Below are 896,134 nucleotides of genomic sequence, written 5' to 3'. Positions count from 1 at the left end.
AATCAACTGGTGCTTTAAAAACTCCAACCTGTCCCAAAATATCTGATAACTGAATTTAACTGGAAATCTATACTGAATGTGACTGGAAATTAACTGGAGTTTAGATTTTTCCGTCTTCCTGGCCTTATCACTGGACTCTTCTTTGGAGACTTGCATTATGATATTGTATATAAGAACTTTACTCTTCTTCTAGTTATATATTCGTTTAATAGGATTTTCTTTTTTTACTTATTTTACTAATTTTCATGCCTAACCTTGTTTTTCCATTTCTTGTAACTTTCTCTTTGACATCGTGTGAAGCAATTTGAGCTACATTGTTTGCATGAACATTTGCTATAGAAATAATGTTGTTGTTGAATATGAATATCTGGGCCGCTTCTAAACATATGCCTATAGCATAAAAATTTGCAATTGCAGCATCAACCAACATGTGCAGAAGTAGCTTTATGAACGCATGCTGTCATAACTCTTTTCATAAGCCCTCAAAAAGGACACAGGCTTTATGGGTAATGCAATTCACAGATGGTTGCGCAGCCAATTACCAACCAAAAATAATCATACAGATGTATCCAACATTGGCTACGTTACAGCAATAAGAAAACTGCCAGAATATAGAACCATACTTCCACATCCGATTAACGGTTATCATCCAGCTTCCTCAGATAAGTTGTCAGATCAAAAGGTCACCAGATGAGGTGCTGCTAAAAGCAAACTTAAAAAAGTAAAGGAAGAGGAGTTTTAATGCTGCAAGCAACCGATTAGAAAGACGTATTTTCCACTCAACTCATTTCCCCCACTTTTAAGTTATCCACAAGAAGCAATGAGCGTACGTTTAACTATCTACTATGTGTCATGATTATTTGTGAAATTATGTTACAAGTGCCCATATACTGTAGCTCTGGATACCCACTCAAGCAAATTGTGTCCATGGGTGCCACACCATATCATGTATTTAATCAGCATTATAAAGTGATGCAAAACCAATCATGCCTTCTGGAAAAACAGACAGAGCAATAATCAAATCATAGTTAAAATATTAAGTCATCTCCCAGATAGCAACACTCTCTTGTAACAACCTTCTTTCTTTCTCCTAGTGACGTACACTCTAAAATAAATTGTAATGCCCAGGGATGAATTCAAATGTAAATATATAAGCTGCTTCAGAGGTTAAGAGTATGGCAAATGATGACCTGCACTGGCATAAACCCTTTGTTAAGAACATCAAAAGTGGTAGCTATTTTGATTCATGTACAACACGTACAAATGTGTTTCATTTATGGGATATTCACAGCAACAGAATTGCTGCAAGCACTGTTGTCACTGGATTAAAGAGGTGCCATAGATAAATTGAGAATGCAGTTTGTTTAAATAAAAGGCGTAACAGTTCTACTCAAATTTGCGACTGCTTTCCAACTGATGGTGAGGCTTGCCAGAGAAAAGTAAGATAAAGTTAACTATTATTTTTTTGTTGAATTGTTCCTTCCCTAGGTGCAATGACTGCGCCTCGGCTTGCTGGATCCCAAAAGCTGTTAGGATTCGGTTCAAATGCTTGTCTAGAGAAAAAAACCTGCCCCCTCCACACCTCACTACTTTGTCTCATGTCTTTATACACGTTTCCATAAAACCTTTGACTGGTCTTATCTTCATACAGCACTAAAAATTCTCACCAATTCTTATTTCTTAAACCAAGCCATGAAATGAGCTCTCCCTATTACAGGAGCAGTTTTTTCAGTTTGGTATTGGAGCCTCTTAATGACTCGCCACTTCGCACAAATCCTGAGGACTGATAAAACTTGTCCTTGGTTTATTGTGTTCATTGTTAGGTTGCTCCGTTAACTTCTCGGCCTTGTGTTAACTACAGACCGTCCTGGATTTACACATACAAATTTTACTGACGTCAGAAAATGTATGTATCCTGCTCTGGCATGTGACCTTAAGCAAAGGTAATCCAGCAATAAAAGAATAGAGAAAAAGGATGGATAATTTTCTTAAATCTTGCATTTTCTTAAATGCAGTTACCACTTTTATCATGATGTGTTTTTGTATTTAAAATTATTTTTTCTAAAACAGATTACAATATGTAAGCTTTTAAGGCCTCAAAAGCTTGCATATTGTAATCTTTTTAATTAGCCAATAAAACGTGTCATTTTGCTTGACTTCTCAGTACATTCATAATGGCTAACACAGTACAACAGGGGTGTCCAACTCCGGTCCTGGAGGGCCAGAGGTTTTCATTCTAACCCTTTTCCTAATCATCGAGCACCTTTCACTCTTAATTAATTCCATTTTCCTTCATTTTAATAGCCCTGTTTTTAAGGATTCAGTCCTCTGAATCGATTTGTTTCTTCATGGCAGCCAAAATGAGATGTGAAATGAACCAACAGATGACCAGTTAAATTGGAATGTCAAACTCCAGCCAATTTCACTCCAATTAATTAAAGCTGCTATTGGATATCATGACTTGTTGCCGCTCTCATTCTGCCACAGCAGACTGTTGACCATAGCCTAAATGTTTTGGTGACCTGAGCAGACCAACATGACCAATTTCTTTATTTTCAGGTTAGCTGGTCATGTGGCGGCTTGTTTTGTGTCTCATTATAGTTTGGCTGCTCATTAAGGAAAAACAAACAACTGAGGGGTCTGAGTCGCGTTAATTAAAACGGCCCACTAATTAAGAAAATTGTTAGAATGAAAACTTGCAGCCACTGCGGCCAAACAGGACCGGAGTTGGACACCCCTGCCGTACAACAACCTTTATTCTGAAACATGAAAGCAAAGAGTGCACAGTGCTACTAGGAGTATTTAAAATTAAAGTTAGAAAGAATGTATAAAACATTTCATTAGAGAAAATGAGAAAAGTGAAGAACGTAATTGAATTCTTTGTTTATTCAGTAAAGAAGCTACACTCACAAGTCAAGTAGAACACTTACTTGTGCTTAGAACTTTTCTCACGACTGCGGTCCCGGGAGGAGCGCCTGTGACCCTTGCTTCGTGACCGGCTATGGTGCCGACGTCTTCTGTCTCTGGAGCGTGAGCGGCTTCGTCTCCTCTCACGTGATGAAGAGCGGGATCTGCGCCTTCTACGCTCACGTGAACGTGACCTGCCGGGGTAAGGTGGAAAAGAAAAAAAAAAACCTTGACTTAAGCAGGTAGGCTATGTTACATATGTCCAAACTTACAAGTATCAGCAAAACTTACGCAAGATATACAGGTACTTTAAAAAGCCTATTTGTCAGAAGTCAACTGCTGGAATGTAAATCTAGTAATCTCTCTCCAACGAATCCCTCACTAGATGGTGCACAAAGACAAACAAGACTAATACGTAAATACAAACTATCATAAAACCAAAAAAAAAACCTATATATATATATATATATACACCCCGTTCAAATAAATAATTAATAAAAATATAATCAAAGGTGACTTCAGTAAAAGGATTACCTCCTACGTTCTCTGCTTCGTGACCTGGTCCTAAAATTGAGAAAACAAAATAAACAGTTAAGGCCCTAGAAAGATTCATCTTTAGAAAAGGATGATGCCTACACATGTAAACACCTGCTAGTACAGCATGCACAGGTACCTTGACCACACCAGGTGAGGCTACCTTGGCCCTGTTTTGAGTCGAGATATTCCGCTCTCTGACTGAGTATCAATGGCCAACAGGTCTAAGCTAAACAGCCAAACAGACTTGTGGACTTTCACATCAGTATATAGTTATATAAAACAAACAAACAAAAGGTGTAGCAGCTGTAACTTAATGTTCTCAATAATGACATACTGTCAAGCAAACCATGGAATCTTTGAGCGTGATAAATTCAACCTCCGTATATGCATTTTCAGTAAATATCTGCATTGTCAACGTGATTTGAATTACGAATTCTGATAACCACCATACAGATACAAACAAGACACTAAGAATTACATTAATATCTAAACAGAGGTTGTAGACCATTTTCACAAACATACTCTACTATTAACTCAAATTGACGGGTTTCATCTGAAAGTTACAACACATTTTAATCTGTATTTCTTTGTTTGCTAATAAAATATGATTCAAATTTTGACGGGTTCTAATCACTTGCTACAAGGTAAAAGAAATTCAAAACTCAACAATAGAGCTTTGAGAAGTATTTGCACCTTTAACATTCCCTGTCCTCGCAATCTTATCACTACCAGACTGAAGCAGACGGACATCATGTAATTCTAAGGCACATTCTCATTAAAGGAAAAAAAAGAAAAGAAAAAAAAAAAATCATGTTTGCCAGTTGCACCACCCTTAACAGCAGCTACTCTCCAGCACATAAATCAATGGATTTGCTACTAAAAATTCTGCTCTCTTTCAATACAGAACCAAAATAAATTAGACTCCTGCTCATATCTTCTTTAAAACGATGCAAGTTACAGGCTACTAGCTATTAGCAAGCATGTGCGTCTGTTTGCTGTTAAGAACACTGCTGAGGTGCACCTACCTTCTCTTCATTCGCTCTTCTCTTTCTCTCTCTTCTCTTCGCTTCAGACGTTCTTGGTTTCTTTTTTCCTGTTTATCTGAAACAGTTTTCTAAAAAAAAAAAAAAGGTATTACAAATAAGATTTATATAACATAGCTGAAAGCCCAAAGTTGAGTACAGAGAGGTCCAGATCTAATTACGCACATCCAGATCGTCTGGATGACTTTGACTTAGGCGGGGACGATTCCAGTTTGGCACGAAGGCAATTTTTCATGCCGTCAGTTCGCACTCTTCTCGATGGTCCGGGATTTTTCAGGTGATTTTCTATGTAATAAACTTAAGTTATAGCGTAATGAAAATTGAATAATTAGATCTGGACCACCCTATAGATGACTAGGCCAAGGAATAATGTTACTAGCTACATGAAACTAATTTCTGTTACACCCTGTGGTAGATAAGTTATTCTGTGACAAAATATGATCTCGCATGATAAACTACAGAAAAACAGCCAAATTGCTAGTGTGTGTAGCTAAAATTAAGACATCTCAGAGGCACATAACCTTTAAAAAGAAAGCATAAATCACGTATATTTTTCTAATAAATAACAATCAATGTAAAGAGATTACACAAAAGGAACAATGTACCCGACTCTTCATATGACAGGGTCATAAACCAGAGCCCACCCCAACAATGGTACATCAACAATTGTTTTAGATCTCCAAATGACTCCAAACCAGGTACAAAAAATGAGAACCTACTTTCAGTTGCTCCAGTTTCTCCCGAATTTGAATGAATCCCAAGTGCAGCTTTCCTCCAAAGTGATCAGCCAGGCGGCGGTCATTATCATGGAGGCCTAGGTATGCAGAACAGACCTCGCAAACACGTAACTTCTGTTGTTGAAAGCTAGATGCAGGCATGGAGTTCCTATACTCTTCCTAAAATTAAAGGAAAATAAATACTTTAAAGACCACGCATGTCAGTACAATTGACATTTTTGTAAAGAAGCTTACTCAATCTCCAGTACTATCCCTCATTTTAAACTGTGCTTTTCGGTGACGGAGCCAACAACCCCACATAAAGGGACACATTATGCAGTGGAGAAGTAGAATACACTGAAGACATGGCAGAAAGACTACAGTTATACAGGCAAACCTTTTTATGGGGTGCCAGGATGGAATCCTATTGGAACAACAATAAAAACTGTTGTGTTTAATATTTTTCATTTACACAAATGGCTGAAATGTATTTTTATACAGTGTGTTCATTTTTATTTAAACAGTGCAGATCACAGAAACAGTGATTTTATTTATTTAAACAAATATTTCACTGCAAACAGTACCTTATAATAAATAACAAAAGGCTTAAAGTTGTACTGCTTATAAAAATGAATTGCATCAAAGTACTATGTGACTTCTGAAAACCAATGGCACATGCACGTGGACCGTCAGACCAACAAAGAAATGGAGGGCATCAACCGAGTAAGGCATCAATGTGGTTTGTGTTAAGAGACTCCATATACTGCTCATCATTGACCAATGAAGGAGTATTTTTGAAGCAATGGTGGCAGATCATTTTTAGCTTATGAATCTCTCATTTCATTTTAAACTGAAATGACTCCAAAGTCAAAAATAAACTTAACTATATCAACCATCACTATATACAGACCCTTGAACAAGATACAAGTGCAATTTTTGAATGAAGTATTCTTTTAACTGTTTACAATCGTAAGTGACAAAGTAAATCTTTTCAAGAACCAGAAGGGACAATTGTACAGCATCATTTCGTCTCCAATTTGAATTGTTTGTGCACATAAACGGATAAAAAAGCAATTTTTGCCTTCAATATTCTCATATTTGACCCACACATACTAGAATCGGCTACCAATATTCATGACGGACTCTTTACTCTCAAGTTTAATGGTGGATAAACTGAAAATATTAGAAATATCACAAATCTTGGCCTGAGAAAATTAATCAGGATTCACAAACACAATTTCTACTGATGACTGATCAGCTAATTTCACTGATTGCATTCATGTATAAAAAATGAATAAAAGTAGTGGTTTTCCAGACACATCAATGTTCCCAGTTTAAAGCTGTGCTTTAATTTTCACATTATAACAAAAAACAGCCATGCTTCCAGCTTAAGCAGAAGCAAAATAGCAACACCGAGGACACAGGTATTGATAACCTCTGAACACAAGAGGCAGTGTACAAAATCTCATGAAAACCCTTTTCTAAATGTAGGTGTTGGCAGATCTCTGCTAGCTTTAAAGCCAAACACATTTAATACAACTTGATCCTGGAATGACTTCCGTTAAAGACAGGCTGTATTTTGTAATAAATAAAATAAAACACACTAATCAGATCATACAATACCTCTGCTTCTCTCTTCCTGCTTCGCACTTTCTCTACTTCTTGAAGAACCTTCTGTGCCTCACTCACATTTCCTTCTGCACCAAGCTGCTCAGCTTTTGCAAGGAGCTTTCCAATTTCTTCATTCAGCTCGTGAACCTTTTCAGCCTGAAAAAAGAAGTAATTTTATTTACTGTGCAAGCCCATTCCATCTGAAACTAAGCAAATCTCTTTTCAGATTCGATTAGATAAACTTCTATTAATCCCATGGGGAAATTCTGAAAAAAAAAAAAGCAAAAAAGATGTAATCAATCTGGTCAGGAAATATAGCTATATATTCAACACATGTGCACAAGCATTTAATGGTGACCAAAATGTTTTGAAAAGTCTGAACCTGAAAGGGTTATTGCCCAGTTGTGTAAATGGACAATGATTAGCTTTAGTATACTAAAACATGTGAATGCAAGCCACACATTATATAAACTTGATATTGTAGGATTCTTATTTCAGAACCAAGTCAGCATGGATGCCAAATCCAATAGAAAACAAGTATTGAGCCCTCATTGAATTTTTTGACACGAGGGAACAATATGGCGTCAAAGGTTCATCCTCCTATCAAACTTGTACCATGACCAGTCCCCTTTATGTGCCAGTCAAGAGATGGCCTGCAGAATTGTACAATGGCAGGATGCGTCTCAAAGATAACCAAAGGTCGAGCCATCCTTCAACAGCGATAACAGAAGAAAACTATGGAGTGAATCATACCATACTGTGCATGAGATAGCAAACACCAAGAGTAATGTTATGGGTCAGCTGCGTCTTCATGAACAATTAAACATGAGCAAGGTCTGCGCTTGTTGGATTTCCAACATGGGTACAGGAGGCAAAGGCTGCTGTGCAAACTTGTGCATTTAAAGAGATGCCACACTAATCCTATTTTCCAGAAGTACTTTTCCCCCATAGGACTCAATATGTTAACAATAAAGATGCCAAGTTGGCCACAGATGTACGGTTGCACAGACAGGACAACACATTATGAGCAACACAGAAATGCTTTGTGAATGCTACAAGTGTATTACAGTGTTGAAACAAAAAATCTCTTCGGCTTTACTGCCATTTCAATTAACAGGTTAGAGTTAAACTTTCATCAGTTTTGCTTGATTTTAAAGGAAACAGAGCATTTCAAATTCTTAAACACTTACCTTTGCGGCAACTTCTGCACTTATTTCTTCCTGTGTTTCAGCAAGGCGTTTTTTAGCCAATTCCGTTCTTCTATCACAATCGGCAATGAAGGACTCTAAATGATCAACAGCCTGAAAAATAAAAAAAAATTAAAAATTAAACAATTTCAGCACGAACATTTCAACATTCAATAAATAGCAAACAATAAAACAACTGACTTACATCTAGTTCAAAAAACAGGTCCCGTTCTTTTGACGCAATTTCATAATCTGCTCTCAGAGCCAGATCATGAATCTTCGAGCATTCGCCAAGATCCATTCTCTAGAAAAGAACACACAAATGTTATTCTCCAATTAGTACTAGAATACAAAATGCAACATATGTGCAGGTCACTTGTACTTTTTTCAGATATCGTTTAACTGTATAAATGTGCATAGAAAATGGATGGATAGGAGGTTGGATATACGATTAGAGCAGAGAGATGTAAACATTTTTTACGCTTTATTTTGGTGGAGTAGTAGCTCTGAGACTATGGATCTGCAAGGTTGCTGGTTCGCACCCCGCAAATGCCAGAAGCGATTCCACTTGAGCAAGGCCTTTAACATGCAATCGCTCTGCCCTGGGTATGACGTTATCCTGCACTTGGCCCTGCAAGCCGGTCCTCCAACTTGCATGGAAAACTCGGGGGCTGATGGCAGGAATGGCACTCCATCCAAAAACTTCACACTGTCCCATTCCATTTGAGCTAGTGTGGTGCTGAGGTGTGGCCCATTGCATGCGGCGCCTAATTTGGGATCCTGAGGTGGTTCATCAGATGGTGGGTGGGGCAATGGGCCATATTAGTGCATGCTCAAAACCTCCTCCTCTACTTCACGACGGAGTTGGTAGCAAATGTTTTAAAGTAGGATTTTTGAGCTCTTTAAAAATCTTGAATGAATGCCTTATGAAATAAATTGACTAGATTTGTCTGGACAGCAAACAGTCAAGATGTCTCTATATTTATGCATCTTTTGAAGTTACTCCAATTATTGTTTTCAATCAAGTGATTTGTTGCTTATTATTTTAACAATCGGAGAAATACAATAAACAAAAAGAACACCACGCTGACACAGTGCAAACGGTGTCACACCTCAGCACTGCATACAAGAATGGACAATGGTCAGAAAATCCCTCTACTTTATGACTGTTCCTGTGGTTGCAGCACCATCTCCAAGTCTTATAGAGACAAGAATGACTGGCATGCACCGACGTCACAATTATTTAATTTTACTGTAATACTGGTCTTATCTTTGCAGTCCTTAAGGCAAAGATGATAGTTTTCTTTAGTTCACAACTCTGCAACATGCCCATAATCAAGGGGTGTACCTCCCTGAGCCGCTGCAAATACAAACACTATCCTAAGTAGAGGCTTTATACAGAATCTTCCCGATTGATTTTATAGTCTAAGCTTCTACAGTCTACAAAAAAGTTAAATAAATCCCTAATTCCTTTCCCTGGCTTGTTTATTTTGTTATCAATCTGTTGTCCATTTACATCCCTCTTACCTGTGTGACATCATTTTGCACTTGCTGCATTTTTCAAACAGGCGCCCCGTTTTGAAGTTTCTTCACATCTTTCTAAAATTAACCTTTGCTGCCTTTACAGCATTTGCTTTCACTCCAATTACATCGCCTGCAAATTTCACAAGTTTACTAATTGCATTTTATAAATGCTATTAATAGAAATAAAAGTAAAGAGCTCCATCACAGGTTCCTGGTTTTCCAGATGTCAAGACCACCCAGTTGGTAATACTGATTTGACCAATAAATAAGAAGCCTGCACATAAGTACTTGGACAGAAAAGACTAATGTGCATTACTGCACTCCATGTATAGCAACAAGAACCAAAAATAAAAGTCAGATACGTTTTGCATAAAGACACGAGTGCAAATCATGATCAAGTTCAACATATAACAATAAATAATGGTTTGAAGTAAAGGGAAGGTTCTTTAAATTTCATAATTTAATGTGTTATTTGTTAAGTAGTTTGGCACTGACCAGAAAGCAGAAGACAGAGCTGGAGGTGGCAGAGTTAAAGATGCTATGATTTGCATTGGGTGTGACGAGGATGGACAGGATTAGAAATGAGGACATTAGAGGGTCAGCTCAAGTTGGAAGACAAAGTCAGAGAGGCAAGATTGTGTTGGTTTGGACATGTGTAGAGGATATTGGGAGAAGAAGTATGCTAAGGATAGAGCTGACAGGGAAGAGGAGAAGAGGAAGGCCTAAGAGAAGGTTTATGGATGTGGCGAGAGAGGACATGCAGGTGATGAGTGTAACAGAACAAGATGCAGAGGACAGAAAGATATGGAAGAAGATGAGCCACTGTGGCAACCCCTAACGGGAGAAACCGAAAGACGACAAAGAATTTGTTAAGTAGTTTAATGCAGCCTAAATTATCTAATTAGCAAACACTTAATTTAAAAAAATAACAAAAGCAGTGTATTTCTTAAAATATCAATATTAGCAGGGTGTACATTGCAATTTTATTTGTCACAATACCATAAAACGAAGTTTCTAAACCTTCCTAAAGAAAGCCCTTGCCATCTCATGACAGAAATTACAGAAAAGGTGCCAATGATGACAGAATGTCATGGCTCCAACTTCGATACTGATTAATATCACCATGGAGTCATTTTGAGGCAGAGTCACATTTCATAATTTTCCCAGCAATTTTCCGCTGCTGACTTCATTTACATAATCTTTGCGAGACAGAAGCAGCCCCAGCATGCTCCCATGATTGCCTGTCATCTAGCCTCACATACCCAACGACTCAGTCCAACCAGCATGCAACCTGTCAACAAAATCAGTTGATTTTGTGTTAAGTCATGGGGCTTGTACGTGAGTGCTGACAGTCAATGGCTGCTGACCCAGAAGTACAATACGTCTATTGCGGCTAGGAATTAAAAAAAAAAAAAATTAAAAAATGGGTGGTTTGAACCTGATAGAAGAAAGGATTGTCTGTCCGATGTTGCATGCTTTATGCACCGCAACAGAATTGGAAACGGGAAGGTGGGGGGAGAATTCCAACATGATGGTCAATAGGCTTTGTGTCCCTAGGAACCAAGTTACAAGAACTATTCTATAACATTTCGGTAATTATTTAACGCTCTGATGCTGATCTTTCTGATCATAAAATAGGTCATTACGATAGCAAGTGACAAGAAGAATTCATAAAGAATTACAGTATTTGAGGGTTCCTCTAACGTGCCTCTTTCTCTTGGCTCAAAAGCTAATCAGCACATCGTCATCTGATAACAGGCTTGAATTTCAAGTTTAGTATTTTCCCCATTTAGCCCTTTTAGGTCTAGACCAGGGGTGGGCAAAGTCATTCCTGGAGGGCCGCAGTGGCTGCGGGTTTTTGTTCCAACCCAGTTGCTTACTTAGAAAACAATCCTTGCCAATAATTACATTTCATGGCTTGTTAGTGCTTTAACTCTGCTATGTCAAGTCATTCTCATATCCTAGATTTTTTTTTTCCATTCTAAGGATATCATCCAAATACTTTGAAATGTAAAATGGATAGATAATTCTCAATCCTTCACTTTTTTCTCTTCTCTTACCTTCCAAGTATTTAATTAAACCAAATAGTGCATGATAAATACACACAGGTTTAAAGGGTAACAAGCAAAATGGATAACTGCTAGTTTCTTTTGTCATTTGCATCTTCTTGTTAATACGGAGCAATTAAACTGAGAATGCAGCTGTTTAAGATTTAAATAAGCAATAAGGGTTCAGAATCATAATGAGGGAGATAACTAAAATGAAGCAGAAGTGTTTCTAGAGCAGTAAGTGCTTCTTATTAAGCAAATGGGTTGGAACAAAAACCTGCAGCCACTGCGGCCCTCCAGGAATGACTTTGCCCACCCCTGGTCTAGACCATCCTCATGAACAAACCCACTCATCAAGATATCAATGTTTTCATTATCAGGGGACCCTAAAATATCGAGATCTGTTGAAAACTGAAAATCGAAATTTTTGACGAATCCAAGGGCCAAGACTGTGGAGGAACTTCCTGTAGCTGTAATGCCTTCACACATGCAGATCTCCATACACAGGCACCCGCTCCATTAAGCGACACCCTGGCTGCCAGAGAAAGAGGCAGGCTTGCAATACTTTGGAAATGTGAAAATATGCTGGAAATTCATTATGCAATGGTCTAATTTTAAACATACTCTGCAATTTCTTGTCTTGTAATCTAACACACTAAGGCAACGAGATCAGCACCTACAGACGTCAAGTTTGACATTCCCACAGACAGGAAGTCAATTAATGTGAAATCAACTTCAGGAAATATTACGTTGACATTTTTGTGTGCAGACTGAAATAAAACGCAATGTTAGAGGTGATCATGATGTTACAGTACCAAGAATCTTTAAGAAAACTAAATACAAAATCTGATACAAAGTGATCAAAGTTCAGTTTTGGTTTAGGGAAAAGATTAAAATGTAACCAACTGCCTTGGTTGGTGGGCTCAGCAGAACAAACAGGTAAGAAACCAAGGCTCCCTACTCTGTTGTATAAATGACAGCATTACAGAGACAAATAAAAAACATGTATTTAGACATCTATAAATACGAATTTCCATTGCTTTCTAAAATGTAATTGTAAAGGGAGCCCCAAAAAGTAATGACAATGGCTTTCCAATCTGCAATTCTTGTTGCTGCTTTATTTGATAAGCTATACATGAAGCACTACCCAGCAAAAAATAAAAACATGAAAAATGACAAAAAAAAAAAAAAAAAAAGGCTAAATACAGATAAATGTGATTATTAATTTAGGACACTTTTTTGATCAACACAAATGCAGCAAGTTACTTTATTCAATACAGTGAATCAAGACAAGGCAGAAAATGAACTTTTCTCAGCTCAAATTCTCATTAATTTTTGAGACAAATGGTAGCATTTTTTTATCTGGATTAAAAAGTAAATCAATTGTTTCTGATGAAATCTGGTACTGGTGCGAAATACCCGATATTTCTTAATGTTTTGTATTTTTGGTTTGGTGTATATTTAGCTTTCCATTATACACTGAAGTAGGTCTTTTTGAAAGCATGAGATTCTAATATTGAAAATTAAACACAATGTGTTTCTATTCAGTGGATATTTACAAATTTTAAAACTCAAACACACGAACAAAACAGCAATGATCTACATACTAAACTCATGAGGGGAGAAAATGAACTAATCCAGGCTATGGTGAAGTACGAAATCTCCTAACTGTCAAGAATCTGGGTCAGAATCACACTAGACAGTGAATAAACATGGATAGGCCGTTACCCATCCAATATTTCACAATGAAGTGACAAGTAGCAGTAACTTAGCCGGAGCCATGCAAAACACACTGAATGTTTCTGAGAAAAGTATAAAAGGCAACATACTTAAAAACAAACTACGTACTTTAAGAATCCATTGCTTGGTTTAAAAATAATTCAAGCCCAGGTTTATTCACAACTGCTATGACATGGCAGTGGAGTTAACTCTATCAAAAGTAACAGAAAACAAGTTTGGAAAATAAATTTTCTCCTTCTGCAACAAGCTTGAAAAATTCAATTGCCTTAAAACCTTCAGAGATAAATTATGCCTCTACACGTATATGTGAAAATCTGCAGCAGTTTCAGCTACAAATTTTTACAGCGCGAGCGAGGAATTTTACAACAATAATTACTTCCCACCCTCGTCCCCCACTCATACTTGTGGGAAACTACAGCCTGGCCGCAAAAGAGGCTATTAATTATGTGAGTGCTAACCTGTCACTGTATGTATGTATATACACTCACACACACACACACACACTCTCACCCTCCTGACAGGATTAGCCAATCAACCCAACAGTATGCCTTTGGAGATTCAGGAACAGGACTAGAGAAGAAACGAAGTGGGAATCGATGCATGCACTGCTTAGGATAAGATCCAGAGCATGGAGTCAGACATGTCATCTGCCGAAACTACTTCAGTAACCAGATTTGGCACCATATGAACAAATTTTGGTTATATATTAAAAACAAAATCTGAAGATGTGCATGTTTCTTGCCAGGGGACCATTAACAGGTTTAACTGCACATTTGAGCTTAATGATTTGCATTGAACTGAACTGTTTGCAAGACAAAAAAGCAAAACGTCTGTGGGTGCGGATTTCATCGCAGTTTTCGACTTCATTGCACCTACAAAAATCGAAAACTCTGTTAGCCAGCTTGCTCGTCTCTTCATCAAAATCTTTAACCAGTCTCTTGCAAAGTAAGTTGTCCCAGAATGCTTTAAAGCTTCTGTTATTGTTTTACTTTTCAAAATAAGGTGCCTCAATGATTGCAGGCCCATTAGTCATATGAAAATATTTGATTGTCTAGTTCTAATCAATGTGAAGTCTGTTTCTGCTCCTCATCCCAGCAAAAATCATTATGTTTGCCAATGATCCCACCATTATTGGAGTACAGTAATTACTAATAGAAACAAAACTAACAGAAAGGAGGTGACTCGTCTTTTGTCTTGGTGTGCAGCAAATTATCTGGTATTCAATAGTACCAAGATATTGGAAATGGTAATTAACTTTCACAGATAACTGCTACAGTTTCTCCCTCAAGAAATGAATGATTCTACAGTCAATATGGTGGAATGCTTTAAATTTCTGGGCACCACTATCACACATACTGGGACATTAACACAACTTCCATCACTAAGGCGGCTAAGCACTAAAAGCATTATCTATGCAAACTAAAGAAAGGAAATAACTGACAGCCCATCCTAGTGCAGTTATACAAAACCATAATTGAAAGTAGGATCACGTACTCCACTGTTGTCTGGTTTGGTTCAGCAATGGCCCACTCAAAAAAATAAAAATCCGGCATGTTGTGAGATCTACTGAGAAAATAACTGCCGCTTGTGTTTCATCTGCTGCAAAACTGTATGCATCTTATGTCTTAAACCATGTCAAAAGGAGCCCCACTGACTCATTTCATCACTTGTTCCAAAAACTCCCCTCTGATAAGCGGTTTAGGTAAATTTAGACTAAAACTGATAGATATTTAAACTCATTCCCAGAGCCATCACCATCACAAACCAGTAATTTAGCCCCTCTAAACATTCAGAGTATTCTTTCATATGTGACGAAGGTGTGAGTGTGCGCATATGTACATACATGTGTGTGCATGTGTATTGTGGAATTTAACGAGTCCCAACACACACGTTTGTTTTCCCTTTTTCAGCCTTTACACAACATAGTGCACAAATTACCCCAATTAGGCTCAGTCCCATCTTTCTTTCTCTCTCTCTCTTCTTCTGCCTCCTTCACTCCTCCACTTGCAAGCTCTATTCTCCACCTCCCGACTCAGGCTCCTCGAATGGAGTAAGGCAGCCCTTTTTATATTGTACCCGTTTGTGCTCCAGGTGCTCGTTGATGACCTTCTGGCAGCACTTCCTGGTGTGGCGGAAGTGCTTCCTAGGCACCCAGAAGCACTCCAGGTGTGCCTGGTTCCTGTTCTGGCAGCACTTCCTGGTGTGGCGAAAGTGCTGCAGTCCAGGGCTTAGCAAATGTCCACGGGGCCCCGACAGGGTTGAACCTCCAAGCTCTGGTTCTGTGGCCCCGACACCCACCACGGTGGCTGCCCTCTCGTGTCTCGGGGGAGATACTGCTCATCTCCCGATCCTTCCACTCTCCAGGCGTGCCGGCTAGGCAAGGGTCCCAGCCGACCATTACAGTATACAAACTATACCCACACAATTTAATTTGGACATTTCCTTTATAACAACACTATTCTGCAACTGTTTATAATGTATGTTGTGTAACTTGTGTTATTTGTATGTGATGTTTTCGGTTATAAGCACCTTCAAAGCTACCACGTTAAATTTCCGTGCATTGCGCACTATCAATTAAAATTAGTCCAAATCCAGACCATTACAGAATTGAAAAATCCTATCCAGTTGCTAATAAATCAATCAGTAGGAACCACCATCACCTTCCCAAAATAATCAGACACAGACTTTACAGTTACTTCCATCCATTATTAAACATACAGTGATGTGAAAAACTATTTGCCCCCTTCCTGATTTCTTATTCTTTTGCATGTTTGTCACACAAAATGTTTCTGATCATCAAACACATTTAACCATTAGTCAAATATAACACAAGTAAACACAAAATGCAGTTTTTAAATGGTTTTTATTATTTAGGGAGAAAAAAATCCAAACCTACATGGCCCTGTGTGAAAAAGTAATTGCCCCCTTGTTCAAAAATAACCTAACTGTGGTGTATCACACCTGAGTTCAATTTCCGTAGCCACCCCCAGGCCTGATTACTGCCACACCAGGGCAATGACCCAAAACACACCAGCAAATCCACCTCTGAATGGCTGAAGAAAAACAAAATGAAGACTTTGGAGTGGCCTAGTCAAAGTCCTGACCTGAATCCAATTGAGATGCTATGGCATGACCTTAAAAAGGCGGTTCATGCTAGAAAACCCTCAAATAAAGCTGAATTACAACAATTCTTCAAAGATGAGTGGGCCGAAATTCCTCCAGAGCGCTGTAAAAGACTCATTGCAAGTTATCGTAAACGCTTGATTGCAGTTATTGCTGCTAAGGGTGGCCCAACCAGTTATTAGGTTCAGGGGGCAATTACTTTTTCACACAGGGCCATGTAGGTTTGGATTTTTTTCTCCTTAAATAATAAAACCATCATTTAAAAACTGCATTTTGTGTTTACTTGTGTTATATTTGACTAATGGTTAAATGTGTTTGATGATCAGAAACATTTTGTGTGACAAACACGCAAAAGAATAAGAAATCAGGAAGGGGGCAAATAGTTTTTCACACCACTGTATTTTAAATTACTAAATACAATGCAAATGCTTTTTTCATAAAGGTAATGTGCAAAAAAATAAAAAAAGTGATAAGTGATAATTTCTACATACCGTTCCTGCCAGAATGTCATGAGGACAGCAATCCAAAAGATGGCTTTTGCAAACACGGTCATCTGTAAACTTCACCCTCTGCCGAGTTTCATCACCTATAACAAGTTTCAGTAAACATAAAAATTAGAAAAGGTTTAAAATTAAGAATGTAAAAGAAAAATGACTGGAGCCAATGGAACGTTAAAAAAAAAAGCTTTAAAGTGAAATATATACAATGATAAGGTGCTGGAATCAAAACTATGAAAAGAATTGGGAACAAATTTACTTTTTAAATATGAATCAAATCCTTTCAGCAGTAAGTTTAACATTTTGCTCCTTTTCGGAAATCTAATTCAACAATAACATGTCAAGTAAATATTTACTTCCCAAATGGCTATACAGTGGCATTAAATATATATATATATATATTTTTTTTACTTTAACCACAGCCGTTTTATATCACTGCCACTGCACAGTGAAAAGAGTGGGGGAAATAAACAAAAAAACCTTGGAAGGTTCTGCTATTTACTTTCAATGGATTTAAAAAAAACGTGTCGTCAGGGCAGAAAGCTGCAGGTCAGTTAGAAAACCATTACTGACAACACATGGGTGCGAAAAACAAAAGGTGCAAATCTACTAAAATATACATTGTACAAGTGATAACGGAGAAGAATTTTCTGCCAGCACCAACAGAGTATATCTAGTGTTACTATTACTGGCAAAATGGTGTGCACCCATGAAATGAGGATCCAGCACTGAGCAGTCAAGCACCACTGCAGGACAAGGTTCAGCTTCTACTTTTAGACTGGTATGATGGAGACACAATGGAAATAACATCTCCACCTCGTCTAATTATACCAGGTGGGCTCAGTACAGAAATACTAATGGAAAGGCCTGCAGGGATTGTGCCAATGGCTCTGCTTATTCATTTCGAGCCATTCCAAAACCAAGGAGCACAGGTAGACTGCCACAGCTTCTAGTATTAATCACCCAAGAGAACTTGGACTTGATGCAAGTTATTCTTGGAGCCAAACAGAGACAACTTTGTAAGGGTGTACTTTTAAAATTAAAAAAAAAAAATATGTTAGTTAATACACACTGCGAACTTCCTCATATACTGTACCCATACTGCATCTTCCAAGACCTCAGCTGCAGAATTTTATACCCGCTGTTGAAAAGTATAAAATGCGAAAAGTTTTCTTGCTCAAACCTGTAGTAAGGAAGTCAGGGGAATGATACAAAGTCAAAGTGTCAAATGGTATGTGGCAATTAATTTAAGGCTTCCCTGTGCCTATGACAAATGTTGTGCTCTATTAAATATATAATGTATATATAGATATATACTGATTCATGATTTGCAAGCAACCAGACACACTCTAGTTAATCTGTAATTAATATTCCTAAATGTTTGCATTTAATGTCTTCCTGATTTTTACGTTTTGGGTTTTTTTTTTTATATTTTAATTCTTTTACTTTTTCTTTCTCCAAAAAAAAAATAAAAAATAAAAAAATAAAAATAAAATTAAACTTCTGTAAAGAAAACAGGTTTGTCTGATATTCATAACAGCTTTAAAAATTATATTTGTGACTCACGGCTCGATGAACATGAGGCTTTTCTGCAACTCCCTTGCAGATTGATGTAGGCTGGCAAAGATACACTGAACCTTTATAAATAAAATAAAGGGGCCACAATTGTTCAGTTTGTATGAAACACAGGTATGGGAAGCAATTAAAATACAACTTAACACGCAAATTAACACATACACAAAGGCATTCACACTAGCATTACTCATAAGCCTTTTAGGTATGTTTTAATAATTTAAAAAAAAAAAAAAAACAAACACCCCCCACAGCAGGATATGTAACTACTACATAACACACCCATCAGCTAATAAAATGGTTTATTTCATGCCAAAGGCAAACCAAATACAATGTACTTTCTTAAAATTCAATTTAAAGCAATTTTTACATTGACCAACAAGTTTTATAAATGATAAAAACCCCAAATCCCTAACAGAATTGAATACCGGATTGGCCTCCTTGTCCGATGTCAACTTTCAAGAAAAATTTAATTCTGCAAACTGCAGTAAAACACACACCTAAACCAAGTGAAGTAAATAAAAATTCAAGCACAAATTACAGTTTAAAATGTCCTTTAAGTGATCATTGCATCTGCTTAACAACACTAATTTTCTTCAAGCCTACATTATTAATCCCTAGGGGAAATTCACAAAGTGTCTATCTATCTTTCACTACTATGTGGCATGCAGTTCTGCAGTGGTTGAGTTTTAGTTCTGCTTTTCAAAGTAATGAACTAAGCTGTTAAAGTTCTACTCTAGCGCACCAACTAAAAACTGCCTTTTCTACCATCTGACTAGCTAAACTTTATTTGTGCACTATGTATTGGCCTTTCAAGTAAAACTCTCAATTTGTGAAAAACCTTTCTATTAAAATTTGATCAAGTTTTAAATTTTTGAATGTAAACCACATTATTTAATGTATACAGAAAAAAAATTTCATAATGTTGAAATGCAACAATAGACCCTTTATACTGGGGGGATATGGAAATGCACTGGGAGGCAGGAGTGCATCAGGAAAAAAAGAAGAAAAAAAAAAAAAAATGCTTGCACTCAAATGTCAAAGGAATGGGCCTGCTTGATTATTCCGAGATGAACATTCTGCAGAAGAGGAAAAAAAAAAAATCACCACCAACTTCACTGAGTCACCAATGTAAATTGACCCCACAAATCGAGGCTATGGAGCATCTACACTTGTTCAGAGAGAGAAATGTGGAGAAAATATTAAACATATACCAAACTATATAAAATTCTGATAAAATTACTACAACCTTAAATCTGTATATCTATATTACAACACAGACACTTTACGGATATCTTATATATAAATGTCTCCGCGTGGAAGTGTGTGTGTCCGTCTGTCCGGCTCAGAAGTGCAAGCACGAAGCTCAAAGAGCCGGCAAGAAAGTGACTCCGTCGCTGAAGTCAAACAGCCGAGGAAAGACAAACTCACCTAGCCGCTAATACACAAATGGGCGAGCACATTGGCAAAACGAAGCCTTAGAGGAGAGAGAAACTCACCTAGCTGCTGATAGACAAGGAGGGCCGAGCACGTCCACACAACGAAACCACCGACTCCGCATTTCAATCTTTTTTCCTGACAATTTCAACAGTTTCTAGGAGCCTGGGCTTTTTACAGCACTGGCTTACACAGCTGGTTACGGTATAATTACCTTCATATCCTTCAAGTAGCAGGAGAGATATGAAACGCTAATATGATAAATATGTTCAAAACTGTAGCTGCAGTCATAGCACAAATTGATTAGGGATATGTGATACATACAATATACACGGAAACTTTTTCTGTTTGAAATGTTGCAAATCCTGTACGTTGACACGCAAGCATACACTTCAAATTAGCTGAAGACGACTTAGGAAAAAAAGAAAAAATATGACACTTACACACAAGTCTTTGGGCATACAAGGTGAAATACAGCTGTGCACATAACTAACCTAACATCCCCTTGGCATGGGAGGCTTTGGAAAAAGGACCTACAAAGTATACACTGAAAAAATTGCCTTTCAAACAATTTGTGGAACCTTTATAACCACTGTCCACTACACAAGAACACATTTGGTTATCTACTCATTTATTCATTATATATTATATATTATATATATATATATATATATATATATATATATATATATATATATATATATATATATATATATATTATTATATATATATATATATAAATAAATTCTAGGCCTAAAAATGCAATGGTGATGTTTTTATGTCATGCTTTAAATCGGGCTTATTTTAAAACCTACATAAAATGTTTGGTATCATTCTTTTCAGAATTTATCGAACTTTAATGTGATGCTGTTACATTTTCAGATTCTTATTTTTAGAATTTTTTTATTTTTAAATTATAAACTAAAAAATATCAAGAACTCACGTCCTGCGAGATGGGTCTTTTTGTCAAAAGATTTAACTACGCCCAGGGCCAGGAAATAAAACACAAAGAGTAGGACAGCTGCTGTACAGGCTTTTAAATGTTCGACGTGCCGTGCGAGATGCTGATCATGTGGCACAGTAACAGCAGCAAGCCAGCAGTTGATCGAGCATAGAGGAGGTAAAAAAAAAAATATCCAAAAAAAAAAACTTGTTTGTTTCATTGTATCACCGTTTAAGAGGGGGTTTTGGAGGAGCGACCGTGTCTCCTTGGGGTGCGTTCAGCCCCCCTCTTCACAACACAAGGGGCAGACACCACAAAGTGGCTAGTTAGCAAAGCAATCAGAGGGGAACCCCCTAGTTTTTAAGTTAAAATAATTGACTGTGCACTTCCATCTGATACAAACCTGTATGCACCCAGTGTCAAACTATATCACAAGTATCACCTTTGACTCGAGCAGGTCATCACTTATTCCAAAAACTCCCCTCTGGTAAGCGCCTTAGGTCAATTAAAACTAATTGATATTTAAAAGTTTCTTTCTCAGAGCCACAGCTTTCGCAAAGCAGTAGTGTAGCCGGTCATCCTTACTTAGGTTTGTTTTTTTATATATGAAGGTGTTGGTGTGTATCTACTGTATATCCACAAGTATGTGCGCACATGTACATACACTCTACACACACATATTCATTTATTCTTCAACTGATCATAATGTATGTACTTTTGTATGTCATGTTGTTTTCTGTTATAAGCAGTTCCAAATCCACCAGCTTGAAGTCTGGTACATTAAAAGTGACTCTGGTACTGATATGACATTTGCATTCAGACCAAAGCACTTGCTACTTAAAATCAAATCAATGATAATATACAGAATCCATACAAAAGAAACAAATGTGACTATAAATAGTAAAGGATTAAAAGATTTCAAGTATTAAACTTAATGTGTCTCTAATAAATACCAAATGTATGACATGGTACATCTGTTTGCCTTAACACATTCTCAAAATTGTAGTTTAAACGCTGCATTTCTTAGTACTGGCCCTTTTGTATGCTTTCACAAAGCGGTTTACATTTCACCTAAAAAGACAGAATTATCTATTTGAACCATTAGCCTTGCTTTCACCTGCACAAATCTTGCAATTACTGTGTGGATTATGTTGTCCGATTTCTCCAGTGCTTTCAACACCATCCACCCAGCCATCCCTGTTAAAAGGTACGCTCAGAGACATACAGCTGGATGAGCCTATGGTGTCCTGGATAACGGACTACCTGTCGTGCAGACCACAGTTTGAGAGACTTGAGGATTGAGCGAGCGACACTGGAGCGCCACATGGAACAATCCTGTCTCCTTTTCTCTTCACTCTGTACACCTCGGACAATAAATATAACACCAGGTCACGTCACTTGCAGAAAGAGTGTGTGGATTAGGGGAATGAGGCAGAGGAAAGGAGTCCGATGGAGAACTTTGTTTCTTGGTCTACAACTTGCATCATAAAAACCAAGGAAGTGGTTATTGGCTTTCATTGCACTAAACAGCCTGCACGTCAGGTTACTATAAAGGGAGACGTTACAGAGGTGTGCGTTACGACAAGTAAATGAGGTCCACATTAGTGACAGGCTGGACTGGTCGAGTAAACGGAGGAGCAAACTCCTTTTTCTTTAGAGACTCCGTTCCTTTAATGTGGGCAGTGATGTCCTTCACAAATGGGGCGTTTGTGTGTAAACAGACCGTTTAGAGCTCAGCGTTTGTGATGTTTTACCTTCCATTTTATCTCAGTCATGGTGGTTTCCGGTGTGATAATTCAGGAAAAAATGCGAGATTGTTGTTGAGTTGATGCTTGGTTTGCCAAAAAAAAAAAAAAAAGAAAGAAAACATTTAATAATAAACTATAAGAGCAAAAATAAATTAAATTTGCATCACTTTGCTCTTAATGCAATTCAACAAAAACAAAAAAAAAAAAGCATCTTAGGGTCGCTTAAGTTTTCTTTTATATAATTGACTTAAGTTGAAAGGTCAGAGTTTCTTCGCAACGCAGGCAATTCTGGTAGTTTTGGCTTCTCCAAGTTGTTTGACTTGTAGCTCTAAATTTGTAGTTATGTTCACGTAAAATTTCTGATTCAGGAAGTATGATTTACCGCCTGTCCGAGAGCACATGAACACAGCATTATGCAGCAAATCTGTGATGGGAAGTGCGATTTTCTATGCTGTTGTGTTCTGTGACTGTAATATATCACTTCATGCGAGGATCACCGAATCAACAACCTAATACAAAGTGTAGGCTCAGTTATGGGACACACATCCCGACCCCCTGTTGTAGTAGTGAAGGAGACAATGGAAACACTGAAGGCCACTATGAACAATGCTGCACATCCTCTCTCTAACACGCTGGCATGGAGGACATTCTATGGAAGGATATTTGTGCCAAAGTGAATGCAATCCAACATGTAAACTATATTGAAATGCAATACATATGTACACTGTGCATTTAATTTTGGCATGGCTTTTATTGCACCCTAAGTAAAGATGGATCTACCACATCATCAGTTGCACTCCACTACAGATGTTTTCGTGTCAGTATGAAAAGCATATTGCACTTTAATTCACGTCCGTGGATCACGTCTTAACTAAAAGCCAATGTATTGCATTTCACTTTCCATCTTCTCTGATTATATTGCATTTTGATTCAAGTGCACACGTTAGTCATGCCAAAATTGAATGTTGTCAAGTGATCAACCAGCGTCTAAAAGCAGCACTGGGGTGTCAACAGTTGGGGTAAGAGGAGTTCCACTTCTAAACATTTATGTGCTGTTAGCAAGCATACGTTTCGTCAATGGGGTATGATAAACCAAGATGATGAGTGGTATATTTTAGGTCTTGCTAAAAATGTTTACTCTTATGTTATCTAAATATTATGTTAAGCTTGCCTTATATTCTTCCATTCTTCTTGCGTTTAGTCCTAACCAATACGCCAATAACTGTAGCAACAGCCAGTACTGCCCTGTTCATAGACAGGTTGTTACAAACCACATTTTGGGGAATATTCGTGGACAGACCCGCCGGTTAAAGATCTACATAATTGTATGCTACGCCTCTTCAGGATATTAGTTCTTGAATGGGTTCGAAGGATGTTACAGCTGCAAGTGCAAATTCTCCTGTCACTGCTACTCTTACATCAACCATTTGACACAGAAGAGAATCAAATTGCCATTTACATTACCAGCTTCCATCTGTTCAATAAGATCGCTGATGCAATGCCTCATCAACTTCCCCAATTCCCCATCTTTAGCGCTGGTTGAACTCCCAACATCACTGGAGCACCTCTTACCTCAACTGTTGACACCCCTTGCCCCACCTTTTGACACTCCGTTGTCATTTAATTACGTTCAGTTTTGGTACGGCTAAAGTGTGGTCTTGAATAAGGACACGGAATTCCATGCTTGGCACCTGATCTATGGACATAAATTTAAATGCCACACGATTTTCTACTGCCTTTAAAAATGACATGAAACAAGCAATCGATCATTTGGTTATGTTTTTAACTATGACACGACAAAAGTGTACCAAAATGAAATGCACCACGCACGTGCATATCCATTGCAATGTATTGAACACGTTGGATTGCATTTAATTTTGGCTCAAATAATCTTCTATAACTTTCAGTCCATTAATTATTCAACTGAAGTGTGTCAAGTAATACAACTGGGCTCCTGTATATGAAGGGTAATACGTCTTTACAGTGCCTGACTGACTACCAATCAGACGTTTTTCTTTTTCTTTTTAGCCATTCTGATGTACATATATTTATTTATTGATTGAGCTTCAGTAAAAAGCCAAACTTCCCCCGGAGGACAAATAAAGTTCCTTCCATCTAACTAAACTGTTCACAAAACCTGCACTAACCTAATCGAAAATTAAACAAAACTTAGCAAATTAAGAAAATGATAGTGATTTAGAGTGTTGGTTTAGTGATCTATGTCATATCGGTGATTTCACCGCTAATCTCTCGCAAAGGCACTGGACAAAAATCAAACACTCACAAAGTAGTAAAAACAGAAAATCACTTGTCTGATAATGCATCACTATGAAACAAATGTGTGTTAAGAAACTGAGTTATTTCTATCATGACATTAACTTGTACATTTAAAAAAAAAAAAACATTTATCTAAAAGTCCGTTTTGACAAGCTGTCGTAGTTGCCGATCTCCATCCACAGGACCAGCCCTTCGATCTTCAGGCTACGCTTTCCTTCACACGTGCACGTTCATACAAACGCGGAACTTCCTAACGCTATAACGTGTCTTAATATGGAAACACAAACGGCATACATTAAAAAATAACGTGGTTTACATTCATTCCTATGCTAGCGTAAACTCGTTACGTCGCCGAAACACTCCTAACCACAGCCGCGCCGACTTACAGCGTTAAGGCTGCAAGCGAGTAGGTAGGCCCCTGTGTTGAAACGCTCCTCGCCTAATCTGAGCACACGCGACTGATTCTGAAGCAGATGTAACACTACACAGTAAACAAACACAAGTTACAACTGTCTTCACTGATTCACATTTACATACAATCAAACTGTCTGTCTGGAATCAAAGTATACGCCTGCGTTTGTCCATTAATAATGAACATAACACCCGACTCCATACTTACCATCCCTGGCAGTTCCCATCAATTGGTCGAGCAAAGCTCGCATCTGAGCCTGGGCCGACATGGCAAATCTTCCTTTCTTGAGATGTTACTTCTAAAGATATTAATTACACATGGAAACCGCACCAATTTTATCTATCAATTAAAACAAAAACAATATAAACGTTTCGCTATGGCCTTTTTTCACTTTCGACCGTCTCTTTCTCTTCCCTCCTCCTCCTCCTTGGCCATACGGTTGCATAGAATTCTGGGAGGAAGTACGTCACGCAAGCAACCTGTTCGGGATTTGTAGTTTTTTTTTTTAAGTAGAACCGAAAAGCTGAAATGAAGTGATAGCTAGATAGAAATGAAAGGCACTATAAGATAGATAGATAGATAGATAGATAGATAGATAGATAGATAGATAGATAGATAGATAGATAGATAGAAAACTGGCTTTTATCAAAGCTCATTAAATAAATAAATAAGTCTAACCCTCTCTATTTATTTGGGCTTGGGACAGCCATCAACTTGGGCTGGTTTGCCCGCCTGTATGATTGAGTGTCAGGGGAACAGATAAGGTCCCAGTTACAGTAGGTCTGCACCAGGAATCTTCTTAAAATCCTTATCCTTTGGTCTGCACCAGGAATCTTCTTAAAATCCTTATCCTTTACTATGGTTATGGATGAGTTGATTCATGGGATAAAAGACCAATCCCCTGGTGCAGGATTTTTTTCTGATGATTTTGTATTGTGTAGTACCAGATAAAAGGAACTAGAGAGGAAGTTGGAAGATTAAAGAAGGGCTTTGGAAGACAGAGGGTTGAAGATAAATAGAAAGGAGACAGAATATTTGAGGCTTAATGATGATCAGTATTCAGAAGTTAGTCTGCAGGGAGTGCAATTGAAAAGAGTGAATACATTTAAATATTTACGATCAGTGGTAGCCTAAGACGGGAACTAAATGCAGAGATAACCTATAGAGAGCAGAATGGATGGAACAATTGGAAAAAGGTATCAGGAGAGTTAAGTGATTGAAGAATTACGTTGACGGTTAAAGGTAAGGATTTCAAGACAGCAGTAAGACCAGCAATGATGTAAGAAGCTAAGATATGGGCAGTAAAGGGAGTGCAGCAGGAGAATAAAATTAGGTGTGGCAAAAATGAGAATGTTGAGATGGATGTGTGAAGGTACAAAGAAGGACAAAATAAGGAATGAGATCAGAGGTACAACAAAAGTGGGAGCAATACCTAAGAAAGTACAGAGACGTAGATTGAAGTGGTATGGACATGTGATGGAAAGGGACATGGAATTTGTGGGCAAAAGAGTGATGAGAGTGGAAGTACGGAGAAAGAGAAAGTGAGGGAGGCCAAAGTGGAGGTGGATGGATAAAGAAAAAGAAGATCTGAAAGAAAATGGTCTGACTGAGAAGGAGGTGCAGGACCGAGCTGTTTGGAGAAGGTTGATTGAGCAGATTGACCCCACACAGAAAAGTGGGAAAACATGAAATGAAGAAGAATATATACTGTATTTTTGTATATTAATGCACTCACACACATCAGATTGCCTAAAAAAGAAGAACATTGAAAAGAAGAAAATGTCTGACTTGGCAGTCCCAGTCCCAGTGAGGTGTTATACAGGCATATTGTTGTTGGTCTAAAGGAGCCCAAGTCATTTCCCTCAACACTTCTGCTGAATAATTTGTTGTCTGAAAGTCCTCAGTGTTTGTATGTTAGAGTTGACTGTGCAGCTTTGTTCATAATGGTACTGAGTTTTGTTTGATGTATGAATGAACTTCTAAATTTAAGAATAGAATTTTCAATACTATGATGTTATCATCTCTGTTTTTAGGGTTTCTTAGTAAAATTAAAGTATTTGTTTGATATAAAGTTAATAATAATGTGTTTAATTTATATAGCACCTTTACCATGCTCAAAGTGCTTCAAAGTAATTCAAAATGAATGACAGGGCGCATATAAAATTAGTACAAATAATCAACTATATAATTATACAGTAAGGTCTGTGTATGAATCCTGGCCCTCAGAGCAATCTGATTGGTCAGTTTGGCTTTGGTTTGATTGGTCAGTTTAGCTTTGTGACGCAATGAAGGAGGAAGTGCGAGTGTGAGACACGTGAGGAGGAGGAGTGAAGGCACAGGAGGCACACTGAGAGTTGTCTTCAAAGATAAGAAGCATAAAACCAGATAGAAAGTGAGCAAGGTGCCACAAAAATAATGACAAGGACTAAGAAGCAGATATTACAGGAAGGAGTGCCAGTCAAGAGAAGTCCAGGCACAAACAAATGCAGAGGAAAGGCATTGAAGGTACATGTAGGGCAAAAGATAGCAAATATTTTTAAATTATTCTGTTATCTGCTTTTGGAATGCACTGTACACCATTTAGATTGGTTGTGGCCAAAACAGCATATGTCTTCATTAATCAGCTTACAATGCACTCTCTGGGACAGGCACTAATACTGCAGATGAATGTCTTGTCTCTGTCACATTGAATAGTTTTTGCTTCCATGCACATTCAAGAGAATGAATTTAAACAATGAACCCAACAGATCTTTGAGTTTGTGCAGAGTCAAAATGTGAACATCTATTTATAAAACATAGACATTAAATTTAAATAAAGAACAATATATTGGGATCCTGCTCAGGACCCTAGGATTCCTGGACCCATGGAATCTTACCGCCCCTCTCCATCCTTCTTGTTGGGCCTGTTTGCCCATCAATTTGACTCATATATTTGAGTTCAGCCAGGAAAAAACGTGTTATTCTCAGTACTATGAAAGTGAAGTTGGCCAAACATGAAGTAACTCATTTGTGCCTCTGTTCAGGTCCAAAATGTGAAAGGCACTATATAAATAAAATGTATTATTATTATGTTACACTTTGACACAGCTTGAACATACAATGGCTCAAGCTAATTAGAAAGCATTATACCGCAATTTAAATCGTATTTTATTTATGCTGCTCAATGCTATACAAACAGCCCTTAATTTTCATATACTGTATTTTGCTGCTTCAAGTCCTATGTATACTCCTTTCAGCGTTTTTATGTTTTTTTAGTATTGATATGTTGAATATTATCTCTGCAATCTCCATTGTAAATTTAAATCTAACTTACACATAACTGTTTATTTTCAGAATCAGATACATACTTTTTTCAGAAAGTTAAATTCTCTCCTAAATTTTTAGTTAAATGATTACAAAAGCTCAGTTATATCGACGGATTAAGTATGTGCCTAATTGTCTCAGAAACATGCCACTGTATTCGTGCAGTCCCCGTGACGTTGCACAGGATTAGCACAATCGAAAATGCATGGATGGATGGATAAAGTACTTATACAAATTGATTTTAATTTAATTAGATAACAACCGGTCATGAGTAGCATTAGTGACTGTAGCAGGCTACCTGGAAAGCGAGACAATCTGAAATCACCACAGAACAGATCGATCGCAGTTTATATGAGATGATTTGAGCACCAAAACAAGGTGACCCGCTTTGGGTTATAGGAGTTGTGATCCGAGAACTAACCAGAAACTGTCTTTGGAGAGGGCTAAATATCCGCAGGTTGTCTCATCAGGACACGTCGGCACAGCGATAAAATGCTACCGGAGTCTCTTTGTCAGAGTGGAAACTACATTACCCAGAAGATTATGCGCGGAGCTAGGCTTTTACTAGGGGGCGTGGTCTTAAGCATAGGCTGTTGACGTGACGACATCACACAGTCGGACTCGGGAAGGAAGCTGGAAGTTGATGCTGTCGGAGGTGGGGCAGAGTCTTCAGAGTTTCGTGAGTTTCCAAAATGTCCTTCACTTGTTGTCGTTGTGTGCGTTTTGCTGTGGCGCCTTTTTTAACAAAGTTTTATTTCCGTGGCAGTCGAGAATTTCGTGTTAAGACAAAATGCTTGAAGAAAGACCGGGGATCGATGTAGATTTCTAGACAACATTGCTAGTGCATTTACTGAATCGCATCTATACTTTGAAAAACAATGGATCTGTGGTGTGTCTGTGTTACTGGTATTATGACATTTTGTGTTTGTTTTTGTTAAAACTCAGACCCAGTTAACGCTCGGTTAAAACCCGACTGGATCAAATAGACGACTTACACGAGGACAGCTTGTTTACAAAGGACGCCAAAACACACTGGAACTTCTCTCGCTCGAGATAAAGAAGTACATTCCAGTTACGGTTTTTCTTCATTAACAACTACCTTAAATGCTATTCACACATCGCTACTGAATGGAAATTCGACATTTTAAAGGATTGTATTTGTTTGCGGCATTAATTTTACAATCTATTTCACATGAGACACGCACTGAGTGCGTTATTCTGGGTGCAGCAGTCAAATCTGTTTTCGGATTTTATAGCTCCGATAACGGCATGACCACCACAAGGGTTAACAAGACGAACATATAGAATACCAATTAAAACGGGCAATCGTAATACAATGGTTTCTTTTTATTGGTGTGTTTATTACTGTATATTGGTGTGTTATTACTATATCTCCCCCACATTAACCGTGTAATGCATCTTGCCTCTCATATTTTTGACATTGTTTAGCCTACTACAGGGTTTCAGGGTCTTAAAATATATTAGCTGATACAAACATGCTTTAATAATGGAGATTATTTGTTTATCAAATTTGAGGGCATTATCAAAAATCACACCCAAGATTTTTTGCAAAGTTACAGCAGGTTGTGAATGGGGCAAAGATTAATTTCTGTAGCACAAGTATGATTAGAAGGTCCAAAACACACAATTATTTAGACTAAGAAGGCGGCGCAGTGGGTAGTGCTGCTGCCTCGCAGTTAGGAGACCTGGGTTCGCTTCCTGGGTCCTCTCTGAGTGGAGTTTGCATGTTCTCCCTGTGTCTGCGTGGAAAGACATTTAGGTTAGGTGCATTGGCGATCATGAATTGTCCCTAGTGTGTGTATGTGTGTGCCCTGCGGCGGGCTGGCACCCTGCCCGGGGTTTGTTTCCTGCCTTGTGCCCTGTGTTGGATATAGTGGGTTGGATAATGAATGAATGGATGGATTTAGACTAAAAAAATTAAACAACCTCCTCAACATCTATTAGTATAGTTGTTAATGAAGCAATGGTCATTGTTCTGTCCCAGGTCACTTAGGTACAGTCTAAATAGCAGGCAGACAACAGCCATTTTTTTTTTTTGCTCTTTATTACACCTTATACAATTTCTTGTATTAGGAATTTGTTAGTTTTCGCATTCCCCTTGGGGTCAGAGCGCAGGGTCAGCCATTGTACAGCGCTCCTGGAGCAATTTAAGGTTAATAGCCTTGCTCAAGGGCCCAGCAGAGTAGCATCTCTTTTAGCAGTGACGGGGATTTGAACCTTTGGCAACCTTTGGCATACCAACGCAGATCCTTAGCCTCAGAGCCACCACTCCGCCCTCTTCTCCATCACTATGTGCCTGCCCGCCCATTAAGGTCCTCTGATTCTGGCAATCTTGTGTCTCACACTGATCTACACTCCATGGGTGACAGGGCCTTCAGCTGTATAGCTCCCAGACTCTGGAATGACCTTCCGAAATTAATGAGATCAGCTGACTCCATGAATTCTTTTAAAAAAACAACTCCAAACTCATCTGTTCAGGAAGGCTTTTAGCTCTACTTGACTTTACTACCCTTCTCTCAGTTTACTTCTCTGTCAAGATGCTCTTGTAACCTGTGTGCGGGACCATCAATTATGTTGTCTGTTAGGCTTTTTTTCCTCTGAATTCACTGTCGTAATCTTCTTTATTTATTTATCTGGTTTATACAATGCTATATACCAGCATTGCTGTTCTTTCTTATATTCTGTAAGTGCCTTGAGCATGGGAAAGGTGCTATGTAAATAAAATGTATTATTATTATTATTATTTTGGAACATACGTATTTGATAGAATAACTTCTGAAATGTGTCACAAACGTTTACTGTCTGTTGAATTGAACCACATTTCTCAGTTGAAAGGCAAGTAGGCTGTTATGCCACCAAACCACCACAACTTGCATGGTACTGCTTATCTGTAAATCCCATTGCAGTATTTCTTTGCACTTGCTCTGACCCTAAGCCACTACAGGCGGAAAGTTATAGTTCAGGAAATCTGACTAATGCTAAGAAGAACCATATGTGCCATATTTCATTTATGTTGCCTGAAAAACATATGTTTGCATACAGACCATGCCACGTTAGACTACTTTTCCAACGATTTTCTGTCGTGGCCATCATTTACATAATCTTAGGGAGCTGTAGGTAGTCGGCGGCTGTAGCACGTTCCCGTGACAAGCATTCATTTAGTATGTACAGTACTCGCACTAGGCCTGTTTGTTCTGTACCGTTCCCAAGCAAGATTGCAGCCCCCCTACTCCCCTGCTGGCCTACTCTCACACTGCGCTTAACGTTCTGGGCCTGGGCATGCAACTTCATGTAAATCCAAAAAATGATCCGAACATGGAGTGACAGCATGCATGTCAAAATGATTTTACTTATTTTGTGGTTGTTTTGAAGTTGTGTAGGGCAGGATCATGCTCTACCCTCTTACAGATTTATTGAGTGTGCAGCTCAGCGTTTTACTGTTAACGTTAGCGTTCATAGTCTTGTCACTTCTCGACTGGACTACTGCAATTCACTCCTCTTTGGTCTCCCTAATAAATCTCTTCACAAGCTTCAGTTAGTCCAGAATTCTGCAGCACGTATCATCACTGGAATCCCATCTTTTCACCATATTACTCCGGTCTTGCAGCAGCTTCATTGGCTCCCCATCAAGTTTCGTATTGATTTTAAGATTCTGCTACTAACTTTTATGGCCATCCATAACCTCGCACCTCCATATCTGTCTGACCTTCTACATGTTGCCATTCCATCCCGTAACCTTAGATCCTCTTCCTCCGCCCATCTGACCGTTCCTCCCTCCCGTCTAACCACCATGGGGAGCAGAGCTTTCAGCCGTTCTGCTCCCAAGCACTGGAACTCATTACCTGCGGATCTCCGAAATATCAAATCATATTCATCTTTCAAATGTAAACTTAAAACACATTTGTTTAAAATGGCTTTTTCTTCTTCCTCCTAATTATAGTGGTTTTGTTTGGTTTTAATTTTTAGATTTTTTGATGTTTTAAGTTGTTTATAATTGTGTTTTGTATTTATTTATTTATTTATTGTTTGTTCGGTGTCCTTGAGTTCTCTGAAAGGCGCCTTGTATAAATAAAATGTATTATTATTATTATTATTATTAACTGTGCTGCACGTACAAGAAGATTTTTACGGGGACAAATGATGTTAAAGGAGGTATTGTCAGCTTTTCTTGTCAACTGCAATTCACGTTCATGCGTAAGGTGAGAACAAAAACCTCTTTTTAACTCAAATGGTCTTGAATGAAATGAGAATTGTACTATCTGACTGGTCACATCATGGATGTCATGCCTGTTTTCCGTGCTTGGGTACATTTAGTGATCACACTGTTCCTGAATGCTACTGAACCATAGTCGGGACCACCTCTTCCAAGTGGGCCAGAGCCCGGAACGGAGCGATCACACTAGTCAAATGAACTGGACTTTGTGGGGGGTTACTTGTGGACAAACATGCTTGGGCACGGAAGAAATTGCTAGTGTGAGTACACCCTTAGTCTAACATACCCAGCGACTCAATCCCAACTAGTCTGTGACTCATCCTGACAAAAATCAAGCAGGTTTGATTTTGTCTTTAGTTATGGGGCCGAGCTCTTTGTGCATGACAGCTGGCAGCTAGTGAATGCTCAGCCACAAGTACAATGCATATAATGGAGTAAAGATAGATACTTTATTAATCCCAAGGGGAAATTCACATAATCAGCAGTATAATGATACAAAAAAACAATATTAAATTAAATAGTAATAAAAATGAAAAATGAAAAAAAATAAAAATTGAACGCGGGTATTTCGGATTTCACAAACCGAAGAGAAGCTCGTCTGTCTGATGTCTCATGTTTCACATAGCATGACAGAAAGGAAAAAGGAAAAAAAGCAGAGATGGTGGCTGAACTTTCTGTACTTGGCTTACCAGAAAAAGGGGCGAGTATGAATGTTCCAGAAAGTCACCTGGCAGCCCCGTAATTTAACATGGCCAGCGTTTTTCAGTTGTTGAAACTGCCATGGTTTGCCGATAAGATCAGCAACTGCAGTCAGCAAGCTTGACATCAGTTTAAAGAATAAACAAACAAAGAAAATGAGATTGTACTTTATAGATGAAGTGCTGCTGGAGAGTGTTGTATACAGCAAATTGAGAAAACATATTATTAAAACAATACAGCGCAACGGATTATAATAAACACTGGCTATACACTGCTTGGAGGTATTGAGATTCATTATAGGGACTATCAGTTTTTTGCATCAGATCAGAATAAACAAAAACGAGTAACTTTTACAAAGAAAGCAACCCTAAATTCAACCCATTGACAATGAACAAATGGAGACTCAAAACAAATGACTCCCAATAGGCGCGTTTTGAAATGTTTCTTTAGAGATTCTTCAAATGAAATGAGATGGGTGTTTAAGTGATTCTCAGCCACAGCAGGAGAAGTATTTAATTTGAAAGTATATGTTTTCATGCTGTTTTTCCATTACACTATATTCCAGAAGCTTTTATGCATCTTGGAGAATGAATTAATGCTATGGTAATTAAAAGCAAAAGTGGTGTATAATATTACCTTTCATCGCGATTTGAAGGTAGAACTCATTTTCAAATGTGCAATTTGAATGAAATGTTGTTTTTTCACTCATTTCAGTTGTTCCTGTTTTGTATTTTGTTTTGTCCCTTTTTTTGGGAAATTCCTTTTTGTTTTTCCAGTTTGCTCTGAACATTTAGGTTTAGGAGGTGGAAGTCATTTTGATCCACCCCCTTCCCTCATTATTCAGTTTTCTTTTGCTTCATTTAAGTGCACGCCATGGTGGGTAGCTAGGCACAATTTGTAAACTGTGGAAAAAAACTACAGGAGAGAATTTTCAAGGCAAAACAGACAAGTGGGTATTAAATTCCTTAGCAGTTTAATACTTTGAAAGGACTGAAGCTACAAGATGAGGAAAGTGTTAAATTGGATTTGATGTCTTTGGTTCATATGATGCCTTACAAATTAAATTGAATAAGGAGGGTCTGGTGGTCTATGGTAAATAAAGTCAAAGTGACATAAGTAAGTAAGTCTGTGTTTCACTCATAATTACAAATATTCTATCACTCTTATCAGTCTTTCTGTCACTTGGTAGCATCAGCCACAAAGCAACCTGGATGGGGTGCCAGTCCATTGCAGGTCCGCAAATACTCTCACTGAGCAAATTATTAGGGACACTGCATAATTGCTGTACAGGGCCTTCTTTTGCTCGCAAAACCACCATAGTTTTTTGCAGCATGGATTCGACAAAATATGGGAAGCATTCCTTTCAAATTCAGGTGCATTGACATGATTGCATCTTGCATGTAAGAGTCATTTCCTAGTTATGTAAGATTCATAAATATTTTACTAAATGACAAAGCATAATCAATGGGAGGTTCCATAATACCCCCACAAGTAGAATTATTTTGGTATATTCTTGCCATTTCTAACAACTTTGAGTAAATCTTTATTCTTCAGTTAGTGACAGCCTTGCCATGTGTAAGATGTAGAGGCATACGGTTTTCAAATCTGTGACCCTGTCTGAGGGCCTACAGGCTCTCTGAGTGTGTGAAATAACTCTTTAAGAAAACGGTGCTTATTTAAGCACGAAGCCATACGCTTAATAGCGTACAGAAGAAGAACTTTTTAAGTATAGAAATAACTAAAGTTCCTCAAGAAAAGCTAAGTTTAGACAAGATACATTTTTCTTTTTTTGCCTTTTATTCTATGTGTGTAACTATTTTTTCTTTTATTCTTGTGTGGATTATTTGCTTTTAACTTTCACTAAATAATTTTAAAACAAACTTTTGGACTGAGAGATTTCTTTCAGCATGCGTTTTATCCGTGCTTGATCTTGCCTTGTGCTTCGCCGGCTATAGTGCAATTTCTGCATATTTGTTAGCCGTACATTCATGCTACGAATCTCCCATTTTATCGCCTCCCAAAAGTGCTCCGTTAAACTCATATCCCGTGAATGGAGAGAACACTGAACTCATTGTCATTTTCATAAAACCAGTTTGAGACAACTGTTGCTTTCGGAGACATGTACTGGAAGTATCCATTAGAAGACTTGTACATTGTGGCCATGAAGGGATGTACAGGTGCTGGTCATAAAATTAGAATATCATGACCAAGTTGATTTATTTCAGTAACTCCATTCAAAAAGTGAAACTTGTATATTAGATTCATTCATTACACACAGACTAATGTATTTCAAATGTTTATTTCTTTTAATTTTGATGATTATAACTGACAACTAATGAAAGTCCCAAATTCAGAATCTTGGAAAATTAGAATATTAATTAAGACCAATGCAAAAAAAAAAAAAGGATATTTAGAAATGTTGGCCAACTGAAAGGTATGAACATGAAAAGTATGAGCAGGTACAGCACTCGATATTTTAATTGGGGGCTTCTTTGGCCTGGATTACTGCAGCAATGCGGCGTGTCATGGAGTCGATCAATCTGTGGCACTGCTCAGGTGTTATGAGAGCCCATGTTGCTCTGATAGTGGCCTTCAGCTCTTCTGAATTGTTGGGTCTGGCGTATCTCATCTTCCTCTTCATAATACCCCATAGATTTAAAGTTTGTCAGCAGCAGGAAGCATGAAGTGCTCTAAAACGTCCGGGTAGATGGCTGCGTTGACCTTGGACCTCAGAAAACACAATCGACCAACACCAGCAGATGACATGGACCTCAAGCAACGTGGATTCTATGCCTCTCCTCTCTTCCTCCAGACTCTGGGACCTTGATTTCCAAAGGAAATGCAAAATTGACTTTCATCAGAGAACAAAACTTTGGACCACACAGCAGCAGTCCAGTCGAGACGCTTCTGACGCTGTCTGTTGTTCAAGAGTGGCTTGACACAAAGAATGCGACAGCTGAAGCCCATGTCTTGCATACGTCTGTGCGTGGAGGTTCTTGAAGCACTGACTCCAGCTGCAGTCCACTCTTTGTGAATCTCCCCCACAGTTTTGTTTCACAATCCTCTCCAGGGTACAAGCGGTTATCCCTATTGCTTGTACACTTTTTTCTACCACATCTTGTCCTTCCCTTCGCCTCTCTCTCTATTAATGTGCTTGGACACAGAGCTCTGTGAACAGCCAGCCTCTTTAGCAATGACCTTTTGTGTCTTGCCCTCCTTGTGCAAGGTGTCAATGGTCGTCTTTTGGACAACTGTCAAGTCAGCAGTCTTCCTCATGATTGTGTAGCCTACAGAACTCGACTGAGAGACCATTTAAAGGCTTTTGAGTTAATTAGCTGATTAGAGTGCGGCACCAGGTGTCTTCAATATTCAACCTGTTCACAATATTCAAATTTTCCGAGATACTGAATTTGGGACTTTCATTAGTTGTCAGTTATAATCATCAAAATTAAAAGAAATAAACATTTGAAATACATCAGTCTGTGTGTAATGAATGAATCTAATATACAAGTTTCACTTTTTGAATGGAATTACTGAAATAAATCAACTTTGTCATGATATTCTAATTTTATGACCAGCACCTGTATGTGATCAGCAACAACACTTGTATAGGCCGTGGCATTCAAGCAGTGATCGATTGGTAATAATATAACCAAACTGTGCCATGCAAACATTCACCATCACCACCACCATGACCCTGGTCTCTTGACACAAGGCAGGTTTGGTGCTGGATTCATACTGTTCTGACCCTGCCATCAGTGTGCCTCAGGAGAAACTGAGATTCATTAGAACAGGCTACATTTTTCCAGTCTTCAGTTGTCTAGTTTTGGTGAGCCTGTGCCCACTGCAGCCTCAGCTTTCTGTTTTTGGCTGTCAGGATTGGAACCCGAGGTGGTCTTCTGATATCGAAGCCCATCTGCTTCAAGGTTTGGGGTGTTGTGTATTCTGAAAAGCTTTTCTACTGACCACATTTGTACAGAGTGGTTTTGTGAGTTTCCATAGCTGTTGTGTTGGCTTGAACCAGACTGGCCATTCTCTTTTGTCCTTTTTCATCAGCAAGGCATTTCCGCCTGCGACAGTGACTGGATGTTTTTTGTTTATTGCAACAGTTTTTTTTTACCCCCAAGCTGTTAGACTGCTTAACAATATGCTACCCCCTGGGATCTTCCACACGGCCTCAACCACCTCTAAAAACAGAACTTTTATACATGCAGGCCACTGTCCTGCAAAGACGAGTGAGCAGGTAGAGGAGAACTGAAAATCCCATACTGACATTTAAGTAATGTGACACTCTTGATATCCTTCTGCTGTGAAACATTCTGACCTGTCATTGTTTACACGTCTTCAACAACTATTATCATACACTGATCATTTCTGTATTATCTATATTATTTATTATATTACATATTTATTGACTATATGTGTCTAGATTGCATAATACCATACATTGCATCAATGTTCATATTGCTAACAACACGTCAATATTGCTGCTACTTCTTTGTCTTGTCTTTGCACAATGTCTTGCCTTGTTTGTGTTTTAGTTTTAAATTTTTATTCTATTTTTAATTTATTATTTGCACGTCATGTTGTTACACTGTGGACCCTGAACTTCACAATTTCATCTATCTGTATACCAGTATATGGTTGAGATGACAATAAAGTTCACTTTGACTTTGAACATTCTGTAGAAACTGTTGTGCGTTTGAAAAGTTACAGAAATACTCAAACCAGCAACAATAATGCCATAAGGCTGGGATCATATTTTTTCCTCATTGTGGACCTGTTTTGCATGATAGATATTTACACATTTAATCCGGTGTACTGGTCTTCATAATAATTTGCACAGTGATTGAATGGATTCCCACACAGCTTCATTCTGAGTCGATTTTAAGTGGTTGATTAACCTAATGCTCCCATTTTTGGGACGTGGAAAGAATAGTACCTGCAGAAATACCCAGCCATACATAAGGAAGACATGCAAAGTCCTCCTTACACTCTTACCAGGCTAGGATTTAAACCCAGTGTCTTGACCTTTGAGGGAGAACACCAGGGGCAAAGCAGGAACCATCACACTATGCTTTAATATTTATGGATTTTGCATGTGTGAGTGAAATGTTAGTCCATCAAAGGTCACACTCTCTCTCTCTCACACATACACACACACACACAGAGTCATCATTATAAGTCATTGTAATATGTTTGCCTTTGCTTTACGAGAGGCAACCAAAATGAGCACAGGAAAGATGTTATCTGGACTCAAGACGGTGTTAAGGCTGGGAATCAAATTTGCTTTCTTTCAGTTGTGACACAGTCTGGGCCTCCATGCAACATGCTAATAAGGTATCTAGCTATCCATTTTATGGACTTATTTTTTGTACAGTACAGGCCAAAAGTTTGGACACACCTCATTCAATGTGTTTTCTTTATTTTCATGACCATTTACATTGGTAGATTCTCACTGAAGGCATCAAAACTATGAATGAACACATGTGGAGTTATGTACTTAACAAGAAAAGGTGAAATCACTGAAAACATGTTTTATATTCTAGTTTCTTCAAAACAGCCACCCTTTGCTCTGATTACTGCTTTGCACACTCTTGGCATTCTCTCGAGGAGCTTCAACAGGTAGCCACCTGAAATGGTTTTCACTTCACAGGTGTGCCTTATCAGGGTTATTTAGTGGAATTTCTTGCTTTATCAATGGGGTTGGGACCAGCAGTTGTGTTGTGCAGAAGTCAGGTTAGTTGGACAATCATTTATTTTTCAACGGGACAATGACCCGGCTGTGTAAGGGCTATTTGACCAAGAAGGAGAGTGATGGAGTCCTGTAAATGGTCATGAAAATAAAGAAAACACATTGAATGATGAGGTGTGTCCAAACATTTGGCCTGTACTGTATTTTAGAGCAGCAGCATCAACACATTAAGCAATTTTTGGTGTGATATCAATTCCATTATGTTCATAGAGAGTTAATTTAAAATTGTCACTCAATTTAACATGTCTGCTTTGGGAATGGCATGTGCGATGAATACCATGCAGACATGAAGAAACATGCAAACTTTGCAAGGACAGTTACCAGGCTGGGAATTAAACCAGGACTTGAGAGATTGTGAGGCAGCGATGCCCAACCATCCATCCATCCATCCAATATTCAACCCGCTATATCCTAACTACAGGGTCACAGGGGTCTGCTGGAGCCAATCCCAGCCAACACAGGGCGTGAGGCAGGAAACAAACCCTGGGCAGGGTGCCAGCCACTGCAGGCCCACCCACCCTGTCATTCTTTTTTTTTTTTATATATAGATGTGGCTATTTATTTTTGTAAACACAAGATAAAATTTAGTCTGCTGTTTTAGTCATAGATAGATAAATAGATACTTTATTAATCCCAAGGGGAAATTCACATAATCCAGCAGCAGTATACTGATACAAAAAAACAATATTAAATTAAATAGTAATAAAAATGAAAAATGGAAAAAAAAATAAAAATAAAAAACAGACAATAACTTTGAATAATGTTAGCATTTACTCCCCCGGGTGGAATTGAAGAGTCGCATAGTGTGGGGGAGGAACAATCTCCTCAGTCTGTCACTGAAGCTACTCCTCTGCCTGGAGATGATCCTGTTCAGTGGATGCAGTAGATTCTCCATGATTGACAGGAGTTTGCTTAGTGCCCGTCGCTCTGCCACAGATGTTAAAGTGTCCAACTTTACTCCTACAATAGAGCCTGCCTTCTTAACAAGTTTGTCCAGGCATGAGGCGTCTTTCATCTTTATGCTGCCTCCCCAGCACACCACCACGTAGAAGAGGACACTCGCCACAACCGTCTGGTAGAACATCTGCAGCATCTTATTGCAGATGTTGAAGGACGCCAACCTTCTCAGAAAGTATAGTCGGCTCTGACCTTTCTTACATAGAGCATCAGTATTGGCAGTCCAGTCCAATTTATCATCCAGCTGCACTCCCAGGTATTTATAGGTCTGCACCTTCTGCACAGTCACCTCTGATGATCACAGGGTCCATGAGGAGCCTGGGCCTCCTAAACTCCACCACCAGCTCCTTGGTTTTGCTGGTGTTCATATATAAGTGGTTTGAGTCGCACCATTTAACAAAGTCTTTGATTAGCTTCCTGTACTCCTCCTCCTGCCCATTCCTGATGCAGCCCACAATAGCAGTGTCCTCAGCGAACTTTTGCACGTGACATAGCATACTTATGAAGAAATCCACATTAATGAAGGATACGTTTCTGTGTGTCTGTCATTCCCAGAGATGGCATATCACAAACAATTTTATAAAATTCATTGCATTTGTCATTCAAACAGATGGCACATCACAAACATTTTTCTAAAATGCATTGCATTTGTCACTCCAACAGATGGCACATCATAAACATGAACACAAATTCCATGCCAAAAGGCACATAACAAAGACGTGTGCGTTGCATGGTGCACTGCAAACCTTAACACTGAGTTCGACCTTGATTACTTAAATACCAACCCGTCTTGAGCAGGGTACTACAGCTACTTAAATTATATTTTCTGCAGCCTCATTATGTTGTAAATTCTACTATTTCAAAATCTAAAGCTTTCTTTCAGTTGTTGAAAACATTTTTACAGTGCGAGTACTGCCAAGGTATCACACAGAGTGTCCAACATGGACGTTTAAGCAGTCACTTTGTCCTTTCAAGTCCAATGTCTCAGACTCTAGTCCCCATTGATGTGACTAGGATGTTATTAATATTTCTTGCTTTACCTTTGTGATCGTGTCGGTTGTAGGCTCAGTGAGTGTTAGTGCTCTTAATGGCAGTGTTTGGACCCCGGTTTGTTCCCAGACTTTTGTAGATTTTGCTTTGTTTTTTCCATGTTCACATGTCTTTTTTTTATTCTCTTCCATGAATTAGAGCCTCTGATCTGTCCTGGTGTAGTGTTTCTTGCAGTAGATTGGCGTTTCTTTCAAGTTTAGTTCTTGCCAGCTTTCTAAGGTATCTGATACCTCCTTTCAAACCATTACTGCAAAAATGGGTTCAAAAAATAAAATGATGAAATGCAGTCCAACTGTAATTACATCTTTCCAGAACATGGGTGCTTCATTATTTTGAAAAGAGATCAGTAAATGCTATTTTATGTCTGTCTGTTAACCATTTGTAAGATAGGTTAACAGACAGTTAACCTATTTATAATGAATTGGCACGGACCTTCTTGCCGCTTACTATAATGGAAAACGATTTTCATCTAATTTTAAAACGTTTTTTTTGTGTTTTTCCAAAACAGAATAGAGCTTCCTGCCAGTGTAGCTGCTACTGAGTGGGTTTAATTATGTGAGGAGTCTGTAAATGAGCTGACCTCATGACATATCATTATTTGTGTTGTTGAGCTCAGGGAAAATGAGTGTGGCAGGAAGCCAGCTACATCAGGTGGTCCCTAAGCATTTGTGTATGTTAAAGGGGGGAAAAATAAAAGCTGATGCCTAATGTAAGCAGCTGTTGCAAGAGTTTGCAGGTCTAGGAATGCTGTACACGGGTGAGTCTCTGTTTTTTGGGGAAAAATGTTGCCAGGTTGTAGATTGGACAGTAAAGAACTGAATGTTCCATGTAGGTACAGATCTGCTGGCAGCTCATTTGGTGCCTGTTAATATTATGTGTGTTGGTCCTGGCATACACACGTGCCCTGTGATGTTCACACATTTTACCTAGGAGTTCGCTCCAGCTTTCTGCCATTCATCCGTCCATCGCAATGCTGATTTCAGTAAAATTGGTTGGGATGGATTGAGTTAGTACAGGGGTCCTCGAGTGTGTACAAGTGTACACACAGTAAGTCAGTTTAACCCATAACATATATTTTATATAGTAACAAGTCAATTAATTTGGTTTATTTAAGTCAAAGAGGTCATTTGTTTGTAATTAATAATAACATAAAATGGCTGATGTTTTACTAAAGGAGCGTTTGACTTTGGTTTAACCTAATTTTCCTTTTATAAATAAATGCAAACCCAATTTTCACTTTGATGCTGTGATCATTGGATTCTTCTTTTAATTTGCACTTTTCTTAGTGATTGTGGTCTTCTGGGTATCTTTTCTGAGGTATTCAGGCCCAAGGAATCCATTTCCGCATTTTTATTTTTTACTTGAAGTCTATGTTTATTTTTTTTAGTTGTACCTCTTTATTCTTTGAAGCCATTTTGTTTGAAGAACATGCTCGGCTATTTTGTGGATTTTACATTGTTTGTTACCTAGGTAACATTTACCATAATAAACCTGTGTGCCATTGTGAACAACGCTTTACATCCTCTCACTGACACGCTATTACTGAGGACTTTCAGTCAACAGATTATTAGGCAGAAGTGTGTCAAGAAACTTCACTGGTGCCTGCCTATGTAGTGCCTCCGTGAGACTGTAATTGCCAGTCAGAAGTTTTCTGTCTATTTTTCTTTCTTTTTAGTTATTCTGGTGTATGTTTGAGGGCAGTTTGTTGTTTGTCATAATATTTTTTTTTTGGCTTTTGTTAAAAATAAAGAATTTATTAGCGAAACAGTAAATTGAATAATTTTCAAAGTCAAAACAATCCACAATTCCAAAATACTTAAAAATCCTTTCCAGGCTATTTATATCTTAAGAGCATGTGATTCCAATAATCAAAATGGTCAAAGATGCATCCAATATTAACAAAAGGGAACACATTAAGAAACCAAAAATTACAGCTGCAACAACAACAACATTTATTTCTATAGCACATTTTCATACAAGCAGTAGCTCAAAGTGCTTTACATAATAAAGAATAGAAAAATAAAAGACACAATAAGAAAACAAAATAAATCAACACTAATTAACATAGAATAAGAGTAAGGTCCGATGGCCAGGGGGGACAGAAAAAAACAAAAAAAACGGCTGGAGAAAAAAATAAAATCTGCAGGGATTCCAGACCATGAGACCGCCCAGTCACCTCTGGGCATTCTACCTAACATAAATGAAAGTCCTCTTTGGATTTAGGGTTCTCACGGAAGGACTTGATGATGATGATGGTCACGTAGACTTCTCCCTTTTAATCCATCCATCATTGTTGGAGCATCATGAAGCTTTGAGTAGGTGGAGGTGGCGCAGGCAGAAAAAGAAACAGAAAAGAGAGTTGGGGTCAGTACAGCTGCAACAACAACATTTATTTCTATAGCACATTTTCATACAAACAGTAGCTCAAAGTGCTTTACATAATGAAGAACAGAAAAATAAAAGACATAGTAAGAAATTAAAATAAGTCAGCATTAACATAGAATAAGAGTAAGGTCCGATGGCCAGGGGGGGGACAGAAAAAACAAAAAAAAACTTCAGACGGCTGGAAAAAAAAAAAATCGGCAGGGATTTCAGACCATGAGACCACCCAGTCCCCTCTGGGCATTCTACCTCGCATAAATGAAACTGTCCTCTTTGTAGTAAGGGTTCTCACCGAAGCACTTGATGATGATGGTCATGCGGACTTCTGGTTTTTAGTCCATCAATGTTGGAGCATCATGGTGCTTTGAGTAGGTGGTGATGGCGCAGGCCGCCACCAGAAAGAAACCGGAAAAAGAAACAGAAGAGAGAGTAGGGGTCAGTATGGATTTTAGAGTCACCATGAATAGTTATTATAATGAACTAGCCAACCCGCGGCGTAGCATACGCCGCATAATGATGTATTGATGGGTGAACACCTCCTGAAAGACACAGTTGTCCAAATGGGGTTGGTTTTGAGGATACGACTGTAGGTGAATGAAAAGATGTAACTCTGGAGAGGGCAACATACAATACAGCGTTTTACACGCCGCATACAGCGATTCACATCTGCGACAAATATGATTTTTCTTAGATGGTGCTGTCTCATCCACCCACGCTCTCGAAGCATACACACTGCCTGGTCATGTGCCCGCTTGCAAGAGCAACCAACAGAGACCCGCCCACCAACTGTAAGACCATGGGACACCTCTCGCAAACTGTTCTACACGCTGCATACAGCGATTCACATCTGCGACATTATTTTTCTTAGATGGTCCTGTCGCGTCCACCCTCGCACTCGAGGCATACACACTGCCTGGTCATGTGCCCTCTCGCAAGAGAAACTCACGGAGAGCCGCCCACCAGCTGCCTGTGTGTGTGCCTCTGTCTGTCTCTGGCACTGCCTATGTGTGTGCACAGCTTTCTCTTGCACTGCCTCTGTGTGAACCGGTCAGGCACAGAGAAGGTCAGCTGCTGAGAGAGCGTCTCGACTGTTGCAGGTCCTGCATTGGTGAAGCAGGTGAGACGGTAATGAAACAGAAGCACAGGGCTTATTGGTCTTTAAAGACTGCTTCCTTCATTGTGTTTAAACCTAAGTTTTGAAGGATTGTTTTAAGGATCCCATGGGATACCCCTCGCAAACTGTTTTACACGCTGCATATAGCGATTCGCTTCTGCGAGAAACATGCCTCCATGAACAGTCAAAGTGGCTCAGAGCTGCATGTAGACTCTACGACAGACGAACATACATGACGCCGTTTTTCCTGTGTCGTTGCGTCCGAGTTGGTGGGCGTGGTTCTGCGAGTTGTCGTTGTATCCATTGGTCTTAGAGTTGGTGGGCATGGCTCCTTCCAGCGTGCGCCATGGGCATCTTACTTGTCGGCGGCTTAGTGAATCCCATGGGTGTCTTGCCTTTCCATGGCTGTCTTGCCTTAGTGAATTATATATATAGATTGAACATACAGAGTATCAGGATTAAATTAAAGTGAAGTTATGAGAAGGCCATGTTACAGTAATGTGTATTCAGCAGTTTTTTTTAAAGTGCTCCACTGTATTAGCCGGGCGAATTCCTATTGGCAGGCTATTCCAGATTTTAGGTGCATAACAGCAGAAGGCCACCCGCCTCACCACTTCTTTTAAGTTTTGCTCTTGGAATTCTAAGCAGACACTCATTTGAGGATCTAAGGTTACGATTTGGAATATAAGGTGTCAGACATTCCGATATATAAGATGGAGCGAGATTATTTAAGGCTTTATACACTAACAAATGCCACAGTGATTTGCTGCAACATACAGGAGTCTTATATAGTGCCCTCAGGTAACTGCTGATTTTAACTAACATTGCAGTCACATTCCTGATTGAATAAGACAAAGGAAGGGGAGTTGGAATAAATGAAAAATGCAGAATAAATATACAGTAAACCACGTGCAATGGAACAAGGAAAAATTACAAAGAGTAATGTGAAAAAAGGGGAAAGTGCTAAGCTAAACGTCTATCAACTTGCTCAAAATATCTCTTTCCTCTCTTTCACCATATAGACCGATGATCTGTGATGTGAAGGCAACATGACCGATGCTAAGGATCATGAAACGGAGGTTCACCCCTTGAAGAATGAGGAGGGGGTTCCACCCAACACCCCTTCAAAGAAAGGCATCTTCTCGACCAGCTCAAAGTTGTCTCGCTGGCGCACAGCTGCCTTTTTCGTCTCTCTTTTCCTCTGTCTCATTGTTGTGTTTGCCTTTTCCTTCATCATCCCATGCCCTGTGCGGCCGGTCTCGCAGCGAACCTGGAAAAGGAGTTATGAGGATGCATGTGAGTTTTATTTTTTTTCCTCTCCTAAAAGTCAACTCCACTTTAGTGAAGGTACATATGGTTTAAACTCCATTTTCAGTTTTTCGATATGTGTAAGTTGAACTTATTTCTTTGCAGTTATGGTATATAATAATTTCTCACATGAAATTGCATTCTAATGTGAAGCATATATCACACATTTAAAAAAAAATAATAATAATGGAGCTAAAGGGTACTGGGGATCCCAAATTGAAAAAAAGCACCCGTTTTTTTTCAAGTCAAGCCAAAAATGTTATAGGGTATTGATAGATGTCTTGCGATTACACACATCTTGCAAAACAGTGTTTCTATATTGTTTTAAGAAGGAAAAAAAAAATAGTAAACACATTTGTGAGATTCAGCTATTTTAAAAGGAGACTGGCTGTGTGCTTCACCTTGCCGCTTGTCTTCCTCCATGCCAACTTTCAGGGCCAGGGCTGTGGATTCACCTTGGAAAGTCTGTGCCAAGCATAGCTGTTGATGTTATTGAATGTTGATATGCCAATGTGAAAAAGTCACACTTAGATTATTGACATTCTTTCATTATACAGAGGGTTATTTAGCTATTTCATAAGGACATTCCCTGCTGCCACTAGTTTGATAATGCGTGCATATGCATCAGTGGTCCGGTAATCTAGTGAGATAAACATTGAGTATCTTATCTATCATGATTGTGAAGAAATACCTTCACTAATAAGTAACTTTAGCTAGTTTAGCACAGTGGTGCAGTGCTTAGCACTGTTGCCTCACACATTTATTGCCCTGGGTTTGAATTCTATAATCAGTTGGTTTTCTTCCCACATCCTAAAGTTGGGTTAACTGGTGATTCTACATTGACCCATTGAGTGTGCAACTGTGTGTGATGGAGCCCTCAAGGGTTGGTTCTGCCATGCACCTGTGTTTTGTTGGATAGGCTTCAGCCACATATTACGCTGAACTGGGTTAAGTGGGTTTAAGGATGTCATTTCTGTAAGATAATTTAAAGAATCCCGGAGGCTTTTGTCTTGTAAAATTTAGTTAAAACATCGCAATATCTCTTCATATGAATTTTTCTTTCATTTCAAATCCCAGGTTCTTATTTATACAGCAAAAATAACTTTTGTCTTTGTTGGCTCAATATATAGGGTAGGCACCATGTTTACATTTTATTACTTATTGTCTTCAAATCCATTAGTATAAAAAATGACACATGAGTTGCACTCCACTTCGAGGTGCTAGTCTGCTGACCAATTCCTGCAAGCGAGAATTCCTGACACAGAATGCTTAACAAGCAGGTGCTGGCACACCCATGAAAGTGTGCATTAATAGCCTGGGCACCTGACGCATTGTGTTTTATGAATGTAGATATCCAAATGTGTGATGAGAATGGTTTACTGCCATTGAACACACACAACCCTACCGACTTGTTCACCAACTCCTACTAGAAAATTGCCAGAGAGAGTGGATTCATAATAGGCAGCACCATACACCTGGTAGAATGCCACAGCAACATAGATAAGTGCAGTTTTCAGTCACAATAGTTGCAGTGATGCTTTCCTAACTACCATTTGGCTGTGTGTGCTAATAATGTAAGGGTATTAGTGAAGTCATTGTTTTAAGCTGAATTTGTTGTCATGTTCAGAGAATGGTTTTATGATTTTTCTAGCTTTGTTTCTTGGAACATTATCCTGCTGATAAAGCTCACTGAGCTACTGTGAATTGAAGCACCTGAGCAGCAGTGATCTTCAGGTAGCTTCTGGCATTTAAATCCTTTGCTTAGCTTTTATCAAAGGCTCTAATGTGTGCCACAATAACACATCCTACCCCATTACATCCAGAACACCAACCTGGATTGTCAACAGGATAGATCTTTTGAATTCTCCGTTTCCCTATCAGTCCATCGGCATGAATAAGAAGGAACAGGAACTCCTCAGGTTAGCGAATATTTTTCCTAATCCTCCACTTTCTATGTTTGTGTTCTTCATCTCCATGCAGCCACACTATACTTTTTCACTGGCAAGAGTGAAATTGGGTTGGCTCATTTGCTGCTCTATCCCCATTTGTGATGAGGTGTGACATATTTTGCCACCCTTAGCATTTCAAGTTGTACTGACCGAGTTGACACTCTGTTACTTTGCATAAGCTGTCAACATATATTGGCTTTTTCTATCTGTGTCTGATCACTGGACTTTCATTTACTGGATGTATTTTAGGTGGTAGCCACATTACATCATTGTGCATGTAAACCATAGCCGAGTTATTGTTCTGGTTCATTTATGTTGGCTTGTCCTGCTCCCACTACCATCTGCATTCAAAGTCACACTTTTGCAGTTATTGTTCATGTGCATGGTTGAACGTTAACATTATGTTACATTATATGTGTTTTGCAAGAGTAATTGTTTGATGATTACAGTTGTTAAAACTGTACCTGCTTGATCATTTTGAAAATGTTGGCTCACTAGTCAGTTGTCTTAACCTACTATTTATTTTATATGCATTAACAATGAGTGAGCATATTATAGGGTAACTATGACTTTAAACAAGCACCATGCACAAATACAGTGGCTTCAGAAAGTATTCAGACCCCTTCACATTTTCTTAAAATCAGTTCAAATTAATTTTTTCCCTCATCAAACAATACTCCATACCCCAGAATGACAAAACAAAAACAGGGTTTTCAAATGTTTTACAAATTTATAAAAAATAAAAAAAACTGAGCTTATCACATTGACACAAGTATTCAGACCCTTTGCTGTGACACTTGAAGTGTGGCTCAGGGACATCCCATTGTATTGATCAACGTTGAGATTTTTGGAGTTCACCAGTGGCCAGTTCATTTGACTGGACTGATTAGGGAAATCACACACTTAAGTTTACAGAAGGTCCCGCAGGTGGGCAAAAACCTAAGCTGTGACGTCGAAGGAATTCTCAGCAGAGCTTAGCGATAGGATTATGCCAAGGCACAGATCTGGGGAAGGCTATGAAAACAATTCTGCAGCATTAAAGGTTTGCAAGAGCACTATGGCCTCCGTAATTCTCAAAAGGAAGAAGTTTGGAACAACCATGACTTTTCCTTGAGCTAGCCATTCGGGCAAACTAAGCAGTTGGGGAAGAGGGGCCTTGGAAAGAGAGGTGATTAAGAACACGATGGTCGTTCTGGCAGAGCGCCACAGAAGTAGAGTGGAGAATGAAGAAAAGTCCAGAAGAAGGAGAAGCATCACTGGAACATTCCACTAACCTGGAGTTTATAGCAGAGTGGTCAGATGACACATGAAAGCCTTTTTTGACTTTGCAAAAATTCACCTGAACAACCCTCCGACTATTAGGAACAAGATTTTCTGGTCTAATGAAACAAAGATTGAACTGTCAGTTAGCTATTTTTTGGCTTTGCAAAAATTCACCAGAAGGACTCTCTAACTATTAGAAACAATGTTCTCTGGTCTAGTGAAGCCAAAATTGAACTGTCAGCCATTTTCTAAACTGCTTTGTCCTGAACAGGTTGCAGGGGTAAGGTTGCTGGAGCTTATCAAAGCTAGCATAGGGTGCAAGGCATGAACAAACCCTGGACTGGGCGCCAGTCCATTGCAATGTAAGATTGAACTGTGTGGCTTCAATTCTAAGTATCACATCTGGAGGAAACCATACACTGCTAATCACGTGTGCATCAATATTCCAAAAGTTAAGCCTTTTAATGTCAGAATCATGCTGTGGGTTGTTCTTCAGAAGCAGGGACTGGGAGACTAATAAGGGTTGAGGGAAAGCTGCATGAGGTAAAGTAAAGAGACATGCTTAATGGAAATCTGCTCCTAAGAGTTCAGACTGGGCTGAAGGTTCCCTTCCAACAGGACAAAGCAAGACAACACAGTTGCCCAGTCCGAGGATGACCTTAAACCCAACTGAACTTCTCTGGATAGACCTGAAAATAGCTGTCTACTGACAGTCTCCAGCCAACCTGACAAAGCTTGAGAGGATCTGCAGAGAAGAATTTCAGAAAATCCACAAATCCAGGTGTATGAAGCTTATCAAAACATATCCAAGAATGCTGCAGGCTCTAATCTCTGCCAAAGGTGCTTTAATTAAGTACTGAGTAAAAGGTCTGGATACTTTATTTTAATGAATTTGAAAAAAGAATTCTAAAATGCTTTTTTTATTTTGTAGTTCTGGAGCATTGAGTGTTACTTGATTTACATGATTTTAGCATAAGACTGAAATATAACAGTGTGTAAAAAGTGAAGGAAAAAAAAAGTGTGTACAAATCCTCACAGGTGGCGCAGTGGTAGTGCTGCTGCTTTGCAGTAAGGAGATTGTGGGTTCGCTTCCCAGGTCCTCCCTGTGTGGCGAGAGCTTTGAGTAGTGAGAAAAGCGCTATATAAATTTAAAAAATTATTATTATTAAGGAGTCTGAATACTTTCTGAAGGCACTATATGTAATGAAGTCATCAGAGGGGCTCACGGGAGGGTTTGGTTTGTCAGATTTAAACAGCAATAGCTGTATCAGCTTATGTGGAATTCCAGTTAGGCTGTTGTGATTAATTAGCTGAACAAATGGATTTTGCCATACGGCTTCTGTCGTTTCCTGTTGATTAACTGTAACAACAGGACACCATTTGGCCACAGTATAACAGCATGCATCTGTACATAATCATCTGTGTTGCTAGGCATGGGGCTTCTGCTCCATATTAATGACCCTCTGTGCAATATAATCCCATTCTAGACTAATCAGCTGGCCCTTTTGCATTGTCCTTAGAGTTCTACCTTCCTTATGGGTCACCTATTCTCTGGGCTCCATTCTGTAAATATTTGGAGCACTTCTTTGGGATGCAATATGTTTATTGCTGAAAAAATAAAAAGGTTACAGACTATACAGCCGAAGCAGGGTGCTTTCAGTCCGTTTTTCTATTTTTTCAGCCTGAAATATCCTTTTCTCTATTTTTTCATGTAATCAAATTTTAGAAAACATGACCAATGGCAATTAACCACAGCAGCATCTGTGATCAAATACTGTATTTGTGTTTTGTATTTTTTGACCGATACATGCACTGATAAAAGGACTACCAGAAGCAGTGGTTCAGTTTCTATAGAACTGAATTTATGTTTCAGGCAAAACCAAATATTTTTTTAGCTTTAGTTTTGTTTCCTCATGTTTCTTCATCATTCATGGCTAATTGTGGGCATAGTCTGCTGGTAAGCTTTCTTCATTATTTTTTTTTTTCTTCCATCACAGCAACTTTCAACATTTTGGGTATATTGGATGCAAATAATGACAAAGTCAATGATGTGATTTTCGCTTTTAAAGCTTCTGACAACTTACTAAATGTCTCTTGTTCTGATGAAGGTAAGAAAAAAGTTATTTCTATTTTACTATATTTATGTTCTGTTTTAGCTTAATGACTATTAATGTGTTTATAAATAAAAATAAAGCAGTGGTTCCCACAATTTATTACTCCATGGCTCCTGAAGTGTTGTACCATCTGGTCGGGGTCCCCCACTTATATAAAAACAGTGCTGCGAAGCTGAGCATGACCTTAATCTTGGTTACTGCACACAGACGTCGTACAGCTTCATTTTTATATTATGTAGACAAATACTTAACTACAGGTTACTATTGATGCGTGTGTGATTCAGTGTTGTGTAATATCTCTAGGGCCAGGGGTTCTCAACCTTTTTTTTGGTGTACCCTCTCCAGGAATTATAATGTTTTGAAGTACATTACAGTATAACCATTTCTCTTTTATCTGCACTACTAAAGGTGATATTTCTTAATTCTCCTGATTCCCTCCATTATTTTTTTCTGGGTTTTAACAAGGAATCACAGATGTCTTTTTGAATGGATCTGTGTGTGTTTTTTAATTTTTCTTATGCACACCAAAATCTTTTTTTTTAATGATTTGTTTATGTAAGAATAGTGGTGTGGTTTGGAATAAAACACAGAAAACCTAAATGTCCGTCCTTCCATCCATCAATTATCCAACCCGCTATATCCTAACTACAGGGTCATGGGGGTCTGCTGGAGCCAATCCCAGCCAACACAGGGTGCAAGGCAGGAAACAAACCCCGGGCAGGTCGCCAGCCCACCGCAGGGTGCACACACACACACCAAGCACACACTAGGAACAATTTAGGATCGCCAGTGCACCTAACCTGCATGTCTTTGGACTGTGGGAGGAAACCAGAATACCCGGAGGAAACCCATGCAGACACGGGGAGAACATGCAAACTCCACACAGGTAAGACCCTGGAAGCAAACCCAGGTCTCCTAAATGCGAGGCAGCAGCGCTACCCACTGCACCACCGTGCCACCCCTAAATGTCCTTAATTTTTAATTAATAGAAATTATAGAGTTATAAATTCACACCTAAAGAAGTAGAATGATGGCTCTTAAGTTGTACTGTATGTGACTTAAGGTCAAAAAGAAAAGTAAAGAAAATTACTCAAAGTCAGAGTGAAGGCTAGGTCTGCTTGATGGCTGTGCAGTTCTGGTTCTCTGTTCACCCTGTTCCTGTACTTATTTTTAAGAAATGACAAAGGTTACTGAACATTATTGATTAATAATAATGAACAATTAACTGAAATGTGATATGTTTTTTATTATTAATAATTGTGTCTTTGTTCCTCAATGTTTGTTTCTTTGCATTAGTCTGACAATTTCTAAAGTTGATGGTGCACACAAAAAAATAAACAAAGCCCAAAATTATAGTACCATTGGTAAATTGCACTGGTGGGACTAAAAGAGGCACATGCTGCAATGAGGGGGTTCAGAAAGATAGTACACACCTGGTAAGACACTCCCGTTGTCAAAGGTCCCTTGAATCTTGGCGCATGGTTCTCGACCAGCCTTGATCCTGGCATGGGATCGGCTCATAGACTTGAGGAGTTGGGTGTGTTATCTGTGACTCAGTGAGGGCAGAAGGGCTTTGAATTGGTGAACCAAATTTGCAATACACTAACCCCATGTTCTTTCTGCCTTTTTTCTTTTTCCCATTGTGTAAAACACAAGACATCAGACAGATTAGCCTGTTTCCATTTGTGAGGTCCAAGGTACCCGTGTTCCTTATTCCCCATAGCTGCATCATATGCATTGTACTTCCAGGTGACAGTCGCTGGTTGTCAGCTGACATATTCACCGAGCCCTCCTCTGTGACCAAACTGTTTGGTTTTGTATGGACTAGTTGAACTAAGTAAATAGGCATGTCAGATTATGTGACTAGCAATCATGACAATATACCGCGATTGCTTACAACTCGCTAAGATTATGTAAATGAAGTTTGCAACTGAACATCCTCTCAGAGACCTGTAATGTGACGGGGTCTTTATGGGCAATGCTGCACATCATCTCTCTGACACACTAGCAGTGAGAAATTTCAACCAACAAACTGATGCTCTCTGAAACTGCTGGAAATAGTGATGGACTGGAGAATGATAAAAACAAAACTTAGTGCCATTATGAACACAGTTGTACATCCTCTCGGTGACATGCCAGTATTGAGTTGTTGTAGCCAATGAATGATTCAGCAGCAGCGTGTGTCAAGAAATGCTAGTGGTGCTCCTTCATACCTATAGCAATATGCCTTTATAATGCCTCACTGGGACTGCTCAGTTATGTTTAGCCAAGCCACTAGATTTTAGGGTGGAAGTTTGGCAATTAATGTCTTGTCCATCTCTCTGTACAAAAATTATTTCTTGTGTCTCTGTGACCATTATTTGTTTCTATTTTGTATAATATCCATATTTATATAATCAGTAAGCCAATGAAACCTGGATTTTAACAGTATGGGGATTTGCTTTCTCTGTAGAAATTCTGTCTCCTTGTGTCTTCCTTACTGCCATCTGTGGCAGAAATGGCAGCGTTCTGTCTCTGAGGCCAGTGAGTCAGGACCAGATCTGGGCACGTTGTGAAGTTTCAAAACTTGGAGGGGTAGAACATCCTAGCTGCCTGCTCTACAATTCACAAGACTTACTAGTTATAGATTCCAAAACTGGTATGTATTGTATAACTCCTCTCAAGTATCCCAAATCCAAAAGGTCTACATTTTTTTTCTAAAATGTTGTTTTAATTAATGTGTTGAAATGTTATGTACTATTAAAACTATTGTCAAAACTGCCCAGGTGTGTAGGTTAAGTATTAACAAAGTGAATGGTTATAATGTACAGGGTATGTGCAATTTTTGCTTAACACTTTGGTTGTGGTGCCTTATTTTGTGTGTGTGTCTGCTCAGGAATTTGCTTCACATGTATGATCATATGACTTGTTTACAGATTCCATTCTGTGGCGGAAAAATAATTCTCAGAACTTCAAGACACCAGTTTTGATGGTGCCTGATGTTGATCAGGATGGTGTGGAAGATCTGGCAGTCATTACTTCAACTGGAGATTCGGTATGTTTTACTTAAAACCAATAGTAAGTTTCAGATGCTCCACTTGTTCAGAAGACTTGGAGAAATTTTTCCCACCTGTCATTTTCATATTTACCTCCAGCAATACGAGTTCTTGCGAGAAAATCGATTTCTCTAAATAATGTATTATCTTCTATAACCCTATTCAGAGTGGAAAGGAAAAGTAATCTTTTTATATACAGTATTACTAAGAGTAAAATGACTACAATTTCACTAATCTTACTGTGAAAAATGGACAGATGTTGTTAGGATGATTGGTTTTATTAATTTGGAAGGGTAAAAGATGAGAAGTGTGCAAAGATCCATTTGCCTCTTTGCAGATTGGAATGTATTATTTGTGATGATGCCTTACTTTCTCCCTGTCTTGTCCATGCCCTTTTAAATTTCATTTAGTCTTACACATATCCATAAGCCACCGAATTGTTTAATTTGGGATGTAATCTTATTTAAGTGAGTGTGAAATTGCTTAGAATGAAAATTGGTTACAGTGCCTTCAGAAAGTATTCAGACAGCTTCTATTTTTACACATTTCATTATGTTGCAGCCTTAATGTTACATTTTTTTAAATTAAAATTTTTTCTCATAAGAACACTCAATGTCCCAGAATGACAAAGCAAAAACAGGATGTTTGGAGTTTTTTGCAAATTTAATAAACATAAAAAATTTGAGGCAGTGATTATTGTATTTTAGAATTAGTTCAGAAGAAAAGCTGTACCTGCTGTCTTAGATGAGATTCTGCTTTGGTTCTTATGAAACCTTATACATGCTGAGAAAGGTATCCACCCATCAACACCAGCAGACTCCCCCTCTCCGTCTGCTGAATGGGAATTGTATTCCCCAGGTCTGCACCAGTTTTTGGGTTGCGATTCCTATAGGATCCCCTCTTTTCAATATGCTATGTAGCTAGTGGTTGTCAAAAACCAGTTGTATCTATTTGTTAATTCAGGGTCCTGCTTGGTGAGATCAGCGCAATTTGAAATGGAATATACAGTAATCCCTCCTCAATCGCGGGGGTTGCGTTCCAGAACCTTCCGCGATAGTTTAAAATCCGCATAGTAGAAACCATATGTTTGTATGGTTATTTTTATATATTTTAAGCTCTTATAACCTCTCCCACACTATTAACATTATTAGAGCCCTCTAGACATGAAATAACACCCTTTAGTCAAAAGTTTAAACTGTGCTCCATGACAAGACAGAGATGACAGTTCTTTCTCACAATTAAAAGAATGCAAACATATCTTCCTCTTCAAAGAATGCATGACAGGATCAGAGAATGTCAGAGAGAGAGAGTGAGAGAGAGCGCGAGAGTAAAGCAAACAATAAAAAAATCAATACGTGCTTTTGTGCTTTTAAGTATGCCGAAGCACCGCGATAAAGCGAGGAGCGTCCGTATCCTCTAGGCAAACAGCCTCTGTGCAAACAGCCCCTCTGCTCACAACCCCTCCGTCAGGCAGAGAGAGTGAGAGAGACAGAAAAAAGCAAACAATCAAGCACCGCGCAGGAAGTTTATCGTATATCATTGAGGAGTTTTATTTAATATGTAATACATGCTGTGATTGGGTAGCTTCTAAGCCATCCGTCAATAGCGTCCCTTGTATGAAATCAACTGGGCAAACAAACTGAGGAAGCATGTACCATAAATTAAAAGACACATTGTCCGCAGAAATCCGCAAACCAGCGATAAATCTGTGATACTGTATATATTTAGATATGCTTACATTTAAAATCCGCGATGGAGTGAAGCCGCGAAAGTGGAAGCGCGATATAGCGAGGGATCACTGTACTATTGATGAGTAGTTGGGTGGGAAAGATGGTGAGAACCCCTTTATGAAAGGAGCATGGTTATGAGTATAATATTGAGGAGTGTGATTGGAGATGAGATATGTTTTTACATGTAGTATTGTATAAGCAGCAAGTAGAGGCAGCAGGGAAGTGTGAACTAGTTAGCAGACAAAATTGAGATTGTGAACCATTGTTAACCAATGGTGACACTCATGCAAGATTTTGTGAAAATCAGTTCAGCTGTTTTTGGTGAATATACAAACCAACAAACTGATTACAGTTTTATTTATATACAGGGTGAGCCAAAATAAAGTACCACGTTTCTCAAGGTCATTGAGCGAGGTAGAGGCGGCCAAGTGGGTTGGGGTGGAAGGGGGGTCCTTTCATAGGCGATCCCTTGTAGTTTTTAGTCTGCAACATGCCTTGGTCTGGTGCGCACTGTGCTTTTGCTGTTGAAGCATTCTTCAAAGACAACAAATCCTTCATCACTATGCAACGCGCCTTCCGAACGCACTTCAGCATTCCTCCTTATGGTGACATCCCAGATCAGAAAACAATTTTTCAGTGGGTGGCTATATTTAGACAGACAGGTGTAACGCTGAAGAGGAAATCTCCAGGCCATCCTCGGACTGTACGAACGACTGAAAACATCCAAGCTGTAAGGGCATTGATTTTGCAGTCTCCTAGACGTTCAGCGCACAAACATGCTTCTGCCTTAGGCATTTCCAACAAGTCTTTGAGGCAGATTTTTGCATGAGGACCTTAATTTCCATCCGTGATGGTAGTGCAGGAACTCGCTGAGAGAGACTGGGAGAGCCATAGAGAGTTGTGCCAGAACATTCTGCAAACTGTTCATGGAGTTGCCATCGTCATGTGCAGCGATGAGGCACATTTCCATTTGAATGGCTATGTAATAAGCAAAACTTTCACTACTGGGCTGAAACTAACCCTTGTGAACTTCGTCAGAGATCCCTGCACAGTAAGCGTGTTACAGTTTGGTGCGCCGTTGCGGAATTTGGCATTGTAGGCCCTTATGTTTTGAGGAGGGGGAGTAATGGTCACCGTCACTTTAGAACATTATATGGAAACTCTAGAGAACTTTTTGTGGCCCCAACCAGAAGAAATGGGTGTGGTTAATGTCTGGTTTCAACAGGATGGAGCAACAGCTCATATGGCGCAGAGATCCATGCAAGTTTTGCGGGAGATGTTTCCAGGGTGGCTTTCACATTCTCCGGATCTTGCTCTGTGTGATTTCTTCTTGTGTGGTTATCTCAAGTTGAAGGTTTACACACACCGACCTCAAAAACTTGAAGCCCTCAAGTACTCTATTTGCCACAAAATCGCCACTATTCCCCTTGAAATGTCTGAACGAGTCATGCGAGCGTTCAGAAATCGTGTTGAAGAGTGTATCGCTAATGATGGCCACCACCTTGAAGAGATCATTTTTAAAACACAGTGAAAAAAATCTATTTTGCATACCCTTTCTTGTGTCGTAATGAAATTTATTTTATCTTGTAGCATTTTTATAGAATAAACATTTGAAATGTGGTGGTACTTTTTGGTTCACCCTATAGATATCCAGTACGCTGCTAAGTTATAATATATTTTCCTATTTGTCAAATAAACCCAAGTCTTGAAATTGCATCCCCACACTTCATTAATAACTAAATATATCATCTACATACTGTATATTCTTATCCATCGCAAATATTTAAAGCTAGACTTTTTAACAACCTTAAAATAAGGACTTTTAAATGACATTAGTCATTCCATTGCGGTTAATTTTATTTTGTGTTTTTATTCCCAACTCGTAGACAACAATATTGTTTGTTTCTGGAAAAAGCGGAATTCAGATTGGTTCACAGGTGGACCTTAATCTGCAACAGACTTCAGGTCATTTGATTCACCTTGCCAGCAGGGATTCTTATTATATTCTATTCAAAAAAGGTAACTTGTAATTTTTATTACTATTATTTGTTTTGTTCTATTGCCCATTATATGTAAATAGTTGAAGAAGAAACCATTTTACCATTACAAGGTGCACTTTTTCAAGATGCAGTTTAAGCTGTACCCCTTTTGTTCTAGGTTCTGCCATACATGGATATGCCTTGAAAAATATTCTTGCTCTAGCAATGGAGGGGCTCAAAATAAGTGCAGGATTACAGGAAGATTCCAACTGGAGGCTATTAACTGTCAACTCTACTGTCAACAGCGTGATCATTCACTAGTAAGCTGATTAATACTTTGCACAGAGTCTGTTCATGAACACTTGCATTGTGATTTCTCCCCTATAGTTATTCGTCTTTGTTTTTAATTTAGTTCTGCAACAGTTCATTTGATCTCTGCCTTAAAAAGGTAGCCATTCTTTTTGCTATTCTGATCACATTGATTGCTCATCAAGGTTTTGGACAGTAAATGAGGTGACCAATTTTTGGAACTCTCTGTGTGCTGACTGGCTTGAACATACGATATTGTCCAGAAACTCAAAATCATGTCCAAAAGTGTCTCATATTTATAGCTGACTGTTATAGGAAATGTAATGCATTTCAATGTCTTGTGACTTTTCTTCCCTTTTGATGTTTGACTGGGGGGCAGACTTGCATTTGGCTTAGGTTTGTTATAGAAATTGTCATTTATTAATTTGATCAGGTAAGTGTCTATACACACACCATCTCTGCCTAAACTGCATGTTTATCTACACAACAGCACTCACAAGTCAGTCTCTGTTTAGAGCTTTTTTAGGCTCAAATGTTTCAGCTATTTTTGATATGTCAGTTTTATTTAACCTCCTTTGCATCTTTTTATTCGAATATCAAGTCAAAAGTGGTCACTCTAATTTCTTGTAACAGGTAAATGTAAATATCAAAACATCATATAAATACAGTGGGAAAGTCATGTCTGGCGTCCACTTCTGTACTGATGCAGATTTAGTACACATCCTGCATGTCATCAACGCACAGCCTGATGTTGCAATCGAGACAGCAGAAGCGTATTTCTAAGCATGTTTTTTTATAATATTTTTCTGTTGCTAAAGCATGAGGGGGTAGAATGTAGGTGGCTGGTCCAGATGATTGACGTGCCCCTTGTGATATTGTAGGCTACCACAGCACAAAGCTTACTGACTTCCACATTTCTGCTGTCACGAACGACAGTTGCTGCATTGTTAGTAGGGCTTACAGGGCTAATGTCATTCTTGTATTTCTGCTGGATCATAATTATTTTGCCTTTTTGCCACACACCCACTTCCACCATTGTGAACCTTCAGGCAACTGAATTTATCCAACATATTATGGTGGTTCAGTCATACCGTGCCGCATGCATCAGTTTCACTATCATTCACATTGGCCTCCATATTGTCCACTCATGAATATTGACGAGTTTCTTTAGATTGGCAAAAGCATTTTAATAGTCATTTTTTGCTGCATAATATTATTTTATCCACTAGATGGCAGCAGAATACTGTCTCAAGAGTCATTCTGGCTTAATGCTGTAAAGCGGATCATTACACCTCAGCCCAAGTCTGATTTGGGCTTAACTGTAGACAGAATTCCGAGCCTGAACCACAATTAGGGTTAATGCCAAGGAGGTTAAAGGAATGACTCATTTTGATAAGAGTGATAGTCAGATTATCCACAGTAGAGGTGAACACTTCATAAATCTAGGCAAAAGGTACTATGAATAAAAATATCCTTACTGTTAATCTTCTTGTTCTTTCATTCAAAATATTAACATACATTTAACTTTCAATAGAAGTCAAAGAATTGAAAGGAAAAAAGAATTATTATCCTATCATAAATTTTGTCTCAAAATAAATATGCTTGTGCCACTATTAGCACCCCTTTGTTAAGATTAACAATTCAGCATTACAGTTGGAGCACAACCTGGCAAGGGATCTGAGCCCTTTCTTCCATACAGAATCTTTTTAGACCCTTTAGATTTCAAGGTCCATGCTTGTGGACTATCCTCTTCAGCACATCCCACAGGTTTTCAATGGCGTTTACGTAAGGGAACTGGGATGGCCATGGCAAAACCTTGATTTTGTGGTCGCTGAACCACATTTGTGTTCATTTGGAGGTGTGTTTTTCATCATTGTCCTGATGAAAGGTCCAACTACAGCCCAATTTAAGCTTCCTGATAGAGGCAGTCAGGTATTGATTTACTATCTGATGATAGTTGATGGAGATCATGAGACCATACGTCCAAACATGTTATCCAGGGTGCATGGCAGAAAAAACAACCACCAGCATACTTCACGGTGGGGATGAGGTAGTTTTCTACATGGTTATCACATATCAAACCCACCTCTGGTGTTTGTTGCTGAAAAGCTCTGTTTTTGTTACTTCTAACCATAAAACCCAGTCCCATTGAAATTTCCAGAACCTGTAGACACTCAAGGTGGTTGTTTGTTGGCAGTAGAGACATTTTACTGGCAACTCCCTCAAACAACTTGTGGTTATGTAGGAGGTGTCTGATTTCCTGCATTCTGGAGACTTTTTGCCCCCAAGACCCAACTAACGTCCGCAATTCTCAAGCTGTGAACATTGGAGATTCTTTGGCCACTTGAACCATCTTTCTCACTGTATGTGGGTCAATATGGACACAGGTACTCTTCCAGGCTGATTCTTAACATGACCAGTTACTTTAAATTTTATAAATATTTCCCTGATAGTGGAAATGGGCATTTTTAATGATTTACCTTTTTTTCTTTTAGCCATTTCCTAATTTATGAAGCTCAGCAACCGTTTGTCGCATATCATTACTGTGTTCTTGGGTCTTTTTCACTCTGATGGATGACTAAGGAAATTTGGCCCATGTGTCATCTCATATTTACACTCCAGTGAAAAAGAAAGTCATGGCTGACTACTTAAGTGTTTCTGAACTTACAAATGTAATATATTAATAGGAATATACTTGTTAGATTTTACTCATAAGACTTTTTGGGGTGCCAATAATTTGTGAAAAATATTTGTTTTGTGATAAAATTTTCTTTTTCCATTTAATTATTTTACATCATTTAAAGGTTAAGTTTTTGTTAATATTTTGAATGAACGATCAAAGGGGTAAACATTGAAGACATTTTTTCACAATCCTTTTTGCATTTATTTTCCGGTGGAGCTGGTATTTGTGGGGGGCCTTGTTATTTTGCGGCAGCAGTTCCACCTTCAACATTTTATGTCTTTCAAAGTACATTGCTGAAATATGAATATTTCTTAACCACAGGATGTGCAGTTTTCACTGAAAGTTTAGTTAGTCAAATCAAAACTGGAATGTGTTTATACACATTTTATGATCTTCACACACAGTTTATAAAACATAAGTTGTGCTACTAGTTTATAAACCCAGACTATTTCTATTACAAAAATAAAGATATGTTGCAGTTTTCCAAACTGATTGCAAAAATAAATATGAGCAGTCATGTTATATATCATTAAAGAGTTGAGAATGAAATAATTGATGTGTTTTGTCAGATATCTTTATGAAAATGATTTCTAATTCACAATCCTTACCAGAAAGAAATTACTAATCTTACACTAGGATTAATATCACTTTAAAGGAATATTTAAGTGAAAATAAAGCATTCCTTATTTTTCTTAAAGCTCTGATTTAATTCAGCATGTATTTGAAGTTCCAAATAAAGACAAAACCTCAAGGAACCTGCTGGTTATCACAGATCATCAGCTGGAAATTATTAATGGGAAGACACTAAATCCGCTTTGGAAGAAATTTAATGCTCCTGCTATGATCAGGTGAGAAGACTTGGCCAAAAACTGTGTAATTTGTATTTCAAAGTTTCAAGGCCATCAATGCATGAATATCAGTCATAATGTCATTTTGTGGGTTACTTTTTTGTATGATTTGAATAAATAAAACATTTTTGAATGCATTTTTTGTTTTTATTTTCATATTAGAGAGACAGCTTTTGGATATTTCAATAATGATGAGATTGTTGATGTAATTGCTGAAGAAGAATATGGCAACAACACAAAAAAAGTAAGAATTTCTACGTATGTTGCATCCTAGTCATGTGAGGCAAGAATATTTTTTTATGTTCTGGATGTGTGTAAGTTGATTATTATTGATTAATATAATTTTTGCAAATCGATTACATATTGATTAAACCAAATGTACTTAGTTGCTTTCTTGTTTTGTGTCAACAGAGGTATTCTTCCCATCCTGTACTGGTTTCGTGATTCAACTGACAGGTGCTTTTGGTTAGGACCTTAATTGGGCTAGAAAATGAAATCTGGCCCACTGAAAACATATGTAATTCTGACTGGAACTCGTATCCATTCATAGCATGGAGTTTATTGTGATGAGCAATGTCTTTATTCTGCAGGTGAATTCTGCTGCTGTCATGAATGCAAAAAATAACGCAGGCTGAAATTCAAGCTTATGGCAAAAGAAAAAAAAAAAAGATTAAATAGATACTGATAATATTACTATCCATTTGTACACCTTGGTTTTTATTCAAGGCGTTTTTCAAGATCAGGATAAGTTATAGTTTTTCATATATAGTTTTTTTTTTATATTTGGAACACAGGTAACCTTGGGCAACTTGACTGAAATTTAACATAGTGAGTAAGAGACCCCAGGTTTTTATAGTACCATATTTACGCGTGTACCACGCGCACATTTTTTCAGAAAAATTAGCATTAGAAAATCCTACACGAGGAAATGTAGTTCTGTAATGTTTACTTCTGCTGCTTGGGCTCGCTTGCTCGCGCACTCACACTCTCGCTCGACAGCTCTCTCTCTCTCTCTCTCTCTCTCTCTCTCTCTCTCTCTCTCTCTCTCTCTCTCTACGCTTCCTATACAATCACAACGCACGTCGTACACGGAACAACTTTTTTCGCGATTTTCTTTGTAAAAATTAGGGTGGGCGTCTTTCCCGAGGGCGCATGGTACACGAGTAAATACACAAGCTTTATAGTTTAGACTCTTAACTTCCCAGACAGGAAGTTCATATCACTTGCCCATTAAACATGCTTGCAAATGCACAGAAATCCTGCCCTATTTGGAAACTTGACCATTAGATAGATGGATAGATAGATAGATAGATACTTTATTAATCCCAAGGGGAAATTCACATAATCCAGCAGCAGTATACTGATACAAAGAAACAATATTAAATTAAATAGTTATGTAACATCGTGCTAAACATGAGAATATAAAGGACTCTACTCTTTTGAGTATATTACTGTTGTGTTAGATCCTGTCTCCCCATAACTCTGTGCTAGAAAAGAAAATGGTTGGCGATGAGCAAGTTTCAGCTGAGCCAAAACTGACTTTGAGGAATCAGTGCTGATTTTAAAAGTTGGATGTCACATCTTAATCACAGAATATTTGCTCTTCTTATGGTTACTTTCTTATTACAGAGTTCATTGCTGTCTCTGAAGTTATCTGGGGCTTGAATCAATGACTTTTCCAGAAGGAAGTGGTACATGTTGATTGTGTAGTGTATGTGAAATGCCAATAACCATACTGTAGTCCGAGCTACGTTTGTGTGCTGCTGATGAACATTTTCCAGTTTTGAATGATTCACCACATTTTCCCATCTGTTCTACTGGTGGCATTTAACTTGTTTCTGTTTCTGCACTGCTTTCTTGTTTTTGCACTTATTTATTTGCAGATCGCAGCATCATTCAGGGTTATACAAAGAGTGTTTTCATTTTTGTGCTACACATTACACATTGTTGTCATGTTGTGCCTCCATATTTTGTGTTGGGGTTTTTTTTTTTTTTCCATGGATTGACGTCGCCATTTTGGATATTTGGATCAGTAGGGTACTACATGTTGCTATGTATGTAGTAAGTTATAACCATCATATTATAAAAAGATGGCCGTGCAATGTAAAACGTGTCCAAACTTGATTGGAAAATAAAGTGAATTGATATTAAACAATCGTCTACTGTAGAAATTTCCAGTGTTCAGTTTATTTTTGTTTTTTGATTATCTGTTTAGTGAGCTTCTTTGTAATTTATCAAGTTTTTGACTTTGGTAATGTCTGACCTTCAATTTATTTTTGTATTGTGCTCTTACCGAGTACAGGCTCAGAGTGTGATAGCAAGTTTACAGCTTAAACACAAATTTAAAAACTTACAGAAAACATTCTGCAATGTCCCCAATGTCTCAACTTCTTGATTGCATACATTGGTCTGTTAGGACTTTTATGAGAAAATTCTGACCAGCACAGCAGCTTCTAAATATACAGTACAGCTGTCATTTCATAATGGAAACTTTCCATAGTGAACATTTTCTGAAGGCACTTTACAAATGCAGAGCAATAATAGCATTGTTCACAAATATTGGTACAGTTGGGGTGCCCACTGGAAAGGCATTGAACTCTGCATCCTTGTGATTTGAAATACAGTACATTGTTTTAGCCACTTTCATAATCATTGGTCATTGCAGGTGCTTCTGTTATGTTCCCCGCTATACCCTAAATCATCATCTTTTTGTGCGTTTGGCAGGTAGCCATTTATGATGGCTCTACAGGATCCTCCTTGTGGGAGATTGTGCTGAAGTCAAATCTGAAAAACCCCAAGCCCTCCACTGTAAAAGCTGCAGACCACAGATCTGTCTTCCTATTTTGGGGAAGATTTCTTGATGCTGTTTCGGTGAGTATTCCAGGCATTATGTTGAAAGGCATTTTATTTACAGGCTGGGGCAGCTTCCATAGCCTCAAGTGTGCTGCTGATTTATATTATTTTTTTATTTAGGTCTTTCATTTCATAGAACAGTTATTTTTTTTTCCCACCCATCCCAACTTCACACCTGTCCTGATGCTCTGTGTAGATTTTTAGCACTTTCAATGGCATGGGCTGTTGTTGCTTATTTTGGAAGTTTGGGGTCAGAATTACAGAAACACCTTTTACATTTGGTTAGATTGGTCTTTTGGTCAGCATTCATTTTTTTGTTCTTCTGTTCAGCTATCTGTCTTCTTACTTGCTTAATCTACTGTATTTTAAGATTGTGGTATGCTCAAGTCTATCTCTGCAGCAGAAGGCACAAAGCAAGAACCCTGCTCTGTCCATTGCAATATTTATTTGATTTTAATTTTTAAAGGCAGCAACATATGTTTATTTTAATGCTTTCAAAAGTAGCCACATAAAGCCAGAGTATTCTTTAGTGCAAGCCCATCTAAGACAAAGGGTGAAATAGAAGACAGCTGTGTTTTGCTGAAGCATTAACATCTCTTGGGATGTCGTCAGTTTGTTTTAAAACAGATTGGAGACAGTGACCTAATAACACTTGGACTTTGGCAAGCTTATGTAGAGCTGTCACATTTGGCTCATCAGCATCAACATTCTCTCTCTTCTGAACATCCATATTTTTATTCTACTATAATTACTTTGAATTCTGTTGTTTGTATCCTGGGCAGTCCTCCAAGTTCAAAAAGTGTTACGAGTATATGTGAATTAATTCTCATTCTGGTAAATTTTTTATTCCATTAGAGTTCACTGGATGAGCAGCAGTTTTTATATTGGCTTCACCCATCCCATCCAAAAGTTATTTTGGAACTCCGAAACACAACTGAGGAGGTTGTGGTTTTCCAAGGTAAGTGCTACCCAAGTGATTTATATTCCAGTTAAAATTTTATTTCATCTATAAATGGTACAATAAAATGTCTTACTTGTGTGTTTCCCACTGAACAGTGACAGTAGTAAAATTCAAACCATAGACAATGAATGTAGCATCAGATGATACCTAAGTATGTCAAGTTACGTGAGTAGAAATTCCAGAGTATGTGAAATTATGCAAATAGGTTACGACTTTCCAGCACAATTTTACATTTTCAAAGTATCCCTAGCTCACCCGTTTTTCAAGCATGTATGGTAAGTTAAGCTGCAGTCTGTGCCTTTTTTTCTTTCTATTGTGGTACATATAACATGAAACATCAGACAGGCGAACCTCTTGTCTGTTTGCGAGGTCCAAAATGTTTCCGTCCCGTAGTCATTGTTGCTGCATCCTGTGCATTATAACGTCTGCATGAGCACTCATTGGGCGTGCAGAGCCCATCCTCATGACTTAACAACCTTGTTTGATTTTGTTGGATGGAGTCACAGAACAATTGGACTGAGTCTTGGGGATGTCACATAACAAGACTGTCATAGGAGAATTGTGCAGCTGCTCCTTTCTTGCTACGACTGTGGAAATGGAGTCTGCAACTGAAAATCACAGCAAAAAGTTCCGTGAGCCTTGCTGAAAATAGCTGTTGCATTGTGCTAAGCCCACTTCGGAGCGTCGCCAGTGGCGACACCAAGAAAGTTGAATCCACTAATCCAAGATGTGTTTTTAAGGTTGGCACTGGTCTGTAAAGGTGATGTGATATGATTTAATACTTGTTTTCTATTTTACAAAACATAACAAAGCTGAATTTTCACAGTTGTGAAGACTGAGTCTAGGATGCCTTTTAAATACGTTTTGATAACATCAGTCATTCTCAACAGTTCAGTTTGGTTAACTTGTCAAATGTGTGGCTGCATCTGTTTACTAGTGATTTCGTCTTACATTATCCTGAGCATCACGGCTCTCAAAGTGAGAAATTTGGAAAAACCCAAGAAAGTTCCAAAGTCTATTCATTGGCATGTGAAACTTCACATTAATTAAGCATTTTGATGCAAGTAAGTGTAACAAAGATGTGATGCAGGCTTTGTACTTGTGAGCATCTGCTTTTGACTGCTGTTGCCCTTCTTCTGTGTAAGATGTCCCATTGTTTTCATTAAATAATTGCATTTTATAAATTTGTTCTGTATGTTAATCAGTGGTTCTGTTAAGAACTGGTGGACATGATATTAGCTGTCGTCACTAGAAAGTGCTCCGTTTGTCGTGTTCAGGAGCTCACACCACGAAATATCTCATTTTGAAGACGTGCACTATAGTAACTGCTAGTGCCATCTGCAAACCCACAACATCTGTCTCGGAAGCGATCTCATTGCTGCGCAAACTAAACGGTGAACTCCTTTATTCAGCCACACAGAGACCATCTCTGAACACCGTGAGCACAGCACTTCATGGTGACATCGGCTGGTCTCTCTCTGTGTCCGCCCCCATCGTTTGTGTGCAGCATTGCTACTACACTCCACTCATCCTCATCACCAAGTGATTTGCTGTGGACTCGCGCCATGAAGCATCTCAGTTCGAAGATTTAGGCTGTGGTAACTGCTGGCAGCCAGCTGTGAACCCGCAACATCTGGCTCAGAAGCAGTCTTCTTGTAGAATAAGCTGTAGCCGAACTCCATTAGACAGATGCACAGAGTGTCTCTGAACACTGCGAGCGGAGCACTTCCCGTTGATGTCATCTGATTTGTCTCTGTGTCAGCCCACACCTTTTTATGTGCACCATTGCTACAACATAGACCATCACAGCCCATCTGAGCACAAAATTATAAATGAAGCAGATTAGATAGATATTTATTAATCCCAAGGGGAAATTCCCATACTCCAGCAGCAGCATACTGATAAAAAACAATATCAAATTAAAGAGTGATAACAATGCAGGTAAAACAGAGAATAACTTTGTATAATAATGTTTACCCGCCCGGGTGGAATTGAAGAGTCACATAGTGTGGGGTAGTGACGATCCCCTCAGTCTGTCAGTGGAGCAGGATGGTGACAGCAGTCTGTGAAGCACTGAAGTTGCTCCTCTGTCTGGAGATGATCCTGTTCAGTGGATGCAGTGGATTCTCCATGATTGACAGGAGTCTGCTCAGCGCCCGTTGCTCTACCACAGATGTCAGACTGTCCAGCTCCGTGCCAACAATAGAGCCTGCCTTCCTCACCAGTTTTTCAAGTCGTGAGGCGTCCCTCTTCTTTATGCTGCCTCCCCAGCACACCACCGCATAGAAGAGGGTGCTCGCCACAACTGTCTGATAGAACATCTGCAGCATCTTATTGCAGATGTTGAAGGACGCCAGCCTTCTAAGGAAGTATAGTCGGCTCTGTCGTCTCTTGCACAGAGCATCAGTATTGGCAGTCCAGTCCAATTTATCATCCAGCTGCACTCCCAGGTATTACATTTTACTCTTAATACAGCACCTGCAATCCCAAAGTGAAAAATGTCCACTCCACAGTGCAGTATATAGGTGGAAGCTTCTGTACGTGCTAAACAAAATAAAGTTAAAAACGCAGTCGCCATGTGATGGTGATCAAGGATTCAAGAATTGATTTGTGTTTTGTGTCCCAAGTCTCTGAATTTTAGTCTAATTGTGTTGTTTGTACTTTTACAGCTTTGTTGTTTGAGAAGAGCAGGCATGCCGGCTATATTCTGCTCTCAGGATCGACAAATCCAATGAAGACTGGTAACGTGACACTTTTCAAAGGGAGATTTAAAGAAGATATCTCACACAGCCGCGTGATTAACCTGGGAGAAGAGACTTTCACTGACGAGGAGATCAGGAACATATTCCTCAGAATGCGATACAGCAGTGAATAGTGCTGTTTTCTTGCCTCTCTGGAATGCCTATCCTTTATATATATATATATATATATATAAATTTTTATTTTCTGGCTGCTAACCTAGACTGGACTAGCCAATGTTTTTTATTGTTTGCTTGCTGTATACAAGTGTACAGAGATTCCAAAGACAAATAGGGAGTCTGGAAATCTCGTATTTATTTCAGGGTTTTTAATTTTACTGAACATAGAGCTAATATTGCAAAGAAGTTCACTTGTGCCTTAAATTCATTTAAATCCATTCTGCTACTCAGTCTGCATATTTGTTGAGCACTTTAATAAGCAGTGAAACAGCCTAATTCATTATCGTTTCCTCTAGAATGCCTAATACATCCTAAACAGTCAGGGGCTGACAATAATTGTCAAACCTTTTGTTGCTATTACATGATAAATGGATAACAGCCAAGTAATACGTAATTAAGGGATACACACTTTTAAAGAGATTTGCTGCATTTTGAATGTTATTTTAAAATTGCAGTCCACTGTAATGATGGCAACACACACTGAACTAACGAGTGTCTAAATGTGGTAATTTTATGATTCCAGCAGGTACACCGTTCAGTTGAACTATTTTGTGTTGGTTGCAAGGTGTTAGCTTGTTCATGGAGTGTGAAGTGCTTGCCATGATCTCTTAGATTTGCTTTTCTTTATTAAGAAAACAAGACAACAAACTACATAGCATTTGCTTTATATTGCTGTCACATAAAATGGGAGACTTCTGTGATCCTCTCCTAGCATTCAAGCACATTCTTTATTGTAATTTTAAGGGTAGGTCACATTTAATGACATTTCTGTTGATTTTCAGTCATAGCCTTCGTTTACATAATTTTAGTGAGTCTGAGACAGTCTCCAGCTTGCTCCCATGAAGCCAGTCACCTAGTGTGACATGCCAAGCAAACATTTGATTTTGTCTTTTGTCATAGGGGTGCCCTCGGTGTGCATGTGAGCTGACAACCAACAAAGGGCATTATACTGATTTACAATGTGTATAATACAGCCACAAGGAGAAAGCGACATGAGTGTTTAGGACCTCACAAACAGAATAGAGGTTCGACTGTCTTATGTCTCGTGTTTTATATTCTGTGAAATAGAAAAAGGCAAAGGCTGCATCTGAACTCACTGCAGGTTTTAAAATTTTATTCAGCACCACTTCTGTCAGGCAGCACATTATCTGCTGTTACAAAAAGTGCTAAGCACAGCTGTGCTGTGCTAGAATGTTGACAACCAGTCACTAAACGTGGTACGCCCTTCGTAATGTTACATCGGCTTTAATTGCATTAATACAAATGTATGGTTTCTTGAAATTAGCCAACTATGGACTAGTGCCCCCTACGGTTTCAGATACAAGTATGTTGTTTTCATTTGTGTTTTTAAATCACTTGTCGTGGCACACTTTTTTTTTTTTTTTTTTTTGGGCATAGTAGGTTCCCAGACCCTTGTTAACCTGGATAAGAGCGGTCATAAGTAAGGAAAGTATATTAATATAAGGTAAAATTGAAAGATTGCTAAAACACAAATTGCTCTATATTGATGTCATACCCTACGTGTTACATAACAAGTATATATTGTATGGGCCATTTGATTTTGCTATTTTTCTGTAATTTTACTCCTTTTGCTGAATTTTGTGACAAGGCAAAATTTACACAAAGGTATTGCTGAGCACAGCACATTAGTGTGTTCCTGTTGCTTTTAGTCTGTTTATTTTTTTATATGAAATGCTGACCCATTATTTAGATTTCAGCATTGAAATGAAAAAAAGTGTCTGCTCATAAATACGATCATATTATGGGCTCTGTTCCTTTTATCCAATTCATTTGAGGATGCTATTTTTAGACTGAATGGGGATGAGAGGCTTCACTCCTTAAGGGCCTTGGCTGATGTTTATAAATCCTCTCATTACTATTAGTACACGCTGCTCGTGGCTTATTTCAACGTGCTGCACTAATGACTGCTGGATCCTCTCATTAGGCAGCTGCCACCTCACAATTCGATCAACCATGACCAGTAATGAAGTGGTAGTTAATAATAATTAATATAATCCAATATCTGTTGTTTTGGGAGCACAGCGGTTTATCATGCTGACTCCCTATCACAGAAACCAGAGCTCAGTGTCTGGATACGTCAGTGTCACTGTGCTATCTTCATATTCTCTCCTACTATCGGAGATGGTGATGTTAGCTTAGTTACAGTGTGAGTGTGAATGTGCTCAATGGTGGAATGGCATTAATCACAAGTACAACCTCTGGCACTTTTCAAAGATATCCAGCATTTCTTGTTGGGCCCGGTTGCATCACACAGCTATTCCAGCAGACTTAAATAATCTTATGAAGTCTGAGGTGGTCATGGCGTACTCTTGTGACTGCCAGTAATGTACTCTGACATCCCCAGTGACGCAGACCAAGAAATTTGCTATTCAACCCGACTTATATGAAGAGATTTGAAAACTGATGACTGTCAATGAAATTACAATGCATAAAATGTAGCTACAAGGAGTAAGGAAAGCAAGTGTTTTGAACTTTTCAAACCGAACATGGAGTTCTCTATCTGATGCCTCATTTTATGTATTAACAACTGCAGTTGCTGAACTTGCCTGAGGGTGTCACATTACATGACTAGAAAATCCACTCTGTAATGACTTCCTGGCACAATTTCACATTTCCAAACTATCGCCAGCTTGCTCCTTTCTCTGATAGCCAATAACATGCTGCCTGTGGTGTATAGAGGCTATTCAGCTATGGCAAATTCAGCTGCAATCGCTGCCCTTTTTTTTGTTCATTTTTTTCTATTCTGTGATTGTATGTAAAAACATAGCACCTCTTCTGTTTGCGAGGGCCAAAATGCATGCTTTCCCTGCGGCTGCATTTCTGGCTGCGCGCTCCTTGGTTGTCTGCTCTTGCATACAATTTAGGACCGTTTGATTTTATCAGGGCAAATTGCAGAGCAGTATGCCAGAGTTAATGGGGATGTCAAACTACATGACTGGTGATCATAGAAATGCACCGCATCTGGCTCAGATTAGCTAACGATACATAAATCAAGTCTGAGACTGAAAATCGGTGGAAAAATATTGTAGTGTGACATTTTTTTATATTGCTACATTACTTACTTACTATGCAGCCTTCTGACACTTTTTAAAAGATGTCCAGCGTTTCGCCATTCACCACACTTTGGTGTCTGCGTGTCAGCAGCCCCTTAGGCAATACATCACAAATGTTAAGTGGATGTGTTTAGCAATCCAGGCATAGAGGAAGTGAGGCGAGGGTTACATTAAACAATTACTTTTTATATCACAGATGTTGTAAACCTTGAATGGCCTTCAGTAAGCAGCAGGCCCACATCATGAACAAGTGGTCAGCTGTGTTGTCTCTTTTATCCACTTAGGGCTAAACAAACTTCCTGAGGCATACAGAGACTCAAAGAATATCCTGATTACAGTCTTCTACAGGTCATCCATGCCTGTTTATTTTGAGAACTACGTAATATAAACACAAAAAGACAAATTATACAAATAAAATCTTTATGTTGTATAGCACTGTCAATAATGAATATCATCCCAAAATGCTTTCCCCATTACAACTATTTCCAGATTTCTGCAATGGGTTAAATGGTTGATTAAGTTAACTCTTATCATTGTAACAGAGTGAATCAAAAATGGGGATTGAACGAATAAAGTTTATTTTATGTAACAAAGGCAATCCAAAACACTTGACAGGTACACGTATAGCTATGTCCAGAATTCTACAACATGAGCATAAATCGCTATAGTGATTTAATAAAGTCTTAATACCGTATGTAGGCAGTGGCTGAATTTGAATAGACACATTTTATTTTATATAGCGGCTTTTAATAGGAAACACTATCCCAAGATGCATTGTTGGCATGCCATATTTTCCCAATGATGAATCTGTAGCTAATGTAGCATCTGTCTGTATTGTTATATAGTGCCTTGCTATAGCAGACAACATCCTAAGATGCTTTGTAGATGCATCACTTTAAATATTTGTACAGTGTTAGCCCAAACATGTTAAGAAACTCTACTCAACATTACACAGGGAGTTAATGTCCTTTTGAACATGCTAACCTTGTTTTATATAGCAGCACCTTCTTATTAAAAACACTATCCCAAGATGCTTTGCTGTAATTTCACTTTCCATATTTTCACAATGTAATCATGAGTTGTTTACATGCTGAGTTAGTATTGACGTTAAGTAACCAACCCTTTATATTATTTATTTAAACACACACATATATTTATATAGAGAGAGATATAGATATCTATATATATAAAGTTAGTGCTTTGCTATATTGAGCTCCAACTTAAGATGTTTTGTAGTATTAATGTTTACACATATTTCTAAGTGTAAGTGCAAGCAGGTTAAGTAATTTGTTAAGGTTACACGGTGAATCCCTGCTAGGGTTAAGCAAACAGATCCGTCGCTGATGTAGCAGCTTCTTGTATTGTTATATAGTGTCCTTCTATATCAGACACCATCCTAAGACACTTTGCAGGCACATCATTTTAAGTATTTTTTTTAGTGTTACCCCAAACACCTTAAGAAACTTCTTCAGCATTAAACAGTCCGCTAATGTTGTGCTTGAGTGTGCAACTTTTATTTTATTTGGCACCTTCTCATTTGTTACACCATCCCAAGAAGCTTTGCAGGTAAATCAGTTTCCCTGTTGTTAAGAATGTCATCCCAAGCACATTAAGATGTTTGGATTGAATATGCAGCCTGCATTGTATATGGCAGGAACTGTTCCTAAAATGCTTTTGGGGTCCACAAACTTCTTTAGAAGGTTAAGTGACTTGCGTGGGGTTACACTTCGATAAAATGGTGGTACAAAAAACCTTGACTTTATATAGCACCTTTCTATGGAGTTTGCCATCCCAAGATGCTTTACAAATACAGATGGATTCTATAATTGTACAATGTGAGCACAAGCGGCTAACACAGAGATGATGACAGGAAATAAAATGACATAAAGTGCCTTTCAATAATGAATGTTATCCAAAGACATTTTGCAGAGGTAGTGTGATTGTGCTACTTATTACAAATCGGAGCAGGGACACTGTTAGCTAGCAATGCCTGTATTGAGGGAATTGGCAGATTTGTCAACAAAACACCCAGTGCCTTAGCCGCTGTGCCACAATGTCTTTATGCGAGCTTTAATTTGGGTAGGCGCGCCATCCTGGATTGAATCCGAGGCTTGAGTGTTGTGTGCTGACAACGCGGCCCTTTTGAGACATTCAGTTTTTTAAAGGTATTGTAATTTAAGAATATATGCAGTGCATGCAGCTCTTTCATGGGCTGCTAATCTGAGTTCTTTCCTGCGTGGCCTTTTGGATGTTTTGTTCATCCAGTTGTATCTGTCATAGCATTTTTGAGTGGATAAGGCCGCCTTTTTGTGTTTACAATTTAAATAAATGCCTTATAGGTGGCATACATATGAGTACTCGGCATAGCAATGGTTTGGTGTGTCAAGCCTGTCATCGTTGCACCCATAAAACCTGCCCCAATGCTATAATTTTCTGTTTTTGTCCCTTCCCACACAGTTTGTCACCTTTATGTACATTTGCACAGCTCTCCAGGTGGAATCTGCACAGGTGTGGATGAAGGCCGAGTCACACAACACTTGTTATAAGAAGTCCAAGGCCACCCTAGCGACGTGGCAGGAGCACAAGGAGGTTGGTGTAAACTAAAAGTAAGCCTTTGGTGGCCGTGGCCGGGATTCTGCTCTTCTGCTGTAGCTTTTTGTTTTTTTTCTTCTTTTAATTATTACTCTTTTGTTTTCTTTTGCTAGATTAAAACATAAATATGAAAATAGTTTATAGAGGACAGCAAATAAATTGCATTTTGTGTGCTCAGGTATCAATTAACACCATGTTTCTCAGCCTTTCTGGTGCTGTGAGCCACTTTTTCTTATGCAAGTGTCTTCATGACCCACCAAGGGAAAGGAGGGCGGTGGTCGCCCTTGCTGAGTTGTGTGTGAACGTCAGAGCGTTTACTTCAGGTTCCACTTGGTGAATTGAGCTCGATTGTCAGAGTGGATGGGAGGGGTTAAGGTAAGGGGGCTACCTCGGGTTGAATTGAGCACAAACATCGGGAGGGGTGAGCCCCCTTCTCTGAGTTGACCGCGATCATCGGAGCAGTGACCCACCACAACCCACTACCATTATAAACCAGGGTTTCTTAAACTTGAATTTGTTGCAACTTAATCTCGCCCATGAAGAGTCTGAGACCCCCCTTCCCTAGTGAATGCCCAGACAAGTCTTCAGTGTGACTATTATTTGCCCACCTTGGAGAATGGCGAATGATTTGGGAGGGATTGGCGCGATGGTTGGGCAGTGTTCCCCTTGGAGAAGTGTAGACGATTGTCAGTGTGGGGGCAGTGTCCCACATGGAGAATTGAGGGGATATATTAGCAGGGTGGTTAGGTGATGTGACTTAGAGACTTGCGGACGCTGTTCAGGGAAAATCGAAGACCATCATCGGTTTCAATGTCGATTGTTTAATCAACAGGCGGTGGCCCACCGCAACCAACTTTACAAAGCAACTTGTGACCCAACGGTGACAACCAACCTGTCACCCTAAAGTGGGTCACAACCCAGTGGCTGAGAAAAACTGAACTAACACGGCCTTAGGGTTTTGGAGGTGAATGTTCTCCTAATATTCTTGTAGTTTGTTCTTGACTAAATTAATTTTAAATTAAACTGAATTAATTTTTTGTTTTTTCTGTGTGAGGCAGTTTTATTAATTTATTAATGTCTGTTAACATCTCAGGCAGACACTACAATGATTTTTCTTTTTTGTTTTTATTATTATTTGTCATTATGTAGCATTTAATTGTTTTCTGGAAAATTAACTACTGGCTGCTTTACGGTGAATGTTGTAATTTATTTTCAAATATATTTTGCTTTCAAGCAACCTGTGTTGTAATTGTTTTTTATTTTCCCAGAACAATATACAGTAATCCCTCGCTATATCGCGCTTCGACTTTCGCAGCTTCACTCTATCGCGGATTTTATATGAAAGCATAATTAAATATATAACGCGGATTTTTCACTGCTTCGCGGGTTCTGCGGACAATGTGTCTTTTTACTTCCTGTACATGCTTCCTCAGTTGGTTTGCCCAGTTGATTTCATACAAGGGACGCTATTGGCGGATGACTGAGAAGCTAACCAATCAGAGCACGCAGTTAAGTTCTCCTGACTGAGAAGCTAACCAATCAGAGCACGCAGTTAAGTTCCTGCGTGCTGAATGCAGTGTTAACCAGCAAGTCTCGTCTCGCTCATTCAGCATCAACGTGTTTTGCTGTGTAAAGAGTTGTGCTCTTTTGTGTTTATCTTTGTGCATAGTCAAGCCCTTCATTATGGCTCCAAAACGATCTGCTACTGCTTCAGGGGCCGTGCCCAAGCAAAGCGGAAGGTGTTAACGATTGCGAAAGGTAAACGTTTTGGATTTATTGAAGGCTACGATTCTTTTTATTTAAAAAGTAGGAAAGGAATATAAGATCTACGGCCGCAGTGTCCTTTTAACCAGGGTGGAAAACGAGTTGTAATTGGATGTAATAAGGCGGTAGTCTGGATGGAATCTGCTTTAGGGATTTGGATTGAAGACTGCCAGAAGAAGAACAATGGCAGTGCTACACAATCGCCTGAAGTGGCTCCTTTGGAAGGGCTGTAACACTCTCCTTTGTTGTGCAGTAAAATTAAACTCATTGTTATCGGACAAGTCATCATGTCATTGTTGGTGAGTAACCATAATTAATTTTCTACTTACAGTACTTAGTACATGTACGTACGTTTAGTGTCACTGTACACACACATTTACTGTATACTATTTTTCTTGCATTGAACGTATTTATTGCTGGTGGCTTGTCTATCGTAATGGCTGTAACATGTGATATCGGAGACACTCAATATTTGGTCTCGTCCGATCGAGATGGACGTCTGAAGTGGAGCTCCGCTAGCAGTGGTGCTATTTTTCATATTATTTGCTTATTATTCTGAGATATCCTGTATTTATTCAACCCGAGAGGGACCGCTACAGTATATGTAAACACATATAAACATGGCCAACAAGAAGGGGGGTCCGAAAGAATCGAAGACTAAAGCTACATCCAAGCTGCGATCAGCAAGCCCTAGTTCGAGATACGGCCTCTCAGAGACAGACCTGGATCAGATGGGCGAAAGTACAGACTCCTCGGGACCACGGTCCGCTACATCGCCCTGCTGAGAGCGAAAAGGGGAGCGAAGGTGCGATCGTGAGTGCAGATGTGGATAGCTCGCCGATTGGAGAGGATTACCTGAAACTGGAAAAGGCGGGAGGTCCGCGGCTTCAGTTACGCAATCACGCGGGACTGGAGCAGCGGGACACCGGCTTCAGCAGAGTCTGCTGCTTCATCTACGGTACAAGAAGGCACATTTGAGCTATCTGAACTGAAAGTGTTGCTCGCTGACCTCAGGCAAGATATAAAGAAAAGCGAGAAGGCTAATGAGAAAGCAACGGCAAAGGCACATGAGAGACTGAAACAGGAGATGAAACAGGCCAATGAATGTCTGCGACAGGAAATCCAACAGGCAAATGAAAGGCTGCGTCAAGAGGTACAGCTTGAACTTCGACAGGTGCTGGGTAAAATTGAAGAGCGCATTGAGAAAAACTCGCTAAACTGAGCACGCTTGCTGATCGATTGGAGCATCTTAGTGAGACATTCACGAATCGGATCGAAATAGCGAACATCTAGCTGCCAGTGCCGAGGAAAGAGCAGTAAATGTCAGTTGAATGTAAAAACTCGGAGAAAAACTTGGAGACAGACTGGCTGCTTTAGAAGATGGGAATAGAAGGTATAATGTCAGAATTGAAGGCTTGCCGGAGAATCGAGAAAGTTTAAACCCGGTGAAATTCGCAACTGAACTTTTTTCTAAAATAATCGGGCGACTTTAAAGCAGAATCTGAGATAGCAGCGGCTTACAGCGTCGCGATCAAACACCGTCAGACCCCGACCAAGATCTTTTATAGTCCGTTTTGAACGATTATCATTTAAGTTAGAGGTGATGGAACTCCTCAGGAAAAAAAGGAAGATATTATATATGAAGATTGCCACATTCGCGTCTTCCCTGACTTCTCTCCAGCAACAGCTATCAAACGCCGCCTTCTATAATATTAAACAGCGCTACGGCAAGCCAATGTCAAATCGGCCTCCTGTATCCGCAAAACTGAAAGTGGAATGGCAGGGTCATTTCTATGTTTTCGCTAGCAAGGAGGAGGCAGAAAATGAGTTAAGAAAGCTGATCCGGACTATTCTGATACATAATTGTGAGTCATGGCGGTAAATGATAAAGCTAGGATTAATAATCTACTGTCTGATCTATTTGTTTTAAAATACGGGTTTTTATCAGCATATATTCTCATATTCTTATATTATTATTACTTACTTATTACTTATCATTACTTAGTATTACTAGGGCTAAATGTTTGTGTTTTATTGTGCTTAATTACGTTTTCCTCCTCTTTTTTTTTCTTTTCTAATTATTTCATGTGTACCCTAAATGAGACTGTTCAATATCATACCCTTGGTTTGCTGTTATTGCTATTACTGCATTAAGACTTGTTATGCTTGTTTTGGACACATCTTTAACACCATCACCTGGGTTTATTATCTGGGGATATCATCTTAATGCACTAAAATTGATGAAGATTATATGTATGTATGTATGTATATATATATATATATATATATATATATGTATATATATATATATATATATATATATATATATAAGTGCAAAATTCTTTTCTTTCTTTTTCCTCTTTTAAAGACTATATTGGTAACAGATATCTCTATCTTTTAACCTTAAAGCGCCACTGCATGGGGGCTTGATGTGCTTTGGACGTGCTCTGTCTCTGGGTATGTCAGAGGACTGGGACTGCATGAAGTGGGTTTTAGCCTCACCTGGGGAGGCAAAAAGGGAGGGTGGGGGTTAAGGGGAAGAGAAAGAGAGCAGGCTTGATCTATATCTAATCTATCATCTCAATCTTTATAATTATAACTATCAACGTAATAATAAGCTGCATGGCAACAACTCTTGGGGGAATAGGAAATTAAGACCTAAACTATTTCACTTCCAGTTAAGACTATAATATGACACCAAAAACTCAGAATCAGTGTCTCCATGATGGGACAGTTAACTTCGTAAGCTGGAATGTTAAAGGCCTGAATCACGAATTAAAGAGAAAGAAAGTACTTTCTCACCTAACAGGTCTAAATGCTAAAATAGTATTTTTACAGGAAACCCACTTACTAAGTAAGGATCAGTTCCGGCTGCAAAAGACTGGTCTGGCCAAATGTTCCATTCTAGTTTTACAAAGAAAACTAGAGGGGTGGGAATTCTCATACATAGAACAGTACCATTTGTAGCATCAGATGTAGTATTGGATCCTGAAGGGAGATATGTGATGGTCATGGGAGACTTATCTAACTGTAAAATGATTTTGATAAATGTTTATGCACCTAATGTTGATGATAAGGAATTTATACAAAATTTATTTGCATCCATTCCCAATCTGAACACTCATAAACTTATAATGGCTGGGGACTTTAATTGTGTTCTAAATCCACTTTTAGATAAGACTTCCTCCACAGGGGGAACGGCAACTAACACCGCAAAGATAATTACAAAGTTTATAACTGATCACAACTTATCAGATCCCTGGAGGTTTTTAAACCCAAATTCAAGAACATATTCTTTCTACTCACCAGTACATCATTGCTACTCAAGGATTGATTACTTCTTTATAGATAATAACTTCTTGCCTAAGATTAAATCTTGTAAATACGATGCTATTGTTATTTCAGACCATGCTCCGATGATCTTGGAGCTGAAATTACTAAGCCCCATACACTCACCCCAGATGGCGTCTCAATCCGCTTCTATTAGCTGACGAGAATTGTACTGAATTTATATCCAAACAAATTGAATTCTTTCTAGAGACAAATACATCCCCTGAGATCTCTGCAGGAACACTCTGGGAAACTCTTAAGGCCTTCTTAAGAGGACAGATTATCTCATATCTTTCCCACAGAAATAAATCCGAGCGAAGAAAGTAGCAGAGATAAAAGCGAAATTACTAAAATAGATGAAGAACATGCCAGACTACCAAGCGAGACTCTACATAAGAGGAGGCAGGCTCTACATTCAGAATTAAACCTCTTGACAACTAAAGAAACCGAACAACTAATTTACAAATCCAGACATCATTATTATGAACATGGAGAGAAAGCTAATAAGCTTTTAGCGCAACAAATTCACAAGCAAGAAGTGCGAGCGCAATCTCGTAATTACTAACACGAATGGAGATAAAATCATCGAACACAAAAATATAATGTGCACTTTTAGAGACTACTATAAATCCCTATATACTACTGAGTTTAAAGAAGACAATATACAATCTAATGCATTTCTGGATAAATTACAGATACCACAAATTGACGCTATTAGTGTGGAGGAGCTCGATAAACCTCTGTCATTATCAGAATTACTGGATGCTATAAAGTCACTCCAAGGTGGAAAAGCAGCAGGCCCTGATGGCTACCCTGCAGAGTTTTACAAGAAATTCTCCGCTCAGCTAGCTCCCTCCTATTAGCAACATTTACAGAAGCCAGAGATAACCAATCTCTTCCACAAACCTTTCGCCAAGCACTAATCACTGTCTTTCCAAAACAAAATAAGGACTTATTACAATGTGCATCATACAGACCAATTTCACTTCTGAATAACGACGTTAAAATACTCTCTAAAATCATAGCTAGAAGGATGGAGAAAGTGCTCCCTCAATAATATCACAAGACCAAACTGGATTTATTAGGGGCCGACACTTATCTTCAAATCTTCGACGCCTGTTTAATGTAATATACTCACCAACTAAATCAAACACCCCAGAAATATTATTATCATTGGATGCAGAAAAAGCATTCGACATGATTGAATGGAAATACCTTTTTACTATTTTGGAGAAGTTTGGGTTTGGCCCGAACATTTGTGCATGGATTAAATTACTGTATACTAACCCAGAAGCTTCAGTTTGCATCAATAACATTTGCTCAGACTACTTTAAACTAGAACGTGGCACAAGACAAGGATGCCCTTTGTCACCACTGCTGTTTGCAATTGCCATTGAACCACTGGCAATACATTGTCGAAATACTGATCAGATAAAGGGGATTAGCAGAGAAGGACTGGAACAGAAAATCTCATTATATGCAGATGACATGGTACTGTATATATCGGACCCAGAAAATTCTGTGCCTGCAGTCTTAGCAGCACTCACAGAATTTCAAAAGCTCTCTGGTCTCAGAATTAATCTGAATAAAAGTGTACTCTTTCCGTGAATTCGCAAGCATATAATATTAGATTAGACACCCTTCCTTTTATCATTGCAGAACAGTTTAAATACCTCGGGTAAACATCACAAGTAAACATAAAGCTCTTTATCAACAAAATTTCGTGTCTGTATGGAAAAAATTAAACAAGACTTGCATAGATGGTCAACCCTTCATCTCACACTAGCTGGAAGAATTAACACTGTTAAGATGAATATTCTTCCTAAGCTCCTTTTTATTTCAAAACATACCAATATACATTAATAAATCGTTCTTTAAGCAATTAGATTCAACAATAACCTCATTTATTTGGAATTCTAAACATCCACGCATCAAAAGAGCGACCCTACAAAGACAAAAGGCAGAAGGCGGCATGGCTCTACCTAACTTCCAGTTTTATTACTGGGCAAATATACAGTCGATAAGAACCTGGACACAAATAGAAGAACATACACAGGCATGGACCGCAATAGAAGTAAAATCCTGCAGTACTTCTTTGTATTCCTTGCTTTGTGCTCCAATAAACACACGTTATCGGCAATACACTAATAACCCAATTGTGCTCCACTCACTTAGAATCTGGAACCAATGTAGAAAGCATTTTAAGACGGAGAAGCTTCTTTCTGTGGCACCCTGCAAAAGAACCACCTCTTTCAACCCTCACAAACATATGCAGTTTTAATATCTGGAAAAATTTGGAATTAACTTGCTTAGAGACCTTTATATAGACAACGTCTTTGCATCCTATGAACAATTACGTTCCAAATTTAACATTCCAGCTACAAATTTCTTTCACTATCTTCAAATCAGGAACTTTGTTAAACAGAACCTTCCAGATTTTCCTCATCTTGCACCCTCATCCACGCTGGAAAAATTATTGCTCAATTTCAAGGAGTTAGACTCCATCTCTACAATATATAAAATCCTTTTACAATCCCTTCCTTTCAAAGATCCAAGAGGACACTGGGAAAATGACCTCTCAATTAATATATCAGAAAAGGAGTGGAAAGTAGCAATGCAGAGAATTCACTCAAGCTCCATATGCAAAGCATACAATTATACAACTCAAAATTATATATCGAGCACATCTGTCTCGACTAAAACTCTCAAAATGTTTCCAGGGCATGATCCAACCTGCGAACGTTGCAACCAAGCCCCAGCCTCACTAGGTCACATGTTCTGGGCCTGCTCCAAATTAACATTATTCTGGACAAAAATTTTTAATTACCTCTCAGACAGTCTTGGACTCACAATCCCTCCTAACCCATTAACAGCTGTGTTTGGGGTTCTTCCAGAGGGTCTTAAAGTGGAGAAAGACAAACAAACTGTGATTGCATTCACTACACTGTTGGCACGCAGACTTATTCTGATAAACTGGAAGAACCCAAACTCTCCTCTTTAAGTCAGTGGGAAACTGATGTGTTATATTATTTAAAATTGGAAAAAATCAAATACTCAGTTAGAGGATCTGTGCAGACTTTTTTCAAAACATGGCAGGATCTAATCAGTAATATTTTGAAATGATTTTATAAAGCACAGAGAATTTGTTGATTTAGGTATTTTTAAAAGCCTTAAATTTTACACCGTTTGGCTTGCTCTCTCTCTCAAGGGTGGGGATCGATCTGTTCTTAGCATAATTCTTTTTTTTTGTAAAACTTGATTGCTATGTATTGATTGTAATAAAATTAATAAATAAATAAAAAAAAAAAATTAAACAGAATTGATAGCTGTAATTGAACACTAAAATTAAAATTTGTTCAGCGATAAATGAACAGATAAGCCGTTTCCGTCTGTGCAAAAGGTAAGTGCCCCTTTGGCTCTAACAGCTGGGTCAGCACCCTCAAGTTGCTGTTTCCCGAAGTGCCTGGCCATCTCTTACATTGGGTAAAGGTTTCTTCTCATTTCTCCTCCATTCATAATGTTGTCAGCTGTGTAATGTTTGAGGGGTGTCTCCTACAGCTCATTTCAACCCCTACTCCCCCCAAGCATCTCAAATTGAAGCTTTGATTTGGCCATCCCAGAACCCCCCACTTTGTTCTTTTCAGCCATGCCTTGGTGGATTTACTGGAATGTTTAGGGTCGTCATCATGTTACATGGTCCTCTTTCACCTGATCTTCAGTCTTCTGACAAATGGACTCTAATTAACCTCAACCACCCTCTGGTACAATGAAGAAGTCCTAGTGGATTTGATAATGGTGACCTGCCCGAGCCCGGATGCAGCAAAGGAACCCCAAAGTAGAAGATTTCCACTATCAGTGCAGGCAGGGTGGAGTGGGTGGAGATGAGTGTCAGGAGTGATTTGTAACAGAAGGTTATCAGCAAGAGTGAAAGGGAAAGTCTACAGGATGGTAGTGAGACCAGCTATGTTATATGGGTTAGAGACGGTGGCACAGGAGACAGAGCTGGAGGTGGCAGAGTTAAAGATGCTAAGGTTTGCATTGGGTGTGATGAGGATGGACAGAATTAGAAATGAGGACATTAGAGGGTCAACTCAGGTTGGATGGTTGGGAGACAAAGTCAGAGACGCGAGATTGTGTTGGTTTGGACATGTGCAGAGGTGAGATTCTGGGTGTATTGGGAGAAGGATGCTAAGGATAGAGTTGCCAGGTAAGAGGAAGGCCTAAGAGAAGGTTTATGGATGTGGTGAGAGAGAACATGGAGGTGATGGGTGTGACAGAGCAAGATGATAAGGACAGGCAGATATGGAAACAGGTGATCCGCTGTGGTGACCCCTAATGGCAGCAACCGAAAGACTTGTAGCACATTCTTCTGGTCAAATACCATGTTCGCTCTTCTGCTACTGTGGCTAAATAACTCTTACCTTTACCTTGTCTGGTCACAGCACATTGTTCCAGAAAGTCTGGTTATTGCCAATGTGTTTATGGGCAAACTTTAGTCTTGCCCTGATGTTCCTTCTGGTTTCCTCTTGAAGTCCTCTCATGCTGATCCCATTTGTGCAGCCACTTTTTGATGGCAGGCTCTTGCACTTTGACATCAACAGTACCAAGAGCTACCTGCAGGTCCTGTGATGAAAGTCTGCCCATCTCTCAGCATCTTGGGTTCGACAATGGAGGTGAACTTGCTGGGGTGGCCTGACCTGGACAAGTTGGCAGTTGTTTAAAATCTTTACTGCTTGTAGATGATCTTCTGGACAGTGGAATGGTTGGTTCCCAATTGTTTGCAGATCTTTTTAGATCGACTCCCTGGCTCTTAGACGTTAGTATGACTGGACTTTTATTTATTTTTTTTACTAGCCATCCCCTGCCGCTCCACCTACGTAGTAGTGAAATAGCACAGTGAGGAGGGGCCCATCTTGCCCGGCTCCCTACTCCTGACATCGCTCTTCTCCCTCCCCTCGGCCCGCAGCCTCTGTCTCGGATTAACACGAATATATCGCTCCTGCAAACTATGATTCTTAGCGCGATGAGTGAAGTCCCAAAACCAACCGGAGTGTTCAAGCAAATTATAGAAGAAAACCTGATCCAGATCTGTTAAGTAGTTTTGTTGTCCGCTAGCTAAGGGGATGTAAGACACGCCCCGAGGCTGTTGCGTGAGTGAGGACGGCTCCGCCCCCTCCCCTCGGCCCTCCCCGTCTCTCTCGGATTCATGCAAATAAATCAGTACCGCAAGCGAACTAGGATACATAGCGCAATGAGAGAATTCACAAAATCAACCGGAATGTTCAAGTTAATTATAAAAAAAAACGGATCTAAATCCGTTAAGTAGTTCTCTCGTGAAAAGTAGGCAGACCAACCCTGACTCCCTCATTCGCTACTTAATCGGAGGCAAGGAACGCCCCGAAGCTGGTGAGTGAGTGAGGAGGTCCCCGCCCCTCCCCTCGACCCGCTGCGTGTCTCTCTGATATGCGCAAAAAAAATCTGTGCCGCAACCGAACTATATGACAGAAGTTACAAAATCAACCGGAATGTTCAAGCAAATAGAATAAAATACAACCTAAATCCGTTAAGTAGTTCTTTCGTGAAAAGCGGACAGACAGACAGATGTTGGATTTTATATATCTTTTTAATGAATGTATAATTAACAGGAATAAAAAAAATAAAAGACCCACCCGTGACAGATTTAGGACCACCCTTTTATGAAAGCCTGACACTGCTACTATTCTGGGGTATTGAGTGCTGCTTGATGGGGGTGGGGGGGTTGAGTTTAAACAATTTTAGCACAAGGCTGCAGCGCCACATAATGCGTAAGAAAAGTGAGTGAGTGTCTGTGCTGTTAACCTCGCTCGTTTTCATGGCTGCTCGTTTAAACTAAGCACAGACTTGACACGTGACTTGATTCAGTGAGTTACTTGACCTCGCTTTGAATTGGTGGGAAGTAAGCACTCGTGTGGCACCACTTTGTTGGATGCCCTGCCCCGTCTTTTTTTTAATGATACCCAGCGAGCTTTTCCTTTACGCGTCACTTTTCAGGTAGAGGTGCTCATCTCTACATTCATAATGGCTAACACGGTACAGCACCCTAGTACAACAAAAGCTAAGAGAGTTTTTTTAAGCTGGAAGGCTGCGCAGGCTGGCGTCGGCGTGCGCGCTCCCTGAGAACCGAGCGTTCGGCCAACACAAATAGATTTAGCGTCCCCTGGAGAGTCCGTCCCAGGCTGGCCCTTGACCTGTAAACGGCTCGGTCACACCAGCTACTTGGCTGTACAGAAGGGGACATGCGAGCGAGAATCGGGCTTTTCCCAAGTGTCTGCCGGGAACGAGGGCCAAAGCGCAGATCTGCTACAAATGACTCTGTGTTCCAGGCCTCCATCCGTCCTTCTGTTTTATGATTCTTGGTATGTGGGGTAACAGAGACAACTGTTAAAACGCAATCCCAGAGTACACTCCTCAGCTTTGTGAAGTTGTGAAACAAATTTAGATTTTTTTTTTACTTGGAAAAGAAATCAAACAATAATGCAAGGAACTTTTTATTGAGCAAAAACAAACGGACATAACATACAAAGTAACCCAAAGTCTGAGCCAATGTATTATTTAAAAAAAAAAAAAAAATCAAGAAGTTGCAAGGTGAAATTATAGAGACGCACATTCTTAAAGTTGGTGATCTGCACATATTCAAAAAGAATCATGAGCATATATGAAAATAAGCATTATACACTCACCTAAAGGATAATTAGGACCACCATACTAATACGGTGTTTGACCCCCTTTCGCCTTCAGAACTGCCTTAATTCTACGTGCCATTGATTCAACAAGGTGCTGAAAGCATTCTTTAGAAATGTTGGCCCATATTGATAGGATAGCATCTTGCAGTTGATGGAGATTTGTGGGATGCACATCCAGGGCACGAAGCTCCCGTTCCACCACATCCCAAAGATGATCTACTGGGTTGAGATCTGGTGACTGTGGGGGCCATTTTAGTACAGTGAACTCATTGTCGTGTTCAAGAAACCAATTTGAAATGATTCGAGCTTTGTGACATGGTGTGACATGGACATATCCTGCTGGAAGTAGCCATCAGAGGATGGGTACATGGTGGTCATGAAGGGATGGACATGGTCAGAAACAATGCTCAGGTAGCCCGCGGCATTTAAACGATGCCCAATTGGCACTAAGGGGCCTAAAGTGTGCCAAGAAAACATCCCCCACACCATTACACCACCACCACCAGCCTGCACAGTGGTAACAAGGCATGATGGATCCATGTTCTCATTCTGTTTACGCCAAATTCTGACTCTACCATTTGAATGTCTCAACAGAAATCGAGACTCATCAGACCAGGCAACATTTTTCCAGTCTTCAACTGTCCAATTTGGTGAGCTCGTGCAAATTGTAGCCTCTTTTTCCTATTTGTAGTGGAGATGAGTGGTACCCGGTGGGGTCTTCTGCTGTTGTAGCCCATCCGCTTCAAGGTTGTGCGTGTTGTGGCTTCACAAATGCTTTGCTGCATACCTCGATTGTAACGAGTGGTTATTTCAGTCAAAGTTGCTCTTCTATCAGCTTGAATCAGTCGGCCCATTCATTCTCCTCTGACCTCTAGCATCAACAAGGCATTTTCGCCCACAGGACTGCCGCATACTGGATGTTTTTCCCTTTTCACACCATTCTTTGTAAACCCTAGAAATGGTTGTGCGTGAAAATCCCAGTAACTGAGATTGTGAAATACTCAGACCGGCCCGTCTGGCACCAACAACCATGCCACGCTCCAAATTGCTTAAATCACCTTTCTTTGCCATTCTGACATTCAGTTTGGAGTTCAGGAGATTGTCTTGACCAGGACCACACCCCTAAATGCATTGAAGCAACTGCCATGTGATTGGTTGATTAGATAATTATATTCATGAGAAATTGAACAGGTGTTCTTAATAATCCTTTAGGTGAGTGTATCCTGGCGCACGTTAAAATGGTAAGGGTTACAGTTAGTCTTGGAGCATGAAGGACTTCATTAAGAAAGGCCACAATTGATTTTAGCGTAAAAGAGCGGCCTGCCTGCCCTTTTACTTGCTTTGTTTTGAATTTCCGTGAATCAAGGACGCTGTGTTCATTGAAGGAGGTGAGCTAACAAGCAGCTCGATTTTGTTTTAGCAACACAGGCGCTGGGTCTTCAGCCTGATATTAGAGATTAATCAAGATTCTTTAAGCATTCAAGGCTTAATTATGGGAACACTATAGGCAAGCTTTCATATTAGCGTGTATGCATATAGTTGTGGCCAAAAGTTTAGAGAAGGACCCAAGTGTTGGTTTTCACAAAGTGTGCTGCTTCAGTGTTCTTAGATTTTTAGTGTCAGATGTTTCTTTCGGATACTGAAGTTGAATTACAAGCAGTTCAGAAGTTTCAAAGGCTTTTATTGACAATAACATGAAGTTTAGGCAAAGAGTCCATATTTGCAGTGTTGGCCCTTCTTTCTTTTTCAAGACCTCTGCAATTCGCCCTGGCAGGCTGTCCATGAACTTCTGGGCCAAATCCTGACTGATGGCAGCCCATTCTTGCAGAATCAGATTTGGTGGGTTTGTGTTTGTCCACCCGCCTCTTGAGGATTGACCACAAGTTCTCAATGGAGAGTTTCCTGGCCATGGACCCCAAATTTCGACGTTTTGTTGGTCACCAGACTGTTCTTGAATGGTTGGGAGAAGTTGCTCTCGTGGATGTTTTGCTCCCTTTCTTTAGGTGACACTCACCCCCAGGTCCTTTGAGCCAAAGGGATTTTAATGAAGAAACAGACAGTGAAGGGTAAATTGTTATAAGAAAGTTTATGATGGCGTTATATCGTTGAGAGAAAGTCTACAACACCCGGTGATTGTTATGAGGAAAGGGGCCGAAGTGAAGTCGATATTAGCAACCCTGTGAAGCAGATGATGGGAAACTGTGTGATATTTTGTGATAAGAATTGTAATTTGTTTTTTTTTTTTTTAAAACATTTTATTGATTTTATTAGCAAGTCAAATTTAACAAAACTGGGTTTGAAAAAAATCAACCTCCACCCTTGAGAAAGAGAGCTAGGCCAGCAGAGTAAAACTTTAATAATACAGTACACTCCCAAAATTCATGGCGGTTACGTTCCTAGAGCACCCACGAATTGTGAAAAGCCGTGACTTTTGGATGTGGTTAAAAAATGCCTTTTAAATGCCTATTTTTATAGTTTAAACCCTAAATACAGTATGCCCCCAAAGCACTTTAATTTCGTCGCAAACTCAAAATTGAATTTTGATTCTGTGTTTGGACTTACAGTACATCGTGACAACGCAATGTGAGTGAATATCGTTTCTTTCTCTCTAATAAGTAAAACGACTTTCTCAAATGTTTCTCCCTGCTCTCTCTTCTTCGCTTTATCGTTGACATGTCATCTAGAAAGTATACATTTATTGTCCTGATAAAATTTATAAGAGCTGAGAGCGCAGGAAGAGTGTCTGCCAAAAGCATTCACACGACTGAGGTTAGATGACCGTGGTCTTGTTTGAAAATAGTTGTAAGTGGGGCGTGACTTGAAAGAATCTCATGTTAAAGAAAGTCTCCGTCTCACTGGACTTCATACCGCGCCAACGTTTTTGGAATCTTTTAATTCTCATTAGCAACATGAATTCGACGATCTACAAGTCTCTGACTTTTAAGTTTAAATCCAAACAATATCTACATACTTCTGTCATATCACCTATGTCCATATATTCAATCTCTTTTCTCTATTCTGTTATTTCACTGAGTAATAATTTCCGTTTGTTTGCGCTAATGCGATCTTTACTATCCTTTTTTTTTTTTTTTCCCCGAGATATTTGAACTTTCGTACTTCAATTATCTCTAACCTGCTCTGCATGTGTACCACACCAACATCTTTGAATTATTTACAACGTTCAACTTTGTCATCTACTCTTTGTCCTTTATTTCCGGCCCCGGGCGTGGACTCGTCTCATGAGAGGTATAAGTGTCTCTCCGAGAAAATCACGTCTTGTCTCCTTGTATGATTTTTTTTTTATATAATAGAGATATACAGTGGGTATGGAAAGTATTCAGACCCCCTTCAATTTTTCACTCTTTGTTATATTGCAGCCATTTGCTAAAATCATTTAAATTAATTTTTTTCCTCATTAAATGTACACACAGCACCCCATATTGACAGACAAAAAAGAATTTTTGAAATTGTTGCAGATTTATTAAAAAAGAAAAACTGAAATATCACATGGTCCTAAGTATTCAGACCCTTTGAACCCTCAGTATTTAGTAGAAGCCCCCTTTTGAGCTCATACAGCTATGAGCCTTCTTGGGAAAGATGCAACAAGTTTTTCACACCTGGATTTGGGGATCCTCTGCCATTCCTCCTTGCAGATCCTCTCCAGTTCTGTCAGGTTGGATGGTAAACGTTGGTGGACAGCCATTTTTAGGTCTCTCCAGAGATGCTCAATTGGGTTAAGTCAGGGCTCTGGCTGGGCCATTCAAGAATAGTCACAGAGTTGTTGTGAAGCCACTCCTTCGTTATTTTAGCTGTGTGCTTAGGGTCATTGTCTTGTTGGAAGGTAAACCTTTGGCCCAGTCTGAGGTCCTTAGCACTCTGGAGAAGGTTTTGTCCAGGATATCCCTGTACTTGGCCGCATTCATCTTTCCCTCGATTGCAACCAGTCGTCCTGTCCCTGCAGCTGAAAAACACCCCCACAGCATGATGCTGCCACCGCCATGCTTCACTGTGGGGATTGTATTGGACAAGTGATGAGCAGTGCCTGGTTGTCTGCACACATACCGCTTAGATTTAAGGCCAAAAAGTTCTATCTTGGTCTCATCAGACCAGAGAATCTTATTTCTCACCATCTCAGAGTCCTTCAGGTGTCTTTTAGCAAACTCCATGCGGGCTGTCATGTGTCTTGCACTGAGGAGAGGCTTCCGACAGGCCACTCTGCCATAAAGCCCTAACTGGTGGAGGGCTGCAGTGATGGTTGACTTTCTACAACTTTCTCCCATCTCCTGACTGCATCTCTGGAGCTTAGCCAGTGATCTTTGGGTTCTTCTTTACCTCTCTCACCAAGGCTCTTCTCCCCCGGTAGCTCAGCTTGGCCGGACAGCCAGCTCTAGGAAGGGTTCTGGTCGTCCCAAACATCTTCCATTTAAGGATTATGGAGACCGCTGTGCTCTTGGGAACCTTAAGTGCAGCAGACATTTTTGTGTAACCTTGGCCAGATCTGTGCCTTGCCACAATTCTGTCTCTGAGCTCTTCAGGCAGTTCCTTTGACCTCATGATTCTCATTTGCTCTGACGTGCATCGTGAGCTGTAAGGTCTTATATAGACAGACAGGTGTGTGGCTTTCCTAATCAAGTCCAATCAGTATCATCAAACACAGCTGGACTCAAATGAAGGTGACCTCAAGGATGATCAGAAGAAATGGAAAGCACCTGAGTTGAATATATGAGTGTCACAGCAAAGGGTCTGAATACTTAGGACCATGTGATATTTCAGTTTTTCTGTTTTAATAAATCTGCAACAATTTCAAAAATTATTTTTTTTGTCTGTCAATATGGGGTACAGTGTGTACATTATTGAGGGAAAAAATGTATTTAAATGATTTTAGCAAATGGCTGCAATATAACAAAGAGTGAAAAATCGAAGGGGGTCTGAATACTTTCCGTACCCACTGTATTTAAATAAATAAATAGAATAAAAAAGAGGGGAGGGAATGCACTTCCTCAGTTTAAATGTTTCTCTCTATTACAAAAAGAAATCCTGGAAAGCAAAAGCAAGGCGACGATACGTGATCTACTCGGAAGTTCTCGGTAGACATTTAAAAGACCCGTGAAACAACAGAGACTTGCCACGGAGTGTCTTGCGGGGACCGTAAACATGAGACTTGGTGCCAAGAGATTGTCCCAGAGCCGCCTCGTGGGGACGTGGAACATGAGATTCTTGAAAGACACGCCCAACTTACAAATGATATCATATAAGAGCACACCCATCAAAAAACATTCAGTCGCAGTAAAAGCATGTACTGCACACAGATCATGTGCTCTCAGCACATATAAAGCGTATAAGGACAATACGGAGAATAGAGACCCAAAGGCGTTGGAGAGAAAAAAGGCAGATAAGAGATTATGAAAGCAGTGGAATTCAAAAGGCTCACACAAACGATGGCACGATACGCACGCAGAGAAAGGTAACGAATATGAAAGCAGGAAAATTCGAAAGTATTGTAGCCTCCCAACCAGGTTGAGGCCTTTTTGGTTTTAAGTGGCTGTTCGGTCTGATTGAGGGAGGGTGGAGTGCAGCACGGAAGACTGATAATGGGGTATTGATTGATGCGGTAAGGGGGCGTAGACGCTGGGGACGAGGGATTGGAGAAGGTGCTAGAAAGTTGTGTTTGTGGTTACGAAGTCAGCGATTGTTCAAGTAAAACTTTTGTGACACTTTATCATGTCAGTCAGTACAGTATCAAAGAAAAGATCGCAGTACCGCAAAACAAAAGGTGATTAATCATCAGAATCAGGAGTAATTGAAAAAAGAGCAGGCCAAATCGAGGTCAGAAATAAAGGGCAAAAGAGTAGACAACAAAGTCGCATCATTCAATGCACAAAACGTGGATTTACACAATAATGGACCGCACGCTATGAGAATCTGTGGTCCCGCAACAGTTAAAGCAACGACAAGTTGAATTTCAAAGAATGCACAATTCGGCCAGGTGTATATTGATGATCACGGAGAAGCGATGCAAATTTTAACAGGCAAAAAGAAAGGTAATGTATATATTCCACGAATAACATTACACATCAAAGGAGATTGTGATATGCCATTCATATTAAAATGTTTGCAGTTTAGTGTGAGAATAGCTTTTGCTATGACAATCAATAAATCACAGGGACAAACATTAGAAAAAGTCGGATTATTTATTAGAGAAACAGAAACAATATTCACTCACGGGCAGTTATACGTTGCGTTGTCACAATGTGTCTCCAAAAAATATTGTTTGTAATGAAGCATTAAAGTAAAAGTGCAAATAATGAAATTGAAACAATTCCAAAGAAAAAAAAAATTAAATTGTATATCCGATTAACCAAACACAGGGGTTGGCGAGCGAAGCGAGCAGGGGGCAAAGCCCCCTAGTATTCTAAAATGTTATTAATTAGATCCCGTCAAGTTTTGAAAACGTTTTGTACAGATCCTCTAAGAAAGAATTAGATTTTTTCCAATTTCAAATTGTAACAAATCTGAAGCTCCTGGAGTGCTTGGGACTCGGGACCTCTGAATTGAGTCTGTATGTGCGCCGTACAGTGAAGCCTGACTCTGAGTGCCTTCTTTAGGGCTGAGGGTACCCGCGCTGCCTACTCTGCTTCAACAAGATTTAAACCATTGAGCCGCAGCACACCAGGATTCAATTGCTTTGCTGGAAGTGCCATTCACCCACACTGCTGACAACTCCAAATGTATTTAAAATGTCGAAGGCCAGTTTTTTTTGTTCTATTCTTTATTTCGCCTTATACAATTTCTTGTATTTGGGATTTGTTAGTTTTCGCATACCCTTGGGGTCGAAGCGCAGGGTCATCCATTGTACTTTGTAGGGTGATACCTCGCTAGCACCACGCTAGTTCAGATGGAGTGGAACAGTGGGAGGTTTTTTATGGTTTTTTTATTTAACCCCCAAGTTTTTTTTTCCTGCAGGTTGGAGGGTATAACACGCAGGGATGCATGCAGAGTAACGTCATACCCAGGATAGAGCAGTTACAGGTTAAGGGTCTTGCTCAAGGGCCCAACAGAGTAGGATCTCTCTTTTGGCAGTGACGGGGATTTGAACCGGCAACCTTCTGGATACCAGCACAGATCCTTAGCCTCAGAGCTAATTTGACAACAATGCATTCAGGGGTTAGTTTGGCCGCCAAGGGGCTCCCAGACAGAATAAATTATGTCAGAGCGGAAGCCTGGAAAGGTCGAAAAGAAGAAAGATTTGAGGTCACAGAGGGACACAGCAGGAAAGAATGACAGGAAGACGGTAGGTGAAATGTGTGTGTCCAGAAAGAAAAGACAAAGGGACAGCGGCAGAACACGTGGAGGAAAGTGACAAGTAAACCGAGGGAACATAAACGACAGAGAGGGGATCAGCAGTGAGGCCCATCATAAACCGTTTGCAGGGAGTCGTCGTAGAATTTTGAACTGCATGGGGTGCTGGTAGTTTGGGTTTCCAGACCAACACCTTACAATGGACAGGACTGCGTCCCAAGCAAAGCATTCTTAATATCATTACTGGCATTGTGCAACACGGACCTAATCACGGCTGTTTGAAACCCACGTTGTTCTCCCTCGTGTCTGGAGTGCGCACCCCTTTTAAGTTACCAAAATGGTGCCCTAGGCGGCCGTCTGCACTCTTTTAAAAAATGAAGGAGCCAGAGCAATTCTTCAGATTGATGCCATAGAAGAACCCATTGTGGGATACACTTTTGAAGGCTCTAGAAAGATCCTTAATTTCAATTTGTAGCAGGCTCCATAAATGACCACGAAGAGAGGGTCAGGGATTTGAAAAATAAGGAGACCAGGGTGTGCATCCCAGACCCTCCCTGTGTACAGTTTTCATGACCTTCTTGTGTCTGTGTGGGTGTCCTCTGGGTGCTCTGGCTTCTTGTCACAGTCCAAACTCAGGCCAGCTAGGTGAACAGGCATTGCTGAATTGACCTCTTGAGATGTGTGTGTGTGTGTGTGGTTGGCACCCTATCCAGGGTTAGTTCCTGTCTTGTGCCCTATGATTGCTGGGATAGGCTCTCTGCCATAAAAGTCCAGAGGGTCTCCCATAGTATTCTTCATTTCCAGCGCCGCAGCGAGTGGCAGCCATTCCAGCAGCTCCGTGTATGACTTTTATCTTTTTACCTCTTTTTCTCTATTTCACTGATCACTTCTACCACTTTCTTTTATGTAGAATCGCTTCCTGGACACTTTTTACTATTTTTACTACTTTTATCAAAAAAAAAAAAAAAGTGAATTTCCCCTTGGGATTAATAAAGTATCTTTTTATCTATCTAGCTATCATATAGTGCCTTTCACTATATCCATCTATCCATCTATCTATCTATCTAGTTCCTGGGCTGCCCTTCAACCTATACATACTGGGGGTCTTTCTTATTTTCTGGACTCTTTACCGCCATAAGAACCCAGAAGGTTTCCCATATTTCCTGGGCTGTCCTCTGCCCTATACATATGGGGGGGTCGGGTGGGTCTTTCATATTTCCTGAACTATCCTCCACCATATTAATCCGGAGGGTCTCTCATATTTTCTAGGCTGCCTTCAGCCCTATAATTCCAGAGGGTCTCTCATATTCCCTGGACTGTCCTCCGCCCTATGCATCCGGAAGGTCTTTCTTATTTCCTGAACTATCCTCTACCATATCAATCCTGTGACCCGACATGTGTCCGATAGACATATGTGCACTGACAAAATAGCGCCAATTAAAACGCGCCGACACAATCATGAAAGTTTCATTAAATATGAATTACTAGTTTAAAGCATATAAACTCAGCAAAAAAAGAAACGTCCCTTTATCAGGACTGTGTATTTCAACAATAATGTCTTAAAAATCCAAATAACTTTACAGATCTTCATTGTCAAGGATTTAAACAATGTTTTCCATGCATGTTCAATTAACCCTAATCAATTAATTAACATGTGTGGACTGGTCGTTAAGACCTTAACAGCTTACAGAAAGTAGGCATTTAAGGTCACAGTTCTAAAAACGCAGGACACTAAAGAGACTTGTCTACCGACTGTGAAAGATGCCCAGGGTCCCTGCTCATCTGCGTGAACGTGCATTAGGCATGCTGCAGGGAGGCATGAGGACTGCTGAATAAATTGCCATGTCCGCACTGTGAGACGCCTAAGACAGCGCTACAGGGAGACAGGAAGGACAGCTGATCATCCTCGCAGTGGAAGACCACGTGTAACAACACCTGCACAGGATCGGTACATCCGAATATAAACAAATTAAATGCTTTCACCAGGATAGATTTACCTGAATTACATAGTATAATCTCTCAACTGAAATACTCCACCTGCGTCCTTGACCCAATACCAACCAGGTTTTTCAAAGAAATATCAGGCGTTCTAATTGACAATATTCTGGACATAGTAAATTCGTCATTAGATACGGGGTCTTTCCAGACTGTCTTAAGACTGCTGTAGTTAAACCCCTTCTTAAGAAACATAATCTTGACCCTCTGCCTTTGAAAATTTTAGACCCATTTCTAACCTGCCCTTCTTAAGTAAAATTTTAGAGAAGGCAGTCATTATGCAGTTAAATGACCACCTCAATAAACCTGCTATTCTTGATACTTTTCAGTCAGGCTTCAGAACAAATCACAGCACAGAAACTGCACTTGTTAAAGTAGTAAATGACTTGCGGGTGAATGCAGACAGAGGCCATTTATCTGTTCTCATCCTCTTAGATCTGAGTGCTGCATTTGACACCATTGATCATAATATTCTTAGAAATCGCCTTAGTCAATGGGTGGGCCTCTCTGGCAGTGTCTTAAATTGGTTTGAATCCTACCTGGCAGGGAGAAAATTCTTTGTGAGTTGTGGTAATCAAATCTCAAAGACACATGATATCCGATATAGTGTTCCACAAGGCTCTATCCTGGGTCCGCTGTTATTCTCAATCTATATGCTTCCGTTAGGTCAGATTATCTCAGGGCACAACGTGAGCTACCACAGCTATGCTGAGGACACACAGCTGTACTTATCAATAGCTCCTGATGACTCCGACTCTTTCGATACACTAACACAATGTCTTACTGGTATTTCTGAATGGATGAATAGTAATTTTCTCAAACTAAATAAAGAGAAAACTGAAATTTTGGTAATTGGCAATAATGGATTCAGCGAGGTTATCAGAAATAAACTTAATGCACTAGGATTAAAAGTTAAGACGGAAGTAAAAAATTTAGGGGTAACCGTTGACTGTAATCTGAATTTTAAATCGCATATTCATCAGACCACTAGGACAGCATTTTTTTCATTTAAGAAACATAGCTAAAGTTAGACCTCTTATATCATTGAAAGATGCTGAGAAATTAATTCACGCTTTTGTTTTCAGTAGACTAGATTACTGCAACGCACTCCTCTCAGGACTACCCAAAAAAGACATAAATCATTTGCAACGAGTGCAGAATGCAGCTGTTAGAATCCTAACTGGGAAAAGAAAATCCGAACACATTTCTCCAGTTTTGATGTCACTACACTGGTTGCCTGTGTCATTCAGGATTGACTTTAAAATACTGCTTATGGTTTATAAAGCCTTAAATAATCTCGCTCCATCTTATATATCGGAATGCCTGACACGTTATATTCCAAATCGTAACCTTAGATCTTCAAATGAGTGTCTCCTTATAATTCCAAAAGCTAAACTTAAAAGAAGTGGTGAGGCGGCCTTCTGCTGCTATGCACCTAAAATCTGGAATAGCCTGCCGATAGGAATTCGCCAGGCAAATACAGTGGAGCAATTTAAAACACTGCTGAAAACACATTACTTTAACATGGCCTTTTATAACTTCACTTTAACATAATCCTGATACTCTGTATGTTCAGTTCTTCATAATAACTATTCATGGTGGCTCTAAAATCCGTACTGACCCCTACTCTCTCTTCTGTTTCTTTTTCCGGTTTCTTTGTGGTGGCGGCCTGCGCCACCACCACCTACTCAAAGCATCATGATGCTCCAACAATGATGGACTGAAAGCCAGAAGTCTACGTGACCATCATCATCAGGTCCTTCCATGAAAATATGATGATTTATGTTAGGTAGAATGCCCAGAGGGGACTGGGCGGTCTCTTGGTCTGGAACCCCTACAGATTTTATTTTTTTCTCCAGCTTTTGGAGTTTTTTTTGTTTTTTCTGTCCACCCTGGCCATCGGACCTTACTCTTATTCTATGTTAATTAATGTTGGCTTATGTTTATTTATTTTTATTGTGTCTTCTATTTTTCTATTCATTTTGTAAAGCACTTTGAGCTACATTTTTTTGTATGAATATGTGCTATATAAATAAATGTTGATTGATTGATTGAATATCACACCTGCGTGACAGGTACAGGATGGCCACAACAACTGCCCGAGTCACACCAGGAACACACAATCCCTCCATCAGTGCTCAGACTGTCCACAATAGGCTGAGAGAGGCTGGACTGAGGGCTTGTAGGCCTGTTGTAAGGCAGGTCCTTACCAGACATCACCAGCAACAACGCCGCCTATGGGCACAAACCCACCTTCGCTGGACCAGACAGGAGTGGCAAAAAGTGCTATTCACTGATGAGTTACGGTTTTGTCTCACCAGGGGTGATGGACGGATTCGTGTTTATCGTCGAAGGAATGAGCGTTACACCGAGGCCTGTACCCTGGAGCGGGATCGATTTGGATCGATGGCTAGGGCCATTCCCCCCAGAAATGTCCAGGAACTTGCAGGTGCCTTGGTGGAAGAGTGGGGTAACATCTCACAGCAAGAACTGACAAATCTGGTCCAGTCCATGAGGAGGAGATGCACTGCAGTACTTCAAGCAGCTGGTGGCCACACCAGATACTGCTGGTACTTTTGATTTTGAGCCTCCCTTCATTTAGGGACACATTGTGAAACATTTTTAGTTTATGTCTTATGGTGTTGACTCTTTTAGTGTTCATACAAATATTTACACGTTAAGTTTACTGAAAGTAAAAACAGTTGAAAGTCAGAGGACGTTTCTTTTTTTGCTGAGTATATAATAATGTTTATTTTAGAAGTCAATATTATAAGACGCGGCATGCCTTCAGCGCGGCACGCAGATAGTCCTTAAGATCACGCCCTGCATATGTAAGAAGAATTACAGCAAGGGCGTCTGACTCTCTTGGCCTCTCTTGCGATTTTGTCGTGGCAATTTTGTCGGCGCGCATTTGTCGAAAACCAGTTAGCGGTTTTGCCAGGGCACATATGTCCATCGCGCTTTTGTCGATGAACCATAAATCCAGAGGGTCTCTCATGTTTCTTGGGCTGTCCAGAGCGTCTTCCGTAGTTCCTGCACTGCCCTGTACCCTATACATTGGGATGGTCTCTCTTATTTCCTGGATGGCCCTCTGCCACAAGAATCTTGAGGGTCTCCCATAGTTGGTTAAGAAAATGGAAGGATGGATGGAGCAATACTTTCCTGATTGTAACGCACACCGAGTTCAGGTTTTCTTGATCTTTCAGTATTCTGCCTAGCCAGCTATACACCACAGCCATCCCACCAGCACTTCAGAACAGGTCATCCACCTGACACTAAGCATGTTTGGGTTCAGCCAATACTTGGATGGGAGACCATCTTGGAAAAACTTGGGGTGCTGATGGAAGAGGTGTTGGTGAGACCAGCATGGGGCGCTCACCCCGTGGTCTGTATGTGGATCCCAATGCCCCAGTGCAGTGATGTACTGTAAAAATGGCACATTAACTGTTAGGTGGTGAAGTGATTAGAGAAACAACCAATTAGAGACAGGGGGTGATTAAGGGGCCAGAATGACAGGGCCATGGTGGGCAATTTAGCCTGAACATCAGGATACATCCTAGTCATTACAAAGAATGTCCAGGGATCTTTTATGACCACAGAGAGTCAGGATCTTGATTATATGTCTCATCTGAGAGACGGTGTCATTTTTACAACACAGCATCCCCGTCACTGCACTGGGGCATTGGGGTACACATACAGACCACAGGGTAAGCACCCCCTGCTGGCCTCACCAGCATCTCTTCCAGCAGTAACCCAAGCTTTTCCTAGATGGTCTCTCATCCAAATGCTGGCCGGGCCTGAACCTGCTTGCTGACATTTTATCGCTTTATATACAGTGAGAAGACACAGCTTACACTCACTGACCAAATTCTTAGGACCACTACCCTAACACTGGGCAGTGCCTCCTCATTTTGCTCTGAAAGCAGCCTCAGTTCTTTATGGCATGGATTCCACAAGATGTTGGAATCATTCCTATGAGATTCTGGTCCTTGTTGACCATGACTGCATGACGCAGTTTCTGGGAATGGCACTGAAGAACACTGAGCCCCTTTTCATGTTCATCAGACCTGTTGCCCTTGTGCCCCGCTACATTATCATGCTGGAAGTAGCCATTTGAAGAAGGGTCAGTTGTGGGGATGAAAGGATGCATGTGGTCAGCAAGAATCCTCAAAAAAAGGCAGTGGAATTCAAGTGGGAATTGATTGCTATTAACTAACAGACCCAAAGTGTGGCATGAAAACATTCCTCACACCATTACACCACCATCATCCTTAGCCTGGACTGTTGGCACAAGGCAGTGGGGTGTGTGGACTCCTACTGTTGGTGCCAACCATCAGCACAGAAATCAAGATTCATCAGACCGGGCCACGTTTTTACATTCTTCAACTTTCCAGTTTTGGTGAGCCTGTGCCCACTGCAGCTTCAGCTTTCCATTCTTGGAGCCAGACGTGGTCTTCTATTGTTGTAGCCCATCCGCCTCAAGGTTTGGACGTGTTGGGCATTCTGAGATGCCTTTCTGCTCACCACAGTGGTTATCTGAGTTACGTCAGTAACTGGCCAGTCTGGCCATTCTCCTCTATGTCTCTCATCAACAAGATGTGACAGTCCACGGAACTGCTGCTCACAGAATATTTAAAATTGAACTCTGGAGACATTTGCACATGTGTGTGTAAAAATCTTAGGAGACCAGCAGATACAAAAATACTCAAACCAGCCTGTCTGGCACTATTGGGGCAGATCCCTGAGATCCCATTTTTGTTTTACCCATAATTCTTGGGGGTTGGGGGCAGGATTGGCACTCCAACCACCTTAAAAAACACCTCACACTCTTCAATTCTATCTGAACCAGTGTGGTGCTGAGGTGTCACCCATTGCATAGCTGCACTCGTGTCCCAACCTGGAATCCTGAGGTAGTTTGTCGTGTAGTGGGTGTGGCAACGTGCTGTATCAGTGTATGCTCCTAACCCCCCCACCCCCCACCTCTCTCTCTCTCTTCCCCTCTGGTATTTCATGTGAACATGAACTGAAGCTCCCGACCCATATCTGCAGGATTTTATGAATTGCACTGCTGCCATATGATTGGCTGATTGCACAGATAAGCAGGTGTTCCTAAAAATGTGCTCACATAGTGTTTACACCACTGCCTCAGTGCTACAGTGACCGGGACTCGACTTGTGTCTGGCTCACACTCTGTGTAGAGTTTGCATGTTCTCCTTTTGTTCATATTATGTTCTTCCATGCATTTTACTTTAACAGGTGACTCCAAATTGGATCTACATATGGGCTGTGATGGACTGGTCGCCCAGCCATATTTGTTTCCTGTTTTTTTATGTGATGTTGCCTGGTTAGGCCCTTCCTCACAATTCTCATGGAAAAACAATTTCAGAACATGGTGGATGAATATAGTGTCCTTTACTGTTGGCGTTATATTTCAGCCAGGGTTCCTCCCCTGGCTGGGGCTCATACTTTTGTTTTATGTAATTTTCAGTCACTTTTGGGTGTTTATTTTATGTGCTTTGTGTGTCTAGGTGCCCCCCCCAAGAGGCAGGGTCACTTGCCAATCAGTGCCCTCCACCTTAAAAATCGGGGGAGACTCCCATAGTTCCCCGACAGACTTCCACCTTGTAAATCCAGAAAGTCTCTCATATTTCCTGCAGTGCCCTCTATCATAAAAGTCCAGAGAGTCTCTCATATTTCCTTGGCTGCCCTCTGCCCTATACATTCTGTCACATTTCCTGGACAAGAATCTTGAGGGTTTCCCATAGTTCCTGTACTGCTCTTCACCCTATAAATACTGAGGGTCTTTCATATTTTTCGGACTGTTCACCGCCATAAGAATCCAGGAAGGTCTCCCATATTTCCTGGGCTGTCCTTTGCCCTATACATCCGGAAAATGGCTTCAGAAGGATAGCACAGCTAGTCCTATCAACATCTTATAAATCATTAATTTATATAGTGGCGTTTACATCAAATATCTTCGATGTGGATATAACAAATCAAAGAAAAATAAATTGTTATGAAAGGCGGACTAGCTGATAAAAGGTTTATGAGCGCATCACTACCACCAGGATGACAAATATTAGGAGAAAAAACGCTGAAAATATTAAAAGACAAAGCCTGTAATACAAACGACCTTAAACCCTAACGTCGCTTCTGATTGGACGACGTAAGTAATGGAAGGTGATTGAAAGGTTTGACCTCAGAGGCGTCCGCCATGCGCGTCTGACGCTTTCGCACGCACAGCTCGCCCCTCCCTCCCGTCAAACAGTCACGCGTGCGCGTTCTCGAGTGGCTCTACTGAGCTGGTAAAGTGACATTGAAAGAGTTAAGGAGCACCTGCCCCAAAGAAAGGTAACTATCATTAAAAAATGTAAAGTCTGACTTGTATTTTTAAATTGCTAATGCATTTTAAATTAAACGATTCGGTCTTTCGTTCTCCTTCCCTTTCTGCTATGGCAGTAACCTCGATAGTATATCGCAAGGGCACGGGAAAGGGGAACGCCGCTCAGTTAACGTATTCCCGGAGTGAGTTTGTGGGGTATGTCGGGCCCACTTTCTTCGGACGTTCTTATCCTAACGCCGGTGCTCTCCTCTTGAGCGGGCGGCTGGGAATGTGTGACGAAACCTTTCGACGCCGGTACACCGGAGAGCGCGTCTCGTGTCCTTCAGCTGCTCAAAGCGTACAGCTCGGGAGGCCGTCGAGCTGGGGAAAACGTATCCAAAATACAAATTGTAAAGATTAATGTGAAGGGTTCTCCGAGTTCAAGGGTTCACTGAGGCGCGTTTGTTTTTATTTCTTTTTTTTTCACCGAAATGTTTGGAATTGCGGTGTTTGACGTGCGGACGCCGGCGTTTCGGAATGGCGCGAGTGACCTCCAGAGCGCTGCCGTGCGCGCCGCCGTGTTTGTCGGCTCGAGAGCGAATGCCGATGTGGTGTCTCCGCACATGGCCTCAAACCTGATTGAATTAGGCACAGCAGTTGTGTCTGGCGACCATTGATCATTGAGAGAGATTTTAATTAGGAAGGGACTCGTCGACAGGCCGCGAGCGTTAACTGTAGTTCTGCGTGACTGAAGGGCAGGCGCTCCGTGGGTTAGCAGTGGGCCCAGCAGCCTCCGTAACATGGGGCAACCTTCTGGCCTTTGCCGAAAGGACGCGAGGCCTAAAGAGGCGTCGGTGACGGCCGCGGTCGATTGCCAGTTTACCTTTTTGGTAGGAGGTGCGATGAGGAGGAAGGTGACGTAGGGGCTTGGTTGGATTTCATTACCGCTAACTTCCTAATTCCTGGTCTTTAATGAAGACATCCGTACTGTTTTCTGCCGTTCCCCTCTTTTGTCTTTCCTGGTTTGAGAAGTTGGGGTGGCAGGCAGTGGGTTTGGAGGCATGGGCAGATTTCTCTGGCCGGAGAGTTGGGGAGGCGCTTTGGTTCAAGATTCAAGGCTTTTTGGGACGGTCACGGTGGCAGTGAGCTCGAGTATTGACAATAACAATTACGCTTACATTGATCAGACTTTCATCCAAAGCAATTCACAAAAGAGCTCGTCATATTCGAATAAATATCAGTTTGGGGCACTTTTTGGGAGCAAGTATGACAAGAGAATGTTACAGAATTGATCACGAATTCAGTATAAGCTAGTTATGATTTCTATAGAAATTCACCAAATAAGAGAGTCTTCAAACACACCTTAAACGCACAGAGTCCATTTACATTTATTTGCTTGGCAGATGCTTTTATCCAAAATGACTTGCGAAAAGAGGGAAACCTGATCAAGTAACGTTCGTTTAGGGCCTGTTTGTTCAGCAAGTGTAGTAGGGCAGGTAACAAAATCTGATGACTACAAGTGAATGAATGTAATATTTATTTGCTTTTAAGATTTGATAAAGCAATTAAACTTTAACATCAACCAGCAAAATGAAAGATCGTAGTTTTTTCCTATTATAAGTTAGACATTTACAGAACAGGTGGGTTTTCATTTGCTCCTTAAATGCATTCAGAGAGTCAGCAGTTCGGATGGAGGTGGGCAGCTTCTTCCACCAACCAGGAACTACACAGGAAAAGAGTCTGAATTGAGGCTTGATGCCATATGAGGGTGGAATCGCCAGACGCTGTTCCCCTGGCATACCTGAATGAAGGAGCAGAGGACCTCACCAGTGTCTCCATATACTTGGGTTCTGACCCATTAACTACGTTGTGGGCAAACATCAGAATTTTGCACTTCATGTGTGCCAGTGTAGCGACCTGTGCCCAAATCAGCTGGTTAAAAACAAGACGGGCTACTGCATTCTGGATCATCTGCAGCGGCTTGATAGCATGTGCGGGTACTCCTGCCATAAGAGAGTTGCTGCACTCCAGACGGAGCAAGACCAAAGCCTGGACCAGAAGTTGTGCACACGCATAACCATGTTAAGGTGACTGACCCAGTTAAGAGAGAACCCCACTTTCTTAAAAATCCTTGTGTACATGTGCAAGCATTCTGGAGTTCTCCTCTGTCAAAATGCTCTGACATCATTAAAATATGCAAAAAAGTCTTACATTTCGTTGCTGGCCACCGTGAACCTGAAAATAGGCATGACGTCTGTAACAATTTTCCTGTGTTTTCTAAACGTTTGGTCAAATTGATGCTTTATCGGTTTCTTTTACTGAATTGCACACGGCACTCCCTTTTCTGCTGGGTCGGGAGTTTTAGCCCTGTAAAGGATTGGCATACCGGTACTTGTACATCTTGCCTTGCACCCAGTGCTGCGGAAATAATTACAAACGCAGGTATTTTCACTTCAATAGGATCAGCATTGTGTGATGTTGTTCATTACTTTAAAAAGTAATTGGACTACGTGATCCTCGTTACTTTTAACATGTACACTCACCTAAAGGATTATTAGGACCACCATACTAATACGGTGTTTGACCCCCTTTCGCCTTCAGAACTGCCTTCATTCTACGTGGCATTGATTCAACAAGGTGCTGAAAGCATTCTTTAGAAATGTTGGCCCATATTGATAGGATAGCATCTTGCAGTTGATGGAGATTTGTGGGATGCACATCCAGGGCACGAAGCTCCCGTTCCACCACATCCCAAAGATGCTCTATTGGGTTGAGATCTGGTGACTGTGGGGGCCATTTTAGTACAGTGAACTCATTGTCATGTTCAAGAAACCAGTTTGAAATGATTCGAGCTTTGTGACATGGTGCATTATCCTGCTGGAAGTAGCCATCAGAGGATGGGCACATGGTGGTCATGAAGGGATGGACATGGTCAGAAACAATGCTCAGGTAGCCCGTGGCATTTAAACGATGCCCAATTGGCACTAAGGGGCCTAAAGTGTGCCAAGAAAACATCCCCCACACCATTACACCACCACCACCAGCCTGCACAGTGGTAACAAGGCATGATGGATCCATGTTCTCATTCTGTTTATGCCAAATTCTGACTCTACCATTTGAATGTCTCAACAGAAATCGAGACTCGTCAGACCAGGCAACATTTTTCCAGTCTTCAACTGTCCAATTTTGTTGAGCTCGTACAAATTGTAGCCTCTTTTTCCTATTTGTAGTGGAGATGAGTGGTACCGGTGGGGTCTTCTGCTGTTGTAGCCCATCCGCCTCAAGGTTGTGCGTGTTGTGGCTTCACAAATGCTTTGCTGCATACCTCGGTTGTAACGCAGTGGTTATTTCAGTCAAAGTTGCTCTTCTATCATCTTGAATCAGTCGGCCCATTCATTCTCCTCTGACCTCTAGCATCAACAAGGCATTTTAGCCCACAGGACTGCCGCATACTGGATGTTTTTCCCTTTTCACACCATTCTCTGTAAACCCTAGAAATGGTTGTGCGTGAAAATCCCAGTAACTGAGCAGATTGTGAAATACTCAGACCGGCCCGTCTGGCACCAACAACCATGCCACGCTCAAAATTGCTTAAATCACCTTTCTTTGCCATTCTGACATTCAGTTTGGAGTTCAGGAGATTGTCTTGACCAGGACCACACCCTAAATGCATTGAAGCAACTGCCATGTGATTGGTTGATTAGATAATTGCATTAATGAGAAATTGAACAGGTGTTCCTAATAATCCTTTAGGTGAGTGTATATGTGTATGTGTGTGTGTATATGTATGTATGTGTGTGTATATATATATATATATATATATATATATATATATATATATATATATATATATATATATATATATATATATATATATAAAATAAAAATAACACAGTAGAGTTTTGCTTATCCAACGTTCCGTATTATCCGACATCTCACAAAAAAAAAAAAAAAACGCATCAATCCGCAACAAGAACTGCAAGTTGCGATTGTGAGCGCAGTCTGTTTTTTGTTGCTCCCGACTCTACCACAGATAATTACAGTGGAACCTCGGTTTGTGAGCATAATTCGTTCTGGAAATGTGCTTGCAGTCCAGAGCACTCGTATACCAAAACTATTCACATACGATTAATACAAAATATAAAGTAAAAATACATAAAGCATATTTACCTGCACTTTACCTTTGAAAAGAATCATGGCTGGTGTGCGTGAGCTTCTAAACTCTTGTGGGATTCCACCCAACGAGACGACACGCGGAAGAGCGTCCCAAAGCAATCGCAGTCTCCCAGTGCTGTAGCAGTTCGCCATAAAATCCAATCCGAAAAGATCGCAGACATGCTATAAGCGCCTGCTGTCGATGGGTGATACAAGGAACGTTATAAATGTGCAGGGCACAGTATTGGCCACGACCCTGCCTGCCTGCTGTGTCTGTGTATAGGAGAGTGACAATTCCTTCTACAATAAATAACTGCGCTGTTTCAAGCATAATAAAGCTGGTGTTGCTAAAGTACTGAGACTCAGTTTTGTGTTTTCGGGTGCAAGACGGGGACTCGCACATCACAGCACAAACGCACACGCAGTCACAATGCTGTAGTAAACAGTATACGCTCGTACGGATGTTGACTATATGAGTGATGGAGTTAAGGCTCTAGAAACTGCAATTAATTACATTGAGCAACAAGAAGCTACAGGAATCGACATAATGATGCTGCAAAGATGGCGAGACTTCATAGCGAAAAAACGGCACTCGTCAGGAAAGCAGACTACGATCAAAAATGTCTTTAAATCATCCCAGGACTTAACTTTTTAAGTACAGTACATATTGTATTTAACTTCAGACAGTTTTATAACTGTAAGTTCATTTTTTCAGTTAATTTATTCTGTTTTGTTGTAAAACATGATTATTAGGTTTGTAATGTGCAAAAATATAACCTAGTTTGACGTTTAATAGGCTTTTTCTTAACACCTGCCATTATCCAACATTTTCGCTTATCCAATGTTCCGCCGGTCCGTTTTTGTCGGATAAGCAAGACTCTACTGTACTGTGTGTGTATATATGTATGTGTGTGTGTATATATATATATATATATATATATATATATATATATATATATATATATATATATATATATATATATATATATATATATATATATATATATATATATAAAATAAATTTTTTTTTTTTTTGCTGACCCTATGCTCTGTAGGCCAGCATCAAGGATTTGAACTCGCTCTGCTTCTATAGAGTCTATTGAAATGGCAAATAAATTAAAAGGTTACGTCATAAAATCTATTGAATATAAATTGAGGAATGTAGTGCTCCAGTTTAGGGCTGGCTGATATGGCAATAAAAAATAAAATAAAACCTTACTTTCAATTTTAAGGGTGATTCATGATCTTTTTCAAATATTTGAACATAGATGGTTCTTCTCTAGATATCCTTGAGAAAGAGAGCACAAAATGAGAACTTTGTCCACATTTTGCAAACTGAAAATGTGACCGCATCTTTGCTAGAAATTACAAAAATTTCTTTGTCAGTAAGAGACAATTCAAAGTAAATGCATTCTGTGTAGACATTTCTGTACTCTATTATTTTTATTTTATTTATTTATTTATTTTTTTTACATTTGCAGCCCTCGTTCTTGCCACGGGACTTTTCCTTAAACTCTGCAGTTTTCTTTACAACTTTTTCTTTTATTTTAGCCCTTACTGCTCATCCTTGGTACCCTTACATGTCATTTTTCTTCTCAAAAAAAGAAAAAGCAGTTTAGCTTACAGACCAGCCAGCTTCTTTCCCCCCCTACTAAAACTATGGACAGGGCTGGCCCTAGGCAAGGTTTTACTGTGGGGTCCCAACTAGCGAAATGCAAACCTGTTTTGAGATATTTTGATGGTTCATCAAGATAGTCCATCTTTGAGGTTCAGCTGAAAATAAGCTAGAAAGCTTTTGCTGATGTCCACTAAAGGAAATGGCATCTCTTGAGCTTCTGACTGCGTCTACAGCCGCTAAATGTAGGGTGTGGGGAACACATGGCTCAGGGTTTTATCTATTTATTTTTTTGCATCAGTCTAGCCTGCACTCCTTTTGTGTTTCTCCTTCATGTTGTGGCACTATTGTCGTACTGTAATATTTGCCCACCATTACTAAAATAAATATTTAGTAACCTCCAGTCTGTCCTGGATAGGAGAAGACAACATTTATCCTGTTGTCTCTGTATCTGGAAGGAACCCAATAAATTGTGTTCTTTAATCCTGGGTTCTTCCTCCATTACGACAGTTCTTATAATTGGCGTCATTTGCTTTAATGGCTAGCATAATGTGTGCAATCCAACATAAATGAGTAATATTTGGACTGCTTGATGTCACTCTCTGTATGCTTACAGAATTAATGACCTCATTTTGAATTGTTTTGCCAAGGTGGCTTGTGTGGGCGCTGATGCCATGCTCGGTGTTCTATGTGATGTTTCTTAAATGGCCTCCTCTTGAAGCACACACAATGGTAGACTCTTTGACCAGGTCTAGGGACACTGCAGCCGACTTGATGAACTGTATATGACAGTCGGGGAGTGACCATTGTTTTTAAATTTTATTTATTTATTTTTTTCTCCCAACAAGAAACCAGTTGTTAGCAGGCATAGCTCCTGTTTTGCGATGAGTTGTCCCTTGTGGAGATTTCCAGTTGTTTAGCTAAATAATTTGCAGATCGGTTCTCTTTCACGTGAAATGAGATGCTGATGTTCTTGTGGGGTAGAGAAATCCCTTGTTTGGATTACCTAGCAAAATTTAATAGCAACTAACGTGGCAGAGCCAGATTAATATCATTAAAGTGTGTGTGCTTCACATTTTATCACACTTCTCTCAGATCAGTATGTGTCTTTACCGGTCAATCGGGTGTCACTCGGGCCACTTTGTAGTTCTTGGTAGGATGTTCGTAGTACTTTTTCATTCAACCAGGAAATATTGTGGGTGGGGCTCAGGCAGTGAATTTTTCTGATTGGCTGACTCCAAGCACTGGTGCCATTTTAAAAATCTGTTAGGATTTTGGGGAGTTATTGGTGACGATGGAGCACTGCATCACTCGTCATAGCTGCTTCCATAGTATGTTGAAGAAATCTGACCCGGTGAAATTCCCGAATGTGTTTCACTTTGTACCGCATCACTCCGTTGTAGTAATGTTGTATGGTATGAATGGCAATACAGTTCACTTACTTACTTACTCATTTTTGACATGTCACATTTTACATAAAGGTTACAGTTCTTGTTGTGTGTTGGGAATGGAATACGTGAAAGTGACCAGGGACCACAAATGGCTCCGGGCCTGCATTGTACAGGAACTCCTTAGTTCTTAAAACCAATTTCATGTGGTAGGCCTATAGATTTTCCATTACAGTTTCTAGTTGTAATTAAGCATTAATTAAGAGCACTAATTTTATATACTGTGAAACAGAATTGTACCAAATGTGGATCATTATGGGTACAGTAGAACAACATTTGTACAAGAGCTTGCAGTCAAGTCAGTCATTTTGTGACACGCTTAGTCCTGAACAGGGTTGCTGGGGTATACTGGAGCCTATCCCAGCTAGTGTAGGGTGCAAGGCAGGAACAAACCCTGGACAGGGTGCCAATCCTTCGCAGGGCAAACGCACACATTGGCCGATTTAGGATCCCCAGTTCACCTAACCTGCATAGTGCATATCAGTTTTCATTTCATTTATTAGTTATGCACTTTGCTCCCATTTGTGCTGCAGTCTCGGCTTGTCTACTAAAATGGCTTTATAGGGATAAAGTGATCTGAGCAACAATTGAAAACATTTCTTCTTTGTTTAAAAAGTTTTTGCCGTAGTTCAATATTCATTTTTTTTAAAAATGGTGCCAGTGGTTGAAGTCAGATTAATCATCTTTTACATTGATAACCTGTAGTTTTCCAGGGCTTCTGTCTTGAGAGCCATGCCTGCAATCTGAAACAAGTGGCTTATTTAAAAAGAGAGGAATAAAAAAAAAAAACTTCCATTTGTGGAGTACACAAAGACCCACACAGTACCATTATTGGTATACACAGCAGCCGCTGGTATAAACAGACGTTCAAAACTCTCAAGCTGTTGGTGGGCCCTTTTTAGCTTTGTGAGGCGCGGCACAGGAAAACCACAATAAAAATGCTGGACCTGAGCCTGCAAGGAGTCCCCGCCATGTTGCCAATGCAATTCTCTTGTATAGTTTTGTAAATGTTACCTCCGTTGGCCAGGGTCTGCTGCATCTTGTCTTTACTTGGAAAACATTAGACTGTGTGTTGGAAAATGCAAATTAACAATTTCATGTTTTTATTTACTGTATATGCAAAAAGTTTGTTTCACTAGGCTGTGCTGCAAAACTTCCTGTTCTTACTCGGTTTACTTCCTGTCTGACAGCATAGCTAGATGCTGCAGCCCGCTGTTTACAGTAGAAAGTATGGATGAATTCAGTTGATTTGCCATTGGGTAACTAATTTAAGAGCAATTAGTTGTTCCTGACAGTATTTGTATATGCCGTTGTTGGCTTCCTATCACAAGGCCGTGTATGCGTCACAAGGGGCATACAAATTTCGGTGGGGTGGGTGTTGTGTTAAGTATATAATTTTGTTTATGACCAATCAGTTAAAACTGTCATAAAATGAGCAGCAGGTCCTACTGGGAAAATTCCAATTCTCCATTTCAAAAGAAACACCTGCATTAGTGAAGTATCATATGGTAGTGAACAATGGGGCTGTAGAAAGTCCATTAATTAAACAAATAACCATGAACCTTGTATATTGACAATAATGTTCAATAACCAAGTAACTCCTCTATCAATACGATTCTTGCCAACAGTTCACTTCACGCCACAACCGGCAGCCATTAGCCTTTAATAACCTCTAACTTGGACGTTTGGGGTTTTTGTGCAGAGCACTGATTGATCCTCCTCCTCAAATTACTGATGCTAATCCTCAAATAGTAACTTGGAAGTCTATTTGATTGTGCTTGTGTGATGTTGCAATCAAAGAGGGAGGCTGTGAACATCTTGTCCTGTTTGTGAATTTCTTGAGAGGAATGCTTTAATAGAGAGATCTTGTTTTTTTGCAGAGGAATATGGCAGAGAACATTCAGGAAAAGCTGACTAATTATCGCACAGCTCCTTTTGATGCAAGGTTCCCCAATCAGAACCAGACCAGGAACTGCTGGCAGAATTATTTAGGTAAGACTGCAGTCAGACAGACGGTAAGGGTGAGCAGTTGGTAAGTATAAGCCGATGTGCTTGTGTGGTGTTGAGGCAGTCTAGTGATTGATTGCATTCTGCAGCTCTCTTTGTCACAGACGCAAACGCAAGCTCTTAGTGCTCTTGGGATTGTGCTTTGATGAACTGCAGAATTTTCCTTTAGCTCGCCTCAGTTGTTTGTTTCTGAAATGTGCCCGAGACTCGAGGTGGTCATTACATGTGTCCTTGCGGGTTCATTTGGCAGGATTTGTAGAATAAGTGACCATTCTTGTTACTCGCTGGGGTGCTGCTCAGCTTTTCGCTGTCAGTGTTGAATGTTTCAGTCGTCTGACGCTTCGACCTTTCTAAAGGAACTGAAACAAAATTTGCTGTCTACTTTGCACGTGCTCCACTCATGAAATGTGATTTGAAACACTCCACTGTGAATAACTACACTATATTGTCTTGCAACATGATATGATGCACTTGGCCACATCAATGAAACTGATGTCATTTTTCTTTTGATGTTGAATGAATCATTTAATGGTTTAATATGGCAAATTTTGAGAAAACTTGCAATTTTGTTTTTATATATGAATTCCATGATTTCCTTTATCCTGTTAATGGAATTCATGGGTCTCTACAAGCCTGCCTTCAAACTACTGGGTACAGAAAAAGGATACATTTGTCATATAATTGTCCTGCCATGTCATGTCATTTTTCTAACCTGCTTAATCCTTACCAGGGTCCTGGCCTGTGCTGGAGCCTATCCCAGAAGCCCAGAGCAAACCCTGGATAGACAGACACACACACACACACACAGTTTAGCATTGCCAATTGACCTAAAATGCTTGTCTTTGTTTCAATGAACATTTACCACATGCACACACTTTTACCAGGCCTTTGCCGATGATATCTTAAGTGGTTAAGAGGAATGGTCAGGTAAGCCGCCACCACCACCACCACCTTGTCCATGTGGAGTGTATTTTCTTTTCCATAAGATGAATGTCTCACAAAAAAAGGTCTAGTACAGTAAAGCATATTATGGAATCCTTTGGGAAATGCTGTTTAACTGTCATTTAGTGGTCTTCACAGCAGACATTTACACTTGTGTTTGAGTAGCAAAATGCTTTATAATATTGAAGATGTTTTCTCACATGGTTTTTTTTTTCTCTATTTGTAGACTACCACCGATGCCAGAAGGCCTTAACTGCTAAAGGAGCTGATGTAACCCCCTGTGATTGGTACCAACGAGTATACAAGTCTTTGTGCCCTATATCATGGGTAATTATTTAGATTCATTCGAAAAATTGTTCTGTGGATTTCCAAGCGGGTGTACTGCAATGATGCGAGCCCCCAATGAAATGAAAATTTATGAAGTGTTTGACTCTGATTGGCTTAAGTATCAAAGCAGTCGTCTAACTCGGTGCTCAAACTTGGCCCACTGTAGCTGCAAGTTTTTGTTCCAACCAGATTTAGAGTTGGTGTTGATATTTGATGATATTCGATCTCGTTTAATTAGCCCCCTGTTCTGCATTCAGAAAAGCACTGCAGTATGCCTTTACATTTTTCAGACATTTACAAACATTTCTATTTTTGCTGTAGCTTTAAATACTTGCATTTTTGTTTTATTTTGCCCTTTTTCTGTGTAGCTTACTCCTTTCATTGTACCCTAATAATGAGAATTAAAAACAAGCGGAGCAGCCATCTGGGCAAGCAAGAGTGAATGACAGAAGGCTGCAACGAGTTCAGCGTCAGACCCGCTAATTAGTAAATTATACATTAAATAACCAGAACACCAGGAAAAGAAGGAAATCAGAATGAAAATATTGAAAAAAAAAAAAACGACTGCATTGTTTCCATTGTCATCCGTCAAGGGTGTGACAGGAGTCGAGTGAAAAAGAAATGCTAGGGTGCCAACCGGGCCACCTTGTTTACTTGAATAATAAAGAAACTGAAAATAAGTGCATGATCGCATGGCAGAATAACTAAAACAAAGTTTAGTTGTCATCTGAGATTCTAAGGGCTATGAAGAGTGGTCTGGTTTTAGGGTAGAAGCTTTGTTGTGCGGGTAACTTGTCTCCTGGAAGATGGCATCTCTCCTTGGGAGTGCCTTGCTTTTAAAGCTCTTTCACCTAACACTGAGCTACGGGTGACAAGAGACTGGAGAGTTGGTGATTGTGACCCCTTGTGTCTTGGGGTGGTAGTGCTTACATCTAACAAGCCTGGAAAGTGACCCTCTGACGCACATGTGATACTATATAACTTAGTATATTTTAATAAACCTTCACTAAACTTAGTTTTGTAATTTGTACATTGATGGCAAAACACAGAAACTGGGCATTAATGGCTCACTTAATCAGCCACAGGGAGTCCTGATGAGCGACTCTGGGGTGGTCTAACTTGTTCTTGTTTTGTCATACCATGGAGGGTCTGTCTGCCTCAAGTGTTGAATTAATATTTAAAGCTATGTCTTGCTCCTTTTAAAGTAATCGCTTTGAAAATTAGGAGATTTGTAACTTACGCCCCTATGAGTTATGAAAACAAGCAAACAAGCATTTATGCCTGTAAAGTCTCCACTGGAAAGACCCTCGATGTGCACATGAGTTGCATACTTCAGCTTGGATTCCTTATGAGAATTGTGCCAATGGAGATGCCTTGAATTTTAACTTTTCTCTTCCTGTGTACCACAGACAGCCAAGTGGGATGATCAAAGGGACGATGGAACATTCCCTGGAAAAATATGAATTTTATGGCACTTGATTTCCTACACCATAAAAGGACACCCCCAAGATGACGGATGGCCTTCCGAATCACCCATCTGTTTGCTTTAAACTGTCTCTCGAGTGACAGATGCGCTTTATGGTAACTGTGGTCTTTATGTGTACTGTTCAGTCAGTAAATCCTCCTAAATTAAGCTTATTGTGTTTTTCTTCTTATTGCTCTTTTTTCTTTCTTGGGTGTGTTCATGTTGTGTTATTTTGGACACCGTGATGTATACAACTGAAAAACAATAGTGGTGCAGATTAATGTCCAAATTTGACACAGTAACTGCGAAAGATTGAAGCTGTAACATGTTCGCAATGGCTTATGGGTAGTTTGAACATGGCCAGCGGAGGGCTCTGCCTTTTAGTGTAACACTTTTAGTGAAGCCAAAGGTCAAATGTGAGAATGCACCATTGTGGAATTCCGTGTTATAGTTCGAGGGAGTGAAACCTGCTGAAATTTACTGAAGGGGATGGTAGACCGCCATGAAAAAAAGAACCCACAGTTCTCTCTGAAATAACTGGAAAGTGATAAGTGATTGGCAACCTGTCTATTTAACCAAAAAACAGACTTTGCTTTATAGTGTCAATTCAGAGTATTTTAGGTAGCAACACAAATGACAATGGCATAGACTAAAAATGATGGCCCCCTCATGATTTGTCGCATGACCTTTAGAATTTGCAGTCACTGCAAATGAGTGATTCCTGGAGCTCTCCATGAGACTTTGGCCCACTGGTCCTGAGCAAACGGCTCCAGCTGTGTCAGGTTTGAAGGGGTCTGTAGGCTTCATGTTCCAGTTCTTTCCATAGGATTCAAATCAGGGTTCCCAGAAGGCCACTTCAGAGTAGTCCCATGGTTTGTTCTCGGCCATTCTTGGCTCCTTATCCTGTTGGGAGGATCCATGACCTGCGACTGAGATGAAGGGACTTCTGCTTGCAAAACTCGTCTGCTGCCCCTCTCTTTGTAAAGGATGACAACTCCTTTTTTTTTTTTTTTTTTTTCATGGTGTGACTGAAATGTATGCAATGTGAAAGTCTGCAATGTGCACTTGAAACCTCCTTAGTGTTACATTTTTTTGGCTTGAAAAATGACATTTAATGTCTCCACTGTAAAATGTGCAAAACAATCTAAAAGTACAAAGTCATAAATGTAGAAAGTAAAATGATACAAATAATGAGTAATAATAAAAAATAATTCTAATACTGTGTATATACTGTGAAAAATGTTCCATTGAAGCGCAGGAAAAAATGTTTTGTCTCTTTGGAGGGTACGCGTAATATGACCAATTAATGGGTGAAGCCAGAAAGAATGACAGAAACAAAGTGCGGCTATTTGGAAATGTTTTATTAAAAAGGCTTGATAAAATATAAATGTCCAAAGTTAGCAGTATACACTTTTATACATGCGAGTTATGTACAACATCGGAATGAATGCAGGAAACGCGTTTAGTGCCAAATGTTCCTTTCTCTGAACATAAACTTGAAATTGACAGTTTTGAATGATTGGTGTGGCTCATGCAGCCAAGTATATTTTGTTACGTAGACCCCCAACCCCACCACCATCACCACCACGCAGTCCTACAATGCAAACATAATTGTGGGTTTGAAACCTAAAAGCAGGAGGCTGCTGGGATGTCACATCCCCACCTCCATTCTGTGAAGGACTTGCTCTACACGGGTATAACATGGTTGTGTTGCTCCTGTCCTGGCAGATGAGGGGCTCTGCAGGACCACTGGAACAAATTCAGTTTTACTTGGAATGGAAGGCGTGAACTGTTTTAAGAATAATTCCAGCTTGCAGAGGGTTTGGTGGGGTTTGTTTGATTTTGTTCATTTCTATAGTTTAGACAAAACTGTGTAAATCCCAACCTGCTATGCTGCCTAAACACAAACTACGTTGTAATGTTGAACTCCAAACGTTGAGTCAGTCCTTAATGTGACAAGTTAGCATTTGGAGTTCCTCCATTATGAGGATGTTTAAACCGCCCTGCCTGCAGCCGCTGCCGGGGTAGTGAATGTTCATGATGTCGCTGCCATCAAAGTGATCAACTAAAGGAAAAAATAACAATTACCTCTCCATGATAAGGTGCTGCCCTTCATGAACATGGTTAGGATGCCCCTGTCTCTCCCTGAACGTCTAGAGTGGGGCACATGCTAGTCCAGCTTGCTTTATATACCCATTTTGCCCACCCATCTGCGAAGGGGCCAGAGACTCGGAAGTAAAGGCGTCTCCTCTGTAGGGTCCAGAGTTTCTTGCGCAATACGAGACACCACAGCATTCAAGCCGCTTGGGCAGACTCTCCTCTTGTTACCGTCTTTTGCTTGGTTGCCCTCTTTCTGTCATGCAGGTCTTTGGCCTTAAAGCTAATGAAATGAAGAAAAAAAAAAATACATATTTAAATACATAAGAAATAAAGTGTTCAAATGCACACTTCTGAATAACCCATGAAGCCCCTATGGTTTGGGGAGTTCTTGATCATGTGACTTTAAACAGGGGACTGCGCCACTGCTCAGAAACTTTGACCTGAAGTGGGCTCACGTGTGGCGTCAACGTTAAAAAGAGTTGGTGGAGTGCAGTGCCGCTATAAACGGGGTCCTCCTTTCCCGAGGTTTCTTCCATTTTTTTTTTTTTTTCCCTACAAGGGTTTTTTCAGGGAGTTTTTATTATAGCTCCGCTTATAAGAAGGAAAGAGTGGTCATGGTGGACTTGTCTACCAGAATGTTAAGTTATGTAGCGCCCTGAGCTGTAGAGTCACAGTGGGTACATGTGTTCTTGGTGCTGATGTCAAACTGAAGGGGTTAACTTTAATATACAAATTCAATGCATTTTGTTTAGGAGCAAAACTCGGAATTAATTTTCTCCAAAATAAACTTTAGTTACCACATAGGAGACAAAATTGTTTGTGCACAGGAGTGCACTTCGGTCTAACAAGTCCACAGTTTGTCACAGTCGAATGTCGTGGTCTCCACTTGACAATTGGCATCTCGCCACCACTGCACGGTCGAGATATTCGGATGTGGTTCCTCACGTGTAAAAATACATGTTTACCCAAAATAGTTTCTTCTTCTTAGCCTGAACTGAAAGTGCAATATTCTGTTACGTGACCCCACTCTGATTGTTCTTTCTTCTACCGAATCAGCCCAGTCTCCTCTGTTTACATGTGTTACCCATGAATATGTGCGTATTTGGCACTACCACCCCAAAGGCTGCCTACGAGAGAACTCAAAGGTGGTGCCTCTGCACACTCAACACCTACGAGTGCCCACAGACCGACTTCGGGGCTGCAGCGCCAAAGATGAGCCAATTCATGTTTACCAGTCAGCATTTTAAACTTTACAACGCACTGGTGAGGCCTCAGCTGGAGTCCGGGGTGCAGTTTTGGTCTTCAGGTTACAAAAAAAAGGACCTAACAGCACTGGAAAGAGTCGAGAGCAGAGCAACTACAGGGGACGAGTTACAAGGAAAGATTAAAAGAGCTAAGCCTTTACAGTTTAAGAGGAGACCTGACTGACATGTGCAAAAGGGGATTAGTGCAGTGGGCCGAGGCGGTGACTTTAAAACGAGTTCATCAGGAACGCGGGGACACCGTTGGAAACTTTTAAGAGTACATTTTACACAAACATTAGGAAGTTTCCCTTTACACAGAGAGCCACAGACACCTGGAGTGAGTGACCAGTAGCATGGTGGACAGTCGGACTTTAGGGACCTTCAGAACTCGACCCGAGGAATTAAGAGAATAGGACTGGCCAGCTTTCTTGGGCAGAGTGGCCCGGCCTTGTCCAGAACATTCTACATGTTTAAAACGTGAGGATGTGCAAGTCACAATTTTGCACTGTTACTGAGATAGCCGCATAAAGAAGCCGTGCCCGTCAAGCTTGCTGGCGTGGGCCGTTTTTGAAAGGTACTAAGAGTTAATGGTGTTAAGGCTAGAAACCCAGAGGGCGGAGTGGTGGCTCATAGGGTGAGGATCTGTGTTGGTATCTAGAAGGTTGTTGGTTCAAATCCCGTTACTGTTGGAAGGGTTCCTGCTCTGTTGGGCCCACAAACAAAGCCCTTAACCTGAAAACTGCTCTGGGGTGCCGTAAAATGGCTGGCCCTGTGCTCAGACCCCCCGCAAAAGGTCACAAAAAAGACAATTAACCTTCAGGGATTAACAAAATATATCAGGAAAAAAAACACTGCAACATGTCTTGGTCAATGTCCGCACTACGGTATTCTTAAATCTCCATTCAACAGCACGTTCACGTAGTTTACAAACGCGTCTCTGCTAACGCAAAAATGATTCAAGGTTGAGCGATTTGCCTACAGCGGGTGTGCGCTGCTTTGCCAGAAACAGGGAAGGGGAAGCGTCCTCCTTTAAGGGCCAAAATGTAGTGAGCGGTAAATGATTTGCCTTCCACGCATGTGTGCAGCATTCAGAATGTACAAAACGCAATTTAGATGACGCATACAGTTGAGCAACGCAACTCCTTTAATGATTCTCTTTCCTGTGAAGGGTAACCAGTCAGAGAATCAGATGATGTAACTAGCAGGGTCCAATCAGGGAAAGGGCCACGTAGTGTATAGTAGGCAAGAACCAAACAGAGCGCCACGAAGACTCTGCATTCACAGCATGAAGTTTTGGGAAAGAGTAGTGGAAGCTCAGTTAAGAAGTGAGGTGATGATTAGTGAGCAGCAGTGTGGTTTCATGCCAAGAAAGAGCACCAGAGATGAGATGTTTCCTCTGAGGATGTTGATGGAGAAGTTTAGAGAAGAACAGAAGGAGTTGCATTGAGGAGCTGTGGTATTATATGAGGAAGTACGTAAGAGTGGTACACGATATGTACGAGGGAAGTGTGACCGTGGTGAGGTCTGCAGTAGGAGGGACGGAGGTGGGATTACATCACGGATGGGCTCTGAGCCCCTTTCTTATTTGCAATGGTGATGGACAGGCTGACAGACGAGATTAGACAGGAGTCCCCGTGGACTGTGATGTTTGCTGATGACATTGTGATCTGTAGGGAGGACATGGAGAGGTGGAGATCTGAGAGGAGAGGAATGAAGGTCAGTAGGACCACCAAGACAGAATATGTGTGTGTGGATGAGAGGGAGGTCAGTGGAATGGTGAGGATGAGGGGAGTAGAGTTGGTGAAGGTGGAGGAGTTTATAAATACTTGGGATCAACAGTACAGAGTAATGGGGAGTGTGGAAGAGAAGGTGAAAAAGAAAGTGCAGAGCAGGGTGGAGTGGGTGGAGAAGAGTGTCAGGAGTGATTTGTGACAGACGGGTATCAGCAAGAGTGAAAGGGAAGGTCTACAGGACGGTAGTGAGACCAGCTGTGTTACATGGGCTGGAGACGGTGGTACAGGAGACAGAGCTGGAGGTGGCAGAGTTAAAGATGTGAAGAAGGGCATTGGGAGTGACGAGGATTACAAATGAGGACATTAGAGGGTCAGCTCAGGTTGGACGGTTGGGAGACAAAGTCAGAGAGGCGAGATTGAGTTGGTCTGGACGTGTGCAGAGGAGACATGCTGGGTATACTGAGAGGAGGGTGCTAAGGATAAAGCTACCAGGAAAGAGGAGTAGAGGAAGGCCTAAGAGAAGATTTATAGATGTGGTGAGAGAGAACTTGCAGGTGGTGGGTGTAACAGAGCGAGAAGAAGAAGACAGGAAGAGATGGAAGAAGATGATCCGCTGTGGCCCCTAATGGGAGCAGCTAAAGAGTGTTGTTAAAAGTTTCCTGGTTCTGGGGGTTAAAAATGGTGGAGTTGTGTGGCATGAAGACTGATGTCCGCTATAAATGAGCTGTGGACGTGGGCGGCATTAGCATCAACAAGCAGGCAGCCAAGTGGAGAGGAAACGGACCTACCTGGATCAGCACCCTGTCGCTTTTTGCCGTTATTAACGATTTGGTTTTCGTTGGTCATCTTTATGTCCTGATCCTCGACGTAGTTACTGGAGGGGAAGGAAAGAAAAGTTCAGTTAAGGAGCAGAGAGATAGGCTTTGTGAGCCACGTTAGACATCACTGACACAATTGTGAAAGCAAACGTTTATATCAAAGCGGGGTGAGGCGAGGTGCGGGGGCAGCGCCGGGTGTGCGAGTGTGTGTTTCTAGCAGCTATGCCAAGAGGGTGCGGCACTTTTTTTTGCTTTTCTACTTACTCCTCTGGGTTCCTCTGTGGTTGTGGGCTTAGGCAGGCAAACAGGCAAAGAAATAGACATGAAAGGCGCTATATTAGGGAGAGTTGGTATGAGAGAGAGAGAGAGAGAGATAAATGACATCAAAACCAAAAGAACTGCGTGAGTAACAGGGGGACACATCAGAAACAAGACATGAAGAGAGTAAAAGGAAATCGAGACCAGTGGGTGCATTCTGGGTAACGGGACCCCCGTCGGTAACCGCAGGTTTAGTTTAGTTTGCTGCCAGTGCATCAGCCGGGTTGAGAGATGATACCTTATCACCGTGCTCTTCTCTCGGAGGAGGATCTTCTCGTTATCCGTAAACAAGATGGTGTGGTACGGAACGACGGGATCGCAGGTGGGCAGAATGCCCCGTACCATGTGATTCACTGCATCCAAAATCCCGTTGTACACCAGCAGGTCATCGACTAGCAGCTGCAGTGGAAACAGCAGACACATTAACATTTAATAAGGAGGGGCCCCGTTCACCCCTCGACCGCCGTTACTCACCCCAAACTCTTTGACGCCCCTCTGCGGAGTTTTCGAGTAGTTCCACAGCTTAATCATGGAGACGGTGACTGGCTGGTCAAAAATGATGTAAACTCGGTTGACCTGCACGGAAGGGAAAATGACATCAAACATTAATATTTTTATAGAGTTTGTCATGTGTGGGCATGTCGGAGGTCCTCCCCCTGGGCTCGAGCCAGGTATGTGATAACCCACCGGGGGGCACCATCACTGATGTTCTCCTCTCCCTGCAGCTCAGAGAGGCCGCCCAGTGAGGGCACTTAGCCCCACCCATTCCAGGACAAGCCTGGCTGCCCGACTGGAGTGGGCACTAACCTGAGAATGAGCTGGCAGACTGAGCCCCCGAGCGACTGACCCCTCAGTTACACAAGTTGTTGTTTAAGCCCAAATGCCGATTTGTTTTCTTGATTTCCAAGACTTTTTGTTTCTGTTTGACCAACAACTAAACGGGACGAGCCAGTTGGTGTCCCAAATTACCCCTGCTGTTCATCCTGTCATCCTGCACCCACACGATCTTCACCTACCCTACTTATCATACAGCTGCCCCCCATGCTGACGGCTATTTGACTATAGAGGGGAACATCCAAATAAAGCTGCCATGTCCTTCTCCCCTCAGCCACCACCACGTCCACTTTAGAGGAAACCCACCAAAAAAACAAAAAAAAGGGAACACAAATCTGCTGCCATACCAGGCCGGGCAGCAGGGGGGCCAGCCACATGTGCCTCCCGTCATGAGTGTTGTTCACGCCATCGATCAGCTTATCTGGGGTCCTTACGTCTCCCGTCACGCTCTCCAAAACGTTCACGCTGTCTGGAAAGGCAGCAATGTCTTAAAAGTCGGTGTGAAGGATCATAAAATAAAATACGTTACAATAAACAATAATAAAAAAAAAAAATCAATCACGAAGGGGCACTCGGGCTATCACAGCACATTCAGAAAACGTGAGAAGTGATTTGTCGACTTCACTGCCATTTTTCTGTGTCAACAGCATGCAGCTCAACTTGGGCCAACTGTTTAAGGTGTTGGGTCCCCCCCTTGACAGGACCCTCCTTGTTGAATACATAAGGAAAAATAGAAATGTCACAAACGAGAAGAGCCCACCCTTCAGTCCATCGGGTCTGTTTGTGTAACTAATAGCTAAGCTGTCCCCCAAATCTCGTCCGGATACTTCTGAAAGGCTGGTCAAGTAGTCTGCATATCTAGTGGACCCTGGGACCTGCAGGACTTGCTTGGGGATCCACAGGTGCCCCTGGGGACAACTGGGAGTGCTGGACTCATGCCATGCCATGTTTACCACTTCTGCTTTCATGTAAAGTGGGCAGGTTAGGGTCCTGCTGTCATCACAGAACGGCTGGCACATCAACATCAGTCCATCACCAGCCTCATAGTGTTTTGTGAGCACTGAAGGCTCTCGTCTCACTTCAGAAGACGACTCTCTCCCTCTCTCTCTCTGTCTTTTATTTTACGATGATCTTCCTTTTTGTTTTTTTATTATTTTACAATTCCTTTCTCATTAACAGTTTATTCCTCCTGTTAAACAACAGCCATCAGTAAAAAACTGTAAGGAGGCCCACTGCAGACAGTAACTGAGAGGGGGCACTGAAGAGTCGTCACGCTGTGCATGTTGACTAGCGCAGGCAGGAGAGAATGGCACCGGACTGTGTACATGTGACAAAAAAAAAACAGTGTTTAGACACAAGGGGGCAACACAGGGAGGAGTGACAGTGACACTAGCGGGCGATGTAGTCAGGGCCACCATCAGTGACAGTGACACTAGCGGGCGATGCAGTCAGAATGTGATCAGTGACACTAGCGGGCGATGTAGTCAGGGCCACCATCAGTGACAGTGACACTAGCGGGCGATGTAGTCAGGGCCACCATCAGTGACAGTGACACTAGCGGGCGATGTAGTCAGGGCCACCATCAGTGACACTAGAGGGCACTGCAGTCAGAATGTGATCAGTGACACTAGCGGGCGATGTAGTCAGGGCCACCATCAGTGACTCTAAAAACAAAATAAAGGCAAACACATTGGAATAAAAGCACACAATAAAGAATGAAAGGTATGGCAACAAAAAAAAAAGGTCCGAGCAGGTGTAATGAAAGGCGCTATATAAAATGACACTTGAGGTGAACAGAGTAAGGCAGAGCAAATATGAACCTTGAGCTATAAATAATCAAAATGAAGCCGCTGACAAGCCATAAAAGGCGTAAAGAAGACAACGGAAGGCACCCTATAGGTGGGCACACTGCGGCCCCTTTCTTAAGGATACTGTTTTCAGTGAGGGTGATCTTCTGGTCGTGTTCGTCGTAGAACTCCAGCCCGTTGAGTCCGATGTAGTAAGGGTCACCCCAGCTTGTGAGAAGCTGCAGCTGAAAGATGACTGAGATAAAAGAATTAAGGAGGCCAAAGCAGGAGACTTTTGAGAGACCACCAATGTCCACTCAGCACCCTCTGGTAGGTGGCAAATGACCTAAATGGGCCAGTGGCCTGGGGGTCTACTGTCGCCGAGTCCCAGCTTCAGAGTCCCAGGATCTAATGTGTGGACACGAGCTTTGTGGAGCTTGCAGGCTCTCCTCGTGCCTCCTTGTTTTTTTTCTTCAGGTAATGCAGATCTCCCACCATAGCTCAGATATGCCAGTGACTGGGGGGCAGCCGCAAACTTACCAGGCTCTCCCACTTCAGATTCCAGCTTGGCCATAGACTTGATAAGATTGTCAGCAACTGAGGGACTGAAATTAAACCAGCAGGCATACAAAATCGAAGGATTGAAGACACTGGGGGGAAACTGGGAATCGACTGTGGGGACCCTAATTTGTGAGCAGGCTGTGGGGCTTGGTGGGCAAAACCTTTAAAAACGCAAAATTAAGTCGGATGAAAAGAAGTAAAAAAAAAAAAAACAAAAAACAAACCTGCCCACTTGACCACCTATAATATCAACCACCAGGAGGCAGCACAGTGCTAGGCAGGTGGTATCAGCCACTAGGTGGCAGCATGGGGCTGAGCATGTAGTAAGTGCCATTAGGAGGCAACTTGGAGCTATGCTGGTCATATAAAAATCAGACATTAGGTGGCAGCATAGTACTGGCATTGTGATATTGACCAGTAGGAGGCAGCATAGTGCTGGCCATGTAAAATCAGACATTAGGTGGCAGCACAGAGCTGGCTTCATAATGTCTGACTAGTGGGCAGTATGGTTCTACCCAAGTGATGTCAGACAGGATGTTGGTATTGGAACATCGCCCACTAGGTGGCAGCATGGTGCCGGGCATGTAATATAAGCCATTAGGAGGCAAAATGGCACTATGCTGGTCATATAAAAATCAGACATCATGTGGCAGCATAGTACTGGCATTGTGATATCGACCAATAGGAAGTAGCATAGTGCTAGCCATTTTGAAAATCAGACATTAGGTGCTAAATGATATCGGCCACTAGATGGCAGCATAGTATTGGGCACATATCATCAGCCAATAGATGGCAGCCATACGACTCCAGCCACCAGGCGGCCTAGTACTGTACACATGATATCAGTCACTGGGGAGCAAGCTGGGGCTGGTATTGTGACATCGGCCAGTAGGAGGCAGCATGTTGCCATCCATCTGAGGTGCTCTAACCAAACAACCATAAAGGATACATCCACAAGGCATTAGGGGGGCTTCATAGTCCATGCTGCTTCGCTCAATGTCCTTGGAGAAGCGGTTGCTAAAAGCCAAAACAGAAGACCATTTACAGCACAAGTCCATCAGACGGTCTTAGGCAGCGGGCCTGCAGTCGTCGTTCTTCATCTCTCGGTCACCCCTCACCAGCCCCTGTTCCACGGGCCGCGCCTTGCCACTTCTCTCCTGTGCCTAATCCGATTTCTCGCCCCGCTTCCTGTCATCGCTTTGGCTTCTGCTTTTTTTCCTCCTCAATTTCCCTAACTGGCTTTGCGCCGGCCTGCCGCGGAGCTCACACACACATGGCACCTAATTACGTTTGCTTGATTCTTTCTGGAAGCCGTCATGCCCAGGAGTTCATTTATTTCCTGTAGCCTCTGCACACACATTCTGGCACTTGAGATGGCAGGTCATTTTAACGTCATGGCCCCCATTTCTGTTTGGTGCCTTCCAGCACGGCCTCACCAGTAATGGCCGCTGACATCTCGTAATTTCCAGTTCCCTTTTGAATGTACCCTGGGCACCAAAGACAAAGTGTGGCCTGCTACCTTCTAGACAGTAAAGACCTGCAACTTCTGGCACATGCCAAGATACGTCCTCCACCCAATTCAGGGTTGGCGTTTGGGATGGACAAGGCTTTAACAACAACTAAGGACACGGAGCTGGACAAAGCAGGTGGGAAAGGACGAGACGCAAGAGGCGAGTGTGAAACTGGGCATTCTGAATGGTGTGGCACACAGAATGTAAACCGCCAATTTTTTAATGACGTAAAGTTTTTGTCAGCCCTGCCACTCAAAAGTGACAACTGGTCAATCCACAGGAGTGGCATGAGGCCTGCTGTCATTTGTGAATGCTGGAAAAACTACCAGGCATCACAGTCTGGGTTTGACCAAGATGAGGTGTGTGCCCATATTTTAAATGTGGCGCTTTTAGCAGGATTGTCACCCCTCCAGCCTCACTCTTACGTCATACATCACCCACAAGGTGCCCACAACTTTGCGCTGATGGCTTCATCTCACCTGAGTTTCTGCTTTTTGGGCCGATTGCCCGCAGACTGCAGAAAATCGATGAAGAGGATTTCCTGGGCAAAGTCAAAGTGGCAGTTGCCAGGTCCTTTCCGGATAAGAAATCCTTCTGGGGGTGAGATGCCAACTCCATCGAGAGACACGTGGACGATCTTCACCTAAATATAAAGAGCAGACAGGAACTTCAGACATCAAATTGGGTGAAAGAAAGACATTCTGACCAAATGGGGAGCCATGGCTGGGAACGCACAGGACATGCAGAAATGCCTGGCACCCTGGTGAACCCACGGCACCCTCTCAAGGATCTGGCACAGGGGACCAGTTGGAAGCTAGGACTGGATCTAAATTGGGAGGACCCACCCAACAGTCACAAAAAGGATCTGCCAAGTATGGTGGTGGGTGCAATGGTCAAGTTGGCATGTTTTACCAGCTAAAGGAGTTGGCACTGAAGCACAGCTGGGAGCTGGGAGCGCCTGTCACTGCAGTGGACACACAGATGTGCTGGGCACAGAGGCTGCGGTTGAGCTGGCATCTGAAATAAAGCTGCCTGGTGGGTGCAAAGCTATTCTCTAGCAGTGCCCTCCAACAGAGGTGGTGGGGGCATCATCAGTAATGGAGACTGAGCCCCCTCAAATGATCGTCTATATCCCAGTGGGCAAACTGAAACCACAAAATGCTTGGCACAGAGTCTGGGATCTAAAATGGGAGAGTCCGACAGGTTCAAAGCACCTACTCAGTGGATTTTCAGCACTGTGTAATAGTTGGCATAGGGGCACTGTCAGCAGCTGAGCTTCAACCCAAGCTAAAAGCCTTTGCCACTGTGCCAAGCACTATGTGGAGTCTGAGGCTGGTCACCTATCGTCCAACTAAGTAACTGACACAGGGTCTACAGCTGAGTGAACGGGAAAGTCTAACCGGTTCAAAGTCCTCACACTGCGGACCCCCAGACCAAAAGGTGCCAACTCTGTCAAATGGGTTTGAGCTGGGAGAGTTGTCATCTATCACCAGCACAGTACCCACAAACGTGCCTGGCACAAAGTCTGTAGCTGGGCTGGAAAGCACAGATTCAAACTTGTTGCCAAGTGAGCCAACAGTGCCCTCTAAAGGACCCTGGCAGAGGCAGCCTGTCACCCAGTGGGCACACTTCTTTGTGCTAAGCCTGTCTGTCTGTGTGTGCTGCTGTGGTTGAGTTGGTCGATCTCTGAAATTTAAAGCCCTTGTTTAACAAACCATGCCCTCTGAAAGAGTTGGCACAGGGGCACATTTTGTACTGGAGACCAGAATGGCCCATCACCCAGTGGACACACAAATGTTATGCCAAGCCCTGCCAGTCTGTGCTGAACTGGCAGGGCCAAAGCTGACATCTTAGTGGACCCACAGCACCCTCTAGGGGAACTCAGTAGCCAATATAGGATCTAAGCTGGGAGGGCCTGCTGCCAAGTGAACTCATGGCACCCACCGATGCAGTTGGCACAGTGGCGGGGGTTCTGATATAGGAGAGCCGGTCATGTGTAGCAGGGCAGGCTGGGATTTGGGCTGCCATGTGGACTGGGGAGTTGGCACTTTAACTTACTGCAGCTGATTTTTCCAGCAACTTTGGGGAAAAAGAGGGTACTGGGTGGGCAAAGAAATTGTATGCCACGTCTGTTTTTCTAGTTCCTTACGCCTCTGTAAGTGTCCTCCGGAGACTTGTTGTAGTTCCAGAAGCGGAGCCCTGCTATCGTCTCAGGACGCTGGAAGTTGATGGACAGGATGTGACTCTGGCCTTCTGTGAAGGGGATCAGCCACATGTGTTCGTCGTCCGTCGTGACGTTGGTGCCGTCGATGAGCCTAAAAAAGAAAAAGGGCAGGCAGGCTGGTGAGGGCAAAGACCACCAAGCTTTACAAAACAACTGCCCCAATTTTAATGGAATTCCAGGTTCACCCCTCCTACCTTGAAATAGTTCATTTAGTTCCAAATGTTTTACAATTGTGAGGGAGGAGTCCCTAAAATTCAGATTTATATTTTTTTTTTTTTTGCCATTGCCTTGACACGGACGTGACATGCCACGCACCAATGAACACAGAGGGGCCAAAATGCTGTGAATACCCTGGCCACTCAAACAAACTCACATTACGAAGATCACGGGACACCGAGACAGGATGATACGCTGCGCACCTCATGATAAAGACAGGGGAACACAAGATATCCAGACTGCCTGATATGGCCACCCAATTACAGCTGTGTAGTTCTGACAGAGAAACAAAACTCTAACTGTGCCATCTGTCACAAACCTGAGTGTCACAGCTGAATATACAAAGACTCAAGTGGGCCACAGCTCTGGCATAACAAAATCTCACTACACAAATTCATCTGATGTCCCCTAAATTAACCTTTGTAAACCCTGAGAATCAACATTATGTGTTTGTGTCTCTGGGAGTCGGGACCCTGAACGTAAATTTCAAAACATAAAATCTCTCAAAGCTCACTACTGGGTTTGTGAGAAAATAAGGTGGCAGAGAACAGAAAGCTCTTCACTGGATGGGTGGGGCCTGCCTACTGCCACCTGGCTCCTCCCAGCCTGCCTACTGCCACTCAGCCACCTGGCTCCTCCCAGCCTGCCGCCACTCAACCACCTGGCTTCCACCCAGCCACCTGGCCCCACCCAGCCTGCCGCCACTCAGCCACCTGGCCCCACCCAGCCTGCCGCCACTCAGCCACCTGGCCCCACCCAGCCTGCCGCCACTCAGCCACCTGGCCCCACCCAGCCTGTGGAGGGCTAGATGACTGAATGGCAGCACGCAGGGTGGAAACCAGATGCTTGTTTGGCAGCAGGCAGGGCAGGGCTAGTTGACAGACTGGGAGCAGGCAGGCTTGGCAGGGGCATAGTGCCAAGTGGCATTAGGCTGGGCGTGGGATAGATGCTCAGGTGGCAGCAGGCTGGGTGGGGTTAGACACTTAAGTGACGGCAGTCTGCCCAGCAGGGACAAGCCTTACTGCTTTGCTTGGTGTCAGTAATCCTGAAGGGTGTGACGCCAATTGCTAACCCTGTGATGCTGATGGTGTTTAGGTTTCCATATCTGCCTTCTGTTCCCAGATACCGTTTGTTGTTTTGTGTGGCTGATAACATCCGGAAAATGAAGTCATCGCTCTCTAGGGCCGCAGACTGTGATGTTGCTATTAATTATTATTATTCAGTAAGCGAGGTTTGTTAATGTGTGCATCCTTCCTTCGGTCTCACAGCTCGCCACACTACTGTATGTTCAAAGCAGAAATCGTTCGCCGTTTTTTTAAATTGTAGCCTGCTTGATCCCTGAAACAACCCGTGCCTGCCCTCTGTGCTCTTAACCAACTAGTGCTCCTCTTTGGCGTTGTAGTAAATTGGTTCACAGTTCGCCATACCCTTGAATCGCACGACAAGCTGGCCGTTTGCGTTGCGTATCGAAGCGTGCGAGTGTCATAAGAAAGCGGCCTGGTGTCGGTCAAAAGTACACGATGCTTGCAGAGTGTGTACCCAGGTGTGATGCATCATTCAACATTCTCAAGCTAAATTCAAGCCCCAGCTGCACAGATAGGACCCTCCTGATCACCATGGGGCATTTCACATATAGATTACCCCCAAATGAGAAAGCCCACCAGCCCATCCCTCTGCGTCTCTTTTGCAGGACCCATACATGGAAGAGGTGAGGAAGCTTACTTGTCTAAGGTCCTTGAGTCCTGGCCATATTCTGGGAGCTCATTGAGGTCCTTTGGGGAGGCTTCGATCATGTCTATGGTGAGAGGGAAGGCTTGTCCATGTCGGTCAACAACCTCCAAGCTGGTGAGGCCCATGTAATGAGCGTCGCCCCAGGTCAGCGTCATGCCTAGTGTGAGGCCTTGGTGAACAAGAGAAGAAGACAAGTGTCAAACATACACAAGCATAGAGAGAGGCTGCTTCAGGCTGAGGGTCCTGAGGTGAGGCTGTCATCTGAAGTGGCAGGACCCCTGAATGTTATACAGGGTGCGCTAACTGCATATAACGGCGTTTTAGAATGGCATATCACTTTATCAGTGTCATAAATCGGCTGGAGACGATTCTTGCCTGGTTGCTCCTTGACCTTTTACATTTATTTCCCCCCAAACTTTGTATCCCGGGTTTTGAAGACCACAGAATCCATTGGTTTCTTTCATTTTTGACTTTCTTGTATGGAATCATTCAGAAATTTGACCTTGAGATTTTGATGAATCTCAACTTTGAGACCTCCGTGTGTCTGATTTGCTTTCTTGTAGGGAAAGTATTGGAATCGTCCATAAATTCGATTTCGAGATTTTGATGAATCTCGACCTTTGAGACCCCCGAGTCCGATTTGCTTTCTCGTAGGGAAAGTATTGGAATCGTCCATAAATTCGATTTCGAGATTTTGATGAATCTCAACCTTTGAGACCTCCGCAAATCCGATTTGCTTTCTTGTATTGTAAATCGTCCATAAATTCGATTTCGAGATTTTAATGAATCTCAACTTTGAGACCTCCCCGAGTCTGATTTGCTTTCTTGTAGGGAAAGTATTGGAATCGTCCATAAATTCGATTTCGAGATTTTAATGAATCTCAACTTTGAGACCTCCGCAAATCCGATTTGCTTTCTTGTATTGTAAATCGTCCATAAATTCGATTTCAAGATTTTGATGAATCTCAACTTTGAGACCTCCGCGAATCCGATTTGCTTTCTTGTTGGGAAAGTATTGGAATCGTCCATAAATTTGATTTCGAGATTTTGATGAATCTCAACTTTGAGACCCCCCGAGTCCGATTTTCTTTCTCGTAGGGAAAGTATTGGAATCGTCCATAAATTTGATTTCGAGATTTTGATGAATCTCGACCTTTGAGACCTCCGCGAATCCGATTTGCTTTCTTGTATTGTAAATCGTCCAAAAATTAGATTTCGAGATTATGATGGATCGACGTTTTAGACCTTCCTGAGTCTGAAAATAACATTTTTGGAATTATGTCACTGCGTGTGTATTGTGAAAGAAAGTAGCTTGCAAGCAGTTAAATTAAAGATTAAAAGCTGTTTTATTATAACGGCAGGTTATTCATACAGGTGTCTGTCATAAGACAGGCTGCAGTAAGCTGACCGAGGACAACTTCCTTCTTTAGGAACGCGTCTGTTAGACACATGAAAGATGACTTTTCCTTCTTTGGGGCCCCTCTTGATACGTACACAAAAAAGAAACGGTTGGCCGATTTGCGCAATATAAGATGAAATGCTTAGATGCCATTTCATAAATAAGGGGGAGGGAGGAAAATGAATATTAAAAGCCGACTGAAACTTTGCTCTTCTGCCTTGTAACGTAGAGTCCATGTACTCATCTGCGACTGAATAAATACGGATTGATTGAACTAGTCCTGTCTTCCTCGGAGATCTCCTTCCACAGTGTGTGTGTAAACACGATAACTTGAGTGCGCTCTCACTTAGGTCAACCAAATTTTGCATACAAGTATTCGGTACAAAACGCAGATTTCTATCAACTTTTGGGTTATTTCCACTAACCGGAAGTGGTACTTTTTTAATTCATGCAGCTGCAGAGTCCAGTTTATTCAACTTTATTTTTAGAATAATTGTTCAACATGTTATTAATTTGATTTGTTGCTGATGGTTCTTTAATGTACATAATATAAAAATACAATCTTTGTCTTGTGGATCACTCCTCAAATATCCATCCCCGTATCGGAGTATACGAGAAAGTTGAGGGGAGACCAACTCCTGATTTCTATTCAAACGTATTTGTAACGATGTTTAAAAAGAATTACGTTCTTCCGCAGTGCCGTCTTATTTTTCTACGGGAGCCGCCACTTCTGTTAACAGTTGCTATGCTGTCACCAGGCAAGTGATGCGTGACATCATAAACACAACTGTATAAAGGTAACACATCGTGCATTTCCTGATCGCCCGAGACGGGTTCAGATTCTTCCAAAAAAAGAAAACCCTTTAGTCATCATTCTTGGTAATGTTTTCCGGTTAGAAAAAAAGAAAAAACCTCGGCCTGTTCCTTGACCCCGTTGACATGTCTCTCCTCTTGACTATGGAATCCCGCACGGATTCCCACCTTCAATTTCTGCTTTACGTCCTGAGCTTTGCTTGTTTATATCACGGTTGCGACCTTTGGCGAGTTATTCTGCCATTGCGACTTCTTTCGACTCCCTTTCTGTTTAAAACTGCCGCAGTCCAGTGCAGTCGGTACAATCAGCCACCTTCCCATTGATATCCAGCGCCAACTACTTCTCGGGTTAGACGCCACCTGCTTATGGGGACAAGCCAGACTGCATCACTGAACAACTGACTACCATCCCTCAATCCCACCAAAGACCTACTTGGGGATGCTGCGAAAGTGATGCCAGAGTCGGGCCACGCAGGTACAAAAGCCGGGGGACCCATTTGTAGCAGTCACGGGGACGCCAAACAAAATGATTTATTTTTATTGCGGGGATCCCGGAAACACACCCAAGCGTTGACCCCGGCATGCACACACTCACACATAGAGACACTGCTAGTGGCACAATTAATCATTAAGTAATAATGAAATATATTAATCAGTTAATGGAAAAAGAACACGCACACTAAGGCCCTCTGCTCAATGGCGATAATAAATTTCAACACAATAAACGGTAAAAACAATGGCCAAAGCAGTTCAGTACGGCAGGGAAAGATGATGATGGATGTGTGATTGAAACACCCTGTGCACAGCTTCTGGAAAGAAATGAAAAGTTTTGTCCTACCAGGTCCCTGATGGGATGCGAGGATCGGAGGCAATTGGGAGCGCTCCAATCCGATGAAGACGTATCCAATCAGTGCAAACTCGCACAGACAGGCTGGCAGGCACAAGACGGCACGTACATCCCAACAGAAAGACGAATCCCAGGTGGTCAAATCATAATCGAGTTGTTTGGTGAGGCACATCGACAAAAGGACGATCGTGATCGCGTCAGCGTCTTTTAGGTTCCTTTTTAAAAGGGTCCGTCTGCTCAATCTTCTTCCCAGCAGCCCCCTGCACCCTCCAATGCTGGGAAGTGTAGGACATTTTAAGTAGCGCTGCTACACTCTGACCCCTAAAGATTTTTTTCTCTGTTCTGCTCCCCTTCCCCTACCCTACAGATACGAAGGGCAAAGGAGGGCAGCATGCATCAGACAGACGTTAAACCACAGACGGGAGAAATCGAACTGCAAGAGACGAGGGAAAGGCAGCTCACAAATACGACTGCTTCGCTGGTTTCCATCTCTCCGACAGAACAAAACAGGACCAGAAGATGGAAACGTAAACACTTGCGCGGATTCGCTCCCAGAACCTCCGACAACGACAGACATGTAATCGAGAATCTAAAGCAATCAACGCGATAAAGCATTTGTGAAAGATTTTGGAACCGTATACACAATTTTGGACCAGGGATTCCTCGCGATGTCCGCCATTTTATTGTCACCCTGATGAGGTCATGCGAGTGACTGACACCCGTGATGGACAACTGTGTCTTGATGATGGGAGCACAAAATGGTGGTACATACTAAAGACGAGATGGTGCTGCGACCGACAAAAAGCACGAAATGTAAATCAAAAATGAAATGAAATGAATTCAGCAAAGTTCAAATCCTAAAATGAAGTAAACGGCGGGTTACAAAATATTTTATGGAATGAAATAAAAACGAACAAATCCGCCAGTGCCATAACGACGTCCTTCTCAACTCACACTGTCCGGTGTAAAGTCCAGATGCTTGCTCGGAAGAGTCCGGAATATTCACTGGGACAGCTGGTGACTCCTTCTACAAGGGAAATTGAACAAACGTGTGAAGTTGAACTGTGTAAACTGAGGGGGCGCCACACAAAACACACACAAAGCCCACCTGTGGGTGCTGCTCGGCCCTAAAGCCGGCCTGAGTGAACGGCCTCTCCTCTCCTTCGCCATCAGCTGTCCTGGGCCGCTTCAGCTCTTCCTCGGTCACCAGCCCCTGGGTGCCCTCGGTATCTCCGTCAAAAGTATCGTCATGGCGGGACATGGCTTCCAGGATGTCATCGTCGGTGGTGAAGAGAATGGTGTCCCCAAACTGCTCTAGTGCTGCCAGACAAAAGCAGGCGGATGTGAGTTACAAACATGCAGATTTACCTCTCGGTCAGTTGCACCCTTGTCTGCTTGGATTTTCTAGATACGTGCAGGCTGGACTGGTTGATGAAAGCGAGTGGTGGTCTGCACTGCCAAGGGATGGCACCCCAACCGGGATTGCAGGTGCTGGTCATAAAATGAGAATATCATGACCAAGTTGATTTAGTTCAGTAATTCCATTCAAAAAGTGAAACTTGTATATTAGATTCATTCATTACACACAGACTGATGTATTTCAAATGTTTATTTCTTTTAATTGTGATGATTATAACTGACAACTAATGAAAGTCCCAAATTCAGGATCTCGAAAATTAGAATATCAATTAAGACCAATGCAAAAAAAAAAGGATTTTTAGAAATGTTGGCCAACTGAAAGGTATGAACATGAACAGTATGAGCTGTACAGCACTCGATATTTAGTTGGCCTGGATTACTGCAGCAATGCGGCGTGGCATGGAGTCGATCAGTCTGTGGCACTGCTCAGGTGTTATGAGAGCCCATGTTGCTCTGATAGTGGCCTTCAGCTCTTCTGAATTGTTGGGTCTGGCGTGTTGCATCTTCCTCTTCACAATACCCCATAGATTTTCTATGGGGTTAAGGTCAGGTGAGTTTGCTGGCCAATCAAGAACAGGGATACCATGGTCCTTAAACCAGGTACTGGTAGCTTTGGCACTTTGTGCAGGTGCCAGGTCCTGTTGGAAAATGAAATCTGCATCTCCATAAAGTTTGTCAGCAGCAGGAAGCATGAAGTGCTCTAAAACTTCCTGGTAGACGGCTGCGTTGACCTTGGACCTCAGAAAACACAATGGACCAACACCAGCAGATGACATGGCACCCCAAACCATCACTGACTGTGGAAACTTTACACTGGACCTCAAGCAACGTGGATTCTGTGCCTCTCCTCTCTTCCTCCAGACCTTGATTTCCAAAGGAAATGCAAAATTGACTTTCATCAGAGAACATAACTTTGGACCACACAGCAGCAGTCCAGCCGAGACGCTTCTGACGCTGTCTCTTGTTCAAGAGTGGCTTGACACAAGGAATGTGACAGCTGAAGCCCATGTCTTGCATACGTCTGTGCGTGGTGGTTCTTGAAGCACTGACTCCAGCTGCAGTCCACTCTTTGTGAATCTCCCCCACAGTTTTGTGTCACAATCCTCTCCAGGGTACAAGCGGTTATCCCTATTGCTTGTACACTTTTTTCTACCACATCTTGTCCTTCCCTTCGCCTCTCTATTAATGTGCTTGGACACAGAGCTCTGTGAACAGCCAGCCTCTTTAGCAATGACCTTTTGTGTCTTGCCCTCCTTGTGCCAGGTGTCAATGGTCGTCTTTTGGACAACTGTCAAGTCAGCAGTCTTCCCCATGATTGTGTAGCCTACAGAACTAGACTGAGAGACCATTTAAAGGCTTTTGAGTTAATTAGCTGATTAGAGTGTGGCACCAGGTGTCTTCAATATTGAACCTTTCACAATATTCTAATTTTCCGAGATACTGAATTTGGGACTTTCATTAGTTGTCAGTTATAATCATCAAAATTAAAAGAAATAAACATTTGAAATACATCAGTCTGTGTGTAATGAATGAATCTAATATACAAGTTTCACTTTTTGAATGGAATTACTGAAATAAATCAACTTTGTCACGATATTCTCATTTTATGGCCGGCACCTGTACTTCAGGGCTGCAGTGAAACACACTGAAAATGGATGGACCCAAAACAACGCAAACGGTGCAGACACTCAGCCCGGAGTCACATAAGATGGACTCTCTAGAGCAGGGGTGTCGATCTCCGGTCCTGGTGGGCCGCAGTGGCTGCAGGTTTTCATTCTAACCATCTTCATAATTAATGACCAGTTTTTGCTGCTAATTAACTTCTTTTGCCTTAGTTTTAATTAACTCTTTCAGGGCGGATATCGACTTTTGTCGAAATTCAGGGGTAGAGTACGTTCATCAGCTGTAAAACTTGCCGTTACGTTTTAGTTTGACCCTCTTTGCTAGAAGGAAAGTTAGCTTTGTTGATCTGACCTCCCGATTTCCTGCGCGTCCACGAGTAGCGAAGAGCAAACAGCCTCTAAAATGGCATCGACATCTGGCGAGAGACCAAAGCAAATGTGCAAAGTAAAATTCTCCGTGGATGACGTTTTTGCGTATTATCGCTGAATCGCACTCCGACTTGTCTGACTCCGATTTTGATGCAAGTGACCCGGAGATGGAAACTGAAAATGAAAGGAGGTACCAGCATCAGTTGACCGTAGTGCTCAACGTGTTTGTGTAGCTGATGCGCCTACGCCACTGTTTGCCTGGGAGAACTGCCACTTACGATGCCAAGAGGTACAAAGCAGATCGCGTCATACTGTCACTGCTACCAACGTGCATTCCTGCTGGCCATCGAGCCAACCCCGAGACGGCGAACAGACACCGACAGCAGCCACAACAAGCAGCAACAGACATTTTATGATCCATCCATTATCCAACCCGCTATATCCTAACTACAGGGTCACGGGGGTCTGCTGGAGCCAATCCCAGCCAACACAGGGCACAAGGCAGGAAACAAACCCTGGGCAGGGCGGGCACACACCAAGCACACAATTTAGAATCGCCAATCCACCTAACCTGCATGTCTTTGGACTGCAGGAGGAAACCCACGCAGACAACATGCAAACTCCACGCAGGGAGGACCCGGGAAGCAAACCCAGCTAAGTGCGAGGCAGCAGCGCTACCCACTGCGCCACCCATTTTATGTTGATTTATGTGTGAAACTGTTTCTTTGTGTGCTTTTCAGAGTTGTTTGGAAAAAAAATACTCTGCCCTCGGAGAGTTGACTTGACTCGGGCCCCTTAGTTGTTTTTTTTTTTTTTCCTGAATTAGCAGCCAAACAATTGAGAGACACAAAGCGAGCCGCCACCTGACCCGCTCACCTGTGCCCATCACACAACATCTGAAAATAAATAAAGAAAGGTGGGGGTCTCGGTAAGGCGGATCTGCTCAGGTCCCCAAAACATCTTGGCAGTGTTCTTGGAAAAAAAACACAAACATCCACAGTTTTGGAAATGTCTGCTGTGGCAGAACGAGAGCAGCAACAAGCCGTGGAATTAAATAACGAGTTTAATTAACAGCGAGAATCGGCTTCTCATTAAGGAACTGGTTGGAGTGCAAATGGCTGAAATCCGAAGACCCGATTTAGCTGGTCACCACCTGTCAGCTCATTTCTGTTTGGCTGTCATTTAACGGAGAAAGGAATCAATTCAGAGGACTGAATCCTTAAAAAACCAGGCCTATTAAAAGGAAGGGAAAAAGAAGTGAATTAGCAGTGAAAACTGGTCACTGATTAGTTAGAATGAAGACATGCAGCGGGCCTGGAGTTCGACACCCCCTGCTCTAAAACGTCAAAGGGGGGTCACCGACCACTTGAGAAGAGAGGGGGAGAAGTGAGCGGCCACATAAAACCGCCTATTACCTCCAGAGAGGGTCCCCGAGGCCTTGGCGATCTCTCCCTTGAAGATACATTTGCCATCTAACAACATCTGGATGTCTTTGACGCCTCGGAAGGAGTGGATGCGGGACTTGTTGTAGTTCCAGATCCGAATCATGGCCACCTGGCAGGGGCTCTCAAAGTCAATGGAGATGGCGTGCAGTCTTCCTGGTGTGAAGGGGGCCAGCCAGAGGTGCATATCGTCCTGCGTGCGATTGACCCCGTCAATCAGATTGTTGATCACCCTGGGATCTTTGCCATAGGCGGGAAGGATATTAATATCGGGAGGGTCGGCTTTGATTCTGGCCACCCTGACGGGCTCTCCTGTGGAGCTGAAAATCTCGATCCCGTTGAGTCCTACGTAATGGCGATCGCCCCAGGTGGATGTGATGCTAATGGTCAAGTGCTGGCCCTGAGGAAGGATGGGGATCTCAAAGTCATCATCCCGGTCTGCCTCACCATGGATGTCTTCCTCCTGCTCTTCTGGCACCACGTCCTGCCGTGGGGGTTTGGGCACATGGGTCAGCCCACTATGTTTAGTCTTCCCGATGCGCTGTTGCTGCAAGAACTCATCAAAGATGTCCCCCTCAAAATCCATGTTGGAGATGCGGCCTCGCTGGGAACGGTTGAACTTGAGCAGTGAATTCCAGGATTCAAGCAGTGAATCCTCCTGCTCACTTCGCCATCGGGCTCGGGGTGGTCTCTGTGGTTTGCTGCCACTGGGGTTCTGGTCATCTGGAGGAGGAGGAGGAGAAAAAAAATATATTTATATATAGTGGTCAGGAAATCTAAGGATGGGGTCCCCAAATCAACTGCCCCAGACAACACCCCCCCTAATCTAGTGAAACTGTCTTCATTTGAGGCCATACCACCATTTGTACTTCTAACTCTCCTGGTACACATTTGTCAAAATGTCCCAACAGCCCCTAGCGTGGGGCTCATGTGCTTACGCGAGACTCGAGGATTCAGAGAAATTCTGGTCATACAATTTCACCACTTTGTGATATCACCTGGATCTGTCACACTGCACAGGTTAGCAAGGCCAGAAAGGACACGGTGGCATGATGGGACAAATCAAATCAATGAAGAGAAACTTTTAGCTCCAATGCCCTTCCGCCTTGCATTAGGGAGTGGCCGATATACAAGTAATCATGAATACTGGAGGAAATTCAAGAAAACCATTTTACAGGTAGGCTGAAAATGAGTAGAAAAAAAAAAAAAACTAAATGTGCAAATCCTTGAATTGCGAGGATGGATGGATAGTAATGAAAGGCACTATATAATAGATAGAGATAGATAGATAGGAAAGGCACTATATGATAGATAGATAGATAGATAGATAGATAGATAGATAGACAGATAGATAGATAGTAATGAAAGGCACTATATAATAGATAGACAGATAGATATTTTGGCACTATATGATAGATAGTAATGAAAGGCACTATATAATAGATAGATAGATAGAGAGATAGTAATGAAAGGCACTATATGATAGATAGACAGTGTCACACACGTGTGCATGGGAGGCAGCTGAAGGGCTTAGAGAGGACTGATGATACATCTGCCCGGGGGGGGACGGGGTACGCTGACACTCTTTCTGAGTTCTCTACAGGTCTTCCCCGGGAAATCCCACCAGGAGCCGACACCTCGAAAAGGGACACATCCCTTCTGGTTCCGGCACAGAGGACAACATCACTTCCGCCCTCCGTCCTATAAAGCCTCCTGCCTTTGCTCTGGCAGGCAGTTCTGTTTTGGACTGTGTTGAGTAAACTTGTCTCTGCTGAATCGATTACTTTTGCAGCCAGGAAACCGGATTAAACGGGTGGCTGCCCCAAACCTTGCCATGCCTCATGTCTCTTCTTCTTACAACAGATAGATAGATAATGAAAGGCACTATATAATAGATAGAGATAGATGGATAGATAATGAAAGGCACTATATAATAGATAGATAGGAAAGGCACTATATATAGATAGATAGATAGATAGATACTTTATTAATCCCAAGGTAAAATTCACACACTCCAGCAGCAGCATACTGATAAAGAACAATATTAAATTAAAGGGTGATAACAATGCAGGTATAACAGACAATAACTTTGTATAATGTTAACGTTTACCCCAAAGGGTGGAATTAAAGAGTCGCATATTGTGGGGTCTCCTCAGTCTGTCAGTGGAGCAGGACGGTGACAGCAGTCTGTCCCTGAAGCTGCTCCTCTGTCTGGAGATGATCCTGTTCAGTGGATTCTCCATGATTGACAGGAGTCTGCTCAGCGCCCGTCGCTCTGCCACGGATGTCAAACTGTCCAGCTCCGTACCTACAATGCCAGTTTACTAGCGTCTTGAAGGAAAAAACTTTAGTGTATCAACCTGCATGTGAAGTGTGTGTAATAAGTGAGCATACCCCCTTTAAGAATATTACCCAGAGTGCTGTGCCGTGTGGTTCATCCTGATTGGTGAATTTATTCAAACGGGAAGGGAGAGAGAGAAGAAGCCACGTCTTGTGCTGGGTTGGCTTGGTGGCGGTAGGTGTAAGTGAACGAGTCAGAAAGACGCTCCACACTTTTCATTTTAATACCTGCAATCTGTAATGACTACACTTCACTATTCATAACTTCTTTTCTTTGTCTGCATCATTAAGGACCATATTGGTTGGGTTATTTCCTTGCTTTATTTTAGAAGAAGTCAATTTTACTGAACATCTTGTTTTCTTACGTTGTCCGCAATTTTGGGTTACCGTTGTCGAGACGTGACATGTGTTTTCTTTTTACTTTATTATAATTTATTAGTCCCCGAGGAGAAGTTGTCTTTTCACTTGACATATGGAGTACCTTTGAAGACCCCGCAGCATGATGTCACTTATGTGACTGACACTTCTATTCATTGGTGTTCTGATGCTACAGAGGTAGGCAGGAAGGAAGAGATGGGCTGGGAGAAAAGACTTAAATTAGAAACAAGTATCGGGGTCAGAACCACAAGAGCAAAAAATGTCTTTTGTCAAAACAAAGTCGAGCATTTAAAGTCAAAAAATGAAGTCAAAATACAGAGGTAATCAGCAAAGGTGTCTTTGGGGGGGAAGAAAAGGGGTTTGTTATCTGAAATCTCGGACTGGGTAACGCATCAAGTGATTGACCTTTAAACTCGTTGCATCACGGTGTTGTGGACACGCCCTTTGAGGAAACGCCACTAACAATACCGATAAGTGACGAGAAACGGTGGCGATCGTAACCCGCAAACTGGTCCAAAACAATTCACACAAGTTCATCCATACATAATTTCGAAAAAGTGAAAGTTTGATTGGAATTCCTTGACCCCACAAACCCTTCGCAGTAAGCTGAACACGTATAATAATAAATGTGTGAAAATATTTTAAAAATACTAAATATTAAATGTGCAAAATGATGAGGAAACATGCCAATTACAGCAGGTGAGTGCCTACTTTTCACATTCGTCCTTCAGTTAAAGAACTGCGTCGATTTTTCTTTACTGTTTTCGATATCACGGATTTGTGGGTACCGAACTTCGGTGTAGTTTTTGAAAAACGTCTTCTGATGGTCAACTCCATTAAAAATCTGCCATCATTGTTTGATTGGCATCTCAATCTGTTGCGTATTTTGTCATCTCCAGAGCCCAGTATCATTTTCCTTTATTCCCTTAAATCCATTCGAGCAGCACAGCGTTAGCAAGCTTTTTGACAGGTAAGTCTGTGTGCTCAATTAATCAGGAACACATTTTTATTTGTTAAAAATGTATACAAGTTTATACAAATACATTATACTGGTATTTACCCAATTTTTAATGATGCCCACTGTGGAGATTTGTGCCCATGCCACCCACTTCTACCTCCAATATCCCCCGAAAGCCATGAAATGATGTCGCACTCACCGATTTTAGGTAGGCCTGCCACGCCATTGCTTCCCACAGCTTCCAGCAGCGGTACATTCCTCATTGCACTTCTCCTGCCACTGAGGGGAAAATCGGGCTTTGGCCCGAGATCCTCCAACAAAGATGGCGTGTAGCGGCCCTTGTCAAGGTCCCCGCCAAACAAGCCCAAGTCCAACGAATCAGGCTCGCACTCGATAGTCGAAAGGCTGGCATCTCCACTTGAAGACTTCTTTACTTTGGAAGGAACGCTTTTCCGGTTTCTTGCCGAAGTGCTGGCCAGTTCTGGCAGGTGAAAACTGGACGTCGGCTTTAGGCTTCCTTGTTGGTCGTCGGACAGCCAGGGAGGCTTTTGCCTGTTGGTGTCGGGCCCTTCCTGGCTTGCCCTGTTCAGAGGCTGTAACCACGAGGGTGTCCTGGATGGCGGCTCCTCGATCTTCCTGCCGGTCAGCTTCTCCAGCTGCTGCTGCATGGCGAGGTCCTCTTCAGAGTCTGTGGCTTCCCCGGAGTCCTTCTGCACGGGGTGGTCCGACTTAGCAGGAGGCACAGCAGGGAGAGGCAGGTCTTCGGGAGACTGGGCATGGTCATGGAGTGGACTCCGCATCTCTTCCTCTGTGGCTCCTTCAACCGTATCACAGCTGAACTTCTCACCTTCCTGGACGGAGTCTTGCAGATTTGGGCCCTCTTTGATGCCACTGTCGGGACACACTCTGTGACTGACGCGGTCAAAGGGTGGATTTGGAGTGGACGTGTCCGGGGCCCTCAGCTTTATGGTGGTGCTATAGTCAAACACTTGGTTGCCACAGCCTTTCTCTAGCTGACCCTGATACACCAAGGTGCTGTCAAGGTAGATTTTCACGTCACTGACTCCGATATCCAGGTCCTAAGGGAGTGAACACATCGTTTTAATGGATTATTTTCAATTGTTATACTACAATGGAACAGAATATCCTCATACTGCACTGTGCATAATCGGAAAAGATCAGCCTGCTCCACCCTGTAGCATTTTCACAGGCTTCTTATATTACCGTCGGTAGCCACGTCCAAACACTCCTATTAAATGGCGCCATGTTTAAAAACATTCCAATGCCATGCTGGGCTGGAGAGTTGCAGAGACACCCGTGTGGATCACTCAAATCCCTGTGTGGAGTACGGAGGTTTGATTGGCTATGCAGGCATCACTCATAATCGGTGCTTAAGTGAATAAGGTGTGTATTAAAACTTAGGCCAGGTTTACACCTCACACGACGCGACACATGCTCCTGCAAGTGTCGTAGCGTTTATACTCGCGAGCGTACTTTATTACTTAAATCTGGAAGAATCCACCGGGCGGCAGTGCGAGATATCATCACGGTGACAACAGGTTCGGCTTCGCTGTGTTGTGAATTGCCTGGAACATCCATTAAATTCCGATGACACCTTACCGCAAGATCTCTGAAAAGGATGTTTAATGATTAAATCCAGGGCTGTGTCCATTCCAGCGAACATTGGGCACGAGGCAGAAACAATCCCTAGAGGGGGCGTCAGCTCATCGCAAAGGTGAATTGGTGGGACTACAACAGGAGCGGGTTATGCACACACAGTTAATGTGCAGTTGTCCTGCGTACAAATCTTGATGATATTAATGGCGTTTACTCCGTTTTCTACAGATTTATGCAGACTCCAGTAAGTATGCTTGCCATACGAGCCTGAGCGGGCTCATGTAGCCCAGGCGTGACATTGGAAGAGGTTTCACTTTTTCTCCTCTGCCTCCCGTTACATTTTAACTGGTCAGCATTGCCATGCGTACCCATACCACTTGGGTATGACTAGAACTCTACCATTTAACAAACCCTGATGTATTGAGCAGGTCGGGACTGCAAGGAGGCTCACCGGCATCTGAAAGAAAGCGGCTGCTGCTACCAGTCTTATGGTCTCTGCAAGGGGTTAAAATTGCATTTGCTACAAGGCCACTGGCATTATGGTTGAGGGGCAGGCACTGGTACGGCACGTGCTCCTGGCCCTTGTATTAGACCATACCAAGTTTTAGCATGCATTAGAACCTTGTAATTCAAATGATTGTCAGGGTCTTTGGGACCCTGAGGTACAGCACACCTTAGGCCAGGTTGATACTTCATGCCACGCAGGCTGCAGTGGACACTCCTGCTACGTAAGCATTGCATTGTTTATACCTGCACGCATACTTTACGTACAGTACAGGCCGAAAGTTTGGACACACCTCCTCATTCAATGTGTTTTCTTTATTTTCATGGCCATTTCCAGCACTCCATCACTCTCCTTCGTGGTCAAATAGCCCTTACACAGCCGGGTCATTGTCCAGTTGAAAAATAAATGATCGTCCAACTAACCTGACTTCTGCACAACACAACTGCTGGTCCTCAACCCCATTGATAAAGCAAGAAATTCCACTAAATGACCCTGATAAGGCAAGTGAAGTGAAGTGAAGACCATTTCAGGTGACTACCTGTTGAAGCTCATCGAGAGAATGCCAAGAGTGTGCAAAGCAGTAATCAGAGCAAAGGGTGGCTAATTTGAAGAAACTACAGTGTGGGCCATTTATATGGATACACCTTAATAAAATGGGAATGGTTGGTGATATTAACTTCCTGTTTGTGGCACATTATTATATGTGAGGGGGGAAACTTTTCAAGATGGGTGGTGACCATGGTGGCCATTTTGAAGTCGGCCATTTTGTTTTTTCAATAGGAAGAGGGTCATGTGACACATCAGACTTATTGGGAATTTCACAAGAAAAACAATGGTGTGCTTGGTTTTAACGTAACTTTATTCTTTCATGAGTTATTTACAAGTTTCTCTTTGTTTACAGCCATTGACATGTCGCAGAGGTTAACACGTGAGGAGCGGATAGAAATTGTGTTGATGTCTGGTGAACGCAGTAACCGGGTCATTGCAGCAGATTTCAATGCAAGACACCCTACGAGACCACCCATCTCCCATGCTACAGTTAGCAAACTGCTTGCTAAGTTTCGTGAAACTGGTTCAGTGTTGGATTTGCCAAAATGTGGGCGCATGAAAACTGTCACTAATGAAGAAACATCAGTGGCTGTCCTAGCTTCATTCAGCAAGAGCCCACAGCGTAGCACTCGCCGCATGTCACTGGAGAGTGGCATTAGTCGAACATCCCTTCGGCGGATATTAGCTACTCACAAATGGCACCCTTACAAACTCCAGCTACTGCAGCATCTCAACGAGGATGACCCAGATCGGCGCACTGAATTTGCAGAATGGGCAAAACAAAATTGGAACAGGACCCTCAGTTTACGCAGAAGATTTTGTTCAGTGATGAGGCAAACTTTTATGTGAATGGTGAAGTTAACAAACAAAACCACCGCTATTGGTCTGACACTAACCCACATTGGATAGATCCCTCCAAGACTGTTGGAACAAAAAATTGATGGTATGGTGTGGTATATGGGGTACAAAGATAGTGGGGCCATTCTTCATCAATGGAAACCTCAAGGCCACTGGATATGCGAAATTGCTACATGATGATGTGTTTCCCTCTTTATGCACTGAAGCTGGCACGTTCCCTGAGTTTTTCCAGCAAGATGGTGCACCACCACATTATGGGTGTCAGGTCCGAGCATTCCTAGATGAACAGTTTCCTGGTTGTCGTGGGCCAGTTTAATGCCCCCCAAGGTCTCCCCATCTGACCCCCTTAGACTTTTATCTTTGGGGTCATCTGAAGGCAACTGTCTATGCTGTGAAGATACGAGATGTGCAGCACCTGAAACTACGGATACTGGAAGCCTGTGCTAGCATTTCTCCTGCGGTGTTGCTATCAGTGTGTGAAGAGTGGGAGAAGAGGGTTGCATTGACAATCCAACACAATGGGCAGCACATTGAACACATTTTATAAGTGGTCAGAAACTTGTAAATAACTCATGAAAGAATAAAGTTACGTTAAAACCAAGCACACCATTGTTTTTCTTGTGAAATTCCCAATAAGCTTGATGTGTCACATGACCCTCTTCCTATTGAAAAATCAAAAGTTGGATCCAAAATGGCCGACTTCAAAATGGCCACCATACTTCTTGAAAAGTTTTCCCCCTCACATATACTAATGTGCCACAAACAGGAAGTTAATATCACCAACCATTCCCATTTTATTAAGGTGTATCCATATAAATGGCCCACCCTGTAGAATATAAAACATGTTTTCAGTTATTTCACCTTTTTTTTGTTAAGTACATAACTCCACATGTGTTCATTCATAGTTTTGATGCCTTCAGTGAGAATCTACCAATGTAAACGGTCATGAAAATCAAGAAAACACATTGAATGAGGCGGTGTGTCCAAACTTTGGGCCTGTACTGTAAATCTGGAAGAATTCACCAGGTGGCAGTGCGAGATTATCACGGTGAGAACCGTGTTGTGCTGTGAATTGCCTGGAACATCCATTTAATTCCAGTGACGCCTTACCGCAATATCTCTGAAAAGGATGTTTAATGATTAAATCCATCAATCCAGGGATGCGTCCATTCCAGCAACCCCTGGGCACGAGGCAGAAACAATCCCTAGAGGGGGCATCAGGTTCGGCATGGCTGTGTTGTGAATTGCCTGGAACATCCATTAAATTCCGATGACACTCACACACACACTGGCGTCATTTTAGTGTCACCAAATCTGCACGTCTTTGGAAGGAAACCGGAGCCCAATGTGGAAACCCAGCAGAGAAACATGTAAAGTCCGGGCAGAGAATACCAGCGACGTGACTCCCTGTGAGACAGCAGCGCTACCGCTCCGCCACCGTGTCACCCCCATGTGTGTAATTATTAACAGCATTCAATATTTAAACGAAATTAATGATTTATCTGTAAGATGCAACATACATACTTTAATGCATTTCATCATGAAAGTGATTTCAGGTATAAATGTAAGGATTCTAAATGTGCAGAGTTGGAATATCAGACATGTGATGTGTTCGGTGTGGTGATCTGTTGCTGTTTGCCGCTGCAGTCAGTTTAGGAGGAAGCCCCAGAAAAAAAAAGACGGCACACAAGACGTTTAAAACGTATCGTGTCATTACGATCGGGAATATGCGATGACTGAATATAAAAGCACCACCAATGCATCTGTATGTCAGCATTTTGCTTCACCACATCAAACATTGAAGCAGGCACATCGATCCTGTAGGATCCGCATAGCGGCTTTCTGTCACATGTAGATAGCAAACAGAGACCCTGACGTCACATTCCAGCTTTTATCACACTGCATCCCCGACTTTTTGCTGTTACTGCAACTCGCGCACGCGTCACGTTAATTTCGGAGGACCTGCTCAGAGGACGCGTCAAATGAACGCTGGGAGCGCGTGGCGGCCATGATGAGGGCGCGTTCTGAGCGTGAAGTATAAACGAGGCCCTTAGGGTGTGAGAGCCGGTCAAAACCGTAACAAACCAGGCTCCCCCCCCATAATCGATGAGGTAGTCAATCTGAAAGAAGCCTGGCACACAGTTATTGGCACTGGAACTCAAAACCTTTTGTCGCGAACCTCAAGTTTTTGCGATGCGCTGTTGACTTCAAGCACAGAAAACCGGAATGTAAAGCAAGATGGGTTTCTTGTTTTGACAGTTCTCTTATTGACCCCTTTCTGGTATTTTGACCTCCATTCATTTTCCTTCTGCTCAACTTTCTGACAGTACACACTGTACCTGTGACAATACAAGGGTGTGTGGTATTCAAATAAAAACCCACCAATTCGGATTATAGAAGAATGGGCTGCCATCAGTCAGGATTTGGCCCACAAGTGGAGGACAGCATGCCAGGGTGAATTGCGGAGGTTTTGAAAAAGGAAGAAGGGCCAACACTGCAAATATGGACTCTGTGCATAAACTTCATGTCATTGTCAGTAATCTTTAATCTTTGAAACTTCTGAACTGCTTGTAATTCTACTTCAGTATCCCACAGAAACATCTGACACAAAGATCTAAAAACACTGAAGCAGCAGACTTTGTGAAAACCAACACTGGGGTCCTTCTCAAAACCTTTGGCCAGGACTGTACTGACCATACAAACTTATAAAATGACCCAAAGAAAATAGGAGATCAGGTTGCTGCTATCAGTAACAAATAACGTGTGAATTACCTAAGCACTAAATCAAGTCGCAAATACATTTTAAGAGGTGCTAATCATGAAGGGGGTCAAAATAGCATTGAAATAGGATTTTGAAGCCTTGTGCGACTCTGTAGTTCAGGGTGAGCTGCAAGACATCCCAGCACTGGAGCCCACAACTGGAGAAGCCTGCTTCCTGCCTTATGCCGAGTGCTGCTGGGATAGGCACTGGCTCTCATGACCCTGAAGTTAGAAAACTGGTTCAGAAAAGGTGCGGATAGATGGCTGTGGCTTCAAAATACAAGGAGAAGAAGATCTGCCTCCTCTACCTGCCCTACCTGAAATGACACAGCGGCATGGCCGTCTTCAGCCCCTGCCACACCTGCAACACTCCAGTCTCTACACATTAATATCCACCAATCCCACAATGGCTACCACATACCTCCTTTAAAGAAGTGAGGACTCACAACTGCAGATCTCCAGCTTATGCCCAACGTTGTCGATGGCACACTAAACCACGCTGCAGTGAGTAATCAATGACAGGACAAAGCCGGGGAGGACAGCTGGCGCTAATCCTGTGTGTTAATCTCACGCTGTTCTATAAATGGCTTGCTTGGTCGGAGAAATCTTACGCTAAGACTCAGAGCCTGACATTCACCTCCCAGTAGACACCTCAGACTGCAGGTTGCTGGTTGGGTTAGATGGCAAACGTGTGTGTGTGGAATGGAAGTTAAAATCTATTGCTAGCTTCTGTATGAAAATCTGCATGTTCTCTGTATGGCTAGGTATTATTATAACAGATAAATAAGTGTGCTTACATAGAGTAGGGCTGCCAGTGTGGAATGCAGTTTTCGGCTACTTCCCAGCTCGCCTCAGCAGTGTCTAGGTTATTGTCCAATTAAGATGCCAAACGTATGACAAGTTTTCTGAAAAGCTTAATTAAAGGTATAAGAAAAGACTAAAATTTCTGCTTTCCGTTGTAATGAACAAATTGTGTAAGAATGTTCTGTGACCATTGGATGAAACTGAGCTTATTTTTTCTAACCGCTTCTTTTGAAGATCTGCCCACTATGAGGGGGCTTTTTTGCACTTAAGTCTCTGTAAGGCAAAGACCCTCTACTCACTAAGAATAAAGAAATGAAAGAAGTCTGCTTATTTGAACAGGTGTCTGCCTGTTGTTGTCTCGACTTCGTCCACATGTGTCAGAGTGTTTAAGAGTGCATCCCGATACCTGAGCGTTAATGAACTGCAACCTCATGTAACTCATGGGACGGACCTTAAACTCTCCAAGAAAGAAAAATTGGGAGTTGGTCTCTCCTTGACTTTCTCGTATGCTCAGATATGGAGATGGATATTTGAGGAGTAAACCAAAAGTCAATTATATTATGTACATTAAAGAACCATCAACAACAAATCAAATCAAATAAATAATATATCCAACAATTATTACAAAAGTAAAGCTGAATAAAATCAGAATTGAATACAAAAGGACCACTTCCAGTTAGGGGAAATAGGCCAAAAATTGATAGAAATCTACGTTTTGTACCTAATACTTGGATACAAAATTTGGTTTCTCTAAATGAAATTGTGTCTACAGACACACAGACATAATTAAAAAAAAAATGGTATTTTCGGACTCAGGGAGGTCTAAAACGTCGAGATTAATCAAAATCTTGACATCAAATTTTTGGACGATTACGATACTTTCCCTATACTCCTTGTACGAGAAAGTAAAAATGATTTTTACGCAGAATTTGGTTCACTTAAGTGAAAGTGTACTCGTTATCGCGTTTATATACACACACACACACACACACAGACACAGACATAATTCCAAAAATGGTATTTTCAGACTCGAGGAGGTCTAAAACGTCGAGATTAATCAAAATCTTGACATCAAATTTTTGGACGATTACGATACTTTCCCTATACTCCTTGTACGAGAAAGTAAAAATGATTTTTACGCAAAATTTGGTTCACTTAAGTGAAAGTGTACTCGTTATCGCGTTTATATACACACACACACACACACAGACATAATTCCAAAAATGGTATTTTCGGACTCGAGGAGGTCTAAAACGTTGAGATTCATCAAAATCTGGACATCAAATTTTTGGATGATTACGATACTTTCCCTATACTTCGTATACGAGAAAGTAAAAATGATTTTTACGCAAAATTTGGTTGACTTAAGTGAAAGTGTACTCGTCGCGTTTACACACACACACAGACACAGACATAATTCCAAAAATGGTATTTTCGGACTCAGGGAGTGCCTAAAACCATAATATCTATTCATGGTGGCTCTAAAATCCGTACTGACCCCTACTCTCTTTTCTGTTTCTTTTTCCGGTTTCCTTGTGGTGGTGGCCTGCGCCACCACCACCTACTCAAAGCTTCATGATGCTCCAACAATGATGGACGGATTAAAAGGCAGAATTCTACGTGACCATCATCATCATCAAGCCCTTCCGTGAGAACCCTAAATCCAAAGAGGACTGTTTCATTTATGTTAGGTAGAATGCCCAGAGGGCACTGGGCGGTCTCATGGTCTGGAATCCCTACAGATTTTATTTTTTCTCCAGCCGTCTGGAGTTTTTTTGTTTTTCTGTCCCCCCGGCCATTGAACCTTACTCTTATTCGATGTTAATTAATGTTGATTTATTTTGTTTTATAATTATGTCTTTCATTTTTCTATTCTTTAATATGTAAAGCACTTTGAGCTGCTGTTTGTATGAAAATGTGCTATAGAAATAAATGTTGTTGTTGTTGTTGTTAAAACATTGAGATTCATCAGAATTTTTGGACGATTCCAATACTTTCACTATACAAGAAAGTCAGGGAAGTCTAAAATGTCAAGATTCATCAAAATTTTAACATCAGATTTTTGGACGATTACAATAGTTTCCTTATACTTCGTATTCGAGAAATTAAAAAAGGGCAAATGCCAGCCACAGGCTCAGAGCTTCATTTGGCTGATACTGTGGCACGTACAGATTACGGTGAAAGTCTTACTTGCTTGTGCTAATCAAATTAAAACACACTGCTACTGCCTGGCAACATGATGAGGGAGTATCACTACCTTACCTCAAAAAGAGGGAGGGGAAGCCAGGAATTAAGAAAAAGGTGGATTATGAGAGTTGGGAACACAAAACCTCATGAATAATTTCAAATTTCCCATTGAATACAAACCTCCAATCACAGGGCAAGAGAAGAAAACAAAGACCAGCCAATCAGACAGCGAGATTGGCATGCAGTGCTGTGATAGAGAAACAAGTCATAATTTTGGAACTACTGACATTGTATTAAAAAAAAAACAAAAAAGTTAAATTCTGCCTTCATTACAAGTTTCGGTTCAATCAGACTGCAATTAATTTGGCTCTATTCAATAAGGGCGCGCACAAAAAGCCGAGCTTCAAAATGGCAACCTCAATTGGGCGCGGCGAATAAAGGCGTTCGTAGATAATTTAGTTCAAATAAATTATATTCTTGCTTCTGCCTTTTTTATACGTTCAATCATTGCCTTTATCTAATAAATTTTCTGTAATAATTTTGTTGCGTTTGCCTTTATTCGCTGCGCCCAATTGAGGTCGCCCTTTTGAAGCTCGCCTTTATTTACACGCCCTTATTGAAGGATTTTAGGGCTGATGTCGACTTTAGTCAACATCCATGGGTAGAGGGTGATAATCAGCTGTAAATGTCGACAAAGCTAGTAGACCCTCCTTGCCAGGAGGTACGTTAGACTTGCCATGATGACGCGTAATCCCTGCGTGTGCATGACTAGTGTAAACAACGTCTGGGATGGCATCAACGTCTGGCGAGACAGCAAAGTGAATGTGCAAAGCAAAATACTCGGAGGACGACGTTTTGCATAAATTTCATTATTTTAAATCGGACTCTGACATGTCGGACTCTGATTTTGGTGCAAGTGGTCTGGAGATCGAGATCTCAAACAAAAAAGTGGGGTACTGGTATCAGCTGATTGTTCCCCAGCTGGTCCGCCATTGCCAAGGCAGCCATAGACAGCTAACACGCTGGAACAGATGTTTTATGTTGATTTATGTGAGAAACTAGCGTTTTGTGTGCTTTTCAGAAAAGTGAGCTTTTTGGGAAAATACTGAGCCCTGGGAGAAAAGGAATAAAATAAAAAAAAAAATAATCAGCCCTAAAAGAGTTTACCCAACTACACCTCCATCCTTTCTTGTGACCAACAAATGTTGCGATGTCGATCAGTGATAAATTGTTACATTGTAATTATATAACCTGTGGAATAACAATGACAACTGAGTAATTAACTATATTATTAACAAAATATTACACAGTAAGTATGGAGTAATAACTCATAGTTACACTGTACTTATACAGGTAATTACATAGTAATTACCATGTAATTATGGACACTTAATGTAAAGTGTTACCCATGTTACCCATCACTTTTCTCCATAGTCGCCTTCCTTCCAAAACCAGCGTTTTAATGCCCAATCACTACTCCTCCCGCCTTGACAGTTTCCAATAAAAATACAAAAAGTGCGGAAACGTTTTGAACGTCCCTTGTAGATACACAGACATGTTTTTTTTTTAACATTAGTGACCAAACCTTGTCATACATCCATTTGAAGGAACTGACTTATGACAGCTGGCCCAACGGGAAAACTTACAGACAGGTTCTTGTTGTAGTTCCATATTTTTATTTTCGAGATGCCAAAGTTTTGGGAACGCTCAGGATTACGGATGATGAAGTAGAGTTGGACAGGAGGGTTGAAGGGACACGTCCACATGTGGCGTTCCTTGGTAGTCTGTCACAAAAGAGAGAAAATATCATCAGTAAATAAAGACAACGATATTCAGAGGTGTCACCAAGAGATGGAAACCAGTCCAAAACACAGCTACAAAACCACACACAGTATACAACATTTCCTTCTCGCACCTATCAAACTCACCTTAGTCTTCCCGTTCACCAGTACTCCGAGCTCCCCTGGGTGATCAGTGTTTCTGACATCAATGTCATGAGGAGAAACAAAGAGCTTCTGTTGGTTCAAGCCGAAGAACTGGACTTCTGTCAGCCCTACGGTGGTGGGGCTCCCCCAGTTGGACAGGATTTCCATGGTCACGTACAGGGCGCCTGTCACCTCGGTGGCTGCTACATCTTGAGCTCTCTGAAAGAACAGAAGGCAGAGTTTCATTTTACATTCTGTTCTTGCTCGGGCAACAGTCTTTTTGTTTAACTGTGCCACAAATTATGGTCAAGGAGCTGGATTGGTTTTTGGGAGTGTTGTAAAGGGCGGCACGGTGGCGTAGTGGTAGCGCTGCTGCCTCGCTGTAAGGAGACCTGGGTTCGCTTCCCGGGTCCTCCCTGCGTGTAGTCTGCATGTTCTCCCCGTGTCTGCGTGGGTTTCCTCCCACAGTCCAAAGACATGCAGGTTAGGTGGATTGACAATTCTAAATTGGCCCTAGTGTGTGCTTGGTGTGTGGGTGTGTGTCCTGAGCTGGGCTGGCGCCCTGCCCAGGATTGTTTCCTGCCTTGCGCCCTGTGTTGGCTGGGATTGGCTCCAGCAGACCCCCGTGACCCTGTGTTTGGATTCAGCGGGTTAGAAAATGGATGGATGATTGAGCTCAAATCTGGACCCTGTCACGGTCAATGAGGAGCTTGTCAGGTTAGGTGGTTAATTGGTGTGACTGGCCCTGGGATGGACTGGCACCCCCCTCAGAGATGGTTCCTGCCTTGCACCAGACGCTGCTGGGATAGATTCCATCGTCTACAAACGTGAACTGGATTAACCAGAGTTAGAAATGTTACGCTTAAGCAAATAATAGCAGAAACCCGACGTGCCCATTTTCTATTAATGTGGCAGGGCATCAACAATCAGCTACGAATCTAAATTTTAGTAGAACACTAGAAGAAACTGTGATGTGAAACGACCATTCAGCCCAGCAAACTTATTCTGCAAAATGAAGTTGAGATTTGAAGGGCCCGGAAGTGCTACTTGTCCACCACACTACTTTGTTGTTTGTTCCATGTGTGTCTGTAGTTCTTTGGGTGAAGCATTTGTGTGAAATTCGCCCTTACGCAGTTTCCCACCACGTTCCCATGTTCTCGGTGAACTCACTTGCCAGGATCCATTGTGTGAATTCCCTTTATAATTTTAAACACATTTATCGTGATCTGTAACTTTATTCATTTTTTTATGGGATTTCTTGGATGGATTTGCACAATTGATACATTGATCTAGAACGAGAGTTCTCAAACTTTTTTCGGCCACAGACCTCTTTACCAAAATCTTTTGAAAACCGTCAACCCCCTAGTCATTTACTTTAACTTACTCAAATGAATACATTTGTACAGTACTCGATATTAAATATTTCACTAGATATCAAACTTTTCATTTTAATCACTTGTAATTAATGACTGAAAGAGATAAAAGGCTACGGAATATGGCATTGTCTTGTGCAACATTTAATATCGAAACCTGCACTAACGAAAATTAAAGAAAAAAAAAAATACGAGCAGAGTTTTTTATATTTTTGACAATTATGAAAGAAATATGTAAGTTCAAAACAAGTACAAATAGTCCAAGCTGTACTGTCTGCATTTCTTTTTTGGTTCAGTCATATTACCTGAAGAAATAAAAACTTTTAACGAAAAACAAAAACCCAATAAAGTATGTACTTACTTGAAACAGAAGATTTTTATTCAAACTCGAATAAATAAACTGTGTCCTCCGATTTTCTTTTTCGTAGTACTGCTCCTCAATAAATAATTATATTCAAAGTTCAAATCACAAATAAGTACATGTCACATCAAACGAACCAATTTATAGTGTTTTATGAAAGCATCACCGTACAAGACTGATCGATTCTGCTAATATCGAAAATCCGTCGTCTCGTCCCACCGAGAGCAAGTGGGGACATGCAACGGTTTTTCATGTCCGCACTTGCTTTTGATACGTTCGATAAGACGATGTACAGACACGCTTGTGCTATGTATATTTTCATGAATTCTTACGTGTGACTCTTTTAACGACACATTTTACCTTTTCGTTCGCAAGTTTGGTATGTAATGTGTTTTATTATCAAAAAAGTGTTTTTTTGAATTATTTTACTTTTTAATTAGGTACCTATTGGAATCATAGATATTTTAAATAAACAAATAGTAGTAGGAAGGGGGTCTATTTTTGCTGTCGTAGACCCGACCCCCCAAATTTCTTTTACTGAATCTATCGACCCCTAGAAAGTTCAAATCGACCCCACTTTGGGAACTCTTGATCTAGAAGTTTCAGAACCAAAGGATGACAAATTTCTCATTAAGTTTTTCTGTTTAGTGTAAACCGAGAGAGTTCAAGATTTTTCTCGTTATGCCAGGACACCATCTTTGTTCCTTGGTTCTTGGCCTCTTCCTGTTCCTACAGCAATTCTGATGTAGGGATGTGCACCACTTGTGACTCACTGGAGCGACAGTTTAAAGTTCACCCCAAACATTTCTACAGTTTCAGAGTTTTACAGACAGATGTTACTTCTCCAATCTTTCGAGACCTAGTGATTCTTTTGATTTCCGGGTTTCCTGATCTCTTGGCTCTTGATTCTGACTACTGATTTTTGATTGCATTTCCAGCTTGTCTGTATGATAGGATTGCCTTGTGGTTCCGACCTTAGCTTGCCTTTTGATTGTGTGTTTATCCCGGTCCTCTGTATTAAAAATATTATTGTTTGACATGGAGTCAGTAGAACTTGAGTCGTGTCACTTCTTAAACTCTGTTTGCTTAGACTGAAAAGGTTTGACTCCTTTAATCTCTCCTCATGAGATGTGTCGGCCATCTTTTCAGAACCGAGACCTTGTCCAGGATAAACAAACGCTAATATGAAAATGGCTCACCTCCACGTCCACATCACTTGTTTTTTGCTGCAGGCCATCCAGCATGGAGTTAACTTCTATTTTTTCCAGGACTTTCAAAAGTTTCTTCTGTTGACTGTAAAACACACAAAAAAAAGAAACTATGAAAAGGTACCCTAAGGTATTCACAAAGAAGAGTTGTGGTAGTCTGTGTGACACACTTGACGTCATGATAGCTCCTAGACCGAGTGCCGTACATTTACCTTGGTTCCAGAAGGCTTATCCTCTCCATGGCTTTGGTGACTTCACTTCCTCCCAAGGCATCAGGGGGGCAGGTCTTTGCAAAGTTGATCATTGGGGCAGACGCGGAGGCAAGCTGAACAAAGTAGAAATGGAAAGTCTTGAGGGCTGTTACCTTCTAACCACCACACCACGGCTTAACATTAAGACCGAAAAGTTGACATTACCAGTTTTCGCTGGCTGGTCTTCTCTCGCAGCAACAGCTCATTCTCTTTCTGCATGGCTTCAATGACAGCCAAAGCAGAGTCTTCTGCATCCTGCTCAAAAATCATTCTCTTGGTAGCAGACAGGGGTCTTTCCCTGCGACCTGAAGCACCTGGAAGACAGCCACAATGCTCATCCACCAGCTCTGACACATTTAAGACGTATGACTTGATTTAACATTTGAGAAATGAATGATATGAGTGATCCGTTGTAGACTGGCTAGGAGGCAGAGCGTTTAGGGGAAAGTTCAGGCTGCCTAGCCTTGGAGATCAGGGGTCCAGAAATAGGCAGCGTGAACTTTTAGGAAAGGACGTTTACGGGCACAATTTTCCAGCTTTGTCTGTGAATACACAATGGGAGGTTTGAAACTTGAAGGTAACCCTGATGGAAAAAAGATCTAGCAGTCGCAGGGGACGTGTCAATCAAGAAAGTTTATCAGATGTTACGTTATTGTAACCCGAGTTAAAAAATAAAAAGCAGTAATCTACCTATCTGTGAAGAAGGCAAATAGGATGTTAGTTTATCATATATAGCGCCTTGATGTGTGAAGTTCAAGACCAGGGAGTTTGTGCCTAAGTTATATAATTCACTAGTGAGGCCTCAACTGAAGTACTGTGCACAGCAATGTTGGTTAAACCTTTTTCAGTTTAAGCAAATGGTGATTAAGAGGTGACACGGTGGAAATGTTTGATCCAATATGTCAATTCCTTTCATAATTTGAATTTCTTTTACTTTAAACAAGAAGACAGGGACACAGTAATAAAAAATTGTTCTTCACGGAAAGAACCCACAGACATGTGGAATAAATGACCAAGTAGCGTCATGGAGAAGACGACTTTAGGGACCTTAAAAACTCTACTAGATGTTACTTAGATTGTCCAAAGTGAACAGGATGGACAAAGTTATTGAGCTGAATGGCCTGTTCTTGACATAAATTGTAGTAATATTGTGATGGTGTGCGGTTCGCTCCACACTCCCTCTTTGTTCTTGGGAGCCTCTTGAACCCGACACCATCGGTAGCGTAACCGAGATGAGCATGGCAGGTGACGACAAACACTCACTAAGCAAGAGGAAGGTGCAAAGTGCTCAGTGGTTTTCATTAATTAAAAAAAAAAAAAAACTAAACAAAACAATGTCCCAAAGTGCACTGCAACATTCCAAATAAATAATCCATAAAAGAAATGAAACTGGAGACTGAAACAGTCCCAATAAATACCCATTAAAATCACAGGTTAAAGCAAAGGCAGGAAACTTCATTAAAACCACTAGCCTTGGTGCCCCTCTAAAACAGACTCCTCTTGTCTTATGCCTTCCCAGACCTTGCAGACCGAGGAGAAATCTATCAGCAGACGCGACAACCTTTTTTGTCCTGGCCTCTGCATTCCAAGGGGAGACACCGAGTCCTGCTCCACTCGTACCACTGCCAGTCTGTCGGCTCCTCCTGGCATGAGCGCCCAGTCCTCCCACCGCTGCCAGTCTGTCGGCTCCTCCCAGCGAGAGCACATTCCCCCCCTCCTGAGCGCTGGTCACACCTGCTCCTTCCTGGGGGCTCCATACCCGTCTGCTTCCTTTCCTCACACAGGCTCTCTCTCTCACACTCCTGCCTCTCTTCTCCTCATGCGAACCTCCATCCTTAGTTCTCCTTTTTTTTTTGTTCGTTCCCCTCCCAACCCCTTTTCTCTTGCACCAGCTCGTTCTTAGAAGGCTCCGTGGGCACAGCATCTCAATCGAGCACCGCAGGGAGCCGATGAAACAATCGAGAAGGACCGCTGTGTCTCGCCCCAATTACTCCACCAACTCCTCGCAGCTGCGCCCGTGCACCCACGGAGAATGAGCCGGCCAATGAATGATTTATTACAACAGCCGTCCTCTCAGAGCCGCTGACCCACTATACCACAAAATGTTCAACAGGCGCCAGAAAGGGGGTACAAAGGCTCATCCCTTTGAAATTGAGAAGCAGGAGCAAGCTGGTAAGTGAATTGTGGGACGCAATAAAGTAAGAGACAGAGAATATAACTCCGTGGAAGGGCGAGTGAGTGGGAAAAACAGACCTGCTGCCCCTGCTTTTAAAAAGGGTAGCTCTGACAAAGGACGGACATAATAATAAAATCATGTGATTATATTACCTTCACCTATTATTATGAAAATACACTCACGGGAAGTGTCCCCAGAAGAGGAAGATGAAGACAGAGGCCTATCCAGTGGCTTGATCTTCGCCATCAGGGGTTTAGTGGGAATGTAGGCCTCTGAATTATCTTTTCGCTTTGCAGAAAGAACTCTCTCCTGTTTTGCACCTAAAGGAAAAATAAAAAGCATTACTGAGAAAATGAAGACTCTGAAACAGCGTGTGCCCGAGTTGTGGATGCTGAAACAATAGCCGAGGGTTAACAAGAACACAGCCACCTGGGGGCTGCAATCAGATGGTTCTTAGTGATGTTGGTAGCTGTGGGGGCGCAACTCTTACAACTTGACAGTAAAGAGTGATGGGAAATAACTGCACACACAACTCTCGACATACGAGAAATTTCTGGAAAAGACCCTTTACACCATGTTTCTTGAGATGTGGACACAAGGCTGAATTTCTTTTATTGATCAGGGTGACTGGCAGAGCTGGATCTCCAAAGTATAGGACCTGGGATCCATAGACTTGTACTTCAGTGAGTGCCTTGGACCACCAAAGGCATATTTTCTGGGATGAAGGAAGACTCCCCCAGAGATGTGATTTCACCTATTTAGCACCGGATGTCTTCTTTGCCTGCGGTGGGTTGGCACCCTGTCTGGGATTGGTCCCTGCCTTGTGCCCAGTGTTGGCTGGGATTGGCTCCAGCAGACCCCCGTGACCCTGTGTTCGGATTCAGCGGGTTAGAAAATGTGATGGATGGATGTCTTCTTTGCTATCTGCTTTGTGTTTCATTTGCCTCCCTGCTAAGATTACTAAGAGTTTAGGTCAGGTACAAGGCAACACCTAATCTCCTTCTGTATATTTATTACTCCGTGGTCCACTAGTTGTTCACCAATCATATTTAATTGTGTACAGATGAGACCCACAGCCTTAAAGAAATTATGGAAAGAAACCAAAAATGATTGTGTATGTCAGCCTACGCAACAGAAACTGCATGGCTGGTTTCATAAAAGCAGTCAAACTGTCCTAATGGTTATGGAAGGCACCAAGTGACCAAAAGCCTTACTTTTATGGGAGGCTGCAAAGTCCAGAACGATGATGTCCCCCGGCTCCAGAGCAAACTGCTGGTTGCGTGCTTTCCAAGGGCTGGCCCGATTGGCTGGTGGGCTCCTCCTTCGTAGCTCCTCCACTTTTTTGTCTACTTCTTCATCCCCTTCAAGCTCCTCCTCCACAGAGTCTTCATCTGCACTGTCCGAATCTTCACCTGCAGAATCTCTGCCACTCCGACACAAGTTGACACTGACCTCCAGACTCCTTCTGAGCACCTGGCAGTGATCAAAGGGAACGAGTGAGGAGTATCACTGGGGACAGCATGTGGCGAAATACGGCCAGATGTAATCAAAGCCCACGGTCAACAAGTACCCTTTGGGTGACATGTCTGCGCCAGGTGTAAAGTCGAACCGAGAATGAGGCTCACCTTCACGTCATTAATATTCAGCAGCACTTTCTCATTGCGCTCAGTGTCACTCTTTGACCTTTTTTCTGCCTTGGCTGTGGAAGCCCTTGGCGCCTCCTGATTCTCTCTACTGGTGACATCCAGACTTGATTTCTGTAAACACAGAGACATGAAGATTTATTAAGACCCTCTTGCATCGGATGAGACCGATACATCAAGTGAAAATGTGATTGGCATAAGGAGAGGATAGCTGGTCAGTCTCCTAGAATTTTCTTACAGTGGATTCAGAAAGAATTCACTTTTAATAACAAATAAGGGCACAGAGAAAACATACTTTCAGGAAGGTTTGCAAATTGATTAATCAAAACCGGAAATCTCTCATCCCTAGAAGTATTCTGCCCCATTGCTATGGCTCCCCAGATTGCACTCAGGTGCCTCCTGTTTCTTTAATTCTCCTTGTGATGTGTCTAGATCTTGATTGGAGGACGTAAGTGGCAATTGACTGGGCATCATTTAGAAAGGCACACGTGTACCGGTGTATGTTGTCTTTAATTAGTTGTTTTAGTGAATTAAAGAAATGGATGGATGAGAACTACTTGTCTTTAAACACAGATGTTAATTGTTGGAGGGAGTGATGCTGATCACAATATTCTGTCATCATTTAACTCAGTTGGAACCGCCATTAATTTTACTGAATCAGCCTGCAATCTAGGAGTTCTCTTTTGACTCAAGCATGTCATTTAAAACTCATATTACAAAGTTGTCCAAATCAGGTTTCTTCCATCTTAAAAATGTTGGGAAATTAAGGTGCTTTCTAAATAAACAGGATTCTGAGAAATTAATTCATGTATTTATTTCTAATAGGATTGACTACTGCAATGCGGTGTTCACTGCATGATAAAACTGTTCTTTATTCAGCCTCCAGTTAATCCAAAATGCTGCTGCAAGAATTATTACAAGAACAAGAAAATATGAACACATAACTCCAGTTCTTAAATCCTTACACTGGCTCCCAGTTAAGTTTAGGGCAGAGTTCAAAATCCTCCTTTTAACATATAAAGCATTAAATGGCTGAGGTCCGGCTTACTTGTCTGAACTTATCACGACTTACAAACCTGAGCGCACATTAAGATCTCAAGATGCCGGTCTGCTTAGGATTCCAAGGATTAATAAAATAACAGTGGGAGGTTGAGCTTTTAGTTACAGGACTCCTAAACTGTGGAGTGGTCTGCCTGCTACTATAAGAGATGCCCCTTCGGTCTCAGCTTTCAAATCCCGGCTGAAGACTCACTACTTCAGTTTAGCACACCCTGACTAGAGCTGCTGATGAACTGTACAGACTGCATCTCTGTTGTTTGTCATTAGCACTAAAACATAAGTAACATGATCGTTATAATTTGTTACTGACCCTCACCTATTCCGTTTCTCTTCTCGGTACTCAAATGTGGCACTTGGTGCCACGGCCCACCTGCCAAGTTGTTTTGCCTGCCTAAGGTAAAGTCATCCCTGATGGAGGATCGCAGGAATCATGGGAAAGAGAGTTCCTTTCATCTGATTAGCGCTATTTCAGGTGTGGAATGGCCAAATGGGGGAGGCAGCTTGATGGCCGAGGTCTCCAGGACTCTAAACAAATCCAAATCATATTACCGTAGATCCCGGAATACAGGCCGGCCCGGTATATTAGCCGAACCCCTTCTCTACCTACTAAATTACATGTATTTGCCGATGACTGGTATTTAAGCCGACCCCCTTCTCCAAGCAAAATTTTCTAAATTCCCTTAAAAGTGTCTCTTCGGGTATATTTATAATGTTTATCAGCGAGAATTTGAGACTGCCGGCATTTTTGATATATAATATAATGTGCATAATTTACCAAAACACCAATCATTTTTTTAATGTACTAATCAAAAAGTTATAAAAAGTGCCAAGCCTACTTCGATTAAGCTAGGAGCATGGCGGCACGCATTGTCGGGGCGGCTCAGGGCTCTTCTTTTCAGTGCACTTTTTTGTTGTTTTTGTACTTTTTTGTCCTTGTTTGTGCACGATCGGTTTGGCGAACATCCGCTACACCATTCAGAACCTTATAGACATCGGTGTCCAGAGCCAGACATCTGTTTCGAGTGTTTTTCATCACACGCACAACATCCCAGACAACATAACGAGACCAGCGGGCTCTCCGTGGATTGTTGTCGGGTCTAGGAGACGACACAGACGGAGGAGGGAAAGAAAGCGGAAGCGGGGCCGCAGATCCGGGGTTATGCTAAGGCTAAAAAAACAACCATACAAGCCCTATACAGAACTTTTTTCTGCACTGAAGGAGCTGCTTTTAATCTCATTGTAGATGCGTATAGTGACAATAAAAGGCATTCTATTCTAGAAAAAATTTCATACTGTACTCACCATTTAATTTGACATCTTTGGGCTGCAGTAAGGGAGGAGATATTTCCACACAATGTCCATCTTCGTTTCGATTGCGATCGCTTACTTTTACCTTCTCTTCCTTCCTTAGAAATTATGCGTCTTGCTTGCATGGTCTTAATGAATTATATATATATATAGGTAAATCACTGCAATGACGGAAACTACATCCACAAACACATGTATCTGGGCTCCGACTGACGCTACTAACGCTCTCGATTGTTTGTTTACAATCGCGCAAGCGGATACACGTGACCACATCCGTTTTGTAACGCAAGATGTTGATCGTAAATCAAAACAAAAAATTTCATTTTAAACTTCCCGATAATTTATTATAAATTTTATTAATAAAATCAACAACTAAAACACTTTTTTGAATAAATTATTTATTTAATTTAAAGTACCGGCATGCAAAGTTACTTCTTCATCTGAAAGATGGCTCTGTGGTTTCGTCATTATTTACTTCCGTATTCATCGGCAAAACCGGCATTGCGCTGGAAATCTTGAATCTGAAACGATACTCGTCGTATAAACCGACCCCCAAACTCCAAGCCAAAAATCTAGGACGAAATTCTCGGCTTATATAACGGGATCTACGGTATGTGATTTCATCTATTGTTAAATTCTGCTCCTACTTTTAAAATTTTTATTTGTATACTGTATTGAGGATTTGTTCTGTTCTGTGTATTGTACTGTGTTGTATTGACCCCCTTCTTTTTGACACCCACTGCATGCCCAACCTACCTGGTAAGGGGTCTCTCTTTGAACTGCCTTTCCCGAGGTTTCTTCCATTTTTTCCCTACATGGGTTTTTTTTTTTGGGGAGTTTTTTCTTGTCTTCTTAGAGAGTCAAGGCTGGGGGCTGTCAAGAGGCAGGGCCTGTTAAATCCCATTGCGGCACTTCTTGTGTGATTTTGGGCTATAGAAAAATAAACTGTATTGTATCGTATAGAAGATCCCACAATTCACACTGCAGGTCAGGACAAAAACCAAGCCATGAAGTATAAGGAACTCTCTGCAGACCTCTGTGATCAAATTGTGGGGAGGGCAAAGACTCTAAAGCTTTGAGTGTTCTTAGCAGCACATTTTTCCTCAATAACTGTAAAAGGGAAAAAGTTTGGACTCTTCTTAGAACTGGTCATCCACCCAAACTGAGTAGCTGGGCAAGAACGAACTTGGTCAGGCAGGTGATCAAGATCCCATTGGTCACTCTAACAGAGGTTCAAATGTCCTCTGCCGAGATGGGAGAACCTGTAAGAAGAATGACCATCTCAGCAGCACTCCATCACTCAGGTGTTTATGGTCGAGTGGCTGGACCGGAGCCACACTTGACTAAAGGGAATACGACAGCCCACTTGGACTCTGAATGCATGAGGAAAAAAGTCACTCTAGTCTGACATGACAAAAATTGAATTCTTTCAGCAGAACTCCAAGTGCTACCTTTGGTGAAGAGCAGGCGCTGCTCATCATCTGCCTAACTCCAATCCTATGGTGAAGCCTGGTGGTGGCACCATCATGCTATGGGGGTGCTGCTCAGTGACAGGGACAGAGAGACTGCTCAGAATTGAGGGAAGGATGAATGCAGCCAAATACAAAGAGGTCCTTGAAGAAATGCTGCACTAGAGTACACGCAACCTCAGATTGTGGTGACAGTTCAACTTTTAGCATGACAATAACCTGCAGCATACAGCAAAGACAACACTGGAGAGGCTTCAAGACAAGTCGCTGAGTGTCCTTGAGTGGCCCAGTCAAAGCCTGGTGTGGAGAGACATGAAGATGGCAGTTCACAGATGCTTACTAACTAATCTAACGGAGATTGGCAGGATCTGCCAGTAATAAAGGGATCAACTGCCCAAATCCAGTGGTGCAGAGCTTTTAGAGACTTACCAAGAAAAGAAACCTTTGGAACTGCTGCCAAAGGGGCTTCTACAAAAGTACTGAATTAAGGATATGAATACTAATACGGGTAGCGCTGCTGCCTCTCAGTTCGGAGACCCGGGTTCGCTTCCCGGGTCCTCCCTGTGTGGAGTTTGCATGTTCTCCCCTTGTCTGTGTGAGTCTCCTCCGGGTGCTCTGCTTTCCTCCCACAGTTCAAAGACATGCAGGTTAGGTGGATTGGCAATTCTAAATTGTCCCTTGTGTGTGTTTGTGTGTGTGTGTGTGTGTGTGTGTGTGTGCCCTGCGGTTTAGATGGATGGTTGGTTAGATAGATAGATAGATGCTATATTAGAGAGATAGAGATAGATATAGATAGATAGATACTTTATTAATTCCCATACTCCAGCAGCAGCATACTGATAAAAAACAATATTAAAGAGTGATAACAATGCAGGTAGAACAGACAATAACTTTGTATAATGTTAACGTTTACCCCCCCCCCCGGGTGGAATTGAAGAGTCGCATAGTGAGGGGGAGGAACGATCTCCTCAGCCTATCAGTGGAGCAGGATGGTGTTGGTTCTAGCCTTGCGCCCTGTGTTGGCTGGGTTTGGCACCAGCAGACTCCTGTGACCCTGTGTTCGGATTCAGCGGGTTGGAAAATGGATGGATGGAATACTGATACGGATTAGGGATTTCAGTTTTTGATCTTTAATACAAATTTTTTTTTTTTTTGAAAACATGTTTTCGTATTGTCATTATGGGTTATCAAGGGTAGATTCATTGGCAAAATGGCACAATTATTAATTTAAAATTGAATCTATAAAGCAAAATGTGTAGAAAGTGGACGGGTTTGAGTACTTTCGGAATCCACTGTATATGCTACAATGCTATCTTGTCGTTACTTTTTTGTAGTATTTCCGTATAAAGCTCATCATTGTTAAAGATGCTGTATAAAGTTAAGACTGATCCGGAGAGGTTATTTTTGAATATCAGATAAAGGATAAAAGACAGGATGGGTTTGGAAAAATTGAAGCATATGAAACAGAGAAACCCAGTTGAACAGTAGGTGGCATCATCACCTTCCACTTTGAGGGTCAGGTGCCATTTGAGTACTGTTTGATGTTTCATCTCATAGCCTAAAGACATGCTTTTGGGCTGACTGGGGGCTTGGAAATGGCATTGCTGCTTATTTTCAGGAACCTGGACATAAAGGGCCCTGCCAGTACAATATTTCCGACCTGTGGGACTTTTCAATAGGTTATGTCAAGTAGAAGTATTTGCTTCGTTAAGTTCGCCTATAAAAAAGTGAATAGTCTAAGACAGATTCTTATAAACCCACAAGCTGAACTGAACTGGTATATTCTAACTGTCTCTTGTCCGTCTGAACATAGATTAGTCTCAATTAGTGACCTGCCTTGGCGTAAAGTAAGGCATGGAGGGCACACGGTTTCAAACCGTGCCTTAACGTGTTCAACTGTATGTGCAGCAGCGTACGTATAGAACGTACTGAAGGTGAAGTTAAGTATCTTATCTTATAGTATAAAAAACAAAGTTTAACAAGAAACAACGAAGACATTTTTTTCCCTCTTTTTTATTGTTTTTATTCTACGTGTGTGTCAACCTTTTTTTCTTTATTCTTGTGTGGATTGTTTGAATTTGAATTTTCACTAAACCTTTTAAAACAAACTTTTGGGCAGAGACATTTCTTTTGGCACGTGTTCCCAAGTGTCCCCTCCTGTGCTGGTGCCTACCTTGAACTCATTGCTGAAAGGTCAGACTAAAGTGGCGCGGACACGACTGCGTTTTCACTTTAAACTAAAAACGGTCTCCGTCCACACCAGTGTTTTCACATCATTTCCAAAAGTATCTCTTGTCAAACACGTGCGATTGGGAGGCAGCTAGAGGGCCTAAATACTAAATAGTAGTACCACACCAGACCAGGGGGTGGCGAGCTGCACTAACTTTTTCTCTCCGTCCTCTGCAGACTAAATCCGGGAAATCCCACTATTGATGCCACTTGCAGTTCCGGCGCCATGGATGACATCATGTCCGGTCCCCGAAGAAGTCACTTCCGGGTCAGGTGCCATGGATGACGTTACTTCCGGTTGCAGCAGTGCTACATGATTAATGTCTTCGTAAATGCATTTTGTGCCGAGTCCCGTCTTTCATAGCAATATCTAGTTTACTTGGTCTGTGTGTATGTAAATATGCTCCCCTGGAAACAATGGGGACGAGAGGATAACACTATGGAACCGTGGCCCCTCACGATAATTGGTCCTGTCAATTCCATCACCTGCATCTGATCATTTGCTATTTAAACAAAAGGAAAGAAAGAAAAAAAAAAAAAAAGACCATCCCGTTCTACTAGACCGGAATTCCGCTACAGAGACAGGAGAAAGCACCGCTTCAAATCATTCACACCTTTGTCTACCTGCCACTTTCAACGCCCGACAACAACAGCTTTGCACCGCAAAAAACCCCGGGGTTCTGGATCACGCCACGTACCAAGGATAAACACGGTGAGACTGTGTCTTGTTGTTTGGCGAGAGGAGCAAGCCATCATCTTCATCTACGTCCTTTCTGTTGGACAATTTTTCCAGCTGAATCAGGTTTGCAAACATTATCCATTTTCTGTTAAATCTTCTGGACTTTTATGTACGTTTCGTACTTTCTGTGCGTCTTATATAGTTTGTGTCCAGTGTGGGGTCAAGGGAGGGATTGTATTATATATTAACTTTGTGCTGCACTTTTTCTTTTTATTATTACTTTCCGCCGGACAATTTTGGGATTGTATGTGTTATGTCGGGGTTGGTTAGGGTATAATATATATGTTACAGCCAAAACCCGAAATTGGCCAAAGCGGGAAATGGCCAATGTCGCTGTAAATTTACTGGCCAATGTCTGATCTTTTCCTCGATTTCAAGATTTGGCCAGCCAGTTTGCGAAATGGCTTGGGGTGATTGGCCAAAGTCGGAAGAAAAAAGGCTTGAGCAGCGATTTGTTGCGCACTTAATAGTGCAAATGCATCGAGTGTAGCCTTGGTGGCTCTTGTTCAGAAAGCGGACGCCATTTGGTTGTTTCACAATAATTAAGATTAGGTATATAAGAAGGTTTCACATTTCTGTTATCATTTTAGCCCTAAAATAGTGACTTAACATCTATTTTATTGATCTTAAAGTTAGTGTTTGGGCGAGGGGAAGGCCATCCGCGTTCTGAACAAGACCCGCCTTGAGCAGTTTTTCTTGTGCAGAATGGAAAACTCACTTCTGAATTTGCATCTGAAATTTTTAAGCATCTTCGCACCTTGAGCGGACAGTCTTACGTCAGTGCATCGAATTTTGGTCAGGGAGTTATCGCCACTTTGCAAAATGGCTGGCCAAAGTAGCACATATGCTAGTCATTTCTAGTAATTCGGATTTTGGCCACACCTCTTGGGCAAAATGCGAAACGGCAGGCCAATTTGGGAGCCGGTCGAACTTTGGGTTTTGGCCGTAACATATACAGGTGCCGGTCATAAAATTAGAATATCATGACAAAGTTGATTTATTTCAGTAATTCCATTCAAAAAGTGAAACTTGTATATTAGATTCATTCATTACACACAGACTGACGTATTTCAAATGTTTATTTCTTTTAATTTTGATGATTATAACTGACAACTAATGAAAGTCCCAAATTCAGTATCTCGGAAAATTTGAATATTGTGAACAGGTTCAATATTGAAGACACCTGGTGCCGCACTCTAATCAGCTAATTAACTCAAAAGCCTTTAAATGGTCTCTCAGTCAAGTTCTGTAGGCTACACAATCATGAGGAAGACTGCTGACTTGACAGTTGTCCAAAAGACGACCATTGACACCTTGCACAAGGAGGGCAAGACACAAAAGGTCATTGCTAAAGAGGCTGGCTGTTCACAGAGCTCTGTGTCCAAGCACATTAATAGAGAGGCGAAGGGAAGGACAAGATGTGGTAGAAAAAGTGTACAAGCAATAGGGATAACCGCTTGTACCCTGGAGAGGATTGTGAAACAAAACTGTGGGGGAGATTCACAAAGAGTGGACTGCAGCTGGAGTCAGTGCTTCAAGAACCTCCACGCACAGACGTATGCAAGACATGGGCTTCAGCTGTCACATTTCTTGTGTTAAGCCACTCTTGAACAAGAGACAGCGTCAGAAGCGTCTCGGCTGGACTGCTGCTGTGTGGTCCAAAGTTATGATCTCTGATGAAAGTCAATTTTGCATTTCCTTTGGAAATCAAGGTCTGGAGGAAGAGAGGAGAGGCACAGAATCCACGTTGCTTGAGGTCCAGTGTAAAGTTTCCACAGTCAGTGATGGTTTGGGGTGCCATGTCATCTGCTGGTGTTGGTCCATTGTGTTTTCTGAGGTCCAAGGTCAACGCAGCCGTCTACCAGGAAGTTTTAGAGCACTTCATGCTTCCTGCTGCTGACGAACTTTATGGAGATGCAGATTTCATTTTCCAACAGGACCTGGCACCTGCACAAAGTGCCAAAGCTACCAGTACCTGGTTTAAGGACCATGGTATCCCTTTTCTTGATTGGCCAGCAAACTCTCCTGACCTTAACCCCATAGAAAATCTATGGAGTATCGTGAAGAGGAAGATGCGATACGCCAGACCCAACAATTCAGAAGAGTTGAAGGCCACTATCAGAGCAACATGGGCTCTCATAACACCTGAGCAGTGCCACAGACTGATCGACTCCATGCCACGCCGCATTGCTGCAGTAATCCAGGCCAACTAAATATTGAGTGCTGTACCTGCTCATACTGTTCATGTTCATACCTTTCAGTTGGCCAACATTTCTAAAAATCCTTTTTTTTGCATTGGTCTTAATTGATATTCTAATTTTCTGAGATACTGAATTTGGGACTTTCATTAGTTGTCAGTTATAATCATCAAAATTAAAAGAAATAAACATTTGAAATACATCGGTCTGTGTGTAATGAATGAGTCTAATATACAAGTTTCACTTTTTGAATGGAATTACTGAAATAAATCAACTTGGTCACGATATTCTCATTTTATGACCGGCACCTGTATATTGTTTGGAGTTTTTTCATTTCTTTCTTTCTCAATTTATACTCAATTTATTATTTTACACACGGTTTGTTTTCTGGCATATTTTTAGAAGTAGTATGGCTTGTCGGGTCTAACATTCCTCAACTTGCCAGGCCACGTGTCTTGGTGGTGTAGCTGCCGGTTTGGGAGAGTGAGTTGGCCGTTACACGGTCTCAATGGCATCACTTCCGGCTCCGGTCCAGATGACGTCACTTCCTGTCATGGTTTTTTAAAGCTGCCATCTTATCAAACCAAAACCAGTTCTGTTTTGGACTCATCAAAAATTTATCTTTTGCAGCCAGGGCACAATATATGGGTGGCTGCCCCAAACCGTGTCTTTCTTATCACACTCTGCTCAAACAAAAACAACCAATAATGAAGATGGTGTAGTCATTTGTCTACACTGGGAATACATGCATTAGCAGAAACTGGAAGAAGCGATGTCCTCCACCCTAGACATTCATTTAATAGCTTGCGTTTACAGATGAAGGAAAGCAATTATTAATACAAAAACAAAAACAAAAAAAAAAAAAGAGATTGTGTTGAGGGTCTGACAATAAACTGGACTTGTTACTGAGAGTAACGCATGAGTATAGGGTGAGCGAAGTGGCTGAGAACAGACTGGGAGTCAAGTTGGTGCAAGTATGGTGACAATTTACAGTGCTAATAAAAGCTCTATCCATTACCTTCCAATCGGTGAAGGGGCACATAATAAGTAAAAACCAATCAGAGCGAGACTAGAGTCTGCGTTTTCAAAACTCTCCATTTTTGGCCATCCACACTGCATCTTGGGAGTCAGCGTTTTCAGAAATATACGGCTCTGCAGAGGGTTTTCAAAAGTCTCCATTTTCAGGGATTAAAGAAAGCCGGGGTAATGTGGATAAAAGGCGAAAACTGAGACAAATGTAGTGATGTCAACATAGCTTAAGACTCAATGGACTTGCTGTACTGGATGACATGGGCTCATTAAAAGAAGGCATGTAATCAAACACAGACTCACCTCCATTATAATACTGTCACAGGTCTCAAAATCCTCTGAATAGTCTCCCGGAGGACCAATTCGGATCCGAGTGCCCTCCTCCGTCTTAATGTGAAACGAATTCTATCAAACGAAAAAAACAAAAAGCAAAATCATTTCATGTAAAAAATAAAGATAAGAAGGAGGGCAAGCGACACAGAATGCTGAACTATCTTCTGTTTTGTCAGAGGATAAATACACTGCCAAATGTATACTTTTAATGTCAAGTGGCACATTATTTGGTGCCATTGATTCACACCTCTGGGGTTATGGCTTTGAAACCCAGCTTGGGAACAGTCTGTGGTGAGTTTGCATGTTCCCCTTGTGCTGCCTGGGCTTCCCCTCACCCCTGGTACTTCAGTTTGCTACTGACATCAAGTCTAATCTGAACATGGACGTGATGGCCTGATATCTCCTCCAGGGTTGGCTTCCATCATGCATCCAACCATACTGGGATAGGAAACAACTTCCTACAACCCTGCACTGTATAACCAACACAGAAACTGAATGGATGAACTTTAGTATCGGCTTTAAGCCAGCTGTAGTGTACGTGCCTGGAGTACTCATGGAAATCAGCTTTGATGCTCCTTATATTGGTCAGTCCTGACCTCCAACAGGTATGAAAATGCAGCAGAAATGACATTTTTCAAGCTGGGTTTAGGACCTTCAATGTAATAAACATGTCCTGAATTGGGCCAACGAGAATATATTAAGATTCAATAATGTAACAAAACTTTGCCAGAAATTCTTAACGAAGTTTTGGGCTCAGGAGGGACTGGGGACCCACCAAAGCAGTATGAAGTACAAGGCAGGGATTAGGCTTGCATGAGGTGCCAGTCCATCTATTGCTCACCTATTGCTCTGTATTTTTTTTTTATATTCGTAAATCGTAACCTCAGATCCTCAAATGAGTGTCTCCTTAGAATTCCAAGAACAAAACTTAAAAGAAGTGGTGAGGCGGCCTTCTGCTGTTATGCACCTAAAATCTGGAATAGCCTGCCAATAGGAATTCGCCAGGCTGATACAGTAGAGCACTTTAAAACACTGCTGAAAACACATTACTTTAACATGGCCTTTTTATAACTTCATTTTAATTGTAATTTAACTTAATCCTGATACTCTGTATGTTCAATTCATCATAATAACTATTCATGGTGGCTCTAAAATCCGTACTGACCCCAACTCTCTTTTCTGTTTCTTTTTCTGCCTGCGCCACCTCCACCTACTCAAAGCTTCATGATGCTCCAACAATGATGGACGGATTAAAAGGAAGAAGTCTACGTGACCATCATCATCATCAAGCCCTTCCGTGAGAATCCTAAATCCAAAGAGGACTGTTTCATTTATGTTAGGTAGAATGCCCAGAGGGGACTGAGCGGTCTCATGGTCTGGAATCCCTACAGATTTTATTTTTTCTCCAGCCGTCTGGAGTTTTTTCTGTCCCCCCTGGCCACTGAACCTTACTCTTATTCGATGTTAATGTTGATTTATTTTGTTTTATAATTATGTCTTTCATTTTTCTATTCTTTAATATGTAAAGCACATTGAGCTACTGTTTGTATGAAAATGTGCTATATAAATAAATGTTGTTGTATATTGCAACAACTTATAATCGAGAAGTAATCCAACAAGTGTCTTTGTAGGATGTAGGAGAAAAGTACAGACACAGGGAGAACATGCGATCCCAAAGGACAGCCACGGAATGATGGATCCACAGGGATGACGACCCTACTACAATGCCAAAAGGTGGCTACCATGGGACAGTAAAGTCTTGAAATTAAAAAGCATGGCCAGGAGGAAGGGAATCCTTTTGAAGATTCTGTCCAGACGCTAAGTTGCCAAAGATCAGTAAGACTGCCAAGAGAGACAAGTGAAGAGCAAGTTCAGAAAAGCAGAGAAGCATGTAGGGCCCACCATGCTTGTGGGGGCAGGCTTGGTAGGACATTAGAGGCATTGATTTTCTTCTTTTATGCAGCACTTTCTATATTTATCTGTTAATCCATCCTTATTTACATTAATAAAGTGAGCACACTGGCTGCGAGTGTTAACTAGAGGCACCATTTATCCACACACACACACATACCTTACATACATCCATCTACTACAGTGAATGGTGGGCACTCACTCCTGATTGAGTTTAGGAGGGGGATGATCCTTTATTCATCTCAGTATGTCTTGTTTTTTATTTTTTTAAATTCTTCTGAACTGTAGTTGTGATATATTTCACTTGGATGTTAGAGATTGCATTGAGTAAGCAAAGCTGGGAAGAAATATTGGTTTGTGTGTTTTCAAAAAAAATGGGAATATTTTTCGAAGGCGGAGTTCTTTTCTATACCCACTGTATATAATAAAATACTACGGTTATTGTCCGTGTCCAGTCCCTCAGCAATCTGATTGGTCAGTTTGGCTGTGGTCACACAATCAAGAGAGGAAGTGCGAATATGAGACAAACGAGGAAGAGTCAGGGATAGGAGGCACACCAAGAGTCACTTTCAAAGACAGGAAGTAAAAAAAAAAAGTGGACATGGGTGAGCAAGCCACCTCACAATGACCGAGTCTGAGAAGCAGGCTTTACTTGAATGAGCTCAAAAGACACAAAAGGTAGGTGTGATAGTGAAGGAAGGGTGCTGAAGGTCCACAAGAGATATCAAATATTTTAAAACGTATTCTATTACCTGCCTTTGAAAGAGCAACATGGCTACTATTATAAAAGAAGTTATTGAAAGATTGCACACATTATCACTAAAGAACATTTATGAATGACAAACTTGGCTAAGGAAGCAAATGATCAGCTGTGAATGTGTGTTATGCTAATAAACACCACTAGATGGCAATAAAAGAAAAGAGCAAATAGTTTAAACCATTTAGATAAACGCAACTTTAGGAAGTTTGTTCTGCAACAGCTCATCAAATGCAACAAGGGTTTGTGTCTTAAATGTATTAGCAAATAAATGAGAATGTTTGGTGCAAATTGCTGACTGGATGGCCTGTCATTGCTCCAGATTCTGATTCATATCTGCCATTTGGTTTCTCTTTGTGTAAACAGAAACTTCAAATGAACGTCTAGTATGGAGGACAATTCTTCTTCTTCTTCGTGTTTCACCTCATGCTCAGTATAGGTGAACGGCTACCTCATATTAATGTTTAGTCATTTTAGTGGCGGCAGAGATTCTTTTCTAATACTTTCATATGCCCAGTGTAGGCAAATGGCTACGTCGTACGCATTTTAAGTCATTTTAGTGTGGATGGAGAACTTTTTCTTTTAACACTCCATGAGGCGCAACTAATCTGATGGGCACACAAATGATGTCATTTCGGATATCTCATGTTCGGATTGGCGGAGCTGGACCAACCTCGCACATCACGCGTCTGTGAACAACATGATGAGTAATCGCAGATTCAACATCGTGGAAGGCAGATATGGTGTCAGAGATCCTGCAGGCACATTGCGCCCAAATATGTCATTAGTGACAGAATAAGATTTTTTTTTATTTTTTACTTGTCTGAGATTCTGTATTAACCATATGTTGCAATAATACATTGTCATATACAGTATTACTTTATACAGTCATATGAAAAAGTTTGTAAACCCCTCTTAATTCTTTGGATTTTTCTTTATCATTGGCTGAACTTTCAAAGTAGCAACTTCCTTTTAATATCGGACGTGCCTTATGGAAACAGTAGTATTTCAGCAGTGACATTACATTTATTGGATTAACAGAAAATATGCATCATCACAAAATTAGACAGGTGCATAAATGTGGGCACCCAACAGAGATATGACATCAATACTTAGTTGAGCCTCTAGATGCTGTCCTCCTATAGCCTGTGATGAGTGTCTGGATTCTGGATGGAGGTATTTCTGTCCATTCTTCAATACAAAATCTCTCCAGTTCAGTTCAGTTTGATGGCCGCCGAGCATGGACAGCCTGCTTCAAATCATCCCCTAGATTTTCAATGATATTCAAGTCGGGGGACTGTGACGGCCATTCCAGAACATTGTACTTCTCCCTCTTCATGAATGCCTTTGTAGATTTCAAACTGCGTTTTGGCTCCTTGTCTTGTTGGAATATCCAACCCCTGCGTAACTTCAACTTTGTGACTGATGCTTGAACACTATCCTGAAGAATTTGTTGATATTGCTGCTATTGTGGGCTGCATCAGGAGTGGGCAGGAGGAGGAGTACAGGAACCTAATCAAGGACTTTGTTAAATGGTGCGACTCAAACCACCTACACCTGAACACCAGCAAAACCAAGGAGCTGGTGGTGGATTTAAGGAGGCCCAGGCCCCTCATGGACCCCGTGATCATCAGAGGTGACTGTGCAGAGGGTGCAGACCTATAAATACCTGGGAGTGCAGCTGGATGACAAATTGGACTGGACTGCCAATACTGATGCTCTGTGCAAGAGAGGACAAAGCCGACTACACTTCATTAGAAGGCTGGCGTCCTTTAACATCTGCAATAAGATGCTGCAGATGTTCTACCAGATGGTTGTGGCGAGTGCCCTCTTCTACGCAGTGGTGTGCTGGGGAGGCAGCATAAAGATGAATGACGCCTCACGCCTGGACAAACTTGTTAAAAAGGCAGGCTCTATTGTAGGAGTAAAGTTGGACAGTTTAACATCCGGGGCAGAGCGACGGGCACTAAGCAAACTCCTGTCAATCATGGAGAATCTACTGCATCCACTGAACAGTGTCATCTCCAGGCAGAGGAGCAGCTTCAGTGACAGACTTTTGTCACCGTCCTGCTCCACTGACAGACTGAGGAGATCGTTCCTCACCCACACTATGCGACTCTTCAATTCCACCCGGGGGAGTAAATACTAACATTATTCAAAGTTATTGTCTGTTTTTACATGCATTTTTATTACCTTTTAATATTTTTTTTTGTATCAGTATGATGCTGCTGGATTATATGAATTACCCCTTGGGATTAATAAAGTATCCATCTATCTATATTGGGTTGAATTAATCCGACCCTCGACTTTAACAAGGACCCCAGTCCCTGAACTGGCCACACAGCCCCACAGCATGATGGAACCTCCACCAAATTCAACAGGAGGTAGCAGGTGTTTTTCTTGGAATGAGGTGTTGTTCTTCTGCCATGCAAAGCGCAGGTGGTGCAGTGGTAGTGCTGCTGCTTTGCAGTAAGGAGACTGGAAGGAAGATTGTGGGTTCGCTTCCCGGTTCCTCCCTGTGTGGATAGCGCTTTGAGTACTGAGAAAAGCGCTATATAAATGTAATGAATTATTATTATTCTTTTTGTTCTGACCAAATAACTCAATTTTTGTCTCATCAGTCCAAAGCACTGATGAGGATTTGGATACAACAAGCGACTCTGTTTATGACGTGAGTGCAGAAAGGGCTTCTTTCTCATCACCCTGCCATACTGATGTTCTTTGTGCAAATTGTGCTGAATTGTAGAACGATGTACAGATACACCATCTGCAGCGAGATGTTCTTGCAGGTCTTTGGAGGTGATCTGTGGTTGTCTGTAACTATTCTCACAATCCTGCGCATATGCCGCTCCTGTAATTTTCTTGTCCTGCCACACCTGCTGGGTTTAAGAGCAATTGTGCCTGTGGCCTTCCATTTCCTGATTCCATTTCTTTACAGTTGAAACTGACAGTTTAAACCTCTGAGATGGTTTTTGTAGCCTTCCCCTAAACCATGAGACTCAACAATCTTTGTTTTCAGATCTTTTGAGAGTTGCTTTGAGGATCCCATGCTGTCTGTCACTCTTCAGAGGAGAGTCAAAGAGAAGGAAGCACAACTTGCAGTCGACCACCTTAAATACCTTTTACCACTCATGATTGGCACCCTGCCCAGGATTGGTTCCTGCCTTGTGCCCTGTGTTGGCTGGGATTGGCTCCAGCAGACCCCCGTGACCCTGTATTCGGATTCAGCGGGTTAGAAAATGGATGGATGGATGGATTGGAGACTCCTGTGTATGAAGTTCAAATCTTGACAAGCTCATCCGACCAAGTAATCAGCATTGAGCCGTGACAGGCATTCAAATCAGCACAATGACAAGGGGACCCACACTTTTGCACAGCCAGTTTTTCACATTTGATTTAATTTCATACGACTAAATACTGCTTCACTAAAAATCTTTGTTCGGAAAACACCCCAGAATGAAAGACATACCACCGTTATCTTTTTTGTGGAAAGGAGAGTCAATTATGATGCAGGCTGAGAGGGGCTCCCAAACCTTTTCATATGGCTGTATTTTGTCACCGTTCCTATTAGGCACATTGCGCCTGATAGTTCAATTTCACTCCATATATATGTACGTCTAATTCTTTGTTTCCTGCATTTCTTTCTTTCTCTTTCTTTCTATACATATGCAGGCTTTTGAAGACGACGAGTTCAGTTACATGAAGATAACGTACTTCTTACATTAACATTTGTTTCAAAAAACATCCTGTGTCATGTATATAATTTTTTGCACAATGTATTCAGATAATTTGTCTTTTGTTAAAAGTGGAATAAACGGATAAAATGATTGCAAATGAAATCATGTGTAGTATGTACAGGTTGTACTTTTAACACCAAACCGTTGATATATGTAAGCACAGGCCTCTTCTACACAGCCTCTGACTGGGGAAAGCAGCGGATGTTCTCGCAGCAAATCGTGACATCATCACTCTGGCCAGACATGATCATTGCCTCTGAGGCCTCAAAATAGCTGATCATGCTGGAACCGACAGTGCCCTGGGTAGAGTGTATCGAGGAAGCTAACGAGAGGAAACGCGCCAAGTACCAGGAGCTGGTGGAGGAGTGCAGGGACAGAGGCTGGTGGGCACTCTATGAGCCCACAGAGGGTTTGCAGGAAGCTCAATCTGAAGAGTCCTCACAAGGCTGGACATAACAGGAGCAGCCAAAAAGAGGGCCATTAAATCCGCAAGTGAAGCCACAGAGAAAGCCTCAAGGTGGCTTTGGGTAAAGAAGGCTGATCCGTGGATCGCTACTGGGATGCAAGTTGTGGATTGACCAACCCCGGCTGGGTCGCCTGTGCGAGGGTGTATGATGTCGCGAGACCCGAAACGCCCGATGACCTCAGGACACATCACCGATGATGCGTCCCAGTGCATCCAGGTGATGTTTCTTATATAACATTTTGAACTCCTATTTTTCAATAGTATTTCTGACATGTGACTGACAGACACATTGGGCCTGTACGTGTGACAAATTGCACCGCGCCTGACGGAGGGTTAAAGATGTGGTTATTTTTATTTATTTATTTATTTATTTTTTTTAAATTAAAGTGTAGTGGTGTGGATATGGCCTCACTCACGTCACCTGTTCTACATGCTTTCAGGTCAACTGAATGACTGCTTCGGGGCATGACTCTTTGGTCCAATGGTTTATTTTACATTCCTCTTTTCTCCAACTAAAAATGAAACTGCAAATTCAATGTTTCCAGTGGAGTCAACCAATTTATTGCACATATGCTTTTCATCTGGATCAAAGGTGGCTTTATGAAATGTGCTTTTTAGATTAGCAGTAATGCATGTAAACCAGGCCTCTCAGCTATTTTTAACATCCATGGAACATAATTTTTTGTTTGGCTGAAAGCATGATTATACTTCTCAAATCCTCTTTCTTTTTTGCCATGTGATTAGTGTAGATAGCAGATATCCACCCTTTTTAAACAATAATATACCTGGGGGGCAGCCAATTCCACCACTGCCCCACCTCCTGGCAGTAAGCCACTCGTTCTCCTGTTTCAGTTCTGTGTGCCGTTATTAAGGAGCTTACTGTACACAGTAATTTACTCAAATTGGTGACTGTCAGAGGGCCTAATCAGCAGAACAGCACTGGTACGAAGTGGGACTACAACAGGAGCGGGTTATGCATACACAGTTAATGTACAGTAAAGGCGACAGTTTGTCCTGCGTACAAATCTTGATGATATTAATGGCGTTTACTCCGTTTTCTACAGATTTATGCAGACTCCAGTAAGTATGCTTGCCATACGAGCCTGAGCGGGCTCATGTAGCCCAGGCGTGACATTGGAAGAGGTTTCACTTTTTCTCCCCTGCCTCCCGTTACATTTTAACTGGTCAGCATTGCCATGCGTACCCATACCACTTGGGTATGACTAGAACTCTACCATTTAACAAACCCTGATGTATTGAGCAGGTCGGGACTGCAAGGAGGCTCATCGGCATCTGAAAGAAAGCGGCTGCTGCTACCAGTCTTATGGTCTCTGCAAGGGGTTAAAATTGCATTTGCTACAAGACCACTGGCATTATGGTTGGGGAGCAGGCACTGGTACGGCACGTTGCTGCAGCCCTGCACCTGGCCCTTTTATTAGACCATACCAAGTTTTAGCATGCATTAGAACCTTATAATTCACAGAGGTCAGGGTCTCTGGGACCCTGAGGTACAGTACACCTTAGGCCAGGTTGATACTTCATGCCACGCAAGCTGCAGTGGACACTCCTGCTACGTAAGCATTGCATTGTTTATACCTGCACGCATACTTTACGTAGATCTGGAAGAATTCACCAGGTGGCAGTGCGAGATTATCACGGTGACAACAGGTTCGGCTTTGGTGTGTTGTGAATTGCCTGGAACATCCATTAAATTCCGATGACACCATACCGCAAGATCTCTGAAAAGGATGTTTAATCCATCAATCCAGGGATGCATCCATTCCAGCAACCACTGGGCACGAGGCAGAAACAATCCCTAGAGGGGGCATCAGGTTCGGCTTCACTATGTTGTGAATTGCCTGGAACATCCATTAAATTCCGATGACACTCACACACACACTGGCGTCATTTTAGTGTCACCAAATCTGCACGTCTTTGGAAGGAAACCGGAGCCCAATGTGGAAACCCAGCAGAAAAACATGTAAAGTCCGGGCAGAGAATACCAGCGACGTGACTCCCTGCGAGATAGCAGCGCTACCGCTCCGCCACCGTGTCACCCCCATGTGTGTAATTATTAACAGCATTCAATATTTAAACGAAATTAACGATTTATCTGTAAGATGCAACATACACACTTTAATGCAATTCATCATGAAAGTGATATCAAGTATAAATGTAAGGATTCTAAATGTGCAGAGTTGGAATATCAAGACATGTGATGTGTTTGGTGTGGTGATCTGTTGCTGTTTGCCGCTGCTGTCAGCTTAGGAGGAAGCCCCAGGAATAAAATCTACTTTATGATATGCATTGTCACAGATTCCAAGAGAGGTTGCACCCCAAATACCTATACACAAAAGTGTGTGTGTGTATAATCTATATATCTATATATCTATATATATATATATATATATATATATATATATCTATATATATATATATATATATATATATATATATATATATATATATATATATATATATATATATATATATATATATATATATATATATATATATATATATATATATATATATACACAGTGGTGTGAAAACTATTTGCCCCTTCCTGATTTCTTATTCTTTTGCATGTTTGTCACACAAAATGTTTCTGATCATCAAACACATTTAACCATTAGTCAAATATAACACAAGTAAACACAAAATGCAGTTTTTAAATGATGGTTTTTATTATTTAGGGTGAAAATAAATCCAAACCTACATGGCCCTGTGTGAAAAAGTAATTGCCCCCCTTGTTAAAAAATAACCTAACTGTGGTGTATCACACTTGAGTTCAATTTCCGTAGCCACCTCCAGGCCTAATTACTGCCACACCTGTTTCAATCAAGAAATCACTTAAATAGGAGCTGCCTGACACAGAGAAGTAGACCAAAAGCACCTCAAAAGCTAGACATCATGCCAAGATCCAAAGAAATTCAGGAACAAATGAGAACAGAAGTAATTGAGATCTATCAGTCTGGTAAAGGTTATAAAGCCATTTCTAAAGCTTTGGGACTCCAGCGAACCACAGTGAGAGCCATTATCCACAAATGGCAAAACATGGAACAGTGGTGAACCTTCCCAGGAGTGGCGGCCGACCAAAATTACCCCAAGAGCGCAGAGACGACTCATCCGAGAGGTCACAAAAGACCCCAGGACAACGTCTAAAGAACTGCAGGCCTCACTTGCCTCAATTAAGGTCAGTGTTCACGACTCCATAATAAGAAAGATACTGGGCAAAAATGGCCTGCATGGCAAATTTCCAAGACGCAAACCACTGTTAAGTAAATAGAACATTAGGGCTCGTCTCAATTTTACTAAGAAACATCTCAATGATTGCCAAGACTTTTGGGAAAATACCTTGTGGACTGATGAGACAAAAGCTGAACTTTTGGAAGGCAAATGTCCCGTTACATCTGGCATAAAAGGAACACAGCATTTCAGAAAAAGAACATCATACCAACAGTAAAATATGGTGGTGGTAGTGTGATGGTCTGGGGTTGTTTTGCTGCTTCAGGACCTGGAAGGCTTGCTGTGATAGATGGAACCATGAATTCTACTGTCTACCAAAAATCCTGAAGGAGAATGTCCGGCCATCTGTTCGTCAACTCAAGCTGAAGCGATCTTGGGTGCTGCAACAGGACAATGACCCAAAACACACCAGCAAATCCACCTCTGAATGGCTGAAGAAAAACAAAATGAAGACTTTGGAGTGGCCTAGTCAAAGTCCTGACCTGAATCCAATTGAGATGCTATGGCATGAACTTAAAAAGGCGCTTCATGCTAGAAAACCCTCAAATAAAGCTGAATTACAACAATTCTGCAAAGATGAGTGGGCCAAAATTCCTCCAGAGTGCTGTAAAAGACTCATTGCAAGTTATCGCAAACGCTTGATTGCAGTTATTGCTGCTAAGGGTGGCCCAACCAGTTATTAGGTTCAGGGGCAATTACTTTTTCACACAGGGCCATGTAGGTTTGGATTTTTTCTCCCTAAATAATAAAAACATCATTTAAAACTGCATTTTGTGTTTACTTGTGTTATATTTGACTAATGGTTAAATGTGTTTGATGATCAGAAACATTTTGTGTGACAAACATGCAGAAGAATAAGAAATCAGGAAGGGGGCAAATAGTTTTTCACACCACTGTATCTATATATATATATATATATATATATATATATATATATATATATATATATATATATATATATATATATATATATATATAGATTATACACACACACACTTTTGTGTATAGGTATTTGGGGTGCAACCTCTCTTGGAATCTGTGACAATGCACTATACTGTGAACTGTTAAAAAATGAATACATTTTGTTTCCTACAAATACACATCTAGAGAAAATAAAAAATAGGCTTCCATATCTATAGCCATGAAGCCATAAGCAGGCCTCATTATAACCACCATGTTCATACCTGGACCCATCCTCTGCGCTGGACCTTCCCTGGAGCCGTTTGAGTCCTCCGGTTCTCAGAGTCCTCCAAACTCTGCGTCTCCCATGTGTAGAAAGTGCATTTCTTTGAAGGATCTTTTAAGGGAATGGAGGAAACATACAATTCCATTAACCAGTAACCATAAAGACGTTTTCCCTGCGATTTTAACTCTACAGAGAGCGAGAGAGGTTAGGAGCATGCGCTGATACCACATGACAAACCATCTCAGGATCCAGATTAGGACCCGAGTGCAGCCATGCAACGGGTGATACCTCAGCACCACACCAGATTCTGCCAACAACCCCCAAGCTGTTCCCTGCAGATTGGAGAGCCAAACATGCAATGGGTTAATGTCATACCCAGGACGGAGCAATTGCAGGTTATAGGCCTTGCTCAGGGCGGCACGGTGGCGCAGTGGCAGCGCTGCTGCCTCGCAGTTAGGCGACCCGGGTTCGCTTCCCTGTGTGGAGTTTGCATGTTCTCCCAGTGTCTGCGTGGGTTTCCTCCCACAGTCCAAAGACATGCAGGTTAGGTGGATTGGCGATTCTAAATTGGCCCTAGTGTGTGTGTCCTGCGGTGGGTTGGCACCCTGCCCGGGAATGGTTCCTGCCGTGTGCCCTGTGTTGGCTGGGATTGGCTCCAGCAGACCCTCGTGACCCTGTGTTCGGATTCAGCGGGTTGGATAATGGATGGATGGATGGATGGATGGATGGGCCTTGCTCAAGGGCCCAACAGAGTAGAATCCCTTTTGGCATTTAGGGGATTCGACCGGCAACCTTCCGTTTGCCAGTGCAGAGCCCTAGCCTCAGAGCCACCACTCCGCCCTACAGGGTAGAGATAAAATTGGATGGATCCCCTAAACCTCTCGGGCATTGTCTTCTGCCTGAACGTGGTGGTGAAGCAGAAGATTACAGATACATGTAGCTCAATCTGATCACCATCTCAGCTTTACGCTAGTGTGTAAGTCTTTGTAAGACAAAATGTCGGGAGAGGTAAATTACTGAAGCAGATCATCAACAAGCCAAGTGCTTACATCTTCAACAGTCAACAACATAGCCTGTCCATCGTGTTCTTACCACAAGAGCTTGCCTTGTTCAGCCAGCTTTCTAATGAGCTTTCCCCTCTTGGTTGTGAATTGTCACCCCTCAGGCCATTGATAATATTTTAGAACAAAGAAAAAAAATAAAAGAAGAAGTCTGTTTCAAGTCTACCTGCAGTCAGCACACTCCGAAGCGGGGTCCGGTCGGTGAGCAGGGTGTTGAGTTTTGGCAGCTGCCTCTTAACATCGGAATTAGCACCGTTGACATACACGGAAAAACCCTGCTCCAGGCGCTCAAGCTCAATTTGTTTCGGGTTCTTGGTTTTCAACTTTTTCAAAATCCTAAAAAAAAATCAGAAATAAACGTCAAGTTACTTTGTAGGCTTCTACAGGAGAAACCCAACGGTGTCACGCTGCTTCTGTTTTATAAAACACAATTACAATTGCATAAATTCATCTTATAGTCAAACTAGTTTTGGCATAATTGTACAAAACAATTGAAATCTTTTATAAACAACTTTGTTTTAGCAGGGATTGTAGAACTTTCTGGAATTGGGATAGTTCTCCCTAGGCTGGTGATCGAGTTTGAACAAATCTGTGAACAAATCGATATGCCACCGGCTGAACCCAAGCCCCCGGTCTTGGGACACGATGTACTCTACCTGTTCCGGTGCTGGAGTTCTATTAAATATTCGTCATATTTTTCTTCGATCTGAGCAGCCACCTCCTTTCCAGTTCGGTTTCCGGAACAGCCCTTCCAGATAAAGAAGAAACGTACATCAATATGTCAGTAAACCTGCAGTGCACACAGCTTCATTTCTACCAGTTTATCTTAGAATACTTTCACTATTATTTATTTATTTGTATTTATTCTTAGAATATTCAGTAGGAACAAGACCAAATGCATGTGTGTGAATGAGAGGGAGCTCAGTGGAGTGGTGAGGATGAGGGGAGCAGAGTTGTCGAAGGTGGCCGAGTTTAAATACTTGGGATCAACAGCACAGAGTAATGGGGATTGTGGAAGAGAGGTGAAGAAGAGAGTGCAGGCAGGGTGGAGTGGGAGGAGAAGAGTGTCAGGAATGACTTGTGACAGACGGGTATCAGCAAGTCTACAGGACAGTAGTGAGACCAGCTGTGTTATATGGGCTGGAGACGGTGGCACAAGAGACAGAGCTGGAGGTGGCAGAGTTAAAGATGTTAAGATTTGCATTGGGTGTGACGAGGATGGACAGGATTAGAAATGAGGACATTAGAGGGTCAGCTCAAGTTGGACGGTGGGTCAGAGAGGCAAGATTGTGTTGGTTTGGACATGTGTAGAGGATATTGGGGCAAGAAGGATGCTAAGGAAAGAGGAGGGCCTAAGAATAATAATAATAATAATAATAGATTTTATTTATAACGCACTTTTCATTGATAAGATCTCAAAGTGCTACAACAAAAGCAATAACCACAAAATTTAAAAGTTTAAAAGACTAGATTAAATCAACAATCACAGCAATTATATGCTTTCCTAAATAAAAAAGTCTTCAAATTTGCTTTAAAAGAGTCCAGGTTTTGTGTATTTCTCAGTTCAACAGGGAGCTGATTCCAGAGCTGTGGGGCAGCAGAGCAAAAAGCTCGACCCCCTATAGTACGGAGCTTAGTAAGGGGAGTATGAAGCTGCATGCTGCCAGATGATCTGAGGATCCGATTGGAAGTTTTTAAGTGAATCAAATCCTGAAGGTAAGAAGGTGCCTGGCCGTAGATACATCTGTGGGTCAGTAGAAGAATCTTGTACTCAATCCGGAAGGAAACAGGGAGCCAATGAAGTGATTTGAGGATGGGAGTAATATGTTCGAATTTCCTTACTCTTAGTAGGATTCTTGCAGCACTATTTTGGATATATTGAAGCTTTTGTATGTCCTTGGTATGAATTCCCGCAAAAAGTCCATTGCAGTAGTCCAGCCTTGAGGAGATAAAGGCATGGACAAGTTTCTCTGCATCTGGGATGGTTAATAGGGGGCGAAGTTTGGAAATTTTTCGTAGATGGTAAAACGATGCCTTACACACATGTTTTATGTGGTCACTGAAGGTCAACTGTGGATCAAACCGAACCGAAGAGAAGGTTTATGGATGTGGCGAGAGAGAACATACAGGTGATGGGTGTGACAGAACAAGATACAGAGGACAGGAAGATATGGGAGAAGATGAGCCACTGTGGCGACCCCTAACACAGCAACCGAAAGAAGAAGAAGATCTTAGAATATTCACTCCATCCATCCATTATCCAACCCACTATACCCTAACTGCAGGGTCACGGGGGTCTGCTGGAGCCAATCCCAGCCAACACAAGGCGCAAGGCAGGAAACAAACCCCGGGCAGGGTGCAAGCCCACTTCAGGAATATTCACTCAGACGACAAATTTCTGAGCCCAGCCCATTGTTAGCGTTTGCTACGGGCCCGATGCTACCGAGATCCACTCTTGAATTGTATTGAAGGAATAGAATATACCGCCCAAAAATCATTTTTACTTTCTCATATACAGAGTATTGGAAAAGTATTGTAATTGTCCAAAACTTTATTCATCAAAATCTCGACATTTTAGACCTCCCTTACCTTCTCGTATACGAAGTATAGGGAAAGTATTGGAATCCTCCAAAAATTACATTTTGCGATTTTAATGAATCTTGACGTTTTAGACTCCATGAGTCGAAAAATACCATTTTTGGAATTCTGTCTGTGTGTCTTTAAAAACTATTTCACTCAGGTCAATCAAATTTTGCATACAAGTATTAGGTACAAAACATAGATTTCTATCAAGGTTTGGGCTATTTCCGTTAACCGGAAGTGGTACTTTTACCTTTTATTCATAGAAATTCAGAGTCGGATTTATTCAAGTTTACTTTTATAATAATCGTTCAATAAATTATTAACTAGCTGTCCCCTGTGGCTCTACCAGCGTAGTAGTGAAACAGGACAAATTTTAAAAATCAATAAACAAACAGGTATCGATCGCTAGCCAAGTGGAGGCAAAGGTCCGTGGCCGGAGGTAGACCAATTCGAACGGAGGCCTCACCTGACTCTCCCCTTCCCTCGGCCTGCAGCCTTTCTCTCGGAGTCACGCAAATAAATCGGAACCGCAAGTGAACTCTGATACATAGCACGATGAGAGAAGTCGCAAAATCAACCAGAATGTTCAAGCAAATTATAGAAAAAAACCCGATCTAAATCCGTGAAGTAGATCTCTCGTGAAAAGCGGACAGACAGTTATTACACAATGTACGGACTTCTTTGTTTTGATTTCTTTATATGTGTGGATAGCTTGGGTTGTTACCGACATCTGGTGAAAATGTCACATCAATAGCCCCATTAGAAATATATTTCCCGAGGAAAATGTTGACGTGGTCAATACTTATTTTCCCAATTGCAGATCAAATCAAAAATATAGACTAGAACACATAATCAACATAAATTAAAGAATGAAAAATGAACAAAACTGGCACTGATCATGAATTTGAATGCCAAACAGGGGTGGAGCCCTGCCTGAGACATGACAACCAGGCCTGAAGAGCAAAAATACTGACATAAATAAATGAGAATAACGTGTTTAATAGGTAAATGCTATCCGATTGTGGAGCTTTGGAATAAAATGAGACGTGCTTGAATGGTTACCCTTTAAATGAGATTGGCTCTCAAGCTGTTCTGCTCAGCAACATGGTGCAGTTCAGCCTCTAGTAGTCATCTCTAGACCAAGAGAGCCATCACATTGGATTACCCAAACGCAGAATAAGGTGGTGTTTTAGAATCGGACTTTGCAGGTCCTCCCGATGCGGCTCACTTCTTTTAACCTTTTGATTTCTTCCAAAGGGACGTAGTTTACCTCACAGAGGCTGTTAGTATGCGTCCTCCAGGCTAGTGCCGATATCAATGCCAGGCGGTGACCGGACTACAAATCTCCTGCGCTGCTCCCACACACCCAGCAAGAGTGTGTGGGGAGTTAAACTCTTTTGTGTGCCAACACAGATAACCTGCAGCTGGTGCTGTTAAATCCTTGGGTTCAAAATGTCAAATACGGTCTTTAAAGTGCTGGGGTTTCAGTTTTATTGCTGTTTCTGAGGAGGCAGGTGGAATTCTTACTTGCACTTGGCCTCTTTGGTAATACAAGAAAACATACTGGCACAAGCAGAGGGAGCCATGGGTAATGGCAAGGGGAACATTTGCAGAATCAGATGATGTCAAAAAGTGGTGTCGACCAGGGGTTAATGCTGGAGCCGTTGCCCTTTTTAATACACATAAAGACCTGGACAAGAATGACAAGCAGGGCAGGTAATGGAGAATCAGCTAATCTGACAGAAAGGGACTTGGATGACATACAGGCTTGGCTGGACTTGTGGAAGATGAAATTCATTGTATGTAAATGCTTACATGAAGGAAGTAAAAATGTTAAGACTTGGATACACAATGAGAGGTTTGAAATTTGAAAGTACCTCTTAATGAGAAAAAAACTGGGAGTGACAGTATAATAGTGAAATATACAGTGGGTAGAGAAAAGAATCCCCCCTTCAAAATAGTCCCTTTTTTTTTTTGCTTTACAGCCTTAAATGAAAACACAAACCAATATTTTTTCCAGCTTTACTTACTCAATGCAATCTAAAACATCCAAGTGAAAGATATCACAGCTACAGTTTAGAAGAATTTTAAAAAATAAAACACTAGAAATCCTGAGATTAATAAAGGATCACCCCGCTCCTAAACTCACTCAGGTGTCAGTGCCCCCCATTTCCATTGCGGTTACTGGCGTCCTGCCACCTGTGATCAGTTGTAATGAGTGTGATTAGTGAAGCTGTTCCTGGTCCATTCATTCCCTTGCTTGGCAGTGCAACGGACAGCACACACCTGACTATGGGTGGCAGGCCACTTTGAAAAGATCTCAGGGATAGAATTGTGGACAGACAGAAGGCAGGAGATGGAGACAAAAACATCTCAAAGGCTTTATCAAGGAGCCCAGTAAAGTCCATCATAAAGAAGTGTTTGGTACGACTAGGACCCTCCCTGGATCCTCCAAACTGGATGGAAGAGCAAGGAGGAAACTGATAAGAGAGGCTACCGATAGGCCAATGGCCACTGTGAAGGAGTTACAAGATTTGATGGCACAGAGTGGTCATTAATGGTGTGCAGGTAACAACAATTTCAGAAGCGCCCCACAATTGTGGCTTGTTCAAGAGGGTCGCACTTCTCAAGAAAGGCCACATTAAGGCTCGTTTGAGCTTTCCCAGAATGCATGTTAAAGATTCTGATGCCAAATGGAAAAAGGTCTTCTGGTCAGATGAGACCAAAATCAAACAATTTGGCCTCAATACCAAACAGTCCACCAATGCAGCTCACCATCCACAACACACCATACCTACAGTAAAGCATGGAGGGGGCAGCATCCTGTTGTGGGGGGCCTGGGGCTCTCATTAGGGTAGAAGGAAAAATGGATGGGGCAAAATACCATCAAATTCTGGAGGAAAACCTGCTACCCTCTGCCAGAAAGTTGAAGACGGGCAGAATGTTCACCTTTCAACACGACAAACGACCCGCAGCACACAGCAACATTGAGCACACAGCTGGTTGAAGGTGAAAAAAGTGAATGTCCTGGTGTGGCCAGTCAGAGCTCAGACTGAAATCACACTGAAAATCTGTGGAAAGTTCTGAAGACAGCAGACCACCAGCGCTCACCATCCAATGTGAGTGAACTTGAACAGTTCTGTAAAGAAGAGTGGGGGGCAAATATTGAGTGGGCTCAATCAAGGTGTGCAAAGCTGATAGAGAAGAATCACCACAGGCTCAAGGGTGACATTAAAGCAAAGGGGGGGTCAACAAAATGACATTGACATCGGGGGGTGAGCCTTTATTAATCTCCAGATTTCTTGTTTTTGATTTTTTATCATTCTTCTGAACTGTAGCTGTGATGTCTTTCACTTGGATGTTATCAGTGGCATTGAGTAAGTAAAGCTGGGAAGAAATATTAGTTTGTGTGTTTTCATTTAACGCTGTAAAGCAAAAAAAAATGTGAATATTTCAAATTTTCTTTTCTATATCCACTGCAACTCCAAGTCATTGATGGACATTCCAATGCTATCAATCTGGCCACATTCTGAGAGCTTTAACTTACGACTTGGCAAGCTCTGGGAACTCCTCTATCTGGCCAGCACACCCTGAGGATGAATCCATCAAAAATGCATTTTGTAAGACCGCAGGAGGGAAGTGCTCTTGCGCAAATTGTGGCAAAAAGACTTGCCGTCTATCAGAGGTCAGCGGCCAAGCTGCAATCATTAGGACGGGCATTTTGTGACGATACTGAAGCATTTCTGCGCATTTGGTATTTAGAAATGAATCCTTTTAAAACAACAAAAACAAGGAATGAAGCGTGTTGCTATGTTAATCTCTTTTGGACTCTGTTTAGTATTGAAAAGGAAACACGATAAACGGTAACCTCACATTCGAGATTTCAGTCAAATCCTAACCACTAGCTGTTCAGTTCTGTCATAACGTCCATCCATCCATTTATTATCCAACCCACTATATCTTAACTACAGGGTCTGCTGAGGCCAATCCCAGCCAACAAAGGGCGCGAGGCAGGAAACAAACCCTGGGCAGGGCGCCAGCTCTGTCGTAACGTTCATCCTTAACGGTTATGACTTTCTTGGCTTACATACAACGGGCATCTACTTAGTGTTCTGGAAGAATTACATATTGAGAGTGACATTTTTAAACGGCACATGTGTGTTGAATTCGACAACTTCTTCAAATTATTTTCCAAATCTTTATAAGAGTGCACCCTAGCCTGCCAATTAAAACGTCCAAAGAAATCACAGATGATTAGACAGAGCGACAGACCGATGTGAAAGGTGCCACCGTAGATTCAAAGTGGATTGAGAGAGCTTCAGTTTCTGCACACTTTACTGTATCGTACATCTTTCTCCATTAATCTACACTTTGACATCCCATAAATACAAAGTGAAAAGAAAAAAAAAAAGAAGTGAAAAAAGGTTTGTGAATTTATAATTTTATGTTCAATTTCCTCATAATAATTACTCATGGTGACCCCTACTCTCTTTTTTTGTTTCTTTGTGGTGGTGGTCTGCGCCACCTCCACCTACTCAAAGCTTCATGATGCTCCAACACTGATGGATGGATTAAAAGGCAGAAGTCTACGTGACCATCATCATCATCATCATCAAGTCCTTCTGTGAGAACTCTAAATCCAAAGAGGACTTTCATTTATGTTAGGTAGAATGCCCAGAGGGGACTGGGTGGTCTCGTGGTCTGGACCCCCTGCAGATTTTATTTTTTTCTCCAGCCGTCTGGAGTTTTTTTTGTTTTTTCTGCCCCTGGCCATTGGGCCTTACTCTTATTCAATGTTAATTAATGTGTGGTGTTATGGGTCCACAGCTCGTTGAGTAAAGGCCATTTTTAAATAAATAATCATTGCGCTCGCGGCTTAGCGAGGGCGTTGAGCCATAGTGAGCGCGGGCGATCCATAGGGTGTGGGCGTTTCTCACCTAGTGCACAGGTGAGGAACTGCCCACATTCATGATTGTCCCGCGGCTAATGCTGCAGCTGCTGTGGCCCTCGTCATTTTAAAAAGAAGCGCGAGTCGGTTTTAGGGGGAGGAAAGAAACGTTCGGTGAAGAAAGAAACGATCGGAGAGTGAAAGGAAAGGAGAGGACGGAGGTTATCGGGAGCAGTAGAGGAAGCAGGTCGGTGAGAGAGAGCCGCGAAGAGCGAGCGGACGGGCGAGCGAATGAACGCTCGTGGGCAGCTGCGTAGAAGCTGGGTGTTAGGCCGACACCCAGGTGTTTGTGATGATGTCGCTCCCGCTGAGCGATCAGGTAGCGGGAGTGACCAGGGAAGGCGACTGGCCGCGGAGAGGCCATTGAAAGGCAGCGGAAGTCGGGAGACTTGGTGGTGGGAATCCCCAACGTGAGCGACCTGGCCGTTGTGGGAAACCAAGTTCTCCGGGACTGGGATGAGTGCCATACCGGAGCCAGGGATCGGGAGGTCTCCAGTCTCGTGCGTGTGTTTCAGGAGGGCAGCTGCAGAGAGCGTCTTGCCTGCAGCGATGCCCAAACGGGATTAGCAGGTGAGACGCTAACAGAAGAGCACCGGATTTGTTTGATGGTTTTTAAGACTGCTTCCTAAAAGAAGATTTTAACCTCTCGTTTTTAAGGATGTGTTTTTTTTTCTATTTATTGATTTTTAACCTCCACATGTTCATTTAATGGATTATTTATTTATTTATTGGAGTACTGCACTATTTATGAACACTGTCTTTGATTTGTTGACTGTTTTTAATAAAAGCACTTTTGCACTTTTTACCTTCCCCTTGCTCAGATGCTTAATTTGCCTCCATTGACTAGCTCACTCGGCAACATTATCGACGGTGTTGGGTTCGAGTGCTTCCAATAGCAAAGGGAGTGTGGAGCCAGAACCCACATCGTCACATAATGTTGATTTATTTTGTTTTTCTTATTGTGTCTTTTATTTTTCTATTCTTTTATTATGTAAAGCACTTTGAGCTACTGTTTGTATGAAAATGTGCTATAGAAATAAATGTTGCTGTTGTTGTATCAAAAATCCAAAACTGCAATCTCTTGTTCATGAGAGTATTCAGGCGCTTTGTTGTGGCACTCCAGATTTTCTCTCTGGTGCATCCCCTTTGATTTTAATAAATTCAATAAAATGTTAAAAACAAACAACATTCCACACATGGTTTCAACCCTCCTTGAGGCGCGTCCAGAACGTCCGGAGTCCGCATGCAGCAAAACCAAATCGTCGGGACGCTTTTTTCAAAGGCGCACGTGCACCTGTGTATTGAAGGTCCCATACTTCGTATCGTATGTCAGGACAAAAAAACACATTTTTGAAGCGGAGGCCTTGACAACTTTTAAGAAGAATCTGGACGAGGGACTGGGACAGCTTAGCCGTTAGCTAAAAAAAAAAAACAAAACAAAAAAAAAACGGGTGACATGGACTCTCATTTTATTAAACTTCTTACGTTCTATATAAGCCATGAAATGAAGCCCACGGGACTCCCAGTGGACCACCACGATGCAATTTTTGGTGAGGCATAGAACAGAATTTATCAGTTATGGGTGGCGTAGTGGCTCTGAGGCTAGGGATCTGCACGGAAGGTTGCCGGTTCGAATCCCGTAAAAATGCCAAAAGGGTCTCTGCTCTGTTGGGCCCTTTAGCAAGGCCCTTAACCTGCAATTGCTCCATCCTGGGTATGACGTTACTCTGCATGCATCCCTGCATGTTATGCCCTCCAACCTGCAGGAAAAAAACTTGGGGGTTGGTGGCAGAATTGGCACTCCAGCCACCATAAAAAAACCTCCCACTGTTCCACTCCATCTGAACTAGTGTGGTGCGGAGGCTGTACTCGGGTCCCAATCTGGATCCTGAGTTGGTTTGTCATGTCGTGGGTGCAGCAATGCACAGTATCAGTGTGTGCTCCTAACCTCATAGATCAGGGCATTGGGATAAAACCATTTTTAAAGTTTTGAGTGCTTCCAGGAGTGCAGTAGCCTCAATAAGTGTTAGATGGAACAAACCACTGGGACTCCTAGACCTTCATGCCAACCTGGTCAAGAAAAGCCCTGGTCAGGATGTTGACTAAGAACCCACTAGTTACTCTAATAGAACTTCAGAATCCTCTGCTGTGATTGGAAAAAACCAGTCACATGTACCACCGTCTCAGAAGCACTCCATCAATCGGTAGTCCATGGTACGAGTAGCGAGACATACGGGACCCAAAAATAACCGGAAATACTTTTAAAACGTCTTTAATTTAATTTTCTGTACAAACTACAATTAGTCTCCTTCAAAGTACTCTCCATTGGCGGAAATACACTTCCATTGTTCGAAACATTTTTTAAATTCGTCTGAAGTAATGCCCATTAATGCTCTGGCCGTTTCTTGTTTTACCTCTTCGACGTCAGCAAAACGCCTTCCTTTCAAGTCTTTTTTCATCCGGGGGAACAAAAAGAAATCACACGGAGCTAAATCCGCGGAGTAGGGCGGGTGGTTCAGGGTTGTCATACCGTTTCAAGAACAATAGTTTCTGCAACACTTTTTTCCCCCCAAGAAGAAAACAAAATTTCACGGCCGCGTGTTGCTCACGATAATCGGCCATCGTAAAAAAAAAAAAACGACGCTTGCACAAACCTACTTTTACAAAATTCACTGAACACAAGCACAACCTTCCAGACTGATGGCACTTGGCAGACTGACCTGTGAGGAGTGTAACTAGATTGCCCTGGCGGCCCAACCACGCACTAAAATTCCGGTTATTTTTGGGTCCCCCCCTCGTAAGCCACTGTTGAATAAAGGTATTTGACAGCATTGGAAGGATTCCCAAGACAGAAAATGACCTCTTTGGGCAGAACTCCGAGTAGCAGGCCTTAGGCCTTGCTATTACCATCCCTACCGTGAAGCATGGCATGCTATTGGGATGTTTCTCAGCGGCAGGGAGAGGGACACTGGTCAGAATTGAGGCAAGGATGAAGGCGGCCAAATACAGAGCGGTCCTTGAAGAGAATCTGCCGCAGAGTGCATGTGACCTCTGACTGGGGTCACCTATCAGCACAACAATCATCCAAAGCACACTCGAGTGACGTCAGGACAAGTCTGCGAATGTCCTAGAGAGAGGCCCGGGAGGTTTTGATGTGAAGACTGGACTCTTGACCAATGAATGTTTAGGAGAGGCAGATGTTCAAGTCAGAAGTGGGATCCCACTTGAGCGTATGTCCCCGTTTGTGTGCGACTCTGATGTTTCTGGAAATATTGAACCAAATTATTTAGTAAAAAAAAAAAAAAAGACATCCACTTTGCACACGCTTGGACGACTTCATGCGCGGATTAGCTGACTTTTTTTTCCATGGACTTTTTGATACCGTTTGATTGTTCATCGTGGTAACCTGACACAAACAGGCAAGAGACGCTGGTGTGTGCAACAAAAGCCCCTTTAATTAGGGAAAGGAATTCAAGGACGGATACCCATAGTCACAAGTACTATAATAACACCGTCCCTTTCTTCCAGAGCCTTGTAGCTCCATTTCCTTCTCCACACCTCATCGCCTCCTCTGGCCGATTCAGGCTCCCTGCTGTGAGGCAGCTGGCCCAGATTGCCCTGCGAGTCTCCATTACACCCCCACGGGAACTGCCAAATAGCGGTTTGGTGGAAAGAGCACCCTTCATAAGGCATCGCCGCCCTGTCCTTCCATTACGGAGGCATCCTGGTCAGGTAATGGCACCGGCCTCCATCCATCACACCATTAAAAAGTTTTCTCAGCCACCAGTACAAACCACTTGGGGTGGGTAGCACAAAAAAAATGTATACTTTTTAGGGTGGAGTGTTCCTTTAAAGAGACTAACGGAGAAATTTTAGCATCAAATAGAACAGGATGATCCCATCACAAGCAATGAGCATATTGGAATTATCAAGAAATAGTTGACAATCAACTCCTAGTCCCAACTATCATCTCAATTGCCTCAGAGGGAAAAAAAAACGACACAATCTGCCCCGATTCATGAAGTCGTTGCTCAATGTGAGTAAATGGTAGGTAAGGGCAGGCGGCTGATTGAACATCTTTTGTGAAGGAGAAAATCCAAAACTGCAAATTGAGACGCCTACACAGGCACTAGCTGTGTCAAATAAAAATTAAAAGGATAAAATAGGCATTGCCAATCAGCGTCATAGTGGTCACCTACAATCCGTCTCGAAAAGAAAAGGATTGGATCAGCTCATCAGAGAGAATCGCGGTGTGATTTCTAGAGAAATGGCAGGGAAGACTGGACAAGAAATTCAATCACCACAAGCTGCCAAAATGACACGTCTTTGTCAGACGCTTTTTTTGTTCCCCACACTAACCTAAAAACGTGTCACTGAGGCAGGTGAAAGTACGAGTGTTCGCCGATCTGTTTACAGCAAAAGTAAAGGGAATTATAAGGAATGGTACAAAAATATCTCTCTATATAATTCTTAGTGATTGGCAAAAATGGATATATTGAGGGTATTAGAAATAAACTAAAGTCAAGCCAGAGGTAAAGAATTTAGGGGGTAACTATTGGCTCTGGCCTAAATTTTAAATCACATATTAATCAGACTACCAGGACAGCATTTTTTCCATTTAAGAAATACAACAGAAGACAGATCCCTTATAACTTTGCAAGATGCTGAAAAACAAGTTCACGCTTTTGTTTTCAGTCGGCTCGATTACAGTAACGCACTCCTCTCGGGACCACCCAAAAAAAAAAAGACATCAATCAATTACGACGAGTGCAGGATGCAGCTGCCAGAATCTTAACTAGGAAAAGAAAATCCGAGCACATCACCCCAGTCTTAGCGTCACTACACTGGGTACCCGTGCCAATTAGAATTGACTTTAAGATCCTGCTTATGGTTTATAAGAATATAATCATCTGCTCCATCCCATATTTCAGAATGCCTGTCACCTTACACTCCAAATCGTAACCTCAGATCTTCAAATGAGGGTCTGCTTATTATTCCAAGAGCTAAACTTAAAAGAAGCGGTGAGGCAGGCGGCCTTCTGCGGTTATGCACCTCAAATCTGGAACAGCTGACCGATAGAAATTCGCCACGCTAACACGGTGGAGCACTTTAAAAAAACTGCTAAAATCTTATTACTTTAACATGGCTTCATTTTAGAGTAACCCTGATATTCTGTAAATGCATTTAATTGTTTTTACTTTTTTTCATGGCTCCACAATCCGTACTAACGCCTACTTTCTTTGCTGTTCTTTTTCCCCATTTTCTGTGGTGGCGAACTATGCCACCTGATCAAAGCACTGTGATGTCCCTGCACTGATGGTTGGAAGGCCAGATGTCCACATGACCATCATTGTCTAATTCTTCCACATGAAGCCTGAAAACCATGAGGACTGACTGAAGTCATTGATGTGAGTTAGAATGCCCAGTGTGGGCTGGGTGGTCTCATGCCCTCAGAAGATTTTTTTTTTTATCCCCTGTGTTCCTGGCCATCACACCTTACTTTATTCTTTGTTGCTTAGCATTGCCTAATCTTACTGTTATATTTTTCTTTCCTCATCATGTAAATCACTTTGAGCTCCATCATCTGTATGAAAATGTGCTCTAGAAATAAATGTTGTAAAAGGAGTTTGTCTTGTAATGCAGGGACATTAAACTGCAACTCAACTTCAGCAAGACAAAGGAGCTGGTGGTGGAACTTATGGCATGCCAAGGAGCCTCTGAGAGCAGTCACCATTTTTAGAAACATGGCAGTGGTGCCACGCGATCTACGCCATCACCACCTGATTAAAGCACAGTGCAGTCCGTACATTGATGGATTGAAGGCCAGAGGTCCACATGACCAGCATTGCCTAATTCTTCCACATGAAGCCTGAAAATCAGAAGGACTGATTGAGATCATTTATGTTAGCCATGGTCTCGTGAACCTTGGAACCCCTGCAGATTTTGTCTTGTTTTTTTTTTTTCTCCAGCCCTCTGGAGTTTTTTTTTTTATTATTTGTTTTTTGTTACTTAGTATTGCCTAATCTTATTTTTATATTTTTCTTTCTTCATCTTGTAAAGAACTTTGAGCTACGTCATTTCTGAAAACGTGTTATAGAAATAAATGAATGTTGAATGTTTGCCGATCTGTCTACAGAAACTTTTAAAAATAAAGGGAATTTTGTAGCGGCCCAGTGGCGCTACGATTCACACAGTCAAGATGACGGTCATTTATTTATTATTTTATAGAGGATCCCAGGGACGCTCCGAACCTTGGCCCGCCCGCACACACTTGCAAACAGAGACAAAGTAAAGCACACTGGGGAATAACAACAATTAAAGAATATAATCAAATTAAATAACATAAATGAAAACAATACCACCCCTGTACCCCTACGGCGATATTACATTAAACACAACACAGCAAAGTCCATGGAATACCACACCAGATGTAATGAGAGATGACGAGAGTAAGTCCAGAGATCTGTATGCTGAAAGGGAATGAAAAAACAGCCCTACCAGTAGACACTGTAAGGGTGAAGACAGATGGATGGTTCAGGAGCGCTCCTACACTTGTGGGAAAGCCGTGAATCCACAATCAGTCTTCAGCACACAGGTAGACAGAAGACGATTGAGACCCCAACAATGAATACAATCCAGGACAGAGCGACTGAATATGACTTACTTAACAGAAGGCAGTCCGACAGGTAAACGACACACAAAATACAACAAAAAACACTTTTTTTTTTCCCCTTGGCCACTTGCCTTCCTTTTAAACTCCTCTGACCACCTTTGACCCCAACAGCCCCTGCAGGGTCTGCTGGGAGATGCAGTTCTAACTAATAGTCGCACTGCTACAATTTTAAGGGAAGGAATGGTACAACTGTCTCTCTGTACGATTCTCTTCATCACTACTAACCCAAATGCATCATGGCCTGTTGTGATGTGAGATTTTGCATATAACTTGATAAATGTTTTGTATGTCTTTATTTGTAATTTAGGCAAAGCAATGTAATTTAGTGTTACTTTGGTGAGAGGCATTCATGTCTGTCCTCCCATTTACAACTAATTTTACGACAGGATTTGGGGGATGTGTCTTAAACTAGTTTGATGAGTATTTCTCTGCTAAAGTCTTTCAACACCTGCAAGGAAGCCAGGTTAGCGTAACATATGGTCTGTTGGTAGGTGGTAAGATGTACTATTTTCCCCCATTGGTCTGAGGTATGGCTGTTTGGAATTGGCTTGTCTCAGAGGCCTTTAAGTACCATGATGTTCTATTGGCTGTAGGGGTTGGACAGAAAACCTATAAATTTGCTTGCTCAACCACATTCTCTCTCTCTCTCTCTCTCTAACCAACATATGAAAAGAAGCATTTCTTGCTAACCTGTGATGATGTAGAAGTATCTTTCTCTTGTTAACAACTGATGAAGGCCATCACACCATGAACTGACAAGAACAGCATAATGAAGAGCACAGCTTCAGCCATATTGAGACAGGCTTGAGGCCTGTTCTGAAGAAAGCTGAGCACCAATGATGCCTTAACTAGAGAGACATTTTAAGTAACTACAAGTCTGTGTACCACCTGAGTTACACATCACCATTTTATCAGGTTGTATGATTCCCAATATTCAAATATACTTTGCATTTTGTTATTATTTATGAATATTATCAGTAATACATTATTTTCTGTGTAACTTCACTCCTGCTTGTCTTTTTACTACATCTAATTGCCTGAGGTTATAGATATAGAAGGGAAGGGTGGGATAAGTTATATAGAATAATATCTTATAAATTGGTTAGTGGTAAGTCTGTGAGATTAGGCATTCTAAGGCTACATATTAATAATACAATAGGGGAAAGTAGAGCAATATATATTACTCTACCATGATAAAACAGGCCATTTGTAACAAAATGTTTTAAATTACTTTTATAATATCTTTGGGTTTAAAATTAATCTGGAAGAAAAGCATGCTTTCTCCAGTAAAGTTGTTTGCACATAATAATACATTACAAGGCTGTGCACTGACAGTTTCAGAACAGTTTGTGTATCTGGGCCATCAATAGATGGTCAACGCTTCACCCTTCTCTCTCTCTCTCTCCTCAGCAGGCACAGCTAAAAAAGTTAAAATGAATATCCTCCCCAAATTTTATATTTCTGTTATTTCAGAATATTCCTACAATTATTAATAAATCCCTTTTTTAAAATCATCAGCCCGTTTACGCGCTAGCCACCTCACGGCTCTACCACTCGCATGTGGGGAAGCGGATGTCCGATTTAAACAGATTGTTATTTTCATGGCAATTTTGGCATATGTATAACAGACCTAACTATTTTACATTACAGTGAGTAATGACCATACTAAAAAAATAGTAAAACGTAATAAATGGAAAGAAAATTATGTTTCATGTTGTGTTAGAGCTATTCGTTGCGTTATATGTTTTCAATCTGTTTGGTTTTGAAATTAACACTCAAATACTTTTTAAAAACTTACACTTTTACTGTAAAACTTCAGTAAAGAAATTTTTTAAATTAACTTTTTGTCAATATCGCATTGAATTTTGATTCTGTGCTCGGAGTTACATCGTGACAACACAGCGTATAGCTGCCCATGAGTGAATTTTGTTTCTTTCTCTCTAATAAATCAACTTTTTCTAACGTTTGTCCCTGTGATTTGTTAATTGTCATAGCAAAATTTATTCTCATGGGAAACTGTAGACGTTTTAATACGAATGGCGTATCAAGATCTCCTTTGGTGTCTAATGTTATCCCCTGAAGATGTACTGCATTACCCTTTCTTGTTGCCTGTTAATTTTACATGTCAGAATTGTTTGACCAATTTTGAATACAACTTATCTTGTCCCATTGCATAACCCCATCATTCAGACATAAATTACGCAATAACATTACGATGCGTCCTTCTTTCTACAGTAATTTGTGCGTTATAAGACTGGACGGTGTTAACACTTGTAGATATTCTTCGTGATATTGTTACGTTGATGTTTTCATCTTTCGCACCATCACCACCAGCCGTTTCAGCAGAGTCTACTGATACGCATTTAACCAATTTGCTGTGTAACCGATCGACAATTTTTGCCTTAATTTGTTTGACTTCATCGTTTCTCGGTGCTAGGATTGCTCGTGTACTCATTTCTTCTGTTGATAACCCTTTGGGATGAAATTCTTCAAAAAGATTTGGACATAATAACGTCTTCTTTTATTGGGAACTTAAAGTGAGGAAAATTTAAAAATTGATGAGAGCCGAGAGTGCAGGAACTGTGTCTGACAAAAGCATTCACACGAATGAGAGGACCGTGGGGCATGGGCCGTCAACCGGAAATGGTTGAGAGGAGGGCGGGACTTTTAAAAATCTCTTGGCAATAGTCTCATCTCAAGATTTTCTTTTATAATAGAGAGAAATAAGTGGATAGGACTGGTAAGCTTTGTTGGGCTGAATGGCCTGTTCCTTTCTAGATTGTTCTAATGTTCTAATTCCGGAGTATAAAGATTAATAGATAGAAGTGACCCAAGCGAACATCAGTATTATTATTATTATTATTATCTTAACCCAACTAAAAATGTGTTAAGCCCTAAACCACTGGTCAATAATAGGCGGACCGCAGTCCGGGTCTGGTCCCAGACTCTGTTCTGTGCGGACCCAGACATATTGAGTTTTATTTAGTTTTGGTGGAGATTACATTTCTACTGGCGACTCTTGTTTCTACACCGCTACTCAGTGAAGGGGACCTCCTGCGTGTCTCTGATTGGCCAATACTTGTTGCCTTCTTGGGTTCGAGTTGGTTGGGTTTAAGCATGACGACTGATATTGGTCAAAGTGAAGGCAAGAATGTCAGCCAATCACAGGCAGAGTAGGGCGGGCCTTCACTGAATAGAGGAGCGAAAAACCTGCATTCTGAGTGAAAACAGCTGGCACTCTTGTGGCAGCGGCATTGACATGGAGAAAAAAAAATATACAGGAGTGAGAAGACAAGAGAGAGAAAAGCGACTAAATAGTCAATGTGCCATGGCGGAAGCTTTTAATCCGGACTGAACCGAGGCGTTTATGTCCATATTTCCCGTATGAAGCTTGAAACTGCTGTGTTTCATCTGCTCCGAGATGGTGGTTAAAAGCGGGAATCTGAAACACCACCACGAAACTAAGCACAAAATTACATTTGAGAAAAGTTACCCACTAAATTCACCAGTTAAGCTTCAGAAAACAAGCAATCTTAAAGCCAACTAGTGATCAGTCAACGAGGATTTTAACACATTCATTTACTGGCCAATAACTCGCTAATGAGTCTTCCATCAGAGATGCGTGGATTTTGGGACGTCACAAAAAAACATTCAGTGATGACAATCTTCACACATGCATGAGGATGGCACTGACACCATTCCAGCCCAGATTTAAAATCCTGGCAGACCAAGCAAGAGCTCATGTCTCTCACCGAACAAGAGAGAGTAGGCAGTGGGATACGAGGGAAAGAAAGAAGGAGCGGAAGATACGTTCAGTTATTCAAAGATGATCAGATTTACTGTGAAACTGGTTATGACTGTTCAGTTGTGCACATATTTAAAACTCTTCTAGATTTTATTTTTATATGAGACCAAGTCTCTTTTTTTTTTTGTTAAAACGTATTATTATTATGAAAGTACTTATTATTTATAATTCTCAGTTGAATGTCAAAGTTACCTTGCTTTTACTGTTATTTATTTTTTCTTATTTTATTGTATGTAGCCCTCAACAAATATTGTTGAAATGGCATTGAACTTTCTTCGTTTGATTTGAGTCATTGACTTCACACAGTGGCGGCACGGTGGCGCAGTGGTAGCGCTGCTGCCTCGCAGTTAGGAGACCCGGGTTCGCTTCCCGGGTCCTCCCTGCGTGGAGTTTGCATGTTCTTCCCGTGTCTGCGTGGGTTTCCTCCGGGCGCTCCGGTTTCCTCCCACAATCCAAAGACATGCAGGTTAGGTGGATTGGCGATTCTAAATTGGCCCTGGTGTGTGCTTGTGTGTGTCGTGCGGTGGGTTGGCACCCTGCCCAGGATTGGTTCCTGCCTTGTGCCCTGTGTTGGCTGGGATTGGCTCCAGCAGACCCCCGTGACCCTGTATTTGGATTCAGCGGGTTAGAAAATGGATGTATGGACTTCACACAGTGCAGATGTTGATACAATGGCAATGCTACTTCAAATTAAATAAATTGTAATGTAAAAATTATAATGCAACTTAAACATGATGATGCTGTGGACCTGTACATGAGGAAATGTTCTCTATCCGGACCTCCTTAAATCATAATTGACTAACCCTGTCCTAAACATTGCAGCTCACAAGTAATCATCATCCGGCATGAAGAAACCCGAGCCACTGTGTACAGCTGGACAGATAAGACGGCGGTACAGAAATGTGAAAAGAGAAGGCATGAGCGCCAATTCCTCTAGAATCTGTTCTATTATTTATGTACGGTTTTAGATTTTTAAGATGGGGGTCACATTGCATCATTCGTCAAGAGTTCAAATCCTGCCACTCTCTATAGATGCCATGTAGGCATGGGTGTAACGAGCGAGTACAGTGAAACTGACACCTGCTTCAAGGAATTAAAGAGACACCATGATACCTCACACCTCAATAAATTGTCTGCAAAAGTAGGTCAAAGAAATATTCAGCGACAGCAGGCAGCAAGCCAGCCCTCATATCAAATACCAGCGTATAAAAGGCGGCCGTCGGGTCATGCGTGTCTTGGCCTCCATGTGTTCCTCTTGTTCGCACGAGAAGCCAGACAGATATGATGCAGAATGAATCCTTTGAAAATAAAAGAGTGAAGGCCGGTGGTCACCCCAGATAAAAGGGTGAAGGCCGGTGGTCACCCCAAACCTGCCAAACTTGAAATAAACCTTTAAAATATGTGCACGTGGCAACTGATATGACAGAGGGTAACAAACATCACCGATTGATATTCTTCTGTTTACGAGCTTGCTATTAAAAACAGATCTCCAGTTTTTAAAAAAAAAAAAAATGCCAAAATTGGGTTTTACAAATACGAAAACCTGTAAAAGTAGGTGTAAGAACTGGATAGATGGATGGAAAGACATTTTGTAACTTTAATACCGACCCAGTATATGGGTTGGGCAGACATCTTGACCAGAAGAGGGGATGGTTCCTTACCCAGATGGGAGGCTCCTAGCAGGCAACTAATCATCCTGGCCAGAGGAGTGAAAAGTTCCAGACCCGGAAGTAATGGCCAGAAGGGCCAGACCAGGGGTCCACATTCACGGTCCTAGAGGGCCGCTACGGGTTTTCATTCCAGCCAGTGTCCTACTAAGAACTCGGTCCTTGCTGATAATGAAAGCTGCTGTTTAGCTCTTGTTTGTACCTTTATTCATCAAAGACAAATTGTACGTACTTTGTAGATCAGAGGTCCTCAATTACAGTCCTGGAGGTCTGCTATGGCTGCAGGTCTTCACTTTAACCAAATTCTGAATTAGAACCCTTTAATTTACTACTAAAGTAATACTTTCTTTAGCTTAATTTGAGTCCTCTTGCCTGTTACCGTTCAGAACCCTTAACCTATTTTACAGTTTGGCAGGGGCATTGAAGTTTTAATTGTTGCCCATTTTCTTCATCAGACATTAGTTAATAATGAGATGCAGAGAACCAATAAACCAGCAGCTCTCCAGCTTGCATGCTTACCATGAAGTATCTGTGATAAAAAAAAAAAATGTTTAGAAATGAATGAGAGGGGAATTGGAAGGACCATTAAAGTTTAAATCTGTTCTGGTCCACCGAACACATGGATAGTGTTCTCACAGAAGGAAACTCTACAGTGCAATTCAAATTGCTTTTGGATGAATGTAAGCATTAACAAGATAAACAGTTCAATGCTTCATCGATCCCTCTCCCACCTGGACAGAGGCAGTGGTGCCGTTAGAATTATGTTTTTGGACTTCTCTAGCGCCTTCAACACCATCCAACCTCTGCTCCTTAGGGATAAGCTGACTGAGATGGGAGTAGATTCACACCTTGTGGCATGGATTGTGGACTATCTTACAGACAGACCTCAATATGTGCGTCTTGGGAACTGCAGGTCTGACATTGTGTGCAGCAATACAGGGCGCCGCAGGGGACTGGACTTTCTCCGGTCCTGTTCAGTCTATATACATCAGACTTCCAATATGACTCGGAGTCCTGCCACGTGCAAAAGTTCGCTGACGACACTGCTATGGTGGGCTGCATCAGGAGTGGGCAGGAGGAGGAGTATAGGAAACTAATCAAGGACTTGTTAAATGGTGCGACTCAAACCACTTACACCTGAACACCAGCAAAACCAAGGAGCTGGTGGTGGAGTTTAGGAGGCCCAGACCCCTCATGGACCCCGTGATCATCAGAGGTGATTGTGTAGAGGGTGCAGACCTATAAATATCTGGGAGTGCAGCTGGATGATAAACTGGACTGGACTGCCAATAATGATGATCTGTGTAAGAAAGGTCAAAGCAGACTATACTTTCTGAGAAGGTTGGCATCCTTCAACATCTGCAGTAAGATGCTGCAGATGTTCTACCAGACGGTTGTGGCGCCCTCTTCCACGCGGTGGTGTGCTGGGGTGGCAGCATAAAGATGAAAGACGCCTCACGCCTGGACAAACTTGTTAAGAAGGCAGGCTCCATTGTAGGATTAAAGTTGGACAGTTTAACATCTGTGGCAGAGCGACGGGCACTAAGCAAACTCCTGTCAATCATGAAGAATCCACTGCATCCACTGAACAGTGTCATCTCCAGGCAGAGGAGTAGCTTCAGTGACAGACTTTTGTCACTGTCCTGCTCCACTGACAGACTGAGGAGATCGTTCCTCCCCCACACTATGCGACTCTTCAATTCCACCCGGGGGAGTAAATGCGAACATTAATTTTATTTTAATTCTTTTCATTTTTATTACTATTTAATTTAATATTGTTTCTTTGTATCTGTATACTGCTGCTGGATTATGTGAATTTCCCCTTGGGATTAATAAAGTATCTATCTATCAATACCATGTTTCATCATCAGCATGGACTGCTTTCTAATTAGGAAACTAGTTGTAACAAAAACTTGCAGCCACTTCGGCCCTCCAGGACCCTGGGATAGACGGAGAGCCCACCGAAGGAAGATGATGTCACTGAGGACTCTTCCTCCAGGACGCTAGTTGGCAGTACGGAACCAATAGGGCATGCGGGAAGATGTAATCCAGGGGTCATCAATCACAGTCCTGGAGGGCCGCAGTGGCTGCAGGTTTTTGTTCTAACCCGGTTGCTTAATTAGAAAGCAATTCTTGCCAATAATTGATTTCATGTCTTGTCAGTGCTTTAACTCTGCCATGTCAAGTCATTCTCATATTCTAGATTTTCTTCCCCTTTCTAAGGATATCAACCAAATGATTCGAAGGCTAAAATGGATGAGCAATTCTCAGTCCTTCACTTTCCTTCCAAGTATTTAATTAAACCCAATAATGCATGATAAATACACACTGGTGTAAATGGTAACAAGCTAAATGGAGAAATGCTGGTCTCTTTTGTCATTTGCATGCTATTGCAAATTAGAAGCAATTAAAAACCAAGAATGCAGCTGTTTAAAAACAAAATACGCAATAAAAGGTTCAAAATCTTAACGAGCGAGACAACTGAAGTGTTACTTGAGCAATAAGTGCTTCTTATTAAGTAACTGGGTTGGAGCAAAAACCTGCAGCCGCTGAGACCCTCCAGGACTGTGATTGAGGACCCCTGATGTAATCCGTCAATAGCACGGGTGCCGCAAGGGGGCGGCTGTAGGGAGACGAGTTCCATAATTCATGGCAACTTCCGTATGACCCGGAATTACTTCTATCGGACAGTGGACCCTGGCATCGGAAGTACTCCCGGGTACTCAATAAAAAGGGCACCGCACTCCCTTATCCAGGAAAGTCTGAGCTGCGAGGACGGAGTGCAACACTTAACTGGAGGGCAGTGCGGTGGTGAGAGGAGAGGTATTGTGGAAGAGAGAGAGAAACGTTGGGCTTGGTCACTTTTGGAGGTTTTCTGGTCAATGAACCATCCTTTATTTGAACCCGGGACTGCCTTTGTGTGATTGTGTTGGGGTATGGGGCTCGGTTCCATCACAATGTTTTTATATCAACTTTCTCACTTTAATTCTTTTAAATCTTTTTCTTCATCAGCCACAGAAGAAAACGGATGTCTTTACATTAGAGATGGAAAAATGATACCGAAGCGTCGAAGCTTGTGTCAGTCAATCTCAAGTGTAGCGAGTCTAGTCACCGAGTCGGAGTGTGTGTCAAAACACCGCTGGCACGTGACCTGTGATGTTTGAAGCTCTGAACGTCGTCAGTGCGTCACAAAGCACTTTATCGCTCTGACTTTGTTTTGTCGGTTTGACGCTAAATTAACAGATCGCCTACATAATGTGAATTTCCCCTTGGGATTAATAAAGTCTATTATTATTATTATATTATCTATTATTCTGATTCAACAAAGTTGGGCTGCGAGGACAGATTTGGGGAGTTTTGGTGACAGACGGCGACTAGCAGCAGAAAACGGCGTTCAAAAGTTAAATGGTATAAATGGACAAGGACCTTAGAATAAAATGAACACAGACTTTTCTGACCTTTTATTGGTGACATGAGACTGAAACAGTGAGTGCTGCTTCACGTGCCCTCGAGAGAGCTTTCCTTGACCACACTAAACCACCAGATGTCGCTGAGGCTTCAAAGCTTTCTCGGCACAAATACAAAGAAAGCCTCAAAGCGTCACTAGGCTTCAATCCACCCCCCCACCCCATCCCCCCAATCAATAATTAACATGTTCTAGAACTCTGTGATAGCCATGTGATGTGCTTGGTCTGTAAACAGGACCCCAAGAGAGGCACACCGAATCAACAAACTGATTAAGTAGGCCGGCTTGGTTATGGGACGCCATCTGGACCTGTCGGAGGTGGCAGTGGAGGAGAGAATGAAGACCAAATGGATGGCCAGTATGAACAACGCTACACATCCGCTCTCTGATACACCAGCATGGAGGACTTTGAGCCAACAATTTACTCATAAGAAGTGGGTAAAGAAATGCCACCAGGGTTTCTTCATACCTACATCAATACACCATGATGATGCCTCACTGCGACTGCACTATGGTATTTAGCCAAGTCTGAGCTTTGTAATTCTTGAAGGGGTAGTTGGTTACATTAATTGAGCTTCTGTCAAAAGCTACATTTCCCCTTTAGAACAAATAAAGTGTCATTTATCAATCAATTGATCGATCTGTGAAATTTCAGAGAAGTAGAAAATGTGACTTGTCATTCCATTGCTCATTATTTCATCATGCACAGTCTACGAGTGCCAGGTTTATTAAGTGTAAATGCAGGATAGGCGCATTGGCGATTCTAAATTGTCCCTAGTGTGTGTGTGTGTGTGTGTGTGTGCCTTGCGTTAGGCTGGCGCCCTGCCCGGGGTTTGTTTCCTGCCTTGCACCCTGTGTTGGCTGGTTTTGGTTCCAGCAGACCCCTGTGACCCTGTAGTTAGGATATAGCAGGTTGGATAATGGATGGATGGATGGATGAAACTTTCAACTCTGCAAAGTCACAAAGAAATGCTTAGAAACAAGGCAACTTAGAGGAGAACATGTGAAGACCTAAAAAATGATGCAATGCAGGCCTCCATTGCCAACCAAAACCGATCTCTCGATTATATAAAAAAAAAAATCTTGCCGGGAGGGAGACCAGGGAGATGAGACGTGATCATCTTGGAAGACACTTTAAAGACCCGCGAGATGAATGAGTCAGGCCACGTAGCGTCTCGCGGAGACCTTAGACATGAGACTTGGTGCCAAGAGATTGCAATTTGACGTCCCGCCAGAGACACTTTTAACGTCATGCGAGACAAGGCAGTGAGACAACATTTAAAACAAGTTCACAGACATCTAAACAAGCAGTTGTTGGAATGCTTTTGGCAGACAGACATCATGTGCTCCGAGCTCTTAAAACAACGACAAGCGACAATCGGAACATGCAGCATGCAAGCAGACGATCTGACCGCTTCTCCTTAGCATGCGTTCAACCCAATTCACAATGCAAGCAGCAGAGACACAAAGTGTCAAAATGACAGCTGCTGTATAGGCTTTGAAATGACCGATGCAAAGCACAACAAGCAGAAAACGCAGCTCGCCAGCAGATGATCCGACTGCAACTCCTTAGCGTGCGTTCAGCCCCCCTTCACAACGCGAGCAGCGTTATACGTACAGACAGACAGACAGACACTTTATTAATCCCAAGGGGAAATTCACAAATGTATGTGAATATGTATGTTCATAGATGTAACCACACCCGGGACTGGAAGTAAAGGACAAGCATTGTTTTTGAAAAAGTTTTAAAGTAAAATTGAAAATAATGCATATGTAACAATTCCCATGAAAATAACAATCTCTTTAAATTGTTTATCTGGTAAACCAAACATGGGGGTGGGCGAGCCCCCTAGTTATCAATAAAGAAGCGAAGTTGCACAACAGGCAGCGCGGTGGCGCAGTGGGTAGCACTGCTGCCTCGCAGTAAGGAGACCCGTGAGTTCACTTCCCGGGTCCTTCCTGCATGGAGTTTGCATGTTCTCCCCGTGTCTGCGTGAGTTTCCTCCCACAGTCCAAAGCCATGCAGGTCAGGTGCATTGGCAATCCTAAAATTGTGCTTGGTGTGTGTGTGCCCTGCGCTGGGCTGGCGCCCTACCCAGGGTTTGTTCCTGCCTTGCGCCTAACTGGGCTGAGAGCTCAGACAAGTCGAGTGGTGAGGTGGCTGCACTAGCAATATGTCGTCGAACCCCTTCTGTGCTTATATGAGCTGGTAACTCTCTGTATCTGTGAAGCTCTGTCCTCGTTTGTTTGTTCTTTATGCACAGATTTGCGTTTCAAGACACAGGCTTGGAATTTGGCAGGCGGGTACTTCTCGCCATTAGTCAGGTTTTTTTTGACATAACGACTTTTAGTCATCAGTTCCCCAGGGTTTAGGGTTACCATGAAGGGTGTGATGTTTAGCACACTTGCATCTCAATCAAGAAACCTGAATTTGATTCAGGACCATTACATTTAGGGCGGCACGGTGGCGCAGTGGGTAGCGCTGCTGCCTCGCAGTAAGGAGACCCGTGAGTTCACTTCCCGGGTCCTTCCTGCATGGAGTTTGCATGTTCTCCCCATGTCTGCGTGGGTTTCCTCCCACAGACATGCAGGTTAGGTGGACTGGCAATCCTAAATTGTCCCTAGTGTTTGCTTGGTGTGCACTTCCTGCGGTGGGTTGGCACCCTAACCCAGGGTGTTTGTTTCCTTGCCTTGCGCCCTGTGTTGACTGGGATTGGCTCCAGCAGTAGTTAGGATATAGCGGGTTAGTTAATGGATGGATGGAAGTTGCACAACAATATACAAATTATACAAACGTTGCAAATCTATTCAAGAGAGCGCATAGAATTCCTCCTTTCCGAAGCTGACAAGTTGGCCTTTATTCCACCTCCTCCTATGCCGGCAGTCAGGCCACTCGCTATCTTAGGCCCTCCATGTTCATCCCAGTGTCTGATAAGGAGCGAGAGTGACTTGCGTGGTGTGCAGGCGTGTGATTAATGAGCACAAAAATGAGCAGGGCAGTGAAAGTCACATATGTCTTTAGATGAAGCGGGTCAACAAATTGGTAGAGTTAAAAAATAAAAATACAAAGACGCATAACAAAAGGATGACTGGCCCTTCATGAGAGCAGATTATTTTTGGCTGCCAGCTGTTTAATATGAAAGTTTTTATAAACTACAGCAATAATTTTTAGAGCCTTATTTACACTTGTGTGCATATATGTAGAGATGTATACTTTAGTTATCAATTTGTTTTTTTTTTAATTCTGCCAAGAAATTCAAACAGCTGAGAACCTTATTTACACGTGTGTGCACATACTGTAAGTAGAAATACACACTTTCGTTATCAATTTTTTTTTTTTTAAATGCTGCCAAGAAAATAATAAAATTCAAACAGCTGACAATCAAACATACATAATCTTGCAGTGGCCATCTTCCTGAACTTTATTCAGATTTGAGAATAAATGATAAGGGTTACACTGTAAGTCAGTAGGTGTTGTTGAAAGTGGCGATGGCGGCCTTTATTAGAACAATCTAGACGAGAACAGGCCATTCAGCCCAACAAAGCTCGCCAGTCCTATCCACTTGTTTCCTCCAAGAAAACATCAAGTCGAGTTTTGAAAGTCCCTAACGTCTTACTGTCCACCACACTACTTGGTCGCTTATTCCAAGTGTCTATCGTTCTTTGTGTAAAGAAAAACTTCTAATGTTTGTGCGAAATGTACCCTTAACAAGTTTCCAACTGTGTCCCCGTGTTCTTGATGAGCTCATTTTAAAATACAAGTCTCGATCCACTGGACTAATTCCCTTCATAATTTTAAACACTTCAATCATGTCACCTCTTAATCTTCTTTTACTTAAACTGTAAAGGCTCAGCTCCTTTAATCTTTCCTCATAATTCAACCCCTGTAGACCTGGAATCAGCCTAGTCGCTCTTCTCTGGACCTTCTCTTGTGCTGCTATGTCTTTTTTGTAGCCTGGAGACCAAAACTGCACACAGTACTCAAGATGAGGCCTCACCAGTGCATTATAAAGGTTGAGCAGAACCTCCTGTGACTTGTACTCCACACATCAAGGCGCTATATAACCTGACATTCTGTTAGCCTTCTTAATGGCTTCTGAACACTGTCGGAAGTTGATAGCTTGGAGTCCACTGTGACTCCTAAATCCTTCTCATAAGGTGGACTCTCGATTTTCCGACCGCCCATTGTGTATTCAAACCTAATATTTTTACTTTCTATGTGTAATTCTTTACATTTACTGACATTAAATTTCATCTGCCACAAATCTGCCCAAGCCTGTATGCTATCCAAGTCCTTCTGTGATGATATAACTGATTCCAAATTATCTGCTAATCCACCTATCTTGGTATCATCTGCAAACTTAACCAGCTTGTTACTTATATTCCTATCTAAATCATTTATATATATTAAAAATAGCAGCGCCCTGCACTGCCCCTGCTGGTCACCACTCTTAACATCGGCCAGTTCTGATGAGGTTCCTCTCACCATCACCCTCTGCTTCCTGTGTCTCAGCCAATTCTGCAGCCATCTAAAAACATCACCCTGAACTCCCACTTCTTTTAACTTGATGCCCACCCTCTCATGTGGCACCTTATCAAATGCTTTCTGAAAGTCCAGAAAAATAATCTCATCTGCTCCACTTTGATCGTATCCTTTTGTTGCCTCCTCATAGAATTCCAACATGTTTGTAAAACACGACCTCCCTCTTCTGAACCCACACTGACTGTTCCTAATAACTCCTGTCCTTGCCATGTGTTGCTCAATCTTATCCTTAATAATTCCTTCCATTAATTTTCCTGTGATGCTTGTTAAGCTTACTGGCCTATAGTTGCTTGGATCTGCCCTGTCACCCTTTTTATATAATGGGATGATATTTACCATTTTCCAGTCCTTTGGAATCTCTCCAGTGCACAGTGACTTCCTAAAAATGTGTCATGGGTTTATATATGTACTCACCAGCCTCCTTAAGAACACGAGGATAAATATTATCTGGTCCTGGTGATTTTAGGTGTATCAGTGCTGGGGTTCCCCCATTTTTTAATTTCCATAAGTAATATGGTAAAAAATCAATTAACTATCAAGCTGGGTAACTTTGAAAATGAGACTATGAAGACCAAATGGATGGAACTCCACACATTCTCACTCTGACACACCAGCATGGAGGACTTTAAGCCAACACATCATTCATCAGAAGTGAGTCAAGAAATGCTACCAGGGTTTCTTTATACCGATATCAATACGCCATGATGATGCCTCACTGCGACTGCTCTATAATATTTAGCTAAGTCTGAGCTTTGTAATTCTTGAAGGGGTAGTTGGTGTTGTTGGTTACATTAATTGAGCTTCTGTTAAAGGCTACATTTCCACTTTAGAATAAACAAAGTGTCATCTATCGATCAATCAATCGATCTGTGAAATTTCAGAGAAATAGAAAATGTGACACGACATTCCATTGCTCATTATTTCATCATGCACCGCCGACGAGTGCCAGGTTTATTAAGTGTAAATGACATTTTTTCACTCTGCAAATTCGCAAAGAAATGCTTAGAAACAAGGCAACTCCGAGGAGAACATGTGGAAAATGACACTAAAGTCAGTGAAATATCAGGTACAACGGAGTGAGCAGGGCCAGCATTACTGAAGGACCCGGACAGAACGATGCAGGCACATGTGGCAGATGAAATTTAAAGGAAATACAGTGCTGTAATCTTACACATTTCACACATAGGAAGCAAAAATCTTAAATTGAGATTAAACAATGGAGCCCCCCAAGACTTGAAATTACAAAACGTAAGTAGGATGTTGCAGTTATATCGGGCTATCATTTCATTAGATACAGAACAGACGCCTGAAGACGGATAGGATGTTGGGTTATACAGCAACCACAAAGTATTAAGTGTCGTCATAGTAGGGTCACGTATTTAAGTCAGGGGAAGTTGTTCATGGCATTGCCCACCCAGAAAATTCTTTGCACTGCTAAACAAAAACACAATAGAACAACCTAAGGAGTCTGTATAGACAAAGGTTAGGTTAACCTATGAAGGAAATCTGAACCCTGGATGAACAGAAAGACGTTTGAGAGGGGAAATCTTGTTAAAAAAAAACTATCATACAGTTATATAGAGTACAAGTCAAAGGAGGATTTTTTTTTTTTTTTCTCGTTCTTTATTTTGCCTTATACAATTTCTTATATTAGGAATTTGTTAGTTTTCACATACCCCTTGGGGTCAGCCATTGTGCAGCGCCCCTGGAGCAATTAGAGGTTATGGGTCTTGCTCAAGGGCCCGGCTGAGTAGGATCTCTTTTGGCAGTTGCAGGGATTCAAACCAGCAACCTTCTGGAAACCAGCACAGATCCTTAGCCTCAGAGCCACCACTCTGCCCCAGTATATGTTTAAACATTAAAAACGCACTGGCGAGGACTCCATTGGAGTACTGTATGCAGTTTTGGTCCCCAGACCGAAACAAAAAAAAATATATATTTAAGCACTCCAGAAATTGAGTGACTAGGCCAATCTCTGGACTGGATTGTATAGTTGAACCTTTTCAGTTTAAGCAAATGGAGATTAAGGGGTGTTTAAAAGTATCAAAAAGGAATTTGTACATTCCATTTAGACTGTTACTTTAAAATGAGTTCAACAAGAACACGGGTGCACAGTTAGAAACCTAAGGATAAGTTTCGCACAATTGTTTGGAATAAGGGATCACGTAGTGTGGTAGACAGTAAGGACATTCGAATCTCAAAGTGATGTTACTGTGTGCCAGCTGGTGAAGATGGTTTAATACGTGCCAAGATGTCTCTCAACTGCCAACACAATGGCAACTGACAAGTTCTGCTGCGAGCCGGCGTAGCGCTGCCAGGTATATTAAACAAGTCAAGTAACTCAATGACGGTCTTAAAACTAGCAAAATGTCTCCGACAAACCCTGGAAGAGCACAAAAATATTTCAGAGCCATCAATGACGATCTTCAACAGAAAATCCAAAATAACAGCAAATAAGACTCTCGGGAGGTTAGTAGCCCACTTCTCTGAACCCAAGTCAAGACCCCCAATATTAATAAATGTCACCTCGTCTTTCTCCTGGGGGCTGCGCCTTCCTCTTGGGGTGATGCCTGCAAGAAAAAAGTAAGACAATTTGAGAAAAGGGGGTCTGCTACCCGGTGTTTCGTTAGCCCCGCTTTCAGGTTATTTCCATGTGCCTTTCTTTCCACACGCGAACTGCGCGTTCGGTTTAACGAATTAAACACGCCTCTCACGACGGTGTTCAGTCAAGTCCGCGAACTGACAGTTTGTGAGCGGCTATTACTTAACAGAGCCCGAGGCTGTGTGCGCAGCCGAGGCCGAGGAGCTTCACATAGAAATTAGAGCCGTGATGAGGGCTTCTAGAGTCAGAGGCCACATCTAACAAGCCCGACAGGTTAGAAATAAACAGCCGGTTCAGCGTACATAAGTCGTTAAAATTGTTCACTTACAGTCCATGTCATTGCGGAACCTCGTCGTGACTGGCTTATTTCATAGGAAACCCCGTTGTCACCGAGTACCCGTTACAAAAAGCTCCACTGGCTGCATAAAACTGCTGTCACTCAACGTAACTCAGCGGCACAAGTAGCCAGTGCGTCAAGAACCTAGCAACAATCAGCAACACACAATACCCCGCCCACTTCCGCCGAGCATTTTCCGGTGAGCTACGCGCGGTTTACAGGGCGCCGAAGAGTTACTTCCTGTCTTGTGCGTGTCAAAATAAAAGCTGCAAAGAGACAGGCGGGTGCGATAGAATACGACAGTCATCTGTTCCGATTATTGCTTTCAGTCCACGGTCGATGGGCACTAGTCCGTCGCAGGTCATGTGTTAATACCAGTATGTACCAGAAACATGTTACCCAACAATTTTACATAACTTCGAGTAAGAGGCGGGCGCCCAAGTGTAACGCAGAGGCGCCGAAGTTTTGCCCCGGAGGGTCGCAGTAGCGAGAAGTATCCAGCTGCAGTCAGGACACTTTTAGGTCCCCGACAGATCCGAGCACTTCAGGCACCACGAGGCCCGGAACCGACTTGTATTCTTGTGAAAAACACGGCGACATTTATTTTACCTCTTGTAATTATTATTTTTAATTTTTACCTCATCATTTAAATCATTTACTAATTGGATTCAATAGTCATTTTAATGTGATGTGTTGTTTTACCTAGAAAATTGATTCATCGACTTTTTTCACACACACAAAAAAGTTACGTTGACTTATGGGAAAATTTTTTTATATAAAATAAATTACAAAAGACATATCCATTCTGTGGTTTTGCTTCGGATGCAGAACTGAGAGAACTCAGTAGTTTAGAAGTTTAATAAATGTTGAATACACAAACTACTTATTCCACAGGTTTGAGAGGAACTAAAAGGAATTGAAATTGATATGACCGTCATATCAATTTCAATTCCTTTTAGTTCATCTTATGACGGGCATGCAATAGACAGACGTCAGTACACCGGCGAAACATGGGGAGTGGCTCGCGGAAAGTGGGCGGAGTCAAACAGATGCCGAGGCCAGGGGCTTCAGCAGGTTTCACGTCGCTGAATCGGTCTGAGGCTTCAGACTGTTTCGCCTGCTGCTGGACTCTCTTGGCAGTGGCTGCGTTTTTTCGTTCTTATTTAAAAAAAAAAAAAAATTTAAAGAAACATTTTAGTTAACTCACTCGTTAAGACAGCCACGTGTGTTTTTTTTAAGTCTCATAACTTTTTTCATTTTCTTAATTAACTACAAATCAACAATGACATGCATAGAAGAAATGAGCCAGCAGCAGCCAACGCAGACCAAGGAGAGTCGCAGCGGGTGTGCCCTTACCTAATCAGTGACTTTCAACCTGCTATATCCTAATTACAGGGTCACGGGGGTCTGCTGAAGCCAATCCCAGCCAACACAGGAAACAAACCCCGGGCAGGGTGCCAGCCCACCGCTGGGTGCACACACATACACACACCAAGCAATGCACCAAACTAGCGTGTCTTTGGACTGTGGGAGGAAACTGGAGTACTCGGAGGGGGAAAACATGCAAACTCCATTCGGGGAGGACCCGGGAAGTGAACCCAGGTCTCTTTACTGCGAGGCAGCAGCGCTACCCACTGCACCACCGTGCTGCCCCTAATCAGTGACTTCTTTCCGCTTTATTTTAATCCGATGGTTTCTTAAGGCTCAGCCCTCTGATTTGTTTCTTTTTTTTTTTTTTTTCCTAAAACGACAGTCAAATAAAAATGAGGCGTGAAGAGAGCCAACAGCTAACTGGCTGATTCAGGGCTTCAAGTACTTTTAATAACATCCAGCCGTCCCTGTCGAGGGTAAGATGAGAGATACACAGGAGGACGAGCCTGTGCTGTTCCAGATAAGGAATGGGCCATCTGTCGGGCAGACTCGAGGACTGCGTTTCTGATGTGAGCAACACACTCTGGAGTGTCAGAACACTGATATTTCAATTCTGATATTAATTGTGGTTTTTGTTTTATAAAATGACTTCTTTTTTATTACACCTTCTAATTTTATATAGAATTGATTATCTCTCTGGAGTTTTACGGAATAGAATGATGTGCTTATGTACGATTTTCCAATGTTCTTTAGGTTCATCTGGTTCTTTATGGTTCATCGGGGCGCCTGCCTTTATACACACATGAACTTTAATGACATCCCATTCTTAATATGGACTCGGCCCACCCTTTGCAGTTCTAACAGCCTCAACTCTTCTGGGAAGGCTTTCCACGAGGTGTAGCAGTGTGCTGATGGGGATTTGTGAGGTCAGGCACTGACGTTGGACGAGAAGGCCTGGCTCGCTCGCGGTCTCCCAAAGGCGTTCGGTCGGTCGGGTTGAGGTCAGGGCTCTGCTGGCCAGTCAAGTTCCTCCATTTCTTTACAGACCTCGCTTTGTGCACTGGTGTGGGCGCAGTCATGTTGCCATCCCCAAACTGGTCCCACAAATTGTCCAAAATGGCTTTGTATGCTGAAGCCTTAAGAGTTCCTTTCACTGGAACTAAGGGGCCCTGGCCAACCCCACACCATAATAGACCCCCTCCACCAAACGTTCCACGTGGCACAATGCAGTCAGGTGAGTTCCGTTCTCCTCGCCGGACTCGTCCATCGGATTGCGTGATTCGCCACTCCAGAGGACACGTCTGCACTGCTCTCGAGTCCAGTGGTGGGTGGTGGGCTTTACACCGCTGCATTGCACTTGGTGATGTCAGGCTTGGCTGCAGCTGCTCGGTTTCCATGAAGCTCTCCCACTACGCCACACTGTTCTTGAGCTTTTGGGGGTCTGTAGCTATTGACACTGCAGAAAGTTGGCGACTTCTGCACACCTCAGCATGCGCTGACCCCGCTCTGTGATTTGACGCGGCCTACCACTTCGTGGCTGAGTTGCTGTTGTTCCCAGTTGCTTCCACTTTGTTATAATACCACTGACAGCTCACGGTGGACTATTTAGTAGCGAGGACATTTCACACATGGACTTCTTGCACATCTGCGGTGGGTTGGCGCCCTGCCCTGGATTGGTTCCTGCCTTGCGCCCTGTGTTGGCTGGGATTGGCTCCAGCAGACCCCCGTGACCCTGTAGTTAGGATATAGCGGCTTGGATAATGGATGGATGGATGGACTTCTTGCACATGTTGTATCCTATCAGGGTACCAGGCTTGAGTTCACCGAGCTCCTGAGAGCGACCCGTTCTGTCACAAATGTTTATAGAAGCCGTCTGCATGCCGAGGGGCTCGATGTTATACACCCGAGGCCGTGGACGTGACTGGACCTCCTGAATTCAATGATTTGGAGGGGCATCCCGATGCTTTTGGCAATACAGTGTAAAAACGCCTACTGCACTGTATGTACATCTCAAAGTACGCTGTGCTTGTTTCAGTCCAGAGAATTCTGTCCCTGCACGCCATAAGGATGCTGGCTTGTCCTAAGTTAGTCGTGTCACATAGCAGAACTCCCTCATGAATTTAGAAAGAGTTGTAGAGCACATTTTCCTCCGGGTGTCCCCAGTCTTCTAACAAACACTTCCTGGTGTGGCGGAAGTGCTGAGGTCCAGGGTTCTTCAGGCACCGGGGCGCCCACTGGCACGGGCCCCTACAGAGTTGGGCTTCCAAGCCCTCTACCCATGGCCCCCAACACAACCAGGGCGGTCGTCCCCCTCGTGGTCTGGAGGAGGCACAAGCCCTCCTCCGGTCCTCCTGGGTGTCCTGGCTGGGTACCACCCCAGTCGCCACACAATATATATATATATATATATATATATATATAAAAATAAGGTGTCCTCCAAGATCTGGACCAGGGCATCACTGAACTCCTGAACAGTCTGAGGCGTCGGATGGAACAAAACGTAATGTCCCACCTAGAGGTGTTCTACTGGATTGAGGTTGGGTGAGTAAGCGTGTCTTTAGTCAGTGGTATCAAGTCTTTCATCCTCTCGCCACATGAGGCCGGGCATTGTTGGGCACCAGGAGGAACCAGCATAGGGTCTGACAATGGGTCTAAGGATTTCATCCCGATGCCTAATGGCAGTCAAGGTGCCGTTGTCTAGCCTGTAGAGGTCTGTCCCTCCATGGCTATGCCCCCCCAGATATACCATCACTGAACCCCCCAAACCGGTCAAGCTGAACGATGTCACAGGCAGCATCACGTTCTCCACGGCTTCTCCAGACCCTTTGATGTCTGTCACATGTGCTCAGGGTGAAGCTGCTCTCATCTCGTGTTATTGAGCCCATTTTCATAACAAATGACGTGGCTCAAAGTGCTTTAAAAGATGAAGAAAGAAGAGTTTGTGTATATATATATATATATATATATATATATATATATATATATTTATATATATATAAAATAAGATTAAAAAAAATAAAAGTAAGATTAGGCAATACTAAGTAACAAAGAATAAGGTAAAGTCCGATGGGCAGGAGGACAGAAAAAAATCAAAAATAAAAAAACTCCAAAGTGGCTGGAGAAGAAGAAGAAGATAAAAAAAAAAAATCCAAAATCTGCAGGGGTTCTGAGGCCACGAGACCACCCAGCCCCCAATGTACAGCATCTTGTGGTGGTGTTCACCAGGGAAACATGCAAGATGAAGGATCAGGCCTCTCCACAGACGCCTGGCTGTGGTATCAACTAATGAAGGTGGTCTATGAAGTGATGGCTGCCAGTCATCACCACTGACTCTCTGTTTTGACTAAGAGGGCTTTTCTTTCTTTTTCAGTCATTCTGGTGTATTTTGAGACCGTTGTGTCTGTGTGCTTATCACAGGGAACACTTAATCATCTCAGCCTATAACACCAAGTGAGTGACGCTGCAAGGATATCAATCTGTCCTGTTAGGAAGCACAAGCGATTGTGAGTCACCGTCACCTGCAAATAAAAGTGACAACAGAAAGACAACCACTGGAAATAAAGGGAATGGTGGCCACAGACAACAGCTCTCTCCTTACCCTTCCTGGCTGATTCCCCTCCACTTCTGTGTTTTGCTAGTGTCCTTAGCACTACTGGTGGCATGAGGTGGTACGTGTAGCCCATTTCAGGTTGCACACAAAGTCCAGCTCCTCCAGGATGGCACAACCATGCGTGTTGTCACAAGAGGGTCTCAATGGCATGCAGGAGGTGAGCTGTTACACGAGGAGAGCTGGACAGAAGGGCTGTAGATGGGCAGGAGGGACAGGAGGAGCACAACCAGGGCCCCCCCCAAAGTGACCTCCAGATGGCTACTGGGGTGCAGGTGTCTGACCAAACTGTCAGAGCAGTATTTATTTATTTATTTATTGAAAGAGCTTCTGTAAAAGGCCAAATTACACCCTGGAGACAAATAAAGTTCTGTGTACCTATTTTAAAGAAATACTCTACACATTTTTTTATTTTTGAAATTTAAGTTATGCTGTTTGTCACGCTTTTTATTATTTTTATTACCACACTTCTTTTAACTTCACCTGTTTGTTGTCTGGTACAAATCTTGTAATCGATATTTAACCGACTTCCTATTGTCCAAATGACTTGAGACTTTGCACACTTACACACTTCCGATGACAATACACGAATCAATATTCTGTTTCACTAACTGATCAATTAATCCGTGTTAATTAAGAAATGAAATTTTCATATTAAGAATAGTTCAAGATTTCATCAATAGATGGCGCTAGTAACAGATCGCAATATTAAAGGAAGTGTTAAAATATTCCATCCATCCATTTTCTAAAGACAGGGTCACGGGGGTCTGCTGGAGCCAATCCCAGCCAACACAGGGCACAAGGCAGGAACCAATCCTGGGCAGGGTGCAGGACACACACAAACACACCCACACGCCAAGCACACACTAGGGCCAATTTAGAATCGCCAATCCAACTAACCTGCATGTCTTTGGGAAGAAACCCACACAGACACGGGGAGAACATGCAAACTCCACGCAGGGAGGACCCGGGAAGCGAACCCGGGTCTCCTAACTGCGAGGCAGCAGCGCTACCCACTGCGCCACCGTGTTAAAATATTGATTACAAAATTATATAAAAAATACTTTTTAAAAACCACGCTTATATTAAGTTAAAAAGTCAAAAATAAGTCTCTCATACATAAAATAAAAGCGTTGGCGCTTTTCATCAATCAACATTCAAAAAACACCACGCTTTTATTTTATGAATGATGTATGTGAGACTTATTTTTGACTTTTTAGTACACTTTGTAACTTAATATAAGCGTGGTTTTTAAAAAGTAGTTTTTATCTATATATTTTAAATGGAAACAGCACTCTTGACAGGTGAATGAGGGGCAGAGGTGGGTCTTCAATTCAAAAGCGCAGTGCTGTGCGAAGGGGCTTCCTCTTTGTGACTACTTCCATTTTTCAGAATTTGTTTTATTTAATAATAGTTTAGAATAAAATACATGCATTTTGCACGTTATGAAAATATGAAGAGAGGATCTGAGAGACAAAGTCAACGTGGCATTCATTTAAGAAAGTCTTTGAAATTGTTTGTCACTGAAAAGCGTTGGTCACCATTGGGTGCTGTTTTATCAGAAACTGCTAACGTAAAAACATGAGGTTACATTTTTTTTTCTTGGCCACCACTACAAACTACATGGGGTGAGTAATATCTCCTTCTCATATTATATATCTATATATATATATATATATATATATCCAATGTCGGTCTGTCTGCTTTTCACAAGAGAACAACTACTTAACAGATTTAGATTTTTTTTTTCCTTCTATAATTTGCTTGAACATTCCAGTTGATTTTACGACTTCTCTCATCATGTATCAGAGTTCACTTGCGGCACTGATTTATTTGTGCAAATCCAAGAAAGACGTAGCGGACCGAGGGAAGGGGGGCGGGACTCACGCCACTCACGCGTCAGTCTGGGGGCGTGTACCTTACTGCCGCTTAGCTAGCGCACGAGAGAACTACTTAAGGGATTTAGATTGAGTTTTTTCTTTTTGTTTAGAATTTGCTTGAACATTCCGGTTGATTTTGCGATTTCTCTCATCGCACTAAGAATCACAGTTCGCTTGCGGCAGTGATATATTCGCACAAATTCAAGTGAGAGGCTGTGGGCGAAGGGGAGGGGGAAGCGTGACGTCAGGAGTGGGGAGTTGGTCCACCCATAGACATATATAGACAGACGGCGCATTCACTGTGTTGCCCAGTCGACACGAGACGTCAGCGTGTCCGCCCTTTTGTGAGTGGCAAAAGTGCCATTTAAACTAATACAGGTAGACGTGGAAATCGGGATTTCTGATGAAATAACAATAACGTTTGAAACAGTATCATTTCCATACAACAGATTTTGGCAAATAGTTTACATGCAATTATTTATACCAATTTATACACTAATAACGGCAATTATTAAATAATAATAATAATAATTATTTAAATAATTCCTCCCATATAAGTAACATTTCCCGGGCTGCCTTCTTCCATCTCCGAAACATTTCTAGACTTCGTCCTGTTCTTACGCAGCACAGCACTGAAGTATCGGTTAATGCCCGAGTCACCTCACGTATGGATTACTGATATGCTATTCTATCTGTCATCCCACAAAAACGTATCCATCGCTTACAATTTATTCAAAGTTTTGCTGCCAGGATAATAACCTGCTGTTCTAAAGCCACTGAACATCTCACACCGATTCTCTCTCAACTTCACTGGCTCCCTGTTCATTACTGAATACGATACACAATCCCGCTCTGAACATTTAAAGCTCTCCACACCTCACTGATCTCCTCCAGACTGACACTCCTCTCGCTCACTCAGAAGCTCATCTGCAGCTCGACTTTCTGTCCCACTGTTACTGCCAGTTATCTTTGTTTGCTAATTATTGCTTTTTGCTTTGTCAATCTCTTGTTTTAATTTTACTAATGCTGTTTAATTTTATTGTAAGGTGACCTCGAGTGCTAAGATTATAAAACGGGATTTTCTAATGGCCAAATATAACCAAAACAATTGTTCAGCCTTACCTATGAAATGTAATCCCCCGGGATCTGGTTTGGAGCGTACAGCGATTTGTACAATTCCAAGCAGCACATCCATTACTTCACTCCACAGCGGTGCCACTCGCAATATGGCGGCGACGTTGACGTACGATGCTGCTGGTCATGCGCCGTCTAGTAATTCTATGTTTATGGGTCTACCTCTGTGTCTTGGAGCGTTACTTGCTTCCGCTTAGCAGCGATACCTTTTTTGTTTTATTTTTAAAGTTTGCCCAGTTTCACTACTACACAGGCAAAGTCTAATAAATGTAATATATTTTGTCTGTCTGTCTGTCTGTCTGTCCGTGTTTGACAAGAGAACTACTTAACGCAGGGATCCTCAATCACAGTCGAGGGCTGCAGGTTTTCATTCTAACCCTCTTCTTCATTAGTGACCAGTTTTTGCTGCTTATTAACTTCTTTTGAATTCATCTTATTTGACTTGCTCTTGAAAACTCAGACCCCCTTAATGGTTTCTTTTACCTTAATTCGCAGCAAAAAAAATAATGAGATACAAAATGAGCCAAAACAGGACCATCATACAAAATCTGAAAATAAAGAAAGGTGAAGGTCAAAGGAATACTGAGCTGCTCTTAGCAAAGAGAAAATCCACAATCTCAGCAAATTCTGCTATTGCACAATGAGACCAGCAACAAGCCGTGGAATTAAAGAACGAGTTTAATTAACAAGAAGACTCAGCGCCTTATTAAACAACTGTTTGGAGTGAAATTGGTTGGAGTTCGAGGCACTGACTTAGTTGGTCTTTTGTTGGCTCCCTCACTTCACATTTCATTTTTCTTTAAGGAAAGAAATGAAGCAATTCAGAGCAACGATGAAGAAATTCAGGGGGACAAATCTTAAAAAAACACATCAATTAAAATGAAAGGAAAAGGAATTAATTAGCAACAAAAACTGGTCACCAATTAAGAAAAGGGTTAGAATGAAAACCTGCAGCCACTGCAGGACTGGAGTTGGGGACCCCTGAGCTATAGATCCTATGATGGTGGACTGAGACACAAAACAATTTGCCACATGATCAGCTCACCTGTGCCCAGCACACCATATCTGAAAATAAAGAAAGGCGAAGGTCTCTTGGTAAGGCTGATCTCTCAGGTCACCAAAACATCTTGACAGAATATCAATAGTTCTTCTGTGGTAGAATGAGAGCAGCAACAAACCATGGAATTCAACAGTAGGCTTAATTAACGGCAAGAATCGGCTTCTCAGTAAGAGATTGGCTGGCATTTTAATTTAATTCAGAGCACTGAATCTTTAAAAACAAGGACTATTAACATGAAGGGAAATGCAGTGAATTAGCAGTGAAAACTGGTCAACTGATTAGGAAAAGGGTTAGAATGAAAACCTGCAGCCACTACAGCCCTATTATGTAGCATTGCCACATAAAAATGTATATACAGTACAGTGCATCTGTAAAGTATTCCCAGCGCATCACTTTTTCCACATATTCTTATGTTACAGCCTTATTCCAAAATTGATTCAATTCATTTTTTTCCTCAGAATTCTACACACAACACCCCATAATGACAACGTAAAAAAGTTTTACTTGTGGTTTTTGCAAATTTATTAAAAATAAGAAAACTGAGAAATCCCATGTACATAAGTATTCACAGCCTTTGCTCAATACTTTGTCGATGCACCTTTGGCAGCAATTCCAGCCTCAAGTCTTTTTGAATATGATGCCACAAGCTTGGCACACCTATCCTTGGCCAGTGTCGCCCATTCCTCTTTGCAGCACCTCTCAAGCTCCATCAGGTTGGATGAGAAGTGTCGGTGCACAGCCATTTTAAGATCTCTCCAGAGATGTTCAATCAGATTCAAGTCTGGGCCCCTCAAGGACATTCACAGAGTTGTCCTGAAGCCACTCCTTTGATATCTTGGCTGTGTGCTTAGGGTCGTTGTCCTGCTGAAAGATGAACCGTCGCCCTGGTCTGAGGTCAAGAGCGCTCTGGAGCAGGTTTTCATCCAGGATGTCTCTGTACATTGCTGCAGTCATCTTTCCCTTTATCCTGACTGGTCTCCCAGTTCATGATGCTGCCACCACCATGATTCACTGTAGGGATGATATTGGCCTGGTGATGAGTGGTGCCTGGTTTCCCTCAAACGTGACGCCTGGCATTCACACCAAAGAGTTCAATCTTTGTCTCATCAGACCAGAGAATTTTGTTTCTCATGGTCTGAGAGTCCTTCAGGTGTCTTTTGACAAACTCTAGGCGGGCTGCCATGTGCCTTTTACTAAGGAGTGGCTTCCATCTGGCTACTCTACCATACAGGCCTGATTGTTGGATTGCTGCAAAGATGGTGGTCCTTCTGGAAGGTTCTCCTCTCTCCACAGAGGACCTCTAGAGCTCTGACAGAGTGACCATTGGGTTCTTGGTCACCTCCCTGACTAAGGCCCTTCTCCCCCGATCACTCAGTTTAGATGGCCGGCCAGCTCTAGGAAGAGTCCTGGTGGTTTCGAACTTCTTCCACTTACGGATGATGGAGGCCACTGTGCTCATTGGGACCTTCAAAGCAGCAGAAATGTTTCTGTAACCTTCCCCAGATTTGTGCCTCGAGACAATCCTGTCTCGGAGGTCTACAGACAATTCCTTTGACTTCATGCTTGGTTTGTGCTCTGACGTGAACTGTCAACTGTGGGACCTTCTATAGACAGGTGTGTGCCTTTCCAAATCAGGTCCAGTCAACTGAATTGACCACAGGTGGACTCCAATTAAACATCTCAAGGATGATCAGGGGAAACAGGAGGCACCTGAGCTCAATTTGGAGCTTCATGGCAAAGGCTGTGAATACTTATGGACACGTGCTTTCTAACTTTTTTTATTTTTAAAAATGAATTTAATCAATTTTGGAATAAGGCTGTAACAAAAGAAAATGTGGAAAAAGTGATGAAGCGCTGTGAATACTTTCCAGATGCACTGTATATATGTTTTCTTCTCTCTACGTAAAATCCAGTTGTCATTTGAAAATACAGAAGATAAGACAGGCGGGTTGGATAGACAGGACCTTTTGGGAGGTACAGGGCGGACGCACTATTTAAATAGGGGCGTGAAAAGGCAGGAAGAGAAGGAAGAAAAGACAGCCCGAGTTTTTATGGCGAAGGAAGAAAGGACATGACCCATCTGAGTCCATGAGAAAGATTGTATTCGGGGAGCACCACAAATCCACTGAAGTCTGGGGTGGCCACCTCGAAGATTCCAGATACACTGAGGTGACCGTGAAAGGGATCGAAAGCAGTGTGCGCCGTAAATCTTTTATTCTGGGATTGGCATGTCTAAGGAACTGAACCCTGGGGAAACAGGAAAACGGGAAAAAAGACTAAATCGAAAGGACAGAGGGGAAAATTCTTGGATATATAATTTTATGCTTTGTGTTCATTGTATATATTGGAAGTGGGGTGTTGTAAAAATGTATTAATTATAGTTTGTTGTTGTTGCATTTTTTTTCTCTGTGTGGTTTAGTTAATATTGCTTTTATTATTATAAATCATCTTTCGGCGCTGTTGGAAGGGGCTGAAGGCAGTTTGAGGTTGACCTGCAATCATCAGTATAATTTTGTATTATAATACAGTAATAGTGAAGTCGTTACAGCCTTAAATGAAAGTCAGCAATGTGTGCTTTAATCACGATGTCGGAATTGTTTGATTTGTGATTTTAAAAGGGGAAATCATGAAGAAAAAAAAAAAAAAAACATTACGGTGGGCTCTGTATATGTTTGTGTATTTGGTTGCCTCCGTAGGGGTGGGAGATGTTTGGGGGTTATGGGCGCCATCACCTTATTGAGTCAGACTGCTCCGCGTCAGATGTCCATTCTGAGGGCCGCCACCTGCCTTCTCAGTCTCTTGCCAGTAGCCACAGAATTCCTCTTGACCGTTGCATTCAAGGGAAAAGAAAGGGAAAAAAAAAAAGCGACAACTGATTAACACTGTTTATTTTAATATAAACCACTGCATTTTTAGAATTAAAAATAAAAAAAAAAAAAAAAAGAGAAAAAACATTTCATTGCGGCTGTAAACGACTGAGGCTGTTACTCGTACAGGGACTGTCTGGTTAGAAGGTGTGAGCCCTGGCACTATTGCAATTTGTAAAAACATTTAAGAAACATACAGAAATTACGTCAGGGGGTGGGAATAACAAAAAAAAGACAAATCCGAGCGACAAACACCGGGGTGTAGTAAACATGATTGGTTCATTTGCTAGATAAGAAAAGGGGGACTTTTTTTTGGGGTGGGGGGGATAAATGCGGAGAATAAAAATCTAGCAACTTCAATCTTTGTTTTTCGCTTTTCTTAAAAGGAGTTCAATCTATCAAATACAAAAGAAAGGAAAAAGTGCTTTTAAAACATGATACAGTATTGTGGAGCCCTTTTTTTTTTTTTTCCCATTTCAAAGACAAGGCAAACAAGGGTGTTGGAAAGACTATAACCCCCCCCCCATTTTTGTTTAAAAATAATTATAATAATAATAACAATAATAATAACAATAACAATAATAATATTAATCTTCAAAGTGTGAAGCGAGAGACGGAGGGAAACCCGAGTTTGTTTGCTCCAAGCCCACAGTCCAAAGTACGCCCGCTGTGCCAAGCCGTGCCGCCGGCGCTCAGGTCTCCTGGCTCTCCTCCACGTTTTCTGTGGTTGGAAAGTCGCTGTGTTTATCGTTGTCTTCTTGCTGCCTCTTTCTCCGCCGCTCCGTCTCCCACTCCACGAAGGTGTCAAAGAGGCTGGGCCAGGCCTCGTCCTCACTGTAGTTGCTAAGGTCGGGCCCAATCACCTGAGTAAAATTGAGAAACATGTTCCACGTGTCCCGAGAGATGCCCTTCACCCCGGAAGGGTTCTCTGTCAGAAAGTCCAACCACTGCTCCAGGATGCTCGGGGTGTTCTGGGTGAAGACCAGTCTCCAGAGTGCAATGGCGATGTCCCGGTGCAGCGACCGCTGGCCCTCCTCGGAGTCCAGGCCGAACTGGAAGGTGAAGCGGTACAGGTCCTTGAACCGGTCCTCCAGCTTCGCCTCAGCCAGGAGGCTCGGGAACCGCGCGTGGATCATTTCCAGGCTGTCTGCTTTGATGGCTTTGCAGCCTTCTACAAATTCCTTTCTGCCGGGGACAGGGAAAGAGGGAGAAAATTTGTATTAAAAAAACAAAAACAAAAAACAAAATACAATTCAGAAGCCATAAACCTGCCTAAGGAATATTTGAAAAAATGAATCTTTAAACTGACAGCAGTTTAGTGTAATGGCACCTCATGAGGAGACAGTGACATTTTACTATTTAGCCAGCCTTTTCATTGTATGAGCCCACTTAATCCAATTCTACACTTGGAGTTTTGGGGGAACAGGGTGGCAAAGCGTCAATCAACAGGGAGACCACGCCAGTCCGTCTTAGGGCACACTCGGTCATGTCAGGCCAATGTGAGTCTGATGTGTGAGGTGGAAAGCCGCAGTGACTGAAGGAGGATGCATGCAGACATTTGGGGGGCAGCACTGTGGCTGTACTGTACAGAGAGTACAAATGCAGGATTTATAAATGTAAAAGAGAATGCTGAGGTATACAGGAAAAAAAGAACAAAATGCAAGACAAAGTTTGGTTTGAAGTGTCATTAAAACTTTATTACGCTACAGAATACTGTAGTATATTCTAAGGCACCTGCATACATTGGCCACAAGGGGGCACCCTGCCTGAATTAAGAGATAGGAAATGAACGGCAGGATTATAATACATAGCTGTGAAAGTTTGATATTATAGACAGGATGGGTTTGAAAGGCACTATATATATATATATATATATATATATATATATATATATATATATATATATATATATATATATATATAGAGATACCCCGGTGTGAAGGGCACTAAACTAGAGAGAGACACCCAGGTACATGAATGGATGTGAAAGGCAGTATATAAGAAAGACAGAACTGTATAATACATAGTTGTGAATGGCACTATATGACTGGCAAAGCACTATGTCATGATAATGCATAAATAGGTGTGAAAGGCACTATATATATGAGAGAGAGAGAGAGAGAGATATCAAAGGCACTGTATAATTGCCTGAGCATTATATAATTATAAAACATAGTAGGGAAAGATTTAAAATACTGACAGAAATACAGATGTGAAAGGCACTCTATAATACATAAATTGGTCTGAAGAGCACTACATACAAGAAAGACAGATGAGTAAGGCACTATATAACAAATTGAGATAGATGTAAAAGGTGCAACAGTTAGATGTGCACTATATAATAGATAGACAGATATACGGCGCCTTTCACAGCTATGAGTGGTAATTATATACTGTAGTGCGTTTCCTATCATAAAGTATAGCATCTCATCTTTTATATCTATCATATGTTGCCTTTCAAATCTATCTGTATGAAATATTGATAGATTTGAATGGCAACATACATGAAAGATGCTATACTGTACTGAAAGTTCGATAGTATAGGCAGACAAAAAGACAGATGTGAAAGGCGCTATATAAGAGAGGCTGATGGAGAGAGCTGTGATGGGCACTATAAAACACCGATAGACAGAACTTTATTTGAATCCAAGAGAGAACTTTTACTTTTTGAAAGAAGCTCAATAAATACAAAATTAATAACAAAGAAGCAACCCACCTGACACACACACACACCACGAATTAAAACAAAAGAAAACCTGTCTAAAGATCAGACAGCAGTCTTAGTGAGGCGCTATAAAAGGTGCAGGCGGTGTTTCTTGACACACTCTTTTTACTCATTTGTTGATGAATCAAGTCCTCAAAAGGTAACCAATGGCTATTTCTGTCTATACACACAGCACCACCCCGACATCTCCTTGGTACTCCTGTGCGCCATCTGCTGTGCCTTAATGGGAAGTGCTTTAGCGAGACAAACTGCAAATGCGGAGGCCAGCTAGCATGTTGGGTTTTGCCTTCACACAGTTGATTTGGGTTTATGTATTCCTATTCTGGCCACTTTATCGATGATAAAGGAAGACTGACCAATAACACTGGGATTGGCTGATCCGGGAGGCATTCCTCATCACACACACACCATATGACGAGATGTTATACCTGCTTAGACACTCCTAGTAATGTCTACTCAAATCAGCGTGCAGATATGTAACAGCTTTGTAGCTCAGAAAAAGAAAAGCTCATCTGTCCGTGTCCTCTGAACTGCTCTCCGAGTGCACGTCACTGACACCCAGCCCGGCCCCAAATATCCACCTGCGCTCGGGATCAGTGGCACGCGTTTGAAAATGCAAAGTGGCTTGAAGCCATCAAGGTGTGTGCTTACTTCGACAATGCAGAAGCTTTACCTGTTGATCAGTGTCAAAACGGCCCAGTTAAACTGACCATTGCTCAATGCTGCCCTGATCATCCCCACTGAGGCTGTCTATCCATCGCAGGACACACACACACACACACACACAAAGAACATCCCCCACATTGGGCCATTTTACATATCTGGGGGATGCAAGAGGAAAACCAGAACACCTAAAGAAAAAGGCATGTAAACACAGGGGGGGGGAGACTAGAGAGTGGGCTCAAACTCACATCTTTCAACAGGACAATGGCATAAGGTGACACTGGAATGGCTCACAGACAGAAAGGTTGATGTTGTGGAATGGCCAAGTCAAAGCCCTCAAATCTTAACCCTTTTGAGAATCGGTGGCAAGAAAACTACTGTGCAGAGGCGCCATCCCACCAACCTCGAGGGTCTCAATAAAAGAAGAATGGGGAAGAATCACAGTGTGCAAAAGTGGTCCATATTGGCCCATCCAAAAGAATGAAGGTTGTCATTGTAGCAAAAGGGTTCTCAATAAACTATGAACGTGTAGGTCTTGAATACTTAGGCAAACACTAACTTTGGAGTTTCTCTTCTTCAGATTAAATATCTAAAGAAAATGGTTTATTTGGACTTTGGAAATGTATTGTTACAGCCGAGGATTTCACATTAAAAATACAGAAAGGATACATATGTGGTCAAATCTTTTATCATGCAGAAAATGCAGAATAACAGCATGAAGGAAGTGTGGGATGGGATGAAGATCATCACTGGCTGCAGCTCAAAGCGGGGTGCCACCATCGAGGGAGGCGTGGAGAGAGCAAACCAAATGAACAACTTCTTTAACAGGTTTGACCACCCTAACCCACTCTCACCTCGGAGTACTGCACCCTCCGCCCATCCTTCTGCTGATACCAGCATAGGAGAGACATCACCACCCACAATTACAGCAGCACAGGTGAGCAGAGACCGGAGGAGACTTCATGCCAGCAAAGCAGTGGGTCCAGATGGAGTATCGCCACGACTGCTGAAGGCCTGTGTGTTGGAGCTGGGGAGTCCTCTACAGCGCATCTTCAACCTGAGCCTGGAACAGGGGAGAGTCTCGAGATTTTGGAAAACATCTAGTATCACTCCTGTCCCAAAGGTATCACATCCTAATGAGCTGAATGACTTTCCGGCCTGTCACTCAGACGTCACAAGTGATGAAGACCATGGAGTGGCTGCTGCTTCACCACCTGAGACCACAGGTCTGCCAGGCCCTCGACCCTCTGCAGTTCGCATGCCAGAAGAAGGTGGGAGCGGAGGATGCCATCATCTATACGCTACACCGATCCCTCTCCCACTTGGACAGAGGCAGTGGTGCTGTAAGAATTATGTTTCTGGACTTCTCTAGCGCCTTCAACACCATCCAACCTCTGCTCCTTAGGGACAACCTGACAGAGATGAGAGTAGATTTACACCTGGTGGCATGGACCGTGGACTATCTTACAGACAGACCTCAATATGTGCGTCTTGGGAACTGCAGGTCTGACATTGTGGTCAGCAACACAGGAGCACCGCAGGGGACTGGACTTTCTCTGGTCCTGTTCAGCCAACATACATCAGACTTCCAATACAACTCGGAGTCCTGCCACGTGCAAAAGTCAGCCGACGACACTGCTATGGTGGGCTGCATCAGGAGTGGGCAGGAGGAGCAGTTTAGGAACCTAATTAAAGACTTTGTTAAATGGTGCGACTCAAACCACCTACAACTCAACACCAGCAAAACCAAGGAGCTGGTGGTGGATTTTAGGAGGACCAGGCCCCTCCTGGACCCTGTGATTATCAGAGGCGACTGCGACACACACACAAACTATAGTCTAAACACACACCAGAACGACTACAAATGAAGAAAGTTAAAATGAAAGAAAAAAAAGTCTGACTTGTCAGTCCCAGGCTATGAGGCGCTATACAGGCATATTGCTATTGGTATAAAGGAGCCCTCTTAGTGTTTTGTGACACACTTCTGTTAATAACCTGTTGGCTGAAAGTCCTCCATGTTAGTGTGTCATGGAGAGGATGTGCAGCATTGTTCATAATGGCACTCAGTTTTGCTTTAATTCTCCCCTTTGCTCCCTCCAGGGTGGTCCAGAGTGCATCCCCCCTAACTGAGGCAGCCCTTTTAATTAGCTTGTTAATGAGCGGTCCTCCCTTGAAGTGATGTTACCAGACCAGCACACCACACTGGCCATCACGGAGCTGTAGAAGGTGTGAAGCTTGTCACTACTTGCACTAGAGGAGCGCCATCTCTTAATGAAAGAGGAGTCTGCTCTGCCCTTTCTTCTACGGCCCCTCTGTGTTACGAGACAATGCATGGACTGTGTTTTGGACCTCACAAACAGAATAGAAGCTCGTCTGTCTGATGTTTCGTGTTTTACATATAACATCAGAATGAAAAAAAAAAGAGAGGGTCCAAGATTTTTTTTTTGTTTTTAATATTTTGATTTTGATATACTTTGTTAATTTCCTGGGGGGGGGGCAACTGCGTTTTCACATAACCTTTGGGGGTCAAAGTGCAGGGTCTTGCAGCAAAACTTGCTGTACCTGTTCACTCTTCGTACAGCACCAGTCCAGTCATGCAGCACACCGTTGCCTGACAGAAAAGAGGCAAGCAGGACTGTGCTTTAAAGTTAGCATGTGGTCACTAAATTTGACAGGCCCAGTGATTTTCAGTTGTGTAAACCGACATGGTCAGATGGCTGCGCTTGGCAAGTCTGACATACCCTTGGACTAAAAGTTGTGTATTGTGACGTTGGCTTTAGGAATACTTTGGGCTGATTAAAAACACAATCAGTTCAAGCTTTGGGATAGGTCCATTCTTTACCACTAGGAAGACTGTAGGCAGGCCGCTCTCCTAAGCTGGGACCCCCTGGCACATACAGGCCATGAAACGCTACGTCTTCAGCTGGGAATGGTTGCTTCCTTTCAAACATCTGCCCAAGACAGCCCCACAAAAGCACCCAATTCCAAGAGAGGCTCCTTAAAAAAGGCCCATCTAAACTTTTTCTTTTTGATTTTGAATGGCCACGGTTTGATGTTTACATTAATGTCTCAATGGCGCATCAGTAAAACTGAGATATTAGCAAAATCATGTATTTTAATAAGCCCATGTGGGACAAGGAGGGCTGGAGAGGCACTCGTTATGAGCAAAGCACTCCTCTTTGCATAATGGCTCTCCAAGGTATTCAGTAGCAGAAAGCAGGGCGTCAAGTCATATACTCGGCTGGAAGCCTTGTCAGCTCTCGCTCACACGGGGCCTTTTCTGTTTGCATCTTGACAGGCCTGGCGGGTAGGGTGGGGAATGGTGGACGTTGGGGGCCGCTTGGCGAGAGGTGCTCCAAAATGACATGCGAGGGGGTTGCCACACAGGGCCGTACGCTTGAACAGCACAGTGCAGGGTACAGAGAACAAAGCTGGCAAGACCCGAGAGGATGGTGCCACCTCATGCAGGGCACATCACCCGAACAAGTGCAGCTGAAACGAAAACAGATGGACCATCTGCTGAGGACTCAAGCTGATGTCATAAAACTGACCTTTACGCTGGACAACTTGGGAGTTTTTAATCTAGACGCAGCTTCCAAAGATGTCTTCCTCTGGTTTTCCGTGTGGTGCTTCTGTTTTAGCAGAGACTTGCTGTACATTAGGGGTGGAGATGGTGTGTTGAATAATCAACAGCAAGTGGTGACCCACCCAGGTGAAGAAAACCCAAGAAAATGAAACACTTTACAAAACTTTAGCCCGTGTTAATGAAAACAAAGAGAATGATGCGGTGGAGCAGCGGCAGCACCGCTGCTTTGCAGTAAGGTACAGTACAGGTGCATCTCAATACAGTGGGTACGGAAAGTATTCAGACCCCCTTCAATTTTTCACTCTGTTATACTGCAGCCATTTGCTAAAATCATTTAAATTAATTTTTTCCCTCATTAATGTACACACAGCACCCCATATTGACAGACAAAAAAAAGAATTTTTGAAATTGTTGCAGATTTATTAAAAAAGAAAAACTGAAATATCACATGGTCCTAAATATTCAGACCCTTTGAACCCTCAGTATTTAGTAGAAGCCCCCTTTTGAGCTCATACAGCCAGGAGTCTTCTTGGGAAAGATGCAACAAGTTTTTCACACCTGGATTTGGGGATCCTCTGCCATTCCTCCTTGCAGATCCTCTCCACTTCTGTCAGGTTGGATGGTAAACGTTGGTGGACAGCCATTTTTAGGTCTCTCCAGAGGTGCTCCATTGGGTTTAAGTCAGGGCTCTGGCTGGGCTATTCAAGAACAGTCACAGAGTTGTTGTGAAGCCACTCCTTCGTTATTTTAGCTGTGTGCTTAGGGTCATTGTCTTGTTGGAAGGTAAACCTTCAGCCCAGCAGTGCCTGGTTGTCTCCAAACATACCACTTAGAATTAAGGCCAAAACGTTCTATCTTGGTCTCATCAGACCAGAGAATCTTATTTCTCACCATCTCAGAGTCCTTCAGGTGCCTTTTAGCAAACTCCAAGACAGAACTTTTTGGCCTTAATTCTAAGCGGTATGTGTGCAGACAACCAGGCACTGCTCATCACTTGTCCAGTACAGTCCCCACAGTGAAGCATGGCGGTGGCAGCATCATGCTATGGGGGTGTTTTTCAACTGCAGGGACAGGACGACTGGTTGCAATCGAGGGAAAGATGAATGCGGCCAAGTACAGAGATATCCTGGACAAAAACCTTCTCCAGAGTGCTAAGGACCTCAGACTGGGCCGAAGGTTTACCTTCCAACAAGACAATGACCCTAAGCACACAGCTAAAATAACGAAGGAGTGGCTTCACAACAACTCTGTGACTGTTCTTGAATGGCCCAGCCAGAGCCCTGACTTAAACCCAATTGAGCATCTCTGGAGAGACCTAAAAATGGCTGTCCACCAACGTTTACCATCCAACCTGACAGAAGTGGAGAGGATCTGCAAGGAGGAATGGCAGAGGATCCCCAAATCCAGGTGTGAAAAACTTGTTGCATCTTTCCCAAGAAGACTCCTGGCTGTATGAGCTCAAAAGGGGGCTTCTACTAAATACTGAGGGTTCAAAGGGTCTGAATATTTAGGACCATGTGATATTTCAGTTTTTCTTTTTTAATAAATCTGCAACAATTTCAAAAATTCTTTTTTTTGTCTGTCAATATGGGGTGCTGTGTGTACATTAATGAGGGAAAAAATTAATTTAAATGATCTTAGGAAATGGCTGCAATATAAAAGAGTGAAAAATTGAAGGGGGTCTGGATACTTTCCGTACCCACTGTAAATTAGAATACAGTATCATCAAAAAGTGAATTTATTTTAGTAATTCAATTCAAAAAGTGAAACTCATATTATATAGATTCCTTACACACAAGAGCGATATATTTCAAGCGTTTATTTCTTTTCATTTTGCTGATTATGGCGTATAGCTAATGAAAACTCTAAATTCAGTATCTCAGAAAATTAGAATATTGTGAAAGTTCAATATTGCAGACCCCTGCTGTCCCACTCCACTCAGCTAATTAACCTAAAACACCTGCAAAGGGGGTCCTGAGCCTTGAAATGGTCTCTCAGTCTGCTTCAGTAAGGCCACACACTCATGGGGAAAGCTGCTGACTTGACCGTTGTCCAGAAGACAGTCACTGACAGGAGGGGAAGCCACCAAAGGTCACTGCTAAAGAAGCTGGCTGTTCACAGAGTGCTGTATCAAAGCAAAGGAATACATGTGACAGCAGAAAAAGGTGCACAAGCAACAGGGATAACCACAGCCTTGAGGGGATTGGGAAGCACAACCCATTCAAGAATTTGGGGGACTGCGGCTGGAGTCGGTGCTTCAAGAGCCACCACACACAGACATGTGTATCCGGGACGTGGGCTACAACTGTCACAGCATTCCTTGTGTCGAGCCACTCCTGAACCAGAGACAACGCTAAGGAGAAAACAGACTGGACTGTTAACAGCTCAGTGGTCCTCTTTTCTGATGAGAGTCACTTTTGCATTTCATTTGGAAGTCAAGGTCCCAGAGTCTGGAGGAAGAGTGAAGAGGCACAGAATCCAAGTTGCTTGCGGGTCCAGTGTGAAGTTTCTACAGTCAGTGATGATTTGGGGAGCCACGTCACCTGCTGGTGTTGTTCCTCTGTGTTTTCTCAAGTCAGCGCAGCTGTCTACCAGGAAATTTCAGAGCACTTCACGCTTCCCTCTGCTGACAAGCTTTATGGAGATGCTAATTTCATTTTCCAGCAGGACTTGGCACCTGCCCACAGTGCCAAAAGTACCAATACCTGGTTTAATGACCAAGGTGTTTATCACTGTGCTTGGTTGGTCAGCAATCTCGCCTGACCTAAATCTATCAAGAGGAAGATGAGAGACATCAGAGTCCACAATGCAGACGAGCTGAAGGCCGCAATCAAAGTATCCTGGGCTTCCATAACACCTCAGCAGTGCCACCGACTGATTGCCTCCATGCCACACCGCATTGATGCAGTCATTCATACAAAAGGAGACCCAACCAAGTATTGAGTGCGTACATGGACAGACTTTTCAGTCTGCCTAAATTTCTGTATTAAAAATATTTTGTTTTAATTGTGTCTTGTGTAATATTCCAATTTCATGAGATACTGAATTTTGAGTTTTCACTACCTGTAAGCCCATAATCAGCAAAATGAAAAGAAACAAACGCTTGAAATATATCACTCAGTGTTCAATGAATCTATAGAATATGTGAGGTTCACTTTTTGAATTGAATTACTGCAATAAATTCACTTTTTGATGATCTACTAATTTATTGAGATGCACCTGTAAGTGTGACATGCCCTTCGAGATGTAAATCTGGAACTGCCTTTAGGCAACAATGTGATTTTCCAGATCTCGCCTGTAGAGAAAAGTCAAGCAAAATGACCGCTTTTATTGGCTAACTAAAAAGATTACAATATCTAAGCTTTCGAGGCAACTCAGGCCCCTTCTTCAGGCGAGATGTAATCTTGCCACAAAGCAACTGAATTCCTACAATTCTCACCCCCTTTAAATACTTTACTATAACACAAAGCAGAGTATTGACCTCCTGTTTACTTAGAAGATGTCAGAACATGTGATGAATTTAAAATCTGTGTGCCCTTTATGGGGGGGACAGGCCCTTCATAAATATGACGATTTACATTTACATTTATTTGCTGAGCAGACACTTTTATCCAAAGTGACTTGCAGACCAGGTCAATATAAATCGAGTCTACAGCAGACCGTAACAAGTGTGACATGACGAGGGTCCACAATGGAAGATCACAAGCGATGAGCTCTGAGCAGAATACAAGCGAGTCACAACTCTAACAGCTAATCTCAGTTAGGCAGAAATTCACCCAACATGCAAATCTACACCACACTTCTTAAACACTTCGGGCTAAAGAATACGGAATGGAGGTGGGCAGCTTGTTGCACCAGTAGCTGGGGGGCTACATGCGAGGCATCTGAACGGAGATTTGATGCCATACAGGCGCATCGAAATTGGCTTAAACTTTCTACATATGGCCTCTTTATTGGGTAGGCCTTTTATTGTAATTCAGTTTAAAACTTGGGTGCTTTTGTTTTGTAAAAAGCCCTACTTTGACTTATTTAATTATTTATTGCTGCTTGTTGTGATGTGAGATTTTGCATAGAACTTGATAAATGTTTTGTATGTCTTTATTTGTAATTTAGGCAAAGCAATGTAATTTAGTGTTACTTTGGTGAGAGGCATTCGTGCTTGACCCCCCCCCCTTTACGACTAATTTTACGACAGGATTTGGGGGATGTGTCTTAAACTAGTTTGATGAGTATTTCTCTGCTAAAGTCTTTCAACACCTGCAAGGAAGCCAGGTTAGCGTAACATATGGTCTGTTGGTAGGTGTTAAGTTGTACTATTTCCTCCATTGGTCTGAGGTATGGCTGTTTGGAATTGGCTTGTCTCAGAGGCCTTTAAGTACCATGATGTCCTATTGGCTGTAGGGGTTGGACAGAAAAACCTATAAATTTGCTTGCTCAACCAAATTCTCTCTCTCTCTCTCTAACCAACATATGAAAAGAAGCATTTCTTGCTAACCTGTGATGATGTAGAAGTATCTTTCTCTTGTTAACAACTGATGAAGACCATCACACCATGAACTGTCAAGAACAGCACAATGAAGAGCACAGCTTCAGCCATATTGAGACAGGCTTGAGGCCTGTTCTGAAGAAAGCTGTGCACCAACGATGCCTTAACTAGAGAGACATTTTAAGTAACTACAAGTCTGTGTGCCACCTGAGTTACACATCACCGTTTTATCAGGTTGTATGGTTGCCAATATTCAAATGTACTTTGCATTTTGTTATTATTTATGAATATTATCAGTAATACATTATTTTATGTGTAACTTAACTCCTGCTTGTCTTTTTACTGCATTTAATTGCCTGAGGTTATAGATATAGAAGGGAAAGTGGGGATGCGCTATATACAGTGGTAAGTCGGTGAGATTAGGCATCCTAAGGCTACATAATAACACAATAGGATATAAATATATATATATATATATTATATATATATATAATTATATATATATATATATATATATATATATATATATATTACTCTACCAAGCTAAAACACTGCTATTATTTAAAAATTTATCAGTGCCATCTCCCTAAGAAAGGAAAGCAACCTCTACGCTCCCCGGTCAGCAATCAATGCCACTCACTAATAAACATTTTGTGTTCTAGACAGACAGAAACACACACACACACACACACACACATACATACTTGAGTACACCGGGGCTCAGTATACCACTTCTATGTACAGTATGCACATATAAACATTATGATTTCCTTTTTCTTTATACGCAGAAGGCTGCACACCATCACATTCAGGCGCTTCCCCCCAGAGTTTTAGAGCGAAACTTGACACCTCTTATTGTGGAACACGAGCCTTTTAGTCACCCTGCACAGCTGCCACCGCTGCCATCACCCTTCCTAATTCTCTTTTTAGTCAATTTTCTAATCATCTGACAATCACTCTCATAATGAAAGGGACGCCAGGGTCAGACACTTGGAAATCTCATCAAAGAGCATGCGAAGCCCGCACTGTGAAGACGATACTTGTTTTTGGTTCTCCTTAAGCGGTTAAGCTTGTCTGAGTGCACAGATCACTGAAGACTCTGGCATGGCCTCTGGATCAGTGACGGTGAGCTGTGGAGGTTTTCACTCAAGAGACTGGGGCAGTCTGTTCAACCAAGTGGACAGTGCAGCCTTAAATTATATAAATCAGAGACCAGGGTTTTTAAAGAGTACTGTTTTTTTATTTTAAAGTTTATTATTAGAGAGATATGATACAGATGGGTTATTGGGGGAAGCCAACCCCTCTTCCATTGGCAAGGGAGCGGACTTTTCCACACAAAAGAGAGAAATCCCAAGCACTCCTTATATTAGAAGCACTCAGTCTCGTGGCTCCATTCACGTGACGTGTACCTTTGGTGCGCTGCTATTTGCCATTTTTAAAAGATTCATGCCTGATAAAATCCCCTCTGAGAATATCGTTCTGACTCCTGCTGTCAGCTAGTCTTCTGTGCGAATAATTTATTTAAAGAGGAAGGCAAAAAAATTATGGAAGGGGAGATCAAAATGACTTTCCGGCTCTTTTGGGATGGGGTTTGTGACGCTGCTGTTCTCAAAGGATAAGTGTGTGTGTGTGTTTTCAGGTGGCTGAAGATCCAGTGCATATAGAAACAAATCACACCAAAATAGTTAAAATCCCTACCTCTTGTCACATTAAACCCTTCAAATTATAAATGAAACTACTTCCAGCTCTATGTACACTTTATAAACCTCTGTGCATCAACATGAAAATAACATTTAAAAATTCTAAAAATTTTGAAATAACCGGTTTGGCTATGTGATCAGCCCCTTAGAGCAGATGTTCTTAAACTTTTTAATCGTGAGGACCCAAATAAGAAAACTGGTCCCATACTGGAACCTGAGAAGAGGATTATCATCGTAATGGCATCGAAGCCACAAAAATAACAACAGCCATCATATAATAACATACACTGCCGATTAAAAGTTTTACAACACCTCAGTTTTTCTTCAAATGTCACCAGTTGAAATGCAGTGCATGGCCTAAAATGGTGAAAAGGTAAGCCGTAGACTGCCAGAGGTTTAAATTTAAAGTTTACTTTAGCAGAAACTGGAAAAAAAGGAAACTTCAGAATATTACAAATGGGCCTTCTTCAAGGAACAACTAATAGGTAACAACCCTACAGATGTTCTGCAGCAATTCAAATAAATGAAGCCTTGCAAGTCGAAGCAAACAATTTCCACAGGTGTCCTAACTTCTGATGATTACTTAATAGCCCTCCATGTGTCTTAAAGCAGAGTTGGGACAGACGGTGCCACTACACCCTCTGAAGTCCTACTTGAGACAATATACGGCAAGAATGTACGGCAATTAACAAATGAAATGAGACATGAGCATTATTACCCTTAGACGTGTAGGCCTTTCATTTAGAGAAATTACAAAACAAATCAAGTGTGTCAGTGAGTAGAGTGGTGTCCTACACAATCCAAGGGCAATTGGAAACTCTGATAGGAAGAGATCTGGCAGTGCCAAAGTCACCAGCCAATCAGAAGACAAGTTTCCTGGGGTCACCTGCTTGTGGGATCACAGCACATCAGCTTCAAGCATAGCTTAACAGTGCAGGTTGACAAAAGTGAGTGTCGATTTGGACTGTGAAGAGAAGACGCTGAGCTGCAGGTCTGACCGGGCGAGTGGCGGGAAGAAAGCCATTCCTTAAAGGACACAACAGGGCCTTGAAATAGCAACTGTGGACTACAGCAGACTGGCAGAAAGTCTTATGGACTGATGAATCCAAATTTGAAATCTTTGGTTCATCATGCAGGGTGTTTGTATGTCGTTGAGTTGGTGACAGGATTGTTCCTCAGTGTGTGCCACCAAATGTCACACATGGAGGAGGAGGTGTGATGGTCTGGGGTTTCTTTTGCTGGAGGCAGCAGAGCTGGTGACTGGCATTCTGAATCAAACAAACAGTTTGGCTGTTAGATCAACAGAAGGGGGCTACTTTGATGAATCAAAAATTTGAATACAAGTTTGTACACTTAATGACTCCTTGACTTCCCGTATATATTTGTGTATTGTCAGGTCAGGTCTTGAAACCCAAAAAATCGATCATATATTCAGACCCTAACTTATATGCCATCTCAAAAATACGACACTAAATGTTTTTTTTTTCCCTCCCATCTTCTTGCTTCCTCTAATCACCCGCCAGTTTGTCAGACGCAGCAAATTCTGTTGCAGCAGCGCAGTTATCAATTTCTTTCGCCACTTCAACGACTTTTAATTTAAAACTAGCTTCAGATTTTCTTCTGATCACAGATACGAGATTCTCTTACGATAAAGGTGTATGAGGGTGCGAGATACCAAAAACACTAAACGGTGCAAACGTCGCTTCGGAATAGTTTGGGCATTACCGTGTGGTCACGTAGGCACAACAGAGAGAGAGGGAGATTAGGAGCACACGCTGATACAGCGCATTGCTGCACCCACATAGGAAAAAAAGGCCGTGTGCTCCGTGGTGACTGTCTCAGGTGGGCGTTAGCATATCGTGATCTCTTGGACTAATAGCGTGAGTTTTCCGCATTCGACTTATACGACCGACATTATAAAATACCGGAAATTATACGGTAAAACCAAGTCTCGACTGATCCGCGGGAGAACTTAAACATGAGTATATACAGTATTTTTTTCCTTTTTATTTGTTCTATGTTTTGATTTCATGACATTAAACTGCGTGCATTTCCATTTAAACTTTAAGGTATTCTAAAAGTTTTAACCGGTAGTTTAGTTTACGCTTCAGTCAAGGTGGGGTGCGGCATCAGGAAATGACAATTTTTTGAAAGGATAGTATGAGTGATCACTTAGCTTAGTCACTTGACTCTTGATAAGGAATAAAGTACTCCAAAATAATGAATTAATGCAGCGTATTTGCCTTGTTGTATTAGCATCATTTTTTATATAGCGGTTTTCAAATGAGCTTCACCTTTTTCTAAATGAGTTCACAAATGCTTTAGTTCAACGTATCCTGGTGTTTTCATTTAACAATCCAATAAAACTGAGTAAACAGTAGCAGCATTATTCCTACTTGTATTTTATTTAGTGACTAGCCATGTGCGCCCAACTACGTTGTGCGTGCTAAAGTTGTCTGTGAAGGGCTCCCTGTTTAAACGCGGCTGCAAGTCGTGAACTGGGCCTTTTGTCGCACGGCATTATGATTTTTTTTTATAAGGGAAACAAAATTACAAAAGAAAACCCTTGGACATTGATTCGATAGGAACAGCCTACTTGGAATCGCTGTCCGAATCGTAATTATGTGGTGGTATAGAAGCATTTCTGTTTCTGTCCGTTCACAGTCCGTCTCGTTTTCAGGACACTGTCGTTTCCTCTCACGATGTCTTCTCAACCTTTCTCCAGTCTCGCAGGTTGCTTTGTGGCAATCCAAAGAGTAAGGCAATATACACGGAGCAATGGTTATAAAAGGGGGACACATAGGTATCCAGGCTCTTTACAGCATAAATAGGGATCACTTCACTGACATGTAAGCAAGCCACGGTACAACTGTGAGACGCGCAGCACTCGCCGGCTACAACGTAACAATAATAATTTCCGGAACGTGCTGTTACGTTGTCATTCATTTTACCCACTGTCTTTCTTTCATTCATATGTTACGTAGGCACGTACCTTTTATCTTCGGCAATCTCCTTCTCTAATCAGCGTAACACTGTCCACCACCCCTTTCGTTATTCCGGCACATCGTTGACATCCGTGAGTAACAACAACGTACTAAACTGGAAGGTGGTCTGTCTACGCATGCGTGGAATTCGCGGACAAACAAAGATCAAGATCCAAATGAAGATCTCTTCAGTTAATTTAAAGCACAACAATTTGTTTAGTTTGAATGTCTGTGTTTTGAGGTGTGACTGGCGTACCACAGTCTCCAGTAGTAGAAGTCTGGAGGAGATTCTTAATGCAATGCCTATGTTTTAGCTGTCTCTCTACTGCCATCTAGTGCTTCTTCTTCTAATTCATTCGCGGACAAACAAAGATCAAGATCCAAATGAAGATTATACATAGAGAAAAGATTAAATTCTGATGTCTAATTTGGTGAACTGTGTTATTTGCAATGTGAAGTCCTATTCAGAGACGCGGTGCTGAATGTCTAGAGTTTGTGCTGATATTTCCTGTTGTTTTTTCAGTCCTCGGTGGTCCAAACAAACACATCCTTCACACTAGCACTTTAAGATTCATTTAATGGCGTATCGGTGAATTTGCAATGAAGCACCGACAGCTTGTCCACAGCCACCGAGACTGCTTTCAGTACAGAACATATAAATCCTGCCGGTACTCACTCGCCTTTCATTAAATTCTTGTGCCGTTTCCATTATTTTCACTTTGACATTTCCAACTAGCGGTGCGGCCTCTTCGATCTCGACATGTTCTAAGCCCAACCACAAAACCAGGCAACCCCTCCCCTTCCTTACCTTGTAAACTTGCACATGGTGGCTGCCTGAAACTTCCAGGCCAGCACTAACACTCTGAACTCAGCGGGATCGACGCAGAGGTCATTGCAGAAGCGTTCCATGCCCTCCTCCAAGATGGCATCGTCCTGCTCATCCTTGTAGCACTTGAATAGCTCTTCGATCCGCTGCAAAGAAAACTCCTCGCCGTTGGAAATCGCCTTGTCCCCTGGCGAGGCCAGAGGCTGGGCCAAATCCTGGCTCATGTCTGGCTTCTTGGTGCCGTTGGCCAATTCTCCGGGGCTCTTGGGTGCGGGGCTCAGGTCCTCCTTGTGGCTGGTCCCTTTTTTACCCTGCGACTTGCTGCTCGGCTCCTTGTCACCACTTTTGCTTCCCAGGGAGGATGATGGGTTTTTGCACTTGGTGACACACTGGCCCATTTTGCTCAAAGGCAACGGCTCAGAAGCGGTCTTCCCACCTTCAGGCTGAACTCCCTCTCAACCGGTGTCGAGCTGCGAGCCTCAACATGCCATCAGCAGCTGTTTTGGGGACAGAAAACAAACAAGGAATCAGTGACGCATGAAGACATTAGATCACATGTCATGGTGAGCAATACCATTCCATGCAAAAAAGGAGGCCAACTTCCTCTCAGTCCAAAAGGGACTGGCACAGATGACGCCTGACCCCCACTTCCACCACACTCCGAAAGCCCCTCCCCTTCCCACATATATTGGGGAACCCAGCGGAAGTGGCCGTCACTTGAGGGACCGGAACTCCAGATTTGCTGCTACTGATTTTGAGAGGGCAATTGCTGAACGTTTTGTAATGTATTCTTTGCTTTGGAGTTCAAAATGGGCAGGCACACTGAGGGTAGACATAACCCTTGACCCCATGTTTGAGTTTTCTTTCCCTATTGTAGATTATAACAAAGCCAAGGTCGTCTTGAACGTTCAGTGCTGAACGTTTAACGGTCTTCTGACCAATTACACACGTGGCTCCTTATGGGTGTGTGTCTGTCCTTCAGTGGTCCTTAAAGCTCATTTGGCACAGCCTGCCTGCTGTCACGTTAGACCCACTCACAGTAATCCCTCCACGATCGCGGGGGTTGCGTTCCAGAACCCCCCGGTGATAGGTGAAAATCCGCGAAAGTAGAAACCATATGTTTGTGTGGTTATTTTTATATATTTTAAGCTCTTAGAAACTCTCCCACGCTGTTTATAAATATTCTCCGCACAGTTATACAGTAAACCCTTGTTTATCGCGGTTAATCCGCTCCAGACAGATAAATGAATTTCCACAAAGTAGGATTCTTTATTTATAAATCTAATATTTTCGCAGTCAGAGCATTGAAAACCTGTTTACGACCTTATAAATACGTTTTTTTAACATTATTAGAGCCCTCTAGAAATGAAATAACACCCTTTACTCAAAAAAGTTTAAACTGTGCTCCATGACAGAACTGTCATCTCTGTCTTTTCTCACAATTAAATATCTTCCTCTTCAAAGTGCGCGTCAGGAGCAGAGAATGTCAGAGAGAGAGAGAGAGAGAGAAATAAACAATCAAAAATCAATAGGGCTGTTGGGCTTTTATGTATGCGAAGCACCGCGATAAAGCGGCCGCAATGAAGGGATCAATGTGAAGGTAGTCTTTCAGCACTTTTTAGAGGAGCGTCCGTATCTTCTAAGCAAACAGCCTCTGTGCAGACAGCCCATCTGCTCACACCCTCTCCATTAGGAGCAGAGAATGTCAGAGAGAGTGAGAGAGACAGAGAAAAGCAAACAACCAAAAATCAATACGGGCTGTTAGAGCTTTTAAGTGTGCGAAGCAGCAAGCGGGAAGCATATCGTATATCATTGAGGAGTTTTATTTAATACGTAATACGTGCTCTGATTGGGTAGCTTCTCAGCCATCGGCCAATAGCGTTCCTTGAATGAAATCAACTGGGCAAACAAACTGAGGAAGCATGTACCATAAATTAAAAGACCCATTGTCCGCAGAAATCCGCGAACCAGCGAAAAACCCGTGATATACATTTAGATATGCTTACATTTAAAATCCGCGATGGAGTGAAGCCGCGAAAGTCGAAGCCGATATAGCGAGGGATCACTGTATAGTGTCTTTAAAGGCAATCACCTTCTAAAAGTGACGTCATTCAGCTTACATGTAGATAAACTAGAGCAGAAGGAGCATGACTTGTTGGGTGGGAACTGGAGGTGGGTTGAGTGCACCAAAAACATTTCTCTGAAGTGTGTATGAATTAAAAGAAATAATACAGCAGCAGAGCGGCAGAGTTCAAATTACAAAAACAGACTAATCATGTGCATAACTGCATGAGACAAAAGGGATGGCAAACAAAAACAACATGTTCTGAAGCAAAAAGTTACACAAGGCAAGCCATACAGCAGGGGCGGAAATGAGAATGCGTGCAGCTTTAGTGCGTGGCGCTATAAATGTGAAGCACACAGGAGGAGGAGGAGGAGGAGGAGAAAGAACATCTGGGCTTTACGGAAAGAGAAAACCGTGGTGATGACAGCATGCAGGCCTGCTGTCCTGGGATGCACAACAGGAGGGCAGCATCACCATCTTTATTTGGTGTGCTTGTTGGGGATGCTGCCATAAGGAAAAAGGCTGGCAAAAAAAAAAAAAACATTTACCCAAATCCCTGAAATTCAGTCTAAGTGTTTTAAACAACACCAAGCGGTGCCCCCGACAATAAGGCCAGTCCCCACTACAGGGGCTACATGGGCACTGCTCAAGCATTTACATTTATTCATTTGGCTGATGCCTTTTATCCAAGGTGACTTACTTTTATGATATATGTCTTTGGTTTTCCAAATGAAGCGCAGACAGGTGAAGTGACCTACTCAGGGTCACACTGGTGTCAGCATCCGGATTTGAACCCACAACCTCATAGTTTGAAGTCCTAAGCCTCAACCACTGCACCACACCGCCCACATGAAGACAGCGGAAGCTGCACCGGCGCCCAGGTGACCTGCTTGAACTCACAGACACAGTCATATAAATAACACATGCTAACCACTCGTGCCACTGGCGCCCTCAAGCAGTGTGCCCATCAGGTTATGCTGTATACAGTACAGCTGGGCCCCAACATGCGGCCCTCTGGTGGGACAAGTTTAAAAAAAAAAAAAAAAAAAAAAACCTCATCAGCTCTTAGTGACACCCCAGGTCTGTGACCGAATAGAGGAAATGGGGGAGATTAATATTGAATGGGAAAATAAGCCCATTAATAAGAGTTTCATTGTATTTAAATGTCTTTAAAAGCCAAAAAATTCCTTGCAAAATGAAACTTCTCATTGTAAATGCAGTAAACAGGCAGGACACCCTTCAGAGAAGCCAGACATGGTGCGTCACAGTCACTGCCTACACATTAGACAGACATGACAATATTAAATATGGACAGACAAGAATATGATAGACACAACCTGTCTACTACACAAAAAAGAGAAATGAACGGCACTGTATACAAAAACAGCATATTCTGCAATGCCACCTTCTAAGCCTGCTTAACTCAGAGCACAGGGCACAAGGAAGAAAAACTCTGGACAGGTCGGCAGTCCATCACAGGATGAACACACACACACACACACACAGGACCAGTTTAGTGTTACCAGTCCAGCTAACCTGCATGCCTCTGGATTGTGGAAGGCCCCGGAACGTGAACCCTCATCTCCTTACTGCAAAGCAGTAGCACAACCACTGCGCCAACTTGCTGCCTAGCATCTTTCATATTTAACTGACACATATACAGTCGACATGAAAGGCACTATTTAATTCAGGGAGGAACGAAAGGCAGTATATAACATAAATAAATGACCTTAAAATTAAATGTCCCATTTGTATCATAGTGTGCCTTTCATACCTCCCTGCATTAATTATACAGTGCCCTTTACTGTATAATTGCATCTTTCTCTGGCCCGGAAGCAAGAGGTGGAGTCGGGTTAAGGGCTCCACCTCCGAGGATACACAAGCGAGGCGAGCATGTCGGCAAAACGAAACTTACGAAGAAAGAGTCGCTCGCTTAGCCGCAAATACAGAAGCGAGGCGAGCACATCGGTAAAATGGTATCCCTTTTACGTTTCCACCCACCACTAATGCACAACCAATGTGACCACGTCAGCAAGACGTAACCTCCTAGGAGAGAGATGCCCAGAGAAGTTCATTTTACTTACCTGACATCTCTATATTTCAGTTTCTTTTCTGATGATTTCAATAGTTTCTAGGATCCCGGGCTTTTTACAGTATGGGCTTACACAGCTATATATAAAATTATACAATCCAACATCTGTCGGTGTGTCTGTCTGCTTTTCACGAGAGAACTACTAAACGGATTTAGATCTGTTTTTTTTCTATAATTTGCTTGAACATTCCGGTTGATTTTGCGACTTCTCTCATCACGCTAAGTTCGCTTGTGGTACCGATTTATTTGAGCAAATCTGAGAGAGATGCAGTGGGCTGGGGTGCAGGGCCTTCCTCATTCACTCGCCAGCCTCTGTTCGAGTTGGTCTACGTCTCGCCACGTGTTGGAGCGCACCTCGCCTCCACTTAGCTAGCGATACCCGTTTGTTCAACAGACATTATCATCTACAGATTGTTAAGGAGTAATGTTTGACGTTTTTGAGAGAGAGAGATCAGAGCTACATGTGTTGTAGACGGTAGCTGCTGATTGCCAGAGATATCACGGTCATGTGCTTTTCTCCCCATGCTGGGAACGCTGTCCTGTCAGAGCTGAACATGATCAGATACAGTGCCAACGTCTATTGATTTTTAAAGTTTATCCTGTTTCATTACTATGTGGGCGCAGCCACAGGGTACAGCTAGTTAATAATAACAATCCAAGTACAGTGGGTATGGAAAGTATTCCGACCCCATTCAATTTTTCACTCTGTGTTATATTGCAGCCATTTGCTAAAATCATTTAAATAAATTTTTTTCCTCATTAATGTACACACAGCACCCCATATTGACAGACATAAAAAAAGAATTTTTGAAATTGTTGCAGATTTATTAAAAAAGAAAAACTGAAATATCACATGGTCCTAAGTATTCAGACCCTTTGCTCAGTATTTAGTAGAAGCACCCTTTTGAGCTAATACAGCCATGAGTCTTCTTGGGAAAGATGCAACAAGTTTTTCACACCTGGATTTGGGGATCCTCTGCCATTCCTCCTTGCAGATCCTCTCCAGTTCTGTCAGGTTGGATGGTAAACGTTGGTGGACAGCCATTTTTAGGTCTCTCCAGAGATGCTCAATTGGGTTTAAGTCAGGGCTCTGGCTGGGCCATTCAAGAACAGTCACAGAGTTGTTGTGAAGCCACTCCTTCGTTATTTTAGCTGTGTGCTTAGGGTCATTGTCTTGTTGGAAGGTAAACCTTCGGCCCAGTCTGAGGTCCTTAGCACTCTGGAGAAGGTTTTTGTCCAGGATATCCCTGTACTTGGCCGCATTCATCTTTCCCTCGATTGCAACCAGTCGTCCTGTCCCTGCAGCTGAAAAACACCCCCACAGCATGATGCTGCCACCGCCATGCTTCACTGTGGGGACTGTATTGGACAAGTGATGAGCAGTGCCTGGTTGTCTCCACACATACCACTTAGAATTAAGGCCAAAAGTTCTATCTTGGTCTCATCAGACCAGAGAATCTTATTTCTCACCATCTCAGAGTCCTTCAGGTGTCTTTTAGCAAACTCCATGCGGGCTGTCATGTGTCTTGCACTGAGGAGAGGCTTCCGACAGGCCACTCTGCCATAAAGCCCTGACTGGTGGAGGGCTGCAGTGATGGTTGACTTTCTACAACTTTCTCCCATCTCCTGACTGCATCTCTGGAGCTCAGCCAAAGTGATCTTTGGGTTCTTCTTTACCTCTCTCACCAAGGCTCTTCTCCCCCGGTAGCTCAGCTTGGCTGGACGGCCAGCTCTAGGAAGGGTTCTGGTCGTCCCAAACGTCTTCCATTTAAGGATTATGGAGGCCACTGTGCTCTTGGGAACCTTAAGTGCAGCAGAAATTTTTTTGTAACCTTGGCCAGATCTGTGCCTTGCCACAATTCTGTCTCTGAGCTCTTCAGGCAGTTCCTTTGACCTCATGATTCTCATTTGCTCTGACATGCATTGTGAGCTGTAAGGTCTTATATAGACAGGTGTGTGGCTTTCCTAATCAAGTCCAATCAGTATAATCAAACACAGCTGGACTCAAATGAAGGTGACCTCAAGGATGATCAGAAGAACTGGAAAGCACCGGAGTTAAATATGAGTGTCACAGCAAAGGGTCTGAATACTTAGGACCAGGTGATATTTCAGTTTTTCTTTTTTAATAAATCTGCAACAATTTCAAAAATTCTTTTTTGTCTGTCAATATGGGGTGCTGTGTGTACATTAATGAGGGAAAAAATTTATTTAAATGATTTTAGCAAATGGCTGCAATATAACAAAGAGTGAAAAATTGAAGGGGGTCTGAATACTTTCCGTACTCACTGTATATGAGGTATATCTTTGGTTTTGTTGATTAATCTGTGGAAAGCACCTTGAGTTGCACATAAATGTATGATAAGATGCTATATACAGTAAATAAAAGTTATTATTACTATTGGCAGGGCTTGGTGTGTAATTACTCGCCCTGGAGTGGCTAATGGGGTAACCGTGTATGTTTGCACATGAATGTATGAACTGCTGGTTGTCTCATTAATACCCCAGAGCTGCTCCGCCATGATGTGCTACCACACACCCGCGCATCCTGAGCGAGACCAAACCATATAACTGAGAATAAAAACTTGTGCCACCACGGACACGCCATGACACGGGAATCACACCAATATCAGTTGTGCCACAGCCCAAAAACGTATGCACTCCACACAGAAGACATGCAGTGCTCATATACAGTAAAGGCACTATTTACAGTGGGGGAAATAATTATTTGATCCCCTGATGAATTTGTAAGTTTGCTCTCAGTCTCTTAATTTGTATGGTAGTTTCATTTTAATGGAGAGAGACAGAATTATTATCATCATCTTCTTCTTCTGCTGCTCCCGTTAGTGGATCATCTTCTTCCATATCTTTCTGTCCATTGTTACACCCATCACCTGCATGTCCTCTCTCACCACATCCATAAACCTTCTCTTAAGCCTTCCTCTTTTCCTCTTACCTTTCAGCTCTATCCTTAGCATCCTTCTCCCAGTATACCCAGCATCTCTCCTCTGCACACGTCCAGACCAATGCAAACTCGACTCTCTGACTTTGTCTCCCAACCGTCCAACTTGAGCTAACCCTCTAATGTACTAATTTCTCATCCTGTCCATCCTTGTCACACCTAGAATATCAACCAAAAATCCAGAAAACAAAATTACATAAAAGTTATAAATTGATTTGCATGTCATTGAGAGAAATAAGTATTTGATACCAGGTATGAAATACTTATTTTTCTCAATGACATGCAAATGAATTTATAACTTTTATGTAATTTTGTTTTCTGGATTTTTGGTTGATATTCTGTCTCTCACCATTAAAATGAAACGACCATCAAAATTAGAGACTGAGAACAAACTTAAAAACTCAGCAGGGGATCAAATACTTCTTTCCCCCACAGTATACAGTGTTGAGAGGTTTACTTACCTTGGCAGTGACATTCGTGTCTCTGTTGACTCTTCCTATGGAGGTCAGTTGACGGATTTGAAAAGCATGGGGGAGACATGAGGTCGCTGGAAAGGGGTGTGTGGTGCCCCTGATATCTCTGCAAAACGGCAAAGGTCTACGTCTTTAGAGTCCTGGTGCTGCCAGTTTGTAAGACATGGACGCTATCCAGTGACTCAAGATAAAGACTGGACTCCTTCAGGTGTGTCTCTTCAGAGGGTCCTTGAGTACCACTGGTGTAACTTTGTGCTGCTCATGGAGTCCCAAATGAGGTACATGACCTGCATTGTGATGGAGCATCAGTTATGGCACTATGGCTATGTGACGCGATTACCCGAGGGTGATCCGGCTCACTGTTGAGGACCCAAGTGGCTGGACCAGGCCAAGGGGAAGCCCACGGAACAACATAGGGGGAAAGAGATCATTAGGTCGTTGGAAAGGGGTGTGTGGTGCCCCTGATATCTCTGGAAAAGGGCAAAGGTCCAAGTCTTTTAGAGTCCTGGGGCTTCCTGTCTTGCTATATGGTTGTGAGTCATGGACGCTATCCAGTGACCTGAGATGAAGACTGGACTGACTCCTTAATGTGCGTCTCTACGGAGAATCCTTGGGTACCACTGCTTTGACTTTGTGTTGCTCATGGAGTCCCAAATGAGGCACATTACCGGAATTGCGAGGGAGTATGAGTTATGGCACTAAGGACATGTGGTGCGATTACCTAAGGGTGATCCAGCTCATAGGACCCTCATTGTTAAGGTCCAGACCAAGGGGGCGCCCACGTAACACCTGGCTGCGGCAGATAGAGGGTCATTTCCGGAGGGTGGGACTGGTCCGCGTGTCTGCCTGCGGGGTTGCTAACCGGGATCCTAAGCTGTTGTGTTGTGTGGTGGGTGCGGCAACGCACTGTACCAGTGAATGATCCCCAGCTTCACTTGACTTGACTTGTACACAGAGATGCAGTACGAGGTGAGACACAAAAATAACCGGATTGGTAAAAAAACAAGAATGCTCCAGACGTATCTTCCATTGATGGAAACCATGCTGGAACTCTTCTTGCTTGGAGGCCCTTCAACAGGCTTGCCGTTTCTGTCTACACTTCATCCACTGAAGAAAAAAATGTGTCCACTTTTGATTTTCAGGAACAAGTAAAAATCACAGGGAGCTAAATCGGGCGAATATGGAGGATGATCGAGGACAGGAATGCTTAACGGTAAAAGCAGTACGATCATTTCGAACAATCTGAACCACCGTTTTGATGTTTTCATCCGTCCGAGACGAGCATGGGCGACCTGGGCGTTGAACGTCTTCCACATTTTCTTGCCCTTCCTTGAAACGCTTGTGCCACTCAAACACTTGTGTGTGAGACAAACTGTTATCACCGTACACTGTTTTTATCATTTCATAAGTTTCTGTGGCTGTTTCGTTCAATTTCTAAAGACATTTGATGTTGATTCGCTGTTCCATTCCTTCACTCGACGTTATTGCGGCAACTCGTGCAGCGATTGTTGTGCAGATACTGACTGGACTCGGCTATTCACAGGATATACTGAGCCGGTCGGCGGTTTGAGAGGGCGTGGAGGAGGGGATGTAGTTCTAGGATTCACGTTCGGCTGACCTCCAGACGGTTTTCCAGGAAAGCCCCAAGGCCAGTCTGGTTATTTTGTGTCTCACCTCGTATACAAGAGACACAAGATTGATAAATATGAAAGATGCTATATAATTGACAGACTAGATTTATTGATCCTGAAGTGGACATTAACATACACCACAGCCCATACTGGGATAAAAACGGGTTTTCATTGTCACGAAAACATCAAATGGCAGCACCACCCCACAGCAGTGAAGTGCATGGGATGACACGACCAACGGGGAGAGCCCGGATTAATTTAGATTAGAGACACCTGAAGTATTATTTTCTTTTCTTTTCCTCCTCCCAGCAGTGGTCGAGTCATTTGAAGTCAAAACCAAGCGCATCACGATGGCGGCTTCTACAATATCACGTGTAAGAGAGACTTCCGTTCACTTAAAACGTTTAAAAAAAAAAAACAACTTTCCTTTCTGCTCAGCAGGCACCGGAGGCAAAGCGGCGCCGTGTGCTCCAAACGGAGCAGTAAATATAGGAAGTGTTGAAGCTGGTTGGCGTGATAAACCCACCAAAAAATTAAAATATTTAGTGGGTGTGTACGACTGAAATAAAATCAGAGTCCGGATGAAGCGTAACAATCACCGTAATTTCTTGCAAAAACCACACGAAAATCTCTGGAAAGAGGATGTGGATGCCATTTTAGGCGACAAAAAACTAGTATGTAGCCCAGCTTAAAAAAATATGCCTTCACCTTCATCATCAACCCCAACGACTTCAGATTTAACAGACCAAAACACAGCAGCAGCAGCAGCACTCCGACTTGTTCCTGGGCGTACGGTTCCTCATAAACATTCATCTTGTTAAAATGTGTCAAGAAACGTCTGCCACCTTTAATCAGAGCTGCTTGCTTCTTTTCCTCCGAGTCCCCCCACCACCCCCCCAAAAGTGTTTCACTTCTGAGCACCAAATGACAAAGGTGTGAAGCGTCTCCCACGGCAACAGATACTGGCACCACACATGCGGCTTAACAGATTTTTTTTTTTTTTTATTAATGTCAAATATGTTTAAGCAAGTTCCGAAAGCGCCTGATTTATCACCAGGATTTCAGTGTCACACCACGTCTGGCACTTGGCCCACCCTGATCAAAAAGAAAATAAGCGCGGCATCGCATTCAAGTGTGGAGCGACGGCACGGAGGCTAACAAAGGAGTGGCCCATCCTCGGCGACCGTGTGAACAGAGCGGCCACTGGAGAAACAGCAGATTCCAATTCCCCCCCCAGAACAAGTAATTTTCATATGGAGACAAAAGAACAACTCGGGACACCCGTTCCACAGGCCTGTTTTCACTCCACCTTCAGACGGCAGGATATGGCCAGTGCCATGTGCGTCTATGGCTTGATTAGCAAGGCATCAGTTCACCAAAGTGGGAACTCGTCCCCCCCTCCCCCAAAAAAAGAAGAAAGAATTCCACAAAGACCACTCTGTCCACCTTGTGGAGTCTGGAAGTGCTGGAGCACATCTATCCAGCAGGAAAAACTGGGATTCAAAAGATGGTGGGGCGTGAAGTGGTGATCAGAGAACCCCCCATTTCTCTTCTCGTCAGCAGCTGCCCAATGCCAGCCGCCTCATTGTTGAAAACCCGCAGATATCCCAATTTACCCTTCTCCCCAAAATTCACAAAACGTAAAGTCCTGGACACCCTATTGCTTCTGCATGCACTACTCTTAACTAACGTTCTTTCCTTGACTGTCATACGAGGACCACTGGTTGATGACCCACCCCATACTAACCATGTTCTCCAGTTCTTGGATGGTTTCAGGTTTCACTGTGCTTACTGCTTTTTCTTTACCATGGACATCACCTCCCTACATACACTCATTCCTCAGGATGAAGGGTCTCACTGCCCTCAGACGGACATTCAACAGACATCCATTCCAAGATTCTCCCATCAGACTGGCAGCACTGGTTCTTACTCTCAATGCCTTGCGTTCTGATAACTTTTTTTTACCAGGTCAGTGGACGTGCAATGGGTACTACAGCAGAATGGGACCTATGTAGCTATGCCAACGCCTTTATCAGCTGTTGGATAAGCGTTTCTTTTCTTTCTACCAAGGCTTTGTATCAGACATGTAGAAAAAGATACCTCCCAAGATTGTGTCGGTGCTGCCTCTTGCTCCAGAAGACAGCTACAGGAATTCATGAATGATTCCACTGCTGTCCATCCATCTCTCAGGTTGACAGTCTATGTTTCCACCACAACGCTTTCTAGCGTTCAAAACCTCGGTCTACTACAAGCCAACCAACACATACAGATATCCTGTCTACCGCTCCTTCCATCCCCGGAACACTAAAAACTTTCGACCCCCTTTCTCAGTTCCTCAGACTCTGCTGCCTCTGAAGCGATGAGAATGACTTGTAATGAAACACTCGGAAAGAGGAGTCCTTCATCCACAGAAGACACCCGTCTCCTGTTGTGGTCAGGACCCTCAATCAAGCCAGGAGTAGACCCCTGTAGCATCCACCCTGCATCCCAATGGACTCAACATCACTAACCCGAACCACTCTTCTCCTGCAGATCATCAGACACAATTTCCCCATTTTGCTGCCTGATCCTTCCACGAGAGCCTTTTCTTCCTAACTCTCCCTCGGTCTCCTTCTGTTGAAGACCTAATCTACCTGTTGAACCGCAGCTCACTTCACAGAGGAGAGCCCAATGCCTCACCAGGCACTTGTGGCTGTAACCGAAACCGCGGAACCACCTACAAATGTGTCACCATTAATACTTCCATATGATCTTCTTTCGGCTGCTCCCGTTAGGGGTCACCAAAGCAGATCATCTTGTTCTGTTACACTGTTCACCTGCATGTCCTCTCTCACCACATCCATAAACCTTCCTGTTCTCCTCTTGCCCGTCAGCTCTATCCTTAGCACCCTTCATCCGATATACCCAGAATCTCTCCTCTGCTCATGTCCACACCAATGCAATCTCGCCTCTCTGACGTTGTCTCCCAACCGTCCAACTTGAGCGGACCCTCTAATGTCCTTATTTCTAATTGTCCATCCTCGTCACACTCAGTGCAAATTTTAGTATCTTTAACTCTGCCACCTCCAGCTCTGTCTCCTGCCCATATAACACGGCTGGTCTTACTACCGTCCTGTAGACCTTCCCTGTCACTCTTGCCGATACCCGTCTGTCACAAATCACTCCTGACACTCTTCTCCACCCACTCCACCCTGCCCTGCACTCTCTTCTTCACTTCTCTTCCACAATCCCCATTACTCTGTACTGTTGATCCCAAGTATTTAAACTCATCCACCTTCACCAGCTCTACTCTCCTCATCCTCACCATTCCACTGACCTCCCTCTCATTCACACACATGTAAATCTTTGATCTGATCCGGCTGGTAAATACAACGTTAAGCAACAGGTCTCTTTACCAGTCTGAAAATCGAATTTCTCGTAACGATAGATAGATAGATAGATAGATAGATAGATAGATAGATAGATAGATAGATAGATAGATAGATAGATAGATAGATAGATAGATAGATAGATAGATAGATAGATAGATAGATAGATAGATAGATAGATAGATAGATAGATAGATAGATAGATAGATAGATAGATAGATAGATAGATAGATAGATAGATAGATAGATAGATACTTTATTAATCCCAAGGGGAAATTCACATAATCCAGCAGCAGTATACTGATACAAAGAAACAATATTAAATAGTAATAAAAATGAAAAGAATTAAAATAAAATTAATGTTCGCATTTACTCCCCCAGGTGGAATTGAAGAGTCGCATAGTGTGAGCGAGGAACGATCTCCTCAGTCTGTCAGTGGAACAGGACAGTGACAAAAGTCTGTCACTGAAGCTACTCCTCTGCATGGAGATGATCCTGTTAAGTGGATGCAGTGGATTCTTCATGATTGACAGGAGTTTGCTTAATGCCCGTCGCTCTGCCACAGATGTTAAACTGTCCAACTTTAATCCTACAATGGAGCCTGCCTTCTTAACAAGTTTGTCTAGGCGTGAGGCATCTTTATGCTGCCACCCCAGCACACCACCGCGTAGAAGAGGTATAAATATATATAAAGTGCCTATCACAGACTGAACATAAAAACTTAGAATATAATTAAATATTAAAACAAAATACAGAGCAATGACAATACTAAAAACACCCACAGATGACAGCACTACCCAAATGCCAGTCCGAACAAACGTGCCCCAAGTTGACACCCAACCAGTTCAATTAGCGCTGCTGCTTTACAGTAAGGAGGTTGTGGGTTCGCTTCCTGGGTCCTCCCTGTGTGGATAGCGCTGTGAGTAGTGAGAAAAGTGCTACATAAATGTAAAGAATTATTATTATGACTATAACAGATTCTGCTGATCAGCGGAAGACTGTTCCAGAACCTTGCAATATGTGGGCTCCAGAGACCGCCATGTATCCAAATGACGACAATCTGATCCATACTTGGCGAAGAACGTATTCCTCCCAGAAAACAAAGCCAAATGAAATCCAGTTCTCACCAGCAAAACCACCGTGCTTTCCCAACGTCCCCTTCGAGGCAGACAAACCGGAGCGCCCCAGATGTGAGCAGGTATAATTCCAATAGAAGCGGTGAGACAGATGCTTTCTGTTCACCCAGATCATACCCCGTCAGTTAATCGGCAGCAAAGTCGAATGTCAAAGAGTGCGCAGCGATCACAACAAAGTAAAGAACTTGGACCCTTTCACAAATGCGTAACAAAAGGAAAAACAAATGCCAGCAGAGCTGAGAGCGGTAAACAGAGAGCCAAACATAGGCACCATCTTGTACAAGCAAAAGAAAAAAAAGAGTCCAGCCATCTACAGGGGTGAGAACAGGGGGGGCAACAAGCAGACCGTTTCAGGAAGCACATCTGAACCATTAAAATTTAAGGCCTTACAAAGCCTACTGTAGATCACATCCCCTTGATCAGAGGCACACAATGTCTCTGTGTTCTTTCACAGGCTTTCAAAGATACTTTCCAAAGAAAATCAGAAGAAGTGAAGCTCATTCTTAGCCCAGGATCACATATTTAGTACAAACGGGGGGACCGCGTAGAAAAAGTGACCAAAATGAACGCAAATCCCCTTATATGAAAGTCTGCAATGCGCACTTTAATCACATCTGAATTGTTTGGTTTGTAATTTTAAACTGCGGAGGTAAATTAAAATAAAATCTGTTTTTGTCCCAAGCATTTTGGAGGGCACTGTAGCTTTATATATTGAGAAATGAGCATAACGGCCTAATTTTACATATTAAAAAGCTCATATTATATATCTGCATTTTTATCATAAAAACATATTTTTGTATCGTCTTACTTTGCTTTAAATATTCATAGATATAAATTAGATTAACAAAGTCAATTTATTTTTTTTTAATGTATGTCTATTGAGTGTGTGTGTCTCTTTCAATAATTGTAAGCAATGTGCCTGTTGCATATTACCCACATCACCCACCTGATGTCCACCCATCTTCTAAATCTGCTCTATCCTGAACAGGGTCACAGGGAGGCTGGAGCCTATCCCAGCAGGCACCAGGTACAAGGAAAGAACAATCGCTGGAATGGAGCCCAGTCCATCACAGAGTACCAACTACACATATTAAATATTTTTTGCCAATTATGTTTTGGGTATTTTATTATAGTATCTGGTGTCAAATGCCTGGACGTTCTTCCACTCATCAATAGTCCACTTCTGCACCTTTACCTTTATTAGCGGAATACTCCTGTATATTGTGTGTGTGTGTTCCTTGCACATTTTTGTATCTCCACATATTACAGTGGGTATAGAAAAGAACCCCCTCGAAATATTCCCATTTTTTTTTTGCTTTACAGCCTAAAATGAAAACACATACAAAAAAATATTTTTCCCAGCTTTACTTACTCAATGCCACCGATAACATCCAAGTGAAAGATATCACAGCTACACTTCAGAAGAATTTTTAAAAATAAAAAACAAGAAATCCTGAGATGAATAAAGGACCCCCCCTCCCCCCAACTCAATCAAGTGTCAGTGCCCACCATTTCTATTGCAGTTACTGACGTCCTTCCACCTGTGATCAGTTGTAATGAGTGCGATTAGTGAAGCTGTTCCTGGTCCATTCATTCCCTTCCTTGGTAGTGCAACTGACAGCACACACCTGACTATAGGTGGCAGGCCACTTTAAAAAAATCTCAGGGATAGAGTTGTGGACAGACAGAAGGCAGGAGATGGAGACAAAGAAATCTCAAAGGCTTTATCGATCCCAAGGAGCCAAGTAAAGTCCATAGTAAAGAAGTGTTTGGTACTACTAGGACCCTCCCTGGATCCTCCAAACTGGATGGAAGAGCAAGGAGGAAACTGATGAGAGGCTACCAAGAGGCCAATGGCCACTGTGAAGGAGTTACAGGATTTGATAGCAAAAAGTGGTCATTCATGGTGTGCAGGTGACAACAATTTGACAAGCGCCCCACAATTGTGGCTTGTTCGGGAGGGTCGCACTTCTCAAGAAAGGCCACATTAAGGCTCGTTTGAGCTTTCCCAGAATGCACGTTGAAGATTCTGATGCCAAGTGGAAAAAGGTCTTTTGGTCAGATGAGAGCAAAATTGAACTATTTGGCCTCAATACCAAACAGTCCACCAATGCAGCTCACCATCCACAACACACCATACCTACAGTAAAGCATGGAGGGGGCAGCATCCTGTTGTCGGGCGCCTGGGGCTCTCGTTAGGGTAGAAGCAAAAATGGATGGGGCAAAATACCATCAAATTCTGGAGGAAAACCTGCTACCCTCAGCCATAAAGTTGAAGATGCGCAGAATTTTCACCTTTCAACACGACAAACGACCCGCAGCACACAGCAACATTGAGCACACAGTTGGCTGAAGGAGAAAAAACTGAATGTCCTGGTGTGGCCAGTCAGAGCTCAGACCGAAATCACGCTGAACATCTGTGGAAAGATCTGAAGATAGCAGACCACCAGCGCTCACCGTCTAATGTGACCGAACTTGAACAGTTTTGTAAAGAAGAGTCGGGGGCAAATATTGAGTGGGCTCAATCAAGGTGTGCAAAGCTGATAGAGAAGAATCACCACAGACTCAAGGCTGTCATTAAAGCAGAGGGGGGGGTCAACAAAATATTGACACTTGATCCTTTATTAATCTCAGTATGTCTTGTTTTTGATTTTTTATAATTTTTCTGAACTGTAGTTATGATATCTTTCACTTGGATGTTAACAGTTACATTAAGTAAGTAAAGCTGGGAAGAAATATTGGTTTGTGTATGTTTTCATTTAAGGCAGCAAAGCAAAAAAAAAAAAAGGGAATATTTCAAAGGGGGTTTTCTTTTCTATACCCACTGTAAATACTTTGTGGCAAGACTGACCTACTCCATTTTCTCCATGAACACATCTTGGATTCAAATGCACAACACAAAAGATTTTACAATCTGTATCACCTGCACTTATACTTTTCCACTTTTATCAAAATGATACGTTAACACTTTCCAGCACCTCATCTATCATTTTCCCCATGTCATTAATTTTTTTTTTTTAATTAAAAGTGCAGCTTTATAGGTAGGGGAATATTGAAAAGCATCAACAACACACTCCTCTATTTACCGGTCTCCATCTGTACCACCCACCTTCATCAAGCCGGGCGTGTTGCTCTTCTTCCTCCTATATAAGAGTCCTCAGAGACATATGACGACTAGCTTGAAGAGACAGAGATGTCCCACCCTCATTATTCACTTGGTCCCTTCAGCTGCTGGCACCACTAGAGCAGCACTTCAAAAATTGGTAAAGTGATAATGAAGGAACTGAAACAGCACAAATGCTGTGAATTGTTAACAAATGCTTTACAAGGCAATTAACAACCAAGATCAAGTTTCTAGTGAGGAAAAAGAGAGAAGCCATGATGAAATATTGAATAAGAGGAATGATGCAAGCAAATGAGCCATGAAAAATGGTTGAGAGTGTGGGAGTGGAGTGGACAGCGCAAGTCATGCTAAGCTACAATGAATCAACCTGAAAGCAGCCCACCATCTTATAAGGGAAGGGGGCAGTGACTTCTGTCCACACTGGATCTTAGATTTGGAAAGCAAACTTCTGTAGGAAGACGAAACAGAAGAAAATGAAATACGAAAACGGCTTTGTGAGTGAGTGCTGCTGCCCTGTAATTTTGGACTACAGGGTTCCCATAGGTGTGAATCCTATAACTTAAGAGAAAATAAAATGGATTGATTTTTTTAATTTTTCAGGGTGCATCTCAGACTGGATGGACCGAGCTTCTGGGGATGTCAAGGTGCATGAGTGGCACAACTGCCTCCAACTCTGACGCGATAAGATAATGTAATGTCAATGGAAGATCATAGTGTGACTGGGCCTTTTCAACATTTCAACTTAAGCCGACATCACATTACGTAACTTCTGGACACGGGGTGCATCAGATGACTTGCCGACTGCCATTGCTGATGTCACCGCCGGACACAAATGAAAACTGCTACCCATGTCATATTTACTGACTTATCGCTCGCCTTCCAGGACAGTTGTGCTGACCTTATTTTTCTCGCAGAAATTATGTATGAGGGGTTAACAGCTACAAGAGAACCCAGCTGCAGTCTCTGCCCATTTAATTTTTACTTTCTCGTACATGAAGTATAGGAAAATTATTGTAATCGTCCAAAAATTCGATTTCGAGATTTTGATGAATCTCAACGTTTTAGACCTCCCTGTGTCCGATTTACTTCCACGTAGGGAAAGTATTGTAACTTGCGTTTCCTGTTTATGATTTTTCCAATGGGGCGGCGCGGTGGCGCAGTGGTAGCGCTGCTGCCACACAGTTAGGAGACTCGGGTTTGCTTCCCGGGTCCTCCCTGCGTGGAGTTTGCATGTTCTCCCCGTGTCTGCGTGGGTTTCCTCCGGACGCTCCATTTTCCTCCCACAGTCCAAAGACATGCCAGTTAGGTAAACTGACGATTCTAAATTGGCCCTAGTGTGTGCTTTTTGTCTGTCCTGCAGTGGGTTGGCACCCTGCCCAGGATTGGTCCCTGCCTTGTGCACTGTGTTGGCTGGGATTGGCTCCAGCAGACCCCCATGACCCTGTGTTTGGATTCAGCGGGTTGGAAAATGGATGGATGGATGGATTTTTCCAATAGTTTCTATTTAATAATATTTTAGTAAAATAAATGCATGTTGTTTGTATGTCTTTTGACCATAAGGCTGGACAACTGTACATTTGGATTGCACGAGTAACATGAGTTTTTTTTTTTTCACTTTGTCAAGCATTGGTCACAATTGGTTTGTATTATATCTCAATTTTTTTATTTATCTTTGTTCTCCATGAAAACACAAGATTAAACTTTTTTTCTGGGCCATCACTACCAGCTATATGAGGTAACTTACATAAAATGTCGCTATTGGATGCAGTGTCCACAAAAATACAAAGCACCAAACCCTAAACAGAAGTTGAAGTCAAGAAATACGTGGGACTGAGGTTCAGTAGTCCTCAAGACAGTCAAGAGACGATTTACGGCTGAAACAGCGGAGGCCTTTCATACTTAAGGCCAAGGGACCTAGGAAAACAAGAGGGTAGTAACGTTCTAGAAATTACCAAGACCAGCCGCTACAGGCAGTACGCCTTTGTTTGTCACCTACACTACCTGTGGTAGCACAGACAGCCACAGAACGATACACTCAGCACACAAGCCGTTAGAGAAGCCATGCTGGAGCTGCAGAGGTAGAAGTCTCAGCTCTGCACCTTCCTGTACGGACGCTACACCCAACAAATGGCCACAAACTAATAATCTATGAATAAATAAATATCACTGGGCTCAGTCTTCAGGGTACTGATTGGCTATACCCCCCAGAATTATTTTTGAAGTCACACTTCACTCAGTTGGCACGTCTTTTTTTGTTTCTGTTCTGTGCAGGTGGTTCGCACTTTCTTCTTCCATCCAGAAGATAGAAATGCCCTGTAAATAGTAATAAGTCTTTCGTTATTATTTTTACTGTTTTACAGGGTCTCATGTTTTGATTATTATTACGGGTTGTTACGTTTGGTTCTTCTCCACGTGGTTAATTCTTTTGTATTCGGCCAGTGGCCACCAAGACTCGATGACTGGTTTGTGTTGCTCTGCTCTGGCAGTTAAAGTATGCGTACCGGTGACCCCACAGAGACCCAAATGTAATGCCCTGTATACTTGTCACCAAATGGCAAGTCCCAAATAAAGCCGTAAAGCTGGCGCACGACTGTACAGCCACTCGTGTTTGAGAATCGTCCACCACCTTGGACCACCTGAAAGTGGACAACACCGAGCTTTATACTGTGGCAATGACATCATCACTTGTCACACACTTCCTGTCGTCAAGCGACGGCTACCACAAACAAAAGTTCAAAAGGTGCTGGTGCTCAAGTAAGAAGAAAATGGCAGAAATTTAAATAAAATTATTTTTTAAGTATATTAAAACCAAAAAAAAAAGTATAAAACAGTACTAACAGAGTAACAATCGGCCTGGCACCAAAGCCCACATTACATGACAACAATGTTATTGAACGCAAAACACAATACTCAGTCATAACAATTTTCACTAATTAATGTAAGGGCAGCATGATGACACAGTGGTTAAGGCTGCTGCCTCCTGTGCCCTGCATTAGAATGCCAAGCCTGGTCACTGTTCTTGTGGAATTTCACATGTTGTAGATACGTGGGCTACCCCAAGCCCCGATTCTACTCCCGAGAGCGTGTTTGACATTCCTGCCTTGAACTCAATGCTGCCACGACAGGCTTCACCAGCACCCTGTGATCATGAAATAGACTCCTTTTTATTGAGATATTTGCCAAAGGCCAGTACCAATTTGAAATCCCCACCCCGATTTCAGTTTGTTTACGGACCTCCCATACTTTTTTTTTTATTTATTTTTAGACTGACAGCGTCAAGTTGCATCAGCAGGAGTTCAAAAAGGATTTGGAGTGACGGGCAGTTTCACAGGCCTGACAGGTAACACGGAATGAAGAGTGATGAAAGACTGGCGAGTCGGGCGGGGAAGTGAAACGGCTGCAGGGCTGGGTGCGGCAGGACAGCGGGCCTGAGTCAACCACCCTGGGAGGAATCCATTCTGCACAAATCATAGTACCGGCTAATGTGGCAGCGTTTATCGGAGCCGATGAGGGTGTCGTAAAGCTTTTGAAAACAGGAAGTATAAATGTGATGACACCTTAGGAGCACCGAGTCAATGTGGGTGTGGGTTAAAATGATAAACCTGCACCGCTTTGTGCTCAGTGCCTCTGTGATGGGCTCCAGCTCCTTGTGACCCTGAACTAGGTAAGCAGGTTCAATTATGGAAAGAGGGCCATTTAAGATTTCATGAAGTAGGGGTGATGGCACGATGCTATTTGAAAGACTCTGTTTATGGTCACTCTGCTTTTCATCTAAAAACCTTTGTGACACGTGGCTGGAAAGGTACTAGGTAACCTCAGTACCAAGAAAGGTCACAACTTCTGCTATAATGGCAAGCATGGGCAGCCTGGAGAAATCCATGCTCTTTCTGCTCCAGCCTCTATAACTGTTCCTCACACTGTAGAGACCCAACGCCTCCCGATAGAAGCATCGTTTGAAGGTCTGGTTCAAGTCGAAGGTCACAGCTGTCACTGCTGGATTAGCATCTACAGTACGTTCTTGGCCAGAACCTTCACAGTTTAATGCCAAGGGTTTTTGTGCCAACCAGTTTCCCAATCAGTGAGTTGCCTGTCAGCCAGACCACAGTTTGTGGGACTCCGGGCCTGCAGCATGTCTCTCTGGGACTGGGACAGCCAAGTCAGAAGTTTTCGTTTAGTTTTCTTTCTTTTTAATGTTCTTGAATTTTAGTCATTCTGGTGTGTTTTCAGACCACTATTATGTGTTTGTGTTATATATGTGTTATATCTATATCTCTCGCAGAACATTAAAAGTGTCTTTCCGAGAAGATCACATCTCGATCCAAGATTTTTTTATTATAATTATATATGTAGATAATAATATAATATACACACATTTTATATATATATATATATATATATATATATACACACACACACACACATTTTATATTTATATATATATATATATATATATACACACACACACACACACACACACACACACAGAGAGAGAGAGAGAGAGATATAGATACACACAGTATATATGATGCCTAGGAGGACCAGAGGAGGGCTTGTACCTCCTCCAGACCACAAGGGGGTGTCTGCCCTGGTTACGTTGGTGGCCTCGGGTAGGGGGCATGGAAGCCCAGCCCTGTAGGGGCCTGTGGCCACTGCCAGGCGGCGCCCCACTTCCAGACCATCATCTGCCACATCCGGCCGAGGCAGGAGCCCGGCCGGGACGCCCAGGAGACCAGAGGAGGGCCTGTACCTCCACCAGACCACGAGGGGGTATTTGCCCTGGTTACGTTGGTGGCCTCGGGTAGGGGGCATGGAAGCCCAGCCCTGTAGGGGCCCGTGACCAACGCCAGGCGGCGCCCCGCTGCCTGAACAGCCCTGGAGCCCAGCACTTTCGCCAAACCAGGAAGTGCTGGGGGGAAGACTACAGGGGACACCCGGACGGCTTCCGGGTGCGCAGCCGGCACTTCCGCCACACAAGGACGTGTCTGTGGAGGAGTGCCGGGAAGCAGCTGGAGCCCGTCCGGGTTCCCATAAAAGGGGCCGCCTCCCAGCAGTCGGGGCAAGAGTCGGGAGGAAGGAAGACAAAGCTAGCAAGAGGACAGGAGGCGGCCAGAAAAGGACTGTGTAGCCTGGACTTTGGGGAATCGGTGCAAGAGGCACTGGGGTTTGTGAGAGCACGGTAACTTTGCAAATATTAGTCTGTAAATAAATGGTGTGTGGTGAAGAACAACATGTCTGTCTGTCTGTGTCCGGGCCAGCGTCCACAATAGATATAGATATATATAGAAATAGATATATATGTATGCAAACGCAACCTTGAAACAGTGATGCATGCTTTTATAACCTCTTGTCTAGATGACTGCAACGTGCTTCTTTTTGGAATTAGTCAGGCCTCCATTGCTCGCCTACAGCTGGTGCAAAATGCAAGCATGAGCACATTACCCCGATTTTGGCTTCCCTTCACTGGCTTCCTGTTCGTTTTCGAATCCATTTTAAGATCCTTGTATTTGTTTTTAAATCCTTTAATGGCGGTGCCCCATTTTATTTGTTGGAACTGCTGCACCCTTATTGTACAGCATTTTGGTTAGCCTTGATGTTGTTTTTGAAGTACTTTATAAATAAAGAAATAAATTTATATACAGGTAGTCCCCAGGTTATAGAAATCCGACCTATGACCTATGACGCGTGCGCCTCAGTAACTGCCATTCCATCATCTTCGGCCAGGGGATGCTGCAAGCGGTGGCTGGATGGGGGCGATTTCGCTGCTCATGCAGTGCAGCATCCCTCGGGCGGCTCCCGGCAGCGAGCGGTGACCCGTGGTCCATAGTCACCGGGGCCACAGCTCTTGCTCGTGTGCAGGACGATGGTTCGCTGCCCGCCCATTATGCCGCCGCAGCTATTGCTCCTGACTGGACGCAGGCTGGATGGAGCGGAGGGGGGCATTTCACTGCCTGCCCAGCACACACAGCTGGTAATGCTGCAAGTGCTGACCCGGCTGTGGCTGAACGGAGGCCATTGAGGTTGAACGGGGCGGCGGGGGTAGCATTGTAGTGTGCCTCGGATGGCTGCCTGTTGAATTGGGGTTGGGCGATTCACTACCTGCCTTTGGCAGCACAGTGTTTGTTCTCGGTGGGCGGACACGGCAGACGGCATAAGAGTGATGAACCCTACCTCGCTGTCCAAGTCATTCTCAACAGCAAGCCTGCTTGTACTGTTACGCGCATAGCAGGAAGTTGTCTCTTGTCAGTACTTCAGACGTGTTGACGACAGGTGCCTTCCTGCTGTTATCACATTTACAGTGCTGTGCAGATCTTAACCTTTTGTCTTCACCATTCAAGAATGTCTCTGAAACACCAATCTGATGCAAGTGCTGGTGATACAGTAAAGAAGAGAAAAACCATCACCATTGAAAATAAAGCAGAAATAATAAAAAGGTCAGAGAGGGGTGACACTCCATCATTCATTGGCAGATCACTTGGTTACAGTCGGTCAACAATAGCATTTATTAAAATAATGGACCTGTTCAAACTTACATACAAATTCAACTTAAGTACAAACCTACAGTCCCTATCTCGTACGTAACCCGGGGAGTGCCTGTATGTATATATACCTATTTATGTATTTACTTATTGAGTTTCTGTAAAAAGCCAAAATTTCCCCCTGGGGTCAAATAAAGTTCTATCTATCTGTTTCCCCTCTGACTAACCCCACTGCTGAATTACCTGAGCTTCATTTCCATTTCTTATTATGAAAAGAGCAGGGGTGTGAGTTTACCTTTATGAGAGATGTACAAATATTCACATTTCTGTGACAGTTTTAAGGTCTTAACTCTCGTGTCATTGTTCTATTAGTTCAGCTTTTTTTCCTGTGGACTTTGCCCTTTTAATTTTACCCTAATAATGGAAATCAAGGATGAGTAGGCAAGGGAGACAACACAGAAGAGATGAACAGAAGTGACAAAACCTTCCTTGCAAAATGTTATGGAATGTAGGAAGTACTCGCGTGTGTTATATGGTGACGTTTGTATTTTGTGTGTCTTGGTTTTATGGATGTTCATCATCACGATTTTCACCCTGCTTTTCCTGTCATTCTTGTACAGTGATAACTCCACCCAAAAATAACTTTTTTTTTTCCCTCCCACATAATTGGTAGAAATAGCCAAGAAAAAAAAAAACCCACCCCTAACGTCAAAATATTATGGAGAATAAAAGTTCATGACACATCAGGCTTCTATGGGGAGTGACACTGAACAAAGAGCAGACAATTTCAAAAGGAACATGAAAACAATTTCAATGGAGTCGTGTCGCATAACCCATAAGTCAAACATTCAGTCATATACTCACAACCAGAGTGTCACAAAAACTGACACTTTGGTCCAAAGTCGATACCAAAATTCAGAAAATTTAACAGTACTAACTTTATACTCTGTATTGCATTTCCACGTGACTGGAAAGAGACAAATTACTTCAAAAGGCACAATAATATGTGAGAAATTGAGAGTAAAAACTATATCTGAAAACGACTGACTGTCATGACGATAAAAGCTGAAAAGAAAAACAGCAGAGTGTGGAAATGCTTTGAAATTGAAGTAGGAGAATTTCAGCATGCGATTGTGGGAATTGTGCTTATTATTAAAGAAAAAATCGGGAGTGGTCTCCCCTCGACTTTCTTGCATACTCAGATATGGGAATGGATATTTAAGGAGTAAACCACAAGACAATGATTATATTTTCATATTATGGAACCATCAACAACAAATTAAATCAAATTAATAATATACTGAGCAATTATTATAAACGTAAAGTTGAATAAATCGAATTCTGCATCTGCATGAATAAAAAACAACTGAGTATGTGTTCAGGTAAAGTACCGTTTCCGGTTAGCGGAAATAGTTCAAAATTTGATAGAAATCTACGTTTTCTACCTAATACTTGCATTAATACTTTGGCTGACTGAAATGAAAACATACTCAAGTTATCGTGTTTTTACACAGACATAATTCCAAAAACGGTATTTTCGGACTCAGGGAGGGTTCATCAAAATCTAGAAATTGAATTTTTGGAGGATTCCAATACTTTCCCTATAATTTGTATACAAGAAAGTCAGGGAGGTAAAAAACATCAAGATTCATCAAAATCTCAATATCGAAGTTTTCAACGATTACAATACTTTCCTTATACTTCGTACACGAGAAAGTCAGGGCGGTCTAAAACGTCAAGATTCATCAAAATCTCGACACTGAATTTTTGGATGATTACAATAATTTCCCTACACTTTGCATACGAGAAAGTAAAAAACAAAAGTGAAAACACATGCACATGCTTTCGTTATTGCCACTGCAATAATTTCAGAAATAGATCTGTGCAATGATGCGATGCATCAGAAGTGAGGTGGGAGATGAAATGAGGACGAGATGAATTGTTTCTTAATGCAGCGTCCAACAGAGTGCCCTGCATTCATTCTCCGCTTGCAGTAAACATGTTAACAGGTATTTGTCCGAGCATCCACTCATTTTCTAACTGGCATATACAGTTGACGTTCAAGGGGGAAACCTCACATGCATCCCAAATTGTGCACATAGGACTGTGGGGAATGCTAACAACAGTTGTAGCAAGTTAAAAAACCCGAGGTAGTTTTCAAATCAAGTGGCTCTTTGGCTTGTATACACCAGCTGCTCAGTTTGTTAAAAGCAAAAATAAAACTCATTTAGTGTTTCAATGCTTCGAAGCACAAAGCCCACCTACCTAGTGATTAAACATGGACTGCGTTAACAGAAATGCTGAATCGACAACACACACAGTTAGCAGTTTGGACAAACGGCACACTCCATGGCTGAATATGAATCTGCAAACACTAAATTTGTGGCATTTGTTTGGTGTACAACTCCTAAAATGTGCTGGATGTAGGAAAAGCAAATGTCATATATTTGAATGGATAAGATTAAGTGACAACAGAAAATGTCACTCCAGTTACCTTTATAATTCTGAGTTGGTACACAGCCTTCTGCACAAACATTAGGAAGTTTGTCTTTGTGGTATAGTGGATCCACGGCTCCGATGTAAACGCTAGTTTTTAAATAAATAATTGCCGCACTCGCGGCTTATTGAGAGGACGTGGTAGTGTGGCCGGAGCGGTTCTCGGACGCTGCGTGATGCGGGCATTTCCTTGCTTAAGTGGATAGGTGGGGAATCGTCCATATTCATACTTGATGCTGAGAGCTGCTAATCGCCACACCTGCGCCACATCCTCATAATAAATAGGAGAAGCACGAGTGTGAAGGGGGAGAATGATGATCGAAAGAACGCAGGTTAGAGGAGGTGAAAGAAGACGACACTGGAAGCGAAGGAGTCTGTGCGTGCGCGAGAGAGAGCGAGCGCGATAGGGTGGGCTCGCTGATCAGAGAAGGCAGCTGGGAAGTGAGCCCTAGCGGGGTGTTTGGTTGACACCTGGGGGACAGCACGAAGTGGTCGCTCCTGCTGAGCACTTTTGAGGAGCAGGAATGACCGGAAGGTGGTTGGGTCGCTGCGTAAGGTGGCAGGAGTTCGGAGGCTTGGAAGGTGGAAGCCCCAGTGTGAGCACCCTGGTTGCTGGGGAACCCAAGTCAGTCTGGAGAGTCCTATAGAGGCAGAGACGGCAAGGCTACAGACGAGAACGAGAAGGTCAGCTGCAGGTAGGGCGACTCCCCTGGTGCACGGCCCGGATGGGAGAAACAGGGGAGCCACCAGTAGAAGGCGGCATCGGGTTTTGTTTTTAAAGGACTGCTTCCAGCCAATGTTTTAACCTCGTTTTTAAAGGATTTATTTATTGGATTTTAACCTCCACGTTCTTCACTGTTTTAATGGATTATTTATTTATTTGACATATTTAAACACTGCACGATTTACTTTGAACACTGTTTGGAACTGTTTGTAATAAAAGCACTCTTGCCCCTTTTTGCACTATCCCTTTGCTTCATTGGTGTCCTCACTGTCCAGCTCATCCAGTTACATTACCGACGGTGTCGGGTTCAAGAGCTCCGAAAAGCGAGATGGGAGCATGAAGCTGAACCCTCATCGTCAGAGAACCACAGACACATGGAATACGTGACCAAGTAGTACGGTGGTCAGGAGGACTTTAGGGGCCTTCAGAATTCAACTTGATGTTATTTTGGTGGAATTAAGTGAATGGGACTGGAAGGCTTTGTTGAGGGTCTTCTCGTCCAGATTGACTTAATGCTCAATACCACAGTCTGATCACTCCTATTAGATTCTCTAAAAACAAAACGACAAATGGTATTTGACAAGAGGTCTGAAATAACGGAATACTGCAAAGCTGACAGGCAGTCTGGACACATATTAAAAAAAAAAAAGAGGCACAAGATTTGACCAATTAAAGCATCAGGAGTCTGTGACCCTTTACATTTGAATTAGTTTGACTCATCTGCTAAATATTATTCTTGAGCAAGTTTTTTTTTTTTTAACCAGCTAATGATGGAAATAGAAATTTTACAATTGCAAATGGCGCAAATCCGACTGAGTGGTTCTACGACAAGCCGGATTTTTAAAAGTACGTACAATTATTTAAAGAGATTGTTTAAATAAAAAATATCCTAAATTATCTTGGGATTTACGAATTTAACAAACACTATTAGTAATATTGATTTTAAGTAGAGCTTGTGGAGAGAAAATGTCAGAGAATAAATTTGGAATGTACACATCCAACGTAATGGAAGGACTAGTGTCTGCATGAGTTCATTTGGCTGCTTGGGTTAGGAGGAAATTTTTTAAAATAGGCAAAACATGTATAAAAGGTCAAAATAATCAAAAACAATAATAAAAATTGCAAATAAGGGTCTAAACATAAGAAAATGCATCTAATTGGCCTATTCAGTTGTCCTACGTTACATGCCGGCAACAGCAGAGCGGTAGTCACTTTCTTGCATGTGAACAAAGTTTATAGCTGCAATGCTAATGACTGATAACTTCATGTGGTAGAAAAAGAACGAGTGAAAATAACGAAGACACACACACGCCAGAAAATGAAAGGCTAAACCAGGCTGATGCGGTAGCCACTATTGTCACGTATCCACAGCAAAACACTCGGACTACATGAGAGGTCAGTTCGACAAACAACGAAATGGCCAGCTCTATCCGAGGAGGAAACGTCCGCTGTGAGGGAGCGGGATCAAGTGTGTATAAATATACCAGACCAAATGGACAAGCAAAAACAGGAGGTCTACAACTATTACTGGGAATTTAACTCTATCTTGAAATCCCCCCGGACTTCTTGTTATACTGGATGAATCATGATGTCTACGCACATTAAAATTCAAGCCCTGCATTACAGTCAAAGTAAAAAGTATTTGACCCCCAGGAATGATCTATATTTACACACGTGGACAAAATTGTTGGTACCCTTCAGTCAATGAAAGAAAAACTCAAAATGGTCACAGAAATAACTTTAATCTGACAAAAGTAATAATAAATAAAAATTCTATGAAATTTAACCAATGAAAGTCAGACATTGATTTTCAACCATGCTTCAACAGAATTATTTAAAAAAATAAACTCATGAAACAGGCCTGGACAAAAATGATGGTACCCCTAACTTAATATTTTGTTGCACAACCTTTTGAGGCAATCACTGCAATCAAACGATTCCTGTAACTGTCAATGAGACTTCTGCACTTCTCAGCAGGTATTTTGGCCCACTCCTCATGAGCAAACTGCTCCAGTTGTCTCAGGTTTGAAGGGTGCCTTTTCCAGACGGCATGTTTCAGCTCTTTCCAAAGATGCTCAATAGGATTGAGGTCAGGGCTCATAGAAGGCCACTTTAGAATAGTCCAATGTTTTCCTCTTAGCCATTCTTGGGTGTTTTAGCTGTGTGTTTTGGGTCATTGTCCTGTTGCAAGACCCATGACCTGCGACTGAGACCAAGCTTTCTGACACTGGCCAGCACATTTCTCTCTAGAATCCCTTGATAGTCTTGAGATTTCATTGTACCCTGCACAGATTCAAGACACCCTGTGCCAGATGCAGCAAAGCAGCCCCAGAACATAACAGAGCCTCCTCCATGTTTCACAGAAGGGACAGTGTTCTTTTCTTGATATGCTTCATTTTTCCGTCTGTGAACATAGAGCTGATGTGCCTTGGCAAAAAGTTCAATTTTTGTCTCATCTGTCCATAGGACATTCTCCCAGAATCTTTGTGGCTTGTCCACATGTAGTTTGGCAAATTCCAGTCTGGCTTTTTTATGATTTGTTTTCAACAATGGTGTCCTCCTTGGTCGTCTCCCATGAAGTCCACTTTGGCTCAAACAACGATGGATGGTGCGATCTGACACTGATGTTCCTTGAGCTTGAAGTTCACCTTGGATCTCTTTAGAAGTTTTTCTGGGCTCTTTTGTTACCATTCGTATTATCCGTCTCTTTGATTTGTCATCAATTTTCCTCCTGCGGCCACGTCCAGGGAGGTTGGCTACAGTCCCATGGATCTTAAATTTCTGAATAATATGTGCAACTGTAGTCACAGGAACATCAAGCTGCTTCGAGATGGTCTTATAGCCTTTACCTTTGACATGCTTGTCTATAATTTTCTTTCTAATCTCCTGAGACAACTCTTTCCTTCGCTTCCTCTGGTCCATGTTGAGTGTGGTACACACCATGTCACCAAACAACACAGTGACTACCTGGAGCCCTATATATAGGTCCACTGACTGATTACAAGATTGTAGACACCTGTGATGCTAATTAGTGGACACACCTTGGATTAACATGTCCCTTTGGTCACATTATTTTCAGTCTTTTCTAGGGGTACCATCATTTTTGTCCAGGCCTGTTTCATGAGTTTATTTTTTTAAATAATTCTGTTGAAGCATGGTTGAAAATCAATGTCTGACTTTCATTGGTTAAATTTCATAGAATTTTTATTTATTATTACTTTTGTCAGATTAAAGTTATTTCTGTGACCATTTTGAGTTTTTCTTTCATTGACTGAAGGGTACCAACAATTTTGTCCACGTGTGTATGTCTAATTCCCATATAAAACACGGTCGTATTTTCATGTTAGTCACCATAATGAACACACACAGTCTCCTATAACTAAAGACACACAGATTTTCAGAGGATTTTTGACCATAATGAATAAATCATTCAAACTGTGAAACCGAAGGTCGGAAAAAGTAAGTGAACCCTAAACTAATGACTCATTGCAGTCCGAATTTAGCACACGTGGAGTCCATTTAATGAAACCAGTTCAGAGGTGTGGCCCTGAATGACTCTGGTTAATAAAAAAAAACATGATAAAGTTTGAGTTGGAGCTTTTGACAAGAAGCATGTCCAGAAGGGAATCACGTCTCGCACAAAAGAGCTGTCTGAAGAGCTACGATGGAGAATTGTTCATCTACAGAAGGCTGGAAACGGTTACAAAGTCATCTCAAAGATCTGAGATATTCATCAGTCTACTGTTAGGCAAGTTGTCTATAAATGGAGACAAGTTGGTATTGTGGCTACTCTGCCTAGAAGTGGAGGCCCTGCCAAGATGACCCCAACAGCACAACGCAAAGTCAGCAATGAGGTAAAGACAAACCCTGGAATGACAGCAAAAGACTTGAAGAAGTCATCAGAACTGGTTACATCTTTGTTCAGGAGTCAACTATACGCAAAATATTGAACAAGAAAGAAGTCCATGGCAGGACACCAAGAAGGAAGCCACTGCTATCAAAAAAGAACATTGCTGGACGCCTGAAGTTTGTGAAAGAGCACTTGGACACTCCACAATGGTACTGGGAAAATGTCTTGTGGAGTGATGAAACCAAAATTGAACTATTGGGGAGGAACAAGCAGAACTTCATTCGGCGTAAAAAGGACACCGCATATCAGCATCAAAACATCATCCCTACAGTAAAGTATGGTGGAGGGAACATCAAGATGTGGGCCTGCTTTGCTGCATCAGGGCCTGGACTGCTTGCCATCATTGAGGGGAAAATGAATTCACAAGTTTATCAGCAAATTCTCCAGGATGATGTGAGGGTGTCTGTCTGTCAACTTAAGCTCAGAAGAGGCTGGGTGATGCAACAGGACAATGAGCCTAAACATCACAGCAAATCCACAGCACAATGGCTTCAGGAGAACAAACTCTGCCTTTTGGAGGGGCCCAGTCAGAGACCAGATCTCAATCCTATTGAGCCGTACACAGAAGACAACCGAAGAACACGGAAGAGTTAAGGCAGTTCTGCAGGGAAGAATGGATTCAAATTCCCCCAACACGATGTGCAGGTCTGATCTGCAGTTACAGGAAGCGCCTGGTTGAGGTCATTGCTGCCAAAGGAGGGCCAACCAGTTATTAAATCCCAAGGTTCACTTACTTTTTCCACTACCACTGTGAACGTTGAATGCGTTTGTAAAATAAAGACCTGAAAGAGCAGAATGTTTTGTGTGTCATTGGCTGAAGCTCATTGTGTATATCAGGACCTGTGACTTCGATGAAGAGCAGATCACTTTTTATGACCAATTCATGCAGTAAACCAGATCATTCCAAAGGGTTCACATACTTTTTACTTTGACTGAATATTTGGATATTTATGAATGCCAATACTGGTTACCTTAAATGACAGTTGGGTAACTACTTGATGGATATGCCAGTATTTTAAAGCCATTGTTATTGTTAGTATTTCAATATTTGATATTCCATTATAGAAAAAGAAACAATATTGCTCCCTTGAATAATGGAGGTGCCTTTAATAAAAAGACGTTGAATGGGATATTTGTTTGTCGTGGTATTGAATAAGTATCAAGCATCGTAAAATTTCACTGGGGTTGGAATTGAATATAAAAATTCTGGTATCACGATATCTCCTGTAACATCATTTCTTTCTCTAGCACATTTTCATACAATATATGTAGCTTAAAGTGCTTTACAATAGGAAAAACAGTCAAAGAACAATAAATACATAAAATGAAATATAAAAAAAAAAATATAAACAAACCTTTATATCTCTATATATATACTGTATAAAATCCAATGTCTGTCTGTCTGTCTGCTTTTCACGAGAGAACTACTTAACGGATTTAGATCGGGTTTTTTTCTAGAATTTGCTTGAACAATCCAGTTGATTTTGCGACTTCTCTCATTTCGCTATGTATCATAGCTTGCTTGCGGTACCAATTTATTTGTGTGAATCCGAGAGACACGCAGCGGGCCGAGGACCTCCTCACTCACGTGCCAGCTTCTGGGTGTGTTCCTTACCTCTGCTTTGCAAGCGAATGAGAGAACTACTTAACGCATTTAGATCGGGTTTTTTTCTAGAATTTGCTTGAACAATCCAGTTGATTTTGCGACTTCTCTCATAGTCATAGTTTGTTTGTAGGAGTGATATATTCGCACTAATCCGAGACAGAGACTGCGGGTCTGCTGTGTATCGTAGTTCGTTTGTGGCAGCGATTCACTTGTGCAAATCCGAGAGAGATGCAGTGGGCCAAGGGGTGGGGGGCGGGACCCTCCTCACTTATGCGCCAGCCTCAGGGTGCGTATCTTGCTTCTGCTTAGCTAGCGCATGATAGAACTACTTAACGGATTTAGATCGGGTTTTTTTCTAGAATTTCCTTGAACATTCTGGTTGATTTTGCGCCTTCTCTCATTTCACTATGTATCATAGTTTGCTCGTGGCACCGATTTATTTGCGTGAATCCGAGAGACACCCAGCAGGCCGAGGACGTCCTCATTTACGTGCCAGCTTCAAGGTTTGTTCCTTACCTCTGCTTAGCTAATGAATGAGAGAACTACTTAATGTATTTGATCAGGCTTTTTTTCTACAATTTGCTTGAACATTCCAGTTGATTTTGCGTCTTCTCTCATAGTCATAGTTCGCTTGTAGGAGTGATATATTCGCACTAATCCGAGACAGAGACTGCGGGTCAAGGGGAGGGGTAAGCGCGGCATCAGGAGTAGAGGAGCCGGGCAGGGCCCTCCTCACTGTCCTGTTTCACTTCTATGCAGCTGGAGCTACGGGGGACGGCTAGTAAAATATATAATAAACAAACAATTAACAAAAATATTGTTAAATAATCCACATCTGGAAAATCTCCTTTGTGAACAGCTGGTGACTGTGCTCACATGGGACTAAGCTATGGAATTGAAGACCGGCCTCCCTTGTCATTCATTGGTCAGTCCTGACCAGTAACGGCTCATTCATTGGACACGGCCCTTCACGGCCTATCAGTTTGGCCGGCAAAAATTTTAAATTAGGAAAGAAGCTTGATCAGGTGAAAGCAGAAGGTCAGTTCAACGATGCATTTTAATAAACTGCTTTGAAAAAATGAGAAAAATGGCGTTGCGGCTTAATGACCAACAAATGATGGGAGAGGCAGGTCTTCCTTTCAAAAGCTCGACTCCATTTCAGCCCCCTCCCCAGCCATTCACAAGAGCATTTTCTGGAGGTGGTTCACTTAAAAATATTTTGGTCAAAATGCATTTGTTTGCTTGCTGTGAGCATATGCTTGAACAACTAACAAGTAAATTATGCGATACGAATAATTGGACTTTCCCCATGGATAATTTCATCTTTATATATAATACGCTACCATGGCTGTCCGTTTGTCTGTCCAGGATTTTAAATCATCTGTAACTCGCAGACCATTTGACCTGAAATTTGGTACACATATACTATGTGATGTCTACTATCCGCTTTAAGGGTGATGATTGACCTCCAAGGTTATTCCTTTTTTCATTTTATTGTAGAAGCAACTCTCGGCAGCGGGCAGCCGTGCGGCACATGTGTATAGGCGCCGTTCTCATCCCTACCATCTTCGCCATCACTTCCCCGACCTCTTCATATCTTAAATCATTCTTGTGGCAGACAGCGTAAGTGAAAAATTAAAGAAAACGTACTAAGAAATTGTAACACAAACTCTAACTTAATCAGTTTTAATGAAAAAACATGAAGACGAAAGAAGAGAAAAAGCGGACCGCTAGGGTGGAGAAAAGAGCAGCTGCTCAGGAAGCATCAAGCACATCAACCTCTGAGCAAATGACTGCTAAACGCAAAAAGAAAAAGGAGGAAAACTAGGAGTGCGCAAGTCAAGTGTATTCATTGCACGTTATCGTGCAGTGCGCCTTTTCTAGTATAATATAAAGCATTAGGCCTTTTTGAAGACCATTGTACCAGGAACTTTGTTGATTTCTGTTCTCCATGAAAACATGAGGTTAAACATTTTTCTTGGCTGTCACTACAAACAAGAACAGTTGGTGACAGATCCAAAAATGATCATTACTAGGGGGCAGCGCCCCCTGCTCGCTTCGCTAACCAGCCCCTGGGGGCGGGCGCTGTCTCACGGCTGAGCCACTTGAAGGCCGTTGGGGCGCTCCTCCATTAGAGAAAGTGATTGTATTTAGAGGGTTGGTATATAGAGGAGTATGTGGGGTGAGGGAGGAAGACGGTTTGGTCCTCAGTTATTACGGATAGAAAATTAGTTACTTGAGTATTTCACTGCAACTGTCTATTTTAAATACCAATGAATAATAAAACATAGTAAAAAGTAAGAGTAAAAGTAGAAGTAAAAAACTAAAACGTAATAAAAACGTAATTAAAATTAACGTCTCATCAGAAACAATATTATGAATTACTTTATCCTCCAATTTACATTGTATAAACGTTGCTTCTTTGCATTTCTGTTTGCATATTGTTTCTCTCTCTCATTTATTGGATGATTTTTTTTGTTCTTGATTTTTATTAGATGCAGACCTTTTTATTAATTTTCTTGTTTCGATGTTCTTCATCAGCTCTCGCCGCTCTTTTTCTATTGCGATCTGAAATTTGATGTCCTTGAATTGATAATTTGCTTTTCTGCCTTGCCATTATAACCGACTGCGTTAGCAGTACTGAGTGTGTCACGTGGTGGGACGGAGAGAGGATGTGCACAGTAGGAGAAATGATTGGCCGAGCGGTGTGGAGGGGAGAGGTCACGGCTGACTAACGCAGACACAATGGAAAACTTTCTTAATGTAAGAGAGAGATTTTATCTCTTACAGCAAAGTTTTTTGTGGTGATGACCGAGAAAAATGTTTCATCTCATGTTTTACGTGGAGAAAGGAGATTAAAAAAAATTCAGACAATAGGCTTTGCTGGAGACACTAATCGAAATAACAGCAAATCATAAAAGAATCCGTAAAACAAGGTTGCGTCGCCTAATGTCAGGTGTCCTGGCATATGCTCACAGCATGTCAAACTTGTGTATTTTGGATAATTTATTTTTGAATATACTATTTAAAAAAACATTTTTGGCAGAGTATTGCTTTAACGCCAGTGCTTTAGAGGCATTGCCGCTTGTCTACATGTGCATTAAAAAAGCAAATTAGCTTACTTGAAGTATTTGCCGAATTAAAATTTTTCAAGCTTATTACAATTACTGCAATATCTATATATATAATTCACTAAGGCAAGACAACCATGGAAAGCACGCCGGAAGGGGCATGGATTCACTAAGCCGCCGACAAGTGAGGCACCTATGGTGCACGCAGGAAGGAGCCACGCCCACCAACTCCAAGACCATTGAATACGACAACTCTCAGAGCCATGCCCACCAACTCGGACATGGCGACAGAAAAACCGGCGTCATTTATATTCGTCTGTCGTAGAGGTCACATGCAGCTCCAACCCACGTTGACTGTTCATAGAGGCAGAGGTGAATCGCCATATGCAGCTTGTAAAACGGTTTGCGAGGGGTATCCCATGGGATCCTTAAAATATTCCTTTACAACTGAGGTTAAAACACAATGAAGTGAGCAGTCTTTAAAAAACGAGTTTTCGGTTACGACGCACAACCACGTGCACCATAGCAAACCGTTTTACACGCTACATACAGCAATTCGCATCCGCGACAAACATGCGTCTTCTTAGATGCTCCTGCACTTTGTACAAACCGCCCTCCCACCTCGCTACCACCGTGGTCAGGTGTCTTGGTGGATTATATATAGAAAGGCAGCCAGAACCGCACAGAGCAATGAAAAGTCTACGTGAGTCACAGGTGCATCTGGACTGTGCAAAGACGACGACTCCTCGAGTGACGAGTTGGAGGTGGGCACATGAGCAGGCAGTGTATACCGAACGAGAAAACAGAAGACTAGCATGACGGAGGGAGTGGAGTGGACGTCCTTCTCCTCTCCTCCCGTTCCACCCTTCGCACCCGAGTGCCGCACGGACGATTGTGTGTTGGTTCGTTCCGTGCATTGTTACAATGTTGCTTTTCTTGCTGATTTATTACATTACCGATTTTTCAAATGTTAATTTTCTCCCTGTACTTAAAAATTATTAAAAAACCGGCCTGATTATGCGGTGTATGGTATGCCGTGGGTTGGCTAGTTCAATCAAATGATCGCGTAAAAAGTTTACTTATCTACTCCCTTCACCATATTTATTATGTCACACATAATTGGTGCAGGTCTTGTGAACGGACCTAAAGACAACTGGCAAGAGCAACACAACTGCATGATTGGGAGCCGATAATTCATGGCTGTTACGAGGACGATGATTAGCCATTGACACTCAAAGCGAAGAACAAATTAGGAAGACTGCATTTGATGAAAACATGCAGAAAAATGTGGCACTTTCTTTAAAATGAAATCAAATTAAGCACGGTTTCCTTTGCGGGACCTACATAACTTTTTTGTGGAAATGTAGAGCTTGTTTATTAACCTGCAGTCGATATTTTTCAATTTTGGGAATTCCGCGTTTTGTAATTTTAAACCGTCCAGCACAATGTTAGGCAGTATAGAACACTTAATGTTTCACCAAATAAACAAAACATGTAGTGTGAGGGCTCTTGGGCCTTTGTATATCTTCACAGTACCTCAAATCTGATCCAAACGCAACATACGTGTAACGCAGCCTTTTTGTTTACAAATAAAAGCCCTGTCGGTGGTGTTCAGTGACCTTGGGCTGAGCTCTTCAGTCTTCAGGTCTCCAATGTGCTAGAAAATCCATGGGGGACCTACTACTCACTCCAAGCTCCTCAACCAACTCATTGACGCATGAGGCGGAAAATCCACGGCGTAACACACCCCACCAAACAAATCACGCCCCCCCAACCCCCCCGTGATTCAATGAACTGGCGAATTCAAAGGGAAACTGAATTCAAGGCAATGAGGTACACAAATGTGCTGATCTCTGGGAAGGCACGAAATCATGCAGTGCACCAGGGACGATGGAGAGAAATGGGGAGGGGGCGATTGGGTTGTTCGGTGCCCCAGTACTGAGGTATGAAAGGTGGCATTGACACTAAAGTCAAAGTTTAGTATCGATCCGACACGATAAAGGAGCGCAGTCTCCTGAGAACAAAGCCTGCTCTGCCCTTTCTTAAATGGTTCCTCTGTGTTATTAGACTGGTCCAGCATGTCCATTGATATAGACCCCCCGCCACCCACCCAAGTATTTACAGCAGTGCATCACCTCACATCCACATCCAGTCCCTGACTAGACACAGAGGCTCTTCGGTGCCGTCAAAGTCAATAACCTTAGTTCCTTGGTTTTGCTAATGAGCTGCAGACAGTTCTCAACGTCCCCCCCTACTGACTCCTCTCCTCTGTCTCATTCTCCTCGACAGTACACGCTGTTAGTGCAGAATCAAGCGGACATTTGTCATAAGGAAGGTCAAGCAGGCAAAAACCACCACCATGGGATGAAAAAAAATTGTGCCTCCACCAAACGCACTGAGATGTATTTAGATGGCACATGGGGAAGAACAGCTGGCACGCTACAGGCCGAGTTGAACTGGTGCAAAGAAATCAGGTGTTAGGGATTGACTATGGAGGTGAAAGTGGTCACAAACACACAAAGGGGGCTCAGAGATTTTTCCATTAAGGAAGACGCAAGCTTGTCCTGCTCACTAATCACGGTGACACATTGCACGTCAATCGGCACTGTCACTGAACTCCATACACGTGACAACAATGGGCCTATAAAGTTTACTGCACACCCCATGAGGTTGGTCAGCAGGCAGGCAGCCGCGTTGTTTTCTAACTTGATGGTTTGGCCGACGTGCTCTGCATCACGGGTGGGAGGCCTGCCTCCTGCTACGCTGCCTGGAGACGTGAGCCCAGGAGGCCTGTGCATTTCCCACGCTTCACCGGGACAAGTTAAGACACGCAGAGGCAAAGTCACACGAGAGAAGAGATGGATGTGACTGGAGGCTATATCACCATGCGCTTGTAGAGCCAGAATCCACAAACAGATGGACCGACCAACTGCCCGTCAGCTTCCTCCTCCTCCTCCTCCTCACCTGAAACCAGGAAGCTCTGCTCGTTCGGTAAATACGGGCCTGTGGGCCCTGAAGGAAAGCAGCTATGTCGCTGCTATGCAACATGCCGCCTGCCCTCAGCCTGTTTACTAGGCAAACAGCCCCTCGGCCATCCAGCAGACAGCTTAACCCTTTCAATTTTCATGGAGGGAAGTCGACTTGTTTAGCGGTTAAGAGTCAGTGGGAAGGTCAGACTGTGGGGGAAACTGAGAAAAGGAGCCAAAAAGCCACTTTTAGTGTTATCTAGCCATCCATTTCCTGAACCCCCAATTAATCTCATTTTTAGATCCAGTTTAGTGCAAGACTGGACAGTAATGGAAAGATGGGATTCTTTGGGGCCGCAAACTCAAACGCGAAGCGGCACCACTGTGCCACCCTACAGCAACCATTTGAGGTGAGGAGTGACAGGCAGAGTGGTCTCCTTCCTGGGCAAAGCATTAATTTCATAATGCATCACCACAGATTTTCACTCGCCACTGGATACTTCTTTCAGAAATTTTTACGTTTAACAAATATGACCTAAAATCCTCGACATCCAGCAATTAACAATGGTACAAAAAAAAAATAAATTTATTTTTACCAATACTGCTGTGCAGTATGAACACCATCTCAGACACCACAAGCCTGTCTGGGTGCGTTTATACCAACACAATACGGTGTTCAGAACAAGTTCTTATAGACACTTTGATATCAATTCCATTTTTTTTTTTTGGTCTTGCACCTTCTTAACCCCAACATATGAGATGCCGTTCAACTCATCTTCATGTCTAGTCATGCAAGACCTCAAACATTTTGGTGTCCTCCCCATTTTTGACCTTCTAGACGAAAGAGCCCTATTTTGGAGACCATTTTCAGACCATATCTTGTGTAGGAAATGACACCCATATGATAAAAGAGTAAACCAATAGGTGCCCTCAGGAAAAAAAAAAGTTTAAAGCCAAACAATATCTATATATTTCTGTCATATCACCTTTGTCCATATATTCAATCTCTTTTCGTTTTTACCTTTTCATCAATACCGCATTGAATTTTAATTCCGTGTTTGGAATTAGGGCGGCACGGTGGCGCAGTGGTAGCGCTGCTGCCTCGCAGTTAGGAGACCCTTAAGGGTTCGCTTCCCGGGTCCTCCCTGCGTGGCGTTTGCATATTCTCCCCGTGTCTGCGTGGGTTTCCTCCCACAATCCAAAGACGTGCAGGTTAGGTGGATTGGCGATTCTAAATTGGCCCTAGTGTGTGCTTGGTGTGTTTGTGTGTGTTGGCACCCTGCCCAGGATTGGTTCCTGCCTTATGCCCTGTGTTGGCTGGGATTGGCTCCAGCAGCCCCCGTGACCCTGTATTCGGATTCAGCGGGTTAGAAAGTGGATAGATGTTTGGAATTACATTGCATTGTCACTGTGTATAACTGCCCGTGAGTGAATCTCATTTCTTTCTCTCTACACGAACTGTGTCTGACATTCACACAAATGAGAAATGATTGAACCGTGTGCGTGGTTGTAAATGTTTTAGATGTGGGCAAGACTTTCCCAAATCTCTTTGCATAAAGTCTTGTCTTGCGGGGTTGGAAATTTTCTCTGCCGTGATTTCACTTTCACCAAACAACAAATCTTTTAATTCTCACAGGTACACCTCTTTAATGAAAAGAAGTAATTAGCAGCAAAAACTGGTCACCAATTAAGAAGATGGTTAGAATGAAAGCCTGCAGCCACTGCGGCCCTCCAGGACCGGAGTTTGACTCCCCTGCCATAGTGGATGCAGCAATGCAAAGGGCCTCCGCAGGTCAGACCTTCAAACGATTAGAAACATGCAGGCCAAGTCCCAGTGGGGATTCACAGTATGCTCCAGAACACTGCCACCCTAAAAATAAATGGGTCCTAAAAATAGAAGAGAGGGTACTAGAGATAGTCAGTCACTTGATTAGCTCATCACAGGTTGCAGGAGCCCAGCCTGACTGTACGCGTGGATATATCGGTGTTATGGCGTGTATATTCTCCATCTTGGGATGACAGGCACTAGATTGAAAAGTAAGCCACAATCGGGCATTGTCTACAGGATGTCCAGCGATGAGCTGCTTATGAACTTGAACAAGAGGTTTCATACGTACAGCAATGACAGTGGGAATCGCCATCATTGTTTGCTTTACAATTCTATGCATCTTATCCAAGTCTTTTTTTTTCCTAATGTTCTAACTCACATTAACCTTCGGTTAGATTGACTGCCCTATAATGGAGGATCTACCCCAAGGGAAATGGAAACAGTATAGATAACCACTCCCGACAAGATATGGAGTACTTTCGAGCTCAAAGCTCTTCAGCAAGGCTATCAGTAGTTAGCCAATTAGCACTGTGTAACAACACGGGGTCCAGTGCACCATGTGAAACACGGCGAAGGACAGACCACCCAAAGGTGAGGAGAGACTCTACCCAGCTGGACCGGAGCGATACTGTCCATGAGTCGGCTTGACTCAGACCTCCTCTCTCACTGATGCTTCTTCACCTTCCTTATCTTTACATCGAGTATTTCGTAAGCTTTCTGACTTTAAAACATGGGTGTATTTAGAGTGTTGTATTTAGACTTTGCTTCTATTGTTCATTTTTTTTTTTGGCTACTCAATATTGCTTTGCCTTTAAATTCAATACTTTGGTCACCCATCTTGTGTAACTGCAGTAATACTGAGCACCTGATGTGGGCAGGTGGTCCCTCCTTTCTCACTGGGCTAGTGGCTGAGCAGGGCCACTTGCAATAGAAGGCAGCACGGGAAGGAGTTACATGTTGTTTATAGGGGTATCAGCCTCCAGGGTCTAGGGGGTCACCCGTGTGGCTAACTCAAGTTAAAAGGTAGGGAGGTCCCTAAGTGCGGTAACAGGGCATCGCTTATCAACAATGCTCAAGTGTGTGTTAACTGCATGAGAGTGGGCTAATCCATGAATCGGTTGGCCTAGTAGGCACCTGTAAGTCACTGGGCACCCACTGGTATGGCACTGATTTGAGGCGTTCTTACACTTAGTGTGTTTGGAGTGTTTATTCTTCAAACTCTGGAATGACTGCCTTTGTAGATAACTATGTTTAAGGTTGTTGGTACCATTAAAGCTCATTGGAAAAGTGCTGTGTGCCTCCTGAAAAGTGATGAAATGAAAAGCAGTTGCCCCCTGAAGACCTGCATCCCTTTAATATTAGTATAATAATAATAATAACAACAACAATTAGCCGACGCCCGCCGTAGCATATGGCGGTGTAAGAATAGGAATGGAAAACGGTGAGAAAGGAATTCAGAAATCAAGAAGAAAGAAATACTTCTTGAAAGACGCAGTTGTGAACAGGTGTTTTGCTGGAGACGACAGATAATGAGTCGAAAGATCTAACCCTAGAAAAAGCCGCGTACAACTGACCATGGCTGAAGATGATGTAGACTAACGCAAATCTTTGCAAACGTAATGCAAGGCGGGATGTTGGGGTCGTGTTTGAAGTAAATGATAATAGTAGCATGGAGAATCCCGGAAAGAGCTTGAATTTCAGCTTTCATCACCATAAACTCGAGATGCTGCTGTGTATTGATAGTACTCATGACTTGTTGTGATAACTTGACTTGCGTTGGAAGGAACAACAGGAAGAACGTCTCCAAATCTGTCCCAATGTGATGCAACACAATCTACTGCCCTATGTCGTAGTGAGAGTGCATTGCCTTCGTCAACCGTTTGTGTCAAGAAATAACTCACTGATAGGAACAGGCAGTTGCTGGATCCCGAAATAGAGATGACATTATACAAAAACCCGTCGACAGAGAAGATACTGTCATAGGTTTAGGAAACAACTGTCATAGTATAACAGAAATAGCAAGGAGCGAAACCAATAGCAAAGAGCGTAACCAATAGCAAAGAGCGTAACCAATAGCAAAGAGCGTAACCAATGCTAATGGTCGAGAGAGTACCTTCCTGTAGCAGGTTATGGAAAAGACTCCCAGGTGCACACATGGCCGAAGTGAAAGGTTACATGGTCAGGCTAGATATAGGGTGGTGACGTGACACCAATGGGGTCATGAGAGAGAAGCAGGGAACACGGTAGTTCGAAGGAGGAATAGGAATCGAGAAAAGCGGCGTGAGGGGTGTAAGGGAGGCCACAGGCAGCGTGGGGAAGGGTTTGGAAGAGGAGGAAAAGGAATCAAGAAATGCCGTGTGGGGGCAACCAGTTTTGAAGAGGAACCAGGACGAACCAATAGGAATTGAGAAATGTCATGTGGGCTGCGTGCGGGGTGGACTGGTTTTGAAGAGGAAGCAGGACGAACCAGAAGAGAAATATATATAAGAGATAATGATAATAATAATAATACATTTTATTTATATAGCACCTTTCCCATGCTCAAGACGCTTTACAGAGTTTAAGAACAAATGGTAGGGTATAAAGTATATACCATTGTACTAAACCAGATAAATAAAGAAGAATAAGATAGTAAATTCAGAGAAAAACCTAACAGACAACATAATTGATGGTCTAGCACAGACACACAGGTTATATGTCACTGCGTAAAACAAAGCAAGTGTAACAAAAGGTCAAGTATTACTTATCCTACAAATACGGCCCGGACACGTTTGTTGATAACACTAAAGAATTTGATTTGAGTGATTTTTCAAAATCTCCCATTTTCTTGAATTCGTATCACACACGTTTCCAATCGCGCACTCAGCCGATTTAACTGGAGAGAAGTCGTCACGCTGCTGTTTGGTCTCATCGTGTGTCCCACACTGAAAACGGACCAGAAAAAGCAAATGAGAGTCGTCTGAGGGGGATCAGAAAGAAAATAATCGACAAGCATGTGAAAGGCAAACGCTAGCAGACCACCTCAAAGCAGCTTGATGTTTCTGTGACAACAGTTGCAAATATTAAGAAGTTTACAGTTCACGGGACTGCAGCCAACCTCCCTGGACACGTCCGCAAGAACACAATCAACCCCAGAATGGGCAGAAGGATAGTGAGAGTGGCAAACAAAAAGCCAAGGACAACTTCCAAAGAGATGCAAACTGAACTCCATGTTCAAGGTCCATCAATTTCTGATCGCACCGTCCATTGCTTTTTGAGTAACAGTGGGCTCAATGGAAGCATCCCACCGTTGAAAGCAGACAAAAGCCAAACTGGCATTTGCTAAAATGCTGATTGAAAAGTCACAATGTCTTCTGAGAGGATGTCCTTTGGATGGATGGGACACAACTGTAGCTTATTGGCAAGTCACAGCAGCTTTATGTCCACAGAAGAAAAAAAAAAATGAAGCTTTCAAAGTAAAGAACACCATAGCTGCTGTCAAACATGGAGGCGGCTCGCTTATGTTTTGGGGCTGCTTTGCTGTGTTTGGCATCCTCGATTCTGTGCAGAGAACATTCTGGAACGAAACGTCCTGCCCAGTGTCAGAAAGCTCAAGGACCCTCCACCAGGTTAAGGAGCCAAAACACATAGCAATAAGCACCCAAGAATGGCTAAGAGCACAAGAGTAGACTATTCTGAAGTGGCCTTCTGGAACATCTATGGAAAGAACTGAAACGTGAAATCTGGAGAAGACCCCCTTGAAACCTGGCCCAGCTGGAGCAGTTTGCTCAGGACGAGTGAGCTAAACGATCTGTGGACAGGTGCAGAAGTCCTATGGAGAGATCCAGGAATCACTCGTTTGTAGGAGCTGCCTGTAAAGGTTGTGCCACAAAATATGAGGTGAAGTGTCCGATTATTTTTGTCCCTGCCATTTTCATTTGTGTTGCAATTTGAAATATTTTGTAGAATCCAAACTCAACAGCAAAGTCCGATTTTTGTTAAACATGAAATAAACGACGATGGGTGTCAACAACTTTTGTCAGTTTCAAGTTATTTCAGAGACAATTGTGGGTTCTTCTTTTTTGTGGAGAGCTATCAGCAGATCTGAAAATATCAATCACACTCTTGTGTGGACCATAACAACCGGAAAAAGACCCTTGGGCAAACTGTGGTCTCGGTGCGGTACCAAGCCAACCCAGGAGCGATTCAGCGGTCCAGCACGGGACCAATCTAACAATAGGAAAATACTGTGCATTATGGGTAATTAGGCAATCTCCACACATACGTACGTAGATCGCATAGAACACCTTACACAAGTCAATCAGGTCAATCCTAGCAACTGATTCAGCCTCAAAGCCTCTTTATCTCTCTCATGCTTGGATAAGCAGTTAACCACATTAAAAAGTAGACTGAAATTCACTTGTGATTGGGCGGATTAAACCAGCCACATACAGTAGTTGGTGGGAAACGAATACTTTGTTTGGCAGACAATTAAAATCTCCCAATCAGCAGAAGAAAGGGCATGCATGTAAAATCTGTCCCCTTTCGCTTTGGGAAAAGCCAGAAGCCGAACACCATCCCATCCCGAGCCACCTGGGTGAGGTGATGCTAAGGACAGACTTGCACTGTCAGTCGCCAATCTCTGTTGATCGCAGCCCATACACGTCCAACATTCTCAGGTGCTCTGCCTGTTGCAGGCCTTTCTGAACGTGGATCACTTTCTCGGCCATCTTTGAAGTGTTTGTGCCACACTTTTATTCGCGTTGCACTCATTGTATTGTCCCTGAAAGCATTCTGAATGACCCAAATAGTTTCAGCGGACGAATGCTCAAGCTTAATGCAAAATGTGATGCGGATTCATTGCTCTGATCACTCAGTCATTTTAAATGCGATGGCCACTAAGTACACCTGCTTACTCAACAGCATCTAGCGCCAATCCCCCTACTAGTCCAGTGAAGTTGTCATCGTTCACGCATGCGCATTCCAGGCCACTCTCCTTGGCTGCCAGGTTACATCGATGCTGCGCAAACCGTTCTCATTATATTAACAACGGCTGGACGTTTTTCGAACAGACCTCGTATGTACTGTTTGTGTGTCTGTACACAAACATCTATATATGGACAGATCGCACTTTATTTGTTCCACAGGGGGAAAATGACACTTTTTACAGAAGCTTAATCAATAAACACGTATTGTAACAAAAAACAACAATCCTCTTCAAATACACATCAGAATTACTAAAAAATAAAACTTCTGACTTGGATAAAAAGTGCAATCCACAGTCACAGTGAGGCGTTATGAAAGCGTATTGCTGTAGGTATAAATGAGCACAAGCAGCAGTTTATGTCACCCTTTGGCTGAAGTCCTCAGTGCTAGTGGGTCACAGAGAGGATTGTTCATAATGGCACTCAGCACTGGAGGAGACAATGAACACAAAACTATCTCCGGCGGGTCCAGAGTGCAGCCTATAACTGAGCCTACATTTTAATTAAGTTGTTGATTCGGTGGGCCTCACTTAAAGTAATGTCACCGACCCAGCACACCACGACATTGAAAACTGGCACTGGCTGTCACAGAGGTGGAGAACATGTTAAGGATGTCACTACCCCACATTAAAGGAGCACAGTCTATGAAAGAAATAAAAAATAAAAATTAAGAGTCCACTCTGCCCTTTCCTACACAGTTCCTCTGTGTTACGCGGGCAGTCCGACCGGTCACTGATGTGGACCCCCCTGCCACCAACTCTATGTCAACTCCCTGAATAGTGACCGGATGCAGAAGGTTTTTTTTTTTTAAATGTGTGTGATAAAAGTCAAATGACCAGTTTCTTGGTTTTGCTGATGTTAAGTTGCAGACAATTCTTTGGGCCCTGAGAAACAAAAGTCCTCCTTCTTGTCTTATATCTAATGCTACTGGAAAAAGTATTGGCTCAATGCAATCCCATATTGGAAAAAATGGGCTTGGAAAATTAAAGGAATTTATAAACATTATATATATACTTCACACATACATTACATATGCTCAACTTGTACCTTTTCAAGCAGTACAAATTCCTACATATATATATATATATATATATATATATATATATATATATATATATATATATATATATATATATATATATATATATATATATATATAGGTAGCTGCAATATTGTTATCTATTAATATACGCAAATATTTGCATACACACCTACCTACAAGTCTAGAACTGCTTTAACCTAACATACATACATACACACAGTCTGAAACAAATGTAATCCAGTTCAGTATCCCAGGAGGGGTTGGGCAGCATCTACCCGGGTAACACTGGGCACATGGAGCACACACGCACACACACACACACACACATTAACTCCATAACAATAGTATGGAATGAACAGTCAGCTCCCATGTTGCTAAATCACTCTGTCTCGATTCTCTCAAGCAATCCTGGAATCTTCACCCTGAGGACTTTTTGCAGGATGCCAGCCTTGGGAGAGAGTGTGCCAAAGACCAGTGTGATCGCCAAAACCAACATGAGTCCTCTAATGAAGGATCTGCAGACCCCAAACCAGACGTCCAACTAAAACTACACAACGTCTAAGCGGCAGACTCCGTTTCTTAACATGAGACCAAAAGCTAAAACAGCCATTTAGCTCTGAGAACAAGACTACTTTGCTTTCTGCCTTGCATTAACACAATTTTTTGAACCTACCTGGAAGGGAGTCTTTTTTTGATGTGCCCTTCCCAAAGATCTTACCCTTTTTTTTTTTTTAATCTTCTTTGAATGTCAAAGCCGGTGGGGCTGTCAATTAAACAGAGCCTGTTAAAAGCCCTATTGAGGCACTCACTGTGTGATTTTGGGCTCTATACGGTAAAAAGATATTGTTATTTAGAGTCAATCATTACCACAAGCTGCACATCTCTGGGAATGTGGCAGCAAACCCCACACTGGAAGGAGGTGCAAAACCCACAGGGCAGTGTGGGGGCGAAGTGTTTAATACTTTGCATTTCAAACCCTGAGGTTGTGGGTTGAAATCCTGCTACTGACACGGCGGGACTATGCACCTGCCTGTACTCCTACTGGAAAAAACGAAATGTAACCAGTCGTTTCTCAAACGGTGTTAAGTGGCCTTAGAGAAAGGTGTCTGCCAAACAATAATAACTAACTAACAACGCGTGGGGTTCAAACCCACGACTCGGCATATATATGAGCCAGCAGGGCTAACCACCGCACCACGGAGCAGCCCTCGTATATCATAGACCGTGTAAACGAATGGACAGACACTATACAGAAACATTCATACAAATACTAACTTTACACAGGTACGCAAAGGCTATATGCCATCAAATATGCGCGCACGTGTACATGCAGTAGTTTAAACACACACACCCACGTCCATTGCTTTAATTGTAATATGCCATCTAATACCAAAACTGCCTACAGCCGGACACCCACGGGTAAGTTGCACATACAGAATCACGCGTTTATTTTGTCATATGTAACTACGTCTATGTACACATCGTTGCCAATGACCAATAATTGCCAGAGGAAATCAAACCAACGCAGAAAAAGGAAATCCGCATTCGCCTCTCATTCCTTCCCCATTCACACGATTAAGTGATCGATGTAAAAACTTACAACTAAACGGACACCTTGAAACGAGCGGCAGGCCGATTAACTGCACTTTTTGGACAGACACATTTGAGAAGATGCAAAAAGGACTCCGATCACACTATCACGCCCACCAGGACTTTTCCGTTTTTGGGACGCACCACTCTGCAGTCTCGTGCAGGAAAGAAGACACAATTTAAGACCTGTTAAACGATGCCAGTCGTGAAAGAGAAACATACATAGAACCCCAGATGCTGAGGGGAAAGACACTGCTGTGTCTCCGGGGCGAGCACACCCTGGGGCGCCCTGACGCAGGCGCTCCACAGGACGGATCGACGAGTGCAGGTCTACCTTTAAACCCCCGGAGCGGCTTTGTGATATTCGTGACGATAACACGGAAGAGCCTCTACGCTCCTTTCAAACAGTTTCAAACACGCACATTTTCCTCCTTATTTTTATCTGGGTGTCGTTGGGGTGGCCAGTCTCGCTGTTTTTGTCTCTTTCTTTTTTATTTATTTATTTTTTTTAAAGAAACAGTTCAAAGCTCAGCGGTGCCCCTCGGCGACGCCTCACCTGCTCGCCCTGCTCCGGATAAGGTATCCTGCTAGGAAGCGCAGCCCATGGTCCCGCTGCTCTTATCCGCCTTCGGTTTCCACCTCTTTCTTTCTTTCTCTCTCACTCTCTCTCTTGTTTGCCGACTTTTAATTTTCTTCGCTTCTCCTGGACGATTCCATCTCCCAGGCCCCTCAGCCGAAAGCTCACGCCGTCCCGTAGCCCTGCCCCAGAAGGTACCGCGCGAGACGGAACCGTCGTTGTTGTCTCGGCGTTTCTTTGATTTCTTCGTTTTTTTCTTTCTCGCTCTCTCTCTATTGAGTGGATATTAATGGGAATTTTCCCTGCATCACTTCCTGCAGCCAGTCGCTGTTGCTGCCAAGGGGCTCAGCTGCCTGCGTGCTACGTCACTGGGACGTGTCTGCGCGAAACGCTTGCATCGGTGCGTAGCGACGCGATGTGACGTCACAAGGAGGCGCCGGATAACGTTGCTCGCCCAAACGGTTCACAACAACATCATCTCATCTGATGTCCGCAATGGGAGCAGAGCATCGGGCAATGTAGAGGTATATGGCACTGCAACCTTCTGCTTGTCCACTTTGTAGCTCTTATTGTCTTGTTTGGTTATGTAATTTATTTTAGTTTTACGCAAGGTTATGGCTTAATGTTTGCCAAATGTAGGCGTGCACGACATGATTGTCATTCAATGAATGGTGGGCGATATGAATTCTTCAAACGGTTTCACTTTAGGCAGCGGAGGACCAAGAGAGGGTACTACTGTTCCTATGGTAACGTCATATATTTGTGGCGTTCGCCATCCAAGTGGAGAAACCCTTTTCACTGACAGTTTTGCCATTTACACGCGATTCAAGCCAAGAAGCGACGTCTGTATTGCATTTCGCCAAGTTGACCCTAAAGACGTTTTCGCCGCGTTTCTTCTGGGTGTTTGCTTTGACAACTGGGAAAAGAGTGAGGGGATCTGTTGTTCCAAATCTGGATGGCATGGCCATTTAAGTAAAGCTGATGGCGATCGCGGTGTCTTTGAGGCTAAGGATCTGCGCTGGTATTCGGAAGGTTTCCGGTTCGAATCCCCGTTACTGCCAATGCCAGTAGGGCTCTGTTGGACCCTTGACCAAGGAAGGCCCTGAACCAGCAGTTGCTCCAGGGGCGCTGTGCAATGGCTTACCCTGCGCTCAGACCTCATCGGGTATGCAAAAACTAACAAATTCCAAATATATGAAATTGTATAAGGCGAAATAAAGTACAGTACTTTAGTTATCTGCTACTACAACAACATTTATTTATATAGCACATTTTCATACAAATAATATAGCTCAAAGTGCTTTACATGATAAAGAACAAGAGACATAAAAGACAAAGTAAGAATTAGAATAAGATAACACTAATTAACATAGAATAACAGTAAGGTCTGATGGCCAGGGAGGACAGAAAAAACAAAAAAACTCCAGAGGGCTGGAGAGAAAAAATAAAATCTGCAGGGGTTCCAGGCCATGGGACCTCCCAGTCCCCTCTGGCCATTCTACCTAACATAAATGAAACCGTCCTCTTTGTATTTAGGGTTCTCTTGGAAGGGCTTGATGATGATGGTCATGTTGACTTCTGGCTTTTAATCCATCCATGTAGGACATCACAGTGCTTTGATTAGGTGGTGATGCCGCAGGTCGCCACCACAGAAAACCGGGAAAAGAAACAGAAGAGAGAGTAGGGGTCAGTACGGATTTTAGAGCCACCATGAATAGTCATTATTATAATGAATTGTATACACAGAGTATCAGGATTAAATGAAGGTGAAGTTATCAGAAAGCCATGTTAAAGTAATGTGATTTTAGCAGTCTACTAGCATACTATCGGTATGGCTGTTTACTTACCTGATGTGTAGGGTAGAGGACATTTAAGCGAATGGCCTGTTCTTGTCAAAATTTTCCTAATTTTCTGAGTGCCAATGTAAGTGAGGCTATGTCTCCAGTGTACTGAGGTGCCCAAGCTTCATCTCTTTGCATTGCTAAAACATTAGCTTGGTTTCATTGCTACAATGGCTGTTGTCAACTGCATTTCTTCATACTTGTCATGAACTTCACTTGGGTGAGTCTACCTTGACTGAGCTAAGAGAAGAGTTGCCATATAAGTCTGGATGTTCGTATGATATGTTCCTCCATCCTGATTGGTGGGATCGTCCACTGACGGTGTTTGTAATACGGTTCAAGTTGTGTAAATTCAGGAATGACTGTGAGCAGGACCATTTGTTAGTTTGTTCGCCATGTAGTAATCAAACATTTGATGAGCATTTCACTGAAGGAATGTACTGCTGCAACTGAATTATCCGTGGTTAAGACTTCTGAAAACCTACGTCCAGAAGATAGCAGAAAAATTGATTCTTGGAAGAATAAATTAAGTGTGTTGAAGCATAACTGCCATGATGTCACAACATCATTCTTCTGTGATATCTGATGTTAGTGAAGCTTACAACAAACTCGCAAACATCTTAATTTATAATTCATACTCTTGTCATGTTGGCCTTCTTTATTGAACAAATGAAATGGTATTAATTTGACGTCTGATAGTGATGGCGATGGTTGTGTTGTGAACTGCGGGGTATCTTGAAAGTCCCCTCGGTGGACACAGGCTGACCTACTCGTGTCTATTGCTTAACTGGATGCTATAATTGTGTGTTTCTAGATGGTGGTGAAGTGCGTATTTAATGACCTTGGTGGAAACTAAGGGGAGCTGCAACCAAACCAAAAGCCCTGAAGTAAATATTGACATGTAAAGCAAATAAACCAAGTGAAGTTGCTGAGGTGGATACCCTGGCAGCTTTTAATGAATGCCTGAGTGACATTCAGGGCTGCAAGAGTGTGAAGAAAGGCCCTTTGCAAAAAAAAAAAAATAGGTCATCAAGCACAGGATGATCGGTACAGTCCCAGAACCTTTCAACCAACCCTTGTACATAAGATCCCTGAGTGACGTGGGACACAGGTCAGCCAGATGAAGTGAGTGATCCTTTCTCATTTTATGTTCTTGTGACCAGCTTGCTTTATTTTCTCTGTTGATGTCGGCTTTCTTTCACTGATGACCTCCAGAATTTGCAGTGCATTGCTTGTTTTCCTTGATCTGATCAATGATTCAGTGATATTGGAGACTGTTAATGGAGAACTATGGCTGTCTTGATATTGACTGCTTGGCTGTTTCTGAGAAGTCACTAAGCACAAGGTCTTTAGTAAATAGCACCAAATTACACAGCAGTGGGAAAAGATGGTGATGATGAAGAAGATGCATACTGAAGGTAGTGTGGGCTTTGGGTTGGAGCCATCTGTTTGATAAGTGAGCCAGACATTTTCTTTTAATGGAGAGAAACCTGACAATGTAGGAGATGCAAATCAAGGTTTCCAGAGTAATTCAAATCTGTTTGACTCTTACCTTAACACACAGCATAGAACCAATATACAGTATATGCAAAAATAAATAAATTATATAGTGGAATACCAGGGCACATACAGCTCCCAAAACTCTGACACAGACAGGCACAGAGGCACAAGTCCAAAATAACACGTTTATTTTTCGTGGGCCATTGCTTTTTCCTCGCTCCCTACTACAGAGCACAGTACAGAAGCGCAAGCAGTAATGCTCAAGCTCGTTTGTTTGCGCTACTGCGATCATTACTTTCTTTTTTTTTTTATACTTTCTAATTTTTCTGCTTTCATTTTCTTTAATTTTCTCTACATGTGTATCATGCCAAGTTTTTTTTTTTTTTGAGCTTTTGGAATTCCACTGCTTTCATAATCTCTAACCTGCTCTGCATGTATATAGCGTCAACGTTTGTGAACGTCTTTATGAAGTTCTACTTTGTCTTTTAATTCGGAGCCCGATTGGACATGCTTTTTTTTAATTCCACTTGTTCCAGGCTGATAATTACTTTCCTGATTTTCTGAATTTGCACCTAGATTATTCTTTTTCTTTTTTGCTCTTTTTTTTCTCTCCAATGCTTTTGAGTCTCTCTTCTCCGCGCTGCTTTCTTCTTCACTTAGTCGTCGATGTTTCATTTATAACGTATTGTCCTTATTCACTTTATATGCGCTGAGAGCCCTGGATCTGTATGTGCTCAAAGCCTTTACACAACTGAGTGTTTTGCTATATATATATATATATATATAGATATATATATATATATATATATATATATATATATATATATATATATATATATATATATATATATATATATATATATATATACAGTATATTAATATATATATGCAGTATATATATATATAGAGATATATATATAGACATAGATATAGATATATACAGTGGTGTGAAAAACTATTTGCCCCCTTCCTGATTTCTTATTCTTTTGCATGTTTGTCACACAAAATGTTTCTGATCATCAAACACATTTAACCATTAGTCAAATATAACACAAGTAAACACAAAATGCAGTTTTTAAATGATGGTTTTTATTATTTAGGGAGAAATAAAATCCAAACCTACATGGCCCTGTGTGAAAAAGTAATTGCCCCCTTGTTCAAAAATCACCTAACTGTGGTATATCACACCTGAGTTCAATTTCCTGATTACTGCCACACCTGTTTCAATCAAGAAATCACTTCAATAGGAGCTGCCTGACACAGAGAAGTAGACCAAAAGCACCTCAAAAGCTAGACATCATGCCAAGATCCAAAGAAATTCAGGAACAAATGAGAACAGAAGTAATTGAGATCTATCAGTCTGGTAAAGGTTATAAAGCCATTTCTAAAGCTTTGGGACTCCAGCGAACCACAGTGAGAGCCATTATCCACAAATGGCAAAAACATGGAACAGTGGTGAACCTTCCCAGGAGTGGCCCGGCTGACCAAAATTCCCCCAAGAGCGCAGAGACGACTCATCCGAGAGGTCACAAAAGACCCCAGGACAACATCTAAAGAACTGCAGGCCTCACTTGCCTCAATTAAGGTCAGTGTTCACGACTCCACCATAAGAAAGAGACTGGGCAAAACGGCCTGCATGGCAGATTTCCAAGACGCAAACCACTGTTAGGCAAAAGAACATTAGGGCTCGTCTCAATTTTGCTAAGAAACATCTCAATGATTGCCAGGACTTTTGGGAAAATACCTTGTGGACTGATGAGACAAAAGTTGAACTTTTTGGAAGGCAAATGTGCCGTTACATCTGGCGTAAAAGGAACACAGCATTTCAGAAAAAGAACATCATACCAACAGTAAAATATGGTGGTGGTAGTGTGATGGTCTGGGGTTGTTTTGCTGCTACAGGACCTGGAAGGCTTGCTGTGATAGATGGAACCATGAATTCTACTGTCTACCAAAAAATCCTGAAGGAGAATGTCCGCCATCTGTTCGTCAACTCAAGCTGAAGCGATCTTGGGTGCTGCAACAGGACAATGACCCAAAACACACCAGCAAATCCACCTCTGAATGGCTGAAGAAAAACAAAATGAAGACTTTGGAGTGGCCTAGTCAAAGTCCTGACCTGAATCCAATTGAGATGCTATGGCATGACCTTAAAAAGGCGGTTCATGCTAGAAAACCCTCAAATAAAGCTGAATTACAACAATTCTGCAAAGATGAGTGGGCCAAAATTCCTCCAGAGCGCCGTAAAAGACTCATTGCAAGTTATCGCAAACGCTTGATTGCAGTTATTGCTGCTAAGGGTGGCCCAACCAGTTATTAGGTTCAGGGGGCAATTACTTTTTCACACAGGGCCATGTAGGTTTGGATTTTTTCTCCCTAAATAATAAAACCATCATTTAAAAACTGCATTTTGTGTTTACTTGTGTTATATTTGACTAATGGTTAAATGTGTTTGATGATCAGAAACATTTTGTGTGACAAACATGCAAAAGAATAAGAAATCAGGAAGGGGGCAAATAGTTTTTCATATATATATAAACTCTTTGAGGGCTGAATATTTTTTGCAGGCAACTCCATTTTCTGAAAAGCACACAAAGCAAAGGTTTTGCTTGTAAATCAACCTAAAACGTCGGTTGCTGTGGCTGCTGTCGGCTCCTGTACTGCGTCTCTGGTGGTTGTGTAGGGGCAGCATGATGGCTGGCAGGAAAGCATGGTGGGCCGGCTGCCTGGCCTGTCTTCGTGTGGCGGTCCAACCAGGCAAACGTTGCCGTTGGCGCATCAGCTATACAAGCATGTTCAGCACCATGATCAGCTGGGGACCGATCAGCTGAAGTCAGTACCTCACTTTCGTTTTCAATCTCCTTCTTCAGATCACTTGCATCAAAACTAGAGCGTGGCAAGTCGGAGTCCAATTTGGCGATAATATGCAAAACTTCGTCCACAGACTGTTTTGATTTGTGCATTCTCTTTGGTTTCTCGTCAGAAGTTGCTGCCATTTTAAAGGGTGTTTGCTCTTTGCTACTCATGCTTGCACACGGAATCGAGGTCAAATCGAGAAAGCTAACTTTCTTTCTTTCTAGCAAAGAGAGTTGAACTAAAACATAATGGTGAGTTTTGTCATCGTTTCCGGCAGATTATCATCCTCTGACCCCGAATTTCAACAAAAGTCAACATTAGCCCTGAGAGAGTTAAAATATATATATATATATATATAATATGAATTATTTTTATCTCGACAACACCTTTCCAGGTTGATGCCCATTGCAATATCCTAAACACTTCTCTGATTTGACACCCTGTGATTTCTAGTTATGGCGTATGGTGAGGGAGTGTGTGTATAACAGGAAAGTTTGTGATATCAATGACCTGAAGGACAGAATATGGACTGTGGTATCATCTATTCCCCACGAAATGTGTCCGAACTTTAAATAGTACTCTTGCTCATTGGTTTTTTTGTGAGGAACATGAGGGTGAACAGGTTGAGACATTCCTGTAAATCATCTTGCACGTATTAAGTGTGTTTTATGAATAAATTGTTTCCGCGGTTCAAATGTTAACATAATTATGACTCACCCTGTGTATATATAAAGCCTTTGGTGGAAACTAAGGAATGTTGTAACCAAACAAAATGTTGTGGAGCAAATAACCAAGTGAAGCTGCTGAAGTGGATACCCTGACAGCTTTTAACGAATGCCTGAGTGACATTCAGGGCTGCAAGAGTGTACAGAAAGGCACTTTGCAAAATAAAAGGTCCTCCGCTTTGAGGAGTCGTCAGGCTAAGCATGATGGGTACACTCCAGAACTTTTCAACCATCCTTTGTACATAAGAAGACATATTTTGGACAAAAATGAACAGAAAATGGACCATCCTGTGAAGCGTGTCACAGGTTTGAATTTCACTTTGAGTGCGATGGTCTCCTATTTTTCTGGGTTATATAATGTTTGACGTTTGTCATATCATGTGCATATTACAATGACATTTTTACTTTCATATCTCAAATGCATGAAGCATAGACTTCCATCCATCTATTATCCAACCTGCTATATCCTAACACAGGGTCACGGGGGTTCTGCTGGAGCCAATCCCAGCCAACACAAGACACAAGGCAGGAAACAAACCCCGGGCAGGGCACCAGCCCACCACAGGACACACCAAGCACACACTAGGGACAATTTTGGATCGCCAATGCACCTAACCTGCATGTCTTTGGAATGTGGGAGGAAACCCACGCAGACACAGGGAGAACATGCAAACTCCACGCAGGGAGGACCCGGGAAGCGAACCCACAGGTCTCCTTACTGCGAGTCACCAGTGCTACCTCTGTGCCACCATGCCGCCCTGAAGCAGAGACTTGCAGATTTTTAAAGTCCCTAATCATGCCATTTGCAAGCAACCTAATCGTTGCACGAGTCTCTAAATATTTGATGGGAGTTCTGCTTCTGTAATTCCATGTCCACTCTTGTATCCATCGTTTGTTTGGACTACAAGTTGAGGAGGCTTTTTAATCCCACAATAGACGGATTGATGGTTTGTGATCGGGTTGGGTCCTGCAAAACTGTTGGCACAGCCGCGTGCCATATGTAGAAATATGAGCAGAAAAGCGTAACCCTCATTTTTGAAACTTGAGGTTTAATTTGAACATATAGACATATTTCATAATTATTCATTTTATCATAATGTACATTTGTCAGATGCCTTTAGACGTTAGTGACTTGGGTAATCCGAATGTGTTATGCTCCTCATGTGAAAACACAAGTGTAACAAGTTTAAGTGCCCTGCTCAGGGTCAGCCAGTAGTACACTGAACTGTTGGCTCGACTGGCACCTGAACAGAGAGGCACACTCCTCTTGGGCTGTCTGCATTCTAATTTGCTGATTTTTGTCTTCTTTTAAGATGTCTGGAGCAACACGTCAAGAAGTTCTTGGACTTTACCGGAAAGTCCTCCGTATAGCCCGGCGTTGGCAGTCACAGTCTGGCTTAGACAAGGACTCAGACGTGGAGAGGAAGTACATCTGCCAAGAAGCCAGGAATTTATTTAAACAAAACCGAAATGTAAGTATGACTGGCTCAGCCTCAATATATTCCGTAATTCTACAAGTCATTTTGTTGTTCTTACGGAATGGATAGCATGGAGAAGCAGAAAATCTGTAGAATATCAAAGATCTGCTTATGAACAATAATTTTAAACTCCCAGCTAAATAACCATCAGCTGATTGTATCCTTATAAAGCCCCATGATTTTGTGGCCAGTTCATAGAGTAGGTCGAAAACGAGTACACACATAGCATAAAATAAATTACTAACATATTGGCAAAAAAATGATGGAAGAGTATTGGGGCCACAGGGAAGAAAAAATATTTTGTGATTAAAGTCAAAATGTCGATCAAGACTTCACAGGAAACTGCCCTTCCTGTTGCTTTAATAAAATCAGGGGATCCAACCAAACTTTATTGGTTTCAACATGATCAGGACTTCTTCGGCGATCCCCTTATTGCTTCGACATGATTGGGACTTCATGCCTATTCGGTGGTGCAATGGTGTAGCACACCAGGGTGGCTGGATGATGAGCGGCTATGAATAACGCAAGCTGGTCCTTAGTGTTTATCACCGATTTCTTCAAACCCAAACCCTGAATTTCAAGTACCATTCAGCACTAATGTACAAACGATAAAGGGTGGGTGGTCAGGGGTCCCTGGTGGAGTTACGGGAGCATTGCCAAAGGGTGAATGCACGATAATAGCTGTGCAGCACTTTCTAAGTTGCTATGGTGGATTGGGGGGGGGGCGGATAACAGGAGGAGCTGCATGGCACACCAGGAAAAAGGTGCAGGCCCTCATAGCTTAGCGGGAACATGGGCTCTTGTGCTCTGTTGGTGCCAGTTTGTTATCAGCCATTGTTGGCACCAGTCCTACGTGTATTACCTGCTGTGTATGTTGTGTTTTTTTTTTGTTTTGTTTTGCTTATTCTCTGGGTATCATAACCTCATAATCATAAAGTCTGTCGTCGTTTGCTGTTGCTGTTCTTTAACAGCTGATACAGGTACCCTACTGATGCTATTCAGCGCAAACTTTGTTTCATGCCCAAATTATTTAAACAAATTGTACAGAGTGACTGAAAAGGAAGAAAACCAGCAAGAAAGTAAAACTTCTGATTGACGGTTCATCACAGTGAGGCACTATATAGGCATACTGCTGTTGGTGTAAAGGACCCCCGTTGTGTTTCTTGACACACTTCTGCTGAGTAATTCATTGGCCGAAAGTCCTCGGTGTTTATGTGTCACAGAGAGGATGTGCAGCATTGTTCATAATGACACTCAGTCTTGTCTCCATTCTCTTCTCCACTATGAACTCCAGGGGGGGGTCCAGATTGCGTCCCATAACTGAGCTTGCCCTTTTTGAGTAGCTTGTTAATTTGGTGGGCCTCCCTAGAAGTGATGTTACCAGGCCAGAAAAACGGACCGGCCACCAACCAGGGTTGGAGAATGTTCTGTTGTATTTTGTTGAATGACATAATATGATATGCAAATCAATTTATAACTTTTTTGTCATGTGTTTTTCTGGATTTTTCTGTTGATATTCTGTCTCTCTATTAAAATGAAACTACAATAAAAATGAAAGACCAATTCAGCAGGGGATCAAATATTTATTTCCACCACTGTAAATCTGCATGAACGTTTTAGACTAATCATGAAATTGACTTGTGCCCACTTAAAAAAAAAAAGTAACTGATGATAACAATGAAATAATAACAACAAGAATGTAAATATGATTGACCCAGCCTAAATTTTATAAACAAACTTGCTATATTTGTGGCTTTGTCCAGTAAATTTCCAAAGAGAATGGGCCTCCGTTTATAGTGGTATTGTTTAATCAGAAGTACCTGAAGTACTGTATAGCTAGCTGAGTACTTCTCTGTATATGGTATTTATTTATTTATTTTATTATTTATTAATTTCTTCCTTCCTAACCAGGGGCTAATATTATCAGTTCCTTACTCTTCAATATGCTGCGTACAATTGCCTATCAATGAAACATATATAATGTTAGATTAGGTAAACTTAATTATCCCAAGGGGGAATTTAGGTGTGTAATTAGCAGAAACATAAAACAAAGATCTAGACAGGACAAATGATACAAACAATCAATTAAATCAATTAGTCAGTAATAAATGTATAGTGTGCCAAAATTGTAAAATGAACTTAAAATATCAGCATTTAGTCTGTGACGCCTACAGTGGGTATAAATGACAATAAATTGGATTGAGCTGCTTCAAGGATGTTATATATATGTGAGTGAAACTTTAAATGTATAAAATAGCAATCTTACTCATTGTTTCTCTTTTATTAGATTACAGATCCACAGTTGATCAAGAATTGTATTGAAGAATGCAATGCTAGGATAGAAATTGGTAAGCGATTTCCTGCATCTTTCTCATCTTTATTTGTGTTGGTAATCTTTAGAATGTGACTTCTCTTTCGGGTTAATTTTATTAATTGCATGCATACTGTGGAAGATCAGCTTGACTACAGAGAGACAGCAGGACACACAGAAGTCCAAACACACGCTTTTATTTTGTTTCTTCACTACACAGTCCTTTGCACCTCACACACAGTGCACAACCCACCAGCACTATTGCTCACAGTCTTTTCTTTCCTTCTTCTCTTCCGCCTTTACTCCTCCACTCGCAAGCTTTGGCCTCTGCCTCTTAACTCTGGCTCCCTGGATGGAATGTGGTGACCCCTTTTATAATTCACCCAGATGTGCTTCAGGTGCTCCTTAATGACCTTCCTGCAGCACTTCCTGGTGTGGAAGTGCTGCATGGGTACCCAGAAGCACTCCGGATGTACCTGCTTCCTGGTCCGGCAACACTTCCTGGTGTGGTGAAAGTGCTGCATACCATGCCTTCTGAACCATCCAGGCGCCCCCCTGGTGGTGGCCACGGGTCCCCACAAGGTTGAGCTTCCAAGGTTTGTTCCTGTGGCCCCAACACCCACCAGGGTGACTGCCTTCTCATGTTCCAGGGGAGGTACCGCTCCTCTCCCAGTCCATCCTCCAGGCATCCCGACTGGGCATATGCCCCAGCCATCCGCCACAATACAGTGGTGTGAAAAACTATTTGCCCCCTTCCTGATTTCTTATTCTTTTGCATGTTTGTCACACAAAATGTTTCTGATCATCAAACACATTTAACCATTAGTCAAATATAACACAAGTAAACACAAAATGCAGTTTTTAAATGATGGTTTTTATTATTTAGGGAGAAAACAAATCCAAACCTACATGGCCCTGTGTGAAAAAGTAATTGCCCCCTTAACCTAATAACTGGTTGGGCCACCCTTAGCAGCAATAACTGCAATCAAGCGTTTGCGATAACTTGCAATGAGTCTTTTACGGCGCTCTGGAGGAATTTTGGCCCACTCATCTTTGCAGAATTGTTGTAATTCAGCTTTATTTGAGGGTTTTCTAGCATGAACCGCCTTTTTAAGGTCATGCCATAGCATCTCAATTGGATTCAGGTCAGGACTTTGACTAGGCCACTCCAAAGTCTTCATTTTGTTTTTCTTCAGCCATTCAGAGGTGGATTTGCTGGTGTGTTTTGGGTCATTGTCCTGTTGCAGCACCCAAGATCGCTTCAGCTTGAGTTGACAAACAGATGGCCGGACATTCTCCTTCAGGATTTTTTGGTAGACAGTAGAATTCATGGTTCCATCTATCACAGCAAGCCTTCCAGGTCCTGAAGCAGCAAAACAACCCCAGACCATCACACTACCACCACCATATTTTACTGTTGGTATGATGTTCTTTTCTGAAATGCTGTGTTCCTTTTACGCCAGATGTAACGGACATTTGCCTTCCAAAAGTTCAACTTTTGTCTCATCAGTCCACAAGGTATTTTCCCAAAAGTCTTGGCAATCATTGAGATGTTTCTTAGCAAAATTGAGACGAGCCCTAATGTTCTTTTGCTTAACAGTGGTTTGCGTCTTGGAAATCTGCCATGCAGGCCGTTTTTGCCCAGTCTCTTTCTTATGGTGGAGTCGTGAACACTGACCTTAATTGAGGCAAGTGAGGCCTGCAGTTCTTTAGACGTTGTCCTGGGGTCTTTTGTGACCTCTCGGATGAGTCGTCTCTGCGCTCTTGGGGTAATTTTGGTCGGCCGGCCACTCCTGGGAAGGTTCACCACTGTTCCATGTTTTTGCCATTTGTGGATAATGGCTCTCACTGTGGTTTGCTGGAGTCCCAAAGCTTTAGAAATGGCTTTATAACCTTTACCAGACTGATAGATCTCAATTACTTCTGTTCTCATTTGTTCCTGAATTTCTTTGGATCTTGGCATGATGTCTAGCTTTTGAGGTGCTTTTGGTCTACTTCTCTGTGTCAGGCAGCTCCTATTTAAGTGATTTCTTGATTGAAACAGGTGTGGCAGTAATCAGGAAATTGAACTCAGGTGTGATACACCACAGTTAGGTTATTTTTAACAAGGGGCAATTACTTTTCACACAGGGCCATGTAGGTTTGGATTTTTTCTCCCTAAATAATAAAACCATCATTTAAAAACTGCATTTTGTGTTTACTTGTGTTATATTTGACTAATGGTTAAATGTGTTTGATGATCAGAAACATTTTGTGTGACAAACATGCAAAAGAATAAGAAATCAGGAAGGGGGCAAATAGTTTTTCACACCACTGTACATACATACATACATACATTAAAGGACAATCCTAATATTGTTGGCCTTACTTGCGCCATTTTACAGTTGCGGGGCTGCTGCCTATCCTGGTAGACAAGTGTGAACCAGATGCTAGTGCAGTGCATGTCCTGCTGCCTTCCACGCTCACATGGGGTTGAGTTGGAGTTGCCAGCTAACCTGAACTGCGTGTTTTTGAGGATGTGAGAGCAAAGCCAAAGTACCAAAGGAGAAACGATCCAGTCAAGTGGAAACAACAGCCTGCCTGTAATATCAATAGGAAACATTCAACCTTTACTATAAACACACACTCCAGAGAGCCCCATCATGAGTCTTGTGACATCCAGATCATTGATTGTCCACTGCGATTTACCTGAAGTCAAAATGGAAGAAAAGTGCAAGTGCAGGGTGAGTGTGGGTCTTGATTATGTTGTCGAGATGGTGTAACGCCTGATGTAAGATTTTCACCACCATTTCAAATTTCAGTGACTCTGATAATTCAAGGGAGTTGTCTGTCATTTGGTACTTGGTGAGAAATGCCCCTTTTTGTTTTCTCTTTAATCACCTGAGGAAGTAGAAACAGTGATGTACCCTGGGAATTACTATACTTGGGTGGCTGGGCCAAGATATGTCACTAGTGATAAGTAGGTCAGAAATTTAAAGGCAGCATCATTAATGGCAATGCCCCCGAGCCCCCCCACCTCCTAAAGCTGACAATTCATGATGACTCTACACTGTTAATTGGGGGGGTTATTATCCTTTCCCAACTGCAACAGGCCTAGGCACTGGTGATCAGGCCAAGGTTGGCAGTGTCGTTAGTAAATGTCAATTTAGAGCTGTTTAAATTAAAGTCATTCAGGTCTCCATTTTCTGACCTTTGTATTCTCGTGAAGATGTTGAGAGGTCCTGTGCCAGCAGCAGCAGTCATAAGAGAGGAACCGAATCACATAACCAGACAGTCTGGTAAATGACTCAAGAATCCAAGCACTTCGTGAAAGTCACTTCATAAGAAATCCTCAGGCTGTACTCAAAAGAGATAAAAATAACTGAATTGTGGAAGTTGCACTGTTTTATTCCTTTTTTTTTTTTTATAATCTGTTTCACTATAAGAATGAATTGCACATAGGAAGTAAAATTGTTAGATTTGAATACACAATGGGAGGTTTGAAACTTGAAGGTGCCCCTTATGAGCGGATCTGGGAGTCGTTGTGGACTTGTCACTACCTACACCACAGGTGGCAAAATGGTAGCGCTGCTGCCTCGCAGTAAGATGATCATGAGTTCACATCCCGGGTCCTTCCTGTGTGGTAGAACTTTGAGTACTGAGGAAAGTGCTATTTAAAAGTAACAAATTATTATTATTATTGCACCAAGACAGTGGACAGAAGCACAAGAAGACTAATAGGCTATATAGCACCATTCATGAGTGGAGTACAAGTAAGGAGAGGTTATACTTAAGCTATGTAATTACTGGTCAGGCCTCACCTGGAGTACTGTGTGCAGTTTAGGTCTCCATTTTACAAAAAAAGACATAGCAGTGCTAGAGGAAGTCCAGAGAAGAGCGACTAGGCTGATTCCAGGACTGAAAGGTTTGAGCTATGAGAGGAGATTGAAGGATTTGAATCTTTTAATTCAAGAAAATGGACATTAAGAGGTGGCATGATTAACTGTTTAACGTTCTAAATGGAATTAGAGCAGTTGATTCCAACTGTTACTTTAAATAAATTCTTCAACACAAGCACTGGGACACAGATGGAAACTGGTCAGAGGTAGATTTCAAATAAAGTCTAGGCAGTTGGAAAGAAAACAGAAATCATAGACACGTGGAATAAGTAACTAGTGTGATAGACAGAGGAACTTGGGGGAAGATGTCATTTTGGAGGCATTAGGTGAATACGACTGGCAATCTGGCCTGTTCTCATTAAAATTGTTCTAAAACCTTTTGGTAAGCAAACTACAATTTATCTCACACCAGTGAAACCCCCGATTCTCTAAAGAATCACAAATCCAAGAATGGCAATCACTTTCTGTTCCCTCCGATCTTTGGAGGGATGAAAAATGATGGAGAATGGGAGCGTCCTGGGAAAGTTTTCATTTAATTAAATATATTTGTACTAAAATTAACCAATTTATTAAAACTAAAATTGAAATGTAATTGTTACATCATTTAAGTCCAAAATGTCTTTGAGTTGCCGCACTTATAAGTAAAACAAATATCGGAGTGCAAAGGTTTAAATGAAGTAAATGGGGAAAAAAAAAATCATACAATGGTAAATTCAAAATAGTTAATCAAATATTTCCTTATAAACAACATTTTTGGTAAAGATGGTTTCCTGTCCTTGAATTAGCTCTCCCTGGTATGGAGTAGTTAAAACCTTCACTTTAACGTCACACGAACGCCGGACTCTTGAAAATGTAACATAAAGTTGTCCATGTCCAAATACAGGCTCAGGTAGGTAAATCCCTACTTTGTCCATGGTTTGTCCTTGGGATTTGTTGATCGTCACGGCAAATGCAGCTTTAATGGGAAATTGGCGTCGTTTAAGTTTAAAAGGTAGTTGCAGGTCAGAACTTGTAAGGTCAATTCTGGGAATCAAATCAGTATTGGCAGTATGGGATCCTGTAAACACTTGTGCTTCAATAACATTTTCATTCATGCTGTTCACAACCAACCGTGTACCGTTGCATAAACCTTGTTTAGTATTACGGTTTCTTAATAGCATGACTACTGTCCCAACTTTTAGGGTTAAGATTGTGTTGTGGTAATCCGGCCGGGCTAATAGTGTTTAAATATTCTAATGGGAAATTAAGATGCTCCGTTTCCTGTTCAGAATCAACACTGTCAGTACTGTCGGGGATGCCAGGGGCCATGACCTGGCCGGGACGCCAGGAGGGACCGGAAGAGGGTCAGAGCCCTGCCTGGATCACGTGGGGTTCGCCTTCCGGGTTGCTTTGGGGGTCACGGGTCAAGGGCATGAAAGTCTTTCCCTGTAGGGGCCCGTGGTCACCGCCAGGAGGCGCCCCGATGTCTTGGAGACCTGTTGTCCCAGCACTTCCGCCACACCAGGAAGTGCTGGGGGGAAGACCTTGGGTGTTACCCGGAGGGCTGTCAGGAGGACAGCCGGCACTTCCGCCACACTGGGGCGTGGCCAACGGAGGAATGCCGGGAACACCTGCTGCTCATCCGGGCACTGTATAAAAGGGGCCGCCCTTCATACATTTGAGGCTGGAGTCGGGTGGAAGCAGGACAAGGCAGAAGGAAAGGATGAAGGCGGTCCAAAGAAAGGCATCGTGAGGCCAGGACTTTGGGATAGGGGTTTGTGCACTTGTGTGGGTCTGTGTGACCAAAGGACTGGGGTCTTTGTGACCAGAACAATTGTATATATTGTAAATAAACGTGTGGTGGTTGTGCAAAACAAGATGTCTGCCTGTCTGTGCCTGGGTGCCGTTGACAGTACTTAGAAAGACGTGGCTTTCTTCAGGAAGCAATCCAATCACTTGGTTATTTATCTGGTCGACGTCAATAGGTTGTATAGGTGGTGTGTGCGTTCGCACGGCGGTTGTATTGTGCACGGCTTGCTTCTGACCTCTGATCCTGGCTTGGAGATTTACATTATTTAACGAAGGTTGTATATGCGGTGGTGTGTGAGATCGTGTTCGGGCGGCGGTTGTATTGTGACCTGAAGTTTAGTTTACAGGCTGTGTTGTGTTGTTTGGGTGCCACCTACTGACTCTGGGAAGCCGAGGCGCTGTATGCATATATACAACCTTCGTTTAGTAATATAGTTTTCCTTTCTCTTTGTTGCATGCATCTTTCAAACCCTCTTGTTCCAATATGGAGTTGTGAGGGTTAAAAACCTGCTGTGGCAGTATCGCGCACAAGGCAGGACCCAACCCAAGACAACAATTCATTGCAGGGAACTCTCAGTCACACACCCATACTTGCTGATGCTGGAGCAATTTAGCGTCACCCGACCTGCACACACGTCTTTAGGAGCTGAGAGGCAAACAAAGCAATTTGTCTGTATGCCTCCAGTCTTATGCAGAGTCTGACTTTGTCCTTATGTTTTGCTATAAACTTTTTTTTTTTTCTTCAAAAAAGAATAATTATAGTTGTATTTAGTTGATTGAGCACCATTTTAGCGTCCGTAAATTAACCTTATGTGCCTTTTGTGAATAAATGTGGCAAAAATAACTCCTCTACACTGGAACATCGGTGTTCTGTAAGACTACTGCCTAAGCCCACTTCTGTACAGTCCATTTACCTATGACTGTGTGGCAAAGCATGAGGGCAACATCATCAAGCTCACAGATGACACCATTGTGACTGGCATCATCAATGACAATGATGAGGCTCCCTATAGGAGGGAGGTAAAAGAACTGACTGAATGTCAACAAAACAAAGGAGGTCATCGTTGACTTCAGAAAGAATAATAACGAGCAATTGTTCTTTACATCAATGTAGCTTCAGTGACAGACTTTTGTCATTGTCCTGCTCCACTGACAGACTGAGGAGATCGTTCCTCCCCCACACTATGTGACTCTTCAATTCCACCCGGGAGTAAATGTAGCATTAATTTTATTTTAATTTTTTTCATTTTATTACTATTTAATTTAATATTGTTTCTTTGTATCAGTATACTGCTGCTGGATTATGTGAATTTCCCCTTGGGATTAATAAAGTATCTATCTATCTATCTATCTATCTATCTATCTATCTATCTATCTATCTATCTATCTATCTATCTATCTATCTATCTATCTATCTATCTATCTATCTATCTATCTATCTATCTATCTATCTATCTATAGCACCTTTTCTCACTACTTACAGCACTTTAGTGAGTGGGCAGCCACTTCAAACACCTGGGTGATGGAATGGCAGCCATTTTTGCGCCAGTATGCTCTCCACACATGAGCTGTTAGGTGGTGAAGGGGTGAGAGACAGTTAGCCAGTTAGAGACAGGCAGTGATTACGGGGCCAGAAAGACTAGTCCACGGAGGGCAATTTAGCCTGGACATCGCGATATACCCTACTCTTTACAAAGGATGCCCAGTGATCAAAAGCTATTATTTCCTAAGAAATACTAATGAACCTGTACCGCTGTACTACTGACAGTTTCCTGATCAGATACATCATGATGTACTTTGGTAACATGACTTGCCAGTATTGTACGGACATTCCTTTGGAGGAGATTGCATCTTCTAAAATCATTGGGGCTGACCTTCCACAGTTTCATACCATCTGCTCACCTAGATGTCAGAGGAGAGCTGAATCCATCGTCTCTGATGACCGTGTGGAGCCGACCCGGACACAGACAGGTGGACATGTTGTTCATCAAACCACCACACGTTTTATTTACAAATAATGGTCACTCAGACCCAGTCCACTAGTGCACAAAACACCCCAAACACAGTCCTGGCCACAAATGCCTCTTCTTCGGGCCGCCTCCACTCTCCTCTCTTGCCTTGTCCTCCTTCCACCCGACTCTAGCCTCGAATGAAGGGAGACGGCCCCTTTTATACGCTCCCGGATGAGCCCCAGGTGGTTCCCGGCATTCCCTCGTTGGCAACGCCCCAGCGTGGCGGAAATGCCGGCTGTTCTCCCGGCAGCTCTCCGGGTGTCCTTCTAAAGCTTCCCCCCCCAGCACTTCCTGGTGTGGCGGAAGTGCTGAGGTCACAAGTCCCCAAGGCATTGGGGCGCCTCCTGGCGGTGACCATGGGCCCCTACAGGGTGGGGCTTCCATGCCCTGAACCCGTGGCCCCCAAAGCAACCAGGAAGGCGGCCCCCACGTGATCCCAGATGGGCACACACCCACTTCCGGTCCTCCAAGGTGTCCCGGCCGGGTCGTCGCCCCTGGCATCCGCGACACCAGCCATTCGGCTTACTCAGTGTTTTACCTTCTGGGAAGTGCCACTGGAGCCTCACCAACATCTTAAGGGTCAGTTCTTCTCCCTGTCCATAAGGTCACTGAACTCTCGTTAACCCGATCCTACCTGCCTGGCACTGTGTGCTGTACCCACCTGTTGGTTTATATGTAACTGTATGTTACTTTCTTTCTCTTATTTACTATGTTACTTATTTATTCATGTATCTTCTACTACTTATTTACTGTATTTAGTTATACATCACTGCAGTTGTGGCCTAAGACTTTCCCTTGCTCTTGCAGTGTATGTGACAATAAAGATCTGAAACCTACATACACAAATGAACAACCTTTTGTTAAAAAACACAATTCCTCATTTTAGCACCTGTTTTTCATGTTAGTAGTAGTAGTCGTTGTATTTTGACAAGTGCATGCTGGTCAGAGTAAGAATTTAACTGTAACACATCTCCATTCTAGGGCACCATGATCAACAAGGATGTATTCAAATGGAGAATTTCATTTTAATTGATCGAGAAACCCAAATTGACCCACAAGATGTACTCCTTACTTGTTTCCATGTCACTCGTTCAGTTGTTAGAACATCTCAACAAGCTTGTCCATCCTATTCGTTGAGATTGTCCAAAGTAACGTCAAGTCGAGATTTGCAGATCCCTAAAGTCCTGCCCTTCGCCACACTACTTTGTTACTAATTCCGTGTATCTGTGGTTCTTTGTGTGAAGAAATCAAGTACAGGGGGTCCTCGGGTTATGACACAGTTCTGTTCCTACGACAGTGATGTAATCCGAATTTTGGTGTAAGTGGAAACACACCCTAGCCTAAGTCACTTGCCTATCCTAAAATCATAATCTAGAGCATAAAAACAAACAACTAAGCCAGAGAAAAAGGAAAAGGACATAAATATACTGTACTGTACACTTTACTGTAGTAACAGAAAAAAAAATGAGTGGAAAAAAAAAATTATTCTTTGCCTTTATTGCTGTGGTTGGCATTACAAGGTGGGAGAGAGTGACTATTGGGAGGAGGAAGCTGGAGAGGCAGAAGGTCCTGGACATACTGGGTCAGGTGAATCAGGTTGGCCTAAAGAACATGCTGGAGATGATTCTACCCGTACTACAGGTGTTCATCTCGAGAAGCAGTTGATGTAGAGGGTACAGGATCTGCACTACCATCTGAACACTCTGACTTTCGTTTAGGAGCCATGATAAGGGCCGAAAAGTCGCCAAACAAAGCAACACAAACAGAACACTTCTGCCGCGCGCAACCAAACTAGTTCGCCAAATACCCCTCTCATACGCTGCATTACTTCATATTCTTCCGCTGCGTGCAAACAAACTAGTTCGCCCATGTAAACAAACTAGTTGTGGGTTCTGGCTCCAGCCCATGTAGTCTGTAAGTGCGATGCTAACGGTGTAACCCTAAACCCTCACCTCTCAATATCTTTAAGTTTTTATGTTAGTGAGTGTTGTAAACTTGAAACATCGTAAGACTGGAGACCTCCCGATCCCTGGCTTCGGTTTGGCTCTCAGCCTCGAGACTTGGAATTTAACCCAAGGACCCCCTGTATTGGATTATGGGGATTCAGTGATGTGTGGATGGATGGTTTGCACTCATTTTCTGCTGATTATTCTTGAAGGGTAGAAAAACTTAAGAAAGTTGTCAGTCCAAGGATGATAGATAGATAAGTGAGAGTATTTCTCTTTCTTCTTCCACAGGGCTTCACTACAAGATTCCCTACCCGAGGGCTTCACTACAAGATTCCCTACCCGAGGCCGGTAAGTCATGGAAATGTCAAATAGGATTAAAATTTTTGACAACGTTTGATGAAAAGTTGAAGAGCAGCAAGAATCGGCCTAAAGTACAAGAAGTGACTTCGTATGGAGACTTGCCTGTTGTTCTTAGAATTCCCTTCCTTTTATTTTCTGTGGTCTTAATAGCGATATCCTCTTCTCTTGTGTCATCCACTGGCACATCCAGCTAAGTTTTTTTTTGGGGTGGTTGGCTGGCTGGCCACATCCTCATCCTGTCCCAGTAAGCCTCAGCCACCCACCTGCCCACCCACCACCTCCTCATCGGCATCACTCTTGTCAATTCAGCTCCAGTCCAGCCTCTCATCTCCTTTATTGAAACTTGGCACCTACACCTTAACCATTCTCATCTCGGTCCTTTTCATCTTTTCTTCAGGTCAGCTTCTACTGAATAATTGAAATCATTGCCTGCATTAACGGTCAGCTCATTTTCTTTGAAGCCTGTAGCAGATTCACAGGGGGACCACTGGATTAATCAATTTAAAGGGCACAAGGCCTGCAAATAACAAACATCCATTCAGGTAGTTGAGCTAAGCCGGTGGCCGACGTTAGTGAGACGTTGGGTTTTGTCAGATGAGAATCAATATTGTGTGTCCGGTGTCGTTTATCTAAAGAACCTGAGCTGTCGGATAAAAAGGCCCGAGCTCTACTGCTTAGGGAATTGTTTGATGAGCTGCAATTTAATATCAAATGCACAATATTCACCCCGAAAAAAATAGTGCACCCCCACAAGAGGGCCACATTGAGTCACCATAACGAGGGTGACCGACTAAAACTGGGGTGTGTGGACGACACAAAGCATCTAACAGACTCATTAAGAGTAACATGAAGAATATACACGCAGTAATACACACTCCTTGAGCAAATTCAGGGCCCACTCTACTTCCACTGTGTGGCGTCCCCACTTACTCACCAAACAGCATCAGTTCTTTTGTAGCATGGATTCCACAAGATGTTGGAAAAATTGCAGACTTCTCAGCTGCACATTCGTGCCGTGTGGTTCCCATTCCACCACAACACAAAAGAGTTCTATTTTCAGCTCTGGTGACGGGAAAGGCCACTGAAGTACCCTGACCTCCTTGTCTTGTACATAAACCCAGTCTGAGGTGACTCTTGCCTTATGCCATGGTGATTATCATGCTGGAAGTAGCCATTAGACGATGGGTAAGTTTTGGCCATGAAGGGATGCACGTGGCAAGTGACGATACTCTGATAGGCCCTGGCACTCAAGCGATGATTGGTTGGTATTAATGGGCCCAAAGTGTGCCATTAAAACATTCTCCCCACCACCACCAGCCCAGACTGCTCACACAAGGCAGGTTGGGTGCAGGGATTCATGCTGCTGATGCCAGCCATCTGTGTGCCTCCGCAGACCAGGCTACGTTTTTCCTGTCTTAAACTGTCCAGTTTTGCTGAGCCTGTGCCCACTGCAGCCTCGGCTTTCTGTTCTTGGCTGACAGGATTGGATCCTCAAGGTTTGATGTGTTGTGTATTCTGAGACGCTTTACTGCTCATCACACACATTATGAGAGGTTACCTGAGTTACTGTAGCCTTTCTTTACAACTCCGGCCATTCTCCTGTGACCTTTGTCATCAACCAGTTGCATCCGCCACTCAGTGACTGATGTTTGTTTTTTCACTCCATTCTGAGTAAACTCTACAAAGTGAAAATCCCAGGAGCTCAGCAATTCGTTACAAAACTCCTCAAACCGGCCTAAGTCTGAAATCACTGGGATCACATTATTGGGTTTGATGAGAACATACAGTAAGTTGAAGCTCCTGACCTGTATCTGCACGATTTTACAATTTGCACTGCTGCCGCATGATTGGCTGATTAGATAACTGCAGGTGTGCAGGTGCTCCTAATAATTCCAGTACTTTCTAGTGCCTAAAATAGTACACAACATCCAAAACTGTCGGTATGGTGCAGCTTGACAATATTTTCATTCTTCTTCATAAAAAAAAAAATGTCTGCTAACTTGCCCTCCACTCGAAGTTGTCACAAAGCATGTTGGGGTGCATGGATTTAAACCGTTAACACCAACCATCTGTGTGCCTAAAATCATTCAGACACCCCTAAAGGTCAGGAGCCATCGATTTAGAAGATTTTTGTTGACATCTCCCATATCCTCTTGTTTTCTAGACGCACCTCCCTCCAATGGGCCTGGCCACGCAGAGCGGACGCCGACTACACAGGCAGGTGGAACTGAGGAAGCGGGCAAAGCCCATCTACCTGCAGTCTCACCATGAATCGGATTGAAGCTTACAGGGGCATCACCAGCAGGTGGAAACAGCCATAAATTTATTTCAGTCGGGCTTTATGCTTTAGGCTGCAGTGGGTTACGGACTTCACACCAATTCAGGTGTCATACGGATTTCAGTTTCTTAAGTTGTTTCCTTTTAAATGTGAAATCTTTTGACTTGATACTGTTTAATGATAAAAACAGATTTTTTCCAACAGTTATTACATTTTTCTGTGTCACTCACTGCATTCGGGTCCCAACCCAGGCGGCTCGTCTTGTGGTTGTTGCGGCGATGTGCTATAAGTGCATACTCACATACTCTTACATTTTCCATGTTCAAAGCATGCTGTGCCCTCCTCTGTTGTGACTTGTTACACTCACTTGGCTTTCTTTATCAGGACTGTTAAATTGCCAAGGTGGCCCCCTAGTGGCTGCTGCATTGCTTTTAAACTAATGGTGCGTTTACACTACCACTCCAGTGTGACCAGATATCCACAAATTTGGGCTAAGCACTCAAATTGCACGATTTGGCTGCTTTTGTATGTGGTACTGAATTCTGGTTCAGTTCTGATTTTCCATAACCGATGCAAGTTTAAATAGTTAGATCTGTTTTTTTTTTTTGCTCAAGGATGTGGCCTGATTACGTAAGTTTTGTGCATCGTGCTACATGTTAGAAGGTTGAGACGACTGCACAAATATTCAAATGTTACTAATTTTTCCATTTTCTGCAGGTTAAACTTTTCTCCTCTTAAATTGTTTATTTTTTGTCTTCATTTTACTGTTGTTGGAAACGTTCTTTTTCGTGAGCTTCACCTTTTACCAACCATGTTTGTGTACTGTTGCTATTTGCTTAACTACAAATGGACAACTGGAGATGATGCAATGATGGATATGAACAAACTACTGGAGATGTGTTACGATGAGACGCTGGTTGACGACTTGTTTTCGACTTCTAGCCACATTATTTCTTTGTAATTTGGTTGAGGTGATTGGTTAGTATGATCTTTGGCCTGACTGAGAAAAGACTCCACTTAATCTTCCATCCATCCATTTTCTAACCCGCTGAATCCGAATACAGGGTCACGGGGGCCTGCTGGAGCCAATACCAGCCAACACAGGGCACAAGGCAGGAACCAATCCTGGGCAGGGTGCCAACCCACCGCAGGACCCACTTAATCTTCCAAATGCTAATCTTCCTTATTCCTGTTCTGCCAGAAATGTTCACCAACCATTATCGGGCATCAGTGCAGATAACAGTCCTGTCCCACCATTCTTGGCTGCTGCTGTGTATCCAAGTTTTTCTCCGAAAGGAGGAAATCTGCCCAGCAAATGCCAAGTCTTTATTTCAATACCATAACTCTCCTTTAACATCTGCAGACGAGACCCATAGAGCTCCTTGTTTGTGACTTCCCAGCATCACAACACCTGGGCAGTGCATACATTTCACATAAGCTCGCTCTGTTTGTGAACGTGCAGATGACATTTAGAATGTGGGATGGAAACATCGCAGACATCGGCTTGGATTTCTTCAGCTATCAAGGCCTGGTAGTGTAAATGTGGCCTAAGAAGCTGCCATTGCCTTAGATCAGTGCTTCCCAAACTCTGTAACTGCAGGTTTCTGTTCCAACCAGCTTGTTTATAATTGGACTCCTGGGCTAATTAATTGAACTGTTATTTCCCAAATTCTGTGTTTTGGGAACAATATAGAAATTAGAAAACAAAGTTTGGTGAAAATCTATCTATCTATCTATCTATATATATATATATATATATATATATATATATATATATACACACACACACACACAACAGCGTGGCTTTGCTCCCTACTCGCTTTGCTCGCCCACCCCTCAACCCCTCTCTTTGGGGGCGCTTCACGCTCGCCACTTCACATCTCTGCTGCTCACATTGTGAAGGGGTGCGGCTGAGCAAACGCTAAGGAGCTGCGGACGAATCAGCTGCTGGCTTGCAGCTGCTGCTACCGTGCTGCGTGATCTGCATGTCACGATGCACGCCGATAATTTAAAAGCCTGTACAGCAGCTGTCCTTTGGTCTCGCTTCCTTGTCTCCCGGGACGTTAGTGTCTCCGAGAAATTGTTTGTAAGTAGGGCGTGACATGCACGTAGTCTCGTGGGACTTCAAAGTGTCTTTCCGAGATGATCACCGGACTTGGGACTTGAAGTTTGGAATGCAGGTTACCCTTGGCCCATAGGTGCTTGCTAAGAAACGGTTTAAAAAATTTTGTGGTCCGAGTGCAAAATTTCTTAGTTTTTTTTAGACCCGTTTGTTTGTCCTTTTTTCACGAGAGATCAACTTAACAGATTTAGATCTGATTTTTTTCTATAATTTGCTTGAGCATTCCGTTGATTTTTGCGACTTCTCTCATTGCGCTAAGAATCACAGTTCTCTTGCAGGAACAAAATATTTGTGCTAATTCGAGAGAGGCTGTAGGCCGAGGGGGAGGTGGTTTTAGGGGAGTCCGGAGTAGAGAGCTGGGCCGGCCCCGAATCACTGTCCTGTTACGCTAATATGCGGGCGAAGCTGCAGGGGATGGCTAATCATCCTCTTTAATAAAACCCCTGTGTACGTCCGTGTGTGTGTGTGTGTGTCTTTTGGTGAAGTGCGCATGCGCGAGGCTCGGTGCGACGCGCACGACCGGCATCGTGGACGCACACACACTGGAAGCTGGGCACACAGTGAATGGCGTAGCCGTGGCCGCACATGATAAGCAAATAAAGGACAGCATTGCTGGGGAGAGTGCTGATTGGGTAGTCGCGGCCGCGCACATAAAATCCATTGCTGGGGAGACGCCACACATACTGCCCCGTGCATGTTCACTAACTAACTATCTACTAACAACATGCCACCCAAAAAACAGGACACGTCAAGTCGGACAAAAGACACAGACCCTCAAATCCTATATAAGCAACATCTCCTGGAAGAACGGTCAGCTCAGTAAGTAAACATCAACAAAAGAAAGGCTGAAAGACAAAGAAAAATACGAGCAAATAGATCGATTGTAAAAAAAGAAATTGAGCGTCCGAATATTCCCCGTATTGATTTGGCTCTATCCTCTACTAATTTACCCTTTACCATAAGAAGGCAACAATTTCCAGTTACATTAGCCTTTGCCATAACAATTAATGAAGCTCAAGGGCAAACCTTAGAAAAAGTTACCATTTACTTGCCAGAACCAGCATTCAGCCACAGTCAGTTATATGTTGCATTATCAGGAGTTAGACGTTTTACAGATGTTGTTGTCAACGTTGTAGATGATCCTGAACAAGAGTGTTTACAAAAAATGTTGTCTATAATGAAATTTTATTGAAAAATTTCCTGAGGTAAAAAAATAAAAACATTTTCCTAAATATCTTCTTCAGATAGTGTATTACAGATTGTTGTAAAGTTTTACACTAAGGCAATATTGATTATACTTACTGTATTGTCGTATACGTTTCTATTTTATTTTTAATATTATTTTACTTTAGGCTTCTTGCAAAAATATTTTAACAAAAAAATTTAAGACAACAAACAGACTGAGGTCAAGGTCCCTTGCCATTTAATATAGACTGTTCCTAATAATGTTTATGCAATACTGTTCTAGCGCCCATTATTGTAACGGGCTTAATGTCTAGTTTATATAAAAAAAACAAGCAGTTATATGAGAATAATGTATTTTTTTTCTCTTTTTAACAATATTTTCATTTTGATTTTCATTCTGCTTTTCCAGGTGTTCTAATTGTTTAATGAATCGATTATTTACTAATTAGTGGAGCCGACACTAAAGTAGTTGCAGCCTTTGATTATTCCGTGTTGTTTGCCTGGGTGTCTGCGCTGCTCGTTTTTAATTGTCATTAATAATTGAAAGGGCAAAACATAATGGAATCAACAAATAAGAGTTAAGTATTTAAATCTGTAGCAAAAGCAGAAACATTTCTAAATGTCTTGTAAAAAACATGCTGCTCTGCTTTTCTGAATGTAGAATAAGAAAGCTAATTAAATGAGAAATTAGGTATTGTCACTGATTATGAATCTGGTTGGAATGAAAACCTGCAGCCGCAGTGGGTCCCCAGGACCGCATTTGGGAAGCACTGCTTTAAATTCAAATGCGAGTTGAATTAGCATTTTGCTCCCAAGGATTTACCAAAATTCAGCGGCAGTGAAAACGTAATTTGGTTTGTTTGAACTCTGACCAGGTGTGCGACTCCGTCGTCAAACAACCCAACTAATAGCATTTGGGGTGTGTGTGTTTCAGCCATCACGTCTTTCACACTGAACACTGACAAGACCTGCTGGTGGTGATGATTTCAAATATTTGTGGATATGAAGTAAAAACAATGTATCTATTCTCTCTTTAATTTATTTAAGTACTTGAACTTACACATATATGGCTTTAAGATTTATATTTGTATTACATTTTTTTAAACAAACATATTTAAAGCATTTTCCTTTGTTGCACTCCTGTTGACATCATAGGAACTGGATAAAGAGCTGACATCACATTGGAAGCCCACTTGTTGCTTTGGGTTAATGTCTTTGGGACCACAATGTGGATTTTTTTGTAAAGTGCAAATATAAAAAAAAAGCACACAGGAGAGATCATCAGCAGCTGCGAAACTGTTAGACACGTTCTCCTTTTGTTTCACATAAAAATGGGTAAATAAAAAAGTGAAGACAAATTACATGGACAAACCTGCAGGGTGATCATACCTACTACGCTACACAGCTCCAAGCACTTCTTATCCAACATTTTCACCAAGTCTGTATTGCGCAGTCAAGGCAAACTTGCGTCTTCTGTACTTGTCCACAGCAAAATGCCGTACTTGGATGTTGGTGATCACAAAGGGGCCGAATGTTCGTATAATTTGGAGAACAACAAGCAGATTTGACAAAGGCACGTTGACAGCCTCAGCAACAGTAAGCAAAGTGAATGACTGAACAGTTTTTCTTAAATGGCATTAAATGGCCACCCAGACATATATATTATAAATTGTTAGTTACCCCTTGTCGTTTATAGTGATGGTCAAGAGCATTTTGTAATCTTATGTATTAATGCAGAATACAGATAGCAAAGTTTCTGATAGAAGAGGTGCCTGTGGTGATCAACACTGGACAACATCAAAACTCCATGTAACAAATCTCACATTACTCGTCCGTCTATCTACTGTTTAATTTAATGTGAAGGTCTGTAGGTGTGTCATTCCTCAGATCAATCTGATTGGCTCGTTTTGTCTTTGGCGTGATTGGTCAGTTTGGCTTTGGTGATGCGTTCAAAAATGGAATTGCAGGTGTGAGATACACAAGGAGGAGTAAAAGCGTTGGACCCACTGAGAGTCACCTGCAGAGACAGAAAGCGTAAAAGTGGACAGGAGGCGAGCAGGACACCTTGAAATGACTTTACAGAAACGTGTTTGATGGAGGAAAAGCCTGTCAAGTGATGTTCAGACACACGGGGATAACAAAGCAAAGGTGCACGTCGAGTCATCCACTGCTATGCCCACAATTAAACAAACACATTTTTACTAAAATATTGTTAAACAATTTCTGGAAGACGGTCATGAAGAAAAATGGAACCACTCGGGCACAATGGAGCTTTGAATTGAACTGACGGTCCTCCTCCACGGCTCATTTGCAGGCGCTTCACGTGATGTCAGCATTGCAGAGTGCAGTGAGCATTGAGTACAAGTAACGGACAGCAAGAGAGGACGTTATCATGGAGAGAATACGCCACAAACTGTGGTCCCCCAGTGAGCACACGGCCAGTTCGCGCATGTGGTCTCGGGACTGCCATGGGTATAAATTTACATTTGTAAATGCAACACCAGAAGGTGGGCTGCAATTCAGATGCTTAGTGGCGTTTGATCCCATTCCATTTTCGCGTTTGCTGTGGGAAATGTTGAGCACACGACTAGATGGCCTGACGTGTGGATTTTGAACATTTTTGATTTTGTTTGCTACTGTCCAGCATTGGTCACCATTGACACCTGCTCTGTCACAAAGGTTATCTCCGTTCTCCATGAAAACATGAGGTTTCACCTTTTTTTTTTTTCCTCAGCCCATCACTACAAACCATGTGGGATAATTAACATAAAAAAAAATTTTTTTGGGTGAAGTGTTCATGTTGGCTATGAAGTGTCTGTGAAAAATGAGTACCGTGTTCTTATTTTAATACAAAATTTTCTTTGATTTTCCTCCCACAGTATTTTTTAAAAAGATTTTGCAGGTCTCCTGTGCCACTTCATCATAAGTTAACGCCTCGCGTCAAGCCCCTGTAGCCCCCCCTAGTCGTCGAGCTGACAAAGACTGGCCACGCCTCTGTTTGTCCAGTGCTTCTGCGGCTTGTCTGACGGGAGCTCGATGGACAGCACATAGTTGGTGGAGTGCCCGGTGGTCGAGAGAGTTCCTCTGCGGGCACTTGTTTTGTACACCGGACAAAAGTAGATGTTTTTGTGTAAAAACTTGCTGCTTTCTCCTGGCTTTAGCCAGATAATGGGAAGGGGGTCGTACAGGATTTTTGGGAGAGACTCGTCAATGACCATTTTCTGGCGGTTCCATCTGGCACCTTCTAAGAAGAGTCCTTTGATATAAGCACCATCTTCTGGTTTTGTCTGCATTTCGCTTTCTTGAGACATAACCTAAACGATGCAAGGAAGGGTTCAAATAAAAAAAGAAACATGTCAGAAAGGATCATTTAAAGAAAATGTTAAACTACTGCCGTGGCTCTCTGTTCATGCAGGAAGATTTTCATGTTTTTTTTCCATTCTTTACATGATTTACACATTCAAAAGCGTCAAGCAGCAGGGATCTATCAGGCCTTACCTGTGAAGGGCTATAGTAGTAGGTTGTTGTACCGTGTTAGCTATTATGGATGTAACAAGAAGTCAAGCAAAATGACACCTTTTATTGGCTAACTGAAAAGATTACAATATGCAAGCTTTCGAGGCAACTCGGGCCCCTTCTTCAATGCAGATTGGCGTTCTTTGTCATTGGTCTTGAATCTGAAGGCAAGCAGTGCCCTCTGTTGGTCGATCAGGGAATTCGCATGGCAGCTCTTTTTACTTTCTTGTATACAAAGTATTGTAATTGTCCAAAACTTTGATGTTGAGATTCTGATGAATCTCGATGGTTTAGACCTCACGGAGACTGATTTACTTTCTCGTAGGGAAAAGCATTGTAATCGTCTAAAAATCATGTTTTCGAGATTTTGATGAATGTCGAGTCTGAAAATACCATTTTTGAAATTTGTGTGTGTACAGTGGGTACGGAAAGTATTCAGACCCCCTTCAATTTTTCACTCTTTGTTATATTGCAGCCATTTGCTAAAATCATTTAAATTAATTTTTTTCCTCATTAAATGTACACACAGCACCCCATATTGACAGACAAAAGAATTTTTGAAATTGTTGCAGATTTATTAAAAAAGAAAAACTGAAATCTCACATGGTCCTAAGTATTCAGACCCTTTGAACCCTCAGTATTTAGTAGAAGCCCCCTTTTGAGCTCATACAGCCAGGAGTCTTCTTGGGAAAGATGCAACAAGTTTTTCACATCTGGATTTGGGGATCCTCTGCCATTCCTCCTTGCAGATCCTCTCCACTTCTGTCAGGTTGGATGGTAAACGTTGGTGGACAGCCATTTTTAGGTCTCTCCAGAGATGCTCAATTGGGTTTAAGTCAGGGCTCTGGCTGGGCCATTCAAGAACAGTCACAGAGTTGTTGTGAAGCCACTCCTTTGTTATTTTAGCTGTGTGCTTAGGGTCATTGTCTTGTTGGAAGGTAAACCTTCGGCCCAGTCTGAGGTCCTTAGCACTCTGGAGAAGGTTTTGTCCAGGATATCCCTGTTCTTGGCCGCATTCATCTTTCCCTCCATTGCAACCAGTCGTCCTGTCCCTGCAGTTGAAAAACACCCCCATAGCATGATGCTGCCACCGCCATGCTTCACTGTGGGGACTGTACTGGACAAGTGATGAGCAGTGCCTGGTTGTCTGCACACATACCGCTTAGAATTAAGGCCAAAAAGTTCTGTCTTGGAGTTTGCTAAAAGGCACCTGAAGGACTCTGAGATGGTGAGAAATAAGATTCTCTGGTCTGATGAGACCAAGATAGAACGTTTTGGCCTCAATTCTAAGCGGTATGTGTGGAGACAACCAGGCACTGCTGGGCTGAAGGTTTACCTTCCAACAAGACAATGACCCTAAGCACACAGCTAAAATAACGAAGGAGTGGCTTCACAACAACTCTGTGACTGTTCTTGAATGGCCCAGTCAGAGCCCTGACTTAAACCCAATTGAGCATCTCTGGAGAGACCTAAAAATGGCTGTCCACCAACGTTTACCATCCAACCTGACAGAACTGGAGAGGATCCCCAAATCCAGGTGTGAAAAACTTGTTGCATCTTTCCCAAGACGACTCCTGGCTGTATGAGCTCAAAAGGGGGCTTCTACTAAATACTGAGGGTTCAAAGGGTCTGAATACTTAGGACCAGGTGACATTTCAGTTTTTCTTTTTTAATAAATCTGCAACAATTTCAAAAATTATTTTTTGTCTGTCAATATGGGGTGCTGTGTGTACATTAATGAGGAAAAAATTAATTTAAATGATTTTAGCAAATGGCTGCAATATAAAAGAGTGAAAAATTGAAGGGGGTCTGAATACTTTCCGTACCCACTGTACGTGTAAACACAATAACTTGAGTACGCTTTCATTTAGGTCAACTAAATTTTGAATACAAATATTAGGTACAAAACCTAGATTTCAATTAATTTTTGGGCAATTTCCATTAGCCGGAAGTGGTACTTTACCCTTTATTCAACTTTACTTTTACAATAATTGTTCAATATATTACTGATTTGATTTGTTTGTTGATGGTTCTTTAATGTACATAATCTTCTTATATAATACGCTACCGTGGCTGTCTGTTTGTCTGCCCAGGATTTTAAATTACCTGTAGCTCGCAAACCGTTTGACCTATTGACCTGAAAACTTGGTACACACGTCTACTATCCGCTTTTGGGGTGGTGATTGACCTCCATTGTTACTCCTCTTTTTATTTTATATTATTGTAGAATCAACTCTCGGCAGCTTACAGCAGGGTGGCCGTGCAGTGCATGTGTACGGGCGCCGTTCTCATTCCCTACCACCTTAGCCGTCACTTCCCCTACCTCTTCATATCTTAAGTCTTCAATCTTCCTCAAGAATGATTTAAGTGCCAGCTTAAGTGAGAAACCATACTAAGTAATTGTAACACAAACACTGACGTAATCGGTTTTAACACGAAGCGATGCCGACGAAACAAGAGAAGAAGTGGGCCGCTAGGGTGGAAAAAAGAAGAGCTGCTCAGGAAGCAGAAAGCACATCAACCTCTGAGCAAACGAATGATAAACGTACAGAGAAAGAAAGAAAGAGGAGGAAAACTGAATGCTCAGGTCAAGTGTATTCACTGCACGTTATTGTCCGCCGTTACTGGTATAAAAATAGAATCCTTGTCTTGAGGAGTAATGTCCATCCCCGTATCGGAGTATATGAGAAAGTCAAGGGGAGACCACTCCCGATTTCCCCAACTCAGTTTCTTGTGCCAAAACTGAACAGTTCATTAACGACTCTTTTATGAATGTCTCTGTCCTCGTAATAGTAAGGCAGATGGAAGCGGTGAGTGGAGATCACCAGAAGACTGAGTAACAAGCGGATATCTAAGCGATGTCTCCAGGCAGCGGAGGAGTCTCAAAATGTAACAGAGAAAGAAGGAAAAAATGTGTCGTATCACAGTGTGAGAATGGACCAGACATTGGGGTTCAGGCCCACTCATCCTGCATCTACTGACATGTGCTGTCTGCGTATTAATAATTAAATGCACACCAAAAAACTAAATTATAATACTTATTGACTTTAATAAATTTGAGCGTCCTAATTATAAATATTAAATGTGAGGGCAAAGGCTTTGAAAAATGACAATTTTCAAACAGAAGTAGTTTAAGCCTACAATAAGTTCTTAATTTGCAAATTAAAACTGAGTAACATTGTGACTTGATTACAAATATTAAATTTAAGTATTCAGGCTTCCATTTTTTTTTTTTTAATCAAACCATTGGTAAATTGCTCACAATGTATTGACTCGTTGAGGGCTGAATATTTTTTGCAGGCAAGGCACTTCTCTAAAAAGCACACAAAGCAAAGGCTTCACATGAAAATCACGTAAAACGTCTGTTGCTGTGGCTGCTATCGGTGCCTGTTCAGGGTCTCTGGTGGCTGTGTAGGGGCTCGATGGCTGGTAGGAATGCGTGGTGGGCTGGCTGTCTTCGTATGGCAGTGCAATGCAATCTGACTTGCACCTCTTGTCATCGTAAATGGCAGTCCTCCTAGGCGAACGTGACCGTAGGCGCATCAGCTACACAAGCGTGTTCAGCACCACGATCAGCTGAAGCCGGTACCTCACTTTTGTTTTTCAATCTCCACCTCCAGATCACTTGACTGGAAATCGGGAGTCCAACAAGTCAAGAGTCCGATTCGGCAACAATACGCAAAACGTCGTCCACGGAGTATTTTGCTTTGTGCGTTCGCTTTGTTCTCTCGCCAGATGTTGATGCCATTTTAGTGGTCGTTCGTGCTTTGCTACTCACGCATGCGCAATCGAGGTCAACTCAACAAAGCTAACTTTCCTTCTAGTAAAGAGAGTCGAACTAAAACATAACCGCAAGTTTTATGGCTGATTACCGTCCTGTACCCCTGAATTTTAACAAATGTCGACATCTGCCCTGAAAGAGTTAAATATGTGCATTTTATAACTAATGCCATGGTGTCCATAAGGCAACTATTGTAGTGTCCTTAGCATCCTACTTAATGGCACGCCAAGGTCACAGCATGCTGAGTGTTACTTCATATCTGACAGAATATTCAGTCTGTTTGGTCTCGAGCAGAGGAGGCCATGTGGGGACCTACACCAGGTCTTCAAAATCCTCAAAGACGTCGACAGAGTAGGTTCAGCCAAATTCTGTCAAGTAAACCGTGAATTGCGTACTCAGAGGGACAAAGGAGACGTGCATTTTAGGACTGAAGCCGGGGAGCAGTTCATTACGCAAAGAGTTGTGGGAGTTGGTAGCAAACCACCGAGACATGGAGTTGAAGCAGAGACCTTTAAGAAGGCTCTGCAGGGGCCATTTGCAAATATTGCTAAAGTCCTGTTTTCGTTTTGTCATTCTGGTGTACTGTGTGTTGTTTGATGAGGGAAAAAAATGGATCGAAATGCCAAAGCTGCCACGTAACAAAAAGTCTAAAGACTTTGTGAATGCTCTGCAGGTTAGCTGGGGATGAAGGCGGGCAGTGCTCTGTGCCAGTCCCCTCTGAAGAATGTCGTACAGTTTAATTCTTTTAGCACATGGGCCCAGCTGCTTAAGACGCCACTTCTTTTTTTTTGTTTGTTGTGGGTTTTGTCCATTTCTTCACCTTAGTGATAGCTCTGTGTGTGTGTTTTATTGCACGTGTAATGACTTACCTCAAATTCAAAGCCTATATGGTCGATCGGGATTGTGTATTTCCTAGCAAAATTTTGGGATACTCCAGTAAGGAAAGACTGAGTGAAGTAAAATCCTGATACCCAGAAAACATTGGGAGGTCCATTGTCAATCCAGTCCTGCAAAGAGAGAAAAAAAAAAAAAAAGATCCAACATCCCATAATGTACAGGACACAGGCTGGGGTGAGTAAACGATTTCATTGTTCAGCTGATGCTCTCATCATCAGTGTCTAATAATTTAGGAAGTTACATTGTCTGCATTTCTGTGTTGTCAGTGCAGATTAGATGTGGGGCGGCACTAAAATGTTCACTTTAGTATCGATGCCAGCTGTTGCCCCCCACTACTGGTACCAAATCAGCTCTGAAGCAAATAACGGACCACTCCAAAACCCCCTGACTTAACTCCAGCCTGCTTGGTGTGCGGCCCAATTGCACTGAACTACACACTGCTTCTCTCTTCAGACCCCAATCTCGTCCATGCGGTAAGGGGGGTAAATGGATGTTTTTCCACAACTGCAATAGTACGAGTGTTGAGAGAGGGCATTAAGACGTTTACTTCCAGTACCGAACATCTTGAAATGGTGGTACCGCACCGTTTTTAAAATTAGTGTTTTTCGGTACTTCCCCAGTACTGGTATACCACACAACCCAATTGCAGACCACTGAAGTGATTAGGTCTTGTAATTTTATACAGTCAATGCTATTCTTTAGTCAATTTACCTGCTAGTTAAAGGCATTTAAGAAAAAGCACATGGCTGACTTTACCTGCAGGACATGTAGGCGTGCAAGGAGATCGGTGACGTAGCTGCCCAGGGGCTTCAGGGAAGGGTAGGACTTTGAGGCCCACATGGCTGGCACCTTGCCGATAAGCATGCTGCTGAAGACATTCTCCAGTTCGGCAGACATGAGCACTTGACCCTTGAGGGCTTTGCGTATGTTGATCAGACTGCTGCGGACCACCTGTGTGAGCCTGCAAAAGACAACAAAGCTTTGTTGTTTCTGTAGCCTGTCTGCTCATCTGATGTCTCCGAGTTCTGCTTGGACTTTGCAAATATAAAAGAGAAACAGTCTAAGGTAAGACATCACATACTATAACTGGAGATGGACATTGGTGGTCTTAAAGTCGTTCTGCTGCAAGACTCCTAATGGTGTTAAAGGGAAGTGGTGGAGGGGTGTCTGGGGTGGGGACTCCAGCTGACACAAAGTGGCCTCTGAGCCCCATGGGTGGCTTTAGTACAGGGTAATGAGGAGCCAAGAGCAAAGCAGCCATCAGGTCACCTGGAGCTGGTCATGTTGAGTCACTGCAGGCCCATTTTAGTTGTGACTACCGTTTGTGCAATACTAGTGCCGAAGGGGCCGAGCTGGGATCTAAACTCGGGTGTGAGCACAAATGGGGGACCAGCATCACAGCGGAGGGCCTGCAAAAGGCCATCTACTACAAGGATTCAGATGATGGATGGATGGATGGATGGACAGATATATATGAAGGTCATATAAAGCATCTTCAGAAAGTCTTCAGCCTCCTTCACTGTTACTTGTTAGTTATCCTTGTGCTAAAATCATTTCAATTCATTTTCTCCCTCATCAAGAATCACTTGGTACCCATAAATGAGAACATGAAAGCAGAACTTCTGCAGATTTATTCAAATGAAAACACTGAAATATCCCCCCATTGACAATGCCAAGCATTCAGAGCGTTTACTCAGTACTTTGGCAGCCATTCCAGCCTGGGGTCTTCTTGAGTCTGTCACAACAAGCTTGACACACCTCAATGTGGAGATTTTTCTTCCATTTTCCTCTGCAGATCCTCTCGTTGTTGGTCATGTTGAGTGGAAACCCTCAGCAGACAGCTGTTGTCAGGTCTTCTCGGAGATGTTTGATTGTGTTCAAGGTCCAGGCGCTGGCCAGGCCACTCAAGGACATTACCAGAGTTGTCCCTAAGCCAGTCTAGTGTTGTTGGAAGGTGAACCTTGGCCCAGTCCTGGAGGGGTTTTTCCAGCTTTTCATTCAGGGTATCTTTGGACTTTGACCCATTCAGCTTTCCCTCAAACCAGACTAGTCTCCCTGACTTTCATGCTGCCACCATCATGCTTCACTGTCAAAATGGTACTGCGCAGGTGATGAGTGGATGAGTGGTGCCTGGCTCCTCCAAACATGGTACTTAGAATTGTAGCCAAACAGTCCAAAGTTGGTCTCATCACACCAGAGAATTTTGTTTCTCATAGTCTGCGAGCCCTTTAGATGCCCATGAGGGGGTGTCAGGTGTCTCTTACAGAACCTGACTGGCCTAGATTAGTGGAGTGTTCCTTCTGGAAGTTTCTCCCATCTCCACACAGGTTCTCTGGAGCTCTGCCCAAATGACCGTAGGGTCTTTGGTCACCTCTCTTACCAAAGCCTCGCTCTCTCTCCCGATTGCACAATTTGGCTGGGCAGCCAGCACCAGAAAGAGTCACGACTGTCCTAAATATGTTCCTTTTCAGAATCGTGGAGGCCACTGAGCTTTTTTGGGTGATTCAGTGCTGCATGATTTGTTTTGCAGCCTTCCCCGGCTCTGTGCCTCGGCAGTTCCTTCAACCTTATGGCTTGGTTTCTGCTCCACTGAAGGACCTTCTATAGGTGGGTGTGTGCCTTACCTAATCAGTCAAGTCAGACTGACCACCAGACAAGGTGTAGGAACATCTCAGGGATGATCAACAGAATGGGATGCACCCACGGCAGACTTCAGAGTGAAGGGTCCGAACACTTGTGTTGACGGAATATTCCAGTTTTTTGTTTTGTCATTCTGAGGTACCGAGTGTTGGTTGATGAGGGGGAAAAAAATGAAATGATTTTAGCACAAGGCTGCAACATAACAAAATGGGACATAAGTGAACGGGTCTGAAGGCCTTCTGAATCCACTGTAGACGTTGGGCACTATGTAGCAAGTTACCTGTGAATGGCACTAAATTGCAGCTGCATGGATGGCACCATATAACAGATATATGAAAGGTAGTCAGGCAGTGTACAGGATACGGGTATAGATGAAAGGCACTGAACAATAGACAGACCGTATATGAAAGGCACTATATAACAGAAATAAGTGGCAAGCACTTTTTATGACTGATAAATGTGATGGGCACTATTTAAAACATCTAGATAAAGATATAGCGCCTTAATATGATAGGCACTATTTAGAACAGAGATCTAGATAAATAAACTGCTCAAAAAAATGAAAGGAACACTTTGAAAACACATCAGATCTCAATGGGAAAAAGAAATCCTCCTGGATATCTATACTGATATAGACTGGGTAATGTGTTAGGAACGAAAGGATGCCACATCGTTTGATGGAAATGAAAATGATCAACCTACAGAGCCCTGAATTCAAAGACACCCCAAAAATCAGAGTGAAAAAATTATGTGGCAGGCTAGTCCATTTTGCCAAAATTTAATTGCAGCAACTCCAAATTGTACGCAGCACTTTGTATGGCCCCTGTGTTCTTGTATACATGCCTGACAACATCGGTGCATGCTTCTAATGAGATGACAGATGGTGTTGTGGGGGATCTCCTCCCAGATCTGGACCAGGGCACTGAGCTCCTGGACAGTCTGAGGTGCAACCTGGTGGCATTGGATGGACCAAAACATAATGTCCCAGAGGTGTTCTATTGGATTTAGGTCAGGAAAGTGTGGTGGCCAGTCAATGGTATCAATTCCTTCATCCTCCAGGAACTGCCTGCATACTCTCACCACATGAGGCCAGGAATTGTCGTGCACCAGGAGCCACTGTACCAGCATAGGGTCTGACAATGGGTCCAAGGATTTCATCCTGATACCTAATGGCAGCCAAGGTGCCTTTGTCAAGCCTGTAGCGGTCTGTGTGACCCTCCATGGATATGCCTCCCCAGACAATCATTAACCCACCACCAAACTGCTCATGCTGAATGATGTTACAGGCAGCATAATGTTCTCCATGGCTTCTCCAGACCCTTTCACTTCTGTCACGTGCTCAGGGTGAACCTGCTCTCATCTGTAAAAAGCACAGGGCACCAGTGGTGCATCTGCCAATTCTGGTATTCTATGGCGAATGCCAATCGAGCTGCATGCTGCTGGGCAGTGAGCTCAGGGCCCATTAGAGGACATGGGGCCCTTGGGTCACCCTCATGAAGTCTTTCTGGTTGTTTGGTCAGAGACATTCACACCAGTGGCCTGCTGGAGGTCATTTTGTAGGGCTCTGGCAGTGCTCATCCTGTTCCTCCTTGCCCAAAGGAGCAGATACTGGTCCTGCTGATGGGTTATGGACCTTCTATGGCCCTCTCCAGCTCTCCTAGAGTAACTGCTTGTCTCCTAGAATCTCCTCCATGCCCTTGAGACTGTGCAGGGAGACACAGCAAACCTTCTGGCAATGACACGTATTGATGTGCCATCCTGGAGAAGTTGGACTACCTGTGCAACCTCTGTAGGGTCCAGGTATCGCCTCATGCTACCAGTAGTGACACTGACTGTAGCCAAATGCAAAACTAGTGAAGAAACAGTCAGAAAAGATGAGGAGGGAAAAATGTCAGTGGCCTCCACCTGTGAAACCATTCCTGTTTTGGGGGTCATCTCATTGTTGCCCCTCTAGTGCATCTGTTGTTAATTTCATTAACACCACAGCAGCTGAAACTGATTAACAACCCCCTCTGCTACTTAACTGACCAGATTAATATCCCAGAAGTTTCATTGACTTTATGCTATACTCTGATTAAAAAGTGTTCCTTTAATTCTTTTGAGCAGTATATATAGTGCCTTAATGTGATGGGCACTATTTAAAACAGAAATCTAGATAAATATATAGCGCCTTTCCTCTGAATCGTCTCTACCTTCCCTGGCCCCGTGCCATACCTGTTGAAGCGGATGAGCTCCTGCCTTAGGACGGTGTTCATGGATTCCTCGTAGATGACAGGGTACTGTTTCATCACCGTCTCCAGGTCAAAGTCCGGGGGCAGCTTTGATAAAATATCTGATGCCAGCTCTTCAACCGTTTCCTGAAGTACATGATAAAATAAAAATAAGATAAAACAAAAATCCATTAATTTTATCATATTGTTGATTGAGCTGCCCTGTGGGACGTCCTGAGACTTTGTGGGACCCCTCAAAGTTGCTGGATATCATGGCCGGCCTGTACGCTGGTACTGTGAGTGTTGTGCAGAGTGGAGGCAGAACCTGTGCTTTTTTCCCCAGTTGTATCTGGGGGTCCGTCAGCAGTGTTTTCTGCTCCTACTCTGTTCAATGCTTGCATGGACTGGGTGGTGGGCAGGGTCAAGGGGTCCTGCGGCTGTGGGGCATCTGTTGGTAGAAGAAAGATTCACTGATCTTGACTTTGCTGACGATGCTGTGATCTTCACAGAGTCAACTGAGGCTCTGATCCGGGGTCTCAAGAGACTGACTGAGGGGGTCTGAGTGTCTGGGCTTGAGAGGGTCCTGATAAAAACCAAGAGCCAGGCCTTTACTGACCTCTTGGGCATGGCCATCAGCAGTGTGTCTGTCTGCGGAGAGAGTGTCGACATTCCTGTCCAGTGACATTTCTGTCTCCGGTGACTCTTCCTATGAAGTCAGTAGACTGATTTGGAGAGCACGGGGGGTCATGAGGTTGCTAGAAAGGGGTGTGTGGTGCCCCCGATATCTATGCAAAGGGATGAAGAGTCCTGGGGCATTCATTTTGTGAGACATGGATGCTATGGAGTGACCTGAGATGAAATTTGGACTTCTCCGGTGCTGTGTCTCTACGGAGAGTCCTTGGGTACCACTGGTTTGACTTTGTGCTGCTCATGGAGTCCCGAATGAGGCACATGACCTGCATTGTGAGGGAGCGTCAGTTACGGCACAACCAGCCTCATTGTTGAGGACCTGAGCGGCTAGACCAGGCCAAGGGGATGCCCAGCAGATAGATGGTTATTTCCGGGGGTGGGATTGGACCACGTGTCTGCCTGAGGGGGGATCCTAAGCTGTTTCATCGTGTTGTGGATGCTGCTACACGCTGTACCAGTGCATGCTCCCTGACCTGTCTGACCTGAGCTGATTTGATCATATGTATATTATTCTAGTTTGGGCCAGTGTCAGAAGTACGTACAGAGCAGGGGCCGTCACTGCAGACGGTGTCACGGGGTCCACTCACACTTTAGCACAGTGGGCCCATTAACCAGATATGGCTGGGCAAAGAAATCCAGGGAGAGCGTGCCAATCTACACCGAACCAAACGGAGCTACAACGCTACCTTCTGTGTCACCGTGCCTTCCTGTTGATAAAAAATTCCATTACAACTAGATGTGTCACACGGTAAGCTGCCCCACCTTATGAGTTTGTCATTGATAGCATAAGGGAATTTCTAATTGCCTTTCATACCAATCACCATTTCAGTCCCGGAATGAATGTTTGAATGATTTATAAATGGCAAACTTGGATGTTTTATTTGCTGTAAGTTTCAATCCAGCAGAGGGCAGCAACGATTATCATTTTGGTCCTCCTACTTTGTACTCCTCTGGTCTTACTTTCTAAAAAACACACAGCAGCTTCTCCAATAAGCTAGTCACTACACCGGCCAGAAGGAAAACTGGCTGGTCAAAGACAAAGAACGGAGAAAGTAAAGCAGAGGTTGACGAATCAAAGCCAATGGAGCAAAACAACAAGACACTGGGAAGAGGCAGAGATGTCAATCGGGAAACTGGTAGTCAGACATGGAAGGAAAAAAACAAAACATCGTGGCCAACAACACAAGGCAAAGCGCTCCTGAACATGGCTGAAGAACTCTGCCGCCGTGTACAGCCTTCGTGTTCTCCAAGGTCTGTGTGCACGGGATGTCAGCCACTCACCTGGGAGGACTTGCCACCTCCTTCCGACTGCCTGGGCAGGGTCAGCAGGACCCCCTCAAAAAGCTGAATGGTCTCCTGGTTGTCTTTGGTGATGTCGGCGTTCTCATGGAGCCCAAACACCTCTGGCTCGGCGATGATGGGGAGATTGCGGATGTACTCAATGTAAGACTGAAAGGAAAAAAAAACAGACGGGCTCAGGTTTTACAAGTCGTCACATCTCTCATTTTAGTGTGCGGTCTAATCCTCCTTGAAGTGATTTTTATGGTTTATTTCCATCCTCAGATCTACGTAATCCAGTCCAGGGTCATGGGAGTCTGTACTGGTGGCAGAGGGCACAGCACAGTAACCAGTTCTGTGCCAGACCATCACAATGGGACAGTATGCAGTAGCTCTATATGTTCATATCATGAGTGTTCAAACAGCGCAGAGTGTGCAGCCCAGGGTCTCGCACTTGTGTTGTTATGCTGCGCTGAGTGTCACTCTCGTCTGTCTGATATAGTGCCTTCCCCCTGCCATATCTGTCTATCTAATACTATAGTGCCCCATTTTTATTCTTTAATATTGATCTGTTATATATCCTTTCAATACTAACTGGTCATCTGTTTTATACTATATAGTACCTTTCATATCTGTTTTATACTATATAGTTCCTTTCATATATTTTTGTCTGTCATATTGTGCCTTTCACATTTATATGCCTTACATCTTTCAGATCTATTATAAAGCGCCCTTCCCATTTACATGACTTATGAGGTCTTTCACGTTTATCATCTAGCATTTTTTCCCATCTGTCTCTGTCAAATAGTGTCTTTCACATCTTTATATCTATCATTTCCTATTTATGATAGTGCCTTTCATGTCTATTATATATTGCTTTTCCCATCTAACTACCTATAATATAGTGCCTTTCCTATCAATTGAATAGTGCCTTTAACATGTATATGTCTTATAATATCTATTTATCCATTATATAGCACCTTTCACATATATCTATCTATCTGATGATTATATGGTGCCTTTCACATTTTATCTATCTATTATATAGTGCCTTTCACATCTATCTATTTATTATATACAATACAATACAATTTATTTTTTGTATAGCCCAAAATCACACAGGAAGTGCCGCAATGGGCTTTAACAGACCCTGCCTTTTGACAGCCCCCCAGCCTTGACTCTCTAAGAAGACAAGAAAAACTCCCCAAAAAAACCCCTTGTAGGGTAAAAAATGGAAGAAACCTCGGGAAAGGCAGTTCAAAGAGAGACCCCTTACCAGGTAGGTTGGGCGTGCAGTGGGTGTCAAAAAGAAGGGGGTCAATACAACACAGTACAATACACAGAACAGAACAAATCCTCAATACAGTATAAAAATAAAAATTTTAGAAACACAGATTAGAATTTAACAATAGATGATATCACATAATAAGATTTGAATTTGTTTAGAGTCCTGGAGACCTCGGCCATCAAGCTGCATCCCCCATTTGGCCATTTCATGGCTGAAATAGCGCTAATCCGATGAAAGGACCCCTCTTTCCCATGATTCCTGCGATCCTTCATCAGGGATGACTTTACCTTAGGCAGGCAAAACAACTTGGCAGGTGGGCCGTGGCATCAAGTGCCACATTTGAAGCGCCTTTCACATTTATCTATTGTGGCCCAGGAGGACCAGAGGAGGGCTTATGCCTCCTCCAGACCGTGAGGGGGCGTCCGTCCTGGTTATGTTGGGGGCCTCGGGTACAGCTGGGCTTGGAAGCCCAGCACTGTAGGGACCCGTGGCCACCGCCAGGCGGCGCCCCGGTGCCTGAGGAACCTTGGAGCACAGCACTTCCGCCACACCAGGAAGTGCTGGGGGGAAGAAGACAGGAGACACCCGGACGGCTTCCGGGTGCACAGCTGGCACTTCCGCCACACAGGGTGTGTCCAAGGGGAGTGCGGGAAGCAGCTGGAGCCCATCCGGGTTCCTACTTAAGGGGCCGCCTCCCACCAGTCATTAGTGGATGTCGGGTGGAAGAGGACAGAGCTGGAGAGAGGACGGGAGGCGGTCAAGAGAGAGGCACAGTGACTGAGAGTGTGGCCTGGACTTTGGGGAATCGGTGCAAGAGGCACTGGGGTGTGAGCACGAATTGTATGTAAATATTGTAAATAAACAGTGTGTGGTGGAACTTACGATGTCTGTCTGCCTGTGTCCGGGTCCCAGTCCACACTATCTATTACATAGTGCCTTTCATATCTATCAATCTGATGATTATATGGTGCCTTTCACATCTATCTGTCTATCTATCTATATATCTATTTTATAGTGTCTTTCACATCTATCTATATATCTATTATATAGTGCCTTTCATATCTACCTATCTATTATATGGTGCCTTTCACATCTATCTATATATTATATAGTGCCTTTTACATCTAGCTATCTATCTATCTGTTGATTATATAGTGCCTTTCACATCTATCTATATATCTATTATATAGTGCCTTTCACATCTATCTATCTGTTGATTATATAGTGCCTTTCACATCTATCTATATATCTATTATATAGTGCCTTTCATATCTATCTATTTATCTGATGATTATATGGTGCCTTTCACATCTATCTATCTATTATATAGTGCCTTTCACATCTATCTATATATGCCACTTGGCAGCCATTCCCTCTCAGATGCCACCACAATGCCAGTACCCTTCCAAAAGCAGCTGATGGGAGACATTCAGGACTGCTGTCCAGCTATGCCTTTGTTTGATGTGCCACAGGATGTATATTGCCAGTCATGGGGGCTTTAGCAGACACTGAAGACCCCATTGTGTGCCCCCCACTATTTTGTTCTTCCTTTTTTCTGTTTTTGTGTAAGGAATTCTAAGACTGTGATTAGTAGATAACTGAATAAAAATGTCAAGTCAAGAAAACAAAAAAACACAAAGGCTGCTAAAATCCAAGTGCCACACACACACACACACACACATCTGACAAGAAGATGTCCTCACTGATTAGGTGGCTCTCTTGTTTCATGGCTCAGAGGTTTGGACCCCCAAGCAGATGTGCACACCACTCACCTGGTATGAGCCAGGAGGAGGAACAAAATACACATTTCCTGACGAAAGTCGATATCCATCCTGCTGCACCAGCTCCTTGCTGTAGAAGATGGAGAGCAGGGATAAAAGGAGCCGCCGGTCCTTGTCGTCTGTCACTCTTCCACCATAGTTGCACTCGCCTGTTGAAGTGAGAAAAAGAGTCAGACCTCAAGCTCTCACTTCTGAGACCCCCTGCTAATTATCAGAGGTGTCATACCACAGGTGGCCACCGGAGGGCGTTGGGACATTGTGTTACCTGTCAGATACGTCAGCGCCTCGAGGGGGACGTCTTCATATTCGTTTAGGAACATCTGAATCTGCCGCATGCTGATCCTCAGGTCCGACTCATTGAACTCATACGGGATGTTCCAGCCTGGAAAGGGAAGAACAGGAGATTAAAAGTCGAGAGGAAGATAGCAGGTCAAAGACGCCATTTAGGTGCATCACATTCACCACTCCTGTCTGTCCCAGGCCAGGGAGCCTTGACACCCCTCCATACAGACCCTGCGTCCTCATCCCAATCACCCCATCCCTGGTTGACTTTTCCTACTATGCATCGGATGAGCCTCCCGCCCCCTGCAGTGTCCTACCCAGAGGTCCGAAGTTCCTCCTCTCCTGCACCAGCGCGTGGAAGAAGCAGAGGCCAAACAGCAGCTTCTGCCAGACGCCCTGCTTCGTGCAGCTGTTGAAAAAGGCCGTGTCCGAAATGGGGTCATTGAGGTACGAGCGCAGCAGGTTAGCCCTCAGACCCTTGGGGGGCTCATTGGTCATCTTCACGCCATTCTGGAGAATGCTGACTGGGAACTTGTCCGAGGGGTAGCTGGTGAGCCAAAGCCTGCAAGAGAGACAGAGAGAGACGCATACACAGCATGAAACACTCTTACTTTAGGGAGTCTTGTTTTATATAGCGCCTTTCTAGGTAGAGGTCCTCCCGGCAGACAGAGAAACACAAGGTATGGTGGCACAGCATTAGAAATGAATCAGCATGGGAGACTTCAGCCCAAAGGTCCACTCTGCTCCACACTCCAGCTACGTCCTCAGTGTGGACATCGGCCATCACTCTGTCGCCGAGGCAATCGGGAAAGGCCAATGGAAACTCTGCAGCATCGGGTGCAACGCCCCATCTGTCATATAGCGTCTTACACGTCTATAAACCTACCTGTCATTGAGCTTTTCATATCTATTAATTATATCGGACAGAACTGCTATATACTGTAGTGTCTTTTATTTGACTGTCTGCCTTATAATATCTGTCAGATAATGTCTTTCATATCTACTATATAGTGCCTTTCATATCCATTATATAACGTCTTTCATGTCTGTCTAGCTAGCTATATCAGCTACAGTATATAGTGCCTTTCAGCTCTTGCTCTATGATCATACTGTATATCATATATCGTATCCATGTATCTATCTACTGTATAGTGCCTTTCATATATTCATCTATGTATCTGTTATGTGGTGCTCTTCATATCTATCTATGACTGTATGCTGTGCTTTACACATCTCTGTCATGTAAGGTCTTTCTGTATAATACATACTGTAATTCATATGTACTATATAGCACCTTTCATATCTGTTACTGTATATAACTCTTTTTAGTTCTCTTTATCTTATTTTTTTCATATCTATCTAAATGTGGTGTTTTCCATATCTAGTCAGCTAACTATCAGTGTATTTAGTGCCTTTCAGATCTCAGTCTGTCACATAATGTCTTTTTCAGTGATGTATCTGTCTGCTACAGTATATAGTCAGTCAGTCAGTCAGTCAGTCAGTCAGTCAGTCAGTCAGTCAGTCATTTATTTTCCAACCCGCTATATCCCAACACCGGGTCACGGGCCCAGCCAGCACAGGGTGTAAGGCATGAACAAACCCTGGGCAGGGTGCCAGCCCACTGCAAGGCACACACACACACCAAGCACACACTAAGGACAATTTAGAATCGCCAATGCACCTCACCTGCATATCTTTGGACCGTGAGAGGAAACAAGAACGCCTGGTGGAAACCCACGCAGACACGGCGAGAACATGCAAACTCCACGCAGGAAGGACCTGGGAAGCAAACCCAGGTCTCCTTACTGCGAGGCAGCAGCGCCACCCACTGCGCCACCGTGCTGCCCACAGTGTATAGTGTCTTTCATATATTCATCATATTTGTATCTGTTATGTGGTGCTCTTCATATCTATGACTGTATGCTGTGCTTTACAGGTCTCTGTCATGTAAGGTCTTTCTATGGAAGACAGAGCTACATACCGTTATTCATATCGATTATACAGCATCTTTCTTATCTGTCTAACTATTGCTCTCTTACTGTATGTACTGGTAGCTCCTTTTCATTCGTTATTGTGTCTTTCATATCTTATCTAAATACGATATTGTCTTCCATGTCTATTCGGCTAATTCTCAGTTTCTGTATTTAGAGCCTTTCAGATCTCCGGCCATCATATAAACTGTTTTTCAGCTATGTATCTACCTACCATATAGTGCTTTTCATATCTATTGTAAGTGTATGTCTACACTGTTACTGTATATAGTGCCTTTCAGATCCGTCTTGTATAACTTCTTCCATTTTTGTGTTTCTTTTACAAAGTGTCTTTCATATGCTAATTGTCAGTGACTGCATATAGCGCCTTTCAGATCTCTCCATCTGTCATGTTACATAGTGTCTTAATCTAGCTAAGTGTTACTGTATTTAGTTTCTGTCTCCACTATATAGTGCCTTTCATATCTAGTATAATGTATTCACATAGGTATCTATTACATGCCTTTCATTACTCAGTTATTGTCTGCTTTTTTATTTTAATTGTTTTTCATTTTTATTACTATTTAATTTAATATTGTTTTCTTTTTTGTATCAGTATACTGCTGCTGGATTATGTGAATTTCCCCTTGGGATTAATAAAGTATCTATCTATCTATCTATCTATCTAATGCCTTACATATCTATCTATCTATTTATCTACTACTACTATGGAAAAATAAAGCTTGTTTTATATATCATATAGTGCCTTTCATATCTATCTATCTATCTATATTATATAGTGCCTTACTCTATCTATCTATCTATCTATTATATAGTGCCTTTCACATCTATCTATCTATCTATTATATAGTGCCTTTCACATCTATCTATCTATCTATCTATTATATAGTGCCTTTCACATCTATCTATCTATCTATCTATCTATTATATAGTGCCTTTCATATCTATCTATCTATCTATCTATCTATCTATCTATCTATCTATCTATCTATCTATCTATCTATCTATCTATCTATCATGTAGTGCCTTTCACATCTATCTATCTATCTATCATATCTGGCAAACTAGTGACTACTGTATAAAGCGTCTTCCAGATCTGTCTTGTGTAACATTTTTTACGTCTGTGTTTCTGTTACAGTGTCTTTCATGTGCTAATTGTCAGTTACTGTATATAGCGCCTTTCAGATCTCTCCATCTGTCATGTTACATCGTGTCTTTATCTAGCTGTTGCTGTATTTAGTGTCTATCTGTACTATATAGCGCCTTTCATATGTAGTATAATGTACTCACACAGGTATCTGTTATATGCCTTTCATATCTGGCAATCTAGTGACTACTGTACAGTATATAGTGCCTTTCAGATCTCTCTGTCTATCTGTCATATCATCCTGTATTATACTGCCTGTCGTTGTCTATCCATGTATCTGTTATGCACTTCCTTTCATATCGATCTAACAGTCTACCTCTAATTATGACATTTTCACACCCCTGTATAATGTAGTGCCTTTCACACCTTTGAAATGATTATATAGTGCCTTTCACATCTATCGGTTTTTAAATGTCTGCTTCAACAGATCATTTATTTCAGATACAAAGTGAAGTGAAAGTCCCCACGACTCAGCAGTGCCAGCCTTTCAAAGCCTGTGCCCACCTCTGTAATGCTGCTTTCCATGCCAGGATGTAACCACAGGCCCACCTTTGATAAATGTGCCCCTACTTGACAGGGCCGCGACCCGCGTGTCCGTCCCCTCCAGGAGGCGCTCTCTCTTGGAGAACTTTTAGCCACAGGCTCATCCTATCATGTTGTGCTAAGATGTGCCTCTGGGGGGTCTTTTCTGCCCACTGCTATCGGGCAATTCAGTGCTTCCACCTGATGCACTCGTTGATTTTTTAATTTTTTTTTATGTTTCTGCTGTTGTATGTATCTGAATTTCCTCATAGGCTTAATAAAGTTTATCTGATTTAATAATCAGGGGGGTCGACCTGTGCAGTCCATCATGGGTGCACACCGTCACCCACACAGAGCCAGTCTGCCATACCAGGTCATCCAACCCTCACACCTTTGGCATTTGGGAGAGAAAGTCAGCAGAGACAGGCAAAGAACAGCAGTGGGCCTGAGAACGAGACTAGAAAATGGCTGGCGGGGTCTTCGACCTCGAAGGCCCCCCATTCCCACCATAGTGACTCAGACAGACGAGCCCCTCTTTACCTGAAGCTGGGGTTCGTGTTCTCTGGTGTCACAACCTCTTCACAGATTTTTTCCAGAGCTGGCATCCAGCTGGTGGCCAGGTGGCAGTTCTGTAAGACCACCCAGGTGCCCGCCTTGATAGCACTGTGTATCATGTTAGCAGCAATGGGGCCTTGCCCCTGGCCCAGGGAGATAGTCTGGATTTTCGAGCCGCCCATCTCCAGGTCATCCGCAAACTTCAGCAGACCTGCAAAAGAAGCCAAAAGGCATTAAGAGAGCCGCAGACCACTCGCTGGCCTCCTTCCTGACTGGGGTGCTCATTCCTTTTTTATGTCTTTTTTTTGTTCATTTTTGATTTTGTTATTTTTATGTAAATTTTGCTTTTGTTTATGATTTGCAATATTTTTTTTGCTTTTTTGGCCTCCACATTTATGCCTTTGTGATGTGTTTTGTGGGTGTTACCCTAAGAGGCGGGGCCACCTGTCCATCACCAGAAGAGACAGCCCTCTGCCCTATAAAGGTGGCAGTCAACCCCCAGTCCCTTGCGGTTCATTCAGATACCCTTGGATTTGTGGTTTACTGGATTTTTGTCCCTTTTGCTCTATTTTTACCGTATTGAGACTTTGTTTTGTATTGGATTACTTTTATTGTTTTGGGCCTTTGCCTTTGTGCTACCTGGGGCTGATTTGAGGCTGATTTTGTGCAACAGAGCATTTCTTTTTATTACCATTACCTTTTATTTAGCTGATACTTGTATCCAGGGCCACTTACTGTATGCCATCAGATAGATATACTCCGTATCTTTCTTTTCTTTTGTTTTTCCAGTTGGAGCACATGCTTTGAAGTGACTTGCCCAGGGTCACACAGTGTCAAGTAGAGGGACCTTAACTCCCACCCTCTGGGTTTTTAAAGTCCAAAGCTGTAACTGCTACACCACACTGCCTGCCCTCTGTATAGGGTGGTCCAGATCTAATTATGCAACTTTTAATGCAATGCAGGAAAACAATACAAGACAAAAGAATTGCTGTTCGACTGACAACCATCTCCCCGCCATTTTGGAACGCAGGGCAGGTGCTTCCATCTATCAGCAACAAAAAAGATTTTTTGTGAATTCTCTGTGTAATAAACTTAAGTTATAACGTAATGAAAATTGCATAATTAGATCTGGACCACCCTGTATTACTACGGTAGCTGGGTTTTTGTGGGTGGTATTTGTCCCTCTAGTGGGCATTTTGAGTATTTTTGGGACCTCTGGAATTCACGTCACCTCTCTGTCTACACCAGTCCGGTGTCCGAAAGCCCCTCCTTAAGCTTTGATGCGCCCGTGACCAGCTGTTTTTTTGTTTTTTGAAATATTTACACGTCTTCGTCATTGTGTTTATCAGCAGCTTTCAAAAGCCCTGAATTTGCTCCATTTTGTCTTTCAGCCTAACGGACGGTGCCGGCAGATTCTTTTTATTTGCCCTACCGGCCAGTTCTCCTCACTTTTGTTTTCTTAGCCGCAGAATCAACTTCAATCTGTGAGAATCAAATGGGGTCTGCGGATTGGGCGCCTGCCAGTCAGGTGCTGCGGAAATTCAATCAAACCTTTGCAAGGGACCACCTCATACGGTCAGGCATCTTGACAAGCGTATACTGTTAGGGTCACTCGTGACGTCTGTGCCCTGGAGAGCAGATGCCTTAGCAAATCTCCGCCATATTGTCCCTCTGCTGCTCCTGACGCGCACACACATACACACACCTTCTGGACACTTCGTGGGTCACGTAGCTCAGGCAGAGCCCCCTGATCTCAAGACCACTTTCCCTCTTGTTTCAAACTAAGAAAAAAGAAAGGAAGGATAACTATCCATCTAATTATTGTGCCTTTCACACTACATATCAATCCATCTATTATGTAGTGCCTTTCTTACTGTGTATCAAGCTATATATTATAAAGTGCCTTTTACAATATATATCCATTTATTATATAGTGCCTTTCACACAATGCATTATATGGTGCCTTTCACTCCGTATATCTGTCAATCTATTATATAGTCCATCCATCCATTATCCAAGCCGCTATATTCTAACACAGGGCCACAAATCCCGGGCAGGGCGCCAGCCCACTACAGACACACACACACACACACACACACACACATAGTGCATTTCACAAAGTCTGACTATCTATTTAGTGGTGCCTTTCACACTCTATTATATAGTGCCTTTCACTCTGTATATCTGTCAACCTATAATTATAGGGTCTTTCACATCAATCTCTATTATTGTTCTGTTCATTTATCATTTTGTTGATATATTTAATGTATTATTGTTTATGCTACATTTAAGGATATTTATGCGCCATGTTTATTTTCTCTGTGTTTGCCCAAGGGGCAGGACCACCCCTTGCCTCTCTACTAGGGACTGCCCCCAATCTCACAAAAGGCAGGCTCGGAAGTGGAGTCCCTGCGACTCATTGAATGCACTTTGGAGGATTTGGGAGACTGTTTCTCGAGTATTGGATTTCTTTTTGCTTCTGCTTTAGATTAGGATTTAGAATCTTGCACTGGGACTTGCTTCTTTTTCGGATTGCCTGTTTGGCGACTCCTTTTGCCTCTTTTGATCCTTTTGCTTTAGCCAAGGGTTTATCGTAATCCTCTCCCCTTATATTTTGGGTGTTGATTCACATACGATAGAAATTCTAAATGTTGTGCCACTATCATGTAAGTTGGTAACATACATAGTTAGTTAGCAATCTCATTAGAAATGTCCAGCAGGTGGCAGCACAGTGCAGACGAGCTTCACACAGCGAACCACAGCCACATGGAATAAGTGACCATGCAGTGTGGTGGACAGGAGGACTCGAGGGAGGTTCAAAACTCGACTTGAGGGGTGAAGTGGACAGGACTGGCGAGCTTTGGTGGGCTGAATGGCCTTTTCTCATCCAGATTGTCCTAATGACATCCTAGTAGCCTTATAAAGATGGCAGCCTCACTTGAAAACTGCACCAAAGAGAAGCAGCGTCCCACTTTTTGAGCCGTGAAGGGGTAATGAAGATCCAGCACGACGATTCGCGGGTCTGTCACTCCTGCAAGTGTGTGAGTGGAGTAGGAAGTTCTGAAAACTGGGGGAGTTTCGGTGAAAGACCCTCCTCGACTGCTTTAGTGACATCACCGTACTGAACCCTTAATTCACTGATGAACCCCCTTTTCAAATCGCCCACTTCAAAGGAGTTTCTATTCCAACGTACCTTTGGTATTTTTGAATTTCTATCCTTGATTTTTGCCTTTCGTTTTTGTGCTCGTGTTATTCGATCTCCCGGTTTTGACCCTTTTCTGTTTAAACGTCTACCTCCTGGTTCTCCCTAACTGTGTACAGACATAGCAAATCTAAAGTTGGATTTTTTACGTCTTTTTACCTGCCATTGGGTCGGCTCCGGGCGAGAGGACAAATATCAGAGGCGCGCAGCAGTTGGAGTCATCGTAGCTCCCTGCCAGGTCAAACGTTGGCGGTTCGATGAAGGTGCTCCCCATGTTATCCGTTATAAACTCTTGCACCGCCGGGATGATCTTGTCGGGTCGGAAGCACCTGAGCACCACCATGCGGTCCATGCCGATAAGCCCCGCCCACTCATCCGGAAACGTCTCCTCGTGCGGCTTGGCGGAGTCGTAGATCCGCTTCCAGTTTGGGATGTTGGCCTGGACGTGCTCCATGAGCCCCCGGAGGTTCGGCAAGTTGGAGGCCCTCACGATCTCGGACCAGGACTTGTCAGAGAGCCAGTCAGGGGCAGGGTTAGGGTGCGGATTATCCAGAGCCACGCCTCCGGTCAGAAGGAATCTCCAGACCTGGTCATCCACCTTCCCTTTACCCTTCAGGATGCCGACGGTGAGCAGGAGGGAGAAGAGCAGCTTGTCCTTCTCGAAGAGGGAGCGGCAGACATTGTTGTAGATGCTGACGGTGAAATGGTCGATGATGTTCTCAATCCTGCCCTGCAGATCCTCCGTCTTCCTGCTGTGGGCGATGGAGTGCACGTAGAGGTTGATGAACCAGGTGAGCGAGTACTGATACATGGGCTCGATGTTGGCCAGGTCAGAGATGCAGAAGAAGATGATGGACGAGTGGATGGCGACAGGCCGGTAGCCCATGCGAGTGGCGTCAATCTCCTTCTCGGTGATGGAGGCGATCTGCTGCTTCTGAGAAATCTCCTCGGACAGAAGCTTCGAAGACGAAAGGACCTTAATGGCCGTCTCGTCCTCCAGGATGTTGCCCTGGGAGGAGGAGAGGACCTCGAGGATTTTGTCCTCGATTTCCTTCAGCTGCTTCTTGTTGGCGGCACTTTCCACAATGAGCTGGTTCTTCTTCTCTTCCAGCTCTGGCTTCTCCTTTGCTGCCACAATCCCCAGCAGCTGGTCCTCGAGGCCCAAGGGGGTGATCATGAAGTTCAAGAGGCACACCTTGACGGCCACCTCCGGCAGGTAGTGTGGGTTCCGGAGACGAGTGGTCATGTAGAACCTGAAGTCCTTGGAATACTCGATGATGTTTTCACCCAGGCGAATGTACTCCACGCCTTGCTGTTTGAAGGTCTGCTTCAGCAGGATGGGCTCCAGCAGAGCATCCAGTTCTTCTCCGATGTTCTCCAGAAGGACGGGGTTCCCAAACTGGACGGCGTTCTCCAGCGTCCTGACGTAATTCGGGTCGGACAGTTTGATGGCAGACAGCTTGCTGGCCTTCTCCATGTTCTTGATCCACTTATTGGCCTGACCCTGCGGATCGATCATAAGGGGCCAGCGCCTCGAGTTGGACACAATTATGCCGTTGTCGATGGAGAACAAGTCCACCGGGAGGCCGGCAATCTGCCAAGCTCGGATTTTCACTGGGTCCCCCAGGGTGCTGCTGAGGGTAAAATCGTCCGAGCAGGGGATTCTCTTCTCCTTGCACAAAACGTGCCACTGCTTCTGGCACTCCTGCCGGTAGTCCACCGTGAAAGCCCCCAGGTACGCCACCATGCCCGAGGACAAAAGCACGTCACCCGTCAAGTTGACATATCTCACCCCCAGCAGTCGGGCCGCCTCGGTCCATCGGTCCTTCTCGCCACCCAAGCCCCCGATCAGCTTCTCGGCCCGCACCAGCTTCTGAGAGCAGATCTCGATGTTGCTCTCCAGGTCCTTCTTCTTGTTGTTCATGACCTGGAAGTCGTCGTTGAGCACCTGCAGCCTGTCCTCGACGGCCTTCAGCTCCGCCCTCTTGACGTTCAGTTTCTCCATCTGGACCGCGTGCTCGGCCTCGGCCTCCCGTAGGCGTTCGCGCTTTGGGGCCACAATCTTGGCCACGCGGTCGTATTCCTCCATGGCCCGCACCCACTTGCACAGCCCCTCGCAGGCCGACGAGACGTTTTTGATGATGGCCGGCTGGAATTCGGGGTGGTCGATAAATTTCTCTCGAATCTTTTTAATGTTAGCCACTGGGATGTTGTCCTTGTCAAAGGTTTTCAGGTTGTCGAGGAACTTCATGTCACCAAGCAGCTTTTTGGACGAACCCCAGTAGTCTTCGATCATTTTACCTGCAAAAGGAGAAAAGGAACAAAAAGCTGTGAGTGGCAGATGGGAATCTGCTGAAGAAATGATGTGAGTGCCAGACGTGACGTAAGGGGAGACCCGCTGGTCAGTGCTGCCGTCCAGGGTTCAAATCCCTGTCTGGTCACCCTCTATGTGGAGTCTGCATGGCCTTCCTGTGTCTGACTGGGCTTTTCTTAGGGTGTTGCACCCACATACCAAAGACGTGAGGGTCAGGGTGGTGGACCCCTCTAAATTGGTTTGGAATGTGCATGCCTGGTGATACACTGGTGCCCTGCGGTAGACTGGCACCACATTCACGGCTATTTACTACCCAGCAACAGACTGGGTTAGTAAGGGAGCCTTGCATTCAGTATGGGTACTATTGTGCCCAGCAATACACTGGCACTTTACTCAGGGTAAGTATGGTTGTGTGAGTGTGACCAGCAATGAAATGCCAACATGTTCAGGGTAGGTATTGATGCACTGTAATGGACTGGCACCTTGCTCAGGTAAGTATGGGTGTGTGCAGGACTGTGCTCAGTGAGAGACTGGTGTCCTTGTCTGGGGTCTGAAATGGACTGGCACTTTGTTTAAGGAGAAGTATGGGTGTTGGTAAGTGTGCCAAGCAATCCATATAAGAATGGGTACCTTATGACATACTGGTCCGCGTTAAATCTTATCCATGAATGTGGCCTGCAATGGACTGGTGCCAACTTCAGAGAAAGAATGCTTGTGTGCCCTGTGATGTACTGGTGCCCCATTCAGAATAAGTATAGGTATTCATATTAATGTGCCCAGTGATAGACTAGTGTCCCATTTAGGGTTAGTATGGGTGCCCTGTAATGGACTGGAACCTTGTTTAGGGTACGTATGGGTGTGTACATGAATGTGCCCAGTGATAGACTGGTGTCCCTGTTCAGGGAACAGCATGGCTGCCCTTCCATAGACTGCCACCCTGTTGAAGGATACGTGTGTGTGAGTGTGCCCAGCAATCCCTGTTATGAGTAAAAACGGGCATATGCCCTGTGATGTATTGGCGCTCTGTCTAGTGAAATATGGGTCTCATGTGTGAATATGCCCAGCGACTGACTGGTGTTCCAGTATGCGTGTCGTGGTACAGACAGGCACCTCAGCAGGGGTAAGTACAAAAATAAACTGAACTGAATTGAAAAAAAACTATAGGTGTGTGCCCTGAGGTTTACTGGTGCCCCATTCAGGGTAAGTATGGGCATGAATCAATAAATTGGAACCTAATACTGGGTAGGTGTGGGCATATGTGCATATGCCCATCAATAAACTGGCACTGCACTCAGGGTAAGTATGGTTGTGTATCAAAATCTAACCAGCAATAAAATGGCACCATGTTCAGGATTAAGTATGGGTGCCCTGTAATGGACTGGCACCTTGTTTAGAGTAAGTATGGATGTGTGCAGGAGTGTGCCCGGCAATAGAGTGCTGTCCCATTCAGGGTCGGTATGGCTGCCCTTCAATGGACCAATGCCCTTTTAATAGTAACAATGAGGGTGTGCCCCATTTCAGGGCAAATATTTGCGTGAGCATTTGCAGCAGTGCCCAGTTCAGGGTAAGGGTGTGTGGGTTATGTGTGTAAATGTGTCCTGTTCAGGGTACGAATGGGTGACAGGGTGCAGTGGACTGCTTCCCCATTCGAGGTAAGTGTGGGCAAGTGCATGAGTGTGCCAAGTCATGGAGTGGCATACCACTCAAGGTTGCACCCAAAGCTCTGCAGGTGGGTTTCAGGTCCCTAAGACCCTTTAATTCATAAAACAGACAGCGAGGCTGAGTCGCTGCCCTAAGAGTTACCGGCCCACTTGGTGTTTTTAATTCCCCCACGAGGGTCTTGACCTCATCTTATAATTTTTCAGATCTGAGCGATTGGTACCTGAGCCGCTGGGATCGGGCTTGCGCTCGGGCTTGATGCCCTTCATGACGCAGATGCTCTCCATGACGAGCTTCACTTGACTGGGTGGGTTCTGCATGGACTTCACGACAGTGATGTCAGCCGGCTTGAGGGTGTCCAGCGCCGCCAGGGCTGATTCTAACGCTGGCATCACTTCGGCCAGGTCTCCTTCACATTCATCCTGTAAAGCAGGAGAGTTAAACATTTAAATCCGAGGACCCGACCGAGCAGGAATGTTACCATAATGGCAGCCGAGCCGCACGCCGATAAACAACAACGGCCGTATGATAGAAAACGTGTCCATTCAAGCATACGAATACAACCAGAAAAGAAAAGCAGACAGCAATGGGGGAATTTCTCTGACAAAAATATGCAAATGTGACAATACAATATCTGATCTCTCTATTATAATAAACAAATCTTGGGAAGAGAGACAAGATGTGACTTTCAGAGAGACAAGATGTGACTTTCACATCACCGCGAAATGAGACTTTGTACCAAGAGATTTAACCAACGCCTGGGGCCAGAAATAAAAGACAAAGAGTAGATGACAAAGTAGAACGACGTAAAGAATTCAAAAATGTAAAATGCAGAGCAGGTTAGAGATCATGGAAGTACGAAAATTCAAAAGTCTCAAAAAAATGATAGTAAAGATCGCATTAGCGCAAACAAACGGAAATTATTACTTGGTGAAATAACGGAACAGCGAAAAGAGATCGAATATATTGTTCGGATTTACACATTAAGTCAGAGACTTGTAGATCGTCTAATTCGTGTTGCCATCAGGGAGAAGTCGTGTTTGTACCCAATGAAGAGGCGTATCCGTGAGAATGAAAAGATTTGTTGTTTGGTGAAAGCGAGCGGCAGAGACGTGAAGTGGCTGGCATGTAGTGCAGGACTGGGTGGGGGGTTGACGAGCGAAGCGAGCAGGGGGTGAAGCCCCCTAATAGAAATAAAAACACAACAATATGTCATCATAAATAAGCAAAACACATCATGAAATATATTTTTGGGGCTTAGTTCTGTAAAGTTGCGGCCCAAAGTTCTGAGAAGGACCCCAGTGTTGGTTTTCACCAAGTTTGCTGTTTCCGTGTTTTTAGATCTTTAGTGTCAGATGTTTCTATGGGATACTGAAGTAGAATTACAAGCAGTTCAGAAGTTTCAAAGGCTTTTATTGACAATGACATGAAGTTTATGCAGAGTCCATATTTGCAGTGTTGGCCCTTCTTTCTTTTTCAAGACCTCTGCCATTCGCCCTGGCAGGCTGTCTGCCCATCAACTTCTGGGCCACATCCTGACTGATGGCTGCCCATTCTCGTACAATCAGAATTGGTGGGTTTTTGATTGTCCACCCACCTCTTGAGGATTGACCACAAGTTCTCCATGAGGAGTTTCCTGGCCATGGACCCCAAATTTCGATGTTTTGTTTCTCAAGCCACTTAGTTCTCACTTTCACTTTCTCCTCAAACGTTTTCCCTCAACTACCCCATGTAAATTTTGTCGTTCCTTCGCACCCAGCACCAGCACCCCCCAAGGTGAAGCAGGGCAGTCTCCTTTATACCAGACCTGGGATTACTGACGGTGCCACCACGTGCCATCCAGGAAGCACTCCACGTGCCATCCAGGTGGAAGCACTCCTTAAAGTGGGGACACCTTCTCCTGTACACACAACCCAGTAGGGCTGCAAATCGAAACTACAACTCCCATGCGGCTCTGTGGGAGGGCACACGGAATACCCGTCAGAGAGCTGTAGTCACCTATGGTGCTGGGGGAACACATGGAAAACTCAGGGGGCAAACTGGTGCCACCCTTCAGTTATCAAGGCCACCCAGGAAGGACTGCTGACCAACTGGAGTCTTCTCTGTCACTGGAATGAAAACCTACAGCCACTGCGGCCTCAATCCCCCCGGGTCAGAGTCTGACACCCCTGATCTTCTGAGTTTGTTGGGCTGAATGGCCTCTTCTTGTCCAAATCACTCCAAAGGGTCCTAACATTCACACAAAGGGGGTGTAAAAGGCGGTCACCATTTCATCAGGTACAACTGAATAAGCTGGGGTTATAAACCTTCAGCCGCAGTGAGATGACAGTGAAAGGCGCTATACAAATAGGGCCATCGTGATGGGAACAGGACATTCAGTCCAACAAGCTCATCCATCCTAATCATTTCAATTGTCCAAAAAAACCCAAAATTCAAGATCTGAGGGTCCCTCAAGTCCTGCCGTCCGCCACACTGCTTGGTGATTTGCTCAGTTCTCTCAAGCGAAACACAGACAGACATTGAGGCGGCACCGATGACCCACCTTGATGGCCTTGGCAGCAGCGGCTGCTTTGTTGGCCACTTGCTCATCCGCCTGCACCAACTCTTTCTTGGCATCCACCTCCACCGTCTCCTGCTCAATCTTGACCATCATCTTCTCGGTGTCGGCGGACGTCTTTATCAGCTCAGGCTGCAAGGCCGTCAGCTCCTTCTGCATCACGGATACCTGTGAAAAAGAAAAGAGGAATGGTGTGCCATCTCACATCGACAGAGGCGCCCGCTCCACGATGTCGTGGATGCAAATCTGTTTTTTAAAAGGGATGTGGCTTGAGGCCCGTTCACACTCGAGTGAAGTGAGGACCTATCTGTCCCAGCTGAGGACCAAGTCCAGCCGGGTGTCATTGTAGAGTTGCAGATTGCAAACCGAATCTGTAAGTAGTTCTCCTGGATTTTGGGGAATTTTGGAAAGGGTCTAAGAGTAGACCCCTTTAGCTCTGTGATTCAGCAGTTACAGTGTGCAGCCAATCAGACTGCACATTTATGTCACATGGGGGGTCATGAGGTCGCTGGAAAGGGGGTGTGTGACACTCCTGATATCTCTGCAAAAGGACTAAGGTCCAAGGCTTTAGAGTCCTGGTGCTCTCAGTTTGTGAGACATGGACGCTCTCCAGTGACCTGAGACTCCTTCATGTGTGTCACTTCCGAGAATCCTTGGGTCCCGTTGGTTTGACTTTGTGTTGCTAATGGAGTCCTGAATGAGGCACATGACCTGCATTGTGAGGGAGCATCAGTTATGGCACTACGGTCATGTGGTGCGATTACCCAAGGGTGATCCATTTTGCAGGACTCTCATTGTTGAGGACCAGAGTGGCCACCATGGGGAGTCATGAGGTCACTGGGAAGGGGTGTGTGGTGTCCCCGATATCTTGGCAAAAGGATGAGGGTCCAAGTCTTTAAAGTCCTGGTGCTTCCTAACTTGCTATATGGTTGCGAGACATGGACGCCATCCAGTGATCTAAGATAACGAGTGGACTCCTGTGTCCCTTTGGAGAATCCTTGGGTACCAGTGGTTTGACTTTGTGTTGCTCACGGAGTCCCAAATGAGGCACATTGTGAGGGAACATCAGTTACGGCACTACGGCCATGTGCCACGATTCCCTGAAGGTGATCCGCCCCACAGGACCCTACCAGACCAAGTAACACCTGGCTGCGGAAGATAGACGGTCATTTTCGGAGGTTGGGACTGGAACATATGTCTACCTGGGGGCCTGCCAACCAGGAATCTCAAGCTGTTTTGTCATGTGGGGGGGTAGGACAACACACTGTACCAGGGCATGCCCCCCCAACCTGACCTGAGCTGTTTACACACTAAAATTTGGGGAGGCTGCAGCACTACGTTACGGTGTCAGCACATGAGAGAGAGAGAGAGAGTCATGCTACATGACACGCCCCCTGCAAGACACGCCTACTCGACAGCCATCATTATTCATGAATCGGGTAGCTCCTCCCACAACCCTAAAATTAACCACAGAGTGAGGACATTTTATGAAAACAAAGTGCAAAGTATGCCCTCAAAATGGCTGCGCTAAGAAAGACGCAGAGGACCGGGCGTATCGCGTAACATCAGTCGGAGGAAAGTGACGATGAGAGTGCGGCCGTAAAACCGTTGTGTTAAGTGTTGTTTTTCACATCTGTTTGTTTGATGAAACAAAAAAAAAATGGAGCATCCAAAGAGCTAAACAACAACATTTATTTCTATAGCATATTTTCATACAGATAATGTAGCTCAAAGTGCTTTACATGATGAAGAAAAGAGAAATAAAAGACAAAGTAAGAATTAGAATAAGACAACACTAATTAACATAGAATAAGAGTAAGGAGGTCCGATGGCCAGGGAGGACAGAAAAAACACAAAAAAACTCCAGACGGCTGGGGAGAAAAAATAAAATCTGCAGGGGTTCCAGGCCACGGGACCACCTGACCAGTCCCCTCTGGGCATTCTACCTCACGTAAATGAAACAGTCCTCTTTGTAATTAGGGTCTCTTGGAAGGACTTGATGATGGTGGTCATGTAGACTTCTGGCTTTTAATCCATCAATGTAGGACATCACGGTGCTTTGATTAGCTGAAGGTCACAGGTGACAGATGGGATTGGCAGCCAAATGCCTAGCGTAACCTCCAAGAGGTGAGATACGGGCGACGTACAAACTCAGATTGTGTCAGCTGGTAGGTGGGGTCGTCGAAGGACGTTAACAAATTGTAATGGATATCTGTCAGAAGATAGGCAGGCACACCGCCAAAATGAAAGTAAAGGTAGACATCTGGCAGATGCCACATGCAAACGGGCAAATCAAGTTTGGAGATAATAAGCAGGGCATTTTATAAAGGATGTGGCAATGCAGTGCAGAGGATGCCGAGACCCTTACAGACTGATCTGATCTGAAGAGGACAGAAAAAAGGAATCAAGCTGAAGTTAAAATGGCCGCCTCGGCCTCAGAATGTGCTGTGAAATTCGGCGAGAATGCGACTCTCCAGTAGGCACGCTGGGCCTGTGCGGAAATGTTTTTTTTTTTTTACTTTATTTGCCTTTTGTGGCTGGCGGCCAGGACACCCAGAATGTGGAAGGACGGCGGGAGAGAGTATTTTCGGGACAGTTTCCTCTCCCGGGCCAACAGAGGGCAGCCCCTGTGGTTTCCGGCAGGGTCGCAGTTCGTGAGCATGGGAGCTCAACCACTTTGGAACCCGTAGCCACCACCAGGGGGCGCATGGACCTTTCCTTCCACCATACCTGGACGTGTGGTCAGAAGAAGCTCATTAGGCACCTGGAAGGACTCCAATAAAAAGGGGGCCAGTCCCCACCATTCGACAACCAGAGTCGGGAGGAAGGAGACAAAGCCTGAGGAGGAGTGGAGGCGGATGAACTGGCGGCAAGAAGGGACTGAGTATTGGTGTGGTGCAGTGTTGGTAATAAATACTGGTGTTGAGTTGAACCCGTGTCCTGGTTAGGGTGGCTGTACGCCCCCTGGTGGCGCCACACTTTCAAGAATCATTTCAGATGGTCATGTAGCTCTCTGGGTCGAACGGCGGTTAACGGCAAAATTTTGCGGATTGTCTCCTGAAGACACGTTCTTTTCACGTTGATCGGGTTGTGTTTTGGTTTTTGCACAAGGAGTCGACGTCCACTCACCTGTGAAGCGGCAAACTCCAGTTTCTCCAAGCCCACCAGGTAGCGGTGCCTCATGGTGTTCACCTCCTGCCTCTTTCGGTTCAGTAACGTTTTAAAGGTCAGGATGAGCTCCAGGTAGGAGGTGGGCGTCACATAGTTGTGTCTCCTCAGGGTGGCGTAGTACTTCTCGGACAACTGCCGGACACTTTCTTGAAAGTACTTACACATGGAGACCACCCTGAAAAGGAAGAGAGAGAGAGAGAGAGAAAAGTTCACATGTGGGTTGTCAGAGTAACATCATGACCACCAACCACTCCACTCCAGCGTTCTGCTGCTCAGTTGGCCATCACCTGGGGGGCGACGCTTATTCCTGAAAGACGCTAGATACCACAGCCAGAACCAGACCGTGCTGACGGCACTGCACTGCCAGCCCCAAGGCTGTGGGGTTCACACCCCTGGTGAGCCCAAGTGAGTCTCGTAGCACGTCTGGGGGTCCAAATGTAAAATAAAAAATCAATGCCAGTAGTTGTATATCATCTCGGAATTTGAAATGTCACGTCAAGAGTGGGGTTTGCTGGTAGCTCCCTTTTGTCTTACCAGGGCCCAACTTGTGGAAATCGGACGTGCACGGCACCTTCACAAAGCCGTCAGACCCTTCACTTTTTACACATGTTGTGATTTTGCAGCCTTTGTGCTAAAACCGTTTTAAGTCAACACTCCAGAATAACAAAGTGCAAGTAAGACTTAGGGATGGTTTCAAATTTATTAAAAACTAGCTGTCCCCCCACCGGCTCTGCCTACATAGTGGTGAAACAGGACAAACTTCAAAAATCAATAAAAAAATCTATTATAAAAGAAAATCTTGAGACGTGACGAGACTATTGCCAAGAGGTTTTCTCAAGCCCCTCCCTCCTCTCCACCATTTTCGGTTCACGGCCCACGCCCGCGGTCCTCTCCCCTCTAATTGGTGTGAATACTTTTGTCAGACACAGTTCCTGCACTCTCAGCTCTTATACATTTTAACGTTTTCCTCACTTTAAGTTCCCAATTAAAGAAGACGTATTATCTTATTGAAGAGAATTTCATCCCAAAGGATTATCAACAGAAGAAATCAGTACAAGGGGCAATCCTAGCACCGAGAAACAATGAAGTCAAACGAATTAACACGAAAATTGTCGATCGGTTACACGGCAAATTGGTTAAACGCGTATCAATAGGCTCTGCTGAAACAGTTGGTGGTGATGGTGCGGAAGATGAAAACATCAACTTACAACATCACGAAGAACATCTACAACCGTTAACACCGTCCGGTCTTTTACCGGACGCATACTGTTGAAAGGAGGACGTATCGTAATGTAATTGTGTAATTTATGTCTGAGTGATGGGCTATGCAATGGGACAAGATTAGTTGTATTGAAAATTGGTCGAATAATTCTGACATGTAAAATTTTAACAGGCGACTAGAAAGGTAATGCAGTACATCTTCAGGGGATAACATGAGACACCAAAGGAGATCTTGATATGCCATTCGTATTAAAACGTTAACAGTTTCCCGTTAGAATAGTTTTTGCTATGACAATTAGCAAATCACAGGGACAAATTTTCGAAAAAGTTGGTTTATTTATTAGAGAGAAAGAAACAAAATGAACTGACTGTAATGTAAAACAGGTCTATTATGCATGTGTAACAATTCCCATGAAAATAAAAATCTGTTTAAATTGTACATCCGCATCCCCATACGAGAGCGGCAAAAACACAAAGTGGCTAGCGCATAGCGCAGGCCTGGGGGTTGGCGAGCGAAGCAAACAGGGGGCAAAGCCCCCTAGTTTTAAAAAATGTAATTCAAGCCAAGCAGAAGGTAGGTACGCTGTAACGTCAAACGTCGCCTCTGTATCTGATGGTGTTCAGCTCTGACCGTTGAGCGTCCCCCGTGTGGGGAGAACAGCATGTGGCCGTGATATCTCTGCCAGTCAATCAGCAGCTACCCTCTAAAAGACACGGAGCTCTGGTCTCTCTCTTAAAAATGTCAGACGTTACTCCTTAACAATGTGATGATGATGTCTGCTGAACAAACAGGGATTTTGGGCCACATCAGGGCTCGTTTACACTTCACACTCAGAACACGTGTGCGCACACATCATGGCTGCCACGTGTTTCCAGCATTCATTTGACGCGTCCTCTGAGCGGGTCCTCAGAAATTAACGCGACGCGTGCGCGCGTTGCAGTGCCAGCAAAAAGTCGGGGGGCGCAGTGTGATAAAAATCGGAACGTGACGTCAGAATCGCTACTTACTATCTACATGTGACAGAAAGCCGCTGTGCGGATCCTACAAGATCGATTTGTGTGCTTCGATGTTTGATGAACGGTTCGATGTGGTGAAGCAAAACGCCGACGTACAAATACATTTGTGGTGCTTTTCTTATTAAAATTAGAATATTAAAATACCTTAAAGAAAGGGTGAGAAGCTCAGTCATCCGGGAGGGGCTCAGAGTAGAGCCGCTGCTCCTCCACATCGAGACGAGTCAGATGAGGTGGCACAGGCATCTGATCAGGATACCTCCTGGACGCCTCCCTGGTGAGGTGTTCTGGGCACGTCCAACCGGGAGGAGGCTCCGAGGAAGACCCAGGACACGCTGGAGGGATGGCCTGGGAACGCCTTGGGATTCTCCCGGAAGAGCTGGAAGAAGTGGCCGGGGAGAGGGAAGTCTGGGCCTCTCTGCTTAAGCTGCTGCCCCCGCGACCCGACCTCGGATAAGCGGAAGAGGATGGATGGATGGATGGATGCTTTTATATTCAAGTGTCGCATATTCCCCATCGCAATGACACGATACGTTCTAAAAGTCTCACCTACTGTCTTCTGTGCCAATGTAAACATTATAAATCAAACCTTTTCAGAGCTCTTGTGGCAAAGCATTCTGGGAATTTAATGGATGTTTTCAGGCAATTCACAACACAGCGAAGCCAAACCTGTTCTCACTGTGATGATATCTCGTACTGCCACCTGGTGGAACCTTCCAGATTTACGTAAAGTATGCGTATGAACAGTACAGCGCTTGAGTAGCAGTAGCGTCCGCTGGCATACGAGTCGCGGCGCGTGAAGTATAAACCCGGCCTTAGTCGCTTTGGATGAAGTGCTGTGGACTCGCTCAGACGCACACTTACTCTTTCTTCACGTCATCCTCCAGCTCCACCTCCTCCAGAAATTTATTGGCTACCATCTCCAGGGCGTCGGTGGGCCAGGCTTGGAACCAGTCGATGGTGCAGCAGTTGATGAGAGAAGGGAACATGCGCAGCCGATTCCGGAAGGCGTCCCCAATGGGACTCAAAGCTGGAAGAGGGAGATCAGAAGAAAAGGTGAGGGTTAACGTTCTTGTCTATAGCGCCTTTTAACACCACATCACACTTCTAGGTGTCTTAGAGACATAACAAGACGAGAGCAGAATACCAAAATGGAGGAATCTGTTCAAAGAAGCAGACACCCGGGGGTGCTAACACATTCACTTTGATTTCTGCAGTTAATAAACCTTCACTCTCGCTTTGTTAGGCCTTCAAAGATGACAATGCCGCCCACGGAGCGACGTGACGTCCGCCCAGGCATCTGCTCCTTACGGCCCGCCAGCTCTGGCAGATGTGCTGATCCTCCAGATGAGTCCTTCGTCCTTATCCTCGATATCTGATGCCTCGCTGTCTCCCTCATATCATCTTTTTCATTAAATTTGGAGTGTCTGTTGCTGTTTCAGGACTACTTGCGGTGAAAGGCCAGGTTGACTCATCAGAGCTGGGCGTCTTTGCCGTTGCAATTTATTTCTTCTTGTTTTTAATTCGTGACGCCAAGTCCACTCAGTTATTTTAAACCTCACAATTGAATTGGAGACTTTATCGGTTTTGATCATGAAAATCAGGCCAGAGGGCCACGCTGACCTCCAATCCTTCTTTGCTCCTGCCTTGCGCCCAACGCCGCTGGGGCAGGCCTCCCACCATTCTGAGAGCGTTAGGTTCAGATTTGTCCATCCATTGTCTTTATCTGCCTTTTCCTTTACTGGGTTATGAGGGGAGCCCGGCAGGAGGCCACTCTGGGACTGGCAATGGACGGCTGCAGGGGGTCCGGCCAAGGCCTGCTTTTATCTGCCACTCCTAAGCAGAGCCCACTCTTAATTTGTAGCCTCACATCTTCATTTACAGGTCAGCAGACAACTGAGGAGCACAAGTTTTGCTGTGAATTCAGTTCCGGTTCTGCCGTCATTATATCTACAGTCGTGGTGGCCAAAAAGAGAAGGACCCAAGTGTTGGTTTTCACAAAGTCTTCTGCTTCCGTGTTTTTAGATCTTTGTGTCAGATGTTTCTATGGGATACTGAAGTAGAATTACAAGAATTTCAGAAGTTTCTGGACCAGTTGAAGCTTATAAAGAGATTTGAGAGACAGACCAAAGAAGAGGGAACCGCAGTAATCCAGACGAGAAGTGACAAGGCTATGAACAAGGATAGCAGTGGTGTTGGGAGAATACGATTCGTGTTATGCATGTGGAAATACGCAGACCGGGAGATGTTACTGATGTGGGACTAAAAAAAGATGGATGACCCCCCAGACTCTTAACCTGTGTGGAAGGGAAGACAGAGGAATTATCAAGAACCAATTCAAAATGATCAGTTTTGGAAAATGTTGCTTTTGTACCAATGAGGAGAACCTCCGTTTTGTCACTTGTTATTTCATTTCAGAAAATTTGAAGAAAAACAGGATTTGATTTCTGCTATCTACGGTGGACTGGCGCCTGCCTGGGGTTTGTTTCCTGCCTTGCACCCTGTGTTGGCTGGGATTGGCTCCAGCAGACCCCTGTGACCCTGTAGTTCGGATATAGCGGGTTGGATAATGAATGGATGGATGGATTTCTGCTATGCAATCAATAAGTGAGGAGGGTGGAAAGGAAAATGTAGGTTTGCTAGTGAGGTCGAGCTGGGTGTCATCAGCATAACAGTGGAAGTTAATGTTACATTTACAAGATAAGATATTTGGTAGGTGGCACGGTGGCGCAGTGGGTAGCGCTGCAGCGTCGCTGTAAGGAGACCTGAGTTCACTTCTGTACTCGGGTCCTCCCTGCGTGGAGTTTGCATGTTCTCCCCGTATCTGCGTGGGTTTCCTCCCACAGTCCAAAGACATGCAGGTTATGTGCATTGGTGATCCTAAAATTGTCCCTAATGTGTGCTTGGTGTGTGTGCACCATGAGGTGTGCTGGCTCCCTGCCCAGGTTTGTTTCCTGCCTTACGCCCTGTGCTGGCTGGGATTGGCTCCAGCAGACCCCCGTGACCCTGTTTGTTAGGATGTAGCGGGTTGGAAAATGGATGGATGGAATTCAGAATTCAATGTTCCATCAATGAAGGCAAGCCGTCCTGGCCCAGATGCAGCACAACAGGCCCAAACCATGATACTACCATCACCATGTTTCACAGATGGGATGAGGTTCTTATGCTGGAATGCAGTGTTATCCTTTCTCCAATACATAACACTTTTCATTTAAACCAAAAAGTTTTATTTTGGTCTCATTCGTCCACAAAACATTCTTCCAATAACCTTCTGGTTTGTCCTCGTGATCTTTAGCAAACTGCAGACGAGCAGCAATGTTTTTTATGGAGAGCAGTGGCTTTCTCCTTACAACTCTGCCATGCACACCATTGTTGTTGAGTGTTCTCCTGATGGTGGACTCATGAACATGAACATTAGCTAATGTGAGAGAGGCCTTCAGTTGGGGTCCTTTGTGACCTCATCGACTATTACACTATTACACTCTTGGAGTGATCTTTGTTGGTCGACCACTCCTGGGGAGGGTCACAATGGTCTTGAATGTCCTCCATTTGTACACAATCTGTCTGACTGTGGATTGGTGGAGTCCAAACTCTTTAGAGATGGTTTTGTAACCTCTTCCAGCCTGATGAGCATCAACAACTCTTTTTGTGAGGTCCTCAGAAATCTCCTTTGTTCGTGCCATGATACACTTCTACAGACGTGTGTTGTGAAGAGCAGACTTTGACAGATCCTGTTCTTTAAATACCACAGGGTGCCCACTCACACCTGACTGGCATCCCATTGACTCGAATATCACCTTCAAATTAACTGCTCATCCATGAGGTTCACATACTTTTGCTACTCACAAATATATAATATTCGATCATTCTCCTCAATAAATAAATGACCAAGTATAATATTTTTCTCTCATTTGTTTAACTGGTTTCTCTTTATCTACTGTGGTCCGGAGGACACCCTGGTTATGTTGGGGGCCGTCGGGTAAAGGGCTTCCCTGTAGGGACCCGTGGCCACCACCAGACGGCGCCCCGGTGCCTGAATATCCCGGGAGCCCAGCACTTCTGCCACACCAAGAAGTGCTGGGGGGAAGACAACAGGGGACACCCAGACGGCTTCCGGGTGCGCAGCCGGCACTTCCGCCACACTGGGGCGTGGCTACAGAGGAATGCCGGGAAGCAGCTGGAGCCCATCCGGGTTCCTATTTAGGGGCCGCCTCCCTCCAGTCATCGGCAGAGGTCGGGTGGAAGAGGACGGAGCTGGAGGAAGGACTAGAGGCGGCCAGGAGAAAGGCAGTGGAGCTGAGAGGCCTGGACATTGGGGGAATCGGTGCAGGAGGCACTGGGGTGTGTCGTGCACGTGAACTGTAAATATTTGTAAAATAAACAGTGTGTTGGGTGAAACATCGATGTCCGTCTGTGTGTGTCCGGGCCAGCGTCCACACTACTTTTAGGACTTGAGTGAAAATCTGATGATGCTTTAGGTCATATTTATGCAGAAATATAGAAAATTCTAAAGGGTTCACAAACTTTCAAGCACAACTGTAGATGGACAATTTTTCTACATGCCCAGAATTGTTCATGGAGCTACAGGGGAATTGGAGCTTCTGGCACAGTGAGGGTGAACAGGAGACACATGGCCTTCACAGGCTGAAGATGAAAAGAGGTGACAATACAGTTTTCATGCGGGCAGAAAGCTTGTTGGCAGTGGCATGGCACAATGTCAAAGGGGTGACTTGTCTTTCTACAGTACCCAGTAACAATACATGTGAGAAGGTGCAGCAACAGACAATTGAAAAGGAGGCACCAAAGCAACACGTATTGTAAAGAGTTGCAACGTGGCAGTGCCCGCGACTGGCTGCTTTGAGCGAGATCAGACTTTGCTGTGTAACACGTATCTGTAATCATAGTATACAACATGCTGGACAGTAAGATTTGTCAAAAGTAAATATTGTTTGTTGATTTGATATGTTAAACAATTGCTTTGTGTTCTTTTTAAAAAAATGTTAGTTTTTGAAAAAATATTCAGCCCTGGGAGAAAAGAAACAAACAAAACAAAATTTGCCCTAAAAGAGTTAAAGCGCTACAGAAGACTGGTCAGCATACATACTGCCCCCTGAGCCCACTCATACCCACCTAGGACGATGTGCAGGTTGGCTTTCACCCTGTCGATGAAGTAATTATACATGGACAGGGGAGTCGCTTCTATCTTCTTGCCCTCCATCCTGGCCACCCCTTGCATTTTCTCAATGATCTCGGCCCGCTCGTCAGCCGGGAAGATGTTGGGAACGTCGCCGGTGTTGAGCAGCATGTTGATGTCCTCCACGAAGCTCTCGTCCTTGATCTGCGTGTCACTGAAGAGGAAGACCGTACTCTTGCCTTCCGCCCCGGCCTTCAGCATGACCCTCTTGAGGTCGTCCCGCCACTCTGAGGTGCCGTAGTTTTTGGTGATCTCGATCTGGAACAGCTCAAAGTCGTTGATGAACGTGGCCAGCTTGGTGGCGCTTTGCCGGCCCGAGCCCCCGATGCCCACCAGTAAGAGGTGTCCGTTGTCCTGCTTCAGCACGCGGCAGATGCGGGAGATGTGCTCGATGGCGAACTTGAACATGACCAGCGACATGGGAGCCTTGCTGACGTTGTTGAACTCCTCCAGGTAGTACTCCATCACCCCTGTCAGCTGCCTCAAGTCGGTGATCTCGTCGTAGGCCCGGGTGTCGGCGTCGGGCTTCAGGTAGTCCCCAAAAAAGAGGCTGCGGATGTTTTCATCGCTGACCTTACCGGAAGGTGTCAGGTGGCTGAGCAACTGGACAGAAGAGGAAGAAGATTAGTGCAACGATAAGAGAGGAACATACAATAACGACAGAGTAGTGTCATCACCCCCTCTCTCTGACGTGACATTGGGGGGACATTGTTTTTCCCCTTTTTATTTTCCAACTCCCGTATCTCTTCCTCTCCATCTCACACTACTTGTCTGTCACCATTGTCGTGACTTGGGAGTCTCCAACTTAGCGGAGAGGCCTGCTAAAGACCCCAAGAGCAGGCCAGGACCCTCCAGGTCCCAACCAGAAGAGGCTCACAAACTGAAAGCTGGATGGCGATCCTGAAATGCATTTGATGTTTCTCAGAATGAACATTTTAGCATCAATTCCAGACATCGTAAAATGCATTTTGAGCCGCCTCTGCTAATAAACTGCACCAAAAAATGAAAGGAGCACTTTGACAACCCATCAGATCTCAATGGGAACAAAAATCCTGCTGGCTCTCCCTGCTGATCTGGACTGACATGGTGATGTGTGAGGATGGAAATGAAAATGATCAACCAACAGAGGGCTGAATTCAAAGATACCCCGAAAATCAAAGAGAGAAAATGATGCAGCGGGCAGGCAGGTGAGTCCATTTGGCCGAAATGTCACTGCAGCAACTCCAAATCGTACTCAGTAGTTTATGTGCAAGCCAATGTCCTAATGAGATGATGGATGGTGTCCTGGGAGATCTCCTCCCAGATCTGGACCAGGACATCACTGGGCTTCTGGACAGGCTGAGCTGGACTGAAACATAATGTCTCACCCAGGGGTGTCACACTGGATTGAGGTCAGGCAAGTGAGCTTGGAGGGGTGTAGTCAATGGTATCAAGTCCTTCATCCTCTCACCACATGAGGCCGGGCATTGTCGGGCACCGGAAAGAACCAGCGTAAGGTCTGACAATGGGTCTAAGGATTTCATCCTGATACCTAATGGCAGTCAAAATGCCATTGTCCCACCTGTAGAGGTCTGTGTGTCCCTCCATGGATATGCCTCCCCAGACCATCACTGACCCACCAGCAAACCGGTCATGCTGAACGATGTCACAGGCAGCATAACCTTCTCCACGCCTTCTCCAGACTCTTTCACGTCTGTCACATGTGCTCAGGGTCAACCTGTTCTCATCTGTGAAAAGCACAGGGTGCCAGTGGTGGACCTCCTAATTCTGGTATTCTATGGCAAATGCCAATCGAGCTCCACGGTGCCCACTAGAGGATGTCAGGCCCTCAGGCCACCCTCACGAATTCTGTTTTTTGATTGTTTGGTCAGAGACATTCACACCAGTGGCCTGCCTGCTTGCTGGTGGTCATTTTGTAGGCTCTGCCAGTGCTCATCCTATTCCTTGTTGGGCAATGGAGCAGATACCAGTCAGTCCTGTTGATGGGTTAAGGACCTTCTATGAGGGGCCTTGTCCAGCTCTTCTATAGGAACTGCCTGTCTGTCTCCTGGAATCTCCTCCATGCCCTTGAGACTGTGCTGGGAGACAAAGCAAACCTTCTGGCAATGCCATGTATTGATGTGCCTGCCATCCTGGAGAAGTTGGACTACCTGTGCCAGCTCTGTAGGGTCCAAGTATGGCCTCATGCTACCAGTAGTGACACTGACCGAAGCCAAATGGAAAACGAGTGACAAAACAGATGAGGATGGAAAAATGTCAGTGGCGTCCCTCCACCTGTTAACCCATTCATTCCTGTTTTGGGGGTCGTCTTATTGTTGCCCCTCTAGTGCACCAAAGCAGCTGAAACTGATGAACAAGCCCCTCTGCTACTTCACTGAGCAGATCAACAGCCCACAAGTGTTGCTGACTTGATGCTATACTCAGATTTAAAAGGGCTTCTTTCATTTTTTTGAGCAGTATACAATTTCACCTTTTTAGTAATGGATTTAAAAGAAAATATTTTCCTTATAGAAATGTACGTGATGCGAGATTTTGTTTTGTCCTATCACAGCAGATTTCCTACACTAACTTTTGTGAATGGTGTTTTTTTTTTCCTAAAAATGTGGAATTTTAAATTATTTTTCATACAATTTCTGGTTTATGACATCAGAAGCTGAGGTTAAAGCTGATTGGTTGAAGGCGAGCGGCTCTCCTGGAACAACAACTTTGATTCGTCTCCTTGTTAAGGTCTCGCTTGTGGCTCTTATCGTGACCTCCTTTCTCTCTTATGCTAACTTCCTTCTGTCCAAGTGCACTTGTGGTCCTCTCATGCCCAGCTTTACTGTCTCCCTCCAAAACAGAAGACCACCAAATCCAGTGTTGTGTGGTGAGGTTCATGGTTGGTGACTCCTTCAGAATCAGATTTACAAATATATGAACCCGAAAGAGCAGCTTATTCACTATTCAATTGGCAGCCTGACATTGACTACTGGTTATGTTTCATATCTCATCAGCATTCTTAACACACACATCGGTAAGGCGCATACTGTATGTGGCTAAGAAAGAACGGTGAGAGAGAGAGAGCGGAGGGAGTGTATTTGCTCTTCACCCTCCTCTTCTTCTTTCGGCTGCTCCCGGTAGGGGTTGCCGCAGCGGATCATCTTCTTCCATATCTTTCTGTCCTCTGCATCTTGTTCTGTTACACCCATCACCTGCATGTCCTCTCTCAACACATCCATAAAACTTCTCTTAGGCCTTCCTCTTCTCCTCTTCCCTGTCAGCTCTATCCTTAGCACCCTTCTCCCAATATACCCCTCATCTCTCCTCTGAACATGTCCAAACCAACACAATCTCGCCTCTCTGACTTTGTCTCCCAAACGTCCAACTTGAGCTGACCCTCTAATGTCCTCATTTCTAATTCTGTCCATCTTCATCACACCCAATGCCAATCTTAGCATCTTTAACTCTGCCACCTCCAGCTCTGTCTTCTGTGCCACCGTCTCCAGCCCATATAACACAGCTGGTCTCACTACCGTCCTGTAGACCTTCCGTTTCACTCTTGTTGATACCCGTCTGTCACAAATCACTCCTGACACTCTCCTCCTCCCACTCCACCCTGCCTGCACTCTCTTCTTCACTTCTCTTCCACACTCCTCGTTACTCTGTGCTGCTGATCCCAAGTATTTAAACTCATCCACCTTCACCAACTCTACTCCCCTTATCCTCACCATTCCACTGACATCCCTTCTCATTCACACGCATGTATTCTTCACTCCTCTCCTCTCATATCTTCACCTCTCCAGGGTCTCCTCATCCTGCTCCCTCCTCTCACTACAGATCACAATGTCATCAGCAAACATCACAGTCCACGGAGACTCCTGTCTAATCTCGTCTGTCAGCCTGTCCATCACCATTGCAAATAAGAATGAGGCTCAGAGCCGATCCCTGATGTAATCCCACCTCCGTCACTCCTCCCGCAGACCTCACCATGGTCAAACTTCCCTCGTACATATCCTGTACAACTCTTACGTACTTCTCTGCCACTCCCGACTTCCTCATACAATACCACATCTCCTCTCGAGGCACCCTGTCATTTGCTTTCTGCAGGTCCACAGATGCAATGCAACTCCTTCTGGCCTTCTCTCTACTTCTCCATCAACATCCTCAGAGCAAACATCTCATCTGTGGTGCTCTTTCTTGGCATGAAACCATCCTGCTGCTCAGTAATCATCACCTTCTATCTTAACTGAGCTTCCACTACTCTTTCCCATAACTTCATGCTGTGGCTCATCAGTTTCATCCTCCTGTAGTTCCTACAGTTCTGCACACCCCCTTTATTCTTAAATGTCGGCCCACCAGTACACTTCTTCTCCACTCCTCTCACTTTCCAAGATTCCATTAAACAATCTGGTTACAAACTCCACTGCCATCTCTCCTAAACACCTCCATGCTTCCACAGTTATGTCATCTGGACCAACAGCCTTTCCATTTTTCATCCTCTTCATCGCTGTCCTTACTTCCTCCTTGCTTCTCCGTTGCACTTCCTGATTCACTATCTCCATATGATCCAACCTCTTCTCTCTCTCGTTCTCTTCATTCATCAGCCTCTCAAAGTCCTCTTTCCATCTGCTCCACACACTCTCCTGGCTTGTGAGTACGTTTCCATCTTTATCACCCTAACCTGCTGCTCATCTTTCCCAGCTCGACCCCTCGCTGTAGCCCACCGGTCCTTTTCTCCTTCCTTAGTGTCCAACGTCTCATACAACTCATCATACGCCTTTTCTTTAGCCTTCGCCACCTCTCTCTTCACCTTGTGCCTTATCTCCTTGTACTCTTGTCTACTTTCTGCATCTCTCTGACTATCCCTCTTCTTCTTTGTCATCTTCTTCCTCTGTATACTCTCCTGTATTTCCTCATTCCACCACCAGGTTTCCTTTTCCTCCTTCCTCTGTCCAGATGTCACGCCAAGCACCCTTCTTGCTGTCACCCTTACTACATCTGCTGTAGTTTCCCAGCTGTCTGGTGACTCTTCACTGCCACCCAGTGCCTGTCTCACCTCCTCCCTAAACTCAACCTTGCAGTCTTCCTTTTTCAACTTCCACCATTTGATCCTTGGCTCTGCCCTCACTCTCTTCCTCTTCTTGATCTCCAACGTCATCCTACAGACCACCATCCTATGCTGCTTAACTACACTTTCCCCTGCCACCACTTTGCAGTCTTCAATCTCCTTCAGATCAACTCTTCTGCATAGGATGTCATCTACCTGTGTGCATCTTCCTCCACTCTTGTATGTCACCCTATGTTCCTCACTCTTCTTAAAATACGTATTCACCACAGCCATGTCCATCCTTTTGTGAAAATCCACTATCCTCTGACCGCCTTCATTCCTCTCCTTGACACCATACCTACCCATCACCTCCTCATCTCCTCTGTTCCCTTCACCAACATGTCCAATGAAATCTGCTCCAATCACCACTTTCTGACCATCACTTCTTCCAACTCACTCCAAAAATCTTCTCTCTCACCCATTGTACACTCAACTTGCGGAGCATATTCACTAACAACATTCATCATCACACCTCCAATTTCCAGCTTCATAATCATCACTCTGCCTGACACTCTTTTCACCTCCAGAACACTCTTGACGTGCTGTTCCTTCAGAATAAGCCCTACTTCATTTCTCCTCCCTTCCATACCATGATAGAACAATTTGAATCCACCTCCGATTCACCTGGCCTCACTCCGCTTCCATTTATATCAGCCTTCCTCCTCACCATCATATCTGCTAACTCTCTCCCCTTACCAGTCATACTGCCAACATTCAAAGTCCCTACCCTCAGTTGCACTCTCTTTACCTTCCTCCTCTCCTCCTGCCTCCCTCCGGACACGTCTCCCCCCTCTTCTTCTCCTTCTTTGGCCAACAGTAGCCCAATTTCTGCCAGCACCCTGTTGGCTAACAGTACTGATGGCGGTTGTAATTAACCCGGGGGTCGACCGATCCGGTATGGAAAGTTGTATTGTTGTCTGCATATTGATTTGGCAAAATTTTACACCAGATGCCCTTCCTGACGTAACCCTCTCCATTTATCTGGGCTTGGGACTGGCATGAAGAAACACACTGGTTTGTACATCCCCTGTGGCTGGGTTTGCTCCTCACCCTCCATGTGTTCTACATTTTCTGCTGCAATTCCACAATTCATACTCATTCAATAAAAAATGAAAGTATTGCGTAGTGTCTAAAAAAAACGGATTTAATTTTTGACCTAAATTGAAATATTTAGCTGTTTTTAAAAGCTTTTAATTCAGATGCTTTAATCAATTTTAATAGAGACTGTTCAACAAAAGGATGACAAGAAAAACAAAGGAATATTTTATTTAAAGTCAAAATGTAGTTTTTAAATTTTGGATTTTTTTTTTCTCAGTCTGATTCCATTTTTTTTATAAAATTGAAAACTGTTTATGGTCTTAACCTTTATTTGTACATGAAGTCCATGTGCCTATCCTTCTCCACGAAAATCTCTGTCACTTTCTTGTAAAAGTCTCTTTGTATTTTCCTTTATAAATCTTCCATTTTGGCAGTCAGTTGGAACAAAAAATAAAAATAAACGGACCGCTGCAGTGCACTTGACTTTCTGATGTCGCTAACTTATTGGTGTCTTTGCATAGAAGAAAAGCAGCAACGAGCACCTGTTCGGCTCACATGCGCCCCCTTCAGGGCGGCACGGTACTGTCTGCCTCACCTGGTGCCTTTTCAGTGTGGTTTTATGCCCGATCAGCAAGACTAAATATGTCACAGACATTCAATGAAAGATATCAGCCAGACTGTGGAAAGTCAGGTGTATAATAAACATGTCCGCAAACCTTATATTGGCGACATACTGAGAGACAGCGACGGGCGTCAACCCCGTGTATGAGGAGAGCGCAGTCTGAGGAGACGTGAGGTGAGGCTCGTCGCTGCCACACCTTGCTTTTCTCCCGTGTATCTGAACAGGAAATGCGCCAGTTCAGCGATTTTGACTATAAAAATGATCAAAATCATTGGAATCATACAGAAAACAAATTTATAGCACAGACCACTGGACACATTTATTTTATGTCATCATTATTAGTTTTTTTTTACTTTTCATGACTGCACATCCCCAACCAAATCCACTGCCCCAGGAGTGTTTTAATTTTCGCTTATTTTGGAGACAACCGAGCTGCCACCCACCCAAACCGTTCTCTTCCCCTCAGGCCACACTTTACCTTGTCCAGGCTTTGCTTGAAATAATTAGACGTGGTCTCCTTGATGATGTGAAAGAAGGTCTGCCGGTCTGAGTTGTCAATTAGTCGGTCGTAGAAAACCCGGTAGACTTCGTGAATCCACAGCCTGATGAGTTTATCACCTTCCTGGGGGAAGAACATTTGATTTAAAATTTGACAAAGGGAACTCGGACATTCAGATGGCAAACCCCGTGGGACTGGGTTGGGGGTGGTGGGGTGGCTGGGGGTCATTGTTTTCATATTTGAGTGCGGGTACAGAAAGCTGTGACAAGTAAAATACAATACAAGTTATTTGTGTAGAGCTGAAAATCACACAAGGAGGTAAACATTAAAGAAAGGGGTCTCTCTCTCTCTCTCTCTCTCGGATCTGCCTTTCCCAGGGTTTCTAAACATGAAACATTAAATACAATTATTTCATAATTTCGAGATAACAAAACCTTTTGTTTTATCGTGAACTTGATAAAATGAGTCCGTTATCTCGAGGAAACAATTTTAAAAAAATAACGATATTGCACGTCCTCTCTCGGCTTCCGTAGTATTGTATTGAGGATTACTTCTGCTCGGTGTATCGTGTTGACCCCCACTGCATGCCCAACCTACCTGGAAAGGGGGTCTTCTCTCTCTGATCTGCCTTTCCCGAGGTTTCTTCCATTTTTTTTTATGTACTAGGGTTTTTTTTTTTGGTCTTCTTAAAGAGTCAAGGCTGGGGGGCTGTCAAAAGCCAGGGCCTGTTAAAGGGCCACTGCAGCCCTTCTTGTGTGATTTTGGGCTACACAAAAATAAATTGTGTTGTATTGTGGTGGCACGGTGGCGCAGTGGGTAGCACTGCTGCCTTGCAGTTAGGAGACCTGTGGGTTTGCTTCCCGGATCCTCCCTGTGTGGAGTTTGCATGTTCTCCCTGTGTCTGCGTGGGTTTCCTCCCACAGTCCAAAGACATGCCGGTTAGGTGGACTGGCGATCCTAAATTGTCCCCCGTGTGTGCTTGGTGTGTGTGTGTCCTGTGGTGGACTGGCACCCTGCCCGGGGTTTGTTTCCTGACTTGCGCCCTGTGCTGGCTGGGATTGGCTCCAGCAGGATTGGGTCCCCCGTGACCCTGTAGTTGGGATATAGTGGGTTGGATGGATGGATGTATTGTATTGTATTATAATTATTTAGCCTGTGTGTCTGACTGACCTTCCGCGTGATTTGATACTTTTGTGCTCGGTGGCCACCCTTGGAAAGAGTCATCTGTCTTACCACCCACCAGACCACTGAAGCAGGCGGAGGCACAAACAGAATGGATCTCAAAACAAACGTCCCAGAATGGGGGGGGGCTACCTGTAAGTGGGTGTGCGGACACAGCAGCACACCTCGGATCACCCGGGAGAAGTCGCGCAGGTTGAACACGTAATGGGATTTGGTGGGCGTAGGAAGGAACACCTCCATGGCGGACTTGTAGACTGCCATCGTTGCCTGCACCATGATCTTGCCGAGCCTGAAACACAGAAGCGGTCAGTCAGTCTGTTTTTGCACTTAGCGGACTCTCGTCTCGTCTCACCGTCACCGTTTACCTGAGGAAAGCGACGTCAAAGCCTCTGGAGAAGTGCCAGTCTGTAATGGAAGTAAAAATCTTGCCAAGGGTTTCATCGTCGAATGAGTCGATGGAGATGATGTTCAAATGGCGGGTGAAGCGACCTGCGGAGAGAAAGGGAAAGTCACCCTGCTGTGGGCTTATTGGATGCCTTACCATCACCATCCTTAAGGGGGCACTGCCCAGCTGAGGTTATACAATTATGAGGAGATACGAGTGCAGTGGATGTGGTGAAGACCACCCTGAAGATGTAATGAGAGTCGCACTTTGATGGTAGCCACTGGGTGAGTGACCACTTATTTCATCCAAGGGTTTGCACCCCATTTTCTGTTTCATTCATCCATCCTCTTCCGCTTATCCGAGATTGGGTCGCGGGGGCGGTAGCTTGAGCATAGATGCCCAGACTTCCCTCTCCCATGCCTCTTCTAGCTCTTCCGGGCGAATCCCGAGGCGTTCCCAGGCCAGCCGAGAGACATAGTCCCTCCAGTGTGTCCTGGGTCTTCCCTGGGGCCTCCTCCTAGTTAGACGTGCCCAGAACACCTCACCAGGGAGGCATCCTGATCAGATGCCCGAGCCACCTCATCTGACTCCTCTCAATGCGGAGGAGCAGCGGCTCTACTTTGAGCTCCTCCCAGATGACTGAGCTTCTCACCGTATCTTTCTGTTTCATTCTTATTTTTAAAATTATTTCTGACATGTTCTTTGTTTTTACATCATTTTTGTTAATACCGCTATGTTAATTAATTGTTTAGTATTTAAGTTGTTGAATCTGTTTCTTGCATTCTGTTGTTGGTCCAACTCGCAGGAGAGCAGGATCTTCATTGTTGAGGACCTGAATGGCTGGACCACGCCAAGGGGACGCCCACGAAACGCCTAGCTGCGGCAGATAGATGGGTGGGACTGGACTGTGTATCTGCCTTTGCCAATCAGGATCATGAGTTGTTCTGTCGTGTGGTGGGCACTCTACCAGTGCATGAACCCCACCCCACCCCAACCTGACCAGACCTGACCTTCATCTTCTTCTCAACGTTTCTCCTTTCATCTGCCCCGGCTTTGTCCTCCTCTTCCTCGCCTATGTATGGCACCCGCTTTTTCCTGTTCAGTTGCACACCTGATGAAGGCTTTACAGCTGAAACGTGGTGTCTTCTACCTTCTTATCTTTTCAGCTTGTTTTCCTTTGCAGGCGCTACACCAACTCCATAAAACAGAAGATACGCAAAAGCCAAGGAACCAACCCTGGATGAAACTCAACAAATGGAGAGGCTGTGAGAGGCTGGCGAGCTCCAACATTTAAAAAAGCTAAAGTGGGGATTTGGGAGGGTCTTCAGGTCTACAGAGTAAGAATACAATCAACCCTTGGACCTTTCAGGACTGGCCAGGCCCACCAGCGTCCACACGGCACTCTACCTGTTATGTCGTTTCTTCCTCCACCAGGTGGCCCCATTGCAGAGATGAACAAGACGTCCACAATGTCCAGCCTGGATGTGTCCTTCTTGTCGTACCAGTGGCCGTGATCTACCCACTGACGCAGCAGCTCAATGGGGGGCTGAGCGCCGTATACCTCTTTGGCGGGCATGTTGAGGTCATCTGTAAAAACAGAGAGATGGTGAGGTTACACAACTGGATATCACCAAACCTGAACATCCGACTTGCTCAGAATACATATACAGTGATCCCTCGCTATATCACGCTTCGACTTTCGCGGCTTCACTCTATCGCGATTTTTTCTCATACACGCTTACGTCACTACACATGCACTTTCTGAGAACTTTTATCTAAGCCCTACGATGGCTCCAAAACGTGCTGCTTTTTCTAAGCCTTCTGACAATAAAACTAAGTGCCGGAAGAAGATGCTTACTATTCAGGAGAAGGTGAAACTCTTGGATATGATCAAAGATGGCAATACCCTACAAAAGCCTCCTCACACATATGAAAAGACAGCGCCAGCAACTGCCTATCAAGATGTTCTTCAGCCGCTGCCTACTCCTAGTACTCCTTCAGCGGAAGAAGACAACGACGCACCTGCTAAAGATACTGCACCACCTGAAGACTCTCCTACTGAGGTTGTGCCTTCATAGGTTAGTGGTTGTGTGTAAGAACTGTGTGTGTGTGTAATTAAATGTACAGTACAATAATCTACTATATAAAAGCAGTCGGGATTGTTCTTCCGTCCCGTGAGTGCAAATCGTAGCGGTATTCCGCTTATCACAGACTTACTACTTGCAGCTTATGCAAGCGACGCGATGTGAGCAGAGTTCTGGTGCTCCCATCGTTCTCTTGCTTTTGTGTGCGATGCGCTGGAAAAATAGACAAAATGATGTCTCTGGAAATAATTAATGTTGATGGAGTACAAATGCCTCACCTCGTAGTAAATATCAGGGGAGATGGTGCTTGCTTATTTAGTGCATGAAACTCCGTCTTTAGCGGTACAGAATTGGGCTGACATTGTACAACTTTGGACAGGCACTCGAGGGGATAAAAAAAACGTACGTTTTCGGGAGATGTTATGAATGGGCACTTTAATGTTCTCATTCCCTACACTTACATGCCTGATGTACACATGGAGTGCACACAAATTGAGGATAAGAGTCGGTCGCCTTAAAAGGCAGGCGAGCCTAGTAATATGATATTTGTAATGTCTAATATGTCTTATTTTCTCTTATTTTGTCTAATATATTAGGTAATACGAGAGTAATGGTGACTAAAGTGTGTGATTTCATGTCCAGAGGGCTCTAATAATGTTAAAAAACGTATTTAGAAGGTCGTAAACAGGTTTTCTATACTCTAACTGCAAAAATATTCGATTTATAAATAAAGAATCCTACTTCGCGAAAATTCATTTATCACGGTAGAGTCTGGAACGGATTAACTGTAATAAACGAAGGTTCACTGTACTGTATAAAGTCAACAACAGAAAATTGCTGGAAACGTTGTGTAATGAAACAGGGCCTTCAGAAGAAATCCAAAAATAACTGAATAAGCATTCACAGCTTTTCTTTTATGTATCCGTAACCTTGGATGCTTTCAAGGATCGCGTCACCGGCTATTTGAAGGATCGCACCTGTGATGTCACGCGTGGCGCACTTCTGGCTACTGGAGACGCAGTAACAATATGGGGACGTCCATAACCAAAAGATGTCGGTAACAACCCAAGTAATCCACACATACAAAGAATACAAAACAAGTGGGAATTATTTCATTTTGAAGGCTTTGTGTGTCCATACAGTACCACACCCAAAACTGTTTTACTTCTGGAAGTTTCATATTTCATAACATAATAATTTCATGTCAATTGCCCCATTACTGAGAAACATGTTGACGTGTTCAATACAAATTTTCCCTGCTGTATGATCAAAACACGCTGAAACAGCAGCGCTAAGGACTGTGTCACCCCAACATATAACAGCGTGCATGCTGGGTATCTGACACCAGCGCCATGTGATGTGATGGGCGCTATGGAGAGATGTTTGCCATTAATTAGAAAAGCTGAGCTCTCAAAAAGGCGGGGTTTCCAACTTCCCGTTCTTACATACCAACGTAGACCACTGACTTCTTGCCCACAGGTGGTCCGAACACCCCCTTCCGTCTGCGGTCCAGTTTGCTCATGATGATGTCCTGGGTTTGGTTGGCGGAGGTCCTGGCAGAGAAGTTGATACAGTTGGGTGTGTACTTCTCCTTGGGGAGGCCGATGAGGAAGTTATTGTTGATGGCGGACTTCCCTGTGCCGGTGGGCCCCACGAACAGTACGGGGACTTCGTGCTCCAGGTAGGTTTTTAGGAAGAACTGCTGGCGTGCTGTTTCCATGGTCGGGATGATGAGATCGGAGACCTTCAACAGGAGAGAAGCAAAAGCAAGAGAATAAACACGACGGGGTGGATGGGGCAGCAGGAGGGGCGGCCGGAGAGTCAGACGCACCCACCTTTGTGCCGGGGGCGATGGTGGTGTCATTTTTTGTGATGCAGTCTGTCCAGGAATTCCACTGACCGCTGGCCTGCTTGTGGAAGTAGTAATCGTAGATGCTTCCTGCAGGTTAGGGTTTAAAAAAATGAGCATTAACTTAACATTTTGTCGATCGGCAGACAATTTTATCCAAAGCGACTTGTAGAAAGCGGTTGACATAATTGAGTCACCATCAGTCTGGCGGACTCTTTACAGAACAAGGGTACAAACTTGACCATCACGTGTGAGGAGCTCAGAACACAATAGAGCGACACAAGACTTGCAATTCTTATTGTAGCTGCTATGGACCTGGCGCTGTGGTAAAGCAACGTCCACGGCTGACTGGCTCCTTTTAAATAAATAATCGCCATACTCACATTCTCAGGTGGGGCGACAGCGGCTCCTGCGCACGATGTGGGAGTGGATGGCCCTGCAGTTCTAGGATCTCCCGCGAGCCTAATGTCTTAATATTTGAGTTTATGGGGCCCTGATGTTAAAAACTGACTCAGGGTCTCTAATATTAATCACATCCCTATGTTTTTTTAAAAATGTTTTTTAGCCTAATGTTAAAATTTGTTCATCAATATATATATATATATATATATTCCCCTTCCCCTATCCTTACCTTAAAGTTTGTGTTTATGGGGACCTGATGTTAAAAATTGACCTAAGGATCCCTAATATCAATCACACCCCTATCCCGTCCCGCATCTTAAAAATGTTTTTTTCAGCCCTAATGTTAAAAATGTGTTTGTTTATTTATATATTCCCCTCCCCTATCCTTATGTTAAAGTTTGTGTTTATGGGGTCCTGAGGTAAAAAATTTAACCTGGGGTCCCTATTATTAATCAAACCCCTAAGTTTTTTTTTTTTAAATGTTTTTTAGCCCTTATATTAATCTTTGTTCATCAATGTATATTTATATATTCCCCTTCCCCTATCCTTACCTTAAAGTTTGTGTTTATGGGGACCTAAGGTTAAAAATTTACCCTGGGGCCCTAATATTAATCACATTCCTAAGTGTTTTTAAAAATGATTTTTAAGCCCTAATGTCACATTTTATATATATATTAATATACAGGGTGGGCCATTTATATGGATACACCTTAATAAAATGGGAATGGTTGGTGATATTAACTTCCTGTTTGTGGCACATTAGTATATGTGAGGAAGGGAAACTTTTCAAGATGGGTGGTGACCATGGTGGCCATTTTGAAGTCGGCCATTTTGGATCCAACTTTTGTTTTTTCAATAGGAAGAGGGTCATGTGACACATCAAACTTATTGGGAATTTCACAAGAAAAACAATGGTGTGCTTGGTTTTAACGTAACTTTATTCTTTCATGAGTTATTTACAAGTTTCTCTTTGTTTACAGCCATTGACATGTCGCAGAGGTTAACACGTGAGGAGTGGATAGAAATTGTGTTGATGTCTGGTGAACGCAGTAACCGGGTCATTGCAGCAGATTTCAATGCAAGACACCCTACGAGACCACCCATCTCCCATGCTACAGTTAGCAAACTGCTTGCTAAGTTTCGTGAAACTGGTTCAGTGTTGGATTTGCCAAAATGTGGACGCATGAAAACTGTCACTAATGAAGAAACATCAGTGGCTGTCCTAGCTTCATTCAGCAAGAGCCCACAGCGTAGCACTCGCCGCATGTCACTGGAGAGTGGCATTAGTCAAACATCCCTTCGGCGGATATTAGCTACTCACAAATGGCACCCTTACAAACTCCAGCTACTGCAGCATCTCAACGAGGATGACCCAGATCGGCGCACTGAATTTGCAGAATGGGCAAAACAAAATTGGAACAGGACCCTCAGTTTACGCAGAAGATTTTGTTCAGTGATGAGGCAAACTTTTATGTGAATGGTGAAGTTAACAAACAAAACCACCGCTATTGGTCTGACACTAACCCACATTGGATAGATCCCTCCAAGACTGTTGGAACAAAAAATTGATGGTATGGTGTGGTATATGGGGTACAAAGATAGTGGGGCCATTCTTCATCAATGGAAACCTCAAGGCCACTGGATATGCAAAATTGCTACATGATGATGGGTTTCCCTCTTTATGCACTGAAGCTGGCACGTTCCCTGAGTTTTTCCAGCAAGATGGTGCACCACCACATTATGGGTGTCAGGTCCGAGCATTCCTAGATGAACAGTTTCCTGGAAAGTGGATTGGTCGTCGTGGGCCAGTTGAATGGCCCCCAAGGTCTCCCGATCTGACCCCCTTAGACTTTTATCTTTGGGGTCATCTGAAGGCAATTGTCTATGCTGTGAAGATACGAGATGTGCAGCACCTGAAACTACGGATACTGGAAGCCTGTGCTAGCATTTCTCCTGCGGTGTTGCTATCAGTGTGTGAAGAGTGGGAGAAGAGGGTTGCATTGACAATCCAACACAATGGGCAGCATATTGAACACATTTTATAAGTGGTCAGAAACTTGTAAATAACTCATGAAAGAATAAAGTTACGTTAAAACCACACCATTGTTTTTCTTGTGAAATTCCCAATAAGTTTGATGTGTCACATGACCCTCTTCTATTGAAAAAACAAAAGTTGGATCCAAAATGGCCGACTTCCAAATGGCCACCATGGTCACCACCCATCTTGAAAAGTTTCCCCCCTCACATATACTAATGTGCCACAAACAGGAAGTTAATATCACCAACCATTCCCATTTTATTAAGGTGTATCCATATAAATGGCCCACCCTGTATATATATATATATTCCTCTTCCCCTATCCTTACCTTAAAGTTTGTGTTTCTGGGACCCTCAGGTTAAGATGCCGGGCGCAGCTGTACCACATCCCCGCTTTAAAAAAGGGACGCGAAATGAGTGCAGGAAGAAAATGGGATAAAAAGAAATGGCGCTCAGGAGTTGCTGCTGTTGAACCTCCAAGAAGCTGGAGAGATCACCAGGCTCGGCATGAGGAGTCAACGGATCGGTGGCGGTGACAGGACAAAGCGTGCTTTCAGCAAGGTGGAACCTGGAAAGGCAGTGGTGGGCGCGGGAGCAGAGCTTGGGGGGGCTCTCTGCAGACGCCATGGGATTGGTAATGGGGACATGGGCCAGGAGAAGGAGAAGAAGAAGGGTCTCTACGCCTGCTGGAGGTCTTCTCCTCGGGCTGCAAGGTCCAGACAGGACAAGCCGAAAACGAGTCAGATGTTTTAAAGGGACATCAAAGCTTGCAGTTTCCTGCCAGCTGGTTTTAACCTCATTTTTTTAATAGATTTTTCTACTGATTGAATTTTAACCTCCACCTCAAACTTTATTTTATGGATTATTTTTTGACACGTACAAAAACTACTAAGTATGTGGACGTTCCTCCAAATGATTGGATTCAGGTGTTTTGTTGTTAATGGAGGCCTCACGTCAGGCACGTAATCTGAAGAGTTCTGAAGAGCTCAGACGTGAAACGCTCTGCCAGGTCTGCCATGGTCAACTGTGAGAGCTGCTTTTGTGAAGTGAAAGGAGAAACAACATCTCAGCTATGAAGCGGCTGACCACACAAACTCAGAGAGCGGGGCCCCCAAGTGCCCTGGGACTCTGATTGCCAGCCAGGTTTTGGTGAGGCCTACACTTTGGATCCGGACCTGGATGGGAGTGCAGGTCTGACATTCATTTTTGAGGTCTTCACCCCTGTTGAGTTTTGTGAACAGGCAATTATGTATCATGGGGCAATTCACCAGCCCACCACTGAGGAGCGCTACAGCTCTCGTTAGTTAAGGGCACAGAAGTCAGAAGAAAAGTGATGCTCTCCTGTAACATGAACACGGTCGGTGTCAGCGGTCTGCTCTTTAGTCGTCAGTTTCTGCTGTCCACCATCATCCTCTTCAGCATCACAGAGTCCAAGCCTGTGGGGCTCCTACTGTACTTAAGCTTTTCTCAAATGACACACTCACTTCCCTGCTTCCACCACTCAAGCATGTAGCTCTGCCCAAGCAAGTCACCTCACCCAGTTTGCTGCCACTCAAGCATGTAGCTCCGTCCAAAGTTCTGCCCCACAAACACATCGGCTCTCTTAGCCTGTGGCCTGACTAAATCATGCAGCCTCGCCCCGCCTGCCACTACTCAAACGTGTGGCCCTGCCTAACCTGCCACCAGTCAAGCATGCAGCTCTGCCCAGTTTGCGACACCTCAAGCAAGTAACCACACCCGGCTTGTTGTGGATCAAACCCACTGCAACTAAAGTATGTAGGCCCGCCCAGCTTGCTGCCACTCAAGCCTGTAGCCCCGCCTGTCATTCTGCCATTCAAGAATGTAGCTCCGCCCAATGTTCTGCCCCACAAGCACATAGGCTCACCCAGCCTGCTGCCACTAAACTAAGCAGCCTCTCCCAACCTGCCACCAGTCAAGCATGCAACTCCACCCAGCTTGCTGCATCTCAAACAAGTGGCCTCCTCAAGCCCGTTGCCACTCAAGCATGTAACCTCACTCAACTTCTGCCACTCAAGCATTTAGGGCCACCCATTTTTCGGCCACTCAAGCATTTAAGCTTGCCCAACTTGTTGCCAATTAAGCAAGCATCCTCACCCAGCCTCCTGCTACTTGAGCATGAAGGCCCTGCCCGGCGTAATGTCACTCAAGCATGTAGCCTCACTCAACTTTCTGCCACACAAGCATTTAGGCCTGCCCAGCTGGTTGCCACTCAAGCATTTAGGCCCCGCGCAGTGTGCTGTCACTCAAGCATATACCCTTGCCAAGCTTGTTGCCACTTAAGCACATAGCCTCACTCATAATAGTGCCACTCAAGAATATAGCCTCACCCAGCCTCCTGCCAACTCAAGCATGAAGGCCCTGCCCAGCATATTGCCACTCAAGCATGTAGCCCCACTCAACTTTCTGCCACTCAAGCTTTTAGGGCTGGCCAGCTGGTTGTCACTTAAGCATGAAGGCCCGCCCAGTGTACTGTCTCTCAAGCATATACCCCTGCCAAGCTTGCTGCCACTCAATCATATAGCCTCACCCAGCCTCCTGCCCAGTGTATTGTCACTCAAGCATGTAGCCCTGCCCAGCCTGCTGTCACTCAGTCACCGAGCCCCGCCCAGCCCATCAGTACTTTCTCAGTGATGGGCACTGAATGATTTCTAACACCTGAACATTTTGTTAAAATTTTCAGACCCCCTTTCCCCGACAATTAGATTTTTAGGTGTTGAGGGGTTGAAGGGTTAATTAATACATCCTGGTAACACCTTGGTGTTACTTCAACAGCATCAGGAAGCTCGGGCCGGCAATTCGTTGTTTCAAAGCTGCCTTCCTGTCATGATTCTGAATTCTGTAAAAAAAGAAAAAGTTTGAAGACGGGCCGCCGTCCTCTGGCCTGGCAGCAGGCAGTACCTCTCTCGGGGAAGACGTTGTTTTTTGTGAGCTTCACACTTTTTGGCCGAGGGTTATTATCGTCCATGCCCATGATCAAGTTGCGGTAGAACAAGTCAAACTTCTTCCTGCTCTCGCCGTTTATTGTGCCACCGATGGTCCAGACAACCGAAAAGAGGAAAAGGCCCTGGAGCCACAGCGTCATCTGCTGGCTGGACATGGGATCTGCGCCAGTCTTTCCAGTCTCTGCTATCTCATCTACAAGAAAAAAAACAATGAAAATCAGCCTTTCTGTCCTTGGAAAACAGTAATGGACTTCAGCAAAGTGGGGCGAGCAAGCTGTGGGCATCCATTACAAACTGCCGACTGGCCCATTTCACAAATTTACAAAAGGCTAACAACACGGCAGGACCAAATCTCAAGTCGGCCTTGAATTCAGTAATAGAAATGGCAGCAGATCTAAGGTCCTCGGTCTGACTCCTGTGCCTGGCGCCTGTCTGTGTGCACACTGCCTGTTCTCCCCGTGTCCGTGTGTGTCTGTGTGTTTTTCTTCAGGTAATCCAGCTTTCCCTCCAATTACAAAGTGGAACAGTCCGGCAACAGACTGGTATCCCATCTCAGTTTATTCCTGCCACTCAAGCATTTAGGCCGTGCTCAGTGTGCTGTCACTCAAGCATAAACCTTTGCCAAGCTTGTTGCCACTTAAGGACATAGCCTCACTCATAATAGTGCCAAGCATGAAAACCCTGCCCAGCATATTGCCACTCAAGCATGCCCAGAGCTGCCAGGATGGGCTCCAAGCCTTTGTGACTTTGAGAGTGTTGTGCTGTTTTATAGAAATTCTGACTGGTCAAATGTCGGAATTGCTTAAAGCCCAAATACAAAATAGACAAAAAAAAGTTTACCACCCCCCCCCACCACATTCAGAATACTTTTACATTGTATTATATAGCGCCTTTCTGTGGCCAGTGTAGCCAAGTGCCACAGCCAACTCCCTGTGTGACCCGAGCAAGCCACTTAACATGCCTGCCCCCCAATTCTACAGATTTACAGAGAGACCCGGGATTATGTTCATTACTGAAAGGCGCTATAAAAAACAAAGACTGTTTGTTTGTTGGTTTCAGTACGAAGCAGCATTTTGACAAATAAACCAGGAAAGAAAAACATTATTTTAAAATTCGAGCACAAAAAAGTTGGGTGGTCAGATACAAGGACTGAGCGATCAACTTTTTGCTTTAAAGGTGGGTATCTTAGCCACTAGGGGGCACACTCCTTTATAAAAACTGCTTCCCCCTGGTCCTGCCCATATTGAACCATTGAATGGCAACCTGCTGCTCCAATGTGCAACACTTTATTTTACAGTGCATATCCCCCCGTTATTCCACAGAGGTGGTCCAAAGTGCAGTGATTCAGCAACTAGGGGGCACAACGCCTGTAATAAATATTTTATAGTGCCCCTTTCTTTATCGTTCCAATGAGCTGGCAATACAATGTTCTAAGGAAGAAGGCATTAGCCACTAGGGGGCACAATGCTGATTACAAACTGCTTCATGTTGTTCTTTATTAGTTTGTTCATTGAACTCGCATCCTGGTATTAGAAGTCCAAAGTGCAGTATTTCAGCCACTAGAGGGCACAATGCCAGTAGAAAGCCATTTTATGGGGCACTTTTCAATATTCTCCTACCGAGCCAGTAATGCAGTGCTCAAAGGTGCAATACATCTGTCTCTAGGGGGCACAATGCCTACCTACCTACCACAAGCTATTTCATATTCATTTCAATTGACATTTATTGGCTCTAAAAGGAAAACTGATTGGACCCTCCAGGTTGCCAGCTCAATGAAGCAAAGTACAGTACTTTAGCCAGTAGGGGGCACAATGCCTATAATAAATGATTTCATTTTAAATATTTCCTTATTGTTTCACTGTGGTGGTAACAAGTCAGTACTGAGTGCAGTGATTTAGCCATTAGAGGGCACAATGCCCGATTTTAAACTACCCCTTTCCCTATTGTAGGTAATGTGAGGGTCCAATGGAGAATGCATTAGCCACTAGTGGGCATAAAGTTCATTATGAACTCCTTCACATTGTGCTTTATTATTGTGGTGGTGCAAAATGCAGCCACTAGAGGGCACAATGCCTACAGCCAGCTGTTTTATAGTATTGTACCTTCAGATATTATTTTGTTCTTTCTGTGACATGAGCAGTGCCACCTTAAGCGACTTAGTCCTCCTCATACAGGGAGGCAAAAGTGGAAAGTGAGCTGGCAACCTGGTGGTCCAAAGTGCAATGGTTTCGCCAGTAGGGGGCACACTGCACAATAAAAGATTATTTCATTTGGCAGATTTGTCTACTGAGGTGGTAACCAGGTGGTCCAAAGTGCAGCCCATCAGCCATTAGGGGGTACACTGCCCACAGCAGGCCATTTCTATAGTGGGCCTCTCAATACTCTCCTACCGAGCTCGTACAAAGGTCTAAGGTGCACAAATCAGCCACTAGAGGGCACAATGCCCGATTTTAAACTACCCCTTTCCTTATTGTAAGTAATGTGAGGGTCCAAGGGAGAATGCATTAGCCACGAGTGGGCACAAAATTCATTATGAACTCCTTCATATGGTGCTTTATTATTGTGGTGGTGCAAAATGGAGCTACTAGAGGACACAATGCCTACAGCCACTGGTTGGCATGTGCCTTCCTAGTGTTCTGCTTTGTGTCTGGCACAGGGGGGCCACAGACCCAAGTTTATGGACCTGGGGTTCAGTTCCCACCCTGCCCAGTCGTCTGGCTGTGGGTTTGTGCCTTCTCTCCATGTTTGTGCCCTCCGTTTCCTCACATATCCCTGAAGACTCTAAATGGGCACAGCCCGGGTGTGAGTGTGCCATGTGGTAGACGGGCTTGACTGGTTTTAGGCCCTTTCCCGTGACCCTATAATGGAATAAGAGGATCCATAGCAGACTAGTATGGAGGAGCCACTGCCTCGCATCTCCTGGCACTCGAGGTCCTGAGCTTGTTTATTCTCCCTGTGCGCCAGGATAAAAGACTGGTACAGTTCCAAGGACACGGGTTCAATGCACAGTGCGGTCACCAATGGTGTGGAGTCTCATGTTCTCCCTGCGCCCCAGTGAAGGTGCGCTAAGCTGGCCCAGTATGGGCTGACCACTGTGCTCCAGCTCCAATGGTCCCACTATAAAAAGAAGGGGGGGGGTTCAAACGGCTGCTGTCACCACCCCCCCGTCTGAGTGTAAACTGCCGCCCTTCAGAACTCCCATCTTTAATTAATGGCACATAAAAGTGACTGACAGCCCATGTTAACGTCCCCCCGAGACGTGCCCCCAGAACCAACATTACCAGGGCTACTCATTGAAAGGGACAGCTGCAAGCTGCTATTCACAGATAATTTAACATCCCGCCTGGCGGGTCACGTCTGAGACGTGCCGGTGATGAATCAGGAGAGGAAAAAACGAGGAAACCGAGCGGAAAATCTGCCACGCTGTGACTGCCACTTCCTCACAGCTGGTACACGGACCCAAGAATGAGGTGCGACCCACCAGCAGCAGCTGCCTCGAGCCCCCCTGAGCCGTCACATACCTAAGAGACACGTGAAGAGCTTCATGGTGCTGAACGCCAGGTGAATCGGCGACGTCTGCACCAGGAATCGGCACTGATGGCGGACGAAGTCCAGGGAGGGCTGCACGAGCCAAGTGAACATGTCGTTGACCTGAAAACACAAGGGGGGGACACGTTAGCTGGACTGACAACATGGGGGTCCTCAACCTTTATGGGCTTCTCACTCCTTTAAAAAGGAGGTTTAGTCGGGGGGGGGCACCTGGGAATGCCCTGCAATTAATAAGGTTGGCGCTGTTGGGCACAACGCCACGTCCTGTTTATGATGCCCACAAAGGTTTTCATTTAAAAATGCAAAAAGTAGGACCACCAGGACTGGTTTTTACTCTCAGCATCACTGCAGCCAGTAAGATGTACTGGTGGACTCCACACTGGCATTAGCAGCTTTAAAAGAAGTGGTGAGGCGGGCAGCCCAAAAATCTGCAATACGAGTTTACCGACAGAAATTCACCAGGCTGATACGGTGGAGCTCTTTAAAAAACTGCTAAACCCCACGGCTTTCTCAGGGCTTCATTTTAGTGTAACTCTGATATTCTGTCTATGCATTGAATTAACGTTACCATTCATGGCGGCTCTGCACCCTCACCACCTGATCAGGGCACCGTGCAGTCCCTCCATGGATGGATTGAAGACCAGAAGTCCACATGACCGCCGTCATCATCTAATTCTTTCACATGAAGCCTGAAAACCATGAGGACTGATTGAGGTCATTTATGTTAGCCCGGCTGTGGTGGGCTGGCACCCTGCCCGGGGTTTGTTTCCTGCCTTGCGTCCCGTGTTGGCTGAGCTTGGCTCCAGCAGACCCCCGTGACCCTGTAGTTGGGGTATAGCGGGTTGGATAATGGATGGATGGATGTTAGCCCTTTGGGGGAGGGGCTGGGTGGTCTCGTGGCCTTGGAACTCCTCCAGATTTTGGTTTTTCTTCTCCAGCCCACTGGAGTTTTTTTCTGTCATTCCTGGGCATCTGACCTTACGTTATTCTTTGTTAATTAGTATTGCCTAATTTTTATATTTTTTTTCCTTCTTCATCTTGTAAAGCACTTTGAGCTCCATCACTTGTATGAAAATGTGCAACAGAAATAAATGTTGTAGTTTGTAACCTTTCCAGTGACACTGGGCCACCACCAGTATAATCTTCTTCTTCTTTCGGCTGCTCCCGTTAGGGGTCACCACAGCAGATCATCTTCTTCCATATCTTTCTGTCCTCGTCATCTTGCTCTGTCACACCCACCACCTGCATGTCTTCTCTCACCACATCCATAAACCTTCTCTTAGGCCTTCTTCTTCTCCTCGTGCCAGGCAGCTCTACCCTTAATATCCTTCTCCCAATATACTCCTCATCTCTCCTCTGCCCTTGTCCAAACCAACGCCATCTCACCTCTCTGACTTTGTCTCCCAAACGTCCAACTTGAACTGACCCTCTAATGTCCTCATTGCTAATCCTGTCCCTCCTCTTCACATCCAATGCCAATCTTAACATCTGCCACCTCCAGCTCTGTCTCCTGTGCCACCATCTCCTGCCCATATAACATAGTTGGTCTTACTACTGCCCTGTAGACCTTCCCTGTCACCTGCCTGTCACAAATCACTCCTGACACTCTTCTCCACCCACTCCACCCTGCCTGCACTCTCTTCTTCACTTCTCTTCCACACTCCCCATTACTCTCTACTGTTGATCCCAAGTATGTAAACTCATCCACCTTCGCCAGCTCTATTCTCCTCATCCTCACCACCCCTCTGACCTCCCTCTCATTCACACACACATGTATTCTGTCTTGGTGGTCCTACTGACCTTCACTCCTCTCATATCTCCACCTCTCCAGGGTCTCCTCAACCTGCTCCCTACTCTCACTACAGATCACAATGTCATCAGCAGACATCACAGTCCACGTGGACTCCTGTCTAATCTCGTCTGTCAGCCTGTCCTTCACCACTGCAGATAAGAAAGGCCTCAGAGCCGATCCCTGAAGTAATCCCTAACCTCCATCACTCCCACCGCAGACCTCACCACAGTCACACTCCCCTCCTACATATCCTGCACCACTCTTACGTACTTCTCTGCCACTCCCAACTTCTCCATTCAATACCACAGCTCCATTTTAATAATAGTAATAATTAATGTTATTTATATAGCGCCACTCAAAGAGCTTTACATAGACAGTGGGCAGCCATGTCAGGCCACCCCTAATGTGTAGCACCCACCCGGATGAGGTGATGGCAGCCATTCCTGTGCCAGTATGCTCACCACACTTTACCTATTAGGCGGTTAGCCAATAAGGGACAGGGGGTGATTAGGGGGCCAGAATGGTCATGGTGGGCCGATTTAGCCAGGACACTGGGGATGCCCTCGGCTCTCTTACCAATCAGTTTTACGTTTCATCTGAAGGACGGCTCCCGTGTTTACAGCTCGGCGACCCCAGTTTAAGCGCCCCCTGCTGGGCTCACCCACACCTCTTCCTAAAGTAACCCTAAGCTTTTCCTGGGTGGTCTCCCAAGCCAAGTACTGCCCGGGGTCAAACCTGCTTAGCTTAGCTTTCACTCTGCACCTTGGGGGTGACAGACCAAGCCCGAGGTTTTGCGACTTTAGGACATCATGTCACGTCAGCGGTCACGTCAGCCTCATTACCAGCTCTCGATGTTCAGCGCCCAGCGTGTCTGGCAGGGTCTCCATGTACGAGTCTTTGAGCGGCGCCCAGCCGAGCTGATGGGGCTCCATGTAGATCATACCGCACCTGTACAGTGGGGACAAACACTGGCGTCACAGGAGAAGAAGCAGCTGGGACTGTCACCTGCTGTTAAGTGGGGGGCTCAGGGTACCTGCTGACTGTAGCCGGGGACGCCTGCTCCAGATCCGCTGGCTCAAATATCAGACTCATCTTTGGACTCATCTGGATGATTTCACCGCTCATGAGGCAAAGCTGAAAGAAAAAGGCAGAGAGCCATAAGTACGGGGAACGGAGGACTTCAAAAGGGATGCCAGCCGGTGCCCCCCCCCCGAAAAATGAGCAGCAGGCATCCAGTCAATGGTAAAAGATGGTAGCGAGCCGCCAACAGTGGGCTGTGAACTGGCAGCTCTGCCATTCGTGTGCTCCTGTTGTGTGGTGTGGCCCAGAGGCTCTGGCAGAGAACTGCAAAAGAGACCACGTCATGGGTGCAAATCCTAAGGGCTGCTATAGTTCAGTCCCCAAAATAGGAGGGCGCTATAGAAAATCATAGGTGGTGTTTGAGAAGAAGAAAATAAAAGGCAGCGCATAAGGTGGTGTGGTGACTCGTGAATGAAAGGTGCTGGCTGTAAAAATCCAGTGGCTGAGTGTGTGATTTATTAAAGGAAGGAGCAGCGCCCCTTGAAAGGCAGCGATTCTGTCATCCATGTTGTTACGGTTGTGAATCATTATTGAAAGGTACAATGTGTGGTGGGGGGGGGCGACGTGCAGGGCCATGCTTCATCACAAAAAGGCGCTATATAATATAAAATGTATTAAAATTACTTTAAGGCCGTGCTTCATCACAGAAAGGCGCTATATAAAATAAAATGTATTAAAATTACCTTAAGGCTGTGACTGATTAGAGAAAGGCACTATAATAAATACGGGTTGCTGCAGAATCCCCTTCATCCATTATAGAAAGGTACAACATAAAATAATGTAGTAAAACGTAATATATAAAGCTGTGCTTCATCACAGAAAGGCACTATATAAAACGCAGCTTGCTGTAAAATCCCGTTTTTCAGCTTTTGATTCACTCCTCAGTGGTTCAATATAAAATAAAATGTAATAAAAAGACTGTGACTCATTAGAGAAAGGCGCTATATAAACTGATGGTAGTTACAACATCCAGGTTGTATGGCTGTGATTCACTATAGAAAGGCGCTATATAAAATGCAGCTTGCTGTAAAATGCAATTTCTTCATTATAGGAAGGCGCTGTACAAAGCAGAGTGTGGCGAGATGCAATGTGTAAGGCTGTGGTTTATCAGAGAAAGGCGCTATATTAGTGCAGCTTGCTGTAAAATCCCATTTTTCACCTTTTGATTCACTCCTCAATGGTTCGATATAAAATAAAATGTAATAAAAAGAACAATTTGCAAGACTGTGACTCATTAGTGAAAGGTGCTATATAGAGTGATGGTTGCTATAGCATCCAAGTTTTAAGGTTGTGATTCGCTATAGAAAGGCGCTATATAAAACGCAGCTTGCTGTAAAATGCAATTTCAAATGTTGTGATACGCTATAGAAACATTCCATATAAACTAAAATGTATTCAAAATATTTTTCAGGACTGGGACTCATTAGAGGAAGGCGCTATATGAAATGCTGGTTGCTGTAAAATCCACTTCATTCATTAGAGAAAAGTTACAACATAAAATAATGAAGTAAAATGCAACATGAAAAGCTGTGGTTCATTGTTGAAAGGCGCTATATAAAGTGATGGTAGCTATAACATTCAGGTTGTAAGGTTGTGATTCACTATAGAAAGGTGCTATATAAAATAGAATGGATTAAAATTACTTTAAGGCTGTTATTGATTAGAGAAAGGCACTATATAAAGTGATGGTAGCTATAAGGTTGCAAGGTTGGGATTCGCTATAGAAAGGCGCTATATAAATCACAGCTTGTTATAAATGCACTTTCTAGCGTTGGACTGCATTATTAAAAGATGCTGCTGTGTATAAAGTGAAGTGTGTTGTATATTGTAGACGTGATGGTCTCTCTGACGCGTTCCTGTGACGTTGTTGTGCAGCTCGTGGGCTCGTACAGCTGAGGTGACTTACAAGGTGACAATACGGCACCATTAACTATTACTGTGCTGTAACATAAGCACCGCCGGGTCAGCCAGCACGTCAGAGAGGTGAACTGAACCCCCATCTTGTGGCTTACAGTCCAGTGCCCCCGATTTAGATCTGAATTGGGGTCCTCCCAGTTTCAAATGTCTTCATTTACTGGTCCAGTTCCCCCTTCTCTACTCTACCGTAGTCAATGGGAGGCAGAGGTTTGAACTGGGATTTTCCCAATCCACCTGACTGTGCCACCTTTCTTACTGGGCTCAAGGCAGCGTGGGCTGGGCTCAAGGCAGTGTGGGCACCTGACACCAGGAGTCGATGGCTGAGTTGGGACCCCCCAGTGGTGGCTCGGAGACTCTCTGATTATGGCTGAGCTGCTGTCTGCTTCGGGTGGGGGACTCGACAAAATGAAATAGGAATTTAACAAATTCCGCCTTACAAAGCAAAGAATCAACCAGATGCCCATCTGTCAGTGAGAGCCCCCCGACGGCCTTTCGAGGCCCACTTGCCTTTTTGTTGTCATCCAGCACGGTGTTCATATTCTCAATCCAGACGGCGTCGACGGGCCCATCAAAAATGATCCACTGCCTGTCTTCACTGGTGGTGCTGGCCTGCTCGCGGAAGGTGGTCGCCAAGACCCCATCTGTCCACTCGTGGCTGACCGGATCGAAGCAGCCATACAGCTGACCCATGGTGATGGCCTTGGGGTTGATCACTCGGTACTCCACGGCCGACTCACTCATCAGTTTGGCTTTAAAACAGAAGAGAGGGGGCTTAATCCACCCATTTAAAGCAGGCCGGACCCCCGTTTTCATCCTTTATTTGACATTTTATTAGCGGTCTTTCTTTTATGAGCGCCACAGTGGTAGAAGTGCCGAGAGTTCACGTCCCGGGTTCTCCCTGTGTGGAGTTGGCGCGTTCTGCCCGTGTCTGTGTGGGTTTCCTCCTACAGTCCAAAGGAATGCTGGGTAGGTGGACTGGTGACGCTAAACTGGCCCCTGATGTGAGGGGTGTGTGTGTGTGTGTGTGTGTGTGTTTGTGTGTGTGTTCGCTCTGCGCCCTCTCCAGGGGTTGTTCCTGCCGTGTGCCCTATGAGTGCAGGGTTAGGCTCCGAAGGCGACCCAGGTCAGGATTAAGTGGGCACAAGTATTTTCTCTTACTTTAAGTGCTTTATGCATGGGAAAGGCGCTATATAAATAAAGCATACACGATAGCCCCCTCTCTAAACTATGAACAAAGACTTTATGAAATTTCGTGTATAGGAAAAAGATCTGTTAATGCTCCTTGTAATGACACGTGGACTTACAGGTAGGTGGTGCCACCCTGAGAAGAGAGAGGGCGCTGTTGCTAACTTCCTCTTCTTTTTCCTTTCACTGTTCTAAAGAGCAAAGCCTGGAAGACACCTGACCTCATGCAGCCCCAGAAGCCCCGCCCCTTCTGGAAGATTCCCTGTGGTGTCGAACTCCAGGCCTCCGCTGCTAATTCACTTCACATCCCTTCATTTTAATAGGCCTTTTGTTAAGGATTCAGTCCTCTGAATTGATTCTTCTCTTCATTAAATGGCAGCCAAACAGAAATGACACGTGGGACAAGTTGACAGATGACCAGCTAAACTGGGGCTTCAAACTCCAACCAAATTCACTGCAACCAGTTTCTTAATGCGAGGCTGATTTTTGCTGTTATAATTAAACTCGTTATTTAATTCCATGGCTTGTTGCTGCTCTCATTCTGCTACAGCAGACATTTACAAAACTGTTGATTTTCTGGGTTATTCCATCAAAATGTTTTGGTGAGCCGAGACCTTCACCTTTCTTTATATTCAGATGTTTTGTGATGGGCGCAGGTGAGCTGGTCATGTGGCGGCTCGTTTTGTGTCCCGTTATTGTTTGGCTGCTAATTAGGGAAGAAGAAACAACTAAGGGGGTGGAGTCAAGTTAATTAAGACAAAGGCAAAAGAAGTTAATTAGTGGTCACTAATGAAGAAGAGGGTTAGAATGAAAACCTGCAGCCACTGCGGCCCTCCAGGAACACCCGTGGCCTACATATTGAGACCCCTCAGAGGAAGAGACCACTCACTTTGGCACCTGATTCACTTTAGTGATCTGAATCTTTCAAACTACCCAATTAAGTGAACTGAGTCTTCTGATTCATTTCAAGTCTGCCGTATTTGGGGAATTATTTTTGGGGGGGGTGTACCCCGTCCCCTCGGATTCCAACACAATTATATAATATAATTATAAATATACAGTATATATATATATTATATTATAATTATATAATTTATGACATTATCTGCAGTATGTATGTATGTATGTATGTATGTATGTATGTATGTGTGTGTGTATATAAATAACACAATTGCTTCTTTATTAATTATACAGTGTACAGACACACATATAGATAGTGTGACGGACAGCCGGGTCCCATGCCCGGCCGGGACGCCTCTGCTACATATGTCCCGGGGTGAGCCACCATGGGCAGTGCAATGCCTCCCCCAGGCGCCTGGGGGCAGCCTCCCTGGCCGTGGGTCCTTCCCCAGTCTTCCCACCACAGGCCGGTTGGGAGATGGGGTGGCCGCTAGGGGGTGCTGTGGAGAGCCAGCCGCCGCAATGGACGAGTTACCAGCCCCACCCAGAGGCTCAATTAAGACCAGCTGGTCAAGCACCCGGAGCACTGCCGGGTGGACCATAAAAGGGCGAACCCTCCTTCATTCAAGGCCAGAATCGGGAGGTAGAGGACGAGGTTGCCTGGGAGGAGTGGAGGTGCCAGGAAGAGTTGTTGGTGCTCTATTGTAAGTGTTTTGGGACTGTGTTGGGCCTGTGGGACACGGGGAAGACGTGCGTCCACAGGCTGAAGAAGTGCAATAAAGCCTGCGTGGTCTGCGCCGGGTCAGGCGCTATATAGAGCGGCCTTCACAATAGATAGATAGATAGATAGATAGATAGATAGACAGATAGATAGATTATTAACTATTAAATATGAAACTTCTGAGGGGGTGAATCCCCTTGACAGATCCTGTAAATAAGAACAACCCAGAGAATGACGTCACCCACGCCGTGTGAAAGGCTGAAAGTGTTTGTTCTGCAATCCCCAGTTTGACTGAATTCTACAACAGAGACAATCTAAATAAAAATGTCAGCTAAATGAATAAATGTGAACACTTTGTGCATTGTGACCCCCTAACTGTGATCGTGCCCACCATGGACTTTACATGAACAATCTTTCTTTCTTTCTTTTTTCTTTCTTTCTTTCTTTCTTTCTACCTCCCCTCAAAGGCACTTAGCAAGTAATAAAATCAGAGAGTGTCAAATTATACATGTGGAAAGCTCAGTGCCCCCCCTCTCCTCTTCCTCCGATGCCCCCCCCCCAGTGGCCCCCCCAGCTAAAGGCCGTACCTGCACAGAGATCACCGAGCGCGCCCGCCAGCACTTTGTAAGCACAGGTCTTTCCTCCCAGGGGATCTCCGACAATCATAAATCCGTGGCGCACCAGCATCATCTCGTAAATCTGAGGAGGCGAGAAAAGAGAAAATGGGAAAATAAAATGTGGCCGAGGACAGCCACCTCATGTTAGCGCGTCTGTGCGGCTCTTCATTACCGAGGATGGATGGCAGTAAACACGCCTTGATAGAGCCTCTTCCTTCATTCATTTTGTATGCATGGACAGAACCACGAGGGCATTCAGCCAACGGTAATCACACAGATGAAAGGCCCACTCTGTCTGCTTGTAATACCAACAATCTCCAGCAGGGTGCCAGTTCAGTTGGCGCCCCTAGCAGATGACAATACCAGAGTAAAGTGTCACAGTGCCTCAGTGTGGAAGGTCACTGCACATGCAGCTCATGGAGGCTTCCAGACGAGGACAGTGTGGGTGACAGCAAAGTGCCGCCTTAATAGCACTTATTGGCCCCCTGGGCAAAGCAGTGCACTGGGACCCCTACCTACACAACTACCCAGCAAGCCACAACATACATACAGTAGATTAGCATGGGGCCCTTATGCTCGTGGGCAACTGTCCAGCATGCCCATGGGTAAAGACGGCCCTGGTGACAGCAGCTGCCAAAACTGACAAGTAGCTGGGATACTTAAGACAAGCTCAGTGGGAAAGTGACCTGATGAGGGTGAGTGAATGCCACCCCTCCTCGACCCACTCTGGACCCACACTGCCAATGATTGGATTCAGGATAGAAAGCTGTCACAGCCCAGGACTGGCATGTGTGATTAAGGAGCACGAGGTGAGCATAAAGTCCTCCAGACAACCGAGACTGAGAGTGGAATGGATGGCACACATCGTGGCTCAGCTTAGGGTCACCTCGTCATATAAGGAGTTGTAAACTGGCAGCCGAAGTACACTAAGGCCATTGCTCCGTGCCATTTCTTGACTTCCAAATTTAGAAAGAGATAAACGGGCATCGAGAATGATGAAGCCAACCTGAATGATTTTCCCGATGAACCACGGCACTGGCTGGAGTTTCATTTTTCTAATGTTGTCATGCAGGGCCTGCAGGAAGAGCTCATAGTCGGGTGCTGGGAGGACCACACCGGGGAAGAGGTCGGAGATAATGCCCTGAGAAAGAAAATTCAAATGAGAAGTTTGTCAGTGAGTTTACTCTTACTGCTGTGAACAGGGGTGTAAGGCTTCGACCCACAAAGCAGGCCAGGACCTTCACTATCCTGCCTAGAGATGGCCTCACCCCAGGCAGCCAACCTTTCAACTACCACCTGAACAGGCCTAAAACTGGGCCTGGCTTATTAGAAGTACCAAATATACTTTCTATTCAGAAAATGCACAACAATGCCTTTGTCATGGGAGAGAATTACCATCAGCCTCTGGCTTGATAAGACAAATCCAGCAAGAATACTTAATTAAAAAAAAAAACAGACCAAGGTTTGAATTAAATAAGTCCTAATATGAAATCCAAGAAATAAAAAAAGGGGAACAGAAGCAAAAAGTCGACAAAGCCGCCTCCTACGCCAGAAGCTAAAGGTGGTGGGCGGTCCTTCAGAGGTGATGTAATCGTGTCCCCGCCCCCTGGAGGGGTTCCACCCACACCCACAGAGTATACAGAACTTCCATTTACTTCTTTGGCTGATGCCTTTGTTCACGGTGACTCACAGCATCTCAGATACAGTTGGCTCCAAGTCTTTGTGGCTTTCCAGGTGGAGCACAGGCGGGTCAGGTGACTTGCTCAGGGTCACACAGTGGTGTCAGTAGCAGGATTTGAACCCACAACCTCAAGCGTTGAAGTCCAAAGTCTTAACTGGATTTGCTTATTATTTACTCTCTGTGGCATCCCGACCAGGGAAGAGCAGGGATTATTACCTGGATGGGAGGCCCGAGAGAAACGTCACACAGGACACGGTACATACGTGTTTAGAATTCATAATCAAGTGCAAGAATTGTGTATATTGTCCATCGAACGTCAAACTTTATTAAACGTCTATAAGTGGCGCTGTTAAATGTCACCTTTGGAAATCGGTGACGTCTGGTGGGAACTCTGTAAGCACAGTGACACAGTGGCGCAGTCTGAAAAGAGGCCATCGTGACAACATGGCAGGCCGTTTATGGAGCTCCCCGGTCAGTTTCACAGGCACTGGCTCAGACTTTAAAAAACGAGATTTCTACCGAGTAATAAATCATCGTTATTTTTACTTCATTAAACTGACATGGAGGACAAAAGAAAGTGACGCGAGGCTCCTTGTTCTCCTGACTAACGGAGTTCCAGTCTCGGTAGACGCAGCACAAGACGGGAAGTGGCCTGCTGGGAAACTGACATCAATGAAGGTAAATGGTGGGGTTGTTGGTTTAGGTTTCTGCCCCTGATCTCGGTTTTCTTTTTTTGAGTTTATTTATTTTACTCTTTTTGGCCTTTTTGCCTTTTGTCCATTTCTGCCGTTTATTATTTCCAGTTCATGTGTTTTGGATTAATTCAATTCAATTCTTTATTGTCATGTGTCCAAGTACAAGTACCACGTACAATGAAATGCTTGCTTGCATGTTGTCCCCGCAGACAAAAAAAAACACACAATAAATTATTGAATATAAATAATTAAATAAATAAATCTAGAGTCCTAGGAATAAATAGAGACAGTGGCAGAAGTATATGCCCAAAATCACACAAGAAGCTCCGCAATGGGCTTTAACAGGCCCTGCTTTCTGAGAGCCCCCCAGATCTGACTCTCTAAGAAGACAAGCAAAAACTCCCAAAAAAACCCTTGTAGGTAGGCAGTTCAAAAAGAGACCCCTTTCCAGGTAGGATGGGCGTGCAGTGGGTGTCAAAAAGAAGGGGGTCAATATAATACAATGCACAGAACAGAACAAATCCTTAATACAATACAATAGAACAATAGAAATCTGACAATACATCTGCCTTGGGGACAAGGGTGGGAAGCCCAGTATCTCCCCCTGGACGCTAGATGGCAGCCTCCCTGGGTTGCAGCGGTGCCTCGGACTCCCCCGGGGCTTCATGGGAGTTGGAGTTCTGTGCAGCTCTGTGGGGTTCCGCAGGCGCCGCCAGGGGGTGCTGCAACAGGAGCGGCTGGCCCCTTTTGGGCACTGGTTTTGCCTTACCTGGAAGTGCAGCGGGATGTCAGCAATCAACCACTTGGAGCACTTCGGGGTGCGACCACCACTCGGGGTCCAGAGTCGGGAGGAGGAGGACTAAGCTTGTGGAGGAGTGGTGGTGGAAGAGAGGATAGTGGTGGATTGTGTTGTGTGTTGTGTGTTTAGGGACTGTGTTGTGGCTGGAGGGATTACGGGGAAAACGTTTGTTTATTTTACACGTGCCTCCCGTGTCCAGTCAGTGTCGGTTCGGGCACAATTGTTATAATAAATTTTTCATTAATATTTTATGTCAGGCGGCACGGTGGCGCAGTGGTAGCGCTGCTGCCTCACAGTTAGGAGACCCGGGTTCGCTTCCCGGATCCTCCCTGCGTGGAGTTTGCATGTTCTCCCCGTGTCTGCGTGGGTTTCCTCCCACAATCCAAAGACATGCAGGTTAGGTGGATTGGCGATTCTAAATTGGCCCTAGTGTGTGCTTGGTGTGTTTGTGTGTGTCCTGCGGTGGGTTGGCACCCTGCCCAGGATTGGGCCCTGTGTTGGCTGGGATTGGCTCCAGCAGACCCCCGTGACCCTGTATTCGGATTCAGCGGGTTAGACGATGGATGGATATTTTATGTCACTGTCCTGAACAACACTGTTAAAGTCTACATTCACATGTGTATGCTAAGTTTGGCACACAGGGGCTCAGCATTTAGAATTGCCAACCAAGCACAGACTAGACAGCCAAAGACAACTGGAGGATTGTATAGTCAGCTTAAACACAGTACAGTAATCCCTCGCTACTTCGCGGTTCACTTTTCGCGGATTCACGGGTTTTTAAATATAGTAGTAGTATTTCCTAGTCTAAGAACAACAAAACAAGTTCGGTGACTAAGTGCGTTGTAACACGGGCTGTGATTGGTACATGGGACGGAGACGACAAATCACAGCTTCCCGCTTTCTAATCGGGCCCGTGATTGGTGCTTTGACCGATGCCCAGATCCCACAGCACCACCCCTTGTCTCTCTGTCGCGGCCATTTCACTTCAAGCTTTCTCGCCGAGCGGTTTACTTTACACTGTACTGTGTGTGATTTTTTTTGTGGTTTCTTTGTGTTGAACTTCGCTTCAATATTCACCCCCTGCAATGGCTGCCAAACGTGCTCCTTCTTCCATGGCTGGTGCTGAGCCTAAACGCCAACGAAGAAGGATGATGATCGCTGAGAAGGTGAAACTTCTGGATATGTTGAAGGAAGGGAGAACGTTCGCGGCTGTGGCTGCAGACTGGCTAAGGATCAGCAAGAGCGGTCACAGGAATGGGACGACGATATGGTTCGATCGGTCCAATTTTGCAACAAGGTCGACGACATCATGACCGCCTACAAGCTGCTCTTCGACCGAAAAAAGAAGCAGCGGCAGCAGCTGCCGATCACAATGTTTTTGCAGCCTTGAAAAAAAGAGGCAGTTCCTGCTACTACTACGGATACACCTTCGGAAACCGTGGAAGAGGAGCCCCAGGAAATGGCAGAGACGTAAAATACAGTAAAAGTCATCATCACCTTCATCGTCATCATTTTTACTGCACAATATATTCATCACCATCATCACGTCATATATAGGTACGTGTACTTTGCTATACAGTAACTGTAAACTTATCTACCGATTTCATATTGCTTAACAGTTGTCCCTGTTATTAATAGAGTACAGGGAGGGTTTAAAAACGTCCAAATACACGTTAAATTGTTAAATAAACATGGTGTTCCTACTTCGCGGAAATTCAGTTATTGCAGCCGGCCTTGGAACCTATCTCCCGCGATAAACGAGGGATTACTGTACAGTATTTCTGTCCTCTGTCAGTACAAAATCTTCTTTCCTTGTTGGGAGAATGAGAACCGGCATGTAGGCATTATGCTATTTCTGTATTCTGTGGAGGAGGAGTTCAGCCCTTTCCTGCCCTTGTTTGGAGACAGAGAAGACCAGCAAGTGAAGAAGAGCAGTATAAAAGGCTTGGACAACAGCCAAACCCTTTGAAGCACGTGTCGGCAAAGTTCCGAAAACCCTCCCAGTGTGGGGACGAGAAATGGCAGACTGTGTTGATCCAGATTCCCACCTGGAAAAAGTCTTTGTCATATGATTCCTGTCTGTAACCGCATCAACCGTCAATAAATGTAAGTAAAGTATATTTTTCTCATGTGATTCTTGTACCGCCGTAATCACGATGGGAGGGATATCGCCTTTTCTGTCATATTACTATATTGTTTAGTTACTTAATGTGCCACAATTTCAAAAGAACACATTTCCAAGAGAGCTAATGCCTCCTAAGGAAACAACAATAACGCGCCTTTCTTACAATGCTTATGTTTGTCATTTTTAACCCTCTGGGGTGGCACTTGGAGGACTAGGACCACTGATAAAGAATCAAGTCTCTCAGCATTGCATGACAGGACAGTCCACATGTTTATCGTCACTGATCCCTCTTTTTTCAAGTTTTCATCCCTTGTATCACATTAAGTCGATTAATGTGGCAGCAGAATTTCAAGTCCTTCTGACTCATCTGAAGTAAACCTACTGCTTTACTTGTTATCATAAAGGTGTCATTTCCTGCACAAAAATGGTTTAAAATAAAGGTTTTTAGGGTCTACAGGACCAGACATAGAAGCAGACCCTAAAAACAATGAGGTCTTGTATAACTAGACATCAAGATGAGTCCAACGGTATCTCGCATACGTGGGCGGTTTTCTTGTACCAGTGAGTCAGGAGGCGCTGAACAAAAAAAAAATAATTTAAGTAATTCTTATGAACGCAATATTAAAAATTGACCATACACTCCCCCCCCCAAAATGTTCAGAGATGACCCTTCCAGCGGTGCTCGTGCCTCATTTGTCCCCACAGCTTACCTGAAACAAGGGCACATCTTGGGCCAGGAACTTGGCGAGGTTGACATCCAGCAGGGCTCGGAGCAGCAGGACGCTCTCGTCCTCCTGTTGATACTTCAGCTTCAGGTTCCCCGCGGCGGTCAGCACGGATTTCACGGCCCGCATGCCATAGTCGTAGTGATGCTGGGATGACAGCTGCTCTGAGCACAGGCGGTAGGTGGCTACGATTTTCTGGGCAAGGCTGGAGAAAGAGAAAACATCAAAAATGTCAGAATCCTTGAATATTGAATAGAAACAGAACAATGTGTGGGGTGTTAATGTATGTTGGACCCTGGCTCAAGTTTATGCTGGGTTTATTTAGTTTTATTTTGTTAATTAGTTAAGTTTTTATATTCAATTCTATTTTTCTGTTTTTGTTTTTATTTTGTTATTTTTACTGTATTTATCTAATATTGCGAGTATGAATTACTGTATAATTGTGCATTACATTAGTTGTTATGCGCCCTGTCACCTGTATGTGGTGCCCAAGGAGGCAGGACCACCTGATGCTGCAGCTGGTGAACTGCAGCCACCATCAGAAATGACCAATGTCTGTTTCGGCGTTACTTCTGGTCTTTCTGGTTTTCTTTGAGCTTAATTTCTTTGTGTAATTTCCGATTTGGACCCCTGCTCATGATTTAAAGATTCGAATCTTGGATTTGTCTGCTTTTACACAAACCAGTCTTTGCTCCTGCCTTGCTTTTTGGTGACTCTATCAGAAAAAGATTGTGTTATGACCTGGAGAGGGGGAAATAACGTCACAAACCCTGGCTAGTAACACAAAGGGCAACAGAGAATCTTTATAAATAAGACTTATTTTCAAAAAAGCCTTTGTTGAACAGTGACACTCTGAAGAGTGTTATATCTCAGCCGGGGTTCTTACGCTTGTTTTGTGTGTTTGTTGTACATTTTTTATTTATTTGTACGTGTTACTCTTTCTTTTGTTTATGATGTATAGCAGCGTTTCTCAACCTTTAAGTATTTGCGACCCGAATTTTCATAACAGTTTTAATCGCGCCCCCTAACGTTTTTTTGAAAGGAGCCCACTAATACCAATTTGTTCTTTTTTAATTAATAATATATCATAGAAACATATTTTATTATACCTACTTAACTTTTATTGACATTTATCTAACTCTATATCTATTTTTCTAGTATCAGAATGTAGTTTAAGTTCATTTGTTTTGGTTTCAATAGATGTATTTTTCATATTTTTGATCCTTGTTTTCTTTTTTTCACATCTTCACGCCCCCCTTTTTGTTACTTTGCACCCCAGTTTGAGAACCACTGATGTATAGCATTCTTTATGTTCTATGTGTTTGTACTGTATCTGTTGTGGGGTACAAAATCTATACATTTCGGTTTATATCTCCATTATATTTTGTTCAAGACAAGACAGCAGATGAACTACATTCAGGACAAATCAAAGCAGATCTTCTCCCCAGTTATACCTCACTTTTAAAACAGCTGTTCCAACAAAGAAAGGAAGACATGCTGGTGGTTCAGGCTATCAATTACTTTATAATCTGAGAAAGGATGGACATTTAATGTTTTTACAGCCTGGGGAAAGAAGACCTGTCGACCCTCTGAGAACATCAAAAAAAGTTTTATTGTTTGGGAAAATGAACGGCGAATTCATTCATCATATTGATAGCCAGCCAATCAGAATATCTAATAATCACATCTTGCAAAACCCACAGAAGAATTTTAGAATAAATATGCCTTGTCTGAAGAGCAACATAGGAGAGAGGAAGAAGAAGGGATGAAGAACGTCAGAAGAGAACAGAGCGACGTCAACAAGGCGCCTGTTCATTCCACTCATCTTTAACTTTTCGTAAGCTTTTCTAAAGACTATATACATATATATTGTCCATCTGGTCATCAGAAAAGCATCACAACCCTGCTGAACAGCTGTGGGGGCTTATGGGCTCTTTCATGCCCTATAACCCGAGTGTTGGTCACAGGAACTAACAACGCTCCGGGTTAAAGAAAAGGACCCCTGACCGGAAGGAGTAAGGAACTATGGACTGTCGGGACAGGAATTCATTCCACTCATCTTTAACTTTTCACTGTGAGCTTTTCTTTAAAGAGGGTTCAAGGGCGCTATATAGCGCCTTTTTCACAATATATATATTCAGACTTTACTATCAGTCCTATTTTCTATTATTCTTTGTTCTACTGGTATTATCATTATTCTTGTAATAACTCTGCTTTTAACTTTCTATGCTTTGTCTTAATGTCTAGAGTGATTGAATTAATAAGGTAGATTTCTCTGAGCACCTGGAGCAGCCGGAGATTTGCCATTCGCTCCATGCTGCCAGGTTTATTAAGGCTAAGGGTGAGAACTCCACCCAAAAGTAGGGAACAGGGCATAAAGTAAGGCATTCTTGGCTGATAAATGGCCTATAGTCATGAGTGCTGACTAATTGTATGTTTAAATGTATTCTTGCAGACTAAAAGTAATATTTAGGTCTGAGATATCATTAAAACATCATACATTTTTCGTGCCGATAATACATAAGTCTCTTGAAGTGCTGAGAGAGTGAAAGGCTGTGTTATTCCTAAAGCACTTGTGTGGTTAAAAGTGCTGGAGGTTAATCAGCATGTGTGTGTCACTCATGGGGCACTGTTGTGAGTAGGGTCTGTGTGTATGCGTATAGCTATGTATGTGTGTGTTAATCTTAAAGTGCAACAGTAGACCGACTCGATAACAAACTTGACGAGTACACTTACACTTGAAGAAAACAGGTAAAGGGTAAGTAGAGGGAAATACTACGATAATACAGCATCTATGCCTGTGTTACATTCCATGCATTTTGTGGGTGGTCCCGCAAGAGTGAAGATCACCTGCCAATCACCACCAAGAACTGGCCACCATCCCATAAATGTGGAGGGTCTCTTGTGAATTTTTGTTGAGTTACTGGATTACTATTGTGCTTTTTGTGATTTATTGGATTTTTGACCCCCTTGCTTAGTCTTTTAATCACTTTAAAGCTGGTTTAGCATCCCCCAACCCTGACCCCCCTGCCCCGCAGGAAGGCCACCTAGCTGGGAAGTCTTGGGAATAGGCGTGAAATGGCAGTAGTGGGAAAGGAACATCAGACTGAAAGCCTAAAACTCATCCAGAGAGCCATAAACAAAGCAACTGGGGTGTGCGGGGTCGAGGGCTGACCAACCCCACTCGGGGCTGGTTACGTCAAACGCTGTTACCGGTATGTGTGGACTGTATAAACTTGCATGCGAATTTAATAAAAATAATGTTAACATAAAGTGGATTTTCTCATTACAGTATTCAGCTAAATTTTTGCAAGATAACACGCAGACATTATCAAAATATAACGATCTAATCTATTAAAAAAGTGCGCCACGATCTCTTCCTCTCGTGGCATCGACAGCGATACGGCTAAACCAGTAATCAAACGTTGCTGCACGTTCCACTACCAAACACTTCCCGTACTGTTTCAACAAGGCCTACTGTAGCAAACTGAACCAAACACTCGACTAAGAAACGATGGTCGGCTCTCTGGACACAAATGAGTCCATCAGTTGTTCCCAAGTCAAAACAGAAGCCAACCCAACGACTAATGGGCTATACCTATTTTAGGAAGGGATTACGCTGGCGACCCTTTTCGGGCGATGAAAGTGGACTATGGAATATTTTCAAAGACCTTGAAGAGGGATTTTTAAAGGGTTCCTCTTAGAAGCATCTCAAATATATATATATACTGGAGAATACAACTTGACAAATCTGCTTGAACGAGATACGCGGACCTCAAGAGCGGGGCCCCCTTAGGAATGGGGCCTGGGGAATTCGCCCCACCTGCCACCCCCAAACAGCGCTCTTGAACTGGGGGATGAGCTGTACTGGAATTCTATTGGTCTAAAGCTGACCATTCAAACCCCTATTGGTGTAAGGATTTGGACTGAGAATCTGTAAATGTGGTCGCTTTACCTCTCTCTCTCTCTCTCTCTCTCTCATCATGGCCATAAAGACAATACACCTAGGAACACAGCTCAGCAGCCATATTGAGACAGGCATGTGGCCCGTCCTGAAGAAAGAAAGAGTGAGAGAGAGAGAAGTTGCGAGCAGGCGCTGATTACAGCACATTACTGCACCCGCCACACGGCAAACCACCCGCATTGCTGTGCGGCGGGTGACACCTCAGCACCACGCTGAACACTGTGAGGTTTTCCTACAGTGGCTGGAGTGCCAATCCTGCCACCAACCCCCAAGATTTCCCTGCAAGTGCTGGATGCAGGTTAAAGTCATACCCAGGATGGAGTAAATTGCAGGTTAAGATCCTTGCTCAAGGGCCCAATGGAGAGGAGTCACTTCTGGTGTTTACGGGATTTGAAGCGGCAGCTGACTAGAAACGATGCCTTAACCCTTAAATTGCCACATACTTGGGGGTTAATGCACCCCTGGATGCCAAATACTTTTTGCTGCACTTTTTAAATGTCACAATTCACAAAGAAAATGTGAAATTTTAATGGAACACACATTTTTTTTTCATGCAAAGAGCATCACAATTGCTGCAACACTGATCATTTGACACACTGCCAATGAACTGTAAAAACTATAAAAAAAAAACTACCGTATGTACCCTCGTGTAAGACGTGCACCCTAATTTTTACAAACAAAATTGCGAAAATCGTTTTGCCCCGTGTACGACGCGTGTTGTGATTGTATAGGAAGCTTTTAGAGAGAGAGCGCAAGCGAGAAAGAGCGCGAGAGCACGAACGAGAGAGAGAGAGCAGGAGTGCGTGAGCAAACGAGCGAGAGAGCGAGTGCGCGAGCGAGCGATCGAGAGAGAGAGCGCAAGTGTGCGAGAGGGAGAGAAAGTGCGCGAGCAAGCGAACGAGAGAGAGAGAGAGCCCAAGTAGAAGAAGTAAACATTACAGAATTACATTTCCTTGTGTATGACGCGCACCTGATTTTCTAATGCTAATTTAGAGGAAAAAATGTGCGTGTGGTACACACGTAAATACGGTACTGTAACAATATACACAAAGTGCAACTGACGCCATTGCTGAAATTCAGTAAATCGCTGAGCCAAACACACAGAGGTAAGTGCTGATGCTTGCAGGCTCGTCTAGTGCAGAGGCAGAATCCCACGGACAGTGATGTCGATTCACTAGGGGGCGCCAGTGGTCATGAGCTGGCTGCTGAATGTATGTGGTGAGATAGATAGATAGATAGATAGATAGACTCATCAGATAGATAGATATGAAAGGCACTATATAATAGATAGATAGATGGCAAATTAGATCACTGGAAAACAACTTATATGCTGGTTGTGGAGTTCAATGAGTAGATAGATAGATAGATAGATGTATGTGGTGATAGATAGATAGATAGATAGATAGATAGATAGATAGATAGATAGATAGATAGATAGATAGATAGATAGATAGATAGATAGATAGATAGATAGATAGATACTTTATTAATCCCAAGGGGAAATTCACAATGTAGTAAAAAGTGTCCAGGAACGAGTCCACATAAAAGAAAGTGATAGGAGTGATCAGTGAAATAGAGAAAAAGGTAGAAAGATAAAGTCGCACACAGAGCTGCTGGAAAGGCAGCCACTGCAGGCGGAGCCTGAGACAATAGCCGGCTCCAGCGGTTTAAAGGTTAACTCGGAGACATTTGAGTAACTACAAGTCTGTGTGCCGCCTGAAACTACACATCAGCATTTATCAGGTGGTATGGTTGCCAATATTCACATGTACTTTGCTTATTGTTATTATTTTATGCACATTATCAATGATGCCTTTTTTAAAGTTATAAATAAACTCCTGCTTGTCCTTTTACTTTCCCCAATTGCCTGAGGTTATAAATGTGGAAGGGAAGGTGAGGAGAAGTGATGCAGTACAATACCTTAGAAACAGGGGTACGCCTATGGGATTTGTGGCATTCTGATAAAGTCTACACAATAAAAAAATATAAAAGGGGAAAGCAGAGGAATATAGAATTCTACCAAGTAGACAGGACACGTTTCTTGACTCCTGGTCTTTTAGTTCACTCGCAAAAATATCCAGAGACTCTTTCTCATTAAAAAATGGAAACAAAAGATGAACGTAACCACTGGATTTCTTGGACTCCAAAATCCCTAATAAGGATATTTCAAGTATTTGTAGAGACCAAGGAATAGCTGCCAAAAATGAAAAAAAAAAAAAAACATATTGACAGCTATAAGAAGCTCGCCATGGCCCATGAGATTAGACTCCCACCACCTTCTGTCAAACTTGACCTGGCCGCCTGCGCTGACCCTCAGTTACGAATGCTGGGTAACATGCAGACTGGGACCGACAGGCCTCTTACATGTAGAGGGTCCACACAATCCAAGCAAAACACAAGGTAAGAGGATCACTTGTGGCACCGTGTGATTAGATGCTGAAGAGGAGATGTTGGCACAGCAGTTTGGATTTCCTCCACACCGTCTTGTTTGCCTAATGAGCTCTTGTGGGACAGGGTGAGTGGCAGCAGCAGGACGAGCGTTTTTGAAGAACTCCGGCAGATCAAAGTGTGCTGTGGGCGATGTCAGGAGGCAGACATCCTTACCTTCTGGAGTCAATGAAGCCCATGGAGTACAGCGAGATCTCCCCAATTAAGGCATAGTCTGGGACCATCATAGCCACGGTACGGAACAGGGCCTGCAACCACAAAAAGTGTTGTTATGCATTGAAGGTCCAAAAAAAAAAAAAAAAGTCAAAAGCCCGCCGTCACAGACACAACATGAGAAAGAAAACGAGTGCCCTGATGGGAAAAGAGCTACTGAGGATACTGAGACGGTTCAGGGGGTGTCCCTGGCACCAATCCCATCAACCCCAAAGGAAACTGGATGGCCTGTCGGATCAAATCTTTGAAATCGCAGGGCTCTGCGGCTCAAGGGCGGCTCATCTCGTGCCCCTCCGAGTCTTCCCGACCCACCATTGACAGCTTAGCCGGGGTTCAAGTCACCCACTGTCGGCTCTCTGTGCGGCTGCAGACCCGATCACTTTAATAAAAACCTTTGAGCTGTCATACAACAAAGCCAGAGTTCAAGTCACCCCCGTGCGCTTCATTGGTGGACTGCACATCACATGACTCAATATAAACCACAGTCAAGTTATCAGGCGGTTCAGCTCATCCGGTGTAGTTACCCACCATGGGATTTATTAATTCATACTAATTAATTATGTACATTGATACAGTGCTTTACATTGACAGTGGGGCGTAACTTCAACCACCACTAATGTGTAGCACCCACCTGGATGATGCGACGGCAGCCATTATTGTGCCAGAATGTTCACCACACATTAGATGATGAGTAGTGATGGGAAGTTCGGATCATTTTACCGACTCGGACCTTTGAGTCTCGTTCAGCAAAATGAACAAATCTTTTTTCGAGTCATTTCGTTCTGTCAGGCACGAGTGCTTGGGGAACAGCGGATTGACCCGGGTTGTTACGGAAAACGTGCCGCGAGGGGTCTACGACGGGGTACTAACCTCTCTTTCTTCTTCAGAAAGCCCGAGGCCTCAGAGACATAAGCGAACGCCATGACGGCTATAGGAAGCACGCACTTCCGGGTCTATTTAATCCCTCCGATGACCCCTTGATGACATCAGTTCCCAGAATCCATCACCAATACCCAGCATCCTTCACATCAATCTCCGGTCCGCCCTCATAAAAAGCCCGTCCATTTCTCCCCTCATTTGTCTTTTTGCTTTCTATGTTTGTAAAAGCGATTGACTGCTGGTTTTTTCTGTTACAGTATACGGGGCGGAAGACCCCAAAACTTACAACGTGTCTTGTCATATGTTACAGTTCATTTCAGCAAAATATAATTAAAATGTTACCTGTTACCTCCCTAACACATCTACTGCTTACACGAATGTTGATCACAATAATTAATCTATAATTTATTTGTAACAGGATTATTTATAAAATAACACACCACAGATCCTCAAGAAACTGTAACAAAATCATAGTGACAGAAATTGACAGACCTTTTCTATCTATAAGAAAATGCGTTTTAGATTTTTTGCTAAGTTTATGATAATTTCTAAATATGATCCAACATACAACAAATGGAATTTTACGTTAGTATTAGACTGAGGTACTGAGTCGGTAAGTGGTCACGTGACAAAAGAACAAACGACTCGAAAGACTCGAGGAATGAACTAATCAATTCTCTTTCCTGCTCAGACTGCATACTAGGTTAAGCTTATGGGGCTGTCACGTGATAAACGGACGACTCGAACCCGAAGACTCGAGAGATGAACTAATCAATTCTCTTTCCGGCTCAGACTGAGTTGGTTAAGCTTATTCCAATACAGAATCTATAGGAAGTTGCGTAAATGCGCATGCGCGACTGAACGAATCACTCCCACGAGACGACTCGTTCTTCCCGAGTCACATTAAAGATTCGTTCAAAATGAACGGATCGTTCAAGAACGACCCATCACTAATGGTGAGCGGTGAGAATGGATAGCCAATTAGCGACAGGGAACGATTAAGGGGATAGAATGGTCATGGTGGGCAATTCAGTCAGGACCCTACGCTTTACGAAGAATGTCCGGGAATCTTTTCTGACCACAGAGAGTCTTGACCTCTGCTTTACTTCTCATCTGAAAGATGGTGCCATTGTAACAGCACTGTGTGCCCGTCGCTGCACTGGGGCATTGGCATCCACATTCGAACCACAAGGTAAGTGCCCTCTGCTGGCCTCACCAACACCTCCGCCGGTAGCAGCCCAAGCTTTTCCAGGCTGGCCTCCCATCCGAACACTGACCTGGCCTGACCGTGCGTAGCTCCAGGGGGATGACCTGCTCTGACGTACAGGTGGTATGGCTGCTAGCAAGTGGTGGACGGCACCTCACATCACTTAATGAAAAGCACTTTACCTTCAAGTTGTCGGGGAGTTCGGCTCGTCCCGCGTAGCCAGGGTTCATGGTGATGAAGACAGAGCAGGTGGGATTGAGCGAGAGCTCAGTTCCCTCGAACAGGAAGCGCTTTAAGTTGCGAATGATGGCCTGCTGAATGCTGAGAATCTGCTGGGCAACAACTGACAGCACTTCCACCTGTCCAGGGAAAGACAAAAAAAATGCACTCGTCTTCATTTACGGCAGGCCTCGAAGGTGTAGAGGAAGTCAGGCTACCAGTTTCCGGCCGGCTGACCCCTGCATGGGTCGCGCTCACGGCATACAGTCACGTTACTGAAATCACAGGAATACACACAACAAAGAACAGAGCAAACTGTAAATCCTTCAGATACTTCAAACATGTGACGTTCTGCCCCTTTATTATGGGATGGCCACTGCATCCTGGGCCTTTATCTCAAGGCATAACGTGAGTTACCACAGCTATGCTGATGACACACAACTGTATTAATCAATAGCGCCTGATGACCCCGACTCTCTTGATTCACTAACCACCAATGTCTTACTTGTGCTTCTAAATGGATGAGTAATGATTTTCTCAAACTGAATAAGGAGAAATCAGAAACCTTAGTGATTGGCAAAAATGGATAGAATGAGGGTATTAGAAATAAACTTGATCCAGGTAAAGAATTTAGGGGTAACTATTGACTCGGAGCTGAATTTTAAATCACATATTCATCAGATTACTAAGGACAGCATTTTTTCCATTTAAGAAATATAGCAAGTTAGATCTCTTATATGATTGGAAGATGCTGAGAAATGAGTTCAGGCTTTTGTTTTCGGTCGGCCAGATTACTGTAACGCACTCCTCTCAGGACCACCCAAAAAAGACATCAATCGATTACAACGAATGCAGAATGGAGCTGCTAGAATCAGTCAGTCAGTCAGTCAGTCATTACCCAACCTACTATATCCTGACACAGGGTCACGGGAGTCTGCTGGAGCCAACCCCAGCCAGCACAGGGTACAAGGCAGGAACAAATCCCCAGGGCAGGGTGCCAGCCCACTGCAGGGCACACACATCCACATATCAAGCACATACTACAACAACAACATTTATTTCTATAGCACATTTTCATACAAACAGTAGCTCAAAGTGCTTTACATATTAAAGAATAGAAAAATGAAAGACACAATTATAAAACAAAATAAATCAACATTAATTAACATCGAATAAGAGTAAGGTTCAATGGCCAGGGGGGACAGAAAAACAAAAACTCCAGGCGGCTGGAGAAAAAATAAAATCTGTAGGGATTCCAGACCATGAGATCACCCAGTCCCCTCTGGGCATTCTACCTAACATAAATGAAACAGTCCTCTTTGGATTTAGGGTTCACACGGAAAGACTTGAAGATGATGATGGTCACGTAGACTTCTGCCTTTTAATCCGTCCATCATTGTTGGAGCATCATGAAGCTTTGAGTAGGTGGAGGTGGCGCAGGCAGAAAAAGAAACAGAAAAGAGAGTAGGGGTCAGTAGCGATTTTAGAGCCACCATGAATAGTTATTATAATGAGTTGGAGATAGAGAGTATTAGGATTTTAATTACAGTGAAGTTATAGAAAGGCCATGTTAAAGTAATGTGTTTTCAGCAGTGTTTTAAAGTGCTCTACTGTATCAGCCTGGCGAATTCCTATTGGCAGGCTATTCCAGATTTTAGGTGCATAACAGCAGAAGGCCGCCTCACCACTTCTTTTAAGTTTGAATTCTAAGGAGACACTCATTTGAGAATCTGAGGTTACGATTTGGAATATAAGGTGTCAGACATTCTGATATATAAGATGGAGTGAGATTATTTAAGGCTTTATAAACCATAAGCAGAATTTTAAAGTCAATTCTGAATGACACAGGTAACCAGTGTAGTGACATCAAAACTGCAGAAATGTGTTCAGATTTTCTTTTCCTAGTTAGGATTCTAGCAGCTGCATTCTGCACTCGTTGCAAACGATTTATGTCTTTTTTGGGTAGTCCTGAGAGGAGTGCGTTACAGTAATCTAGTCGACTGAAAACAAACTCGTGAACTAATTTCTCAGCATCTTTCAGTGATATAAGAGGTCTAACTTTACTTATGTTTCTTAAGTGAAAAAATGCTGTCCTAGTGGTCTGATGAATATGTGATTTAAAATTCAGATTACAGTCAACAATCACCCCTAAGCTTTTTACCTCTGTCTTGACTTTTAATCCTAATGTATCCAGTTTATTTCTAATAGCCTCATTGTATCCATTATTGCTGATCACTAAAATTTCAGTTTTCTCTTTATTTAGCTTGAGAAAGTTACTATTCATCCATTCTGAGATACAAGTCAGACATTGTGTTAGTGAATCAAGAGAATCAGGGTCATCAGGTGCTATTGATAAGTACAGCTGTGTGTCATCAGCATAGCTGTGGTAGCTCACGTTGTGGCTGAGATAATCTGACCTAACGGAAGCATGTAGATTGAGAAGAGCAGCAGACCCAGGATAGAGCCTTGTGGACCACCATATCGGATATCATGTGTCTTCGAGATTTGATTACCACAACTAACAAAAATTTTCTCCCTGCCAGGTAGGACTCAAACCAATTTAAGACCCTGCCAGAGAGGCCCACCCATTGACTAAGGCGATTTCTAAGAATGTTGTGATCAATGGTGTCAAATGCAGCACTCAGATCTAAGAGGATGAGAACAGATAAATGGCCTCTGTCTGCATTCACCCGCAAGTCATTTACTACTTTAACGAGTGCAGTTTCTGTGCTGTGATTTGTTCTAAAACCCGACTGAAATTTATCAAGAACTACTCCTAGAATACTAGGAACAATTTTAGGATCGCCAATGCGCCTAACCTGCATGTCTTTGGACTGTGGGAGGAAACCTGCGCGGACACGGGGAGAACATGCAAACTTCACACAGGGAGGACCCGGGAAGCGAATCCAGACGGGTCTCCTAACTGTGAGGCAGCGGCGCTACCACTGCTACCACTGTGCCATTCGCTGCCAGAATCTGAACTAGGAAAAGAAAATCTGAGCACATCACCCCAGTCTTAGCGTCACTACACTGGTTACCTGTGCCATTTAGAATTGACTTTAAGATCCTGCTGATGGTTTACCAAGCCTTAAATCATCTGCTCCATCTTATATCTCAGAATGTCTCTCACCTTACACTCCAAATCGTAACCTTAGATCTTCAGATGAGGGTCTGCTTAGAATTCCGAGAGCTAAACTTGAAAGAAGTGGTGAGGCGGACGGCCTTCTGCTGTTAAGCACCTCAAATCTGGAATAGCTGACTGATAGAAAGTCGCCAGGCTAATACAGTGGAGCTCTTTAAAAATACTGCTAAAAACACGTTACTGTAACATGGCTTTCTCAGACCTTCATTTTAGTGTAACTCTGATATTCTGTATATGCATTGAATTATCATTTTTTTCATGGCTTCGTAATCTGTACTAACCCCTACTTTCTCTGCTGTTCTCTTTCCAGTTTTCTGTGGTGGTGACCTGCACCCTCACCCCCTGATCAGGGGACTGTGATGTCCCTACATTGATGGATTGAAGGCCAGAAAGTCCACATGACTGTAATCATCAAGTTCTTCCATGTGAACCCTGAGTACCATGAGGACTGATTGAGGTCATTTATGTGAGGTAGAATGTCTATAATGGGGCTGGGTGGTCTTGTGGCCTGGGGACCCCCTGCAGATTTTTTTTTTCTGCAGCCATCTGGAGTTTTTTCTGCCCTTTCTGGCCATCGGAGCTTACTATTATTCTTTGTTAATTAGTATTACCTAATTTTTTTATTTTTTCTTTCTTTCTTCATCATGTAAAGCACTTTGAGATACACCATTTGTATGAAAATGTCCTCTAGAAAAAATATATTGTTGTTGTTGTTTATGACTACAGACTACAGTTTGTCATATGGTGGATTCCCGTTCACTTTCGTCGCACTTTATTGTGTTGTAGATTTCATTTTAAGTACGTATATTTTTCCATGGTGCAAGTGGTGCCGCTGCTGCCTCCCAGTTAGGAGACCTGTGGGTTCGCTTCCCGGGTCCTCCCTGCGTGGAGTTTGCATGTTCTCTCCGTGTCTGCGTAGGTTTCCTCCCACAGTCCAAAGGCATGCAGATCAGGTACATTGGCGATTCTAGATTGTCCCTGGTGTGTGTGTGTGTGCGTGTGCCCTGCGGTGGGCTGGCACCCTGCCCGGGGTTTGTTTCCTGCCTTGCTCCCTGTGTTGGCTGGGATTGGCTCCAGCAGACCCCCGTGACCCTGTAGTTCGGATATAGCGGGTTGGATAATGGATGGATATTTTTCTGTTTATGCCCATCAGTCTGCACTCAATTACCCGTAATGTTCGCTTCCCGGGTCCTCCCTGCGTGGAGTTTGCATGTTCTCCCCGTGTCTGCGTGGGTTTCCTCCGGGTACTCTGGTTTCCTCCCACAGTCCAAAGACATGCCAGTTAGGTGGATTGGCGATTCTAAATTCTCCGTAGTGTGTGCTTGGTGTGTGAGTGTGGGTGTGTGTGTCCTGTGGTGGGTTGGCGCCCTGCCCGGGATTGGTTCCTGCCTTGCGCCCTGTGATGGCTGGGATTGGCTCCAGCAGACCCCCGTGACCCTGTGTTCGGATTCAACGGGTTGGAAAATGGATGGATGGATGGACAAAGTGAACGCAGGTTTTCAAAAAAGCTCGCAAATTCATTAAGACTCAAAAACCGAAATCTCTCATTCCTAGAAGAACTCAGACCCTGTGGTGTGGCCCACCAAATTGTGTTCAAGTGCTTCCTGTTTGCCCCACAGGTGAAGAAAAATAAAAGTTTATTTGTTTTATATGTGCCTCCGGTGTGAGTCTTTGTCGGGTCAGGCGGCAATATAGCGCATTTCTGTTACACCATTTAAAATTAAATCTACAACAGCATAAAGTGTGAAGAAAGTGATACTTTTGGATACTTTCCAAATTCATTGTGTGTGTGTGTTTTTTTTTTTTTAAAGTAGCCCCCCCCCAAAAAATGCAACCCATGAACACCCATTCTTTTCCCCGCAGATGATGAGAGAGAAAACACTGAGTGGCATGGACCCTTTGCCTGCCAGCCAGCCAGCCAGCTCCGAGCCACAGCAGCTTGCCTCTTTTCGGTATTGGAGCGGAGCAGGATGATCCATTGGTTTGTGCCACCTAAAGCTCAAGTGAGGTTCGATTAAAGGAGGAGGATTTCCAGAAGTTTACAGAGAAAGTTAGGAGAAGTCCAGTTAAGAGGTGAAGATCAGAGATGGCACCAGACAGAATAATGTCTGCTGGATAGAAGTCAAGGTAAGAGAAGAGGAGAGGACCAGGGGATGAAATAAAGGAGGCAAAAGGGGAAGACAAACCGAAAAAATATGAAATAAATAGGAAACATTCTTCCATAAAAAAACTTAAACTGGAGGGCAGTCCCAAAACATAAGGAGTAAAGTGCCAGGGACATTTAAAGGACACAAGTGACAGATGGGATTGGCAGCCAAACACAAAGAATAAAGTTTCAGAGAGCTACATAGAGAGCTATGTGAATTTCCCCTTGGGATTAATAAAGTATCTATCTATCTATCTATCTATCTATCTATCTATCTATTATATAGTGCCTTATGTTATCTATCTATCTATCTATCTATTATATAGTGCCTTATGTTATCTATCTATCTATCTATTATATAGTGCCTTATGTTATCTATCTATCTATCTATCTATCTATTATATAGTGCTTTATGTTATCTATCTATCTATCTATCTAGCTGAGGTATGCTGATAGTTGGGGCTTGTGGAGGATGTTGAAATACTGTTAGTGGAAATCTCCAAGGAGTTGAAGCAGAAACCTGGAAAACCATTGAGGAAGATCTGGATGGGACACGGGGACAGCTGCACTATTAACTAAACAAATGAGCGTCCAATGGATTGAATGGTCTCCACTTGTTTGCTCAAATGTCTTACGTTCTATAGGATGCAAGGAAGAAAGTGACCCACCTCAATGCGGTTGAACTCATCAAAGCAGGCCCACGCTCCGGACTGTGCGAGGCCTTTGAAGAATTTACTCATTGCCTTGTAGTCCAAGCCGTCAGAGCAGTTGAAAACAACGCACTGTGGACGAAAGAAGAACACATAAGAGTCATGACGTGATGTAAAGCATAAAAGACAAAGAGTAAAGTCTGGATTAGCACAAACAGTCCCATCCCATCATGGCACTCAGGGCTCTACCACCTGTGTTCTTAACAGTGTGATGGTGGGCCCAGCAGAGTCCTCAGCTTCAGGAGGTTTGACATGGTGGAGTAATGGAGACGTGCTAGTGGGGTGTGTAGTGGCATTAACACTGTGAGGAGTGACACCAGACTAACACCACAGAGAGCCTCGTGTTCTAAAATAATGGATGACACCCAGGGGGTTCATTAATCCTGAGACTTGAAAGAGATATTGATAGAGGACCGTGACGGAGAGCACTGTGGAAATCCCCCTAAACTGTTAGGTGGCAGCAGGGAGACCTGTTAACAGTTCATGGCTCCCTACTCCCTTGCCAAATTCCCACCTGGGCTCAAGGAAAGTTCCAGCTATCTGTCTGTTACACAGTGCCTGTCATATCCATCTATTATATAGTGCCTTTCATCTATCTATTATATAGTGCCTTTCACAAACATCTACCTATCTATTATATAGTGCCTTTCACACCCATCTATTATATAGTACTTTTTCCATTAGCTATCTATTATATAGAGCCTTTTTTTGTATGTATCTATTATATAGTTTCTTTCACATCTATCTATCTATCTATCTATCTATCTATCATATAGGGCCTTTCTCACTATCTATTATTTAGTGCCTTTCATATCTATCTATACAGTATATCTATTATATAGTACTTTTTCCACTAACTATCTATTATATAGAGCTTATCTTCTTACATATCTACTATATAGTGTCTTTCACATCTGTCTATATGTCAATGATAGACAGGGTGATGGATGGCGTGTCTGTCGCTGTAACAGAAGGTTAAGACCCAGGACTGCAGGGACCCTGAACTATTAAAATAAAAGTGGGCAGTACTTTCTGAAGCCCCTGTACATTCATATCCACAAGGGGATCATTTAGCAGTGTCATGTCTCCCCCAGGACTCCTCCCCTGGCTGGGGTCTCTTGTTCACTTTTGACTCTTTGATTTATGTCATTTATGCAGAGGTGGGTAGAGTACCCAAAACTTGTACTTAAGTAAAGTCTGCACAGTTAATCAGCAGCTCTAGTCAGGGTGTCCTAAACTGAAGTCGTGAGTCTTCAGCCAGGATTTGAAAGCTGAGACCGAAGGGGCACCTCTTCTAGTAGCAGGCAGACCAGTCCACATGATGAGTATGAGGTCATTTTGATTCCTGATCCTTCAGTAGCCCTGTATGCAGAGGTGGGTAGAGTATCCAAAAATTGTACTCAAGTAAGAGTAACGTTACTTCAAAATAATATTACTCAAGTAGAAGTAAAAAGTAGTCATCCAAAAAATGACTCAAGTAAGAGTAACAAAGTATTTGGTGAAAAGACTACTCAAGTACTGAGTAACTGTTTGAACATAATAAATTATTTATTTTTAGACATGTTGTAATAAGACAGACAAAAATATAAAATAATGTGCAAATTCTGCTATTTCCAAATAATAAAATAAAAAAATGAGTAAAAATAAATGACATCTTTATAAAATAAAGATGCACAAATAACACAAAGTTCCAAATCTCAGTTTTTCACAAAGCTTTTGAAGCCGATGCCTACAGTAGTTAACGTGTATGTTTGACGAGTGCAGACTACTTACAGTGACGAGATGTCCTGTACACTGACAGTATAATGCTGCAGATTCACTTGCCCTCCAAATAGCACAGCTGATAGAAAATAACATTAGAAGAAGACAGCTTGTGCACGAACAAGAAGTCTCACTTTTTTGCCACGTCTGACTGGAGAAAAAGTCATGCAGTAAATCCACTGGCGGCTTCTCTCTGGCAAAAATATAGCGTATCTACTGTGTAAATGGAGTCGAGTGTTGCCAAATGTAGCGGAGTAAGAGTAGCGCTTCTTCTTCACAAATGTACTCAAGTAAAAGTAAAAAGTATGGTGCAGTAAAACTACTCTTAGAAGTACAATTTTTTTTTAAAAGTTACTCAAGTAAATGTAACAGAGCATTATTCTTTTGCTTGTATGTGTTATGGTCCTTGTGCACCTGCCAGTTGCCACCAGGGACTAACCTCCACTCCAGTCTTTAAATCCAGAGGGTCTCCCACAGTTCCTGGTGGTTCATTTGGAATTCCTCGAGTGTTTCTTAGTTTAGTTTTGTGCTTTTGGGATTCATTTGGATTTCTGACCACTTTGCTCCGTGTTTCGATTTCGCCATTGGATTGAGTATTGAGACTTGTTCCCCTTGCTGGCAACACTTTTCTGCCTTATGTGCTTCATGGAGCTTCATGTATTTCCAGCGTTTTTTGTGAAATAAACCTTTTTTATTTTATGAAGATTCGGTGCTTGCCCTTTTTATTACTTGCCGGGGTTTGATGGTGTATCCCCCTCTAGTGGGCATTCTTGGAAGCACTTTGGGACGCCAAGTGTTCGAAACTGCACAAGTGAACTGACCTTGGCAGCATCTCGGATGTGCACAAACACGAGGCGTATTTCACGTTCTTGATAACGTCGCCATTTGATTTTCTGAAACTTTTCATTTTAGTTGTGCTCATCTCTTAGGGGTCTTTGTGTTTTTGACACCACATGAAGTGCAGTGTTAACTGCTACCAGGCTGGACTGGACTCGTGACCAATGACTGGCTGTGACAATGCGGGTCCTGCTCCATGCTGCCATCTCTCCTTTGGGAGCCTCTTGAACCCGACACCGTCAGTAATGTAACCGGATGAGCTGGACAACGAGGACACCAGTCGAAGCACTGGGAAGGTGCAAAGTGCAAACAGTCAAAACCATAACAGTGTCCAAAACAATAGTGCAGTGCTCACAACGTCAATAAATAAATTATCCATTAAAAACAGGGTGAAAATATGGAGGTTAAAATCCAAATAAATAACTCCACTAAAACACTGCCTGCAAGCAGTCCCTTCTTTTAACTGGCGGCTCCCCTGCTTCTCCCATCCGGACCCTGCAACAGGGGAGTCGCCCTACCCGTGGGTGCAGCTGACTTGCCTTCCGCCCCCCTGGCTCCGTATGGCTAATTTGCCGGACCGAGACTCGGGTTCCCCAACCACCAGGGTGCTCACGTTGGGACTCTCCCTCCTCCTCGACTCCTGCGGCGAGCCGTCCTCGATCCTGGTCACTCCTGCTCCCCTGAAAAACTCAACCAGAGTGACCCAATCCATCCGCTCCCCGAGTGCCGGCCAAACCTCCCAGCTGCCTGCTCTTCCCGCTCTCTCGTGCCCGCACTGGCTCTCAGCCTCCTCTTCTTCCTCCTCTTCTTCCCCACTCTCTCTCTCTTCTGATCTTTGTTTTCCCTTTTGCACTCGCGCTCCTGCTATTTAAATTGGGGACAGGCGCAGCGATTAGCAGCTCCCGGCATCAATTACAGACACGGGCCAACCCACCCTTGTGCACTTCAGCGCGGTAACAACCATGCCCGTATCGCGCCCGGGAACCGCTCCCGTCACACTACCACGCCTCCTGTTTAAGCCGCGATTATTTATTTAAAAACTGGCGTTTCCTTCTGAGCCGCAGACCCGCTATATCACACTGGCAACTTTGACGCCAGTTCTCAGTCCCGTCTCAGCCTGCTCCATTTTCACTGGTGCAGCATCCCTTTAACTTCTGGCAACTGAGTTTAGAAAAATGGCGTTGTGTATTAATGGAACCCCGGGTGGTGGGCGAGGCAACTCACTGTAATCGGCGCACGCTGCCAACCTCCTCCACCTCCTTTTCGGTCACAAGTGAGTGGTCCTTTCATGGAGGCCAGGGAGCATGATAGGGGTGGTCATAGAAATGGTGGCATGGATCGTGGACTATCTTACAGACCGACCTCAGTATGTGCGTCTTGGGAACTGCAGGTCTGACATTGTGGTCAGCAGCACAGGAGCGCCGCAGGGGATTGGACTTTCTCTGGTCCTGTTCAGCCAACATACATCAGACTTCCAATACGAATCAGAGTCCTGCCACGTGCAGAAGTCCGCCGACGACACTGCTATGGTGGGCTGCATCAGGAATGGGCAGGAGGAGGAGTAAAGGAAACTAATCAAGGACTTTGTTAAATGGTGCGACTCAAACCACCTACAACTGAACACCAGCAAAACCAAGGAGCTGGTGGTGGATTTTAGGAGGCTCAGGCCCCTCCTGGACCCCGTGATCATCAGAGGTGACTGTGCAGAGGGTGCAGACCTATAAATACCTGGGAGTGCAGCTGGATGATAAATTGGACTGGACTGCCAATACTGATGCTCTGTGTAAGAGAGGACAGAGCCGACTATACTTCATTAGAAGGCTGACGTCCTTCAACATCTGCAATAAGATGCTGCAGATGTTCTTCCAGACGGTTGTGGCGAGCGCCCTCTTCTACGTGGTGGTGTGCTGGAGAGGCAGCATAAAGAAGAGGGACGCCTTACGCCTGGACAAACTGGTGAGGAAGGCAGGCTCTATTGTGGGCACGGAGCTGGACAGTTTGACATCCGTGGCAGAGCGACGGGCGCTGAGCAGACGACTGCCAATCATGGAGAATCCACTGAACAGGATCATCTCCAGACAGAGGAGCAGCTTCAGTGACAGACTGAGGAGACCCCACATTATGCGACTCTTCAGTTCTACTTGGGGTGGGGGGGGGACATTAACATTATACAAAATTATTGTCTGTTATACCTGCATTGTTATCACTCTTTAATTTTAATATTGTTATTATCAGTATGCTGCTGCTGGATTAAGTGAATTTCCCCTTGGGATTAATAAAGTATCTATCTATCTATCTAGACGATACGGGTTGGTTGGCATCCCGGTTTTGATGAATGAGGTCTTTCTTGGCCAGGAGGCCCCGATAATAAAGGGGTGTGAGAGAGACGCAGCGAGAACAAAATGGAGTAAAGCAGCCGAGCGACTTCTGGATGGGCACAAAATGGCAACCAAGCTTTTCGATGGACCATGTGATTCCTCCAACACAACAGGTGGAAGCAACTTTCTGGTGGGTCTTCCGTGTGCCCACCCCCTCCTAGGGCGGAATGGGAGTTGTAGCTCCAATGGGCAGCCCAGGCTGGGTGGCATGGACTGGTGGGAGAAGGTGTCCCCAGTTTAGGAAGCACCTAATGATGGACGGCACCGGACGTACTCTCAGGTCCGGTATAAAGAAGACTGCTCTGCTTCACCCGGAGGAGCGGGTCTCGGGTGCAATGGAAGAACAAAGAGGAGTGAAGGGGAAATGTCTGAAGAGAAAGTTTCTTGTAACACGTAGTGGAGAAGAAAGACGCCTTGTAAAGTTAATAGAAAAACCTAAATTGTGCCTGGAGTTTGGGGTGCTGCTGCGCCCCCTACTGGCCACTGAGCGTTTCTTAAATTTTCTGGATTCTTCATTTTTTTGGAGTAGCACCAAGTCAAGTATTTACTTACAAAAACATGGGAGAAAAGCGAAAATTCTGCTCATTTTACTGTTTTTAATTGAATTCAAGCCAAAGAGGATTTCAGAATGACAGCTTCGGGTCGCCACTGTGCTGCGACGCTTTAGCTCTTCCTACAGGCAGCTATGGGCTGTTGTGGCAGCCCATGATCTCAGAGGCTCGATGTCTGCATGCTCAGTCCATAACTGCGACGCTCGCGGCCTTTTTTTAATTTATTTTTCCAGTTTTATCATTTAGAGCTTTCCGTTAATATGATTTTCACGGCTCAGAGCCCATTTGCAATCCCACACAGGGGATGGGGACCCAAAGGTGCTTTGTGACCTTCAACAACTCCATCTGCTGACATCTTCTTCTTGCCATCCGTATTTATGGCATTTAAGCAACAAGAGGCATTTCTGTTCCTTTAAAACGAGCCAACATGTAAGTTAATCCTCCCCAATTATTTGCCGCACAGCACTTATTAGTCAGAAACTCTTCTGCTAGCAGGCGTCCATCAGAACGAGTCATCAGCAGACTGGCTTCTGCTTTCTTGGTCTTTTTTAAATGAACTCTCCTTGAAAGGCTTGATTCCACTCCAAAGCCATTTTTCCACCCCACTGCTATCTTTAATATTAATTTCATGACATTCTTTAAAACAGACTTAATCCAATTCAAAAGTCCCAAAGCACTAAAGCGTTCCAAGAACACACTAGAGGGGGAAATCCAGTGAAAAACCCTGGCCAGATACAAAGAGGGCGACATAGAATCTTTATAAAATAACTAGCTGTGTAAGCCAGTGCTGTAAAAAGCCTGGGCTCCTAGAAACTACTGAAATCATCACTGAAATGCAGAGTCGTCGTTTTTCGTTTTGCGGACATGCTCGGCCCTCCTTGTCTATCAGCAGCTAAGCGAGTTTCTCTCTCCTTGGAGGTTTCGTTTTGCCGATGTGCTCGCCTCGCTTGTGTATTAGTGGCTAAGCGAGTTTCTCTTTCGTTGGCGGTTTCACTTTGGTGATGCCGCCGCTTTCTTTCAGCTTCATGCTGCAGCCTCGTATTTCTTCCGACAGGAGTTACAGAGTGTGGCATCTTGTAATTATGCCCACAATGTCCAATTTCTTTATGAACTTGTTACATAATGAGAGTAGCAATATGTGAATTCTCCCGAATGATTGCAGGGTGTTTTGCCTCTTCTGGCATAGCATGGAGTTTGCGTGTCCTCCCCGTGTCTGTGTGGGTTTCCTCCGAGTACTCCGGTTTCCTCCCACAGTCCAAAATATGCAGGTTAGGTGGATTGGCGATTCTAAATTATCCCTAGTGTGTGGGTGTGTGTGTGCGTGCCCTGCGCTGGGCTGGCACCCTGCCCGGGGTTTGTTTCCTGCCTTGCATCCTGTGTTGGCTGGGACTGGCTCCAGCAGACCCCCGTGACCCCTGTAGTTAATATATAGGGGGTTGGATAATGGATGGATGGATGGATGGCATAGCAGATTTGCTGAGTCTTCCTCCAACTCTCAAAATTCCTTGTTGCAGGACTGGGTCCAGTTTGTTGATTTTACGACCTTTCTTTACAAGGTAATTTTTGTGTAAGGCTTTGTTATGGCGTATAAAATCTACAAATATTTCTCTATATTTTTATTTTTTTAGTTTGCTCAATCCCAACAAGATGAATTCAGATGTAGGAGGCATTATAATAAAAAGGCATATCCTCTTCCCTTACACTTTACTTTTATAACAGTTGTTCACAGCATAGTGCTAAGTTGGTATTACAGCCTGGGAAAGGAAGACTGAGCCAATGCCTCAGGATATTGGTTACTTTATGGATGGACATCTGGGACAACAATTTGGTTTACAGCTCGGGAAAGGTGGACATGAGGCAATATCAAAAAACTTTATTATCTGGGAAAAGATAATTAGATTAAAGAGTCTGAGCAAAATTCATCCATCATATTGACAGCCAGCCAATCAGGTGCATGCAACATTCATGTGTGGTGAAACCACGGCAAGAAACCTTATAATTGGACGAAGACGTCACTGGTCGTCAGAAAAGCATCATGAACATCGATTGCTAAATCAAACACCGCCCTGGGACATTCATCCTCGTCATCTTTAATTTTTTCGTAAGCTTTTCCTAAAGACTATACAGGTAACATTCCATTACAACGAAATTTTCATCACAACGAAGTATTTTTATGGTCCCGACAGTTTCCCCATATGATGCGAGTCTATCGAAATCTCCATCCATCCATCGTTTATGCAACCCACTGTATGCTAACTACAGGGTCACGGGGGTCTGCTGGAGCCAATCCCAGTCAACACAGGGCTCATGGCAGGAAACAAACCCCAGGCAGGGCACCAGCCCACCACAGGGCACACACACACCAAGCACACATCAGGGACAATTTAGGATCGCCAATGCACCTAACCTGCATGTCTCTGGACTGTGGGAGGAAACCCATGCAGACACGGAGAGAACATGCAAACTCCACGCAGGGAGGACCTGGAAAGCGAAACCCCTGGTCTCCTAACTGCGAGGCAGCAACGCTACCCACTGCGCCACCGTGCCGCCCCTATAGAAATCTCATTACTACGAAGTACATTCAACAGGTACTTTCATTCCAACGAAGTGACCTTGAAATGCCTGAATGAATCCTCCACAGAGCAGTTAGTTCTGCGGTCGCAGCTCAGTTGTGCACAACGATCCCTAAACAGAAACGCTGTCAGTTTTGTTCTTTCTTCGAGCTTTCCTCGTACTGTTTTTTTTTTTTGCCTTTTTTGGTGGTTTTCAGTGATATCTTTTGCTTATACATTTGAAAAACACCCATTGGAATTTAACTCATTGTCACCCTCCTATAGAAACGGCAGACACGAAAAAACGATAACAGTTCATATTAGAGAGAAAAAAAAAAGCTCTCGATTGTGGCAAAAAGAAAAAAAGATATTGTCAGTGAATTCTCAATTTCGCCAACTTTCTTGAAAGACCGAGCAAAAAAAGAAGAAAAATCTCGGGTTGCAAACGTATGTGAACTGATGCATTTGAAGACGTTGAAAAAGCCGTTTTTTGTGGTTCAGTGACGCTCGTTCAAGAAACATTCCTATTAATGCAACACTCATTGAAGAAAATGTGAGGTCTGTAAACTCTGTTGGGACCTCCTTGAAACTGGACAACACGCCGAAGAGCGTCCTGAAGTGCGATCTCCGCGTCTATGGAAGACTGTTTATCTCACAGCTCTGCTGCATCTCTCCGCCAAAGCAAACTCGATGGGTGATGTAAGGGACATTGTAAATGCAGGGAACAGGATTACTTGGTCACTGATCTGGCCACGACCCTGCCTGACTGCTGTGTCTGTGTATAGCAGAGTGGCAGATGCCACTACAATAAATAAGTGTGCCATTCCTGTTTCAAGCTGAATAAAGCTGGTTTAAGTAGCTCTCACCAACTACCAAGGGCATTCAAAATGAACCAACCGGCGCTGTGGAAGACCCTGTGGAGTAACAGGGCAGGGGGCAGTTCCTGGCAGTGGTTGGCACATAGCCCCGTCTCTTGGGGGACCACCCATAAAACACATGGAACATAAGAAAGGCATAGAAAGGAAAGAAGATGTGACATTGACCTCAACCTTAGCAACAGCAGCAAAGCAGGAAACAGTCCTGGATGGGGCGCAAGTCCATCAGCGGGCCCACCAACGCACATCCGCACAGAGTCGCCCGCCAATTGACCCAAACTGTAATGGAGTAACAGAAGGAAGAACCACAAAGACGCAGAATGGACATTGAAACGCAGATCACATCCAGGCCAGCACTTGACACAGAGATGCTGGATCTGTGAGGTAGCAGAGCTAACCACTGTGCCACCATGTTGTCTAATTCTTGTCTAATGGTCTTAGACAAACGCAAACAATCGGAGGGATGCATATGGAGGTATTCATCTTGATTTTCAGAAGGCCTTTGATAAGACACCACGTGAGAGGTTCAGGGTTCAGGGGTTCAGGGTGTGGTGTGTAGGTGGTCTAAACATGGGAACCAAAAGGTTATGAACTCATTAACTCCCCGCGGTCATTCAATTGCGCCCACGGAGACTGAGGCGGCTCTCTGGATTATTTAGAAACTGGCCATTGTTTTGATGCCACGGACCCGCTACACCCCAGAACCATAATGTGTAAAGAGCCACGCGTCTACGGTCCCGATTGTGACATCGAGCTGTGGGTTGGTGCTGCATCAGTGCAGCAGTGGAGACTCAACTTGCCTTCCTTACCGTATTTATCTTGTTGTTTTTGGTATTTGTATGTTTCTATTACACGTAACACAGAAAAACGGGCGTTTTTGGCTCGTTTTTCTGGCGGTAAACACAACACTAAGGAGGTTAAAGGAAATGGTGATGTGCCACAGTGGGAAACACTTGACTGGCTTTATGGAGCATCAAATCTGACATAAAAAAACTATTCCATTCACGAGGTAAAACATCAACTTTTTTGGAATTGGGGGCATACTGTGACCATCTGGGTATTTCGGTACTTCAGCTTCCCTACCAGCTGTACCATCATGGCGTCCCATTTACATGACATGTCAAAAAAGAAGACAGCACCAGTTCTTGTTTCTAAGGTCCAGTTGTCGCATCCTGAATAACACAACGGCCCAATGTAGGCAGTTGGCAACAACAGAGGCCACAAGGGGCACGAAGAAGGCGAAAAATGGAAAGTGATTACCCGACTCCCGAGTTCACAAAAATCGTCGTCGAGGCCGGCAGCGTACAATTCTGGCAAGGAAGGTGGCTTAGAAAAGGAACTGACATGCTGGAGCGCAATTAGTGGAGCACAAAGTGACAGCAGAAAGACATGCCAGCTGATGTCTCACTAGCGGTGGCACCTGTGCTGAGGCTGGCATAGAACTCAAAGGGACACATGCTGACGGTGGCAGCCGACTCTGGACTGCTGTAATATTTGTATGGCAAAAAAAAGAAAAAAAAAGTCTGGTACAGTTATAATCATTTGGACTGAAAGCAAATAAGCCTCATGGATGGAACATCAGAATGTTGGAAGGTTTGTGGGAAAAACACGACATTCAGGCCTGGAAGGTCCAAAACAGTGACGTGCGGTGAGGTTCATGGCTGGCGACTCCTTCAGAATCAGATTTACAAATATATGAACCCCAAAGAGCGGCTTATTGACTGTTCAACTGGCACACTGACTACTGGTTATGTTTCATATCTCATCCGTTAAGGCACATATTTGGCTAAGAAAGAACGGCGAGAGCGCATTTGCTCCTCACCCTCCATGTGCCGTTGCAATTCCACAATTCAAACTCATTCAATACAAATGAAAGCATAGATTGGTGTCTAAAAAAACGGATTTCAATATTGACCTTAATTGAAATATTTAGTTTTTTTTGAATTTTTTTTATTCTGATGATTTAATCAATTTTAATACAGACCATTAAACAAAAGAATAACAAGAAAAACAAAAGAATATTTTATTTAAGGACAAAATTTAGTTTTTAAATATTGGATTGTTTTTTTCTTAGTCTGGTCCCATTTTTTTTTATAACATTGAAAACCGTTTCTGGTCTTAACCTCTATTTGTAATTGAAGACCATGTGCTAATCCTTCTCCATGAAAATCTCTGTCACATAAGATTTTTAAGTTTTAAAAATCTTAATCTTCCATTTTGGCAGTCAGTCGGAACAAAAAATAAAAATAAAAATAGACGGACCGCTTCAGAGCACTTGACTTTCTGATCTCGCTGACTTATCGGCGCCTCTGCGTAGAAGAACAGCAGCAACGAGCACCTGTTTGGCTCACATGCGCCCCCTTCAGGGCAGCACGGTACTGTCTGCCTCACCTTGTGCCTTTTCACTGCGGTTTTATGTTCGATCAGCAAGACTAAATATGTCACACACATTCATTAAAGATATTAGCCTGACTGTGGAAAATCAGGGTGTGTAATAAACGTGTCTGCAAACCTTATATTAGCGACATACTGAGAGACAGCGACGGGCACACGCCAATCACAGGCATCAACCCCGTGTGTGAGGGAGAGCGCAGTCCGAAGGGAGGTGAGACTCATCAGTGGCGCACCTCGTGTTTCTCCCGTGTATTTGAACAGAGAGGAGGTTAGGTTAGCAAAAACACAGAGCAGCAGTGCGACTCCATTCCCGTATTTTTCGATGATGGCTTCTCCATCCTTTTATTTTCCGTGAAGTAGTTCTCTCGTTCTCTAACTAAGCAGACGTAAGGTTAAACCTCGAGTCGGGCGGGTGAGTGAGGAGGGTCCCGCCCCCTCGTCCCACAGTGCCTCTCTTGAATTCGTGGTTTCAGCAGCAGTGCGACTCCATTCCCGTGTTTTTCGACTTGCCTTTCAACGCCGGCTTTTCTATCCTTTTATTTTCTGTGAAGTTGTTCTCTCGTTCGCTAGCTAAGCAGAGGTGAGGTTACACCCCGAGTCTGGCGGGTGAGTGAGGAGGGCCCCGCCCCTTCGTCCCACAGTGTCTCTCTTGAATTCGTGCAAATAAATCAGCAACCGCAACCGAACTAAGATACTTAGCGCAAATAGAGAAGTCGCAAAATCAACTGGAATGTTCAAGCAAATTGTAGAAAAAACACCCGATCTAAATCCGTTAAGTAGTTCTCTCCTGAAAAGTGGACAGACAGACAGACAGACAGACAGACGTTGGATTTTATATATAGAGAGATGTCACCATTACTTTTATGTTTAATTACAGTAGTCGCCAGTTCATTCACCCCATCGTTAGGGTAGCTCCCACGTTTCCAGAGGAGTGCCCTCAAAGGTCAGGAGCTATGATGGGTTTAAAGGTCATTGGGAAGGTTCACTTCCTTATTCGAGTTGGCAGATTCCAAAACACGTGTTTGTCGATCGCCGTTTTTGCTCGTGCTATAATTTCTGACTTCGAAGTTTGTCTTGAACGTTGGCATCAGCAGCAGTGCGACTCCATTCCCGTGTTTCTCGACTTGCCTTTCGACGACAGGTTTTCCATCCTTTTATTTTCTGTGAAGTTGTTCTCTCGTTCGCTAGCTAAGCAGAGGTGAGGTTACACCCCGAGTCTGGCTGGGGAGTGAGGAGGGCCCCGCCCCCTTGGCCCACAGTGTCTCTCGTGAATTCGTGCAAATAAATCGGTAACCGCAACCGAACTAAGATACGAATAAGCGCGAATAGAGAAGTCGCAAAATCAACTGGAATGTTCAAGCAAATTGTAGAAAAAACACCCGATCTAAATTCGTTAAGTAGTTCTCTCGTGAAAAGTGGACAGACAGACAGACAGACGTTGGATTTTATATAGAGAGAGATGGATTTTTAACCTCCACTTATTGCACCTGCTTTTATGGATTATTTCTTTATTAACCTTGACGCACTGCACTATGGACACCATTTTGGTTTTGTTAGGTTTTTGTTTTTAATAAAAGCACTTGGACACTTTGACGCCATCCCCTTGCTACAAGTGTGATTTGCCCCCATCTGCCAGCTCATCTGGTTACATTACCGACGGTGTTGGGTTCAAGAGGCCCCCAAAACAAGAAGAGGGAGCACTGGAGTGGGACCCGCACCGTCACAGTCGCTTCCCCAGTTCTTTTATGATTTATGATTAATTGGGCTATCTGTCATTTTACTTGAGCTCTGCGCTTGTCACACAGACACGCCGTCACAAGAACGCACAGCCAGTCACAAAACAGAACGGCTCGCTTTATCCCAACAGAGACACTTAAAAATAATAAATCGTTAAATTGGAGCAAAAACACCTCCAGAAATGCACGGCAACGCCTGACGCTGATCCACAGAAACAGATCAGGAAGGAGCTTACAAATCATCGCTAACTCGGTCTGCTAGGAATAAAACAAACTTAGAGCTCAGCAAGAAAGAGAAATCAGGAAGGCTAACAGTACTGGAGATCTTTTCAGGGTTTTATTTTTCTGTAGGGAATGTGAGTGAGGAGTACATCAGGTAAGCTGATTTGTGTTTTATTTCCATGAAAATGAAGTTTCGGGTTTTAAAATGTCTTTGTTTATCGTGGCACAGGAGAACTGACACGTGCTGAAAGTTCACGTGACATACACGTAAGAATTTACCCGCCCTCTGTACGTGTGGCATTACTAAGACGACTCATGTCACGACTCGGGTCAGTCCTCGAGTTCTTAAGGCCAGCTTTATGGTGTCCTCTGTCACCTCCTCAGTCTGTCACCAAGGACAAGAAAAGTGCCACTGCTGTGGAAAATAATCCTGAATTGTTCCTGTCCCAAGGAAGGTAGGCGCCCCTTTACCTAATGACTACAGAGCAGTGGCACTTACTGTACGTCTCACATCATGAGGACCTTTGAGAGGCCGGTCCTGGACTATAGGAGTCCCCTTGGGGTAGACCACCTGGACCCACCACAGTACAGTACAGTTTCCCAATCAGACACAGATTGTACTGGAAGGTGTACATAGTTATCTATCTGCTCCACTAGGCTTATTCTCATCTGGACAAAGCTGGCAGCACTGTGAGGATTACTGTAAGTTTTACTGTAAGTTCTTTGATTTCTCCGGTGCCTTTCAATGCCATCAAGCCATCTCTGAGTCTATGGAGAATGGACTGTCAGGCAGACAACAGTTTGTGAAGCTTAAGTAGTGGATTTCCACGAGGAACAGGCCCGTCTCCTTTTCACTTCACTCTGTACCCCTTAGACTAGAAGTATAACAGCAGGTCGGGTCAGGAAACTCTCAGATGATTCTGCACTTATGGGGTACATCGATAAGGGGGATGAGACAGAGGAGAGGAGACAGGGGGAGAACTTTGTATCTTAATGCAGATAGAATTGTCTACACGGTGAGGGTTACACTCTTTGATTTCTCCAGTGCTTTTCAATGCCATTCAGCCACCTCTGTCAACTCGGAGATATGCAGGTGGATGAGCCTGTGGTGTCCTGGATGATGGACTATCAGATCACAATTTGTGAGACTTCAGGACTGGGTGAGGAACACTGGAGCATCACATGAAACAGGCCTGTCATCTTCTCTCTTTACCCTGTACACCTCCAACTACAAATATAACAGCAAGTCAGGTCACTCGCAGATGATTCTGCACTTATGGGGTACATCGATAAGGGGGATGAGACAGAGGAGAGGAGACAGGGGGAGAGCTTTGTATCTTAATGCAGAATGAATTGTCTACACGGAGAGGGTTACGTTCTTTGATTTCTCCAGTGCTTTTCAATTCCATCCAGCCATCTCTGTCAACTCAGAGATATGCAGGTGGATGAGCCTGTGGTGTCCTGGATGATGGACTATCAGATCACAATTTGTGACACTCTGGGACTGGGTGAGGAACACTGGAGCATCACATGAAACAGGCCTGTCATCTTCTCTCTTTACTTTGTACACCTCCAACTACAAATATAACAGCAGGTCAGGTCACTCGCAGATGAATCTGCACTTATGGGGTACATCGATAAGGGGGATGAGACAGAGGAGAGGAGTCAGGGGGAGAACTTTGTATCTCAATGCAGATAGAATTGTCTACACGGTGAGAGTTTTGCTCTTTGATTTCTCCAGTGCCCATAAACAGCCTCACACCGGTTCCATTCCATCTGAACTTGTGCGTTGCTGAGGTGTCACCCATTGCATGGCAATCTGGGATCCTGAGTTGGTTTGTCATGTGGTGGGTGCAGCAATGCACTGTATCAGCGCCTGCTCCTAACCCTCTAACCTAACCTTCAATACCCTCCAGCCGTCTCTGTCAACTCAGAGATATGCAGGTGGATGAGCCTGTGGTGTCCTGGATGATGGACTATCTGTCAGACAGACCACAATTTGTGACACTCTGGGACTGCGTGAAGAACACTGGGGTACCACATGGACCAGGCCTGTCACCTTTACTCTTCATCCTGTACACCTCAGACTAGAAGTATAACAGCAGGTCAGGTCAGGAAACTCTCAGATGATTCTGCACTTATGGGGTACATCGATAAGGGGGATGAGACAGAGGAGAGGAGTCAGGGGAGAACTTTGTATCTTAATGCAGATAGAATTGTCTACACTATGAGGGTCACGTTCTTTGATTTCTCCAGTGCTCTTCAATGCCATCCAGCCATCTCTGAGTCTACAGAGAATGGACTACCAGGCAGACAACAGTTTGTGAAGCTTAAGGAGTGTGTCACTGATATGAATGTGAGCAACGCTGGAGCTCCACACGGAACAGGCCCATCTCTCTTTTCTCTTCACATCTCAGACTAAAAGTGTAACAGCAGGTCAGGTCACTCGCAGAAATTCCTTGACAGTTCTGCACTAGTGGGGTATTATGGACGAGGAGGATTGAGAGAGTATAGGAGTCGGGTGGTGAACTTTGTTTCTTGATGCAAAAAGAATTGTCTTCAACTTAAACACAAGCATGGCACTGCTTATTGACCTTGGCCATACCATGGAGCCTCTATGTCTGGTGGTGGCACTCCAACGAGTACTCAGGGGTCTACATCAATGCCAGGCTGGACTCCAGAAGAGCACAGCAGGCTCTTTTTTCTTAGGAGATTGCATTTTTTTAATGTGATAAGTGACATCCTTCACACCTTCTTTAACTCAATGATGGCCAGTGTGGTGTGCTGGGCTGGTAACATCATGTCAAGAGAGGACCACCGAATTAACAAACTGATTAAATGGGCAAAGCTCAGTGATGGGACACACCCTGGACTCTTGGAGGTCGTAGTGAAGGAGAGAATTAAAAACAATACTGAGTGCCATGATGAACAACGCTGCACACCCCCTCTCTGTGACACACCAACACTGGGGACTTTCAGCCAATGGATTGTTCAGCAGAACTGGGGCTTGTCAATAGTGATGGGAAGTTCGGATCATTTTACTGACTCGGATCTTTGAGTCTCGTTCAGCAAAATGAACGAATAATTTTTCGAGTCATTTCGTTCAATTCTCTTTCCAGCTCAGACTGCATAGGTTAAGCTTATGGGGCTGTCACGTGATGAACGAACGACTCGAACCAAGACTCGAGATGAACTAATCAATTCTGTTTCCGGCTCAGACTGAGTTGGTTAAGCTTATGGGGCTGGCACGTGATGAACGAACGATTTGAAAAATCCGAAGACTCGAAACAGGTGAATCAATTCCAATACAGAAACTATAGGAAGATGCGCAAATGCGCATGCGGGACTGAACGAATCACTTCCACGAGACGACTCGTTCTTCCCAAGTCACATTAAAGATTCGTTCAAAATGAACGAATCGTTCAACAACGACCCATCAGTACTTGTCAAGCATTTGAAAAAGTAAAAGCGTTACCTGCTTGGCCAGGGCTTTAGCTAAGTCTTTGGTTGTCTCCGTCTTCCCGGTTCCTGCTGGGCCTTCTGGTGCACCTCCAAGGTTCAGCTTCAGAGCTCCCATCAGTGTCCTAAAAAGCATAAATGGGGGTTAAGACAACAAGCTTCAGTGTTACCCCGTCCACTTGTTAGAGGGTGAGGTTGGGGCAGGACAGGACAAGCAGGCACAGTACAGTACTTTATATGAAACATGGCATCAAATTGTGGAAAGACGTTTCCTCCACTTCCCCTAAGTCAAGGATCTCAAAGTCCGGTCCTGGTGGGTGGTCCCAAGAGACAGGTCCCCCACCAATCACCACCAAAAACTGCCCTTTGTGCTCTGAGTACGGTGGGACTCCAACAGTTCCTGGCTGTTCACTGTGACTGCGCTTTGGAGTTGGTGATTTTATTTGTGTTTTGCTCTGCCTGTGCCGTTTGTAGTTTTTGGTTTTTAACCTTCCTCGTGTTGTTTTTGTTGACCCCTCTATTTGAATTCTGATTTGGGATTTTGTCCACCTTGGATTGCCTTTGCCGGCAGCTCCTTTATGCCTTTGTACTCTTTAAAACTTTACAGTGGAATGGAGCATTTTGTGAGAGTAAAACATTTTATTTTATAAGGATTCTACGTTTAGCGTCTCTACTAGCTGATGTTGACAACAACCCCCCCTCTAGTGGGCGTTATTGGAATTGTTTTTGGAATTGTTGGGACTCTTTAGGCCTTGTTCACACGGGCGTTAAGTTTTTGGATAAACGAACTTGCTCTGAACGTCCCTAGACGCTTATGTTGCATTTGTGGTGGCGATCGATTGACTTCTACACGGCGTTCGTTTGTCTCTGTCTAACGCCAGCCTGCAGCCCAAATTGTAGTTTGTGTGTTAACCTGTGGAGGCAGTGTCGGAACTGGATATGAAAGCCCTCGTCGTTTTTGAGGTGCCTCCTTTCAATATGGACCATTTTGCTATGTTAGATATTAATCTTCTTGTTTTAAAAATACTTGTAATACGCTGAGGGAGAGAAAAAATCGCCGCTACTGGGTTCATCCTCTGACTGCACAACGTCGGGTTAAAGGAAGTTTTTGTGCTTTATGAAGAAATGCGAAAATTTCTGCGCAAGTTTTTAACTACAGTCGGATGTCGGTTTCCACTTTTGATTGTCTGCTGCAGCTGGTGCAATGCCACATTGCACGCCAATCAACCAATATGCGACGGTGTTAGCCCCAAGAGAGACTACTTGTCACTTTGAGGTAAGGAAACAGTAGTCGAGTGCGCTTACACCGTGTTATGCACTGAAATGCCCCTACCGCTCCTCCGGCGTAAAATAAACGCGCAGAAAACGAACTAGAAGCGGTTTCCTTGCGTTCGTTGGGTTTTGAACGGCAAGAAAAGCTGCATGCAACGCTTTTTGATGCCGTATAAACGCCAAGAGCCGGACAAACGCGACGCCACCAAAGCCCGTGTGAACACTCTCATTGACTCCTACGTAGAAAAACACTCGGCGCTTGATCCGCTCTCACCGAACGCTACTAACGCTAAAAACGCTCGATTTTAACGCCCGTGTGAACAAGGCTTTAGTGCTTTGGGACTCCAGGTCATAACAAAAAAAGAAAAACTTGTTTAATGAAACTGTTCTGGTGTTCAACTGTAATGATTTTGGTAATAAATTCCTGTGTAGTTCCTGTTAAGGGGGTTCTGATATGTGTCTGATTTGTCCACAACCTGTTTCTAGAAAGTTCATTATTTCATCTCGTTTAGTCACAACAGCATTGTTTTGTTTCCCATATGGGCATCGCTATGTTAAGTTTCTGTTTCCACTGTCTGCATGGAGATCTTTCGCAGAATTCCTAAGGGTGTGCTCATCTGTGACTTGAAACTGGTGACAAAATAAAAGGTTACCCAGGCAGGATGGATAAACTGTGTTTTGCTGCGCTAAAAGATCTTTATTTAACCTTTCTGTTTTTTTTTTTTTTACGAATTCCCTTATCGTTTTCAAGTCCGACTTTTCCCATCGTGTTTTGGCTTTGAGGAAAGATCTCCTCGGGCGGCCGGCAGGCTTTGAGGTTTAGCCTGCCATTCGACTTAACAATTCATTTTCATTTCCGTTGTACTGTCCCTCCTGAGTCACTATAAATATCGTAATGAGAGGCGTCAGTGGACGATTAATGAGCTTCATGGGACAGACACATGAAAGGTGTAGCCATAAATGAGCAATGGCGACGAGCACGAGGGGACAGCGCTAACTGCCACGCAGACAATCCTTGAAATGACAAACTGCATTTGGATATTGGAAGGAGTGTTCCATTTCTGCAGATAACTGGGCTTAACTAAAGATCAGCGACTGCCAAGTAGTTCAATAAATTCATCCGAGTTGATCTGTTTCGCTGAAAGTGGCCACCCCAGAGTCTGCTGCGGAATGAACTGATTATTATCCGGGCTGTATTTTGTCCTGGAGTCCCAAAAGCACATAAGTCCCAATTGACTCCCAAAGCACTTATCAAAAATGAGGGGGATCTCATCGTTAAACCCCGGCTAGTAATAAGGGCGTCTTTACAAAATACTAGCTGTGTAAGCCGGGCGGCACGGTGGCGCAGTGGTAGCGCTGCTGCCTCGCAGTTAGGAGACCTGGGTTTGCTTCCCGGGTCCTCCCTGCGTGGAGTTTGCATGTTCTCCCCGTGTCTACGTGGGTTTCCTCCGGGCGCTCCAGTTTCCTCCCACAGTCCAAAGACATGCAGGTTAGGTGGATTGGCGATTCTAAATTGGCGTGGGTGTGTTTGTGTGTGTCCTGCGGTGGGTTGGCACCCTGCCTGGGATTGGTTCCTGCCTTGTGCTCTGGGATTGGCTCCAGCAGACCCCCATGACCCTGTGTTCGGATTCAGCGGGTTGGATGGTTGGTTGGGATGGATGGATAGCTGTGTAAGCCCATGTTGTATAAAGCCTGGGCTCCTAGAAACTATGGATTCTGGCACTTCAATCAATCAATCGCATTAGTGGTGCATTAGTGGCTAAGCGAGTTTCTCTCTCCTTTTTTTAGTGATTGGCAAAAATTGATATAATGAGGGTATTAAAAATAAATTTGATCCATTAGGATTAAAAGTCAAGATGGAGGTAAAGAATTTAGGGGTAATTATTGACTTGGACCTGAATTTTAAACCCCATATTAATCAGATTACTAGGACAGCATTTTCTCACTTAAGAAATATAGCAAAAGTTAGACTTCTTATAACATTGCATGATGCTGAGAAATGAGTTCACGCTTTTGTTATCGGTCGACTACATTACTGTAACACACTCCTCTCAGTACCACCTATAAAAAGACATCAATTGATTGCGACAAGTGCAGAATGGAGCTGCCAGAATATTAACTGGGAAAAGAACAATCCGAGCACATCACCCCAGTCTTAGCATCACTACACTGGTTACCTGTGTCATTTAGAATTGACTTTAACATCCTGCTTTACATCCGGTTTACAAAGCTTTAAATCATCTGCTCCATCTTATATCTTAGAATGTCTCTCACCTTACACTCCAAATCGTAATCTTAGATCTTCAAATGAGGGTCTGCTTAGAATTCCAAGAGCTAAACTTATAAGAAGTGGTGAGGCGGGTGGCCTTCTGCTGTTAGGCCCCTCAAATTTGGAATAGCTGACAGATAGAAAGTTGCCAGGTTAATACAGTGGAGCATTTAACAAACTGCTAAAAACTCATTATTTTAACATGGCTTTCTCAGAGCTTAATTTTAGTTCAATCCTGATGTTCTGTAAATGCATTTAATTATCGTTATCATTCATGGCGGCTCCGTAATCCATACTAGCCCCTGCTTTCTCTGCTGTTCTTTTTCTGGTTTTCTGTGGTGGTGATCTGCACCTCCACCACCTGATCAAAGCACCATGATGTCCCTACATTGATGGATTGAAGGCCAGAAGTCCACATGATCGTCATCATCAAGTTCTTCCATGTGAAACCCGAGTACCTTGAGGACTGACTGAGGTCATTTATGTCAGGTAGAATGTCTAGAAGGGGCTGGCTGGGTGGTCTCGTGGCCTCAGAACCCCTGCAGATTTTATTTTTTTTCTCCAGCTGTCTGGAGTTTTTTTGATTTTTTCTGTCCTCCCTGGCCATCAGACCTTACTTTTATTCTCTGTTAATTAGTGTTCCCTAATTCTATTTTCTAACTTTTCTCTTTCTTCATCCTGTAAAGCACTTTGAGCTACATCATTTGTATGAAAATGTGCTATAGAAATAAATGTTGCTGTTGTTGTTGTTCCTTGGTGGTTTCGTTTTGCTGACCTGCTCACTTCACTTGTCTATTAGCGGCTCAGCGAGTTTCTCTTTCCTCGGTAGTTTTATTTCGCTGATGTGATCGCCTCACTTGTCTATTAGCGGATAAGCAAGTTTCTCTTTCCTCGGTAGTTTTATTTTGCTGATGTGATCGCCTCACTTGTCTATTAGCGAATAAGCGAGTTTCTCTTTCCTCAGTAGTTTTATTTTGCTGACCTGCTCACCTCACTTGTCTATTAGCGAATAAGCGAGTTTCTCTTTCCTCAGTAGTTTTATTTTGCTGATGTGATCACCTCGCTTGTCTATTAGCGGATAAGCGAGTTTCTCTTTCCTCGGTAGTTTTATTTTGCTGATGTGATCGCCTCACTTGTCTATTAGCGGATAAGCGAATTTCTCTTTCCTCGGTAGTTTTATTTTGTCGACCTGCTCACCTAACTTGTCTATTAGCGAATAAGCGAGTTTCTCTTTCCTCGGTAGTTTTATTTTGCTGATGTGATCGCCTCACTTGTCTATTAGCGGCACAGTGAGTTTCTCTTTCCTCTGTAGTTTTATTTTGCTGATGTGATCGCCTCACTTGTCTATTAGCGGATAAGCGAGTTTCTCTTTCCTCTGTAGTTTTATTTTGCTGATGTGATCGCGTCACTTGTCTATTAGCGAATAAGCGAGTTTCTCTTTTCTCGGTAGTTTTATTTTGTCGACCTGCTCACCTCGCTTGTCTATTAGCAGATAAGCGAGTTTCTCTTTCCTCTGTAGTTTTATTTTGCTGATGTGATCGCCTCACTTGTCTATTAGCGGATAAGCGAGTTTCTCTTTCCTCGGTAGTTTTATTTTGCTGACCTGCTCACCTCACAGTCTGCTGCTGAATGACTCTCATTATTGTACTTTGGTCGTTTCGACTTTTATTAACAAGCCTGCAGAGTGGCAGTGAGGCAAGCATTGGCAACCCAGATATGAAATAGCAAAACCTTGCCTTTGGAAATAATTTTATCATAGTGAGCCAGGTTTAAACTTTAATTTCATCTGTCGAGTGCACGAATGTACATCCAGCTCCACGTCCTCATAGACTTAAAAGATCAATAGGCGAGCTGTTGAGAATCCGAAGGAACATTTTAGAGGCCATAAATTGTTTATCAGCTACATTATTCATCCCGTAATGGTTTCCCATCAGTTACAGCTCACCTTGTTATTACGGGCGGCTCAGTTCTGCTTCAAGGCCCTGAAATAATCCTCCTCCTTCTATATAATTAATCTGGCATGAACATCGACACTTTTTCAACTGGAGTCGAACGTGCAAAGAAAATCAATGAATAGAAGAAACCCCATGAAAATGTTCCATGTGTGCAATTTGCCATGCTGTACTCTCGTAGATGCTACTTAAGCAGAGCAATAACAAGGGCATTTTGTGATTCTACAATTTCCTATTCACAGCTAGAGAAGTAATTATTAGCAAAGGCGTATTTACTTCAACACTTTCAATTCAAAAATGAAATTTAGAATGACTCTTGCAGCGAAAACATTCATCTCTGCCATGCTGGATGCTCTGCCAGGCGGTCTGAAATGGAAATGGGATTGAAAAGTAGAAAAAAAAAATAACATTTTAGGGCAATTGTGTAGTCGGGAGGAGGTTTGAAAGGATCGAGATACTCTCAGAATGGAAAGTGACGATCTCGGGTGGAGAAGAAACATTCAGGAGTAGGATTTAAAGTAAGATGGAGGGCTCCAAAGGTGGACAGAAGACTCCGATATGGTGTGGGAACAGGCGACGAGAGGTCAAAGCCAGGAAAGACCCGCCGACCACAAGACGACGGGAACCGAAGTCAGAAATGTAGAAGACCAACAGCCACAAATTCTCGGGTTTCTTGCCACATTAAGCACTAACACAAATACCGTCCTTAAAAAAATGAATGCTGACGGCTGCACACCGCTATATTTTATAAGCAGAACAAAGACTGTTTGGGGACAGACGAGTTGTCTGAGGATCATTGTGAGTAGTAGAGGCCCAGGAGATGGGAGTCCGGTCACATTCATTCATTTCTTGTGAGCTCCTTTGTAACATCTCTATAGATTTGCTGTATCTGGCTAGAGTTTACAGGGTTAAAGACTCTATTTGTGGTGTTAGTTTGCCCTTAGTCTCAGAGAGGAGAGAGATAGAGAGGTTGGGAGCGTGCGCCGATTACACCAACCCACCACATGGCAAACCACCTCAGCACCACACTGAGGAGTGTGAGGTTTCTTACAGTGGCTGGAGTGCCAGTCCTGCCACCAACCCCTGGGTTTGCTGGATGCAGGATAACGTCATACTCAGGATGGAGCGATTGCAAGTTAAGGGTCTTGCTCAGTGGCCCTGCTAGCATTTATGGGATTCGAACCAGCAACCTTCCAATTGTCGGCACAGATCCGTCGCCTCAGAGCCACCACTTAGCTTTGGAGAGGCGGATGTATAATACATACTGTACCTCTGGAGACAACCGTGGGTGGATTTCACTCAAAAGTGGGTCGGGAACAATTAGCTCTTTGAGGGCTGAATATTTCAATTATATAAAAAAATCCTGGGAAGAGACGAGATAAATGCAGACCTATAAATACCTGGGAGTGTAGCTGGATGACAAATTGGACTGGACTGCCAATACTGATGCTCTATGTAAGAAAGGTCAGAGCCGACTATACTTTCTGAGAAGGTTGGCATCCTTCAACATCTGCAATAAGATGCTGAGGATGTTCTACCAGATGGTTGTGGCGAGTGCCCTCTTCCACGCGGTGGTGTGCTGGGGAGGCAGCATAAAGAAGAAAGACGCCTCACGCCTGGACAAACTTGTTAAGAAGGCAGGCTCTATTGTAGGAGTAAAGTTGGACAGTTTGACATCCGTGGCAGAGCGACGGGCATTAAGCAAACTCCTGTCAATCATGGAGAATCCACTGCATCCACTGAACAGGATCATCTCCAGACAGAGGAGTAGCTTCAGTGACAGACTGCTGTCACCGTCCTGCTCCACTGACAGACTGAGGAGACCCCACACTATGTGACTCTTCAATTCCACCCGGGGGAGTAAATGTAAACATTACTCAAAGTTATTGTCTGCTTTTTTATTTTTATTTTTGTTTTATTTTTCATTTTTATTACTATTTAATTTAATGTTGGTTTTTTTTTTGTATCAGTATGCTGCTGCTGGATTATGTGAATTTCCCCTTGGGATTAATAAAGTATCTATCTATCTATCTATTATATAGTGCCTATCTATCTATCTATCTATTATATAGTGCCTATCTATCTATCTATCTATCTATCTATCTATCTATCTATCTATCTATCTATCTATCTATCTATCATATAGTGCCTTTCATTATCTATCTATCTATCTATCATATAGTGCCTTTTCTATCTATCTATCTATCTAGATCTTCTTGGAAAGACACTTTGACGTCCCGCGAGACTAGACTTTACAACCTTTGGAAGCAAGACCCATGAGACGGTCACTTTTGCACGTCACGCCATACTTACAAACAATTTAAAACAAGATCACAGACATCTAACCTCTCAGCTGATAGAATGCTTTTGGCAGACACACTTCATGTGCTCCCAGCTCTTAAAAATTTTATACCTTCTAGATGGCACGTCAACGACCAAGCGAAGTAGAAAGAGCAGCTACGTGCCACTTCTGAAAATAAGGAAAGTAATAACCAGCCTGGACCAAGTGGAACTGAAAACATCGTAGGTCCAATCGGGGTCAGAAATAAAAGACTTCATAAAGACGTTCAAAAACGTTGGCGCGTTACACAAGCAGAGCAGGCTAGAGATTATAAAAGAAGTGGAATTCGAAAGGCTCAAAAAAATGAAAGTAATGATCGAATTAGCGCTAACAAACGGAAATTATTACTTGGTGAAATAACGGAACAGCAAAAAGAGATCGAATGTATGGTGTGGAAGACTGCCGGCTTCCCAGGCCGGTCTGCACCCCCAGGCCGACAGGAGGAGCTCTCCCGACACCAGGATCGTGCCCCGAGGTCCAGCAGGGCCTTATGGACTCTGTAGTGTTTATACACAGCCCTGCTGGATACCTTGGGGACCACCAGGAGTCGCTGTGGGGGGACTTGTGGGATCGGTTGTGCCTTATGACCCGGGAGTACGTCACAGTCACGTGACGGGAAGGAATGGCGTGCTCCCGGGGTGAAGTAAAAGACTGATTGCCCTGACCCGGAAGGAATAAGGAACTGTGGACTGCTGGGACAGGAACACCTCCGGGTCAGGGGCTATAAAAGGACAGTGCTTCAGTCCAGACACTGAGCTGTGCTGGGTGGGAGAGGAGCAAAGTGTCTGGGCGAGGAGGAGAGGTTATTGTGTTTATTTGTAGAGATTTGTGAGGAGTGTGGAAGGTGCTTGGTGCACTGGAAAAAATAATAAAGAGTCTTGGACTGTTACCTGGTCTCCGGAGTTGTGCCTGAGGGTTCAAGGGTGCACTACTGCCCCCTACTGCCACAATGGAAATAGGTGATATGTCAGAAGTATGTAGATATTGTATGGCTTTAAAGTATAAGTCGGAGACTTGTAGATCATCTAATTCGTGTTGCCATCAGGGAAAAGTAGTGAGGCCTCCCAATGAAGAGGCGTATCCGCGAGAATTAAAAGATTTCTTGTTTGGTGAAAGTGAAATCCACAAACATTTCAGGCAAAATATCCGAGTCTACAATAGTCTGTCCGTGTTCGTATCATTTACACGATTCAGGATCATACACTATGAGAATCTGTGGTCCCGCAACAATTAAAGCTACGACAAGTTTAATTTCAAAGAAACCACAACTCGGTCAGGTGTATATTTATGATCACAGAGAAGGGATGCAACATATAGGGTGGTCCGGATCTAATTATTGCAATTTTCATTACGCTATAACTTATTAAGTTTATTACATAGAAAATCACCCAAAAAATCCCGGACCATTGAGAACTATGCGAACTGATGACATGAAGAATCGTCTTTGCGCCGACCTGGAATCATCCCCACATAAATCAAAGTCATCCAGACGATCTGGATCTGCATAATTAGATCTGGACCACCCGGTAGAATCGAAAGAGTATACAACAATCCCCATGAAAATAACAATCTCTTTAAATTGTATATTCGGATAACTAAACCTGGGGGTGGGCGAGTGAAGCGAGCAGGGGGCAGAGCCCCCTAGTCAATTATATAAAAAAATCCTGGGACGAGGCGAGACTTTTTTCAGAGAGACGAGACATGACTTTCTCAGAGAGACACCTTCACGTCCCACGTCCTCAAGAGGCGGGTGGACAAACAAAAACCCACCATCTCTGATTATGCTAGAATGGGCTGCCATCAGTCAGGATTTGGCCCAGAAGTTGATTGCCAGCCTGTCAGGGTGAATTGCAAGGGTCTTGGGGAAAAAAAAAGAAGGGGTGACACCGCAAATATGGACTCTGCGCATATTTCATGTCATTGTCTATCGAAAGTGCGAACTAAGAGGCTCAGGGATTAAAATCCTTGACATTTGGGGTCCATGGCCAGGAAACTCCCCATTGAGAACTTGGGGTCAGTCCTCAAGAGGCCAGGGTTGTCCTAACGCTGGGCAGTTGCCCGGGGGTCCCATGCTAATCTATGCATGTTGTGACTTGCTGATTGGTTGTGTAGGTAGGGGGCCCAAGTGCACTGCTTTGCCCGGGGGGAGGGGGGCGGACTATAATGCTGTTAAGATGGCCTTGCAAGAGGCGGGCGGACAAACAAAAACCCAGCAATTCTGACAAACTCCAAGCATTGATTCTGCAAGAATGGGGTGCCATCAGTCAGGATTTGGCCCAGAAGTTGATGGGCAGACAGCCTGTCAGGGCAAATTGCAGAGGTCTTGAAAAAGAAAGAAGGGTCAACACTGCAAATATGGACTCTGTGCATAAACTGTCAATAAAAGCCTTTGAAACTTCTGAACTGCTTGTAACTCTACTTCAGTATCCCATAGAAACATCTGACAAAAAGATCTAACAACACTGAAGCAGCACACTTTGTGAAAACCAACACTTGGGTCCTTCTCAGAAGTTTTTGCCATGACTGTACTGGAATGAGTGGAGTCAGTTGCCCTCACTGCCCTCTTCTTCTTGGAGCTGAGGGCTGAAGAAGAGATGACATCATCAGAGACTGCGCCCCCTCGTGTCCCAGGGTGGTACTGCATACCTCGGGGAGAGCCCAGAAGGTGACCCTCTGATGCGACCGCATGACCACCCTGGCAAAAAGCAGGAACCAAACCCAGGAAGGGATATCAGGTTGAAACAAGGAGCCAAGCCTAATTTGTAATTTCATAAACTGACGTTCCACCGCACTCCGCAAGTTCAAAAAGATTCAACAAAACTCTGAGGGGAGTCACTCGTTTCTCACGATTCTAACAGCCCACAGAAGTTAATTTATTCAAATTAGATATACACCACTCCTCAAAAATTAACAAAGGCGGCCATTAAAATTAAAACAAATGCAAATGCATGCAAAAGAGCGTTACACTGAAGAGCCAAACATATTTCATGCCAAAAATGTTTCAAACATTTAAAAAGACAAAAGGTAATTCATGCAAATTAAGCTTGGCTTTTCTTTACTCCCAATCTGTGCAAATAAAAATGAACTGGAATGGCATGACATGCCGGCGAGTGTGACACAGTGGCACAGTGCCTAGTGCGGCTTCCTCACAGCTCTGGGTCAACGTCAATGTCTCTGTGTTGGGCATTTAATAACAGTGGCACAGCGTAGTGGGGGCGGCACTTTTAGGGGGCGGCAAAATTTCACAATAAATAATATCTTGTAAAAATTTGAACCATTTCATTTCAGATTTTTATCGCTCCTACGATTCGGACCGATTGAAATGAGCACAGAATTTTTCATTACTTATTCTTTGATGAAACTGGGGAATCCCCTTTCTTTAAATGATTGTATAATAATGACATCTTGCTCACTGTAGCGACTGGCAACACCATCTGTACCCAGTACAGTAAAACATATTTTCATGACTTTTTTATTTGTAACCTGTACAATACACAATAATGATGATCTTGCCGAAAAAGTCTTTAGAATTACTGTATATTTTAGTCTTTTAAATTGAAATACCTAAATAAGGGGGCGGCGAAATTTTCCACTGCCCCGGGCGGCTGACACCCACGCTACGCCACTGTTTAATAATAATAATTTAATAATAATAATAATAATAATAATAATTCTTTGTATTTATATAGCACTTTTCTCACTACTCAGAGTGGTTTGCTTTTGTTTTAGATGTGTTATTTCATGCCTATGGTTGATATTTGGTGTGACCGGTTCACAACATAACTAAAAGCACATGAAAAATAAAAATTCAACAGTAACATAAATAACAACAAAAAGAAGAAATGAGAGTAACTTCCAGGATTTCATGCACAGTTAGTTGACATTGAGCGTGTAGGATTACATTTTGGATTAGCCGTCCGGTTTTCCAACTGACTGGTTTCGACTTTGGCTTATTTTTCTGGTTATATGAGGGACATTCAAAAAAGTTTCCACACTTACCATATAGATAGTAAGATATAAGACCTGAAAAATCGATCATAAAATCAGACCCCGACTTATACACCCATTCAAAAATGCGACACTTACATTTTTTTTTTTTTATTAGGGGGCTCCACCCCCTGCTCACTTCGCTCGCCAACCCCTGCCTTTGGTTAACCGGGTATACAACTTAAAGAGATTGTTATTTTCATGGGAATTGTTACATATGCATTATTTTCACTTTTACTGTAAAACTTCAGTTAAAACTATTTTTGGAATTAACGTTTCGTCAAGATCGCATTGAATTTTGATTCTGTGTTTGGACTTTCATCGTGACAATGCAGTGTATGTCTGCCTGTGAGTGAATAGCGTTTCTTTCTCTCTACTAAATCAACCGTCTTTTTTGAATGTTTGCCCCTGTGATTTGTTGTCTTTGCAAAAGCTATTCTAATGAGAAACTATAAACGTTTTAATAAAAATGGCATATCAAGATCTCCTTTGGTGTCTCATGTTATCCCCTGAAGATGTACTACATTACCTTTCTAGTCGCCTGTTAAAATTTTACATGTCAGAATTGTTCGACCAATTTTTAGTACAACTAATCTTGTCCCATTGCATAGCCCATCACTCAGACATAAATTACACAATAGCATTACAATAGGTCCTTCTCTCAACAGTAATTCTGCCGATGTAAGACCAGACGTAGTTAACGGTTGTAGATATTCTTCTGTTTCCATCTTCCGCACCATCACCACCCACTGTTTCAGCAGAGTCTATTGATACGTATTTAACCAATTTGCCGTGTAACCGATTGACAATTTTCGTGTTAATTCATTTTACTTCATCGTTTCTCTCTGCCATGTTTAGATGAATGGGTGATTCTAAACTGGATCTTTCTAAGTGTGTGTGTGTTTTCATAAGTAAGCCCTTTAATGGATTTGTGTCTGTCCAGGTTAAGTGCCAGAATGCACCTGATGACCGTGCTCTTGTTTGAAAATAGTTGTAAGTATGGTGTGACTTGAAAGAATCTCAGGGTAAAAGTCTCCGTCTCGCTTGACTTCCTTCCGAAAAGTCTCTTCAAAAAATCACATCTTGTCGCAGGATTAGTCTCGTCTCGTCCCCAGATTTTTTTATTATAATGGAGAGACATCTTCTTGCCTCCTTCAATCTCACATGAGTTTCTCAGACACATCAAATTTTGTTGCAGCAGCGTAGTTACCAATTTTTTCACTTTTAATTTAAAACCAGCTTCATATTTTCTTCTAATCGTAGATAAGGGATGCTCTTATGATAAAGGCGTATGAGGGTTTAAGATACAAAAAACACAAATCAGTGCAAACGTCCCTTTGGAATAGTGTGGGTATCACCGTGTGGTCACGTAGGCACAATAGCATTATATTATTATTATACAGTATACAGTATATATATATTGTCACGCACGCGCGAATAGGAGACTGCGGACAGACCTTAACACGCTTCGGAAGACGTTCGCCGGCAGGGAGTGGCGGGGTACTAACCTTTCTCCTTTGCTTTCTTCCAGGAACAAAGACGCCCCGCCACCATAAGCCTCATTCCCGCAGTACGTTACTTCCACCCTTCCTCCGCCATCTTTCTTGACGTCATCAGTCCCATCCTCCCTCACGGTTCCTTCCCAGCATTCCTCCACTTCCAGCTCCTCCCTTATAAAATGACCGCCGACGCCTAGTATGGCATCTCGCATATGAACTGCTTATGTTTATATTGTGATCTGCTTTTTTTGATTTATTGTGGATTTGTCTGCAATATACGGGGCCGGAAACCCCAAACCTTTATGCTGTTTTCTGTTGAGTCTTTTACAATATATATATATACAGTATATATATATATACTGTAATATATTATAGCATTGCAAGATGCTAAGAAATGAGTTCACGCTTTTGTTTTCGGTGAGCTAGAATACTGTAACGCACTCCTCTCAGGACCACCCAAAAAAGACACCATTAGATTTCAACGAGTGCAGAATGGAGCTGCTAGAATCTTAACTGGGAAAAGAAAATCCGAGCACATCACCCCAGTCTTAGCATCACTACACTGGTTACCTGTGCCATTTAGAATTGAATTTAAAATCCTGTTTATGGTTTATAAAGCTTTCAGTAATCTGCTCCATCCTATATTTCAGAATGTCCCTCATCTTACACTCCAAATCGTAACCTCAGATCTTCAAACAAGTGTCTGCTTAGAATTCCAAGAGCTAAACTTGAAAGAAGTGGTGAGGCGGGCGGCCTTCTGCTGTTATGCACCTCAAATCTGGAATAGCTGAAAATCGCCAGGCTAATACGGTGGAGCTCTTTAAAAAACTGCTAAAAACGCATTATGTTAACATGGCATTGTCAGAGCTTCATTTTAGTTTAACCCTAATGTTCTGTATATGCTTTTAATGTTCATTATCATTCATGGTGGCTCCCAGATCCATACTAACCCCTACTTTCTCTGCTGTTCTTTTTCTGGTTTTCTGTGTTGATGATCTGCACCTCCACCACCTGATCAAAGCACCGAGATGTCCCTCCATTGATGGATTAAAGGCCAGAAGTCCACATGATCGTCATCATCAAGTTCTTTCATGAGAACCCTGAGTACCATGAGGACTGACTGAGGTCATTGATGTGAGGTGGAATGCCTAGAGGGGGCTGGGTGGTCTCGTGGCCTTGGGACCCCCTGTAGATTCTATTTTTTTTTTTTTTACTCCCGCCGTCTGGAGTTTTTTCTTTTGTTTTTTCTGTCCTCCCTGGCCATCTGACCTTACTTTTATTCCATGTTAATTAATATTGCCTAATTTTATTTCTAATATATTTGTCTTTTTTTTCTCTTTCTTCATCCTGTAAAGCACTTTGAGCTCCACCATTCGTATGAAAATGTGGTACAGAAATAAATGTTGTTGTTGTTGTTGTTTGTGGTTTTGGAGGTTGTGACCTGTGACTCACTGGTGCAGCAGTTTCAAGGTTGGTACAATTCAATTTCTGCCATCCAGGATTACGGATAAACCGCTTTTGTACTTGTCACAGGTGGCTGGGGGGGGTGACCTGGCTGGGACGCCTTGGAGGACTGGAAGAGGGCGTACGCCCACCTCAGATCACGTGGGGGTGACCACCCTGGTTGCTATGGGGACCACGTGTACAGGGCTTTGAAGCTCAACCCTGTAGGGGCCCGTGGTCACCGCCAGGGGGCGCCTGGATTCCTTGGGAGCTGTGGACCTCAGCACTTCCGCCACACCCAGAAGTGCTGGGGGGAAGAGGAACAGGGACACCCAGAGTGCTTCCGGGTGCGCAGCCAGCACTTCTGCCGTGCCGGTGGAAGATTGCCGGGAAGCACCTGGAGCACATCCGGGTGGACATAAAAGGGGCCGCCTCCCTTCATTCGGAGACTTGAGTCGGGTGAAGCAGTACGAGGTCTGGGAGGAGGCAAAGAGGCGACCTGAAGAAGTGAAGGCTTTGTGTGTGTTGGCCAGGACTTTGGGGACTTTTGGGGACTGTGGCACTTTATTGTAAATATTGTCAGAGGTGGCTGGGGTGGCAACCCGCCCAGGACGCCTAGGAAGTCCAGAGGAGGGCTTACGCCTTCCCCAGACCATGTGGGGGCGACCGCCCTGGTTCCTTTGGGGGCCACGGGTACAGAGCTGTGAAGCTCCACCCTGTAGGGGTCCGTGGTTACCGCCAGGGGGTGCCCCCATGCCTTTGGAGTCCTGGACCTCAGCAGTTCTGCCACACCTGGAAGTGCTGGGGGGAAGAAGAGAGGGGACACCCGGAGTGCTTCCAGGGATGCAGCTGGCACTTCCGCCACATGGGGGCGTGCCCGTGGAAGATTGACGGAACCACCTGGAGCACATCCGGGTGCTATAAAAGGGGCCGCCTCCCTTCAGAGAAAGGCTGGAGTCGGGAGAGTAGTGGACGAGGTCTCTGGAGGAGGCAGGAGAAGAGAGTAAAGGCATTGGACTGAGTGGCCAGGACTTTTGGGGACCTTTGTACATAATGGAAAATAAACGTGTGTTGGGTGACATGAACGTGTCCGTCTGTCTGTGTCCAGGCCAGCTTCCACAATGTGGACTATGTAAATAAACGTGTGTGGGGTGATTTAGACGTGTCTGCCTGCCTGTGTCCGAGCCAAGTTCCACATACTTCATATTGGTGTTTCCCGGTACACAAGTCTTTTGACTTTAAATCAGATTTCTTTTTTGTGTGTCACCTTAGGCTTTCTCAGTCCAACTCTTGCCTACATTTTATCTTCTGGTTCTTTCCCGTTTAAAAAAAAAATGCCATCTCCATCTGCAGCAGGATAGAATTGGATCGATAGAGAAGGAAGAATATCAAGCAATTCCTGTAACTGTTTTTTTTTCCCCTTGTAAAACAAATGTGTCCCTGAAGAGAAGGATCATCATGGTGACAGTGCCAAGCATTCTAACATAGTTTTCCAAACGCCTCTTTGTCACCGCTAAAGTGACAGCACAGCAGGTGAAACGGTTTCAGCAAGCGCAGAGCTAATAAGGTGTAGGAAGTGACGGCTCGGCTCCTCCAAGTATGCGCGCACCCAAAATCAGGTTCTGTCCCTGCAAGTGATACGTTAGAAAACAGCAGGAAGTCTTCAAGTTTAGACATTGTGTCTGTTTCAGAGTAAACAGAAGCACAAATAGAACTTGCGAAATCCACAGAGACGACAACCCAGCCTGGGATTTGAACTCGAAACACCAAATCCATGAGGCAGCAGCACTGCCGCTGTGTTAGTCCAATTCAAAACACTTTAATGGATATAAAATGACATTTCTGATATCTATGAATTACAATAAGAATGAGCCGAGCCGAGCAGAGTTGGCATGATATGCCTGTAAGTGGAAATGGGGCAGAAAGGTAGAAAAAAGAAAACTTACATGAAAAGAAAACGCAGAGAATAAAAGTGCGACCGTCTCCACTGAAGAGTGGGCTCTTAACCTTTAGCCAAAGTCTGCCCTCTTTGGAATTGTAAATATGGACAGCAGCTCCCCCTTTGTGGGGAGGAGGTCTCCCTTCTGGTATTTCTTAATGAGCCGGTGTGGCGTGTACCGTTCAACATGGTGGAGAGCTTAGAGTGAAAACGGCCACAGCCCCGTTCATAAACCTGTTGTCATATCGGGACATTGATTTCTATTGTTCTGCCTTCCCTTTTGCTTGTTTTGAAGATTTTTCGACCCTGTAATATTTTTTTAAGTTCATAAATAACTAATTATTTACAGTGATACCTTGGTATACAGTGGTGTGAAAAACTATTTGCCCCCTTCCTGATTTCTTATTCTTTTGCATGTTTGTCACACAAAATGTTTCTGATCATCAAACACATTTAACCATTAGTCAAATATAACACAAGTAAACACAAAATGCAGTTTTTAAATGATGGTTTTTATTATTTAGGGAGAAAAATCCAAACCTACATGGCCCTGTGTGAAAAGTAATTGCCCCTTGTTAAAAAATAACCTACCTGTGGTGTATCACACCTGAGTTCAATTTCCTGATTACTGCCACACCTGTTTCAATCAAGAAATCACTTAAATAGGAGCTGCCTGACACAGAGAAGTAGACCAAAAGCACCTCAAAAGCTAGACATCATGCCAAGATCCAAAGAAATTCAGGAACAAATGAGAACAGAAGTAATTGAGATCTATCAGTCTGGTAAAGGTTATAAAGCCATTTCTAAAGCTTTGGGACTCCAGCGAACCACAGTGAGAGCCATTATCCACAAATGGCAAAAACATGGAACAGTGGTGAACCTTCCCAGGAGTGGCCGACCAAAATTACCCCAAGAGCGCAGAGACGACTCATCCGAGAGGTCACAAAAGACCCCAGGACAACGTCTAAAGAACTGCAGGCCTCACTTGCCTCAATTAAGGTCAGTGTTCACGACTCCACCATAAGAAAGAGACTGGGCAAAACGGCCTGCATGGCAGATTTCCAAGACGCAAACCACTGTTAAGCAAAAGAACATTAGGGCTCGTCTCAATTTTGCTAAGAAACATCTCAATGATTGCCAAGACTTTTGGGAAAATACCTTGTGGACTGATGAGACAAAAGTTGAACTTTTTGGAAGGCAAATGTCCCGTTACATCTGGCGTAAAAGGAACACAGCATTTCAGAAAAAGAACATCATACCAACAGTAAAATATGGTGGTGGTAGTGTGATGGTCTGGGGTTGTTTTGCTGCTTCAGGACCTGGAAGGCTTGCTGTGATAGATGGAACCATGAATTCTACTGTCTACCAAAAATCCTGAAGGAGAATGTCCGGCCATCTGTTCGTCAACTCAAGCTGAAGCGATCTTGGGTGCTGCAACAGGACAATGACCCAAAACACACCAGCAAATCCACCTCTGAATGGCTGAAGAAAACAAAATGAAGACTTTGGAGTGGCCTAGTCAAAGTCCTGACCTGAATCCAATTGAGATGCTATGGCATGACCTTAAAAAGGCGGTTCATGCTAGAAAACCCTCAAATAAAGCTGAATTACAACAATTCTGCAAAGATGAGTGGGCCAAAATTCCTCCAGAGCGCTGTAAAAGACTCATTGCAAGTTATCGCAAACGCTTGATTGCAGTTATTGCTGCTAAGGGTGGCCCAACCAGTTATTAGGTTCAGGAGGCAATTACTTTTTCACACAGGGCCATGTAGGTTTGGATTTTTTTTTCTCCCTAAATAATAAAACCATCATTTAAAACTGCATTTTGTGTTTACTTGTGTTATATTTGACTAATGGTTAAATGTGTTTGATGATCAGAAACATTTTGTGTGACAAACATGCAAAAGAATAAGAAATCAGGAAGGGGGCAAATAGTTTTTCACACCACTGTATGTCCTGTTTGGACGTGAAAAATTTTGCTTGATATACGACCTTTATTTGGAATACGACTCGCGTGCTACCCATGTTTACCTCTCTCTCTCGAGACAAAGCCACGACTGCCCACGAGCGCCAGTACGCCAGTTGCTAGCATTCAGTGAACAACCCGCGTGCTACCTGTTGTATAGGATTGTTCAATGATGCTTTTGTCCATTGCTTTATGTTGGGGTGTTGATTGCTATGGTCTGCGTCTTTTAATATGGCAGCAGTAGCTCAGTCGGTAGAGCAGGTGGTCCAGCAATCAGAGGGTCGCAGGTTCGATCCTGGCTCCCGGCATGAGAATGCAGCTGTTGTGTCCTTGGGCAAGACACTTAACCTACCTTGCCTGCTGGTGGTGGTGGGAAGGATTGGTGGTGCCAGTGTTCGGCAGCCTCACTTCTGTCATTGTGCCCCAGGGCAGCTGTGGCTACATAGTAGCTTATCATCACCAGCGGGTGAATGACTGTTGTGTTGTAAAGCGCCTAGGGGGGTTCTTGAACTCTAGTTAGGCGCTATATCAAATACAGGCCATTTACCATTAATACGTATGACTGCCTAGGGAGGGTTGTGGTTTAGAAGGCACGCTGTATGGAGAGCTGGTTAAACAGGGTTCAAAATGAACAGCATTCGAAACGTTATTCTGAGTGTGTCGCTACTTCAGTCTAGAGAACACTACACTACCCTTGTTTATCTGTCTCGAGACAAAGCCACGACTGCCCACGAGAGTCAGTACGCCAGTTGCTAGCATTCAGTGAACAACCCGTGCTATAACTCTCTGTGAATTTTCACGTGATTTTGTGTTTTTTTGCATAAATTTGAATTGATTGTTGAAAAGTATGAAGGTGGCATGCGTATCCAGGACTTGGCTGCTGCATACCGTATGCCGAGAACGACGGTATCTGCGATTGTGAAAAACAAAGACGTTATTAAAAAGTAAATTGAGGTTAAATTTTCATTTATTTCATCTAATTGCTTTTGTATTTATGTATTTTAGTATTAAGCAGTGTTTAAATTATTTTATACAACCCCATCAATGTATAATATGCCAATAACAATAGGATTTTTTTCATGGGAACGGATTAATCATTTTCCCTTTATTTCTTATGGAAAAATTTTTTTTGGTATACGTCCTGTTTGGTATAAGTCCAAGGGTCTGGAACAGATTAAGGACGTATACCGAGGTACCACTGTATTTGTTTTTTTTTAATTTAAAACTTACTTTTATTTTTGCCCATTTATTATCATTGTCATTGCTGCCTTATGGGCTGAGCTGTCCAGTTTTCTTGTATCAAGGGTCGCCCCTGTGTTTCTAGGGCTGTGCCTTTGGAGGTCCTGACCTTTGATTAATTACTCTGCGGGATTAAAAGTCGCTCTTGATTTATTCCAAAACCTTTTTTACTTTCTCATATATGAAGTACAGGGAAAGTATTGGAATTGTCCAAAAATTTGATGTCGAGATTTTGATGAATCTCAGAGCTTTAAACCTCTCTGACCTTCTCGTATACAAAGTATAGGGAAAGTATTGGAATCCTCCAAAAATTACATTTTCAGATTTTGATGAATTTCGGCGTTTTAGACCTCCCTGAATCCGAAAATACCATTTTTGCAGTTGTGTCTGTCTTTCTGTGTGTGTCTATGTATTTAAACACAATAACTTGAGTACGCTCTCAGTTAGGTCAACCACAAAACACAGATTTCTATCAACTTTTGGGCTATTTCTGCTAACTCGAAGTGGTACTTTACCTTTTATTTGTCTATTAGTTTTATGTTTTCTTCTGAAAGATTTTCTTTCTTCCCTGTGCGTGTGGCCGTTATGTGACCAGTTAAACCCCTTCATGTCTCGGACTGTGGACGCCTAGAGGCTGCGGTGTTGAAGGGCATTCAGCAGGCACACTTGTGTACAGTGCAGCCAGAAAAAGATGGCCTGCCTTCACCTTACTGACAAGCACAAATCTGATATTAATAAAGTACAACCCCACCCTAATAAAATTAATCAATTGACACTTCTTATATATAAACGTCTACGTTGGGAAGTGTGTGTGTCTGTCTGTCCAGCCCGGAAGTGTGAGGCTACAGCATGAAGCTCAAAGAAAGCGACTCTGTCGCCAAAGAGAATGTGCGGAGAAAGAAAAACTCGCTTAGCTGCTGATACACAAGCGAGGTGAGCACATCAGTAAAACAAAACCGCAGAGGAGAGAGAAACACTCGCTTAGCTGCTGATAGACAAGCGAGGTGAGCACATCAGTAAAACGAAACCTCTGAGGAGAGAGAAACACTCGCTTAGCCGCTGATACACAAGTGAGGCGAGCACATCGGAAAAACTAAACCTCAGAAGAGAGAGAGGAACTCGCATAGCTGCTGATAGACAATGGAGGTGAGCACATCGGCAAAACGAAACCTCCGAGGAAAGAGAACCTCACTTAGCCACTAATGCACAACTGAGGTGATCAATTGATTGAAGTGCCAGAATCCATGGCTTCTAGGAGTCCAGGCTTTTTGCTGTATGAGCTTACACAGCTAGTATTCTATAAAGACTAATTCACTGCAAACACCATCTTAACGTGGTTTGTGACTCCCAGATATGAGCGCCCGTTACTCAAGTGAGATTTAACTCTCCTTTTAAGTTTGTGCGGTAGTGGTGTAGCCTTGTCCCAAAAGTCACGGTCACTTAAAAATCCCAAAAAGGGAGATCCTTAAAGGTGACGAACTGAAATTTCCCAGGCTGTTTGGGAAAAGGGATAAAAACAAAAACAAAACACAAAGATCCCTACTGCAAACGCTGACGCAGATTTCGAAGAGCCCACCTGTAACACCTGTCTGTCAGTGGAGTGATGACCAGCCGCGGGGAGTTTCCCAGGTATTCGTAGCCGTACTTCACATCGGTGGTAATCATTCGCACCATCACATCTTTCTCCACCCAGTAGTAGCGCAGCTGGGAGATCCACTGGAAGTCGTTCAAGTTGGTGACTTGGTCCTTGGCCAGCTGGGCCACAACATCTCTAGCTAGTGAGAGGAGCAGTGACATTGGTTTGTTTAGGCCAGTGGCCAGTAGGATTTCCTTTCGCCACCACAATCATTTCAGAATCAACAAAAGACGGACGTAACAATGAAACAGAAGTTACCATGAACATCGATGACGGTTAAGGCCCCCAGGGTCATTCGGGCCCCGCCTGACAGTTTCCCTCGCACCAGCTCCACAATGTCATTGATCTGTTCGTTGCTTTTCCTTAGGTACTCCTGGGAGAGAAAAAAAAATATATATTACAACCACATTTCGTCTTTTTTCAACCCCACTAATTAAAAGTAAAAGTGAAGAGAAGCCCACATACGAGGTGAGACACAAAAATAACTGGACTCAGCTTGGGGCTTTCCTGAAAAACCATCTGGAGGTCGGCCGAATGTGAATCACAGAACTTCATCCCCTCCTACACGCCCCCTCAAACCGCAGACCGGCTTGGAATATCCTGTGAAGAGGCCAGTCAGTATCTGCACAACAATCGCTACACGAGTTGCTGCGATAATGTCGAGTGAAAAGAATCGAACGGCAAATCAACATCAAATTTCTCTCGAAATTGAACAAAACGGCCACAGAAACTTATGAAATGATAAAAACAGTGTATGGTGCTAAGTTTGTCTCGCACATAAGTGTTTGAGTGGCACAAACGCTTCAAGGAAGGAGAAGAAAATGTGGAAGACGTTCAACGCCCAGGTTGCCCTCGCTCGTCTCGGATGGATGAAAACATCAAAATGGTGGTTCAGATTGTTCGAAAAGATCGTACTGCTTTTACCGTTAAGCATTCCTGTCCTCCCTCGATCATCCTCCCTATTTGCCCGATTTAGCTCCATGTGATTTTTTTACTTGTTCCCGAAAATCAAAAGTGACCTGAAGGGGACATATTTTTTCTTCAATGGAAGAAGTGAAGACAGAAATGGCAAGCCTGTTGAAGAGCCTCAAACAAATGGAAGATACGTCTGGAGCGGTGTGGAGATCGGGAGGGGGAGTATAGAGCAGGTGACAATGTTTAGAATGCTAGAATTCATCAATAAATACTATTTAAATAAATAAATAAATAATAATAAAATAAATACATTAATACAGATGCTCTCTGTAAGATAGGTCAGAGCCGACTATACTTCATTAGAAGGCTGGCGTCCTTCAACATCTGCAATAAGATGCTGCAGATGTTCTACCAGACGGTTGTGGCGAGCGCCCTCTTCTGGGAAAGCAGCATAAAGAAAAGGGACGCCTCACGACTTGACAAACTGGTGAGGAAGGCAGGCTCTATTGAGGGCACAGAGCTGGGCAGTTTGACATCCGTGGCAGAGCGACGGGCGCTGAGCAGACTCCTGTCAATCATGGAGAATCCACTGAACAAGATCATCTCCAGACAGAGGAGCAGCTGCAGCGACAGACTGCTGTCACCGTCCTGCTCCACTGACAGACTGAGGAGACCCCACACTATGTGACCCTTCAATTCCACCCGGGGGGAAAAATGCTAACATTATACAAAGTTATTGTCTGTTTTTACATGCATTTTTATTACTCTTTAATTTACTATTGTTATTATCTGTATGCTGCTGCTGGAGTGTGTGAATTTCCCCTTGGGATTAATAAAGTATCTATCTATCCATCCATCCATCCATTATCCAACCTGCTATATCCAAACTACAGGGTCACAGGGGTCTGCTGGAGCCAATCCCAGCCAACACAGGGCTCATGGCAGGAAACAAACCCCAGGCAGGGTGCCATCCCACTATCTATCTATCTAAACTCACCTCATATAATGTGTTTGACTGAATAGGAAAAAAGATCAAAGAACAGCCCAAGACATGAAGTCAGTGGAGGGAAAAAACAAACCTCTGGGAATAAACAGAAAGACCCCCTGGAGTAGGCAACCCGTAATCCCAGGTGCTTCTTGGGAATCTCCAAGCTTGGAGGTGTTCGGACACCACTCAGGTTGGCAAAGGGTTAATGGAAGGACCAGGAAATGAAACACAGGTCACAGCTCCCTCTTTTATGTAATCGTCAAGTAGGACAGTGTAGGGTGAACTTCAAGGGTGTCAGGTTAGCTACGCTTGTGGGGAAATATTGGAATGTGACGTCGCAGCAAACCCTGCGTCCATTTGCCTGAGACTGCAGGAGAAGCACCTGAAGGGCTAATGAGGTCATTTCCACCTAGGACAACAAACGCTCCGCCTGGTCTGATTCTGCGCCACCATAAAGATCACTGACAACAGTAATACACCATCAAAAACACCATCAACTCTTGTTTTGTCCGCCTTTTGTCTCTTTACAATACTTTCAGTCAAAAACAGAGCCTTCCAAACATCTAATCGCCCTCGAACCTCTGCAGTTCGCATACCAGGAGAAGGTGGGAGCGGAGGATGCCATCATCTGTATGCTACACCGATCCCTCTCCCACTTGGACAGAGGCAGTGGTGCTGTAAGAATTATATTTCTGGACTTCTCTAGCGTCTTCAACATCATCCAACCTCTGCTCCTTAGTGACAAGCTGATAGAGATGGGAGTAGATTCATACCTGGTGCCATGGATCGTGGACTATCTTACAGACAGACCTCAGTATGTGCGTCTCGGGAACTGCAGGTCTGACATTGTGGTCAGCAGCACAGGAGCGCCGCAGGGGATTGGACTTCCTCTGGTCCTGTTCAGCCAACATACATCAGACTTCCAATACAACTCGGAGTCCTGCCATGTGCAGAAGTTCACTGATGACACTGCTATGGTGGGCTGCATCAGGAGTGGACAGGAGGAGGAGTATAGGAACCTAATCAAGGTCTTTGTTAAATGGTGCGACTCAAACCACTTACAACTCAACACCAGCAAAACCAAGGAGCTGGTGGTGGATTTTAGGAGGCCCAGGCCCCTCCTGGACCCCGTGATCATCAGAGGTGACTGTGCAGAGGGTACAGACCTGGGAGTGCAGCTGGATGATAAACTGGACTGGACTGTCAATACTGATGGACAGAGCCGACTATATACTATATAATATACAGACTGCTGTCACCGTCCTGCTCCACTGGCAGACTGAGGAGACCCCACACTATGCGACTCTTCAATTCCACCCGGGGGGATAAACGTTAACATTATTCAAAGTTATTGTCTGTTTTTACATGCATTTTTATTACTCTTTAAGTCAATATTGTTCTTTATCAGTATGCTGCTGCTGGATTATGTGAATTTCCCCTTGGGATTAATAAAGTATCTATCTATCTATCATATAGTGCCTTTCACATCTATCTATCTATCTATCTATCTATCTATCTATCTATCTGTTATATAGTGCCTTTCACATCTATCTATCTATTTAATGTGATAAAGTGAGGATTCACTACTGGTGACGTTAGTCAGCTGTTCCATACATCGTGGGCACTCACTAAGCTCTTGAGTTGTTGGCGTTTATGAGCTACAATACAATACAATACAAGTTATTATTGTATGGCCCAAAATGACACAAAGAGTGCCGCCATGGGCTTTAACAGGCCCTCGCCTCCTGACAGTCCCCCCAGCCTTGACTCTCTAAGAAGGGACCGTTTAGGAGCTCTTGGTCGTACACACACTCTGTGTTAATATTCTTTTGCCTTTCACATGCTGACGTACGCTGATTCTGATTTTGCACACTAAACGTTTATTAAATATATTTATTAGAACATTAGAACACTCTGGACGAGAACAGGCCATTCAGCCCAACAAAGCTTGCCAGTCCTGTCCACTTATTATTACCTAAAAAACATCAAGTCGAGTTTTGAAAGTCCATAAAGTCTTACTGTCCACCACACTACTTGGTCTCTTATTCCAAGTGTCTATCGTTCTTTGTGTAAAGAAAAACGTCCTAATGTTTGTGTGAAATTTACCCTCCACAAGTGTCCAACTGTGTCCTCGTGTTCTTGATGAACTCATTTTAAAATACAAGTCTCGACCCACTGTGCTAATTCCCTTCATCATTTTAAACACTTCACTCAGGTCTCTTCTTCATCTCCATTAAAGGCTCAGCTCTTTTAATCTTTCCTCATAACTCATCCCCTGTAGTCGCTCTTCTCTGAACCTTCTCTAGTGCTGCTATGTCCTTTTTGTACCCTGGAGACCAAAACTGCACAATGCATTTTAAAGCTTGAGCAGAACCTCCTGTGACTTGTACTCCACACATCAAGGCGCTATATAACCTGACATTCTGTTAGCCTTCACAATGGCTTCTGAACTCTGCTGGAAAGTCGATATCTTAGAGTCCACTGTGACTCCTAAATCTTTCTCATAATTTGGACTCTCGATTTTCTGACCGCCCATTGTGTATTCAAACCTCACATTTTCACTTCCTATGTGTAATTCTTTACATTTACTGACATTAAATTTCATCGTCCACAAATCTTCCCAAGCCTATCTGCTGTCCAAATCCTTCTGTGATGATATAACGGATTCCAGATTATCTTCTAAACCACCACTCTTGGTATCATCTGCAAACTTAACCAGCTTGTTCTTTATATTCCTATCTAAATCATTTATATTTATTAAAAATAGCAGCGGCCCCCAGCACTGACCCCTGCTGGTCACCACTCTTATCTTCACCCAATTCTGATGAGGTCCCTCACACCATCACCCTTTCCTTCCTGTGTCTGAGCCAATTCTGCCCCCATCTACACACCACACCCTGAACTCCCACTTCTTTTAGTTTGATGGCCACCCTCTCATGTGGCACCTCATCCAATGCTTCCTGAAAGTCCAGATCAATAATCTCATCTGCTCCACTCTGGTCGTATCCTTTTGTTTCCTCCTCATAGAATTCCAGCCTGTTAGTAAAACACGACCTCCCTCTTCTGTGCCCTTTCATCTATCCCCAGGAAAATCAGTCCCACTACACACCTCCATCTGGTGGACCACTCTATGGGAGTAGGAGCGGCTGTTAAAGGTGTGACGGTTACATCTGCCCACACCTTCCCCTTCCTTTGTTTTTTACTCAGCAAGCCTATTCAGGGCAGGTGTGAAGTGAAATTAACCTGGAGGATACATTTGTGGTCTCTAAGAACATTCCTCAAGACTAAAGAAGCTGCTTGGATGAGCAGTGAAACGTATCCACCTAACAAGAACGAAGTCCAGCTGCCATGACTCAACTATCAGATTATTTCACCTGGGTGACCGAGAATCTTCACAGACAAAGGTGATTCAAGGTAAATGTTTCAGCATGCGTGTGGCCCACCATCAACATGAGAGACGTCCATCTTTATCAGAGATCGGATTGGCTGAGGAGAGATGTGTAACCACAATGCATATCAGCCATGCTTCATTTTAACAAGTAAAGCAGGGAACCGTCCTGTCTGCAGTGTTAAAACCTTTGCGAGGTTAGCAAGTCGGACATGAACAAAGACCCCCACTGACTGCACTTTCATGATGATTTTTTATTTTAACCTTCAGGATATTCCACTTTGTCATTTTTAAGTCTGCCCAAATGGGCCTACACAACCTGAACCCCCTCAAAGTCCCCTCAGTCCTGTCAGCTCGTTTCCCCAAACTCCTCCATAGACTTTCTACAGTTGATTCCTCCCACAAATGAATTCTAATCATCACCTGTAGCTTGTTGGCCTGGATGGCTTCCGAAACTTCACTGGTCCAGTAGATGGAGGACACGCAGATGACGACTTGACCCGGCCACTGCAAGACCCATTTTTTACGTGGAACCTTGAAATCGATGAAAGGGGGGAAAAAGAGAGAAAGAGACGTGAACACCACGTGATGTACTCACATTCCAGATTTGAGAAAAAAGAAAATTTAGGGTAAACCCCTGACCGGAAAAAAAAAAAAAAAAATCCGTTTTCCATTAATTAGCAGTCACACTGGACAAGTTTTACTTTTCAAAAGTTTTGCTTCCTGAAATTTTTTTGGTGATTATGATAGGCAGATAAACACAAATATAATTTCAGATTGATGGCCTCCTGTAGGAATGTGGAGAAACGTGACATTAACTTTTATTGAAGTTTGCATGTTTAAATGCAGTAACCAGTAGGGGGCGTCACTGAGCCCAAACACCAGACATACGAATGCCCAACACAGTCCCAGGTTCAAACAAGGGATCTTCATTGATCACCAATAGCTTTGCAAAGTGAAACACAATTACAAGATCAATAGACTCCTTTTCTATCCTTCTATCCTTCTGCCCTCCTTCTGCCCTCCTGATGCTTCCAGAATCATGGTGTATCCTATTGGAAGCACTTCCAGGTCATGTGGAAATCAGGGAGGTCCTTTAATGGCCCTCGGTGACCCTGACAAGGCTGATCTTCTGGACTCCCTGCCGGTGTCAAACTGGGAGGCCTCTAGAAGACCTCTGCCACCTGGCATATGGTGGACAGGACTGCTCCTGATGTCCGGCTTCTGCTGGTCCATCTTTTATGTCCTTCCGGCTGGACAAGAAATCATTCTCTCATTCAGCTGGGATGCCTGTCTGTCCTCCATGGCACTTGAAGATGCGGACACATTGCATTAGATTTTCATTTGTATTCTGCATCTGAGCAAGAGGTCAGCAAGAGTCAGCCAGCCTCGATGGATTCCACTTCTCCTGCTACAACATTTCCATTGTTGCAATGGCCTGATGAAACATCTCCCCATGTTTGTCACTAACTGCACTGAGATTAGCAGGAAAAAAGTCCAACTGTGAAGGAAGAATTGAATCTTTGGCGACATGTTGCATTTCATGTTGGCAAACCAGCTGGAAGTAGTCTGGTGCTCCATAGTGGCCAACAACATCCTTGAATGGCTTCCATGAGATTTCTTCCAGTCCTGCTAACAGATCTTCCAATCACTTGGCACTGATGACAGGTCTGATTTGCGGACCAAGAAAAATGCCTTCCTTAACATTGGCATCAGTTATTTGTGGAAACATCCGTCTGAAATATCAAAATCCTTTATCTTCCTTGTTCAGCAGTTCCACAAAATGTTTCACCAGTTAGTGTCTGATATGCAGAGGGGGCCACAATATCTGTTGGGTCGAGCAGTGATTCATGAGTCACATTTCAACACCTGAGAGCAGCCAGTTAGTGTTAATGTAACGAGACTCCTTAGCATGCCTGTCCCTTCTGTACTACTTGGTAGGACCGGCCAGCAGTGCCACTACTCTGAGACCACCAGAGATGTTCCAGGCAGAAAAGAATTCTGGGCAGCTGCAATAAAACGGTGTGTTATAGGAAAATGGAAAGGTGATTTTTATAATTAGCAGGCCTGACTCCATAAGATACACCCAAAAGTACTCAGAAAGCAAAATGCTTGTGGTCACCCAAATGTATAACTTCGATAGATAGATAGATAGATAGATAGATAGATAGATAGATAGATAGATAGATAGATGTGAAAGGCACTATATAACAGATAGACAGATAGATAGATAAATAGATAGATAGATAGATAGATAGATAGATAGATAGATAGATAGATGTGAAAGGCACTATATGATAGATAGATAGATAGATAGATAGATAGATAGACAGATAGATAGATAGATAGATATGAAAGGCAATATATAATAGATAGATAGATAGATAGATAGATGTGAAAGGCACTATATAATAGATAGATAGATAGATAGATAGATAGATAGATAGATAGAAAAGGCACCATATAATAGATAGATAGATAGATAGATAGATAGATAGAAAAGGCACTATATAATAGATAGATAGGAAAGGCACTATATAATAGATAGATAGATAGATAGATAGATAGAAAAGGCACCATATAATAGATAGATAGATAGATAGATTAGATAGATAGATGCGAGAGGCACTATATAATAGATAGATAGATAGATAGATAGATAGATAGATAGATAGATAGATAGATAGATAGATAGATAGATAGATAGATAGATAGATAGGAAAGGCACGATATAATGAATAGATAGATACATAGATCTTTAATTGTCCACAGCGGAAATTAGGCTTTTTCAGAGCCTCCTTAATTAAATAAATTAATACATAACTGGGTTGGTAAATAAATAAATATACATGCTTTGCTCTTAACACAAGCCAGAATGACAGAATGACTAGAAAGAAAGAAAATTAAAAAGAAAGAAACATTCTAATTTGATGGTCCCAGTCCCAATGACAGGCGTATTGCTGTTGCCATAATGAAGCCCCCATTGTGTTTCTTGACACCCTTCTGCTGATTTGTTGGCTGCAGGTCCCCAATGTTTTGTGTCACAGAGAGAATGTGCAGCGTTGTTCATAATGGCACTTAGTTTTGTTTTCATTCTCTCCTCCTTTATGACATCCAGGCGCTCCAGAGTGTGTCCCCTAACTGAGCCTGCCCTTTTAAATAGATTGTTGATTTGGTGGTCCTCTCTTGACGTGATGTTACCACCGTAGTACACTGCACTGACCACCACAGACTTGTAGAAGATGTGAAGGATGTCACTCACTACTCACATTAAATGAAGACAGTCTTCGAACGAACAAGATGCTGCTCTGCTCTTTGTTCTCTAGCGTCTCTGTGTTATGAGACCAGCCCACCCTATCATTGCTGTGGACCCCCAAGTACCTGTAGGAGTGGTCCGCCTGTAGTGATCAGGTGTAAATTCTCTTTGGTGCAGCAAAACTCAATCACACAGCTCCTTGGTTTTGCTGATGTCAAGTTGCAAAGTGCCCCCCTATAATCCCCCTTATTGATGCGTCTCATAAGTGACATGGCCTGTTGTTATTTACAGATGTTGTTTATTCAGTTAGGGCTTCGTATTAAATAACAACTAAGTGAACATTGCTAATAAAGCATTACTACTGACGCCTACACATCTACATTACGACTTTACTAAAAACAGGACAGCATCCCACTCGGAATGAAATTGACATCCCCAGCAGCAAATCTTGGTCACAATCCACTGGTCCCAATGTCCCCAGTAGGCAAGCAGCAATCCTCCCTCCTAAATCAACCCTCCAGAATGAAGGCAGATTTCTTACAATGGGCTGTAAGGCATGTGAATCAGCAGCCATGACTACTGGGAGCTTTCCATCAAAGTCCAGAAAGACTGAATTTAATAATCGAGTGTTCAAGAGAATTTAGGAGTCGTGCTTTCCCTTCATTTATCCTGCAGGTCTTACGAGGTACGGACCAAAGCAGATGTCGCTCCTGCAAGTTATGTTGGGGTTGGGGATTGGGGGGGAGAGGGGGTTGGCGAAGGGGGACTTTTAACTCGGCCAACAGCTCTGAGGGTTCATCGAGTGGCACAGATATGCTGGTGGTACCCCAGTGTGTCCACGGCCCACTCCTAGTCAGCAGAAAGGGATTGGTGACTTTTTTGGTGGCCCTGGTAGGAAGCCAGAAAAAGAAAAGGAAAATATGCTTGCTTCCGATGAGGAGGAAGAGGAAGCTGGAGGAAGTGGCCTTGGCAAAGCACTCAGAAAAGCACGAGAGTTATCTGATGATGAAGACGACTGACTGTGCATAGCGAGCTGTGACCTACCAAGTTAGTGTACACCTTTTTGTATAAATTGGTTATAATATTTTGGGGGGGGTAGGGTGCCCTGTACATAAATTGAATAAAATTTTCCATTAAAAAAAGAGAGAATTTATGGATGTTAGAGAAGAGGAGCTCTCAGGGGTCAACAGATGACACATCAAACTTCAGGTGACGTCGATAATCCAACCAGACTCATAACCGTGAGTCTCCAAACCAAAAGGTTTTTCGTTAAGCCGTTCTTTAATAACCGATGATGTCACTGGTCACACCGTATGTGTGTCACAGGCCTGTCATCAAAGTATCACATGTCAATTTACAAGCACCGGACGACCGGCGTACCAGAGGGCAACAGCATAAAGTTTATTTTCAGGGTTTGCCCTCAGAGTTGTACTGTCAATGGCAAGTTCAACTCGTCTTGATCACACATGATAACATCTACCACTGACGTGTAACGAACAGTAAATTCTACAGTCGTGGCCAAGAGCTTTGAGGATGACACAAATATGAATTTTCTCCAAGTTTGCTGCCTCCGTTTTTTTGACGGCAATTTGCATCAACTCCGGAATGTTCTGAAGACTGCAAAGTCCCTCTTTGCCATGAAAATTAACTTCATCCCCAACAAAACCACTGCATGCCAGCCCTGCCACCAAAGGACCTGCTGACGTGACTTCAGTGGTCCTCCCGTTAACTCCGGTGAGACGAGGATGAGGCAGGAGGTCACTCTGTCAGGCTGAATGAGTTACAATAGAGAGGTGAAGAAGGCCTCAGAGCGACCAGGAAAGTCCATCAAGCGCCAGGAGCATCTCCTAAAGTGGATTCAGCTGCGGGCACCACCAGGGCAGAGCTTGCTCAGGAATGAATGGCAGCAGGCAGGTGTGAGGGAGGTGAAGACTTTTGGAGGATGGCCTGGTGGGTGTCAAGAAGGGCAGCAAAGAAGCCATCAGGGACAGACTGATATTCTGGGATTGGACTGCTGAGGGCTGCTGTGGTCAGGTCATTATCTCTGATGAATCTCCTTTCTGATTGTCCAGAGAAGAAAAGGTGAGCGGTGCTACCATCAGTCCTGTGTCACGCCAACAGTAAAGCATCCTGAGACCACTCATGTCAGCCAAGGCAGTGGACTCACTCACAATTTTTCCTAAGAAGACAACCATGAATAAAGAATGGGACCAAAACATCCTCCAAGAGCAACTTCTGCCAACCATCCAAGAACAGTTTGGCGACCACCAATGAACAATCCAGCATGATGGAGAACCAAGCCAGAAGAAAAAACTGAGAGCCAAGTGCCTCAGGACAAACAAACATCGACAGTTGGGGTCCATGGCCAGGAAACACCCCAGACCTTCATAATCCCATTGAGAACTTGTGGTCAATCCTCAAAAGGCAAAACCCCACCGATTCTGATTCTGCAAGAATGGGCTGCCATCAGTCAGGATTTGGCACAGAAGTTGATGGACAGACAGCCTGACAGGGTGAATTGCAGAGGTCTTGAAAAAGAAAGAAGGACCAACACTGCAAATGCTGACTCTTTGCATAAACTTCATGTCATTGTCAATAAAAGCCTTTGAAACTTCTGAACTGCTTGTAATTCTACTTCAGTATCCCACAGAAACATCTGACACAAAGATCTAAAAACACTGAAGCAGCAAACTTTGTGAGAATCAACACTGGGGTCCTTCTCAGAACTTTTGGCCACAACTTCTTGTGTCCCCCGTCCCCTGCCTGACCTGTAGAATTTCAGCTCCACACACAAGCTTCACACGTCAGCGGTCTTCAGGTGTGAAACATGTGAGGAGTCTCCTCCATAATGTTGGGGGCAGAAACACATTTCTCCTCGATTTACCTCACAGTCTGATCCACATATTAAAATTACAAATAAAGCAATTGGGATTTAATTAAAGTGCACATTGCAAACTTTTATTTAAGGGGATTTGCAGACATTCAGTTGCACCATATGGAAATGACAACACACCCACGTACTCGGCTGTCTCACACCATAAAAGACTTAGCCGTACCTCCACATAGGCCAGGATGCCATCTTCAATGACCTGCCGGACACTGCGCAGCATCATTTCTTCAACTTGCAGAAGCCATTTCTCCACCATACCCTGTAGGTAAAGAATCAAAGAAGCTGAGTGTCAGACTTGGGGCCAAGTGGCTAAGACACAGGGCTGCAAATTATAGACAGTCACTTCACCTGCCATTAAAAACAAAATAAATACGTAAAGTAAATGTTTCGATCTGATCTGGTGCCTTGTGCAGTTTCCTGTTGTGACCAGAAGGGTGGCAGAAGATACCAGCACTATGATGGGAGGGACTCTATAAAAGACCCCTAAATGTCCAGGAGGCCAGTATAGAGGAGAAACAACAAGAGGAAACTTGCCTGGACTATCTGCTCTCCCCAGCAATACAACACGTGGCAAGGAATTGTGCTTTGAATTTGTGTACATGGATAACCTGTGGAGGTTTATTGAACCGTTGTGTGCCCCTACTGATCACGATAGATAGATAGATAGATAGATAGATGGATAGATAGATAGATGTGAAAGGCACTATATAATAGATAGATAGATAGATAGATAGATAGACGTGAAAGGCATATAATACATAGATAGATAATAGATAGATAGATAGATAGATAGATAGATAGATATATAATAGATAGATAGATAGATAGATAGATAGATGTGAAAGGCACTATATAATAGATAGATAGATAGATAGATAGATAGATAGATAGATACAGTAGATGGGTGGTGCGGTGGCGCAGTGGTAGCGCTGCTGCCTCCCTGCGTGGAGTTTGCATGTTCTCCCCATGTCTGCGTGGGTTCCCTCTGGGCGCTCTGGTTTTCTCCCGCAATCCAAAGACATGCAGGTTAGGTGGATTGGCGCTTCTAAATTGTGCTTGGTGTGTTTGTGTGTGTCCTGTGGTGGGTTGGCACCCTGCCCAGGATTGGTTCCTGCCTTGTGCCCTGTGTTGGCTGGGATTGGCTCCAGCAGACCCCCGTGACCCTGTATTCGGATTCAGAGGGTTAGAAAATGGATAGATAGATAGATATATAGATAGATGTGAAAGGCACTATATAATAGATAGATAGATAGATAGATAGATAGATAGATAGATAGATAGATAGATGTGAAAGGCACTATATAATAGATAGATAGATAGATAGATAGATAGATAGATAGATAGATAGATAGATAGATAGATAGATAGATAGATAGATAGATAGATGCATGATAAATCCATGAATCCAGGAGGGCTGCCCTCTAATGTCCCGGCGAGGTAGTGCCTCGCATTGTCAGCTAAGGGCCCTGACTGTCCGCTGCACTAGCAATCAAATAGAAAAGTGTCTACAAACAGGCAAAGAGAACTTCTTCTTCTTTATTTGGCTGCTCCTGTTAGGGGTCGCCACAGCAGATCATCTCGTTCCATATCTTCCTGTCCTCATCATCTTGCTCTGTCACACCCACCACCACATCCATAAACCTTCTCTTAGGTCTTCCTCGTCTCCTCTTCCCTGGCAGCTCTATCCTTAGCACCCTTCTCTCAGTATACCCCTCATCTCTCCTCTGCACATGTCCAAACCAACACAATCTCGCCTCTCTGACCAACTTGAGCTGATCCTCTAATGTCCTAATTTCTAATCCTGTCCATCCTTTTCACACCCAATGCAAATCTTAACATCTTTAGCTCTGCCACCTCCAGCTCTGTCTCCTGTTTTTTGGGTCAGTGCCGTCGTCTCCAACCCATATGACACAGCTGATCTCTCTACCATCCTGTAGAACATAACGTATAAATGTGAGAAGGTCAATGCTGTCCCACAGTATGCAGCTTCTGAAAAGGGTGTAAGAGTTTACATTGACGCAACCTTCTTATCATCGTCCAGGCCACAAACTAATTAAAATGTCAGGCTATTCTGTACAAATGGCTGAGGCCAAATCTATTCATGATCTCCTCAGAGTGTGTGTTAGCCCGACATGGCTGACGGTGGCAGACAGTTACATTTACAGGGTGTTTCGAGCTATTTGATTGCACCTACTGTTGTTATCGTCATTCAGTGGTGGTTTGTGGTGTTCTGTGCCCTTAGGCTGCTGGCAGGCAGGTTATTACCCGCTGGCTATGAAGAGCTGAAGCATCTGCAGTACTGCCAAGGGATGTCGATGAAGTTAGTGGCAGGGAAAACTGGCACACTAAGAGTGTTACGGTGGAGCAAAGCTCAAGACAGAATTATCAGGCAGGAGAGAAAACAAGGAACAGAAGAACAACGAAAAACTCCGGGCTAGGGTTAAAAAAATAAATAAACTGATATCGAGAGTATGGGACACTCTGCAGCTCATTCAACCATTTAACAGGAACTCCCAGTAGCCAACTATGAAAAGGCTGGCATAAAAAAGCTGGAAAAAAAACATCATCAATTTAGAGCTCTGCACCTTTTAGTCATGAGGGTGAAGCTGGCATAAGGAGATGCTCACCTTCGCTTTGGCTGGGAATATCTTCTGCACAAATGGCACAGTTTCTTTCTCCGAGCTGATCATCCCTGTGATTTCCATCTCCTCTGAAAATTCCAGTTTTGCAATTCCTTCAAAGCACTTCTTCAGATGAGGCTGAACCCGCAAGGGGTCTTTAGTTTCGGACAGAATCTCCAAAAGTTCATCATTGGACAAGAAGAAAAACCTGCAGGGAATGATTCAAGAGGAAGATACTGTGAGTATGACACTGGGCCCTCTCGACATGTCCTCATGGTTAGGCAACCACTTAGGGGGTACAACAAAGAAGTATGAAGGTGAAATAAGGCAACATGAAAGTAAAATATACAAAATAAGAGACAATCTGAAACCAGCAGTAAGAATAAAAACCAAGGAAACAACATCAAGACCATCCAACCAGCCATTCATTATAAAGCCCATTCAAAACAACTTACCAGGAATAACGATAAACAGCACAGACACACGCACAGCAAAACCACAAGTAAACTCACTGAATGAACCGCCAGGAACTGTGGGAGACCCTCTGGATTTATACATCAGAGGGCAGCTCCTGGTGGTGATTGGCAGGTGGCCACGCCTCTGGGAGGGAACGTAACACAGGCACCCTACACACACAGTCAAAATCCAAAACATCATCAACATAACACAAATACTGTATTTTAAATATATGTGTAAGTGCGTGAGTCAGTCAACTTTATATTTTATATATAAATATATGTGTAAGTGCGTTAGTCAGTCAACTTTATATTTTATATATAAATATATGTGTAAGTGCGTTAGTCAGTCAACTTTATATTTTATATATAAATATATGTGTAAGTGCGTGAGTCAGTCAACTTTATATTTTATATATATATATATATATGTGTGTGTGCGTTAGTCAGTCAACTTTATATTTTATATATAAATATATGTGTAAGTGCGTTAGTCAGTCAACTTTATATTTTATATATAAATATATGTGTAAGTGCGTGAGTCAGTCAACTTTATATTTTATATATATATATGTGTAAGTGTGTTAGTCAGTCAACTTTATATTTTATATATATATATATGTGTAAGTGCGTTAGTCAGTCAACTTTATATTTAATATATAAATATATGTGTAAGTGCGTGAGTCAGTCAACTTTATATTTTATATATATATATATATATGTGTAAGTGCGTTAGTCAGTCAACTTTATATTTTATATATAAATATACTAGCAGAATACCAGCTTTGTGAGAGAAGTAGTGTGTTGAAGAAGCAATGAAAAAGAAAAGGAAAAATTTTAAAAATAATGTAACATGATTGTTAATGTAATTGTTTTGTCATTGATATGAGTGTTGTTCTCATATCTATCTATATATATATATCTCTATCTATTTATATATATATATATATCTCTCTCTCTCTCTATATATATATATATATATATATATATAGCAAATACCCGCTTGGCAGCGGAGAAGTAGTGTGTTAAAGAAGGAAAGAGAAAGAAAAGGAAACATTTTAAAAATAATGTAACATGATTGTCAAAGTAATTGTTTTGTGTATTTGGCGGCAGCGTCACAGAGTTCTTTTCGTCTAGCTGCATCAGAAAATGTACCACGACGTCTGACACGCCTCCTTTTTACTGTTTTCTCACAGCTTGGATTGCTGCTGTCATATATATATATACACACACACACACACACGTGTCACACGAAACTCCGCCCGCCCACGTCATTCCAGCTCAACTCCATTACAGTTAATGGAGAAAAATACCTTCCAGTTATGACCGTTACGCATAGAATTTCGAAATGAAACCTGCCCAACTTTTGTAAGTAAGCTGTAAGGAATGAGCCTGCCAAATTTCAGCCTTCTACCTACACGGGAAGTTGGAGAATTAGTGATGAGTCAGTGAGTGAGTGAGTGAGGGCTTTGCCTTTTATTAGTATATATGTGTAAGTGCGTGAGTCAGTCAACTTTATATTTTATATATAAATATATGTGTAAGTGCGTGAGTCAGTCAACTTTATATTTTATATATATACAGTATATGTAAGTGTGTGAATCAATCAACTTTATATTTTATATATGTACAGTATATGTAACTGCGTGAGTCACGCTTGCCCACCCCACACTAGCCACTTGGCGTCTCTGCCGCTTGCATTGTGAAGGGGGGCTGAACGCATGCTAAGGAGATGCGGATGGATCAGCTGCTGGCTGTCTGCTAGCTGCTACCAAGCTGTGTGTTCTGCATGTCGCGCTGCGTGACTATCATTTAAAAGCCTGTACAGCAGCTGTCCTTATTATATAATAGATAGATATGTAAGTGTTTGAGTCAGTCAGCTTTACATGTTATATATATTTCTTAGGTCTGAAATGCAATCTGATTATTTTGGTGGTTATCTACCAGGTAAACGCTTGTGGCTGTTGGGCCAGTCGGCAAACATCCACCACGTCCTCTCAGTTGGAAGAAGCAGCTCCTAGATATGTTATACAGTATCTATCAAATAATACAAAGAGTATGTGACACATGGTGAGAGATATTGTGAGGAGAGGTATTGTGGGACTTTGTGGAAGAATTTGGTTAATAAACCATTCTTTATTTGAGCCCGGGACTCTTGGCATGATCGTGTTTGGGGGCTTGCTGAAACTCCAGTTTCTATCATCCCATATATATATGGTCTGACCATGTAGAAGAAGTCTTGTCATTTCTACATGATCTGACCAAAATGTCTGCAAACCCCCGTAAATGAAAGTCTGCAATGTGCACTTTAATCAAGATGTCTGAATTGCTTGATTTGTCATTTTAAGCTGTGGAGCAGAGGGGTAAATCAAGGAACATGTTAGTCCCTAACATTATGGATGCCATTGCATATACTGTATATGCACTGTACAGATTTAAGAATGCATATGTAAATGTAAAACTGTGAAAAGCAAGAGGCTTCTCTCCACCTTTGCTGCTCTCCATGCACCGGTATTGACTGATAATTAAACTTTTGCCCTCCTTAGCTACATCCTGCCATCAGCCAAGCACGATCACATCCTGCTGAGTTCTCCTTTCTGCACACCTTCTGATGCCTCAAGGTCTGTTCCTGCTTCCCTGAGTTACTCTCTACGGGCCGCTCTCAGCGTCGCAAGCCTCCTAACTTCCTGATGATGGTTGCCGAGTTCAGATTAGCTTACTTAGTTCTCTTTTTTAACATTTTTTCTCTTCAGTGCTTTCCTTTCTTTGCCTTTGAGGGATCCTACTGCTGTGAATTTAAATGAAGATGAACTGATTAACTCACAGCCCCAGACGCATCTGCCTCCTCTTCCTCCTCCTGGTCAGTCATCCTCAAACCCACAAAGGCAGAAAGCAGCCCTGGACAGGACGCCCAAATCCCCTCCGGCCATTGTGAGCAGACTATGTGCTGTTATACTCCATTCTGCACTTTACAGCATCTACAAGGACCATCCATCATTTATACTCACGCATGCAAGCATTACATCTGTTCAGATTTAAAAAATGGCAGAAAAACTCTTTGACAGGAAAATAAATTGTTAAAGGTGAGGCCAGGCAGCACAGTGGCAGTCAAAAGAAATCTGAGGAAAAAATAACAGACATAAATAAAGAAGACCTGATTAGAGCTCGGCCACCCAAACAGTCTGAGCTTCTTTAGAGTCTCCGGACAAAGCCAGACACATCTGAAAGGCACTACATATCATATCTGTGCAAGACTCGGGGTAACCAACAGACATAAAACAAAAGGTGACACAATCGGACAGCCTGTGTAAGGGGCTATATAATATGTATAGGTATAGGAAGACAGATGACAGCCACTACTGAAGTGACAGACAGAAAGAAGACCATAAAGAAACACTTCTAACCTGACAGACAGCTGTGGAAGGCACTACTGTATTTACACAAAGTCCAAATGAGAAGACACTGAATAACAGATAGAGAAGACTCTGAAAGGCACTACATAACATAATTATGGACAGAAAGACCGACCTTAAAGGTACTAAACAAGATACAGCATAGATAGATAGATAGATAGATAGATAGATAGATAGATAGATAGATAGACTGATTGGTGGCAGCATCCTTGATCCTCAGTACCCATTCAGACACCTGCAGAGAATGCTGGGATTTGTAGTCTCAAGGAGCAGCCCTGTTGGGTTTTGTGGAAGTCACCAGGGGGTGCTGCGGGAATTTGCCACCCCTACTTTATGGGACTTCCAAGAAACTGTGTGTTTTCAGATAAAATGAGATGCTCTGCCTCACCTCAGGAAGCCCGAGTTGGAAGTGGACAAAGCTCAACTAAAGGAGTGGAAGGAGAGGAAGAAAGAGAGGAAGAGGAGGGAATTGTGATTTTGTTTGTGCACAGATAGATAGATAGATAGATAGATAGATAGATAGATAGATAGATAAGGTACTATATAATAGATAGATAGATAGATAGATAGATAGATAGATAGATAGATAGATAGATAGATAGATAGATAGATAGATAAGGCACTATATAATAGATAGATAGATAGATAGATAGATAGATAGATAGATAGATAGATAGATAGATAGATAAGGCACTATATAATAGATAGATAGATAGATAGATAGATAGATAGATAGATAGATAGATAGATAGATAGATAGATAGATAGATAGGCACTATATAATAGATAGATAGATAGATAGATAGATAGATAGATAGATAGATAGATAGATAAATAAGGCACTATATAATAGATAGATATGAAAGGCACTAAATAACAAACAGGAAGGCAGAAGGTCCTATATATAACATATACATTTTGCAGCAAATCTCAAAGCCACTATATAAGAGAAGTGAAAAAGTGCTGCATTGCAGATGGTTTCACGCATGTGTGTCTGAGGATCAACATCCAAGCTCTCCCCAAGTATAAAATACCACCCCAGGCTGAAAGGCGGCGCTGCTGCTAACTGTCTTGTCATTTTCTTCCTGCACCGTCTTCACAAACTGCCCGGTGAGGCCAACTCACCCCAACACTTCCAGTCCCAGAGTTTACTGAGACGCCCAGAAGGAGGTGTCACTTATCCAGAGACGACATGACCAAAGAAGCTCCGAGTCTGACAAACCATCGGAAAAGCCAAATTAATCCGAAGTCACCCCACTACGTGGCTATTGCCCTTTTTCTTGTTTTCTTCTGCCATTGAGAGTTTTTGTTGAGCACTGCAAGTAAACAGGGAGGGCCGTGTTGACACCCTAAAATATTCCAGCTGTCGACCTTTCCTCATTCGGATGACCCCAGTGGATTAGATTGCATTCTGTAGTTGGCTCTGAGGCATTACACCAACAGGTGGCTTGCATTCCTTAATGAATCAATTTATTTATTTAATTATTTGCAATTACAGCTTTTTTGATTTGACTGGTACTGAAACAACTGCCCTGCGGAAGACTCAGCATGCTGATGAGCGCTCCGCTCCCATTAAAGCCCACTGTGTCAGATAATAATCCCTAATTAGTTAAGCTTTCTTGCTTCAAATGCAGATAAAGTTTGTTCAATGAAAGCTAAATATTAGCTAATGAGAGAAACTGGGAAAAGAAATCAATTAAGAGGAAATATGAAAATGAGGCAATGAGGGGATTAAACAGTATCAGGCCCCATCGCCTCAGTTTTGGCATAAATGACTATTTGCGTCTGAAAAAATTGGCGGACACTGACAGAAACATCCAAAGCTCAAAGCGGAAGCTGCTGGCTGCCGTGCGCCCGTCTCTGCCGCTCTGCTTAGACCTCATCTCAGATCAAACGCGTACCACCGGCCTGATCTCAGCGTTACACTCGGCCGATGGCTCCGGCTGCTACAATGGGCGCAGGGTGCAGGCGTGTCATACCTGGGGAAGAAGAGCCTTTTCTTTTCGAGGTAGGTGTTAAGCCCCTTCTGAATTTCCTCCAGCAGGACGTTGGATTCTTGCAGCCTCCCCAGCATGTTCGTCTGGGACGTGGCTACCAAGACTTTAGTGTCTTTTAACTGAATAAAGAGAAAAGAGAGTGATGCACCCGATTAGAAGGACATAGTTGAGCACAAAACGAAATGGAAGACACTATGAGCCAACATCATAAACCTGAGGGCAAAGTCTGAGGGCGGCAAATTGGTGTTTGTGCCTCCGTGACAAGTGAGACGTCTGGCACTGCAAAAGGCCAGGAGTGCGGGAGTAGACCCCCAGCCCAACCCTGAAGAGATGGGCAAGCATGAGAAGCAGACACATCCACCCATCCATCCATCCATCCATCCATCACCACCAACTGTTTCAGCAGAGCCTATTGATACGCATTTAATCAATCTGCCGTGTAACCAATGGACAATTTTCGCATTAATTTGACTTCACCATTTCTCGGTGCTAGGATTGCCCGTGTACTCACTTCTTCTGTTGATAACCCTTCGGGATGAAATTCAACAATAAGATTTGGACATAATACAGTACGTCTTCTTGTATTGGGAACTTAAAGTGAGGAAAACATTAAAATGTATAAGAACTGAAAGGGCAGGAATTGTGTCTGACAAAAGCATTTACACGAATGAGAGGTGAGGGGACCGCAGGTGTGGGCCGCGAACTGGAAATGGTGGAGAGGAGGGCAGGACTTGAAAAAATCTCTTCAAAAAAAGTCTTGTCTTGTCCCAGGATTTTTTTATATAATAAGAGTGAAAATTCAACACAGTAAATACGTAAGTCAGTAACTTGGGCATTTACTATGGCTATGTATTCTAGGTTAACCATCATACGCCTGGCAGCGCCATCGTTTTGAGTACTTGAGCTACATGTGCAACGGGCAGGAAGCTGTTGCATTCACTACATCCGGTTACGTCGGCTATATCCCACTAAGTCTCCGAGTGGGATTTCTGAACTCTGCTATACCCTCATGAGCCCACATGCTGTCAGCCGCTGCCCGAACGGATGTTATGTGGCGTGTAGATGTATTGGCGTTGACATCTCGACGATGAGCAATAAATAGAATGGGATGCGCCAAGTGTCACAGCAAAGGAATGGAGTACTTGTGCCAATGGAATATTTCACTTTTTTTCATTTTTAAAAAATTTCCAAAAGTTCCTAAAATAAATAAAAATGAATTGAAACAATAAATTGAAACAATTTTGGCACAAGGCTGCAACAGGACATAATGTACAAAAAGTGAAGGGGCCTGTCGAGCTTCTGTGTGATGGGATTCATCCATTCGCTCCATTCTCTCCTGTTTAAGATGCAATGGCACATCAAACCAACTAGCCAAGGTGTAACTGCAGAGTTCTGAGACGGTTGATGGGCACAGGATTGCCCAGGTGCCTCTTCTCTCTGTAACTTACTGCTTCAGCGATGATATCCTTCCAGTAGCAGTCCACGATGCCGAACTTTCTGCCCTCTTCTGGCATCTGAGCAATAATGTCTTCGGAGCTGAAGATGGGCTCCAGGTAGAGCCAAGTAGCCTGGCACTTGAGCATGGCATCCAGGATGTCTTGCATCAACACCAGCTTTTCTTCCCACTCCTGTAAAAGACCACCCAAAATTAAAACAATTACAGTTGTGAGTGATTCACAGGTATAAACACTTGGCACTCTGCTGGGCTCTGCTGGACGAGGGTGTTAAAGCCCCCTGGTTTAAGGCAGCACTTTCATCCTATTAGGGTTGGTGAGGTGGTTATGACTTTAAGCAGGTGCCACAATTCCTCCTCACTGTGACCCAGGTGGATTCCTCTAAAGCATGGGAGCTCTTATTTTTGTTATTTTTTTTTATCAAACCATAAAGGGTGGGCAGCACGGTGGCACAGTGATAACGCTGCTGCCTCGCAATAAGGAGACCTGTGGGTTCACTTCCTGGGTCCTCCCTGCGTGGAGTTTGCATGTTCTCTCCGTGTCTGTGTGGGTTTCCTCCCAAAGTCCAAAGACATGCAGGTTAGGTGTACTGGCGATCCTAAATTGTCCCGTGTGGGTGGGTATGTGTGTGCCCTGCGATGGGCTGGTGCCTTGCGCCCCATGCTGGCTGGGATTGACTCCAGCAGACCCCGTGACCCTGTGTTAGGATGTAGCGGGTTGGATACTGAGTGACTGACTGACTGACCATAAAGGGTGTAAAGAAAAAAACACCAGGACAATGAAATTAAGAAAAACGAGAACCGAAAAAGACCAAAGCCACACAGTGCCCACCCATCTTCAGCAGCAGCTCTTCATTCACCCAGTTTTCCCTGCCCATTTGTTTCAGCACACAATCCTTGGCAGATAACTGAACTTTTCTGCTTTTATAATTAGGAGGAGGGCATAAAGAATCCATCCATCCATCCATCCATGTTCTCACCCGCTGAATCCGAATACAGTGTCACGGGGGTCTGCCGGAGCCAATCCCAGCCAACACAGGGCACAAGGCAGGAACCAATCCTGGGCAGGGTGCCAATCCACCGCAGGCATAAAGAATCGATAAGGACAAATAAAAAGGAAAAAGAAAAACACCACCTGGAGGAACAGCAAAATAAATCAAAGAAGGAGTGAAAAGGAAAAAGGTCACCCCGGTCACTTTCCCTCCCAGCACATTCGCTGTTCCACAGTGACACAAAAGTGTGGGGTGAATGGAGTTTGCTATGCATGAACATTAAAATTCAAAACGTCATTCGTCTTGCTATTTATTTTTCATGTGTTTGCTGTCAGGTTGGCAGCAATGTGTTGTCATTTTGATCAGATGTCAGTCAGTCATTTTCCAACCCGCTATATCCTAACACAGGGTCGCGGGGGTCTGCTGGAGCCAATCCCAGCCAGCACAGGGTGCAAGGCAGGATCAAATCCCTGGGCAAGGTGCCAGCCCACTGCAGGGCACACACCAAGCACACACTAGGGACAATTTCGGATCGCCAATGCAACTGACCTGCATGTCTTTGGACTGTGGGAGGAAACCCACGCAGACACGGGGAGAACATGCAAACTCCACGCGGGGAGGACCCGGGAAGCGAACCTGAGTCTCCTAACGGTGAGGCAGCAGCGCTACCACCGTGCCGCCCTTGATCAGACGTGCTGCACAGAAAAATAAACTTGCAGGATCGGCAAACCTCATGAGCAGCAAAGCCGTTGTAGTGTCAGAAAACAAAATGGCCAGGATTTTGGATAAGGAAGTCTGGTATTTTACAGTTGCCCACTTCCAGCATTCAGCCGTTGGAAAGTGTTCACGTTTTATTGTTATACAGCACAGCATTGAATCCCAGTGTTTTCAATTTGACTTTTTTGACATAAAGGAGGAGTGGTGGCCCTGAAGTTTGGGATCTTCTCCGGCAATCGGAAGGTTGCTGGTTCAAATTCCACAAATGCCAGGAGTGACTCCACTCCACTGGGCCCTTGACTAGGGTCCTTAACCTGCCACTGCTCCATCCTGGGTATGACATTAATCTGCATCCAGCCCCGCAGACGGGTTGTCCAATTTACAGGGTCGATGGCAGGATTGGCACTCCAGCCAACTTAGTGTGGTGCTGAGGTGTCACCCGCTGTACTCGGGTCCCACTCCAGGCGGTTCATCATGTGGTGGCTGCGGCGATGTGCTATAATCAGCGCATGCTTCCAACATCTCTCTCTCTGTCCTACATAAAAAAGACTCTTTAATGTCACAGTGAAAGGTTATCTCGTCTAAGAGGTCTACATTAAATGATTGTTCAAACAAGTGTTCACGCCCCAATTCAATAGCAGATGGCCGCCATGACAGCATAGAGACGGTGTGCACAGGTCTCCATGCGGCCATTTTTCCCCTTGTAACCACCATGAGGCCCCCATAGAGCCCCCAAACCTCAGACACTCAGAACAAAGAGCTGGGTTTAAATAAAGGGTTTTTACTCGTCACGAACACTGTTCAGATAAACTCAACCAATAAACACAATTGTGGAATGAAATAACAGTTCTCTTACTCCTTCTACTCCTCCTGGTGAGTGTCGCCTTGAGGCGAGGCTGGGGGGGGCTGGGGGGGGTTGATCTCCTTTTAAGCAGGACCCTGGAAGTATATCCGGTATTTGGGCAAGGTTTGTAAGAGGAACTTCCAGATGAGGCGGATGGTTCATCCCTGCAGCTCCCCCTGGTGGCAAAACATGACACCTGGCATGGAGATCCTATAGGACTACAATTCCCAACATGCCTTGCAGGCAGGTAAATGGGAGTAGTGATATTGAAGCATGATGGCACACATGACACCTGGCAAGGTGGTCCCATTGGACTACAATTCCCAATGTGCCCTGCAGGCAGGTAAAAGGGAGTAGTGACATAGGAGCATGATGGCACACATGGCATGATGGCATAGAAGCATGGTGGCACACGTGACACCTGGCAGGGCGGTCCCATAGGACTACAATTCCCAACAAGCTCTGCAGGCAGGTGAATGGGAGTAGCGACATAGGAGCATGATGGAATACATGACACCTGGTAAGGTGGTCCCATAGGACTACAATTCCCAATGTGCCCTGCAGGCAGGTAAATGGGAGCAGCGACACCTTAGCGTATCAGGGGATTATGTGTTCTAAAAAAGATTCTCTCACTTGTTGTCTGTCAAGTATCTCCAATTTCAGCCACTATAGATTGTCACTTCTTTAAAGTTCTCAAAGTTCTCTTGGTGGCCTCCCTCAATCGTCGTCCTCAGTTTTTGTGGACGGCCTGCTCTAGCAGATTTCCAACTGTGTAATAATCTCCCCATTTCGTAATGACTGATTTAACCACACTGTTCAAACATGCCTTTCAGTCACCACTTTTGGTGTCATCAGACCACAGGACCTCCTTCCAGATGACTTCAGCGTCTCCAATGGACATTCTGCAGAGATGACCTGTGAGTGTTTTTCTTTGTCTGTCACTCCCGTAAAGCTGTGACTTGTTAAGCACCCACACAACAGTTGTCGTCTTCACAGTCTCTCCAATGTTATCCACTGTAACTTGTAACTCCTACAGGTTTCTTGTAGCTATCTTGGTGGCCTCCTTTATCAGCCTTCTTCTTCACTCAGGTTTTTTCTTCTGGATCAAGGTATGTCAGCCTTTCTATATCTAGGGTCATTCTCTAAGTGGCCTTTAGGACTGGGTTATATCAGGTGACATCCATGTATTATGGATAGTGTCACACACGTGCGATTAGGAGGCGGTCAAAGAGCCTAAAGGTGAGTGAACTATCGAGAGATATGGAGAGGTCATGTGGTACTTACCTGAATCTCTTCTCTCCATAGAAAGCCAGAAGGAATTTAATTACCTCCACTTCAGGGTATACAAAATGCAACGCCACTTCCAGCCATCACCAATGACATCACTTCCGGCTCATCCTAATGACGTTGGCTCCGGTTCCTGTCTGACATCACTTCCTGTTTCCCATAATCCATACTGTATAAAACCACCATTTTCATCTCAGTAAATTGTCAAATGTACCTTTGCAATCAAAGACTTTTGATCTCTTTTTTCTTATATGGGGACGGTCCCCAAACCTTTATATTTGTCAAAGGAAAACCTCACAATAGTCCTGTGTGGAGTACTGAGGAGTGACCGGCTGTGTAGGCATCACTCATAATCACCACTCAAGTGCACAGGGACTGAATGAGTGTGTGTGTGTGTCTTTCTGCATCCCTGTTAAGCTTATAGCGTGTGAGAGCGGGCGAACCCAAAGCGATTTGGGGAGTTACGCCAACCCCACCGACAATACCTCCCTTCGACAATAGTATTAAGACGGCCTTCACCCACCTTGCACTCTGCTTCAATTGGCTTGATGAATGGAGATCCACGCATGGTCTGTGCTTTGATGATGTGATCATCCAGCAGCACTTGTATGTCATCCACCGCTGACAGAATGCTGGTGCCCTGCGGAAAATCAAAAGAGAGCACTCTCTGGCATCAGAACTGTGCATTAGCAGATGGAGGAGGCAGATTATTATTACATGTATCAGAGAGGGAGCTTGACAGCTTAAAAAAGAAGGCACAGTGTTATGAATCCTTAAAGTGGTCAATACGCCGAGCAGCTATAAAGGAGCGCAGTTATGGACCTAAATCTGAAAGAAGACCAGGGCTGTACGTGTGTCTGCTGGATTTATATGTCATCCACGCTAAGGTTTGATTTTCTCACAATGATAAAATCAGGAATGTCTAGACAGGCAGTGCGGCCTGCTGGTGGGAGAGGTGGTCTTGTGTGTCCACGTTTACATCCCTCTACTGTTCCACCATAACATAAAGTCACTTTAAATATGGAATGCAGAGGAGCAACCATGATTGATCGGGGGAGATGTTTGACTCCTGTGGCACCAGAAGAGGGGTAAGGGTTGTTGGAGATTAAGAAGAACTGTAAGGGGCACCGAAGAAGATCTGAACTGACATCTCCTACCTTTCTTTTGGAGTTTCAGGTTAGGTGGTGAGGCTTGAATAAGCCTCAAAGGGGGGATTTATGGAAAATAAAAAGTCGTGTATTAGCATCAAAAGACATAAAACTAATTAAGAGCTTCTATAAGCATTAAAACTTAGTATGAATTACAAATGTCAAGCAAATGGTTAAACAAAGGAATTTGCCAAATTTCTTTTTTAGTTAAGCTGAGAGCAAAGCCACCAATACTGAGTAACTCGGAAAGACAGAGCAGGAAGAGAATGACGTACGCAAACTACCCGAGGACAGAGAAGGGGGAACGGCGGCTATGAAATAGGGGGGAGCAGAAAATGGTATTGAGTGACGAGATGCAGAAAATGTTGGTGGCCAAGAAAGGCCTGTGAGAAGCCAGCTGGAGTAGTGAGTCAGAATAGACAGCAAATGCATTGTTACGAGCAAGGTCAACATGATGAAGAAACTGTGGTTTTTGGCCTGTTTGGGGCTCAGCTCAGTTTGGCCTAATTGGTTTAAGTCTGTATTATTGTTTATGGCAATGTTTGCCTATCCTCCGACTCCTAAAAGCATTCATTCAAAGTGCGTATTTTTCGCTTCAACACATGGTGGCGCAGTGGTTAGCGCTGCTGCTTCACATACAATATCCACGGCCTGGATTTGAATCCTTTATCCAGTAGTCGTCCGAGTTTACATGTCCGCCCTGCGTCTGCGTGGGTAGGGTTACATTCTGAAAGACAACCTGGTGATGTTGTAGCGGTGCCACATAGTTAGTGTTTAAATGTCAGTTCTGAGTGTGTCTCGTTTCATTGTCCCATTGGCTGTGTGTATGTGTATCAGTTAATGCTGTCCCCGTAAAGGAGGACGGATGATGGGACGAGTTCACAACCACAAATCTGGAATACACCTGTGTCGAATCAACCAATTACTGCCGTCACCAACTATTTAAGTGGAAGGAAGGAGGAGAGAAGGGAGACCCGTTTTTGTGTTCACGACTACAACTTGCTTGCTGACTCATTTTATTGCGCTTGGTTCCAGTTTGTTTTTCATTCATCCGGACTGTCTTTCAACCTGCATCTGCTGAGACCCCAGGGTCGATTCATCATCCGCCATACGCCGAGGAATCACGGTGAGGTTGCTCCAAACGCCGGGAAATTCAAACACTACAATTGCCGCTAATCAGTCATCCGTATTCAGGACATTTTTCACTTTCGGACTCAAATTCACAATCATTCTGTTTGCTAGTCATTTTGTCGTTTGCGTAGTGTGTGTTATATGTTACGAGGACAAGGGAGGGGTTTTGTATGTATATTTTTCGGTGTTGTTTTGGGATTGTTGGGGTGGAGGAATATTTATGTGTGCATTTGTTTTGTGGCATGTCTTGTCTCATTTAATACATTTACTCCGTTTAATTTTACATTCTGCCTTTGTGTCTTTGCATTTAAACCGTCGATTGTGGGGAAAAGTTTACTTGTGTAGGAGTACGGCTTGACAGGTAAGGTTTCTCAGTAAATTATCCAGGCCACAGGTCTTGGAGGTGTAGCTGCCGGCTGGGTAAAAGGGGTCGGCCGTTACAATGTTAACTGCTATGAACGACAATGTGCGTGTATTAGAAACACCTGCAGATTAGGACATTACAACAGTATGGACGAGAACTGGCCATTCAGCCCAGCAAAGCTCACCAGTCCTGCCCGCTTAATTCTTCTAAAACAATATCAAGTCGAGTTTTGAAAGTCCATAAAGTCCTAATGTCCGACACACTGCTTGGTCTCTTATTCCAGGTGTCTGTGGTTCTCAGTGTGAAGGAAAACTTCCTAACGTTTGTGCGAAATTTCCCCTTAACTCATTAATGCCTCGTGTTCCATTATTGGAACGACAGACACGTAATTTTATACGTTATGTATAGTGTAAGAAATGGATTTGCCTAGTGTTCCAATTTTGAAATGCCACATAACTCAACAACCGAATGTAATACATTTTTTTTCTCTTCAAATTCTTGTTCCTTATATTTTTCTACGCAACATATGTGAATTTCATGCACAAACTCCTTAGGCATAAATGGGTTAACAAGTTTCCAACAGTGTCCCCGTGTTCTTGATGACACTCATTACAAAGTCACCGTCTCGACCCACCGGACTGATTCCCTTCATGATTTTACATTGACTTATTTGGCTGACGCCTTTATCCATTGCAACTTACAACATTTATGATGCAATGGGTTACATTTCTTTTGGTTTTCCAATTGGAGCGCAGGCATGACATGTGACCTTCTCATTGTCACATGGTGTCAGTAGTGGGATGTGAACCACAACACCACACTTCAGTCGTCTCTCCTCTAAATCTTCTTTTGCTTACACTGATACCGGCTCTGAGATGGCTGAGCTCTTTGAATCTTACCTCATAACTCATCCCCTGTACCCCTGGAATCAGCCTCGGCGCTCTTCTCTGGACCTTCTCTAGTGCTGCTATGTCCTTTTTGTAACATGGAGACCAAAACTGCCCACAGGACTCTAGACGAGGGCTCACCCGTGAGTTATAAAGCTTGAGCGTCACCTCCTGTGACTTGTACTCCACACATCAAGGCGCTATATAACCTGACATTCTAGTTAGCTTTCTTCATGGCTTCTGAACCCTGTCTGTCAGTTGATAGTGTTGAGTCCACTGTAACTCCTAAGCTCTTCTCGTGAGGCGTACTTTTGATTTTCAGAGCTCCCATTGTGTATTCAAACCTCACGTTTCTACTTCCTACATGTAATTCTTTACATTTACTGACATTAAATTTCATCTGCCACAAATCTACCCAAGTGTATCTGCTGTCCAAGACCCCTGGAATGATTCAATGGATTCTTGATTATCTGCCAGTCTGCCAAGCTTGGGTATCATCTGCAAACGTCACCAGCTTGTTCTTTATATTCCTATCTACATCTCTAGTGCTGCTGTGTCTTTATGGAGACTAAAATGGCACCCAGGACTCCAGATGAGGCCTCACCAGTGTGTTATAAAGCCTGAGCGTCACCTCCTGTGACTTGTACTCCACACATCAAGGCGCTATATAACCTGACATTCTGTTAGCCTTCTCAAAGGCCACTGAACCCTGTCTGCCAGTTGATACTGTTGACTCCACTACGACTCCTTAGTCCTTCTCATGAGGTGTACTTTTGATTTTCAGACCCCACATTGTGTATTCAAACCTAACAAGACCCAAACCTCATGCAAGCATTAGGCTCAGCTCTTTGAATCTTTCCTCCTAATTTATCCCATATAGCCATGGAATCAGCCTTGTTGCTCTTTCCTGGACTTTCTCTAGTGATGCTATGTCATTTTTGTAACACGGAGACCAAAACTGCCCACAGGACTCCAGATGAGGACTCACCCGCGAGTTATAAAGCCTGAGCGTCACCTCCTGTGACTTGTACTCCACACATCAAGGCGCTATATAACCTGACATTCTAGTTAGCCTTCTTAATGGCCTCTGAACCCTGTCTGGCAGTTGTTGGTGTCGAGTCCACTACGACTCCTTAGTCCTTCTCATGAGGTGTACGTTTGACTTTCAGACCCCACATTGTATATTCAAACCTAACAAGACCCAAACCTTATGCAAGCGTTAGGCTCAGCTCTTTGAATCTTTCCTCATAACTAATCCCCTATAGTCCTGGAATCGGCCAAGTCGTTTCTTCTCTGGACCTTCTCTAGTGCTGCTGTGTCTTTATGGAGACCAAAACGTCACTCAGTACTCCAGAAGAGGCCTCACCAGTGTGTTATAAAGCCTGAGCGTCACCTCCTGTGACTTGTACTCCACACATCAAGGCGCTATATAACCTGACATTCTAGTTAACCTTCTTCATGGCTTCTGAACCCTGTCTGTCAGTTGATAGTGTTGAGTCCACTGTAACTCCTAAGCTCTTCTCATGAGGCGCACTTTTGATTTTCAGAGCTCCCATTGTGTATTCAAACCTCACGTTTCTACTTCCTACGTGTAATTCTTTACATTTACTGACATTAAATTTCATCTGCCACAAATCTACCCAAGTGTATCTGCTGTCCAAGACCCCTGGAATGATTCAATGGATTCTTGATTATCTGCCAGTCTGCCAAGCTTGGGTATCATCTGCAAACGTCACCAGCTTGTTCTTTATATTCCTATGCAAATCTCTAGTGCTGCTGTGTCTTTATGGAGACCAAAATGGCACCCAGGACTCCAGTTGAGGTCTCACCACTGTGTTTTAAAGCCTGAGCGTCACCTCCTGTGACTTGTACTCCACACATCAAGGCGCTATATAACCTGTTAGCCTTCTTAATGGGTTCTGAACGCTGTCTTAAATTAAAAATTAAAATGAAGGCAAATAATTAGCAGCAAAATCTGGTCACTAATTAAGAAAATGGTTAGAATGAAAACCTGCAGCCACTGCGGCCCTCCAGGACTGGAGTTGGAGACCCCTAATCTACAGACATGTCTATTCAAGTCAAGCGGCTTTATTCTCATACCATCCATCCACTTTATTGCAGCATACAGTTGCATAAAATAACATTTGTCGGGACTGCGGTGCAAGACGTATGCAGTAAATCTCATTACGGACAGAAGGGACCCTACTCTGCTGAGCAAGACCCTTAACGTGAACATTGCTGCAGGCGGTCTTGTACAATGGCTGACCCTGTGCTCTGACCCCTAAAGGTCATGCAAAAATCATCATCCTCATCATCATATTGGCACATTTTTGGCAGTGGCTATCAGAAATGTTCTCCTGAAAGCATCCCGCAGTTATCACCCACGTCATAATGCTGACAATTACCTTCGTGTTCTGACTTTAAAACCTTCCTTCTTTTTGAGCCACAAATAAAAAAAAGTGGAGAGGCACTTATGTATAAAAAAGTAACTCGAACAAAGTGATTTTCTTTATTTTCTGTCACTTTGAGTAGCTTGAAAGGAAAAAAAAACAGAAAATAAAACAGCCACCCATCTGCTGTAATAAATAGTTATATACTGTATATACACTGCTCACAAAAATTAAAGGAACACTTTAAAGAAACACATTAGATACATCAGATCTCAATATGAAGTTGGATATCTATACAAATAACGACAGGGCAATGTCTTAGGAACAAAAGGATGCCAAGTCTTTTAATGGAAATAAAAGTTTTCTGCCTACAGAGGGCTCAATTGTGTAGACACCCTAAAATCAGAGTGAAATGAAGATGTGGCAGGCTAGTCCATTTTTTCAAAAACTTAATTTCTCCTACTCAAAATGCTTTTCAGTATCTTGTGTGGCCCCCACGAGCTTGTATGCATGCTTGACAACGTCGGGGCATGCTCCTAATGAGACGGATGGTGTCTTGTGGCATTTCCTCCCAGATCTGTATGAGGGCATCCCTGAGCTGTTGTACAGTCTGAGGAGCAACCTGGCGGCGCCTAATGGACCGAAACATAATGTCCCACAGATGTTCTATTGGGTTTAAGTCAGGGGATCGTGAAGGCCATTCAATTGTTTCAATTCCTTCATCCTCCAGGTACTGCCTGCATACTCTTGCCACATGAGGCCGGGCATTGTCGTGCATTAGGAGGAAACCAGGACCTACTGCACCAGCGTAGGGTCTGACAATGGGTCCAAGGATTTCATCCTGATACCTAATGGCAGTCAAGGTGTCTTTGTCTAGCTTGTAGAAGTCTGTGCGTCCCTCCATGGATATGCCTCCCCAGACCATCACTGACCCACCACCAAACTGGTCATGCCGAATGATGTTACAGACAGCATAACATTCTCCATGGCTTCTGCAGACCCTTCAACGTCTGTCACATGTGCTCAGGGTGAACCTGCTCTCATCTGTGAAAACACAGGGTGCCATTGGTGGACCTGACAATTCTGGTATTCTATGGTAAATGCCGATCGAGCTCCACTGCGCTGGGTTGTGAGCACAGGGCCCACTAGAGGACGTTGGGCCCTCAGACCACCCTCAAGAAGTCTGTTTCTGATTGTTTGGTCAGAGACATTCACACCAGTGGCCTGCTGGAGGTCATTTTGTAGAGCTCTGGAAATGCTCATCCTGTTTGTCCTTGTCCAAAGGAGCAGATACCAGTCCTGCTGATGGGTTAAGGACCTTCTATGGTCCTGTCCAGCTCTCCTAGACTAACTGCCTGTCTCCTGGAATCTCCTCCATGCCCTTGAGACAGTGCTGGGAGACACTGCAAACCTTCTGGCAATGACACACATTGATGTGCCATCCTGGAGAAGTTGGATTTCCTGTGCAACCTCTGTAGGGTCCAGGTTTCGCCTCATGCTACCAGTAGTTACACTGACCAGAGCGAAATGCAAAACTAGTGAAAAAAACAGTCAGAAAAGATGAGGAGGGAAAAATGTCAGTGGCTTCCACCTGTTAAACCATTCCTGGTTTGGGGGTCATCTCATTGTTGCCCCTCTAGTGCACCTGTTGTTAATTTCATTAACAGCAAAGCAGCTGAAACTGATTAACAACCCCCTGTGCTACTTAACTGACCAAATCAATATCCCAGAAGTTTCATTGACTTGATGCTATACTCTGATTAAAAAGTGTTCCTTTAATTTTTTTGAGCAGTATATAAAAACGCAAGCAAGTAACACTTTGGCACAAAGCAGCTACAGTCATCTGAGGTGACGTTAATGAGCTTTTTTTCTTTCAGTGGCCGGAATGATGAAATTCAAATAGCTGGGATTGCCAGATTGGGTCTGGCGTTAAAAGGGATAGAAATAGTTTTTTAGCTGTAAAACTTTATTTGCTATTTTTTTTTTTAATTCTTCCAATGGCAAGCAGCACTTGGCGCTCTGATAGATTAAAAAAAAAAAAGTTAAATTTGAAAATTGAAATAGCGGGGCAGCACGGTGGCGCAGTGGGTAGCGCTGCTGCCTCGCAGTAAGGAGTCGCTTCCCGGGTCCTCCCTGGGTGGAGTTTGCATGTTCTCTCTGTGTCTGCGTGGGTTTCCTCCTACAGTCCAAAGACAGGCAGGTTAGGTGCATTGGCGATCCTAAACTGTCCCTAGTGTGTGCTTGGTGTGTGTGGGTGTGTGTGTTCTGCGGTGGGTTGGTGCCCTGCCTGGGATTTGTTCCTGCCTTGTGCCCAGCAAACCCCCGTGACCCTGTGTTAGGATATAGAGGGTTGGATAATGGATGCATGGAAATAGCAGTTAATTAAAAGAAGTAGAGTTAGTGGGGGGATTGCTAAGGGGTCTGCACTGCAATCAGCCAGTCGGTCAGTTCACGTGGCACGAGGGACGTGGCACTGGGCTATACAGCACGTCACAAGGCTGCTGTGGTTCAGTCTCCTCCACTGCCTCTCGCTGTGTAGCTCTGAGAGAAACAATAAAGGAGCAAACAGATGAGCTGTACATGTTAAGGGCCTTAGGACAGGACTCATTTTGAAAAGGCGCTATATAACAGCTCATGGCCCAACCTTCTATGCCACTATATGACACTTTTATAAAGGCTCATGGACCTTCTACACCAGGGGTCACCAAGTCCGGTCCTGGAGAATCCACAGTGGCTGCAGGTTTTCATTCTAAACCCTTTTTTTAATGAGTGCCCTGTTTGTGCTGCTAATTAACTTCTTGTGAATTCACTTTAATTGAATTCTGAATTGCTTCATGCCTTTCTTTAAATGGCACCCAAGCAGAAATGAAATGTGAAGTGAGGGAGCTGACAGAAGACCAACTAAGTCAGGGCCTCAAACTCCAACCAGTTGCTTAATGAGGTGCCGAGTCTCGTCGTTAATTAAACTCGTTCTTTAATTCCGTGGCTTGTTGCCGCTCTCGTGGTACGTTAGCAGTGTTGTGATGTGAGATTTTACATATAACTTGATAAATATTTTGTATGTCTTTATTTATAATTTAGGCAAACCAAGTGGTGAGAGGTATTCATGTTTGCCTTCCCCCATCCCCCTTTTTACGACTGTCTCTTTTAATTTTATGACAGGATTTGGGGGGATGTGTCTTAAACCAGTTTGATCTCCCACACAAAGCCAGGTTAGCTTAACATATGGTCTTGGGGGGGGTTGAGGTGTTAAATGTACTATTTCTCTCATTGGTCTGAGGTATGGCTGTTTGGAATTGGCTTGTCTCAGAGGCCTTTAAGTACCATGATGTCCTATTGGTTCTAGGAATTGGAGAGAACATCTATAAATTTGCTTGCTCAACCACATTCTCTCTCTCTAACTGACATATGATGAAGAAGCATCTCTCTTGCTAACCTGTGATGATGAAGACAACACATTGAAGAGCACAGCTCAGCAGCCATATTGAACAGACATGTGGCTGAAAGCTGAGCACCAACGATGCCTTAACTAGAGACATTAAGTAACTGCAAGTCTGTGTGCCACCTGAGTTACACATCACCATCTTATCAGGTTGTATGGTTGCCAACATTCAAATGTATTTTGCATTTTGTTATTATTTATGAATATTAGCAGTAATACATTATTTTATGTGTAACTTAACTCCTGCTTGTCTTTTTACTACATCTAATTGCCTGAGGTTATAGATATAGAAGGGAAGGTGGGGATAAGTTATATACAGTGGTAAGTTTGTGAGATTAGGTATTCTAAGGCTACACATTAATAATACAATAGGGGAAAGTAGAGCAATACATATATTACTCTACCAAGGTAAAACACAGACATTTCCGAAATTCTTGATTTTCTCTTTTCTGTTAAAATGTTTTGTGGACCTGAGCAGATCGACACTCCTGAGACCTTCACCTTTCTTTATTTTCATTTTGTATCTCATTGTTGTTTGGCTGCTAATTAAAGAAAAAGAAACAATCAAGGGGTCTGAGTCTTCAAGAGCAAATCAATTGAAGTTAATTCAAAAGAAGTTAATTAGCAGCAGAAACAGGCCATTAAGAACAGGGTTAGAATGAAAACCTGCAGCCACGGTGGCCCTGCAGGACCGGAGTTGGCGACACCTGTTCTACACTACTGTACCTATAAAGCATCGAGATGGTGTCTATTATGGAAAGGCACTATATAAAAACCTCAGTGACCAATTCTTCGCAGTACTGTACACATAAAGTGTCTTGGGATGGAGCTCATTACATAAAGGCACTATACAAAAACTCAATGGCCAATCTTCTACAGTACAGGGCCCATAAAGTGTCTTCATTATGGAAAGGTATTATATAAAATTGGGTGGCACAGTAGTGATGCTGCCGCCTTACAGTAAGGAGACTCGTGTTCACGTCCCAGGTCCTCCCTGCGTGAAGTTTGCATGTTCTCCCCGTGTCTGCGTGAGGTTCCAAAGACATGCAGGTTAGGTGGATTGGTGATACTAAATTGGCACCTACTGTGTGGTTAGGGAGTGTGTGTGTGTGTGTGTGTGTGTTTGCCCTGCGATGGACTGGCACCCTGTCCAACCTGACTTGCACCTTATTCTAGCTGGGATAAGCTCCGGCACCCCCCAGGCGACCATGATCAGGACTAAGCAGGTTAGAAAGTGACTGAGTATATAAATGCCGAAAGACCAATCTTCTACTGTACTGCACTTATAAATTGTCTTGGGATACTATTTATATTGGAAAGGCACTATATAAAGGCACAACAACCAATCTTCTACTGTACTGCACCTATAAAGTGCTTTGGGACAGTGTTCATTTTAGAAAGGCACTATATAAAACCTCAGTGACCTAAAAAAAGTCACATGATATGCTACACAGGGAGTGCTGTGCTTTGATTAGAACAAAGTAGAACTTGTGGCTCTCAACGCACACCGTTAAGTGTGGCATCAGCACCATCCTGACTTGTCCTCCATACACCTAAGCATCCCGGCCTTTTTCTGGGGACAGAGGGTAGAGGACGGTGGCTGCAGGCAGGCATACCATTGCTGCCAAACTGCTTCCACTCAAAGGAGAATCAGGATTTTGGAGAAGCCATGAGGTGCCATAATAAAAAGTGAGCAACGAGTGGGGAAATCCCAAGAGGCAACTTGAAATAGACACAACCTGTAGCATCGCACCACCGGGAAATGCTGGGGGACATTTTCGTTTTTTTAATTCCTCTCGTCTATCTGACTGTTCCATTGGACTCACCTACGGAGATTCTGAATATGCTGTTAGACGATATATAAGGACTCTGCTTTTCTATTATTTATTAGCTGATTACCCATTGGCTTCGCTCACTGAGTGCAAGGGAAAAAAATAAAATGTAGCATATAAATTATTAAACAGTAAAACATTAACATGTAAGAAGGAAAGATACATTGAGCAGTACTGGAGTGCTTTCGGGTAAAGTACATTTTAAAGGCGTTATAACACAACAGCAGCTTAAATGTATTTGGATCATCTCTCGGTAGCAGATCCCTTGTGAAAGGCGCTACATGGCCACTGTAGTATAGAAATAATATTTTCTATGCGATCCTGCAAATTTCTGCCTGATATGTCTGTGATCTAAGAGAAAAATTATTCTGAGAAATGTGGACGCTTCCCTTCCATGCTTAACGTGCAGAAGGTCCAAACAATTCCAAAGTCCAAAATTAACATGAAGAGGTCGGTACATCTTCTTAGATGTAAACCCTCCATCGTCGTAAAAGAATTCATCACAAAAGCAGCCTTGAATGTTGCGGGGTTTAAGTGACCTGAACTCACCTTAAGGGACAGCAAGTAGGCATGTAGCGCAATTTACAAAGCCGATCACACTCATTCGCAATGATTTCCACTCTCCCAGGAGCCGACGTGGCACTCAAAGTGTCACAAAGAGTGCGAGAAGAGAGGACGCCGCCCAAAACCGCAAAGCTCTCGACCCGGCAGAGCAGCCTGACATTCCACGCCTCTGAGCGTCCACTTTGTTGTCACGACCCCTCGCCGCTGAAGACGCTGTCGTCTTCACATTGTTTACAGCTCGGCCCAGTTAAAAAGTAGAAAGACGGAAAGCTGTTTTCTTAATCTCTTCACCTATCAAGTACTGTCAATTAAACAGAAGTTAGAATGTGGCAGTTTCCGCGACAGTCACGTGGACGAATAAATAAAACTTTCGTGTCAGAACGCGCCTGGCGGCGGACGGCTCAGTGCTGGAGTCCAGAGAGGAGGGCTGGGAGAGTGTGACAAGGGGCGCACTAATATGGGATAGATCGCCGTGTTTGTGTTTACTTCTTTTCAATATCAGTAAAGTAACTCTCACACAAATAATAACAATTCGTAAAGACGATATAAAAATGGGGTCCACAAACGAAGTGATTAGTTCCTGTATTATAATACGTTCTGTGGTCATACGTAATTTCCGTTTCAAACGCGAAAAGAATTTTATATCCTTCTATATAAAAGCGGTCGGGATTGTCCTTCCGTCCCGGGAGTGCTACGCAGGCGCGGAATTTCACACACGCCCCGTCCATTTTGCAATGCACGATGGGATTTGTAGTTTCGTTTTTCCAGGTAAAAGATGATTTTCTACTCCAGACTGTGCGATATCTTCTTCTTCTTTCTTACTATATAAAAGCGGTCGGATTGTGCTTCCGTCCCGTGAGTGGAAAGCGTAGCGGTATTCCGCTTATCACAGACTTACTACTTGCAGCTTGCGGCAGGCGACATGACGTGAGCAGAGTTCTGGTGCTCCCATCGTTCCCTTGCTTTTGTGCGCGATGCGCTGGAAAAATAGACAAAATGATGTCTCTGGAAATAATTAATGTTGATGGAGTACAAATGCCTCACCACGTAGTAAATCTCAGGGAGGTTCAAAAGGGCAACCTCAATATAGAAAAAAAGTTAAAATTTCATCACAAAAATAACAGAAACTACGAGTATTAAAGTAATACCGCTCAAATGCAATATAACTAAATTAATGAGTTTGTATAAAATATCAAATTGATCTACATACTGAATTGCCTTAAGAAGTGGTCAACTTAAAAGTCGGTCACCTTAAAAGGCATAGCCGCCCCGGCCGGGACGCCCAGGAGGACCAGAGGAGTGCTTGTACCTCCTCCAGACCGCGAGGGGGCGTCCGTCCTGGTTACGCTGGTGGCCTCGGGTAGAGGGCATGGAAGCCCAGCCCTGTAGGGGCCTGTGGTCACTGCTAGGCAGCGCCCCGCTTCCAAACCATCATCTGCCACATCCGGCCGAGGCAGGAGCCCGGCAGGGACGCCCAGGAGGACCGGAGGAGGGCCTGTACCTCCACCAGACCACGTGGGGGTGTCCCCCCTGGTTATGTTGGTGGCATCGGGTAAGGGGCATGGAAGCCCAGCCCTGTAGGGGCCCGTGGCCACCGCCAGGCGGCGCCCCGCTGCCTGAACAGCCCTGGAGCCCAGCACTTCCGCCACACCAGGAAGTGCTGGGGGGAAGACGACAGGGGACATCCGGACGGCTTCCGGGTGCGCAGCCGGCACTTCCACTACACAAGGGCGTGTCTGCGGAGGAGTGCCGGGAAGCAGCTGGAGCCCATCCGGGTTCCCATAAAAGGGGCCGCCTCCCAGCAGTCGAGGCAAGAGTCGGGAGGAAGGAAGACAAAGCTAGAGCGAGGAATGGAGGCGGCCAGGAGAGAGGCACAAAGACTGGAAGAGTGTGGCCTGGACATTGGGGAATCGGTGCTGGAGGCACTGGGGTGTGTGATTGCATGGTAGAGACTTGTAAATATTGTAAATAAACGGTGTGTTGGGTGATGAACAAGATGTCCGTCTGTCTGTGTCCGGGCCAGCGTTCACAATATATTTATAGATATAGCATGGCAGACGACCAGGGACCTTGCACCCACTGGGATGCCAGGAGAGCGGAAGGAACAGGAGAGAGGCAATACCTTAATACCTTCCCCGGGACACGAGACGGCAGCTTGGTTTACATCGCAGTTTGGAAGTTCAATCCTGTTGGGGACCATGGCCTCTGCTAGGGGGCACTTGGCCAATCCCGGAGCCTTGGACTGCAGCACTTCTGCCACACCAGGAAGAGCGTCAGGGAGCACCTGGAGCACATCTGGGTGAGAAATAAAAGGGGCCGCCTCACTCCATTTGGGGAGCCGGAGTTGGGCGAAGACAGAGTTTGCGGGAGAGGAGTGGAAGCGGCGGTAAACAGAGAAGAAAGGAAAAGAATAAGGAAAGGACTGAGCATTGTGGGTTTGTGTCCTGTGTGTGCTGTGAAGAAAAACAATAAACATGTGTGTTTTTTGGACTTCTGGGTCTGCGTGTCTGTCTGTGTCGAGGCTGATCTTCCACAATAGCTATGTAATTTTATGCTTGTATTGATTTATTCTGTATTACTTATCCATTATTATTCTCGGCTAATTTAACGAGCTCTTCGTTCCTTGAGACTGTTTCCTTGACATCTTGTTAAGCACTTTGAGCTACAGACTGTGTTATGAAAATGTGACGCAGAAACTAAAGTTGCCGTAATTGTTCCCCCAACAGAGCCCAAAAACTAACCCAACGCAAAGAAGAACTGTGAGCTTAAGAGTGAAAAATTGGAGTTTATGAAGCTCATGCTGGGGAAACCTGCTGTTCCTACTTAAGCCAGGAGCTATGAGTGTGATGAGGCCCCTCGCCGGCTCCATATGTTAGTCCAAGTGCAGGCAGATGAGCCTGGGGAGCTCGGCATTAGCGTCCTACTATGAAACACCTCTCGACGGGCTACTCACGGTGTCTCTGTACTTGACAAAGTTGAAGTTTGTGTCAGCCCACTCGGATTTCATCTTCTCCATGGCTTTCTCCAGCGAGTACTCTTTACTTGCAGAGGCACCAATCTCTTCCAGCCTAAAACGAGAACATCAGGAAAGCTTCAATTCAACATTAAAGCGAAGAGATACAACAGATGGACTGAAAAAAATCGGGAGTGGTCTCCGCTAGACTTCCTCAAATACAGTCAGTCAGTCAGTATCCAACCTGCTATATCCTAACACAGGGTCACGGGATTCTGCTGGAGCCAATCCCAGCCAGCACAGGGCACAAGGAAGGAACAAACCCCGGTCAGGGCGCAAACTGTGGACGAAGTTTTCAGACCAGACAGCAGGTGTGGTTATAAAGCAGCTTTATTTTTCAGAGTCGCGGTGAGAAGAGTTTTAGACAAGCAGACAATCAGATATACATGACAGCGTCAGGGCTCTTCTGAACCCCGTCTGTTGGGTGGGGTCCAGTTTTATACCCATAGAATGTGTGATTTAATATCATTATAAAATGTAACAGTCAACACATTTATTATACACAAACCTTGAGCCCCTTTAACGTCCCTTGTAAAACTTGATTTCTTGGCTCCTTTTGTTATGGCGTTCAGATGTAAGCTAAGGGAAAACGTGATAAGGCAGACTCATATGTGGAATGCTCAGACCTTGAGTCCTTTGCACAAATATTTTTCTGTTTGCTAAAACAAAGCATGCTTTTACATGGTTTTGTAAAGCTTACTTCTCAGACATGAATTAGTACAAGGGAACGAAGAGAACATTCAGTTTCCACACAGCCCACCGCAGTCCTCAAATACAGTCGTGGCCCAAAGGTTAGCAAAGGACCCAAGTGTTGGTGTTCAAAGTCTGCTGTTTCAGCGTTTTTAGATCTTTAGTGTCAGATGTTTCTCTGGGATACTAAAATAGAATTACAAGCAGTTCAGAAGTTTCAAAGGCTTTTATTGACAATGACATGAAGTTTATGCAAAGAGTCCATATTTGCTGTGTTGGCCCTTCTTTCTCTTTCAAGGCCTCTGCAATTCACCCTGGCAGGCTGTCCATCAACCTGTGGGCCAAATCCTGACTGATGGCAGCCCATTCTTGCATCATCAATGCTTGGAGTTTGTTAGAACTGGTGGGTTTGTGTTTGTCCCCCCTGTCTCTTGAGGATTGACCACAAGTTCTCAATGGGGAGTTTCCTGGCCAAGGACCCCAAATTTCAATGTGTGTGTGTGTTTTTTTTTTTTTTTGTACGAACACATCATAGGAGGCAGGGTGGTCCAGCAGTACTAGACCTGGTCTCCTGGAACTCCACTCCAACCCACCCTTAATTTGTGACTCTTAGTAGTCTTTGTACGGGATGGACTGCAGCCTCACAGAAAGGTTGGGCCCTGCCTTACTCTCAGATCTGTTAAGATACAGTCACGGCCAAAAGTTCTGAGAAGGACCCAAGTGTTGGTTTTCACAAAGTCTGCTGCTTCAGTGTTTTTAGAACTTTGTGTCAGATGTTTCTGTGGGATACTGAAGTAGAATTACAAGCAGTTCAGAAGTTTCAAAGGCTTTTATTGACATGATATGAAGTTTATGCAAAGAGTCCATATTTGTAGTGTTGACCCTTCTTTCTTTTTCAAGACCTCTGCAATTCACCCTGGCAGGCTGTCTGTCCATGAACGTCTGGGTTCAAAAGATGTCAATTAGCAGCAAAAACAGGCCACTCGTTAAGAAAAGGGTTGGAATGAAAACCTGCAGCCACGGTGGTCCTCCAGGACCGGCACTGGAGACCCCTGTTCTAATGTCTTCATTTCTAATCCTCTCCGTCTTAATAACTGGTAAACAAGAGCAGGGAGATGTTGTGTTGTGTTACTGAGTCGCTTGATGACACCAAGCAGGCCAAAGAAATGCCATCCGGCACATGGTGAGGACGTCTGTGCCAAAGCACCCATCAGACCCCCGGCTATAAATATGGCTTGGTGTGCAACTAGAATTTATTTTTCACAAAGTGAACGGACTGAAGCGCCTTCTCCATCCATAAGCGAGGTATTTTAGGGCCGCCTCTCCTGCGTGTTAGTGCTGATGTGTGCTCAGAGTCGCAGGGGTGGACAAGAAAGCACAAACTGGCGAGCCTGTTGTCGAGCGATTCTCCTTTATTAATGTATCAAGCGCACTTGCCGGCTTTCCAGGATTTTATGCTTATTACACGAGTATTGCAGCGAAAGCGTAACTTCTGTTATTTTGTAGGTAATGTTTTCATTTCTGTGTTATTCCCATAAGTTGGCTTCCTTGCCTTATAAAGATTAATATGAGTCCAGCAAACTCATTTATCATTTGCTTTACGTTATGGCAAGCATGCGTCACAATAATAAGACTGCGGTGCATCTCATATAAATTACCTCAGTCCTGTTCCTTACTGGACTTTCATTTTCAGATGTGAATCTGTAAGCCCCCTTTGGCTTTATTACTGCAGGATACCTGAGGCATTGTGTGCCCTGCAGATTTCAAACCACATGGCCTGTGCAAACCTTTTTATTACTTTTCTTGTTGTTGCTTATTTGTTTTATTTTCCAACAGAAGGACTTTCTGTCCCCGGTGCACTGAAGAGGAAAAAAAAAGGAAAACAACCATTTTAAAAGACATTTTCTGATTGGTCAAAATCCTCTGGAGGGGCTACCCAATGTACAAATACCCAGCTGAGCAACTCTAATAAAAGCTTTGCTTTTCACATCGACCCAAACCTATGTGGGGGTACATACAGAAACGTCCCAATTTACCGCCCACAGAATTGAGGCGATTCGTACTTACGGCCAAAGTCTATCAGAAAATAATCAGGTAAAAGTCATTCAGAAATTGTCAAAGCCAGTAATAAATCTTCTTCTTCTTCTTCTTATTATTATTATTACAGGGTGAGCCAAAAAGAAGACATCCCTGCAGTTCACCCTGGCATGCTGTCCATCAACTTCTGGGCCAAATCCTCCTGACTGATGGCAGCCCATTCTTGCAGAATCAATGCCTGGAGTTTGTCAGAAATGGTGGAATATTTACCCTCGAGTTCTTAAGGAGTGCCGATATAAACCCTTGGCACATATTTTTAGGAAGTCACTGAGCACTCTGGGGTTCAGGAGAGGAGGGTCCGTCGGATAGTCGAACCTCAGATTCATGAGGAACAGTGTGGTTTTCATCCTGGTCGTGGAACAGTGGAGCAGCTCTACACCCTTAGCAGGGTCCTGGAGGGTGCATGGGAGTTTGCCCAACCAGTCTACATGTGTTTTGTGGACTTGGAAAAGGCATTCGACTGTGTCCCTCGGGGAATCCTGTGGGGGGTGCTACAGGAGTATGGGGTACCAGACCCCCCGATAAGAGCTGTTCGGTCTCTGTACAACCGGTGTCAGAGCTTGGTCCGCATTGCCGGCAGTAAGTCGAGCCCGTTTCCAGTGAGAGTTGGACTCTGCCAGGGCTGCCCTTTGTCACCGATTCTGTTCATAACTTTTATGGACAGAATTTCTAGGCGCAGCCAGGGTGTTGAAGGGGTCCGGTTTGGTGGACTCAGGATTGGGTCACTGCTTTTTGCAGATGATGTTGTCCTGTTTGCTTTATCAGGCCGTGATCTTCAGCTCTCTCCGGATCGGTTCGCAGCTGAGTGTGAGCGGTGAGCGGTGAGAGGAGTTCAAGTATCTCGGGTTCTTGTTCACGAGTGAGGGAAGAATGGAGCGTGAGATCAACAGGCGGATCGGTGCAGCATCTGCAGTGATGTGGGCTCTGCATCGGTCTGTCATGGTGAAAAAAGAGCTGAGCCGTAAGGCAAAACACTTAATTTACCAGTCGATCTACACTCCTACCATCACCTATGGTCATGAGCTATGGGTAGTGACCGAAACAAGGAGATTGCGAATACAAGTGGCTGAAATGAGTTTCCTCCGCAGGGTGTCTGGGCTTTCCCTTAAGGATAGGGTGAGAAGCGCAGTCATCCGGGAGGAACTCAGAGTAGAGCCGCTGCTCCTCCGCATCGAGACGAGTCAGATGAGGTGGCACGGGCATCTGATCAGGATACCTCCTGGACTCCTCCCTGGTGAAGTGTTCCGGGCACATCCAACCAGGAGAAGACCCCGGGGAAGACCCAAGACATGCTGGAGGGACTATGTCTCCGGGCTGGGGATTCTCCCGGAAGAGCTGGAAGAAGTGGCCGGGGAGAGGGAAGTCTGGGCATCTCTGCTCAAGCTGCTGCCCCCATGACCCGACCTCGGATAAGCAGAAGAGGATGGATGGACTGCACACTCAAGAGTTTCAGAAGGACTGGAAAATGGCAAATATCACCCCATTTTATAAAAAGGGTGACAGGGCAGATCCAAGCAACTATAGGCCAGTAAGCTTAATGGGCATCACAGGAAAATTAATGGAAGGAATTATTAAGGATAGGATTGAGAAACACCTGGCGAGGACAGGAGAGTTAGTGAACAGTCAGCGTGGGGTCTCAAGAGGGAGGTCGAGTTTTACTAATGGGCTGGAATTCTATGAGAAGGAAACAAAAGGATACGACCAGAGTGGAGCAGATGAGATTATTCATGTAGACTTTCAGAAAGCATTTGATGAGGTGCCACATGAGAGGGTGGGCATCAAACTAAAAGAAGTGGGAGTTCAGGGTGTGGTGTGTAGATGGGGGCAGAATTGGCTCAGACACAGGAAGGAAAGGGTGATGGTGTGAGGGACCTCATCAGGTCATCAGAATGTTAAGAGTGGTGACCAGCAGGGGGCAGTGCTGGGGCTGCTGCTGTTTTTAATAAATATAAATGATTTAGATATAAAGAACAAGCTGGTTAAATCTGCAGATGATACCAAGATAGGTGGATTAGCCGATAATTTGGAATCTGTTATATCATCACAGAAGGACTTAGATAGCAGACAGGCTTGGGCAGATTTGTGGCAGATGAAATTTAATGTCAGTAAATGTAAAGAATTACACATAGGAAGTAAAAATGTAAGGTTTGAATACACAATGGGTGGTCGCAAAATCGAGAGTCCAAATTATGAGAAGGATTTAGGAGTCACAGTGGACTCTAAGATATCGACTTCCATACAGTGTTCAGAAGCCATTAAGAAGGCTAACAGAATATCAGGTTATATAGCGCCTTGATGTGTGGAGTACAAGTCACAGGAGGTTCTGCTCAGGCTTTATAACACACTGGTGAGGCCTCATCTGGGGTCCTATGTGCAGTTTTGGTCTCCATAAAGACATAGCAGCACTAGAGAAGGTCCAGAGAAGAGCGACTAGGCTGATTCCAGGGCTACAGGGGATTAGTTATGAGGAAAGATTAAAAGAGCTGAGCCTTTACAGTTTAACACTAGAATTACCAGAGCCTACGAAAAAACTCGTAATTCCGTCCCACCTTAAACTGCTTCTTAAATCCCTTCACACCTCTCCGCCAGCGCCCTTTGTCTTCTAAATGTGCTGATAAAGAGAAGCTGGCTATTCCATCCCCCCACCAATTTAGAACGTGCACGAACTTCTCTCAGCTCAGGCCTTGATTGAGTATCTGGGAGTGAAGTGGAGTTTTAGAGTGGAAATAATAGATCGTTGTTTGGAACACACGCATTTCATGTCTGTTCCGTTTCTACAGTAATCTGTGTCAACACATTGTTAAAACAGAAACTTTTTTATATTCTAGTAGTAGATGACAAAATGTAGGCATAAACTATATAATGTATGAAGCCTGAAGTCCAAATAGCAAAGAAACATTTTCACAAGAATAACACAATTGCACTTTTATTCAAACATATAACTGCAGAAACAAAAGCCGCCTTAACATGCGACATTGACACCTGTTTACTGTAACTGACTCCGTGGCTCAATAGACTCAGCTCCCGCTTGGGAATCAAGGGGTCGCGGGTTCGATCCTGTGCCCCTCCGTTTTGAGAAGTTAACTGCTCTTGTCTTACTGTTTTAGAATAAAAGCATACATTTGATTTCAGTCTGTAACAGCCGGTGCAGTTTATGATCCTTGTAAAGGTTAGCTTTTTTTTTTTATTCACTTTTCACTCTCTCAGTCGCGTTCAGAATCAATCCATACAACCCCATCTGACACGGCTGTTTTCACTAAAGACGCTATAGCTCTGCAGTGTACCACGATGCATACTAACGCACAATCACCCCGGTTCTGACACACAAACGCTGGCGAAGCTGCCTTCTTCGTATCTCACTGTCACTTGCTTTTCGTTTTATTGAGTGTTCCTGCCAGTCCCGCATGTTGCTGTATGCTTTTTCTTTTGTACTACAGGACATGCAGAGGAAAGAATGGTAAAGACCAGTAACTTCGGCGCTATATGCAATCATCAGACACTCCCCATCTGCCCGTGTCGTTCAAGCACAGGAACATATATTGGTGTAAAAGTATAACAAAAGTGCACTTTTATTCAAGTGCACTTTTTCCATCGCTTTTCCTGTAAGAAGCAGTGTACACACTTCTCTCTATCCAGCATACAGCAACATGCGGGACTGGCAGGAACATTCAATAAAACTGAATAAAAAGAAAATCAAGTGACGGTGAGATACGAAGAAGGCAGCTTCGCCAGCGTCTGTGTGTCAGAACCGGTGGGGGCGTTAGTATGCATCGTGGTACAGCACAGAGCTATAGCGCGCCTGTATTCTGTTTCTTTTGTACTCCAGGGCACGAGAGGAGAGAATAGTAAAGAGCAGTAAGTTCGGCGCTATATGCAATCATCAGACACTCCCCATCTGCCCGTTGTTTTGTTATACTTTTCAATACTTTTATACTGCTCAAACGGGCATGCTCAAAAAATACACGTGTAATGCCACGAAAAGTGCACGCAGACACTTCATTTCGCAAACAAAACAAGTGCACTTTTATTCAAAACTACCTGTATAACCGAAGAAAAAGAAAGCAAGTTACAGTAGGCGATTGATACGACATCTTGCATGGTGCAATGCTAAGAAGTGCAGATTTTCATTCCGTGCTATATAAAATCATCACATTCAAATATTAACAGTTCCCACACACCCAAGGACCGTCCTTCCTACATTTACGACACGTGTACTTGTTGCCGTGTACACACCTCTCTGTGCTATGGTTTCTATTACACTGAATGAGCACCTGACACTGTACTTTCTTCCCTGGGGGAAGGTCCCGCATCAGAGAATTTCCAGTTCCTGCATAAATTCACACCCGATCTGACGCTGTTCGTTTTCAAATAATATTGCATTAGTGCGATTATATTTTCACATATATTGTCTCTTTCTTTCAGGTGTGTAATAGAAACCACAGCATAGAGAGAAGTGTGTACACTGCTTCTTACAGGAAAAGGCGATGGAAAAAGTGCACTTGAATAAAAGTGCACTTTTGTTATACTTTTACACCAATATATGTTCCTGTGTTTGAACGACACGGGCAGATGGGGAGTGTCTGATGATTGCATATAGCGCCGAAGTTACTGGTCTTTACCATTCTTTCCTCTGCATGTCCTGTAGTACAAAAGAAAAGCATACAGCAACATGCGGGACTGGCAGGAACACTCAATAAAACGAAAAGCAAGTGACGGTGAGATACGAAGAAGGCAGCTTCGCCAGCGTTTGTGTGTCAGAACCGGGGGGGTGATTGTGCGTTAGTATGCATCGTGGTACACTGCAGAGCTATAGCGCGTCTTTAGTGAAAACAGCCGTGTCAGATGGGGTTGTATGGATTGATTCTGAACGCGACTGAGAGAGTGAAAAGTGAATAAAAAAAAGCTAACCTTTACAAGGATCATAAATTGCACCGGCTGTTACAGACTGAAATCAAATGTATGCTTTTATTCTAAAACAGTAAGACAAGAGCAGTTTACTTCTCAAAACGGAGGGCAGGATCGAACCGCGACCCTTGATTCCCAAGCGGGCTGAGTCTATTGAACCACGGAGTCAGTTACAGTAAACTGGTGTCAATGTCGCATGTTAAGGCGGCTTTTGTTTCTGCAGTTATATGTTTGAATAAAAGTGCAATTGTGTTATTCTTGTGAAAATGTTTCTTTGCTATTTGGACTTCAGGCTTCATACATTATATAGTTTATGCCTACATTTTGTCATCTACTACTAGAATATAAAAAAGTTTCTGTTTTAACAATGTGTTGACACAGATTACTGTAGAAACGGAACAGACATGAAATGCGTGTGTTCCAAACAACGATCTATTATTTCCACTCTAAAACTCCACTTCACTCCCAGATACTCAATCAAGGCATGAGCTGAGAGAAGTTCGTGCGTTCTAAATTGGTGGGGGGATGGAATAGCCGGCTTCTCTTTATCAGCACATTTAGAAGACAAAGGGCGCTGGCGGAGAGGTGTGAAGGGATTTAAGAAGCAGTTTAAGGTGGGACGGAATTACGAGTTTTTTCGTAGGCTCTGGTAATTCTAGTGTTAAGGAAAAGAAGATTAAGAGGAAACCTGACAGAAGTGTTTAAAATCATGAAGGGAATTAGTCCAGTGGATCGAGACGGTGACTTTAAAATGAGTTCATCAAGAACACGGGGACAAACATTAGGAAGTTTTTATTTACACAAAGAACAATAGACACCTGGATTAAGGGACCAAATAGTGTGGTAGACAGCAAGACGTTAGGGACTTTCAAAACTCGACTTGATGGTTTTTTGGAAGAAATAAGTGGAGAGGACTGGCGAGCTTTGTTGGGCTGAATGGCCTGTTCTCGTCCAGAGTGTTCTAATGTTCTAATTACCTCACCAAAATGGCAACCAAAATCAAACGTTACAATTCCAAAGCTGCTGGTAAGACATGTTTTAATGTCACCCTGAAAAACATCTGCCAGGCACACACTGCCCTGAGCGGTCCACAGAAGTGGGAGGACGCCAGTGCCTACAACTCTGGAATGTGCCCACCCAAGGCCTTACTTACTTTTGGGGTGACAAGATTAGAAGTAAAAACCAGTGAACTCTGTACCTGACCCACTTCTGAGAGCGGCTACGTCCTCCTACTGTAGCAGTGCTACTATTAGTTAAAACTGCATCTCCCAGCAGTCCCTGCAGGGGCTGTTGGGGTCAAAGGTGGTCAGTGGAGTTTAAAAGGAGGGCAGGTGTCCAAGGGGAAAAGAAAAGTGTTTTTTGTTGCATTGTGTGTGTCGTTTACCCATCGGACTGCCTTCTGTTAATTCAGCCATATTTAATCGCTGTGTCCTGCATTGTATTCATGGTCAGGGTCTCGATCGTCTTCTGTCTACCTGTGTGCTGAGGACTGATTGTGGATTCACGGCTTTCCCACAAGTGTAGGAGCGCTCCTGAACCATCCATCTGTCTTCACTCTTACAGTGTCTACTGGTAGGGCTGTTTTTTCATTCCCTTTCAGCATACAGCTCTCTGGACTTACTCTCGTCATCTCTCATTACATCTGGTGTGGTATTCCATGGACTTTGCTGTGTTGTGTTTAATGTAATATCGCCGTAGGGGTACAGGGGTGGTATTGTTTTCATTTATGTTATTTAATTTGATTATATTCTTTAATTGTTGTTATTCCCCAGTGTGCTTTACTTTGTCTCTGTTTGTGAGTGTGTGCGGGTCGGGCCAAGGCTGGGAGCGTCCCTGGGATCCTCCATAAAATAATAGATAAATCACCGTCATCTTGACGGTGTGAATCTTAGCGGCACCGGACTGCTACACTACTGTGTGGACCTTCTGCCAATACAAAATGTCCAGTACACTCATGTGAGACCTCAGTGTCCCAAACGGGCTCCAGAACTGCGCCTACAAGCACTTTGAGAACACAGCTCTCTGCCGTACCGGCTGTCCTTTGATCAAACTGGGAAGACTGAGTTTGGTACACTAGAATGTTGGCTGGACAAGAAATGGTGCTGAATTAAAGCAATGAAAGTCAAAGGTCAGTGATACAACAGAACTGAAGGCCGCCGAGTGAGGCGTGTTGTGGCAGAGCTCAGTATCTATGCAGCACTCAGGGCTGGCATGCAGCAGTCAAACGTTACCCAGCAGCGCCGGAGCACGACATTACCTGTCGATGTACTTGGACAGCCCGATGTCCACCATGTTTATCAAGGAAGAACTGGCATCCGGTTTGACATCGAAACCAACAATTTCACTGATCTGCAGTTAAAAGAAATAAATAAGCAAAAATATCAATAGACGCACAACTATACATTCATACAGTGCTCCATTTATTAAGTTCACACTAAAGCAAATGTTCTGCTCCTCCAAGCAGCCAATCACAATCCTGTTAAAAAGTAAGCACACCCTATGAAATGCTTTTTACTTTTTGAACAAATTTGTACATGTCAAGATCTCATTTAAACAACATCTATGGATAAAGGTGATGTAATACAAAAAGGAAAATTTCACTTTGCAATAACTTTTTGAGTAAAATATATAAAAAATTAATCTATCCATTTTCCAACCCGCTGAATCTGAACACAGGGGTCTGCTGGAGCCAATCCCAGCCAACACAGGGCACAAGGCAGGAACCAATCCTGGGCAGGGTGCCAACCCACCGCAGGACACACACAAACACACCCACACGCCAAGCACACACTAGGGCCAATTTAGAATCGCCAATCCACCTAACCGGCATGTCTTTGGACTGTGGGAGGAAACCCACGCAGACATGGGGAGAACATGTAAAGTCTACGCAGGGAGGACCTGGGAAGCGAACCCGGGTCACCTAACTGTGAGGCAGCGGCGCTACCACTGCGCCACCGTGCCGCCCTATATAAAAAATGTTTTAAATAAAACAACTTTATTTACCTTAGTTATAGATGCACTAAAAAGCAAAAAATAATTTTTTCTTTAACCACAATTTTCATGGTTATATGTAACAAAAAAAAAACCATGGGACGCACATAAATTAATTGATTCAAACAATTCTGGAAACCAGTTCAGCATGGTGGGAAATTACAATGTTTTTGTTTTTTTATATTTAATGATGAAAGTCAGCCAGTCAGTCACGTCATTGTCCAACCCGCTATATCCTAACACAGGGTCACGGGGGTCTGCTGGAGCCAAATCCAGCCAACACAGGGCGCAAGGCAGGAACAAATCGCGGGCAGGGTGCCAGCCTATTGCAGGGCACACACACACCAAGGGACAATTTAGGATTGCCAATGCACCTAACCTGCATGTCTTTGGACTATGGAAGGAAACCCACGCAGACATGCAGGGAGGACCCGGGAAGCAAACCCAGGTCTTCTTACTGTGAGGCACCGTGCCACCCATAATGAAAGTAGCTATTCTATTAATTAATTTGTTCCCCGAGCCACTTAGTTCTAACTTCTGCCTTATGGCCCAGTGCTCCATCGTGCTGGATTGTTCATTGCTGGCCATCAAACTGTTCTTGGATGGTTGGGAGAAGTTGCTCTAAGAAGATGTATTGGTCAAATTCTTTATTCATGGCTCGGGATCGGCGGGGCACCACCAGGGCAGAGCTTGCGCAGGAATGGCAGCAAGCAGGTGTGAGGGAGGCGAAGACTTTTGGAGGATGGTCTGGTGGGTGTGATCAAGAAGGGCAGCACAGAAGCCAAGAAAAACATCAGAGGCAGACTGACATTCTGGGATTGGACTGCTGAGGACTGCTGGGGTCAAGTCATTTTCTTTGATGAATCCCCTTTCTGATTGTTTGGGGCATCTGGAAAAAAGAAAAAGTGAGCGGCACTACCATCAGCCCTCTGTCACGCCAACAGTAAACCTTCCTGAGACCATTCATGTCAGCCAAGGCAGTGGGCTCACTCATCAATTTGGCCTAAGAACACAGCCAGGAATAAAGAATGGGACCAAAACATTCTCTGAGAGCAACTTCTCCCAACCATCTAAGAACAGTTTGGTGACCAACGATGAACAATCCAGCATGATGGAGCACCGGGTCCTTTGTATATCATTGAGCATGAACTGTATGTGTGTATTTTATGTTAATAGCTGCCATTGCCCCCACAAGTACATGTTTCTTAGAACGGCCTAACAGTCTGTGACATTGATGGGGAGAAAGTTTTTACCACTTTTTCACTATCCAGGTTTTGCCGGAGATATCCCTCTCTAGTGGTCATTTGTAAAAGTTATGTTAGAACTTAATTGGACTCCAAATTTATGAGAGGCAGGAAGTCCCTCACGTAACATTTGTTTACAGGATTGGACCCAGAAGTTGACAATCAGCATGCCAGGGTGAATTGCAGAGGTCTTGAAAAAGAAAGAAGGGCCAACACTGCAAATATGGACTCTGTGCATAAACTTCATGTCATTGTCAATAAAAGCCTTTGAAACTTCTGAACTGCTTGTAATTCTACTTCAGTATCCCATAGAAACATCTGACAAAAAGATCTGAAAACACTGAAGTAGCAGACTTTGTGAAAACCAACACTTGGGTCCTTCTCAAAACTTTTGGCCACGACTGTATGGGGCAAGGTGATTGTTACGAGAAAAGATATTGAGCACGGTCATTATCATGAGAAACGATATCTTGAGATAAGAATTGTAATAAATATGAGACTCGCCCAAAGCAGGGGCCTCACTTCACTGAACTGAGACAGGCTTTCTGTGCTCTGCTGTGACTTCATATGCTGTGTAATGAAGTCAATTCTGACTGCCTACCCAGAATCTCTGTGTGTTTTCTCCATGACATACCCTGTCCAGGGATTGTTCCTGCCTTAAACCCTATGCCAGCTAGGACTGCCACCAGCCCCGCCCGCGACCCCTCTCAGGATCATTGCAGTATGACATGGGGTGTACTTACTTTCACATGACTGTTGATAGACAGATAGATAGGTAGGAGGGATCAGATCATTTAAAATAATACACAAATAACTGCAAACCTCATACACACACGGATAAGATAAAACAACTCGATGGATGAACAAATAAATAAGCAATCAATCCTGGTTACTTAATTTCATTGTAATTGGGGTCTACACTGGCAGCATGAATGAGCTGCCAGTCTATTTCTGGGCACACACTCTCAGACACACACTTATGCCCTCACTCCCTAATACCAGGCCAAGCTGCTAATGTAACAACCTGGGCTCAAAATGATACCAAAGCACAGACTGGTCAAACTTTAAGAGACCCCCTCACCTGCTCCCAGTGTCTGTCCTTGATTCCAGGGTTGCAGATCGTTGACAGGACAGGAAGATATTGCTTAAACTTCTCGACTTTAGCCTTGATATTGTCGGCCACTCGTCTAGGGCCTGGCAAGTCTGAGAAGGTCTTTGTCAGCTTGTACGCTGTGCGCCCCATGTTGCCAATCTCTTCGGTTATCTCTTCCGCATTTAAGTCCAGGAATGGCCCTGCAAGGTCAGGAATGTGTAAGAATTACCTTTTGAATTGATAAGCACTGCTGTAATCTTGTGAACAGCAAACTCTGTGTTAGTCTGTGCCATCTCACACAAGCAGAATGTTTCGTTTTTAAATTAAAGGATGAGTTTGGTATTTTTCAAATCAAAGTTATTTCTTGGCAAACATGCTATATATGCATTTGGCACAGAAAATTGTGCTCTAAAATAAAGTGCTTTCTTCTTCTTCTCCTTTCGGCTGCCACAGCAGAACATCTTTTTCCATCTCTTCCTGTCCTCGACCTCTTGCTCTGTCACCCCCATCACCTGCATGTCCTCTCTCACCACATCCATAAACCTTCTCTTAGGCCTTCCTCTTTTTCTCTTGCCTGGCAGCTCTATCCTTAGCATTCTTCTCCCAAAATACCCCTCATCTCTCCTCTGCACATGTCCAAACCAACGCAATCTCACCTCTCTGACTTTGTATCCCAACTTGAGCTGACCCTCTAATGTCCTCATTTCTAATCCTATCCATCCTTGTCACACGCAACGTAAACCTTAGCATCTTTAACTCTGCCACCTCTAGCTCTGTCTCCTGTGCCACCATCTCCAGCCCATATAACATAGCTGGTCTCACTACCGTCCTGTAGACCTTCACTGTCACTCTTGCTGATACCCGTCTTTCATAAATCACTCCTGACCTACTACTCCACACTGCCTGCACTCTCTTTTTCACTTCTCTTTTACAATCCCCATTACTCTGTACTGTTGATCCCAAGTATTTAAACTCCTCCACCTTCGCCAACTCTACTCCCCTCATCCTCACCATTCCACTGACCTCCCCCTCATTCACACACATGTACTCTGTCTTGGTGGTCCTACTGACCTTCACTCCTCTGCTCTCCTCTCATATCTCCACCTCTCCAGGGTCTCTTCAACCTGCTCTCTACTATCGCTACAGATCACAATGTCATCAGCAAACACCACAGTCCATGGAGACTCCCGTCTAATCTCGTCTGTCAGCCTGTCCATCACCACTGCAAATAAGAAAGGGGCTCAGAGCCGATCCCTGATGTAATTCCACCTCCGTCACTCCTACCACAGACCTCACCACGGCCACACTCCCCTCGTACATATCCTGTACAACTCTTACTTACTTCTCTGCCACTCCCGACTTCCTCATACAATACCACAGCTCCTCTCAGTCACCCTGTTATTTGCTTTCTCCAGGTCCACAAAGACACAATGTGACTCCTTCTGGCTTTCTCTGTACTTCTCCATCAACATTGTCAGAGCAAACATTGCATCTGTGATACTCTTTCTTGGCATGAAACCATGCTGCTCATCACTAATCATCACCTCCTTTCTTAACCGAGCTTCCACTACTCTTTCCCATAACTTCATGCTGTGGTGCATCAGTTTTATCCCCCTGTAGTTCCTACAGCTCTGCACACCCCCCTTATTCTTAAATATCAGCACCAGTCCACTTCTTCTCCACTCCTCAGGCATCCTCTCACTTTCCAAGCTTCCATTAAACAATCTGATTAAAAATGAAGTGCTTTTTATACATTAAAAAAAATATCGTGCCTGTGCTGACACTTTACATTGTAGGCCATGGGGCATGGAGGAAAAGCTTCAAAACTTACCGAAAACATTTTTCAAACCAAGACAGTTGTCGAGTATTGATCCCTGTCTTGTGATTTCAAACACATTGTAAAACAGGTTACACAAGTCATTTTAGGACAAAAAAGAAAACACAACAATTGTCACACACGTGCGCTTAGGAGACAGTTTACAACAGGGGTGTCAGTGGCTGCAGATTTTCATTCTAACCCTTTTCTTAATCAGTGTCCAGTTTTCTCTACTAATTCACGTCTTATCCTGTCATTTTAATAGCCCTGTTTTTAAGGATTCGGCCCTCTGAATTGATTCTTCTCTTCATTAAATGACAGACCAATAGAAATGAGGCATGAAACGAGCCAACAGTTGACCAGCTAAATTGATGCTTCAAACTCCAACCAATTTCACTCCAGCCAGACTCTTAATGAGGAGCTGATTCTTGCTGTTATAATTAAACCCGTTACTTAATTCCATGGCTTGTTGCTGCTCTCATTCTGCAGACATTTCAAAATGGTTGATTTTCTGTTTTTTTCCATCAAAATGTTTTGTTGACCTGAGAGATCATCCTTACCGAGACCTTCAGCTTTCTTTATTTTCAGATATTGTGTGATGGGCACAGGTGAGCTGGTCATGTGGCAGATTTTTTTGTGTCCCGTTATTGTTTGGCTGCTAATTAAGGAAAAAGAAACAACAAAAGGGCCTGAGACAAGTTAATTAAAATGAAGGCAAAAGAAGTTAATTAGCAGCCAAAACTGGTCACTAATGAAGAAGATGGTTAGAATGAAAACCTGCAGCCACTGTGGCCCTCCAGGACCGGAGTTTGACACCCGCGAATTACAGGCTCAAAAACAAAAATGATTCACAGTCAAGCCAAGGGGTGGCGCCGTCCAGTGGTACTCTGTCCTCTTTTCACTCTGCACACCCTCAACAGAACCCGCCTCCTAATGACGTCACTTCCACCAACCAAGACCCCGCCTCCTGATGACCTCATTTCCGATTCTGGTTTCACCAGCTCCCTCCTCTTTCTGTCTCCTGATATCCACCATCTTACCTGCCTATGTCAGTTCCATTTTGAACTCATTGCCTGTAAAGACGTTACGTTATTATTTTGTCATATTTTTAAGTATATGGGGTACACATTCCCCAAACCTTTATAGTCCTCCCTGTCTGTTGTTACACAATATTATAAGAGTCAGCCATTTTAGAAGACGACCAGCTGTGTGCGATACCTCAGCACTTAGTCTTCCTACATAACAGCCGTTCACTTGACCGGGTGTCGAGCAGTGATGTGTGCCTTCCGTGTTTTTTCTGACACATGTGACAACAAAAGGGATCCGGAAATAATCGTTTAATCGCATATTCCTGCTACTGTTTTTCTCGTGGTAAAGATACGCTTTTGATTCACTTGAGTGAGTGAGAATCCAGAAGTGAATCAAAGCAAAACCAACCACGTGGCATGAGCAGTTTACTAAAACATAAGTAACATGATCATTTGTTACTAACCCTCACCTGTTCTGTTTCTCATCTTGGTACTCAAATGTGGCACTTGGTGCCACGGCCCACCTGCCAAGTGGTTTTGCCTGACTAAGGAATCATCGGGTAGAGGGGTCCTTTCATCAGATTGGCTGGCCCAGCTGTGGAATGGCCAATAGGGGGAGGCAGCTTGATGGCTGAGGTCTCCAGGACTCCAAACAAATCCAAATCGTATTACGTGATATCATCTACTGTTGAATTCTGCTCTGCACTTGTAACATTTCTATTCAACTATTATACAGGGGGTCCTTGGGTTACGACACAGTTCCGTTCCTACTACAGTGATGTAACCTGGGTTTTGGTGTAAGTCGAAACGCACCCTAGCCTTTGGTAAGTCACTTACCTATCCTAACACATTTGCAAAATCATAATCTAGAACATAAAAACACAACTAAGTAACAGAAAAAGAAAAAGGACATAAATATACTGTACTGTAGTAACAGAAAAAAGGAGTGTAAAAAAAAGTCGTTACCTTTATTCCTTCTGATCTCGTTACAATGTCCAATTTCACTTCCATCGTGATGGCTTTCCTCTTCTTCGAAGCGCTGCCATCTGAAGACTCTGACTTTCGTTTAGGAGCCATCATAAGAGCCAAAAAGTCGCCAAACAAAGCCACACAAACAGAACACTTCCTCCGCACACCACCAAACTAGTTCAACAACTCCCTCACTCATACGTTGCGTTACTGCGTATTCTTCCGCTGCGTGCAACCAAACTAGTTCGCCAACATAGTCTGTAAGTACGACTCTAACGGCGTAAGCCGAAACACTCGCGTCTCAATTTTTTTCAAGTATTTATGGGAGGCTGTGTTGTAAATTGGAAACGTCGTATGTCGACCCCCTGTATTGTACTGAGGATTGCTTGTGTGCTGTTCTGTGCATTGGTATTTGTATTTGAGTTTTTCCTTGTCTTCTCAGAGAGTCAAAGCTGGGGGGCTGTCAAGAGGCAGGGCCTGTTAAAGCCCATTGCGGCACTTCTTGTGTGATTTTGGGCTGCACAAATATAAATTGTATTGTATTGTATTGTATTTACTGTGATTTGGTCTTTCGAGAGGAATCCGCGTCCCGGTCGAGTGAAAGGTTGTTGTGTAGGAAGATGAAGTGCTGAGCTATCGTGCATGGCTGGCCTTCTTTTAAAATGGCTGAATCTCAACTTCTGACCCCACTGTAGCTGATTTTGACATTTCTTCTTATGCCCCCTTAAGGAAAGAACCTAAAAGTTTCGTTGGTAGCCTTCACATCAGGGGTATCTGATAACACAATAGAGAGTAGAGATTTTCAAAGGCCTCTTAATGCATACCGCGACACAGACTCAGTTCAGGTGGTCTTCACCTGTTGTATCCTGCTTTAGGTAGCCTACCATACATTAAAGATTTCTGCTGTGTGGACATGTTAGGAAACGTTTCTAAGCCCAAAGAGCCAATTCCATATTCAAATAACCCTTCCCAGCATGAAATGGTTCAACGGTTCTGAGAGGCACCAGCAAAAGAAAAAGCGCCACTAAAGTCCCACCATTTTTAAGGCTGTAGTTTATGCCCACCCATTATCTACTGGTACAGAAGTAACGACTGACCATTAAGCCACATCTCGGATTTGCTTTGGAAGTTGTAGGCAGTCATCCAGAGCTGGTCAAAGGGCTGTTTATTGGTCATTATCGTCTGAAGCAGTGGAAACTGGCTCTGCTCCCTTTCCAGCAGACTTTCCTCCTTGTTGATGGCCTAAAAATCGCAGAAAAAAATGCATGAGGTCCTTCACTGGCATTAGTCTGTAATTTATTCTGCATGAATAAAAGCGTTTGGATTAGCAAGCTAAATGTTGCTCTCAGAGGGGCACTCGTGTCTCAGCTCCATACAAGAGGGAAGGCATAAAGGGAGATGCGCTCCAGTCGGCGGAGAAGTCTCGGCTGACAAAAGATGGCCTGATTGTAAAGTCTCCATTAGTAATAAGATAGTTGAGTCTGCCTGAAGGCAGCGAGTGACATCAACGCCTGGCACCGGTGATCAGCAGTGCGCCAGCTCCCTGTCTCCATCGGCAACATTCCTTTATTTTGTTCACTCGCTCGTCATATGTGTCCCACTTGGCTCTCGTTCCTTGGACTTGTCACACTTCCATCTTCTTGCTCCTACTCTAGAAAAGTATATCCTCTGTGGCAGACGGCCAGGTCCCATGCCCAGCCGGGACGCCCCTTCGATGTGTATTCAGGGGGAGCAGCCCTAGACAGTGCGGTACCTCCCCCTGGACGCTGGATGGCCGTCCCCCTGGATTGGAGCAGCGCCTCAGTCTCTCGCAGGGCTTCATGGGAGATGGAGTTCTCCACAGACCTGTTGGGGTCTGGGGTGGCCGCCAGGGGGCACGGCATGGGTCCCTGAGCCCAGCTGGACTAATCTTCACCCCCACCCGGAAGTGTAACCGGAAACAGGTGATCCAAGCACCTGGAGCACTTCCGGGTGGGCCATAAAAGGAGCCAGCAACCACCACTAAAGGGCCAGAGCTGGGAGGAGGAGGAGGAGGATGAAGCTTGATGGTAGGAGTGGTGGTGAAGGGAAGAGGAGTGTGGTGATTTAGTGTTTAGTGCTTGGGACTGTGTTCTGGCTGGGGGGTTCACGGGGAAGACATGCCCTCCAGCTGAAGAAAAATAAAAGTCTTTTTATTTTATACGTGCCTCCCGTGTCAAGTCTTACACCTTAAACTTGATGATTTGCATATATTCAAAGAGAATCATAAGCATATATGAAAATAAGTATTATACCCGAATGTACGCGAGTATAGTAAGGGTTAAAACATAAAAAGCCACCGTCTGCATATTTTATTAATTTTCTCTTTGCAGCTGCAAACCACTAATATCTTGCTGCTAACCTTAAAAACTTTAGTCAAGGACACTGGGTACTCTGAGAGGGCCAAACAGGCCATTGTTTTAGAAATGTAGCTGCTGCAATAGACGGCCGGGACACCCACAGAACTTTGGGACACTACTTCCCCCAAGACGTTAGATGGCAGCTTCCTTGCAGTGTAACGGTGCCCCGGATTCCTGCAGGGCACCATGGGACTTGTAGTTTTATACCACAGCCCTGCTGGGTACCGTGGGTGCCGCCAGGGGACGCTGAAAGAGAAGTCACAAGGACAAAAACCCCCAAGTACTTCCGGGCTGATTAAAGAACTGGGATTCTCCTTGAGTTTGGTTTCATGGCATGGGTGACATCTATCTGGACATCACAAGGCATGCTGGGCTCATACAGGGCCAGTTATAATTTCATGCACATATTTGAGGAATATCAGCACAATAGAAGAATTAGGAGGAGAATAAAAATGTCGAAAATGACATTCAGTTGAGATTTGAGGGTCTCTAAAGTCCTGCTGTCTACCTCCCTACTTTGTCACTTGCTCTGAGTGTCTGTCCTTCTGTCCTTGGAGCCTCATTTATAAACCGTTGTGTTAATTTGAGAATGAAAATAAGTGCACTCCAAAAAAAAATCTGAATTTGAAAGCCTGCTGTATGCACATTTTCACACAGCTTACCCTTTATAGATCACAGTCACCTTGTAAATCTGCATTTGTGAAAACGTCTCGATGCTAATCAGCCTCATGAATATGCAATCACGAAGCTGCAGATGTTCATTGGCTGGTAGAGCAGCCTTCTCCCGTCTCCTGAATCCAAGACCATCTGCTGGCGCTCTGCAACTGAGCAGCAATTATAGTGCCTCACCTCTACATTCATTGGGGGGCAGGAAAGGTGAAAGGTGCCAATGTCTGAGTGGGCAGACGTGAATACCAGGTCCAGGAAAAGTGTAAGGTGGCAGCACCTGAGCAGACAGCCATTTATACCTGGTCCAGGAAAAGTGTAAGGTGCCAGTGCCTGAGTGGGCAGCCATTTATACCTGGTCCAGGAAAAGTGTAAGGTGCCAGTGACTGAGCAGGTAGCTGTGAATACCTGGTCCAGGAAAAGTGTAAGGTGCCAGCGTCTGAGCAGGTAGCTGTGAATACCTGGTCCAGGAAAGGTGAAAGGTGCCAGTGCCTGAGCAGGAAGCCATGAATACCTGGTCCAGGAAAGGTGTAAGGTGCCAGTGTCTGAGCGGGTAGCCACTTATACCTGGCACATTCAATGATATGATTGCTGGTACAATGAATAAACAGTTCAGATCATATAAAACACTGAGGGTTCGGTCAGTTACCTTACTAACAAGGTAGAAATCACATACAGCACCGTCACTAAAATAAATAAATGAATCACCAATTCACCCTGGCCACCGAGATGTGATGTTTGCCAGTCTCATCTTGGCATTATGTATGACTTGTGCATTAATGGAATGTAACAGTTTATCGCTAGATGCCCTTATTGCAGTAGGAGTGCAGACACGTGATCTGATTACTTTAGGAGGACCGCCGACAAAGATATGTTATGTTTTAGGTACGCACACTCATAACTCATACGATTTGCAAAGTGGATGTAGCGCCTCCTCAGTCAGCACAGTGGACACGACGGAGTGAAGTTTGGCTGAGATATTCCTAACCCGTCGGCCAGTGCCCTGAGAAGTGACAACAGGCGGCCGACATTAAAACCAACCATAAAATCCGCAGTAAACTTCAGGTGGAATGTGTTTGTCTCGTTAACGCACATTATAACAACAGCTCAGTGATATGAAGTATTATATAATAATTCTACTTTTGTGATATGAAACAAAGAGCAGAATGGAAGTGTGCTGCTGCCCACCCACCACCCCGCTTCACTGACTGGTACCTGTAGCTCATCCATTGCAGTATCCAGATTGGTGCTCAGGTCGTTCAGCTTCTCCACGTTGTTCTTCATCTCCTCAATGCTCATCACCTCCCGTTTCTTGAACGCCTCCAACTCTTTATTGTAAAGGTGAAGTTTTTTCTCATATTCGGAAATCCTAACGTTGAGATAGAAATAAGAAATTAAGACTTGTAATTTGATAAACACGTAATCATCTGCCGAGTAACACTTTCTGACATGCGCCAGCTGTTGTCGCAATTAATTCAAGTCTCATGAAGAAGCTACACTGTCTATTCTTCCATATCAAAATACATAAACTCATAATACCTTCATGTCTGTCTTTGAAATTTTCGGAATTGTTTGATGTTATTTATTTATCTTGCGCGCTATGAACCTCACTTTCAATGCTCAGATCACATCTCGTCTGTTCAGGGTGTCATACGCACAATCCAAAGACATCAGAAAGGTTTGGGGCAGCCACCCGTATTTTATGCCCTGGCTGCAACAGGGTCATTTTGTGAGAGATGTTCACAGGTCAGAGTCCAAAACAGAACTGATTTTAGGCTGTTAAAGATGGCGGCTTTAAAGGCAGAGATAGAAAGTGATGTCATCGGGACCCAAAATGACATCATCATAAGCAATGGGACCAGGGTAAAGTGGTGTCGTCGGTACCGGAAGTGACGTCATCGTAGGCAATGGGACTGGAAAAAAGTGGCGTCATCAGTACCGAAGTGACATCATCATATGCAATGAGACTGAAAAAAAATGGCTTCATCAGGACTGGAAGTGACATCATCATATTCAACAGGACTGGAAAAGTGGTGTCATCAGGACTGGAAGTGACGTCATCATATGCAACGGGACCGGAAAAGAGGCGTTGTTGAGACCAGAAGTGACACCATCATATACAATGGGACTGGAAAAGTGGCGTCATCGGACCTTAAGTGACATCATCATATGCAATGAGACTGAAAAAAAATGGCTTCATCAGGACCGGAAGTGACGTCATCATATGCAACAGGACTGGAAAAGTGGCGTCATCGGTACCAGAAGTGGATCAGATTTCTCAGAGGGCCTAAACACACAGATATTAGTGCCTTATTATCCAGGGTGGCGCAGGGAAATGGGAAATTTTGTACCAGGTGTTGGTGACCCCGGGGCGTTGGTAGTCGTTTGGGACCTCGTATAGAATTCCTTGCCGTTAGTTACAATGGAGTGCTGTGCAACGAGCGTTCGCTGTGAAAGCCTTTTATAAGGAAGCTGATAGTGTGACTGCTGCCCAAAGGGAATTTCGGCGTCGTTACCAGTTAGGATGTTATGATTGTGTCCCGTCCGCTCACACAATTACAACATGGGTGCCTAATTTCAAAGAAACGGGTTCTGCCTTAAAAAAGAAGTCCCCTGGTGGTGTTTGAACGGCCTGTTCGAGCTACCATCATGAGGAACCCTCGCCACTCCGTTCGACAACACGCATCATCGCTACAGTTGGGGTGACAAAGTGTGCAAAGAATACCGCATGGGTTGAAGTTCCACCCCGACAAATTGCAGATTGTGCAGGAACTCAAACCCAATGACCACGTGTTGCACCAACCGTTTTATGAACAATTGTTGGCTAAAGGAAATGCGGATGCCAATTTGATTAACATGATGTCGGACGAAGCCCATTTTCACCTTAACGGATATGTCAACAATCAGAATTTCTGTTACTGGGCACAGGAAACTCCTTTTGAACTTCACCAACGTCCATTACACAGCAGAAGGGTTTCAGTATGGTGTGCTGTGTCATCAGATGGCGTCATAGACCCTTCTTTGAAAATGCGGAGGTCATCACAACCACAGTTACATCCGATCGGTATGCTGCTATGCTTGAAACATTTTTTTGTGCAGAGGTTGCAGAACTTCGCACATCTGAATATCGAAGACATGTGGTTTGAACAGGACGGAGCCACTTCGTATACAGCCCGACAATCGATGGTAGCTATTCGATGATCGTTTGGAAGGCGCGTCATTTCACGCCAACGGTGACATTCCATGGCCTCCCGAGATCCCCACATCTGACGGTCTGTGACTTTTTTTTTTCTGTGAGGACATCTTAAAGTGGGCGACACGGTGGCGCAGTGGGTAGCGCTGCTGCCTTGCAGTAAGGAGACTTGGGTTCGCTTCTTGGGTCCTCCCTGCATAGAGTTTGCATGTTCTTTCTGTGTCTGCGTGGGTTTCCTCCCACAGCCCAAAGATATGCTGGTTAGGTGTATTGGCCCACGTGTGTGTGTGCCCTGCGGTGGGCTGGCACCCTGCCTGGGGTTTGTTCCTGCCTTGTGCCCTGAGCTGGCTGAGATTGGCTCCAGCAGACCCCTGTGACCCTGTGTTAGGATATAGCAGGTTGGGTGATGACTGACTGACTGACCAACATCTTAAAGTCCAAGTGTATCGCACACGTCCTGCAACCATCGCTGAACTAAAAGGGAGGACTGAAGAGGAAATCGCTGGCATTCCTCTTGACACGTTACGTTGAGCAGAATCTGTCAGAATGTGTACGGAGAAATGGACAACACCTTCATGACGTTTCCTTCAAGACAGAAAATGAATATTGAATGAACATTGATTACTGTCATTAATTGCATATCCTGTACAATACCTTTCATCATTACACGTATTTTGAAATCTGTTTATTCGTGCATTGGATGTCAATTGAAAATTTCCCGTTTCCCTGTGCCACCCTGATAATAGATTAATGGCCCTGCCAAGGGCTAAACTGATAATTAATGACCTGATTGTTTAACATCAATCAATCACATCCATGCGCCATTTTAATATTCATTTGGTGTCCCAAGGTGGGCGAATCAGAAATCCCTCACATTTCCTACACTGCGTGTTTTCTCCATTGCTGGCTGGCCTGTCATTTCTCATAAGAACAGCACTGAAGGGGGTGGGGGGGTCCTTTTTACACACAGTTCATTAAAATGTTCAGATAATTGGGATGCCATTTACAGAAATTGGCTGTGACAGGATTGGCCACACGAGACTCCGAGAATCGATAGCTACAAATTCTACATTTCTTCCCATCGTAAGACCACGGAAGTACAAAATGGATTGATGACACTCTTTGGTGTACACGAGACCCATCGATAATACTCAGAGATGAATAACACAGATCTCAGAAGACGGGTTCAGCTCCAAGCGAGCTGCCATTCATCACAAGGAAACCATTGTAAAGCGATTTCAGATGCCGCACTTTGGAAAAGCTGAAAAAATTAGAACACTCTGGACGAGTACAGGCCATTCAGCCCAACGGCGCTCGCCATTCCTGTCCACTTATTTCTTCCAAAAAAACATCAAGTCGAGTTTTAAAAGTCCCTAACGTCTTACTGTCCACCACACTACTTGGTCTCTTATTCCAAGTGTCTATCGTTCTTCGTGTAAAGAAAAACTTCCTAATGTTTGTGCGAAATTTACCCTCCACAAGTTTTCAACGGTGTCCACGTGTTCTTGATGAACTCATTTTAAAATAACAGTCTCGATCCACTGGACTAATTCCCTTCATAATTTTAAACACTTCACTCAGGTCTCCTCTTAATCTTCTTTTGACTTAAACTATAAAAGCTCAGCTCTATTCATCTTTCCTCATAACTCATCCCCTGTAGTCGCTCTTTTCTGGACCTTTTCTTGTGCTGTTATGTCCTTTTTGTAGCCTGGAGACCAAAACTGCACTCAGTACTCCAGATGAGACCTCACCAGTGTGTTATAAAGGATGAGACTTGTACACCACACATCAAGGTGCTATATAACCTGACAAAATGGTGGACAAACCGCTCATGAGGATTCAGACTGTTTTTGGTTCACCAAGTGGTGCTTGTTCAGTTTACCAGCCCCTCTAAGGCCAGTGCACAGCCGGTTTACCTCCTTTCAATTGATTGATTGATTGATTGATTTCATCCTATCTCTTCTTCACAGCGAGCTGAAATAATCCTGCATTTGAAACCTTCCAATTATCTACTAGATACAGTCATATGAAAAAAGTTTGAGAAGCCCTCTTAATTCTTTGTATTTTTGTTTCTCATTGGCTGAACTTCCTTTTAATATCTGACATGACTTATGGACACAGTAGGACTTCAGAAGTAACATTAAGTTTATTGGATTAACAGAAAATATGCAATATGCATCATAACAAAATTAGACAGGTGCATAAATGTGGGCACCCAACAGAGATATGACATCAATACTTAGCTGAGCCTCCTTTTGCTCCTTTGAGCCTCCAGACGCTGTCCTCCTGTAGCCTGTGATGAGTGTCTGGACTCTGGATGTTGGTATTTCTGACTATTCTTCATACAAAATCTCTCCAGTTCACTTCAATTTGATGGACAGCCTGCTTCAAATCATCCCATAGAATATCGATGATATTCAAGTCGGGGGACCGTGACGGCCATTCCTGAACATTGTACTTCTCCCTCTGCATGAATGCCTTTGTAGATTTCAAACTGCGTTTTGGCTCCTTGTCTTGTTGGAATATCCAAACCCTGCTTAAGTAACTTCAGCTTTGTGACTGATGCTTGAACATTATCCTGAAGAACTTGTTGATATTGAGTTGAATTCATCCGACCCTCAACTTTAACAAGGGCCCCAGTCTCTGAACTGGCCACACAGCCCCACAGCATGATGGAACCTCCACCACATTTGACAGGAGGTAGCAGGTGTTTTTCCTGGACTGCGGTGTTCTTCTTCTGCCATGCAAAGCTCTTTTTTTTCTGACCACATAACTCCATTTTTGTCTCATCAGTCCAAAGCACTTTGTTCCAAAATGAATCTGCTTGTCTAAATGAGCATTTGATACAACAAGCGACTCTGTTTGTGACGTGAGTGCAGAAAGGGCTTCTTTCTCATCACCCTGCCATACAGATGTTCTTTGTGAAAATTGTGCTGAATTGTAGAACGATGTACAGATACACCATCTGCAGCGAGATGTTCTTGCAGGTCTTTTAGTGTGTGCTTGGTGTGTGTGTGCCCTGCCCGGGGTTTGTTCACAATTTCACCAAAGAACACAGCCATGAATAAAGAATGGGACCAAAACATCCTGTGAGAGACACAGAACAGTTTGGTGGCCAACAATGAACAATCCAGCATGACGGAGCACCGGGCCATAAGGCAAAAGTGAGGACTAAGTGGCTCCGGGAACAAAACATCGACATTTGGGGTCCATGGCCAGGAAGCTCTCCATTGAGAACTTGAGCTCAATCGTCAAGAGGTGGGCAGACAAGCACAAACCCACCAATTCTGACAAACTATAAGCATTGATTCTGCAAGTGCAAGGGCAGGCTGCCATCAGTCAGGATTCGGCCCAGAAGTTGATGGACAGACAGCCTGCCAGGATGAATTGCAGAGCTCTTGAAAAAGAAAGAAGGGCCAACACTGTAAATATGGACTCTGCACATAAACTTCCTGTCATTGTCAATAAAAGCCTTTGAAACTTCTGAACGGCTTGTAATTCCACTTCAGTATCCCACAGAAACATCTGACACAAAGATCTAAAAACACTAAAACAGCAAACTTGGTGAAAACCAACACTTGGGTCCTTCTCAGAAGTTTAGGCCGCGACTGTAGATTATTAATGATTATTAATATGCTTTATTTGTGCACTTGTGTTTGGAGTCAGGGGCTCTGGGATGCCCCCTTGTGGTCACAATGTAAATTGAGGCTAACAATTAAGCCATTTCCAGTATTAATTTGTTCATTAATATACAGTGGTGTGAAAAACTATTTGCCCCCTTCCTGATTTCTTATTCTTTTGCATGTTTGTCACACAAAATGTTTCTGATCATCAAACACATTTAACAATTAGTCAAATATAACACAAGTAAACACAAAATGCAGTTTTTAAATGATGGTTTTTATTATTTAGGGAGAAAAAAATCCAAACCTACATGGCCCTGTGTGAAAAAGTAATTGCCCCCTGAACCTAATAACTGGTTGGGCCACCCTTAGCAGCAATAACTGCAATCAAGCGTTTGCGATAACTTGCAATGAGTCTTTTACAGCGCTCTGGAGGAATTTTGGCCCACTCATCTTTGCAGAATTGTTGTAATTCAGCTTTATTTGAGGGTTTTCTAGCATGAACCGCCTTTTTAAGGTCATGCCATAGCATCTCAATTGGATTCAGGTCAGGACTTTGACTAGGCCACTCCAAAGTCTTCATTTTGTTTTTCTTCAGCCATTCAGAGGTGGATTTGCTGGTGTGTTTGGGTCATTGTCCTGTTGCAGCACCCAAGATCGCTTCAGCTTGAGTTGACGAACAGATGGCCGGACATTCTCCTTCAGGATTTTTTGGTAGACAGTAGAATTCATGGTTCCATCTATCACAACAAGCCTTCCAGGTCCTGAAGCAGCAAAACAACCCCAGACCATCACACTACCACCACCATATTTTACTGTTGGTATGATGTTCTTTTTCTGAAATGCTGTGTTCCTTTTACGCCAGATGTAACGGGACATTTGCCTTCCAAAAGTTCAACTATTGTCTCATCAGTCCACAAGGTATTTTCCCCAAAAGTCCTGGCAATCATTGAGATGTTTCTTAGCAAAATTGAGACAAGCCCTAATGTTCTTTTTGCTTAACAGTGGTTTGCGTCTTGGAAATCTGCCATGCAGGCCGTTTTTGCCCAGTCTCTTTCTTATGGTGGAGTCGTGAACACTGACCTTAATTGAGGCAAGTGAGGCCTGCAGTTCTTTAGACGTTGTCCTGGGGTCTTTTGTGACCTCTCGGATGAGTCGTCTCTGCGCTCTTGGGGTAATTTTGGTTGGCCGCCACTCCTGGGAAGGTTCACCTCTGTTCCATGTTTTGCCATTTGTGGATAATGGCTCTCACTGTGGTTCGCTGGAGTCCCAAAGCTTTAGAAATGGCTTTATAACCTTTACCAGACTGATAGATCTCAATGACTTCTGTTCTCATTTGTTCCTGAAGTTCTTAGGATCTTGGCATGATGTCTAGCTTTTGAGGTGCTTTTGGTCTACTTCTCTGTGTCAGGCAGCTCCTATTGAAGTGATTTCTTGATTGAAACAGTTGTGGCAGTAATCAGGAAATTGAACTCAGGTGTGATACACCACAGTTAGGTGATTTATGAACAAGGGGGCAATTACTTTTTCACACAGGGCCATGTAGGTTTGGATTTTTTTTCTCCCTAAATAACAAAAACCGTCATTTAAAAACTGCATTTTGTGTTTACTTGTGTTATATTTGACTATTGGTTAAATGTGTTTGATGATCAGAAACATTTTGTGTCACAAACATGCAAAAGAATAAGAAATCAGGAAGGGGGCAAACAGTTTTTCACACCACTGTAAAGGTTAAGGTACATTCCATGAACACAACAAAACAGTCTGCTAAACAGAAAAACCTATTAAAGGAAATATGCTAGCTTTGAAATTCAACATACAAATATATTTATAGGAGGTAGAAGATGCCAGTTGAACTGCAGGTAGGGCTAATTACTGCCCATGATGCACCTGCCCTGTCGCTGTATAGGTGATTAGTATCAGGGCCGCAAGGAAGAGGATTTTCAGTTCTAGAAACTTCATAATGGATGCCCTTATGAAAAGCACAAGAAATATTACAAGAGAGCACAAATGGCCTCTGATGGCTGATATAAAATGCATTAAGCAAAATAAGCAAAATCAAATAGCCTTATTTCATAAGGAGTGGATGGCAATTACAATATGGATCTTTCAACTGTTCATGCTGTACTCATGCAGAACAACCCCAGTCCCCTGGTCACGACATTTCACAAATCAGGCATCTTGAAAAATGGACTTATAATGAAGGAATACATTCTGAATGTTAAAAAGACTCAATTTGATAATACAACAATCTGCCCTTCATTACTGCATAGACACAATAGTGTGAGGAATACCAACATAAGCGGGCACAGTATAATGCAAGGGGAAAAATATTTAAATAAAAAAGTCAAAGGAGTCAAGTTAAAAGTAAGAGCTCCCGTTGTAACAGAAGACGATGGACGGACCCTTGCCTGGCCGGATGTCCCATATAATAGAAGGACCGTATACACTGTGCTAGGTGGCAGCCTCCCGTTGTTGGATCGCCCAGGCTGCGAGGTGCAGTCGTGTTGGGCAGAGTTACGACCCGATCTGCGCCACACACATGATTGGCACTATGACTCCCACTTTAAGGCAAAGCCCGACCTTTTTTGCACATACGTGAATGATTTATAGCTAAACCGGTCCTGTGTGCGTGTGTGTGTGTGTGTGTGTGTGTGAGCGGACCTTGTGATGGACCAGCACCCTAACCATTACAACTTGTGGCCATTGCTTTAGAAGACGCGGACACCACAAATCTTCCTTAGTACTTAAGCGGTGGTCCCACAGCATTCCCATGAGCATCTCTGCTGCTCCTCAAAAACATTTGTGTGTGTGTGTGTTGTTTTAAACACATTTGCAGTCAACGAGGACACAAAAAAAAAATGGAGGTGTGTGTAGAGTCCTCTGGGTGAGTGCAGTCGTCCCCATTGACGTCAACAGCCATCCCTTTGTCTGCACCCACGACTGTGAATCTGCATGAATGTGAAGCACCAATTGGCCCAGAAGCTCATTTATATCAAGAAGGTACGTAAACCCAGAGCCGAGAGAGTGGGATACTGTCAGCTGGCTCATCTCCACATAATATTAATGAATACTCCTGCGGTAATTACCTCGGAAATTATGGCAATTATTAGGTATTATCCTCCTTTGAATCTGCCTGAATGGACTCGAGACAGAATGACAGCAAAATATGCGAGGAGCGCTGGAGTGATCGGCAGATGGAGGAAACAAACACGAGTCCCAAAAACGTCCTTCAGATGTACCTGCTTACCCACTGTTGTCAAGAAAGCAGAACACTTGACCCAATGTGAAAAGCTCGGCCTAAAAATCTAATTGGTTTGTGGAAAATACATACGTATATTGTGGAAACCGTACTCCCAAACACAGACAGACTGACACCATGTCCAAAGCACACTCCTTTATTTTTCCAAAGCACCACAATGCCTTCTTTCACCAATTCTCTTTCCTTTCTTCTTCTTCTACTTTCTTTTTCTCTCTTTCTCTCTCTCTCTTGACCTCCTTCCTCCTCCTCACAAGCTTCGTCTTCTTCCTCCCAACTCTGGCTCGTCTGCTAGAAGGAGGCGGCCCCTTTTATCATGGCCCGGATGAGCCCCAGGTGCTCCCCTTGACGTCACTTCCTGGTGTGGCGGAAGTGTCAGGAAAGCACCTGGAAGCACTCCGGGTCATCTTGGAAGTATTTCCGGCAGCACTTCCTGGAGTGGCGGAAGTGCTGCCATCCAGGATTCCCTTACTGTCTGGGCGCCCCCTGGCGGTGGCCACGTCCTCTCAGGAACATCCCAGGTCCCTCTTTGTAGCCCCCAGATAGGTGACGCCCCTTTGACACTGGATCCAGGGGAGAAGCCATGGGGTGCACACTACGTTGCCCGGAACACTTGGTGGCAGCTCCCCTGGGTTACATTGGGGCCACAATCACCGGATCTCATGCTGGTTGGGCTGTGTGGCCACCGCCAGGGGGAGCTGCATGGCCGTCTGAGCCCGTATGGGTGGGAACGTAGAAACACCCGGAAGTACAGACTTATTTAGGACAATTATCACCTGAAGCACTTCAGGGTGGGCTATAAAAGAAGCCTGCAGCCACTACTCGAGGCGCCAGAGCTGGGAGGAGGAGGAGGATGAAGCTGCCTGCGAGGAGTGGAGGAAGAAAAGAGTTGTCTGCTTTTGGGACTGTGTTGTGTCTGTGGGTACGAGGAAGGCGTAGCCCACAGATGAAGAAAATAAATCTTTTTGTTTAATTTTACACGTGCCTCTCTGTCTATCAGTGTCGGGTCTGGCGCCTATATACCGCCTTTCACAACATATATGCATATTGTGGCGTATGGCTGGTCGTTTATCCCAGCCAATACCCTCAGGCCGCCAGATGGAGCCCTCCCTGCAGCATAGAGGTGCCCCTGAAGACCAGCAGGGAATCCTGGACAATGGAGTTTTCATCTGGATACCACAGGGGCCGCTAGATGGAGCTGCAGGGAGAAGCAAAGAATATCATTTGCCCTACGCCCGGGGTGAAGAAAAAGGATTTTTATCTGACCAGGAAGTGTTCCTAGTCACGTGGACAGAGAGGGTGAAACACTTCCAGGTCAAGGACTATAAAGGACTGTGGGAAATTCCCAGACGTCGAGCTGAGCTGGGTGGAAGGGTGGCAACGCGTCTGGGAGTGTGGAGGATTGATTATTGAGTATTTGTATTGTTTAATGAGAGGGTGCTTTGTGCACTGTTGAGTAATAAAAAGTCATATATTTGGACTTTTACCTCGTGTCTTGGACAAGGGTTCAAGGGAGTGATAGCAGACCAATCTGTCACAATATACATACATTCATACATACATACATACATTCAGTATATACATACATATTTATACATATACATACATACAGTATCTCACAAAAGTGAGTACCCTCCTCCCATTTTTGTAAATATTTTATTATATCTTTTCATGGGACAACACTGAAGATACGACACTTCCAACTGATCCAACTGTGTAAATTTGCTGTCCCCTCAAAATAACTCAACACACAGCCATTAATGTCTAAACCGCTGGCAACAAAAGTGAGTACACCCCTAAGTGAAAAATGTCCAAATTGTGCCCAATTCACAATTTTCCCTCCCCGGTGTCACGTGACTCGTTAGTGTTACGAGTTCTCAGGTGTGTTAAATTTGGTGTTATCGCTCTCACACGCTCTCATTCTGGTCACTGGAAGTTCAACATGGCACCTCATGACAAAGAACTCTCTGAGCATCTGAAAAATGGCCTGAGGCTATTAGAAGATTGCCATCACCCTGAAACTGAGCTGCAGCACGGTGGCCAAGACCATACAGCGACAGGTTTAACAAGACAGGCTCCACTCAGAACAGGCCTCGCCATGGTCGACCAAAGAAGTTGAGTGCACGTGCTCTGCGTCATATCCAGAGGTCGTCTTTTGAAAACAGACGTACGAGTCCTGCCAGCATTGCTGAAGAGGTTTTAGGGGTGGGGGGTCAGCCTGTCAGTGCTCAGACCATACGCCCGCCACACACGCCATCAAATTGGTCTGCATGGCTGTCGTCCCAGAAGGAAGCCTCTTCTAAAGATGATGCACAAGAAAGACAAGCAGACTAAGGACATGGATTACTGGAGCCATGTCCTGTGGTCTGATGAGACCAAGATAAACTTCTTTGGTTCAGATGGTGTCAAGCGTGTGTGACAGCAACCGGGTGAGGAGTACAAAGACAAGTGCGTCTTGCCTACAGTCAAGCATGGTGGTGGGAGGGTTGTGGTTTGGGGCTGCATGAGTGCTGCCGGCACTGGGGAGCTACAGTTCACTGAGGGAACCAAGAATGGCAACATGTCACTGTGACATACTGAAGCAGAGCGTGATCCCCTCCCTGGGCCGCAGGGCAATATGCCAACATGATAACGACCCCAAACACACCTCCAAGACGACCACTGAGGGTAAAGGTGCTGGACTGGCCAAGCATGTCTCCAGACCTAAACCCTGTTGAGCATCTGTGGGGCAGGTGGAGGAGCGCAAGGTCTCTGACATCCACCAGCTTCATGATGTCGTCATGGAGGAGTGGAAGAGGATTCCAGTGGCAACTTGTGAAGCTCCAGTGAACCCCACGCCCAAGAGAGTTAAGGCAGTGCTGGAAAATAATGGTGGCCACACAAAATATTGACACTTTGGGCACAATTTGGACATTTTTCTCTTAGAGGTGTACTCACTTTTGTTGCCAGTGGTGTAGACATTAATGGCTGTATGTTGAGTTATTTTGAGGGGACAGCAAATTTACACTGTGATACAAGCTGTACACGGACTACTTTACATTGGATCAAAGTGTCATATCTTCAGTGTTGTCCCATGAAAAGATATAATAAAATATTTACAAAAATGTGAGGGGTGTACTCACTTTTGTGAGATACTGTACATACATACAGAAAAAAAGGAGAAAATAGAGAGAGAAATGCGTGTATTGTGCTTATTTACTTGCCTGTTTACTGTGGCCGTGGTGCTTGGGGAGCACTAAAGTAGAAGAAAAGAATTAAAAATACTTCTTCATGCTTTTAACCCGTGTCCTGTGCGTCTGTCTGTTGAGTTTAAAGGGGCAACAATGACCCCTAGTGTCCACAATATATACATACATTCATATATACATACACACACGCACACACAAACGCACATACACATACATACATACATACTGTCAGGGATGCCAGGGGCCATGACCCGGCCGGGACGTCATGAGGGACCGGATGTGGGTCTGTGCCCACCCTGGATCACGTGGGGGTTGCCTTCCGGGTTGCTCTGGGGGCCACGGGTACAGGGCATGGAACCAGGAAGTGCTGGGGGGAAGACTTTGGACGTTACCCGGAGAGCTGCCGCGAGGACAGCCGGCACTTCCGCCACGCTGGGGCGTGGCCAAGGGAGGAATGCCGGGAACACCTGGTGCTCATCCGGGTACTGAATAAAAGGGGCCGTCTCCATTCATTCGAGGCTGGAGTCGGGAGGAGGAAGGACGAAGCTCAGGAGAGCTGTGGAGGCGGCCCGAAGAAAGGCATTGTGGCCAGGACTGTGACTTTGGGGTTTGTGCACTGACTTTATTGAACTGGGTCTGAGTGACCAATATTGTTGTAAATAGTTTTGTATAATAAACGTGTGGTGGTGTGAAAACAACATGCCCGCCTGTCTGTGCCCGGGTCAACTTCCACAACACATACATACATACATACACACACATATATATATATATATATATATATATATATATATATATATATATATATATATTATCATCCTTCTCTAATTCTTGTGTATTATTCTGCTTGTTACAATGACTGGGTACCCTGATATACTTTAAGTCGAAAATCCGGAGACAACCTCCTCCTACAACTGAGGAAGGTAAGTTAAATAAAGCAGGAGCCTTGCAGAATTATTGGATGGATAATTATTGGATGGATATTATTGGAGGCAAATCCGATAATTAATTTACATTCAAGCTGACTGTGCTTGGCTGTGTAAGTTAAGATTTCTTTTTCAAAATCCTCCAATATGACGTATGGCCCCTTCCTTTCCCTCCTGCCCTGCCACTTCAAACACTGAGCTTACCTTTTCTGACAATCTAATGAACATTCGGTTATCTCAAAATGCATTTTTAGATATCTTATAATGAATTCTAAATAACAATTCCCCTGTTTCTCGTAATCTTAAATGTATTTTCAGATAGCTCGAGTGCTTTTCAAGTACTTTAAAATGCCATCCTGGTCACTTTCTGGAGTCTGAAATGCATTATAAGACATCAAGAATGCATTTCTAAATTCTTTCAAATGGCTTACTGTTACATTTCCATACTTTCAATGGGCCTACCTGACATTTTAAAGCCTCCAGAGCTGCACTTCACCAACAGCGGGCACAGAGAATCTCCAAGCTCCTTCAATTTCTGGACACTTCACCGAGTAGTAGATTTTATTTCAAATGAATACATTTGCCATTTTTGCTCATTAATTTACACTCAATATCCCTGTCAGGGATGCCAGGGGCAACGACCCGGCCGGGACGCCGTGAGGGACCGGATGTGGGTCTGCGCCCACCCTGGATCACGTGGGGGCCACCTTCCTGGTTGCTTTGGGGGCCACGAGTTGAGGGCATGGAAGCCCCACCCTGCAGGGGCCAGTGGTCACCGCCAGGAGGCGCCCCAATGCCTTGGGGACCTGTTGCCTCAGCACTTCCGCCACACCAGGAAGTGCTGGGGGGGAAGATTTGGAAGGACACCCGGAGAGCTGCCAGGAGAACAGCCGGCACTTCCGCCACGCTGGGGCGTGGCCAACAGGGGAGTGTCGGGAACCACCTGGAGCTCATCCGGGAGCATATAAAAGGGGCCGTCTCCCTTCATTCAAGGCTGGAGTCGGGTGGAAGAAGGACAAGGCACGAGAGAGGTGTGGAGGCGGCCCGAGAAGAAGGCATTTGTGTGGCCAGGACTGTGTGTTGGTGTTTGTGCACTTTTGGACTGGGTCTTAGTGACCATTTATTGTAAATATTATTGTAAATAAAACGTGTGGTGGTGAAGAACAACATGTCCACCTGTCTGTGTCCGGGTCGGCTCCACAATCCCATAATGACAAAGTGAACTTGTGATTTTCAGAAATGCTTGCAAACTTTTTAAAAACTAAAAGCTGAAATCTCTCATTCCTAGAAGTACTGAGAGCCTTTTCTACTGCCCTGTAACTGCACTCAGGTGCCTCCTTGAGATCTTCCCAGAACTTGACCCGGAGTCCATCTGTGGCAAAGTGAACTGAATTGGCCACCTGTCCCTGTGTATAGAAGACCCCACAGTTCACACTGCATGTGAGGACAAAAACCAAGTCATGAAGTCCAAGGACCTCTCTGTAGACCACCAAAATAAATTGTGGTGAAGCACAGAGCAGGGAAAGGAGGTAAAGCCATTAGTAAATCATTTAGTGTTTTGAGGAGCACAGTGGCCTCGATAATCAGGACTCTTCCTAGAGGTGGCTGTGGCATAGCGGGCCAACAGCTCTCTCAGCAAGGGCCAGTTTTTTTAAATAAATAATCACCGCACTTGCGGCTCAGTGAGGGGCGTGGTGGCTGTAGCGGATCTCAGGGTGATCAGCGGTGTGGGCGTTTCTCACCTAGTGCACAAGTGAGGGACTGCCCACATCGGTGATTGTTCCTGGGGTTGCTAATGTGCTGCAGCTGCTATAGGCCCTCTCCATATATTGAAGCGCGGGTAGGATAGAAGGGGAGGAAGAACAAAAGAGAAAAAGAGAAGGAAACGGAGGTTGCAGGAGGAAGCAGGAAGCGAGCGAGCGAGCAAGTCGGTGCAGGAGAGCGAGCGAGAGTTAGGCTCGCGGCAGCTGAGCAGGCAGCCTGGGTGTTGGGCCAATACCTGGGAGAAGTAGTAGTTGTGGTTGCTCCCGCAGAGTTTGCTTTGGAGGGCGCGGGACTCTCTGCGGAAGGTAGCGGGAGTCGACACTTGGGACGTGGTGTCCCCTGCGTGAGAGCCTTGGTCGCGGGGGAATTCCCAAGTCGCTGTCCAGAGGAGCCGACTGGAGCCAAGGATCGGTGAGGCAATCGGAACAGCAGAAGCAGGTACAAAGAAGGTCAGCTGCATGTAGGGGCGACTCCCCTATTGAGGGGTCCAGACGGGAGAAGTAGGGGGTCGCCAGTAGTAGAAACAGGATGCACCGGATTTTTAGAAGGACAGCTTCCAGCATGTTTTCAACCTCGCTGTTTTAAGAAGGTTTTTCTATTGATTTTTAACCTCCGCGTTTTTCACTTCTGTTTTATGGATCATTTATTTAATGAAGACTTTGTAGAAGGCACTGCACTATTTTGAACACTTTGTTTTTGTTGACTGTTTTAATAAAAGCACTTTGCACTTTGTACATCAACCCCTTGCTATGTTGTTGCCTCACTGTCTAGCTCATCTCGGTTATAACTATCGACGGTGTAGGGTTCGAGGGCTCCCGAACAGTGGATGGGAGCATGGAGCAGAACCCGCATCGTCACAGTGGCCATCTCTCCAAACTGTGTCACTGGACAAGAAGGTGGTGATCATGAACACAATGACCGCTCTAACAGAGCTTCACAAGTCCTCTGCTGAGATGGAAGAGCCTGTTGAAAGGAAGACCATCTTGGCAGCACACCAACAAACAGGCATTTATGGTGGAGTCGCTAGAGGGAAGCCACTCTTCAGTAAAAGGCATGTGACAGTTTAAAGGACACTGAGAACGTGAGGAGAAAGATTCTCTGGTCCAGGCAGACAAAAATCGAATTCTTCAGGCAGAAATCCAAGCACTGTACCTAGCGAAGAGCGGGCACTGCCCATCACCTGCCTGATGCTATCCCAGTGAAGCCTGGTGGTGACAACACCAGGGTTATGGGAAGGCTTCTCAGCAGCAGGGACAGGGAGATTGGTTAGAATTGAGCCAACCACAGAGGGGTCCTTCAAGGAGACCACAAAATGAGGAGAAAGTTCACCTTTCAGCACGACAGTCACCTGCACGATACAGAAAGGAGTAGCCTTGGGACAAGTGTCCTTGAGTGGCCCGGCCAAAGCCCAGACTGAAACCCCACAGAACATGTATGGAGACCTGAAGACGGCAGCTTACTGAAACATCCCATCCAGTGTAACCGAGCTTCAGGGGATCTAACAGGAAGAATGGAATGACCTGCCCAAATTCAGGGGTGCAAAGCTTGGAGAGACTTACCAAGGAGACTTAAACATGCCAAAGGGGCTTCAACAAAGTACTGAATTCTCAATCCACGGTATCTCAAAATGATCTGGAAGGTTTCAAGATATCTCAAAATGGAATCAATTGAAGATACCTGAAAGGTATTTCCAGGTATCTCTAAGTTATGAAATACCTTAAATGCTGTGGTGGAAGGCTGGGACCCTTGTTCGGCCAGGATAACTGTAGAACAGAAGGACCGGGAGAGAGGCGTTATCTTCCCTGGGATGCAAGAGGGCAGCCCCCCTGGATTGTAATCGAAGCCACGGGAATGGAAGCTTGGAAGCTCAACCATGTTGGGGCTCGTGGCCACCGAGATCATTCCGGAGCCATGGACACCAGGAAGTGCTACAGGAAATTCATCAGGGTGCACCTGGAGCACATCTGGGTGCAACACAAAAGGAGCCAGCTCACTCCAGTCAAGGAGCCGGAGTCGGGAGGCAGAGGACGGAGCTTGCGGGAGAGGAGTGGAGGAGAAGAAAAACAGAGAAAAGGACATGGACGGAGTTTTGGTGAATTGTGCACCGTGTGTGCTGTGGAAGCAAAGCAGAGATAAACGCGCGTGCTTTGGACTTGTGTGCGTGTCCTGCTGTCCGGCTGTGATCCGGGCTTCTTCTACAATGCATTTTGAGATGTTTTAAGATTCAGAAAAACACGTAGCATTGAAGGAATAGGACATTTTACTGCAAATGAGTTTCAAATTGCTTAAAATGATTTTGAGGTCCTTTGTGTGAGATATTTTAAAATTCATATGTGAGGCCTCATAATGTATGGTGGGTATCCTTAAAGGGTAAAGGAAGATATTCTGAGGAATCCTTAAGCGGACTTTCAGAAAAGCTGACCTGCATTTTAAGACATCCTGACATGCGGTAAAAAAAGGTCTAAAACTCAATTTGGCCTGCCTCAGTTTTGTTTTTTGTACTTTGTTCAGAGTGTGGTCTGCAGGTAAAGGACTGGCACACGCCAGCTGGCACCTTTGGGTGTTCACATTCACTCATTGGACTGGGTGTGTAATGCTCTCTGGGGTGGTGCCAGTCAATCGATCATCCATTTTCAGAGCTTGGCCAGGGCCACTGGGAGCAAAAGGAACATTTCTGCAGCAAGCCAGGAGACTAACTTGCACAGATGCCAGTCCATCACAAAAGCCCCCTCACACACACACATACGCGCCCCCTCACTTCCAGTGGGCCAAATTAGAGCTGTCAGTCAACCTAAGAGCATACTGGGAAAGGAAAGCAGAATCCAAGGAGGAATCCCACATGAACACATGGAGCAGCTGTGAGCTCTGCACAGAGGGCATTCCATCTGGGAATCGCGCCCACCACGCCAAATCGCTGCCCATCAATCAACTGAGTGTTTGCTTTACCTTTTTTAATAAAAGTTTTACTATTACTTTTAAAGAAGCAGCTTTATAACATGAAAATCAAACGCGTTTTAAGATTCAATCAAAAATACAACCCTGTTATCGTCTTTTTATTTCCTTCTTAAAGGCCCAGTCATTAAATTAGAGGAGAGAACAACGGCATCGGAGAGCTTGCACAAGCCTACAGACCTAAAAATAAATGTTATTATTTATTATCTGTAATTTTCCAATAAAGATAAGTATGGCATTTCCTTTTTACTTTTGAAAAATATCTACAGTATATAATGATTCAGGTGTTGTTCATGACACTTGAATCATCCCTAGATAAGACTCAAAGAACAACTTATATACAAATGAATAAATCTGTTAAAATATAATGCTTCTTAAAATTCAGAGGTTCTATAATTATATAAAAAAGTGCTCCCTGTAGTCTAAATTATGAATCTACTTTAAAAACAGATTTTAAAATTCAATTTTAGATGTAACTTTAGAGATAATCATTAAAATAAGTAAATAAAAATGACCCTAAAATTCACATAAATACCATCTAAAACATAAAGTTCACTAATATATCTCAAATGAGGTGTTTAAAAAAAATAGGATTTAAAGAGTGATAACATACGGTCGGTATTAGGCCTAAGGTCTGCGTTTATTTAACCTTAAATATTTAAGATTAGGGCTGAAGTAGTATGGACTGTAAGATTAGGATGGGGTGAGATAAGGGAAGGGGTAGGGGGTCCTAAAAGATTAAGATGAGGAAAGTAGGGGGTCCTTAAAGATTAAGATGAGGAAAGGGTAGGGGGTCCCTAAACTTTAAGGCGAAGAAAGGGTAGGGGTCCTTAAAGATTAAGGCGAGGAAAGGGTAGGGGGTCCTTAAAGATTAAGACGAGGAAAGGGTAGGGGGTCCCTAAACTTTAAGGCAAAGAAAGGGTAGGGGGTCCTAAAAGATTAAAATGAGGAAGGGGTAGGGGGTCCCTAAAGATTAAGGTGAGGAAAGGGTAGGGGTCCCTAAAGATTAAGATGAGGAAGGGGTAGAGGGTCCTAAAAGATTAAGATGAGGAAGGGGTAGGGGGTCCTTAAAGATTAAGATGAGGAAGGGGTAGGGGGTCCCTAAAGATTAAGGCGGAAAAGGAGTCAAGTCGAATGAATTCCATTTATAGAGCACATTTAAAAGAACCACAGTTGACTAAATTGCTGTACAGTTTCTAAACATACATCAAAATGTAGGTACTATAAATAAATATGTCAAAATATAAAAATAAATTTAACATGCAAGTTGAAAAAGCTAAGGCAAAAAGATCAGTTTTCAGACTGGATTTAAAAGTGACCTCTTATGAAACGGTGGACTACTCCAAAGCTTAGGGGCAGCTACTGAAATGGCGTGGCCCCCTCTAAGCTGAAGTCCAGGCAGTGTGGCGCAGTGGTTAGTGGTTGGAAGTAATGGTATCACAAATGTGACAAGTCGCCTTACATTAAAGGGGTCACCCAAATAAGTAAATGTAAAAAGAAGTCCGGATCTCGACACGACCCGTACCGTCTGATCAGAGGACCTGAGGCTCAGTACGTAAGATAAGAGGAGGCCAACCCGTTCACAGACTTAACAATAAACAATAGCATTTTGAATTCAATCCTATAGTGAACAGGAAGCCAGTGGAGAGAAGCTCAAGCTGGTGTGATGTGATTCCATTTTCATGTGCCTGTTAGAAGCCTGGCCGAGCTGAAGACGAGAAAGGGACGACTGATTAACTCCAGTGTGTAGTGCCGTGAAGGGACAAAAGCATGAATTAGTTTTTGAAAATCATCACCAGAAAGAAAAGGCTCGAGTTCAGCTAATACCTTGAGCAGACATAAACTGGCTTTAACAATGGAGGTAACTCATTTGTCAAATTTGAGGGCATTATCAAAAATCAATCAAGGGTTTACAGCAGGTGGTCAGGGTTGTCTGGGCTTGCGAGGATCCTGATAAAAACTAAAAATTCAGGCCTTTAATAACCTCTTAGGCTCAGCCATCACCAGTGTGTCTGTCTGCGGAGAGAGTGTTGACCTCATGGAGAGGTTTACTTACCTCAGCAGTGACATTCCTGTCTCTGATGACTCTTACTATGAAGTCAGCAGATGGATTGGGAGAGCATGGGGTCATGAGGTCACTGGAAAGGGGTGTGTGGTGCTCCCGATATCTATGCTAAAGGACGAAGGTTCAAGTCTTTAGAGTCCTGGTGCTCCCTGTTTGCGAGACATGGACGCTATCCAGTGACCTGAGATGAAGACTGAACTCCTTCACTACTGTGTCTCTTCAGAGAATCCTTGGGTCCCGCTGGTTTGACTTTGTGTTGCTCATGGAGTCCCAAATGAGGCACATTACCTGCATTGTGAGGGAGCGTCAGTTACGGCACTATGGCCATGTGGCGTGATTACCCGAGGGTGATCCGGCTCATTGTTGAGGACATGAGTGACTGGACTAGGCCAAGGGGACACCCACATAACACCTGGCTGTGGTGGGTGGCACTAGACTGTGTGCCTGCCTGGGGGGTTGCCAACCGGGATCCCGATTGCTATTTCGCCATGTGTGTGTCCTTGGAGTATCATTGGGTACCACTGGTTTGACTTTGTGTTGCTCATGGAGTCCCGAATGAGGCGCATGACCTGCATTGTGAGGTCAGTTAAGGCACTACAGTCATGTGGCGCGTTTCCCAGAGGGTGATCCGGCTCGCAGGACCCTCATTGTTGGAGCAGACCAAGGGGACGCCCACGTAACACCTGGCTGAGGCAGATAGAGGGTCATTTCCTGAGGGTGGGACTGGACCACGTGTCTGCCTGGGAGGTTGCCAACCAGCTGTTTTGTTGTGTGGTGGGTGCGGGAACGCGTTGTACCAGTGCCTGCTCCCCAACCTGACCTGACCTGACCTGTCAGGGGGCCAAAATTACTTGCAGGAGCAAATTAAGGAGTTAAGATGAAGGTTTCAATTTGCTGTCATAAATAAAATGTTCCTGCTTTGTCCTTCTCGTGTATTGAGTGTTGCTTGATGAGGGAAAAAAAAAAGAATTTCAAATGATTTTAGCGCAAGGCCACAACGTAACAAAATGTGAAAAAGTGCAGGGTGTGAATACTTTCTGAAGGCGCCGTATACTGCGTGAGAACCCTCACGTTTATCATTGGGCAGTGGATGCTATAAGTGGACCACAGTGACCTTCTATGAGTACGCAAAAGGTTAGACAGCACTAATGATCTGGAAACAAAGCATGAAACAAAAGGGGAGAAATTCAGTGTCAGGATCAAAGCAAGGGGAAAAAAAAATGTTTTGCAAGTAATCAAAAGGTGGGTAAATTTTCTTTTAGAAAGGTTCTACACACCACGACTTGTGATAGTGTCATGCGTGACGTTGCCTAGTCGAATGACAAAAGTAAAATGGCTATAATCACAAGAACTGGGCCGGAAATGGCGGCGCTCGCCAGAACAATCAACTACAGCACAGTGCAGCAATAATGTCACCAAAAGACTGTGGTCGCTGAAAGTCAGGAACGACATTAGATGGACACCAATGTAGAGTAAAAAGCAAATTTCTTTATTCTTGGTGAGCAGGAGGCCACCATAGCAGCTGTCAGCTCAGTTTGCTACAGGCAGCCCCCCTCAGCAAGGAGTTTTCCCTTTTTTATACCCAGCTTGTTTACTTCAATAACAGGAGGAAGCGCGGCAGTTCATTTTGAGGTCATATATAGATTGCTATAGCTTGTGGTCACACTCTGGATTGGTACGTGCAGGAGCGCATAGTGTTTCTTACAGATAAAAGAGTAGTCAGGACACTCACAGTCTTAAGAAATACGCCCCTGTCAGCACCGCACACACACAAGACCAGTTTCGGCAATTTCTTGTCCTGACTGTCACAGGGTGTGTTTAACTCCAGCAGATTAGACAATACGTATTTCCTAATTCTTTGTACGCACATAGCTTATACAATATCATCCATCCATCCATTATCCAACCTGCTATATCCTAACTACAGCGTCAGAGGGGTCTGCTGGAGCCAATCCCAGCCAACACAGGGCGCAAGGCAGGAAACAAACCCTGGGCGGGGTGCCAGCCCACTGCAGGGCACACACACACAAAGCACACACTAGGGACAATTTAGGATCGCCAATGCACCTAACCTGCATGTCTTTGGACTGTGGGAGGAAACTCACACAGACACGGGGAGAACATGCAAACTCCACACAGGGAGGACCCGGGAAACGAACCCACAGGTCTCCTAACTTCGAGGCAGCAGCGCCACCGTGCAGCTCGTACAATATCAAGGGTTACATAAAAGTTAGTTCAGTGCATTACATTAGTTACACAGACATTACATTCTTATAGTTTCAGTATCTGCATTAGATTACATTTGTTCGGCTAGCTTAACACATCCTTATTTAATGCATAAGTGACACACTCTTATACAGTGGTACCTTGAGATACGAGTTTAATTCGTTCCGTGACTGAGTTCGTAAGTCAAAATGCTTGCAGCTCAAATCAGTTTTCCCCATTGAAATGAATTGAAATGAGATGAATTCGTGCCGGCCTTCAAAAACCCACCCCAATTTTTTGTTAAATGTTTTCAACATAAGAAAAATGTATTTATAATGAGCAAATATTGTATACAAACAAAATAAAACCTAATACATAAAAGAGAATCTAAAGAAATAAACAGATGTTGGCGGAGCCGATTAGCTTATTGTAATGTTGATTTTCTTTCACTTCACTTTGGCTTAACTTAATTTTCTTCTTCACTACTTTTTTTTTCTTTTTTGCCACGCTTTCGTCACTTTCATTCACAGGTACGTTTCAATAGAAACCTGTCCAAGGAGCTTTGTTTCGTCCTCCCCTTTAGAATGTTTCTAAAATGAGTTAGCCGAGGGTCGTTAAATAGCGCCGCTGCATGATCAGTCGTAACTTTTTCAGGGTGTTTCTTTTCAATAAAGTACAAAACTTTTTTCCACATTGCCAACACTTCCTTTATCTCACTTGAAGAGATAACCTCCTCCGTGATAGCGATCTCCTGCAGAACCTCCATATGTTGCTGCGTCTGTAGTTCCGTCAACTCCTCTGTCGTCAGTTCCTCGGAATGTGTGGCGACAAGCTCTTTGATGGCTCGTATTTCGAATTTTGGCTCGTAACTCAAGGCCAAAAAATCAACCTAGTGACGACTCGTATCTCAAAAAACTCGTACGATGGGGCACTCGTATCTCAAGGTACCACTGTCATTTTATTAGCACCACACTTCATTATTCAGGAACTCTGAAACTCCTTAATTCTAAATATTCTAAATATTCTCAAGACTTTCAAAATTACACAACAATAAGAGAAATCGCTAAGTTAAATAAACAATCGATTAAAAATCAAAGTAAACATTCAATACACAAGTTTGTAACACTTTCATAGTTGTCACACACGTACGCTTGGGAGTCAACTAAAAGGACCAGGAAACGCCCATTTCATGCCAGGCCAGGGGGCGGTGGGGTGCACTAAACCTCTCTCTCTTTTGTCTGTCTGCCAAAAGCATTCCAATAACTGATAGGTTAAATGTCCGTGAACTTGTTTTAAATGTTGTCTCACTGCCTTGTCTCGCGGGACGTTAAAGTGTCTCTCGCGGGACGTCAAATTGTCTTCCGAGAAGATCACGTCTCGTCTCCCTAGTCTCCCTCCCAGGATTTTTTTTTATAATAGAGAGATAGAAAAAGCTTAACTTTAAAGCACAGTTTTGTATGGTAAATGCGTGTACACCATGTTTGTAAAGAAAAAGGTTTGGCATTTATGAAGTCACTGCAGTGGGCTGGTGCCCTGCCCAGGGTTTGTTTCCTGGCTTGTGCCCTGTGTTGGCTGGGATTGGCTCCAGCAGACCCCCATGACCCTGTAGTTAGGATATAGCAGGTTGGATAATGGATGGATGGATGGATTTATGAAGTCAAAGTTATCAATTAACTGGAGCACAGATACAGAACAGGATTTCTTTTTGACTGCAAACCAGAAAGATGTACATTCTCTCAGTTTCCAAATTTTTATTTATTTTCTTATTATAATGTCAGTGCATACTCCTGGTGATTGACATAACTGGGAGAGAAAAGAGTGAGGGAAAATAAATACCTTTTGAGAAGGGTTTCTTCAGAACGCTCCCTTCTGGCAGCCAGACGGTTTCTGTTCTGCTCAAAAGCTGTCTGGATGGACTCTGGCCAGTGGAAGACACTGCTGTTCAGTTTAACATCCTCATCTTAAAAGAAACCAATCAATAAATAAATGCATTTGAGACTGATAGAAGAGTACTGAGACCATAAATAGTAAAGTCAGAAGTGCGATAAATAGTTTGATTCCAAAAGTGTTAGCCACTCTCACTCCACTCGATCAGCCCCTCATTTTGACACTTTCCAGTATTTTCGGTCTCCCTGTTTATTGCTAACCCTCGATTTTACCTTCTCAGTCATCACGATGCCTCCCACTTACATGGTAGAGTGGCGTAGTCCAGCAGGAACTCCAGCCGGTTTGCCGCCTCTGAAATTTCATCTCTCAGCTTGTGCACCGTGACTTCACTGGCCTGCTTGAGGTACTCCTCCTGAAGGACCAGCTCCTCGGTGCTCTGAGGGACGCTGCTGATCTTCTCCACTATCTCATCAAACCTCCGGCAAATGCTACCAAAAATTAAAAAAAAAAACACAAAATGTAAGCTGTCTCAGTTTCGGTTTATATCTCCATTATATTTTGTTCAAGACAAGACATCAGATGAACTACATTCAGGACAAATCAAAGCATGTCTTCTTCACCGTTATATCTCACTTTTAAAACAGCTGGTCCAACATAGAAAGGAAGACATGCTGGTGGCTCAATTACTTTACAACCTGAGAAAGGATGAACATCGAATTATTTTACAGCCTGGGAAAGGAAGACATAGTGACACCTCAGAGAAAATAAAAAAGTTTTATGGTTTGGGAAAATGGACAGTGAATTCATTCATCATATTGACAGGCAGCCAATCAGAATATCTAACAATCACATCTTTCAAAAAACCCCAGCAAAATTTTTGAATAAATATGCCTCGTCTGAGGAGCGATATAGTGAGTAAGTGAGAAAGGAAGTAAGGAAGTGAGGAAGAGAGAGGAAGAAGAAGGGACAAAGATGTCACTGATCTTCAGAAAAGCATCACGAACAACTACGAGTGAAAGATCACAAGCCGGCTGCGACATTCATCCTTGTCATCTGTAACTTTTTCGTAAGCTTTTTCTAAAGACTATATATATATATATATATATATATATATATATATATATATATATTGTAAAGGACAGTCGGGTTCCATGCCCGGCAGGGACGTCCCTGCTGCTTATGTTCTGGGGGAGCCACCATGGGCACTCCAATACCTCCCCCGGGATGCTTGGTGGCAGCCTCCCTGCCCGACGGTGATTCCCCAACCGCACGCAGGGCTCCATGGGAGATGGAGTCCTCCACAGCTTGGTTGGGGCCCAGGGTGGCCGCTAGGGGGGGCTGTCTGCTTCCCACAGCCCGGCTGGACGAGTCTTCAGCCCAACCGGGAAGTGCAATTAGGACCAGGTGGTTAATCACCTGGAATGCTTCCGGGTGGGCTATAAAAGGGCCCAGCCACCACCACTCGACGAGCCAAAGTTGGGAGGAAGAAGACGAAGCGTGTCTGGGAGGAGTGGTGGAGCTGGGTGAAGAACTGTGTTTTGTGCTTTTTGACTGTGTTTGGGCTGTGTGGCGCGGGGAAGATGTGTCCCACAGCTGAAGAAAATAAAAGTCTTTGTACTTTTTATACGTGCCTCCGTGTCTTTCTGTGTCGGGTCAGGCGCCTATATAGCGTCTTTGTTACAATATATATGTATCCAGACTTTTCTATCAGTCCTATTTTTTTTTATTCTTTGTTCCACTAGTATTATTATTATTCTTGTAATAAATAACACGCTGCTTTTAACTTTCTATGCTTTGTCTTAATGTCTAGAGTGACTGAAGTAATAAGTTAGATTTCTTTGAGCACCTGGTGCAGCCAGAGGTTTGCCATACGCTCCATGCTGCGAGGTTTATTAAGGCTGAGGGTGAGAGCTCCACCCAAAAAGTAGGGAACAGGACGTAAAGTAAGGCATTCTTATCTTAAATAATAAATTATATATAGTCAAGAGTGCTGAGCCTTTGTATATTTAAATGTATTCTTGCAGACTAAAAATAATATTTAGGTCTGAGATATCATTAAAACATCATACGTTGTTCGTGCCGATAATAAGTAAGTCTCTTGAAGTGCTGAGAGAGTAACAGGCTGTGTTATTCATAAAGCACTTGTGTGGTTTAAAGTGCTGTGCGTGTGTCATTCATAGGGCACTGCTGTGGTTAGGGTCTGTGTGTGTGCATATATACTGTATCTATGTATGTGTGTGTTAATCTTGAAGTGCAACAGTAGACCGACCTGGTAACGAACTTGACAAGTACATTTACCCTTGAGAAAACAGGTAAAGTGTAAGTACAGGGAAATACTACGATAATACAGGGATGTTCATAAGAAATGTAACGTTTTACATCACGAGGCAGAAGTACATCATAAAAAACGATAGCTAAATATTGGAGTTAAACTCTGAATATTCTCAATTGGAATAGAAATCGTGTCATTTTTCACCCTCTGACAGCCTCCTATTTGAAATCACTGACTTTGAAATTGCCAGAAACCGATACCCTGCATGCTTACTATGTTTGAGGTTTCTCATTTTTAACCCTCTGGGAGTGGATTTAAGAGGGGTAGGACCACTGATAAAAAAAATCAAATATCCAAGACCAGCAATCTCAAAATAGTATAAAACGACACTCCACATGCTGATATCACTGATTCTGAATTTTTTTTTTGAAGTTTTGTGAATAGGAGTAACTTTCTTCTTTTTTTCTATTTGTGGCAGGAGACTTGGGGCCAGATATATATATATATATATATATATATATATATATATATATATATATATATATATATATATATATATATATATATATATATACAGGGCGAGTCAAAATTATGTTAACACTAATGGTACTGCTATGCTTATACTTATATACAATTTTTCTGGACAATTTATGTGCCACATGTGTTGAACATGATGGCGAACAGGTTGAGACCTTCCTGTAAATCATCTTGCACATATGAAGTATGTTTTGTGAATAAATTGTTTCTGCCATTCAAATGTTAACATAATTTTGCCTCACCCTGTACACGCACACACACACTATATATATTATTTTTTTTGCACAGATCTGTCAAAAAGAAGTAAAACCTCTAAACCAGAAATCATTTTTTGTACCTCAGTGACACTGTTGAGAAGACAAATGATCAAAGTGCAGCATCTCTAGTAACAGAGCAGAAGATTTCAAAGGCCCTCCTCACTTTGCCGTGGCCTCAGGTGAAAATTTAAAACAGCAGAGCCTCCTACTGCCTCTTGGGATGGAGGGCTCCCAGCTTCTGCTCATTGTCTCCTGCCGATTCTTTAGTCAAAGCACAATCGCAATGGCATCAGGATTTTTTTCGGGGCTAACTTTGAGCTGCCAGCTGTACAACACGTTTTAAAAAAAATAGAAGAAAACTTGTCTCTGAAAAAGTGAAAAGCCCAAAACTTTCCTCGGTGCGTTTCTAGGACAGGGACCGTACTCGCTAATCCCGTCCTTGTCCTCCTCTCCGTTTCATTTTATATATAAAGTAGTTGTCTTCAGACCATTAAGAATGTAAAGATGCAAATGTTAATAATGAAAGTGCTTACTTGTAGTATCACAAAGAGGATCTTTCATTTTTTGAAGTACTGTAGGTATACTCTATCATCAATGTAGATTACATTTTGCCTGAAGAAGGGGGCCTCAGTTTCCTCGGAAGCCTGCATATTGTAATCTTCTAGTTAGCCAATAAAAGGTGTCATTTAGCTTGACTTCTCACTACACTCAAAACGGCTAACGCGGTACAACACCCTAGCACGATCATCAATGTACTGAACTAAATCAAATTCACAAACAGCTTTATCGGGGTTGTACAGTCCTGTGTTAATGAGGCTTGCAGGATTATGGAGCCTGTAGCGGAGGTCACTGCAGCGATTAAACAGCTCCATGGCGTCAAGGATGCAGGGTGGATGATGTCCAACCAGAAATATTGGAGCAGTTTGGGCTAACGTGCCTCTTTAGTGTGAGGAAGTTGGGTTCGGTGCCCAGATTTGCACCCGGCCACAGGCGCTATAAAGCAGCTATAGAGAAGTCTCATTCTGCTTAATGCGGCTCCTGATATGCCAGTAAAGCTTTACACGTGGGGTGTTATAAAGCAGATACACCATGTAGTCACACACTCACACACACACACACAACGCACTGTAGTTTGTAGCAGGGGTGGACCAAAATAACGAACAGGTGAACTTCCACGAGTTCATTAAACGGGGACATCATACGACACCGAGGGTGCGTGTTGTCTCCTCTCCTGCTTATGATTCCCACGAACGAGACAAGAAGGTACAGCTGGCATTTCAGTTTAGGAATTTAAGGGGGTCTGCTGGTCAGTTGACATCCTCATCCTCACCTGTGATTGTAAACAGAGACTGCAGAGAATGAGACTGCAGGCACAAGCAGCTAAGATGATTGTTCTGGAAAAGGCTTCTGGGTTTATTCTCCATGGTGGGGTAAGAGATTTGACAATACAGGAGGACCCCTTAGTGCACATGTACTGTATATGATGCCTTTCACAGCTTTTCACCTGTTACATAGTGACTTTCCTTATCTATCTATCTATCTATCTATCTGTCTATCTAGTACACAGAGCCTTTCATACCGATTTATGAATCATGCTCTGATATCAGGGCGGCATGGTGACGCAGTGCTTAGCGCTGCTGCCTTGCAGTAAAGAGACGAGTTTGCTTCCCAGGTCCTCCCTGCGTGGAGTTTGCATGTTCTCCCCGTGTCTGCGTGGGTTTCATCCCTCAGTCCAAAGACATGCAGATCAGGCGCTTTGGCGATCCTAAATTGTCCCTAGTGTGTGCTTGGTGTATGAGGCTTGCAGGATTATGGAGCCTGGGACCATCTCTGTAGCGGAGGTCACTGCAGCGATTAAACAGCTCCATGGCGTCAAGGATGCAGGGTGGACGAGGTCCAACCAGAAATATTGGAGCAGTTTGGGCTAACGTGCCTCTTTAGTGTGAGGAAGTTGGGTTCGGTGCCCATATTTGCACCCGGCCACAGGTGCTATAAAGCAGCTATAGAGAAGTCTCTATAGCTCTATAGTGCCCTGCGGTGGGCTGGCGCCCTGCCCGTGAATGTGTTCCTGCCTTGCGCCCTGTGCTGGCTGGGATTGGCTCCAGCAGACCCCCATGACCCTGTAGTTAGGATATAGCGGGTTGGATAATGACTACACTGACTGGTTCTGATATCTGATGAATGTTCTGTCACAGAGTCCAACCCAGCCATAATGTTAATGACAGACAATGACATGAACACTGTAAAGCCACAACCCCACATGGCCTGGCGGCCTGTACCTCTTATTTAACTGTCTGTTTTCCTCCACTTCGAATAAGATCAGCGTCTCCTTGAGCTCCTGGGCACGGGCACAGAGGTCCTCATGCAAGTTCACTGCATCCAGGCAGAACATCGCCAAGGGCACCGTGATGTGAAGAGAGGCAATTTCATTCTTTAGATCTTGGATGCTCTCAATTTTCTGAAAAGAAGAAAGTCAAACGGTGAGCGCTGCAGTCTAAGAATGAGCTCGACTAGCTTCTGAAGTGTCACGGCACAGGGGCAGCCAATTTGTTGGCTTGGCAAATGTGACAAAAGGTTAACGGCTCTTGAAATTTACAGGACGCCTGAGATCAAGTGTTTATCACTTGAAGTGTAACAGGAGGCAGGATAGCACAAACACCACCCGACACATCTAAAAACACGTCGTCTTCCACAGCAGCTCAAAAACCTTGAAAAAGTAGGTACACCCCGTCGAAACTGTTGGCCCTTTCAAATGATCAGCTCATGGAAACAATGCCGTCAGATAACAGTGACACAGAAAACTGACACGGTGTGTTCATACTCATAATCTAAATCACGGGTGTCCAACTCCAGGGCTGGAGGGCCGCAGTGGCTGCAGTTTTCATTCTAACCCCCTTCTTCATCAGTGACCAGTTCCGGCTGCTAATTAACTTCTTCTGCTTTAGTTTGAATTCACTCGACTCAGGCCCCTTAGTTGTCTCTTGTTCTTTAATTAGCAGCCAAACAATACTGAGACAGGCATGTGGCCTACACAGACGTTGCCCCTGTGGAAGAACATTATGAATACAGACAACAACTTAAGCAATAAAACACAAGCAGGAGAAAGTGGCAATCGTTATTCTTTATCTAAATCACCGAAGTGGTAACAAGTGCATTACATGTGAGCCGCATGCTACAAAGAAAGAAAGTGTCCCCTGCGCTCAATTTATACAATTCAATGTTCAGGTCACTATTCTTTAAAAGGAATTCATTACATAATAAGAAAACTTTTAACACGATTAGTTACACCCGCTTGCTAACGGGACATGGAAGATGTAGATACCTTAGATGACCACAACTTGATTGATAGTCCTGTTTGCTTAACTCTTTTGACTTTTGTCGACAGCAGGGTTTGAGGGCAGAGGGGTAGAGGGCGATAATCAGCTGTAAACGTCGACAAGACTCGCTGTTTCATTATAGGCAGACCCTCTTTGCTAGGAGGACTGTTAGACTCGTTGACTTGATGTTGAATTTTAGCATGTGCGTGAGTAGCCTAGAGTATGGCATCGACATCTGGCGAAATGATTTGTGTGCATTATTTATTTATTTTATTGTTGTTTGCGTGTTATCTCTGGAACGGACTTTGACTTAACTAACTCTGACTTGATTGCAAACGATCTGGAAATCGAAACGAAAGACAGGTACCTGTTTTTATTCCAGAAAATGCCTTTCAGCTTTTGAGTGATGAGACAAACAGGTATGTAATAAGTATGCGAATTTACAGAACAGGGGCCTCATGTATAACGGCGTGCGTAGAACTCGCACTTTAACATGACGTAAGCACAAAAGCCGAAATGTGCTTACGCACAGAAAAATCCAGATGCAGGAATCTGTGCGTACTCCAACTTCCACGTTCTTCCGCTACATAAATCCCGATCAACGTGAAAACTAACGCTCGTGCACGCACATTATGTAACGCCCCAAATCCTCCCAGAATTACGCCTCTTTGAATATGCAAATCAATATAAATCGCCCTTAAGCTCAGCCTTTTGTGAAAAGACAATGGGAAAAGCACGGGGAAAATATAAGAATTTCAGCGAATACCAAGTGGAGGCAAAGGAAAAACATACTGTTTGTTCAAATAAACCGTGGTATAATCAACAAAAGGAAGTTGATCGAGTGGCATAGCGTGTTGGAGAAACTTGAAAGCTCACATTCACAAAATCGCACGTGCGGAAATAAAAAGAAGTCACATATCAAAGTCGCCGTGAAAAGCCGAGTTGTAAGCCCACTGTCTGAGTGTCATATGAAAGATTATTAGGGTACAGAGAAAAAAGGCACACGGTGGGGAAAAAGCACGAAATGTCAACTTCAATCTCGACATTTCCACTTTAATCACGTAGTTTATTTTGTCATTAAAGTAGAACATCATAAACTTCATCTTAAAATCGTTTAATTAACCAGTTTCTCAAATCACATCGTAATTAAAGTAGCACGTTAAATGCTTTGTTTTGTATTTGATCTTCTACTCGTATGTGATCTATTTGTGTGAATCACTACTTGCTTCTTAAACTGGCTCTCTTCCTCTGACAGGACACAGAGTTCATTACATTCGTGATATTACAGCTCTCTGAATCACTAAAATACTGAGATGTATACGTGATGTCATTTTCATGATGATAGGAGTTAAAGCACGTTATTAAACATGTTTCACTTCGATGAAATAATTTATTGCAGCAGTACTCAGGGGCGGCTCTAGGCTTGTGGTGGCAGAGGAAGAATCGGTGGCTCCTTCGCCCGCCAATGTCATGCGCGGTGGATGGCCACGTATGTTGGAGACACTAGCCGCCTCGTGCTCATGACACAAGCATTTAACTTTTGACGAAATTTGTCGCTGTGTTTTTAGCTGTGTTGTTATTTTCTCTTTCTGTTTTATATTCAATATATATTGGCGTAGCCGTCACTGCAGTCAGTGCTTTTCTTTCCCCAAGTAACCGATCGCCACACAATCAGCTCTGTAATAGAAGTTAAGCCATCTGTAAGCTTAGCGCCGATTCTTCAAAACGTTTAAAGAACATTGAAATATCTCCGTAGTACATGTTTAATTATTCTATCCTTAAAGACACTCCCAGTGAAGAATATAGATTATTTAAATGAAGTTAAAGTTTTATCTGTATAATTTAACAAACATATTTTGCTGCATTTCACCTTAAAAATGATATCGTCATCATATGTAAATACGCGCTTTACAAAGTGGCTCAGGTTGTGAGATATTATAACTGTAGTGCAAGTTTACAGCAGGGTGATTGTACTTATAAGTCCTAACAGTTCTACAAGGAGCAATTGATTGGCTGCATTTAAAGTTCTTGGGATTAAACTGTTTCTGAACCGCGAGGTCCGTACAGGAAAGGCTTTGAAACGTTTTGCCGTGGCAGAGACAGCGTGTCCTTAAAGCTGTACACCGATAATTCTCTTTCCGATCAGCTGCTGCTGTGATTCACACTCAGATACAGTGATATAAATACTTCGAGTGGTGCAGTGAGAGTAATATGGAAAAAGATGATCCGCTGTGGCAACTCCTAACGGGAGGAGCTGAAAGGAGAAGAAGAAGAAGGAGAAGAAGAAGTGAGAGTAACAACGCTAAAGCAGTTATGGTATTTGGAATACTATGGCTGTTCCCTGGACCATTATATTGTTACGAGTTAATTACAATCAGATGCATTGTGGAGAACTTGCGTATGACAAGGCATGAGGTACCGTGGAAAAGTGCGTAGGTTTTATACATCGCAATTTGAACGTGGAAAAGTTCTTATGCAACATTTCTGTGCGCACGCACCGTTTATACATGAGGCCCCAGGTGTTGAACTCCGGTCCTGGAGGGCCGCAGTGGCTGCAGGTTTTCATTCTAACCCTCTTCTTAATTAGTGACCAGTCTGTACTGCTAATTAACTTCTTTTGCCTTAATTTTAATTAACTTGACTCCACCCCCTTACTTGTTTCTTTTTTCTTAATTAGCAGCCAAACAATAATGAGACACAAAACGAGCCGCCACATGACCAGCTCACTCGCACCCATCACATGATATGTGAATATAAAGAAAGGTGGAGGTCTCGGTAAGGCTGATCTCTCAGCTCACCAAAACATCTTGATGGTGTTCTTAGGAAAAACAGAAAATCAACAGTTTTGGAAATGTCTGCTGTGGCAGAATGAGAGCAGCAGCAAGAAGTCATGGAATTAAATAACGAATTTAATTAACGAATTAAGAATCGGCTTCTCTTTAAGAACGTGATTGGAGTGAAATTGGTTGGAGTTTGAGGCCCCAATTTAGTTCGTCATCTGTTGGCTCGTTTCATGTCTCATTTCTGTTTGGCTTTCATTTAGTGAAGAAAAGAGTCAATTCAGAGCACTGAATCCTTAAAAACAGAGCTATTAAAATGAAAGGAAAAAGAATTTAATTAGCAGTGAAAACTGGCCACTGATTAGGAAAAGGGTGGGAATGAAAACCTGCAGCCACTGCGGCCCTCCAGGCCTGGAGTTCGACACTCCTGCTGTAGAGGCTCATGGAACAAAAACACAGAGTGACATTTGTCATAAATGAGTATTTTATGTTGATTTATGTGTGACACCATTATTTTTTAGAAAACTGAGTTTTTTGGGAAAATATTTAGCACAGGGAGAAAATGAAAAACAATAATTAGTCCTATAAGAGTTAGATGTACTAATAAATGTATTGTTTTTATTCTTATTTTAGGAGATGCGTGAGTTTCTCCACACACACACACTTTTTCTCATGGTCAAAAAGAAAAAAGAACAATGGCCTATATATACAGTGGGTATAGCATAGAACCCCCTTTGAAATATTCCCTTTTTTTTTTGCTTTACAGCCTTAAATGAAAACACAAACCAATATTTTTTCCAGCTTTACTAACTCAATGCAATCTAAAATATCCAAGTGAAAGATATCACAGCTACAGTTCAGAAGAATTAAAAAAAATAAAAAAGAAATCCTGAGATTAATAATGGACCCCCCCTCCTAAACTCACTCAGGTGTCAGTGCCCACCATTTCCATTGCGGTTACTGGCGTCCTGCCACCTGTGATCAGTTGTAATGAGTGTGATTAGTGAAGCTGTTCCTGGTCCATTCATTCCCTTCCTTGGCAGTGCAACGGACAGCACACACCTGACTATGGGTGGCAGGCCACTTTGAAAAGATCTCAGGGATAGAGTTGTGGACAGACAAAAGACAGGAGATGGAGACAAAAACATCTCAAAGGCATTATCAATCCCAAGGAGCCCAGTAAAGTCCATCATAAAGAAGTGTTTGGTACTACTAGGACCCTCCCTGGACTCTCCAAACTGGATGGAAGAGCAAGGAGGAAACTGGTAAGAGAGGCTATCGAGAGGCCAATGGCCACTGTGAAGGAGTTACAGGATTTGATGGCACAGAGTGGTCATTAGTGGTGTGCAAGTGACAACAATTTGACAAGCGCCCCACCATTGTGGCTTGTTCAGGAGGGTCGCACTTCTCAAGAAAGGCCACATTAAGGCTCGTTTGAGCTTTCCCAGAATGCATGTTGAAGATTCTGATGCCAAGTGGAAAAAGGTCTTCTGGTCAGATGAGACCAAAATCAAACAATTTGGCCTCAATATCAAACAGTCCACCAATGCAGCTCACCATCCACAACACACCATACCTACAGTAAAGCATGGAGGGGGCAGCATCCTGTTGTGGGGGGCCTGGGGCTCTAATTAGGGTAGAAGGAAAAATGGATGGGGCAAAATACCATCAAATTCTGGAGGAAGACCTGCTACCCTATGCCAGAAAGTTGAAGACGGGCAGCATGTTCACCTTTCAACACGACAAACGACCAGCAGCACACAGCAACATTGAGCACACAGTGGCTGAAGGTGAAAAAAGTGAATGTCCTGGTGTGGCCAGTCAGAGCTCAGACCGAAATCACACTGAACATCTGTGGAAAGTTCTGAAGACAGCAGACCACCAACGCTCACCATCCATTGTGAGTGAACTTGAACAGTTCTGTAAAGAAGAGTGGGGGGCAAATATTGAGTGGGCTCAATCAAGGTGTGCAAAGCTGATAGAGAAGAATCACCACAGGCTCAAGGGTGACATTACATCAAAAGGGGGGTCAACAAAATGACATTGACATCGGGGGGTGAGCCTTTATTAATCTCCAGATTTCTTGTTTTTGATTTTTTATCATTCTTCTGAACTGTAGATGTGATGTCTTTCACTTGGATGTTATCGGTGGCATTGAGTAAGTAAAGCTGGGAAGAAATACTTTTGTGCGAGTTTTCATTTAACGCTGTAAAGCAAAAAAAAAAAAAAGGGAATATTTCAAAGGGGGGATTCTTTTGTATACCCACTGTAAATTATGATCCAGCTGGGTACAAAAACAGGAAACGTAGTCCTATAGAGCAATGGTTATGCCATAAATCTAACATATTTCTCTTAAGGGGTTATATCAAATAACAAGAAATACATTTATCATAGTGAATAATAAAATAACAGCCTCAGCTTTTAAGCTCAGAAGGATATGAGACTCGGACAAATGCCAGGCGCACATTGGACCAGGGTTCAAATTCAACTCTTACACCCCCATCACCAAGCTTGAATGCACCTACCTTGGTAAAGGCTTGTAGGGAGTGTTGCTCCTTCAGAAATTTGAGGACATCTTGTTTGGCATTGCTGTTGAGAAGGTCGCTGTACTTTTTGTATACATTTAAATACCTGAAGTGAAAAAAAAAAGAATCTTGCTGAAATTTTAAAATTGCAGATTAAAGGTCTCCATTAATCAGACTATGCAATTTAACACCAATTACACCTTTGCGGAGGATTTGTTAAATGACAGTAGGTGAGGGCACTGCAGGAGTCGATGTGGGCGGCCGCTCTTATAAATTGTTGGTGGTTAGTATATCTTAATAAGACCAAATAACTCATTTTTAAGGCCTTATTAAAAGAGGTTTCTAAGACAGGGGTCCTCCAACACGGTCCTGGGGACCCCCTGCGGCTGCAGGTTTTTGTTCCAACCAATTTCCGTTTTTCATTGGACTCCTGGCCTAATTACGTGAGTAGTTGTTTCCCAGTTTCTGAGCTTTGGAGTCAGTGTAGAAATTGCAAACTAAGTTTGGTAGATTTTTATTAAAATGTAATAAGCAGCGATATGGGGCAGGGGTTGCCAGCTCCAGTCCTGGAGGACCCCCGTGGTGGCAGGTTTTCATTCTAACCCTTTTCTTAATGAGTGCCCTGTTTTTGCTGCTAATTAACGTCTTTTGAACTCATTTTAATTGACCTGCTCTTGAAGACTCAGACACCTTCATTGTTTCTTTTTCCTTAATTTGCAGCCAAACAACAATGAGATACAAAATGAGCCAAAACAACTGGTGTCCATCATACAATATTTGAAAATAAAGAAAGATGAAGGTCTCAGGAATGCTGATCTGCTCAGGTCCACAAAACATTTTAACAGAAAAGAGAAAATCCACAATTTCATAAATGTCTGCTAACGCACCACGAGAGCAGCAACAAGCCACGAAATTAAAGAAAGTGTTTAATTAACGACGAGACTCGGCACCTCATTGAGCAGCCGGTTGGAGTGAAACTGATTGGAGTTTGAGGCCCTGACTTAGTTGCTCTTCTGTCAGCTCCCTCACTTCACATTTCATTTTTGTTTGGGTGCCATTTAAGGAAAGAAATGATGCAAATCAGAGGAACGATGGAGACGTTCAGGGGAACAAATCTTAAAAAAGCAATTCAATTAAAACAAATTCACAAGAAGTTAATTAGCAGCACAAGCAGAGCACTCAATTAAAAGAAGGGTTAGAATGAAAACCTGCAGCCATGGTGGTCCTCCAGGACCGGACTTGGCGACCCCTGATATGGGGAATGTGTCGTTTTTTTTGTAAGTTGTTAACATTATTTTCAAGTTTCATTCTTCTTTTCCAGGTGATCTGATTATTTAATTGATTTTTTACTAATTAGAGGGTCAGACACTGAAGTCGTTGCTGCTTTCATCATCCCAGGTGTCTGCTGTGCTGGTTGTTAATTGTCACTAAAAGGCTTTGTTCACACGGGCGTTAAGTTTTTGGATAAACGAACTTGCTCTGAACGTCCTAGACGTTTATGTTGCATTTTGTGGTGGCGATCGATTGACTTCTGCACCGGCGTTCGTTTGTCTCTGTCTAACGCCAGCCTGCAGCCCAAATTGTAGTTTGTGTGTTAACCTGTGGAGGCAGTGTCGGGAACTGGATATGAAAGCCCTTGTCGTTTTATTTGAGGTGCCTCCTTTCAATATGGACCATTTTGCTATGTTAGATATTAATCTTCTTGTTTTAAAAATACTCGTAATAATACTCGTAGGGAGAGAAAAAATCGCCGCCGCTACTGGGTTCATCCTCTGACTGCACAACGTCGGGTTAAAGGAAGTTTTTTTGTGCTTTATGAAGAAATGCGAAAATTTCCGCGCAAGTTTCTTAACTACAGTCAGATGTCGGTTTCCACTTTTGATTGTCTGCTGCAGCTGGTGCAATGCCACATTGTACGCCGATCAACCAATATGCGATTTGGTGTTATCCCCGAAGAGAGACTACTTGTCACTTTGAGGTAAGGAAACAGTAGTCGAGTGTGCGCTTACACCGGTGTTATGCACTGAAATGCCCCCCCCTGCCATGGATTGCCCCCCTACATAATCGTTATCAAATATTATATTAGAACATAAATTAATAGGTTCATGGTTTACAAATTACACGAGACAATAAAATAAAATAAGCAATATGAAAATATATATGTTGTATATGAAAACATAAAAATATTAATATTTTTTCATATGCAACATGTGTAAACTTATATATATCCGGTCTTCCGAAGCTTAAAATAAACGCGCAGAAAACGAACTAGAAGCGGTTTCCTTGCGTTCGTTGGGTTTTGAACGCCAAGAAAAGGCTGCATGCAACGTTTTTTTGATGCCATATAAACGCGCTGCCGGACAAACGCACGTCACCAAAGCCCGTGTGAACACTCTCATTGACTCCTACGTGTAGAAAACACTCGCCGCTTGATCCGCGCTCACCGGACGCTACGAACGCAAAAAAAACACTCGATTTTAACGCCCGTGTGAACAAGGCCTTAGGGTTGAATGAAGGGAGCAAACTACACAGGAAAAGGGGAAGATAATAGGAAAACAAAGAAAAAAAAGAGTTAATAGGATTATTTCTAAATGTCTTATAAATGTAAAAAACGTAGTGTTGTGTTTTTCTGAATGCAGAATACGAGAAGAATAAAAAAGAGCAGCTCATTAAATGAGATCAGTTGTTCTCGATTATTATCACCGATCTGAGAATCTGGTTGGAACAAGATCTCTGCAGCCACATGGGGGTCCTCAGGATCGAGTTTAGGGACCCCTGGTCTGAGAGATGCACTTTCAGGTGCTCTCAATGTCATAAAGTGTGTGTTAAGGTCCTGAATACAAGCATAACATTACAAATCAATTAATTCAGATGCGATTCGAGTGCACATTGCAGACTTTCATATACTGTAAGGGGATCTGCATTTTGTTCTTTTCGGTCCCAAACGGTAGAAATGACAACACTTTTTCTACACAGTTACCCCCCACCCCATTTTAGGGCACCACAATATTTGGGACACAGCAATGGCGGGGATATTAAAGTGAACAGATTCAGCAGTTTGTTGCAAATCCCTTACATTCAATGACTGGTAATGCAGAGTTGGCAGACGTGTCCCTGGACTTCAGGGACATTTAAAAGGCCACTGGCGTCCTTACTTGGCCTGGAGGCCTTGATAACAGTGGGCCAGGGAGGGAGCGATGCCTCCTTTCCACTTCATGGCAGAGAGGTTGCAGCGGCCAAATCGGGAGCGGCACCAAGAACGGTCTTGGGAACCCGGAACGTCGGCACAGTGGCTGACTGCCTGCTATGGGCAGAATGACCCCCAATACACAGGGTAGCAGACAAGCCCCAGTATGGACGCCCACAGGGCAGCATGGGAGTTGTGGTCGTGTCAAGTTCTATAGAGACCACCAGGGGGAGCTCTTGGATGTTGATGATACAAGCGCTGTGGTGGTCCTGCCTGACTCAGAAGTGCTTCCCGGGGGCTATAGATTAAGCACCAGTGGTCCAGAGTTAAAAGAGAGCCCTCAGGGAGGAATTTTTAAATTAAAAGTACCGTGTAAACTCGCATATAAGTTGGGTCTTGAAACCCGAAAAATCAATCATAAAATCAGACCCTGACTTATACGCCTGCTCAAAAATATGACATGTAATTATTTATTTATTTTTTTTACATCTTCTTGCCTCCTCCAATCTCGTGCCAGTTTCTCAGACACATCGAATTTTGTTGCAGCTACTTTTAATTTAAAACCAGCTTCATATTTTCTTCTGATCGTAGATAAAGGATGCTCTTACGATAAAGGTGCATGAGGGTGTGATATACCAAAAACAGAAATCAGTGCAAACGTTCAGGTATCACCGTGTGGTCACGTAGGCACAATACATAGAAATTAAAGGCCGTGTGCTCCATGGTGACTCTCTCAGGTGGGCGTTAGCGTATCAGGATCTCTTAGACCTATAGCGTCAGTTTTCCGCATTCGTCTTATACGACTAACATTATAAATCATACGGTACAATCAAGTCCCGACTTATCCGTGAGTATATACGGTACTTGAGTTGAACTCGGACTGGTTTGATGCGGTTGTGCAAGCTGCTGATGGAGCTCAGTGGCTCCCCCTACTGGCCACACATCATTATAATCCACTCGTTTCCATTTGACTTCATTGCATTTCATTGAGTTCGGCAAAATATACAAACATTTCTGAGATTTCACTGAACTATCGGCGAAGAGAATTCAGTGGGGCTCTCTGTTCAGAGGATATCATTCTCCAATTATTTTAAATCAAATCAGGGTTGAGGGGAGGCTGAAAATTCGACTGCAGTTGCTGTGTTTTATTATACATATTGAAGAATTCATTTTTAACCTAAGAGACAATCCATAATCAGGCTCTCCAACTCCAAAACAGTTGTTGTGTACATCCATCCATCCATTATCCAACCTGCTATATCCTAACTACAGGGGTCTGCTGGAGCCAATCACAACCAACAAAGGGTGCAAGGCAGGAAACAAACCCCGGGCAGGGCGCCAGCCCACCGTAGGGCACACCAAGCACACACTAGGGACAATTTAGGATCGCCAATGCACCTAACCTGCATGCCTTTAGACTGTGGGAGGAAATCCACGCAGACACGGGGAGAACATGCAAACTCTATGCAGGAGGAACCCAGGTCTCCTAACTGTGAGGCAGCAGCGCTACCCACTGTGCCACCGTGCCACCCTTGTTGTGTACATTTAATTGTAAAGGACATGTTTTGATTACCCACATTTCAAAATCCTTTAAAATTGCCGACATTTTTTAAAACTAGAGATAACTAAGGCAACACGCATAGCCGACAAGCTTCACTTTTCAAGCCTGCCTTACTTACCTCTGGGGACCGAGAGAATTCTCTTTGAACACTTCCATGCATCTGCTGACAACCTCACTGACTAGCATCTCGTCTGAAGTGACGGTCCGGAGGGTGAGCTTTTCTCCTTGAATTTCTGGGAAAAGGATGGATTCAACCTGCGGAAGGAACAATAAAGGAGGCTTCAAAACAAACAATGGATTCCCACGCAACTCTCCATGGAAACAGGATCAAAGGGCGAGACAAGGCCTCTGTTGTGATGTCGCTTCATTCCGTAAATGAGGCACAAATGTTGAATTTTTTTTCTTCAAAAATGTTAGAATGTTTAACAGAAACATATAAATCCCAAAATGTCAGCAGACATACAGTCAAAGTAAAAAGTATGTGACCCCCTAGGAATTCTCTATATTTTATGTCTAATTCCCATATAAAACACGATTGTATCTTCATGTCAGTCACCATAATGAACACACACAGTCTCCTATAACTAAAGACACACAGATTTTCAGAGGATTTTTGACCATAATGAATAAATCATTCAAACTGTGAAACTGAAGGTCGGAAAAAGTAAGTGAACCCTAAACTAATGACTCATTGCAGTCCGAATTTAGCACACGTGGAGTCCATTTAATGAAACGAGTTCAGAGGTGTGGCCCTGAATGACTTTGATTGATCAAAAACACGATAAGGTTTGAGTTGGAGCTTTTGACAAGAAGCATATCCAGAAGGGAATCACGTCTCGCACAAAAGAGCTGTCTGAAGAGCTACGATGGAGAATTGTTCATCTACAGAAGGCTGGAAACGGTTACAAAGTCATCTCAGAGATCTGAGATATTCATCAGTCTACTGTTAGAAAAGTTGTCTATAAATGGAGACAAGTTGGTATTGTGGCTACTCTGCCTAGAAGTGGACGCCCTGCCAAGATGACCCCAACAGCACAATGCAAAGTCAGCAATGAGGTAAAGAAGAACCCTGGAATGACAGCAAAGGACTTGAAGAAGTCATCAGAACTGGCTTACATCTTTGTTCAGGAGTCAACTATAAGCAAAACATTGAACAAGAAAGGAGTCCATGGCAGGACACCAAGAAGGAAGCCACTGCTATCAAAAAAGAACATTACTGAACGCATGAAGTTTGTGAAAGAGCACTTGGACACTCCACAACGGTACTGGGAAAATGTTTTGTGGAGTGATGAAACCAAAATTGAACTATTGGGGAGGAACAAGCAGAACTTCATATCAATATCAAAACATCATCCCTACAGTAAAGTATGGTGGAGGGAACCTCAGGATTTGGGCCTGCTTTGCTGCATCAGGGCCTGGACTGCTTGCCATCATTGAGGGGAAAATGAATTCACAAGTTTATCAGCAAATTCTCCAGGATGATGTGAGGGTGTCTGTCTGTCAACTTAAGCTCAGAAGAGGCTGGGTGATGCAACAGGACAATGAGCCCAAACATCACAGCAAATCCACAGCACAATGGCTTCAGGAGAACAAACTCGGCCTTTTGGAGGGGCCCAGTCAGAGCCCAGATCTCAGTCCTATTGAATGACTTCAAGAGGGAGAGACGTACACAGAAGACAACTGTTGTGATGTGGGATTCTGCATATAAGTTGATAAATATTTTGTATGTCTTTATTTGTAACTTAGGCAAAACTAAGTCAGGAAAGCGAATTTTACGACAGAATTGGGGAAAGTGCTTGAAACAAATGTTTCTCTGCTAGAGTCTCTCCTCTCACCCCCCACACAAAGGCAGGCTGCCTAACTGCCAAGCTTTACCTCAACAAATGGTTTTGAGGGATGGCCGGTGTGAAGATGTTCTGTTTCACCCATTGGTCTGAGGTATGGCTGTCTGGAACTGGCTTGTATCAAAAGCTTTTAAGTACTATGACTCCCTATTGGCTGTAGGGGGTGGACAGAAAACCTATAAATTTGTTTGCTTTGCCTCGCTCTCTCTCTCTCTTACCAAACTGCTGAATGACCATCACACACACCATGAACTGAAAAGGACAACACAATGAAGAGCACAGCTAGGCAGCCATTTTGAGACAGGTATGCGGCCTGTTCTGAAGAAAGCTGACCACAAAATGAGGCCTTAACTAGAGACATGTTAAGTAACTGACAAGTCTGTGTGCCGCCTGAAACTACGCATCACCATTTATCAGGCTGTATGGTTGCCAGTATTCAAATGTACTTTGCATATTGTTATTATTTATGAATATTATCAATAATACATTGTTTAAATTGTAACTTAACTCCTGCTTGTCTTTTACTACACCTAATTGCCTGAGGTTATAGATGTAGATGGGAAGGTAGGGAGAAGTTATAGAGGACAATACCTTATAAAGTCTGTGAGATTTGAGGCATTCTGACAAAGGCTACATATTAATAACACAAAAGGGGAAAGTACCAAGACAAAACAGCAACCAAAGAATATGGAGGAGTTAAGGCAGCTCTGCAGAGACAAATGGGCGAAAATTCCCCCCGCACGATGTGCAGGTCTCATCTGCAATTACAGGAGGTGCCTGGTTGAGGTCATTGCTGCCAAAGGAGGGTCAACCAGTTATTAAATCCCAAGGTCCACTTACTTTTTCCACTACCACTGTGAACATAAAGACACGAAAAAGTTAATTTTTTTGTGTCATTGGCTTAAGCTCATTGTGCATTTCATTTTATTTTTTGTGTATATCAGGACCTGTGACTTCGATGAAGAGCAGATCACTTTTTATGACCAATTCATGCAGTAAACCAGATCATTCCAAAGGGTTCACATACTTTTTACTTTGACTGTACAGTAAGGAAGGTGTCCACTGCTGTCCTAATGCAGACTCAGTGTCCTTCATGTGACCGTCGCCAACACACAGCTTCTCAAGCTCCCTTCCTTCCTCATCTGAGATTACGGATTCCTAAACCCTTTTTGCCTCGCACACTTTTCCAAAACTAAAATTTTCCCTTTGGTCCTTAGCTCTCCTTATATTTTCACTCATTTTGGTTTTGACGCTAGTGCCTCCTGATCTCCGCTGTATTGTTAAATATAAACTACCCTTTATTATAAGCAGATTCTGTGTGATACGAAAGGCGCAAGATGATAAACCGATAAAGAGAAAAGGTCTTATATGTTAGAGAAGGCAACATGTGACAAATGACAGATAAGAGAGCCACTTGGTGGCACTTGGATTGGGTTGTACATCCGAAAGCAGACATTCACATACCCGGGGAAGCTCCTGTGCGCTGTGCAAAATTTCCATGAAGCTCCAGTTGACAAGATCCCAGCATTCCCGGAGGCTTGGCTCAAATGTGATTCTCGGTTCCAGAACTTTCAGCTTGATTATTAAAACCTGGGGGTTGATGAAGTCCAGATCTTTGTAGGTTTCTCCAAAATCATTTCCATCCTGAGGGAGGTGACAAAAAAAAAAAAAAAAGTCTAAATACGTGTGTATCATGGCCACCACTTCTGGTAAGTCATTACAAGCGAACAAATGACTAATCATGTGAAGTTGATTTGACCTGATTAATGTTCTCGGGGAAGTGTTAATGTTGAAATATCACCATTTTAATATATTTTTGTTTATCATGGCACAGTTTTACCTGCTGGTCGGACATGCAAGTAAGAATTATCCTGAACTCTGTGCACGTTGACAGTACTGCTAGTGCTAAATACATCTGCGGTAGAAGGAGCGGCTGACAGGAGTGGGAACCTGATACAGTGCCATCTTCGTCATGTTCATTTCTCTAATGGACATGCCCACACTTAACTAACATATTTCAAAGCAGAGTGATTGTCCAAACACCTCTCTACCTAATTTACTAACCTGATCATCCAGACAGGCAGCACAGCGCCAGACAGAAGGTGGGTACCAATCAGGCTGGGGCTGCCAATCCATTACAGGACTCGCCCACATATGCGGAGCCAATTTCCATCCATTTTCATAACCTGATTACCCAGGGGAGGGCTGCAGGGGCAGATGGAGCCTATCCCAGTGATCATCGGCCACAAAGCAGCAACACCACCTGCTTGAGCAACTCAGATTGGCCAATCAATCCAGAAGGCATGTCTTTGGCATTGCTTTCAGTATCCGAATCAGAATCAGAATATCTTTATTGTCATTGTAACAAATACAACGAAATTAGGTGCAGTCCCTGCAGTGTGTGACCCAAAGTGTGTCAATGTATGGCTGTCTGCTTGATTTTATGCAAATGTTAACAATGAACCGGTTGAACTCTGTCATTTCGAGGGGTCTCCACAGACTTCTGCCCACATAGCAATCTCGTTTAGAAACTGTCCTGGTTTTGTACCTGGTATAGCCTGGGGAGTCTCCTAAAGGGTTAAAGTGGAGGTTGCGATGATTGATCCTAAAAGCCAATTTGAAAGAATTCAAAGTGCACTTCAAATTTAGGTACATTTATTTCATTTATATACTATATATATACACACACACACACACACACACATATATATATATATATAAACTAGCTATCCCCTGCGGCTTCGCCCGAGTAGAAGTGAAACAGGACAGTGAGGAAGGCTCTCTACTCCTGACGTCACTCTTCTCCCTCCCCTCGGCCTGCAGCCTCTGTCTCAGATTAGCGTGAATATCTCGCTCCTGCAAGCAAACTATGATCCTTAGCGTGAAGAGAGAAGTCGCAAAATCAACTGGAATGTTCAAGCAAGTTCTAGAAAAAAAAAGCATCTAAATCCATTAAGTAGTTCTCTCGTTTGGTACCTAAGCGGAGTTAAGGTTACGCCCTGAGGCAGACATGTGAGTGAGGAGGTCCCTGCAGCCCGATGAGTCTCTCTCAGATTCATGCTAATAAATCGTTACCACAAGCAAACTATGATACTTAGCGTGATGAGAAAGTCGCAAAATGAACAGAATGTTCACGCAAATTATAGAAAAAAACCCAATCTAAATCCGTTAAGTAGTTCTCTCGTGAAAAGCAGACAGACAGACAACTGGATCTAAAAAACTATAAGAAATTTCGCACTTGGACCACAAAGTTTTTAAAACCGTTTCTTAGCGAGCACCTATGGGCCAAGGGTAACCTACACTCCAAATTTCAAGTCCCAAGTCCTCCTGGTTCAGGAGATTTCATGATGACTGAGTCAGTTGTATTTGGCTTTTAAATATACAAATATACTAGGAGGCTTTGGCCACTGCTCGCTTCTCTTGCCAGACCCCGTTAGAGAAAGCAATTGTATTTAAAGATATGGTTCAAGTATTTGGCTTTTATATATATATATATATATATATATATATATATATATATATATATATATATAGATATATATATAGATATACACATATATACTGTATATGTATCTGCTTTTCGCAACTGAAGAGGGCACCATGGCTGATGTTTTCCGACTTGCAGACCAACCACAAGCGTTATCTGGTAGGTAACCACCCACACAATCAGATTGTGATTCAGACTATGAATGCCACTCGCCGGCAGGGAGTGGCGGGTACTAACCTTTCTCCTTTGTCTTCCAGAAAAAGAGACGCTCCGCCATCATAGCCTGCCCGCAGTACGTCCACTTCCGCCCTTCCTCCGCCATCTTTCCTGACGTCAGCAGTCCCATCCTCCCTCACGGTTCCTTCCCAGCATTCCTCCACTTCCGGCCCCTCCTCTATAAAATGGCCGCCGACGCCTCTGAAAGGCGTCACGCATATGAACTGTTTTGTTTATATTTTGACCAGTTCTTTTTTGAGAATTTGTGGAATTGTCTGCAATATACGGGGCCGGAAAACCCCAACCCTTTATACTGTCTATTGCTCTTTTTACATATATATATATATATATATATACACACACACACACACACACATATATATAAACACATCTATGCGTGGAAGTGTGTCTGTCTGTCTGTCCAGCCTGGTAGTGTGAGGCTACAGCATGAAGCTTAAAGAAAGTGAAAACAAAGTGAAACCACTGAGGAAAGATAAACTCACTTAGCCGCTAATACACAAGCAAGGTGAGCACATCGGCAAAACAAAACCTCTAAATAGAGAGAAACTCACTTAGCCACTGATAGACAAAGGAGGCGAGCAGATCTGCAAAATGAAACCGCCGACTCGCATGCACACACACACACACACACACACACACAGAGACAGACACTCAAATATATATATATACAGTATTTTATACTAAGGGGCTTCACCCCCAGCTCGCTTAGCTTGCCAACCCTCCCGGCCCGCTTTAAGTACCAGCCACTTCATATCTCTGCCGCTCGTGTATGTGGATCTCACTTTCACCAAACAACAAATCTTTTAATTCTCATGGATACACCTCTTCATTGGGAAGAAACATTACTTTTCCATGATGGCAACACAAATTAGACGATCTACAAGTCTCCGACTTAAAATTTAAAGCCGAACAACATCTACATACTTCTGTCATATTACCTACGTCCATATATTTGATCTCTTTTTGCTGCTCTGTTATTTCGCCGGGTAATAATTTCCATTTGTTTGCGCTAATGCAATCTTTACTATCAATTTTTTGAGACTTTCGAATTTTAGTACTTTCAAAATCTCTGACCTGCTCTGCTTGTGTACCGCGCAATGTTTTTGAACCTCTTTACAACGTTCTACTTTGTCTTCTACTCTTTGTCTTTTGTTTCCGACCCTGCTTGGAGCTGAGAGCACAGGAACTGTGTCTGACAATAGCATTCACACGAATGAGAGGTGATTGGGCCGTGGGCGTGGTTGTAAATGTTTGAGAGGAGGGCGGGACTTGTGAAAATCTTAGCAGCACCATTTAAGATGGCATGTTGATGGGGTACTTAGTTCCGAGTCTCACGGGCTAATAGAGTGGCTTAATGCACAGTTGAGGATGGTGGGCTACTAGGAAAAGGTCCATCTCCTTTTCGCCTCACACCACAAAAATCTAGTTTAGAAAACAAATCTGTATCTGTAAAATATCTGAGATACACTGTTCAGTATCTCTTAATAATACATGATGCTGACATAGCTGTTTGGTAATTTGGCTTGAGACTAGAATACCCTAAAAGTGACACCTTTAAGGTGTGTGCATGTCATTATCTGCATGATTAATTCATGCTTTTAGTTAAACCTCACCTTGGATCTGTTTTCACACAGTATTGGATGACTGGCTGCACTTGGGGTCTGAGATCACATTTAAAGGCTATTTTAAAAAGTATCTATGCAGTCCAATCTATACTGGCAAGTCAAAACTTTAATGGTAGTTCGAAAATCAATTCATGAGAAAACTAAATGGAGTGGAATGTCAAAAAAAAAGGAGTCGGCAGGGAAAACAGCAGCGCCACCTGCCTGCTAATATTTAGGCAACAGAAATCACACAGCAGAGAACCAAGCTCTGCTCAAAATGGTGCCCCCTATCATCCGTTATACCGATAACAACCCAGGAAACAGAAATCACGGAACAAATGACTGAGCTCAGTTCAAAAGAGTGCCAGCTCCTACCACACTGCCTTAAATACTGATAATAATCAGGAAAGTGAAGTCACGCAGCAGAGGACGGAGCTCCCATCCAAACAGCAGCAGCTTACAGTACATCAGGCTGCCTTTTATACTCATAATAACTGGGGAAACTGAAATCTATACAGTGGACTCAGAAAGTCAGCAGCCCCCCCGTTCACTTTCGGCACACTTTATTGTGTTGTACGTTTCGGTATAAATAGGTAAATGTGCTATTTTTTCCTATCAATCTACACTCAATAACCCATAATGACAAAGTGAAAACATGCTTCTCAGAAAGGTCTGCAAATTTATTAAAAATCAAATATCTACAAATATTTGGACCTTTTTACTGTGGCACTGCAAATTGTGCCCAGTTGGCTCCTGTTCACTTTAATCCTCCTTGAGATGTTTCCAGAACTTGAATTGGTGTCCTCCTTTGTTAAAAACTGAGCTGACTGGACATCGTTTAGAAAGTCACATGTGTACCTGTATATTAAGGGTCCCATAATTCATCCTGCATGTCAAGACAAACACCAATCCATGAAGTCCAAGGAACTCTCTGTAGAACTTCAGTAATCAAATTGTGGACAGGGATGGATCAGGGCAAGGAGACAAAACCATTTCTAAAGCTTTGAGTATTCAGGAATTGTGAAATGGAAGAAGATTAGAACTACCGGCACTTTCTCTAGAGTTAGTCATTTGGCAGTCCAAGTAACCAGGCAAGAAGTGCCATATGGTCAAGGAAGTGACCAAGAACCCAATGATCACTCTATCAGAGCCTCAAAAGTCCTCTGCTGAATTGGGAGAACCAGTTGGAAGGACAACCATCTCAGCAGCTCTCCATCAATCAGGATACCTTAAATAGCTTTCTAACCTTATGGGTTATTTAGTGTAGATTGATGGGTAAAAAAATGGCAAATTTCCCCATTTCAAATGAAATCGACAACACGATTAAGGGTGCAGAGTCCACTATATATAAGCGCCCATTTGTTTAGGGGCCACCCAAAATCCAATTTGATGTGGGCAGCAATCTCATGCTGCCGCTTCTTTAAATTTTTACTACCTTGTGAATCATGAAGAAGGCCAGCAGGTCTTGCAAGGAGCTGATGACCATTCCTCTGAGCTGCAGCGACATCAGCGATGCCACACAATCAAAGAGCTCCTGGATTCGTTCTGTGGAGCTGTGGTCATTCTCGGGCACTAAGTGAAACCAGTCGTCCTTGTGAGCCAGAAAGAGAGAGGCACATGCTGGTATCCATCTGCAACAGGACAAAAGCAAATTAGGTTAATCAGAGACTCTGCAGTGAAGAACACTTTCAAGTGATGGCACTAGAAGTACAAGCCCTCAGGCAAGCTGGGCAATTCCATGCCCCTGTGGCATTATTCGGGCATTGGACCTTTGCTGTGATGCTGTTTGACGCAGTGTGTTCTCTCTGAATCATGGGCTGATGTTCAGGTTGTCTGGAGGGAGGGTCACCGGGTCACCCCTCTGCCCAGTTTTCAATGAAAATGGAATTTCTTGACAATCCAATTAAAACATACGCACTTACGCTTATGTGTGGCAGTGTGACAGACTGTCCCTCTTTGTGTGATGACAGCTTGATTTATTGGATTATTTTCTGAATGATGCCACATGGCAACTTCCTACACATTCATTATTGTACGTTATAATATTGTACATTATATATTGGACTGTACTTTCTCCGGTCCTGTTCTTCCTATATACATCGGACTTCCAATACAACTCGGAGTCCTGCCACGTCCAAATGTTCACTGACGACACTGCTATGGTGGGCTTCATCAGGAGTGGGCAGGAGGAGGAGTATAGGAAGCTAATCAAGGACTTTGTTAAATGGTGCGACTCAAACCACTTACACCTGAACACCAGCAAAACCAAGGAGCTGGTGGTGGATTTTAGGAGGCCCAGGCCCCTCATGGACCCTGTGATCATCAGAGGTGACTGTGTAGAGAGTGCAGACCTATAAATACCTGGGAGTGCAGCTGGATGACAAACTGGACTGGACTGCCAATACTGATGCTCTGTGTAAGAGAGGACAGAGCTGACTATACTTCTTAGAAGGCTGGCGTCCTTCAACATCTGCAATAAGATGCTGCAGATGTTCTACCAGATGGTTGTGGCGAGCGCCCTCTTCTACGCAGTGGTGTGCTGGGGAGGCAGAATAAAGATGAAAGACACCTCACGCCTGGTAAGGAAGGCAGGCTCTCTTGTAGGCACGGAGCTGGACAGTTTGACATCCGTGGCAGAGCGACGGGCGCTGAGCAGACTCCTGTCAATCATGGAGAATCCACTGCATCCACTGAACAGGATCATCTCCAGACAGAGGAGCAGCTTCAACGACAGACTGCTGTCACCGTCCTGCTCCACTGACAGACTGAGGAGACCCCACACTATGCGACTCTTCAGTTCCACCGGGGGGGTAAACGTTAACATTATACAAAGTTATTGTCTGTTATACCTACATTGTTATCACTATTTAATTAATATTGTTCTTTATCAGTATGCAGCTGCTGGAGTGTGTGAATTAATAAAGTATCTATCTATCTATCTATCTATCTATCTATCTATCTATCTATCATATAGTGCCACATTTCTCGAGGTCATTGCGTGAGGTAGAGGCAGCCGAGTGGGTTGGGGTGGGGGGTCCTTTAATAGGCGATCCCTTGTAGTTTTAATTCGACAACATGCCTTGGTCTGGTGCACAGCGTGTTTTCGATGTTCTTCAAAAATAACAAATCCATCATCACTACACAACAACCTTCAGCATTTCTCCTAACGGTGACGTCCCAAATCGGAAAAAAATTCTTCAGTGGGTGCCTAATTTAGACAGACAGGTACAACATTGAACAGAAAATCTCCAGGCTGTCCTCGGACTGTACGAATGCCTGAAAACATCCAACCTGTAAGGGCATCCATTTTGCAATCTCCTAGATGTTCTACACGCGTCTGTCTTAGACATTTCCAACACATCTTTGAGAAGGATTTTGCATGAGGACCTTCATTTCCATCCATAGAAAATGATGGGAGTGCAGGAACTCACTGAGAGAAACTGGAAGAGCCATAAAGAGCTGGGCGCCAACATTCTGCAAACCATTTATCGAGATGCCATCATTGTCATGTGACATCAGCAATGAGGCACATTTCCATTTGAATGGTTGTATAAATAAGCACAACGTTTGGTACTGGGCTGAAACCCACCCTCATGAACTTCATCAGAGACCCCTGCACAGTGAGCACATGTGTTACAATTTGGTGCGCCATTGCAGAATTTGCCATTGTAGGCCTTTCCTTCTTTAAGGAGTGGGGGAGCAACGGTCACTGTCACTTCAGAACGTTACATTGAAATGTTAGAAAGAAATGGATGTATTGGATGCCGGGTGTCAACAGGATGGACCGACAGCTCATAGAACCTGCACAGATATTTGCGGGAGATGTTGCCGGGGAAGCTGATCTCCCTGTGCGGCCATGTCGGGTGGCCCTCACATTCGCCTGATCTCGCTCCGTGTGATTCCTTCTTCTTAAGTCAAAGGTTTACACACACCGACCTTAAAACCTTGAAGCCCTCAAGGGCACTATTCATCACGAAACTGCCGCTATTCCCCTCGAAATGGCTGAACAAGTCATGTGAGTGTTCAGAAATCGTCCTGAAGAGTGTATCGCTAATGATGGCCACCACCTTGAAGACATCATTTTTAAAATCTGTTTTGTATAACCTTTTATGTGTCTTAATGAAATGTATTTGATCTTGTAGCGTTTTTGCAGAATAAACATTTGAAATGTGCCACTTCTTTTTGGCTCACCCTGTATTAGATATCTCTACGAGAAGCCCACAATGCTAACAACTGTGCAACAGGCTGGATCTGGCAAATACGAGGGCTGGCTGAAAAGTAAGGAGACTGTCCACATTTCTCTTTGATGGAGGGAGACGTGGGAATGCAAAGGCATACATTTTCATAAAGCTCAATGTTTGGAAAAGAAATACCATTTAATAAAAGCTACACTGTACAGAGTGGGGCTCTCAGTCCTCGATAAATGATTGCCAGGGTTTACTATTTGGGAGGATAACCCGAGAACCACACTGAATGCCCAGGGAGGCAAATGTGCTCTCGAATTTGGGCCTTCTTGGGTGTCGCTCCAGTGGTCTCCGTGTTGCTAGTGAATTTCACCTTCACTACTTAAAAAGCATTTTCAACTACTGACTTGTTTCTCAGAAGCTCCCGGGCCTCCAGGCAATGCTTGTGGATGAGCGCACGATACTCGTCAGGAAGCAATGGAAGGCTGGCTGAAAGCAGATCTTGGCGTCGAACAAAACGCTGGTGAGCAAACCTACAAAAAAGAAGACAGAGAAGACAATGAGTGGCGAAGGGCAAACGTGTGAACTGCCGGAGAAAGATAGATAGATAGATAGATAGATAGATAGATAGATAGATAGATAGATAGATAGATAGATAGATAGATAGATAGATAGATAGATAGATAGATAGATACTTTATTATTCCCCAAGGGGAAATTCACATAATCCAGCAGTAGCATACTGATAAAGAACAATATTAATTAAAGAGCAATAAAAGTGCAGTGCAAGTTAAAAAATGCAAGGTGGAGAGTGCGAGGCGGGTATAACAGTCGATAATCTTGTATAATGTTAACGTTTACCCCCCCCCGGGTGGAACTGAAGAGTCGCATAGTGTGGGGTCTCCTCAGTCTGTCAGTGCAGCAGGACGGTGACAGCAGTCTGTCCTGAAGCTGCTCCTCTGTCTGGAGATGATCCTGTTCAGTGGATGCAGTGGATTCTCCATGATTGACAGGAGTCTGCTCAGCGCCTGTCGCTCTGCCACGGATGTCAAACTGTCCAGCTCCGTGCCTACAATAGAGCCTGCCTTCCTCACCAGTTTGTCCAGGCGTGAGGCGTCCCTCTTCTTTATGCTGCCTCCCCAGCACACCACCACATAGAAGAGGGCGCTTGCCACAAAACTGCACACAGGACTCCAGATGAGGCCTCACTAGTGTGTTATAAAGCTTGAGCGTCACCTCCTGTGACTTGTACTCCACACATCAAGGCGCTATATAACCTGACATTCTGTTAGCCTTCTTAATGGCCTCTGAACACTGACTGGCAGCTGATAGTGTCGATGTCCAAATCTTATTGAAGAATTTCATCACAAAGGGTTATCAACATAAAAAATGAGTACACGTGCAATCCTAGCACCAAGAAACGAGGAAGTCAAACAAATCAACGCTAAAAATGTTGATCGGTTACACGGCAAATTGGTTAAATGCGTATCAATAGACTCTGCTGAAACAGTTGGGTGACTTCAGAGCGTTCAGAAGTAATTTTTATAAAACATAAACATATTGCTCATGCTGTTCCAGGAAGGGAAAGAGAATCAGAATGTGATTTTATTGGCCAAGTGTGCACACATACGAGGAATGTGACTCCAGTTTGGGTGACTCTCCAATTATAAGCTAGATAATCGACAAACACACCACAGTTAATCACACACCTGAGATGATAAAAAAAAGCAAGACAGAGAATGTAAAAATATATATACATTAAAAACTGGAAGTGGAAAATTATCAGGGTGGCGGTGTAGATGAAGGACAGGTCACTAGAATCTCAGCCAGCAATGACAAAAGGGCCAACATCGAACAAACATAAAAATATTGGCTTTCGCACCTTCACCCATCATACACACATATGCAGGCCGGGTACGTTGGTTCAAACAACAATAATGCAATCAAAGGTCAGTCTTACTCGGTGTACCAGAGGTGCTGCAGCCGGAGCATCAGAGGGTTAATGGTAAACAAATGGCACTGCGTCCAGGCCTTGGCATCTCGGTAGCTGCTGTTCCATGGGACTGGCGCTCGGATGATCCTCTGAGGGTATGGATGGGGGATGCTGGCAATGTAAAGCCTCTCCTTCTCAGACTCGTCTTTTAAAATGTAGTCAACTGCAATGAAGAAAAGGCATTAGTCCCAGGCTAGGCCTTACTTGGCAAGAGTGTGCAAAATGGGTGAAGATCGGCTTAAAGCCTCCTTGACGGGCAGCTACTGATTTTCAGAGGGCAATGCCAATGTCTCGAGCCTCAAGGGGCGTGGGGTCAATTCACTGGTTAGTCACCATTTTCATTAGGTTTCCACAATCCACTGAAATACATATAGCACAGGTCACAGCCTCCTTCAGCATCCCAAAGATGTCCGTGTTAGGTAAGATGGCCTCCACAATGTAGCTGGCTAGGAAACAATGAAGGTATGTGTCTGTGTGACTGTGCCCTGCCCTGGACTGGCAGCCCACCCATCACTCGTTGACAGGATAAGATAGGATGTGACTACCCATGACCCTCTGACCCAACACTCAGGTAACAGGAACCTGATAGGCAGTCAGTTTCATTAATGTTTATTAATGATTTATTAACGATACCCTAAACTCCATTATGCTGACAGCACTACTAACAGCACCGCATGGCCATTACACGCTTCAGCACCATCGGTGAAGTGTTTGCCACTGTCACTCCCCAAACTCTGACTCGATAGTCCCACTGAGAGAATCAGGAAGGCCACACATGCTAAGAAACCAAAGAGCTGCTGGATCCTCAGGGTGCTACGACAGTATAACAGTTTCAGAGGAATGTTAAAAAGGGGCAGATCATCCGTAAAAGGTAATGTCCACAAAAGTCTTTTAACTTTGGAAGGCTACTTTTCCTTGGTTTAAAAGAAGGCAGCCCAAGTATTACAACCTTCATAAAAGAAAGATTGCAAAGGGCACTAAATAAAAGAGATAGACATGAAAGACACAATATTAGAGACAGATAGTAAAGGGACTACATTAAAGATATACAATAGATAGATAGATAGATAGATAGATAGATAGATAGATAGATAGATAGATAGATAGATAGATAGATAGATAGATAGATAGATAGATAGATAGATAGATAGATAGATAGATAGATAGATAGATAGATAGATAGATAGATAGATAGATAGATAGTGTCGGAGATGGCTGGGGTGGTGACCCGGCCGGAACGCCTAGGAAGACTGGAGGAGGGCTTACGCCTTCCCCAGACCATGTGGGGGTGACCGCCCTGGTTCCTTTGGGGGCCACGGGTACAGAGCTTAGAAGCTCAACCCTGTAGGGGCCTGTGGTCACCGCCAGGGGTGCCCTGCCTTTGAAGTCCTGGACCTCGGCACTTCCACCAAACCCGGAAAGGCCAGGGGGAAGAAGACTGGGGACACCCGGAGTGCTTCCGAGTACGCAGCCGGCACTTCCGCCACACTGGGGCGTGTCAGTGGGAGATTGCTGGGAAGCACCTGGAGCACATTCGGGTGTGTATAAAAGGGGCTGCCTCCCTTCATATGATGGCAAGAGTCGAGAGTGGAGTGGACGGAGCTCTGGAAGAAAGAGAGAGGTGGCCTGAAGAAGTGAGGCACTGTGTTGTGGCCAGGACTTTTTGGGACTTTGGGGCTTGTGGGGCACTTTTGTAAATATGGCACTTCGTAATAAACGTGTTGTGGGTGACATTGACATGTCTGCCTGTCTGTGTCCGGGCCAGCTGCCACAATAGATAGATAGATAGATAGATAGATAGATAGATAGATAGATAGATAGATAATAATTCTTTGCATTTATATAGCGCTTTTCTCTCTACTCAAAGCGCTTAGCAATTGCAGAATAAGGGCCTTTCTCAAGGGCCCAACAGAGCAGAGTCCCTATTGGCATTTACGGGATTCGAACCGGCATCCTTCCAATTGCCAGTGCAGATCTCTAGCCTCAGAGCCACCACTCCGACTCCACCTACGATAGATAGATAGATAGATAGATAGATAGATAGATAGATAGATAGATAGATAGATAAATAGATAGATATGAAAGGCACTATATAATAGATAGATAGATAGATAGATAGATAGATAGATAGATAGATAGATATGAAAGGCACTATATAATAGATAGATAGATAGATAGATAGATAGATAGATAGATAGATAGATATGAAAGGCACTATATAATAGATAGATAGATATGAAAGGCACTATATAATAGATAGATAGATAGATAGATAGATAGATAGATAGATAGATAGATTGCATAAGATACAATCAGTACAGAAAGAAAAGGCCCTGAATTATAGATCGACATAAAAGGCACTATATAAAACAAACAGATTGAAAAAACAATATAAATCTGCAAGCTGATGTGAAAGGCACTAAAAAAACAAGGTATATATGAAACTTGCTAAGATATATACATATATATGAAAGGCATTACAGAAGACACATACAGATCAATAAATATGAAAGGCACTATATACGTGATAGATAGGTATGAAAGATATTCCATGAATCAGTAGAGAATGAAACCCCACTTAATTACAAATACACAGACATAAAAGGCCCACTGTAAAACAAACAGATTGAAAAGGCAATACATTATTAATGGACAGACAGATGTCAGATAGCTAGACAGACGTAAAACTTACTAAATAAAACAAAACAATAAACAGGCAGACAGACAGAAATACGCGAAAGCATTTTAATGGTAGATAGTTGGATGTGAAAGGCATTATATACAATAAAGTAAAAGACAGACAGAAAGGATATCGTATAAACACTGATATAGTAAAACACTTCACAGACAGACATGAAATGCACCATATAATGTAAATGTAGAGATGCAGATGTGAAAGGCACTATATGACAGACAGACTTAGCTGTATTGTGCACTAAATGAATAAGCTCACCGATGGCCTTCCGCAGACTGAAGTCATAGTCGTGCTGAATCTCTTCATGGATTTCTTCAATCAATGGTCTCAGCTTTGGGCTGCTCTTCAGGTGAAGTGGCAGAAGCTCCTCTATGTTCTTCATCACTTGAGTGTCTTGGGTGGCAAGCATGCTGTTGGGGACTCCATGGTTTATATAATAGACATACCGCTGGGGATAAAGAATGGAGGAGAAAGCAAATCAGCTGCAGGGAAGCATTCATTACGTGGAGTCCTGGCATCTCTGACTGTAAATAAGACAACTTCTAAATTCTTTTTTAAAGTGAATGTGTCACGTTGCGTGAAGAACCCACCCTTAGGCCAGGTTAATACTTCACACGACGTGATGCGACACATGCTCCAGCAGACGCTCCTGCTACGCAAGCATTTTACAGTTTATACCTGTGCGCGCACTTTACGTAAATCTGGAAGAATCCAGCAGGTGGCAGTGCGAGATATCATCACGGTGAGAACAGGTTCAGCTTCGCTGTGTTGTGAATTGCCTGAAACATCCTTTAAATTCTGAGGACACCTTACGGCAATATCTCTGAAAAGGATGTTTAATGATTAAATCCATCAATCCAGGGATGTGTCCATTCCAGGAAGCATTGGGCACGAGGCAGAAACAATCCCTGGATGGGGCACCAACTCATTGCAAGGTGAATACAAGGACACACTCACACACACACTGGTGTCATTTTAGTGTCACCAAATCTGCATTTCTTTGGAAGGAAACCGGAGCTCACTGTGGAAACCGGCAGGAAAACGTAAACTCCAGACAGGGAATACCAGCGACGTGACTCCCTGTGAGACAGCAGTGCTACCGCTCCGCCACCGTGTCACCCCCATGTGTGTAATTATTAACAGTATTCATTATTTAAATGAAGTTAACGATTTATCTGTAAACTGTAGCATACATTCTTTAATGCATTTCATCATGAAAGTGATATCAAGTATAAATCTAAGGATTCTAAATGTGCAGAGAGTTGGAATATCGTACATTTAATGTGTTCGGTGCGGTGATCTGTTGCTGTTTGCCGCTGCTGTCAGCTCAGGAGGAAGCCCCAGAAAAAAAAGACGGCACAGAAGACGGTATGCGAGACGTTTAAAACGTATCGTGTCATTACGATCGGGAATATGCGACGCTTGAATATAAAAGCACCACGAATGTACAGTATTTGTATGTCGGCATTTTGCTTCACCACATCGAGCCGATCATCAAACATCGAAGCGCGCACATCGATCTGCAAAGCGGCTTTCTGTCACGTGTGGATAGTAAACAGGGACTCTGACGTCACATTCCGACTTTTAGCACACCACCACTCCCCGACTTTTTGCTGGTACTGCAACTCGCGCACGTGTCGTATTCATTTCTGAGGACCTGCTCAGAGGATGAGTCAAATAAACACTGGAAACGCGTGGCAGCCATGATGTGTGCGCGTCCGCGTTCTGAGCGTGAAGTATAAACGAACCCTTAAGAGACGACGTGAGGCGGCAGTCCATCTATCAAGTCCACTTATTGTACTACATGACCTTAGCATTAAATTCCGTTTAGTCTTTTTTTTTTTGGCGTATCGCTCTTTATCTCAGTACTGGTTCTCATTGTTAGACTCATTCATTCCTAGCATTCAATGTCAGCAGCATCAAGTCCAAGGCAGGAACCAATCTTGGATGGAAAGCCAGCCTGAAGCACACACAAACACTCACACCCAAATATTTTTGGACGTTTGCCTGGCTGTTGAAGCCCGTAGTTTACCTCCAAATCCCTCTCTGAAGGTCCTCCATTGTCCCTCAAAGTCATCTCCTCTTGAGCCAACATGACATTCAGCTGTTCAACAGGAGTCATCGGCCGACTTCCAGGCAGTTCTAACGTGCCAGGATAGTTTCCACGTGAACTGGCTCGAGACTCCGCTGGAGGGCTCATTTCCCTGAAAAGACACAATGAAACACAGCATTCACGTCACAATGGCCTCTTCTGTTCCGCATCGGACGAGTGAAATAAACTGATACATCCATCCACTTTCTGACCAGCGAGTTTTAAGGTCTGAACCAACCCAGGACAGAATGCCATTTCCATCACACTCTCGCACGCCCATACTGGGACAATTTAGACTTGGCGATGAAACTAAATGTGCACATCTTTAGGATATTTGAGAGAGAAACTTGAGAGAAAATTCAGACTCCACACAGAAGCAATGGGTCAGGATTTGAACCGCGGACTCAGACAAGAAGAAAAAACACAAAAATGTGAATTCAAAAGCACCAGTCAAGTGGAATTCCTAGAAGATGAGGCTTCTATTAATCCTTCTGTTTCGAATTTGGAGTCGTAACTAGCCAGTGTATTTACTTTATTTACTCCAGCGTCTACTGGAATCACTTTTAACTCTCCTTTAGCTCTCTGTCACAAAACATACTTTTTTTCCCCAGATGAGAATTTCCCAAAAATTAAGGGATTTCTGGCTGAAGGTCACAAAAATCTAAAACACTGACACGATTCAAAGGAACTGACTACCGAAACAAGAAACTCACATTAAGGCAGTTCTAACTTTCACGCTAAACCATTTATTCTCCAGCCAGCCATCCATCCATTGCTATGCATTTTCTTGTTAAATATTCACGGTTTGTTTCCCTGCAACGGTGCAAATGAGTTTCATTTATTACATCAAATCTACAGCAGCACAGAAAGGCCACCGGACTGGTACCAATAACATACAGCAAATGGCTGCACTAATAAAGATACGCAGAGACGGTGAAACAGCATTCACTCCATGGACGTCTTCACATTTTATTGTTACAAGAATTTCAGTCAGAGAGGATTGAATTTGGCTTTTTTGACCTTGATTAACAAGAAAGAAAAAAAAAGACTCATTAACGTCAAAGTGAAAGCAGATCCCTGAGAAGCAATTCAAAGTAATTACAAATACAAGGGTAATTAAAAAGAAAAAGGCAATTTGACAGATAGGCCGGCATGAAAGGCACTATATTATACATACAGTACATAGGCTTGAAAGGCCCAATATAATAGATAGATAGGCATGGAAGGCATTATGTGATACTAAGGAAAATTAACAAGTGAAGGCAATTTGAAAATTACACAGTAACCCCAGTTAATGGAAGCCAGTGTAATAGAACACAGTTGCAATGGCTTATGGGTAGTTTGACCACAAACAACAACAATAGATAGGCAAGGGAAATTAAAAAGTGAAGGCAATTTGAAAATGACAGTTAGATAGATAGGCAGGCATGAAAGGCACTATATTATACATACTGTAGATAGACTTGAAAGGCTCAATATAATAGATAGATAGGCAGGCATGAAAGGCACTATATTATACATACAGTACATAGGCTTGAAAGGCCCAATATAATAGATAGATAGGCAGGCATGAAAGGCACTATATTATACATACTGTTGGAGGTGGCTGGGGTGGGGACCCGGCTGGGACACCCAGAAGGACCGGAGGAGGGCTTACGCCTTCCCCAGACCATGTGGGGGCGACCACCTTGGTTCCTTTGGGGGTCACGGGTACAGAGCTTTGAAGCTCTACCCTGTAGGGGCCCGTGGTCACCGCCAGGGGGCAACCCTGTGCCTTTGGAGCCCTGGACCTCAGAACTTCTACCACACCCAGAAGTGCTGGGGGGAAGAGGATCGGGGACACCCGGAGTGCTTCCTGGTACTCAGCCGGTGCTTCCGGCACACAGGGACGTGTCGGCAGAAGGTCACTGGAGGACACCTGGAGCACATCCGGGTGAGTATATAAAGGGGCCACCTCCCTTCATATGATGGCTGGAGTCGGGAGGAGAAAGATGAGGTCTTAGGAGGAGGCAAGGAGTCAGCATGAAGAGAGAGAGAGAGAGGCACTGTGTTGTGGCCAGGACTTTGGGGACTTTGGGGTTGTGTTGCACCTTTGTAAATATGGACTTTGGTAATAAACGTGTTGTGGGTGACATTAACGTGTCCACCTGTCTGTGTCTGAGCTGCCTTCCATAATACATAGGCTTGAAAGACCCAATATGATAGATAGATCAGCATGGAAGGCTTTATGTAATACTAAGGAAAATTAAAAAGTGAAGGCAATTTGAGAATTACACAGTAACCCCAGTTAACGGAAGCCAGTGTAATAGAACACATTTGCAATGGCTTATGGGTAGTTTGACCACAAACAACAACAATAGATAGGCAAGGGAAATTAAAAAGTGAAGGCAATTTGAAAATGACAGTTAGATAGATAGGCAGGCATGAAAGGCACTATATTATACATACTGTAGATAGGCTCAAAAGGCCCAATATAATAGATAGATCGACATGGAAGGCTTTATGTAATACTAAGGAAAATTAAAAAGTGAAGGCAATTTGAAAATTAGAGTTAGATAGACAGGCAGCTGCGGTGGGCCGGCACCCTGCCCGGGGTTTGTTTCCTGCCTTGTACCCTGTGTTGGCCTAGATTGGCTCCAGCAGACCCCCGTGACCCTGTAGTTAGGATGTAGCAGGTTGGATATTGGATGGATGGATGGATAGACAGGCAGGCATGAAGGGCACTATATTATACATACAGTAGATAGGCTTGAAAGGCCCTAAATAATAGATAGATAGGCATGGAAGGCATTATGTAATACTAAGAAAAATTAAAAAGTGAAGGCAATTTGAAAATTACAGTTAGATAGCTAGGCAGGCATGAAAGGCACTATATTATACATACTGTAGATAGGCTTGGAAGGCACTATATAATACTTGGGAAAATTAAAAAGTGAAGGCAATTTGAGAATTACACAGTAACCCCAATTAACGGAAGCCAATGTAATACAACACATTTGCAATGGCTTATGGGTAGATCGACCTTAAACAACACAGTGCTCTACCGTTGATCTATTGGAAGCCAAGGTCAAATGAACACAGACGCTCCGCTGTGAGATGGCACCTTCATTAAATGACGCACCAAACGGAGATTTCTTTGGGCAAATTTGAGTGAATCCGGTCTGAAATTCACCAAAGGATGTTGGCTCAGTACTGAAGTAAAAACAGCAGGCCTCAACAAAAAGTTTAGGTTTTTAAGGTTTAAAGCTGGACGAATAAGCATAACCTACGAAGCTCAATCTGGTCCATCATCACGCCCATATCGACATGGGGAATGCCTTCATCAGAGAAGGCCGATGGATGACGTTGACCGCAGTCAAATCACCAGGACCAGATAATATTTACCCTCGAGTTCTTAAGGAGGCTAGCGAGTGCCGATATAAACCCATGACACATATTTTTAGGAAGTCATTGCGCACTGGAGAGATTCCAATGGACTGGAAAATGGCAAATATCATCCCATATTATAAAAAGGGTGACAGGGCAGATCCAAGCAACTATAGGCCAGTAAGCTTAATGGGCATCACAGGAAAATTAATGGAAGGAATAATTAAGGATAAGATTGAGCAACACATGGCAAGAACAGGTCAGAGTGGGGTCACAAGAGGGACGTCGTGTTTTACTAACAGGCTGGAATTCGATGAGGAGACAACAAAAGGATACGACCAGAGTGGAGCAGATGAGATTATTGATGTGGGCTTTCAGAAAACATTTGATGAGGTGCCACATGAGAGGTGGGCATCAAACTAAAAGAAGTGGGAGTTCAGGGTGTGATGTGTAGGTGGGTGCCGAACTGGCTCAGACACAGGAAGCAGAGGGTGATGGTGTGAGGGACCCCATCAGAATTGTCCGATGTTAAGAGTGGTGACCAGCAGGGGGCAGTGTTGGGGCTTCTGCTATTTTTAATAAAAATAAATGATTTAGATAGGAATATAAAGAACAAGCTGGTTAAGTTAGCAGATGATACCAAGTGAGGTGGATTAGCAGTTAATTTGGAATCCGTTATGTTATCACAGAAGGACTTGGACACCAGACGGGCTTGGGCAGGTTTGTGGCAAATGTCAGTAAATGTAAAGAATTACACATAGGAAGTGAAAATGCGAGGTTTAAATACACAATAGGCGGCTGAAAATCGAGAGTCCACCTTATGAGAAGGTTTTAGGAGTCGTAGTGGACTCTAAGCTATCGACTTCCAGACAGTGTTCAGAAGCCACTAAGAAGGCTAAGAGAATGTCAGGTTATATAGCGCCTTGACGTGAGGAATACAAGTCACAGGAGGTTCTGTTCAGGCTTTATAACACACTGGTGAGGCCTCATCCGGAGTCCTGAGTGCAGTTTTGGTCTTCAAGCCACAAAAAGGACATAGCAGCACAAGAGAATGTCCAGAGAAGAGCAACTACAGGGGATGAGTTATGAGGAAAGATTAAAAGATCTGAGCCTTCGGAGTTTAAGCAAAAGATGATGAAGAGGAGACCTGAGTGAAGTGTTTAAAATGATGAAGGGAATTAGTCCAGTGGATCGAGACTTGTATTTTAAAATGAGTTCATCAAGAACACGGGGACACAGTTGGAAACTTGTGAATGGGAAATTTCGCACAAACATTAGGAAGTTTTTCTTTACACAAAATACGATAGACACTTGGAATAAGCGACCAAGTAGTGTGGTAGACAGCAAGACGTTAGGGACTTTCATAACTCGACTTGATGTTTTTTAGGAAAAAATAATTGGACAGGACTGGTGAGCTTTGCTGGTCTGAATGGCCTGTTCTCATCCTGAGTGTTCTAATGTTCTAATGCACATCTGGAGATCAGCTAAGGACCTGCACAGGCTGTAGTGCACGACAACTTGGGGCACTGTTAAGTTTGCACAAGAAGGGTACCCAAGCAGCTTACTAATCCGCACAAACCAACGTCCTTCAGTAAATTTCTGCAGGTTTTCATTCTCTCTGCCCAAAGAAATCTCACTATGGCAACTTGTTTAACAATGGTGCACTCTGGCAGCCGAGCGTCCCTGTTTATTTGATCTTGGCCTTCAACTAGACTAATGTGAACGTGTTGTACAGTGTCTCTGTAGGACTATAAATGAGTTAAGAAAACTGAAGGGCAGATATGTATGTATGTGTGTCTGTGGATTTTTCCAGTTTGCATTGCCCTGTGCCAATAAAAATTTACTTCCTTAAATTTGTCACATTTAGACTCACTTCACCTCACTGCACATCCAGTTCCAGATATCAACTGTCCACCTTTGCGTCAACAGGCATTGTGTAATACCCAACTCTGGATAGGGTGCCAGTCTTTTCTATTCTTAGTGCCAGTCTCTCAGTTTCCTTTCTGTTGCCTTTCCCGTTCTGTAATCGTCTTGAGACTAAAGGTGCACGTAAATAGACTGTGACAGGAGAGGCTCAGGAGTAATCTGCCGACAGAAGTAATGGTAATGGGTAGTGACAACGCCTGGGCCCCATCCTGTCACTAATAACACTGGGGGTGATGCTCCGCTGCTGGCCGTGCTGCCGAAAAAGCTTTCAAAACGCCTTGCATCACCCTAATGGGCTCATAATACTGGAGTCCCCATTCCTAAGATGTTGCTGCCGCCATCTCACTATAAAAGAAACCTTCGCACAGGGCTTATTGACTAGCATTTCCCATGAGCACTCAACCAGTGTGGTCTGTTGCATTGGTAACAGCAAATATTTAAAGAATTTATAATGAGCCATACAAACAGGCTCGAATGCTTCAGCAAGCATGCAATGCAGCAAACGTCTGAATGGAAAAAAATTAACACCCCCACCTGCCCTCCCCAGCTAATCGATTTGAATGTCTAGAGAGTTGTGTTCAGAGTAATGAACGTCAGCCCAAGAATACCAAATTGCGCGTCCTGATAGCGTCTTATTATCTGAGCCCAAAGAGAATGCATTCTTGGGGACAATAGAGGGTGGCTTGTGGAAAACACAGACTCACATATTTGGACAATTTATCCACACGGGTAGCACAGTGGGAGCGCTGCTGCTTTGCAGTAAGGAGTTTGTGGGCCCTACCTGAATGGAGGAGTGAGAAAGGCGCTATATAAATGTACAGAATTATCATCTCTTATATATATTTCTTTTCTGGTTCGTCCTGCTTCCATCTCAAAACCGTTCCCGCCCACACGCAGCTGACACTGCATTTCTCGATTCCTATTCGTCCTCTTCCAAACCCCTCCCCATGCTGCCAGCAGCTCCTCTTCAAAACCGGTCCCGCCCACGCAGCCGACACGGCATTTCTCGATTCCTATTCGTCCTCTTCCAAACCCCTCCCCATGCTGCCAGCGGCTCCTCTGCAAAACCGGTCCCGCCCACACGCAGCCGACACGGCATTTCTCGATTCCTATTCGTCCTCTTCCAAACCCCTCCCCATGCTGCCAGCAGCTCCTCTGCAAAACCGGTCCCGCCCACACACAGCCAACACGGCATTTCTCGATTCCTATTCGTCCTCTTCCAAACCCCTCCCCATGCTGCCAGCGGCTCCTCTGCAAAACCGGTCCCACCCACACACAGCCGACATGGCATTTCTCGATTCCTATTCGTCCTCTTCCAAACCCCTCCCCATGTTACCAGGGGCTCCTCTTCAAAACCGGTCCCTCCCACACGCAGCCGACACGGCATTTTTCGCCAAGCTTCTGAAGCACACTTACAAAATAAAGCAAACTCTGCATGCAGCGAAAATTGACTTCTCCAGCTAGATTCCATGCTCAGAACCATCCAACCCTTCGCTAAACCATACAAACACATGCATGAAATCACTCAGTCCAATCCAACAGCATCTGTACGAATGCTTTTTGAGGAAAACCCAAGGCATGATTTACGACGATACAATGCCCCGACATGTCACACCAATGTTGCAGTGATTTTCGTCGAAGAAGATGGCAAACCGCCTGCCAAAAGGGACATTTGCATCTGTCCTATAGGCAACTCCTGTAAACAGATTTCCACGCTCAATATGAATTGCGATCCTATGGTTTACCCACTTTTATTCCCTTACGGAAACATTGGATGGCACAAAGATTTACAACATGTTCCCGATAAAAGAAGCGGCAAGCAAATAAGGCTTACTCAATGCCAATTTTACGCGTACAGATTAGCAATGAGGAATACATTTAGTATTTTGCACTCCAGCGGCGAACTATTCCAACAGTACGTCGTAGATGCATATGTTAAAACAGAGGGCGCACGACTCAACTATCTCAGATTACATCAACAAGATCTGTGCGTGGAACAATACAAAGGACTGTCAGACGCACTGCAAGCAAAGGCTGAAAATATCAACATACGTGTAGGCAAAATAATCATATTACCATCCACATTTCCAGGAAGTCCAAGATACATGCAACAAAACTAGCAGGATGCCATGGCCATAGTACGTAAATTCGGACAGCCTCATTTATTTATCACTTTCATATGTAATCCTGCTTGGCCGGAAATTCTACATGCACTGTCGGACACCCAAAGACCGGAGCACAGACCTGATATTGTAGTACGAGTCTTTTGGATTAAGCTGCAGGAATTACTTAGAGACATTCTACAACAACATCTTTTTCAGGTTGTTATTGATTATATTTACGTAATCGAATTTCAGAAGCGCGGCCTTTCATACCCACATGCTGTTTACTCTTCACAATAATTCTAACAACCAGTCTTCAGCCACGGTCAGTTGTACGTGGCTTTTTCTAGGGTTAGATCTTTCGACTCCTTATCTGTCGTCACCACCAAAACACCTGTTCACAACTGCATCTTTCAAGAAGTATTTATTTTTTCTTGATTTCTGAATTCCTTTCTCACCGTTTTCCGTTCCTGTACTTACACCGCCGTATGCTACGGCGGGCTTCGGCTAGTTATTATTATTAACTGATGTTTGCCGATATTCTGCAACCTTACCTTTCACGGGATGAATCACGTTTAGATGGCAGTTTCAGTTTCTTCTGAGCTGGAGGAGAATCCTTCGGAGCTAGAATGAATGGTTAAGGAATGATCAAGGTCCTCGGCCCACCAGCAGTGGGAATTTGAAATCCTGAAAAACAAAAAGGGGTGCAGCGCACTTGGCCGCTTCGAGACTCTCATTTCTAAACACTTGTGAAAAATGTGTTATTCGGTTTACCGTCTTCACTGTTTCACATCTGTTTAGTCATCCTGTTAACCCCCCGACAGCGGAGAGTAAAGCTAATTAATGACATCGGAGTGCCTCTAATCAACTAGCTTCTGTTGAGCTACCTCTGTAACAGGAGGATTACCATAAACGCCTGAAAGGCTGACTGGAAGAAAGCACACCCACACATCTCTATATATAGAGATATGTAGAGTCTGTCTGTCTGTTCGTTTTTCACGGGAGAACAACTTAACGGTATTTAGATTGGGTTTTTTTTTCTAGAATTTGCTTGAACATTTCTGTTGATTTTGCTACTTATCTCGTCCTGCTAAGTATTATAGTTCGCTTGCAGTACCGATTTATTTGCGCGAATCCGAGACACATACAGCGGACCAAGGGGAGGGAGGCAGGGCCTCGGAGCATACCTTGCCTCTGCTTAGCTAGCAAATGAGAGAACTGCTTATTGGATTTAGATTGGGTTTTTTTTCTAGAATTTGCTTGAACATTTCTGTTGATTTTGCTACTTATCTCGTCTTGCTAAGTATTATAGTTCGCTTGCAGTACCGATTTATTTGCGCAAATCCAAGAGACACGCAGCGGACCAAGGGGAGGGAGGCGGGGCTTCGGAGCGTACCTTGCCTCTTCTTAGCTAGCGAATGAGAGAACTGCTTTTTGGATTTAGATTGGGTTTTTTTTCTAGAATTTGCTTGAACATTTCTGGTGATTTTGCGACTTCTCACATCGCACTAAGTATCATAGTTCGCTTGCAGGAGCGAAATATTCGCGCTAATCCGAGACAGAGGCTGCGGGCCAAGGGAAGGAGGAAGTGTGATATCAGGAGTGGGGAGCCGGTCTACGAAAAACAGAATAAGAATCTGAAACTCTAACAATATCACATTAAAGTTCGGTAAATTCTGAAAAGAATGATACCAAACATATATATGTAGGTTATTAAGATAAGCCCAATTTAAAGAGTGACAAAAAACGTTACATAAAAAGTCACATAAAATCGTTGCACAAAATCATTGCACTTTTAAGCTTTTAGAGAGTAGATATAGATATATATATATATAGAGAGAGAGAGAGAGAGAGATAGAGAGAGTCTTTCACTGGTGTTTTTGGGATAATGGGGAATCGTGTCTATATATATATATATTGTGAAAGATGCCCGGACACAGACAGACATGGAGACAGCCAGATGTCCAAAAGCACACACGTTTATTTCACACAACACTACACAGCACAAACACAGAACACAAATTAGCCCAAAAACAGCTCACCGCCCTTTTCTCCTCACTAATCTGCATCCATCCCTGCTCCCTACTCCAGCCACCGTAAAAAAAAACTCCCACTGTTCCACTCCATCTGAACTGGTGTGGTGCTAAGGTATCACCCGTTGCATGGCTGGCACTCGGGTCCCAATCTGGGATCCTGAGTTGGTTTGTCATGTGGTGGGTGCGTCAAGGCGCTATATCAGTGTGTGCTCGTAATCGCTCTCTCCCTCTCTCAGGGCCGGATTAAGACCCTTAGGTGCCCTAAGCACTAAGCAATTTTGGTGCCCCCTTACACTACTTACACAAATTCAAAATATTAAAACAATAACAAACTAGAAAATAAAATTTTATTTTATTATCGAAAATTTGAAATTAAACAAAGCATACTTATAGTAAGAAGGAAAATAATATTTATTTTTGTATGCTTCATTTTATTTTTATCTTAATAATTTTCTCCTACTTTTTTTCCTTGCAAACTCTTTGATTAGATCTTCATAATCAATCTTACATAACACATCTGCTTCTATACATAATAGAGATAAGGCATCCAGCTTAAATGGCTACAAATATTAATTTTATCTGCCATTATTCTACGGACTACAAATTATCCAATCTCCTGCCAAAACCTGTAGAAACTGACTTTAACCCCAAAGTTGATTTAAAAATGTATTTTGTGCGGCACTGCTTTTCGATAAAGATCTGATCACGTTTTTATCATTACTTGAAAAGAAAATGGCATCCGAAATTTGACAAATTTTAACGTTTGGGGTCGATTTTAAAGGTTTTTTTGAAATGTACGGTTTTCATTTTGACATGAACACCATAGATTTACCATTTGATTATTTAAGTTATTTATGGCTTTTGTGTCAATTTAGCAAATCTATTTACACATATCCTTAGTACAAGATTTGAAGAACATTTTGTGAAAAGTTTGTTAATAAATCTTTATTAGTAAAAAAGTTATAAACAATTTTATCCAATAGTAATCAGTGTACGATTTTCACTTTTACATAATGTAAATGCATTTAAAATATCCAAGAATAGAATTAAATAGACTTACCAGAATATTTTTTCCTCAAACTGGGACGATTTTTTATTTTTGCTTAAAACAGAAAATAAAGCTTTCTACGCACTAGAAATGTATCCATCCATCCATCCATTATCCAACCCGCTATATCCTAACTACAGGGTCACGGGGGGTCTGCTGGAGCCAATCCCAGCCAACACTGGGCACAAGGCAGGAACCAATCCCAGGCAGGGCGCCAACCCACCGCAGACTAGAAATTTATTTTAAGTTAAATAACAGATAATTCACGAAACACAACAATTACATTATAATAATTTTTAAGCAACTATTAACTATTATTTAAAAATATAAAAACATATTGTTTTGAATCAAATTATTTTCACAATATTTTGACATAACATGGCGTTTAAGGGAATCACCATGAAACAGGAATTCCCCATCATAGATGGCACCAGTATGCAGAACGCACCGTGTAAGGCGCCATCTACGAACAGTGACAGCATAGGGAGTTACAGGGAGGCGTTATTCATTTTTCATTAAATTTTGAAAATGGCTATAAATTTAATCTATACTAATAAAAGGCAAACCCTCACTGACTCATCACTAATTCTCCAACTTGCCGTGTAGCTAGAAGGCTGAAATTTGTCAGGCTCATTCCTTACAGCTTACTTACAAAAGTTGAGCAGGTTTAATTTCACAACGTCCGCCATATTGAACTTTCTTATTTACGGCCCGATCTTCTCGAAATTTGATAGGCAGCTTCCCTGCACTAACCGAAACCAATGTACATACTTATTTCGGTGGTATGATGCCACTGTCGGCCGCCATATTGAACTTTTCAACAGTCTTTGTTACTTATGGGCCCATCTTCAAGAAATTTGGTACATGGGTTCCCAACGCTAACTGAATCCGACTTACGTACATATATACGTCCATAGCCTGCAGCTCGGTCACCCTGCCTCCCACGTTCGAGTGGAGTGAGGCGGCCTCTTTAATACTTCACCATGATGTGCTCCACGTGCTTCCTGACAATCTTCCGGCAGCATTTCCTGGTGTGGCAGAAGTGCTGCCGTCCAGGGCTCCACAATTGTCTGGACGCCCCCTGGCGGTGGGACAGGGATGAGCTTCTAAGCGCTGACTCTGTGGCCCCGCATGTAGACCAGACCATGCGTCCCTCTGGTGGTCCAGTGGAGGTATTGTCACCATCCCGGTACTTCCAGGCGTCCCGACTGGGTGGGGTCCCCAGCCGTCTGCCACAATATATATATGTAATATTGAGCATTTGTCTCTCCTTGTACTGTATATATACAGTATATTCATTTCACTTTCAATATCTCTGCACTCAATCTGACATCACTGATTTGCATTGCCTATTAATTGGAGCTGGGGAAAAAGATTATTTGTAAGGGGCACGGCTTGTTATTATCTTGAGAATCCTCAGTTGAGCCAAGTCACTAGTCTTGGTGGTGTAGTTGCCGGTCTAGTTAAAGGGGTCGGCCATGTGACAAGTGACAACAACGAGAGCTTAGATACACCGTAGAAACAACGCCACACAAGTCGATTAAAGCGAAGACCTCTGCGAGTTCACTCAACAAACGATTCTGATTTCCACCTCTGCTTCATTTCAACTTTACCGTGGTTTTGCCTTTGAGTTTTTTGGTGAGCACTTCCACCGTGACAATTCTTTAATTTTCGCCTTTACAGAGAAACCTTCTTTTGATCTCTGACTTCAGAAATTTTAAAAATCGGTCACATTCAACACGTCAGGGAGGTTGGCAGTGGAAAAATCTCAAAGAACCGTATGATGCCATCTAATCAGCGTGGCCCAAAGAATGTGTTTGAAATTTTCTATAATTCACACCTTGATCTGCAGGTAAAAGGGTCTCCTATGTGGCAGTAAAGTGGGCCACCGCAGGTAGATGATACTCAGCTTTTCAAAGGTAAAGCTCAGAAGTGGCCTTAAGGTATTTCTTTAAATGGCATGAATGGCCACATAAGAGTTTTCTTAAGCACTTTTGCAGACAATAAAGCCGACTGCAAGTCCTGCTCACCTGCATTAACTACCGAGGTGTTCAAACAAATAAAAAGCGCCGTCTGCAGCAATCAGGAGATGAAGTGGAACAAACAAGAAAGAACCCGATTTCAGTGTTCAGAAGCCAAGAAAATGTCAAGGAGCGTTTGAGGGGACTTCAATAAAAGAAAGCTGCATAAGGGGCTCCTTGAAAAGTTTCAGAACATGAAGGCTTTGAAACGAGTGATGTCTTTGGGCAAAAGTACCGTCACAGAGGTATTAAAAATAAATGTCCTTCCTGCAGCTTTCTTGCTCAGGCGGCTTTGTGCTTTTGCAGCTGGTTATGACAAGCCATGACTGGTTTGTTCCAAAGTCCTATGCATGTAGCATTTGGAAATGGGAGCCAAAGAAGATGTTTTTGTGTTCTTTAAGTGAATGGCAGTCCTTGGCACACAGTGACATGCGGTGAGGTTCATGGCTGGTGACTCCTTCAGAGTCCGATTTACAAATATATGAACCCCAAAGAGTCGCTTATTGACTATTCAATTGGCAGCCTGCGCACTGACTACTGGTTATGTTTCATATCTCATCAGCATTCTTTACACTGTGGCGGACGGCTGGGGGATCATGCCCAGCCGGGACGCCTGGAAGGACCGGGAGAAGGACACTACCTCCCCTGGACCATGAGAGGGCAGCCATCTTGGTCTACATGAGGGGCCACGGGATCAAATCTTGGAAGCTCATCCCTGTTGGGGCCGTGGCCACCGCCAGGGAGCGTCCGGACGATTATGGAGTCTAGGATGGCAGCACACCAGGAAGTGATGCCAGACGATCATCGGGAAGCACCTGGAGCACATCTGGGTGAAGTATAAAAGAGGCCGCCTCACTCCATTCAGAAAGTCGGAGTCGGGAGGCAGAGGACAGAGCTTGTGACGGGAGGAGTGGAGGCGGCAGAAGAGACAGAGAAGCCAAAGAAAGGACTGAACAGAGAGTATTGGGGTTTGTGCACTACATTGTGGGTGGAGAGGGAGAAGGAAATAATAAACGGGTGTGTTTCTGGGACATTGTGAGTCGGTGTCTGGTTGTGTCCGGGTTCAAAGTCCACAACACACACATCGGTGAGGCGCATATTTGACTAAGAAAGAACGTTACGTTCGGAGAGCGGAGAGAGCGCATTTGCTCCTCACCCTCCATGAGTTCGAAATTTGCCGTTGCAATTCCACAGTTCACACTCATTCAGTACAAATGAAAGTATAGAGAGGTGTACAAAAAAAAACGGATTTCAATATTGACCTTAATTGAAATATTTAGCAGTTTTTTAAAAGCTTTTTAATCTTATGCTTTAATCAATTTTAATACAAATTTTATGTCTAGGAAAGAGAGACGCTGACAGCTGGTAAGTGCAACAACTTCAAAACCTTTTTATTGTTTGCTCTCCTTCCTTTTTTACCCAGACCAAAGTAATCAAGCTCATCTCACCAAACAACAGACCTACCGCACATGGCTGCATAATCGAACCCTGCAATTAATATCACAGTGCAGATATATAACAACAGACTGTTCAACAAAATGATAACAAGAAAAACAAAAGAATATTTTATTTAAGATCAAAATTTAGTTTTTAAATATTAGATTGTTTTTTTGGTCCGTGTACTTTTTGGTATTTGAAATTTCATTTTAGAAGCAAAAACGAAAAAACGAAAATGAAAGGAATTTTCAGATTTAGATTTTTGATTAAAGAATAAAATGAGGGAAAATAAGGTATTTTTTAATTCTGTGGTAACAAATAGCAGTCATAAACTTAAAATTACACATACTTTTCTGGATTTGTTTGTGATTCAAATAATGAAAGTGTAATAGCTGAAAAGGTCCGTGTACTTTTTGGTAATTGAAATTTCATTTTAGAAGCAAAAACGAAAAAATAAAAATGAAAGGAATTTTCAGATTTTGATTAGGGAATAAAATGAGGGAAAATAAGGTATTTTTTAATTCTGTGGTAACAAATAGCAGTCATAAATTTAAAATTACACAAACTTTTCTGGATGTATTTGTGATTCAAATAATGAAAGTGTAATAGGTCAAAAACAACAAAACAGGCGCATTTTCGTTGTCTGAAACCGGAGGCATTTCGTCTTCTGCGCGATTTTTGACGACACGTGCGAACAGTCCTCCTCACAACACATCGATCGACGGCCTTCAAGTTACACTGCATGGCATCAGCAGAGGATGGACCATCGCGTTGTTTTTCGGAACAGTAAAAGAGTGACACTCCGGGACGAGGACTTGACTGCAGAAAAACTGAGTCGTACTACAAGCTTTGCAGACTTTGCTTCATTGATGTTGCAGTTGTTTTATGAACGTTATTGTTGTTACTTACAGCTAAACTTTGGTGATTTCATTTACTAACACTAGGTCTGGCCATTTTTATAGTGCTAACATTTTGAATTGCATGCTCATTGACAAATGTAACACGTTAGGAAAACTTTCTGTAAATCACGTTGCTTTCCTAACGTGTTACACTTGTGCGCATTGTTATCTAAACATTTACTAGCGATAGCACTATAAAAATGGCTAGACTTAATGTTAGTTAATGAAATCACCAAATTTTAGCTGGTTCACAATAAAAAACAACAGTAACGTTCATAAAAGAACTGCTACATCAATGAAGCAAAGTCTGCAAAGCTTGTATTTTTACCGGAAAGATACGACTCAGTTTTTCTGCAGTCAAGTCCTCGTCCCGGAGTGTCACTCTTTTACTGTTCCGAAAAACAACGCGATGGTCCATCCTCTGCTGATGCCATGCAGTGTAACTTGAAGGCCGTCGGTCGATGTGTTGTGAGGAGGACTGTTCGCACGTGGCACAAGTACCTCCGAAAATGCGTCTGTTTTGTTCTTTTTGAGCTATTACACTTTCATTATTTGAATCACAAATACATCCAGAAAAGTTTGTGTAATTTTAAATTTATGACTGCTATTTGTTACCACAGAATTTAAAAATACCTTATTTTCCCTCATTTTATTCTCTAATCAAAAATCAAAATCTGAAAATTCCTTTCATTTTCATTTTTTCGTTTTTGCTTCTGAAATGAAATTTCAAATACCAAAAAGTACACGGACCTTTTTTCTTAGTCTGATGCCATTTTTTTTTTTTATAAAATTGAAAACCGTTTATGCTCTTTACCTTTATTTGTAAATGAAAATGTAAGTCCTTTTCCACGAAAATCTCCGTCACTTTCTTGTAAAAGTCCCTCCTTATTTTCCTTTAGTTTTAAAAAATTTTAAATCTTCCATTTTGGCAGTCAGTCGGAACAAAGAATAAAAATAAATGGCCTGCAGCAGCGCACTTGACTTTCTGATCTCGCTAACTTGTTGGCGCCTCTGCGTAAGAACAGCAGCAACGGGCACCTGTTTGGCTCACATGCGCCCCCCTTTGGTGCCACACGGTACTGCCTGCCACTCCTGGTGTCTTTTCACTGCAGTTTTATGTCCGATCAGCAAGACTAAATATGTCACACACATTCAATGAAAGACATTAGGCAGGGTGTATAATAAACGTGTCTGCGGACATTATATCGGCGACATACAGAGAGACAGCAACGGGCACACGCCAATCACACGCATCAACCCCGTGCCTGTTTTCTCTTGGAGGTTTTAGGTCACCCTGGGGTGACGGCCATTTGCTTCCACACGAGCAGGACGACAATGTGGAGGGGAGTTAAAGCTGTTGTGTTCATCCAGTGGCATAGCCAGGGGCGGGCAGAGGGGGCACATTTTTGGTGGCGGCATTATTGGCCAAAAAGGCTCAGTACAATTCGTGTGTAAGCAGCAGAGTTCAGAAAAATATCACTCATGAATGAAAACAGTAACATTCTCTGATTTTTAATCCACAAATGCTTCAAAAATTACTTTCAGACCGTCCTTCTGTGATGGCTTTAGACACAACAGTTGAAATTTATGAGGCGATGACAAACATAAACATGACACCGAAGATAATTTCTAGGAAGATAAACAACTAATTTACAATTTATAATTTCGTCAGCAATCCAAATACGTTCTTGCTCTGCACAGAAAACATCCCCACCTATCACCTGTACACTACACTGGTTCTGGTTTTCGCAGCGCAATTATATCTCTCTATTGTGATAAAAAAAATCTTAAGACGAGATGTGACTTTTTGAAGAGACGTTTTGGAATCAAGTCCCGCGAGATGGAGACTTTTAACATGAGATTCTTTCCAGTTTATGCCCTACTTACAACTATTTTCGAACAAGACCACGGTCATCTAACCTCTCAGTTGTGTGAATGCTTTTGTCAGACACACTTCCTGTGCACTCAGCTCTTATAAATTTTATCAGGACAATAATTTTATATGTCCTAGATGACACGTCAACGACTAAGCGAGAAGAAAGAGCAGCGTGTCAAAAAGAGACCTAAAAAGAACAATAATAATCTATGTGCAAATTCTGAAAATAAGTCAAGTAATAATCAGCCTGGGGCGGCATGGTGGCACAGTGGGTAGCGCTGCTGCCCCGCAGTTAGGAGACCTGGGTTCGTTCCCTGCGTGGAGTTTGCATGTTCTCCCCGTGAACATGCACGTTAGGTGCATTGGTGATCCCTAGTGTGTGTGTGTGTGTGTGTGTGTGTGTGTGTGTGTGCCCTGCCTGGGGTTTGTTTCCTGCCTTGCGCCCTGTGTTGGCTGGGATTGGCTCCAGCAGACCCACATGACCCTGTGTTAGAATAGCGGGTTGGATAATGACTGACTGAATTCTTACACACACTTAAATATGGCAGACTCTACCTGGATGTGTGAAATTTCTTGTTAAACCCAGCTGCTGAAGAAGAATCGAAAATAAGATCTCACACAGAAAACGTGAAATTATAATTTCCATTTTGTATAAATTCACTTAGTTATGGTGAATTAGGATTGCAGAAAATTAGGGAAAGGAACATCATTTATAATTAACTGTCTGCTCGCCATGAAGATAAAGCTGAATTCACACACACACACACACGCCAGGGATAATTTAGGAGCGCCAATCCACCTAACCTGCATGTCTTTGGACTGTGAGAGGAAACCCAGGCAGACACGGAGAGAACATGCAAACTCCACGCAGGGAAGTGAACCCCCAGGTCTCCTAACTACGAGGCTGCAGCGCTACCCACTGCGTCACCATGCCGCCTGATTTTAAATTATTATTACAAAAGGTCAAGTAGTGTGTGTGTGTGTGCGCCCTGTGGTGGGCTGGCGCCCTGCCCGGGGTTTGTTTCCTGCCTTGCACCCTGTGTTGGCTGGGATTGGCTCCAGCAGACCCCTGTGACCCTGTAGTTAGGATATAGTGGGTTGGATAATGGATGGATGGCTAATCAGCCTGGACCAAGTGGAACTGAAAACCTCGCAGGTCCAATCGGGGTCAGAAAAAAAAGACAAAGTAGAACTTCATTTTAACAGGCGACAAGAAAGGTAATGTAGTGCATCATCTGCGAATAACATTAAACACAAAAGGAGATCGTGATAAGCCATTCGTATTAAAACGTTTGCAGTTTCCTGTTAGAACAGCTTTTGCTGTGACAATTAACAAATCACAGGGACAAACATTCGAAAAAGTCAGTTTATTTATTAAAGAGAAAGAAACGAAATTCACTCCCAGGCAGTTATACGTTGCGTTGTCACAATGAAAGTCCAAGCACAGAATCAAAATTCAATGCGACCTTGACGAAAAAGTTAATTCCGAATATTGTTTTTACTGATGTTTTAAAGTAAAAGTGAAAATAATGGATTTGTAACAATTCCCATGAAAATAACAATCTCTTTAAATTGTATATCCGGTTAACCAAACCGAGCGAAGCGAGCTGAGGGCAGAGCCCCCTAGTTAAACTAAGAATCAGAACGCGGCTTATCAGTGCGTCTATATTATACTCCTGTCTAGTTGATACTTATAAATTATTATATGTGAAACTTTATTGCTATTTCTCTATCCTTCTGTATAAAAGCGGTCGGGATTGTCCTTCCGTCCCGTGAGTGCTACGCAGGCGCGGAGTTTCACACACACCCCGTCCTATTTTGCGATGCACGATGGGATTTGTAGTTTCGTTTTTCCAGGTAAAAGATGATTTTCTACTCCAGACTGTGCAATATCTTCATTTTCTTTCTTACTATATAAAAGCGGTTGGGATTGTCCTTCCGTCCCGTGAGTGGAAATCGTAGCGGTATTCCGCTTATCACAGACTTACTACTTGAAGCTTGTGGTACGAAGCGACATGACGTGAGCAGAGTTCTGGGGCTCCCATCGTTCCCTTGCTTTTGTGTGCGATGCGCTGGAAAAATAGACAAAATGATGTCTCTGGAAATAATTCATGTTGATGGAGTACAAATATCAGGGGGGTTCAAAAGGGCGACCTTAATATAGGAAAAAAGTTTAAATTTCATCACAAAAATAACAGAAACTACGAGTATTAAAGTAATACGCTCAAATGCAATATAACCAAATTAATAAGTTTGTATAAAATACCAAATTGATCTACATATTGAATTGCCTTAAGAAGTGGTCAACCAAGTATATGAATAAATCTATGAAAATGTATCTTCATTTTTCTCTATACGATATTTTAATTTTCTATTTCAATAGGTTAACATATTCAGATATGTTGGATTTCAGGATTCTCTATTTGTCACATGCATAGTTATACAGGACGCCGTGAAATGCATCCTGATCCGCTTATCAAAACTGTGCAAAGTTAGTCGAGCGGCATGGACTCGAGCTACGCCACTGTGTTCATCTGCTCTCCGTTACCAGGATTAAAGAGTTACTTGCCTTTACTTTTTGATTCCCTCGTGCATTAAATATTCAACAATAAAAATAGAAACAAAACAACAAAATGTTAACCATGACAAGTGACTGCTATGTCACTGTAAGACTTTAACAAACTCTTTGTATGGCCTCAATGCACCACCGACACCTTGAATGGGGGCTGTTGTTTTATTAAGGCACAAACCGCATTGAAGGCGTTCTTTAGTTTTAAGAAAGCTTACAAAGCAGTACGACCTTAGGCTTTGTTTGGCCTTATAAATGCTTCAAAAACAAGAAATGAAGACAGAATAGAGGGCTGTCTGTAATGCAATCATTAGTCACGTATGAATACATAACAAGACCTTCATAAAACTTTAAAGATCATGAAAATCCATTTATCTTTCTTAAAGAAAAATTGCAATAGTGGCAGCAAAGAAGATTTAAAGTCTACAGCACCTATAAAAAGTATTCACCCCCTTGGAAGTTTTCACAATTTTGTATCCATAATCCTAGTAAATGTAATTTGTGTGGACGGGTGGAAGGAGCACCAGAATCTGTAATAAAGCATCGAGGTGCCCTTTTCATTTTTAGGCAGTGAACAACAAAACAAACGCTTGAGGGCTTAGAACAGAACATAAAGTAGAATTCATGGCTTTTCAACGCAATGGCTCTTGTGAGGAGGTTAAGTATCTCGGAGCTCTGCCCTTTAAGTTTGTCTGGGGCCAAAGAGACGCCCACCACCAACTGAGATATCCCTAACCCGGTGGCCAGTTCCCTGAGAAATGACAACGGGTGGCTGATATGAACTGATGAAAAACCAAAAAAGTTCTTCAGTGCAAATACGCAGCATTAACTGCCTTAAACTGGAACTAAAGTCTGTAAATCACAATTATCACGCTTGAAATGTCATCTCTCTCTCTCTCTCTATATATATATATATATATATATATACTGCTCAAAAGAATTAAAGGAACACTTTTTAATCAGAGTATAGCATAAAGTCAATGAAACTTATGGGATATTAATCTGGTCAGTTAAGTAGCAGAGGGGTTGTTAATCAGTTTCAGCTGCTGTGGTGTTAATGAAATTAACAACAGATGCACTAGAGGGGCAACAATGAGATGACCCCAAAACAGGAATGGTTTAACAGGTGGAGGCCACTGACATTTTTCCCTCCTCATCTTTTCTGACTGTTTCTTCACTAGTTTTGCATTTGGCTACAGTCAGTGTCACTACTGGTAGCATGAGGCGATACCTGGACCCTACAGAGGTTGCACAGGTAGTCCAACTTCTCCAGGATGGCACATCAATACGTGTCATTGCCAGAAGGTTTGCTGTGTCTCCCTGCACAGTCTCAAGGGCATGGAGGAGATTCTAGGAGACAAGCAGTTACTCTAGGAGAGCTGGAGAGGGCCATAGAAGGTCCATAACCCATCAGCAGGACCAGTATCTGCTCCTTTGGGCAAGGAGGAACAGGATGAGCACTGCCAGAGCCCTACAAAATGACCTCCAGCAGGCCACTGGTGTGAATGTCTCTGACCAAACAATCAGAAACAGACTTCATGAGGGTTGCCTGAGGGCCCAAATGTCTACTGCCCTGTGCTCACTTCACAGCACCGGGAGCTCAATTGGCATTTGCCATAGAATACCAGAATTGGCAGGTCCACCACTGGCGTCCTGTGCTTTTCACAGATGAGAGCAGGTTCACCCTGAGTATATGTGAAAGACGTGAAAGGGTCAGGAGAAGCCGTGGAGAATATTATGCTGCCTGTAACATCGTTTAGCATGACTGGTTTGGTGGTGGGTCAGTGATGATCTTGGAGGCATATCCATGGAGCGACTCACAGACCTCTACAGGCTAGACAACGGCATCTTGACTGCCATTAGGTATCAGGATGAAATCCTTGGACCCATTGTCAGACCCTACGCTGGTGCAGTAGGTCCTGGTTTCCTCCTAATGCACGACAATGCCCGGCCTCATGTGGCAAGAGTATGCAGGCAGTACCTGGAGGATGAAGGAATTGAAACAATTGAATGGCCTTCACGATCCCCTGACTTAAACCCAATAGAACATCTGTGGGACATTATGTTTCGGTCCATTAGGCGCCGCCAGGTTGCTCCTCAGACTGTACAACAGCTCAGGGATGCCCTCATACAGATCTGGGAGGAAATGCCACAAGACACCATCCGTCGTCTCATTAGGAGCATGCCCGACGTTGTCAAGCATGCATACAAGCTCGTGGGGCCACACAAGATACTGAAAAGCATTTTGAGTAGCAGAAATTAAGTTTTTGAAAAAATGGACTAGCCTGCCACATCTTCATTTCACTCTGATTTTAGGGTGTCTACACAATTGAGCCCTCTGTAGGCAGAAAACTTTTATTTCCATTAAAAGACTTGGCATCCTTTTGTTCCTAAGACATTGCCCTGTCGTTATTTGTATAGATATCCAACTTCATATTGAGATCTGATGTATCTAATGTGTTTCTTTAAAGTGTTCCTTTAATTTTTGTGAGCAGTATATATATATATATATATATGTATATATATAATCAACATCTGTCTGTCTGTATTTCTGTCCGCTTTCACGAGAGAACTACCTAACAGATTTAGATCGGATTTATTTCTAATTATTTCTAATTGCTTGAACATTCCGGTTGATCTTGGGACCTCTCTCATTGCGCTATGTATCATAGTTCACTTGCAGTATTGATTTATTAACCGAATCCAAGAGAGACGCAGCGGGCCAAGGGGAGAGCGGCGTGGTCTTCCTCACTCACGCGCCAGCCCTGGGGTGTGTACTTTACCTCTGCTTAACTAGCGAGAGAGAGAACTACTTCACAGATTTAGATCAGGTTTTGTTTCTAGAATTTGCTTGAATATTCTGGTTAATTTTGCGACTCTCCATGCTAGGTCTTATACTTCGGTTGCAGCACCAATTTATTCATGAGAATAAAAAACAACATCATTTATTTATGAATCACATTTTTAGGATGTTGTTTAAAACACCTAGCACTCCATTTGGCTGATGCCCTAAAACAACCACATGCTAATTAACCTCATACACTATGACTTCATTGACTATGCTAATTAACCTCATACACTATGACTTCATTGACTATGCTAATTACCTTCATACACTATGACTTCATTGACTATGCTATGACTTCATTGACTATGCTAATTAATACACTATGACTTCATACACTATGACTTCATTGACTATGACTATGCTAATTAATCTACACTGTGACTTAATTGACTATGCTAATTAACTTCATACACTATGACTTCATTGACTATGCCAATTAACCTCATACACTATGACTTCATTGACTATGCTAATTAACTTCATTCATACACTATGACTTCATTGACTATGCTAATTAACCTCATACACTATGACTTCATTGACTATGCTAATTAACTTCATACACTATGACTTCATTGACTATGCTAATTAACTTCATACACTATGACTTCATTGACTATGCTAATTACTTCATTGACTATGCTAATTAACTACATTATGACTTCATTGACTATGCTAATTAACTTCATACACTATGACTTCATTGACTATGCCAATTAACTTCATACACTATGACTTCATTGACTATGCTAATTACCTTCATACACTATGACTTCATTGACTATGCTAATTACCTTCATACACTATGACTTCATTGACTATGCTAATTAACTTCATACACTATGACTTCATTGACTATGCTAATTAACTTCATACACTATGACTTCATTGACTATGCTAATTAACTTCATACACTATGACTTCATTGACTATGCTAATTAACTTCATACACTATGACTTCATTGACTATGCCAATTAACTTCATACACTATGACTTCATTGACTATGCTAATTAACCTTCATACATTATGACTTCATTGACTATGCTAATTAACCTCATACACTATGATTTCATTGACTATGCTAATCAACTTCATACACTATGACTTCATTGACTATGCTAATTAACTTCATACACTATGACTTCATTGACTATGCTAATCAACCTCATACACACCCAATCACAATGCCACAGAATGTCATTGGTTGGTAAAGCAGACTCCCCACCAGCCACCTCCTTTCAAGTGTATCTGACTGCACTCTGCAAAAGACCGTGTGAGATCAAAGGCGGCATTACAGTGTCTATCTTCTGTGCTCTGGGCATAACGGCACTAGCATTTGGCGGGCAGATGCTATTACCTGGCACGTGTAACTGGCATGACTGATGTTACGATGAACAGTACAGGCCATATGAAACCCCGACGGTTCAGCCACTTATCTTTCCAATAAGTCAGACATCAAATACAGTACCTTCATGTCTGCCAAAGCTACTTTGTCTCAAAATAAATGAATCACAAGTTAACCCAGGCCACTGAGCCATGACGTTTATCAGACTCATCTTGGCATCACAGATTGGTGCGTTAACAGAATGTCACTTCCCACAGTTAACAAAAGCAGCTTCATCCTTGCTAGGTGCTCTTACTGCAAATTCAGTGCAGTAAAGTGTTCTGATTTCATAATGAGAACCAGACAAATGGATCAAATTGTCTTTTTATGTTGGTAAAAACCCGTTATGTGTTATGTATGTCCACCCACACAATACCAAAAGTGGATGCAGTACTGTAACGGTTGGTTAATGGCCTCCAGCACAGTGGGCATGACAGAGTGACGGAGTGAAGCTTAGCTGAGATATTCCTGATGTGTCTGCCACGTCCTTGAGAAGCGACGACAGGTACCCAATATAAACTGACGAACAACCAAAAGAGCCGCAGTTTTATACATCTGACCCCCAGCTTGTAAACGCCTCTCTCCTGCTGGAGTTTGATGATCTGCCAATGTGAGGGAGAGGGAAGAAATTCCTGATGGGCAGAAGTCAGCCAAGAGGCAGATAAGACAGTGAAAGAGTGCAGCATGAAGTTGGCAACATGGCACCCTGCCCCTTTTTTTAGGCAGGTTTGTGCAGGGCAAGTAGAGTAGGTGTTAAGGGTTTCATGTGTCTCCTCACATTCAGATTTCTGTTGCCTACTGCTCTTTCATTCCAGATCTCCGGTGAGGTGTCACTACTCCAGCTATACAAAGAAATAAAGGGAATACATTCAAAGTAAAGGATACAAGAAAGAGGCCTAGGCGAGGCAACAGAAGCAGCCGTCCGAACGCTGAAGGGCTTTTTGTGCAGGTCCTTGATTTTGAGTTTACTTGCACTAGGGGTGTAGTTGTTCCCAATGGAGTCACTGGGACTTCTGTGGTGTCTCTGCTCTTTGAAAGGAACCGCCAAAGTCCAGGCAGTGCTCTGCAGAATAGGCGGGTGGAAGCTGTGCCTCAAAACAATCTGAAAAGAGAAAGAAAAAAGAAAAGTTTACCAGGACGACTCTCACGTATGGCGGACTGAGATGAAAAAGTGGCAACAGGGTGTCACAGGTGGATGGTGTTCTTGTCCGGCCAGGATGCCTCTTCATTGTATGGACCGGGGGAAGCAAGCCTGGTCAGGACAGTACGTCCCCCGGAATGCTAGATGGCAGCCGCCCTCTGGATTGCAGCGGTGCCTGGGACTCCCGCAGGGCATCATGGGAGTTGGAGTTTGATGCAGCCCTGGTGGGATCTGGGGGGTGCCACCCATAGACATAGAATTACTAGACGGCGCATGACCAGTAGCATCGTATGTCAACGTCACTGCCATATTGCAAGTGGCACTGCTGTGGAGTGAAGTAATGGATAAAGATGCCTTACGCATGTGCTGCTTGGGATTTTACAAACCGCTGTACGCTCCAGACCAGATCCCGGGGAATTACATTTCATAGGTAAGGCTGAACAATTGTTTTGGTTATATTTGGCCATTAGAAAATCCCGTTTTATAATCTTAACTTTAGCTACGCCAGGCTAAGCTAGCAAAGCCATGCATTTATGTGCTCAAGTGAGCCTCCAAACAAATGTTGTCGAGGATGCCAGGGGCCACGACCCGGCCGGGACGCCTTGAAGGACCGGAAGTGGGTGTGCACCCATCTGGGATCACGTGGGGGCTGCCTACCTGGTTGCTTTGGGGGCCACGGGTTCAGGGCATGGAAGCCCCACCCTGTAGGGGCCCGTGGTCACCGCCAGGAGGCGCCCCAATGCCTTGGGGACTTGTGACCTCAGCACTTCCGCCACACCAGGAAGTGCTGGGAGGAAGATTTATAAGGACACCCGGAGAGCTGCCGGGAGAACAGCCGGCACTTCCGCCACGCTGGGGCGTGGCCAAGAGGGGAATGCCGGGAATCACCTGGAGCTCATCCGGGAGACTATAAAAGGGGCCGTCTCCCTTCATTCAGAGCTAGAGTCGGGTGGAAGACGGACAAGGCAAGAGAGAGTGGAGGCGGCCCGAAGAGAGGCATTTTGTGGCCAGGACTGAGTGTTGGGGTTTGTGCACTGTATTCTGGGTCTGAGTGACCATATTATTTGTAAATAATTGTAAATAAACATGTGTGGTGGTGAAGAACAACATGTCCGCCTGTCTGTGTCCGGGTCGGCTCCACAACGTATTTAGTCACTAACTATGTAGATTGCTGTTAGCTGTGTGAACGCTGGCCCCGGCACAGACAGACGGACATCATATTTTTCACCCAACACACCGTTTATTATGTACAACTATATACAATATAAAAAGTCACGTGCACTCACACAACCCCAGTGCTGCTGGCACTGATTCCCCCAAGTCCAGGGCCCACAGTCCTTGTGCCTTCCTGGCCGCCTCCAGTCCTTCCACAAGCTCAGTCCTTCTGCCTCCCAACTTCCACTGCTGACTGGAGGGAGGCGGCCCCTTTTATGGGGAGCCGGATGGGCTCCAGCTGCTCCCTGGCACTTAACGGTGGCCACACCCCTGTGTGGCGGAAGTGCCGGCTGCGCACCCGGAAGCCGTCCGTGTCTCCCCGGGACCACAGCTGTTAACATTTCTCAAACTTTGAAGGTTTCCCAAAGAAATCCACCTCAGGAAGCAGTGGGAGGTCAGGTAGCCCTTAGACGGGATTTTGAGAAAGCTGTCCTGTGATGTGTGCTGTTCTAGTTTGGTAACAGATGCTGTACCGGCGTCATATGATCAAAGCTACCACTCGCTCACAATAAAAAACAAAGGAAGTCTGATGATTCCTTCTGAGGGTCCAGTCAAGGTGGTCAAAGTAGCTGAGTGTGTTATCTAACAGTTGACATTAGGACAAGCTGTCAGTGTATCTTTGATCAATCAGTTTGTTCGGGCTGAGATTGGTTCAGACATCGAGGAAACACAGTTTGAAATTGACAACCATCATTTTATGCTCATGTCTCTAGTTGTGTCTGTCTTCCACAAACTAAGGCTGCTCCATATTGCCAGACTGAATACTCTCAAATTACAGGATCTGAGTGAGCGAGAGGAGTGCAAGTCTGGAGGAGATCAGTGAGGTTGAGGAGAGCTTTAAATGTTAAGAAGCGGGATTTAGTATCGTAATCGGTAGTGAACAGGGAGCCAGTGACGTTGAGAGAGAATCGGTGTGAGATGATCAGTGGATTTAGAGCGACAGGTTATTATCCTGGCAGCATAATTCTGAAGAAGTTGTAAGCGATGGATACGTTTTTGTGGGATGACAGATAGAATAGCATTACAGTAATCTATACGTGAGGTGACTCGGGCATTAACCGATACTTCAGTACTGTGCTGCGTAAGAACAGGACGAAGTCGAGAAATGTTTGAGAGATGGAAGAAGGCAGTCCGAGAAATGTTACTAATATGAGAGGAATTATTTAATAATATCCATCCATCCATCCATCCATTGTCTAACCCGCTGAATCCGAATACAGGGTCACGGGGGTCTGCTGGAGCCAATCCCAGCCAACACAGGGCACAAGGCAGGAACCAATCCAGGGAAGGGTGCCAACCCACCGCAGTTTAATAATATTAGAATTATTATTTAATAATTGCCATTATCAGTGTATAAATGGATATAAATAATTGCATGTAAACGATTCGCCAAAATCTGTTGTATGTAAACGATACTGTTTTAAACGTTATTGTTTTTTCATCAGAAAGCCCGGTTTCCACGTCTACCTGTATTAGTTTAAACTAGCCGACGCCCGCCATAGCATACAGCGGTGTAAGAATAGGAATGGAAAACGGTGAGAAAGGAATTCAGAAATCAAGAAGAAAGAAATACTTCTTGAAAGACGCAGTTGTGAATAAGTGTTTTGCTGGAGACGACAGATAATGAGTCGAAAGATCTAACCCTAGAGAAGGCCACGTCCAACTGACCGTGGCTGAAGACTGGTTGTTGTAGATTAATGCAAATCTTTGCAAATGTTTGTCCATGGGACGTCTTCAAATCTGTCCCAATGTGATGCAACGATAGCTACTGCCCTATGTCGTAGTGAGAGTGCATTGCCTTCATCAACCGTTTGTGTCAAGAAATAACCCACTGATAGGAACAGGCACTTACCGGATCCCAGAATAGAGATGACGTACAAAAACCCGTCGACAGAGAAGATACTATCGTTCATTTTATAACAAAGGCTTAGGAAACAACCGTCGCAGTATAACGAAAATAGCAAGGCGCGAAACCAATGCCAATGGTCGAGAGAGTACCTTCCTGTGGCAGGCTATGGAAAAGACACCCAGGCACACACTTGGCCAAAGTGAAAGGTCACGCGGTCAGGCTAGATATCGGGCAGCGACGTGACACCAATGGGGTCATGAGAGAGGAGCAGGGAACGCGGTAGTCCGAAGGAGGAATAGGAATCGAGAAAAGCGGCGTGGGGGTGTAAGGGAGGCCGCAGGCAGCGTGAGGAAGGGTTTGGAGGAGGAGGAATAGGAATCGAGAAATGGCGTGTGGGCTGCATGTGGGGTGGACCGGGTTTGAAGAGGAAGCAGGACGAACCAGAAGAGAAATATATATAAGAGATGACACTTTTGCAATGTGGCGGATGTGCTGACGTATCGTGTCGACTGGGCAACACAGTGAATGCGCCGTCTATCTGTATATGTCTATGGTGCCACCAGGGGGTGCTGCAACAGCTGCTGAGCCCTCTTGGGCGGGTTTCCCACCACACCTGGAAGTAGGTCTAGGAGTAACCTGGAGCACGTCGGGGGTTATTATAAAAGGAGCCAGCAGTCACCACTCGAGGATCCAGAGTTGGGAGGAGGGAGAGGAGAAAGAGAAAGAGGAAAAGAAAGGAAAGGAAAGGAAAGTAAAGTGGTGTGTGGATTGTCCTTGTGTTCAGGACTGTGCTGTGTGCCTGTGGGAACGGGGAAGGCGTTGCCCACAGGTGGCTTTGTTTTTATAAGTGTGCCCCCTGTGTCTGTCTGTGTTGGGTAGAGCGCTGGTACAGCACCATCTATTGTCACAGAGGTTATGAAAGAGTGCATATTTGGATAAGTGAAGGACCAAGTGGACACTTGTTGGTTTTGATAGGCTTTCAGTAGCCTGACGGCCATGCAGCGTCTGGACAGCACAAAGCCAGCTGTTCTGCTCCCAAGCAACTCCAGAAGGGAGGTTTATTTGAGCTTTGTATTGGAACCTCCACCATCTTTTCAGCTAACCTTGTTAATGTCACCTGATTAACCCGCTGGATAGATGAAGTGACATCTCTGCAGACTTTGCCTGACCAAGCGGCACCTGGAAAGACGCTCTTCATTTGGCCTACTGGCTTAGACACCTATGAGCAGGTTGATCCAGTCAGCCATTTCTGTTAAAAATTACCTGCATCTCTTTCTATTGTCTCTTGGGCATTGAAAATGATCTTTCCTTAAGAGCTTTCCTATAAGCAATAGACACTTTGAAATTCCCCTGACAACCAGTTTGGAGCATAAGAGCATTGCTAGGGCTTTACATTTACATTGATTTACTTAGCAAACACTTTTATGCAAAGCAGCGTACAAAAGAGGTTAACATAATCGAGTAAACATCACTCTGGGGGACCGTTTGGGAAGAAGTGTTTACAGGACCAGTGTTTGAAGTGGGTCGCTACTCACAGGCACCTCTTTCAGATTCCGCTTAGACAGAGCCGCCGCCGCCACCACCACCAGGGGGAGACAACCATGACACCGGTCAGGGGTCCCGAGCAGCAAATGAAATAGAAATATCCCTGCCGTGTTCAAGACTTCTTATTGCAGGGACGTGTGGTCAGGGGAGGTCATCATGAAAAGTAAAAAAATAAAATAAATGTGTCCACTGGTCTGTGCTATAAATTTGTTTTCTGTATGATTCCAATAATTTTGATCATTTCTAAAGTCAAAATCGATTAAATGTGTGGATTTCCTTTTCAAATACACGGGAGAAGCGTGTGGTGTGGCAATGATGAGTCTCACCTCATCTTGGACTGCGCTCTCCTCACACACGGGGTTGATGCCTGTGATTGGCGCGTGCCCATTGCTGTCTCTCTTTATGTCGCCAATATAAGGATTGCAGACATGTTTATTATACACCCTGACTTTCCACAGTCTGGCTAAGATCTTTAATGAATGTGTGTGATATATTTAGTCTTACTGATTGGACATAGAACCGCAGTGAAAAGGCACAAGGCGAGCAGACAGTACCGTGCCGCCCTGAAGGGGGCACATGTGAGCCCAACAGTCACTCATTGCTGCTGGCGCCAATAAGTCAGCGACATCAGAAAGTCAAGTGCGCTGCTGCGGGCCGTTTATTTTTATTTTTTGTTCCGACTAGGGAATCCATTCCCGGACGGGTTTATCCATTCCTGGGAATTTGGGAATCCCGCATGTCCCGGGATGACACAGTGCACGACCGACACTTATTTTCAATAAAACTACTGCAGTATGTTGACATCAATAAAATACTAACCTTATCTACAAGCAGTACATGCTGTCATATAAGTACATGTATCTAGTTCAGGGGTGTCCAATGCGTCGATCGTGATCGACCGTTAGATCGCAAAAGTAGTGCAGGTAGATCGCGTTGCATTCAAAAAAAAATTTTTTTAAACGTTAGTCTACCATATATCCTCCCTATGGCATTTGCCACTTGATTGACATACAGGCCAGTCTGAGATCTCTTTACTTCTAACGCACTGGTCATCCCGCACGTACGATCAAACGCGCGAGCTACTGCAAAATTCCGGCTGTGATCTAGTTAGCCTTCCAATTTATAGCGACTAAAGAAGGAATTAAAAAAAAATGTTTGGGAGGGTATGGGCTTTATGTGTAATAAGAAGAGGATTTTTTTCTCTCACAATGTCACAATCGAAGTGTGTTTGTCTGATCTGTCAATCTATCGTTGCTATTCCAAAGAAGGAAAATGTGGAAAGGCACTTTGGAACTGTTCATAAAAACTACGAAACCGACGTCCTTCCGAAAAGCGATCTGAGAAAGAGAAAAGAGAGGGAACTAAAATCGCAGTTAATCGGACAGCCGTCATTTTCCACTCGGCTGAATTCAAAAGCTCCTTGACTGCATTATTCGGCTCTACTTATTTATGCGAGTCAGCCTATTCCCACATGAAGATTATTAAATCCAGATACTGTAGTGACCATAAAATATTTTTTTATATATGCGGCACGTGTTTCGCCCTAATTCTGGGCTCATCAGGCGTACACACTCACTGCATCCCGTCTTGGGAATCGAACCTTGGATGTCAGCGCTAGAGGCGAATATACAGGGCCGTTTGAAGGAATTTGGGGGCCCCAAGCAAAATGGACATGGAGGCCCCCTGCACGCACGCACGCAAAGGAACCACAGCATAGCCATACAGTTTAAATTCACTCACACTTTATATAAATAAAAAAGGTTTACAGTGCAAATACTGCTGTTGCATATAAAGTGCATAAAATTTGAACATTTTCAACAATTGAACATTTGCAAAAAACACCACTGTACCATAAAATCAAATATACATTAAAAAAGTGCACAATACCTAAATCCAACATACTTAAAAACACACACACACATACATACTCACATTAACATTTTTCAGTTCTCTCAAACATGTGCAAATTATCTAAAACTGCTGTTTGCGAGCCTTGTTTTCTGCAAAGGCAATCACAATGTCCTCCATGTCCAAAGACTGGCGAACATCCCGCTCAATTGACATAAGTGCCAGTCCTGTGAGCCTTTCTTGGCCCACCATGGACCTCATGTAATTTTCTCTTCTTTCTTTTTTGGCTTCCTGAAGCATAATTCCGCTTCATGACTGCCGAGGAAGTTTTGTATTTTGCCGGCAGCAGAGATCGCGTGGTTGGCTGGCTGCTGTCAGCGAGGGGGGCCCCCTTGAGGGGATCCGATAACAGTGTCATTGCACTTTACTGCATTCACTATCAATGGGGCGCTCACACAGTTTGTCGCTGCATTTTATTCTTAACCAGTCGTTGTCTTGGGGCCCCAGGCCAGCTCGGGGCCCCAAGCAATTGCTTGGTTTGCCTGCCTTGTCGCGACGGGCCTGTGAATATATAAACTTTTTAATGTAGGTAAATCATTTCGACCTGGTTATTTTAAAAGTAGCTCTCAAGCCGAAAAACTGTGGCCACCCCGATCTAGTTAGTTGCGGTAATAAGAGCATAGAAAGCATAACTTGTCCAGCGTGCAGTCGTCCAGGCGAGAGCGTACTTCGTGCAGAGTACGCCAGCTGCTGAGAAAGCATGCTTTGCCTCCACTGAAGTAGGCAGCACAGTCATCAGATACAGATACACTTGTTCTAAACAACGCCCGCGCTTGCCATTGCTGTGTAACACCGCCATTTCAGCTGTTTCTGATGCATCCAGTTTCTTGTCATCATTCTGTGATGGGACGTTTCTTGGCACAGATAGTACGGATGCAACAGACTGACGCATTGCAATTTCAAGTTGCTGTTCAAAGCTGCTGCCTGACAGACGTCAATGAAGTCTTCAGTTTTCATCTATAACTCTGTTATTTCTTGATCGACTTTTACACTTTTACACGCTATATATGCGAACTTGGCCGTTCCCGGTTTCCCAGGAATTACAGCAGTTTGGAATGAAAAATGTCCGGGAATCCTGGGATCCCGGTAAATGGGAGCCCGGGATTGAATTCCCTAGTTCCGACTGACTGCCATAATGGAAGATTAAGATTTTTAAAACTAAAAGAAAACAAGGAGGACTTTAACAAGAAAGGGACAGAGATATTTGTGGAGAAGAGAAGAGAAGAGAAGAGAAGAGAGAAGCGAAAACGACGCAGAGACAGAGACAGCACAAACAGGAGCCCGATATAGGGTGTGGCGCCCTACGGCCTAATTCAGCCCTACTGAACAATGGTGTGGAGAGGGACGAGCGTGGCAGATGACCTCCCCAGGGATCCAAGGTACGACTGCGGGTGCGTAAAGGATGATGGGAGGAGTGCCAACCTCGGACAATCTGGCTGCGCTGTGAGTAGGGGGATGAAGTTCGTGGCTGCTGAGTCTTTGCCAGCCACGCAAGTGAACTTGTGGTCAATCCTCAAGAGGCGGGTGGCCAAACAAAAACCCACAAATTCTGACAAACTCCAAGCATTGATTATGCAAGAATGGGCCGTCATCAGTCAGGATTGGGCCCGGAAGTTGATGGACAGAAGTCTTGAAAAAGAAAGAAGGGCCAACACTGCAAATATGGACTCTTTGAATAAACTGAATGTAATTGTCAATAAAAGCCTTTGAAACTTCTGAACTGCTTGTAATTCTACTTCACTATCCCATAGAAACATCTGACACAAAGATCTAAAAACACTGAAGCAGCCATCTTTCTGAAAACCAACACTTGGGTCATTCTTCAGAACTTTGGGCCACGACTGTACACTATCAACAGCAATTTGAGTCACTTACGCCAAGTCTGACTATTCCAAAGCAAACTTACTTTAGTAGGCCACGTTTCATAGAAGTGAATAACCCAAGAGTGTTTTCTGTCCTTCCACTCTACCATAAATGTCTAATTGATGGAGTGCTGCTCAGACGGTCATTCTTCTGGCAGGTTCTCCCTGTCTCAGCAGAGGACTTTTGAAGCCCTGCTTGAGTGACCGCTGGAGTCTTCTGTAGTGACCTGTTGGCCTGGTTACTCCGTTTGGTCAAACAGCCAACTCTAGAAAATGTCCTGGTGGTTTCAGACGTCTTCCATTTCACAATTATGGAGGCCACTGAGCTCCTGGGAATATTCAAAGCTTTAGTAATGGGTTCATCTCCTTGCTCTGATCTATGCCTCACCACACTTTGATCTTGGAGAGTTCCTTGGACGTCATGGTTTAATTTTTGTACTGAAATGCTTTTCTAAACAATGTCCAGTCAGTCCAGTTTGCCACAGGTGGACTCCAAGCAAGCTCTAGAAACATCTCGAGGAAAATGAAAGCAAACTGGATGGTCCTGAGTACCATGTGGAGTGTCTCAGCAAAGGGTCTGAATACTTTATTTGAACGAGAGATTTCAGTGTTTGAATTTTAATAAATATGCAAACATTACTGAACACACATGTTCACTTTGTCATTATGGGATATTTGGTGGGCAAACATGGCAAATGAATTAATTACGAAGGAAATATACAACACAATAATGTGTTGCAGAAGTTAGAGGGGTTGGAATGATTTCTGAATCCACAGTATATGTCACATACAAATAAATAGTATTGCATAAGCAGGTTATATTGTAGGAGTGCAAAGACTGTGAAACACACAGGACCACAGCGAGTGACGCACTGGATGTCATCGAACTTCATGGCTGCCTACAGCAGCTACAGGAATAACAAAATGCACCCAACAAGGAGTGGGACTGGGACTGACTGTTCAAACCCATGGAGTCTCGGCAGAGTCCCACAGAGATGGAGCCACATAGAGCAAAGACAGCTGCATGGTGGGGCTCTAGGGTATTAGGGGGGCGGCCATCAGGACATCTCAAAGGTCCGACGGGTTTATTCAGGGTTTACATCCTTAGTGATTTAAAGATCATTTCAGTATCTGACTGTAAACTGAGACCGTTGAAGCATTCCTCAAAGTAACGGTGAAAACAAGGAAAGGGCCGGGAAATCCCGAAGGCAATGGCCAGTAAAGGTCCCTGCTTTTTCTGGGCAACTTGCAATTTTGAGCACATTCAGATTCATTTTGTCTTCATGTTTATTTTATAAGACACTGACATTTTATCTGTGTTTTACATGTTAGGGGAATTCATTTAAAAAGGCATAAAGGTCCATAGTGTATTTGAGAATCCTGATGCTTAGTATTTAATACAACCGCAGGACAGCACGGCATTGACGGAAATGAATGCAATCCGGCGGGTTTAATTAGCAAGATAATGTGAAAATGAAAATTACGAGTGAAGCATGCGTCAGTATATCAGCAAATGCTAAATTTACACGACATTGCCAAAAGTATTGGGACGCCCGCCTTCCCACACGCATCAACTTTAATGACATCCCATTCTTAATCTGGAGTCGGCCCAGAACTACTCGACTCTTCTGGAAAGGCTTTCCACGAGGTGTAGCAGTGTGCTGATGGGAATTTGTGACCAGGAGAGCATTTGTGAGGTCAGGCACTGATGTTGGATGAGAAGGCCAGGCTCGCTCGCAGTCTCCCAAACGCGTTCTGTCAAAATTTGATGAACGGTAAATCTGTTCAAATTGAATTGTTCACTCAACATTCTTGATGTTAAACGACGGTCTGATCTCACAAGAGTGTTCACACGTTCGATGTTTTCATTGGTTTTCGAAGTTGAAGTCCTCCCTGAACGGCGTTCATCTTCAACGTGTTTTCTGCCTTCCAAAAATGATTTGAGCCAGCGAAAAACTTGAGCTCAGGATAAAGAATGTTCCCCATAGGCCTGTTTTAACTTTTCAAACGTCACACTTGCCGTTTAATGGCACAACGTTGCTCCAAATTTCGCTGTTCCATTTTGCGTGACGCACAACCAAAAACACAACTTCGCTAATAGCAGTCACAAAAATCACGTAGTTAATTGAAGGAGTTGAAACTCGCACTGAGCTATGGGAGGGTACTGATACACGGGCTCTATCAAGGACAACAGCGCAGCATTGCCAGATCGCTTGCTGTGTTGCAAGTCTCATTACTTTTCTGCCACACCTCGTATTCACGCTAATCCATGACAGAGACTGCAGGCCAACGGGAGGAGGGAGCCTGACGTCAGGAGTGACCAGGAGAGCATTTGTGAGGTCAGGCACTGACGTTGGACGAGAAGGCCAGGCTCGCTCGCAGTCTCCCAAAGGTGTTTTGTCAGGTTGAGGTCAGGGCTCTCTCTGTGCAGGCCAGTCAAGTTCCTCCACACCAAACTCGCTCCTCCATTTCTTTACAGACCTCGCTTTATGTACTGGTGTGTAGAGTCATGTTGCCATCCCCAAACTGCTCCCACAAAGTTAGGTGCATGAAATTATCCAAAATGGCTCTGTATGGTGAAGCATTTCACTGGAATTAAGAGGCCAAGGCTAACCCCTAAAAAACAACCCCACACCATAATACACCCCCTCCACCAAACTTTCCATGTGGCACAATGCAGTCAGGCGAGTCCCGTTCTCCTGGCCAGACTTGTCCATCAGATTGCATGATTCGTCACTCCAGAGGACACGTCTGCACTGCTCTCGTGTCCAGTAGCGGGTGGTGGGCTTTACACCGCTGCACCCGACGCTTTGCATTGCACTTGGTGATGTCAGGCTTGGCTGTAGCTGCTCGGTTTCCATGAAGCTCTCTCACTACGCCACACTGTTCTTGAGCTTTTGGGGGTCTGTAGCTATTGACACTGCAGAAAGTTGGCGACTTCTGCACACCTCAGCATGCGCTGACCCCGCTCTGTGATTTGACGCGGCCTACCACTTTGTGGCTGAGTTGCTGTTGTTCCCAGTTGCTTCCACTTTGTTATAATACCACTGACAGCTCACGGTGGAATATTTAGTAGTGAGGAGATTTCACAAATGGACTTACTGCACAAGTGGCATCCTATCAGGGTACCAGGCTTGAGTTCACTGAGCTGAGCGACCCATTCTGTCACAAATGTTTGTAGTAGCCGTCTGCATGCCGAGGGGCTCGATGTTATACACCTGAGGCCATGGAAGTGACTGGAACTTTTGGCAATATAGTGTATCAGTCTCTATATACGAGGTGTGGCAGAAAAGTAATGAGTCTGGCAACACTGCAAGCGATCTGGCAACGCTGCGCTGTTGTCCTTCATAGAGCACGTGTATCAGTACCCTCCCATAGCTCAGTGCGAGTTTCAACTCCTTTGGTTAACTACGTGATTTTTGTGACTGCTATTAGCGAAGTTGTGTTTTTGGTTGTGCGCCACGCAAAATGGAACAGTGGAATTTGGAGCAACGTTGTGCCATAAAATTTTGTGTTAAGCTTGGAGAATCGGCAAGTGTGATCCTGAGACCAAGAGGCAAAGTCAGGAGTGGCACACTGCAAACTCTCCTCGACCAAAGAAAGCTCGAATGAGCAAATCGAAGATCAAATCAATGCTGATTTGTTTTTTTAACAAAAGGGGAATCGTCCACAAAGAATTTGTTCCTCCAGGACAAACTATCAACCAAGTTTTTTATAAAGACGTCCTTGAAAGGCTCAGAAAAAGGGTCATTCGCGTGAGACCAGACATTGCAGACAAATGGATGCTCCATCATGACAACGCCCCATGTCACACTGCCCTCTCCATAACAGACTTTTTGACCTCAAAAGGCATTCCTGTGGTTCCCCGGGCCCCTTATTCACCCGACCTCAGTCCGTGTGACTTTTTCCTTTTTCCTAAACTGAAAAATGTCCTCAAAGGACGTCATTTCGGGACTTTAGAAAATATCCAAAAGAGTGTAACGGACATGCTGAAGACCATACCAGTTGAAGACTTCCAGCGCTGCTACCAACAGTGGGAACAACGTCTCCATCGGTGTGTAGCTGCCCAAGGGAACTACTTTGAAGGGGATAACATTGATGTTTGAAAAAAATAAAAACTTTGGTAAATAAAAAATCAGTCTCATTACTTTTCTGCCACACCTCGTATATAAAGAGACATGCTTCTCTGTCTGCGTCTCACAAGAGAGAACTACTTAATAGATTTAGATCGTTTTTTTTAAATAATTTGCTTGAATATTCCAAATGATTTTGTGACTTCTTTCATCACGCTAAGTATCAGAGTTCACTTGCGGCACCAATTTATTTGTACAAATCTGAGGGAGACACGCAGCGGGCAAAGAGGAGGGGGAAAGGACCTCAGGGCATATCTTACATCTGCTTAGCTAGTGCACGAGAGAACTACTTCACGGATTTAGATCAGGTATTTTCTAGAATTTGCTTGAACATTCCGGTTGATTTTGCGACTTCTCTCATTGCATTGCATATCATAGTTTGCTTGCAACACCGATTTATTTGTGCGAATCTGAGTGAGACACACAGCGGGCTGATGGGAGGATACCTCAGGGCGTATCTAAGCTTAGCTAGCGCCCGAGAGAACTACTTAACGGATTTAGATCAGGTTTTTTCTAGAATTTTCTTAAATATTCCGGTTGATTTTGCGACTTCTCTCATCGTGCTAAGAGTCATAGTTTGCTTGTAGAAGCGATATATTCACGCTAATCCATGACAGAGACTGCAGGCCAACGGGAGGAGGGAGCCTGACGTCAAGAGTGGGGAGCTGGGCAGGGCCTTCCTCGCTGTCCTGTTTCACTACTACGTGGGCATAGCCGCTGGGCACGGATAGTTTCAAATAAATCTACAACACAGTAAAGTGTGCAGAAAGTGAAGGGGTCTGAATACCGTCTGAAGCGACTGTCTTAGTATGATGGAAGATGAGAGCTTTTTTAGAAGTCTTCACCCTGCATGTGTCATGGTGCTCTTCGCTGAGAGTGCAAAAGCTCAAGCAGGTGCTTATAGCTTGACCGCCATCTTTTCTGATTCTCTTTTACGCTGAACTGCTACAGCGCTGGGAGCCTGCGGTTGCTTCAGGAAGCTCGCGTGTTGTCCCGTTGGGGGGGAAATCCCAAAAGAGTTTAGAAACCTTACAGTGCGTAAAGCATTTTTTAAAATTTTGTGTCCGAGTGTCGTGTCTCGTTATTCAGGCAAAGTGAGTGTCATTGGAGAGGCTCCTTGTTAAGCTCGCCAGTGAGCCAACAGACAGCAGGGATTCCGTCATCTAACTAGATTTTGAAGATTTTGTACTTCTCATTTTTATATAAATATTTGTGGGTTGTGAAACGAATTATCTGAATTTCCAGTCTTTCTTATGGGGAAATTCGTTTTGATATACGAGTGCTTTGGATTACAAGCACATTTCCGGAACGAATTACACTCGCAAACCGAGGTTCCACAGTATATATAAAACCCAAAGCCTAAAAGTGCAACGGTGATGTTTTTATGTCATGTTTAAATTGAGCTTATTTTAAAACCTACATATGTAGTATATGTTTGGTATCAATCTTTTCAGAATTTATTGAACTTTAATGTGATGCAGATTTTCAGATTCTTATTCTGTTTTGAAGTTATAAACTAAAAATTATCAAGAACTCACGTCCCGCGAGACGAGACTTTGTGCCAAAAGATTTAACTACACCGAGGGCCGGAAATAAAAGACAAAGAGTAGGACAGCTGCTATACAGGCTTTTAAATGTTCGAGGTGCCCTACGAGATGCAGATCACATGTCACGGCAGCAGCAAGCCAGCAGCTGATCGAGCAAAGAGGAGGTAAATAAAAAAATGTATGTGTTTCCCATTGTACCACCATTTAAGAGGGGGTTTCAGAGGGGCGACCGCGTCTCCTTGGGGTGCGTTCAGCCATCCTCTTCACAACGCGAGCAGCAGACAGGCCACAACTAGGAGTTGGGCGCCAAAGGCATCAGGGTGGGGTTGCCCCCCTAATGAGGATGTAAATCTGTTCATCCATGTTCTGAATTCAGATTTTTTTTCTGTTACAGGGGATCCAGGGTTTATCCCGGTGGCACAATGTGGGGACCTGCCAGTGCTTTCTAAGATATGCCTGCACCCACCGACACACACACACACACACAAATACAGGCCAGTGAAGGCCTTCTAAGTAACCTAAGAGCAGGTCTCGGACGTATAGCCTGAAACTGGGAATCAAACCCAAGTCCCTGGGGCTGTCAGGCAGCAATACTAGGCCCCGTCCACCGAGTCTCCATTGTCTTTTAGTGTTTACCGGCAAAAGCAGTGAATAAAATGTGTGGTAGGAGTGTGTAGGGCTAAAGTAGCGACAGTGACAGTGATTAGGGGTCTGCATGTGGCATTAAGGTTGCAGAGAGAGATGGCGCTTATCTACAAAGAATGAACTTCTCAAGCACTTAATGTTTTTTTGTGCCTTAACAATTCTTTTCCTGATAATCTGATCTGTGAGGAATGTGTGTCCTCGCACCGCCATCACGTTCATACGAATGTCTGCCTGGTTTTAGTTTGGCTGTCTCGAATACAGACGATTGTGTGTGGAAATAAGAATGAGGGCTCAGGGAGCAATGGGGGATTATCCACTCGGCTCTGTACAAATGACATTTAATAACAGACTGGGCTGTTCTGGGTCTGGGTTATCAGACTCATCTGGACTTGTCAGAAAATGAAAAAAATCAACCTAACTTCTCGATGGGCACCACATTCGGGGCTGATCTCTTCTGCTTTGCACCTAAAGATTTGTGTGGCTCATGAATGCATCTTCTTGTGAAAAAGAGTGAATGGCCATCGATAGCAAACATTAGGAAACACAGAAGAGAATACAAAGTCTGGGATGAGACAGGGAAAGACAATCGAGCAGACATTCATTTAACGGGCAAAACAAAAAAAATCGGAAGCGCGCCCCCCCCCACCCCACCTCAACTTTCTCGTATACTGAGAGAGAGGAAAAGGACATCAGAATCACTTCCAGTTGTGCAATATTTCTCAAATCTCATATCTCTTTGTTTCTCATCATAACTAATTGGAGCGACTGCTGCTTCACCACCTGAGACCACAGGTCTGCCAGGCCCTCGACCCTCTGCAGTTCGCATGCCAGAAGAAGGTGGGAGCGGAGGATGCCATTATCTATATGCTACACCGATCCCTCTCCCACTTGGACAGAGGCAGTGGTGCTGTAACAATTATGTTTCTGGACTTCTCTAGCGCCTTCAACACCATCCAACCTCTGCTCCTTAGGGACAAGCTGACAGAGATGGGAGTAGATTCACACCTGGTGCCATGGACCGTGGACTATCTTACAGACAGACCTGAGAGTCTCGGGAACTGCAGGTCTGACATTGTGGTCAGCAACACAGGAGTGCCACAGGGGACTGTACTTTCTCCGGTCCTGTTCAGCCAACATACATCAGACTTCCAATACAACTCGGAGTCCTGCCACGTGCAAAAGTTCAGTGACGACACTGCTATGGTGGGCTGCATCAGGAGTAGGCAGGAGGAGGAGTATAGGAACCTAATCAAGGACTTTGTTAAATAGTGCAACTCAAACCACCTACAACTCAACACCAGCAAAACCAAGGAGCTGGTGGTGGATTTTAGGAGGCCCAGGCCCCTCATGGACCCCATGATCATCAGAGGTGACTGTGCAGAGGGTGCAGACCTATAAATACCTGGGGCCTCATGTATAACGCCGTGCGTAGAACTCGCACTATAACATGGCGTAAGCACAAAAGCCGAAATGTGTTTACGCACAGAAAAATCCAGATGCAGGAATCTGTGCGTACTCCAACTTCCACGTTCTTCCGCTACATAAATCCCGATCAGCGTGAAAAGTAACACTCGTGCACGCGCATTATGTAACGCCCCAAATCCTCCCAGAATTACGCCTCTTTGAATATGCAAATCAATATAAATCGCCCTTAAGCGCAGCCTTCTGTGAAAAGACAATGGGAAAAGCACGGGGAAAATATAAGAATTTCAGCGAATACCAAGTGGAGGCAAAGGAAAAACATACTATTTGTTCAAATAAACCGTGGTATAATCAACAAAAGGAAGTTGATCGAGTGGCATAGCGTGTTGGAGAAACTTGAAAGCTCACATTCACAAAATCGCACAGTGCGGAAATAAAAAGAAGTCACATATCAAAGTCGCCGTGAAAAAGCGAGTTGTAAGCCCACTGTCTGAGTGTCATATGAAAGCTTATTAGGGTACAGAGAAAAAAGGCACACGGTGGGGAAAAAGCACGAAATGTCAACTTCAATCTCGACATTTCCACTTTAATCACGTAGTTTATTTTGTCATTAAAGTAGAACATCATAAACTTCATCTTAAAATCGTTTAATTAACCAGTTTCTAAATCACATCGTAATTAAAGTAGCACGTTAAATGCTTTGTTTTGTATTTGATCTTCTATGTGCTCTGTGTGTGTGAATCACTACTTGCTTCTTAAACCGGCTCTCTTCCTCCAACTGGACACAGAGTCCATTACATTTGTGATATTACAGCTCTCTGAATAACTAAAATACTGAGATGTATACGTGATATCATTTTCATGATGATAGGAGTTAAAGCACGTTATTAAACATGTGTTTCACTTCGATGAAATAATTTATTGCAGCAGTACTCAGGCGGCTCTAGGCTTGTGGTGGCACTGGGCAGAGGAAGAATCGGTGGCTCCTTTTGCCCGCCAATGTCATGCACGGTGGATGGCCACGTATGTTGCAGACACTGCAGCCGCCTCGTGCTCATGACACAAGCATTTAACTTTTGCGAAATTTGTCGCTGCGTTTTTAGCTGTGTTGTTATTTTCTCTTTCTGTTTTATATTCAATATATATTGGCGTAGCCGTCACTGCAGTCAGTGCTTTTCTTTCCCCAAGTAACCGATCGCCACACAATCAGCTCTGTAATAGAAGTTAAGCCATCTGTAAGCTTAGCGCGATTCTTCAAACGTTTAAAGAACATTGAAATATCTTCGTAGTACATGTTTAATTATTCTATCCTTCACGACACTCCCAGTGAAGAATATAGATTATTTAAATGAAGTTAAAGTTTTATCTGTATAATTTAACAAACATATTTTGCTGCATTTCACCTTAAAAATGATATCGTCATCATATGTAAATACGCGCTTTATAAAGTGGCTCAGGTTGTGTGATATTATAACTGTAGTGCAAGTTTACAGTGAGGTGATTGTACTTATAAGTACAAACAGTTCTACAAGGAGCAATTGATTGAGTGCATTTAAAGTTCTTGGGATGAAACTGTTTTGAACCGCGAGGTCCGTACAGGAAAGGCTTTGAAACGTTTTGCCGTGGCAGAGACAGCGTGTGCTTAAAACTGTATATCAATAATTCTCTTTCCGATCAGCTGCTGCTGTGATTCACACTCAGATACAGTGATATAAATACTCCGAGTGGTGCAGTGAGAGAATATGGAAAAAGATGATCCGCTGTGGCAACTCCTAACGGGAGGAGCTGAAAGAAGAAGAAGAAGAAGGAGAAGAAGAAGGAGAAGTGAGAGTAACAACGCTAAAGCAGTTATGGTATTTGGAATACTATGGCTGTTCCCTGGACCATTATATTGTTACGAGTTAATTACAATCAGATGGATTACACTAATAAACAATATGCGGTTAGTTTCTGTGTATTTATAAAGCCGCGTCATGAAAATAATGAGTAATCACACAAGAACAGTACCATTGCTTTGACGCTGGGTGCCGCCAGTCTGCAAAACCGAGCGGAGAACTTGCGTACGACAAGGCATGAGGTACCGTGGAAAAGTGCGTGGATTTACGCCAAGTGTAGGTTTTATACATCGCGATTTGAACGTGGAAAAGTTCTTACGCAGCATTTCTGTGCGTACGCACCGTTTATACATGAGGCCCTGGGAGTGCAGCTGGATGATAAACTGGACTGGACTGCCAATACTGATGATCTGTGCAAGAGAGGACAGAGCCGACTACACTTCGTTAGAAGGCTGGCGTCCTTCAACATCTGCAATAAGATGCTGCAGATGTTCTATCAGATGGTTGTGGCGAGCGCCCTCTTCTACGCGGTGGTGTGCTGGAGAGGCATCATAAAGAAGAGGGACGCCTTACGCCTGGACAAACTGGTGAGGAAGGCAGGCTCTACTGTAGACACAGAGCTGGACAGTTTGACATCCGTGGCAGAGCGACGGGCGCTGAGCAGACTCCTGTCAATCATGGAGAATCCACTGCATCCACTGAACAGGATCATCTCCAAGCAGAGGAGCAGCTTCAGCGACAGACTGCTGTCACCGTCCTGCTCCACTGACAGACTGAGGAGACCCCACACTATGTGACTCTTCAGTTCCACCCGGGGGGTAAACGTTAACATTATACAAAGTTATTGTCTGTTATACCTGCATTGTTATCACTCTTTAATTTAATATTGTTAGTATCAGTATACTGCTGCTGGAGTGTGTGAATTTTACCTTGGGATTAATAAAGTATCTATCTATCTATCTATCTATCTATCTATCTATCTATCTATCTATCATATAGTGCCTTTCACATCTATCTATCTATTATATAGTGCCTCTCCTATCTATCTATTATATAGTGCCTTTTCTATCTATCTATCTATCTATCTATCTATCTATCTATCTATCTATCTATCTCTATCTATCTATCTGGCTAGTGCTATCTGTCATCTATTATATAGTGCCTCTCCTATCTATCTATTATATAGTGCCTTTTCTATCTATTATATAGTGCCTTTTCTATCTATCTATCTATCTATCTATCTATCTATCTATCTATCTATCTATCTATCTATCTATCTATCTGTCATACAGTGTCTTTCATCTATCTATCAATCTATCTAATTGAGAATATCGATACACAATCATTTATCTCTATTTATAATCTGTCAAACACGTGCAGCTGGGAGGCAGCTAAAGGGCCTGAGTAATTGTAAAACCACCACCGACCAGGGGGTGGCAGAGTGTGCCGACTGTCTTTCTCAGTTACTTGCAGAACGTTCCCGGGAAATCCCACGAGGTTTCAGCACGCTCGATTACATCACTTCCAGGCCCAGCCCCAGAGGTGACGGCACTTCTGGTCCCGCAGACATCACTTCCAGTTCCCGCCCTAAAGATGATGTCACTTCCTGAGCTGCTTTTAAAGCCGCCATCTTTTTTTGTCTTTAGTCAGTTCTGTTTTGGACTTAGTCTGTTCAACAATTTCAACTTCTGCAGCCAGGATACATTATATGGGTGGCTGCCTCAAACCTTTATCATGTCTCATGGTATTCTTAACCACAAATCAAACTTTATATTAAAATAATATTTTTGCACTTAGGGAGGTCAAAAATGGTGGTGGAATTTTTTTCATGATAATATATGCACTACCTTGATTACGTGTTGAGTAAAAAGTTACAGTCACCTAATAACACAGATAAGGTGATAGTATTATACAGTATATTACTATCCGTCCCCCTACGCGGCTCTGCCTGTGTATTAGTGAATGAGGACAGCGAGGAGGACCCCACCCAGCTCTCTACTCCTGACGTCACACATCCCTCGACCTGCAGCCTCTCTCTCAGATTAGCATGAATATATCGCTCCTGCAAGCAAACTATGATACATAGCGCAATGAGAGAAATCATAAAATCAACCGGAATGTTCAAGCAAATTCTAGAAAAAAAACCCGATCTAAATCCGTTAAGCAGTTCTCTCGTTCGCTAGCTAAGCGGATGTAAGACACGCCCCAAGGCTGGTGTGTCAGGTCCCGCCCCCTGCTCTTAGCCCGCTACATCTCTCTCGAATTTGCGCAAATAAATCGGTATGGCAAGCGAACTATGATGCTTACCACGGTGAGAGAAATTGCAAAAATCAACCGGAATGTTCAACCAAATTCTAGAAAAAAAACCTGATCTAAATCCGTTGAGTAGTTCTCTCGTGAAAAGCCGACCGACAGACAGACATTGGATTTTATATAGAGAGAGATTGTTGCAATAAACTGCTCTAGGTACAACTGCATTTAGCTGCGTTTAATTATGACAAGGATGGCGGAAATAAAAAAAAAACATCATAAAATGAAACGTATTGCCAGCAACACGACGGGGACGTAGCATCTTATTGTTCCCATGACATCTTAATATTTACATGGCATGTTCAGCACTCACACGTTATTGTTAAACTGATGATGTATTAATTAAAATAAAATGAGCATGTGTTATATTGAATACAGTTTTTAATATCGTGTACACATTTATAGTTTTATGGTACAAAAAATTCAGATGGATGTTTAAACAAAACACTACTTCCGGTTGAGTAATTTTTCTCAAATTTCATATCTGTTTGCTTTTTATCATTATAAATGTCTATACAAGGTTTGAATCATCTCTCTGTAATTATAACCATAGTTTATTTGAAAATTCTACCAAGAGAATTCAGTTAAAGTACCACTTCGGGTCGCCTGAACTAGTACAGACAACAGACGGGACAGCCAGTGATGACAAAACAAGGTCCATATTTGAATTTGCTTTCCTACGTCCATCCATTTTCTTAACCCATTTACCCAGGACAAGGCTGCAAGTGACCTGGAGCAAATCCCAGTAGTCATTGAGCTCAAAGCAGGAACAATTCCTGTACAGGGTATCAGTCCCTCACTGGGTGAACACACACACACACACACTCACACACACACACACGCGTGCACACACACACACACACACACACACACACACACACACACACACACACACACTCACACACACACACACACACTCACACACACACACACACACACACTCACACACACACACACACACACACACACACACACACACACACACACACACACACACACACACACACACACACACACACACACACACACACACACACACACACACACACACACACACTCACACACACACACGCGCGCACTCACCAGGAGCAATTTAGCATTGCCAAGCTACCTAACAGGCAAGACTTAGGCCTGTGAAAGGAAAAGACGAGCAGCTGAAGGAAATCTACACGATACAGGAGGAACATACAGATATCACGCTGGGAGCACCAGAGTCACAAACCAGATAGATAGATAGATAGATAGATAGATAGATAGATAGATAGATAGATAGATAGATAGATAGATAGATATGAAAGGCACTATATAATAGATAGATAGATAGATAGATAGATAGATAGATAGATAGATAGATAGATAGATAGATAGATAGATAGATAGGCACTATATAACTGATAGATAGATAGATAGATAGATAGATAGATAGATAGACATGAAAGGCACTATATAATAAATAGATTGATAGATAGACCTGCGGTGGGTTGGTACCCTGCCAAGGATTGGTTCCTGCCTTGTGCCCTGTGTTGACTGGGATTGGCTCCAGCAGACCCCCGTGACCCTGTATTCGGATTCAGCGGGTTGGAAAATGGATGGATGGATAGATAGATAGACATTAAAAGGCACTATATAATACATAGATAGACAGATATGAAAGGCACTATATAATAGATAGATAGATAGATATATAGATAGATTTTCCTTTTTCCAGAAGCCCTTTAAATAAATAAATACATCAATAACGCATTATTCACATAATTCCTGGGCAATGTCAGGTATTTCCGCTCGTCACAAATAACTTTGCATTGCCACTTTGTGTCCTCAGAGTGAACTCCCATCAGTTTCAGTAACAGCATCCAGCTTTTAGCAGATCTCTCATGTTAAGTGCCGTCACTAACGACTTAATATGATTAATATGTAATAGCTGTTAAGTCACTCAAGTGTATGACAAAAATGGCAAAAAATGAACAAAAATGGCTCCAACCGCTTGTGCTTTGTGTGCCAAGAACAAAATGTCAGAGCAGGAATGCTAAGATGCTTAAACTCAGTTACTTTTGATGTCACCTGCTCTTGGGCACATTAAAGTTGTGTGTCAAGGCTTTCCATAAAAACTCGCAGCAGTGTACTGCTTCTGAGACGGCTGTAGATTTATTTTATAAATCACATTCCAAGTCACGGTGCTAATCTCAGCATGCTTTCCCGCTCCCGCTACTCTTCTACAGATGAAATAAAAGATTATGGAACTTGGAATGCAAAAAGTGACTTCAAATTCACTGTTTTTGAAAAGGTTACAATGAGCTTCTTTTCATCGAGTTTAAACGTTGCATTCTAAAAAAAATGGAATGGAAATCAGTTGACTTGAGAGTAACACGCTTCCAGAGATCAACATGAGGCCATGGAGAAGTCTACAAGAGAGACAGAAAGGTACTATATGCTAGATAGATAGATAGATAGATAGATAGATAGATAGATAGATAGATAGATAGATAGATAGATAGATAGATAGATAGATATGAAAGGCACTATATAATAGATAGATAGATAGATAGATAGATAGATAGATAGATAGAAAGGATCAATGTGGAAACCTTAATTGACGCAGGTGGTATGTGAGCCACTAGAGGGCAGCGGCCTCACTTATGTAGAATTGAAATTCTGTAAGCAATATCTCAGGAAAATCAGCATAGCATAAGCCAGCAGGCTTCATTTGCTTTTTCCATCATGGCTTCCAGTTGGTGTGTATAACAAATTGTTACTTCTGATCACACAGCAGTACAATGGAATACTTGGGCTGACTGCCAGTTACATTTATTTTACTTAGAGTCATCTGAACACAAGTACACCCCATGAAATGTGTTCTTCTTTTTTAACATATTTAACACATTGTGGACATATGAAGATGTGATTTTTATTTAAACAGAATCTATTCATAAAGGTGATACAATACAGCATCGGGCCACATTTATATTTTGCAGTCCATTGTATAATTTCAATAAACATAAATTGAATATGGAAAGAATAAGTAGACCCTACATTTACCCCCACCTCAATTACCTCAAAATTGGATTCAGGTGCAAATAATTACACCATCATTAGAGAGGATCTTGTATGAACCCTGTCCTCTTATTTAATCCTCGGACATTCCATTGTCACCTACAAATGGCCCAAGAGCAGAACAAAGCAGGCTGAAAGAACTCTTTGAGAAACCCCAAATGTCACCCCTGAAAGTCCATAACCCTAATTTCTGCCATTGATGTCAAAGTACACAAGTCTATCATTGGGCAGTGCCACCCTGTATTCGATCTACATGGGAGGTGTGCCTGGAGAGAACGTTTGCTGCCCAGAATAAACACATAGGTAGAGACCAGAACTTCTGGGACAACGTGCTCTGGACAGACAAGGCAAAAAGTGAGTTATGTGGTCAAAGCACCAAATCACATGTTGGGCAAAACCAAAGGCCAGCATTTGACCAGAAGAAACTGATCCCAACTCTAAAGCATGGAGGTGGAAATTTGTTCTCGTCTGGGGGCTGATGCATCAGGGCCTGGTCAGCTCACCATCATAGGATCCACAGTGAACTCTTCATTCTAACAGAAGGTGCTTGAGGATAATGTGAGACCATATAAGACCATATGTTAAAAAAGGAAGAAAAAAAAACATTTCATGGGGTGTACTTACTTTTTCACATGACTCTGTAACACAAGTCAGTATGTAAACGGACAGAGGAGTGCTATAATAAGGGGCTAGTAATGAAATAACTCACTTAAACACGTCTTTAATTGGGTATCAGCAACAGTGACAGGGAAGGTCTACTGGACGGTAGTGAGACCAGCTGTGTTATATGGGCTGGAGACGGTGGCACAGGAGGCAGATGTGAAGGTGGCAGAGTTAAAAATGTGAAGAATGGCATTGGGGGTGACAAGGATTAGAAATGCGGACATTAATGGGCCAGCTCAGGTAGGACGGTTGGGAGACAAAGTCAGAGAGGTGAGATGGTGTTGGTTTGGACCGGTGCAGAGGAAAGATGCTGGGTATACTGGAAGAAGGATGCTAAGGATAGAGCTGACGGGTAAGAGGAGGAGAGGAAGGCCTAAGAGATGGTTTATGGATGTGGTGAGAGAGGACATGCAGGTGATGGGTGTAACAGAGGACAGAAAGATATGGAAGAAGATGATCCGCTGTGGTGACCCTAAAGGGAGCTGCTGAAAGAACAACACAGAGTAACGAGTGTGGAAGAGAAGTGAGAGTGCAGGCAGGGTGTAGTGGGTGGAGAAGAGTGTCGGGAGTGATTTGTGACAGACGGGTATCAGCAAGAGTGAAAGGGAAGGTCTACAGGATGGTAGTGAGACCAGCTGTGTAATATGGGTTGGAGACGGTGGCACTGACCAGAAAGCAGGAGACACAGCTGGAGGTGGCAGGGTTAAAGAGGCAAAGACTGGCATTGGGTGTGACGAGGATGGACAGGATTAGAAATGAGGACATTAGAGGGTCAACTTAGGTAGGACAGTTGGGAGACAAAGTCAGAGAGGCGAGATTGCGTTGGTTTGGACCTGTGCAGAGGAGAGATGCTGGGTATATTGGGAGAAGGGTGCTAAGGGCAGAGCTGCCAGACAAGAGGAGAAGAGGAAGGCCTAAGAGAAGGTTTATGGATGTGCTGAGAGAGGACATGCAGGTGACAGGGGTGACAGAGCAAGATGATGAAGACAGGGAGAGAAGGAACAAGATGATCGATCTGCTGTGGTGACCCCTAACAGGAGCAACGAAAGAAGAAGAAGAAGAAACATGTCTAATGAGACGGTGCAAGTAGATTAAAAAAAGTAAAAATGGCGACCGGAGCAGTCTGGTTTGATGCCTAAGACGTCTACCATCGACCACATCCTGGCACTGAGGGTTCCAGAAACACGAGTTTCTTTGCAGCCTTTGTCGATTTTTCGTAAAGCGTTCAATTCAGTTGATCGAGCTGCCCTGTGGGACTTGGCAGGATCCCCTCAAGGTTGCTGGATATCATGGCCGGCCCGTACACTGGTACCGTGAGTGTTGTGCAGAGTGGAGGAGAACCTCTGCATCTTTCCCAGTTGATTTTGGGGGTCCGTCAGCGGTGTGTTCTCCTCCTATTCTGTTCAATGCTTGCATGGACTGGTTGTTGGATGATGTTGTGATCTTCATAAAGTCAATGGAGGCTCTGATCGGGCCTCTCAAGAGACTGAGTGAGGAGTCTGAGGGTCTGGGCTTGTGAGGGTCCTGATAGACACCAAGACCCGGGCCTTTAATGACCTCTTGGGCATGGCCATCAGCAGTGTGTCTGTCTGCAGAGAGAGTGTCGACCTCGTCAATGTGTTTCTGTTCCTACTCTGTTCAATGCATGCATGGACTGGGTGTTGGACCAAAGGTCACGAGAGTTGTAATGGCAGGAGATGTCTAGCTGTGCCTCCACCCCATTTGAAGTTCACACGTCTGAGGTACACCATAAGAACATTCCTGTTCTTATCTGATAATCGACCACAGGTTATTAAAGAGCAAAATCATTCTTAGATGCATAATCATTTCAACTTAGCAATAAAGGGTTCAACTGTAAACCAAGGAAGTCGTGATCATCTCTTTAAACTTTAACCAGTGAATGAGAAGTCACCTCACCTGATACAATTCAGATGGTTTCTCAGAAGAGGCAGCCGGAAGTGGAGGCAGCCCCAGAAATCCTTTTGTATGACTCATATTGTGGAGGGAGTCGTCCTTCGGCTGAAAAAATAATGAGATTACAATATCCAGTTAGCACCATGAAGAACCTTGTCCTATTCTGATATCTACAAAAAAAGAGGAAGAAACCAATCCTGAATGGCTGCCTGACAATACCCGTCCATTTTCTGAGCCCACATCCTCCATTACAGGTGAGCGACATGGTGGTACAGTGGGTCTCATCATGGCCTCGCAACTCTGAATGCATGGAGATCTTGTCGGTTTGGTGTCTGCCTCTTTTCTATGTATCCTCCAGGGGTTTTCTCTGTGAATTCCCCCTCCACATCCCATAAATTTGTATTAAGATTAACGTAGTGATTCTAAATTGCTCTGGTGTGAGGGAATGTGGAAAAGTGATGGCCTGACATCCAACTCAGTGTTGGCTTTTGCCTGATATCCCACCCATCCTGCATAGGCTCTGATAACACAAATGGATTGAAAGGACTTAAAAATGAATGCATGGACTTTCCTTTAGAATTTATGTGGAGAGACCTGAAGATGTTAGTTTAACAGACGCTTCCTATCCAAACTAACGAAGCTGAGAGGATCTGCCAGAAAGAAAGGAACTGACTGCCCAAATCCAGGTGTGCAAAGCTTGTAGAAACTTACCAAGAAGACAAAGGGGCTCCAATATAGTACTGAACTAAAGATCTGAATACTTCTATGAGGGCGGCACGGTGGCACAGTGGGTAGCGCTGCTGCCTCGCAGTTCACAGGGTTCACTTCCCGGGTCCTCCCTGTGTGGAGTTTGCATGTCCTCCCCATGTCTGTGTGGCTTTCCTCCCACAGTCCAAAGACATGCAGGTTAGGTGCATTGGAGATCCTAAATTGGCCCTAGTGGGAGTGTGTGTGTGCCCTGCGGTGGGCTGGCGCCCTGCCCGGGGTTTATTTCCTGCCTTGTGCCCTTTGTTGGCTGGGATTGGCTCCAGTGGACCCCCGTGACCCTGTGGTTGGATAGAATACTTCTATTAATGCAACATTTCAGTTTATTTATTTGTAATAAATTGGAAAACCTTTCTGAAAACATGTATATACTTTGTCACTATGGGATATTAAGTGTAGATTAATGGACAGAAATGGGAAATATATCCATTTAATATTACATCTATAGCACCATAAAGTGCCCAGCAAATGATGGGGCCTGAGTACTTTCTGAATCCACTGTACATTGTCTTCATTTTTTAATATTAGTCAAATATAAATTGTTCTGTTGTACTGTGTGTTTAACTATTTTAGGTTTTCACATTTGTAGGCGGGGCAGCATGGTGGCGCAGTGGGTAGCACTGCTGCCTCACAGTAAGGAGACCTGTGGGTTCGCTTCCCGGGTCCTCCCTGCGTGGAGTTTGCATGTCCTCCCCGTGACTGCGTGGGTTTCCTCCCACAGTCTAAAGACATGCAGGTTCGGTTCATTGGTGATCCTAAATTGTCTCTAGTGTGTGTGTGTGTGTGCCCTGCAGTGGGCTGACACCCTGCCCAGAGATTTGTTCCTGCCTTACACCCTAAGCTGGCTGGGATTGGCTCCATCAGACCCCCATGACCCTGTGTTAGGATATAGTGGGTTGGTAACTGACTGACTGACTGATGACATTTGCAGACGTTATTGCATTATAGCTGTACACACAATAAAGGTGCAGACACTGATGGGGTCTGAATACTTTCTGAATCCACTGTTAGCCCAAACCCTTCCACATCATTTGTTTCATCCGACTAGTCAAGCTAAACCACTAGCAGATGCAGTGACATCGTCAGGGTGAATCAATGGTGACCACCGAATTGACAGCCTTGGTAGAGTTGACAAACTTGGTAGAGTAACCATCCATGGTGGACATCAGTCCACGACATTTTACGGGGATGGCACAATGGTTTCCACATAACGTCACGTGCTCAGTGTCACACAGTAAACTAGTAATGGATACTGAACTCCACGCTTTAGTGTCCACACGTTTTTAATTTTCATTAGTACCCATTAATTTTCTAAATGTGCTTCTGTGAATCTCAGGACAACTGAATGTCCACATCATATCTCAACACCACTGGCTACAATTAAGTAACTAATTCTGAAAATGAAAGTGGAATGGCTGGAGTTCAGTCACACACATACTGTAGCAAACACGTTAGCTAATCAGGTTACCTATCTGCTATTCTTTGTGGTGGAGGAAAAACACAATGGGAATCAAATTCAGGAGGCGCTAACACCAGTGCCACCAGCAAATGATTACAGCAAACGCTTTTATTTTATGTCGTGCTCTAGTGCTCAGCTGTCTTAGTATTTGTACAGTGTGATCAATGGCGGGCTATGCCTCTTGTGTCATTGTCTGAATAATAAATACGTTAGCCAAAAAAGAAAAATCACAAAGAATCAGCTTTAGACAGGAGAACAGATTCGGGAAAATGAAACAAGGTTTACCTGAGGAAGGTGATGACCTGGGGACACTGACGTCTTCATCATCACCGATTTCTCTTCAACCCCGTTCTAGCCGTTCTGTCCGGTGACGTCACATTCGAACCTTTATATTTTTAAAACTCACTTTTCAGTCGGCTCACTAAAAAACGTAAATGAGCCTAACGAAGCCTTAATTGTACACGCTTTTCCTCTAGAGTCCTTTATTCCAGTAATTAAGTATTACCGCCGCGCTTACATATCAGACACAGCGCTTGAAAGATGAAAAATAAAAAATAAACGGGTTTGCACTTTTTTTCGTCAGTGATTTTCTGCGTTTAAAAACTGCCTCCTTTGTAATTTCCCTCAGGAGTCCTGCAGCTCAGTATCGGCATTCGAGGCGCCAGCCACACGTTTGCCTCGCTTTGTCAACATCCGGCGTTTCCTTGGACACCGCGTGCTTGTTGCTAAGAGACTGACGTGCACGTGCCGGCGCGCCTCGTGGCGCCCCAAGTGGCCACATCTGGTACAACGGGGCTCCTTTTCTATTTTTGAGACACGGAGAGTAGGACCACCAGTTGCTGCGGACCCGTAGTCACAAAAACTGATATTCTCAAACCCAGTTTATACCATTTCAGGGTCATGGAGAGCTGGAGCCCATTCTTGTCGTACTGGGGCACCATTTTCCTGAAGGTCTAACGCACAAACACCCAAAATCGCGAAGCATTACACGCACGGCTTGGGAAAACCGGAATGGCCGGACAAACAAGATAGGGAAAATGACTGTGGCCAAGCGAGGAATCAGAACGCATGGACTCTGGATGCGTACGGTCACATCGCTAACCACTGCGGCACCATTCACGTTTATAGGTTTGATTTCAATTAGACATTAAGTAATTCACTATATTGGAACGACCTCGTTCATGTTTATAGTTTTTATTTAGGTGACACAAATTATACATTCATTTTTATAATTATGATTTTAACAATACTTTAAATAATTACTATATTGCACAGTGTCGTCATTCATTGTTATTTTTCTTTCATTAAGACATTAAATAATTCACTGCATTATACTGTGTCGTCATTCATTTTTATAGTTTTAATTTCAATAAGACATTAAATAATTCCCTATATTACATGGTGCTGTCATTTAGTTTTTATAGTTTAATATGTTTCATTCTGACATGAAATCATTTACAATGTCATAGACTGCCATTATTTATTTTGATAATTTGGATTTCAATAAGACATTAAATAATTCATTATTTCAGCGGTTCTCAAACTGGGGCTGAAACTGTTCAAGGTGGGTGTCGAATAAATGAACAAAACATCAAAATGTATTTTTTACATTTTTATTTCAAATTTAAATATCATCACAACGAATGCGTTATAACTAAAATTAAAATAAAACATTTCTAAGGCATAATGATTAACTGACGAGCGGCGCCGCCGCTGCTGCTGCTGCTTTTATAGTCGCGTATTTTCAATCCAGAAAGTTCGAGGCGTATCGGTGTCTGTCGCGAACATTCGGGTAACAGTAGATCAGGTGATAATGCGGCGCGACTCCACCACATTGGCAGCGTAGCCAATATTGTTAAATCCATCCATTTTCTAACCCGCTGAATCCGAATACAGGGTCACGGGGGTCTGCTGGAGCCAATCCCAGCCAACACAGGGCACAAGGCAGGAACCAATCCTGGGCAGGGTGCCAACCCACCGCAGATATTGTTAAATCGAGTTCAATAATTTACTGCATATTGGGTTATTCTGCGGTGGGCTGGCGCCCTGCCCGGGGTTTGTTTCCTGCCTTGCGCCCTGTGTTGGCTGGGATTGGCTCCAGCCGACCCCCGTGACCCTGTAGTTAGGATATAGCGGGTCAAATAATGGATGAATGGATATTCGGTTATTTTCATGATACAACTAACAGCGGTATAATATTTGTCGGACCAAAATACGTTCGTCTCGTGCAGATCGACTTTATTGCTGCCCTCGTTTAGGAGATTTTTAAAAATTAAAACAAATTTAATCGTTTCTTTACATAAGAAATAATGAAATAAGAATAAATAATGTATTCTTTGTTTTTGGGATTAGAATTACTACCAAAAACCACACAGTGCATTTTAACAGTTATTAAAGCACTTTAAATAAAATAAATAAATAAATAAATATTTCATCGAAGTTAGCCGAACACATGCAAATCTTATGGAAGTAAAAATGATAGGATAGGACACCGCACGAGTATCATACCTTGGTTAGTTGTATCACGGGTTATTCTCATCTATCTTATGTTATGCAGGGGGCGCAGAATTATTCCAGGTAGAAATACGAAATACAAAAGTTTGAGAACCGCTGCATTATTTAATACAGTGCCGTCGTTCATTTTTATACTTTTGATTTCAATAAGACATTAAATAATTCATTATATTATACAGTGAATTCATTCATTTGTAGTTTTAATTTCAATAAAACATTAGATAATTACCCAGTGTCGTCATTCATTTTTCATAGTTCTGACTTCATTCTGACTTTAAATAATTCAGTGCCACGGTGTTAATGGAGAAGTATAGAGAAGACCAAAAGGACTTGCATTGTGTCTTTGTGGACCTGGAGAAAGCATAAGACAGAGTGTCGGTTGTGGAATATTGGGGGTCTAAAAGCCCCCCAAACCCGGACACAGGCAGGCACAGTGACACACAACTCAATGCGCTCTTATTTTATTTCCCTTGGGGGGGCATCTTCAGTCTCACAATACTGCTCAGCCCTTTTCTTCTCTTTCACTCAAACTTTGTCCCCCACGTCCCGACTTTGGCTCCTCAAACCGAGTGAGGCGCCCTCCTTTATAGCGCTTCAGGTGCACTCTGATCTTCTGATTCCTCTGGAGGACGTGCTGCCGTCCAGGGCTCCGGGACTGTCCGGGTGCCCCCTGCCTGTTGGCCACGGACCCCAGCAGAGTTGAGCTCCCAAGCTCCAAGCCTGTGGCCCCGATGCAAACCAGGGGGGGGTCAACCTCTCATGTTCCTGTCCTCTCCCCGGGTCCTTCCATCACAGGGGCGTCCCAGCCAGACAAGGGTCCCAGCCGTCCCCCACATGGTATTGTACGAGAAAGTCAGGAGTGGCAGAGAAGTATGTAAGAGTGGTCCAGGATATGTGTGACCGTGGTGAGGTCTACGGTAGGAGTGACAGAGGTGGGATTACATCAGGGATTGGCTCTGAGCCCCTTCTTATCTGCAATGGTGATGGACAGGTGGACAGGCGAGATTAGACAGGAGTCCCCGTGGACTGTGATGTTTGCTGATGACATTGAGATCTGTAGTGAAAGAAGGGAGCAGGCTGAGGAGACCCTGGAGAGGTGGAGATCTGCTCTAGTATGCCAAGCAAATTAACATTCACAGGTATCTCAAAATACACTTCACTTTCAGATACAGTTGTGCTTGAAAGTTTGTGAACCCTTTAGAATTTTCTAGATTTCTACATAAATATGACCTAAAACATCATCAGATTTTCACTCAAGTCCTAAAAGTAGATAAAGACAAAAATATTATACTTGGTCATTTATTTATTGAGGAAAATGATCGAATATTACATATCTGTGAGTGGCAAAAGTATGTGGACCTTTGTTTTCAGTATCTGCTGTGACCCCCCTTTGCACGTTTCCAGTAACTTCTGCTCATTCCTGCACATCGGCTTGGAGGAATTTTCGCCCATCCCTCCGTACAGAACAGCTTCAACTCTGGGATGTTGGTGGGTTTCCTCACATGAACTGCTCACTTCAGGTCCTTCCACAACATTTCGATTGGATTAAGGTCAGGACTTTGACTTGGCCATTCCTAAACATTCACTTTATTCTTCTTTCACCATTCTTTGGTGGAACGACTTGTGTGCTTAGGGTCGTTGTCTTGCTGCATGAGATTCAGTTCATGGACAGATGTCCTGACATTTTCCTTTAGAATTCTCTGATATAATTCACAATTCATTGTTCCATCAATGAAGGCAAGCCGTCCTGGCCCAGATGCAGCACAACAGGCCCAAACCATGATACTACCACCACCATGTTTCACAGATGGGATGAGGTTCTTATGCTGGAATGCAGTGTTTTCCTTTCTCCAAACATAACGCTTTTCATTTAAACCAAAAAGTTCTATTTTGGTCTCATCCATCCACAAAACATTCTTCCAATAGCCTTCTGGTTTGTCCACGTGATCTTTAGCAAACTGCAGACGAGCAGCAATTTTTTTTTGGAGAGCAGTGGCTTTCTCCTTGCAACCCTGCCATGCACACCATTGTTGTTGAGTGTTCTCCTGATGGTGGACTCATGAACACGAACATTAGCCAATGTGAGAGAGGCCTTCAGCTGGGGTCCTTTGTGACCTCGCCGACTATTACACGTGTGCCTTGCTCTTGGAGTGATCTTTGTTGGCCGACCACTCCTGGGGAGGGTAACAGTGGTCTTGAATTTCCTCCATTTGTACACAATCTGTCTGACTGTGGATTGGTGGAGTCCAAACTCTTTAGAGATGGTTTTGTAACCTCTTCCAGCCTGATGAGCATCAACAACTCTTTTTGTGAGGTCCTCAGAAATCTCCTTTGTTCGTTCCATGATACACTTCTACAGGCGTGTGTTGTGAAGAGCAGACTTTGATAGATCCTGTTCTTTAAATAACACAGGGTGCCCACTCACACCTGACTGGCATCTCATTGACTCGAATTTCACCTTCAAACTAACTGCTAATCCTAGAGGTTCACATACTTTTGCCACTCACAAATATGTAATATTCGATCATTTTCCTCAATAAATAAATGACCAAGTATAATATTTTTGTCTCATTTGTTTAACTGGTTTCTCTTTATCTACTTTTAGGACTTGAGTGAAAATCTGATGATGTTTTAGCTCATATTTATGCAGAAATATAGAAAATTCTAAAGAGTTCACAAACTTTCAAGCACCACTGTATGTGGAAATGCATTTTAGATATCTCTACATGGGATGGCACGGTGGCACAGTGGGTAGCGCTGCTGCCTCACAGTTAGGGGTTCACTTCCCGGGTCCTCCCTGCGTGGAGTTTGCATGTTCTCCCCGTGTCTGCGCGGGTTTCCTCCCACAGTCCAAAGACATGCAGGTTAGGTAGATTGGCGATCCTAAATTGTCCTTAGTGTGTATTTGGTGTGTGTGCCCTGCAGTGGGCTGGCACCCTACCCGGGGTTTGTTTCCTGCCTTGTGCCCTGTTTTGACTGGGATTGGCTCCAGCAGACCCCTGTGACAATGTGTTAGGATATAGTGGGTTGGATAATGGATGGGATGGATGGATGGAAAATACAGTAACTCTACTAAGACATAAAACAGTATTTAATTGTTACACAATGTATTTGTGTAATAAAACTCCTTTTATTTGAACCCTGGACTGTATTTGTCAATTAACGCTTGGCGTTTGGATCTTTGTGGCGCCCCCTAGTGTTCACTCCGATTACTCAGTTTATCCAGATGGTCAACTGCAATAAGAGTCCTGGTGGTCCCAAAATTCTTCCACTTCACGATTATTGAGGCCAAAGCTTTACAAACGGTGTCATCCCCGCGCCATGTCCCATGTCTCCCTACGATTTGATCACAGAGGTCTACAGAGAGTTCCTTGGACCCCATGGCTTGTTTTTTTATTTTTTGTCCTGAAGTGCAGTGTGAACTTTGGAAGCTTCTCTACACAAGTACGGGTGTGCATTTCAAAATGATGCCCTATCGATTTAGGTGGAACTTTTTCTAGACACATCTGAAGGAGAATAAAAGCAAGCAGGATGAATCTGAGCACAAAACAGCAAAGGGCCTGAATACGTCTAGGAAGGAGAAATTCCAATTTTGGATTTTGGATTCTACAAACTTTTCTGAAAAATTTTTTTTCACTTTGTCATCATGGTGTATAACGAGTGCAGATATGATAGGCGGGCGGCACGGTGGCGCAGTGGTAGCGCTGCTGCCTCGCAGTTAGGAGACCTGCGGGTTCGCTTCCCGGGTCCTCCCTGGGTGGAGTTTGCATGTTCTCCCCGTGTCTGTGTGGGTTTCCTCCGGCGCTCCGGTTTCCTCCCACAATCCAAAAACATGCCGGTTAGGTGGATTGGTGATTCTAAATTGGCCCTAGTGTGTGCTTGGTGTGTGTGTGGGTGTGTTTGTGCACCCTGCCCAGGATTGGTTCCTGCCTTGTGCCCTGTGTTGGCTGGGATTGGCTCCAGCAGACCCCCGTGACCCTGTATTCGGATTCAGCGGGTTAGAAAATGGATGGATAGATGGATATGGTAGGCAACAATGGCAACTGTCTGCACTTGAAATCAACTCAGTAACACAATGAAGTGTGCAGAAAGTGAAGGGCCTGAATACTTTCTGAATCCACCATGTGAAGCCTCCATAAATTGGTTATTCATCTCTGTGCTGCTAATCAGCTCATAGCTAAAAGTGATCTCGTGTTAAATAGAGTGTAATTTTTCTGTCAGAAGATGTCAGAATTTAATATTTTCTAAAAATACTTGAATGCTAAATACATATACTGTGATTATTTCTGCGAGACGATGCCACTGGAAATGGCTCATAAAATAATAAATGCAGACTGGGCTCTTGAAGCTTCTGCGTTTGCATCGTCTCCTGTCCTGGATCTCCAACTTGTGGTGCTCATTCCGCATAATCCACCAAATGTAAATTCTCTCCTCTGCAATCATGAATCTTCAAGAAAATGGTAGAAAGCAGCGCACCACATACTGTACCTGAGTGCCAGGCTCCTGTCAATCCTACTTACAGCCCAGTGCAATCAGCCGACTTCGACAAAACATTATCTCCATGAGGCCAGTGCTTCTACGTTTTTGCTCATTCGGATTTCCTTTGAGTACCAGCAGTGTTTGAAGTCAGCCATTACTCACCAGCATCCATCCATCCATTATCCAACCAGCTATATCCTAACTGCAGGGTCATGGGGGTCCGCTGGAGCCAATTCCAGCCAACACAAGGCACAAGGTAGGAAGCAAACCCTGGGCAGGGCGCCAGCCCACCATAGGGCACACACTCCCACACACCAAACACACACTAGGGACAATTTAGGATCGCCAATCCACCTAACCTGCATGTCTTTGGACTGTGGGAGGAAACTCACGCAGAACACGGGGAGAGCATGCAAACTCCACACAGGGAGGACCCGGGTCTCCTAACTGCAAGGCAGCAACGGTACCCACTGCGCCACCGTGCCGCCCTACTTAACAGCATGCAGTACCAAAAATAAGAAAATCCTGTTTTCGCTTTGTCATTCTGGGGTACTGAGTGTTGCTTAATGAGGGTGTGATGGACGGCCTCAGGCCCCTGAACAACATCACAGGGTCAAGTGGTTGCTGGCGTCTGCCACTGGAGGTCTGCCATCAAACTCCATTGGAGCCATGAAAAGTTCTTAATCTTCACCAGCTGCACAGTGTAAGAGACGGCCGGCAGCTCAACCCGGCCGGGACACCCCTGAGATGGAAGGATGGGGCAAGGCAGCGACTTGTGGACACTGCCTCCCCCAAGACACTAGATGGCAGCACCCCTGGAGTATAGCAGTGCCCTGGATTCCCACTGGGCATCCTGGGACTTTGTTTGGCTCCTCAGCCCTGTTGGGTGCTGTAGGTGCCACCAGGGGGTGCTATGGAACAGTGGCATAACTAGATAGATACATAGAGCACTATATGATAGATAGATAGATAGATAGATAGATAGATAGATAGATAGATAGATAGATAGATAGATAGATAGATAGATAGATACTTTATTAATCCCAAGGGGAAATTCACATACTCCAGCATACTAAAAAAAAACAATATTAAATTAAAGAGTGATAACAATGCAGGTATAACAGACAATAACTTGGGCCTAACGGGTGGAATTGAAGAGTCGCATAGTGTGGGGTCTCCTCAGTCTGTCAGTGGAGCAGGATGGTGACAGCAGTCTGTCGCTGAAGCTGCTCCTCTGTCTGGAGATGATCCTGTTCAGTGGATGCAGTGGATTCTCCATGATTGACAGGAGTCTGCTCAGCCCGACGTCTGCCACGGATGTCAAACTGTCCAGCTCCGTGCCTACAATAGAGCCTGCCTTCCTCATCAGTTTGTCCCTCTTCTTTATGCTGCCTCCCCAGCACACCACCACGTAGAAGAGGGCGCTCGCCACAACTGTCTGATAGAACATCTGCAGCATCTTATTGCAGATGTTGAAGGACGCCAGCCTTTTAATGAAGTATAGTCGTCTCTGTCCTCTCTTACACAGAGCATCAGTATTGGCAGTCCAGTCCAATTTGTCATCCAGCTGCACTCCCAGGTATTTATAGGTCTGCACCCTCTGCACAGTCACCTCTGATGATCACCTGGTCCATGAGGGCCCTGGGCCTCCTAAAATCCACCACCAGCTCCTTGGTTTTGCTGGTGTTCAGGTGTAAGTGGTTTGAGTCGCACCATTTAACAAAGTCCTTGATTAGGTTCCTATACTCCTCCTCCTGTCCACTCCTGATGCAGCCCACCATAGCAGTGTCGTCAGTGAACTTTTGCACGTGGCAGGACTCCGAGTTGTATTGGAAGTCTGATGTATGTTAGCTGAACAGGACCAGAGAAAGTCCAGTCCCCTGTGGTGCTCCTGTGTTCCTGACCACAATGTCAGACCTGCAGTTCCCGAGACTCTCAGGTCTGTCTGTAAGATAGTCCATGATCCATGCCACCAGGTGTGAATCTACTCCCATCTCTGTCAGCTTGTCACTAAGGAGCAGAGGTTGAATGATGTTGAAGGCACTAGAGAAGTCCAGAAATATAATTCTTACAGCACCACTGCCTCTGCCCAAGTGGGAGAGGGATCAGTGTAGCATATAGATGATGGCATCCTCCGCTCCCACCTTCTCCTGGTATGCGAACTGCATAGGATCGAGGGGGTGGCGAACCTGTGGTCTCAGGTGGTGAAGCAGCAGCTGCTCCATGGTCTTCATCACATGTGACGTCAGAGTGACAGGCCCGGAAGTCATTCAGTGCAGAGAAAGTGTAGCGGCACCCTGGATTTCCACAGGGCATCCTGTATTGGAAGTCTGATGTATGTTGGCTGAACAGGACCAGAGGAAGTCCAGTCCCCTGTGGTGCTCCTGTGTTCCTGACCACAATGTCAGACCTGCAGTTCCCGAGACTGGACTGGAGGAGTTGTGCTTCCCTTACTTATACTTATCCCCAAAGTACTTCTGAGCTGATTAAAGAACTTTAATTCGACATCTGACTCAGAAGTGTGGCAAGTCATGTGGACGGAAGAGCAGAAGCACTTCTGGGTCAAGGACTTTTTAAAGGACTGTTGGGAACCCAGAAAGCGAGCCGGAGTCGGGCGGAGGTGGACAAAGCTTGCTGGAAGGTGTGGAGGAGATACAGTGATACCTTGGTATACATAAACTTTGGAATAAGTCCAACTTGGTATACGACCTTTGTTTGGAATACGACCCACGTGCCACCCTTGTTTACCTCTCTCTCTCTCGACAAAGCCACGACTGCCCACGAGCGCCAGTACGCCAGTTGTTAGCATTCAGTGAACAACCCGCGTGCTACCTGTTGTATATGATTGTTCAATGATGCTTTTGTCCATTGCTTTATGTTCGGCTGTTGATTGCTATGGTCTGCGTCTGTTAATATGTATGACTGCCTAGGGAGGGTTGTGGTTTAGAAGGCACGCTGTATGGAGAGCTGGTTAAACAGGGTTCAAAATGAACAGCATTCGTAACGTTATTCTGAGTGTGTCGCTACTTCAGTCTAGAGAACACTACACTACCCTTGTTTATCTGTCTCGAGACAAAGCCACGACTGCCCACGAGCGCCAGTACGCCAGTTGCTAGCATTCAGTGAACAACCCGCGCTATAACTCTCTGTGAATTTTCACGTGATTTTGTGTTTTTTTGCATAAATTTGAATTGATTGTTGAAAAGTATGAAGGTGGCATGCGTATCCGGGACTTGGCTGCTGCACACCGTATGCCGAGAACGACAACAACAACAACATTTATTTCTATAGCACATTTTCATACAAAAAAATGTAGTTTAAAGTGCTTTACAAAATGAAGAATAGAAAAATAGAAGACACAATAAAAAATAAAAATAAGTCAACATTAATTAACATAGAATAAGTAAGGTCTGATGGCCAGGGTGGACCGAAAAAACAAAAAAAAAAAACTCCAAGGGCTGGAGAAAAAAAAATAAAATAAAATCTGCAGGGATTTTAGAACGACGGTATCTGTGATTGTGAAAAACAAAGACGTTATTAAAAAGTAAATTGAGGTTAAATTTTAATTTATTTCATCTAATTGCTTTTGTATTTATGTATTTTAGTATTAAGCAGTGTTTAAATTATTTTATACAACCCCATCAATGTATAATATGCCAATAACAATAGGATTTTTTTTCATGGGAACGGATTAATCCAGTGGTTCTCAACCTGAGGGGCGGGCCCCCCTAGGGGGATGCAAAGTAACAAAAAGGGGGCGTGAAGATGTGAAAAAAAAGAAAACAAGAATCAAAAATATGAAAAAAAATCTGTTGAAACTAAAACAAATGAACTTAAACTACATTCTGATACTAGAACAATAAATACAGAGTTAGATAAATGTCGATAAAAGTTAAGTAGGTATAATAAAATATGCATCTACATTTCAAAAAAATGTTAGGGGGGGGGCTCAATTAAAACTGTTAGGAAAACTCGGGTCGCAAATACTTAAAGGTTGAGAAACACTGGATTAATCATTTTCCCTTTATTTCTTATGGAAAAAATTTGTTTAATATACGTCCTGTTTGGTATAAGTCAAGGGTCTGGAACGGATTAAGGACGTATACCGAGGTACCACTGTATATATATATATATATTGTGGCAGTAGGGGGCGCTAGTGCTCCCTTGAACCCTCAGGTACAACTCCAGACACCGGGTAAAAGTCCAAGACTCTTTATTTTTTCCCACAGTGCACCAAGCACCTTCCACACTACTCATACAAACAATCACTAATTCCAACACAATACTCTCCAACAATAAACTCTCCTCCTCGCCCAGACACTTTGCTCCTCTACCTCCCAGCTCAGCTCAGTGTCTGGACTGAGCCACAGTCCTTTTATAGCCCCTGACCCAGAGGTGTTCCTGTCCCAGCAGTCCACAGTTCCTTATTCCTTCCGGGTCAGGGCAATCAGTCTTTTACTTTAACCCGGGAGCACGTCGTTCCTTCCCATCACGTGACTGTGACGTACTCCCGGGTTATAGGGCATCACAGAGCCCATAAGCCCCCCCACAGCGACTCCTGGTGGCCCCCAAGGTATCCAGCAGGGCTGTGTATAAATACTACAAAGTCCATGAGGCCCTGCTGGACCTCGGGGCACTATCCTGCTGTCGGGAGGGCTCCTCCTGGCGTCCTGGGGGTGAGGACCGGCATGAGAAGCCGGCAGTCCTCCACAATATATATATATATATATAGAGAGAGAGAGAGATAGAGAGAGAGAGAGAGAGAGAGAATTGCGTGTATTATTATTATTACTTGACTGCTATTTGTGGCTGTGGTGCTTGGGGGCACTGAACAAAGAAGACAAAGTATTAAAATACTTCTTAGCGCTTTCACCTGGTGCCCTGAGGTGTCTGCCTGTTGGGGTTAAAAAGGGAGAAAAGCTAAAGAGAAATGAGTTCAGTTGAATCCTATACATTAGGAATGTGTCAATGGCCAGAAGAGCATTTATAGGGTCCGTATTGTCACCTGCACAGAACACAGTCTCTTTGTGTGTGCAAATCAACGTGCAACACGTCACCATGATAGGTGAGTTTAACTACCTTAGGACACACCTGAAACACTCTCAAAGCACAGTTGTCATAACTCCACTTCTCTCCTCTACTCACGAATACTACAACCCCAAAGAGGCACACTTCTAGAATTTGAAAGTGCCCTGAGGGTAATCACAAACCCACTACGATTCGAGGTAAAGCTACGCCAGTTTCATGGACGCCGACGAGTCAAAAACCGGCACAGTTAACAGAGAGATCAGCAGTCAGGTAAGCTGCAGTTGGAAGAGCACTAGAGGTTTATTTGTCTTGATGTTCAGTGGCAAAGGTGTCAGCCTCCTCATTTTGAATCAATTGAATCACTTTTGAAGCCATGTAGATTATTAAACACTCACTTTGATGCACTTCAGCAACTGCAAAATGAAAATAAATCTGTGTGTCAGCATCAAGCAGAAAGTGGCTAATGTAAGAAGCAGAGTCACTAATGTGTGCTCTCATTAAGAGGCTCCGCTCCTCTCTCAAGTGTTTGTGATCTGCACTCCAATTTAACATAATCTGCCTGGACTGGAGGGGAGGTGGACACGCATTCCATTTTTAAAAGCCAAACAAAATCCTAAATCGGCATGCAGCTGGTGATCTGTCATCTGATGTCCCTCAGGTTTCACAGCTTAATGAAAGGAGAGGGTGAGGAAATAGAGGAATTCTCCACGAAATCACATGGTGCGCTATGGCAATGCGGGCGCCTGTTCTCAATTACTTAGACCCTGCATACTGAAGAGGATATCTGGCGCCCACGGGAGCTGGTATTCTGCTAACGTGCTCAGCCTTGATATTTACTCTTCTTCTTCAATAAAATATTACAATTAAAAGTATCTGCTTAACATGCGCTTCCACCTCGCTTCATCTGAAGTAGACATTTTATATTGCCTTTACAAATCCCTCGGTCACTTGAGCCTTTCAGTGTTTTATAACTTAATGTTATCTTAATGTATTGTAATTAATTTGTATTTTTATGCCACTTACAAAAACAAGTCAACAATAAGGCATAAGGCACAATTTCATTTTTTATTACAATACTAGCTGTCGCCCGCAGTGCCACCCGCATAGTAGTGAAACAGGACAAACTTTAGAAATCAGTTGTAATGGCCAAGCGGAACGTAGGTACTCTCGAACATCAAATTAGGGTTAGGGTATCTGAAGGAAGAGCAGCCCCCCACGTGGCTGTGATCTCTCCAGCAATCAGCAGCTATCCTGTAAAACACATGTAGCTCCGATCTCTCATCTCTCTCAAAAACGTCAAACGTTACTCCTTAATAATCTATAGTTGATAATGTCTGCTGAACAAACGGGTACCACCAGCTAAGCGGAGGCGAGGTACGCTCCAACATGTGGCAACGGGTAGAACGACTCGAACGGAGGCTGGCGCAAGTAAAGAGGGAACCACCCATCTCCCCCTCCCCGAGGCCCACAGCCTGTCTCTCAGATTCGTGCAATAAATCAGTACCGCAAGCGAGTTATAATACATAACACAATGAGAGTAATTGGAAAATCAACCAGAATGTTCAAGCAAATTATACAAAAAAAAAAAACCTGATCTAATTCTGTTAAGCAGTTCTCTCGTTTGCAAGCCAAGAGGAGGCAAAGTACATTCCAACACGTTGTGAGAGGCTCAAACGGAGTCTGGCATGTGAGTAAGGAGGGCCCTGCCCGGCTCCCCACTCACGATGTCACGCTTCCCCATCCCCTCTGCCAGCTTTGGGAGGTCAAAAATGGTGGTGGAATTTTTTTCATGATAATATATGCACTACCTTGATTACGTGTTGAGTAAAAAGTTACAGTCACCTAATAACACAGATAAGGTGATAGTATTATACAGTATATTACTATCCGTTCCCCTACGCGGCTCTGCCTGTGTATTAGTGAATGAGGACAGCGAGGACGACTCCACCCAGCTCTCTACTCCTGACGTCACACGTCCCTCGACCTGCAGCCTCTCTCTCAGATTAGCATGAATATATCGCTCCTGCAAGCAAACTATGATACATAGCGCAATGAGAGAAATCATAAAATCAACCGGAATGTTCAAGCAAATTCTAGAAAAAAAAACCCGATCTAAATCCGTTAAGCAGTTCTCTCGTTCGCTAGCTAAGCGGATGTAAGACACGCCCCAAGGCTGGTGCATCAGGTCCCGCCCCCTTCTCTTAGCCCGCTACATCTCTCTCGAATTTGCGCAAATAAAGCGGTACGGCAAGCGAACTATGATGCTTACCACGGTGAGAGAAATTGCAAAAATCAACCGGAATGTTCAAGCAAATTATACAAAAAAAAAACCTGATCTAATTCTGTTAAGCAGTTCTCTCGTTCGCAAGCCAAGAGGAGGCAAAGTACATTCCAACACGTTGTGAGAAGCTCAAACGGAGTCTGGCATGTGAGTAAGGAGGGCCCTGCCCGGCTCCCCACTAGCGATGTCACGCTTCCCCGTCCCCTCTGCCAGCAGCCTCTGTCTTGGATTAGCGCAAATAAACCGCTGCCGCAAGTGAACTATGATACAGTTAGGTCCGTAAATATTTGGACTGACAACTTTTTTCTCATTTTGGTTCTGTACATTACCACAATGAATTTTAAATGAAACAACTCCGATGCAGTTGAAGTGCAGACTTTCAGCTTTAATTCAGTGGGGTGAACAAAACGATTCCATAAAAATGTGAGGCAACTAAAGCGTTTTTTTTAACACAATCCTTTCATTTCATGATGCTTAGCCCGATGAGAGAAGTCCCAAAATCAACCAGAATGTTCAAGCAAATTATAGAAAAAAAAACCTGATCTAAATCCGTTAAATAGTTCTCTCGTGAAAAGTGAACAGGCATACAGACAGACATTGGACTTTATATATATAGAGATGTTATGCGTGTTTGCATGGGAGACAGTTTAAGGGCTTTGGTGATGGTAATTACCTGCCAGTCCAGGGGTTGGCGCTGCCTACTAATGCCTTTTCTCCTCACTATGCAGAACGGAAGACTGACAGCCCCTCCATCTCTGACTTGATTTTTGTGTTTGCTCTCCTTTCTGCTTCATGAATTCATAACCCAGAAATCGGCCATCTTGAGTTAGCTCTGTTATGAACTTAAGCGTGTGAAGACATTTCCGCAGTTGTTGTGTGCTCTTCTTTTGATTTAAGTCTTTCAATTCTAAGGCAGCACGGTGGTAGTGCTGCTGCCTCGTAGGTAGGAGGCCCGGGTTCGCTTCCCGGGTCCTCCCTGCGTGGAGTTTGCATGTTCTCCCCATGTCTGCGTGGGTTTCCTCCCAAAGACATGCAGGTTAGGTGGATTGGCGATTCTAAATTGGCCTTGGTGTGTTTGTGTGTGTCCTGCGGTGGGTTGGCACCCTGCCCGGGATTGGTTCCTGCCTTGTGCCCTGGGATTGGCTCCAGCAGACCCCTGTGTTTGGATTCAGCAGGTTGGAAAATGGATGACTGGAATTCTACAGGGTCACCAAGGTGGTGCCCCAACTCTTTATCATTGTTTGCGTCCCAATTTACAGCAGAGAGTGACAATAATAGAGCTGCCACTGCCAAATGTGTTCCTAACTTCCCACATCTCCATTCATAATATGTTATCTACCAACATAACAGAGGGAAAGTATCAAAGCAGGGAGAGCAGCATGCAAAAGGAAGAGCCATGAACACAGAATGAGACCTGGCCCAACAACTACCACCAACCATGAGGTGGCTTCTGCGAATTAACAAAGAAGAAGCTTCTAAAATGTCAGTGCACAGATATATAAAGCTCACCGAGAGTGTCACATGCACACACATAGGGAGCATCTATGGGGCTCTAGCAAGGAACAATAAACCCATCTCTCCAAGCACCTGAAGGTCCATGGTCACATGGTCACTAACGCCCGTTTCTTTCCCTTTACCCACAGACCAGAGAATAAGTCTTGAGATAAACATGTGACATCACTTCTGGTTTTTGCCCAGAGGTCTTGCCTTCTCAACCCAAGGAGCTTTTTAAAGAATGTGACGTGATGTGACGATGTTCAATTGGGAGCTCCATGGAAAGCAATTCAATCAACTGGAGAGAAAGTCACTAAAAGCTAGAAGGCAGCGTTCTATAGAGAATGTATTGCTTGTGTTAAACAGGGTACCCCAGGGAGTCCCCAAACCTTGATGTTCTCTCTCTCTATTGTTGCCATTATAATAGTCATCAGTTTTCTGGGATTAGATATTCTCCTAAATATTCAAATAAAGACGTCAAATGCATTCATTTTCTGTTTTATATATAATTCTTTTAAAATGCTATATTGACCCTCTGAACCCCACTTTATTAATCCAACCCTTTTACACCCACCCACTCCACCATCATCTTTATATCTATGTAAAATCCAATGTCTGTCTGTCTGCTTTCCATGAGAGAACTACTTAACAGATTTAGATTGGATTTTTTTTCCGATGTATTTTGCAACTTCTCTCACTGCGCTAAATATCACAGTTCGCTTGCAGTACCGATTTATTTGCGCGATTTCAAGAGAAACGCAGAGGACCGAGGGGAAGGGGGCAGTGCTCTCCTCACTCATGCGTCAGTCTCAGAGTGTATCTTACATCCACTTAGCTAGCAAACGAGAGAACTACTTAACGGATTTAGATCGGGTTTTTTTCTAGAATTTGCTTGAACATTCCGGCGTATTTTGCCCAGAGGGGACTGGGCGGTATCATGGTCTGGAATCCCTACAGATTTTATTTTTTCTCCAGCCGTCTGGAGTTTTTTTGTTTTTTCTGTCCCCCCTGGCCATTGAACCTTACTCTTATTCGATGTTAATGTTGATTTATTTTTTATAATTATGTCTTTCATTTTTCTATTATTTAATATGTAAAGCACTTTGAGCTACTGTTTGTATGAAAATGTGCTATAGAAATAAATGTTGTTGTTGTTGTTGTTGTTGTTGTATTTTGCAATTTCTCTTATTGCGCTAAATATCACTGTTCGCTTGCAGTACTGATTTATTTGCTCGAATTCGAGAGAGACGCACCTTTCAGGGCGTATCTTACATCCGTTTATCTAGCCAACAAGAGAACTACCTAACGGATTTAGATCAGGATTTTTTCTAGAATTTGCTTGAACGTTCCGGTTGATTTTGTGTCTTCTCTCATCGCGCTAAGAGTCACAGTTCACTTGCAGGACCGATATATATAATCCGAGACCGAGAGGGCCAAGGAAAGGGGGAAGCGTGACATCAGGAGTGGGGAGCCAGACAGGGCCCTCCTCACTGTCCTGTTTGACTACAACATTTGCGAATTCGAGGGGGAAGGCTAGTTTGCTATATACTGCCTTTGATTCCCGTATGTCTATTCATTTTCCTGTGATGATGACACCTGATAGGTGTTGGAAGTTCAGAAATTAAAGACTATTTTAAGATACGTGATTCCATGATTCATTTTCCCCCTTTTTGGATTTCTAGCTATAAATATGCAAATCATAACACAAACCCTTCACTTCAGTACATACACACATACAATTATAGAGAGGTACATCGTGAAAATAAATAGCCTTGACAAGAGAACAAAGGTTTGGGACAGCCACCTGTATACTTGAATCCTTGCTGTAAAAGGCAAAAAATGTTGCACAGATGTGTACAGAATTGAGTGCAAAACAGAACTGAATACAAGTGGAGGTTGTCTTGCTTTTAAAACAGGTCGGCGGAAGTGCCATTCTTGTAGTGACATCTTCGGGGTCCTGAAAAGTGGAAGTGACGTCATGGGAATCGGGTAAAATTTCCCGCGAGTGGTGTGCAGAGATGAAAGAGAAAGGTTTACTGTACCCCGCCACCCCCTGGCCTGCCATGGAATTACCTTCTTTTGGTCCTTCTACTTGCGCACATGCGTGACAACATCCTCATATGGTTAAAACATTTGAAAATAATCGAATGCAATAATGTAGAAAATCAGAGAGAAGGAAAAATGATTTTATTCAGCACTATATACTTTCATTTTTATCACTAATGCTAAAGTTCTACTAGATACTTTGAGACATGTAGGCATAGGGTCCTTAGTTCACTTCAGGCTGGGCCACTATGTACGCTTGAGAGCCTCGTTTCCAACACCAGATAGCAGCAGCCAACAGTGGCGACTGATGATAAATCCAGTAGACCGACACGATGAAAGTAGCCTGATTCCCTTTATTGAACTCTCACACAAAGACAGGTTTCACAAAATGTCTAAAAATCCATCAAAAATCCCCACCAAAGAGGGGATAACTGTCAACCGGCATGTAAACAAAAGAGGCAACAAAAGATCTTTATAAATCAAAGATTTATTAGCAAACAAATGATCTTCTAAGGGCGGCACGGTGGTGCAGTGGTAGCGCTGCTGCCTCGCAGTTAGGAGACCCGGGTTCGCTTCCCGGGTCCTCCCTGTGTGGAGTTTTCATGTTCTCCCCGTGTCTGTGTGGGTTTCCTCCCACAATCCAAAGACATGCAGGTTAGGTGGATTGGCGATTCTGAATTGGCCCTAGTGTGTGCTTGGCGTGTGGGTGTGTTTGTGTGTGTCCTGCGGTGGGTTGGCACCCTGCCCAGGATTGGTTCCTGCCTTGTGCCCTGGGATTGGCTCCAGCAGACCCCCGCGACCCTGTATTCAGATTCAGCGGGTTAGAAAATGGATGGATGACTGATCTTCTATTCCTGCTGTTAGGGTGGGCCTGGCTCCAACCACAAAGGACAAGGACCAGAACTACATTTAAAAAGAGTACATAATAATAGATATAATGGAAAATGCATACCATATGACATATAAGTAACTTAAAAACAAGAAACGCAAAGATAAAATATATAAACTCGCATTAATACATAACAGGTAAAAGGGAGAGCAGGAGAACCAAAGTCTTAGGAAGATTAATTGTTTAAGGCGTGCTTCTCAGAGTGACGGCTAGAAAAGAGGACAGAAGTCCTTGCTGTACCATAAAGACTCTTTAAGAACTCGGAAAAATCTTCCATTTATTATTTCCTCCAGGAGCTGAAAAAAGTTTGTTGATTGTTCAGCTGAGTGCTTATTTTGGCACTAAGACTCTCACAAAGATACAGATTTGATTCTGCCGTCTAGTTACTACAATATGGAGTTCTAATGACTTGTATGAAGGTTGTAATTTTCTTCACTAAATTGTCCCAGTTGTAATATTGTGGGCTTAGTGGAACTTACCGAGTTCATTTTGGGTTGCTCTCACATTTTAAGCTTAACACACACAGAAAGACACACACACACACACACACCACATACACACTTTCCACTTAAGTACCGATTATGCCCGTACACTTTTCAGTACTCCACATAGGGACTCTCCAGCTTCAGCATGAACAACACACAGGAGACCTTGGATAATGCTAATGACTGATTGACTGAAGATATTCCACAATAGAACCATAGAGATCTTTTTTAAAAAGCTACCAGGAGAAAAGATGTAATCGAAAGAAAAACAAAACGAAGCGAAAACCAGTAGGTCAGACACAGCGAAATTGCGAGACAAATATAATATCAAAAATAATATTAAGACCAGAGAAAACTTACAGGAAAAACTTTTGATTTGAGTAAAAGACTGAAAGACAAAAACAATTGGTTTTGGTATCCACCAGCTTGGATAGAAAAGGAACTTCTCGATGAGCTTTGTGGAATTAGCCTAATTGACAAATGTTTTGTCTTCGTAGAGTAATATATGACTCTACGTGCCCCATTTTGTATTATTATTGTGTAGCCTATTTCAACCCAGCCACCGAGGATGCACAAACCAGTGTGTTTCTTTGCGCCTGGGTAAATGGGGAGGGTTACGTCACGAAGGGCATCCGGTGTAATCCATATGAGGACAGATGATCTGCTGTGGCAACCCCTAACGGGATCAGTTGAAAAAAGAAGAAGAAGAATATGTAGCCTTTGTCAGAATGCCTCAAATCTCCCAGACTTACCACTGTTTTTATAAGGTATTGTACCATATAACTTCTCTCCACCTCCCCTTCTACATTTATAACCTCAGGAAATTAGGTGTAGTAAAAGACAAGCAGGAGTTAAATTACAATTTAAACAATGTATTATTGATAATATTCATAAATAATAACAATTTGCAAAGTACATTTGAATATTGGCAACCATACCATCTGATAAATGGTGATGTGTAGTTTCAGGCAGCACACAGACTTGTTAGTTACTTAAAATGTCTCTAGTTAAGGCATCAATTGTGGTCAGCTTTCTTCAGAACAGGCCACATGCCTGTCTCAATATGGCTGCCAAGCTGTGCTCTTCATGGCGTTGTCCTTTTCAGTTCATGGTGTGTGTGATGGTCTTTCATCAGTTTAGTAAGAGAGAGAGCGCTGGGTAAAGCAAGTAAATGTATAGGTTTTCTGTCCAACCTGTACAGCCAATAGGGTGTCATGTTACTTAAAGGCTTCTGCTACAAGCCAGTTCCAAACAGCCATACTTCAGACCAATGGGGGTACAGAATACCTCCACACCGGCCCTCCAGACCAGATGTTAAGGTAAAGCTTTGCAGTTAGGCAGCCTGGCTTTCCTGTGGGGGTTGACTGAGAGACTTCAGCAGAGAAACACCAAACTTGTTTGAGGCCTTTCACCCAACCCTGTCACAAAATTACAAAGAGACTCGGGCCTAAAAGGGGATAAGGGGTTCTTAAACCATCAAATGTTATTATCAGTAATGTAACACTAATGTTATATTGCTTTGTCTAAGTTATAAATAAAGACTTACAAAATATATATCAACTTGTATGCAAAATTTCACATCACAGCAATAAACCTTTGGTGTTGAGGATTAGAATGTATTAGCATTGTCAAGCTGCTTGTATAGAGAATTTAAATGTATGTATCAATGCATTCGCAATCAAGTTAAAGCAAAATGTGTCGTATTAGCTAGCTTTATGTTACATGCTGTAAGAATGAATTATTAAAGGATTGTTTGCCTGCTTCTTAAGTCAAGGACAGTGTGTAATATAAAAACACTTGGGGTTACAGACTCAAATCAAGTGTATATTTTTATTATATTATAGTAATAATAATAATAGCAGTCTCACTTCTCAAAACGCAGAGCGCCCAGACTCGTACCCAGAACCTTTTGGTTATAAGACATCACTTCTTACCTCTGCACCCTCCAAGAATACGTATCAACTTTCTGTTGATTGACGTTTGAGCTCGGGTTTTTAACTCATTGACAGCAACATGTGAATTGAATGATTTTTTTCCTTTGGTTATATTCTTGAATAAAAGCGCACGTGTTTATCTGGTATTTGGACTAAAGTCTTCACACATCATACACTTCACATCATTATTAGAATAACATGGAAAAAGTTTCTGTTTTAGGTATGTGTTCAGTATTTCTTGCCTCAAGTCTCATGCCTTCCTACACTTACACAGATTTTTGTAGACATGGAACACACGTGAAATGCATGTATTCCAAATAATGATATATTATTTACCCTATACAACTCCAGGTACCTCGAACCCAGAAAAACAAAACTTGAGAACTTCGGCTCCGTCGTTGGGGCTTGGATGGATGAATAGCAGGCTGCTTGCTGCTTGTGCTGATCGACACATTTGCAAAACAAAAGACGCTGATGGAGAGGTGCAAAGGAATTTAACTCTTTTAGGGCGGATGTCGACTTTTGTCGACAGGAGGGGTTGAGGGCGAATGTCGACTAAAGTCGACATCCAGGGATAGAGGGCGATAATCAGCTGTTAATGGCGACAAATCTCACTGTCACGTCACAGGCATTCCCTCTGTGCTTGGAAGAATGCTAGACTCGTTGACTCGGCAACTAATCCTAGCGTGTGCATGAGTTGCGAAATGTAAACAATGGCAAGATGGTATCGACATGTGACAATGGAGCGAGGCGAGTGCAGAAAAGAAAACACTCGGCAGACAATGACAATGTTTTGCGCATTATCGCGGAGTCGGACTCTGATTTTTCAGAATCGGATTTTATTGACAGTGATCAGGAGATTGAGCAAGAGAGTGAGAAGCCGGCATCAGCTGATCAAACACCAGCCGATGCCGCGCCAGCAGATCTGCTGCCAGCTGAGCGCTTCGCACAGCCGATGCATCTACAGCAAGGTTCGCGTGGGATAAATACACAGACATTGATCCGTTGAGAGCCGAGCTGGCTACTGGACTTCACAAGACGGCATGGCTTGCTGTTGGACACGACAGATCACCAGCTGCTGTACTTCAGGCTGCTCTCTCCTGATGCTGCTTTTCAGCTACCGTCAGACGAGATAAACAGGTAGGCAGAGAAATTTTTTCAATCACGGGCTGCGTTTGCATCGCATTCTCATTTTTCAAAGTGTAAACACACAACAAAAGACGAGATGAAGCGTGCTGTGGTATTACAAATAGAGATGGGACAGAACTGGTGATATAACTTCAGGGAGCATTGGTCCAAACGTGCTTTGTCCCCTGGTGGCTTTGGACAGGTTATGTAGCATGGTGATAGGTACGTGCTGCTGCAAAGTTTTATTCACTTCTGTAATAAACAGAAGCAAATCCCATGGGGTGAGCCGGGCTATAATGCCATGCATAAAGTTCATAAAGTTTCAGAAGATGAAAAGAGGTGACAATACGGTTCTCATGCAGGCAGAAAACTTGGTGGCAGTGGAATGGCACGATGGTAAAAGGGTGACTTGTCTCTCTACAGCACACACTAACAATATATGTGAGAAAGTGCAGCAACATACAATTGAAAAGTAGGCACCAAAGCAACACGTATTGTAAGCAGTGCAATGTGGCAATGACTGAAATTGGCTGCTTGGACCAAGATCAGACTGCGCAGGACTTTGCTGTGTAAAATGTATGTGATATGTATGTGAAATCATAGAGTATGCAGGCTCATACAACATGCAAGACAGTAATATTTGTCAAAAGTAAATATTTTTTGTTGATTTGATATGTTAAACAATTGCTTTGTGTTCTTTTTTAAAAAATGTTAGTTTTTGGAAAAATATTCAGCCCTGGGAGATAAGAAAAAAAAAAAAATTAGCCCTAAAAGAGTTAAGGTGGTCCGGGATTACAAGTTTTTTTGTAGGCTTCAGGAATTCCAGTGTTAAGAAAACTTCATCTCATGTCCTAGTCTGAGAGTCCATTCAGGTGATGGACATTAAGGAATGGAGGCCGTGGAGATTAGGTAATGGTGGGAAGAGCTAGAAGATGATAAGAAATGTAATATAAACTGATGCACTTCCTAGTTTAAATGCTTGCTTCATGGTGCAGTCTCTTTATTACGCTGCTGTGTAATAAAGATTGCAGTATATGATATAAACTTCCTCCTGCCTGTCTTTGCTTAACAGTCATTTCTACTAAACCTTTTAAACCCATTGCTTCGTTGACAAAGCTTTACGACCTCCAAGGAACACTTCCCTAACAATATGGGAAACTTCCTAATACAATACAATACAATTTGTATAGCCAAAAATCGGTCAAGAAGGGCCGCAATGGGCGTTAACAGGCCCTGCCTTTTGACAGCCCCCAGCCTTGGCTCTCTAAGAAAACAAGAAAAAACTCCCAAAAAAAGCCCTTGTAGGGAAAAAATGGAGGAAACCTTGGGAAAGGCAGATCAGAGGGAGACCCCTTTCCAGGTAGGTTGGGTGTGTCAAAGTGAAGGGGGTCAATACAGTACAATACACAGAACAGAACACAAGTAATCCTCAATACAATATAATAGTGCAATAGAAATATTACAAGTACAGAGCAGAGCAGAATTCAACAGGAAATGATGAGAGCACAAATGTTGATGATCACGAAGCAACAAAAATGGCGGCAAAAACAGCCCAAATATATTTGTAGAACTTGAACCAACCCACTAATCTGCAAATTAATGGTAAAATCCCAAAACAAGTCTAAAATCTCATAAAATAGTTTTGGAATTGAGACAAAATATTAAAGAAAACCACAAATTACAGCAGACTTTCAATGTGTCCACGGATGTAAAACTAGACGCTAAAGGCTAACACACCTTGGTCCCTGAGGTCATTATGACCCATGGAGTCGGATACTATGGGCAATGTCACTTTACTACTGCGCTGTGCTCTACTGGGCGCATCTCCCCTCAGCCTGCTAACCCTGTGAGAAAGGAAGTGGCATAGTGGCATGCTGCCACACCAGGTAGCCTGTATCTAATTCATTATTTTAGTCACGCAGGATGTACTGATCTTCTTCTTCTTCTTCATTCGGCTGTTCCCTTTTGGGGCCGCAACAGCAGATATTCTTTTTCCATATCGTCCTGTCCTCGCCATCTCGCTCTGTTACACACATCACCTGCATGTCTTCTCTTACTGCAACACATAAACCTTCCTGTTTTCCTCTTGTCTATCAGCTCTATCCTTAGCACCCTTCTCCCAATATACCCCTCTCTCTATATCTCTCCTCTGAACATGTCCAAACCAACGCAATATCGCCAATCTGACTTTGTTTCCAAACTGTCCAACCTGAGCCGACCCTCTAATGTCCTCATTTCTAATCCTGTCCATCCTCGTCACACCCAACGCCAATCTTAGCATCTTTAACTCTGCCACCTCCAGCTCTGTCTCCTGTGCCAACATCTCCAGCCCATATAACACAGCTGGTATCACTACCTACCGTCCTGTAGACCTTCCCTTTCACTCTTGCTGATACCCGTCTGTCACAAATCACTCCTGACACTCTTCTCCACCCACTCCACCTTGCCTGCACTCTCTTCTTCACTTCTCTTCCACCATCCCAGTTACTCTGTACTGTTGATCCCAAGTATTGAAACTCCTCCACCTTCGCCAACTCTACTCCGTCCATCCTCACCATCCCACTGACCTCCCTGTCATTCACACACATGTATTCTTTTTTGGTGGTCCTACTGACCTTCACTCCTCTCCTCTCTAGAGCAGATCTTCACCTCTTCAGTTTCTCCTCGACCTGCTCCCAACTCTCGCTACAGATCACAATGTCAGTCGCTCAGAATGTACAGATAAAGTATAAAAATACAAAGGCAATACAGTATTTATCAAGAAAAGAAAAAGAACAACAGAAAAACATAATAAATGAGAGGGAATATAAATAAATAGTAAATACAGTAATAGCAGTCTGGATATGAAGCCTTCACTACAAAGCCAAAAAGCTTAAACAATATTTTCCATAAAGATAAAAGCCACATCTCTGTCAGTTTAAGAGTATCGTTGGGCCACTTTCAGATCCAGCAGTTGGGCTGATGCATGGATGTCCAGGTAGATGGTTTCTTCTCTCTCTTTCTCTAATGTCCCAGTTTTCTCTCTCAGATGGCTCTTCATAAGTCAAAAGGCACATATGGGGTTCTCTTGTTCATAGTGTGGTCCCCGGCCGGGGCTGGAGCCTGACCGGGACGCCCAGGAGGACGAGAGGAGGGCGTGTGCCTCCTCCAGACCGAGAGGGGGCGTCCGTCCTGGTTATGCAGGAGGCCTCGGGTAAAGGGCTTGGAACCCCAGCCCTGTAGAGACCTGTGACCACCGCCAGGCGGCGCCCCGGTGCCTGAATATCCTGGGAGCCCAGCACTTCCGCCACACCAGGAAGTGCTGGGGGGAAGACGACGACAGGGGACATCCAGACGGCTTCCGGGTGCGCAGCCGGCATTTCCGCCGCACTGGGGTGTGGCTAGGACTGATTGCCGGGAAGCAGCTGGAGCCCATCCGGGTTCCCATTTAAGGGGCCGCCTCCCTCCAGTCATTGACAAGAGTCGGGTGGCAACGTCTGGAGGAGGAAGGAGGAGATAGGAAGAAAAGAGAGAGAGAGAGAAAAGAGAAGAAGAAAAGAGAAGGCATTGGAGTGGCCTGGACTAAGGAGTATTGGGGTTGGTGAGCGGAATTGTAAAAGAGAAATGAAGAATAAAGATGTGTTTGTGGGTGACGTTAACGTGTCTGCCTGTCTGTGTCCGGGGCGAGGTTCACAATAGATAATGGGTGGACGACTCTGGGGATGGACAGCTCTTCCTAAAAGCTTTGATCATGAGGTTATTCTAGTGGTAAACCTATTATGAAAGTATCTCCTGTAAGTGCCCAAGAGGAATGACAGGCATCCCAGAAGAAATGCAGAATGCTTTCTTGCCTGGATGGATGGCCATAGCAGAAGGATGGCAGGAGTTGAGACTTACAATCTTCACCCCAGCACGGAGAGTAGGGTGATAAGCGGACTGGGCAAACACGAGTGCAGAGACCATTTCATACGGTAGGTGGCAGTGTTCCCCCAAGCTAAACCCAGTTTGTGGTCTTGGGGTGCTGCAAGGTTGGATCTGCTAGGGGAGGACTACCCCAGTTTGTGTCTGACCTGGAAGGGCTCCAGATGACTAATCCCAGGGTGCCAGAAGCAGTCCAGGGTCCAGTCTAAAAGAAGCCCACAGATTCACATTGAGAGGCAGCGGGGCAACACTCACCTGGAGGCAGAAGGAGAGAGAATCTGTTCATTTTGAGTTGGTCATGTTGGGTAATATTGTGTCTGTGGTTTGGGCCTGGTGGCACCCCCTCAAAATTACACTACAAGAAAACACTTTATCTTCTCCAGGGAACTTGTCTGTTGTATCTCTATTTCCCATCTAAAATCTAAGTTATAGGTTGTTTGGCCATTCTGTTCAAAGATTATGTGAGTTATGCACTTAACATAAAAAGGAAAATACACAAAGTAAGAAAGATTAAGTCATTGTCTCACAGCGTTACTCATTATAGTATTTCATAGCTCTGCTCTGTATAAGACGGTCCTAGAGAGCTCATTTACACATCACCGCAGTCTGTCTGAAGAAAAAGATCGCAACTTGCTTTTAAAATAGTGTCTGCAAGCCAAAATAAATTGCCAACACCACAACACGGGTTTATAAATGAGTGAGCACTACAATGGAAGTGTAGGAACCTAGGGTTGGTTTCTACTTTGCACTGAATGCTTATAGGATAAATGTCCAGTCCCTTAAACAACTCTAATGTGTTTGAAATATGAAAGCCACCTTTAAGGCAGTTCATGGCTAATTTGCTACGGTCGTCTGCTTTTATTTCTCTCAGGATGCAGTCTCAAGGTAACCAAAAACGTGTATTTGTCAGCTGTGAGGCCCCACCACTTCTGATCTTTAGTTACATATTTAATAAAGGAGTATTCTTTGATATATATATATATATATATATATATATATATATGTGGACTGGGACCCGGACACAGGCAGACGGACAACATAGTTCCACCACACACTATTTATTTACAATATTTACACAGTTCAGTGCACTTGCAAACCCCAGTGCCTCTTGCACCGATTCCCCAAAGTCCAGGCCACACTCTCAGTCACCGTGCCTCTCTCTTGACCGCCTCTCGTCCTCTCGCCAGCTCTGTCCACTTCCACCCGACATCCACCACTGACTGGAGGGAGGCGGCCCCTTAAATGGGAACCCAGATGGGCTCCAGCTGCTTCCCGGCAATCAGTCCTGGCAACACCCCAGTGTGGCGGAACTGCCGGCTGCGCACCCGGAAGCCGTCCAGGTGTCCCCTGTCGTCTTCCCCCCCAGCACTTCCTGGTGTGGCGGAAGTGCTGGGCTCCAGGGCTGGCGGTGGCCACGGGCCCCTACAGGGTTGGCCCCCAATACAACCAGGGCGAGCGCCCTCTCGCGGTCTGGAGGAAGCACAAGCCCTCCTCTGGTCCTCCAGGGCGTCCCGGCCGGGGACCACACGGGATATTCCGGCATCGGGGCGCCGCCTGGTGGTGGCCATGGGTCCCTACAGGGCTGGGCTTCCAAGCCCTGTACCTGAGGCCCCCAACATAACCAGGACGGATGCCCCCTCGCAGTCTGGACCACTGTGCCCCACCGCTAGCAAAGACACGTGGGTCCGAGCGACACTCCCCGAAAGGGTAGCACGTCCCCAGAGAGGGTCCTACTATGTCCCCAGGGTCCAACACGACACCCTGGGACATCTCAGTTCGGCACCCCCTCCGACGCAAACGTGCCCCTCTGGTCTGTGCCGCTCTCGCCCCCGCTGTCCCCACCAGCTGGGTCACCATCGGCCTCCTGGCAGGGAGCCCTCCCGCGGAGCAGCCCGTTCGAGGAGGGCAGGTCCCAAACGACGTCGGCTCCAGCGCTCGTCGGGGCTTCGGACCTGTAAAAAGAGAAAAGGAAGGGCCAGAAGCACTGCCAGGACACTCACCACCGGCCGGGGACCACAATATATATATATATATATATATATACAGTGGTGTGAAAAACTATTTGCCCCCTTCCTGATTTCTTATTCTTTTGCATGTTTGTCACACAAAATGTTTCTGATCATCAAACACATTTAACCATTAGTCAAATATAACACAAGTAAACACAAAATGCAGTTTTTAAATGATGGTTTTTATTATTTAGGGAGAAAAAATCCAAACCTACATGGCCTTGTGTGAAAAGTAATTGCCCCCTGAACCTAATAACTGGTTGGGCCACCCTTAGCAGCAATAACTGCCATCAAGCGTTTGCGATAACTTGTAATGAGTCTTTTACAGCTCTGGAGGAATTTTGGCCCACTCATCTTTGCAGAATTGTTATAATTCAGCTTTATTTGAGGGTTTTCTAGCATGAACCGCCTTTTTAAGGTCATGCCATAGCATCTCAATTGGATTCAGGTCAGGACTTTGACTAGGCCACTCCAAAGTCTTCATTTTGTTTTTCTTCAGCCATTCAGAGGTGGATTTGCTGGTGTGTTTTGGGTCATTGTCCTGTTGCAGCACCCAAGATCGCTTCAGCTTGAGTTGACAAACAGATGGCCGGACCTTCTCCTTCAGGATTTTTTGGTAGACAGTAGAATTCATGGTTCCACCTATCACAGCAAGCCTTCCAGGTCCTGAAGCAGCAAAACAACCCCAGACCATCACACTACCACCACCATATTTTACTGTTGGTATGAAGTTCTTGTTCTGAAATGCTGTGTTCCTTTTACGCCAGATGTAACGGGACATTTGCCTTCCAAAAAGTTCAACTTTTGTCTCATCAGTCCACAAGGTATTTTCCCAAAAGTCTTGGCAATTATTGAGATGTTTCTTAGCAAAATTGAGACGAGCCCTAATGTTCTTTTGCTTAACAGTGGTTTACGTCTTGGAAATCTGCCATGCAGGCCATTTTTGCCCAGTCTCTTTCTTATGGTGGAGTCGTGAACACTGACCTTAATTGAGGCAATGAGGCCTGCAGTTCTTTAGACGTTGTCCTGGGGTCTTTTGTGACCTCTCGGATGAGTCGTCTCTGCGCTCTTGGGGTAATTTTGGTCGGCCGGCCACTCCTGGGAAGGTTCACCACTGTTCCATGTTTTTGCCATTTGTGGATAATGGCTCTCACTGTGGTTCACTGGAGTCCCAAAGCTTTAGAAATGGCTTTATAACCTTTACCAGACTGATAGATCTCAATTACTTCTGTTCTCATTTGTTCCTGAATTTCTTTGGATCTTGGCATGATGTCTAGCTTTTGAGGTGCTTTTGGTCTACTTCTCTGTGTCAGGCAGCTCCTATTGAAGTGATTTCCTGATTGAAACAGGTGTGGCAGTAATCAGGAAATTGAACTCAGGTGTGATACACCACAGGTAGGTGATTTTTGAACAAGGGGGCAATTACTTTTTCACACAGGGCCATGTAGGTTTGGATTTTTTTTCTCCCTAAATAATCAAAACCATCATTTTAAAAGCTGCATTTTGTGTTTACTTGTGTTATATTTGACTAATGGTTAAATGTGTTTGATGATCAGAAACATTTTGTGTGACAAACATGCAAAAGAATAAGAAATCAGGAAGGGGGCAAATAGTTTTTCACACTACTGTATATATCTATATATATAGAAGTAATTGAACTGTCATATCTTGGATGTTCATGTTATGCCATCCTTCATATTTTATTTATTTACACTCTTATTTCATTACTCATTGTGGTAAAGTAGCAATGATGTGTCTATAAAGTGAGTGACATTTTAATAAGACACATCATGAAAATGTTCTACTTGGCTACCATTCAATAAAAAAAAAATGTTTTAAAATCCCTCACTGTTCTCAGCTTTCTTTTGCGTTTCTGAGGTTATACAAATGTAGATATACGCTATTGGTCAAAAGTTTTAGAACACTTCAGTTTTTTCAGTTTCTATGGAATCGCACACAGTTTGACGTCTTAAGCTCTCTATTATATAAAACAACTCCTGGGATGAGACGAGACATTTTCTAAGAGATTTTTTTCAAGTCATGCGAGAAGAGACTTTGGCCATTAGATCTTTTCAAATCCCGCCCTCCGCGCAACCATATTCAACCACGCCCACGGTCCTCTCACCTGTCATTCGTGTGAATGCTTTTGACAGACACAGTTCCTGCACTCTCAACTCTTATAAATTTTAACGTTTTTCTCACTTTAAGTTCCCAATTAAAGAAGACGTATTACGTCCAAATTTTATTAAAGAATTTCCTCACGATGGGTCGTCAATAGAAAGAATGATTACACTGGCAATCCTAGCACGGAGAAACAATGAAGTCAAACTAATTAACGGCAAAAATGTTGATTGGTTACACAGCAAATTGGTTAAATGCATATCAATAGGCTCTGCTGAAACGGTTGGTGGTGATGGTGCAGAAGATGAAAACATTAACTTACAATATCATGAAGAATATCTACAACCATTAACACTGTCCAGTCTTTCACTACACAAATTACTGTAAAAAGAAGGATGTAACCAAGAAAGGTAATGTAGTACATCTTCCATGGATAAAATTAGACAACAAAGGAGATCTTGATATGCCATTTGTATTAAAACGTTAACAGCTCCCCATTAGAATAGCTTAATTTCTTAAGTAAAGTTCTGGAGAAGGCAGTCATTATGCAGTTAAATGACCACCTCAATAAATCTGCTATTCTTGATAAATTTCAGGTGGGTTTTAGAACAAATCACAGCACAGAAACTGCACTTGTTAAAGTAGTAAATGACTTGCGGGTGAATGCAGACAGAGGCCATTTATCTGTTCTCATCCTCTCATATCTGAGTACCGCATTTGACACCATTGATCACAACATTCTTAGAAATCACCTCGGTCAATGGGTGGGCCTCTCTGGCAGGGTCTTAAATTGGTTTGAATCCTACCTGGCAGGGAGAAAATTCTTTGTTACTTGTGATAATCACAACTCAAAGACACATGATATCCGATATGGTGGTCCACAAGGCTCTATCCTGGGTCTGCTGCTCTTCTCAATCTACATGCTTCCGTTAGGTCAGATTATCTCAGAGCACAACGTGAGCTACCACAGCTATGCTGATGACACACAGCTGTACTTATCAATAACACATGATGACCCCGACTCTCTCGATTCACTAACACAATGTCTGACTTGTATCTCACAATGGATGAATAGTAACTTTCTCAAGCTAAATAAAGAGAAAACTGAAATCTTAGTGATTAGCAATAATGGATACAATGAGGTTATCAGAAATAAACTTGATGCATTAGGATTAAAAGTCAAGACGGAGGTAAAAAGCTTAGGAGTGATTGTTGACTGTAATCTGAATTTTAAATCACATATTAATCAGAACACTAGGACAGCATTTTTTCACTTAAGAAACATAAGTAAAGTTAGACCTCTTTTATCACTGAAAGATGCTGAGAAATGAGTTCACACGTTTGTTTTCAGTCGACTAGATTACTGTAACGCACTCCTCTCAGGACTACCCAAAAAAGACATAAATCGTTTGCAACGAGTGCAGAATGGAGCTGCTAGAATCCTAACTAGGATAAGAAAATCTGAGGACATCTCTCCAGTTTTGATGTCACTACACTGGTTACCTGTGTCATTCAGGATTGACTTTAAAATTCTGCTTATGGTTTATAAAGCCTTAAATAATCTCGCCCCATCGTATATATCAGAATGTCTGATGTCTTATATTCCAAATCGTAACCTCAGATCCTCAAATGAGTGTCTCCTTAGAATTCAAACTTAAAAGAAGTGGTGAGGCGGCCTTCTGCTGTTATGCACCTAAAATCTGGAATAGCCTGCCAATAGAAATTCGCCAGGCTGATACAGTAGAGCAGTTTAAAACACTGCTGAAAACACATTACTTTAACATGGCCTTCTCATAACTTCACTTTAACTTAATTTAACTTAATCCTGATACTCTGTATATTCAATTCCTCATAATAACTATTCATGGTGGCTCTAAAATCCGTACTGACCCCTACTCTCTTTTCTGTTTCTTTTTCCGGTTTCTTTGTGGTGGTGGCCTGCGCCACCTCCACCTACTCAAAGCTTCATGATGCTCCAACAATGATGGACGGATTAAAAGGCAGAACTCTACGTGACCATCATCATCAAGTCCTTCCGTGAGAACCCTAAATCCAAAGAGGACTTTCATTAATGTTAGGTAGAATGCCCAGAGGGGACTGGGCGGTCTCATGGTCTGGAATCCCTACAGATTTTATTTTTTTCTCCAGCCGTCTGGAGTTTTTTTTTTTGTCCCCTGGCCATTGAACCTTACTCTTATTCGATGTTAATTAATGTTGATTTATTTTGTTTTCTTATTGTGTCTTTTATTTTTCTATTCTTTATTATGTAAAGCACTTTTGAGCAACTGTTTGTATGAAAATGTGCTAAAGAAATAAATGTTGTTGTTGTAATTAACAAGACAATTAACAAATCTCAGAGCCCAACATTCGAAAAAGTTGTTTTATTTAATAAAGAAAAAGAAACAAAATTCAATCACAGGCAACGAATACGTCTAACAAAACATGAAACATAATTTTCTTTCAATTTATTACGTTTTACTATTTTTACATGTATATGTAACAATTCCCATGAAAATAACAATCTGTTGTGACAAGAAGAGACCCAAGACATTGTAAAGGTTTGGGGCAGCCACCCGTATAATGTGTTCCAGGCTGCAAAAAGTAAAAGGTTGGTGGCAAGTCAAGTTTACAAGGCAGAGTCCAAAACAGAATTGAATTCCAGGGGAACGGAGTGAGGCTTTATATGAAGTCTGGGGGAAGTGATGTCATCCTCGGGGCCGGTTTCGGAAGTGATGTCGTCCTCGGGGCCGGGGCCAGAAGTGGCGTGTCCCAAGTCGAGGCAGTGGCTCCTGGTGGGATTTCCCGGGAAAGCTCGGCAGTGAACTTAAAAAGAGCGTTAGTGCACCCCACCACCCCCTGGGCAGATGTGTTACCATTATTCTCCAAGCCCTTCAGCTGCCTCCTATTCACACGTGTGTGACACTGTTTAAATTGAACATCCACATCCCCAAATGCAAGTGGCAGATCCGCGAAGTTGCTCACGTGTAGCGCCCGCCTAGGGGATGGCAAGTGAACCAAGTGGCCCCTTAGTATTCTATAAAATTAAAGCTCGCATAACCAACCAGTGTGTGTATGCTTGTAAGAATTTGGTGCTTGGGACCTTGTAGTCTTTTGTTATTGAATTTAGCTAAAAGTAACTTTACTGACAAGTAACAAGAACACTGGAAATGATCAGGTGTCCGATTTCAGCTAATGTAACTATTGCTAAATCTTGCATGATTACCCACCAAGGAACTCAACAAAGGGAAGGATTTGGAAACACTTTGGAAACACATCAGAGGAGGAGGAGACAGCAAGACATCAGCAACATCATCGTCAGGCTAGCAAAAAGGTGTCCCAGCATTCATAAGCATCCCATCTGGCCTAAGAAGCCATAGACTGTAGCAAATAAAAGCCAACCAACCACCTGACATGAAACCTGCTGTATGTTTGTGATATGAATCCCTCAGATTGCATATTTTCATCCATTATGTTATCAAACATTTGGTGTATTTTCTGATTGCTCTGCAAATAAACAAGTTCAGACTGAAATAAAGTCTGAGTATTGTCTCACTGAACCTGCCCTGTTGTTTGGTGTGTCATGCATGTGCACTTGGGGATCACCTGTTAAGATACACAATTCCACCCGGGGGAGTAAATGCGAACATTAATTTTATTTTAATTCTTTTCATTTTTATTACTATTTAATTTAATATTGTTTCTTTGTATCAGTATACTGCTGCTGGATTATGTGAATTTCCCCTTGGGATTAATAAAGTATCTATCTATCTATCTATCTATCTATCTATCTATCTATCTATCTATCTATCTATCTATCTATCTATCAATTCCACTCCATGATGAGAGGGGGTGCTGTCACTTACTTGTTCTTTTCTTTTGACCGCAGCACAGAGAAAGCCTAGTCCTGCCCGGGATGTGCGGCACAAGCTCCACCCCTTCCAGACCTATAAAATAAGAGGGCCAACTGGAAGGAGGCGTCTATTTGGTACCTGAATGTTAGAGAGGACGGAGATTTCTATCCTGCTGACAAGTCTGTTTAACTCTTTCAGGGCTGATGTTGACTTTTGTCAAAAGGAGGAACTGACAATGGTAATCAACTAAAAAACTGTGACAAAACCAACCGTTACGTTGGACTTTCGTTTCTGGAAGGAATGTTAGATTCATTGGTTTGGCCAAGATTCCCTGCGCTCACGTGAGTAGCAAGGCGCACACAATGGCAAAAATGGCACTGATATCTGGCAAGAGATTAAAGCGAATGTGAAAAGCAAAATACTCTGCGGACGATGTCTTGCCTATTATCTCTGAACTAGACTATGACTTTGATACAAGTGATCGAAAACGAATGTGAGGTTCCAGCTTCAGCTGATTGGTCCCCAGCTAGTCGTGGTACTGACGATGTTTGCCGGGGTGGACTGCCAGTTAACAATCAGATTGCAATGCACTGCGACCGTGACCGCTGCTGTCCCAGCCACGCAAAGACAGCCTGGCAGCAAGTCTGCCACACATTCTTGGTAAACTGGCAGTGACAGCATGCAGCATCCAACGTTTTATATTGATTTCTGTTTGAAACTATCGTTTTTTTTTAAATATTCAGCACTCAAAGAGTTAAGAAGGGCAGCTGTCATTTTACGAGGTGTGGCAGAAAAGTAATGAGACTGATTTTTTATTTACCAAAGTTTTTCTTTTTTTCAAACATCAATGTTATCCCCTTCAAAGTAGTTCCCTTGGGCAGCTACACACCGATGGAGACGTTGTTCCCACTGTTGGTAGCAGCGCTGGAAGTCTTCGACCGGTATGGTCTTCAGCATGTCCGTTACACTCTTTTGGATGTTTTCTAAAGTCCCGAAATGACGTCCTTTGAGGACATTTTTCAGTTTAGGAAAAAGGAAAAAGTCACACGGACTGAGGTCAGGTGAATAAGGGGGCTGGGGAACCACAGGAATGCGTTTTTTTGATTGTCCTTCTGCTCAATTGTGAGGTTTTTCGGCACCATTTTGGCACAGACCTTTCGCATGTGCAAATGTTCCATCAAAATTTGATGAACGGTAAATCTGTTCAAATTTAATTGTGCACTCAACATTCTTAATGTTAAACGACGGTCTGATCTCACAAGAGTGTTCACACGTTCGATGTTTTCATTGGTTTTCGAAGTTGAAGGCCTCCCTGAAAAACTTGAGCTCGGAATAAAGAATGTTCCCCATAGGCCTGTTTTAACTTTTCAAACGTCACACTTGCCATTTAATGGCACAACGTTGCTCCAAATTCCACTGTTCCATTTTGCGTGACGCACAACCAAAAACACAACTTCGCTAATAGCAGTCACAAAAATCACGTAGTTAACGGAAGGAGTTGAAACTCGCACTGAGCTATGGGAGGGTACTGATACACGTGCTCTATCAAGGACAACAGCGCAGCGTTGCCAGATCGCTTGCCGTGTTGCCAGTCTCATTACTTTTCTGCCACACCTCGTATGTTGTGTAATCACAGGCCTGCTGCTTTTGTTTAGACATTCAAAGGGGTCTCACCTGGTTGGTTCCCAAGGCTTTAACTGGGGTGGACTGGCCGGTGTATCACCAGTCACAACTGACGCTAACAATCTTGGGAGAGGTTTAGTTGGATTAAGAGACTGAGATTCTGATCGAGGTTCTGTATAATCCTTTCACAGGTCTTAATAAAGCAGAGAGATTCCCATTCAGGTTGGTGTAAAATCCTTTTAGGGTAACCAGTCCCTGGTAAGAGCGGTTCAGCCCTTGCAAGGAGAAGTTACTGCCATTGCTAAGGTATTCAGGCCTTGCAGAGGTTAAAGACGCCAAAAGTAAGGATTACTGGGCGTTCACGTGGTGAGAAGTTAAGCAAAGTGACCCCTTTAATTGGCTAACTAGAAGCTTTCAAGGCAACTCAGGCCCGGATTGAAATCATGTAAAACAAGCTTAGTAGGCTCAGGAGAATTATTTAGGCACATCAATGATTAACTTGTCCACCGATAAATAAGAACATTAGGATTAGGGGGCTAAAGTGCCTTTCATAGACACTTTTACTATAAAACAGCTTCTTATTATAAAACTGGCTGCAGTGAAAACCTGAAGCTATTTTGGCTCTCCAGTCTGAGTCTCCATCAATAGAACTTGGCAGCAACACATCAGTCGTTTCTAATGTCATCCTAATGTTGCCTTGGAGCGGCTGTTAACTAGGAGCTGCTTACGGAAAAAATACCCAATCTACTTTTGAGCATTTTAAAAAGCAAGTCAATTAAAATCAAGGTGATAAAAGTGTGTTCCATTAGCAGCAATAGTTTGCTATTAATTAAGAAACTGAAATAAATAAAATGAAGACCTGCAGCCACTGTAGCTATCCAGGATCTGAGTTTGAAATCCTTGTCTAGGATTATGCAGTAATTTACTGTAATTATAAAGAAAGACAAAAGAAAATGTGAAGGAATATTCCTGGGGTCGGCTGTGTGGTATCAAAGCATACAGCCAGTCAGTCGTGGCTCTCCATCAACCTGACGATGGCTGACACGTGGAAGGAAGAGCCTGCAGAAAGGAGTTGGTGGTGAGGGTGCGCAATCCTCGATCAAACCGCTTCGCTTCCAATGTTTTAATGTGGCAAGCTGTGTGCAGGACCATCAGGGACATTAGGAAGCTGCACCACTTTGGATGGACCCTTGGTGGAATGGGGGAGGTGGTTGGGTCAATCTCATTCAAGACCTCACCTCTGACCTTTCCACCATGGGTCATCCTACCATTCATTGATCATGCAAACTACTACCACATGTGGTGTAGCGGGTCCACAGCTCACGTAAGAAAGGCCAGTAATAAGAATAATCACTGGGCTCGGGGCTTGGTGACGGGGTGTGGTAGTGTGACTGAAGCGGCTCTCGGGGCGACTCGCGTTGTGGGTTTTTCTCACCTAAGTGCTCAGGTGGAGAACTGGCCACATCCGTGATTGTTCCTGGGCCTGATGAGTTGCCACAGCTGCCATGCCCTCTTGATATAATAGAAGCGCGAGTCGGCTAGGAGGAGGAAAAAGAAAGAAAAAAGAAAAACTAGAGAGAAAGAAAGAACAGACAGAAGGTTGCAGGAGAGAGGAGAAAGCAGGAAGCAGCCGGTGCAGGGGAGCGAGCGAGTGGAGGCTCGCATTGCAGCTGAACAGTTGGGCTGACACCCGGGGAATAGTAGCAGTGGTCACTCCCGCTGAGTGATCATGGAGCGGGATTGACCGGAAGGTGGATGACTCTCCGCGGAAGGCAGCGGGAGTCAGGACTTGGGACGGGTATTACTCAGCGTGAGCGCCCTGGTCGCTGTGGATCCCAAGTCGCTGCCAGGAGGAGCCTACCGGAGCCAGGGATCGGAGTGGTGAACTGCACAGCTGAAGTAGGCAGAGTGAAGGTCAGCTGCAAGTAGGGCGACTCCCCTGTTGAGAAGCCCAGACGGGAGAAACGGGGGAGCCGCCAGGGTAAAAAAAAGTCACCGGGCTTGTTGTTTTTAAAAGACGGCTTCCTACAGTGTTTTAACCTTGTTGTTTTAAAGATTTTTCTATTGTTTTAACCTCCACGTGTCACATCTGTTTTTATGGATTATTTATTTATTGGACTGCGGTGGGTTGGCACCCTGCCCGGGATTGGTTCCTGCCTTGTGCCCTGTGTTGGCTGGGATTGGCTCCAGCAGACCCCTGTGTTCAGATTCAGCGGGTTGGATAATGGATGGATGGATGGATGGATATTTATTGGAACTTTGGACACTGCACTTTAATTTGGACACTTTGTTTTGTATGGTTTTAAATAAAAGCACTGGACACTTTTGCACCATCCCCTTGCTTTGTTGTTGCCTCACTGCTAAGCTCATCGGTGACATTACCGACGGTGACAGGTTCAAGGGCTCCCAGACAGAAGATGGGAGCGTGGAGCGGACCCGCATCATCACACCACATTAAGGCACTGAAACAGAAGAGGGCAAAACATCTCGATATATACAAAATCCAAAGTCTGTCGTTGCTTTTTATCCAACATGCTTTGATACTTTCCCTCAGTTATGATGGTAGATAACATATTATGAATGGAGATGTGGGAAGTATTATTGTCTCTTTCTGCTGTAAATTGAGACGCAAACATCAATAAACAGTTGGGGCACCTTAGAATTGAAAGACTTTAATCAAAAGAAAAGCGCACAACAACTGCGGAAGCATCTTCACACGCTCAAGTTCATAACAGATTTCTGGGTTATGAATTCATGAGGCATGGGCGGCACGGTGGCGCAGTGGTAGCGCTGCTGCCTCGCAGTTAGGAGACCTGTGGGTTCGCTTCCCGGGTCCTCCCTGCGTGGAGTTTGCATGTTCTCCCCGTGTCTGCGTGGGTTTCCTCCGGGCGCTCCGGTTTCTTCCCACAATCCAAAGACATCCAGGTTAGGTGGATTGGCGATTCTAAATTGGCCCTGGGGTGTGCTTGGTGTTTGTGTGTGTCCTGCGGTGGGTTGGCACCCTGCCCAGGATTGGTTCCTGCCTTGTGCCCTGTGTTGGCTGGAATTGGCTCCAGCAGACCCCCGTGACCCTGTATTCGGATTCAGTGGGTTAGAAAATGGATGGATGGATGGATGGATGGAATTCATGAGGCAGGAAGGAGAGGGCCTGGCGAGCAAACACAGAAATGACATCAGAGATGGAGGGGCTGCACAGGGAGGAGAAGAGAAGGCATTAGTATGCAGCACCAACCCCTGGTCCGGTGGGCAATTACCATCACTAATGCCCTTAAGCTGTCTCCCATGCATACACGCATGACATCTCTAAATATACAGCATAAAATCCAATGTCTGTCTGCTTTTGACAAGAGAACTACTTAACAGATTTAGATTGGATTTTTTTTCTAGAATGTGCTTGAACATTCTGGTTGATTTTGCGACTTCTCTCTTTGTGCTATGTATTATAGTTCGCTTGCGGTACTGATATATTTGCTCGAATTCGAGAGAGACACAGCGGGCCGAGGGGATGGGGGCGGGGCCCTCTTCACTCACGCGCCACCCTTGGGGTGTACCTTACCTCCACTTAGCTAGCGAACGAGAGAACTACTAAACGGATTTGGATCGGGTTTTTTTTCTAGCTTTTGCTTGAACATTCTAGTTGATTTTGCGACTTCTCTCATCGCGCTTTGAATCATAGTTCGCCTGCAGGAGCGATATATCTGCACTAATCCGAGACAGAGGTTGCAGGCCAAGGGGAGGGGGAAGCGTGACATCAGGAGTAGGGAGCTGGATGGGGACCTCCTCACTCACACACCAGCTCTCCGTTCAAACCGGTCTACCTCTGTGTTTAGGGCATACCTCGCCTCCGATTAGCTAGCGATACCTGTTTGTTTATTGATTTTTAAAGTTTGTCCGGATTCACTGCTATGTGGGCTGGTACAAGATAAATGACCTTTACCTATTGGAGAATTCAAGCAAAGCAAAAATTTATACTCTATATACGTTCTTTCTCTTGTAAATGGCAAGCCAATATTAGTACTACTAGCCATGTAATAGGGAGGACAGCAGTACAGAAAAAAACATATTACAATGTCTCAAATTAAAAGTATATTTTTCATGCAAGTACTGAGAGATTGATTTAATGTAAGATATCCCTGCTACAGTATGCTATGTGCTAATTACTTGCTGCTTCATCTCCACATTCATTGAGCCAATTTCTACATGGCCACTTAGAAAAAACGATCACGTTACACATTTTACTCACAAGCTGCAATGTGACCTTTCAGTATGACTATAGATTGGACAACATTTTATTTTGATTTAAATCTACTGGTTTCTGTAATTAAATTCAACACTGCCTTTGGTTAACCTACCTTGCAGTACATTTTCCATAACAAGCACACTTCTGTTGTTGCATCTAAACTGTGTTGGTAAATCTCCATGTTTTGCCTGTGCTAGAATTTCCTAGAAATTCTGTTATTGATAGATAGATAGATAGAAAGGCATTATATGATAGATAGATAGATAGATAGATAGATAGATAGATAGATAGATAGATAGATAGATAGATAGATAGAAAGGCATTATATGATAGATAGATAGATAGATAGATAGATAGATAGATAGATAGATAGATAGATAGATAGATAGATAGATAGATAGAAAGGCACTATATGATAGATAGATAGATAGATAGATAGATAGATAGATAGATAGATAGATAGATAGATAGATAGATAGATAGAAGGCACTATATGATAGATAGATAGATAGATAGATAGATAGATAGATAGATAGATAGATAGATAGATAGATAGAAAGGCACTATATGATAGATAGATAGATAGATAGATAGATAGATAGATAGATAGATAGATAGATAGAAAGGCACTATATGATAGATAGATAGATAGATAGATAGATAGATAGATAGATAGATAGATATTGATAGATAGATATAGATATATGATAGATAGATAGATAGATAGATAGATAGAAAGGCACTATATGATAGATAGATAGATAGATAGATAGATAGATAGATAGATAGATAGATAGATAGATAGATAGATAGATAGATAGATAGATAGATAGATAGATACTTTATTAATCCCAAGGGGGATTTTCCCTTGATTACACTTGCTCTGTCTGATTTTAACGTCTGTATTTTACTTTTGTTTATAATCTGTGCGTTGTCTATGCTTCGGTGTCCTTGAGTGTTTAGAAAGGCACCTACAAATAAATAAAATGTATTATTATTATTATTATTATTATTATTATTACCTCTGTATTGAATACAAACTCTGCTCACTCACCAGTGTATTCATGAAAATGCTCCACAATATCTTAAAGAACTCCTTATATTACAATCCACTACAAGAAACGTCTGTTTTGCAAATACCTACCGCCTTTGCCCCGATATGACCAAATAACAACAACATTTATTTCTATAGCACATTTTCATACAAAAAAATGTAGCTCAATTTCCTTTACATAATGAAGAATAGAAAAATAAAAGACACAGTAAGAAAATAAAATAAGTCAACATTAATCAGCATAGAATAAGAGTAAGGTCCGATGGCCAGGGAGGTCAGAAAAAACAAAAAAAAAACTCCAGACAGCTGGAGAAAAAATAAAATCTGCAGGGGGTCCAGACCATGAGACCACCCAGTCCCCTCTGGGCATTCTACCTAACATTAATGAAAGTCCTCTTTGGATTTAGGATTCTCACGGAAGGACTTGATGATGATGGTCATGTAGACTTCTGACTTTTAGTCCATCAGTGCTGGAGCATCAGGATGCTTTGAGTAGATGGTGGTGGCACAGTGGGTGACCGAGCCGGCACAGTGGCTGCTCCACAGCTCTGGAATGCCCTACTAGAGAACTTGAGAACGCAGCAGATTGTGGGCTGTTTTAAAAAACTTGTTTATTTAGGAAAGCATATTAACAAGAGTGCCCTGCGGTGGGCTGGCGCCCTGCCCGGGGTTTGTTTCCTGCCTTGCGCCCTGTGTTGGCTGGGATTGGCTCCAGCAGACCCCCGTGACCCTGTAGTTAGGATATAGCGGGTTGGATAATGGATGGATGGCTGGATATTAACAAGAATGCCACAATTTATTGCTGTTTTATCTCTGATTTTATCTTGTTTTGTCTTATTTCAATATTTTTCATGTAGCACTTTGAGATTTACTACTAATGTAAAGTGCCTTATAAATAAAATGAATTATTATTATTATTATTATTATTTCTTGGCCTTCACAACCCCAGAAACTACACTTAAATAACCTTTCAAGGTAAAGAAACACTTTGAGCACACTGCATGTGCAAAACTCCTATAAAACATCAGGTTTTTCCCATCTGGGGCCGCACCACTTCATTCTATTCTTGCCTTTTATTTTACAGACAGTGTAATCAGTTTACTGAGGAGACAAGGACACGTTGCACCAGACACAAAAGCAAATAAGTTGAGGGAATGTATGCAAAGCACACATCATAAATAAGCAGGCATCAAAGTTTAAAAATGCACACCACTGATGATTTTTTCTCCATGTGTATTAAAGGGCTTCAATTTGTGTGCCGAGAGAATTTATTGTTTGATTACCTGGTTGTTATAAAACTCAGCAAGGTAAATAAATGGGTTTGTGTCTGCAAATTAAACATTTGTTCTCCAGAAGACTGGAGCTACAGTGCAGGTGAAACGGGGGCTCGACTGAGGATGCCCCGGGGTCCCCCCCATCGGAGGTGTACTAAGCACTGTTTAATTGGGAATTGTTCCACAGACTGACCCAGAATACACAGGAGAGATGGATTATATGACTCACTTATCCTGGAAGGACCTGAACATTCCTCAGGAGCAGCTGGACTGTTAACCCCGCAAGCCAAGAAAAGCAGGCAGAAAAATGAGATAAATAGATGTGCATGATGATATTCTGCCTGCAGGCGGAGAAGAGAGAAAATGAAAAAGAATAAAAGACCAGGAGACAGTCAAAGTGTCAGAAACGGGTCAACACCAAAGAGACGTTAACTCAAATACCAAACCCAAAACGAAAAATGGAAAAAATCCAAAAAAGCAAACTATTTTAAAACCCATCAATCAAATAGAAGCATGAATCTGCATTTTATCCATAATCGCGGATGCTAAACGATCCACCACAACGGTAATTGTCACATTGATGATGCCAGATTTAGTAACATTTGAAACCAGAAACAGCATCTTGCCAATGCGACTCATACCATGGTGGCGTCCATTAGCAAAACAAAATGGGGTCCCGGTAATACAAAAATAGAAAATAATGAATACAAGTTTCTACAGTCGAGGCCAAACGTTTTGAGAAGGACCCAAGTGTTGGTTTTCACAAAGTCTGCTGTTTCCGTGTTTTTAGATCTTTGTGTCAGATGTTTCTATGGGATACTGAAGTAGAATTACAAGCAGTTCAGAAGTTTCAAAGGCTTTTATTGACAATGACATGAAGTTTATGCAATGAGTCCATATTTGCAGTGTTGGCCCTTCTTTCTTTTTCAAGACCTCTGTAATTCGCCCTGGCAGGCTGGCAATCAACTTCTGGGCCAAATCCCAACTGACGGAAGCCCATTCTTGCAGAATCAATTCTTAAAGTTTGTTAGAATTGGTGGGTTTTTGTTTGTCCACCCGCCTCTTCAGGGATTGACCACAAGTTCTCAATGGGATGTTTCCTGGCTATGGACCCCAAATTTCGATGTTTTGTTCCCGGAGCCACTTAGTTCTCACTTTTGCCTTATGGCCCGGTGCTCCATCATGCTGGATTGTTCATTGTTGGCCACCAAACTGTTCTTGGATGGTTGGGAGAAGTTGCTCTCGGAGGATGTTTTGGTCCCATTCTTTATTCATGGCTTATGATCAGCAGGTGTAACTGAGGCGAAGACTTTTGGAGGATGGCCTGTTGGGTGTCAAGAAGGGCAGCAAAGATTCCAAGAAAAACATCAGGGACAGACTGATATTCTGGGATTGGACTGCTGGGGGAAAGTCATTTTCTCTGATAAATCCCATTTATGATTGTTTGGGGCATCCGAAAAAAAGAAAAGGTGAGCAGTGCTACCATCAGTCCTGTGTCGCGCCAACAGTAAAGCATCCTGAGACTATTCATGCCAGCCAAGACAGTGGGCTCACTCACAATTTGTCCTAAGAACAAAGCCATGAATAAAGAATGGGACCAAAACATCCTGCAAGAGCAACTTCTCCCAACCATCTAAGAACAGTTTGGTGGCCAACAATGAACAATCCAGCGTGATGGAGCACCGGGCCATATGGCAAATGTGAGAATTAAGTGGCTCGGGGAACAAAACATCGACATTTTGGGGTCCATGGCCAGGAAACTCCCCAGACTTTAATCACATTGAGAACTTATGGTCAATCCTCAAGAGGCGGGTGGACAAACAAAAACCCACAAATTCTGATTATGCAAAAAGGGGCTGCCATCAGTCAGGATTGGACCCAGAAGATAATGGACAGGTTTTCTCCGGGTACCCTGGTTTCCTCCCACAGTCCAAAGACATGCAGGTTAGGTGCATTGGCGATTCTGAATTGTGCCTAGTGTGTGCTTGGTGTGTGGTTATGTGCGTGCCCTGTGGTGGGCTGGCGCCCTGTCCGGGGTTTGTTTCCTGCCTTGCGCCTTGTGTTGGCTGGGATTGGCTCCAGCAGACCCCCGTGACCCTGTAGTTAGGGTATAGTAGGTTGGATAATGGATGGATGGATGGATGGTACTAATAATTGGGTGGCACGGTGGCGCAGTGGGTAGTGCTGCTGCCTTGCAGTTAGGAGACCTGGGTTCACTTCCCAGGTCCTCCTTTTGTGGAGTTTGCATGTTCTCCCCGTGTCCGCATGGGTTTCCTCCGGTTTCTTCCCACAGTCCAAAGACATGTAGGTTAGGTGCATTGGCGATTCTGAATTGTGCTTGGTGTGTGGTTGTGTGCGTGCCCTGTGGTGGGCTGGCGCCCTGTCCGGGGTTTGTTTCCTGCCTTGCGCCCTGTGTTGGCTGGGATTGGCTCCAGCAGACCCCTGTGACCCTGTCGTTCGGATATAGTGTGTTGTCTAATGGATGGATGGATGGATAATGGACAGCATGCCAGGACAAATTGCAGAGGTCTTGAAAAAGAAAGAAGGGCCAACACTGCAAATATTGACTCTGTGCATAAACCTGACATGTCTTTGTCAATAAAAACTTATGAAATGCTTGTAATTCAACTTCAGTATCACATAGAAACATCTGATACAAAGATCTAAAAACACAGATGCAGCAAAATTTGTGAAAATAAATACTTGGGTCCTTCTCAAAACTTGGCCACGACTGTAGTAACAATCAGTAACGAGGATTTGAGAGAAGAGACTGGCCAAATGGAGCTGAGTGGCACAAGCGTATCAAGAAGAATGAGATGGGCAGGACACGTATGGCACATGGGTGAGTCAAAGACAACAAGAAGAGTGGAAAGATGGTTTTCAGTAGGAAAGAGGAGAGCTGGAAGGCCTAGAAAGAGATGGAAAGATATGGTGATAGAGGAAACAAGAGAAAGAGGAGCCAAGAGCACAAGACAGTCGGAAGATTACTTCAATTATTATTAGGCAGCTTCTCTTATGTTGGGCTACTGCTATGAAAACGCTAAAAGCTGCACTGGCAAAAGACACATAGCTGACAGTTTCATTTTATAGACCTGACATTAGTTATTTTACTGCACCTCCAATTTGTTGAATTCTATGATGATCTGAGGGTTTCGCTTCACTCAAAAATGGTTTGTGTTGGTGAAACTCAAGCGACTAACATTTAGTTGAAATATTCTGGATAAATTGTGTCTCTCATCCTTGGAAACTGATAAGTGAAAGTTACAACAGGGCTTTTGATTTGGCACGGCCCACTCAGCCTTTATAAGAAGGGTCACACAGCAAAATGTATTAGTGATGTAAAGCTTTCATCTGTTGCTAATGAAGAATGACCACATGGGACAGTCTAAACCGGCAGCTGACAGATATTGAGAAGTCTTGACAAAACCTGACAAAGTGAGGATTGTTAGGCGCTCGGGGGGACATGACATTGAGACAATGAGTCATCTATTAGTGTGTTCACAGCCAGGAAGACCATGGATAACTAATGATCTCAGTAAAAAGAGCAACATACTCTGTAAACACTACAGCCTTGGCAAAAATCTGATGAGATTTAAGCAACCACAGCACGACTCAAGAAGAAGAAGACCATAGGCACTATCAGAGAGTGATTGATTAATAATGAAAGACTGGTACTGCTAAATTATTTAAATGATATTTGCAGTGATTCATCGTGACTGCTTTAAAAAACACACACACTTAAAAAGATTCAACCACGTAGAAACAATTTTGCAGCACGCTATAATGGCTATATTCCAAAATGTTGAAAACAGTGCCAAGTCAAGCAAAAATGACACCTTTTATTGGCTAACTACAAAGATTACAATATGCAAGCTTTCGAGGCAACTCAGGCCCCTTCGTCACACAAAGTGTAATACGGGAATTGGAGTTCTCTGTGTTTATACTGTAATAAAGAAAAATGCTGGAATACTCAAAAAAGAATTGGGGAATTACCCCGTATATTTTCCTAATGACAATATAAGAGAAAAAAACATCAAAATAATCAAAATATGAGGCACTCGACAAAAATGCTAGGCATGATCATTTTTATAGCAGAAAATGCTGGCAGGAAATGACAAAACGGAAACAACCTCAACGGAGATGGACGGTAGTGACGTCATGGCGATGGTGCCGGTAGTGATGTCATCGGGGATGGTCGGACGTGATGTCATCGGGGATGGTCGGATGTGACGTCGTTATGGTGGAGCCGGAGGTGATGTCATCTATGGATTGGATTATGGGGTCGTGGCCAATTTGAGAACCCGGAAGTATGGTCAGTGAATTTTTGTGTTTCTTCTTTGTTTCTGTAGATGGAGAGAGAGAGAGAGACGTTTATCTCGTGAAATATCACTCACCTTAGGACTTGTTGGCTGCATTCCTAAGCCTGTGTGTGTGTGACAATACAGACACCAGGACAGATACAACACTGGAAAACCTTTAAGTGAGACATCTTAGATATAAAAAATGAACAGACCTCTCCAGGCTACGATTCATTTAGCAAGAGAGGAGAACAATGTCTAATCAAGATCATTTGATAACTGTCCAACTGAGTCTTTTGAAGTATCTGATGCGTTACTCCATACAATGTGGGTATGTAGACAGGTTGTCCCGGTCAGTCCAACAGATGCAAACAATCCTCATACCTGGCCATAAAACTATTGTCTCCATTTAAGCCATGTTGTAATGTGTTCAGTTTTAGCACAGGTTTAACTTCCCATTCGTTTCCCTCTTGCTGTGTTCTGAAGTTGCCCATAAGCTCTGTGACTTTAAAGTCCCTCTCACAGTGTCCATGGCTGTTGCAGTGGGCCGCTACAGGAACATCTGTGTTGCCAGGCTTGACGTGGCACCTGTGTAAATTCATTCTCTGGCCGAGTGTTTGGCCAGTTTCTCCCACATAGAGTGCAGTGTCAGGACATTTCATACAGGGAATTAGGTAGACCGCACTAGATGATCTGCAGGAAAACGATCCCATTCTGCGACGTTCTAGTCGGCAGTGTGGTATAACTACACGGTCTGTATTATAAATGAGAGCACATGTTTTACATCTTTTCTGTAGGCACGGAGATGTGCCATTTTCTGTTGGTTCACTTAGGGAGCTTCAGACAATTAATCTGGAAATATATTTAAAACACATTAACATTGTTGTAATAAATGTTTAATAACCTAAACATTCATTCATTTTTTGAACTCTCCTCAAAGATCTTAAGAGCCTGTCAGAGATACCAGCCCTGGAAAGGAGGCCAGTCCACCACAGGACACATATTTACGCGCCTGCCAATCAACATGCTGTTACATGACTGTCTGTAACAGATATTGTGATTCTAAATAGTGGTGGGTACGACAACGCGCCACTGGCGTAAGCTCCCACCCCCCAACACTAAATACTCTCTAGGTCAGGCATTAGAACTTTGCAACATGAAGACAAGTTCTGAAGGTCTCCTATCCACAGTGATACTTATAAAGTGCCTATGGTTCTCTGTGCTAAAATTGCTCTTAACAAGTTTTCACCTCTGTCACCTTGTTCTGGTTGAAGAATTCATTTTTAAATAACTAAAATAATGGCAATTGCATATTAACGTGTATCATTATGTGATTTACAGGGATAGCTGGGGCCACAACTTATCTTAATAGCCTCATGCTCAGGGCAAGTACTAACCTTGAATGGAATGGCAGTCAATAATAAATCACACGCACAGTCACACTTGATGATACGGGGTCATTTTAGAATTAGAAACTTAATCTAAGCTGCATGACGCTGGAATGTGTGAGGAAACTAAAGTATCCAGAGAAATGCAACAGATGCGAAGGAAAGTAGGCAGTGGTTACTACCTGATTCAAATCCACATTTCTGGAGCTTGGAAGAAGGTGTCCTCACCAATACTTCACCAAGATGCCCTATTATACCCTCTGCAGTTTGCATGCCAGGAGAAGGTGGGAGCGGAGGATGCCATCATCTATATGCTACACCGATCCCTCTCCCACTTGGACAGAGGCAGTGGTGCTGTAAGAATTATATTTCTGGACTTCTCTAGCGTCTTCAACACCATCCAACCTCTGCTCCTTAGTGACAAGCTGACAGAGATGGGAGTAGATTCATACCTGGTGCCATGGATCGTGGACTATCTTACAGACCGACCTCAGTATGTGCGTCTTGGGAACTGCAGGTCTGACATTGTGGTCAGCAACACAGGAGCACCGCAGAGGACTGGACTTTCTCCTGTCCTGTTCAGCCAACATACATCAGACTTCCAATACAACTCGGAGTCCTGCCACGTGCAAAAGTTCGCTGACGACACTGCTATGGTGGGCTGCATCAGGAGTGGAGGAGGAGTATAGGAAGCTAATCAAGGACTTTGTTAAATGGTGCGAAAACCACCTACACCTGAACACCAGCAAGACCAAGGAGCTGATGGTGGATTTTAGGAGGACCAGGCCCCTCATGGACCCCGTGATCATCAGAGGTGACTGTGCAGAGGGCACAGACCTATAAATACCTGGGAGTGCAGCTGGATGACAAATTGGACTGGACTGCCAATACTGATGCTCTGTGCAAGAGAGGACAGAGCCGACTATACTTCCTTAGAAGGCTGGCGTCCTTCAACATCTGCAATAAGATGCTGCAGATGTTCTATTAGACGGTTGTGGCGAGTGCCCTCTTCTACGCGGTGGTGTGCTGGGGAGGCGGCATAAAGAAGAGGGATGCCTTACGCCTGGACAAACTGGTGAGGAAGGCAGGCTCTATAGTAGACACGGAGCTGAACAGTTTGACATCCGTGGCAGAGCGACGGGCGCTGAGCAGACTCCTGTCAATCATGGAGAATCCACTGCATCCACTGAACAGGATCATCTCCAAGCAGAGGAGCAGCTTCAGCGACAGACTGAGGAGACCCCACAATATATGACTCTTCAATTCCACCCGGGGGACAAACGCTAACATTATTCAAAGTTATTGTCTGTTTTTACCTGCATTTTTATTACTCTTTAATTTGATATTGTTTTTTGCTGCTGCTGGATTATGTGAATTTCCCCTTGGGGATTAATAAAGTATTTATCTATCTATCTATCTATCTTATAAAAAATCATTTATCATCCTTAACTATCTGTAATAAATGTAAGACCTTCTAATATTGTTAATCTAATAACAACTTGCAAATAGCCATAAATGTATGTGATATATTAATGTTTTATACTAGCTGTGTAAGCCCGTGCTGTAAAAAGCCTGGGCTCCTAGAAACTATTGAAGTCGTCAGAAAAAATATTTGAAATGCAGAGTCAGCGGTTTCATTTTGTTGATGTGCTCCCCCCCCTTGTCTATAAGTGGCTAAGTGAGTTTCTCTCTCCTCGGAGGTTTCGTTTTGCCGATAAATTCGCCTCACTTGTGTATTTGCAGCTAAGTGAGTTTGTCGTTCGTTAGCAGTTTCGCTTTCTTTCAGCTTCATGCTGTAGCCTCGCACTTCTGGGCTGGACAGACAGACACTTCCATGTGTAGACCTTTACATTTAAAATATGCAAAATATTATTACATACTGGCAGTAAATAAAAGAGTGAGGACTTTATATGATTCGCCTATCTATTATCAGGCAGAGTCACCTTTAGCCTACTGAAACAGCCTGTATTCTTCTATGTACAGTATGTCAACAATAAGATGTTGGAGATATTTCTTTGGCATGTCCGTCCATGCTGTTTTGATAGAATCATACAGTTTCTGAAGAGTTTTTTGGTGACGTCCCATTTCTCCTTCATTCTACTGGTGCTCTACTGGATTGAAATCTGAGGGCTGTGTAGGAAACTGATGTCACTGTTATGTTCACTGAACCAGATTAACATGATGTATATTTCCTGACATGGCACATTATCTAATTGGAACAGGTTAGACCAGGGGTGGGCAAAGTCATTCCTGGAGGGCTGCAGTGGCCGCGAGTTTTTATTCCAACCCAGTTGCTTACTTAGAAAACAATCCTTGCCAATAATTACATTTCATGGCTTGTTAGTGCTTTAACTCTGCTATGTCAAGTCATTCTCATATCCTAGATTTTTTTTTCCATTCTAAGGATATCATCCAAATACTTTGAAGTGTAAAATGGATAGATAATTCTCAATCCTTCACTTTTTCTCTTCTCTTTCCTTCCAAGTATTTAATTAAACCAAATAGTGCATGATAAATACACGCAGGTGTAAAGGGTAACAAGCAAAATGGGTAACTGCTAGTTTCTTTTGTCATTTGCATCTTACTGTTAATAAGGAGCAATTAAAAACCGAGACTGCAGCTGTTTAAGATTTAAATAAGCAATAAGGGTTCAAAATCTTAATGAGGGAGATGACTAAAACGTGCTTCTAGACCAATAAGTGCTTCTGATTAAGCAATTGGGTTGGAACAAAAACCTGCAGCCCTACAGGGATGACTTTGCCCACCCCTGGGTTAGACTGTGGCCATAATTATTTGGTGGGCCATGACATTTAAACAATGCATGACTGGTATTAAGAGGCCTAATGTGTTCCAAGAAAAAATACCCACAAGAAGTAATGCTGGCACAAGGCAGGATGAATCCATGCTGTTTGGGCCTACAATCTGAATGTCACAACAAGCATCATTTGTCAGAACAAGGGATTTTTTTTCCAGGTTTGTTGATCATATGTAAACTGTAGCCTTGCTTGCAGGAGTGGAATCTGTCATGGACTTCTACTGCTGTAGCCCATCCACTTCAAGGCCTGACTCACTCAGAGATGCCCTTTTGCACCATACTGTTTGTAAAGAACGGTTGAATATTTGTGACTTTTCATTCTAACCTCACGTCTCTCTTTGTCATGAGGATGGTGTAATTTAGTATTATGATAAAAATATGTACATAGAAAAATAATTTACAAGCCAGGCGTTGTACTTACCACAAGTCAAACCTAGTATAGACAAGATCTCAGGAAGGATGTGTTAAAAACAAGTTCTGGCCAGCTAACCTGATGGAATACAGGTGACCGAGATGAGAGGCCAGATTTGGAATGGAGGCTGGTGGCTGAGATGAAAGGTCAAGGATGGAATGGGGGCTGAGTCATACCTAAACAGGGCTGCAATAAACCAGCAGAGTCCTGCACTGCGATATTCAATTGGTCCAGGAGGCACATCAAGGAAGCATTGATTTAGGCTAACACAGGAACAAAATGTCTCTCAGCTGCTCCGTTCATGCTGACATCATATCCATAGAGGGGTCATGCTGTTTCTCTACCACTCCATCTAAGGGGCATGCCAGACCATGTCAGGACAGGGATCAATCAACATATTAAACAGAGAGCCACCTGGTAGTTAAGCATTGTTTTATCTTGGTGGAGTAATATATATATTGCTCTACTGTCCCCTATTGTATTATTAATATGTAGCCTTAGAATGCCTAATCTCACAGACTTACCACTGTTTATAACATATCCCCACCTTCCCTTCTAAACTCAGCAAAAAAAGAAACGTCCCTTTTTCAGGACTGTGTATTTCAACAATAATGTTTTAAAAATCCAAATAACTTTACTGATCTTCATTGTAAAGGGTTTAAACAATGTTCTTCATGCATGTTCAATTAACCCTAATCAATTAATTAACATGTGGAATGGTCGTTAAGACCTTAACAGCTTACAGAAAGTAGGCATTTAAGGTTCTAAAAACGCAGGACACTAAAGAGACTTGTCTACCGACTGTGAAAGATGCCCAGGGTCCCTGCTCATCTGCATGAACGTGCATTAGGCATGCTGCAGGGAGGCATGAGGACTGCTGATGTGGCTAGGGCAAGAAATTGCCATGTCCGCACTATGAGACGCCTAAGACAGCGCTACAGGGAGACAGGAAGGACAGCTGATCATCCTCGCAGTGGAAGACCACGTGAAACAACACCTGCACAGGATCGTTACATCCGAATATCACACCTGCGTGACAGGTACAGGATGGCCACAACAACTGCCCGAGTCACACCAGGAACACACAATCCCTCCCTCAGTGCTCAGACTGTCCGCAATAGGCTGAGAGAGGCTGGACTGAGGGCTTGTAGGCCTGTTGTAAGGCAGGTCCTTACCAGACATCACCAGCAACAACGCCGCCTATGGGCACAAACCCACCTTCGCTGGACCAGACAGGAGTGGCAAAAAGTGCTCTTCACTGATGAGTGACGGTTTTGTCTCACCAGGGGTGATGGACGGATTCGTGTTTATCGTCGAAGGAATGAGCGTTACACCGAGGCCTGTACCCTGGAGCGGGATCGATTTGGATCGATGGCTAGGGCCATTCCCCCCAGAAATGTCCAGAAACTTGCAGGTGCCTTGGTGGAAGAGTGGGGTAACATCTCACAGCAAGAACTGACAAATCTGGTCCAGTCCATGAGGAGGAGATGCACTGCAGTACTTCAAGCAGCTGGTGGCCACACCAGATACTGACTGGTACTTTTGATTTTGAGCCTCCCTTCATTCAGGGACACATTGTGAAACATTTTTAGTTTATGTCTTATGGTGTTGACTCTTTTAGTGTTCATACAAATATTTACACATTAAGTTTACTGAAAGTAAAAAGAGTTGAAAGTCAGAGGACATTTCTTTTTTTGCTGAGTATATATATATAACCTCAGGCAATTAGATGTAGTAAAAATACAAGCAGGAGTTAAGTTACACATAAAATAATGTATTACTGATAACATTCATAAATAATAACAAAATTGCAAAGTACATTTGAATATTGGCAACCATACAACCTCATAAAACGGTGATGTGTAACTCAGATGGTACACAGACTTGTAGTTATTTAAAATGTCTCTAGTTAAGGCATCATTGATGCGCAGCTTTCTTCAGAACAGGCCTCAAGCCTGTCTCAATATGGCTGAAGCTGTGCTCTTCATTGTGCTGTTCTTGTCAGTTCATGGTGTGATGGCCTTCATCAGTTGTTAACAAGAGAAAGATACTTCTACATCATCACAGGTTAGCAAGAGAGATGCCTTTTTTAGATGTTAGTAAGAGACAGATACAGTACAGGCCAAAAGTTTGAACACACCACCTCATTCAATGTGTTTTCTTTATTTTCATGACCATTTCCAGCACTACAGCACTCCATCACTCTCCTTCTTGGTCAAATAGCCCTTACACAGCCTGGAGTTGTGTTTGGGGTCATTGTCCAGTTGAAAAATAAATGATCGTCCAACTAACCTGACTTCTGCACAACACAACTGCTGGTCCCAACCCCATTGGTAAAGCAAGAAATTCCACTAAATAACCCTGATAAGGCACACCTGTGAAGTGAAAACCATTTCAGGTGACTACCTGTTGAAGGTCATCGAGAGAATGCTAAGAGTGTGCAAAGCAGTAATCAGAGCAAAGGGTGGCTATTTTGAAGAAACTAGAATATAAAACATGTTTTCAGTGATTTCACCTTTTTTTGTTAAGTACATAACTCCACATGTGTTCATTCATAGTTTTGATGCCTTCAGTGAGAATCTACCAATGTAAATGGTCATGAAAATAAAGAAAACGCATTAAATGAGGAGGTGTGTCCAAACTTTTGGCCTGTACTGTACTTCTACATCATCACAGGTTAGAAACAGAGAGAATGTGAGGTTAAGCACGTACATTTATAGATGTTCTGTCCAACCCCTACAGCCAATAGGACATCATGGTACTTAAAGGCCTCTGAGACAAGCCAATTCCAAACAGCCATACCTCAGACCAATGGGGGAAATAGAACAACTTAACACCTGCCCCCCCACCAAGACCATATGTTAAACTAACCTGGCTTTGTGTGGGGGATGACAGAAAGACTTTAGCAAAGAAACTGATTAAGACACATCCCCCAAATCCTGTCGTAAAATTACAAAAAGACTACTCACCAAAGTAACACTAGATTACATTGCTTTGCCTACATTAGAAGTAAAGACATACAAAATATTTATCAAGTTATATGCAAAATCTTACATCACAACAAGCATGCAAGAAGAACTGCTTATTAATCAGGCTGTATTTATTTTTTGAGCAAAATTGGAGAATAAATAAAAAGCGTAACATTTTCTTGTCCCTGTTCTGGTTCTCTATCTAATTGCCTTTAGTTATAGATATAAAAGAAAAATGGAAAGTTTTGAACTACAGTAGTCATCAATCCTAACAGTGATGACCAGGCTGGTAAGGGGAAACACACAAGATCTATAGATGGGATTTGGAGCATTCCGTTACGGTCTACGTAGCAAAGAATCTGAAAGGAAAAGAAGGATCACCCTGGGGCCCTACCATGACCAGGCACTTATTAACAAGGCACTTTTGTGGGCAGAAATGGTGCTCACTTGATTTGTGTGTGTGTGTGTGTGTGTATCGCACCATTCCTTGTAAATTGAAGATTGTGTATGAAAATTCAAAAGGTGGCAGCTATTTCTGAATTTACGGACACAGAAGCTATGGCACCAACACTCATTGTGCATCTTTCCCATTCTAATATATGGAGAAAAACAACTATGCTCGTTATATATATATCCATCCATTTTCTAACCCGCTGAATCCGAATAGGGTCACGGGGGTCTGCTGGAGCCAATCCCAGCCAACACAGGGCACAAGGCAGGAACCAATCCTGGGCAGGGTGCCAACCCACCGCAGAGTTATATATATATATATACATATATACTCTAATTTCCAAATACATGATTGGCTTTTGAGAAGCAGGCTGTTTGCATTAACAAGCAAGATTACACCCCACCCCGCTCCCCTCTCCATGTATTAATATTAAATTGACACTAGTTGGTGTTTTTTTTGGACGCTTCAGGCATTAAGGTTTATTTGAAAGCTCCTGAAAATCACCAGAGGCCAAGATCTTAATACTAGCTTTCCTATTATAACATTTCCTATGCTGGAAATATTAAATGCCGGATGCATTATGAATTTTCTTTATTTAAGCTCATGTAATTTCAACAGCCACAATGGATTAGTTTTAAATGTTCCCCATTTTCCTAAAGGGAGATATTTTAATTTTCTGGAATCAGAGAAACAGCATTATACTGACCAAAACCACAATCAGAAAGCTAATAAATTATATATTAACACTTTTTTAGCACTTTGCTATCATCCACTTTTTTCCAAATACAGCATCTCAAACCTTTTATAATGCTTACACAGAACATCAGCCTTTAAAAATGCTTTACCTGGAGTAGAACCCAGGTTTACTGACTTGTGTTATTCATTTATTTTTTTTCTGTAAATTCTACCAAATTGTTAACTAGCTGTCCCCCACCCGGTTCCCTACTCCTGACATCACGCTTCCCCCTTCCTTTAGTCCGCAGCCTCTGTCTTGGATTAGCGCAAATATATATCGCTCTTGCAAGTGAACTACAATTCTTAGCGCGATGAGAGAAGTCGCAAAGCAAATTGTACAAAAAAACCCGATCTATATCTGTTAAGTAGTTCTCTCGTGAAAAGCGGACAAGCATACAGACAGACAAACGTTGGATTTTAAATATATCGCTCCTGCAAGCAAACTATTATTCTTAGCGCGATGAGAGAAGTTACAAAGTCAAACGAAATGTTCAAGCAAATTCTAGAAAAAACCCAATCTAAATCCGTTAAGTAGTTCTCTCATTCGCTAGCTAAGTAGAGGTAAGGTACACGCCCTGAGACTGGTACATGAGTGAGGAGGGAATGTTCAAGGAAATTATAGAAAAAAACAGATCAAAATCCATTAAGATGTTTACTCATGAAAAGCAGACAGACAGATGTTGGATTTTATATACAGAGAGAGAAACACACAATGAACACAATCATTATAGTTGTCCTCAGTTCAGGTGTACTTGATGACTGGGTTGCATACTTTCATGTAAAATTAATTTTATGGCAACAAAATGAGGTATGCGGTGTGACTGATACTACCATTACAAATTTATCTAAATACAGTCATATGAAAAAGTTTGGGAACCCCTCTCAGCCTGACTCTAATTGACTCTACTTTTAACAAAAAAGATAACAGTGGCATGTCTTTCATTTCCTAGGAGTCCTGGGGTGTTTTCCGAACAAAGATTTTTAGTGAAGCAGTATTTAGTTGTATGAAATTAAATCAAATGTGAAAAACTGGCTGTGCACAAATGTGGGTCCCCTTGTCACTTTGCTGATTTGAATGCCTGTCACTGCTCAATGCTGATTACTTGCAGCACCAAATTGGTTGGAATAGCTCGTTAAGCCTTGAACTCCATAGTCAATCATGGTAAAAGGTATTTAAGGTGGTCAATTGCAAACTGTGCTTCCCTTTGACTCTCCTCTGAAGAGTGACAGACAGCATGGGATCCTCAAAGCAACTCTCAAAAGATCTGAAAGCAAAGATTGTTCAGTCTCATGGAACCTCTGCTCCTTAGAGTCAAGCTGACTGAGATGGGAGTAGACTCACACCTGGTGGCATGGATTGTGGACTATCTTACAGACAGACCTCAGTATGTGCGTCTTGGGAACTGCAGGTCTGACATTGTGTTCAGCAATACAGGGCGCCGAGGACTGGACTTTCTCCGGTCCTGTTCAATCTATATACATCAGACATCCAATATGACTCGGAGTCCTGTCACGTGCAAAAGTTCGCTGATGACACTGCTATTGTGGGCTGCATCAGGTGTGGGCAGGAGGAGGAGTACAGAAAGTTAATCAAAGACTTTGTTAAATGGTGCGACTCAAACCACTTACACCTTAACACCAACAAGACCAAGGAGCTGGTGGTGGATTTTAGGAGGCCTAGGCCTCTCATGGACCCCGTGATCATCAGAGGTGACTGTGCAGAGGGTGCAGACCTATAAATATCTGGGAGTGCAGCTGGATGACAAATTGGACTGGACTGCCAATACTGATGCTCTATGTAAGAAAGGTCAGAGCAGACTATACTTTCTGAGAAGGTTGGCATCCTTCAAAATCTGCAGTAAGATGCTGCAGATGTTCTACCAGACGGTTGTGGCGAGTGCCCTTTTCTACGCAGTGGTGTGCTGGGGTGGCAGCATAAAGATGAAAGACGTCTCGCGCCTGGACAAACTTGTTAAGAAGGCAGGCTCTATTGTAGGAATAAAGCTGGACAGTTTAACATCTGTGGCAGAGCGACGGGCATTAAGCAAACTCCTGTCAATCATGAAGAATCCACTGCATCCACTGAACAGTGTCATCTCCAGGCACAGGAGTAGCTTCAGTGACAGACTTTTGTCACCGTCCTGCTCCACTGACAGACTGAGGAGATAGTTCCTCCCCTACTCTATGCGACTCTTCAGTTCCACCCGGGGGAGTAAATGCTAACATTAATTTTATTTTTATTTTTTTCATTTTTAATTACTATCTAATTTAATATTGTTTCTTTGTATCAGTATACTGCTGCTGGATTATGTGAATTTCCCCTTGGGATTAATAAAGTATCTATCTATCTATCTATCTATCTATCTATCTATCTATCTATCTATCTATCTATCTATCTATCTATCTATCTATCTATCTATCTATCTATCTATCTATCAATCTGTAAGGAATGGAATCAGGAAATGGAAGGCCACAGGCACAGTTGCTGTTAAACCAACTCAGAAGGTCTGGCAGGCCAAGACAAATACAGGAGTGGCATATGCAGAGGATTGTGAGAATGGCTACAGACAACCACAGATCACCTCCAAAGACCTGCAAGAACATCTCGCTGCAGATGGTGTATCTGTACATCGTTGTACAATTCAGGACAATTTGCACAAAGAACATCTGTATGGCAGGGTGATGAGAAAGCCCTTTCTGCACTCACGCCATAAACAGAGTCGCTTGTATGCAAATACTCATTTAGACAAGCAGATTCATTTTGAAACAAAGTGCTTTGGACTGATGAGACAAAAATAAAAAAAAAGCGCTTTCCATGGCGAAAGAAGAACACAGCATTCCAAGAAAAACACCAGCTACCTACTGTTGAATTTGGTGGAGGTTCCATCATGCTGTGTGGCTAGTTCAGGGACTGGGGCCCTTGTTAAAGTCGAAGGCCTAGAGGCTCAAAGGAGCAAAAGGAGGCTCAGCTAAGTATTGATGTCATATCTCTGTTGGGGTGCCCACATTTATGCACCTTCCAATTTTGTTATAATGCATATTGCATATTTTCTGTTAATCCAATAAACTTAATGTCACTGCTGAAATACGACTGTTTCCATAAGGCACGTCAGATATTAAAAGGAAGTTGCTACTTTGAAAGCTCAGAAAATGATAAACAAAAATGCAAAGAATTAAGAGGGGTTCCCAAACTTTTTCATATGACTGTAGCATACTTATTATGTGAAGTTTTCATTAAAAATTCTATAATGGTTCAAAAAGTACACAATTTTAAAATGACTTTGAATTATTTTCTTACAGTGAATGGCATGCCAGTAATTAAGCTTCACCTGGTGTTGAACTGACAATAACGTTAAAACACTTGCAATCCATCCATCCATCCATTGTCCTGACTCACTCATCCAGAGCAAGGTCATGGGGCAGCTGGAGCCCATCCCAATAATCACAGAACACAAAGCAGGACCAACACCTGCACAGGGTGTTAGTCCATCACATGATGAACACGCATACACTCGGTACCTCTAAAATGTACGTGGCTACACAGTATGTGATTACTGAATTTTACATTCTGCCTCAATTCTTTTCATTTGGACAAATAAGTAACTTCTGCAAGTCTGGCCCAGAATAGTTAGATGGAGGGGTTTTATATTGCCCAGAGCTTTAATTAAAATCATCCAGTTAGATTTAGCTGGACATTTGTATCCTCCTACATACATAATAAGTTAGAAGCAGCAATATATAACAGATAGCAGTGCAGAATACGAGTTACAGCCGATATACAAACCTGTCACTTTATGAAATAAGTATAACAATGGAAAAAAAATTCATTTGCATATCAAACAATCTTCTCTATTTTATTTTACTGTGTTTTCAGATTCTAGAAAATCAGTGAAAAATGTGTTCTAACGCATGCCATACTGCATTTTTCTTATTTTACAAGCCGTGCACTGACAGCACATACCTACTCTGACATACCAGGACTGCTAAATTCTCTTTCCACTCAGACAGTTAATTCTTCTCTGTTCCAGAAAGAGCTGAGCATTGCAAACATGATCTGTTCAAGTCCACAAAGCAGACCAATCTTAGCAGGAGTATTAAGATCCTGTAATAACTATTTTTTGTACCATTAAATGAGCTTCTTCTGTGTGTAAGCCTTGTGATCTATGGCTGGCTTGTCACCGCGGCCAATACCCCCAAGAAGGCCGCCAGATGGAGCTCTCCTTGCAGCCCGGATGGGAATCATGGACCATGGAGTTTTCCCTTACAAACCTGCTAGATACCCCAGGGGCCAACAGAGGACGCTGCAGGGAGGAACAGAGAGTCATATGTGCCCTATAACCCGGAAGTGCGTCATAGGCAGAGCGACAGCAGAAGTGACGTACTTCCGGGATGAAGAAAAGGACTTTTTATCTGACCCGGAAGTGATAAGGATCACATGGACTGGGGATTGGAACACTTCCGGGTCAGGGACTATAAAAAGACTGTGACAGCTCCCTGACGGCGAGCTGAGCTGGGTGGAAGGGTGGCAATGCGTCTGGGAGTGGACGATTGTTTATTATGATCTACTTGCTTTGTGCACTGTTGTTAATAAATATAGTCTACTTTTGGACTTGGTGTCTAGAGTCTTGAACAGGGGTTCAAGGGAGCGATAGTGCCCCCTATCTGTCACAGCCTTTGTAAATCAGATACATAATATTCAAAATAATTTATTTTTATACTGTATAGTCCTTTTTACTAAGTGCAGACTTAGAATGCCATGAGAGGTTTTGAGGTAGATACAAACTTTACAAATTACTGATTGCATAATGAGTGCATGTAAGGACACAGATTTCTTTAAACAAAGTAGTTTGAAAAAGATTAGAATAAATGGATCCTAAAAATATCTTCCTAATAATTAAGTTATCGATCTATGACCAGCTGACAAAAGAAGAAAGCAAAAGAAAATCTCCAGTCAGCAGCATCTCGGGAGAAAACAAACCTCTTGGGGTCCACCGTCAATTATAAGAGACATAGTCAAAAGACACAATCAGACACACTCTCAGTCCTGGAGTCCTAACCCAAACATAATCCTGGAAATTCTACAGTATAAGTCATTGCTTGTCCATCTGATACAAGAAAAGAATCCTTCCATCCATGGATTCCAATGTTCCAACCATCAGAGATGTCTTTCCAAGGGTAAAAAATCTAGTGGCAGTAGAGCGGTGGCACCAAGTGATACAGCAGGATACCAAGAACAGAAACAGAATAGAGGAGGGTTAATGACCGTTCATAATGATTGTATTGCTTATATTTAAATACAAATGTCTAACAAACAGATATGCAGTATGTATAACTAATAAATTAATCAGGGCACGCTAGACTAAAGTAAAGAAGAGTCTTGAGCCTGGAGACCAACGGGGCATCTTTAACATAAGAAGGCATATCATTCCACAGCGTTGGAGCCCAGCAGCTAAAAGCTCGGCCTCCCACTGTTATTTTGTTAATCCTATAAGTCTTTAGTAGGCCAGCATTCCAAAAACTTATTGCACGCTCTCATTTGTAAGTAATGTAGTGTATAATGTATGTACAGCACGTAGTGAGGCTGAGCTCCTTGAGCAGTGCTGTAGAAAACATTTTGATTGACAGTAGTGGCATCAAAGGCACTTGTAATTTGGGTCACTTAACAGGTCTTGTTTCCTTCCTCTATCTGTGGAACTTATGTAGTGGATAAGAAGGGTTCCATTTATAAAAATTAAAGAGAACGGGACAAAGATAATTTAAGGAGGCAAGAAACAATAACAATGTCTGATTTCTAAGTGATTATCTGGGTTCACTCAGGTTAGCAAATTCCCCCTGCAGTCTTTTCCGTAAAACATTCACACACGCACACAAATGCACATGCACACACACTGACTCTGCTTTAGCACTCTTGCCAAGAGCCAGTAATGTCCAGCATTTCTTACGGTGCACACTGCGTCATTCTTGATGTATGCATAGTGTTGCTCCAGTCCAGTCTGGACTCAGTAATACTTAGCATCCCTTGCTAAGTACATACGCATAAAAATACTTTATTCTGTATACATTGCCAGATGTGCACTTGTTAGCATTACTTGTTAAATATACACATTGATTCCACATGCTTATTTTCTGCAACAGCTGGCACCTCCTAGCTCGGCGCTCAGACCGAAACTGACACTCCATCCTGTTCAGGGACGAAAAATTTTGCCACTTCTCAGTAAATGCCTGTATTCTTTTATCAACAGCTGGTGTAGCATTCCAGCCGGACTTTATTCAGACGATGCACTCAATAATCATGACGAATGGACCATGGTGGGGTATTCCAACACATTTATTCACAAATTACCATAGACACATCGCCTTCCAGCTAGATGCTAATTTAAAGATGAATGGAAAACGATAACTTTCTCATTAACCTTTTCTGGTGAGCAAACAGTAGCAGTTCGAACTTCCTTCCCGGAAGTTGCCCGTTCCCAATTTCAAAATAAGAGTCTAATGAACATTATAAGGTATAATTTGTTCAGGGATTTAAGTATCTAAAAAATATCAAATAGAACAAATACTCTGGGTCATTTACAGCTGGCATCTCTCAGTAGGCACAAACCCAACTCTTTTTCAGTTTGTTGGGTTTGCAGCAGCACCTCACCTCATTTAGTGTTTATCATTTACTCCTGCTCCTTTGCTTTTGTCTGGTTTCCACTCTATTTTGCGCTTTTCATTGTTCCTTGATCCTTTACTTTTCTTATTGTTTTCTGTGGCTGCAGGGACCTGACTTTGGATTGAATCCAAACATACTCTCAGCTGCTGAGGTCATTAAGGTGCCCATTACCTGAGAGTTCAAATTAAGATACTAGCTTGCTATTACAGTTATACTTCAGCCATGGTTACAGTTACCCTTTACATACATTTTGTACACTTAGTGTTATTATATTTTTGATCTTTCTTCATTGAACATTTTTAATATTGTACTGTTTATTAACCATGTTGCCATTATGTACTCTGTTAACAATATTTTTTGTCTTTATCTGCCCTGTCTCCTAAATGTGGTGCCTAAGGAGGCAGGGCCACCTAATCTTGCAACGGGGATACTGGCCCTAGTAGGTGTTGCAGTTCCCACTGCACCGCTGGCTCTGTATTACTTTTGTGACTTCTTGTAATTTTTGGATTTCCTGACTTTTGAGCCCTGTATTTCTTTAGTCAAAAACTATTTTTGCATATTTTGTTCTTCCTTGCTTTTCTTGCTCTATTTCTGAATAAATAATTAAAGGAAAATTCCAACCAAAAATAATATTATATGTTACTTACTCCATGTACTTTGTAGTGGTGGCCAAAAAATGCAATGTCATGTTTTCAGGTAGAATAGAGAAAAAGATGTTTATGACATAATAGATAGTAATAGCGACCAGTACTATATAACTGCAAACAACACATAAAAAAAGCAATGGAAAAAGAAAACAAAATCTTGCGTTACTCATATCACAAAATACACATGTCTATTATAAAGTAGAAAACTCAAAATGTGCAAAATGCATGTGTTTTTGTTAAAATATTATTAAACTAGCGCCTGGGAGCCCAAACGAATCGCGCTACAAATTCTACGTTTGTGAAATCCATACTTTCTCTGCAAAGAATTATTTGTTTTGTTAAGTCCTTAAAATGATTTTGTTATCATGGCACTGATTTGTGCTCTAAATAGACCTTTTCGGCCGATGTAATGAAGAGCTTCCTGTTTAAACGGGGCTGCGAGACGTGAACTCAGCTCTTCGGCGCACCTCATTTGATTTTTTCCGGCAAACAAATTTTCAAAACAAACCGTATTTTACGACTCTAATCAGAGTCGGAGTAATAATTATGTTGCCGTGGTCATTTTAGATCTGAGATCGGCTAAAATTTAAACAGTGACCGTTGTTAATACCCAGCTATCATTGCTCAGTTTGCCAATAGATGTCAGAAGGACGGATGCCAAAACCGAACTGCCCAAAGATAGATTTCGACGTACGAAGCACATGGCGATACGTTCTAAATTACTTACGGTTCCGGAGATGTTGAAGAATTTAAATCAGTCGACGATGTTAGTCCTGGAAAGTACGCCCCACCAAACCAACGTTCCAAAAACCAACCGAACTGACTGTTATCTGCTCGAACCAACACCGACTTACTATACTCGGCCGTCCAGCCGAATACTGCGTCCGCGTTTGCCACGTTATGTTCTAACTACAGATGCAGAGTCCCATTGCATGGTTCTAACTTGTATTGAGTCGAGGTATTGACGTGAACACCATACATACGGATAGTAGATAGATAGATAGATAGATAGATAGATAGATAGATAGATAGATAGATAGATAGATAGATAGATAGATGTGAAAGGCACTATATAATAGATAGATAGATAGATAGATAGATAGATAGATAGATAGATAGATAGATAGATAGATAGATAGATAGATAGATAGATATGAAAGGCACTATATAATAGATAGATAGATAGATAGATAGATAGATAGGCACTATATATGATAGATAGATAGATAGATAGATAGATAGATAGATAGATAGATAGATAGATAGATAGATATGAAAGGCACTATATAATAGATAGATAGATAGATAGATAGATAGATAGATAGATAGATAGATAGATAGATAGATAGATAGATAGATAGATAGATAGATAGATACTTTATTAATCCCAAGGGGAAATTCACATAATCCAACATCAAATCATATATAAGGATAGTTACTTCTAAAATTATTAGCAGACATGATAAACAGAAAACCTAAAGCCTCAAGTGTGTGACTTTTTGAACTGAAGACTCGCCTCTCTACGTCATTTGTTGGTTAAGAATTCTGTCTTCAATTCAAAAAGTCCTTCCCATGAGGTATTAGGTGTCCAGTTTCTCATGTGCACTGATAATACAGAAGTAGCTGGAATGGTTTTGGGACAAGGCTCTGACTGTCCCCAAGTGACCTACCCAATGCCCACACTCAAACCCCAGAGCTTGAAGAAAGCCGGTATCCACCAGTACAGTACTCAGTACTCAGTACATCACCACGCTCAAAACTCTAGGACTCCTAAAAAGATTGGGTTGCATGATATACTGGTACTGGAAAAGTACTCGCTATGGCATGTGTAGAAAAACATCTGTTTTGTAGACATTTGTGAAAAGAAACCACGCATTTCAATGCAACCAGACACCAAGCCAACTGCACACCAGGGAGGCTGGGGTAAGACATTTTGATGGCAATGCTAAGATCTGAAACCTGGTATTGATATCAAATTCAAACACTACTTTACAATCAGTTTGCGGCGTTCAAAACTCCAAGGGGCACCAGGAATCTTATGTATAAAACTTTGCATGGATTAGATTGTGAAAATATGCCGAAAAAATATTCTGATTTATATTAAACCTGGCATACGCACAATTGTATGCAATATCCCCGTGGCTCTGCCCGTGTAGAAGTGAAACAGGACAAACTTTATAAATTAATAAAAAAAAGTAATAATTTGTATTGAGAACAATTTATATTGATAGCTTTCGTATCTGAGGCCCTCTTGATCTCATTATATAATACGCTACCGTGGCTGTCCGTTTGTCTGTCCAGGATTTTAAATTACCTGTAGCTCGCAAATCTTTTGACTTACTGACCTGAAATTTGGTACACAAATTACTACGTGACATCTACTGTCCACTTTCAGGGTGATGATTGACCTCCAAGGTTATTCTTCTTTTTATTTTTATTTTATTGTAGAATCAACTCTTAGCGGTGGCCAGAAGGGCTGCCATGCGGCATATGCATATGGGCATCGTTCTCATCCCTACCACCTTCGCCGTCACACCTCTTTATACCTTAAATCATTCTTAAAGCAGATTGAAGACTTGAGTGCCAGCTTAAGTGAAAATTTAAAGAAAACGTACTAAGTAATTGCAACACAAACACTGACTTAATCAGTTTTAACCCGAAAAGATGCCAACAAAAGAAGCGAGAAGTTTGGCTGCTAGGGTGGAGAAAAGAAGAGTTGCTCAGGAAGCAGCAAGTGCATCAACCTCTGAGCAAACGACTGCTAAACGCACAGAGAGAGAGGATGAAAACTAGGAATACTCAAGTCAAGTGTATTCACAGCACGTTATCGTGCAATGCGCTGTTACTGGTGCCTTTATAAATCAGAATCATCTTGTAAATGTGCATACATGAATACGACTTGCACCCCATCTTGTTGCCACCCTGAAAGAACCATACATGGACCATGCTAATCAACCTCTGTCATATGCGATCACAACGCTGCATACCTTAATTGGCGGGTAGAGCAGCACCCACCTGACGCATCCAGATATCAGCTCCTGCATTTGAGATCTATGGTGTGCTCCACAAGCAATTGAAGTTAATCTCCTTTGGGGTCAAGGAAAGATGCAAGGCACCAGCGTCCAGGTAGCCACTTTCCCCTTGGCACCTGTGATGACATGACTGCTGTTACAATGAGCAGTACAGACCATATGATAAACTGGGCGTTCAGCGCATTTGCTTTGCCAACAAGCTAGCCATCAGGTAAAGTCCCATGAGCAAGTTGCCTGCCAACGCTACTCTGCCTTAAAAATAAATTAATCACAGGTGGACCCAGGCTACCAGGCCACAAAGTTTATCAATCTCCTCTTGGCATCGTAGATGACTTGTGTGTTAATGGAATGTTACTGCTTTATCAAAAGCAACTTCATTCTCGCTAGTTGCTTATGGCTATACGTTTTGTCAAATGTCCTGATTACGTTAGGAGCCTAAATCAGCTCATAAGTCAGTCATGATCATGGGCAAAAAAAAAAAATCCCGACAATCCCTAAAAGCTCATTGCTTATTTTTGAGGATATCCGCATAGCTTTCAAGTAGTGCCAAACAAGCCATGGCAAGGCAAACATTTACATTATGCACAGGCTATAGAGCAGGGGTCTCCAACACATCGCTCCCGAGCAGTGCAGAATTTACGTATAAGCTACACAAGCTATAGCTTAGGGCCCCCGCCTTCTTGGGGGCCCCCAAAACAAATTGTCCGAGTGAGCAATTGTCATATATACTTATAAAGGGCCCCATGTCTCAAATAGCTTAGGGCCTTATCAAGTCTAAATCCGGCACTGCTCCCGAGCTACCAGTAGCTCACAACCCCTTTACAAGTATCATGCCAAAGGGTTAATGAATCCTACATAAATTTGAAAACTTGATTAGTCAAATTAGAGGCGGGTGATCTTTCCAAAAAAATCATATCGCAATCCAAAATCTGAATTGCAATCTGTCTTTTCAATGTGGCATACTCTTAAGAGAATGTCCGGACTCAAACTCCTCAAGGCCTAAGTAACACTTTATTTAAAATATCAAACAAAATTGAATTCAATTGTTTTCTCGTTCACTAGCTAAGCGGAGTTAAGGACCACGCCCCGAAGCTGACACGTGAGTGAGTGAGGAAGGCCCCTCCCCTCAGCCCGTTGTGTGTTTCTCGGATTTGCACAAACAAATCGGTAATGCAAGCGAACTGTGATACACAGTGAAATGAGAGAAGTCACAAAATCAACCGGAATGTTCAAGCAAATTATAGAAAAAACCTGATCTAATTCCGTTAAGTAGTTCTCTCATGAAAAGCGGACAGACATACAGTGTCACGCATGCGCGAGTAGGAGGTCGTGGACGGATCTTAAAACACATCGAAGGATGTTCGCCGGCGGGGAATGGCGGGGTACTAACCTTGTTTCTTTGTTTTCCAGACCCAAAGACACTCCGCCATAAGACCTGACCGCACTACGTTTACTTCTGCCCTCCCTCCGCCATCTTTGATGACGTCATGGTCTCCCATCATCCATCACTCCTTCCCAGCATTCCTGCACTTCCGGTTCCTCCCCTATAAAAATGGCCGCGACGCCTAGTATGGCGTCGCGCATGAATTGTTTATGTTTGACCAATTTATTGTTTTGTGAAAATCTGGAGTGTCGACAATATAAGGGGCCAGAAAACCCCAAACCTTTTTGTTGTCTGCTTCTGAACTTATTACAACAGACACAGAAGAGACATTGAACTTTATATATTATATATTAGTAAACCTTCAAAATAATGTGCCGTTAAAGTCTCAACAGCATTCTGAGCATTTCCGGAGCTTAGTGGAGCCAGATGACTATAAGAATCTTCACCAAGCAGCTCTGAAAATGTCTGCTTTGTTTGGGTCTCCATACCTCTGTGAGTCTGACATGAATGTCATGAAATCAAAGTTGAGAACAAGACGGACAGACGAACATTGAAATGACTCCAGAAGAGTGAACCTGAGGGGGCTCCACTCCACCATACACCTGCCTCTCCTGTTGAGTCATCTGACAAACTAAAAAACACATCACACATGCAACTGGACCTGTGAGTAAAGTGACACAGTGACATGTGACAAAATGACAAATGACTGCGGATTTGGAATTGCATTGTTTTGTTTTAATTCAATAGAGTGAGATACACTAGAAAACGCATACAGACGTACAAAATGCACTTGCAGGTGAACTAAATATTTTTTGTGATGTTTTAATGCAAAATGTGAGTTGTGGACACCAACATTTTGTAAAAGCTTATTTAGTTTGTGTGGGTTGAAATAAGCTATGAGAACAAACCTTAGAAAACATGAGGAGCTCTCAGCCATTTTCATTTTGTAAAAGGAGCTCTCAGAGGAAAAAAGGTTGGAGACCCCTGCTATACAAGCATGATATTTAGAGCTTACTCCACGCAGGGAGTTAATCGCAGCTGTGTTTTTACTGTGCTTTGGTTTCTAATCTTGAAAAGTGACAACAGGTAGCTAAAACACAGTCTGCACATCACTTTTGAGCTTTAATATCTTTGTCATGTCAATGTACATTATAACAACAGCTTGGGGACTTGAATTATTACATGAGTCATCATTTAACAGATTTGGTCGCATTTCTCTTACTTGATCAAGAGTGTCATCATTTCCCAGTTTCTCCGAAATGTTGCATATGGATAGATGAAAGTTGCTCCAAATATATGTGAGCTCTCCTGTCAATTTTTTTTTTTTTTTTTACAAAACCAACTTTTGCCTGGAAAGTTTCAGATGCACATTTCATGCCCTATTTTATGTGCGAAGTTTTATAAGTCTAACCCCAGGTGCCCCCTCCCTAACTCTCCAATCTTATGTCAGTATATTGCAGCTCGTGAATTTCCAAGGGGGACTGCCTCACTGGGGAACTTAAAGAACCCCCCCACCCATTAAGAAATCTAATTAAAACTGGGAATGCCAGCAATTATATATAAAGGAGAGGATTAAAACAAAGCAGAGTGCCATTATGAATAATGCTGCAAATCCACCTTATACTTTCAGCCAGTTTCACATCCGTGTCAGAGCGACGGGCGCTGAGCAGACTCCTGTCAATCATGGAGAATCCACTGCATCCACTGAACAGGATCATCTCCAAGCAGAGGAGCAGCTTCAGCGACAGACTGCTGTCACCATCCTGCTCCACTGACAGACTGAGGAGACCCCACACTATGCGACTCTTCAATTCCACCCAGGGGGGTAAACGTTAACATTATACAAAGTTATTGTCTGTTATACCTGCATTTTTATCACTCTTTAATTAATATGGTTTTTTATTGCTGCTGGAGTATGTGAATTTCCCCTTGGGATTAATAAAGTATCTATCTATCTATCTATCTATCTATCTATCTATCTATTTATCAATGAATTACTGAGCAAAAGTGTGTCAAGAAACTCTACTGGGGGCTCCATTGTACCAACAGCAATACACATGTATAGTGACTTGCTGTGACTGTGACTGCCAAGCAAGAATTCTCTCTTCCTTTTCAAATTTCTTTTATTTAAGTCATTCTGGTGTGTGTTCATACTGTAGTGTGTGTATATCTATCTTTGAATTTAAAGAGCTTCTGTAAAAAGCCAGGTTTCCCTCTAGGGACAAATAAAACATTATCTATCTACAGTATTACATATAGTGCCTTTCATTTCTATCTATCTATCATATAGTGCCTTTCAGATCAATGTATCTATCTATCTATCTATCTATCTATTTATTTAAAGAGTTTCTGTAAAAAGCCAGGTTTCCCTCTAGTGACAAATAAAACATTATATATCTATTATATAGTGCCTTCCATTTCTATCTATCTATCTATCTATCTATCTATCTATCTCTATCATAAAGTGCCTTTCTCATCTATATACAGTATCTATCTATCTATTTATTTAAAGAACTTCTGTAAAAGCCAATTTTTCCTCAAGGGCAAATCAAGTTCTATCTGTCTATTCATATGTATCCATTTCAGGCACCACTACAGCTCATAGAACAGCAGTGGAGGGACCTGATGCTTCTTGTCCAGTTTAATGGAGCATGAGAGGATCTGCCAGGAAGAATGGCATAAATTGCCCGAATTCGGGTGTGGAAAGCTTGTAGAGGCTTATCCAAGAAGACTCGCAGCTTGAATTGCTGCTAACAAAGTGCTAAAGTAAGAGTGTGAATTTTAATGTGAGACATTGCAATTTTGATTTTTAATAAAGTTACAAAACAGCTGCCATATAATACGCACTTCAGAAGAGGTCATCCCCATTAAAATAAGCATGTTTGAGCCCGGCTAGTATTGTACTTGGATGGGAGACCACCTAGAAAAAGCTTGGGTTGCTGCTGGAAGAGGTTTTGGTGAGGTCATCAGGGGGCACCTACCCTGAATGTAAATCCCAATGTCCCAGTGCAGTAATGGGAACACTGTGTTGTAAAAATGATGGTGTTCTTCAGATGAGACATAACATCGAGGTCCTGACTCTCTGTGGTCCTTAAGCATCCTTGATAAAGAACAATGTCCTAGATAAACTGCCCACCACAGCCTACTCATTCTGGCCCCCTAATCATCCCCTGTTTCTAATTGCCTCTCTCTCTCTAACCCCTTCACCACCTAATGGCTGATGTGTGGTGAGTGCACTGGCACAAGAATGGCTGCCATCGCATCATCCAGGTGGATGCTACACATTGGAGGTGATTGAAGTGGATCGGAAAATTAGAATATTGTGAAAAGGTTCAATATTGAAGACACCTGGTGCCGCACTCTAATCAGCTAATTAACTCCAAACACCTGCAAAAGCTTTTAAATGGTCTCTCAGTCAAGTTCTGTAGGCTACACAATCATGAGGAAGACTGCTGACTTGACAGTTGTCCAAAAGACGACCATTGACACCTTGCACAAGGAGGGCAAGACACAAAAGGTCACTGCTAAAGAGGCTGGCTGTTCACAGAGCTCTGTGTCCAAGCACATTAATAGAGAGAGAGGCGAAGGGAAGGACAAGATGTGCTAGAACAAAGTGTACAAGCAATAGGGATAACCGCTTGTACCCTGGAGAGGATTGTGAAACAAAACTGTGGTGGAGATTCACAAAGAGTGGACTGCAGCTGGAGTCAGTGCTTCAAGAACCTCCACACACAGACGTATGCAAGACATGGGCTTCAGCTGTCACATTTCTTGTGTCAAGCCACTCTTAAACAAGAGACAGCGTCAGAAGCGTCTCGACTGGACTGCTGCTGTGTGGTCCAAAGTTATGTTCTCTGATGAAAGTCAATTTTGCATTTCCTTTGGAAATCAAGGTCCCAGAGTCTGGAGGAAGAGAGGAGAGGCACAGAATCCACGTTGCTTGAGGTCCAGTGTAAAGTTTCCTCAGTCAGTGATGGTTTGGGGTGCCATGTCATCTGCTGGTGTTGGTCCATTATGTTTTCTAAAGTCCAAGGTCAACGCAGCCGTCTACCAGGAAGTTTTAGAGCACTTCATGCTTCTTGCTGCTGACGAACTTTATGGAAATGCAGATTTCATTTTCCAACAGGACTTGGCACCTGCACAAAGTGCCAAAGCTACCAGTACCTGGTTTAAGGACCATGGCATGCCTGTTCTTGATTGGCCAGCAAACTCACCTGACCTTAACCCCATAGAAAATCTATGGGGTATTGTGAAGAGGAAGATGCGATACGCCAGACCCAACAATTCAGAAGAGCTGAAGGCCACTATCAGAGCAACATGGGCTCTCATAACACCTGAGCAGTGCCACAGACTGATCGACTCCATGCCACGCCGCATTGCTGCAGTAATCCAGGCCAACTAAATATCGAGTGCTGTACCTGCTCATACTGTTCATGTTCATACCTTTCAGTTGGCCAACATTTCAAACATTGGTCTTTTTGATATTCTAATTTTCCGAGATACTGAATTTGGGACTTTCATTAGTTGTCAGTTATAATCATCAAAATTAAAAGAAATAAACATTTGAAATACATCAGTCTGTGTGTAATGAATGAATCTAATATACAAGTTTCACTTTTTGAATGGAATTACTGAAATAAATCAACTTTGTCATGATATTCTAATTTTATGACCGTCACCTGTATACTTACAAAGTTACAACTATTTGAAATTGCACACGGACTTCATGGACACCCTGTGTGTAAATGAACCTTTCATGCCTTTCCCATCTGATTCTTCACGTCTTGCCCTGCACACCACAGGCACCTCTACTGATTTTCTCATTTCAGCTTCTTTCTAATCGCTGGTTTTCTCTAATGTTCTTTGGGTCGTAGGTTGAAAGCACAACTGAGAGTTAAATAAAAGTTTGCATTTCTTTCTGTCTCTGCTGCGCATCACAGGGTCGCATCGTATATGCCGACTGTGTCACCATGTCACACCCCGAGCAACAGGAACACGCCGGAGACTTAAAAGGAATTGTGTCCGCCTTCAAAACAGTTCAGACAGCCCAGTACGCGTCAACTTCGCCACTCCTCCAACTCTTAACAAAAGGAGACGCGCAGAAACCTCGTCAAACTCCGAAGCTGGGAACGCGGAAACTGCAGCGGGACAAACAACCGGAGTGTGAACGCGGGCGACAGCGACTGATGAAGTGAGCGAGCGGCGGCGGCAATCTAAGGGACGGGAAGCGCGCGACCGTAGGAGTCGAGAGTGCGCATGTCGATGCGCGCGCCGGCAGAGGTAAGAAGCGACTGGTGACCGCCGTGAGGGGGGTGATGGATGTTGCACTCTTTCACGGAATGACAAGCATCAGTGGCGATAAAAAAAGGGAGTGCCATCTTTAGGCCTCTTTAATCGAGCATGGGCAAGCGTGTGCCTGCCGCGGTGCCCTTAGACTGAAGGCCGAGCGCAGGAGGCGGAGTGCATCTTCGCTTTCCCGCAGGCCGCACTTCATGACTTTCTGTTCGGCTGGGCGCTACACCAACGGGCGGCGTTCACGAACGTCACTGTCGCATTTGAATTTCTTTTAAAAGAAATACGCATGTTCATTTTTCAAGGTGACTGGTAAATGGTAAATTTGCCCAAGTGCAAGTGTTTGTGTGTATTCATCTTGCAGTAAGTTGGCACCCTGATGCTTACTGGAATACGCTCCAGTTCCCGTAAAGATGGATGGATGTGCGTGCGTATATAGATAGGTAGGTAGATATAATTACGTTAATACTACTATAGCACAACTATGCAAACTCCTCCATTGTTTGTGGTCATGGGAAACACGACAAAAAGAACAAATGTTCTGCCAAACAACACAACATCCTCATTTCACGGTGTCCCCGTCGCACCAGCTATTCTGTGTAGTGCACCTGCTGACTTTGTGGGCGCCCCCATGGGTTCCTTTTCCTGCACGTGAATCATCAGGGCGCCTTGCCATCACATTCTGTCCCCGGGAATGTCAGCTGTCACAATGCTCCCGTTTAAATAACCCTGGCCATGAAAGCTGTGGAACAGACAGGCAACTCTTTCCCTTTATTTGAATTGACTTTTCTTGAGACACTGACCGCTCAGTTGATTCTTTTTTTCTTAAACGGCACCTAAACATAAATTTGATGTGAGCCAACAGATGACCAATTCAATTGGGGCCTCAAACTCCAACCAACTTTACTTCATTCAGTTTCTTAATTTGAAGCCAATTTTCGTTGCTAATTAAACTCGTTAGTTACCATGGCAGGCATTTCCAAAACTTTTTTAAGAGCTCTGGCTGTCATGTTTTGTGAACCTGAGCAGATCAACATTACTGTGGCCTTCACCTTTCTTTATTTTCAGTTATTACGTGATGGACGCAGGTTGTTGTTTATGTGTTGGTACATTTTGTGTCTTAATATTGTTTGTTTGCTAATTAAGGAAAAAATAAATAATTCAAATAATTCAGGGGCCTGGGTCTTAAGATGTGCATCAATTAAAATTAAGGCAAATAGTTAATTAGCAACAAAAATCTGGTCACTAATTAAGAAAAGGGTTAGAATGAAAATCTGCAGCCACAGTAGCTCTCCAGGACTGGAGTTGGAGGCCCTGGTCTACAGTAATAGCCAAAGGTTTTGAGAATGACACAAAGTCTGCTGCTTCAGTATTTTATGATCTTTTTGTCAGATGTTTCTATGGTATACTGAAGTATAATTACAACCATTTCATAAGTTTCAAAGGCTTTTATTGACAATTACATTAAGTTTATGCAAAGAGTTAATATTTACAATGCTGGCCCTTCATTCTTTTTCAAGACCTGTACAATTTGCCCTGGCAGGCTGTCCATCAACTTCTAGGCCAAATCCTGACTGATGGCAACCCATTCTTGCACAATCAATGCTTGGAGTTTGTCATAATTGGTGGGTTTTTTTTTTTGGTTGTCCACCCACCTCTTGAGGATTGGCCACAAGTTCTCAATGGGATTAAGATGCACTCACACCTGCCTGCTGCCATTTCTGAGCAAGCTCTGCACTGGTGGTGCCCTGATCCCGAACCATGAATAAGGAATGGGACCAAAACATTCTCTGATAGCAACTTCTCCCAACCATCCAAGAACAGTTTTGTGACCAATAATGAAAAATCTAGCATGATTGAGCACCGGGCCAAAAGGGAAAAGTGAGAACTAAGTGGCTCGGGGAACAAAACATCGAAATTTAGGGTCCATAGCCAGGCAACTCCCCATTGAGAACTTGTGGTCAATCCTCAAGAGGCGGGAGGACAAACAAAAACCCACCAATTGATTATGCAAGGATGGGCTGCCATCAGTCAGGATTTGGCCTAGAAGTTGATGGACAGCATGCCAGGGCGATTTGCAAAGGGCCAACACTGCAAATATTAACTCTTTGCATAAGTTGAATATAATTGTCAATAAAAACCTTTGAAACTTCTGAAATGCTTGTAATTATACTTAAGTATACCATAGAAACATCTGACAAAAAGATCTAAAAATACTGAAGCAGCAAACTTCAGTAGACCAAAAAACCTTACTTGTGTCATTCTCAATACTTTTGGCCACAACTGTATTGACTTCTACAATAATAATAATAATAATTATACACCACTGTAGTAATGCAAAACACGAACAACAACATTTATTTCTATAGCACATTTTCATATAGATAATGTAGCTCAAAGTGCTTTACATGATGAAGAAATGAGAAATAAAAGACAAAGTAATAATCAGAATAAGACAACGCTAATTAACATAGAATAAGAGTATAAGGTCCGATGGCCAGGGAGGACAGAAAAAACAAAAAAAAAACTCCAAACGGCTGGAGAGAAAAAATTAAATCTGCAGGGGTTCTGAGGCCACGAGACCACCCAGTCTCCTCTGGGCATTCTAACATAAATGAAACAGTCCTCTTTATATTTAGGGTTCTCATGGAAGGACTTGATGATGATGGTCATGTAGACTTCTGGCTTTTAATCCATCAATGTAGGACATCACGGTGCTTTGATTAGGTGGTGGTGGCGCAGATCAGAGAGAGTAGGGCTTAGTACGGATTCTAGAGCCACCATGAATAGTTATTAAAATGAATTAAATATACAGCGTTATCAGGATTAAATTAAAATGAAGTTAAGAGGAAGCCATATTAAAGTAATGTGTTTTCAGCAGTGTTTTAAAGTGCTCCACCATATTAGCCTGGAAAATTCCCATTGGCAGGCTATTCCAGATTTTAGGTGCATAGCAGCAGAAGGCCGCCCGCCTCGCCACTTCTTTTAAGTTTTGCTCTTGGAATTCTAAGGAGACACTCATTTGAGGATCTAAGATTACGATTTGGAATATAGGGTGTCAGAGATTCCGATATATAAGATGGAGTGAGATTATTTAAGGCTTTGTAAACTATAAGCAGTATTTTAATGTCAATCCTGAATGACACAGGCAACCAGTGTAGTGACATTAAAACTGGAGAGATGTGCTCGGATTTTCTTTTCCATTTTAGGATTCTAGCAGCTGCATTCTGCACTCGTTGCAAACGATTTATGTCTTTTTTTCGGTGGTCCTGAGAGGAGTGCGTTACAGTAATCTAGATGACTGAAAACAAACTCGTGAACTCATTTCTCAACATCTTTCAGTGATATCAGAGGTCTAACTTTTGTTATGTTTCTTAAGTGGAAAAAATGCTGTCCTAGTAGTCTGATGAATATGTGATTTAAAATTCAGGTTACAATCAACAGTTACCCCTAAATTCTTTACCTCCGTCTTGACTTTTAATCTTAATGCATCAAGTTTATTTCTAACTAGCAAAATACCCACGCTTTGCAGCGGAGAAGAAGTGTGATAAAGAAGTTATGAAAAAGAAAAGGAAACATTTTAAAAATAACGTAACATTTGCTTTCTATTCCTTTGCATAAGCACAGTCCTTCACCAGCAATTATTTAATGTTAGCTCAGACCCGGCACTTAAAAGTTTCTGTCGCACTTTTGCTGAGTTTGTGGCAAACACTATTCTATCCCTGACCATCTCATCTTCGTTTGCAGAAGCACAGTCCTTCACCAGCAATTTTAACTTAGTTACAAAGTGATCAAAAGTCTCGTTTATACCCCGCGTCCTCTCACTAAACTTGTATCTCTCAAATATCGTATTTGTCTTAGGCATGACAAACGGCAGCGGCAGAGTGTCTATGAATTTAATTTAAAGTTAAGCTTTCCACCTTGCTTTCCTAGTTTAACTCCGTTACAAAGTGATCCAAAGTCTTGTTTATACCTCGTGTCTTCTCATTAAACTTGTATCTTGCGAATATCATATTCGTCGTAGGCATGACAAAGGGCAGCGGCAGCTTGTCTATAAACTTACTTTAAACTTACGGTTTACACTGTGCTTTGTTTCCGCAGTAGCTGCACTTATAAATATATGCTTGTATGCGTCACTCGCTTCATATTCTTTTGCTGCCTTCTCAATTGTGTAATGCGTTTTTTGTTCAGCGCTCTTTGGAGCTCATCCTTGTTCTCTACGTACTGCGTTCACAGTCAGTTCACGTGAGCCGCTCTCTTGTGTGATGTTGCGATGTCAACGGCTTTATTTAATGTTAGCTAAGACCCGGCCCTTAACACTAGAATTACCAGAGCCTACGAAAAAACTCGTAATTCCGTCCCACCTTAAACTGCTTCTTAAATCCCTTCACACCTCTCCGCCAGCGCCCTTTGTCTTCTAAATGTGCTGATAAAGAGAAGCCGGCTATTCCATCCCCCCACCAATTTAGAACGTGCACGAACTTCTCTCAGCTCATGCCTTGATTGAGTATCTGGGAGTGAAGTGGAGTTTTAGAGTGAAATAATAGATCGTTGTTTGGAACACACGCATTTCATGTCTGTTCCGTTTCTACAGTAATCTGTGTCAACACATTGTTAAAACAGAAACTTTTTTTATATTCTAGTAGTAGATGACAAAATGTAGGCATAAACTATATAATGTATGAAGCCTGAAGTCCAAATAGCAAAGAAACATTTTCACAAGAATAACACAATTGCACTTTTATTCAAACATATAACTGCAGAAGGAAAAAGCCGCCTTAACATGCGACATTGACACCAGTTTACTATAACTGACTCCGTGGTTCAATAGATACAGCCCCGCTTGGAATCAAGGGTCACGGGTTCGATCCTCGCCCTCCCTTTTGAGAAGTAAACTGTTCTTATTCTTACTGTTTTAGAATAAAAACATACATTTGATTTCAGTCTGTAACAGCCGGTGCAATTTATGATCTTTGTAAAGGTTAGCTTTTTTTTTTATTCACTTTTCACTCTCTCAGTCGCGTTCAGAATCAATCCATACAACCCCATCTGACACGGCTGTTTTCACTAAAGACGCGCTATAGCTCTGCAGTGTACCACGATGCATACTAACGCCCCCCGGTTCTGACACACAAACGCTGGCGAAGCTGCCTTCTTCGTATCTCACCGTCACTTGCTTTTCTTTTTATTCAGTTTTATTGAGTGTTCCTGCCAGTCCCGCATGTTGCTGTATGCTTTTCTTTTGTACTCCAGGACATGCAGAGGAAAGAATGGTAAAGACCAGTAACCGGCGCTATATGCAATCATCAGACACTCCCCATCTGCCCGTGTCGTTCAAACACAGGAACATATATTGGTGTAAAAGTATAACAAAAGTGCACTTTTATTCAAGTGCACTTTTTCCATCGCCTTTTCCTGTAAGAAGCAGTGTACACAGATTACACACCTGAAAGAAAGAGACAATACATATGAACATATCCAGCATACAGCAACATGCGGGGACTGGCAGGAACACTCAATAAAACTGAATAAAAAGAAAATCAAGTGACGGTGAGATACGAAGAAGCAGCTTCGCCAGCGTCTGTGTGTCAGAACCGGTTGGGGTGGGGGGGCGTTAGTATGCATCGTGGTACAGCACAGAGCTATAGCGCGTCTGTATTCTGTTTCTTTTGTACTCCAGGGCACGCAGAGGAGAGAATAGTAAAGAGCAGTAAGTTCGGCGCTATATGCAATCATCAGACACTCCCATCTGCCCGTTGTTTTGTTATACTTTTCAATACTTTTATACTGCTCAAACGGGCATGCTCAAAAATACACGTAATGCCACGAAAAGTGCACGCAGACACTTCATTTCGCAAACAAAACAAGTGCACTTTTATTCAAAACTACCTGTATAACCGAAGAAAAAAGAAAGCAAGATACAGTAGGCGATTGATACGACATCTTGCATGGTGCAATGCTAAGAAGTGCAGATTTTCATTCCGTGCTATATAAAATCATCACATTCAAATATTAACAGTTCCCACACACCCAAGGACCGTCCTTCCTACATTTACGACCGTGTACTTGTTGCCGTGTACACACCTCTCTGTGCTATGGTTTCTATTACACTGAATGAGCACCTGACACTGTACTTTCTTCCCTGGGGAAGGTCCGCATCAGAGAATTTCCAGTTCCTGCATAAATTCACACCCGATCTGGCGCTGTTCGTTTTCAAATAATATTGCATTAGTGCGATTATATTTTCACATATATTGTCTTTCTTTCAGGTGTGTAATAGAAACCACAGCATAGAGAGAAGTGTGTACACTGCTTCTTACAGGAAAAGGCGATGGAAAAAGTGCACTTGAATAAAAGTGCACTTTTGTTATACTTTTACACCAATATATGTTCCTGTGTTTGAGCGACACGGGCAGATGGGGAGTGTCTGATGATTGCATATAGCGCCGAAGTTACTGGTCTTTACCATTCTTTCCTCTGCATGTCCTGGAGTACAAAAGAAAAAGCATACAGCAACATGCGGGACTGGCAGGAACACTCAATAAAACTGAATAAAAGAAAAGCAAGTGACGGTGAGATACGAAGAAGGCAGCTTCGCCAGCGTTTGTGTGTCAGAACCGATGGGCGTTAGTATGCATCGTGGTACACTGCAGAGCTATAGCGCGTCTTTAGTGAAAACAGCCGTGTCAGATGGGGTTGTATGGATTGATTCTGAACGCGACTGAGAGAGTGAAAAGTGAATAAAAAAAAAGCTAACCTTTACAAAGATCATACATTGCACCGGCTGTTACAGACTGAAATCAAATGTATGTTTTTATTCTAAAACAGTAAGACTAAGAACAGTTTACTTCTCAAAGGGAGGGCGCAGGATCGAACCCGTGACCCCTTGATTCCCAAGCGGGGGCTGTCTCTATTGAACCACGGAGTCAGTTATAGTAAACTGGTGTCAATGTCGCATGTTAAGGCGGCGTTTTCTTTCTGCAGTTATATGTTTGAATAAAAGTGCAATTGTGTTATTCTTGTGAAAATGTTTCTTTGCTATTTGGACTTCAGGCTTCATACATTATATAGTTTATGCCTACATTTTGTCATCTACTACTAGAATATAAAAAAAGTTTCTGTTTTAACAATGTGTTGACACAGATTACTGTAGAAACGGAACAGACATGAAATGCATGTGTTCCAAACAACGATCTATTATTTCACTCTAAAACTCCACTTCACTCCCAGATACTCAATCAAGGCATGAGCTGAGAGAAGTTCGTGCACGTTCTAAATTGGTGGGGGGATGGAATAGCCGGCTGCTCCCAGCTTCTCTTTATCAGCACATTTAGAGAACAAAGGACGCTGGCGGAGAGGTGTGAAGGGATTTAAGAAGCAGTTTAAGGTGGGACGGAATTACGAGTTTTTTCGTAGGCTCTGGTAATTCTAGTGTTAAAAGTTTCTCTCACACTTTCGTTGAGTTTGTGCCAAACACTAGACCATCTCATCTTCGTTTGCATAAGCACAGTCCTTCACCCGCGAATATTTACCTTATATGGGCAGGCACTCAATTACGTGGGAGGCACAGGCTATGGCCGTATATATGGTTGAAAGTAGGTTCCAGTTATGATTGTTAACGCGTAGAATTTCAAAATGAAACCTGCCAAACTTTTGTAAGTAAGCTGTAAGGAATGAGCCTGCCAAATTTCAGCCTTCTACCTACACGGGAAGTTGGAGAATTAGTGATGAGTGAGTCAGTCAGTCAGTCAGTCAGTGAGGGCTTTGCCTTTTATTAGTATAGATAATCTCACGAAGGTTATACAGTAGGTTCAATAGAGCTAATGAAATTTGGACAGCTGTATTGAGTCCAAGTGTTTGTAAGTTAGGTCAGTTTTATTAAAAATAATAAATAAGTGCTGTCTTCGGGTATTGACTAGTTTGCCTAAATGGTAGAACTGGCCTGAACAGGCCCTGGTCCTATTCAATGTTAAGAACAGCCAGTTAAGAGAGTCATGATAAGAGTTCAGCCAGTTCTACTTCTTCTCATTGCAGAAAAGCTTCTTTCAAGATGTTGCAGTCCCAATTAGGAGAGACTAATTGCACGAGTTTATAGTATATGAATATGGATATGTTTCACTGTCAAATTCACAGATACAGTTGAATACAGTTTTGGAAGTGGCTGCAAGGACTGCTGATCATTCAAGTTATTCTGATACAACACTAAACAGCCATATTGTATGATATGACTAGCTGTCCTCTGCAACTTCGCCCGTGTAGTAGTGAAACAGGACAAACATTAAAAATCAATAAAAAAAAAGTAATAATTTGTATTGAGAAGAATTTATATAGATAGCTTTCATATCCGAGGCCCTCTTGATCTTCTTATATAATACGCTACCATGGGTGTCCGTTTGTCTGTCCAGGATTTTAAATCACCTGTAGCTCGCAAACCGTCTGACCAATTGACTTGAAATTTGGTACACATACACTACGTGACCTCTACTGTCCTCTTTCGGGGTGATGATTTTTATTCCTCTTTTTATTTGGATTTTATTTTTCTGTAGAATCAACTCTCGGCAGCGGCCGTGCGGCGCATGCGTACAGGCACCGTTCTCGTCCCTACCACCTTCGCCATCACTTCCCCTATCTCTTCATATCTTAAATCATTCTTGAGGCAGATTGAAGACTTAAGTGAAAAATTAAGGGAAACATACTAAGAAATTGACACACAAACACTGACTTAATCAGTTTTAAAGTGAAAAGATGCCAACGAAAGAAGAGAAGAAGCGGGCCGCTAGGGTGGAGAAAAGAAGAGCTGCTCAGGAAGGAACAAGTGTATAAGCCTCTGAGTAAACGAATGCTAAACGTACAGAGACAGAGGATGAGAACTAGGAATGATTTAAGATGCGAAGAGGTGGGGGGGAAGTAAGTCGAAGGTGGTAGGGATGAGAACGGCGCTCGTACGCATGCGCTGCACGACCACCCTGCTGCTGAGAATTGATTGTACAGTTGTTTTGATTTGGGAAAATGGTTCAAGGGGTTGTTTAGAGTAAGTGGGCAAAAATCAGAGAGAAGAGGTCCGATACTTCAATAAAATTTACTTATTCAATTATAACATTTAAATACATATAATGCAGTATAATGCAGTAGCGATAGATTATAGAAACAAATATATGCTTACAGTAATATATTTAAAGAAACAAACTTATGCTTACAGTAATAAGAACAAACTTATGCTTACAGTAATAAAAACAAACTTTTGCTTATAGTATATCAAAAGAAACAAACTCATGCTTACAGTATTATCAAAAGACACAAACTTATGCTTACAATATATCAAAAGAAACAAAGCTATCATCCTAGACCAGTAGACTGAGGGAGCCCGCATGTCAGTCTCGTCAGAGGATCAACTCGTTCCTGGTCCCAAATACCAAACAGGTGTGCACATTCCCCACGGTTGAGCTTCCAAAGAAACTGAGGGCGGAACCTTCCCTTATATACTAATTAGGTGTCCTTGCCCAAAAGCGGCCTACGTGGAAGCAGTGTATGCAGAAGTGATCAGTTTCCGCACACACCCCTTCCCACGAGACACGGTATTGTTTTTCTTCTACTTGGCCCTGACTAAAGCAGTGCCTAGCACTAGAAGACACAGTAATATGCTTACATGTGAAAAAAGCCTCTCGAAGTGAAAAACAACTCCTAACACAGCCTTGGCTGTATCTTTAGAACATTCCCGGCTGTTTTTCCCAAAACATTAGTCTTTGCAGCTGGCTTTGCGCTGGAGCAACCAACGCCCATCTGCTCTCCTGATTCTCTTCCTCTCTTTATTTTCCTTCCATTACAACAATAAAATTAAATAAAAATAAAACGAGGAATAAGCTTGGAGGTCAATCGTCACCCCAAAAGTGGATAGTAGACGTCACATAGTATATGTGTACCAAATTTCAGGTCAATAAGTCAAACGGTTTGCGAGCGACAGGTGATTTAAAATCCTGGACAGACAAATGGACAGCCACGGTAGGGTATTATATAAGAAGATATATATGTAGAGAGAGAGAGAGGGAGGACAGATACGTTATAAGACGACATTATAAAACAAATGTATCATTATCACAGTATTGCATATGTATAACTATGTCTTATTGAGATTTGTTGCATTTAGGGGCACTGCCAAAAAAGTCTGTCTATGGCTTCCACCATGAATCTGCTCTGGACTGGATGCCAGTCCATTGTATCCATCCACACCCTGGCCAATATTGTACTATTCTGCCTTTTTTTGCTGCCTTGGGTGTCAAAAGCAAGGGAAGCTAAATGTAGCTGACAGATCACGCTTCCTTATCACATCTTACTGCCTACTCGGACATCCTTTCATCCATCTATTTTACGGGGAAGCTGGAGCCCATGCCAGCAAATAAAATGGTGTAAGGCAGGAAAAATCCCTGAAGGCCTGCGCAAGGCACTAGTCTGGCACCAGGTGAAAACACACACAATGCCAGTCCACCTAACGGGGTACAGAAACGGGGAGAACATGCAAACTACACACGGGGAGGACCCGAGACGTAAACCTCGGCTTCTTGGTTGCTAGGCAGCAGCACAACCACAACCACAGCGCTAATGTGCCACCCCCTTCACGGACCGAAAAGGAAAAATGTGTAGAGACAGAATTAAAAATATAAAAATAGGAAGAAAATGTATGTTTGAAAAAACAATTACTGGTAAAAGCCATTTAAAAAATGGAATGTGTAAACAATGATTTCAAACTTTCTCTCTTTAAGTATGACAGTGTTGACAGATTATATGTGTTCTATTAGTCTGCTCAGGAGTCAAGTCCGAGATTAGTTCAGTTAGTTCACACGACCCGTTGTACAGTTCACATGAAATGTAGAGTCCTCTGAAATAACTGGTGTTTATATTAAAATACATGAAAACCCAAGTAAGGCATTTTTGTAACCGTCAGAAGGAATTTTAATAACGCTAATGGAGCAAGCCTGGCTGACGAGATGCAAACTAAATTAAAATGACAAACTGTGCAAGACTTTTAGGCAATAAACCAGACGCTATTCATATAGGACACATTAGTCACATATTGCGGTGATTTATTTATTTATTTTTTTTTGTAATTTAACTTGAGAAATGGAAGCTCTCATGGAAAAGAAAATGGCAAATGTTGCAAATTGACTTTTCGCTAATCCGACATTTCTGTTTGTATGGAGTTTTAAAACCTTCAAAGGTAAGGGTGCGAAGGCCGGAGTTAGTTTTGTTAATCTTGACTTGATTGTATGGAATGTTACTTGCTTTTAATAAAATCAATTTAAAAAAAAACTATTATAATGGAAAGGACAGCAAATATGAAAATCACAATTATAAAATGTTGCCAATCAGCAGAGTTTGATTGCATCTGTGGCTCTTCATATTTTTCTACCAGAAGGTGCATAAACATTGTGACGGACAGCCGGGTCCCATGCCCGGCCGGGACGCCGCTGCTGCATATGTCCCGGGGGAGCCACCACGGACAGTGCAATGCCTCCCTGGGGGCAGCCTCCCTGGCCGTGGGTCCTTCCTCAGTCTCCCCCGTGGCTCCATGGGACATGGAGTCCACCACAGCCCGGTTGGGAGATGGGGTGGCCGCTAGGGGGTGCTGTGGAGAGCCAGCCGCCACATTGGACGACTTACCAGCCCCACCCGGTGGTGCAATTAAGACCAGCTGGTCAGGCACCTGGAGCACTTCCGGGTGGGCTATAAAGCGGGCCAACCTCCCTTCATTCTTGGGCAGAATCGGGAGGAAGAGGACGAGGTTGCCTGGGAGGAGTGGTGGTGCCAGAAAGAGCTGTTGTGTGGGATTTAGATAGATAGATAGATAGATACTTTATTAATCCCAAGGGGAAATTCACATACTCCAGCAGCAGTATACTGATACAAAGAAACAATCTTAAATTAAATAGTAATAAAAATGAAAAAAATAAAAAAATTTATAGTGCTTTGGGACTGTGTATTGCCTGTGGGTCACAGGGAAGGCGTGCGCCAACGGGTGAAGAAAAAATAAAAGCCTGTGTGTTTTGTACACGTGCCTCTGCGTAGTCTGTGCCGGGTCGGGCGCTATATAGCACCTTTTACAACATATACATTATGACATTGGAAGATAATAGAATTATAAGGCCAAATTGGTATGGAATGGCCCATCCAGCATTTCCTTGTAAATTACACGTTAGTAATAATGGAGGAAATCACTCAACTCAAGATTTTACAATACACTACAACTTACTGTACAGTGCAATAATATCTACATTCACTTCTACAATATTCAGTATGCACACAAATAATTGTAGAGGAACATGAACAGGAAATTGAATCAGAAGAACTAGTTAAATGATATTTCATTTAAAAGTAAACACTGTGGCGGCCGGCCGCGATGTCTCCAGGCTGGGAGGACTGGGGTGAGCCAGCCTATCCAGTGCGTTACCTCCGCGGAGCGCTAGATGGCAGCCCCCTCTGGGTTGCAGCGGTGCTTAGGACTCCCGCAGGGCTTCATGGGAGTTGGAGTTTGGGGCAGACCTGTTGGGATCTGTGGGCGCTGCCAGGGGGTGCTGTAGCTGTTGTCTGAGCCCTACAGAGCAGCTCTTCCGTCACACCGGATGGGTCATCAAGCACCTGGCGCACTTCCGGGTGCGTTATAAAAGGAGCCAGCAGCCACTACTGGTCAGGAGGAGGACGACGACGATGACGAAGCTGGAGGGAGGGAGAGTGGAGGAGAATGAAAGAGAAAGGAAGGAAAAGTATTGTGCACTGTGTGTGTGCTGTGTTTTGGGACTATGTTGTGTACTCATGGGAATGGGGAAGACGTTCTCCATGCGGGAAGAAAAGAAAAGAAAAAAGCTTGTGCTTTTATACGTGTGCCATCTACTGTCGCAACACATTAGGTCAAATGAAATAAACAAGTTGCACAGACAGACTGGTGCAGGGGTGGCCTAATTCCTGCCTGCGTTGACCTTGACAGATCTGCTGTGCTGTGTGTTTGTGTTTTGGTTCATTTCTTTCTCTTCATCATCCAGCATATTGCTTTGTTATGGCAAACAAGCTGTCGGCTGCCTTCACTTCTATTTATACTTATAGCTGCGTGCATAATGAATATTCTAGAAGCTGATGTAGATTTTATTGCACAGTACAGTAAGTTGTAGTGTATTGTAAAGGTTTCTGCTGTGTCTCCTTCAGTATTTCCATCCTGCACAGTCTTCTTCTTCCTTCATTCATGAACAGCAGCATCTGCAGCACTAGATTCAATTAGAATAACAGCAAATTAACATCACATTCATACAAGTAAATATAATGGACTCGCCCCACTGCTCTTTTCTGAGGTGTTTATTTAGACTCTGCTTCGTCGTACCTTTTCAGTTTTCTGATTAGCAGTTCGTTTTTTTTTTTTTATTTCAATTCTTGTTTTATTTTCAAAAGGCAGAACATTACAACATCATGCTACTCAAACAAATTCACAGAAGTTTTAGAACACCTTAGTTTTCCCATTTTTTCTTGTATTGAGAAGTCGAGCGAATTGACCCCTTTTATTGGCTAACTAAAAAGATTACAATATGCAGGCCCCTTCTTCAGGCAGGATGTTTACAGGGGCCTGAGTTTCCTCGAAAGCTTGCCTACTGTAATCTTTCTAGTTAGCCAATAAAAGGTGTCATTTTGCTTGACGTCTCACTATATTCATAATGGCTGATACGGTACAACACCCTAGCACTCCAGTTTTTCTTCCAGTTTAATCAGCTGAAAGGCAGCGAATGACCTAAAATGGTGAAAAGGTAAGCAATAAACTGCGTCGGGTAAAGTTTTGGTTAGCAGAAACTGCAAAAAAAGAAATATCAGCGGCATTCGTAGTCTGATGTCGCATTTACAACTTCTAGGCTGTAACGGAGCCATGCAAGCAAGGATCTAATTATACTGTGTAAACATGACAAGAAATGTGATCTTGGTAATACTTCATTTTAATGTTAATTCATCCAAACTAAAATGAAAACTCCTTTAATTAAAGATTAAGCGAGTTTAAAAATGGATGAATAGAAGGAATTCTGAGTTGAAAAGCCAGTCATTTGCCACATACCCTTCATCTCGCTAAAGCTTTTTTTCCCTTTATAAATATGATCTGAGTGTCTTCAGTATACGCCTGGAAATGTGCCCAAACAATTCTGTCTAACAACCCACCCATTCCTTTTGGGCCCACTTTTTACAGTGAAGGGTGGTGGAAAGCTTTCTCCCATAATCACAACATACAAAGAGAACATAGAAACGTTTCCAATACTAAACCCTAGGTGTCGCCAAATTTAACCAATACGTACTATCATCAGACCTTTGCAAATATAAAAATTGGGAGTGGTCTCCCCTCCACGTTTTCGTATACTCCGATATGGGGATGATTATTTGAGGAGTAAACCAAAAGACAATGATTCTATTTTTATTCCATCCATCCATCCATTTTTCAACCTGCTGAATCCGAACACAGGGTCACGGGGGTCTGCTGGAGCCAATCCCAGCCAACACAGGGCACAAGGCAGGAACCAATCCTGGGCAGGGTGCCAACCCACCGCAGGACACACACAAACACACCCACACGCCAAGCACACACTAGGCCAATTTAGGATCGCCAATCCACCTAACCTGCATGTCTTTGGACTGAGGGAGGAAACCCACGCAGACACGGGGAGAACATGCAAACTCCACGCAGGAAATGAACCCGGGTCAGCGCTACCCACTGTGCCACCGTGCCACCAGTTCCCTTATCCATCCATCCATTTTCTAACCCGCTGAATCCGAATACAGGGTCACGGGGGTCTGCTGGAGCCAATCCCAGCCAGCACAGGGCACAAGGCAGGAACCAATCCTGGGCAGGGTGCCAACCCACCGCAGGACACACACAAACACACCCACACGCCAAGCACACACTAGGCCAATTTAGGATCGCCAATCCACCTAACCTGCATGTCTTTGGACTGTGGGAGGAAACCCACGCAGACACGGGGAGAACATGCAAACTCCACGCAGGAAGTGAACCCGGGTCAGCGCTACCCACTGTGCCACCGTGCCACCAGTTCCCTTATCCATCCATCCATTTTCTAACCCGCTGAATCCGAATACAGGGTCACGGGGGTCTGCTGGAGCCAATCCCAGCCAGCACAGGGCACAAGGCAGGAACCAATCCTGGGCAGGGTGCCAACCCACCGCAGGACACACACAAACACACCCACACGCCAAGCACACACTAGGGCCAATTTAGGATCGCCAATCCACCTAACCTGCATGTCTTTGGACTGTGGGAGGAAACCCACGCAGACATGGGGAGAACATGCAGGCTCCATGCAGGGAGGACCCGGGAAGTGAACCCAGGTCTCCTAACTGCGAGGCAGCAGTGCTGCCACCGTGCCGCCCATTTCTATTTTTATATTAAGTACAATTAAGGAACCATCAACAACAAATCAAATTAATAGTAAATTGAGCAATTATTATAAAAGTAAAGTTGAACAAATCGGACTCTGCATGAATAAAAAAGTACCAAATCCGGTTAGCAGAAATAGCTCAAAAGTAGACGTTTTGTACCTAATACTTGTATGCCAAATTTAGTTGACCTAAGTAAAAGCATACTGAGGGTATTGTGGTTACACACACACACACAATTCCAGAAATTGTATTTTCTGATTCAGGGAGGTCTCAACCCCTTATCAAGCGGGGTCATTTTTGCTAAATCGCTTGTAATTCGACCTCTCCAAATTAGAATCATTGCTGTTATTGAACTATCTGGAGTATAAACACATGTGTGGTCTCTTTGTAAAGGTAAAATTCTCTAGTTTCACCCTCAAAATCAGTGTAGGTGTGACTGATCAAAAGTTATGCACATTAGAACTCACAAAAAAAAACGAATTTTTTTGTTCTCGCCTAAGTTTTTTTATGAAAATAAAGGAAAATAAAGCTGCAGTAGGTAGGTGGGGACAGAAACACACTATGTACCAACAGAATAACTTGTTGACTACTCACATTTCAAATTTGAAAAGAATACCTGTAAAAATGACATTTTTACACCAGTTTTTATGTGGGCATGCCCAGGGGCTTTTTAGAGGGACCATTATCCACATTTTGGAACATATGGAAAAAGTGTAATAACTTTTGAATGCTTCAACCCACAGATATCAATGAGGGCTCTACTGAAAGCTTACACCTAAAGGAATCTATATCTACACACAGTGTCACTCTATTAGTTATAAAAATAATAAAAACAATAAAAAAATACACATTTCTATATAAAAATAGTCAATACAAGTCTTATGGGCCAAAAATATATTTATATTTTTATTTTTACTTTTTTTATAAAATGCACACAAACTATATACATTTCTTTTACAAACTGTTACAACACAGCTCAGCGTTTTTCCATGTGCCACTTGATGGCAGCAATCACTAGCAAGCAGAAAGCACAAGGGTGTGGCACATGTCGCTCTCTGCCATTAGACGTCTCCTGGGCCGATTGATTACTTTCACGCCGCGTACATGCATCTATTATTTAATCGAGCGTTTATTTACGCTTAAACTTCTACTTTTATTCATATTTAAAATGCGAAAAAACTTGGCGAAATCACAATAAACAACCACGCACCAACTCTGCAGACTGGCACAAATGCCACCTTCGCGCAGCTCCGATTGTTTTTTTACAAGTTAGTATGGCAAGTTACATATCAAAATGCTCGGCTGCTCATTGGCTGTAAGTTTTGAGTGTCAGTCACAGTGTCCAATCAAACTGGTAGATTCTACCAGGGTTTGGAGTTGTACGTCATCGTTCAGCTGTCTGTGACACTCGTTGGCTATCGAGGTGCCAGTCAACCCCAGACCCGTCCTAATTGGCCAACTTAGGTGTCGATCAGAAGCTAACACTTCCGTGTTACATGCGGTAGCATGGTTATCGCCGACAGAAACAAATTATGAAAACTGATATGATCAATAGAAATGAAAAAAAATTACGTAGCTAGTCTCAAGTTATGAAACGTTTTCTGGAGTTTTTGTCCCTTTGAGGATATATCGTGTGTTTTGGACCTAAATCGTTTTACTGGATTATATTCGCTGGAGCCTTACGGACACAATGGGATCAATACTGCTCGGAAATATTGATGTTTGACTTGCAGGGGGTCTTCAAAGGTAGGGAAAGTCAACTCTTAAAAGTATGTACTTCTCTGTAAAAAAAGGCTTTAGTGTCAGTGCTGTGGTTGTTGTGTGTCAAAATGGTTTATATCATCGGTAAGACGAGACTTTGAAGTTTCATTTGATGGGTAGTATGTCGAGATGTATAGCAGATGGGCATGCACACATTACTGTAACGTTTTTAAAACGCTGTTATGTCCCGGGACCTGGAACGTGTGCGCGTTAAGGGGTTTAAATGTCGAGATTCATCAAAATCTCGAAAATCGAATTTTTGGACGCTTACAATACATTTCCTATATTTTGTATACTAGAAAATGAAAAACTTAATAATCTAGTAAGTGGGCAGTAAATCTCCCAAAAATAGTGACTGGCAGACCAAGTAAATTCACAAGCGTGTGGGCTGTAGCCAGTAGTATTAAAAACTGTGATTAAGCCTAAAAACATAATGATTATAGTTTTTCTTACATTGGATGATAATGCCACTTTTGGTACACAAGTTAAGGCTCTTACTGTGCAGCGACTGGAGTGAAAGGCAGGCTGACATTTCTCTTAAAAGCTTGTGTATGAGATAAGATTGTCCTTTCTTTCTAAGGCTTGAAAGTGAACTAGTGAATGGGATACTTGGTCATTTTATTTTTTTTATTGAAGAAAATAACATTTTATACAATCAAGTCAAACTTAGACAACAAATGACTAGTCAAACTGGGGAAAAAAAGAAAAATCAAAGTTAAAAAAATAAAGCAGGAACAAAAAAAAAAGACAAAACGTAATAAAACAGAATTCAACCCCCCCACCCCCACCCAACTGGTCTATAATTCTTAACAAAAAATATTTTAGTTTTCTTGAATAAACCGCTAACAGTAGCTGCTGTTAAGAAACAGACAGTGGCTTAATAATAAAAACTATTAATTATATTCACTATAGGCTGGGTGAATGTTTCCATCAAAGTAATGGGAGTTTAATCTAAGAGCCCAGTTGATAGTTTAATTTTAGAAATCAATTATAAAATGTCCCATGAGGTTATTAGGTTACGGCAGTGGAGGTTAAGAGCTGTATATGCCTAGTTTGGTGTATTTTCTAATATGGTATTTGGAAATTGTCTTTATTTCATATTATTACTGTATAAACTAACCCGCTTCTCTTGCCAACCCCTGGGCCTGCATTACTCTCTAGCCTCTTTGCGGTTCTGCTGCTCGCGTATGGGGATGTGGATGTACAATTTAAATTGACTTCTATTTTCATGGGAGTTGTTAAATATGCATCAACGCAATGTATAACTGCCCGTGATCGAATTTTGTTTCTTTCTCTCTATTAAATAAAACGACATTTTTCAAATGTTTTGCTCTGAGATTTGTTAATTGTCTTTGCAAAATCTGTTCTAATGGGAAACTGTTAACGTTTTAATACGAATGGCATATCAAGATCTCCTTTTTTGTCTAATGTTATCCCCTGAAGATGTACTGCATTACCTTTCTTGGTTACATCCTTCTTTCAACAGTAATTTTGAGTTGTAAGACTGGACGGCGTTAACGGTTGTAGATATTCTTGATGATATTGTAAGTTGATGTTTTCATCTTTCGCACCATCACCACCAACTGTTTCAGCAGAGTCTACTGATACGCATTTAACAAATTTGCCGTGTAACCAATTGACAATTTTCGCATTTGACTTCATCATTTCTCGGTGGTAGGATTGCCCATGTACTCATTTTTTTATGTTGATAACCCTTTGTGATAAAATTCTTCAATAAAATTTGGACATAATACGTCTTCTTTAATTGGGGTCTTAAAGTGAGGAAAACGTTAAAATGTATAAGAGCTGAGAGTGCAGGAACTGTGTCTGACAAAAGGATTTACACAAATGAGAGTTGAGAGGACTGTGGTCTTGTTTGAAAATATTTGAGAGGAGGGTATGACTTGAAAAAATCTCAAGGCGAAAGTCTCATCTTGCAGGAGTTGGAAGAAATCTCTCTCCCATAAAGTCTCGTCTCCAAAAAGTCATCGCATTGAAGGATTTTTTTATATAATAGAGAGATATTTTTGTATATCTTGTTTCTTTTTATATTGGTACAATTGATATGATACCGCATTTGTGCTGAAAGGGTATAGCAGCAAGTCGCATTGTTACAAAAACATAGTATTCTGAGGAAAACATAAATCTGAGATTTGCTTCTTCTTCTTCTTTCGGCTGCTCCCGTTAGGAGTCGCCACAGCGGCTCATCTTCTTCCATATCTTTCTGTCATCTGTATCTTGTTCTGTTACACCCATCACATGCATGTCCTTTCTCAACATATCCATAAACCTTCTCTTAGGCCTTCCTCTTTTCCTCTTACCTGGCAGCTCTATCCTTAGCACCCATCTCCCAGTATACTCATCATCTCTCCTCTGCACATGTCCAAACCAACACAATCTCGCCTCTCTCTCGTCTCCCAACCGTCCAACTTTAGCTGACCCTCTGATGTACTCATTTCTAATCCTATCCATCCTTATAATACATTGTGATGGATGGCGCGCATGGAAAGATCCCTGGTGGAAGCTACAGAACCCGACAGTTCCCAGCATGCCGGTGTCCATACAGATGGTGTTGCCCAGGGATGTGGCCACCTAGTGTGTTGCAGGAGTATGTAGCCCTGATGGGTTGTGTCTCAACCCAGCCGGGATGCCAGCCTATCCACTTTCGCACTGGCATCTTCTACTTGTCTCCTGGCTAAGGTAGGACAATCCTTCTCTTCCTTCTCATGTCTTGAAAGGGCTAACCTTCAATCCAGGTAAGGAACCTTGCCCCCATCCTGGTTGGGACGCCCACCCAATTGTTTGACATCCATCACAGTATACAGAACAAAGTTAATGTTTCATTTTCTACAGTTGCTAATTCCAAAATGCAGCATATTGTCAAAGAAAAAAAAGGTTTCAAACACCTTAATTAGTGAAAAATGAGATCCAAATATGAAAAAGTCATTGACATTTTTAAGACATCCAAAGAAAGTTTAAAAGCTATTAAGAGACAAGGGCCTTGATTATTCATTTGTAACACGAGGCAAAAGGTTTAATAGATGCCTGTCTTCTCTTATTGTCTGAAAGTGGAGGTGTGCAGTAATGTATAAATTACATTGACCTTTACTTCTCTCATTATTTGCGATGCTGATTGCAATGGAAGGTGAAATAGCAATAGCTGTTTTCAGTACAAAATAAACAAATCTATTTTATGTAACATCTTACACAGCAGATTCCATCACAAGCAACTGCAGTAAGCAAATGCGATTTCAGTACAAAGCAAAACCGGATATTATGATTTTATTTTTTATCCAATGCCACGTATAAGTATTCAGACAGCTGTGATTATAAAACAATGCATGTTTTGGACTGTTCTGTGATCTGCTCATTTGGGAAGCAAGCAATGCATGCCGAGTTGGCAAGATATCATTAGTAATATTTTTGTAATGTTATGCAGAGTTACGTTCATCAGGTATTCATATCCGTGTTATTTTAGAAGGTGATTTGCAATGTTCTGTTTTTAAACAGAGACTTTCACAGACTGAACAGCCTTCTGCAATGAGAGAGAGTGAAGGTACATCAATGTCTTCAGAAATGCAGCAGCTACAAAACCGCTTCACTTCTTTGCTGAATAACCTAAAGAGAAATTCTAAGGTAAGCTTTCCTGGTTACATTGGACTGATGTTATTGTGTTGTTCACTTTAAAAGGTAACTGTGGTGAGACAGGTTTGGATGCACAGCTCAGCTCAGCTCCTGATGTATTTGTATTAGTGATGTTCATTAGTTGTGCTTTTGGAACAAGAACCGGTGAGTTGCAGTGACAAAAAGGTTTTGTCCCAGTTCAGCTTTTGCCAACAAACTCTGTGGTCATCCAAAAGGACTGCCAAATGCCTGTTATCTAAAAACAGGTAAACATTGGTTTTTCCAGGGCATCTGTAGCACCAAATCATATGGGGCACTTGCCAGTAAGAATAAGGAATCTTGCAATTTAACTGTCATAAATGGATCATTTAAGTTCTTGAAAGTTCTTTTACAGCATTTATTGAACCTTTGTCCAGTCCATATCTAGTTAAAAAAGGAATATATGTACTAAGTGATATATACAGGGTGGCCCATATTTATGCATATGACGTTTCACAGGCTGTAGCATTTAAATTACTGCGTGAAATGTATCGAAAATGGCATCACTGTGTAGCCTGAGAATGGGAGTAATGATGTCCTGGAGCGGGCAACCCCTGCTGTGTTTGAATACAGAATGTTACATTATGTTACTTGATAATAACATTGGTAGTTTGACGACAATAATGCCTTTTCAATAATATACTCTACACACACACACATTATATATATATATATATATATATATATATATATATATATATATATAGCGAGATAGATACTTTATTAGATACTTTATTAATCCCAAGAAATTCACATAATCCAGCAGCAGTATACTGATACAAAGAAACAACATTAAATTAAATAGTAATAAAATGAAAAAATTTAAATAAATATATATATATATATAGTGGACCCTTGACTTACAAACTCAATTCGTTTGCGAGGGCTGGTTGTAACTCAAGACTATTTTTCCCATAAGAAATAATGGAAATACCCATAATGCGTTCCGAACCTCCTACAGCAACACTTCCTTAACTTTTTCATAGTAAAAAAGGGTTGTATAATGCGCATAATTTACCAAAATTACCAATAATTTTTCTAATGTACTAACCAAAAAGTCCCTGGCCTACCAGAAACAACAATTTCATACTGTACTCACCATTTAAGTTAACATCTTTGGCTTGCAGGAAGGGAGGAGGAGGAGGAGAATGAAATGGAAGGTGATTATTGTTTGGAAGGAGCTTCCTTATACAAATCTTTTCTTTGTAAAATTGTCGAGACAGTGGATTTCGACATGCTGTACATATTAGCGAGATCAGTCACACAAATGCCACTCTCATATTTCTGCACAATTTCCTTCTTCGTTTCGATTGTGATTGCTTTCTTTACCTTTCTTACCTTCTCTTCCTTCCTTAGCAATTATTGAAATAAATTATATAAATCACTGCACTGACTGAAATTACGTCCACTAACACATGTATCTGGGCTCCGACTGACGCTTACGAACGCTCTTGGCTGTTTGTTTACAATCGCACAAGCGGATAAATGTGACCGCATTCTGGTTGTAACGCAAGATGTAATATATAATAATATATAATCTATCATGAGTGGTCAGGGCTCCTGCCTCTGCCTTGGAAGGATCAGGGGAGCATGTGTGGACAGAGCATCACCTCCCCTGGAGCACTAGATGGCAGCGATACCTCGGACTCCCACAGGGCTTCATGGGAATTGGAGTTCGTTACAGACCTGTTGGAATCTGGGGGTACTGCCTGGATGTGCTGCAACTGTCCCTGAACCCGTGTGGGCAGTTCTTCCGCCAAACCCGGGAGTGCTGTCAGAAATAGGTCAACAAGCACCTCAAGCACTTCTGGGTGACCTATATAAGGGACCAGCAGACGCTACTTCGGGAGCCATAGTCGGGAGGAGAGGGACTAATCTTTCCGGAGGGGAGTGGAGGAGAAAAAGTATTGTGGTGATTGTGCTATTGTGCTTTGGGACTGTGTTGTGCCTGTGGGAATGGGGAAGGCGTTGCCCACAGGCGAAGGAAAATAAAACATTTATTTGTTTTATAAGTGGGCCTCCCATGTCTTTCTATGTTGGGTCAGGTGTTGATATAGCACCTTTGTTACTATATATATATATATATATATTACTATATATATATATATATATACACACTAGCCATGTAAGCCATGCTGTAAAAAGCCCAAGGTCCTAGAAACTATTGAAATCTTCAGAAACAAAATTGAAATTTAGAGATGTCAGGCCATTGAAAGGAACTACTCTGGGTGTCTCTGTCCTAGGAGGATTTGTTTTGCCGACGTGCTTGCATCGTTTGTGCACTAGCAGCAGGAGGAAAAGTAAAAGGGATACCGTTTTGCCGATGATAGCGGCTAAGCGACTTTGTCTTTCTTCTGAGGTTTCGTTTTACTGACGTGCTCGCCTTGCTTGTGTTATTAGCGGCTAAGCGTGTTTCTGTTTCTTTGGAGGCGGAGCCCTCACCCCAATTCCACTTCTCATATAAAATGACCACAAGGGGGCACCACTTTTGAAAGCCCCAAAACCTCAGACACAGTAGTGCTCCACACAGTTCCAGGTTCAAATAAAGGTATTTTATTATTAATAAGCTGTCAAATGAGCAGTAATGACCGGGCACAATTGCAATTAGAACAAGTGTCCCTCTTTTCTCTCTTTCTACTCCTCCTTTGAGTGTCACCCGCACTCCCTGACATGAAGTAGCTGGCTCATTTTCATGCCATTCCCAGGAATGCATTCAAGTGTCACTGCTTGTCTTCTTGGAAACACTTCCGGGTCACAAGGAAAGCAGGAAGATCTTCTCCTGACAGCACCCTGTACTGGCACCAAGGGTCCCCGACAGGACTCCAACTCCCAAGCACCCTTGCGGGTATCCAAACTGAGAGGCTACCAGTGGACAACTGCCACCTGCTGTATGGGGGATGGGACTGCTTCCAGCCTCTGACATGTGAATTCTGGGCACAAATTTGTTTCTTCGTCTAGCCGGCCAATTTGTCTGTCCTCCTGTCTGGGTAAGAAACTATCCTCGTCCCAGGCCGGGTTGCTTGTTCTCCTTCTCAGACATCCACAATATATATATAATATATGTAATACAAAGTTCACTCATTCACTTGCTCACTCACCAACAAAATCACAAACATTTCTCATTTAATTCAAAAGCTGAAATTGAACAGAATGGTACATCTAAGGTATGAAGGAATATATCGGACAAAATTAAATAAATAAATACAGTACAATACTGTAGTGTGTAATGTGAGCAAAAATAAATGAATGTGTCACAAAATGTGAGCATAAATAAATGTGTGATGAAATGTAAGCATAAAGAAATGTTACGAAATACGTTTTTTGCTGCTTATTTATTGATTTAATTTTGTCCGCAATATTCCTCCAAATGCATCATGAAATACGGCTTGAAATAGATCTGTCATTTTCACTCGTCAAAGCCGAGAGGGTTGGGCTCTAGTACATACTGTGATTCTATTGGTGAATTATCTTCTGTAGATTGCGCATACCTAATTCAATATGTCAGTATCTGCCATGTTTAATTAAACAAATAAGGTTCAACGGTGGTGTTTATGCAAAAGCTTCTTTTTTTTTTTTTACTGTATATTCCTAGAATAAACATTGCAGTGATGCCTTAAGTCTGCTTGCTCACCTGCACTTTGGCAGCGACTTTCTTCACCTCTCACTGCATTCTTTCTCATCTCTCAGTATGCCGTCTGCCACTTCATTCCATCACTGACCCATTTTTCTCCGTCAGGCTGTTCAATTAAATTTCTGACTTGGCCACATGGTACTGTGTGCTGTGCAGAGAGAAAAACATATGAAAAATAATAAGGCAGATTTCTGGGAAATTAAAAATGTCGCTGTCTTATCTAATAACTACTACTAGTACTACAAATGATGCATTAAATTAGAAGAGCTAATTATCTTTAACCTAATTGAGCCTGAATATATAAAGCAGACATAGTCCTGTGTAACAGGGTCCTTGCGTATCAAGTCTTTTCTGTAATTATTATTCTGTCATTTCAAGAATGCATTCTAGTTTAATTCATTCAGAAACTTGCATATTGTTTTGCAGCTTTGAATTTCCTCTTGGGCACCATTGATACATCTGGACTCTGCTACAATTTTCAGAAACTGTTAAAACCCATTTTCAAGGCATTTTAATACAGTCAGTCAACCTGATATATCCTAACACAGGATCACGGGGGTCCGCTGGAGCCAGTCCCAGCCAGCACAGGGAGCTAGGCAGGAACAAACCCCGGGCAGGGCGCCAGCCCACCGCAGGGCACACACTAGGGACAATTTTAGGATTGCCAGTGCACCTAACCTCCATGTCTTTGGACTGTGGGAGGAAACCCACGCAGGCACGGGGACAACATGCAAACTCCACGCAGGGAGAACCCGGGAAGCGAACCCAGGTCTCCTTACAGTAGTGCTACCACTGTGCCACCCCATTTTAATACAATAATTCCTTGTACTGATAGCTTTGACATTATCAGCATCTCTAAAGATGGCTCGTGTACCACCTCTAGGTATCTGTGTTCTCTGTCTACGACATAATCTATATCTTTAGCTAAACTTCTAGTGTTTGAATACTTTCGTTTGTATAACTGGTGGAGAGGATGTTACTTTTATCACATAGTAGTGAAACTTTAAAAATCAATTAATGAAAAGGTATCGCTAGCTAGGCGGAGGCGAGGTTCGCTCCAAAACGCAGCGGTAGAGCAGCTTCCCACTCCTGACGTCACGCGTTCCCCTCCCCTCAGCCCACAGCCTCTGTCTCAGATTAGCGCAAATATACCGCTCCTGCAAGTGAACTATGATACATAGCGCAATGAAAGAAGTCGCAAAATCAACCGGAATGTTCAAGCAAATTCTAGAAAAAACCTGATCTAAATCTGTTAAGTAGTTTTCATGTTCACTAGCTAAGTGGATGTAAGGTGTGCACTGAGGCAGAAGCGTGAGTGAGGAGGGAAACACTCCCCTCGGCCTGCTGTGTCTCTCTCGGATTTGTGAACATAAATTGGTACCGTAAGTGAACTATGATACTTAGCTCAATGAGAGAAGGCGCAAAATCAACAGAATGTTCAAACAAATTTTAGAAATAAACCCGATCTAAATCTGTTAAGCAGTTCTCGTGAAGAGCAGATTGACTGAGCTAGCTTTCTATAACTTCCAGCTGTCCATCTTACAATATCAAATCCATCTTCAAATAACAGCACTAGCGGCATTCATCCTATGGCCACTTAGGGATAACCGCTTGCCATTTAAAATAAGAAGAGAAACATCTGTCCGTGAGTGAGCTCTGTGGTCTGTGAAGCAACAGGCACAATAACAGAACTTCTAGGAATTTTCTAGCACAGGCAAAACATTGAGATTTACCAACACAGTTTAGATGGAACAACAGAAGTATGCTTGTTATGGAAAATATACTGCTAGGTAGGTTGACGAAAGGCAGTGTTGAATTTAATTACAGAAACCAGTAGATTTAAATCTAAATTAAATGTTGCCCAATCTATAAACCATACTGCAAGGTCAACGGAAACATTTCCGTTTGTGAGTAAAATGGGTAACGTGGTAGTTTTTTCTAAGTGGCCAGGTACAAATTGACTCGATGAAAATGGAGATGAAGCAGCAAGTAATTAACTCACAGTGTACTGTAGTGGGTTCCCCTTGGCAGGCTTCGCTTACACTAAATCAATCTCTCAGTACTTGCATGAAGAATATACTTTTAACTTGCGAGTTTTTTCCGTACTGCTCTACACCCCGTTACATGGTTAAGAGTACCAGTGGTACCTTGAGATACGAGTGCCCCAACGTACGAGTTTTTTGAGATATGAGTCGTCACTAGGTCGATTTTTTTTTTTTTGCCTTGAGTTATGAGCCAAAATTCGAAATACGAGCCATCAAAGAGCTTGTCGCTGCACATTCAGAGCAACTGACGACAGAGGAGTTGACTGAACTACAGACGCAGCAACATACAGAAGTTCTGCAGGAGATCGCTATCACGGAGGAGGTTATCTCTTCAAGTGAGGTAAAGGAAGTGTTGGCAATGTGGAAAAAAGTTTCGGACTTTATTGAAAAGAAACACCCTGAAAAAGTTACGACTGATCATGCAGCGGCGCTATTTAATGACACTCGGCTAACTCACTTCAGAAACATTCTAAAGCGGAGGACAAAACAAAGCTCCTTGGACAGGTTTCTTTTGAAACGTACCTGTGAATGAAAGTGACGAAAGCGTGGCAAAAAAGAAAAAAAAAGTAGTGAAGAAGAAAATTAAGTTAAGCCAAAGTGAAGTGAAAGAAAATCAACATTACAATAAGCTAATCGGCTCCGCCAACATCTGTTTATTTCTTTAGATTCTTTTTTTATGTATTAGATTTTATTTTGTTTGTATGCAATATTTGTTCATTATAAATACATTTTTCTTATGTTGAAAACATTTAACAAAAAATTGGGGTGGTTTTTTGGGGGCCGGCACGAATTAATCACATTTCAATTCATTTCAATGGAGAAAACTGATTTGAAATACGAGCATTTTGATTTACGAGCTCGGTCACGGAACGAATTAAACTCGTATCTCAAGGTACCACTGCACTAATATTGGCTTGGTGCTTACAAGAGAGAGAACGTATATAGAATGAAGTTTTGTTTTGCTTGAATTCTCCAATAGGTACTCATACTAGCTGTCCCCCGCGGCTGCACCCACATGGTAGTGAAACAGGACAAAGTTTAAAAATCAATAAACAAACAGGTATCGCTAGCCAAGCTGTGGCGATTTATGCTCCACACAGAAGTAGAGTGACTCGAACAGAAGCCGGTGTGTGAGTGCGGAGGGCCCTGCCCAGCTCCCCACTCCTGACGTTACACTTCTCCCACCCCACGGCCCGCAGCCTCTGTCTTGATTAGCGCAAATATATCGCTCCTGCAAGCAAACTATGATTCATAGTGCGATGAGAGAAGTCGCAAGTTCTAGAAAAAAAAAACCCGATCTAAATCCGTTAAGTAGTTCTCTTGTGAAAAGCAGACAGACAGACGTTGGATCATATATAATAGAGAGAGAGCGAGAGAGATAAGAGATAAGACAAAATGCAAACTGCAGTGGAATATTCAGGGCGCTATTAAATAATCATGCTTGAAAAATCTAAATCAAGGAAGCAAAGCAAAAATGTTTAAGCTCAACTCAGTTTAAGGAGATACAGTGAAGGCTTTTGCTCTTAACTCTTTGAGGGTGGGATATTTTTCCAAAAACCTCGGTTTTCTGCAAAGGACACAAAGCAAGGGTTTCACGTGGGTGTGTGCTGGGGCTTCTGGGTGAACGTTGCCATTGGCGCATTGGCTATCATGTTCAACACCACGGTCTGCTGGGCACCAGTCAACTGATGCCGGTATCTCACTTTCATTTTCCTTCTCCATCTCTAGATCCCTTGCATCAAAATCGAGGTCCAACGAGTCCGATTCAGCGATAAAATGACAAACGTCATCCACAAAGTATTTCGCTTTAGTCTCTCGCCAGATGTTGATGCCATTTTAGAGGTGGTTTGCTCTACACTACTCACGGATGCACAGTAAACCGATGTCCGATCAATGAAGCAAACCTTTCATTCCCGGACAGAGAGTCGAACCAAAATGTAACGGCGAGTTTTGTCACAGTTTACAGTTGATTACAAAAGTCGACATCTGCCCTGAAAGGGTTAAACCAGCCAGTTTTCCTGCAATTGCAGAGCATGATCTTTTGACCTCTGGTGAGTTCATCTTCTTTGGGTTTCACTTATTCATACTTCTGAAAACTTTTATCGTTCAAAACACAGTGGACTCCACTAATAGAAATAATTCTTTTCTTAGAGGTGAGCTTTTCATAACCCCTTTTGATAAGGTCTTGCACGATGCTAATTTAACTCATTTAAGTATATGTGATGTATTCATCAAAAGAATTAACCCTAATTTAGAAATGAAAATCTCTGCAGCTAACACAAGCTGAACTCAATCATGCAGTTAAACCAAGCACTTAATCCTCTTCATCATTCATCGATATCAAATTCGGTAAACACTGGAGAACAAAGACAAAAGAATAATGAATTGTCAGAGGTCGTTATGATGCACTTCTGAGCAAATCCTACTGAAGAGACATTTAAAACTTACAGTCCTAAGTTTATATTTACTTATTTGGCTGATACCTTTATAGAAGGGTGGCACAGTGGTAGTCGCTGCCCTGCAGTAAGGAGACCAGGGTTCGCTTCCCAGGTCCTCCCTGCGTGGAGTTTGCATATTCTCCCAGTGTCTGTGTGGATTTCCTCCCAGTTAGGTGGATTGGTGATTGTAAATTGGCCTGTGTGCGTGTTTGCCCTGTGATTGGCTGTTGCCTGGTTGGTTCCTGCCTTAAAAAGCTGAAATTGGACCCTGTGGGTTAGAAAATGACTTGCCTTTATCTAAGGTGACTTACAACATTGCGGTACAACTGGTTACATTTCTTTTTTTGTTTTTTCAGTTGGAGCACAGACAGGTGAAGTGACTTGCCGGTGGTCACACTACCTGCAACCTTCATTGCTTGAAGTCCAAAGCCTTAACCACTATGCCTCTCTGCCCACCAAATTGCAAAATGAGGCTTACACCAGTCAGGATACATTTCTCTGTATATAAAATCCAACGTCTGCCTGTCTGTCTGTCTGTCCACTTTTCACAAGAGAACTACTTGATGCATTGTGGTTGAGTTTTTTTTCTGGAATTTGCCTGAACATTCTGGTTGATTTTGCGATTTCTATCATCAAGCTAAAAATCATAGCTTGATTGCGACACCGATATATTCCTGCAAACCCGAGAGGTAGGTTGTGGGTTGAAGGGAAAGAGGTGGGGTGGGACAGGGCCCTCCCCACTCACGTGCCAGCCTCCATTCGAGTCACTCTACCTTTCGCCCCGTGTTGGAGCACTTAGCTAGCAATACCTGTTTGTTCAGCCGACGTTATAATCTAGAGATTGTTAAGGAATAACGTTTGATGTTTTTGAGAGAGAGAGCTGCTCATTGGCAGACATATCACGGCTATGTGCTCTTCTCCCCGCATGGTGGACGCTCTGCCGTCAGAGCTGAACACAATCGGATACAGTGGCACCGTTTGACCATGGAGCGTACCTACCTTCTGCTTGGCCAGAGATACCTTGCCAACTTTTTACATTTTTGGCAAAGAGATCACAGCTACATTCTCACCTTTCATAGCAAAACCAAAAGACGCCCTCGCTTACCAAAGCTATCAATATAAATTCTTCTCAGTACAAATTCTACTCGCATATAAGTCGGGTCTTGAAAACTGAAAAATCTGTCATAAAATCAGACCCCGACTTATAGGCCTGTTCAAAAATGCGACACTTACATTTTTTTTCATCTTCTTGCCTCCTCCGATCTCGCATCAATTTTCTCAGACACATCATCAACAACAACATTTATTTCTAGAGCACATTATCATACAAATAATGGAGCTCAAAGTGCTTTACAGGATGAAGAAAGAGAAAAAACACAAAATAAATAAGAATTAAAATAAGGGAACACTAATTAACACAGAATAAAAGTAAGGTCCGATGGCCAGGGAGGACAGAAAAAACAAAACAAAAACTCCAGATGGCTGGAGAAAAAAATAAAATCTGCAGGGGTTCCAAGGCCACGAGACATTCTACCTCACATAAATGACCACAATCAGTCCTCGTGGTATTCAGGGTTCTCGTGGAAGAACATCAAATTTTGTTGCAGCAACGCAGTTACCATTTTCTTTCGCCACTTCAAAGACTTTTAATTTAATAATAATAATAATTCTTTGCATTTATATAGCGCTTTTCTCACTACTCAAAGCGCTCAGCAATTGCAGGTTAAGGGCCTTGCTCAAGGGCCCAACAGAGCCGAGTCCCTTTTGGCATTTTACGGGATTAAAACCGGCAACCTTCCGATTACCAGTGCAGATCCCTAGCCTCAGAGCCACCACTCCACCCAATTTAAAACCAGCTTGATATTTTCTTCTGATCGTAGATAAGGGATGCTCTTACGATAAAGGTCTATGAGGGTGTGAGATACAAAGAACACAAAACAGTGCAAACGTCGCTTCAGGATAGTTCAGGTATCACCGTGTGGTCACGTAGGCACAATAAATAGAGAAAGAAGGCCACGTGCTCCGTGTTTCCTCAGGTGGCCATTAGCATATCGTAATCGTTTGGACCAATAGCGTGAGTTTTCTGCTTTCCAGTTATACGACTGACATTATAAAATACCGGAAATTATACGGTAAAATCAAGCCCCGGCTTATCCACGGGAGAACTTTAAACATGAGTATATACGGTATTACTTTTTATTTTTTTTATTGATTTTTAAAGTTTGTCCTGTTTCACTGCTGCGTGGGCACAGCCATGGGGGACAGCTAGTTTCAAATAAAATGCAATCAATAAAGGAGGCAGAAGAGAACTGCTCAAACCCTTGTTTAACACTGAACGGAAAACCACAGATGACATCCGAGATGGAGGCATTTCTTAGTAACCCTGTCAGCAGTGAAATCACAACATGGCAGGAGGACTTTGCTTTTTTTTTAATATGTCCCAATGAGGAGAGACATTTTCGTGTCCGTGTTACTCATAGATATTTTTAAATCAACTGTAAATGCATTCTGCTATTTTTCGTGTGTGAAATCCATCAACAGTCGGTCATGAAGAAGTGTGATACAATCAATGATAAAAATAAACCGTCAGACAAAGCCTGCAGAGACTACTTTAATGAAGCCTACTTTTTTATCAAGCACATTTAGAATAAAAAATGTTAACAATCCGGCTCTTTCTATATTTTCTTCTGCCTGTCATTTTCTTTGAAGCAATGTGCTGTCTTCTCACATGGCCGCTTTAAGTCAATTAAATTACTGAGTAGCGAGCAGCTGGCTTAGCGACTCCTTGATAACCATAGTGCTGTAAAGTGTAAAAGATGATTTTAAAGCTCTAGTGGATACTGGCTTAGCACAGGTGTTAATTTCTCATTTTGTTTGAGCTAATTAGCGCTCAGTTTACGAAGAACCGGGTCTCTAACAAAAATGGCCGTTTTATTTCTGCAATTTAAAGTTCAAAGCAGTTGTTCCTAGGACTGAGGCAGCAGCCCTCTGTTAGTGGCACTAAGATGGCGCTTCCCGGTGTCACACACGTGCGCATGGGAGGCAGCTAAAGGGCTTGAGTGAAGGCAGTTCGGAGGCATGCCGGGGTGTAGCAGAGTGCACTGACTCTTTTTCTCCCTTGCCTGTAGACCATCCCCGGGGGATTTCACCTGGCTCTCCTGACATCACTTCCGGGACTGAGCCAATGGAAGTCGGCCACACCAGCTCCAGTCCCTCTGATGTCACGTCCGGCTATGAACCAATGGTGGAAGACCACGTGCCAGATCCATATGACCTCACTTCCTGTCTCCCCCTTTAAAACCTGCCCCTTTTCCTTTGTTTCCTCAGTCTTGTTCTGGACTCAGTTGAATGCACTTCAGTGCTGATTGTTTGATAAAACGACCTTTTGCAGCCAGGATGCCACATTATACGGGTGGCTGCCCCAACTCTTTATCTGTCCATGTCTCGTTCTTGTGACACCGTGTAAAACTTTTAATTTGCACATGCATTTTCTTGACACCGCGTTCTGGTAAACTCCTCTTCTCTTTTGTGTTGTGTGTTCTTTTCCAGATTGTAGAATTAATGAAGTCGCCGTTAGGACAGTATCTGGACAGCCATCCATTCCTTGCCCTGGTGCTGCTGGTCTTCATTGTGATGGCAACTTTGCCCACTGCTCTCTTTTTGTCTTTTGCTGTTATATCGTTTGTGGTTACATCTGTTGGCTTCATCTTACTCGAAGGTAATGTCATTACTTTGAATTGGTCAAAGAAAAAAGCAAAATGTATTTCTTGTCTTTTTGTTTTGTTGATATCTACTGTATTTATCTTCTACCTAGTACTATATGATACATTTATCTGTGGCACACCTTTTAAGGCACATTACCACCTCTGTAGTCACCACTACTGCAGAGGAGTTGCTTGCTTTTATTTTATATGAAAACTGCATTACTATTTACCTTACACTTTTAAAATCCATCTAAAAACTACTCAGGTTGACTTGTGTAATTATGGCGGGCACACACTCTTCTCTAATCATCATTATTTACTTGTGTCCACTTATTGTACTTTCACCTTGTCTAGGACTGGCTCCATTAATGCACTCTACCGTGCCAGGACTGATTATCCTTCCAACCTCCAATCCTGTTTTGATTCAGAAAAGAGAGAATGAATCATGCTTTGATTAAGTAATTTTTCAAATGTGGAGATAATAATTTATTTGCTGTATTTTACCGTTATTGTAATTTGACGGGGAAGCACTTTGGTGCAGTGCTAGCACTGCTGCCTTACAGTAAGAACACAGGGGTTCACATCCCGGGTGCTTCCTCCAGGTGCTTCGGTTTCTCCCCATCGTCCGAAGACATGCAGGTTAAGTGGACTGCCGTTGCTAAATTGGCCCGTATGGACGCGTGTTTGTGTGTGAGTGTTCATCCTGGGATGGACTGGCACCCTGTCTACGTGTTGTTTCTACCTTATGCTCACTGATTGCTGGGATAGGCTCCCAACTGTCCTGCAACCGTGCTCTGTTAAGATATGTATGCTAACATGTTCAAATAAAACTGAAATCAAAATAACATCCAACAACCTTCAAAACCCATAAATATACCAAAATGTCAAAGATAAATGAATAAAGCTCTGATAAATTTATAATGAAGTTTAAATCATCACACCGTGAGCTCTGTTATCCTCCTCCTGACAACTCTCAGCTCAAATATCTGTAGCTGAAAGTGGCCACTTTAATATACAGTAGGGGTTCCTTCTGGGTTTCTTTGCAAAGGTCGCTTCCGAGGGTCAAAACCTATAGTGCCACCAGTCGCTGACGACTAGTGGTGCCCATGGACCTCCAAGTCTGGGTATCCTTGTGAAGGGCCAGGCACCTAGGATTGAGCTGGTCTGCTTGACCAAATAAACCAATAGCTTCTGCTTTGGGACCCCCTACTGCCATTATCTGTTTGTGGGATAATACTTGGAGGCTCCCAGCTGGGAACTGTCCTCAAAACTCTGCGTTTTGGAGTCGAGAGTATAAACGAGACTAACTTCTCCTGGCAGCAACCTCCGTATGCCCTTTACAGGAGATGCCTCTTCATGTATTTTATTTTGAATAGTTGTTGATAAAAGGGAATGGTAGGCACCAAATTGAAAGGTCAAATCATGAATGCTGAACAGGAAGAAGTTCTTAAATTTGGAAATCAGAGAATTTGAGGCACCAAAACAAAAGGCAAATTCAAGTCAGAAAATAAAAGATATTTTCATCTAAAAATGTACTTTACTGGCTTGAGTTTTTTTCCCCTAACTTCTCTGACGAATCAAGTACTTCTTGTTAATCTTTGGTCAAACACTAAGATAACAACAAATGTGTGCCACCATCTTATATAGGTATGAAATGATAATCAAGTTAGTAATCAAGTGACTGGCCACCAGTGCAGCATCCATAAAGAAAATGAACATCACCATGCAAAAACAGAAACAAAATGGCTGCCACTACCCAACAGAACAGAACACAAAATGGTGTGATGGCATTGCAATTATTCTGATCTCACAGGGAGACAGAAGATATTTTATGAGAGAGGACCCGGAGATGAACGTAGCCAGTAAAATGAGCAGAGTTTTGGTAACCAAGAATCAATACTATCTTTCGTCTATGCGAAATTGTGAACCAAGAAGTTTATATTAAAAAAAAAAACAGAAAATGTTTGCTGAACCAAAGAAAAGTAAAGACAACTAAAGAATTTCTAACTCTTGCTATGTTTATCCAATCTTGGATGTTTAATAGATGCACCCTCTGATCTGTAAATGGTGGCTCTGATGAGGTCACAAACTGCCTACCCCAGGATGCCTTCTGGGAACATTTCCATGGAAACCGTAATACTAATACATAGAAAATGGTGGTGCTTCTAATAAAAAAATGGCGTTGTATAGTAATGATAAAAAAATGTAGCTTTATTTAGAAAGCTGCCAGAAAGAGATAAAGACATAGTATGATTTATTTTGGTAGAAATCCCCAAAGGGTAGAAATACCCTAAACAGACAAGCAGATTGCGGAAAGAGGATCAAAAATTGCCTATAAAACATCAAAGGAAAAGCAAATTGATAACTGTACTAAAGATAAAACTGCTATACAACCCAGAAGTTCAAAAACTGAAATATTTCCTTTTCATGGGTACTGCAATTTTGGACCATTTTGATCACAATGTAGGCACATCATGGTGGACACACTTTGTAAAAATAAATCGAAGACTTTGAGAGGATGATCTGGTTTTGACTTAGCTTTATTAAATAACTTCAGATTTAGTGTTAACGCACTGTACTTGGTCACAACTAATAGTAATATCTTAAATGCATAATTGTGAGAGTGTTTTGGACCTGTTACAGTTAGACGGACTTTCTAAGGATGTCTGTTTACCAGTTATGTGAATATTATTATAGCTCCCTTCACAACAACACCGACACAGGTCGGTTCTTTGAAACGGGCGTTTATTGCTTGGGTTTGTCTTACTCACACCATCATGCCTCCACGCCGTAAGAACTACATGGTGAGTAATCAATACCGAACACATTAATGAATACACAGTAACTTGCGTACACACAGGATGAAATACAAAACATTTAGTGCAAACATGAAACAAAAACCATTTTACAAATAAAATACCTCGTTGGCCGCTTGTAATGAAAAGAGGTCCTTAAATCACTTTGATTGTCTATTTTAGCTTCAGACATTTATAGCTTTAACCTTAAATACAACATGGCAGAGCCTGGTGAGAGACATCTGCCCACCTGCAATCCATGTGTGGTATAGCAGGTCCATAGCTCATGTCAAAGGACCATTTTGAAAATAAATAATCACCGCACTTGCGTCTTAGCGAGGGCGGCGTGGTGATGTATGGCTAAAGTGGTTCCTGGGGTGATTTGCGGTGCGGGCGAGTTTCACCTAAGTGCACAGGTGAGGAGTCGTCCGCATCCGTAATTGTTCCCGGGAGCCGCTTATTGCCACAGGTGAATCACGTCCCCGTCATAAATAGAAGGCTAGGAGAAAAAAAAACTTCTAAAAGAGAAAAAGATTTTGGAGGTTGTGGGAGTGAGGAAGAAGGCAGGAAGCTGGAGGAGAAAGCAGGTGCAAGAGAGAGAAAGAGCGCGCAAGCGCTTGCAGGCAGCTAGACTGAAGAGCCCCTCATGAGCAGTGCATGGCCGACACTAGAGGAGGGGCAGTTGGAAATGGTCGCTCCAGCTGAACGATTTCTAGGAGCTGGAGTGACTGGTAGTATGGATGACTCCCCGTGGAAGGCAATGGGAGTTGTGGAGTCTTGGGAAGGTGAGCCTCAGCGTTAGCGACCTGGCCATCGAGGTACCCAAGTCTCGATCCGGTAAGGTAGCCGTGGAGCCAGGGAACGGAAGGCAACCGGACAGTAGTAAGGTCAGCTGAAGGAAGGGCGACTCCCCTGTCGAGAAGCCCGTATGGGAGAAGCAGGAGAGCCGCCACATAAAGGAAGTCACGGGGCTTTGTGTTTTTAAAGGGACTGCTTCCAGCATTGTTTTAACCTCGTTTTAAAGGATTGTTTTTTTCTGTTGGATTTTAACCTCCACTTCACTTCTGTTTTAATGGATTATTTATTTAAAGATTTGATGCACTGCACTATGTTGGTGTTTGAAGACTTGTTTTTGTTTGTTGTTTTTAAATAAAAGCACTTTGCACTTTTGCACCATCCCCTTGCTCTATTTCTTGTGCCTCACTGCCGAGCTCATCGGTAACATTACTGACGGTGACGGGTTCAAGGGCTCCCGGAAGCAAGATGGGAGCATGGAGCAGATCCCGCATCATCACACCATGGGGCAGGTCTTTCTCTTGTTCTCCCGATAACTCCTAAGTGCGTTCTCGCGAGACACATTACTTTACATGCATACTGCATTATCTTAAAGTCACTTAACAACAACAAACGAATTGTAACATGTACTGTAAATTTGTAAATTTACTATACACATCATTTTTTAAATTTAGATTTGTTTAAACTTCAACTATATATTTTTGAAGTTATGTAACCCATCATAAATCAATTATCTGCACCATGAACTTCATATTAAATATCAAATTCAGTCATGAAAAGGATTCATGGCCCATTTTAGGATTAAACATAAGATCTCCTCCAGTTGTTATACTGGAGACCGTCTCAAGGAATCTACTGAAGGTCATGTCTAAATTATTCGGCTGTGTACAAAAATTGCTTTGTTTTTGATGCACACCAGTTCATCAACCAGCATCTAAGGGAATTGAATCTGCTATAGACCACTGCTTTTCAAGCTCGGCACCTCATTCCTCCTTGGAAGAAAAGCTGATCTTTAGGATTGCATCATTGTTTTCCTCAAGGGGGCAATAGCTCCCTGGTTGGAAGAAGTTATTTTTAATTGCGGCGTTTTAAGTAACCTGAACCTAAATAGATATATTATAAAGAGGCGATATCCCTCACGTAGTGATATGGCTGTAAGAAATCACATAAAAGAAAATAACTTTGCTTTCTTTAATGGCGATTTACACGGCATAACAGATGAAAGGAAGCCAATGGCAAGACAATTACTGAAGTGGGAGTTCGATGTATACAGTGTGCCATTTCCGTCACTGCGCTGGAAGGGTTTTCACGATTGGATGACGTTATCTTCTATCCCTCCGGCTTCCTGGTGTGCCAGGCAATGTTCCAAAGCTTTATACCCTTTCTCCATGTGCAGACCCCTACTTAGGTAAACCATGCCATTCCAAACAAGGCAAAGAGAGGATTCAATTTCATGCACACAGAAATAGTACAATGCCCATTTTCATAGTTGTCCTTTTCTCTCTTCAAATGCTGGCCTAGCAGTTCTAAGTGCTGAGCCCATCTCTGCCCATGGCCTGTACATGTGAGTGGATTTATAAAATATTTTTTGTACAGAGCACAGTGACATTAAACTTATATTCTCATTACGATCATAGCCCCCCCACTCTTTTAACCATGACTGGTATCACAGACTTAGGGTACAGTGTAGATCTGGACAAGGAAGAACTGGCCAGGTAGTCATGTAGAGTCATGAATATAAAAATAAGGAATATGTATAAATGTCCAAGAATCCAGTTTCAAAAATTCGGATGCAAGTGTCAGTAGGCTTAGTGCTCTAGGAACCAAGTTAGCCAAACTATTCGATAACATTTCAGAAATTATTTACCGCTCTGGTGCTGATTTTTATTATCATAAAATAGGTCATTACAGTAGCAACTGACAAGAAGAATTCATAATTAATTGCAGAATTATGGTGTTTGAGGGTTCCTCTCTTGCACGTTTTGGCTCAAAAACTAATCCAGCATATTGTCATCTCATAACAGGCTTTAGTTTTGAGTTTGGTATTTTTTCCTTCCTGCCGTTTTAGCTCTAGACCGTCCTCAAGAAACTGTGACACACAGACAGACAGACAAATACCCCATCATCGAGATATCAGTGTTTTGGGTATCGTGCTACCCTAAAATTTTGAGACTCGTCGAAAACTGGAGATCAAAAATGTTGACAAATCTAAAGCTTTCGCTCCTCTCTCATAGACGATGGGTTATGGTGGGGTGGGTGCAAAGTCTAAAAGCAAAGGTCAAGAGCACAGGAAGTCAGACAAGGCTCAGGCAAAGGTATCCATAACACAAAGCAAAAACAGAAGGGCAATATCAGAAACACTAAACTCGGGAGCAAAATGTAACTAAAGGCTTTCATAATAGCAACATGAACAATGCTAGCCGGACTCCCTCTTTTGTTTCTCTTTGAATCTGCAATCTTGTCTTATCAGCCCAAATTTCAAAACTAACCAACACATGAGGATAGGATAGACCAAGGAAATCATGAAACATAGGGAGAGTGTGTGGGGTGGAGGCCAGACCGGATACGGACATCTTTCTATAATTTTAGTGAGGGTGCAGACAATTTTAAGCTCCTGAAATTTAAACTCGGTATAAGGCTCTCTGATGCCAGATTCATAGCACCCCCGAATGAGGCACATTACGAGAATTGTGAGGGAACGTCAGTTATGGCACTACGGCCATATGGCGCGTTTCCCCAAGGGTGACCCAGCTTGTAAGATCCTCATTGTTGGGGACCCGAGTGGCTGGACCAGGCCAAGGGGTCGCCCACGTAACATCAGGCTGTGGCAGACAGAGGGTCATTTCTGGAGGGTGGGACTGAACCGCGTGTCTGCCTGGGGGGTTGCCAACTGGGACCTCGAGTTGTTATCGTCGTGGAGTGGGTGCGGCAATGCACTATACCAGTGCATGCTCCCCAACTTGACTTGACTTGATGGCAGATTTTAGGGAGACATTTTACTTCTACTGCTGGGTTTTGTGTGCATAGCTTGAAATTTCAATATTCCATAACAGGAAATTGAAAACATGGTATTGAGAAGTACACGGGGTACGGAAACTGTAGTGGGCAAATAGTGTAGCGAAGCAATTAGAGAAGCTGAGAATGTTAGGGTAGTCAGCATGATGTATTGAATACAAGTCAAGGCAAGTTATTCTTGCACTTGTAATAGAATCGGGCACAGAATGTGCTTTGCTGACGTTAAATAGGATTTCTGTTTAATGGGTAATTTATCAGGAGCAGCCATGGACTTCTCAAGGGGAGCCAGGTAGGAGAGACAGAAGAGGTAAAGCATCTTCTGTTTTATGAATTCTAAATGCCCAGTTAGACAGCTGTAGGTCAGAAAATGAAACACCAGTGTTGTCTCATGCTTGAATAGGAACTTGAGTGTACTCCCACTTCAAATAAACATAAATAAAATCTCTAAAATGAGCGATTTCACATCAGACCAATACAATGGAGAACGGTAAAGGGTAACTGTGGCACAGATACATTTAAACAAGGGACACAGTTCATTATTAAAATTGCTAAGGGAGTGTTGTGAGCTCAGAGTCCCAAGCACGCAAGTCTCAAAACAGTTCCAAAAATACCCGCTAAAGGGGGAAATCCTGTCAAAACCCCCCAGCTAGATACAAAAAAGGGCCATGTTAAAACCTTATAAAACAGAAAATTGATTTTCAAAGGCTGTGTTAAAGTTCTGTAGAGCACCAAAGATACAAAAACGAGCTGCCAGCGAAGAGATCCAAGGCGAATAAAAGCCTCAGTACAAAATCCGAGGAATGTTCAAAATACAGAACAAAAGGTCAAAAGTCCAGTAAATCGCTAAGCACATGAAAATCACAAAAAGCGCAAGATCTCCCCACTCCTCAGTGCATTTTAAAATGAACCACGAGGAACTGTGGGAGACCCCCTGGATATACAGGGAGGAGTGCAATGCTTGGCAGGTGGCACTACCTCTTGGGAGACCAGCCATAAAACACATAACATGGGCAGTTTCAAGACATTGAAAAAAAAATGAAAAAGAAAAGTAATGGATATAATCAATAAAAAGAACATTAACAGTAAAAAAAAAAAATCAAAAATAAACTAATCAGACATAAACCAGGAATTTGAACCCCTCACCTAGGGGACTGAAATATAACACTTGAGACTGAAAGGTAACAGTCAGGTGTGACCATGAGTAGAACAATCGTGATTTTTTTTTTCTATTTCATATCTTCTTTGCTTAAAAGCTCCCCCTTCTTCCATAGAGTAGGGTTATTTTTTTAGCTTTCCTTCCAACTCACAGGAGATCTGCTGGGACAGAAGTTCTTTTATTCTCCTGTCTGCCAGTAATGGTTGGTAGGTCTGGAATTTCCAAAATCCTACCCCTAAACTCTATTTCATGAAAGTACCCGTTGGTCCAGAAATGTCAAGTCAGTTAGTCATTTTCTAACCCACGGGGTTGTGGGAGTCCCAGCTAGGATAGCACACAAGCCAGGAACAAACCCTGGACAGGGCACCAGTCCATTGCTGGGCAAACACACACACACACAGCCAACACACACAATGACCAGTTTAGTATCACCATTCCACATAACCTGCATGTCTTTGAAAGAAATTTTAAACACGAAGGAAATCCACACAGATACGGGGAAAATATGCAAACTCCATGGCGGGAAGGACGCGAACCCTGGTCTCCTTACTGTAGCGCTACCACTGTGCCACCCTGTCCAGAAATGTGTAACAATAAAATACAAAAGGTAAAGTGAGTTTCTAGATTCCACTTGTACCACTGACTAAAAGAGTACATTAAAAAGATGGAGGCCTTAGTGATGTTACTGGTTTTAAGCCTGGCAGTCATACATACTGTTGATATTGTACCCTGCAAGACTGTCAGTAAACAGATTGCTACAGACTTTTTTTCTTTTTAATTGTAAAACAAGTTGCCATTTTATGCCGTTCAAAGCGTTAAGTCTCAGCATGAGGTGGCTTATTAAATAGAAGATGCTGAACGTGTGGCAAACTAAACAGTGATGTTCTCTGGCTCTTTGTGCCTCTGCAGGTTTTTTTTTATTTATAGGTGTGCTGGTTCTGCTTTGTGTGCTGTGCAGCCTCTCCATCATTGCATTCAGCGTAACGGCCATTCTCAGTGCCTTTTATGTCTTGACGTCCAATGTTGTGAATCAGTACCAGATCCAACGGTAAGTAGGTCACAGAAATTACCCATTGACTTGTTCTCTGCCCTTTCAGATTAGTTTATGCTTATCTATCCTCTACTTCTTCGTCTTTCGGCTGCTCCCGTTAGGGGTCGCCACAGTGGGTCATTTGTTTCCATATTTTCCTGTCCTCTGCACCTTGCTCTGTTACACCCATCACCTGCATGTCCTCTCTCACCACATCCATAATCTTCTTCTTAGGCCTTCCTCTTTTCCTCTTGCCTGGCAGCTCTATCCTTAGCATCCTTCTCCCAACATACCCGGCGACTGTCCTCTGCACACGTCCAAATCAATGTAATCTCGCCTCTTCGGTTTTGTGTCCCAACCATCCAACCTTAGCTGACCCTCTAATGTCCTCATTTCTAGTCCTGTCCATCCTTGTCATACCCAGTGCAAATCTTAACATCCTTGACTCTGCCACCTCCAGCTCTGACACCATCTCCAACCATATAACCTAGCTGATCTCGCTGCCATCTTGTAGACCTTCCCTTTCACTCTTGTTGGTACCTGTCTGTCATAAATCACTCCTGGCACTCTTCTTCACCCACTCCACTCTGCCTGCACTCTCTTCTTCGCCTCTCTTCAACAGTACCCATTACTCTGTACTGTTGATCCCAACTGTTTAATCTCATCCACCTTTGTCAACTCTACTTTCTGCATCCTCACCATTCCTCTGACCTCCCTCTCATTCACACACATATTCATATTCAGGTCCTAATGACTTTCATTCCTCTCCTCTCTAGGGTATATATCCACGTCTCCAGGGTCTCCTCAACCTGCTCCCTACTCTTGTTACAGATCATTATGTCATCCGCAAATATCATCAGTTTAATCTCATCTGTCAACCTGTCCATCACCATTGCAAATAAGAAAGGACTCCGAGCCGATCCCAGATGTAGACCCACCTCCACCTTGAATACAGCCATCACTTCTACCGCAGACCTCACCACTGTCTCACTTCCCCCGTACATATCCTGTTCCACTCTTACGTACTTCTCTGTCACTCCCGACTTCCTCATACAATACCACAACTCCTCTCTAGGCACTCTATCATATGCTTTTTCACAAAAAAATCCTTGTAGAGAAAAAAATGGAAGGAAATTTGGGAAGGGCAATACCAAGGGGGAGAGAGAGAGAGAGAGAGAGAGAGAGAGACCCCCTTCGAGGTAGGTTGGGTGTGCATCAAAAAATGGTGTAAATACAACACACAGAACGTAACACCAGTGATCCTCTTCACAGAGCTAGATTGTCAATCTGTGTTGGCCACCTCAGAAATACAGGGTGCAGGGAAATGGGAAATTTTCAATTGATGTTCAATGCACAAATAAACACATTACAAAATATATTTAATGATGAAATGTATTGTACAGGATATGCAATTAATGATGGTAATCAACATTCATTCAGTATTTATTTTATGTTTTGAAGAAAACATCATGAAGGTGTTATCCATTTCTCCGTACATATTCTGACAGCCTGTTGTGGAAATTCTGCATTGCTCGATGTAACGTGTCAAGAGGAATGCCAGCGATTTCCTCTTCAATCCTCCTTTTTAGTACAGCAATTGTTGCAGGATGTGTGTGGTACACTTGGACTTTAAGATGCCCCCACAGAAAGAAATCACAAACATTCAGATATGGGGATGGAACGTCACTGTTGTATGAAACAATCGTCGAATAGCTGCCATCGATTGTTGGGCAATATGTGAAGTGGCTCCACCTGGGGACGTCTTTTTTTAAGGCTGAACCCATTTCTTTGAAATTATGCACCCATGTTGTAATCGCGTGAACAGATGGGACACGATCATGACATCCTAACTGGTAATGACGCTGAAATTCCCTTTGCGCAGCCGTCACACTATTACCATTTTTCCAAAAGGCTGTCAAGCGAACGCTTATTGCGCACCACTCCACTGCTCCATTATAACTAATGGCAAGGGGTTCTAAATGAGGTCACATTGGTCCCAAACGACTGCTAACGCCCCAGGGTCACCAGCACCTGGTACAAAATTTCCAGATTCCTTACACCACCCTGTACACCACAACAGTACAAACAACTTTGTTCTTGCACTGTGCTCCTCACCAAGTGAAGTTGCAGATCGTTGCAACAACTCTCAAGGTGCTGACTTCTCAGGACAGCAAGCAAAAGAAAATGATTAACTGTGTTTTAAAATGACTCACAACAACATTTAAAAAAGAAGTAAAATACCTAAGGCTAGAAAAGTGTTTTTTTAGCATTGTGCCAGAGTTCTGTGCATTTCTTTATCATTGAAGTTGAACTTGGACACGTAACACTGTTGGGTCAATTTTTAATGCAGCATTTACAGTACCGCTTCCTTCCTATGATTACATAGATGTCTATAATATCCACTTTTAGCTTTCAAACCAACATAATTTCATAAAGAGTATGATAATAAATAATGCTGATCAGGTTAGTTTACTAAGAAAGGTTTGAACTCCCGAGGATCAACAGCAGAGTGCACACCATGACAAGCAGAGGTTGTCCTAACTCTGCATTCTTCAAACTCATCCTGTCTTGTCCTAGGTGTAGTGTCACAGGGTGGACTTGTTTTTGAGATCATTTGTTGGTCTGACTGTGTCACACCCCAAACAACAAGAAACAGTCTCACCGTGCTTATCCTCGGTACGTCGGCATAGTCCAGAACCCCAGGGTTTTGTGTTGTAAAGGTGAAGGTGTCAGCCATTGAAAGTGGCAAGTAGAAATTGCTACTTTCTCCTGGCGCTGTAAATGAATTTACGGTGTAGTAGAACGGGATTTTTTTTTCTTCTTTTTTTTTTTGTCCTCCTGTTTAAATAGTGAATCACCCAGATGCAGGTGATGGGATTGATAGGACAAATTATCATAAGGGACCACGGTTCCTCAGTGTTAACCTTCCCCCTTTGTTTCCAGGGGAGCATATTTACAGTACATAGACACACAGACTATGTACACACTTAAATATCTTACAGCTCAATCTGTTATGGTGGGACATAGTTGTTTTGACATATGTAAGATTAATATAAACAGTGTTGTTTCCATCAAGTCTAACTGGTCAGGCACTTGTTTTCTTAATTTTCTCTCGGTTTTACGTTGTGAAGATGAAGTTGTCTGGCGTTGAAAGTGGCAAGTAGAAAAAGTGTAAACGATCTGAATCACTGCTTTCTCCTGGCGCTGTAATGAATTTGCGGTGTAGTAGAACGGGATTTTCTTCTTCTTCTTCTTTTTGTCCTCCTGTTTAAATAGTGAAAGACCCGGATGCAGGTGATTGGATTGATAAGACAAATTGTCATGAGGAACCACGCTTCCACAGTGTTAACCTTCCCCTTTTGTTTCCAGGGGAGCATGTTTACAGTGCATAGACACATAGACCATGTAAACACTTAAATCTCTTACAGCCCGGTGGGACATAGTTTTGAAATATGTAAAGATTGATATACGGTGTTGTTTCCATTCAAATCCTAACTAGTCAGGCACTCGTTTTCTTAATTTTCTCTCGGTGTAGTCCACATGTGCTGAGGAGCATGGTAGGTGTTATTGGGCTCTCCCTATTCTTGGGCCAGGTGAGTCTTTATTAGTCCTGTTAAGATCAGGATGGCCTGCCAGAAGTGGTGTAAAATGGCACTATAATTTGTAAGTACTTTTAACAGGAAAATTACAAACACGAATACGGTTCTACGCATTTTAAAATATGTTGTAGCCTTTTATGTCATACTGAAGTAGTACTGATGTTTAGCCTTTGCAGTTATTTCACTATCACCATTGGACACCATTGCATTGACTCATCTGGACACGGCAACATTGTGATGTAGTTGCTCAGAATGATCAACGTTGCTTTTAAACTAACATTTCATTCTTTATGAAATGGCTAATGTTACCAAGCGTCAGTGAATGAATGCTTGTCTCATAACAATTCTTTTGCATATTAGGGGGATTCAGTTTTTGAAGTTGCTGCTTCTTAGATGTTTTCTTTGATTAGTCAAGCAGTGCGTCATCTTCCGGTAAAGTAGCCTGTATTCCGTAAATGCTCAGAGGCACTGACAGAATCACCTAACGCAAGTACACTTCTGTGAATCTTAGTTAAATTTTTATTTGGATGCAAAGAAATGCATGAATCATCTTCTATTTGATGCCGTGCAATTTCCAATTGGCTCCTGATAAACAGGTGACCTACAAGTTTCGAGTCATTGCACAATTTTTTAATAGGTGGCATCTAATTCCCAAACTTTTTGATCAGACCTCCTACAGTGATCAGCTGTTTATGTAGCGTGACACTATAGTTCTGCTGTGCGGCTCTGCAGGAGAGCACTTTTCGGCTAGCTGAGGAATCGTTATTTTTGAAAATGAAGAAGAAAACAGCAGGAAGACTAATAGCTAATCCAGTTGCTATGGCAGGTACAGCAGCATGGACCGAAATTTAGAATGAGGAATTTAAGTTGCTTGGAAATCTGCTAAGTTTTAATATTCTGTTGAACATTTAAACGTGTTGATGGAGTATTAAAGTTAATTTCAAATATCATTTAGATTGTCATAAAATAATTCTACTTTATTCTCAAAAAAGAATGTTTTCTCCACTTTTTTCACTTTTTTTTTTTTTTGACGCTAGTGAGACCAGCTATGTTATATGGGTTGGAGACGGTGGCACAGGAGACAGAGCTGGAGGTGGCAGAGTTAAAGATGTTAAGATTGGCATTGGGTGTGACGAGGATGGACAGGATTAGAAATGAGGACATTAGAGGGTCAGCTCAAGTTGGAAGACAAAGTCAGAGAGGCGAGATTGTGTTGGTTTGGACATGTGTAGAGGATATTGGGAGAAGAAGGATGCTAAGGACAGTACTGCCAGGGAAGAGGAGAAGAGGAAGACCTAAGAGAAGGTTTATGGATGTGGTGAGAGAGGACATGCAGGTGATGGGTGTGACAGAACAAGATGCAGAGGACAGAGAAGATGATCCGCTGTGGCGACCCATAATGGGAGCAGCCGAAAGAAGAAGAAGAAGTTTTTACTGAAGTTTTACAGTAAAAGTGTAAGTTCAAAAAGTATTTGAGTGTTAATTTCAAAGTCAAACAGAATAAAATCGTATTACACAACGAATAACACTAACACAACATGAAACATAATTTACTTTCAAATTTTTACGTTTTACTATTTTTTAATATGGTTAATTACTCACTGTAATACATCCGCATCCCCATACATGACCAGCAGAACTGCAAAGAGGATATCGCGTAGTGAAGGCACGAGGGTTGGCGAATGAAGTAGTTGTTAAAAAGAAAAAAAATATAGATTACTCCCATATAACTGTTTGGTGCATTTTCATTTTTTTTTTTTTTTCTTTTTTACCCAAACTTAGTTTTCTAATTTCAATATTGTTCCCAAAACACAGAACTTGGGGAAATAACAGTTCACTTAATTAGCCCAGGAGTCCAGTTAAAAACAGAAGCTGGTTGGAACAAAAACCTGCAGCCACAGGGGGTCCCCAGGACCGAGTTTGGGAAGCACTGCGTTGCAGCTTAAATCTCAGTGTTACAGAGCCAGAGATCATGTGCCTCTGTTGGGGCTTTGCACTAAAAGCTAAAATGTGTTGCAAATGTCCTCCTTTTGGCCACACTGGGGATGAGGCCTTCGCTCTTACCTGGTACTGTATATGAATTCAGAGATGTTACTGAGGCCCACCGCATACATGGTCAGGCAGCTCTTGCTTTTCTTTGTCTCTCAGTTTAGGTGAGAGAGAAAATATCCAGATTCTCTTTGGTACTAAGTTAACATTCTTTAAGAGGTGTATTGTCAAGTAGTGAGTGGAAATATTGAAGAAATTCACCCTTTCACTGCTAAATTGTTAGATGATCCAGAATTACTTGATGTTACTGGAATTCCCTATCTTGGGAATTCAGATACCCTCCACTAACATCTATTGTGATGTCACCTTAGCCCTGCTTCAAAGCACAACCACGAAGGATCCTCCGCAACCTTTTCCGTATTTTGGTGGCATTTTTAGAACACCCTGTTGATAATTTCCTTCATCTCCTTCCATTTGGCCTCCTAGCTGTTGACCTCAATGAAGTGTTTATCAAGGCTGTGCAGTGCCCCATGTCTTGATCTCTAGCTCTAGGCTCTAGGTGTACTGGAGATGGTGGTCGTTCTCTTCTCTGGAACAGGCAAACTGGTCACAGCTCATCTGATCGAAGAGTTTAGGTAAGATGAACAAGGTTTGTAATCAAGGCTTTCTCTACTTTCTACTGATAAGCAGGAAGCCACAGAGATCAGTCAGAACGCTTCTCTCTTCCTCTTACGCCGGCCTGAATTGCGACTAATCTAGGTAGCCTCACAGTTTGGTCACATACTGGATGTCATTCTGCTGGATTTCTCCCCCACAGCAGATCTTTCACCTTCAGGTCTCACAAATTTACCGTCATTGACTGAAGCCCTCTGTCAGCATTAGCTTTTGCTGTCCTGTAAAGCAGGGGCTCCCAAACGTTTGGACGTCAAGTACCACCTGAGGTTCAGTGAGTTGTGTTGCGTACCACCCGCACCTTGTTGATAGGGAGGGAGAGCTGTAAGGAGGGGGAGTTCGGGTCTAAACCGCCGCGAAATCTGAATTGGAAGAAATTATGCATAAAATGAATGAAAAAATGTGTGCATGTACATAAATTGATCAATTCCGCCCCAAAACTAAATCCTGCCTTCGGCCTGTATGTGACGCAGTTACCGAAGACGAAATGGTATCGGCTTTGTGCTTAGATCTAGTGACTACGATGCGATACAGCGGCAGTGCACGTATAACAACAAGCGCTTGAGCGGTTTCTGTGAGGCAGGGTTACCGAAGACTAAATATTGCCGGCGTTGTGCTTTCATCTAGTGACCGAAAGCTCAAACAGTGAAGAAGTAGAAGTTGACTTCCGCGAAACAGAATTATGGTAGCGTTAAATGAACTAAATACTGATTCGAATAATAGGTTTTATTTATTCAGATGACGAAATTTCACACCGCACTAAATTTGGGAATCCACGTATTATTGTATTTATTTTTTATTTTTTTTGTTTTTATTTATTAATTTTATTACAATCAATACATAGCAATCAAGTTTTTACAAAAAAAAATTATGTGTAAGAACAGATCGATCCCCACCCCTGAGAGAGAGAGCAAGCCAAACGGTGTAAAATTTAAGGCTTGTAAAAATACCTAAATTAATAAATTCTCTGTGCTTTATAAACTTATTTTAAAATATTACTGATTAGATCCTGCCATGTTTTGAAAAATGTCTGTACAGATCCTCTATCTGTGTATTTGATTTTTTCCAATTTCAAATAGTATAACACATCAGTTTCCCACTGACTTAAAAGAGGAGAGTTTGGGTTCTTCCAGTTTATCAGAATGAGTCTGCGTGCCAAAAGTGTAGTGAATGCAATCATAATTTGTTTGTCCTTCTCCACTTTAAGCCCCTCTGGAAGAATACGAAATTTCACACCACACTAAATTTGGGAATCCACGTATTATTGTATTTTAACAGTTTCATTGGTTTTTGCTCACAACAGGCTTGTCATAAAGGGTTTTGCACAGATAAATTAAATTTCAGGGACCGCGATGCGTACCACCTGAAAGGGCTCTGCGTACCACAGTTTGGGAACCGCTGCTCTAAAGGACTCCATTTACATTTTCCTCAAACTAGATTCAAGGTGTCCAAGGTTGCAAGGTGATGTCCATTGGACCTAATCACTGCTCTGTCACTCTCCTTGGGTCAGATTTATTTATTTGGTATTAGGTACCCTTTATTAATCCCTGAAATTAATCATGAGATATCGTCTTTTCACGTGATCTTTGGAGTGTTGGTCAGACATTGTACAGCGCCCCTGGAGCAATTTTCAGGTTAAGGGCTTTGCTCGAGGGCCCAACAGAGTAGGAAACCCTTCTGCCGGTAACTGGATTTGAACCGGCAACCTTCCAGATAACAGTGCAGATCCTTAGCCTCAATGCCACCATTCCACCTGTGACACTATGGCGGTCTCTTGCACCTCACTAAGATCAACTCTGATGTGCTGTGTTAATATTCTCAAATTTGTATCCTGGATTGACAGACTTTCAGGCAGTGTACTTTTTTTGTTTTTACAGGCCTTGCTCCACACACATTCTGCACTAATTCTGTATAATTTGCTTGGCTTTTTGTCTGTATGTCCATCCTTATGGCGTCCTCCAATAGGGTAAGCAAGCCAACCCAGTCAAACCAACAGGTTTCCTATGAAATAAACCAACTCTCCCTTGACAGTGACACAAGTACTAATCCCAGTACCAAACCAATTCAGAATGAAATAGAATCCTGTTGTAGTTTGCACCCTGCCTGTTCCCAAAAGGCAATCTATTGTATTTGTAAGGTGTTGATTATTAAATCAGAAAAAGTATTATTCAGTGTCTATGTCTAGTTCGCATCATATATAATTAAGTGTGCTTTATAAGTTTAAATGACACTTACTTCTGGATGTAACCACTGGCATCTATTTTAAATGAAATGGAAATAGGAACCATTACTAAAAATTAAAAACCAGACACTGTTAGTCTGAGGTGACAACATCATGCCTGCCATACCACTATTACAATCCCCATAATTATCAATTTTTAGGAATTTTCTCTACTCAGGTTGACACTTTGACTCAAAACAGTTGCAGCAAAAAACCAACCCACTGACACCGTAATCATTGTGGCTACAAAGAGATGCAATGAAAGACGAGTTTCTTCAATACAGAATACAATCTTTCCTTTGAACCATGGGGCTTGGCACTGTGGGTTGGATGGCGTGACGTAAATTAAAACACATGCTGGTGAACACCTGAGCTTGTTACTATTTATATGGCCACCCAAAGCGAAAACGGTAGGTTTAATACCTTTAAACAAGCCATGGGGAGGCTTGATGATTCACATAAAAGTGGCTGTGCTGTGAATGTAGAAAGGAAAAGAGCAGCTTGAGATGGCAAAAGACACAACACCTCACTGTTCCATCTAACCAATTTGAAGCACACCTGCTACCTGTTCAGGGCTTTAACAGAAATAGACTGTCAAAGTTAAAGTAAAGGAAGAAAGACGAGCAGGGAATTGAATTTATGGAATGGTCTGCCAGTTTTAAAGAGCATTTGTGGGTGTTTGTTGTGAGGTAGTGTCAGAGGAAATTACAATTAGGAAACTCATGATGGAAAGAACTAGAATTTTGGTTTGCTTACAGTACTGGGTGAGTCAAAATTATGTTAACACTAATGGTACTGCTATGTATGTACTTATACTAGGGGGCTTTGCCCCCTGCCAGCTGCCGCCTCTCCGAAACTCCTCTTAAACGGTAATACGATGGGAAACCAATACATTTTTTTTTAACTCCTCTTTGCTCAAGCAGCTGCTGCTGCCCTCATACGTGATCTGCATTTTGCTCGCCTACCCTTCAGCCCCACCAGCGGTAGGCTCCTTTGTGAAGAGGGTGGCTGAGCGCACCCCTAGGAGACGCGGCCGCACCTCCGAAACCCCTCTTAAATGGGGATACATTGGGAAACAAGTAACAGGTGTTTTTTTAAACCTCCTCTTTGCTCGAGAAGCCATTGGCTTGCGGCTGCTGTGTGCCGCGTGATCTGCATTTCGTGCGGAGCTGCGAACGGTTTGTGAAAGAAAAATTAAGTGCTTGCAAGGTACTAAAGGTTAATAGTTGACAAAGCCATTTGCTATAATGGCAGGCTATTCATACTCGGCATCTGTTATCGGACAGGGTGCAGTAAACTGACCAAAGACAATTTCCAGTTTCTTAGGAACGCATCTATTTGACACAGGAAAGATGGCGTTTCCTCCTTTAGGGTCTATCTGATCAGTGAAAAAAATAAGAACCATTAGCGTACTAAAATAAAATGCTTAAGTAAACAATATTACGTTTATTTTTAAGAAATAAGGGAAAGAGGGAGGAAGAAGAAATTATTAAAAGCCAATAGAAAAAAATGTAACTGCTTTTCTGCCTTTGCAACGTAGAATCCACGTACTCATCTGTGACTGAATAAAAATCGAATTGATTGAACTTGTCCTGTCTTCCTCGGGGAAGTTGTGTACAGCACTTGAATATTCGATCTCTTTTCGCTGTTCGGTTATTTCCCCGAGTAACATTTTCAGATTGTTTGCGCTAATGCGATCTTTACTCTCAGTTTTGGAGACTTTCGAATTCGCACAGAGCTGCAAACGTTCAAAAGCCTGTAAAGCACCTGAATATTCGATTTCTTTTCGCTGTTCCGTTATTTTCCTGAGTAATATTGTCAGTTCGATGACGCGGCCGCTCCTCTTAAACTGCGATACATTAGGAAACAAGTAACAGGTGTTTTGTTCACCTTGTCTTTGCTTGAGAAGCTGTTGGCTTGCTGATGCATGCCATGTTATCTGCATTTCGTGCGGAGCTGCGAACGTTCAAAAGCCTGTAAAGCACCTGAATATTCGATTTCTTTTCGATGTTCGGTTATTTCCCCGAGTAACATTTTCAGATTGTTTGCGCTAATGCGATCTTTACTCTCAGTTTTGGAGACTTTCGAATTCGCACAGAGCTGCAAACGTTTAAAAGCCTGTACAGCACCTGAATATTCGATTTCTTTTCGCTGTTCCATTATTTCCCCGAGTAATATTTTCAGATTGTTTGCGCTAATGCGATCTTTACTCTCGTTTTTTTAAGACTTTCGAATTTTCCTACTTCCATTACTCTAACCTGCTCTGTATGTGTATCACGGGAATTGCGTCTGAAGGTTGTAATTATGACGAGACTTGTTTGTCTCGCGTGATGTGAAAGTGTCTCCGTTTTCTCTGTCTCTCTTCAAAAGATCACGTCTCATCCCCGGGAAAAAAGTCTCGTCTCGTGTTTTTTTTTTTTAAATAATAGAGAGATACAATTTTTGTGGACAATTTATGTGGTACATTTGTTGAACGTGAAGGGCTAACAGGTTGAGACATTCCTGTAAATCATCTTGCACTTATGAAGAATGATGGTCCTTTCTCAGAGAGTCAAGGCTGGGGGGCTGTCAAAAGGCAGGGCCTGTTAAAGCCCATTGCGGCACTTCCTGTGTGATTTTGGGCTATACAAAAATAAACTGTATTGTATTGTATTGTAAGTATGTTTTGTGAATAAATTGTTTCCGCCATTCAAATGTTAACCTAATTTTGACTCACCCTGTATATATGGTCAAAAATCTGGATCACGAGTTTATGTAGTCTTACGCAGCACGTGACGGACCCCATTCAGGTCTTTCCAGTTGAATTCGCCATGCTAAGAGCTGGAAGGCTGACCCTCGCTGCTGTGGTGTTTACAGACCGAGACAGAGATGTCCTTTACAGAACTGAAAGAACGTGTCAAGTTATGAGTGATGAGCAAACAGTCAGACACACTGCTGTGATAGGTAGTGGAAGTTGTAAGATAATCAGAGGGCTTCAAACTTGTTTGTTGTTTTACTGAAGTTTAATGAAAAAATACAGCTGGATAAAACATTCCCCCCACCCAGCACAGTAGCACACCATCCTGACAGGACCTTGGAACAAACATTTTTATTTATAACACTGACCTCTTGAGCACATTAAAAAAAAATTGTCTTTATTTTCTATTTCATCTAAGCAGTATCTCCTTTCTGTCCTTATTCATCATTCCTTTCCAGCTTATAGTCACAGCAGCACAATTTGCAAGGTAACAACCAATTCTGACCAATTACAGGATTCGCTCATTCACACTACCCCACTCGGGACGATTTGGACTCGCCAAATTAGCGTAACCTTTATCTCCATAGGAGGTAACCCCTATAGACGTTGGCAGAATGCATGGACGTCACAAATTCACTGTCTGGGCAGGGACCTCAGGATTCTGAAGCCGTGACATATCGGTGAACTAATAATTGAGGGATTGAAATGTTAGACAGAATTTTAATTAAATGAGTTAACTTCATCAAGCTTGTAATTTGTCCTGACTGACCTCTGCACACTCAGTACTGCAGTGACTCAGATGTACAGCAGAGTAAGCTTCTCAATGTTTGCTTCAGTTATGAGGCCATTTTGGACAGCTGACTGTCACTGAATGAGTTGATCTGGTGTGCCATTGTAGTCAAGCCTAGTGGCTTAGTGTAAATGTTGTTATTCTGGTATGTGTCAAATGTAAGTACTTCATTTACACAATCGTTTGAATTATCAATCTATCTATCTCTGTATTTATTTAAGGAGCTTCTGTAAGATACCAGATTTCTCCCTAGGGGCAAATAAAGGCATGACATATCAAGCAAACTGATTAAGAATGATGGTCCTTTGAAAATCATAAACCATTCATATTTTACAAATCTGTTATCATCTCTCCATGATTAATTATGGAATGGGTTGCAGATCTAAATAAGTAAAGGGCCTTTGTGGAAACTTTATGTGGATGGCTGTTTTCAAAACCAAAAAACAATTCCCTTATGGCAATCACTCTGAGGAACCACTTTGGCACCCCGAGTGCTTGACTTGGAGTGAGCCGTCTGATAAGCAGTAAGCCGATCATTTACTAGTCACCAGTCGTCAAACTGCTTGATCCCACCAAACTCACTGCAGCCAGCTGAGTCTGACTGCTGCCTTGGCACCAAACCTAAAATCTAAGGGTGGGTGGGGACCCCCATGGTGCACCAAGGCTACAGCTTTAATCGCATTAGTTTGGTTCCCTTTGCGTCTTTCTGATGTCAGCAGTCCATAAAGTCGGCTAGCATTTCATAACATTTCAGAGACATATGTCACATTCGCTCACACTTTGTAAGCTGTTGTCACCTCTGTGCGTGTGACATTGACAAACAGTGTTCCCCAGCACTTATACATTGCAGATTTTGCTGAAGCTCCAGAAATGTTTCTTTATCTATTATATAGTGCCTTACATACCTATCTATCCATTGTATAGTGCATTTCATATTTATGTATCTGTTATATAGTGCCTTTCATATCTATCCATTATATAGTGTTTTTCAAATATATGTATCTATCTATTCTATAGTACCTTTCTATTATAGAGTGCCTTTCATACCTATCCATCCATTCTGTAGTGTTTTTCATATACAGTAATCCCTCCTCGTTTGCAGGGGTTGCGTTCCAGACCCCCCCGCGATAGGTGAAAATCCGCGAAGTAGAAACCATATGTTTCTATGGTTATTTTATATATTTTAAGCCCTTATAAACTCTCCCACACTGTTTATAAATATTCCCCGCAGAGTTATACAGCATAATCCCTTTGTATTCTCTTAGATATTAGGTAAGATTCATTGAAATTATGTATATAAACACACTGTTTATATACAGTAAAACCTAAATATTATTTTAAAGATATTGAGTGTCTCCGATATCACATGTTACAGCCATTATGATAGACATGCCACCAGCAATAAATACGTACAATGCAACAAAAATAGTATACAGTAAATGTATGTGTACAGTGACACTAAACGTATGTACATGTACTAAGTACTGTAAGTAGAAAATTAATTATGGTTACTCACCAACAATGACACGATGACTTGTCCGATAACAATGAGTTTAATTTTACTGCACAACAAAGGAGAGCGTTACAGCCCTTAAAGGAGCCACTTCTGGTGATTGTGTAGCACTTCCGTTGTTCTTCTTCAATCCAAATCCCTAAAGCAGATTCCATCCAGACTACTGCCTTATTACATCCACTTACAACTCGTTTTGCACCCTGGTTAAAAGGACACTGCGGCCGTAGATCTGATATTCCTTTCCTACTTTTTAAATAAAAAGAATCGTAGCCTTCAACAAATCCAAAACGTTTACCTTTTCGGCAATCGTTAACATCTTTCGTTTGCACTTGGGCACGGCCCCTGAAGCAGTAGCAGATCGTTTTGGAGCCATAATGAAGGGCTTGACTATGCACAAAGATAAACACAAAAGAGCACAACTCTTTACACAGCAAAACACGTTGATGCTGAATGAGCGAGACAAGACTTCCTGGTTAACACTGCATTCAGCACGCAGGAACTTAACTGCATGCTCTGATTGGTTAGCTTCTCAGTCATCCGCCAATAGCGTCCCTTGTATGAAATCAACTGGGCAAACCAACTGAGGAAGCATGTATAGGAAGTAAAAAGACACATTGTCCGCAGAACCCGCGAAGCAGCGAAAAATCCGCGTTATATATTTAGTTATGCTTTCATATAAAATCCCGCGATAGAGCGAAACCGCGAAAGTCAAAGCGCGATATAGCGAGAGATTACTGTGTATCTATTATATAGTGCCTTTTATCTATCTATCTATCTATCTATATAGTGCCTTTCCCATCTATCAATCTATCTATCTATTATATAGTGCCTTTTATCTGTCTATCTATGTATGATATAGTTCCTTTCATGTATCTATCTATCTATCTATCTATCTATGATATAGTGCCTTTCATCTATCTATCTATCTATCTATCAGGGTGGGGCATTTATATGGATACACCTTAATAAAATGTGAATGGTTGGTGATATTAACTTCCTGTTTGTGGCACATTATTATATGTGAGGGGGAAAACTTTTCAAGATGGGTGGTGACCATGGTGGCCATTTGAAGTCGGCCATTTTGGATCCAGCTTTTGTTTTTCAATAGGAAGAGGGTCATGTGACACATCAGACTTATTGGGAATTTCACAAGAAAAACAATGGTGTGCTTGGTTTTAACGTAACTTTATTCTTTCATGAGTTATTTACAAGTTTCTGACCACTTATAAAATGTGTTCAATGTGCTGCCCATTGTGTTGGATTGTCAATGCAACCCTCTTCTCCCACTCTTCACACACTGATAGCAACACCGCAGGAGAAATGCTAGCACAGGCTTCCAGTATCCGTAGTTTCAGGTGCTGCACATCTCGTATCTTCACAGCATAGACAGTTGCCTTCAGATGACCCCAAAGATAAAAGTCTAAGGGGTCAGATCGGGAGACCTTGGGGGCCATTCAACTGGCCCACGACGACCAATCCACTTTCCAGGAAACTGTTCATCTAGGAATGCTCGGACCTGACACCCATAATGTGGTGGTGCACCATCTTGCTGGAAAAACTCAGGGAACGTGCCAGCTTCAGTGCATAAAGAGGGAAACACATCATCATGTAGCAATTTAGCATATCCAGTGGCCTTGAGGTTTCCATTGATGAAGAATGGCCCCACTATCTTTGTACCCCATATACCACACCATACCATCAATTTTTTGTTCCAACAGTCTTGGAGGGATCTATCCAATGTGGGTTAGTGTCAGACCAATAGCGGTGGTTTTGTTTGTTAACTTCACCATTCACATAAAAGTTTGCCTCATCACTGAACAAAATCTTCTGCGTAAACTGAGGGTCCTGTTCCAATTTTGTTTTGCCCATTCTGCAAATTCAGTGCGCCGATCTGGGTCATCCTCGTTGAGATGCTGCAGTAGCTGGAGTTTGTAAGGGTGCCATTTGTGAGTAGCTAATATCCGCCGAAGGGATGTTCGACTAATGCCACTCTCCAGTGACATGCGGCGAGTGCTACGCTGTGGGCTCTTGCTGAATGAAGCTAGGACAGCCACTGATGTTTCTTCATTAGTGACAGTTTTCATGCGTCCACATTTTGGCAAATCCAACACTGAACCAGTTTCACGAAACTTAGCAAGCAGTTTGCTAACTGTAGCATGGGAGATGGGTGGTCTCGTAGGGTGTCTTGCATTGAAATCTGCTGCAATGACCCGGTTACTGCGTTCACCAGACATCAACACAATTTCTATCCGCTCCTCACGTGTTAACCTCTGCGACATGTCAATGGCTGTAAACAAAGAGAAACTTGTAAATAACTCATGAAAGAATAAAGTTACGTTAAAACCAAGCACACCATTGTTTTTCTTGTGAAATTCCCAATAAGTCTGATGTGTCACATGACCCTCTTCCTATTGAAGAAACAAAAGTTGGGTCCAAAATGGCCGACTTCAAATGGCCACCATGGTCACCACACTTCTTGAAAAGTTTTCCCCCTCACATATACTAATGTGCCACAAACAGGAAGTTAATATCACCAACCATTCCCATTTTATTAAGGTGTATCCATATAAATGGCCCATCCTGTATTATATAGTGCCTTTTATCTATCTATCTGATATAGTGCCTTTCATCTATCTATCTATCTATCTATCTATCTATCTATCTATCTATGTATGATATAGTGCCTTTCATCTATCTATCTATTTATCTATCGCATGATTGGTACATTTGTTTCCTCACAGGTATGGTGGCCTGAAATAACAGTAAGGTCCCCACTGGCAGATTGGTTAATGGCCCAGTGTTGTAGCTATCCTAAATTTTCCGTTTCTGCCAGGTCCTTTATTTTTCCTTGATGGTTTATAATGACTTGCTGTGGAGATAAGAAATTTACCAGCCTCATTTGGAATTGACCCTGCCGTCTGCTCCTTGGCATTTCAAGAACAGCAATTAACGAGAATTTCAAATAATGAGCCATTTTCATAGCACTGTGTTATGCCTCGAGCTGCTACATCCAATGGCATTGTGATACCAGACATTTGCTTCACTTTGTGACAGATTTAGTACATACATTCTATTAAACTCATTTTGTGCTTGCGTATTACATAAATGTTAACAAAATGCACTTACTTTTCTTTCGATTTTGTTGTTTTTTATTTTTCTTTTAAGCTCAAGACGGATGAAGCAAGACACCTCTGAGAAATCACCTACTTCTGAGCAACAGACAGAACAAAAAAGTGATTAGAGATCCAATGAGGGGTTTATGCCCAGTGCTTACCCTCTGCCACGACTTCCTTCACAGTATTTTTCAGTGAAAGAATCTAATTTTGGTGCTTTTATGTGCCTTTCAGATTTATCAGCATTTATAATTTAATAGTTCTAGACTGCCACAGGAGAGGTTTGATGAATGTGATTAGGAATAATTAGCACTTTAACTTGATGTTTTATGCAAAGCCGCCTTTACAAGGAGGAAGAGACTCGTGCCTCCCCACCTGCAGCCCGGAGAGCAGCTGCAACGCTGGCATCGAGGATCAGAGAAGGAATTTGTGACACGTAAACAAATAGGATGAAGGTGATCCGGGTGTAAATAATGTATGATGTTGAGCTGAATGAAATACGGAGGCTGCCCTTCTTCTTGATCTCATTTTCTTAAAGGAGAGTGAAAAGTAAAGGTGAAAGCAGCAGGTATCGGGCATTGACGCTCTGTTCTCTATGTCTTCATCAGCCTGACTTGTCTCTGTATTGCAGGAATGTTTTTTAAAATGCATTTCTGAGTTCATTGTTGTGTTCACATAGTAAAATGAAGTGCCTTTTTTTGAATATTACCTGCTTTTTCACAAAAAAACTAAATAAATTCGGTACAGTTACATGTTTATTTTTTAATGATAGAATACATTTATGGCCATTTTGCCCAAGATTTTAAAGGAAACAGATTTCTTTGCTCAGCGAGGAACACTAACTGATTTGATTGATTTCTTTAAAACTGCTATAATTGTTATGAAGTATTCACACAATACTTTAGAGTTCTGTAGCACACTAAGTTTAAGATTGTGTATTAAACAGCACCTTACGTGTTAATTCTGGTCTATCAACTAACAAATGCAAGATTCCACTTCTTAATGTATTTGTAAATTTGACCTTTATTCGGAAACGTGTGAAAACGCTCCCTAGTTCTTACCACCACCTTTGTCTATTTACGCAGATATCCGAGTGATTGCTGATGGGCCTTCGTAGTTTCTGGATGATATTCACATTATGTTCCTCACACCAGTAAAAGACACCGTCTTCTTTCAGAACAGCCCCCTGCATAACCTGTGGTTCCTGGAACAGGCCAACTGCCGCCTGTGGTAGCCCCTGTGACCACAGAAAAGGCATTGTCAGTGCCAGAGGTGTCTTTATATTGACCGTCACACAAAGCCACAATACACTGAAGATTATCACAAAGTAACGTCCATTACCAGTTCAGAGTTAAAGGGGAGATGATGGACTGACCTCCCCAAACCCCACACCAACGTAGCAAATGCTGCTCACTTCAGGATTCGCTCCAGCCTGGGATCCTAACCACATCGTAAAAAGCATGACAATAAAATGAAGAGAATTTCAACACACTTACAAACCAGGCAGCTGCTTTTTTTTAGAAAAGGTGACGAGAACAGGTGTGGTCGAAATTTAACATCTCTTTATTATAATAAAAAAAATCCTGGGACGAGACGTGACTTTCTCAGAGAGACACTTTCATATCCCGCAAGATGAGAGTTTGTGCCCAGAGATTTAACCAACGCCCGGTGCCGGAAATAAAAGGTAAAGAGTAGATGACAAAGTAGAATGTCGTAAAGAATTTAAAAACGTTGGCACAATAAACATGCAGAGCAGGTTAGAGATAATGAATGTATGAAAATTCGAAAGTCTCCAAAAAAATGATAATTAGTGCAAACAAACGGAAATTATTACTCGATGAAATAATGGTACAGTGAAAAGAGATTGAATATATTGTTCAAATTTAAACTTTTAAGTCCGAGACTTGTAGATCATCTAATTTGTGTTGCCATCAGGGAGAAGTAAAGTGATTCTCCCCAATGAAGAGGCGTATCTGCGAGAATTAAAAGATTTGTTGTTTGGTGGAAGTGAAATCTACAAACGCTACAGGCAAGATATCCGAATCTACAATAATCAGTCTGCGTTCGCATCAGTCAATGCTCAAAACGTAGATTTACACGATTCAGGACCTTACTCTATGAGAATCTGTGGTCCCGCCATAATTAAAGCTACAACAAGTTTAATTTCAAAGAAACCACAATTCGGTCAGGTGTATATTTATGATCACAGAGGAGCGATGCAGCATAGAATCAAAAGAGTTAAACGTTCGGACATATTAGAAATTCTACAGCCAATAATGGAAACAAATCCATACGTCCAAAAGTATTGCACTTTACACGAAGTTAATCTGAAAAACACAGACAAAGAAGTTTTCTTGGATTTCTGTATGAGATACTTTCATGTCCCACGAGACGAGACTTTGTGCCGAGAGATTTAACCAACACCCAGGGCCGGAAATAAAAGACAAAGAGTAGATGACAAAGTAGAATGTCATAAAGAATTTAAAAACGTTGGCGTGATACTCATGCAGAGCAGGTTAAAGATCGCGGAAGTACTAAAATTCGAAAGTCTCCAAAAAAGGATAGTAAAGATTGGATTAGCGCAAACAAAAGGAAATTATTACTCAGATGAAATAACGGAACAGCAAAAAGAGACTGAATATATGGACATAGGTGATATGTAGATATTGTTCGGATTTAAAGTTTAAGTCAGAGATTTGTAGATCGTCTAATTCGTGTTGCCATCAGGGAAAAGTAGGGTTTCTTCGCAATGAAGAATTAAAAGATTTGTTGTTTGGTGAAAGTGAAATCCACGAACGCGAGCGGCAGAGACGTGAAGTGGCTGGCACGTAGCGCAGGCCAGGGGGTTGGCAAGCAGGGGACATCCTCTAAGAGGACAATTCAGTAGTCAGGCAGGAGAACAGCTACTCATTGTATCTTTTAGTGACTCCTCGGTATAAATGCCTTGGAGGGAGTGTTCGTCAAAAGCAGTCCGTTACAGCCTGCTCAGAATGATCAGAGAAACACAGAATTAGAGGTTCATTTTATAAATCAATTTATCAATCAATGCCTACAATAACTCTGGTTGGTTCATTGGTTTACACCCAAATGATTTATATAAAACCAGTAATGGCGCACTGCTATAATGATAACGTGCAGTGAATACACTTGACTTGACCGTTCCTAGTCTTCATCGTCTTTCTGTGTGCGTTTATCGTTCGTTTGCTCAGAGGTTGATGCGCTTGTTCCTTCCTGAGCAGCTCTTCTCTTCTCCACGCTCCGCTTCTTCTCTTCTTTCGTCGGAATCTTTTCACGTTAAAACTGATGAAGTCAGTGTTTGTGTTGCAATTTCTTTGTCTGTTTTTCTTCATTTTTCACTTAAGCTGGCACTTAAGTCTTCAATCTGCCTCAGGAATGATTTAAGATATGAAGAGGGAGGAGAAGTGACGGCGAAGGTGGTAGGAAATGAGAACGGCGCTCTCTGCCGCTGCCGAGAGTTGATTCTACAATAGAATAAAAAGAGGAATACCCTTGGAGGTGAGTCATCGCCCCGAGAGCGGATAGTAGTCGTCACGTAGTGTAGGAGTACCACATTTCAGGTCAATACTTCAAACGATTTGTGAGCGACAGGTGATTCAAAATCCTGGACAGACAAATGGACAGCCACGGTAGGGCATTATATAAGGAGATGAAAGTCTATTCTATTATATTCTAGTTCTTCTACCGTTTGAGATGAGACACCACCCTTGAAATTTCTGTGCATATAACAATTGTCCATTCTTGTTGCTTATAGTACATCTGCTGATTTCTTAGTCATCCTTCAGTACATTTTGTATATTACATCAACCTTGCTTCTGGTACATTCTTTATTTATGTGACCATCTCAGTATTTTTCCTAAACCAATTCTGTTTCAGTGTACATTTTGTTGTTCACTTGATCTTCATCTCATTGCCCACATTTGTTAACCTTTCATGCTATTTCTTACAGATGAAGGCTATGTTACCCTAAGCTTATTCTCCCACACCGGTCATTCAGTCCAACGAGCCTGCCCCCTTCACCTAGAACAGTGATGGCGAACCATTTAGAAACCAAGTGCCCAAACTGCAATCCAAAACCCACTTATTTATCGCAAAGTGCCAACATGGCAATTTAACCTGAATACCACCTAAAACTGAACACCAGCATAACCAAGGAGCTGGTGGTGGATTTTAGGAGGCCCAGGCCCCTCATGGACCCCGTGATCATCAGAGGTGACTGTGCAGATCTATAAATACCTGGGAGTGCAGCTGGATGGTAAATTGGACTGGACTGCCAATACTGATGCTCTGTCTGTCTGTCTATCTACTGAGCTTTTAGTTTAGAAAAGCAACTCCTACATTAACATCTTTTGTCTTAAAAGAAAAACATAATAGCAGAGCTTTCAATGATACAAACAACTTTTTGTTGAAAGGTAAAAGTTTGCATTCGGTATGCTTTTGAACAATTAATGTGCTTTTTGCTGTTGTATGCATGCTGATAATTTGTCTAACCTTGGCTCATACTTTGTAAGTTTGAGAGCAACACATGCAGCACTCAGGTCATCTGTTAGTCTGTTTCTGGTGTCAGATTTGATTTAATTCAAAGCTGAAAACAGCTGCAAAGCATAAGATGTTCCAAACAAAGTAAGGAAAGCAATCTCAAGTGCCTTCATTGACTTAAGATTATTTGGCAGAGAATTCCACACTTTAAGGATTTCATTTTCATAACTAACTGTGCTGTCCTTTGTCATCCCTTCGATCCTCTCAAGTGGTTCACGCAGGTCTTCCCTATTAAGCTCCGCCCCCAAGGCTTCCATTATATATTACGGGGTCGTGGATCAGGTGTGGCGATTAGCAACTCCTGGCAATAATTACAGATGCGGACGACTCCTCACCTGTGCGCTTAAGCGAAGACTGCCCGCATCACAAAGCTCCCGGAAACCGCTCCGGCCACTCTACCTTAACCCCCTTTAAGCCGCGAGTGCGGCAATTATCTGTTAAAACTGGCCTTTTCAATTTTGAGCTGTGGACCCGCTATACCACATCCCCTCCAACCCCACCACGGGAATCACAGACTCAAAAGGCTGCAGTCCGTGCCGCACCCTCAAGCAGCATGTGTGCCGCCCGCCTTACCCCAGACAGGAGAAGAAGGAAGAGCTCCCATTGGGCTGCTGGGCGGGTGATGTGAGAAAAGTCCTCTGGCGCGCGTGAAGAGGGGGAGCGGTGAGGGGAGCAGCCCGGCCCCGCATTCCTCCGGCTTTATAGTAACGAACTCTGTGCTCTGGCGACGGCGCGCGTGCCCACTGAGAGGGCTCTGAGTGCCCCCTTTGGCACGCGTGCCATAGGTTCGCCACCACTGACCTAGACTGTCTGAAATCACATCCCTTTGCGATTTTGAAAGGTCCCTAAAGTCCGGCTCTCCACCACACTGTCTGCAAGTCTCTGCAGTTCGTTCTTTCTAATATTTGTAAGAAAGCCAGTTTGGTCCATGTCTTTGAGTTCTCGTTTATTGTATTTATTGTAGAGTAACAAGTGGGATCTGCTGTAGTTATTCCTTCTGTAATTTTAATCACTTCAGTTTTGTCCCCACTCGACTAAACTTAAAAGATTCAACTCCTTGGGTGTCTCCTTTTACCTCATACCTTTTAGTCCTGGAGTCGGCCGTCCTCTGGAGCAGGGGGTCGCCAAGTCCAGTCCTGCAGGACCACCGTGGCTGCAGGTGTTCATTCTAACCCTTTTTTTTTAAATGAGTGCCCTGCTTGTGCTGCTAAGTTACTTCTTGTGAATTCATTTTAATTGACTTGCTTTTTTCAGAGTTGTTCCCCCTGAATTTCTCCATCGTTCCTCTGATTTGCTTCATGTCTTTCCCTTAAATAGAACCCAAGCAGAAATGAAAGGTGAAGTGAGGGAGCTGACAGAAGAGCAACTCAGTCAGGGCCTCAAACTCCAACCAATTTCACTCCAACCAGCTGCTTAATGAGGTGCCGTTCTTTAATTCCATGGCTTGTTGGTGCTCTCATTGTGCAATAGCAGACCTTTCTGAATTTGTGGATTTTCTCTTTTCTGTTAAATGTTCTTGGGTCTTGAGGATATGGACATTCCTAAGACCTTCATTGTTCTTTATTTTCAGATATTGTACTTTGGACAGCAGTTGTTTTGGCTCATTTTGTATCTCGTCATTTGGCTGCTAAGGAAAAAGAAACAATGAAGGGGTCTGAGTCTTCAAGATCAAGTCAATTATAATTAATTCAAAAGACGTGAATTAGCGCCATTAAGAAAAGGGTTAGAATGAAAACCTGCAGCCACGGTGGTCCTGCAGGACTGGACTTGGCGACCCTTCCTCTGGACTTTCTCTAGCACTGCTATGTCTTCTTTGTGATAAGGAGACCACAAGTGCACGTCGTGCTCCCGGTGAGGCCTCACTAGCGCATTATATACCTTAGCCTCCCTTCACTTGTACTCCTACTCTTACACTGGGGTGCATCCTGTTAGCTTTTCTGGATCGTTTCTGCACGCTGTCCGGATGTTGATACTGATGAGCCCACTATGGCTGCCAGGTTATTCGTATAAGGTGTGTTTTCAAGTTTCAGACTTTCTATACTGTATTCAGATCTGCTATTTTTACTTGCTACGTGTAACACTTTGCATTTACTTACATTGTACATTTCAGCTGCTACAAATCTGTCCAAGTCTCTCTATACCAAACTAGCCGAGTCTCCATTTTGTGCAGTTCCGCCTAGTTTAGTATTATTATAGCAGCTTATTGATTGTTGTTATTGATACTGTTCTTGTTCAGATTGTTGATGTACATTAAATAACGCAGAGGTCCCAGTACTGACCCCTGCTGGACACCAACTTTTAATATCACCTAATTCTGTAAAAGTTCCCCTCACCATCATGCTGTGCTTACTGTGTTTTGTACCCACTTACAGACCACACCTTTAGCATGACGATGGCCTTTCATGTGGTGTTTTATCAAAGGCGATCTTAAAAACCAGACAAATAATACCGTAGGCGCCTCTCTGATTGTATTCTGTTGCTGCTTCCCCTTAGAATTCCAGCATTTTCGTGAAACATGACCTTCTGTATCTGAACTCATGTTGAGTATTTGCTAACACTCCTCCTGTTCTAGACATGTGCCGCTCAAGCTTTTCCTTAATAATTCCAGTCGTTAATTTATCTGTCATGAACGTTAAGCTAACTGGCTTAGTTATACAATGGGATAACATTTTCCAGCTTCCAGAGGATAGAGTGTGTGCCAAAAGTTTGGAAAAATATGTGCCAAAGGTTTATGTTTGTACCTACTAACGTCTGTAAGCACTTGAGGGTAAGTGTTATCTGTTGCTGGTGATTTGTTAGATTTCAGCAACACGTCTCTCTCTCTCTCTTTATAATTTCCCAGTCACTAAGTACCTCCATATTGGCCCCTTTTACTTTTGGGAGGTTATTGATTTCTTAATGTGTGAATAAACTTCAATAAAGTAGAAGTTCAAAGGATTTTCTCTTTCACTGCCTGTGTATTCTAGCTCGCCTTCACCATTCCTAATACTCTGCACCTCCTTCTTGAGTGTTCTTTTCACTACTAAAATACTGAAAGAATCTCTTTGGGTCATCTTTTGCCTTTTCTGCACTGGCTTTCTCCAGATGTCTTTTATCTTTCCTAATATCCTTTTTAACTGTTGCTCTCATAAGCCCTATGGTTTGCGCTGGAGTTACTAGTCTTCCATGCCTTATTTGTCTCTTTTTTCCCTTTGTAAATTCCATTTTAGCTCCTTACTTATCCCCCTCAGAGTTTTCTTGAACTTCTTACTATTCCTAAATTTTAGGATGAACTTCTATAAATAGATAGATGAAAGGCACTATATAACAGATAGCTCAATAGATGTAAAAGGCACTATATAATAGATATGTGAAAGGCACTATATAAGAGATATGTAAAAGGCACTATATAATAGATGAAAGACACTATATAACAGATATGTGAAAGGCACTGTATAATAGATCAAGAGATAAATGAAAGGCACTATATAATAGAATGTAAGACACTATTAGATATGCGAAAGGTGCTATATAATAGATGGATAGATAGATTAAAGACACTATATGATAGATGAAAGGCACTATATAATAGAGAGATGGATGAAAGGTACTATATAATAGATCAATAGATGGATGAAAGGCACTATATGATAGATCAATAGATAGATGAAAGGCACAATATGATAGATAGATGATGTGAAAGGCACTATATAATAAATAGATGTATTTGTTCACAGGGGAAAATGTGGGAAACCTGTCCTGCATTATATGACAAACCATTTTTAAATGTGCTCCACGTCTTCTCTACTGTTTCCGCACTTCAAATGCTATGCCAATTTATCTTAGTAAAGCTCAGAGTTTGCCCAACTAAAATTAAATTGAACTGTTTTGCATTTTGTTAGGCATTCAAAAGAAACTACATGTTGAAATCCTGGAAGTGTTCTTTAATTATTCGGTACACCAGATGTCTCCAACTTGGTGGCTGCAGGTTTTCATTATAGTTGATTTTCCAAACAAGATGCCAATCATTGACACTAACAGAGCAAACCTCGTTTGTCTTAATTGTAATTCCTTCACTCGATAAGATTACGCACTCTTAATTGCTTCACACACTTTGAACGAGCTTCAGTCGCTCTCTTAATTTATTTCCCATTTTCATGTTGCTTTTAACAATGTGGTACAAGTAACAAAGAGAACCAGAAGAAAATGATGTGTTTTCATCATGAAATATTTGTTGCGATTAAACATTTGCTTTATCACCCTAGCAACGTCAGTTCTGTGGAAATTCATCTTGTTTGTAAAGCTTATCATAATAACACAGCACAGCATATAAATTGTACGGAGCCCCGTAGGTGTCAAGCAAAAACAAAAAAAAATCCGTTCAAATGAATTGTTAACTCGTTTGAAGAAATTACGAAAATTGTTTGAGCGGATTATTTGTATTTTTTCCATTTGAGTCGTACAGAGCCTCATTTCGCATTAATTCGTTTAAACTGATCATTTTTATTTTTCTCCCTTTGCAGTCCAGTTCTTATTATGGTGCCCAGTATGGTTTTCCTGGCATACAGTTGAGTGAACTGTAAGATGTGCGTTAAAATCAGTGAAACTGAAGAACAAGTTGGAGGTCCACCGCGGTTGAAACGGCTCTTCTGAGGAGTCCTGAAACGAGTTTCAAACACGGGAGAAGTTACAAGAATGGATTTATGGATTTTTCTCCGGCAACGTGACATTCCGGAGTCAGTGGTACAAACAAACTTTAATAGAAGAAAAGGTACGTTTAAAAATCTAGTCGATAATGGCACTGCACAGCGTAGAATAAACTCAGACCTCTGGCTGGCTATTCCACTCCGGTTCCGGTTCACTAAACTGTATACCAGGAAAAATAAATAGCTACTGAAATAAGAAAATTTTACAATAATCCGTTCAAACAGATTTTTATTTTTGTCTGTCACCTATGGGGCTCCGTAGAATTCAGAGGGGGCGGGGTTACGAGCAGGCACTGATCCAGCGCGTTGCCACGCCCACCACATGACAAACCAACTCAGGATCTCAGATTAGGACCCGAGTGCCAGCCATGCGACGGGTGACACCTCAGCACCACACCAGTTCAGATGGAATGGAACAGCGTGAGGTTTTCTTTATGGTGGCTGGAGTGCCAATTCTGCCATCAACCCCTAAGTTTTTCCCTGCAGGTTGGAGGGCCTAGGAAGAAAAATTAAAAAAAAAGAAGGACCACGGAGGTCTAATCTGCGCGGGTCTAGAAAACGTTTAATGAACAAATTCCTGCAAGTGGATATATCTGATGAGGCAAATGGATAGCACAAAAAAAGAAATGTAGACTTAAATGACCCGTTTCTCGGCTTCTGATTTCGAAATTGACAGGAGACATGGTGGTCCTCAGAGCTTGAGACCTCTTCTGTATGCCGTACATGACCAGTGATTAGGGTTGACAGGCACCCCTTATATACAGGACATGTCCCATATGCCATCATTTTGTCCCCTGTCCCATACTGACCTTTCAGGGACACCCACATGTCCCGTATTTAGTTCATTTTCACATTTCATAATAAAATATACTTGTACTACCTTCTTATTGTACTTAGTTGTAACTTTATAAGTAATTAACCTTTCTTTTCTCAAATTCTCTTGATGAAAATAACCCAAATTTAATGAGGAAACGAGTGTTTGCTGCCTGTTTGCACCTCGTTCAGTTGCTGTGCTTGGCTGAGGACGGCGACACTCTTGGCGTTTTGTTCTCCAGCCGCTCCGCTCGGCAGCTCTGGATCAGCATTGCAACACACATCGTCGACAAAGGGTGTTGGTACTACTCGCCAAGACCCACTTTTTTCTAATTGCCTGTATTAAATAATAATAATATTTTTCTGTTGTCTGTATTAAATAATTTTCAAATGATTTTACTTTTGTTTTCCTCATAACTCATTAAAATCCTTGCTTTATGTTTTTAACTTACAGTCATATGAAAAAGTTTGGGAAGCCCTCTTAATTCTTTGGATTTTTGTTTATCTTTGACTGAACTTCCTTTTAATATCTGACATGCCTTATGGACACAGTAGGACTTCAGCAGTGACATTAAGTTTATTGGATTAACAGAAAATATGCAATATGCATCATAACAAAATTAGACAGGTGCATAAATGTGGGCACCCAACAGAGATATGACATCAATACTTAGTGAGCCTCCTTTTGCTCCTTTGAGCCTCCAGACGCTGTCCTCCTGTAGCCTGTGATGAGTGTCTGGATTCTGATGGAGGTATTTCTGACCATTCTTCATACAAAATCTCTCCAGTTCAGTTCAATTTGATGGACAGCCTGCTTCAAATCATCCCATAGATTTTCGATGATATTCAAGTCAGGGGACTGTGACGGCCATTCCAGAACATTGTACTTCTCCCTCTGCATGAATGCCTTTGTAGATTTCCAACTGTGTTTTGGGTCATTGTCTTGTTGGAATATCCAACCCCTGCTTAAGTAACTTCAACTTTGTGACTGATGCTTGAACATTATCCTGAAGAATTTGTTGATATTGGGTTGAATTCATCCGACCCTCGACTTTAACAAGGGCCCCAGTCCCTGAACTGGCCACACAGCCTCACAGCATGATGGGACCTCCACCACATTTGACAGGAGGTAGCAGGTGTTTTTCCTGGAATGCGATGTTCTTCTTCCACCATGCAAAGTGCTTTTTGTTGTGACCAAATAACTCCATTTGTGTCTCATCAGTTCAAAGCTCTTTGTCCCAAAATGAATCTGCTTGTCTAAATGAGCATTTGATACAACAAGCGACTCTGTTTGTGGCGTGAGTGCAGAAAGGGCTTCTTTCTCATCACCCTGCCATACAGATGTTCTTTGTGCAAATTGCGCTGAATTGTAGAACGATGTACAGATACACCATCTGCAGCGAGATGTTCTTGCAGGTCTTTGGAGGTGATCTGTGGTTGTCTGTCACCATTCTCACAATCCTGCTCATATGCCGCTCCTGTATTTTTCTTGGCCTGCCAGACCTGCTGAGTTGGTTTAACAGCAACTGTGCCTGTGGCCTTCCATTTCCTGATTCCATTCCTTACAGTTGAAACTGACAGTTTAAACCTCTGAGATGGCTTTTTGTAGCCTTCCCCTAAACCATGAGACTCAACAATCTTTGTTTTCAGATCTTTTGAGAGTTGCTTTGAGGATCCCATGCTGTCTGTCACTCTTCAGAGGAGAGTCAAAGGGAAGGAAGCACAACTTGCAATTGACCACCTTAAATACCTTTGACCACTCATGATTGGACTCTCCTGTCTATGAAGTTCAAGGCTTAACGCTCATCCAACCAAGTAATCAGCATTGAGCAGTGACAGGCATTCAAATCAGCACAATGACAAGGGGACCCACATTTTGCACAGCCAGTTTTCACATTTGATTTAATTTCATACGACTAAATACTGCGTCACTTAAAATCTTTGTTCAGAAAACACCGCAGTACTCAGATGTTCCTAGGAAATGAAAGACATACCACTGTTATCTTTTTTGTTGAAAGGAGAGTCAGGCTGAGAGGGGCTCCCAAACTTTTTAATATGACTGTATGCCTCTACTTTTATATAAAATAATATAATATAATTGGTCTGGATGTGTAGTGGGCATGTATACAATTATATATATATATATATATATATATATATATAGTAATTTGGAATCCGTTATATCATTACAGAAGGACTTGGATAGCATACAGGCTTGGGCAGATTTGTGGCAGATGAAATTTAATGTCAGTAAATGTAAAGAATTACACATAGGAAGTAAAAATGTGAGGTTTGAAAACACAATGGGTGGTCGGAAAATCAAAAGTCCACCTTATGAGAAGGATTTAGGAGTCACAGTGGACTCAAAGCTATCAACTTCCCAACAGTGTTCAGAAGCCATTAAGAAGGCTAACAGAATGTCAGGTTATATAGCGCCTTGACGTGTGGAGTACAAGTCACAGGAGGTTCTGCTCAACCTTTATAACCCACTGGTGAGGCTTCATCTTGAGTACTGTGTGCAGTTTTGGTCTCCAGGCTACAAAAAGGACATAGCAGCACAAGAGAAGGTCCAGAGAAGAGCGACTAGGCTGATTCAGGGCTACAGGGGATGAGTTAGGAGGAAAGATTAAAAGAGCTGAGCCTTTACAGGTTAAGTAAAAGGAGATTAAGAGGTGACATGACTGAAGTGTTTAAAATTCTGAAGGGAATTAGTGCAGTGGATCGAGACTTGTATTTTAAAATGAGTTCATCAAGAACACGGGGACACAGTTGGAAACTTGTTAAGGGTAAATTTCGCACAAACATTAGGAAGTTTTTCTTTACACAAAGAACGATAGACACTTGGAATAAGAGACCAAGTAGTGTGGTAGACAGTAAGACGTTAGGGACTTTCAAAACTCGACTTGATGTTTTCTTGGAGGAAACAAGTGGATAGGACTGGCAAGCTTTGTTGGGCTGAATGGCCTGTTCTCGTCTAGATTGTTCTAATAAAGACAGAGATTTTAAGAGTGTCCCACCTTTCTAATTTTCCAATCTGGCAACCCTACCAGTGATGTTATTCTGCCCCCCTGTTTTAGTTTGCACAACCATTTTTACGACGGCTGCTCATGTCTTGATTCCTGGCTTTTTCAGGTTTTTATTTCTTTTTATTTATTTTTTTGCTTGCTGTGTAATGTGACCTCTGAACGTCCCTTGATTCATAATGCAAGCTTTTGTAACACGTTGCTTTTCATGGCTGTTTCTTCATGACTTATTATGACAGGTGCTACGTAAAATGAGACTTAACCTTTTATAACATCGTATAACATTTTTTTTTACCGTATTAAAAGGAACAAGTTAACCAGATCAGTAGGTCTGAGCTGCCATAAGTAGGCGGCACTGTAATGTGAAATCAATAGGCCTCCTCACTTTGCTTGCCAACACCCAGACGGGCGCTACACGCCAGCCACTTCACGGATCTGCCGCTCGCGTATGGGGGTGCAGATGTCCAGTTTAAACAGATTGTTATTTTCAATGGAATTGTTACATATGCATAATAGAATTAACTATTTTACATTACAGCAAGTAATTAACCACAGTAAAAAATAGTAAAACGTAATAAATTGAAAGAAAATGATATTTCATGTTGCGTTAGGAGTTATTTGTTGCGTTATACGTTTTTGTTCTGTTTGGCTTTGACGTTAACAAGCAAATGCTTTATAAATTACTGGAAATTTTCAGTAAAAGCAATATTTGGAATTAACTTTTTTTTCAGTATCGCATTGAATTTTGATTCCGTGTTTGGACTTTCATCGTGACAACGCAACGTATAACTAACTGCCCGTGAGTGAATATCGTTTATTTCTTTCTAATAAATAAACGTGACTTTTTCGACTGTTTGTCCCTGTGATTTGTTAATTGTCACAGCAAAAGCTAATCTAACAGGACACTGTAAACATTTTAATACGAATGGCGCATCACGATCTCCTTTGGTGTCTCATGTTATCCTCAGAATATGTACTGCATTACCTTTCTAGTCGCCGGTTAAAACTTTACATGTCAGATTTGTTCAACCAATTTTCAACACAACTAATCTTGTCCCATTGCATAGCCCATCACTCAGACATAAATTACACAATTACATTACGATACATTCTTCTTTACAGTAATTCGGCTGGTGGAAGACGCTTGTAGATATTCTTCATGATATTTTAAGTTGATGTTTTTATCTTCTGCACCATCACCACCAGCTGTTTCAGCAGAGTCTACTGATGCGCATTTATCCAATTTGCAGTGTCTAACCGATTGACATTTTTTGGCGTTAATTCGTTTGACTTCATCATTTCTCTGTGCTAGGATTGCCCGTGTACTCACTTCTTCTTTTGATAACCCTTCATGATGAAATTCTTCAATAAGATTTGATCATAACACGCCTTCTTTAATTGGGAACTTAAAGTAAGGAAAATGTTAAAATTTGTAAGAGCTGAGAGAGCAGGAACTGTGTCTGACAAAAGCATTCACACCAATGAGAGGGGAGAGGACCACGGGTGTGGGCTGTGAACCGGAAATGGTGGAGAGGAGGGCGGCACTTGATAAAATCTCTTGGCAATAGTCTCATCTCAAGATTTTCTTTTATAATAGAGAGAAATGGATGTTTGCACCTGCTGTATTTTGTGACCGTTTGGCACGGCCATCGCCAGTCACACACGCAGCGCAGAGGACATGTGACGGTGTGAGTCATCTTGTCCTGCTTGTGAAAGATGGCAACGCACAATGTCTGTTTCAAAGTGTTGGATCTGATTAAAACAAACAGGAAGGGCACAGTAGAACAGTCCGGGGTGTTACCCAGGCTCTTGCCGTTGTGTTTTAGCCAGCGTTCCTCCCATGGCTGGGGTTCAAATTCACGTTTTATATCATCTTTGTTCTTTGCTCACAAGTTAATTTGTGTTTATTTGTGGTTTGTGGGTGGTCTCTCAGGGAGTGGGACCCACCTGCCAGGAACTGATCTTCCCCTCTTCTGATTTCCCCCATGGGATTCATAAACTTTATCTAATCTAATAAATTGGAGGGTCCCCCATGGATCCTGGTGGTTCACTTTGAATGCACTCTGGGAGTTTGTCGAGTTCTTGTGTTTTTCTCTGTTTTGATTTCTCCGGATTTTTGACCTCTACGTTTTTGTTTTGACTTCTCTTTGGGATTTCCGTATTGTGCCCTGTGCCCACCTTGGATCGCCTTGTGTTTTTACGCAACTCCATTCTGCCTTTTGTGCTTTACGGAGCGTCTCTGTATGACGGAGCATTTTTGTAGAAAATAAAACCTTTTTATTTTATGAAGTTCTGTGCTTGCCAGTTTATCTAGCCGGGCATTGGCGGTATACCCGCCCTCTAGTGGTCTTTACCACTTTTTGGCACTTGTAGGTCTCGAGACCCCTTAGTCATAACAGTTTGCTTTCTGTTATCATCGTTCAGGACCTTCATGTCTTGACGGGGTTCTGCTTTCGGTTTCTCGATTTTCTTTGGTATTTGAGATCCTCCAGTTCAGTTCTGGAAAGCCACGGTGGCTGCAGGTTTTTTGTTCCGATGAATTAGAAGCCAGTTATTGCTGATGAGGCCAAAGAACTTGAAGGTTCTCTTTTTTTTTTGTTCTTTTGTCATAGGCTGCATCGGCGTTGCTATGTTTTTGTCTTTAAAAACAGCGACTCCATTTTTGCATTTTTTTAATATTGCTCTTTTCCATTTTTTTTTTCCTAATGAGATAAAATTCCTTAATTACTTTTGTTCTCCAAGGCTCAGAAGTTGTAGCATTAACACTCCAAAGATTTCCTCGCCGGAAGCCTCATACAACGGTCTCTCTTGATTCATATCTAAAGGATATCGGCAGTTAGGTGTAACCTCCATCTTACGAGAAAAAGGCTGTCAGGGTGATCTATAAAATGGTGACCTACTGTACTTCTCCGCTCAGTGCCAGCCTTACCATCTACAGACACTTCCTAAAAGGTGCCCAGGAATTTCAAAGTGTGATAAAACAACTTTATCGATTTAGGGACATTCACTCCGTTCTCTTGAATACCCCGAAGGGTCTCAACAGAAATGGAGCTTATCAAATCAGAGTAAGGCAACAAAAAGATGGCCGCCCTTTGGCGTAGTCTCTCTTCATGGTGCCTGTGGGCATTCAGCTTCCACACTACAGACAGGGAAATGAGCACAAAAACATGATAGTACGGCTCAGAGGGCTGACTGTATTCTAAACATCCCAAAACCTGTGACAGTAAAGATGAGGAGGCCATCATCCATCTGCGAAATGACGAGTGACGGATGATAATGGCACCTTCATCCCGCGGCGACACATTTGGAAATGACAAACGATGATTGTGATAAAAAAAAAAGAAGAAACTAAAAGTTCAGAGACGGAGAACCAAGACATCCAAATTGATCTTCCATAATTGATCTACAGTATGACTCATTTGACAAATAAAAACTGGGAGCAAGACAGGACACGGCCTTGAACAGGACGCCAGGCAGCCGAAACACTTAGACACACACAAACACACTGCAGAGTCAATTTAGAGCCACAAGTCTGCATGTGTGTCCCCCCCCCCGTGTCTGCGTGGGGTTCGTCTTGGGAGCTCCGGTTTCTTCCGACGGTCCAAAAGACATGCAGGTTAGGTGTGAATTGGCGATTTCTACATTTGCAACTAGTGTGTGGTTGGTGTGTCTGTGTTCATTTGCCCTGCGATAAACTGGCACCCTGTTCAGGGTTTGTTCCTGCCTTGCACCCTGTGCTACCTGGGATAGGCTCTAGCAGACGCCCAAACGACCCTGTTCACGACTAACATTGAGCTGAGCGGATCTCTAAGTGTGTCTGATCATTCGTGTTTTTCATCAGAGGCCGATTCCTGCTGCCGCTCGGATAACAAGGGGTGTCAAACTCCGTTCCTGCAAGGCCTCCTCTGTTAGTAACACTCACTGCTTTCAGGTCGTTTTAATTGACCTGCTTGTTAAAACTCGGAGCGCTTAATTGGGTTTAGGTGCTACAAAAATGCATCTATTACTCATTTACTCTTCGGTAACAAGACCTTAACAAAGGCTTCTTGTGGTCCTAATTATGCCTATAAAGTAGAAACATACAGAATGTTCATCTCTCGAGCAACATGGATCTTTGATACTCTGGTAAAATTAGTTATGAATATGAAGGATTCAAAGACCTCATACTGAAATATGCAAAATCTAGAGAAATACGTCTGACCGCTCTAAAGTGAAGTTATGCTGCACAGGGACCAGGCCCTTCACCTTCTCTCTTCACTCCGTACCCCTCCAACTACAAATATAACAGCAGGTCACGTCACTCGCAGATGATTCTGCACTTATGGGGTACATTGATAAGGGGGATGAGACAGAGGAGAGGAGTCAGGGGGAGAACTTTGTATCTTAATGCAGATAGAATTGTCTACACGGTGAGGGTTACGTTCTTTATAATTGTTTCATTCTTTACATCTCCAGTGCTTTTCAGTGCCATCCAGCTATCTCTGAGTCTACCGAGAATGGACAGTCAGGCAGACAACAGTTTGTGAAGCTTAAGGAGTGGAGCTCCACAAGGAACAGGCCCATCTCCTTTTCACTTCACTCTGTAACCCCTTAAGACTAGAAGTATAACAGCAGGTCAGGTCAGGAAACTCTCAGAAGATTCTGCACTTATGGGGTACATCGATAAGGGGGATGAGACAGAGGAGAGGAGACAGGGGGAGAACTTTGTATCTTAACGCAGATAGAATTGTCTACACGGTGAGGGTTACACTCTTTGATTTCTCCAGTGCTTTTCAATGCCATTCAGCCATCTCTGTCAACTCGGAGATATGCAGGTGGATGAGCCTGTGGTGTCCTGGATGATGGACTATCAGATCACAATTTGTGAGACTCCAGGACTGGGTGAGGAACACTGGAGCATCACATGAAACAGGCCTGTCATCTTCTCTCTTTTCTCTTCACATCTCAGACTAAAAGTGTAACAGCAGGTCACGTCACTCGCAGATGATTCTGCACTTATGGGGTGTATCGATAAGGGGGATGAGACAGAGGAGAGGAGTCAGGGGGAGAACTTTGTATCTTAACGCAGATAGAATTGTCTACACGGTGAGGGTTACACTCTTTGATTTCTCCAGTGCTTTTCAATGCCATCCAGCCATCTCTGAGTCTATGGAGAATGGACTGTCAGGCAGACAACAGTTTGTGAAGCTTAAGTAGTGGATTTCCACGAGGAACAGGCCCGTCTCCTTTTCACTTCACTCTGTACCCCTTAGACTAGAAGTATAACAGCAGGTCGGGTCAGGAAACTCTCAGATGATTCTGCACTTATGGGGTACATCGATAAGGGGGATGAGACAGAGGAGAGGACACAGGGGGAGAACTTTGTATCTTAACGCAGATAGAATTGTCTACACGGTGAGGGTTACACTCTTTGATTTCTCCAGTGCTTTTCAATGCCATTCAGCCATCTCTGTCAACTCGGAGATATGCAGGTGGATGAGCCTGTCATCCTGGATGATGGACTATCAGATCACAATTTGTGAGACTCCAGGACTGGGTGAGGAACACTGGAGCATCACATGAAACAGGCCTGTCATCTTCTCTCTTTACTCCGTACACCTCCAACTACAAATATAACAGCAGGTCAGGTCACTCGCAGATGATTCTGGACTTATGGGGTGTATCGATAAGGGGGATGAGACAGAGGAGAGGAGTCAGGGGGAGAACTTTGTATCTTAATGCAGATAGAATTGTCTACACGGTGAGGGTATTGTTTCATTCTTTACATCTCCAGTGCTTTTCAGTGCCATCCAGCTATCTCTGAGTCTACCGAGAATGGACAGTCAGGCAGACAACAGTTTGTGAAGCTTAAGGAGTGTGTCACTGATGTGAATGTGAGCAACACTGGAGCTCCACACAGAACAGGCCCATCTCCTTCTCTCTTCACTCCGTACCCCTCCAACTACTAATATAACAGCAGGTCAGGTCACTCGCAGATGAATCTGCACTTATGGGGTACATCAATAAGGGGGATGAGACAGAGGAGAGGAGTCAGGGGGAGAACTTTGTATCTTAACGCAGATAGAATTGTCTACACGGTGAGGGTTACGCTCTTTGATTTCTCCAGTGCACATAAAAAGCCTCACACTGGTTCCATTCCATCTGAACTTGTGTGGTGCTGAGGTGTCACCCATTGCATGGCAATCTGGGATGCTGAGTTGGTTTGTCATGTGGTGGGTGCAGCAATGCACTGTATCAGCGCCTGCTCCTAACCCTCTAACCTAACTTTCAATACCCTCCAGCCATCTCTGTCAACTCGGAGATATGCAGGTTAATGAGCCTGTGGTGTCCTGGATGATGGACTATCTGTCAGACAGACCACAATTTGTGACACGCTTGGACTGCGTGAGGAACACTGGGGTACCACATGGACCAGGCCTGTCATCTTCTCTCTTTACCCTGTACACCTCCAACTACAAATATAACAGCAGGTCAGGTCACTTGCAGATGATTCTGCACTTATGGGGTGCATCGATAAGGGGGATGAGACAGAGGAGAGGAGTCAGGGGGAGAACTTTGTATCTTAACGTAGATAGAATTGTCTACACGGTGAGGGTTACGTTCTTTGATTTCTCCAGTGCTTTTCAGTGCCATCCAGCCATCTCTGAGTCTACAGAGAATGGACTATCAGGCAGACAACAGTTTGTGAAGCTTAAGGAGTGTGTCACTGATGTGAATGTGAGCAACGCTGGAGCTCCACACGGAACAGGCCCGTCTCCTTCTCTCTTCACTCCGTACCCCTCAGACTAGAAACAACAGCAGGTCCGGTCCCTTGCAGAAACTCTGATGATTGTGTACTTATGGGGTGTATCAATAAGGGGGAGAAGACAGAGGAGAAGAGAGAAGAGCAATGGGCTCTTGCTGAATGAAGCTAGGACAGCCACTGGTGTTTCTTCATTAGTGACACTTGCGTCCACATTTTGGCAAATCCAACACTGAACCAGTTTCACGAAACTTAGCAAGCAGTTTGCTAACTGTAGCATGGGAGATGGGTGGTCTCGTAGGGTGTCTTGCGTTGAAATCTGCTGCAATGACCCGGTTACTGCGTTCACCAGACATCAACACAATTTCTATCCGCTCCTCACGTGTTAACCTCTGCGACATGTCAATGGCTGTAAACAAAGAGAAACTTGTAAATAACTCATGAAAGAATAAAGTTACGTTAAAACCAAGCACACCATTGTTTTTCTTGTGAAATTCCCAATAAGTTTGATGTGTCACGTGACCCTCTTCCTATTGAAAAAACAAAATGGCCGACTTCAAAATGGCCACCATGGTCACCACCCATATCACCAACCATTCCCATTTTATTAAGGTGTATCCATATAAATGGCCCACCCTGTATTATCATGGGGAGTCCTATGTTCGTTATTTTGCTTCATCGACGCTGAGTTGTATTATTTAGAGGAAACTTAGGTTTAGGGTTACTTTATGGCGCTCCACGTCTACAGCCTTACCTGCACATGGACAGCTGCCTCAAGCAGAGAAACATACCAGCTCAGCACAAGCAGACCAAACGGTTAGACTACACCTGTGCCAATCACCAAAGCAGGTCATTGTCAAACGGGAATAAACATGTGGGGGACCACCTGTTAAAAAGTGTGTAGTGAATGGCAGCAGAATCCTCTGCCACAATGGCTCCGCCCCACAGGGCTTCTTCCTAAAACACCCGTCCCCAAATCCTCCAGTCCATGCATTTTTAAACCACCGCCAGGGCTTCAGGGAGAGAGAGCAAATGATTCTGAACAAAAGACTCGAGGCCGAGAGAAAACGAAAAGCTAAAACTGCTGCCGTCTATTGTAACCAGAAATGAAAAATTAACTCTTTGATGATTGTGATTTGTGAGCCTAAATGTTTAGCATACGTGCAGCTGATGTCAGGAGGGTTCTTTCAAGCGTCACGTTCAGGTGGAGGCCATGAGTGATTGGAGCAGGAGCACTGTGCACAGACAGGGAAAAGGTGCTATTTGGGTCTTCGAAGCGCACAGTCCATAAATAACAAGAGCTCAGGGTGGTAGTTAGCCATACCTGGCGAGTTTCATAAAACGCTCACTGAATATGCAGTTTATGTGGGTAATTATATTGGGATAGAAGCCGTCTGCCACCTGCACTCTGCTAAACTGGACTTGCAATCATCAGCATTCCCCACCGGAGAACTGGAGGGTGATTGCTCTGCTCCAATGGCTTCTCTTCGGCCTGAACATGTGCAGTATAAATGATGAGATTACATTGTATGTTGGGAGTGAAGGCTAAGTATTAAAGCAAGTTAAATACATACATATACTCAGCAAAAAACAGAAACGTCCCTTTATCAGGACTGTGTATTTCAACAATAATGTTTTAAAAATCCAAATAACTTTACAGATCTTCATTGTTAAGGGTTTAAACAATGTTTTCCATGCACGTTCAATTAACCCTAATCAATGAATTAACATGTGGAATGGTCGTTAAGACTTTAACAGCTTACAGAAAGTAGGCATTTAAGGTGACAGTTCTAAACACGCAGGACACTAAAGAGACTTGTCTACCGACTGTGAAAAACACCCAAAGAAAGATGCCCAGGGTCCCTGCTCATCTGCGTGAACGTGCATTAGGCATGCTGCAGGGAGGCATGAGGACTGCTGAATAAATTGCCATGTCCGCACTGTGAGACGCCTAAGACAGCGCTACAGGGAGACAGGAAGGACAGCTGATCATCCTCGCAGTGGAAGACCACGTGTAACAACACCTGCACAGGATCGGTACATCCGAATATCACACCTGCGTGACAGGTACAGGATGGCCACAACAACTGCCCGAGTCACACCAGGAACACACAATCCCTCCATCAGTGCTCAGACTGTCCGCAATAGGCTGAGAGAGGCTGGACTGAGGGCTTGTAGGCCTGTTGTAAGGCAGGTCCTTACCAGACATCACCAGCAACAAGCGCCGCCTATGGGCACAAACCCACCTTCACTGGATCAGACAGGGTGGCAAAAGTGCTCTTCACTGATGAGTCAAGGTTTTGTCTCACCAGGGGTGATGGGCCGGATTTGTGTTTATCGTCGAAGGAATGAGCGTTACACCGAGGCCTGTACCCTGGAGCGGGATCGATTTGGATCGATGGCTAGGGCTATTCCCCCCAGAAATGTCCAGGAACTTGCAGGTGCCTTGGTGGAAGAGTGGGGTAACATCTCACAGCAAGAACTGACAAATCTGGTCCAGTCCATGAGGAGGAGATGCACTGCAGTACTTCAAGCAGCTGGTGGCCACACCACATACTGACTGGTACTTTTGATTTTGAGCCTCCTTTCATTCAGGGACACATTGTGAAACATTTTTATTTTATGTCTTATGGTGTTGACTCTTTTAGTGTTCATACAAATATTTACACATTAAGTTTACTGAAAGTAAAAAGAGTTGAAAGTCAGAGGACGTTTCTTTTTTTGCTGAGTATATATCTCTTTATGTACCATACTTCTCTTGTCTGATTATTACCTCCATGGGTACTGAAAGGGTATACACTCACCGGCCACTTTATTAGGTACACCTTGCTCGTTCTAGGTTGGACCCCCTTTTAACCTTCAGGTCAGGTCAGGTTAGGGAGCATGCACTGGTACAGCACGCTGCCGCACCCACCACATGATGAAACAGCTCGGGATCCTGGTTGGAAACCTCCTAGGCAGACACGCAGTCCAGTCTCACCCTCTAGAAATGACCCTCTATCTGCCGCAGCCAAGTGTTACGTGGGTGTCTCCTTGGCCTGGTCCAGCTACTCAGGTCCTCAACAATGAGGGTCCTGCGAACGGATCACCCTCGGGGAATTGCGCCACATGGCCGTAGTGCTGTAACTGACGCTCCCTCACAATGCGGGTCATGTGCCTCATTTGGGACTCCATGAGCAACACAAAGTCAAACCAGAGATACCCAAGGATTCTCCAAAGAGACACAATACTGAAGGAGTCCAGTCTTCATCTCAGGTCACTGGATAACATCCATGTCTCACAAACAGGAAGCCCCAGGACTCTAAAGACTTGGACCTTCGTCCTTTTGCAGAGATATCTGGAGCGCCACACACCCCTTCAAAGTGATCTCATGACCCCTCATGCTCTCCCAATCCGTCTACTGACTTCATAGGAAGAGTCACCAGAGACATGAACGGCACTGCCGAGGTAAGTAAACCTCTCAATGACGAGGTCGACACTCTCTCCGCAGACAGACACACTGCTGATGGCCGTGCCCAAGAGGTCATTAAAGGCCTGGCTCTCGGTTTTTATCAGGACACTCGCAAGCCCAGACACTCAGACTCCTCTCTCAGTCTCTCAAGACCCCCGATCAGAGCCTCCATTGACTCCATAAAGATCACAGCATCGTTGGTAAAGTCAAGATCCGTGAAACTTTCTTTGCCAACAGATGCCCCACAGACCCCACGACCCTGCCCGCCACCCAGTCCATGCAAGCACTGAACAGAGTAGGAGCAGAACACACCACTGACGGACCCCAGAATCAACTGGGAAAAACGCAGATGTTCTGCCTCTACTCTGCACAGCACTCACAGTACGGCCATGACATCCAGCAAGCTTGAGGGGATCCCAACGAACCTTTTGCCTTCAGAACTGCTGTAATTCTTCATGGCAGTGATTCACCAAGGTGCTGGAAAATACTCATGGATTTTTGTCCATATTGACATGATGGCATCACGCAGTTGCTGCTGATTTGCTGGTTGCACATCCATGATGCGTATCTGCCGTTCCACCACATCCCAAAGGTGCTCCATTGGATTGAGATCTGGTGACTGTGGAGGCCATTTGAGTCCGGTGAACTCATTGACATGTTCAAGAAACCAGTTTGAGGTGATTTGAGCTTTGTGACATGGCACGTTATCCTGTTGAAAGTAGGCATCAGAATATGGCAACATTGCGGTCATAAAGGGATGGACGTGGTTAGCAACAAGACTCCGGTAGGAATGTGGCATTTAAACAAGGCTCAGTTGGTACTGAGGGGCCCAAAGTGTGTCAAGAAAATATTCCTCACACTATTACACCGCCAGCACCAGTTGAACAGTTGATACAAGGCAGGATGGATCCATGTTGTTGACCCTGCCATCCAAACGTTGCAGCAGCAATTGAGACTGAGCAGACCAGGCAACGTTTTTCCAATCTTCTGTTGTCCGATTTTGGTGACCCTGTGTAAACTGCAGCTTCAGTTACCTGTTCTTAGCTGACAGGAGTGTCACCCGGTGTGGTCTCCTGCTGCTATAGCCCATCTGCTTCAAGGTTTGACGTGTTGTGCTTTCAGAGATGCTCTTCTGCATACCTCAGTTGTAACGAGTGCTTATTTGAGATACTGTTGCCTTTCTATCAGCTCATTGTCCTCTGACCTCTGGCATCAACAGGGCTTTTTGGCCCGTTGACCTGCCACTCACTGGATATTTTCACTTTAAAACATTCTCTGTAAACTGTAGAGATGGTTGTGCCTGAAAATCTCAGTAGATGAGCAGTTTCTGTGAAATAATCAGACCAGTCCGTCCACCACCAACAACCCTGTCACATTGAAAGTCACTTCAGTCGCCTTTCTTCCCCATGCAATGCATTTTATTACTAAAAATGTTTGTGATGTGCCATATGTTGTAACGACTGAAACATAGCAACTGCATGGACACACAGACACTCATCCTTTTATTAAGGTGGATTAGCAGTATCAATACTGTCCTTCTGCTAGTGCAACAACTAATAATAATAATTGCAGAAAAGTGTTCAACGTGCACGGATAACAGAAAGATTTGGAGATCATCGCCATTCGCACCAACGCCAATACCTCTCATGATTAGTAAGGACCAGTAGCTCTGAAAGACCCGCGGTGTTGCCCGCCAGCTGCTGCGACGGTGTACTGCGCAGGCGCTCCAATGGTTCTGCGGCTTCACGCTCGTCCACACACAGACTTGCGTGCACGAGCACTCAGGCACAAGCGCGCGCACAGGGGGTAGAGCGAACGCGCAGCCTCCCGCATTCAGTCGGTCGCCCTTCTCCCCAAAAAACGGCAGCGAGGCAGTCAGCGCGGGTTTGAGCAAAGGTGCGCAGCGACGTGGAGGCCGCCGGCGTGGCATGGAGCACGAAGACGCCAACCTATCCCGCTTGTCCCCTAACGTGTCCGAGACAGGTAAGGCTTGACGTTTTATTCGGCAAGCTAAAAGTTTCAGAGTGTGCCGTTTGGATTTCTTTTGTTTTGTTGCAGCAGGTGCTTTTAAAGGTTTTTCCCCTCTTTCTTTATTTCACATTGGCGTCTTTGCTGAATGGTCCGTCTCCCCGGCACTGATTTCGTTTTCTCTTCGTTTTTAAGGAGCAGATCAACACATGGCTTACAGCAGCGTTTTCACCCAAAAACAAGGTTCAGTTTTGAACTGCCCATTTTTTTTGAAAAGTGGCTGAAATTTCACTAATGAAGAAACATCAGTGGCTGTCCTAGCTTCATTCAGCAAGAGCCCACAGCGTAGTACTCGCCGCATGTCACTGGAGAGTGGCATTAGTCGAACATCCCTTCGCGGATATTAGCTACTCACAAATGGCACCCTTACAAACTCCAGCTACTGCAGCATCTCAACGAGGATGACCCAGATCGCACTGAATTTGCAGAATGGGCAAAACAGAAATTGGAACGGGACCCTCAGTTTACGCAGGAGATTTTGTTCAGTGATGAGGCAAACTTTTATGTGAATGGTGAAGTTAACAAACAAAACCACCGCTATTGGTCTGACACTAACCCACATTGGATAGATCCCTCCAAGACTGTTGGAACAAAAAATTGATGGTATGGTGTGGTATATGGGGTACAAAGATAGTGGGGCCATTCTTCATCAATGGAAACCTCAAGGCCACTGGATATGCGAAATTGCTACATGATGATGTGTTTCCCTCTTTATGCACTGAAGCTGGCACGTTCCCTGAGTTTTTCCAGCAAGATGGTGCACCACCACATTATGGGTGTCTGGTCCGAGCATTCCTAGATGAACAGTTTCCTGGAAAGTGGATTGGTCGTCGTGGGCCAGTTGAATGGCCCCAAGGTCTCCCGATCTGACCCCTTAGACTTTTATCTTTGGGGTCATCTGAAGGCAATTGTCTATGCTGTGAAGATACGAGATGTGCAGCACCTGAAACTACGGATACTGGAAGCCTGTGCTAGCATTTCTCCTGCGGTGTTGCTATCAGTGTGTGAAGAGTGGGAGAAGAGGGTTGCATTGACAATCCAACACAATGGGCAGCACATTGAACACATTTTATAAGTGGTCAGAAACTTATATCTGCCGAAGGGATGTTTGACTAATGCCACTCTCCAGTGACATGCGGCGAGTGCTACGCTGTGGGCTCTTGCTGAATGAAGCTAGGACAGCCACTGGTGTTTCTTCATTAGTGACACTTTTCTTGCGTCCACATTTTGGCAAATCCAACACTGAACCAGTTTCACGAAACTTAGCAAGCAGTTTGCTAACTGTAGCATGGGAGATGGGTGGTCTCGTAGGGTGTCTTGCGTTGAAATCTGCTGCAATGACCCGGTTACTGCGTTCACCAGACATCAACACAATTTCTATCCGCTCCTCACGTGTTAACCTCTGCGACATGTCAATGGCTGTAAACAAAGAGAAACTTGTAAATAACTCATGAAAGAATAAAGTTACGTTAAAACCAAGCACACCATTGTTTTTCTTGTGAAATTCCCAATAAGTTTGATGTGTCACGTGACCCTCTTCCTATTGAAAAAACAAAATGGCCGACTTCAAAATGGCCACCATGGTCACCACCCATATCACCAACCATTCCCATTTTATTAAGGTGTATCCATATAAATGGCCCACCCTGTATTATCATGGGGAGTCCTATGTTCGTTATTTTGCTTCATCGACGCTGAGTTGTATTATTTAGAGGAAACTTAGGTTTAGGGTTACTTTATGGCGCTCCACGTCTACAGACTTACCTGCACATGGACAGCTGCCTCAAGCAGAGAAACATACCAGCTCAGCACAAGCAGACCAAACGGTTAGACTACACCTGTGCCAATCACCAAAGCAGGTCATTGTCAAACGGGAATAAACATCTGGGGGACCACCTGTTAAAAAGTGTGTAGTGAATGGCAGCAGAATCCTCTGCCACAATGGCTCCGCCCACAGGGCTTCTTCCTAAAACACCCGTCCCCAAATCCTCCAGTCCATGCATTTTTAAACCACCGCCAGGGCTTCAGGGAGAGAGAGCAAATGATTCTGAACAAAAGACTCGAGGCCGAGAGAAAACGAAAAGCTAAAACTGCTGCCGTCTATTGTAACCAGAAATGAAAAATTAACTCTTTGATGATTGTGATTTGTGAGCCTAAATGTTTAGCATACGTGCAGCTGATGTCAGGAGGGTTCTTTCAAGCGTCCGCGTTCAGGTGGAGGCGATGAGTGATTGGAGCAGGAGCACTGTGCACAGACAGGGAAAAGGTGCTATTTGGGTCTTCGAAGCGCACAGTCCATAAATAACAAGAGCTCAGGGTGGTAGTTAGCCATACCTGGCGAGTTTCATAAAACGCTCACTGAATATGCAATTTATGTGGGTAATTATATTGGGATAGAAGCCGTCTGCCACCTGCACTCTGCTAAACTGGACTTGCAATCATCAGCATTCCCCACCGGAGAACTGGAGGGTGATTGCTCTGGTCCAATGGCTTCTCTTCGGCCTGAACATGTGCAGTATAAATGATGAGATTACATTGTATGTTGGGAGTGAAGGCTAAGTATTAAAGCAAGTTAAATACATACATATACTCAGCAAAAAACAGAAACGTCCCTTTATCAGGACTGTGTATTTCAACAATAATGTTTTAAAAATCCAAATAACTTTACAGATCTTCATTGTTAAGGGTTTAAACAATGTTTTCCATGCACGTTCAATTAACCCTAATCAATGAATTAACATGTGGAATGGTCGTTAAGACTTTAACAGCTTACAGAAAGTAGGCATTTAAGGTCACAGTTCTAAAAACGCAGGACACTAAAGAGACTTGTCTACCGACTGTGAAAAACACCCAAAGAAAGATGCCCAGGGTCCCTGCTCATCTGCGTGAACGTGCATTAGGCATGCTGCAGGGAGGCATGAGGACTGCTGAATAAATTGCCATGTCCGCACTGTGAGACGCCTAAGACAGCGCTACAGGGAGACAGGAAGGACAGCTGATCATCCTCGCAGTGGAAGACCACGTGAAACAACACCTGCACAGGATCGGTACATCCGAATATCACACCTGCGTGACAGGTACAGGATGGCCACAACAACTGCCCGAGTCACACCAGGAACACACAATCCCTCCATCAGTGCTCAGACTGTCCGCAATAGGCTGAGAGAGGCTGGACTGAGGGCTTGTAGGCCTGTTGTAAGGCAGGTCCTTACCAGACATCACCAGCAACAACGCCGCCTATGGGCACAAACCCACCTTCACTGGACCAGACAGGAGTGGCAAAAAGTGCTCTTCACTGATGAGTGAGGTTATGTCTCACCAGGGGTGATGGGCGGATTGTGTTTATCGTCAAGGAATGAGCGTTACACGAGGCCTGTACCCTGGAGCGGATCGATTTTGGATCGATGGCTAGGGCTATTCCCCCCAGAAATGTCCAGGAACTTGCAGGTGCCTTGGTGGAAGAGTGGGGTAACATCTCACAGCAAGAACTGACAAATCTGGTCCAGTCCATGAGGAGGAGATGCACTGCAGTACTTCAAGCAGCTGGTGGCCACACCACATACTGACTGTACTTTTGATTTTGAGCCTCCCTTCATTCAGGGACACATTGTGAAACATTTTTATTTTATGTCTTATGGTGTTGACTCTTTTAGTGTTCATACAAATATTTACACATTAAGTTTACTGAAAGTAAAAAGAGTTGAAAGTCAGAGGACGTTTCTTTTTTTGCTGAGTATATATCTCTTTATGTACCATACTTCTCTTGTCTGATTATTACCTCCATGGGTACTGAAAGGGTATACACTCACCGGCCACTTTATTAGGTACACCTTGCTCGTTCTAGGTTGGACCCCCTTTTAACCTTCAGGTCAGGTCAGGTTGGGGAGCATGCACTGGTACAGCACGCTGCCGCACCCACCACATGATGAAACAGCTCGGGATCCTGGTTGGAAACCTCCTAGGCAGACACGCAGTCCAGTCTCACCCTCTGGAAATGACCCTCTATCTGCCGCAGCCAAGTGTTACGTGGGTGTCTCCTTGGCTTGGTCCAGCCACTCAGGTCCTCAACAATGAGGGTCCTGCGAACCGGATCACCCTCGGGGAATTGCGCCACATGGCCGTAGTGCTGTAACTGACGCTCCCTCACAATGCGGGTCATGTGCCTCATTCGGGACTCCATGAGCAACACAAAGTCAGACCAGAGATACCCAAGGATTCTCCAAAGAGACACAATACTGAAGGAGTCCAGTCTTCATCTCAGGTCACTGGATAACATCCATGTCTCACAAACAGGAAGCCCCAGGACTCTAAAGACTTGGACCTTCGTCCTTTTGCAGAGATATCTGGGCGCCACACACCCCTTCAAAGTGATCTCATGACCCCTCATGCTCTCCCAATCCGTCTACTGACTTCATAGGAAGAGTCACCAGAGACATGAACGGCACTGCCGAGGTAAGTAAACCTCTCAATGACGAGGTCGACACTCTCTCCGCAGACAGACACACTGCTGATGGCCGTGCCCAAGAGGTCATTAAAGGCCTGGCTCTCGGTTTTTATCAGGACACTCGCAAGCCCAGACACTCAGACTCCTCTCTCAGTCTCTCAAGACCCCCGATCAGAGCCTCCATTGACTCCATAAAGATCACAGCATCGTTGGTAAAGTCAAGATCCGTGAAACTTTCTTTGCCAACAGATGCCCCACAGACCCCACGACCCTGCCCGCCACCCAGTCCATGCAAGCACTGAACAGAGTAGGAGCAGAACACACCACTGACGGACCCCAGAATCAACTGGGAAAAACGCAGATGTTCTGCCTCTACTCTGCACAGCACTCACAGTACGGCCATGACATCCAGCAAGCTTGAGGGGATCCCAACGAACCTTTTGCCTTCAGAACTGCTGTAATTCTTCATGGCAGTGATTCACCAAGGTGCTGGAAAATACTCATGGATTTTTGTCCATATTGACATGATGGCATCACGCAGTTGCTGCTGATTTGCTGGTTGCACATCCATGATGCGTATCTGCCGTTCCACCACATCCCAAAGGTGCTCCATTGGATTGAGATCTGGTGACTGTGGAGGCCATTTGAGTCCGGTGAACTCATTGACATGTTCAAGAAACCAGTTTGAGGTGATTTGAGCTTTGTGACATGGCACGTTATCCTGTTGAAAGTAGGCATCAGAATATGGCAACATTGCGGTCATAAAGGGATGGACGTGGTTAGCAACAAGACTCCGGTAGGAATGTGGCATTTAAACAAGGCTCAGTTGGTACTGAGGGGCCCAAAGTGTGTCAAGAAAATATTCCTCACACTATTACACCGCCAGCACCAGTTGAACAGTTGATACAAGGCAGGATGGATCCATGTTGTTGACCCTGCCATCCAAACGTTGCAGCAGCAATTGAGACTGAGCAGACCAGGCAACGTTTTTCCAATCTTCTGTTGTCCGATTTTGGTGACCCTGTGTAAACTGCAGCTTCAGTTACCTGTTCTTAGCTGACAGGAGTGTCACCCGGTGTGGTCTCCTGCTGCTGTAGCCCATCTGCTTCAAGGTTTGACGTGTTGTGCTTTCAGAGATGCTCTTCTGCATACCTCAGTTGTAACGAGTGCTTATTTGAGATACTGTTGCCTTTCTATCAGCTCATTGTCCTCTGACCTCTGGCATCAACAGGGCTTTTTGGCCCGTTGACCTGCCACTCACTGGATATTTTCACTTTAAAACATTCTCTGTAAACTGTAGAGATGGTTGTGCCTGAAAATCTCAGTAGATGAGCAGTTTCTGTGAAATAATCAGACCAGTCCGTCCACCACCAACAACCCTGTCACATTGAAAGTCACTTCAGTCGCCTTTCTTCCCCATGCAATGCATTTTATTACTAAAAATGTTTGTGATGTGCCATATGTTGTAACGACTGAAACATAGCAACTGCATGGACACACAGACACTCATCCTTTTATTAAGGTGGATTAGCAGTATCAATACTGTCCTTCTGCTAGTGCAACAACTAATAATAATAATTGCAGAAAAGTGTTCAACGTGCACGGATAACAGAAAGATTTGGACATCATCGCCATTCGCACCAACGCCAATACCTCTCATGATTAGTAAGGACCAGTAGCTCTGAAAGACCCGCGGTGTTGCCCGCCAGCTGCTGCGACGGTGTACTGCGCAGGCGCTCCAATGGTTCTGCGGCTTCACGCTCGTCCACACACAGACTTGCGTGCACGAGCACTCAGGCACAAGCGCGCGCACAGGGGGTAGAGCGAACGCGCAGCCTCCCGCATTCAGTCGGTCGCCCTTCTCCCCAAAAAACGGCAGCGAGGCAGTCAGCGCGGGTTTGAGCAAAGGTGCGCAGCGACGTGGAGGCCGCCGGCGTGGCATGGAGCACGAAGACGCCAACCTATCCCGCTTGTCCCCTAACGTGTCCGAGACAGGTAAGGCTTGACGTTTTTATTCGGCAAGCTAAAAAGTTTCAGAGTGTGCCGTTTGGATTTCTTTTGTTTTGTTGCAGCAGGTGCTTTTTAAAGGTTTTTTTTTCCCCCCTCTTTCTTTATTTCACATTGGCGTCTTTGCTGAATGGTCCGTCTCCCCCGGCACTGATTTCGTTTTCTCTTCGTTTTTTTAAGGAGCAGATCAACACATGGCTTACAGCAGCGTTTTCATGCCAACGGTGTTTGGCATCATCTGTCTGCTGGGCATCATCGGGAACACAATCGTCATTGTCACCGTGTTTAAAAAGTCCAAGTTTCGCTGCAGAAGTAGTGTCCCGGACATCTTCATCGTCAACCTGTCGGTGGTGGACCTGCTCTTCCTATTGGGGATGCCCTTTCTCATCCATCAGCTGATGGGCAATGGAGTGTGGCACTTCGGAGAGACGATGTGCACTATCATCACGGCACTGGACACCAACAGCCAGTTCACCAGTACCTACATCCTGACAGCCATGACGCTTGACAGGTACCTGGCCACCGTGTACCCGCTGACGTCCTCGCGCTTCAGGACCCCCACTGTGGCCGTGCTCATCATCTGCGTCCTGTGGATCGTGTCCTTCTTGAGCATTACCCCCGTATGGATGTATGCCAGGCTCATCCCCATACCCGGTGGGGTACTGGGCTGCGGGATCCGACTACCTAACCCGGCCACGGACATTTACTGGTACACTCTTTATCAGTTCTTCTTGGCCTTCGCTATTCCTTTCACTGTCATCTCAGTAGCTTACTGGAGGATTCTGCTCCGCATGACTTCTTCGGAGGCGCTCACCACGCAGAGAAGCGCCCGCATCAAGACCAAAAAAGTGACCCGCATCGCCATCACCATCTGCCTGGTGTTCTTCTTCTGCTGGGCTCCCTTCTATGTACTTCAGCTAGCTCAACTGGCCATCGACCAGCCCACGCTACCCTTCTATTATGCCTACAGGGTGGCCATCAGTCTGGGCTATGCCAACAGCTGCCTAAACCCCTTCATCTACATCGTCCTGTGCGAAACGTTCAGGAGGAGGTTCATCGTGTCCGTGAGACCCGCCGAGGAGGCACAGAGCCCGGCACGGAGCCGAAGGAATCCCAGCAGAGGAGATGGAGATCATTCCTCCGGCCAGCAGATTCTCCACCTTGTCTCGGTGACCGGGAGGTGACCCGTTCACTGTCACTGTGACTGTTTGCATGAGTGTCACGGTGTTTTTAAGCGCGCAGCACATGCAGTCCACCCACCCCGTTCATAAACGTGTGTGCCGGCGGCGGCGGCGTCATCGACTTCAATCGCTCCGCTCAAAGGATGTAGCATGGGACAGTTTCAGTTATCATAGCACATGGATGAGCGGGCAAGCAACAATCCGACGCACATCCCGTTAGTTACGCCAAGTGAGGGAAAAAAAGGAAAGTCGTAAATGGCAGGGAGGCTCCACACAACACCGAACAGCGGAACGGTTTAAACGGGCAGTGCCACCTGTAGAACCAGGGCCCCGTGCAGACAAATTTTGGGAAAGGAACGAAGGACGCGAGCGGCTTGGTGAGGCCTTATGTGGTAAAGGTGGGCTTAGGGAATTTAACAGCGGCGTTTCTAAATTTAAATTGTATCGGAGTCTTTATGGGTGTATTTGCATTATCGAAGAAAGGGGTGGGCAGTGGGGGCGTCCCTCTTAGGTTTCGAGCTCGTTAAAAACGTATTGAACATCAAAGGGCAAGGGTTGGGTACCGTGGGGGGAGGGAGCATAAGATAAATAGTATAAAAGATTGGGGTCGTAAGCCTCTAAAGCCCCCTGACGGCAGTGGTGATTAGTTAAGAGTTGTTTCTTTATGACGGAATTTGTTTTGGCATTAAATAGCGCAATTTGGGATTTACAGAGAAATGTGGGAATGAAGAAGGATGGACTGATAAATACTATGTCCACATCCTTTATATATTATTATATAAAAGATAAGTGGGTTTGGAACATTTATACATATATGTACACAAGAGGGCAGTACGGTGGCGCAGTGGGTAGCGCTGCTGTCTCGCAGTAAGGAGACCCGGGTTCGCTTCCCAGGTCCTCCCTGTGTGGAGTTTGCACGTTCTCCCCGTGTCTGCGTGGGTTTCCTCCCACAGTCCAACGGCATGCAGGTTAGGTGTATTGGCGATCCTAAATTGTGCTCGGTGTGTGTGCCCTGCCCGGGGTTTGTTTCCTGTCCTGTCACAATCCTGGGATTGACTCCAGCAGACCCTGTAGTTACAGGATGGATGTACAAAAGACTGTCCATCTGTTATTTCCTCACCCCAACTGGGAACAGGAATAGGAGTTATCCTGGCTGAGAAGTACATCTCACCAAACTGTCCTTTTGTAATTACATCTCGGATGTATAAGGATCCCCCCTCAATTCCAGTCAAGATGCCAGTCTATCCAGTATGCCATTTATTATATAAGCTTACAAATATGATTGCTCTGATAGATTCCAGCTGTCCTGTGACTTTGCCAGGAATTAATAAAGTATATCAAAATTAAAAATATGTACAAACCTAAGAGAAAAATTCAGATACCAATTTAACATCTCAAGATGCAGAGTAGGGTGGCACAGTGGCAGTACTACAGTACTACAACAAAGAGACCAGGGTTCATGTCTCAGGTCCTCACTGTATGGAGTTTGCATGTTCTACCCGTGTTCATGTGGGTTTCCTCCTAATGCTTTGGTTTTCTCTTAGTCCACAATATATGAAATACTGGAGATGCTAAAATTGGCCCTAATGGGTCTGTGTCCCCCAATCGACTGGTGCCCTGTCCAGATGTTGATCATGCCTTAAGTCTGATCCTTGTTGGGATAGGCTCCAGCTGCCCTGTCAGGAAAATTAATAGATGGATTTTTCATTGAATTATGAATAGTTATGAATGACGTTTGGTGCGTGGTCACTGGTGGCTCTGTTTTAGGCAGAGTAGAAAACAGATCCAGCTTCACTGGGACCCTGGTCAGGATAAGCGGGGTTGAAAAAGGATACATATTATGAAAGTTCAGTAGAAAAAGATGCAAAGTAGCCGTCTTACTTATTATATAATACAATGCTTGCATTTTACATTATATACAAGATAGATGTGTTTGGAAAATAGATGGATTGATGGAAATATACATACTGTACATACAATTGCTAGGACAGGATCTAGCTGTCCCACAACTCTGCCTGAATAGATATGAAAGGTACTATATAATAGATAGATACATTTATTAGATATGAGAGGCAGTATAAAACAGATATGAAAGGTGCTAAAGTATATAATAGATAGATAGATGAAAGGCAATATATGATAGATAGATAGATAGATAGATCTGCGGTGGGCTGGCGCCCTGCCCGGGATTTGTTTCCTGCCTTGCGCCCTGTGTTGGCTGTGACTGGCTCCAGCAGACCCCCGTGACCCTGTAGTTAGGATATAGCGGGTTGGATAATGGATAGATAGATAGATAGATAGATAGATAGATAGATGAAAGGCACTATAAGATAGATAGATAGATAGATGAAAGGCACTATATGATAGACAGATAGATGAAAGGCACTATATGATAGATTGATAGATAGATAGATGAAAGGCACTATATGATAGACATTTCTTGGAGCTTCAGCAAAATCTGCAATGTAGGGGAGCATCGTATATGTCATTGTCACGCGCACGGAGAATCGGCGTCGCTTTTATGGATAGCTGACGTCAGAAAGACGCAACGGGAATCGAACTAATGCGATTAAAGCTGTAGCCTCGTATCCCCGCCTACACTCGGATTTCAGATTTGGTGTCAAGGCATAGATGAACTCAGCTGGCTGGAATAAGTTTGGTGGGATGAAGCAGTTGGACGTCGGGCGATTAGTCGTGATTGGTTTACTGCTTAACAGACGGCTCTCTCCAAGTACGAGTACACTCACGGGGTGTCAAAGTGGTTCTTCAGAGCGATGCCATAAGGGAATCGTTTTTGGTTTCGAAAAGTACCCGTTACATGAAGGTTCCAGAAAGAATCTTTACTTAATTAGATCCCGTTCCATAAATAACCACGGTGAGATGATAACGGATTTGTAAAATAACGAATGGGCTTATGATATTGAAAGGACATTCACTTAGCTCAGGTTTTCTTGTCGCATTCTGGTAGGTCGCGTGTTAGACTTTAAGCTTTCTGTTTTGTTCACATTTTTGGAAGGTTTAAAGCCCAAAGAGCCAACTTCATATGCGAAAAAACAGGATTATTATTTTTGTTACCACACAATCCAGTGCAGTGCCACTGAAGACCCGCTGTTTTGAAGAGTCTATACAGAATTTCATTTCATTTTAATAAATAGATGATCCAAGTACGCATTCATTTCGACCACTTTTCATACAGCCATCCACCCCCAGATTACATTTTATTTTTTCCGGATTGAGGTTTCTCGATCACACTCCCCCGATCAATCGTCTACACCCACACAAGAGCTTGAGAGTCGCCATTCCGCCCAATCTGCAAAAGAAGCCAACATTGGCGGCGGTGTAAAAATGGAAGTGTCTGATGAAAGTAACGAATGTAAGTTTAATGAATGGCCGTTTTCTGTTCTGCATACGTGCGCCGCATTAATCATCGAAAAGAGACCGCAAAGCTAGACTGGAGACGACGGCGGCACACAATCCCTTCTGTTAATACGACAAAGCGGCGCAGTGGCGCACTGCTGCGTGGCTCTACTCTGCTCCGCTCTGGGTTCAAATCCTTTGCCCGATCACGATCCCGTGTGGCGTTTGTTGAGTTCTTATTATTAGCTGTGTTACCGTCTGTGATGAACTGAGATCGAAATAATCAACGGAGACTTTAGCGTTAACGTTTGCAGTCCATCAAGCAAAGCTGATGCCTTTGTTATAGGCAATTTGGTATGGGAATCGTAAAAGCCGTGTTAATGACTGATGTGCCATCTGTTGGAATGAGACACGTAATGAATTGTATTACTAAAATTGTTTGTGATGTGGCATCTGTTGGAATGACAATGACAAAGCAACCGGCCAGACACAAAGGCACTTATCCGTTTATTAAAGGATTATTATTTGTATTATTAATAGTGGCAGTGCAAAGGCTTTGAAGTGGGAGGGGCAGGCTCATTAGAGACCCCCGATTACCTCCAATGTGCTGCTATATTAATTTGTTGGAGTGGCCAGTTGCCTGGATAATTTCCAGGGAGGGTCTCCCTCAAAACTGGCCGATTGCGGTGGATGGTTTTCTTGGGTTAGATGAAAATGGGTTGGGGGCATGGGATATATGAGGATCATCAGTTGTTTTGGATGGTTTCCAGGGGGTGGGTGGTCTGCAGAAAGATGTGGATGGTCAATTGTAGTTGCGAGGAGCGAGGGTGGAGATTGCAATGGCAGGTTTCCTCAGATGAGAATAGTTTGGGGTCTGTGGGCAAATGAGGAGTAGACTGTGTTCTTGGGGGGCGGGGGGTTATGGGTTAGATGACGATGGTCGATTATGTTGGATGGTGTCTGGAGGTATGGAGGGTGTAGATGAGGGTGGTCAATTGTGGTGGACGGTTTCCTATTTGTGTGGTTGAGATGAGGATGTTTAATTACGTTGGATGGTATCTGGGGTGGGGGGTCTCCTGTTTCCACCCACAGTCAGATGACGTGCGGGTTAGGTGAACTGGCATTGCCCCGTGAGTGTTCACCCCGCAATGGACTGGTGCCCCCTTCCATGTGTTGTTCTTGCCTTATGCTTACTGGGGTGGCTCCAGCTGCCCTTGAACCCTGCTCGGGAAAGGCGTGTTAGGACAATCGGTGAACGATGGGTGTTCACATTTTTCATTCAATAATAGCTACGAATGACGTTTGGCTTGGGGTTATCAGTGACTCCGTGCGAAGCAGCGCAGGTAATACAAAGACTCATTACTACATGACACGATCTAATTGCGTTCAGGTTTTACTGGATACTAAAAATAAAGTTTTAATAATCTGCTTTAGAGAGTATTGTTTCTTTGGTGAAGCAGACATAACCTTTCGTTTGCGAAAAGTACTGCGCCGGAAACCACCAGCCTCTCATCCTCCGCATGTCGGTAATCTCTGAGCGCTCTGTGTCGTCCACACCGATGCCTGGCTGTCTCTTACTTCTTAGATGCAATTTTAAAGTAAGTGGATATTTTGTGTTCTACATTTCGGGCAATTGCTGGTAATCTGGCGAATCGTCCTTAAAAAGCACGATAACTCCTTCTTTCGTGTCTGTCCGGTTTGTACATTATACTCGTGTAACTATTTTCAGCTCGCTTAACATGTGGGGGCTGGCGGTCTTTGCGGATCGTTTCATATTTATAACACAAACGCACACTTTGCACGACTCCGTGCGCAAAGAAGTTCTGCGTAGGTAAAGAGGGGCGCGGCGAATCTTTCACGCAATTTTAACTCGATGCCCAAAAACGCGCACAAGTTGGTGCAGCCATATAGTCTTCCTACTGCGCGTATATCAGTCAATAACACGAAACAAAAGAGTACACGAAGATTCAAATGCAGAACAGATAGCGTTTCTTTCTTACAGCAATACAAAAAAACAGTACATAAGGAGAAGACGATTAAAGTCAAAAACCAGTAGCAAAAAGAAGTACATTTGAAAGGTCTTGTTTAAAGCCATCTGGAAATGCGAACGGCACAGGGATCGGTTTATAACTGATATCTGAAGGGCGTATGGGAGTGACATGGAGTTTTATGAGTGAAAGGATTGTTCGGTCCGGCACCCTTCATAATCGTCATCAGAAGAGCGCAAACGATATAACGTATATCACATTTTCAGCGCGGGTGGCGTCACATTTTTAGCGCATGCGATATACGTTTTGCAAGCGTGAGCGATAATTTTCTACCGTCCGCGCTGAAAACGTGTCACGCGATTACAAAATGGTGCTCCCACAGGGACGTAATCAAATCCATAGAAGTGTCTCCTTACTTACACGTACTGTATATGTAAAGTGTCTTGAGAAAGGCCGAATTAAGACCCCGAAACACCCCGTTTCCGTCAAAGGCACTATACAATAGATAGATAGATAGTTTGTGAACCCCTCAGCCTGCATAATAATTGACTCGACTTTCAACAAAAAAGATAACAGTGGCATGTCTTTCATTTTCTAGTACTGGGGTGTTTTCCCAACAAAGATTTTTAGTGACGCAGTATTTAGTTGTATGAAATTAAATCAAATGTGAAAAACTGGCTGTACAAAAATGTGGGTCCCCTTGTAATTTGCTGTTTTGAATGCCTGTCACTGCTCAATGCTGATTACTTGCAACACCAAACTGGTTGGATCAGCTCGTTAAGCCTTGGACTTCATAGACCGGCGTGTCCAATCATGAGTGCTAAAAGGTATTTAAGGTGGTCAGTTGCAAGTTGTGCTTCCTTCCCTTTGACTCTCCTCTGAAGAGTGACAGACAGCATGGCTTCCTCAAACCAACTCTCAAAAGATCTGAAAACAAAGATTGTTGAGTCTCATGGTTTAGGGGAAGGCTACAAAAAGCCATCTCAGAGGTTTAAGCTGTCAGTTTCAACTGTAAGGAATGGAATCAGAAAATGGAAGGCCACAGGCACAGTTGCTGTTAAACCCAGCAGGTCTGGCAGGCCAAGAAAAATACAGGAGCGGCATATGAGCAGGATTGTGAGAATGGTTACAGACAACCCACAGATCACCTCCAAAGACCTGCAAGAACATCTCGCTGCAGATGGTGTATCTGTATCGTTCTACAATTCAGCGCAGTTTACACAAAGAACATCTGTATGGCAGGGTGATGAGAAAGAAGCCCTTTCTGCCCTCACACCACAAACAGAGTTGCTTGTTGTATGCCATTGCTCATTTAGACAAGCCAGATTAATTCTGGAACAAAGTGCTTTGGACTGATAAGACTGGTCAGAACAAAAAGCACTTTGAATGGCAGAAGAAGAACACAGCATTCCAAGAAAACCCCTGCTACCTCCTGTCAAATATGGTGGAGGTTCCATCATGCTGTGGGGCTGTGTGGCCAGTTCAGGGACTGGGGCCCTTGTTAAAGTCGAGGGTCGGATGAATTCAACCCAGTATCAACAAATTCTTCAGGATAATGTTCAAGCATCAGTCACAAAGTTGAAGTTTTGCAGAGGTTGGATATTCCAACAAGACACTGAGCCAAAACACAGTTTGAAATCTACAAAGGCACTCATGCAGAGGGAGAAGTACAATGTTCTGGAATGGCCGTCATAGTCTGCAGACTTAAATATCATAGAAATCTATGGGATGATATGAAGAAGGCTGTCCATGCTCTATATAATAGATAGATAGATCGATAGATAGATGTGAATTGCACTATATAATAGCTAGGCGTATTTGATTTTGGTTTAAGACTTGATCACTTTCTGCCATCCCAACCTTTCTCTGGGAGGGTGGGTGTTCCCCCTTGACCATTTCGACTCGTGGATGCTCAGTCGTTTCATCGAGCGCTTGAGTGGGATTTGTGAAACGCCCCCTTGCCATAACGGGCCCCTGGGCATGCACCCAGAATTCCTTGATGGTTGCCCCACCCCTGGCTTTAAGTGGCAGAAGTAACGCTATATAAATGTAATTAATGAGTTCATTGTACTAATGTTTTATATTAGTGTGTACCCTTCTGTTATTAATGTCATGTTTGTTTATAATTGCTATTGTATTTCTTTGAATATTTATGAAGAACTTTAAGCATGGTGAAGGCGCTGTATTAATACATTATTATTATTATTATTATTATTATTATTATTATCCAACTTCCTAACCCGCTTATCTTGGGCAGGGTCATGCCACGCTGTTAACGTCTCCGCCATCAACGAGTTTGATTTTCAGCACCAGGGACAGCAAAGCGAGTGGCGCAGTTCCAAGCGGTTTCTCCGCGGATCTCCGGTGTGATGAGGGGGCGGCCGCCTGGGTTAGCGGATCGTCCATCGAGACTCCATTTACATTTCCACAGAAAACGCTGCTTGCCCCTTTTGAGTTTTTGAGCAGCTTTTCGACAAAGCCGGCGGCAGCTCGCCACACTTAGCTCAACAGGTCGCGGCGCTTATCTCGCGCTCGACGTGGGCGGTCCTTCTTGCAGGCCGAACACTTGCCGCTAGGGAAGGTGACAAATGCCAGCATCAGTTTCATCCACTTAGTGACACAGCTACCCTGCTTTCTCTTTCTGTCATTGGTTTTTCTTTTACTCAAAAGTCATCGCATCGCCCAACTGCGGATTCACGTGTTTTTGTTAAAGCGGCGTCGGTGGGAGCAGACAGACTTAGGAGGAGGAGGAGGAGGAGGAGGAGGTGGTTGTTTAATGAAGGTGATCGTGGGGCGGGTAGATTTCTGTTTTCCATTTTCCCAGCTTCTGATGCCGATGCGCTTGATGCACTAAATAATCATTCATCCAAAGCCGCACTTGTATGAGTTACGCTGTCCTGTGAAATGTGCGCGGTGTGAAGCAGACGAGCCTGCACTCCTGCCTGCCTACCTGTCGGTCCTTTCATACGTGTACACACGCGCGGCGGGATCTGGTCGCGAGCGCTTTTGCGGTGGGTCTTCTCCTGCCATGCACCACACATTTGTCTTTTTTGCGATATTGAGCAGGACCTGCGCTTCGACGTTTTACAGCCCTGGAGTTTGAAATCTCCAGTACTTCAATAAAATAAAAGAAGTCCTCAGTGAAGATGTAAACATTTGCTCACGTTTTCTTGACTTTTTATTTATTCGAATTACACAGTTTAAACGTGGAGTCGTCGTTCTGTCTTTGGCAAAATTTACTGTCGCAATGAAAAAAAAAAAGATGAAGCTCCATACATGCTGACAATACGGCCTGAGGAACTGAAAGAAAAAGACGCACTGAGGCGGAAGATCGCTGGATTGAAAGATGTCGACAGCCGCCTCAAATACACAAAGCAGGGGTTACATTAAAACCAGCGCTGGCCCAAAGTACTCCGGAAGACCTCCATGAGTGAAAAAGACTACTGTGCCCCCATAGCTAACGAAAAAAGGAAAGAAGTTCGGTGGCGCAGTGGGTAGCGCTGCTGCCTCGCAGTTAGGAGACCCGGGTTCGCTTCCCGGGTTCTCCCTGCGTGGAGCTTGCATGTTCTATCCGTGTCTGTGTGGGTTTCCTCCGATAATTCAAAGACATGCAGGTTAGGTGTGTGAGTGTTCCCTGCCTGGGGTTTGTTTCCTACTTTGCGCCCTGTGGTGGCCTTATAGTTAGGATATAGTGGGTTGGATGAGGGATGGAAAGAATCACAAAACAATTGAATAACTAAATATAATACAAAACAATGTTATAAGGCACACCACAATTTGCTTTAAACAGACATTTTAAAACAACACTACTGAGAATGAAGTAGTATTTGTATGAATTGTCACCTTATTGAATTGAAATCAGTGACATTCCTCTTAATCAGGGTTTCCCAACCTTGGGGTTAATTTAGCAGGAAGCAAGAAAGACAGGCAAGCGCAAGGATCTGGAGGCCACACTGTGATGGCTAGTTTTGTGGGGTACAAAATCTGTACATTTTGGTTTAATTTTCCATTATATTTTGTTCGAGACAACACAACAGATGAACTACATTTAGCACAAATCAAAGCAGGTTTTCTTCCCTTACACCTCACTTTTAAAACAGCTGATTCAACATAGAAAGGAAGACATGCTGGTGGCTCAATTACTTTATAACCTGGGAAAGGAAGACTGAGCCGATGCCTAATTATTTTACAGCCTGGTAAAGGAAGATCTACCGACACCTCAGAGAACAAAAAAGGTTTTATTGTTTGGGAAAACAGACAGTGAATTAATTCTTCATATTGACAGCCAGCCAATCAGAATATCTATCAATCACATTTTGCAAAACCCCCCAGTAGAATTTTAGAATAAATATGCCTCGTCTGAGGAGTGAGTAGGGGAAGTAAAGATGTAAGGAAGTAAGGAAGGAGGGAGGAAGAAGAACAGACTTAAGATGTCACTGGTTGTCAGAAAAGCATCATGAACATCGATTGCGAGATCACAAGCTGCCTGCAACATTCATCCTTGTCATCTCTACTTTTTTTCGTAAGCTTTCCTAAAGACTATATATATGCAGACTTTCCTATCAGTACCTATTTTCTATTATTCTTTGTTCCACTGGTAATATTATTATTCTTGTAATAAATACCACACTGCTTTTAACTTTCTATGCTGTGTCTTAAAGTCTATAGAGTGATTGAAATAATAAGTTAGATTTCTTTGAGCACCTGGTGCAGCCGGAGATTTGCCACACACATAATGGAGCCTAAGATGTTTGAGATGTTTGAGATGCACTTCATGTTTTTGGAATGTTACTGCACTGTTTCCAGAGTGTGCTGATTTAATGAACAGAAATCGATTAAATGTGACTTAATGTTCAACGGTGTACTGAGAACGAGCGAGTCCTGCAGTCCTGTCCGTCAAATAGGATCTTCAGCATTCAAGGAACACTCCGCCTAAAATGGCATTTTTAAATATGTTGCTTACACCAGAACATTTTTAATCTCAGGTTTTAATGGAGAGGAGAGAAGAAAAAGGTTTGAGATATAAAAGAACTCAGTGGTGACTAATGCTGTACAAAAGATCTAAAAAATGTCCATGGAAAAAACAAGAAATGATCTCACATCACTTGTGTCGCATAATCCATCCATCCATCCATTTTCAAACCCGCTGAATCCGAATACAGGGTCACGGGGGTCTGCTGGAGCCAATCCCAGCCAACACAGGGCAAAAGGCAGGAACCAATCCTGGGCAGGGTGCCAACCCACCGGAGGACACACACAAACACACCCACACACCAAGCACAGACTAGAGCCAATTTAGAATCGCCAATCCACCTAACCTGCATGTCTTTGGATTGTGGGAGGAAACCGGAGTGCCCGGAGGAAACCCACGCGACACGGGAGAACATGCAAACTCCACGCAGGGAGGACCCGGGAAGCAAACCCGGGTCTCCTAACTGCGAGGCAGCAGCGCTACCACTGCGCCACCCGTCGCATAATCCACATGACCATTATCCAGTCGTATGCTCAAAACATGCAAAACACATGCATTTGTTTCCTAAAGTATTGTGATTTTTCCAGAGCAATCTATTTAACCAGAAAAAAAGAAATTTTACAAACGAGACTCCAATTGTCGCCTGTTTGTTAAGCTCATAGCAAACAGTCCTGACATCTCAACCTGATCCTTCTGAAAGTTTCTCAAGGTTTCTGCTTCAATTCGGTAGTTTGCTCCAGAGTCCCATGACTCTTTGCATAAAGAAGGACTTCCTGGCTTCAGTCCGAAAGGCACTTCCCTTTAATGTCCACTGGTGTCCTCAAGGTACGTGATTCAATGTGAAGTTGAAAGAATTTTACTGGATTGACTTTAACGACTCCTTTGAAGATTTTCAAGGCGTGTTTGCATTATGATGCTCCAGAGTCTCAATGCACGTAAGTTCTAAATAGTTCCCAAAGTGCCCACTAAAGGGGGAAATCCCATCCAATAAGCCCAGCTAGTAACACAGATGGCCACATAGTCAAGTCAAGTCAAGTTGGGGAGCATGCACTGGTACAGTATGTTGCCGCACCCTCTATACGATGAACCAACTCGGGATCCCAGTTTGCAACCCCCCAGGCAGACACGCAGTCCAGTCCCACCCTCTGGAAATGACCCTCTATCTGCCGCAGCCAGGTGTTACGTGGGAGACCCCTTGACCTGGCCCAGCCACTTGGGTCCCCAACAATGAGGATCTTATGAGCTGGATCACCTTGGGGAAATGCGCCACATGGCCGCAGTGGCGTAACTGACACTCCCTCACAATGCAGGTCATGTGCCTCATTCGGGAGTCCATGAGCAACACAAAGTCAAACCAAGGATTCTCTGTAGAGACGCACATGAAGGAGTCCAGTCTTCATCTAAGGTCACTGGATGGTGTCTATGTCTTGCAACCATATAGCAAGACAGGAAGCACCAGGACTCTAAAGACTTGGACCTTCATTCTTTTGCTGAGATATCGGGAGCGCCACACACCCCTTCAAAGTGACCTCATGACCCCCCCATGCTCTCCCAATCCATCTACTGACTTCATAGGAAGAGTCACCAGAGACATGAATGTCACTGCCGAGGTAAGTAAACTTCTCGACGAGGTCGACACTCTCTCCGCAGACAGACACACTGCTGATAGCCGTGCCCAAGAGGTCATTAAAGGCCTGGATCTTGGTTTTTATCAAGACACTCACAAGCTCAGACCCTCAGACTCCCCTCTCAGTCTCTCGAGCACCCCAATCAGAGCCTCCATTGACTCAGCGAAGATCACAGCATCGTCAGTAAAGTCAAGACCAGTGAATCTTTTTTTTTAACCAACAGATGCTTCTTAAAAGAAGAGCTCAATCCAACGAGCTTGAAATTAAAGGTGTCTGGACAAGATCGGACCTCCCTAAGAGAACCATCACGTAGATTGAACTGTGGCAGCTAGAGCTTTTTTTTTTTTGCATTTCCTTTCTGCTCAGAGCAGTTTTTGACAACCTCCAAACTCCAGTCAACTTGCACAGGTAGGGAATGAGGGAGGACTCTCTCTGCAAGTTTTGTGGGGTAGAGGAAGCCTGGCACACATCCTGTCAGAATGAAAAAAACAGCATTGACCGGGTGGAAGTATAGTTGGTGTTATGACAAGGTGCTGACACACACTCATGGAGATCTTGGACTGGGAAAGGAGAAAGACCAAAACAAAGCCACTTCTGAGCACCACCACTTTTGTAAAAGAGGGTCAGAAGAACTCATGAATGGGAAAAGAAATTTGAAAAGGGCAGAAAATTCCAGATTCTAGAGGCGGTACTGTCCATAACTCGTCATGTGGTCTCCTGAGGGAAAGAAAATTTGGAATTTCCAGTCCTGTATGAGGAAGCAACAGATAGAAAGAAATCCAAGAAGCAAAGCCTTGGCTGGGAATGTTGGGGCAGAGGTTGGCACTATCATGCTTGGAGGGGGAGGTCAGTGACTTGGGTACTACTGCTGAGTGTTATACTTAACACTCTGAGAAGGTTGGTTACCACCCAAAGACCTCTCCTCCTGGCCATGGCCACATCCATAAAAATGGCGGTAAGAAGGCATCTGCGAAGTAATACAAATGTGTAAGAAAAAAAAAACATGCTTTTCATACCCAGGAGGAGTAAACGTGTGACTCTAATGCGCTGCCATTAGCCACCGTTCAACTACCAATTTTATGAGATTCTTCAGAAATTTCTGCTCATTTCCGCCAGCGATCTCAGCTCCAGTGTCTCATTTGTCATCAGCATGCAAGAAGAATCGACACCTTGTTTCTTTTTCTTTTACTTTCTCCGTTATCAGATTCAGCCAATGAGACAGCAAGATGGTCCTGGGGGTCCTCAGCATTGTGGTGTTGCTAATCAGCCTCCCCTCCAGGTAATGGAGTAGGAGCTGCCACCGGGGGGGAAAAAAAAAGGTAGTGAGTGTGTCAAATTGGTGTCATGGAAGCCGAAGCCAGTGAGTGAGCGAGTTCAATCAGATCCACCGGCGTGTTGTTTAATAGCTGAATTAAACTGACAGCGCGGGTCTCATTACTGTTTTATTCCCCTGATGACCTTGTCAGCTTCTATTGTACTCCCTTTGTGAAAGAAGACGCCCACCGACCATTTAATCATTCTTTTCTTTTTTTTATTATTTTTTCTTTTTCTTGTTGAACATTTTTAATGATTTATAGCACAAAGACATGACTGTGTTGGCGCTCAACACAGACTCACCCGTTCAGTGTTTCTGTCGATACCGCGCCTTGTTCTGTTCTTTATTCGCTCCTTCGGCTTCTGCAGATTTTAATTCCAATGACAGCTCATCAGATGTCCTTCTATTGTTGTGTTTGACTGTGAGCATTTAAGACATTCATATTAAATAAGGGGTGGCATCATGTTATTAATATATGGAACAGAAACATTGAGAAGGAAAAAACATCTAAGGATTGAGTTACAAAATGGAAAGACGCTATATTAAATAAAGACTGGCCTCATGTTTTCAAAATATGGAACAGTCGTAATCTATGTAAAAAAAATATCTAGGGCTGGAGTTACAGAATGGAAAGACGCTATATTAAATATAAAGGGGCCTCATGTAATTGAAATATTGAACAGTCATCCTGTGTGTAAAAGCATCTTGGGATGGAGTCATAGAATGGAAAGACGCTATATTAAATAAGGACAGCTGTATTTGTGCGTGATAGACATGTAGGGATGGAGTTACCAAATGGAAAGGCGCTATATGTTATCAAAATATCGAACAGCTGCACTGTGGGTAAAAAACATATGGGGATGGAGTTATAGAATTGAAAGGCACTATATTAAATAAAAAGGGGCCTCATGTAATTGAAATATGGAACAGTCATCCTGTGTGTAATGCGGTGGGCTGGCGCCCTGCCCGGGGTTTGTTTCCTGCCTTGCACCCGGTGTTGGCTGGGATTGGCTCCAGCAGACCCCCATGACCCTGTAGTGAGGATATAGCTGGTTAGGTAATGGATGGATGGATCCTGTGTGTAAAAACAACTAGGGATGGAGTCTTAGAATGGAAAGACGCTATATTAAATAAGGACAGCTGTATTTGTGCGTGATAGACATGTAGGGATGGAGTTACCAAATGGAAGGGCGCTATATGTTATCAAAATATGGAACAGCTGCACTGTGGGTGAAAAACATATGGGGACGGAGTTATAGAATTGAAAGGCACTATATTAAATAAAAAGGGGCCTCGTGTTATTGAAATATGGAACAGCCATCCTGTGTGTAGAAACATCTAGGGCTGGAATTATAGAATGGAAAGACGCTACATTAAATAAGGACAGGCCTCATATTATTAAAATATGGAACAGCTGCATTGTAGGTGACAGTAGTGAGGCCAGCTATGTTATATGGGTTAGAGACGGTGACACTGACCAGAAAGCAGGAGACAGAGCTGGAGGTGGCAGAGTTAAAGATGTTAAGATTTGCATTGGGTGTGATGAGTATGGACAGGATTAGAAATGAGGACATTAGAGGGTCAGCTCATGTTGGACAGTTTGGAAACAAAGTCAGAGAGGCGAGATTGTGTTGGTTTAGACATGTGCAGAGGAGAAACGATGAGTATATTGGGTGAAAGGTGCTAAGGATAGAGCTGCCAGGAAAGAGGAGAAGAGGAAGGCCTAAGAGAAGGTTTATGGATGTGGTGAGAGAGGACATGCAGGTGGTGGGTGTAACAGAGCGAGATGAAGACAGGGTGATACAGAAGAAGATGATCTGCTGTGGTAACCCATAATAGCAGCAGCTGAATGAAGAAGAAGAAGACATGTAGGGATGGAGTTACCAAATGGAAAGGCACTATACATGATCAAAATATGGAACAGCTGCAAGTGGGTGAAAAACATATGGGGATGGAGTTATAGAATTGAAAGGCACTATATTAAATAAAGACAGGGCTCATGTCATTTAAATATGGAACAGTCACATGGTCGGTGAACGCTATATAGGGATAGAGTTACAGAACAGAAAGGCACTACTGTATATTAAATAAAGGGAAATCCTGACAGCCCTGCTCACTCTGCACTTTGGGACTCAAGTGCCGTTTCATCGATGGCCAGGTGATCTTAGAGGCCAATCGTGTAATTCACAGAGAACCAAAAAAAGCGACTCTCATACACACACACACACACTCCCACTCCAAACTGTGCTGTGGCCCCCTATTGGCCAATAGATTGTGATGCCACCGGTAAGTTCACCAGTAAAGTGGAAAAGTGCTGCATAAAATTAAGTCATGGGGGATATGAAAACACGCAGTTAAGAATTGAAAGACGCGATTTTAAATAAAGACTGGCCTTATCTTAATAAGACATGGAAAAGACTGCATTGTGGGTGAAAAACAACTAGGGATGGAGTTATAGAATGGGAAAGCACTATATAAAATAAAGACTGGTATTGCATTACCAAAACAGGTGTCGACTATACTGTATACAGAAAGCAGCTTAGGCTTGACTTAAGAAAGAAAAGGCGCTATATAAAATAAATACTACCCTCATGTTATTAAAATATAGAAACAACAGCACTGTGGGTGAAAAACACATAGGGATAGAGTTAAGAATGGAGAGGTGCTATATAAAATAAAAACTGGTCGTATATTAGCAGAATATACATTGTGGACGCGGCCCGGACACAGACAGGCGGACATGTTGTTAAAACACCACCACACGTTTATTCTACAATATTTACAACAATTGGTCACTCAGACCCCAGTCACGTGCACAAATACCCCAATCACAGTCCTGGCCACAATGCCTTTCTTCGGGCCGCCTCCACAGCTCTCCTGAGCTTTTATACAGTCCCCGGATGAGCCCCAGGTGTTCCCGGCATTCCTCCTCTAGCCACGCCCCAGCGTGGCGGAAGTGCCGGCTGTCCTCCCGGCAGCTCTCCGGGCGCCGTCCTAATTCTTCCCCTAGCACTTCCTGGTGTGGTGGAAGTGCTGGGGTAACAGGTCCCCAAGGCATTAAGGGCGCCTACTGGCGGTGACCACGGGCCCCTACAGGGTGGAGCTTCCATGCCCTGTACCCGTGGCCCCCAAAGCAACCAGGAAGGCGACCCCCATGTGATCCAGGGTGGGCACAGACCCACATCCGGTCCCTCATGGCGTCCCGGCCTGGTCATGGCCCCTGGCATCCCTGACAACATAAAGTGTAATGTGAGTAGAAAGCAAATTGGGATGGAGACTGTAAGTAAGGCAGAGCCAATCAAATGTGAATACAGTGGAAGAGGATGCAGCAGGCGTATGGAGGTTTAGATATACAGCGGGGAAAATAAGCATTGAACGCGTCAACGTTATTCTCAGGAAATAGATTTCTAATTGGGCTACTGACATGAGATATTCTCCAGATGTCGGTAACAACCCAAGTAATCCACACATACAAAGAAATAAGTCCATAAATTATGTGTGATAAAGTGGAATGACACAGGATGTAAGAATTGAACACGTTTTCTGAAATATATTTCATACTCAGTAGAAAAGCCTTTGTGGGTGATGACAGCTTCAAGACACCTCTTGTATGGAGAAACGAGTCACATACATTGCTCAGGTGGGATTTCGGCCCCTTCTTTCACCCCAGCTGTCTTCAAATCTTGAGCTTTCTGGGGGCCTCTTCCATGAACTCTGATCTTCAGTTCTTTCCATAGATTTTTAGTTGGATTCAAGTCAGGTGACTGACTGGGCCATTCTAGCAGCTTTTATTTTCTTTATTCTCTGACACCAGTTGAGAGTTTCCTTGGCTGTGTGTTTGGGGTCCTTGACTTGCTGAAATGTCCACCCCCTCGTTTCATCTTCAGCATCCTGGTAGATGGCAACAGATTCTTATCAAGAATGTCCCGCTACATTTCTCCATTCGTCCTTCCTGCAATTCTAGGAAATCTGCCAGAATTTTGGAGGTGTTTTTGGAGTGATGTGCAGCGCCATTTCTCCTCCAAACATGGTGTGTTGCAATAACATCCAAAGAGTTCAATGTTGGTCTCATCTGACCAGACTCTAGTCTCCCAGTATTTCATTGGCTTGTCCAAATGTTGGGCAGAAAACTTTCAACGAGCTTCAATGTGCTTTTTTCTTAAGTAGTGGAGTCTTGCATGGTGAGCAGTGTGCATAGAAGCCATAGTGGTGGAGTGCATTACTTACTGGACCTGCTAACTGCACGTCTTTCTGAAGCTCTCCACCAGCGAGTGGTCCTTGGCTCTTGGTTCTTCTGATGATTCTTTTGACTCCTCTGTCAGAAATCTTGCCTGGTCATGGCCGGTTTATGGTGAAATGATGTTCTTTCCACTTTCAGATTACGGCCCCAACGGTGCTCACTGGAACATTGAGAAGCTTAGAAAGATGTCTGTCACCAATGCCATCAGTAAGACTGCGAAGGTCTTGAGAGAGCTCTTTGCTTTTACCCATCATGAGATGCTTCTTGTGGGGCACCTTGGGAATGAGAAACCAGCAGTTAGGACTAAACCAGCGGATATTCATTTGCACTGATAGGAGGCTATCAGGATTGCTTTCTAAATACCCACAGATTTTAGCTGCTAGCTTGGTTTTCCAGGCATTTTTGCACATCCTTTTCTTCAGGTGTTCAATACTTATTTCCTGTGTCATTCCACTTTATTACACATACAGTGGTGTGAAAAACTATTTGCCCCCTTCCTGATTTCTTATTCTTTTGCATGTTTGTCACACAAAATGTTTCTGATCATCAAACACATTTAACCATTAGTCAAATATAACACAAGTAAACACAAAATGCAGTTTTTAAATGATGGTTTTTATTATTTAGGGAGAAAAAAAATCCAAACCTACATGGCCCTGTGTGAAAAAGTAATTGCCCCCTTGTTCAAAAATAACCTACCTGTGGTGTATCACACCTGAGTTCAATTTCCTGATTACTGCCACACCTGTTTCAATCAAGAAATCACTTAAATAGGAGCTGCCTGACACAGAGAAGTAGACCAAAAGCACCTCAAAAGCTAGACATCATGCCAAGATCCAAAGAAATTCAGGAACAAATGAGAACAGAAGTAATTAAGATCTATCAGTCTGGTAAAGGTTATAAAGCCATTTCTAAAGCTTTGGGACTCCAGCGAACCACAGTGAGAGCCATTATCTACAAATGGCAAAACATGGAACAGTGGTGAACCTTCCCAGGAGTGGCCGGCGACCAAAATTACCCCAAGAGTGCAGAGACGACTCATCCGAGAGGTCACAAAGACCCCAGGACAACGTCTAAAGAACTGCAGGCCTCACTTGCCTCAATTAAGGTCAGTGTTCACGACTCCACCATAAGAAAGAGACTGGGCAAAACGGCCTGCATGGCAGATTTCAAGACGCAAACCACTGTTAAGCAAAAGAACATTAGGGCTCGTCTCAATTTTGCTAAGAAACATCTCAATGATTGCCAAGACTTTTGGGAAAATACCTTGTGGACTGATGAGACAAAAGTTGAACTTTTTGGAAGGCAAATGTCCCGTTACATCTGGCGTAAAAGGAACACAGCATTTCAGAAAAAGAACATCATACCAACAGTAAAATATGGTGGTGGTAGTGTGATGGTCTGGGGTTGTTTTGCTGCTTCAGGACCTGGAAGGCTTGCTGTGATAGATGGAACCATGAATTCTACTGTCTACCAAAAAATCCTGAAGGAGAATGTCCGGCCATCTGTTCGTCAACTCAAGCTGAAGCGATCTTGGGTGCTGCAACAGGACAATGACCCAAAACACACCAGCAAATCCACCTCTGAATGGCTGAAGAAAAACAAAATGAAGACTTTGGAGTGGCCTAGTCAAAGTCCTGACCTGAATCCAATTGAGATGCTATGGCATGACCTTAAAAAGGCGGTTCATGCTAGAAAACCCTCAAATAAAGCTGAATTACAACAATTCTGCAAAGATGAGTGGGCCGAAATTCCTCCAGAGCGCCGTAAAAGACTCATTGCAAGTTATCGCAAACGCTTGATTGCAGTTATTGCTGCTAAGGGTGGCCCAACCAGTTATTAGGTTCAGGAGGCAATTACTTTTTCACACAGGGCCATGTAGGCTTGGATTTTTTTCTCCCTAAATAATAAAACCATCATTTAAAACTGCATTTTGTGTTTACTTGTGTTATATTTGACTAATGGTTAAATGTGTTTGATGATCAGAAACATTTTGTGTGACAAACATGCAAAAGAATAAGAAATCAGGAAGGGGGCAAATAGTTTTTCACACCACTGTACTTTAATGTATGGACTTGTTTTGATTTCTTTGTATGTGTGGATTACTTGGGTTGTTACCGACATCTGTCGAAAATGTCATGTCAATAGAAAGATATTTACTGACAAAACACATTGACATGTTCAATACTTATTTTCCCGGCTGTATAGCTGGTGTGCTGAGGCCTGCTTGGTACAGCACATTAAAGCAGAGTTACTTGCAATTCCATTATGGGCGAGTTAAGTTCAGTTTTTGCAATTCAGTGTTATATTTACAGTAGAAATATGAATGTTATGTTTGTTTGTGACTAAGTTACAACTGTTGTAAGTTTATACGTATATCTGAAAGTATAAAGTGGCCAGACATTGATTACTCCACTGTTAAACTTGTTATTTGAGCATAGTGTGATCATTTAATAAACCATACTGAAGATTATGTGCCTGCTGGTCTTCATTTCCCTTTGTGATGGTGTAAAGCAAGGCTTCCTGATACATCTGTGTGTTTAATTGACATGCTGTTGCAAACGGAGCAGCCGGAGTCGGAGTACAAGTGAGTCAAGTAAGTATACTACTCCACAGAGATAATAATGGAGAAGGTGCAATATCAATTAAATACAAACTTCATGATATTAAAATGTGGTGAGAAATATATTGGGATGGAGTTAAGAATGGAAAGGCACTATATAAAATAATGATTGGCTTCATGTTATTCAATGGAACAGCTGTACTGTGGGTGAAAATCATACAGAAGTGGGGTTACAGAATGGAAAGACGCCATATAACAAAGAGTGGCCTCACATTTTTAAACTATGGAAGCAACTGCACTTTGGATGAAAAACATATGGGAGGAAGTTAAGAACGGAAAGTTGCTATATAAAATGAAGACTGGCTTTATGTTATTCAGATATGGAGCGGCTGCACATACAGAGATGGGGTTACAGTCTGGAAAGGCGCTATATAAAATGAAGACTGGCCTGCATTGTGAAAAAATATCACATGCAGAAAGCAAACTGGAATGGAATTAAGAATGGAAAGGCACTATATACAGGTGCCGGTCATAAAATTAGAATATCATGACAAAGTTGATTTATTTCAGTAATTCCATTCAAAAAGTGAAACTTGTATATTAGATTCATTCATTACACACAGACTGATGTATTTCAAATGTTTATTTCTTTTAATTTTGATGATTATAACTGACAACTAATGAAAGTCCCAAATTCAGTATCTCGGAAAATTAGAATATTGTGAAAAGGTTCAATATTGAAGACACCTGGTGCCACACTCTAATCAGCTAATTAACTCAAAAAGCCTTTAAATGGTCTCTCAGTCAAGTTCTGTAGGCTACACAATCATGAGGAAGACTGCTGACTTGACAGTTGTCCAAAAGACGACCATTGACACCTTGCACAAGGAGGGCAAGACACAAAAGGTCATTGCTAAAGAGGCTGGCTGTTCACAGAGCTCTGTGTCCAAGCACATTAATAGAGAGAGAGGCGAAGGGAAGGACAAGATGTGGTAGAAAAAAGTGTACAAGCAATAGGGATAACCGCTTGTACCCTGGAGAGGATTGTGACACAAAACTGTGGGGGAGATTCACAAAGAGTGGACTGCAGCTGGAGTCAGTGCTTCAAGAACCACCACACACAGACGTATGCAAGACATGGGTTTCAGCTGTCACATTCCTTGTGTCAAGCCACTCTTGAACAAGAGACAGCGTCAGAAGCGTCTCGACTGGACTGCTGCTGTGTGGTCCAAAGTTATGTTCTCTGATGAAAGTAAATTTTGCATTTCCTTTGGAAATCAAGGTCCCAGAGTCTGGAGGAAGAGAGGAGAGGCACAGAATCCATGTTGCTTGAGGTCCAGTGTAAAGTTTCCACAGTCAGTGATGGTTTGGGGTGCCATGTCATCTGCTGGTGTTGGTCCATTGTGTTTTCTGAGGTCCAAGGTCAACGCAGCCGTCTACCAGGAAGTTTTAGAGCACTTCATGCTTCCTGCTGCTGACGAACTTTATGGAGATGCAGATTTCATTTTCCAACAGGACCTGGCACCTGCACAAAGTGCCAAAACTACCAGTACCTGGTTTAAGGACCATGGTATCCCTGTTCTTGATTGGCCAGCAAACTCGCTGACCTTAACCCCATAGAAAATCTATGGGGTATTGTGAAGAGGAAGATGCAATACGCCAGACCCAACAATTCAGAAGAGCTGAAGGCCACTATCAGAGCAACATGGGCTCTCATAACACCTGAGCAGTGCCACAGACTGAGCGACTCCATGCCACGCCGCATTGCTGCAGTAATCCAGGCCAACTAAATATCGAGTGCTGTACCTGCTCATACTTTTCATGTTCATACCTTTCAGTTGGCCAACATTTCTAAAAATCCTTTTTTTGCATTGGTCTTAATTGATATTCTAATTTTCCGAGATACTGAATTTGGGACTTTCATTAGTTGTCAGTTATAATCATCAAAATTAAAAGAAATAAACATTTGAAATACATCAGTCTGTGTGTAATGAATGAGTCTAATATACAAGTTTCACTTTTTGAATGGAATTACTGAAATAAATCAACTTGGTCATGATATTCTCATTTTATGACCGGCACCTGTACATAATCAAGAGTGACTTTGTTTTATAAAAAATATGGAACAGCCGTCCTGTGTGCATGTAGTCCTAACAGTGGCAAGCAGATGTCAAAATGCCTGCTTGAAAAGGGCATTGCAGAAAAATGTGCTTTAAATCTAGTGTTGCAAAAAACGCCTGGAATCAAGAATCAGACGTGACTATTGGAGTGCCTGACCTCTAAAGCCTCCCAGAATTAAATTTCTGCTATTTTCTGAAGTCAAGGAAAACATTAAAAAAATGAACAAACGTCAAATCATGACACACAGGCTCAAGAACGGTATTTCAAATATCAAAAATTAAAAATAAAATGTCCAGAAAGGATGAGAGAGAAAGTGTGAAACCTCCTGTCCCAGGAAAGCAAAGAAAAACAAAACGTTTCTTTTAATATTTAAAGATTTTTCTGAAGAAAAAAAACAAGAAAAAACAAAAGGCAAGGCAGGAAAAAAAAGAGTAAAAATGGATTTTGTCTACAAAGGCAAACAAATCCAATAATCCACAAGCCAATCAACGGGTTTAGGGTCAGGGGGTTCGGAGCTTTTGGGCAAAGGCAGAAAATCCAATAAGAAATAAAAACAAACCGTGAGACAGAAACTGAAATAAAGACGTCGCGCCTTCAACGCTAGTCAGGCCAACAAAACCCACTGGCGGCCCTACCTCCTCGGGCTCAATGTAAGGTGACAGGGCTGAGAAACAAAATAATAACAATGACACTCAACAGAATATAAAAAATACCATAAACATCACAATAGTTCATGCATAAAATAAAGATAAAACAACATAAAACAAAATAACACACTCAAAAAACAGCTTTAAAGTATAAAGATAAAACACATTTTGGGCGGTGAGAAGACCCTGGCTGAAACATAACATCTGCTGCCACCATTAGTGAGGATTGCAACCTGACCTCACAATGTCGGTCTTCCTTGTCTGAAAAACCTCTGAGATGTTTACAGCTCTACTTGCTGTTAGGAGACAGGTACCCATATTCTAATCTTTGCTTTTCACATTTTAAGGTGGGTTAGGTTTTTAAAACCAGCAATGATGTATGGAGCTGAGACGTGGGCAGCAAAGGGAGAGCAGTAGAAGGTAGATGTGTCAGAAATGAGAATGTTGAGATGGAGGTGTGGTGTTACAAAAAAAGACAGACTATGAAAGGAGACAATTAGAGATACAACAAAAGTGGGGGAGATACTGGATCTAAGAATGTACAGGAAAGTGGATTGTTGTGGTCTGGACATGTGATGAGGAGAGACAACGAACAAGTGAGCAAAAGAGTGATGGGAATGGAGGTTCAGGGGGAGAGAAAGTGAGGAAGGCCAAAGTGGAAGTGGATGGATAAAGTAAAAGAAGATCTTAAGGAAAAGGGTCTGACTGGGGAGGAAGTGCAGGACTGAGCCCTTTGATTGATTGAGCTCATCAACCCCACATAAAATTGGAAAAAGATGAAGAGGAAGTATTATGTAAAGAAGTTAAATAATATTAATTTGGAATTACCCTGGATTCCCCCAAATTATGGCATTATTGCCATAATTTATATATATTTTAATATAATCATCTGTCAAATCCAGATCTCTCCAGCAGGTGCCACAATTTCAAAATAAACTTTAATACAGTCTACTGGCAAGTTCAGATCCCTCCACTAGATGGCGTACTTTCAAGGCATCAGTGGCGCTGCAGGATGTTTCAATTCAACTAACCGAAAATCTTTCTTCCTTCTGCCCATCCACTATTTCAGGCACTTGAAGTATAAAAATAAGTCATTTCATTTTTATTTTCATTTTTTTTGCAGTTTTCTCAAACCCTTCAGCCCGTATGATAATCCGAGCAGGGTGGTCATTAGCCACGTAGGTCCGATTTGCCTTTTGTTTCATTATGCTGTACGGTGACATTGATTTATCTTCATGTGTGCCAATGCCGTCATCGTCCCCTGTAAAGCTGCAGATGGGGCATTCACCTTAGACACAATAATGTGGTGGCTCGTGACATTGTGGCTGGCTATGCGGGTTACCATGGAGACTGAAATATCTGAAATATCAGGGGGTGGCAGGGCCCTACAAAGGATGAGGAAAGACACCTAATGCAAAATGAAAAACGAAATTGGCAATATGTGTCTTTTATAAGCTGTATGAGATCGCAGGCAAGGAAAGCCCCTGGAGTGGTGAAACCATTAGTAGTCATTGTATAGAGGCCTTTAAATGATGGGGATTGAGCCACATTCTTTTATATAGCGACTTTTCAAAGTGAATCTTATCCCAAGGCTCAGAACAATTGTTTCTGTATTTATACAATGGAAGAACTTGCTCAGGCTAAACACAGAGGGCCCTAGACAGGCATTAAGAGATGTGCACAGTGGTCAGACACACTTGAAGGGTGCTATATACAGTATGCTAGACGCTATATAGGGTTTCGAAAATGAACACTTGGGAATGGCCACTTGCAAGCCACACAAGTGGTGGACATTTGGAGAGCCCTACACTGGGCTCAGGAAAAGACACTTTGGATGGGCCTACTCCTGGCTCACAAGACATGTCTTTATGGGAGGGTCCTCGACAGGCCTTATGAGATGGACACTTGAAAGGCGCTATATACTGTAGGGTTTATAAACATTAAACGCTTGCAAGCAGTCATTTTCAAGGTACACAAGAGGTTCACATTTGGAGGACTCATTAAAACATTTGGAGTCTCTACAGGGGACTTACTGAAAGACACTTTGGGTGCATCATATCCTGGTTCATGACATACCCACTTTGTGCCAGTTTTAGGATGGGCTCATGGAATACACACTTCAAAAATGTCTCCCTGTTTCAGGGTCTGACACAAGGCATCTGAATAGTGCGAGATACACCTCAGTTTACAGGTCTGCACAGGTGTAATGAGACACACACTTTGGGAAACGTCATTTGAAGGGTTAATGGTGGACTCATGGAATGGACAGTTCAGAAAGGCCTCCGCTCTGAGGGTCTTACATGAGGCTCATAAGTTACATGCACTTGGAGGGTACTAGTCAAGCCTTTTTGAAATGCGCACATTGGGGAAACGTGCTAGAAAAGGAGCTATATGAAGTTTATCAAATGGACACTTTTTTGTGAATGCCCATTTGGACACCGTTACTCATGTCTTCTGAGATGGCCATGTTGGGAGTGCAGACTTGAAAGGCTTTACAAGACAAACACATGGAGGCCACATTTAGAGCTTCGATGTCGGCGAGGTGAAATTTTGAGAGAGCCCTAAACGGACCACTGGAGGGCTCAAGTGGAAGACCCCCTACTTTGGGAAGGCTCTCTCAGTGGGCCTTATAAAGCTTAAAAGATGTCCTCTTGGGAGCCTAACTGGGGGATTAAGACATTCCAACACTCTTCAGTGTGGAATCAGAGGACAATTTAGCCAGTCATAACGAGGCCTTCGTGTGCCCACCAGATTAGGCAAGGTCACCCTCCACTCAGTGCTCCAGTGTGACATAAAGAAAGGGGGCCTGAAGAGGTTGAAATTTCATACTTTTAGAAATGGATTTTTTTTTAAATTGCATCCTTTCGGTTTTTTATTCTTTGATGAGAACTTGGAGGTGATCCAAGTTTGGTTTTTTGCAGCTGTCAAGTTCCGACTTTCCGGCATGGGCCTTTGAACGTGCTGAGCTGGCAGGCCCTTCCGTTGTCTGTTTTGTTTTGATGCAGCAACCTGCCTGTGAATGGATCGAGTCTGTCTGACTGATCAACCCGTGTGGATGTCTGAGACACTGACAAGTGAAGCCAGCGGCACACATGTGCCTTGGCGGGCAGCCAAAAGTGTTTCATTTCTCATGGTGTCCCAGGGGACCCCGAGAAATTGAAAATGAGGTCAGTTAAGGTTTAAAAATATCCAATCTTCATGATGTCTGTGTATCTCTCTGCTCATTTTAAAAGTTCCTCCTCTTGTTTCGGGGTCCAGTGTGGCTACTTAATCTTACATTTTTCAACTGGGCATAGAGAGAGCCTGGTCCCCAATCAGATCATCCAGCACACAGTCATCCAAGTCATCTGGGATCATGCTGTAGTGGCAGGCAAAATGATGTGCTAAGAGTCGCACATGGTGTTAGAAGTGGGATTGACTAGTATGGAAGACCTCAGTGAAGAGCACTATATATAAATATAAACTGAATGGATGCATGAATGGACAGACATTTAGGTAATGATTCAGATATTAATCATTCCAAGCAAATTATGACATGAACTGTCTCTTGGCTAAAAAAAAAGCAAAAAAAAAAAACAAATTCCAAGAGATACCTTGGGTCCTAAAAACCCCTCCTGACTGACCTAACAGCCCACGCTCCTCACAGGATCCCAAGAGAGCAGCCTTGGAAACACAGAAGTTGAATTTCGTAAAAAATTGTTGGTGTATAAATGGAAACAATTGATAAAATCTGCAAAAAAAAAAAGAAAAGAAAAAGAAAAATCAAGCCCACTTTAGGTTTTTTAAAGGAGATCCATCTTTAGGCTCCTTCTCGTTAAGGAGACACAAATTGGATTTTCCTTTAGGGCTGGCGTGCAGGCTCGAGATTCCTTTATTTTTCAGAAGTGAAAAGAAAAAGAAAAAATGGTCATGAAGCAGAAAATCCCTTAGAGAACAGCACTGGGCTCAATCCTCATTATTCCTTTATGTTTGCTCAGATTTCACATGAATGGATTTTCCAAATATGGATTAGCGGTTTCATTTATGAAATTGTAAAGAAGATTTGAGCCCTGCAATTTGGAAAAAAAAAAGAACACCGTCATGGCCTACTATTCTGACAAGAATATTTGTGCAGTCCAGTACTGTGTCTTCTATTTGTCGTTAATTTAGACCACTTTGCAGAAATCTCTTTTCACTTGTGAGTATGTGTGACGGATGGCCGGCTACTCAATCCGACTGGGACACCCAAAGAAGTGAAGGGTGGGGGAAGGCAGCTACTGTGGGACACTGCCTCCCCCAAGTCGGCAGATGGCGAGGCAGCATAGTGGTGCGACGGATTCTCACAGGGCACCATGGGATTTAGAGTTCGGCTACTCAGCCCTGCTGGATACTGTGGGGACCTAGGGACGCGTATCTTTTCCATAGCCCGGAAGTACTATCGAGTCATGGGGACAGAAGCCCCGAAGTACTTCCGGGCCGAAGAAGAAAGCAAGTTCTCCGTACTGGCAAGTCATGTGAATGGAAAAGGAGAAGCACTTCCGGGTCAAGGACTATATTAAGGACTGCTGGAGACCAGACAAGTGAGCCGGAGTTGGGAGGTAGAGGACAGAACTCACTGGGAGGTGTGGAGGAGAGATTTTTGTCAATTTATTGTGTTATTAATATTGCCTGTTTATGGTGGCGGAGGTGCTTTTGGTCACTATGTTTTCTTTCTTCTTTCGGCTGCTCCCATTAGGGTTTGCCACACCGGATCATCTTCTTCCTTATCTTTCTGTCCTCGTCATCTTGTTCTGTTACACCCATCACCTGCATGTCCTCTCTCAGCACATTCATAAACCTTCACTTAGGCCTTCCTCTTTTTCTCTTACATGGCATCTCTATCCTTAGCACCCTTCTCCCAATATCCCCAGCATCTCTCCTCTGCACAGGTCTAAACCAATGCAATCTCACCTCTCTAACTTTCATCCAACCTGAGCTGACCCTCTAATGTCCTCATTTGTAATCCATCCTCGTCGCACTCAGTGCAAATCTTAGCATCTTTAACTCTGCCACCTCCAGCTCTGTCTCCTGTGTCACTGTCTCCAGCCCATATAACATAGTTGGTCTCACTATTGCCCTGTAGACCTTCCCTGTCACTCTTGCTGATACCCGTCTTTCATAAATCACTCCTGACACTCCACCCTGCCTGCACTCTCTTCTTCACTTCTCTTCCACAATCCCCATTACTCTGTAATGTTGATCTCAAGTATTTAAACTCATCCACCTTCACCAACTCTCCTCCCCTCATCCTCACCATTCCACTGACCTCCCTCTCATTCACACACATGTATTCTGTCTTGGTGGTCCTACTAACCTTCATTCTTCTCCTCTCTAGAGCAGATCTCCACCTGTCCAGGGTCTCCTCAACCTGCTCCTTACTCTCACTACAGATCACGATGTCAACAGCAAACATAACAGTCCACGGGGACTCCTGTCTAATCTCGTCTGTCAACCTGTTGATTACCATTGCAGATAAGAAAGGGCTCAGAGCCGATCCCTGATGTAATCCCACCTCCATCACTCCTACCGCAGACCTCACCACAGTCACACTTCCCTCGTACATATCCTGTACCACTCTTACATACTTCTCTGCCACTCCATTTTTTTAAAATTTTATTGATTTTATTGTAATCATTCCATACAAATAGATCAATTTTTACACCTTCCTGGTGATTTTACTCTGTGTTCAGAGTGTCTTTCTGCTGGGTTAAAAAAGGCAACAGTGACCTCTAGTGTCTTACACATGAAAGAGTCTTGATCTGTTTATCACTATCGATATCGATAACCTTGATTCGAGTGTTGAACAGCTAGCGCCCATCAGCTTGTATATTTCAGCTATTGCTCAATTGATGTATGCATGTTCTCCCTTGATCATTGTGTGTTCTTCTCCAGGTTCTCAATTTTCCTTCCCACTTCCCCATCAGGTTAATTGGTGACACCCCAAAGTGACTCTGTGTGTCTATGAGTGGGCCATAATGATGGGCCGATTGGTTCCTGTCTTGTGCCCAGTGATGCCAGGATAGGCTCTGACCCCTCACAAGCCTTAAACTTGACTAAGAAAGCTTAAAAGTGTAAAAATCATTGATTTTTCCTCACATGGCAGGTCTGAATCCTCAGCATTAGAATTCCAGACATTGTCTCCCAGTCTGAATGGTTCAGGTCAGTGACACAGATTGTACTTAAGAGTTTTCCAATGAAGTCACATTGACTGCTGGCTCTAATTAGTGTCTTCTCTCTTGTTTAAGATGGACGTTCAATAGCATGTTATTCTACATTGAATGGCTCATTTCTAAAATCCCTGGACTCCATTTAAATGTTTTTGGCGAAAGAAATCATTGATTTGAGACTTACTGGCTCTGTGATTGGAGCTGCCGCCCACTCCCAGGCTGGTCACGCTCCACGTTTGTCACTGTGCCTGTTTGGATTTGGCCCAGCTACTTTCAGTGCCCTTTCACATTTCAAAGATTTCCTGTAAGGATATCAGAAGGTCTCTCCGTCAGAGTGGCTGCAATGGACTGACATCATCCAGGGCAGACTCCCTCCTTGGACCCGAGACTGAGGGGATAACATCCAGTTGTCTTCAACACTACAATAATTTAAGCAAGTGCAGGAAATGGTCACGTTCAGGTGTAAGAGTGGAGAGTGAAAAATAAACCCAAGTGAACCCGCGTCCCATCTAGGGGGTGCTTTGCTTCAGGGTTAAGTCTTAGTTCTCCACAATTTTGTAAAGGAACAAGCAGCATCAGGATACCCATGGGGTTTGTGTTTTTACGTAATGTAAATCCTTCGTAATAGGGACTGGATGGAGGACACAGTAATGCCACCTGCAAAGACAGCGTACCACCCTTTGCAATGCCATCTTTGTAGTGAGCATGTTGCACATGCTAATGCCATGTACCCAATGAGTATACTGCATGCTGTTATGACCACTGATCATGGAGTACACTGGACACATTAATGCCATTGCCAAGTTGGTATGCACCTCACATTGTAATGCCATCTAAGTGAGTATACCGGACACAGTAATGCCATGTGCCCAGTAAGTATATGAAACACTGTTGTTCTGTCACCTAGCAAATACAGAGGACAGCATAATGTAATCTAACCAGCATGTGTTTGGCACACATTAATAGTGTCTGCCAAGTGAGTCCACATACTGTAATGCCATTCACCCAGTGAGTATACCACTCCTTGTAATGCTATTGGAACAGGGAGTATAACGGACAATGTAATGCCATCTGAACAAGAAGTATAATGGACAATTTACAGGGAGTCCTCGGGTTACAACGTCTCGACATACGACGTTTCGAGTTTACAACGCTCACTCCCATAAAAACTTAGAAAAATTGAGACAAAATTGTTTCGGCTTACGCCATTAGTGTCGTACTTACAGACTACGTGGGCGAACTAGTTTGGTTGCACGTGGAGGAAGTGTTCTGTTTGTGTGGCTTTGTTTGGCGACGTTTTGGCCCTTGTCATGGCTCCTAAATGAAAGCCAGATTCATCAGATGGCAGTGCTTCGAAGAAGAGGAAAGCCATCACGATGGAAGTGAAATTAGACATTGTTACGAGATCAGAAGGAATAAAGGTAAAGAATTTTTTTACACAGATTTTTTTGTAATTTTTTGCTGTTACTACAGTACAGTATATTTAGGTCCTTTTCCTTTTTCTGTGGCTTAGTTGTGTTTTTATATTGTAGATTATGATTTTGCTGTGACCCGACATTTGCGCGATAGACATGAGCGCCGACAAAATAGCGGCGATTAAAACGCGGTGTCAAAATCGCGCCAACAAAATCGCGAAAGTTTCATTAAATATGAATTACTAGTTTAAAGCATATATAATAATGTTTATTTTAGAAGTCAATATTATGAGACGCGGCATGCCATCAGCACGGCACGCAGATAGTCCTTAAGATCACACCCTGCATATGTAGGAAGAATTGCAGCAAGACGTCTTGATAGTTGAGCGTATTTAGACTTGCTGGCTGCCTGACTGCTGGTAATTCCGCTTTATATACGACACGTTATGCCAACCCTCGACTGAGTTATTTGTCCGTGGCATGCCATCAGCAGTTATAACAGTTATAACCTAGCACATAATGCGCACGTACGCGTTCCACTCTCTTGGCCTCTATCGCGATTTTATCGTGGTGATTTTGTCGGCGGCATTTGTCGAAATCCAGTTAGCGGGTTTGTCAGCACTCATTTGTCCGTTGCGGTTTTGTCGGCGCTCATATGTCTATCGCGCTTTTGTCGGTGAACTGATTTTGCAAATGTGTTAGGATAGGTAAGTGACTTAGGCTAGGGTGTGTTTTGACTTGCACCAAAATTAGACTTACACTGTTGTTGGAACGGAACTGTGTGGTAACCCGAGGACCCCCTGTAATGCCATCTGAGCAGGGAGTATTCTGGACACTGTAATGGCATCTGCTGAATGTTAATACTACACACAGTAATGCCATGTGCCTAGTGAATATCCTGCCCACAGTAATACCAACTGACAAATGAGCATCCCGCACACTGCAATGCCATCTGCCCAGTGAGTATACTATGGAATATTCTGCCATCCGTCTAGCAAGTAGAACACTCAAGGTTAAGCTATCCTCCCAGTGGGTATACTTGGAGCTTCCTTTGTTTTAGAGCAATCTGGCAAAATAAATTAGATTGATTATAAAGATTCTTCATTTGAGGACCCTTCCTCTTGTGGGGCTACGTGCTGCAGTTTTTGGGACATTCAACTATACTGACTAGTTTCCCATTCTGAGGGTCTGCTCCCCAGCTACCTTGAGGGACCTCATTAGGATTCTATTAAGAAGAACAACACACCATTGTTGTTACAGTCTTCTGTCCTCAGCATGGAAATAAACCACCCTGTAGTGTAGTAAAAGGGTGTCACAAACATGTTGTAAAGGGGATGAGCACTTAGGGGTTGACACAGTGGATCATCTTCTTCCATATCTTTTCGAGTTAAAACTGATTACTGGTAAGTCGGGGTCTAATTTTATGATCGATTTTTCGGGTTTCAAGACCCAACTTATATGCACGTATATACTCTAAAATAAGTAACTCTGAGAAGCACAAAGGATACAGAAGGCAATGTCTTCAAAAAAGGCAATCCAAATAGCAAATTATCTCAATACAAAATCCCCCCCCAAAAAAAAATAAGAACGAAAGGTGTGCAAAAAAAGACAATCAGTAAAGTACAAAAATAGCAAAAACAACATAGGAGAACTCACCAACCACCAAGTGCATTCAATGAACCGCAAAGAACTGTGGGCTTTCCTCAGCCTCTGTAGGGCTAAGGGAAGTCCATAGCAGTGATGGGGAAGTAGTCCCGCCTCTTAGGGGACACATGGTACATAAAAAAGAAAAGATATCCAGACATAAAAAAACGAAACGATCAACAATGTTAACGTAAACAAAAGAATCAAAAATGAACGAGAAAACATTAATACAAACTCAAGATGCTACATGACATATGTCCTCTTGTTGTTCATTCAAATTGATTTGTTCTTTCTTTTCACAGCTCCTGAAGTCGCATACATTTTGTTTAATGCAAGTCGCTCGTTACATGCAGTTGACCGATTAACTGACCTCTCAGAGCTGGATACGGTGGTGCAACAGACTGTTTTTTAAAATTATTTTCATCTTTTAAGCAGGCAACAGCAAGAAGCATTTACAGTACTTTCTAATTTTGGTCTTTAAATGTTGTAACAAAAAAACAACAGGGAGATGTTGAAGTGTTTGGGACAAACCATAACTCCATTAAATGAGAAGAAATGTCATGATAAGATTATGAATGTCAGGTGCCCTTCTGTGCTTCTCTCAGGCTAAACTGAACTTGATCTCTGTAACAGAGCTCTGTTCTCTTAGCACTCTAGCTTCCAACATCTTTGTTTCTACTCTTGTCATCATAAAAATAATAATAATAATAATTCTTTACATTTATATAGCACTTTTCAAGGTACTCCAAGTGCTTTACACAGTGAGTGGCGAGCCACTTCAACCACCACTAATGTGCAGCATGTCCACCTTGATGATGCGACAGCAGCCAGTTTGTGCCAGAATACTCACCAGACATTAGCTGTTAGGTGGTGAAGGGGACGAGAAATAGTTAGCCAATCAGAGACAGGAAATGACTAGGGGGCCAGAATGACCAGGCCGTGGTAAGCAATTTAACCAGGACATCGGGATACACCCTGCTCTCTACGAAGGATGCCCAAGGATCTTTAATGACCACAGAGAGTCAGGACCTTGGTTTTATGTCTCATCCAAAGGACGGCACCATTTTCACAGCACTATGTGCCCATCACTGCACTGGGGCATTAGGATTCAAATTCAGACCACAGGGTAGGCGTCCCCTGCAGGCCTCACCAACACCTTCTTCCAGCTCAGTGTTTTTTCTTTAAATACCCCACAGATGGCAGAAGGGGTGGGACCTCAGGGACAAAGTGATGTCAACATTCGTTGTGGGACTGTGGGAGAAAAACAGAGGAGGTTTGCGACCGTGTAGGGCGTAACAGAGTAAGATGTAGAGGGCAGGAAGATATGGAAACAGGCGATCCGCTGTGGCGACCCCTAATGGGAGCAGCCAAAAGAAGATGAAGAAGTAGGAAAAAGAGAAGCACAAAGGCTACAGAAGGCAAAGTCTTCAAAAAAGGCAAAAAAGACAGCACTAATGTCACCGTGTTGATGTTAGTAGTGCCACACAGACGCTCCTGATACACATGCATATGTGTGACAATGTGTAGACCAAAAAAGTGACGTCACTGACGTGCTATAATTTTGCCACAACCCCAGTCGGGCCTGCATAGGCATGTACTTAGTTTGCCTATGTGTGTGATGTCTTCGGCGCCACCATATAAATGTCAGCGTGGGCATTCCCATTCTTTGGATAAACTCAGTGTTGGCATGCAATTCTTTGAATGTGTTTTTTTTTGTCATTAAGACTTTTCATTTTTAGTGTTTTGAACTTGCCGACTTTTCAGTAAAGATATTGGTTTTAACTTTGCGACTACATCTCATCTTCTTTTCATTAAAACTCTAACTGCCTCTTCATGTGACATTGCAGTGATTCAGGACAGACTTTTATTAAAAGACAAACGCTCCACGTTTTTTAGCCATAAATACAGTGTCTTTGCCACATAGTCAATTCGCAACGCCCTTTAAGCTTAAGCGCTTTTAGAATGAGAGTCATGTCACTGATCAGCCTAGCAGTCCAAATCACCTCCCCTACTGCTTAAGAGGAGCTCCCACTGGCTTTCTTAGTTTGAAACTAAACAAAGAGAAGGATTGACAGGGAGATCGAAAATCCTATCGATAAATGCTGCTGCACTAGCTTCTGGCTATAGGGTCAATATTTCTATAAACATACCTAAATGAAAAAAATGTAAAACCACAACAATCAATACATGCACTTTTTGTCACTAAGAGGTCTGAGACATGCAATAAACACAAGGCCACTTGGTTATTGATTTGTGTCTGCGAGCTCTTAAGGCCAGAGAGCCGCTTGGCCTAGAAGTCTGACGGGAGCAGCAAAATGAGTCAGCGGAGCACATCTCCAGGGGCCAAAGTCGGCAGAGCCTAAGAATAGGCACCTCCAGTCTGTGCGTAAGACTGGTACCAGGTGTGATGCCAATGCCCAACACTGGATGTTCACTGCTGACACCACTCAGCCTGTAGATCAGGGGTGCCCAACTCCAGTCCAGGAAGACCGCGGTGGCTGCAGGTTTTCATTTTCACTCTTTTCTTAATTAGTGATCTGTTTTTGCTGCTAATTAACTTCTTTTGAATTCATTTTAATTGACTTGGTTTTTAAGAAATGTTTCTTTGTATTTCTTTATCGTTCCTCTGAATTGCTTCATTTCTTTCCTTAAACGGCACCCAAACAGAAGAGAAATGTGACGTGAGTGAGCCAACAGAAGACCAACTAAGTCAGGGCCTCAAACTCCAACCAATTTCACTCCAACCAGCTGCTTAATGAGGCGGAGTCTTGTCGTTAATTAAACTTGTTCTTTAATTCCGTGGCTTGTTGCTGCTCTCATTGTGCAATAGCAGACATTTCCGAAATTGTGGATTTTCTCTTTTCTAAGAGAAGATCAGCATTTCTGAGACCTTCACCTTTCTTTATTTTCAGATATCGTATGATGGAAACCAGTTGTTTTGGCTCATTTTGTATCTCGTTTGGCTGCTAATTAAGGAAAAAGAAACAATTGAGGGGTCTGAGTCTTCAAGGGCAAGTCAAATAAAATGAATTCAAAAGAAGTTAATGAGCAGCAAAAACAAGTCACCAATTAAGAAAAGGGTTAGAATGAAAACCTGCAGCCACTGCGGCCCTCCAGGACTGGAGTTGGGGCACCCCTGGTGTAGATAGTACAAAATGGGCAGCTGCCCACCAGCTTTACATCTCTCAAAGTGGAGAAGTGGAGATCTGCGAGGCTTTTGATAATGAGAATGGAGGAAGGTGCCCTCCAAACGCCCACCAGTAAGGGGACAGCGTTCTCCTTCAGTTGAGGGAAACCCACACTGTTAGGAAATTGTCAGGGCTTGATCCCTGGCTCAGATGTGTTTTCTTTTTGTTGCCCTTTAAATATCATTTTATATATTTTTCACTGATTATATTTTCGTTTTCTACTAGGAGTTGTCATGTGTCAGTCAGGGTTGCTCCCCTGGCTGTGGTTCAGATTCATGTCTCTTTTGTTCATTTTTGAACAACTCACCTATCTACCGTCATAACTCTGCAGGCCTGAATAACAGCCTACGCAAATCTGTTATGCCATGCAACTGTTACACTGCTCTACTCTCTAAATCTTGTAATCCGCGGCCATAGAGACACATTCACAAAAGGCCTCTAAGCTTCACTACTGTCAAAACCCAGTCTTCACTTTATCAGAGTACATATATATCACTATCCAGTTACGCTCTTATGCAAGTTACGCTACTGTATTTTTAGCTGTGGGTCAGTTGTGTGTTTTTCATTTTTTTGGATCTTTTATTGAATTTATTAAAAGCATATAATGTTCCATACAATCAAGTCAAACTTAACAAATCTAAATTCAAATCAAACCTCATCCATGAGAAAGAGAGGACGGCCAACAGCCGGAGCAAAACTGTTGAGAGCAGTAAAGAGAGAAAGGAGTCTTTCCCCCCAATATACTAAATGCTTATTCTAAAATGTTATTGATTAGGTCCTGCCAGGTTTTAAAAACGTTTTTAACACATCCTCTAAGTGAGAATTAGATTTTTTCCAATTTCAAATAGTATATAACATCAGTTGCCCACTGACTTAAAAGAGGTGCGTTAGGATTCTTCCAGTTGAGCAAGACAAGTCTACGTGCCAATAGTGAGCAAAGACCATTACAGTTTGTTTGTCTTTCTCCACTTTAAGCCCTTCTGTGAGCCCACCAAACACAACTGTTATAATAAGAACATTAAGAACAATAAGAACAATATGTCAATGTCCTCTGTGCAAATATATATTTTTCTGCTCACATGCACAGTTGATACAGAGCCAGATTTAGCACAGGGGCTCATCACAATATAAGACAAGACAGATAAAGACAAATGGAAAAACGTGCAGTCAGACTGAGAACAGTTGTATACTATTTTTTGTATTATTTCTGTCAGGGTAAGCATGAAACTGTATCCTCTTTGCCTTGTTTGAAATGGCATGATTCACCTAAGTGTGGGCCTGCACGTGAAGAAAAAGTATAAAGTCTTGGAACATTACCCAGCACACCTTTGAAGCCGACAGGAGATAACGTCATCCAATCCTGAAAATCTTTCCACTGCAGTGGCAAAAATGGCAGACTCTACCCACCGGGCCCCTACTCCCTAACTGGGTTCTTGCCATTGGCTTCCTTCATCTGTAATGTAGCGTAAGCCGTCATTAAACAAAGCTAAGTTATTTCTCCTATGTAATTTCTTACCACCATTATCACTAAGGGAGGGGCATGGCATTTTTATATTATCTGTCTATTATATTAAAAAAATCTTGGGAAGAGACGAGACTTTTTCAGAGAGAAGAGACATGACTTTCTCAGAGAGACACTTTCACGTCCCGCGTGACAAAGAGTAGATGATAAAGTAGAACGTTGTAAAGAATTCAAAAATGTTGGTGCGATACACATGCAGAGCAGGTTAGATAAAGTGGAAGTACGAAAATTCGAAAGTCTCCAAAAAATGATAGTAAAGATCACATTAGCACAAACAAATGGAAACTATTACTCAGTGAAATAACAGAACAGCGAAAAGAGACCGAATATATTGTTTGGATTTAAACTTTAAGTTGGAGACTTGTAAATCGTCTAATTTGTGTTGACATCAGGGAAAAGTAGTGTTTCTTCCCAATGAAGAGGCCTATCTGTGAGAATTAAAAGATTTGTTGTTTGGTGAAAGTGAAATCCACAAACGCTGTCACGTTTGGGCCACAGAGTTGCACATATATACAGGAGATTTTAGGAGTGAATCGAGCTCCATGTGTAGTCGGAGGGGACAGTTCCGTCGCTCAATTAAAAGAATAGAAAATCTTCCTCTTCATTGAGTTCAATAATTGAATGCTTTGTACATATGAAGCTTGAGTGAATTCTGTGCATGGCTGCCTTCCACTCCATTTCTGAAATGTTGGGTAAGAGATCCTTTTCCCACTGTACTCTGGGACCTTTAAAAGGAAGGGACTTTAAAACATGTCTATTTATTATAGAAATGCTTTCCGAATCCCTAAGACTGATCAATATCTCTTCTGGAATAGAAATAGGTGGGAAGTGAGGAAAATTGGGCAGTTTCCAATTTGGAGATAGTGGAAAAATTGTGTTGATGGGAGAAAAAATTTGGAGTGTAGTTGTTCATAGGATGCAAAGACGTTATTTATATACAAATCTCTAAATGATTTAATCCCATATGTTTTCCAAACATTAAAAACTGTGTAAGTTCAAGAGGGTGGAAAGAGGTTGTTATCATGTAGAGGTGCCACAGATAAAATATTCTCTGACTTGAAGTGCCTCCTACATCGGTTCCATATTCAGAGTGAATGAAGGACAACTGGGTTGTTAGTATATTGACGGTACTTTGTATTTACTGGTGTGCAAAGCAAAGAATATAAAGAAGTGCTGCAGGATTTAATTTCTATTGCAGACCAAGCTAGTGTGTGTTCATCTATTTGTGTCAATGTCCAGGTTTTTAAGAGCTTGTATGTTTGCTGCCCAGTAATAAAATTGAAAATTAGGTAGAGCCATGCCCGCCTTCTGATTTAGGTCAATGTAGGGTCGCCTTTTGAATGCATAAATTTTTCGATCTTCCAAATAAATGAGGTTATGAGGTTATTTCTTAAAAAAAAGATGTGTTAATGCATATGGGGATGTTTTGAAATAGGAACAGAAGCTTAGGGAGAATATTCATCTTGACAATGTTAATTCTCCATGCAAAAGTAAGATGTAGGGGCAGACTATCTATGCATGTCAGTCAGCAGATTTCAAGAAGAAAAATGAAAGGATTTCAGTTGTAACTTTAGCATGGAAGCAACTCAAAACAACAGATGCTTTGTGTGCGCAGGGAAATACAAGCAGGCATCGAGAGCTTTTGCCCCTCTGCTCCACAGAAGGTTTCTTTCCACCCTGAGCTCGCCTTAGGACTTCTGTCTTACGGTATGACAGGAGTACCACCCCAGTCAAACTGCCCATCTGCCACTGTCCTCACAGCAGGTTGCACCACGCCCTAGGGCATTTAGGAGCTTGATGCCAATAGCAAGAGTCCTGTGGGGAAAAGGAGATTGATCGGAAAATGGTGAAAATGATGTGATGTGTTCTCGTAAATTGCTTCTAGCACTGAAAACAGTTTTGAAGCACGTCACTCCAAGATGCAGCTTTGGCGTTAGGGTCTTATAAGGGAAAGTAGAAAATGATGCAAACTGTGAGACTGTAAGTCATTTGTTCTATGGTATCAGTCTGTTGTTATGACATTGTGGATTATCATCATATAATAATACTTTACGTGTGGCACGGAGGCACAATGGTAGCGCTGCTGCCTTGCATGGATTTTGCATGTTCTCTCCGTGTCTGTGTGGGTTTCCTCCGGGTGCTCCGGTTTCCTCCCACAGCCCAAAGACATGCAGGTTAGGTGCATTGGTGATCCTAAATTGTCCCTAGTGTGTGCCCTGTGATGGGCTGGCGCTCTGCCCGGAGATTTGTTCCAGCCTTGCGCCCTGTGCTGGCTGGGATTGGCTCCAGCAGACCCCTGTGACCCTCTGTTAGGATATAGCGGGTTGAGAAATGACTGACTAAATAATACTTTACATTTATAAGTCACATTTTTTCATTTACAAAACTGTTGAAAATTGTTGGGGATGATAGCGGTATAGTGCCAAAGTGCCACTGAGTGCAGGGTTCAAAAAAATTGAATCACCACACTAATCAAGATGTCCTGATTATTTAATACAACCAGTTGTATTAAAATTATTTTGCCAACACTCTGCTTGGATTTTGGGTGTCTTATCTACAATACGAAATGAATGAATCTCAAGTTTCTATCCTGCCTGTTCTGGTACATATTGTCTGGGATTACAGATGTAAAAGAAAGAGGGACAGTACTGAAATGCAGTAGCAGTCAATCCTGGGAAGATTTTGGGATTTGGTGTATTCTGTTAAGGTCTGTGTAATAAAGAGTCAAGAAGGGAAAATAAGGCCACTCTGGGACACTACCACGACAATACACACACAGGCACAGGTAATACTGCAAATGTTTTGGTCAGATAATAGAGGATGCAAGACAAATGATTTTTATATCATCACAGCGTGTGATGACCACAGTGTGGCAACCAACTTAGTAACGCACAGAGGAAAAGGTACAAAATGGCAGACCCTAGCAGAAAACAAACATTACAAAAAGAAAAAGGTGCATGTACATTTCAACCACATTTTTGATCAAAAGTTTTAAAACACCTCTAGTTTTTCTTCACATTTAATCTGTTGAAATGCAATGAATTACCTAAAATAGGGAAAAGGTAAGCAGTAGACTGCCAGAGGTTTCAATTATTTAAAGTTTAGGTTAGCAAAAACTGAAGAAAAAGGAAATTTCAGAATATTACACCTGGGCCTTCATCAAGGAACAACTAAGATGTTACAACCTACAGATGTTCTGCAGCTATTCAAGTAAATGAAGCCTTGCAGGTTGAAGCAAACAGTTTACAAGGGTGTCCCAACTTGTGTTGATTACTTAAAACCCCTCTGTCTGCCTTAAAGTAGAGTTGGAACAAACTGTGTCACTACACCCTCTGAAGTCCTACTTGGACAATGTTCCAATGAAAAGGGCAAGAAAACGGCAATTAACAAATGAATTGACACAGAGCATTATTATCCTTGTAGGCCTTTCATTTCAAGAAATTACAAAAAACAAAATCAAACGTGTCAGTGAGTCCAATGGTGTCGTACAAAATGGGGAATTTGAAGAAACTCTGATAGGAAGAGATCTGACGACAAGTTTCTGAGAGTCACAAGCTGGCACCTCACAGCACAACTGCTTCAAGCACAGCTTAATAGTGCAGGTCGACAAAGGCAAGTGTCAGTCTGGACTATGAAGAGAAGACTTTGTGCTTCAGGTTTGACAGGGCGAGTGGCAGGAAGCCATTCCTTAAAGGACATAACAGGGCATTGAAATACCAGCTGTGGATTACTGCAGACTGGGAGAAAGTCTTATGGACTGATGAATCCAAAATTGAACTCTTCGGTTCATCACACAGGGTCAAGTTGGTGAAAGGATGGTTATTCAGTGTGTGGCACCAACTGTCAAACATGGAGGAGGAAGTGTGATGGTCTTGGAGTTCTTTTGCTGGAGTGACTGGCATTGTGAATCAAAAGGGATACCACAGTTTGGCTGTTATATCAGCAAAAGGGGGCTACTTTGAATAATCAAAAATTCAAATACAATTTTGTACACGTAATGACTCCTTGACTTATTTTTTTTATTTGCCATTGTCTGACTGATCTATGCATTGATTTCATGAAACATTAAGACATTAAACTGCATGCATTTCCATAAAAACTGAAAAAAACGAGGTGTTCTAAAACTTTTGACCGCTAGTGTATGTCCAATTTGAAACACAAAAAAATAACATGAAGAATGAATTCAGCTGCTCTGAAAACCATAGCCACCATCACAAGCTTTGCAGAAACCCATTTCTAAAAATTTAATAACAAAACATATTTATAACAGAACCCATTACAGCACGTATTCTTTCTCCTTGTTTCGATGCTTGGCTGAAGACTGTGGATGAGTCACAGAAGCACTGAGGGAGAACAATCCGAGTTTGTTGTTGTCCGTCAAACATGAAAGCAAACAGAAAATAGGAATTAAGGGGCATTATGAAAAGATGCCACACAAATCTGCAGCAACTTACTGCATGGTTTCTGGTGGTATGGAGTAAAGTATGACTGACAGGTCAGTTACTATAGAAGTCTAACTACATGAATATTTACTGGATATTTTACATACACTCACACACTGGATAAATAGAATACAGTACTCCCAGGAATTACAATGTATATTATAACTAGGCACTTGCTCTCCTATGTAATTCTGCCACTTATAAGACATTACGATTGTCATATTATTGATGTGGAGTGATTTCTAGCATATAAGTTGCGAGAGGGATGACTTGGAAACCTTACCGGGCCGGGACACCAGTGTTAGGTGGCAGAATCTCTGGACTGTAGTACCTGTTTGGACCCTTGCAGGGAATGCCAGGAATTGTAGTCCAGGGATGCAGCCCTACTGAGGTCTGTGGGTGCCACTAGGGGGTGCTGCAGGGAGCCATACTCTCCGTTCTTGGGGACTTCTGTATGACCCAGAACTGCTTCCAACAGGCAAAGCCCTGGGACTGGAAGTACTCTCGGGACTGCAATAAAAAAGCCCACACTGCCTTGTCCAGGTGAGTTTGAGCTGGAAGTGGAAACAGGCAGCACTCGCCATGGAGAAAGAGCAGTGTGGAGAGAGAGAGAGAGAGAGAGAGAGAGATAATAAAAAAGAAGAGACAACCTGTGTGATTATTGTAAAAAGTTATTTTGTAATAAATCTCCCCATTTGTTTGAACCCGGGACTTGTTTTGTGTTATATATTTGTTTTTGGGCTCAGTGGCACCCCCTAGCTTTCACAGTTGATAAAATACAGGGTGCGGCAGAAATAACTCCCACATTTCAAACAGGGATTGAAAAAAAATGCTACGAGGTATCACCAAAAACTTTTTATTTCCCACATGTAGATATAAAAAAGTTTTTTTACTTTAAGTTTTAAGAATTATACCATCCAAATTGTGGCCTTGACGGCTGATACACATTTGGAGCTGTTCTTGGATGTTTTCCATCATTCTCACTAGCATGTCGGGCGAAATTCCTTCAATTTCTTCTTGAATAGCCTCCTTTATTTGGTCCAAGGACCGAGGACGATGTTTGAAAACCTCCTGTTGCCCTTACTCTTTGAACCCTCAGCAAAATCGTTTTCTGGTCTGGAACACTTTCATTAGCACGTAAACCGAACCGCGTGCGAAACACCCTCTGCGTCGCAGCTACAGATTCGCCATTTTTGAAAAAAGCCTCCACTACAAAGCCTCGATGCTCACCCGACCATGGCATGGTGACAACTGAAAACTTTATTATGTACTGTACCTAACAGGACGGACCGCACCCCTCTACCTGCTGTGGGGACCCCACAGTGATTTTTCGAAATGTTGGAGTTACTTCTGCTGCACCCTGTATTTTGTATTTTGATTTGATGTTCTCTAAAATAAAACTGTCTTTTCACATGACCTTTGGAGGTAAGTGTACAGGGTCAGCCATTGTACGGCGCCCCAGAGCCTTTTTCAGGTTAAGGGCCCAACGGAGGAGGATGCCTTCTGGCAGCAACAGGATTTGAATCAGAAATCTTTCAGATACCAGCACAGGTTCTTAGTCAGAGCCACCATTCCGCTCCAGTGTCAGCAAGGAAAGTCAATTTCATTATCATGCACTTCAGACCTGAAAGTTATGCCTGCAGGCGGCAGAAGAAGATACTGAAAGAGAGAAGCACTCCGAAGGAAGACCAGTTAGTTGCTATTGAAAATGATTCTGAAAATTTACAGGCTTCTTGTTTTATCATTTAGTCATATTCTTTATTTTTAAACTAGACAAGCAAATGTGATATTAGATAGCATTTCAGAAGGGCTTGTTTTACTTAATTGATGAGAAAGTCTTTAGCACTGACTCAGGCTGTGAAATTTATGATGAGGGGGATGGAACTTGGCAAGGCTGGCTGCGTTTGGGCTTAGAGCATATAAACCACCCACCACAGGAAAGCCATAAACTGACTAAACAAAGAAACGGAGGGACGAGCTGTACCTGAGCACTTTCATTGGTAACTCATCAGAAAACTAATACTATTGGTCTGAAGTATGGCTGTTTAGGACTGGTCTTGAATCGGAGGCCATTTTGTAACACAATGCCTGTCTGGTTTGTGCTTTGTGGTATAAAGTTGGTCACCTTGCCTTCACCTCTCTCTCTCTCTCTCTCTCTCGCCAGTTGGCCATGAAGAGAAAACCATGATGAAGGCAATTCTGTTTCTTCAGCCATATTGAGACAGGTGTGTGGTCTGTTTCATTACTCCACTCAAAGACCATGTGGTATCAAACCGAGCTAAACTGAAGATAAGCCAAGAACTGCCTATGGACACAAGATGCACTTCTACTTACACTGTAAGGGTGTGGTTTGCCAATATTCACATACAGTAATAATGTGTTGCTTTAATATTTAAGGGGTATTTTATTAATAATACATAATTAAATGTGTTAATCATGCCTGTTTCTTTACTCCATCTAATTACCTGAGCTTACAGATGAAGAAGGGGAGGGGACAGGAAGTGCTAATTACCCAATCACAAAGGGCTAAGTGTATGGGAATTCAAGACATTTTATTAAGGTCTACACAGTAAAGAGTATAAAATGAGTAAAATATGGGCACTATAGGACCTAACACAATAAAACAAGTACTGTATATACTCATGGATAAGTTCTCTGGACTTGATTTTACAGTATAATTTCTGGTATTTTATAATGTCGAATGTGGAAAACTCACACTATTGGTCAAGGGATTATGATATGCTAACAGCTGCCTGAGAGAGTAACCACGGAGCACATGGCATTTTTTTTTCTACATGGGTGCGGCAATGCGCTGTATCAGCGCGTGCTCCTAATCTCTCTCTCTATTGTGCCTACGTGACCGTGCGCTAATACCCAAACTATTCCAAAACAACGCTTGCACTAATTTGTGTTTTTTGTATCTCACACCCTCATACACCTTTATTGTAAGAGCATCCCTTATCTGTGATGGAGCGTTCGATCAGAAGAAAATATGAAGCTGGTTTTAAATTAAACGTTGAAGTAGCAAAAGAAATTGGTAACTGCACTGCTGTAACAAAAATTTGATGCATCTGAGTAAATTTATGCGAGATGGCAGAAGGCAAGAAATTAAGTGTCACGTTTTTGAATGGGCATATAAGTCGGGGTCTGATTTTATGATCGATTTTTTGGGTTTCAAGACCCAACATATATGTGAGTATATACGGTATATTGTAATCTTACCACTGTAGTTTAAGCACTGTTAAGCAATGAATTGCATGGAGTCTTAGATAGCTGAAACACTGGAATGCACTGAGATGCAGCAAGTCTTACATGTAACCACTCTGCCAATATAAAATGACCCCATGAAAGCTGATGCCAAAGACTGGGTGGAGGATCAGGAAGAAGGCAGCATGGTAGAAAGAGATAGGAGACTAAGATGGCAAATGGGGTTGACTATTAGAATAATGAAAAATGGGCAAGGATGGGCATAACATAATAGGAAGTGGGCTTGACTAAAGGACGGTAAAATGCCATTAGGTGTTGTCTCATTGGCATAAGCAGGAGTATCAAACTATCTTAAGATATCTATAAATACGTCTCCGAGCCCAAGACTAACAGCTCACTCAGCACACCAAGCACAGCTTTTATTATTTTTTAATAAAGTCTAAACTGGAAGCAGAAGGCTTATGGGCTCTGTGTGAATTTCCTGGTTTTAGATATTATCGGTTTGGGATTTTACTCTGCAACAGAACTGCTGTGGTTCTGGCAACTCAATTCTTGAACAAATCTCCAACGGCTTGTTCCTGGCTTCTGTACAGGGAAAAATTAGTGTATTACAATGACTAGTAAGAGGTATGAAGACACCATGTGCAACAATTTTCTTCAATGCTGGCCCATTATCTTCTATGGTTACTTTGGTAAAATGGCCACTGTGTTACAAAGGAAGGGGTACATTTGGGTTTACTGTAATTACCACAGGATCAATTGCTTTAATTTATCCCACTGCGTTTTTAGAGGTTGCCCAATGTGCCTCTGGGATTTCAGACAATCCCAAGTGTGGTATTCTCTCAGAGAGGACACTCACCACTCTCAAGCACTGCTCTTGGAATGTAATCTCTGTCGTGGGACAGAATGGAAAAGTGACAAGACTTTTAACTGAGATGGAAACTCTAAGTAGACCTCATCTGGAGGACAGGCATGTTTACACAACCAATCCCGACATGAAAAGGTTCACAGGAGAGTAATCCATCAATAAGAAAGAATGTTCAGCTGTCCGTGGGACAATTGTACAGACACGTGTTGAGTTTTGGGTACTGGATGTGCCTACCTCCTATCAGTTTTTTACCAATATGCAGTGCTTGAGGCAGGTCTTTAGTCTGAATAGTTGAAATGGCAGCTCCAGTGTCAACAAGGAAAGTCAATTTCTTTATCATGCATTTCAGCTTGAATAACAAGCTGAAAGAGACAAGCACCCCCAAGAAGAACCAGTTAATTGCTATGGAATAGGATTCTGAAAATTTAGAGCCTTCTCATTTTGTCATTTATTCTTATTCTGATCTATCTTTACTGCGGTGGGCTGGCACCCTGCCTGGGGTTTGTTTCCTGCCTTGCGCCCTGTGTTGGCTGGGATTGGCTCCAGCAGACCCCTGTGACCCTGTAGTTGGGTTATAGTGGGCTGGATAATGAATGGATGGATGGATGATCTATTTTTAAAGCAACTTTTCCTTGACATCTTGTAAAGCACTTGAGCTACATTTGGTGTATGAAAATGTGTTATAATAATTGTTGCTGTTAATGCTTACTTTACACAGATGGTTCCTCACCATGTCTAAATTCAAACTTGTAGATAACTAATTGTGAATATCAAAGGAATTATGTAGAATATTAGCCGGGGGGCTAATACTTTCTCACATTTCTATTGACTCAAATCAATTCTGGCATCTCTTACTTTGTCATCCGAATGATTCCAATAATTAAAAATGCAATAGGATGAATTTTAGGTTCTGAAGATAATATCATGCAAGGCGATATATAATATAAAAATTATTTAGCATGTGACTATTCGTTTAAATGCATACATGTACATATATTTGTTTACAAAATTAAATCTTGGATGACCACCAACCGCCTGTCGTTAGCCACATTGTTGTTATGTTTTAAACTGAAGTAAGTCAGCCCACCTTGAGCTGCTCTGCGGCCCCCCCCGGTAGCCAAAAGACATGGATGACGACTGAAATTCAAACTGTTTCATGTCTTTGCAATCGAACTCTTCAGAATTACAAGAGGGGCCATATGCTTTTGAGTGTGAAATCCAGAATGAAGAAGCATTTTAGCAGTGGCCAATTCTGTTGGTCACACAATATTTCAGCGCCAACAGGTTGACCGAGTGCCGATTGTTGTTTGAAGGAGAGCTGAGGTTCCTTTGTTGCTATCTACTCCTACATATGATGACGGATAAAAGGCTACATGCTGAGCACCGCACGTAAAGAATAATCAGAGCGTAACATGGGGGATGACAACATGCTGGAAAGAGGAGATAAGAAAATTAGGAGGCCATCATGTGAGAAGGCTGGGGATGGAGGATGCTTTCAACCCTCTACACAAAACGAAAAAAAGCCTGGAGTGTTCTTGACTTGGAGGATTTTAGGGATGTACCTGTATCTGTCATGGACGTGATCAAAGGGTTTGTATAAAGGGTCATTGGGGACATGATGTAGAGCAGTGTTGTCGAACTCCAGTTCTGGAGGGCCACAGTGGCTGCAGGTTTTCATTCTAACCATCTTCTTCATTAGTGATCAGTTTTTGCTGCTAATTAACTTATTTTGCCTTCATTTTAATTAACTTGATTTAGGCCCCTTAGTTGTTTTTTTTTCCCTTAATTAGCAACCAAACAATAGTGAGACACAAAGCAAGCCACCACATGACCAGCTCCCCTGTGCCCATCACACAATATCTGGAAATAAAGAAAGGTGAAGGTCTCAGTAAGGTTGATCTCTCAGGTCACCAAAACATTTTTGACAGTGTTCTTAGAAAAAACAGAAAATCAGCAGTTTTGAAAATGTCTGCTGTGGCGCAATGAGAGCAGCAACAAGTCATGATCTTCAATAAAGGGCTCAATTAACAGCAAGAATCAGCTTCACATTAGGAAACTGGTTGGAGTTTGTAGCCCCAACTTAGCTGGCCACCTGTTGGCTTGTTTCATGTCTCATTTCTGTTTGGCTGCCATTTAATAAAGAAATAAATCAATTCAGAGGGCTGAATCTTTAAAAACAGGGCTATTAGAATGAAGGGAAAAGGAGTTAATTAGCAGTGAAAACTGCTTGCTGATTAGGAAAAAGGGTCAGAATGAAAACCTGTTGCCACTGCGGCCCTCCAGGCCAGGAATTCAACACCACTGGTGTAGAGCAGATTTGGGGTGAGTCAGGGGATATCAGGGAGGATAATAAGAAGGAGTCTGATGCAACTGCGGTGTGACCCATGGAGTAGGTCAGGTGTATTGAGAGACTGCACTACAGTAGAGAGGCCTAATTGGTGTGTATGTTAGGGAATATAAGGAGTTTTGCACCACAGATTGGGTGCAGTGGCGGTTTTGGATATGGGAGACATGGGCTATTGCCCAGGGCGGCATTGTGGTGGGGGCGGCATCTTGGGCATCGGCAAAAAAAAAAAATATATATATATTTTTTTTTTGCACCCATGCTGCCCTGACATCATGTCAGCGCATTTTTGGGATTGCATGGGCACCGATTGGTTTTCAATTGCCCATTTGCAGGGAGTAAGGGTGTCCTCCATTTGCGAGGTGCGCCTGCTGCTTGCTGCTTGCCGCACAGGGAGGAGAGGGACGGGGCGGGGGGCTCCAGAGGGGGTGTTCGCCCAGGGCACCAAACAGGCTAGGACCGCCCCTGATTGGGTGAGTTATTTTTAGGGAGAGTGTACCTTGTACTTTTGTTGATATTTGTATTAAATACCAATAATAAAAAAAGCATTTTATAGCACAGTTCAAAACCTGGGGCTATAACAAGAATTAGCTTAAATTATTAAGGTGTACACTGCGGATTATGCCACTTGTATAAAGAGAGTGTTCTAGTGGTGTGTTGTACTCACATGCACCGACAGTGTGACCTGGAATGGGTCACTTCACCTTTACATATTTAGATATTAGCTGTAGGGTACCAGCATAGTACATTAATGGAAAGCTACTATATAAAACTTGGTGGGCTGTGACCCTGAGCCAGTACTTCCATTGCTAAATCATGGGAAACTTTTGTCTGGTGCAGTTGTGAGTTGTCAGTCAGTCAGTCATTTTCCAACCCGCTATATCCTAACACAGGGTCACGGGGGGTCTGCTGGAGCCAGTTCCAGCCAGCACAGGGCACAAGGCAGGAACAAATCCTTGGGCAGGGCGCCAACCCACCACAGGACACACAAGGGACAATTTAGGACAGTGGGAGGAAACCCACGCACACACGGGGAGAACATGTAAACTCCATGCAGGAGGACCAGGGAAGCAAACCCGGTCCTTACTGCGAGGCAGCCATGTCGCCCGTTGTGAGTTGTGTTTTTATTATTAGTACTGTGTATTTGGTGGAATCATTTATTCACAAAGACCTACAACTGTTTAACGTTTCTTATATTTGGACCTTTGCACATTTACTTTTCTGTTTTTGGAAATACAACTGGCAACAAAATGATCCGGCCCCATCAACACTTATCCTAATATACTAAGACACAGCAGCTTGGCCATCTGCATTTCTTTTTTTTTTGTTTTAATAGCCCTGGAAATGGCTGGCTAAGAGTCACACACTGGGGCAGAGGAGCGCATTGGACCAGCTGCCTTGTGGTTTAGCACACTGCATGCCTTACAATTCACGACAGAAAGGGCCATACAAAACCAAAAAGACCAGTCATCACCATGGATTCAATGGTGTGACCACTGAAACTGGACAACACTTGAAGCTGGTGGCGTTTACGAAACAAAGGTGCAAAATTAAATAAAGAATGCAAAGTTATACTTACAGAAGATGGACAAATGACATAAAGTGCGTCCCAGAATTCTGATTAAATAAATCACCCTATTTCAAACAGCAAACATAATCTGAAAAGAATGGGTTACAATCAGGCACATGAAAATGGTACGCACCATACATGCTTATTTGGCGCTCCCTGCTATTGATTCTTTTTAATCCCACATTATGTTGTTTTTATTAAATCTGTCGCTTGGGTCGAAGTATATGTTTACAGGCTATTTATTTCTTCCGGCCGCCTGAGATAATTGCATTCGTAGCAGCAGAGGAATTGATTATCAGTTGGAGATGACAGGGCTGAAGTGGACCGAGTCTGGAATTGAGCGTCGACCGTGGAGAACAAAAGGATGGCAGCGGCTGTGCGGAGAAAGCAAAGCGAGGCAGCGATGCGTGGAGGGTAATGACAGGATAGCGTGAGCTTGGCCGTCCTGCTGATGACACGAAGGCGAGGCTTTGAAAACCATTTACTAATATAACACTCGGCCCAACTCTTCTTCTTAAAAAGAAATAAAGGCCAATTGCTGTGGGAGACAAAGGCACAAATGAAGTAGTTTAACTTTTCAGCAGGATCTGTTATTGGTAGTCTAATAGGTGTGGAATTTTTCACTTTTCTATCCTTTGTGTGATGAAAACACTTTACAAAAAGTAAAAGAAAAAAATAAATTTCTAGAAGTGCATCCGCAGTAGTTGGAATGCAGAGTGTACTGCAGTTTCATCTTTTCATAGGTGAGTCTCCCAGTCCTGACATGCTGTGGCCACTTCCACAGCCTGGTAGCCCATGCTTACAGGTCAGTGTCCCACCGCTCATGTGCAAAGCACATTCCCACAGGTCAGTGTCCCGTACTCACACGCGAGTGTCAAGCCTCTCATGTGCAGTGCCTCCTACCACAGGCCAGTGTCCCACCCCTCGTTTGCAGTACCCGGTCCCACAGGCCAGTGACCCCACTCCCTTACAGGGCACTGCCCTGCTACCATATGCCTGTTGCCCATCACTCATGTGCAGTGCCTGGCTCCCATATGCCCGTGTCTTGCCCCTCACAGATCACAGCGCCCCTGTCCCACATGCTAATTGTCCACTACTCATATGCAGTGCCCTGCATAGGCCAGATTCTACCCTTTTGCCACAGGCCAGTGTCCCGCCCCTCGTGTGCAGTACCCATTCCCACAAGCCAGTGTTCTGCCCACACAAACCATTGTGACCCCCCCACCCCACATGCAATGTCCCACTTCCATAACCCAGTTTCCTGCCTTTCACAGTTCAGTGCTACTATCCCACAGGCCAGTGATCCCACTCCCTTACAGGGCAGTGCCCTGCTACCATATGCCTATTGCCCATCACTCATGTGCAGTGCCCGGCTCCCATATGCCCGAGTCTTGCCCCTCACAGGTCACAGCGCCCCACTCCCACATGCTAATTGCCCACTACTCATATGCAGTTCCCTGCATAGGCCAGATTCTTGCCCTTCACGTGCAGTAAGTACCCTTTTGCCATAGGCCAGTGTCCCGTCATCACACACTGTGCCCCGCCCCCTCAATGTGCAATGCCCCACTCCCATAAGCCAGTTGCTTGCCCCAGATAGGTTTGTCTTACTCTGCCACAGGCCAGTGACCCAACTTACAGACCAGTGCCCCACCCCCACATGCCAGTTGCCCGCCCCTCATGTGCACAGGCCCTGGAATTTGGGAGGAATCAAAGAAACATCAAAGCCGAGGCTGGGAACTGAACCAAAGTTCCAGGTACTGTAAGGCACGAACTGTAGTGCCGCCATTCTGTCTGTTCAGTTCAAGTCACTCAGTATCAAGAACTTCCCACTTAAAGGCTAAGAGTGCTGTGCACAATGGCAATTTTCTATTCGAGTGGCACATTATGATAACTTGAGGTTTTTGAAACGCTGATGCTTAAGTTTCCCTGAAGCTGCTGGCTTTCTGTTCAACCAATCTATGTGTACAACTTGTATGCAGATAAACAAAAAAAATTGAGTGAGCCTGGAGGGCCATTAATGGCAGCAGGGTATAATACAAGGCCCTCCAGGCTCATTCAGTTTTTTTTATCTGTGAGTCTGGAGATGTACAAGTAAACCATTCAATCTGTGCATTTATCGCAGTCATAATCTACCTCCATTTTATTAATCCAATCGCTCCTACCTTTCAGGCCACACTCAGTTCAATCAGCTTAAAACTTTCACATCCCAACCCACTGCTGTTACTTCAGGTGTGAGTCCTGGGGCCTCTTCTTTTTATTATTTATCTTCTTCCCCTTGGCAGTGTCTTTTGTAAATATAACATTCATTTTCACTATAATGCTGATGACTCCCAGCTCTACCTTGGTAGTAAACCCACCTCTTCTTTTCCACCATCTTCGCTTATTGCTGAAATTAAATCCTGGTTTTCTTCAAATTTTCTTAATTTAAACAGGAACAAAACTGAGGTTCTCCTCATTGGTACAAGATCATCATTATCCAAAGCCAATAATCTTTCACTTACTATTGATAACTCCTTTGTTTTCCATTCACCTCAGGTCAAGAGTCTGGGTGTCATCCTTGACAGTACTCGATCTTTCCAATCTCACATTAATAACGTCACCCGGTGTGCTTACTTCCACCTACGTAATATTAAATCGCATCCCTCCTTCCCTCCCCATACCACTACCATTCTTGTTCACAGTCTTGTTACTTCTCGTCTGGACCCCTCTTTGGTCTCTCTAATAAATCTCTCCATAAGCTTCAGCTGGTCCAGAATTCTGCTGCCCTCCTCATTACTTAAACCCCATCTATTCACCATATTACTCCGGTCTTGCAGCAGTTTCATTGGCTCCCAATTAAGTTTCAAATTGATTTTAAAATTCTGCTGTTAACATTTAAGGCCATTCATAACCTCACCCTTCCATATCTGTCCGACCTTCTTCATGTTGCCATTCCCTCCCGTAACCTTAGATCCTCTTCCTCCATCCATCTGGCCATCCCTCTCGCCCGTCTAACCACGATGGGGAGCGGAGCACTCAGCCATTCTGGAACTCACTGCCTACTGAGCTTAGAAATATCAAATCACTTTTAACCTTCAAATGTACACTTAAAACCCATCTGTTTAAAATGGCTTTTTCTCTATGAACAAGAATTGTCCCTGTGGAACATCCTGAGGGTTCGCGGGATCCCCTCAAGGTTGTTGGATATCATGGCCGGCATGTACGCTGGTACTGTGAGTGCTTTGTGTTTTTCCCAGTTGATTCTGGAGTTCGTCAGGAGTGTGTTCTTGTTCCTACTCTGTTCAGTGCTTGTATGGACTGGGTGTTGGGCAAGGTTGTGGGGTCCAGCGGCTGTGGGGCATCTGTTGGTGAAGAAAGATTCATGGATCTTGACTTTGCTGACGATGCTGTGATCTTGGACCACATTTTGCCCGTATTAACCACTTCATACTGGGAACTTCCCACAAGACTTTCCATTTTGGAGATGCTCTTACCCAGTCGTCAGAGTCGGCACATCACTGGAAAGTTCAAAGTTTGGTTCAATGGTCCTTGACGCTGCAATCACTTAAAATGAGCACAATGTGTAGTGTGACAAACATCAAAACGGTAGACCATTTCTTGCCACACACGAGTCAACTGGTCCCTAGTTACTGAATTCACAGCTTCCTCAATTCGATGTCGTAGATCTTGAAAATTAGTGAGCACAGGTGGAAAAAACAATCTTTCTTTAATGTACCCGCATAGATCAAAATCACAGGGAGTAAGGTCTGGAGACCTGGGAGGCCATAGACGATGAGCAAGATCTTGTTGTCCATCTCTTCCAATCCATCGTCCTGGAATGGTGTCGTTCAGGTAACGCCAGACCTCCAAGTGGAAATAAGGTGGTGCGCCATTTTGCATGAAAATTAAGTCCTTCGAATCTTCATGAAGCTGAATTTTTAAACTTTGAACTTTCCTCTATCCAGTGAGGTGCGCAATGTGTTTCTGTCTTATACAGTTTGTGTGAAATACATGTTTGAAATCTGCTCTTTCATTTTGAATATCCCTGTATATCCCACCCCATGACACTTGCCATTGGAACAAGATCATCAATGTTACTCACCCCTAAAACTGAACTTCAGTAAATCAGGAAGGTCAGTCACTTTAAAACCTGTAATAAGTGTAAATGTTTAATATATCACTGTGCTCTGTACAAATATTTTATGAATCTACTTTTCTTTCTACTCACATGCACATTTAATACAAAGGCATATTTAGCAGAGGGGCTCATCATTAAGAACTGCAATCATTAGAAGACAACACAGGGACAACTCGAAATGGGCATTGTATACTATTTTTGTCTGTCAAAGTCAGCATGAAACTGTATCCTCTTTGCCTTGTTTGGAATGGCATGATTCATCGAAGTGGGGACCTGCACATGAAGAAAAAGTATAAAGCCTTGGAACACCTTTGAAGCCAACGGATGGATGGGAAATATCGTCATTCGATCCGGAAAATCCTTCCCAACGCAGCAACGAAAATGGCAGAAACTACACATCGGGCTCCCACTCCCGAACTGGGTTCTTGTCATGGCTTCCTTTGTCTGTTATGCCTCGTAAGCCGTCATTAAAGAAAGCTAAGTTATTTCTCCTATGTGATTTCTTACCGCTGTATCACTAAAGGAGGGGGTATTGCCTTTTTATATTATATCTATATAGTTTCGGGTTATGTAACACGCCACAATTATAAAAGAACTCATTCCAACAAAGGAGTTAGTGCCTCCTGCTGGATACACAACCCCACACAATCTGCCTCAGAAATCCCTTTCTTCCTAGTGCCAGACGTCTTTTTAATAAGGATATCAGAGATAGTACATTCCAGAAGTGTAGAGGTTTCACATATGTAATGTGACCATTTCAAGTAAACACAAACTATCAAAATGCTATAAGTAGATAGGAAATAGTAAGTTTTTCACATGATGTAAATATTTTATAATTTCTGTATAAGTTTTAACCTGTCTTGTCTCTGTTTGGTTATTTCATTTATGTCTGTTATTGGATGCAACTGAGAAGGCAAATTGTATGTTTTCTTGTGTAAACACGACTAAATAAAAACCTTAAACCTGGCCCAAAATGGAAAAGGCTGTTTTTAAAAGAACACAATGCTCTTCTAACATGCTGACTGCCAAAGTGAAAATAGGTATGTTTGTTTGTGACATCAAAGTAAAAATCAAGGTGTTATTTTAATATACACTATATGGCCAAAAGTATCTGGACACCCCTCCAAATTAATGAGTTCAGGTGTTTCAGCTGTATCCATTGTTAACAGGTACATAAAATCAAATGCATAGCCATTAAGAGAAGAATGAGTTGTACTAAAGAGCTCAGTGACTTTAATCGTGGCGCTGTCATAGGATGCCACCTTTGCCAAGAGTCAGTATGTGAAACTTCTGCTCTGCCAAGCCAATGTAAGTGCCATTATTGCAAAGTGGAAGCATCAAGGAGCAACAATACAATACAATACAATTTATTTTTGTATAGCCCAGCATGAGAAAGGCGCTATATAAATAAAATGTAGTATTATTATTATTATTATTATTAAATCACACAAGAAGTGTTGCAATGGGCTTTAACAAACCCTGCCTCTTATCAGGCCCCCAGCTTTGACTCTCTAAGAAGACAAGGAAAAACTCCCAAAAAACCATTATAGGGAAAAATGGAAGAAACCTTGGGAAAGGCAGAGAGAGACCCCTTTCCAGGTAGGTTGGGTGTGCAGTGGGTGTCAAAAAGAAGGGGGGTCAATACAATACAATACAGAATTTAACAGTAGATGATATCACATAATATGACTTGGATTTGTTTAGAGTCTTGGAGACCTCAGCCATCAAGCTGCCTCCCCCAACTGGCCATTCCACGGCTGAGACAGCCAATCCGATGAATGGAACCCCCGACCCGACAATTCCTGCAATCCTCCATCAGGAACGACTTTACCTTAGGCAGGCAAAACAACCTGGCAGGTGGGCCGTGGCACCAAGTGCCACATTTGAGTACCGAGAACAGAAACAGAACAGGTGTGGGTTAGTAACAAATTATAACTATCATGTTACTTATGTTTTAGTGGTAATGACTAACAAAAGAGATGCAGTCTCTGCCATGAAGTGCTGAAGTCTGTAGCGCATAACAATCACTTCTCTTCTATGGCATCACTCACAACAGAGTTCTGAACTGCCTCTGGAAACAACATCAGCACAAAAACTGTGCATGGGGAGCTTCACAAAATGGATGTCTATGGCCCAGCCTAAGGTCTCTATGTGCAATGCCAAGCGTCGGCTGGAGTGGTGCAAGAACCCTGCCATTGGACTCTGGAGTGGTAGAAACATGTTGTCCGGGGTGATGTATCCCACTTCACAATCTAACAGTCTAATTGACTAGCCTGGGTATGGTGGATGCCAAGAGAACGCTGTCTTCCAGACTGCACAGTGCCTACTCTACTGTAAACTGTAGTGGAGGTTCCAGTGTAGGGTCCTGTTAATACTTCAGCATACAAAGACATTTTAGACAATTGTTGGCTTTCATGTTTGTGTTATTGTAGTTGCCCCTGTGTGGTGATGCTCCAACTATACTGGCATGGCTATACCAGTAATCAGTGCCAGTGCAGTCTTTAGTGGGCATTTTACAGCCAGACTCTTAACAGCAAGCATCCTTCCACAACATACAGGAATGGAGGGTGGCACCATCAAATAAAGGTTATTGAGAATGAAACAAGAAAACTTGTGGCCATTGAGGAAAGTTGGTTGCTTTTGCTCCACATCTCCTAGCATTGAAGCAGCACCGATTGTGCTGGGCTAAAGTGATTTAAGGTCACAAAAGTGCATAACAACACTGTTATCCAGACCTAATTAAATGGATTGGCTCAGTAAGTGGGGGAAAAAGTGAGACTTTTTAATGAAATATTTATTATCTTGTTAATGTATTCTTTGGAGGATGTTTGAACGTGGTCCAAGTAAGGCAAAAATAATTAAATAAATAGGCCTAATTAATGCAGGATTTCCACAGGGACCGCTCAGCACTATAATCTGAACAAAAATACAGTTTAACTTCATATCCATAAGGCAAAAATAAAAAAGGAGAGAAATAACCTAAAAACCAGTGTTATAAAAGAAAACATAAAATTGTTCACACTACACAATCTGATAAAAAGCAGTCTGCTCTAAAGGGCATTGACCGAGCGTACATCTTTCTAGCCCCCCTTCCAAACACACGCCTCACATAAGCCCAGTACAGCGTGCCGCAAGTGATCACTTAAACCCTGTGTGGTGCTCTCCATGTCCATGCCTAAAGTTTAATAATGAAGGACCAATCCAAGAGGGCTTTTTTGAGTTTTCTTTTTCATAAAAAAGGCACAGAGCCTTCCAATTGACCTTTTACTTCACTTGGTTTTGATCAGTGGTTCTCAGGGGACCCCCATGACTGTAGATTCTTATTCCACCCTCTCTTTTTAATTGGACTCCTAGCTTTAAAAACTGAATATTTCATCCAAAAATATTTTTTCTTATATGTTACTTTCCCCATGTGGTTTCCCCAGCCTAGGGTGAGAAATGCCGGACATCAGGAAACACATCAAAAAAATCTGACATTACTTTTGTCGCACATTCCACAAGGTTATCCAGTCGTATGCTCACAACATGCAAAATGCACATCATTTTTGCCCAAATACAGTAGAACCTCTGGTCATGAACATTTCCGAACACATACAAATCGGGTTACGATCAAAACGTTTGCATCTGTTCACAACCACACGCTCTGGTGGCGAACAAAAACATTGGCAGCCAGTTTCCCTTCTGGTTAGTACGTGCCAATGATTTCCCATTCTCCGTTTCCCATTTTCTTTTGTTTGCGTATACAGGGCCTAACAAAGACGATGCACGTGTTCAGTCTCTCCCTGTACATCGTTCTCGGTCAGACGTGCGTTCATTCGCTGTGAACTCTTTGTACTCTATTTCGTGTGCTTTTGCATTCATTTTGCAATTAACTACGAAGAGTGGTAGCGCAAAATCTTGCAATGTTAGTTTTCTCTGTTGTTCAAGGTTTTCTCAGTGTTATTCAATGTTTTTACATTTAGTTTACTATTACACTGTGCATTCTATGGTATAATTAACTTTTTGTGCTTAAAAAAATCTTAAAAAAATATTTATATACAGTTCATATGGTCTAAAATGGATTAATGGTATTTACATACAATCTTATGGGGAAATTACGTTCCGGTTGCGACCAAATCGGGTTGCGTCCAGAGTTTTGGAATGAATTATGGTCGTGACCAGAGGTACCACTGTACTGGTAAACAACAACTCTGGAAAATGAAAGTAGTGCACAACAGGAAAGCCCTTCACAGAGTATACCTCTTTTAAATTGAAGTCCTCATTCATTGGTCAAAAGCACTGTCTTCAGTACAAAAGCATTAACCCCATGTGGACAGGTTTCCTGTTTTGTAACTACTTTAATTTTCTGGAGTTAGTTATTTACCAATATTTTCAGAAAAAGTAAGTGTTTGGGACTTTGTGAGCCAAGACAGAATTTTTGATATTGTTTGTTGTTGTCCAGCCTTGGTCTCCATACATGCTTGTTCTATCAGAAATTTTGCTATGTTCGTTCTCTGTGAAAACATGAGATAAAACATTTTGTTCTCAGCCATCACTACAAACTACATGGGGTAAGTAACATATACAAAAGAATATAGACTTTTTGGGTTGAGTATTCCATTAAAAACTCAAAAGAAAAATATGAAAAAATATATCTTGATTTGACTATTTTCTGCATTTTTGTGCATAATTTTAGCATAATCTATTTAATTGGATCAGGATTTTTATAGGGTTCAGTAAGTGAGTGGGGGGCTGATTGTGAAGGTTGTACAAAGGTGTGCATGGTATACCAGTACTGGAAAAGTACTGAAAGTCCCAAATTTTAAAACGGTACAGACCGCCATTTTTTAGATTTTTGGCACTGGAAGTAAACGTCTCAGTTTTCCTGCCCCCTCTTCCCTCACTATTGTAACTGAGAAAAAACATCCAATGTCAAACTTCACAGGGGTCCATATTGCTTTGAAGTGATCTGGACTTCATGGGAGACACCCCCATTACTTCAATGTGATCAGGACCTCACGGGAGACCTTTACTGCTTTGATGTGATTGGGTTTTCATCGCAATGAAAAGGAAACTGGTGCATAGTGAGGCCTAAATGGTGAGACACTCCAGGGAGGTGAGCAATTATGCAGTGCACTAGGGAAGCTGGAGTCAAACTGGGGGTTTTGCAGTTATCCATTATTTGTTTTGAAAACATTTTGGTACTGGTATTGAGGTGAGAAAGGTGGTATTGATACCAAAGTCAGAATTTAAGTATACCAGTCCAACAATAGTGGTAAGCAAATATTTCAGCATGCTAGGACTACTTTTACCTCAAAGCCAAGACATGGAATCAAATCCAGGGTCTGATCTATCCAATAAAAATCCAGCAGGGCTCTTAGTGTTATTTAGAAGCAGTACAGTGTTTGTCTAGTCTTTAATCAAGCAGCTGGCTGTCTACTCTCATCTACTGCCACCTGCTGGTCAGGAGGTGCTCCACTGCTCTTTTATAGATTTTCACTATAGAATTCAGTGACCAGGAAGAATGCCGCCAGCAGTCAGCTTAGACACCAACATAGCAAAAATATTTTATTTTCCTCTATCCGTTCCTCCCTTTCTCTGTCCTCTTTTGGCCAATGTCCTTGTCATGTACTACAATACTGTCACAAACATTTGAAAAAAGCGAACCTGATGGTGTGCTTAACCTCTTTACCCATTAAAGCGCTGCAACGTTACAAGGATATTTATAATTATGGTTTAATGTGCACCACCCAGCAGTATAAGTGATATAAAAATCTGCAAAGGGTGATTCTCAATATTAAATGAAGAAGCAGACAGAGGTGTAGGTAGCTTACACAACTGCAGATAGGAATCAGGAAAAGCCAGCAATGTCTAACTTGAGTTAATCTTATTTACTTATCTTCAGTATGATATTACGTTCACCTTTTCCAAGAAAAAGTCAAGGTGAGCTGAAGCATCATCTAGCAGCACCAGTTTATCACTGCCATTTGTAACTCTTACATTTGGGAGCACTGTAGCTTTTCCCTGGCAGAACGTGTAATGGAATATTCTTTAAGGATTCTTCTAAAGGTCAAAATCAACAAAAGAATAAGTGGTTGAGTATCAGTCAAGCAGAAATCAGTGTTAAAGTCTTCTAAAGGCTAAAGTGATGTGCTTGTGATGCTAACTAAACAAACAAAGTCCTCCGGCAATGAGGAATTCAATTGAAACGTTTGTAATGTGAACTAATTTCAAGCAGCAAGCTAGAAAGTGGTACTAAAGAAAATGTACCTGTGGAGTGGAAACAGCAAATCAGCAAGTCAATGAGGGTGCTGTACATGTTCTTCTCCCAGCAATCACCACTTTGGTGGTGCTCCTTTAGCTCACTTGACAATACGGATTTGTGACTGTGCTACAAGGGAACAGCAAACATTAAGACCCGAGTTCGTGCCCCATAGGAGAACCAAGTGTTTGCTATGATAAAGTTCTAGCTCTGCAATAGAGACACACTGACAAATACCCACTCTCAGTACCAAAGTGGCATTGACCTTCTTATTTATCCACCAGTCACCTCAATGACATTGATGTGAAGTAAATCCACTATAAAAGTTTGATATAAAGCTTTGATATTCACTCTATATTGACCCATCACTTTGCTTGCACTCTATCATCTCCACCCCTATTTAAAGGCCTATTTAGATGCTATGGTACTGTTTTATTGTGAAAAAGTATTAATGAAATACACTTTAGCCTCCTAGGTTATTTTAATACTGGTAATCAGGTTAATACTGGAAACGCTTAAATGTAAATAATCAGCCATGGTTTACATGTGCACCCTGCTGTACTTACCTCTGGAATCCTTAGACTTCAATAACTCTAATCAGACAAAACAGTGTACTTAACCCAACACACTGCATTTTATTCTCAAAGAGATGAACACCTTAGCAGGGGCCAGATGCTGCTTATCTCATGGGCCACACTCCTGCCAGGATCTGCGGATATGTCAGTCCACCTTTGGGCCATTTTCCACGGAAAAGGGTACACTTCAGAAAACCTTGAGTTAAACTCATGTTGGAATTCACGGATGTGGCGCTCCACACCAAGACAGCTTCCTTTTAAAGGGCTGCACAAATACTCTAATAATAGAAGCTAAGGGATAGCTTGAAAGTCTACCCTCTGGGTGAGAACAGGCCATTCAGCACAATAATGTTCTCCAGTTTTATCCACTTAATTCTTCCAAAATAACTTCAAGTCAAGTTTTGAAAGTCCCTAAAGTTGTACTATCCACAACACTTTTTTCACTTATTCCATGTGTCTGTGGTTCTCTGTGTGAAGATAAACTTCATAAAGTTTTTGTTAAATGTATCCTTAATAAGTTTCCAACTGTGTTCCCATGTTCTTGATGAACTAATTTTAAAATTGCAGTCTCGACCCACTGGACAAATCCCCTTCATTATTTAAAACACTTCAGTCATGTCTGCTCTTCAACTCATTTTGCTTAAACTGTAAAGGCTCAGCTCTTGTCAGCCTTGTTGCTCTTCTCTGGACTTTTTCCAGTGCTGCTATGCTCTTTTTGTAACCTGGACACCACAATTGCACACAGTACCCCAGATGAGGCCTCACCAGGCTGTTATAAAACTTCATCACCTCCTTGGACTTGTACTCCACACAACAAGGCGCTATATAACCTGACATTATGTTAGCCTTATTAATGGCTTCTGAACACTGTCTCGGTGTTGATAGTGTCAAGTCTGTTACAACTCCCGGGTTCTCCTTATAAGGTGTACTTTAACTTCATTTTGAAATTTCTGCACAATGTATACTTAGTTATTTATTTATAGACTGAATGGCTATATTACATGTCCTGTGAGTCTGTATATGTGTTTTTTATGTTTCTGCTGCTGTACATACAGTGGTGTGAAAAACTATTTGCCCCTTCCTGATTTCTTATTCTTTTGCATGTTTGTCACACAAAATGTTTCTGATCATCAAACACATTTAACCATTAGTCAAATATAACACAAGTAAACACAAAATGCAGTTTTTAAAATGATGGTTTTTATTATTTAGGGAGAAAAAATCCAAAACTACATTTGCCCTGAGTGAAAAAGTAATTGCCCCCTTGTTAAAAAATCACCTAACTGTGGTGTATCACACCGGAGTTCAATTTCCTGATTACTGCCTCACCTGTTTCAATCAAGAAATCACTTCAATAGGAGCTGCCTGACACAGAGAAGTAGACCAAAAGCACCTCAAAAGCTAGACATCATGCCAAGATCCAAAGAAATTCAGGGACAAATGAGAACAGAAGTCATTGAGATCTATCAGTCTGGTAAAGGTTATAAAGCCATTTCTAAAGCTTTGGGACTCCAGTGAACCACAGTGAGAGCCATTATCCACAAATGGCAAAAACATGGAACAGTGGTGAACCTTCCCAGGAGTGGCCGGCCGACCAAAATTACCCCAAGAGCGCAGAGACGACTCATCCGATAGGTCACAAAAGACCCCAGGACAACGTCTAAAGAACTGCAGGCCTCACTTGCCTCAATTAAGGTCAGTGTTCACGACTCCACCATAAGAAAGAGACTGGGCAAAAACGGCCTGCATGGCAGATTTCCAAGACGCAAACCACTGTTTAGCAAAAGAACATTAGGGCTCGTCTCAATTTTGCTAAGAAACATCTCAATGATTGCCAAGACTTTTGGGAAAATACCTTGTGGACTGATGAGACAAAAGTTGAACTTTTGGAAGGCAAATGTCCGTTACATCTGGCGTAAAAGGAACACAGCATTTCAGGAAAAGAACATCATACCAACAGTAAAATATGGTGGTGGTAGTGTGATGGTCTGGGGTTGTTTTGCTGCTTCAGGACCTGGAAGGCTTGCTGTGATAGATGGAACCATGAATTCTACTGTCTACCAAAAAATCCTGAAGGAGAATGTCTGGCCATCTGTTCGTCAACTCAAGCTGAAGCGATCTTGGGTGCTGCAACAGGACAATGACCCAAAACACACCAGCAAATCCACCTCTGAATGGCTGAAGAAAAACAAAATGAAGACTTTGGAGTGGCCTAGTCAAAGTCCTGACCTGAATCCAATTGAGATGCTATGGCATGACCTTAAAAAGGCGGTTCATGCTAGAAAACCCTCAAATAAAGCTGAATTACAACAATTCTGCAAAGATGAGTGGGCCAAAATTCCTCCAGGGTGCTGTAAAAGACTCATTGCAAGTTATCGCAAACGCTTGATTGCAGTTATTGCTGCTAAGGGTGGCCCAACCAGTTATTAGGTTCAGGGGGCAATTACTTTTTCACACAGGGCCATGTAGGTTTGGATTTTTTTTTCTCCCTAAATAATAAAAAACATCATTTAAAAACTGCATTTTGTGTTTACTTGTGTTATATTTGACTAATGGTTAAATGTGTTTGATGATCAGAAACATTTTGAGTGACAAACATGCAAAAGAATAAGAAATCAGGAAGGGGCAAATAGTTTTTCACACCACTGTATGTATCTCAGTTTATTTTTTTAATAAAGTTTACCTAATGTAATCTAATCAAATACCCGATACAATATGTGAAAAATCAGGAAAACGGATTCCAACATCATGCGCTGACTTGCATCTTTGAAATGCACATTCAATGTTTTGATTTTCGGAAGCTTCTAAACTACATCATTCAAATTGAAAACTTTTAAAATAGAAATATTTCTCACAGCTTTTAAAGGCAGAATATACAGAGCCCTCCATAATGTTGGAGACAAAGGCACATTTTTTTCCTTGACATACCCCTCTTCTCTATAGTTTAAAATTACAAATCAAACAAGTCAGATGTGATTAAAGTGCACATTACAGACTTTCATTTAAGGGGATATGAATATATTTTGGTCACACCCTGTAAAAATGACAAAAATGGGTAACCCCCATTTCAGGGCAAAATAATGTTTGGGACAAAGCAATGGTAGCAACTGGTTGTTGACATGGGGAGAAAATGCAAACTCAATGCAGAGAGCACCTGGGATGTGAACCCTGGTCTTCCTACTGTGTGGCAGCAACACTTCCACCGTGCCACCCAACTCACGAGTAATTACTAAGAATGCAAGTTTTAGATTCTGATTAAAAAGCCATTCCAAAACGTAGACTGTATATTCAATAACTTTGATTTACATGAACCAAAATTACTGGTTAACTGCTGCCCCCTAGAGAAAGATCTAATACATGACTAAATAGATTTAATGTTTGATAAATCTAATGTTACATGCTCTGTGATTTGTAAATATAACATTAAGTCAAATTCAAATTAACCTTTATTGTTACCTCGACCATATAAAAGTACACATAGAGATGAAATAACAAAGTGCAGGGCTTACAGTGTATGCATAGACCAATAAGATAAGAGTATGTACAAATTGACAAAAACCATGCAACATAGTATTTAAATAGGTAATATGCCAATACTTTAACTAATACAACTACACAGAGACCCATTAAATGCAAGATCCACAGATCAATGGGATAACTCTTCTTTTGACATGATAGACAAAGTGACTTGTGCATAAACTGGAAGGAGAGAACAGGGAATTAAAATATACAGGCAGTGAAGTAGTAAATGCCCTCAACGTGCATTTTTCTGAAGTTTTCACATGTTAATAAGTGGATAAATCCCAGTAATAACAGGAACTACTAAGGAGGTACTGAGGGATTTGTAAATTGTGATACAAATTGTGATTTGATAATTGATGATACAGTACTGCTCAGATTAAATACGCAAAAACTGAACAACTCACGAGGACCAGATAGCATTTATACTCAAGTGCTTGAGGAGGTTAGTAAGTGCAGATATAAACCCTTGACGCATAATTTTATAAAGTCAATGTGCACTGGGGAAATTCCCAAGGAATGGAAAGTAGAAAATATGATCATATTATATAAAAAGTATAATTGTGCAGATCCTAAGTAACTAAAGACCAGAAAGCTTAATGTGTATTATAGGTAAATTAATGGAAGGAATTATTAAGGAAAAGATTGAGCAACACGTGGCAAGAACAGGAGTTTTACTGAGCAGTCAGCATGAGTTCAGAAAACAGAGGTCATGTTTTACTAATATGTTGGAGTACTATGAGGAAGCAGCAAAAGGATGGGATTAGAGTGATGCATATGATGTTAATTAATTTGATATTCTGAAAGCATTTGATGAGGTGCCACATAAGGGACTGAGCATTAAACTTAAAGAAGCAGAGTTCAGAGTATTGTGTAGATGGGTGCAGGATAGGCTAAAACATAAGAAGCAGAGGGTGGTAGGGCGAGAAACCTTATCAGAGTTGGTTGATGTGTAGAATGGTGCTCCCTCAGGGGTCACTGCTATTTTAATATATATGTAAATGATTTGGATAGGAGCACAATCAACTAGCTGGTGAAGTTTGCAGATAATACCAAGCTAGGTGTATTGGCAGAAAATCTAGAATCCATTAAATCATTAGAGACGGACTTGGACAGCATGCAGGCTTGGGAAAATTTATGGTAAATGAAATTTAATTTCAGTAAATGTGAAGTATTACATGCAGTAAGTAAAAATGATTTGAATGCACAATTAGAGGTCTAAAAATTGAACGTACTTCTTATGAGTCGTAATGAACTCGTCGCTTAGTATTAAAACACAAGGCAGAAGTAAAGGATATAGTTGTAATCACGGACTCTGACTAAACTTTAAATCACATATTAATCAGATTACTAGGACTGATTTTAACTTTATCGATAGACTAGCAAAATACCCGCGCTTCGCAGCGGAGAAGTAGTGTGTTAAAGAAGTTATGAAAAAGAAAAGCAAACATTTTAAAAATAACGTAAGATGATTGTTAATGTAATTGTTTTGTCATTGATATTGAGTGTTGTTGTCATATCTATCTATTTATATATATATATAGCAAAATACCTGTGATTGGCAGCGGAGAAGTAAAAAGAAAAGGAAACATTTTAATAATAACGTAACATGATTGACAATGTAATTGTTTTGTCATTGTCATGAGTGTTGCTGGCATATATATATATATATATATATATACACACACACACACTGACACATATACAAACATATATATATATAAAATATATATATATATACACATCTATACACATATATATACACAGTTATATATATATATATACACATATACAAACATACATATATATACATACTGTATATATACACACACACATATATATACATACTGTATATACACATATACATATCTACATATATACTGTATATACACATTTATATATACAAATCTACATATATATATATCCACATATATATATATTAGGGTGGGTCTCGATTAAAAAATTAATCCAATTAATTAGAGGCTGTGTAAGAATTAATCTTGATTAATCGTATGTAATCGCACACGTAAATTTGCCCCAAATCGCAAATGTTTTTTTTTTTATTTAAAACGGTTTTAGTGGGCGACAGAATCAAATAATAGACATGGACATGAATATTGTAAACTGAAGCTGTTTTAATTTCTGAAAAAAAGCCTTTAAACTGCATTTGAATTCAAAACAGAAACCAAAATATCATCCCTGGTTAAAATTGGGCAGACTTAAAAATAAAGTGGTAGTTTAAGTACTTTAAGTACATTTTCAGAATAGTATTGTCTTTAAATAATAATAACCAAAATTTCAACATAAAGTACAGTTTTTCTTCTTAAAAAAATAAGTCAGAAACATAAAAGGTAATTTGACCAACTTAATCTTTAAACTCTGAGTAACATTAGCCAAAATTATTTTGTACATTAGGCTAAAACAGTGTGATCATTGAACATTTTGTAATTAGATGTAATTAGAATTACTAACGGTCACGGAAGTCCAATGATCCCCAGTAAGAGCCACAAAGTCTGCTTTCTGTAATGCATCTAATTTTGCTTGCTTTTCAGTGTGCACAAAACCATGCTTTTATCAAGGCTTCGCCGGAAGTCGAAATGATCAGTCGTAGGAACGCGCTTTATTCCGACTCTAACATTTTTGTAGCTGTGATGTGTGCATCAGTGTAATGGATGTACCAGGAAATCATGCATTGACAAAAGTTCCCGTTTGCTTGGAATTGAAAGTGTGATTAAATGCGTTATTTTTTTAACGCGTTATGGAGGACATGCATCGAAGCTTCTCAGCTGTGCTTGTGCTAATAAAGGAAACATTTTAAAAATAACGTAACATGATTCTGCGTTAACCGAATATTTTTTCATACGTCCCAAACCAAGAAGATGCGAAGGTAAAATGAATCGGTAGCGCGCGCACATACTTAGTGCATCCCCTCTCGGGAATCGAACCTCGAATATCGGCATTAGAGGCGAAGACTCTACAATTGTGCCACAGCGTGTGGCTTGGCCAGGCGATAGTATGTACTGTAGATCAGGGTATATATATACATTTAAATATATACCCGCGTATCGAGTGGAGAAGTAGAAGTTATGAAAAAGAAAAGGGAACATTTTAAAAATAACGTAACATGACTGTCAATATACAGTATTTGTTTTGTGAGTGTTACTGAGTGTTGCTGTCATCAAGGATTTGATTATCATTATTTCTTTCAATCAGGTTTGTATTTGTAGGATGTGTTGTGTTCAAGTTACATTCCGTGTTTGTCAATCGTTGTAAAGATGACAGGTTTCATTCATCGATTCGTTTCTTACTGCATCAATAAACAGCTCGTCTTCTTCTTTATCTGAGACCTGACACACTGCATGCACGGGTTTTTTACACTGTCTTCCTTTAGCGGACATTGACTTTTTCCACCGTGTGCTTTGTTTCCACAGTAGCAGCATTTATGAATATGCTTGTATGTATCAGACGCTTCATATTTTTTGCTGCCTTTTCAATTGTGTAATTCGGTTTTTGTTCAGCGCTCTTTGGAACTGTTGCCTTTTATCTGTGCACTGCGTCAGTTCACGTGAGCCGCTCGGTGTACATGCAGCGAAGTTCCCCAGTTGTGCTGGTGCCATCTCCTGCTATGCCCATGGCTGTATTTAATGTTACCTTAGTCCTGGCACTTAAAACTTTCTCTCGCAGTTTCGCCGAGTTTGTGCCAAACACCACCCTGACCATCTCATCTTCCTCTGCATAAGCACAGTCCTTCACCCGTGAATATTTAGTGGAGTTTGCTATTGGATTGCCGCTGACGGACGGCCTTATATGGGCAGGCACTAAATTACAAACGCCAGCGGCAGCTTGTCTATGAACTTAAAGTGTAGGTTTACATCGTGCTTTGTTTCCGAAGTAGCAGAACTCATCAATATAGTTGTATATGTCACTCGCTCGCTTCTTATTGTTTCGCTGCCTTCTCAATTATATAATGCATGTTTTCTTCAGCGCTTTTTGGAGGTCTTCCTGATTTTCTACGTACTGCGTGATTACGTAGGAGGCGTGATGATGTCACACGAAACTCCGCCCCCACGGCGTTCAAGCTCATCTCCATTACAGTAAATGGAGAAAAACAGCTTCCATTTATGACCATTACGCGTAGAATTTCGATATAAAACCTGCCCAACTTTTGTAAGGAAGCTGTAAGGAATGAACCTGCCAAATTTCAGCCTTCCACCCACACGGGAAGTTGGAGAATTAGTGATGAGTCAGTGAGTGAGTGAGTGAGTGAGTGAGTGAGTGAGTGAGGGCTTTGCCTTTTATTAGTATAGATAGATAGATAGATAGATATGAAAGATGCTATATAATAGATAGATAGATAGGAAAGGTGCTATATAATAGATAGATAGATAGATAGATAGATAGATAGATAGATAGATAGATAGATAGATAGATAGGAAAGGTGCTATATAATAGATAGATAGATAGATAGATAGATAGATAGATAGATAGATAGATAGATAGATAGATAGATAGATAGATAGATAGATAGATCTGCAATAATGGCTTAATTTGGCTATAACGTATTGATTGGTATAGCCTTTGCAGTGTGGAACATTTAGAACCACTCACCAATGGTGAGCCAGTTATAAAATGGATGGATGTCATTTACAGGCCATTTTAAAGGTATATTTAAAATCTGGTCCATTGTTGTGACAATGCTACGCCATAATGTTAATAAACACCATAATCATCCATACAACTACATTCAATTAAGGTTCCTTAATTTTATTCACATGCTTTATAAATTGTTTTACAGACCAACTTTGGGTGCTTTCTAAAATTGCAGACTGCTCTTCTTGTAGGCTTCCAAAAGCCCTTTGTAACAGACGTTTTTGTGAAAGGCGCCATTAAATACAACACCCCTGTGACTAATGTTACTGGTTAAGGCACAACTGAGCTTAAGTATTGATAAACCAGAGCAACTAGACTTCTGCCACTTTGCTATTCCAAATTTCATTACTTGACATTTTCTTCTGAGCTCTTACCGCTGTAGATCCAAATGATGCTGGGTACCAGGAGAATCCCGCAAGCGGACCTTATTGCTCTTTGGAGACTCGAGCACACTCGATCACAATTCTTAAAGTCGTGTTCGATCACAATTCTTGACGCCGTGTGAAAAGCTCAAAAACGACCTGGAGGTCATCCATCCAGAGATCAAAAGAACACGGCGACAAAGCAAAGAACCCAAAGAAAACAGCAGCCGTGGGTAAACAGCACCCGAGTCAGCATGCTTACGAAGGATTCCAAACTTGTACCATTAACAAGGCCGGTATAGTGAATAACTTTTCTTCTCCATGAAAATCCGATTCGAACGAGTTAAATGACGGGACAACCACGAAGTAAAATGGGCGGGTAAAAAAGGAGCACTGGTGCTGCGCGGGCGGTCGAGCGAATCGCTGATTGGCCGCCTAATAAATTGGCGGCCTCGAGTGCAGTAGGCAAAACCTACAGGCGGACAATGGGGTACGTGCAGGTGGAAGAGCAGTGAGGTGCGCATTGCGCGTCAACAATGCTAATGTATTTTCTCTTGGTCTTCTGTAGGAGACAGCTTCTTTGCGTGATAACAACGCTGCTGGCACTGTTCGGGTGTCGTGCGGAGGAAGGTAAACGTCAGTTCTTGTACTAGAACAAAATGATCGCCTCGGCCCACACTTAATGCTTCCTCGTTTATACTTGCCGCAGCACCGCGGACCGAGCTCGCGCCCCAAAACAAATGAATGCTTGTTGCGTGTGATCGGCGCGTTGATATTCTCCTACCTAGTCGATAAGTCTAAACTATGCGAGGCTGGCTAAATACGGTGAATGTGACAGCAGAGCATGCGAGACTCTGCAGATGGAAGAAAAGTCGAGGTATTATTGACGTGAAAGAAAAGGTGAAGTGTCGAGTGTAATATTCTCGTGAGTGGAAGACCTAGAAGATGCATTTCAAATGGGATTTTGTATGCCTTCCTTGTGTTTTGATGTCCCGTTGCATTATTTTGTGCCCTTTATTTATTATTCTTCCCCTTCGTAACCAGCCTCTAATCGAAGTTCACCTTTTGGGATACACGGCCGCATAGTTAGATTTGGAGACGCGCTCGCGTGCACGGAAAACTTTTCTGACCTAACTTGCATTTTCCTTATATTGATTCTGCAAAGCGAATAACAATTCATCACACAAATGTGACCTTGTAAAATTAATAGTAGCAGAGTACTGGCTTCAAGTTATCGTGCCACACGATGGCCGAATAGATTTTAATGGAAACGTCACTGTAGAATGTGGCTCTCGGAACAATGACACGTTTGAGCTGTGGGAAAAAATTCATTTTATTTTTAATCTCACATTTCTGTAAAGTGTTGAATTTGTGTCCGGGGTAAAAACGATTAACCTGCAACTGCTACAACGCATAAACCAACTCCATCGTTGGTGTACGGTAGTCAACAGTGCTTCCCAAAATCGGTCCTGGGGACCCCCTGGAGCTGCATGTTTTTTTGGTTCCTAACAGCTTCTTTTTTTATTTGGACCTCTAGCCTAACTGAGTGGTTATTTCCCACTTGGTGTCTTTAGTATAATTTATTAGTGGACACCAAAGTATGTATGTTATACCTGCTTAATAAAATGTATGTGGCTTTTATTTTTTAATTTTCGTTCTGCCTTTCCATTATTGACTGACTAGTGAGTCTGATACCGGAGCAGTTGCAGCCTTTCATCATTTAGTGTTTGCCGTCCAGTCTGCTTTGCTTGTTTTTTCACAATTGGGATACAACAAAGGGAGCAGACTAATCAGAAAAGGTGGGAAGTTTGGGGATTAGCAAAGAATGTAAAGCTATAGCAAACAAAAATGTGTAAATGTCTTAATTTAAAAATCAAACTACTGTGTCTTTCTAAATGCATAAGAGAAAAAAGACCACCTAACTAAATGAGATCAGTTATCAATTATGGGGTCCCCAAGGGTTGTGTGTGTGTGTAGTGGTAATGGTAATTCATTTTTTTATATTTAGGCTATGAACTAGACTAGCCTAATACATTCAAATTGAAGTTATTTCTTGTATTTACCCACGATTCCCCTCTATCACTAATGTATGCAAATACTATTTGCAAATGTAGAATATCGTTTTTTTTTCTAGCAATGGAGAGAATTTTTAGCATTGTAGGAGAATAAGCAAATGTGATGAGTACAATCCAAGTACTTTATGGTGCTCAAACTGAGGATGGGATTTTAGTTTTGACAAGTTTTCACATATGCCTATTTGAGAGGTGCTTATGCTTTGAATAAAAATATAAACTTAAACTGCACGTGTCTGATTTCAGCAGCACATTTGAATTATATAAAAAATATTTAATGCTTGTTTGTGGATTGGTATATTGATTATTTTTGCTGGATTACTATATGCATGTTATAGCCTGTAACTTTTGACCACATCCCCCAAACTACCACCGATTTAAGTCTGTGCACGTGTATATCGCATAGTATATATTTTGATTTATAAAATCGGTAAACTGTTAAAAGGTGTTGGTCACAAGCAATGTCTGTTAAAGAGTTTTCACCAAAAAACGGTACGTTGATGCATCTTTCTCTGAACAACATACTGCAGGAAACACTGTAGACCTGAAACTCCAGAGGTCCTCTAGACATCAGGGTCAGGAAATGTAATCAAAGACTACACTCACCCAGGCAAATGTTTTTCAGTTATTGCCAACAGGGAAGCTAGCTGACACCTGCTGTAGCATACGGCGGTATAAAAATAAGAATGGAAAACGGTGAGAAAGGAATTCAGAAATCAAGAATTCTTTCTTTCTGGTTCTTATTTCAGAATTATTGGGAAGAGTAAACGGCATGTGGGCATGAGGAAGGCCACGCTTCTGAAATTCGATTATGTAAATATAAGAGAACGACCCCAAAAAGATGTAGAATGTCTCTAAGTAATTCCTGCAGCTTTAATCCAAAAGACTCTTGCTACAATATCAGGTCTGTGCTCTGGTCTTTGGGTATCCGACAGTGCATGTAGAATTTCTGGCCAAGCAGGACTACGTGTAAAAGTGATAGATAAATCGGGCTTTCCGAATTTATGTGCTATGGCATCCTGATAGTTTCATGCATCTTGGACTTCCTGGAAATGTGAATGGTAATATGATTTTGCTTACGTGTACGTTTTCAGCCTTTGCTTGCAGTGCATCTTATCGTCCTTTGTATTGTTCCATGCACAGATCTTGTTGATGTAATCTGAGATAGTTGAGACGCGTGCCCTGTTTTAACATGCGCGTCTACGACGTACTGTTGGAATAGTTTGCTGCTGGAGTGCAAAATACTAAATGTATTACTCATTGATAATCTGTATGTGTAAAATTGGCATTGAGTAAGCCTGATTTGGTTGGCGGTTCTTTTATCGGGAACATGTTCTAAATGTTTGTGCCAGCCAATGTCTCCATAAGGGAATAAAAGTGGGTAAACCATAGGATCGCAATTCATATTGAGTGTGGAAATCTGTTTACAGGAGTTCATGGTCTGGAATCCCTAAAGATTTTTTTTTTTTTTTCTCCAGCTGTCTGGAGTTTGTTTTTTTTGTCCCCCCTGGCCATTGGACCTTACTCTAATTCGATGTTAATGTTGATTTATTTTTTCTTATTGTGTCTCTTATTTTTCTATATTATGTAAAGCACTTTGAGCTACTGTTTGTATGAAAATGTGCTATATAAATAAATGTTGTTGTTACCTCTGGGATAGATGCAAATGTCCCTTCTCTGACAAAAATCTCTGCAACATCGGTGTGACGTGTCAGGGCATTGTATAGTCATAAATCTGCCTAGGGTTTTCCTTAAAAATCATTCGTGCAGTTGCTTTTGGATTGGACTGAGTGATTTTTATGCATGCGTTTGTATGGTTTAGCGAAGGGGTTGATGGTTCTGAGCACGGAATCTAGCTGGAGAAGTAAATTTTTCGCTGCATGCAGAGTTTGCTTTCTTGTAAGCGTACTACAGTAGCTTGCGCTGTGTCAAACCTCCCTCTCCGGGATATGGACAGTTGTATAAGTGTTGGCATATAGTGGAGAGAGTTAGTGATAAATTTCTGTGTATTTTAAAACAGTATGGTCTGTAGCCAGGAGGTTATCTGTGCAGCCATGGAAGCAAATGCTAATCGAGAAATGCCTGTGTCAGTTGCATGTGGGCGGGACCGTTTTGAAGCGGAGCCGCCAGTAGCGTGGGGAAGGGTTTGGAAGAGGCCGAATAGGAATTGAGAAATGCCGTGTCGGCTACGTGTGGGCGGTACTGGTTTTGAGGGGAAGCAGAACGAACCAGAAGAGAGATGTATGAGATGTTAGTTACTAAAGGCAAAAACTACTAGACTTTAACCATAGTGGTTACTGTAGGAAAGAAATGATTTACTGGTTTCTGATTTTAATCTCTTTATATTGAATTGAGAATGGAAATTTGCTACTTTGTAAATTATATACAATTTATCTAATACTGGATGGAACTGGAATTTTTTTTTTTTTTGGTTGGTCACAGCCTATACAGTAAAGATGGTATATGGATGCAATACCAAAAAAAATTTCCTAGTAACTACCAAAAGTACATAGTTTCATGTATTGCATATTGTGGTGTTTAATTCTATGTTGCTGGCAATAAAGTTTAAAACTCCTTGGTTTCTGATCTCCAGCTGTTGGTGGGGTAATAGTGCAAGCTGCAAAATTCAAAGGCTGTCCCAACCACATTTGAAATTGGGGATAGAAAGTACCTAGACCTGTCCACAAGTAGCAAACCTTGTTCCTGACCCCAAAAATGTTGTAACATGTGTGTGGTTTTTTTGTTTTTTTTTTTAGGTCATGTTGTTTGCTCCTCTAATTCCATGACCCTGGAGATGCCACCAGATGCTGTGTTGGACTCTGACCGGCGGGTATATGTAATTGGTGAGGTGTATAAACTCGGTACTGAAGCAACTCCATACATTCATAAAATGGTTCCTCTAAACTGGGCATCTGACTTGCAGATTTGAATACCAAAAGCAGCCTTTTATTAGATGATGCAGCTCTGAAAGAATGCAAGTACACTCAGCAGCTGACCCCAGTGTACTTGCTGAAGGCTGGTTTTGACTCGTGTGGGGTTCAGTATAAAGTAAGTTTTGCATAACTCAAATAGGACTGAATGTAGGAGTTCTGAAAATGAAATTGCAGCTCTTTCTCTTAAGTTTGTATAAAGCATAGTGATAGCCAAATGCATTAAGTACAATTGATCCCAGGGTTCAAGGAAGATCACAATGTCGTTATTGTAATTTTTAAGCAGAACCTGTCGAAACAAAGCAGTCTGCCCCACCCCACCAGTGATCCCAGTTAGTGGTAAAGAAACCACCACACACAACCTAGGCCCTGTTCCTTGATTTACCTGTTCCAATAGCCAGTTTTTAATGAAGAGGTGCCTGTCTTCCGCAGGGTGGTGCTTATATCCTAGATGTGCAGGTGGACTACTACTCCAGCAGTCTCTCCCAGGCTGTCTCCCGCACCTTCAAAGTTGGCTGCTCACAGCCTCAAGCTGAATCCACCACAGACAGCATTTCTTTCAGGGGCTACAAATTGTACACTGGATTACATGGAGGTAAAGCTTAAAAACCAGTGGCTTTTTTTTGGTGTGAATTATATATATATTTTTTTTTTTATTTTTTTTTTTTTGAACTTTCAATCTGTTACAGGCCCGAACAGTCCAGGTCATACCAAGCTTTGATAGTGTGGTATGTATTCTCTGGATACCATCTTGTGCCTCTGAATCCTAATTTAGCATCTGACTTGTCCATCTTCCCCTGTTAGGGAGGTGGCTCATGGTATGTTCAAGTTAAAGGTCCCAAAGGCATTCGGATGGATATGAAAGAAGCTCAGGCCAATGGCTATACATTTTACAATGTCAACAGCTTTGTGTTGGCAAGGGTCCGCTTTACTGCAAAAGGAGTTCAGAAGCTGGCGGTAGGTGGCTTTGGAAGGGGGTGGAGGAGTTTGGTTGGATAAGACCCCAAACTACTTGCATATGTTTTTGTAGCAAATGTAGATGAGTAACGTCTGGTAAGATGCTGTCCCTGTCCCCACCCCCTTCGCTGTTTTGCCTGAAATTTTCTTTGCTTTCTCCCTTAGAGTGTACCAGGAGGCCAGACTCTGTACTTGGCAGATTTTTCCCTAGGGTACTCTTATCCAGTTGGGAGGATTACATTAAGCTTTCTGCTAGTCTGTGTGCCTAGTAAGTGAACTACCTTTACCGATTCACTCTGGAGCAGAATTCCAATCTGGGTTTGTCATGGCATCCTGTTGGACCCTCTTTTCATAGTAGCATCTAAGAATGGTTTTCTAGAATATTGGCTGCTAACATCTTCCACACTACAGGAAACTGATTCAAAGTGGTAATTTACATACAAGCTAAACCATGTAGCAGCCCCAATGCCTTTACAGTACTTAATTTGGCACCTCAAATCTGAGGTTTTCCCACTCGGAGGTAGTAGTGAAAGAACCAAGGTGTTGGTTATTAGTACTGCAGCCTTATGCACATGCAGGGCTTGTTTGTACCCTGTTGTACACTACAGTAAGCATTTAGCAAAGTCATTGACCCAAGCATATGAGAGGTTTAAATGAACCATGTCCCTTTTTCTCTTCTAGGAGCAATAACCTGTAGCCAATCTGGAATGAACATAATCCTTCCCACACAGAACTTAAAATTCCAAAAAGTGAAAATTGGCAGTCAAGTGTACACTTCCCGCCCTGCACCTACTTCCATCAGCCTTCTAGTAGTGTCCACTTTTGTGAGAATAGCTGTACCATTTAGCCATCCTTTGATGTTGAACAAGGTAACTTCTTTTTTTTTTTTTTTTTTTTTTTGGTTTTAAGATTGTCTGCCTCTGAGTAGAGCCACCCAGCAGATTAAATCCAACCCCTAAATTTAATGATGCTTGGGTCTTTGCCTAGCCCTGTCCAGGGGGGATGATGCGGATTTTGCCAACCACCTCGATTACATTCTCTTACAAAAGTATTAAGGTGGACATGATGTTCAACCCAACTTGTCCCTGTCAGCGCAAAGGTCAAACCGTAGGTAAGTTGGGCCATCCTTGCTAGGCTAACTATAATCTAGAACTATCTGGGCCTTTTGGGATGGGCTAAATGTGAGTTTGGGGATGAAGGCTGGAGAGCGAAATACCTATTGGTAGGTGTGGCATCATTGAGCATAAATCCTGAATGTCTGATTAGCTTTGAGTCATTTTCTCCTGTATTTAATATATACAGCATCCCTCTGCCAGAATGGATTGATGTCCTTTGAAGTGAATAGTAATGCCACACAGCCGGCCTTGAACTTGACTTCTGCACAGTTGCTGGATCCTTCCTGCCAGCCCTCTGTGGTCTCTGCCTACTGGGCTGATGTATAGCTTTCCTTTGACAAGCTGTGGTACCACCACTAAGGTAAGGTGTGTTTGAAAATGGTCTTGCTTAGAATGGTAGGTAGCTTGTGGCTTTTGGTCTACTTTTCTAGATGCTGGGTGGCCGCCTTGTTTATGAGAATGAGGTGCGTGTGATGCCACAAACTGAGCTGGGCATAATTACTAGGGACAGCGAATTCATGCAAGTACACTTTTTTTGGTAGAGCCCAACATCTGTTTTGCATTATACAGTGCCTGAGATTCACTAACTTCTCCTTCCCTGCCCTCCCAAATGTAGCTTGACAGTGCTGTGCTACTATGATGACAGTGCGGACAGGAACCTGTCTTTGACTGTTCTGACCAATGCACCACCTGCCCCTGCTATAAACCAAGGAAATCTCACTGTAGTCCTCCGGGCATATCCAGGTATGCTGCTGCCTTTTTGGAATAGTCTTCAAAATTTCACACCCCCAAATGACTTTCCTTCTCTCTAGATGAAATGTTTCAGATACCCTATAGAGACCAGGACTACCCAGTTGTGAAATACCTGAGGGATCCCATCTATCTGGAGGTGCAAGTCCTGAACAGACAAGACCCTAACATTGAGCTTGTACTGGAGAACTGCTGGGCCACTGCCTCTCCCAATCCAAGCTCTCTACCCCGTTGGACAGTCATTGCTGCTGGGTAGAAGAACCCTGCTAGCTAGCCTTTGCTTTTAGGGGGCGGGGGGAAATGGTATTTTTAGTAAACTACTGTATCTTTTGTAGCTGTGCATATGGAGGAGATGACTACCCAACAGTGATGCACCTCATGTCCGACTTCACTGGAATCCAGTTCCCCAGCCACTACAAGAGGTTTGATGTAAAGGCTTTTGCCTTTGTATCCAGTGGAGCTGCCTTGAGTAGTGTGGTGAGGATGGTGTTTCGGGGCTTTGTAGCAGTACTACTTTGGCAGTTCTTGCAGAAACAAGATTGGGAAACAAGGGTCCTAATCCACAAAGTTGATTTTAAAATAGAATACTGCTTGGTTTTTAGGTCTATTTCCACTGCAGTGCGTTGATCTGTGGTATTGCCAACCCAGACTCTACAGCCTGTGCTAGCATCTGCCCAGATACACAACCCCTGCGCTTCAGGAGAAGTAATTCATAATGTGTTCAGCAACTATGGCGGTCCAGCACATTTTGCTTGTCTTGATAACCCCTCCTAATATTGTGCAGGCTTTTCTGGAGAGCAGGATCATGCTATTCTGGGTGAAGTGGTGAGCAGTTTGCCAGGTCCTGTAGCTGTAATGAAGAAAAGCATCTCCAAAGGTGGTAAGAGGAAGAATGCTTTGAGTGCCAGACCTGCCTGCCTTTATTTGAACAACATTCCCGTTTCATTGTGACTTATATAAATGCTCTCCTGTTCAGGTATAATCACTACAGACTCCTCTTCAAAGCAACTGAAGGTGCAGACTGGCCAGCCTCTTTGGACAACTCTCCTGGTGGTTGGAGTGGTCCTTATGGTGGCTACCTTAGCTTTTGCATGTTTTGCATCTGGATTTCAAAGGAATAAGTTTACCAAATAAAAATTTTCTACTGTATACAGTTTTGGGGCTGGTCTTTGATCTTTGAAGTAGCATTGACCTAGACTTAGTTTTACACTAGTTAAACTGCACCACTTTTGTCAGTCACTCAAATACATTTTAGGACTGGAGTGGCACCTTAGTTATCTGGATGTATGTGCTTAACTGAATGTTGGCATCTCCTGGAATGAGTTGAAATGGAGTAGTGCTTGATGTTGTGGGTGTGTTGGGGTGTTTTTTTGTGGGTTTTTTTTTTGCCATTTTGGACTCCGCAAATTTAACTAACTAGCTTTGACTGCTAGTTTTATGCAAAGGGTATTCCCACAGTTTTTTGGGAGAAGGCATATGTTGAACGTGCCACTTAATGCTGTGGGTGAGCAGCATCAGCCTTCCATTTAATGTACACAGTCTATTGGAAAGTAACTTTTTTAAATAGCAAAAAAAAAAGTTAGGAATTAAAAAAAAAAAAAAAACTAACTAAATTAGCTACAGTTAAAAGTTCAAATTTAGCTATTTCAGTTTTTGTTTTTTTGTTTTTTTTTTTTTTTAATGGTACTATACCACAAGCCCCAACAGCTATTACTAATAGTCATGTTCTTTTTAGGAAATGATAAATATCGGTGTGGGGCTTTTTTTTTTTTTAAAAAAAAGTGTACCTACTGGGCTTAGTGTTTTTAAATCCAAGCTAAGCAGTTTTGGGGTGTGAGAAATCCAACCTGCTATATCCTAACTACAGGGTAAGGGGGAGGGGGTGGTTTGGGGAGGTCTGTTGGAGCCAATGGTGTGAGAAATGCACTTTAAAATATTCTTGACCCTATTCAGTAGAGGGATAATAGCCTGCTATATCAGCCTGTTCCTTCAGAGGAAGCACAGTTTGCATACTCCTATTGAATGTACTTAAACAGTTTCACATTTCTTCTTGTATTCTGGAATTTCATGGCTGAGCTAGCTAGGAACAGCTTGTATTTAGCTAGTTGTATTTATAAAGCACCCTTTCCCATTCTTGCTGCATCAGGTGTGGAAGCTGTGTGCAGTTTAACTCTTAGGGCTGATGTTGACTTTTGTTGAAATTCAGGGGTAGAGGATGGTAATCGGCTGTAAATTGTGAGACAACTCGCCCTTTTTAGTTCAACTCTCTCTTTGCTTGAAGGAAAGTTTTGTGTAGCTTTGTTTGACTTTGCTCTTCACTTCTCATGTACATGCAGGGAATCAAACATCTGGTGAGACTAAATATGTGCAAAGCAAAATACTCCATGGACATTTTACTTATTATCACTGAATCGCACTCTGACTTTTCGAAGTCTGAGTTTGATGCATGTGATCTGTATATCAAATGAAAGTGAGGTACCAGCATCAGCCTATTGGTCCCCAGCTGATTGTGGTGCAGAACACGTACATGATACACTTACAGCAGCATTCGCCTTGGAGGACCACCACTTGTGATGACGAGAGGTACAAACCAGATTGTCTTCGCACAACAGGTGGGCTACGGTGGCAGTCGCAGAGTGATGCAGAGTTACCCAGCGAGCCATGCATTCTTGCTGGTCATTAAGCCACCTCTGTACAGCCACTGCTGCAAGAGATGCCAAACAGCAAACACAGCATGTAGCAACAGCTGTTTTATGTTTTGTGTGAAACTAGTGCATTGTGCGCTTTTCAAAAAACTTTTTTGGAAAAAATATTCAGCCCTCAAAGAGTTAAGGGAATTTTTTTTTGGTGTTCCTCTTGGCTAAAATCTGGGAATATGAAATGCCTCAATTTTTATAGTTGGGATTTGAGTCCAGAAAGTTGCACTTCAGACTAATTCAGTAAGTCTGCTTTACACTTGTAGCTGCATTGAAAACTGTCAAGTAAATTTCAAGTTTGTTGGAATGATTTGGCACCAAAATACAATTATATTGTAATAAATCCAAATCTAGTTGGGCAAACTGCTTCTAAGAAGATGGCATATAGGGTTAAACAGCTGTGCAATGCTTTTTTTTTTAAATGTAGGTGGAAGCCTGTGATTTCAGTATGGAGTGAACAGGGATGGGTAAAAGTATTCAATCCCATTTAATCCTCAATTTTCTACATGACCAAAAACTTTTTGTTCAGTGTTTTTTAATGTGAACTCTTGGGCTATAATTTTCCAAAAAAAAAAATTAACTGTAGAAGAAAACTCAAGTTAGTGTTTGCCGAAGTATTCAAGCCGTACACATTCATAGATTGAGAGCCATTTTGCTGCACTGAGTTGTCGTCTTTATTCGTTTAGGGGAAGTATGATCAAGTTTTGCATGTTGATCAGGAGGGATTCTTTCCCATTGTGCCACTATTTGAAAACTGCTGGCTGGTGATACCATCCCATCAACTTACAGGATCTGCCAATTCTGGGAACAGATTCTCAATGGGGTTAAGATCTGGGCTTTGACTTGGTCATTCCAAAACATCCACCATTCTGTTTCTGAGCCATTCCAGTGTCACTTTGTGCCCTCATCTTCTTGAAAGAGGACTCTTCTCCTGAACCACAGGTTCATAGCAGACTAGAACAAGTTCTCCTGCAATGTGTGGTATTTATGTCCAGCCATTGTTCTTTCAACTCTGACAAGATTCCCGGTTGCAGCGCCTAATGCTGCCACTACCATACTACAGCATAGGTATGGTGTTTCTTGAGGCATGGGCAGTATTGGTTTTACGCCCTACACAACTCTTTGAAATGTAACCCAAACATTCTATATTGCTCAAAAAAAATTAAAGGAACACTTTTTAATCAGAGTATAGCATCAAGTCAATGAAACTTCTGGGATATTGATTTGGTCAGTTAAGTAGCACAGGGGGTTGTTTATGGCATTATTTCAGTGCCACTATTCTGAGCACACGTAAAAAAATATTGAGCGCAAGTAAAAAAAGAGTGCAAGTGTTGCATTTTGAGCGTACAAAAGCTGAATTTGAGTGAACAAAATTCATTGCTGCGTGCAAAAAATGTATTTCAGTGTTTGCGCTTATCCATATACACACACACATGTGTGTGTGTGTGTGTGTATATGGATAAGCGCAAACACTGAAATACATTTTTTGCACGCAGCAATGAATTTTGTTCACTCAAATTCAGCTTTTGTACGCTCAAAATAAATTTCTCCTCAAAATGCAACACTTGCACTTGCAATCTTTTTTTACTTGCGCTCAGAATAGTGGCACTGAAATAACGCCATAGTTGTTAATCAGTTTCAGCTGCTTTGCTGTTAATGAAATTAACAACCGGTGCACTAGAGGGGCAACAATGAGATGACCCCTAAAAGAGGAATGGTTTAACAGGTGGAAGCCACTGACATTTTTCCCTCCTCCTCTTTTCTGACTGTTTTTTTTCACTAGTTTTGCATTTCGCTCTGGTCAGTGTAACTACTGGTAACATGAGGAGAAACCTGGACCCTACAGAGGTTGCACAGGAAATCCAACTTCTCCAGGATGGCACATCAATGTGTGTCATTGCCAGAAGGTTTGCAGTGTCTCCCAGCACTGTCTCAAGGGCATGGAGGAGATTCCAGGAGACAGGCAGTTAGTCTAGGAGAGCTGGACAGGACCATAGAAGGTCCTTAACCTATCAGCAGGACTGGTATCTGCTCCTTTGGACAAGGACAAACAGGATGAGCATTTCCAGAGCTCTACAAAATGACCTCCAGCAGGCCACTGGTGTGAATGTCTCTGACCAAACAATCAGAAACAGACTTCTTGAGGGTGGCCTGAGGGCCCAACGTCCTCTAGTGGGCCCTGTGCTCACAACCCAGCGCAGTGGAGCGCGATCGGCATTTACCATAGAATACCAGAATTGTCAGGTCCACCAATGGCACCCTGTGTTTTTCACAGATGTGAGCAGGTTCACCCTGAGCACATGTGACAGACGCTGAAGGGTCTGCAGAAGCCATGGAGAATGTTATGCTGTCTGTAACATCATTCGGCATGACCAGTTTGATGGTGGGTCTTTGATGGTCTGGGGAGGCATATCCATGGAGGGACGCACAGACTTCTACGAGCTAGACAAAGACACCTTGACTGCCATTAGGTATCAGGATGAAATCCTTGGACCCATTGTCAGACCCTACGCTGGTGCAGTAGGTCCTGGTTTCCTCCTAATGCACAACAATGCCCGGCCTCATGTGGCAAGAGTATGCAGGCAGTACCTGGAGGATGAAGGAATTGAAACAATTGAATGGCCTTCACGATCCCCTGACTTAAACCCAATAGAACATCTGTGGGACATTGTTTCGGTCCATTAGGCGCCGCCAGGTTGCTCCTCAGACTGTACAACAGCTCAGGGATGCCCTCATACAGATCTGGGACGAAATGCCACAAGACACCATCCGTCGTCTCATTAGGAGCATGCCCCGATGTTGTCAAGCATGCATAGAAGCTCGTTTGAGCCATACAAGATACTGAAAAGCATTTTAAGTAGCAGAAATTAAGTTTTTGAAAAAATGGACTAGCCTGCCACATCTTCATTTCACTCTGATTTTAGGGTGTTTACACAATTGAGCCCTCTGTAGGCAGAAAACGTTTATTTCCATTAAAAGACTTGGCATCCTTTTGTTCCTAAGACATTGCCCTGTCGTTATTTGTATAGATATCCAACTTCATATTGAGATCTGATGTATCTAATGTGTTTCTTTAAAGTGTTCCTTTAATTTTTGTGAGCAGTGTATTTTAGTCTCCTTTGACCATAAATCTTCTCCCACATCTTTAACTGGGTCTTTCTCATGCTGTATAGTAAGTGCCATACGTGCTTTTATGCGGACCTTAAGGAATGGCTTCTTTCGTGTTACCCTCGTGTTGAAGCCTGTTTTATGGAGAGCTCTTGAAATTGTGGACCCCTGCATCTTCACTCCAATTTCAGCCAAAAAGCATTACAGATTTCTGAATGTGATGGTTTGGTTTTAAATTTTGAGGGTTGGCCTGAGCTGGTAAGTCTGGCTGTTGTGATGAACCTTCCACTTTCTGATGATGGATCTGGTATCGGGACATTCAAACTTTTTTTTTTTTTTTCAGTCATTTCCTACTTGTGCATTTCTATGACTTTGTTGGACAATTGAAGCATTCTGCTGATTGCACACTAAAGCCCTTACAAAGCAGAGAGCTGTGAAGGACTCACAAGTAGTACTATATGTTTAATTATAATGGTCAAATGACTATCACCTTTGTGTTATTTGTGATTCATTTGTGAACCTGGAGTTTCCAAAGCAGAGAGATTTAAATATGTATGCAAACACTAATCTTGGAGGTTTTCTTATTCAATTAAATACAGAAAAGGTTTATTTGCACTTTGGAAATGTATTGTTACAAAATAAGAGTTCACATTAAAAATAGTGAATGGACAAATGTGTACAAATCTTTTATCATGCAGATAATTGGGATGACTTCCAAGGGAATTGAATACTTTAGCATGCCACTGTAACTGTCTGGTTTTTGTGAAACTTGAATAGCATATTATAATGGGCTCTGTGCAAAGCTTACATGACTTTAACTGCAATTGTTTCTTTCGCTTTGAGTTTGATTTTATAGGACTGAGCAAATTTATGTGATGTTATCAGAAACAACTGCATTTTAGCAGGGAGAGGGGTGGAGAGACGGACTACAGTATACAAACATCATTTTTCATGATCAGGTTTCAGAAAGAAAATATTAGTCTAATATAGTCAATTTTAAACGAGGTTGTGGATACACACTTGCCCAGTGGCTCATAACTCATCCATATACAGAACAGTTTAAAAAAATGATTTAAAGGTTTTAATTGATCTTAGAATGGTAATGATCTGATTTTGTATTTTTTGTTTCCCTTCTTGGCCTGTAAAAATTGTAACAGACTTCCAAAAACAAAGTTTTATTTCAAAACCAAACATTTAATGGCGATATAGGAGCACATGGTTTATTTCAACACCATCTCATTCTTGCTGTGGGTGCTGATGTTTTGCACCTTGCTAGACAGGATGACTGGGAAATATAGCATTACTGTGATGGCTGAAATGTAAGCATGGCACACATCTTGGTTGTCCAAGTTTGAAGATTCTAACTCAATATGTAGTGTAGTATTGCTTTGTGGGAAAACAACAAAACCCACCCTTTTGGTTTTGAAGTCTCTTCTGCCACTTGACTAAGATTTGTGTACTGTTTTGGGTTCTGACACTCTTAACATCTCTTTACTTGGGCTGTGTTTAATAAATCTTGTCCTATGAGTTTTAATTAGATATGGAATCAGAAGATGGGTGATGAATGAATGTTGCCCTGTGTAGCCAGTGAATATATACAAACCAACAAAGGCCTATTTGAGCCAGGTTTCCAAATTAATTTGTTGGGGTGATGTATATTACTGAACAAACTTGTAATCGTGTTAGAGCTGCATATTTTGATCCAACCAGCAGCATAATTATAGATTAGATTTACTTTGATTAGTTTCTATGTTGAATCTGAGGAATAAACCAATGTGATTCTAGAACTCAACTGGCAATTTAGTGTTAGAATATGAAGCAGCAACTCCTATGTGAATCTGTTTAAGCTCAGTCTATTACCATTTTAAAAAAAAAAAAAAAACCACTTGTACTAAAAAGTTTTTTTTTTAAATAAACTGCAGCAGCTGGCCAGTCTCCCAACCTGTAGTTGACAGGGTAATTCCTGGCTTGGCCATCAGATGTAGGGAGTTTAAGGAATCAGAGTGGCAAGCTTCATTTTAAAAAAAAAACCCACATACTGAACATGAGGAATTTACTGGTATTTATAAAACAGGTCAGATGCATTCCTTCACCAGCAAATTTAAGGATTAGGACCCTTTAACAAATTAGCATGCAGTTCAAAAAGGAGATACTGTATATCCTAATGCAAAACACTGCAGTTAGGCAGAACATGGCATACAATAGAGACCCCTTTCATTTATGCACCACCCTTAGTCAAGTGATGGTTATGGGTTTTTGTAAGGCAGACCTGTTAATGGACAACTATTTGAAGATCAGGCAGCAGTTTTAAGCAAGCAATGCCAGCATTTAATGGTATATCCATTAATTTCAGGAAACTTTGAAAAGGACTTGGGTAGCTCTTAGGTGGAAAGCCCAATACAGGAATGACATTTTGGGGTGGTGCGTCGTACATTACCCATGTGGATTCCAAGTTCAGCCAAGAAGTTTGTGGGCAAGAGCACAAAATGACAGAACATCTGCAGTTTTCACCTCAAATCATATTCTGAAAGGGCTCATTCCATTATCTATTTCTATAATACCAGAATAAGCATCTCATAATATAGTAGTCAATCCACTCAAGAATGAAATTTCTTGGCAGACATACACCACAGGTGGTATACATTTCTGGTTTGGAATATTCCTTCAGGGCTCTCAAACAGGCAGAAGTAGGCTTCACCTACCCCACAAAAATTAACTGCTAGGCCCAGTTGCATTAAAACCAAACCATTCCCCCCCCCAGAACCATGTTCAGGACAAGGCAGATTGGTAATTTTCTAATGTTCCCTACACACCACTCCATTCAAGAGATTGCATGGAATTTTTCCCCCCCCAGAAGACAAGCTGCACCAATTGTGTAAGACACTCTAGTACACCCAGCTAACCAATTTCAGTTCAAGAATTTTCCAAACATTAAACACCAGATCCACAACTGTACAATAGAAAAGCTTTATTAAAGCAACTTGTTCCTTTGAAGTCGAAATGCAAGACAAGCAACAGCTAAGGTAGCCATCACAAGGATCACACCAACCACCAGGAGAGTAGTCCAGAGGGGCTGGCCAGTCTGCACCTTCACTGGCTTTGAAGAGGAGTCTGTGGTGATCACACCTGAACAGGAGATTTTAAAGTCACAAATGACCCATTAAATGCCAGACCTGCCTGCCCTTTATTCCATATACTATAATCCTCCCATACATCATACCAGCTTTGGTGAGGCTTTTCTTCATTACAGCTACAGGACCTGGCAAGCTGCTCACCACTTCACCCAGAATAGCAGGATCCTGCCCTCCAGAAGAGCCTGCACAATATTAGGAGGGTGTTATCAAAACACACAAGGTGCATAATCATAACTACTGCACACATTAGGAATTACTTCTTCTGAAGCGAAGGGGTTGTGTAACCGGGCAGATGCTAGCACAGGCTGTAGAGTCTGGGTTGGCAATATCACAGATCAATGCGCTGCAGTGGAAATAGACCTAAACAAACAATTAAGCCTATTCAAGCAGTAGTCTACATTAAATCAAACTTCTCAATCTTGCTTCTGCAGGACCTGCAAAACAAGGGTCCTAATCCACAAAAGTACTACAAAGCCCTAAAACTCCATCCTTACCGCACTACTCAGGGCAGCTCCACTGGACACAAAAGCAAAAGCCTTTACATCAAACCTCTTGTAGTGACTGGGGAACTGGATTCCAGTGAAGTCGGACATGGGGTGCATCACTGTTGGGTATTCATCTCCTCCATATGCACAGCTACAAAAACCAAAAGAAATCGTGATTTACTAAAATTACCATATAGTTTTACACCCCCAAAAAGGTGCTAGCCAGCAGGGCTCTCCTACCCAGCAGCAATGACAGCCCAACGAGGTAGAGAGATTGGATTGGGAGAGGCAGTGGCCCAGCAGTTCTCCAGTACAAGCTCAATGTTAGGGTCTTGTCTGTTCAGGACTTGCACCTCCAGATAGATGGGATCCCTCAGGTATTTCACAACTGGGTAGTCCTGGTCTCTATAGGGTATCTGAAACATTTCATCTAGAGAGAAGGAAAGTCATTTGGGGGTGTGAAATTTTGAAGACTATTCCAAAAAGGCAGCAGCATACCTGGATATGCCCGGAGAACTACAGTGAGATTTCCTTGGTTTATAGCAGGGGCAGGTGGTGCATTGGTCAGAACAGTCAAGGACAGGCTCCTGTCAGCAGTGTCATTGTAGTAGCACAGCACGGTCAAGCTACAATGGGCAAGTAGTAAAAGAATCTCAGGTGCTGTATAATGCAAAACAGATGTTGGGCTCTACCAAAAAGTGTACTTACATGAATTCACTGTCCCTAGTAATAATGCCCAGCTCAGTTTGTGGCATCACACGCACTTCATTCTCATAAACAAGGTGGCCACCCAGCATCTGTAAGATTAGATCAAAAGTTGCAACCTACCTACCATTCTAAGCCAACCACCACTTTATACCACCTTACCTTAATGGTGGTACCACAGCTTGTCAAAGGAAAGCTATACATGAGCCCAGTAGCAGAGACCACAGAGGGCTGGCAGGAAGGATCCAGCAACTGTGCAGAAGTCAAGTTCAAGGCTGGTTGTGTAGCATTACTATTCACTTCAAAGGACATCAATCCATTCTGGCAGAGTGATACTGTACATATTAAATACAGGAGAAAACTGCTCAATGGCAATGAGGGCTACATAGTTGGGGGTTTATGCTCAAGGATGCTACACCTACCAATAGGTATTTCACTCTGCAGCCTTCATCCCCAAACACATTTAACCCACCCCAAAGGCCCAGATAGTTCTAGGATTAGCTTAGCTAGGAAGGCCTAGCTTACCTACAGTTTGACCTTTGCGCTGACAGGGACAGGTGGGGTTGATCATCATATCCACCTTTATACTTTTGTAAGAGAGTGTAATCGAGGTGGTTGGCAAAACCCGCATCATTCCACCAGGACAACGCTAGATAAAGACCAAAGCATCATTAAATTTGGGATTTTGATTTTGTCTGCTGGATGGCTATACTCAGCCAATCTTGTAAATCAAAAAAAAAAATTATATTACCTTGTTCGACATCAAAGGATGGGTAAATGGTACAGCTATTCTCACAAAGTTGGACACTACTACAAGGGTGATGGAAGTAGGTGCAGGGCGGGAAGTGTACACTTGACTGCCAATTTTCACTTTTTGGAATTTTAAGTTCTGTGTGGGAAGGATTATGTTCATTCCAGATTGGCCACAGGTTACTGCTCCTAGAAGGTCCATAGACATTGTGCATTTAAGCTCTGGTTAATGAGTTAGCCAAAAAGCTTACTCAAAAGTAAAAAACTGGGAACAAACAAGCCCTGCATTTGCAGAAGAACACAGTGCCAAGTCAAAACACCTTGGAATTTTCCACTCTGCAGCAGTGAAAGAACCACGACTTGGTGCCCTATCAAGTACTGTAAAGCCAAAGTGGTAAATTGTATACAACCTCAATCACCTAGCAGCCCCAACACCAGTTACTACTATGCAAGAGGGTCTACCAGAATCCCAATATCTTCCACAATACAGGAATTGAGTGGTTTTCTATAATATTTGCTGCTATGACAAACCCAGTTGGAGTTCTGCCCCAGAGTGAAAAAAGTTCACTTACTAGGCACACAGACTAGTACAAAGCTTATTGTAATCTTCCCATCTGGATACAAGTACTCCAGGGAAAAATCTGCCAAGTACAGAGTCTGGCCTCCTGGTACACTCTAAGGGAGAAAGGGAAGAGAATTTCAGATAAAAAGCAAGAGGGTGTTGACAAGGATAAGTCTTGCCAGACATTGCTCATCTACATTTGCGCCAAAAACTAGTTTGGTGCCTTCAACTAAACTCCACTGTCCCAAAGCCACTTACTGCCAGCTTCTGAATTCCTTTTGCATTAAAGCGGACCCTTGCCACCACAAAGGCGTCTTTAGTGTAAAATGTATAACCATTGGACTGAGCAGCATTCAGGCTCATCATAAAACCTTTGGGACCTTTAACTTGAACATGCCATGTGCCATCTCCCTAATAAAGATGGGGAGGAGAGGTCAGATGTGCTTACTAGCATTCAGAGGCTCAAGAGACTATAGCCAGGGAATACATACCACACTGTCAAAGCTTGGTATCAACTGGACTGTTTGGGCCTGCAATAGATTGAAAGTTCAGGATACAAATCACACACACAAACCCAAGCCACTTTTTAAAATAAAACCCCTTACCTCCATAAAATCTGGTGTACAATTTGTTACCCCTGAAATAAATGCTGTCTGCAGTGGATTATCAGCTTGAGGCTGCGAGCAGCTAACTTTGAAGGTGCGGGAGACGGCCCGTGAGAGACTGCTGGAGTAGTAGTCCACCTGCACATCTAGGATATAAGCACCACCCTGTGGAAGACAGGCACCTCTTCATTAAAAAAAATTGGTTACTGAAACAGAAAGCAAGGAACAGGGCATAGGCTGTGTGTGGTGGTTTTGCCCCCCTCCCGTGATCCCAGTTAGTGGCCGACTGCTTTGTGGTTGTAATTTTTGAGCAGAACATGTCAAAACAGGCAATCTTCCTTATACCCTGGGAGCAATTGTACTTTCTCAAGTTTGTATAAAGCATAGAGATAGCCAAATGCATTGAGGGAAATAGAGCAGCAATTTCAATACTATTTGAGTTATGCAAGAGTTTAAGATGTAGCACTTACTTTATACTGAACCCCACATGAGTCAAAGCCAGCCTTCAGCAAGTACACTGGGGTCAGCTGCTGAGTGTACTTGCATTCTCTCAGAGCTGCATCATCTAATAAAAGGCTGTCTTTGGTATTCAAATCTGCAATTAGGATGTCCAGTTTAGAGGAACCATTGCATGAAATGTATGGAGTTGTTGTAGTACAGAGTGTATAGACCTTACCAATCACATAGACTCGCCGGTCAGAGTCCAATACAGCATCTGGTGGCATCTCCAGGGTCATGGAATTGGAGGAGCAGATAACATTACCTATATTAAAATAAAACCCCCAAAGATACAGAAACATTTTGAATGGTTGTTACCTTGGAGGAGGAGGAGAATAGAAAGCACCCAAACCAAGCCACACTTGAAAATGCAGAAACTGCTACCTTTGCCAGGTGCAAAATGCAATCCAAACCCAATGTTTGCAATGAACAGAAAATGCACCATACTGGCAACATTTGAAATAATTTTCCAATCAGAACTCAAAGTAAGTATTGTCCAAATGTCAAATCTCATGGTAGGATATTAAAAGGTCCAACACTAAAGACTTTTCCTCCCACAGAAATGGAGTCAAATAGTCAGCTGGCTACTACCCACCTCCCCCAATTCTCAACAGCTCACTCAATTGCTTTTTAGAATAAACTGTCAATTAAAGGGCTGAAGGACAGAATAATTGGTGTTGGGGGGAAGAGCCTGCCTCAGTAGCAATCACTACCCGATTTCAATTGTGGGAGAAGGCACCACAGTACTCTAGGATTACAGTTTTGACCACCCCAAATAACCTGGTAAAAGGCTAGGCTTGATGTGGAGGATGACCAACTAGAAAATACAAATGTCGCGTTTTAACAGCCAATAAAAATAAGCAGACAAAACCGAGACATCGTCTCCGGAAGAACACAACCCACGAAGAGAATTCAAGCTTACGAGCAAAAACTGGCGTTTACCTTCCTCCGCATGACATCCGAACAGCGCCAGCAGCGTTGTTAACACGCAAAGAAGCCGTCCCCTGTGGAAGGCGAGAAAAGAAAATTCACGTTAAGTACGAGGAGCGCCGCAAATCAAACCGCCCCACACAGCAGACACCTACCCCATTGTCAGCCTACAAGTCTATTACGATCTCCTCGCGGCCGCCAATATATAAGGTGGCCAATCAGCGCCTCTTACGTCAGCATCACGTTGCACCTCGGCTGTGCGCTCTTTTCGCCCGCCCATTTTAACTTCGTTGTGAGCCTCATCGTGATTCGCGTCTGCATTGTTAAAGGTACAAGTTTAGAAATCCGTCGTAAACCTGCTGGCCCAGGCGCTCCCTGCAACGCAGCACTTGGATTAACGGAATCGCGGACCGACAGCTTCTGCTTCTTCTTCTTCTTCACGGGTTTCCTGGTGACTCGGCGTCAGATATTGTGATCGAGTGTGCCTTAAAAAGAGGAATAGCGTTCAGCTTGAGGTTGCAACAGGTGTGCTATCCAATTCAGTAGGCATGGGTGATTTAAAACATGTACCAACGTATGTGTTATCTCTTACTGTAACATTCGGGGGGTGGGGTGGCAAATTTGATGACCTATCTATCTGTTTTGGTCCCTCCTTTATTTTCAGCTCAAAAAAGGAAATAAAAAGAAGGTGTGTTCTTTATATAATATTATTAAACACAGGAATGTAATACAAATTTGTATCAACTGATTTCTTGTTCTTTATTGGCCCATTAAATTACACAGATAGCATGTAACGAACAGACCCGTACACAATTGCAATTGATCAGAGTTGAAGTTGGGACATCACAGGTTAATCATCTGTACTTGGGAGGATGCCTGCTATACGCCTGAGACCAAAGCCACCAAGACAAAAATGTATTACGGCACATCGGCGATACTTCGTTTATATTCTGATCTCCACACCTTTAAAGAACTGAGCATTGCGCGCGAAACTGTCACCTGGGAAAGAATCGCAGAAAGGCGCGGGCGGAGACTTCGTAAAGACGAGTAATGTTCTTTTAAGTGAGTAGAATTAGGACCTTACAGTGATCCGTAGAAAAAGGCCTGGGGCCTCATGTATAAATGGTGCGTACGCACAGAAATGTTGCGTAAAGAACGTTGCCACGTTCAAATCGCGATGTATAAAACCTAAACTTGGCGTAAAGCCACGCACATTTTCACGGTACCTCATAACCTGTTGTACACGAGTTCTCCACTTGGTTTTGCAGACTGGCGGCACCCAGCGTCAAAGCAGTGCTACTGTTCCTGTTTGGTTACCCTTTCTTTTCCTGACGCATCTTTATAAATACACTGAAACTAACCACATATTGTTTATTAGCTTAATGCATCTGACTGTAATTAAGCAGTAACAATATAATGGTCAAACTATTCTAAATATCATAACTGCTTTAGCGTTGTTAGGGCTCATTTATACTTCACGCGAGGCGACGCATGCTGCAGCGGACGCTCCTGCTACGCAAGCGTTGTAGTGTTTATACTTGCGCGCGTTCTTTACGTAAATCTGGAGGAATCCACCAGGTGGCAGTGCGAGATATTATCGTGGTGAGAACATGTTCGGCTTCTCTGTGTTGTGAATTGCCTAGAACACCTATTAAATTCCAATAACACCTTACCGCAATATCTCTGAAAAGGATGTTTATTGATTAAATCCATAAATTCTAGAATTAGGAAAACGTGTATTTTGTGATTAAAGTGGAAATTTCGGCTTTAATCTCGAATTGTCCACTTTAACCTCGTAGTTTACTTTATCATTAAAGCAGACAATCGTAAACGTCATCCCAGTTTTTAATCGCTACGAGCTTCTTGGACCTGACAGCTGTGGCAAGCAGCAAAAGATCACCACACAGAACAAATTAAATGTCTGATATTCCAACTCTCTGCACATTTAGAATCTTTAGATTCATACTTGATATCACTTTCATGACGAAATGTATTAAAGTGTGTATGTTACATTTTACATATAATTTCATTTAAATAATGAATACTGTTAATAATTACACACATGGGGGTGACACGGTGGCGGAGCGATAGCACTGCTGTCTCGCAGGGAGTTACGTTGCTGGTATTTTCTGCTTGTATTCCACAAGGTGCTCCGGTTTCCTTCCAAAGATAAGCAGATTTGGGGATTTGGTGCCGCTAAAATGACGCTAGTGTATGTGTGCTTGTATTCACCTTGCGATGAGCGGAGACCTCGTCCAGGGATTGTTTCTCAGTCGTGCCCAATGCTTGTTGGAATGGACACATCCCTGGATTGATGGATTTAGTCAATAAACATCCTTTTCACAGATATTGCGGTAAGGTGTTATCGGAATTTAATAGGCGATTTAGGCAATTCACAACACAGAGAAGCCAAACATGTCCTCACCGTGATAATATCTCACACTGCCACCTGGTGGACTCCTCCAGATTTACGTAAAGTACGCGCAAGGAAGTATAAACACTTCAACGCTTGAGTAGCAGGAGTGTCCGCTGCAGCATGCGTCGCGTCGCGTGAAGTATAAATGAGCCCTAACTCTCACTGCACCTTCTTTTTCTTCTTCTTTCTGCTGCTCCCGTTAGGGGTTGCCACAGCGGATCATCTTTTTCCATATTACTTTCACTGCACCACTCGAAGCAGCTGATCAGAAAGAGAATTATCGGTATACAGCATCAAGCACGCGTCGCCTCAGCTATGCTTCCTATTTGAACTGCTCTCATATGACAAACGCTTCGAACCTTTCCTGTACGGACCTCGCGATTCAGAAAGTGTTTCATCCCAAGAGCTCTAAACGCACTCCGTCAGTCCATCAAGTGCTCCTTGTAGACCCGTTAGGACTTATTAGTACAATCACCTCACTGTAAACTTGCACTACAGTTATAATATTACACAACATGAGCCACTTTATAAAGCGCATATTTACATATGATGACAATATCATTTTTAAGATGAAATGCAGCAAAATATGTTGTTTATATTATACAGATAAAACTTTAACTTCATTTAAATAATCTATATTGTTAATAATTAAAGGACAAGGTGTCGCTACGCTAGCAAGGATGTGGCGCTCCGCTCACGATTGTTCCTGCCCTGCACTGTATGCTTCACTGGGACTGGCGTCAAGGACAGAATAATTAAACACGTACTACCAAGGTATTTCAATGTTCCTTAAATGTTTTGAAGAATCGGCGCTGTAAGCTTACAGATGGCTTAACGTCCATTACAGAGCTGATTGTGTGGCGATCGGTTACTTGGAGAAAGTAAGGACAAGAATTGGAGGTTAGTACGTTTGAAAGAGACAGGACTGCAGGGGCGGCCTTAGGGATGTGCAAACTGTGCACCTGCACAGGGCCGCCAAATCAGTATATACAGTATATTGAATATAAAACAGAAAGAGAAAATAACGACACAGCTAAAAACACAGCGGACATTTTTGACAACAGTTAAACATTGTGTCATGAGCACGAGGCGGCTATGCAGTGTCTGCAACGGATGTGGCCATCCACCGTGCATAAGATACCATATTGACATTAGCGGGCGAAAAGGGCCACCGATTCTTTCTCTGCCCAGGGCCGCCACGAGCCTAGAGCCACCCCTGAGGACTGCTGCAATAAATCATTTCATTGAAGGTCGCGCACAATCACTGCGCCACTGTGTTCCCATGTTTAATAACGTGCTTTAACTCCTATCATCATGAAAATGATATCACGTATACATCTCAGTATTTTAGTTATTCAGAGAGCTGTAATATCACGAATGTCATGGATTCTGTGTCCTGTCAGAGCCGGTTTAAGAAGCAAGTAGTGATTCACACACACAGAGCACATACGAGTAGAAGATCACATACAAAACAAAGCATTTAAAGGGCTACTTTACTTACGATGGGATTTAAGAAAGTGGTTAATTAAATGATTTTAAGATGTTTATGATGTTCTACTAAATGACAAAATAAACTACGTGATTAAAGTGGAAATGTCGAGATTGAAGTTGACATTTCGTGTTTTTCACCACTGTGTTGCCTTTTTTTTCTCTGTACCCTAATAAGCTTTCATACGACACTCAGACGGTGGGCTGCGACTCCCTTTTTCATGGCGACTGCTTCTTTTTTATTTCGGGCACTGTGTGACTTTGTGAACTTGAGCTTTCGAGTTTCTCCGACACTCTATGTCACTCGATCAACTTCCTTTTCTTGTTTATCTCACTGTTTAAACCAGGGGTGGGCAGATTCAGTCCTGGAGGGCCGCAGTGGCTGCAGGTTTTTGCTCCAACCCAATTGCTTAATAAGAAGCACTTACTGCTCAAGTAACACTTTAGTTGTCTCGCTCGTTAAGATTTTGAACCTTTATTGCTTATTGTGGTCTTAAACAGCTGTAGTCTTAGTTTTTAACTGCTCCTTATTAGCAATAACATGCACATGACAGAAGAGAGCCGCATTTCTCCATTTAGCTTGTTACCATTCACACTTGTCTGTATTCATCATGCACTATTAGGTTTAATTAAATACTTGAAAGGAAAGTGAAGAGAAAAAAAGTGAAGCACTGAGAATAGCTCGCCTGTTTTAGACTTCAAATCACTTGGATGATATCCTTAGAAGGGAGAAAAAAAATCTAGGAAATTAGAATGACTTGTCATGGCAGAGTTAAAGCACTAGCAAGCCATGAAATTAAATAATTGACAAGGATTGGTTTTTAATTAAGCAACTGGGCTGGAACAAAAACCTGCAACCACTGCGGCCCTCCAGGACTGACTTTGCCCACCTGTGGTTTAAACCAACAAATAGTACGTTTTTCCTGTGGTATTCGCTGAAATTCTTCCATTCTCCCTCTTGCTTTTCCCATTGTCTTTTCACAGAACGCTGAGCTTAAGGGCGATTTATATTGATTTGCATATTCAAAGCGGCGCAATTCTGGGAGGAGTTGGGGGGGCGGGGCAGAAGGCACGTGCACGAGCGTTACTTTTCACGCTGTATGTAGCGCGAGAACACGGAAGTTGGAGTACGCACAGATTCCTGCATCTGGATTTTTCTGTGCGCAAGCACATTTCGGCTTCTGTGCTTACGCCATGTTATAGTGTGAGTTCTACGCACGCCGTTATGCATGAGGCCCCTGGTCTAGTATTGATTTCTGTACGAGCCTTGAGGTGTATGGAGGAATATTTCGGACAAAATGAAATAAATAAATAAATGCGTAAATAAATAAAAGTACTGTGAAATGTGAGCATAAATAAATAAATGTGTCATGAAATGACAGCCTTAATAAATAAATATGTCATGAAATGAGAGCATAAATAAATAAATGTGTCACGAAATATGTTTTCGTTGCTTATTTATTTATTTCATTTATCCGTAACATTCCTGCAAACCGTCATGAAATACGGCTTGAAATAAAACTGTCACTTTCACTCGTCAAAGTTGAGAGGGTGGGCTCTAACACGCCCTCTAGTTACTGATTGGTGAATCGATAGCACAAGAATTATTTAGAAAAATGCTTACTACTGCCGATGAAATGGATTCTGCGGAAGATATTACGTATTTCAGAGAGAGAATTGAAGATTTATCGGAAGAAATGACAATGACAGTTTGCAGGAATGTTACGGACAAAATGAAATAAATAAATAAGCAACGAAAAACATATTTCGTGACACATTTATTTATTTATGCTCTCATTTCATGACATATTTATTTATTAAGGCTGTCATTTCATGACACATTTATTTATTTATGCTCACATTTCACAGTACTTTTATTTATTTACGCATTTATTTATTTATTTCATTTTGTCCGAAATATTCCTCCATAGAGGTGTGGTGGGTACTGCAACGCGCTGGATCACTACGATCTCCAAACCCCTGTCCTGATTGTGAAACATCACTAATGTTGACCAGTTACGAACGTCATGCTGCAGTTTAAGGTTTATACTGGTGCGATCTGCAAGGAACAGATCAAGTATTAAAGTGTGGAATCGCCGAAGTGACATACATTTATTTGCTGTGGGATATGCTACTTCATATGTTTGGTCTTCCTCTTTCGGCTGCTCCCGTTAGGGGTTGCCACAGTGGCTCAACTGTATGTTCCATATCTTCCTGTCTTCATCATCTTTCTCTGTTACACTCATCACCTGCATGTCCTCTCTCACCACATCCATAAACCTTCTCTTAGGCCTTCCTCTTTTCCTCTTACCTGGCAGCTCTATCCTTAGCATCCTACTCCCAGTATACCCAGCATGTCTCCTCTGCACATGTCGAAACCAACACAATCTCACCTCTCTGACTTTGTCTCTCAACTTGAGCTGACCCTCTAATGTTCTCGTTTCTAATCCTGTCCATCCTCGTCACACCCAATGCAAATCTTAGCATCTTTAACTTTGCCACCTCCAGCTGTGTCTCCTGCTTTCTGGTCAGCTGCCCGGTGGTCTGACAGAGGCCAAATTACGTCACGGCACATGTTCAGGAAAAAGTCCCCCAACCTTCAATAATCAACTCTTAAGCCCCTGTAGTGTTCAAACTAACATCATAATACATTGTGTTTTACTTTTATTGCCTGAGGTATTGATGATTGACTCGGTTGATCGAGCTGCCCTGTGGGACATCCTGAGGGTTTGCGGGATCCCCTCGAGGTTGCTGGATATCATTGTACTGGTACTGTGAGTGCTGTGCAGAGTGGAGGCAGGACCTCTGCGTTTTTCCCAGTTGATTTTGGGGTCCATCAGCGGTGTGTTCTGCTCCTACTCTGTTCAATGCTTGTATGGACTGGGTGTTGGGCAAGGTTGTGGGGTCCAGCGGCTGTGGGGCATCTGCTGGTGAAGAAAGATTCACGGATCTTGACTTTGCTGACAATGCTGTGATCTTCGCTGAGTCAATAGAGGCTCTGATCGGGGCTCTCGAGAGTCTGAGGGTCTGGGCTTGCGAGGGTCCTGATAAAAACCGAGAGCCAGGCCTTTAATGACCTCTTGGGCATGGCCATCAGCAGTGTGTCTGTCTGCGGAGAGAGTGTCGACCTCGTTGTCGAGAGGTTTACTTACCTTGGCAGTGCCATTCATGTGACTCTGGTGACTCTTCCTATGAAGTCAGTAGATGGATTGGGAGAGCATGGGGGGTCATGAGATTGCTGGAAATGGGTGTGTGCTGCCCCCCGATATCTATGCAAAATGACAAAGGTCCAAGTCTTTAGTGTCCTGGGGCTTCCAGTCTTGCTATATGGTTATGAGACATGGACGGCATCCAGTGACCTGAGACGAAGACTGGACTCCTTCATGTGCGTCTCTCCGGAAAATACAATACAATTTATTCTTTATAGCCCAAAATCACACAAGGAGTGCCGCAATGGGCTTTAACAGGCCCTGCCTCTTGACAGCCCCCCAGCCTGACTCTCTAAGAAGACAAGGAACAACTCCCAAAAAAAACCTCAGTAGGGGAAAAATGGAAGAAACCTCGGAAAAGGCAGTTCAAAGAGAGACCCCCTTTCCAGGTAGTTTGGGCGTGCAGTGGGTGTCAAAAAGAAGGGGGTCAATACACAGACCAGAACAAGTCCTCAATACAGTATAAAAAATAAACATTTATGAAGTACGTAGCAGAATTTAACAATGGATGACATCACATAATATGATTTGGATTTGTTTATAATCCTGGAGACCTCATCCATCAAGCTGCCTCCCCCATTTGGCCAATCCACAGCTGAAACAGTGCTGGGCCAGCCAATCCGATGAAAGGACCCCTCTTTGGGTCCCGCTGGTTTGACTTTGTGTTGCTCACGGAGTCCCGAATGAGGCACATGACCTGCATTGGGAGGGAGCGTCACTTACGGCAGTGCGGCCATGTGACGCGTTTCCCTGAGGGTGATCAGGCACGCAGGACCCTCATTGTTGAGGAGCCGGGTGGCTGGACCAGGGCAAGGGTTCGCCCGCGTAACACCTGGCTGCAGTAGCTAGAGGGTCATTTCCGGACGGTGGGACTGGACCGCGTGTCTGCCTGGGGGGTTGCCAACCGGGATCTCGAGTTGTTTCGTCGTGTGGCGGGTGCGGCAGCACGCTGTACCAGTGCAGGCTCCCCAACTTGACTTGACTTGACTTGTATTGATGAGCTCTGATGCTTCTAAATGCCATTTAATTGCTTGTATGTTTTATCCGTTAGCTGAAGAGCTTGTCCTTTAGGCCTTGTTCACACGGGCGTTAAGTTTTTGGATAAACGAACTTGCTCTGAACGTCCTAGACGTTTATGTTGCATTTTGTGGTGGCGATCGATTGACTTCTACACCGGCGTTCGTTCGTTTGTCTCTGTCTAACGCCAGCCTGCAGCCCAAATTGTAGTTTGTGTGTTAACCTGTAGAGGCAGTGTCGGGAACTGGATATGAAAGCCCTTGTCGTTTTATTTGAGGTGCCTCCTTTCAATATGGACCATTTTGCTATGTTAGATATTAATCTTCTTGTTTTAAAAATACTCGTAATACGGCGACGTAGGGAGAGAAAAAATCGCCGCCGCTACTGGGTTCATCCTCTGACTGCACAACGTCGGGTTAAAGCAGTGCTTCTCAATTATTTTCTGTCATGCCCCCCCTAGGAAGAAGAAAACATCTCGCGCCCCCCGCGCGACTATAAATAGTATCATTTGTCTATAAAATTGTTATAAGTGCACCTCTGCATAACACTGTATCCTTATTAACGTATAAGAGAATAAAAAAGAAAGAAATATGGACCAATTTACAACAAGGAATAGCTTTATTAAATGTAACGGAAAAGATTTAAAGTGCATTCTAAATTCAAAAAAAATTTAAAAGAAAAATAAAAAAGCATGTTCCCCGAGGTCAAACGCGACCTCCTTGACGGAGCCACGGGGGCGCGCCCCACTATTTGAGAAACACTGGGTTAAAGGAAGTTTTTTTGTGCTTTATGAAGAAATGCGAACATTTCCGCGCAAGTTTTTTAATTACTGTCGGATGTCGGTTTCCACTTTTGATTGTCTGCTGCAGCTGGTGCAATGCCACATTGTACGCCGATCAACCAATATGCGACTTGGTGTTAGCCCCGAAGAGACTACTTGTCACTTTGAGGTAAGGAAACAGTAGTCGAGTGTGCGCTTACACCGGTGTTATGCACTGAAATGCCCAATGGATTGCCCCCCTACATAATCGTTATCAAATATTATATTAGAACATAAATTAATAGGTTCATGGTTTACAAATTACATGAGACAATAAAATAAAATAAGCAATATGAAAATATATATGTTGTATATGAAAACATAAAAATATTAATATTTTTTCATATGCAACATGTGTAAACTTATATATATCCGGTCTTCCGAAGCGTAAAATAAACGCGCAGAAAACGAACTAGAAGCGGTTTCCTTGCGTTCGTTGGGTTTTGAACGCCAAGAAAAGCTGCATGCAACGTTTTTGATGCCGTATAAACGCGCTGCCGGACAAACGCACGTCACCAAAGCCCGTGTGAACACTCTCATTGACTCCTACGTGTAGAAAACACTCGGCGCTTGATCCGCGCTCACCGGACGCTACGAACGCAAAAAAAACGCTCGATTTTAACGCCCGTGTGAACAAGGTATTACTCACACAGGCAGTTTGTTTGGTCTTCTATCAGTAAAAAAGTTTGACTCCTGCTTTTTTCAAAACAGAGTTTGCCCGCCTGCTTCCTCTGAGAGCACACGATGACCTCGTCTCACAGCTCGACTCACAGAAACTCAAAACAGGGCAAGTTAAGAAGGACGGGCAGGCCAGAGGCCTCTCTAACAGAATAAATGGGGTCCTTTTTTTTTTTTCTTACCGTGTCCTGTTCGGCTGTGAAGCAATCAGAATTGATGTCTGAATGCTGGCGACTAGCCTTACAGTTTTTCTCTCAGGTGGAGCGTTACAGCTTCTGCTGACGTCACGCCTGATACCAAAACTTTATTAAAAATATTTTTAGATGTTTTTAAGATCCGAACCGGACACGGAGACAAAAGTGAAAGAAAAAGAAGAGAGAGAAGGAAGAGATGGAGGTAAAAGGGGCACGGTTTTCGTATAGAATAAACAATAAATGAACCAGAGTCCGCTTCTAGACCTGCAGAAAGAGGGGAAACAAACCACAAGACAAAAACATTGCTGCATCAGCTACATGAAGATATATCCATCCATCCATTGTCTAACCCGCTGAATCCGAATAGGGTCACGGGGGTCTGCTGGAGCCAATCCCAGCCAACACAGGGCACAAGGCAGGAACCAATCCCAGGCAGGGTGCCAACCCACCGCAGTACACACACAAACACACCCATACACTAGGGTCAATTTAGAAACACCAATCCAACTAACCTGCATGCCTTTGGATTGTGGGAGGAAACCACGCAGACACGGGGAGAACATGCAAACTCCACGCAGGGAGGACCCAGGAAGCGAACCCGGGTCTCCTAACTGCGAGGCAGCAGCGCTACCACTGCGCCACCGTGCCGCCCTATGAAGATATATAAAAGTAAAAATGTTTGCTGACAATCATACAGTAATTATTACTAAGGCATTTAGGGCCACCACAACCTTAGGTCATGTTCTGAAGATGTCCAAGTCATACTTATGAAATCACCATGTGAGCACCTGTGTGCGTACGCACGCTTGTATGTGTAACGTTTCTCTATAGGAGCATCCAATAGTGAGTATGAAGGGCCACAGACCTGCCCCCAAAAACGTGCAGAAGATGGAGGGAGTTCCAAGCCCAGAGATCCAGAGGTCACCCCAGAGCACAGAGACCCTAGGGAGGCCGTCACCAGAGAAGCCCCAACCCCCACTCGAGAGGCGCAGAGGATCACCCCGGGGGGCCACAACCAGCAGAGTCCCGGGAGATATCAACGGCAAGCCCTCAGGCCGCCCGCAGCCGCTCACCCCTGAGTCGGCCGGGCCCGGAACCCAGCAGCCCGGGACCTAAGGGCGACCCACCCCGCTGAGGACCCAACAGAGCCCAGGGAACAGCCACCGGGAGCGACCAGACAGATGCTTAAGGCAGGGGGAGGGCAGGCAAAGATGTTGTAGTATTGCCAGATGTCCCAGGAGAGGGGAGGAGTCCAAAACCCCACCTGACATATACAGTCACACACAAACACAGTCAGACACTCCCTCCCTCATGCTCTCACACACACATACAACCCAAGACTTACAAGGATATACACGCCAGACACCCATTCACACTCCCCACACACACCCTACCTAACTCTGGTCCCGGTGCTGCCGTACCTGATAGCAGCCCATTCTTGCAGAATCAATGCTTGGAGTTTGTCTGAATTAGTGGGTTTTTGTTTGTCCACTTTTGTTTGTCCTCCTGAGGACTGACCATATACTTCAGTATACCATAGCAAGAAAAAGGAGTCAATTCTCTCCAAAAAACAACATCAGGGACAGACTGATATTCTGGGATTGGACTGCTGAGGTCAAGTCATTTTCTCTGATGAATCCATCCATCCATTATGCAACCCGCTATATCCTAACTACAGGGTCACGGGGGCCTGCTGGAGCCAATCCCAGTCAACACAGGGTACAAGGAAGGAAACAAACCCCGGGCATGGTGCCAACCCTCCGCAGGGCACACACACCCATGGGAGAATTTAGGATCGCCAATGCACCTAACCTGCATGTCTTTGGACTGTAGGAGGAAACCCACGCAGACATGGCGAGAACATGCAAGCGAACCCACAGGTCTCCTAACTGTGAGGCAGCGGCGCTACCCACTGCGCCACCGTGCTGCCCTCTCTGATGAATCCTCTTCTCCAATTGTTTCGGGCATCCAGAAAAAAGAGAGGATAAGGTGAGTGGCACTACCATCAGTCCTGTGTCATGCCAACAGTAAAGCGTCCTGAGACCATTCATGTCAGCCAAGGCAGTGGGCTCACTCACAATTTGGCCAGGAATAAAGAATGGGACGAAAACATCCTGCGAGAGCAACTTGTCCCAACCATCCAACAACAGTTTGGTGACCAACAATGAACAATCCAGCATGATGGAGCACCGGGCCAGAAGGCCAAAGTGAGAACTAAGCGGCTCGGGGAACAAAACATTGACATTTGGGGTCCAAGACCAGGAAACTCCCCAGTGAGAACTTGTGGTCAATCCTCAAGAGGCGGGTGAACAAACCAAAACCCACCAATTCTGACAAACTCCAAACATTGATTATAATGACTCAATAGGTGAGACGCTAACAAACCTCATACCACTGGATGACAGCGACTGTGACGTCTCCAACAATACGTAGATGTCCATATGTGGACATAATGAGACAGCTGAGGATGTGCATCATGAAACAATACGCCCTTTGAAGCAGGCGTTAACAATGTAAATCGTTTCTGTAAATGTGTAGGTGGGGCACTTGGGTGTAACAGTGCATTACGGATGGGGTTCAGAGTTTTTATATGATTCACCGTTTTACGTGCACTAAAATTGTTCTGAACTTGGATCCCCATCTGGAGAAGTTTTGGATAGTGGAGGGGGACCCCTGGTGCCAAACGCTGTAAGAATTGTGGATGAAAAAAACCCGAGGAAGACAGGACAAGTTCAATCAATGGGATTTTTATTCACTCACACGTTACAAGGCAGCAACAATAAACATAACTAGGGGGCTCTGCCCCCTGCTCACTTTGCTCGCCAACCCCCGGGTTTAGTTACGTGGATGTACAATTTAAAGAGATTGTTAATTTCATTTCAGTCATTATCATTCACTTTTCATTTCTTGATATTTACCAATAATGAAGCTGTAGTGAATGAGTTATAATCAGTCAAGAGAGTCGGGGTCATCAGGCGCTGTTAATAAATACTGTTTCCCCAAAAATAAGACCGGGATATCTTATATTAATTTTTGCTCCAAGAGATGCACTGGGGCTCATTTTCAGAGGATATCTTATATTAATTCATGCTCAACAATATACATCTATACAAATACGGTCAAGTCATCTTCTTCTGGAATATCGTCATAACTCTCCACATTCAAACCCTGACTTTCTTGCTACTCCGGCCACTTTGAGGATCCTCCAGGATCGATGTGTGCGCTTCGATGTTTGATGAATGGTTCGACGCGGTGAAGCAAAATGCCGACATACAAATGTATTCATGGTGCTTTCATATTCAAGCGTCGCATATTCCCCATCGTAATGACACGATTCATTTTAAAGGTCTCACATACCATCTTCGGTGACGTCATTTTTTTACTTTTTGACACCTTCACAACAGTATCAGGATGATATGGCGGCGTTTAATTTATCATTAAAGGAGACCGTCGTAAACGTCATCTTAAAACCGACCCAGTTATTAATCGTTACGAGCTTCTGGCGTGACAATTTGTAGCGCTGCCACATAAAGATAACGTTTTTCTGCTGTCGATCGGTTGTTTGTTGGGGAATAGTCTTCTGACAGAGATTGACAGCGGTACCCCAGAGGTGGAACTTCCGGTTGGTTCGGGGATTCATTTGCATAAAGCGCGCCTTCTTAGAGGGAAAAGAGAGGAGAGGAGAAGGAAAGAAAGAAGAACATTGGATAAAAGAAAAAGGCAGATCAGCTTTTGCTCTGGCCATGGGAAAAGTCTGGGAGCTCCTATCAGTCCTGTCTGAAGGTGGATGGTCTTCTGTTTAGTACCTGGGAATCGATCGTTCCGCTATTACCTACGGACTCGGGTGAGCTATCAAAACGGACTTACTTACGGCTTTAATCATGGCGCAAGTCTGACTGTATGTCTTTTATGACGAAGAGGAGATTGGTTATATAGTCCGCTATTTTCAGGACTCCTCATCAGCTCGTTGGCCGTAGCGGGAGAATTGCAGTGGACTACCTGTGGATCTACAGGGAGTGCAGAATTATTAGGCAAGTTGTATTTTTGAGGATTAATTTTAATATGGAACAAACACAGTGCTATCAGTCAATCCAAAATGTTAATAAACCTGAAACCTGAATGTTTCACAACGGAAATGTGAGTGTGAACATCATCAGGGGAATACATATGTGCACACAATTATTAGGCAACTATTAGTGTGCAGATTTATTATGCAACTAAAGGAAAAATGAAAATTTTCCCATCTCACTTGTTTATTTTCATCTGTTATAGTGAGAATAATAAACAAACACCTCAAAATTTACAAATAAACATCTCTGACATTTCAAAAAAAATCAATCAATCAATCAATGACCAATATAGCCACCCTTCTTTCCAATAACAGTCATAAGCCTTTCCATTCATGGAGTCTGTCAGTTTCTTGATCTGTTGACGATCAGCTTTTTGTGGAGCAGTGACTACAGCCTCCCAGACACTCTTCAGAGAGGTGGATTGTTTTTCTCCCCCGTAAATCTAGCGTTTAAGAAGTGCCCACAAGTTCTCGATAGGGTTTAGGTCAGATGAGGAAAGGGGGGCCATGTCATTATTCCTTCATCTTTAAGGCCTTTACTGGCTGGCCACGCAGTGGAGAACTTCGATGCAAGTGATGGAGCATTGGCCTGCATACAAATCATGGTCTTTTCCTGTATCACTGTTTGAAGAAAGTGTCTTGAAAAACTGGCAGTAGGTTTGGGAGTTGATTTTGAGTTCATCTTCAATGCAAAAGGTCCAACTAGCTCATCTTTAAAAATACCAGCTCATACCAGTACCCCACCTCCACGTTGGAGTGGAGCTCTGTGCCCATTACTGATCCACAGGTCCATCCATCTGGTCCATCAAGAGTCACTCTCATCTCATCGGTCCATAAAACCTTTGAAAAAATCTGTCTTCAGATATTTCTTGGCCCAGTTTTGACGTTTCAACTTATGTTTCTTGTTCAGTGGTGGTTGGGTTTCAGCCCTCCTTACCTTGGCCATGTCTTTGAGCACTGAACACCTTGTACTTCTGGGCACTCCAGGTAGGTTGCAGCTCTGGAATATGAAAGTACTGGAGGATAATGGGTTCCTGGTAGCTTCACGTTTGATTCTTCTCAAATCTTTGGCAGCTAATTTGTCTTTTGTTCTCAACACGTTTCTTGCGACCCTGTTGACTATTTGCAACAAAATGTTTGATGGTTCTGTGATCACACACCAATATCTTAGCAATTCCAAAAGTGCTGCATCCCTCTGAAAGACTTTTACAATTTTTGACTTTTCAGAGTCAGTTAAATCTCTTTTTTGGCCCATTTTGCCTGAGGAAAACTAGCTGCCTAATAATTCTGCACACCTTGATATAGGGTGTTGATCTCCTTAGGCCACACCCTCCCTCATTACACAAATACACATCACCTGACGTGCTTAAATCCAATAAGCATTCAAGTTAATACAGCTTGGAGTTGGAATATACGCATTAAAAATGATGATATGGTCAAAATACTCACTTGCCTAATAATTGTGCACACCGTGTATTTATTATCTCTGGAACAGGAATTGAGGGGATGAAAAACTGTTGATGTATAATAACTTGTATATGTGTGGCACTGCAAATTAAGGGTTATTTAGTTTCGGGCAGGGGCGATCCATGTGTAAGGGATTATTTTTCTAGTTGTTGTTTATTTGATGAACTGCAAGTATAAATATGGTCTATGGTGGGCAGTGACCTATAAATGTATCGATATTAAGGAATTGCTTTATTAGAATAAAGGCGATACGGGAAATTTATTAAGGTGTGATATTGGCCTATCCTTTTATCATCTGCCATTAGCTAGGTCAGAATAGCGGTAGCATTTCTCTCGGGCTAGTGCTTGAGACGAATTGTTACAAATTGCCACATCGATCACATTAAATGTGTGATATTCCAACTCTCTGCACCTTTAGAAGACTAATAATTGATATCACTTTCATGATGAAATGCTTTAAAGAATGTATGTTACACTTTACAGATAAATCATTAACTGCGTTTAAATAATGAATACTGTTAATAATTACACATATGGGTGTGTGGCTCGGTGGCAGAGCGGTGCGCTGCTGCCTTACTGGGAGTCGTGTCCCTGCTGTTCTCCTGCCTGGAATTCGCATTTTTTCCTGGTGGGTTTCTAACCGTGGGCTCCGGTTTTGCTCCAAAAACGTGGTTTGGGGATTTGGAGATGCTAAAACGACGCCAGTGTATGCGAGTGCTTGTATTCAGCTTGCGATGACCTGATGCCCCGTCCAGGAATTGTTTCTGCCTCGTGCCCAATGCTTAGTGGAATGGGCACATCCCTGGATTGATGGATTTAATAATTAAACAGCCTTTTCAGAGATATTGCGGTAAGGTGTCATCGGAATTTAATGGATGTTTCGGGTAATTTACAACACAGTGAAGTTTTCTTACCATGATGATCTCTCACACTGCCACCTGGTGGAATCTTCCAGATTTACATAACATAGACACGCTGGTATAAACCGTCCAACGGTTGCCTAGCAGTAGTGTCACGTCACGTAAACCCGGCCTAGGACAGCACTGGCACCATTCTCAATTGCATTAAGTAAAACATGTCAAGCACAAATGGTTGGCTTGTGTGTTTGTAATACTTTGGGAGGTGCAACAGCTTAAACATTTCCTTTGCTTTATTTTCTATGCAGAGGACATAGTCAGGTCCATAAATATTTGGACAGAGACAACTTTCTTCTCATTTTGGTTCTGTACATTACCACAATGAATTTTAAATAAACAACTCAGATGCAGTTGAAGTGCAGACTTTCAGCTTTAATTCAGTGGGTTGAACAAAACGATTCCATAAAAATGTGAGGCAACTAAAATGTTTTTTAACACAATCCCTTCATTTCAGGGGCTCAAAAGTAATTGGACAAATTAAATAACTGGAAATAAAATGTTCATTTCTAATACTTGGTTGAAAACCCTTTGCTGGCAATGACAGCCTGAAGTCTTGAACTCCTGGACATCACCAGATGCTGGGTTTCCTCCTTTTTAATGCTCTGCCAGGCCTTTACTGCAGTTGCTGTTTGTTTGTGGGCCTTTCTGACCGAAGTTTAGTCTCCAACAAGTGAAATGCCTGCTCAATTGGGTTAAGATCAGGTGACTGACTTGGCCATTCAAGAATTTTCCACTTCTTTGCTTTAATAAACTCCTGGGTTGCTTTGGCTGTATGTTTTGGGTCATTGTCCATCTGTATCATGAAACGCCGCCCAATCAATTTGACTGCATTTAGCTGGATTTGAGCAGACAGTATGTCTCTGAACACCTCAGAATTCATTCGGCTGCTTCTGTCCTGTGTCACATCATCAATAAACACTAGTGTCCCAGTGCCACTGGCAGCCATGCACGCCCAAGCCATCACACTGCCGACTCCACCGTGTTTTACAGATGATGTGGTATACTTTGGATAATGAGCTGTTCCACGCCTTCTCCATACTTTTTTCTTGCCATCATTCTGGTAGAGGTTGATCTTGGTTTCATCTGTCCAAAGAATGTTTTTCCAGAACTGTGCTGGCTTTTTTAGATGTTCTTTAGCAAAGTCCAATCTAGCCTTTCTATTCTTGAGGCTTATGAGTGGCTTGCACCTTGCAGTGCACCCTCTGTATTTACTTTCATGCAGTCTTCTCTTTATGGTAGACTTGGATATCGATACGCCGACCCCCTAGAGAGTGTTGTTCACTTGGTTGGCTGTTGTGAAGGGGTTTCTCTTCACCATGGAAATGATTCTGCGATCATCCACCACTGTTGTCTTCCGTGGATGTCCAGGTCTTTTTGCGTTGCTGAGTTCACCAGTGCTTGCTTTTTCTTTCTCAGGATGTACCAAACTGTAGATTTTGCCACTCGTAATATTGTAGCAATTTCTCGGATGGGTTTTTTCTGTTTTCGCAGCTTAAGGATGGCTTCTTTCACCTGCATGGAGAGCTCCTTTGACCGCATGTTGTCTGTTCACAGCAAAATCTTCCACATGCAAGCACCACACCTCAAATCAACTCCAGGCCTTTTATCTGCTTAATTGATAAGACATAACGACGGACTTGAACACACCTGCCCATGAAATAGCCTTTGAGTCAATTGTCCAATTACTTTTGAGCCCCTGAAATGAAGGGATTGTGTTAAAAAACATTTTAGTTGCCTCACATTTTTATGCAATCGTTTTGTTCAACCCACTGAATTAAAGCTGAAAGTCTGCACTTCAACTGCATCGGAGTTGTTTCATTTAAAATTCACTGTGGTAATGTACAGTGTGGTAATGAAAAGAAACGTTGTCTCTGTCCAAATATTTATGGACCTAACTATAGATCAACCTCACTTTTCTCCATAAGCAAGACGTGTGTCTGAAGAGGACAAGGTGGGACCATCAGATACAGTGGTGTGAAAAACTATTTGCCCCCTTCCTGATTTCTTATTCTTTTGCATGTTTGTCACACAAAATGTTTCTGATCATCAAACACATTTAACCATTAGTCAAATATAACACAAGTAAACACAAAATGCAGTTTTAAATGATGGTTTTTATTATTTAGGGAGAAAAAAATTCCAAATCTACATGGCCCTGTGTGAAAAAGTAATTGCCCCCTGAACCTAATAACTGGTTGGGCCACCCTTAGCAGCAATAACTGCAATCAAGCGTTTGCGATAACTTGCAATGAGTCTTTTACAGCGCTCTGGAGGAATTTTGGCCCACTCATCTTTGCAGAATTGTTGTAATTCAGCTTTATTTGAGGGTTTTCTAGCATGAACCGCCTTTTTAAGGTCATGCCATAGCATCTCAATTGGATTCAGGTCAGGACTTTGACTAGGCCACTCCAAAGTCTTCATTTTGTTTTTCTTCAGCCATTCAGAGGTGGATTTGCTGGTGTGTTTTGGGTCATTGTCCTGTTGCAGCACCCAAGATCGCTTCAGGTTGAGTTGACAAACAGATGGCCGGACATTCTCCTTCAGGATTTTTTGGTAGACAGTAGAATTCATGGTTCCATCTATCACAGCAAGCCTTCCAGGTCCTGAAGCAGAAAAACAACCCCAGACCATCACACTACCACCACCATATTTTACTGTTGGTATGATGTTCTTTTTCTGAAATGCTGTGTTCCTTTTACGCCAGATGTAACGGGACATTTGCCTTCCAAAAGTTCAACTTTTGTCTCATCAGTCCACAAGGTATTTTCCCAAAAGTCTTGGTAATCATTGAGATGTTTCTTAAGCAAAAAGAACATTAGGGCTCGTCTCAATTTTGCTAACAGTGGTTTGCGTCTTGGAAATCTGCCATGCAGGCCGTTTTGCCCAGTCTCTTTCTTATGGTGGAGTCGTGAACACTGACCTTAATTGAGGCAAGTGAGGCCTGCAGTTCTTTAGACGTTGTCCTGGGGTCTTTGTGACCTCTCGGATGAGTCGTCTCTGCGCTCTTGGGGTCATTTTGGTCGGCCGCCACTCCTGGGAAGGTTCACCACTGTTCCATGTTTTTGCCATTTGTGGATAATGGCTCTCACTGTGGTTCGCTGGAGTCCCAAAGATTTAGAAATGGCTTTATAACCTTTACCAGACTGATAGATCTCAATTACTTCTGTTCTCATTTGTTCCTGAATTTCTTTGGATCTTGGCATGATGTCTAGCTTTTGAGGTGCTTTTGGTCTACTTCTCTGTGTCAGGCAGCTCCTATTGAAGTGATTTCTTGATTGAAACAGGTGTGGCAGTAATCAGGAAATTGAACTCAGGTGTGATACACCACAGTTAGGTGATTTTTAACAAGGGGCAATTACTTTTCACACAGGGCCATGTAGGTTTGGATTTTTTTCTCCCTAAATAATAAAACCATCATTTAAAAACTGCATTTTGTGTTTACTTGTGTTATATTTGACTAATGGTTAAATGTGTTTGATGATCAGAAACATTTTGTGTGACAAACATGCAAAAGAATAAGAAATCAGGAAGGGGGCAAATAGTTTTTCACACCACTGTAGGTTAGTACCAAAAACCACAAACTAAACCAGCTTGATGGCAGAGTTGTTAGGAGCAGGATGCTGTACTAATTCACTGGGGATGAAGGAAGAAAAACCCCCAAAGATGTGTGAGGGCTTCTTCCTGCCACAGATTTTTATAGATTTTTAGCTTCTCTCCGCTGCTGAAGTTCAGACAAGTCACAGAATGTTAGGCCGATCTGTTGGGTATGGAAAGAAGTGCGCACTCTTAAACTGTGGAATTGACGCCTTCGCATTTCTCAGCCTTTGCACTTTGTTTTTATTGACTTTACCCCTCTCTAATTTGGCCAGACTCTCTCTACCAATGAAAGCTTGGTTGTGTTTTTTAAAACTTCTATGTGATTGTCAGACAGATGTAACCGAGCGATAACTTCTACTGAACAAATAAGTTGTAAGGTTGTTCCCAACTCCCAAAACTTTACAAAGAGTAGGCTGTTCTGGGGCAGTCTCTGCTTTCCATTAATTATAAAAAAAAAAATCTTGGGATGAGACGAGACTGTCATCTGTGTTTTACGGGACATGAAAGGGTCTCTGTGATAAAGTAGAACGGCATAAGGAATTCAAAAATGTTGTCGTGATACAAATGCAGAGCAGGTTCGAGAGAATGGAAGTAGGAAAACTCTAGGGCAGGATGGTGGCGCAGTGGGTAGCGCTGCTGCCTTGCAGTAAGGAGACCCGCTGGGTTCACTTCCTTGGTCCTCCCTGCATGGAGTTTGCATGTTCTCCCCGCATCTGTGTGGGTTTCCTCCCATACTTCAAAGAGCTGCAGGTTAGGTGCATTGGAGATCCTAAATTGTCCCTCGTGTGTGCCCTGCCCAGGTTTGTTCCTGCCTTGCACCCTGTGCTGGCTGGGATTGGCTCCAGCAGACAAGTGACCCTGTGTTAGAATGTGGCATAAAGGAAAATTCCAAAAAAAAAAAGTAAACTTTAAGTCAGGGACTTGTAGATCGTCTAATTTATGTGCCATCAGCAATGAAGAGGTGTATCCATGAGAATGAAGACTTGCGGTTTTGGTGAAAGTCAAATCCACATATGCTGTCACGCATGCGGATAGATTTGAGACCGACACGTTAGACACTTCAAACAATTCTTTCAGGAGTGAATTGAGCTCCATGTGTAGTCGCTCAATCTAAAGAGTAGCGAGCGAAGCCCCCTAGTCTATTAAATAGAACACCTGCTTCCCACAAAACTCCTGCCAATGAACAAGGTTCAACTTAAGGCAGTTTACAACCACACAATTGTGTTGCACAAAACAGCGTGTGGGGTCAGATGTCAGCATGACAAGTGCTGGGAAGTAAAGGACAGCACAGGAAAGAGGCCTTCGTTTTTTTTAGTGGTGCCAGCCAAAGCCAAGCAAGTTGGAATACATGGAATAAAACTTGCAGCCACAGTAGCTCTCCAGGACTGGAGCTGGAGACCCCTGATCAAACTCTTAATTGGCAGCAAAAACCAGTCACTAATCATTTCCCATTATTTTAATGGCCTTTTGAGAGAGACTGGATTTTTTTCTCCCTTAACAGCACCTAAACAAATTTGATGTGACAGATCAGAGGAGTTGGGGCCTCAAACTCCAACCAACTTCATTGTTTCTTAATTTGAAGCCAATTCTCATTGCTAATTAAGCCCGTTATTTAATTCCATGGCACGCATGCTGCCATGGTAGGCATTTCAAAATTTTTTTGTTAAAAGCGCTGGCAGTAAATGTTTTGTGGACCCAAGCAGATCAATATTACCGAGGCCTTCACTTTTTGTGCAATAGACGCAGGTTTGTGTTGGTACCTTGTGCCTTATTGCTTGGTTGGTAATTAAAGGGGGAAAAGAAAAAAAAAAATTCAGGGGCCCCAAGTCTTAAGGTGTGCATCAATTAGAGTTAATTAGCAGCAAAAACTGATCACTAATTTCCCATTTCAATAGCCTTTTGAGACTGACTGGCTATTTTTTTTCCTTAAAAGCACCTAAACAAATTTGATGTGACAGACCAGATGAGCAACTACCTCCCACTTTGCTTTAATCAAGCATTTTGCTAAAAGGCAACCCATCACTGCAGTGAACTCATTTAATAGCCAGGGTGGTGTGTAGAAGAAGTGCAGAGGGTGCACAAAGTTGCCCACCCAAGCACACAAAGCATTGGGGCAACAGTTTGACACCATCACACAACTTAGAGCCGAGTGTTTTGGTTTTTTTCGGAAAGAGAAGAGAACCCTTTAAGGCAACACCACGTCAAATGTATGGCAACTATTTTTCTTGACCCCCAGCCCCTTCCCATAATGAAGCAGGGAGCCATCTTAAATAGAATCCACCACCCAAAGTGGCAAAGCTGTGGAAACATCTGTAGTATCACTGATGGAGCCATTTAAAAAAAAAAAACCCTCATGGACTGATAAGTGAGGAATCCAAACCTCTGCATTTCACTTTCCAACCCCACTATATGCCAACACTGGGTCATGGGGGTACTGCTGGAGCCAATCCCAGCCAGCACAGGGCACAAGGCAGGAACACATCCTGAACAGGGCACCAACCCATCAAGCACACACTAGGGACAATTTAGGATCGCCAATGCACTTAACCTGCATGTCTGGACTGTGGAAAGAAATCCACACAGACATGGGCAGAACCTGCAAACTCCATGCAGAGAGGACCTGGGAAGCGAACCCGAGTCTCCTAACTGCAAGGCAGCAGCACTGCCACTGTGCCCTCATTTGTCTGCCAGAAATACTTCAGTACACAAGCTATTCAAAAGATTAAAAATACAATCTGGTCTTTATTGTGTCTTATTATTGCCATTTTAATGGTGTTGGGGAGGGAGGAAGAAGGGAAGATATCTGGAAACAAGATAAACCGTATCATCTGTCACAACAAACTGTATGGACATTTGCACAATTCAATCTCTCTTCTCCAGCTTCAAAGAATGGGGAAGCTCCAGGCCTGGAAAAAATAAATCCAAGAGGCAATGATGCAGAAATGACCAAAAAGACACTTTAAAGCACACTTATTCATAATGGAAGAGCATTACAGGGGATGTCCTTGGAACAACCAGATTAGGGTTTGTCTTGTGGGGGGGGGAAAAAAAAATAAAAAAAAAATTGGCCAAACAATCACACAACCTCTAGAAATATCTAAAAATTGGGGCCAAGCATCTGAAATGTCTGGTCAGGGAGCAGGCACTGGTACAGCACGTCACCGC

The 896,134-nt window shown here is 43.0% G+C and overlaps 11 protein-coding genes and 3 long non-coding RNA genes across 22 annotated transcripts in view; 8 read left to right on the top strand and 6 right to left on the bottom strand.

The window, feature by feature from the left end:
• Positions 1-25,772, bottom strand: part of luc7l (LUC7-like (S. cerevisiae)) — a 34,222-nt gene extending 8,450 nt beyond the window's left edge. Inside the window, exons 1-10 of one of the 4 annotated variants that reach the window (XM_039776284.1) lie at positions 25,530-25,633; positions 18,500-18,570; positions 16,928-17,022; positions 8,207-8,305; positions 8,005-8,115; positions 6,827-6,970; positions 5,207-5,383; positions 4,470-4,558; positions 3,442-3,471; positions 2,931-3,101 (exon numbers count right to left, since the gene is read on the bottom strand). In XM_039776284.1, the coding sequence (XP_039632218.1) occupies positions 2,931-3,101; positions 3,442-3,471; positions 4,470-4,558; positions 5,207-5,383; positions 6,827-6,970; positions 8,005-8,115; positions 8,207-8,302 (818 nt within the window). In that variant the 5' untranslated portion in view covers positions 8,303-8,305; positions 16,928-17,022; positions 18,500-18,570; positions 25,530-25,633. Of the gene's footprint in view, positions 1-2,926; positions 3,102-3,441; positions 3,472-4,469; positions 4,559-5,206; positions 5,384-6,826; positions 6,971-8,004; positions 8,116-8,206; positions 8,306-16,927; positions 18,117-18,499; positions 18,626-25,529 lie in introns of those variants that run through there. The other 3 variants (XM_039776280.1, XM_039776283.1, XM_039776282.1) reach the window with 3 other exon arrangements.
• Positions 25,773-29,229: 3,457 nt separating this feature from the next.
• Positions 29,230-75,206, top strand: fam234a (family with sequence similarity 234 member A). The gene is made up of 12 exons (XM_039773949.1): positions 29,230-29,304; positions 45,839-46,112; positions 51,334-51,444; positions 53,903-54,088; positions 54,366-54,484; positions 58,102-58,234; positions 58,373-58,514; positions 61,885-62,034; positions 62,197-62,278; positions 64,759-64,905; positions 65,743-65,845; positions 68,518-75,206. The coding sequence occupies exons 2-12, from the start codon at positions 45,866-45,868 to the stop codon at positions 68,721-68,723; spliced, it is 1,626 nt and encodes a 541-aa protein (XP_039629883.1). The 5' UTR covers positions 29,230-29,304; positions 45,839-45,865; the 3' UTR covers positions 68,724-75,206.
• Positions 75,207-101,762: 26,556 nt separating this feature from the next.
• On the top strand, positions 101,763-113,991 carry LOC120542513 (cytochrome c oxidase subunit 6B1). The gene is made up of 4 exons (XM_039775027.1): positions 101,763-101,893; positions 110,963-111,074; positions 112,258-112,358; positions 113,768-113,991. The coding sequence occupies exons 2-4, from the start codon at positions 110,969-110,971 to the stop codon at positions 113,819-113,821; spliced, it is 261 nt and encodes an 86-aa protein (XP_039630961.1). The 5' UTR covers positions 101,763-101,893; positions 110,963-110,968; the 3' UTR covers positions 113,822-113,991.
• Positions 113,992-115,166: 1,175 nt separating this feature from the next.
• Positions 115,167-212,222, bottom strand: LOC120543166 (katanin-interacting protein). Of its 3 annotated transcripts, none has more exons than XM_039776071.1 (28): positions 212,051-212,222; positions 211,647-211,690; positions 182,092-182,183; positions 181,602-181,771; positions 180,373-180,485; positions 169,039-169,140; positions 158,687-158,818; positions 158,276-158,534; positions 157,244-157,381; positions 155,051-155,199; positions 154,847-154,959; positions 154,626-154,719; positions 151,696-151,911; positions 151,414-151,551; positions 140,687-141,566; positions 136,785-137,534; positions 133,068-133,279; positions 132,914-132,986; positions 128,892-129,069; positions 126,879-127,044; positions 125,209-125,372; positions 124,168-124,235; positions 122,803-122,913; positions 121,218-121,357; positions 120,511-120,612; positions 120,275-120,435; positions 119,689-119,774; positions 115,167-116,203 (listed from the first exon to the last, which is right to left on the bottom strand). In XM_039776071.1, the coding sequence occupies exons 1-28, from the start codon at positions 212,055-212,057 to the stop codon at positions 116,148-116,150; spliced, it is 4,914 nt and encodes a 1,637-aa protein (XP_039632005.1). In that variant the 5' UTR covers positions 212,058-212,222; the 3' UTR covers positions 115,167-116,147. The 3 variants fall into 3 exon arrangements, with proteins under 3 accessions (XP_039632005.1, XP_039632007.1, XP_039632008.1); XM_039776073.1 differs by having other exon boundaries at positions 132,914-132,983; XM_039776074.1 differs by lacking the exons at positions 169,039-169,140; positions 180,373-180,485; positions 181,602-181,771; ... (1 more) ...; positions 211,647-211,690; positions 212,051-212,222 and adding an exon at positions 161,066-161,106.
• On the top strand, positions 161,641-170,330 carry LOC120543167. Its single transcript, XR_005636301.1, has 3 exons — positions 161,641-161,681; positions 164,947-165,571; positions 170,289-170,330. It is a non-coding gene; the product is annotated as an uncharacterized LOC120543167 (long non-coding RNA).
• Positions 212,223-224,189: 11,967 nt separating the features above from the next.
• On the bottom strand, positions 224,190-289,432 carry dcun1d3 (defective in cullin neddylation 1 domain containing 3). 2 transcript variants are annotated; one of them, XM_039774473.1, is made up of 3 exons: positions 289,026-289,432; positions 240,931-241,445; positions 224,190-225,163 (listed from the first exon to the last, which is right to left on the bottom strand). In XM_039774473.1, exons 2-3 carry the CDS (start codon positions 241,344-241,346, stop codon positions 224,671-224,673), a joined length of 909 nt encoding a protein of 302 aa, XP_039630407.1. In that variant the 5' UTR covers positions 241,347-241,445; positions 289,026-289,432; the 3' UTR covers positions 224,190-224,670. The 2 variants fall into 2 exon arrangements, with proteins under 2 accessions (XP_039630407.1, XP_039630408.1); XM_039774474.1 differs by lacking the exon at positions 289,026-289,432 and adding an exon at positions 263,965-264,049.
• Positions 289,433-289,456: 24 nt separating this feature from the next.
• lyrm1 (LYR motif containing 1) lies at positions 289,457-312,229 on the top strand. Of its 3 annotated transcripts, XM_039774476.1 has the most exons (6): positions 289,460-289,570; positions 291,702-292,012; positions 297,282-297,440; positions 299,734-299,794; positions 309,701-309,732; positions 311,909-312,229. In XM_039774476.1, the coding sequence occupies exons 3-6, from the start codon at positions 297,282-297,284 to the stop codon at positions 312,023-312,025; spliced, it is 369 nt and encodes a 122-aa protein (XP_039630410.1). In that variant the 5' UTR covers positions 289,460-289,570; positions 291,702-292,012; the 3' UTR covers positions 312,026-312,229. The 3 variants fall into 3 exon arrangements, with proteins under 3 accessions (XP_039630412.1, XP_039630410.1, XP_039630409.1); XM_039774475.1 differs by lacking the exon at positions 291,702-292,012 and having other exon boundaries at positions 289,463-289,570; XM_039774478.1 differs by lacking the exons at positions 291,702-292,012; positions 309,701-309,732 and having other exon boundaries at positions 289,457-289,570.
• A 5,664-nt stretch (positions 312,230-317,893) lies between these two features.
• Positions 317,894-620,300, bottom strand: dnah3 (dynein axonemal heavy chain 3). Its single transcript, XM_039775085.1, has 61 exons — positions 619,969-620,300; positions 617,463-617,564; positions 591,305-591,521; positions 574,854-574,923; positions 566,846-567,017; positions 565,072-565,261; positions 562,086-562,281; positions 560,534-560,659; positions 557,378-557,573; positions 552,079-552,258; positions 548,889-549,025; positions 544,023-544,128; positions 537,680-537,858; positions 532,638-532,822; positions 532,284-532,407; positions 508,488-508,641; positions 505,326-505,470; positions 500,404-500,615; positions 497,345-497,436; positions 487,336-487,450; positions 473,148-473,264; positions 468,780-468,959; positions 467,314-467,450; positions 461,473-461,674; positions 459,012-459,104; positions 453,123-453,233; positions 447,667-447,781; positions 447,349-447,547; positions 425,882-425,990; positions 409,059-409,172; positions 403,066-403,242; positions 400,741-400,832; positions 394,158-394,377; positions 389,154-389,288; positions 388,118-388,229; positions 385,232-385,473; positions 382,761-382,861; positions 382,570-382,675; positions 379,908-380,037; positions 376,343-376,579; positions 370,971-371,074; positions 370,585-370,879; positions 368,459-368,638; positions 367,032-367,155; positions 366,799-366,955; positions 365,464-365,607; positions 358,176-358,842; positions 353,910-354,075; positions 350,769-350,985; positions 347,625-347,807; positions 345,306-345,504; positions 341,269-343,410; positions 337,893-338,118; positions 334,010-334,254; positions 333,676-333,792; positions 333,402-333,559; positions 330,345-330,512; positions 328,378-328,520; positions 324,280-324,484; positions 323,496-323,633; positions 317,894-318,643 (listed from the first exon to the last, which is right to left on the bottom strand). Exons 1-61 carry the CDS (start codon positions 620,008-620,010, stop codon positions 318,290-318,292), a joined length of 12,201 nt encoding a protein of 4,066 aa, XP_039631019.1. The 5' UTR covers positions 620,011-620,300; the 3' UTR covers positions 317,894-318,289.
• Positions 620,301-691,855: 71,555 nt separating this feature from the next.
• Positions 691,856-751,150, top strand: LOC120542460 (lipid droplet assembly factor 1-like). The gene is made up of 5 exons (XM_039774956.1): positions 691,856-692,099; positions 712,794-712,919; positions 724,610-724,778; positions 733,435-733,573; positions 750,242-751,150. Exons 1-5 carry the CDS (start codon positions 692,076-692,078, stop codon positions 750,315-750,317), a joined length of 534 nt encoding a protein of 177 aa, XP_039630890.1. The 5' UTR covers positions 691,856-692,075; the 3' UTR covers positions 750,318-751,150.
• A 30,612-nt stretch (positions 751,151-781,762) lies between these two features.
• Positions 781,763-783,954, top strand: LOC120542472 (melanin-concentrating hormone receptor 1-like). Its single transcript, XM_039774973.1, has 2 exons — positions 781,763-781,927; positions 782,120-783,954. Exons 1-2 carry the CDS (start codon positions 781,873-781,875, stop codon positions 783,121-783,123), a joined length of 1,059 nt encoding a protein of 352 aa, XP_039630907.1. The 5' UTR covers positions 781,763-781,872; the 3' UTR covers positions 783,124-783,954.
• A 75,177-nt stretch (positions 783,955-859,131) lies between these two features.
• Positions 859,132-860,355, top strand: LOC120543137 (zona pellucida sperm-binding protein 2-like). The gene is made up of 6 exons (XM_039776020.1): positions 859,132-859,235; positions 859,306-859,394; positions 859,491-859,618; positions 859,687-859,876; positions 859,960-860,101; positions 860,227-860,355. Exons 1-6 carry the CDS (start codon positions 859,194-859,196, stop codon positions 860,338-860,340), a joined length of 705 nt encoding a protein of 234 aa, XP_039631954.1. The 5' UTR covers positions 859,132-859,193; the 3' UTR covers positions 860,341-860,355.
• A 59-nt stretch (positions 860,356-860,414) lies between these two features.
• Positions 860,415-860,773, top strand: LOC120543138. Its single transcript, XR_005636295.1, has 2 exons — positions 860,415-860,504; positions 860,601-860,773. It is a non-coding gene; the product is annotated as an uncharacterized LOC120543138 (long non-coding RNA).
• A 7,608-nt stretch (positions 860,774-868,381) lies between these two features.
• On the bottom strand, positions 868,382-872,259 carry LOC120542437 (zona pellucida sperm-binding protein 2-like). The gene is made up of 15 exons (XM_039774918.1): positions 872,140-872,259; positions 871,670-871,834; positions 871,556-871,594; positions 871,323-871,475; positions 871,075-871,177; positions 870,504-870,691; positions 870,278-870,401; positions 869,915-870,087; positions 869,756-869,844; positions 869,546-869,673; positions 869,288-869,477; positions 869,057-869,198; positions 868,820-868,922; positions 868,649-868,744; positions 868,382-868,554 (listed from the first exon to the last, which is right to left on the bottom strand). Exons 2-15 carry the CDS (start codon positions 871,673-871,675, stop codon positions 868,400-868,402), a joined length of 1,689 nt encoding a protein of 562 aa, XP_039630852.1. The 5' UTR covers positions 871,676-871,834; positions 872,140-872,259; the 3' UTR covers positions 868,382-868,399.
• An 86-nt stretch (positions 872,260-872,345) lies between these two features.
• On the bottom strand, positions 872,346-873,282 carry LOC120541952. The gene is made up of 3 exons (XR_005636119.1): positions 873,253-873,282; positions 873,110-873,171; positions 872,346-872,432 (listed from the first exon to the last, which is right to left on the bottom strand). It is a non-coding gene; the product is annotated as an uncharacterized LOC120541952 (long non-coding RNA).
• Positions 873,283-896,134: the final 22,852 nt, after the last annotated feature.

This window comes from Polypterus senegalus, chromosome 13 (genome assembly GCF_016835505.1).
Source record: "Polypterus senegalus isolate Bchr_013 chromosome 13, ASM1683550v1, whole genome shotgun sequence".
Lineage (NCBI taxonomy): Eukaryota > Metazoa > Chordata > Cladistia > Polypteriformes > Polypteridae > Polypterus > Polypterus senegalus.
The sequence above is the reverse complement of the archived record's forward strand: the minus strand, read 5'-3'. Positions and strand labels throughout refer to the sequence as shown.

Coding starts and splice junctions, on each gene's coding strand:
- dnah3 (XM_039775085.1), bottom strand. CDS start 620,010: ATGATGAAGACGTCAGTGTCCCCAGGTCATCACCTTCCTCAG. Junction 617,565..619,968: donor CAGGTCATCACCTTCCTCAG/GTAAACCTTGTT, acceptor TTATTTTTTCAG/CCGAAGGACGACTCCCTCCA. Junction 389,289..394,157: donor AAGATGTGCCCTTGTTTCAG/GTAAGCTGTGGG, acceptor TTTCTTTCTCAG/GGCATTATCTCCGACCTCTT.
- dcun1d3 (XM_039774473.1), bottom strand. CDS start 241,346: ATGGGCCAGTGTGTCACCAAGTGCAAAAACCCATCATCCTCCCTGGGA. Junction 225,164..240,930: donor ACCATGTGCAAGTTTACAAG/GTAAGGAAGGGG, acceptor TGTCCCCGGCAG/AAAGGAATTTGTAGAAGGCT.
- LOC120542437 (XM_039774918.1), bottom strand. Junction 870,402..870,503: donor ATCCTTTGATGTCGAACAAG/GTAATATAATTT, acceptor GTCTTTATCTAG/CGTTGTCCTGGTGGAATGAT. Junction 870,088..870,277: donor GCGCAAAGGTCAAACTGTAG/GTAAGCTAGGCC, acceptor TAATATGTACAG/TATCACTCTGCCAGAATGGA.
- LOC120543137 (XM_039776020.1), top strand. CDS start 859,194: ATGTATAGCTTTCCTTTGACAAGCTGTGGTACCACCACTAAG. Junction 859,236..859,305: donor GCTGTGGTACCACCACTAAG/GTAAGGTGTGTT, acceptor CTACTTTTCTAG/ATGCTGGGTGGCCGCCTTGT. Junction 859,395..859,490: donor ACTAGGGACAGCGAATTCAT/GCAAGTACACTT, acceptor TCCCAAATGTAG/CTTGACAGTGCTGTGCTACT.
- LOC120542460 (XM_039774956.1), top strand. CDS start 692,076: ATGTCGATGCGCGCGCCGGCAGAG. Junction 712,920..724,609: donor ACCTAAAGAGAAATTCTAAG/GTAAGCTTTCCT, acceptor GTTCTTTTCCAG/ATTGTAGAATTAATGAAGTC. Junction 733,574..750,241: donor AATCAGTACCAGATCCAACG/GTAAGTAGGTCA, acceptor TTTTCTTTTAAG/CTCAAGACGGATGAAGCAAG.
- LOC120543166 (XM_039776071.1), bottom strand. Junction 132,987..133,067: donor GGGCCGAGCAGCACCCACAG/GTGGGCTTTGTG, acceptor TTTCCCTTGTAG/AAGGAGTCACCAGCTGTCCC. Junction 119,775..120,274: donor GAGAAGAGCACGGTGATAAG/GTATCATCTCTC, acceptor CTTCCCCTCCAG/TAACTACGTCGAGGATCAGG.
- fam234a (XM_039773949.1), top strand. CDS start 45,866: ATGACCGATGCTAAGGATCATGAAACGGAGGTTCACCCCTTGAAGAAT. Junction 54,089..54,365: donor AGTTATAGATTCCAAAACTG/GTATGTATTGTA, acceptor ACTTGTTTACAG/ATTCCATTCTGTGGCGGAAA. Junction 65,846..68,517: donor GGAGGTTGTGGTTTTCCAAG/GTAAGTGCTACC, acceptor GTACTTTTACAG/CTTTGTTGTTTGAGAAGAGC.
- LOC120542513 (XM_039775027.1), top strand. CDS start 110,969: ATGGCAGAGAACATTCAGGAAAAGCTGACTAATTATCGCACAGCTCCT. Junction 111,075..112,257: donor CTGCTGGCAGAATTATTTAG/GTAAGACTGCAG, acceptor CTCTATTTGTAG/ACTACCACCGATGCCAGAAG. Junction 112,359..113,767: donor CTTTGTGCCCTATATCATGG/GTAATTATTTAG, acceptor TGTGTACCACAG/ACAGCCAAGTGGGATGATCA.
- lyrm1 (XM_039774476.1), top strand. CDS start 297,282: ATGTCTGGAGCAACACGTCAAGAAGTTCTTGGACTTTACCGGAAAGTC. Junction 299,795..309,700: donor CAATGCTAGGATAGAAATTG/GTAAGCGATTTC, acceptor TCCCTACCCGAG/GGCTTCACTACAAGATTCCC. Junction 309,733..311,908: donor AGATTCCCTACCCGAGGCCG/GTAAGTCATGGA, acceptor CTTGTTTTCTAG/ACGCACCTCCCTCCAATGGG.
- LOC120542472 (XM_039774973.1), top strand. CDS start 781,873: ATGGAGCACGAAGACGCCAACCTATCCCGCTTGTCCCCTAACGTGTCC. Junction 781,928..782,119: donor CCCTAACGTGTCCGAGACAG/GTAAGGCTTGAC, acceptor CGTTTTTTTAAG/GAGCAGATCAACACATGGCT.